This window comes from Rhinatrema bivittatum, chromosome 8 (assembly GCF_901001135.1).
Source record: "Rhinatrema bivittatum chromosome 8, aRhiBiv1.1, whole genome shotgun sequence".
Taxonomy (NCBI): domain Eukaryota; kingdom Metazoa; phylum Chordata; class Amphibia; order Gymnophiona; family Rhinatrematidae; genus Rhinatrema; species Rhinatrema bivittatum.
Window position 1 is genome coordinate 200,669,325 of NC_042622.1, and position 1,090,691 is coordinate 201,760,015.

The 1,090,691-nt window shown below is 44.8% G+C and overlaps 6 protein-coding genes and 1 long non-coding RNA gene across 18 annotated transcripts; 3 read left to right on the top strand and 4 right to left on the bottom strand.

Annotated features, from left to right (window-relative positions):
* Positions 1-22,798: 22,798 nt before the first annotated feature.
* TNFAIP1 (TNF alpha induced protein 1) lies at positions 22,799-51,144 on the bottom strand. Of its 4 annotated transcripts, none has more exons than XM_029612547.1 (7): positions 51,026-51,144; positions 44,926-45,277; positions 43,296-43,465; positions 29,498-29,587; positions 29,335-29,387; positions 28,432-28,627; positions 22,799-27,035 (listed from the first exon to the last, which is right to left on the bottom strand). In XM_029612547.1, exons 2-7 carry the CDS (start codon positions 45,137-45,139, stop codon positions 26,799-26,801), a joined length of 960 nt encoding a protein of 319 aa, XP_029468407.1. In that variant the 5' UTR covers positions 45,140-45,277; positions 51,026-51,144; the 3' UTR covers positions 22,799-26,798. The 4 variants fall into 4 exon arrangements, with proteins under 4 accessions (XP_029468407.1, XP_029468406.1, XP_029468404.1 ...); XM_029612546.1 differs by lacking the exon at positions 51,026-51,144 and adding an exon at positions 50,735-50,937; XM_029612544.1 differs by lacking the exon at positions 51,026-51,144 and adding an exon at positions 50,735-50,937 and having other exon boundaries at positions 44,926-45,350.
* Positions 51,145-51,148: 4 nt separating this feature from the next.
* IFT20 (intraflagellar transport 20) lies at positions 51,149-71,195 on the top strand. Of its 2 annotated transcripts, none has more exons than XM_029612551.1 (5): positions 51,149-51,330; positions 61,316-61,459; positions 62,324-62,409; positions 62,915-63,018; positions 70,734-71,195. In XM_029612551.1, exons 2-5 carry the CDS (start codon positions 61,333-61,335, stop codon positions 70,813-70,815), a joined length of 399 nt encoding a protein of 132 aa, XP_029468411.1. In that variant the 5' UTR covers positions 51,149-51,330; positions 61,316-61,332; the 3' UTR covers positions 70,816-71,195. The 2 variants fall into 2 exon arrangements, with proteins under 2 accessions (XP_029468411.1, XP_029468410.1); XM_029612550.1 differs by having other exon boundaries at positions 51,155-51,317.
* A 20,168-nt stretch (positions 71,196-91,363) lies between these two features.
* Positions 91,364-103,108, bottom strand: TMEM97 (transmembrane protein 97). Of its 2 annotated transcripts, none has more exons than XM_029612549.1 (3): positions 102,972-103,108; positions 92,455-92,599; positions 91,364-91,921 (listed from the first exon to the last, which is right to left on the bottom strand). In XM_029612549.1, the coding sequence occupies exons 1-3, from the start codon at positions 103,089-103,091 to the stop codon at positions 91,668-91,670; spliced, it is 519 nt and encodes a 172-aa protein (XP_029468409.1). In that variant the 5' UTR covers positions 103,092-103,108; the 3' UTR covers positions 91,364-91,667. The 2 variants fall into 2 exon arrangements, with proteins under 2 accessions (XP_029468409.1, XP_029468408.1); XM_029612548.1 differs by lacking the exon at positions 102,972-103,108 and adding an exon at positions 96,737-97,363.
* NLK (nemo like kinase) lies at positions 92,479-735,101 on the bottom strand. 4 transcript variants are annotated; one of them, XR_003858197.1, is made up of 12 exons: positions 733,158-734,755; positions 459,810-459,939; positions 434,070-434,125; positions 350,253-350,359; positions 295,440-295,525; positions 276,382-276,591; positions 217,792-217,893; positions 174,104-174,190; positions 163,660-163,858; positions 153,232-153,325; positions 141,737-141,863; positions 92,479-92,599 (listed from the first exon to the last, which is right to left on the bottom strand). XR_003858197.1 is itself a non-coding variant. In XM_029612542.1 (12 exons), the coding sequence occupies exons 2-12, from the start codon at positions 733,604-733,606 to the stop codon at positions 141,809-141,811; spliced, it is 1,575 nt and encodes a 524-aa protein (XP_029468402.1). In that variant the 5' UTR covers positions 733,607-734,248; positions 734,808-735,101; the 3' UTR covers positions 138,899-141,808. The 4 variants fall into 4 exon arrangements, 2 of the variants coding, with proteins under 2 accessions (XP_029468402.1, XP_029468401.1); XR_003858198.1 differs by lacking the exon at positions 92,479-92,599 and adding an exon at positions 138,899-139,041; XM_029612542.1 differs by lacking the exon at positions 92,479-92,599 and adding an exon at positions 734,808-735,101 and having other exon boundaries at positions 138,899-141,863; positions 733,158-734,248.
* Positions 735,102-766,219: 31,118 nt separating this feature from the next.
* LOC115097081 lies at positions 766,220-797,075 on the top strand. Its single transcript, XR_003858199.1, has 4 exons — positions 766,220-766,516; positions 768,769-768,890; positions 770,210-770,318; positions 795,925-797,075. It is a non-coding gene; the product is annotated as an uncharacterized LOC115097081 (long non-coding RNA).
* A 186,846-nt stretch (positions 797,076-983,921) lies between these two features.
* Positions 983,922-1,031,467, top strand: NOS2 (nitric oxide synthase 2). Its single transcript, XM_029613535.1, has 28 exons — positions 983,922-984,117; positions 984,662-984,730; positions 988,629-988,770; positions 993,235-993,316; positions 994,889-995,008; positions 995,333-995,481; positions 996,250-996,412; positions 999,066-999,157; positions 1,002,239-1,002,380; positions 1,006,278-1,006,417; positions 1,006,984-1,007,158; positions 1,007,665-1,007,766; positions 1,008,250-1,008,444; positions 1,009,912-1,009,994; positions 1,010,937-1,011,081; positions 1,011,651-1,011,755; positions 1,012,989-1,013,038; positions 1,013,718-1,013,892; positions 1,014,504-1,014,636; positions 1,016,470-1,016,548; positions 1,019,873-1,020,054; positions 1,021,790-1,021,953; positions 1,024,006-1,024,216; positions 1,025,224-1,025,311; positions 1,025,577-1,025,698; positions 1,027,395-1,027,543; positions 1,029,416-1,029,610; positions 1,030,616-1,031,467. The coding sequence occupies exons 1-28, from the start codon at positions 983,922-983,924 to the stop codon at positions 1,030,682-1,030,684; spliced, it is 3,717 nt and encodes a 1,238-aa protein (XP_029469395.1). The 3' UTR covers positions 1,030,685-1,031,467.
* Positions 1,031,468-1,052,012: 20,545 nt separating this feature from the next.
* Positions 1,052,013-1,071,082, bottom strand: IFT22 (intraflagellar transport 22). Of its 4 annotated transcripts, XM_029612672.1 has the most exons (6): positions 1,070,952-1,071,082; positions 1,070,250-1,070,332; positions 1,069,069-1,069,167; positions 1,066,259-1,066,461; positions 1,052,976-1,053,160; positions 1,052,013-1,052,943 (listed from the first exon to the last, which is right to left on the bottom strand). In XM_029612672.1, the coding sequence occupies exons 1-5, from the start codon at positions 1,070,988-1,070,990 to the stop codon at positions 1,053,012-1,053,014; spliced, it is 573 nt and encodes a 190-aa protein (XP_029468532.1). In that variant the 5' UTR covers positions 1,070,991-1,071,082; the 3' UTR covers positions 1,052,013-1,052,943; positions 1,052,976-1,053,011. The 4 variants fall into 4 exon arrangements, with proteins under 4 accessions (XP_029468532.1, XP_029468533.1, XP_029468531.1 ...); XM_029612673.1 differs by having other exon boundaries at positions 1,052,013-1,053,160; positions 1,070,255-1,070,332; XM_029612671.1 differs by having other exon boundaries at positions 1,052,013-1,053,160.
* Between the last annotated feature and the right edge of the window lie 19,609 nt (positions 1,071,083-1,090,691).

Genomic DNA, 1,090,691 nt, shown 5'->3' on the forward strand with positions numbered 1-1,090,691 from the left:
AGTAAAACCGCACCAATAAAAAGAATAATTTGAAACTAATGAATAGAATAGCATTCAAAAATTAAAAACTCACATACAAATTTTCCAAACATCAATAAAAATATTTCAAGTAACACATCAAATAACACCCATTAAAACTAATAAGGATTTTAAAAAAATACCCTGTTATCCATACCTAGGAACATTTGATTTCTAAAAGCCCTAAAATTGTCATGGATTAGTAAGCAGAGAGGAAGTGGGGTCAGTCTCCTACACTCACACACACTCACATACACACATGCTCTCTCTCTCTTGCTCCCCTTCCTCCCACTCCCTAGCACTCTTGGTCCCAACCCCCTCTCCCCTTTCAGATCCCTAATGCCCCAGCAGTTTTGCTCCTCCCTCAGACACCCCACTCCCCAGAAGTTTTACTCCACAGCCCCCTCTCCTCTCCCAGTCCTCCACTCCCCACCAGTCTTGCTCAACAGGCCCACCTCTCCAAGACCCCCCCCCCACTTCCCAGCAGTCTTGCTCCCCAGCCTTTTTTCCCCTCCCAGCCCCCTACTGTCCAGAAGTCTTGTTACCCCCTCCCACACCTTCTCACCCACAATCCCCTCACTCACTGCAGGTGGTCAGTGCATGATTTCCTTTAACGCTGCTCACCCCCACGGTGCTACCGCAATCCCCTCAAGACATCATCAGGTGCCAACAGCCGAGGAGGAAGACGCAGCCCGGGCTGCAAGGCCCGATCTTTACATTCTTCAGGAGCAGGGAGGGTGAGTGAGGGGATCACGACCGCGTTCATGAAATCATGCGACATCCCACTGCCACCAATGAGGCTTCTCCTGTTGATGGCGGCCTCCCTCCCCTGTACCAACGCCAATGAGTGGAAAAGCAGCACAGCTTCACCAGAATCATCAGTGTAACCTGCTGGCCACGCTGCTTTTCCACTTCCTGATGCCCCACATGACAGCGGCGCTATGGCACCTTTTGGTAGCGGCGCCTATGGCCGTAGCCATAGGCGCCGCTCTGGAGGGCTGCCACAGATGGCTCTGGAGGGCTCTGGAGGGCTGCCACAGATCTCACCTCACAGTGGCTGAAGAAGGAATCCGGTCTGCGTGTCTATGTGTGTGGGGGAGTCTGCCTGTACCTGTGCCTGGGAGCTTTGCAGACAGAAGATATTTGTGAAAAGTACCCACAGTTGCTCGGGTTGTTTGGTTCACAACTGATGTAAATTTTCAAAACCAAACAAAAGTGGAAAAGATAAATGTTCTTTTAATGTATTAACAAATTAAGAGAAGAGCTGGTATCTGTAAGTGCCTGAGGGACAGGGCTTTACAGACAGAGCATATCGTCTTTGCACAGTGCACCACCTGGTGGACACAGACATACATAGTTAGACTGGCTCATCTCAGCCAGGTGAGAGCTAGGGCTTTATCACTCGCCGGCCCTAACATTTGGAACTCTCGTCCCCCCGACCTACGCTTACAATCCGATCTGAAATTATTACGAAAAAGTTTAAAGGCATGGCCGTTTATGAAGGCTTACCAGGATACAGATTAATTCTCCAGAGAAGTATTTACTCTAAAATGACCCATAGTGCAGAAATTTGTTTTTATTATGTGGCCTTCCATTCTTTTTGTCTTTCTCTCTTTATTTTCCTTTTCTTTCTTTTGATTTTCCATGAAAGAAGTTATACTATTTTGATTTTATTTGTTCTTTTTATTCTAATTATTTATATTTTATGGACCATGTCCAAATATGTAAACTGTTGTGAGGATATTCCCAAATGACGGTATATAAAACCAATAAATAAATACATACATACATAAGACATTATGACCAATGCAAGCCTTTTATCTGCATAGACTAAGCCAGCGGTTCTCAACCGGTTTGTCGCGAAGCACCGGCAGGGGTATCACGCACCCACTGCTCTTCCTCCCCGCCCCCCCCCCCCCCTTTCACCTCAGCGAGACAAACACTGCTGCTGTTCCTGCCCGGGCAGTCAGCACATTCAAGCCCCAAGGGGAACAGCAGCAGTGTTTGTGGAAGCCAGCAACAGGAATGTGACCTTTTCTTCTTCCCGCCCCTGTGGCCCGGAAGAGAAAGTGATGTTTACCAGGCTTGCGGGAAGAAGAAAAGGCCATGCATGCTGCTGCAGCTGCAGAAATCGCATTCGATGCTGGCTGGCCACTTACATAAGAACATAAGAAATTGCCATGCTGGGTCAGTCCAAGGGTCCATTAAGCCCAGCATCCTGTTTCCAACAGAGGCCAAAACCAGGCCACAAGAACCTGGCAATTATCCAAACACTAAGAAGATCCCATGCTACTGATGCAATTAATAGCAGTGGCTATTCCCTAAGTAAACTTGATTAATAGCAGTTAATGGACTTCTCCTCCAAGAACTTGTCCAATCCTTTTTTGAACCCAGCTACACTAACTGCACTAACCACATCCTCTGGCAACAAATTCCAGAGCAGGAGTATGGCGCCACTGCCCCCCCGGCTCCAACCTCCCCTTCTCTCGCCAGCACAACACCAGCAAGAAAATTTAAAATTAATAATAATAATCAAACTGCAAAGAAACCCAAAAAAAGGCTGGGGTGGGGAGAAAAGCATAGTATTATATTCTCAGCTGATTGCTCTGTGCCTCAATTGCAGCACAAGCAAACAGTTGAGTGCTGCCTTCTTAGCGCTGTGGGGCTGGGGAGGTCACTCCTGCTGCAGTTTCCAGCCTGTCAGGACTCTGCTTTTAATAGCAGCATACCGGCTACCTTGTGCTGTAGCTGCTATTTGTGCAGTGGGTAGGGGTGAGTGAGACAGAGAGTGAGCCAGCATGTGTGTAAGTGTATGAGAGAATGTGTGAGAGCAAGAGACTGCTCAGGAAAGTCACTGGTGTGTGTGAGAGAAAGATTGGTCAGGGACGTGACTGGTGTGGGTGTGTGTGAGAGAGAGATTGGTCAGGCAGGTGACTGGTGTGTGTGTGTGTGTGTGTATGTGTATGTGAGAGAGATTGGTCAGGCAGGTGACTGGTGTGTTTGTGTGAGAGAGAGAGAGAGATTGGTCAGGCAGGTGACTGGTGTGTGTGTGTGTATGTGAGACAGATTGGTCAGGCAGGTGACTGGTGTGTGTGCATGTGTATGTGAGAGAGAAAGAGAGATTAGTTAGGCAGGTGACTGGTGTGTGTGTGAGAGAGAGAGAGAGATTGGTCAGGCAGGAGACTGGTGTGTGTGTGAGAGAGAGAGAGAGATTGGTCAGGCAGGAGACTGGTGTGTGTGTGTGTGAGAGAGAAAGAGAGATTGGTCAGGCAGGTGATGACTGGTGTGTGTGTGAGATAGACTAGTCATGGGCCCTAAGGAAGAAGAATGTGAGGACAGAGCTTCAGCAGCCCTTGCTGCTTCTGGTGAGTGCTATTGGCCTACAAGTGAAAGGAGTAGGAGAGTTACTGGAGAGGGTAAGTAAAGGTGGCTTTTAAAGTTTATCTTTCCCGACTGACTGCCATTTTAATTATTAGGTATTGTGTGATGTGTCTGCTGTTAGAAATATTTTATTGGTGTTTGGAGAATTTTTATAATTTTGAAAACTTTTAATGATTGAATGTTATCCATTTTATCAGTTGTTTTGAAACATTATATTCTAGTTTTAGAATTATTTTATATTTCTCGGGGAATGTATAAATAGAAATGTGGAGACAAAAACTGAACTGGAAACAGCAAGAAGCCAAACTCTGTATGCAGTAAAACAACGCAAAAACAAAATCATTAGTTTTATGATCACTTTATTCTGTTTTTGGTGAGGGTCTGTCTATGTTCTGCGTGTGTGACCCAGCTAAGGGTGTTCTGCAAGCTTATAGTTTCTTGGTAGGGATCTATAGCAGCTTGACTTGTTCTGTTTTCCTAATAGGTGGTGTATTGGTGTTTAGGGCCTGATGTAATGTTTGCATTGCTGCCTTTTTATAGGTAGGGTTGTTACTGTTTGAGTTCCGTAATGCAGGTGTAACTTTGTGCATATTAGTTTGTGTACATTATTGCAGATCCTGGAAGTCTGTTAGGTGCTATATTTCTGTTTTGCACAGAATGCAGAGTGGCTATTTTGGGTTTCCATTCCAGTTTCTGTTTCCATATTTGTAATTTGTGGTCTTTCTGTACTTGGTGAAGGTCGATTCTATGTGTGTGACCGAGGTGAAGTATTTTACTAGCATGTAGGCATTTGTATCAATATTATTTGTTGTGTTTTCTCAATAGAACATGCATTGGTGGTAAAATACTGTTTTTTCATAAGGAGGGCTATTGCACCTGGTAGGAGAGAGTGTTTATGTTGCTGTTATTGAGATGACACCAGAAATATCTCTTTGTATGGTAAATTGAACGGGGAATGTCCTAGTTCTGCTCTGCACCCATTGTTGGGGGTTGAGGGGGTTCCTGTGGAATGCAGAGTGTTTGTTTACATTTAGCCTGGTGATGGTCACATGTTCAGTGTGTCACGCATGTGAGAACCATCTGTCAGGTATGTCCCGACAGAAAAAATGTTGAGAACCACTGGACTAAGCTATAATCTATTCAGGAGGGATAGGGTAGGAAGAAGGAGAGAAGTGGCACTACATATAAAATTATATTAAAAGAACAGAACTACAGAGCTTACAAAATAAGGAGGCTGCACTGTGTGTTAATCTGCAAAAAGGGAATGGAACATCCATCTACAGTGATGTGATTTACAGACTTCCTTCACAGACAGAAGAAATGGATAGAGATTTATTTTAAAATGTTCACAAAATTGTTATGAAAGGGGAGGTGCTATTGCTAAGTGATTTTAATCTACCACATGTTGATTGGGATATGATACGGGCGACCGTCGCCCGTAGGACATAGTGAGGGCAAAGGTAGCGCCGGCGCCATTTTGAAGATTGGCAATACGGCCCGCGTGCAGGAGGTCGCTCCCGGACCCCCGCTGGACTTTTGGCAAGTCTTGTGGGGGTCAGGAGGCCTCCCCAAGCTGGCCAAAAGTCCCTGGGGGTCCAGCGGGGGTCCGGGGGCGATCTCCTGGACGTGTGACGTCGGGAACCAGGAACCAAAATGGCGCCGGCGCTACCTTTGCCCTGTCACATGATAAGGGCAAAGGGCCACCGGCGCCATTTCTCTCAATGCAGTCGTGGCCAGAGAGAGGGAGATCGCGTCAGGACCCCCCCACTGGACCCCAGGTAATTTAAAACATTTTGGGGGGGTTCGGGAGGGTGGGGGATTTGTTTTAAAGGTTCGGGGTGGGTTTTAGGGTTTTTTGGTGTGCCGGTTTTCCCCCCCTCCCCCAATTTACGATTTTTAACGGATTTTTTTTTTTAAAACACGACGATAAGATTTCCCTCCCCCCCAGCCAAAATCGATCGTTAAGACGATCGATCACACGATTCACACCCCTAGATGCCAGAGCACCGTTCCCGATTAAACACCATTACGGTAACAGCACCGATAGTACTCCATTGTGTAGAGAAGAGCCACACATATGACCAGTTGAAATGGACGGTGATTGACAGTGCTGAAGAGAAACAGGGGAGCCTGTCACCGCTGAATTATCGCGAGCAAGCATGGATTTTCAAATTACGCTCTGAACAGCCTGCAGGGCTCAGTGATCAATTGGATTGGTTGTCTCTGATATAATGTCCTGTGATAGGTTAAGATTGTATCCTGGGGGTCCTTTAAACAGTAAACAGGAAATGAACTAGGTCTGAACACCGGATTCAGCATTACACGGAGGCTCGTTGAGCACCGAGTTGAGATCGGAGAGCTGCGGCAGAACACGAAAAATATTGCTCTGAATTTTACAAAAAAAGAAAAGAAAAAGAAAGAAAAAAGGGGGAGATAATTCCTGAGGAAGGCATTCGGTGCCGAAACTTGCGCAAGTCGGATTCTTTAAACGGATGCAAGGACGAACATTGGGACATTTTAAAGCTAAGTAAATGCGGTTAGTTTTCTGACGGTTTAAACAAATAAGAAGTGCGGTAACACATCAAGATATATATGGATATAAATTCAAATAAAAGGCAAGAATAAAAAAAGAAACAGGGGTAACCCTGTTGCCTAACTCTCAAAGTTTTTAAATATATATTTGAAATAAAAGAAAGGGAGGACGGAGGGTGAGTTAATGATTAGAAAGTAAGGCACTGAGGGGGTTGCCTATTAACAAACATATGAAACCATCCTCTGCCCTCTTACAAATTTATTGGTGTGCCAATTGGTATATTAAGTTTGAGTATGGCAACAGTGTATACCTAAAAAATTATATGTACCAGGTGGGTTTTAAGAGTGATGTATCACAATACAGCAAAGTCCAACAGATATGCCCATGAATTGACAGATGAAGATATGCTTATTCCCTACCTGGGATGCAGGTCTTAAAGATAAGAAAGAATCCAAGGCACCGAAAATTTAGATAGAATGATCCACTCTTCACAAACAATTATAACACTGGATCAAAGTGGATACCAGCTACAATCATGGATGCAAATGGATCCATTTCCTAGACTTGCAAAGATTCCTTCATCGAGTCTAGTAGATATGCCACTATCTGTTCCAGAGCTGTCTGAAGATGTACAATTATCAGATAGAACACCTGCCAACAGACCTGTTCAGACACATGTACTTGGAGTCATGATGTAATTGCCAGTCGTTATACACTCACCCAAACATGCTGTGAGTCCACAGTTAGTTTAAGTCCCACCCCAACATCTGAACAATTGTCACTTAAGGGGGAGAAAGATGTAACACATTTATCTTAACATGAATATTTGCTCCAGCCACTAGATGGCAGCCAAGTGTATTCTGATCAACTGTACACTCTATCCACTCCTATCTGCGTGCTCCAAGTGCTCTCTCTGTCAGTGGAAGATGTGTTGACCTTAGCTCCAATATAAACCTTCTGCCTCTCCTCACTTGCTCAGAGTGATGACACAAGGTCTTTTTGCTTATTTGCTGTGGATCAGATCTTATTTCTTGGATTTCTTTGAAATGAGCTGCAGGAGTGCTTTAAGTGAAGAAAGGTGATATAGTGATGTGGTGTAATGGGTCCTGTTGCCATGGGAAATAGAAACCCATTAACATTAACACTGCAGAGAATGAGACAAGAAAGCAAATAAGAGCAAGCATACAGAGAGCTCTGGGTTGATGATCTTGACTCACTGGTATAAACAGTGGTATCTGCACAGCCTGCCCAGTTAAAATCCAAACCAGTTGAATACAAGGATTCAAAGCCTCTTTCCCACCTTGACTTTTTCAACGTCATCACATGTAGAATAACAGATAGGCCATGCAAGCTCCCATTGTATCTCAGAATAGAGACCTGCTGCTGTTAGAGGCAAGGCCAAATTACTGAAAGGCTAGGGAAACGCTAAAATCAATGTTAACCACGGCAGTGGAAATAAATAGATAACTGCTACAGTTCAAAACCAAAATACTGCAAAACCCACAAGCCAGCTTCAGCTTGGTTTTTCCTTTCCCTTAATTCTATAGTTATAGCAGCACCACTACATTAGATATACTCTCCCATTCTCCTTAGTGTGGGTCTGCATTATTTACACTTTATGATGTATATGAATTGCTCTGAATATTTTACAAAGTATTTGAGAAAACAAAGCAAGTAGTAACAATAACATTCATACTGGAGATTATTAATGCATATCAGAATACTCCAGAGGGATATTCATTGTCTTGGAAAATGCATAACCTTGAAAGTAATTGGTGATATTTTGTTCCGGTTCATGAATCATCTGAATGCTGTGGCAACGCTTAAGTGGGATGTGCACAGTTTCTGCCCCTGTTGTGCTACATTTGTGCTGGACTCCTTTTGTTGCCTCCCCTCTGGCTGTTTCAAGAGGTTCCAGTCCACCAAAAGTCCGAAGCTGCTTAAGTGTTCAAATATTTGGCATTATTCAAGCCATGGCATTTCTTTCTTCTGCTGCTGCACAAAAAGATCGTGTGGGCCAGCTCAAGGGCTACACTGCTCTGTCTTGTGAAGATTTATGCCTGCCGTATAGCAGGACAGGCTGCCACAGAAAACACCTACAATTCTGCCCTCCAGGAAAAGACCAAAATCGATATTCTATACAAGGTTTGGAAAGCTTTCAATTACGCGGGCAAGACTCAGTGCTGGCTAGATACACATACACACACACATAATGGACAGTCTCTGCTTCTTCAGGCTTCCAATCTAATAAAGACAGCCAGACAAGAAGAAGAGAAAAATAAACGTACTCCCTCACCCCCCCCCCCCCACGTCTTACATTTTATTCTCTGCTTCCCTTTAAATTTCCCCTACATCATTCTACCCCCACCCCCTATCTACTTCATTTCAGTTCTTTACTCCTTCTCCCCCTCCTTAAAGCGCACCTTTGCTTCTCTCTCTCTTCACCCACTTGTCCTTCCCCTGCTTCCTTTAATACTGGTGCCCCATACCCACACTCTCCTCCCAAGTCTCTCCGCCCAGTGACCATACACACGCCTTTCAGCTCCGGCCCCTTGCAACCCGCCCCCCTAGTACTCTGAATTTGTACAGGCAGCTGCACGGCACGGAGGGGAAACTCCAGGCTTTCAGGGCCCCTAACCTGTTGGGTTTTCAGGATATCCCAAATGAATATGCATGAGACAATGACGGGAGTAGCTGGCTTGTTACGGCGGTTACTACCCCAAACCAAATATCCAGATTACTGCCTCCACCTTCCTCTATTCCTGATGCCTTTCAACTAGCTTGATCACTCCATTCTTATACTTCACTTTCAATGCATATCCAGCATAGTTCTCTGCTTCAACAGCAGGGGAAAAGAAAAACTGTTACTTCACACATCCAGCAGAGCGCTCTGCTTAAACGGCAGGGGAGAAGAAAAAAGGGTTCGCACTCACAAAGCGGGGAGTAGCTGGCTTGTTACGGCGGTTACTACCCCAAACCAAATGTACCTGATACTTCACTCTCGACGCATATCCAGCATGGCTCTCTACTTCAACGGCATCGGAGAAAGACTGATACATCACGAATTTCCAGCATAGCTCTCTGCTTCAACGGCAGGGGAAAAGAAAAACTGATACTTCACGCATATCCAGCATAACTTCAACGGCAGGGGAGAAGAAAAAAGGATTCACACTCACAAAGCGGGGAGTAGCTGGCTTGTCACGGCGGTTACTACCCCAAACCAAATGTGCCTGATACTTCACTTTCGATGCATATCCAGCATAGCTCTCTGCTTCAACAGCAGGGGAGAAGATAAACAACCAATAAGGGCTGTATAACATAATCTGGGTATAAACAAATAAGCATGGGTGTAGCTTGCTTATTGCGGCGGTTACTACTCCTACTACCTCTAACTAATCAAGCTAGATATTTCACTTGGATGCAGCTCCTCCACCGCTCTCTACATTAATGGCGGGGGTGGAAGGGAATTAGAACCAAGAGCTAAGAGAAACAGATAAGTATGGGAGAAGAAATGAGGGAAGCTTGCTGGGCAGACTGGATGGGCCATTTGGTCTTCTTCTGCCGTCATTTCTATGTTTCTATGTTTCTATGAGATAGATTTGCATATTATTACGGCAATATGCATGGAAACCTATTCATGCATATTCATTAGGATTAGCCTGAAATCCTGACTGGTTAAGGGGGCTTTTGAGAACTGAAATTTCCCACCTACAGGCTGCAGCCTCTGACCAGGATAAAGGACCTAAAAAATATACCCCCATTTTTAGTCCACCCCCCACCCCCACATCAGATAACATACACTGGCGACATAGATGCCCTCCCTTGTGTGGAGTAGCAGCCTAGTAGCTAGAGCAGCAGACTATGAACTAGGGAAGCCAACGTTCAAATCCCACTGCCACTCCTTGTGACCTTGAGCATGTCACTTCACTCTCCATAGTCTCAGGTACAAATGTAAGACTATAATCCCTCTGGGGCAGAGGTGTACCTCATGTATTTGGCACCTGGAGTGGCTACGTCCTTTGGCTCGCCCTCTCCAGGTTCACGTCTTTGTCTGCCCCTCCCCCTGCAGTGATCTCTGGCTCCCTCTCTCTCTCTTGCACACAGGCTCCCTCCATTTGTCTCTCTCACACACACGCCCTTTCACATAGACTGCCTCACTCTCACACACACTCTCTCTCTCTCTCCCAACACAAACACACTCTCTCTCACTTCCTACCCCACTCCCCACTGGAAGCACAGCAGCAGCTTCCTCCTTCAGCCCCCGCGACAGATGGGGACCCTTCCTTTTTCTTGAGGCCACAGGGGCTGATGTGGCTCTGCTTCCTGCATCTGCCGGGGGGGAGGGGGGGCAGTGTGGTTGCCGCTCCGCGTGCACTCAAACACCAATCCTGTCTCTTCCTGCGATGACCTAGGACAAGCGCTGATCTGCCTTCTGCTTCGGGCCGCGACTGCACGGCCTTTCCTTCTTCCCGCCCGCCTGGACCCACCACTCCCTCTTCCGGGCTGCGCAGGTGAGAAGAAGAAAAAAGCTTTGCCGCTGCCGGCCCCAGACCTGTGGCGCTCTAGGCGGCCGCCTTGCGAGGGATGTGCTCCGCTTGTGGCCCGGCCACGGCCACCCACCTCGTGGCTGTCACCCGGGCCGGACTGCACCCCTGCACCTCCCCCTTAGTACGCCACGGCTCTGGGATAGGGAGATACTTAAGAGTACCTGAATGCAATCCACTTTGAAAGTGCCTGAAAAGCAGAATACAAATAAAGCCTCCAGCACTTGCCCTTAGCACCACATCATTGGCTGGCAGTGGGGGTCATCATCCTCTCCCTCCTTAGCACTGACTGCATTGCCTTTGTAGTTTGTACCTGATCCCCTGCTGACCCTGCCAGAAAGGTCCTGCGCCACAGCACCGGGAGCCTGAGACACGAGACCAGCCAAAAGAATATACATTTTCTGTCAAAAACCTTTTTTTTCTGCAAGGTAGGGATTTGCTTCCCCAGAACAGGTACTGCCCAGCTCTCTAACCCCCTGCATGGCCCCCACTACCGTAGCACAAGGCTTTCCAATGGACTCCAGAGGACATGCTAGCAAGCACCACAGCCCAAGTCACTATGAAAAATAGCATTCAATCCGGAGAAGTTGCCTTTTGCTTTAGACAGTGTTCAGTGCTAAAAGGACTGAACCTGAAGCCTTCATGGTGCTGCTCAAGCTCGATGATTAGTAACATTTCTTTCACTCCATGGAAATTTGGCTTGAGTCATGTGATCCCTAGCTCACTAATTAGGCCAGAGCAATTGGTCAAGGCGATGAGTACACAGAATTCTAACAGCAATTAGATTTAGAAAAAAAATAAAAAGCTTTTCAGCTTTTATTTACAATGGCTGTGGCACAATTATGTTCTAGCAAAAGTAGCATTTAAGAGGCATAGACTTACATCACGGCAAAAACCAGCACGCGGCAGACTTCTAAGGATAATTAGGCTACCAGTTTCGACTGCTGCAAGATTACAGTGTTCCAGAAATTAATAATCAGTAGGAGACATTATGAAATTTAATCTAACCTGCAAGCCATTACAGTTATTAACCCTGGAAAAAGAAATCCCCAGCCAAAATGTTAATACTTCGAGGACCAGCTGCTAATTTACTGTCAGGCTAAGGCATAGAGCTTTTAATCCCCTAAGACACAGTATCGGAGAAAAGCCTTGGCGAATCAGGCCCATCTAGCTAACTTATTCGGTTATTCTTAACCTCAACAAGGCAATAGGATCGAGTGGCTCTATCAGGGCTTGGAGCCTGCTGCATTCTTTGAGAGGTTTGCTCTCTTATAGGCTTAACACAAGATCTATCCAAAGATGAACCCTAACTGCATTTATATTTGCCGTGGACTCCCCAGTACACACTAACACCAAGTCTCATTTGTACAAGTGGTTTGGCCTCTGGTCTTTAAAAATTGGTAGGGTCCAAACAGACCCCCCACGGGAAGTCCAGCCATAGCCTTGCCTGAATGGGTTAACTTGCATAGCACCCAGTATTCTAATAATAGCACGAACGAGATGGGCCAACCCAAGCAAGCAGGAGGAACAATAGTTCAGAAACATTTGCCTTGTTTATGACCGACAACATTTTGTCAATAACCTGAGAGAAACAAAACAGGGAGGAGGCAGTGCCCAAGTGTAGGGAGTGGAATGAAAGTCATCCTGATGACGTAAAACCATAAACCAAATGCAATGCAGCTTGATCCCGAGAGAGAAATTCTCATCTGTCTTTGCTTTAATGGGGAGCTCACCTTAGTTTCAGAAGCCTAAAGTGGTAATGTTGCTCTTAAGAGTGCACTGTGTGTCAGGACAGTAGGTGGAAGGGAAATTTAAAAAAAAAAACATACTTATGGACTATGACGAAACCAAAGGCAAGGTGTACAACCTGGGTCACTTAGTACAGTTCATAGGACTACCTGCAAACTCAAAACAAAGAATGATTTTCAATGCAATTGCCAGCTTTGTTGTTGGGTGGGAAATCTTCCTGCTTGGAACAGCAGATCACCTCATGAAAGATGGCGCCTCTTGCATACGCACCTGAGAGGAGTTGATCGATGGACTGATCAAAGGTGATCAAGTCAATCAGAACTGCATTGATTGCACTAAACTCATCCCCAGTGTCCACCACTTGCTGAGGGAAAAAGGGCACATTGTTCTGTCTGTCCCCGAGCAGCAGCTAGCAGCAAATCATCAAAATCCTTGCGAGGGCTGCAAAAGGTTTGTGTGCAGAGAGCACATAACTACCATAAGGTTACGTTCTGATTGGGTTCTGTGACAGAAACAGTCATCTTGATGTGCATATCTTATTACTTAATACTTTCTGAGTCACTAAAAATGTTTATTCCTGAGGAAAAGGGATTTTTCCTAAATTTATAAAAAATAAAATAAAATTGTATTTTCATGGGAAATAAGATTTTGGGGGGGGGGGGGGGGGGGGCAGGGGTTTGTTTGTTTTTTTTTTACCAAATAAAAACTTGAATTGAATGGTAACATAATAAATCATGTTTTTCTAGAGTTACTTTATACTGTTTTTTTGTATTACTCCCAATCTGCACCAGTGCGTTCTGAATGTCTCCCAAAGAGTATTAATAATGTTGTTTTTTTCATGATCATACCTCCTCTTTCTGGCCCCTCTGAAGTAGGGAATCATGTGGTCCCAGAAGCCTGTGCATGGCAGTGTTGAGCAATCACATCGCACCCAGCACAGAATTCACCTCCATGGTAAAACAAATATTTTAGAGACACCGAGTTACTAAACTAAGTACAGTGGCAGTCAAAAAAAAGCAGACTGACTGCTAGAAATTATTCAGAAAGGAACAGAGCATAACACTGAGAATATCATAATGCCGGCCTATGATCCCACCTCGGGTACTGTGTGCAGTTTTGGTTGCCCCATCTTGAAATACATAGCGCAACTAGAAAAAGTTCACAGAAGGGCAGCAAAAATGATACAGGGGCTGGAATGATGGAAGGCTGAACAGGTTAGGGCTCTTCAGCTTGGAGAAGGGGACACTTCTTTATCCTTCCATGTTGTAATGGGACTAGGGGACACTCCATGAAACTAAACTAGAAGCAGATTTAAAACAAATTTAAGAAAGGTTTGGGTTTTTTTGAGTCAACACATGATTAAGCTGCAGGCTTTGGTGCCAGAAGATTTGGTCACTGTTAATAACTGCGGTTAAAAAAAGGTTTGGACAGGTTTCTGGAGGACAGGTCCCTTACTTCTGGGATTAAGCAGCAGGGAAAGGCTCTTCCCATTAGGATCTGTTGGGTTATTTTTCCTGGATGGGCCATGGTTGGAAACGGGTGGCTGGGCTCAACAGACCATTGGCCTGGCCTAGGACGGCACTTCTTATGCTCTTATCGCAGCCCATTTTTTTCGCCTCCCCTACAGGCCTGCAAAGTCACCCTGCTGAATTAGTGACATCACAATGACATTTTGAGGAGCAGGACTCTGATAGTCATACCTGGGAACTGTCCGGATTTGGCCCGGAGACTCTGGAATTGTAAAAGAATTACCGGGTCTCCAGGCCAATACCGGAAATCTCCGGGTGGTGCAGCAAGATCAATCAGCTTGGACCCTGCACAGCCTGTTCCCTGTATCCAGCCACTTGCCCGCCCCATCCTGTTTGCCTTGGCCAATCGTCATTGTGATTTCCTGCCTATGCATCAGATGAGGAGTAAGAAACAGGCAGCGTCCACTTCCGCAGCACAGGAGGAGAAGGAAGAGGCTGCTGCTCCAGGAGCCCAAGTTAGAGTCTGCTGTTGCTAGTGAGTTTAGAAAGGGGGGGGGGGGAGAGAATGAATGAGCAGGTCTGTGAGAGTGAGTGAGTGTGTATTTATGTAGGAAGGAGAAATCTGAGAGTGTATGTAGGTGAGTGGGAGAGAGCTGAGTGCAAGTGAGCATGGGTGTGAAAGTGAGTGAGCATGTGTGTATGGAGAGGGAGAGACGTGAGTGTGTGTGTGATGGTGAGAGAATGGCAGAAGTAAAGGTGTAAATGGACACGTGAGAATGTGAGAGAATGAGCAGTGAAAGTGTGAACATGTAAGAGTGTTTGAGAGCATCCGGTCCCACTGTGCAGTTGCCCTCCCCCCCTCCGCTAATCCATGGTAATCTCAGGGTGACTGGAAGTCAAAAGTTCCCAGGTCTGCTGATGGTACAGACTCAGGTTTCCAGCTTCCCTGAAAGAGAATGAGGTTGAAGTTGGGAAAAAACCCCCAAACAATTTTGCTATTAAGAAAGGGGAGTGGAGCAACCGCTGCCTTTCAATGTTTGCTTGTTGCTTTGTCCCTGTGTGAAAGAAGCCCTCCACCAATGCTGCGATCAACTACTAACAGAAAGACTAAATGAAACCTGATTTGCAGCCCACTTTTCCTTTAAGCAGGGCCGGGGCATGATCTGTCCCAGTTCTGTCATTGAGCACAGCACTTCCTCCAGTCTCTGGAAGAAAATCAACAGGGTAGTGTTGCTTCTTGCATCAGTCAGCAGCCAATGAAGAAAACAGTCTGACATGCAGAACTTACTTAAGGGCAAAAGAATAATTTAACTGAACTACATAAAATCACAAGTATTACTAAAACACCTTTCGTTCAAAACCAAACCGTGAAAATCAGGACCTCTCTCTTGGCCCTCGAATGGCCTAGAATTTTCTGGTACATGGAGCAGATCAAGAATCACAAGCAAAAACGAAGCGAAGAGAAAATGTTGTTATTAAAGCGTCCCCGTTGGCTAGCTGAGGCTCAGGGGCACATCTTGACCTGTCCAAGGGCACACGAAGTCAGTGGGGGTGCAGGGGGGTCTCTAACCGCCTTTCTGCATCATTAAAGCGTTTCTGGTTTAAGTATTCTCTCGCCATCAGGGCAGTAGATTTTACATTCTAAAAACTGGTTTTTCACTGAGCAGAGAGATTTTATTTTGTCCGATTCCCTGTAAAGATTCAAGTCGTTTCACCCCCCCTTCTTTAGGTTTGAAGGAAACTGGCGCCACCTAACAGCAGAATGGACAAAGAGAAACCCCACAAAAAGAGCATTTCTGATAAGGCCTCGGTATTCAGCAAGCGACTTGCTCTGTACTACATATGGAGAGGGAGCAGGTCGGCAGCAGGCGACAGGAAATGCAACCAGAGGCCAGGAAAGTGTAGCAGGCAGATACACAATTAGCCCCACTTCTCCCGGGCACCACTGGCCTGATTACAAAGAATCCCCAAGTGCGCCTTGATACAGCATTCAGCGCCAGCTCCTGCAGGAAACTCTCTGGCTCAGTGCAAGTATTAAAAGCACAAGCAGTAAATCTGAGACCGAGATCGGACCTAGCATACCTTGGCATACAAAGCAGGTTCATTCCTGTCCGCAGGTTTGTGCTAAACGAACTGATCTGCAGCCCCTGACTCCAATAGTACCGCGTAGCTGCAGTCTGCCCCTGTCCTGCCAAGGACTCTTCCTGCCCTAGTTAGCACAGGTACGTAGCATTACGAAGAAGCGTTGCACAGCGGCAGGAGAACCTTTCCATGACAGACAATGTTTTAAGTTAGCTATGTTGAAGCATTTTATGGGATCCAGCTGGATGCTTTTCCTACTGGCCAGGGAGACATTAAGGAGACAAATCAAGGCAGCAGTAGGATGACAAAACATTATCTGGGTGACCAGGAACTTCGTAATTTGAAGGAAATCTACCTTATAAAATTACTAAACCAGGTTCCTTTGTTCAAGAGCCATTAAGTCAATAAGACTAGCGCAAAATAATAATAGTAATTGAGTCGAACACTAAACATAAGAACATAAACCAATCATTAAGATTTTCTATTTCATTCTCAAGAATATGCTAAAGTGTTTGAGAGCTTTCTCCTGCTAAGTTACTCACAGCGTTCTGGATTTCAGTAAACCTGGGGGCTGCTGGGCTCACTGGAGCCCAATGCAGGCATCTCACCTATCTATAGAAGATCCGAACATGGGCAGGGCAGCTAACATGTGCACTGAAATACTCATTCTAGGAAACCCCCCCGATTCGACAATATCCCGGAATCCATTCTCATAGACAATTCTACCATCAATATCATGAAACAAGTCTGCAATCTTGGTATCATAACTAGACTTAACTGCACACATTAAAACATTACTTAAAACATCCTTCTACAAACGTTGCCTTCTCAAACACTTAAAACCTCTACTCGACTCGAGCCACTTTCACACAATAATGCAATCACTAACTCTTTCCGGCCTAGATTATTGCAACTCGCTATCCCTCCTCTCCAGCTTCTACAAAACTCAGCAGCCCGACTCCTATCCAATAGCAGGCCCTATGATCATATATCACCTATACTCCACCAACTGCATTGCCTTCCTATTAAATGGCGCATCCAATACAAAACCTTAACAGTTATTCATAGCCTGATTTATAACAATAATTCCACATGGTTTTCCACAGCACTACATGTATACACCCCCTGCAAAAATCTCAGATCCAAAAACAAGCTCCTTTTACAGATTCCATCCCCCAAAACAACAAGACTAACCATAACCAGAGAATGAGCATTTTCAACGGCAGGCCCCATTCACTGGAATAGACTACCTACTGAGTTAAGACTCACTGCCAATAAAAAAAGATTTAAAAAAAGCTCTCAAACATTATCTTTTTCTACAAGCTTTCCCGGACTTATGTATGTCATGACTATCCTTTTGTTTTTTTCCCCTTCTGATTTCCGAATTGAAGCATTTTTATCTTACTTTTCATTATTTATTTTTTAGAAATGTTACTATCATTTTTAATATTTATGTTAAAATTATTTATGTTCAACACTTTTGTTGTCAATGTCATTTTTTTAGTCCTATGTCCTAAATTACATTATGATGTTTTTATTTGTAACTCGCCCTGAACTTTGGAGGGTGCGGGAAATAAATACTTTTCAAATAAATAAAATACATTCTACATAAAAAATGGTGGATATGAGCATCAGAAAAGCAGCACATAGATTATTACAAATACATGTAACCATATAAAAAATATATATTCTAGCAAGAATGTTTTCAGTGTTTGGGCCAATGTTGTGGAACTCAGCCCCATTAGACAACAGGTTGGAAACTATTTGTCATTTAGGGAGAAAGTAAAGGCATGGCTCTTCCTAAGAACATAATAGGCTGGTAGCCCTTTCGGGTTGCTTATTTTATTGAATGTTACTGTGCTGGCTTTTTATATTGTTATATTGAATGGTGCTGGCTTTTTTATATTGTTTTATTGACTCTTACTGTGCTGATTTTTATATTTTTATGATTTTATGGTTGTGTTTATGATGTTGTGAATTGCTCTGATCGGTTTTTCTACGTGTGGTATAAAAAAAAAAAGGCTTGGAAATAAATAAATAAAACAAGAGAAAGAGACCTGGGTCCAAAAGTATCTGGGCCCAAGCTAAGGTCAGGGCAGGCAACAGTGCAGGAGAGTAGTCAGTATCTATATAGCATAGGTCACAACCATGAATCGGGCAGAGGTAGACGGACAAGGCAAGACAAGGCTCAGGGGAACAAGACGCAGACAGGGCAAGGCAGGAAAGGTAACAGAGGTGAGGTAGACACAAGACAGGTAAGGTAACAATGAGGCACCCAGGCAGCAACACACACTGCAGACAAGGCAGGAGGACCTGTTGCTGAGGCATTGAATCACAGCGTAGCTGGCGTTGAAATACCCCGCTGCGCGTCATCATCCAGGAGTGCCGAGTGAGGGCTTTCCTGCCGCGCATGTGCCTACGGGGCAAAGCTATGGCACAGCAGGCCAATGGCATTTCTGGCAAATCCAACCGATACTGAAGGGCTACAACTCCTCAGCAAAGCTAAGTAAAATTATTTTAGCACCCACAAACCTAATTCTAGGTGTTTAGTATTTGTTGGTGCTGAAAGGGGGGGGGGGGGGGCGGGGGGACTAAAAATGTTCAATTTCACAGGTTGCCATAGAAAATACATGGTTATCACGCTATTACTGACTGCAGCACGCTGAAGAAAATCTACTTTAGAGGCAGGACTTTACAAGCCCATAACTCATAACTAAAGAGATTTACACTGGCATGGCAAGGGTCTCACCAGAAAAAGTAGCACATACAGTAGCTGAGATGATGATGGCAGACAAGGCTGAACTGGCCCACCCAATCATTCCTGCCTATACTGCTCTAGCTAAGGATATCACCCGGCTGCCGGTTGTACGGACTTGACCACCTACAGCATATTGCTCCTTAACCAAGTCATTTTGGTCATCTTCTGCCTTGGTCCTTCACCATTCTGGGTAACTGAACTTTCTAAAAAGTTCCCCTGTTTAATCAATACCCTAGTCCTTCTCCTCCACCCCAGTATCCCAATGCAGGCCTGCTGCATCCAGTGAAGGTCTGACGTCTACTGCCCGACCCATCTTTAACACATAAGGAAGGACCAGGATGGTCTCTGGAACTACTCCCACTCTTATCTGCCCTCCATCGCTTACAGCTGACGTTAGCAGGCCACAAATCAGCAAGCAGCATCTTCACCACATTGTCTGCACCGCTGTTCTGCTTGAAGGGATAAGGAGAAGGGATGTTTTAAAACTGCATTTCTATTTTTTTCCACAAATAAACCCACGTCAGCAGACAGACTCGTCCCTGGAAATAAATGAGAGGTTGATCGCTGGTAGCGTTGCTTTGCCAGTCATGTCCCTGACATTTACACTCTATTGTCCCTTGTCTAAAACCAAGGTAGGCTTGGAGTCTTTACAATAAGCCTGACCTGCCCCATTCGTGTTCCTTGCTTTAAAAGTTTCCAATAATCCCTGCTCCACTTTTTACACGGTTAATATCATCGCTCTGCTCTTTTGTTCTGTCCTGTGATTCAAAACTCTCCTACTTACCCCCCTATCCCCCTCCTTCAGGGCATGCATCTCTAAGCCAACACATCAGACGCACAACTGAAGAGGCCAACTTTTTATTATTCCAACAGAAAAAAAATTAGTGTTCCATTTCCAAACAATGCATGGATAAATGTAAGGAAATATTTGTGTTTAACTGTTAATAAGTTAAAAAAAAAAAAACAACAACATTACTTGATGTGTAACAAAGTCCATTCTTATGTTTTATATATTTAGATAAAAAGTTCTGGGATTTCTGCATTATGGTGTGTGCAATCTTTAAAAAAGCAAAAACAGGCCAAGGGAAACTTAATTTCCTATTCCCCTCAGCATCTTACCTGCAGTAAAAATGAAATACAGCCATGAGTAGAAGGCCCTACAGCTTAACATGATTTCGCCTAGATCTTGCCAAGCTCCGCAGTGAGCAATCATAGCAACTGAAGTCCAATCTTAGATAAAAGTTCTCTCATAATGCATTCTGGGTTTTGTAGTCTTTTTTATTTTGTTACATGAGGAAAAAAAGATGATTGTAATTTCACAATGATTGTGGGGAAAAAACCAACAGATCTCAGGAGAGCTGGCACACACCGAGCATAGGGTACAAAGGCAATGGTTAAACTGCAGAGGGTGTTCCCTCCTCCACAGTAATACACTCCACTGACATAAAAGTTACAGGGACCTAGATCAACGGTTCTCAACCAGTGTCTCGCCACACGTCCCGGTCCCCCGCTGGCCCAGCCTCTCCTGCTGCAGAACGTGGCAGGAGAGCTGGAGTCAGGACCACCAGCATGGTCTCTTCTTCCCACCCCCGCGGCCCAGAAGAGGAAGTGGAGTGCAGCGGCTGCGAGAAAAGGTCTCTGCAGGATCGACCCAAAGCAAATTGAGGCGCAATGTCAGCCCCCGCGGCCGATGGGACTCCTTTTGAGGCTGCAGGGGCTAGAAGAGGCAGATGTTGCTGCTGCTAGTTCGGTGGGGAGAGTGAGTGAGCGAGCGAGCATGTTTGAGATTGTGTGTGACAGCCTGTATGTAAGTGTGCAACTGAGAACCTGAATGTGTGTATAAGAGAGAGAGAGCACGTGTGCACTTGTGTGATTGAGAGCCTATGTAAGTGAGAAAGAGAGCTTGTGTGTGACAGAGAAAGACATTTGCAAACACCATCCCCTCCTCCTCCTAATTCACAATCATCTCAGGGCACCTGGAAATTGAATGTTTCCAGGTATGGAGAGCAGAGCATTTTTGTATTCTTATTATTTTTAGTTATTGGGTCTTTGAGTCTGCTGTTTAGAAATATTTTATTGGTGTCTAGAAATTTTTATATGAGTTTTTAAATTATTGGATATTCCATTCACAGCCGTTTTGAAATAATCTCTTCTTTTTATAGTATAGTTTTACTGCTATTGATTTTATATTTCTTGATTTGTTTTATAAGGACTGGTGATGTTTCTCTTTTTCCTTTGTTACACTGCATACAGTCTCTCTGCCTTGTTGCGGTCCAGTTCAGTTTTTGTCTGCATGCTTCTAGTTATGTTTTATGGTCTCTTTATTCTTTGTTAGGTGAGGGTCTGCACGTGTGACTGAGGTGAGGTATTCTGCTGGCGTGTAGTTTCTGTGTAGGGTACTATAGTAGCCTGGCTCTTTCCGTTTTCCTAACAGGAGGCATATTGGAGTTTTAAGGCCTGGTGTAATATTTCCAGTGTTGCCTTTTCTTAGGTCAGGTGGATCCTGTTTGAGTGCCGGACGTTGGTGCTGTTCTGGTATGGGAGGTTTACTATTTATATAATTTATGTTCAGAGAGAGTATTCTTATTTTTCCCTTGTGTCATTCTTAACAATAAAAGTAATACGGGGCCTTTATTTAAAATTTCCGCCGTACACTGAAATGAGCAGTGCGTCACGCATGTGAGAACCATCTGTCTGGTGTATCCCGACCGAAAAAAGGTTGGGAATTACTGACCTAGATGACACAGCTTCAAGGAAAACTGATCCAATAATAATTTATTTCACTCTAAGATGCTATAGTGAGAGGTACTTGGTTAAGTATGGTACAGCAGGAGTTGGGAAGACGATACTTTGGGAAGTCAAGGCTCCAGGACAGCACCCACCTTTACCCCAGGAGAGCACCCAAAAAGTGGATTGTCTGTGAACGAAGGGCAGGAATTAAAGGGAAACGGAGCATATGAAAGCAGCAGCAGACCAGTGACTTTTTTTTACATAATTGAGTAGGTACTTAATACACACAAAGCCACAAAGGGCTCCTCTCTGGTATTTCTATTTCTATTTTTTGCAAACACCTTCTCTTTTGCCACGCCCTTTAAGCTGGGATATGCTGTGCTGATCCTTGTCAAAATATCATTATCTTTCTACCATGCAGGCATCAAAGATGAGTTAGGCACAGCCAGAGAACAAAACAGCAGCAGAGGGGAGGAGGATCGAACAGAAGGGTTTATTCCCCAAAAAATATAACATATAAAGGAGAAGTAGGAATAACAAAATGAGAAACAAAACAGCCTGGAAACAGGCAACTCCTTTTTTTTTTAAACCTAGTGCTAGCATTATTCCTTTAAAAGTCCTTGCTCGCCAGGACTGCTTCCGGAGCAGCTATAATAATAATAAAAACAAAAATCCCAAAACATTAATTTGAATAGTAATATCCTATCACTGTTTCACAAATCATCTACAGCCATTCCTCAAACAAGGGCTTTTCTGGGTCCTTCGACATTCTCTGGTCACCCCCAACTCCAATGCGAACAAAATCCCAGACAGACAAGCAGGAAAATAAAATCCTGTGCGCAAAGTTTAACTGGAAGCAAGAAAACAACCATCATGCTCCCTCCGGCTTCCTGCCCTGTCGGCCAACGGCCACTCGGTCATCTTCTGCTCCCCTTCATGGGAACACACGGGACGGACCAGAACAATTTTGGAGTCCAATGCATATTTTTAATAAAACCCTCTAGATCAGGAGTAGGCAACTCCAGCCCTCAGGTGCACAAGCCGCTTGAGTTTTTAAGATTTCCACACTGAACACTGCAGGCACTGCCTCCAGCGCATGCAAATGCACCTCATGAATATTCACTGTGGCCATCCTGAAATCCCGACTGGCTTACGGCATTCAGAGACTGCAGTTGCCTACCTCGGCTTCAGGTGGCCAGGATGGTTAAAACGGGTCACGTGAAAACTGCCCATGACAAAACAGTCCTTAATGCGATGCATACCCTGAGCAGGTGCACTGAGGGGGTTCTTCCTGGGCGGAGGGTTTAGGAGATGGCGCTGCATATTCCAGGCTGCTGCTTGGTGCCAGTGCCACTCTGTACAGGAATCAGTGTCAGGGTGGACTTTACTGATACAAACTGCTGCTTTTCAGGGCAATACCAATCCCTCCTCTCCTGAAATAATACCCTCAGGCATGGATAGTCCCACTGTGACTTCTGAATATACAGATTTTTGTTTTTGCTCTAAGATATGATCTCCCGTTCTTCCATGTCTGATAATCCGAATTATAAAAAGGATTACAACTCAGAAGCTAGTGGAGTTTTTTTTTTTCTGTTTACATATAAATCTTTTGTGACAATAACCACAAGAACTATACTGAAACTTTAAAAAAAAAAACCATACAAGAATTAAAAAAAAAAAAAAAAAAGGAAACCCAGCCTCATGCTACACATATTGTCAAGATTTTGAAAAAAAGAAAAACGGAGGAGACTTTCTGGCCAAGGTCATCTGGACAGTACCAGACACATTTGGAAAACTCCTGCCACTTCAGGAAGTATTAAAGCAAACCCAGCCTGAGTCAGAAACCACAGCTGGCAGGGAGACACAGGATCAGCCAGAAGGGCTCAGTCAATATCAGGACGATACAGGGTAAAATGACTAGAAAGAATGTGAGGTGCGGCTGCACTGCCTTACAAGCACAGATAACAAGCAGCAACACTTGCCCTCCAGCAATTAAAGGATTTTATTACTCAGGTTATGCCGGAAATGTTTTTTTTTTTTACAGCTACTCCCCTGCACTGCTGAGCAACAGAAAGACCTCGCACAGAAAGAGATCCGATTGTTAAAGTAATACTGCAGCCTACACAAAGCAATCTAAAATTTACCAAAGGTCAGGGGGATGTACATGAGCAGTGGCAGATTTGATGCACGCAGCGTCAAAGGACGAAGAGAACAACATTGTCTTCAAAGCTCCTGTTCTAGAATGGCATTTCTCAAGCCAGTCTGGTTTTCAGGATAACCACACTGAATATGGAAGAGATGGAGGCAGTGCACACAGAGCTACCTTGAGAAATGCCTGTCCAGAATAGCTCTGGATTATTCTAATGTTGGCACAAGAATAATTATCCTAATGGACTGAGGGCAAGCATTACTACTAGCTGTGTGCCTTTTAAAATATTGCGCAGCAGCCTGAGAGCGCATCTTCAAAAGAGAACATTTGCCATGGGAGCAGGACACACATGCCTGGTTTCTGAAGCCTCCACAAGCTGCCAGAAGCAGGGAGCTTGCGGCACACCTTACAGTGCCACCTTTCACCCTGCTGCACACATACATCCAGAAAGCAACTGCAAGACACCAAAAGCCATGCACTATGCAACCCCTCCCATTTAGATCACATCATGCATTCGCAGAAATAAGTGGCAGGTTTTCATTTTGCCAATTGCTGAGTGGGTCCACCAAACCTAAGGCGAGGGAGGTTCTCCAGGCCAGATTTTAATCAGAATGAACCAAAAAACCCAAACAAACGGTAATGGCACAAATATATCCATTTCCAGGGCCATGTCTCCTAAGGAGCAGGGCTTTACTTTCATTATAGAGTACTGGCTTTGGAGCTTGAAGCCCTTCCAGGTGGGGGGAATACAAGTTGGGAAAAGGTGCAACTTACACCCTTAAGCTCCAATTTTCAAACGCCAGTGCATGCAAATCCCGGCAGATACGCACGTGGCCAGGCCGAGTGCATTTTCAAAAGGGCCCAGCCATGCACGTATCTGCTGGTACGTGCAGAAGCGCCAGCAGAACAAAAAGGGTCAGGCCAGGGGCGACCAGGACAGCGCTGGCTGGTGTGTAGAACTTACTGCTGCTCAAAGAAGCACGTAAGCTATTAAACCAAAAAAACGTAGAGGAGTTAGGGTGGGTTTAGGGGTCAGGGAAGAATGCTAGGTAGAGGGATAGAAAAGTTCCCTCCCAGTCTGCTCCTTAATTGGGACAGACTGGGAGGGAACTGGGAAAGACCTACTCGCATCACCACACGTATTTTTTTTTTTTTTTTAAATCGCCCCCCCCCTTGCGCGTGTGAAACGCCATCACCCACATGTGCACACGCAGATATTAAAATCGGGCGTGCATGTGCGCGCGGGAATCCTATTTTATAACACGTGCAAGGCGGCACATCCATGTGCACGTGCTTCTTTGAAAATCTACCCCTTAATGAATAGTAAAATTACCACCGAAGCTGATGGCACCTTATAGGCTCACTGATATATATTGAGGCTTCATCAGTCCTCCAAAGCTCATGCCTCAGATCAGTGCATCAAATGCTTGGTAGTTGAGATTCAAAACAAAAAAAAAAAGAAAAAGACATGCATCTAGGGTGTTAGAAATCCAAAGAAGCAACGTGCGATGGTGGGCGAGAAGCTGATGTGTAACGAGCGGGAGAGAGACCTGGGAGAGACAGTGCCTGAGGATGTCAAGGTAGCGAAGCAGTGTGACAAGGCAGTAGCTAAAGCCAGCAAAATGCTGGGCTGCACAGAGAGAGGCAGAACCAGCAGAAAAATGGAAGTGGTCATGCACTATACATGTCCTTGGTGAGGCCTCCCCTAGAGCGGTGTTCAGTTCTGGAGCCCGTATCTCAGAAAGGACAGAGAGGGGCTCAAGGCAATGCAGAGAAAGACAACTAAAACGGTGTGGGGTGTGCAAGAGGATCTAAAAATGTATCCACCCGAGGAGAGGAGAGCCTTAGGGGATATGCTCCAAACTTTTAAATAACTGCAAAGTATTAGCGAGGCACGAGAGGCAAACCGTTTGGAATGGAAAGTAAGGTCTGTTAGCAGGTGGCACGATACGAGACGCCAGTGTCAGAAAACAGTTTTTGCACAGAAGGTACGGTGGATGCCTGGAATTCAGGAAGGCATGGGCCTAATTCAATGGTAAGGAAGCACTGGGTAACTTGCACAGCCTGGATGGGCCATGGGTGTCCTTTTCTATGTTAATATGAGTCTCTAAGGAAGCCCCCAGACTCTTTGTCATGCTTGCTGCTACAGACTAACATGGCTTCCCCCTGGAAGTTATCACCACTACTAAATGAACACAAAGCTGAGGAAGGACTTTCTTCTTTTGGTTCTTTGTAAAGAAATGAGAGCAATTTTAATTACCCCTTTTAAAAGAATTTTTCTAGAGCAAACTGAGCTAAGCATTTTTCCACCAAGGGCCCCATTAGTGGCTCTTTCCCATATGAGGGGCAGGGGGTGTCTGGAGGGGGCCAGGCGGAGCCTCCCCACCGGGCTGAGTCACAGAATCAGTTTTTAAATCCCGAGGGATGAAGGCCAGAAATGACTTTCCAAGTCCCACTGTCTGACTAAAGCAGAACCTGAAAAGCTTAATTTTATCTTCCTGCCCCATGTAATAATTTTGAGAGGCACTGTTAGTGCTCCATGTCTACCTTTAAGCTGCCTGCCTGAAACGGCTGTGACTCTGTTAAGCCAAAGGCACTCAAACCTTACAAGTCCTTAGGAAACCCCTACACAGTGAGGGAGCCCTGGGCTTTAGGACATCCGCTCCAGGATGCATCGCTCAGCCTTTGAGACTTTTCACTTTAAGCAGCGTTTATCCCTCCCTCTTAGAAACGGATTTCTGCAATTCAGGCAGCGATGCACCTCCTCTTCTCCCAGCATCTTACGCAACTGGGAACAGATTTGTTCCACCAGCAGAGCAGCACTTTGCAGGCAGAGCCGGAAACACGGACCCTGGGACAGGGAGTCCATAGCACAGGGCTGGGTTAACTCGGCTCTCAAGCAGAACGGGAATGGATCTCTGAGCAGAAGGCTCAAGGCCAGCAGGGCTGCTTTCACATGGAAGAGACAGCATTAGTTTCACCTCAGAGACAGTCAGTCACTCTCTTCCCACACAAGGCAGCACATTTAGGAAGACGGAGGATGCAGAAGCCTAGTGTTGGCTGATTTCTGAAGAAACAGCTGGAGAAGTTCCGTGCTGTTGACTTCACTAATGAGCGTCTTTTTGTAACTGTTACAGATGGTCCTCCTGGGAGAAAACATGCACAGCACAGGCAACACAGATACCGTTCAATTTGCCTCGTACACGTCACCATCAGTCATGTTCTTGGCACAAGGCTTTGTATGTAGCTTTTGGTTTCACTAGAGAAACTCCATCAACATCAAACAGCATTCCTCTCTGTATGCACTTTTATAAAATGTGGATATTGTACTGTTAAAATACATATATATATATATAGGGGGAAAAAAAAAAGCTTCCACACTCCATCAGTCCCTGAAAGCCGAATGGTGGCCGAGCTGGCGGTCGTCATACGTGCTGTATCTTTTTACGTGGATCCGGCGCACTCGATCGCGCAGCTCAAAGCCCTCGTCGTCCTCGCTGTGGGATGCCTGGCTGCGGCTCCGGCTGGTGGCTTCCAGCAGCGAGTTATCCGGGATCCGGGGGGTTTCGTAAAGCAGAACATTCAGCGTTTCCTCATAGATACGAGCCTCTGGAAACTCAACCTACAGTACCGGAGAGAACAGGAAAGAATTCTGCATGTTTTATTGAATATTTCTAAGCTGTCTTTCTGAATATAGCCCAGGTGGCTTACAAATGTTACAGAGTAACAGCAATTATTTTATTGTGCAGAAAAACTACTTAAAGATCTGCTAGGCAAGGCCCCTTTAGCCTAGGAGTACTATACAAATACTGGAAACAGGAACACCATTTAGGGGCTGGTTCTGTGCTTTGGTAGTAGCCTGAAATGGAGGCAGAAGCAGAAACCTCCTGGGTGCCAGCTCACCCAAGCCCCTATAAACTGGCGCTTGTCGCAGGCTCAGACAGGACAGGCGGGGCCATCCCTGCTGCTGACTTTGACTGCACCCTGTCTCTACAGAAGAGAGGCAAGCATCTCCAGCTAAGTATCCTAGCACTATAACCTGTAGTGTCCAGCAGTGCTCGCTCTAACCAGGGAGACATTCATTCTAAAACCTGCAGCTTTACCTCCACTGGGATGCACTAGTAGCAGCAGCAGTATTCTGGGAATTCATGGTTTGCCACTTGTGTCACATATATGGTCAAAAATGTTTAAAAGCGGGTGGAGGCTGAGCCCATGGCGCAGCACAGGGCTGACTGGGACTGAGCACAGAGGGAGGGAAGGCAGCTGTCCCTACCATGAGGGACTGTCAGCCAGAGCGGTACCGAGGGATGGTCCAAGAGAAGATACTGCTCCAGTGCTCAGGGGCCAGAGAGGGTGCAAAAGGCTGACAATTGGATCAATGTATTTAAAAATCGATTAAAGTTTCTTAAAATGTATTTCAATTAAGGTGGATTTAAATATTTGTAAACCATGAAATATATGAATTTTTTTTTGACCCAAGAATCAATTCCTATTCCTCTGCACTTCCAGTTCAGTACCTTGAATCTTCATTTGCAACTCCACCGGGTTTTCTTTCCCCCCTATCTTCTAGTCGTCCCTGTCCCGCACCGCCCCATGTGCCTAGTCCACCAGCAATGGTTCTGGACTGGAGGCCAAGCACCAAGGCTCTTTCTGGAACTCACCTCTAAGGTGTCACCCTTCAGCAATGACCACAGCTTTCTTGTCCACCAACCCCTTACTCCCAGAGGAGCTGTGAACGCTGCCTTTGCGGCATCCCCAGCCCACCTTGGGAGAGGGACTGAACCAGGGACCACCCGCCAGGCCATTGAGCTGGCGGAAATAGATTTCAAAATATTAAAAAGGCCCCCCCATCGCCTGGGAAAGAATCTCAAGTGCCAGGCTGGCTGGTGGTCAGCCGGCTTCACAGGAAGCTTCAATGCTCAGCAATGAAGCACAGACATAACACCTCTGAGGGATGAAACCCGGCTCTGCAGAGGAGATGTGTGGAAAAGCCTGCTGCAGCCAGGGCCTCCCCATACCTTGGTTTGTTTCTTTTCGGTTGCGTACACGATGGAGGTACAGCAAACCTCGGCCAGTTTGCAGCCCTGGCCGTAAAACGACCAGCAGCAGATTTCATCCCCAATCACGTCCTTGATAAAGAGCACTCGGCCGTTGAAGCGTAGGGACAGCTTATCGAACAGCTCAATGTTCTTCAGCAAATTATCATCCGAGTTGCTAGAAAACAAGAGAAACAGAATGGTGGGTGGTCCGAGACCTACAAACTGCACACCCCATCAGATAGAGAGACAGACAGACAACCCAAAGCATATTCTAGATATAGAAGATGCTAGGCCACAATCTAGAAAGTTCCAAGAAAAACATTCTCCCAAGATAAGAACAGAGAAAAAGACTCAAGAAAATGAATGCAAATAAACCGAACCTATTATTTGGAGGCCACATGAACTATCAAGTGCTCCAGAAAACTATTCAACTGACCCAGCGTATAGAACACACATTAACCACCATCAAGCTTATTTTCACATTTACAAGGAAATCTTAGCAAGAACTTACTTCTATTACATCTCACTCCTCTGGTTCTACTCAATGTACCCAGCGCTGTACAAAACACACATGCATTATGGTTAGATGTGCCCCCAGACCTGGGTTGGAAGTAAGCTGGGTGATCTCATGAGCCTTCTTCCCTTTGCAAAGTAGGCTAAAAACAGCATTTGGAGGCTGCTGAGAATCCTTCCAGTGCTGTGCAAGCCTTCGGCGTCCTAAACGGTTCTAGAATGTAATCTCCTTCAACTCTCTTGGCATGAAACTCCTAGTCACTTCTTTCCAGGCTCTCCCATGATGCCAACATAGTAAGGCCTCAAGCCATAAGGCTGGTCCTATAATGTGCGGCACGGCTCACCCTCCTTGTGCCAGTCCAGACATACCTGGTATAGGAATACTTGTTATTGCTTCGGTTATACAGCAGCTTGACCACGGGCTATTAAGGGGATGAGGGGGGGAAAGAAAAAACAAAATGAGGCACAGGGTCAGCCGTGTTTTTTCTTTGCAGGTTTCAATGGGATCTAGAAGACATGCATCGGCTGGTACCTTGGCAGACGATTCGATCAGTTTCTCCTCTTCTTTCAGAGAGGTTACGATAGGGATGCTGCAGACTGGCTCACAGGACTCCTTTTTGTCCTGAAGAAATGAAGCAATGGCAGAAACACTCATTTGCTGGAATGGAATTAAAGTGCCTGGCATAACAATGTGAAATATTTCTGAGGAGGTGAAATCCCCCCCCCCCCCCCGCCAAAATCCCCCTGAGCCTGACAAGACTCATCCTTCAGGTGGAATAAAGCAAGAGGTCACTATGGCAACCAGGCCATCCTCCCTAGAGCAGAAGCAGAGAAAATATTCTAGAAGTTTGTCTTCAAGGGCTCCATTAATTAGAAAGACCAGATAGAATAGCATACAGAACACCTGCAAAGCATGCTACAACGGCCTTGGTTCTACCCTGGACAGTTCTCTAGTGCTCCTACAAACTAGCAGAAGAAAAATGGGTTTTGGAGGTCCACAGTGCATCAGGAATCCAGAAATTCAACTTCTTCCTTTTTTTTTTTTTTTTAAACTACTCAAAGATGTAGCTCATCATTTCATTGCTCATCAAAAAAATCCAATATTATAAAATGCAATGCGTTTCCTCCCCAGATGGCAGTTTAAAGTGAGAAATGCCTACTTACTTGTTAATTTCTTTTTCCATAATATAGACAGATGGATTCAGGACCAGTGGGTTATGCACCTCTACCAGCCGATGAAGACGGAGCAAACTGACGTCACAGTATACATAGTGCTGCAGTGACATCAACCTGTCTGTATTCTCTTCAAAAGCCAACTGTGGACAGACTAGCAAAAATGTGATTAAAACTAGATAACCATTTCTGTACTCAACCAACAGGAAACACTGAACTCAGGCAAAGAACGTATGAACACTAATCTACGAACTGGTTGAACACTTACCAGTAATCCCCGAAACATGTGGCCTCACAGGAGGACCATAACACAATCTTTTGGCAGCCAAGAGCGGGAAGCTGAATCCATCTGTCTATACTAAGAAAAAGGAAATTATCAGGAAATAGTAATTTCTCGTTTGTGAGCATCTAGACAGATGGATACAGGACCAGTGGGCTGTACCCAAGCTACTCCCAAATAGGATGGGAGGCTGCCCGCGGCCCAGTCACAACTACATGTGCAAAGGCTGCGTCCTCCCGGACCTGCACATCCAGACAATAATACCTGGAATAGGTATGTACGGAGGACCACGTTGCAGCTTGGCAAATGTCAACAGGAGACAACATTCTAATCTCCACCTATGACACTGCTGGAGCCCTAGTGGAATAACCCCTAACCTGAGAAGGCAATGTCAGTTCAGCGGCCACATACGAGGCCATGACTACCTCCTTACTCCAGTCAGCTATTGTAGCCTGCGAAGCCAGTTTGTCCTGTTTACCTCCACCATGAAAGGAAAAACAGGCGATCCGTCTTTTGGAAAGGTTTAGAAACCTCCAGATACCTCAAGACATGTTTCAACATCCAAGAGACACAACAGGCAATATTCCTCCACATCGCTTTCCTTCTCCAGAGATGGCAAGGACATAGACTGATTCAAGAGAAAATCTGAGACCACTTTAGTCGTGAAAGGAACAGTATGCAGCTGTATCACTTCTGGAGTCACCCGGCAAGACAAGGCCTGCAGCTTGGAAATTCGCCGCACAGAACATATCGCTACCAGAAACACCGTTTTCAAGGTTAGTAACCACAATGAAAGACCATGTCACGGTCGAAATGTAGGGCCCACCAAGAAATCCAAACACCAGATTAAGACTCCACAAAGGAACCTGTATCTGCAAGGGAGGAAGATGATGTTTTACTCCACTAAAGAAAGAGGCCACATCAGGATGAGACGATAATGGATTCACCATTCACTTGGCTCCTGAAACAGGCAGGAGTAGCTACCTATACCTTCAGGGAATTAAGGGCCAACCCTTTATTCAACCCATCCTGCAAAAATTCCAAAATGAGCAGGATCCTAACTGAACAAGGAAGCACTCCTCAATCTTCACACCAAACCTCAAACAGTCTCCAAACCCGCACATAGGCTAAGGAAGTGGATAACTTTGCCACCTTGCTACCAGCACGAATTACCGCAGTGGAATGTCCAAGCTTCAACAAGTGAGCCCTCTCAAGGCCATACCGTAAGACGAAATAGAGTTGGATCTTTGTGAAGGACAGGTCTCTGCTACAACAGATTTCTGTGCACCGGAAGAAGGAGGGGGGATTCTACCAGGAGTCTTCGCAAATCTGCTTTCCATGGTCTCCTAGGCTAATCTGGTGCCACCAAGTGCACCAGCCCCCTGTGATTTTCGACCCTCTGAACTATTCTGCCCAACATGGGCCACGGAGAAAGGCATACAGCAGCTTGTCCTCTGGCCAGACCTGCACAAGAGCATCGATACCCAAGTACTTCGCATCTCTTCTGCGACTGAAGGATCGAGGAACCTTTGCATTGTGAGAAGTCACCAGCAGGTCTAGAAACGGAAGGCCCCAGCGATTCGCTATCAGCTGAAATGCCTTGTTATACAATACTTATTCTGCTGGGTGCAGACTCTCCCTGCTGAGAAAGTCTGCTCTTACATTGTCTTTTCCTGCAATGTGAGAGGCCGAAATCTCCTGAAGATGCATTTCCGCCCATTCCATAAGTTGGTCTATCTCCTGCGATACCTGCTAGCTCTTGGTTCCTCCCTGCCGATCGATGTAAGCCACCGTTGTTGCATTGTCTGACATTCTGCGTTGTCCGACTTGTACTGCTTGACCTCACAGCCTGCCGCTGAACTGCAAGCACACCAACCGAACTGCCCGGGCTTTCAGCTGATTGATGTTCCAGAGAGACTCTTCAGTATTCCAGCGCTCTTTAGCCGTTAGTTCCTAATAGTTCCCCAACCCTGGAGGCTCGCATCTGTCATGAGTACCAAAGTCCAGCAATGTCAGGGAAACTCCCTTTCTCAGATGATCCACTTACAACCACCACTAGAGTTGAGAGCAGACTTCTATTGGTAGGTGGAGTCAAATTGAATAGTCCCGATATTGTGGGTTCCAATGAGACAGCAGAGAGCACTGAAGAGGACACATATGTGCCCTCGCCCACAGCACCACTTCCAGGGTTGCGCCATCAAACTGAGTACCTGTAGATAGGACCACACTGTCGGGCGTAGTGTTCACTAAGAGAAGCACCTATGACATCAACTTCTGAATATGAGCTTCTGGCAGGAAAACTTTGCCCTGCTTTGTGTTGAATAGAACACCACCCAGATACTCCAACGACTGAGATGGCTGAAGACTGCTCTAGGCTAGATTCACCACCCAACCGAGCACCTGCAACAGGGAGAACACCTTGAATGTCATCAGGCGGCTCTCTTACAGAGACTTGGCCTGAATCAACCAGTCATCCAATACAGGTATACTAGGATCCCATCCTCTCTCAACTCTACTGCCAGCATCACCATTACCTTGGAAAACATTCTGGGGACAGTAGCCAGACCAAAAGGCCTGAAACTGATAACGGCACACCCAACACTGTGAAACGCAGAAAACACTGGTGCTCCAATCGGATGGGAACATGGAGGTACACCTCGGACAGATTAAAGGAGGTCAGAAATTCCCAACTGAGAACCACCGATTGTCAATTTTAACAGCTGCTAAAAACCACCACATGGCTTCTTTTTATAAAATCTGGAAGCTCAACACTTCTAAGCAGTCTCCTTAACTTTTCCTGGTTTCCTTGAGCAAAGCCTTCTGTGGGAGTTGCCTTGTACCTTGAACCTAGTGTTTGCTGAATAGCAAGACTATATGGTTGCTCAGGTCCATTATATGTTTTTTCTTTTTACTGCACAGTGCTCGACAATTAGCCTACTTGTTCTGTTAATGTGGTATACATTATCATTTAGAGAACTCCATTGGGGGGAGGGAAATTGGGAACAGTGCATGTCATACCATTTATTAATTGGGTTTACTTATATAATGAAGTTGTGGTGACATCTTTGCATTTATAAGTCTTTGTGAAAACTCAATAAAATTCTAATTACAAAAAAAATAAAATAAATTACCGATTGCATGGCCATTATCACTAAGTGCAATGTTTCCCCCTTTGAGATCCAGGATAGGATGAAAGGAGCCCTCCTTCTCGGGCATAATGGAATATCGACCCGCATTTTCTTGATACATGGGCACCAGAACCACAGCCCTCAGACTGAGGAGCCTTGATAGTGTACACTCCACTGCCTGCTTTTTCTGCGAGGAGTGGCAGGGAGACACCATGAACACATCCCGAGAAACACTATGAAACTCAAGCGCATATCCTTCTCATATCACCTCCAGGACCCATTGATCAGATGTGATCTTGACACCCCCCCCCCCCCCCCCCCCCCATCGCCTGTTCCCAGGGGTGGGTCGGCAAACCTTCATTGGGAGGCTCGGGAGGTTCCATTACTCGAGCCTGCGCTTCACTTGGGCTGTCTTGGATGAAAGGACTGAGACCTACCAAAAGGCCAGGTCCTCTGAAATATTGTCCCTCTGTAGGGACAAACCCCCTTGGAACTCCTCATCACAACTCTGTAGGGACAAACTCCCTTGGAACCCCTCATCACAACCCCTCATCACAACTGCTTCTTATCCTCCAGCAACTGAGGAACCGAAGATTTGCCCCATTTACTGGCCAGCTTCTCCCCCAAACAAGAGCGAGCCTTTAAAAAGCAATTTCGTAAGATCAGCTTTGGAAGTTGCATCAGCTGACCAATTTCTCAGCCATAACATCGTCTGGATGCTATTACTGAAGCCACTCCGCTGGCCAAAGTGCAGAGCAAATCGCAGCCCTCATCTGCTAAAAAATGGAAGTGGTGGGTTCCATAACTGCCCTGGAAGACACTCCAGAGTCATCAAACACCTGAGAGAGAAGCAAATAAGAGCAAACCACCAGGGAACAACAGGAAGTTATCTGCAATGTCATCGTCACAGCTTCAAATGCTTGCTTAAGGACGGCCTCAATCCTCCTATCATGCACATCCTTCAAGGCTGCTCCTCCCTCCATGGGGACAGTCGTCAGTTTAGAGATGGCACAGACAAGCACATCCACTTCCAAAAAATTGCAGACACTCTCCTCGCCACCAGATCCAAGGAGTACAGGCCTTCCAAGGTCAGTTCCCCTTTAAAATTTGCCTCCAGGGCGTCCCATTCAAGATCAATCAATTCTTGAATGGCCTCTGAACAGGGGAAACAACAAGAGGACTCCTCAGGGACTCCCAGCATCTTCAACATCTGGGAAAGCAGGGTCAGCAATTCATCTCTACGAAAAAATTGCAACAGTCCTATACGGTATCAGTCCCGGAGGAATTTCCCCATCCTCCAGAGAGTCAGGATCTGCCTCATCATCATCAGTGCCCTCTGGATTCCTATCGGGAACACCTGCAGCTCAAGGTGTACTTCAATGCTTAAAACGTAGTACGAGAAGAGGGAGAGGCCACTGCCTGAGGATCTGACATGACAGGATTGGACGGGGCTGAGGACTGTACCTGAAGCAAAGATTGCAGTCCCTGATAAAATTTTATGCAAGAAAAGGCAGAAGAATCCATGCCATAACCAGGAGGCACCTGTGCAGTGCCCACTGAGCTGCCGTCCCCTGCTGAGGAACAAGTCAAGGGAGTTCCAAGGTCAGGCATCCCTCCCGACATGTCCTTAACCAGGCCATCATCAGGCTGGGAAGAACCAGGCTTAGTAAAATTGGAGGAAGATAATTCCCCCTGAGCCTCTAAGCAGTGGCACAAGTTAGAGGGCGCTCCAGGCTGATATGCCCGAATATGACAGGCAGCACAGGGGGAAAGCCACAGGCGCCATTAGTCCATCAATATGCTTAACAGGTGCCTGAAGGTGTGCGTCCAGCCAAGTTCCTGCAAAAAAAAATTTAGGAACACAAAATTTAAGTGTCTCAAGTCTGTGCACCATAAAACTAAGCGCACTGTCATCACGTCAGACCTGAGTGCACAACAGATATGTGCCAGAACGTGCGTACAGGCAGCGTGCCCAGAAGAAACCGGGCGCACGATTCGGCTGCACAGCCAGACATATTTGCGCAGCTGAATGCACAGAAAAAAAGCACGCAAAAACACCGCCTCGGCCTAGCAAGAAGCCCAACAGCGGGCTGCTCTACCCGCCAAGCTGCCCAGTTCCCCTAACCCCCACGGAAGCGGGAACAAACATCGGAACAGCGCGCCGAACACGGAGATCGGAGGAAGTCCTACAACAATCCCTCCACTCTGTCTCTGACTTAAAAAAAAACAAAAAAAAACACCCTTACCTGAGCTCAACCTTCCCGGCTGAGTTCAGAGATGGTCTCCGGCTGTAGGGGGAAAGAGGGCATACACCGTCACCACTGTGCTCGGTTTCCTGCACCCACTGCCTTTCTGCTGCATAATTCAGCTAAGTTCACGCCGGCCAAATAATCAGCTACTGGACCAAGGCACTCGCCTGAGGGACCATAGAAATCACCTCAGGAATTCTCAACTGGGGGAGGGACCATTAGGTATCACCGCATGAGAGCAGGGCAATTCAAATCGCCAATTAATTCTCCTCTAAATTTTGAAGCAATCCTCAGTAGGGAAATGCATGTCCACCATCTGCTGGAGACGGAGAATACTGGCAGGTTGATGTCACTACAGGGGTATATATACTGTGATGTCAGGCTTGCTCTGTCTCCATCTTCTGGTAGAGGTGCATAACCCATTGGCCCTGAATCCATCTGTCTAGATGCTAGGAAAATTTATCTTTTACCAAAAAAAAAAAAAAGAAAGGTTAATACAGCAGTACTGTCTACCTGTAGCAAAATCGACTACTGTTGCAAGGTGGAAGCCGAGACATAGATGAGAAATCAAGCCATCCCACCCTTTGCATCATTCTGAATGAAAATGACAGGTTAAGTTATAAACACAGTCTAGCTAACAGATTGGTTGGGCCTGAAGGTGAAGGTAGCAGCAGGATTTCTTGTTTCCCCTGCGACTTGTCAGAGGCCGGCAATGCCACAACCGTCACCCACTACATTCCTGGAACCCGGATAAAAGAGGCACTTGGTGAAAAACCCTTTTCAGAGAGGGCTGTGAAACTTTATATAATTACTGAGAAGCTGAGAGCTGCCCAACAGTTTGCGACTGCAATTGAAACAGATTTTTAAGAGAGCCAGCACACGAACTGAAAGCGCTGCATGGCTCAGACATCTGTCAGCCGAAGCTCTAGCCCCAGTTTCCAGCATCCCATGTCGGCTCTGTCTGTCTTTCTTACCAAGGGAGCTCCATTTGTTTAAAAATGGAAACACTATCACAGCTCCTTCCATGGGTTACTGACTTGTACACTGGTTCTACATTTTCCATATCCGAATACTTTATGTAACTACGATATCATAATTATATTGTCATTGCCTTTTGCAATGTGAATTACCAGTTTGTGTAGTGGGCAGGTCTCTAACAAAAGGAGTGGAAATACATACATAAAATAAAATCTCTTAAGGCTGCCTCAGTGGTAAGTGCAGCGCACCACAAGTTCTGCTCCTTCGGACAGCAGTGTCCAGGGATGCTCAGTCCCAGAGGGAGGCGGGAGTGCCAGACATTGCTCAACATTCACCCCTACTGGCTGGACACGGGGGCACACATACCGGGTTCTTGAGGGAGCAGCAGTCTGTGGGCCCCCTCCCCAGGCAAGGACAATCACTGCAAAGGCTAAGCTAAGGAGGGGAGGGGGTGCTTTATGGGTATAAAATAAGGGTAGTCTGTTGCCTATCACTGCACCCAACTGGAGATGCCACAGCCAAGGTTCAAAAACTCTTCTTGGCCCAAAAAGATGTTGCAGGTGTTGGGGGCAGGGTCCAGACCAAGACACTGCAGTCCAAAGCTAACTCGTGTTTTTAGATCCTGTACCAGTGTTTCGGGAGGGAAAGGAAAGAGTGGCTGGATGGAATGGAAAAAAGCAGAAAGAGGTGAAGACAGAGCTTGGAAGGAGGCGGGGGGGGGGGGGGGGGGGGGGGGGAAGGCGGAAAGAGAAAATAAGCAAAAGAAAATTAACTAAAAACTAAAAAGACCCAAAATAGTACACAATTAAAGTTCTTCCCTGCTTTCCTTAAGTCCTGACAAGTGGGTTTTGTCCCTCCTACCGGCCGATGGAGGCAGAGGGTAAGTTCTTTGTCCTGATGCTCTCTCTCTATACAATCGGGTGCAGCAGGAAAGGCTGCTGCTCCAGCTGATGTGCGAGTGCCCCACACATAGCCAGATAAAACTTCACTTATGCATGAAAAGGAAATGAAATTTGAACCAGCGCAAACAACTCGCCATGTGCCTTAGAGAGCCTTTGTTTTCTATACCTTTTCTTATGTATGTGTACACACACATTTTCTAAATACACGCTCTTTTTCTTCTTTTTGGGGTGGGTTCTGGACAGGTCTGTCAGGACTTAAAGAAAAAGACAGTTAGCAGGTAAGAACCTAACTGTATCTTCCTCATCATCCTGCAGACTCGTCCAAATAAGCAGGATGTATTCAAGCAGTAGTATCATGGGGGGTGGGGGAGGGGGGTGTTACCCCAGAGCTGCTTCTGGACCCCTATAGCAAACACTGTATCCTTCATTTCCTGAAGGTTCAGCCTGTAATGCTTCATAAATGAATGCAGTGATGCCCACATGGCTGATCTACAGACATCTGCCGGTGTTAACACCTTGTCCTCTGCTCAGAACACTGCATTGCTCTCTGTTCCTCTGGACGTCACTTCACTTTTCCTTATCCAGTGAGAGGTAGATGTTTTGAAGGCTACTTTACTTTTGGGGGGGGGGGGGGGGGGGGCTCCTGCTGTCTGACTTTCTGCACACACTGGTTACCTCTAAGTACCATAAGAGTATACTCCAAACATCCAGTAATCTGAGCTCTCTCTTACCGCCCGTACACTCTCTTTCTAAACTCTGGTAAAGCAAGACCTTGATTGAGGTGGACATCTGGTACTACTTTGGCAGAAAGGAGGATACTGGTCTAAATGTAACCTTTGCCCTGGGGTCTCTGCATTATAATTCTTGCAGCTCCGAGACTTGTCTCATTGAGCCAACTTCTACCAAGAATGCTGAAGTCCATTTTCAAAAGCATTTAGCCCGATAACTCAGAGGTTATCCAGCTAAATGAAAATGTGGGCACTTATCCGGTTAAATTCTGTTAATAAGTTAGAGAGATAAATTAGGAGTGTTCTGGTGGCATAAATGGGAGGAGATGAGTTAGCTGGCTAACTCCGATATTCAGTCCGGTTGGTTCAAAGAGCTGTCCTAAAGTGCGGCATAGATCTCCATACTGGGTTAGACCAAAGGTCCATCATGCCCAGTATCCTGTTTCCAACAGTGGCTAAGCCAGGTCACAAGTACCTGGTAGGATCCCAAAAGGTAGAGAGATTCCATGCTTCTTATCCCAGGGATACCTCCACAGTTATCCAGATAAATTTATCTGGATAACTTACTATCTAGACAGTGACTGAATATGGACCTCACTGATTTTAAGAGTATAGTTTTTAACTGAAGCTTTCTTGAGAGGTTCAAATAGTGTCTGTACTAAAGCCGATAGGTCCAGATTTAGGTCCCATGGTGGCACCTGCAGTCCTCTAGGCGGTCACCTCTGCTTTGCTCCTCTCAGAAAATGAACCACCAGAAAAGAGCCCTTGATCTGCCCCTTTAGCAGGCTATCTTAGGGAGTTCACTGCTCAGCCTTCTTCTAATTTGCTTTGCCGAAACTGCAAACTTATGATCACGTCTACCTTGTGCAGCCTTATAGTCCGTTGGGTGCCCCATCTTTCAAAGATCTTCCAGATTCTTATGTAGGTGAGCAAAGTTGAGTTTTTCTTGGCTTTTAGCAGCGTTGAAATGACTTGTCTTGAGCCAGGCGTTAAGAGATTTGGCTCCTTCATGACTACTGGACTCTGCCTTAGCAGGCTCGCTGCTTGGCTGAACCTCAGCACATCCCCTACACTGAGCCTGACCAGGTCTGCATACCATGGACATCCCAGCCAATCTGATGCAACCAGCACCGGCTTCCCAGGACGCTCTATGACTCTGCCTATCATGTGGCCAGGGTGGGAATCCATACAAAACTCTCTCGAGGTCATACCTGTAAGTGTGTGTTTATTCTGCAGGACCTTGCATCCTCCCTTCTGCTGAAGAACTGTTTTGTTTTAGCATTTCTGTGCTTTGCCATCAGGTCCCACTGAGGATCCCTCTGGCAAAAATGTGATTGAAGGCCTGCTCTGCTAGCTGCCATCCCCTGGGTCTAGCATCTGCTTGCGGTTTGTGCGAGCCCGCTCCATATGCTGGGGAGAGGGTTCCATTAAATAACTCCATTTCCTTTAGGACTTGCCTGCTCTTCATGCCCCCGTCTGTTCACATACGCCACTGCCGTGGCGATGTCCGATAGGTTCCTTACTAGCTTCCCCTCAACTACTTGTTGGAAGTTTATCAACGCCAGTCTGATTTCTTGGGTCTCCAGGGCATTTATTGAGGCTGACTTTTCCCTTTGGGACCAAAGCCCTTGTGCCATCTGCGCCCATCCTACTTTGCTCACATTTGTGGTCATTTTGACCCAGCTGCTGGGGGGGGCAGCGCTCTAATTTATCTTTTTTTTTTCTACATTGGCTTTGACCAGCCTCCAGTTTGGATTCTTCCTGGCTCACGCTGCAAGTGACTAGGTCTGATACTCTACCACCTTGTGGGGACCATTTGGTTAAGAGATTTTCCTGTAGGGGACACATATGGGCTTTTGCCCAGGGAACCACTTCTGTGATTGCTGCCATCCAGCCAAGGGGTTGTAGATACGTCCAGGCTGCACTCTCAATACCACTCTGACTTACTGTCGAAGCTCGTCTATCCTCTGGTTTGTTATAAACACGTTGCCCTGGGCTGTGTTCGGGCCACTAGATGTGTCAACAGCTGGGCTGACTATAAACAACTCTTGCCTCTGTTCACCACTCAGCTTGATCCTTCCAGTACCTGCAAAAAAAAAAACAAAAACCTTTTGCTAGGACACTTTCCTGAAAGGAATTAGCCCTGATAAGCCAGTCGTCCAGAGATGGATGGACTTGAATCTCCTCCTTACACAGGAAGGCTGCCACTACTCCCAGGAGCTTCGTCAAGGTCCCGAGTGCTGCTGCCAGCCCCAAAGGGCATTGCTTTTAACTGGAAAGGGTTTCCAGTTATGATAAAAGGCATTGATACTCCTGTCTGATAGGGATGCGAAGATATGCTTCTGACAGATCCAGCGAGGATAGGAATCTCCTCGAGCATTTGTTTACTTCTTTGAGACCCAGCACCAGCTGGCCTGTCCCCTCTTTCTTTGAGACTATGAAATAGAGCGAGTACCTGCCTTTTCCTCCTTCCACCCGTAGAACTGATACTATTACTTCTATTTGGAGCAGTCCATCATGTATGGTCACCCTTTTTGTCATTTTGAGAAAGGAGCTGACAAAGGATTCTTTATTGAACTTTTCATCTCCAAGGCATAAAAACTGTCTAATATCCTCTTGTAATATGGGTCAATTCCTTGCAGAATCTCTGCGGGCATCCACCTACTGGTAGGAGCGAGGAGAGGCTCTTGAAATTGTCCTTGGGACCCCTTGCTTGACATTGATCCCTGGGAACCAAATTCTCGCCTTTCCTAGTGTACTGGGTCTCTGGCTGCCCTTCAGCCTACCTGATCTATACTGCCTCATCTCTTTTAAGCTGGCCATGCTTCTACCCCTACCTTCAGGCAGTCTCTGAGGCTTTGGCTCGCCTAGCTCCTTCCCTGGCTTTGCTAATACTTCCTCTGAAGGGAAGGCTGCTTAAATTCTGCTTCAGAGGCTGAACCTGCAGCCCAGTTCCTCAGCCATAAGAAGTTTCTTGGCATCACTGTTGGGGCGAGACTCAGATCAAGTCATCCAAGGTATATGGCTAAGAATGCTGCTCCTGATCCCAGGCGCGCGCCTTATCGTTGTCTGGAACCTGCGGGTCCTCTAGGTCTGTGGCTGCTGGGCCCTGTCATGTTCGGCACAGCAAGGCTCGTGCCACACGCCCGCCACAAAATTACTGCTTGCAGTGCCAGGCTTGCCACATGCAATGATATTTTCATTATAGTGTCCTGCTTGTGATACTGCTGATCCGCCTTCCCCTGGGCTGCTTCTCATTTCTGTTGTACAGGGTCCAAGCTTTAGGACTGCCCCTGGAGAGTCCCACTCAGCGGGCAGCAGAATGAACCAGAAATGCCTTTGCTGGTTTCTTTGCGCCTGTCAGGATCAGATCTCCCCTGGGCACTTCCTTCTCTCTTAATGACTGAGAGACCTTAGAAAGGAGGGCACTTCAATCTTGCTGCCTGAACAATCCGACTGCGTTATCCCTCCGCCTGTGAATGCAGCTCCCCCTCCTCGGTCTCCTTAGCGCGTGAGTCTCCCAAAGGGGCATCATCTTCCTACCCGGGGGGGGGGGGGGGGGGGGGAGGGCACTCCCGGCACTCCGGGGATCTCCCTCTGGGGTTTCTTTTCTGGCGAGGGTTCCTCCCTCCTAGGCTGGCTCTCTGCCCTTTCCCTTCCTCTCCCAGGATTCCGTGGGAGAACCCGGAGCTCGGCGATCCTTCTGGCCCTGGCTAATTATGGGGCTCTCTGGGGCTTGCCAGCAAGGGCTCCGACGCCACAGGGGAGTGCTGCATGTCATCTGTCCCAAGGAGGTGGGAAATGACAGCGTGGTTAGACTGCGCTGCTCTGCGCGATCCGTCTCCTCTGGCAGAGAGGGCACCGATCTTCTTTCCATCACCTGCACTGCAAAACCAGCCGGCAAAGCTCGCCGCTCGTCTGGCCCTGCACCTCCCACACTTCCTCCCTCTCGCCAAACCTGAGCTCCTCGGACTGGGGTAGAGTCCGCTGCCAACCTGTCACCGGCTCCTGGGTCCCACTGCTACTGCAAGCCTTTTTTTTTTTTTTTTTTTAAATCTTACAGAGCTTTGCCAATTCTGGGAAATGTTGGGGGTCTCTTACTCTTAATTGCCCCGGGGAGAGGAAAAGCAATCCAAACTTGGCTGTTGTCCTGCTGGAGCTCCCCTGACTTGGCCCAGGCCTCCCCAAGAGGATGCAGCCAATAGCCTGGGGTTTTTTTTTCCCTGTGGCCTTTCCTTGCTTCTTCCTGCTGGAGGCAGAGGACCACGGACGCCATCCCTGCTGCACCAGGTTATATAGAGAGAGAACATCAGCACAAAAAAAAACAACAACTTGCCTTCTACCTCCCTCTGCTGGTAGAAGGGACAAAACCCATTTATCTGGACTAGTCTGCAGCACAATGAGGACATCTAAGTAAGAAAATTAAAACAAACCAAGCAAACACATTAAAAAAGCCCTAAAAGGTGAAAAAAAAAAGAGAAGAAAAATTCCCTGGCACTTAAATATTTAGCGGGTGCCCAAGTTTTCCCATCCCTGTAGAGTCTCAGCTGCCCACTGAGGAAGGAGACAAGAGCCAAGCAGGCCAGTAAAGTGCATGGACAGCACGGAGCCCTGCCAAACTAATCAGAACCATAGCAAGTAAAGAAATACAACGGACCAGTCAGAAAAGTCTTCCTTTAGCTGGTTAGTCATATAAATGAGCTTTGAATCTACACAGTTACTTGTTTAAGGTGTATCATTTATCCAGTCAATAGCCAACAAAAGAATTAATATGAAAGAAAAAAACCCCAAAACAAAACCAGACAACTTACAACCAGTACTAGAAGCTGAGCGTAGCGCTAGCATATCACAAGATGGCACAGAGGCATTCTGTAAGTGGGTGTCCCTCCTACCTGTAAAGCTGCATGACACATATCGACCAGGCCCTGGATGAGGTAATACTTGGCTTCTGCCATCAGCTCTTTAATCTCCTGCCGGCTTTTTGGGAGAGTAATGGTATCGTCTCGGAGGTAATTCAGAATGCTTCCAAAGTGTTTTCCACAACGATCAATGAGGATCCAGCCTAGAAATGCAAGCCAGGAATGGAAAAGAAGCTAAGAGAGAATACTCAAGAACGCCTAGGGACATCTTTGCCCTCGGAGAGTCCAGGGCCACATGGATTTTCCCTGCTCTTGGGAAGAAGCCTTGACGCTGAGAGGTGGAGAACAGATGGAGACAATCCCTGCAGCCCAGATGTTTACCTACCATCACACCCAACAAACAGGACCCACCCCAAAGCGAAGGTTTTTCTACCGTGTCTCAAAGCTGAAACTATTTTAACTGCACGTGTGCAGCACTACAAAGGCAGTGCAACACTTAGAGAGACATTAACCAGGGCCACGTGCACAGAAAGCTTTAGTAAAAACACGTCTAGATTTTAACGTGTGCGCTAGCAGCGATAAAAATGTGCAGCTTCTTCCGACGTCCTGGCAACACCCAGGAAGATTAGCTGACAAAATATTACCACCACAGCAGGTCTTCATACCTGGTACCTAGAGAATCTGGAATTGCCCTTGCTCTAAACAGGTTGGGCACTATTCTACTTCTACTAGAGCCTAAAGTGAAGGAAGATTAAAGCATGTTTAAATCAATCAAATAAGATATTCGCATAAAGCTGCTTGGCATGGGGAAATCTCAGATGTCATCTGGGGACCTCCCTCATTCTGGCATCTGAGGGCAGAGACCCAGCAAGAGTACGCTTGGCTGGAAAAGGGAAGTCTAAAAGACATTAACATTACATGAGATGAGCACAAGAGAGGGGGCAAAGGCCTCTACACAGCCCCTATTATCACGGTCAAGGGGGCACTTCTATTTCTGGGCTAAGACTTCTGAGAGGCATCTCCTCACCCCCCCTCCCCCCCCCAAAACTGGCCCCCGGGTGTTTGGTATGGAAGGGTGGGCTGGAGAGGGGTCTGTCTGTCCCGAAAACTCTCATTATGGCTTCTGTGGAGAGCTCTCCCAGTGCTAAGCACGCTCAGCCAGACTGCACCCGGCCTTTAATCCCCTCAAAGATACAGGCTTCGCAGCTGCTCAAAGGTACTTCCCTCTTTGCTCGTAAACGAGTGCACGCTGCAATCGTTTTTACAAGTCACCTAGAAGGAATTAGACAAGCTCAGCTTTTTTTTTTTATAACAGTAACTGTCCTCGTACCTCTGCCACCTTCCCTGGGCCAGTCAGGAGGAAACGGCAGCAAAATGGGGCCACGTGTAAGATGGGTAGAGACCAACAAGAGTGGGTGTGGTCTTCAATTAACCCCCCCCCCCCCCCCAAGCAATGCATTCATGCATCCCTGTGCTATAGTATTACAAGCACTCCTTCATCCCTGCAACCACCTGGGTTCTGCCATACAGCATTATGTGGGTCCCATCCACTTTCCTTGCTACCTTGAGCACATCAGAAATATGTCCTGGCTGCGATAAGTTCGGAGAAGACATGCATCCAGGGCCCCATAGCCTGGGAGAGGAGCGACGGACCCAGCCTCACCTTCCTTATCTGTGAGCACCTCCATCCTCCCGCTGAACATGGCTTTCAGCATGGTGTCAAGCCGCGTCAGCACCTGCACGGTGGTGTAATACAAAGAGCCGCCCACGTTCAGGCGCACGTACTTATTGCCCAGGCTGCCCCCTTTGAAGCCGCAGGTCCTGGGCTTGGCTCCCTGAGCGGGACGCCTGGCCGCCAGGCAGGTATCCCCGGACATCTCGCGCTGCAGGTAGATCACCACTCTGCACACTGTGGGCCTGATGTCTGCCGCCGCCGTGGTGGAAAGCGTCAGGAGAGGTCACCAGCCGACCGACCCCCTCCGCAGCCTCATAATCGACCCAGCGTGGAGCGCAGCCTGCAACAGAGCAGACGGCAGAGAGGAAAGGGACTTGCTCAGTCAACAGTGACATAAAAACGGCTTCTGCCTGCTTCCTTGTGGAAAAAAAAAAAAAAAAAAAAAAAAGAGATGATACAGAAATGTTACTTAATGCTTCATGCCTCAAGGTCCCACACGCTCATTGCACAATTATTATTAATAATTGCAAACTGTTTTATTTTGTCTCCCCGGAACAGATGACAGGCTGAGTTATGCACACTATAATTTGAACACAATTAGCAGCACACCTCTCTTTCCATGCTGGCCATGTAGTGCTAAAAAGGTTCTTTATAAAAGTGGGTTCCTGGGCTTTGCCAGAAGAGTGACATCTAGCTCATGGTCAGGCTGTAAAAGCTCCCAGCTGAGTGTCAAACCACAGGGAGGCACTTCCAGACAGGAAGAATGGAATGTAGCTGGCTATCAAAAAGCGCTGACAAGGTGAAAATCTCAAAGGCTCCCTTTTGCCGATCCCAAAGATTAGGCCCTAATGCAGTGCACGAGGCCCACGATAGCGGCCAGCACACCTTAGATCCCTAGTTGCCCTATCTCCTAGATGCTCCTACTGTATGGTCAGTTACAGAATTTCATGAGAGGATATTTAGAGTTGCCAGCCTAATATTACAGAACCCTTTGCCTGAGGCGGATCGGAAGAAGCCACGATTCAATACGTTTAAAAAGCATTTGAAAACCTGTTTGTTTAAAGACGCCTTTACATTGTTATACTTCGGATTATTTATTTATTTGTAGAGTTTTATATACCGTTATTCGGTAGAGCCATCATAACGGTTTACAAAATATGCAATTAACATACAATCAAATGGAGTTAACATGGTAGTTGGGAACAGTAGAGTATTGTGAACAGAAAACATTTTTTCTTAGTAGTTGAATAACAGAATAGTGAGGAGAACATTTTCAATGAATTAGTATAACATCATGAGCACTGCAGTATATGCTTTTGCTTCATTCAGCATGACTTTCCAATTTTATCCAATAACTTTAGTAGGTCTGAAACTGTACTGTGTTTTGCTTTTACTGCAAATTACACATTTTACTGTAAGCCATTTAAAACCTTGGATTAAGTGGCCCAATATGTGAAATAAATAAATAAATGCTGAAGTCTATCGTCTGATGGAGGTGGCGGCACTCGAGTGCATCACAGAAAAAAAAAAAAAAAAAAAAGATACATTCGGGTCCTGGGTGGGAGGAATGGCAGCAGCTGCTCTTCTGGAGAGCTCTGCCAACGCAAGAGGGACACCGATGGGACAGCCTCAGCAGAGACGTCCCGTCCTGCCCTCAGCTGACAGGGCAAGTCAAAGTCACCCAGGCAGAATAGCTCAATGAGGGCAGAACACGGTTTCTGCTCGTCATTCCACAGTCATTCACTTAAAGTACCACCAGTTTCCAGGAGCCGGCCTGGAGGCCGTGCTGTGCATTGCCATGAGGAGAGACCTACGTCAAGTCTACTGCTGCACGGGCACAGTCGTCGTGCAGTGGCGACCCCTGGTGCTGAAATTAGGGCTCGTGATTCAAGGATTTCAGCAGAAGCCTTGGTGCATGGCTCCTAGTCGAAGCCTGGTCACTGCAATGCCTGGACTAAAGGAAGCTGGGAGGGAAGAGGACACTGAGGAAAAAAAAATCTCTCCTGGTAGGTGGGAATGCAAACCTGTGGTTGCCAGAACTGGTTCTGGTTCTGACTGAGCTGGAAGCCCAAAGGAGCAACAGGAAACTGCCAGGTCAAAAAACCCCAAACCGCCAAGGTTGTGTATATTTTTCAGATGAGTTTAGAGAGGCAGAACAGGATGGGACCTGGGTAAATGTTTACCGGTTCTTCTCATGATTTTATAAGATTCCATCATATCCCAGGCTAACAAGCCCTAACCTATTTAGCCTTTCTTCATAAGGGAGTTCCCTCCATTCCCTTTATTATTTTGCACCTTTTCTAGTTCTGTTATCTCATCTCTTGAGATGGAGGAGACCAGAACGGCACCCAACCCTCATGGTGCAGTCATACCACGAATCTATATCAAGGCATTACGATATCCTCAGGTTTACTTTCTATTACTTTCTGAATAATTCTATTTGCTTTCTTGACCACCGCCATGCACTGATCAGAGGATTTCAACATATTGTCCATGACGACTTCAAGATCCTTTTCCTGGGTGCCGACTCCTAATACAGAGCCCAGCTTTGTACTGGAGCTGGGATTAATTTTGCCCTACGTGTGTCACTTTGCACATGGCCACATTAACTTTTCATCTGCCATTTAGACACGCAATTCCCCAGACTGGCAAGGTCCGTCTGCAGTCCTCACAATCTGCTTCCGTTTCAACAATTCTGAATAATTTGGAGTCCTTTGCAAATGTGATCACCTCATTATTTCCACCCTTTTTCAGATCATTTATGAAATCTGTTAAACAGCACAGATCACAACGGCTTATGAAGGAAGGTAAACCTATCAGGCCCGATTCATGTGCCACATATTAAACGTTATACGGATGCACTGCTGTTTTGTTTCAGTTAGCAAACACTACAATCAAAACAAAACAAACATTTTATTTTGGCTGTACGTCCCTATTAAGCAACTGCCTGAAACTTGGCAGAGGGGAATTCTCGGAGTTAAGGTACAAAATAACTTTTTTTTTTTTTTTTTTTTACTGAACGAGATCAGTGTCAAAATACTTAAATCTTTGTTATTTACAATGTCTTTATTTTACTAAGGCCCCACAAGATAACCTGTTCCAAAGACCAACAAGGTAAATCATTTGCTAGAGTTAGTCATTAAGTAGAAAAATGCTGTTCATATATATGCAGGTATGTGGTTCATTTTCTTTGCTCAAAGTGGCTGAAAGGCTCTGTTGGTATTTTCTTGTCCCCAAAGGGCTCACAATCTAAGGGGGTTATTTTCTAAGCTACAATATGGGTATAATGTATGAAAAACAGTGTTTAATCACAAGATAAAACACTATATCTCAGCAATATTGTGCATTATTCTGGGTTGAAACATGCCCCTATTAGAACAAGCTGCTTTAAATGAGATTTTCATGTAAATTTTGCAAATGTGTGCAAAGCAGCTAATGCATATGTAATCTTATGCAAATATATTAACACTGCCAACTGCATTATTTCAATGCTTAAGGAACTGTAGATAATAGACCTTGGGGCATCAGGACACTAACGCACATCCTGATGTCTTGGAATAGCTCTTAAAGTGCCAGCAGCAGCCCAAAATGCACCCCTCCCCATAACAGCATAAAATACCCCCTAAGGCAAAGGCCAGTCGGCAGTATTTTGAAATATGGCATCAACTGGCCCAGGACATAGGATACATCCCAGGCCACCACTGGATCACCAGGGTAGCTTTTAAAGATATGGTGGGTGCTCCACTAGACACCAGGAAGTTACTTTGACCTAAGTGAATGGGAGGGGGGACCACTAGATGCCAGGGAATTCACCTAATGTAAGGGGGAGGGGCTGGGGGAGAATCCAGATGGGGGTTATTTTCTTAAAAGGGGGGCATTTGGTCAGGGAGTGGGGAATTACTATACAATACTTGAAGCTTTTTTTTTTTATAAACACTATCGGGCCGATACAGCAAAATCGCGGGAGAGCGTCCACTCTCCTGTGCGCGCAATACAGTATTTTAATTTATTAAAATTAGGGCCGGCGGTAAAAAGAAGCGCTAGGGACACTAGCGCGTCCCTAGCGCCTCTTTTTGGACAGGAGCGGCCGCTGTCAGCAGGTTTGACAGCCGATGCGCAATTTTGCCGGTGTCGGTTCTCGAGCCCGTTGACAGCCATGGGTTCGGAAACTGGATGCCGGCAAAACTGAGCACCCGGTTTTCGACCCACGGGCCTATCTCAAAATTTTTTTTTCTATATTTTTTACTTTTTTTTTTTTTTTTTTTTTTTTAACTTTCGGGACCTACAACTTAATATCACCATGATATTGATATTAAGTCAGAGGGTGCACAGAAAAGCGGTTTTTACTGCTTTTCTGTGCACTTTCCCAGTGCCGGCAGAAACTAGCGCCTACCTTTGGGTAGGCGCTAATTTCTGAAAGTAAAATGTGCGGCTTGGCTGCACATTTTACTTTCTGTATCGCACGGGAATACCTAAAAGGGCCATCAACATGCATTTACATTTTGCTGGCACTATTAGGTTCGGGGGGTTGGACACTCGTTTTGGACGCACTATTACCCCTTACTGAATAAGGGGTAAAGCTAGCGCGTCCAAAACACGCGTCCAATTGCGGGTTAACCGTGCGCTCCGCCAGAGCGCACTGTACTATATCGGCCCGTATGTGCTATACCTTGACAGGTTGCAGTGGTCTGCGATCCATACTGCCATGACATTTTCTCAGGGTTTGAGTCCCGCTGTCTCTCCTTGTGACCTTGGGCAAGTCACTTTACCCTCCATTGCCTCAGGTACAAACTTAGATTGTGAGCCCCCTGGGGATAGGGAAATATCTACAGTACCTGAATGTAAACCGATGTGATATCTCAGATCGAATGTCTGTATATAAAAATAATAAACAAATAAATAGATAAATGACATTTTCTCATCGGAGGGGCCAATCATCACAGGAATGCCCCCCCCCCATCTTGTGATAAAATATCACAGCTTAATAAATAAACCCCCAAGTTTGCACCTGAGGCAATGAAGCGCAAAGTGTGTTTCATAGTAGCCGGCTCCTAGAATTCAAGAGACAAATTTATATTTTGCTTTGCCTGTCTCCACCCCGCTTAAATTTGAATCTTATTTTTTCAGGCCATGATTAATTACTATTTTTTACCCAAAAATAAAATTAGAAAAGGCCACTTTTTTTTTTTTTTTTAAATCAATGCTCTACCATAGGTGTTTAGAGAAATAAGGACATAGTAAATAACGGCGGAAAGAGACACAAATGGCTCTTTCAGTCTGTCCAGCGAAATATTTCAGGATTACTATCGATCAGATAATACCTGGGTAATGAAGAACCAGGCAAGAATCCGCATTCATCAAAAAGTGCAACAATGTTAACCACACCTTGCTCGGAATATTGTGAAAGCTTACTACACACAGTAACAGTATCAAATTCAGTTACAGTCCCAGATGGACACCACGTCCTTCATCCTAAGAATTCAATCAGACAACGATCTTTCACAGACTTGTACTACATTTAGTCCACACACCAAAACTGAAATCCCACTCTTTGCTCATGTTAAGGAAACCTCCTGGCAGCATGTCATAAACAAGCCATTCCCAAGGAGCCTATTCTTCTATTTGCTGGCAAGGAAAAGAAATTCAGTTTTACCCTCCCCCCCCCCCCTTTTTTTTCGGAATACAATAATCGGGCGAAAAGCTCTTTATTCCTGCTTCTTTGTAGGATGATCTCTAAAATAAAAATGCAGCGTAAAAATAGAAGGCAAAAATATGTATATAAAGGTAAAAACCAAACCTTAGCACTTGCAGGGTACGTCCAACGCGCACCCACGACCTGAGCTTTCACTTAATCCCCTAAACAAAAGTTGTTGGTTTCTTTCTTTTTACCACTGGCATGATCTCATTTCCTTCCGCAGAGCAGAAAACACCCTTAGTTACAGTGGGGAAAACCTGAGTCCCAGCTACTTCCACCAGGGCATGCTGGGACTACTAGTCCGGAGGGACAGTTTCTGCTCGCAAGGCCCCCCACAAGCGTCTGTGGGAGGACTACAACTCCCAAATGCAACAAGGCGCTGAGATTTCTTACCTTGTTCTAAGGAATTAGGCCACGGAAGTGACGTCTATCAACAGCCTTTCGACGCAACCGCTGTGAGAGGAGAGTGGAAGACGGTGCTGACGCGACGTTAGTGAACAGTTTATGGCAACGGAGTCCTTCGAGGGCAATAGAAGAACGTGTGCTGGCGGAGATGACGTACACAACATTTAGTGATTGCGTGAGGCTAGGGAGATGAAACTGGCGGAAGTGATGCCAGTAAACAGCTTGTCGCCGTGGCAGCGGCGGTGCGGTGACAGACAAGCGAGGTGGCGGCGCTGGCACGGTGAGGAGCCGGGGTGGGTATGGATTTATGGACGGTGCGCGCCAGGGGGGTGTATGGAGTATAAGAAGGTTGTGGGGTACCGGGTAGACGGTTCTTAGGAGACCCGGTCCATTCTGCTGGGACCAAAGCCTTTATCTTGGGAGGGAGGGATGTGATCACGATCTGAAATGACTTGAATCAAGTAGATCAGGCTTGGATCAAGTAGAACAGGCAACTGTTTACTTTTTACTCGCTGTAATTTAGTACTGCAGTCTCCGATAGAGGGACTAAGAAACCGAGATCAGTCTGGGGCGATTACACAGAAATTGGCCTAGATCTGGAAACTTGGGCGCAAGTAGAGAAGAAAGCTGAACTCAGAGAACGGGAGCACGTAGTTGCCGGCCTTCTTATGGAAGGATGGGGGGAGTCTGTAAGACCATATTTGAAACTAAGAACATAAGACTTGCCAGTAGTGGCCAATCCAGGTCATAAGTACGTGACAGGATCCCACGCTGCAACTACAAAGGGGGATATTTAATCTGTTTATTTATTTATTTATTAAGGTTATCAGGTTATGAAATGCACATCCCACTGAGTTAGGATGTGCAATATCATTGAACATGTTCAAAAGAAAGTTAGACAACTTAAAGCACACGATCTGGTATAGTGATCCCTGATATTTTGAGTATTTTAAATCTAAGCAGAAATGCAACAAAATCGCAGAATGCACAACATACTGAAATGACTTAAAAGCCCAAGTCATCACGTTGTACTTACCACAACTTGCAATCGGTAGAAAGTTGTGATATTTAAGTTTAATTGATAAACTTGCTGGTCTAATTTGTACGTCTGATTTTTGTGGATGAATAATAAGTAAATGAATCCAGATCCATAGTATATGAACATCTGGACTGCGTTAGCTAAGAAAGCCACGTGAACAGCCTGTGGCTGTTCACGTGGCTTTTCAGTTTTACATTTTGCAAGTTTTATCAGTACACATATGCTGCCATTAGCAGCTAGGAAGGTTTAAAATCTCTGGCTTAGCTAGCCACTGTCTACTTGAACCAGGTCCATTCATGCTTGTAATAGTGTTTAATTAAGTGAACAATCAGAATCTACAAATTAACTGTATTTTGAAAACACAATTTTCTAAATAGTGCAATGGTTTCCCACCTTTTAGACACTTTAAAGTGTATTACATTTGTGTACGGTAGGTATTTTCCTGTTCCTAGAGGAGTTTTTGTACCTAATGCAATGGAGAGTGAAGTGACTTGCTCAAGGTCACAAGGTGTAGCAGCAGGATTTGAATCCTGGCTTCCCTGGTTTGCAGTCCACTGCTCCTCCACTCCTGGATTGCTGAAAACAAAAAAAAAGTCTAACATGAAAAGAATTTCAAGGAAAGAGGGTCATGATATAAAGTTGAATGTAAAGAAACTCAGAGGGAATCTGCAGAAATGCTTCTTTCCAAAGACAGATAATAGATGCCTGGTGTAGCTTACAACAGAGGTGGTGGAAAGCAAAACTGTTACAGAATGTACGCATGCTTGGGATGGATATGGAGGACAACGGGAAGAAGCTGGGTACAAGAAAGTGGATGCCTGGTTGACTGTAACAAAAACTTGGAAAAACTGTAACATAGTAGATAACTGCTGAAAAAAGATCAACTGACCATCCAGTCTGCTCAGTAATTCCTGCTCACGCTGCTAAGGCTTCATCTCAGCTGCCCAGCCGTAGGGCTTCTTGGCTTATAAGATCTCTCTCCATGTTCAGGTTTTTGTTGTCTTCCTGACAACTGGAAGATGGATGATTCAGAACCAATGTCAGAAAATATTTTTTCATGGAGAAGGTGTTGGATGCCTGGAATGCCCTTCTGGAGGAGGTGGTGAAAGCAATCAACAAATTCAAAGGAGTATGAGATAAACCTATGGATCCCTAAAGGCTAGAGGGCAATTGAAGAACAGGGTGCATGGGGGGTAACCTGCACAGAGCAGCAGTTACTACTCTTAACAGAAGGCAGAGGATTACTACTCTCGATCAATAGCCTTGATGCTTTTGACACAAATGCAACATCCCTCTCCGCTTCGACAGTGGGGGTGGAAGGGAACTGGATACAGACAACAACCAACATGAGCCCTGACTTTTACAGTCTGGGGTACTGACACGCTGACATAAGAGAAAAAGCACCAGATGGCTTGTACGGCTAAGTCCTAAGGCAAAGACCATCAAGCAGCATGGTCTGGATTATCAAGAAGACATAAGGGGAAAAGCACAGGATGGCTTCTACAGCCAAGTCCCAAAGCAAAGAACGTCAAGCAGCATTGTCTGAATTATCAAGAAGGCTCCTCACCCAGTAAAAATGTTGCCAGCAGTAATTTATGAGTTTGACAGTTACTTGGTATTGATTGATTGTAAATATCACTACCCTTATCATAAGGCTTGGGGGTAACTCCACAGAGTGGCAGTTACTAACCTTGAGAGAAATATGGCGGTATCCTGCAAGGAAGGGCAGATACTACCATTAGAAGTGTTCTGGGGCAGACTGGATGAGCCATTTGTTCCTTTTCTGCCATCGTTACTATGTTACTCCACACCAGCTCCGGATGTCAACTTGAAACACATGCTGTCTGCCATTCCCCTGTGGCAGACATCGTCATGTGTTCCAGCATGCCGATGTCATCCCCTGTCAGTGTTGAGCCATGTACTCTTGCTACATTGGGAATGGACATATTAGAGGTTGAAGTATCAACTGCAGTCACAGGGTGTCAGTATAGCAAATGAATCAGAAGCTGCAATACCAGCAGCAGCCAAGGGGTGTCAGCATAATGAGCCACTATTGCAATCAGGCCTGGGTGGGAGGAAGAGCTGCTGACCCAACATGTGAAATTTTTCATGGGTTCCACTCAATACCGAATTATAGTAATAAACTAGGACACAGAAATGTGAATGGGCCTGCTCAGGTTAAATTTATTTATTTATGTTAGAACATTTGTTCCCTGTACTTACCCGGATCAGTCCAGACCCTGGGTTATGTCACCAATCCAGCAGAGGGAGGCAGAGAAACATTCTACTGACTCTGACGTATACCCTGGAGCACCACCTGCAGTCCATCAGTATTTCTCTGTCTCCCAGCAGAGGTGGACGTTCCTAACCCATGCAGTCTGTGGTAGTTTGTTATTTTTTAGTCAGGTAGTTTAGGAGTTAATTTTTTGCAGACTTTCTTTTTCTTTTGAAGAGAACCTGTTCTTTTCATTTAAGTTATTTAAAAAAAAAAAAAAAAGGTTTTATTTTTCTTCACAGCCGTTTCACTTCCTCCCGGGAGGTTGCCAAGTCCTGGGAGGACTATCCCTCCTGGTTTTTGAGGCTGCCGGAGTTGGGGAGGTTTTGAACCCAGCAACCCCTCCTGGCAAGGGTGATACCGGGGGGCCCGGCTCACTCACCCTACTTGGAGCAGCTCCTGGAGGCCGCGGCGTTTCGGTCAGGTAAAAAATAAAAATAATTCTTCACAGCTGAATCGTTGTTTACTTACCTTTTGGTGTTCGGTGGGCCCGTGCCTTTGTTTTTCGCTGGGGTTTCTTTTAGTTTTTTAGTTTATTTCATACTTGTTATTTTGCGCCATTTTTTCTTTATAATGCCGCGAGGCGCAGCCTGCTGCGCTTGTGGAGATGAGCGCGTGCGTCTCTCCAGGGAGAGTCTCTGTTAATCATGTCTCCCCGGGGGGGAAGGCTCATCAAGTTTGCCGAAAACAAAAGGGACGCGGCCACTTTGCGCGGCCCCAAAACCTCGGCCCAGCTGCTCTCCTGCCCCGGACTCATTTCGCTGCAGTGCTGGAACTGAGGCACTCCTATCTACTCTGAGGGTGGCGACACAACAAGCTATTCAGGGTGCTTCTGACCCGCCTCCGCTGTCGCCGCAGCCGGCGGTCCCTTGGGGGGGGGGGGGGACAAGCCGCGCAAAACAAGGCCATATTTATCGGCTGAAAGCCTGGAGGAGATTTCAGATTCTTCTTCCTCTTCTCCTGCCTTTTCAGGGGATTTTCTTCGTTTTCTTCGCAAAGCTTACAAATCTAAGAAATTTCATAAGAGACACAAGATTCTCTCATCTGAACAGAGGTTAAAGCCACATTCCTCTAAAAGGGCTAGTTCCACAGATTTGGGAGTGGGGTCAGCTCCGAAGCGTCCCGTTCGTCTGGGTCCGGATCAGACAATGTTTTCTTCTTCAGATGATTCTGAGCATGGCTCTTTACCTATCCCGGACAAGTCCTTGCCGGAGGGGGATTTAAATGAAGACCCTGCTTTGAGTATTAGTTCAGACCCTCATGTTGCGGATGGGGATGACCCCAAAGTAGTCCGCCTGTTTAGAAGAGAGGAACTTAGTCCCTTAATTCAAACAATTTTACTGGAATTGGGTCTCAAGGCTCCAGTGAAGGATTCTCTGATGGGTGGCATTGACCCAGTGTTGCTTGGCCTTAGAGGTCCCACGACATCATTTCCTTTTCATCTTTCTCTCACTGACCTTATATACCGGGAGTGGGATACTCCTGAGTTGGGGCTTAAGGTAGCACGAGCCATGGAAAAATTGTATCCATTACCTGAGGAAGCTTTGGAAATTTTAAAATTTCCTAAGGTGGATGCCGCTGTTTCAGCCGTCACTAAGAAAACTATTCCAGTAATTGGGGCTACGGCTCTTAAAGATCTCCAAGATCCGTAAGCTAGAGGTTCCGCTTAAGCGAATTTTTGAGGTTTCTGCTCTTGGTGTGCGGGCGGCCATGTGTAGTAGCTTGGCTTTGCGAGCTGGACTAAGATGGGTCCAGGCTTTACAAAACAATTCTTCCCTCTCTGAAGAGGAAGTTGCTCAGGCTGGTAGACTGGAAGCTACAGTTGCTTATAGTGCAGATGCTTTATATGATCTCATTAGGACCTCGGCTCGTCTATCGTTGCTTCTGTATCGGCTCGCAGACTTCTCTGGTTGAGGAATTGGTCCGCAGACGCATCCTCCAAAGCTCAATTAGGGGCTTTACCCTTTAAGGGAAAATTATTATTTGGTAAGGAATTGGAAGATTTAATTTTGTCCCTAGGGGAAAATAAGATTCACAAATTTCCAGAGGACTGTCCTAGACCTAGAAGCTCTTTTTCATCTCGCTCTCGTTTTCGGTCTAACAGAAGATTTCGTTCTTCTCGTCCGTCGGCTCCTCCAGCTAAACAATCTTCAGGTAGATAACAGAATTGGTCTCAGTCCTTTCGTGGCCGCCACTTTGGCAGACCTGGAACTTCCCAAGTCTCAGGAGGCACAAAGTCTGTCCAATGAGATAAGGCCGGTCCTTTCTCCGGTTCCCGTCATAGGGGGTAGGCTGTCTCTGTTTTACGGAGAATGGGCCAGATGTACGTCGGATCAATGGGTTCTATCAGTGATAAATCAAGGTTACGCTTTAGATTTTGTTTGGCAGCTTCACCACCTGTTCCTAATTTCACCGTGTTCTTCCCTACAAAAGCGTCTTATAATCTAAGACTCTCTACAGCGTTTAAGCGACCTAGGAGCTATAGTTCCAGTTCCAACATCGGAAAGGTCGTTATTCAATTTTCTTCGTCGTTCCCAAAAAGGAAGGAACCTTTCGTCCCATTCTCGATCTCAAAAGGGTCAAACGTTGTCTAAGGATTCCAAAGTTCCGGATGGAGTCTTTTCGGTCTGTCATAGCTTCGGTTCACAGAGGAGAATTTCTAGCATCTCTCGACCTCACCGAAGCTTATCTTCATATCTGCATTCGATCCGATCATCAGAAGCGTCTCAGGTTTTGCATTCTAGGGCAACATTATCAATTCAGGGCTCTCCCGTTTGGATTAGCCACAGCTCCCAGAACATTTACCAAGATAATGGTTGTGGTGGCCGCTCAACTCAGGAAGGAGGGCCTGTTGGTACATCCGTACCTGGATGACTGGTTGATTCGAGCGAAGTCGGAATCTCTTTGTTATTATACAATCAACAGGGTAATCAGCCTTTTGCAGTCTCTAGGCTGGGTGATCAACGAAGACAAGAGTCACCTATTACCTTCCCAATCTCTGGAGTTTTTGGGTGCACGGTTCGACACTCGTCAAGGGATAGTGTTCCTTCCGGAGCATCACCTTCTCAAGCTTCAATCACAAATTCGAGACTTACAGTCTATTCCTATTCCTTGTGTGCGGGATTACTTGATAGTTTTAGGTTCAATGACCTCTACTCTGGAGTTGGTTCCCTGGGCCTTTGCGCACATGAGACCACTTCAGTCTGCATTGCTTTCACGCTGGAATCCGGTTTCGGAACTATACCACCTTCCCCTTCCTCTTACAGAGACGGCTCGTTCCAGCCTAGATTGGTGGTTACAGACAGCGAATCTGCAACGAGGTGTACCGCTAGAGATTCCGGAATGGACTGTGGTCACTACCGACGCCAATCTTTCAGGCTGGGGAGCGGTATGTCAAAATACATCTGTTCAGGGTCAGTGGTCCGAAGAGGAAGCGCAGTGGTCGATCAGTCTTTTAGAGACCAGAGCGGTTCATTTAGCCTTAATCGCTCTTCAACCTCTCCTTTGCGGGAAGTCGGTACGGGTTCTTTCTGACAATGCGACCACGGTAGCGTACATCAACCGTCAGGGAGGAACCCGAAGCTTCCTGATAGCTTAGGAAGCACAACAGCTGATCGCCTGGGCGGAGCAACATCTGCTCAGCATCGCAGCCTCACACATTGCCGGGGTGGACAACATTCAAGCCGACTTTCTCAGTCGGCATCATCTCGACCCAGGCAAGTGGGAACTGTGCGAGGAAGCCTATCAAATGATATGCAACAGATGGTCCACTCCGGCAATGGATCTCATGGCCACATTTCAGAATGCCAAAGCCCCTCTGTTCTTCAGCCACAGGAGGGAAAGAGGAGTGGAAGGAGTAGATGCTCTGGTACTTCCTTGGCCAAGGGATGTTCTTCTCTACGTGTTCCCTCCCTGGCTTCTGATCGGCAAGGTTCTGCGTCGGATAGAAATTCAACAAGTTGATGTTGTCTTAGTGGCTCCGGAGTGGCCACGCCATCTGTGGTTCGCGGACCTGGTCAGACTAGCACTGGACGGTCCCCTTCGATTTTGAGATCTTCCGTGCCTTCTGTCTCAGGGTCTGGTTTGTTTGGAAGAGGTCGAACACTTCTCTCTAGCGGCATGGCTTTTGAGAGGCGTCGGTTAAAGAATAAAGATTATTCAGATGCTGTAGTGACTACTTTATTGCGTTCTAGAAAACCTTCTACATCTTTGGCTTATGCAAGGGTGTGGAAGGTTTTTGAATCTTGGTGTAATGAGCATCAAGTAGATCCAGTTCACTCTTCTGTAGCCAATATTTTATCTTTTTTACAAGATGGATTAGCCAAGGGTTTGTCCTGTAGTTCCTTACGGGTACAAGTAGCAGCACTTGGATGTTTTCGTGGTAAGGTTCAGGGATTATCCTTGGCTGCGCATCCGGATGTAGCGCATTTTCTCAAAGGTGCGCAACATCTATGTCCTCCATTTCGGAATCCTTGTCCTGCTTGGAGTTTGAATTTGGTTCTTAGGGCTCTGTGTTCGGCTCCCTTTGAACCCCTTAATCATGCGACTTTGAAGGATCTCACATTGAAGGTGGTGTTTCTTGTGGCCATTTCTTCAGCTCATAGAATTTCAGAGTTGCAGGACTTGTCTTGCAGAGAGCCTTTTCTTAGAATTTCTGATACAGGAATTTCATTACGGACTGTACCATCTTTTTTACCTAAGGTAGTATCTTCTTTCCATTTAAATCAGTCCATAGAGCTTCCGGCTTTTCCGTGTTTAGATCGTTTGGATCCTTCCTCTAGGGATCTTAAAAAATTGGATGTATGACGAGCTCTGTTGCGTTATCTTGAAGTTACAAACAGTTTTCAATTGTCTGATCATTTGTTTGTTTTGTGGAGTGGCCCTCGCAAAGGTCATAAGGTTTCGAAGGCTACGATTGCTCGTTGGTTAAAAGAGACAATTCGTTCAGCTTATCTTCTAGCTCGTCGTGATCTTCCTGAAGGGTTGAGAGCTCATTCTACTAGGTCACAGGCTACCTCTTGGGCAGAATGTCAGTTAGTTTCTCCTCAGGAGATTTGTAAAGCAGCGACTTGGAAGTCGTTGCATACTTTTGCTCGTTATTACCGCTTGGATGTTCACGCTCCAAGTTCGGCAGCCTTCGGAGAGAGTGTTCTCCGAGCGGGGCTCTCTGGGTCCCACCCTAATTGAATCAGCTCTGGTACATCCCAGGGTCTGGACTGATCCAGGTACGTACAGGGAAAGGAAAATTGGTTGTTACCTGCTAATTTTCATTCCTGTAGTACCATGGATCAGTCCAGACGCCCACCCTTTATGTCTTTGTATTATATTTATCTTTTCGGAGAGTCCGCTCGTTCACTGTTTGGGTGATTAAACCGCCTTTCATGCTATTTTTCTTAATATTTTCTTGTTTATTCTCAAGATTGTTTTTGGGGGATTCTGCTTCCATTTAGGATTTGTGAGTTGGAAATTCGTTCTCCTGTTTAGATAGATAGTTAATATGTTAGTAGTTACATTTCTGCTTTGATACTGGTCAATACTGATTGGCTGCAGGTGGTGCTCCAGGGTATACGTCAGAGTCAGTAGAATGTTTTCTCTGCCTCCCTCTGCTGGATTGGTGACATAACCCAGGGTCTGGACTGATCCTTGATACTACAGGAACGAAAATTAGCAGGTAAGAACCAATTTTCCTTTACCTGCCTTTTCTACGTTCAGGGCAGGGTACAATAAAGCACTCTGGGGTCGATTTTAAGACCCCCATGTGTGCGTCCACGTGTGCGCAGTTCCCGGCGTGCGCACATGGACGTACCAATTTTATAACATGCACGCGCGGCGACACAATTGGGCTTCCCCCAGTCTGCTCCAATTAAGGAGTGGACTGGGAGGGAAGTTTCCTACCCCTAACTCTATCCTTTCTCCCCCCCCCCCCCCAACCTACCCTAACTATCCTCTAATTTTTTTATTTTCCTACATACCGCTCCCTCTGGAGCAGAAGTAATAATCTCCGTGCGCCGGCTGGCTGCCAGCACGCGCTTCCCCGGGACAGCAGCTAATGGCGCTATCCCGGCCCCACCCCGGGCCCGCCCCTTTTGCAGGACCCGGCACTTCTGCGTGTAACCCCTGTAATTTACGCGCATGGCCTTTTAAAATAAGGCCGAAAATAAGTAACAGTTAAAAAGCGTCCTTACAATAAACGCAAATTAGTATCGCTTTGCTGACAAAGAGTTTCGTAGATTGGATGAAAGAGGCCAGGGAAACTGTATATTGCTAGCCTGATTCAAGAGTGCTTTTTTGAATAAATGTTTTTAGGGGGGGTTTTTTGTTTTTTTTTAAAGAAATCTCTTTCATGGAGGTTCCTGAATTCTTTTGGTAAGGTATTCCAGAGAAGTGGGCCTGCTTGAAAAAACGCATGTTCTCTTATTTTATCAAGAGTTTTGGGGTAGGAACATCGAGGAGGGTTTGACTTGAAGATCTTAATGACCTAGCAGGGGCATGGATTTCTAATCAAGATGAGATCCAGAGACCTACAAAGACATTGATTGTGAAAGCTTTGAAACCCTTCTGATTTGTAGTTTATGGCTGATAGTCCAGTTGCTAAGAAATACACATCACACTGGCATGCTCAGTACTGAGAATGAGGAGCATTAGCCTTCATTGTGCATAGAAACCAGCTATAGACTGGCCTCATACTTATGTGACGTGCATATTCTTTTCCGAATAGTATTTCCCAGCAAGGGAATCCAAGAATGCTTTATTATAACAGATAAAAAGACAGTACAACATTACTGTACAGTTGACAAAGCAGAAATGACGAAGTGCTGAAGTAAATAGCAAATTTTCAGAGCTGATCTTGAAAGGGCGGTGGTGGAGAGAGTTGTTAAGCTGATGCACAGAAGGGATAAGAGTACAATTAGTGCATGTGCTTGCCTTCCGCTTTGTGTGCCTCATAGTCCATTCTCTCCTGCAGGCTGACAGCAGGTAACTATGGCCAAAGATATTCTGGGAGATGCAGGTCTGCACTTTGATGAGCTGAACAAACTGCGCATATTGGATCCAGATGCTGCCCAGCAAACAACGGAACTCAAAGAGGAATGCCGCGAGTTCGTGGATAGTAAGCACTCGTTTATTTTGTCTGTTTGAAGCTGTTAAGCCTCCCAACTTTCAGTAGTGACAGAACAGTCTTTCTGAGGTTTTGGTGGGGGTCTTCCGAAAGCCCATGGAGGGGAGCACTATGGATATGAATTTGCAGCTCTCTGCCAAGCAGGGTAAGGTGAGTCGCGAGTCTGGGTCCAATTTTGGAAGCCTTTTCTTGGCCAGGTCTGCTTTTCTCTCTAGTGTCTGGGTGGTGCCATTGTCTCTCTGCCGATGATCAGTCCTATTTCTTCCCTTTGAAAATCTGGTGGCCCGCCGGTGCCTTGGGTACAGACTTGGCACATTCCCCACCCCCCACTGTGTTGCTTACAGACCCAGCTCTTCCTTCACCCCCGGAGAGGGAGAGCTCAGTTTTGCCCAAGTAACTGCTTAGTTCCCTGGGGAAAAGTGAATGGCCATAGTGAATACATGGCCTTGCTCATGATTAAGGATTGACATGCATTGTGTTCTTAATTTGATATACAATTGAAAATCTGAGTAACATTTGAGTTCAAATTGTATGGACCCCTGACTGAGATATGCAGGACTCTGTGGGCTGAGAATCCTTCCTCCTAACACACGGTAGAGTGCCCGATATTGGGAATTAAGTTTTGATTTGATTCTGAGTCCATCAGAGTTCCAGCCAGAGGCAGTGAAGAATGACAAAACAGCAGCCTAGAAAATGCAAAGCAGAACTGAAGCAAGAGGAAATGCCATTTGGGAAATTTACATGTGATGTGCTAGAGCACTGAGCCTGTGCCTCCGGAGCAGAGCTGGGCTCTGACATGCTGAACACCAACCCAAAGATTTTCTTTTGTTTTTTTTTTTCTTTTTACTTTTCCAGAAATAGGGCAGTTTCAAAAAATAGTCGGTGGTTTAATTGAACTCGTTGATCAACTAGCAAAACAAGCTGAAAATGAGAAAATGAAGGTAACAATCTGTGAGAGGTTTCCAAGTTAAATAAATATTGAGTTCCCGAGCGCGGTTCCAGGTGGTTGTGGTTATTATGTTTGTCAGTCTTCCCAGTTCGGCTGGGGGGGAGACAGAGTGTTTACCCTTTACACACACAGACACACTGTTCTTTTAGGACAGGGCACGTCCTTGTCAGTCCAGTAGCAGATGTTCTAGTAGCTGTAGCAGTCCTGAAGAAATACACTTTTGGAGTGAGTACTTTGAAGCAGTGACACCCAGGGCAGAAGCTCTCATATATCAACAGAATGTTTTCAGATTGCATGGAACAGACAGGAGCTAAAGCGAAATGCAAAGTGTAGCTGCTCTTTACTGCCTTGCGTGCTAAGATCACTGCCAAAGTGGCTCTCTAAGCAAGGTGTCCCAACCAGAAGGAAAGTCATTGGCGAAGGCAATGTAAAATGGAGTGTGCTCAAGAGAAAGTGAGCTCCGTTTTAACTACACACTGGGAATTTTGTCTCCTTAGGCTATCGGTGCCAGAAATCTGCTCAAGTCTATAGCAAAGCAGAGGGAAGCACAACAGCAGCAGCTCCACGCATTAATAGCAGAGAAAAAAATGCAGCTGGAAAGGTAAGGGGAACATTGAATCTCCAGTGAAAGAGAGATTTGGGGCCTAACTGCTGTAGTCAGGTGCCCCTCTTCAAGTTGCAGTTCTCTGTTAAATGGGTACGGCTGTAAAACCTGACAGTACCTTAAGGCAGTGGTGCTCAAAATGGTCCTTGGTTCCTTCCCCCTCCCCAGCAATGTGGAGGTCCAGAAAAAAAATCGATGATTTTTGTCAGTTTTCCCCCCTAAGGCCAGAAGTGAAAACATTGGAAAAAACCTCTTAGGAAATATGTTCTCTTTTTAGAACAGTGTACAAAATGCTTTTCAAGACAGCTCTCAGATTCTAATAACTACATATCATGAAGATGTAAGGCAATGAAGACCATTTGAAACTTGCATTTCCAATTTCGTATAAATCTCAGAGCCCAGATGCACTTCCGCCATTGGCCCTTTAGCTAGTTTGTTTGGTGATCGCTTATCTGAATCACAGGCTGCATTTTTGTCAGACATTCCTTATCCTAAAGGCTCACATAAAATCAGTTGTATTTGTCCGTCTAGGATATCTCCACTTCAAAGCATTATCCTGGTGTATCAAGAAGAGATCCTGTGGCAAGGACCAGCTCTTCAGGTGATGTGTTGTCCTCTCACACTGAGGACGAGTCTCCCAGGGCTACTGCCCAGGGAGGAAGGGTTAGGTCAGCTGTCATAGTTGGTGATTAAGTTATTAGAAATGTAGATAGCAGGGTAGCTAGTGGACATGAGGACTGCCTGGTAATTTGCCTGCCTGGTGTGAAGGTGGCGGACCTCATGTGTCACTTAGATAGGATTTTAGACAGTGCTGGGTTGTCATGGTACATGTGGACACCAGCGACATAGAAAAATGTGGGAGGGTGATTCTGGAAGCCAAATTTAGGCTCTTAGGTTGAAAGCTGAAATCCAGAACCTCCAGGGTAGCATCCTCTGAAATGCTTCCTGCTCCACATGCAGGTTCCCAGAGGCAGGCAGAGCTCCGGGGTCTCAATGCGTGGATGAGACGATGGTGCAAGGAAGAGGGATTCAGTTTTGTTAGGAACTGGGGAACCTTTTGGGGAAGGGGGAGTCTCTTCCGAAGGGATGGGCTCCACCTTAACCAGGGTGGAACCAGACTGCTGGTGCTAACCTTTAAAAAGGAAAGAGACCAGATTTTAAACTAGAACAAAGGGGAAAGCCGACAGTCGCTGAATAGTGCATGGTTCAGAGGGAGGTATCTTCAAAGGATACTAATGAAACAGGAAAGTTAGGGCATCCCAACAGAGAGGTTCCAATAAAAGCAAAAGGAGTCCATGTGCCTATATGTAAAAAATCACCTGAGCTAAAGATTTCCAAATTATCCCTAAGAACTGAAAAGCAGGTTGTTAATACAAACAAAAAACACACTTTGAAATGTCTGCATGCCAATGCCAGAAGTCTAAGAAGTAAGATGGGAGAGTTAGAGTGTATAGCAGTAAATGATGAGATTGACATAATTGGCATCACAGAGATCTGGTGGAAGGAGGATAACCAGTGGGACAGTGCTATTTCAGGGTACAAATTATATCGCAATGATATGGAGGATCAACTTGGTGGGGGTGTGGCACTTTATGTCCAGGAGGGTACAGAGTCCAACAGGATAAAGATCATACAAGAGACTAAATGCTCAGTAGAATCTATATGGGTAGAAATCCCATGTGTGTTGGGTAAGAGTATAGTGATAGGAGTATACTACTGTCCACCTGGACAAAATGGTAGAGAGAGATGATAAAATGCTAAGAGAAATCAGGGAAGCTAACCAATTTGGCAGTGCAGTAATAATGGGAGGTTTCAATTACCCCAATATTGACTGGGTAAATGTAATAAGACATGCTAGTTCCTGGATGGAATAAATGACTGCTTCATGGAGCAGTTGATTCAGGGACTGACGAGAGAGGGAGCTAATTCTTAGTGGAAAGCAGAATTTGGTGAGAGAGGTAATGGTGGTGGGGCAAGCTGTCAATAATGATCATAACATGATCACATTTGAATTGATGACTGGAAGGGGGACTATAAGTAAATCTACAGCTCTAACACTAATCTTTCAAAAGGGAAATTTTTATAATATGAGGAAGATAGAAAAAAACTGAAACATGCAACTGCAAAGGTTAAGAATGTGCAACAGGATTGGACATTGTTTCAAAATACCATCTTAGAAATCCAGTCCAGATGTATTCCACACATTAAGGAAAGCGAAATGATTACCGGCATGGTTAAAAGGCAAGGTGTTCTCCTAATTTTTTCTGCCTCTGCTCCAATATTGTTACTTTTGGAGATGTGATGTTTACTTGTTTAATTTTTTATTTTCTCTTTGTATTGCATAATCATCGTTCATCTTTTTATGTAAGAAGGTGTATTCCTTCCTTCAATTCATAAATTCATTAAAGAAATAGTAAAAGGCAAGGTGAAAGAGGCTGTTTTAGCCAAAAAAATTAAAATCCTTCAAAAATTGGAAGGATCCATTTGAAGAAAATATGACAAAACATAAGCATTGTTAAGTTAAATGTAAAATATCGATAAGATAGGTTAAGAGAGAATTTGAAACTAAGTTGGCCATAGAGGCAAAAACCCATAATAAAATCTTTTAAAAATATATCTAAGCAAGGAAACCTGTGAGGGAGTCGGTGGGACCATTAGATGATCGAGTGGTTAAAGGGGCTCTTAGGGAAGATAAGGCCATTGCAGAAAGACTAAATTAATTCTTTGTTTCCGTGTTTACTAATGAGGATGTTGGGGAGATACCAGTTCCGGAGATGGTTTTCAAGGGTGATGAGTCAGATGAACTGAACCAAATCACTGTGAACCTGGAAAATGTAGTAGGCCAGATTGACATACTAAAGAGTAGCAAATCACCTGGACCGGATGGTATGCATCCTTGGGTACTAAAGGAACTAAAAAATGAAATTTCTGATCTATTAATAAAAATTTGTAACCTATCATTAAATTGTCCTATTGTACCTGAAGACTGGAAGGTGACCAATGAAACCCCGATATTTAAAAAGGGCTCCAGGGGTGATCTGGGAAACTATAGAATGGTGAGCCTGACTTCAGTGCCAGGAAAAGTAGTGGAAACTATTCTAAAGAACAAAATCGCAGAATGTATAGATAGACTTGGTTTAATGGAACAAAAGTCAGCATGGATTTACCCAAGGGAAGTCTTGCCTCACAAATCTGCTTCATTTTTTTGAAGGGGTTAATAAACATGTGGACAAAGGTGAACTGCTAGATGTGGTGTATTTGGATTTTCAGAAGGCGTTTGACAAAGTCCCTCATGAGAGGCTTCTAAGAAAACTAAAAAAGTCATGGGATAGGAGGCCAATTCCTTTTGTGGATTACAAACTGGAAACAGAGAGTAGGATTAAATGGTCAATTATTTCAGTGGAATGAAGTAAACAGTGGAGTGCCTCAGGGATCTGTACTTGGACCGGTGCTTTTTAAAATATATATATAAATGATCGGAAAGGGATACGACAAGTGACCTGATCAATTTTGCAGATGACACAAAATTATTCAGAGTAGTTAAATCACAAGCAGACTGTGATACATTGCAGGAGGACCTTGCAAGAATTGAAGATTGGGCATCCAAATGGCAGATGAAATTTAATGTGGACAAGTGCAAGGTGATGCATATAGGGAAAAATAACCGTTGCTGTAGTTACACGATGTTAGGTTCCATATTAGGAGCTACCACCCAGGAAAAAGATCTAGGCATCATAGTGGATAATACTTTGAAATCATTGGCTCAGTGTGCTGCGATAATCAAGAAAACAAACAGAATTGGGCCGATACAGTAAAAATTGTGGGAGAGCGGCTCTCCTGTGCGCACAATTCAGTAAGTTAATTTATTTAAATTAGGGCCCACGGTAAAAAGAGGCACTAGGAACACTAGTGCGTCCCTAGCGCCTCTTTTCGGACAGGAGCGGCGGCTGTCAGCAGGTTTGACAGCCGACACCCAATTTTGCCAGCATCGGTTCTCAAACCCGCTGACAGCCATGGGTTTGGAAACCGGACGCCGGCAAAATTGAGTGTCCGGTTTTCAAGCCGCGGGCCCATTTTTAATTTTTTTTTTTTAATTTTTAACTTTTTTTAACTTTTGGGACCTCCGACTTAATATCGCCATGATATTAAGTCGGAGGGTGCACAGAAAAGCAGTTTTTATTGCTTTTCTGTGCACTTTCCCGGTGCCGGCAGAAATTAGCGCCTACCTTTGAGTAGGCACTAATTTCTGAAAGTAAAATGTGCGGCTTGGCTGCACATTTTACTTACTGTATCGTGCGGGAATGAATAATAGGGCCATCAACATGCATTTGCATGTTGCGGGCGCTATTATTCTGGGGGGAGGGGGGTTGGACATGCGTTTTTGACGCACTATTACCCCTTACTGAATAAGGGGTAAAGCTAGCGCGTCAAACTCGCAACCAAATCCCGATTAACAGTGCAATAGAGTACAGTGCGATACACCGGCGCGCACTGTACTGTATCGGCCTGAATGTTAGGAATTATTAGGAAGGGAATGGTGAATAAAACGGAGAATGTCATAATGTCTTTGTATCGCTCCATGGTGAGACTGTACCTTGAGTACTGTGTACAGTTTTGGTTGCCACTTATCAAAAAAGATATACTTGCACTGAAGAAAGTACAAAGAAGGGCAACCAAAATGATAAAGGGGTTGGAAGGCTCACCTATAAAGAAAGGCTAAAAGGTTAGGGCTGTTCAGCTTAGAGAAGAGGCTGCTGAGGAGGGATATAATAGAGATCTATAAAATCATGAGAGGACTAGAACAGGTAAAATGTAATTTGGTTATTTATTCTTTCAGATAATAGGACGAGGGGCACTCCATGAAGTTAGCAAGTAGCACATTTAAAACAAAACGGAGAAAATTATTTTTCACTCAACACACAATTAAACCCTGGAATTCATTGCCAGAGGATGTGATTAGGGCAGTTCATGTAGCTGGGTTTGGAAAGGTTCCTGGAGAAGTCCATAAACTACTATTATTCAAGTTGACTTAGGGGATGATTTTAAATCGCTAGCATGCTCCAATCCCGGGAGATACGTGCAGAAGAGCCGGAAGCAGAAAAGGGGCGGGCTGGGGGTGTGTGTGGGCGTGAGCGGGCTACGACAGTGCCAGTGCGGAAGTCGGCTCGGAAGACCAGGTAAGTAAAAAAAAATGTTTTAAATGACAGTAGTTAGGGGGGGTTTTAGGGGTTGGGAAAAAGGCAGGAAGGTTAGGGGGTTAAGGAAGTCCCCTCCCAGTCCGCTCCTTTGGAGCGGACTGGGAGGGGACTTCCTTAACCGTCACCCAGATTAAAGTCCAGAATGTGGCAGTGCAGTCACTCTTGACAGCTCCACTGCACAGCATTGCTTCTGTCCATCCGAACGACAGCAGGCCTTACTGGGTTTTTTTTCAACAGTACCATCTACCACCCCTCCTGGATTCATATTCAAGATGGAACACACACAATTTCAATTTTTCCTAACGTTTCAGTTTTGTTCTCTGAAAAAAGGACAATATTTTTTCCTCATGCTTTCAAAATTTTCAAACATCTTACATTTCCCCTCTCCCCTCCACCAGTTGAGTTTTCAAGGCACGTCTAATTAATATTTCTGAGATATGTATTTGCATGCACTGCCTTTAATGTATGCAGGTATATCTTACCAATTGGGGTGTGGGAGGGGAAGTCCCAATGTCTAGTTTGAGCACCACTACCTTAAGGGAAAAAAATGTGTTTTTTCATGTATGCAGTTTGCTTTAGTTTAATGAAATGGCACCAGAGGTAGGTTGGTGCGGTCCATGTCCGTGAGAGATGTGACGTGAAGCTGGTGGTAAGAGATTCTCTATGCCAGCCATTAATACAGGGCTTGTGCAACACTGGGGAAAGTTTGTGTGCCCACAGTCTCGCTCACTATCTGGACTTGTACTGATGGAGTAACGGGGACCTGCTCTGGCATTGTGTGATTTATACTGCAGCTGGAGTTTTTTGAAAGACAAAGTTCTGCATTATGGAGGTCATTTTATAATAGCCCGCCTGAATGAGATGGCAAAAAACACAGGTGGAACTTGCACTAATTTTCAGAGTGGACCTGCATGCACAAGTCTGCGTTGAAAATGATCCCACCCAATTTACAGCTGCCATTATGTGTGCAGAAGATTTACAGGCACACTTTTGAAAATGCAACAGCATCTGTGTAAGTCCTGATAAATGGATCATCCCCTCCTCTGGTTATATTAAACCACTGTTTTACTGGGTACCAACCGGTTATCTGGGTTGGCATCCAGCAAAACTGAAGAGCAAGAAACCACATCTCATCTTCTCCCCCTTTCCCTGGTTCACACCACCCCTTTTTGAACACATACCATAGACCGACTGGCACTAGTATAATCAATAGTGCTAGCATTTCTCTTTCCAATTCCTCTGTCTACATAAGAACTGAAAGTGTTAAGCAGATTTCTTAAGGAAAATGCCACCTTCTAACCCCTAAGGTGGAAGCCCAAGGTTCACCTACACCAATTAATTCAAAGGATTCAAGGGTTCTATTCCCCCTTTTTCCTTAAGAAATACCACGGGTACCTTCTACCTCCTAAGTCTTTATGTGTGATGTACCAAAATGTTACCAATTCCCCAGTGTTAGGTCTGATTAGTGACACGTCCCCTTGTTCAATTCTTATTCTTTAATCTGTACCATCCCCCTCCCACACTATGAATGTGCCTGGTCCCATAGTCCACATATTCAACAATGATTCACACATTACATTAAACCTGGTCGCTGAGTCCCAAATAGGGATGTCATCAGGGCCGGGATCCCAGCTCAAAGCAACGTTCAAAGTATAACTGTTCATGCAAAACTTGTGCTCGTTTCTCGTAAATTTTATCTTAAGTGGATGGTCTGTGCTTCTCACCACTGTGCACTGAGAAGGATCTGCAGGCAAGTCCACCGGTCCCTTGAGTCGGGAATGGTGAGTCCACCCTTTCTCTGCCGTTTCTGTGGTCAGAAGGATTTGGAACGGTCCTTCCCACTTTGGCTGTATCTTGGACTCCCTTCCACAGTTTTATCTGCACCCAGACTCCAGGCCGGAACCGGTGCACTGCAGAGTCCAGTGGAGATGTCTGGGCCAATAGCCCCTTTTCCCTTAAATGAGATGAAGAAGAAGAAAGTGCCCATATCTAATTCTTTTAAAGATCTGTCCTTTGTTTCGAACACTGGTATTTCTCCAGCCCCTCCCAGATAGGGCAATCCAAACATCATCTCATAGGGGGATAACTCCCCTATCCTTCCTGGGGTGGGTCCTTATCAGTCCTCACCCCAAACCCAGGAACACCTTCACTCAGTTCAGGTAAACAGGCAGCATGGGTTAAAGTTTACGCACATATCATGTAGGCAGACTTTGTAAAAGGCCATGTCTGCAGGTAAAACCCTGTTTTACCACCAGAAATTCCTTTGAAAATGTCCCTCCTTGTGTGTGCATATGTTTGAAAATCTGGTTCCCTGCATAGATTCTCAGACAATAAAGGGACAGAGTGGCAGCTTGCACTGTCCAATGAAAAGCCAAGAAGTGCATGTGCATGTTTCCTTCTGGATGGTCCCGATATCCAGCAGGCACACAAGACCAGCCCTGCCATGCTCAGGACTGAATTCAGTAATTATATGCCTGAGATCTTGGAGGAAACCGGTCTCGCTTTGTCTTTCAGGTACCGAATAGAATACGAAGCTCTGTGCAAGGTGGAAGTAGAGCAGAATGAATTTATCGACCAGTTTATACTTCAGAAGTAATGTGTTAAACAGCAAAAGGGAAAAAGTATCTTTATTTTAAAGACAGATGATGTGGAAAAACTTGCATCATATCTGATGACTAAGTATTTTGCATTGAGTGAACAAAAGAGCAAAAACGTGTAATAAAGGTTCTAGAACATTTCAGCACAATATCGCACCTCTGTAAATTCACATCTGCAGGAGTCCCAGAAGTAAGAAAGAGAATTCCAGACTCTGCTGTCCTTTCCTTTCAGCCTTTTTGTATGGTCAGTTATTTGAATTCAGATAATTTAATAATTTTTGTTATACACAACATTCCTTGTATATTAGAAGCCCCTTTTGTGTTATTTCTTGAAATGTATGAAGCATTTTCCTACTATTGGGCAATAAATTATTATTTTAAAAAACATTTGTCATATTTTGAAATACCAGTTTCACATAACTTATCGTTTACTTAGGCATGGAGATATCTGACTAGATTTTGAACAGACACACACACACACCATGCATGCTAATCTGCTGGCAGACAGCACAGAAAGATCTAAATGTACTTAGTCCACTCAGTACAAGCAGGAATCAAGCCCAAGGCTCCTTCTGCAAGCTGACCACTAGATGGTGCCATTGTGCATTAGCAGAGACGGCCCAGGAATCCAACCAAGGTCAATCCCTGTGAATATTTCTCTCACTATTCTTGTTACTTAAAGAAGTATTTCTGATTTTTAGTGGGAGTGAGTGGAGGGCTTTTTTGGATCATTAATAATGGTGTTTTACAGACCTGCAGGCTCAAAAGATTTATTCAACATGTCTAAAGCAAATCACAAAACAGTCCTCATGCATTTATTTGACATTTTACCATTTACCAGAGCTCAATTATACTTCCATATTAATTGTTAAAATCACTGACAGCCTCCAACAGCTCCTCCCTTCTCTTCCTCCAGTTGGCAGGGGCAGTTTACTCGCGCTGCTGTCTCCCCCTCTGCTCCCTTGCTTCTGCAGTCAGAACCACGCGAGGCAATGGATTTCGTGAAACGGCAGCCCCCTGTAGTTCTGGTTTCAAAGGGAAGAAGAGCTGCTTGCCCAGTTCCTTCTGCCTATTGAGTTTGATTCTGAGGAGAGAAGGGACAGTGATCAAGGAGAGGGGGGTAAGAGGGAAGGGAAAGGAAAGCAGTGGTGCCAGGGTGTGAGAGGAAGGAGAAAGTGGGAGGGAAGGGAAAGTGATGGTGTGTTGCGACAAAGTGCATCTAATTCTGGGTGTGCCATGACACACACAAAAAAAACAGGTGAGAGCCACTGCGTTAAAGCATCTTCCTCATTAATAACCACCTATTATGACCCCCTTGGCCTTGAGTTTCCTTTTCTGGGAACATCGCATATCCTTGGACCTGAAGAAATATTGATCTGTTTCTATCATATCTCCCATCCTTCCTCCAGCAAATACATTTTGAAGGCCTCACCCCTGTTTTGGGTAAGGTAGGTTTTACAGGTGCCGGCCCTGTTCTGTTCTCATCAGTGTCCTGACAAAGCTGTGCCTCGTGCTTATAGAAGATGAGTTTTCAGTTGAGCTCTGCACGTTAGGCCGGATCCTCCCCTTTTTTCCACTCATGGCAGCTCAAAGGGAGCACTGACTAAAGAAAGTCAAAAGATAAGTCATTGCAATCAAAGGAGCAGAGTCCTTTCCTAATAGTGACAGATTGGCTGAAGTCAGCCTCCACAGTGCATTTAGTTTCCCCCATAAACAGCAGATAACGTCACCTTGGCACGGCACAGCACAGACACGGGAATCTGAAGGTCACATTGGTACAACGCACGCTATCACTGCACTGACATTAACGCCTTTCCAAGGCGAAATCAATCTGTCGAAAACCAACTTTAAAGCAGCCAATTAAACAAGTAAGGAAAGAATTGATGAGCAAAGCTTGTACGAGCACTTATTTCTAACAAAATGATTGTACAATACAGTATAAGTTGGGTTAAGTTTGGTCTCACCACCACCCTTGAGCAGGGCCATCCTGGTTGGGGGAAGGGGTATTTTATTGCTTGATTTATAAAACTTATATCCCCATTCTAGGATAAGGGTGTGTGTGCGTTAGGTTGCCACGAAAGCCTTGGTGGAAATCTCTTCTCCCCACTCCTCCTCAGTTATCTAACCAGTTCCTGTTTCTCAGGAGCGGTAGCAGCCCATAGGCAGAGACATCTGTGCCGGGCTAGAACTGTAGTGACATGGATTATGGAACATAAGAAAATGCTATACTGGGTCAGACCAAGGGTCCATCAAGCCCAGCATCCTGTTTCCAATAGTGGCCAATCCAGGCCATAAGAACCTGGCAAGTACCCAAAAACTAAGTCTATTCCATGTAACCATTGCTAATGGCAGTGGCTATTCTCTAAGTGAACTTAATAGCAGGTAATGGACTTCTCCTCCAAGAACTTATCCAATCCTGTTTTAAACACCGCTATACTAACTGCACTAACCACATTCTCTGGCAACAAATTCCAGAGTTTAATTGTGCGTTGAGTAAAAAAGAACTTTCTCCAATTAGTTTTAAATGTGCCCCATGCTAACTTCATGGAGTGCCCCCTAGTCTTTCTACTATCCGAAAGAGTAAATAACCGATTCACATCTACCCGTTCTAGACCTCTCATGATTTTAAACACCTCTCTCATATCCCCCCTCAGTCGTCTCTTCTCCAAGCTGAAAAGTCCTAACCTCTTTAGTCTTTCCTCATAGGGGAGTTGTTCCATTCCCCTTATCATTTTGGTAGCCCTTCTCTGTACCTTCTCCATCGCAATTATATCTTTTTTGAGATGCGGCGACCAGAATTGTACACAGTATTCAAGGTGCGGTCTCACCATGGAAGAGCTTTTGTAAATCAGATGTTTTATTCGTCTCGGCATGCAGACATTCCAGTTTTACAAACAATCTATGTGATGGAAATCTACTGATGTTGGGTGAGTTGGAAACTGATGGCTGCAAAGGCTGACAATTTTCTTTTTTCTTTCATAGTTTTGGTTTTTTTTGTTATTTTATTTGGCGCTAGCTCCATAAGATTTATGGGAAAACGTTCTTTTGGTTTCTGACCTTTATATAAGAAGGTAGACCTGTCCTGAAAATGTGCTTGCTGCTGTAGGTTGAATGGTTCAAGAGATAATGTCTGCAATATGTGAATACAAGCATGATTTTATTTGTGGAAAAATAAGTGCTAAAAATGTATGATTGCAATTCTAAACAATCCACTAGAAACAAGAAAACATGGGATAAGATTTAAAATCCCCAAAAGTTGGTTAATAGGTGAGATTAAATTGGGGGTGGAAGGGACCACATTATTTATGTTCACAAAAACTGCAAGAGCTTTAGTTATGGCACCAAAACTCAATCAATATAAGAAAAACAGGACATGAGGTGGATGGGTGAGACTCCATACGTTTTTCCCTACTATGTTAATGGCCATGGGAGACACCAGGCACAATATTGCAGTAGATTTAAACAAAACCACACATGTAAACCAATGCTTTCAGATTTTGTACATTCTTGCTTTACTGAAAGGCACCTTAAACATCAAGAGCCTTCCCAAAGCAAAGATTACTGCTTTTAAATGGTAGTTATCGAGCCCACAATCCGTCCTCTATGTCCACCTTTGTAGAATACATACAGAGCATAAGGGAAAAAAAGGCAGAGCTTCACAGTACACATATGGAGACTGCTCTATTGCCTCTGAATCTTTAAATGTCACTGCCTGCCATTGCACCAAATCCATCAATTGTAACAGAGAGCACATTAAAAACATTTCATTAGGAGTTTAGAAGGAAGAGAGAGAATCAGCAGCAATTGTAAATTCACAGAGTACATTTTTCCAAGATTGGCCCCCTTCCTGACTAACTGCAATCATAGGCCTGAAGGTTTGCAGCTTATTGAATACAGGACTGGAGCATCTTGTGAAAATGAGACCAGTTTATTGTCTGCGTGCATTGTATGATGTCACATTGCAGGCCGATGGCTAGAGAGGAGATGCGTCGTGTCGTGACCTTCTCCTGGTGGTGTTAGACAGTTACTAGACACAGGGTGGGGTGCAGAAACGTGGGTGAATAAAACATGCAACAGTGGGACCATTGCAAAGGCTTCAAACCATACTGTGGCTTATTCTCACACCTATCAAAAGTATTCAGCCTGTCTGATATCATAGGTAGAAGGAGCATATTTTGAGTAAATGTTAGAATTACTTCACCTATTTTTGTTATAACTTACCATGACAGGTGCATTGGACAGATACAAAGCTTTAACTATCAAATCTTTCCTGGCCAACTGATAGATAAATGTCCAGGAACCATTAAGTATGCTTCTCTCTGCCACCCAGAGTGGTACTGTTTATCCTGGAGACAGGGTACTTCCCTTTAAGCCTGCAGTAACCCACTGCCCCAGCCAGATGTTAGGATGGGGGCCCTGCTGCTGCTGGCCCTACCACATCAACCCTGCCACTGCTGGTCTTTCAGACCAGATGTAAAACAGCTTCTGTTGACTTCATGTCTCTTCAACTGATGAGTTACTATTAAGTGAAACCTGTGTCGGATTTTCAGTAGTTACGGGGGAAATTTTCAAAACTGGGCAATTTGATGCAAAGTCTGCCAGCATTGTTACTTGCGGGCTTTGTATCAGTTCTCAAAGAAAATGCATGCCTGTAATTTCCCTTGGAAAACTGCCTAGGAAAAAAAGAGAACCTGCAGAGGTTTCATCTGCTAACTCTGAAAAACAAAGGGGTATGCAGGGATAAAAAATTTTGTTTTCAGATTTTTTCCCCACAAATTTCGATTCATGGAAAGTTTGATTCGTTTTATTCATGTGACTGAAACGAATCAAACACTAAAAAAACCCCCAAACCTAAAAAGAACCAAAAGAAAAAAAAAAAAGAGGCCTTCTAAGGCCTCCCGTCCCCACCACCCATCCCTTCTAGCCAGAAAAATGCTGGGGGCCAGGATCCCCCCCGGCCTTCATTTACTGGACCGGTGGGGATCCGCCGACGATACCTAAACCCAGGCCGAAGCCTTGCGTTTGCTGAGGGATCTAACCCAGGCCAAGTCCTGATGCCAGGGACTTGACCTGGACCCAGGCCCAATGCCGGGTGCTGATGCCTGGACCTCGGCCTAGGCCAGAAATTGGGCCCAGGCCTGATGCCTCGGCCCAGCCCAGAGAATGTGTCCTGAGGCAGGAGCAACTGGGGATTACTCCTGCCCCTTTCTACACAGAAAGAGTAAATAGGGGCAGGGGAAGCCCAACCCTGGCTTATTTGCAGGGAGGTCCTGGCTCAGCTCAGGTAGGCCCCTCTCCCAGCTCTGGCTTATTTACAGGGGTAAGGAGGTGGGGAGAGGGAAGGAGCCCAGGGAGGCTCTGGTCACTTTAGGCAGTGGCAGGGGTCCTGGGAGGCCCTGTAATTTCAGGAAAATCTTTCGATATTGTTCTACATAGAATTTACCCCCAAACTTATTCAGGAACTTCCTAAGGTGGTGAACTGGATTAGAAATTTGTTGAGTGATTGACAATGGAAGATGGTGGTAAATGGAATTCACCAAGAGGAGAGAGAAGTGATTAGTGAAGTGTCACAGGGATCAGTTTGAGGGCCAGTCCTCTTCAATATCCTACAATTATGCTGTTAGCATTTCTTAGACCAGGGATCCCCAAATACAGCTTGTCATACTTTTCCTTCTTCTGGTCAGATCGGGTTTATGGAGAAAGATTTTTATAATGGGCGGTGGCAGACAAGTTGGTGGGGTTTCCCAGGCCCCACCTATAGAAGCAGAAGATGACACATGGTAGTGGTGACAGCTTATGAGGTAAAGAGGAAGTACTGTGGGTTAATCTGGAAAAGGAAATGGAACATCTATTTATATTGGGGCAACACACAGACCCTTATCACAGACAGAAGAAACAGAGATGTAACGAAGGATATTCACAAAATTGCTATGAACGAGGAGAAGGTATTTCTAGGTGATTTCAATCTGCCAAATGTTGATTGGGACATCCCAGATGTGGTGTCTTCTGGAAGCAGGGAAGTCCTGAATTCTACACGTAGATATTTGTTCTGTCAACTGGCAAAAGAACCCACATGGGAGGGGGCGATAGTGAACCTTACCAATGGGAACAGTGTTTCTGATGTTGACGTGGACACTGGATGGTGTGGTTCAGCATTAGAGTGCTGGTGATGAAGGTTCATTTAAAGGTGAGGGTCCTGGACTTCAGGAAAACTAATTTTGTTAAAGTGAGGGAAGCACCTCAGGGAGTCGTTAGCTGGATGGGAAAATCTAAGAGCAGTAGAAGAGCAGTGGGCAAAACTAAAAGGAGATGTTATAAGAGCACCCGGCTTTTTTGTAAGGAATTTCTGTTGTGATGGCACCCGCTTAACGACGGTATAGAAAAGATTTTTAAATAAATGTAAATAAAGGAAAAAGAGGCCACTATGGCTTTCTGAAGAAGCAACTGAAAAGGTAAGGGAGAAAAGGTTAATGCTCATAAACTACAAAAGATCACAAAAAGAGGAAAGCAGGGGACACTATTTGGAAAAATGAAGAGAAGCTGGGAAAGCAGTCAGAAATGCTAAGATGCAAATAGAAGAGAAAGTACCAAAGACAATAAAATGAGGGGACAAAACTATTTATAGATATGTTAGTGACAGAAGGAAGTGCAAGAGTGGCATCGTGAGACTCAGAGGTGAAGGGGAGGAATATGTAGAGGCTGATGAGGAAAAAGTGAAAGTGCTTAACAAATATTTCTGTTCGGTGTTCACTGGAGCAGGACCACATAAAACAAAGATGGAGAGAGAAGTAAAACCTCAATTTTCAGAACAGTGTGTTTGTGAGGTACTAACTAAACTTAAAGTGGATAAAGTGATGGCGCCGGATGGGCTACATCTGAGGGGACTTAGAGAAGTCCTGGCAGCTCCGCTGACCGACCTTTTCACTGTTTCTTTAGAGTCAGGAGTAGTTATGGAGGACTGGAGATGGGCAGATGCGATTCCTATTCACAAAAGTAGAAGTAAGTAAGAGGCTGAGATCTACAGGCTGGTTGGTCTGATCTCTGTGGTGAGCAATGGAATCGTTACTAAAACAGAGGATGGTGCAGTTTCTGGAATTCAATGGATTGCAAGATCTGAGGCAGCATGGTCTTACCAGAGGTAGGTCTTGTCAGAAGAATCTGATTAATTTCTTTGATTGGGTGACCAGAGAGTTGGATCTGGGGAGAGCCCTAGATGTAGTGTATTTGGATTTTAGTAAGGCCTTTGCCATGGTTCTGCATAGAAGACTTATAAATAAATTGTGCGCCCTTGATAAGGGGCCTAGAGTGACTGAGTTCTTATGAGTGGGAGGGGACAACAGGTAATGGTAAATGGAGTTTGCTCCGAGGAGGGGGTTGTTACTAGCAGTGTGCCTCAGGGATCAGTCCTTGAACTGGTTCTTTGCAATATTTTCATGAGCGACATTGCTGGAGGACTGTTGGGAAAGGTTTGTCTTTTTGCCAATGATACCAAAATCTGCAATAGGGTGGACAGCCAGGAAGGAGTGAAAAATATGAGGAGGGATCTACAATCTTCTTCCCTGCATCACCTTTCATCCACGCCTTGAGACTTTGGAGCTCCGCCTGTCTCTGGTGTGCTGCACGTGGAATGGGGAGCATTTCTGAGAATGCAAGCCTGGAGGTTTTGGATTTCAGTTCCTTACCTATGAACCTAAAGTTAGCCTCCTAAAGCTCCCTCCTGCACCTGTTTCATTGGTACCCACATGTACCATGTCAGTCGGTCCCATTCCAGCACTCTCTAAAATCTTATCCAGATGGCACCTGAGGTCCGCTACCTTAACACAAGGCAGACAAGTTATCAAGAAATCCTCACAGCCACTAGCTACCCACCTATCTACATTCCTAATGATCAAAACACCCATGACAATGGCAGTCCTAGCCCTTCCCTCCTGGGCACACATCCTTGGTGCGAGAGGATAAAGCATCACCTGGAGGGCAGGTCCTAGTTATGGGATCACTTCCTACCACACCAAGATGATGGTCTTCTGCCAGTGACCTTGCTTTTGCCAGACTGGAGTTGGGACTTGGCTACTATGTCCCTGAAGGTCTCATCTATATACCTTTCCGTCTGCCTCAGCTCTTCCAGGTCTGCCACTCTGAACTCCAGAGATCTGAGATCTGATTCATTCTCTGAGAGCCAGGAGCTCTTTGCACTGGGTACACATAAACAGCCTCTCATCACAGGTAAATAATCATACATGTGCCACTCACTGCGAAAGACTAGATAGCCCCTAACTCACTCCTAGACTTCTCTCTGCATCTTAATTTTATTGAGTTGCTAAAGTTTTAAAAGCTGAGGAAGGAATAGGTATGTCTCTGAATTTAATGCCTTTTTTTTAATTTTTTTAAAAATTGGACTAGAGTTTTAAAATTATTTATTTGATGTCTTTTCAATTTATGTTTAAATCTGTTTATTGAAAAAGGTAAAAACTGTGTTACAAACATAAGCCAAGGCAAGTGGACTTTGCAACGCCATGGCTATCGATATTAAGAAATACAACACAGTTATAGTACAATTTGAGATTCCCCCCAATATTCCCTATCCCTCCCCACCGCCCTTGATACAAATTGAATCGGTCATCGGAGGCCGAAGCACAAAATTATCTGACATTATCTACAGACTGTGGTACAGTAAGATCATTCAGAATTAAATGACGTGCTTGAACAGAAATATGTTGCATGTAAAAGTCCCAAATTTGCAGAAAAGGTCAATGTTTCCAGGATATTTCCTGTCTTTTCAATTTAATTTATTATTAGGTGACTTGTGCTGGTTTGTGAATGACCAGCGAGACTAAAATTAGTCAGTCACTAAAATCAGGCTTAATTGTCTGTTATTCTAAATCACTAATTGACTCTTATTTTTAAGATTTTTCTCCTCTGGGGTGGGGGTGAGGGTAATCTATGTACAAAAAAGTGATTGGGGTGGGTGGGAATCAAACTAGTTACCCAGGGACCAGTACGCTCACCTTTTCAGATCAAGTATATGACTTTTGCAAACTCACACTTCTAATACTTACAAACAAATACTAACCTTGACTAACTCTCAAAATTAATCCAAAGTCTAATTATCGCTAAGCACACACAATGTTTACACTTTTAAACAAATACTAACCTATGTTTGCTCACAAAATTAATCCAGTCTCTTATTCCTAAACCCACACAATTCTTAACATTTGCAAATAAATACTAGGCTTAAAAAGCAAACATAACATAAACTAAGCCAGTAGTAATTAATACATTTTTTCCCAAGATTTTAGCATTCTCTCTCAGCAAGTCCAACTTACCAGTAGCAGATGAAAGTCCTGCAGTCAGCACTCCCTCCAGATTGATTTTTGCTCAGTTTTTGCTTTCCTGTACATCTGTGCTTCTACTTTTGAAAATTGCCCTGAAATTGTTCCTCAATGGACCAGTAATTTCCTCCTCAGTTGTACGAGAATGTTACTTCCCTCCCTATCTGCCTTAATGTTCCTTATGTTCTGTCTTTGAAGAACCACACAGACACACACATTTGGGCCGATACAGTACAGTGCGCTCCAATGGAGCGCACTGTACTGTATCGGCCGATGGAGTGCACTGTTAACCTGCCATTGGACGCGCGTTTTCCCTTACCCCTTATTCAGTAAGGGGCGGAAAATGCGTGTCCAACCCGCCGAACCTAATAGCGCCCTCAACATGCAAATGCATGTTTATGGCCCTATTAGGTATTCCCGCGCGATTCAGTAAGTAAAATGTGCAGCCAAGCCGCACATTTTACTTTTAGAAATTAGCGCCTACCCAAAGGTAGGCGCTAATTTCTTCGGGCACCGGGAAAGTGCACAGAAAAGCAGTAAAAACTGCTTTTCTGTGCACCCTCCGACTTAATATCATGGCGATATTAAGTCGGAGGTCCCGAAGGGTAAAAAAAGTAAAAAAAAAATAAAAATTTGAAGTCGGCCAGCGGCTGTCGGGTCGAAAACCGGACACTCAATTTTGCCAGCATCTGGTTTCCGAGCCCTTGGCTGTCAGTGGGCTCGAGAACCGATGCCGGCAAAATTGAGCGTCGGCTGTCAAACCCGCTGACAGCCGCCACTCCGGGCCAAAAGGAGGCGCTAGGGATGCGCTAGTGTCCCTTGCGCCTCCTTTTGCCCGTTTCTACCGCTGGGCCTCATTTAAATACTGTATCGCGCGCGCAGGCGAGTGGCCTGTGCGCGCGCCGGGACAGCAGGCATTCGCCTGCTCTCCCGCGGACTTTACTGAATCGGCCCGATTATTAGGTAAGCTGCACAGGTGAAATCCAGCTCTCTCTCTGTTTGCATTCATGTTTGGCATTCTTCACCACAGGTCATCAGTGTACTTGATGCAGCAGGATCAGATGGGTTCCATTCCTGATGAGAATCTTTACTTAGATGGAACACAACTACTGATAGACTTTTAAAGACGCTGTCTCCTCCACACTGTTAAAGATACAGTTTTATTCATCTCCATTCTTCTATTGCTGATTCTCATCCTCCTTCTCATTGCTTGGATTAAATGCACATTTGCATTGTACATCATGCAGCCTGGCAACACTGAGACAAAATATTCCACTTTCCTCTAACATGATACTCATCAAGTATCAAAGTGGGGAGTGATGCCATGGGGATATCAAGCCTAATAGGTGATTATATTTGGATCATGATTGAAGAACAGATCATTCAATGCTCCTGCAATGAAAGACTTGGTGATACGTTTATCATGTTGTTCTTTAAGAATCAAAGCAGGGAGTGATGCCGACGTGATGATTAAGTCTCATAGATGACTACGCTTAGGCCATATTTGGTCTATGTAAAATGAAGGACAGGGCAGCCATTTTATGAACTTAGAGAAAGGACAGCATGTTGATTTGGGAACAGAGCTCTGGATTGCAAACGATAACTAACTTACAAGGCCGGTGAATTGGCAGTCACCTCAAAGTATAACACAGGACTTAAAACAAATACCTTACACACAGTTCTGCAAAAATGAACTGAATTTATTGTGTCACAAATAAGTTTGTGAACATGTACTAAAATGAAAAATAACACATGCTATTTTGGTTGTGAATGTTTTTGTGCAATATTTGCCATTTTAGCCCATGCTATTTGGCTCTCGTGAACCTCTGCGCAATATCTATGCAAAACTAGGGAATGAGCTGCATAATTATGTAAATCAGTTAATTACCTGTGTTCACAAAATAATACAAATTAAAAAGCACAAATGTCAATCCAGAGCCATCATTACAAGAATATTAACTATTCCCCAGGTTGGTGTAGTTTTTTACAATAATGTAAGAAATCTAATGCATGCTATTTAGCTCTAAATGCATTTGCTGCGATTAATATAGGTCATTATCACATGATAATGGCCCAAATTATTGCAGCCTTCTGGGCAACAATAAACTAACTTTACTATAAGTCAAACTTTTTCTGCTTGTGTCAGACTAGAAAAGAACATTGCCAGGTTTCCCTGTATAATTGCAGGGAATGCTCTAGGCCGGGCATGGCTCAGCCTGCACATTTGGAACATCTGAATATGGGTGTCTGGTAAGACTGTATTAAAGAAGGATAACTCATTTTACGTCATTAGAGTTACCAACAGTACAATAAAGTCCCACTAAAGACCAGCAGTTCCCTCACAATGTTACAAAACCCACGGACGGGCCCAACTGTGATTCAGACTTATGGCTAACAGTAAAGTCTCCATCAACAAACAATGCTTAATTATTTATATGAGCTGCAGCACCTCTTTGAAAACAGCATTGTAAATGTTATTTTCATTATGACTATAAACTTGTGATCGTCACATGATTGAGTAGTAAAATCAGTTAACACAAAGTTAGATTAACACACTACTGTTTCATGGATGGATGCGTTCCAGTATTATTTCGTAGGTTGTCGCAGCTGACTTTGGACAAGAAATAAGTCTCCCAGTCCCCAGAAACCCAATATAAAGAAGTCAGAAACCAAACGGTGGTCGAGGGATGTAGATTTCAATGCGCTCGAATGTTTGTTTCAGGGCAAATGCACTCAGTGCAAAGGGCTCCTGGCTTTCAGGGAACGAGTCCGATCTCTGGAGGCTATAGTAGCAGACTTGGAGGAGCTGAGGCAGACTGATGAGACCTTCAGGGACATGGTAGCCAAGTCCCAAATCCAGTCTGGCAGCCCCTGTTGCGTCAGCCGTCCGCAGAATTCACGATCAGCCTTCCTTACCCGGCCCACACCCTGCCAGGGGTGGGCTTTGGCCTCTTTGCTACGCCTCCGACGGGACGTGGCAGTGATGACGCCACTGTCTGTTCCTCTTGCCACCCTGCCAGGGGCAGGCTCCAGCTGCCTGCTACGCCACCAACAGGTCTGGATCGCGGCAGAGACACCGCTGCCATCTGCTCCCATTCAGGTTCCCCAGGCGCACGCGTGTGCATCTTCCTGTTTGATTTAAAGGGCCCATAGCATGCTAAGGCTGCCGGCCCTTCCTGGACCTATTTAAGGCAAGCTCTGACAGTCAGAGCTTGTCTTTGCAACAGGTCTCCACACTGGTCGTGTACTTCGTTGCCTCCTGGTGATTCCTCCATGTTCCTGATCCCTGTTAGTTCCTGTTTTTGCCTTCTTCGTTCCTGTGTTCCTGTTCCCCAGCTTTCCTTCGGACTGATCTCTTGGACCCAAACTCTGCTTTGCCTGATCATGCCATTGATCTTCTCCTGGACCCGACCTCTGCTTCGCCTGACCACACTATTATCATCTCCTAGTTCTGACTTCTGCCTCGCTTGACCACACTATTGCTTCTCTCCTGAACTCGACCTCAGCCTGCCTTGCCACTAGTCCTTGATAGCTGCCTGCCCTGACTTCCGCTTGTTCCTCGATGCTCCACTGTCTTTGTCCTGGACTTGGCCTTTCAGGCTTCAGCCTATTCTTCCTCGGGTGCCCCCTGTCAGACTTTGGTTCCTTCTGGTGCCCGGGTCTCCGGGATTCAGCCTCGTCCAGTACAGCTTCACAGTTGCTGCCTCTGGGCTGACCTCTCCATCCACCCATCGACGACTACACACGGAGGCCCACCTAACTCCAGCCGGCTCTGGTACCCAAAGGCTCAACCTGCAGGGAACGAGGGCTGGTATTGGTGAAGCTCCAGCCGGCCTCCGTCAGTCAGCCCACTCCGCCTGCCGACGATGGGGACCCGTAGGATCCTTCCTACGGGTAGCATCAATCCCACCTCGGCCCAAGGGTCCACCTCCTGCGCAACAGCCCCAGGGCTGACTTGGATCAGAAAGGTCTCCCAGTAGGAGAACATCACCCTGGTGTAGCAGAAAGTAATCCTTTAGCAAGGACCTGCTCTCCAGGTGATGTATTGTCCTCTTTCACTGAGGACAAGTCTCCCAGGGCTACTGCCCAGGAGGGAAGGGTTAGGCCAGCCATCATAGTTGGTGATTCATTTATTAGAAATGTAGATAGCAGGGTGGCTGGTGGACGTGAGGACCGCCTGGTAACTGGCCTGCCTGGTGCGAAGGTGGCGGACTTCACACGTCACCTAGATAGAATTATAGACAGTGCTGGGGAGGAGCCGGCTGTCGTGGTACATGTGGGCACCAACGACATAGGAAAATGTGGGAGAGAGGTTCTGGAAGTCAAATTTAGGATTTTAGATAGGAAGCTGAAGTCCAGAACCTCCAGGGTGGCATTCTCTGAAATGCTCCCTGTTCCACTAGCAGGTCCCCAGAGGCAGACAGAGCTTCAGAGTCTCAATGCGTGGATGAGATGATGATGCAGGGAAGAGGGATTTAGTTTTGTAAGGAACTGGGGAACCTTTGGGAAGGGGGCGACTTTTCCAAAAGGATGGGCTTCACCTTAACCAGAGTGGAACCAAGCTGCTGGTGCTAACCTTTAAAAAGGAAATAGAGCAGCTTTTAAACTAGAACAAGGGGGAAATCCGACAGTCAGCAGTGCATGGTTCGGAGAAATGTATCCTTGAAGGATACTAATGAAACAGGAGAGTTAGGGCATCCCAACAGAGAGGTTCCAATAAAAGCAAACATAGTCCATGTGATTATATGTAAAAAATCACCAAAGCTAATGATTTCCAAATTATCCCAAACAACCGAAAAGCAGGTTGTTAAAACAAGCAAAACCCACACTTTGAAATGTCTGTATGCCAATGCCAGAAGTCTAAGTAGTAAGATGGGACAGTTAGAGTATATAGCAGCAAATGATGAGATTGACATAATTGGCATCACAGAGACCTGGTGGATGGAGGAGAACCAATGGGACAGTGCTATATCAGGGTACAAATTATATTGCAATGATAGGGAGGATCAACCTGGTGGGGGTGTGGTACTTTATGTCCGGGAGGGTACAGAGTCCAACAGGATAAAGATCAACCAAGAGAGTAAATGCTCAGTAGAATCTATATGGGTAGAAATCCCATGTGTGTAGGGCCACATGTGAATACGATTCTGCAAATCGACACGCCAGAACCTTGATTTCGGTGCCTTTCTGGTCTGTGGAAGTCTTCATTTTTTCAGTGAGTTAGAGGGAGGAAATGGTCACTTTGATTTGTGATTTATTATTGCAATCACTTATATCTTTCCCTGAATGTGCAGGTCAGCAAAGCCCGGTCTCTGTCTTTAAGGTTCAATAAAAACCAAACCCTTAGCCAAGACACACTTCCTATGTATTCATAAACTGCTTGCAGTGACATGGACTCCCTGCATGCACTGATTAAGGTCACATTTGTGCTCATAAAGCAGCGGTTTCACAGAATGAACAGAAGCTGGAAACAATTAGTTACATGAGCATAATGCTACAGCTAGCTGTTTGTTTTTGTTAAAATAAAACAGCTTGCTAAGAAAGGTCACCCTGCCTTGAATTTCCTGGCTATGGGGATTCAGAAGACAAAGGGGTCAGATGATTCCCTAAATTGTCTTGGTTGGGCACTAACTCCAGATCTGCATCCAACCAAGGAGGGGGAGGGAGACAGGTAAAGACCAGGAGCGGACATCATGCAGCTGTCATGATGGTCATAAAAGTCAATGGATGATAATATGGTCACTAGGTGACTTGCATCTCACAGCTACTCACTTTATGGATTCAAAATCATGCACTTACTGCACAAAGGACATAGGATCTGCAGTTCAGGATGTGTTCTTTACTGAGGCATCGTCTTTCAGCAACTGGACAGTCGCTGTCTTACGATGCCAATCCTGTAACATGGGTTCAAGTTCTATTATGGTTATTAATAGCAATTCTGTGCGTGCTTTTTGGCTAAAGTCCAAACACAGGTTCTGAGCTCAGGACAGTCGCTATCTTATGGTCATTAATAGCAATTCTGTGCGTGCTTTTTGGCTAAAGTCCAAACACAGGTTCTGAGCTCAGAACTGTCCCTTTTTTGCTGAGACTGAGAACCTGTACAAGAGAGGGAGTCAGTGGACAATGCCTGCAACCCAGCCCCTTTGGTAATGACCATTACCATAGGAGAAGGATTAGACCTCCTGCCTAAAAAAAGATGCCAGTGGATAGAAAACACATTCAGAGCTTCAGAGTATATTTTCTCTCTCAGCAAGTATAAAACAATAATCAGTACTTGAGCTCATAGATTTAGCAACAATACAGAGGAGCTGATTAAGCCATTTTTGGAGCTTGACTTATTAGAGGGTCACTTTATGTAAGCCGTTAAGAACATAGGATTATGTTGCATATAAAATATTTTAACATAAAGCATCTTCTTCATTAACAGCCACATATCAAGACCCCTTGGCCTTGAATGTCCTTTTCCGTAAACATAGCAGCTCCTTGTACCTTACTGAAGCCTGCAAAATGTTGATATGTCTCTCTCCATCACCCTTCTTTCCTCCAGCAAATACATTTTGAATGCCTTATGACTTTTTGTTTTGTAGGGTTTGTGTTACAGACTCTGCACCACCGTGGTGGCCCCGTTCTGACCTGCTTTCATCTTGTCTATGTCCTTACAAAGTTGTGGCCTCATGTTCAGACAAGATGAGTCGTGCTCTGGACGTTATGCTGGATCCTTACTTCCTACCACGCATGACAGCTCAAAGGGAGCATTTCTTTTAAGAAAGCCAAGGCACGTCTTTCCCTTCACGAGAAGAATAGCATCAGACCGCTTGTCAACCCACATTGCATTTAGCTTCCAGTGGGTTTAAGGAAAAGAGTGGATAATGTCAATTTGTCACAGCACAGTCAGACCTGGGAATCTGAAAGTCACATCTGTGTAAATCAAGCTATCACCACACTGACATTAACTCTTTTTCAAGGTGAAAGCAATCTATTGAAAACTAACTCTAAAGCAGTTTGTATGAGTCCTGCAGCAGGCAAAAACCCCATGCTAACACACTCTTCAGGAAAGCTTCTTCAGCAGAATATAGAAACATGATGGTAAAAAAAGACCATATGGTCTATCTAGACTGCCCATCCACACCGATGACTCAGTTCTACAATCCTTAACACTCCCTTAGAAATCCCTTGTGCTTGTCCCATGCTTTCTTGAATTCAGCTACTAGTAGGGCCAGCAGGAGGTATTAGGTGTGCTAGGTGGCTGCCTAGGGTGCCATAAGTGGGTGGAGCACCGTATGAAGACGCAAAGGCGCCATGTTTAAAAGTGTAGGGGTTGAGCAGTGGGAAGTGGAGATCGCGGATGTGAGATGCGGAGCTGCGGTTAGTGCTATTGTTTGGGGTTGTTGGCTGTGAGAATTGTTCGGAGGAAGTATGAGAGAGTCACGAGGCATGATAACGTCACCACTAGGGTAACTGGCCATCCTTCCACCGGCTCTGGATACTGACCTTGTCTCCACCCCTTCCACTGGGAGGCTGTTCCATGTATCCATCACCCTTTCCGTAAAGAAATATTTCCTAAAATTACTCCTCAATCTACCCCTTTCACCCTCATCAATACTTTTGAGGTATCTAAATGTCTATCATATCTCCCCTATCCAGTCTTTCCTCCAGAGTATACATATTTACAGTGCTTTATTTCTGGAAAGGGGGTCTGTAGTCACATGAAGGATGCAAATTTTCTTTGAGGGACCATAGCGCACATCAAGCAGATGGAGGAAAAAGGTAGTGTAGTCAATGTTGATAAGCACTCCCTAAAAAAATAAAGCCTGCATGTACACAGTATTCCGAATAAGTTCTCAGCAATATCACAACTCCTTTCCTACTGGCTATTCCTCTCCCTGTGCATTTAAGCATCTTTCTGGCTTTGCTGTCACCGTATCCGCCTCTTTGACCACCTTAACATCATTAGATATAATCATACTCAGATCCCATTCTTGTTTCATAATTTGAAGAATTTCACCCCCCAGACCAGTAGTTCTTAACAGGTGTGTCGGGAGGTCCAGGGAGATATGTTGCAGAGCCGGCAGGAGGCTGCTCTCGCCTCATCAGCCTGAGTGGGAGTTGGCCGACTTCTCCTTTATCAGGCCTGACAGGAGGCTACTCTCACTAGGCAGGACTGGAGATTGGATACAGACATAGGCTTGGGTAAGATACTGAGCCTGGATATAGACTGGGGCAAGGCAATAGCAAGGTATGCAATGGATACTAGGAGCTAGACTGGACAGGACAGGACCAAAGAAGGACTAAACAAGACAACAGAACAAAGAACACTGAGGCTCATAGGCAGCAATACAGAAGGCCCATAGGCCGCTAAGCATAAGGTCTGGAGGCCACTAAGCGAGGGGAGACCTGAGTAAGCCACAGAGCAAGGTTTAAGGTAAGACCAGGCCCAGAGGCCACAAGGCAAGGTAAGGAATGAGTAGGCCACAGAGCAAGGTACAAGGAGACAAGGCCAGGAAGTCACAAGGCAAGGTAAGACCTGAGGAGGCCACAGAGTAAGGTACAAGGAGACAGAAGGCCTGAAGGCCACAAGGGAAGGTGGAGCCTAGGTAGGCCACAAGACAAGAAGGCCCAGAAGCTACAAGGTATAGAGCAAGATAAGAGTGGACAGGTCTGAGAGCCAAGAGTGATTCCATGAAGAGGCATCTAGGTTCTATGAAGGCACGGTTAAATGGGGCTGGAGCTTGGGTGTAGTGTGAGCAGTGAGGAGGGGCTTGGCAAGGCTGCAAGTGAAGGTTGCTGAGGACCCCTGGTGGAGGGGAGGCTGCATAACAGGCTAACCAGGTCATGAAGAGCGTGTGGAGCAGGCAAAACCGTGACACTTATTAAACATAGCTAACAATGATCTTGTCTTATTAAACATAGCTAATAAAACAGTGATCTTATTAATGATATCTGATAACTATAATGATCTTGTCTTATTAAACAATGTAGCTGATAAAACAGTGATCTTATTGTCTTATTAAATGTAGCTGATAAAACAAATGATTAAGTCTTATTAAACATAGCTAATAAAACAGTGATCTTATTAATGATATCTGATAACTATAATGATCTTGTCTTATTAAACAATGTAGCTGATAAAACAGTGATCTTATTGTCTTATTAAATGTAGCTGATAAAACAAATGATTAAGTCTTATTAAACATAGCTGATAAAACAGTGATCTTATTAAATGTATCTGATAACTATAGTGATCTTGTCTTATTAAACAAAGTAGCTGATAAAACAGTGATCTTATCTTTTAAAATGTTCTGGTAAGCCTACACTGGCTTCTGATTGCTTTTTTTTGGTCCACAATCTAAAAGCTCATACAGCAACATCTTGGATTTTTCACCGTGATTAAGCTTCTCTCCCTCTAGATCTTTGTGTGCATCATAAAGAGTGCTCCTTGATGTACTTTCTCCTAAGGAGGTTCACCTACATGAAATTCAAAAGACTGCATTTTCAGTTGCAGGTCCAGTCCTCTGAAATAGTTTACCAGAAGGGCAGAGATCGGTGACCTGTCTGAAAGTGTTTAGGAAATTACTAAAAACCTTACTTTTTGAGTAAGCCTACTGTTGATACATTTTATTTTTGCTTTCTGGCTAGCCACGCCAGAGTCTGTGGATATTTTTCTTTCTATTATTGTGCTGCTTGGTTCTAACCTGTTGTCCAGATGTTGTCATGCTTGGATGTTAGTTTTATTGTGAGTTATCACCCTGTGGCTAGTACTGCTTATTTTGTTTTATTATGTTTGTTTACCTGTTTTATTGTGTATGTTTTGTTGAGAGCTGCTGCAGATAGGGGTGACATATACATTTTAACCATAACTTCCTTCTTCTCTTCCTGGCCAAGCAGGAGGCTGTTTTGTCCATCATCCAGATTAGAGTGAGACATTGCCATCTCCTGCTCTTCTGGGCCCAAACGGGACACCAACTTCTGCTAGTCCTGGAAATGATGTTGCTGATGCTCTCTTCACCCTGTAAGGGTTGGGGGAAAGGAGGTGGAGATGCTGGGCAGGAAGAGGCAGAAGACAGAGGGTATGTAGGAGTTGCCGAGCAGGAAGGGATAAGAAACAGGGGGTCAGGGTAGTGGGACAGGAAGGGGAGAGGGGAAGGGAGGAAGGGACAGGAGAGCAGGAGAGAGAGGGATGTACAGGGAAAAGGATGTGGAGGTGGGGGGTTGGGAATTTGGGCAGGGATGCAAGTGTGAAGGAATGATTGAAAGGGAGTAATTAGTAGAAGTGAGGGATGGTGGAGGCATGGAGATGGAATTCAAGAGCCATAATATGTCAGTTTTGGGAAAGTGCATTTCTTCTGTCTTTGTACTTTGCTTAGTATAGATAAATACATTTCTCTAGTTTTGTACTGCTTGCGGGGTGGCTTTTTGAGGTTACCATTCCAGTTCTGTCTCCATGTTTGTAACTTGTGGTCTTTTATTCTGTATTTGGTGAAGGTCGGTTCTGTGTGTGTGTGTGACAGAGGTGTGAGGTGTTTTACTGGCAGGCAGGCATTTGTCTCACTCTTTGTTGTGTTTTCTGAATAGGATGTGCACTGGTGCTGCACTGCTGCCTTTTCATAGGTAGGGCTATTGCTGTTTGAGCCCTCAGAGTTAGTGCTGCTGTGGGATGGCAGGTTTGCTACACATGCTGAGATTTCTTTTTTCATGTTTTGTATGTTACAACACGCCTGGCAGTACATGGAGTTTTTTGTTGCTGTTACGGATATCTGTTTTGTATGATGAGTTGAACGGGGAAACATCGTAGTTCTGCTCTGCACCCATAGTTGGCGGTCAGGGAGTTCCTGAGGATGCAGAGTACAGATTTACATTAGCTCTGTGACAGTCATGTGTTATGCATGCGAGCATCATCTGTCAAATAAATAAGTATGTCCTGACAGAAAAAAGGTTACGAACCACTGTCCTACACTGTACTACTCCCTTGGGTTCTTGCAGCCTCAATGCATGACTCTGCATTAGTTTTAGCATTAAATCTGAGCTGCCACACGCTGCCCCATTCCTCAAGCTTTGCTAGATCCCTCCTCATGTTTTCCTAGGAAGGCAGCTCCTGTTATCTAGAAAGTGAAGAAATGTAATAATGAGTGAAATATGTTTGACTCAGGATGGTCATCATGCAACAGTCCATGTTAACTGGAAAATCTTTTACTGAACACAAACCTTACCAACGGGCACGCACACTTTGAGCACACAAGGGTGTGCATTTTATTGTTGGGCAAAAAAAATCAAAATTATGACATGATAAAAAGGCAGTTGAGTAATAGTACCTTCCCTGCTTCCATCAGAAGTCTCATATGACATTTGGCACAGGCTCAGCTGATTGAAGGAAGAGTCCAGCCAGAGCCTGCACTTCTCAGCTGCTGCAGCCAGCCTGCCGGCTCCCTCCCTCTCCAGGGAAAGCAGAAGGGGGGTTGGGTTTGTAGGCACATTAAGAGAGTAGTGTGTTACGCTGCTGGAACTTGCTCTTCCTCCGCTGAAGCTTATTTGGACTTTTGCTTTTTCTGCTGCCCGCACCTGTAGTGCGGGTTGTATAACATGGTGTTGAGGAGCAGCAGTGGGATCAGTAAGTAAGGTGCGTAAACCGAGACCAGGGTGAGGCGTTCCTGGAGGCGTAGAGGGCCCACTTTGAATGTGGGGAAGTCAGAGAAGAGGAGCTCCACGATGATGGTGAGAACAGAGGTCACAACGTGAGTGGAGTACACGATGGCTGGAATCCGTATCCACTTGCAGCCACCTGTAAGATCCAGATCGAGAGAGGGAGAGAACGAGAGGAGGTCATTAAAGTGTTGTCTACAGAGGAGAGACGAGAACCATGCTTAATTTGACAGGGCAGGGAAGCAGGTTCAGAGGTGCAGCAATGCCTTGACCTCAGAGGCCCATTAGGCTTCCCCTCGCAGTAAGCCCTATCTGGGCAGCTTTTAAAAACAGTCAGAGTTAAGCATGTGAAATAGTGAACTTTCAAGGTTATACATGACTGACAATATCAAACATTGTGAGCTGCCAGACACGTCATGTGACCTCCTCATAAGACTTAACCATCATCTTAGGAAAAGGTAACTAAAGGCAGGATGGCCTTAACAATATCTGACGACATCACAATGTATTCCAGCCACACACGGCTGACCGACGGCTGCTGCTGACCTGTCTCTTACTATGAGGCTGAGACGGCATGCAGGAGTCAGTTGAGCGGCCAGTGGAGTAGTAAGGTTCACCTAAAGGTTTATGTGCAATAGTTACTGAGCTCAAAGGCCGTCCTCCTGAACCCACCTTTGTAGAATGCGTAAGCAGCGACAGGAAAGAAAGGCAGCTGCAGCAGAGCTTCACAGTATACAAATGTCAAAAACCAAGGAGGTGGCTGCATCATCAGTGGATCTTTAAATGTCAGGGTATACCATTTCAGCAAATCTATTAACTGAAACAGAAAGCAATTTAAAAGCCCTTCATCAGGAGGAGTTTCATAAGGAGAGAAAGCAGCAGCAATAATATTAAATACACACGGAGGGTACATTTTGTCAGGACCAGTCTTGCTCCCTGACGTGGCTCCTTGACTAACTGCATCCATAGGCGTGAAGAGTTGTGGCACCCTGTGAAAATAAGGCCAGTTGTGTAGCCTGCATGTGCCTTGTGATATGTACATCATACTGGCTTAGCTTTCTTGCTCTCCAGGTTGACAAGTGGGTTGTCTCTCTTCTTGTGCTATCAGACAATTATTGGAGACATGGTAGTGTGCAGAAAAGCGGATGAATGAAACATGCAAGCAGCGACACTATTACAAAAGACTTCAAACTATGCTATGGGTTTTTCCTCAACTTTCAAAAAATATTCAGTCCTCCAGGCTGCTCGATATCATAGGCAGCATATTTTGAACAAATGTTAGAATTACTTCACCTTTTCTATTGTAACTTATTGTGACAGTTTGTCTAGGTGTCCTTGAGGGGCTTTGTATTTAATTCAATTAACACAGAAAAGTTAGTCTAGCCAAAAGTGCTATTGCTACTTAAATCCATCCCATGCTAACCTACACCCACCTATCCCAGGACCCACTTTTCTTAAATAGTCTTCCAAAGGCATAGGTCAGATGGTCAATTAAATTAATTGTTAATCTAAGGGATTTGTGGGATTCGTTACAATTCGTTCCACACAGAAACAAATTGACTCAATGCCTATTATTCAGTGCACTAACTGCAGGGCTCTAGACCTAAGGCAGACAATCTGGAGACTTAGAGTTTGCACCATCTGCCTGCAGCGTTCTACTCTGAATGTAAACAGAAGACTCAAAGAGAAAATGATAAAATTAGAGAAGCCGCCCTCACTTCTATAAGGATGAAAAAACAAACAGAAAGGAGATAGACTCAGGAACATCAACAGGAAATATTTTTTTTTTAGTAGATGCATAATATGGACTCCCAAAGATAGTGTAGATAAAACAGTACTGGAATTAAAAAAACAAAACAAAAGGGGGGGGGGGGACGGACGACTTCTAGTGCCACATAGGAGGGTAGTGAAGCGCTGGGTTAACCTGCATGCAATGACGGTTAAAAACCATAAACGGTGGTGGCATGATTGCATTGGGCTTTTAAGAAGGTTGGGGGCACCTGGAAGGATGGTTAAAGCCCAAACTTCAGAGAGTATGGGAAAGCCATATTTTATTTTTAATTCATTACATTTTTTTTTATACATAATCTTCACTAATCTTGGTGGCTGGGCTATTTATTACAAAATTTGGAAAGACGACATACTATAGGAGGAGGCTTGCGCATTGGCCTTGCAAGAAGCAAAATTGAAAGATGGCCAGACCTGAAATAGCCTGCCAAAGGAGGCGCTGGAGGCCATTTCTCTCACAGATTTTGGGCTGGCTTGGGACAGCTATGGAGGTCAGAGGTAGGAAAAGGCTTGGGAAGTCAGGAAAAATACGTGGGGGCAGGAAGGAGTTGGCATTGGGTTGCATGTGAGAAATTATTTGTGCATCAACCCAAAGTGGACAAATCTGAACTGGGCCGAATGGATGGGCACGTTTGTTCTGTATTGGTCATCATGCACTCCATTACTATGACAGGTGCACTACACAGATACAATCATTTATTTTTTTTATTTTCATCTCCTTTAAACGTACCTGATGGCAACCACATGCATTAGAAATCCATCAAATATACATATAAAGGAAAGCAAAAAAAGAGCAATATATATATATATTAATATATATAACATATTAATCAACATCAGCTATTGGTGGGGGCAAGAGGCAGATACAGCAATAATTAAGAAAGAAAAATAAATTGCAACAAGCAAAAAGATTTTCTCTAAGCCTGTCTTAAACATAAGAAACAAACAGATATAAACCACACTCCAAAGAGCTAAGAGGGAGTCAGAGAGAAGACACAATACATTTATAGGGAAACTTAAGAAGAAAAGTAGCCCCAATATCCGGAACCCATTGGCGTCCCATTATAAACCTCGTCCCTACATTCTGAGTGCCCCTGGATAAATCAGGACACATCCTAACCGCTCATATTTGAAGAAAGCTTGAAACAACATCCCTATCCCAGGCCACAGTAAAGGAGACCACTCGTGCTGCCCCCTCGTTTTCACCTTTTCCAAGGAGGACTCTAAATATTCAGTCAGGTTAATTGCTGAGGGAGTCAGAGCATCCACAGATTTTCTTCACCTTTTGCTGGTTCTGATTTTGTGATTATATCTGTTTTTTTGTATAGATGCACAATACGTTTGAAAACGTGAAGGACGCTGTACCCATTGTCTATATGGATGTACGTAATACAAATGCAGTATAAAGGTTTATTTTTTTTCCGTTATTTTATTTTATTTTTTTTTACATATAGTATGTTTTGTATAACATTTTTTTGTTATATACAATCCTTGTATAGACTTGGAAGAGATGGCTATATGTATGTGAATGATTATTTCATTCTGTGGAAATGATTCAGCGTCTTTTTGATTGAAAATAGAAGTGCTTCACCTTTTCAAAAATACCGACTCAATCTCTAATTGAAGATTATTGTGGACTCTCCCCTGAAGAAGCTCTGTGTAGCGAAACATGTTGGGAGATAATTCATTTTTTGGATTTGTTTTATGATGTGTGAATGTATGTGTGTATGGTGGTATGTGGTTTTATAGATATCGGGTGGGTATAGCACTTGTATATGATTTCTGAACTTTATATTTTGTTATTTTTATTGGTTTTGTATAAATAAAATATTGGTTTGCATATGAGCTGTTATATCATTTTTTTGTTTGTTTGTGATATGCGTGATATACATTGTTAACTGCCTTTTTTGTTAAAGGGTTCTGATTTAAAGCTAGGAGCATAAAATACTCAAGGTATCATATCGGGAAAATTTCAGTATCTCATAGTGATTGCAATTTAGATAGAGGAAAATTGGTTAACTGAAGGTTTTTATTTCTTGCCAGTCCTCTCCATCCACCCACTTTCCTACTCAAACAAGTAATGTTTTTCACCACATTAATCTTCACATTTTGTATCTCAGTTACTTGTTTCTGCAGATCTTCAATTTTGCCATTATATAGCTCGATCTTGCCTAGCAAATTTGTAAGTTTACGCTTGCTGCTGAGGTCAGAGCTGATTAACACAAATAGATAAAATTGTTCTTGATCCTGGCCATCATGCACCAAAGGTCTTGTAGGGAATGTGCAAAACTGGTACAGGTGGAGTAGATCCCAAAACCAGGCCTTTGGTATCCTGCAATGACAATTGACTCTGGAGTGAGGTCAGGATCTACCTCCTTTAGCCACCTCTTAAGACCTTAGCTCCAATTCACTCCTGGGGAACTCAACAATTTGGAAACCATCCTTCCCATCCCTCCAGCCCATCTTGACTGGTTACAGCTCCACTGCACTTGTGCCCCTGTCCTTTCTCTCTAACATTACATGCTGCGAGACCCTTCACATTTCACAGTAGAGGGGAGAATCCATGCTATGGGGGGCTGAGGCAACCCTTCTGGCAGCAGGGATTACTCTAGCCCGTCCAGACATAACACAATATTGAAGACGCCAACCTTTCCTTCTTTGGCGTCTCCATTCAAGCCTGGGAGGTAGATTGAACCGGTGGTCATGTGCTGAAAAAAACCAAAAAAGTGCCAGTCGACTTGGAGCGAGGAGGCAGGGGCTTGGAGGGATGAGTAACTATCCTGCTTTTCCTTTTCCTAACCATCATGTGTGTTTGCCTTCATTAAAAATTTTGCAAACTAACACATTATCAGAACATGTCCAACATGGCAGCAGGCTAGGGTGCCATCTTGATGAACCTCCTTGATATAACACTCAAAGTATCATGCACAAATCAACTGGTAAATGAATATCCAGGAGCCATTAAGTTCTCTTCTGACTATGTGCCACCTGAAGTGGTACTGGTTATCCTGCACAGAGAATGCTTCCTTTTAAAGCTGCAGCATCCCCCTGCTAGTGCTGGGAGGATTGTCTTTCAGATAAGACAAAGTTTCTGTTGACTCCATCTGTCTTAGCCTGTGTTACTGTTAAGTGAAACCTATTTTTAGTACTTATAATGGATACTTACTTTGGATAAGAGCACTGTAGTACTGTCTAGAAGTCTATATGAAGTGAAGCTTATTAGTTGGATGAATATTACGTCTGTTCTTCCTGGCTGAGGCCTTTCCTCCCCCGACCCCCTCAGAAACTCACTATGCAAGTCGCTCTTACACCCATGGCAGGAGAATAACCTCCCCGTTCTGACCTTACGTCCTGCACTGACTACAAACCTGGAATGCATACACAGAACTTTGAACCCAGCAGCAGATAAAGCAATCCTGTGCTAAAGATGCTGGCAGTGTGCCCCGGTCTTTCACTGGATTAATGCAGGGCGCTGCAGCTATCTCACCGACAATATAAACAAACACATGCAAACGAGAACATAACATTTTCTGCTGCTGGCAGAAAGATGCAGCAAAGCATGCTGTTTCATTTCCTGACTGGTCACAGAAGCAGAGGATATGATAGACAGATGCAGTGACGGAATTAACTAGCAGCTGGGTCTCCTGGTGGAAAAATATTTTGAAAATTTGGGTGCCAGTCAAAATGTTTAGGAGCCAAAGCAAAATATTGGTTTTTCCTAGTAACCTTATTTATTTTTAAATTATATTTTCTCTTTGTCTTTATTTTTCTTTTTTGCTCAAAATTTGTCTATTTTTCTTTTTTTTTTAATTTTGCTTCTGGCATCCTTATCGGTTTGGTCTTTTCCCCTTATCCTGCCTCTATTCCAGGCCTTCTCCTTTGTTCTCGTCTCGTCAGACAGGGATAGCTCAGGCCTCAGTGGCTCGGGCCTGTCACAGCAGCAGCGAGGGCACCACTTCTTCCTGGACCCAGTCCTTCCCCAGGAGCAGCGTGTGACCTTTCCGGCCTGGGCTGGTTGCAGCGATGCACTGCTCCTCCAGAAGATCAGACCTCTGTTCAGGTCCTGACCGGCAAGAGCGCGGGCCTCCTCTCGAGCCTCCTCTAAGACCGGCATGCAGCTTTATTTGGACTCATGTTGGCATCTCCTTTTGAGTTCAGATGGCAGCAGGCCATGCTTTTTATGTGCCTGGGTGAAACTGTGACTACGTATCTTCCATCCCCAAGTACAATAATAACTTGAAGCCGTAGTGCATGGGCCAGCTAGGTGGGTTGCTGGCAGTGTAGCGTGCTGCCCTCAGAGGTTTTCTGGCCCCAGTTCCCAGCTCAGGTGCTCTGCACACTAGGTCTGCCCCTGGTGGGTGGGCGTCATTGACACTGTTAAGGGTGACACATGTGGCCAGATTTAGAGCCCATGATACTGGGCCTTCAGAAGGAGCCCTAGTGCATGGCTCTCAGCTTCAAAATGACCGAGTAGAAGAATCAGATTATTAAAATAGGGGAAAAATCCCCAGGTAGTTATGTTTGAAGGTTCATGGTGCCAGAATCTCAAAACTTACTCCAAATGAGCTAGGAAAGGGGAAAGGAAGAACTATTGAGCCATCATGACCCCCCACCCCCAAGGTTGACACCTTTGAGATCCAGGATGGGACGAAAGGAGACTTCCTTGAAATAAATGGAATAACGACCCATATTTTCTTGAGACTTGGGCACTAGACCCACAGCCCCCAGACTGAGAAGCCTGGCTAATATAGCTTCCACTGCCTGCTTCTTCTGTGGTAAGTGGCAGGGAGACACCATGAACACATCCCGAGGAACACTGCAAAACTCCAGCGCATATCCTTCTCATATCATCTCCAGGACCCATTGATCCGATGTGATCTCAACCCACCTCTGATAAAAGAGAGAGAGAAAGACATCCTCCTATCTCCTGTTCCCGGGGGTGGGTCGGCAAACCTGCATTGGGAGGGTCGGGAGGTTCTACTACTCGAACCAGCACCTCTTCCTAGCTGTCGGGGACGAAAGGATTGAGACCTAACAAAAGGTCGAGTTCTCTGAAGGGTTGCTCCTCTATAAGGACAAAAACGCTTAGATCTATTATGACCTTTGATGGTAAAAGTGTGGCATCTGCAAACGAGGAACCGGGGGATTCATCCCACTTACTGGCCAATTTTTCCAACTCGTTCCCAAATAAATGCGAGCCTTTAAAGGGCAAATGGTAAGGTTAGCCTTGGAGGTCGCATCGGCTGACCACGTTTTCAGCCATAACTGATGCTACTCCTCTGGCTGAAGAGCGGACCAAATCACAGCCAGCATCTGCCAAAAAAGCAGCAGCTGGCTCCATAACTGCCCTGGAGTTCACCACAGAGTCATTGATTCCTGGGAGAGAAGTAAACAAGATCAAGCCACCAGGGAACAACAAGAAACAATTTGCAAGGACAACCCTTCTATCATGGGTGTCCTTTAAGGCCGCTCCTCCTTCCATGGGAATAGTGGTCCACTTGGAGACTGAACACACAAGTGCATCCACTGCTGGAAAATGTAGACGCTCTCTTGGCACTGGATCCAGAGGGTAAAGGCCTTCCAAAACCCGACCCCCTTTGAAATTAGCCTCTGGGGTGCCCCACTCAAGATCAATCACTTCTTGAATAGCTTCCATCATGGGGGGAAAAACAAGAGGCCTTACGCAAGGAAACCAAAATGGGATTTTTATTCGCCTCCGTCACAGCATCTGCTCCAGGAACTCTGAGCATTTTCAAGGTCTGGGAAATCAAAACTGGCAGCTCATCTTTATGAAAGAACCGTAACATAGTTCTGTATGGTTCTAAACCTGGAGGGAATTTCACCATCCTCAAGGCAGTCAGGATCGGTGTCATTATCTGTGCCATCCAGACCTCCATCAGAAAGTCCCGCTGCCACACTAGCAGTACTCCGGCGCTTAACAGTAGGTCCCGGCAAGGTTCCTGCACCTGCTATGTTTCAGCCACTTAAGCAGCTAAGTCCAAGCCAGCTGTAAAACCAGCTACCAGACCAAGGCACTCATCTGAGGGACCACAGGAATCACCTCAGGAATTCTCAACTGGGGGAGGGACCTTTTGGATTCACCACAGGAGAGCAGGATAATGTAATATTTTTAATTTTCGTTTTACAAAATGAAGCAATCCCCAGTAGGGAGATGCACATTCACCATTTGCTGGAGATGGAGAATACTGGCAGGCTGATGTCACTGCAGGAGTATATATATGGTGACGTCAGTTTGCTCAGATTCCATCTGCTGTTAGAGGTGTATAACCCACTTGCTCTGGATTCATCTGACTGGACACTAAGAAATTTGTGATTTCCCCCTCCTCCACGGGCTTTGATCACTTCCCTGCTCTGCACTCTCTAGACCGGGCACTGTTTTTCTTAAACTACTTCAGGCCTCCCTACCCTCCGTAGCACTTCTCACAGATTCCAGACCAGAGCCACTCCCATTCCTGCAGAGTCCACATAAGACACTCCAACACATGCAAGCTCTGAGCTCTATCAGCTCAGCAGTCAGTGTCTCCCCAGCTCCAGGGCCACAGCTACACATGGTGTTTCCTACTCTCAGTTTGTAAACGCCAGAGATAACTGCTGTCTCCTACAGGCTATCACAGGGGAATGTTTTATTTATTTTTTAGAACAATGTTCAGCTCAATTCAAGCCTTTGACGACACCCATTTCCATACTGGAGCTACCAAATGTTGAGAGAGAGATTTGAGCCAGTCATATGGCCCACCTTCACAACCTACTCCTCCTTCTAGTAAAATACCTTATTTACTCTGGTGACTATAGAGCTGGAAGAAAAGGGAAGATAATACTTGTCCAGCTAGCACAGAAAACCACCAAATTTCAGATTATTTTCCAACCTTTTACTCTTGACTTTCTCTTAGTTTCCTCTTTGCCTCCTCAATCCTTTTCTGTTAAAATTTATTTTCTGGTCTTCCTCTCATATCTTTACCATTTGTTATTTTTTCTTTTTACCCACTGTCTCCCCATAGCTCCTTATCTTCTCACTTCCTCCTAATCTCACCCCTTCCTATCACTTTCATCTCGTCCTCTCTCTTCTTGCCTCTTCCCAGGATTCTCTCATCACAGACTTTCTCTTGGTTTTCTTCCTATATCAGCCCCACTCCTGTCCACACAGCTCCTTGCCCAATTCTCTTAACCTCTCTCTTCCTCTTCATCTAACTACTCACCCCTGCTCCTTCTTATTGCAGCCCATGTTTTCTCTCCTAGCTTGTATCCCCCTTTCCCTTCTCTCAGTCCATGTCCCCTCTCGTCAGCCTTCTCTGCTATTCTCCCAGCCCCTCCCATCCTAGGTCTACTCCTCTCCCTCAACATCTCTCGCAGCCCCTCACCCAGACTCTCCCAGCAGTATTCTCTCCCAGCCAGTATCCCCTTTTAGACTATCTCCCAGCAATTTTCAGCCCCCCTCTTACCCTTCATATAGTATAGCTCCTCTGTCCCTCTATCAGCTGCCCTCCCCATCTCCACTGCAGCTCAGGAAGTCTGTCTGCTGCTGCATTCTGCTCTCCCTGCAGCCCATTGTTCAAATATTCTACAGCTAGCCAATAGGCTGCAGGAGGAAGCGGAAGCAGTAGCAGGGAGACAGAAGCACTTCCTTACTGCCCTCCTCCACAGTCTGGCAGCATGAAGCTTTCAAGCTCCCAATCTACAGATATGCAGGAGACAATTTTGGGGGTGCTCCAGCACCCAGCGAACTGCCACTTATGTCTGATAGTGATATCACATCTCTCCTTGCAACATGAAAACCCTGAAGTGAACCAGCTCTGACACCCCACTGACAAGCAAAAGTTCCCAGTGCATATCTTTATGGATCATGTGGGAGGAAGATGCAACAGGAGTTTCTATTTATTTGTTAGTCATGATTCCATGTGTGGTAACCTGTGCTTGGATGCAAAACTCTTTTCTAGAAATAAAATGTAAAAAGCAGAAGGTAATAAAGCCACATGCTTAGCTGATCCTTTCACTATGAGCTATAGAACTTAAACAATAATATATTTTTAAGCCATAGGCATCTAACAATACTTTATGTACCATAAAGTCTTTTTGCTAGTTTACAAAAATGACAGTACAAGAGAAATTCTGATATGATCAAGATTTGGTGCTCCTCTCAAGTATGATAATTAGATGTTTATATTGATTAAATGTAAGCTTGAAGCATTTGCTGTAAATTTTTTAATGGGAGGGATAGGATAGGTTTAAAGCTGATCTGTAAGAAAATATAGCATTTAAAGAAGATATTAAAAGAATCCAACATTGAACATAACAAGAGCAAAAAGAGTGTATGTGACAATATTGACCCATGAGGAATTCCGACTTTAGATACAAACCAATCCGATGTATTCAAATTACATTTCACTTGTCTAGAATCCAGAAAAGATTGAAACCACAAATATACCTTCCACCCAAGACCCAATTCCTCTAACCAAATCAAATAAGTGTGTGCAGGTTCATAACTTGGCAGTACACTATGCTGCCAATATCTAATACTGATGTCCTTGGAGTCTAACTCCTCACTAGATAAACTTTCAGCACACTTGAGACCTGCAATTGTGGACAGAGATATACAATGCAACACCTTTTAGTCTATCTATTGCTCAAGGATGGACCCTGCACAGTACAGGATCTTGCTGTGGCCAACTCATGAGTGCTGGAATGTATGCATTATAGGAAATAAATATAATTTTGGAGAGTGGACACAAAGAAGATGAATAAACTGGCCTCAGCACCAATATGAAGCTTTAGTATTTGCACAACAGGGAAAGCTGTAGATGGCCAAGCAATTTGATTGAAAGATAAAAGACAAACAGGTTATACACTGGCCATTGGTAATAGGACCATCAGGACCCTAAACAGCAGAGCCCCTCCCCGTGACTGGAGGAGATCCATCTCTGACAGCTGGTCGGTCTCCCTTCATTGATGCGGCTGCTTCTATAGCTACCCTGGAGCTCGTTTTTGTTGCTGTGCTGACAGTAGGCTGGTACCTTCTGGTTTAGTGCTCATCTGGCCCACCTCTTCAGATGGTTCCGACTGGATTGGTATTTGAACTGTAGTGGATACCCTCTCCCCTAAGGCACCTGTATAACCCTGGCAATAGGATTCTGCTGACATATGCATGTACAGCACTGTGCACACCAATAGGGCAACAGAAAATGAGGCTTTTTACTGAACATGTATGAACAACAGCTATTAATCCCCCATACACGTTTTCATGACCCGTACAAATAGCAAAAGCAAGGAGAGGGAGGTCATGGGAGGCCACCATTGCCGGGAGCAAGAAGGAGCCTGGACCTGGTTGCACAGCCCCTAACACTCAACGGACCATCCACTCCTTGGTCCGGGCCCCTATAACTCACCCCCTGAGGGTACAGGTTGGCGGGCAGAAGAATCTGCAGATCTATCAGCAGCGTGATGGGGATGTGGGAGAAGAAGTACAGGAAAAAAATCCACTCCAAGAAGCGCGTGAAAGAAGTCATGGCGTGAACAGCTCGCTCCTTACGTGTACTGAACGCCTCCGGATCCCGTTCGCCCCCTCCCCGCCTGCTACAGCCCGCCCCCAGCTCTTCACAGAGCTGGGGAGGTGGACTATGAGGAATCCGCCCTAGACAAAGGTCACGTCCCCTCTCATCCCTCGGCGGAGAGGCGCCAGAAATATTTTTGGATAATTAGACCGATGGTAAGATGAACAATTAATAAATCCAAGAGAGTCAAACACGTTCGATCTTTTGTTTTTCTCACTGATTCACTCCAACATGCTAAAGCACAGACTGCTGGAACAAAAATTTATTAGCGGAACAGAGCTAAGCCTGTCTGCCTTCCACTTCCTGGTTACCTGCGCCCAATCAGCTAATCTTGAGTAACTCTTCCCTCCCACAGCGAAACTGCTGATCCTCAGTGATACCGCCCCTTGCCTCCCGCAGCTAATCCTCAATGATTCCGCCCCTTGCTTCCCGCAGCCAATCCTCAATGATTCCGCCCCTTGCCTCCCGCAGCCAATCAGCTGGTCCTCCTTTGCATCCAATCAGCTGGTCCTCCGTAATTACGACCCTTGCAGCCAATCGCCAGGTCCTTCGTGATTCCGCCTCTATCTCCCGCAGCCAATTAGCTTTCAATGAGATTCCTTGCCCCTGCCTTTCATGATGCTGCTAGGTGGGAGGGGAAGAAGCAGAAGTAGAGCTTGTTCGTCTATTGGTTCCCGCAGGCAATCAGCCACAGGAACTAAGAGCCAGCGGGGCAGAGGAGCAGAGTTGGGTGTTTTGAGCCTTTCACTCTGAATTGTCTTCCATTTTTTATCTACTGCCTGCGATGCTGTCAGTCAGCAGATTTTACTTGCTCCAGTCGCCAATTATCTGTCCCGGGGGGGGGGTGGGTTATGCGGTTGAGTTTGATTTTATTGCTATTTCTTACATATAGAAAAAGGGCGGAGGATTACATGAAGTTACTACTCGTAAAATTAAAGCGCTGTAGCAGTTCTTTACAAAGCATTGGATTTGTATATGTTTTGCTATTTTTAAGCAGGCGTTTTACGGCTACTGCATCACTGGTTTGCTAGGAGGGGGTACTCACAGGCACTAGGCCTTCCCTCCAGTCTGAAGAGGTGGTATGACTGCTTCAGTAGCAATGAGCGCCGGCTAGTTACATCAAAACTACTGTAGGGGGTAACTCCCCCCCCCCCCAGAAGGCTGAAAATTCAGAGGGAGATTCTCCACTAACGGCGTGGGTAATCAGGCCTTTGCCACTGGATGTCGAACGATAGGTATAGTGCTAGCAGATGCAGTAATAAGAGGGGAGTAGGAAGAAGGGTAAGTAAAGGTAATGGTTCTTACTCTTCTACGCCAGCTGCCACAGCGCTCATTACACATCACAATAAAAATAAAAACGCTAAAAGGAAGAGTGTTCCTATTTTTTTTTTTTTTTTTTAGAATGACACAACAGAAAGATAAGTACACTCTCTGAGTAGAAATTATATAAACAGTAAACCTCCCCTACCAGAATAGCATCGACTGCCAGCAACCTACCTAAGAAAAGGCAAGACTGAAAATATTAGACCAACCCTAATACACCAATACTCTTATTAGGAAAACAGAAGGTGACAGACTGCTAAAGAGCCCTACTCAGAAACTACATGGCAGCCGACCCTCCCCTATCAAAGGATGAAGAGATATAAAGCATAAATAGAACCATGCAGACAAAAACTAAACTAGAAACCCTAAGCCAGACACTGTATGCATTGCAACATAGGAAAAAGAGAAACATCACCATTCCTCATAAAACAAATCTAGAAATATAAAATCAATAGCAGTAAAACTATACTAATAAAAAGAACAGATTTCAAACAGCTGATGAATGGAATATCCAATAATGAAAAATTTATATAAACATTTTTCCAGACACCAATATTTCAAAACAGCAGACAGACCAAATAATTAAAAATGATAAAAAAAAAAAAAAGCTCTGCTCTCCATTGGGCTGATGCAATATCGGGCACTTAGGTTAGCACACCCCTAAACATGGGGTTAGTTGTGTGTTTTGAACACACTGGACACGCTCGATACAACACTGGAATTAGCGCATCTAAAATGCACATCCAACGCATAGCTGATAGTGCTCATCCTATGTAAATTCCATGTAGATGAGGCTATTACCCCACTTTATCGTGCCCTTCTGTAAACCGTTGTGATGGTATTTAACTTAACAACGGTATAGAAAATTTTTTAAATAAATAAATAAATTCAACAAAATTCCCACACGGCCAATGCACCCATTGTTAACGCAGCAAATTTAAGGCATGTCATGCTCAAGGGCTCAAAAAAAAAAATCCTGATTTCTCTGTTTCCTCCTATTAGTATAAAAAGGATGAGGAACCACAGAAAGTAGCGGTGTGCAAAAAATAAAAAAGTCTTGTGAAAAAAATTTCTGGGAGCTCAATATACAGGCATAATTACATGGTACAGGCCATATATAATGTGCTAGTAGCAGGAGAAAATGGAATCGTGTATTGATCATCCATTTTCCTAACCCACACTGACAACCACATCTTCTGGGCACCCGATGCAGAGGCGGCGCTAGGGACACACTTTCCTCTAGTGCTTCCTTTTTTAACACGGTAGCTCAGCCTACTGCATCACGCGCCTGGGAGAAGTGGATGGACGCGCCTTAGGAAAGTAGGCGCTCAATCATGAGTGCCCGTCTTTTGCATCGGCCTGCCTGTCTGGGAAAGTTTGATTTGCAGAGTCCCGAGAGTGTTGTTAATTAGTTCTATGCAACTTTATCCTCTGTCACACACATACACATGCTTTCACACTTACATGCTTTAAATCACACACATACATGCTGTCTCATTTACAGTCTCATACACATAGGCTCTCAATCACACACATACATGCTGTCTCACACAGCTGTCAATCTCACACACATGCTATTTCAAACAGGTTCTCACACACATACAGACTTGTCAATCACATGCTTACAAACATGGGGCCAGATTTTGTAACCTACGTGCGGGTGTAGATTTGTGTGCGCAACCCGGCACGCACAAGTTTATGCCCAATTTTATAACATGTGCGCGCATATTATAAAATCTGGTGTCAGCGTGCGCAAGGGGGTGCACACTTGTGCACCTTGAGCGCGCAGAGCCCTAGGGGAGCCCTGATGGCTTTCCCTGTTCCCTCCGCCCCACCTTCCCTGCCCCCATCAAAATCCCCCCCCCCCCCCACCTTTGTTTTATTGTTTACGCCTTCCTCTGGGCAGGCATAGGTTGTGCACGTCGGCCGAGTGCCGGCACGTGATCCCCGGGCCCAGTGGCAACAGGTGGGGGAGAGAGGAGGAATGCTGCCAAATGAGTGGAGGGGGAGAGAGGAGGGGGGGGGGAGGGCAAGTTAGGGCAAGCAGTTGGGGCATAAAGGGAGAAAAAATGAGGGAGATGCAGGGCAAAGAGTGAAGTAAGGAATGGAGGGAAAGAAAGAGGGGATTCAGATAGAGCAAGAGGGGGATCCTGGGCAAGGGTTGCAGGTAGAGGAAAGCGGGGGACAGGAGATTTTGGGCAGGAGAAAGGGGTGTGTTTTGATGGAGCCACTACCACCAGAAGAACTGTCAAAAAAAGAGAGTGCTGTGCCAGAGTAGTTACTAGTATGTCAAGGGCTCTGTGTGGTATTCTGAATAACTGCACCGATACACAAAAAGCTAGGCACAGCACTGGCCTTCAAGCCAGAAGATTTTACAGTTTCAAAGAGGTTCTTGACATAGTGCGAGGCCAACCAGCTGGATCCAGTCTCCTGTAGTCCAAAGAGTTTGCTTTAGTACCTATTTTTTCTCATCCTCCACCAAAGTTCATTTTAGCATCATTGTGATATATGACCAGCCCGTGTAAGGAGCTCTAATCTCCCTCCGCCCTTGCTATCACAAGTTCATGAAAGGGTGGTAGCATTCCAAACCTACAGTAGTATAGGACCTCAAAGTTGTCCTAGCTCAACTCATGCAACCTCCTTTTGAAACTCTCTAGGCCAGGGGTTGCCAATGCCAGTCCTTGAGAGCTACAAACAGGGCAGGTCTTCAGGATAACCATGACTACTGTGCATGAGATAGATTTGCATAGAATGGAGGCACAGCTTGCAAATCTCTCATATGCATATTCATTTTGACTATTCTGAAAACCTGGCCTGTGTGTGGCTCTTGAGGACTCATGTTGGCCACCCCTACGCTAGGTGGTGAACTTGAAGTTTCTTACCTGTAACAGGTATTCTCACAGGACAGCAGGATGTTATGCCTCACATATGGGTAATCATCAGGATGGAGCCCAATCACGGAATACTTTTGTCAAAGTTTCTAGAACTTTGACTGGCACAAGCAGGATGGTAGTCCTCATGTGGGTGAATAACAAGCTGAGGATGCCCATGCATGTACCGAAAACACCCAAAGCCGTGCAACAGGCACAACAACAGGGGTGATTCTTTGGTATACGGGCAGCCTGAATATCCCAGCTGGTGTAGAAGGAAGTTGGATATTACGCTGAGAATAGATTGCGTAGAATAGACTGGCCAAAGATAGAATCTTGTGTATCAGCCTTGTCTATGCAATAGTGCGCTGTAAAGGTATGAAGAGAACTCCAGGTTGCAGCTTTACAGATATCAAAGAGAGGTACAGAACGAAGGTGTGCAACCGACGTTGCCATTGCCCTAATGGAGTGCGCTTTAACTCGTTCCTGAAGCAGAAGGCCTGCTTGCTGATAGCAGAAGGAGATACAGTCCGACAGCCAGGAGGACAGGGTCTGCTTTCCGACCGGGAGTCCCAGCTTAAGCTTATCAAAGGGTACAAAAAGCTGGGTGGATTTCCTATGGCCTGCAGTGCGTTCCAAATAAAAGGCAAGCGCATGTTTACAGTCCAAGGAATGGAGAGCCCGCTCAGCAGGAAGTGAGTGGGGCTTTGGAAAGAAAGTAGGCAGCACTATGGATTTAAGTGAAATTCAGATACCACTTTCGGTAGAAATTTAGGATGAGTGCAAAGGACCACCCGATCATGAAGAAATTTCGTGTAAGGGGGGTATGTAACCAGTGCCTGTAGCTCACTGATCCTGCGAGCAGACGTTAAAGCCAGAAGGAAAAGGACCTTCCGCCGCTTTGAATTACCTGCTGGAGGGTTTGCTCGAGCGAGGCCCGCTTTCATTCTTCATATCTCTGCTGAAGCCCTGATGCTGAAAGACCCGCGGACTGCGGCCATTTCCTGCTTCCGGGTCTTTGACAGTGACGTCAGGAGGAGGAGCTGGGTAGGCTTTTAAAATCTTGCCGCTGCCAGCGCGTGGCTTGTCCCAGCTTAGCCCGGATTTGAACGGAGATTAACGACTATTGCGGCACTAGAGTTCATTCAAGCTAAGTAAAAGTTTTTGTCGTATCTGTTATAATCCTGTTTGGGTGCTTTATTTGCTGTGCCTCACACCAAGAGGAAAGCGAAGTTAAGAGAAATGTAATCTACTTCTACCCCAAATAAATTGGCACAGCCCAGAATTGTGGATTGTTTTCAGACTGTACCCACACATACCCCGGAGAGGGCCGCTAATGGATCAGGCCAGAAGCAGGATCTGAATCATTTGGCCATTGAAACATCTTTAACTCCCGGGGCCCCAGAGAAACCAGTCCCTCCCTCTACAAAAACAGATGAAATTCAGTCTTTACCAAAAGATTCTGTTAACAATTCGGGAGATATTGTGAATGTGACTAAGACTTCTGATATAGAAGCACAAAGTCAAGAAAATCTAAAAGTTTATTCTCCAGAATTAGTAAGAGGAAATGTTGGGACCTTTAAACAGAATAGAGTGATGGAAAAAGTATCGGGTATTGGGGATATTTCTGTTATAGTTCCACAAAATTTTACTATTGAAGAATTAGGATTAATGATGATAAATATGAAAAAATCTATCAACAACCTTATGGTAACAGTTCAAGATGCTTTGAAAAAGGATATAAATACGCAGGAAAAAATTGTTAACCTGGAGAAAAATGTAGATCTATTTGATAAAAAATTGGGGGATATCCATAAAGTTCAGGCAAATTTAATAAAATCAGTTGAGGAATATGAAGGGAAAATTGAAATGTTAGAAAACCAAAATAGGAGATTAAATCTCAGGCTATTGAATTTTCCAAAAATCCATTTAGCAACTCCAGTTGATCTGTTCAACAGTTATTTGAAAAATATTTTAAAATATTCAGAAAATTCTTTACCTGCTATTTTGAAGAGTTATTATTTACAACCACAAGCAGGGAAAAATTTGGAAAATAAAGAGGATTTAAATCTGACGGATTTTCTTGAGAGATCTTTTGAGTCTAAAATTGAAAGCAGGGCTACATTGTTAGTTCAATTTTCATCCCCAGTGGAGAGAGACACAGTACTAAGATTACATTTCAAATATCAAAAGCATGATTTTTATGGATATCCCATAAGGATTTTTCCTGATGTTGTTCGTACAACTCAGTTGCGGAGGAAAAGATTTATAGAAATGCGAAAGGAGGTTTTGGAGAGAGGTGCTCAATTTAGTCTAAAATATCCTTGTAGATGTTTTATTAAACATAGGGAAGTTAGATATGTCTTCAATTATCCAGATCAGCTTAGAACTTACCTAGATACGCATTCCTAATCTCTAAGATATCTGTTAAAAAGGAAAACGTATAGATAGTGTGGAATTGACAACATTTGATTTGTCAGTGTTTTCTTCTGTTAGGCTCCAAATTTATCTTGGCAGTAATTGATCTCTAGTTTTTCTTTTTTTTTATTAAGTTTCCTATAGTATGGATGGTTATTACCATCCTATTTATTCTGTTTGTAAATTAATGAAATGCAATTAAAAATAAAATAAAAAAAAAAAAGAAGGAAAAGGACCTTCCAAGTGATATGTTTCAGCTCGCAGGAATGCAGAGGCTCAAACGGAGGTTTCATGAGCGGCCCCGTCTTGGGACCACATTAAGGTCCCAAGACGGGGCCGGTGGACAGAGAGGAGGCTTCAGGTGAAGCAAGCTCTTCATAAAGTGCACTACCAGGGGCTGTGTCGAGATAGAGACATCCCCTGTACCCCTATGGAAGGTGGCCACCGCACTGACATGCACTCTGATGGAGGAGGTTTGTAAACCCGATTCTGAGAGATGCCAGAGGTAGTCTAAAAACTTATTCGTGGGGCAGGTAAAAGGATCTAACTCTTTTGAAGTACACCACAATGAAAATATTTTCCATTTCGAATGATAAGACCTTCTAGTAGAAGGCTTTCGTGAAGCTACCAGGACTTGAAATATAGATTCTGAAAGATTGAGAGGCTGTAGGATCAACCTTTCAACATCCAAGCCGTCAGTGACAAGGCCTGAAGGTTGGGGTGGTGCAATTGGCCGTTCCTCTGAGATATGAGGGACGGGTCCGAGCCTAGAGGAATCTGTGGACACAGAGAGAGATCCTGAAGGATGGGAAACCAAGGCTGACGTGGCCAGTAGGGGGCTATGAGAATCATTAGACCCTGTCCGTGCATAGCTTCATGAGAGTCTTGCTGATGAGAGGAAATGGTGGGTAGGCATAAAGGAGACCTTCCTTCCAGGAGAGGGCGAACGTGTCTCGAGGTGGAACGTTGGGACTGCGATGGAGAGAGCAGAAGTTGTCCACCTTGCGATTCTGCAGAGATGCGAATAGGTCGATGGTTGGACACCCCCCACTTCCGGGATAAACTGCAATGACAGGGTTGAGGGACACTAGTGAGGCTGAAATTCCTGACTGATATTGTCCACTAGAACATTGTCCACACCTGCCAGGTAGGTCGCTCTGAGAAGCATGGCCTGAGAGAGAGCAAAAGCCCAAATCTGTGCTACCTCCTGACAAAGGTGGTAGGATCCGGTTCCTCCCTGTTTGTTGATGTACCACATTGCTACCTGATTGTCTGTCTGGATCAGGATTGTTTTGTTGGACAAGCAATCCTGAAATGCAGCGAGAGTATATCTGATCGCTCGGAGCTCCAGAAAATTTATTTGGTGTTGTGACTCCTCTACTGACCAGGTTCCCTGAGTCTGTAGGTGGTTATGTGCTCCCCACCCTAGAGTGGAAGCATTGGTCGTCAATACTATTTGAGGTTCTGGAGTTTGAAAGGGTAGACCTTGAAGTAGATGGGACTCTAGGATCCACCATGCCAGTGAGAGATGAAGTCGCCTGGTGATGTGGATAATGTTGGACATTGGATGATGTGACTCTGACCACTGGGATTTTAATGTCCACTGAGTTAATCGCATGGCTAAACGAGCCATAGGGGTAACATGGACCGATGATGCCATATACCCCAGCAAGACTATTAGATGACGAGCCGTCGTGGTTTGACGAGATCTTATGTTTCGCACCAACGACACCAGTGTGTGAGCTCGGTCCTTGGGAAGAAAAGCTCTTGCTTGGATCGTGTTGAGATCCGCTCCGGTAAAGGAGAGGAACTGAGATGGAAGCAGGTGAGATTTCTGATAATTGATTAGAAATCCCAATGTGAGTAGTAGTTGCACTGTAAGGTGGAGGGAGTGAAGGAACTCCTTCCAATGACTGAGCTCTCAGCAACCAGTCGTCCAGGTAAGGATAGACACGAGTGCCCAGTCTTCTTAAGTATGCAGCTACTGCTGCTAGGCACTTCGTGAAAACCAGAGAGGCTGACGCTAGGCTGAATGGAAGGACCTTGTATTGGAAATGTTGGTTCCCGACAAGGAAGCAGAGGTATTTCCTGTGAGACGGGGTATTTGCGATGTGCATGTATGCATCTTTTAGGTCTAGAGAGCAAAGCCAATCCCCCTGTTGAAGAAGGGGAAGCAAAGAGCCCAAGGTTACCATCCGAAATTTCTCTTTCCGAAGATGCTTGTTTAAGGCCCTTAGGTCTAATATCGGGCGAATTCCTCCCATCTTTTTTGGGATTAAAAAGTATCGGGAGTAGAATCCGTGTCCTCTTTGGGCAAGAGGAACCGGTTCTATGGCATTTGCTTGCAAGCAGGGAGGATACCTCTTGCTGCAATTGGTGACAGTTGTTGGAAGTGGGCCACCCCGGCCGAGGTGGAGTATCCGACGAGATGGAGAGGAAATTTAGATGGTAGCCTTGAGCGACAACTGCTTGCACCCAGTGGTCGGTGGTGATGTTTAGCCACTTGGTGGAGAAGTGGCATAGGCGGCCGCCCACAGGTAGCTTGGGTAACGGAGGATGGTCTTCGCTCTGAAGTCAAAATCCTGCTTGGATTTTATCTCCAAACAGGTTATCCCCTGTGCATGGGAGATCAGCCAAACGATCCTGTACTTCAGGACGGAGGTCGGAGGGCTTCAGCCAAGCCCGGTGGCGGGTGCTGATGCCAGCCGCAGATAAACGGAATGCTGTGTTGAAGGCATCGTATGCTGAGTGGACCTCATGTTTTCCCGCGTCGAATCCCTTCTTTAGTATGGAATTCAGCTGGTCTTGAAGCTGTTCTGGAAGGGACTGCCCAAAATCCTGTAGCTGTTTAAACAGGTTATGGTTGTATTGTGTCATATAATTTATATGACGCAATACGCAAGATAGCAAATGTTGCTTACCTGTAACAGGAGTTCTCACAGGACAACAGGATGTTAGTCCTCACATATGGGTGACATCACAGGATGAAGCCCAATCACGGAACACTTGTGTCAAAGTTTCTAGAACTTTGACTGGCGCCTACGGGGCATGCCCAGCATGGCACCAAACCTGCAGCCAGCAGGTGTCCCCCTTTAGTCTTCTTTTTTCCACGCAGCAGTAGCCACACGGGTTAAGGAGCTCCACAAAGATTCCTGACATGAATTTTCCTCACGGAATTACTAAAAACTTTCATACCCCACAGGGGTCCCTCTTTCAAATTTTTGACTCCAGTAAATTTTTACCCATTTTCAGTCGATTCCCATCAAATTTGGCCCTCGCGGCCATGATTGGCTCCATCAGATGATGTCACCCACATGTGAGGACTACCAGCCTGCTTGTCCTGTGAGAATGTGTTGTTTCGTGTGGCCATCACTTAAGCAAACCTCACGCTCCATACCTGTCATTTTTTCACATTAGGGCGGTTTTATGAACATACTCAAGTTTCTTCTGAAAGTTTGTATTTTTAGTCAGTCAATAAGGTAGCAGTAGGTAGTGTGTTTATTTTTAAAAGTCTGCAGAACTGAGTGTTCTCCAGACTTTTAAAGAACTGAGTGTTTGTATTTAATACTAACTGAGTGCTTGTATTGAAACCCCCCCCCCAAAAAAAAAAACAAAAAACAATCCAAAAAGTAGCCAGAAGCTAGAAATAAGCTAGGAGCAGTGTATACCTAAGTAAAAAAGTTGAATAGTTCAGCTCAGTTACTCACCTTGGAAAGGTGTTGAGGTAGTGTGATTGGGTTTGAATAGGGACCAACATTTGTTAATCAAGAGAGCAGTGAGTCACTCAGGCTGACTAACTGAAGTTAGACTGTGGTGCAGCAGGAAAGGATCCTGTAGCAAGGACCTGCTCTCCAGGTGATGCATTGTCCTTTTGCACTGATGATATCTCCCCAAGGCCTACTGCCCAGGAGGGAAGGGTTAGGTCGGCCGTCATAGTTGGTGATTCGATTATTAGGAATGTAGATAGCTGGGTGGCTGGGGGGCGTGAGGATCGCCTGGTAACATGCCTACCTGGTGCGAAGGTGGCGGACCTCACGCGTCACCTAGATAGGATTTTAGACAGTGCTGGGGAGGAGCCGGCTGTCGTGGTACATGTGGGCACCAATGACATAGGAAAATGTGGGAGGGAGGTTCTGGAAGCCAAATTTAGGCTCTTAGGTAGAAAGCTTAAATCCAGAACCTCCAGGGTAGCATTCTCTGAAATGCTCCTTATTCCACGCGCAGGTCACCAGAGGCAGGCAGAGCTCCGGAGTCTCAATGCGTGGATGAGATGATTGTGCAAGGAAGAGGGATTCAGTTTTGTTAGGAACTGGGGAACCTTTTGGGGAAGGGGGAGTCTCTTACGAAGGGATGGGCTCCACCTTTACCAGGGTGGAACCAGACTGTTGGCACTAACCTTTAAAAAGGAGATAGAGCAGCTTTTAAACTAGAACAAAGGGGAAAGCCGACTGTCGCTCAGCAGCACATGGTTCGGAGAGAGGTATCTTTAAAGGATACTAATGATGCATTAGAATTAGGGCATCCCAACAGTGAGGTTCCAATAATTAGAAAAGTAGTCCAAGTGCCTGTAATTAAAAACTCACCTGAGCTAAAAAAATTCTAACTTATCTCTATCAATTAAAAAGCAGAATGAAAATACAAACAAAAACCAAATTTTGAAATGTTTGTATGCTAATGCCAGAAGTCTAAGAAGTAAGATGGGAGAACTAGAATGTATAGCAGTAAATGACGACATAGACTTAATTGGCATATCAGAGACATGGTGGAAAGAGGATAACCAATGGGACAGTGCTATACAGGGGTACAAATTATATCGCAATGACAGAGAGGAGCACTCGGGAGGAGGTGTGGCGCTTTATGTCCGGGATGACATAAACTCCAACAGGATAAACATCCTGTATGAGACTAAATACAAAATTGAATCTTTATGGGTAGAAATCCCTTGTGTGTCGGGGAAGATTATAGTGATAGGGGATATACTACCGTCCACCTGGTCAAGATGGTGAGACGGACAGTGAAATGCTAAGAGAAATTAGGGAAGCTAACCAAATTGGTAGTGCAGTAATAATGGGAGACTTCAATTACCCGAATATTGACTGGGTAAATGTATCAACGGGTCACGCTAGAGAGATAATGCTCCTGGATGGAATAAATGATAGCTTTATGGAGCAATTGGTTCAGGAACCGACGAGAGAGGGAGCAATTTTAGATCTAATTCTCAGTGGAGCACAGGACTTGGTGAGAGAGGTAACAGTGGTGGGGCCGCTTGGCAATAGTGATCATAATATGATCAAATTTGATTTAATGACTGTAAAAGGAATAGTGTGCAAATCCAAGGCTCTCGTGCTAAACTTTCAAAAGGGAATCTTTGATAAAATGAGAAAAATTGTTAGAAAAAAACTGAAAGAAGCAGCTACAAAAGTAAAAAATGTCCAAGAGGCGTGGTCATTGTTAAAAAATACCATTCTAGAAGCACAGTCCAGATGTATTCCACACATTAAGAAAGGTGGAAAGAAGGCAAAACGTTTACCGGCATGGTTAAAAGGGGAGGTGAAAGAAGCTATTTTAGCCAAAAGATCTTCATTCAAAAATTGGAAGAAGGATCCAACAGAAGAAAATAGCATAAAGCATAAACATTGGCAAGTTAAATGTAAGACATTGATAAGACAGGCTAAGAGATAAGTTGAAAAGAAGTTGGCTGTAGAGGCAAAAACTCACAGTAAAAACGTTTTAAAATATATCCGAAGCAGAAAGCCTGTGAGGGAGTCAGTTGGACCGTTAGATGATCGAGGGGTTAAAGGGGCACTTAGAGAAGATAAGGCCATCGCGGAAAGATTAAATGATTTCTTTGCTTCGGTGTTTACTAAAGAGGATGTTGGGGAGGTACCCGACCGTAATAGAGAAGGTTTTCATGGGTAATGATTCAGATGGACTGAATCAAATCACGGTGAACCTAGAAGATGTGGTAGGCCTGACTGACAAACTGAAGAGTAGTAAATCACCCGGACGGTATACACCCCAGAGTTCTGAAGGAACTAAAAAAGCAAATGTTGCTTACCTGATGTAACAGGTGTTCTCACAGGACAGCAGGATGTTAGTCCTCACAAATGGGTGACATCGAGGATGGAGCCCACCACGAAAACTTCTGTCAAAGTTTAACAGAACTTTGACTGGCCCCTACTGGGCATGCCCAGCACGGCACTGACCCTGCAGCCAGCAGGGGTCTCCCTTCAGTCTGATTTCCAAAGCTACAGGCAGTGCCGAAAAAGTAAAAAAGAAAACGAACCCAACACCGCGGGGTGGCGGGCGGGTTTCGTGAGGACTAACATCCTGCTGTCCTGTGAGAACACCTGTTACATCAGGTAAGCAACATTTGCTTTCTCACAGGACAAGCAGGATGGTTGTCCTCACAAATGGGTGAGTACCGAGCTGAGGATGTCCTGACTTGCACCAAAGGCACCCAACGGCGTGCAACAGGCACAACAACTGGGGTGGAATTTGGGAAAGGGCATCCGCACCCTACCGGGAAGGTGGAAGGGTGTTGGTACATCATGTTGGAAAAAGGTTACGCAAGACAGATTGGCCGAAGATGGAGTCCTGTCTTCCAGCTTTGTCCAAACAATAGTGGGCTGCAAAGGTATGGAGAGAACTCCAGGTGGCAGCCTTACAGATGTCAGGAAGCGGCACCGATCGAAGGTGTGCTACTGAAGTCGCCATGGCCCTCACAGAGTGTGCTTTAACACGGTCTTGGAAAGGAATGCCAGCTTGCTGATAGCAAAAAGTAATGCAGTCCGCCAACCAGGAGGAAAGAGCCTGCTTACCCACAGGTTGTCCTAACTTGTTAGGATGGAAAGAGACGAATAATTGAGTGCTCTTTCTGTGAGAAACTGTACGGTCTAGATAAAAAGCTAGAGCTCGTTTACAGTCTAAGGTATGCAGAGTCTGTTCCCCGGAGTTGGAGTGGGGCCTGGGAAAAAAGATAGGTAGTATTATGGATTGATTGATATGAAACTCCGAAACTACCTTAGGTAAAAATTTAGGGTGAGTGCGGAGTACCGCCTGGTCCTGCAGGAGTTTAGTGTAAGGCGGGTAGGTGACTAGGGCCTGTAATTCACTAATCCTGCGTGCTGAAGTGATAGCCAAAAGGAATAACATTTTCCATGTGAGATACTTTAATTCACAGGAGTGCAGAGGTTCGAAAGGTGGTTTCATTAGACGACCAAGAACCAGATTAAGGTCCCAGGATGGGGCCGGAGGACGTAAGGGTGGCTTCAGATGGAGCAAGCCTTTAAGAAAGCGTGTTACCAAGGGTTGTACTGAGATAGGGACACCCCCGATACCTTTATGGAAGGCGGCTACCGCACTGACATGCATCCTTATGGAAGAGGTTTTAAGACCTGATTCTGAGAGATGCCATAAATAGTCCAAGAAGTTAGAGATTGGACAGGAAAGGGGATCAAGGGACTGAGAAGTGCACCATGATGTGTACCTTTTCCATTTATATGAATAGGATCTTCTGGTGGAGGGCTTTCGCGAAGCTATCAGGACACGAGAAACCGTATCCGAAAGGTTAAAAGGCTGAAGGACTAACCTTTCAACATCCATGCCATCAGGGACAAGGCCTGGAGGTTGGGATGGAGGAGGCATCCGTCGTTTTGAGTGAGTAGATGCGGGTCCGTCCCCAAGGGAATGTGCCTGCAGATGGAGAGATCCTGGAGAATGGGAAACCACACTTGGCGTGGCCAGTGCGGTGCTATCAGGATCATGGTTCCTCCGTCCTGGCGTAGCTTCACGAGAGTCCTCGACAGAAGAGGAAGTGGAGGGAATGCATAGAGCAGACCGGTTGCCCACTTGAGGGAAAAGGCATCCCTCGGCCGAGAGTGCTGGCTCCGAATGAGAGAGCAGTAATTGTCCACTTTGTGGTTCTGAGGAGACGCAAAGAGGTCTATGTCGGGATAACCCCACTTGTGAAACAGAGAGGTCGCTACGAGAGGATTGAGTGACCACTCGTGTGGTTGGAAGACACGGCTCAGCTGGTCTGCCAATACATTGTCTACTCCCGGCAGGTAGGTGGCCCTGAGGTACATGGAGTGGGAGAGGGCTTCTGCCCAAATCTGCGCAACTTCCTGACACAGAAGGAAGGAGCCTGTGCCTCCCTGCTTGTTTATGTACCACATGGCCACCTGGTTGTCTGTCTGGATCAAGATTATCTGATTGGATAGGTGAGCTTGGAAAGTTCTGAGCGCATAGCGGATTGCTCGCAGTTCCAAGAAATTTATCTGGTGTTCGGCTTCCTCTCGAGACCAGAGGCCTTGAGTTTGTAAATCGTCCACATGGGCCCCCCAACCAATGTGGGAAGCATCGGTGGTTAGGATTACTTGTGGATCTGGTAGAAGAAAAGGTAAGCCCTGAAGGAGGTTGTCTTGAGTCGTCCACCAGGTTAAAGACAGGCGTAGCGCTTGTGTAATTGTGACAATGGAGGACAGAGGCTGAAGAGCTTGGATCCATTGGTGTCGTAGAGTCCATTGGGTAACTCTCATGGCTAGTCGGGTCATGGGAGTGACTTGAACCGAGGATGCCATGTGTCCTAGGAGAACGAGGAATTGGCGAGCTGTGGCAGTGTTTTGAGACTGGAGCTGGCGAGCTAGGGATATCAGAGTCTGGATCCTTTGATGAGGAAGGTAAGCCTTTGCCTGTAAGGTGTCCAAGTCTGCCCCAATGAAGGATAAGGTTTGAGATGGGATTAAGCAAGATTTCTCGTAATTGACAAGAAACCCTAAGGAAAGGAGTGTTTGAATTGTCAATTTTAGGGAGGATTGAGCAATCTGTTGGGTGGAGGCCCTGATTAACCAATCGTCCAGGTAGGGGTAGACGTGGACACCTTCCTTCCTGAGGAATGCTGCTACCACGACGAGGCATTTGGTAAAGACTCGTGGTGCAGATGCCAGGCCGAAAGGTAGTACTCGATATTGGTAATGGTTTCGGCCCACCAGAAACCGCAGGTACTTGCGATGGGATTGTGTTATCGCAATGTGGGTATAAGCGTCTTTGAGGTCGAGAGAGCATAGCCAATCCCCTCTTTGCAGTAGAGGGAGAAGCGAGCCCAGGGTTACCATCTTGAACCTTTCTTTTTGAAGGTACTTGTTGAGGGCTCGAAGGTCTAAGATGGGACGAAGCCCCCCTGATTTCTTTGGTATCAGGAAGTACCTGGAGTAGAATCCCTTTCCTTGCTGAGAGGGAGGGACGGGTTCTATAGCGTTTGATTGCAGAAGAAGGAATACTTCTTGTTGTAAGTGAGCCAAGTGGCTGGTCAGACTCCATGCTTGTAGAGGCGGGGAGTCTGCAGGAAGAGTAGTGAAGTTGAGGTGGTAACCCTGTGCTATAATTGATAGTACCCACTGATCTGAGGTGATCTGTAGCCAGCGGTCTAAAAAGTGGCTCAGTTGACCTCCCACAGGGATGGCTGGAAGAGGGGTTTGGCAAGTGCTCTCTACAGGGAAGTCAAAGGCCCGCCGCAGGCCCAGGGGGTGGGGCTACTGTGGGTCTTTGCTTCCGAGGCTGGCGTGGCTGAGCTCTGTTGGAAGACCGTGTAGGTCGAGGCTTAGCCGATGGAGGGTAATACCGACGTGGCCTAAAGAACGACTTTTTAGAGTCTTTCTTAGATGGTTGTTTGGAGGTCACATCAGAAGGCGTGGATGAGAGTTGTTTTAACGTCTCATGGTGATCTTTTAATTCGGCTACTATTTGCTGAATTTGTTCTCCAAACAAGTTGTCCCCTAGGCAGGGTAAATCAGATAGCCGATCCTGGACCTCTGGGCGAAGGTCTGATGATTTTAGCCAAGCCCAACGTCTGGCTGAGATGGCTGTGGCTGAAACTTTTGTGGAAGCATCGAAGATGTCATATGCAGTCCTAATTTCATGCTTCCCGGCCTCAAACCCTTTGTTAAGGAGGGCTTGAAGCTGTGGTTGATATTGCTCAGGCAAGGTGTCCGCATATTCTTGCATCTGTTTTAGGATAGCTCTGTTATATTGAGTCATATAAAGCTGATACGAAGCTATGCGTGAAATTAACATAGCTCCGTGATACACCTTCCTTCCTACACTATCTAGGAATTTGTTATCCTTGGTAGGTGGAGTTGAAGAGTGTGGCTTTAGACGCTTAGCTTTCTTTTGAGCTGACTCAACAACGACAGAGCGATGATCCAGTTGAGGCTTCTGAAATCCCGGTGCTGACTGGACAAGATATGTGGAGTCAGCTTTCTTATTGACTGGGGAGACAGATGAAGGAGATTCCCAGTTTTTCTTTAGAAGATCTAGAAACACCTGGTGAATAGGGATGGAAGCGATGATTTTGGGAGCATCCAGAAATTGGAGTAGTTCCATCATCTGGTGCCTGTCATCTTTTCAGATTGTAGCTGAAAAGGGACTAACTGACATCTCCTTCACAAAATTGATGAAAGAGAGATCCTCAGGAGGAGAATGCTTTCTGCTCTCTGTAGGAGACGGTGGTGAAGGTAAATCCGTGTCAGAAGAGGTATCATCACCCCAGGTATCATAGGGATCATGCGGGGCTTGAAGCCCTGAAGGTCCTGGTTGAGGGTCCGGGATATTAAGAGGAACCACCGAGGGTATCGAGTATAATCTCGATGGCATCGGTGCTGAAGGCGGAGCTGGAAACGGCATCGAGGGCTTCGGTGCTGTCGATGGAATCGGTGCCGGCCTTGGAATCGATGGAGCCGAAGGATATATCGGTGGCGAGGGATGAGAAGGCACCGATGGGACCACCCCTGAAGGGGGAATTACGAACGGTGTTTCCCCTCCCGATGATAATCCTGTCAGAGACGGTGGTGTTGTCGGTGCTACTGAAATCACCGATGGAAGGGCCGTTAGAAGCACTTCCATGCGGTGCAGTAGCGGTGCTAGTGCTCCCACCAGTGGCTCGGTGGTCGGTTCCTTCCTCGGTGCCGGAGTCGGTGCCGGTTGAGGTTGGAACTTCTGCATCGCCTTTTCGATGGCCTCCTGGACCAGCCAGTCCAGTTCTGCCCGGAGACCAGGGGTAACGAGACCCGGCTCGAAGGGAGAGGGAGGCTGAGGCTGAGCCGGAGGGACCACCGTAACCGGTGGGATCACGGCTCCCAAACCCCGAGGGGGTGAGGGTTTCCTCGATGCCTGCGAACGAGACGTGGACAGTGCCAGGTCTGATCGAGGCTTTTAGTCGGTGGCTCGGTCTGTACGGAGGTCGATGGTTCTGGATCCTCGACGGGCCGAGACTTGTGCCGTCGATGGCGATGTTTTTCTTTCCGATCCCCTCGCCCATCCGGGGAAGGGACGGGAGTCGACGGCCGGGAAGTCATCGATGGTGGACGGTCACTGGAGGGTTGACGATGATGGTGCAACTTCGACGGTGCCGGTTCCGATGACGTCGATGCTATCGATGGCGTTGGGGTGCGAGCATGGAAGAGGAGCCCCATCTTCTCCATCCTGGCTTTGCGACCTTTGGGTGTCATTAAGGCACATTTGGTGCAAGTCAGGACATCATGCTCGCTGCCTAAACACAAAACGCAGACCCTATGGGGGTCTGTGATTGACATAGTCCGGGTACAATCCGGACATCGACGAAACCCCGTCGCCATGGCCTTGGGCCAAAAATTTAGTCGCGGGATTGGTGACTGTCGACAGGCCTCAAGGGCCAAACTCGACGTAAGTCGACCAAAAACGGAAAAAAACTTACCGGAGTTCCGCGAGATGTAAAAATTGGTCGAAGGGAGACCCCTGAGGGGCAAATTTTCTTCAGAATATAAAATTCCGATTTCCTGTCAGGAACGTGGTAAGAGCTCCTTTTGCCGCGTGGCAACTGCTGCGCGGAAAAAAGAAGACTGAAGGGAGACCCCTGCTGGCTGCAGGGTCAGTGCCGTGCTGGGCATGCCCAGTAGGGGCCAGTCAAAGTTCTGTTAAACTTTGACAGAAGTTTTCCGTGGTGGGCTCCATCCTCGATGTCACCCATTTGTGAGGACAACCATCCTGCTTGTCCTGTGAGAAATGAAATTTCAGACCTATTAGTAAAAATTTGTAACTTATCATTAAAGTCATCCATTGTACCTGAAGACTGGAGGATAGCAAATGTAACCCCAATATTTAAAAAGGGCTCCAGGGGCGATCCTGGAAACTACAGACTGGTTAGCCTGACTTCAGTGCCAGGAAAATAGTGGAAAGTGTTCTAAAGCATCAAAATCACAGAACATATAGAAAGACATGGTTTAATGGAACAAAGTCAGCATGGCTTTACCCAGGGCAAGTCTTGCCTCACAAATCTGCTTCACTTTTTTGAAGGAGTTAATAAACATGTGGATAAAGGTGAACCGGTAGATATAGTATACTTGGATTTTCAGAAGGCGTTTGACAAAGTTCCTCATGAGAGGCTTCTAGGAAAAGTAAAAAGTCATGGGATAGGTGGCGATGTCCTTTCATGGATTGCAAACTGGCTAAAAGACAGGAAACAGAGAGTAGGATTAAATGGACAATTTTCTCAGTGGAAGGGAGTGGACAGTGGAGTGCCTCAGGGATCTGTATTGGGACCCTTACTTTTCAATATATTTATAAATGATCTGGAAAGAAATACGAGTGAGATAATCAAATTTGCAGATGACACAAAATTGTTCAGAGTAGTTAAATCACAAGCAGATTGTGATAAATTGCAGGAAGACCTTGTGGGACTGGAAAATTGGGCATCCAAATGGCAGATTAAATTTAATGTGGATAAGTACAAGGTGATGCATATAGGGAATAATATCCCATGCTATAATTACACAATGTTGGGTTCCATATTAGGTGCTACAACCCAAGAAAGAGATCTAGGCGTCATAGTGGATAACACATTGAAATCGTCGGTTCAGTGTGCTGCGGCAGTGAAAAAAGCAAACAGAATGTTGGGAATTATTAGAAAGGGAATGGTGAATAAAACGGAAAATGTCATAATGCCTCTGTATCGCTCCATGGTGAGACCACACCTTGAATACTGTGTACAATTCTGGTCGCTGCATCTCAAAAAAGATATAATTGTGATGGAGAAGGTACAGAGAAGGGCTACCAAAATGATAAGGGGAATGGAACAACTCCCCTATGAGGAAAGACTAAAGAGGTTAGGGGTGTTCAGCTTGGAGAAGAGACGACTGAGGGGGGATATGATAGAGGTGTTTAAAATAATGAGAGGTCTAGAATGGGTAGATGTGAATCGGTTATTTACTCTTTCAGATAGTAGAAAGACTAGGGGGCACTCCATGAAGTTAGCATGGGGCACATTTAAAAGTAATCGGAGAAAGTTCTTTTTTACTCAACGCACAATTAAACTCTGGAATTTGTTGCCAGAGGATGTGGTTAGTGCAGTTAGTATAGCTGTGTTTAAAAAAGGATTGGATACGTTCTAGGAGAAGTCCATTACCTGCTATTAAGTTCACTTAGAGAATAGCCACTGCCATTAGCAATGGTAACATGGAATAGACTTAGTTTTTGGGTACTTGCCAGGTTCTTATGGCCTGGATTGGCCACTATTGAAAACAGGATGCTGGGCTTGATGGACCCTTGGTCTGACCCAGTATGGCATTTTCTTATGTTCTTATGTATTTGTATTCCACATTAACCAAGCTATTGGGCTGTCAGCATTCTTTCAAAGACTGCATGTGCATAAAGGAGAACAGACTCTTCACACCTTAGAATGAAAGAGGGACTTTGCAAATTAGCGGAGGAGGACCTAACCTTAATGTCAAGCATTTCAACTGCTCACCTCCTTCAATCCCAATAGATTTTGAAGGGCAGTTACCACATAAGCTCTTGTGTAGCTTGCTAGCAGATTGTATAGCACACTATTATGCACTGGCTGGTTTAAAGATTACAAACTCTGTAAAAGCTCATCAAGTACAGCCATGGCAATTTCAGTGGCTCATCCTAGGGCCACTTCCATTGAAGACATATGCAAAGCTGCTACCTGGTCATCTTCAGGTCCCTATAATGTCTGAACAGCATTTCCCCAAGAGAAAGTAACTTTGGACATACAATTATGTGCAGTCTGTTCACAAAGTAGTCCACTTGGTAGAGCCAGATTATTTTAATTAATTGCTTTGCTTGCAACCCTCCACTTGGGGCTCCCCATCCATTAGAGCTAATTTATGTGTTTGTTGACAGATAAAGCAGGTTTGACAGCTCCATAGCCAGGATGAATTAGCCATACCTAATACTAGCCTGCCTCCCTGCAGAATCAACCACTTCACTAAAGCTTAAGCTCTAGAGGAGACTGAGGGGCTCATGAAGCTATGCATGCAAGGGAACTCCCATGCATACTCAGTAAAGTATTTACTGAGCTCTAAGATCATGACAGTGCCATCACCAACACATTATGGCTAATTCATCCTGCTGTCTATAGCGAACACTGCTTATAGGTAAGCAAACTTACTTTCCAACCTTTGCTAGCTCTGGCTTGATTCTCTGGCTCTGCATCTCACTTTTTTCTCATTTTCTTGTCACATCAATTTCGTTTTCATTTTCTCTTTGGTGCCCTCTTCCATTTTTTTTGTATCTTTTCCTATCTGACTCCCTTTCCTTTAACTCTATTTTTTTTCTCCTTTCCCTCTTTCTCCCATTTCCCTTCTCCAATTTTTCCTGTATTCTCTTCCATTCTTCTGTCTTCAACTTTCTCAAATTCTCTCCATCTGCCTCCAGTGATTTCTCCCACATCTCTCTTCTCTCCCCTTATTCTTGTGCCTACATCTATCTAGTCTCATTCCTATTTCTTTGCTCCCTTCCAGTTAAGTTCCTGGTTCTCTCAATTACCCATTTTAATTCAGCTTCTCCCTCTCCCTGTTCCTAGTCCTCTCTCTCATGGTGCCCTTGCTCATGACATGGTGGATCTCTTGGTTCTCTCTCCCCATTGCTTCTGTGGACCTAAAGGTAACTTCTCCTTGACACCTCCCTCCCCCCAAGTGCTCTGAGTCCCTGTGAACCTCACAGGCCCTGCTATGTCCCAATGGACCTCAAGGCTCCCTTCTCTCTGCTGCTGCCTTCCATCCACTCTCCTTTCTCCCATTTCTCTTTTGTAGTCCATGAACCACGTATGGTGCAACAGTAAATAAGGAGCCGGTATTCTATAGGAAGGTGGTGGGTTTTGCAAGTACTAGGCCCAAACATGGAGAGGAGGCTAAGGAGGGTGGGGGTGGGGCAGGGAGAAAGGCATGCCTGGAGCAGGAGCAGCAGCACCCATAGCTCTTGGAGGGGAGATCTGCAACTTGGGGCATGGGTCCTATGTGCTTATAATGCAGCGCTGCTCCCAAAATGTTGGCACTCTAGGCAACCACCTAGTTCACCTAATGGAAGCACCAGCCTTGCTTGTGACCCTGTCTTGATGGACCTTTGATCTGACACAGCATGGCATATTTTATGTTCTTATACTCCTATCAAAGCCCAGTTAAGAGTGCTTGCATATACGGGGTACAATAGGGCACAATGAGATGAATGTTGAGCTTACCTATGTAGGCTCCATTTTTCAAATCACAAGGAAAGTTTGGAAAATCAAGCAAGAGTGGTAGGACATGTGTTTAATACAAGAATTGGAAGGCCATATAAGTATGTCTTTCTTTATGGAAGGCTTAGGTAGGCAGAGAGGTGTCCAACTCATTCACACAGTAAGGTAAGCAAATACTAGGCAGGTATTATCCTAACCAAGTTATTCACCTCCATTTATTTCAGTAGAATCACACTCAACTATATAATTATTGAAACTCACAGACTGTTCAGTAGTGGCTCAGCAGGTAATAAAGAATGCAGCTGTTACTGTAGATCCTCAGATTTTCCAAGTCACACCAGTGTACATTGCTAGTTTTGTTTAATTTTATAAAGAATTCAGAATATTGGGGGTCTCTCTACTACCAACTTACACAGATTTTTTTTTAACTCATATGTTATGCATATCATTACTTTATTATCAAAGGTTAAGTTAAATTTCAATGCAGTAGTTAAAAATCTGGGCTAAGATTTAGCTTGGTCTTATTACAACAGCCCCACACATAGGCATCTTTCTCTAATTCTGTTGATAGGGGCTACGCTGAATGGAAATACCTGTTTTGAATTTATGGGGCTCTCAGGTCCTTACAACACTCTGTACTAGTTAAGCATGTCTCATCTACTTGGTTCAGTCATAACAAATCCATTCCCAGATAGGACAGGGGATCAGTTACGCTAGGGCGAGCACATTGGTGTTTGTTTCATGACAACTGGCTATTTGTCCAGAACTGTTGTTTATTATGGTTAAAGCAGCCATGCCAACTGCATTTTCCTAGATACTTGTTATTTCTTTTCTTGCTTGCCTTACAAACAAGCTCCAGGCAAGATACTAATCTGTCGTTTCAGGATGCTGTTATCATTATGAATTCAATTTATATGACTCCTTACAGTATGGTCCTCGTGTTCCTTCATAAGAACATAAGAACATGCCATACTGGGTCAGCAGTGGCTATTTTCTAAGTCAACTTAATAGCAGGTAATGGACTTCTCCTCCAAGAACTTATCCAATCCTTTTTTAAACACAGCTACACTAACTGCACTAACCACAACCTCTGGCAACAAATTCCAGAGTTTAATTGTGCGTTGAGTGAAAAAGAACTTTCTCAGATTAGATTTAAATGTGCCACATGAAATCTTCATGGAGAGCCCCCTAGTCTTTCTATTATCTGAAAGAGTAAATAACCGATTCACATTTACCCGTTCTAGACCTCTCATGATTTTAAACACCTCTATCATATCCCCCCTCAGCCATCTCTTCTCCAAGCTGAAAAGTCCTAACCTCTTTAGTCTTTCCTCATAGGGGAGCTGTTCCATTCCCCTTATTTTGGTAGTCCTTCTCTGTACCTTCTCCATCGCAATTATATCTTTTTTGAGATACGGCGACCAGAATTGTACAGAGTATTCAAGGTGCAGTCTCACCATGGAGTGATACAGAGGAATTATGACATTTTCCATTTTATTCACCATTCCCTTTCTAATAATTCCCAACATTCTGTTTGCTTTTTTGACTGCCGCAGCACACTGAACCAATGATTTCAATGTGTTATACACTATGGCGCCTAGATCTCTTTTTTGGGTGGTAGCTCCTAATATGGAACCTATCATTTTGTAACTATAGCACGGGTTATTTTTCCCTATGTGCGTCAACTTGCACTTATCCACATTAAATTTCATCTGCCATTTCGATGCCCAATTTTCCAGTCTCACAAGGTCTTCCTGCAATTTATCACAATCCGCTTGTGATTTAACTACTCTGAACAATTTTGTATCATCTGCAAATCTGATTACCTCACTCATCGTATTTCTTTCTAGATCATTTATAAATATATTAAAAAGTAAGGGTCGCAATACAGATCCCTGAGGCACTCCACTGTCCACTCCCTTCCACTGAGAAAATTGTCCATTTAATCCTACTCTCTGTTTCCTGTCTTTTAGCCAGTTTGCAATCCTTGAAAGGACATCGCCACCTATCCCATGACTTTTTACTTTTCCTAGAAGCCTCTCATGAGGAACTTTGTCAAACACAGTCTGAAAATCCAAATACACTATTATCTACGGGTTCACCTTTACCTACGTGTTTATTAACTCCTTCAAAAACATGAAGCAGCTTTGTGAGGCAAGACTTGCCTTGGGTAAAGCCATGCTGACTTTGTTCCATTAAACCATGTCTTCCTATATGTTCTGTGATTTTGATATTTAGAACAATTTCCACTATTTTTCCTGGCACTGAAGTCAGGCTAACTGGTCTACAGTTTCCCGGATCACCCCTGGAGCCCTTTTTAAATATTGGGGTTACATTAGCCACCCTCCAGTCTTCAGGTACAATGGATGATTTTAACGATAGTTAACACATTTTTACTAATAGGTCTGAAATTTCATTTTTGAGTTACTTCAGAACCCTGGTGTGTATACCATCCGGTCCAGGTGATTTACTACTCTTTAGTTTGTCAATCAGGCCTACCACATCTTCTAGGTTTACTGTGATTTGGTTCAGTCGATCTGAATCATTACCCATGAAAACCTTCTCCGGTACGGGTACCTCCCCAACATCCTCTTCAGTAAACACCGAAGCAGAGAAACCATCTAGGGGTAGATTTTCAAAGGGATACACGTGTAACCCTTTAAACCCCCCCCCCCCCTGCGTGCGCCAAGCCTATTTTGCATAGGCTCTGTGGCTTGAGCATGCCCAGGGGCTTGGAAAAAGGGGCGGGGCCGTGGGTGGAGCACTGGTCCGGGGGTGGGACTGAGGCCTCTGGCACAGCGGCTGTGTCGGGAAATAAGGTGGGGGGGGAGGATTTAGGTAGGGTTGGGGGGGGTGGGTTAGATAGGGGAAGGGAAGGTGGGGGGGGAGCGGAAGAAAAGTTCCCTCTGAGGCCGCTCCTATTTTGGAGCGGCCTCGGAGGGAACGGGGAAAGCCATCGGGGTTCCCCTAGGGCTCAGTGTGCGCAAGGTGCACAAGTGTGCACCCCCTCGCGCGCGCAGACCCGAATTTTATAACATGTGCGCGGCAGCACACGCATGTTATAAAATCAGGTGTACATTTGTGCGTGCCGGGTAGCACACTCGTTTAAAAATCTGCCCCTTAATCTTTCCACGATGGCCTTATCTTCTCTAAGTGCCCCTTTAACCCCTCGATCATCTAATGGTGGCTTTCTGCTTTGGATATATTTAAAAAACATTTTACTGTGAGTTTTTGCTTCTACGGAACACTTCTTTTCAAATTTTCTCTTAGCCTGTCTTATCAATGTCTTACATTTAACTTGCCAACGCTTATGCATTATCCTATTTTCTTCTGTTGGATCCTTTTTCCAATTTTTGAATGAAGATCTTTTGGCTAAAATACCTTCTTTTACCTCACCTTTTAACAATGCCGGTAATCGTTTTGCCTACTTTCCACCTTTCTTAATGTGTGGAATACATCTGGACTGTGCATCTAGGATGGTATTTTTTAACAATGACCACGCCTCTTGCACACATTTTATCTTTGTAACTGCTCCTTTCAGTTTTTTTCTATTTTTCTCATTTTATCAAAGTTTCCCTTTTGAAAGTTTAGCACTAGAGCTGTGGATTTGCTTACTGTCCCCCTTCCAGTCATTAATTCAAATTTGATCATATTATGATCACTATTACCAAGCGGCCCCACTACCGTTACCTCTTTCACTTTTTTAGAATAAAAATGGTCCATACTCTTTCTGATGGCTACAGTATTTTTTTTTTATTAAATCTTACTTGAACTAGCTTTTAACTTGTAAATATGACATATGAAGCTGTGGTTTCCCATGGCACCTTCCAGAAGATTAGGGATGTTAATCCTAGTGTCAGGGTTAAATTTCAATTTAGTTTGTAGAACTTGGCTTGCTGAAATTCCCTCTGTAATCTGAACATAATTAGATTCATAAAAACTAAGCCACTCTGTCTATCTGTATTTCATATTAACTACGGTGCTTTGCATAAAATTGTTATGCAAATTAATAGTAATTTACTGGGTAAAAAATAAAAGCATCGAAGAAAATGAGGATAGGGTGGCTGAATATGGAGGCAGAGTTGAAAGTTTGTGATTCAGAGTGATTGCTGTTATCACTAAACATAGGAAAAGTATTTATATGGTTCTGTATACACTTTTTATACAGTTCCATAAAAGCATCTAAGCTTTAGCAAATTAGAGATGATCTCTAAGTGAAAAATGCAAGGATTGGAAAGGCAACTGATTGATCCATCAGATACAGGAAGATGAATAGGTGCAGTGGAATGATCAATCCCAGACTAAAATTAGCTGTAAATTAGCAGTGTCTTTTCATGTGCCAGGAAGTGTCATGGCAACCAAAACAGACAAAAGAGAGTGGATTGGTGGTTTTTAATATCTGGGGTCTGCAAAGGATTCTCAGAGTCAGATAGGAGTAATAAATCACAGAGATATTCTCATAGCAACAGCGGTTTCCGTTAATACAAATTACCACTTCATCAGGCAAAAAAAAGGCTATTTGTAGGTTATCACACACATTGCAACCCTCCCAACAATGCTGAACAGAGAAAAGCTAGAAAAATAACCTGAATTATAAATATCAAAGTATGCCATAAATATACCATTTCTTTTTTGCATGTTTACCCTAGCTTAGAAAACAGTACATTTTTGCTACTCAGTAATGCTGCATAACAAATCAACAGTTTCTAGTACAAAGCTATAATATACAGATGCGAGAAAAGTACAATAGCTTTATTCTCTAACATTACAGTAATGATTTTGCTCATCTGTCATCATATAAGCACAGAGATGGAAATGAATGAGTCTAATCTCATCACAGACAATGTTCACTTGCATGTGTCAGAAGTGATTATACAATTCTTACTTGCCTGTGCCACTCCCACTTTCCCCTAGGATTCTTCTCTTTTGATGAGATAGTAATACTGAGATACATTCCATATCTCTTTGAGATTAGACAGGGCACCACCTATAACTGGCCTGATATCTCAAACTGCCCACTCTTTGTTAAGAAATATCAGCAGCGTCTATCATTATAGGCTGGTATCCAATGTTCTTTATAACTGCTATCTAAAATACAATATAATGTTACTTACTTTAGTCTTTGATCTACTTGTTGCAATAAATGGTAAAATACTGCAAGACAAGATTATTGTTTCTAAAGATGTTTTATTCTAAAGAGGATGCTGAAACATTTAGGACAATTGAGCAAAGCTGATCTGTTTCAAGACTGGCAGGCAGCCCTACAGCAGGCCACATTCTATTAGGTATGAATAATTTATAATCAAAATAACCAAATGCAATAAAAAATAGTGAAAACCACATGTACAAGAACACCATTGCCACCTCTTACTAGTAGCAGCTCACTAACTCTAGGGGGAGAAAGCTGGTACTTCCCTGCTTGATCAGCTTGTAGTCATGCTAAGCCTGTTTAATTTTTTGGCCAGCATAGGGGTTCTCCAGCCTTCTTCTCTCTTTTTGACTTGGGGCAAGGAGGCCTCCACAGCTTGTTTGTCTTGTTTTGTAGACCAGTGGAAGTAGGCTGCTTGTGACCACTTCTCTTGTGGGATAACTTTTCACAAGTTACAGTTTAACATCAGCCACTATGTTTGTATACTTTTTGGTTAGACAGTGCCATACCACATTTTTAGAGTGTGAATTGAGTTTTGGGAGAAAGGGAAGATTAGGTTCTCTTACCTGATAATTTTCTTTCCTTGAGTCCAACCAGACCAATCCAGGATGCATAGGTTTAGCACCCCTGTCAGCAGATAGGATAGAGAGGAATCTGATTCGCTGACACTACCCTTTATAGGGCACTGTGAAGCCTGCAGCACTTCGGTATAACTAACAAAGTAAATGTATTAAACTTCTCCCATGAGCTGGAGAGATTCAACAAGGCTCTTAACATTTGGTACTTAAACTAAGAACTAAACAATTTAGAAACTAATTTATACAGCAGGTTGACAACTAATAACAGTGAGACCTGGACTGGTCTGGTTGGACTCAAGGAAAGACAATTATCAGGTAAGAAAACCTAATTTCCCCTTTCTTACCAGCCACCCAGACCAGTCCAGGACACATGGAATGTACACAAGCCACCCTTAAACAGGGAGGGAGTGAGACAAGCTTGCCCTCAGGACCCTAGACCCGAAGGTGGCAAACTCCCTAGCATACAGATCCAACCCGTAATACTTTGAGAAAGTAAGCAAGGAAGACCAAGTGGCTGCCCTACAAACTTCCTCTGGTGACACTGACTGTTACTCCGTGCATGAAGTTGCTTGACTTTATGTGGTGTGAGCTCTGAGGCCCTCGGGGACTAACAATCCCTTAGATATATAAGCTGAACCAATAGCTCATTTAATCCATAGTCACTTTAGAGGAAGCTTCACCCTTCTTTCAACCACCAAAAAGGACAAATCAATGATACAATCTCCTAAAAGAGTTGGTCACCTTCAGGTATCTGAGCAAAGACCTTTTAATATTAAATGCATGCAAATCTTTAAACTCTCCTGTTGATTCCCTCTTCTTGAAAGGAATGGAGAGACAACCTTCAGTAGAAAAGAAGTGACAGTTTGAATGGATACTCCTGTTTCCGAAAATGTTAGAAATGGGACTCTGCAAAATAAAGCTTGCAATTCAGAAATATATCTTACCGAACAAACAGCTATCAGAAAAACTGTATTATGCATTAACGGGCAAATTTTAATTCGCCTGCACGCGTAAAATCCAGGGGTTGTGCACGTGGCCGGGCCTTGCGTGTGCCGCGCGCATTTTAGAAGGGGCCCAAGCGCCCACATAACCCCTGTTACACGCACAAGAGCCGGGCCTCAGGAGCTGGCGTAAGTTCTGAAACAAACAAACCAAAAACAAAAAGGTAGGAACTCTTAAGAGGTCAGGGAGACTAGGGGAAGAGGGAGGGAGGGTAGGTAGGAGAATAGGAAAGTTCCCTCGCAGTGGGAATGGTGGAGACAGAGTGACTGGCAGAGATGAACTGGTGGGGAAAGAGAGCAACTGACAAGGATGGACTGGTGGAGAGAGAACTAGCAGGGGATGGACTGGTGAAGAAAGTGACTGGCAGGGATGAACTGTAGGGCGAGCAACTGGAGGGATGGGCATGGCGGAGATGGATTGGAGGAGAGAGCAATGACAGGGTTGGATTGGTAGAAAGAGAGAGCAACTGGCAGAGATGAACTGATGGAGAGAGAGAGGGAAACTGGCAGAGATGAAAAGGTGAAGAGTGACTGGCTGGGATGGACGTGGATAGAAAGCGATTGGCAGAGATTTACTGGTGAAGGAAGAGAAAGAGATGGGGCTAGATTGGTGGAGGGAGAGATGGGAACTAGATGGGATAGACTGTGAAGCAGAGACAGAGCGTGAGAGACTGGTGGGGAAGGGTGAAAGAGGGATGTTTGCGACAGGTACACAGCACTAAAAGCGAGAGCTGAAGAGAGATTTGGTGCACATATTTCTCTCCTCTTGCCCACATGGTAGTTTTTAAATATGATGATGATGTTTTTGTTTTTTTTTTTAAGAAAATCACTTGTGACAGGGAAACCACCCTGTTAGTTCGATCTTTGTGGGGGTCTAATGAACATAAGAACATGCCATACTGGGTCAGACCAAGGGTCCATCAAGCCCAGCATCCTGTTTCCGACAGGGGCCAATCCAGGCCACAAGAACCTGGCAAGTACCCAAAAACCAAGTCTATTCCATGCTACTGCTGCTAGTAATAGCAGTGGCTATTTTCTAAGTCAACTTAATTAATAGCAGGTAATGGACTTCTCCTCCAAGAACTTATCCAATCCTTTTTTAAACACAGCTACACTAACTGCACTAACCACATCCTCTGGCAACAAATTCCAGAGTTTAATTGTGCGTTGAGTGAAAAAACTCTCTCAGATTAGTTTTAAATGTGCCACATGCCAACTTCATGGAGTGCTCCCTAGTCTTTCTATTATCTGAAAGAGTAAATAACCTATTCACATCTCCTGTTCTAGACATCTCATGATTTTAAACACCTCTATCATATCCCTCCTCAGCCGTCTCTTCTCCAAACTGAAAGTCCTAACTTCTTTAGTCTTTCCTCATAGGGGAGCTGTTCCATTCCACACCTGCCTGTTACCAAATTTCATACAGGCAGAGACGGGACAACACCGCTCATAAAGCAAGAGAGACACTGCTAAAACAGTTTGCACAATTAGCGCAAGATGCTAGGCATATCAGTGGTAGTTCTAAACAGAATAACCTTCTAAATAACAAAGAAAGCTCTGGCCCGTTTCAACCATCTAGTAAAACTACCAAAGCATCAAGATCATCAATCAGAAACAATTCTGTATTGGAATGGGACAGAATTCAGGAGTAATCTTAGGAAATATTTCTTTACAGAGAGGGTGGTGGAAGCATGGAACAGCCTCCCAGTGGAGGTGGTGGAGACTAAAATAATATGTGAATTAAAAAAAAACATGGGATAAATACAAGGGATCTCTAAGGAAGATCTAAATTAATTGGAAAGATCTAAATTAATTGGAAAGATGGCCAGACTGGGTCTGGCCATCTTTCCAATTAATCTGGGTCATATGGCCTTTACAGAAACTTGCAGAACAAGAATATTTCCCCTTACCACTTACTATAAAAAATATTCAAATTCTGGTGTCACCTCAGTAACAGCAACACAGCTCCCTCCACTACCAGGAACATTATATAATATAAAATCCTGCAAAAAATGTACTCAGCACCTATAGGAAACTGCCATACCTAATTGCCAGACTCAAGCAATAACAACTCTACCTATGAAAAGGCAACACTACAAATATTATATCAGCCCCTAAAACACCAATATGATTCCTATTAAGGTAACAGAACAAAGAAGGCTGCTATAGATCCCTATACAGAAACTATATGCTAGCAGAATACCTCAAAATAAAGTCACACATGCAGAACAAAGACAGACCCTTGCCAAATACAGAATAAGGAGACCATCAAGTATAAATGCAAATGTGCAGACAAAAACTGAACTGGAAACCACAAGAAGCCAAACTCTGTACGTAGTGCAACACAAAAAACCAGAAACCTCACCATTCCTCATAAAACAAACAATACAATCAAGAATTATAAACTATCAACAATAAAACCATACTAATAAAAAAATATTTCAAAACAACTGACATAGAACATCCAATAATTAACAAGTCAAATTATTTTTAAATTTCCCCAAACACCAATAAAATATTTCAAAACACCAGAGACAACAAACAGCCAACAATTATAATTAATAAGGATTAAAAAATTACTCACTCTCCATAACTGGGAGCTCTTGATTTCTAGTTAGAGCATTGGACTACGACCCAGGGAAACCAGGGTTCAAATCCCACTGTCGCTCCTTGTGACCTTGGGCAAGCCACTTTACCCTCTGTTGCCTCAGGTACAAAATTAGAATGTAAGCCCTGTGGGGCTAGGGAAATACCTATAGTACTTGAATGTAATAAGCTTTGATGTACACTTTGAAGTGCCGGACAGCGGTATATAAAAAAAAATAAATCTAAATCTAAAATCTAGTCACCCTGAGATTTCCATGGATTAGTGGGGGCAAGAGGTGCACAAACTTTCCCCTCTCTCTCATTCACATAGTCCCTCTTTCATATACGCAGATGCTCACACACACACTCTCTCTAATGCACATACACTCGCTTCCTCTCTCTTATTCACACACGCAAGCTCCCTCTTTCTCATTCATAAGGGCTCTCACACAAACACACAAGCTCTGTCTCTCATATACACACAGGCTCTCTCTCACACACTAAGTTCCCACTCTCTCACCTGGGCCTCTCCCTGTCTCCTTCCTGGAGTCTGCAGGAGAAGGGGGCTCCCAGGGCATTCTCCTCACTCAGGATGTTAGTGGGTTTGGATACACTGGCAGCCCCACAGCCTCCTTTAGTTTTCAGATGTTGTGGGATAGGATGCGCTGGCAGCCTGTCGGGGCTCCTCTTTTGTGGCCACTGTGGGATGAGGTCCACGATGGCCTGTCATGGTGTAGGCTCCTCGCACATCTCACTTCCCACGGACCCCCTTTTATGGCCTGGCGATCCCCTAGCTGTTTGTGGACTACAAGTTGTGAACCACTATTCTCTTGGGTCTTTTCCTTACACAGCTGGCTCCACTTGTTTTTATTTAATATTCAATTGTGACATGGCCTGAGACAGAATGGAGGGAAGTTCTTCTCTCCTAAACAATGACAATTTGTGGATCAGCCTCCTCTGCCAGGGGAATTTCACCTTCTTCTAGGGCAGGGATGGCCAAATCCGATCCTTAAGAGCCACAAATAGGTCTGGTTTTCAGGATATCCACAATAAATATGAATGAGATAGATTTGCATGCACCACCTCCGTTGTATAAAAATCTCTCTCATGCATATTCATTATATATATATTAACAACCAGGCCTGCCTGTGGCTCTTGAGGACTAGAGTTGGCCACTCCTGCTCTAGCGGTTCACCTTCTAAATTACTGTGCTTTTCAGACGTTCCTCAACTGAACCTGCTCCTGAATCCAACAAAACCAAGCCCAGTTCTCCTTCTGGATCCAATATGCATCTCTGATAAATCATGGCCTAAAGGTCCTTTTCTCCTAAGTCTAGTGAAATGGACCTACCCCCTGATATCCCATCCCTTAGACAAAAGGCATTATGCATCAAAAGAATAAACTATGGCAAAAAGAAGGAGGAGAGTCCAGAGGCACACAGTGTATTCCCTTTTTTCATAAACTTTTCTCCCCCTGAGGCTTATTAACATTCCCCTCCACATGGAAAAGGCTTGAAGGTTCTTCAAAGGATTCCTTTAAAGAGCCGCTGCCTCCTGGGGCAGACAAAATGGTTGCTGCCACCATTTTGGCAGAACCCTGTACTCCCGAGTGATCTGCATCGACATAAATACAGAAAATGACTTCCCTATGGCCTCTTCAGACAATCTCCATGCACACAGCTGTGGTAAACTGCAGCCATGGAAGAGCTCCCACAGCAGCCTACAAACAAGTAGTGCCTTCCGCACTCCACAGAAACTGACATGAAGAGAAGGCAGCTTAAAATTTAAAATCAATTAAAAGTAAATTACCATGGCACAGCTGTTCTTCCTGCTGGGGAGAAGGGTGTAACATGCAACTAGAGGATTTCCCTTCTCTGAGCCGACAAACCTCTCATTTTTATTTTTTAACAACTTTATAGAAAAAAAAATGCTTCCCTGAAGAAGAAAAGTCTGAAGCAACAAACTGGACTGAAGAATTCTTCATATCTGTCAGGGATAGACAACCCACCTGGTGAAGGGAGGGAGAAAACAGACTCAACCAGTAGGGAAGGAAAGAGGGTGCCAACTCCACTGACTTTCAAATCCTTCTTAATCTCATGGACAAAGTCACCAATCCCCTCTGCTCATTCCTACTTCACTAGGAAGAATGTCCCCAGGACAAAACATCCTAGGAGCAATTTGCCTCAATTTCTAAGCTGCAGGATTCAGCAACTCTGCCATCTACTGGAGACAGAGAAATACTGAGGTGCTGCAGGCTTCACAATACCCTATAAGGGGTGGTGTCAGTGAATCAGATTCTTCTCTGTCTCCATCTGCTGGCAGGGATGATAATCCCATATGGCCTGGACTGGTCTGGATGGACAATAAGGAAGTGCTTTTTACTGCATGTTTTCTTAAAAGAGATACCTCAACCATGTATCTAAAATAGGAAGCTTGTTTTTAATATATAGAAAACTAAGAGTTAGTACTAAACTTGTTTCTGCACTCCTTGGCACTACTATTGTCTTCCTGGCCTTACTCTTTCTTCTTAAAACCTCATCTTCCATTTTTGTATTTTCTTAATCTTTATTTCAATGCAAGTTCAGTCCGTGCAGTAATGCTTAAACCAGTCTTCAGGCCTTCTACTGTCCCTGAAATAGTCTGATTTTCAGGACATCCCTAATAAATATACATGGGATATCTGCATACATTGGAGGCAGTGCTTACAAGTTATCTCCTACTGTAACAATTCTGGCAGATTGCCAGCCAACTCACTAGCAGAGGCCCTTACTGAGCCAGGCTGAGCCATGCTCATATAGGCATCAAGGCAGGAACTAGAGCAGTTCCTGCCTTGATGCCTATATGACTCAGCAAGCCCAGCCCTATTTAACCCTGCCTCTCCCACAATTCAGTGCCTCATCATTGAGTCACCTTGGCTCTTTGCTTTGGTCCACTGTGGCCTTCTTGCTCTGCCTTGCCTTGTGGCCTTCAGGCCTTTCAGTCTGTCACGTGCCTATCTAGTCCTGTCCAGTACTCTTTGTGGCCCCTGTTCCCAGTAGGCCTTTTGTTACAAACTGTGTTGCTCTCTTCAGGCCCTTGCCTCCAGTCCCTGCATTGTACCCAGCTCCTGGATGTCTCCAGCTCCAGTCCTGGTCTCCAGTTCCAGCTCTATCTTCAGTTCTTGCCTTGCCTCCAGCCCCCACCCAGTCCAACCGCCACCACTTCAATAAGTCCTGCCGGCCTACAGTACCTGCATGCTCAATCCAAGGGACAGGGGGCTGGCCAAGCAGAATACCTTGTCCTGTCCAGCCTTGAAGCCATGTACCGGCTCCTGCAGGGGGAATTCCCAGACCCAGCTGGTCCCCCAGCATATTCATTAGAGGCATGCCGAAAACCCAACAGTCTCATCAATCTGAGTTAACTAGCTCTATCTCCCCAAATCTCCTCTTTTTCTGGAGCTCTGTATACCTGCCTGTAATATTCTAATACTTCTGTCCTGATCTTTTTAACATGTGACATCTTCTATCTCTAGAAAGTCAGCACTTCACCTCTTTAATCAGATACAAACATTTCTTTTCTTCTCTCCCTTACCAATATGCTGTCCAGCAAATCTCTTTGCTGCCTGCCTATCGTTTCCAGCTGGATGGCCAGCAATTGTGTAAAGTTCAATAGGGATAAAACAGTTTCTCCTACCTTGCTGATTTCTCTAGCTCCATTTTCTCAGTTTCTCTCCCTTCCAGGTAAAAAAAATGTTCAAGTCTCACATTTTTGCTTATTGTAGTCAAATAGCATATTCTCTCAACCAAGATAGTTTAGCCACTTCAGTAAACATTTATAAACTTGGACGAATTCTTTGAGAGTAGTGTTATTTATGAGTGTTCAGGTTCAGTGAGCTGGTATCAGAAATGCCAATTCAGGGATTTGCTCTGATTATCCTCAAGAAAGAATTTCTTAGTTGAGGGAATAAACGTGCCTCAGGTTTTACAGTTTTGTTTGACATCCTCTGTATAATTTAATACAGATATACTATTTCACTTTTGTAAACCATGCCCAATTAACTTCATTTATAGAATTCTTTATAGTACAGATGATCCTGATTAATAGAGGCTGTCGTACAGGGTGAAGTACTTCATAGCCAATTTATGTTTATCAAGTGCTTTGACTTAAAAAAAACAAAACAAAACAACTTTAGTATCCACTTTTGATGTAAGGTGGTGATGTGTAAGGTCAAAACTCATCTACGCAACTAACTTGTGATTCATCATAAACATCATTAAAAAACAAGTATATTACAGTACATTATTTGGGGGGATTTGAGAAATGAAAAGATGAGAAAAAGTATGCCACATTTCTTAAATGTCACATTTAATGTTTTCACCATTGTACTTCAAATCTACATTTTACAAAAGTGACCAGCCAGTGTGCCGATTGAATCTTCCAGCTTCTGAGACTACCTTTTCACACCAACTCTCTCTCTTAGGTGCTTTCTCCCTGAACAAAACAGAACACTTTTTTCTCATTCAGAAGACTTGAAATGCTTCAGTTGGTTTTATTCTCAGTAGCCACATAAACAACAATTAAAAAACCCCCCAAAAAACAAAGACACTAAACCATCTTTGTTTTGGCGATTCAAACATCCATCTCATTCACAGCAAATAATTACTTCATTGAAGTTAAAACTTCCAAAACGCAACTTATTATCTATTCATTTCCACTTTGAACTCAGCGTCCTTGGGATGAAAATATTCTGCTAAACACAGATAAGTTACAGTAACTTCAACAGTTAATTGTCCATTACAAACACCAAAGCTTTATTCCCCCAGAACAATGCTTAAATTTTTTTTTTAAGATGATCCATTAGGATTTCTTTGTACAGGTGAAAAACAATCTTCAATTTTATAAGATCTTCTTTTTTTCTTTCTTTTTTGTTTTAATATAAAAGTTGGAAGGGACATTCAAGTTTCAAGTCTCCACACTGAACTTAAAAAAACAAAAAAGTCATGTGGAGGTAAACAAACCAAGTTGTATACTCCAGGAGGTAGAGGACTTCAGTTTGTGTTCATATATACATATGCACAGAAAAACTCAGTGTTCCAACAGAAAAGGAAAATAAAATAGCCCAAACAAAAATAATGTACTACTGTGACATTTTCAAGACTTCCACAGCTTTGCCTAGAGACAAACACAATTGACATAACCTATGTGCTGTTTTATTCATTGTTGCAAGTGGGTTTCTTTTTCTTTTGCTTGTTTGTTTTAAATTGTCCATTGCAGGAAAAAGAATTCTCATAAAATTGTCACAGGCCTAATATGTGCAAGCTAAGTGATCTCTATATAGCAATCATGGCAGGTGAAAAATGGGACGATGCCTTTTGAAATTTGTCCAGCAACAGAATTATTCACACAAATGGAAAATGCATGCTCTGGGAATCAATGCATGAAAGCTGAAAAAACCCTCTAATAAAAATAGATTATATATATGTATATATATGTATATATTTATACTAGGCAAGGGAACAGATGTTTTGTCTCTTCTACTCACAAACTCTCAATCTTTTTTTCTATTATTTTTTTGTGTTTCTTTAAAATTATTTTTTATTCATTTATTTTTAACAGCACACATCATCAGCATGGCTCTTGTGAAAAATTAAATTTAAAGCAACAGTACTACCTAGATTGCTCATGATATCAATCTGTTTGCTTCCTGTTTAGAATCTGTGTAGGCTGTAATATCTTATAGGATCAACCATAAAGATATTGTCATATCTGAGCTTTGGTGACCAATTGAAGAAGCAACCTATGTATTCTCAAAAACTCATGTATGCAAATATCTTTTTGGTTGCTTCATTAAAAGGAATTACAGTCTATAAATACTTCCGTTTTCTCTAGTACCAATATAGCTATTAGAATCCTGTTTCTTGGTTTTAATGCATTTTCTTTTGGTCTTATCCCAAGTTGCCTTTCTATTTACAAATTGTACACATTTTTGGCCACACACCCCTTTTTAAAATTCTCCTTTCTTCAATCAGTTCTTCAGTTGGTGCTATATTCATGCTTTTAATACATAGTGTAAAGTCTACATGGGATTCTGAAAAGAAGCAAAATCCCAATTTCTGCAGACTTTCTGGGGCTAATTTTGTAACCTTGCACTTAAGTTAGCCGGAAAATATGTGCATAAATTACACCAATTTTCAAAGCGGGCTTAGTGCATAAGTCCACTTAAAGAATTATTTCACCAAATCTTCCCACTTAAATTACACCTGTTAAAACATTCATACAAATTTCCCATGAAAATTTGCATGCATACAGTTAAAATCCAAGAGTGTGCGTATAAGTGCAAGCCTCCCCAGTTTCATCCTGGGAATGCCTCTGCTCAGTCTGACTAAACTTACGTATGAACAGGACAGGTATATGTAAATTTACCTGCATATGGGATAGGCAATTTTTCAAAAGGCCATTTCTGCATGTAAAATACTCTTTTAACCATGGAAATAAATGCCTTTGAAAATTATCATTTCTATGGCTGATGTAGTTATAGAGGAGGAACTTTACCAAATTGCAAACTTAGAAATTAAATAGACATGAATGATTTTGTTTTAATTGCCAACTGAATTACCAAAGCAATACCTTTTCATTGAACTAACTTAATACATTTCTGATTAGCTTTTGAGAATTATGCTCCCTTCATCAGGTCAGTGCTAAATGAGCTAAATTATATCTTGCTAGTACTGTTGCTTTAAAGGGACATTTCATAGACTGCTTGATGCCTGTTAACATGACTTCATGATTGGCCGCTATCAGACTCTCTATATTCCTTAGGAATTTTTTTTTTTAATACAATAAAAATTATTCAGGAATGGCTCAGTATCAAATATTCTGTTTTTTCTTTTGTACAATCTCATTTTTAAATAAAAAAAATAAAAAAACACAAAATAGCCCAGCTCCTCCCTACATCCTCAGAAATTTGGTTCAGTTTGCTATTTCTTCCGAGCTGAGCCATAAAACTGCACTAGAATTCATAAAACGTGTGCAACTCTGGGTAAAATATTCTTTTTCTAAAAGCACAACCACTCTATAAGATTAGACCTCTAGTACATCTCTTTTCCTAAATATTATTCATATTATACAAGTTGTGGTTGTTAATTTAAAACTTCATTAGTAAAATTACAGTACAAGCATGATTAACCTCCAGAATTGCAAATCCCAGACTCCAGTGAAGCGCTACATTTTTATCTTCAGTAGTATTAACCTTCCATTCTCACTCCCAGACCAGGGGAGATGGTGGCATCTCAGATGGCTGAGCAACAGTGGAACTGCAAGAACACAAAAACAAACAAAACTAAACCTTCATTAGGATGACAACAATGAACATAAAATGCACATTCTGTCAAACAAAATCTTCCACTTAGTAAAGATTAGCATGTTAGTGTTTTGTATCTTTTTTTTATATTTTGCTTTTTTGCTTTTTATCTTTTTGTTAATTGTGCCATCAAATCTCCTTATTGCTGCATTGGCTTCTCTGTGCATAGTGTGCTAGCATAAACAGATATGCTTTGTTTTTCCTTCTACTTCTTTCCTTCTTGCTTTATTTTTTATCAAAATGTGTTTGATATTATATTGTAAATGCCTATAAATATTTAAAAATAAAGATTAATTCAAAGAAAATCTAAGAAAACATGACACTATAGTACTTTCTGAAAAAAAGGTCATTTAAAATATTCAATAAACAGAATTCTCATAATTTACAGTGCAGAAGGGCCAAGTCACCCAAAGATAAACTCAGGCCAATAATACACCATTACTGCAAAGACATTTTGGCTCCAATGAGGGGATGATCAATCACGTATCATGAACAGCATTCACAGCAGCGGTTTTGTATATCTGACTTGTGTACATCTCTTTCAGGCCGATGCAATATGAGCGCATAAAAAACGTGCGCCCAAACTGGGCACATATTTTTTGAACGCACTCACATCCACCTGTCCTGGGCGCTCGATGCAATAAGTAAATCAGCTGCCATGCTTAAAAGGTCGCAAATAGGAAATTGTGGGTCTCTAGCGCTCTGGAGAAGTGGCTATGCATCTAGAACAGGTTGGCCAGAGCTCCCTTCCCACCACTTGCAGGGCTGTTTATTTATTTATTTATCTATCGAGTTTTATATACAGTCGTTCGGTTTCTCCATCACAACGGTTTACAAAGTTTCAATGTTTAACAGAGTGTCCAAAAAATTCATATGCTTGTTAAAGTTATCTAAACATCATTTGGATTTTAAATTGTACGGGTTAACTTGTGTGTTTTGGATTGGTTCTGTATGTTTATTTGGGTCGGTGGGGAGGGAAAATGTGGCGTAGAGTCATAGGGTGTTTTGGAAGGCTTTGGTGGACATCCAAGTTTTTAGATCTTTTTTGAAGGTTTTAAAATTTTGTTGTGTTCTCAGTTTGGTTGGGAGGGAGTTCCATAGTTCAGGGCTTCCAAGGGTAATAGCTCTTTTCCGAGTTGAGGTGAGTTTGTGATGCGCAGGTGGAATTTTTAAAAGTCCTTTGTTAGCTGATCAGAGATTTCTTTTTGGTGAGTGGAGTTCTATGGAAGCACTTAGCCAATTTGTTTGTTTTTCATATATTATTTTGTGTATTATGGATAGCATTTTGTAGTCTATCCTGTGTTTTATTGGCTGCCAGTGTAGAGAGATGAGAGTTGGGGTAATGTAATCGTATTTTTTTATTCATGTGAATATTCTGGTGGCTGTGTTTTGAAGGATTTGGAGAGGTCGGATGGTGGTGAGAGGTAAGTTGAATAGTAGGGAGTTGCAATAATCCAGGTTGGAGAAAATGAGTAGTTGGAGGACTGTTCTGAAATTGTTGGGGGAAAGGAAAGGTTTTAGGTGTCGTAGGGTTAGGAGTTTGTGATATCTGTCTTTGATTTTTGCTGAGATGTGGTTCTTGAAGGATAGTTCCTTGTCAATTATGACTCCTAGGTTGCGGGCATGGGTGACAGGGGAGATTGCCATCTTTTGATTCATTATGTTGAGTGGTGGTATGTGTGAGAGGTTGTTTTTCCTATCCAGCATGATAATTTCTGTCTTATCGATGTTTAGGATAAGTCTCATGTTGGTTAGTAGTAGTTTTATTTTGGTGAGGTAGTGGCTGTTTTTTTGTAGGTGTCCACTAGGGATTTGTGTATTGGGATGAGTATTTGGATGTCATCAGCATATATGAAGTGAGTCAATTTAAGGTTTGAGAGGAAGTGGCATATCGGGAGAAGATAAATGTTGAAGAGTGTCGCCGATAGTGCGGAACCTTGGGGAACTCCAGTTTCAAGGTTTATTTTCTTTGAGAGGATGTCGTTGATTGATACCTGGGAGGTCCTTTGTGAGACATCAGGCTATTTCGATGCGATGGCTGGAATCTGTTGAGAACTACCTGAGACAACTTAACCTTAGGGTTTTGAATTTTCCCAAAGTAGTGGGTGAGATACCACTACTAACGTTTAAAAGATACCTGAAAGAAATTCTGCAGATTCCGGACGAACAAATACCAGCTGTTAAAAAGATTTTGTACTTAAAGCAAAGACAGAGCCATTCTCTTCTTTAAATACCTGTCAACTATGAAGGGCATTGCGCTCCCTGTCACTATTTGAATGCTGTTGCCAGGTATGTGTCATTATTGTTCTCTGTATCTTATAAGTTGTGTATTATATGTAGGTCGGCTGTAAGTCCCTCAATTTTCCTGACTTTTGTCAATTTGTTTGTTTTACAGTTTTTGTGTGAATTCCTGTATGGCGGTCCCCCCCGATGCAGCCCGCGGCGAAACACGGGACCGTGTCGGGGGACGCCATTAAGCTGGTGTTCGTTTAAAACTGTGGAGTTGCCTATTGAAATATAAAAACTTCTTAACCATAATACGCTGTTTGGAGTATTTTGTTAGGATCGAATATTCATCTGCATTATTTGTACTTTGCGAGACTTCAATTACCCCAATATTGACTGGGTAAATGTATCATCGGGACACGCTAGAGAGATAAAGTTCCTGGATGGAATAAATGATAGCTTTTACGGAGCAATTGGTTCAGTAACAGACGAGAGAGGGATCAATTTTAGATCTAATTCTCAGTGGAGAACAGGATATGGTGAGAGAGGTAACGGTGGTGGGGCCGCTTGGCAATAGTGATCATAATATGATCAAATTTGATTTAATGACTGGAAGGGGGACAGTAAGCAAATCCATAGCTCTCGTGCTAAACTTTCAAAAGGGAAACTTTGATAAAATGTTGCATGCGGGGGAGTGGGGGATTGTGCAACGTGTATGTTAAAGTCTCCTAAGATGATGATGGGCTTGTTGATGGATAGTTTGGACAAGAAGAATTCTATTAGTGGTGAGCAGTTCCGATCCAGTGAATTGGGGGGGCAGATCTGTAGGAGAGGTGAGTCGAATAGAGCAATTTCTAGTGGTGGGTGGGTGTTGGTTGGGAGTAGTTTCATCTGTAGGTTTTTTTTTTTACTATTAACATTAGGCCTCCTCCTTTCTTTTTAGTTTGTGGGATTGAAAACGTTCTGTAGATGGGGTGGGGTTATTGATTTGGTTGATTAAGACTGGGTCACTGTTTCTTATCCATGTTTCCGTGATGGCTATGAAGTCTGGTTTCTGATCATCAAGTAGATCAGAGATGACGGATATTTTCTTTACTATGGATTGTGCATTGATTAGAAGGAATGATAGTGCTATGTAGCTGCTGTAGATCTTTGTGTTGATATGAGTGATGTTTGATTGTTGGTGATTACTGTGTTTCTTTGGTTTTTTCTTGTTTCTTCCTGTGGGTTATCCATGCTTTGATCTTTTCTGTGGGGTTTGAGGTGGATGTAGTGAGGGGGTTGAGTGTTTGTTATTTCTTGTGGAGTCTGGGTTTGGCCGCGGTCCGAGGGGACACCTGGGGAGCGTGCTTGCTCTTGTGGTCAGTCTGGCGCTGGTGGATGATGTCACCAGGAGGGGCAGGTTTCCCGTCCGGGGAGGCAGGGGCACTCTCTGGTGGTCCTCGGAGTGCTTTCTCTGCCTCTCCTCCGCTTCCTGCCGGCCGCTGCCGACCCCAGAGGATGCCTGGGCGGCACGCCTTCTCTTGTAGTTGGTCCGGCGCTGGTGGATAATGTCACCAGGAGGGTCATGTTTCCCGTCCGGGGAGGCAGGGGCGCTCTGGTGGTCCTTAGGGCACTCTCTCTGCCTCTCCTCCGCTTCCTGCCGGCCACTGCCAGCCCCAGAGGATGCTGCAGTCCGAGGGGACACCTGGGCAGCACGCCTGCTCTTGTGGTCGGTCCGGCGCTAGTGGATGTCGTCACCAGGAGGGGCAGGTTTCCTGTCCGGGGAGTCAGGGGCGCTCTGGTGGTCCTCGGGGCGCTCTCTCTGCCTCTCCTCCACTTCCTGCCAGCCGCTGCCGACCCCGGAGGATGCCGCAGTCCGAGGGGACGTCTGGGCAGCACACCTGCTCTTGTGGTCAGTCCGGTACTGGTGGATGATGTCACCAGGAGGGGCGGGTTTCCCGACCGGGGAGGCAGGGGCACTCTGGTGGTCCTCGGGGTGCTCTCACTGCCTCTTTTCCGCTTCGTGCACTTCCTGCTGGCCGCTGCCGATCCCGGAGGATGCCGTGGTCAGAGGAGACGCCTTGGGAGCGTGCCTGATGGATTGGTCATTTTCACTGACATGCGACAGTGAATGGACCAATTGGCAGGAAGTGAAGGAGTGAATAAATTAATATCAAGTGCCCAACACTTAATATTAATGTATTCACTCCTTCACACACTACCCAGCAGGAGTTCCAACTGGGCCAGACCTTGGGGATGCTGCTTTCTGTGGTTCCCACTATGAGGAACCACAGAAAGCAGGATTTTTTTTTTTTATTGTTGAGCCCTTGAGTGGGATATAATTCTGCTTTCTGTGGTTCCTCTTATTTAGTATCGCTAGGATATTAATAGGAGGAATCACGGAAAGCAGGATTTTATCTTTTTTAATCAGCCCTTAAGCATGCATGCTTTGACGCCTGCTCCCGGGCAGACGTTAAATTTTCAGCATTAAAATGGGTGCTGTGGGGGGCGCGCTGACATCATCGCCGGGAATGGTCGCCTGAAGCGAGAGCTCCCTGCGGCGTTTCTTGTATAAAGCCTTTTTTCGCATGATATTTCTCGTTTAACGAGTTATTAATATCTGGGCACCCAGCCTGATAAGGAGGAGATGGCATCGAAACGCAAAAACCTGGATCTTATGCAATTTTCCTACACAAAATCGCCTGACAATGTCGCGGATATGCTGGCGGAGCAGGCCGCGAGTGAGACCTCGGAGCTCGATTGTGAACATACCGCGCCTGCGTCCCTAGCCGAGCTTACCACCCGTACGGAACTTAGAGAGTGGTTTATAGACCTCAGGCGCGACCTCAAACAGCATAAACAAGACTTGCTGACCTCCATCTCCGAGGTAAGAGAAGAGCTTGCAGCGGTGGGGAACCGAGTGGACGATTTAGATATTCGTTTTGAGCAGCACGAGAAGGATATGCATAAAATGGCGGATGATTCGAAGCAGACCCAGGCCACTCTTAAAATCTTGCACGAAAAGGTCGAGGACCTTAAAAACCGATCCTGCCGTAATAATATCCGTATCAGGGGCGTACCTGAACTCCCTGAGTATATGAACTGCGTAGACGTGGTGACTCGGATCTTTCATGCTATCCTGCAAACAGACGCCGGGGGGGGGGGGGACGGAGAATTAGTGGCGAGATCTGAGGCCTTTCATATCGAACGGGCACATCGAGTACAAGGACCCCGCAACACTGAAAAACCCAGAGACATATTAACGTGCCTCCAGACTTTCCAGGAAAAAACTCTCCTTTATAATGCATCCAGGAAACAAAAAGAGTGGCTCTGGGAAACTCATAAATTGAATATTTTCAATGATCTGGCAGCATCTACCTATGCGCAAACGCTTTGACCTTCGTCCTGCTACTTTGGTACTACAGGAAAACAACATTCGCTACCGCTGGACTTTTCCTTTCAGTTTACTGTTTACGGTAGATGGTGTCACTCACTGGGTTAGAGACATGGCGGAGGCGGCTGAAGCCTTTAGCAAAACTAAATTCTTGTTGCCGCCCTCTGCCATTCCTACACACTCCAGATCTGGGAAGCCGACGGTGGCAGCGGGCTGGCAACTCTAAGCGCTTGGAACGTCAGAGAGGTCCTACTAGCTCTTCACTAACACCGCCGGTGCGTTGACCAGAGGCAGTGCTACTTCTCTTTGTTTACTTTTTAATGCACCGCCTGATCATCGGTAGCTGGGTGCCCATTGGACTCACATGTTATAAAGCGAGGCTTTACCTTTTATTTTTTCAGTTGTTTCTATAAGCCGCAGGGTGGGCGGCTTCACCATAGGTGGCTAAGACCCCTGAGTTGGGAAGTATCCGGACAGAGGATACAAGTGATTTGGGATTGGGTTGGGAGGGGCTACCTTTCCTACATGAGCCACTACAGGAAGAATTACGATTCAGCAGCGATATGTTTTCTCTAGGAACGCTTGTTTTTTCTTTCTTATTATTATGCCTAGGGGACTTTCAGGAGAACCTACCGGATGACTCATGGCTTTAAAACTCTGGTCCCTAAACGTCAAGGGACTTAATTCCCACGCAAAACGTCAACTTTTAGCTCAAGATTTACTACGCCATCATGTTGACATTGCCCTTATCCAAGAAACTCATCTTCGAAAATGACATGAACATCTTTTGCAACTGCATAATTACTCGACTGTATTCCTGGCTGCTAGTGCCAAGAATTCCAAGTATGCTGGAGTGGGTATCCTGATAGCCAACATGATGACTTTTACTATAAAGGATTCTCTGGCTGATCCCTTGGGCCGTTTCCAGTTTCTCAAAATGATCTGTGATCAAAAAACCCTAACCATTGTCAATATTTATGCGCCTAATTCGGGGCAAGACCATTTCCTCAAGGATGTCCAGGAGAAATTGCTGACTTTTGCTGAGGGACAGATCATTTGGGGAGGAGACCATAATTTAGTGTGCAACCCGACACTGGATACTTCTAATAGGCAAATTGCAGGAGGTTGGAAAGCTTCTTCTCAGTTATCTCAACTGATGCCCACCTGGAGTTTAGTTGACATCTGGAGACAACGCCACCCTACTGAACGGACGTACACGTTTTACTCAAATCCCCATAATATGTACTCTCGTCTGGACTATTTCCTCATTGACATACATTTACAAAATTTGGTGGTTGAAGCTGACATAGGCCCGCTCACGTGTTCTGACCACGCACCGGTCTGGACTGTACTGGACCTTACTGACTCCGATCCCAGTATCCGTTATTGGCGTCTCAGAGATGATCTTCTAAAATCTAAGGAACACCTTCCTTCCATACAGGCGGCCTTGCAAGAGTACTTTAACATCAACCGGGGTTCGGTATCCAATGCAGGCTCTGTCTGGGAATGCTCCAAACTGGTTATCAGGGGCAGACTTATTGCACTTGCCGCGGCGTTAAAGAAAAAGCGAGATCAGAGACGTTCTGAATTACTCCAGGTGATCTCCTCGTTATCGCGCCAACACGCTAGTTCTCTCACTCCAGCACTCCTTAAACAAATCCAGGTCGCTTGTTCGGAACTGCATATCATAGATTCTGCACAGATAGCCCATGATCTGGATAGACTTAAGCAGAGACACTTCGAGGGCAACAACAAAGCGGGAAGGCTACTAGCGAGGAAACTCAAGCAACGTCAACTACTCAATAATATCGCAAAAATCAAGGACAGACAAGGTAACCTTCACACTTCCAGCAACGACATCCGACGGTGTTTTACGGATATTTATTCCACGCTATACAGTAAAGCGAGTCACATCACGCAGGGGGACATTCACAATTATTTTTAATTGATTATTTTTAATTATTTTTTAATTATTTTTAATTTTTAATTATTTTTTAATTGATTACAATGCTTTCCACGTACTACCGTCACTATGTGCTCTTGTTAATTTTCCCTCATCTGCTTCCAATTGAGGAACCTTCGTTCCCTGTAAATAGTTACCCAGTTACTGTTTGTTGATGTTTATTTCTTGTATGCAAAGTTTACTGTTCTATGTAATGGCAGTGCCAAAAGTTCTGTATAATGACACTGTCAAAAAGTTTTAGTTATCTGTAAACCGATACGATGTGCAAACGGCTATCGGTATATAAAAACCTATAAATAAATAAATAAATAAAATAAATAAATAAATTATCTTTTACCTATCATGCTACCAGCCCTGACGGATGACCAGCGGGCCTTCTTGGACGCGCCAATCACCACGATTGAAATTCAGACTGCTCTTAAGGATCTGAAAAGCGGGAAATCACCGGGCCTTGATGGTTTCACGGGAACATTTTATAAACAATGTCAAGCACAGATCATGGAACCCTTAGTGGAATTTTATAACAGTCTATCAGATGACGTCCATCTCCCCCTTCATTCTAACGTTGCGGAATTACAGTTATCGCCAAACCAGGCCGAGACCCCACTCAGTGTGGGTCCTACCGGCCTATATCTTTACTGAACATTGATCTTAAATTGTTTGCTAAGGTTTTGGCAAATCGTTTAAATGTTATTCTTGCGCAGTTGGTACATAAAGATCAGGTGGGGTTTATACCTCAAAGAACGGCAGCAGACAATGTCCGTAAAGTGATTGATATTTTGTGGTGGGCTAAACATGAGCAAACGCCTCTAGTTTTACTAGCTGTAGATGCCGAAAAGGCGTTTGATCTCGTCCATTGGGATTTCCTGTTTGCTACTTTAAACAAAATGTGTTTTGGGGAGTGCTTCTTGGGATGGATACAATGTTTGTATTGTAATCCAGGGGCCAGGATAAAGGTGAATGGTCGGTATGGTGATCTCTTCCCTGTGAATAGAGGTACTAGGCAGGGATGTCCCCTATCGCCTCTCCTCTTTGCTCTCTTTCTGGAACCCTTTACCGCCCGGATCCGAGCATCTAACCAGGCTGTTGGACCCAGTATCTTGAAAATGTCATTATTTGCTGACGACATCCTCTTGACACTTACAAATCCTCTAGACTCCTTAAAGGGGGTCACAGACAAGATAGCTTCCTTTAGCGCAGTATCTGGGTTTAAAATTAACCTGGACAAGACTGAGCTGCTGAATGTGTCCGCAGACCCAGCTATTATCCTGGCCATAAAACAAAAATATCCGTTTAAGGTAGTGCATAAATCAATTAAATATCTCGGAGTCCAGATTGGACCTGATCTTCAGCAATTATTTCATTTGAACTATAAACCACTGGTGGACAGAGTGAAAACTGACGTTCAAAAATGGGATAGGGATTTTTTCTCCTGGGTGGGAAGAGTAGCAATAGTTAAGACGAATATCTTACCTAAATTTCTGTACCTATTTAACACATTACCTATATTCGTCAGTAGTGCCATCCTACGGTCCTGGCAAAAGATCTTATTTGATTTCATTTGGCGGAGACGGCCCCCTAGGGTGGCCAGACGGATCTTACAACAAGCATGGATAAGGGGAGGATTAGGGGTTCCAAATATTGAGCACTATTATGTGGCTGCGCAGCTTACTGCTGTTCCTGATACTCATAGACGGAGCTATGTTAAGCAATGGGTTAAATTTAAAGAATTTCTATTAGGAGGATGCCCTCTTAAAATATTTTTTTGGCAACCTCGCGAAACCTGGCCTCCCATCCGGGCAATGCCTATCACTTTAGGTACTACCCTTAAACTTTGGAACAAATGGAAGAGCCACTTTGTAGGCCACAGGTCATATTTCTATTCTACTCGTCTTTATTATAATTCCCTCTTTCCTGCCGGACAGGACAATAGCTCCTTTCAAAATTGGCACCGTCAGGGTATCATTAAGATGGAGGATCTCCTTAGTGGAGGTACACTTATGTCATGGGCAGATATACAAACTAGATACCATATACCCAGGCAGAATTTCTTGGCGGGTAGCCAGATACTTCATTTTCTAAAGACCCCTATTATCACTAAGGATTTGGCGCAAGGTAAAACCCTTTTTGAACATTTTTGTGAGACTGTTGACAAAAAAAGAGGGATGATATCTAAATTGTACAATTTATTATTGAGACCTGTAACTCAAACCTTCCACTACATGGCCCACTGGGAAACGGACCTGGGTTATACTATTAGTCCTGACTCCTGGACACAAATCTTCACCGCAGCTCGCAAGTGTTCAGTATCCGCCACATTACAGGAAAATTGTTATAAGCTTATCACTAGATGGCACCTCACCCCAAGTACTTTACATAAACGATACCCTCAATTAAGTGATCAATGTTGGAGAGGCTGTGGGCAGACAGGCACCTTCTTCCACACTTGGTGGTCCTGCGATAAGATCTCCCCTATGTGGCGACTAGTCGCACAATGGTTGGGGCAAATTTTGGACATTCAAGGTCTCTTTGATCCTGGATTTATGCTGCTTTTATATCCACACATCCCTATGAAAAAATCACACATCACTTTTTGTCATCAAGTTTTTATTGCCACAAGATTAACCATAGCCAGTTATTGGAAACAGGATCTGACTCCGTCTTTAGCAACAATACAGCACAAAATACATTATTACTGTAAAATGGCAGCTATTACAGCGGAATTACATGACTCCTCGCATAAATTCCGGGACACATGGTCTTATTATTTGCAATAGGAAACAAAACAAGCAGAGCAGTAACTTCATCATCCGGCTCAGTCAGATGTTTTGCAGATATAGAGGATATTAGGCTAAAATCTCCTGATGCCCCTTTTTTGTCCTCTACTATACTTGCCTAGGTCATTATCTCTCTCTTTTTTCTTGTCTATTGGTTTCTTTCTCCAGTTGGCTCTAGTTACTGTATTTATGACCGGACTCATGGAAGGGTGGGGGGGGGGGGGGATTTGGGGGGTAATACCCAACTGGTTCATAATGTATACTTGTTAGGTTTACGAACTGTATTTCATGTATATACAGATGTTGATCATATTGTTTGTCATATTGGGTATTCTCTTTGTTTGAAAAACCAATAAACTTTAAATTGAAAAAAAAAATGGGTGCTGTGGCTGCACGGCAATTTTTTGCATTGGGGGTTAATAGCTAATAGCCTCATCAACAAGAAAATACATGTGATGAGCACTATTAGGTATGCGCTGGTTTGGACTCATGTTTTGGATGTGTCCAAAACATGCATCCAAGCATATATAAAGCTATGCGCTCAGCCAAGTACATTATATTCCATCAGTCTGTCTGTGTCTTGGCACTATGGAAATTAAAAAAAAAAACTCTCTAAATGCTTTATTACATGCTTCAACTGGCTTGGTCTATCACTATCATTATGGTTTTACCAAAGACTTTCAACACTCGATAAATGCAGTTTCTCTGTGACTCCTCAGTTGCTACTTTACATTACTAAAGAAGTTTAGCTATACAAAAGTATCATATGTAACAATGCTTTATAAAGAAATATACAGACAAAAGCATGTATAAACCTCTGGACTAAAAGTTACATTGTAAAAATTTAGGAAGCATTTCAATCTAGCCAACTAAAAACCAACCACGTAGGAGAATTTTAACTTGTTCACCATAAGTTGGCTGAAATACTTCCACACACGATAATGTGTAATGTAAGATAGAATAGGATAGAATGACATACCTAATAAAGCTTTTAAAAGCAGCAGACTGAGGGTTAATGCAGAGTGGAACTCTGTTTCCTTTTTGCTGTTCCAAAATGAACCGATGAATTATTTCTGCAGGGAATAAACAGGCACAATAAGATTTACACACTACAAACCACTAAAAAATGTTTTCTACCTGAATTAGTTCAGAGGAAACCTGAAGATTATTAAAAAGAATACCAACTCACTTGACATTAATTTTCTAAGTTAAAGTGAACTATCATTTACACTTTTTCCATTTGTACTTTAACTAAAGTCCTGTGGGACAAAATATCAAGCGGATGCCCATTATATTAGAAGCTGCATAGTGGATCTGTTATGATAGTTTAGAGCAGGACTTCCCAAACTTTTAGCAAATGTGACCCCATTTTAGCAATTGAAAATTCACATGACCCCTTTCAAATTAGCAGGGTGTGAAACCCTGCCAACAATCACTCCATTCTCATCCTCACTTCTGCTGATCTCCTCTCTTAACCTCCACCCTCTCTAATCAATTCTCTCTCTCAACCTCCAACACCTCCTTCAATCACCACTCTCCCTTCCAGCATACCTCCTTTATCAACCTCCTCCCCTCCAGCTGATACCCACTTATATTCCCCAAAAATCCTCACCACTCCAGCCCATTCCCTCTCATTACCTTCAGTGCTTTTCGAATCCCCAGCTGATCCTCTCTCTCCCATGTCTTTCTTATAAACCCCAACTTGATCCTGTTGCCACTTCCCTCTCACTCTATTCCTTCTCTCTCACCTCCCAGCCTCCTCCCTCCCCTCCAGCCCTTCTCTCAACATCCTCTTGATCCCCTCTCGCCCTCCATCCAGCTCCTCTATGACATTGCAATCAATCTTCTTTCATCCCCCTTCCACAGCCAATCCCTTTTCAGTTGATTCTACCCTCAAACCTCTCCTCCATCTGATCCTTCCCTTCAAACAGCCCCTCCTCTAAATATTCCCCTAAGCCCCAGTCCAAAAGTGGATGAAAACTGGTTAGAAGAGAGAGCAGGCTGATAGGTAAACAACTCTGCTTTCCCCTGTGTTCTCCCAGGACAGCTGGATGTAGTCTTCACATATTGGTGATGTCATCAGACGGAGCCCTGTCACGGAATACTTTTGTCAACGTTTCTAGAACTTTGACTGGCACACTGAGCATGCCCAGCATGCCATAAACCCTGTGGCTACAGGGGTCTCCCTTCAGTCTCGTTTGTAGCAAAAGGTGCAAGCGAAAAAATAAAATAAAACGGTTTCGGACCCAACTCCGCGGGGTGGTGGATGGGTTTCGTGAAGGCTACATCCTGCTGTCCTGGGAGAACATCTGTTACGGACAAGCAGGATAGTAGTCCTCACATAAGAGGTGAATTAGCAAGCTACAGGCTGACTCATATTTATTTGGACCAACAGCATACAACTTGTGCAACAGGCACAACAACTGGTGTACTGTTGCTAAAAATGAGGCAGCCTGAAAATCACAGCAGATGGATGTGGAAGGAGTTGGGATTATACTGGAAATACGTTTTTCAAGACGGATTGGCCAAAGACAGAGTCTTGACGTCCTTCCTTGTCCAGGCAGTAATGTGCTGCAAATGAGTGGAGAGACTTCCATATTGTAGCTTTACAGATGTCAGCAATCGGTACTGAACGATAGTGTGCTACTGAGGTTGCCATGGCTCTCCCTTCACTCGTCCCTGAAGGGGAAGGCCTGCTTTCTCATAGCAGAACTTGATACAGTCTGCTAGCCAGCTGGAGAGAGTTAAGTTTGCCCACTGCAACTCCTAGTCTGTTTTTGTCAAAAGAACCAAAAAGAGTTGGGTGGATTTCCTATGGACTGCAGTGCAGTCTAGGTAAAATGCAAGTGCATGTTTACAGTCCAAGGTGTGTAAAACTCTCTTGCCCTGGTGAGAGTGAGGCCTTGGGAAAAAGGTGGGCAAGACTATAAGCTGATTCAGGTGAAAGTCGGTTACCACCGTGGGAAGGAATTTAGGGTGAGTACGGAGGACCACTCTGTCATGAAGGAATCTTGTATAGGGTGAGTTTGTGAAAAGGGCTTGTAACTCACTGACCCTTCGAGCAGTTGTAATGGCTACTAGGAAAAGAACTTTCCATGTAAGAAATTTATCATCACAGAGTGCAAAGGCTCAAACGGGAAACACATGAGTCTTGCAAGTACTACGTTTAGGTCCTATTCGGTAACTGGTGGCTGTAGAGGGGGCTTAAGTTGTAGTAGGCCCCTCATAAACTGACTCACAAGGGGTTACGCTGTTATTGGGGCATCCCCTACTTCCTTGTGGTACGCTGAGATGGCACTGAGGTGTACCGTACCGAGGAAGTCTGGAGACCAGAGTCTAAAAGGTGCCAGAGATAATCTAATAGAGATGGAGTGGGTGTTACGACTGTCGCTACCCGACGTCTCCACTCTGCTCACCTTACCTTTTTTGCGACTCCTCCCACGGTTGATGGACGTCTGGCTGCCGCGGCGTCTGCCTGCCGTCCTCTCTGGCGCTGCATCCTGCCATGTTGTCCAGGTACCATAGGGCGCACGCGCCACGCGGCCCTGCTTCTTATTCTCTCTTTGGCGCAAACCTCAGGGGCGTCCCCCTGTGATGATGTCACGCATCCCGGATACAAAAGCCTACACTTTTTGCTAGCTAATCGAGTTAGCAAGGAAAGGGATCGCCTTACAGATAGGATTCGCTCTCCGTACCTAGCTACTCTGCTACTCCAACTTTTGGACTTTATCCTAACGAGGTACCCGCTCCTCGGGGGCCTCTCTCATTTCTTTCAGGTCGCTATCAGGAACCGGTACTCGTTCCTCGAGGGCCCATGTTCCCTGACTCGCTGCCTGAACTTACTGCCTCTGCTTGGAAGAAACTGCTGCCTACATCAGTGAGTTACCAACTTTATTTCCTCAGAGCTGTTCCCTGGAACCAGGTACTCGCTCCTCGAGGGCCTGCCTCTATTCCAGCTTCTGTATTATCTTCTGGGAGAAACCGCTGTGTGAGTAACTTTACCAACGAGGCTCTATACTAGAACTTTGTGTATGCTCCACTGTACTCACTATCTCAGTTTTCTCCACTACAGCACAGCCATAGAAGGAAGTGCTGTTCCAGTATCCTGAGGAAACCTAAGCCCAGCCGGGCTTCATCTCTACTCAGTACTGCCACCTCTGGTGGCTTCCCAACTCTGTCTAATATAAGATATAACTCTGTGTTGTGTGTCTCAAAGCTGAGCCTGACCTGTGGCCCCTCACGGGACTTCCCCCCGTGGGCGTGGTCAGCTGCCACAGTGTCCAAGAGTCCACCCAAAACCTTACAAACAATAACAGTTGGGCAGGAAAAGGGGTCGATACCTTTTTGCGTGCACCACATGGTAAATCTATTCCACTCATAAAGGTAAGATTTCCATGTGGAAGGCTTTCTTGAAGTTACTAGCACTTGAGAAACCTTAGTCGAAAGATTGAGCGGTTGTAGGATCAGGCTTTCAACATCCAGGCTGTGAGGGATAGGGTCTGAAGGTTCGGGTGGCGTAATATGCCATGGTTTTGAGTTATGAGATTGGGGGCTGTGCCCAGGTGAATGGGTTCTCGGATAGAGAGGTCGAGAAGCATGGGAAACCATACTTGTCGAGGCCAGTACGGGGCTATGAGTATCATTGATCACGTGTCCTGTTGTAGCTTCATGAGAGTTTTGGCTATTAGTGATATCGGAGGATACGCATATAGGAGGCCTGTGTTCCAGGGGCGAGCAAAGGCGTCCATGGCTAACGTGTTTTGTTGCCTGTTCAGGGAGCAGAATCTGTCAACTTTGTGATTCAGTTTGGATGCAAAGAGGTCGATGACTGGTTGACCCCAGTGTTGGAAGATTTTGCTTGCCTCACAGGAATCCAGAGACCACTCGTGGGGATGGAAACGACTGAGGTGATCTGCTACTACGTTCTGTATGCCTGCCAGCTAAGTGGCCCAGAGATTCTTGGAGTGTGCAAAGGCCCAGGCCCAGATCAGCGCAGCTTCTTGGCAGAGCAGATAAGAGCCTGTGCCTCACTGTTTGTTCAAGTGGCACATTGCAACTGTGTTGTCTGTCTGAGAACAGTCTTGTGTGAAAGGCAGTCCTTGAACGCATATAGAGCATAACGTATTGCTTGAAGCTCTAGGAAGTTGATTTGAGACCTTGCTTCGAGTTGTGTCCAAGTACCTTGAGTTTGAAGGTTGTTCACATGAGCTCCCCAACCCAAGTTGGATGCGTCCGTGGTTAAGGTCACTTGAGGAACTGGTTGCTGGAAGTGTAGACCTGTCTGCAAGTTGGCTCTGTTTGTTCACCAGAGAAGTGACAGACGCAGCTGGTCGGTTACATGGATCAGGGATGAAAGAGGTTGAGTGGCTTGGAGCCACTGAGATTTCAAAGTCCATTGAGTTATTCTCATGGCTAGCCTGGCCATAGGAGTGACGTGGACCGTGGAAGCCATGTGGCCCAGCAATGTGAGGAACTGATGGGCTGAGGCTGTTTTATATGTGCGCAGAGATGTAGCCAGTTTGGAGAGTATGTCTGTGTGGTTGTTGGGCAGGAAGGCCTTTGTGACTGTGGTGTCCAAATGTGCTCCGATGAAGGTAAGGAGGTGAGATGGATTCAAGTGGGATTTCTGGTTATTGATCAGGAATCCTAGCGAGAGTTGGATCGACTCTTTATTAACCAGTCGTCCAGGTAAGGAAAGACGTGTACGGTGCTTCTGTGTAGATGTGCGGCAGCCACTGCTAGGCATTTTGTAAATACTCAAGGTGCTGAGGTCAGACTGAATGGCAGAACTCGGTATTGAAAATGTTTGTGACCCACTATGAAGCGCAGGTATTTGCGGTGATGTGGGAATATGGCAATATGTGTGTAGGCGTCCTGAAGGTCCAGAGAACAGAGCCAATCTCTTTGTTGTAGTAGAGGAAGCATGGTGCCGAGAGACACCATCCTGAATTTTTCTTTTTGAAAAGATTTGTTGAGATTGCGGAGGTCTAGGATGGGGCAGAGACCGCCCTATTTTTTTGGAATTAGAAAATGGCATGAGTAGAACCCTCTGCCCCTCTGTGTCCGGGGGACGGCTTCTACAGCCCTGGTTCGCAGAAGGGTGGAAAGTTCTGACTCTAGAAGCAATGTGTGGTCTTTTGGGACCACAGTGGATTGTGTGGAGAGTCCAGGGGTACTGTGAGGAAGTTTAAATGGTATCCCTGGGCTATGATGGATAATACCCATTGATCTGTTGTTATGAGACGCCAGTTATGTTTGAAGTGGCGCAATCGGCCTCCTATGGGTATTTCTGGGTTTGGGTTCATTGACGAGTGGACGCTGTTCTCTGGAAACGCATCAAAATCTGGAGGTTGGACCAGCTTGTGGGGCTGGTTGTGCTCTGGATGCTTTGGGCTGGCGTGTATGTCCCTTCTGAGGGTCTCTGGCTGGTCTTGCTCGAGATGCAGGAGGATAGTATTTGAATGAGCGGTAGAATGGTCTTCTGGGGTCTCTTCTCATGCTTTTGCAGGATGAAGAGGGAGCGTCCGTAGTGACTGTAGACAACTGACATAGGGTCTCGTGGTGGTCCTTCAACTGAGCCACTGTGTCCTGTATTTATCTCCGAAGAGATTGTCTCCACAGTGCACGAGAGATCAGCAAGCTTATCTTGGACCTCAGGTCTTAAATCAGAAGCTTTCAGCCAGGCCCATCTTCTAGCACTGATTCCTGTTGCTGACAACCGGGAAGCAGTCTCGAAGGAATCATATGCCGCTCTTACCTCATGCTTCCAACCCATTCTGGATGATGGCAGTCAGGCTTTCTTGCTGCTGTTGAGGCAAGGAGTCCGCGAAATCTTGGACTTGCTTCCAAAGGTTTCTTTGTTACTTGGTCATATACAGTTGGTAGGCGGCTATACGGGATACCAACATGGAGCCTTGGAAGATTTTTCAACCCAGTCCATCTAGGAACTTCTGGTCTTTACCAGGGGGAGCTGAGGAATGTGGACGTAATCGTTTAGCTTTCTTCTGTGCGGATTCTACCATAACATTGATGAGGCAGTTGTGGTTTCTGAAAGCCTGGGGCATGTTGTACTAGGTATGTTGCATCTGTTTTCCTGTTGACTGGTGGAACAGTGCCAGGATGCTCCCATAGGCGGTGTAGGAGATCCAAAAGCACTTCATGCACTGGAATTTCCATAATTTCCTTGGAGGCATCAAAAACAGCAGAACCTTCAAGGTCTTGTGACGGGTGCCCTCTTCAGTCACTAGGTTGAAGGGGACGGTTTCGGACATTTCCTTGATAAAGTTGGTGAAGGAAAGGTCTTCTTGAGGAGACTGCTGTCTTTCCTCTGGAGGAGGAGAAGGCTCTGAGAGCAAGTCCTCTGATGTAGAGGTATCTGTGTCCTCATCCTCCCATGGGTCATAGGGTGTTTCATGTGTTCATGGTCGAGATCCTAAAGGAGGGAGAATGTCCAACATTCCAGGGTGCATGGGCATCGATGGAGGCCTCGATGGCTTCAATGGAATCTATGGCATCGAGGGGAACGGTGGATGTTTAGGTCCCGAGAGCCCCGATGGACCTGGAAGCGGCTCCGGCATCGATGGACTTGGAGCTAGACTGGAAGTTGTGTCGTCTTCCTCCGAGGAGCCTGGAATAAGTATCGGGAGCTATGGAGGTCTCGATGGCCGACTCAGTGCTGATGGAACGGGCTGAGTTGGGAAAGCACCAATGAGGGTATCGAGTCGGTACAGCAACGGTGCAAACCGATGCTTCTGGGGTCAGTGCCAGTATGGGGGCCAGCATCGATGGCAGTTGCAGGTTTTGGAAGGCATCGAGGACTGCCTGGTGGACAAGGATGTCCAGTTCCTCTCTGAAACCTGGTGTGGATAGCGCAGCTACAGGAGGAGGCAGGCTAGGCATTACTGGCCCTTCACCAGGAATTTGTGGAGCCTTAGTACCCGGCACCGATGTCAGTGGGGAACGCCTCGGTTGCAGAGGAGGATGGGGGCTCCTCTCCCCGGGCCCTCTTCGAAGGCGGCTCGATGGCCATCGATGCCGCTACGATGTCGGTGCCAGTACTGGGCGTGGAATCGCGTCAGTGCCGGTGGCAATGCTTCCCCCTTGGTGCTTGGTCCAGTCTTTCCCCGGCACCGAGGTTGATGCTACCGATGTCCTGGAAGGCGTTGGTGACGGATTGTTACCGTCTCCCTGCTGCTCCCGGCGAGGTTTGTCGATGGAAGGACAGTTACTCGCTGGTGATGACTGAGCATAAGAACATGCCATACTGGGTCAGACCAAGGGTCCATCAAGCCCAGCATCCTGTTTCCAACAGTGGCCAATCCAGGCCATAAGAACCTGGCAAGTACCCAAAAACTAAGTCTATTCCATGTTACCATTGCTAGTAATAGCGGTGGTTATTATCTAAGTCAACTTAATTAATAGCAGGTAATGGACTTCTCGTCCAAGAACTTATCCAATCCTTTTTTTTTTTGATGGAGTTAACTTTAATTTAAAAAGAGTCTCCATCTTATCAAGACGGGCACGTCTGGAGTCATTTGGGCACAATTGGGACACCGGCGGACATCATGCGATGGGCCCAGGCACAGAACACACACATTGTGAGGGTCTGTGATCGACATTGTTCAAGGACACACTGGGCACTTTCTGAACCCAGTCGCCATGTTGAAAAAAAAGGGCGTGAAATGGTCGGTGACCTGCGGGAGCTGAATGGTAAGGCGGCAGGAACCGACCAGAGACTTGGGAAAAAGTACTCACCAAGTGTCGGAGGGAACGGAGCGCGATGGGAGACCCCTATTAAGGAACTTTTAAAGAAGTAAATTTCAAGTTTTTCAGTGAGGAAAAAAGGTGAGAGAAATCTCACAGAGCTCCAAACCTGCGAAGCAAACTGCAGCGGGGAAAGAAAGAGTCTGAAGAGAGACCCCTGTAGCCACAGGGATTATGGCATGCTCAGTGTGCCAGTCAAAGTTCTAGAAACTTTGACAAAAGTATTCATGACAGGGCTCAGTCTGATGACATCACCCATATGTGAGGACTACCATCCTGCTTGTCCTGAGAGAAACATCTTTCTCTTAGGTAGGTTCAGTGGTTGGTGAAGAGCCGTGCAATCTCTACTGGCCCATTAACACTCAGCCCTTTCCTATCCTTGTGGTTGGTCCTAAGCTTGATGGTGATCTACAAGCAGCAAAAGCATTAGTAATGAAAGTGAGCACAGGGCCTGTGAACCAGTTCAAGTGCACAGACCCTGCAGTAACCCCGATCCCTCCTCGTGCAGGGCTTCATGTTACCACAGAAACTCATGCAAGGGCAGGTCCACTACAGGGTCTGTGAGGGCATATTGGCTCACAGGCCCTGTGCTGACTTCCAGTACTAATGATGCTGCTTCTGGTGCCTGATGAGTGGTGCCATATGAGGCATTTGTGACCCCAGGTGAAGGTTTTGTGACCCCATTTGTGGTCCCGACTCACAGTTTGGGAAGCCCTGGTTTAGAGTTACAACAGTAATACGGTTTATTTTAAAACATGGAAAGATATCCTTAACTTTTATAGACCCACTTAGAAATTTGATTTTAAGGCAAAAATTACACCAGCTGATAAGCTACTTCATGATATCTATTATACTAAGGCGGCTTCAGGGAGTAACCAATTAGAAGGGTGTGTGGGCATGGACTCTGTAGTACCATGCTGCCTCTTTCCCCAAATGAATCAATCTAGGGCACATGTTTCCAACTTTTTCAGGTGCAAAGACTCCTTTTCAACACCCAAAAGGTTTAGGGACCCCCATCTTGTCCTGACAAGTCTCTCTCCCTGAGTCCTTCCTCACCATCCCTCCCTATCAGCCTCTCTCCACAAGTCTGTCTCTATCATGAGTCTTGCAGTCTCTATCTCCACCCTCCCCCTCTCCACAAGTCTTTCCCATCTCTTCCTAGGCCCTCCTCATCAGTTTCTCCCTCTTTCTTTTTGTAATTAAAGGTTTTATTGAAAGTCAACAAACATGACAAGTAATAAAATACATAACCAAAAATATAAGACAATGTGTGACTCAGTTTTATATAAGCCGAGAATCCCCCCCACTCCCATCCCTTCACCTGCAAATAATACAACCCAAAAGGTTGTAAGTCAGTTAAGCTTCATATTGCTACAATCTTATAAGTAGCACAGTTATCTTGAAGAGGGTACATACATCAAAACATTAAAAAAAAATCCATTAATAGCGTATGTGAACGTTCATTGAAAGGAATAGTAGAAAAATAAAGTATAGCCTCAAATTAACCACTCAGGTCTAATTAGAATGAATAATATCATTCCCATAACTAAAGTGGAAATTCTAAGGAAAACCATCAAATGTACTTCTCCATTCATACAACAGGGGCTCTAATACACAAAACCCAGAAGATATAATGGAGAAGCTTAGATAAACAATATAACCTAACACGGACAACTTTCCCCCCACTTCAAGAATGGACCCCATATTTTTTGAAATGACAATTTACGTTTATCAAGGCAGCTGAAATAAATGCCAGTCGGCAATAGTCACAAAAACAAAGCAGAAGCTGATCAATAATGCTGATTAGCGAAGAAATGAAATAGATCGGTGTAACAAGGGACTCTTTATTCAAACTTGCCCTACTGGCCGAGTTTCGCTCACACAGGAGCTGCCTCAGGGGCTACTGTTCAGATGGGTACTTGAATATAGCAACGTCAATGTGAAACCATCACAATATGTTAAAGGTGATTCTTAGCGCTGTCAGTGCAGTCAATGCCGCGGATATGGTATTCAAAATTGTATCAGGTATAATTAACAAATTATCAAAAATCTTAGCGCTGTCAATACAATCAAAGCCTCAGATGATACTCACAATGAATGTATGACTATGGGAGAGTTGTCCTTTGCTATTAACCATGACACACGGCGCTACACATTTTTGAAACTATGTCAATCATACTATTCAGAATACCATGTCTGAGACTTTGGTGGCATTAAATATCATTATAACTATTGAAAGTCAAACATCTCAGTAAGTCAGCAGTTTGTTAGGTTATAAATTTGAGTACAGGGAAGTTAAATGACATGACAGACACAAAGTGACTACTGAACAGGTTTGCAGCTGTTGACATCTAAGTCAGGGAGTTTTCAGCAAAAGCCACAAGCAGGTCTGGTTTTCAGGATATTCACAAAGAATATTAATCTAATGTGTTTGCATACATATGGTCTAGAAAGCCAATTTACATAGCTTAGTTAACCTGAAAAGCAAATTTGTTTGTGGCTCTAAAGGACCAGAAAGTTGAGAACCTGTTTCAAGCCCTCGGCTATGCTGCTAGTTCATTATATTCCCAGTACAGTCGTAACTAAATAACTGAAGCTAATTCTGGCATAGACTCTTCAGTTGGGAAAGTTGAGCAATACTTGCCTTTAACTTGCCGAACAGAACTAAGGTTCTTTTCAAAGGTATCATCAAACTTAGGATTCGTGATGGGCTCAAAGTCACTGGTATACACCCTTCCAGTTGAGGTGGAAAAGCAACATTTACACATGCATGTGTGATACCGTAGTCGCCCTTCATCCAGATATGGGTGAGCCAAGGCATCTTTTGCAGATATTCTTTTTGACTGAAATATTAAATGAAGAAAGAACTGAACATTCTAAGTATATTTTTTAATCCAAAAGACATGTATGTGTAACTAAAAAAAAAAAAAAATCATGTCCTGTTTTACTATCAAACAGGTAAGTTTCAACACCAGGGGGAGCTACTTGCTCAAGTTGTGAATTTAACCCTCCAGCAAGGCAGCTACAGCAGATCATTAAACCAGAATCATTCCATACATAAAATGCATTAAAGTTTAAACCACATCATCTCTAATAAATTCACCATTAATCTAGGGAATTGTATCCCAGAATTCTCTTCCTATTGTTTTATGCACCATTACTTTGCTAATAATAACATAGGCATTATGTGTTGTTAATGCCCGATGCACTCTGGGCATACTTCTTGAATATGCTGCTAAAGAAAGGTTTCTGAGAAGTCAGAGTTCAAAAGATGTTAACAGCTGAAAGCAGCTTAATAATACGTCATAGTATCACAGCTGTTATGACTCCCCCTGTAGCTGTGCTATGGGAAGCTTCTCACCTCTTTCCTGGAGGCTGCTCCGAAGCCGGGGTCTCACCTACAAACTATCCAGGATTTGCTCCAGGGCCTGGGAGGCCTTCGATGTCCTTGGGGTCTGCCTGAGGCTTGGGTCTGTATGGACTTCCTGGTTTGGGCCACGCCCTTCTCCCTAGGGGCTGGTCCGCAGCACTTCTCAATTATAGGGCCAGCTAGGTGTGGCCCATCTAAACTCCTCCCAGGGAGTTGCCTGTTTTCAGCCCTATAAAAGGACTTCAACTTCCAGTCAGCTTTGCCTTCGCAATGAGCCAGTCATCTGAGGAGCTTCTCCTTCCTCTTAGACTCCATGTTCCTGCTCTTGCTTGGTGTTCCAGTTTTCCACGGGATCCCTCTTTGTTTCGTCTCTGCTGTTCCTGATGTCCTGATGTTCCTGACGTCCTCCGTCTCTGCCCTCCTGATGTTCCAGAATGCCTGACGTCCTTGATGGCTAGAGGTCCCTATATACCTGATCTTCCTGATGTCTGTTCCTGCTATGTTCCAGCTCTCAGAGTCCTCCAAGTGGCCACCCCGAGGGTAAATCCGTTCCGTCGGTTCCTGCTTCCGGTCACAGGAGTCTCTGCCAGTTGGATTCCTTTCATGAGCCTGACGTCCTCCGTCTCTGCCCTCCTGATGTTCCTGACGTCCTCAGTCTCTGCCCTCCTGATGTTCCAGAAGGCCTGATGTCCTCGATGGCTAGAGGTCCCTATATACCTTATCTTCCTGATGTGTGTTCCTGCTATGGTCCAGCTCCCGAGTCCTCCAGATGGCCACCCCGAGGGTAAATCCGTTCCGCCGGTTCCTGTTTCCTGTCACTGGAGCCTCTGCCAGTTGGATTCCTTTCCTAAGCCTGACCTCCTCCGTCTCTGCCCTCCTGATGTTCCGGAAGGCCTGATGTCCTCGATGGCTAGAGGTTCTTATGTTCCTGATCTTCCCTGATGTCTGTTCCTGCAATGTACCAGCTCCCCGAGTCCTCCAGATGGCCACCCCGAGGGTAAATCCGTTCCGTCCGGTTCCTGTTTCCAGTCATTGGAGCCTCAGTCAGTTGGATTCCTTTCCTGAGCCTGCCCCGCTCCCGCGTGGTCCGTGACCAGCCTTATTTTATATATTTATTTCATAATGTTTATATATCGCCTTTACAATTCAAAGAATTAATCAAAACGGTTTACAATAAACATACATAAAAAATAACATAAAAATAATATAAAATTTTGACCGCCATAACAATCATTAAGACTGACCAAGAACAAAAAAACAGTAAAAAAACAATTAAAAAACACACATAAAAAAACAAAAGAATATCCTAAAGCTATGAGAAATTGTATAGTCCAGAAACATGGTAAAATTGAATTGTAATGATGAAAAACAATCAGAGGTTGTTAATACCAGAAGTTATATAGTGGTTAAAGAGCTATAGGCTTTCTGAAAAAGATAAGTTTTTAACATTTTTTTGAATTGTGGAGCAGAGGATGTGAGACGAAGAGAGTCCGGTAATGCATTCCAAAGTATGGGACCGGCGACTGAAAAGGCCCTCTTCCTGGTTAGTTCCAGTCTAGCAAATTTAACAGTAGGAATATCCAGCCAATGTTTTGATAATGACCGAAGCTGTCTTACAGGTTTATAGATTCATAAATTAGAACAGAGTCATACTGAGTTTGTATTATAAATGAGCGCTTGTATAATATTTAATACTTTATACTGTATTCTATATTTAATTGGAAGCCAATGATAGGAAAAAAGGATCGGAGAAATATGTAACGACGAGTTACTCCGGATAAAATCCGGGCTGCTGAATTTTGTATTAACTGCAGGGGAAAGATAACTGTATCCGGTAAACCTAAAAGGCTGTGTAGGGCGCGTAGAGGACAGGGTGGTCCGTGACCAGCCCACTGGGTCCGCCCTGTGTAGTGGGCTGTGTAGGGCGCCCTGAGGAACAGGGCCCACTTGTCTTCGTCTAAGTCTTCAAGTCCTTTTCGTCTTGTCTGGATTTTCCAAGGTCTGTAAGAGTCATCCTTGCCTCGGACATTTCTGTTGCCTTGAGACTCCACCTACTCTAGTCTTAGATGCCTTCTATGACCGGAGCTTCCATCTGCTCGCCTTTCTGGATGTCTGTGGCTTGTGATCTACTCCTGAGTCCTGAAGCCTTCATCTCAGCCTTCAAGCTTCAGCCCTTGTCCGCCCTAGTCTCTTTTCCAGCCTGCCGCCTGTGCTGCTCCCTACACCAGGTCCGAAAGGGCTGGGAGTAGTCAGAGGACCACTCAGAGACCACCCTTGCGTGGTTGGCCTCATTCAGGCATGCAGGTCGGCAGGGGCCTGGTCACCTCCAACCCTAGACGAGGTCTGTCTTACCGCAAGGGGCACACATCTCACCCCCAGCGCTCCCAGCCACCGGAGCGCAACAACAGCATTCCAACCATCAACTTGACTGTGAGTTCTTACAGTTAATTTTCTCTTAAAGTACATTTAAATCCATCTTTTAATTTTTTTCTTTTTTTTTATTTCTAAATTTTCAAATTACATAATTCAATAATACAATTGAACTTTCAGAAAGGAAATAAGGTATTATAATACATACATCTTATTTGTTCCATTTTATTAATAGACTACCTATCTTCCTTATTTCCAAGGTACTAGACTAGATACTTGGGGAAAAGAAATTAAGCAAGTTATAGACCAAAAGATCTAATTTTTTTTTTAATACAAATTCACAGTTTCCTCCAGGAAAATCCAAACTGTAAAATGCCAATGGCTATTCTTATAGAAATTAGTTTAAAACTGCAGGGGCTTGCAACTCTAGTCTTTGCCACAGACCAGTCAGGTTTTCATGATATGCTAAAATAATAAGTTTAAGAAATACTCTTAAATCTAATAAGTAAAAGGATCAACGACACACAGTTTTATAAAGTAGATAGGTCTAGAGGCATGGTTAGGTTGGGGAAGAGAAATAACATGCAGAGATTACACTTTCAAAATCGACAAGTGTACTTTTATATGGAGAAAGTAACTGCAGAAAAAGCTGGTGAAAATCTCTGTGGGTACTTTTTCTCAGAGCAATTTTCAAAGGGAAAATTTGCTGGTACTTTCTATTTGAAAACTGGTGTAAAATTACCCACAGACTTCGCATCAATGCAGGCAGTTTTGAAAATAGCCCCCTATATTACATATATATTCTCTATTTCAGAGGTTCTCAACCCTATCCTGTAGTCATACCTAACCAGCCTGGTTTTTAGGATATTCATAATGAATATGCATAAGATAATCTGCACATAGTGGGTCTCCAGTGTATGCAAATCTATCTCATAGAAATATAGAACAAGACAGCAGATAAAGATAATATAGCTCATCTAGTCCCTCCGTCCATATCTCCTGCTCAGTTTTATAGTCCATTCTCCTTCAGAGAATCCCTATGCTTAACCCATGCTTTGACTTATGATACTGTACTCATCACTATCACCTCCACTGGGAGGCTGTTTCATGCGTCCACCACCCCTTCTCTACAGAAATATTTCCTTGCGCTATTTTTGAGCCTACCCCTTTTCACCCTCATTCCATGACCCCTTCATTCTAGAGCCTTCCTTCCATTGAAAGAGGTGTATTCATTATGGATGCCTGGAAAATCAGAACAGTTAGATATGCCTCCAGGAAAAGGTTAAGGACCACTGCTTAAAACGCAACGCAAATCATTTCAGTCAACATAAAAAATACTCTTCTTTTACAGTTAGAGACTGGATTCTTCAACAGAAAGCAAATGTTGCTTACCTGTAACAGGTGTTCTCAGAGGACAGCAGGATGTTAGTCCTCACATATGGGTGACATCACAGGATGGAGCCCAATCAAGGAACACTTTTGTCAAAGTTTCTAGAACTTTGACTGGCACCTACTTGGCATGCCCAGCATGGCACCAAACCTGCTGCCAGCAGGGGTCCCCCTTCAGTCTTGTTTAAAGCTACAGGAAGTGCCGAAAAATAAAATAAGAAAACGAACCCAACCCTGCGGTGTGGCGGGCGGGTTTCGTGAGGACTAACATCCTGCTGTCCTGTGAGAACACCTGTTACAGGTAAGCAACATTTGCTTTCTCACAGGACAAGCAGGATGGTAGTCCTCACATATGGGTGAGTACCGAGCTGAGGATGTCCGAGAAATGCACCAAATGTACCCAAGACGTGCAATAGACACAAGGATTGGGGAGGAATTTGGTAGAGAGCATCCTGAACCCTAACGGGCAGGCGGAAGGGTGTTGGTACATCAAGTTGTAAAAAGGTTGCACAAGACAGATTGGCTGAAGATGGAATCTTGTCTAAGCAATAATGGGCTGTAAAGGTATGGAAAGAACTCCAGGTAGCAGCCCTGCAAATGTCAGGAAGCGGTACCGAGCGTAGGTGTGCTACTAAAGTCGCCATGGCCCTCACAGAGTGTGCTTTAACACGGTCTTGAAGTGGAATGCCTGCTTGCTGATAGTAAAAGGATATGCAGTCCGCTAACCAAGAGGAGAGAGTCTGCTTACCCACAGGCTGCCCCCAATTTGGTGGAATGGAAAGAGACAAACAATTGAGTGCTTTTCCTGTGGGCAGCTGTACAGTCTAGACAGAATGCTAGAGCATGTTTACAATCAAGGGTATGCAGAGCCTGTTCTCCTGGATTGGAGTGAGGCCTGGGAAAGAAGGTAAATTGGATTGATTAATATGAAACTCTGATACTACCTTAGGTAAGAACTTAGGGTGAGTGCGGAGTACTGCCCGGTCCTGCAGACGTTTAGTGTAAGGCGGATAGGTAACTAGGGCCTGTAATTCACTAACTTTGCGAGCAGATGTTATTGCCAAAAGAAAAATCACTTTCCATGTGAGATAGCTAAGATCACAGGATTGTAGAGGCTCGAATGGTTTCATGAGCCTTCCCAAAACCAGATTGAGGTCCCAAGAAGGGGCCAGAGGGCGCAGTGGAGGCTTGAGGTGAAGCAAGCCCTTCAGAAAACGTGTTATGAGGGGTTGTACTGAAACAGGAACATCCCCGACACCTCTATGGAAGGCGGCTACCGCACTGATATGCATTCTGATGGAGGTGGTTTTTAGACCTGATTCTGACAAGTGCCAGAGATAGTCTAGAAACTTCGTGGTGGAACAGGTAAAGGGATCAAGGGATTGAGAAGAACACCATGATGAAAACCTGTTCCATTTGTAAAGATAAGATTTTCTCTTGGAAGGCTTCCGTGAAGCAATCAGGACACGGGAAACTGGCTCCGAAAGGTTAAGTGGCTGAAGAATTAACCTTTCAACATCCAGGCCGTCAGAGACTAGGCCTGAAGATTGGGGTGGCGTAGGCACCCATCGTTCTGAGTGATCAGAAGCGGGTCCTTTCTCAAGGGAATGTGCCTGCGAATGGAGAGGTCCTGAAGAGTTGGAACCCACACCTGGCGAGGCCAGTGAGGTGCTATCAGGATCATGCGTCCCTTGTCCTGACGTAACTTCACGAGAGTCTTCGAGAGAAGTGGAAGTGGAGGGAATGCATATAGGAGACCGGTTGCCCATGAGAGGGAGAACGCATCTCTTGGCTGAGAGTGTTGGCTGCGAGTGAAAGAGCAAAGGTTCTCTACTTTGTGGTTCTGAGGTGATGTAAAGAGGTCTATGTGGGGGTAACCCCAACTTTGGAATATTGAGTTCGCTACAGTGGGGTCCAGGGACCACTCGTGTGGTTGAAAGGCGCGACTCAGCTTGTCCGCCAACACATTGTCCACTCCCGGCCAGTAAGTGGCCCTGAGGTACATCGAATGGGAGAGGGCCTCCGCCCATATCTGCGCAGCCTCCTGACACAGTAGGTAGGAGCCCATCCCTCCCTGTTTGTTGATGTACCACATGGCCACCTGGTTGTCCGTCTGAATGAGGATGACCTGGTTGGAAAGGTGATCCTGAAATACCCTGAAAGTATATCTGATTGCTTGAAGCTCCAAGAAATTGATTTGGTGTTTGGCTTCCTCTGGAGACCAAGTGCCTTGTGTCTGCAAATCGGCGACATGGGCTCCCCAGCCGAGGTTGGAAGCATTGGCGGTGAGAATTATTTGAGTGTCTGGAGCTTGGAAGGGCAGGCCTCGGAGGAGATTGATCTAATTTTGCCACCAGGCTAGAAACTGACAAAGTGAGTCGGTGACGTGGACAGTGGTCGATAGAGGTTGGATGGACTGAATCCATTGTGACCTTAGAGTCCACTGTACGACTCTCATGGCCAAGTGGGCCATTGGGGTAACCTGTACTGACGACGCCATGTGTCCTAGCAGGAACAGAAAGTGGCGTGCAGTTGTGCGGTGCTGAGACTGTAGCTGGTATGCGAGAGAGATGAGAGTGAGAGCTCGCTGTCGAGGCAGAAATGCCTTTGCCTGCAAGGTGTCCAGGTCTGCCCCAATGAAGGATAAAGTTTGAGATGTGACTAAGCAGGATTTTGCGTAGTTGATGAGAAATCCTAACGAAGTCAGAGTGTGTAAAGTAAGACGTAGGGACGACAGAGCAGCCTGCTGAATGGGAGCCCTGATAAACCAATCGTCTAGATAGGGGTAGACATGAACACCTTGAGTCCTGAGGAAGGCTGCTACTACTACGAGGCACTTGGTGAAGACTCGTGGTGCAGATGCTAGGCCAAATGGTAGCACTCTGTACTGATAGTGCTTGGGGCCTACCAGAAATCTCAGGAACTTGCGATGAGATGGAGTTATCGCAATGTGTGTATACGTGTCTTGGAGATTGAGAGAGCAAAGCCAGTCTCCTTTTTGCAGAAGAGGAAGGAGGGAACCCAAGGTAACCATCTTGAACTTTTCTCCGTGGAGGTACTTGTTGAGGGCACGTAGGTCCAGAATTGGACGAACACCGCCTGATTTTTTGGGGATTAGAAAGTACCGGGAATAGAATCCTAGGCCTTGTTGGGAGTAGGGCACTGGCTCTATTGCTCTGCACTGGGGGAGGAGGGAGCCCTCCTGCTCCAGGAGAAGTGAGTGGTCGGTTGTTCTCCACATCGGTAGAGGTGGGGAGTCTGGTGGGATGGAGAGAAAGTTCAGGTGAGAGATTATGGCAAGGACCCACTGGTCTGAGGTGATTGTGTGCCACCTGTTGTTGAAATGGCATAATCGACCTCCCACTGGTATCTGAGGCAGTGGAAACTGGCTGCTGCTCTCTATGCAGGAATCTAAAGTCAGAAGCAGGGCCCGGCTGAGGAGCTACCTGCGGCTTTTGTTTCCGCGGTTGACGAGACTGGGCCTTTTGGAAAGGTCTCGTGGAAAGAGTCCTAGACTGTGGTGGATAGGACTTCTTTGGATGGAAGAATGACTTTTTAATATCCTTCCTGAAAGGCTGTTTGGAGGAATACTCAGAGGGCATCAGAGAGAGCTGGCGAAGGGTCTCATGATGGTCCTTGAATTCCGCCACCATCTGCTGAATCTATTCGCCAAACAGATTGTCGCCTGTGCAGGGCAGATCAGATAATCTGTCTTGTACTTCAGGGAGCAAGTCAGACGACTTAAGCCAGGCCCATCTTCTTGCCGAAATAGCAGTTGCAGATACCCTGGAAGCAGTGTCGAAGATATCATAAGAGGATCTGATTTCATGCTTACCTGCCTCGAAGCCCTTGTGTACCAGGGCTTGAAGCTGTTCCTGGAATTGCTGAGGCAGGGATGCTGCAAAGTCCTGTATCAGCTTGAATAAGACCTTGTTGTACTGGGTCATATACAGCTGGTAAGAGGCGATCCGGGAGATATAAGCATTGATCCCTGGAAGACACATCGGCCAATGGCATCCAGGAATTTCTGTTCCTTACCTGGGGGAAAGTAAGAGTGGGATTTTGATCTTTTTGCTCTCTTTTGGGCCGATTCTACAACCACAGATTGGTGATCCAGCTGAGGTTTCTGGAATCCTGGGGCTGATTGGACCAAATAAGTGGTATCAGCTTTCCTGTTGACTGGAGCAACAGAACCAGGGTGTTCCCAGTTCTTTTTGAGGAGCTCCAAAAGAACCTGGTGAATAGGGATGGAGGTTATTTCCTTGGGAGCATCCAGGAATTGTAACCGCTTCATCATTTGATGCCTATCATCTTGCTCAGTCTGTAATTGGAAGGGAACCAATTCAGACATTTCCTTCACAAAATTTATGAAGGACAAGTCCTCTGGAGGAGAACGCTTCCTACTTTCAGTAGGAGAAGGTGGAGATGGTAAATCATTGGTGACTTGAGATGAAAAGTCAGTCCAGGTGTCATAGGGATCAGCACCTCTCCCTGTAGGAACCTGAGAAGGACGGGACAATGGTATTCCTGAAGGTCCTGGTCTAGGATCTGAAGGCATTGAGGGAAGTACTGGAGGCACCAATGAAGGCATCGAGGGCACCGATGGATGGATCGGTGGCGCCGATGGACACATCGGCATCGATGGTTGAGGCATTGGCAGGACTCCCGATGGAGGAATGCGGAACGGTGTTTACCCTCCCGATGACAGGGTAAGCGGGGAAGGCACCGGAGCCATCTGTGACCCAGGATCCATCGGTGGAAAAGTGGCTATGAGCGCTTCCATCTTCGAAAGCAGCGGTGACAATACTGCCGCAATGGGATCTATGGTTGGTTCCGCGACCGGCACCAATTTTGGTGCCGGGGGACCTTGGAGTCTGTGCATCGCCTTATTGATGGCCTCCTGAACCATCCGGTCCAGGTCTTCACGGAGACCTGGAGCAAGCAGCCCTGGCTCTGGAAGGGAAGAAGGAGGCAGAGGCATAGCCGGAGGGACCACCGGTAAAGGCGGAGTCACGGCTCCCGATACCCGTCCGGGTGAGGGTTGCCTCAGTGACCTGGACGCAGAAAGGGTCGGTGCCTTTTCTGGACGGGGTTTTTTCGATGGCGGCTCGGACGATGGAGAGGTCAATGATTTTCCTTCATCGATGGTCCGAGACCTTTGGTGTCGATGCCGATGTTTCTCTCTACGATCCCCTCAGTCCTGAGGGGGCGCAGAGGTAGTCAAAGGCCGAGATGTCGTAGATGCCGGACGGTCACTGGCCAGTGGGCGATACTGGCACCAAGTGGATGGTGCCGGTTCAGACGACGTCAATGCAATAGATGGCGGAGTTTGAGAACTGAAGAGAAGTTCCATTTTCTCCATTCTGGCCTTGCGACCTTTTGGTGTCATTAAGGCACATTTGGTGCAAGTCAGGACATCATGCTCGCACCCGAGACACATTACACAGACTTTATGCGGGTCTATTATGGACATGGTGCGAGTACAGTCCGGGCACAGACGGAACCCAGATGCCATGGCCTTTGAAAAATTTAGCCGCGGTACGTTCGATGGCCAGTAGGCCGCGAGGGCCAAACTCGAGGGGAACCGACCAAAAATGGATAAAAATTTTCCGGAGTACCGCGGAGTCAAAAATTCGAAGCAGGGACCCCTGTGGGGTATGAAAGTTTTTAGTAATTCCGTGAGGAAAATTCCTGTCAGAACCTCTGTGGAGCTCCTTAACCCGCGTGGCTACTGCTGGGGGGAAAAAAGAAGACTGAAGGTAGACCCCTGCTGGCTGCAGGTTTAGTGCCATGCTGGGCATGCCCAGTAGGTGCCAGTCAAAGTTCTAGAAACTTTGACAAAAGTGTTCCGTGACTGGGCTCCATCCTGTGATGTCACCCATATGTGAGGACTACCATCCTGCTTGTCCTGTGAGAATTGCAATTGCAAAACTTCAACAGTCATATTATTGGCACTTACTGGATCAAAGACCAACATCCTGCAAAGCAGATGCACAGCTTCATGTGTAGCTTGGCTGGATAATGTGTAAAGGACAGGAAGAGATGGCTAGAAGAATAAAAACAGCATAAATGGATTAAGATCACTTCCAAACAGCATGCAAAGCAAAATGTGTCTTAACCAAAAGATCTAACAGGGCCAATTTACAGTATTACAGAGGGCTTACTCTCATCAGCTCTGTCTGCACACTATCACTAATCTCGTTAGCACTAAGCTTACACTTTGGGGGGGGGGGGGGGGGGGGTGGGGCGATATTCAGTGCCACTTAGCCAGCTAAGTGGTGGGCAGAAATGAGCATTTCAGGGAGGAGTTACCCTGTTAACTCAACCAGATAAGTACTGATATTTAGACTTATCCAGCTAACTAGTGATTTTTCCAGGGATATTCAGCAGCATAGCTGTGTGGAATATCCTGTATGAGTTAGCCAAATAAGTCTTATCTGGCTAACTTAACTAAAGTTCATCTCTGAATATCTATCTACCTCTATAAGTACTGCAAACTGTTCCTTGGAGAGAGCGTTTTTTAAACAGTTTTATTTTCTACAATATAAACAATTTCTGAATGTTAAATCCACTTATCAATATGGACTCTTAGGTGATCTCTTCAAGTATCATTTCTATTGCTCAAAAGGTAGGGAATCAAGGTTGACATCTTCATGGTAAACAGGAGTCACTAACTAGTGAAGTGCAACTTTTTGGTAGCATTTGAGTATATCAAAAATAAACTACAATCTATATAAATAAAAATGTTAATGTTCGTTTGTTCAAAATCTTAAATCTCCGAAAGTTCTTCACCGATTGCTTTGAAATTTTGATACAACGTTGCATTCGAATACGCACGTGTTTCTATATACCTATATTATATAGATGTCACACCTGTGACAGGAAAAACATGCTTTTTTGGAAAAACAGTGCCATCTGTTGGACGTACAAGCAACAAACGCTATCTACAGTATAAATGGGCTCTGACCCACGGCCCGCAAATGCGCAGTAGAAAGCAGCTCTACCACGCATGTGCGGACCATTGAGCTCTGCGCTACGTGCTGGGTGTCACAGAGGGGAGGAGGAAAGGGCAGACGAGTCGCCGCTCCGAGAAATGGCTCAGCCTGTTCCTCCCCCGCTGGGGAAGGGGGGAGGGAGTAGGGACTGACGGACAGTTACACACAGGAGGAGGAAAGGGTAGAAGAGTCGCCGAGCCAGTCCGTCCACCGCCGGGCAAGGGGGGGAGGGAGTTGTGACGACCGGAGCAGAGCAAATGCAGTAGAAAGCTGCTGTGAAGAGATCACAAGCAGCTGCAGCCTGCAGCAGCCAAAAGTGCAAAGAGCTGAACAGAGAACAGCTCGCCCTCCTCCCCCGCCCCCTGAGTCCCGCAGATAAGGAGAAGCCAAGTAAATATCCGGCAACTGCAGGGGGGGGGGGGGGAGGGGGAAGGCAGTGCTGTCAGCCCGCCTGTGGGTCTCGGCCACCACGGAAAGAGTTTATATGGGCATCGCTCCACCCCCACTCCCAGCAAAGCACCGTGACGAAAGTGAAAGCCAGAGCCCTGCTCCCTCCTCCCTCTCAAGCCCCCGATCGGATTTCTTAAAGGCACAGGTCTGCCAGAAAGAGCAAAGTAAGCTAGGCAACGTGTCCCAAATCTGTTCCAGTGCCTGCTGCCTGCCCTTTGCGAAGGGGGGACAGGACACGAAGTGTTTTCCTCTCCCAGACACAACTGGCGTGGGAACTTTGCAAGCTCTTGCGAGTGCAGAGCAAAGACTTAGGTGGGAAGGGGACAAAAATCTCGCCCATTTTAACTGTGAGAGAGAAGTGTGTAATGTGCACTGAAGGCGAGTGTGAGTGCCAGAGAGAGAGGGAGACTACGTGAGGGATTGTGTATGTGTGTGAGAGGGATTGGGCGTGCATGTGTGAGGGACAGAGGGAGAGAGTGTATGTGCAAGAGAGAGAGAGAGAGAGAGGAAGCTTATGTAGGGGGCTGTATGAGAGAGAGATTCTCCCCCCCCCCCCCCAGCTCTCCACTTATAGGTTACAGTGGAAGGGGTTCAGTGTAGAGGGGAATGGGAGAGCAAAGGAGTTGGGGACCTGTAAGGATAGAGTGAAAGGGGTCTGAGCCTGTCCCTCCGCCACCGGGGAAGGGGGGAGGGAGTTGGGATGGCAGGACCATTACGCCTCGCAAGATCCCCCTCGGCCACCGCTGCAGCTCCTACCACCGCCGCCGCTTCTGGCCCTTCGTGGTGCTGGGGGGGGGGGGGGGAGCGGAGCAGAGCAAAGACGTAGGAGGAGAGGGGACAAAAATCTCACCCGTTTTAACGGGCTTAAAGGCTTGGAATAAATATTTTACGATTCCATTTCAATGTTTCCGATTGCATTGTTAAACTGAATTTTCATAGATTTCGATTTATTTTCAATTTGATTTAATTATTTCGTGTGACATTGCGTTGGAATTGAGCCGTGTCATTTACCATACCGTTCATTTAGTGAGTATAGTTTATGTTTTTTCTTTTTCATTCTTTTTCATTTCTACAATTATGCGGTTTACATCTAGACACGGATTGCTTCTCACATGGACAATTATATGTTGCGTGTTCTAGAGTCGGCAAACCAATCTCTATATCTGCACAGACAATGGAACAACAAAAAATATTGTATACCCACAAGCACTGTGAAATTAACCATATTCGAAACGTGCACTTTCTCTTTTCCATTTAACAAGACTGAGCCACAGCAACTGGGTACAGCTAGTATTACAATATTTTTGCAATTTCCTTTTCCATCTGAGGGTGTAAAACAGCAATATGGACTTTCAGGGAGGATACTTTTTGCTCACTATTAAACACTTTTCATCAAGGTTGTAATATCAGGTTATTGGTACTTGCAAGTGCTCATGAACTGACTGGAAATGCTATATGTTGGCGGTCACTACTGGTTAAATATCATCAATACGGGAATGTCTACTGGTTTATCAAATGTCACCTTTTATGTCCCCTGAAGCCATGAAAACCCAAATTTATGTGCGTGCATGTATGGTAGGAAACGATGTCAGATAGTCTTGTAGTGTAGGATAACAACAAAACCAAAGATGTCAACAAACAGGTACGTTTTCCTAATAACTAAGTATAAACATGAACTCAGTTCTTACTTACCCTGTTTCCCCGAAAATAAGACCTAGTAGAGGTTTTGCTGAATTGCTAAATATAAGACCTCCCCCTAAAGTAAGACCTAGCAAAGTTTTTATTTGGGAGCATGCCCGTCGCACAGAACACCAGAGCATGCAGCTGTGATTTTTTTACCCTGCAGGATTCACAGTTAGTTGTCATCACAAACCAGCATAACCAGACAAATATTCAGAATATAATAAATGTTCATTTTTTTGTTCAACAATATATGTGAATTCTTCTTCATGGAAAAATAAGACATCCCCTGAAAATAAGGCCTAGTGCATCTTTGGTAGCAAAAATTAATATAAGACACTGTCTTATTTTCGGGGAAACAGGGTAGACACTGCATGTAAAATAGTGTTACGAATATTAGTGTGGTAACTCAAAACCAAACCTGTTTGCAGCTCTAAATAAAACTGGCTAACTCCAGATCTCAACAGGTTTAGCTTTCAGGATATAGACAATGAATATGCATGAAATATTTGTATACAATGGAGACAGTACATGCAAATATATCTTAAACATATTTATTATGGACATTTATTTATTTATTTAATATATATTTCTATACCGGACTTCACGAATAGAATTCACATCAGGCCGGTTTACATGGAACTTAGGGGAAAAAAACAAGAGTAACCAAAAAACAAGAAGGCTGAATCAAGCAAAGTTACATAAAACAATTGGTATTGGACATGTTGGAAATCAGAACTGTCTATGAGTCTTGATGACCAGAGTTGGCCATCTCTGTCTGTACTTGAAGCTCAACTAGCCAATTTCATTAATCCTCATACCAGCACTAACAAATTCCATCTCCCACAACTACAAAGAGTTGTAGACAGGGGCAGATTGTGGGAAAAAAGTGGCCCGGGGATTTTTCTCCATACTGGCCCATGGGTACCCAATTACATATACAATATAATTTACATATATAATTTACATATATATGTACACACCCCTATATTTCGGCATGGTCCTCCCGTATTAACAGTACTATTTGCCAAAACTCAAAGAATAACCACCCCACCTATGAAAAAGAATATCACAAATATTACACCAGACTCTAAAATATCAATACACCTATCAGAAAAACAGAACAGGCCAAGCTACTACAGATCCCTACAGAGAAACCATATGCTAAAAGAATGCTTCATCTCAGTCTTTGCATGCAGAACACAAACTCTCACCAAATACAGAATAAAGCCACAAAGTATAAATAGAAATGTGCAGACAAAAACTAAACTGTAAAACGTATCACGCCAGACTCTAGACAGTGCAACAATGGAAAAACAAAAATGTCACCATTCCTCATGAAACAATCAATAAAATCAAGATATATAAATCATGAATCATAATTATAAAGTCATACTAATAAAATAATTTCATAACAGCTGATGAATAGAATATCCAATAATTAAAGACTCAAGCAAATTTTGAAACCTTGACCAAACACCAATAACATATTTCAAACAGCAGACACATCACATATACCCAATAATTAAAATGGTAGTCAATCAAGAAAAATGAACTTAAAAAGCCACCTTTACTTACCCTCTCCAGCAGTTCTCCTACTCCTTTCCCTTGCAGGCCACACCAGAATCAGCAGTAGCTGCTGAAGCTGTCCTCACGGTCCTCTTCCTTAGGGACCACAACCAGTCTCTTCTCTCTCTCTCACACACACACACACACCAGTCATACCCTCAAGACCAGTTTCTGTCTTTCACACACCAATCATCTCCCCAACCAGTCTCTCTCTCTCTCTCACACACACACACCAGTCATCTCCCTGATCAGTCTCACACAGACACACGTCACCTCTCTGGCCAGTCTCTCTCAATCATACACATGCTCTCTTTATTTCACTTACACACATGTTCTATCTCACTTACAAATAGGCTCAATCACACACATGCCCTCTATCTCACAGCCACAAGCCAGCCAAAAACATGCTCCATCTCTCTCTCGCACACACACATTGACTCACACAAGCACCCTTCCCTGCCTCACACACACAAGCACCCTCCCTGCCTCACACACACACACACACAGAAGCGCCATTCCTTTCTCACACACACACACACACAACACACACAGAAGCACCATTCCTTTCTCACACACACACACACAACACACACAGAAGCACCATTCCTTTCTCACATACACACAGAAGCACCCTTCCGATCTAAGGCCCCCAAGCTGAACAGCTGATCTCCGGCGGTGGTTAGCAGCACTGGTGTTCATTTCTTTGGCCCTCGCCGGCCTCGATTTTAATTTCTTCGGCCCCCGCCAGCTTGGTTTCTGGCGGGGGCCGAAGAAATTAAAATTTAGGCCGGCGGGGCAGGAGCCCAAGAAAAGAAGATGGGCGCTGCCCAGCCAGCCCCCGCTTGAGGCTGCTGGGAGGCGCCCATCTTCTTTTCTTGTGCCTCCGCCGCCGACGGCCTCGATTTTAATTTATTCGGCCCCCGCTGGCTTGGTCTCTGGCGGGGGCTGGCTGATCTTCTTTTCTTCGGCCTCCGCCGGCCTCAATTTTTATTTCCTCGGCCTCCGCCGGCTTGGTCTCCAGTGGGGGCTGGCTGGGAGGCGCCGAGGCTGGGCTGAGGAAGAGCCACACGGTCGACCACATGACCAGCTAGACCGGCCCACCGGGGGAAGCCCGATCCTCCGATAGGCCAATCCGCCCCTGGTTGTAGAGTTAGATAATTTCTTCTTTTTATACAGTTATATTTCTTTTAAAAGAGCCTTGGAGACTGAAGGTCTAGATTACAAGTTATCAGTGGGAACAGCTTTTTGTAGCTGGTCCAATTAACTGTAACAAGTTTAACCTATTACAGAAGCTGTGGAAGAAACGGCACATTGCAGCTCTGGAAATGCTGCCTTTTCTGAAGACCAATGATAAGTTTTATTTTTTTGGCAATGCTTTATGTTGAGATAGAGTTTCCTATATTTTTGCAAATCTGTAGTTTCAACCCATGGCAGGCAAATATTTTTCTGCAAAGACAGCTCTTAGTTATGAGCATTTCCAATTGTTTTAGGCTGAAGACTAGTGGTCCATTGAGTCTAACATTATTCTTCTTATTGTATCACTTTACAATAAAAAAAGCCTCAATAGCAAAATGCATATTTGTGACATTTACCAGTCTTAATGATTTTCCATGGATTTTTTAAGACCCTAATTATACTATCTCTCTTTTACATCAGTGGGTCCCAACTCAGTCCTCAAATCTGTTTCTCTGTTTTTCAGGATATTTACAATGACTAGGTATGTGAAAATTTTTTTTACATTGCTGTATATATACAACATTGAGTAAGGCTTGAGGCCTGTGATGAGGACCATTGTCCTTGAAGACTTTTAAAAAATTACACTGTGATAGGAGAATGCCAGGAAACCTTTCTGATTTGTACCTTGGGCACCCAAGATGTAAGTGGTGACATGGATAAGTAGGACCATCACTGCAATGATCAGACTAGATAGTTTTTTTTTGGATGGTGGGGAGAAAAGTGTATTTATAAAATAGAGGAAAATTTCCTAGGGAGTTGCAAATGAAGGCTCATGGTGCCATAATCTCAGCTCTGGTTCTCACTAAGCTGGAGGTCGGAAAATAAATAACTAAATGCCATCAGAGAATGAGGAATTATATTAGGCACATGAGTTAATAAATTAATACATTATAAGGTGAATTTTAAAATCCGGACAGGTGCCAAAATCAGGAGGTGTGCATAGGCATTTTATAAGCCGCCCATATAGTCGCATAAGCTTCGATGCACCAATATCTTGCATCAAGGAAAAAAGGGGTGGAATGTGGGTGTAAGGGCAGCGCTTGGGCGTTCCAGGGCAGGGTCAAGAGATGTGCGCGCAAGTACCTATACACCTGGGCATGCACCCAAGTATTATTAAGTATAAAGTTACTTCTGCTAGGGAGGAGGTCTAAGTCTCAATAAAACTATTTCCAGGCATCTCTGCGGTGTTTGAGGGGTCTGTGTTAACCAGGGGAGTTTGGAGGACCTAACTGCAGACTGGGCAAACTGGTGGACAAACACTTGCGCGGCTCAAAGTAGACATTACATGGCTGTGTGCACATACTTGTAAAATTAGGAGCACACATATGCCCACCAGGGTTATTTTATAGCATGCGCGCAGGATATAAAATTGCCACGTATCTGGCTGCGTACCCATATACACATGTATATGTGCACCCACTTGAAAATTACCATTCCTGTGAGGACAATTTTTGAAAGGGACTTACCCACGTAAATAGGTATTTATCATGTAAGAGTGCTTTGAGGGATTTTCTGTAGAGACAGATTAGTTGGTGGCGGAGAATATAAAGATAATTACAGCACAATGAGATTGCACTGATCAGACTTGCAATGTTTGGTAAGCTACACTGTTCCTTATATATCTTAAAATAAAACTGAAGATTTATTTTTCTCTTATTGGCTGTTGGTATTCAGTGTTTACTAGCACCTCCTACAGTTTTGGTGCCCTGTGTGAGGCGGCTGCGAAACGGGGGATCCATTTAGTTGGTAAATAAAAGATTTTCCCTTTCCTTAATACAGAATATTTTGTTCTCCCCCTTCCCAAGCCTAAGGAAATGAACATGATTTGAGCATTTTCAGCATGTCAACAGAGACACAAATTTGACTTTAGGAATTTTGGGGGTAATTTTCAAAAGGAGTTACATATGTAAATGTAACTACCAGAACATAAGACATAAGATATGCAATACTGGGTCAGACCAAGGGTCCATCAAGCCCAGCTTCCTGTTTCCAACAGAGGCCAAACCAGGCCACAAGAACCTGGCAAGTACCCAAATACTAAGAAGATCCCATGCTACTGATGCCAGTAATAGCAGAGGCCATTCCCTAAGTCAACTTGATTAATAGCAGTTAATGGACTTTTCCTCCAAGAACTTATCCAAACCTTTTCTAAACCTAGCTACACTAACTGCACTAACCATATCCTCTGGCAACAAATTCCAGAGCTTAATTGTGCGTTGAGTGAAAAAGAATTTTCTCTGATTAGTCTTAAATGTGCTACTTGCTAACTTCATGGAATGCCCCCTAGTCCTTCTATTATCCGAAAGTGTAAATAACCGATTCACATCTACTCGTTCAAGACATCTCATGATTTTAAAGACCTCTATCATATCCCCCCTCAGCCGTCTCTTCTCCAAGCTGAATAGTCGTAATCTTTTTCTGTCTTTCCTCATAGGAGAGCTTTTCCATCCCCTTTATCATTTTGGTCACCCTTCTCTGTACCTACTCCATCGCAACTATATCTTTTTTGAGATGCGGAGACCAGAATTGTACATAGTATTCAAGGTGTGGAATCACCATGGAGCGATACAGAGGCATTATGACATTTTCTGTTTTGTTAACCATTCCCTTTTTAACATTCTGTTTGCTTTTTTGACTGCTGCAGCACACTAAGCCGACGATTTCAAAGTATTATCCACTATAATGCCTAGATCTTTTTCCTGGGTAGTAGCTCCTAATATGGAACCTAACATCGTGTAACTACAGCAAGGGTTATTTTTCCCTATATGCAACACCTTGCACTTGTCCACATTAAATTTCATCTGCCATTTGGATACCCATTCTTCCCGTCTCACAAGGTCTTCCTGCAATGTATCACAATCCGCTTGTGATTTAACTACTGTGAATAATTTTGTATCATCTGCAAATATGATAACCTCACTTGCGTATTCCTTTCTAGATCATTTAAAAATAAATTGAAAAGCACTGGGCCAAGTACAGATCCCAGAGGCACTCCACTGTTTACCCTTTTCCACTGAGAAAATTGACCATTTAATCCTACTCTGTTTCCTGTCTTTAACCAGTTTGTAATCCACAAAAGGATATCACCTCCTATCCCTGTCAATCGATGTAAGCCACTGTTGTCGCATTGTTTGACATTATTCGTACCACTCGATCCTGCAAGTGATCGACTAATCGCAAACATGACAACCAAACAGAATGGGCTTCCAGCCGATTGACGCTCCAGAGGTGGTACTTTGTACTCCAGCGTCCTTGGGCTTTCAACTCTTGACAGTAAGCTCCCAACCCTGGAAGCTCGTATCATTCGTGCACAGTAGCCCATCCGGTGCTCATAGGGGAATGCCCCTCATTAGATAATCTGCTTGCAACCACTACTGCAGTCAGATGCAGATCTCCACTGGTAACTGAAATCATATCAAGGAATTCTGAGACTGTGGGTTCCAATGCAAAAGCAGCGTGTGCTGAAGAGGATGCAAATGTGCCCTTGTTCACGGAACCATCTCTTGGATGGCTGCCATCAACCCGTGTACCTGAAGAAAAGACTACACTGCCGGGCATATCGTTTGTTAATAGTCGCACCTGCACCATCGGCTCTGAATGTAGACCCCTGACAGGGACATCTGTCTAGTTTCATGTTTAAAATGAACTAGATACTCCAGTGTCTGGGATGGCTGTAGATTGTTCTTGGCCAAGTTCACCACCCAATCTAGTTCCTGCAGCAAGGAGAGCACCTTGTGTGGGCCCTGAAAATTCTCTTTCATAGCTCTAGGTTTAAATTAGCCAATCATTGAAGTACGCGTGGATCAGATTGCCATCCTTTCTCAACACTGCTGCTACCAGCATCAAGACTTTAGAGAAGGTTCTGGGTGCGGTATCCAAACTGAAAGGTAGCGCTCAAAAAGTGACAATGTCATCCCAAAACAGCAAAACACATAAAACTGTTGATGCTCCAGCTGGATGAGAATATGCAGATACTCCTCTGACAACCCAGAGACTTAATAAACTCCCCCGACTGTACCGCTCTTATCAGTGAGCATAAGGTTTCCATATGGGAATGAGTCACTTGCAAAAGCCAGTTGACTCCCTTGAGATCCAGGATATGGCGAAGGAATATCAGCCCAAATTATCTTGAAACATGGGCCCTGGTATCACAGTCTGCAGGCTGAGGAGTCCTAACAACTTACACTCCACTGTCTGTCGCTTCTGCGGAGAGCTGCAGGGAGACATCACAAAAACATCCCAAGGCATGCTAAGAAATTCCAGAACACGGCCATTTCTTATCACCTCCAGACTCCACTGGTCTGACATGATCTTGATCCACCTCTGATAAAGTGGAGAGATAGGCGACTCTCTACCTCCTGATCCTAGGTCAGCACACCCTCACTGAGGGGTTCAGGGATGCACCGCCACTTGAGCCTGCACCCCATCTGGGCTGCCTGGAATGAAGGACTGAACCTACCCAAAGGTCAATAACTTTGAAAAGTCGCTCCACTGTAAGGTCAAAAATGTTTGAAAACCCCCAGCACAACATAGCATGACGATTCCTTGGCGCCTGTTTTTAATCCTCTGATAACTGAGGAACCTGGGACTCATCCCTCTCATTGGCCATCTCTTTTTTTTTCACTCCCAAACCAGTGATCCTTAAACAGGCCATTTCATAAGAGTACGCTTTAGACTGTCTCGGCACCCATTCGTCAGCCATAGCTGATGTTCAACCTTGCTTAGCTTCCTAGATCGGACGAGATCAGGCTCATCCAGAGTGGAAAGACCTTAGGACAGTGCCCTGAACTCAAATCAGACTCATCGACTTCCTGAGAGAGAGCAAGGAACAGCAATCCACCAGGGTGCAGCAAGAGGCCATCTGCAATTCATTGCCACCACCTCGAGGCCTGCTTAAGGATAGCCTCAATTCTCCTATCCTGCGCCTCTTTCAAGCTGCTCCCTCTTCCACAGGAATAGCCACCTGCTTGGTGACACATATACCAGTGTATCAATTTTCAGAAAGCACAACTGCTCTCTCTCTCTGCCGGATCTAGGGGGTACAGCATTACCAAGGCTTGACTCCTGTAAAAGTAGCATTTGAGGCGCCCAACTCAAGATCAATCAATTTTTGAATACCATCCTTAATTCTTCGTGTAAGGAATCTAAATGGAATTCTGGTTTGGCTTTAGCACCTGACTCCCCCAGCATCTTCAGTGCCTAGGCGATCTGAGCTAGCAACCCATCCCTATGAAAGAAACACAACATTGTTTTATACAGTTCCAACCCTGGAGAAATTTCCCATCCTCCAGGGAGTAAGGGCTGCTTTCACCATCCATGCCACCTGGATCCTTACCAGTGTGACCCGAAGTAGGAAAGAGACACTCAGATTCTTACCTGCGGCAGACTGCGATCCTGAACTCTTAGGCTTACCACATCAGCAACTGAGCAAATACCTGCAAGTGTGGCCTAGCCAAACGGCTACTCAACCCAAGCTATTTTGCGGCAGATTTGCGCGTAGAAAAGCGCGTGAACGCTGCCATGGCCCATATGAAAACCAAGGGACATCAGTCCTACGCCCACTGAGAAGCCTCCCTCCCCCCCAACGATCCAGTTAGGGGAGCCCCAAAAACCAGGTGACATCTGGCAGGTCCCCCTCCAGACCCATTCCCGCATCCAGGGTGTAGAGACCTCTGGGAAGGGGGGAGGCTCGTTAAAAAACAGCTGGAGAAAACTCTCAAGCCTCCAAGTAGCACTAATACGAGTTAGTGGGGGGGATGCCAAGCTGAGATGCCTGAATTTGGCAAACAGCATGAAAGTAAATGCCCGCTAGCAGCACGTTCCCATGGCGTCTGACCATTGTGCGCCCAGCTGCGTGCCTGTACAAGTGAGCGTGGATAGGGCGGCCAAAAACAAGGCCTGTACAATACTGACCAATAAGCATCCAAAAATTATAAGTGCACAACATGCGGTCCAGGTAGGTGTCAACCTAAGCGCCCATCCAAGCGTTCACACTTAGGCGCATACCCAGGTGCACAAGAGCAAGCCAACATTGGACAGTGTTTTGTGGCAGACTTATGTGCAGAAAAGCACACAAACGCTACCGCACCTTACCAGGTGGTGTATAAGCAAAGCCTGAGAGCAGGGCCTAGCAGGGCAAAGCCTGAGAGCAGGGCCTAGCCAAACTGCCATGACTTCCTCAGAGGTGGGAAAGGACGTCTGATTGGCACGCCAAGGCTCAGAGACCAGAAGGGGAATGGAAACAGTCACTTTTCCTTCCTTTTTCTTTTTTTTTTATTCCTTGCCTGAACCCAGCCCGTCCCGGCTAAGTATAGAGTTGGTTTCTGGTTGCGGGAGGAGAAGACAAAGGCCTTCACCGCTGCGCTCGACTTCCTGCACCTGCTAGCCTCTCAGCTGTTTTTCTCTCTATAGCTAAGTCCACGCCAGAAAAACAGCTACGGGACCAAGGCACTTGTTTGAGAGAGGGATCTGCAGGTATCAGCTTAGGAAAATTCAACTAAGGGAGGGACAGTAAGGTATCACCACTGGAGAGTGGGGTGAATCAATTTCCTTCTTTTCTCCTTTTTTTTTTACATATATATATATATATATATATATATATATATATATATATAAATTTTTTTTTTTTTTATTTATTTATTTTTTTTAAAGTAATCCCTAGTAGGGAGATGCAAGTCCACCATCTGTTGGAGACAGAGAATACTAGTGGGCTAGTGCTGATGCAGGGGTATATGTAATGTGACATCAGCTTTGCTCCGTCTCCATCTGCCGGTAGAGGTGCATAACCCAATAGTGTGGATTAACCTGTCTGAATGCTAGGAAATGGATCTACTTTATGGGATCTGTCAGGTATTTGTAACCTGGATTGGCCGCTATCGGAGACAGGGTGCTGGGCTCAATGGACCATAGTATGACCTATCATGGCATTTCTTATGTTCTTATGTGGTAAAGATAAGTACAGTATCAGAATGCAAGAAAACCTGGGAGAAGCAGAGTGGATGAAACTATAAAGCTGAACAGGAAATGTGGATGGCTGACTAGATATATGGTCTGCCGTCATGTACTATGTTTCTATGTTAGTCTCACCAAAAAAGCTTTGCTTATATTAGAACTGTTGTTGTGTTTGACTTTTGCAGAAGATGGGAGATAGTATGATTTTCCACGTTTTGCACTAAAAGATCCAGAAGACAAGCTCAGAGAAACAGGACTATTGTGCTTACAGGAGAGGGTGTGTGTGTGTGACCATTATGAAAAACACAAATATGAAGCTGTATATTCCATTTTAAATGAAAATTTATAATTTTCAGATTTCTTTTAGTCTTTGGTACCATGGAGATGGGAAACACAACCCAAGAAGCCTATACTGTCCTGGTTATGTCACATTTCAGGAAATGGCTTCCTTGTTCAGCATTTTGTTTTGTGGACACTGCTGTGTTCTTGATAAGGTGTCTGTTCATATAGAAGAGATTTTGTTCTTTTGGCAAAATGCCCAGTAAATGCCCTCCTTTATTTCTCGAGTCTTTGTTTTGATGAAACATCTCTATGCTCAGAAAACTGACAACAGGCAGCATATGGGTCAGTTTAATAATATTAAAGAAAGGCCCTCATGTCCATTTCCTTTGAGACAAGCCCATGGGTTCACATATATCTTCACTTTAATAAAAGTTAACAGCCAAATGGATGAAAAAACAGATAGGCAGAACAAAGTACCCAGCAAGGCATGTGGCCCATTTATTTTTTATAGTAGTGATTTCTTTTATTTTTTAATTCACTTTTATTCATCTAGCTCTAAAAGCCATCAGGCATGCTCTCCAATACTCTTCTCTGTTTTCTCCCACATACAAAGTACATCAAATATAGTAACTTTGATCTCTTCTTGGTCTTGCTCAGATCAAGTGTAAGGTTTGAGCTGTGAGAGGAAGTCACTTAAGTTACTAATAAGGGCCAAGAGTGACAGAGTATGAGAAAAAAAAGTGTGAAAGCTGCTGGGCAGACTGGATGGGCTGTTTGGTCTTCTTCTGCCGTCATTTCTATGTTTCTATGTTTCTTGGCCTTTTATCTGAGATTAAAAACCTGTAGAATATGAGGGAGGGGGGAGATTAACAGCCTACCACCTGATCTCTTTGGAGATATAGTTATGCTATGATCACAGCCAAAGCCTTCCTCCTATGCCAGATTATGAAGATACAGCTTTCTTCACAGCTGCTTCAATGCTACTCTGTGTCAAGTAATGTGTTGACTTGAACTACGGTGTGGTTTAAGTTACAAAAAACTATGACATTTCTGAATGTTTGTGTTCACAGGGAAGCCATGAGGAGTGAATATAAGAAGATAAACTGTAGGGGTGTGCATTCGTTTTGACCGCATATGTAAAACACAACTTTTTTTTTTTTTTTTAACTTAAAAAAGTGATGAGGCGAAAACGATCGGCTTTCCAACTTATTCAACATAGCTATGTTGAATACGTTGGAAATCGCGATTGTTGATCCTAAATAAAAATTTAAACCCCTCACCCTCCTTAATCCCCCCCCCTCAAGACTTACCAAAACTCCCTGGTGGTCCAGCGGAGAGTCAGGACGCCATTCCTGTATTCCTTTGCGAGGAGCACGTGACGTCGGCTTCACGTCGGAGTGACGAGGACGTCACGTGATTCCCCGCGCGTTCGCTCCGGGACCCTCGTTGGACCCAACCGGAACTTTTGGCCAGCTTGGCCCCCCAAGCTTGGCCCCCCAAGCTGGCCAAAAGTTCCGGTTGGGTCCAACGAGGGTCCCGGAGCGAACGCGCGGGGAATCACGTGACGTCCGCGTCACTCCGACGTGAAGCCGTCACGTGCTCCTCGCAAAGGAATACAGGAATGGCGTCCTGACTCTCCGCTGGACCACCAGGGAGTTTTGGTAAGTCTTGGGGGGGGGGGGGGGATTAAGGAGGGTGAGGGGTTTAAATTTTTATTTAGGGAATCGGTGCACGTATGGACATAGACTCAACTTATGGAATTCTACATATGTCCATATTGACCGAAATTGACCCCCCCCTTTCGACTTATGGACTTATGAACATAAACTTTTTGTCTGCACATCCCTAATAAACTGATATATCTTTGTGTATGAGCACAGGAAAGAGTCCATAAAAATGTATTTCAATCTTTTAGAATCTAAATCCTAAAACACAGCTGCTGGCTGTTTATTTATTTATTTAACATTTTTAAAGACCGACATTCGTTGGGAACATCACATCGGTTTCCAGAAAACAAATAATGCAGCATAACAATGCTTTACAGCGAACTTGATTCAACTAGGAGGGGGGAGGTGAAGTAAAACAGTAACAGGCAAAATATAACAGGCAAACAGTAAGTCAGGGATCGATGCAATACGAGAGTAATCACAATAAATCAGAGACTAATATGATAGCAAAGACAAAGGTTGGAGGGGAAAGGCCGTGGGAAGGGCAATATAGTAGAGGTTAAGAGGTATAGCAAAGGGGTGGGAGGGGATCCCAAAGGAGGGAAGGAGGGAGCAGGAGATGTAGGAAGGTTACAGGGAAGGGGGAATACAATTGTGTAGGGGCTAAGGAAATTACGGAATTACAAAAGGTCAAGGAGTGGTAAAGGGAGGAGGGGGCAGGAAAGAAGTTAAAGTTGAAAGTTTTACACAGAGAGGGGGGTAGTATTTATAACACTGACGAGAATAAAGTAGAAATGACATGGCGGAGGGGAAGGAGGGGTGATAGATGAGAATAGTGAAAGCAAATAAGTAGGAGCTGGTGCTATTTACAGGATTATCATAGGATAACATTAGTGCAAGTGTCATGTTTTGCAGGGAAAAGGAGCATCATAAGGATAGAGGGGGGAAAGGGGGAAAAAGAAAGCCAGGGGGAAAGGGGAGTAAGCAGATAGATTAGGAAGGGAAGTAGAACCGTCAGGAGTGGCCGAAGGCTAGGCAGAGAGGCAAATAGCAGGCTAGGGTGGCAGGGGTGGGACCAGGAGGAGAGGAAGGGGTAGAGGGGGATTGCAGGCACTTCATCTTAACATTTAAGAGGCAATAACCATAGTTTATTTTTATCATCTGAAAGCTGTTGATAGCTATTTGAGGGTCTAGCTTTTAAACAGCAGACAAATTTTGTTAATGTGCAACTGGTTTACTCATATGTGTTGATAGGTATATAGAGTGCTCAACATTCTAAAATATATTACTCCTGGGGGAATTCTGCGCAAAAAAATTTAAAATTCTGCGCACAAAAACTTAAATTCTGCAAAATTCTGCAAACTATGCAGATCCCTCTTCAGTCTTGTAACATAGCAAAGAAACGAGCAGAAAAAATAAAACAACAAACCGAAGGTGAACCCAACATCGTGGAGAGGCGGGCGGGATTCCTGAGGACTAACATCCTGCTGTCCTAGGAGACCACCTATTATAGGTAAGCAACTGCGCTTTCTCCTGGGACAAGCAGGATGGTAGTCCTCACATGTGGGTGAGTACAAAGCTCCAGACCAGACCGCTCCCCTTTAAACCAGAGAGACCAACAGTGGCCGAACAAGGTGCCAACGGCACAACACAACCGTGGTGCTGCGGGAAAAACAGGAGGTGGTCTGGTGCCACAAGGAGCACAAGAGAAGAGAGCTGGGTTCAAGTCTGGAACAGGTTGTGCAGGATGAACTGAATTAAGGCACTGTCCTGACAGCTATCCCTGTCAAAACAGTAGTGAGCCGAGAACGTGTGGAGAGAATGCCAGGTCGCAGCCCGGCAAATTTCAACATATGGTCCACCGATGCTGCCATATCCCACATGAATTAACCTTCACTCTGCCAGCCAGCTGGAGGCCTGCCTGTGCATAGCAGAAGGCAATGCAATCCGCCGCCCCCAGCTTCTTGGGGTCAAAAGACACAAAGAGCTGGGTGAACTGTCTGTGGCTTGCTGTGCGGTCTAAGTAAAAAGCCAGTGCCCGTTTACAGTCCAGGGTATGGACAGCACATTCCCCTGGGTGGGAATGTGACCTCGAAAAGAAGGCGGGTAGAATAATTGACTGATTGATATGAAAACCAGTCACCACCTTGGGCAAGAATTTTGGATGCGTACACAGGACCAAATGGTCGTGGAAGAACTTCATGTATGGTGTGTATGTAACCAGGGCCTGAAACTCGCTGACCCCGCGAGTGGAAGTGATCGCCACCAGGAATATGACTTTCCAGGTGAGGAACTTCAGACCACAGGACTGCAGGGGCTCAAAGAGAGACCGCATCAGTCTTGCCAAGACCACGTTGAGGTCCCAGGAGGCTGCCAGAGGCCGAAGAGGGGGCTTCAATTGGAGGAGACCCCATATGAAGCGGCCAACCAGGGGCTGGACTGAAACAGGTGTGCCAGTGACACCTCGCTGGTACACACTGACAGTGCTGAGGTGTACTCTGATGGAATTGGTCTGCAGCCCAGACTCAGAGAGGTGCCACGGGTAGTCCAGCAGCCAGGGGAGAGGGCATGAAAAAGGGTCCAATTCATGCCCTCTGCACCAGATGGAAAAGCGTTTCCACTTTGAGGAGTAGGACCCTCCTAGTGGAAGGTTTCCGGGACTCGATTAGGACCCGAGAAACAGTCTGAAAGCTGTAATGGCTGGAGGATCATTTGTTCAACATCCAAGCAGTGAGTGCTAGCGCCCGGAGGTTTGGATGGCGCAGAGTGCCCTGGTGCTGAGATATGAGATCGGGTGCCGTCCCCAAAAGGATGGGCACATGCACAGACAGGTCATGGAGGAGTGGAAACCAAACCTGTTGAGGTCAGGAGGGTGCCACAAGAATCATGGACCCCCGCCATCCTGAAGCTTCTACAGAGTCTTCGAGAGGACATAAGAAATTGCCATACTGGGTCAGACAAAGGCTCCATCAAGCCCAGCATCCTGTTTTCAACAGTTCCCAATCCAGGCTACAAGTACTTGGCAAGTACCCAAAAACTAAGTATATCCCATGCTACTGATGTGTTACCATTCAGCAACTTGCTGCAGCAGTTCCTCCCGTCAGGGCCGGTGGCCGCGTTCCTCGGCGGCATTCCCTAGCTGCAGCGCAGATGGACGCACGCCGCATCATGACTCCTCCCACCGCGGCACGTCATTGCTTCCCCCGGAGGTCCCCCGCATTAGCGCAGGAAATGGGACTATTTTAACACCTCGCTCCAGTACAGCATTTGCCTTGGCTACAGGCTTGCTTGTACTGGTGCTACCCTCGGATTGCTTGCTATCTGCGTCACTGACCTGGATTGTACCTTGGACCTTCTCATGCTTGCTACCTGCCTCGCTGACCCGGTTTGCACCTTGGACCTTCTCTTGCTTGCTGCCCACCTCTCTGACCCGGATGTGCCCTGGACCTTCTTGCTTGCTGCCTGCCTCTCTGAACCGGATTGTGTCTTGGACTCTCCCTTGCTGGCTACCTGCCGCCAGGACCAGATTGTGGTCTGGACCTTCTTCCTCAAATGACCACCCCAGGGGTACTGGATTACACCCTTGACTGGGTATCTGGCTGTGGTTCAAGGGCAACTCAAGGTAAGACTGTTACACTATCTTAGGTCCACTAACCAGACTGTAACATGATGCTAATAATAGCAGTGGCTATTTTCTAAGTCAACTTGATTAATAGCAGGTAATGGACTTCTCCTCCAAGAACTTATCCAAACCTTTTTAAACCCAGCTACACTAACTGCACTAACCACATCCTCTGGCAACAAATTCCAGAGTTTAATTGTGCGTTGAGTGAAAAGGAATGGTCTCCGATTAGTTTTAAATGTGCTACTTGCTAACTTCATGGAGTGGAAGCACCGAGCAGGAGAGGTGGATATGCATATAGGAGACCCTGCCCCCAGTGAAGGGAGAAAGCATCGCAAACCAGATGGCTGTTCCCCGCTACCAGGGAGCAAAACCTCATCTTTTGATTGAGAGGGGAGGCGAACAGGTCCACATCCAGTGTACCCCAGCGACGGAATAATTTGGCCACTACTGCAGGGTTGAGGGACCACTCGTGTGGCTGGAAGGACCGGCTGAGGCAGTCCGCCAGTGTGTTGAGGTGACCCAGCAGGTAGGTCACCCACAGATACATCCCTTGGGAGAGGACCCAGTTCCAAACCTGCACTGCCTTCTGGCAAAGGAGGAATGAGCCCATGCCACCCTGTTTGTCGATGTACATCGCGACTTGGTTGTCCGTCCTGATCAGGACTTCCTTGGACGACAATTGATCCCGAAATGCCCACAGGGCATACTGTATCTTCCGAAACTCCAGAAAGTTTATCTGGCAGCATGCTTTGGTGGTGGTCTAAAGGCCTTGAGTGTGCTGACAGTTTGTGTGGGCTCCCCATCCCTGACGAGAAGCATCAGTGGTGAGGGTCACTTGAGGCAGCGCGGGCTGGAAGGGAAGTCCATGTTCTAGATTGGGGAGGGCTTCCCACCAGGCCAAGGATAGTATGAGAGGGTCTGTGACTGATCAGAGCTTCTAGATCCTGGGATGCTTGCTGCCACTGAGACCGCAAGGCCCACTGAGGAGTCCGCATGTGGAGGCGGGCTAAGGGCGTCACATGGATGGAGGCCGCCATGTGGCCCAGCAGGTGGAGTAGGAGATGGGCTGACACCCTTCTGCTGTTGCGGATGAGGGTGGCTAGTGAGGAGAGGGCAATCGCATGAATCTTAGGCAGGAAAGCTCTCGCTTGTGCCGTGTCCAACCTGGTGCCTATGAAGTCCAGCTGCAGGGATGGACAGAGGTGCGACTTGGGGAAGTTGATAACGAACCTCACAGTCTGCATAGTCTGAACGGTTAGGGCCAGAAGGCTCTGGAGCGGGAGTCATTCCTAACCAGCCAGTCATCCAGGTATGGGAACACATGGACCGAGCGACCCCTGAGGTAGGCAGCCACCACCGCCAAGCATTTGGTGAAGACGCGGGGGGATGATGCCAGCCCAAAGGGCAGCACTCTGTACTAAAAATGTGCATTTCCCACCACAAAGCGGAGGTACTTTCTATGGTTGGAGTCGATCGCAATGTGTGCACATGCCTCCTTCCAGTCGAGGGAGCAAAGCCAGTCTCCTCTTCGGAGGAGCGGGGATCAGCAGGCCCAGGGAGACCATCTTGAGTTTTTCTCTTACGAGAAACTTATTCAATGTTCTGAGGTCGAGGATGGGGCGCAAGCTGCCATTCCGTTTTGGGATGAGAAAATACCTCGAGTAGAACCCGCGGCCTTGCTGTGTGCGAGGGACCGGTTCCACTGCACCCGCTGTAAGAAGGGCGGAGAGTTCTTGTTGAAGAATGACCAAGTGGGCGAATGAACCCCACAATGGAGATGAGGGAGAGGTCTCCGAGAGCCGGCTGAATTGCATGCAGTACGCCTGGCAGACAATGAAAAGGACCCAGTGGTCCGACATGATCGCCTCCCAGCACCAGGCGAAGCTGAGGAGCCTGCCACTGACTGATGGATCAGGAACTGCCAGTTGACTTTTTGCTCCCTGGCCACCATTCAAAAGCCCATGGCTGGGGTTTGCTGGGGCATTGGTTGGGGTCTGGGGGCCCGCTGACGGTGGGGGCGACCCCTAGAACTAGTCTGGGGCATGCAAGTCCGAGTGGCTGGAGGGTAATACTTCTGCTGCTGGTAGACGGGCTTACGAGAGCCTTGCCTGGAGGATTTCCTGGCTGAGGACGGCCCTTCTGAGGGACTAGCAGATAGCTGTTGGAGGGTGTCATGATGGTCCTTCAGCTGTGCCATCACATCCCAGACCTTATCCCCAAATAGGTTCTCACCTGTACAGGGGGAGATCGGCGAGCCTATCCTGGACCTCCGGCCAGAGGCCTTGAGCCAAGCCAGCCAGCCATCTGGCGCCGATGCCTACGGCAGCTAAGCGAGCTGCAATTTTGAAAACATCATAGGTGGAGCGCACCTCCTGTTTCCCTGCTTCCAGCCCCAGCGAGGCAATGGCGGCAAGCATGTCCTGCTGCTGCTGGGGAAGGCCCTCTGCAAAATCCTGGACTCACTTCCAGAGATTGCGGTTATATTGAGTCATGTAGAGTTGTTAAGCCGCAATGCGGGTGATCAGCATGGCGCCTTGGAAGATCTTTCTCCCCTTGGCATCAAGGTCCCTATGCTCACATCCTGGAGGAGTGAAGGCATGTGTGCGAGAGAGCTGGGCCTTTTTTAGGGCAGACTCCACTACCACCGATTGGTGGGGGAGCTGCCTATTTTCAAACCCCAGGGCCTGCTGCACCAAATAGATGGCATCGGCCTGCTTACTGGGGAGACGGAAGTGGGGTGCTCCCACATGCGAAGGAGGAGTTCCTTTAAAAATGTCATGGTTCGGAACCTCCATGATCTCTTTAGGAGCGTCAATGAACTGGAGCACCTCCAGTATCTTGTGGCGCGCATCCTCCTCCATAAGGAGCTGAAAGGGGATGGCCTCCGCCATAGCCCTAACAAACCCCGCAATCGACAGGTCCTCAGGCGGTGATCAACGCCGCTCCTCTGGGGCCGAAGGCTCCGAGAGCGGGTCATCAGAGTACTTGGACTAAGAGTCTGTGGAGTCATCACACCAAGGATCATAAGGGCCCTCCTTCCTCACTTGGGCCCAGACGCCGAGGACAAGGGTCATGAGGAGCATCGACCCTGGGCTCAGAGGGCTTCGGAGGGCGCAGGGGCACCGATGGCACCAATGGTTCCCCCATCGAGGGCAAGTCATCGGCCATGGCAAGCCGGAGGTGTCTGGCAGCAAGGAGGCCAAGTTCCAGCCTCATTGTCCTCCTCGGACCCGGGAATTGGGATTGTTCCGGTGGAGGGCATCAGTGGCTGGTGGGGCATCAAAGACCCCTCGGACACCGGCTGCGTTGGTAGGGCACAGAGAAGGACATCCAGACGCTCCAGCAAGGATGCTAACATCGATGGCGGAGGCTCGGGTACAGGTATGGGGGCTGGTGGTGCCGGCATCTCAATGCCCTGTAGCTCTTTGAGCACTGCCGATTGCACCTAGCAGTCCAACTCCTCCTGGAAGTCCTGAGTGGTCAGGACTGATGGAGGGAGACGAGGAGTCGCTGGCTCATCCTCGGGTTCCCGAAGTGGCATGGCGCCCAGCACCAGTAACGGTGGGGAATGCCTCGGGCTACTGGGGGCATCAGAGGATGGGGCCTCCAGCGGCTCAGCAGCCACTGATGCTCCAGCGGCTCAGCAGCCACTGATGCTGCTCTGGAACTGGAACTGGAACTGTCAGGAGAGCGACCGGTGCCGGTGCTTCCGGGATCACTTCTGATGCTCGGCCTGGCCTTTCCCTGGTGCAGAGGAAGATGATGACCCTGAGGTCTGGGGGAAGGGAGAGACCACAGAGGATCAATCTCCCGCAGCCCGATCCTTGGGGGTGGAAATCAAAGGGACAGCAAGAAACGGGAATGGCTCACCGTGATCCTTGGGCATCAAAGCGACTGATGCAGGAGTGGAGGATTTCGGGGTCCCGAAAAGTTTCTCCATTTTGTCGAGGCGTGCACAACGCCCCTTGGGTGTCATCTGATCGCACAGACACCCACAGATATCGTGTGAGGCCCCCAGGCAGAGGATACACACTTCATGCGGGTCCATAATAGACATAGTCCGCAGGCCTTGGGGGCACCGATGAAACTGGTCGACACCATGCAAAAGGCCCGGCATGCGGTCGATGTCAGATGGGCACCGGGAAGTGGAGAGTTGGGAATCGACCGCAAGAATGAGGAAAAAGGCTGAAAAAATATCTACCGTATTGGGAGGACACTGACCATGAATGGGGACCTCACGAGAAATTGAAGGCAACTCGAAAAAACTGAGGAAAAGGATCAAAATGTTAGAGCTCTATGGACTGTGAGGCAACTGCACCGCAGAAAAGAAGAGACTGAAGGGGGACCTCGCGTGGTCGCAAAGACAGCAGCAGGCTGGGCATGCTCAATCTGCTGGCCAAAGATTTCCCTGCTGGGCTCCATCGGATGATGTCATCCACATGTGAGGACTACCATTCTGCTTGTCCTAGAAGAACATTTGTTACAGATAAGCAACTCTGCTTTCTCTGTGGGCAAACAGGACCGTAATCAACCACACAAATGAGGACTCTCAGGCTGAAGGCTGGATGAAAGTATTTGTGATGCTCTTAATATAGTATTGAATAACACACAACCCAAGTTTGAAGATGTTGGAAGGAGAGTTAAAGGAATTAAACAAGTTTTTGAGAACTTCTTGGCGAAACTGTTGCCTTGATGTGAAGCATTTTCTAGGCAGTAATTAGTAGTCAATATGTGGACAGAAGACCAAATATCTTCTATGGAAACAGAGCAAAGATGCACTAAAGAAATAGCAGTAGCTCTGACTTGATGTTTTTCACCTTGGATTGAAATGTTATCCTGGGCTGAGTATAACATTAGGAGAAGAGCTTTATTATTCTATTTGTAGAAATCAAAAAAGGTCTTCACAATTATTCATTTCCTTCAATCAAGGCAAAAAGGGTTATTAGTTACAAACAAATGTTTCTGCATGGACATAGCAAGGCATGAACAATATGGGCAGGGCCGATAGTAGAGACATTGCCATAGGGTATCAGCAACCACTGGACTAGCATTTCTGCCACCCTCTTGGTGGTGAGCAGCCAGACAGACCATCAACACAGACAGAACCCCTTTAGTAACTCTCGCTACTGACACAGCCTATGGTACCCAAATCGGTAACATTCTGATAAGGCAGCGTGAGATGCCTAGATTAAGTGAAGCATGCGAATAGATTTGCCAAATCGCATAGGGCTGGGTCTGGAGCCTTACAGTAAGAATAAATAGCTATTGTTTAGTGTGAGGTTGCAAGAGTCACCAGATCTCCCAAAGAACTTATAGCCATATCATCGAACACAGGGAGATTGAAATGCACGATGGAAACAGAGATAGTGACCTGCCCATGGCACTACTGGGTTGCCTGCCTGATTCTTCTGAAGTTTGCCTACCTGCATTAGAGACTAGATCAAGAATGGTTACAAATTCCACTTAAATTCAAGTGTTAGAATGAAAACTAATCACAAGATTGCACCAAAGCTGCACAAGCTCAAAGAACTGCCCTGCTTTAATATTAACCGCCATTAGCTAAGATAATGGCTCATGTAAGGGGCAACTGGGACTTGTCCCACAACTTGTCTACAGAGATATATTATATGTACAGCCTTGAACAGGTAGAATGCTATTGGCAGAGACACAGGACAGGCTAGCACTTCACTGTCTTCCATCCATAGGAGTACCTGTACAACAGTGAAGACTAAGAGGCTGCAGCAATCTTTTTGGAAGATGAGATAAGCAATTATGCTTTATGGCACTGCAAAAGAATCATATGGGCACCTGAAAGAACAATGCCCTAGATACAATAAATAACTTACAGACCAAAGTTGACAGTCATTTTAGAACATTGTTGGTGCGTTGGGACCAGACGTTCATGCTGTCTGAGGCCGAAGGTGATGAGGGTCTGAATGCCATAACTGACCCGCTAAAAGAAGGGCAAAGAATGATATATGATAAATGTTGACATACAAGTGGTGAAGATGATAGAGATGATAGAGCTGACCACTGCCTTCTGAGGATTGCCTCCCTGTCTTCTCAAACAGTTGGGGGACAGACCTTCAGATTATGAGACTGACGCAATGCCTGTTGTGCTAAGAATACTCTGGGCCCCCATTACTGAAATGGAACAGTAAATATTTCAATAAGTCTTACCACTGTTGGCTGTCACATGAGAGTAAGAAAATTTTGTTTGCTGTCTCTGCTGCCCCAGTACATGCCTGATTGGGCATGCCTGAACAGCCTTTATGCAGGTGAAAGAGAATTATTCAACTACAGCCTGCAAGTAAAATTGACCACAATAGCCTAAATATCAGGCATGAAGATAGAATGATTCAAAAAACTGCCTGTATCATTTGATAAGTAGGGAGAGAATGCATATGTAATAGAAATACAGCTAATAAACGTACTTAATATGTCTGCACGCCAATGCCAGAAATGTGCAAATTAGGTTATATATGAAATAAGACTACATACAAATGAGGTAGAAGGTGGAAAGCCATAGTGGTGCAGACGGCTGGTTCAGTTATCTTGGCTGCTGCATTTGGTTGCCATAGCTCATACTCATATCTCAGGCTTAATGCACATTATCCTTGATTCTCACAGCCTGGGTATAAGACAGAGGCTGAAAGGACTCAATGAGGATGCCATAAATGACCTGCTAAAGAAAAGAAAAGATGGCGTGCAGAAATGCTGACATACGTGTGCTGGAAGTAGGGTGAGCACTTGCAGACCTGTACTCAATTGCAATAAATAACCTTATCACCACCCTGCACACGAACATTGACATGTGAATGTTGTCTATCAGCCATGTCACTCCTGATCTACTGCCAAAATCAAGTCGCAGCATGCACCCACTGCCAGGATGCCCTAAATGCCGTGCTGACAGAAAAAAAAGTGAACAATAATGCAGAAAAATCTGCTGGCATACGCATGATGGAAGTAGAGCTCCTAATGCACCCCAACATGGAAGCTGAGAACAGTCAGTCATTAACTGAGAGAATGGAGGCGACTCTACCAGAGATTTGCTTTGGGGACTGCAGAATCCACTTGGGAGAGTGACCTGTTTTATCCCTTTTGGCTGGAGAATGAAAATAGGAAGAAATGGCAAGTGTGTTTGCAAGTACATAAGTAGGATCAGGAAAAGGACTTGTAGAGAGGCTCAAGGGGTAACAGAGGATCCAATTTAAGCAACTACCTTACTCACACCAGAACTGTATACGAGCATGACCAGGCAAGAATACGGGTAGCAGTACAAGAAATAATGGAGGATCTCATATGAGCAGATACCCCTCTCACGCATGTGGTACAGGCACACTGGGCCAAGAACAGGTAGCTGGATGTGATGAGCTTGGTGAAAAAAGGCAATAGACAGTTTTAGAAATTTGAGTTTCGACTGGAAGGCAACAAGCATCTAATCTTAGTGGAAGAGCTGTATGCCATTGGAATACAGCTCTTCCACGAGGCAGCTGATTTGATGGTAGGCATCAATTGAAATTCTATGGAGAACAGGAACAGCCTTAAAATACCATAACATTCAGTTGGAGACCCAGAAGATGTGGCTGACAGAAGGGGAAAACTTAAATGGGCTTTGCGGTCCTTATCTTTTTTTTTTGTCCATATGTAATCAGAAGCTACTATCACTGGCAGCCATATTTGAATTCAGTCCTGGATGTATGCAATGGCCTCTCCACAGAGATAATGGAAAAAAAAAAAAAAAAAAAAAAAGAGCGCAGTTGCTTACCTGTAACAGGTGTTCTCCTAGGACAGCAGGATGTTAGTCCTCACATGTGAGTGACAGCATCAGATGAAGCCCAGCATGGAAAACTTTTGTCAAAGTTTCTAGAAACTGGAGGCCTGCCTACTCATAGCAGAAGGTAATGCAATCCGCTAGCCAGTTGGATAGGGTCTGCTTCCCCACTGCTGCTCCCAGCTTATTGTGGTCAAAAGACACAAAGAGCTGGGTAGACTACCTATGGCTCGCTATACGATCCAAGTACAAAGTGAGCGCCAGCTTGCAGTCCAAAGTGTGGACAGCATGCTCTGCCAGGTGAGAATGAGGCTATGGGAAGGACGACTGACTGGTTGATGTGAAAAGCATTCACCACCTTGGGCAGAAATTTTGGATGCGTGCGCAGCACTACACGATCATGGGAGAATTTCGTGTAGGAAGCGTACATAACCAGAGCCTGGATCTCACTAACCCTGCAAGTGGACGTTATTGCCATCAGGAACATAAATTTCCAGGTGAAGAACTTCAGGTCACAGGATTCGAGAGGCTCGAATGGATACTGCATTAGCCTCGCCAGGACGACATTGAGATCCCACGGGGTTGCCGGTGGGTGAAGCGGGGGCTTCAGTTGGACTAGGCCCCGCATGAAGCGCCCGACCAGTGGCTGGACTGAAATGGGTGTCCCAATGACCCCTTGGTGGTAGGCGCTGAGGTGTACTCAGACCAAGCTGGTCTGAAGGCCAGGCTCAGACAGGTGCCACAGGTAATCCAGCAGGTGGGGTAGAGGACAGGAGAAAGGGTCCAATCTGTGGCCCCCGCACCAGGTGGAGAAACGCTTACACTTTAAGCTGTAAGACTTCCATGTGGAAGGTTTCTGGGATTCAATCAAGACCCTGGAGACCCCGTCCAAGAGCTGCAGGGGCAGGAGGTTCATGTACTCAATTCGGGTGGCACAAGGTGCCCTGGTTCTGCGATAGGAGGTTGGGGGCCGTCTCCAGCGGAACTGGTGCGCTCATGGACAGGTCCTGGAGCAGAGAAAACCACACCTGCCTTGGCCAGGAGGGTGCCACCATCCTCTTGCACCTTCATAAGAGTCTTCGAGAGGAGTAGAATTGGGGGGTATGCATACAGGAGGCCTTGTCCCCAGTTAAGGGAGAAAGTGTCACAGGCCGGATGACCCTTCCCTGGGATCAGAACATGCTCAACTTGTGATTGTGGGGAAAGGCGAACAGGTCCATATCTGGCATGCCCCAGCGGGAAATAGGCTGGCTGCTACTGCCGGGTTCAAGGACCACTCGTGTGGCTGGAAGGACCGGCTGAGGCGGTCCGCCAACATGTTTAGGTGGCCTAGCATGTATGTGGCTCACAGATACATCACCTTGGAGAGGGCCCAATTCCAGACCTGCAATGCCTCCTGGCAGAGGGAGAAGGAGCCCTTGCCCAACTGCTTGTTGATGTACCACATTGCCACTTGGTTGTCCGTTCTGATGAGGATGACCTTGGAGGAGAGCCTGTCCTGGAAGGGCCACAGGGCATACCGGATCGCCCGCAATGCAAGAAAATGTATCTGGCAACGGTACTCAGCCGCTTTCCAAAGGCCCTGCATATGTAGGTCGTCCGTGTGGGCCCCCCACCCCTGAGGTGAGGTGTCCGTGGTGAGGGTCACCTGGGGTGGAGGGTGGGCTGTAATGGGAATCCTATTTCCAGATTGGACAGGGCTTCCCACCAGGCTAGGGAGAGACAGAGAGGGTCTGTGACCGTCACTGGCGCTTCCAAATCCTGGGATGCCTGCCGCCATTGACACCGCAAGGCCCACTGCAGGTCCCTCATGCGGAGGCAGGACAAGGGGGTCACGTGGACAGAGGTAGCCATATGGCCCAGAAGGCGGAGCAGCAGATGGGCTGCTACCGTCGCTTTGTTGTGAACAAAGGTAGCTAACGAGGAGAGGGCGACCGCTTGATCCCTGGGCAGAAAAGCCTTCGCTTGTGCCATGTCCAACCTGGCATTGATGAAGTCTAGCCATGGAGATGGATTGAGGTGTGACTTGGGGAAGTTGATAACGAATCCCAGAGTCTTTAAGGTGTTGACCGTCAAGGCTAGAGCATTCATGACCCTGGAATGTGAATCGCTGCTTATCAGCCAGTCGTCTAGGTATGGAAAGATGTGGACTGAGCAACGCCTGAGGAAGGCAGCCACCACCGCCAAGAATTTTGAGAAGACGCATGGGGCTGATGCCAGCCCAAAGGGCAGTACTTTGAAAATGTGCCGTTCCCACCAGAAAGCAGAGGTACTTCCTATGGCTGGGGACAATTGCAATTTAGGTGGAAGCCTCCTTCAAGTGAGGGAGCAGAGCCAGTCTCTTCTTCGGAGGAGCGGAATCAGAGTGCCCAGAAAGACCATCTTGAATTTTTCTCATACGAGAAAACGGTTCAGTGCCCTGAGGTCGAGGATGGGGTGCGGGGCGCCGTTCCTCTTCAGAATGAGGAAATACCTCAAGTAGAAGCCGTGCCCCCACTGTCTGCGGGGAACCGGTTCTATTTCGCCCCCACTGTCTGCGGGGAACCGGTTCTATTGCGCCCGCCGCTGGGAGGGTGGAAAGTTCCGATTGGAGGACGACCTGATGGGCAGACGAATCCCACAACGTAATGGGGGAGTGGTCTCTGGGAGCCTGCTGAAGTTAAGGCAGTGTGCTGCAGCAGTTAAAAAAGCAAATAGAATGTTAGGAATTATTAAGAAGGGAATGGTTAATAGAACAGAAAATGTCATAATGCCTCTATAATCGCTCCATGGTGAGACCACACCTTGAATACTGTGTACAATTCTGGTCGTCGCATCTCAAAAAAGATATAGTTGCTATGGAGAAGGTACAGAGAAGGGCAACCAAAATGATAAAAGGGATGGAACAGCTTCCCTATGAGGAAAGGCTGAAGAGGTTAGGGCTGTTCAGCTTGGAGAAGAGACGGCTGAGGGGGGATATGATAGAGGTTTTTAAGATCATGAGAGGTCTTGAACGAGTAGATGTGACTCGATTATTTTCACTTTCGAATAATAGAAGGACTAGGGGGCATTCCATGAAGTTAGCAAGTAGCACATTTAAGACTAATTGGAGAAAATTCTTTTTCACTCAACGCACAATAAAACTTTGGAATTTGTGGCCAGAGGATGTGGTTAGTGCAGTTAGTGTAGCTGGGTTCAAAACAGGTTTGGATAAGTTCTTGGAGGAGAAGTCCATTAATGGCTATTAATCAATTTTACTTAGGGAATAGCCATTGCTATTAATTGCATCAGTAGCATGGGATCTTCTTAGTGTTTGGGTAATTGCCAGGTTATTGTGGCCTGGTTTTGGCCTCTGTTGGAAACAGGATGCTGGGCTTGATGGACCCTTGGTCTGACCAAGCATGGCAATTTCTTATGTTCTTAAGACCCAACTGTCTGAAATGATCGCTTCCCAGCGGCAGGCGAAGCGGAGTAGCCTGCCACTGACTGGGGATCGGCCACCATGGGAACTGGCGTTTGGCTCGGGCCCCCTCGCTGCCAGTCAAAAACTAGTGGATGGGGTCTGCTGGGGGGGCTGGTTGGGGCCTTGGTACCTACTGCTGTCGGCCTCTGGGACTGGGCCGAGGTGGCCAATTGCAGGCAGCTGGAAGGAAGTATTTCCTCGGCCGTTAAAAGGGCTTGTGAGGGCCCGGCCTAGAAGACCTGGTGGTGGAAGGGCCCTCGGAGGGGCTGGCAGAGAGTTGCTGAAGAGTCTCATGCTGATCCTTCAGTTGCGCCATGACCTCTTTCTCCTTGTCCCCGAACAGGTTCACTCCTCTGCAGGGGAGGTCCGCAGTCTGTCCTGTACCACCGGGCAGAGGTTGGAGGCTCTGAACCAAGCCAGCCGCCTGGCACAGATGCCCCCGGCAGCTAGATGAGCTGCAGTCTCAAAAACATCGTAGGTTGACCTGACCTCGTGTCTACCTGCTTCCAGGCCCAACGTAGCTAGGGCAGTCAGGGACTACTGCTGTTGCTGGGGGAGGTTCTCCCCAAAATCTTGGACCTGCTTCCACAAGTTGTGGTCATGTACGGCTGGTAGGCCGCAATATGGGTCACCAGCATCACCCCCTGAAACATCTTTCTCCCAATGGCATCGAGCTCCCGGTGTTCATGCCCCGGGGGGGGGGGGGGGGGGGGGGGGGCAGAAGCATGTGAGCATGTGTCCTGGAGCATCTGGCCTTTTTGAGTGTGGACTCCACCACCGCAGATTGGTGGGGTACGTGCCGCCCGTTCAAAGCCCACTGTCTGTTGAACCAGGTAAGTCACATCAGTTTTCCTGTTCACCAGGGCCATCGACTCCGGGTGTTCCCACATGCGGAGAGGGGTTGTTGGAGAAATCGGACGATGCATCCGAGGAGTCATCGCCCCATGGATCATAGGGGCCCCTTCTCCTCACTAGGGTCTGGACACCAAGGGCGGGGACCAGGAGGGGGTGCCAGGCCTGGGCCCCAAAGTTAGACATCGATGGGCCCTCGGGCATCGAGGGGGGCTTTAGCCATGGTACACCGGGGAGCCACAGGCATGGGCGCCCGGTCCCTGTGGCCTCATCCTCCTCCGAGGAATTGGGATTGCTCTGGTGGAGGGCATCGGGGGCCTCTCTGGCACCAGTTGTGTCGGTAGGGTGCCAAGGACGTCCAGACACTCCAGCAGGGGCGGGAGCATGGAAAGCAGAGGGCTCAGGCACTGGTATGGGGGTTGGTGGCACTGGCAGCTTGATGCTCTGAAGCGCTTTGAGCACCACCGATTGCACCCTGTGGTTCAACTCCTCCTGGAATTCCTGCGTGGTGAGGACTGATGGAGGGGGATGAAGCGTCGCCGGCACACCATCGGAAGAACCATGAGGGGGGCATGGCACTCGGAACCGTTGCCAGTGGGGAACACCTTGGGCTACTGCTTTGGTGGCCGCCAATGCCGTCCTGGACCGGAACCGTGTCGGGACGGTGACCTGTGTTGATGCTTCCTGGGTTTCCGGCGCTCAGCCTGGTCTTTCCCCGGCGCAGAGGACAATGATGACCGTGCGGTTAGGGGGAGGGGAGAGACCACAGAGGATCGATCTCCCTCTCCGCGATCCTTAGGGGTACTGAAGAGTGGAAACGCCAGGGGGAGAGACGGAGACGGTTCCCAGCAGTCCTTAGGGGTGGAGGATACCGACACCAAAGTGGACAGTTTTAGAGAGCCAAAATTTTTCTCCATTTTGTCCAGGCGAGCACGATGCCCTTTGAAGGTCATCTGGATTTTATTTATTTTATTTATTATATATTTCTATACCGGACTTCACGAATAGAATTCACATCAGGCCGGTTTACATGAAACTTGGGGGATAAACAAGTGTAACCAAGAACAAGAAGGCTGAATCGAGCCTTAATATTAATAATATAATATTATTATATTATATTATAATAATATATTATATTATTAATATATATTAAATATATTATATTAAATATATATATAATATATTATATTTAATAATAATTATTATTATTGGTGATTATTGGTATAATTGGTGATTATTGGTGATTATTGGTGTCGTTTGGATGTACAAACGACACCCTTGGACGTTGTGCGAGGCCCCCAGGCAGAGGATGCATACCTTGTGTGGATCCATGATGGGCATGTTCCACGGGCATTGGGGGCACCGTCGAAAACCAGACGACGCCATTGAAAAAAGGCCGGTGTGCAGTCGATGACAGACGGGGACCCAGAAATGGGACATAAGAACATGCCATACTGGGTCAGACCAAGGGTCCATCAAGCCCAGCATCCTGTTTCCAACAGTGGCCAATCCAGGCCATAAGAACCTGGCAAGTACCCAAAAACTAAGTCTATTTCATGTTACCGTTGCTAGTAATAGCAGTGGCTATTTTCTAAGTCAACTTAATTAATAGCAGGTAATGGACTTCTCCTCCAAGAACTTATCCAATCCTTTTTTTAAACACAGCTATACTAAATGCACTAACCACATCCTCTAGCAACAAATTCCAGAGTTTAATTGTGCGTTGAGTGAAGATGAACTTTCTCCGATTAGTTTTAAATGTGCCACATGGTAAATTCATGGAGTGCCCCCTAGACTTTCTATTATCTGAAAGACTAAATAACTGATTCATATCTATCTGTTCTAGACCTCTCATGATTTTAAACACCTCTATCATATCCCCCCTCAGCCGTCTTCTCCAAGCTGAAAAGTTCTAACCTCTTTAGTCTTTCCTCATAGGGGAGCTGTTCCATTCCCCTTATTTTGGTTGCCCTTCTCTATACCTTCTCCATCGCAATTATATATTTTTTGAGATGCGGCGACCAGAATTGTACACAGTATTCAAGGTGGGGTCGCACCATGGAACGATACAGAGGCATTATGACATTTTCCCTTTTATTCACCATTCCCTTCCTAATAATTCCCAACATTCTGTTTGCTCTTTTGACTGCCGCAGCACACTGAACCGACGATTTCAATGTGTTATCCACTATGTCACCTAGATCTCTTTCTTGGGTGGTAGCACCTAATATGGAACCTAACATTGTGTAACTATAGCATGGGTTATTTTTCTCTATATGCATCACCTTGCACTTATCCACATTAAATTTCATCTGCCATTTTGATGCCCGATTTTCCAGTCTCACAAGGTCTTCCTGCAATTTATCACAATCTGCTTGTGATTTAACTACTCTGAACAAATTTGTATCATCTGCAATTTTGATTATCTCACTCGTATTTCTTTCCAGATCATTTTCTAAATATATTGAAAAGTAAGGGTCCCAATACAGATCCCTGAGGCACTCCACTGCCCACTCCCTTCCACTGAGAAAATTGTCCATTTAATCCTACTCTCTGTTTCCTGTTGTTTAGCCACTTTGTAATCCACCAAAGGACATCGCCATGACATTTTACTTTTCCTAGAAGTCTCTCATGAGGAACTTTATCAAATGCCTTCTGAAAATCCAAGTACAATACATCTACCGGTTCATCTTTATCCACATGTTTATTAACTCCTTCAAAAAAGTGAAGCAGATTTGTGAGGCAAGACTTGCCTTGCGTAAAGCCATGCTGACTTTGTTCCATTAAACCATGTCTTTCTATATGTTCTGTGATTTTGATGTTTAGAAACAACATTTTCCACTATTTTTCCTGGCACTGAAGTCAGGCTAACCGGTCTGTAGTTTCCCGGATCGCCCCTGGAGCCCTTTTTAAATATTGGGTTACATTAGCTATCCTCGACTCTTGAGGTACAATGGATGATTTTAATGATAGGTTACACATTTTTACTAATAGGTCTGAAATTTCATTTTTTAGTTCCTTCAGAACCCTGGGGTGAATACCATCTGGTCCAGGTGATTTACTACCCCTTCAGTTTATCAATCAGGCCAACCACATCTTCTAGGTTCACTGTGATTTGGTTCAGTCCATTTGAATCATTACCCATGAAAACCTTCTCCGGAACAGGTATCTCCCCAACATACTCTTTTATTTATTTTATTTAAAATCTTTTCTATAACGTCGTTAATTTAAATACCATCACAACGGTTTACAGGAAGGCACAAATTAAGGTTGGTTAATGTATTGGAACATACATTCTACATAGGTGCCATAAAGATTCGGTAACAATTTTGTGATCAATATTATTTGGTGAAAGTGATAAATCATGTCCTTTTATACAGGTTTAATTCTAGATTACAGGTTTAGTTTATAAATTGAATATGTCTTCTATGTTAACAGTGTGATAAAATAATAAAAGCGCACATATCGATTTAAGTGTTATGTGCGGGTGTTCTACCGCCTGCTCCCTTCTATTTTCTATTCTCTATTCTTTTTGTGATAGGCTTGTTTAAAAAACTAGGTTTTTAACCTCTTTTTAAATGTTTTGAGATCTCTTTGTAATCTGATCATTAGTAAACACCGAAGCAAAGAAATCATTTAATCTTTCCATGATGGCCTTATCTTCTCTAAGTGCCCCTTTAACCCCCCGATCGTCTAATCGTCCAACTGACTCCCTCACAGGCTTTCTGCTTCAGATATATTTAAAAAAGTTTTTACTGTGAGTTTTTGCCTCTACGGCCAACTTCTTTTCAAATTCTCTCTTAGCCTGTCTTATCAATGTCTTACATTTAACTTGCCTAAGTTTATACTTTATCCTATTTTCTTCTGTTGGATCCTTCTTCCAATTTTTGAATGAAGATCTTTTGGCTAAAATAGCTTCTTTCACCTCCCCTTTTAACCATACCGGTAATCGTTTTGCCTTCTTTCCACCTATTTTAATGTGTGGAATACATCTGGACTGTGCTTCTAGGATGGGTTTTTTTTTTTTTTTTTTAAACAATGACCACGCCTCTTGCACACTTTTTACCTTTGTAGCTGCTCCTTTCAGTTTTTTTCTAACAATTTTTCTCATTTTATCAAAGTTTCCCTTTTGAAAGTTTAGCACGAGAGCCGTGGATTTGCTTACTGTCCCCCTTCCAGTCATTAATTCAAATTTGATCATATTATGATCACTATTGCCAAGCGGCCCCACCACTGTTACCTGTCTCACCAAATCTTGTGCTCCACTGAGAATTAGATCTAAAATTGCTCCCTCTCTTGTCAGTTCCTGAACCAATTGCTCCATAAAAATGTCATTTATTCCATCCAGGAACTTTATATCTCTAGCATGTACCAATGATACATTTACCTAGTCAATATTGGGGTAAATGAAATCTAAAATCAAAAAATAACAAAATGGAACTCAAGCAACTTTTTAGTAGTCCTCCTCCTTGTTCCGGTTGATAAAAGGTTGAGACGCTACGTCCTTTTGAACGGGATAAAGACTCTTGTTTATATGTTCTTTACTTGCCCCTGAAGAAGCTAATCAGTGAAACACTGGCTGTGTTGGGCTATCTTATGTAAAAGGAGAATTCTTCAAGAGTCTGGTTTTTTATGAATGGAGGACTATTTTAAATATAAAGCAAAAAAAGTTTATAAAAATATTTTTGAAAGCATTAAAATTCAAAGAAGGTGAATGATTGAAAGACCGGTTGGTGTCTTTGATAAGAAGTCACACAACGTCAGGCTTGCTGACACCTTCTTAAGCTACTACTAAAAAGTTGCCTGAGTTCCACTTTGTTATTTTTTGATTTTGGTTGCGGTGGTTAACTAAGGGCTCCCTTTTGATAAGAGTTGTGAATCAGGTAATTGAAGTCTCCCATTATTACTGCACTACCAATTTGGTTAGTTTCCCTAATTTCTCTTAGCATTTCACTATCAGTCTCACCATCTTGACGGTAGTATACTCCTATCACTATAGTCTTCCCCGACACACAAGGGATTTCTACCCATAAAGATTCAAATGTGCATTTAGTCTCAAGCAGGATGTTTATCCTGTTGGACTCTATGCCATCCCGGACATAAAGCGCCACACCGCCTCCGGGGTGCTCCTCTCTGTCAATGCGATATAATTTGTACCCTGGTATAGCACTGTCCCATTGGTTGTCCCTCCTTCTACCATGTCTCTGAGATGCCAATTAAGTCTATGTCATCATTCACTGCTATACATTCTAATTCTCCCATCTTACTTCTTAGACTTCTGGCATTAGCATACAGACATTTCAAAGTTTGTTTTTTGTTTGTATTTTCATTCTGCTTTTTAATTGATAGGGATAAGTTAGAATTTCTTAGCTCAGCTGAGTTTTTAGTTACAGGCACTTGGACTACTTTTCTTATAATTGGAACCTCACTGTCGGGATGCCCTAATTCTAATGCATCATTAGTATCCTTTGAAGACACCTCTCTCCGAGCCATGCGCTGCTGAGCGACTGTCGGCTTTCCCCTTTGTTCTAGCTTAAAAACTTCTCTATCTCCTTTTTAAAAGTTAGCGCCAGCAGTCTGGTTCCACCTTGGTTAAGGTGGAGCCCATCTTTTCAGAAGAGACTCCCCCTTCCCCAAATGTTTCCCCAGTTCCTAACAAAACTGAATCCTTCTTATTTGCACCATCGTCTCATCCACACATTGAGACTCCGGAGCTCTGCCTGCCTCTGCGCGTGGAACAGGGAGCATTTCAGAGAATGCTACCCTGGAGGTTCTGGATTTAAGCTTTCTACCTAAGAGCCTAAATTTGGCTTCCAGAACCTCCCTCCCACATTTTCCTATGTCGTTGGTGGCCACATGTACCATGACAGCCGGCTCCTCCCCATCACTGTCTAAAATCCTATCTAGGTGATGCGTGAGGTCCGCCACATTCGCATCAGGTAGGCATGTTACCAGGCGATCCTCACGCCCAACAGCCACCCAGCTGTCTACATTCCTAATAATCGAATCACCAACTATGACGGCCGACCTAACCCTTCCCTCCTGGGCAGTAGGCCTTGGGGAGATATCCTCGGTGCGAAAGGACAATGCATCACCTGGAGAGCAGGTCCTTGCTGCAGGATCCTTTCCTGCTGCATCAGGTTGATGCTCGTCAATCATGAGACCTTCTTCCTCCAAGGCAGCACCAAGGCTGCCAGTCTGAAGTTGGGAGTTGGCTACTATGTCCCTGAAGGTCTCATCTATATTCCTCTCTGTCTGCCTCTCTAGCCGCCAGAGATCGGACTCATTCTCTGAGAGCCAGGAGCTCTTTGCATTGCATGCACATGTACAATATTCTCACTGGCGGGTAAAAAATCATACATGTGAAACTCAATGCAAAAGACTGGGAAGTCCCCTTCTTGCTGCTGGACTGCTGCCTTCATCTCAACTTTGTTCAGTTCCTACTTAAGTTTTAGGTTGTTATGGGAGTAGGAATGCGTCTAATTAATGTCCTTTAAATGTATTAGTGAATTCACTATATGTGGCTTACACGGGAATGATCAAACTCTTAATAAGCTGTTTTTTGTTTTTTTTAAAGTGGCATCTGCCTATAAATTAAAGGATGAGCTAGGGGTGGGAGGGTTGGGAAATACAGACTAACCTCAGTTAGTCAGCCAGAGTGACTCACTGCTCTCTTGATTAACAAATGTTGGTTCCTAATCAAACCAAATCACACTACCTCAACACCTTTCCAACGTGAGTAACTGAACTTTTCAACCTTTTTACTTACGTATACACTGCTCCTAGCTTATTTCTAGCTTCTGGCTACTTTTTTTTTTTTTTATTATACAAACACTAACTACTTCTTCCTAGCTGCCTTATTGACTATTTAAAAATACAGTCTAACTTCTGTTTATTTGCTGCCTTACTATTAAAAGCACAAACACACAAAATAATATTACCAAATAGTTAACTTTGCCCCAATACTTTTAAAAAAGACAATGTCCCAAGCAAAAACTTACTGATTATTTTCAGCCACCAGCAAGGTGATCCTCTCCTCTCAGTGCCTCCACAATTCATGGTCAGGAATCGACCATGAATTGTAGAGGCAAAAGTCAAGGGTACCTACCGGGAACCGAATGCGAAGGGGGACCCGACGCAGAAAGAACCTCCCCCCCCCGAAAAATGCAAAACACCATTTCAAGGGTTTGGAGCTTCACAACCGCGAGGCTACTGCAGTGTGGAAAAGAAGAGACTGAAGGGGGAACTCGCGTGGACGCATGGATAGCAGCAGGCTGGGCATGTTTTCCGTGCCAAGCTCCATCTGATGATGTCACCCATATGTGAGGACTACCATCCTGCTTGTCCTAGGAGAAAAACCACAACAGAAGTCAAGAAGAAATTGTGACAAACAGCTTGGTGCCATCACGCACCAGGCTCCACATTCCTACAGAGCTGCATATATACAGTACCCCATGCTTCTGTGCACCCGCACTGCTTAGGGCCCATCTACAGCCTCCCCCAATTGGGGGCCTCCCTGTCTCTTCAAACAGTTGTGGGATAGAGCCAGAGCTGCCCAAATCTGGCCCCCGATATGGGGCTAGACCATAAATGTACAGCCAAGTGGGGAAAATGAGTAACCTATGTTAGCTCTGGGTATAATTTCTGTATGTGGGTAATTTGCAAAAAATGGAAGTTACTACTCTTAACAGGAGGCATAGGGTAACCTGCACAGAGCAGCATCTACCACCTTTAACAGAAGGCTTGGGGATGACCATCATAATAAATTGCTGGGTAGACTGGGTGAACAATGGTCTTTATCAACATTTACCAAGTAACTATGTTACCGTCCACATCATGAGTGATAGCCATGTGGACAAGGGTAATTGCATAGGGACCTATGCCCACACTGCTTGTCTGCAGAGAGCTGCTGGCCACCTGAAGGGAAGTTTTCTCTGTGGCCTCACTCACCAGGAATTGCACACCACTACTACAGTTGAATGCTCAATACCACTAGATCAGTTCAAACCTTAATGGAGGCCTAAATGCCTCCAAGCCACAAGCAGCAATTTTTATTTTTATATAATACTGCACCCCAGGGACACATAATGGGGGAGAGGGCCATGCCCACAAACTTGGCCCCTTGTGAGCTATTCCACATAGCGTATTGCTATTACCTCAACCTATAAAGGTACACAAAATAAATTCATAATTAATTTCTACTTGTTTGAGCTGAGTGTGGACTCAAATCCATGTCTTCTTGGAACATATTCACAGCACTAGACATCTGCACCACTGAATTACTAATATGAAGTACTTCACTTTAATCATCTTAATCAGTGCAGTGTTCCAGACAATCTAGGAGAAGGTAGCTTGAATTGCCCTCTTTATCCCGGTCCCTCCCCTCCTTGCTTTAAAATTGAAAAGCAGACCTATAATGATTAAGCCACTGGGAGCTGAGGGAAGGGGAGGTAGCAGCAGCCATACCTGGGCAAAGCACATCCCTTGTTCTTTTCTTTTATTGTCCTGTTTATACCTACCTCCTCCCTCCCCTCCCAAGCCATCTTTGTGCAAGAATGGAAAAGATCCCTAAATCTCGCTGCTGTTTTTTAATTTTTTTTTACAAGGCAGCCTGAAGCTGCCTCTTTAAGTACCATCTCTCTCTCTCTTTTTTTTTTTTAAAGAAATCAGAACAAGCAGCAAACAAAAATGCTTCATATGCGGAGCCAGGCCCTCTGGGAACCTCAGTACAGGGATTCAAACCGCTTTCCTCGTGCACCAGAGTTACATAAAACTAACCGGTAGATGGTGAACCGGTAGAAGGTGAACCGGTAGATATAGTATACTTGGATTTTCAGAAGGCGTTTGACAAAGTTCCTCATGAGAGGCTTCTAGGAAAAGTAAAAAGTATTGGGATAGGTGGCGATGTCCTTTCGTGGATTGCAAACTGGCTAAAAGACAGGAAACAGAGAGTAGGATTAAATGGACAATTTTCTCAGTGGAAGGGAGTGGACAGTGGAGTGCCTCAGGGATCTGTATTGGGACCCTTACTTTTCAATATATTTATAAATGATCTGGAAAGAAATACGACGAGTGAGATAATCAAACTTGCAGATGACACAAAATTGTTCAGAGTAGTTAAATCACAATCAGATTATGATAAATTGCAGGAAGACCTTGTGAGACTTGGAAATTGGGCATCCAAATGGCAGATGAAATTTAATGTGGATAAGTGCAAGGTGATGCATATAGGGAAAAATAACCCATGCTATAATTACACAATGTTGGGTTCCATATTAGGTGCTACAACCCAAGAAAGAGATCTAGGTGTCATAGTGGATAACACATTGAAATCGTCGGTTCAGTGTGCTGCGGCAGTCAAAAAAGCAAACAGAATGTTGGGAATTATTAGAAAGGGAATGGTGAATAAACGGAAAATGTCATAATGCCTCTGTATCGCTCCATGGTGAGACCGCACCTTGAATACTGTGTACAATTCTGGTCGCCGCATCTCAAAAAAGATATAATTGCGATGGAGAAGGTACAGAGAAGGGCTACCAAAATGATAAGGGGAATGGAACAACTTCCCTACGAGGAAAGACTAAAGAGGTTAGGACTTTTCAGCTTGGAGAAGAGACGACTGAGGGGGGATATGATAGAGGTGTTTAAAATCATGAGAGGTCTAGAACGGGTAGATGTGAATCGGTTATTTACTCTTTCGGATAGTAGAAAGACTAGGGGGCACTCCATGAAGTTAGCTTGGGGCACATTTAAAACTAATCGGAGAAAGTTCTTTTTTACTCAATGCACAATTAAACTCTGGAATTTGTTACCAGAGAATGTGGTCAGTGCAATTAGTATAGCTGTGTTTAAAAAAGGATTGGATAAGTTCTTGGAGGAGAAGTCCATTACCTGCTATTAAGTTCACTTAGAGAATAGCCACTGACATTAGCAATGATAACATGGAATAGACTTAGTTTTTGGGTACTTGCCAGGTTCTTATGGCCTGGATTGGCCACTGTTGGAAACAGGATGCTGGGCTTGATGGACCCTTGGTCTGACCCAGTATGGTATTTTCTTATGTTCTTATGTTAACCATTATTATTACTATTTTTTTTGTGTCAGCTAGACTGCATGCTGAAAAAGAAATCAATCACTGTTCTGCTCTCAGGCTCCGCACACACACAGACTGCCCCCAGCATTGGAGTGAGCACCTCCATCTAGCATCACCTAACAGCAGGCAGCACCAAAACCCCTTGCCCTGGAACACAGAAAACAGCATAAAGGAGAGGAAGAGCTTGCTGCTAAGAATGTCTGCAGCAGAAGGAGCTAAGCCCGCCCATGCTCCCAAGAACTTCATTAGCCCTTCTCCCATACTAGTTATCTGCTGACAGGATATCCCATGCTGCTAAAAGATCACGGTGCACTAGGAAACCTGATAAAGTCAAGGAGAGCTTAACTGACCTCCTAATACAAAGTTTTTGAATCAACAAATAGCACTGCACTAGTGGCTGCCTGGCCTACTGCTCAGCTAGAAAGCCACCAAAAAGAGAGGCTGGTGGGAGGACTGTTCCTGGCTTAAACTGAACTCACCATCCCTCCCACCAGCCTCTGTGTCTCTCCCCAGAGATGTAGTACCTCCACTGTTGTGGTCTCTCCCCCAACCTAGGATGGGAGTCAGCTCCTCTATGAGTAGAGCTCATTTGTTAAAAGTGGAATAATAAAAAAAGACAAAACAAATATTGCACAGAGTGGGCTTGATTTTCAAAAGTATTTACACCCTTAGAACTGGGTTTTACACATGTAAAGGCACTTTGTCCATGCAAGTGAACTTTTGAAAATTGCTACAGTAGGTACACCACTGAATTATCAATTAAGTGCATTTAATGTGGGTAAATGGTTTTTGAAAATTGCTATAATAGTAGGTTGCATTTACATGCACAACTTCTTTGAAAATTCACATGACTGAATGAATGAAGACCAATGGAAAAAATTACATTCAGTGAATCAGAAACTGTGTTGGACTGACTAGATAAAGTGCAATAAGTATATTTTTTAAAACAAACTTTATAAAATACTACAGTAAAGTAAGCTCAGATTCATTTTCCTTCCCTCATTTTTTTTCTAAATGTATTTACAACTTATACAACACATACAGATATTGCAAACTAGCCAACAATTTACTTGTATACTTTGGTGATATCTTCAACTCACTTTACACTGACCTGATGAAGGGCACATAATACTTGAGAGCTAGACACAAGCATATTAAATTAGTCCAATAAAATACCATACGCAGCTTGTCTCCTGACCTTTATTACTACATAAAATAAATGAATTAGAAATTTCAAGACTGTGCTTTAATTTCTGGATTTGAACAATATTCTATTACCTCTTGTGTTTTATACTTTATTTATAAATACACAGACTGAGAAACTTCAGGAGAACAGTTTCAATAATACACATTTTGAAGCATGATCCCTTTTACAGTGCATTTTAAAACAAATGTTATTTTGAAATATTTTTTGTCTCTCAATAGGGTATATATTTAAATCAGTATTCACATTTTTAAGATTTTTAAAAGTAATTTTAAAATTTGATTTTTTATAGCTTATACCATACCTTACATTTCACCTATATCTGGATGCAAAAAGGACACAGTACAAGTCATTAGAAACACCTGCTGCCATATGGAAGACGGTGTATGTGTCATATAATATTTTAAATTGCTTGGATAGGAAACGTACACTTTGAAGCAATTCTATAACCTGGAGCAGGCAGCACGTGTATTTACCATATACAATACGCATTCATAGTCACACAAGAAATAAATTCTTTTCTTTGTTATTTTTTAAGCTCATTCACCAAGACCATTGCCAGGCTAATCAGCATCCCAATTGACCAGGGGATGTCCCTCCTCTGATACTGTAGCCAGTTGGCCCAGGAGACTGGGGGAGAGAGTCCCCTCCTAATGATGTGGCTATTCAGGAGCTTACTTCTGCTATCACTGTAGTTACAGCAGTGGTGGAAGTGTGGCATCTCCTGGTGAGGCGCACCAGGCAGCCGTTCATCTCATTTGATGGCTCTATATCTTAATGTTTTAATATTTATTTATACAGGTTCAAAATATTTGCTCCTAGTGGAATCTAAAATTACATTCATAATAAGATGTAAACATTTATTTTAAATTACTTTTAGATTGCATACTCTAATGATCGCAGTGGTTTACAAAAAAATGTACACAAACAAAATTATATAGAAAGGCAAAACATTAAAAAATGCAGATGCACCTTGTTACTCCTGTATAACTAAAAACATAAATGAGACAGAATTAGAACGTAAAACCTCAACTTAATACCTGAGACCAGAACTTCATTTCAATACCATTCACATGCATGCTGGGAAAATAAAATGGTTCTGATCTTTTTCTAAAAGGTCAGATGGTCAACTTCCAGATATAGATCTAATGGAAGAGAATTCTAAAGGGTTGGACTAGCACCTGAGAATAGCTGAGCTCTAGTGTTCACCAGGCAGACTTAATGTACCTATGGAACACACAAACTCATTTTATTCTCAAAGCACAAACATCTGGATGAAACATATAACATCTCTTGTATTTCTATACACAGGGCTAGCTGTTTCTATTGTCTGCACAAGACAAGGCTCTGAAATGATCTTTACTCAACAGCTGGTATTGCTTACATTTATGATGTACATCAATAGTATTAAAATACTGTAAATGCAAATTTATGAAAAGACTCTGACAATCTCAACACAGGTTGTCACTACCTATAAAAATTGTATTTCACAACACCAACACATCTATTAGACTTTGGTCTTTAAAATTCATATGATAGGAACTCAGAGTTCTTCAGTAGCTGTTAGTACTACAGACAGTAAATGAGCAGAATACTTTTTATAAAGAGCTGTCTGCTCTGTAAGTGTTATAAAAGCTAAAATAAAATATGGGTCCCAAATTATCAATCATTTTCTCCTTTTCTGTGCTAGTGGGGGAAACTTTGACAAATAAGGCTCAATTTGAAATCCTAGGGACAGAAACAGGTATATAATCTATGAGTAATTAATTTACAAGGAAGGAACAGCAGCATCAGATTACAACTTGAACTTGGGTTAAAATGGGCTACCTGTTTATGAGGACCCCTGAGTATGTGTGCCTTGGCGCCTTCACAAGCTGTTCTCATCGCTTCCAGTGATGGTGTTCCCAACAGGTCTGTGATTAAATCCAGCTGTAGAAAAACAGAAAAAGGGTAATTTTCAAAAAGCCTGCATAAGAATATCAGTAAAAACGTGCATACGTTACATCAATTTTCAAATGTGATTTACATGCACAAGTTTGCTTTGAAAATTATTCCACCAAAAGTACCCTGCACAAGTTATTCCTGCTATTTGATATACACACATTTTTCCTGAAAACCTAGGTGCAAATTTCCAGATTTTATAAAGTATGCGCTTAAGTCTAAACCCTTCCCCAACTCTGCCCCAGAAATGTCTCCACTCTGTCTGGGTAAACTTACGTACAAATATGACATACGCATGCACATTTATTCACATTACTGGATGGGCAATTTTATTAAAGGCTACTTCTGTGCAGAAAATAGCATTTATTGCGCAGATGTCCCTTTAAAAATTATCCCCAATGTGCATGCTAAAAGAATACACTAAAGAAAACAATAAATACAGGGAGCCAGGCATTCCATTTCTAGAAAGATATTGTTTTAAAGCATAGAAAAAGCAATACTCCAAGTCTATAAACAAAACCTCCAAAGTAGATCATAAAACAATGTGCTAAATATATACATGAGAGTGCAAAATGGAGGCCAAGGGGAATGGGGGAGGGGCACAGGAAAGGAGGCAAGTTTCTCATGAAAAATCTGGAAGAAAAAAAATCATGAATTTATTTAAAAGTTCATCTAAATCGAATTCCTAAACTCAAAAGCTTACTCATTAAGGCATACAACTACCGTATTAAAACAATTGCAAATAAAAATCAATAAAAAAAAACTCAAGGACAGCTGCACATTAACACAAATTCTAGATACAGAATGTAATGCAAGTTTGCTTACCATATATGGTATTTTCCATAGATTGCAGGGTGAATTAGTCATGAAGTGGGGCAGCCTCATCTGTCAGCCCTGAAGAGACTCATCTCTCCTAGATAGTAGATCTTCGAGCTCTACTGAACATCTGTGGGAATTCCCACATGGGCATTGCCTCGTGAGTTTCCTCAGTTGATATGTGAGCTAATCCTAGCAAAGGAAGTCGACTCTCCAGGAAGGTGGGTGGATATCGTCGCCATGGCTAAATTCATCCTATCTATAGAAAACACCATTTAAAATAAGCAAACTTGCTTTTCCCCATCGATATGCAGATTGAATTAGCCACGACATGTGGGGAGTCCCAAGCTAAGAGCTGCAGCAGAGAGTTTACTGAGTAAGCAACCTGGATTCCACAGTGCAAGTAGACTATTGCGAGAACAGGTTACACAAAACTTCTTGCCCAAATTTACTGTCCGTCCTTGAGAGATTGTCTAGACCAGTAGTTCTCAACAGGTGTGTTGGGACACACTGGTGTGTCGCGAGGTCCTGGAAGGTGTGTCGCAGGGCCAGCAGGAGGCTGCTGCCTCCTTATCAGCCCGGGTGGGAGTTGGTTGACTTCTCATGTATTAGGGCTCACTACTAAACAAAAAATGCAGCCTCAGGAGCAATCCCCAACACTAGCAACATAAATGACAAAGAAAGACGAAAAGTATTAAAGTTTTAAAGAATGTTGGTCAATGCTATTGTCCTGAAAAGTTAGCCAGCAGTAGTAGCCTTGCTTAACCGCTCCTGAATACGTACTGTACCGTTTTTAATGTATTTAATGTACAGTACGTTTTCAGCAGTGGTTAAGCAAGGCTACAATAACGGACAATAGCATTGACCAACATTCTTTAATACTTTTCCTCTTTTCATTCTCTTATTTTAGGCCGACCGAAGGCTACTCTCACTTCCTTCTCCTCTTTCTGGCCCAGTGGGAGGCTGTTTCCTCCTTCATCCAGATCAGAGCGAGACATTGCCAGCTCCTGCTGTTCTGAACTTGATGGGACACAAACTTTATCTTACCCTGCTGAGTCTGGGAGTGATGCTGCTGCTGGTCTCTTCACCCTGTGGAGGTTGGGGGAAAGGAAATTGGGCATTCTGAGCAGATAGAAGTGGAAAGGAGAGGGAATGTGGGGGCTGCTGGACAGGAAGGGGTGGGAAACAAGGGTCGGGATAGCTGGGCAGGGACGGGGATGGAATAAAGGAGGTAGGGAGAGTCAAGCAGGAGAGGGTGCACAGGGAAGATGATGTGGCGGGTCAGAAATGCTGGGCAGGGATGTGAGTGTGAGCAGATGTTTGAAAGGGAGTAATTGGGAGAAGGGAAGGATGATGGAGGCATGGAGGAGGGTGACAGGGAGCAAGAGACATAATGTGTCAATTTTGGGAATGTTCATTTCTTCTCTCTTTATACTTTGCGTAGTATAGGAGGAAATGTATTTCTGTTTCTAGCTCTCCAGTTTTGCACTGCATGCAGAATGGCTTTTTGAGGTTACCATTCCAGTTTTTGTCTCCACATTTGTAATTTGTGGTCTTTTATTCTGCATTTGGTGAAGTTTGGATCTGTATGTGTGAGTGAGGTGAGGCATTTTACTAGTATGTAGGGATTTGTATCAGTCTTATTTGTTGTGTTTTCTCATTCTCAATAGGACATGCACTGGTGGTGTACTGTTGCCTTTTCAAAGATAGGGATATTGCAGTCTGAGTTTTTGGAGTTAGTATTGCTATGGTCTGGCAGGTTTGCTACACGTGCTGAGTGGGGTTTTTTTTTTCAGATTTTGTATATTTACAGTGCATCTGGTGGTAAGGGAGTTTTTGTTTCTGTTACCGAGAACACCAGAATATCTTTTTTTATATGTGGCGAGTTATATGGGGAAATCTCCTTCTGCATCCATTGTTTGGGGATCAGGGAGGGGGGTAGATGCAGAGTATAGCCCATGATGGTCAAGTGTTCAGTGTGTCATGCATGTAAGCATTATCTATCAGGTGCATCCAGAAGAAAAAAGGTTGAGAAGCACTGGTCTAGACAGTAGTGGGACATAAAAGTGTGTACGGATGACCACATTGCAGCTTTGAAAATGTCTTCGAGAAGCACTTCTCTGAGATAAGCAATGGAGGACGCCTTAGCTCTAACTTGATGAGCTTTGACAGTCTATGATTTGCAAACCTGCGCCTGTGTAGTACTGCTGAATGCAGCCTGCTATCCAGTTAGCCAAAGCATGTTAGGTGACTGGTATGTCAAGTCTATTAAGATTGTAAGATATGATGAGCTGTGAAGCCTAATGATGTGGCTGAGGCTCATTTGCAATCCAAAATATGAAGGGCTTTCTCTCCTTCATGCATATGTGGTCTCAGAAAAAAGACAGGCAATACGATGGATTCACTAATATGGAAAGCCAAGATAACTTTTGGAAGAAATTTTGGGCGAGTGTGGAGAATCACCCTATTGTGAAAGAATTGCAAATATGGTGGATAATGAACTGGTAGTTGGAGTTCACTGACTCTTCTGACTGCTATTACTGTCTTAAGAAACACCACTTTCCATATCAAGAATTTAAGTGAAGCTGATTCTAATGGTTCAAAAGGCAGCTGCGAAAGGATAACATTAAAGTCCTACAGAACTGGAGGTTTAACAGGCCGCAAACTTTTTATGAATTCTGACACCACCGAGTGAGGTGAGATGGGTTTAGTTTCCACTGTTACATGACAATGCTGCTAAGGTGCTGAGCTGCACCCCTTACCAAAGATATAGCGAGGCCTGATTTGGAAAGAATGAGTATGTACTTTAGCAAATGCTTGGGCTTGCAAGAAAATAGCTCCAAAGCATTCCACTTAAAGCCATAGGCTTTTTTTTAGTTTATAGGTTCCTAGTTGAAACTATAACTTCTTCTATCTCTAGGCAGAGAGACCTGCAATTACTGAGTGTTCAACATCCAAGCCGTAAGATTCAGAGATTGAAGGTTTGAATAGAACATGGTTCCTTTGTCTTGAGTGAGCAAGGCAGGGTCTGTTCCCAGATGGATGAGAGAACTGCTGGAAGCTATTTGAGATATGCAAACGAGCTTTGTCTAGGCCACGCTGGAACTATGAGGATCACTGAGCTTGATCTGGTGATCAAAGTTATTGATGGAAAAGTATATGAGTCCTTTGTATCATATGAGGAGGAAAGCATTTCGTGTCAACCTGAGGTTGAGAAGTGGACAGAGCAGTTCTCCAGCTTTCTGTTTTGTTTGGCCATCTTTACGATGACGGCGGCCAGCCAGTGCTCCTACCATGTGACAGGGGCCGGCCAATGGCACAGATACCCTGTCATATGGTAAGGGCAAAGGGCCATCGGCGCCATCTTTATGAATGGCAGCCGACGGCCTGAGAACGGGAGATCGCTCCCGGGACTACCACTAGACAACCAGGTAATTTTAAAATGTTTTGGGGGGGATCGGGAGGGTGGGGGAAGCTAAGGGGTCATTTTTAAAGGGTCGGGAGGGTTTTTTTTTTAATCGGGCCATCGACGCCATTTTTGAGTGGCAGCCAAAATGGCGCCGATGGACCGAGAGCAGGAGATCGGTCCCCGCGCCCCCACTGGACCACCAGGTACTCGTAAAAAGTTTTGGGGGGGTTCGGGAGGGTGGGAGAAGGTAAGGGATTAATTTTATAGGGTCGGGGTGGGTTTAGGGGTTGTTTTGGTGTGCCGGTTTTCCCCGCCCTCCCCCGATTTACGATTTTTCACGATAAATCGGGGGAATTTCTATTGTATCGCGACTCTTAACGATTTTTGACGATTTAAAAAATATCTGACGTTTTAAATCGTCAAAAAACGATTCACATCCCTACTGAAAACTCTCTTCTTCAGAGGTCTGAATACCCGCTTGAAGGACGAACTTGCCGCTCGTGAGACACCTGACTCGCTGGATGAACTAGTGGCTTTGGCCCTATGAGGAAAGGCTAAGGAAGTTAGGGCTGTTCAGGTTGGAGAAGAGAAGACTGGGGGGGGATATGATAGAGGTCTACAAAATCATGAAAGGACTTGAACAAGTTAATGTAAATTGGTTATTTACTCTCTCAGATAACAGAAGGACTAGGGGGAACTCCATGAAGTTAGCAAGTAGCTCATTTAAAACAGATCGAAGACAATTCTTTTTCACTCAGCAATTAGTTAAGCTCTGCAATTCATTGCCAGAGGATGTGGTTACAGCAGTTAGTGTAACCGGGTTTCAAAAAGGTTTGGATAAGTTCCTAGAGAAAAAATCCATAAACTGCTATTAATTAATAAGCAATAGTAGCTTGAGATTTATTTAATGTTTGGGTACTTGCCAGGTACCAGGTGACTTGGATTGGCCACTGTTGGAAACAGGATCCTGGGCTTGATGGACCCTTGGACTGACCCAGTATGGCATATTTTATGTTCTTAAGTATACCTGTCCTACACATTCCCACTGTAATTTAGCATGTTCCAAATCACTTAAGTGCATCTCCTGCAGAAAGGCTATTTTTGCATTTCTCTTTTTCAAGTAGTTTAGTATGCATTTGCATTTTATAGATGTGCCTATTCCCCTCACAATAAAGGAAATTATATTTATCTCAAGACAAGACAAACTATTAGACATAACATCTCATATTCTTCAGTGACATTCAATAACTGAGTATCTTTTACATAGCTCTCCTGAAATCCTCTCGTTCTTTAATGGTGGACTACCAAACACCACAACCTCTAACCAACCTCCCCCTTCTTGAACTAAACTGCAGTTGCTTGTGGATATGAGGAGTCCTTCCAAACCATGTTGTTACTGGAATGGCCAAGTCCTGTGACTGACCTCTTATCAATTTTTAAACATGGATCTCCCTCCTCTGGGTACAGTACAGCATGAAGAAATTGCTCTATAAACTTTTTTACCTGCTGACCCTCCACAGCTTCTCTGGAACTCCACTATCCGCACATTAGCACGGCAGAATCTGTCCTCCAGATCTACTACCTTCTCTTCAAGATTTTTCACCTGTATATTTTAGTGCTGTCAGCACATTTGCTGCAGAGGACTCCCAATCTTCAATTGTTGAGACATGGTTCTCTAATTCATCACATTATCTATGTGCTCCTTGATCTCAACTATCGATGTTTTTACAGAGCCCACTTCTTTAGTTACTTTAGCCTGTAGGCTCTGAATTTCAGCCAGGATTTGTGCCATCATATCTCGAAGAAGAGCAGTAACCAGGCCTTCACTGCCACCTATTTTCTCCTTCCCTCTTGTGCTAGAGCCTTCAGTGTCTCCTGTCTCATGGTAGTAATCTATTATGGGCCTGTCTTGCATGCTTTGAGCACATCTGCAGCTCATCATGCAATGGACAGTTGCTGCTCACAAAGCTTGGTGAGTAATGTCGTACCTAAGTTTAAGGTGCCCTTATCTCAGCTTTAGTGGGAGGAACTAGAAGAGAACTGCCTCAGATCTTTGGAGCCTTACCAAAATGCATCTGCCACCATAAATGTACAATAGCACCCCCCGGGGCTACAGTTTCTCTTGGTTCTTCTATGAATAGGTTGGTGCCTAGACAAAGCACATCTGCCAACTTTCATGGATGTTGTCATGAATACTGCTGGCTTGGAATCGGGCCACACATCGAGCACCAATCGAGGTATGTGATATGGTATCAAATGAGTGTTAGACCAAGTGAAGAAGGTATTGCATGTCTGAGGGTTGCCCTAGAAATGAGTGGTCTAATCCAAGGAAAGTCAAATCCAGGCCACCGACACCAGATGAACTGAAGAGAAGGTGATTGGCCTAGGCCAATCACCTTCTCTTCAGGTTGAGTCCTCCTTTTGCTGGTGGCTGGCAAAGCATGAGAAATGGGGTTGCCCACAACACAGACAAGGAGAGAAGGGCCTAGAACAAGGTACGGAGCCCAGAAATCCAGGAACCCAGAGAGGAGAACACAGAGGCGCACTGAAGGCAGAAGCTGAAGGTAATGTAGTCTTCTGGATACAGGAATGGAGGCAGAGTACAAGGACCAGAAGGTAGGACCAAGCTCTGGCAACTGACTGCTGAGAGTGTCTCAGTATAACTGCAAGTCTATAAAGGAAACAAGTTGGCCACCTGGGGGGGTGGGGTGGACAGAGCCGAGAGGACTAGACAGTTCAAGTGGCTCGTAGAGTCACTTGCAGGCTGGAGGAACATTTAGCAACAGATCCTTACAGTATGTACTCCTCCACATCTAGGAGTGGTTGAGAATAATTTCTCTCTTCATTAGACTGAAGGGTAGGCTTCAGTTTTTGTATACAGTCATGTAGGTATTATATAATTTGAAATTGGTGAACAGAGATATCAGCAGTTAGCATTAACTCTGAAACACTTTCTTTTCAAAACTGTCAAGAAACCTGTGATCAGAATGTATTCCTGTTGAACCTTCCTATGAACCTAAGGATGTAGGAACACTAGTCCAGACCTCAATGATAAAGACGGTAAATCGGGAGACTCTTTTGGTTGCATCTGAGGGGATAATCCCTGGTTTACAACCTCTGATCGAGTGGACCCTGCTGCAGTTGAGCAAGAGGAGGAATCTTTTAGCAAGGGTTCTGACATGTTTACTCTAATACGGGAAACCGGAACAGCTGAAGCAAAGCTGGAAAGGAAAAGATAGAAGGTTTCTTCTATTTCCTTAGTCAAAGTAGGTAAAGAAACTCCATCAATTCTGCTATCTGGTTGAGTGGTGCCATGGGTGGAGCATCTTCTGAGACAAGAATGGGTTCCTGTTCTTATAAAGGTGGTCTACTGGAGGTAAGTGGCACCAGAGAACAGATGGGGTCCAGTGTCTCCAAACAGAAGCCCTGAGCCAGAAGACTGGAAGATGAAAGCACTCTAGTTATGGAAGGAGGCATATATAACATATCCTTCTGCTCCTGTTTGCTGCTGATTAGCATAAGTTTGTGTTGGTAGTTTTGCATGATCTGAGGCTCGATATATGAATGTCAGACTTATGCATCGATAAGACTGGGTGCTTTGAGGTCTCTGAGGAAGCATGCTTTGAGCCGATTTGCATCATGTGCATTGATGAAGATGGCACCAAGCAATAGTGTGTCAATAATGCATGTGTTATCTGCATTGTTTGCACTGAAAGGACCCTAGTGCTGTGCGTTCATGCACAGTGCGTCTATGGACCGTGCATCAGTGGTGCCGATGCGCCATGTGCTGTTAAGATTCGAGTGCCAAGCAGAAGCAATGTATTGAGATGCAAGTGTGCAGATGCAGCATGAGTGGTGCTCCATGAGTTAAGGGTATCAATGCGCTGAGCATCGATAGTACCGATGCACCATATGTCGACTGAGACAATGCACAAAGTGTCGATGGTGCCAATGCACTGTTCTTGGTATAATTCATTCCCGTCAGTGAGGGACAACACCTTATTGCAGATGCAGTTCTTGTACCTTCCCACCATAGATTTCTTATTGCCAGACGTTTTGATGAGGCAAAACTGATGAAGTTTTTTTTTTGTAGTACTGAAAAGTGTTTTGGAAGTTGCAGATGCATCAAGGCAACTAAAGAAGAAGAAACTGAAGAACAAAAGTGAAAAAAGAACAAAAAATGTTATAGATATTGAAAAAATTATCTGGAGAGACTGAGTACACATCCATGCTGTGCTCGGACAAAAAAAATGACTGAATTCGTTTGGTGCCACCAGATGATGTCAGTCACATATCATGGCTAATTCAGTCTGCTTATTGATGGGGGAAAAAAAGTTATTCCATTATAATATTAGCTTCCAGGCAGATGGAATAAGGACTATCAGTCAAATAAGTGGAGATACCCAATTGAAGCTACAGTGAAGGTGGGGTCAAGGTTAAGAACATAGGATGTGCTATGCTGAGTCAGTCTAAAGGTTCATTGAGCCCAGCATCCTGTCTGACAGTGTCCAATCTGGATTACTAGAAGTACCCAGCAGATCCCAAATAGTAGATCAATGTCTTGTCAATTACTAGAGTGTGGCATCACCCCATCTTGGAGTGCCTGACTTTTTGTATTCTACTGTAGCAAGGTGAGCTGCTAGCTCACTAATGTCTGTTGCCAGTTGCACCCAAAATCCTGATATTCATTAAGGTATGTGTGTTAGTATTTTCTCAAAACTGGACTCTATGAAGCTTCACACATAATGCCACAATCAACACCTACATTCTAAAGATTATCATCAAGTCAGAAAAAAGATCGGTCAATATGTGGTGGGTATTTGTGAGTCTGAACACTTATAGCAGCAGTATTGATTCCAGTGCTACTCTGGTAAGGTAATGTGGGAACAATCATTACTGTTGCCTGCACTGTACCTGTTCTGTGGATAAAAAGCACATTTTAAAAAAATGTCAAATTATAAAAAGCATGTTATTTGGATGTCTATTCTATTGATTCTTTGGAGTCAGCTTTGATTAGCCTATAGTCACACATGGTATATTCTGGAGGACAATATTGCAAAATGACTTTTCAACAATACATACACAATTTTAATTTAACATTTTTAACTTAAAAATAGCTATAACTGGAAAGACATTCAAGCAGCAATGCATCTACTCACCAATGAATTTAAATTTACAGCTGATTAGGAGGCTGGGAAAGGGAGGAAAGTCAGGAAATGTAAACATCCTCCTTCCATTCTTTTTTTAAAAAAAGACACACCATTAAACTTAAAACCAGAGCTATAGTTAAGGAAATCAGATATGCTCCCAAGCATCACCCCTTTGCAATTCTTCCCCAGGGACTGGGCATGAGGAAACCACCGAATGTTTTGGAGGCACTGCTGCTTCAATATTCTCACTCACTGTTAACCTCTTCTGCCTCCAAACTGCTACTACATCTCTGGTCTGATCAGAGGGCAGGCCAATTCCTGCTTATAGTCAACAAGCTAGTTACACTAGAAAAGCTGACATGAAGAGCTCTATCAATCTGTCCAATTTTGCAAGCATAGCAGACGTTTTCAAATTTGTTGCTTATATGGAGAAATTACTACTTACCTGATAATTTCCTTTTCTTTAGTACAGACAGGTGGATCCAGAACCAGTGGGTAATGCACCTCTATCAGCAGATGGAGATGGAGCAAAGCTGATATCACGGTATATATACCCCTGCACTGTCATCAGCCTGCCAGTGTTCCTTGCAAAAGCTTACTGTGGACAAACTAACAAAAACGTGATTATTAACAAACACTCCAGTACTCAGCCAAGAGGAAACCACTAAGCTCAGACAAGGAGTGCAATAACTCTATCCAGGGACTGGATCGACACAACAGTACTCCCTGGAACAAGCAACCATACAGGAGGGCCATAGTACAACCTTTTGGCAGCCAAGGGCAGGAAGGCGGATCCACTTGTCTGTACTAAAGAAAAGGAAAATATCAGTAAGTAGCAATTTCTCCATAGCGTTCAGACAGGTGGATTCAGAACCAGTGAGTTGTACAAAAGTTACTCCCAAGCAGAGTGGGAGGCTGCCCGCAGTCCAGTTAAAACTGCATGTGCGAAGGCTGCATCCTCCCAGGCCTGCACATCCAGGTGATAATGCCTGTAAAAGGTGTGTAAAGAGGACCACGTTGCGGCTCGGCAAATGTCGATGGGAGACAACAATCTAACCTTCGCACATGACACTGCCTAAGCCCTAGTGAAATAAGCACTAACCTGACTAGGCAACGGCTGATCAGCATTCACATACGCGGCCGTGACTATCACCTTAATCTAGCAGGCTAATGTAGCCCGTGAAGCTGGCTTGCCCTATTTACTTCCACCATGGAGAACAAACAGGCAATCTGTCTTCCTGAGAGGTTTAGAAAACTCCAATACCTCAAGGGCCGTAACAGGCAATATTCCTCCGCATCTCTTTCCCTGTCCAGAGACAGTAGGGAAATGACTGATTCAAGTGAAAATCCAAGACCGCTTTGGCAAAAAGGAAGGAACAGTACGCAGCTATACCACTCCCGGAGTCACTCGTAGAAACAGCTCCAGGCAAGACAAAGCCTTCAGTTCGGATACTCGATGTGCAGAACAAATTGCCACAAGAAACAATATTTTCAAGGTCAGTAACCTCAAAGAAAGGCTACGCATTGGTTGAAAAGTAGGGCCCACTAAAAAATTAAAAACTAGATTAAGACTCCACAAGGGCACCAGAAACTGCAAGGGAAGACAAAGATGCTTCACTCCTTTCAAGAAATGAGCCACATCTGGATGCGTCGACAAGGGTCCACCATTCACCTGACCTCAGAAACAGGCATGAGCTGCCACATGTACCTTTAATGAATTAAGGGCCAACCATCCTGCAAAAAATCCAAAATGAGCAGCATCTTAAACTGACGAGGAAGAACCTCTCAATCTTCGCACCAAGCTTCAAACACTCGCCAAATCTGCACATAGGCTAAGGACGTGGAGAACTTTCTCGCTCACAGCAAGGTGACAATCACCGCAGTAGAATACCCACGCTTCAAGCAAGTGAGCCTTCTCAAGGGCCATACCATAAGACAAAATTGAGTCGGATCTTCAAGAACAGGCCCCTGCCATAGCAGATCCCTGTGTGCCAGAAACCGGAGGGGAGGGTCCACCAGGAGCCTTCGCAAATCTGCATACCATGGTCTCCTGGGCCAATATGGTGCCACCAGAAGCACCATCCCCGTGACTCTGATCTTCCAAATCATTTTGCCCAACATGGGCCACAGGAGAAAAGTATACAGCAGCTTGCCCTCCAGTCACTCCTGCCCAAGGACTTTGGATCTCTCCTGCGACTGAAGAAGTGAGGAACCTTCGCATTGTGAGAAGTAGCCAGCAGGTCTAGAAATGCCTCGCTTGACAATTCCCATTCTCCTGGATCCAGACTCTGTCTGCTGAGAAAGTCAGCTCTTACATTGTCTTTTCCTGCAATATTATTTATTTATTTATTTATTTTAGATTTTTATATACCGGCATTCAAGACATCAGTCACATCATGCTGGTTCACATAAAACAGGGGTGCAAAGTAAACATAACTATAACAATGGTGCTGAAAAGGCAGTTACATATAACAAGGTGATAAGAACTTGGCTTAGAAGGAAGAGAAAGGACAGGTTATTAATTCACACAAGTAAAACGATAGAAGATAAGGTCAACCATAGTGTAGATGGAGATTAGGGGTGGCTTGGAAGTATTAGATCAATTGGCTTCTGGGAAGGCTTGTATGAATATCCAGGTCTTTAGTCTTTTTTTGAAGGTTGAGATGCATGGTTGTGTTCTGAGATCTGAGGGGATGGAGTTCCATAACGGTGGGATGGCTGTAGAGAAAGCTCGGTCTCTTAGTGTGCTGTGTCTGGTAGATTTGGACGGTGGTACCTGTAGCGAACCCTTGTAAGCATCTCTTGTCGGTCTTGACGAATTGTGTAGTTGGAGAGGGATCTGTAGGTCAATGGGAGCCAGTTGGTGGATGTTTTTGTATGTGGTAAGAATGGCCTTGTATATTATTCTAAAGTGTATAGGTAGCCAATGGAGGCTCTTTAGAATGGGGGTTATGTGGTCCCTTCTCCTGGTATTTGTCAGAATTCGTGCAACTGCGTTTTGCACCATCTGAAGCGGTTTGGTGTATGAAGCGGGAAGGCCAAGTAGGATGGTGTTACAATAGTCTAATTTTGAAAAAATGATTGCTTGCAGAATGGTTCTGAAATCTTGGGCATGGAAAAGAGGTCTAATTCTTTTCAGCACTTGTAGTTGATAGAAACAGTCTTTGGTGGTTTTGTTAATAGTGGCTTTGAAATTCAGGCGATTATCAACTAGGACTCCTAGGTCTCTCACTTGTGTGATTGTTTGCGTGGCTTGCTGTGCAGAGGTAATGGTGTTGTTCTCTGAGGCGATGAGCAGTAGTTCAGTTTTGCCGGAGTTTAATACCAAGTTTAGGCTGGTGAGGAGGAGTTTAATTTTTTGAAGGCATGTATCCCAGTAAGCCAGAGTTTTTGCGAAGGAATCCTTAATGGGTATCAGGACCTGGATATCGTCCGCATAAAGGAAGTGTTTGAGGTTGAGGTCGGTGAGTAGTTGGCATAACGGTATAAGGTAAATGTTAAATAAAGTAGGAGACAGGGAGGACCCTTGTGGGACTCCTACTGACGACGGGTGTAGAGAGGATTCTTTGTTCTGGATCTTGACCTTGTATCCTCTGTTACTGAGAAAGGATATGAACCAAGATAGTGCTGTGCCTGAGATACCTATAGAGGCTAACTGGTTAATGAGTAGGGAATGATTGACGGTGTCAAAGGCTGAAGAAAGGTCCAGTAGGATCAGTAAGAAGGCTTGACCTTTATCGAGGCCCAGGATGAGGTAATCTGTTAAGGAGATGAGGAGGGACTCCGTGCTTAGTGTTTTGCGGAATCCGTATTGTGATGGGGATAGGAGGTTATTTTCTTCAATGTAGTTTGAGAGTCGGGTGTTCACCAATTTCTCCATAATCTTGGCTATGAAGGGGAGGTTGGCGATCGGTCTGTAGTTGTTTGGGTCATTAGGATCTAGATTAGGTTTCTAATGCAAGGTTTCTAATGCAAGGCTGAGATCTCCTGAAGATGCACTTCCACCCATTCCATAAGTTGAGCTATTTCCTGCGACACTTGTTGGCTTCTTTCCTCCCTGCTGATTGAATTAAGCCACTATTGTTGCATTGTCGGTGATTAAGTAGTATCCGGACTGCTCTGTGATTAAGTAGTATCCGGACTGCTCGACCCTGCAAATGGTCACCAAACCACAAGCACGTCAACTGGACCGCACAGGCTTCCAGCTGATTGATGTCCCAGAGGAACTCTTCTGCACTCCAGCATCATTGTGCTGCTAGCTCCTGACAGTGAGCTCCCCAACCCTGGAGGATTACATCTGTCATGAGTACTAGCCAGTCCGGTGATCTTAGGGAAACCCCCTTTCTTAGAAGATCCACTTTTCAAAGAAATGTTATTGAGTTTCACAGTAAATACAATAAACACACAGATTCCATCACAAAAGTGTTATCTGAAACAAGCTTCCCCATGCCCTCCCCAACCCTGGTATGACAGCAGGAACAGATATGAAAGCCAGCACATCATATTATAACAAAACAAAGGACATGAAAATCAGAAGAACATGAATATCAATACATAGGGTAAGCTTACCCCCAGATAGAAAAGACAGCTAATACAATAAAACCTCCAGAAAAGATAGTATTACATGGTCAATAATGGCTGATTTCTCTCTGGGATCATCTTCTCAAACGGGCCGATACAGTAAAAATCGTGGGACAGCAGGCGAGCGCCCGCTCTCCTGTGCGCGTGATACAGTAAATTAATTTATTTAAATTAGGGTCCGTGGCAAAAAGAGGCGCTAGGGACACTAGCGCGTCCCTAGTGCCTCTTTTTGGACAGGAGCAGCGGCTGTCAGCGAGATTGACAGCCGACGCTCAATTTTGCTTGCGTTGGTTCTCAAACCCGCTGACAGCCATGGGTTCGGAAACCGGACGCCGGCAAAATTGAGCGTCCAGTTTTCAACCCGCGAGCCGCGGGCCCATTTAAAATTTTTTTTTTTTTTTAAATTTTTTACTTTTTTTTTTTTTAAACTTTTGGGGCCTCCGACTTAATAGCGCCATGATATTAAGTCGGAGGGTGCACAGAAAAGCAGTTTTTACTGCTTTTCTGTGCACTTCCCCGGCGCCGGCAGAAATTAACGCCTACCTTTGGGTAGGCGCTAATTTCTTAAAGTAAAATGTGCGGCTTGGCTGGAAATTTTACTTACTGTATCGCGCGGGAATACCTAATAGGGCCATCAACATGCATTTGCATGTTGCGGGCGCTATTAGGTTCGGGGGGGGGGGGGGTGTTGGACGCGCGTTTTCGACGCGCTATTACCCCTTACTGAATAAGGGATAAAGTTAGTGCGTCGAAAATGCGCGTCCAATCGCGGGTTAATAGTGCGCTCTGCCGGAGCGCGCTGTACTGTATCGGCCTGATAGTGATCTATATTGTGAGTGACAGTTCTGAGATCATTAGGCAAAGTTAAAATAAAAGGTGACCAAATTGTAAGAAAACGCTGCAAGTATGAAAAAGACTTCAGCCTAATGGACTGGGATTCCAAGCATAATAAGTCAACCAATTTTTTAAACCAAAGGTCCCCAGTGGGAGCAGATTGTTCCAGCCACCACAAGAGAATGCATTGCTTCCCCACTAAACAACATTTATAAAGAAAAAGGTTGCCTGCTATTCCCAATTGCTCATTCTCTGGATGCAAGCCTAGTAAGCAAATTTCAGCCATGCTTTCTATAGAAGTGCTCCACCACTAACCAAGAATATCCCCCCAGAACACCTGAATAAGAGGACACTCCTACAATCCATGGCCTAAAGTTGCAGCCATAAGTCCACATTTAAGATACTTATTATGTTTGGTGATCCCAGCCCTGAAGGCATGGTCTGGAGAATAAATCATGCAGATCCCTAAACATTACCTCTTCAGAAGAATGATATAACAAACTGACAAACATGTCGTCCTCCTCTAAGTTAATCCATAGGTCTGTACACCAGGCCTTTGCTAAAGAAATCAGTAACCCATATGATTGGATAGAATGATTAAAATCCTTACAAGGCATGTTTCTTACTAGCACATAAATAAAACAGTTGAAAAGTCCCAGAAGTATATTGGACAGATTGAAATTGACAGGATATAATTTCGAATTTGCAAGTAAGCGAGATAATGATGCAACTGAAACCCCAAATGAGAGACACAGTAAGGAAATGAATGAACCCTCTTAGTTTGTAAATTAATAAAAGGCAATATCAATGCTCTCTGACTCCCTTCAAGTTCCCTAGAGACAGCTAATGTATTTCCAGGAGGGAAATAAGGATTACCTCTGAGTGGCAATAAAAACGACCTCCCCCATGGTAAGGACAAATGGGCTCGTAAAGGTTTCCAAGCATCCCTTGCAGCTTTAATCTATAATGATTTAAGCAAATAGGAGGGAAGGGAATACACCTTGGGGCATGAAGAACATACACACCAGAGAAAAGGGGGCAACCAAAGTTTTTTCTAAACCCAGATTCTTATATAAACCCACATTACCCAACCAATCCCCCACTTGCCGTAAGTTACAAGCGATATTATAAAAGTGAATATTGGGAAATCCACCTCTTTTGGTACCATGAGATTTTTGCGAGACAACCTTGATTTCTTTCCTTTCCAAACAAATTTCAACCAAATTCGGGAAATCAATACATCCTTGTGGGAAAAGAGAATCGGGAGCATTTGTAGTATAAAAATTTAGGAAGGAGCATCATTTTTATGAGTGCTATACGACCCATGAATGAAACAGAAAAATGCATTCATTGCTCACATGCCTTTTGAAACCCTGATAGAAAGGGGAGCAATATTCAAGGGGTACCACATATTAGGGTCTCTGTGGATTTATAAACCTAGATATTTAAGTTTATCCTTAGCCCATTTTAAGGGAAAATGTTGCCATAACGATTGTAAAGTGTCTGAAAGATTTAAAACCTCCAATTTATCTAGGTTGAATCGTAATCCCAAAATACTACCAAATAAGGTAAACAGCTCCAATCTTCGGGACAAATACTCCTGAGCCCTAGGCAGAAAAGCAAGTTTGCTTACTGTAAACAGTGTTTCCGTAGATAGCAGGATAAATTAGCCATGCTGTCATGGGAACTGTCCATCAGGGCCCAGGAGGTGGAGCTTCACTAGTAGAATACAGAACTTTGCTCTGTACGGCTGCGTGTGCCTTCCCGCACAGAAGAACAGATTCTTCTCAGTCTGTGATTAAGTAGAAAAAATCCTGTATGACTATCCAGGGAGGTGGGGTGGGTCAGCATGGCTAATTCATCCTGCTATCTATGGAAACACCGTTTACGGTAAGCAAACTTGCTTTTTCCCGTTGATAGCAGGGCTGAATTAGCCATGCTGTCATGGGAGTCCCAAGCTCCTGATCATGCTGAAAATCCACATACTGTTTCACGAGTTATGTTTTCATCTCCTGTTTTATTCTTTTCTTTTTTGGCGTGATCTAGTCGGTGGATAGTCATGTAGAGAATTATGAAACAATAGAGTGTAGAATGGCTCTTCCTACTTTTGCATCATCTACAGCTTGTTGATCTAAACAGTAATGAGACGTGAATGTGTGCAAGGATGACCATGTCGCTGCTTTACAAACGTCAATAGGTTGTACTTGGCAGAGATGCGCCGTAGAGGAGGCTATTGCTCGCACCTGATGTGCGTTCGGATGAGATGACAGAATTACTTTTCGGCGGTCGTAAGCGTGTGAGACCTCTGAGAAAAGGATTTGCATTCTAAAAAGGATTTGCATTCACAAAAAAGTGGGGGAGTAGCTTGCTTGTTGCGGCGGTTACTACCCCAAACCAAATAAGACTGATACTTCACTTTCAATGCATATCCATCATAGCTCTCTGCTTCAACGGCAGGGGGGAAAGAGGAAAAGAGAATTTATATTCAGGCAACAATCAACAAGGACTGAATTACATAGTCTTGGTAAACAAATAAGCATGGGTGTAGTTTGCTTGTTACGGCGGTTACTACCCCGAATCAATTAAGCCTGATACTTCACTTGGAATACATATCCAGCGCTGCGCACTGCTTCAACGGCAGGGGGGAATAAAGAAAGAGAGGATTTATATTCAGACAACAACCAACAAGGACTGAATTGCACAGGCTGGGTAAACAAATAAGCGTGGGAGTAGCTTGCTTATTGTGACAGTTTCTACCCCTAACCAATTAAGCTAGATACTTCACTTAGATGCAGCTCCAGCACTGCTCTCTACATCAATGGCGGGTAACTAGAACCAAAAAGTTACTAATAAGGGCCAAGAGTAACAGATAAGTATGAGAAAAAAAAAGTGTGAAAGCTTGCTGGGCAGACTGAATGGACCATTTGGTCTTCTTCTGCCATCATTTCTATGTTTCTATGTTTTTTGGTAACAGAACTGGATGCATTGTGCAATCCAACTCGATATAGTCCTTTTTGCTACCGGAAGTGCTGGTGCGTTTGGATTAAACGAGACTAACAATTGTGATGATCTAGGTGTTGATTGTGTCCTAGACTTGTAGTATGCCAACGCTCTTTTACAGTCTAACGTATGCAACAGCTTCTCTCGCTCATTCTGATGCGGTTTAGGAAAGAATGTGGGTAGCTCTATTGACTGATTTAAATGGAAATGAGACACCACCTTTGGAAGAAAAGATGGGTGAGTCTGGAGTACCACCTTGTTATGGTAAAACTGTAGGTATGGACTGTAATGCACCAATGCTTGAAGTTCACTGACCCTGTGTGCCGACGTCACTGCCATGAGGAAGACTACTTTCCACGTGAGATATTTGATGTGAACGGATTCAATTGGTTCAAATGGAGGTAACATGAGATGTTCCAAAACGAGGTTGAGATCCCATGGTACTGGTGGTTTTGAAATCGGCGGTCATAAGCGTGTGAGACCTCTGAGAAATCTGAAAACCATTGGATGGACCGATATGGGATGACCCCTATATGTCCTGTGATACGCTGCTATAGCACTAAGAAGCACACGAATCAATGATGTAGCTAGACCGGCTGTATTCAGGGTATGGAGATAGGCCAGTAAACTTTCCGGGGCACAATCCATAGGTTGGAAGCCCTTATTGCAACACCAGGTGGCATATCTTTTCCACTTAAAACTGTAACTTCTTGTCGTGGATGGTTTTCTGGAGTGTAGAAGTACCTCTTAACCTCCATGCTGTTAAATGAAGAGACGATTGCATTGGGTGTAGAAGAGACCCCCTTTCTTGTGTTAGGAGGTCTATTTGATTTGGCAGTGTGATCGGTTCTTCTACTGAAAGATGAAGAAGGTAAGAGTACCATGGTTATCTGGGCAAGCTGGTGCTTTTAGAATCAGTTGTGCTGAGTCTTGCATGCACTTTTGTATGGTCTTTGTGATTAGCGGAATTGGGGGGAAAGCATACATGAGTGGTTCCGTCCAAGGAATCAGAAATGCATCCTGTGCTACTCTGCGATTGCTGTTCCAAACAGAGCAGAAACGCGGAACTTTCGTGTTGTGTTCTGTCGCGAAGAGATCTATGGTTGGAAGTCCCCACCTGTTGAATATGGTTAATGCTACTTGTTGATTTAATACCCATTCGTGAGGGTAGAAGATCCGACTTAGCCTGTCTGCCCGAGTGTTGATCACTCCTGGTAGATAGGTTGCTTGGATTTGTATGCAATGACGATGTGCATGCTCCAGAATCTGAATCACTTCCTTGCATAGCATCCACGAACTGGACCCTCCTTGTTTGTTTATATAGAACATGGCTACCTGATTGTTGGTATAGACCATAGCTCTTCGACCTTGCAGGTGAGGTAGAAATGTATGAATCGCGTTTTTGATGGCTTGTAACTCCAGTAGGTTGATCTGAAGATTTTGTTCTTGGGTGGACCATAAGCCTTGAGTCTGAAAATGGTCCAGGTGTGCCCCCCAACCCTTGCGAGAGGCGTCGGTGGTCAGGACTGCATTGTGTTGAGGTGGACTGAACAAAGCTCCCTTTGACAATGTTCTCTGTTTGAGCCACCAGTCTAAGTCCCTTGTCATTTCGGTGGTGAGGGATATTTTGGTTACCAGAGGTTGCGAGTGTTGCCTCCATTGTCTTTTCAATCCACATTGTAACCTGCGCATGTGTAATCTTGTGTTGGGTACTGTATAAATGGCTGCTGCCATGTGTCCCAGGACCGTGAGAATCTGGCGTGCTGTCGGCTGTGGGGTAAAGCGTAGAGAGCGCAGTAAACGTCGCATTTCCACTGCTCTGACCCGCGGTAAGAACGCCCTTGTTTTTAGGGTATCCAATCGCGCTCCAATGAATTGAAGAACGTGTTGTATCGAGAATGGATTTTGGATAATTGACTACTATCCCCAGCTGATCCAAGCATTGAATCGTTTGTTGTAGTTGCCGAAGTGTCTGGGGATGTGATGCTACTAATAGCCAATCGTCCAGATATGGGAAGATATGGATACCTATATGGTGTAAATGTGCCGCCACCACCACTGCCATGTATTTCATAAAGACCCTGGGGGCCGCCGAGAAACCAAATGGCAGGACTCTGTATTGATAATGCTTGTTCTGAAATTGGAAGGATAGGTAGCGCCACAAAGAGGGGTTGATTGGTATGTGGGTGTATGCATCCTTGAGATCTATGAAGCACATCCAGTCCCTGGGATGAAGAAGTGGTAGAATATTTTTTAATGATACCATCTTGAATTTTTCCTTGCGCAAGTGTTTGTTCAGCTCCCGGAGATCAAGAATTGGTCTGTGACCTCCTGTTTTCTTTGGAATTAGGAAGTATGGTGAATAAAAACTCCTGTGTCGGGCATGAGGTGGAATTAAGTGAAATGCTCGTTGTTGTTGAAGGGATAGTATTTCCTTCAGTAATTGGGGTTGATGCTGTTGCTTTAACTTGCGAGGTTGATGAGGAAGCCGAGTTTTCGATGAGAACTGTAGTTGGTATTCTTTTTCTACCACTTCCAGAACCCACTGATCCCGCTAATTGCCTTCCATTCTGCTAGGTGGGCTGAAATCCTGCCCAGTGGGTGTGGAGGTAGTAGTGGTGGCTGTGTCCTTAAAAAGATGACGGAGTATTTGTTGAAGACGTGGTTTGCTGACTTTGTGGACATTGCCCTCTTGGGCGACCTCTCCTTTGTTGATTCTGATGCTGTTGTTGTTGACCACACATTGTGGTTGGCTATAATTTTGAGGTTGATACGATTGGTATTATTGCATCACTCTACATTGGTATGACTGCTTACATAGGGAGTTACAGTATTTCCTTTGTGGAGGGTACATTGAGGGTTGAGTCAGGGACTGGACAGCCACTACTTGTTCTTTTAAACTGGCCACAGTCTCCTGAAACTTATCCCCAAATAGGTTATCAGCTTTGCAGGGTAGATTTGCGAGTTTTGACTGGATGCCCTCGTGAATGGCGCTTGAGCGAAGCCAAGCAAGCCTTCTCGCCGCTATGGCCGATGCCGAGATTCGGGATGAAGATTCAAATGATTCATAATTCGTGCATAGAAGGTGCCTAATGACCTCCTCCATGTCTCGAATCGGGTTGTTGGACTCATTCGAAAGATGTTCTGGATCAGGTAGAATGTCCTTCATTTGCTGTACACACTCAAAGATATTGAACAATATAAAACTGATGTTGCTGGATGCGGGCAGTCAGCATTGCCCCCTGAAATGACTTACTTGCAAATTCGAGTAGTTTTTGTTCTCTACCCGGCGGTACTGATGCGTGTAATTTGGATCTTTTGGCTCTCTGCATCGCTGATTCTACCACCAGCTAGACAGAGTAAAAAGGAGATTGCCTCATTCTGAATTTCAAGTCTGTTTTTCTGGATACAGGTGGAATCGAGAATGGAGTCTCCCAAGACTTTTCGAGGACTGAGTCTAAGACCTTATGCGAAGGTAGAGAAGTGGGCTCAGCTGGCATGTCAAATATTTTGAGTAATCCTAAGGACTCTGCCCTTGGATCAGGCGTCTTTTGAATCTCAAGGTACAACATCGATCCTACCTTCTCAAGGAATTTCGGGTAGGATAAATCCTCCAGTGGCGAGTATGGCTCAGAGGGCTCCTCCGGAGGATCAGATGGAAATCCAGTGGATGACGATGGGGACGTTTGAGGGGGAATTAGGTTCTGTTATGTAGAGAGGCTCACGTTCAGGTGGTCGTTGGACTGACCGTGGATGAGTTGGATCTCTTGGAGGCGTTGTCGTCACTTTTCCTGGGGAGGAGGGTGTGGAACTATGTTGTGGTTCACTTCCACCAGTTGGGGAGGTAGGTAATGCAAACGTCGATTGCACGACCTCGAAGAAGCCAAACAACGCTGACGAAAGTTGAGTGAACGCTTCTTTCGTTTGTGTCAGCATTTGTGGTTTTGAGGTCGTTTTTAACCTTCGAGGTGGTGTTTGGTACGAAGTGGGATAGCCTCTATTCTCTCAGTACGTTGTGAGTGCAACTCATGGGTTACTCTCTCCCTTTTCTTCTTACGCTGAGGTTCCTGTGAAATGTTGTCACTTATGACATGTCTGGAAGTGGATCTGAACCTACTCTTATAGAAGAACATGATGACCTTGAAGAGTGTGACGTGATCTGCAAATACTCCTCTTCTGAGTGTATTCGATCACTGGGGAAGTGGTGTCTCCCTGGTGGTGATTTTTCTTGATGCATCATTGTCGGTTTGCTCAATGTGGTCGACGCAGGAGTTGTTTGTTGTTTCCCCTGGGAAGCAAATAGTGTTTTCCGTGATTGTGGGTTCTTTAATTGCGTGTCTCAGTCTCCTGCTTGTTTATGCGTCAACGTTTTCTTTACATGCGCCGATCTTGACGCTTCATGTGGCGCTCTTGATGTTTCATGCACCGATCCCGACGCATGCGCTGATGTCAAAGCAACGTGCACCGATTCCGACACTTCATGCATCGATCTTAAATCTGTCTGTGCCAACTCCAACTCTTTAGACGCCGATCCTGGCACTGCTTGTATTGAGCTGCATTTCAGCTTTGCTGCGTCATGTGATGTTTTTTGCGACGCTTTTCCCCCCCGTATTCGACTGCTTTTGTCCCAAGAGGTGCGTCTCAGACGCTGACGACGTTGGAGGGTTGTCGTGGATGGGTCCCCTATGCCTTTTTTGAGGCCTTTGCTTGCTGGCCTTTTTCATGCTTGTGGCCGACATAACCTCCAGTCCCGGAGGTGTAGAGATCTATGGACGCTGACTTCCTTACCGTCGGGGTTTTTTTCTTTTGATGGACGTGATCTTTCTACACGAACATTTCTTAAAGCCCGAAAGCCTTGGATTCGATATGTTTCAATTATGCTGAGGAAAAAATGAAGTCCCATGTGGGATCCCGTGCGCGGAAAGAACAGACTGAGGAGAATCTGTTCTTCTGCGTGGGAAAGCACGCGCAGCTGCACAGAGCAAAGCTCTATACTTTACTAGTGAAGCTCTGCCTCCTGGGCCCTGATGGACAGTTCCAGGGGCGGATTGGCCTATTGGGGGATTGGGCATCCCCCAGTCGCGCTAGTCACGTGGTCACATGACAGAGTCGCGCTCGGCAGACCATGTGGTATCTCCTGGGCCGGCTTGGGCGGCAAATCCCTGAGGCAGTCATCGGGAATCCGCAGCTGGACAGTTCCCATGACAGCATGGCTAATTCAGCCCTGCTACCAACGGGAAAAAAGTAGTATATCATCTGCAAATATATCTTAAGAAAGGGAGAATTAGTCATGCCCTCTGCTTCAGTTATCGTATCATTTAGAGTCAACACTAAGGGCTCAAATGTTAAGATAAATAACAAAGGGGACAGAGGGCAGCCCTATCTAGTACCTCTGGTTAAAGAACAGGACAAAGAAAATGAGTTGTTCACCCATACCCTGGCTCCCAGATTTGAGTAAAGAACTTGAATGGCCTCAAATATGAAGTCTTGAAATCCAAAGATGGGTAATAAGCATTTAAAAAATGTCCAGGAGACACTGTCAAACGCTTTTTCTGCATCTAAATTTATTAGGACAGGGTCTGTAACACCTAATCTTTGCCAATTTTCCAGCAACGGAACCACCCTTCTTACATTTAAGACTGCCCTTCTACCATATACAAATCCCACTTGCCCTTTAGAAATAAGATTAGGTAAAATTATCTTGAGTCTATTGGCAAGCGATTTAGCATAAAGCTAGATATCCAAATTTAAGAGGGAAATGGGTAGGAAGTAACCAGCAAGGGATCTTTCCCAGGCTTTGGCAAAACTATAATGTTAGCACTCTTAAGGGAGTCAGGCATCCGCCCCACTTGTACCATGGTATCAAATAACATCTTGAAAGCCATAGCTGCTTTCACATTTTTATAAAATGTGAAAACAGTTTTATAAAATTGAGCCATTAGGCCATCCGGGCCAGTAGATTTCAGCAAAAAAAGTTCTGCAATCACTTGCTGGACTTCCTGAATATTTATGGGCCTGTTCAAAGACTCCAATTTATGGCCCAATTTTAAAAGGGCCACACGCGTAAATTACAGGTGGTTATGCACATGGCCGGGCCTTGCGCGCACCGCATGAATTTTACAACAGGCCTATTACGCACAGATGTGCCGGGCCCAAAGAAAGGGGTGGGCTGGGCCGGGACAGCGCCATTCAACGCTGTTGCCGGCACGCAGAGATTACTTTTGCTCCAGAGGAACAGTAAATACGCAAAAAAAGAATTTGGGGATAGTTAGATTAGGTTTAGAGGGCAGGGAGGAGAGGGGAGGAGGGAGAAAAAGTAGGGTTAGCAAGTTCCATGTGACAGGGACCGACCAATGGCACCGGTAGCCCCTGTGACATAGTAAGAGCAAAGGCTATCGGCACCATTTTGAATACTGGCAGCCGACGGCCCGAGTGCAGGAGATCGCTCCGGACCCCCCCGCTGGACCACCAGGGACTTTTGGCAAGTCCTAGCGGGGAGGGGGGGGGGGGGTGTCAGGAGGGTGGGGGTTGTATTTAATTAAATGTAAAGGGTTGGGATGGGGACAAAAAAAAAAACATTGGTTGTAGTTTTTTTTTTTTTTTAATATTCGCTCCATAAGACGCACAGACATTTCCCCCCCACTTTTGGGGAAAAAAAAGTGCGTCTTATGGAACGAAAAATACGTCATAGAAACTAGCAGGAAATCTATTCTGGTCTTAGTGACATGAGCCCTGGCTATGTAAGTGAACCCTATCTCACCTGGGTGTAAGATTCTCCACGAGCCTAATAGGTTTAACTGGTCACAAAGAAAAGGAATACCTTTATGAGCACCCATAACTGAAAAGGGAGAATTTGATTGTCTATCTAGATCTCCATTCACTATGCAATTAAAGACCCTTCCCAGCAAGTCCAGTACTGTTATAATTTTGGTGAAAAAACTGTGATCATATCTATTAGGGGCATATATGGAGGCCATCCTAACTGGTTTACCAAATAGGGATCCACTAATGTATCTGCCTTGAGGATCAATGTAAGTCTGGGAAAGTTAAAAAGCAACATTACGATTAATTAAAATAGCCACTCCACATCTCTTTGATATCCCCTGCGCTGCAAAAACCTGTGACCCCCAACACTTTCTAAGTTTAGCATGTTCATGTTCTGTCATATGCGCTTCCTGTAAGTACGCAACATGACATTTCAATCCATTTAACTGGGAAAGTACCTTCTCTCGCTTAACAGGCATACTCAGGCCTGCTACATTCCAAGTAATGAATTTATGTGTCCCCCCTTTGGAGAAAAGAAAGTGTAGAGATAGGAGTGAACAAAATTTAAGTGGGTGAAATTGCACGTTACTCTCAATGTAAAATAGTATAGGAGTAAAACCACCTCCCAAAAGAGACCAAAAACTACAAGAGCAAACTCACATACCACATGTCATGTATAACCAGAGTGCATATCCCAAGAGAAAAATAATGTGCTAAATAGCCAACATCCACGAAAAGAACTTCTGAATAAAAGTACCCCCAAACCGCCAATCCCAAAACAACCATACTTGCAATCAGAGGCAAGATATCAGTCAGATGTGCCACCTCCACCTTTAAACCAGGTCAGGTATACATCGGAAAAACCAGCGAGCCTATGCAAACAAAAATCAGGAAATAGTATAGGCTTGTAAGTAACCAAAAACGTCACTCATCAGGAAGTTCTACAGTAGAAAAATAAGATAGAAAAAAAATAAAACTTGCTGGATTGAGCCCCTGAGAGAGCAAACCCTGCAGTAACAGTTCAGTTCGCAGTCTCCTCGTGGAAATTCAAAGGTTCAGGAACAATCCAACTGAGATTATTCCTGTCCGTAATAATGTAATGGAAGGGAAGACATTATTCCTTATGTCACCATGTTCTGTAGTTGTTTCACAAACTGCTGTGCTTTCTCAGCTACACAAAAATCGTGCCATTTAACTTGGTGCCATATTCAGAGTTGAGCAGGGTATTGCAAGGTAAATTGAATATTATGCTGAAACAGACTGGAACAAACTAGAGAGAATTCCCTGTGTTTTAACATCACTCGATTGGAAAAATCCTGGAAGATAAGCACTTTTTGATCTTTATAGTAAATTGCTTTTTTTGCTGGAAGGCTTGGAGGATCATGCCTTTATATGAGTAGTGTGAAAGTTTAGCAATGACAATTCTGGGCCTGGTTCTCCGTAGCATCTTAGGCTGTATACGATGTACCCTCTCAAAAATCATTTTACCTTGGATTTCAGAAAGGCCCCGCTCCCTCAACAGCCAGTCTTTCCAGTAATTTAGCCAAATTGACAGTCGAGTCATCCTCTCCACTATACCAACAAAGCAGAGATTTTTTCATAGTGCCCGGTTTTCAAAATCATCAAGTTTCTCAGTTTTTTCCACCATTTCCTTTTTGAGGTTGTGCACGTGCTTCTTTAACTGTAGCATGTCGTCCTCCATGCTAGAGATTCTCCCTTCAGCGTGATTAAGTCATGGTCCCAGGTCCAAAAGGGATGATTTTAATTCCTCTATTTGTGTAGTGATATGTGAGAAACGATTATCAAAGCATTTACGACAGCCTCCATGAGCTTAGTCACCAGAGTGGTGTCTAGTTCCTCTGCTGACGTGGCTCCCATCCTGTCGGCCATTTTGGGAGACATGAGTTTCACTTTATCTTTTTCTCTCTTCGCAGATCAAAAGGCCATTCCAGCGGCGAAACTCTCCAAAATCACACCAGCGCGCACTACACCACGTCCCACAGCGACAGTCCACAAGAGGATAAAATTTCAAGGCAAATGCATAAAAAAGGCTCAAATGAAGGAGGCAGCACCCGGAGCTCTGTGCCACGCATCTTACTGAGCCCACCACATCACGTGACCCCCAGATGATCTACTTTTAACCACCACTGCAGGTGAGTGCAGACCTCCATCAGTAAGAGAAGTCGAATCAAATAGTCCTGAGAATATGGGCTCCAATGAGACAGCAGAGTGCCCTCACCCATGGCACCACCTCCAGGGTTGCCGCCATCAATCCGAGCAACTGTAGCTAGGCCACACCATCGGGCATATTGTGTTCATCAATAGATGCACCTGCACCATCAGTATGAATACAGTCCTCTTTCACGAACATCCTGCCCTATTTCGTATCTAACCGGTTCACCACCCAATCTAGCTCCTGCAACAAGGAGATCACCTTGATTGAAACCTGGAGGCTCTCTTCTAGATTCTTGGCCCGAATGAGCCAGTCATCCAAGTACAGGTGTACCAGGATCCCATCCTCTCTCAAATCAACCACCACAACCTTGGAAAAAGTTCTGGGCGCGATGGCCACACAAAAGGTATAGGACTCGAAACTGACAAGGACATCCCAAAACCACGAAATGCAGAAATCGTTGATGCTCTAGCCGGATAGAAATATGCAGGTACGCCTCGCACAAATCCAGAGATGTCAGAAACTCCAGACTATACTGCCATTATCACTGAACGCAAGGTTTCCATGTGAAAATAAGTCACACGCAAATGATAGTTGACCCCCTTGAGATCCAGGATGGGGTGAAAAGAGCCCTCCCCTTCTTGGGCAAAACAAAATAAATGGAATATCAGCCTGTATTTTCTTGAGACGTGGGCACTGGAACTACAGCCCACAGACTGAGGAGTCTTGACAACGAATGCTCCATTGCCTGTCTCTTCTGCGGAGAGTTGCAGGGAGATATCATGAACACGTCCCTAGGAACATTGCGAAACTCCAGTGCATAGCCATCTCATATCACCTCCAGAACCCACTGGTCTGATGTGATTTTGACCCACCTCCGACAGAGAAACAACCTCTCTCGTTCCTGGAGGTGGGTCAGAACACCTTCATTGGGAGGATCCACTACCTGAGCCTGTGCCCCATCTGGACTACCTGGGACGAAAGGACTGAGACCTACCCAAAGGTTGAGCCTTCTGAAAGGCCACTCCTCTGTAGGGTCGAAAACGTTTGGATCCCCTAGTACGACATCTCATGCTGAAAGAACACGGCATCTGTTTCTTATCCTCTGGCAGCCAAGGAACCTGGGGCCCATCCCACTCATTCGCCATTTTCTCCAGCTCGCTCCCATAAAGAGTGAGCCTTTAAATGGTAACTTCATAAGGTTAGACTTGGAGGTTGCATTGGCTTACCAATTTCTCAGCCATAACTGACGCCTAGCTGCTATTACCGAAGCCACCCCTCTGGCCGAAGTGTGGACTAAATAGCAGCCTGCATCTGCCAAAAAGGCTGGTTCCATCACTGCCCTGGAATTCACACCAGATTCATCATCTTCCTAAGAAGTAAACAAGAGCGAGCGACCAGGAAACAGGAAGAAACTATCTACAAATTCACTGTCATTGCTTCAAAGGCCTGCTTAAGGACAGCCTTAATTCTCCTATCCTGTGCATCTTTCAAAGCAGCTCCTTTTTCTACGGGAATAGACATCCATTTGGTAACGGCACACACAAGCGTATACACTTTTGGAAAGCGCAACTGCTCTCTTGCAGCTGGATCCAGGGGACCCAGTCCTTCCAAGACTCATCCCCCATTGAAATTAGTTTCCAGGGTACCCCATTCAATATCAATCAATTCTTGAATGGCCTCCATAATAGGGAAGAAATATGAGGCTTTATGCAAAGAAATCAAATGGGATCTCTCCTTGGCTTAGAAATGGATTCAGCCCCAGGTACTCCCACCATCTTCAATGTCTGGGAAATCAGAGCCGTAACTCTTCTCCTATGAAAGAACCACAACATAGTTTTATACAGCTCCAATCCTGGAGGAATTTCCCCAATCTCCAGGGAGTAAGGATAGTCTTTCATCACCTACGCCATATGGGAAGACAGGCAGCAGATCTAGGCAAACTCCGATACTTACCCGCAGCACCAGGCATGCGGGATTTCGCTGATTGCGATCCTGACCTGTTAAGATTGGCCAGTGCCAATGACTGCACCTGAAGAAAAGACTGCAGTCCTTGAAAAAATTCTACCCAAGAAAAGGTTGAGGGATCCATGTTAAAACCAAGGGGCATGTGTCCTGTGCCCAGTGAACTACCTTCCCCTGCTGAAGAACCAGTTAGGGGAGCTCCAAAGTCAGGCAACCCTTCTGGGAGCGCTTTTCCCAGTCTTGATTTTACTAAGCCTGGTTCTTCCTGCATGGGAAGAACCAGGCTTAGTAAAATCAAGCAATACCCCCTGAGCTTCCAAGCAGCGCTGACACAAGTTAGAGGAAACGCCAGGCTGAGATGCCCAAATATGTCAAGTAGCACAAAGGGAAAGGCGCTAAGGTTTCTTTGCTATAGGCGCCATCAGTCTGTCAGTACGCTCTAACAGGCATACTGACAGACGTCTGAGAAGTCTAACAAGCGTACTGGGCGTCTGAGAAGTGTGTGTTCAGCTGTATTCATGCTGCAAAGAACTAGGTGTCCAAAATTTAGGCACTCAACACTGTGCCTTGATGAGCATCCAAAAACTAAGCTCCCACAAGGCCGCTCAGATTGTGCACATAAATAAGCATATGAACGCCCAGATAGATGCCCCTAACTAGGCACACAACTGGATGCACAGCTGGATGCACTAGCACGAACCAATGGAACTGAAGAGGGCAGCCTAATTCACAGGAAAAAAAAATGTGCAAAATACTACTGCAGCTTGCCACACAGCAAACAAGTGGGGCCTAGCCAAAAGGCTGCTCAACCTGCCAGGCTGCCCACATCCCCTAAGCTCCCCCAAAGGCAGGAATAAATGTTAGATTGGTGCGCCGAGCACAGAGAGTGGAGGAATCCCTCCAATACTTCCTTACCTGAGCTCAGCCCACCCTGGCTGAGTAGCGTCTGTCTCCAGCTGCCTTGGGAGAGGGCATATACCTTCACTGCCATGCTTGGCTTTCTGCACCCGCTTACCTTTCAGATTTTTTTTTTTTTTTACACAGCTAAGGCCAAGTCAACTGAAAATCAGCTACCGGACCAAGGCACTCATCTGAGGGAGGGATCCAAAAGTTACACCTCAGGAATTCTTGACTGAGGGAGGGATTATAAGGAATCACCACAGGAGAGCGGGGCAAATAAATTTCCTTCTTTTCTCCTTTTAAAACGTTAAGCAATCCACAGTAGGGAGATGCACGTCCACCATCTGCTGGAGACGGAGAATACTGGCAGGCTGTCAGTGCAGGGGTATATACATCATGACGTCAGCTTTGCTCTGTCTCCATCTGCTGATAGACAGGTTCTGGATCCACCCTGTCTGAACGCTAACAAATCTCTAGATTTTAACTACTGCAAATCTTTGAGAGCTTCACTTAGAAAGCAGAGTTGCTTACCTGTAACAGGTGTTCTCACAGGACAGCAGGATGTTAGTCCTCACATATGGGTGACATCATCAGGATGGAGCCCAATCACGGAACACTTTTGACAAAGTTTCTAGAACTTTGACTGGCACCTACTGGGCATGCCCAGCAAGGCACTGACCCTGCATCCAGCAGGGGTCCCCCTTCAGTCTCGTCTTATAGTAAAAAGTACGTGCAAAAAATAAAATAAGAAAACGTAAATGAATCCAACTCTGCGGGGTGGCGGGCGGGTTTCGTGAGGACTAACATGCTGCTGTCCTGTGAGAACACCTGTTACAGGTAAGCAACTCTGCTTTCTCACAGGACAAGCAGGATGGTAGTCCTCACAAATGGGAGAATAGCGAGCTGAGGATGCCCGAGTAAATGTACGAAAAGCACCCAATGACATGCAACAGGCACAACAACAGGGGTGGGTTTGGTTAAGAGGGCAGCCTGAAATTCCCAGTGGGTCGCTGGAAGGAAGTTTTGTTTATTAAGCTGAGAATAAATTGCACAGAACAGACTGGCCAAAAATGGAATTTTGCCTGCCAGCCTTGTCCAGGCAATAATGAGCTGCAAAAGTATGGAGAGAACTCCATGTAGCAGCCCTACAGATGTCAGTAAGAGGCACCGAACGGAGGTGCGCTACTGATGTTGCCATGGCTCTTATAAAGTGCGCTTTTACATGTTCCTGTAGCGGAAGGCCTGCTTGTTGTTAGCAGAAGGAAATACAGTCCGCTAGCCAGAAGGATAGAGTCTGCTTGCCCACCGGAATTCCCAGTTTGGTTTTATCAAAGGAGACAAACAGCTGGGTGGACTTTCTTTGGGCTGCAGTACGTTCCAAGTAAAAGGCTAAGGCACGTTTGCAGTCCAAAGAATGCAACACTTGCTCACCTGAATGTGAGTGGGGTTTTAGAAAGAAAGTAGGTAGTATAATGGATTGATTCAAGTGAAATTCAGATACTATCTTTGGTAAAAATTTAGGATGAGTGCGAAGCACTATTCGGTCATGGAGAAATTTTGTGTAAGGTGGGTATGTTACAAGCGCCTGTAGCTCACTGACTCTGCGAGTTGACGTTATAGCTAGGAGAAAGAGCACTTTCCAAGTGCGATAACGCAGTTTGCAGGAGTGGAGAGGTTCAAACGGAGGTTTCATGAGCTGTGCTAATACCACATTGAGGTCCCAAGCAGGGGCCGGAGGGCGCAGTGGGGGCTTTAGATGTAGTAAGCCCCTCATAAAGCGCGCCACTAAGGGTTGTGTCGATATCGAGACATCCCCTATACCGTTATGGAAAGCGGCCACCGCACTGACATGAACTCTAATGGAGGAAGTTTGTAGACCAGACTCTGACAGGTGCCAGAGGTAGTCTAGGAACTTTGTTGTGGGGCAGGTAAAGGGATCTATTTCCTTTGATGTGCACCATAAGGAAAACCTTTTCCATTTGGAATGATAAGATTTCCTAGTAGAAGGCTTTCGTGAAGCTACTAGGACTTGGGATACCGAGTCCAAGAGGTTGAGTGGTTGTAGTAATAGCCTTTCATCACCAGGCTGTCAGAGACAGGACCTGGAGGTTCAGATGATGCAGCAGTCCGCTGTTTTGAGTTATCAACAACGGATCTGCTCCCAGATGAATTTGTTGATGGACAGAGGTCGCGAAGGATGGGAAACCACACCTGTCGCGGCCAGTAAGGGGCTATCAGAATCATTAAGCCCTTGTCCTGCCGTAACTTCACGAGAGTCTTGCTGATAAGTGGAAGTGGAGGGTACACATGTAGGAGATCCTTTGACGATGAGAGGGTGAAAGCATCCCTTGGTGGTGTCTTGCAGCTGAGATGTAGTGAGCAGAAGTTTTCTACGTTGCGGTTGTGAATGGACGCAAAAAGATCTATGTGCGGATAGCCCCACCGCTGGAAGATTTTCTCTGCTACAGTGGGGTTTAGGGACCACTCGTGGGGATGATAGGTTCGACCCTCTGCAAGAACATTGTCCACGCCTGCCAGGTAGGTCGCTCTCAGGAACAGAGAGTGGTAAAGAGCCCAGGCCCATATCTGTGCTGCTTCCTGACATAACGGGTACAAGCCCATTCCACCCTGTTTGTTGATGTACCACATCGCTACCTGGTTGTCTGTTTGGACCAGAACTGTCTTGTTGGATAGGCAATCCCGAAAAGTCATCAGGGCATACCTTATTGCTCTGAGCTCCAGAAAATTTATCTGATGCTGCGATTCTGCTGCAGACCAGGTTCCCTGAGTTTGCAGGTTGTTGACATGGGCTCCCCAACTGAGGTTGGAAGCATCCATTGTCAGTGTGATTTGAGATTCTGGAGATTGAAAAGGTAGTCCCTTGAGATTGGACTCTTGAGTCCACCAAGCCAGCAAGAGACGGAGCTGTCTGGTGACGTGGACAATGTTGGACATTGGATGGTGGGTCTGAGCCCACTGGGATTTCAGGATCCATTGCGTTACTCTCATGGCCAGACGGGCCATTGGAGTAACATGAACCGAAGATGCCATGTGACCTAACAAGGTTAGGAAATGACGAGTCGTTGTGGATCGACGAGTCTGCACCAGTTTCGCAAGGGTTGCAATAATATGCACACGATCCCTTGGGAGAAAAGCTTTTGCCTGTATGGTGTTTAAGTCTGCTCCGATGAAGGAGAGAATCTGTGATGGAACTAAACTGGATTTTGGATAGTTTACTAGAAATTCAAGAGATAGTAGTAGCTGTAGGTTAGATGTAAGGAGGTCAGAACCTCCTTCTCGGATGGGGCCCTTAGCAACCAATCGTCGAGGTAAGGGTAGACATGAATGCTCTGTCGTCTGAGGCAGTGGTTCTCAACCTTTTTTCTGTCGGGGCACACCTGGCAGATGGTTCTCACATGCGTGACACACTGACCCATGATTGTCACGGGGCTAGATGTAAAAGTACAGTTTGCATCCACGGGAACCCCCCTGACCCACAATAATGGATGTAAAGCAGAATTATGACATTCCCCATACAACTCACCCTACAAAAAAGATATTCTGGTTCTGGTGTCATCTCAGTAACAGCAACTCAAACTCCTTCTACTTCCAGGCTCAATAGCCCTACTTATGAAAAGACAGCAGTTTACCACCAATGCATGTCCTCTTGAGAAAACACAACAAATAAGACTGATAAAACTCTTACATGCTAGTAAAATATCTCATCTCGGTAACAGACACAGAACCGACCTAACATACTCCCAGGATCACTAGTAATGCACATAAACTAATCCGTACACAGTTACACCTGTATTATGGAATACACTCAAACAGAAGCAACCCTATCTATGAAAAGGCAACACTATAAATATTAAATCAGGTCCTAAAAACCAATACACCTCTTATTAGGAAAACAGAACTAGCAAGCAGCTATAGATCCCCACACAGAAATAATTGTAAAACTATACTAATAAGCAGAATAAATGTTTCTAAACAGCTATGAACAGAATAACATCCAACAATTAAAAACTCATAAAAACTATTAAAAATTCTCCAAACACCAATAAAATATTTCAAAAAAAGCAGACACATCACATAATATTAAATAATTAAAATGGCAGTCAATCAAGAAAAATAAACTTAAAAAGCCACCTTTACTTACCCCCTCCAGCAGCTCTCCTACTCCTCTTCCATGCAGGCCGTAGCACACAGCAGAAGCAGCAGTAGAGGCTAAGCTCTATACTCATGGTCCTCTTCCTTAATGCCCATGTCTCTCTAACACACACACCATACCAGTCATGCCCCCATGACCAGTTTCTGTCTCTCACACACCAATCATCTCCCAAACAGTCTTTGACACACACACCAGTCACCTTCCTGAACAGTTTCTCTCATGCCATACCCACACACAGGCTTCCCACTCCCGTGTTCTACTTACATATACGGGCTTCTCACTCTCATAATCACTTTCTCTGTCTCACACACACTCACCAGTCTCTCACTCCCATGCTTGTTCTCTCCACATGCACAGGCTTCTCATTCCCATAATTACTTTCTTTCTCTCACACACACACACACCAGTCACCTGATCTCTCTCATGCACACACTCACACAGGCTTCCCACTCCCATGTTCTTTCAGATATACAGGCTTCTCACTCCCATGCTGTGTCTCACACACACACCCAGGTTTCTCACTCCCATGCTCACTCTTCACATGCACAGGCTTCTCATTCCCATAATCACTTTCTGTTACACACACATACATACACACACACACCAGTCTCTCTCTCATTTCCATGCTCGCTCTCCACTGCACAGGCTTCTCATTCCCTGAATCACATTCTTTCTCTCATATTCACACACACCAGTCTCTTTCTCTCATACACACCGTCACCTTACCAACCAGTCTCTCGCTCTCATGCATGCACACACACAGAGGCTTCCCACTCCCATGCTTTCTTTCACACACATCCACCCCCCCCCCCCCAACAGCAGGCTTCTTACGCCCATGCTTTCTCACATATCCAGATTTCTCACTTCAGTGCTTTTTCTCTCTCTCACACACACACACACATCAGTCACCTCCCTGACTAATGTCTCACACTCTCACATACACATCAGTCATCTCCTTGAGCAGTCACTTTCATTGTCTCTCACATATACACATACATCAGCTCTCTGACCAGTTTCTCTCACTCACACACATGCTCTCAATCACACGCAGGCTGGCTGCTTCTTTCTCTCACTTCCTCTTCCCCGCCCCTCCCTGAGCACAAATGGTAGCTGCAGCAGCCTCCTCCTCCAGCCCCCGCAAGCCAAGAAAGTAGAATCCCATCGGCCGCGGGAGGCTCATGCTGCTGTCTCCTTTCCCGATTACTGTCTGCTTCAATTGCTCGGGGGCTGATGCTGCAGCCGCCGCTGCTACTTTATCACACGGCACTGCTCTTTCTCCTTCCCGTGCACCGTGTATCGCTTCCTGTTCCGGGTCACGGGGAGGGGGGGGGGGGGGGGGCAGGCGCGGGAAGAAGAAAAGGCCAGCCGCAGGTGCTACAGCTTCTTTTAGCACTGCTGCCGTTCCCACTGGGCTTGAACGTGTTGATAGCCCGGCGGCAACGGCAGCAGGGAAGAAAGAGCAGCGGGAGAGACCGGGAGCACGCGACACACCAGCCGGTGCTTGGCGACACACTAGTGTGTTGCGACACACCGGTTGAGAACCGCTGGTCTGAGGTATGCTGCTACTACCGCCAGGCACTTTGTAAAGACTCAAGGTGCTGATGCTAGGCCAAAGGGGAGCACTCGATACTGGAAGTGTCAGTGTCAGACTAGGAAACGGAGGTATTTTCAATGAGACTGTGTTATCGCTATATGCGTGTATGCGTCTTGAAGGTCTAGAGAGCAAAGCCAATCTCCCTTTTAAAGAAGAGGGAGTAGGGAGCCCAAGATTACCATCCTGAACTTTTCTTTCTGTAGATGTTTGTTTAAGGCACGTAGATCCAAAATTGGATGAATGCCCCCTGATTTTTTTGGTATTAGGAAATATCGAGAATAGAACCCCTGTCCCCGTTGTGGAAGGGGCACTGGTTCTATTGCTCGGGATCGGAGGAGGGTTGTTAGTTCCTCCTCTAGAAGTGGTGAGTGGTTGGGTAAACCCCACCCCGACCGAGGTAGGGAGTCCGATAGTTCTGAAAGGAAGTTGAGATGGTAACCTTGAGCCACTACAGAGGACCCATTGATCTGTAGTGATTTTGTGCCAGGTTTCGGTAAAGTGGCACAAACGGCCGTCCACTGACAGAGATGGTAGTGGAAGTTGACAGATGCTCTCTAGCTGGGAGTCAAAACCCCAAAGCAGGGCCAGGCTGCGGAGCTGGTTGGGTTTTTTGAAGCCTGGATTGGCAGGCTTGAGGCTTTTGGTGTGGCCTGGTTGGGCGACTGCGAGATGGGGGAGGAGAATACCTACGAGCTTTATAAGTTGTCCTCTTGGCCTCTCTTCTGAACAGCAATTAGAAGTAGAGGGAAATTCCGAGGGTACAGCAGAGATCTGGCGCAATGTCTCATGGTGGTCCTTGAGCTGTGCGACAGTCTCCTGGATCTTATCCCCGAATAGATTATCGCCTGCAAAGGGGAGGTCCGCTAACCTCTCCTGGCTTCGGGTCGTAAATCCGAAGACTTCAGCCAGGCCCATCTTCGAGCACTAATCCCCGCTGCAGACACTCTAGAGGCAGTGTCAAAGATGTCATATGCAGCGCGGACCTCGTGCTTGCCAGCATCGAGGCCTTTCTTGATCATGGAGTTTAAATTGTCCTGAAACTGCTCTGGAAGGGAATCTGAGAAGTCCTGCAGCATCTTGAAAAGGTTTCTTGTGTACTGTGTCATATATAGTTGGGTAGGCAGCTGTACATGAAATTAGCATGGAGCCAAGGAACACTCAATGTCCCACGGCATCCAAAAACCTTTGTTCTTTCCCTGGAGTAGAAGAATGAGGCTGAGGTCTCCTTGCCTTCTTCTGAGCAGACTCCACTAGAACAGAATGGTGAGAAAGCTGGGTCTTCTGGAACCCAGGAGCTGTTTGAACCAAGTAGGTAGCGTCAGTTTTCCAGTTCACCAGTGGTACGGTACCTGGATGTTCCCAGTTACGCTGGAGAAGTTCAAGAAGGACTTCGTGAACTGGTATGGACATAACCTCCTTGGGAGCGTCCACAAACTGGAGTACCTCAAGCATCTTGTGCCTGGAGTCTTCCTCTGTTTGAAACTTGAAGGGAATGGCTTCTGACATTTCCTTTATAAAGCTTATGAAGGACAGGTCCTCTGGAGGGGAACGCCTTCTTTCTTCAGGAGGAGATGGCTCCGAGGGAATGTCATCAGAATCCTGGGTATCTGAGGAATCATCAGACCAGGGCTGGTATGGCTGATCACCAGCATCTGTTGGACCTCCTGATGGAAGGAAAAGGCCTATTCCAGCTGGATCAAGTCATGGCACTGATGGAATCGGAAGGGGCATCGAGGGTATCGGAGGAGGCACCAATGAGGGTCAATGCGGCACCGAAGATGCCATCCATCTTCCGCCGAGACATCCATCGGCGACTTTGATGGATGTCTCGGTGGAAGAACCCCTGATGGCTCCAGAATCGGTTCTGGCATAGACGATTCCTCATCCTCCGATGACAGGGGAATCGGTGTCGATGGAGTAGGACATATCGGTGTTTTCGGGGCACTGATGAAAACCCGTCACCATGGTTCTAAAAAAAATGTAACCGCAGTGCGGTTGGTGGCCATTAGGCCTTGAAAAGAAGAACCTTTGGTAACCGACCACGAAACGAGATAAAGCCTTACCTAACGTCAGCGGGTATCGATGATTGATAGGGGGACCCCGGATGGGGTTAAATTTGTCAAAAGTTTTTTAAAAATTCCGTGAGGAAATTCCTGTCAGGAATATAAGAAGAGCTCCTCAAACCACGTGGCTACTGCTGCGCGGAAAAAAAAAAGAGACTGAAGGGGGACCCCTGCTGGATGCAGGGTTGGGGGTGGCTGCTCTGATATCCGGCAAGTTGAGAAACCAGGAGGTATCCAACTGGCGAGGCTGATGTAATCTGGATATCATGTAATCTCCCACGGGAGCGTGAAAGGTAAAGGTTTTACCCGCATTTGTGTTCTGTACAAGAAAACGTCGAGACCTGTTGCCAGGCATCGAGGTGGATTTGCAACTGAGGTAGTGTTTGCTGGATCTTGTGTTTAGCAGATCAGCGACTGCATCTGGGATTTCAGTCCTTAATTAGGAACCAGAAACCAGAGAATTAATCAGTACAGAGTCCCGTTGCTGACAATGGGAGGATGGCCTGATGCAATCCCAAATGATTGGCAGAGAGGTTTCTCTTGGTATTGTGTCTGACATAGCTGGCAATAGCGATGTGACACATACATAAGAACATGCCATACTGGGTCAGACCAAGGGTCCATCAAGCCCAGCATCCTGTTTCCAACAGTGGCCAATCCAGGCCATAAAAACCTGGCAAGTACCCAAAAACTAAGTCTATTCCATGTTACCGTTGCTAGTAATAGCAGTTGCTATTTTCTAAGTCAACTTAATTAATAGCAGGTAATGGACTTCTCCTCCAAGAACTTAACCAATCCTTTTTTAAACACAGCTATACTAACTGCACTAACCACATCCTCTGGCAACAAATTCCAGAGTTTAATTGTGCGTTGAGTAAAAAAGAACTTTCTTAGATTAGTTTTAAATGTGCCACATGCTAACTTCATGGAGTGCCCCCTAGTCTTTCTATTATCCGAAAGAGTAAATAACGGATTCACATCTACCCGTTCTAGACCTCTCATAATTTTAAACACCTCTATCATATCCCCCCCTCAGCCGTCTCTTCTCCAAGCTGAAAAGTCCTAATATCTTTAGTCTTTCCTCATAGGGGAGCTGTTCCATTCCCCTTATTTTGGTAGGCCTTCTCTGTACCTTCTCCATTGCAATTATATCTTTTTTGAGATGCGGCGACCAGAATTGTACACAGTATTCAAGGTGCGGTCTCACCATGGAGCGATACAGAGGCATTATGACATTTTCCGTTTATTCACCATTCCCTTTCTAATAATTCCCAACATTCTGTTTGCTTTTTTGACTGCCGCAGCACACTGAACAGACGATTTCAATGTGTTATCCACTATGACGCCTAGATCTCTTTCTTGGGTTGTAGCACCTAATATGGAACCTAACATTGTGTAACTATAGCATGGGTTTATTTTTCCCTATATGCATCACCTTGCACTTATCCACATTAAATTTCATCTGATATTTGGATGCCCAACTTTCCAGTCTCACAAGATCTTCCTGCAATTTATGACAATCTGCTTGTGATTTAACTACTCTGAACAATTTTGTGTCATCTGCAAATTTGATTATCTCACTCGTCGTATTTCTTTCTAGATCATTTATAAATATATTGAAAAGGAAGGGTCCCAATACAGATCCCTGAGGCACTCCCACTGCCCACTCCCTTCCACTGAGAAAATTGTCCATTTAATCCTACTCTCTGTTTCCTGTCTTTTAGCCAGTTTGCAATCCACAAAAGGACATCGCCACCTATCCCATGACTTTTTACTTTTCCTAGAAGCCTCTCATGAGGAATTTTGTCAAACGCCTTCTGAAAATCCAAGTATACTATATCTACCGGTTCACCTTTATCCACATGTTTATTAACTCCTTCAAAAAAGTGAAGCTGATTTGTGAGGCAAGACGTGCCTTGGGTAAAGCCATGCTGACTTTGTTCCATTAAACAATGTCTTTCAATATGTTCTGTGATTTTGATGTTTAGAACACTTTCCACTATTTTTCCTGGCACTGAAGTCAGGCTAACCGGTCTGTAGTTTCCCGGATCGCCCCTGGAACCCTTTTTAAATATTGGGGTTACATTAACTATCCTCCAGTCTTCAGGTACAATGGATGATTTTAATGATAGGTTACAAATTTTTACTAATAGGTCTGAAATTTCATTTTTTAGTTCCTTCAGAACTCTGGGGTGTATACCATCCGGTCCAGGTGATTTACTACTCTTCAGTTTGTCAATCAGGTCTACCACATCTTCTAAGTTCACCGTGATTTGATTCAGTCCATCTGAATCATTGCCCATGAAAACCTTCTCCATTAAGGGTACCTCCCCAACATCCTCTTCAGTAAACACTGAAGCAAAGAAATCATTTAATCTTTCCGCGATAGCCTTATCATCTCTAAGTGCCCCTTTAACCCCTCGATCATCTAACGGTCCAACTGACTCCCTCACAGGCTTTCTGCTTCAGATATATTTAAAAACATTTTTACTGTGAGTTTTTGCCTCTATGGCCAACTTCTTTTCAAATTCTCTCTTAGCCTGTCTTATCAATGTCTTACACTTGCCAACGCTTATGCATTATCCTATTTTCTTCTGTTGGATCCTTCTTCCAATTTTTGAATGAAGATCTTTTGGCTAAAATAGCTTCTTTCACCTCCCCTTTTAACCATGCCAGTAATCGTTTTGCCTTCTTTCCACCTTTTTTAATGTGTGGAATACATCTGGACTGTGCTTCTAGAATGGTATTTTTTTAACAATGACCACGCCTCTTGCACATTTTTTTTTTTACTTTTGTAGCTGCTCCTTTCAGTTTTTTCTAATAATTTTTCTCATTTTATCAAAGTTTCCCTTTTGAAAGTTTAGCACGAGAGCCGTGGATTTGCATACTGTTCCTCTTCCAGTCATTAATTCAAATTTGATCATATTATGATCACTAATCCCAAGCGGCCCCACCACCGTTACCTCTCTCACCAAGTCCTGTGCTCCGCTGAGAATTAGATCTAAAATTGCTTCCTCTCTCGTTGGTTCCTGAACCAATTGCTCCATAAAGCTATCATTTATTCCATCCAGGAACGTTATCTCTCTAGCGTGTCCCGATGATACATTTACCCAGTCAATATTGGGGTAATTGAAGTCTACAAAGTCAAAAGTGCAAGTAAATAGATCAAAGTCCCATTCACTTAACATGACAATTTATTGATCATGAATAAAGTTCATAGATTATTTAATTCGGCGACTCCATATCAATAGTGGTAAACATGAAGTTTTCTATGTCCCCCGACACGGTCCCGTGTTTCGCGGAAGCTGCATCGGGAGGGACCCAAAGGAATCATTCATATCTAAAAATGTAATATAGCATAGTATAAGAAACGGAACACACACTGCCAACCGAGTAATATCTTTAAAGTACACATACCCATTCCATTCTTCTCAGGAGCGCACTCCCCCTCTGATCTGACAGCCATTTAAAGAAAAGGCGCGAAGACTAAGTCTCGCGAGATTCAACAATCAGCAGGCACCTGTCAATAAAGACTGCCGAAGGAGATTAATAGAATAGGTGCCATTCAATATCTTTATTTAGGCCAGAAGGGGCTACTGTATTTAAAGTGTGGATCCATCGCTGCTCCTTCCGACCCAGCGCACCGGAGAAGTCTCCTCCCCGTGAGGGGGGGCGAGACCACCTCTAATACGGAGTACGAGAGCGAGTCAATGGAGTGTTCAGCTTGGAGCCAGTGGGACACCAGGGGTTCATCGATTCTAGAGGATCTTATATTCGAACAATGTTCAATGACCCGTGTCCTTTATCATTCGGGATGTTTTTCCAACGTATAGCAATGGACAGGGGCAACTTATCACGTAGATCACTCCTTTTGTACAACAGTCTGATTGGGAATATAGTTTGAATACACGTCCTGTCACAGGGTGTGTAAATATGGTGGCCAATTGTGTATGCCTGCACATAGTGCAGTGACCGCACGGAGTGTGTTGTCCGTATGTCTCAACAGGGAATTGAGACACTGGTGCTGTGTGCACTAAACGGTCTCTGAGATTGGTTGCACGTTTGAAAGTAAAACGCGGGGGACCCTGCATTATTGTGTTTAAAGACAGTGCTGACCAATGTCGTTTAATCATCTTGGCTATTGCCCTGCCAACAATAGAGAAAGGGAGAATACAATTGTGGGTCACCTCATCTGATGACGTCGGAGATGTAAATAGCCACTCTCTTTGTGTATATAGGGCACGCTTGAAAGCCCTTTTAATGACTCGCATGGGGTAACCTCTTTCTGTAAACGGTCAACCAACCCATTAGACTGAAAAAGGAATTCCTGACGTGTAGAACATATCCGCCGGAGTCTCAAAAATTGACCCGTGGGAATATTATCCCTCAATGCCCGCGGATGACAGCTATTATAAGCCAATAGAGTGTTGCGGTCAGTGTGTTTACGGAACAACGTGGTTTCAAAATGGTCCACCACCCAGGATACATCAATATCTAAGAAAGATATTCGAGAGGGATGAATGCAGTGATTGACGTGCCTATACATGGCCGAATATGAGACTTTAAACATTTATTCTTCAATGTGGTCCCAGTTCATCCATGTATGGCTGCGCTATATTGATGACGTTTTTATTGTTTGGACAGGTACAGACGTCCAGTTTTATTTATTTTTGGACTGGATCAACACAGTTAATGCTAATATACAGTTCAATCACTGCATTCATCCCTCTCGAATATCTTTCTTAGATATTGATGTATCCTGGGTGGTGGACCATTTTGAAACCACGTTGTTCCGTAAACACACTGACCGCAACACTCTATTGGCTTATAATAGCTGTCATCCGCGGGCATTGAGGGATAATATTCCCACGGGTCAATTTTTGAGACTCCGGCGGATATGTTCTACACGTCAGGAATTCCTTTTTCAGTCTAATGGGTTGGTTGACCGTTTTACAGAAAGAGGTTACCCCATGCGAGTCATTAAAAGGGCTTTCAAGCGTGCCCTATATACACAAAGAGAGTGGCTATTTACATCTCCGACGTCATCAGATGAGGTGACCCACAATTGTATTCTCCCTTTCTCTATTGTTGGCAGGGCAATAGCCAAGATGATTAAATGACATTGGTCAGCACTGTCTTTAAACACAATAATGCAGGGTCCCCCGCGTTTTACTTTCAAACGTGCAACCAATCTCAGAGACCGTTTAGTGCACACAGCACCAGTGTCTCAATTCCCTGTTGAGACATACGGACAACACACTCCGTGCGGTCACTGCACTATGTGCAGGCATACACAATTGGCCACCATATTTACACACCCTGTGACAGGACGTGTATTCAAACTATATTCCCAATCAGACTGTTGTACAAAAGGAGTGATCTACGTGATAAGTTGCCCCTGTCCATTGCTATACGTTGGAAAAACATCCCGAATGATAAAGACACGGGTCATTGAACATTGTTCGAATATAAGATCCTCTAGAATCGATGAACCCCTGGTGTCCCACTGGCTCCAAGCTGAACACTCCATTGACTCGCTCTCGTACTCCGTATTAGAGGTGGTCTCGCCCCCCTCACGGGGAGGAGACTTCTCCGGTGCGCTGGGTCGGAAGGAGCAGCGATGGATCCACACTTTAAATACAGTAGCCCCTTCTGGCCTCAATAAAGATATTGAATGGCACCTATTCTATTAATCTCCTTCGGCAGTCTTTATTGACAGGTGCCTGCTGATTGTTGAATCTCGCGAGACTTAGTCTTCGCGCCTTTTCTTTAAATGGCTGTCAGATCAGAGGGGGAGTGCGCTCCTGAGAAGAATGGAATGGGTATGGTGTACTTTAAAGATATTACTCGGTTGGCATGTGTGTTCCCGTTTCTTATACTATGTTATATTACATTTTTAGATATGAATGATTCCTTTGGGTCCCTCCCGATGCAGCTTCCGCGAAACACGGGACCGTGTCGGGGGACATAGAAAACTTCATGTTTACCACTATTGATATGGAGTCGCCGAATTAAATAATCTATGAACTTTATTCATGATCAATAAATTGTCATATTAAGTGAATGGGACTTTGATCTATTTACTTGCACTTTTGACTTTGTGGATTACCTATGTGCAAGGTGCTTCTGTACTTTGGTAATTGAAGTCTCCCATTATTACTGCACTACCAATTTGGTTAGCTTCCCTAATTTCTCTTAGCATTTCACTGTCCGTCTCACCATCTTGACTAGGTGGATGGTAGTATACTCCTATCACTATAGTCTTCCCCGACACACAAGACGACCTAGAACCTTTCGAACCATATGGCCCGATTTAGAGAACAGGTCTCAATGGGATTGTCACTGAAGCGGGATTAGAATACTTACTATTCGTTGTGGATCGGAGAAGGACGAGCCGGTGAAGATCGATGGCTCTGTGGATTTCAGGAGGCATCGAGGGACAGTCTGAAGGACGTAAACATCTGACTCAACTCTGTAACCTGGTATGGTAGTGCAGTACAGAGGAGACAGGTTGAGCGTGTCTGGCGCTACCACAGTAATTTGTGGTGGGTCAGAACCCCGCACTGGTGTCTGTGGGGCACGCCTCGGGTACAGGGGAGCCATTATGACTCATGAACCCGGCCCTCGTTGCAGCAGCTTGATGTATCGTGACGCCAGTGCAGAATTCCTCGGAACTCGGTCCGGTCATTCTGGTGCATTGAGGACTGCCAGCACTGTGTGGAACAGTGGAAGTGGCAATAGCGATGTTGCTCGGCCATTCTCCAGCACTGAGTAGGATAGCACCGATGTCTTGGATGGCGTCGGTGGTGGACGGTCACCGTGCCAGTGACAATGAGTGTCACGGTGCTTGGCCCGGTCTTTCCCCAGCGCCGAGGTGGATGCCCTCGCTGTCTTGGATGGCGAATGACGACGGATTGTCAGCATGCCTGCACTGCTCCTGGCACTATGTAGTGTCGTAGGCTGATACGGGGCTTTAGTTAAGAACCCAAAGCATGGAGCACTATGTTTAGGCGAGGGCATTGCGTGTAGGTGCTATGACAGTATTGACGGTATCGATGGCGGCATAGAAGCGGCCTCGAGGGTATTGTGAAAAATACAGATGAAAAAACGTCGATGGCCCGGGCAGAGCAACGATAACAGTGACGGAGGCACCGATGGCATCGGCGTAGGTATCAATGGAAACGATGTGGCATCGAAGAATTGAATATACATCGATGGCGTCGGGAAATTGATACCAGCAATCGACGGAATAGACAGAAACGACATGGGCGCCAATGGCTCGGCCACAGGTGTCGACGGCATCGACCCGGGCGTCGACGGCAATCGATGGAACAGACCTGGGCGTCGATGGCATCAATGGAATCAACGAGGGCAATCGATGGCACCGATGACACAAGGTGTGCATCGATGGCATCCACCTGGGCATTGATGACATCGATGGAAAAATCAGTGCCATGGATGAAAACATTGATGGCACTGAAAGAATCAACGCGGGGGATTGATGGCATCGATAGATCGCGGGGGGAGGGGTGTCGATGGCATCGAAAAAGGCAGGATGGCCTGGATGGGGTACCAACATAGCAATGGGGGGCATCGACTGAACGAAGGTACCGAGGTTATAATTCGACAGAGGCCCTGGTGGCAACGGTAACCGTGGAAGTCCCTATCCCACTTGCGCTAATAACTAGGCAGAGGATCACAGGAGGATACTCGCAGGCTATGTTGGGGCTAACTGTGAAAACATAGGGAGAGGGGAAGGCCGCAATTCAGTTGGTAGGCTGGGGAACCGTAGTGAGGTAACAGGAACTGACCGAAAAACAGGGCATAGTAACTCACCAAGCGTCGATTAAATGTACGCGAAGGGAGACCCGTGCAGGGAAAAGCGTTTGTGAAGTAAAAGTTTAAGTGTTTCTGTGAGGAAAAATTGTGAGAATTTTTCACAGAGCTCTAACCGCTATGCTTACTGCAGAGCGGAAAAAAGAAGACTGAAGGGAGACATCTGTGGTCACAGGGATAATTGCAGGCTGAGAATGCTCAGTGCACTCAGTGTGCCAGTGTCAGTCAAAGCTTTATAGAAACTGACAGAAAAGTTTTCCGTAACAGGGCTCCGTCCACTGACGTCACCCATATGTGAGGACTACCATCCTGTTTGTCCTGTGAGAATGCATTAAACTGCAGAAGTTACAAAATAAGAGGAGAGCTCTCTTACTAGTTTATAAGAGATTCTTTAGAAACTTTTTGAATTGTTTTAAAGCCCTCTCCACAAAAACACTGATTAACTAGAATGAAAAGTCTAGTGCATACCAAAAATTAGTTCAGGTTGCAGTGGCAGTCACATTTTTATAATCATGACTAGCTGAAAACTGCAGAAGCTGAGAACTTTCAGGCTCCAAAGGGTTAAGAAAAAGACAAACATGTTTTCAACAGTTCATAACATAAGAGAAATGGCTATACAGATTTAAGGGGAAAAAACCCCAAACCTCATGAGAGAACACAAATACAAAGCTACCATAATATGGGCAGGTCCCATCGTGCCAAGTGTGCATTTCTATCATGCCACAGCTATAACCACAGGAGCAGGTGCAGCAAAAAACAGGATTCTGAGGGGTGTAAAAACAGGCTGAATTCCCATATGCACTTATCCCAAGATACACTCATGCATAAGCCACACACAAAATATATTTTTAATAGTACCTTTACAGGTACTTAAACAGATGATATATGTAACCTGGAAGACCTATTGTATGGAAAGGGGCAATAAGATGATCCAATTATAGTACATAGAAATATGCTGAGCACTCTGGAAGACTGAAAAACAGACTAGGACTTTTGTATAACATTAGAAAGATTTTTTTCTCCCATTGCTCGTCTATTAAAATAAAATCCCACCAACTGAAATTTTCATTGAAATAAATGGATCAGTTTAATATACTTCAAATAAAACTTTATTAGCAATACATATATAAACCAAAATAAAGCTGCAAAGCAGACCAAATGCAGTACAAATAGTTCTCAGACATAAGACGCAATTGGTTCCTGAAAATTGTGTCTTAATTGAAATGTTGTAATTCAAAACTGATTGACTGATAACAATGTTATAAATGTAGGATTAATTCCAGCATCAAAGCCCAATATTTTCTCTAAAATAACCCAGAATTTTGAATATATGGTACCGTAAAAAGCACAGAAATTTTACAGTATTTCATTTTTTTATGTCTGAAAAAGAATGTCCTAAGGCAGTGGCTCCCAACCTGTGGTATGCAGACCCCTAAGGTGTTATATTCACAGTGTTGCCTTTTCATAGGTAGGGGTTGTTACTGTTTGAGTCTGGCAGTTAGGGTGTTATGATAAAGCAGATTTCCTATAGGTTCAGAGTACATTTTTTGCAGGATTTTGAATTATACAATGTTCCTGGGTAGTGGAGGGAGTTTGTGTTGCTGTTACTGAGGTAACACCAGAATTTGATTACTATTTTTTTTTTATGAGTGGTAAGGGGAAATGTTTTTATTCTACTCTGCACCATTTGTTGGAGGAATTTCCATAAATGCAGGGTATTGTAGAACTTGAGGTGCAGATTTTATATTGGTATTCTGTCCCACTCCCATATAGAATTTCTATTGGTTGATGCTCTTTAACAATTTTACTGGCAGTTTTACTAGATGGTTGAAACTGGCTAGGGGTTTTTGTTACTTAGAAGGTTCTTCTATCTAGAGGTGCCACTGGAGGTTGAAAAGAGTTCATACTCCCCAAAAGATTGGGAACCCCTCTGCTAAGGAATGCTTATAGGGTATTGCACTGACATTATAAGAACATGCCATACTGGGTCAGAACAAAAGTCCTTCAAGCCCAGTATCCTGTTTCCAACAGTGGCCAATCCAGGTCACAAGTACCTGGCAGGATCCAAAGGGGGTAGAGAGATTCCAAGCTGCTTATCTCAAGAATAAGCAGTGAATTTCTGCAACTCTAACTTAACAATGGTTAATGGACTTTTCCTCCAGGAACACTACACTAATAGCAGCTATATTAATAGCACTCACCACATCCTCTAGCAAAAAATTTGAGCGCTTAATTATGCATTGAGTAAAAAAAATATTTTCTTATCAGTTTTAAATGTATTACCCAGTAACTTCATTGTATGTCTCCTGGTCTTTGTACTTTTTGAAAGAGTAAACAACTGATTGTTTACTTGTTCCATTCCACTCATTATTTTATAGACCTCTATCATACCTCCCCCTCAGCTGTCTCTTCTCCATGCTGGAGTCCTCTAACCTCTTTAGCCTTTCTTCATAGGGGAATTGTTCCATCCCCTTTATCATTTTGGTTGCCTTTCTTTGTACCTTTTCTAATTCTGCTGTATCTTTTATGACCAGAACTGCTCACAATACTTAAGATGAGGTTGCACCACGGAGCTATACAGAGGCATTATAATATTCTCCATTCGTTTCCTAATAATCTCTAGCATTATATTTGCTTTCTTGGCTTTTGCTGCACACTGAAGATTTCAACGTATTTTCAACAATGATACCTAGATCTTTTTCCTAAGTGGTGACTCCTAATGTGGAACCTTGCATTGTGTACCCATAATTTGGGTTACTCTTCCCTAAGTGTATCACTTTGCACTTGTCCACATTAAATTTCATTTTCCATTTGCATGCAGAGTCTTCTAGTTTTGCAATGTCCTCTTACAATTTCTTACAATGCTCTTGTGATTTAACAATTTTGAATAATTTTGTGCCATTGGCAAATTTGATCACCTCAATTGTTGTTCCCATTTCCAGGTCATTTATAAATATATTAAAAAGCAATGGTCCTAGAACAAATCCTTGGGGCACTCCACTATTCACCTTTCTCCATTGGGAAAATTTACCATTTAGCCCTACTATTTGTTTTCTATCTTTTAACCAGTTGGCCATCCACAATAGGATACAGCCCCCTATCCCATGACTTTTTACTTTAAGTCTCTGATGAGGAACTTTGTCATATGCTTTCTGGAAATCTGGATACCTATATCAACTGGCTCACCTTTATCCACGTTTATTTATGCCCTCAATACAATGTAGCAAATTTGTAAGGCAAGACTTCCCTTGGCTAATTCCATGTTGGCTTTATCCCATTAAACTATGCCTATCTATATGTTCAACAATTTTATTTTTTATGATAGTTTCTACCATTTTGCCTGGCACAGACATCAGACTCACTGGTCTGTAGTTTCCTGGATCACCCCTTGATCCCTTTTTAAAAATTGGCATTACATTGGCAATCCTCTAGTCTTCAGGTACCACAGATGAAGTTATTGATAGTTTACAAATTTCCAATAGCAGGTCTCCAATTTCATTTCAGCACTCTGGGACTATACTATCTGGTCTAGGTGATTTGCTACTCTTTAGTTTGTCAATTTGCCCTAGTACATCTTACAGGTTCATTGAGATTTGTTTCAGGTCCTCTGAAATCATCTCCTTTGAATATCATTTCTGGCATGGGTATCTCTCTTACATCTTCCTCAGTGAATACTGAGGCGAAGAAGTCATTTAGTCTCTCTACTATAGCTTTGTCATCCCTAAGTGCTCCGTTTACCCCTCAAATGTATTTGATAACGTTTTTATTATGCGTTTTTATTTCCATGGCAAGCTTCTTCTCAAATTCTCTTTTTGCCTTCTTTATTAATGCTTTGCATCTGACTTGCTATTTCCTGTTTTCTTCAATCAGATCCCTTTTCCATTTCTTGAAAGATGTTCTTTTATGTATTATAGCCTCTCATACCTCATCTTTTAACCATGCCGGTAGTTATTAAGCTTTCCTACCACCTTTTCTAATACATGGAAAAATCTGGTCTGGATTCCAAGATGGTATTTTTAAACAATGTCCATGCCTGAGCTAAACTCAACCTTTACAATGGATTCTTACAGATATTCCTAACCATTTTTTTGATTGTTTCAAAGACAGATGTCGCCAGCACTCTTATTACATCACTCTCAAAGCAAAATTTCTTAAGGGTTTGGGAATTAAGTTGTCAAACTTTTCATTTTAAGAAAATTACATTTTTGTCTATGGCTTAGCCAAAAAAGAAACAAAAAAATCTTTTTAAGAATGTGAAAACTAAGTTTCTTGCTTAAGCTGGAATCCATCTTGGATAAAATACAATAAGCTCTACTTGTCAAAATATCGACTTCATTTATCTTGGTTTTAGTCTTCTCATTTTAGGCTTCATTCCTAGATCAGTAATATTTATCTCTCTTTGGAATGGCATAGGGATACAAAACTTTTGAACTTTTGTCACTGGCCCAAATCTACCTCTGGCTGGCAGTGAGCAAAAAGCATTACTAGCAGAAAACTGTTTAGCAGCAAGTATAAAAACAAAGGTAGACAGGTGAGAAGTTTGCATTATTGCTGTCTGCATTGCCCTTTTCTGTGGATACATGGTAAAGCTCAGCTTCCAATCCTGATAACCGGACAACTTTTACATGTATAAAATTCACTACAAAACAGACTATAACCTTGATGTTAAAATATTCGTTACTTCAAAAATCATTTTAAATCATGGTAGCTAATATATTATGGCAGCAATACTATATGTACATAGTTTTGCTTAGATAATTGCCTTGGGAAAAAGAACCTGCAGATGAGCAGAGTTGCTTACCTGTAACACGTGTTCTCCCAGGACAGCAGGATGTAGTCCTCACATATGGATGACGTCATCAGGCGGAGCCTTATTACGAACACTTTTGTCAAAGTTTCTTGACAGGTACACTGAGCACGCCCAGCATGCCATGATCCCTGTGTCCACAGGGGTCTCCCTTCAATCTCGTTTGTAGCAAAAAGCGCGAGCGAAAAAATAAAATAATAAACGTAAGCAGACCCAACTTCGCAGGGTGGTGGGTGGGTTTCGTGAGGACTACATCCTGCTGTCCTGGGAGAATACCTTTTACAGGTAAGCAACTCTGCTTTCTCCCAGGACAAGCAGGATGGTAGTCCTCACATATAGGTGATTAGCAAGCTACAGGCTGACTCATATTACAACAGCCAATAGCAGGCACCATAATTGGGGTGCTATTGGCAATGATGAGGCAGCATGAAATCACAGCAGGCGGTTGTGGAAGGAGTAGGGGGATTATACTGGAACAAAGTTTTTCAAGACAGATTGGCCAAAGGCAGAGTCTTGACGGACTTCCTTATCTAAGCAGTAGAGGGCTGCAAATGGGTGAAGCGAGCTCCATGTCGCAGCCTAGCAGATGTCGGCAATTGGTACTGAATGATAGTGTGCTACCGATGTTGCCATGGCCCTTACAAACTGTGCCTGCACTCACCCCTGGAGAGGAAGGCCTGCTTCCTCATAGCAGAATTCGATACAGTCTGCTAGCCAGTTGGAGAGAGTTTGTTTGCCCACTGGAGCTCGCAGCTTGTCTTTGTCAAAGAAGCAAAGAGTTGGGTGGATTTCCTATGGAGTGCGCTGCGGTCTAGATAGAATGCAAGTGCAAGCTTACAGTCCAAGGTGTGCAAAACCCTCTCGCCCTGGTGAGAGAGAGGCCTTGGGAAGAGTGGACAGACTATAGACTGAGTAAGGTGAGAGGCTGTGTCCACCTTAAGAAGAAATTTAGGGTGAGTACGGAGGACCACTCGGTCACGGAGGAACTAGTGTCAGGTGAGTATGCAACAAGTGCTTGTAACTCACTGACCCTTTTAGCAGAGGTGATGGCTACGAGGAAAATAATTTTCCATGTTAGAATTTTACTGCTATAGGAATGCAAAGGCTCGAACGGGGAATGCATGAGCCTTGTAAGCACTACATTTAGGCCCCATTCCGTAACCAGTGATCGTATATGAGGCTTAAGTTGTAGAAACCCCATGATAAGCCAACTCATAAGTGGTTGAGCTGTTAACAGGGCATCCCCTACTCCCTGGTGGTACGCTGAGATGGAACTGAAGTGTACCTGTGCGGAGGATGTCTGGGGACCAGAATCCGAAAGATATCCTAGATAGCCTAATAGAGATGGAGTGAGGCAGGAAAAAGGGGCCAATACCTTTTTGTGCACACCATTTGGTAAATCTTGCCCATTTCGAATGGTAAGATTTACGTGTGGAAAGTTTTCGTGAAGCTACAAGTACCTGAGAATATCAGTGAGTCTGTGTTATGAGATTGACCAGTGGGCAGGCGAATTGGTTCCTGGAGTGATAGGTTGAGAAGCATGGGGAAGCATACTTGTCGAGGCCAGTACGGGGTTATGAGAATCATTGAAAACCTGTCCTGCTGTAGCTTCACGAGAGTTTTTGCTATGAGCGGTATCGGAAGAGACGCTATAGGAAGCCTTTGTTGCAGAGGCGAGCAAGGGCGTCCATGGCTAACGCATTTCGATGCCTTTGTAGGGAGCAGAATCTGTCCACTCCGTGGTTCGATTCGGATGCAAGAGATCGATGGTTGGTTGACCTCAGCGCTAGAAGATTTTGCATGCTACATATGGATTCAGAGACCACTTGTGAGGATGGAGACCAATTGAGATGGTCTGTTAGTATGTTTGGTATGCCTGTTAGATAAGTGGCCCGGAAATGCATGGAGTGTGCAAGGGCCCAGGCCCAGAACTGCGCGGCTTCCTGGCAGAGCAGATAAGAGCCTGTATGTCCCTGTTTGTTCGAGTACCACATTGTCACTATGTTGTCTGTCTGTATCCACAAAGTTTTGTGTGAGAGGCAGTGTTTGAAGGCATAAAGGGCGTAATGCATGGCTCAAACCTACAGGAAGTTGATCTGAGATTTTTCATGGAGCGGAGTCGACGCATTTTGGGTTTGGAGGGTGTTGATTCAAGTTCTCCAACCCAAGTTGGATGCGACTGTGGCCAAGATCATCTAAGGAGTTAGTTACTGGTTCAGTGATATGGATCAGTCGGGACGAAAGCGGTTGAACGGCTTAGAGCCACTGAAATTTTAAAATCCACTGAGTTTTTCTCATGGCTAGTCTGGCCATAGGAGTGACGTGGATCGTGGAAACCATGTGGCCCAGCAATGGAAGAAATGATGGGCAGAGGCTATGTTGCAGGCACGCAGAGATGTGGACAATTTGATAGGATGCCTGTGCGGTTATTGGGCAGGAAGGCGACTGTAGTGCCCAGATCCGCTCCATATGGGATTTATGGTAGTTGATCAGAAATCCCAGCCAAATTTAGTAGATTTATAGTGAATCTTAGAGAATTTAGAGCTCCTTGTTTGGATTGACTCCTTTTTAGGCAGTCGTCCAGGTAAGGAAACGTGTGAATGCTGCTGTTCTTTGTAGATGAGCGGCAGTCACTGCTAGGCATTTGGTGAAATACACAAGTTGTCGAAGCTAGTTCAAATGGCAGAACTTGGTATTGAAAATGTTGACGACTCACTATGAAGCGTATAGAAAGCCCAGAGAATAGAGGCAACCCCCTTGTTGTAGTAAGGGAAGCATGGTGCCGAGACACACCATGCTGAACTTTCCTTTCTGAAGAAATATGTTGAGATTTCTGAGGTCCAGGATGGGCGGAGGTCGCCTGATTTCTTTGAAAGTAGGAAATAGCAGGATTAAAATCCTCTGCCTTGTTGCGTCCGGGGAATGGTATCCCGAGCCCTGGTCCTCAGTGGGATGGCCGTTCTGTTGTCTGGCAAGGTTGAAAAATCCAGGAGCCTGCCTGACTGGTGGAGCTGGTGTGATCTGGATATCAGTTGGTTTCATGCGGGAGCGAAAGTGGTAAAAGGTCCTTCTAGCATCCCTCTTTGCTGTGCAAGAAACGTAAAGAGCTGTCGCAGGGTCTCGTGGTGGTCTTGTAATTGAGCCACTGTCTGCTGGACCTCGTGCACGAAGAGATTATCTGTGGTACATGGCAGATCAGCTAGTTTATCTTGGACTTCGGGCCGTAAATCAGGGGCCGTAAGCCAGGTTACCATCTAGTACAGAGTCCTGTTGCTGGCAACGGGAGGATGTTTCGAAGCAATCACATGTTGCTCGAATTTCATGTGGATGGCAGAGAGGTTCCCTTGGTGCTGTGTCAAACATAGCTGGTAAATAGCAATATGTGACACCAATATGGTTCTTGGAAGATGTTACGACCTAGACCCTTCCGAAAACTTCTGGTCCTTTTTAGTGACCAGGTTGAAAGGGATGGTTTCAGACACGGCCTTTACTTCTCAATGGGATCGGTGCCGAAGTGGGATTAGAGTACCCATTGCCCTTCGAAGATCCTGGGATAGATATAGGGGTCCGTGAAGGCTCAGAAGGACGAGTCGGGGTCGATGACTTAGGCTGTCGTTGGTAGGTGCCACAACGGTGCGAATATTGATGGCTCCGGTGTTAGTAGATTCCGGAGGGCATCGAGGACAGCCTGACGGACGAGGACGTCCAGCTCCTCCCTGAAAACTGGTATAGGTAGCGCAGTTACAGGGGGAAGACAGGCTAGGTGTTACTGGCACTTCCACGTGAATCTGTGGTGGCTCAGTACCCCGGCAGGCATCGAGGACAGCCTGACGGACGAGGACGTCCAGCTCCTCCCTGAAAACTGGTATAGGTAGCGCAGCTACAGGGGAAGACAGGCTAGGTGTTACTGGCACTTCCACGTGAATCTGTGGTGGCTCAGTACCCGGCAGGCATCGAGGACAGCCTGACGGACGAGGACGTCCAGCTCCTCCCTGAAAACTGGTATAGGTAGCACAGCTACAGGGGAAGACAGGCTAGGTGTTACTGGCACTTCCACGTGAATCTGTGGTGGCTCAGTACCCGGCACCGGTGTCGGTGGGGAACGTCTTGGTGCCTCAGGTGCAGAGGAGCATGGAGACTCTTGTACCCGGGCCCGCTTCGCAACTGGCTGAATGGATATTGATGCAGGTGTGGTATCAGTGCTGGCAGCAAACGTGGCTTGGTGGGGCCAACAGACGGATCGGCACCGATGGGTGCAACAGTGGCATCGACGGACATGTCGGCATCGGCAGAACTCCCATTGGAGGGATGCGGAACCGTGTTTCTTCTTCCGATGACAAAGCAAGCGGGGAGGGCACCGGAGCCATCGGTGACCCAGGGGGGTCCATTGGTGGAAAAGCGGCCATGAGCGCTTCCATCCTCGAGAGCAGCGGTGCCAATGCTGCTGGAATCGGGTCGATGACCGGTTCCGGAGAAACCTGGAGTCGATGCATCGCCTTGTCGATGGCCTCCTGAACCATCCGGTCCAGTTCTTCTCGGAGACCTGGAGCAAGCAGCTCCGGCTCAGAAGAAGGAGGCAGAAGCATAGCAGGAGGGACCACCGTTAAAGGCGGAGTCGCGGCTCCCGATACCCTGTCGGGTGAGGGTTGCCTCGGTGACCCGGTCGCCGAAAAGGTCGGTGCCTTTTCTGGATGGGGTTTCTTTGATGGCGGCTTGGACGATGGCGAGGTCGATGATTTTGCTCCGTCAATGGTCTGAGACTTTCGATGCCGGTGGCGATGTTTATCTCTATGATCCCCACGGTCTTGAGAGGGAGTAGAGGGTGTTAAAGGCCAAGACGTCGTCGATGCCGGACGGTCACCGGCTGGAGGTCGATGCTGGCGCAAAGTTGACTGTGCCGGTTCTGATGACGTTGATGGTATAGACGGCGTCGGGGTTTGAGCGTGGAAGAGAAGTTTTATCTTCTCCATTCTAGCCTTGCGACCTTTTGGTGTCATTAGGGCACATTTGGTGCAGGTTAGGACATCGTGCTTACATCCAAGACACATTACACAGACTTTGTGAGGGTTTGTGATGGACATGGTGCGATTACAGTCCAGGCACCGACGGAACCCCTACGCCATGGCCATGAAAAAATTGAGCCGCAGTATGGTGGACGGCCAGTAGGCCACGAGGGCCAAACTCGACTGTAATTGACGGAAAACGGGTAAAAACATACCGGAGTACCGCGGCTTGACAAAAGTTGAAGGAGGGACCCCTGTGGGGTATATTAAATTTTAGTAATTCCGTGAGGAAAATTCCTGTCAGGAATCTCTACAAAGCTCCTTAACCGCATGGCTACTGCTGCACGGAAAAAAGAAGACTGAAGGGGGACCCCCGCTGGCTGCAGGGTTAGTGCCATGCTGGGCATGCCCAGTAGGGGCCAGTCAAAGTTTTGGAAACACTGACAGAAATGTTCCATGATTGGGCTCCATCCTGTGATGTCACCCATATGTGAGGACTACCATCCTGCTTGTCCTGAGAGAATGGCTTTCATCATTGTCCTTTAAGATGGCAAATTTCATATGGTCTTAACCTGAGTAACTAAATGGTTACTTGGGTAAAATCTGGCTTATACTGTGGCTGGCTGAAAATCTCCCTCCCCTTCTGCAGTTCACAGCGCGGGTACTTTTACCTGTACTGCAAAGGGACAGGGCCAGGAGTGTGTGGAGTTAGTTTTGAAATCCTCATGTGATTTCCAGTTCCAACTTTACAACTTCTGTAAAGCAGATACAAGGGTCTGCAAGTACTACAGCCCTCCAAAATCAGCCCTCAACTCCTGGTCAAAAATAACAGAAACGGCAGCAAACAAACTCTGTCCACTGGTAACAAAAAAACTCAAACACAACTCCGCTAAAAGACAACCTTGGTTTAACGAAGTACTTCAAAAACTCAAACACTCCCTTCGACAGAAAGAAAGCAAATGGCGAAAAGCTCCCTCACTGACCTCCCTCTCCGCTTACATACTCGCCCTCCACCAATACAAAAGCTCCACACTAAAAACAAAAAGGGACTTCTACGCACACAAGATCCATCATCTTATTTTTGACTCAAAAGCCCTTTTCACTTATGTATCTAATTTAACGCAAACCATTACACCTGACATTCCATTCAACCAAGCGCAAGAAAAAGCAGAGGATCTGGCCCTTTTCTTCAGCAACAAAATTTCCAACCTACTAACTCAGCTGAAGTCCAACACTTTAGCGCCATTCAACACTTACCTCCATCCTAACAAAGACATTACTCTACGATCCTTTGAACCTACCACGACTTCAGAGATACTATCGATTTTAAAGAAATTAAAACCATCGTCACATCCATTGGACCACATCCCATCCAAACTACTCCTACTAATACCAGATACCATCTCCAAAGCTTTGACAGACATTATCAACTGTTCATTAGCCCAAGGAATCTACCCAGACGACCTACAAACTGCCTCCATCAAACCGCTCTTAAAAAACCCCAACTTAAATCCTAAAGATCTCACCAACTTCCGTCCAATATCCAATCTCCCTTTCTTAGCCAAGGTAACGGAAAAATTAGTTAACGCCAGACTTTCAGACTACCTCGAAGAACACAAAATCCTGTTCCCAACCCAATACGGTTTCCGAAAATCTTTAAGTACTGAATCACTACTCATATCACTAACAGACTACCTTATCATGGGCCTTGATAAAGGTCAAGCCTACCTACTGATCCTCTTGGACCTCTCAGCTGCCTTTGACATGGTTAACCACTCCACTCTACTAATTCAATTAGCGAACATCGGAATAACAGGGACAGCTTTATCCTGGTTCAAATCATTTCTGGGGAACAGAGGCTACAAAGTCAAAATACATAACAAAGAATCTCAGCATTATCCTTCATCTCTGGGAGTTCCGCAGGGCTCCTCACTCTCACCTAAGCTCTTTAACATTTACCTACTCCCCCTCTGCCAACTGTTAACCGAACTAAACCTTAAACACTTTTTGTACGCTGATGACGTCCAGATAGTCATCCCCATCAAAGAATCCTACTCTAAAACTCTTGAATTCTGGGAATCTTGTCTTCTAAAAATCAACGAACTCCTGTCCAGCCTAAACCTAATACTAAATTCTTCAAAAAGCGAACTCCTTCTAATTTCTACTGAAAGCAGTAACATCAACACAAATCCTCCACACAACTTACATATTTCACATGTAAGAAACCTGGGAGCTATTATTGATAACAGGCTAAACCTAAAATCATTTATTAATCAAACTACCAAAGACTGCTTCTACAAACTCCAAGTCTTAAAAAGAATAAAACCACTTTTCCACTTTCACGACTTCAGAACAGTATTGCAATCAATAATCTTCTCTAAATTAGATTATTGCAACTCCATTCTATTAGGTCTCCCGTCATCTCATACCAAACCCCTTCAGATGGTACAAAACACGGCAGCGAGAATTTTAACAAACACTCGGAGAAGAGACCACATATCTCCGATTCTCAAAGACCTTCATTGGCTGCCAATCCAGTATAGAATTTTATTTAAATCCATAACTACTATCTACAAAGCCATCCATCAATACTCTCCGCTTAACCTTCAAATTCCTTTCAGAAAATATACTTCCTACAGACCCATCAGAGAGTCACTCAGAGAATCCCTACAAGTACCACACTCCAAAACCACTCGGCACATAACCGCCAGAGACAGGGCTTTCTCCACTGCAGGACCGACACTATGGAACTCCATCCCACCAGATTTGCGACAGGAACCCTGCCTTACCACTTTTAGGAAAAGACTCAAAACGTGGTTATTCATAAAAGCCTTTCCAGACACCAACTGAACCATCATTTACCACTAACTTATACTCAGACATTTTCTTAACTTGGTAATTAACTACCTCTCCTCAATAGGGAAATTCATTGACGTTGCAAATGCTATAATTTAGGCCTCACCATTAATTAGCAAACTTGTTGCCTATTTTAAACTACTAGCCCCTTTTCTCATTTCCAAGTTGTCATTCCCCTGTTTTATTGTAACTGCAATCTTTTATCTAACACCTGTTAAAGTTTATTATTACTATTTATTATTACTTTGTGTTTCCTCACCACTTGTTAATTGTAAACCGGCATGATGCGATATCCTTCGCGAATGCCGGTATAGAAAAACTTAAAATAAATAAAAATAAATAAAATAACTACAGTACCTGCAGCGCTGGCTGTCCCCAAATTTCCAAAGGGAAACCCTGCAGGGAGTCTCCCTTTGAAAATTCGATTTCAGGCCCACAAGTACTTTATTAGTCCCTGCAAGCCCTAAATAGATTCTAAACATTGCCTCCTATATGTCCTTACTACATCAAGTTTCTTTCACTCATTTAAAAATTGAAATGATATTTATACCTGTTGGATTGGACTTTGCGCCTGAAATAGTATTCTTCGTCCAAGTAATTCTGCAAAGATACATCCTACAGACCAGATGTCAATGGCATTGCAGTAGTGACGGCTGCCCATTAGGATTTCTGGAGCCCGGTAATACTGAGTGACAACTTCCTGAGTCATGTGACGGGATTCATCAGGTTCTTCTACCCTGGCCAATCCAAAATCACAAATCTAAACACAGGAAATTCATTAAAAAAATAAAATTAAAATGTGAAATTCATACAAAGTATACTGCAGAAAGCAGTTTGTTCTATAGCAAAAGAAAAACATACGTATACATTGATACATGTAACACACAAAAGCCTGAAGAGAACTGGCTGAGCTTTAGTTAATATAGATGGGGTTTTATGGCAGGATCAGTAGTTATGATTCTTCTTACACTTTTGTGTTTTTAGCACCTTTTCTTGTTTCATCTTCCTAGCTACTAAAACAATTTGCTTTTCTCACCTGTGCCTCCCCTGCAAACTCCCCTTCCCTAGTGATATTTGGATTTCCTAAGCCAGTCCTTAAAAACTCAGTGCTAGCATTCCCTGGTCTCTTTTACCAGGCCAAGCCTGAGGTGAATGACTTTAAACAGATACATTTTAATTAACTGAATATGAATGTGTAGGAAAAATATATGCACATGGTCAATAGCTCAGGATGAAGCTTTGCTGATTGACGCTACAGCACACAAGTTTGAAATTTGGGCAAATTCAATCTTTCTAAAATAAAGATAACAGTTGCTTCTTTATAAAGATCTATTGATTTGTATTACTGCATAAACACGCCATAATATTTGTGAGGGCTGGATATAAAGATTTTAACATAGCAATTACAGAAATGTATAATGGTCTACATTTCATGTAACAATATTTTTTAGACCTAGTAGCTTCCTCAGTCTACTTTGGCCTTCCAGCTCAACTGTAACTGGGGCTGGGACCTGGTGCCAGGTCCCTGGTGCTGGGGCTGGGACCTGGTGCCAGGGAATTTTTATTTATTTTATATCCCTTCCCATGAATAGCAAAGTTGCTTACCTGTAACAGGTGTTCGCCAAGAACAGCAGGATGTTAGTCCTCACACATGGGTGACATTATCAGATAGAGCCTGGCATGGGAAACTATGACAGACACACTGAGCATGCCCAGCATGCCACTAACCATGTGTCTATGCGGGGTCCCTCTTCAGTCTTATAACATAGATTTCGTGGGAAAAAAATAAAGTGGAAGAAACCCAACTCCGCGGGGTGGCAGGAGGGTTTCGTGAGGACTACCATCCTGCTATCTTTGGAGAACACCTGTTACAGATAAGCAACTCTGCTTTTTCCAAGGACAAGCAGGATGGTAGTCCTCACACATGGGTGATTATGTAGCTACAGGCTGCTCCCAACATGGGCAGCACAGAACAAGTGCCAATGTGCATATCAACAAGAGCTGCTAGAACTAGGGGAGCAAGCATGCAACCAAGGAAAGGGCTCGAGGTAGGAAGAGTTGGGTTTCATGGCTGAAAAAGATTATGGAGGACCGACTGACCAAAATGACTGTCATGATGTCCATCCTTGTCCAGAATAATGAGAGGTGAACATGTGGAGGGAGCTCCAGATCGCCACCCTGCATATCTTGTGATTGGGGGACAGCACACAAGTGAGCCACCGAAACAGACATGGCCTGGACGGAATGGACCTTGACGTGGCCGTCAAGCTGCAGACCTGCTTGAGCGCAGCAAAAGGAAATACTGTCTGCTAGCCAGCGGGATAAGGTCTGCTTAGATAGTGCAACACCCAACCTGTTTTTGTCGAAGGAGACAAAAAGCTGAGTGGACAGACAGTGAGGTGCCGTCTGTTCCATATAAAAGGCCAGAGCCCTTTTACAATCCAGAGTGTGCAGAGCCTGTTCACCCTGGTGAGCATACGGCTTTGGAAAAAAGGAACTGCATGACTACCTTAGGAAGGAACCTTGGGTGTGTACGTAAAACCACCTTATCATGAAAAAAGTTTGTGTAGGGGGGGGGGGGGGTAACGACACCAGAGTCTGCGTGCTGAAGCAGCCGCCACGAAGATGATGACCTTCCAGGATAGTTACATCAGATTGCAAGACTGCAAGGGCTCAAAAGGAGCCTTCATGTGCTGGGACAAGACCATGTTGAGGTCCCAGGAGACCACTGAGGCCCGAGTAGGAGGCTTCAGCTGCAACAAACCTTGCATGAAGTGCCCCATGAGTGGATGGGTGGAAACAGAAGCACCATCTGACCCCTGATGGGATGCTCTGATGGCACTAAGGTGAACTCTCAACGAAGTAGTCTGCAGACCAGAATCGGAGAGGTGGAGTAGGTAGTCCGAAAGCTGCAATCCAAGACCGTGCCCAACATACCACACCGAAAACATCTTCCACTTGAGATTGTAAGACTTCCTCGTGAAAGGTTTCCTGGACTCCAAGAGGACTCAAGACATACCTTCCGAAAGGCCTAGAGCCTGTATGGTCATCTGGACAACATCCAAGCTGTGAGACAGAGCTTGGAGGTTGGGTTGGTGAAGTCTGCCCTGGTCTTGGAGAGATCAGGTCTGGATCAGTCCCCAACCAGATCGGAGGGTGTGAGGCTAACTCCCATAGAAGCGGGAACCAGACTTGGCGAGGCAAAATGTTGTGACCAGGATCATGGTGCCTCGGACCTGTTGTAGCTTTTAGAGTGTTTTCAAGATCAGCGGAAGGGAAGGATAACCGTACAGTAGACCGGTGTCCCAGTGAAGTGAAAAGGCATCCGACACCGATCCCCTGCTCGCCCTTCCCAGTGAGCAGAACTGATCCACTTTCTGGGGAAGCAAACAGATCCACATCTAGGGTGCCACACAAGCGAAAGAGGCAGTTCGCTACCTCTTGATTCAGGGACACTCGTGGGGTCAGAAGGCCTGACTCAAGGAAGCCACCAGGACATTGAATGTACCGGGGAGATACACGGCTTGGAGAAAGATGCCGTTATCGAGGGCCCACAAACAGATCAGGTCAGCTTCCTGATAAAGGGCGTATGACCCTGTTCCTTCCCTGTTTGTTCAGATACCACATCACCACCTGATTGTCGGTCTGAACCAGGACTACCTTTGCTGTACCGTCGCAGCCATATGCCCCAGAAGTCGTTGAAACTGGAGTGCTGAGACATGAGCAACTGGAGTCTCCACCCTGCCTTGAGGCAGAAAGGATTTCTTCTGGATAGTGTCCAGCCTGGCCCCAATAAAGCCCAGTTGCAGCAATGGCTGGAGATAAGATCTTGGATGGTTGATTAGAAATCCCAGATTCTCCAGGATGCGAATGGTGACCTATAGGGAACACAGCTCCCCCTGCCTAGAGTCGCTCTTGATGAGCCAATCGTCGAGGTAAGGGAAGACGTGAGCCCCTCGCCTCCTAAGATAAGCTCCCACTACTGCCAGGCATTTGGTTAAGACCTGGGGTGCAGATGCTAGGCTGAAGGTCAGTACGCGATTACTGGTAGTGGTCATTTTTCACCAGGAATCATAGGTACCTCCAATTCACTGGAGAAATCGGGATATGGGTGTATGCGTCTTTGAGATCAAGGGAGCAGAGCCAGTTCCCAGCCCTGAGGAGAGAAATTAAAGTATCCAACGAGACCATTTTGAACTTTTCTCTGACAAGAAACCGGTTCATGGCCCTCAAAACCAGAATGGGGCGAAGGCCATCAATTCTCTTGGGAATCAGGAAATACCTGGAGTAGAACCCGTCTCCCTGTTGGCCTGGCGGGACTGGCTTGACCACTCGAGCCATTAAGAGGGCAGAGAGCACTAATTGTAGCATCTGCTGGTTCTCTACGCTTCTTCACCGGAGACACGGAGAAGAATTTATTTATTTATTTATTTATTTATTTAACACTTTTTTATACCGACCTTCATAGTAAAACCATATCGGATCGGTTTACAAAGAACAAGGGGATAACTAAGACAAATAACTGAGGATAATAACAATAGAGGAGAATAAGGCAAAGTTACAATTAACAAGGAGTAAAAAACTTGGAAGCTTAACGCTGGAAGAAAGAACAGATAAGAAAAAGAAAACATGTAGGAAGGGATTGCTACATGGTACAATAGTGCAATACAGATTATTGTATACAGTGCAATATCAATGTGGGTTAAAGCTAAAGATGATTAAAACTGGAGGTGCCAAGGTCTGCCGTTTTGAAGGTGCCAAGGTTCATCGTTTTGAGGGAGCCAAGGTCCATCGTTTTGAAGGATAGAGGACCGAATTGGCCAAGAAAGTGTAGGCGATTAGTGATTGTCTGGGGGATCGGGGAAGGCCTGGTGAAAGAGCCACGTCTTGAGTTTTTTTCTGAAAGTTGAGAGGCAGGGTTCCAGTCTGAGGTTTGAAGGGATGTTATTCCAAATGGATGGTCCAGCTGTTGAAAATGCTCGGTCTTTGGTCGAGGAAAGGCGTGTGGCTTTCATGGGGGGGAAATTTAAAGTGCCTTTATGAATATCTCTAATAGGTCTGTTGGAGGAGTATAGAGTTAAGGGAATTTCAAGGTCGAGTTGGAGTTGATGATGGATGGATTTGTGTATAAGAGTGATTGATTTGTAGAGGATTCTAAAGTTCACTGGTAACCAATGAAGTTTTCCGAGGATGGGAGAGATGTGCTCTCCGCGGCTGGTGTTTGTTAGTAGTCTCGCTGCCGCATTTTGTATCATCTGCAGAGGTTTAATAGTGGATTTAGGGAGGCCTAGAAGAAGGGCACTGCAGTAGTCTATCTTGGCAAATAGCAACGCTTGGAGGACTGTCCTGTAGTCTTGGAAAAATAGTAGTGGTTTGAGTCGTTTAAGGATCTGGAGTCTGTAAAAGCAGTCTTTGGCTGTGGTGTTAACTGTTTTCTTTAGGTTTAATCTGTTATCCAGAAATACTCCAAGGTCTCTCACATGCTTGTGGGAGAAGTACGAGTTGTAAGGAGATGATGAGGGAAAGTTTTCTTCATTTGAAGAGATGAGGAGGATCTCTGTCTTTGCAGCGTTCAAGATCAAATTTAATCTATTGAGTAGATTGGTGATGGATACAAAGCAGTTATTCCAGTGGGCGAGCGCTTTTGAAATAGAATCTGTGATAGGAATTAAAATCTGCACGTCGTCTGCATACAGATAGTGAATTAGATTAAGATCAGTTAGCAGAGGGGAAGGAGGTAAATATTGAAGAGGGTTGGGGATAGGGAGGATCCCTGAGGCAAACCAAGATTGGATTTAGTTAAGGGTGATTCTTTATTATTAATTTTGACTTTGAAGGTTCTGTTACGGAGGAAGGACTTGAACCATCTGTGAGCTGCTCCTGAGATACCAATGTCTGCTAGGCGGTCCAGGAGAATGGAGTGGTTGACGGTGTCAAAAGCCGCCGAGATGTCTAGCAGGATTAATAGAAAGGAGTAGCCTCTGTCAAGACCCATCATGATGTGATCTGTAAGTGAGATGAGGAGGGTTTCCGTACTGCGCGATTTGCGGAAGCCATATTGCGAGGGGTATAATATATTGTGATTTTCAAGGTACTCTGAAAGCTGGGTGTTTACCAGTTTCTCTGTCAGTTTGGCTAGGAACGGAAGATTGGAGATGGGTCGGAAGTTGGCTAATTCATCAGGGTCTAAGTTGTGTTTCTTAAGAAGAGGTTTGAGTGCTGCGGTTTTAGGCTGTCAGGGTAACTCCCTTGGGTTAGAATGCAATTAATGATACTTGTCAAAGGACCTGAAATCGTGTTTGGAATGAGGAGAAGAAGTTTCGATGGAATATTATCTGCTGGATGACTAGATGGTTTCTGTCTTTTTAGTAAGGATTCAATCTCTTTGGTGGAAATTGATTCGAAACTATCGAGTTTGGCACTTATGAGGGAGTGAGGGTTCTCTTCTGATGTGAGAGGAGCAGTGTTAGGAGGGAGAAGGGCGAGGGTATTCAGAACCTTCTGTTGGAAAAAAGAGGCAAGTTCATTGGCCTTGGAAAGTGCTTGTTCGTCTGGAATAGAAGGAGGCGTAGATTTCGTGATTTGAGATACGTATGAGAAGAGGGCTTGGGCATCATACTGGAGATGATGTATTTTATTGGCATAGAATTCCCTTTTTGTTAATAATATAGAGGTTAATAATATAGAATGGGGTGGAGATTGTTGGAAATGCAATTTGTATCCCTGTCTTACGATGGACAGTACCCAGTGGTCCAAGGTGACTGCCGTCCATCGATCTGGAACAGTCGCAAGTGGCATCCCCACAGAGGGGTCGGCTTTCTGGGGCAAGGTTGGCTGGCTCAAACTCCTTGGCCTCCAGTCAAAATCCCGCGACGGAGTTCTGCGGTGGGGCGGGAGTCGGTCGAGGTATACGAAATTGACATGCCCTCGCTCTTGCCAGGGCCCATTGAGGTCTCAATTTAGAGACCGGTGGGTAGTACTTCCGTGGACGATAAAAGGGCTGTCTCGGATATTGCCTGGTAGGCTTTTTGCTGGAAGGCTGAGTATCCGAAGTGCTGGCTGATAACTGTTGAAGGGTTTCATGATAGTCCTTCAATTGGGCCACTGCCTCCTTTGATTTTGTCCCTGAAAACTTTCTTGCCCATACAGGGAAGGTCTGCCAGACGGTCCTGGACCTCGGGGCGCAAGTCAGAGGCATGTAGCCAAGCATTACAGCGCGCCCCAATGCCCGCGGCGACAACCCTCATAGCTGTCTTGAACACGCACACCAAAAGGACCTCGTGTTTCACAGTCTAGGCCTTGCTGGACTATCTTCTGAAGTCTTCCTGGAATTGCTGCAAGAGGCGTTCTCCCATCTTCTGGGTTTGTTTCCAGAGGCTCCTGGAGTACTGTCCCATAGAGAGCTGATAACAAGCAATCCTGGCTGTTAACACTGAGCCCTGGCACATTTGGCGATCAAGAGGGTCCAGGGTCCCGTAATCAGGGCCCAGGGGTGCAGAGGCATGAGTCGTAATCCTCTCTGCTTTCCTAAGGGCCAATTCTACCACCACCGACTGATGAGGGTGCTGACTGTGCTCAAACCCCATGGTGGGCTGGACCAGGAATGGAGATGGGGTGTTCAGAGTCGGGTGACCAGTTTCTTAAAGATGTCATATACTGGAACAGCCACCACCTCCTTAGGAGCATCCAGAAATTGCAGGATTTCCAGCATCTTGTGGCGAGCATCCTGTTCTGTCAAAAGCTGGAAGGGCCTGACTCTGCCATGGCTTTAACAAAACCAGTGAAAGAAAGATCCGCTGGAGGAAATGTTCGCCTCTCCTCCGGTGGAGAGGGTTCCGATGGCAAGTCCTCTGATTCCTCCTTGGAAGAAAAGGATGCCTCACCCTCCCAGGGATCATAGGGGGCTTCCCCTTTGATGTGAACACCTGGAAATGCGGAGCATGGACCACCTACCTGGGCCTTAAGCTTCGAGCCAGCGGGCCGTGAAGGCATCGGAGGAGCAGACAGCGGAACTGAAGGTACGGTGGGATCCGGGCTTGTAAGGGCACCGACAGATCCCTTGGCTTCGGGGGTGCCAGTGGCATCAATGCCACTGAGGGCATCAATCCCGGATGCTCCAGAAGAGCCAGAGGTTGTCGGGACATCATGCACAATGGAGGCACCATTGACCCTGAAGGACCCTCCTTGTTTGAGGAATCGCTCACAGGAATGGGAACTGGTGTCAGCAGCAGCAATGCTCCCCTTGGCTGCGAAGGGGATTGGGGCATCGGAGCTGGCTGCATTGGTAAGACACCGAGCAGTAGGTCCAGCTGCTCCAGCAGAGGCACAAGCACCAATGGAGTTGGCTCTGGCGGCGGTCCCGGCGGAACCGGAGGCTAGTTCCCCCTGCAGGGTCCGGCTGATATGCACCTTTCTAATTCCTCCTCAAAAGCTGCAGAGGATAGAACAGCAGGAGGCAGAAGAGGCAATGGAATCGGATCGACCAAGATGTCAGGGGTTGGAAGCAAACCTTCCACTGACATTGGTGGGAACTGTCGAACATCCTCGGAAGGACTGGAGGGAATTCCCTCCTCCAGATGAGACCGCTTAGGAGGCGGCATCGAAGCAGTCGATGCCTTTCCATGGTCAGCTTTCGAGGATGAGCGGTGTCTGTGTTTCCGTCGATGCTCACCCTGGTCCTTACCTGGGACCGCCATTGATGTCTAGTAACCCAACCGAGAGGACAAGGATCTTGCTCGGTCCTCCGCTCCCACCTCAGGATCGAGAAATGGTAACAGAGGGGGACCGAGGGGGTCAATGTCGAAACGCCTTTCCCTTGCAGGGTAGAAGTCCTGGACGCTGACGGATCAGATTTTTTTGACCCGAATTGCTTTTCCATTTTGACTAGTCATGCTCAATGGCCCTTATGGGTCATCTGGGTACAAAAATCACAACCATGGATGTCGTGCGATGCCCCCAGGCAAAGGATACAGATCTCATGGGGGATCTGTGATGGACAGACTCCGGGGGCACTAGCGAAAGCTGGACGACGCCATACCAAAAAGCCCATGTCAATGGCTGGAAGACGACACTATGACACTATCAGGAATCGACCGCAAGTTTGAGAGAAAAGTTACCGAAAGCGAAGAAAAAAATTTGAAACGCAGAGGGACCCTATACCACACTGGAAGCGAGTTATACCAAAAAAACACGCAAGCTCCACAGACGCAAGGCTTCAGTTTCACAGCAAGAGAGAGACTGACGAGGGCCCCACGTGGATGCGTGGTTAGTGGCATGCTGGGCAAGCTCAGTGTGTCTGTCGACAAAAGTTTTCCATGCCGGGCTCCATCTGATGATGTTACTGATGTGTGTGGACTAACATCCTGCTTGTCCTTGGAGAAAGCAAAATTGCTTACCTTGTAATAGGTGTTATCCCAGGACAGCAGTATGTAGTCCTCACATATGGGTGACATCATTGATGGAGCCCTATTGCGGAAAACTTTGTCAAAGTTTCTAGAAACTTTTGACTGGCACTCTGAGCCCACTGAGCATGCCCAGCATGCCAAGATATTCTCAGCCGCAGGGGTCTCCCTTCAATCTCGTATGTAGCAATAAGCTTTCGCAAAAAATAAAATGTATCGGACCCAACTCTGTGGGGTGGCGGGTGGGTTTCGTGAGGACTACATCCTGCTGTCCTGGGATAACACCTATTACAAGGTAAGCAATTTTGTTTATCCCAGGGCAAGCAGGATGCTAGTCCTCACATATGGGTGATTAGCAAGCTGAAGGCTGAGTCATTTTGAAGTGAAGCAACAGTGAAGTATTGTTGGCGAAAATGAGCAGCCGAAGATCACAGCAGGTTGGATGTAGGAGTTGGGATTACACTGGAAACAAGTTCTTTAAGACAGATTGTCCGTAAGCTGAATCTTGTCGTCCTTCTTTGTCCAAACAGTAGTGAGCTGCAAAGGTGTGAAGAGAACTCCATGTTGCTGCTTTACATATGTCAAGAATTGGCACTGAACGATAGTGTGCTACTGAGGTTGACATTGCTCTTACTGAATGCTCCTTTACTCGCCCTTGGAGAGGAAGGCCTGCTTTTTCATAGCAGAACTGTATGCAATCTGCTAGCCAATTGGAGAGAGTATGTTTACCCACTGCCTTTCCCGGTTTGTTTGGATCATAAGATACAAAGAGTTGAGTGGATTTCCTGTGGACTGTAGTGCGGTCTAAGTAAAATGCTAGCGCACGTTTACAGTCCAAGGTATATAAGGCCCGTTCTCCTTGGTGAGAATGAGGCCTTGGAAAGAATGTGGGTAAAACTATGGATTGGTTCAAGTGGAATTCTGTAACTACCTTGGGGAGGAATTTTGGATGTGTACAGAGAACCACTCTGTCATGTAGGAATTTTGTATAGGGTGAGTACGTGACAAGTGCTTGTAACTCACTAACACTTCTAGCCGATGTAATGGCTATGAGGAAGATAGTCTTCCATGTGAGAAATTTAAGATCACAGGAATTCATGGGTTCAAAAGGAGAATGCATGAGTCTTGTTAAGACCAAATTCAGGTCCCATTCTGTGACTGGTGGCCGAATTGGTGGTTTAAGGTGAATTAAACCTCTCATAAATCTTCTGACAAGAGGATGTAGAGATATTGGTGCATCTCCCATCTTGTTATGGTAAGCTGAGATTGCACTTAAATGTACTCTTACAGATGATGTCTGGAGACCAGAATCTGAAAAATGATATAAGTAGTCTAATAGAGAAGTTGTGGGGCAGGAGAAAGGGTCGATGTTCTTTTGCGTGCACCACAAAGTAAATCTTTTCCATTTCGAAGAATAATTCTTTCGTGTTGAAGGTTTACGTGAAGCTATAAGCACTTGAGAGACACTGGTTGAAAGATTGAGTGGTTCTAAAATCAAGCTTTCAACATCCATGCTGTCAGGGATAGGGATTTAAGGTTGGGATGGCGCAACCGACCCTGATCCTGAGTTATGAGAGTGAGAGCTATAACCAGGCAAATTGGTTCTCTGATCGAGAGGTCTAGAAGTGTGGGAAACCATACTTGTCGAGGCCAATATGGGGCTATGAGTATCATTTATTTATTTATTTTATTTAACATTTTTCTATACCGACCTTCAAGGTTGAATACCATATCAGGTCAGTTTACATCGAACAGGGGTAGATCAGTATAACATAACGTAACATAAGGAACAACTTTTTATAATTAGCAGAGACAAAAGCAGAGAAGCAAAAAGTTACATAATAACAAGGACCTTGAACTTGGAAGCTGATTCAGCTGGAAAAAGAGAAGCCTTAGGAGGGTATTAAATTAAATACATTGTGAAATGTCCGAGCCTGGTCTACAGCTAGTTAACTTATTAGGGTAGCAAACTAGTACATGAGGTGAATATTGGAGGGGAGAAGTTCCATATTCATAAGCTGAGTAGTTATCTAGTGAAAGTTTGATGGATCAGAGAAGGCTTGTAAGAAGAGCCAAGTTTTGAGTTTTTTTTTAAATGTTGGTAGGCACGGTTCCATTCTGAGTTCTGCGGGGAGGTTGTTCCAGATGGCTGGACCTGCTGTAGAAAAAGCTCAGTCCCTGGTAGAGATGAGTCGTGTGGCTTTAGATGGCGGGGCTTGTAGTGCTCCTTTGTAGGTTTCTCTCATTGGTCTGTTGGAAGTGTGGAGTTTGAGTGGGAATTCGAGGTCGAGATGGAGGAGGTTATGAATTGATTTGTGAATTAGAGTTAGAGATTTGTGTAGAGCCCTGTGACTGACTGGTAACCAGTGTAGATTACGGAGGATGGGCGTAATATGGTCTCTCTGGTTGGTGCTTGTCAAAATTCTCGCTGCGGCGTTCTGTATCATCTGTAAGGGCTTGGTTGTTGAGCTGGGTAGGCCGGTGAGCAGAGCGCTGCAGTAGTCAATTTTGGCAAATATTAGGGATTGAAGAACAGTCCTAAAGTCATGAAAATATAGGAGAGGTTTGAGTCTTTTTAACACCTGAAGTCTGTAGAAGCACTCTTTAGTTGTGGTTTTGATCATATTCTTTAGGTTAAGACGGTTGTCTATAATTACTCCAAGGTCTCTCACATGAGTGTGGGTGAGAAGGTGTTTGTGATGGATCTGAGACGGGAGGTTTTCTTGGTTGGAGGAAATGAAGAGGAGTTCAGTCTTAGAGGCATTGAGGACCAGATTTAGACTGTTGAGGAGATTAGTGATGGCTTGTAAGCTGTTGTTCCAGAGTGCGAGGGATTTGTTAATAGATTCTGTTATGGGAATCAGAATCTGAACATCGTCTGCATAGATGTAGTGAATGAGGTTAAGACTAGTTAACAGTTGGCAAAGGGGAAGGAGGTAAATATTGAAAAGGGTAGGTGATAGGGATGAACCTTGTGGTACGCCAAGAGAGGAATTTGTAGATGGTGATTCTTTACTGTTGATTTTGACTTTAAAACTTCTATTACTGAGGAACGACTTGAACCAATTGTGGACTGTTCCCGAGATGCCTATGTCTGAAAGGCGATTCAAGAGGATGGGGTGGTTGACTGTGTCGAAGGCCGCCAAGATGTCTAAAAGGATTAGGAGAAAGGAGTGTCCTTTGTCTAGACCCATAATAATATGGTCTGTTAGAGATATGAGTAGGGTTTCTGTGCTGCGAGATTTGCGGAACCCATATTGGGAAGGGAAAAGTAAGTTGTGATCTTCTAAATAATCCGAAAGCTGGATGTTGACCAATTTCTCTGTGAGTTTGGCTAAAAATGGTAGATTCGAGATAGGGCGGAAATTAGCCAGAACACCAGGGTCTAGGTTATGTTTCTTGAGGAGTGGTTTCAGGGAAGCGTTTTTTAGACTATCTGGATAGAATCCTTGAGTTAAGCAGCAGTTTATGATTTTGGTTAAGGGACCAGAGATTATATTTGGGATAAGTAGCAGTAGCTTGGAAGGTATGTTGTCCAATGGGTGGCTGGATGGTTTCTGCCTTTTGAGAATGGATTCGATCTCTTTGGTCGATGTTAATTCGAATTTGTCGAATTTGACTCCCTTAAGAATGTAGGTGTTATCGAATGAGGTGTTGTAGTCAGACTTGGTTGGAAGGCGAGCAAGTGTGTTTGAAATCTTCTGCTGAAAGAATAGGGCTAGCTCATTTGCTTTGGATTGAGCTTGTTCGTCAGGTATCGACGGTGGTAGAGACTTTGTTATTTGAGAGACATATGCAAAGAGGGTTTTTGCATCAAATTGAGATCATGGATTTTTTTACCGAAGTATTCTCTTTTTGCTTTTAGAATTGAAGTCCTGTAGAAATGTAGAGTTCCTTTGTATGACAATAGTGTAGTGGTGGAAGGTGCTTTGCGCCATTTATTTTCTTTGTGGCGTAATTCTTGTTTTATCAGTTTCAGTTCGCTGGAAAACCAAGGTTGATTTTCTTTTTTTGTCGTGTTGCTTAGTTTCGTGATTGATGGGCAGAGTTTATTTGCTACCTCTTCAGTGATCTTGTGCCATGATAGCACTGCTGTGTTAGGGTTGGACAGATCTAAGTTAGAGAGTTCCTTGGAGAGATGTTCACTGAGGGTCTCAGAAGCACAGGGTTTCCTGAATTGAAAGGTATCATGGACCCCTTGTCCTGTTGTAGCTTCACTACAGTTTTGTTTATGAGCGGTATCGGATGATACGCGTATAGAAGGCCTGAGTTCCAAGGGCGAGCAAAGGCGTCCTTGGCTGGCTGGTATTTCTGTCTGTGGAGAGCGCAGAACTTGTCCACTTTGTGATTCAGGTGTGATGAAAAGAGGTCTACTGTTGGTTGTCCCCAACGTTGAAATATCCTGGTCGCTACTAAGGGATCCAGGGACCACTCGTGTGGTTGGAACTGACGACTAAGTCGATCTGCCACTACGTTGTGAATCTCAAACAAAAACTGTATGTAATGGTGTATGTTCCAAATATAGCAATACTAAAACACCGTTATAGAATCGCTGAAAGTAATATTTGTGTGTAACTTGTGGATACCTCAAACTTCACATGGGCTATTATTGGGAAGCCTCACGCTCGGGTTCTGCAGTGTATTAACGTGCTGCTGTGCATGTCAATCACAATAGCTTTTGACTATGCTCCCGCTTTTGTAACCATCGGTAACCACATAATTTAAAAAGAGCAAAAAATGTAAACTTTCACTCTTTTTATAGTTATGCAGGTAAAACTGGACACTTATCTGAGCTTGTCAGGACAGTTTATAACAACACCGACCCAACCCGACACGGTACGTGTTTCGAGGGCTTCATCAGGGGTGGAGAAGTAGTGCAGTGTTTTGAGTCACTGTCTCTCTGCATATACTGCTGCACGGTTTCAGCTTAACTCTGGCAGAGTTAAGCTGAAGCCGTGCAGCAGATGAAGCCCACAAAACACGTACCGTGTCAGGTTGGGTCGGTGTTGTTATAAACTGTCCTGACAAGCTCAGATAAGTGTCCAGTTTTACCTGCATAACTATAAAAAGAGTGAAAATTTAAAAAGAGCAAAAAATGTAAACTATGTGGTTACCAATGATTACAAAAGCGGGAGCATAGTCAAAAGCTATTGTGATTGACATGCACAGCAGCACGTTAATACACTGCAGAACCCGAGCGTGAGGCTTCCCAAAAATAGCCCATGTGAAGTTTATGAGGTATCCACAAGTTACACACAAATATTACTTTCAGCGATTCTATAACGGTGTTTTAGTATTACTACGTTGTGAATGCCTACGTTGTGAATGCCTGACAGAGTGCGTCAGGGCCCAGTTCCAAATCTGTGCGGCTTCTTGACAAAGGAGATACGAGCCCGTACCTCCCTGTTTGTTGATGTACCACATGGCTACTGTATTGTCCGTTTGAATGAGAACAGTCTTGTGTGAAAGGCAGTCCTTGAACGCATGCAGAGCATAACGTATAGCTCGAAGTTCCAGGAAATTGATTTGAAATTTTGCTTCGAGTTTTGTCCAAGTACCCTGGGTTTGGAGATTGTCTATGTGAGCTCTCCAACCCAAGGTGGATGCATCTGTAGTTAAAGTTATCTGGGCGACTGGTTGCTGGAAGGGTAGGCCCTTGCGCAAGTTATCTTTGTTCGCCCACCAAAGTAGAGATGAACATAGCTGGTGGGTTACTTGAATTGGAGAGGACAGTGGTTGAATGGCTTGGATCCATTGTGATCTTAAAGTCCATTGGGTTACCCTGATGGCTAGCCTTGCCATAGGAGTGACATGAACTGTGGAGGCCATGTGGCCTAGTAAGGTTAGAAATTGATGAGCTGTTGCTCGTTTCCTTGAGTATAACGAGTTTGCCAACAGGGAAAGTGTGTCTGCCCGATCCTCGGGTAGAAAAGCTTTTGAAAGTATGGTGTTTAATTCTGCTCCTATGAATTGTAGCAGGTAAGACGGATTGAGATGGGACTTTTGATAGTTGATGAGAAATCCCATGGAGTGAAGTAGAGTTATTGTTCGACTGAGGTAAGCCAGAGCTCCTTGTTGAGATTGACTTCTGATGAGCCAGTCGTCCAGATAAGGGAAGACATGAACACTTTCCTTGTGTGACTATGCTGCTATTTACTGCCAGGCATTTTGTGAATGCTCTGGGAGCTGATGCAAGTCCGAATGGTAGTACTCTGTACTGGAAATGTTGATGACCCACCATGAAGCGCAGGTACTTGCGATGAGGAGGAAATATTGGAATATGAGCGTAAGCGTCTTGAAGATCCAGAGAACAAAGCCAATCTCCTGTTTGAAGAAGTGGAAGCATGGTGCCTAGAGAAACCATCCTGAACTTTTCTTTCTTCAGAAATTTGTTGAGATTTCTGAGGTAATAATGGGAATAGAATCCTCTGCCCTGCTGAGTCCGGGGCACCGGCTCTACAGCCCTGGCTCTCAGAAGGGTGGATAATTCTACTTGTAGATGGATTATGTGATTTTTGCTTAATGGAAAATATTTTGGAGAAGAATCTTGTGGAATTGAGAAAAAATTGAGTTGGTATCCTTGAGATATTATTGCAAGTACCCATTGGTCTGTTATTTGTACCCAATGGTTGTAAAATGAGGATACTCGGCCTCCTACCGGTAGGTTTGGTTGAGGGTTGTAGAGATGGCTTTGGTCTCTGGTGATGGCCTCAAAAGCCTGCAGCTGGTCCCATCTGCGGCAGAGGTTGAGGCCTAGCAGCTCTAGGTTGCCTAGGCTGAGATCTTTGCTGAGGCCTAGAAGATCTGCCTCTTGATGCTGGAGGGTAGTAACGCCTTTGTCTATAGAAAGGTCGTCAGGTGGAGAAAAAAACTTTACAAGTTCAAATGGTCGATGTTAAAATGATAAAAGACTTGGCATACCAGTCCAAAAGACTGGAAGCATTGGAAAATTACAACAGACATTTGAACTTACGATTCTTAAATTTTCCTAGTGCTTTAGGAGAGGATGTTCAAAGCACATTGAAAAAATTTTTCCTAGAAATTCTAAAATTTGAAGAATCTAAATTGCCCATCATAAATAAGGCCTACTTCCTGACTAAGATTGAAAGAAAAACCGAAGGAGACCAACTGGCAATTTTTGAGAATTTAACTCAGTTTATTGAAAGTTCTGCTATAGAGATATTGGGCAGGGGTACATTATTGGTATCTTTTGTCATAGAAAAAGATGTTAGCAATGTGATGAAAGCATTCTTTCAAAATTCTTCTGAAACCTTTTTTGGCCAATTGGTCAAGATTTTTCCCGATTTTGCCAGACCCACCCAATTAAGAAGACAGGAGTTTTTAAAATTGAGACCTCAGGTAGTAGCCCTCGGCTACACTTTCTTATTAAGATATCCGTGTAGATGTCTTATTAAGGGTAAAGGTGAAAGTTTTGCATTTACTGTTATTGAACAGCTGAAATCTTTTTTAAATGCAAGAATGGTGACCATAGCCCCACAATAATGTTTGGTAATCAGTAACCAATTGGTAACCATCAAAAATCGTTAAGCTAGTTACTTAAACTGTTTCTTTGTTATCTCCCCTTTGGATTACAGGTCTCACCCACCCATGTTGCCTAGGAGAACATATATTGGTTAAGATTGAATTTTGTTTGAGATGTTATCCTTTTACTTTTTATTATGTATCTCTTTATTTCTTTATCTTGAGAGTATATTCCATGTATACTTTGTGAAAATTCTAATAAAGTGCAAATTAAAAAAAAAAAAAAAAAAAAGAAAGGTCGTCGAGATTCCTTCCTTGGAGGTCAGCGAGATGATTGTGTGACAGAATCCTGTGGAACTGACGACAGCCGTCGCAGGGTTTCTGTGTGTTCTTTTAATTGTGCTACAGCATCCTGTACCTTAGAGCCAAAAAGGTTGTCGCCCACACATGGTAAATCAACCAATTTTTCCTGGACCTCAGGTCTGAGGTCCGAGGCCTTAAGCCATGCCCAGCGACGTGCACTTATACCAGAGGCCGCTACTCTGGAGGCCATTTCAAAATTATCATAAGCAGTCCAGACTTCATGCTTGCCAGCTTCGAGTTCTTTGTGTATAATTGCTTGGGCTGCTTCTTGATATTGCTGTGGAAATGAATTTGAACAATCTTGCATCTGTTTCCACAGGTTTCTCTGATATTGCGACATGTATAACTGATATGATTCAATTCTCGTGTTTAGCATGGCTCCTTGATAAATTTTCCTGCCCAGGGAATCCAAGAATCGATGATCCTTGCCTGGAGGAGTGGAGGAATGAGGCCTTATCCGTTTTGATTTCTTCTGTGCAGATTCCACAACAACTGATTGGTGTGGAAGTTGTGCTTTCTGGTAGCTGGAAACAGACACTACCAAATAAGTAGTGTCCACTCTTTTATTGATAGCTGGTACTGAGCATGGGTGCTCCCAGAGTCTATGCTGTAAGACTAGGAGGACTTCATGGACAGGTATAGCCAAGGCTTGCTTTGGAGGATCCACGAATTGGAGGACCTCCAGTGTTTGCTGTCTAGCATCCTCTTCAGCTGCCAGAGTAAAATGGTATGGTGTCCGCCTTATCCTGAACAAAATTTGTGAAGGATAAATCCTCCAGTGCAGATTTCTTTTGTTCTTCTGGAGAGGAAGGATCAGACATAAATCCTTCAGAAGAAGTGTCTGTATGCCTGTCGTCCCAGGTATCATATGGATCGACCTGATGTGGAGACGTTGGAGAAGTCCTTGGTGGACGAGGAAGTCCTGACGGACCTGGCTGTGGATCATCCAAAGGTATCCGTCCAGGGACTTCTTCTCGTGGCTTGGATGGAGTTGATGGAATAGCACCGACTATTTCATCAAATTTTTTCATCAGAAGCTCGTACAGTGCGAAATCCGGATGTCCTGGAGCCTCAGGTGACATCGGCATCGATGGTATTGGGTCGGGCATCGGCGATGGAATCGGCATCGGTATCGATGGTCGCCTCGGTATAGACTTTGGCTGTGGTACCGGCATCGGTGCGGGCACCGGCATCGACATCTTTTGATCCTTCAAGGCTTGGAGCACCGCTTGACGGATGAAATCCGACAATTCCTTCGTGATAGCTGGTGCAGGCAGAGCAGCTACACGTAGTGGCGGTGGAGGTGTCGATGGTCCTTCCACAGGGCCCTGTGGAGGTTCGACACTTGGTGCTTCGACATGGGATAAAGGCCTCGGCATCAAAGGGACCGGTGTTTCCTGGATTCTAGGCCGTTTCGCGGTTGATTCCTCCGGAGAGAGAAGCACCTCTGGTATCGATGGGTGTCGGTGCCGATGGCGATGCTTCGGACGGTGTTCGGTCGCTGACTTCGTCGATGCTATCGATGGTGTCTGCGATGAATGATCCCCCGACTCTTCTGGACAATGTTTTTTTCAAAATATAGTTTGGAGACTCTGGCCGGAGATGACTGAGTCGATGTGGAAGGGGAAGGCAGAAGCTGTAGATGGAATAAATGCTCCATCTTTTCTTGACGGGCCTTTCTTCCCTTCGCCGTCATTTCTGCACACTTGGGACAGGTTGTTACGTCGTGTGTTTCTCTTAAACAAAGGTCACACTCGAGGTGTGGATCTGTAATGGACATTGTCCGATTACAGTTGGGACATTTTTTAAATCCCGAGGCCATATTTTTTCGTCGACAGCCTTTGATGAAAATGAAAAAAAAAGAGAGGAAAAAATTTTACTCAAAGAGTAAAAAAGAGACTAAGATTTACTCACCAGCCGGTGGTAACCCGAGAGACCCCAATATGGGAGAGAATAAATGGTTTTTAAATCTGATTTTTAGTCAGCTGTGAGAAAAAAAACTCACACAGGCTCCTGCTCCACGATGCCAACAGCAGCGCGGAAAAACGAAGACTGAAGGGAGACCCCTGTGGCAGAGAATATCATGGCATGCTGGGCGTGCTCTGTGGGCTCAGAGTGCCAGTCAAAAGTTTCTAGAAACTTTGACAGAAAGTTTTCCGCAATAGGGCTCCATCAATGATGTCACTCATATGTGAGGACTAGCATCCTGCTTGTCCTGGGATAAAACACATGATAAGATTATTAAAGATTTTCAAATGGGTAAGCAGTGATACAAAACATGGATTTTGTACCTTACAAATTGATATATTGGAGGACTTGAAGTGTATATATGTATGTGCTTTCAAATACAACAAAGGACAACCTTAAGAACACAGTTGCTGTTCACAAGTAGGTTCCCTGGTTTAATGTCTCGATGTAAAATGCCAGCTGAATGAAGATATTTCAGACCTGAAATATTAATGGAAAAATAAAACAAATATTAACAGCAAATACATTTTGTGATCTAGAGATGCAGTGACCTTAATATTATGGGATAGACATTTTATTGGTAAGTACAACAGGCAGGAAATCATTAAAGAAATCACAAATTGTCTCAGCAGACTTTGTTCTTTCCTAACTTATGTAACAAAGTACTTCGGTGACTGTCCGAGAATACATTTTTGCCTGCTATACAGGTTGTTTAATTATAGTATTAGAGGAGCTCTGCTCCAGTAAAACTGATTTACAAACACAATCTCACTGAGGGGTGTTGAAAAGTATCAGGAAAGAAGAGTTTAGTTTTGATGTTTTTTCACAGGAAGATCAGACGTACCAAAAGGTTGATAAAACTGTACTATACTTATCAGAATGGCTCTGGATTAGTTCTGTAGAAATTCTCGTATGCAACTCCTTAAACAAAACGTTAATGATGCTAAGCTCTGAAAGAGCTGAGGGTTAGCAGTTTCTCAAACAAATATTTAAACTTACAATCTTATATTGTTTTTGTGCCCTGATATGCAAATGCTCCATCTGCAAATTAAGTTTCATTTTTGTTGATGTTATAATCTTAACCTGTATTGTTCTTATTCTAGTGATTACTTGTGCTGCTGCTATATTATTCTTTTGGCTAGAGAATAAAAAATTGCTTGGGGTTTTACTGAATTTGTACCTGTTTAAGGAAGAATTGTGATTTTATATCTGGACATACACAACAAAACATGAAATGCAATACCTGTGGCACAGAACATTCTCAATTGATCAGTATCAAAGTCCTCTGAGCACGGTCCTAGTATATGACCAAGAAATTTCACAGCATATTGTTTTTATTGTGACAGGTATAATGTACTTAGCAGTTATTTTCAATCCATATCACTCAATTTGGTAGTACTCTTCAATAGCGATTTATATAGGAGTGAGCACAACTCAGGCCATTCACATGAAAATGTTGCCTGCTTCAAATCACCTACTTCTTGACAAAAAAGGAGTAATTACTGCTTACCTAATAATTTCCTTTCCTCTAATGAGGGCAGGCCAATCCCCACAAGTGGGATATGCAATTCTGCCAGCAGATGGAGATGGAGTAAGAAGCTGACGTTGAGTGGCGTGCCTCAGGGATCTGTACTTGGACCGGTGCATTTTAATATATTTATAAGTGACCTGGAAAGGGGAACGACGAGTAGAGGTGATCAAATTTGAGGATGACACAAAATTATGCAGAGTAGTTAAATCTCAAGCGGATTGCGATGAATTGCAAGAGGACCTTGCGAGACTGGAAGATTGGGCTTCCAAATGGCAGATTAAATTTAATGTGGACAAGTGCAAAGTGATGCATATAGGGAAAAATAACTCTTGCTGTAGATACACAATGTTAGGTTCTATCTTAGGAGTCACCACCCAGGAAAGAGATCTAGGCATCATAGTGGATAATACATTGAAATCATTTGCTCAGTGTGTGGTGGCAATAAAAAAAAAAGCAAACAGAATGTTAGAAATTAAGAAGGTAATGGCAAATAAAATGATGGCTGTCATAATGCCTCTATATTGCTCCATGGTGAGACCACATCTTGAATACTGTATGTAATTCTGGTCGCCGCATCTCAAAAAAGATATAGTTGCACTGGAGAAAGTGCAGAGAAGAGCGACCAAAATAAGGGGCATAGAACAGCTGTCCTATGAGGAAAGGCTAAAGAAGCTAGGACTGTTCAGTTTAGGACTGAGGGGGGATATGATAGAGGTCTACAAAATCATGAAAGGAATTGAACAAGTTAATGTAAATTGGTATTTACTCTCTTATAGGCCGATACAGTATGGACGTGTAAGAAAAAGTGCGGCAGTGCCGGGTGCCCGCGCATTTGACGCGCACACATTTTGGTTCACAAGCCGCTCGATTCAGTATTTAAATTAGACGCAAATCCAAGAGGTGGCAAATGAGCGCCAAAGCGTGCCCATGAAGCGGTAGGCGTTCACAATTCATTTTACTGTATAGAGCGGTATACAGCGCATATACAGTATCCATGGTGCGCTGGTACCTGTCATTTCAAATGTCATTTCAAATGTCATTCCACCAGGTAAGTGGATGGTTCTTTTCTACAGACCCCGCATGGACACCGGAGCTGCTGCCCTGAGCATCCGGACGTCCTCTTGTTCGGAGGCCACCCCCAACCTTCCACGTCCAGGCGCCTGGCTGAACGTCCAAGGTCGGGGCTTCCGTTCATGGACCTTCCCGCCTCTATCCGGGTGTCCATGATTGGAGGCCCCGCTGCCTTCCAACGTCCATGGCCGCTGCCTTGAGCGCCCGGCCGGACGTCCAAGGTCGCGGCTTCCGTTCATGGACATTCATGTACGTTCCTGCCTCTTTCCGGACATCTATGACTGAAATGCCCCGCTGCCTGTACGGACGTCTATGCTTCTGTCTGGTTGATTTCCCCTTTGTATTCCATGTGCTCCTCTTCTGTCTGGTAGATTTTCCCTTTGTATTCCGTGTGCTCCTCTTCTGTTTGGTTGATTTTCCCTTTGTATTCCATGTCCTCCTCTTCTAACTCCAGGGTCAGAGTAGGCGGTAAATATTGAGGTAAAAGACACAGTAAATAAGCTGGTTAAAAAGGCGATAATTTGGGCGCACGTTACTGTATTGGGGGGAATAGCTAATCCGATCATTAACATATCATATACATGCGGCAGGCGGAAATGGATAAGCATCTTTTTCATCAAGCGCTAAGGACGCGTAAAAGCCGATACTGAATCACGGGTCCGTCTTATGTGCTCAAAATGTGCGTCCAAACCGGGTTAAAAAACGGGCAACCGTGGCCGCGCTTTACTGTATCGGCCTGTCAGATAATAGAAGGACCAGGAGGTGGGCATTCCATGAGGTTAGCAAGTAGCTCATTTAAAAAAAAAAAAAAAAAAAAAAAAAATCAAAGAAAATTCTTTCACTTAGTGCATAGTTAAGCTCTGGAATTCATTGCCAGAGGATGTTAATGTAACTGGCTTTAAAAAGGTTTGGATAAGTTTCTAGAGGAAAAATCCATAAACTGCTATTAATTAATAAGCAATAGTAGCCTGAGATTTATTTAATATTTGGGTACTTGCCAGGTACTTAGATTGGCCACTGTTGGAAACAGGATACTGGGCTTGATGGAATCTTGGGTCTGACCCAGTATGGCACATCTTATGTTCTTTTTGATATATAGTCCTGCCCCAACATCAGCCCACAAATATCCTCTCGAAAAGCCAAACTATGGACAAACTGATTAAACTCGAATATGATTAACAACCACTCATGCTTCCAACTAATAGGAAAACTGAGTTCAGTCAAAAGAATAAACTTATTCACTAAACTGAGGGACTGGATAAGCCACTTACTAGTCTTCAAACGAATAGCAGGAACAACACACTGCAATGTCTGCACTGAAAAGGCAAACCAAAGGTAAAAATGCAGCAACCGAGGGCGGGTCGGGGACTGGCCTGCCCTGCCCTTAGAGGAAAAGAAATTATCAGATAATAGTAATTTCTCCTTCCTCTGCATTCAGGCAGGCCAATCCCAGCCAGTGGGATGTACAAAAGCTACTCCAGAACAGGGTGGGAGGCTGCCTGCAGTCCAGTCAACACCACCTACACGAATGTCGTGTACTCTCGAGCCCGAACATCCAAGCGGTAATGCTTGGAAAAGGGTGCAATGATGACCACATTGTTGCTTGGCAAATCTTGACAGGCGACAACAATTGAAGTTCCACGCATGATACCGCCTGAGCCCTCATGAAATCTGGTCTAATCTGCTTCAGCAAAGGAATTTCTGCAGGCACATAGGTGGCTGGAATGACATCCTTAACCTGATGGGCTATAGTGACCCGGTTTGCAGGAGCACTTGTTTGCCGCCACCATGGAGCACAAACCGGTGATCAGACTTCCGGACAGATTTAGTAACCTCCAAGTACTGCAGCAAACATCGCTTGATATCCAAGGTACACAAAAGATGATACTTTCATCTCTGTCCCTGTCCACTGTAGGTGGGAAAATGGACTGATCAAATGAAACTCCAAAACCAGTTTTGCCAAAAAAGAGAGAGAGCATAGCCCAAAACTGTACCACTCCCAGAGTCATACTCAGAAAGGGCTCACGGCAAGAAAGGGCCTGCAGTTCGGAAAACCAACGTGCAGAACAGATTGCCACCAGAAAAACTGTCTTCAAGGTAAGCAGCTGCAAGCAAAGACCACGCAGTGGACCTGCCAAGAATTCCAGGACCAGATTAAGGTCCTAACAGAGCCTCTGGAAGCCATAAAGGAGGACGAAGATGTTTAACTCCCTTCAAGAACCGGGACACATCGAGATGGGAAGACAAAGGCCTACTATTGACTTGCCCCCTTTAATAAGCGAGGGCTGTCACTTGAATCTTCAAGGTGTTAAGGGCCAAACCTTTATGTAATCCATCCTGTAAGAATTCCAAAATTAAGGGAATAGCCAACTTGAGAGGCTGAGAACCTCACTCGGTACACCAGGCCTCGAAAACTCTCCAAACTAACATAAGTCAGAGATGTAGGAAATTTCCTGGCCCGAAGCAAAGTGGAAATCACAGTAGGCGAATAACCATGTTTTAACAATCTAGCCCTCTCAATGGCCAAACCGAAAGACAAAATCAACCCAGATCATCATGTAGAATAGTTCCCTGCCGCAACTGATCCTTTCGAGGTGGTAGTCTGAGGGGAGTGCCCACCAGCAGTCACTGCAGATCGGCATACTATGGTCTCCAGAGCCAATCCGGAGCCACCAAAAGGTGGTGTCGGCTTGACTTGCAATCTTCTTACCAATCAGAAGTCAAGGTGGGAAGACATTCAAGGAGGCTGCCCTTTGGCCGCACTCGAATGAGAGCATCGATGCCCAGCGCTTTCGAGTCCCGTCTGCGACTGAAAAACTGAACTTTTACGTTGTCAGAGGCCACTAGCACATCTAGTTATGGGCGGCCCCAGCACTCCACATTGAGCTGAAAGGCTTCATCCGTTAGCTCCCACTCTCCCGAGTCCAAATTCCTCCTGCTAAGAAAGTTGGCTCTGACATTGTCCTTCCTGGCAGTGAAAGAGGCGGATATGTCTGGCAGGTATTGCACTGCCCATACCATTAGCAAATCTATCTCTTCCAACACCTGTAGACTCTTGGATTCTCCCTTATGATTGATGTAGGCCACTGTCATATTGTCTGACATTATCCGGACCGCCCAAGCCTCTAGGCGCTTGGCAAACTGCAAGTATGGTAGATGAACCGCTCAAGCTTCCAACCGGTTGATGCTCCACTGCCGCTCCTTGGCATTCCAGCGACCTTGCACCATCAGCGCCTTACAATGAGCCCCCCAACCCAGGAGGCTTGCATCTGTTGTGAGCACTAATCAATTCGATATCTCCAAGGAAACACCCTTCCTGAGATGATCCGCCTGCAACCACCACTGCAACTGGGCGCTCACCTCCAATGGCAGGAGAAGTCTCACCATGTAGTCTTGCGACTGCAGGGTCCAACGGGAAAGCAACGCATGTTGAAGAAGTCGCATATGAGCTCTTGCCCAGGGAACTACTTCCAATGTGGCCACCATCAAATCCATGACCTGTAAATAAGACTGCACTGTCTGGTGACCAGTGCTTATCAGGGTGCAAACTTGAGCAATGAACTTTGAATTCAACTCTCCGGCAGAAACATTCTTGCCTGCTTTGTATTGAAGTGAACACCAATATACTCCAGCGTCTAAGATGTCTAAGTTGCTCTTGGCTAGGTTCACCACTCAGTGTGGCTCCTGTTGTAAGGAGATTATCTTATGAGAAGCTCAGAGTCTTTCTTCCTTACTTTTGGCATGAATCAACCAGTCGTCCAGTTTGGCAGGAGAGGTGTTTAGAGTATCAAAGGCTGTGAGTTTGAATCCAGCTTTGGGAAACAGAGGGAAGTTGAAAGTGGGTACTAGTCAGAATTTTAATAGACTTAGTTTTTGGGTACTTGCCAGGTTCTTATGGCCTGGATTGGCCACTGTTGGAAACAGGATGCTGAGCTTGATGGACCCTTGGGTCTGACCCAGTATGGCATGTTCTTATTTCCTCATTCCGAAGAGAAACGGAGGCTTGCGCCCATTCTTGACCTCAGGGCGTTGAACAAATTTCTCTTAAGAGCAAAGTAAGTTGGTTTCTCTGGGCACTCTGATATCCCTCCTCAAAAGAGAAGACTGGCTCTGCTCCCTTGATCTCAAGGAAGCTTATGCTCATATAGTTATCTTTCCTGGCCACAGAAAATACCTCTGTTTCATGGTGGGGAAGGCTCACTAACAGTACAAGGTACTGCCCTTCGGATTGGCCTCAGCCCCTCATGTTTTCATCAAATGCCTAGCGCTGGTGGCTGCATATCTCAGGTGCCATGCGGTGCACATCTTCCTGTACCTAGGCAACTGATTGATCAAGAGCAACTCCAACATAGGGGCGTTGAATGCTTTAGCCCTGACTGCGCAGACACTGCAATCCTTGAGGTTTGTAATCAACGCCCCAAAGTCTCACCTCTACCCATCTCCCCAACTGGGAGCCAGCTTGGATACGGCACAAACGAAAGCATTTCTGCTCCGCGATTGGGCTCTTGCCCTCGCCTTGTTGGCAACCTTCATGCGCAGCAGCTGGCATGTGAGTGCCAGCCTTCTGCTCCATCTGTTGGGCCACATGGTAGCTTCAGTCCAAGTTACTCCTCTCGCCTGTTTGTGCATGTGAAGGGCACAACTGACTTTGCAGTCGTAGTCTCAACAGGCCTCCCAGGACCTCGAGACCTGTCTCTCAGTCATGGAACCTCTGAGGGCATCTCTGTCCTGGTGGGAAAACCTCTCCAATTTGGAGCTGGGAATTCCCTTCCAGGCTGCCCTGCCTCGAGTGGTCCTCACCACAGATGCCTCTCCTCAGGGCTGGGGAGCCCAGGTGGACAGCCTTCACATGCAGGGTCTCTGGACTGCCCAAGACGACTGCTGTCCAATAAACATTTTAGAGTTTCGGTCAATCTGATACGCCCTCTGGGCCTTCCAAGACCAGTTGCCACACAAGGTAGTCCTGATTTGGATGGACAAACAAGTTGCGATGTGGTATGTCAACAAGAAGGAAGGCATGGGATTGTTCCTCCTCTGTCATGAGGCGGTGCAGGTGTAGTCCTAGGCACTGTCACAGGGGATGTCACTATGAGTGACGTACCTGCCTGGGACTCTGAACATACTGGTGGACTAGATGAGCCTCTCCTTTCAGCCCACAAGTGATCCCTAAATCCGGAGGTAGCAGCCAGAATTTTTCATCAGTGGGGAACACCAGATGTGGATCTCTTTGCCTCCCCATACAATTACAAGGTGAGCAGTTTCTGCTCCCTGTTGCTGGGGGGCAGACATCTGGCCTGCGATGCCTTCTCCCTTCACTGGGGGAAGGATCTGCTGTACACATACCCTCCTCTCCTGCTCCTCTTGAAGACCCTACTGAAGCTTCAACAGGACAGAGGGAACATGATCCTCGTGGCGCCTTATTGGCTCCGACAGATCTGGTTCCCTCTCCTTCGTAATCTGTCGATCAGGGACACCATTAGGCTGGGGATTGTGCCTAATCTGATAACTCAGAACCAGGGCACCCTGCGCCATCCGAACCTTCGGGTATTGGCCCTAATGGCGTGGATGTTGAGTGCCTAGTTCTTCAGCCCCTGGCCCTCTCGGGCAGTGTCTCCCTGGTGCTGGTGCCTTCTAGAAAGCCTTCCACCAGGAAGTCTTATAGTTTGAAATGGAGAAGATTCTCTGCCTGGTGTGTGGGCATGGCTTAGATCCATTCACATGCCCCCTTCCCAAGCTTTTGGACTACTTGTGGCACTTTTCCAAGTCTGGGCTTCAAACCAGCTCAGTCAGGGTTCATCTTAGCGCCGTGTACCATCAAGGTGTCACTGGCACGCCCATATCGGTGCAGTCTTTAGTGAGTCACTTTATGAGGGGTCTGCTTCAATTGAAGCTCCCTCTTCAGCGTCCTGTTGCATCCTGGGTCCTCAACATTGTCCTGGCGCAGCTCATGCATCCTACCCTTCAAACCACTGTGTTCCTGAAACCCGAAGTTTTTCACCTGGAAAATTATATTCCTGGTGGTGATTACTTCGGCTCAGAGTCAGCGAGCTTCAGGCCTTGGTTATATTACCACCATATACGAGGTTTTTTCATGACTGTGAGTTCCCTAAGTTCCTACCTAAATTTGTGACTGATTTCCACATCAATCAGTCCATTGTTTTACCCACCTTCTTTCCCAGGTCTCACTCCCACCCAGGGGAATGGACTCTTCACACTTTGGACTGCAAGAGGGCCTTGGCTTTCTGTTTAGAATGCACAGCTGGTCACAGGCAGTCCACTCAGCTCTTTAGGTTCTTTGATACCAATAGGCTGGGAGTGGCGGTGGGTAAACAAACTCTATCCAACTGGCTGGCGGATTGCATCGTCTTCTGCCAAATCAAAGCTCACTCTGTGCGGGCCATGGCGATAGTGGCTCATCTGCGAGCGGTTCCCATCGTCGAAATTTGCTGCACAACAATGTGGCACTCCCTTCACACATTCGCGGCCCACTTACTACTTGGACAAAGATGGTCGACAGGACAGTGCCTTTGGCCAGTCTGTCCTATGCAATCTCTTCCAGACTTAAACCCAACTCTCTGCCTAGAGCCCCTTGTGTGCCAGGCCGTCCTCTGCTGGCCAACAGTACCACTGTTATTGCTGTGCCCGTTGGCAATTTGTTTTGGTACCTGTTGGCCGCACCTGGCAGGACTACAGAGTTTCTCTCTCAGTTAGCCTTAATAGAGCAGCACAGGATGATGCAATTATATAGTTTTCCTTTTGGTTAGCTGAGACAGAGTATCATTTGGCTTGTTTATTGTAAGTTTTGTACTCGATTGGTTTGAGATGTGAGTTATTTTTTAATGAAGAGGTTGGAAACATTTTGCAGGGTTATTTAACATGGTCAGGAAATACCAAGATTGAATACAATGTTCATTGTGAGGGTGTTCTCATTTTGGTCAGTTTGAACAGAATAGCACAGCATTTCTGGTCAGCCTCGATTGAGTACTGTATGGCCATTCGATTGGTAGTTCTCTATTTGGTCGGTTTGTGGAGCGAGTTACTTTTGCTGATTGATAAAGGTGCTGAAAATGTGCTACAGGTATTTTCAACATAACCAGGTGATACTGAGTGATTTAACCCTTAAAACCTCTAAGTTTGGAAATACTGTGGTTTGTTCAGATTTGGGATAGATGTTATCAGGTTTAATGAGAGATTGCAACTTCCGGTTGGGTCATGCACTGCGTTTTTTGTGACCATGTGGTGGCAAAAACCCGGGTCAGGTGTACCCTTTGAGTATTTCTAAGGTTGGTACTTTGGTTATTAATATATTGTGCAGGTGGTTATATTTTATGTGATTTTCACAGATGGTTATTTTTTTGTAGATGTGATTGATTCCAGGCTGTCCAGGTTTAGAATATGGGCATTTTCCATAAGCAATTGTATATTCTTAAGGGTAAGTCAGTTTTGATATTGGGTGACAGTAGAAATATATACTTCTGTGATTAATTTTTTAAAAATGTTGTAGATTATGGGGAAATCACCTTTATTCCATTGCGCTGCATTCAAGGAAATAGTTTAACAGCATTTATAGCATAAATGTGAAGTTTTGCCATTTGGTGCTGGTTCTTCAATCAAGAGTCTGACTTAGCATTTTAAAAATTGGGATTTATGTTTGATTTACAATTCATGAAAAACTGGTAGTATGCAGGTCAAATGGGGAATCATCTGATTCAAAATCGGTGAAAAATCGATAGTATTCAGGTTGGAGGAAGAAATGTATTACCATAATCCCCCTGAGGAAGCCAATCTGGCAAAACAGCAGTGCCTGTTGGGGTTTTTATAGATATTTGGTTGATACTCAGCAGTGTCACAAGTCTGATATGCTTTTATAAATGAGTATAGATGGCTGTGAGTGATGGTGAGAATGGTTGCTTGGATTTTCCATTCTTAAGAGGAAATTTTTGGTATATTGTATTTTTATAAAGCTATGTATATATTATTGATATATGTGATTTTTATATTTCTTCTAGACATGTAAATCTTAATGAAGTCATTTTATTTAATCTAGTTTATAGTATGAAATCCTATAAGTAGTTACAATTATGTATATTAGGATCTATTTGTAAACTCCGATTCACGATTGTACCTTTACAGCTGATAGTGACATCTCATAAATATAACTGCATCATTCTTGATCTTCAACATCCCATGGTATAAGCCAGTTTCTTTATTAGTAATCAATAGCCCAAGGGCAATATGGCTCTAACATTTTGTCCTCATCTTCATTTACCAGAAGAACAACTGAACAACACAGTATAGGCTGTATTTTCAACATTTTTTAAATTAGTCTGAGAATGCACTACATACCCAAAGATTTTTTCAAATAAAATATCTTCAATGATAAAAATTAGAAATAAAGGAGGCTGATTAAGTATCAAATTAAAAAGAACTCAATTTAAATTTCAAAAGTCATTTTTTTGTGAAGTAACTGATAGGTTAAGAAAGTTATTTTTTATTACTAAAGTAAGTAACAATAATCTGGAATTCAAAGAGCAAACAAATGCAATCAAAAGGTCTCATTTTCACAAAGTGGCTTTTCACAGAGTGGAAGAAAACTCTACCCGCTGTGTGATGTTTCAATAGTATGGATGGCAAGGGGCAATTCCAATCATATTCAGCATTGAAACAAGGACTTATTTTAAAATTCTCCCAGCAACTCATCTGCAATTGCCAAGATTTACTGAAATAAGTTGTGCTGATAAAAGTGTCATGAATCCCATCATAAACAGTGGCAAACATCTGATCCCTCTTGGCAACGATATCACAAATGACATCATATTGTACTGACTAAACAGACTTCTAGATATAGCAAATAATTTATAACTGCTTTTAAAGGAAAATAGGTTCTTACCTGCTAATTTTTGTTCCTGTAATACCACAGATCAGTCCAGACAAGCGGGTTTTTAATCATTCCTACCAGCAGATGGAGGTAGAGAACAAAAAACTTTGGGCTCTGATATACGAGTGTGCCACCTGCAGTCCCTCAGAATTAATCGATATCCAAGCCAAGATAAGCAAAATAAAGAGCGAATGAGGCTCCCAACATGGATACCCCTGACCAACTAGATAATGCAGAAAACATTAAACCAAGAACTCAAAGCCAAAAAATGACAAATCTGCTTTGCAAATAACTACAGCAGTAGACCAATCAGTCTTTCGGCAGAGATCCTCAGGGCTGGCTTCTGGACTGATCTGTGGTATTACAGGAACGAAAATTAGCAGGTAAGAACCAATTTTCCTTTCCTGAACATACCCAGATCAGTCCAGACAAGCGGGATGTACCAAAGCCCTCTTATACTGGGCAGGAACCTGAAAGACCCGCTCGAAGAACACTCTCCCCAAAAAGGGGCCATCTCTGGGGCCCACACATCCAAACGATAATGCTTGGTAAAAGTGTGCAATGAGGACCACACCGCAGCTCTACAGATCTCCTGTGGAGACACCAGCTGACACTCAGCCCAAGACGTCACCTGAGCTCGAGTCGATTGAGCTCTAAGCCCCACTGGAACCGCTCTTCTTTTGGATACAATAAGCTGCAGAGATCATCTCTTTCAACCAACAAGACAAAGATGCCTTAGATGCCTTTTCGCCCTTCTTCACTCCCCCAAACAGGGCGAACAAATGATCCGAACGACGGAAAGCATTAGTGACTTTCAAGTAACACAATACCACTCGTCTCACATCCAAAAGATGAAGCTCCCGACCCATCGAGGGATCCCTATTCCAATCCAAAAACCCGGGCAACTCCACTGATTGGTTCACATGAAAAACTGACACCACCTTAGTAAGAAACGAAGGCACCGTTCGCAAGGACACCTTATAAGAAAATTACTTCTTACCTGCTAATTTTCGTTCCTGTAGTACTAGGATCAGTCCAGACGGTGGGTTATGTCCCCCGTCCAGCAGATGGAGTCAGAGTAAAACTTCGAGGGTGCTGGTATATAAACTGGTGCACCCTCCTAGATCCTCAGTATCGAGAATATCAAAGCCAAGCCAGAAAACTGGACAGACCAAGGATGATGGATCAAGCATAAACTCAACCAAAAGATTGAAACTGTGAACAAATTTATGCAACATGCAATGAGAACTGTCAAACATAACAACACACAAAGACCACTACCCCCGAGAGGGAAGGAGCAGCTAACAAAAGGACAGTAGAGAATAGTCGAGCAGGTTCATACCGGGTGGGCGTCTGGACTGATCCTAGTACTACAGGAACGAAAATTAGCAGGTAAGAAGTAATTTTCTTTTCCCTGTACGTACAGGATCAGTCCAGACGGTGGGATGTACCAAAGCTTCCCTACACCGGGTGGGTCCCTGAGAACCCTGCTTGAAGTACCCTGTCCCCAAATGAACCAGACTCCGTCATCGGTACATGGAGTCGGTAGTGTCTGGCAAAAGTGTGGAGAGACTTCCAAGTCGCCGCCCGGCAGATTTCTTGTATGGAGACGAGCTGCGACTCTGCATGGGAAGTTACCTGGGCTCGCAACGAATGCGCCTTGATACCCACCGGAGGATCCTTCCCGGAACCAATGTAAGCGGCAGCCACCGCCTCCTTGAGCCAGCGTGCGATGGTAGTCTTGGACGCCTGCCGGCCCTTCCTAGCACCCGACCAGAGTACAAAGAGATGGTCGGAGAGTCGAAAGTCATTCGTCACTTCCAAATAGCGAAGAAGCGCTCGTTTGACGTCCAGGCACCGAAGCGCCGCAGGGGCGTCCCCTGGGAAGGCTGGAAGTTCCACCACCTGGTTCATGTGAAACAAGGAGACCACCTTAGGCAAGAACGAAGGAACCGTCCGCAGGGAAACCCCGGAGTCCGTGAACCGCAGGAAGGGCTCCCTGTACGACAGCGCCTGTAGTTTCGAGATACGCCTTGCCGACGCTATTGCAACCAGGAAAATCGTCTTTAAGGTGACGTCTTTGATGGAAGCGTGACGCAAGGGCTCGAAGGGGAGCCCCCCCAGGGCTCTCAGCACCAAGTTGAGATTCCAGAAGGAACAAAGAGGACGCACCGGCGGCCGCAGGTGCTTAACTCCCTTGAGGAACCGGGATACGTCCGGATGAGACGACGGATCCGGTCTACCGGAGGCGCGAGCCAAGGACGCGAGGGCCGACATCTGCACTCGGAGCGAATTGTAGGAAAGACCCTTTTCCAGTCCATCCTGCAAAAACGCCAAGATGTGATGGCGGGAAGCTGCGGTCGCGAGGGCCCCCCGCGCCGAGCACCAGACCTCAAAGACCTTCCAGACCCTCACGTAGGCGACCGACGTTGAAGCCTTACGCGCCTTGAGGAGGGTGTCCACCACGGAAACAGCGTAGCCCCTGTTCAGGAGCGCCCTCCTCTCAAAAGCCACGCTGCAAGACAGAAGGGTTCCGCCTGTTCCAAAAATACTGGGCCCTGATGCAGAAGCCGTGGAAGGTGCGCGAGTCGGAGGGGACCGTCCACCGACACGCCGAGCAGATCCGCAAACCACGGACGCCGCGGCCATTCCGGAGCCACTATGATGACCTGGCCGTGGTGCCGTTCCACCCTCCGAATCACCTTTCCCACCAGTGGCCAGGGGGGAAAGACATACAGTAGAATCTGAGTGGGCCAGGGGAGAGCCAGAGCATCGAAGCCTTCCGCGCCGCGCTCCCGCCTTCGGCTGAAGAACCGAGGAGCTTTTGCGTTGGCGGCGGACGCCATGAGATCCATCGCCGGCGTCCCCCACCTGCGGGAGATCAGCGACATCGCCTCGTCGGAGAGAGACCACTCCCCCGGATCCAACGCCTGACGACTCAGAAAGTCTGCTTGAATGTTGTCCACCCCGGCAATGTGTGATGCCGCCAGCTGGTCCAGAAAACGTTCCGCCCACGCCATCAGGCGCGCTGCCTCCCCCGCGACAAGTCGACTCCTGGTGCCCCCCTGTCGGTTGATGTATGCCACCGTCGTCGCATTGTCTGAGAGGACTCGAACCGCCCGTCCCCTGATCAGGGGCAGGAACTGCACCAGGACTAGACGAACCGCCCTTGTCTCCAGGCGGTTGATTGACCAGGTAGACTGTTCCCTTGTCCACCTGCCCTGAGCCGAGCTCCGGAGACACACTGCTCCCCAACCGGACAAGCTTGCATCGGTAGTGACCACTACCCAGTCCGGCGTTTCCAGGGAACATCCTTGAGCTAGGTTCCTGGGGTCCAGCCACCACCTCAGACTGGACCGGGCGGCCGGGGGAAGTGGGAGAATCGCCTGGTAGTCCTGGGAGACTGGTTTCCATCTCGAGAGCAAGGACATTTGCAGAGGCCGCAGGTGTGCAAAGGCCCAGGGCACCAAGCTGATTGCAAACGCCATGGAACCCAGAACTTGGAGATAGTCCCACGCCGTGTGTGTCTGAAGAGACGCAAACCGGACGATTAGCTCCCGCAGCGCTTGAGCCTTGTCCAGACGCAGGAAGACCTTGCCCAGAGCCGTGTCGAACCGCGCTCCCAGAAAATCCAACTGTTGGGCTGGTTGCAGGCTGCTCTTGCTGAAGTTCACCACCCAGCCAAGGGACTGAAGGAAAGACACCACCCTGTCGACTGCCGCCCGTCCCTGCGACAGAGACTTCGCACGAATGAGCCAGTCGTCCAAGTAAGGGTGAACCAGGACGCCTTCCTTCCGGAGCGCGGCCGCTACCACCACCATAATCTTCGTGAAGGTTCTGGGCGCGGTCGCCAGGCCGAAGGGAAGCGCCTGAAACTGAAAATGTTGACCCAAGATTTTGAAACGAAGGAATCTGTGATGGGCCGGATGAATAGGGATATGTAGATAAGCTTCCGTGAGGTCGAGGGAAGCTAAGAACTCCCCTTGATGAACCACCGCAATGACAGAGCGGAGTGTTTCCATGCGAAACTTGGAGACCCGGAGCACCTTGTTGATTTCCTTGAGGTCCAGAATGGGACGAAAGGCTCCGTCCTTCTTGGGAACCACGAAGTAGATCGAATAATGCCCCGAGCCCACCTCTCCGAAGGGGACGGGCGAGATGGCTCCCAGGGTCAGCAGCCTGTCCAGCATGTGCTGCACCCCCTGTCGCTTGATACTTGACCCGCAGGGGGAGAAGATGAACCGATCCCTGGGGGCCCGCACAAATTCCAACGCGTAACCCTCTCTTACAATATCCAGGACCCATTGGTCCGTGGTGATGTTGGTCCATTCCTCGCGAAACAAAGCGATGCGACCTCCAATCCGGGGCAGCGAGGAGTGGACTGGCCTGACATCATTGGGAAGGCTTGCCTGAGGCTCCCTGAGCCGAGGAGTCCCTGGCCGGTCTGCGACCCCGAAAGGGCCGCGTCCACGTTTGCGACCTGGTGGAAGGTGTCCTAGGGCTCTGTGTTCTGGGGCCTCGGTAACGCCTCTGGGGGCGGTAGCGGTTCCTGGAAGTTCCAGCGTACGAACGAAAACCACGCTGCCGGTCCTCAGGCAACCTGTGGACCGAATTTTCCCCCAGGGTCTTGATGATCTGATCAAGGTCTTCACCAAAGAGAAACCTGCCCTTGAAGGGCAGAGCTCCCAGACTCGCCTTGGAGGAGACGTCCGCAGCCCAATTCCTGAGCCACAGGAGTCTTCTGGCAGAGACGGCTGATGCCATGGTCCTTGCCAGAACCCTCAGCAGGTCGTGCAGGGAATCCGCCCCGTAAGCAATGACCGCCTCCAGCCGGTCAGCCTGGGCTGCCTCCTCGGGCGGTAACTGTTGAGAGGTGAGGAGCTGTTGAACCCATCGAAGCCCGGCTCTCTGAGTCAGTGAACCGCAGATAGCCGCCCGGACCCCCAGCGCCGAGACTTTGAAGATCTTCTTGAGGGCGACCTCCAGCTTTCTATCCGAAATATCTCGCAGCGCGGTGCCCCCTGTGACCGGGATGGTAGTTCTCTTGGTGACGGCGGACACCGCTGAATCAACCTTGGGGACCCTGAGTAGATCCAGAAAGTCCCCCGGAAGAGGGTAGAGCTTGTCCATCGCCCTGCCAACCCGAAGGGACGCCTCCGGGTTATCCCACTCCCGCACCAGAAGATGGAGAAACGAATCATGAATGGGAAATGTCTTCGCTATGGGACGCAGACCTGCTAAGACAGGGTCACCCTTGGAGGTAGCTGAGGCTACGGAGGGAGCCGGGGGTCCCGGGGGCTCCACGGGAGGGTCGAGGTCCAACTCCTTGAGAACGTGGGGAATGAGCTCCGCCAACTCTTCCTTGCGAAAGATGCGAAGGACCCGCGGATCATCGCATTCCAGGTGCGCTGCTAATGCCAAATCGTCATCCACTTGTGACACTGGGTCGCCCCCCAGGTTCGGCGCGGGTGACGGCCCCCCCAGGGAGAGTGGAATACTCAGGGGCAACCTGGTGCCGCCCCCTCCGGTCCCCGGTACCGCAGCCGCAACGCCCGAGGGCCTGGGGACCTTGGCGGGAGGAGGAGAGAAAGCTGCCCCCCCCTGAGGGCTCAGGCTCTGTAAATACGCCTGGTGCATAAGCACCACAAAGTCCGCTGAAAAACTGAGCGGGCCCCGAATCTGAGGTCGGGGGGGCGGACGGCAAAAAATCTTCAGCGGGCTCCTCCGCGTCCGAGTCCGCGCTGCATTCCAGGTCCAAGATGGCCGCCGCTCCCGCCAAAGACGGGGGCGGGGCTAGCCCTCGAGGCCCGCGGCGCTCCTGGCGCGGCGGCGAAACTGTCGGCGAGGCGCCGCTCGTCTCCCCCCCGGGGAGACAACGACCGCATGGACCGTCCCTCGAGGTGCCCTGGCCCGGGCCGCCGCAGGACGGACAGCGCGTGCGTTGCATCGCGCGAGGACGAAGTCGAGTGCAGCACGCCGGGAGAAGCCCCCCCCCCGGGAAAGCCTGAGATCGCGGCGCGGGAAGAGCGGGCTCACCGTGCCTGCAGACGCCCGCCCAAACACCCTCAACCCCGGGGACGGCAGGGGAATGGGACCTCCGTGCCGCCTGCGGCCCTGGGGAATGAAGCGTCGCAGGGCCGCGGGGGAGGTGAGACGCCGCAACGGTAAGGAGGGGAGAGGCTGGCCCCACCAGCATCCACCTCAAAAAGCGTCCAAACCTGCGCTGAAAGAGAGAGAGGAACACAACCCAATAAAAACTACCCCCAAGCTTACCCCTGAAGATACCAAGAAGAGAAAAATAAACGAGGTAAGAGGCAGTCCTGATGGCAGGCTGATCAGGGGAGCCAAGAACCCCGGCTCCCTCCTGACAGAAACAAAAGTCTTTTTTTTTCTTTTTTTTAAATAACTTGATCCATCAACAAAAGAAAGAATAAGGTATATAGAGTAATAAACCCTAAATTTGGGGAAACAACGAGATCCCCTCCTCACATCTGCTGGAGTCAGAGAGATACTGAGGATCTAGGAGGGTGCACCAGTTTATATACCAGCACCCTCGAAGTTTTACTCTGACTCCATCTGCTGGACGGGGGACATAACCCACCGTCTGGACTGATCCTGTACGTACAGGGAACAGACGATATCCGGAGGAACGGATCACGGCACGAAAGCGCCTGCAATTCCAAAATCCTTCTTGCCGAACAGATAGCTACCAAAAAGACCATCTTCAGAGTAATGGTCTTCAAAGATGTCCGGCTCGAAAGGCTCCTCTCAATGGGCCCGCAAGGCGAGATTGAGGTTCCATTCTGGACAAATGCGATGCAGAGGTGGACGGAGATGCTTGACTCCCCATAGAAAACGCACCACATCCGGATGGGAAGCCAAGGCCTTCCCCTGTATTCTCCCTCTGAGACAGCCCAAAGCAGAAACCTGGACTCGAAGGGAACTATGGGCTAATCCTTTGGATAAACCCTCCTGCAAAAAGGACAAAATATGGAACACTGAAACCTGAAGAAGGTCCAATCCCTGTTATCCACACCAGGCTTCAAACACCTTCCATACCCTGGAATAGGCTCACGAGGTAGAAGGGCGTCACGTTTGGAAAAGCGTGGCAATTACAGGTTCCGAATACCCTCTCACATGCAATCGCCTCCTCTCAAAAGCCAGGCCGCTAGACAGAAGCGATCCTCCCGATCGGAAAATATAGAACCCTGACAAAGGAGATCCAGTAGGTGGGTCAGGTGTAGCAGACCGCCCACTGCCAGATGCACCAGATCTGCGAACCATGGGCGGCGAGGCCACTCTGGAGCAACCATTATCACTCTACTCGCCTGAGCACCTTCACTATCAGCGGCCACGGAGGGAAGACATACAGGAGGACCCTGGTCAGCCACAGACATACCAGGGCATCGAGCCCCATCGCCCCGGACTCTCTCTGGCGGCTGAAGAACCTTTGCGTCTTGGCATTGAGACTCGTTGCCATGAGATCGAACTGCGAGGTACCCCACCGCTCGCAGAGGAGCTCCCAGGCCCTCCGAGAGAGTTCCCATTCTCCCGGATCCAACTGTTGTTGGCTGAGGTAATCCGCTTGGACAATGTCGACTCCTGTGATGTGGCGATTCCCTCGAGATGAAGCTCTGCCCACTCAAACAGCAGCTGAGCCTCCTGCGCTACCGCAGGACTCTTGGTTCTGCCCTGGCGGTTGATGTAAGCTACTGTGGTCGAGTTGTCTGAGAAAGCTCGCACTATCCAATCGCGGACCAAGGGTAGAAACTGCTCTAGAGCTCTGTGTACCGCTCTCGTCTCCAGGCGATTGATGGATCACGCCTGCTCCGACGCCAACCAAATGCCCTGAGCAGACTTGCCCAGACAAACCGCTCCCCAACTCCGAAGACTAGCATCCGTGGTGACCACCACCCAAATCTGGGACCTCAAGAGGCATTCCCTTCTCCAGATTGCTCGTCATCCACCAGGCCAGACTGGACCTGGCCAGACTGGACCTGGCCTGCTCCGTCAGAGACAGGGGCAGAAAATATTGTTGCGACAGAGGATTCCAACAGGACAACAGCGCACTCTGCAGCGGCCTCAAGTGGGCAAACGCCCAGGGCACCAGTTCCAAAGTGGATGCTATCGAGCCCAGACCTTCGGCACCTGTAGACGCAGCAGACATGTTATCTGTCCCTGAATCTTGTTCACCCTGTCGTCTGTGAGAAACACTTTGCTCCGCTGGGTGTCAAAACGGGCTCCCAAGTATTCGAGGGAACAGGAGGGGACTAGACGACTCTTCTGCACATTTATTATCCAGCCCAGAGATTCCAGGAGTGACCGAACTCGGTCCACGGACCGCACACACTCCTCTAGGGGCTTCGCCCGGATCAGCCAATCGTCCAAGTACAGGTGTACCAGAAATCCCTCCTGTTGCAGAGCCGCTGCACTACCATTACCTTCGTAAAGGTCCACGGGTCGGTGGCCAGTCCGAAAGGAAGCGCTTGAAACTGATAGTGCTGTCCCAGAACCATGAATCTGAGAAATATATTGGTGCTCCTGATGGATGGTGATATACAGATAAGCCTCGGTGAGATCCAGATATGCCAAAAACTCTCCTCCCCATACCGTTGTAATTACAGTGCGCAACATCTCCATCCGAAAACGTGGTACCTTCAAACTCTGGTTAACCTTCTTCAGGTTTAAGATAGGGCGGAATGTGCCTTCCTTCTTGGGCACCACGAAGTAGATGGAATATCTGCCTTGCCTCTGTTCGGACATTGGTACCGGCACAACCGTCTCCAGACTTAACAGACACTGATGCATTTCCTGGTCTGCTGTCCGCTTGCTTCGGGAAAGACAACGGGACTCCAGAAACAACAACCGCAGAGGGTGAGAAAATTCTAAGGCGAGGCCGTCTCTCACCATGCTCAAGACCCACCAGTCGGAGGTTATCTTGGTCCACTCCCCGTAGAACAGGGCCAGCTTGCCCCCGATTACCAGAGATGAGGAGTGGACCTGCCGGATCTCATTGTGAGGACTTGTCACCTGCTTCCTGGAAGGATCCGCCTCTAGATGACCTTCCAGACCCCCGAAAGGACTGTGGCCTGTGCGAGGACTGTTGTGGGGCTGAGACCCCCAAGGACTTTGGGTTGACGAAAACTCCTTGATTCCCGAAAGTGAGGCCGAGAGGAGAAAGGTTTTCCAGTCAGACTTTCGATCCTCTGGCAGCCTATTGCCCTTCGCCTCCCAGCAACTTCATCAGACGACTGAGATACTCACCAAACAGTAGTTTCCCCTGAAAGGGCAGATTACAGAGCTGTGATTTTGACGACAGGTCCGCTGACCAGTTATGTAGCCACAAGTGTCATCTGGCCGCCACCACCGACACCATAATGTGGGCCGTGGTTCTTACCAGGTCATACAAGGCATCCGCACCATAGGCAATCCCCGCCTCCAGGTGGGCTGCCTGGACTGGGAAAAGAATCCCAGAGGCCAACTGCTCCTGAGGCTTCTGGATCTAACACGAACAGGTCCGCTGCAACAGACTTGCACAGACCACCGCTCGCAGGCCAAGCCCCAGGACCTCAAACGCTCGCTTGAGATGCACTTCCAACTTCTGATCCTGAACATCCTTCAGGGCGGAAGCTCCAGCAACTGGGATAGTGGTCTTCTTCGTGACTGCAGACACTGCTGAGAACATCCAAATGGTCCTGCAGAAGCGGATAAAGCTTGGACATCACCCTGCCCACTCGCCGGCCCGAGTCGGGGGAATCCCACTCCCAGTTGATCAACGTCTGGATTTTCTTCAGAATAGGGAACAAGCTGGGGGGTCTCCATAGGCCATCCAGAACCGGATTAACCCTTTCAGCATCTAAATCCTCCAGGGTGAGCTTAATCCCCAACTCCTCTAACACCAGAGGTATAAGCGGGCGAAGCTCCTCTCTCTTGAAAAGATGGATCACCCGTGGATCATCGCCTTCAGCCTCGGGACCATCCGAGGTCCCCTGTTCCGTTTTAGCGTCCCCTGGGTCCAGAGGGAGACCCCCAATCAGGTCCCCTTCCCAATTGGCCTCTGAGGATATCTCATCCTCCTCCTTAGACTCGTCAGAGTCTTCCGAGTCCGATTCCAATTGCGCTAGCCGTCCCTTGTGAAGTAAAATTTGCAGGCCCACAGAGACTTTAGAGGGGTCCTTCCCCCGCTTTGCCGATCCTGCCGGGCATTCTGCGACCCTGCACTTACCTGCCTGCTTAGCCAGGAAGGCTTCATGCAGCAAAAGTACAAATTTGGGTGAAACACCCCCCTCCCCGGGGTCCCCGAAGGGTGCTTGGGGCTGCTAGGGCCCGAGATATCCGGACCGTTTTTCCTTGGTCGAATCATGGGAGACAGGAGCAGCGGGGACCCCCTGGAACCCCGGGGGGGAAGACCCCCTGTCCGGCTCCACTTCTGCAGCCATAGCCACTCTATCCTGTGACCCAAGCGCCACCACCGCGGTTCTTGGATTCCTCCACAGCTTTGATTTAATTTTATTTAACATGTTTTGATTACCGTCATTCGGTTTTGCCATAACGGTTATGATTGCCTATCAGACCTCCCCTCCCCCCCTCCAGCTCACTCCATGCAGAGGAGGTGGTCATTCAGGCAGACCGATGGGCTGCCACAGGCCCTACAGGTCTCCCTGAGCTGCTTGTCCGTCATAGCAAGCACCAAAAAATAAAGGCAAAAAGAAAAAAACCAATAGGCAAATCTTATGCTTGCCGCGCTTTCACTTGACCTGGATTGCGAGGGGGAGGGATGCACCACGCGGCAGCTGTCAAACCCTGAAGAGGGCACACTGCCCCAAGAATTTCCTGCTGGCGCGCTGAACAGGCCACTGCCGTGACTGAAAACCACGCGGCTCGATCAGGAGTGCAGCCAATCCCCCCACCGGAGTGAAACTGTCCCCACCGGGACCACTCTCCTCCTAATAATCCCCCAATCTGCATCCGATGATCCTGCTAAGGTGTCTGCCTGCTAGGCCGCTCAGACTGCTCACTCGCGTCTGCTGTTGCAAAAGCAGACAGCTGCCGGTGACTTTTTTTTTTTTTTACAACAAAACTTTAAACTTAAAGGCCCAGATACACAGGAAAGCACAAAACAAAAGTAAGGGTACTTCCCTGTTCCTGGGCTGGCAGAGGGGCTTTGGGCCTATCGAGGGAACCAGACCACTGGCTTTCAGTGGTCCCGGAGTCGTGGGCTGAAGTTGGCCAGGGGCATCCAAGCCCCCGTTCGCCCGGCTCAACCCGAGGGATGACCATTCTGCAGGAGCCTGTCACCTCGCTGAGCAATTTTCCTTAATATATCCAAATCAGTCAGGACTGCAGGGTTAGCACCTCTACCATCTGCTGGAGGTAGAGAAATACTGAGGGACTGCAGGTGGCACTCACATATATCAGAGCCCAAAGTTTTGTTCTCTACCTCCATCTGCTGGTAGGGATGAATAAAACCCGCTTGTCTGGACTGATCTGGGTATGTTGCAAAGTTGATTTTGCAGTGATTTTCAAAGGAAATGTTTGTATTTTCTCTTTGAAAACTGCCAATAGTAAAAGTGGCCACAGAGATTTGCATCTTCTTTTTCTGCAGATTTTTCCTTCCTAAACTATGCATGCTGTTGGCTTAAACTCAACACCACCCCAGAATGCCTTTAAGTTTGTTTTGTTACTCCCTATATCCAAATACAGACCGAAGCGTGTTACAGTAAAACATACATAAAGTAAGAATCACAATTACAAATGGCAAACATTTAAATAAATACACGAATGACTTGAGCTCATTAAAAATAAAGAGTTCCATGCTATAGGGCCAGCTATGGAGAAGCTGTGATCTTGTACTTCTACCAAATGAGCAAGCATTGGTAATGGAACTTAATAATAATTTATCAGCTAACCTGAATGGATTATATTTTCTGAGGATTGAATTTAGCCAAATTGGGTTAAACTCCTCGATTAATTTATGAATCAATAAAAGAACTTTATTTTACACGTCAATACCAGTAACCAGTGTAGGACAGCTAGCACAGGAGTAATTTGGTTTTGAATTGATATTCCGGTTAAAAGCAGTGTTATACTGCTTTGCAAAATTTATAAGGCTCTTACGGTACAAGCAGGGAGACCCAGAAATATGGTGTTACAATGTTGAGATTACTTACCTGATAATCTCCTTTTCCTTAGTGTAGACAGATGGACTCAGAACAAGTGGGTATAGTGTGCTCGTGCTAGCAGTTGGAGACGGATCTGATGTCAGCACGGGTACATATACCCCTACAGGAAGTGAAGCAACTCAGTAATCTTCCTTGAAAAAGCTGTTATGGATATATGTGTACTGACGATCAATGAATTAGTGAAACAGGATTCCCCTGACCGATTGATAGTAGCTGGAGACCGCCAGCGCTTCCAACCGGAAGGCGTCGACACCTGGTAGAGTGGACGCTCTTATGTAAGAAAATGACATGGCGTACCTTGAATCGGTGAAACCCATGTACACCGGCAGCCGGGCGGGATGCTGAGTCCATCTGTCTACACTAAGGAAAAGGAGATTATCAGGTAAGTAATCTCAATATTTCCTAGCGTGTAGCCAGATGGACTCAGAACAAGTGGGATGTACAAAAGCTTTACTCCCGGACTGGGCGGGAGGCTGCCTGAGGACCGCGTAGGACTGCCCTCGCAAATGCTGTATTCTCCTTGGCCTGAACATCCAGACGGTAAAATCTGGAAAAGGAATGGAGGGAGGACCATGTCGCCACCTTACATATCTCTGCGGGCGACAGCATCCTAGATTCTGCCCAAGAGGCCGCCTGCGCTCTGGTGGAGTGAGCCTTGACCTGCAGAGGTGGTGACTTCCCGGCCTCTACGTAGGCCGCTCTGACAACTTCCTTGATCCAGCGGGCGATGGTGGGCCGAGAGGCCTCTTCCCCTTGCTTCTTCCCGCTGTGAAGGACGAACAGATGGTCCGTCTTTCGTACTGCTTCTGTCTTTTCCAGGTATCTGGGCAGCAATCTGCCGATGTCGAGATGGCGTAGCAAACGCCCTTCTTCTGATTTCTTCAAACCCGCCGTGGTTGGCAAGGATATGGTTTGGTTGAGGTGAAATTGTGAGACTACTTTAGGTAAGAAAGAAGGAACCGTGCGAAGATGGATAGCCTCTGGAGTGATTCTGAGAAAGGGATCACGGCAGGACAGCGCTTGTAGCTCCGAGATGCGGCGTGCGGAACCCACCGCCAGCAAGAAAACCATCTTCAAAGTTAGCGAACGGAGAGACAGGCCTCGAAGGGGTCTGAAGGTGGATCCCGCGAGGAAATCCAAAACTATGTTGAGGTTCCATAGGGGCACTGGCCACTTCAGTGGCGGACGAATGTGCTTGACTCCTTTCAGGAAGCGGGCAACATCTGGGTGCGTGGCAATGGTCTTGCCATCCCTCCTGGGACCGTAGCAAGACAACGCAGCCACCAGAACCTTGATGGAGCTTAGGGAGAGACCCTTCTGAAGCCCATCCTGCAGGAAATCCAGAACACTAGGAATTGTGGTCGCATGTGGATTGGTGCCATGAGTGTCGCACCAGGCTTCAAATACTCTCCAGATCCTTATGTAGGTGAGGGATGTGGAAAACTTGCGAGCTCGGAAGAGTGTATCTATCACCGGCTCCGAGTAACCTCTTTTCTTCAGTCTAGCCCTCTCAATGGCCAGACCGTAAGAGAGAATTGAGCTGGATCCTCGTGGAGGATGGGACCTTGACGTAGCAGGTCCCTGAGAGGAGGAAGGGGAAGAGGCTCCCCTGTCAGTAGTCTTCTCATGTCCGCGTACCAGGGTCTTCTTGGCCAGTCTGGTGCCACTAGAAGAACTAGGCTTCTGTGCCTCTGAATCTTATGTATAAGGGCGCCCAGCAGGGGCCACGGAGGAAAGGCGAATAGCAGAGTACCTGGAGGCCATGGCTGAACCAGGGCGTTGATCCCGTGAGAGAATGGATCCCACTTGCGGCTGAAGTATCTGGGTACTTGAGCATTGGACCTGTCCGCTAGTAAGTCCATGTCCGGAGTCCCACCGATCCACAATCATCTGGAAGGCTGTGGGGGACAGCTGCCATTCTCCCGGACTTAGGCTTTCCCTGCTGAGGAAGTCTGCCGCGTTGTTGTCCCTTCCGGCAATGTGGACGGCGGAGATGTCCTGGAGATTCGCCTCTGCCCAAGCCATCAGCGGGGTTATCTCTAGGGACACCTGTTGGCTTCTGGTTCCGCCCTGTCGGTTGATGTATGCCACTGTGGTGGAGTTGTCGGACATCACTCTGACTGCTCTGTTCTTCAATCTGTGAGAAAATCGCAGGCAGGCTAATCGGACTGCCCGCGCCTCTAGGCGGTTGATGTTCCACCCAGACTCTTCTCTGTTCTACAGCCCTTGGGCGGTGAGCTCTCCGCAGTGTGCTCTCCATCCGCTCAGGCTGGCATCTGTGGTGAGCAGAGTCCACGTGGGGGAGGACATCTTCGACCCCCTGCTCGTGTGGTTGGACTGCAACCACCACCGTAGCTGGGTCCGCACTCTGGCGGGTAGAGGTAGATGCACGGTGTAGTTCTGTAAATGTGGGCTCCACCGAGAGAGGAGGGAGTGTTGTAACGGTCTCATATGGGCCCTTGCCCATGGTACCACTTCCAGGGTGGATGCCATGAGACCGAGAACCTGCAGGTAATCCCAGGCTATGGGCCGGCTGGCTCCCATCAGGGACCGTAGACGAGTCTGGAGCTTTAACCTTCTCTTGGTGGTTAGTCTGACTTTGTCTGCCTGGGTGTCGAACCGGACTCCCAGGTATTCCAGTGATTGGGAAGGCTGTAGGCAACTCTTGCTTAGGTTGACTACCCATCCCAGGCTTTCCAGAAGGGCGATCACTCTGTTGGTTGCCCGATGGCTCTCCTCTCGTGATTTCGCTCTGATCAGCCAATCGTCTAGGTAGGGATGGACAAGGATTCCTTCCCGTCTGAGCGCCGCTGCTACTGCTACGATCACCTTGGTGAAGATCTGCGGCGCCGTGGCTAACCCGAAGGGCAAAGCCCGGAATTGGAGGTGTTGTCCCAGAACCTTGATGCGTAGGTAGTGCTGATGATCCCGATGGATCGGGATATGCAGGTAGGCTTCTGACAAGTCTAAGGCCGTGAGGAATTCCCCTGGCTGTACTGCGGTCTTGACTGAGCGCAGAGTTTCCATGCGAAACCGCGGGACTCTTAAGTATCGGTTGACTGACTTGAGGTCCAATACGGGCCGGAAAGTGCCCTCTTTCTTGGGTACCATGAAATAAATGGAATAGTGCCCAGAATCCATTTCCCATGCAGGTACTGGGATTATGGCCTTCAAGGATAGGAGCCTCGCCAGGGTAGCTTCCAATGCTGCCTTCTTGTGGCTTGGACACGGAGATTCCACAAACTTGTCCGGAGGGATGTGATGGAAGTCCAGATAATACCCCTCTCGGATGATGGCGAGGACCCACTGGTCCGACGTAATCTCGACCCATCTGGGGTAGAAGAGGGTTAAACCTGCCCACTATGGCTTCGGCCCCCGGATGGATCGGCTGATTCTCATTGTGGGGTGCGGCCGGGACCCGAACCCGAGCCGGCTCCCCTCTTGTGCTGCTTGATCCGAAAGGACTGGTTCCTGGCCTGAGGACGAGGTGCCTGGTAGCAACCCCTATAGGGAGTGAAGCGTTGGGAGCTTCTACCTCTGGAGGGCCTCGGAAAGGTGCGCTGGTTCCTCTTGGACCTGTTTTCCGGCAGTCGAGGTACTGGAGAGGCGCCCCATGTGCTGGCCAGTTTATCTAGGTCGCTGCCGAACAGAAGAGACCCCTTGAACGGCATTCTAGTGAGACGTATCTTAGAAGGGGCGTCGGCTGACCAGTTCGGTATCCAGAACTGCCTCCTGGCTGCCACTGAGGATGAGACCCCCTTGGCTGTCGTACGGACTAGGTCGGAGGCGGCATCCGTAAGGAACGAGAGAGCTGACTCAATGTCAGCTGCCGGAGCATTGTTCCTGACCTGTGACAAACAGGAACGCGTTACCACTGTGCAGCAGGTTGCGATTCGCAGAGACAGAGCTGCCACCTCAAAGGTTTGTTTCAGGATGGCGTCCAGGCGTCGGTCATGAGCCTCCTTGAGGGCCGCCCCCCCCCTCCACTGGAATGGTAGTGCGCTTGACCACAGCGCTAACCAAGGCGTCCACCTGAGAGCACGCCAGCATATCCTTGATTGCCGGGTCCAGGGGGTACATGCCGGACAGGGCCCAACCCCCTTTGAATGAGGCCTCCGGTGCATTCCACTCTAAATCGATCAGCTGTTGCACCGCTTGCAGGAAAGGGAAATGGCGGGCTGTGGGACGAAGACCCTCCAGCAGGGGGTTCTGCGTGGATGCCTCCATAGTACTGGGGCCTGGAATCGCCAACTCAGTCAGGCATTGAGAAACCAGGTCGGAGAGATCTTCCTTGGGAAAGAATCGCCTCATAGTTTGGTATGGCTCTATCCCCGAGGGAAGTTCCCTCTCCTCGGGGGGTTCGGACTTGTCCTCCGAGACATCAGGGTCCGCATGAGCCGGACTGTCCGGAGGCGGGTGCCCGCGATAAAGGCGAGAATGTCCAGGGGCAGGGTCAGCTGAAGCGACAGCAGGGCCTGGACGGGAAGCTGACTGCATCTGAACAAAGGCATGGATCCTCTTAAACAAGTCCACCCAGGAAATGGAAGCGGTTTCTAGCCGTCGGGGTACCAAGTCCCCCGGAATTCCTGGCTGTTCAGGACGCCCCGCTAGATCCGGGGTGACCCCTGGGGAGCTATCGGTAAACATCGGTTGAGACGGGTCCTGGCCCGAGGCTCCCACGGCCTCCTCACATTGGGCACAAAGGGAGTCTGGCTCCTCGCTCTGCGTGGCTCTAAGCTGGCACGCTGAGCAGAGGCCGAGAGCTTTCACGCCGGAATCAGGAGGTGCCGCCTCTGAGGACGCCGGGGCGTTGAAATGTTCGATCGCGGCTTGCGAATGCAGAGCCCCGGTGCTTATGCTGCCAATATCAGCAATATGCGCTCAACAATAATATGCGCTCAATAATATGCGCTCAATAATATACAATATGCGCCCAATAATATGCGGTCAGCAATATGCGCTCAATAATATACAATATGTGCTCAATAATATGCGGTCAGCAATATGCGCTCAATAATATACAATATGCGCTCAATAATATGCGCCCATCAACAGGCGCCTAACATGGGCGCTCAATACCTGAACAAGGCAGACAAAATGGCGACCTCCATGGCGTGCCACATGCAGGCCACGCCGCCGATCCTCGTACCTCGGAGACCAAAAAGTAAGAGATGTACGCCTTACCTGATCCTCGGCGCTTCCTGGCTGTAATCCGGGCGGTCTCCGGCTGCGGGGAGAGAGGGGAAATACCTTCACCGCCGCGCTTGAGGAAATGCACCCGCTGCCTCTAAGCCGCTAAACTCGTCTCGCTCGGGGCTAAGTCCACGCCGGGACCGAGGCGCCTCTCAGCCAGGCCCGAGCCCTTCTCGCTCGGGGGCTAGATCCCTGCCGCGATTCGGCCACCGGACTGAGGCGTAGACCTCCGAGGGATCACGGAAATCACCCCGGGAAACTCAACTGGGGGAGGGACCCGAGGGTATCACCGCAGGAGTGCGGGGCTCGTCTTCTGAGAAATTTGTAAGTAGAAAATAGAAAGTAGATTTGGAAAATACGCTCAGCGAGCGTGCAGGAGCTCCAAACTGCTTTGGAGACGGAAATTACTGAGTTGCTTCACTTCCTGTAGGGGTATATGTACCCGTGCTGACATCAGATCCGTCTCCAACTGCTAGCACGAGCACACTATACCCACTTGTTCTGAGTCCATCTGGCTACACGCTAGGAAATAGTTAAAGTAACAATAAAGCTTGGGTGTGATATGAAAATCAGCAGTGTCTAAGAGATGTGTAAGTCTCCGAAGAAGGCGCAGCTTCATATCAGGGCCAGCGGAAGCATTAGGCGAGCTAGGCTTGGGCCTAGGGCACAGACCATAAGGGGGCGCCACCGCCACTCGAGAACCAATGAGGCAGAGTGAGGTGGCTGCTTTAGGCGGCAGAATTTTGAAGCAGCAAAAAGTGCCTCTTCAAAATTCTGCCCAGCCTCTGCCTCACCCTGCCTTCCCCCCCGTCATGCCACCCTCCTGACCCCCCCCAAGACTCACGAAAACCCCTGGTGGTCCAGCGGGGGGCCCGGGAGCGATCTGCCATTTCTGGGCCATCGGCCCAGAAATGGCAGATCGCACTACCATTCCAGTGGTATGTGTTGAGCGCATAACGAAAATGGCGCCAGTGGCCTTTAGCCCTTACCATGTGACAGGGGCTACCGGTACCATTGGCCGGCCCATGTTACATGGTAGGGGTAATGGATGACTGGCGCCATTTTGGTTAGTGGCAGATCGCTCCAACAATATTGAACCTTGTGGAAGCCCAGAAGGTATATTATTCCATGAAGAGGTGTCAGAACAAACTCTTTCTTGTTGGCGGTCCTTGAGGTATGACAAACCAGGAGAGTATTGTGCCTCCAATACCGATGATAGAAAACAGAGATATCATAATCTTATGATTGACCGTGTCAAACGTTGTGGTGATGTCTAAAAGAACATGATGTAATCAGACCCCTGATCAAAACCATAGTAAATGGTATTGGTATTGGAAAGCAATAATGTCTCAATGCTGTATTGTTTACAAAAACCAAACTGGGGCTGCATCAAGCATGGAATGATTAATGCTAAAAAAAATCACATATCTGTTGCTAGACTGCTGTCTCTACTATTTTGAAAAGAAATGGAAAGGAAGAAACGGGCGGCAATTCGCAAACACTTGTGGATCTAATGTGGGTTTCTTTAACAAAGGGCGTATAGATGTTACCTTCAATACAAAAGGCAATGACCCGTCAGACAGTGACATATTAACAATTGTAATGATAAACGATGCGATGTCCTCTCTAAGCAATTTGAATTTAGCCATACAACAAGTATTAAGGGGACAGCCAGAATTATTCAGGTTATTAATAATATGAATATGCTCCATGGTTGAAATAAGAGAAAAACTGCCCTATTTTGTATGAGTTGGATCTAATTGCAGCTGGGACAGCATTGGTAGATTACTTGGAAATTTATAACGCAACGCATGGATCTGGTTTAAATAAAAAAAAATTCTGCAAAAAAACTGACATTTGCAAGGATCTACCTACAATCTTGCTATTATTGGCTGTTGATTCATCATTGACTAATTTTTTGACTTTAGCAAAAAGCTCTTGAGAGTTATTCAATGCATGAATCTTCCTTGAAAAGAACATGCACTCTGCATATTCTTGCACAGAGCAAGTTCATGGCAATATATACCCAGATTGTGAAGGGAAGGGTTGTGACGCCATCACCATTCAAATCTGCGTAGCTGCTTTTTGGCAGAATGCAAAACATACTGTATGTAAACCATGGCACTGCTGTCTTTCTGTGGGAAATAATGGGTTTTAATGGAGCAATGAATTATGCCATTCATCAATATGTAAGTAAAAGTACAGGTGTTGTTCTATAGGCTGGGCAATTTTCAATCTATTTACCAAGATAAACAGCTTTTGAGGACTGCCTTCAATATAATTGTTCCCAGAGGAAATAAAAATTGTGGGGGAATAACAAATAATGAAAAAAAAAAAAAGAAACAAATAAGAAATGGCTAATTTATGCAGAAGAGTTATCATACATGAACTTTTCAAATGTTGCCTACAGGTCAAATGTTGCATCCTCTAAGAACCAGAAAGTTCAGTATTATTAAAAGGGAAACTGCTTACTTTTTAAAAAATACTACTCCAGCCCATCTAATCTAATCTTGACCTTATATACCACATTCCTCATTATCAAAGGACCAATCCAATGTAGTGTACAGCAATTCAAATAAATATATAATCAAACACTTCATACATAAAGAAATACTTGCTAAAATACATAATACATATTCAAATACATAATCAAAGTAAAAGTTGCTGACCTGTAATAGATGTTCTCTGAGAAGAGCAGGATTTAAGTCTTCACAGTTAAGTGACATCCTCCAATAGAGCCTGGTGATGAAGATTACTACAAAGCTTCTAGAAGTTTTTGGCATGCTCCACTGTGCACATGCATGCTTTCCTGTGACACAGGTGTTGCGCAGGGCCACCTCAGTACTTAAATAGCTAAAATATATACAATGTGCGTTCATATCTATATATAGATCTCTCTCTCTCTCTCTCTATATATATATACATTTGTTGGAGTCAATGCCGCGGGGAGGTTGGTGGGGTCTGTAAGAACTTATATGCTGCTGTTCTCGGAGAACACCTGTTACAGTTAAAGTTTTGCTTTCTCAGATGACAAGCAGAATATTAAGTTCTCACAGGTGGGAAATTCTAGCTACAGGCTGTCAAACAAAAAAAATGGGAAAATCCAGAAGCAACGCCAACTGGCAAACTGTTTTTGTTGGCAACAAGCCATTTTGCTATTTTATCTTTTTTTTTACTTTTTAAAGAAGGCAGCCTGGTAACAATGGATTCTGGAGGGGATAGAATTGGATTCTAAATCTCAAATAGACTCCGTAGGATAGACTGACCAAACCTTCATCAACTCAGGTCTCCAAACAGTAATGTGAGGTGAATGTGTGGAAAAAAATTCCACATTTGAGCTTAGCAAATTTCTTCATCAGAGGCTAATCTCACGTGGACTACTGGTGATACCATAGCTCTAACACTGAGTCATGACATGTCCATCCAGAGTCAGACCTGCCTAGGCTAACAGAAGGAGAAGCAGTCTGCTATCCAATTACAAAGGGTATACTTGGCAATAGCAGTTCCAGGTTTGTTGGGGGTCAAAAGAAACAAAAAGCTAGTTCAGCTTTCTAAGAGCTTCAGCCTGTTCCTGATAAAAAAAAAAAAAATGGCTCTTTTGCAGTCCAGACTGTGCAAGGCTAGTTTACCTTTGTAGACATGTAGCTTGGGAAAAATGTTGGAGTGAAGGTTGTCTGGTGAAGTCTTATCATGCTTTCACTATTCTGTGGACAATGATTTGATCATATTGTTTCCTCGAGGGGTCACGAGCTGATTGAAGACTGTGGGTGTCGACGTGTCACTTCCGGTAGAAGAATAAAAGGTTCTGTTGCCGCCATGTTTTTGAATGAGCGTCTGAAACCAGACCGCGGGAGAGAAAAAATTGAAGAATAGCCTATTGAAAGAATTTTGCTGATGGAACGGAGCAGAAATCTTGCAAATGGAAAAGAATGAAGTTTTGAGAATATATTTCCCCTGAAGCAGGACCTGTTGGTTCGAAATATGATCGTGTCGGGACTCGGGACTTTTAGTCAATATTTTGAGATGAGTATTCTCTCTGATACATATTAAATTTTGGATTGGGATTCGGGACTTGCATTTGTTGCTTGCCTAATGAAGGGTGTTCCCATGATTTATGCAGCTTGAAGTTCATCAGCATATCGGGAGATTCTTGTATATTTTAACAAACATTCAAATTATAAGAAAATTAACAAAACAAAGTGGATTAACAAAGTAAAGTGACTGCACAAATTCTGAGTTTGATTGATTTACAAACTCTGAATGAGGGTCTCACATCAGATGTTATAATTATACTTTATTTGTGTCTAATATGGCTATTTGAAATAGCAAAAAAGAGATACCAGTTAATCCACTGATCATTGTTGGTGTCACTACTTAATAAGTTTTCTGGAATACACATAGTGTACTTTGGACGGTTTTTGTGATTGAAGGTGGAATTCTGACACTATCTTAGGGAGGAACTTAGGATGAGTGCACTGAACCTTAGTATGAAGTGAATATATCACTAGGGCCTGGAAATCACCAACTCTCAGGCTGATACAGTACATGTGCTCAGCCGAACGCACCGTTTAGCATGCGATTGGCCGCACATTTTTGACCCGTGTTTATTACCCCTTATACAGTAAGGGGTTTAGTGCGTCAAAAGCGCACGGTCAACCCCCCCCCGAAAACTAATAGCGCTCATTACATGTAAATGAATGTTGATGAGGCTATTAGTTAGTCCCTGGGATACTGAAAGTAAAAAGTGCGGCCAAGCCACACATTTTACACTCAGAAATTAACGCCTGCCCATGAGCAGGCATTAGCGCAACCCCTCAATTAAATAAAGAATCACACACCGAGGGGAGGTGGCTGGGTGCACATTGGGAGAGCGGGCACTCAACACGGTGTGCCTGCTCTTCCCCAATTGTTACTGTTTCGGCCTGTCTGTGTGCCAAAGCGACCTTCCAAGCAAGGTATGTCAGCTCACAGGAGTCCAATGTCTCAAAAACAGCTTTTATCAACAGAGCATGTTGAGGACCCAAGACACAGTGGGAGACTTCAACTGAAGCAAGCCCTGCAAGAACCTGACAGCTAAAGGCTATACAGAGATAAGTACCTTCTACAAGATGGTGGTAAGCACCAACTGCAAGCAGATGAACCTTAATGGAGTTAGTCTTCACACCAGACTCTGAAAGATGAAGAAGGTATTCAAGCAATTTTTCTGGAACAGGAGAAAATGTTTAGGGTGTTTCCCTCATACCAGAGGGCAAACCACCTCTATTTAAAGTCATATTATGTGGAGATCACATGGTGCAGTGAAGGGGAGAGGATGTGATTCCCTTTCTCGGCTCGCCTCTTGGCTAATCCACCTCCATTGCCTGCAATAAGTGCAGCAAAAATTGATTTTGAAAGGGAAATTGAAATCCCTATTTTATGCTGTTTGCTGCTCAAGTAGGCATGTCCATGCGATTGGCTAGGAAAGAGAGAAAAAGAAAATTCTAGATCACTCGAGTCCAATATGGAGACCGCTATGTCGGAGACCTTACCCCTTCAGAGCAAGATGCTTGCAGATATGAAAATGTGGCAGTTATTGAGGCTTTGGAACACGAGTTTCAGAAGATTTTTGACAAGCTGGAGGTGGTCTCGGCAACTATGAAGGGTTCAAAAGATGATTCAACGATGCAGAACAGAGGGTTAGACACCCAAGATGACCTCTCTGCACAAGCAGATGTCTCCGTATTGAAGTCGGCCCTAAAAAAAGCAAACCAAGTGGCCTGAAGATCTGGAGAATAGATCTTGCAGCAATAATCTCAGATTCATTGGACTGCCTGAATCATTAGAAAAGCGGGATCTGCAGAATTGGAGAGATTACTTACCTGATAATCTCGTTTTCCTTAGTGTCGGCAGATGGACTCATTACAAATGGGTATAGTGTGCTTGTGCTAGCAGTTGGAGACTGATCTGACGTCAGCACGTAGTACATATACCCCTGCAGGAAGTGCAGAAGCTCAGTAATCTTCCTTGCAAAAGCATTATGGATATATGTGTGATTGACCGATTAACTGAACATGATTAACCTGACCGATTGACAGTAGCTGGAGACCGCCAGTGTTCTCAACCGGAAGGTGTCGACACCCGGCAGGGTGGATGCCCTATGTAAGAAAACATGGCTTACCTTGAATCGGTGAAACCCCATGTATATCGGCAGCCGGGCGGGATGTTGCGTCCATCTGCCTACACTAAGGAAAATGAGATTATCAGGTAAGTAATCTCTCCATTTCCTAGCGTGTAGCAGATGGACTCATTACAAATGGGATGTACAAAAGCTACTCCCGGACTGGGTGGGAGGCTGCCCGAGGTCCGTTTAGGATTGCCCTTGCAAATGCTGTGTCCTCCCTGGCCTGGATGTTCAGACGGTAGAATCTGGAGAAGGTATGGATGGAGGACCACGTTGCCGCTCTGCATATCTCCACAAGCGACAGCATCCTAGTTTCTGCCCAGGCAGCCGCTTGTGCTCTGGTAGAGTGAGCCTCGACTCGTAGAGGTGGTGGTTTTCCCGCTTCTGCGTAGGCCGCCTTGATAACTTCTTTGATCCAGCGAGTAATAGTCGCCCGTGAGGCCGCTTCACCTTGCCTCTTCCCACTGTGAAGGACGAACAGACGGTCCGTCTTTCGTACTGCTTCCGACATTTCCAGGTATCTGGACAGCAGCCTGCCGATGTCGAGATGACGCAGTATTCGACCTTCTTTAGACTTCTTCAAACCTTCCATGGTTGGCAAGGATATGGTTTGGTTGAGGTGGAAGTGTGAGACTACCTTGGGTAAGAAGGAAGGAACCGTGCGAAGATGGATAGCCCCTGGGGTGATTCTGAGAAACAGATTGCAGCAGGACAGCGCCTGTAGCTCTGAGATGCGACGTGCTGAGCATACGGCCAGCAAGAACACCATCTTCAAGGTTAACAAACGGATGGACAGGCCTAGGAGGGGTAGGAAGGCGGGTCCCGCTAGGAATTCCAAAACTAGGTTGAGGTTCCACAGGGGCACTGGCCACTTCAGTGGCGGGCGAATGTGTTTGACTCCTTTCAGGAAACGTGAAACGTCTGGGTGTGTGGCAATGCTGTTGCCGTCACTCCTGAAGCCGTAGCAGGATAGCGCTGCCACCTGAACCTTGATTGAATTGAGGGACAGACCCTTCTGAAGTCCATCTTGCAGAAAATCCAGAATGATGGGGATTTTAGCGGCATGTGGATTGGTGCTGCGAATTTCGCACCAGGCTTCAAATATTCTCCAGATCCTTATATAAGTTAGTGATGTGGAGAACTTGCGTGCTGAGAGGAGTGTATCTATTACCGACCCCGAGTATCCCTTTTTCTTCAGTCTAGCCCTCTCAATGGCCAGACCGTAAGAGAGAATTGAGCTGGATCCTCGTGGAGGATGGGACCTTGTCGCAGCAGGTCCCTGTGAGGGGGCAGGGGTAGAGGATCCCCTGCCAGCAGTCTTCTCATGTCTGCGTACCAGGGTCTTCTTGGCCAGTCCGGGGCCACCAGAAGAACTAGGCTTCTGTGCCGCTGAATCTTGTGTATAATGGCGCCCAGCAGGGGCCATGGGGGAAAGGCATATAGCAGAATCTCCTGAGGCCATGGCTGTACCAGGGCGTCGATCCTGTGGGATAGAGGATCCTGCCTGCGACTGAAGTATCTGGGTACTTGAGCGTTGGACCTGTCCACTAGTAGGTTCATGCCCGGAGTCCCCCACTGATCCACAATCATTTGGAAGGCCGTGGACAAAAGCTGCCATTCCCCCAGGTTTAGGCTTTCTCTGCTGAGGAAGTCTGCCGTGGTGTTGTCCTTCCCGGCGATGTGGACGGCGGAGATGTTCTGGAGATTTGCTTCCGCCCAAGCCATCAGGGGGGTTACTTCTAGGGATACCTGTCGGCTTCTGGTTCCGCCCTGTCGGTTGATGTATGCCACCGTGGTGGCATTGTCCGACATCACTTTGACTGCTCTGTTTCGAAGTCTGTGGGCAAATCGCAGGCATGCTAACTTGACTGCCCGTGCCTCTAGTCGGTTGATGTTCCACCCCGACTCTTCCCTGTTCCACCGCCCTTGGGCAGTTAGCTCTTCGCAGTGTGCTCCCCAGCCGCTCAGGCTGGCATCTGTAGTGAGCAGGGTCCAAGTTGGGGAGGACATCTTTGACCCCCGGCTTGTGTGGCCGGGCTGCAGCCACCACCGTAACTGATTCTGTACTCTGGCCGGTAGAGGTAGATGCACGGTGTAGTTCTGTAATCGTGGGCTCCACCGAGATAGGAGGGCACGTTGTAACGGTCTCATATGAGCCCGTGCTCATGGTACCACTTCCAGAGTGGAGGCCATGAGGCCGAGGGCCTGTAAGTAATCCCAAGCTGTGGGCCGGGTGGTGCTCAGGAGATTCTGCAAACGATTCCGGAGTTTTGATCTCCTCTTGGAGGTCAGGCTGACCTTGTCCTCCTGGGTGTCGAATCGGACTCCTAGGTAATTCCAGCGACTGCGAAGGCTGTAGGGAACTCTTGTTTGTGTTGACTACCCATCCTAGGCTTTCCAGAAGAGATATAACTCTGTTGGTTGCCCGGGGGCTCTCCTCCGGTGACTTTGCCCTGATCAGCCAATCGTCTAGGTAGGGATGGACGAGAATTCCTTCCTTCCTGAGTTACGCCGCCACCACTACTATTACCTTGGTAAAGGTCCGCGGCGCGGTGGCTAACCCAAAGGGTAAAGCCCGGAACTGAAAGTGCTGTTTCAGGACTTTGAAGCGTAAGTAGCGCTGGTGATCCCGATGGATTGGGATATGCAAGTAAGCCTCTGACAGATCCAGGGATGTGAGATACTCCCCTGGCTGTATTGCACTTCGGACTGACCGCACAGTTTCCATGCGAAATCCTAGGACCCTTAAGTGCCGGTTGACTGACTTGAGGTCCAGGACGGATCTGAAGGTGCCCCCCTTCTTGGGTACGATGAAATAAATGGAGTAATGCCCAGAATTTATCTCCCATGCAGGCACTGGGATTATGGCTTTTAGGGACAGGAGCCTCCACAAGGTAGCTTCCATTGCCGCCCTCTTGAGGGGTGGACACGGAGATTCCACAAACTTGTCCGGAGGGAGATGAAGGAAGTCCAGGTAATACCCTTCTCGGATGATGGCGAGGACCCACTGGTCCGAAGTAATCCCGACCCATCTGCGGTAGAATAGGGTTAGCCTGCCCCCTATGGCTTCCTCCCCCAGATGGGTCAGCTGATTCTCATAGTGGGGTGCGGCCGGGACCCGAACCCGAGCCGGTTCCCCTCTTGTTGTGCCTGGTCCGAAAGGACTGGTTCCTGGTGTGAGAACGAGGTGCTTGGTAGCTAGTCCTGTAGGGGTTGAAGCGTTGAGAGCTTCTATCTCTGGATGGCCTAGGAAAAGGGCGCTGGTTCCTCCTTGACTTGTCTTCTGGTAGACTGGGTAATGAAGATGTGCCCCATTTGTTAGCCAGTTTTTCGAGGTCGCTGCCGAACAGGAGGGATCCCTTAAAGGGCATTCTTGTAAGGCGCGTCTTGGAGGAGTCGTCGGCAGACCAATTTCGTAGCCAGCGCTGTCTCCTGGCTGCCACTGAGGACGACACTCCCTTGGCTGCCGTACGGACTAGGTCGGAGGCAGCGTCAGTGAGGAACGAGAGGGCTGATTCCATTTCTTCTCCTGGGGTGTTGTTCCTGGCTTGTGATAAACAGGAACGCGTCACCACGGTGCAGCAGGTTGCAATTTGTAGGGACATGGCTGCCACCTCAAAGGCTTGTTTCAGAATGGCGTCCAGGCGCCGGTCATGTGCATCCTTGAGGGCCGCCCCTCCCTCCACTGGAATGGTGGTGCGCTTCACAATTGCGCAAAATATGGCGTCTACCTTGGGGCACACCAGCAGCTCCTTGGTTGCCAGGTCCAGGGGGTACATGCTAGACAAGGCCCGACCCCCTTTGAATGAGGCCTCCGGCACATTCCACTCCAGATCGATTAGTTGCTGTGCTGCTTGTAGGAGGGGAAAATGGTGAGCAGTTTGACCAGGCCCTCTAGCAGGGGGTTCATTCTAGGTTCCCCTGGGGTGCCTTGGCCCGGGATAGCCAGCTCCGACAGGCATTGAGAGACCAGGTCTGGGAGATCCTCCTTAAGAAAGAAGCGTCTCATTGTTCGATATGGCTCTATCCCCGAGGGAAGTTCTCCCTCCTCGGGGAGCTCGCCTTCTTCCTCAGAGTAATCTGAGTCCCCATAAGTGGGGCTTCCGGGTGGCGGGTGGCCGTGCCTAGGTCTTGAGGGTCCAGGGGCAGGGTCATCCGGTACGTATGGGTCCGTTCGGGGATCAGACTGCAGCTTGACAAAGGCGTGAATCCCCTTGAATAATTCCACCCAGGAGAGCGAAGCAGGTTCTAGCCTTAGGGGCACCAGGTCTCTAGGGTTCCCTGGCTGCTCACCGTGGCCTGCTAGGTCCGGGGTGTTCCCTGAGGAACTGGCAATTAATCTGGGCTGGGACCGGCCCTGGCCTGGAACTCCCAGGGCCTCCTCACATTGGGCACATAGGGAGTCTGCTTCCGTGCTCTGCGTGGCTCTGAGGTGGTATGCTGAGCAGAGGCCTAGAGCTCTCATGCCTGATTCTGGAGGTGCAGGCTCTGTGGACGCATGGGCTCTCATACACTCCATCGCGTCTTATAATATGCGCGAAGACGTGCGCCTATCAATGTGCGCCTATGAACGTGCGCCCATCTACTTTCGGGCGCCAAACATACGCGCCCGTTGCCTGTGCGCTTAGTCTGTCTGAACGCTAGCTCGAGGCTGCGAACCAGGGCAGATGGCGACGGCGAGCAGGCAGGCAAAATGGCGACCTCCTTGGTGGGCTACCACGTAAGCAGACCCCGCTAATCCTCGTTCTTCGAAGACCAGCAAAGTAAAGATGTACGCCTTACCTGATCTTCGGCGCTTCCCGGCTGTGACCCGGGTGGTCTCCGGCTGCGGGGGGAGAGGGTGATTACCGTCACCGCCGCGCTCGAGGAAGTGCACCCGCTGCCTCTAGGCCACGCCCGAACTCGTCTTGCTCGGGGGCCAAGTCCTCAGCGTGAACGGATCGGGACGGAGGCTGCCTCTACGCCGCGCCCTTCTCACTCGGGGGCTAGATCCCTGCCTCGATTCGGCCACCGGACCGAGGCACCTACCTCCAAGGGACCACGGAAATCACCTCGGGAAACTCAACTGGGGGAGGGACCCGAGGGTATCACCGCAGGAGTGCGGGGCTCGTCTTCAGGTAGAAGTCTTCTATGAATTTAGAATTTGGAAAAACGCTCAGCGAGCGTGAGGGCGCTCCAAACTGCTTTGGAGACGGAAATTACTGAGCTTCTGCACTTCCTGCAGGGGTATATGTACTACGTGCTGACGTCAGATCCGTCTCCAACTGCTAGCACGAGCACACTATACCCATTTGTAATGAGTCCATCTGCTACACGCTAGGAAATGTTTGGATTTTTGGATTACAAAGGAATTGGGGCTATCAGAAACGAATGGCAAGCTGTGATTCAAAAGAGCACATTGCTTAGGCCTCAGCAGAGAGAAATCTGAGTGCCCATGTGTTGTAATCACGAAAGTGCTTAACTTTTCTTCCAAAGAGGAAATTTTGCAAGCCCTTTGGTCCGGTAAACAACTCTGTCATAACAATAAAAAAATCTTAGTTTTTCAAGATTTTTTGGCAGATCTTGACGCAGTGCTGAGCGATCTCACCTATATATTCCAGACTGTACGAGTTGGGTGTACAGGCTGCGTTAATATAACCAAAGTTGCAGGTGGTAACTCCCAATGGAGTTAAATGGTTTTCTATGGTGACTGATGCCCAAAACTTTATCGATGGGCTGGAAGCTGATAAAAGCTCAGGACTATAGTTCCCCACTGTTGTGACCGTGACCTACAGATCCTGACACGGGCGCGGCCGCTAGCTCATGGGAGAGCGTGAGCCCCTGAACCCCGGCACGACTCAGAGAGGGGCCCTGAGCCACACCATGGGAAGTGAGCGCATGCAAGCACGGGTGGAGCAAGAACAAAGCAGGACTGGAACTAAAGCAAGGAACTCTGAACAGGCACCAAGCAGGATCAGCCCTCCGCTGGACCTTCACGCAGCAAGGAGTGGATTTAGAGATGGAGAATCTGGCGTCAGACTTCTTGTCAAGAACCGGGTCCAGGAGTTAAAGTCTCCACCAAGGATACATGGAGAAGAATCCAGTTGAAGCAATTTAGCAAAAACACCCTGAAAGAAATACGGATTGTCTAAATTGGGTGCATATAAGTTGAGAATTGTAAAGGATTCATTATGAATTGAGAGTTGTATGAGGTTCCATCTACCATCTGGATCCGCCATCTGATGTGAAACAGTTGCTGTTAAATTCTTGTGGATAAGGATAGTCGTACCTCTTTTCTTCTTTACCACAGAACTAAAGAACACCTGGCCCACCCATTGCTGTTGAAGCTTAAGAGACTCAGACGCAGAAAGATGGGTCTCTTGTAGGAGCGCTACGTCCACTTTTAAAGTGTGGAGATAAGTAAGGATCTTTTTCCGCTTAATAGGGTGCGAGAAGCTATTGACGTTTAAGGATACTATTTTGAAAGAAGTAATATTGGACACCATAATAATATGAGAAGAAATACGACAACACTACAGCTCTTATTTTCCTTCTGGTAAACAAGTGGCAAGTGAATTAAAGTAGTAAAAAAATCAAAGTCCACGGGGAAAAAAAGAGCAAAAAAAAACAAACCCAAAAAAAGAAAATGCAAAATGTCCCATTAGTAATAAAGTAGGGAACAGGAGCAGTGCAGTAGAAGACAGTGTTGAAACAATACACACACTACCTATATGAAAAAAACAAAAAGAGCCTCAGGGCAGGCCAAAATGCAGCCCACATCCCTCGCTCCTAAGTCAATGATCAACTAAAGCTGTAGAAAAATTATGCAAAAAGCCATGGCCTTTACCAATAAGTATCTTATACGAAGAAAGAAAAGACAAAAAACCAAGGAAATGTGGCACATTCCACAAAAAAAAAGGCAGTCATTTAGATCATCCTTGAGAGAAAAAAAAACAGAAGAGAATAATAAAAACAGAAATATAGCCCATCCTGGCTAACAAAGTCTCAAGGGAATAAGGACCACCTGATTTAGTGCCAAAACCATATAAATTATAGTATCCACTAAATGTTCAAGTCACCATGGAAGCAGCAGATTCAAAGGAAGAAAGGAACACTTCTAAATCTTGAGGGTCATGGAAGATTTTGGTTTGATTGTTATGAGTAACCCTCATCTGAGCGGGATACAGCAGGCCATAACGCACTCCCAATGCCTGTAAGCGAGGTCTCAGTGCTAACATAGTTTTGCGTTTAGCAGCTGTAGATTTGGCCAAATCCGATATAAATAATATTGAGTACCCTTGATAGGTTACAGACGCTTTGCTGCGAGCTGTGGCAAAAATCTGGAGAGCCTGTGGGTATCTCAATACCTTAAAGTTAATGGGCCTGGGGTATCTTGAGCTTTTAAGAGGTCGCGAAGGAATTCTATGTGCCCACTCCAGTTCAAAAGGTCGGTCAAATGTAAGCTGCAGGCTAGAGGGTATCAATTTCCCCAGAAATTGAATGAGATCATTACCTTCAGCCCCTTCAGGAATTCCCAGGATATGAATATTGTTGTGACGGTTCCTATTTGAGAGATCTTCGACATCCAATTTGAGCTGTTCTACCTCTTTTGTGAGAGCAGGGAGTGACGCAGCAGTAAGAAGGGAAGAAACCTGTGATTCAACGTCATCCAAGCGCAGTTGAAACCCATCCACTAACCCTGCAGCCAGCAGGGGTCCGCCTTTAGTCTCTTTTTTTCTGCGCAGCAGTTGCCTAGCGGTTTAAGAGCTCTGTGAGAAATTTCTCACAACTTTCCTCACTGAACTATTCGAAGTTTATCTTCTCAAAAAATCCCTCAGCGGGGTCCCCCATCACGCTCCATTCCCTCCAACGCTCGGTAAGTGTTTTTTCCGGTACTTGCGGTTGGTTCCCGGTGGCTTATCGCTTCGGTGCCTAACAGTCACTGACTGCGAACCCGCCAAAATTTTAACATAGCGACCGGGTTTAGGAAATGCCCCGAGTGTCCGAGGACCATGCCCATAACGGACCCGCATGAAGTCTGTGTTTTGTGCTTAAGCCCCTCGCACGATGTTCGTCGCTGCCCTAGTTGTGCACAAATGACCCTCAAAGGCCGTCGCACTCGCCTTGACAAAATGGAGCAGTTGTTTTCTTCAAAACATACTGCTCCATCGACGCCAGTTCAAGCACCATCGACCGAGGAGGGTCAGTCGACCTCGGAAATGATTCGCCAGGAGCACTGTGAAACTGGAATAGCGATTAACTCTCTAGCCTAGAAAAAAGCACCTGGACCAGACGAATTCACATCTGAATTTTACCAAGCATTTCAGAAGAATCTCATCCCCCATTTACAAAATTATTTTTCCTCTTTTCTCCTTACTGATACTTCTTCTGCTTCCTTCACACAGGCTTGTGTAGTAGTGCTTCCTAAGCCAGGTAGAGATGAAGCGAACACAGCTAATTATTGGCCCATCTCCTTATTAAACACTGATTATAAAATATTTACAAAACTTCTGGCCACTAGACTATCTCGAGTATTAGGATTTTTAATTGACCTTGTTCAATCCGGCTTCATTAAACAATGCCTTATAACTAATAATACCCGACTTTTTTTGCACATCCAACAGGCTGTTTTTTCAACCTCAGTTCCGGCTGTGGCTGTCTCATTGGATGCAGAAAAGGCGTTCGATCGAGTAGAATGGCCTTTTCTGCTAGCTACGCTACAATGGTATGGGGTGGGTCCTATTTTTTTGGCTTGGGTTAAATATTTATATTCTTCTCCCATGGCATATCTATATATTAATCAACAAATTTCTCCGACCTTCTCCTTGCATAGAGGCACACACCAAGGGTGCCTACTTTCACTACTACTATTCAACCTGGCATTGGAACCTCTGCTCTTGGTTATTAGACAATCTGATGTTATTCAAGGTATACATATTGGCTCTGATGTCTTTAAACATTCTGCGTATGCAGATGATGTGCTTTTATTTTTGCAAGATCCTGTGGTCTCACTTCCACACTTGTTTGATCTTATTTCTACTTATTCCTCTCTGGGTATAAGATAAATTGGCATAAGACTGAACTTCTGCCATTGAACTACTCTGCATCTTTGTTGACTCTTACCCATCTCCCTGTTCAAAAGATGCCCACTAGATTGAAATATTTAGGGGTTAATTTTTTCACAGACTCTTTGGATACCATTGCTTATGGAGAATCTAGCATTTTACAGTCATCAAATGATATCACTTTGCAATGGTCCCCACTACACCTTACGTGGTGGGGTAGATTAGATACTATTAAAATGGTATTAGCCCCGAAAATCACATACACCTTAAACATGATTCCTGTATTTTTTTCACCTGACTTTTATAAACAAGTAGACAGATTGTTAGTCTGATTTTTGTGGAATAATAAAGATCCCCGTATTGCTCTTTCTAAATTAAAGAACGGTAGGAACAAGGGTGGGGTGAATTTCCAGGATTTTTATTCATACCATTTGGCTTTTATTCTACAGCAAGGCTATTACTATTTTGATTTTGATCAGGCTGGTAATGAACACCCTCGTTGGCTACTCATTGAAAAGACAAGTGTGGCCCCTTTTCCTCTATATTGTTTCCCAGGTATGAATCTTCCACCCCATACCTCTGCTAATCATATCTTAAAGTCTTTACATAGAGCTTTTTCTGAATTTGATGCCAGGCGATCAGCCCATTCGTCGGAGTGGCAAATCTCTACTTTAGCTCATTTATGGCATAATTTGCTTGTTAAGATTGGGGACCGCTCACCTCACTGGCCCATATGGCAACAGAGGAATATTTGGTTAGTTTCCTCAGTTTTTGAGGCCGGTAAGCTTCTGCCTTTTTCTCAACTGATGGATCGGTTTGGCTTGCTGGATACTCAACAATATGCCTGGCTGTAATTGCAAGATACTTTACAGAATATTATTCTACACTCGCCTCGCTTAGATAAGACCCCATACTTATGGGAATTTTATCAGAAGCAAGGTTATAAAGGACATCTTACCTCCCGTCTTTATAAACTCCTAAAAAGTTTTTCTTCTCGGCCTGTTATGGCAACATTGCAATCGGTATGGTCCTTAGATCTTGGAATGGAACTTACTCCTATATGGAACTACATCTGGTTGATCTCTTGCCGCATTTCACTCTCATCCAGTTTGTCACAGACTTCCTTTTTTATTTTCCATAGAGCGGTTTGGACTCCTTGGAAACTTTACAAAGCGGGCCTTTTAGAGTCTCATGTGTGTTGGTCCTGCTCTGCTCCTAAGGCTACGTTATCTCACATGCTATTTGAATGTCCTTTTGGCTACACTTTTTGGCAACACCTCTGGGATAAGGTCTCCCATATTTTAGGGTTCAGCCTTCCAATATCGTATTCCATAGTTGTTCTCAAAGGGGCAAACCCGTCAATTCAACTCTCATTATCCTATCATAAGTTACTACATTTTTTTCTAACCATTGCTCAACATAATGTCATGTCAAACTGGAAACATAGTGAGTTACTATCTGAACATTTATGGTGAAATAACAGTATGTTTGTATACCAAATATGAAAAGGCTATGGCGATCAAATTTGGTCGTCCTGGCAAATGGTCTCAGGTGTGGAAACTGTTAGACGCTCACATTAATTCACTATGACAACATTGTTACTATGCTATATGTTTAATTCCTCCGGTATGATATCACATAATGTCCTATTTTCCTCTTCTTCTCTCTTCCCCCTTCCCCTCCATCTCCTCTTTTCTTGTCTTTTTATATCTCTTTTTATTTTTCCCTTCTTATATGTTTAACTGTTGATTGTTGGTATATTACCGTCACAAGCCACTAGGTTTGTGCTACACGCAACTGGTTATGTATATTGGCTTGTTTTTTCCATATGTGTATGTACATTCTAAATTCCAATAAAAATATTAACAAAAAAAAAAGAAAAGGAAATGACAAGTGAAGTGAGCAAATCTGCAGATGACATGAAAATATTCAGGGTAGTTAAAAAAAAAACAAACAAAACAAACAAAAAACCAAAGAACAAAAACAGGTAGATTGTGAGGAATGTTAGAAGAACCTTGTGGGACTGGAGAACTGGGCATCTAAACGGCAGATGAAATTTAATATGGACATGGTGAGAGAGGCAACGGTGGTGGGGCTACTTGGCAATAGTGATCATAACATAATCAAATTTTAACTAATAACTGGAAGGGGGATAATAAGTAAATCTACAGCTTTAACAGTAAATTTTCAAAAAAAACCTGAAAGGTGCAGCTGCAATGGTTAAAAGTTTTCAACAGGCATGGACATTGTATTTTTTATTTTTTTTTTAACAATCTTAGATACGCAGTTCAGATATATTCCATGCATTAAGAAAGGTGGAAGGAAGGCAAAACGATTACCGGCATGGTTAAAAGGTGAGGTGAAAGAAGCTATTTTAGACAAAAAAAATCCTTCAAAATTGGAAGAAGGATCCATCTAAAGAAAATAGGAAAAAGCATAAGCATTGTCAAGTTAAGTGTAAAACACTCATAAGACAGTGGCGAAGAGAGAATTTGAAATTAAGTTGGCCGCAGAGGCAAAAACTCAAAAACTTTTAAAAATATATCTGAAGCAAGAAACCTGTGAGGGAGTCTGTTGGACCGTTAGATGACCAAGGGGTTAAAGGGGCTCTTAGGGAAGAGAAGGCCATTGCAGAAAGACTAAATTAATTCTTTGATTCTGTGTTTACTAATGAGTATGTTGGGGAGATACCAGTTCCAGAGATGGTTTTCAAGGGTGATGAGTCAGATGAACTGAACCAAAATATTGGGAACCTGGAAGATGCAGTAGACCAGATTGTCAAACTAAAGAGTAGCAAATCATCTGGACCAGATGGTATGCATCCTAGGGTTCTGAAGGAACTAAAAAATGAAATTTCAGATTAGTTAAAATTTGTAACCTATCATTAAAATCATCCATTATACCTGAAGACTGGAGGGTGGCAAATGTAACCCCATTATTTAAAAGGGCGATCCAGTAAACTTGCCAGGTTCTTATGGCCTGGATTGGCCACTGTTGGAAACAGGATGCTGGGCTTGATTGACCCTTGGTCTGACCCAATATGGCATTTTCTTATGTTCTTATGGAATTGCCTCTGCTGTTACTGGCATCAGTAGAATGGGATATTCTTAATGTTTGGATACTTGCCAAGTTCTTGTAGCCTGGTTTGGCTCTGTTAGAAATGGGATGCTGGGCTTGATGGATCCTTAGTCTGACCCAGCATGGCAATTTCTTATGTTCTTATGTAAAGTGATGTACATAGGGAAAAATAACCTTAATTTTACATATGCAATTGCTGGGTTGTACATCAGGAGTAACCCCCCAGGAAAAGAATTCTAAAGTCACTGTGGACGGTATGTTGAAATCCTCAGCTCAGTGTGCAGTAGTGGGCAAAAAAAGGAGAAATATATGCTAGGAATCATTCAGAAAGGAATGGAGAACAAAACAGAGATCATTATAATTCCTCTGTCTAGATGTATGTTCTGCAATTCTGGTCACCGCATCTCAAAAAAGATATAGCAGAATTAGAAAATGTACAGAGGAGGACAATAGAAATGGTTAAGGGGATGAAACAACTCTTATGAGCAAAACTAAACTAGTTAGGGCTCTTTATTTAGAATAGACAATTGAGAGGGGGATATGATAGAAGTTTCCGAAATCATGATTAGGGTGGAACAGGTAAATAGGGAATGGTTATTTGCACTTTCAAATAACACTATGACTAGGGGACATTCCTTAAAACTAACAGGTAGCAGATTTCAAATGAATTGGAGAAAGTATTTTTCACTCAATGCATAATCAAGCTGTGGAATTTGTCAGAGGATGTGGTCACGGCAACTATCATAGCTGGGTTTAAAAAAAAGAGTTTAGACAAGTTCCTGAAAGAATAGTCTATAAACAGTTATTAACAGGTGATTCTGGGAAAGCCAACATTTGTTGCTGGCAGTGAGCAACAAGAAATTGGATCTACTTTTTGGGATTGGCCAATATTGGAGACATGATGCTGGGATCGATGGACCTCTGGTCTGACCTAGTCTAGCACTTCTTTTGTTCTTAACATCATAGGTCGAACAGTCCATGTGTTTTCTGCACTCCATTCCCTTGTCCACTAGTGGCTTTAGGGTGTCACAGATCTCCTGAGGCAGATGCTGTGACATGCCCTCCATCTCTTTCAGTTTGTTTCATATATACTGTTCCATGAAGAGCTGATAGGATGATATGCGAGCATAGCAGAGTTGCTTACCTGTAACAGGTGTTCTCCTAGGACAGCAGGATGTTAGTCCTCATACATGGGTGACATCATCCGGCACAGAAAACTTATGTCAAAGTTTCTAGAAACTTTGATTGCCACATTGAGCAAGCCCAGCATGCCACTATCCGCATGTCCATATGGGGTCCCTCTTTAGTTACGTAACATAGAATTATGAAAAAATTAAAACAACAGGAAAAATAGTGGAAAGTATTCTAAACATCAAAATCATAGAACATATAGAAAGACATGGTTTAATGGAACAAAGTCAGCATGGCTTTACCCAGGGCAAGTCTTGCCTCACAAATCTGCTTCACTTTTTTGAAGGAGTTAATAAACATGTGGATAAAGGTGAACCGGTAGATATAGTATACTTGGATTTCAGAAGGCGTTTGACAAAGTTCCTCATGAGAGGCTTCTAGGAAAAGTAAAAAGTCATGGATAGGTGGTGATGTCCTTTCGTGGATTGCAAACTGGCTAAAAGACAGGAAACAGAGAGTAGGATTGAATGGGCAATTTTCTCAGTGGAAGGGAGTGGACAGTGGAGTGCCTCAGGGATCTGTATTGGGACCCTTACTGTTCAATATATTTATAAATGATCTGGAAAGAAATACGACGAGTGAGAATCAAATTTGCAGATGACACAAAATTGTTCAAAGTAGTTAAATCACAAGCAGATTGTGATAAATTGCAGGAAGACCTTGAGAGACTGGAAAATTGGGCATCCAAATGGCAGATGAAATTTAATGTGGATAAGTGCAAGGTGATGCATATAGGGAAAAATAACCCATGCTATAATTACACAATGTTGGGTTCCATATTAGGTGCTACAACCCAAGAAAGAGATCTAGGTGTCATAATGGATAACACATTGAAATCGTCGGTGCAGTGTGCTGCGGCAGTCAAAAAAGCAAACAGAATGTTGGGAATTATTAGAAAAGGAATGATGAATAAAACGAAAAATGTCATAATGCCTCTGTATCGCTCCATGGTGAGACCGCACCTTGAATACTGTGTACAATTCTGGTCGCCGCATCTCAAAAAAGATATAATTGCGATGGAGAAGGTACAGAGAAGGGCTACCAAAATGATAAGGGGAATGGAACAACTCCCCTATGAGGAAAGACTAAAGAGGTTAGGACTTTTCAGCTTGGAGAAGAGACGACTGAGGGGGGATATGATAGAGGTGTTTAAAATCATGAGAGGTCTAGAACGGGTAGATGTGAATCGGTTATTTACTCTTTCGGATAGTAGAAAGACTAGGGGGCACTCCATGAAGTTAGCATGGGGCACATTTAAAACTAATCGGAGAAAGTTCTTTTTTACTCAACGCACAATTAAACTCTGGAATTTGTTGCCAGAGAATGTGGTTCGTGCAGTTAGTATAGCTGTGTTTAAAAAAGGATTGGATAAGTTCTTGGAGGAGAAGTCCATTACCTGCTATTAAGTTCACTTAGAGAATAGCCACTGCCATTAGCAATGGTTACATGGAATAGACTTAGTTTTTGGGTACTTGCCAGGTTTTTATGGCCTGGATTGGCCACTGTTGGAAACAGGATGCTGGGCTTGATGGACCCTTGGTCAGACCCGGTATGGCATTTTCTTATGTTCTTATGTTCTTAAACTACCCATTAGACCTCTGTTAATGGGGGAGGTATCATAAGTAAATTAGGAGCTAATACAGGAAATCTATAGTTGAAAGGCTTAACCCAACACTACTACATTTTACAATATGATAATCAAACTCTAGACATTGCTAGCTTGCAGCAAAACCCTCTTGGATTCCAAAAAACCTTTCAACTGGTTCGGTTGAAAAAATACATAACTATTTCTGTTGAATTTTATCACACATTTACAGGGGAATCTCAGATGGTATGTCATTCCTAAAGCTAAATCTTCCTGGCATTGCTTCAGGAAGCTTTTTCTTCTCTGTTGTGTGGATCTTGTCATATCCGGGAAAATCCTGATTTTTTTGTCCCATGAAAAGAATATTTAATTTCTTAAAATAAGATCGCATTACATCGCTCAGTTCTTTCTTGCTGAAAAAAGAAATCAGCAGCCTTGCTCTCTCTATTTCATAGGTTGAGGTTTCCAAAAGGTCAGTTAAGTTTCCTAAATCCACCATTGCTGCTTGCCCTTGTGGGTTGGCCCAAGTTGGCAAAAAATAAACTTTATCTGGGGGGGCAGGGGGGAGCTGTTTCAGATGAATATTCTAACACCTCAAGGAAATATCTTTTTACTGTAATTCATGGAATCTCTCCCACAGCCCTAGGAAAGTTTAATAAACGAAGATTTAGATGTCTTAGGGCGTTTTCAATAACTTCTACCTTCCTATTAATTAAACCACAATCTTGAATAATGGTGGATTGTACAGACATAACCTGCTGTAATTCACATTCTATATTTTTAAATTTTTCCATCGTTTCCTGATGAGTTATTTCACCATTCTTATTCATTTGTTCCATTTGTAGAGATAGGGAGTTGATTTTTAATGAAATGTCTGAAAAAGTTCTCACCATTGTTGAGGTTAAGTCCCAGAGGGAATCCAAAGTTACCACACCCGGCTTCTTCGATGTTAAGTCTAGTCCAGGGAGGGAAGAAGATTTACCTCCAGGCCTCACATCTACTCCCAACTCCTGGGTTTCCACTCCTTCCAGATCTAAAACTCCTGCAATGCTCCCAGCTGTCCCTAAGGAGCTTGGCACAGGATCAGAAGTCGACACCGCTCCCTCCTCCTCCAAAACACGGAGTCCCACTTTGGGGATCCCGCCAGAGCGCGGAGTTGACGTCTCCTGCGTGGCCGGAGGTAACTGATCATCAAGGGGGCTGAGGGTCACTTCTTCCGAGGTTAGCGTGGTTTCTCCTTCATCTGCCCTAACAGCTGGTACTCCTGCCCCATTCTTTGAAGTAGCTCCGGTGCACTGCTGGATCGTTCTTTGCCCCGTGGGGAAAGTTGAGCTAGAGGGGTATGCCCTTACTTTGCCGTTCCTCTTTGGTGGCATTACACTGTTCCAGTGGTCACAGCTGCTGAAATAAGGCAAAAAATTGTCCAAAATTCGGGAGTGGGCAAATGCTGTGCTCCCATCTAGGTCGCCATCTTGACTCCTCCAGGCTCAAGGTCAGGATTTTAAACTTAACCCTCTGTTCTACAGGCAGCCAATGAAGTTGAAACAAAGGTGTCACATGAATTTGTCTGGGAGCATTCAGAACCAACCTATCGGTTGACTTTTTCAAGAGCTGTAAAACTCACAATTTGTGTTTCGGAATCTCAGAATACAAGGAATTACCATAATCAAGGGTTGTCAGAACAAACGCCTGAAGTAAAGTACAAAAATTGGATCAATTAAGGATCTAATGTGCCTTAGTTGTTTCAGCTTAAAGTATTCTGATGAAAGTACAATGTTAAATTGCTTCTTCCAGGTCAATAAGGGGTCGGAGTAGAATCCCAAGTTCGGGATCTGGTCAACATATTCAATGGTAACATCAACCATAGAAATGCTAGGCAATCCATCATGTCTTGATTTGTGAAAAAAAATAAATAGCCTTGATTTTTGCCAAATTAAGTACCAAAGCATTCTCTAACAGCCAATTGTTAACAGCTGACAAACAGGAAGTATACCCAAGTTCAAAATACTGCTGGAATATCATCAGCAATAACCTTGAAAAAAAAAATCAAAAGTATCTAACGGTTTACCCAAAGATTGAGGTAGAGATTAAAAAGAGTGGGGGACAACACGGAACATTGGGGAATGCCTACATCTAGTGTACCACTCAGAACTAAGAAAACCCACCCTTACCTGTTGATTTCTCTAAGAAAGAAAAGATGAAAACCAGTGAAGGACTACCCCTGTCAGTCCAAAAGAATTAAGACGCTGGAGAAGAATGTCATAATTTACTAAATCAAAAATGAAAGACAATTCGAGGTATAAGGCAACCACTGCCCTCCCGAATCAAGAACGCTGAGAAGATAATCATGAACAGAAACTAAAACTGTTTCAGTGCTGTAATCAGTATGAAACCCACTCTGATTTGGGTGGAAGATATTATGATCATGCAAGTAATCTTTCATTGCCTAAAAACAGCTCTCTCTATTAGTTTCCCCAGAGATGACAAATTGGAACATTTTGGGAGATTTACAACCACAGCCAGATTCTCCCCTCTCCTAGCATGCAGACAGATGCGGAGAATTCCTGTCCTTTGCTAGGTACCAATATCAATGAAGTAGAATCCTTTGCTTTCATCAGATAAACCAGATAATGGTGTCTCCCTGGCTTCTGTGGGTGCTCAATGTTGTGGAAGATTGATGAGTTCTCAATGACACTACATCACTAGCAACTGATGCAACTCCTGGGCTTTTTACTGCTAATGGGCTGTATTTACTTTTCCTGAAGAGCTTTTCCATTAAATCCCAGGGGGTGGGGGAGGAGAACAATACTTTCTGGGAGTTATTTTCCTACTTGTAGAAGAGAGAGGTCGTGGTCATTCTCCAGGTACAGCACATATCTATCAAGGGGACTTGTGAAGCTGCTGGCCCTCTTCTCTTTTTGGGCATCAGCCAAAAAATTAATGAAGCAAAATCAAATGATTATTTTACAAAAAAAAAACAACACATGATACTGCACAGATACCGATGTGGTCTATGAAAAATGAAAACAATTTGATTGGAAAAAATCCTACCTAGTAACCTAAAGAGGTTAAAAAAGCAAACCAATATAATGAATTTAGAAAAATTCTTCTCAGCAAAAAACTCGTGTGACTGTTCAACTTGATGGAAAAACTAGAACTGAGGTGGCCCTGTGTGATGGCACATATATGATCAGCGGAGCCAGCCAAAAGCTTCTAGCTTTGTAGTAATTTTCATTGGTTGGACTCCATCAGATGACATCACCCATCTGCAAGGGCTTAATATCTTGCTTATTTTTTGAGAATACATAAAAAAACAGTAAATGACAGATAAAGACCCAAATGGTCCATCCAGTTTGCCCAGTAAAATGTTTAAGGTTTTAACTGCCGCTTTGTTCAGGTTACTCCTACGCCCAACTGTTTACAGAATTGTAACTGTCTCTCTGTGAATAATCAAATAAATCCTAAAAAGATCAAATACATAAAAAATAATATATACATAATTGAACTGCCAATCACTCAACAATCTGGCTAGGCCCCTCTCATTGAGGGGCTAAGCAACCATTACTTCATCAACCACCCAATCAATTAATTAATTAGCACCCCTTATCCTCTCCCTTTATAAAACTAAAAGCCTCAAAAATCATATAAAAACTGGAGGATTTTATTTTAAAGTATTAAACTTTTTTGTAGTTACTATTATAAGAACTTAGAAAATATCATGCTGGGTCAGACCAAGGCCCATCAAGCCCAGCATCCTCACTCTGACAATGGCCAGTCTGAGTTGCAAATACTTGCAAGAGCCTAGGAAGTAAACCTATTTCCTGTTACTTGCTTCCTGGGATAATAGATTTTTAAACCACTTGGCTTATAATGTTTATGGACTTTTCTCCCCAAGGAATTTGTCCAAACTTCTTTTAAACCTTACTATGCTAGTTGCTTTGATCATGTCATCTGGCTACAGATTCCACAGGTTATCAAAATATATTTCAGATTAGAGGACCTGCTCAACTGATACTATCTTCTTTAAAGTGTGCCTCTGGTGTTAAAAGTCAGTTTGTCAAAATGAGATCTTTGGATTGTTTGCATGAGGTAGTTCAATGACTTATAGACTATATATGCTCTGTTTATGGTCTAAAAATCTCTCTCTTTCATGCTCAGTTACTGCACAATAAAAATGCATTAGGACAATTCTTGCACAAGTAGCAATCATTAAACAATGGCTTTCTAATGTTGTTTGATGTCAGCTCCTGAAATAGGCTTCACTTTACTTTCCAATGAGGTTGCTTTTCTTGTCAAAGGACCACTTATGTTCCCAGCATTTCTGGTATTCACATATCATAATCAAGGATGTGATAATGTGCCGGAAAGCTCCTGAAGTAATAGATCAGTGATCATGAAATTAAAGCCAGTAAGGTAAGAAAGCTTTCAATTCAGGAAGCAAGAATATCTGGAAAACATGCTTGTTTCAGATATCGCTGTTGACTGAGGAGTACCTCTATATCCTATCTCGAGGAGTACCAAGAGCATTCATGATCATGCAGGATTCATGACCATGCTGAGATAAAATGGATTGGGAGGTAATCTTATCTTATAAAAACAAGCATTTTGTAGAAGACAAGTACAAATAAAAGGTAAAAAGGGTAAATTTATAACTGTGAGGGTTGTAGTGAAGTCTCTGTATAACATTTACATGCAGACTTTATCCCACATTTTCAAAGTGAAAGTAAAGGCATAAGTTTTCTTTGAAAATGCTCAGGTAAACGCCCTTCACCACTCAAAATAATCTGCACAACGTTATACCAGATCTTCATAGGGCTTGACTTGTGAGGTTTAATTTACACACAAACTTGATTATTTTCAAGAGCATTCACCTAAGTCCCAAACTCCACCCCCTCCGGCATATCTATCCGTAGTGCACATAAAGTACCCATGAAATCAGGTTACACATGTACTTTTACACACACTGAGTCCTGGGCAATTTTATAACAACCACTTATGTATATCAAACCTTTTTTTGCATGTAAATGGCTTTGAAAGTTCATACCCTAAATATCTAAAAATGCTCCCACTGACAAGTAAATCAGGTGAGTATTCCATTAGCAAGTAAAAATGGAAGATTATACAACCCTACTCTTAAAATGTGTTTTTATGCAGGATACTTTATTATGGTTGAGGAACATATGAGGGGAAAGATAGGAAGCTTAACAGTTTATTATATTAATAAAAGTTTTCAAATACATTTTAATTTTATTCTACAATGATCTAGTTCTAAAAATTGGTTTTCATAACCATACCTCTTAAAATCTGGTAAAGAAAAACTTTGACATGATCCGAACTGAGTGGCTGAGGAGAGACAATAATCTTGTGGAGATCACTTTGCATCAATTCTGTAACCACATATCTTCAGGTTATTAGTTAAGGACAACAGAGAATATGTGAATGCAAAAAATACCTTTGAAATTTAGAGAAACATCAAGAACAATTTAAAAAATAAAAGTTAATAATGTAGTACAGTCGGGGTTGCATTTAATAAGCTGGTACCCATAGGCAAGGCTGGGAGGAGGTTGCCACCCTCAAATATGCCTAGGGTACAGGGGAATGTTTCCCTCTTCCCAGGTCACCAGAAGTGTGCACCTTCTCTGCCCAGATCCTTCCCTTACCTGAGTCCTGACACCAGTCTGCAACAGCAGCTATTAAAAGAAATAGAAAAAGTAAAGTGTGAAGCCTGGGAACCCTCATGAGCTGACAGGCCTAGAGGTGCTCTGCCCCCCTTCCTTCTGCCTAGTTTTCCTATTACCATAGAAATACATGCAAGTGGTGGGGCACTGCTCGGACTGCCAGCGCAAGAAGGTTTCTAAGCCCTGCACTAAATGTTGTTTTTTTTTTTTTAAGTAGCTGCTGTGGCGGACCAGTGCCATGCAGGAACAAGCCCAGTTAGAGGAAAATCAGCAGCGATGTTCCAGTGCCTATGAAAATTTGGTCCCAGAGGCAATTTGCTATGTTGCCTATTCCTAAATCCAGGCCCAAGTACAGCAGACATTAAATATATAGGAAAAGAATACAAAATTGCCTAGCTTGTAAGGCTAACAAGAGGAAATGGAGCTTTAAAGATTATGTAATGTATCTTATACTTTAAAAAGTATTTAAAAAAAACAATATTTGAAATCAAAATATTAAGCAGCCAATAAAATCTATTAGATTGAGAGCAAAAATAAAGAAAAATCTTCAGATATCAGGTGGTGCACATATTACTTGGCCTCCCATCTGAGATCTCCTGAAAGAAAAGCAAAGCCTAGGAAGCAGTTAATGTTTACTTACATTTCCTAGATAAGCTATTCTACATGTTATAAACTTGTCACATAGAGGTACACAGGAAACAATCATCTTTACAGACTTAAGACTAAGTATGCTTAAAGTATTCATTTTATTTAAAAATATTTCTATATAGCTTACTAAAAAAATATTGCAGTACAAGGAATCATACATAATTAAGATGGTCAAGCCATTTACAAAAAAAAAAACCAAAACAAAACTATACAGGGACCTGCCTTTTAGCCACACTTTTGAATTTATATCTTCTGCCTTTATGTAATCTACTAACAATGCTGGGAGTAAATTATAAGCTATATACCAACGACATAGCTTTTCTTTCCTCTTAGGACATCATGGAAGTACACACATGATTTCCTAACCATCTGCCTTTCTGTGATTAAGTGCTGGCTTTCTCATAATAAGTTAGCACTTAATATCGGCAAAACAGAATTGATCATCCTGTCAAAGCACAGACCTATGGACTGTCCTATATCTTTTATTATTAAGTCATACCTTATCATTAAAGAATGCAGGATGCAATTTGGGTATCACTATCGATACATCTCTATCCATGTGCGATCATTTAAAAAATGTAGTAAAATCTGCTTTTTTCAAGCTACGTCTTTTATGTAGACTTAAGCCCTTACGCGTACTTTTGTTTGCGCACCAGCCGCGAACAATAGTATGCAGGATTTCAATAGATACGCACGTAGCTGCACGTATCCATTAAAATCCGGGGTTGGCGTGTGCAAGGCTGCCCAAAATCGGCAGCCTGCGCGCGCCGAGCTGCACAGCCTACCTCCGTTCCTTCCGCCTCCCCCCACCTTCCCCTACCTAACCCATCCCCCCGGCCCTATCTAAACCCCCCCCTACCTCTGTTGCTAAAGTTACGCCTGCTGGAGGCAGGCGTAACTTTGCGCACGCCGGGCCGGCTGCCGAGCACCATGTTCCGGTCCGGAGGCTGCAGCCACGCCCCTATAACGCCCCCGGGCCGAAACCACGCCCATGGCGCCACCCCCGGATGAGGCGCCGGCCGCGACACGCCCCCGCCACGCCCCCCGTGTCCCGGGGCTTTGCGCATGCTGGAAGCCTAAGCAACATAGGCTTGGCACGCGCAGGGGGTGTTTGGGCCAGGTTTTCGGGGGGGGGGGGGGGGTACGCACGTATCCCTTTGAAAATCTGACCCAATGTTTACATCAAGCTACAATCATCAATATTTCCATCTTTTGATTACTGTAATGCGTTGTTTTACGGACTATCACATAACACTGAGATCCTTGCAGATAATTCAGAACTCTGCTGCCTGTATACTAACCGGATTTAGTGTATATACCCACATTACTCCTGTTCTTCAATCTTTGCATTGGCTTCCTGTTCTTTGGTGCCTGAAGTATAAAATTGCCTGCTTGATTCATCTCCTGTTGTACAGTTCAGGAACCTTAACTGAGCTAGCTCTCTTCTCTTCATCTACCAGCCATCGCGGTAGATCTGCAGATAAGGATCTGCTTGAGATCCCATCAATAAGACTGATCTATTTATTCAAGACCACTTTCTCTGTGGCTGGTCCTTCATTTTGGAACACAGTGTCTAAGGAAATTAAGCTAACTACCGATAAAGAGAAATTTAAAAAACTTTTGAAAACCTATTTGTTTAAAGATGCATTTAGCAGTGACTAAGTCCTTTCAATGGAGAATTTTTTGAGATGCTGATTATTTTTAGAGGCAATGCAGTGTCTATGGTCCAATTTTCCCATGACCTTTTCGTTTGTTTTGTCTTGATTTATTTGTAATTATTTTTGACTGTATAGTTAAACACTGTTAGTTAAGCACTGCCATATTAATTAATCTTGCTGGGAAAAAATATAAAGAAAAAGAAAAACTGCCTAACCTTTCAAATACTCTTCAAATTCCTTTTTAATCAATCATCACTAGTGAGCAGTGTACATGCTTTAAAACAATCAATTCCTGAAAATTCAATACTAGATTCTGCAGATTGTGATATCTTATTGAACCAACAAACAAAAACCATAAGCTTTTGAAACCACTTAATCCCTTATTCAGAAAAATATTTAGCTTTTCTCTAATATCTGGTCTCAAAAGCTCATGTAATATGTCCTTGTGGATCTAACACAAGATATCACAATCTACAAAAATGTCCAGTTTTCTTCAGGACAAATGGATCTTCCAAAATCCTGCACTTCAAAAGCACATAAAATTTACAATGGGGTCACCTACTAGCTATGGCCTTTATTCTGAGAACACTGAAAGTGTGCAAAAAAAAAAAAAAAAGTCACCCACTCTTTGTTACAGCCAAGAATCTCAGAAACAGCCAAGATCTCATTTTTGTAACATGAAAATCCAAAATCATGGGTTAACCATATTCAGATGTTCAGCCATTTAGACAGCTTCTTTATTGTTTTTTATTATGTAAATTATGTTCATGCTTTAACCAATATTATACAGTTTCATATATAAATTATATGCACAAGTGTTCACGTCCCAATGGGTTTCTCTTGTATCCTATTTTGTTTTAAACTCTTCTCAACAATTGACCACTGCATGCAATCAGTGACACTTAGCAGCTGACAAGGATACCCCCTAGTACAACAAGATTCCATGAAATGTTCAAATTTTTTCCGGAATAAGTGATTGCCACAGAAGCTTAGAACCAATAAGCTAAAGAGTGGATCACCATGTTTACTTGTGAGTTATTTGAACATCACTTAGCTGTGCAAGAAAAAAAATGTTGAGATTGGGAAATCATCTTTAGCAACATTGGAAAAACATATTTCAGTTCTAATGGAATAATCCTCTGAATCATAGTGATGCCGCTTCAGTCTAAGGTGGCAAGTAGTGTGGTAAGAACAAGGGACTGGAATGCTTGCTTTCAGAGTTATCAACTTTGAAGTGGGGTTGCATAATTGTCATTTTGAGATTAGCCAAGAAACCACAATGGAATGTCATATAGTACTTAAAACCAAAGTGATGTGGAACCTGGGAGCCTAAGAATGCTGGGAAGATAACGATAAGAGCCAAATAAGAAATTTCAGTGTTTCCAATGAATATGCCTTACACAATTAAAATTTTCTGCAAAGTAAACTGCAAAAAATAAAAATAACAGTAAGATAATACAGATTTCCTGTCTCTAAATCCAGAATAAATATATAATCTATAGTTAACAGTAGAAGCGAATACATAGGGAGAGAAAAGCAGCATGGCAGTGGGGATGGTTAGGGATAACAAATGTTGCTTACCTGTAACAGGTGTTCTCACAGAACAGCAGGATGTTAGTCCTCACATATGAGTGATATCACAGGATGGAGCCCAATCACGGACACTTTTGTCAAAGTTTCTAGAACTTTGACTGGCCCCTACTGGGCAGGCCCAGCATGGCACCAACCCTGCAGCCAGCAGGGCTCCCCCTTCAGTCTTGTTTAAAAAGCTACAGGAAGTGCCGAAAAATAAAATAAGAAACGTAACGAACCCAACACCGCGGGACGGCGGGCGGGTTTCGTGAGGACTAACATCCTGCTGTACTGTGAGAACACCTGTTACAGGTAAGCAACATTTGCTTTCTCACAGGACAAGCAGGATGGTAGTCCTCACATATGGGTGAGTACCAAGCTGAGGATGTCCGAGTGTGCACCAAATGTACCCAGGTGTGCAAGGCACAAGAATTGGGGTGAAATTTGGCTGAGGGCATCCTAAACCCTACCGGGCAGGCGGAAGGGTACGTCAAGTTGTGAATAGGTTACGCAGGACAGATTGGCTGAAGATGGAATCTTGTCTTCTGGCCTTGTCCAAGCAATAGTCGGCTGTAAAGGTATGGAGAGAATTCCAGGTGGTAGCCCTGCAAATGTCAGGAAGCGGCACCGATTGTAGGTGTGCTACTGAAGTCGCTATGGCCCTCACAGTGTGTGCTTTAACACGGTCTTGAAGTGGAATGCCTGCTTGCTGATAGCAAAAGGATATGCAGTCCGCTAACCAGGAGGAGAGAGTCTGCTTACACACAGGCTGCCCCAATTTGATGGAATGGAAAGAGACAAACAATTGAGTGCTTTTCCTGTGGGCAGCTGTACGGTCTAGGTAGAACGCTAGAGCCCGTTTAAAGTCAAGGGTATGCAGAGCCTGTTCTCCTGGATTGGAATGGGGCCTGGGAAAAAACGGTAGGTAGTATAATGTATTAATTGAGATGAAACTCTGATACTACCTTAAGCAAAAACTTAGGGTGAGTGCGGAGTACTGCCCGGTCCTGCAGAAGTTTAGTGTAAGGCAGATAGGTAGCTAGGGCCTGTAACTCACTAACTGCGAGCCGAAGTGATTGCCAAAAGGAAAATCACTTTCCATGTGATAGCGAAGGTCACAGGATTGGAGAGGCTCGAATGGTGGTTTCATGAGCCGACCCAAAACCTGAACCCCACCGGGCAGGCGGAAGGGTGTTGGTATGTCAAGTTGTAAACAGGTTACGAAGGACAGACTGGCCGAAGATGGAATCTTGTCTTCCGGCTTTGTCCAAGCAATAGTGGGCTGCAAAGGTGTGGAGAGAACTCCAGGTAGCAGCCCTGCAAATGTCAGGAAGCGGCACCAATCATAGTGTGCTACTGAAGTCGCCATGGCCCTCACAGAATGTGCTTTAACACGGTCTTGGAATGGAATGCCCGCTTGCTGATAGCAGAAGGATATGCAGTCCGCTAACCAGGAGGAGAGAGTCTGCTTACTCACCGGCTTCCCTAACTTGTTAGGGTGGAAAGAGACGAACAATTGAGTGCTTTCCCTGTGGACAGCTGTATGGTCTAGGTAAAACGCTAGAGCCCGTTTACAGTCAAGGGTATGCAGAACCTGTTCTCCTGGGTTGGCATGGGGCCTGGGAAAAAAAGGTAGGTAGTATAATGGATTGATTAATGTGAAACTCCGATACTACCTTAGGCAAGAACTAAGGGTGAGTGCGGAGTACCGCCTGGTCTTGCAGAAGTTTAGTGTAAGGCGGATAGGTAACTAGAGCCTGAAATTCACTAACTCTGCGAGCTGAAGTGATAGCCAAAAGGAAAATCACTTTCCATGTGAGATATCGAAGGTCACAAGAGTGAAGAGGCTTGAACGGTGGTTTTATGAGTCGACCCAAAACCAGATTAAGGTCCCAAGAAGGGGCCGGAGGACGTACTGGAGGCTTGATATGGAGCAAGCCCTTCAAAAAGCGTGTTACAAGGGGTTGTACTGATATAGGGATGTCCCCGACACCTTTATGGAAGGTGGCTACCGCACTGACATGCATTTTGATGGAAGAAGTCTTTAGACCTGACTCAGATAGATGCCAGAGATAGTCCAGAAACTTCGGGATTGAACAGGAAAAGGGGTCAAGAGACTGAGAAGAGCAACATGACGTGAATCTTTTCCATTTGTAAGAGTAAGATTTTCTCGTGGAAGGCTTCCGTGAAGCAATCAAGACACAGGAAACTGATTCAGAAAGGATAAGTGGTTGAAGGATTAACCTTTCAACATCCATGCTGTCAGGGATAAAGCTTGAAGATTGGGATGGCGTAGGCTCCTGTCGTTCTGAGTGATCATAAGTGGGTCCTTTCCCAAGGGATTGTGCCTGCGGATGGAGAGATCCTGAAGTACTGGAAACCACACTTGGCGTGGCCAGTGAGGTTCTATCAGGATCATGGTTCCCTTGTCCTGACGTAACCTCACGAGAGTCTTTGAGAGAAGAGGAAGTGGATCGAATGCATAGAGCAGACCGGTTGCCCACGAGAGGGAGAATGCATCTCTGGGTCGAGAGAGTTTGCTGCGAATGTGTTACGCTTGGGCTCCTGGTCAGGAGTCATGAACACCACCCAGCAGGGTGGCTCCAGGTGGAGAGAGACAGGAAACTAGAAACAGTGTCAGGTTCCAGGCTGGGTCAGGGCAGGCAGCAAGTATCAAAGTCTGGGTTCAGGCTGGGTCAGGGCAGGCAGCAGTCAGCAGTGTCTGGGTCCAGGCTGGGTCAGGGCACAGTAAGCAGGGCAAGGCAGGTCAGAAGGCCCGTAGGCCACACACCAATAGCGGGGCAAGGCAGGTCAGAAGGCCCGTAGGCCACACACACACAGAAGGCCCGTAGGCCACACACCATAAGCGGGGCAAGGCAGGTCAGAAGGCCCGTAGGCCACACACATACACACAGAAGGCCTGTAGGCCACACACCATAAGCGGGGCAAGGCAGGTCAGAAGGCCCGTAGGCCACACACATACACACAGAAGGCCCGTAGGCCACACACCATAAGCGGGGCAAGGCAGGTCAGAAGGTCCGTAGGCCACACATACACAGAAGGCCCGTAGGCCACACACCGTAGTCAGGGCAAGTAGGTCAGAAGGCCCGTAGGCCACACATACACAGAAGGCCCGTAGGCCACACACCGTAAGCAGAGCAGGCAGGTCAGAAGGCCCGTAAGCCAGGTAAGAAAAGAGAGGAAGAAGGCCCGAAGGCCGCGCAGGGCAAGGCAAGGAAAGGCCCGAAGGCCGTGCAGGGCAAGGCAAGGAAAGGCCCGAAGGCCGTGCAGGGCTAGAGCAGGGAGCCCAGGTGAGCTCGATGCCGAAGCACCGAGGCAACTGTCAGGCAGGGTTATAAGGGCACACCCAGAGCATAGAGTGGACAGAGGAGATGGAAAGCCAGCACTAGAGGGACCCCTGGTGGTGAGGCGGTTGCACTGCAGCCAAAACTGTAACAGAATGAGAGAGCAGTAGTTTTCCACTTTGTGGTTTTGTGGGGACGCAAAGAGGTCTATTCGAGGATACCTCCCTTGTTGAAAAATGGAGTTTGCTACTGAGGGGTGGAGAGACCACTCGTGCGGTTGAAAGACGCGACTCAGCTTGTCTGCCTGCACATTGTCCACTCCCAGTAAATAGGTGGCCCTGAGGTACATCGAATGGGAGAGAGCTTCCGCCCAGATCTGTGCAACTTCCTGACACAGAAGAAAGGAGCCCGTACCACCCTTCTTGTTGATGTACCAAATGGCCACCTGGTTGTCTGTCTGAATCAGGATGACCTGATTTGATAGGTGATCCTGAAAAGCCCTGAGAGCATATCCGATTGCTTGAAGTTCCAGGAAATTTATTTGGTGTTTGGCTTCCTCTGGAGACCAAGAGCCTTGTGTCTGCAGATCTGCTATGTGGGCTCCCCACCCGAGGTTGGAAGCGTCGGTGGTGAGAATGATTTGAGGATTTGGAACCTGGAAGGGCAATTCCTGGAGGAGATTGGTCTGATTTTTCCACCAGGCAAGACAGACGGAGTGAGTCGGTGACGTGGACAATGGTCAACAGAGGCTGAATAGCTTGAGTCCATTGAGACCTCAGAGTCCAGTGCATGAGTCTCATGGCCAAGCGGGCCATTGGTGTGACATGGACTGAGGACGCCATGTGTCCCAGGAGGATGAGAAATTGGCGTGCAGTTGCAGAGTGCTGAGACTGCAGCTGGTGAGCAAGAGATACAAGAGTCAGTGCTCGTTGTTGAGGCAGGAAAGCCTTTGCCTGTAAGGTATCCAAGTCTGCCCCAATGAACGACAAGGTTTGAGATAGGACTAAGTAGGATTTGTCGTAATTGATGAGAAATCCTAACGAAATTAGGGTAAGGTTAGATTGAGGGACGACAGCAGCTTGCTGAGTGGGAGCCCTGATTAACCAGTCATCCAGACAGGGGTAGATGTGAACACCTTGTGTCCTGAGGAAGGCTGCGACGACTACGAGGCATTTTGTAAAGATTCGTGGTGCAGACGCTACGCCGAATGAAAGCACTCGGTATTGATAGTGCTTGGGGCCTACTAGGAACCTCAGGTACTTGCGATGAGTTGGACTTATTGCAATGTGGGTGTATGCGTTCTGGAGGTCCAGAGAGCAGAGCCAGTCTCTGCTCTCTGGACCTCCAGAGGTACTTGTTGAGGACCCGTAGGTCCAGAATAGGATGGACGCCTCTAGATTTTTTGGGGATTAGGAAGTATCGGGAATAGAACCCTAGGCCTTGCTGAGAGTATGGAATGGGTTCTTATTGCTCTTGACTGGAGAAGGAGGGAAATCTCTTGATCCAGAAGAATGGAGTGTTCGGATGTTCGCCATGTCTGCAGAGGTGGGGAGTCCAGTGGCAGGGCGAGAAAGTTCAGATGGTAACCCTGAGCAATGATTGCCAATACCCATTGGTCGGATGTGATTGAATGCCACATGTTGTGGAAGTGGCACAATCGACCTCCCACTGGTATGTGCGACAGAGGAATCTGGCTGCTGCTCTCTAAGTGGAAGTCAAAAACCTGAAGCAGGTCCTGGTTGAGGAGCTGCTTGTGGTTTTTGTTTACGGGCTGGACGAGACTGCGGTTTTTGATAAGGTCTCGTGGCACGGGATCTGTTTGGTGGCGGGTAAGACTTCTTCAGGCGGAAGAAAGACTTCTTACGAGTCCTTTCTGAAGGGCTGTTTTGAGGAGAAGTCGGAAGGCATCAAAGAGAGCTGTCTTAGGGTCTCATGATGGTCCTTTAATTCTGCCACAGTCCGTTGAATCTGTTTGCCAAACAGATTATCTCCGACACAAGGCAGGTCGGATAACTGGTCTTGTACTTCTGAGTGAAGGTCAGAAGACTTGAGCCAGGCGTACCGTCTCGCCGAAATAGCAGCTGCAGACACTCTGGTAGAAGTGTGAAAAATGTCATAAGATGTTCTAATCTCATGCTTGCCTGCCTCAAAACCCTTGTTGACTAGGGTTTATAATTGTTCTTGAAATTGCTGAGGCAGGGAGTCTGAAAAATCCTGTATCTGCTTAAAAATGACCCTCTTATATTAGGTCATATAAAGCTGATAGGCGGCAATTCGGGAGATGAGCATGGCCTCTTGGAATACTCGGCGACCAATGTTATCTAGGAACTTCTGTTCCTTTCCAGGAGGAACAGTCGAGTGAGGCTTTGATCTTTTCGCTCTCTTTTGTGCAGACTCTACCACAACCAAGTGGTGATCAATCTGTGATTTTTGAAAACCTGGGGCTGACTGTACCAAATAGATAGTGTCAGCTTTCCTGTGTACTGGAGCAATTTGATCCAGGATGTTCCCAGTTCTTCTTGAGGAGATCGAGAAGGACCTGATGGATAGGAATAGAGGTGATTACCTTGGGGGCATCCAGGAATTGGAGCAACTCCATCATCTGGTGCTATCATCCTGTTCAGTCTGTAATTGGAAGGGAACCAATTCAGATATTTCCTTCACAAAATTTATAAAGGAAAGGTCCTCTGGGGGAGAATGCTTTCTACTCTCAGTGGGTGAAGGTGGTGAAGGTAAATCATCGGTGTCTGTTGAGGTATCATCACCCCAGGTATCATAAGGATCCGCACCCGTATCTAGGAACTAGAGGGGGACAGGGTGGTTGGATACCTAAAGGTCACGGTGAAGGCTCCGAAGGAATCGGAGGAATCATCGAAGGCACCAGTGCAGGCATCGAAGGCATCGATGGATGACTTGGTGGCGCCGGACATATCGGCACCAATGGATGGGTCGGTGGCAAGGGACGTATTGGCATCGATGGCTGAGGCAGAATTCCCGATGGAGGGATGCGGAACGGTGTTTCGCCTCCTGATGATGCTGTCAGTGGAGAGGGCATTGGAGCTAACGGAGACCCGGGATCCATTTGTGGAAAAGCGGCCATAAGCGCTTCCATCCTGGATAGCAGCGGTGCCAGCGCTGCCGGAATCAGGTCGATGATCAGTTCCACAGGCGATGCTGGTATCGGTGCCGGAGGAACATGAAGACATTGCATTGCTTTGTTGATGGCCTCCTGAACCATCCGGTCCAGTTCTTCTCGGAGACCTGGAGCAAGCAGCCCCGGCTCCGGAACAGAAGAAGGAGGCAGAGGCATAGCCGGAGGGACCACCGTTAAAGGTGGAGTCACGGCTCCCGATCCCCGATCGGGTGAGGGTTGCCTCGGTGACCCGGTTGCAGGAATGGTCGGTGCCTTTCCTGGATGGGGTTTCTTTGACAGCGGCTCGGACGATGGCGAGGTCGATGATTTCGCTCCCTCGATGGTCCGAGTCTTACAGTGTCCATGGCGATGTTTCTCCCTGCGATCCCCTTGATCCTGAGGGGGAATAGAGGGTGTCGATGGCCGAGAAGTCGTCGATGCCGGTTGGTCACCGGTCGGCGGTCGATGCAGTGGACGGAGTTGGGGTTTGAGCACAGAAGAGAAGCGCCATCTTCTCCATTCTGGCCTTGTGACCCTTCGGTGTCATTAGTGCACATTTAGTGCAGGTCAAGACATCGTGCTCGCGTCCTAGACACATTACACAGACTTTATGGGGGTCTGTGATAGACATGGTGCGGGTACAGTCCGGGCACCGACGAAACACCGACGCCATGGCAAAAAATCGAGCCACGGTACAGTCGACGGCCAGTAGGCCGCAAGGGCCAAACTTGACGGTAATCGACGGAAAACGGGTAAAAACTTACCGGAGTACCGCGGACTGAGAAAAGTTAGAGGAGGGACCCCTGTGGGGCAATTTAACTTTTAGTAATTCCGTGAGGAAAATTCCTGTCAGGAATCTCTTCAGAGCTCCTTTACTGCAAGGCTACTGCTGCACGGAAAAAAGAAGACTGAAGGTGGACCCCTGCTGGCTGCAGGGTTAGTGCCATGCTGGGCATCCACAGTAGGGGCCAGTCAAAGTTCTGGAAACTTTGACAGAAGTTTTCAGTGATTGGGCTCCATCCTGATGATGTCACCCATATGTGAGGACTACCATCCTGCTTGTCCTGTGAGATAGAGAAGGCAACAAAAACTTGTATCAGCTGAAATATTTATCAGTTAACATGAACTGTTTTCATTGTATCACACAGTGTTATTCTACAGCAGAGTTTCTCAACTACTGTGCCGCAGCAAGATCTGTGCTGTGCCGCGGTAGTCTCCCTCCCCCCTTCTTCCTTCACTGTAGTGTTACACTGCAGCAGGGGCGCATTTAGCACCAGGCACATGGGGCCTGTGCCCTGAGTCTCAAGCTCAGTGCCCCAAGTTTCAGCAGCCCTGCTATTTTTTTTTCCAATCCCAGCTGGGCCCGGGCTGAAGAAAGAAGGCTGCTGCATCGGGCCAGGGCCGTGTGGACAAAGAGAGAAGGTCGATTCAGACGGTGGCTGCTGCAGGGCCAAGGAGAAGAGACTGCTGCCACTGGTAAAATGCACAATAAGGGGGGAGCGATAGGGTTGCCAACTTTTCCACAGACCATGACTGGACACTTGAGGGCAGGGGGTAGTAGTATTTATTCCCTCCCCTCTTTTGCATAAATTTGCATATTTTTATATCATGTCACTTGGAACCCATATATTAGGCCTATAACATCATATGTTGGGTATAGGTTTGGCCCTCAGGAAGTCATGAGTATACTAATATAGTAAACTTCCCATACCGAAGTAGGACTAATTGCCAGCACTCAAATAGTAACAATCTTATCCATGAAAAGGCAACAATGCAAATATTACACCAAGCCCTAACACACCAATACACCTCCTATTAAGAAAAAAGAACAAGCCAAGTGCTCTAGATTCTTACACATAAGCTACATGCTAGCAGAATACCTACCCCTCAGTCACCAGGCAAAAAACAGACAGACCTCGCCAAATATAGAATAAAGAGACCATAAAATTTAAATAGAAATATGCAAACAAAAACTGAACTGGAAACCCCCAACATGCTGGACTCTGTATACAGTGCAATAATGGAAAAATAGAAACATCACCATTTCTCATAAAACATCAAATAAAATCAAGAAATATAAAACATGAATCCTAATAGTAAACCCATACTGATAAAAATAATATTTCAAAACAGCTGATGAATAGAGCATCCAATAATTATAAACTTATTAAACTTACAAAATGTTTATAACATTTTCCAAACACCAATTAAATATTTCAAATCAGCAGATCCATTAAATAACACCTATAAATAAAACTACTAAACATTTGAAATCTTCTGCTCTCCATATCTGGGAACGTTTGATTTCCAGTCACCCCACAACTGACATGGATTATTGGGGGATGGGAGAAGGTGAAGGGGACGCACAAATTTTCTCCTCTCTCTCATATTCACACACATATATTTTCGCATACACAAACTCAGTTCCTCTCTTCTCATGGATGGTCACATTAACAACATATACACACATGCTCCCCTAACATATGCCCTCACACATACATACTCCCTCTCACACATGCTCTCACTGACATACATATGCTATACAAATTACTGTTATAAATGGAGGGGCGGAAAGGGAGGTTAAGGGGAGAAGAGAAAAAAAAAAAAAAAAAAAAAAAAAAAAAGAGTCCCTACACTTGTATACCACACAATTTGTACATGACACCAACTTGCTAAGGTGATTTTGGCTTTCCTTAATTTTTTTTTACACTATAAACTTTTTAAACTGACTTCTGGCTTCTCTGACTGCAGCAGCTTGTAGCAGGAGACGATAGAAAACACATAGTAGCGTGACTGAGTGAGTCTGCGGGAGGGGACCAGATTGAGACCAGACTTGCCTGTCATGGGAAGAGGGAGCAGACAGTAAATAAGTGTAGCAGCAGCAAAGCTACAGTGGGCCTGGGTGAACAATCGCAGGATGTCGGAGTTACCAGCATATAGTTGCCCCTTAGAATCCTTAATGTGAGAGACCCCAGTGGAAGACCGTGCCCCTTTTATCAATTGGGCTAGCATCCATCCCGATTTGTTAGCCTGTTGGTAAACTTTAAATTTGTAATAGAAGATACTCTTTTTCACCCTTTGATGTATAAGGGTGTTCAGAGCTGCTTGCGTAGCTAGCAATTCCATCCGCTTGGCACTGGAACGTGTGGCAACCATGCCACCTTGCATTGCCTCATGAGGGCCTCCAGGGCTATCAATTGCTTGTCCATAGATTTGTGCCTCCATGCCAGATATGAAATTATGTCGCCCCGCAAAAATGCTTTTGCAGTGTACCAAAATACCAACGGTAACATGTTGGCGTGATCCTTGTTGGAGGTGGCATAGTTGGCCCAGCACTTCCTTAAATATTCCTGGAACGCACAATCCATGGCCAGATAATAGGGAAAGCACCATGTAGCATTGGCAGGCCTCTCCCCCCCCGCCCCCCATTCCAGTTTCAACCATATGGGGGCATGATCAGAGATCTTAATGCTGCCAATGCCTGTATCCTCTACCTGAGATAATTGATCCTTAGACTATAAAAAATAGTCTAGACGGGACCAGGTAGCATGTGCCGCGAGAGATGGGTGAAATCCCACTCTCCTGGGTGAAGGTGCCATGTGTCCAGAACTTGAAGTTCGGACATCAATAAGGGTATTCCTTTTTTCCCCCCTAGGCGGGGCATTGAAGAAGTGCCCGACCAATCAAGGGATAGGTCAGCTGTGAGATTGAAGTCGTCCCCCCCCCATCAGTAAGGGGTCTTCCTGTATCTGCACCAACGTATGCGCCAGTTGAAGGAAAAATGGGTGCGAATATGAGTTGGCGCATATAAGTTGCACAGTGTCAATCTGCGGCCTCCCATTTCCACCACCAATATGACATAGCAGCCCAGGGGGTCTGATTTCTGCTGGATGACCTTAAACACCACTGATTTGTGGAATACTATTGCCACCCCCGCTGATCTAGTGGACGCTGAAGAGTAGAAGACATGTCCCACCCAGTCGCACTTGAGCTTCTGATGCTCTATGTCTGTCAGGTGTGTTTCTTGGAGAAACCCCACAAAGTTTCTTAAGTTCAATTAATATTTTATAACGTTTGGTCGGGGTCCCTATCCCACAGACGTTTCAAGATACAAATTTTACCGTTTCAGTAGACATAAATATAGAGAAGCATGGTATGTAACCAGAGAAGATAAATTCCATCTATCGAGGTGGGCTCTCTCCTCTCTGTCCAGTGTGCAAAAAAATTCCCTGCGGACCTGTATCAGTCCCATTAAAGAAATTCCCCTACCCTCCCTCCCTCTGTCAATCCCCCCCTCCCCATCCGGTGTCCTAAGCCTGGCTATGAAGAACACCATCCTCTTATTCACCCATCCCCCTTCGCACACCTATGATAACTTAGAAACATTAACAAAACTTAATGCCTTCCCCAGGGTAGATGAGAAGACCATATTTAGCATATAGGAATTCAATGTAGGAGTCCTGTGAAACTGCTGTATCCTCATCCCTAAGTGGTGCCCTTTCTTTGCCCTTCCAAGCATAATCAGGTTGGCTATTCCAGTAAGGCCCTTCCAAAACCTGCAGTCTTAAAACAAACACTCTTCGCTGCAGCGCTCCTGGTTGATCATCCCAGCTCTGCCTCTCCATGAATCCCTACAGAGGGGCGTCTTATGGTAGAGGTGCTTAAGGAATAATGAGGCTGCAGTTCCGCAGGGTATAAACCTAGTGCGGTGTTACCTCAGTGTATGGCTTCTTTCCCACACATCCCTAAACATTGTTCTTCCCCTGTTCCAACTGGTCCGCCAGTGTGAAGGCCTCCCTGCTATTATAAATGCAGTGTACCCCTTCCGGCAGGTGAACCCGCAACCGTGCAGGGTATAACAATGCTGAGCGCAGGCCCAGTTTGTGGAGGCGCGAGCAGGCCGGAGAAAATTCTTTCCGTGTAAGGGCCAGTTTAGCTGAATAATCTTGAAATATTAGTATATTTTTGTTCTCATAAGTAAGCTTTTTACCAGATCGAATCTTCCGAAGAATATCAGATTTATATGCAAAGTCTGAAATCTGGGCGATAACCACTCACGGCTGATCCTGGGGTTCTTGCCTCGACCCTAATCGATGAGCCCTTTCAATCCTGAAGGCCACCCCCACCCCCTGAAGAGATAGGCCCAGGCTAGTTGGTATCCAGTTCTCCAGGAATGCCACTAATTTGGCCTCTAGCAGCGATTCTGGAAGTCCCATGAAGCGGAGGTTATTCCTCCTAGACCAGTTTTCCAGATCTTCTAAGCGGTCTTCTTGCTTCTTCAGTGCAGCTTGTACCTCGGTGAGCCACGTGATGGTAGTCACCAGCTCATCCTGGTTAGAAGAGACCCGCTGCGTGTCAAAGGCAGCCATCTGATTTGAGATGGAATCAAGTTTATCAAAGATTTTTTGGCACTCCGGCTCAACTGCAGCGACTACTGCCATTTGCAGTTCCCCCATCGTCGTGCCAGCAAGAGCGGGTGGCTCCGATGCGGTCACTGCATCCGCCATTTTGGGTGCTGGAGCACGCAGTTGGATTTTTAGCGATTTCCCCTTTACTTGCTGGGTTAAGCATGTAGGCATACCTCAGGGATCCCCTCGACCTGTGGGGAGGTGGAATCGCTGGCAGGAGGCAGCCAAAACAAAATTTATCTCACGGGGAATGCAGTAGTTGTGCGATGGGGGCACGGAGCTTCAGCCACTACATCCCGCTCCATGCAAGGCGTCATGTGATCCTCATTAGTATGCTTTTAATATTATGAATGTTTTATGAGGAATGATCCATTAGAAGTAAAGCAATATAGTAGACCACATAATAAGCACTACTGGTCTACAACCTTCATTGCTTTCTCAATAATCATCGGTTCAAAGATATGTATTTTTTAAGAGTTTTTTAAGCAAATAAAACAGTAATCAACTTATCTTTGCTCTCCTTTGCTTTGCTTTTTTTGCATAGTAATCCCAACTGTCCCAGACATGTGCAGTGTTTCGAAATAAGATTCTGCTTCAGGGGATTATCTTGATAAGGTGATATACTGAAATGGAAAGAAAACTTATTTAAGAAAACTAGCTTGTAGCACAACACAGTAAAAGGTTTACACACCGTCCATCACCTCTCCAGGTTCGAGACCCTTAAGCTCATAAAGGCTTCTAATTGGACTTCTGACTGAATATGCCACACAGTTTAAATGCTGAAATTTATTGGTGCTAGCTGATTTGATGCCAGTGGATCTATCCAATTTTTCCTTTTGTATTGAAGCACCATATGTATTTGTATTGAAGCACCATAATAATTACTAGTGATGTCATTTATTCAGACAGTAGTCCAACTGGAAGCCTTTACGAGCTTAAGGGTCAATATAAATTTCATAATACTTCCGGGGTCAGTCTCAAACCCAGAGAGACTAGGGAGATATCTCAAGTTTTACCACTGAAGCACCAAAAATGAATCATAATAGCCAAGAAACATACAGGCCAGTCTACCGACAGGCTCCAAAAGCACTCTCACAGCAAGAAAAAGACTTTTGCCCAGATGAACTTTACACTGACGGATACTTTATTAAGATGTGCATGTTTGTAAATGTCTGTCTAAATAAAAAAGCAGAGAGACAATACAAGCAGATCATAAGCAGGTGTCAGGGACCAGCCAAAGCAGAGTCCAGAGGTCACAAAGACCCCGACCCTTGGAAGAGAGGAAGGGAAGTCTGAGAAAGAGAAAAACACTCTGGCACACAGCTTGGCATACAGACATGGCAATTCTCCCCTGAAGAAATGGGGAAGGGGAAGAAGACCTGCAACATGGCAGGACACCACCGAAGAAATGGGGAGGGGGAAAAAAATCTGCAAGGCAGCAAAGACCCTCCACTCACCACATGATTATGCATAAGCTTATGCATATTTATCAGATAGAAAGTATAAGACATGGGGGCAAAGAAGAAGAAGGAAGCAAGACCTGAAAAAGCGAAGGACCCCTGGGGAAGCAAACCCTGAGGGGGAATCCTGAGAAAAACCCTAAAACCAGAGAAGGGACCCTTGAAAGAAAAGAAAGGGAATCTGAAGCAGACCAGCAGCCCTGCTATTGAGGAGGTTGAAGACTAGGTGTGGCCAAAAGACTGGGGCAGGAGACCAGAGAGAGAAGACACCCTGCTCAAGTGCTGAGAGTGACACGGAGTCTGGGATGGTGAGGGGAGAGAGCAAACCCAGATAGCCCTGCAAGTACCAGAGCCAGAAGCAAGTCTCCTTCCGGGACTGCCTGCCCGCTCTGCCAGTACCAAACCCAGGAAACAAGCCTCTTCCCTGCCCACCTTATCGAGACCTCCAGCCAGCGTCTGCTTCAGAGATAAAACAGAGGGATATCTTCTGAAGCTGGGACCAGGGGTAAGTTAGCCACAGCTAAGGTTTATGGCATGTTACCACTCATAATACCGAACTTTCTTTAGGGAAAACTGGTGCTCAGTGGCCAGGATGTTGGAGACAGGAATTGTTTCCTAAATGCTAAACCCTGCCAAATCTGACAAATAAAAGTCTGTTTCTGAGGAGAATACATGTTGCCTTTTCCTGATTTAGGATCGTGAAGTAAGGTGAAAGGGCAATTGGAAGTGTCCTGTAGCAGACAGGTCCCTGCACCCCTAAACTTGCTTACAAGACGACGGACATGTGATGGATGGTGTATATACCTTTTACTGTGTTGTGCTACAAGCTAGTTTTCTTAACTGTTTTCTTTCCATTTCAGTATATCACCTTATCAAGATAATCCCTTGAAGCAGAATCTTATTTTGAAACATGGCACGTGTTGGGGACAGTTGGGATTACTATGCAAAAAAAAAGCAAAGCGAGAAAAGAAAAGATGATTACCATTTTATTTGCATAAAAAACTCTTTAAAAATACATATCTTATTGGACCAATGATTGAGAAAGCAATAAAGGTCGTAGACCGATAGTGCTTATTATGATGGTCCACTATATATTGCTTTACTTCTAAAACTGTTTTACCGTTGTGGACTAGTGCAGACACTTTTTTTGACTCGTGTTTAATTGTGAGGAATGATATTTCTGTTTTTCTATTGTTGCACTGCATAATACAGTCGGGCTTGTGGTTTCCAGTTCAGTTTTTGTTGGCACATCTCTATTTATACCTTATGGACTTTCTATTTTGCTTTGGTGAGGGTCTGTCTTGTGCAATGTTAATTCTTGCTGTGAAAATGGCACTTTTCATTAGTGGCTTTTACAACATTATGGTCATCCTTTCTTCATTTCTATTTTAACAAAGGTTTTCTCTATTAATTTCACTTGCATGCAGAAAGCAGTTTTGAATGTTATTGCTTAAAAAATGACCATACACATTTTATTTTCTCTGCTGTTAGTAGATATTAGGTGATTATTTTAAGCGAAGAATGGACTTAGCCAATGTTCTCTTTAAGAATTGGGTTGCTGTGAGCATAAAGTGATAGGGATAGGCTTTTTGTATCAAAAAGTAGTGTTCACAGGGTAAAGTAACTACAAATCTTTGTACAGAGCAAATCAGTCAGGAACATTTGGCATCAGGGAGGAGACTGGGATTGGCTCTTGAGAGGGGCTAGGTTTTGAGAGAAAAAGAGTGCTGTTAGGGTTAGTGACCAGCAGGTATGAATAGATAGTAACATTGTAAAATTTGTTTCAGTGCACTATGAGAATTAAGCAAACTTGAAAGTTTGCCCTGATATAAAAAAGGTTGAGAAGCTCTGCTCTACAGCTATCAGCTGGGGAGGGATTAATTTTCAAAGCAAGTTTATATGCATAAAATGAGTTTATGCAGGTAAAAGGTTTGTTATAAAATTACAAAGGGTTTGTGAACTTAAAGGTATGTGTGTTTTGTGCATACTTTTAAGTAGCTTAGTGGTTAGAGCAGTGGGTTTCGAACCAGAGTTCAAATCCTACTTCTATTCCTTGTGACTCTAGGCAAGTCACTTCACTCTCCTTTGCCTCAGGTACAGACTTACCCCTAGATTCATCAAATTGCTATGTCTTTGCAGTAGGAGTCCCACTATTGTTGGGAGCGTGTGTGTGTTTTGCCACGATACTAGGGCCCCTCCACCAAAAACACATTGCAGCTCCATGGTGGCCAAACACTGCAATATAAAAGACTGCGGTGAGCGGCCCCTTTAATGTGATGGTAGCCACCGAAAAAGAAAACCACGGCCAAATGGGGAGCTTCAGTGGGGATCATTGCTGACCCATTTCAACCCAGGGCCGCCAATCGAGGTGGCTCTAGACTCCATGAAAAGAAAAATAATGTTGAGAGTAGGTGGCGGTGATGGCCCCCCTCCCCCAGACCCCCTCGATATCCATCTATAAATCCCCCCCTCCCCCAGCCCCAATATCCTCAGCTCCACTCTTCCCTCCAACCTCCCCAGATACCCTGAGCCTCAGCCCCCCTCCAGACACCCTTTTACCTTATGTTCGATTTCATGGAGGGGACAGGTGCACCTTCGTACCCATCCTGGTCAGTGCCATTTTGGAAAATGGTGCCAACCAGGATGGGTGCGAGTGTACATCTGTCCATGATGCAGGATCGAGCATGGGGTAAAGGGGTGTCTGGAAGTGGGCCGGGGGGGATTGGTCTTTGGTTATTGGGGGGGGGGGGGTCAGGGGAGAGGGGTGAGTGGGCTGAGGATATCTGGGGGGCTGGGGAGGGCGATTTGTCTTTGGTCTAAGGGGGTCAGAGGGAGGGGGATTGGTATTTGGATATCGGGGGGCCGAGGGGGGGGGGGGATTTGTAAATGGATATTGGTGGGGCTGGGGAGGGAGAGGCGTTGCTACTGTGTACTTACTATCTATTTTATTTTTCTTTTCAGGTAGTTGGGACCGCCTCAACCAGCAGCCCCGGGTTGAAACAGGTGTCAGCAATGACCCTCACTCAATCTCCCCATTTGGCTGCAGTTTTTAATTTTTTTTCCCCTGCCACGTTAAATGTGCGGCAGGAGCCTCAGAACCCATATTAGGGTCCCAGGCCTCCCGCTGCACATCTAACACATGCCAGGGAGGTGTTATTTTATCACAGCTGACCACTTTCTCGGTGGACTGAGATAAAATATTTGCATAGAATTGCCAAGTAATGACATTCTTTACATGCACTTGCATTATTCATGCATGCAAATTGAATGCAAAGAAGGTCAATGTAATAGGAGAGGGTATCTGGGCAGGGACATGCAAAATATTGTGGCAATATTGCATGATATAACCCGCATTAGAACTTATTAACACAAGTTGAGACCCTAATGCGATTTGAAAAACAACCCTGCTAGATTGTGAGCCTTCTGGAGACAGGGAAATACCTACAGTAACAGAATGTAATCCATTTTTTAAAAAACTTTATTTAAAGACACAGAATACAAAAAACTATGAAGAAAAGAAAATCAACAAAGCAAATTGTTTGTGAGTTCTCTAGCAATTCAAGCAACATTCTGTCCTCACAATAAAGTCATCTCCAAGTCCAATAAGGTTTCCAAATGGGCTCATATTGTTGTGTAGGGTCATGAAGGGTACATGACATACGTTCCATGAAGCAACTATTCATTTCTAATGTTCAAACTGAAGCTTCGACTTCCAAAAATAGACAATGGTTATCCTGGCAGTGTGCAGTAGATGGTCAATAAGTTTTCAAACCCACTTATTCGGAGCAGCATCCTTCCATCATCCCAACAAACATAGGGAAGCTGTAAGCTGAGGTGCAAAATGTGTGATCTCCAGAATAGTAGCCTGGACCTGTAACCAAAACTCCATAACAACCTGACAGTCCCACCACATATGCAAGTACGATGCAGTGAAACCACAACCCCTCCAACACAAGGGACTTGCAGCGCTAAACTTGGCAAAAAACAAAGGATATCTATTTGTTCTATGTAATTGGTGGAACAAACTCCCGATTCTTGTTACACCAAGTCAAATTAAAAGTAGCATTCCAAATAGCCCCCCAATCATCATCTAAGTGCAAAGATAAATCAACATTCCATTTATCAATAAAGGTTGTACTGGACTCCAATGTTTTGATCCCATCTTGCAAGTAAATATATAAATGAGAAATTAATTTTGATTGATAAAAGGGAGTTGCTAATTATCGTTCCAAGTACGTACGGGGTCGGCGTAAAGTCAGAAGCTCCATCCAACAAATCCCTGTGCAATTACTCATAAATATACTGTGTGTGAGGACACACTCCAAATTCAAGAAATAACTCCTCAAACGCTTTGAAACACCGCCCCATCCAAATCTGATCTAAATAAACGTAAATCCTCAGCCATTTAATCTTCAGTATCCACAGACATCGTTATGGACGATAAGGAAGGGTTACAGATCAAGGATGAAATAGGAGAAGGGCTATCCACTGTTAAGTCCAACAATTTATGTACAACCCGCCAATGTGCATAATGTATGAGACAGGACTGGACTGCTGCGAGAAACTATGATATACAAAAGAGGATGGAGCAAGAGTCAATAAAGAACCCAAAGATAAATCTCCAGCCTAATAGTGTTGCAGTGAAACCCAAGAAGAATTACCCAAAAGCCCACACCATTCCCTTATCCCAAGCAATTACACAGAGATATAATACAAATAAAGATACGGAACATCAAGTCCCCCACAGCCCTTTGTCAACTGTAGGGTGGACAGTTTAACACATGGAGTCTTCCCTCTCCAGAGGAAAGAAGAGATGGATCAATTCAAATGTTGAAAAACCCCCTTAGGAACAGGGAAGGTGCTGGAACAAATATAAAAAGCATGGTCATTTTAACCAAGTAGGTCATGCCCAGAAATGACAAGGGAGTTTCTGCCTCTACAGCCAGCTTCTTTTCAAACTCTCTCTTAGCCTGTCTTATCAATGTCTTACATTTAACTTGCCAACGCTTATGCTTTATCCTATTTTCTTCTGTTGGACCCTTCTTCCATTTTTTGAATGAAGATCTATTGGCTACAATAGCTTCTTTCACCTCCCTTCTTTCCACCTTTCTTAATGTGTGGAATACATCTGGACTGTGCTTCTAGAATGGTATTTTTTAACAATGACCATGCCTCTTGGACATTTTTTTTTACTTTTGTAGCTGCTCCTTTCAGTTTTTTTCTAACAATTTTTCTCATTTTATCAAAGTTTCCCTTTTGAAAGTTTAGCACGAGAGCCTTGGATTTGCACACTGTTCCTCTTCCAGTCATTAAATCAAATTTGATCATATTATGATCACTATTGCCAAGCGGCCCCACCACCATTACCTCTCTCACCAAGTCCTGTGCTCCACTGAGAATTAGATCTAAAATTGCTCCCTCTCTCATTAGTTCCTAAACCAATTGCTCCATAAAGCTATCATTTATTCCATCCAGGAACGTCTCTCCAGTGTGTCCCGATGTTACATTTACCCAGTCAATATTGGGGTAATTGAAGTCTCCAAATCCAAATATTCTCTTACTATATGATCCCACGATTAGCACAATCTAAATAAGAAACGTGGTACTGAAAGATTTTTCAATTTATAAAGCTGTATGTAAACAATGCTTATATGTATTTAAACTGTAAATTTAAGGACCATCATACCACCCATAGTGCTCACAAGTTAAAACTTGTATTTCATGCACTTCAATTGGGTCACTTTTAATCATTGGTCCGAATCAGCTAGCATTCAATATATTAGTTTTCAATGTTCAAAAGAATTTTTTTGGTTTTTTAAGCGTATATATTTAAAAACAAATGAACTTCCCTTCTGTGGCTGTCGGGGTTAATCGTCCGACGCGCGCGTTTCGCAACACTGCTGCTTCAGAGACATCCGTTCAAAACTCTCCTGATCCAGCACTCCCCTTCTGATTCTTTAACGGGGGTGTACCTCAGCGATGTGGGTTTGTGCGATGCTGCGGGTCCATCAATTTTTCAGACCCGACGCCATTTCCAGACCCGACGCCATTTTCTCGCAAAATTTCTAAGCGGGGAAATGGCGTCGGGTCTGAAAAATTGATGGACCCGCAGTTTTTAGTTAAAGGCAATTGGACTATTTTTCTAATTATTGGAACCTCACTGTCAGGATGCCTTAATTCTAATGCATCAATAGTATCTTTTGAAGATACCTCTATCTGAACCATGTGCTGCTGAGCGACTGTCGGCTTTCCCCTTTTTTCTAGTTTAAAAGCTGCTCTCTCTCTTTTTTAAAGGTTAGCGCCAGCAGTCTGGTTCCACCCTGGTTAAGGTGGAGCCCATCCCTTTGGAAGAGACTCCCCCTTCCCGAAAAGGTTCCCCAGTTCCTAACAAAACTGAATCCCTCTTCCTTGCACCATCGTCTCAGCCACGCATTGAGACTCCGGAGCTCTGCCTGCCTCTGGTGACCTGCACGTGGAACAGGGAGCATTTCAGAGAATGCTACCCTGGAGGTTCTGGATTTAAGCTTTCTACCTAAGAGCCTAAATTTGGCTTCCAGAACCTCCTTCCCACATTTTCCTATGTCGTTGGTGCCTACATGTACCATGACAGCCGGCTCCTCCCCAGCACTGCCTAAAATCCTATCTAGGTGACACGTGAGGTCCGCAACCTTCGCATCAGGTAGGCATGTTACCAGGCGATCCTCACGCCCCCCAGCCATCCAGCTATCTACATTCCTAATAATTGAATCACCAACTATGACGGCCGACCTAACCCTTCCCTCCTGGGCAGTAGGCCTTGGGGAGATATCCTCAGTGTGAAAGGACAATGCATCACCTGGAGAACAGGTCCTTGCTACAGGATCCTTTCCTGCTGCACCTGGTTGGTGCTCTCCCATCATGAGACCTTCTTCCTCCAAGGCAGCACCAGGGCTGCCAGTATGAAGTTGGGACTTGACTACTATGTCCCTGAAGGTCTCATCTATATACCTCTCTGTCTGCCTCAGCTCCTCCATGTCTGCCACTATAGCCTCCAGAGATCGGACTCATTCTCTGAGAACCAGGAGCTCTTTGCATCACATGCACATGTACAACTTCTCACCGGTGGGTAAAAAATCATACATGTGACACTCTATGCAAAAGACTGGGAAGCCCCCCTCTTGCCGCTGGACTCCTGCCTTCATCTCAATTTTGATCAGTTAATTTAGTGTCAATATTTTTAGCCTTTTTTTTTTTTTTTTTAGAAAAGATATCAAAATATTGCTTAAATATTTTCCCAGATGCTGAAAGTAACTGAGAGGAGTCTTGGAGATCTTCATCGGAAGAGGAAATATCTCCTGTACTGTGAACACCGTTCTCGGGGCCCTCTTTATCCAGTGTCATCAATTTTTGTTTCGCCTTGTCAGCCCACATTTTGGGTATAGAACGTTTCCCCAGAATGCTCAACACTCATGGTAGCAGAAAGAAGTAGAATAAAAACCACTCTGCAGCTGATAATGAAAGAATTATATAAAATTGACCAGTGGGAGCTCCCAAGCAAGCTGCTCACCAGATGACTGATATACGTGACTCCAATATAATTCATTTTGAAATGCCTAAGAAGTGGAGTATAAATCAAACAAGCACAAAAACTAGGCATTCCAGAGGGCGGAGCTGGATATACACACACTTGATTTTAAAAAGTATGTGCATAAATTAATCCATACAAGTTGTGATCTGAAAACAGCAGGTATAACTCTGTGTGGGTGAGTTTTTATATGTTATTTCTGATAATTTTCAAAAGCAAATTTATGCACATAACCTCACTTTGAAAACTGGTGAAGCTTATGTGCATAGCTGTCGATTAGATGATCTGTGATGTTACAAAATTACTCTCTTTAAGACTGACAGTTCATTTTATGCAGTTTCATTTTGGTTGCTGGATATATGAACAATTCAGGACACTGTGATCCCACTGTAAAGTATACTTTTTCCCCCCTGATATATATTTTTAATAAAATATCTGGTCACTGAACATTCAAAATGTGACTGAAGCCAGATACTATAAAGAAAACCCCATTGCTTTTGAAACATCTATGTAAAATCACACTGATACCAGAATATCAAACATTTTTATTCTTACTACTTAGGAAGAACTAAAAAAAGTCAGAAACTGCAGTTTACAAAAAGCTTAAACAAATTGCATCAATCTATTTTCCCTATAATTTCTTTTTAAAATCTGAGTTGATACAATTTTTCGCTATAAATGTCAGTTCATGCAAAAATTCCTTTAAAGCAATAATATTTCAGCAGAGGTTAAAGTTCAACAAAGTAATTCTACATCTTTAAAGATTGACTTGAATATGCAAGATAATATTTTATTAGCATTTGTCTTCCCCATTAGCAGCTATCCTTAAATTCGACATTTGACTATAAGATTAAAAATTTAAAATGCAATGCTCTACAGTTTACTATGAAAGATTTCTAATTTGCCAGCCCACAAATCCTCTTAAATCCCTATCTCTTGCATAATGTCTCCCAGATGTCTCAAGTAGTTGCTATGCCAACAAAAACAGCTTAAATTAAATGAGGGCTTGAAATGGCACCTGTATCACTCCAGGTCTGTAGCACATTTAATGGAATTCTCTTGACAGTAGCTCAGAGGTGCCATTAACCTGAACAACAGCTATTTGATTATCGTCTCTGGGTATTTAATGAGGGTCTCTGAGCAAGCCTGAAAGCTAGGGTTTGTTTGATGGTCCTGTTTCCTCAAAATGTGGCACTCTCTCAAACAGATGGTGCCCATGTAGGTCAAAGCCTTCTCTCAGATCTGTGCAACTGATGCTTGACACCTATAAATTAAAGAACTAAATTTGGTGGTTTCATAAAAGTATTTTAAAATTAAGTTTTATTACATTTTACTACGGTTGCCAGATATTTTTATAACAAATATCTATGATACTTGCTCACATATTTGCTCCCATTGTAAATGCAACGAGCAAGTGGTACATAAGGATTCTAAAGAAGTCTTGCAAGGGAAAAATTATAGCACTGATAAAAGCTTTTGAAGAGTAACTCATGGGTAAAATAAAAATATTAGGGACCAAATTCAAACTATTATAACTGGCACCTATCTCCAATACAGGGTGATGTCATCCTGTCCTGCTGCTTAAAGGGCTGACTGGGACCACTGAGGATTGGGATGGAGAAGGTAAGTGCAAGCAAGGGGTAGGACTGAAAACTCCCACCTGACAGGAAAGCCTCAGAGTATCACCATAATCCCAGGGCCTTGGCCCCTTCTGCAGATGTCATCATCCTGATCCACTGACATCAATGCTTAAAGAACTACCTGGAGTGGGATGTTGCCACTGGTGCATAACTAAAGGTTCAAAGGAGTAACTAGAAGTTTAAGGTTTAGAAGTAATAATATATCAGTTATATATAAGTTTATGAGCAATTTGAAAAGCCTATTTTTGCTGAAAACTAGATTAGCTCTTCTTCTCGTTAGGTATATTGAGGATGTAGGGTAGGTTTGTGGGTATTAAGAGGATTTTTATAATAAATTATTATTGAATGGTTGGGATGGTATCTCTGTCATACCTCAAGTGAGAGAGCGGGAGTTAAGCTGGGCCCCAGCTACTAATGTTTATTATATTTTAATGCTGTTTCTTTTATGCTTTATATTTATAAAGAATTATATAATGTATTATGCATGTTATGATGTATGTTGTATTATTTTCATGTTTTATAAATCATTTTGAGTTGGACTGTTTTCCAAGGAAGGCAGTATAGAAATGTAATGTAACAAATTAGCCAATTCAATTTAGCCTTTTCCTGTGCATAAATTCTTCATATAAAAGACCACATGTTGGTCTTGATACAATGATTTAAGTGCTTGTATATTTGATATTACTTACTATTAACAATCTCTTGCACCATAGTAGAGCCTCTTAATAACAGTACTGGTTCTATAGAAAATTGTAGTCTTTTGTAGGCTGTCATACCTTTTAAAAAACCAACTAAAAAGATATTGTAGTACATGATCTATATTTTTCACAACTGAAGTTCACATTCATTAACAACTGTTTTGTTGGTTCTTTAAAATACCACACAACCTACAAAGACTCCAGTACAAAATAAAATACTTTGCAAATCTTTGTCTTCTGTTATTCACTTTCTGGCTCTGTTTTTTTCTCCATTACAATTCTTTCAACCTTCATTTTGTGTGACTTTCGCTTGGTGTGTGCCTGTATTTTTCTCTCTCGGTTTTCCCCAAATTTCCTCCCACTGTCTCCCCTCATTCCTTTTCTTTCCAGTCTCTCATTCCAATCTGTCTTTTCTCATCCTGTCTCCCCATTTATCTGTCATCCTCCTCAGCTGTCCACACACCCTGTGTTTTTGTCTATCTGTGTTTTTGTCTATCTTTTTGATCGCCATCTAGTCTTCTAATTATGTCACTCTCCTCCCTCAAAAGGAGGGAGGAGAGTGACTTCACTTTCCCCCTACCCCCCTTTTTTTCTGGCCCAATAGTTTCCTCTTGCTTCCTTTGGGCTTCTAGCTCAATCAGAACTTGTCTCTATTGGGATAGAGCACCATGAGCCTTCAGTCACAACTATACAAGGTCAATTCCCTTATTTTAATTCTTTCAAAAACTCACTTAGCCCAGTCACTACAGTGACAATCCTCACAAAGGGACCATTTATCCATTCCTGAACCCTGCAATCAAGTTTTCTTATGTCACATTTATCTACTGTCTTCCCTGAATGAGGTTCAACCCAAAGCAGTTTACAACAAAATATAAAAATCATAATAAAATAAATCATATACTGTAACATCATAATCATGGGTCCTAACTCCAGCAACAAGGTGGTGCTATTGCACAGTAACTGGGACTTATTCCTTCTGCTCTTAGGAGATATGAAAACTGCCTCTGCAGCATCCTTGGCTATTTGAGAGAACAGAATACCTGAGCTGAAAATTAAATCTCAGCACTGCCACTGAGCCAGCAGGCTAGCCCACTTTTCCATAGCTTTATGCCTGCTCCACTGCATAGCACTACAGAGATTTTGAAAGAATGAGAACAAAGCAGCTTGCTCTAGAGTATGAAGGATAAATTATGGGCATAACAAGAGCTGGGTAAGCAGGGCATTTTGAAAGGGGGTGTAAAGCTCATTTAAAGCACAAGAAGCAGATAAAAGCAGGCAGGGCCTGTGGGTGTGTGCTGGATCAGGCCTGGCATTCCCTATTACTGCAGCTACCGGGCTCAGTTTCAGCTTCAGCAGCTTCTCCTACCTTACTAGCTGAAAGCAGGCCAATTCATTAAAAAGTGCGGGAGAGCCGGCGCTCCAAGGCAAGCGCCCGCTCTCCTAACGCGTGCCCAGGCACCTCTCCCGGGCACGCGATTTTGTATTTAAATTAGGGCCCGCACTAAGCTAAGCGCCTTCTTATTAGCGGAAGTGGCGGCTGTCAGTGGGTCCAACAACCGACGCTTAATTTTACTGGCGTCTGTTTCAAACCTACTGACAGCCAAGGGTTTGGAAAACGGACGCCGCCAAAATTGAGCGTCTGTTTTCGAACCCGCTGACCGGTGGGCAGATTTTATTTAATTTTTTAATTTTTGGGGCCTCCGACTTAATATCGCTAGGGCCACACATTTTACTTTCAGTATCCTGGGTGACTAACTAATAGGCTCATCAACATGTATTTGCATGTGATGAGCGCTATTAGTTTTCGCAAGGTTGGCACGCGTTTTCAAGGCGCTATTACCCATTACAGTATAAGGGGTAATAAACGAGCATCAAAAATGCGCAGCCAAACTGTTGCTAATTGGTGTGCTCAGCCGAGCGCACCGTACTGAATCGGCCTGAAGGTGAGGTGAGGTAAGGCAGCAGCAGCAGCATGAAGGGAGAATGTGTGTGCTAGTGTGGGGGAGAAGAGATGTGGGCAAGCAGAGCCTCAGGTGCAACTATACCTACTTAGAAGACTAGGTCAGTAATATAAATGCCAGCTGCAGGCACTATTCCCTCTTCGGTGCACGCATGTGTAGCTGCACAGCATTCTTCCAGTGGCTGCATACACTGCGCCTCAGCCTCTGCAGGACTCTGTCAGAAGGAGCAGCTGGAGTTGACAACTGCTCTGTTAAAGCTGCGTTGGTACTGCAAGCAACTTGAAAAACCACAGTTGGCACTTCCTGCTATTAACTGCCCTCTTCCCTCTAATAAGTAGCAGAAAGTGCTGCTTGAGAGTTTTCGAGTTGCTTGTGATGCCAGTGAGCTTCAATGGTGCAGTCAACAGCCTTGGGACAGGCTCCAGCTGCTTAGCTGACTGCTGATCACTGTGATTCCCTCTGTCCTTCACTGCCCCTGGGCCACTCTTACTGCCATACTCCAAGGCTCCACTAAATAAAAGAAAACAATGGGCCTTGGGCTCCTATCACGGCTGCAGATTCCCAGTCTGTTTAAAGAGCCAGCACTACTAACCACCAACTGACAAATTTGTCTTTATTCTTTTAAATCCTTGGTTCCATTGCTGAAGCAGGAAGCACAAGAGGCAGAGGGGCAAGACTGGGAAGAGTAGATGCTGGAGAAGAGGGGCAGCAAGAGTAAGGGGGCAGGAGCAGATACTGGGGGGTGGGGCCAAGAGGCAGGGGGAAGCGGCAAGAAACAAGGGGAAGTGGATGCTGGGGAAAGAGAAGCAAGATGTAAGGGGGCTGTGGATGCTGGGGAGGGAGGAGTAAGACACAATGCTGGGGGGAAAAAAGTGAGGAGAGGTAGGGTACTCTGCTGCTAAGACTACATACCTGAGAGGAAGCTGGGGAAGATGTGGAGGCAGAGGATGGGGAAAAGGAAGGGAGAGGCAGATACTGGGGGTAAGTAGTAGAGGCAAAGTTACTGGGAAAGGGGTGGTGAGAGAGATGGCAGTTACACCAGGGCCTGTGAAGAAAGAGGACTCCACATATATCCATTACAGTAACACTGTAGTGTCTTTAAAAACAGCATTGGTTAGGTGGTGCAGCGACTGGGGAGAGTGCAGAAAGAGGTCCTTGCCAGCATAGCAGCCTAGTTTAATGATGTCAAATAATGGGGCTTCCTTTTTTGCCTTCCCTGCATTTAAACCAGTGTCAAGGCTACAGAAGAGTGAAACAAGCACACACTGGTCATGCAGCTTCACTCTGTTTCCTACGGCTCTCATTAGTTCTCTTGCAGTGGGAGGACTGAAACTGTAGGCTACAGCATGGTCCAAAGAGGTACTTTGCACTCTGCAGCTTTGATGCTGGTTTTAAATACAGGGAGTTATGCAAAGAAGGAAACACTGATGCCACTGAGCTAAGGTTGCTTTGCTGGCAGAGGCCTCTTTTCCATACTCTCAAGTCCGTACACCACCTGACCAACGCTGTATTTAAAAGTATGGTATGTTTGCAAGACCTGATGCTGGAGGAGAGTAGTGGGAAATCCAAAGAAAGGACTTTCAATCATCTCTTTGTCTCTCCTATAAATCTCTGGGAATCCAAATGCTTAGCCTGTTACTCCAATTTCTTAACAGGATTTTGCAACCCTAAAGCCAGTTTATTCCTCTCACACTTTTTAGTAGAGACCCAAGCAATTAGTTTCCTTGGAATAACTGATTTAAAGCATTCCATAGGACAGAAGGTCTAATACTATCATTAAATAGGGTAACTGAGTGTAGAAAAAGTAGATAGTCCTTACAGATTTATAAGCACCTTGTCTTTATTCCACAAACTCCACAAGCTTAAATAAAATAGTTAACGCAATAAAGGTTGATGTTCCCTGACACGGTTACCGTGTTTTGCCCACAGGCTGCATCGGGCAGGACAGAAGACCACAATTTAATATGCTTTCATAAGTTCATTCTGTGTTTTCTGTCCCTCCCGATGCAGCCTGTGGGGCAAAACACGGTAACCGTGTCAGGGGACATCAACCTTTATTGTGTTATTCTATAGCTGCTTTTATTAAATACCCAAAAGAGAAGATTCTAGCAGAATGTAATAAATTCTGGAAGAAAAAATGCGGTATGGAAAATGAATAAAATCTTTGCGAGTGGGATTTAAAATTTGTCACCCATCAATCAGCCCCAGAGTTTGCATCAAGCTACACAATCTAGCTTGGTCTTTCTATTGCGAGGTACCCGGTCAAACTGAATTATCCAAAACAGGTTTAAATGTAAGATTGAATTCCCCTGAACCCCCATTATTTTACCATATGCAAGATACAAGAACATAAGAACATAAGAAAATGCCATACTGGGTCAGACCAAGGGTCCATCAAGCCCAGCATCCTGTTTCCAACAGTGGCCAATCCAGGCCATAAGAACCTGGCAAGTACCCAAAAACTAAGTCTATTCCATGTAACCATTGCTAATGGCAGTGGCTATTCTCTAATTGAACTTAATAGCAGGTAATGGACTTCTCCTCCAAGAACTTATCCAATCCTTTTTTAAACACCGCTATACTAACTGCACTAACCACATCCTCTGGCAACAAATTCCAGAATTTAATTGTGCGTTGAGTAAAAAAGAACCTTCTCCGATTAGTTTTAAATGTGCCCCATGCTAACTTCATGGAGTGCCCCCTAGTCTTTCTACTATCTGAAAGAGTAAATAACCGATTCACATCTACCCGTTCTAGACCTCTCAATTTTAAACATCTCTATCATATCCCCCCTCAGTCGTCTCTTCTCCAAGCTGAAAAGTCCTAACCTCTTTAGTCTTTTCTCATAGGGGAGTTGTTCCATTCCCCTTATCATTTTGGTAGCCCTTCTCTGTACCTTCTCCATCGCAATTATATCTTTTTTGAGATGCGGCGACCAGAAATGTACACAGTATGCAAGGTGTGGTCTCACCATGGAGCGATACAGAGGTATTATGACATTTTCCGTTTTATTCACATGGGAATTATTAGAAAAGGAATGATGAATAAAACGGAAAATGTCATAATGCCTCTGTATCGCTCCATGGTGAGACCGCACCTTGAATACTGTGTACAATTCTGGTCGCCGCATCTCAAAAAAGATATAATTGCGATGGAGAAGGTACAGAGAAGGGCTACCAAAATGATAAGGGGAATGGAACAACTCCCCTATGAGGAAAGACTAAAGAGGTTAGGACTTTTCAGCTTGGAGAAGAGACGACTGAGGGGGGATATGATAGAGGTGTTTTAAAATCATGAGAGGTCTAGAACGGGTAGATGTGAATCGGTTATTTACTCTTTCGGATAGTAGAAGGACTAGGGGACACTCCATGAAGTTAGCATGGGGCACATTTAAAACTAATCGGAGAAAGTTCTTTTTTACTCAACGCACAATTAAACTCTGGAATTTGTTGCCAGAGAATGTGGTTCGTGCAGTTAGTATAGCTGTGTTTAAAAAAGGATTGGATAAGTTCTTGGAGGAGAAGTCCATTACCTGCTATTAAGTTCACTTAGAGAATAGCCACTGCCATTAGCAATGGTTACATGGAATAGACTTAGTTTTTGGGTACTTGCCAGGTTCTTATGGCCTGGATTGGCCACTGTTGGAAACAGGATGCTGGGCTTGATGGACCCTTGGTCTGACCCAGTATGGCATTTTCTTATGTTCTTATGTTCTTCTTATGTTCTTATGTTCCCTTTCTAATAAATCTCAACATTCTGTTTGCTTTTTTGACTGCTGCAGCACACTGAACCGACGATTTCAATGTGTTATCCACGATGAGGTCTAGATCTCTTTCTTGGGTTGTAGCACCTAATATGGAACCCAACATTGTGTAATTATAGCATGGGTTATTTTTCCCTATATGCATCACCTTGCACTTATCCACATTAAATTTCATCTGCCATTTGGATGCCCAATTTTCCAGTCTCACAAGTTCTTCCTGCAATTTATCACAATCTGCTTGTGATTTAACTACTCTGAACAATTTTGTGTCATCTGCAAATTTGATTATCTCACTCGTCTTATTTCTTTCCAGATCATTTATATATATTGAAAAGTAAGGGTCCCAATACAGATCCCTGAGGCACTCCACTGTTCACTTCCTTCCACTGAGAAAATTGTCCATTTAATCCTACTCTGTTTCCTATCTTTTAGCCAGTTTGCAATCCACGAAAGGATATCACCACCTATCCCATGACTTTTTACTTTTCCTAGAAGCATCTCATGAGGAACTTGGTCAAACGCCTTCTGAAAATCCAAGTATACTACATCTACCGGTTCACCTTTATCCACGTGTTTATTAACTCCTTCAAAAAAGTGAAGCAGATTTGTGAGGCAAGACTTGCCCTGGGTAAAGTCATGCTGACTTTGTTCCATTAAACCATGTCTTTCTATATGTTTTTTGATTTTGATGTTTAGAACACTTTCCACTATTTTTCCTGGCACTGAAGTCAGGCTAACCGGTCTGTAGTTTCCCGGATTGCCCCTGGAGCCCTTTTTAAATATTGGGGTTACATTTGCTATCCTCCAGTCTTCAGGTACAAAAATGGATGATTTTAATGATAGGTTACAAATTTTTACTAATAGGTCTGAAATTTCATTTTTTAGTTCCTTCAGAACTCTGGGGTGTATACCATCCGGTCCAGGTGATTTACTACTCTTCAGTTTGTCAATCAGGCCTACCACATCTAGGTTCACCGTGATTTGATTCAGTCCATCTGAATCACCCATGAAAACCTTCTCCATTACGGGTACCTCCCCAACATCCTCTTCAGTAAACACCGAAGCAAAGAAATCATTTAATCTTTCCGCGATGGCCTTATCGTTTCTAAGTGCCCCTTTAACCCCTCGATCATCTAACGGTCCAACTGACTCCCTCACAGGCTTTCTGCTTCGGATATATTTAAAAAAGTTTTTACTGTGAGTTTTTGCCTCTACAGCCAGCTTCTTTTCAAATTCTCTCTTAGCCTGTCTTATCAATGTCTTACATTTAACTTGCCAACGTTTATGCTTTATCCTATTTTCTTCTGTTGGATCCTTCTTCCAATTTTTGAATGGCTAAAATAGCTTCTTTTACCTCCCCTTTTAACCATGCCAGTAATCATTTTGCCTTCTTTCCACCTTTCTTAATGTGTGGAATACATCTAGACTGTGCTTCTAGAATGGTATTTTTTTTTTTTTTTTAACAATGACCACGCCTCTTGGACATTTTTTTACTTTTGTAGCTGCTCCTTTCAGTTTTTTTTTTTTCAACAGCATGGGAGAAGACTGATACTTCACGCATATCCAGCATAGCTCTCTGCTTCAACGGCAGGGGAGAAAAAAAAGAAAACTGATACTTCACGCATATCCAGCATAGCTCCCTGCTTCAACGGCAGGGGAGAAGAAAAACAACCGATAAGGGCTGTATAACATAGTCTGGGTAAAACAAATAAGCATGGGTGTAGCTTGCTTATTGCGGCGGCTACTACCCCTAACTAATCAAGCTAGATATTTCACTTGGATGCAGCTCCATCACTGCTCTCTACATTAAAGGTGGGGGTGGAAGGGAAATAGAACCAAGAGCTAAGAGAAACAGATAAGTATGAGAGAAAAAATGTGTGAAGCTTGCTGGGCAGACTGGATGGGCCATTTGGTCTTCTTCTGCCGTCATTTCTATGTTTCTATGTTTTTCTAACAATTTTTCTCATTTTATCAAAGTTTCCCTTTTGAAAGTTTAGCACAAGAGCCTTGGATTTGCACACTGTTCCTCTTCCAGTCATTAAATCAAATTTGATCATATTATGATCACTATTGCCAAGCGGCCCCACCACCATTACCTCTCTCACCAAGTCCTGTGCTCCACTGAGAATTAGATCTAAAATTGCTCCCTCTCTCGTCTGTTCCTGAACCAATTGCTCCATAAAGCTATCATTTATTCCATCCAGGAATGTTATCTCTCTAGCGTGTCCCGATGATACATTTACCCAGTCAATATTGGGGTAATTGAAGTCTACACACTATGAACAGTTATATATTTGAACACAACGAGTGCAATTCTCACTAGAAAGACGTCATGTAACTATGATTTTCTTATGATTTATCTTAATGTGCTATTATTTATGGAGCCATCATAACACCTGCGGGCATACCAGCATATTTTAGCTTAAGGTCTTGCCACTTCAGGTCGTATTTAATCATTGGCCCAAGTCCTTTATTCTTTTGCGTGTTTTTTCTAATATTTTTTCAAGTTTTTCATAAAATCCTGTATCAGGGTAATCCCTTCCTTGGTGTGACTCAAGGTATCAAGGAAATTTTTAAAGTCCAGTCCGACGCGCGTTTCGCATCGCTGCTTCAGGGACTGAAACGAGTACACTCCGCTTTTGTATTTAATAGGTGTAGTTGCCCCGTTACTAGTTTACTTGCTTTCAGTTATTTGCTTTTACTTTCTGCAAAGGACAGATATTTTTGTTATTCAATAAACCGTGCAGCACATATATAATTGAAATATTTGGCACATACCTGGGTAAAGCTGAGTGAAAAACAGTGAACTCACCCAACCTTGCCGCCGTTTCCTCTTACCGGCTTCTGAGAAACATAGACAAACTTCTACAGCCATATGTTTCTCAAGCGGATTCATATATCAAGGACACTTCAGAAATGTTACAATTTTTATCCACAGTCAAGTTATCTAGCGACAGTTTACTTGTCACCATGGACATCGAATCCCTTTATACAGTTATTCCTCAGGGAGAACTGTTGACAGTAATTTCCACAGTATTAAAGAATAGAGTGCCCCCTCAACGTATTCCTACATCATTCGTGATTGAACTTCTACATTTAGCATTAAGTAAGAACTATTTCATGTTTCAGAACAAGTTTTACTTACAAACCTGTGGCACGGCATGGGAGCGGCCATGGCTCCAGATGTGGCTAATTTATTTGTCACTGCGTTTGAATCACAGTATATCCACAAAAATCAGTGGTCTGCTCAGATTAAACACTGGAAACGATACATAGATGACGTGTTCATAGTATGGCAAGGATCCGCTGCGTCGTTTCTAGAGTTTCATTCTTGGTTGAACAATCTAAACTCATGTTTAAAATTCACAATAAATTATGACCAACATCAAGTGGCGTATTTAGACATCCTCATAACCAGAAGTGAAGATACTATTATCACTACCCTTCATCGGAAGCAGAATGAGCGTAATAATCTTCTCAGATTTGATAGCTTTCATCCGCATACATTCAAGTCCAACCTCCCCGTGGGGCAATTCATGCGTATCCGACGCTTGTGTACTGAAGAGGAGGAATTCAAATTAGAGGCAGAACACTTGGCGAAACGATTTTTACAACGAGGGTATCCTACATCCTGTGTAAAAAAGGCATACCGACGAGCATTATACTCAAATCGTGATTATTTATTTTTTCAAAAAAAATTGCCAGATTTGAACCCGCAGACCTTGGTCATGAGGCATTCATTGGCATCTCCCTCTATTAGCAGAAGTATTAGAGTGCACTGGTCAATCCTGCAAGACCTTCATCCCATGTTTAAGGAGCCTATACAAATAGCCTACTCCAGAGGAAGAAATATTAAGGATCAAGTTGTGCACTCAAGCTTACGTGAGGCATCAACTCCTCACATCACAATCAACAACTGTGCTAATTGCACGTTCTGCATCTTAAAATCATTACAGACTACAATCAGTACCGGAACAGGACGTACACTGCTACTACCTCAATTTTCGTGCAGAACTTCATATATCATCTATGCCATATTCTGCCCCTGCCCACTAACTTACGTGGACATGACAAAGCGTCCCATTCGCATCCGCTTAACAGAACACAAGTGCTGCTTAAAAACAGGAAGAATTGAGGAGCCATTGGTCACACATTTTATTGAACACAAACATACTTTTGCTGAAATCAAATGGACTGTTTTGGAAGTAATACCTGCACACTGGAGGAGAGGTGACAGAATACAACGTCTGCGTCAAAGTGAACAACGATGGATTTTTACACTAAATACAGTACACCCTAATGGACTCAACAAAGAAATAGAATGGGTCCATTTCATGTAAATGTCACACACACAATTGAAGTGGGCTGATTTCACACAGCTGTGACATACAAAATCACATAAAATCAGCGAGACTCTCGTGGCAACTTTGCTCAGACGCCGGTAAGAGGAAACAGCGGCAAGGTTGGGTGAGTTCACTGTTTTTCACTCAGCTTTACCCAGGTATGTGCCAAATATTTCAATTATATATGTGCTGCACGGTTTATTGAATAACAAAAATATCTGTCCTTTGCAGAAAGTAAAAGCAAATAACTGAAAGCAAGTAAACTAGTAACGGGGCAACTACACCTGTTAAATACAAAAGCGGAGTGTACTCGTTTCAGTCCCTGAAGCAGCGATGCGAAACGCGCGTCGGACTGGACTTCAAAAATTTCCTTGATACCTTGAGTCACACCAAGGAAGGGATTACCCCGATACAGGATTTTATGAAAAACTTGAAAAAATATTAGAAAAAACACGCAAAAGAATAAAGGACTTGGGCCAATGATTAAATACGACCTGAAGTGGCAAGACCTTAGGCTAAAATATGCTGGTATGCCCGCAGGTGTTATGATGGCTCCATAAATAATAGCACATTAAGATAAATCATAAGAAAATCATAGTTACATGACGTCTTTCTAGTGGTAATTGAAGTCTCCTATTATTACTGCACTACCAATTTGGTTAGCTTCCCTAATTTCTCTAAGCATTTTACTGTCCGTTTCACCATCTTGACCAGGTGGATGGTAGTATACCCCTATCACTACCCTGTTTCCCCAAAAATAAGACATCCCCCGAAAATAAGACCTAGTAGAGGTTTTGCTGAATTGCTAAATATAAGACCTCCCCCGAAAGTAAGACCTAGCAAAGTTTTTATTTGGGAGCATGCCCATCGCACAGAACACCAGAGCATGCAGCTGTGATTTTTTTTACCCTGCAGGATTCACAGTTAGTTGTCATCACAAACCAGCATAACCAGACAACTATTCAGAATATGATAAATGTTCATTTTTTTGTTCAACAATATATGTGAATTCTTCTTCAAGGAAAAATAAGACATCCCCTGAAAATAAAGCCTAGTGCATCTTTGGTAGCAAAAATTAATATAAGACACTGTCTTATTTTCGGGGAAACACGGTATAGTCTTCCCCGACACACAAGGGATTTCTACCTATAAAGATTCAATTGTGCATTTAGTCTCATGCCTGATGTTTATCCTGTTGGACTCTATGCCATCCCGGACATAAAGCGCCACATCTCCTACCGGGTGCTCCTCTCTGTCATTGCGATATAATTTGTACCCCGGTATAGCACTGTCCCATTGGTTATCCTCTTTCCACCATGTCTCTGAGATGCCAATTAAGTCTATGTCATCATTCACTACTAGCAAACAAACAACAAGGTGGAATCGGTAAAATGGACTTTATTGATCTTGCCAGACTCTGGCCGGTTCTACTGATGTCATTTTGCTGATAAAAGAGTCTGAGATCACAGTTCGTGCTTATCTGAGCCAATTCAAGTGGCTCTGAAGCCCCTGAGGCAGCTCGATGAGCGAAACTCGGCCAGAGTCGGGCAAGATCAATAAAGTCCATTTTACCGATTCCACCTTGTTGTTTGTTTGCTGTTAGCCATCTTGGATCGGTTACCGGTTTGTTTTCTTGGACCATCATTCAGTACTATACATTCTAATTCTCCCATCTTACTTCTTAGACTTCTGGCATTAGCATACAAACATTTCAAAGTTTGTTTTTTGTTTGTATTTTCACTCTGCTTTTTATTTTTTTTTTGTATTGAAACGTATTAGCAGGCTGCCAAGGCAGGGCTGTTAAAGGCATACACCCCACCATTGCTTGTTCCAATTTCACCCAGGGCTTAGTTACAGGGGTTTTATGCCAGTCCAATAGACCCCGTAATTGAGCAGATGCATTATACCACAATAGATTCGGTACTCCCAATCCTCCCTGCCCTTTGGATCTATACATAATGTTCTTAGAAACTCTGGGGTGGCGTCCCTGCCAGATATATTTCTGCAGTCGGGTTTGCCATTTTGTTATTTGTTTTCGTGAAAGTAATAGAGGTAGAGTTTGAAATAAGTACAAAATGCGTGGTAGCACGTTCATTTTCACCACTGCTATCCTCCCTAACCATGAGATGTGATATCTATCTCACTCCTCCATTTCCTTGTAGATTTTAGTCAACAAGGGCGTGTAATTTAGGTGATAGAGCTCCTCCAGTTTTCCCAGATATATCCCCAAATATTTGATCTTGCTAGTGGGCCATTTAAAAGCATGTGCACTGCATAAATGGTTAGCTTGATCAAGAGGAACTGTGAGATTTAAAATCTCGGATTTATCCCAATTGATGCGAAACCCGGAAACTGGGCTAAATCGTGAAATCACAGTGATAACCTCAGGTAACGATTGGACAGGATTTGTGATGGTGAACAAGATATCATCGGCAAATAACGCCATTTTTGAGGATACTCCAGCTATGTCGATGCCATGTATGTTTTTAATTGATAGGGATAAGTTAAAATTTTTTTAGCTCAGGTGAGTTTTTAGTTACAGGCACTTGGACTATTTTTCTAATTATTGGAACCTCACTGGCAGGATGCCCTAATTCTAATGCATCATTAGTATCCTTTGAAGATACCTCTCTCCGAACCATGCGCTGCTGAGCGACTGTCGGCTTTCCCCTTTGTTCTAGTTTAAAAGCTGCTCTATCTCCTTTTTAAAGCTCCAGTGCAACTATCAAAGAAAAAACCTTGGTCGCAATTAGGGAAATAAACATTTATTAATGTTAATTTTCCCCCCTCAATTTCTATATTAAGGAGTAACAATGTACTTTTTCTGTCCCGCCTGGTATTAACCATAACCTTATTCGTTTATGTATAAGTATTCCCATGCCACAAGTTTTGTTTTTTTTAAACTATTAGATGCAAAAAAGACATTTTTATACTCCTTATACTTCAGTTCTTTTATTCAAATGAGTCTACTGTAGAAAAATATCTGCCTGCAGCCTTTTGGCTTCTTTCAACATCAACTGTTTCATAAGAATATTTAAACCTCTTACAATAAGTGATAAAATACATTTAGTAGCCATCAAAGTTATGCAAAAAGTTTTGACTTTCTTTGCAAAAACAAAACAAACAAAAAGCAAATGTTGCTTAACTGTAACAGGTGTTCTCACAGGCCAGCAGGATGTTAGTCCTCACATATGGGTGACATCAGAGGATGGAGCCCAATCACGGAACACTTTTGTCAAAGCTTCTAGAACTTTGACTGGCCCGTACTGGGCATGCCCAGCATGGCACCAACCCTGCAGCCAGCAGGGGTCCCCCTTCAAACTTGTTTAAAAAGCTACAGGAAGTGCCGAAAAATAAAATAATAAACGTAACGAACCCAACACCGCGGGGTGGCGGGCGGGTTTCCTGAGGACTAACGTCCTGCTGTCCTGTGAGAACCCTGTTACAGGTAAGCAACATTTGCTTTCTCATAGGACAAGCAGGATGGTAGTCCTCACATATGGGTGAGTACCAAGCTGAGGATGTCCGAGTATGCACCAAATTAACCCAAGACGTGCAACAAGCACAACAACTGTGGTAGAATTTGGTAGAGGGCATCCTGAAGCCTAACGGGCAGGCGGAAGTGTGTTGGTACGTCAAGTTGTGAATAGGTTACGCAGGACAGATTGGCCAAAGATGGAATCTTGTCTTCCGGCCTTGTCCAAGCAATAGTGGGCTGTAAAACGTTATGGAGAGAACTCCAGGTGGCAGCCCTGCAAATGTCAGGAAGCGGCACCGATCGTAGGTGTGCTACTGAAGGCGCCATGGCCCTCATAGAGTATGCTTTAACACGGTCTTGAAGTAGAATGCCTGCTTGCTGATAGCAAAAGGATATGCAGTCCGCTAACCAGGAGGAGAGAGTCTGCTTACCCACAGGCTGCCCCAATTTGGTGGAATGGAAAGAGACAAACAATTGAGTGCTTGCCCTGTGAGCAGCTGTACGGTCTAGGTAGAATGCTAGAGCCCGTTTACAGTTAGGGGTATGCAGAGCCTGCTCTCCTGGATTGGAATGGGGCCTGGGAAAAAAGGTAGGTAGTATAATGGATTGATTGAGATGAAACTGACACTACCTTAGGCAAGAATTTAGGGTGAGTGCGGAGTACTGCCCGGTCTTGCAGAAGTTTAGTGTAAGGCGGATAGGTAGCTAGGGCCTGTAACTCACTAACTCTGCGAGCCGAAGTGATTGCCAAAAGGAAAATCACTTTCCATGTGAGATAGTGAAGTTCACAGGATTGGAGAGGCTCGAATGGTGGTTTCATGAGCGTTCCTAAAACCAGATTGAGGTCCCAAGAAGGGGCCGGAGGACGCAGTGGAGGCTTGATGTGAAGCAAGTCCTTCAGAAAACGTGTTACAAGGGGTTGTACCGATATAGGAACATCCCAGTCACCTTTATGGAAGGCGGCCACCGCACTAACATGCATTTTGATGGAGGTGTTTAGACCTGACTCCAACAAGTGCCAGAGATAGTCCAGAAACTTCATGACTGGACAGGTAAAGGGGTCAAGGGATTGAGAAGAGCACCATGACTGAAACCTGTTCCATTTGTAAGAATAAGATTTTCTCATGGAAGGCTTCCGTGAAGCAATCAGGACACGGGAAACTGATTCAGAAACGTTAAGTGGCTGAAGGATTAACCTTTCAACACATCAGGGACAAGGCTTGCAGATTGGGGTGGCGCAGGCACCCGTCGTTTTGCGTAATCAGAAGTGGGTCCTTTCCTTAGGGAATGTGCCTGAGAATGTAGAGATCCTGAAGTATTGGAAACCACACTTGGTGAGGCCAGTGAGGTGCTATCAGGATCATGGTTCCCTTGTCCTGACGTAACTTTACGAGAATCTTTGAGAGAAGTGGAAGTGGAGGGAATGCATATAAGAGACATGTCGCCCACGAGAGGGAGAACGCATCTCTTGGTTGTGAGTGTTGGCTGCGAGTGAGGGAGCAAAGGTTCTCTACTTTGTGTTTTTGACATGTTGCAAAGAGATCTATATGAGGGTAACCCCACTGTTGGAAGATCGAGTCCGCCACTAAGGGGTTGAGAGACCACTCGTGCGGTTGAAATGCGTGACTTAGCTTATCTGCCAACACACTGTCCACTCCCGACAAGTAGGTGGCCCTGAGGTACATCGAATGGGAGATGGCCTCCGCCCATATCTGCACAGCATATCTGCACAGCTCCCTGGCACCGTAGGTAGGAGCCCGTCCCTCCCTGTTTGTTGATGTACCACATGGCCACCTGGTTGTCCATCTGAATCAGGATGACTTGGTTGGAGAGGCGATCCTGAAATACCCTGAGAGCATATCTGATTGCTCACAGCTCCAGGAAATTGATTTGGTGTTTGGCTTGCTCTGGAGACCAATTTCCTTGTGTCTGCTGATTGGCCACATGGGCTCCCCAGCCGAGATTGGAAGCATCGGTGGTGAAAATTATTTGAGGGTCTGGAGGCTGGAAGGGCAAGCCTTGGAGGAGATTGATCTGATTTTTCCACCAGATGAGAGACTGACGGAGTGAGTCGGTGACGTGGACAATGGTCGACAGGGGCTGAATGCATTGAGTCCATTGTGACCTTAAAGTCCACTGCATGATTCTCATGGTTAGGCAGGCCATTGGGGTGACCTGAACTGAGGACGCCATGTGTCCCAGTAGGATGAGAAAGTGGCGTGCAGTCGTGCAGCTCTGAGACTGCAGCTGGTGTGCGAGAGAGACGATAGTGAGAGCTCGTTGTCGAGGTAGAAAAGCTTTTGCCTTCAAGGTGACCAAGTCTGCCCCTATTAATGATAAGGTTTGAGATGGGACTAAGTAGGATTTCTCGTAGTTGATGAGAAATCCTAGCGAAATCAGGGTGTGTAAGGTAAGATGCAGGGACAACAGAGCAGTTTGTTGAGTGGGAGCCCTGATCAACCAATTGTCTAGATAGGGGTAGACATGAACACCTTGAGTCCTGAGGAAGGCTGCAACTACTACGAGATATTTCGTGAAGACTAGTGGTGCAGATGCGAGGCCGAATGGAAGCACTCGGTAATGATAGTGCTTGGGGCCTACCAGAAATCTCAAAAAAGATACAGCAGAATTAGAAAAGATACAGAGAAGGTCAACCAAAATGATAAAAGGGATGGAACAATTCCCCTATGAGGAAAGGCTAAAGAGGTTAGGACTCTTCAGCTTAGAGAAGAGACAGATGAGGGGAGATATGATAGAGGGTCTATAAAATAATGAGCTAGTATTAATCAATTTACTCTTTCAATGAGTACAAATATTAGGGGACTCACAATGAAATTATTAGGTGATACATTTAAAACTAAGACAAAATATTTTTTTACTCACTGCATAATTAAGCATTGGAATTCATTGCCAGAAGCTTTGTGAAAGCTATTAGTGTAGCTGCATTTAAAATGGTTTAGACAAGTTACTGAAGAAAAAGTCCATAAACCATTAAGCTGCAGAAATCATCCCTGGGATAAGCAGCTTAGAATCTATCTACCCCTTGGGATCTTGCCAGAGACTTTTGACTTGGCCACTGGTGGAAACAGGATGCTGGGCTTGATGGACCCTTGGTCAGAACCAGTATGGCAAATCTTTATACTTATAAATTCTTATATTTTTGCACCTGGACCTGTTTTCTAGGTCCTCCAGTTTATCCAAAATATCTCCTTTTACATCCCCCAACTCTTTGGAGACTTTTTAAAATTTCTACAGTTTGCTCCACTGTTCCATTCTCATCTCGGAGTCTTCAATTCTGCTGCCTATTCTATTTCAGTAATGTCCTCTAAGTTCAGTCATCATTTCCATGATCTCTCCCTTTAACATAGCCAGTTTTTAAATTCTTTAAACCAACCTTTCATCTTGCATAATTTATAGCTATTTGTTTTTCACGCCCTATTGTGCTGTTTCCCTCTTTCTTGGAGCATGAGGAAGCCCATTTGTAACTGGCTTAACTTTTCCCACTCCACCTCGGGCCCTTCATCTCCACAGAAAAAAAAAACCAATCTCAGCATTATTTTTTCTGGGTAATTATGTCATTCCTGTATCTAGCATAAAGTTCTTCTGTTGCAGAAAGCTTCTCTCTACAAAAAAGGTTGTGATTTTGGCTGATTTTGCAGACTTTGGGACAGCGCTACTTCCTTACTTAGCCATCTTGGATGGTGATGTCAGTTCTCCTTGCATCAAGATTTTTTAATGGTTAGAATGGGAATATCCCAGGTAATCACAACTTCATTTCCTATAATTCTGTCAGGATTGTGTTACCACTGTTTTTCTGGTACAACGTTACGTTTACACAGTTTGAGGTAGATAAGCTATGCTATCATATTGTGCCTTTCTGTATTCAAGCTTCTGAAACCAGCATGATGCACCCAACAAGCAGCAGTGTAACTGTTTCCAGTTATGTGCTACAAAATCTACATTTATTTGTCGGAGAGGTATAGGTGTTCTAGGGCGTGATCTGATATTTGCAATGCTGCCTTTTCAAAAGTAGAGTTGTTGATGATTTAATCCCTGGCAGTGCTGCTTGATATGGCTGCTTTGCTATAGGCTCTGTCTGCATATTCTGCAGGATTTTGTATTACTTCAGAATGCATCTGGAAATAAAGGGTAGCTGTGTTGCTGTTACAAAGGTGACATCTGAACTAGAATATTCATTTTAAGTTTATTAAAAAGTATAATGTCCAATTATGTGTTTTTACAAAATCATATGTTTTTTGCTTTAGTTATCAAAATCTTGGGTGAGAGCTCCACGGGTTTAAGCCCTGAGTCTTTTGATTTTACATATTCCTCATAGATCCATCTGTAGCCTCTCTTTCACCTTCCTCACACCCTATGGCCCAAGCCCGGATGACAACAGGAGTCCATTACACAGCAGGCCTACTGCTTGTCTAACCTGCTGTTCCTGCTGATGCCTCTCCCACTTACGGAACACCTCATGGTTCAAAAAAACTGATCTGAGCTGTGAACATTAGCCAGTTAGAGAACTACTGGGCTTGCAGCACCACTGGCTGCACAATCTTGCTGTTACCTAGGAATGATCCATTGGGTGAGGGGGCAAAACTTAATAGGGAGGGGCCCAAAACGAAAACTTGCACTGGGACCCAAGTAATCATTTCTCTGTCACTGGACAGGAGGAGGCAGAGGGCAAATGCTGGGAAAAGAGAAATGGAGAGCTGTTGGTGACAAGGGGTAAGAATGGAAAAGCAACCATAGGGATGAGGAATAATATGGAGATGGAAGAACATAGGAGACAAAGGAATGGAAGTGCGGGAGAGAAGAAAAAGTGCTAGCATATGAGAACAGCTAGGGAAGAGTAAGAAGAGATAGCAAATGTTGCTTACCTGATGTAACAGGTGTTCTCACAGGACAGCAGGATGTTAGTCCTCACAAATGGGTGACATCGAGGATGGAGCCCAACCACGGAAAACTTCTATCAAAGTTTCAGGAACTTTGACTGGCCCCTACTGGGCATGCCCAGCACGGCACTAACCCTGCAGCCAGCAGGGGTCTCCCTTCAGTCTTGTTTCAAAGCTACAGGCAGTGCCGAAAAATAACATAATAAAAAAACGAACCCAACACCGCGGGGTGGTGGGCGGGTTTCGTGAGGACTAACATCCTGCTGTCCTGTGAGAACACCTGTTACATCAGGTAAGCAACATTTGCTTTCTCACAGGACAAGCAGGATGGTTGTCCTCACAAATGGGTGAGTACCGAGCTGAGGATGTCCTATCGTGCACCAAATGTACCCAACGGATTGCAACAAGCACAACAACTAGGGTGTAATTTGGTAGAGGGCATCCGCAGCCTACCGGGAAGGTGGAAGGGTGTTGGTACCTTATGCTGGAAAAAGGTTACGCAAGACAGACTGGCCGAAAATGGAATCCTGTCTTCCAGCTTTGTCCAGGCAATAATGGGCTGCAAATGTATGAAGGGAACTCCAGGTGGCAGCCTTGCAGATGTCAGGAAGCGGCACCGATCGAAGGTGTGCTACTGAAGTCGCCATGGCCCTCACAGAGTGTGCTTTGACACGGTCTTGGAAAGGAATGCCAGCTTGCTGATAGCAGGAGATGCAGTCCGCCAACCAGGAGGAAAGAGCCTGCTTACCCACAGGTTGCCCTAACTTGTTAGGATGGAAAGAGACGAATAATTGAGTGCTCTTCCTGTGGGCAACTGTATGGTCTAGATAAAATGCTAGAGCCCGTTTACAGTCAAGGGTATGCAGAGTCTGTTCCCCGGAGTTGGAGTGGGGCCTGGGAAAGAAGATAGGTAGAATGATGGATTGATAAATATGAAACTCCGAAACTACCTTAGGTAAGAATTTAGGGTGAGTGCGGAGTACCGCCCGGTCCTGCAGGAGTTTAGTGTAAGGCGGATAGGTAACTAGGGCCTGTAGTTCACTAACCCTGCAAGCTGAAGTGATAGCCAAAAGGAATAACACTTTCCATGTGAGATTTTAGGTCACAGGAGTGAAGAGGTTCGAAAGGTGGTTTCATAAGGCGACCAAGAACCAGATTAAGGTCCCAAGATGGGGCCGGAGGACGTAAAGGTGGCTTCAAATGGAGCAAGCCTTTAAGAAAGCGTGTTACAAGGGGTTGTACTGAAATAGGGACACCCCCGATACCTTTATGGAAGGCGGCTACCGCACTGACATGCATTCTAATGGAAGAGGTCTTTAGACCTGATTCTGATAAAAGCCAGAGATAGTCCAAGAATTTGGAAATTGGACAGGAAAGGGGATCAAGGGACTGAGAAGAGCACCATGATGTATACCTTTTCCATTTGTATGAATAAGATTTTCTTGTGGAAGGCTTTCGTGAAGCGATCAGGACACGAGAAACTGAATCCGAAAGGTTAAATGGTTGAAGGACTAACCTTTCAACATCCATGCAGTCAGGGACAAGGCTTGGAGGTTGGGATGGAGGAGGCATCCGTCGTTTTGAGTGATCAGATGCGGGTCCCATCCCAGAGGAATGTGCCTGCGGATGGAGAGATCCTGAAGTATGGGAAACCACACTTGGCGTGGCCAGTGCGGTGCTATCAGGATCATGGTTCCTTTGTCTTGACGGAGCTTCACGAGAGTCTTCGACAGAAGAGGAAGTGGAGGGAATGCATAAAGCAGACCGGTTGTCCACGTGAGGGAGAACGCATCCCTGGGCCGAGAGTGCTGGCTCCGAATGAGAGAGCAGTAATTGTCCACTTTGTGGTTCTGAGGGGACGCAAAGAGGTCTATGTGGGGATAACCCCATTGCTGGAACAGAGTGGTTGCTACCAAGGGATTGAGGGACCACTCGTGTGGGTGGAAGACACGGCTCAGTTTGTCTGCCAAGCCATTGTTTACTCCCGGCAAGTAGGTGGCTCTGAGGTACATGGAGCGGGAGAGGGCTTCTGCCCAAATCTGCGCAGCTTCCTGGCACAAAAGAAAGGAACCTGTGCCCCCCTGCTTGTTTATGTACCACATGGCCACCTGGTTGTCCGTCTGAATCAAGATTACGTGGTTCGATAGGCAATCTTGAAAAGTCCTGAGAGCATATCGTATTGCTCGAAGTTCCAGGAAGTTGATATGGTATTTGGCTTCCTCTGGAGACCAGAATCCTTGGGTTTGTAAATTGTTTACATGAGCTCCCCAACCGACGTTGGAAGCGTCGGTTGTGAGAATTATTTGAGGATCTGGTGGGTGAAAAGGCAAGCCCTGTAGGAGGTTGGATTGAGTTTTCCACCAGACAAGAGACAGATGGAGTGCATCGGTGAAGCGAACAATGGAGGACAGAGGCTGAACAGCTTGGATCCATTGTGATCTCAGAGTCCATTGCATGACTCTCATGGCCAGGCGGGCCATGGGAGTCACAAACTGAGGAGGCCATGTGTCCCAGGAGAATGAGGAATTGTCGAGCTGTTGCTGTGGGTTGAGGCTGCAACTGGCAAGCTAGGGACACAAGGATTTGGACTCGTTGATGAGGAAGGAAGGCTTTTGCCTGTAAGGTATCCAAGTCTGCCCTAATGAAGGATAAGGTTTGAGATGGGATTAAGTAGGATTTCTCGTAATTGACAAGAAACCCTAGAGAAAGTAGTGTTTGAATTGTCAGGGAGGACCGAGCGATTTGTGGTTGGGGCCCTGATTAACCAATCGTCCAGATAGGGGTAGACGTGGACACCTTCCTTCCTGAGAAATGCTGCAACTACCACAAGGCATTTGGTGAAAACTCGTGGTGCGGATGCCAGGCCGAAAGGGAGCACTCGGTATTAATAGTGATTTCGGCCTACTAAAAAACGGAGGTATTTGCGATGAGGTTGAGTTATCGCAATGTGAGTATAGGCGTCTTTTAGGTCTAGAGAGCAGAGCCAGTCCCCTCTTTGCAGCAGAGGGAGAAGCGAGCCCAGGGTTACCATCTTGAACTTCTCTCTGTGAAGGTACTTGTTGAGAGCCCGTAGGTCCAGGATTGGCCGAAGTCCTCCTGACTTTTTTGGGATCAGAAAGTACCTGGAGTAGAACCCTAGTCCTTGTTGTGAGGGAGGAACGGGTTCTATAGCGTTGGATTGGAGGAGAAGGGAAACTTCCTGCTCGAGAAGAACAGAGTGATCGGTGAGTCCCCACACCTGCATGGGTGGGGAGTCCGAAGGGAGAGTCAGGAAGTTGAGGTGGTAACCGTGTGCAATTATCGCTATCTGTGGTGATATGATGCCATTTTTCTAGAAAGTGGCTTAACCGACCTCCTACTGGTATGGTTGGAAGAGGGATTTGGCAACTGCTCTCTAAGTGAAAGTCAAAAACCCGATGCAGGGCCAGGTTGTGGAGCTGCTGCGGGCTTTTGTTTTTGAGACTGGCGAGGCTGAGATTTATGGTAAGGCCTCGCAGACCTAGACTTGGTTTGTGGGGGATAATACTTCCGTGGACAGAAGAAGGACTTTTTTGGGTCCTTCTTGAACGGCTGTTTAGAAGGTAAGTCAGAAGGAACGGATGAGAGCTGCTTAAGTGTCTCATGATGATCCTTCAATTCAGCAACAATTTGCTGAATTTGCTCACCAAACAAATTATCCCCTAGACAGGGCAGGTCAGAGAGCCTGTCCTGAACCTCCGGACGAAGGTCAGATGACTTTAGCCAAGCCCAGCGTCTTGCACAGATGGCCGTAGCAGAAAGTCTGGTGGAAGCATCAAAGACGTCGTAAGCTGTTCTTATCTCATGCTTCCCAGCTTCAAAACCTTTATTTAGTAGGGATTGAAGTTGTGGTTGTAACTGCTCTGGTAAGGTATCTGAGTACTCCTGTATCTGTTTAAGAATGACCCTATTGTATTGGGTCATATATAGCTGATAAGAGGCTATTCTGGAAGTTAGCATGGCTCCTTGGTATACTTTCCTACCTATACTATCTAGGAATTTATTTTCCTTAGTAGGAGGTATGGAAGAATGTGGCTTTATTCTTTTAGCTTTCTTTTGAGCTGATTCTACCACAACAGAGTGGTGGTCTAGCTGAGGTTTCTAAAAGCCAGGTGCTGACTGTACAAGATAGGTAGAGTCAGCTTTTTTGTTTACTGGAGCAACAGATCCAGGAGATTCCCAATTCTTTTTTAGAAGGTCCAGAAAAACCTGATGAATTGGAATAGAAGTGATGACTTTAGGGGCATCCAAGAATTGGAGCAACTCCATCATCTGATGCCTGTCATCTTGTTCCGATTGAAGCTGAAAAGGGACCAACTCCGACATTTCCTTCACGAAATTTATGAAAGAGAGGTCCTCAGGAGGAGAACGCTTTCTACTCCCCGCAGGAGAGGGTGGTGAAGGCAAATCATCGGTGTCTGTGGAGGTATCATCACCCCAGGTGTCGTAAGGATCAGGTTGCTGACCTGTAGGACCATGAGGGGGTTGGATACCCGAAGGCCCCGGCTTTCTCCGAGAAACTCGAAGGAATTGTCAGGGGTATCGAGAAGGTCCTTGATGGCATCGGTGCCGGTGCCGGCATCGAAGGAATCTGTGTCGGCATCGAAGGTATGGGTGCCGTCATCGAAATTCTCAATGGAGCTGGTGTGCGTATCGCCCCCGTGGAATGTATCGGTGGCGAGGGACGACATGGTACCGATGGTACTACCCCCGAAGGGGGAATTCAGTACGGTGTTTCTCCACTTGATGAGATAAGTGTCGGAGACCCTGGTATCACCAGAGGAAGGGCAGTCATAAGCGCTTCCATCCGGGCAAGCAGCGGTGCCAGTGCTGCTGGAATCGGGTCGGTGACCGGTTCCACTCTCGGTGCCGGAGGAGTCTGGAACCGTTGCATCGCCTTGTCGATGGCTTCCTGGACCAGCTGGTCCAGTTCTACCCGGAGACCTGGGGTAACAATACCCGGCTCCACGGGAGAGGGAAGCTGAGGCTGAGCCGGAGGGACCACCGTCACTGGTGGAGTCGCGGCTCCCAAACCCCGAAGGGGTGAGGGTTGCCTCGGTGTCTGCGAGACAAGAGTGGATGGTGCCACTTCTGGTCGAGACTTCTTCGGAGGGGGCTCGGACAGTACTGAGGTCGATGACTTCGATTCCTCGGTGGTCTGAGACTTGTGACGTCGATGGCAATGTTTCTCTCTCCGATCCCCGCGATCTTCGGGGGAAGGGACGGGAGTCGATGGCAGGCGGTCACCGGGAGGCTGTCGACGATGGTGAAACTTCGACGGTGCCGGTTCCGATGACATCGATGTAATCGATGGCGTCGGAGTGTGGGCATGGAAAAGGAGTCCCATTTTCTCCATTCTGGCTTTGCGACCTTTTGGTGTCATTAGGGCACATTTGGTGCAAGTCAGGACATCATGCTCACTCCCTAAACACAAAACACAGACTCTATGTGGGTCTGTGATGGACATAGTACGTGTACAGTCCGGGCACCGACGGAACCCCGACGCCATGGCCATAGGCCAAAAATTTAGCTGCGGGACGGTCGACTGCCAACAGGCCTCAAGGGCCAAACTCGACGGTATTCGACAAAAACGACGGCAAAAACTTACCGAAGTACCGCGGAAGAAAAATTTGAAGAGGGGAGCTTGCTGGGCAGACTGGATGGGCCGTTTGGTCTTCTTCTGCCGTCATTTCTATGTTTCTATGTTAAAACAGGTGGACCTCTGCTTTGTTCACTGCCGGCATACCACTATTGGTGTCTGAGTCAGACGTGGAGGAGGAGGAGGTGCTGTCAGAGCTGTGGCTCGACTTTCGCCTGCGCTTCGCTTTATGCTTCTTGTCACCCGCTGCAATGGCTTTCTTGGATGTCTTACGCCCCTTTTCCCCACTCTTGTCCCGCACTCACCCACGTTCTCTCCTTGGCTGGGTCGTACTGTCTCATCCGTGTTCTGCTTGTCCTGATGATCTTCCTTATCTTTCTGGGCCTCCACGCCGGCCGACTGTCTCGCAGGTGCCGCATTCTGTTGGGGAGGACCTGATGCACTTTCATTGTCTCCGTTCAGTGTCACCAGCCTCTTCTCACTGTCTTGAACTGGTGCATTCTGATCTTGTCTGCTGTGTTGAACTGGTGTGTTCTGCGCTTGTCCACCTTGATTTTGGTATGCCCCTTGTGGCATAGCCGGCCATGCCCACCACGGTGGTTGGAAGAACGGGTGGTTACCTATTCCTCCGTAGGGACTGCTCTCCCATGGCCTCCCGGTGTTCCATGTCGGGTATGGGCCTTGCACTCCGGGTGCCCAAGGTGGTCTTGAATACCAGTGGGCGCCGTCTGTCCTCGGCCAAGGTGGACCCATTTGGTTACTATTTCCTGCTGGTGTCTGGATACCATCTGCTTGCGGCTGTTGACCTTCGTTATTGCTGTGATGTGCTGTATCCTTGTCACCGCATTAACGAGGGGTTGCTGCTGCATTGCTGCTGTCATGTTTTCCACAGTTCTTGTACCTTCTTCCGTGCTGGGAGCGGGCACCACTGGTATATCTTGATTGTCGGTGGAACCCTCATTCTCGCCGTGTGGGAGCTCTTCTCTGTCCATGCCTGCTCTGGTCGCCGCTCTTCTTTTTCCACTGGCGAGCTTCTGTCCCGCTTCTTGACTCTTCCCTCTTTTTTGACCTGTTTTCGTTGATCGTCCAAGATCGTGGTCTCAGATTCGTCCGCTCCGCGGTCCTACTGGCAGATTTCGAAGTGCTACTATCGAGACTGGATGACATATTAATCTAACACTGTGTCCTGTGAACGATATGAATATGTTAACATCCTCTTGAACTTCTGGCTTCCACCCCCTTTGCACTTCCCCCTCTCAATTTCCCATTGCTGTATTCAAAATCGCAGTTCCCGACACTCCCCGCTCCTCTCCAGCCCGGCTGTTCCCGCTCCCTGGGGACGTGATAACCTACTGGGGGGGGGAGCTTGCGCGTCCCCCCGCATAATTTTAGCCTCTCGATCCATTGTCCCCATAACGCACCTCAGCCCTATCTTTGTCTCGGTCTGGTTTCCACTACCCCATAGCCCGGAGCACCTTTTTTTTTTTTTGGAAATTTTGTAAGGAAAAGTTATCCCTTTTTTTTTTGTATACGCTTAGGAATGCAAAATAGAATTATTATTAATTTTTTTTGTCATCTTGTGCTTGGGACTGAACCCACATCTCCCGCTTGTGAAGCAACAGGATATACCACTATGCTACATCAACAGGCTTGCTAAGCAAGAGATGAGCTCCCTATTAAGTCTTATGCTGGCAACCCGGCGGCCACGTGGGCCAGGGCGCGCGGCTGGCCCTCCCGGCACCCGGATGAAGTACAAACGACGCATGTAGAGGTTACTGCTTCGCCGCCCCCACCCCACACCGCTTGGATTCCCCTCTTTTTTCCTTTTTCTGAGGGGGGGGGGTGGGGACGGGCGACTGGGCAACGAGGGGGGCTGTGTGTTCCCCAACCGCACGGAGCCTGAAGTGGTAGGCGTGGCCGCAATCAGGTAGGGGCTGCCGGTTCGCCGCTCTGCATTCCCTGCTACGGGCCGAGGATGCCGGCCAGTTTACGGTGGCTCCGTTTCTTTTTTTTTTTTTGTGTTTTTTCTGACGTGGGCAGGGCAGGCAGGTTCAGAGGAGCCCCCGCCGAGGAGGTATCGGAACCGGCGAAACCGAATGGAGGCCGCACGGGGGTCGCGCCGTACAGAGCCGCGGGCAGGGGCGTTAAATGGACGGAAGCCGCGCCATAGTTAGCAACGGGTGGAAAAGTAGGAGGGGATCTCCCTGAGGACCCGGCCATACACTAACACAAAGAGGTCGGACGAGGGTGAATTGCTCTCGGCGGCCGTGTGATTGATTGCTCACGCCTTACCGCTGCTGCGATCAAAGGCCGCCGCTGCTACCGCTTTCAAAATGCCGCTGCTGCTGCGTTCTCCTCGGGAGCGATCTGAAAAGGATCACCCCCTGTGCGTCACGGCTCTTTAAAGGGCCGGCGATGTCATCCTCAGGTTCCCTGTCACTTCTTTCGGGCGTCCTAGCCCTGGGCGGGGCTAAGACGCTGCGCCACTCGTTTTTCCCAGGAGAGGGGCGAGGGAGGCACACGCACCCATAGAGGGAGTGCGCTCCTGCGCCCCTCCCCCTTCTTCTCTCTGTCCATGCCCGGGGACGGCGCTGCGGTTAAGGGTGGCCTCCTTTTAGGTGAGTCCCACCTATTAAAGTGTCGAAGTACAACTGCAAATTTGCAGACAATGTGCATATTATCATGTGAGTCATTTTGAAATTATTTCATGTCTGATGGCCTTAGGAGTGGAAACAAAATGCAAAATGTTTGCATATATGCTTGGATGAGTGTGTGCTCTACAAACCAGGAATGCTCTTATGAGGCACTTTTAGTAAAAGTCATGCACAGCTACTGCAGTACCATGTGCATCCAGATGGAATAAAGATGTTATAAGATGCAGATGGAGTAGCTACTTTACAAATAACCGGCTGGTTGTAGACCTTCAAATGATTACCGACAGCAAGGCCAGTCGACTATTCAAAGAAAAAATAACTGTTTATATTGATAGATGTAGTACACGTAAGATAATAAGCCTCCAGAGGACATTTAGCCAATTCAAGCACTGAACATTGCATAATCTGTAATTCTATGGGCAATGGGGCAAAAGACAAATACTGTACGATTAATCTTTAATTTTAAAACATAAAATGAATCCAGGTGACAAACAGGTGGACTGAGCACTAAATGAAGTTGCTTGCCTGTAATAGATGCCTCCTGAGGTCAGGGAAATCAGTCACACGTATGGGTGTTCATAGCTGCTGAGTGTCAGCAGACAGTTTCCAGAGTTTTTGAAAAAAGCTCTGAGCATGCACAGAAATTCTTGCACAACTTCAGTGTGCCTCAGTTCCATAATTAAGCTAATAAACAATTTTAGAAGCTAAGGAGGGACGGAATCTGTGAAATGGTAAATTCTGTCCTCATGGAACACCTGGACAGGTAAGCAACTTTACTTTCTCTGAAGACATAGCAAATCACCACTCATACTATACTGATGGGATTCCCTACCTAAGGTTTTCTTCTTCTATAATAAATTAAAATGCTGAAGTCTATTTACTCTGTATGTGTATCTTGACTAGATTTAAGTTTCACAGAACAGGGACAGTTTGTTACATGTATCTGTACATATGTACATCTAATAGTTTTATAGAAATTATTAGTAGTAGTCTTCCAACATAAAAAGGGAAGAGCAACTCTGCCAGAGCAATGAACTGATTGGGGCAGATTTTCAAAGGGTTACGCACGTAACCCCTGAAAACCTGTCCCTGCGTGCGCTGAGCCTATTTTGCATAGGCTTGGCGACACGAGCAAGCCCCAGGATGCGCGTATGTCCCGGGGCTTTGAAAAAGGGACACGAAGGGGGTGGGGTTGTGGGCAGGGCATCGGTCCGGGGGCGGGAAGGGGCGTTAGCATGGGCGGGGCCGAGGCCTCTGGCACAATGGCTGTGCTGGAGGGTTCACGCGCTGGCAGCTGGCCGGCGAGCACAAGTTACGCCTGCCCAAAGGCAGGCGTAAATTCGAAAACAAAGGTTGGGGGGGGGGATTTAGGTAGGGCTGGGGGACAGGTTAGATAGGGGAAGGGAGGCGGAGCAGGAGGGAACGGGGAAAGCCATCGGGACTCCCCTAGGGCTCGGCGCACCGACCCCGGATTTTATAACATGCATGTGGCTGCGCACGCATGTTATAAAATCAGGCGTAGATTTGTGCGCGCCGGGTTGTGCGTACAAATCTACACCCGCACGTAGGTTTGAATATCTGGCTCAGTTTGTTGGGTTAGAACTCACTTTTTCTTTTCTTTTATATTTTAGAAGGCAACCCTAGATCATTAAAATGGGCCCTAGGCAGGGCTGGAATTTGGCTATAACCCTCAAAAATGCCCAGAAAAATGGACTCCCTAAATCTGCTGTCGTGTCAGGAGTCCGTATCTAGGCAATAAAGGGATAATAATACATGGACTGAAGATAATGTTGTAGTCCTCCAAATCTCTTCTGTAGAGACTGAACCAAGATGGGCCATCAATGCGGCAAGGGCCCTAACATTATGCCCATTCAAAGTCAAACATGCATTGAGTATAAGTGAAAAAATTAGCAGTCTGCTATACAGTTGGACCAAAAGGGTTTCAACACCATACTGAGTCAGACCAAAAGGTCCATGAAGTTCAGCACCTTGCCTCTGACGGTGGCCTATTCAGGTCACAAGTACCCAGGATTCCAAGAATAGATCCAATCCTTCTTGCTCAATATGCAAGAAAAGCACCTTGGAAATCTTATTGTCTAAGATGACCTATTGTTGTTTGCTGTGTTCGCTTACAGATTATGTTGCTGTTGTAATCCACTCAGATTTGTAGATCATCAGAATATAAATTGTTTAAATAAGGTCCTTTTGGATACCACAATCCCAGTGGGGTAAAAAGAAAAAAATAAGCCAGGTGGCCTTTCTATGGTCTTTTAAATCTGCTTCAGATAAAAACACAAACATGATGGCAGAAAAAGACGATATGGCCTATCTTGTTTGCCCATCCACACCAACTGCTCAGTTCTATGATCCCTACCACTTTTTCAGAGATCCAGTGTGCTTGTCTAATGCTTTCTTGAATTCAGATACTATCCTTGTCTCCACCACCACCATTGGGAGGCTGTTTCATGTATCTACCATCTTTTCTGTAAAGAAATATTTCCTTAGATTACTCCTGAGTCTAACCCCGTTAATCCTCATCCCATGACCCCTCATTACAGAGCCTCCTTTCTGTTGAAAAAAGGCTGCCTCTTGTAAATGGATACCTTGGATATATTTAAATGTCTATTATATTTTCCCTATCCTACCATTTCTCAAGTTTAGATCACTAAGTCATTGTTTAAGTCATGCCATTATATATTTGTTATGTTGTAAACCATTGTGATCCATACCTGCAAGCCCTAATGGTGGAGGTAAACTTGGACATTGTTACTGTCACGGAGACATGGTTCATGGAATCTCATGATTGGGATATGACCATATCGGGCTATAACTTGTTAAGGAAGGACAGAGAGGAAAGAAAAGGGGGAGGAGTAGCTCTAAGTCAAAAACAATATCCAAGCAACTGAGTGCAAGGAAGATGGGGTAAAGAAGCAACATTATGGGCAGTCCTAAAAAAAAGATGATGGTGCATCAATTTTTACTGGAGTGGTTTACAGGCCTCTGAATCAAATGGAAGAAACATAGAAACATAGAAGTGACGGCAGAAGAAGACCAAACAGCCCATCCAGTCTGCCCAGCAAGCTTTCACACCTAATTGTTTTCATACTTATCTGTTACTCTGACCGCTGAAGTCAGGGCCCTTATTGGTAACTTTTTGGTTCCAATTCCCTTCCACCCCCACCATTGATGTAGAGAGCAGTGCTGGAACTGCATCTAAGTGAAGTAGCTAGCTAATTGGTTTGGTTACCCTGCCTGTGCAATTCAGTCCTTGTTGGTTGTCTGAATATAAATCCTGCCATTGAAGCAGTGAACTGCGCTGGATATGTATTCCAAGTGAAGTATCAGGCTTAACTGATTCGGGGTAGTAACCACCGAAATAAGCAAGCTACACCCATGCTTATTTGTTTACCCAGACTATGTAATTCATTCCTTGTTGGTTGTTGTCTGAATATAAATTGTCTTTTCTTCATTCTCCCTGCCGTTGAAGCAGAGAGCTATGCTGGATATGCATTGAAAATGAAGTATCAGGCTTATTTGGTTTGGGGTAGTAACTGCCATATCAAGCAAGCTACTCCCCTGCTTTTTTGAGGATGCAATTCTTTTTTTCCACATTTCCTCTTGCCGTTGAAGCATAGAGCAATGTTGGAGTCGCATTAACTGTGTGTATGTTTATTGAATAAGGATATTAATCTCCAGATAGTAGCTGTCATTCCCGCAAGCAAGCCACCCCTGAGCCTCTTCTCTTCATTCACATACTCTAGACTTTATGGATCCATAGTGTTTATCCCACGCCCCTTTGAAATCCTTCACAGTTTTGGTCTTCATCACTTCCTCCGGAAGGGCGTTCCAGGCATCCACCACCCTCTCCGTGAAGAAATGCTTCCTGACATTGGTTCTGAGTCTTCCTCCCTGGAGTTTTAAATCGTGACCCCTGGTTCTGCTGATTTTTTTGCAATGGAAAAGGTTTGTCGTTGTCTTTGGATCATTAAAACCTTTCAAGTATCTGAAAGTTTGAATCATATCACCCCTGCTCCTCCTTTCCTCCAGGGTGTACATATATAGATTCTTCAATCTCTCCTCATAAGTCATTCGTTGAAGACCCTCCACCTTTTTGGTCGCTCTTCTCTGGACCACCTCCATCCTGTCTCTGTCCCTTCGGAGATACGGTCTCCAGAACTGAACACAGTATTCCAGGTGAGGCCTCACCAAGGACCTATATAAGGGGATTATCACTTCCCTTTTCTTACTCGATATTCCTCTCTCTATGCAGCCCAGCATTCTTCTGGCTTTAGCTATCGCCTTGTCACATTGTTTCGCCGACTTCAGATCATTAGACACCATCACCCCAAGGTCTCTCTCCTGCTCCGTACATATCAGCCCTTCTCTTTCAGATTTCCACACCCCATATGCATGACTCTGCACTTCTTGGCATTGAATCTCAGCTGCCATATCTTCGACCACTCTTCCAGCTTCCTTAAATCCCGTCTCATTCTCTCTACTCCTTCCGGCGTGTCCACTCTGTTGCAGATCTTAGTGTCATCCACAAAAAGACAAACCTTACCTTCTATCCCGTCCGCAATGTCGCTCACAAAGATATTGAACAGGACCGGTCCCAACACTGATCCTTGCGGTACACCGCTTAAAACCGCTCTTTCTTCAGAGAGAGTTCCATTTACCATCACACATTGTCTTCTGTCCGTCAACCAGTTTGCAATCCAGGCCACCACCTCGGCACTCACTCCTAGAGGACGTGAATGAAGAGTGGGTGGCTCGTGGGAATGACGGCTACTACCTGGAGATAATACCCTTATTCAATAAACATACACTCGGCTAATGCAGCTCCCAACATTGCTCTAAGCTTCAACGGCAAGAGGAAATGTGGAAAAAAGGATTTGCATTCACAAAAAGGCGGGGAGTAGCTTGCTTGTTACGGCAGTTACTACCCCAAACCAAATAAGCCTGATACTTCACTTTCAATGCATATTCAGCATAGCTCTCTGCTTCAACGGCAGGAGGAATGAAGAAAAGTGGATCTATATACAGACAACAACCAACAAGGACTGAATTACATAGTCTGGGTAAACAAATAAGCATGGGTGTAGCTAGCTTATTGCGGCGGTTACTATCCCTAACTAATTAAGCTAGATATTTCACTTAGATGCAGTTCTAACACTGCTCTCTACATTAATTGTGGGGGTGGAAGGGAAATAGAACCAAAAGGTTCAAGAGTAACAGATAAGTATGAGAAAAAAAAAAGTACGAAACTTGCTGGGCAGACTGGATGGGCCGTTTGGTCTTCTTCTGCCATCATTTCTATGTTTCTATGTTTTCCATGTGCTCGGCTTACTGCGCATTTGGGCCTTTTGGATTTCCTGTTTTAAATTATCCCCGGTTGAGCCAATTGACCATGCTCATTTATGCTGGCTTGGGAGATGGGTTGTTGGGCCTGGAGACGATTGTGTAGAGCAACCATCTAGTGTTGGAGGTGATGGCGCTCAGCTACCTGTCTCCAATGACACCCGATCTTCTTCTCTTAATTTTTAAATTTTCGCTGCTCATTGTCTTTGAGAGCAAGGGCACGTCAGTCTACAGTCATGGCAAGACGACCTGTCGTGGTCAAACCCTAGAAAGAAAATAGTTATGCCTGTCTGTAATGAATCCCGGCATCTTTCTGGACATAATAACAATGAAAATTGCTGTTTGGGTGTTCGCTTAGTGAAGAGGTGAAAAATTCTAGGGGAAGAATTGGAGAGAACGTTTCCACACAACCATGTGGAGTGTGGAAAAAAAGAACTGAGGAGAATTGCATGGGAACAGCTACACATGTTCAGGAGAGCAAAAGCTCTGCAATCTTGGAGATAGCTCTGCCCCATGCCATTGGTTGACGTTACCCAGAGAGCATGGCTAATTCAGCTTGCTTATCGACGGAAAAGTAAATAACATTTTCTTTTCAGTAGAAGAGTAATCAGCCGAGAACCAGGGAAGATAGGGTTCAAATCTTGCCTCTGCCAGTGATGCTCTCTGTGGCCTCAGGCAAGTCACTCCACCTTCCATTGCTTCACATACAAACTTCATTTATCTGCTGTTGTATTTGCCTTGGATGGGAAATAGCATGGGATTTAATAAGCTGCTATACTTAGTACTGCTATATTATACAAAACCCATGAAGTGACAAGAACTGTATTGTGTGCAAAAATTTCACTCAAATGAGCAATGCAAACCATATATTAATTTATATTCATTGCTTTGCTTGGAATGAACTCACATCGATAGGCATTTAGACTGCACCATTTAAATTAGTGTTTTATGTCTTCAACAGAAAACGTGCCAGCTTATTTATAATCATCGGTCCAGGATAAAACCTGTTACTGGAAGTCCCGAATATATTTTTTGAAATACATTTTTGAATGCAACTAAAAACCTTCTTGCTGTAGACCATAGCAAAGACTATTATAGAGCTGAATACTTATCTTTAGAGCTCCAGATGGAAAAATTCAAATGTAAACTGCTTTAAAAGTCTTTAAATCCACAGGAACCAGTTGTTCTCAAACTGTCTCTGTCACCCAGATCACCCGATGCTGCATTGTTTTGGATTTATTTATCTTCGTCAAGGGTCAATTGAATGTATGGTAGTGGATAAGACAAAAGCCTTCTCAGGGTGGCGAAAATCTCTGTCAAACAGTTTGTTGTACAAATTCGAACATGTCACAAGCAGACTATGTTTGAATATCCATCTGGAGCTCTAAAGATAAGTATTCAGCTCTCTAATAGGCTTTGTTATGGTTTATAACAAAAAAGTTTATTTGCAAACAAAAAAAATTTAAAAAAATGTATTCGAACTTCCAATAACTGATTTTATTCTGGACCAATGATTATAAATAAGCTGGCATGCATTCTGTTGAAAACATAAGACACTAAGTTAAATAGTGCAGTCCAAGTGCCTATCTATAGGAGGTTATTCTAAGCAAAGCAATGAATGCAAGTTAAGTGGTTAGCATTGCTCATTTGAGTGAAATTTTTGCACACAGTACATGGTACAACAGTTTAGTAAACACCATGGTATTTTCCCCAGTGGTAAAATACCACGGCTTAGCAGAGCCCTGGAAAAACTGTGTGATGGTGTGCCTGGGCTATGGAGTCGTTATAATTCAAAGGGGCTGATGGTGGAGGGTGAGTTATTTGGTACTAAGTGTGTAGAGACCTCATTGCTGCATCTTAAGGCTGTAAAAAAAAAAAAAAAATGAAAATGTTAAAAGTTAAAGGTCTATGGCAAGACCCCACCTTCCAAACCTTTCTAATTTGGTATCCCTCTGGGCCCCCACCACCCATTGAGGCGGGCAAAGATAAAAAATAAAAGTAGTCCAAAGAGAAAGTGAAACACAATCCCCACGCCTTCCTCCAAATCTCCCCAATTTTCCCACAAAGCCCGCCATCCCCCCTGGACCAACTATGCCCTACCCTAGCTCATCCTTACGACTCCCATGGCCCCTACCTAAGTAGCCCTAGTAGTACTGTGGAGACCCAGAGCAGCCTATAAGGCTCAGGATATGATGTATCCATTTTCAAAATATTGCAACTCAGTCAATATTATTTCTCTTCCCTGTCAGGGGATGAAGCAAAAGCATAATATTAGTCAGTGCTATTTTGGAAATGGCACACTTGAGGCCAACGCCCTTTTAGAAATGGCACACTTGAGGAGGAGGAAGAGGGGTTTTTTCAGGCCCATCAGCCCCTTTAAATCATGGCTCTGAGAGCATTGGGATGTGCATTAGTGCCTCAAAGCTCCCAGGAAAAGTTAACAATTCAAGAGTTATAACTAATTTTACACCAAATAACATGGATTGTGAATTTTGAGGCAAGTTGAGTTATTTGAATTACATGGTTTTGCATGCTAATTGGCTCTTAAGAACATAAGAATTGCCATACTAGGCCAGACAAAGGGTCCATCTATCAAGCCCAGGATCCTGTTTCCAACAGTGGCCAATCTAGGTCACAAGTACCTAGCAGCAGCCCAAACGGTAGATATAGTAGATCCCATGCTGCTAACACCAGGGTTATACAGTGACTTTTCCCAAGTCTACTTGGTTAATAATCCATTATGCTTGCTGCCTTTACCATATCCTCTGGCAAGGAGTTCCAGAGCTTTATTGTGCATTGGAGAAAATTCTTTTAAACTCAATTTGTTTTAAATGTGCTACTTACTAATTTCATGGAGTGTCCCCTAGTTTTTGTATTTGAAAGAGTAAACAGATTCACATTTACCCATTCTATTCTACTCAAGATTTTATAGATCTCTATTATATTCCCCCTCAGTCACTTCATTACCATACTCATGACGCAGAGGGGGAAACAACGTATGGTATTTAAAATACTGTGTGCTGTTGCTGCATTAAGGCAATTACCATGTGGCTAATGCCCAACACAGCTTAATAAATTGCCCCCTTATATTACAAGCCCTCTGGGTAGGGACCTTCCAACTGTACCTGAATTTATCATTTGTTTTGAACTCAGATTTGGAAAGGCAAGTAATTAAACCCAAATCTTACCCCAGAAACAAAGTATTTGAAGCTTTGAAACCTCATTCTTCTTAACCTCTACTGCTATTACAGAAATGTTTTTGGTGGCCAGGTAGCTTCCTTCTGCCCTTTTGGGCTTCCAGCTCTAAGGGAAACAGGCTCCAAGAGCTTTCATTAACAACTTCAGAGGGATTTTTCTGCTACTCTACACCTCTCTTCCAAACTCACTTAACCCAGTCATTGTGATGACAGTTCTTTGTCAAAGGCCATGTATCAGAGCTCTTTCCAGAATCCTGCAATCATGGACCCTAAATCTGGTCACTAGATGTCACCATCGACAACAGGGTCTCCCTTCTCAAGGGACAGTGAATGTTGCTTCTGTAGCATCCTCAGCCACAGTTGGTCTGGGAGCAGAACATTTGACCTGGAAATTAAACTCAGGTCTTCCACATGGTAGTGCACAGCACTACCACTGAGCCACCAGGCCTGCACTTATTGATTCTTAAATAAGTTTGATGTATTTTCAGTCAGAAGGCCGTAGGATCACCACTGAAATATGTTCAAACATGAACCGAAGAGGAGTAGCTGGAAAATGGCCCAAATTAAGAACTATAAAAATTATCTATTAACTCAAATTTAGTCTTGCAAAAGAAAAGCAAACTAGATAAAAATTAAAATATAAGAAATACAACAGATTATTAGATTAAAAGAGAAACACTGGTTTTAAGAGGAGGATTAATGAAACAGGCAAATTGATATTTTGAAGACATGGTCTGTGCTGCTGATTTAAATAGAATTTATTTACATAAAATCTAACACTTGTTTTGCAAATACACTAAACACATTTCCTGTCTCAGCATGCAAAGCAATATCCAGGTGGAAGGCTCTCAGAACAAATGCTCAGTGTAGGCAATAATCATCCATATCTGGAAGCCCTGATGGCAGAGGAAAATCTAGATATTGTTGCTATCATGGAGACATTGTTCAATGCGCTCTCATAAATGGGATATGGTCATAGGGATGGCAGAAAAGGGATAGTAGTGGAGTTCTTTATGTAGAAAAATAATAGCAAAGTTATTGAAATGCAGGGAGTACGGGAGGAAGAAGGCAGCACTATGAGTTACCTTAGAAAGGGATGATAGAACTTCCATCTATACCAGTGTGGTTTATATACCTCCAATACCAGTGGAAGAACTGTCTGGTTGAGGACATCCAAAAGGTGGGAAAGTAAGGGAAGGTGGTGGTGGAGAGAGATTTTAGCCTGTTGGACACAGATTAGAATATCCCATCTGCAGAATCTGTCAGAAATAGAGACATCCTGGAATCCCTTCAAAGAACTCTCACAAGACAAATAATAATGGAACTCACAAGGGAAGGGAGTATAATGGACTTGATTGTTATAAATAGAGAAAGTTTCTAATGTCTAGGTTGGTGCCTACCTAAGCACCAGTGATCATTAGAAGGTATGGATAGATAAAGTAGTCAAAGTTATAATGAGTTACTTAAAAGTCAAAGTCTGACTTTAGTAAAAATAGGAAAGTACCTAAAGAAGGCACTGGCAGAGTGAGAAGTAGTAAGTGAAGAGGAGGAAGAGTGGGCTAAGCTAAAAGTAACAAAACAGTGGGCTAAGCTAAAAGAAGAAAATCAATATGGTTTTCAAAAGAGGTGGCTGAGAAAGGGCAAAAAATTAGCATTCAAAACATACAAGGATTTTCAAAAAGAGGAAACCAGAGAAGAATATAAAGCCAAAATGATAAAGCAGATAGAACAGCTTTCTTATGGATAAAGAATAAATAGGTTAGGGCTCCATCTTAAAGAGGCAACTAAGAAGGGATATGATAGAGGCTTATAAAATCACAAGTGGGGTGGAAAAGGTAAATCAGAGACAGTTTTTTACCCTGTCAAACAGAATTAAGCAGTTTTAAAACAGAATTAAGAAGATTTAAAACAAATTAGAAAATATTTTTCACTCCTTGCACAATCAAGCTGTGGAATCCATTGTCAGAGGTTATGGTCAAGACATCTGGCATAGCTGGGTTGAAAAGTGGTTTGGTTAAGTTCCTGAAGGAAAAGTCCATAAATTATGTGTCAGGTAGTTTTGTGAAAGGCACCATTTATCCCTGGGAATGAGCAACAAGAAATGGATTTAACCTTTTTGGGATGTAACAGGTATTTGTGACCTGGATTGGCCACAGTTCAAGATTGTTCTTAAGGTGAAAGAGGTAGAGAAAGAAAGGCAAAGTCACAAGTGGAAGAAAAGATAGCTAAAAGGGTTAAATGGGGTGACAAAACATTTTTCAGGTCCATCAAAAAACAAGGAAGAACAGAGCTGGGATTGTAAGATTAAGATGAGATGAGTAGAAATGTGTGAAGAGGGACAAGGAAAAAGCAGAAATGCTAAATACTTCTGCTTGGTATTCACCAAGGAAGGGTTTAGAGACATACAGCCACTTGTTGGATAGAGTACCTATGGGAATGGTGTAGTGGTCATGCTGTTTACGGAAGTCTGTATTTGTGTGGAACTAGTAAAACAAACTAGAAAGAGCCATGGGATAATATGGGATTCAACCTGGATATTAAAGTGTGCTCTGAGAAGTTCAATAGATCTTTGGAACTGGTATGGTTCCATGGGACTAAAGAGGGGCAGATATATCCCTCACATAAAAGTGATAATATGGAGCAAGCTGAAAATTAGAAGCCCATTAGTCTGACCTCAGTGATGGGAAAATTAATGGAGACTCTTCTGAAGGAAAGGATGGTGAAACATCTGGAATCCAGCAAGTTGTGGGATCCGAACCAGCAGGGGTTTACCAGATCAATTTCTTTTGTTCAGGTGACTAGCAAATTAAATCAAGAGCATGTGCTGGATGTGATTTATTTGGGTTTCAGCAAAGCTTTTCATTTTACCCTGTATAGGAAGCTCTAAACAGAGAAACCTACAAGAGGGCCCCAAGATAGTTGACTGGTTAATAAAGTGGTTGAGTGACAGACCACAGAGAGTAGTGGAAAAGGAATTCACTCTGAGGAAAGAAAAGGGGTTTGTGCTATGCTTCAGGGATAGAACCTGTTCAATATCTCTGTGAGTGATACTGTAGACAGATTAGGAGGAAAAATTTGTACTTTTCAGGAGATGCTAAAATCTGCAGTGTTATCACCATATCTGAGGAAGCAGTTAAGTTTCAATACTAAAAAATGGAGAGTTATGTATTTTGGATGCAGGTATCAGTAGGAGTGGTACACAATAAGGGGAGAAACACTGATGTCCATGAAGCAGGAAAGAGATCTTAGTATGATTATACCTGAATTTCAAAGTAGGGAAAGAGTGCAACAAAGTGGGGGCCACAGTTAGAGAGATGCTAGGACATAAGGGATGTATTCCTACCAGGAAAGAGGAGGTAATTTTGCTATAGTATAGGTTGTTAACTGAGACCTCACCTGGAGTACTATATCCAGTTCTAAAGTCTTACATCTGGAAGGAATTGAGGCAGTCCAGAGAAGAGCTGCCAAAATGGTATGGGGTCTGCATCAGAAGCCCTATGAAATGAGATTAAAAAATCTAAACATGTATACCCTATAGAAGAGAAAAGATAGGGGAGATATGATAGAAATATTTAAACACTGGAAAGGGATTAATAATTCACAAAATGCAAACCTGTTTCAAGGAAAATGTTCTAGAAGAAGTGGCTATGATAAGGCTCTGAGGGGATAGACTGAATAGAAGTATCAGAAAATGTTTTCATGGAAAATGTGGTGGAAGCAAGGAATGCCCACCTTGGATGGATGGTAGTGGTGTCAAATAGTAATGTAATTTAACTGGGTATGAGATCAGCAGAGGATCTTTATTTACTAAAAGTGTAGAGGGCAGAAGTCATGACTAACATTTAAATGTTCATAGTGCTGTACTTACTTGATTCAATAATGGGTGTTGGGGCTGTCAATGTACAGTAGAGAGGTTAATGGGAGATGTTAGAAGTTCTAGCAGTACCATATACATCCACAGATTGCAATAGTAAACCTAACAACAGTATAACTAGCATATAGTATAACTTGCGTATAACTATGATAGTGTTACTAGCAGCTAGGTCTGTCTGGCAGGCTGCATGTTCTGTAATGACTAAACGTTCTAGTGGAAATGCCACTAGACTCAGGCTATGCAAAAGACCTCGGAGGCTCACTAGCAATGGTAGCCATTTAGATCATACTGTAATAATAAGAGTCAAACTAGCAGCTGCATCTGTTTGGAAAGCTGCAAGTTCTATGTTTAACTAGCTATTCTGTGATTAGCTATAATGAGAAATTACAATTTAACTGATAATTTCAGAAGAATCCAGAACAAGTGGGGTTATGCATTCCTACCAGCAGATGGAGACGGAGTAACTGATGTCACAGTATATACACCCCTGCAGTTACATCAGCCTGCCAGTATTCTCATCAAAAGCAACTGTGGACAGACTAGCAAAAAACTTGATGAAAAACAGATAACCATTGCAATACTCAGCCAACATTAAGCTCAGACAAGAATGTAATAACACTAGTCTAGGGACTGAAGTAACATTTACCAGGCAAGCTCCGTAACACATAGGCACACAGGAGGATCATTATGCAATCATACAGCAGCCAAAGGAGGGAAGCTGGATTAATCTGATTGTCCTAATGAAAAGGAAACTATCAGGTAAGTAGTAATTTCTCATTTCTTAGTATACAGTCAGATGAATCCAGAACAAGTGGGATGTACCCAGGCTACTCCTGAATAGGGCGGGGGGCTGACTGCGGTCCAGTCAAAACCGCACGTGCAAAGGCTGCGTCCTCCCAGGCTTGTACATCCAGACGATAATACCTGGAAAGGTGTGTAAGGAGGACCACATCGCAGCTCGGCAAATGTCAACAGGAAACAACCAGCTAACTTCTGCCTATGACACTACCTGAGCTCGAATGGAATGCACCCAAACCGACTAGGAAATGGCTTCCCAGCATCCACATATGCGGTCGTGACTAACTCCTAAATTTAGTGAGCTATTGTAGCCCGCGAGAGTGGCTCTCCCTGTCTGCTACCGCCATGGAGGACAAACAGGCAATCCGATCTACGCAAAGGCCCAGTGACCTCCAGATACCTGATAACATGCCGCTTGACATCTAACGGCTGCAACAGATTAAACTTCTACATCTCTCTCCCTGACCAGAGATGGCAGGGAGACGGACTGGTTCAATTGAAACTCCGAGACCACTTTTGGTAAAAAGAGAAATAGCTCCTGGCAAGACAAGGCCTGCAGTTCAGAAATCCTACGCACAGAACAATTTGCCACAAGGTACACTGTTGTCAAGGTCAGAAACCACAAGGACAGGATACATAGCGGTCAAAACTTAGGGCCCACCAAAATATCAAAAACTAAATTGAAACTCCGTAGGGGCACCGGAAATGCAAAGGACGATGAAGATATTCCATTCCTTTCAGAAAACGGACCACATCAGAATGAGATGACAAGGATCCACCATTGACCGGACCCCTGAAATAGGCGAGAGCAATTACTTGTACCCTTAAGGAATAAAGGGCAAAACCTTTATTCAAGCCATCCTGAAAAGATTCCACAATGAACAGTATCTTGACTGAACAAGGGAGAGTACTCTCCCTTGTTCAGTTCACCAGGCCTCAAACACTCTCCAAATCCGCACATAGGCCAAGGAAGTGGATAACTTTCTAGCTCTTAGCAAGGCAGAGATCACTGCCACAGAGTATCCATGTTTCAGCGAGCGAGCCCTGTCAAGGGCCATACCATAAGACAAAATAGAGTAGGATCTTTGGAAGGACAGGCCCCTGCTGCAACTGGTTCCTGTGCACCAGAAGTTGAAGAGGCGAATCCACCAGGAGCCTCCGCAGATCTGCATGCCATGGTCTCCTGGGCTAATCTGGAGCAACCAAGAGCATCATCCCTCTGTGGCGTCCGATCCTTCTAATCAATCTGCCCAACATGGGCCATGGAGGAAAGGCATACAGCAACTTGTCGTCCGGCCAACTCCTGTACTAGGGCATTGATCTCCAATGACATCAGATCTCTTCTGCAGCTGAAGAATCAGAAACTTATGCAGTGCGCAAACTCGCCAATAAGTCCAGGAACGAGAGACCCCAGTGATCCTGAATCAGCTGAAACTCCTCGCCTGACAACGTCCACTTCTCCTGGGTCCAGACTCTCCCTGCTGAGAAAGTCTGCTCTTACATTGTCTTAGCCTGCGATGTGTGAGTCTGAGAACATTTGGAGATTTATTTATTTATGTTTATATAATGACATTCGAACTAGTATATCACATCGGTTTACAAAAAATAATCAGGAATGTTTTCAAGCAATGAACATGATTGGTTACTAGGTAACTTAACAGAGAATCTTAGGGTAGTAAATAAAAATAACATTGGTGATAGTGTATATGGGGGTGGAAAGATTTGGTGTGATAAACGTTTTTGATTTTAGCAAACAAATGAAAAGGGAGGTAACAAATTAAGCAACATTATAAACAGGAGACATTTAACTTAGAACTGTTCAAGTGGTATCTATTTTAGTCAGAATGGAGATGCACCTCAGCCCATTCCATAAGATGATCTATTTCCTGTGACACTTGCTGGCTCTTGGTACCTCCCTGCCAATTGATTTAAGTCACAGTCAATGCATTGTCAGACATTATTCAGACCGAGTGACCCTGCAGCCTGTTGCCGAACTGTAAACATGCCAACCGGACTGCCCTGGCCTCCAGGCGATTGATATTCCAGAAGGACACTCTGCACTCCAGCACCTTTGCGGCGTCAGCTCCTGACAGTGAGCTCCCCAACCAAGGTGACTCGCACCCGTTATCAGGACTAGCTAGTCTGGAGAGGATAGTGAAACTCCCTTCCGTAGATCATCTGCCTACAGCCACCACTGCAGTTGGGAGAAGACCTCCATTGGCAGGTGGAGCCAAATCAAATAGTCCTAAGACTGCAGATTCCACCGAGACAGCAGGCAGCACGGAAGACGATGCACATGCGCCCTCACCCTCAGCACCATTTCCAGGGCGCCGCCATTAAGCCAAGGACCTGCAGGTAAAACCATACAGTCGGGCACAGAGTGTTCAACAACAGATAGAGCTGAGCTAGCAACTTCAGAATTCGAGCTTATGGCAGGAAAAACTTGGCCTGCTTCTTGTCGAACTGAACCTCCAGGAAATTCCAGCGACTGAGTGGGCTGAAGACTGCTAGGTTAGCTAGGTTCACAATCCGGCCGAGCTCCCACAACAGGGAAATCACCTTGCGAATCACCAGACAGCTCTCTTCCAGAGACTTGCCGTGAAACAGTCAGTCATCCAAATACAAATGTACTAGGAGTCCATCCTTTCTCGACTCTGCCACAACTACCACCATTACCTTGGAACAGGTTCTGAGAGTGGTACCAGACCAAGGGCAGCACCCGAAACAAAGTGGCGTCCCACAACTGTGAACCATTGGAAGGGTTGATGTTCCACTCAGATGGGAATGTGGAGATATGCCTCTGACAGATCCAGAGAGGCAAGAAATTCCCCCGACTACATGGCCATTATCACCAAGTGCAATGTCTTTATGCGAAAATGCTTCGCTTGCAGATAACAATTAACGACTTTGAGGTCCAGGATGGGACGAAGAGAGTCCTCCTTCTTTGGCACAATGAAATAATGGAAAATCGACCCATATTTTCTTGAGATGTGGGCACTGGAACCACAGTCCTCATACTAAGGAGCCTTGCCAATGCAGATTCCACTGCCTGTTTTTTTTATGTGATAAGTGGCAGGAAGACATCATGAACATGCCCCAAGGAACACTGAAACCCCAGTGCATATTCTTCTTGGATCACCTCCAGGACCCACTGATCTGATGTTATTTCAACCCATATCTGAAAAAAGAGAGAGTGAGAGGTGTCCCCCTATCTCCTGTTACCAGGGTGGGTTGGCAAAGTTTCATTGGGAGACTCGGGAGGTTCCACTACCTGAGCCTGCACCTCTTTTGGGTTGTTGGGAATGAAAGGACTGAGACCCACCGAAGGGTCAAGTCCTCTGAAGTTCGCTCCTCTACAGGGTTGAAAATGCTTGGATCCTCTAGCATGACCTCTCATGTGAAGGGAGCACTGCGCTTGCGTCTTATCCTCCAGATTGACAAACTAAAGAGTAGCAAATCACTTGGACTGAATGGTATGCATCCTAGGGTACTGAAGGAACTAAAAAATGAAATTTCAGATCTTTTAGTTAAAATTTGTAACCTATCATTAAAAAATCTTCCATTGTGCCTGAAGACTGGAGGGTGGCCAATGTAGCCCCAATATTTAAAAAGTGCTCCAGGGGCGATCTGGGTAACAATAGATCAGTGAGCTTGACTTCAGTGCCGGGAAAAATAGTGAAAACTATTTTAAAGATAAATCGTAGAGCATATAGAAAGACATGGTTTAATGGAACGCAGTCAACATGGATTTCCCAAAGGAAGTCTTGCCTAACAAATTTGCTTCATTTTTTTTAAGGGGTTAATAAATGTGGATAAAGGTGAACCGGTAGATGTAGTGTATTTGGATTTTCAGAAGGCATTTGACAAAGTCCCTCATTAGAGGCTTCTAAGAAAACTAAAAAGTCATGGGATAGGAGATGATGTCCTTTCATGGATTACAAACTGGTTAAAAGACAGGAAACAGAGTAGGATTAAATGGTCAATTTTCTCAGTGGAAAAGGGTAAACAGTGGAGTGCCTCAGGGATCTGTACTTGGACCAGTGCATTTATATATATATATATATATATATATGATCTGGAAAGGAATACGACAAGTGAGGTTATCAAATTTGCGGATGATACAAAATTATTCAGAGTAGTTAAATCACAAGCTGATTGTGATACATTACAGGAGGACCTTGCAAGACTGGAAGATTGGGCATCCAAATGGCAGATGAAATTTAATGTGGATAAGTGCAAGGTGATGCATATACGGAAAAATAACCCTTGCTGTAGTTACACGATGTTAGGTTCCATATTAGGAGCTACCACCCAGGAAAAAGATCTAGGCATCATAGTGGATAATACTTTAAAATCGGCTCAGTGTGCTGCAGCAATCAAAAAAGCAAACAGAATATTAGGAAGGGAATGGTTAATAAAACGAAAAATGTCATAATGCCTCCGTATCGCTCCATGGTGAGACCACACCTTGAATACTGTGTACAATTCTGGTCGCCGCATCTCAAAAAAGATATAGTTGCGATGGAGAAGGTACAGAGAAGGGCAACCAAAATGATAAAGAGGATGGAACAGCTCACCTGTGAGGAAAGGCTGAAGAGATTACGGCTGTTCAGCTTGGAGAAGAGAAGGCTGAGGGGGGGATATGATAGAGGTCTTTAAGATCATGAGAGGTCTTGAACGAGTAGATGTGAATCGGTTATTTACACTTTTGGATAATAGAAAGACTAGGGGGCATTCCATGAAGTTACCAAGTAGCACATTTAAGACTAATCGGAAAAAATTATTTTTCACTCAACGCACAATTAAGCTCTGGAATTTGTTGCTAGAGGATGTGGTTAGTGCAGTTACTGTAGCTAGGTTCAAAAAAGGTTTGGATACGTTCTTGGAGGAGAAGTCCATTAACTGCTATTAATCAAGTTTACTTAGGGAATAGCCACTGCTATTAATTACATCAGTAGCATGGGATCTTCTTGGTGTTTGGGTAATTGCCAGGTTCTTGTGGCCTGGTTTGGCCTCTTTTGGAAACAAGATGCTGGGCTTGGTCTGACCCAGCATGGCAATTTCTTATGTTCTTAAAACAAGGAACCGGATACTCGCCCCACTTACTGGCCAGTTTCTCCAACTCACAACCAAAGGCAAGCCGTTAAAGGGCAATTTGGTGAGGTTAGCCTTGGAGGGTGCATCAGCCGACCAATTTCTCAACCATAACTGACACCTGGCCGCTACTATCTAATTCACCCCTCTGGCTGAAGTGCAAACTAAATCACAGCCTGCCTTCGCCAAGAAGGCAGCTGGCTCCACAACTGCCCTGGAGTTTACCCCAGAGTCATCAACTTCCTGGGAGAGAAGCAAAGAAGAGTGAGCCACCAAAGAACAACAAGAAGCAATCTGCAAGGTGATTGCCACTGTTTTAAATGCTCGCTTAAGGATAGTCTCAATCTTTTTAGCATGAGCATCCTTCAAGGCCGCTTCTCCTTCCACGGGAATAGTGATCCGCTTGGAGACTGCTCACTCAAGTGTATTTCCACTTTGGGAAAAAACTTAAGCGCTCTCTTACCACTTGAACCAGGGTGCACAGACATTCCAAAATCCAAACCCCTTTGAAAATAATCTCTGAGGAGCTCCACTCAAGATCAATTAATTCCTGAATGGCCTCCATCACGGGGAAAAAGACGAGAGACTGTACACAAGGAAACCAAAATGGGATTTCTCTTTGGCTCAGACACTGAATTTGCCCCAGGAACTCCAAGTAATTTTCAAGGTCTAGGAAATCAGAGCTGGCAGTTCATTCCTATGAAAGAACAGCAATATAGTTCCCCCTGCACCACTGCTTTAGAACTTGGGGACAGGGCTGAGGACTGCGTCTGAAGAAAGGATTGCAACACCTGGAAAAATTCTACCCATGAAAAAGTAGAAGCAATCAGACCGGGAGGGACCTGAGGTGTACTCATTGAGCTACCTTCCCCTGCTGAGGAACCAGTTAGGGGAATTTCAAAATCAAGCGCCCCACCTGAATAGTCTTTACCCAGACCCACACCCGGCTGGGAAAAACCAGGCTTAGTGAAATCAAAGGAAAACAATTCACCCTGAGCCTCCAAACAGTGCTAGGACAAATCAGCAGGCACTACTGGCTGAGATGCCCAAATATAACAAGCAGTGCAAAGAGAAAGACGCTTAGGCTTCTTAGGCACAGGTGCCATGATGGCTGACAAAGTGCTAAGCTGCAGCCGAAGGCGTGCATCTAGCTGTTTTGTTTTTTTATTTTTATTTTTTTTTAGATAGACGCTCAGCTAGGCACCAAGAAATTATGCATCCAACACTTATATGCACACACCTAGGCGGCTAAAAATTAAGTACAGAGTATCACTTGTGTGCATAGGAAAGTATGTGGCCACTTCATATCACTTAAAATGGGTGCACAGACTACAAGGCCTCACTGTGTGCCCAAAAACTGGGCGCACAACCTGGACACACAGTGAGACACACACGCCGGCCCAACAATCCTGTAGAGGGCAGCCTTAGGAAGTGCGAAAAAGCCATTGTGGCCTACCTCACAGCATGCAGCGAAAAGCTTCAGAGCGGGGTCTAGCCTAAGGAGGCTGCTCAGCCTGCGAAGCTGCCCACTTCCCTCGACCTCCCATGGAGACCAGGGGAGGAGGAAACCCTGTACAGCAAAAAAACCTCCTGCTAAGTCTTTGTATCTATCGCTTTTTTTTTTTTAAACTTACCAGAGCTCAGCCGTACCTGGCTGAGCATAGAGATGGTCTCCGCCGGCGGGGGGAGAAGGCATGTGCTGTCACTACCGTGCTAGTCTTCCTGCACCCGCTGCCTTTCAGCTGCTTAAGCAGCTAAGTCCACGCCGGCAAAACCAGCACAAGGCACACATCTGAGGGACCACGGAAATCATCTCAGGAATTCTCAACTGGGGGAGGGACCATTTGGAATCATCATAGGAGAGCAGGGCAAATGTTATTCTTAATTCTTTATTTTAAAATGAAGGAATCCCTAGTGGGAAGATGCACATCCACCATCTGCTGGAGACGGAGAATATCGGCAGGCTGATGTAACTGCAGGGGTGAAAGAAGAAGAATACTGGCAGGCTGATGTAACTGCAGGGATGTATATACTGTGACGTCAGTTACTCCATCTGCTGGTAGGAATGCATAATCCCACTTGTTCTGGATTCATCTGACTGGATGCTAAGAAAGTTCTAGTGGAAACGCAGACACTCAAATAGTTGGATCTGTCTGGCATTCTATGCAAGGGATCTAGGTGGCCAATTGTTTGGGCAACAACCAAACTAGTATTGCAGGCTATTTAGATTGTTAGAGCCTTCTGGTTAGATATGGGAAAATTGGATGTTGGAAAGAACTAACGGGCCGATACAGTAAAGCTCGGCTGTGGTTACCCGGTTTTTAACTCGTTTTGGAAGCGTAAGGCGTACCCGCGATTCAGTATCGGCTTTTACGCATCCTTACCGCTTGCCGAAAAGGACGCGTACCCCTTTCTGCCCGCCGCATGTATATGACATGTTAATGATCGGATTAGCTATTCCCTCTGATACAGTAACGTGCGCCCAAATTATCGCCCTGTTAACCAGCTTATTTACCGCATCTTTAACCTGAATATTTACCACCTACCCTGTCCCTGGCGTTAGTGTGGTGTTCAGTCTGCTTCGTACCGGACAGCGCCATGGACAACATGTATATACTGGCTCTGGCGTTATTTTTCATTCGGTTGAGAAGCAGAATGAGAAATGCTCGAAATGCTCGGCAGATTGGAGAGGCAAACAGGGGAGCCCAGTAGCAAGGAGAACCCATCCGACCGGAGAACCCAGCAGCAAGAACAGAGAACCCAGCAGCAAGACCGGCGGAGGTATGTGTTCTGTTTCGGTTCAACTGTACCATCCATCTCTGGGCGTCTCTGAGGCTCCGGACATGGACGTTTCCACGGACACCGGAAAGATGGGCGTCCGCTAGGCATCCTGAGGCTCCGGGGTCCTGCGGAGACATGGACGCCCCATACGGACGCCCCTACGGAGCCTTCCTCCTATGTCTAGAATAAGGCTGTAATAGACGCGACCTCGGACGTCTGGCCGGGCGCTCAAGGCAGCGGGGCCTCCGATCATGGATGCCCGGAAAGAGACCGGAACGTCCATGAACGGAAGCCGCGACCTCGGACATCTGGCCAGGCGCCCAAGGCAGCGGGGCCTCCGATTATGGACGCCCAGATGCGGGGTCTGTTGAAAAGAACCACCCACTTACCTGGTGGAATGACATTTGAAATGACAGGTACCAGCGCACCCTGGATACTGTAAAGGCGCTGTATACCGCTGTATACAGTAAGATGGATTGCGAACGCCTACCGCTTCATTGACGTGCTTTGGACGCCACTTGGATTTGCGTCTAATTTGAATACTGAATCAAGTGGTATGTGAACCAAAATATGCGCGCGGCAAACGAGCGGGCGCCTGGCACTGCCGCACTGTTTCTTATGCGTCCTTACTGTATTGGCCCATAAAGTGAGGATCCTATATGCTCTTTTACCCAATATGAAAGAGTACAAGGAAAGAAGACAAAAAAAAAAAAAGACAGTCTTGGATAAAAGGAAATCTTGCAGGAGGTCATATACTTTGACTGGCAGCTGGGATGCATCCTTGGCTTCACTGATATAATTGGGCAGACTGGATAGGTCAGATGGTCTTTTTCTGCTGTCATTTACTATGTTAATAACCATTCTCACAGCCATCTTTAACAAAAGGAAATATATACTAGATTTATATACAAATAAAACTTAAAATATCACAGTTCAAATTTACTTTAATAAAGCTCTTTATATAGTACTGAAATCTAAATTGTGACAATTCAATTTTATTTGAAGACATAAAAAACACAACTTTGTCAAATTCCTGTGATTTTTATCAGTTTTTTTTCAATCTTTATGTCCATCAGAAAGAATAAACACATGTGAATATAACTTCAAACATATAGGGTCATTCATCAAAGTGCATTATGAACAATATCATATGGCACAAATGCAAATGTTTTGGAGGGGTGGGATGAGGGAGGATTTTGGGCAGGATTTAGTTAAATGAGAGGCAATATCGCACCGTGCAATAGCATAACGCATGCTTTCGCACAATTTTAATGCCGGAAATAACTACACCTTTTTTTCTGGCATTAGGCTGTGCGATATGCCCGAAATGACCATAACCCAATTCGCAATACATTTTTTGAATTGCATTTTGGCCATTTCTGGGCTTGAGAGGGGGAGGAGAGAGGAGAGAGGAAAGAGAGAGAGGAGAGAGAGAGACTCTGGGGAGCACCTATTTATCTCTATATAGGAGGGCCATCTAATAGGTCGAGGTGAGGCGTTGGTGGTGCTTTAGGGTTTCGGGGCCAGTTTTGCATGTACAGTGAGATGTATGATCAGCACAGTACACCTTGGTGAAGATTTGACATCATTTGGAGTGAGGAAAGTCTCACAAAGATGACATTTTGTACTATGTTATTTCACCCTTGGCTTGATGGTACCCTGTTATAGAGTCCATCAAGCTAGGGTGAAAGAACATAGTAGAAATTTCATCTTTGTGAGGCTTTCCTTACTCCAAATGATGTCAAATCTTCACCAAGGTGTATGTGCTGATCGTACATCTCACTCTACATGCGAAACTGGCCCCTAAACCCTAAACTACTACCAACACCTCACCTCGACCTATTAGATGGCCTTCCTATAAAGATATAAATACTTCACTACCATGAGGGCCTTGTAGATAGAGAGAGAGCCTTTCTTCTTAGCGCAAGATGTGAAAAATAGGGTTATCGCAGGGCGCACTAAGTTTACCGCACCAGCGATACTATCGATGCAAAGCGGTAAGCTAACGTGTGGTGTGGTAATTAAAAAATTTCCCTAAACATGCCCCTTTTTCTTAACGCTGGCTTTATCAATGTGTTAATAATGCATTTTGATGAATCTAGGGGTCAGAAAGTAAATCAGTTGTACATTAAATAAAATAAAGAGATCATAGTTTGTTTGTTTTTTTCTTCCAACCTCATTGAATAATTCTTATAAAATAGAAAAGCTGTTCAATTTTTACCCCCTCCCACCCATCCCCTATAAGATTTTACATCTTTTCATCAAAGAGCATAAGAACCTTAAGCTCATCTCCAATATTCTCCAGAATTAGTACTGTATCTCCTTAGCCCATATTCATCCTTACAATGCGTATAGTGTAGTTTGAAAATCTGATGATAAAGTATCAATGAAAGGTTGCCAAAGCTGTGTCACCATGGCTTGTTTAGGTTTGGCCACAAATTTTTTAGAAAAATATTCAAAAACCAGTAATTGACCCATCCATCTTTCCCAATGAACCCCACTCAGATATTCTCATCCTATCCAGACTTGAAGTATAGTTTTCTTAGCAATTAACCCCGCCTTATCTGTAAATAGCTTCTGAGGCTTACTTAACTGGAGAGTATCCCTTGCCCATACGCCAAATAACTAGAATTTTGGGTCATCTGTTAAAGGGAAATTTAGAATTTTAGAACAATGTTGTATTATAACCCTCCAGAAGGCAGCAAATATTGAACATTTCTAAAAACTGTGTAAAAGTCGCTGCTCTGCTCCCCACATTTTTGACGTGGGGGGGGGGGGGGGTGGGGATTCATTGAGGTTCATTCTAAAAACCCTATTGGGTTCCAAGTAAAGTTGCCAAATAATTTTAAATTGAGTGTCCCTCAAAATTACATTTTAGAAATTTCAGGGATATATTTAATATAGTCTTTGATCTCGGCACAAAATCTAATCTCTGGCCACCTGGACCATCTCTCTAACAGTTGTGTGAACCCATCTGGCTCTGGTAAAGCATGGAGTGCCTACTAGAAAGCCACACTCGAGGGTTTCATGACCATTTTTCCCCCATAAAATGTCCTCCTTTTTTCCCAGGGATACTAAGCTCTGGATTGTTATCCAGCAAGCTTAAGACATAGTGTCTCAACTGTAAGTAGGCGCAGAAATCTTTACTCGGGAGCTCATATTTTTGCTGTAGCTCATGAAAGCTATGAAGCTTATTAGTATTTCCCATAAATATTTTTTTAATACTATATATATATATCCTTGGTATGCCATTCCTTAAATACCACATTCTCCATAAAATGAGGATTACCACTAATGGTCAAATATCTCTTCTCTTGAACTTTAACAAAGAACACAAAGAACCCCAGGCTTGTTGGCAGGCTAGCACAATCAGAAACAAATGGATGTTGTTTGGAACGAAACTAGTCTCCAACTGAATAATAGAAGGCACTGAGAGATTACCAAGCCATGTCTGCAAACAATCTATATGACAAAAGAGAGAAGGGCCCATAATCCAATCTCTAATATGCCAGAGCATACAAGCTAAATTATATTGCCTCAAATTAGGATAATTTCGGCCTCCCAAGCCAGTAGGCTTCATCAAACCAGATAAAGAAAGCCTGGCCCTTTTTCCACTCCATAATAAATAGGACAAACGAACTCTCTTAGCTCCCCATTAGTTAACCAAATAGGGAGCATCTGTAAAATATAACCACTTAGGTAATACTACCATTTTTATCAGATGAATCCTCCTAGTAAGAGATAATGGGAGCAAATACCAATTCCATTGCTTTACCTTTGCCTTTAAGGAACAGAGGAGAGGGGAAATGTTCACTCTATACAAGTCCTGAATATAAAATGGAATCCTAATACCTAAATATTTCATTTCGGCCATCACCCATTTAAGTGGAAAAGTGCCTTCCCATTTTTGCCTTAAATTCCCCATGACCTCCAAAGCCTCAGACTTGTCTTTATTAATTTTTAAGCCTGAAAAGACCCCAAAATCAATTTGATGAGTCAATACTTTATCAAGGAATTTCATTAGGTCAGTCAGGAATACAAGAATATTGTTAACAAAAGCTGTCACTTTGAACAAGGTGCATCCAATATCCAATCCTGGAATAGATTTATCACTCAATTGTCCTGAGCAAGGGATCAACGGCCATAAAATACAGCAGAGGAGATAGGGGGCAACCCTGTCTCACCCCTCTGCTAACTGAGAACATACTTATTTTATTTATTTATTTGTTTTCATATACCGGTGTTTGATCTGGAATATCACACATCAGTTTACATTGTAACTTGGTTTTAGGAAGGGAGGCCTTCCTATTTACATTATAACTTCAAGAATGCTTCTTATTTAACATTTTAAATTCAAATTCAGAGAGTGCATACAATAACAATTAATCTAGAATGAGAACAATATGTCTTCAGCATATAGTATATCATCATATGATTAATTCTAACAGTAGCTTTAGCAGCAACGGTAACAAACGGGAACAACGTTAAGTCCAACAGGTTGTGTTGTATCTTGGAATAATAATCTTCCTCCATTGATTAAAATATATGAAAAAGGCTTATGATAACAAAAGCATATTAGACTTAACAATATTTCCTGAGTGCCCAAACCTTCCAAGAACTGCAAACATATAATCTCAAGAAACTCTATCAAAAGCCTTTTCTGAGTCAAATCCTACAGCCAGTGCAGGGATCCTCTTCAACTTATAATATGAGATGCAGAGGTCAATTTAACTATAGGGTAGATTTTAAATGCCTGGTGCGGGTGTGCCAGGCGAATCTTCTAAGAGGTCCGGCCACACGCGTAAAGGCCAGTACGTGCTCAAGTGCTGGGCCTCTCTTGGAAGGGGCAGGCCGGAGGGTGTGTTTTAGGTGGGCTGGGCAGCACCACTGTTTGCTCTGCCAGCGGCGCGACTTATTTCAGCTGGGGAGCTGAAGTAAGTTTGCGGAAAAAGGTAAAAAAAAAAAATTTTAATTGGGGGTTGGGGAGGAGAGGGGAAGGAAGGGTAGAGAAGTTCCCTCCCAGTCCGCTCCTTAAAGGGAACTGGGCAAAGCAGTGATGCGTAGCTGAAAAGTAGCTGAAATGTACCCCCCTTGCACGCGGATTACAAAATCTGGCATGCATGCGCGTGCATGTTATGAAATTGCGCATCCATGTGCGTGCGCCGGTTGGCACATGGAATTACGTGCGGATTTTTTAAAAATCTACCCTTATGTGTACTCTGCTGTTCATTCCTTAACAAACCCAACCTGTTCAGAGGATATAATCTCAGGGAGCACCAAGCTTAATCTATCTGCTAAGAATTTAGCATAGATTTCAGCACAGATTTTTAAATCACAATTAAGTAAAGATATAGGCCCGTAAGTTGCAGGGAAACCTGGAACCTTACCTGGCTTGGCCAATACAGTTATATAAGATGTATTAAACAAACCCCTTTGGAAAGAAACCCCTCCCCAGCACTTCCTTATAGAAGCCACTCAATGGTTCTACAATATGATCTTTTAAAATTTTATAGTAATCGTACAAAAAACCATCTGGACCTGGGGCTTTGTTAGACTTAGGATTAATTACCCTGCATAGTTCTGAATTACTTATAGGACGATTAAGTGTGCCAACTGAGCTGGCGAGACAGTAGGCAATAAAAGATTTTGAAAGAAGGCATTTTTCTCAGGTGAACCCCCAATTCTATCCTCCAAGTATAATGATTCATAAAAGGAGCACATAACCTCACAAATTTCAGAACGTTTTATGGTCCAAGAACCAATTTACTTTTAAAAGACCTCTAAAGCAACACTTCAGCATGATTTAACCCCAAAGCCCAAAATACTAAACTATACTGTTGCAGTGGATTAGGCAAATATTTTAAACAACTATTTTACATTTTCTACAAATATTTAATATTTTCCTTTCCTCGCTCCAGGCAGTATATATTGTTTCTAAGAACCTGGAGTTCAAGAATGAGTCTGGAAAAGGCATACCAAATTTCCTCAGGTTTTAAAAAAGTTTCCACAGATATTCCATATTAAAAGAGAAAAATCAGAGGTTTATATGGAAGTAGGTAAAACTAAAGTAGTGATTATATTGATGCCATTATAGACAAATGTCTACATTATACAAAAGAAAATCTTGAAAAATCTATTTTAAGGCAAATTCTATGCACATTTCCAGAGTTCCTAGATAAACATGGGGAAGACAATTTCAGTTTCATAAATTACTTTCATTGGGAAAATGACAGAAAGACTAATATTCCAAAAGACAGAAGCTAGATAAGTTATTTGGGATATTCAGTGGGATAAACCTGATCCTGGATAACTTTACCTTAACTGGCTATATTCAGATATACTAGGTTAAAGGGTAAGCCAATATTAAATAAATAAAGGACATAGCCAACTTACCAGCCCTATCCTCCACACCCCCCCAGCCCCCACTGAAACAAATGTTTGGCATTTTGCCCAATCCTTCCCTTCTTCTACCAAAGTTCCCTAAAATATACCAAACATGTAGTGGACCTATAAGCCCAAAAAGCCTCTTCTTCCCCCTTCAAATTCTCTAAATACAATTTTAATGCAAGCCCCTCCTGAAGATCTCCCTTCCCCCCCCCCCCCCCCCAGGCCAACCTGAGCCATCCTACATCAGCTGGCACCTCTAAGTACCTCACCGCTGCCAGGAGCAGGGTATAATCTTCCAGCTCCTGGTATCTCCAGCATTGCTTTGACATGTTTGCTTTCATTCATTCCTGGATACCTTTAATGCTGCTCTTAGGAACATCTAGACTTTGATATTCAGAGTTAGTCAGCTAAGTTATTCAGCTAAGAGAACTCCGCCCAGGAATGCCCCTGGAATGCCTCCAATGTATCCAGATAAATTTTATCCATTTAATGACTTAGCTGGATAAAATTTATCTGAATAAATTGCCAATATATTCAAACCTTAACATTTATCCAGTACTCAGAAGTTATCTGGATATAGTCCATTGAATATTGAGTCCAGAATATATAAAGCTGATATTTAATTAAGGAACTAAGCAAATCTGATCCTCACTTAATAGCATATTCACACTATTTCCCTTGGGATGAATATCCCCAGATATGTGGCCATTTACATGATGCAGAAATGTGGCTGGAAAGAAGCCTTTAGAATTTAACAGTCATTCTTTCCTGTGTTATCAGACTTCTGCTAAATTCCTTTAGTGATGTCCCAATGTCTCATATCATACTTATTCTCAGTAGTTAAACATGGGATTGCAACATCAATAAAAGAACCTGGTAGAAGACATAGAATATAATAATTACATACATAAAGGCATTTACTTCTACCCCATATCGATTTCCTGCTCATTAGACCTGGGCTGCATTACACAGTAGCAATCCTTAGGATAACTTTTAAGAAGACTATCTTTTTCTCAAAATACATTCATGCTACATTTGTATTTTATTCCACTAATTTACATATCTGTTTCTAGACAGTCGTTTTTCTTTGTCTAATCATATACAGCTTTGTGAAATCTTAAGAAAATGAAGATGATTCTACTGAATACAATACTGCTACTTAATGTATTAGTGCAGGTAATATTAAAGCTTATATTTAAAAAACTAGATGCCCCTCTTCCCCATCAACAGAAGTAAAATTTACCTGAAATATTGCTGCTGATGTAAGTCTTAAAGAGGAATATTTTCCATATAAACAAAATCATTTGAAGCTCTATATTGTAGAACTATAAAATGATAGCTAATTTCTATAAAGAAAAATAACATTGAATATGGTTGAGATACACAAAGACACCAGGAACCAACATTCTGAAAACAGCCTTATTACTAGACAAAACATTATAGCTTAGTACAATAAAATCATAATTGCTGTATCAACTTTTATATTTAACATAAATTAATCATTAACAGATAATGGCATCAATATTTTCTTATTCTAATTTTGGTGTGTAAGTACAGATTGTGGAAGTGACCACCTCAAGAGTATAGTTAAAATAGATTGAATTAGTCAAACAAAACACTCCATTATGGTTCAACTTATTTATGCAAATGGATCCCAAAAAGACAACAGAGAATCTCCTATACACAAGACAATCCCACTAACACTTTTAAAGACTCTATTTAATAAGGGACATCTGTTTGGTCCTGAGCTATATAATAAATAAAAATCCATAAAAAGAGAAATATGAATAAACTAAAAAATGCAAATTGGTATTTTGTAAAATCAGGTTAGTACTGCTCCTTTAATAATCTTTATATAGTTATATAAAGACATTCATCCACCACATTCAGTCTTCTAAGTGCTTTAGATTCTTGTTAAACTCATTTCAATTTTTTTTACTATTCATTCTCAATCAGTGTAGAGAATATTAATACAGGGATTAAAACAATTTTCTGGTAGACAAGACAAACATTTTAGAGGGATTTTTATCTTGCCTTATGATGATACAGTGATGTCTTCTCTGACATAAGACTGGCAAGTCTGATGATTTCAGCAGCTCACACATACCTTGCTCAACAGTTTTATTTATTTTTGTTTAGGATACATTTCTTCAAAATAATCAATGTGAGGAGGCTGCAGTATATCAAGAGCAGAGAGTACCTAAAGAAAAGAAAAACATGCACCACAAATCAAAATTATACAGAAACAAGAAAGCAGAGTTGCTTACCTATAGCAGGTGTTCTCCAAGGACAGCAAGATGTTAGTCCTCACACATAGGTATCATCATCAGATGGAGCCCCGACATGGAAAACTTGTGTCAAAGTTTCTACAACTTTGACTTGGCACACTGAGCATGCCCAACATGCCCAAGTGAGGTCCCTCTTCAATCTTATAACATAGAATTATCTATATAACTGAAAATTAGAAAAACCCCAACTCCGTGGGGTGGCAGGGGAGTTCTGCAAGGACTAACATCCTGCTGTCCTGTGAGAACACCTGTTACAGGTATGCAACTCTGCTTTCTCTGAGGACAAGCAGGATGGTAGTCCTCACACATGGGTGAATCCCTAACTAAAGGCTGCTCCCCAACAGAAAAAGGAGACTAACAGACACCCAACCAGGAGGCAATGGGCAAAACAACAACAGTGCTGTTATTTTCGAACCTGTTTTCCATGTTTTCCAAGTTCTATAACCTTGTTATATGTACCGCCTCTTGGCGTAATTTTTATGTTTCAATGTAAACCGATGTGATCTGTATTTTAATACAGGAACACCGGTATATAAAAATCTAAAAATAAATAAATAAATAAATTAACCGAGGGGGGGAGACAGCCTGAACCCAAACAACGGGCCTTAGGCAGGGACAGCTGGGTTTTACACCTCAAACATGTTCCAAAGGACAGACTGGCCGAATCTACTGTCACGTCGGCCGTCCCTATCCGGACAATAGTGCGATGTGAATGTGTGAAGAAACTCCACATCGCAGCCTTGCAGATCTCCTCCATGGGAACTGATTGCAAGTGGGCCACTAATGCTGCCATGACTCTCACAGAATAAGCTTTGACATGACCCTCAAGATGCAGTCCCGCCTGGGTACAACAGAAGGAGATGCAATCTGCTAGCCAAGAGGATAGTGTCTGTTTGAGAATGGAATGCACAACCTATTCCTATCAAAAGAAATAAAAAGTGGGTGGACCATCTATGGGTTTCTGTCTACTCAAGGTAGATGGCTAAGGCTCGCTTGCAGTCCAAACTGTGCAGTGCTCATTCACCTTGGTGTGAATGGGGCCTGGGAAAGAATGTTAGCAGGACGATGGGCTGGTTAAGCTGGAAGTCTGTCACCACCTTAGGCAGGAACTTAGGACGCGTACGCAAGACCACTCTGTCATGATAAAACTTAGTGTAATGTGGATAAGTCACTGAGGCTTGGAGCTCACTGACCCTGTGCACTGAGGTGACCTCCACAAAAAATATGACCTTCCAGGTCACAGGTGCGCAGTGACTCAAAAGGAGCTTTCAACAGCTGAACACACACCACGTTGAGGTCCCAAGAACACATCGGGAGGCCTTAAGGGAGGCTTCAATTAAAGCAGGCCTGCATGAAACATACAACAATAAGCTATACAGAGATGTGCATACCATCCACATCTTGGTGGTATGCGCCAATTGCACCGAGATGAACTCTGAGTTGGTTTTCAAGTCAGCTTCCCATAAGTGTAGGAGGCAGTCAAGCAGTTTGTGTGTGGGGCAAGAGAACGGATCTAGGGCCTTCTGTTCACACCATACAGAAAGCTTCCTCTACTTCAATCCATAGGAATCTCTAGTGGCTTTCTAGAAGTCGCCAGGACCCGAGACACATCCTCAGAGAGGGAGCGGTTACAGAATTAATCTCTCAACATCCAGGCTGTGAGCAATAAGGACTGGAGGTTGGGATGCCGCAACCTCCTTCGATCTTGCACGATGAGATCTGGAGAACTCCCCAGACTGAATGATCTCCAGATGGACAACTCCCATAGGAGCGGAAACCAGACCTGTCTCAGCCAATAAGGGGCTATAAGGATCATAGTCCTTGTCCTCACGAAGTTTCAAGAGAGTCTTTACTATTAAGGGAATCGGAGGATACGCATATAGAAGACGTCCGAGGGCGTCCGAGGCTAGTTTGCCGTCTGACCTGTACAGGGAGCATAACTGAGGTACCTTCCTGTTGCAAGGGAATGCAAATAGATCTACGTCCGGGCTTCCCCAGAGGCAAAATATCCGATTTGTTACCACCCTGGTCCCCCCGGGTCTGAAGGCTCAATTCAGCCTGTCCACTACCACGTTCTCCGTCCCAGTCAGGTACATGGCCCTGAGCACCATCCCGTGGGATAGGGCCCATGACCAGTTTTGGAATGCTTCTTGATACAGGAGGTACAATCCCATGCTTCCCTGCTTGTTGACATGCTACATAGCTACCTGGTCGTTGGTTTGGATCTGTTGGACAGCTGATCTCTTAAAGCGCACAGCATGTACCTGATCGCCTGGACCTCCAGGAAACTGATTTGGCAACAGTTTTCCTGGGCAGACTAGAGCCCCTGGGTGCCGAGCCCATCTATATGAGCTCCCCAGCCCAGGATGGATGCATCAGTGGTTAAGACAATTTGGGTAGGATTTTGAAAAGAGATCCCCCATTCCAGATTTGAAAGTACCCACCACCAGGACAAGTAGTCCCGGAGAGATGGGGTGACTCGGATGCCATCCTGGAGGTTCTACATGGTCTGGCACCACTACAACCTCGGGGTCCATTAGACTCTGTGCATGTGTAATCATGCCAAGGGAGTGACATGGACTGTTGCAGCCATGTGGCCCAACACCCTCCACATGTACCAGGCTGACAACTGCAGGCTCTGCTGAATCTTTGCTGTGGTGGTCATCAAAGTGACGGCCCTTTGACGAAGAAGGAAGGCCTTGGCCTGAGACATGTCTAGCAAGGCTCCTATGAAGTCCAATTGAGGTGTCGGGCTGAGGTGGGACTTTGGGTAGTTGATGATTAACCCTAGCGACTCCAATATCCGAATGGTCAAGCGTAAGGACCTGACGACCTCTGCCAGAGATGTGCTCTTGACCAGCCAATCATCCAGATAGGGTAAAAAATGCACCCCTAGCCTGCGAAGGTACGCCGCTTCCATGGCCAGGCATTTTGTAAACACTCACGGGGCTAATACTAGCCCGAATGCCAACACCCAGTAGTGGAAGTGCTGTTTTCCCACTACAAACCAGAGATACTTGCTGTGACTGGGGAAGAACTCAACGTGAGTGTATGCGTTCTTTAGATTGAGGGAGCATAGCCAGTTCCTTTTAACAAGAGGGGAATTAAGATGCCCAGGGAAACCATTTTGAACTTTTTTTTTTTTTTTTTTAAGAAATTTGTTCAAGACCCTTAGGTCTAGGATGGAACAGAGTTGTCCTGTTCTCTGTGGAATCAAGTAGTACCTGGAGTGAAATCCCCACTCTCTTTGCCCTGGTGGGACAGACTTGACCGCTCTGGCCATTAAGAGGGAGGAGAGCTCCGCTAACAGTACCTCCTGATGTACTACCGGCCCCCAAAACAGGCTTGGAGGGCAGTTTGATGGAACATCCAATAGATTCAATTCATACCCTTGAAGGACGATGGACAGAACGATGGAAGAACCGCAGTCTGCCCCCGACCAGAGGGTCCAACATCCCGGGTATGGGCAACTGGCATACGATCGCTACAACCTACTCAAAACCCCATCCCTGGAGTTGACTGAGGTGCCAGCTGGGGCTTGGGGGCTCTGCTATCTGGGATGGCCATGGGAGCCCTGATGGTGTTGACTGGAGCGAGGGGGCGGAGGATAGTACTTCCTCTGGTGAAAGAAAGACTTCCTCTGTCCCATTCTCGCTGGCCTCCTAGAAGAGGAGGACAGATCCAGAGTGCTGGCGGAGTGTTGTAGAGTTTCATGGTAGTCCCGGAACTGGACCACCACATCTCTCACCCTATCTTCGAAGAGATTCTCCCCACTACACGGCACATCAGCGAGTTGTTCCTGTACCTCTGGTCGAAGATCCGAGGCTCACAGCCATGCCATTCTGCGGGTGCCAAGTCCCACTGCAGAGACCATCAATGCCACCTTGAAAACATTGTAAGTCGCTCAGACCTCATATTTTCTACACTCCAAGCTCTTATGCTGTTGAGGCAGCTGCTTGGCCACCTCCTGCACCTGCTTCCAGATTTCCCGCGAGTACTGGCTCATGTAGAGCTGGTAGGAAGCAATGCAGGCAACAAGCATGGCCCCTTGAAAGACTTTCCTCCTAAGAGTGTCCATTACTCTATGGTCCTTCCCTGGGGGCACAGGGGAATGGGTCTGAGACTGCCTGGCTCTCTTGAGTGTATTCAACCACCACCAATTGGCGGGGCAGTTCTCATTTATCGAATCCAGGAGCCTTCTGGACGAGGTAAACCCTATCAGCCTTCTTATTCATGGGAGGCACTGTTAGGGGGTGTTCCCGTCTCCTCACAGCAGCTCCTTAAGGATCTTATGTACCAGGACCGCCACGATCTCCTTAGGAAGATCCACAGCATTTTGTGCCTGTTATCCTCCTCCATTAGCAACTGAAATGGGATGGCTTATGTCATTGCCCTCACAAACCCTGCAAAGGTTAAGTCCTCAGGCAGGGACTTCCTTCACTCTTCTGCAGGAGAAGGGTCTGAGGGGAGACCCTCAGAGTCCTCAGAGGAGGACTCCAAGGTTTCCTCCCTCTAGGGGTCATAGTAGCCCTGATCCTCACTGTAAGCCACAGGGGATGGGGCCCTAGGTACTCCGTCTTCATCTAGACGTGCGGGCACTGGCAAAGCTGGACAGGGTCTATAGACTTCTGTGTCTCTGCTGGCTTAGGTGAAGCTTCCTCGGAGGAGGAAGCAGCAACGACCCTCTGTATCAGTATGGGGAAGCATTGGTGCTCTGCCGGTCACTGATGCTGTCTTGGGAGCCAATGGCAGCTGGGTCAGTAATGCACCAATGAGCATGTTGAGCTTCTCCAGCAGCAGTTCCAGGATGGACAGTACCAGCTCTGGTGCCCATCAGTGCCACAGGACCAATGCTCTGCAGCACCTGTTCCACTGCCAGCTGGACTCGGCACTGCAGCTCCTCCTCGAATGTTGCTGATGCCAACACCGACTGGAAGGAAGGAGGGTCTTCTTCAGACCCTTCGAGGCGGATCGGTGACTGGCATCAGGACCAATGGAGATCAACATGTACCCTGGGCACTGATGGAGGACTGGTGCTCCTCACCACAGGGTCACTTCGGGAGCATTGTGGCATGAGCCAATGCATCCCCATGCATGGCTCCGTGCATCAACAAGGACCGGCGCCGATGCTTCTTCGTCTTCTCTCGATGCTCAGACCAGTTCTTCCCCAGTGCAGAGGCTGATGAGGAATGCGATGTCCTTGACCTGGAGACTATAGACAATAGTCAGTCTCTGGCGCTCCTATCTGCCGGCAGCATCAACAGTGCGCCGATGTCGATGGCGCTGTGTCCATCGGTGCAGCTCCAAGGTCCATTGATGCCGATGCCTCTGTCTTCTTCGGCTCGAAGAGCTGTTCCATCTTGTCGAGCCGAAGTAGACTCCCTTTAGGGTCATCTGTGCGCATAAGCGGCAACCCCGGACATCATACGATGCTCCCAGGCAGAGGACACATTTCTCATGAGGGTCTGTAATGGATAAGGTCCTCAGGCACCGGGTGCATCGTTGAAAACCGGACCTGGCGATAATGGGATGAAACAAAAAACGGCTGCAAAATCAAAATCGATGGCGGCGGGTGTCTATGGACAGTGGGCACCGTAACACCGCTGCTGCAGGGAAATCAACAATGAAAGAAACTTACCAGAAGTGTTGAAAACCCTGACTAGGAGCATTGCATTACGAGGAAGCACCAAGAGGGATCTGGCATCGCAAATTTAGAGGAAAAACTATGAAAAACTTGAGAAAAACGAAGTTTTCCAAAAGGCCAAAAAACAGCCAAGTGAGCTCACTTGCCCACAATGCTTACAGCTCCGTGGAAAGAGAGAGACTGGAGAAGAACCCTGTATGGGCGTGTTGCTTAGGGTATATTGGGCATGCTCAATGTGCCAAGTCAAAGTTCTAGAAACTTTGACATAAATTTTCTGTGACAGGGCTCCATCTGATGATGTCACCCATATGTGAGGACTACCATCCTGCTTGTCTTTGGAGAATTTTTGTAAAACCTTTTTTAAAGCCAACAAAAGAGCAATGAAACACGTAGCCACTGACAGGCACTACTATTCATGAACACATTACTCCTGCTCTCAAAGCATTGAATATGGTATCATATATAAGACAACAACATTGGTGCATAAACTAATACACAACACTACATCTCCTTGGATTAATGCCATACTATGTCTTTATTAGGGCTTAATTTGTAGACAAAAAAGGAAGCAGAACTATTGGGAAGGGGAGGGAAAGATGGGTGAAGCCAGGGGCAGGTGTGACCTTGTGCAAGGGGGCAGGACCAGGGCCAGGTGTGAACCCTCTCACACACAAATCAAAGCCATGTGGCTGCCCTTGTCTCATGGTGCGCAGCTCCAAAACTCTGTTTTTTGCTTTCTCCAAGGGCTAGGGGGCCATAAATAATCCATGCAACTACTGGCTCTGGTTCTATTTCCTCACTGGAGCCAGAACTGATATACACTATTTTTACTCTGCAATCTTGGGTCCCAGAAAAAAGGTGGCAGAATGTCATTCTGACTTGTTCTGCCATAAATGAAGTCTTTGGTAATGAATACAAAAAGGGGTTGAATTAGCACAAGTTTGAAAGTTGTGAACAGTAGTGCCATTCACAAAGGCCAGCATTGAAGGCTTGACAAATGCAGTACTGCTCAGGTTCAACCCTTTTGAGTAGTCTGCTTTTTGTTTTGCATTGTCTGCTTCAGTATCTTGTCCCAGCAATACAGGAGAGGTGGAGGAAAAGGAGAGTAAGAGAAGAGGGGCTGGATTATGGAGAAGAATGGCTCAACCCCTTCCCTGTTGGCTGCCTGGAGGGGAGAGGTTGGAGCAGAACACCCCTGTTGCTTTGCCTTTTAAGCCTGAAAAGTAGTGCTGGAACGCATTCCAGATTGTTGCCCCACAAATTAAGCCCTGGTCTTTATAAGACAAATCATCCTCTATGTTTGGCTAGCTCCTATCTTCTTGAAATTCCATTGTTTTGCACTATTTGTCTTAATGAGGCTCGGGACTAAGTGTTTTGGGTGTCCGGTCCATCATATTGGCACTTGTTCTCCACTAACTTCAGAGTGATGAAATGTTCCAGTACATTAAAGAAAGCTATCAAAACATGACTTTTTGGGGGCTGAGCACCCAGAATGACGCTATGTAGGAATTTTTCTTTTATTGATGGAGAATTATTTTGGAAACATTGGGCTATGCATTGCCTTTGTCCTTGACTTTAAGTTTTGTTGATTGTTATTTTATTGCTGTTTTAATTATGTATTACCATATGTAATCCACCATGAATTATCAGACTGGAGTGGAATATAAACCTTTTAAAGAAATAAATCTGGGTCTCCCACACAATAGCATTATGTGCTGCCTCAGATACCAGATCAGATCTTCAAATAAAATTTAAATCCTCTATTCTTTTTTTTATGTGAAATATTCACATTCTGTCTTGCTGGGGTCTCTTTCTCTGCATTTCAAATTATATTCTGCTGCAATGAGTGTTTATTTTATTTAAAATTATTTCTATTCTGTGCCCTCCCATGTTCGGGGCAGGTTACATGAGAGAACATGCATAATTTTCTTTTTGAAAAATCTTTTTTTTATTGCAGCAGAACTTGAAACAAAATCACCACCAGATTTGTATACTTCATGACAGAGAATAGTCATATTAAAAAGCAATGCCGTCATGCAACAATATTAATTTCAATCTGCCCTTTTTCCTTTCCCGCTTATCATTTTTGGGTCAATCATAACCACTCTCCCTTAGTTATCCACCCTTTACAAGCTTCTCAGCCCTTCACTAATCCCAATCCCCTTACTAGTTCCACTTTTCCTTACATATCCACCCCATTCATCCACACTACATCCATCTACACACACACCACTTTGCTAAACTTACAGATTTAGTTAGTGCTTACTAGAATGGCATCTTTTTCCTTTATAGCTGTCAGCTGATTCTGTTCCCATGTACAAATTACACTGAGTAGTAACCAGGTACTCGCAAAGACAAATATATTACTCCCCCTTAATGGCATGGGAGGCAGTAGGCTGAGACCCATGCCAAGAAACCATGTAGTTCAGAGAGGCTAGTCTCTGCTGCTCATGTAGCAATAAAGTCTCATAGAATTTTGCCCATGCCTGAACATAGCCCATGGAAGCTAAGCGCTGATGATATACAAGATCAATTCTATCACCACTAGATCAGACATTTTTGCTTGCCACAAAGTAAGCGCTAGGGGAATGTCTTCAATTCATTTCTGAAGCACACTTTTACAGGCCCATTGTAAAGCCAGGAGATAAGCAAGTTTGCTTACCATAAACGGTGTTTCCATAGATAGCAGGATGAATTAGCCATGCTGTCTGGGAGCGAGCACATGACCGGGAGTAGGCAGAGTTTTCCTCAGTGAGTCACAGAGCTTTGACTCTGTGCGGCTGCGCGGTCGTCTTCCCGTGAGATTCCCCTCTTCTCAGTCTCTTTGTAGCCAAGCGAGAGGTAATAATTAAGTGTTCCAGTGAAGAATGCATTGAAGCTGTTGAGGCATATGAGCCCGTCCTCAGCCACGCCATTTTCTCAGTACGTTGACGCTGGGCCCTGGGGGACATATGACCACAGTCTCCGCATGAGGCTTGGTCGTGGTCCGGCCCTAAACAAATGTAACAATAGTTATGTCCATCAGTGATGGACATAACTTTGCCACACAGGCTGTATTTAAATCCTGATGGCTTCGGAGCCACCTTGATGAGAGAAAAAAGTCGCAAAAATCTCCAAAATGGAAAAATCGTGAGAGGAAAAACCTCGCGTGTGAAACGGCTCGCGGAAAAAAAGAGACTGAGGAGAAGAGGGGAATCGCGCGGGAAGACGACCGTGCAGCCACAGATTCAAAGCTCTGTGACTCACTGAGGAAAACTCTGCCTTCTCCCGGTCACGTGCACACTCTCAGACAGCATGGCTAATTCAGCCCTGCTATCAACGGGAAAAAATAAGTCTGAACCTTTTTCCAATGGTGATAACTCTGCTACATCTCCTAAGATGAGCACCACCTCATTCTTAGGTATTTTGAATCCAACGCACTGTTCCACTATAGATAAAATACCATCCCCAAAAAGAAATTAACTGGGTGCAGTCTAGTATCTTATGGACCAGAGTACCATTTTCCAGTTTACGAAGACATATTGGTGTGCTGAAGAGTTTCATGTGGTAACGTCTATCATCATCAATGTATGCAGAGTTTAGCTTCTTATATTTCATTTCTTTCAGGCTTGCATCAATATCAGCTGAATGCACCTTCGAATTGTAGCCTCTGTTATTTCAGAAGATAGAACTCTCCTCAAATATTTACTTAGTCCCATAATTGTAGAGGAGGTGAAATGTTTTTTGCAAAAGTTACACCATGACGATATAATGTTCCTTCTTTCACTTAGGTCTTGAATCTCTGTGGAAAAACTGTAATCCTTAGTTAGATCCTCTTGTGACCAGCATAGAGACTGTATATAATGCCTCACTTGTATAAAGCAAAAAAACTGTTGATTGGGTAATCCAAATTGTGAGAAAAGGGATGCAAAGTCATGACATGTCAGTGTCATTATCAAACATGCCAAAGGTAACAGAATCCAGCTGTTCATCAGCTTTGAAAAATAAAACCATATTCTTGACCCAGCTCAAATTGCTTATTTCTGCAAAGCAGAAGAAACCTAGAAATACTAGTTGGTATTCATTACTTCTTCCAGACCCACCTCCATGCCAAAGCTACAGGCCAAATTAGGACTGTCCTGTGCTATCTTATTCATAGATGATTCATTAGTTTGCAGCAAATACAATGGGTACCCATGGTTGAATCACACTGTTCACCATGTCAGTCACACAATATTTATATTTACCTTGACACCATTCTCCCATAGAGGACAACTGGCAGGCTATATTGTAGTGTCTCAAATTTGGCAGTTCCAGACCACCTTCTTCCTTGAGATTCAATAGTTTATCGAAACTTATCTGAGCCTTTCTCCCTCCCCATATGAAGCTAATAAAACAGGATCGCAATGACTTTACATCCAATTGAGTTAGCCAACACGGGAGCATGTGTAGCCTACATAAGTTTGGGTAGTATCTTTAATATGGCACACTGCCCAATAAAGAAATAAGAAGATCTTTCCAAAATATTGTTGTTTTCTTATCACTTGTATATTCTCTCCTATGTTTAACTTATACAGTTCAGTTGGGTTGCGACACACCCATATCCCCAGATATTTTAATTTCCCCAATGCCCACATAAACAGGAAGGGACCCTGCCATAATTTTTGCATTTTTTCACCCAATGCTTCAAAATTTAGTGAAATTAATTTTTAATCCTACAAGTGCTTGAAATTCTTAAAAAAGCTGCTGAATCTATGGTAAGTCCTGAATTGGAACTCCCAGAAATAATAAAATGTCATAAAACGTAGCAATTTCTAGAGTCACTCCCCCAACCTGAATACCCCGAAAAACCAAATCTCTTCACAATTTGATAGCCAAGGGTTCCACCGCCAAAATAAAAAGCAAAGGTGAGAGTGGGCATCCTTGCCTAACCCCTCTCTGTAGGTGAAAGCTATTTGTTACATTACCATTAATAAGTAACCTAGCTGAGGGACTGTTATAGAGTTTTCAACCAGATCATAATATTGCCCTGAATACCATATTGCTCTATCGCCCAAAACATATTTCCATGCAATCAAGTCAAACACTTTTTCAACATTCAGACTAAGAACCATGGCCTTCCTATTCTGTGTTTGATATAATGCAACTAATATGTTTCTTTTTTTTTTCTCTTTATTAATTTTTAACAAACATACAAAGCATAAAGAAAAAAGGCGACTTTCCAATAATCAGATTAAGTTAATTTGGATTACAATTTACCCACTGCTTATTTGCAGCGATATTTTTTTTTTTGCCTCGATAAAGCTCTTGAGCTGGTCTGGTTGGAAAAATATATAATTATTTCCATCAATTTACTACATATTTGCAGGGGAATCTCAAGAAAAATGAAGCAGCCACTGCTAAAGCTCCAGATTTTAAAGCTAAAAAGTTTTTTCTCTTCATCTGTGTCGCTTTGGTTATGTCAGGATAAATCCTCACATTTGCTCCCATAAACATAGCTTGTGGTTTTTTTTTTAAAGTAGGCAGGCATAACTCTTTCCAAATCAGTCTCATTGAAGAAGGATATCAATAAAGTTGTTCTCTCTGTTATTTCGTATCTAGATGTTTCAAGAAAAGCTGTTACGTTTTCTAAAACATTAGGAGCCACTTGTGTTTGTTGGTTAGTACGTATAGGTAAGAAATATACCTTATCCAGGGGTAGAGTTTGTTCAGGGGAAATTTCCAACACTTCCAGGAAATAGCGTTTAAAAGAAAATTGGTTCTTACCTGATAATTTTCGTTCCTGTAGTACCACAGATCAGTCCAGACTCCTGGGTTTTGTCCCCGCACCAGCAGGTGGAGACAGAGAAAGATTGACAGCCTCTGCCCTATATATACCTAGGTGCCACCCACAGCCTGTCAGTATTACATAATGTCAAAGCAGCATAAAAGCCAACCAAACTAACTATAGACAAAAAAAACCGTAAATGGAAAAGTGCATTGACCCCCAACTGTAACCAGACCCCAAAACAGGGAACACCAATTGAGTAAATCACGAGAAAAGTAAAGCCAATGCTGATGAAGCGGACTCTCCATTACCTCCATATAGTAAAAAAGGGCGGACTCTGGACTGATCCGTGGTACTACAGGAACGAAATTTATCAGGTAAGAACCAATTTTCTTTTCCCTGTATGTACCCGGATCAGTCCAGACTTCTGGGATGTACCAGAGCTAGCACTTAATTGGGATGGGAACCGGAGAGGCCTGCTCAAAGCACACCTTCCCCAAAGTTAGCCACCCCTGGCGCCCGAACATCAAGTCTGTAATGCCTTGCAAAAGTATGCAAGGACATCCACGAAGCCACCCGGCAGATCTCTTGTGGTGAAATCTGCTGGCATTCCGCCCAAGAGGTGGCCTGAGACCGAGTCGAGTGTGCCCGAAGACCCTCAGGTAAAGGCCAACCATGGAATAAATAAGCTGAATTAATTGCTTCCTTCAACCATTGACCTATGGTGGTCTTAGAGGCCATGTTACCTTTCTTAGGGCCGCTCCAGAGCACAGAGGTGGTCCGAGACTCGAATCTCATTAGTAACCTCCAGATAGCGTAGAAGAGCTCTACGAACATCCAATTTCCGCAAATCCCGCAAAAGAGGGTCTGACCTATCCAAAGCGGAGAACGACGGAAGCTCTACAGATTGATTCAAATGGAAAGAAGAAACAACCTTAGGAAAAAATGAAGGGACCGTTCGCAAGGAAACACCAGAATCGGAGATCCGTAGGAAAGGATCTCTACAGGACAATGCTTGAACCTCGGAAACCCTTCGCGCCAAAGTGATGGCCACCAGAAAGACAACTTTCAACGTTAAGTCCTTCAAAGTCGCCCTATGTAAGGGTTCAAAGGGTGGAGCACACAAAGCTTTAAGAACTAAATTCAGATTCCAAAATGGACAAGGGAAGCTCACCTAGGGACGCAAATGCCTCGCCCCTTTAAGGAAACAAGCGACATCTGGATGAGTAGCCAACGGTACGCCCTGCACAGGACCGCGTAAAGAACCAAGAGCTGCCACTTGAACGCGTAAAGAACTACAAGACAAGCCCTTGGCTAAACCCGCCTGAAGGAAGCCAAGAATATCGGAAACAGCGACACGAGTGGGCACAATTTCCCTCGCCACGCACCAGGAGTCAAATACCTTCCAGACTCGAACATAAGACAAAGAAGTAGACGTCTAACGCGATTGCAAGAGCATAGTGACCACCACATCAGAATAGCCCTTGCCCCTCAGACGCTGCCTTTCAAAAGCCATGCCACAAGACAGAAGCGATCGACCTGGTCGAAACAGACTGGTCCCTGATGAAGAAGGTTCGGGATCGCAGGGAATCGCAGTGGACCGTCCACTACCAGATGAAGCAAATCTGCGAACCATGGCCTGCGCAGCCACTTGGGAGCTACCATTAGGTAAGAGCTAAACCATTTGAGCACTAAGTCTTTAATGCCTATTTCGTTTAGTCTATCAAGGAGGATATTATGGTTAACTGTATCAAAGGCTGCCGAGATGTCCAGTAAGATCAGGAAGTAAGATTGGCTGTTATCGGTTCCTCTTAGGATGATATCTTGTAGTGAAGTTAAAAGGGCTCTGTACTAAATTAATTTCTAAATCCGTGTTGTGCTGGGTACAGGGTACTATGTTTTTCCAGATAATCTGTTAGTTGATTGTTAATTACTTTCTCGGAAATTTTTGATATACAAGGTAAATTAGAAATGGGTCTTAGGTTTGAGAGATCATATAAGTCTGCTTGTGATTTTTTTTGTGACTGGTTTTACTATTGCAGATTTTAAAGTGAGTGGGACATTAGCTTCGGTTATGGACAAGTTAATTATATCAGCAATAGGTTTAGATACTATATTGCTGAATGTTTTTAATAGTTTAGTTGGGATATGGTCAATTGGGTGGGCAGCTGGGTTCATTTTTTTAATTGTACCTTTGACCTCAAGAGATGAAACTGTGTCAAAGGAGGTTAAATGGTCCTTAGGATTGCTTGGTAGTATAATTTGGTTACAGTTCACGGGAGCTATGTTTTTTTTATTATGTTTAAAGTTTTTTCTTTAAAATATTGAGCAATTGTATCGCAATTAGAAGAGTTGTTTGATGTCGGAGTTTCAAACAACTCCGACATCAGGACTGGTCAGGACTTTTATGTATGAGAATAGAGCACTAGGATTATACTGAAATTTATTTATTTTGTTAGAATACTTTTTTTGCTTTATTGGTGGCTTTGTTGTATTTATGTAACAGAAATTTGTAGTTAGTTAGTGTTTCGGTGGAAAGAGAAGCTCTCCAATGTCTCTCAGCTTTTCTCAGTGTTTTAAATATCCTTAATTCATTGTTGTACCATGGGGTATGGTGTTTTTTGTTAATGGAAATATCTAACAGTTCAACCAACTCCCTCACAGATTTCTTGCTTTGGATATATTTTTGAAAGTTTTTATTATGAGTTTTTGCCTCTATGGCCAACTTAATTTCAAATTCATTCTTCGCCTGTCTTATAAATGTCTCTATCACTCCATGGTGAGACCACACCTTGAATACTGTGTGCAATTCTGGTTGCTGCATCTCAAAATAGATATAGCTGCACTGGAGGAAGTACAGAGAAGGGCGACCAAAATGATAAAGGGCAAGGAACGGCTCCCCTATAAGGAAAATCTAAGGAGGTTAGGGCTGTTCAGTTTGCAGAAGAGACAACTGAGGGGGAATATGATAGAGTTCTACAAAATCAGGAGAGGACTTGAATGGGTAAATGTGAATTGGTTATTTACTCTTTCAGATAATACAAGGACTAAGGGGGCACTGCATGAAGTTAGCAAGTAACCCATTTAAAAGAAATCTGAGAAAATTCTTTACACTCAACTCACAATTGCAAGAGGATATGGTTAAGAAGTTAGTATAGCTGGGTTTAAAAAAGGTTTGGATAATTTCCTGGAGGAAACTATTAATCAATAGGAAATAGCCACTACTTTCTGCTGGCATTAGTAGCATGGGATCTACTTAATGCTTGGGTATTTGCTAGGTACATGTGACTTGGATTGGCCAGTATTGCAAACAGGATACTGGGGTTGACAGATCCTTGGTCTGATCCAGTATAGCATATCTTTTGTTCTTATACTGGATGGAAGCATAGCATTCTAGTAACATTTTCTCCCCAAAGCATCAAGAGTATGAAACTCTCTCCTAGAGTACCATGAAATGTGTCTTGACTTCTTAGCTTTCTTGAGAACAAGTTCAACCACCACAGACTGATACAGAAGCTTTCTGCAACATTCAGGAACTTTTAGGACATGATACATCATGTCTGCCCTCTTGTTAACTGGATTTGCAGACAGGAGATCTCCCACATTCACATCTGTGCTTCCATAAGACTATTGTGAATGGGCACTGCCTTAAGGGGATGGAGAAACCAGAGAATATACAACATTTGAGACTTGGGATCTGCCTTCTTCAAATAAAATAGTTCCCTTACAAAATCTTAGAAGGAAAGGTCCTTTGGTAGAGATCTTCACTTTTCATGTGGAGGAGAGTTGGAGGGGGACATGTTCAGACAAATCTTCAGATCCAAAATTGTATCCTCAGGAAGATTCATACTCCAAATTTGAGAGCTAGATCAGTAATGTAGCCCAAATGTGCATCTGTCTCTCCACTAACACCTACACATATGACCTTAGTTGGTCAAGGGTCCATAGACTCTGATGTATCCCAGTGCATCAGTAAAGCTTCTTTTCCCGATACACTTGAGATGGACAGTGTGGGTACCACTGATACTGATGCCCCTTCAGTTGCCAGTATAGAAGGCACTGCCACTGAGGGCTTCCAGGTTGGGAAGGAAGTCAGTCTGCTTTGATATCAATCCTGATTCAAGGAATTGAGCTAGACTGCCTAAAATCTGCAATCATCAAACCCATTATGAAAAAGAATAATCTTGATCCAGAAAACCTACTGAACTACTGACAGATATCAAACCTACCATTCATTACCAAAATCATTGAGAAAGTCGTCCACACATGGCTCAGTGACCACCTGGAAGAAAACAACATCCTGCTACCCACGCAATTTGGCTTCAGAAAGCAACTGAACACGGAGACTCTACTACTAGCAATAAACGACTTCGTACTCAAAGGTTTCGAAAATGGCCACAGCTACCTTCTAGTCCTACTCGACCTATCAGCAGCCTTTGATACAGTAAACCACTATCATGAGTGACTGTCTATCTGAAATTGGGGCAAAGGAAAACAACCCTACAATGGTTCTCTTCATGCCTATCACAAAGAACCTACCAAGTGCTGCTCAACGATACCCTCTCAAAGAAAATTAATCTAAACACTGGAGTTCCCCAAGGATCCACTCTATCAGCGACGCTCTTCAACATCTGCTTCCAATATGCCAATTCCTATCAAATCTTAATCTGACCCACTTCATCTATGCTGATGACATTCAAATATTAATGCCAATACAAAATTCACTAGAAGAAACTTACAAATTAACAGCCACGTACCTAAGCAGAATAAAGGAAATACTAACCAACTTAAAACTCATCTTTAACTTCAACAAGACTGAAATAATCATATTAGACAGAAAGAACAACTCCTCTCAACTTCCTCCACTCAACCTAATGAACAAAAATACGATTATATCTCCGGTCAATCATGCCCGCAATCTTGGGAGTAATAATTGATAAGGAGCTTTCTTTCAAAAACCACATCTCAACAAAAATCAAAGACAGATATCAACTACTAACATTCCGTCAATTAAAACCTTTCCTTTCCACCAATGACTTCAGATCAGTCCTTCAATTACTCATTTTCTCTAACCTGGACTACTGTAACTCACTCCTTTTCAACTTACCTCTAAACACTATCCTTCCACTCCAAATCCTACAAAACGCAGCCGCAAGAATCCTCACTGGATCTAAAAAACATGACCACATCACTCCAACACTTATCTCACTACACTGGCTACCAATAAAATTCAGGATTGAATACAAAATACTATCCATACTTCATAAAATCATATATGAAAAACAAGAAAACTGGCTAAGTTACTCCATAAAACTACATAAATAAATAAATAAATATCCCAAACAGAAACCTCAGATTAGCAAATAAAGGACTTCTAAAGACACCACCTACTCGTTCCAAACAACTCTCCTCAACCCAAAAAAGAGCAATCTCTCTAGGAAGCCCGAAACTCTGGAACTCCCTCCCAACGGAACTCAAAACTCAAGAAAACCTAAAAACTTTCAAAAAAGATCTAAAAACATGGATGTTCACCAAAGCATACCAACTCACCCAATGAACAAAACAAAGCTAACCCCCTCCAGCCTAACCTTAAGAAAACTGAAACGCAACACAAGTATATATTATAACAAAGAATTGAAACGTAAAAAACTGAACAGCAAATAACTTGTATATGATGTCTCTATGTTAACAATCATTTGAACCTTTTTGAAACCTTGCTAACATCCTTAACCTGGTAAACATTGCATTTTTTGTAAACCGTTATGATGACGAAACTGAATGACGGTATATAAAACTCGATAAATAAAATAAATAAATAATAGTTGACACTCCAATGTTTCCTGGATTCTCATGTTCAGCTCCTCCTTGAAATTGTCAGTACCAATATATGGGTCACCTGAGGTATATCAGAGGATGTAACTTACTTAGTCTGTTGGAGGCTGTCACATTCCCCCAGACTCTCTGTGTGAGGATGCTTGGGAGGACAAATGGCTGCTGCTAATATCTCCCTGCTCTCGTTACCATGCACTGACCAGGACAAGAAGGTATTTCTTTGTCTCCATTTGATGTTCCTCATCACTTTCTATCAATGTCAATACTGATGAAGTGGAACCCCTCATTTTCATTGGTGGGAGGAACTGGATGATAAATCTATCCCCTCATTTCTATCAGTGCTAAATGTTAATGAAGTTTGATGCCTTTTCAATATCAATGCATCATTAGCATCCAGTGCAGCTCCAGTACCACTTACTTAGTGTCGCTAGCTCAGAAATAGATAGCTCAGATTTAACTAACAAAGAGCCTTTCCATGAGCTCTAACTGGGTTTGAAAGCCTCTGGGAAATCTTCCCATATATAAAGCATTCCAAGACATGGTGATCATGTCCAAAAGACAGCACTCATCTGTCATGTGGGTCTGTGACTGATATGATGTGGCTGCACTTGGAGAAGCTGCTGGTGGTCTTTGATTCAGTAGACATCAGATGAAAAATAGCTAATGTAAAATCAAAATGACTATTTTTAAAACATAAAAGTGACCTCACTGACACTGGTGCCAATGCAGCCTCAGAAAAATACAGAAAAAAAGTCTGAAACCTATGAACAGAAATAAGAAGGAGAAGAAAACTTCTGAACAGAGGTCCCATGTAGAAAAAAAGGTGTTTCAGAGGTAAGGAAATTTATACCTTAGAAAAATTGAACCAACTGGATCAACAGAAAAGACGGAAATGATGGGATCCCCTTGAAATGTTGAGAATATGGGACAATTCTGCACATGCTCAGTAGTGCTTCTGAAAGCTCTACAAGTTATGAAGTCAAGGTTTCTGACCAGGGTTCTGACTGATGTCATCAAACACCCTGTTTGTCCTCAGAGAACACTAAGAACAATAAGGAAAGGGTATAGAAAAATGAGGAGGGATCAAGATGTAATGTAAAATAGTCACACATTCTGAATAAAGAAACTTAGGGAGTACAATGATGGATGTGGAAGGGTTTTAGGTTTGAATGACTACCAGTCATATCGAATGACTTCTAAGCTGTCAAACTTTGTGATGAAGCAATCAAGAAGAGGGGTACTAAAATGATTCAAAGTATGTACTAAAAGCCCGTTTAGGTCAGAATTAAGGAACTAACTATACATTCTCTGGAAGAGAAGAAGATAATGTGAGATATAAACACACTAAATATTTAAATACTGCAAGGGTATGAGTATTTCAAAAGAGGCAAGTATTTTTCAGTGAAGAGATGTTTTATAACAAGGAGTTGTGCTTTGAGGAAGGAAAGAATATAGGCAAGAATAACAAAGCAAACATTTCTTCGCTGAAAGGGTGGTTGATAAATGGAACATTCTCTCTGTGAAGGTGATGGAACAAAAACAGTATTCAAATTCAAGAAGATATGAAACAAGCACAGAGAATGATTAGGGATGGAAAAGAAAGTGAAAGGTTGAAAACAAAATAAGTTCTGTACTATTCCAGCATGAAGAGAAAATGGGCCTAGTCTTCATTTCCCATATCTATGTCCATCAGTACCAAAATTAATATTAATGAAGAAAGTATAACTCTCAAAAGCTAGTTCACAATATATTAGGTTAGTTCACTGTGGGGCAGATTTTCAAAGGGGTACGGGCGTAAGATACGCGCGTACCCCCCAAAAACCTGTTCCAAGCTCCCCCACGCACGCCAAGCCTATCTTGAATAGGCTCGGAGGCGCGTGCAAGCCCCGGGACACGCGTAAGTCCCAGGGCTTTCCTGGGGGAGGGAGACAAGTCAGGGGCATGTCGCGGCGCGTCATCAGGGGGGCGGGACCGCGGGCGTGGTTCCGGCCCAGGGGCGTGGCAGAGGCATCCGAAACTGCTCCTAGGCCGGGGAATTGTATGTTGGCAGCCAGCCGGCAGGCGTAACTTTTCAAACAAAGGCAGGGGGGGGTTTAGATAAGGCTGGGGGGGTGGGTTAGGTAGGGGAAGGGGGGGAATGTGAGGGGGGGTGGAAGGAAAGTTCCCTCCGAGGCCACTCTGTGGCGTGCTGACCCCGGATTTTAAAACATATGTGCGGCTATGCGTGTATCTATTAAAATCCGGCATACTCTTGTTTGCGCCGGTCGCGCAAACAAAAGTACGCGCGGGCGTGCTTTTTTAAAATCTACCCCTAAGTATTTTAAGGTCTTTATATGGATTAAGAGTGACCACATTCAGGACCATCACTGGGCTAAATGAAACCTCAGGAGGTTAGACTCCCCAATATTGTGATTGATTGGAGGTGGGGGTGGGGCTCCCTCTTCTGATGTTGTGGCTGGCTTGGTGGGGATATGAGGGGCAGAGAGCTCTGATGATGTAGCCGGTTCCTGGGGCTGATCCCCTTCCAATGATGCAGCCACACAAAAGCTTACTTCTGCCACTGCTGTAGTGACAGCAGCAGTATGGCATCCCTTGGCGGCCACTCATCTTGCTCACCCCTTCCAACAGTCCTCACATTACAATATAGCTATAAATGAAGTAATCACACTTAAGACAAGATATTAATTTGTGTACTCCCTACATATTGCTAGTACAATATTTGACCTTTAAAATTTGACTAATGAAAGAGCTACAGTTGATATTTGTTTTGTGAAGTTTGAAACTTCTTTACTGTACCTAAAAATCTAGTCTCTGAACAGCAGGCAGCATGCCTGCAGAGTGAAACAGAATGTTGGAGTGAAACTGTCCATTAAGCAAATCAACTGAGAGCTACCTGTCTGTTATAATTAGCTGTTATCAAGAGGCAAGTGACAACTATAAATGTTGTACTCAATATATAATTAAAGAACTCTACCATGCTGAATATGAGTACAGGATTTTAGCAATTTCTGTCATCTACTTTCTAATGACTACAACATAAGTTTGTGAACTTGTGAATTACACTTTTCAACTTGCAAAATTATGCCACAATTCATTCTTCCTCACATTCTTTTCTTTGTATTATATCATACTAGCCGTCAAGACCGTAACAACGGGCTACATTAAAAAAAATTTTCGGTCCATTTCCTTCCCCCTCCCCCTCATTCTCCCCTCCCCCTCTGGTCTCCCTCCCTCTCTCCTCCCCCCTCCCCTCAGTCACTCCCTCCTCCCCCTCCCCCCCTCAGTCACTCCCTCCTCCTCCCCTCAGTCACTCCCTCCCCCTCCCCCCCTCTCCCCAGTCACTCCCTCCTCCATCAATCCCCCCCTCCCCCCAGTCACTCCCTCCTCCATCAATCCCCCCCTCTCCCCAGTCACTCCCCCCCTCCCTCTCTCTCAGCTCATTAACAACCCCTTCGGATGGCACAAACGGAAGATCTCCGGGGGAGGTCCCTCCCTCCCTCCCTCACGCGCGCCGCCGCTACCACTCCTCGCCGCCGCCATGTTTTCAAACAGCTGACGCTCTGCTCTGACTGACATGTTCGCCCGCACATGCGCAGTAGAGCTGCTCTCTACTGCGCATTTGCAGCACGTCGGTCAAGCCTCATTTATCTAATAGATATGAAAAACTAAAAGAAAACAAACCATAGCAGAAGTTTCATTGAAATTAATACATTTCTGACAAATGCTGTCAGTCTAACTTTATACTATTTATTTATTTATTTAAGTTTTTTTATATACCAACATTCAGGACGATAGTCCCATCATGCTGGTTCACAAGAAACAGGGGTGCAATAATAATAAAACTTTACAATTTGAACAATAGTGCAGAAAAGCAGTTACATATAACAAGGAAATCAATAACTTGGAGTGAGAAGGAAAATGAAGATCAGATAATTATATATATGTATCAATAGCATTGAATAAATAACATTTATTAACGTTATTACTAGCGAAGCGTGTTGATTGATGGGAGTTAAATAATGTTGGAGTTAGGAAATGCCTGCGTGAACAGCCATGTCTTGAGTTTTTTCTTGAATGTTGAGATGCTGGGTTCCATTCTAAGATCCGGGGGAATGGAGTTCCATAAAGTTGGACCGGCTGTGGAGAATGCCCGATCTCTAAGCGTGATGTGTCTGGTAGTTTTGGCTGGAGGTACTTGAAGTGATCCTTTGTAAGCATCTCTTGTTGGTCTTGTTGAATGGTGTAATCGGAGGGGGATATGGAGATCGATTGGAGCTAATTGATGGATGTTTTTGAAAATGGTGAGAATGGCCTTGTAGATTATTCTGAAGTGTATGGGCAGCCAATGAAGGTCCATCAGGATAGGGGTTATGTGTTCTCTTCTCCTGGTGTTAGTGAGTATACGGGCGGAGGCATTTTGGACCATTTGCAATGGTTTGGTGTGTGATGAGGGGAGACCAAGCATGATGGTGTTACAATAGTCCAGCTTTGCGAAAATGATTGATTGTAGAATCGTTCTAAAGTCATGTGTGTGGAAGAGAGGTCGTATTCTTTTCAGCACTTGGAGCTTATAAAAGCAGTCTCTGGTGGTTTTGTTGATGTTGGCTTTCAGGTTTAGGTGATTGTCAATTAGAACTCCTAGGTCTCTTACTTGTGTAGTATTTGGTACGGTAGGATGGGTGAGTGTGAGGGAGCTGTTTTCTGGTGTGATGAGTAGAAGTTCCGTTTTTGATGAATTTAGTATCAGGTTGAGACTTGTGAGAAGCTGTTTGATATTTTGGAGGCAGGTTTCCCAGTGAGACAGTGTTTTTTGCGAGTGACTCTTCGATGGGGATCAAGACCTGGATATCGTCTGCATAGAGGAAGTGTTTGAGATTGAGGTCGGTGAGAAGTTTACATAAGGGTAACAGATAAATGTTGAACAAGGTAGGAGACAGGGATGAGCCCTGAGGGACTCCTACTGACGCGGGGTGAAGAGAGGATTCTTTATTATGAATCTTAACCTTATATCCTCTGTTGCTGAGGAAGGTTCTGAACCATGATAGGGCAGTGCCTGAGATACCTATGGCTGTTAGTTGGTTGATGAGAAGGGAGTGATTGACCGTATCAAATGCAGACGAGAGGTCGAGTAGTATCAGAAGGAAGGCTTGTCCTTTGTCTAAGCCTAGGATGATGTGGTCAGTCATAGAGATGAGGAGGGCTTCTGTGCTTAAGGTTTTACGGAATCCGTATTGTGATGGGAATAGAAGGTTATTATCTTCAATGTAGTTTGAGAGTCGTGAGTTTACCAATTTTTCCATTATCTTGGCTATGAATGGGAGGTTGGCTATCAGTCTAAAGTTGTTAGAATCGTTTGGGTCGAGATTTGGTTTTTTGAGAAGGGGTTTGAGTGAGGCAAGTTTGAGGTTGTCAGGGTAGAGCAATTTATGATATCTGCCAAGGTTATGGAGATAGATTCTGGAATTGATAGTAGTATTTTGGCTGGGATGTGATCTGAAGGGTGAGAGGAAGGTTTCATTTTCCTAAGAATTCCTTGGATCTCAATGGATGAAGTTGTGTCAAGTTCTTCTAACCGAGTGTAGTTGATTGAGGGTTGAGGAGTGGTTAGTGGAACAGTGGGGTTCGTGGGGAGCTGTGATAGAAGAGTATTGATTTTGTTGCTGAAGAATAGAGCTAATTCTTCCGCTTTCGATTGAGCTTGGTCATGAGCAATCTCTGGTTGGTTTAATTGTGTGAGGTTGGCTACATAGCTGAAGAGGGCTTTGGCATCGAATACAAGGTTGTGTATCTTCGAGGCGTAGTAGTCCCTCTTGGATCTTAAGGTGCTTGATTTGTATTGATGCAGAGATGATTTGTAGATTGAAAGGGTGTTGGTTCCTGGGTTTTTGCGCCATTTAGCCTCATTTTGTCTTAGTTGGAGTTTGAGCTTTCTTAGTTCAGAAGAGAACCATGGCTGTCTTTTGGAGGAATTCTGGTGTGGTTTTTTTGTAATAGGGGGGCATAGCTTGTTAGCTATAGTTTCGGTGATTGTATTCCATGATCGAAGCACTGCGTTCGGATCTGTAAGGTCCAGTTGGTGGAGTAGTGGTGAAAGGTGATTGTTAAGGTCTTCAGGGGAGCAAGTTTTCCTGTAATTGAAGGAGGGCGAAGGAGTGCAAGCTGGGTTGGTATCTTTTATAGAGAATGAAGTTGTTATGAGGTAGTGATCTGACCACGGGACCTTAGTACAATTTGGGATAGATGCGGGCTTGATTGCAGCGTTAACGAAGATCAGGTCTAGCGTGTGGCCGGCTTTGTGGGTAGGTTTGTTAACTAATTGAGTGAAGCCTAGCGCTGTGAAGGCTGTGAGTAGTGTTTCACAGTTAGGTGATAGGGTAGGGTTATCAACGTGCATGTTGAAATCACCTAGAATGATAGCTGGCGAGTCAAAGTTGATGAGGGAGGAGGTTAGTTCGACCAGTGGTGAAGCATCTGATTCCAAGAGTCCTGGGGGAGCATATACGAGAAGGATTTGGAGCTTGTCTGAGGTGAAGAAGCCGAATTCAAGTTTTGAATTGGAATTGGATTGATGTAGAGAGAATCTGAGGTCCTTTTTAGTTGCTAAAAGAATACCTCCTCCCTTTTTTTTATGACGAGGAAGCGAGAAGAAGTCGTAAGCCTCTGTAGGTAGTTGATTAATTATTGCTGTGTCTGATGGTTTTAACCAAGTTTCAGTGATTGCACATATCTCCGGTTTCACGTCGGTGAGGTAGTCATTTAAGATTACAGACTTCTTCGTTAGAGATTGAGCATTGAAAAGGCTTAAATAGAAAAGGGTGAGGCCTAGAAGTTGCGTGGAAGGAGTGATCAAAATTGAAGAGAGGGATTTAAGGTTGTGTTGTTGGGCATGTCGGAAAGAAATTCTTTTAGGTGGTGTATAATGTTGAAGAATTGGAATTGTGAAAAATGGGGCCATTTGTAGGGACTATGTTGCGAGGTTAGAAGGATTAAGAAGGAGGGGCTATGTGAAAGTTGGAGGCTTGTATGTGCAGGTTTGATGAAGGCTAGAGGCTTGCAGAGGATGGTGTATGAGTATTTGAAGCTTGCAGATGGGTCATGAAGAGTGCTAGAAGCTTGTAGGTGAGGCTGGATGACTGCTGTAAATTTGCAGGTAAGGCTGTATGGATGCTGGAAGCTTGCAGATGAGGCTGGATGAGTGTTTGTAGCTTGCATGTGAGAATGGATGAGTGTTTGTAGCTTGCATGTGAGGATGGAGGAGTGTTTGTAGCTTGCAGGTGAGTCTGGATGAATGCTGGAAGCTTGCAGGTGAGGCTGGAAGAATGCTGGAAGCTTGCAGAAGAGGCTGGAAGAATGCTGGAAGCTTGCAGGTGAGGAATGCTGGAAGCTTGCAGGTGAGGCTGGAAGAATGCTGGAAGCTTGCAGGTGAGGCTGGAAGAATGCTGGAAGCTTGCAGGTGAGGCTGGAAGAATGCTGGAAGCTTGCAGGTGAGGCTGGATGAATGCTGGAAGCTTGCAGAAGAGGCTTGCAGAAGAGGCTTGCAGAAGAGGCTGGAAGAATGCTGGAAGCTTGCAGGTGAGGAATGCTGGAAGCTTGCAGGTGAGGCTGGATGAATGCTGGAAGCTTGCAGGTGAGGCTGGATGAATGCTGGAAGCTGGATGAATGCTGGATGAATGCTGGAAGCTTGCTGGATGAATGCTGGAAGCTTGCAGGTGAGGCTGGATGAATGCTGGAAGCTTGCAGAAGAGGCTGGAAGAATGCTGGAAGCTTGCAGGTGAGGAATGCTGGAAGCTTGCAGGTGAGGCTGGAAGAATGCTGGAAGCTTGCAGGTGAGGCTGCAGGTGAGTAGGGTGAATGGATCGAGGTTCGGGTGCGGAGGTAGCGAGGTTGTACGACTGGCGTTCTGACAGGGTGAGAGTCTTATTGTAGTTGTCTGTTACGACGCTGTAGAGACTGGAATGGTGAATTTGTTTGGTGAACTTTATTTCTATGTAGTTAAGGGGACTAAGATTGCAACCACTTTAGAACAAACACTAATTTTTGATTTCTATATAAAACCAAATTATTCATGAAAAGTCAAAAGAATTATTCAACATTGTAGCTGTAATCATCTTTTTCACACTGATTTTTTTTTCTTTTAAAGAGTACTATAAATGTCTGCACATTACAAAGCTTTCTAATATGGATGGATTTGATTTTGCAACTGAAACAAGGGCTTTTATTTGTACTTTTGCCACAACTACACAATGAAGATTATCTCTTACTAAGGAATGCTCAAAGAAAAGAACAGACAAAAATTCTTAACACTCTTCTTTCTTTTTTAGTAAGTGTTTCTTTTTAACCCATGAAACAGTTGTATAAGAAAATCTTTACTTACATTGTCATGCTTGAAAAAACACAACATCTTCAATTCCCGGAAGACCCTTTTGCAAGAGACCAGATTTTGGAAGACGTTGGGCATCTTTTTCAGTGCAACTCTCTTTCCATCTCTTGGATCAGTCACTGACCTAAAGAAAAAAGCATCACAAATATGACAAGCAAATCCAATTTTTATCTGTCTATAGCAGAAATTTAAAATTTGATAAAATAAGAAAATGATTCTTAATGGGACTAAGACTCCTTGATAACAAGCCTGTTCTTGCACATTCTTCTTGTGAGAGAACCTCAAAACTGAACAGAAAAGTGAAAGTATTGTTCAGTGTGTAGTTACATTCAGACACAAGAATTTATTATAAATTGTGGAAGAGGTCAAGTATGTCTAAGCAAGCCTACCAATAACTCCCCCTCACACTCACACTCAACCCTTCAAACTCTTCCCCCCTCAAGCACGTTCCTGAAATTGTTTTCCCCATGTACATCACAGACACAATATTTATAGTTATCTGTTCTTCTCTACTTCTGATCTCTTATGTTCCTACCTACTTTTCGCCCTTCGAACTACAGTTTTCCATATTGTTTTTGTTAAAGCACAGTTACTCAATTTGTTATGATGTAATTTCCTTTCATCCTTCATATGTTCACTGTGATGTGATAAACGAATGTCGGTATATAAAAGCGTTAAATAAATAATAAATAAATAATTTCCCTATTCTGTGCATGTAGGTATCAAAATTAAGGATTTTGATATTTTTGTGTCTAATCTTAGAAAATATGTCTGGGTTTTTTTTTAACTTAGTAATTAAAGGATGACACTTTTCAGAAACTACTTGATATGAAAACTGCATATAACAAAAAAATGTTTAAAAACTCAGGACGATATTTGTAACTATCCAGCACTTCTGCTGAATGACTACTACCTTGGTATAGGGTGGGAAGGAGAAACATTGTAGAGATTACTTACCTGATAATCTCGTTTTCCTTAGTGTATGCAGATGGACTCAAAACAAGTGGGTATAGCGTACTCGTGCTAGCAGTTGGAGACGGATCTGACGTCAGCACGGGGTACATATACCCCCGAGGGACCACGGAAATCACCTCGGGAAACTCAACTGGGGGAGGGACCCGAGGGTATCACCTCAGGAGTGCGGGGCTCGTCTTCAGGTAGGATTTCTGCAAAGAATTTAGTCGTTATAATTTGGAAAAATGCTCAGCGAGCGTAAGGTAGCTCCAAACTGCTTTGGAGACAGAAATTACTGAGTTGCTACACTTCCTGTGGGTGTATATGTACCCCGTGCTGACATCAGATCTGTCTCCAACTGCTAGCATGAGTACGCTATACCCACTTGTTTTGAGTCCATCTGCTACACGCTAGGAAATAAAGAGTTTGTCATAGTGCAGAGGACAGGCAGGCTCCCATTCACTCTATAAAAGGTACTGGAAGGAAAAGGTGGAAGGATGCCATGCAGATAAAAGGAATAGGAAAGAAAAGAGAAATAGAATACTAGCAGTCTAAAAAGGGCAGGAAAAAATGTGAATTTAGGAGGGAAAGTGGATACAGGTCTCTACCAGGTACATTTTGAAAGGAGGGGGAATGGGAACTGGGAAGAGTATAAAAGTAATGAGGAAGGAGACACTGGCAGACTGTAAGAAGGCCAGTGATGGAGTAGCTCCAGCTCATTCACCCTAGTTCTTACATTTGGATGGTGGCAATGGAATTAGAGGTTTATGTCACAGTAGAATAGAATTACCTGGCCATTACCACCTCCATTGGAGGGCCTTGTGCCAGGGGACGGGCATGAGATCTCGGAAGAGCCTAGCCGTTCAGGGCAGCGATTGAGAGGTAATGGAAGAGAATATTATAGAATTAAAGATGCAGGATTCATATTGAGATTCTGTCTCCAGGCCTGGCGTGTCCAGGTGTGCATACCATGCATTTGCACGGGGCAGCACACCCAGGGAAGGGTCGGTGGCAACAAAAGAGGCTGCAGGACTATCAGTGGAGCCAAACCCACTGGCAGCTGAAGAAGAAGAAAGGCTGCTGGCAAAGTTCAACCTGCCAGCAGTTGAAGAGGAAATACTGTGCTGCTGCAGTGTTCCCTGTGATATGCCCCATGTGCGCCCATGCACAACTTTTCCCACTTAAGCGTCCCCTCCCCCTCAGAGCAGGAAGGCAGGTGACAGCTGTTATGTGAAAGCTGTGCGAGAACACCGAGTGCTTGGGAAGGTTGATTTTTTAGCATAATAGATGAAAGCTAACAGCAAAGGTATTTCGACGATGTGGACTCTCTGAAAGATGGGAGTGCTTTAATGGAAGTCAACGGTAAAGGCTTTTTGGAGATGTGGACTCTGAAAAATCGGTGTGTTGGGATGAATGCTTAAACGATTATAACAGAGATAAAGGTGACATTGTGGAGCCAACAAATTTGATTTATCGGTATGTGGTAAGAATAGGATATTGTGAATTTTGAGTGTGGATACATTGGGGTGATTTTGTGGAGGAAACCTTCGAAGATCTGTGTATTATGCTCCCCTGAAGAAGCCGAATGCACGGCAAAACATGTTGGGAGTATGATTTTGTGAATTTGAACAACGGAAGAAATACCATACAATGGTGTAAAGAGGGAGTGGAACAATTGTATTATACAGATTCTCTAAAAAAGAATACTTTTTAATGGTATGCTTGAATGTATGAATGTGTTTTTATGGTGAATATTTACTCTATGTATCCAACTATGAATAGTAATTAAATGTTTTGTGAAGATTTTTGATAAAATGTTTTGTACACAACAATAAAAATGTTTTCTAATGAATTTATATGTCACTATATATGATATGTTGAAATAATGGCAGGCAGCTAGTACTGTTGCTCAATGAAGATTACCCAGTACCTTCATTACAATCACTGGTTTACTTGCAATAGAGATGGATATAAAAGTACAGATGCCTTGAACTAATGGCAGGCAGCTAGTGCAGAGATAGCAAATGTTGCTTACCTGATGTAACAGGTGTTCTCACAGGACAGCAGGATGTTAGTCCTCACAAATGGGTGACATCGAGGATGGAGCCCACCACGGAAAACTTCTGTCAAAGTTTAAACAGAACTTTGACTGGCCCCTACTGGGCATGCCCAGCAAGGCACTGACCCTGCAGCCAGCAGGGGTCTCCCTTCAGTCTGATTTTCTAAGCTACAGGCAGTGCCTAGAAAGTAAAAACAAAACGAACCCAACACCGCGGGGTGGCGGGCGGGTTTCGTGAGGACTAACATCCTGCTGTCCTGTGAGAACACCTGTTACATCAGGTAAGCAACATTTGCTTTCTCACAGGACAAGCAGGATGGTTGTCCTCACAAATGGGTGAGTACCGAGCTGAGGATGTCCGACTTGCACCAAATGTACCCAACGACGTGCAACAGGCAGTACAAGTGGGGTGGAATTTGGGAAAGGGCATCCGCACCCTACCGGGAAGGTGGAAGGGTGTTGGTACATCAGGTTGGAAAAAGGTTACGCAAGACAGATTGGCCGAAGATGGAGTCCTGTCTTCCAGCCTTGTCCAAACAATAGTGGGCTGCAAAGGTATGGAGAGAACTCCAGGTTGCAGCTTTGCAGATGTCAGGAAGCGGCACCGATCGAAGGTGTGCCACTGACGTCGCCATGGCCCTCACAGAGTGTGCTTTAACACGGTCTTGAAAAGGAATGCCAGCTTGCTCATAGCAAAAGAAATGCAGTCCGCCAACCAGGAAGAAAGAGCCTGCTTACCCACAGGTTGTCCTAACTTGTTAGGATGGAAAGAGACGAATAATTGAGTGCTCTTCCTGTGAGAAACTGTACGGTCTAGGTAAAAGCTAGAGCCCGTTTACAGTCTAGGGTATGCAGGGTCTGCTCTCCAGAGTTGGAGTGGGGCCTGGGAAAAAAGATAGGTAGTACGATAGATTGATTGATATGAAACTCCGAAACTACCTTAGGTAAAAATTTAGGGTGAGTGCGGAGTACCGCCCGGTCCTGCAGGAGCTTAGTGTAAGGCGGATAGGTAACTAGGGCCTGTAATTCACTAACCCTGCGAGCTGAAGTAACAGCCAAAAGGAATAACACTTTCCAGTGAGATATTTCAAGTCACAGGAGTGCAGAGGTTCGAAAGGAGGTTTCATTAGACGACCAAGAACCAGGTTAAGGTCCCAGGATGGGGCCGGAGGACGCAAGGGTGGCTTTAGATGGAGTAAGCCCTTAAGAAAGCGTGTTACTAGGGGTTGTACTGAAATAGGATTACCCCCAATACCCTTATGGAAGGCGGCTACCGCACTGACATGCATTCTGATAGAAGAGGTTTTAAGACCTGATTCAGAGAGATGCCATAAATAGTCCAAGAATTTGGAGATTGGACAGGAAAGGGGATCAAGGGACTGAGAAGTGCACCATGATGTGTACCTTTTCCATTTGTATGAGTAAGACTTTCTTGTGGAAGGCTTTCGTGAAGCTATCAGGACCCGAGAAACGGAATCTGAAAGGTTAAATGGTTGAAGGACTAACCTTTCAACATCCATGCCATCAGGGACAAGGCTTGGAGGTTGGGATGGAGGAGGCATCCGTCGTTTTGAGTGAGCAGATGCGGGTCCTTTCCCAGAGGAATGTGCCTGCGGATGGAGAGATCCTGGAGTATTGGAAACCATACTTGGCGTGGCCAGTAAGGTGCTATCAGGATCATGGTTCCTCCGTCCTGGCGTAGCTTCACGAGAGTCTTTGACACAAGAGGGAGTGGAGGGAATGCATAGAGCAGACCGGTTGTCCACTTGAGGGAGAATGCATCTCTCGGCCGAGAGTGCTGGCTCCGAATGAGAGAGCAGTAATCGTCCACTTTGTGGTTCTGAGGGGACGCAAAGAGGTCTATGCGGGGAGAACCCCACTTGTGAAACAGAGAGGTCGCTACCAGAGGATCGAGTGACCACTCGTGTGGTTGGAAGACACGGCTCAGCTGGTCTGCCAATACATTGTCTACTCCCGGCAGGTAAGTGGCCCTGAGGTACATGGAGTGGGAGAGGGCTTCCGCCCAGATCTGCGCAGCTTCCTGACACAGAAGGAAGGAGCCTGTGCCTCCCTGCTTGTTTATGTACCACATGGCCACTTGGTTGTCCATCTGGATTAAGATTATCTGATGAAATAGATGATCTTTGAAAGTTCGGAGCGCATAGCGGATTGCTCGAAGTTCCAGGAAATTGATCTGGTGTTCGGCTTCCCCTTTGGACCATAACCCTTGGGTTTGAAAGTCGTCCACATGGGCTCCCCAACCGATGTGAGAAGCGTCGGTGGTTAGGATTACTTGCGGATCCGGTGGAAGAAAAGGTAAGCCCTGAAGGAGGTTGACCTGAGTCGTCCACCAGGTTAAGGATAGGCGCAGCGCTTGTGTGACTGTGACTATGGAGGACAGAGGCTGAAAAGCTTGAATCCATTGGTGTCGTAGAGTCCATTGTGTTACTCTCATGGCTAGTCGGGTCATGGGAGTGACTTGAACCGAGGATGCCATGTGTCCTAGGAGAATGAGGAACTGGCGAGCCGTGGCAGTGTTCTGAGACTGGAGCTGGCGAGCCAGGGATATTAGGGTGTGGACCCTCTGAAGAGGAAGGTAAGCCTTTGCCTGTAAGGTGTCCAAGTCTGCCCCAACGAAGGATAAGGTTTGAGATGGGACTAAGCAAGATTTCTCGTAATTGACAAGAAACCCTAAGGAAAGGAGTGTTTGAATTGTCAATTTTAGGGAGGATTGAGCTATCTGTTGGGTGGAGGCCCTGATTAGCCAATCGTCCAGGTAGGGGTAGACGTGGACACCTTCCTTCCTTAGGAATGCTGCTACCACTACGAGACATTTGGTAAAGACTCGTGGGGCAGAAGCCAGACCGAAAGGTAGGACACGGTATTGATAATGGTCGTGGCCTACTAGAAACCGCAGATATTTGCGATGGGATTGTGTGATCGCAATGTGGGTATAAGCGTCCTTGAGGTCGAGAGAGCACAGCCAATCCCCTCTTTGTAGCAGAGGGAGCAGCGCGCCTAGGGTTACCATTTTGAACTTCTCTTTTTGAAGGTATTTGTTGAGGGCTCGAAGGTCCAAAATGGGACGTAGTCCCCCTGATTTCTTTGGTATTAGGAAGTATCTGGAATAGAATCCCTTGCCTCGTTGAGAGGGAGGAACGGGTTCTATAGCATTTGATTGCAGAAGAAGAGATACTTCCTGTTGTAATTGAGCCAAATGGGTGGATAGACTCCATGCTTGAAGAGGCGGGGAGTCTGCCGGAAGAGTTATGAAGTTGAGGTGGTAACCCTGTGCGATAATTGTTAGCACCCACTGATCTGAGGTGATCTGCAACCAAGGTTGTAGAAAATGGTACAGTCGACCTCCTACAGGAATGTCTGGAAGAGGGGTTTGGCATGTGTTCCCTACAAGGGAGTCAAAGGCCAGCCGCAGGCCCAGGAGGAGGGGCTACAGTAGGCCTTTGTTTCCTAGGCTGACGCGGCTGAGGCCTAGTAGAGGATCGAGCTGGACGAGGCCTGGCCAATGGAGGGTAGTAACGGCGTGGCCGAAAGAACGACTTCTTAGAGTCCTTCTTAAGTGGTTGTTTGGAGGAAACCTCAGACGGAACAGAAGAAAGTTGTTTTAACGTCTCGTGGTGATCTTTTAATTCAGCTACAATTTGCTGAATTTGTTCTCCAAACAAATTGTCCCCTAAGCAGGGTAAATCCGCTAAACGATCCTGGACCTCTGGGCGAAGGTTGGATGATTTTAACCAAGCCCAACGTCTGGCCGAAATGGCAGTAGCTGAAACCTTTGTGGAGGCATCAAAGATGTCATAAGCCGTTCTGATCTCGTGCTTCCCTGCTTCAAACCCTTTGTTAAGAAGGGCCTGAAGCTGTGGCTGGTATTGGTCAGGTAATGTGTCAGCAAAATCTTGCATCTGTTTAAGGATGGCTCTGTTATATTGCGTCATGTAGAGTTGATATGAGGCTATGCGAGAAATCAGCATAGCTCCATGGTACACTTTCCGTCCCACACTGTCTAGGAATTTATTGTCCTTGACCGGCGGAGTGGAGGAGTGTGGCTTTAGACGCTTGGCCTTTCTTTGTGCGGACTCAACCACAACAGAGCGATGATCCAGTTGAGGCTTTTGAAAGCCCGGTGCTGACTGGACGAGGTATGTGGAGTCAGCCTTCTTGTTAACTGGTGATACAGATGAAGGAGATTCCCAGTTTTTCTTTAAGAGATCGAGAAACACCTGGTGAATGGGGATGGAAGCGATGATTTTTGGAGCATCCAAAAATTGAAGCAGTTCCATCATCTGGTGTCTGTCATCGGTCTCAGATTGCAGCTGAAAAGGTACAATTTCGGACATCTCCTTTACAAAATTAATAAAGGAGAGATCCTCTGGAGGAGATCTTTTTCTATTCTCTGTAGGAGAAGGCGGTGATGGTAAATCTGTGTCAGAAGATGTATCATCACCCCAGGTATCATAGGGATCACTTGGGGGTTGAAGCCCCGATGGACCTGGTTGAGGATCCGAAGGCATCGAAGGAAACCTTGGAGGAACCGGTGGTACAATCGGTACTGGGAACGGCATCGAGGGTTTCGGTGCTGCCGATGGAGTCGGTGCCGGTCTTGGAACCGATGGAGCCAAAGGATAAATCGGTGGAGATATACGAGAAGGCACCGATGGGACCACCCCGGAAGGGGGAATCAGGAACGGTGTTTCTCCCGCCGATGAAAATCCAGTCGGAGACGATGGCGCTGTCGGTGCTACTGGAATCATCGATGGAAGGGCATGTACAAGTGCCTCCATAAGTTGTAGTAGCGGTGCCAGCGCTTCCACCAAAGGTTCGGTGGTCGGTTCCTTCCTCGGTGGCGGAGTCGGTGCCGGAATCGGTGCCGGAGACGGTGCCAATGGAGGTTGGAATCTTTGCATCGCTTTCTCGATGGCCTCCTGGACCAGCCGGTCCAGTTCAGCCCGGAGACCAGGGGTAACAATACCCGGCTCGACGGGAGAGGGAGGCTGAGGCAGAGCCGGAGGGACCACCGTAACCGGTGGGATCACGGCTCCCACACCCCGAGAGGGTGAGGGTTTCCTCGATGCCTGCAAACGAGACGTGGACGGTGCCAAGTCTGATCGAGGCCTCTTAGTCGGTGGTTCGGCCTGTTCAGAGGTCGATGACTGTGGATCCTCGACAGGCCGAGACTTGTGCCGTCGATGGTGATGCTTGTCCTTCCGGTCTCCTCGCCCATCCGGGGAGGGGACAGGAGTCGACGGCCGAGAAGTCATCGATGGTGGACGGTCACCGGAGGGTTGACGATGGTGGTGCAATTGACGGTGCCGGTTCCGATGACGTCGATGCTATCGATGGCGTTGGGGTGGGTGCATGGAAGAGGAGCCCCATCTTCTCCATCCTGGCCTTGCGACCCTTAGGTGTCATTAGGGCACATTTGGTGCAAGTCAGGACATCATGCTCACTACCCAAACACAAAACACAAACCCTATGGGGGTCTGTGATTGACATAGTCCGGGTACAATCCGGACATCGAAGGAACCCCGTTGCCATGGCTTAAGGCCAAATTTAGTCGCGGGCTCGGTAAGTGCCAACAGGCCTCGAGGGCCAAATTAGACGGTAGCCGAGGAAAAAGGCAAAAAACTTACCGGTTTCCGCGAAGGTGACAAAAATTTGTCGAAGGGAGACCCCTGAGGGGCAAATTTTCTTCGGAAAGAAAAGTACCGAATTCCTGTCAGGAACGTGGTAAGGGAGCTCCTTTCACCGCGTGGCAACTGCTGCGCGGAAAAAAGAAGACTGAAGGGAGACCCCTGCTGGCTGCAGGGTCAGTGCCTTGCTGGGCATGCCCAGTAGGGGCCAGTCAAAGTTTTGTTTAAACTTTGACAGAAGTTTTCCGTGGTGGGCTCCATCCTCGATGTCACCCATTTGTGAGGACAACCATCCTGCTTGTCCTGTGAGAAAAAATAAGTTTTAATTTATAACAAAATCCTAACTCAAAATTAGTCATTTAACTCCCTTTATTATTTATCAGTGTATAAAAATTAGAGAAGGGAAAGTCAAAATAATACTGCAGAAAAGTCACTACCATGTAACTGTACGAGTTACATTCAGCTCATCAGGTATCACTGGATTTGGTTCTAAGAAAGACAGCAATATTCATTTCATACACAGAATATCTGGGTCACTTTCATATGCAAAGTCTCTCTCATACACACACGTTTCAGAAACACATACCCAAAGTTCTAATACACAAAAGCCCCAGGATGTGCGTACGTCCCGGGGCGTTCCTGGGCGGGGCGTGTCGGGGCGTGCCAGAGGGCGTGTCGGGGCGGCGCGTCATCGGGGGCATTCCGGGGGCGTGGCCATGGCCTCCAGACCAGCCCCCGGACTGGAACATGGCGCGCTGGCAGCCGGCCCGCGCAAGTTACGCCTGCCTTGGGCAGGCGTTACTTTTAAAATAAAGGTTGGGGGGGGGGGGGAATTAGTTAGGGCCGGGAGGCGCCGGAAAGAAAGTTCCCTCCGAGGCCGCTCCGATTTCGGAGCGGCCTCAGAGGGAACAGAGGCGAGCTGCGCGGGTTGGCGCGCACAGGCTGCCAATTTTGTGCAGCCTTGCATGCGTCGACCCCGGATTTTAAAAGATACGCGCGTATCTATTAAAATCCGGCGTACTCTTGTTTGCGCTGGATGCGCGAACAAACGTATGCACTAGCATACTTTTTAAAAATCTGCCCCTATGTGTCCTTAGTCAATATTTCATGTAGAAAAACACATCCACTCCCATTTGGGCAGATATACAACAAGTGACGTTTGGTGAAAGCCCAATGAACTGCACTAGGCTAAACAGCATAACATGAAACTAGAAGTTCTATATCTCTACCAATAATAGGATAAGCATCCTAGTCACAGGAAATAAGTGCATACCTATATGAGATCTAAAGAAGATAGACCAATATTTCCCAACCCTCCCCTGGAGGCACACCTATCCAGTCAGGTTTTCAAGACTGCCACAATAAATATGCATGAAATAGATTTGTGTACTTTGGGTCTTTAATGTGTTAACATTTATCTCATGCATATTCATTTTGGATATCCTTAAAATACCCTATTGGTTAGGTGTGCCTCCAGGAAAGGATTGGGGAAACACTGAGATAGACAATCTCCCTGATCTAGAAAGGGATAGTATGCTGCCTTGGGTAATCATCTTGATCGTCCCTTTAGAGATGTGTTTCAAGTTTCATAGGTCTAGAAAGCTTGGATTCTCTAATTTTCTTGAGAACCAGGAAGTACCTAGAGTAGGACAGATTCAACTGCTCGAGTCTGGAAAAGATGAAATTATATCTTACCTGAATTTTTTCCTCAACTCCTGCTAAACTAGTCAATACTTTAGGGATATCCCTCCTCCACAGCTGACAGACAAAAACACACTTTTTTCCTCGCTTTTTAAGTCATGTCCACTATAAGGGATTTATGGCTCTCTTTCTCCCTCTACCAGTCAGCCCCACCAGTCTCTCTCTCCCCCTCCACATCCAGCCCTATGCCAGTCTCTCTCTCTTCCTCAACCATTCCAGCCTTGCCAGTCTCTCGTTTTCTCTTCCATCAGTCCATCACTGCCAGTCTCTCTCTTCACCAGTCCACCCCTACCAATCTCTCTCTCCATCAGTCCATCCCCAGTTTGTCTGTCTCTCCTGCCATCTGTCCATCCCTACCAGTTTCTGTCCGTCTCCAGCAGTCTATTTCAAACAGTTTCTATCTCTACTAGTTCACTTCTACCTGTCTTTTTCTCTCTTCACAGTCCATCTACACCAGTCACTCCTTTTTTCCTCTACCAGTCCCTTTCTTGCCAGTCTGTCTTTCTGTCCAGCAGTCTACCTTGGTCAGTCAATCTTTCTCCCTCCACCAGTCTCTGCCAGTCTATCTCTCTCTCCCACCCCAATAGTCTCTCCCTTCGCTAGATATTTCTGCACATTTACTGCAGTGCTTTGCAATTATATGTATTCAGTTTAAATCAGTAAACATTAATAAGTTGAATATATTATGAATGTCTGGTGTGCATATAATTATTTATTACATTAATAACTTTTCTCTATAGGGCATATAACTACAGGTAAAAATGAAAGAAGCATGTGGGGGTCCACAAAAATTTTGGAAGTTGAAAAATGGTCCACACTCCCAAAAAGGTTGGGAACCCCTGGACTAGACAGTTTCAAGGATGACCCTGGAAGTGGGGGGAGTAACAGAGGAACAGGTGAAGGGAGAGTAGTGGGAAGAGTAACAGGTGAAGGGAGAGTAGAAAAAGGAAGTAAGCTGGAGGAAATAGAGAGCAAAGAATGAAAAGTAGGAAAAAACAAAATAAGCAATAAAAACAAAAACAAGTATAGATTGTAGACTCCCCATGAGAGTATTTATGTTTTTTATAACGTCAATCTGTGAACAATCTAGACTGTGTACAATAAATAAATACAAAATTTATAATACAATATAATTCAAAAACAAGTGATCACTCCATTTTAAAATATAAATAAAATTAAATTAAGGGTACTTATATAAAATATAGTAAATAGACATTAAAATTAATAAAATTAATACAAATTAGATTTAAACTAACATTCTGTTGAAAAATAAGTACAATAAAAAGATTTTCAAAAGTAAAATAATAAGATTTTCAAAAGTAAAATAATAAGATTTTCAAAATAAGTAAAATAAAAAGATTTTCAAAAATAAGTTAAATAAAAAGATTTTCAAAAATAAGTTAAATAAAAAGATTTTCAACACAATAAATTAAAAGACAAGGGAGAAGGGAAGAGAAAATGTTTAGGAAACAAGGGGGTCTGTCTGCAAGGTTGCTGCTTAGTCCTTTGCTTTCAGTTATTTATTTAAAAACTTTTTTATACCGGCATTCGTAGGACACATCATGTCGGTTTACAAATAACTGAGAGAGGAAAGGAAATTACAATGAACAGGGGAGGGGTTAACTGGGTGATATACAAAGAAGAGGAGAGGAGAATCAAACAGGCAGCGTTACAAAAAGAACCAATATACAAGGTTAGTTGGCATGTGCATTTGAGATATTTGGTATATGAAACTTATTTACAGTAGGACAGGGGCAGGTGCACATAAGAATGATTAAGGGGGGGGGGAGGGAGGGGAGGCGGGGGGGGGGGGGGGTGGTGGGAACCGGGTACAAACGGTGATAGTTTCCAGGGCGAGGTTGATGGTGGTGAGGGGGAGAGGAGAGTCAAACAGGCAGCGTTACAAAAAGAACCAATATACAAGGTTATTTGGCATGTGCACTTGAGATATTTGGTATATGAAACTTATTTACAGTAGGACAGGGGCAGGTGCACGTGAGAATGATTAAAGGGGGGGGGTAGTGGGGGAGGGGAGGTGGGGGTGGTGGGAACCGGGTACAAACGGTGATAGTTTTAAGGGAGAAGTTGATAGTGGTGTGGGGGTATAGGCAATAGGATAAAGGAGAGGTGGAGTGAGGTAGGAGAAAGGGGAGTGGGAGAAAGGTAGTGGGTTAGGTTGGGATCGGGTGGTTCAGGATGACATTGGTTAGGATTGGGTGGTATTGGGGTATGCTTGTTTAAAGAGCCATGTCTTGATTCTGCTGTATGGCCTTTGACAGTGTTTAATTTCAGTAAGCCTGTTTGAATAACCAGGTTTTAAGATTTTTTTTGAATATTTTGATATCTTTTTGAAGTCTAAGTTTGTCTGCTAGTGAATTCCACAATTTAGGCCCTGCCACTGAGATTGCTCTATCTCTGACCTCTGATAGATGTGTTGTTCTTATGGAAGGCACTGCAAGACGACCTTTATTTGTGGACCTAAGATTTCTTTGAGGTGTATGCAAATGTAGGGAGGCATTTAGCCATTCACAGTTTGGTCACAGTTTAAGGATTTGTGAATGATACATAAGATTTTATATTAAATTCTCTGCTTTACTGGTAACCAGTGTAAGTCTCTCAAGGTTGGGGTGATATGGTCGTATCTTTTTCCTCTGCATAGGACTCTGGTGGTGGTGTTTTGGAGAAGCTATAAAGGTCTTAAGGAATTTGCAAGTAGAGCAAATAAAGAATTACAGTAATCTATCGTAAAGAAGAGCAGGGACTGAAGAATATTTCTAAAATCGTTAAATTCTAATAATGATTTAAGACGTTTTAAAATGTGCAGTTTAAAATAACCATCCCTAACTTTCCTTTTAATGTCAGATTTCATTCTGAGTTCATTATCAATGAAAATTCCTAAGTCACGGACCTGGTCTGTGGAAACAATCTTCATATAGTCTGAATTAAAATGAAAAGTTCTGTCAAGGTTTGATTTTCTTGTTAATAAAATCATTTCAGTTTTTTAATTTAAAACAAGTTTCATGGGTATTAAAAGTTATCTTATAGCGGTTAGGTAGATATCGATAGTATTTAAGCTATCTTCGATGGATTTCTAAATAGGAATTAAAAGCTGATCATTGGCATATATAAAATGGGTAATAACTAGTCCGGACAACAGTTTGCATAGAGGTTATAAATAAATATTAAAAAGGGTAGCAGACAACGAAGATCCTTGGGGCATTCCAGAGTCAATATCAATCTTTTTAGATAGACACGAATTTAGATTTACTTGGTAGGATCGCTCTGATAAAAAGGACTTGAACCAGGATAGAACTTTTCCACTTAGACCAATCTCAATCATCTCCGAGTTAAGATTTCATAGTCAACTGTATCAAAAGCTGCTGAAAAGTCTAAAAACTAAAATAAAAATTCTCCATTATCAAAACCTCTGAGAATATCAGATAAGGCTAAAAGAAGGGATTCTGTACTAAAAAATTTTCTGAAACCAAATTGGGAGGGGTTCAAGTTTTCATGTGAGTCTAAGTATTCAGACAGTTGTTTCTGAACAGATTTTTCAATTACCTTAGCAAGAAAAGGGAGGTTGGAGATTGGACGAAAATTACTGAAATCTGTGACATCTTTATTGTTTTTTAAATATTGGTTTGACTACGGCATATTTTAACGGTGATGGGACATAACCTTCAAAAAGAGACGACAAGTTTACTATATCAGTAATGGTGGAAGTAATGCAAATAAGGCAGGTTTTAAAGTGTTTAAGCGAGATTGGATCCCATGGATGATTTGCATGTTTTAAAAAGGATAGCAAATGTTGCTTACCTGTAACAGGTGTTCTCACAGGACAGCAGGATGTTAGTCTTCACATATGGGTGACATCACAGGATGGAGCCCAATCACGGAACACTCTTGTCAAAGTTTCTAGAACTTTGACTGGCACCTACTGGGCATGCCCAGCATGGCACTAAACCTGCAGCCAGCAGGGGTCCCCCCTTCAGTCTTGTTTAAAGCTATAGGAAGTGCCAAAAATTAAAATAAGAAAACTTAATGAACCCAACACTGCGGGGTGGCAGGCGGGTTTCGTGAGGACTAACATCCTGTTGTCCTGTGAGAACACTGTTACAGGTAAGCAACATTTGCTTTCTCACAGGACAAGCAGGATGGTAGTCCTCACATATGGGTGAGTACCGAGCTGAGGATGTCTGAGTATGCACCAAATGTATCCAAGAGGTGCAACAGGCATAACAATTGGCGTGGAAATTTGGTAGAGGTCATCCTTAACCCTAACGGGCAGGCATAAGGGTGTTGGTACGTCAAGTTGCAAAAAGGTTGCGTAAGACAGACTGGCCGAAGATGGAATCTTGTCTTCCAGCCTTGTCTAAGCAATAATGGGCTGTAAAGGTATGGAGAGAACTCCAGGTAGCAGCCCTACAAATATCAGGGAGTGGCAACGAGCGTAGGTGCGCTACTGAAGTTGCCATGGCCCTGACAGAGTGCGCTTTAACAGGGTCTTGAATTGGAATGCCTGCTTGCTGATAGCAAAAGGATATGCAGTCTGCTAACCAGGAGGAGAGAGAGTCTGCTTACCCACAGGCTGTCCCAATTTGGTGGAATGGAAAGAAACAAACAACTGAGTACTTTTCCTGTGGGCAGCTGTTCGGTCTAGATAGAATGCTAAAGCCCGTTTGCAGTCAAGGGTATGCAGAGCCTGTTCTCCTGGATTAGAATAGGGCCTGGGAAAGAAGGTTGGTAGTACAATGGATTGATTAATGTGAAACTCCGATACAACCTTAGGCAAAAACGTAGGGTGAGTGCAGAGTACTACCCAGTCGTGCAGAAGTTTAGTGTAAGGCGGATAGGTAACTAGGGCCTGTAACTCATTAACTCTGCGAGTGGATGTGATTGCCAAAAGAAAAATCATGAGCCAACCCAAAATCAGGTTGAGGTCCCAAGAAGGGGCCGGAGGGCGCAGTGGAGGCTTGAGGTGGAGCAAGCCCTTCAAAAAGCGTGTCACAAGGGGTTGTACAGAAATGGGTACATCCCCAACACCTTTATGGAAGGCGGCTACCGCACTGACATGCATCCTGATAGAAGATTTTAGACCTGACTCTGATAAGTGCCAGAGATAGTCTAAAAACTTCGTGGTGGAACAGGTAAAAGGATTAAGTGACAGTGAGGAACACCATGACTTAAACCTGTTCCATTTGTAAAAATAAGATTTTCTCGTGGAAGGCTTCCGTGAAGCACTCAGGACACGGGAAACTGGCTCTGAAAAGATGAGTGGCTGAAGAATTAGCCTTTCAACATCCAGGCAGTCAGGGACAAGGCCTGAAAACTGGGGTGGCGTAGACACCTGTCGTTCTGGGTGATCAGAAGCGGGTCCTTCCCCAGGGGAATGTGCCTGCGAATGGCGAGGTCCTGAAGAATTGGAAACCACACTTGGCGTGGCCAGTGAGGCGTTATGAGGATCATGGTTCCCTTGTCCTGATGTAACTTCACGAGAGTCTTCGAGAGAAGTGGAAGTGGAGGGAATACATATAGGAAGCCGGTGGCCCATGAGAGGGAGAATGCGTCTCTTGGCTGTGAGTGTTAGCTGCGCGTGAGAGAGCAAAAGTTCTCTACTTTGCGGTTTTGAGGTGACGCAAAGAAGTCTACTTGAGGATAACCCCAACGTTGGAATATTGAGTTCGCTACTGCGGGGTTGAGAGACCACTCGTGCGGCTGAAAGGTGCGACTCAGCTTGTCTGCCAACACATTGTCCACTCCCGGCAAGTAGGTGGCCCTGAGGTACATCGAGTGGAAAAGGGCCTACGCCCATATCTGTGCTGCTTCCTGACACAGTAGGTAGGAGCCCGTCCCTCCCTGCTTGTTGATGTACCACATGGCCACCTGGTTGTCCGTTTGGATCAGGACAACTTGGTTGGACAGGCGATCCCGAAACACCCTGAGAGCATATCTGATTGCTCATAGCTCCAGGAAATTGATTTGGTGTTTTGCTTCCTCTGGAGACCAAGCTCCTTGGGTTTGCAAATTGGCGACATATGCTCCCCAGCCGAGGATGGAAGCATCGTTGGTAAGAGTTATTTGAGGATTTCGGGCCTGGAAGAGCAGGCCTTGGAGAAGATTGATCTGATTTTTCCACCAAGCTAGAGACTGATGAAGTGGGTCGGTGATGTGGACAACGGTTGATAGTGGTTGAACAGATTGAGTCCATTGTGACAGTAGAGTCCACTGCATGACTCATGGCCAAGCGGGCCATTGGGGTAACCTGCACCGAGGACGCCATGTGTCCCAGCAGGATGAGGAAGTTTCATGCAGTCAAATGATGTTGAGACTGTAGCTGGTATGCGAGAGAAATGAGAGAGTGAGAGCTCGCTGTCGAGGCAGAAAAGCCTTTGCTTGAAAGGTGTCCAAGTCTGCCCCTATGAAGGACAAAGTTTGAGATGGGACTAAGCAGGATTTCGCATAGTTGATGAGAAATCCTAGCGAATTCAGAGTGTGGAAGGTAAGATGTAGGGATGACAGAGCAGCTTGCTGAGTGGGAGCCCTGATCAGCCAATCATCGAGATAGGGGTAGACATGGACACCTTGAGTCCTGAGGAAGGCTGCTACTACTACGAGACACTTGGTGAAAACTCGTGGAGCAGATGCTAGGCCGAACGGGAGCACTCGGTACTGATAGTGCTTGGGGCCTATCAGAAATCGCAGAAATCTGTGATGAGATGGAGTTATCACAGTGTGTGTACACACATCCTGGAGGTCTAGAGAGCAGAGCCAGTCTCCTCCTCTTTGCAGAAGAGGAAGGAGGGAACCCAAGGTTACCATCTTGAACTTTTCTCATTGGAGGTACTTGAGGGCACGCAGGTCCAGAATTGGACGAATGCCGCCTGACTTTTTGGGGATTAGAAAGTACCGGGAATAGAACCAGAGGCCCTGTTGGGAGTAAGGTACTGGTTCCATTGCTCTAGATTGAAGGAGGAGGGAGACTTCCTGATCCAGGAGTAGTGAATGGTCTGATGTTCCCCCACGTCAGCCAAGGTGGGGAGTCTGGTGGGATGGAGAGAAAGTTCAGGTGATAACCCTGAGAGATTATGGCAAGGACCCACTGGTCTGAGGTGATTATGTGCCATGTGTTGTTGAAATGGCACAATCGACCTCCTTCTGGTACCTGTGGCAGCGGAAGCTGGCTGCTGCTCTCTATGCAGGAGTCAGAAACCGGAAGCAGGGCCCGGCTGAGGAGCTGCTTGCAGCTTTTGTTTATGGGGTTGACGAGACTGGGCCTTTTGGAAAGGCCTCGTAGAATGACCTCCAGATGGTGGTGGATAGGACTTCTTTGGCCGGAAGAATGACTTTTTAGTGTCCTTCCTAAATGGTTTAGTCAAATATTCAGAAGGCATCAGAGAGAGTTGGCGAAGGGTCTCATGATGCTCCTTGAGTTCCGCCACCGTCCGTTGGATCTGTTCAAACAGACTGTCTCCAATGCAAGGCAGATCGGACAATCTGTCTTGTACTTCAGGGCGCAAGTCCGAAGACTTAAGCCAGACCCATCTTCTTGCAGAAATGGCAGTTGCCGAAACCCTGGAAGCGATGTCGAAGATGTCATAAGAGGATCTTATTTCATGTTTCCCCGCTTCAAAACCTTTGTGAACCAGGGTTTGTAGCTGTTCCTGGAATTGCTGAGGCAGGGACTCTGCAAAATCCTGTATCTGCTTGAATAAGACCCTATTATACTGGGTCATATAAAGCTGGTAAGAGGCGATCCGAGAGATGAGCATGGATCCCTGGAAGACACGTCAGTCAATGGGCATCCAGGAATTTCTGCTCCTTGCCTGGAGGGAAGGAAGAGAGGGGCTTTGAGCGTCGTGCCCTCTTTTGGGCAGATTCTACTACCACGGATTAGTGATCCAGTTGAGGTTTTTGGAACCCTGGAGCTGACTGGACCAAGTAAGTGGTGTCAGCTTTTCAGTTGACTGGAGCTACCGAACTAGGGTGTTCCCAATTCTTTTTGAGAAGATCCAAAAGAACCTGATGGGTAGGGATGGAGGTGATTTCCTTGGGAGCATCCAGGAATTGTAATAGCTCCATCATCTGATGTCTATCATATTACTCAGTCTGTAATTGGAAGGGAACCATCTCAGACATTTCCTTCACAAAATTTATGAAGGACAAGTCCTCCAGAGAACGCTTCCTGCTTTCAGTAGGAGAGGGTGGTGATGGTAAATCATCAGTGTCTGGGGAGGAATCGTCAGTCCAGGTGTCATAGGGATCAGCACCTGTCCTTCTAGGAACCTGAGAGGGACAGGACAAAAGTATTCCTGAAGGTCCCGGTCTAGGCTCTGAAGGCATCGAGGGAAGTACTGGAGGCACCGATGCAGGCATCGAGGGCACCGATGCAAGCATCGAGGGCATCGATGGATGGATCGGTGGAGTCGATGGCCACATCGGCATCGATGGTTGAGGCATCGGCAGGACACCCGATGGGAGAAGACGGAATGGTGTTTCTCCTCCCGATGACAAAGCAAGCGGAGAAAGCACCGGAGCCATCGGTGACCCTGGATCCATCGGTGGAAAAGCGGCTAGAAGCGCTTCTATATTCGAGAGCAGCAGTGCCAATGCTGCCAGAATGGGATCAGTGATCGGTTCCACAATCGGCACCGATATTGGCGGAGGATCCTGGAATCTGTGCATCGCCTTATCGATGGCCTCCTGAGCCATACGGTCCAGCTCTTCACGGAGACCTGGAGCAATCAGCCCCGGCTCCGGAATGGAAGACAGAGGCATAGCTGGAGGGACCACCGTTAAAGGCAGAGTCGCGGCTCCCAACACCCGTCCAGGTGAGGGTTGCCTCGGTGACCTGGTCTCAGAAAGGGTCGATGCCTTTTCTGGACGGAGTTTCTTCGATGGCGGCTCGGACGACTTTCCTTCATCGATGGTCCAAGGCTTTCGGTGTCGATGCCAATGTTTCTCTCTACGATCCCCTCAGTCCTGAGGGGGAGTAGAGGTAGTCTATGGCCGGGAGATTGTTGATGCCAGACGGTCACCGGTCGGTGCCCGATGCTGGAGCCGGTTCGGACAACGTCGAAGCAATAGACGGCGTCTGAGTTTGAGAACAGAAGAGAAGTTGCATTTTCTCCATTCTGGCTTTGCGTCCTTTTGGTGTCATTAAGGCACATTTGGTGCAAGTCAGGACATCATGCTCACACCCGAGGCACATTACACAGACTTTATGGGGGTCTGTTATGGACATGGTGCGAGCGCAGTCAGGGCACCAATTGAACCCCGACACCATGGCCTTTGAAAAATTGGGCCACAGTGCGGTCGACGGCCAGTAGGCCGCAAGGGCCAAACTAGACGGGAATCGACCAGAACCAGGTAAAAAACTTACCGGAGTACCGCAGAAGCAAAAATTTGAGAGGGGGACCCCTGTGGGGTATGGAAGTTTGTAGTAATTCCGTGAGGAAAATTCCTGTCAGGAATCTCTGTGGAGCTCCTTACCCACGTGGCTACTGCTGCGTGGAAAAAAAGAAGATTGAAGGGGGACCCCTGCTGGCTGCAGGTTTAGTGCCATGCTGGGCATGCCCAGTAGGTGCCAAAGTTCTAGAAACTTTGACAAAAGTGTTCCGTGATTGGGCTCCATCCTGTGATGTCACCCATATGTGAAGACTACCATCCTGCTTGTCCTTTGAAAAAAAATGGATTTAATTTCAAGGAAGCTGAAAGGTTCGAAGCATGACCAGGAATTTGCTGGGTCGCTGGGTAATGTGATCTTTTGTAATTGAATTGGGGGAAAACTTAACGAGATTAATGTTTTCCTTGAAGAAATTGGCAAGATCTTCGTATTTCAATTGTGGGCTTTCAACGTTAAGAACAAGATTCTGGCCAGGTAGGGATATAAGAGCTTGTACAAGAGAAAAGAGAGCTTTGGTGTTGAATTTTAAATCATGGATTTTTATTTAAGTGTTTTTAAATACTAATAACCGTATTCACATCGTATCGGTTTATATAGAATGTATAAATGATAGAAAATATACATTGAACATTTTGGTTACATGGCAAACAGAGAAAGGTGAATAACTTTATATGCAGAGCGAACAAAACTGTTGATATAAGTTTATATATATTGGGTAATATATACAATGTTTGGATAAAATTTGGTGACAAGGCATGTTTAGAGTGCGGTATATATCATTGAAACTAGAGAAAGGTGCATAACGTTATATGTAGAGTGAACATAATTGTGGATATAGGCATATATATATATTGTACTCTATATACAATGTTTGGTTAAGTATTTTGATAACAGGCATGCTTAAAGTGCAGTATAAATCATTAAAACTAGCGAGTAGACGGCTGTTGAATTAAAATATGTGTAAAGGAATAAGGCTTGGTGACAAGGCATGTTCAGAGAGCAGTTAATAACTTTAAAGTAGAGTGTAGGTGGCTGGGGTTAATGGTAGGTATTATGGGTAGACTAGCTTGAAAAGCCAAGTTTTCAATTTTTTTTTAAATTTGTGTGTGCAGGGTTCAATGCGTAGGTCGGGAGGCATAGGATTTTGTTTCCATAGTAAGTACGTTTGGCATTATTGATTGCAGAACAGTATTTTGACAGTAGGATACTATAGGAGGCAAGAGTATTTTTATTACAATGTTTTTGCCAAGATCTTTCTTTTCTTCGAAGAAGACTTAAGTTCTTTAAGATCGTTTGTATACCAGGGGGGTTTTTTTGTTTTAATTTTGGAGGTAGTAGTTTTTGTTAGTAGGGGACAAATGATTTGCTAACTGGTTTACAGCATCACTCCAGGAGGAGACAGCATTAAGAGAGTTGTCTAAGGAAATTGAATTAAGGGCAGCAGATAGCATTTCAGCATTTCAGGTAGCATCTGCCAGAATTGTAACACACACCCGCAAAAAAGACCACATCACCCCCATCCTTTAAGACCTCCACTGGCTCCCGATATCTTTTAGAATTCTCTACAAGAATCTCTCAATCAGTCACAAAACCCTACACAACTGTAATATACACTGGCTAAACGATTCCCTCCGACACCATACCTCTAACCGACCCACTAGATCAGCCTACAAAGGAATTCTACTCACACCCTCTCCTAAGACCACACACCTCAACTCTATGAAAAAACAAGCACTATCGATTGCAGGACCCACCATCTGGAACTCCATGCCCCCTGACCTACAACAAGAGCAATGCACCCAGAAATTTAAAAAAAAAAAAAAAAACTGGGAGGAAGTGACATCCTAGCTGATGGCAGCTTAGCTCTCAAGCTCTCCCTCCAACCGCACTTTAAACAGCATAAATCAGCTTATTAGACTACTCTCTTTTCTCTTAAACCGGGCATAAGCCACCGCTGTCCTACAACGATGGCTGGGAAGGGGGGAAAAAAAAAACCCGCTGGATTTTCAGCATTTTGTTTACCATAAACTGTCGGATGCTGGCACACACGGGATTGGTGAGCACAAGGAGCCTGGCCATGATGGCGAAACGAGAGAAGACGATAAATTTCATATAAATGCGGAGGAAGCACCAACACGCGCAGATTTTCGCAATTGGTTTTGTGCCCTATGCCAAGATCTAAAAAGTTATAAAAAAGAAATCCACGGAATGCTGGATGACTTTCGTGAGGAACTTTCCACCATGGGCAATAGAGTGGATGATCTGGATAATCGAGTGGAAAATCAAGCGGAACTGACTAAAGGATTGCAAGATACTCTACAGGAAATGCAGGAAGAGAAAGGAGCCATGCATTCCAAACTCGCAGACCTCGAAAATCGAGCACGAAGGGGAAATCTTCGCTTCCGAGGCCTTCATGAAAAAGCAGAAAATGAGGACTGTGAAAATACTGTGAGACGCTTTTGTCAATTCCTCCTGACCTCTGAAGGGAGCGACGTGAACCCCACTATCCCGCATATAAAAATAGATCGAGCGCATCGGATTCTGAGACCAGCAAGGGCAAATGTTACAAGAGACATAATTGTCTGTTTTCACAACTATGCCCAAAAAGAGCTCATTGCTAACGCAGCCAGAAAGAAACAGTGGTGGATGTGGGAGAACCAGGAGGTTTCTGTGTATGCTGATTTATCGCAGGCGACCCTTCAAAATCGTATGGAACTCAGAGAAGTTACCCAATTCTTACGCACTGAAAATGTGAAATATCGGTGGCTGCACCCATTCGGGCTTCTTTTTACCTGGGATGGCGTTTCAACTCAAATTCACTCTGTGCACGAGGCGGCGGCCATTTTACAGGACAGGGGCTTCAAATCCTCCACTGATCTGAACCATTGAAGCAAGAAGATTAGCGCTAAGGATCAGCATCCCCGATGGCAGAGGGTGGGAGCCCGCAACAGCAGGCTCAAGCAAAGCTCGGATTCATCTTCAAGAGCTGCGGCAGGCACATGACTTTTGTTTTTACTTGGTAAAGTCATCAAGCTGTAGGTATGCACTAAGGAGTGCATTGTGAGGTGTGGGACACTTTCCTCTATCTAGCTTCAAGTTAAGCATTTATCTCGTTAAGCTGTTTTATGTTATGCTTATGCTTCATTACGATAATAGAACTCTAAGTTGGGTGTAGTGTAATGTCTCTTGGGATGGGTGGGGGGGTGAGGTGGCAGCTACTTTCTTCCTCCAGAGAAGTAGGAGAATGGATCTGCAAGGAGGTGCAGGCAGATCAACATGGGGAGGGGGGACAGGGGATACTTGGGGACACCAACTAAGGATGGGAATTCTTTGTGAGAGGCTTAATTATGGGGCTGATAAGTATTTCTGTTTGAGATCTCCAATACCATTCTGGATATCTACATTATTTGAGGAGAGGCGCTTCCGGGTGTTCCTTTGCTGCGCCATAGTATTGGAGGAGCTCAGACATAACTGATTATGGCTCCTATACGTATTGGCTCTGTTAATGTTAAAGGGCTAAACACCCCATTCAAGCGATGGCTACTTTTTAAAGAATTGGCACTTCAGAAACTAGACATTGCCTTCATACAAGAGACTCATTTAAAGGCGAGACATGAAAGTCTTAAGAGATCCCGACATTACCCTAATCAGTATTATACTCCATGTGTTAAGGGGGCTAAATACACTGGGGTGGGGATCGTGTTTGCCTCGCAGTTTATTTTTGAATGTACAAAGTGTATTAAAGACCCAGCAGGTAGATACTTGTTGTTGGGAATACTAGTTGATGGAAAGGCATACACTCTCAAGCATTTATGCCCCTAATTCTGGCCAAGGTGCCTTTTATGACCAGATATCTAGCTTAATAATGGTACATAGTGCTGGTCTGTTGTTAATGGGAGGGGATTTCAACTTGGTTAGATCTCCGAAGCTGGATGCTTCTAAGGGGCACGTCTCGGCGCCCCTTGCCAGTAGATGTAAATTACAGGGACTAATAGATACTTGGCAATTACTGGATGTGTGGTGGACACGATTCCCCCACAGCAGATCCTATACATATTACTCGCCGGTCCACAAATCTTATTCAAGGATAGATTTATTTTTGACGGATAAGGGACTTTTTAATCAGGTCTCCCAGGCTGACATTATACCCCTTGCATGGTCAGATCATGCTCTAATCAGCTTGGAGGTCCAGCTGGTTAACTATGATGCTGGTATCAGATTTTGGAGACTTAACGAGTCCCTGCTACTGGACAGAGAATTCAATGAAACTTTAATTTCTGATATCCAAGATTTTTTTTTAGCAGAAATGATACGGGCAAAGTCTCCCCTCCAATGGTATGGGAGGCCTTCAAGGCCTATCTCCGTGGGATTTTAATATCTAGGCGCACCTATGTTAAGTCACAGCATAATAGGGAAGCTCAGGCACTGCAGGATTCTATTACTGCCCTGACACGGCAGCATCAAGCCACAGGCAATATTAAGACACTAACTCAATTATTGCGAGCAAGAGAAGACCTCTTAAGGTTGGAAACATCTAAAATGGTATATTGGATGCAGATGTCCAAACAATCTTACTTTGAGGGAGGTAACAAGGCGGGGAAGGTCTTAGCTAATAAACTAAAGAAAATACAATATCAAAATACTATTGCCAAAATGAAGGGGTCTGGAGACAAAATACTTACTACCAACACGGACATTCGAAACAGATTTCTAGACTTTTATGCTACACTATATAGTTCTAATGACTCCATCTCCTGGGACAATGTTGCAGCATATCTGGATAACCTTCCTGTCCAGACCTTGGGCAATGAGGCCAGACTGAGCTAGAGGCGGAGATTACAACTCCGGAGATTCTACACACAATCAAATCCCTTAAGGTGGGGAAATCACCGGGGCCCGATGGCCTTACAGCTAAATTTTATAAACAATTTGGTCCCTATATTGTTGCAGGAATCACGATTTTGCTGAAACCGGGCCGAGATCCAACTAACTGCGGGTCATATCGACCAATATCTTTGATAAACTTAGACTTGAAAATCTTGGCAAAAATATTAGCTGGGCGCATTAATAAATACATTACTCAGCTTATACATCAGGATCAGGCGGGATTCATACCAGGGAGGCTGGCAGGAGACAACATTCGCAAATTATTGAACCTGATGTGGATGGCACACTCTAGTAAATCCGAAGCTCTCTTTCTCTCCATCGATGCCGAAAAGGCATTAGACATGGTCCACTGGCTGTTCTTGTTTGCTGTTTTAAAAAAGATGGGCTTTGGATCGGGATTCTGTAATTGGCTTCTTAAACTTTATGACAATCCCAGAGCCTGCTTAAAAATAAATCGGGGCTACTCTAGCTCATTTAATGTTAAGAGAGGGACTCGCCAAGGGTGCCCACTATCCCCGGCACTTTTTGCTCTATTTCTGGAACCCCTGGCAATTAATATCCACAGGAATATCTTGATCCATGGCTTTGAAGTGGGCACAGATACTTATAAATTATGTCTCTTCGCTGATTTCATTATGTTCACGATTAAATCCCCCCACACTTCCTTGCTAGCAATCAAGAAGGAAATCCAGCAATTTAGTGATGCTTCTGGATTCAAAGTAAACTGGGAGAAATCAGAAATGCTTAATATTACTTGTTTTCCAGTTACAGTGGAGACCGTGCGGCATGCCCATCCCTTCAAACGGGCTTCTCAGAAGCTTAAATACCAGGGGTTCAATTTTCGAGCCACCCTAGTGATTTATACAAATTAAATTACCTACCATTAGTACACAGGATCTACAGGGACTTGGATATATGGCATAGCTTACCTTTGTCGTGGCTAGGACACATAGCCACGGTAAAGATGAATGTGCTTCTGAAATTTCTATACTTGTTTCAATCTATACCTGTTGCGATACCTAATAACATCCTCCAATGATGGCAACACAAAATCTTCAGCTTCATTTGGAAGCGCAGGCCCCCTCGGGTAAGAAGACAAGTACTATACCTACCTAAATTAGCGGGAGGTCTAGGAATTCCGAATCTCCTTTGGTATTATGTAGCCTCCCAATTGCGACCCCTTGTAGTTTGGCATAACACCCAAGTGCCTAAACATTGGGCTCGAATGGAACACCACCTGGCGGATATGCCCTTGGCTGCATTACCTTGGCAGCCGCGGAAAACGTGGAGGGATTGTCCAGATATGCTGCCAACCACTAGAGTAACTCTGCAAATATGGGATAGATGGAAGGCACGAATTGTGGGACTCAGGGACTATTTTCATCTTACTAACCTTTTCCATAATAAGACATTTCTCCCTGGCATTCCCAAATGCTCCTTTTTGTATGGAAGGACAACAGCCTGACTCGCCTAGAACATATATGGAGTGCTGATGCATTGACTCCTTTTCCAACACTGTGCAGGGAATGTGGCCTCATCTATCGGGAAATTTTGCCTTACCAAGTGACCCACTTTTATAGATGCTTGAATGTGGCCCATATGTTGCTACCGGGGAAAACACAGTTTGAGGGGTTCTGTTCTATACCTAATGATACAACAAGGCTTATATCCAGGATATATCAGATTCTTAATGTGCCACCCACTACTCAGGCCTCTTTTCTTAAACAATGGGAGAACGATCTACCTTATGTATTGGAGGCCGAGGCTTGGTCAATGATCTATCTCCAGATCGGCAAATCCTGGATCTCCTCAGCTATAGTGGAGAATGGTTACAAGATGCTTTATAGGTGGTATTATACTCCAGAAAGGCTTTGCAAGATGTCCCTTCTTAATTCTGCTAAGTGTTGGAGGGGATATGAAGAGGTTGGGACCTTTATATACACATGTGGTGGTCTGGGGCATGTATTACTCCACTATGGACACGCCTGCAGACTTGGCTTTCCAATGTACTGGGGGAACGGTTTGAACTCTCTATGGACTTTGCATTACTCCACTATTTGGATAGTAATGATCGGACGGATTCAAAACTGTTCAGCCTCCAAGCCTGCATAGCCATGCGCATGGAGATCGCTAGTGCATGGAGATCGTCACAAGGGCCCCAATTCTCGGCCTTTCTGCACAGATTGGATAATGTCTGTACTATGAATAAGCTTACAGCGGCTAAAAGACATAATTATCAATCTTTCCATCGCACGTGGGATATATATCTTAAATGGGCACAGTTGATCCCGACTGAAGATGCTTTGACGCTCTGAAGTGGAAGCCTCAGCCTATTATGCTGCACAGACAAACAGACTCATGCCAGATTCCATCAGTTGGTGGATATGGGGGGGGGGGGGGGGATCCTAATGGGGGCCAATGCTGAAACGTATGGTGAAGTTTGTTCATAGTTTGTTGGTTTTGCATTGTTACATTATTCACCAATAAACATATAATTATAAAAAAAAAAACCAAAAACCTAAAGACCTGACTCTTTAAACAGGCATTCCCAGAATAGCTAGCTACTCACTACTTCACATCTTAACACCCCTCAAGCAATTAGTTACCTCCTTTCGGTCCCCCCTTTAACTACAAATGACTTATCCCACATCCCCCCCCAGTGTAAATCTTCCTCTGTTACTAAACCATGCAGACTCCCCTCAATAAGATTCTATAGCCCCACTCTTCACCCAATTATTATTTATTTATTTTATTTAAAGTTTTTTATATACCGCCGCTCATCAAAGATATCACGTCGGTGTACAATGAACAGGAACTTACGCCGGAGCGTTATACATTTAACAGGGTTAAATAAACATTATACATATAACAAAAGTAAGAATATATATATTTAAACATAAAACAAGTAGAATCTTTTAAAACCGAACTATCATTTAGGTTTAACTGAGCTGAGTTGAACAGGACTGGAAAGTAAAGGGATATTAGGAAATTAGGTATGAGAGTAGGGACAGGTTAGGAGGGGTTGGATTTATAAATTAGGGGTGATAAGAGAGGGAAGAAAGCGCTTCAGGTGCATTTAAGAGCAAATGTATGGAATGGTATTTACAGTAAGGGCATAAAAAGGGGAACTTAGATATAGTGTAGAGAAAGGGGGTGTTGGGTAAATAAGGCAGGGCATATAAAGGGAAGAACGACATATATATTTCAGGTATAGGCATGTGTAAATAACCATGTCTTGAGTTTTTGCTTGAAGGTTTTGGGAGATGGCTCAAGGCGCAGTTCAGTGGGCAAGGTATTCCATAACAATGGGCCAGAAAAGGAAAGCGCTCGTGCTTTGGTGGAGGCATGGTTATATAGTTTGGGTGAGGGGGTCTGTAATTGGGTGAGGGGGTCTGTAATTAATTATATAAGTATATAATTATATAAGTATATATAATTATATAAGTATATATAATTATATATAGTTTGGGTGAGGGGGTCTGTAATTAATTATATAATGCTACCAGTGGCTCCATGAAAGCTACATTAGCTTACTTTGTAATTGTATTTTCCATTACATTTTGCTTTGGTATCTTGTTAAGTTCCTCAATAATTCCATATTGCATCTTCTCTCATTATCTTGTCCCTACGATATCTCTTCCTTTCATGTTACCCTCACTATGTTCCATGTATTGCGTTAAGTTCCATGAAACCGATATGATGTACCTACGAATACTGGTATATAAAAGCTTTTAAATAAAATAAAAATAAATTCTTCCGGTTTAAAAGATTTGTGATAGCAAACAGGCGGGGTGATAAAGACTGAAGTTTAAAGAGCAGGAAATAAGACTGATCAGACCACGGAACTGGTTTTATTTCAAAAATAGGATTGTGGGATGCTGATGGGAATAAGATGGGAGAATTAGAATGTATAGCAGTGAATGATGACATAGACTTAATTGGCATCTCAGAGACATGGTGGAAAGAGGATAACCAATGGGACAGTGCTATACCGGGGTACAAATTATATCACAATGACAGAGAGGAGCACTCGGGAGGTGTGGCGCTTTATGTCCGGGATGGCATAGAGTCCAACAGGATAAACATCCTGCATGAGACTAAATACAAAATTGAATCTTTATGGGTAGAAATCCCTTGAGTGTCAGGGAAGACTATAGTGATAGGGGTATACTACCGTCCACCTGGTCAAGATGGTGAGACGGACAGTGAAATGCTAAGAGAAATTAGGGAAGCTAACCAAATTGGTAGTGCGGTAATAATGGGAGACTTCACTTACCCCAATATTGACTGGGTAAATGTATCATCGGGTCACACTAGAGAGATAACGTTCCTGGATGGAATAAATGATAGCTTTATGGAGCAATTGGTTCAGGAACAGACGAGAGAGGAGCACAGGACTTGGTGAGAGAGGTAACGGTGGTGGGGCCGCTTGGCAATAGTATGATCAAATTTGATTTAATGACTGGAAGAGGAACAGTGTGCAAATCCACAGGTCTCGCGCTAAACTTTCAAAAGGGAAACTTTGAGAAAATGAGAAAAATTGTTAGAAAAAAACTGAAAGGAGCAGCTACAAAAGTAAAAAATGTCCAAAAGGCGTGGTCATTGTTAAAAAATACCATTCTAGAAGCACAGTCCAGATGTATTCCACACATTAAGAAAGGTGGAAAGAAGGCAAAACGATTACCGGCATGGTTAAAAGGGGAGGTGAAAGAAGCTATTTTAGCCAAAAGATCTTCATTCAAAAATTGGAAGAAGGATCCAACAGAAGAAAATAGGATACAGCATAAACATTGGCAAGTTAAATGTAAAACATTGATAAGACAGGCTAAGAGAGAATTTGAAAAGAAGTTGGCTGTAGAGGCAAAAACTCACAGTAAAAACGTTTTTAAATATATCTGAAGCAGAAAGCCTGTGAGGGAGTCAGTTGGACCGTTAGATGATCGAGGGGGTTAAAGGGGCACTTAGAGAAGATAAGGCCATCGCGGAAAGATTAAATGATTTCTTTGCTTCGGTGTTTACTGAAGAGGATTGTTGGGGAGGTACCCGTAATGGAGAAGGTTTTCATGGGTAATGATTCAGATGGACTGAATCAAATCATGGTGAACCTAGAAGATGTGGTAGGCCTGATTGACAAACTGAAGAGTAGTAAATCACCCGGACCGGATGGTATACACCCCAGAGTTCTGAAGGAACTAAAAAATGATATTTCAGGCGTATTAGTAAAAATTTGTAACTTATCATTAAAATCATACATTGTACCTGAAGACTGGAGGATAGCAAATGTAACCCCAATATTTAAAAAGGGCTCCAGGGGTGATCCGGGAAACTACAGACCGGTTAGCCTGACTTGAGTGCCAGGAAAAATAGTGGAAAGTGTTCTAAACATCAAAATCACAGAACATATAGAAAGACATGGTTTAATGGAACAAAGTCAGCATGGCTTTACCCAGGGCAAGTCTTGCCTCACAAATCTGCTTCACTTTTTTGAAGGAGTTAATAAACATGTGGATAAAGGTGAACCGGTAGATATAGTATACTTTGATTTTCAGAAGGCGTTTGACAAAGTTCCTCATGAGAGGCTTCTAGGAAAAGTAAAAAGTCATGGGATATGTGGCGATGTCCTTTCATGGATTGCAAACTGGCTAAAAGACAGGAAACAGAGAGTAGGATTAAATGGACAATTTTCTCAGTGGAAGGGAGTGGACAGTGGAGTGCCTCAGGGATCTGTATTGGGACCCTTACTTTTCAATATATTTATAAATGATCTGGAAAGAAATACGACGAGTGAGATAATCAAATTTGCAGATGACACAAAATTGTTCAGAGTAGTTAAATCACAAGCAGATTGTGATAAATTGCAGGAAGATCTTGTGAGACTGGAAAATTGGGCATCCAAATGGCAGATGAAATTTAATGTGGATAAGTGCAAGGTGATGCATATAGGGAAAAATAACCCATGCTATAATTACACAATGTTGGGTTCCATATTAGGTGCTGCAACCCAAGAAAGAGATCTAGGTGTCATAGTGGATAACACATTGAAATCGTCCATTCAGTGTGCTGCGGCAGTCAAAAAAGCAAACAGAATGTTGGGAATTATTAGAAAGGGAATGGTGAATAAAACAGAAAATGTCATAATGCCTCTGTATCGCTCCATGGTGAGACCGCACTTTGAATACTGTGTACAATTCTGGTCACCGCATCTCAAAAAAGATATAATTGCGATGGAGAAGGTACAGAGAAGGGCTACCAAAATGATAAGGGGAATGGAACAACTTCCCTACGAGGAAAGACTAAAGAGGTTAGGACTTTTCAGCTTGGAGAAGAGACGACTGAGGGGGGATATGATAGAGGTGTTTAAAATCATGAGAGGTCTAGAATGGGTAGATGTGAATCGGTTATTTACTCTTTCGGATAGTAGAAAGACTAGGGGGCACTCCATGAAGTTAGCATGGGGCACATTTAAAACTAATCAGAGAAAATTCTTTTTTACTCCAACGCACAATTAAACTCTGGAATTTGTTACCAGAGGATGTGGTCAGTGCAGTTAGTATAGCTGTGTTTAAAAAAGGATTGGATAAGTTCTTGGAGGAGAAGTCCATTACCTGCTATTAAGTTCATTTAGAGAATAGCCACTGCCATTAGTAATGGTAACATGGAATAGACTTAGTTTTTGGGTACTTGCCAGGTTCTTATGGCCTGGATTGGCCACTGTTGGAAACAGGATGCTGGGCTTGATGGACCCTTGGTCTGACCCAGTATGGCATTTTCTTATGTTCTTATGATTCATTGGTGAAGATTAAAACAAGGGTGTGGCCTGCTTTATGTGTAGGGCCTTTAACAATTTGTTCATAACCCATAGCGTTTAGATCACATAAAAAGGCTTCACATGAGGAGCTGTTAGAACAGACATCTATATGTAAATTAAAGTCTCCCATAATAATGGTTGGGATTTCTGGAATTAAGATTGTTTAGTAGTAATTCTAGTAACGAGGAGTATATATATGGGAGCTGCTTTCTTCTACTCCTATCAGAGTTTGTCTTAACCCCAGAATCCCCCGCACTGCCATGCTTATTTTCTTACTTTGTTTGTACCCATGGTAGTCTTTTGATTGCCCTTTGTCCAAAGTATATATTTTTCTGTATGATGTCCCAGCAACACTTTCTCTGCAGCACGGAATGTCATAAGAACAGCCATACTGGATAAGACCAGGAGTCCATCAAGCTCAGTATCTTGTTTCCAATAATGACCAGTCCAAGTCATAAGTACCTGATAGAATCCCAAATAGATTCCATGCTGCTTATACCCAGGGATAAGCAATGGCTTTCCTCAAGTCTACTTAGTTAATAATAGTTTACAACTTTCCCTTCAGAAACTTCTCCATACCTTTTTAAAACCCAGCTGTTACCTGCCTTAACAACATTCTCTAACAATTAATTCCAGAGCTTAATTGTGCCCTTAGTGAACAAGTTATTTCCTCCAATTTGTTTTAAATGTATTACTTAGTAACTTCATGGAGTATTCCCTAGTCTTATTTTCTGAATGAGTAAACAACTGATACATATTTATCTGCGCCATTCCACTCATGATTTTATAGACATCTATCTTATCCCCTCAGCCATCTCTTCTTCAAGCTGAAGGGCCTTAACTTCTTTAGCTTTTCCTCACAGGGAAACTATTCCATTCCCTTTATCATTTTGGTTGCCCTTCTCTGAACCTTTTCTAGTTCCACTATATCTTTTCTGAGATGTGGCACCCAGAACTGCACACAGTACTCTAGATATAGTTGCACCCCTTCCTATAGTATTCCTGCCACTGTAATGTTGACGTCGTCTGTTTTTAGCCCCCACAGGGTCCCAGCACCGATCTGCCAGTTCCAATGCATCTTCCCAACGGTCATAACTTTTCAGTGTTCCATTATACATAAAATAGAGATCTACATATTCAGGAAGTGCAAGTCCAACACTACAGCTCTTGAATGTGGCAAACCAGAGAACTAAGTGCCATGGGTTTGGAGGCAATACAGAGTCACAGACAGAGGAATATATGTATATGGTGTACCCATAAGGTGTCCTTTATTACTTTGTAAAAATAAAATTGCCTAAAAATGAGCAAAATAAGTGAAAGAATTAGACAAAAAAGAGCAATAAAGGAAAAAATTAAAAACATTTTCCCTGGGTCCTAAACATTCTTGGCTTACAGTGTTCCCTCTAAGGCAGTAGTTCTCAACCCTGTCCTGGGGACCCCCCCAGCCAGTCGGGTTTTCAGGATATCCACAATAAATATGCATGAGAGAAAATTTGCATACACTGCCTCCTTAACATGTACATTTTCTCTCATGCATATTCATTGTGGATATCCTGAAAACCCGAATGGCTGGGGGGGATCCCCAGGACAGGGTTGAGAACCACTGCTCTAAGGCGTGCTCTTTTAGTAATTCTATATTAATGCAATGTTTTAAGGTTTTATTTTTTATATTATTTTATTATTAATTTGAATTTTTTAGTATTACTTAATAATTTGAATTATGTCATTTTATACTTTTTTTGTCCGATTTGTAAACCGTTGTGATGGTACTTCCAAACGAAGGTATAGAAAAACTGTCAAATAAATAGTACATAAGTCAATAGTAATGGCAGAAAAGGACCAAATGGTCCATCTAGGCTGCCCAGCAAGCTTAAGGTAGTAACTGCCACTCTGTGCAAGTTACTCCCATATCTCTCTTAAAGTTAGTAACTGTCACTCTGTGCAGTTATTCCCAATCCTTATGATACTCAAACATTTCAGCTAGTAACATTTTTTGATACTAGGTGATGAGTTTTCTTGAAAATTCAGATAGTGTTGCTTGACATGCTTTGCTTATGGTCTTGGCTATAGAAGCAGTCCTGGGCTTTTTCTCTTATGTCTTTGTATCAGTATCCTGAAACGTATCAGTCTGGGCCCCTCGGTTGTTGTCTGAATCCAAGCCCTCTTTCCCCCCTGCCATCTAAGCGGGGAGCATCTGTTAAGGGTAGTAACTATTGCACAAGCAAGTTCCCCCCCTACACGCTATTCATCATTTCTGTCCTCTAGCCGTTTAAGCAGGGAGAAATATTGCAGTTGCATTAAAAGCATCAAGGCTTATTGGTTAAGAATAGTAATCTCCATACTTTCTGCTAAGGGTAGTAATCACCGCACCAGTAAGTTACTCCATGCACCCTTTTCTCATTTCTGCCCTCTAGTCTAGCGCTTCTCAACCAGTGTGTCTCAACACACTAGTGTGCTGCCAAACACCGGCAGGTGTGTCGCGTCTCTCGGTGTCCCACTACCCTGTTCTACTTTCCTTTTGCCTTTTTCCAGCCCCCGCGGGCCAATTGGAAGCCTTTCTTCCTACCCCCATTGCCCAATGGGAAGCCTCCTTCATTCTGCCTGCCCCCACACAGGCCAAATCTGAAGCCTCCTCCCTACCAGTGGGAGTAGGAAGAAGGGAGGAAGCCTTTGATTGGCCGGTGAGGCAGGCATCAGAATGCCCGGGGGTGGGGTGGGAGGAATAGAAGTTTTTGAACTCCGATGAAACAAGGCCGTGGGTGAAGAGTAAACCCGACCCCCGACCAAGCAAAGCCGCCATGGGAGCCCATTCCCATGGCAGCGAAGAGGAAACCCGACCCCGACCAAGCAAGGCCGCCACAGCCCGTGGTGGCAAAGAGAATACCCGACCCCGACCGAAGCCTCCATGGGAGCCCATTCCCGTGGTGGCGAAAAAAGAAGGCTCGCCGGAGTAAAGCCGCGGCGGAACTGGAGTCCATCCCTGCAGTGAAGGAAGAGGTTTTTGGTGAGAGTTGGTGCGTCTGTGTGTGAATGAGTGCCTGGCTGAGTGCTGGTGCGCCTGTGTGTGAATGGGTGTCAGGGTGAGAGCTGGTGTGCCTGTGTGTGAATGGGTGCGAGCTGGTGTGGGTGTGTGTGAATGGGTGCCTGGGTGCGAGCTGGTGTGGGTGGGTGTGAATGGATGCCTGGGTGAGAGCTGGTGTGGGTGGGTGTGAATGGGTGCCTGGGTGAGAGCTGGTGTGGGTGGGTATGAATGGGTGCCTGGGTGAGAGCTTGCGGGTGTGAGTGGGTGCTTGGGTGAGAGCTGGTGTGTGTGGGTGTGAATGGGTGCTTGGGTGTGAATGGGTGCTTGGGTGAGAGCTTGGTCTGTGGGTGTGAATGGATGCATGGGTGAGAGCTGGTGTGAATGGGTGCTTGGGTGAGAGCTGGTGTGAATGGGTGCTTGGGTGAGAGCTTGTGTGTGCGAATGGAAGCCTGGGTGACAGCTTGTGTCTGTGGGTGTAAATAGGTGCCATGGTGAGAGCTGGTGTGAATGGGTGCTTGGGTGAGAGCTTGTGTGTGTGTGTGTGTGTGTGTGTGAATGGAAGCCTGGGTGAGAGCGTGTGTCTGTGGGTGTGAATGGAAGCCTGGGTGAGAGCTTGTGAGTGTGAATGGATGCATGGGTGAGAGCTTGTGTCTGTGGGTGTGAATGGAAGCCTGGGTAAAAGCTGGTGTGAATGGGTGCGAGAGCATCTGTGTGTGATTGAGAGCTTGTATATAAGAGACCCTAAGTGTGATTGAGAGACTGGTCAGGAAGATGATTAGTGTGCGTATGTGAGAGAGAGAGAGAGACCGGTATGAGAGACAGAGACTGGTCGTGGGGTCTAATTGGTGGTGGTGATGGGGGGGGGGGGGGGGGTGTGACTGGTTTTGGGCGCTAAGGAAGAGGACTGTGAGGACAGAGCTTCAGCAGCCCTTGCTGCTTCTGGTGAGTGCTATTGGCCTGGAAGTGAAATGAGTAGGAGAGTTGCTGGAGAGGGTAAGTAAAGGTGGCTTTTTAAGGTTATTTTTCTTGATTGACTGCCATTTTAATTATTGGGAATTATTGGGTATTATGCGATGTCTGCTCTTTTGAAATATTTATTGATATTTGGACATGTTTTAATAATTTTTATGAGTTTTTAATTGTTGGATATTATTCTGTTCAGCAGCTGTTTTGTAACATTTTTAGTATAGCTTTACAATTATTTCTGTGTGGGGCTCTATAGCAGCTTGGCTTATTCTGTTTTCCCAATAGAAAATGTATTATTGTTTAGGGCCTGGTTTAATAGTTGGATTTCTTAGAAAGGTTTGTTACTTTATTTATTTAAAGGTTTTTTTTTGGGTGGGGGGGGGGGGGGGGTTACCTACATTTGTAGGTACATCTGTTTTAGTGAGTTCCATAATATAGGTGTAACTTTGTGTGGGTTAGTTTGTGTGCATTATTGCAGATCCTGGGACTGTGTTAGGTGCTATATTTCCCTTTCCATTTCTGCAGGTTCGCACTGCATGCAGAGTGGCTTTTTTAGTTTTCCATTCCAGTTTCTGTCTCCATATTTATAATTTGTGGTTTTTCTGTACTTGAAGGGTGTGTGACCGAGGTGAGGTATTTAACTAGCATGTAGGCATTTGTATCAATCTTATTTGTTGTATTTTCTCAATAGGATATGCATTAGTGGTAAATTACTGTCTTTTCATAAGGAAGGCTATTTTGCCTGGTAGTAAAAGGAGTTTGTTTTGCTTTTACTGGGATGTCATCAGAACCAGAATATCTTTTTTGTATGGCGAGTTGTACAGGGTAATGCCCTAGATCTGCTCTGTACTCATTGCTGGGGGTTGAAGGGATTCCTGTGGATGCAGAGTGCATGTTTACATTTAGCCCCGTGATGGTCACATGTTCAGTGTGTCAAGCATGTGAGAGCCATCTGTCAGGTGTGTCCCGGCCAAAAAAAGGTTGAGAACCACTGCTCTAGTCTGTAGAGATCCACAGTAATTATCCCATGCCCCTTTAAATTCTTTGATCGCTTTCATCTTTACCACATCCTCTGGAAGATCATTCCAGGCATCCACCACTCTTTCTTTTTTTTTTATTTATTGAATTTTAAACATTATTACAGGAAAATACTTTACAATATGCATTAGTCCAGAACTGAAAATTATCAAAAAGAAACACTTACATATTAAAAAGTAAACAAATATCAAATTCTGATCTATATCCATATTGAACATTTACTTAAGGCAATCATGGGAGACCAAGAAGTAAATAGGGCAGTTCATCCAAGGTAATAAAGAGTCAAATATAAACTAAGCCGTGCTATTAGGTTTTGCCTAACATTATCTTAACCAACTTCCATAAAGGGGGTAATTAGGAATGAGAATGTAAATCTAAATAGGAACGCAATTGTTCAGGGTCATTAAATACACATTTTGAATCTTTGTAGAATATCATACATCTGCAAGGAAAATGCAGTATAAATTTTGCCTCTTTAGCAGTTACCTCACCCCCTCATTGCTATGAACGTTTTTCTTCTTAACTGTGTGATTCTTGCAATATCCGGAAATATTTGTATAGAATGCCCGTAGAAATTTAAATTTTGAAATCTAAAATAAGATCTCAAAACGGCTTCTCTTTCCGTAATGAATGCAAACTGGACAAGCAGAGTTGATCTTGTATTTATATCTATATCAAAGTATTTCTACAGAAAATCAGTCAGGTTTAGATTTGAATCCACCTTATTAGCCTGCTGTGAAGTAATTTCTTCTGAGGATGCTTGTTGAGGCAAATAATACATTTTTTATATGGCTGGCATAGCTTTCTCTGGATATTTTAGAATATTTAAAAGATAACTTTTGAATAAGTCTATTGCTGGTAACATTTTTGTTTTGGGAAATTTTATTCTCATTCATTTTTTCAGATTTGATTACATTTACTTGAACCTTCTCAATAATTTATTTTCCCTTCCATTGTATTCAAATGCTTTTCCATGTTTTCCGTCTTCACCTCTGTGATTTGTGTCTTGTAATCACCTCTTGTACTGTAGTAGTCAATGTATTTATAGATTGTTGCATAGAAATCAAAACACTTATTTCGTCCAAAGATGGTGCAAGAGTAGGGGTGGAAGAGACTACAGATATATTATTCTCTATTCTTACCTCCATAAGAACTTTTCCACGGTGCTCCGGGCGTTGTTGTGCCTTTTCCCCTTGGCTCCTGGAACCCAGTACTTCCGGGTTCTCCGAAGAGTCGGATAATCCCTCCACTCTTCTCTGGACGCCAGGGCTTAATGGGTAAGTATCCACAGTAAATGTTTCAAAGACAATACTGTCTTCTCTCAACTCCGTCGGGGGATCTGGAATCGGAGTGCCCGGGCTTAGAGATGTTTCAAAAGTCAAGGGGCTCGGTAACTGCTCTTTACCAACCCCAGCCACTTTGTCTCCAGGCTAAATAGTCTGCATTTTTGCAAAAGCAGCTTCTAGCCTCGGTTGTAGAGAGTCCATAACGGGCGTTGAGGGAATTTCTCTTAAGCAAGCTTTTCTCTTAGTATGGGGCATGTTTAAAGCAATTTGCCAAGAAAATATCAAAGAAAAAGCTTGAAGAAACAGCGAAAAACCGTGAGTTGCTGCTTTCACCACCTCACAGCACAGCGGCCATCTTGGTCTCCCCATCCACCACTCTTTCTGTGAAGAAATATTTCCTGATGTTGGTTCTGAGTCATCCCCTCTGGAGTTTCATTTCATGATTCCTATTTCTATTGTTTCCTTTACAAAAGAAAAGATTTGAAGTTCGTGCATCATTAAAACCTTTTAGGTATCTGAAGGTCTGTATCATATCTCCCCTGCACCTCCTCTCTTTCAGGATATACATATTCAGATCCTTCAGCCTCTTCTCATAGAGCTTCTGATACAGACCCCACACCATTTTGGTCACCCTTCTCTGGACTGCCTCCATCCTGACTCTATCCTGTTTGAGATACAGTCTTCAGAACTGAACACAGTACTCTAGGTGAGACCTCACCAAGAACCTGTACAAGGGCATTATCACCTTTTTCTTACTGATTATTCCTCTCTCCTTGCAGCCCACTATTCTTCCTGCTTTAGCTATCACCTTGACACATTGTTTTGCCATGTTCAGATCACCAGACACTATCACCCCAAGAACCCTCTCTTGGTCCGTGTACTTCGGTCTTTCACCCCCCATCACATACAGGTTCTTTTGGCTTACCACACCCCAGACGCATGACTCTGCACTTCTTGGCATTGAATACTAGCTGACAAATCTTTGACCACTCTTCAAACTTTCTTAAATCGCTTTTCATTCTCTCTACTCCTTCAGGCATGTTCACTCTGTTGCAGATCTTAGTATCTTCCACAAAAAGACAAACTTTACCTTCTACCCCCTTCCATCACGTCACTCACAAAGATACTGAATAGAACCGGTCCCAACACAGATCCCTGTGACAATATCGACCTCTCTTCAGAGTAGACTTCATTAACCATTATGCTCTGACTCCTATCAACCAACCAGTTTGTAATCCATGCTACCACCTTGGCGCTCACTCCCAAGCTTCTCATTTTATTCACAAGCTTCCTATGCAGGACCATATCAAAAGCTTTCCTTAAATTCAGAAGTAGATCACATAGAGCGCTCTTCTTCAAACCAATTCTCGTCACCCAATCAAAAAAATCAATCCGATTTGTCTGACAGGTGTATGCAATTTTTTTTGTGTGAGCAACAATTTTTTAAAACCAATTTTTTGGTGCCAGAATTGGTATTGTATTCCTGTATATAGCACAAGAAAAATGTGTGTGAGCAACAATGTAAAACCTGTGAGCGATGCTCCAAAACGTATGAGCAATAGCTGATGTACTCAGCCTAGAGAGAACTATGGCTAGCACTCAATTTTTCTTTTCCTTCTTAATACTTTATTTTCAAAGCCATGAGCCATACAATAGAAGCAAAACAGATATATGTAATCATAACAATAGCAATACACAATGCGACAAATCACAGCATAGCACAAATTACAATTACTGGATCAGAAAACATGTCTCATAGCTTAATTTTTATTTTTTTTTTTAATTCTTTATCATTTTCACCTTTTACAAAAAATCTAAATTTTGCAAAATTAGAGAAATACAGATAAAGATGGAATGTTTACAGATAACATATCTAGAAATGATAAACGTTTACAAGCATTATAGTTGCAATTCCACCAATCTTCGGATTGGTGGAATTGCAACTATATTCCACAATATTCGGACAACTATTGTTGTTGTCCGAATAACTGCATTATTTTATAACTTGCTTAATTCATACACACTATGTAAATTTGTACATAATTCTTATACTGTAAGCACCCTCTCCTGCTTTTGCCCTTCTTTCCAGTTAGAATTTGTTTAAACTATCTTTTCTCTAACAGCCTAGTTCCACATTCCCTGTTATAATGTAACTTTTGTTTTTGTTTGCTCTGTTAATTGGCTCCCCCTAGTTTTATGTAAACCGGTACGATAGGACCTGGTCTTGAGCATCGGTATATTAAAAGAATTTAAATAAATAAATAAATGAAATAAATAAATCTTAATATTATAAATCAATATACAATGTGACCAGAAATCTAGGATCCGAAATCTTAGAGAGACAATGAGGAAAAACTAATTAAAAAGGAAAAATAAGCGGCATCTAACAACCACTATCATTAATTACTGGGTGTAGATGTAAGGGGGACTTTTGAGATAAGAAAATCACTTAATTGTTGAGGAGTGAAAAATATGTTAACCTCAGCTCCTTTCTTTAATACACATTTGCATGGAAACTTTAAATTAAAAGTGTATCCCAAAGTAGTTTCCAGCTGGCGAAGGGTTAAAAACTCCCTTCGCCTGCCCTGAGTAATTGGGGATATATCTGGAAACCAACTTTACTTTTTCGCCATAAAAAGTGGTAGGGAATTTTCTGAAATAATTTTTCATTATTAATTGAATATCCAGAAGCGAAATTACAGAAACCAATAATGTAGCCCTATCTACTATTTCAGCTGCTGAATTTTCTAGAAATTCAGTTAAATTCTCTTGTACATATAATCTTTTTGCTGCAGAACTTGGTTTAGGTAAAAAGAAACACTTATTTATAGCTGGTAAATGATCTTCATCGAAACACAAAACCTTCTTCAGAAACCTCTTCAAGGAAACATATGGGTTTTCACCCAAGACTCGAGGGAAATTTAAAATCCTTATATTTAGATGTCTGGAGGCATTTTCTAGTGTTTCTATTCTTCTTGCCATAAATTGGTTATCTTTCACAACCGCAGCTTTAAACTTAAGATTTTCATGATCTTTTTCTTCCAGTTTCTCTACCTTCTTAGACACAAAATCAAGTTTCTGCCGAAATTCAAGCGTGTTTTGGGTACTTTGAGAAGCCAACAGTTCCACTTTTTCACTGACTCGATTCACCACCGTAGCTACCCCCACCATCAAGTCCCATAACGCAGCATTAGTCACATTTTCGGGTCATTCCGGGATTTTTAGGGGAACAACAGCTTGGGGAGTTACCTGTGGCAAGGGCAGGAAGATGTCCACAGGACTTACCCCAGCACCCCTTTCTCCCTGTCCGATTAAAGATGATTCCGCCGTAGGGATTGCTTCGCCCTGGTCGACTAAGCTGGTAGTCAGCGCAGAAAGCGCTGCATTCAGCGTGGGTAACTCTGCCTGCGGCCCGGAAGGAGTTCCTCTCTCTGATGCGCCGGGTTGAAACAATAGACCAGTTCCCTGTGACGGAGCTGACCTCAGATCGGGACTCAGGCTAGTCTCTTCCAGAGCAGCTTCCTCCCTCTGCCGAAACTGCTCCAAGGACTCCTCGACTCCTGGAGGAATTGTAGTTGAGGAGGTAAGATAGCGAGTTATCTCCAGTAGAACTGCCGAAGATGGTGGGGGCGTCGAGGGATATACCCTGACTTTCCCTTTCCTCTTTGGCATATTAAGAGAATAAAGCAATTTTTCAGTGAAAAACGTAGGGAGGAACTTAGCACTCAGCTCCTATCGTGCCGCCATCTTGGATCTCATGCTTCATTCAATGGACACTCGCCAGGATCGAAGCCTCGACAATTTGCACTTCTGCTTCCAAAGTTTCAAGCTTGTATGGCTTCCGCCCCTTCTCATAGCTTAATTTTAACAAACTCACAGAGAATGCAAGCATTCATAATATTAAGACAGGACAACCATTCATTCCTCACACATCCACACAAAATAAACCATAAAATTGAAAAATTTAACACCATTGAGTGGTGAAACCCAACCATTTCAAATTATCTTTTAAAGGGATGGACAAAAGATCATAAAAGGTCACTCATGCTCATTTGTAATCGGGAGAGAGGTCGTTGCATAAATGTAACATCCAATGTTTCAATATGCATCTAATCTGACATAAGTTGAAACCAGAATGTAATAGAAGATAGTTTAGATCGGATCCAGAATTTCAAAATAGAAGAAAAAAGGTCATCAACAGTGCACATAAACAAGTTGCATAAAACTCCTTGAGAGTGGTAATTAAAATATTGAAGAACCCAATAGCAGAAGGCAACTATCAAAAGAAAGCTGTCCATAAGTAACTCTGAGAAATGCAGATAAAACATCTCTCCAAAAGGGAAAACAATCTTATGACCTTTCACTGACCACAAAGTTCTGATACAGCATGGCCAAATTTGCAAGTTTTGAGATTATCGATATAACTAAACATTTCTTGAAATTTGTCATCTAAAGAGATCTTATTACAGTGATCAAAACAATGTATAACATCCTGTGAAGTAACTTCAATACCTAAAGAATGAGACCAATATTGCACAATATCAGATACTATTCCCAGCTTAATTTTAAACATTTTAAACCACCAAGATAATTTATTCATCTTTTTCCTCAAAGAACATATTTTCTACTAGGGAGTCCAGATAGAACAGAAAACCAAAATTCCTCTGCAGTTGTACATAATGTTTTGCCAATAAATTTTAGTCCTGGGGGAATTCTACACTACTGTGGAGTGCAGATTTTGCGCAGAATTCCCCCCCTGCACAGAAAATAGCAGAGGAGACCCTGGCATGCTGTGAACGGCAAAGATGAAGGCCCCGGCTAGCCGTTCGCGGCGAAAATGGAAGGCCCTGGTGAGAGAAAATATATGTGTGTGTGTGAGAGAGATGAGAGGGTGAGGGTGAGAGAGCAGGAGGGTTTGAGAGAGCGCATGGGAGGTAAGAGAGGGGGAGGGATGCTTGAGCGTGGGTTTCAGAGAGAGAGAGAGCCTATATGTGGGGAGGGGGTGTGGGGGAGGGTGAGAGAGCAGAAGGGTGAGAGAGAGCATGGTAGGTAAGAGAGGGGGGATGCTTGTGTGGATTTCAGAGAGAAGGAGCCTATATGAGGAGAGGGAGTGTGGGGGAGGGGAGAGAGAGCAGTAGGGTGTGAGAGAGAGTATGGATGCTTGAGTGTGCGTTTCAAAGAGAGGGAGCCTATATGAGTGGAGGGGGTGTGGGGTAGGGGAGGGTGAAAGAGAGCAGAAGGATATGAGAGAGAGCATGGGAGGTAAGAGAGAGGAGGGATGCCTGAGTATGGGTTTCAGAGAGAGGGAGCCTATATGAGGAGATTGAGAAGGAGTGTGTATGTGTGTTAGAGATTGGGAGCTCATGTGTATGAAAAAGGGATCGTGGTATGTGAGGATGCTAGCTTGTGTGAAAGGATTGTGTATGTGTGAGAGAGCCTGTGTGAAGGGGTGCGTGAGAGAGACACATAGGTAGCCTGTGAGAGAGAAAGGGAGCTTGTTTTGGGTGTGTATGCAAGAGGGCCCTGTATGAGGGGATGTGTGTGTGTGCGAAAGAGTGAGGGAGCCTGTATGAGGATGTGTGTATGTGTATTAGAGAGAGAGAGCATGTATGTGAGAGAGGGAGGGACAAAGGGAGCCTGTGTGAGGGGCAGTACTGAGAACGGGGTCAAACGCTGGGGCTGGCCATAGAGTGGAAGGGGTTGAGCCTAGAGGTGGAGGGGAGAGATACTGGCAGGTGGAGGAGTTGGGGCCTGAGAAGACAAAGTGGCCAGGGAAGTAGGGAGAGCGAGTGGAAGGGACACACTTACAGTGAATTTCTAGGGAAATTCTGCATCTTTAAATAATAACTTTTTTCTGTATTAATTTAAAATGTAATTACTTAAAGACTGTCATGTAAATTGTGTTATTTTGACCAATATAAACTTTGCAGAATTTTAAGTTTTTGTGCGCAGAATTTTAAATTCTTTTGCGCAGAATTCCCCCAGGAGTAAAATATGCATAAAACTGAGAACAAGGTAAATTATATTGTTCACGTAATTGATCAAAGAAAAAAAAAGTCAGTGTCATAACAATAAAAATGTTATAGCCACTATACCTTTTGTCTGCCAATCTTCAAACACTCCACCTTGAAAGCTGGGAGGAAAATGCAGATTCCCTACCAGAGGCAAAAATCCTGAAATTTCAGATGAAACCCCCACCATTTGCACATATAATGCCAAGCTAACAGAACTAGTCAAAATAAACAAGAGTTTGTTAAAATTTACAGCAAAATACCATCTGATCCATGGAGCCAACCAAGAAGGGAGGAAGGGGCCATCTTCGAAGCCACTAAATTAGGGGTACAGAAAGCATACAAAGAAGATATAGCAGAGTTGCATACTTGTAGCAGGTGTTCTCCCAGGACAGCAGGATGTAGTCCTCACATATGGGTGATGTCACAAGACGGAGCCCTGTACAGAAAACCTCTCACAAAGTTTCTAGAAAGTTTTGACTGGCACATTGAACACACTGAGCATGCCCAGCATGCCATTATCCCTGTGTCCAAAGGGGTCTCCCTTCAGCCTTGTTTGTAGCAAAAAGCGCAAGCGAAAAATAAAATAAGAAATGTTAGTGGACCCAACTCCGCGGGGTGGCTCCGTGAGGACTACATCCTGCTGTCCTGGAAGAACACCTGTTACAGGTAAGCAACTGCTTTCTCCCAGGACAAGCAGGATGGTAGTCCTCACATATGGGTGGATTAGCAAGCTAAGAACATAAGAACATGCCATACTGGGTGAGACCAAGGGTTCATCAAGCCCAGCATCCTGTTTCCAACAGTGGCCAATCCAGGCCATAAGAACCTGGCAAGTACCCAAAAACTAAGTCTATTCCATGTTACTGTTGCTAGTAATAGCAGTGGCTATTTTCTAAGTAAACTTGATTATTATCCTCCAAGAACATATCCTTTTTTAAACACAGCTATATTATCTGCACTAACCACATCATCTGGCAACAAATTCCAGACTTTAATTGTGCGTTGAGTGAAAAAGAACTTTCTCCGATTAATTTTAAATGTGCCACATGATAACTTCATGGAGTGCCCACTAGCCTTTCTATTATCTGAAAGAGTAAATAACCGATTCATATCTACCCGTTCTAGACCTCTCATGATTTTAAACACCTCTATCATATTCCCCCTCAGCTGTCTCTTCTCCAAGCTGAAAAGTCCTAACCTCTTTAGTCTTTCCTCACAGGAGAGCTGTTCCATTCCCCTTATCATTTTGGTCGTCCTTCTCTGTACCTTCTCCATCGCAATTATATCTTTTTTGAGATGAGGCGACCAGAACTGTACACAGTATTCAAGGTGCAGCCTCACCATGGAGCGATACAGAGGCATTATGACATTTTCTGTTTTATTCACCATTCCCTTCCTGATAATTCCTAACATTCTGTTTGCTTTTTTGACTGCCGCAGCACACTGAACCAATGATTTCAATGTGTTATCCACTGTGACACCTAGATCTCTTTCTTGGGTGGTAGCACCTAATATGGAACCTAACATTGTGTAACTATAGCATGGGTTATTTTTCCCTAAATCCATCACCTTGCACTTATCCACGGTAAATTTCATCTGCCATTTTGAAGCCCAATTTTCCAGTCTCACAAGGTCTTCCTGCAATTTATCACAATCTGCTTGTGATTTAACTACTCTGAACAATTTTGTATCATCTGCAAATTTGATTACCTCACTCGTCGTATTTTTTTCCAGATCATTTATAAATATATTGAAAAGTAAGGGTCCCAATACAGATCCCTGAGTCACTCCACTTTCCACTCCCTTCCATTGAGACAATTGTCCATTTAATCCTACTCTCTGTTTCCTGTCTTTTAGCCACTTTGTAATCCACGAAAGGACATCGCCACCTATCCCATGACTTTCTACTTTTCCTAGAAGCCTCTCATGAGGAACTTTGTCAAACGCCTTCTGAAAATCCAAGTACACTACATCTACAGGTTCAACTTTATCCACATGTTTATTAACTCCTTCAAAAAAGTGAAGATTTGTGAGGCAAGATTTGCCATGGGTAAAGCCATGCTGACTTTGGTCCATTAAACCATGTCTTTCTATATGTTCTGTGATTTTGATGTTTAGAACACTTTCCACTATTTTTCCTGGCACTGAAGTCAGGCTAACTGGTCTGTAGTTTCCCGGATCGCCCCGGAGCCCTTTTTAAATATTGGGGTTACATTAGCTATCCTTCAGTCTTCAGGAACAATGGATGATTTTAATGATAGGTTACAAATTTTTACTAATAGGTCTGAAATTTCATTTTTTAGTTCCTTCAGAACCCTGGGGTGTATACCATCCGGTCCAGGTGATTTATTCCTCTTCAGTTTGTCAATCAGGCCTACCACATCTTCTAGGTTCACCGTGATTTGGTTCAGTCCATCTGAATCATTACCCATGAAAACCTTCTCCAGTACAGGTACCTCCCCAACATCCTCTTCAGTAAACATTGATGCACAGAAATCATTTAATCTTTCCGTGATGGCCTTATCTTCTCTAAGTGCCCCTTTAACCCCTCGATCATCTAACGGTCCAACTGACTCCCTCACAGGCTTTCTGCTTCGGATATATTTTAAAACGTTTTTACTGTGAGTTTTTGCCTTTACAGCCAACTTCTTTTCAAATTTTCTCTTAGCCTGTCTTATCAATGTCTTACATTTAACTTGCCAACGCTTATGCATTATCCTATTTTCTTCTGTTGGATCCTTCTTCCAATTTTTGAATGAAGATCTTTTGGCTAAAATAGCTTCTTTCACCTCCCCTTTTAACCATGCCGGTAATCATTTTGCCTTCTTTTTACCTTTTTTAATGTGTGGAATACACCTGGACTGTGCTTCTAGGATAGTATTTTTTTTTTTTTTTTTTTAACAATGACCACGCCTCTTGCACACTTTTTACCTTTGTAGCTGCTCCTTTCAGTTTTTTTCTAACAATTTTTCTCATTTTATCAAAGTTTCCCTTTTGAAAGTTTACCACGAGAGCCGTGGATTTGCTTACTGTCCCCCTTCCAGTCTAATTCAAATTTGATCATATTATGATCACTATTGCCAAGCAGCCGCACCACCATTACCTCTCTCACCAAATCCTGTGCTCCACTGAGAATTAGATCTAAAATTGCTCCCTGTCTTGTCGGTTCCTGAAACCAATTGCTCCATAAAAATGTCATTTATTCCATCCAGGAACTTTATATCTCTAGCATGTACCGATGATACATTTACCCTGTCAATATTGGGGTAATTGAAGTCTCCCATTATTACCACACTACCAATTTGATTGGCTTCCCTAATTTCTCTTAGCATTTCACTGTCAGTCTCACCATCTTGACCAGGTAGACGGTAGTATACTCCTATCATTATAGTCTTCCACGACACACAAGGGATTTCTACCCATAAAGCTCCAATTGTGCATTTAGTCTCATGCAGGATGTTTATCCTGTTGGACTCTATGCCTTCCCAGACGCTCCTCTCTGTCATTGCGATATAATTTGTACCCCTGTATAGCACTGTCCCATTGGTTGTCCTCCTTCTACTATGTCTCTGAGATGCCAATTAAGTCTATGTCATCATTCACTGCTATACATTCTAATTCTCTCATCTTACTTCTTAGACTCTTGGCATTAGCATACAAACATTTCAAAGTTTGGGGTTTTTTTGTATTTTCATTCTGCTTTTTAATTGATAGGGATAAGTTCGAATTTTTTAGCTCAGGTGAGTTTTTAGTTACAGGCTCTTGGACTACTTTTCTTATTATTGGAACCTCACTGTCGGGATGTCCTAATTCTAATGCATCATTAGTTATCCTTTAAAGATACCTCTCTCCGAACCATGCGCTGCTGAGCAACTGTCGGCTTTCCCCTTTGTTCTAGTTTAAAAGCTGCTCTATCTCCTTTTTAAAGGTTAGCGCCAGCAGTCTGGTTCCAACCTGGTTAAGGTGGAGACCATCCCTTCGGAAGAGACTCCCCCCTTCCCCAAAAGGTTCCCCAGTTCCTAATAAAACAATCCCTCTTCCTTGCACCATCGTCTCATCCACGCATTGAGACTCCGGAGTTCTGCCTGCCTCTGGTGACCTGCGCATGGAACAGGGAGCATGTCAGAGAATGCTACCCTGGAGGTTCTGGATTTAAGCTTTCTACCTAAGGGCCTAAATTTGGCTTAGAACCTCCCTCCCACATTTTCCTATGTCGTTGGTGCCCACATGTACCACAACAGGCTGATTCATATTATAAGAAGCCAATAGCAGACAGCTCGTGCTGAGGCACAATAATTGGTGTGCTATTGGCAATGATGAGGCAGTCTGACATCAAAGCAGGTGGTTGTGGAAGGAGTTGGGCATAGTCCTGACAGACTTTCATTACTAAGTAGTAGGGAGCTGCGAATGTGTGAAGAGAGCTACAAGTTACAGCCTAGGAAATAGTGGCAACTGGTACTGAACGATAGTGTGGTACCGATGTTGTCATGGCCGTTATAGAACGTGCCTGTACTCACAGCTAGAGAGAAAGGCTTGGTGCGTCATAGCATAATTCGATACTGTCTGAAAGTCAGTTGGAGAGTGTATGTTTGCCCACTTGTCTTTTGTCAAAGAAGGAAAGAGTTAGGAGTAATTCCTATGGAGTGTAGTGCGGTCTAGATAGAATGCAAGTGCACACTTACAGTCCAAGGAACGGAAAACCCTCTCGCCCTGATAAGAGAAAGGCATTGGGAAAAAGTGGGCAGAGTATATTCTGAGTAAGGTGAGAGTCTGTGTCTACCTTAAGAAGAATATGAGGGAGAGTACGGAGGACCATTCGGTCATGGAGGAACGCAGTGTCTGTTGAGTATGCAACAGGGGCTTGTAACTCAATGACCGTGTTAGCAGACGTGATGGGTACGAGGGAAAGAATTTCCCATATTAGACTGTTAAAGTTATAGGAATGAAAAGGCTCAAACGGGGAACGTATGAGTCTGGTAAGCACAAAATGTAGGCCCCATGCCGTAATCAGTTAACATAGAGGCGGATTAATCAGTGGGTAACCCATGGTAAGCCGACTCATAAGGGGTTGAACCGTTAATCGGGCATCCCCACTCCCAAGTGGTACGCTGAATTGGAACTGAGGTGTACCCATGCGGAAGGATGTCTGGGAACCAGAATCAGAGGGTATGTTGGATACCGTAAGAGAAAAGGAGTGGTGTAGAAAAAAGGGGCTTATACCCTTTTGTATGCGCCATGTGGTAAATCATGCCATTTCAAATGATAAGATTTATGGGTGGAAGGCTGTTGTGACGCTACCGGTACCTGAGAACATCAGTGAGTCTGTGTTATGAGACTGACCTGTGAGCAAGTGAATTGGGTACTGGAGTGATAGGTTGAGAAGTATGGGAAAGCATACTTGTCGTGGTCAGGACGTGGGTCTGAGAAACAGTGAACCCTGTCCTGTTGTATCATAATGAGAGTTTTGGCTATGAGAGGCATCGAAAGAGACACATATAAGAGGCCTTTGTTGCAGAGTGAGCAAAGGCGTCCATGGGAATGCATTCCGATACATTTGTAAGGAGTAGAATCTGTCCACCATATGGTTCGATTTGGACGCAGAGGGCAAGGTCGGTTGACCTCAGCGCTAGAAGAGTCTGCTGGCTACACATGAAGTCAGAGACCATTCGAGAGGATGGAAACATCTATGGAGAAGGTCTGCTAGTGCGTTTGGTAAGTCTGATAGATAAGTGGCCCTGTAATGCATGGAGTGTGCAAGGGCCGAAGGCTAGAGCTGCACAGCTCCCTGGCAGAGCAGCTACGAGTTTGTGCGCACTTGTGTGTTGGAATACCACATTGTCACTATGCTGTTTGTCTGTATACACAAAGTTTGTGTCAGAGGAAGTATTTTAAGGCATAAAAGGCATAACTCATGGCTCGAAGCTCCAGGAAGTTGAAGTGAAACTCTGTATGGAGCGGAATAGACAATTGGGTTGGGAAGATGTGGTTTCGAACTCTTCAACCCTAAAGTGAATGCGACTGTGACCAGGATCATCTGAGAATCTGGTTCTGGATCGGTAATATGGATCAGGGACGAAAGCGGTTGAACAGCTTAGAGCCACTGATATTTGAAAATCCACTGAATCTTACTAATAGCCAGTCTGGGCATATGAGTGAAGTGGATAGTGAAAAACCCCGTGGCCATCAAGGAAAGAATTAAGGAGCTGAGGCTATGTTGCATGCACGCAGAGAATTGTAGGAATTTGACAGGATGTCTGTGCGGTTGCTGGGCAGGAAGTTCGTTGCAACTGTAGTGCCCAGAACTGCTCCATAAGGGATTTAAACAGGAATCCCAAGCAAATGTAGTAGATTTATAGTGAGTCTTGGAGAATTTAGAGCTCCTTGCTTGGATGGACTCCTATTAGGTAGTTGTCCATGCAAGGAAAAGCGTGAATGATGTTTTGGTTCCTAGAGAAACAGCAGTCACTGCTAGGCATTTGGTGAAACACACAAGCTGTCGAAGCTAGTGCATACGGCAGAACTTGATACTGGAATGTTGACGACTCACTATGACGCACATAGAAAGACTAGAGGAGAGAGGTAACCCACTTACTGCAGTAAGGGGGAAGCACGGTGATGAGAGACACCATTTTACCTGTCCCTTCTGAAGAAAGTTGTTGACATTTCTGAGGTCCAGGCTGGGCGGAGAACACCTGCTTTCTGTTGAAAGAAGGAATAGTGGGATTAACCCCCCCCCTGCCTTGTAGCGTCCGGGGAACTGTACCCCATGCTCTGGTACTAAGTGGGATGGCTGCTCTGATATCCGGCAAAGTTGAGAGACCAGGAGGCTGTCCAACTGGCGGAACTGATGTAATCTGGATATCAGTTGGTCTCACCCGCATCTCTGTCTGCTGTGCAAGAAAACGTCAAGAGCTGTTGCCAGGTCTCGAGGTGGGCTTGCAACTGAGGTAGTGACTGCCGGATCTTGTGTCTAGCAGATTAGCTAATGTATCTGGGACTTCGGGCAGTAATTAGGAACCAGAAGCCAGAGTATTATCAAGTACGGAGTCCCGTTTCTGGCAACAGGAGGACGTCTCGATGCAATCCCAAATTATTGGTAGAGAGGTTCTCTTGGTGTTGTGTCAAATATAGCTGGCAATAACAATATGTGACACCAATACAGTTCTTGGAGGAGAATACGACTTAGAACCTTCCGAAACCATGTGGCCCGATTTAGTCACCAGGTCTCGAAGGGATTGTTGCTGAAGCGGTATTAGAGTATGTACCGTCCTTTGTGGTGGGGCACAGAAGGACAAGTTAGTGAATATCGATGGCTCCGGTGTTAGTGGATTTCGGGAGGCATCGAGGACAGCCTGAGGGACATAAACGTCCGGCTCATCTCTGTAAGCTGGTATGGTAGCACAGCGACAGAGGAGACAGGCTAGGCGTTAATAGCAGTTCCACATTATTTTGTGGTGGCTCTGTTCCCGGCACAGTTATCGGTGGGGAACGCCTCGGCATCTTGGGTGCAGAGGAGCACAGGACTCGTGCAGCCGGGCCTGCTTCGCAACTGGCACAATGGATATTGATGCCGGTGCGGAATAAGTATCCCTCGGCGCTCGGCCCAGTCATTTTCCAGCACAGAGTAAGATGCCACCGATGTTCTGGATTGCGTCTGTGGCGGACAGTCATCATGCCGGTGACGAAGATTGCCACGGTGCTCTGCCCGGTCTTTCCCCAGCGCCGAGGTGGATGCCCTCGCTGTCTCGGATGGCAAATGGTGACAGATTGTCACCATGCCAGCACTGCTCCTGGCACAGTCTAGTGCCCTAGGATTATATGGGGCTTTGGTTAAGAACCCGAAGTATAGAGCGTTTTGTTTAGTCGAGGGCATTGGGTTTAGGTGCTCCGGTAGTATTGACGGTATCGATGGCGGTGTTGAAGGCAGCATCAAGGGCATCGACAGAGTCATCGACCTGGGCATTCATGGAGGGATCAATGGCATCGATGAAAACACCAATGGCACCGACAGAATCTATGTGGACATCGATGGCATCGATGGAGGCAGGACGGCATGGATGGAGGCAGGATGGCATGGATGGGGTTACAAACAACATTGATGGGGGCAATCGACCGCAACGAGGGCACCGAGGGAATCGATAGAGGCATGGATGGAATTCAATGAGAGCATCGATGGCCTCGACGGTGGCCCTGGCGGCAACGGTAACCGTGGACGTCCCTATCCCTCTAGCCCCAATAACCCGGTGGAAGATCGCAGGGGGACACTCGCAGGCTTTGTGGGGCTGAGGATGAAAAACATAGGAGAAGGGAGGCCGCAATTCGGTTGGTAAGCTGGGGAAACAGTTAGTGAGGTGACAGGAACCAACCGAAAAACAGGGCATAGTACTCACCGAGCGTCGATTAAATGTACATGAAGGGAGACCCAGGTAGGGAAAATTTATTTGTGAAGTAAAACCAAGTATTTCTGTGAGGAAAAGTTGTGAGAAATCTCTCACAGAGCTCCTGAACACGAGGCAAACTGCAGCGTGGGAAAAAAAAGAGACTGAAGGGAGACCCTTATGGACACAGGGATAATGGCCTGCTGGGCATGCTCAGTGTGTTCAGTGTGCCAGTCAAAGCTTTCTAGAAACTTTGTCAGAAAATTTGTTCCATGATAGGGCTCCGTCCAGTGACGTCATCCATATGTGAGGACTACCATCCTGCTTGTCCTGGGAGAATCATTCCCAAAGAAATTGTAATTGACAGGCTACATTATAAAATCTAAGATCTGGAAAATTAAATCCTCCAAATCGTTTAGCGCATAACAATTTTTCATATCTCACCCGAGCCACTTTCCCATGTCACAGCACTCAAAATTTCTGAATTTATTTCCACTCCTGATGATGAGCAGATCCAGCAATGCATAGGAAACTTCTGTGTATCTGCACAAAAACGTTCCAGGAAAGCCCTCAAAAAATCCACCAAGCAGATATGTGGAGTCATGGGACCCATGTGAGGCTCACTGCAGCTGCTTATCCTCAGAGCATTATGTTTTTATAATGCACTACTCCATGCACATTCACAAAACCCAGTATAGTTGTATATTAAAACAAATTATTTCCATAGGAAATGAGAACAAATTTATAATGAAAATCAAAATTATTGCAAAGCCTGCTTTACCAGAAAGATTTTAAGAGACTATAACAAAGAAAACTGTTGTATTACTAATACAAATTCATGTAATTCTGTAAGGAACCATGACATTAAGTGCCTAGCACTTTAAGGTTTGCAGTCAGATGTTTAGAATAAATCATAAGTTTTGTAAGAGAGTAAGTTCTCTCTCTAATTTTGTTGTCAAAATTCCTGCATGTGGAGAATTGTTAAATATATATAAATTTCTGTATGAATAAATATTCCCCTGGGGAATGTCCTATAAGGGAATGGGACTTGCAATATTTACAATGAATAGTGTGGAATTTGCTAAAACTGTATATTTTCAACTCTTGGATAAGATGAAATTTAGGTAATTTTATCAAAAAATAAAAAATATAGTTTGTATATCCAGTAAGAAGATGATTACCTACACATATGACAAGTCACTGAACAAGCTCTGCTTATTAGGAAAGTCAACTATAAAAAATCTCAAGATTTTATAAGCAATTATAAATTAAAGGAGCATATTAAAACTATAATAAACTTAAGGATGATTTATTCCATAAATCATTAAGAAGTTCTCAGGTAAGTAACATATTAAACACTTGTATAGAATTGGGAAAAAGGGAGACATCTGGAAAACTATGCACACCAATTTTCGTAATATGGGTAATAAAGTCCCAAATCTAGAGGAAGTCATGGAAGAACCTGACTTGGATGTAATGCTTGTCACGAAGATGTGGTACACAAAAAACCATGACTGGGATATATAGTTATACCAGACTACAATCTACTCAGGAAGGGCTGGGTAAGAAGAAAGGGAGGAGTGGCGGCACAATCTATTAAAAAAAAAATATTAAAGCAACAGAATTGCAGGGATTATGAAGTAAGGAGGCGGCAGTGTGGGTTATTCTGGTAAGAGGGAATGGAACATTATTTATATTGGGTAATATACAGACCTCCATCACAGACAGGAGAAATTAATAGAGATTTAATGAAGGATATTCACAAAATTTCTATGAAAGGAGATGTGCTATTACTAAAGAATTTCAATCTTCCAGAAGCTGATTGGGACATCCCAACTGCAGTGTCTTCTAGAAGCAGAGAGATTGGGACTCCCTGCAAGCAGAACTGTTCCATTAAGTGGTAATGGAACTCACATGGGAGGGGACGATATTGGACCTGTTGCTTACTAATGGGGACATTGTTTCTGATGTCATGGAGAATCATCTGGGATCCAGTGATCACCAGATGGTGTGGTTCAGTATTAGAGAGCAGATGGTGAAGGTTCATTCAAAGGCAAAAGTTCTAGAGTTCAGGAAAACTAACTTTGTTAAAATGGGGAGTACATCAAGGAGTTGTTAGTTGGATGGGAAAATCTAGGGAAGAAGAGCAATGGGCAAAACTAAAAGGAGATAAGGGCAACAAACTTTTCTGTTAGAAAAGAAAAATAAATAGGCCATTATAGTTTCCTAAAGAAGTAGCTGAAAAGGTTAAGGGATAAACTATTAGCATACATAAACAAGAGATTGCAGAAAGAGGTAGACAGGTGACAATATGTGGAAAAGCTAAAAGAAGTTGGAAAAGTGATCAAGAATGCAAAAATGTTAATGGGAAAAAATATAGCAAATATGGTAAAACATGAGGAGAAGTTTTGTTTTGTTCTTTTTTTTTTTTTTTTTTTTTAAAGATATGTTAATGATAGGAGAAAATGCAAAAGTGGCATTGTCAGACTCAAGAAGTAGAGGGGATGAATGTGTAGATGCTGACGAGAAAGTGAAATTGTTTAACAAATATTTCTGTTCTGTGTTCACTTGGAAAGGCCAGGAGTAGGACCACACAAAATGAACACAAATAGGCTTGGAAGTGAAGAAAATATAAATCAATTTTCAGAAAATGTTCTTGGGGATTTAACTAAACTTAAATTAGATACAGCGAGTGGCCCAAATGGGGTACGTATGAGGTTTTTAAGGAAACAGAGAAGTATTGGAAAGAAGCTGGGAATTACAGGTCAGTCAGTTTTCCCCTCTGTGGTGAGAAAATTATTGGAATTGCTCGTAAAAACAAAGGATAGTGCAGTTTCTGGAATCCAATGGATTACAAGATCTGAGGCAGCATAGCTTTATCAGAGATAGGTCTTGTTAGACAAATCTGATTAATGTATTTGATTAGGTGCCAGAGTGCTGGATCAGGGAAAAGCATTAGAAATAGTGTACTTAGATTTCAGTAAGGCCTTAGACACAATTCCACATAGATGACACAAATAAATTGAGCGTCCTTGGTATGGGCCCTTGGTATGCCACTCAACCAAGTTTAGGAACTGGTTGAGTGGCAGGCGACAAAATGTAGTGATAAATGGAATTCACTCCAAGGAGAGGGACCTTACTAGTGGTGTGCCACTATGAGCAACATTGCTTAAGGGAAGACAGGAAGTGAAGGAGTAGCTTAGCAGTTAAAGCAGTGGATTGTGAACCAGGGAAACCAGGCTTCAAATCCCACTGCCTCTCCTCATGACCTAATGCAAGTTACTTCACCCTCCAATGCCTCAAGTACAAATTTAGGTGGTCATTCCCTACGCTGCAATATTTTTCCCAGTAGGAAAAATTCCATGGAAGTCACAAAGCCACAGCAAATGATCCTGCCGCTTTATGATATCCATGGGAAAATATTGTGGTCCGTGTATTTTCGCACGGGGAAAAATACCATGGCAACAAAAGCTCTCCAAATGGATGATGGCTGCCTTGGGACTGTGGGGCTACCAATGCTTAAAGGGGTGCAAGTAGTAAAACCCCCTAGGGACCTGCATAAACCCCTTGTCCCACTTCAATTCGCCACCCTTGTGGGTGGCCCATTGTAAAAAGAAAAAAAAACTAAGAAAAATGCAAGTCTCACTCAAAAAATCTGGCTCCCAGAGACAGGGGCCTCCAAACTCCTCCCCCCCCCCCGATTCCCACTTTAAAAAATAAAAATAAATTAAGTTGCCTTTGTGGACCAGTGGACCGCCCCATCTCCAGGCCAGTTCTTTACACATAAAAATATCCCTGGCAGCCCCCATCCTTACCTAAAAAGAAGTCAGCATGGTGATCCAATGGGAGCCCGGAACAGCACACCAGGTCCCCACTAGACTACCAGGGTGACTTTCTTTTAGGTAAGGGGGTTCCAAGGGGTAGGCATTAGGGGTCCACTAGACCACAAGGGATCTTTGTGTATAAGGAGAGGTTCAGGGGCTGGGTGCGGGGAGTTTCAGTGGACATAAGAACATAAAAAATTGTCATATTGGATCAGACCAAGGATCCACAAAGTCCAGCATCTCGTTTCCAACAGTGGCCAAACCAGGCTACAAGAACCTGGCAAGTACTGAAACACTAAGTAGATCCCATGCCAGTAATAACAGTGGCTACTCCCTAAGTCAACTTGATTAATAGTAGTTAAAGGACTTCTCCTCCAACAACTTATACAAACATTTTTTAAACCCAGCTACACTAACTGAACTAACCACATCCTCTGGCAGAAAATTCCAGACTTTAATTTCACATTGAGAGAAATATTTTTTTCCGATTAGTTTTAAATGTGCTACTTGCTAACTACATGGAGTGCCCCCTAGTCCTTCTATTATCCAAAAGATTTTATAGACTTCTATCATATCCCCTCAGCTGTCTCTTCTCCAAGCTGAACATCCCTAACTTCCTTAGCCTTTCCTCATAGGGGAGCTGTTCCATCCCCTTTATCATTTTGGTTGCCCTTCTCTGTACCTTTCCACTGCAACTATATTTTTTTTGAGATGCGGCGACCAGAATCGTACATAGTACTCGGTGAGGTCTCTCCATGGAGCGATACAGAGACATTATGACATTTTCTGTTTTATTGAGCATTCCCTTCCTAATGCTTTTTTGACTGCTGCAGCACACTGAGCCGATGATTTCAATTTATTATCCACTATGACGCCTAGATCGTTTTCTTGGGTGGTACTTGCACTTGTCCACATTAAATTTCATCTGCCATTTGGATGCCCAATTTTCCAGTCTTGCAAGGGTACTCCTGCAATTTATCACAATCTGATTCAGGCCGATTCAGTACGGTGCGCTCAGGCCGAGCACACCGTTAGCTCCCGTTTGGATGTGCGTTTTCCACGCGCTATTATTACTCCTTATACAGTAAGGGGTAATAGCGCGTGGAAAACGCACGTCCAACCCCCCCCCCCCCCAAAACTAATAGCGCCCTCAACATGCAAATGCATGTTTCTCTATGCAAATGAGGGCCCATGGTAAAAAGGAGGTGCTAGGGAGATTAGCGTGTCCCTAGCACCTCCTTGTTGGCAGAAGCGGCGGCTGTCAGCGAGTTTGACAGCCGACGCTTAATTTTACCGGCGACAGTTGTCAAACCCACTGACAGCCACGGGTTCAGAAAACGGACACCGGCAAAATTGAGCGTCCTTCTTCTAACCCGCGGGCAGATTTTTTTTTTAAGATTTTTATTTTTTTATTTTTGGGGCCTCCGACTTAACATGCAAATGCATGTTGATGAGCTTATTAGTTAGTCCCACGTGATACAGAAAGTAAAATGTGCAGCCAAGCCGCACATTTTACTCTCAGAAATTAATGCCTGCCCAAAGGCAGGCGTTAATTTCGGCCGGCACCGGTTAAGTGTACAGAAAAGCAGAAAAAACTGCTTTTCTGTACACCCGATTTAATTTCATAGCAATATTAAGTCGGAGGCCCCAAAAATAAAAAAAAATCTGCCCGCGGGTTAGAAGACGGACGCTCAATTTTGCCGGCGTTCGTTTTCTGAACCCGTGGCTGTCAGCGGGTTCGACAACCGTCACGGGTAAAATTAAGCGTCGGCTGTCAAACTCGCTGACAGCCGCCGCTTCTGCCAACAAGGAGGTGCTAGGGACGCGCTAATGTCCCTAGCACCTCCTTTTTACCATTGGCCCTCATTTGCATAGAGAAACGCGCGCCCAGGAGAGTGGCCTGAGTGCGCGTAGGGAGAGCGGGCGCTCGCCTTGGAGCGCCGGCTCTCCCATGCATTTTACTAAATCAGCCCGCTTGGATTTAACTATTCTGAATAATTTTTGTATCATCTGCAAATTTGATTACCTCACTCATCGTATTCCTTTCTAGATCATTTAAAAATATATCGAAAAGCACTGGTCCAAGAACAGATCCCTGGGGCACTCCACTGTTTACCCTTTTCCACTGCAAAAACTGATCATTTAATTTTACTTTGTTTCCTGTCTTTTAACCAGTTTGTAATCTACAGAAGGACATTGCCTCCTATCCCATACGTTTTTAGTTTTCTTAGAAGTCTCTCATGAAGGATTTTGTCAAATACCTCTGAAAATCCAAATACACTTAAGAATGTAAGGACAGACCAAGGGTCCATCAAGCCCAGCATCCTGTCTCCACCAGTGGCCAATCCAGTCCATAAGAATCTACTGGTTCACCTTTATTAACCCCTTCAAAAAAACGAAGCAGATTTGCGAGGCAAGATTTCCCTTGGGTAAATCCATACTGACTGTGTTCCATTAAACCATGTCTTTCTATATATTCTGTGATTTTGATCTTTAGAATAGTTTCCACTATTGTTTCCCGGCACTGAAGTCAGGCTCACTGGTCTATAGTTTCCTGGATTGCCCCTGGAGCCCTTTTTAAATATTGGGATTACATTGGCCACCCTTCAGTCTTCAGGTACAATGGATAGTTTTAATGGTAGGTTACAAATTTAGCAAATGTTGCTTACCTGTAACAGGTGTTCTCACAGGACAGCAGGATGTTAGTCCTCACATGGGTGACATCACAGGATGGAGCCCAATCACCCAACACTTTTGTCAAAGTTCCTAAAACTTTGACTGGCACCTACTGGGCATGCCCAGCATGGCACTAAACCTGCAGCCAGCAGGGGTCCCCCTTCAGTCTTGTTTAAAGCAACAGGAAGTGCCGAAAAATAAAATAAGAAAACGAACCCAACACCGCGGGGTGGCGGGCGGGTTTCGTGAGGACCAACATCTTGCTGTCCTGTGAGAACACCTGTTACAGGTAGGCAACATTTGCTTTCTCACAGGACAAGCAGGATGGTAGTCCTCACATATGGGTGAGTACCGAGCTGAGGATGTCCGAGAAATGCACCAAATGTACCCAAGATGTGCAACAGGCACAAGGATTGGGGAGGAATTTCGTAGAGGGCATCCTGAACCCTAACGGGCAGGCGGAAGGGTGTTGGTACATCAAGTTATAAAAAGGTTGAGCAAGACAGATTGGCCGAAGATGGAATCTTGTCTTCCAGCCTTGTCTAAGCAATAATGGGCTGTAAAGGTATGGAGAGAACTCCAGGTAGCAGCCCTGCAAATGTCAGGAAGCGGCACCGAGGGCAGGTGTGCTACTGAAGTCGCCATGGCCCTCACAGAGTGTGCTTTAACACGGTCTTGAAGTGGAATGCCTGCTTGCTGATAGCACAAGGATATGCAGTCCGCTAACCAGGAGGAGTGAGTCTGCTTACCCACAGGCTGCCCCAATTTGGTGGAATGGAAAGAGAAAACAATTGAGTGCTTTTCCTGTGGGCAGCTCTTCGGTCTAGATAGAATGCTAGAGCACATTTACAATCAAGGGTATGCAGGGCCTGTTCTCCCGGATTGGAGTGAGGCCTGGGAAAGAAGGTAGGTAGAATAATGGATTGATTAACGTGAAACTCAGATACTACCTTGGGTAAGAACTTAGGTTGAGTACAGAGTACTGCAGAAGTTTAGTGTAAGGCAGATAGGTAACTAGGGCCTGTAACTCGCTAACTTTGCGAGCAGATGTTATTGCCAAAAGAAAAATCATTTTCCATGTGAGATAGCGAAGATCACAGGATTGGAGAGGCTTGAATGGTGGTTTCATGAGCCTTCCCAAAACCAGATTGAGGTCCCAAGAAGGGGCAGGAGGGCGCAGTGGAGGCTTAAGGTGAAGCAAGCCCTTCAGAAAACGTGTTACGAGGGGTTGTACTGAAAGAGGAACATCCCTGACACCTCTACGGAAGTCGGCTACCGCACTGACATACATTCTGATGGAGGAGGTTTTTAGACCTGATTCTGACAAGTGCCAGAGATAGTCTAGAAACTTCGTGGTGGAACAGGTAAAGGGATCAAGGGATTGAGAAGAACACCATGATGTAAACCTGTTCCATTGTAAAGATAAGATTTTCTCGTGGAAGGCTTCCGTGAAGCAATCAGGACATGGGAAACTGGCTCCGAAAGGTTAAGTGGCTGAAGAATTAACCGTTCAACATCCAGGCCTTCAGAGACAAGGCCTGAAGATTGGGGTGGCGTAGGCACCCGTCATTCTGAGTGATCAGAAGTAGGTCCTTTCCCAAGGGAATGTGCATGCGAATGGAGAGGTCCTGAAGAATTGGAAACCACACCTGGCGAGGCCAGTGAGGTGCTATCGGGATCATGCATCCCTTGTCCTGACATAACTTCACGAGCATCTTCAAGAGAAGTGGCAGTGGAGGGAATGCATATAGGAGACCGGTTGCCCATGAGAGGGAGAACGCATCTCTTGGCTGAGAGTATTGGCTGCGAGTGAGAGAGCAAAAGTTCTCTACTTTGCGGTTCTGAGGTGAAGCAAAGAGGTCTATGTGGGGGTAACCCCAACGTTGGAATATTGAGTCCGCTACAGTGGGGTCAAGGGACCACACGTGTGGTTGAAAGGTGCGACTCAGCTTGTCCGCCAACAATCAGTCAAGAGGGTGGATACTAAATGATCTTCATTCTAAAGCATATGGGGATAGACTTAAAGATCTAAATATGTCTACCCTGGAAAGGCGGAATAAGGGAGCTACCACAGAGACATTTAAATACCAAGGTTTTCATGTAGTGGAGGCTCTAGAACCAGGGATCATGGGATGAGGGTGAGAAAGGGTAGACTCAGGATTAAATTTAAGGAAATATTTCTTTACAGAGAGTGCAGTGAATACAACAGCCTTCTTGCAGAGGTGGCAGACACTTCTGAATTCAACGAGGCATGGGATAAACAATGAGGATCTCTGTGGAAATGGTAGGGATCGTAAAGTTGAGTAGTTGGTGTGGATGGGCAGACTGGATTAGTTGCAGTGGGTTTTTTTCCTGCTGTCATGTTTCTATCTTAAGAGGAACGTGATCGAGGGAAAATCGGTTAGTCCTCTGAATACTGTACCAGATACGCGAACCAATGTTGTCGTGGCCAGGCCGGTGCTATGAGAATCATTCGAGCCTTGTCCAGGATGAACTTCTAAATTGTTCTGGAGATTAGAGGAATAGGAGGAAAAGCATACAGAAAACCTGTTGACCAAGAGAAAAGGAAGGCATCCTGCGTCTTTCTGAAACAGCTGGGGTGAATCGAGCGAGTCTTTTACTTTGCGGTCGTTCTCCGCTGCAAATACCTGTTTAAGGCATGTAGATCTAGAATGGGACGAAGTCCTCCTGACTGTTTGGTATCAGAAAATATGGGGAGTAATAACCTATATTGATTTGGTGTTTGGGGATCGGTCAGATGGCCGCCTGCTCGAGCAAAACTTGAATCTCCTGCTGAAAGAGGGGCAACTGGGAAGGGTCTTCTAACCTTCTGGAAAGACGCGGAAGGGTCGGTGGTGTGATGAAATCCATTCGATAACCCTCCCGCACTATGTTGTAAACCCAGTAAGCCATAATGATACAATTCTATTCCACGGCAAAATAGAAAATTTGGGTCCCAAAGGGAAGAGAGGCTATGGCTGTGCAAGCTTCAAAAAGGCAGAGGGGGTTTTTGAGTCGATGACTGAGACGGTTTCTGTTGTTTCTGTTCCCTTTGGTGCGGTCTCTGCTGAGATTGCTGAGACTGCAAGCGAGGTTGTGCAAACTGTTGGTAGTACTGTGGTTGAAAAGACTGGAACTGCTTGAAAGGTCTCCTTTGATAATACAGCGGTTTCCTATACTGGTAGTAGAATCTTCTAGATGCAGATTGGGAGTCTGAAAAGGATGATAAAGACTCTCTCTCTCTCAACTGGTCTCCAAGAGATTGTTTCCAGAACAAGGAAGATTCGCCAGTTTGTCGTGAACATTCTCTCTGATGGAACTTGACCGGAGCCATGCCAGGCAACATGTTGCAATTGCCGTGGCAGATGCATGGGAGGAGGTCTCGAAGGACTCATACACAGCTCTTAACAGGTATCTCAAACTTTCTTCTATGGCATAGAAGCATTGCGGGATGATCGGTTGGCTAGTCTCCAAGCATAGGAATGGCTTCAATGATTCTAAGCACTCAGGTACTGCACCATATAAAATTGGTGTTCCTGGATGTCAGCATTGCACTCTGGAAGTCTTTTTCCCTATCTCATCCAAACACCTGTGTTCTCTGTAAGGCGGCACAGATACATGTAACTTGGATTTTTTTTTTTTTGCACGCTTCATAGCATACTCAACTATTACTGAAGCTGTACAGACTGTGAACTTCTGCAATCTAAACTTGAGATCCAATTTCCTGGAGACCGGAAGAATGGAGTATGGGGAGTCCCACATTTTTGTAAGCACTGTGTCCAAAGCCTTGTGGGATGGGAGAGCTGTGAGCTCTGCTAACATGTCCAGAATGCCGAAGATTTCTTCTCTGGGTCTGGCATCTTCTTTACATCAATTCCTAGCACCCCTCCTAGTTTCTCTACGAACTTAGCATAGGTGAGATCTTCTGGAGGAGAAGAGTGACCAGGGGGCTCTTCCAGGAGTGGGGGGTCAGAGGAAATGCCTGATGAGCTGAAGGGAGACATATCCAGTGGAGAATCTTGAGCAACTGAAGGGGAAAACTGGAGTTCAGTTTGCTTGCGTGGAGAGGGGAGAAGTTCAAGACTCCGGTGACAATGGAGCGTGATTTGAAAGCCCATCACTGCATGGTCCTGGAAGAATTAGAGGGGACATTGTTGGGTACCAAAATGAAAGAAGACTCAGTACAATTGAGATTTGATGAATGGCCTGTTGAGAATCAGCCTACTGTGTGACAGGCGCCTGATTACCCTCCACCACCGGTAGGCGACAGGTACCTCGTGGACTAACTGCTGCAGCCAAAATATCTGAAGGCCTGTTTACAATCCAGGTGCCTTTGTCTGGCAGGCTTAAGTTATGTCTCGGTTCCAGCTCCTCCTGCAGAAAAAAACGCTGCAGGTGGGATCGGTTAGTCAAGCCAGAGTAAACGGTACAGCTCTCCTGGGAAGATAACGATCAGGAACTAAGTGTGATAAAATCTTGGGGTGACACCCAAGGTGGTTGGGATAAGATGTCAAGAATGGGGTCTACTCCCCCTCCTCTGGGAGACTGCGGTGTTGACTGTCTTTTCTTTTTGGTGTGAGGGCTCATGTGATTCCTGGATTCTTGAACCCTTTTATGAGCCAAAGGAGACCTGTGCTCTCTTATCTTTGGATAACGCATGAGTCAAAGAAGGCAGCTGATGAGTCGTATGCCAATTAGGATGCTGTATATGCATCGGTGACTTGTGCACCGTAGAAAGGTCAATGACAGGTGACGCAGAACATGACGTTGGCGCCATTTGAATTGATTGCATTGGTGTGCCGTGCACAGCGCAATGCTTCTCCGCAAATGAGTCGTTCGATGCCTGCGTGGATGCGTCTTGTTGCCGAGCGGGCATGCAGATTGTTCAGGCCAACGCTTGGAAGGGTCAGACAGTGCTTTTGACAACTTTTGAGGGGAGGCAATGTTCCGGCCCCGACTTAAGTTCTGAAGGTGCCGAAACGACCTTTATACCTATCTTTTGCTTGGGTTTTGGTTTGGCCTGCAGCTCCAGTGAGGCAGAACGTCAAGGGACATCATGGGATTTGCCATCCACCTCTAGTGAAGATCGCATTGAGCGTCATGGTGAAGGCGCATAGGAGCTCAAACCATTAGTTTCTTTTTCATGGAGCCAGGCAATTTTTCCAGCCCATTGCCTTCTGCCCTTGGGGACATTCAACCACAATCTTTGCATGCCACCTGGCTGTGGTCCGGGCCCAGGCAAAGGTAACAGTAGTTGCGGTGGTCAGTAATGGACATAATGTGTCCACACTGACAGTAATTGAAACCCTTTTTTTTTTCTTTTTTTTTTTTAAGACATGACTGAGCACTGAAAAGTGCTTTTGGGGGATCACTGACAAATTAAGAAAATGCGAAAACAAGAAGACAGACTGCCTGCGCGAGGAGACGAAAAAAAAAACCAAAACACGTCCTTATCAGAGTGTGGAAAAAATAGCACAGAGAAGACTGATGACACGCTATGCGCGGGAAGAGCCGCACAGGTGCAACACCATTTGAAGCTTTGCTTCCTGTAACGACGTCTGCAAAAGCGCCAATGACACACCCCTCCCCCCAAACAGCATGGCTAGTTCAGCCTGCTTATCAACAGAAAATATGGTAATTCTACAAAATACAGTTCAAAGTTAAAACAGTAATCATATACCAGAAAAAATCTACTTTACACAAACAGTTAAAGAGTGATTATGATAAGGGAACAAACACCAGCTTTTTCAATCTGATGTACTGACTTTTGTGCTAGTGGGGGAGAGGGAGGAACCCCTATCAAATAAGATATCAACATTCAAGATATCCTTGGGACACCATAATAAATCAACCATATGCATACAAACAAAAATATCTATATGCTGGCATAGCTGATTGAAATCAAATTATTTTATATACACACACACACACATATATATATATATATATATATATATACATACATATACACACACACACACATGAATATACACACACTTATTTAAAAATCTTATTTATATTCTGCAACTTCCAAGCAAATGCATTTAGTGCGGAATACAATTTTGAATACAAATAAAAATAAAATATTGAACACAATTTCAATATAAAACCAAAAACACAAACTTAATACAGGCAAAAGTCATTGTTATCCAAATGCCTCCTTAAACAATATTGCCTTAACCCGTTTTCTAAACACTTTTACATCAGTCTCTTCCTGAAGCCAAGCTGGCAATACTTTCCACATTATTGGTGAGACATAGGAGAAAGCCCTGGCTCATTTGCTGATGCCTCTCGAATAGCAGCTACTTAATATTTGGCCTGAAAATCATAATGATCAAGCTAGAATATACCAAGAAATCTTTTTTACTAAACAGCAATTATTCCCATATAATAGCATGAGTGTAGTTAACATTTTAAACTGTGATCTGTATTTAAGTGGCAACCAATGCAAATCATGTAACATAGGCCACATATGATCAAATTTTCCTATTCCCAGAAGCACGAGTGGAGCAGCATGCTGAACTAGTTGTAAGACATGCAATAACTTTTCCAGAAGAGCCACACATAGGATACATGGATTACTGCAGTAGCCCAACATAAAAAAACTGTAATATAGTTCTAAACAATTCCACAGGTAGTATAAATTTCAGTGGTTTTAGCGTTTTTAATTTATAAATTTATAAAAAGCCATCTTAGAGAGATGTCATACATGAGAATGCAGTGTTAACTGGGAGTCTAACACGACATCCAGATTTCACACTTCAAAGTTAAAGAAATACCCTCACAGCTGTGGCCAAATCTTGACTGGACTCTTCTCCACCTACAGTAGCCTAATTTTCATTATATTTAAGCATAGGCCTGATATGCCCTCACCTCTAGTCTGCAGCGCCTCAGACATCATGCAGCAATCCCAGGAATTTGGCTGAACTTCCTGCAGTTCCTGGGCCCTTTTTAAAGGCCTTGCTGTTTGGAACACACCCCAACACTTCCTCCCTAGTACAAAGTAAGCTCAAAACTACCACTTACTCAGGCCAATGCCATATCGTTCTCTGAGCCTAGCGCATAGGCTAATGAGCTCTTGGATGCGCATTTAGGACATGCTAGGCTAACACCCGATGCAATAAGGGGATTAGCACATCCAAAACGTGCATCGCTAATAGTGCTCATCGCATATAAATGCATGTAGATGAGGCTATTAGCTATTACCCTCCCCCCCCCAATGTGCACGTTTTAATATGTTAAGTCTTATGCACTCTGAGCAGTCTAAAAAAAAAAATCACAAAGCCTCAAAAAAGCCCTAACCGGCACACAGCCACTTCTCCTGGGCGCCTGATGCCATAGACGCACTGGGGAAGCACAATTTATCGCTAGTGCGTCCTTTTTATTGTGACCCCACATTTAAATGATTTAGTGTGCACCCAGGAGAGGTGGCTGGGTGCACGTTAGGAGAGCAGGTGCTCAATCATGAGCGCCCATTTTATGTGAGCTGATATTGCTTCGACCTAAATGCCTTTGCAACAGGTTTCCCACTCTCTCAGCAGTGCTAGTTGCTATACTGTGTTTATGACTTTCGCTCCTGTATGTTCTTACCTTGATCCTGGTTTTTGTTTTATGTCCTTATCCTACCTCATTTCTGCCTTGCCTATCCTGCTGTTTTTCTTCTCCTGGCCTGATTTCTGGTTGCAATGACCTCTGCCTGACCTTGACCATGCCCTGTCCTTAGCTTGCCTCAACCTTGGAACGGAATTGACCATGTCTTATCCTCAGCCAGCATCAACCTCTGAATAGAAACCAGACCATGCTTGCTCTCAGCCTGCCTCAACCTCCGCCTAGATCTTGGTCAAGCTTCACCATCAGCCAGCCTCAACTTCAGGACTGGACCTCAAACTATTTTATAAGTCCTGCAGGCTGCCAGAACCTGAGGGCTCAACCCAAAGGGGGAGGTGGTTGGCTAGGCAGAAGATCTTTGGCTGGGGTGATTCAGCTGCCACCTGCCCAGGCCCATTCTGTACTTTCACACAAAATAGGCAGCTCCATCAGCTCTGTCATCTGAAGATGAAGACTTCTGCCACTTGTGCATTCTGGAGGGGAAGAAGAGTTTCCACTTTACTGAGATATGCACTCACCTGAGCCCAACAGACCTCGATACTGGTATCTTATGTTGTAAACTTAGACAGTTTCCTTGAATAAACTATAGAATATATACACAAGATAAATTTATACAGTTGGAAACATCCTTTGGGGGATGAATAGTTGACCCTCCAGGTCCTGCAGATAATCCTCACAAAGGGAGGTCTCCACCACTGAGGCATCCCTACAGCTGGTTCTTGAGTCATCACTGATGCCAACCCACTTTCAAGTAGTGCAGGGACCTCACTGTGTTCTCCTCCTGGTTTCCACTGTACTTCTGTGGCACTGGCTGCCACTCTGTGCAGTTCAAGCCTCATTCTGGTACTCACATCCTACTAGGGGCACTCTTCTCCAATGGCCCCTTCTAGCATTCCCTTTCATGTTTACTGTTTTCAGTTTAGATAATTTCATAACAATACATTTTCTTTGTCGCTGCTATACATCCTTAAGGGAACATAATTATAGTTGTTTTTCAGAAAAATCATATTTATATTCATTGAATTTATACTTTTATATAGCACTTTAAACCAAAAATTTTTATGAAGATTCAGATGATATATTGAAAATGTTTCAATATTTTGTGCAGTGGTAGTACTGTAGCCAATGAGGTTTATCCAAAGCGCAATTATTGCTAATTGAAACTAGAATATTTTCATTTAGAAAAAATTGGGGAACTTCTCCCATCTGCCCTATAATTTAACTACTCTGACACTATCAATCAGTGCATAATTCTTATGATTGCTCTGTCTTAATTTTCAAAAAGTCAATTTTAACATGTAGTAAGAAGAAAAATTATTTTAGTGTTCAGACAGCAATAGTCAATCAAGTATCTTCAACATACAACATGTGAGCCTGATTTCTCAGACATTATATAACATATTGAGGACTCTGGCAAGATTAGCGGCCTCACATACATATTCTGAATGTTAGACATGACATCAGAATTAAGGTGTGTGTGAAAACCATTTATGCAGAAATTGTCTATGATTTGGTAGCCAACATGTGTGTGCCCCAGCAGCTTGTTCTTCAAAGTGATTCATCACAAGAGAAACTTGTTTTCCTTTCTTTCTGCCTCCTTTCTTCTACCTTTATATCATGTTCCATCATCTTGCATTTACTCCCCTTTACAATTCTGAAAGCAATAGCTGTTTAAAGCAAGGCTTCCCAAACTTGCCATGGGGACTCTGACACTATCAATCAGTGCAATGAATATTGTGGATATCCTGAAAACCTGACTGGCTAAGGAGTCCCCAGGGCAAGTTTAGGAAGCCTTGCTTTAAACAGCTATTGCTTTCAGAATTGTGAAGGGGAATAAATGCAAGATGATGGAAGATGATATAAAGGTAGAAGAAAGGAGGCAAAAAGAAAGGAAAACAAGTTCCTCTTGTGATGAATCACTTTGAAGAACAAGCTGCTAGGGTACACACATGATGGCTACCAAATCATAGACAATTTCTGCATAAATGGTTTTCACACAGACCTTAATTCTGATGTCATGTCTAACATTCAGAATATGTACGTGAGGCCGCTAATCTTGCCAGAGTCCTCAATATGTTATATAATGTCTAAGAAATCAGTGTCACGATTTGTATTTTGAAGATTTATTTATTTAAGGGTTTCTTATATACCGAGGCACGTTTGCAAAACATCACCTCGGTTCACAGTGTAACATAACCTAGCAACAAGCTTTACAATAATAATAATAATAATAAAATAAATAACTAGCAACAAGCTTTACAATAGAACATTAACAGGTAGCGGTTAAGAGGGTAGGGGATGATAGTACGAGAAATATATACAAATGTGCATGTAAGTTTTTTAACAATAATGTTATATTAGGTAATCAGGAAGATTAGAAAGGGTGAAGTAAAAGATGGAGGGTGAGGAAGAGGAGAGGACCTGTGGGGTAGGGGGGGGTGAGAGGAGAGTGAAGGGGCGAGGGTAAATAGGGTAGGAAGAAAAAAGAGAAAGGGTGATGGGGAGGGGGTCAGGAGGGCGGTCGGATGCGGGGTAATGTCATATCTTATGGAGGGTCAGTTCTTATGGAGGGTCAGATACCTGATTGACTATTGTTGTCTTAAGTCCTTTTCAGCTATGCTCCCAGTTTACCACAGGAGTTGAGGAAATAAAAGGATCGGAAGCAACTGAAAATGTGGCTGTCATTGTGTGTCTAAAATCAGTTTGATGGTAACATAGAAACATAGAAATGATGGCAGAAGACGACCAAATGGCCCATTCAGTCTGCCCAGCAAGCTACGCACTTTATCCTTTTTTTTTTTTTTCCTTTTTCTCTCTCCCACCTGTTACTATTGGCTTCCAGTACCCTCCAGCTCTAATTCCCCTCCACCCCACCACCAATGTAGAGAGCAGCGCCAGATCTGCATCCAAGTGAACATCCAGCTCAATTAGGGGTAGCAACCGCTGCAACAAGCAGGCCACACCCCTGCCCCATACTCTTACCCACCCCTGCTTTTTGGGGTTTTTTTTGGAGATGGCAGCCCTCCATCCTTCTGCTCCGTGAAGGTGGAACACCAACCACTGGCATCCCACTCCGTGAATGCCTCTGTGGCTATTGCCACTCCGTGCAGTGTTTTGCTGCCTCCTCTTTATTCACGTCCTCTAGACTTGATGGATCCACAGTGTTTATCCCATGCCCCTTTGAAGTCCTTCACAGTTTTAGACTTCACCACTTCCTCTGGAAGGGCATTCCAGGCATCCACCACCCTCTCCGTGAAGAAATACTTCCTGACATTGGTTCTGAGTCTTCCTCCCTGGAGCCTCAGCTCGTGACCTCTGGTTCTGCTGATTTTTTTTCTGACGGAAAAGGTTTGTCGTTGTCTTTGGATCGTTAAAGTTTTTCAAGTATCTGAAAGTCTGAATCATATCACCCCTGCTCCTCCTTTCCTCCAGGGTGTACATATTTAGATTCTTCAATCTCTCCTCGTATGTCATCTGATGAAGACCCTCCACCTTCCTGGTCACCCTTCTCTGTACCGCTTCCATCTTGTCTTTGTCTCTTTGTAGATACGGTCTCCAGAACTGAACACAGTAGTCCAGGTGAGGCCTCACTAAGGACCTGTACAAGGGGATAATCACTTCCCTTTTCTTACTCTATATTCCTCTCTCTATGCAGCCCAGCATTCTTCTGGCTTTTGTATTGCCTTGTCGCATTGTTTCACAGACTTCATATCATTAGACACTATCACCCCAAGGTCTCTTCTCCTGCTCCGTGCACATCAGCCTTCCCCCCCCCCCCGCCATCGAATACAGTTCATTCGGATTTCCACTCCCCATATGCATGACTTTGCACTTCTTGGCATTGAATCTCAGCTGCCATATCTTCGACCACTCTTCCAGTTTCCTTAAATCCCATCTCATTCTCTCCACTCCTTCCTGCGTGTCCACTCTGTTGCAGATCTTAGTGTCATCCGCAAAAAGACAAACCTTACCTTCTATCCCTTCCTCAATGTCGCTCACAAAGATATTTAACAGGACCGGTCCCAACACCGATCCTTGCGGTACACCACTTAAAACCGCTCTCTCTTCAGAGAAAGTTCCATTTACCATCACACATTGTCTTCTGTCCGTCAACCAGTTTGCAATCCAGGTCACCACCTCGGCACTCACTCCTAAGCTTCTCGTTTTATTCACCAGTCTCCTGTGCGGAACCGTATCAAAAGCTTTGCTGAAATCCAAGTAGATGACAGAGTGCTCTTCCTTGATCCAATTCCTTGGTTACCCAGTCAAAAAAGTCAATATAGAAAGACTAGCCTGAACAATTAACAGGGCAGCAGAATTAATATTAATAGGAACCTTTAAGTGAAATGTTTATAAGTGAATGCAGAATTTGATTTACAGTTTGATATAAATGCATGGTAGATGGAGTAGTTGGAATGAATGAGTATAATAAGTGTTCGGTATTTTATTTTGTGCTTCTTTGTATTCTTAAATGCTGTACATCATTTGAGGAGATTTTATCAATGAAGAAATACATAAATTTTAAATAAATATCACATATCCTGGATTCAGTTTTGTTCACATAGGCACAAATATCAGAAATATTATCACATATACTGACAGTCCAATCAGACAACGTGTTTTAGGTCTCCTGTGAATCTTAACTAATACAGGCCAAAGCTCTCACATATGGGATAACTGAGTTTAAAAAATGTTTGGACAAGCTCCTGAAGGAAAAGTCCATAAACCGTTATTAGCCTTAGGAAAGCCACCTCTTATCCCTGGTTATAAGCAAGGAGGATTGGATTCTGCCAGGCATTAGTGACCCAGATTGGCCATTGTCAGAGACAAGATGCTGGGCTTGATGGACCTTTGGTCTGACTCAGTATGGCCCTTATGTTTACGGCTTATTACAGAATCTAGACGTAAGGAAATTACCATTTTTTTAAAAATGAATTTATTACGTGACTATATAGGTCAAAATACTTCTTGGAAAAGGTAGAAGAGACTGATTCAATACTACTCTGCAGGGACCTGACTTGCCAAACAGAAGCAGTGTCCCTCATTTCGGAGATCTCCTTAGGCTTTCTAGTGCTATTATGTTTTTGCAGAAAGAGAGAAGAGCTTTTATAACACTAAAACATCTTGGAAAAAATGTAGCTTAAACATTCTTCAATTTTAGAGGTCAGCATCCTGTGCTGTTTACATCTAACAGGAACACATTTTCTATGTTATAAAAATGTTCCTATGTTTTAGAAACTAATAAGATTTATGAAAACTAACACAAATTCTTTAAAATTATAGATGAAAACATGCTCATTTATTCAATAGTGGGCGAAGATAAGTGCCAAAATAAATCTGTTATTTTCACAAGCAGTTACATTTTTTTATAGTAAATGTCTACATCAGTTAAAAAAGGTTCAATATACTATATCTATTATACCAAGAAAAAAAAATAAAGTTTCTTATCCCTAATTTGTGTTTGAGAAATAAGAGAATCATATCCAAAACATGCTGAGAATAAAATACAGACATACATGCATTTATATCAAACTGTAAATCAAATTCTGCATTCAATTATAAACATTTCACTTAAAGGTTCCTATTAATATTAATTCTGCTGCCCTGTTAATTGTTCAGGCTAGTCTTTCTATATTGAAGAAAACAGTAAATACAATCAATTTAATGCTATACTATTAGCCAGAGCAGTCCCTAATAATTTGTCTTCTGTGCATTTGAATATATTTAGACCAAGTATATCAAGTATGCTACATTTTACTTATTTGTATTTAAATCTGGACTCTCATCATGTCCTTGTCACAAGTCAGTAATGAGACATGCAGCAGAATTCACAGATTCATGGTAATCTGACAGGAACTATGATAAGAGTGCTTTTCCTATGGCCCCTGGAACTGGACTGAAACCAACATCTCATTTCACATACGCCACCTTATCTGGGATATGAACTGGTGGCCTAGATGTTAAAGGCTTTCTAATGCTATGACCATTTTCCTGAGCCAACCAAGCCTCCACATTTTTGACATAAAATAGCTGGTGACTGACACGTCTTGGATGAATTGCAGGTAAGGTGAAAAGTACAGTTAAGGGCCTTTTGAAGAGAGTTAGCAATAACCTTGCAGAAATGCTAAATGTTCCTTTTGAAGAACCAACTACCAGTGTAACAAATTGCATAACAGAAAACTGAATGTTCCAGAAAAAAAAAACTTATTTAATGAAATACATCTTGTGTGCATGGCAAAATGTATTTCATGGAACGGAACATTTTTTAGACCACTGTTGCAACAAACCAATCACAATGGAAGTACATATTAATAGAATGTTTTTCATACCTTACGTAGCTTATATGGCATTTTGAAACTGGAGAAAACCTAATGAACACATCCATTTATCAGCTTATTAAACACTAAGCAACATTCTCACACATGCTTTTAATACATGTGAATCTTATGTACTAACAGGAGCTTGTGCTCACACTGGAGACTGCAGAGTGAGTGCTGTATCAATCCTGAACTAAACTTATAAAGGGATATAGTTACTCTTGAAAAGGGAACAAGTAAAGCAATCAAATTTGCAGACACAAAATTACTTCAAGTTTGTCATGAACACCTTTGCGGATCGCACTTGCCCTCAACCATGCTATGCGTCATGCTGCAATAGCAGCTGCAAATGTTCGGGCAGATATATCAAAGGCTTCATAGACAGAGCGTAAAAGGTGATGTAGGCCTTCTTCTAAATCAGTCACCAAATGTGATGGTTGGTCTTCCTCAGATTTTAGACGTTGGGAGGCATTAATAGAGATACTGAGTAATATAAAACTGGTGCTGCTTTACCTTGAAATTTAGCATTGATCCCTGGAATACCTTTTGCCTGAAGTCATATAGGCGGAGTATTTGAGTACAACCGTGTCTCTCTGGCTTTTTTCATAGCAGACTCCACAATGATGGAAAGTGCGGAAGCTGTACTGTGGCAAAGTATGTTTTGGGTCTTTTTCCTTGCCTTGTCATGTTTTTCAATGGGGTGAGTCAGGTGCGTCAATGGATCGCCTAATGCACCGCGTGGTGCCGGGTGCGTCGGTGGATGCGTCGGGGCCTCTACATCCTGAGTCGAGCAAAGCGGATGGGGCCGTGCTTTGGCAGAAGTCTGATGCACTGGATCTTTGTTTCAGCTTGGCGCATCTCACTGCTCCAACATAGGCCGTCCTGACGCAGACTATGCATCTCGGTTCCGGGAAGAGCTGGGTCTTTATGAGGCCTCTTGGAAGGGGGCTGCCCGACCTTACCTTCATCCTCCTGGTCTCTATGTGTGGAGGAGGGTTGAAGAGAGGAGACTCTTTTGGTGTCCTTCGGTCTGTGTTTCCCTGGCCGGGGAAGACTGAGTTAAATGTTGCGGGGCATAGGACCCCGATGTATCCCAGACACTCTCCCTTAGGTGGGTTACTTTCATAGCCTGTTGTCTCTGGGCCCTGAGAGACATTTTCTCACAATTGTGGCAGGCTGCTATATCATGTTTGGGTCCAAGGTTGAGATAAAGTTTATGTCTGGTCACAGACATAATTTTGTCACAATGTCAAAATTTAAACCCAGGGGCCTTTGGGGCCATAGTGAGTGCTGAAAAGTGCTCTATGGGGCTCTCAAATGAGAGAAAACAGTGAAGAAGACAGGAGAAGAAGAAGTCACGTCTGAATTGCTTGCGGGAATAGAAAGAACTGACAGGAGACCTTTAGCCGCGCAGGAACAACGCTGTGCAGCAGCAAAAATTTGCTGCTAGAAGTTCCTGCCGAAATTCACCAAGGGGCTCTACCAGAAAGCATGGCTAATTCAGCCCTGTTTATCTGCGGAAAATAGATTTGCTGTATCTCACTCAGCCCTCCTTCTTGCTTCAGCCCACAGCATCCCAAGACAGCCTGAAGAAAACAGGAGAGGAAGATGGAACATACAGAGCAAAAAGAGTCACACTGCTATCTAAACCAGCCCCTCCCCTCATTTCATTTCTCCTCGCCTCCTGTTCTATGTAGGGAACAGGAGGAGAGGCTGGAGCACATAGACCAGACGTGCAGTGTGGTTTTTTTGCCTGCGTGGTTGGTGTACATTGTAAGGACAGGAGAATCTCAGTTATACTCATTCTGTATTTTTATGACATTCTTTTCAGAGGAGGGACTTATAATGGTTTTAAATTTAACTATCAAAATCTCAGGGTGGTCCCTTATGGGCCAAGCTGCCAGTCTTTTAAGCACTTAACAATACCTCTGGCTGATACAAGCCCCCATCCAATGTGATTCACAGGGGGCCAAAGTCTGTGCCATTCCCCATCCCTCTCTATATGGCCCATGGGGGCTGAACATCTTTTCCCCCACTGGCCACCCTCTTTGATTCCTGTTCCTCAAGTGATACCTGTCACTGGACTGGCAGGAGAACCATAGTGGTGCCTCAAGCTGTTTCTTTTTCCTCTGCAGCCCAGGGGTCAGATACTACTTTGAACCCTGTGAGATACCATAGTGATGTATGATTCAAAGCAGGTCAGACTCCAGATGACAAGAGCAGAAAGATGCAATCCAAGGCACCATCATGGCTCTCCTCCTCTTCTCTCTCTCGAACGTCTACCCTTCCTATCCCTGGTCCTCTCTCCTTTCTTCTCACTATCCTCTCCCATTCCCTAGTCAGACCTCTCCTTTCCCCATTCTTGGTCTCACCATTTCAGTGATCTCCTTCCTGATCTGAGACTTGAGATCTTTTTCCTCACCCAATAAAAACAAAATAAGTTATATAGGCATAAGATTTTTATAATGTAATATAAAGATGGAAATATTTTCTAATGTACTTCAGAATTTTCAAATTTGTGATGCAGAATCTACCCCTGAGCTGCCACAGAAAACTGTAGGGCTGCAACTTTGACGTTCTTCTTCCTGTTGTCTCTTTGGGAAGTGAGGGAGTGACAGCATGAATGTGCCTAGAGGCAAGAAAAATCTAAATCTGTCATTGACTGAGCTCAGAATTGAGTCAGTGTGTGTGGGAGTGAGGAGGAATGGTTTTCAGTGGAGAAGTTGTAGGTAAGGCGGCTTGCAAAGGGTATATGAAGAGTGGGGGTATAGGTGGTGGTAGGGTTTATAGTGATGAGTGGAGTGTATATATGTGGATGCCTGGAATGCCCTTGTGGAGGAGAGGGTGAAGACTCAATCAGTCAAAGATTTCAAAGGGGCATGGGATAAACACCGTGGATCACTAAAGGTTAAAAGAAACGAAAAGACTTCATAGGGGTAACTTAGTTAAGAGTAGTAACCGCCACACCAGCAAGCCTTCATACTGTTGATGCAACTCCATCATTCTCTCTGCTTCAACAGCAAAAGGTGACAGGAAATTAGACTGAAACAGCAACCAACAAGACACCTGGCTTGATGATCTGGGAGGCTGTTAGGAATGGGGGGAGAATGTATGATGCAGGAGATGCTACCAAGAGCTTGTTGGGCAGACTGGATGGACCATTTGGTCCTTTTCTGCCATATCTATGTTTCTGTGTTTCTATGGTGTATGTAGTATGTGTTGGGTTACTTTGGGAGAGGAATGAGTGCGCTTTTTTTTCCCTTGCACTCTCCACATTCTCCCCATAACCATCTCCTTCCTACCTGTATGGGAATGATGTGTATGTGATGCGAATGTGTGAGGTAGGTGAAGAGTGTATGTTTGTGTATGTATTGGGGGGAGGGGGGGATCCACTCCCATTTTCTGCCCTCCCCTCCCCTGGGCAAGTGTGAAGGTACAGGTGTGTGCACTCTTCTCCCCCACTGTACTCAGTTCCCCCCTCCCCATATATATATGAGGAAGGGGGGAGTTATGTGTGTTGTGGGGAGGTGAGATTGAGGGGGTGTGTGTTGGGAATGGACTCTCTCCCCTTGCAATCTCCACAGACTCCCCCTTCCCCTGGGTGTGTGTTTGTCATGGGGTGGTATGAATGGTATTAGGGGTGAGTTGTGGGGTGTGCATGTTGAGGGGAGTGGGAGGTGTGTGCACTCTCCCCTTCACACACTCTCCCTCCACACCTCTCCTCCCCCATATATGAGTGCGTGTGTGGGTGGGACATGGTGGGGGGGAAGGTGCAGGTTGTGTTTATGAGTTACGGGTTGGTGTGAGTGGCTGTTGTATATTTGTGTTGGGGAGTGACTGAAGGTGGCTGGGAATGTGGAGTTGGATGGTTAGGGAGTGACTGGTGGGAAGTCGGTAGGTGACTGGGGGAGTTATTGCAGGGTATTGAATTGGTGTGTGAGTGGGAGCTGTGCATTTTCTCCTTGAACACTCCACTTTCTCCCTTCTCTTCCTTCTGTGTAGGCAGGAATATGTATGTGTTGTGAGGTTGAAGTCGGGGGTGTATCTGGAAAGAAATACACATTGAAATAGTCGGTTCAGTGTGTTGCGGCAGTCAAAAAAGCAAACAATGTTGGGAATTATTAGGAAGGGAATGGTGAATAAAACGGAAAATGTCATAATGCCTCTGTATCGCTCTATGGTGAGATCGCACCTTGAATACTGTGTACAATTCTGGTCGCCACATCTCAAAAAAGATAATTGCGATAGAGAAGGGTGACCAAAATGATAAGGGGAATGGAACAGCTCCCCTATGAGGAAAGACTAAAGAGGTTAGGACTTTTCAGCTTGGAGAAGAGATGGCTGAGGGGGGATATGATAGAGGCATTTAAAATCATGAGAGGTCTAGAACGGGTAGATGTGAATCGGTTATTTACTGGCACACTTAAAACTAATCGGAGAAAGTTCTTCTTCACTCAACGAACAATTAAACGCTGAAATTTGTTGCCAGAGGGCGTGGTTAGTTCATTTAGTATAGCTGTGTTTAAAAAAGGATTGGATAAGTTCTTGGAGGAGAAGTCCATTACCTGCTATTAATTAAGTTGAATTAGAAAATAGCCACTGCTATTACTTGCAACGGTAACATGAAATAGACTTAGTTTTTGGGTACTTGCCAGGTTCTTATGGCCTGGATTGGCCACGGTTGGAAACAGAATGCTGGGCTTCATGGACCCTTGGTCTGACCCAGTATGGCATGTTCTTATGTATGTCAGGGAGAGAGTGATGAGGGATGAGTTGGATGGGGAAGAACATGCCCTCCCCCTCACGGATTTTGTGTGTGTGTGTGCGTGCATGCGCGCAGTTGAGGGTGTAAGAATGAGTATGTAGGGGGAAGATAGAGGTTGATGTGTGGAGGGTTGGGGAGGGAGAGGTTGTGTGTAGGGGAAGAGGATAGGGAGAAGTTGAGAGATGCATGGGGGGAGTTTGTGTTTTGGGGAGAAGGTATGGGGTGCATGTGGGGAGGAAGAGGTGGTGGTTGTGGTGTGTAAGGGGAGGTGTGTGTGTTGTGGGTGCGAGATTTGCATTTCCCCCTTCCCTTGAAGACCCATTCTTTCCCACTGCCTCTCTCCTCCAGCCCCTTTCCTCACCAGTTGGAATCAATCCAGAGGGTGGCTAGTAAAATGATCAGTGGACTTCATTCTAAAGCATATGGGGATAGAAAAAAAATCTATGCTGGTACACCCTGAAAGGCAGGACAGGGAGATACCAGGGAGACATTTAAATAACCTCCAAGGTTTTCATGTAGAGGAGGCGAGCCTCTTTCAAAGGAAAAGAAGATCTAGAACCAGGTGTCATGGGTTAAGGGTGAAAGGGGACAGATTCAGGAATAATCTAAGGAAATATTTCTTTTCTTTTCTTTCCCCCCCAGAGGACAGAAACCTCTATCAATCTCCTCTCCTCCAGCCTACTGTTCCTCTCCTCCAGATCTCTTTTCCTCTCCCACTGATCCCCTCCCTTGGCTTCCTCCTCCTCACTCACCCATTCCCCACCTCCACTTCCTTCCCCCTTCAAGTCCTTTCCCATCTCGAGCTCCAAGGTTATCTTTCTGCAGCTGGTGGGACCCAGGAAACCTCACCTGCTCCTCTGCTGCTGTACCTCCAATTTGTTTGTTTCCTCTGCTGCATGTGATGCTGCTTTTTTTTTTTTTTTTTTTTTAATGCTGTGCTAGCAGGACCTAGGAAACCCCACTAGCCTTTCCGGTGCCAGTGCTGCTGCTGCTGCACTCACTGGCCCACGATACAGATTTCTGTGCTTCTCCCTCACTGCCTTTAGCCCCTCCCCTACCCAGCTTTGGGTAAGGTCATTATGTTGTGCATGCGCAGATGCAACATAAGAAAAACACTATCCGAACAAAAACGAACGTCCAAAGCATCCTTGGAAAAATAAGTGGAAAAAATTACTTCATTTTTCCCAAGTAAATGTCAGTTTTGTTGTTCTTGTAATAAACACCGATAAATTCCCAAGAAAAATAAGAACTGAAAACGAAGATCCCTAGTTATAACCACTGATTATTTCATTCGGCTCGACACAGTAAGGCCGCGGTAAAAACAGTGCGGCAGTGTCAGGCGCACCCTTCCTCCCCGCACGCACAGTTCTCCTGACCTAACGCCTGATTCTCTCTTCTAATCGCATGCAAATGCATGTCGCGGCTGTGAAGCGTTAGGGAAGGGTTATGCCCGCGCAACCCATTTTACTGTATAGGCGCTGTAACAGCGCCTATACAGTAACCTGGGTGCGCTGGTACCTGTCATTTCAAATGACATTTGAAATGACAAGCACCAGGAAGTGTAAAAAGTGTAAAAAACAAAAAACCTGTGTGTTATATAAAAAAATAAAAAAATTTTAAATACCTGTCGGAGGGCCGTGGGTCCAGGCGGCCGGTGGGCAGCCATCAGCGGCATCCGGTAGTCCCTTCTCCCAAAATCGCACGGGCGGGTCGGCAGCGGGGGGGGGGGGGGGGGGGCGGCAGCAGGATCCGGGAGCGGCGGGTAGGCAGCAGCGGGGTCTGGGGGGGGCAGCGGCAGCAGGATCCAGGGGCGACAGCGAGATCCGGGGAGCGAGTAGCGGCAGCGTGTTCGATCGGGCAGGCAGGTAGGTGGCAAAAAAAAGATGGCCGCCTGCACGGGAAAAGCGTGCAATTGGCCGCTGAAGACGTGACGTCACGACGTTTGGCGTCACGGGGTGTGACGTCACGTCTTCAGCGGCCAATTGCAGCTTTCCCCCGTGCAGGCGGCCATCTTTTTTTCCCACCTACCTGCCCGATCGAACATGCTGCCGCTACTCGCCCCCCGGATCTCGCTGCCACTGCCGCCCCTGGATCCTGCTGCCGCTGCCCCCCGGACCCCGCTGCTGCCTACCCGCCGCTCCCGGATCCTGCTGCCGCCCCCCCCCTGCCGACCCGCCCGTGCGATTTTGGCGCTCATCCAGGCAGGGGGAGCCGGAGGTCGTTCGCCGTCGGCTCCCTCTGCCTGGATGAATGCCCGTGCGAAATCAGGAGGAAGGGAGAAGGGACTACCGGATGCTGCTGATGGCTGCCCGCCGCCCACCGGCCGCCTGGACCCACGGCACTCCGACAGGTATTTAAAATTGTTTTATTTTTTTATATAACACACAGGTTTTTTGTTTTTTACACTTACCGTAGCAGGCCCGAGCCTTGCTACTTTTTCGTTTGTTTTTTTTTTTTGCTTCGGGAGGAGGGGACCGGACGGGGCTGCAGGAGACCGGACGGGACCAGGGCGGGTAAGCAATGTTTTTACACTACACTACACTAACTCCTACTAGGGGGAGGCAGTAAACTAGCAGGTTAAGGCCGCGGCAGGACAGCGGGTTACGGAGGAGATAATATCAGTGCCCGTTACAGTATCGCAGGGGAATAGCTAATTCCTTCATTATACAGCTTTTTCGTTCATTTACATGCTGGGTGCGGAAAGGGTTTAGGAAAGGGTTTAGGAAGCGCTAAGGACGCGTGAAACTGGAGACTGTATCGCTGGATGGCCTTACTCGTCTGTATTGTGCGCTCCCAGCACGTTACAGACGGGGAATCTTTAACTCAACATTACTGTATCGACCTGATTGGAATTTGGTGGCGAGAAATTGCTACTGAATTCATCCTGTCCATATTTATATGTTGTAGTGAAATTTCCTTGAGAGAGAAAAATGTGAGACACATGGTTAGAAACTGAAGCAAACACGTTTGTTTGGATTACATGTTTTCTCCCACAGGTTGGCAAGGCTCAGCTTTACCTAAAAAAAAAAAATGTTCCCCTGCAGGAATTGCATGTAGAGATCAGGATGAACTGGATTAAGTAAAGGAGTGAAAACCAGATTTCCTTCTTGCTTTACACCACAAAACTTGATGTAGCATGTTGGCTGTGACTCAGAATCACAGCCGGGATCCATCTGAATATAACATGCATACTTATTAAAACATGCAAGGGTGCTTGTGCAATTTTGTTTACTAGTGGTCCCCTTTTCACAGGTTAATATAACTTTTCCTTAGAGCCTGAAAAGTGATCTAAAGCAGTGTTATTATATCTATTGTGCTTGAAAAATATTGTAAACTGTAGATTTAAAATTAGAAAAGCTGTCTAGAAATACAACATTATCTATTTTACCTAATATTTGATCAGTCTGCTCACTTTTTTTTTTGTCTCTTTTGGATGCTTCCAATCAATCCAATGTCTCAAAAAATAATTTTCTTTTTACAACTGTTTAACTCCATTTGCACAATTCATATTTTATTTGGAAGTTAAATTGCTTAATACTACTATTGCCATACAAACTATAGTCAGGTAATTTTCTCATTATGTATTCTGTACATCTCAACTTCACAATTATCACTAAAAAGGACCCTTTTCCTTTGATGTTCTCCTTTATGTTCTTTATAATAAAATGATAAATTCCCAGGAAAAATAAAATAAAAACTGAAAATAAAGGTACCTATTTATAAGCAATTCAGACTTTTGGCTTATTTTAGTTTTTCACATTGCAAGTGCCTGTAATAATGACAAAAACTATTTGACTAACAAAACGAGTACAGACAACATTTTACCAGGGTTGGTGATATCCGTTTTAATTTATTAATAAATAGTGAGAGTAATATGGCACAATCAGCTTCAAGAAGAAATTCGCAGTTTGACAAAATATTGGTGATTTTTATTACTTTGATTATTAAGTTAAAATAGCACTACTATATAGATTGCTCAGAACAACTTGTATCTTTATTGAATCTATTGCGTCATTTAGTATTTTCCCCAGGTGTTCCATTTTTGGCCTAAGGCATTTTACTTTTTATATGAAGAAAATACTACTTACCTGATAATTTCCTTTTATTTAATGAAGACAGGTTAATTCACACCAGTGGGTTATGCATCTATACCAGTAGATGGAGAGGGAGCAAAGCTGACGTCACAATATATATATCCCTGTACTGACATCCCGCCAGTATTCTCTATAAAAGCCAACTGTGAGCAACTAAATAATACATGAACATAACTATTAACAGACAACCATTCAAATACTCAGTTAACAGGAAAACATTGAGTTCAGGTAAGGATTGTATTACCACCAATCTAGGGACTGGATCTGACACTAACCAGTAATCCCTGGAGACACAGCCACTCAGGAGGACAACAATCAACATCCAGCAGCCAAGGGCAGGAAGGTGGATTAACCGGTCTTCATTAAAGAAAAGGAAATAATCAAGTAAGTAGTAATTTCTCCTTTCTTAGCATTCAGACAGGTTAATCCACACCAGTGGGATGTACCAAAGCTACTCCCAAACAAGGGGGGGGAGGCTGCCTACGGTCCGATCAACACTGCACGCACAAAGGCTGCGTCCTCCTGGACCTGCACATCCAGGTGGTAATGCCTTGAAAAGATGTATAAATAGGACCACGTTGCAGATCAGCAAATTAACAGGAGACCACAATCTAATTTCCGCCCATGACACAGACTAAGCCCTAGCAGATTGAGCCCTAACCTGACTAGGCAATGGCTGCTCAGCATTCGCTTATGCGGCTGTGATAACTTCCTTAATCCAGCATGCTATCATAGCCTATGACACCAGCTCACACTGTTTACTCACACCATGGAGTATAAACAGCCAGTCTAACTTCCTGACAGATTTAGAAATCTCCAAATGCCTCATGGTATGCTGCTTGACATTCAAGGTCTGAAACAGGTGGTATTCATCCACATCTCTCTCCCTGTCCAGCGTCAGCAGGGAAATTGATTGATTCAAATGAAAATCCGAGATCACCTTCGGCAAAAAAAAACAAAACAAATGGAACAGTTCGCTGCTGTACCGCCTCGAAGTCACTCACAGAAAAGTTTCCCGGCAAGACGAGGCCTGCATTTTGGAAACTCTATGCGCAGAACAAATCGCCACAAGAAACATCATCTTCAAAGTAAGTAACCTCAAGGAAAGGCTATACAGTGGTCGAAAGGTGGGACCCGCCAGAACATCCAGAATGAGATTAAGAGTCCGCAAGTACAGTGGCAACCGCAAGGTAGGACTAAGATGCTTCACCCCTTTTAAGAACCAGACCACATCCGATTGGGCTGCAAGGGTTCACCATTCACCTGACCTCAGAAACAGGCAAGAGCTGCCACTGTACCTTCAAGGAATTAAGGGCCAAACCATTAACCCATCCTGCAAAAAATCCAAAATGAGCAGGATCTTAAACGACTGAGGATACCCCTCATTCCTCACACCAAGCCTCAAACACTCGCCAAACCCAAACATAGTATAAGGAAGTGGAGAAATTCTAAGCTCGAAACAGGGTGGAAATCACAGCAGTGGAGTATCCACGCTGCAGCAACCGAGCCCTCTCAAGGGCCATAGCGTAAGACAAAATCGATCTTCATGGAGAACACGCCCCTGCCGCACCAGATCCCTGTGGACCAATAACTGAAGAGGAGAGTCCACCAGGAGCCTCTGCAGATCTGCATATCATGGCCTCCTGGGCCAATCTGGCGCCACCAAAAGCACCATCCCCATGTGTGTCTCGATCCTCTGAATCCTTCTGCCCAACATGGGACATGGGGAAAAGGCATGTAGAAGCTCGCCTTCTGGTCAGCTCCTGCACAAGAGCATCGATGCCCAAACACTTCAGATCTCTCCTGCAACTGAAGAGGTGAGGAACCTTCGCACTGTGTAATATTGGCAGCAAGTCTAGAAACGGGAGGCCCCAGAGGCCCACTATGAGCTGGAACACTTCCATTTAACAATTCCTATTCTCTTGGATCCAGACTCTGTCTGCTGAGAAAGTTGGCTCTTACATTGTCTTTTCCTACAATGTGTGAGGCTGAGATCTCTTGAAGATGTACTGACGCCGATTCCATGAGTTGGGCTATTTCCTGCGACACTTGCTGGCTCTTGGTTCCTCTCTGGCAATTGATGTAAGCTACCTTTGTCACATTATCCAACATCATTCAGACTGCTCGACCCTGCAAACAGTCGACGAATCGCAAGCATGCCAGCCGAATGGCACAGGCTTTCAAGCTGACTGATGCTCCAAAAATGTTCCTCTTTACTCCAGCGCCCCTGCGCTCTCAACTCCTGACTTTGAGCCCCCCCCCCCCCCCAACCCTGGAGACTTGCATCCATTGTTTGTAGGGGAACGCCCTTCATTAGATGATCCGCTTGCAACCACCACTGCAGTTGGATGCTGATCTCCACTGGAAACTGAGCCGAACTGAGTAGTCCTGAGACTGAGGACTCCAACATCCAAGCAGCATGCGCTGAAGAGGATGCATATGTGCCCTTGTTCACGGAAGCACCTCTAGGGTGGCTGCCATCTACCCGAGCACCTGTAGATAAGAACATAGAGTCAGACATATTGTTTCTGTCCATAGTCGCACCTGCACAATCAGTTTCTGAGTGCGGATCTCCAGCAAGAACACCCTTCCTTGCTTTGTGTTGAAAACTAACACAGAGATACTCCAGTGTCTGGGATGGCTTCAGATTGATCTTGGCCAAGTTCACCACCCAGCCTAGTTCCTGCAGCCAGGAGATCACCTTGCGTGAGGCCTGAATACTCGCTTTCATGCTCTTGACTCAAATTAGGCAATCATCTAAGAATGGGTAGACCAGAATACCATTCTCTCTCAATACTACCACTACCACCACCATGACCTTGGAGGTGGTTCTGGGCACGGTGGCCAAACCAAAGGGTAGCGCTCGAAACTGATCTCTTCCCAAAACAGCGAAACGCAGAAAACCGTTGATGCGCCAGCCAGATGAGAATTTGCAAGTACACCTCTGACAATCTCAAAACGTAAAAAACTCCAACTGTACTGCTGTTATCAGTGAGCATAAGGTTTACATTTGGGAACGAGTCACTCGTAAAAGCCGGTTGATTCCCTTGAGATCCAGGAGGGGGTGAAAGGAACCCTCCTTCTCAGGTACAATGAAATAAATGGAATATCGGCCAGTATTTTCTTGAGACATGGGCAGTGGGATCATGGCCCACAAGCAGAGGATCTTGACAACATATACTCCACTGCTTGTCTTCTGTGGAGAGATGCAGGGAGACACCGTGAAAATGTTTTGAGGAATACTGAGAAACTCCAGAGCATAGCTATCTAGTATCACCTCCAGAACCCACTGGTCAGACCGAATTTCAACCCACCTCTGACAAAAAGGAGAGGTAGGTGACCCCCTATCTCCTGTTCCCAGGGGTGCGTTGGCACACCCTCACTAAGGGAGTCAGGGGGCATCACCACTTGAGCCCACACCGCATCTGGACTGCCTGGGAAGGACTGAGACCTACACAAAAGGTCGAGCCCTCTGAGAAGCTGCTCCTCTGTGGGGTTAAAAACATTTGAAACTCCTAACATGATCTCTCATGCTAAACAAGCACAGTGCCTGCTTTTAATCCTCTAATAACTGAGGAACCTGGGACTCACCATTTAGTGGCCATTTCTTTTTAAGTCACTCCCAAAAAAGAGTGACCCTTTAAAAGCAATTTTGTAAAATTTCACTTCGAAACTGTATCAGCTGACCAATTCCTCAGCAATAGCTTATGCCTGGCTGCTATCACCGAAGCCACCCTTCTGGCAGAAGTGTGGACCAGTCGCAGCCCGAACCACCAAAAGAGCGGCTGCCGGTTCCATCACTGCTCAAATTCAAATGAGACTCATCGACTTCCTGAGAGAGAAGCAATGAAGAACGAGCCACCAGGGAGCAGCAAGATGCTATCTGCAAATTCTTTGTCACCACCTCAAAGCTTGCTTAAGGGTAGCCTCAATTGTCCTATCTTGTGCATTCTTCAATGCTGCTTCCCCTTCTACAGGGATAGTCACCCGCTTGGTGAACGCATACACCAGCACATCCACTTTCAGAAAGCGCAACTGCTCTCTCTTGCTGCTGGATCCAAAGGGTACAGCACTTCCAAAGCTGCTCATCCTCTAAAATTAGCTTCCAGGGTACCCCGTTCAAAATCAATCAATTCTTGAATAACATCCATAATGCTTTACGCAAAGAAACTAAAATGGAATCAGCACCTGACATCCCTAGCATCTTCAGTGTCTGGGAGATCAGAGCTGGCAACATCGTTCTATATGGTTCCAACCCCAGAGGAATTTCTCCATCTTCCAGGGAGTAAGGATTGCCTTCATCATCTGTGCCATCTAGGACCCTATCAACGTGACCCACAGGTCTAGACGTACTCTGACGTTTATCTACGGCACCAGGCTTACGGGGATCCACAGTCTGCGATCCTGAACTCTTAGTTTTGGCCAGCTCCGTTGACTGTGCCTGAAGAAAGGACTGCAGTCCTTGAAAAAAGTCCACCCAAGAAAGGGTAGAAGGATCCATACCAAAACCAGGGAGAGTCTGTCCTGCGCCCACCAAGTTGCCTTCCCCTGCTGACAAACCAGTTAGGGGAGCCCCAAAACCAGGTGAAACCTCTAAACAGGTCCCCCTCTGGTTACATTCCCACATCATGCTGGGAATAGCTGGGCTCAGCAAAATCAGCTGGAGATAACTCACCCTGAGCCTCCAAGAAGTGCTGCCACAAGTTAGAGTGGATGCCAGGCTAAGATGCCCGACTATGGCAAGCAGCATAAAGGGTAAGGCATTTAGGCTCCTTTGCTATTGGTGCCATGAATAAACAAACACCCACTAGCAGCACTCTCCCCAAAGACGTCTGACAATTGTGCGCCCAAAAAATGTGCGCCCAATTGTGCGTCCGAACAAGCAAGCCTGGATAGCGCGCCCAAAAACAAGCTCTGTCTGATAAGCATGCACAACAGACACCCAAAATTTAGGTGCCCAATATGCAGTCCAGGTAGGTGCCCATCTGAGCACCCACCCATGTGCGCAAGCAGGAACCATCACTTTCATAGCAGACTTGCTCATAGAAAAGTGTGAAAACACCACTACGGCCTACCACACGGTGTCTAAGTAAAGCCTGAGAGCTGGGCCTAGTCAAAAGGCTGCTCAACCCACCAAGCTGCCACGACTCCCCAAGTTCCCTCAGAGGTGGGAATGGACGTATCAGTGCGCCGAGGTTATTTATTTTATTTTTTTACTCTTTACCTGAGCTCAGCCCATCCTGGCCAAGTATAGAGTTGGTCTCCAGCTGTGGAAGGAGAGGACAAAGGCCTTCACCGCTGCATTCACCTTACTGCACCCGCTAGCCTCTCAGCTGTTTCTCTCTCTCTATCTCTACAACTAATTCCACACCGGCAAACCAGCTACTGGACTAAGGCACTCTACTGGGGGAGGGATCCCCAGATATCACCTCAGGAGATGCACGTCCACCATCTGCTAAAGATGAAGAATACTGGTGGGCTGATGTCAGTGTAGGGGTATATATACCGTGACGTCAGTTTTGATTAATCTCCATCTGCTGGTAGAGGTGCATAACTAACTGGTGTGGATTAATCTGTCTGAATGCTAAGAAATTTTAAATTTCTTAGAAATAAATATGAGAGGTCCCAGTTTGGAGGCTCACTGAGCTGTTCCCTGGCATGGTTGGGTATGCTGTGGAGGAAGGAAGGGAACATCATAGTCACTATTCAACAGTGACATCTAGTGGCTGGACTGAGGGCCCACAACACAGGGATCTGAAAGAAGTCCTGGAACATGGACTCCAGCTCAGTATTGTCGCTGCAATGGCTGGTCTCATGAAATGAGGGCTATAATATTGGGGGGGGGGGGCCCTCAGGAAGCTGCGCCTAAACACGGTAACTTTTAAACACACACGTGGGTGACCCTGTAAATACATATGGTGGCTCACACATATGTACATGGCCATTTTATAACATACACATGTATATGAGCGTATGATTATAAAATCGGCTGTATGTGCATACATATGCGCACTATTTTGGATGGACGCATGCTTGTGCGCACACATGCAGGCTCTACCACAGTTTCCCCAGTCCGTTCCCGGTTCGCCCAGGTAAAAGGCTTCCGACTTCCTAATTCCCCTAATTAACTTTCCTCCCTTTTACCCCCGACCCATCAAACCCCACTGCTAGCCCTAATTGTTTTTATTTTTAAAGTTACACGCCATCCATAGCAGAAGTAAAGTTAAGCAGTACTGTGCAAGTAAATATTTACGTGCACATTTCAAGTGACCTTCTTCGAATGCCCATATCCTGTACATGCTCCACCCAGACCATGCCCACACCCTGGCCCCCTCCCCCCCTTTTTTTTTTTTTTTTAACTTTTTCATTTGTGCGCGTACTGGCAGATACACACTTTCTCAGGCATGCCTTAAAATCCGCACAGCGCGCCAGCCCAAGGCACATGCATAACTCCCGGTTTGGTATGCACAGGGCTTTTAAAATTCACCTGGAAGGTTCATGATGCTATAGCTTAATAAAGGTCAGTGACTGAGCTGGACACACAGAGGAGCAGGGGGGAAACTGCCAGGAAAAAATAAATAAATAAAAAGGAATTAAAGGTGTTTATCTTATTATGGTTATATTCCATCCTTTTTAAATAATTTCCTTCCCTTAGCATGCTTTTCATCTGTTTCTGCTACATTTATGCTTTAAAAGTGATACTTGCAAGCAATTCTGATAAGGATCAGCTCAGCAGTGCGCTGCATTACATAGATTCTTAATGCTGTTGCTAGGTAGGAGGAGCATACAAAAACTTTAAATACTAATATGCCTTCAAGAATGAAAGCAATGAAATACAAATGAGAAAATAGGATCACAAGGATTTTGTTTCAATAGCAACTGAATTTTAATAAATTGTGCTAGCAGTGCTTTAAAAATCACTGGGTAGTAAAGGACAAAATTATCTGCAATCAGCACTATAAGCTTGGACGGTGCTGCTGTGACACAGGCTTCAAGCTACATCCCTGATCCTTTCCTGCAAGGCCCCATCACAAAACTATCACTTTCAGTTCTAAAAAAATCCACCATATCAAACTTATTTTATAGATTTCTATTCTGTTCAGCAATGATCACCCTTTAATTTAGTACTAAACTATTGCTCGTGACAATCTGACTCTTTCTACAACAAAAACATTTTAAGGGAAAAAAAATACAAGAAAGGAATTTACTTACAAAAATCTCATTAATGAAACAAAAAAAGGAATATTTTAAACAAATTTCAGAGTTTTAATCATAATCTTAGAACTCTATTTACTCTTGTTAAGAACTTAACTAAAACCCCTAATATAGACTCAAATTCTTTAAGTGAATCAAAATGTAATGAAATAGCAATTTACTTTAAAGATAAAGTTGACAACCTTGTCAATTTGATTTTGAATATCCATACACAACAAATTATTATGACAAAAAAGGATATACCAGAATGGTCCTCCTTTGAGGAGGTATCTTCCTTAGAAGTTGAAGTAATAATTAAAAAATTAAATCCTGCCAATCACCCTTCAGATGCTATTACTACAGCTGTGCTAAAACCTACGGCTCAATTAATTGCCCCGACTATAGCACAGATTGTTAACCTTTCATTAAGCGAAGGCTATGACCCGGGCTATACTAAAAACTGTTATCAAGCCGATTCTAAAGAAACCTAACTTATAATATGGACATCCAGGACCTCACTCGCTCGCCATTTCCATTCACATACCAAGAATCACTTTACACCTTCTTTGGGTAAAATAAGGCCGCAGCTTTATTAACCTGGAGACCCAAGCCCAGCATAACATTTTAACAATATTAACAATATATTAACAATAACGGTTTCAGCTTCCCCCCTCCTCTGACCATCCGCCGCTCCCCCGGCAGGAATAGTCACCACCAGCCTTCGGCTCGACAAACCGGCTCTCCCCCCCCCCCCCCCCCCCCACCGGGTTCGGACTCCCGCCACCTGCCTGCAAGGAGCCCACCCGGGTGGACTCCCGCCGCCATCCTGCAAGGAGTCCAGCCGGCCATCTCCTGCCACTTCTAGCAAGGAGCTCCCCCTTGACAACAGCCCCCCCTCAGTTGTCACCACCGTCTTCCGCTGAAACCCCGATTTAACAATCAACCAAATATACTATTCAGGCTCGGGCCCTCCGCACGCCCCCCCACACAGCTGCGACAACAAGCATAACCCCGACAGCCTAAACATAAGGGAGGGTGGGAGGGGATTCGCTCGCGCTGCTGCCTTCTCGCTGCCGCCCCGAGCTCTCCCTTGCACGCCCCCGTGCCCTCGCACCACCCTCCTCCTCCCTCGACCCCGACGGCCAGCCGGCCAATCAGAGCCACTGCGACCATGGCAACACGCCATGTCCTCCTATCCCTGCCTTCTCTCACACGCTTCCCCTTAACTCCTCCCCCCTCCCTCGCTGGCCTCCCTGCGACCTGACTGCCTGCCCTTTTGCCCTTCCTCCCCCCCTTCCCGCGCACCGTCTTCCCTCTTCCCTCCCCCCGACCGCGAGGCTCTCGAGTGGGCCTGGGCCCACATTATCTGGCCCGAGCGGTCACAGGGCCCGCTCGGGCATCCAAATCCTGTGATACTAAACAACTACAGACCTATCTCAAATCTTTCATTTCTATCACCGGTTTGATTTGTATCTCATGCAAGAAGATCGGTATATAAAAGTTAAAAAATAAATAAATAAATATTTAAAAAAACTGAAAAAGTAGTTCACAAACAACTGGTTGATCATCTTGATTCAAATAATATACTGTACCCAAATCAGTTTGGCTTCCGACAATATCTAAACACTGAAACTTTGTTAATTTCACTTACTGATACCATCCTGAAAGGCTCTGACTCCGGGCAAAAATCAGCATGTCCACGTGCATGCACCAGGAACCGTGCGCACATGGACGCACACGCGCATGTTATAAAACCTACCCCTTTGGGTACTTGCCAGGTTCTTATGGCCTGGATTGGCCACTGTTGGAGACAGGATGCTGGGCTTGATGGACCCTTGGTCTGACCTAGTATGGCATGTTCTTATGTTCATCATTACATTAGGAACGTTGCAAAGTCTGTTTTCAAGAGTTCTTGTATGGCTTGAAGCCTTTACTCTTCTACGCTGATTTTCAATCTGTGGTGCAAGCTCTAATATTTCCACTGCTAAACTATTGCAACTTGGTTTACTTAGAACTTCCAGTTACCTCACTTAAGACCACTACAACTTCTCAAGAATTCCACAGCAAGACTAAACAGAGAGCACACAACATCTATCCTGTGTGAATTGCACTGGCTTTCTGGTCTTTTTGCAGGTTCAATATAAGACAGCACTGATGGTACACAACTTGCTAAGATTAGATTCTTTCCCCTGGGCCAATGCACTTAAATAAAAAAAAAAAAAAAAAATCTATCCCCCTTCCCATGCACTCTGCTCTGCACAAAATAAACTGCTTGATGTTCCATCCTTAAGCATGGCACGGCTTACTGATAAAAGAGAGAAGCCTTTTCGGTGGGAACCCCAGAGCCCTGGAATTCCAGCATATGCATGTCAGGCAATAGCATTCTAACTCCTTAGTTTTTTGTTTTATTTTTTTATCTTTGTCAGAGATGACCATATCTGCTTTGTATACTGTAAGTGTGACTACCCTATATTTTATATTGATACTGGATTAATTTATTTATAATTCTTTATATACCAAATTTTTCATGCAAATATATCAAACCGGTTTACAGTACGTAACAAATATACATTTAATAATATTTGCATTTCCAAAAAGAAAAGGAAGTAAATACATGGTTTCATAATATAATTAAATAGACTAAAATACTAATTAGTATATTAAACTAATTGTTAATAAAGTTTGTTATTAGAGAGGCAGGATAGTGAGTGCAGAGTTAATAAATTTAAAAGTATACATTACCTTGATATATGTCCAGTATTCTTAAAACATTAATTTAATAGTTGTTGGAAGGCTTGTTTGAAAAGCCAGGTTTTGATTCCCTTTTTAAATAATTTGATGTCAGGTTCTAATCGTAGTTCCTTTGGTATAGAGTTCCATAGTTGGGGCCCAGCAATAGAAATGGCTCTATCTCTGACACCATTTAGATGAGCAATTTTGGGGGACGGAATGGATAACATTCCTGTACCTGTTGATCTAGTATTTCTGGAGGGAATATGGAAATGAAGGGAGGATGTTAGCCATTCAATTTTATCATTGTATAGTGTTTTATGAATTAGGGTAAGAGTTTTATGTTGGGCCCTGTATTTAATAGGCAACCGGTGAAGGTCCTTTAATATTGGGGTTATATGATCTGATTGTCTGGATCCTGTCAGAAGTCTAGCTGCTGAGTTCTGCAGGATTTGCAATGGTCTTGTTGTATTTGTTCGGAGACCTAAGAATAAAGAACTGCAGTAGTCCAGTTTAGACAAAACCAGTGCCTGTAAAACTGTTCTGAAATCTTTAGGGAATAGAAGGGGTTTTAATCTTTTAAGGATCTGTAATTTAAAATAATCGTCGTTAATGACTTTTTTAACCCAGTTTTTCAGCGTGAATTCGCAATCTAAAAGGACCCCTAGATCTCGTACTTCCAGGGAGATGGGGCAATTTTTGGCGGCTTCTTGGATATCAAGTTCTTTTGCTTTGCTTATTTTAGGTGAAATATATAATATTTCTGTTTTGGTTTTTTTTTTTGTATTAAGGGAGAGATTCATTTGGCTAGTACTTTATCAATGGCAGATTGATAAATATCCCAGAGTTTAAGAGTTAGGTCTATGAATTTTTCGATTGGAATTAGAATTTGAACATCGTCAGCGTAGATAAAATGAGTTAGACCGAAACCGGATAGAATTCTGCATAACGGAAGCATATAGATGTTAAAAAGAGTTGAGGAGAGGGAGGATCCTTGCGGTACTCTATATTGAAGTTTAATAGGTTCAGATTCTTTATAAAGAAATTTTACTTTGAAGGATCTATTATTTAAGTATGTGTTCTGCTGTAAATTGCCTGTTCTTGATCATAGGCAATCTATAAATTTCAATAAAGATAAAAACAATATCACAGTCTCAAAAATTCAAGCACTTTAAACATTTCAAAGGGTACTATAAGCATACAGAGTATACATGCTTGCACAAATATCTGTCAGCAAACCCCAGGCATTTTCTTTTCAGTACAGTGATCTGTGCAACTGTTATAAACAGAACTATACTTCAAATCCTAAATTAAAGAAGTTTGGCTATTGAAACTAAGTTCTCATAGCTGTTTATCTAAAAACTAGCACAGAATTTATCACAGATGACTGTTTGAGATATCCAGTGCTAGATTAGCCAAACAGTGCATATTATAGACTAAAGTGCATTTGCAGACCTTTCCCCCATTCTGCTGAGAATGTTTTCCTATACAAATATCTCTGATAAGGGCTGATTTATTATTTGCAATTGAATTTCTTGATCTGCAATGTATTTCCTGATAGAAATTTTGGCCTAGTTTTGGCTAAAACCAAGTTTAAGGTCTAAGCCATGAGCTGAAAATGGTCCTTTCTTGGCCTCTTGGCTAAGAATGAAATCCTGTATAATATGATGTGTTGCTACCCTGCTAATTGACCTTACTGTCAACACAAAACCATTTGGATCCTGACCCAAACCAGGAGGATTAAATCTCCAATTAAAAAAACAAACAAAATCCCACCCATAAAGTACATGACATAGCACAATCAAACCATGAAATATGCGATTGTTCTAACCATCTTCAAAAATATGAATAAATAATTAAGAAGCTACTTTACAAATATTATGAAGATATGGTACAGCAGATTAATCTGCAAGAATTTTTAATGAAACTATAGCATTTCACCAAAGTATAGAAAATGAACTTTGGAGTGTGGCAGTTGATAAATCTTAATTAAATTACATTAATGTTCAGAATGAGATGGAAAACTGCACTCGGACTTAAATTCCTGATTTTTTTCTTAAATCTATTTATACAGATTTAGAATGTGACTAAAAAAAATAACCTTGAACAGAAATTAAAAAAAGCATCCCCAAATAACACTGCAACTTCCACCAACTCTAAATAAGGAAATAAAACAAAAAGAACAAAATTAAAAAATGCTTTGATATTACAAAATACATAATTATTAGAAAAATATCTAAACATACACCTGCTCGGGAAATGGAGAAAGAGTTGCTTAGCTGTAACAGGCGTCCTCTGAAGATAGCAGGATGTCAGTCCTCACAGGTGGGTGACATCAAATGGAGTGGGGTACAGAATTTTTATCTCAAAGTTTCTAAAACTTTGAGCATGCCATACTGTCACCACCACACTGGGGCCCCTTTGTTTCATCTTTTCCACAGAGCTCATCGGCAGCAGATCTTTGCTCTTTTGCTCTCCCTAGATCTTCAAGGCTCCTTCTGGACAGGAATTGCTTCATCGTGGAAGCCCGCAGTCTTATTCTTCCATTTTACTCATGCTTAGGTAGATTTTGTGGTTGGTTTTTTAGGTTTTCTTTCTTTTTCAGCATTTGCTTGGTGTACCAGCTTCAGTGCACCAAGAGCTATCAATCGCTTGTTTCATCAAGCTACATCGAATCCTTTGATTTTTCGGCTTTAGTTTTTCACCCGGTTCCCCTTTAGGAGAAGTCTGCCAGTGGCTTCAAGTGATGCCCCCCTGTACAACATGGTCATATCTATGATAAAAGTGTCTTGTGCTTGAGGGCTAGTCACAATATCCAAGAACACCAGTTGGAGTATCTAGTTCATTTGAATGAGTAGTTCCACCTGGTTGACAGCTTTCTGGAGGAAAGCAGGACATCCTCAATGGGTTTAAGAAAGAAGAGATTAGCCATTACAGAGTGCTCAACATCCAAGCTGTGAGGTTTAGATTGGGATGAAGGTTCTGTCTTCTTGCATCAATAGGGACAGAGGCGAACCAAGTTGTACTGGAAGAGACACAGTCATATGAGACAAGCATACCAGACCTGTCTGGGCCACACAGGTGCTATGAGAATCATGTGACTGTTGCCCTGCATGAACTTCTGAACCATACTTGAGAGTAACAGAATCAGTGGAAAAATGTACACGAGGTTTTTCTCCCAATCCAGGAGGAGCAAGTCTTTAGCCAGCCTGAGATCGCTGGGAGACACTGAACAAAATCGATTGAGCTTTCGATTGCTTTCTGTTGCAAACAGGTCAATAAAGGAGCAACTCCATAAATTGAAACACTTTCTCTGCAGGGGACTGCATGAGAGACCACTCATGAGGACAAAATACTCTGCTGAGGCGGACTGCTAAGAAATTGGATATCCCCGGTAGGTACATGACCTGAAGGAATGAGCAATAGTCTATCTCCAGGGCCTCCTGCAAGAGCATCCAGGAACCTGTGCCTCCCTGTCTGTTGATATAAAACATGGCATGTTGGTTATCTGTCTGAATCAATATGTTCCTCCCTTTGAGCAGATGAGTAAAAGCCAGAAGAACATTCTTGATAGCTTGTAGCTCAAGGAGGTTGATTTGAAGTCGATGTTCTGAGAACGACCACATGCCCTGGGTATGCATGCCTCAGCCCCTCAGAGGCATCCGTTGATAGGGTCACTTGATGGGGAGGGGGCTGAATGTGAGCTCCAGTGGAGCTCCTGTTTCATTTCCTAGTGGTTAAGTGAGCTGATTCCACTGGCTGTGCAGACCCCATTGTAGACATCTGATGTGCAGGCAAGTCAAGGGGACAACGTACAAGGCAACCACCATATGCCCCAGGATGACAAGTTGTTGCCAGTCTTCTTGTAAGGAGACACAGGAATACCCTCTGTTGTATAGAATCTATCCACACTCCAATGAACTGGAGATGCTGGGTCAGAATCATATTGGATTTCTTTGGAGTGGAGGAGTAGCCTAGTGGTTAGAGCAGCAGATTATGAACCAGGAGACCAGTGTTCAAGCCCCACTGTTGCTCCTTGTGACCTTGGGCAAGTCACTTTGCCCTCCATTGCCTCAGGTACAAACGTAGCCCTCTGTGGATAGGGAAATACCTACAGTACCTGAAGGTAATCCGCTTTGAAGTGCTAAAAAAAAGTGTAAAAAGCAGAATATAAAAAAAAAGTGTGAAAAGCAGAATATAAAAAAAAATAAAATTAATTAATTGAAGTTGATGAGAAATCCTGAGGCCGTGTGGTACTTGAATGGTTTTTTGTAGGCTTCATAATACATTATCTCTTGAGGGGGTTGCGCTGAGCCATTCGTCCAGATAAGGGAAGACGAATTCCCTGACATCGTAGGTAGACAAACCACTGCAAAGCACTTGGTAAAGATTCTTGAGACAGCAGAGAGGCCAAATTGTAGTAACTTGTATTGATAATTTATTTATTTATTTATAGTTTTTATATACCGATCTTCTTACATTATATGTAAATCAAATCGGTTTACAGAGAACAGTTGAATAAGCTTGCTTGTGGGCAATTACATATAACAAAGAACTTTTTTGAGTAACATATTGTATAACTTTTTTGAATAACTTTTTTTGAATAACATTTAAAACATAACATTTAAAAGGCACAGAATCTCCTTTGAAGTGGAGGTAGAGCCAACAGAGAGGGTGGATGGGAATGTTAGTACATGCATCCTGTACATATTACTCCTCTTGTACCTGTTTTCACCCTCCCCCCGCCCCCTCCCCTGTCTCGACCACCCCTACCCCTCTTTCCACAAGTTTGCTAGTTCTTGCTCTGTTTCTGAGCTTTTGTTAAACACTGTTCCTTGTAAAGGCTTTGCCTATATATCCATTGTTGTAAGTTATCTGTAAACCGGCACGATGTGCAAACGGTTGCCGGTATATAAAATTAAATAAATAAAATAAATAAAATAATGCATCCTTGAGGTCCAGTGAGCACATCCACTTTCCCTGTAGCATACAGGTAAGGATCATCTGTAGAGAGCTCATTTTTAATTTCTCCTGGTGCAGGAACTTATTCAAGCACTGCCAAACGAGGATAGGCTGCAATCATCCCAACTTCTTGGAGATGAGGAAATAGCAGGAATAAAAGCCTTGACCCAAATGAGAAGTGGTGACCAGCTCTATTGATCTCAGCTATAACAATGCCTGCACCTAGTTCTGGAGCTGGGTTAACTGGGACTAGTCTGGGAGAAGTTGTCCCATTTGTGGGGAAGGAAGTCGGAAGAAATGCAAACTGTAGCCATACTGTACTATCCTGAGGTGTTGGTTGTAATTTGACACCACAATATTAGAAAGGGTTGATCTCCTCCCCCCCCCCACCACCACACAGAGTCAAGAGGCCAAGGACTGATACAGCAATAACTGGACTAAAGTAAATTATGAAAGATTTATAATTGGGGGAATATAAATTTGGAGGGAGGAAATATAAAATAGGGTCCTTTCATTAGTTGCGTTTTATTTTTATTTATTAGATTTATCTTTTTCAATTTTTCCTCATAGTGGTTACACTGAGAAAAACAGAGTTGCTTACCTGTAACACATGTTTTCCAAGGACAGCAAAATGTCAGTCCTCACACATTGATGACATCTGATGGAGCCCAGCATGGAAATCTTATGCCAAAGTTTCTAGAACTTTCACTATGCCTCACTGAGCATGCCCACACATGCTATTATACCACATGTCCATGCAGGGTCCCTTTCAGTTTTATATTTTAGCATTAAAAACCGAGATACGAACTCCAAGGGGAGGTGGGCAGGTTTTGTGAGGAGTGACATCCTGCCGTCCTTGGAAAACACCTGTTACAGGTAAGCAACTCTGCTTTCTCCAAAAGAGTCCTCACACATGGAGAACCCCTAGCTACAGAAAGCCCCCACTGTAAAAAGGGGAAACAACAAGAGGTACCAAGTGACAACAGTATTTTTGTTGACGAGTCTTTTTTTCCATTTTATACTTAACCAATGCATGGCAGCCAGGAACAAAAAAACAATGGGCTCTAGGAAGGTAAGGAGTTGGGTTCTACACCTCAAACAAACTCCGCAGGACAGACTGGCCAAACCTACTGTCGTGACTGCCAACCCTGTCCTAAATAGTAGTGAGATGTGAATGAGTAGAGAGAACTTCACATTACAGTCTTGCAGATCTCCTCCATGGGGACTAATTGCAGGTGAGCCACTGATGCTACCATGACTTGGACAGAGTAAGCCTTGACATGGCCCATCAGATTCAGCCCTGCTTGGGCTTAACAGGAGGAGATGCAATCTGCCAGTCAATAAAGATGGGTGGAATTTCTATGGGCTTCAGTCCGATCCAGGTAGAAGGCCAAGGCTCTTTTGCAGTCCAAACTATGCAATGCTTGCTCATGTGGCCTGGGAAAAAATGCTGTAAAGACAACTGACTGGTTAAGATGGAATTTCAACACCCTATTAGGCAGAAACAGGATGGGTGTGTAAGATCACCCTATCATGATAAAATCTGGTATAAGATGGATAAGTTACTAGAGTCTGCAACTCACTGACCCTGAACACCAAAGTGATCACCACCAAAGAACCGCATTCGAAGTCCCAAGACACAACGGGAGGCCCAATGGGAGGCTTCAAATAAAGCAGGTCCACATAAACCAGACAATTAAAGGCTAACAAAGATGAGTTTATTTTCTACATGGGGATAGCAGACGCTAATTTCACTAAGAGTTGTTCTTGAGACAAGACTCAGTCAAATGTAGAAGGTAATGAAGCAGTTTTTGTGTGAAGCAGCAGAAAGAATCCAGGATCTTTTGCTCATACATTATAGCAATCCTCCTCCAGTTAAATCCATAGGATTTTCTAAGGGAATCCTTTCTTGAAGCTAAAAGAACTCAAGATATATCAGATAATTCAAGGGCTTACAAAGTCAACTTTTCAACATCCAAGCGGCAAGTGGCAAGGACTTGACATTGGGATGGTACAACCTGCCCAGATCCTGAGTGATGAAATCTGGGGAAGTCCCCGGTTCTGATCAGTTCTCTGATGGACATTACCCAGAGGAGTTAGAATCAGATCTGTCTCAGCCAAAAGACTGCAATGAGAATAACTGACTTCTTTGAGCTTCAGAGTTTTTGCCCTAGTGGTGGGCCCTAGTGGTGGAAAATCTGATTCTATACCCCTCTGTTTGGGAACCACTCATGGGGTTCCAAGGACCAACAGCCTATCCGTGAGGACATTCTGCATGCCTGGTAGGTATGTGGCCCTGCGTATCATTTTTTCATTTCAAGCAGCTCACAAATTAAAACACTCATAAAAGCAATAAAGAAAAAACAATCACTAAAACAAAACTTAAAACTATCTGCAAATAACATATGATCATTGAAACAAACTTAAAACTATTTGAAAGCAGTCTAAAAGTCAGAAAGACATGGTGCTGCAAACATTATAAAAGATGGAATTCATAAAGGCTACTGATATTACAAGTTATCAGAGGGGGAGATTAAAGTCTTCAAAATAGATTTCCTTATGGAATACCAATGGCAGCTGGTTCCATCAAGTTGGACCCATTACATACTGAAGACTCTCTCTGAATTCATCGAGCCTGACTACATGGTGATTAGGTAAGGAAAGGTGGTACTGATTAGCTGACCTTAAATCGCTGGAGGGACAGTGAAACAAATATAGCACTGATGCATGCAGATGTGTCTTTGCACATGGCTTTTGAAACTATTATAAGGACTTTAAATTGTATTCTCCATGCGACTGGCAGCCAGTGTAGAGAATATAAAACTGGAGACCACTAGTCTAAAGGGGGGGGAGGGGTCTGATATGCTTAGTTCCTCTAAGGAAACATTGTTTGGATGTGTGGCTACTTGCAGCTCTTTGACAGCAAGATATAGCTGCCACCTGCACCTTCAAGGAGTTTAGGGTTAGGCCCTTGTCTAGTCTTTTCTGAAGAAAGTCTAAAAAACATGAGATATCTACCTTACAGGGTGAGACTATACGATCGTGACAGAAACTCTCAAACAGGTGCCAAACCCATATGTAACCAAAGGATGTGGATGCCTTTCATGCTTTCAGCAACATTGCAATTACTAGCAGTCAACAGCCCTTCCTTCACAAGCACACCCTTTCAAGGACCAAGCCAGAAGACAAAATGGAGATGGGTCTTTCACTGATATTTGGCCCTAGAGAAAAGCAATGGGGTCCTCACCACTAGACTTACTAGGTTTGCATATCAATTGAAGGCAGGACAGCCTTAAAAGATCCTAAAGATAGAAAGATTGAAGCTATGTTGAAGCAAGCTTTTTCTACCACCTGTGGAGGCTCTGTAGCTAAGCAGTAGTACACTGGGCTCAATAACTCCTTGAGAGAGAAGACAGGATAGCTTTTTGGCTGAGGCTATATATGATCTCATCCAATGGCCTCCCAGGCAGGTGCCTCAGGGGTGGTAGCAGTTCCTGCAGGACTGAATCTGACAGAAGCCAAAGGTATTCCACCTCCCTACCGACAAAGTCTGAAGGCAGTGATGTAAAAAGAGTATATGGGAGATAAAAGCTTTCGGATTCATGCAAGCCTGAATCCGCCACTAGATTTACTCCTGCCAGCTCACCCAGCTCCTGTGAATGACTTATAATGCTGGTAAACTCCTGTTCTGCCAGTTCAGTGTCCCTGTCACAGGCAGGGCAGAGGAAGCCTGCAAAGGTTAGAAGCAGTCTCGAGCTGCAGGTTGCACACTTGCAGCCTCTATTCATTAAGGCATTCATTGCCCCAAAATGTTTTTCATGCACCACGCAGGGGAACATGTCAGCAATGTGGGAAGGATGGGTTTGGTTTAGCTACCATGGCAGTTCGCTTTCCCATCGGTGCCAGACTGCTCCCCCTCCCCCTAACGTGGCACAGGCCATCAGGCCCCTGTGAGCTACTCTACTCACCAACTCTGGAGGACAAATTACACTCTGTGCCTCCTGCACAGCATGCGTGTGTGTGTGTGTGGGGGGGGGGGGGGGTGTTTAAGGCTGGACTCCAAGCCCTATTTCTTCCCATTTTTTGTTTTGGTTTTTTTGGGGGGTTTTTTTTTTTTTACATTCAGTCATACTCTTCTCCAAGGTTAATCAACCAGACCCCTAGAGATTCTGGGATCCAAACCTTACATGGCAATCATTCCCTGCCTATTTAAAGCTCTTTTAAAGCTCTTTCACATTCCAACTAATTGTCTCAGCAATAGGTCCTCCTGCCTTGCAGTGCAAGTTGCAACTTCTTTGCTTTATTTCGTCGTTCCTGTGCCTCATCTAGTTCCTGCCTGTGTTCCTGCTGTTTGTGTCTTCCTCTGCCCCTCCATTCCTCGCTTTGTCCCTGCCTTGCCCTGGTTCTTGTAATCTTGTCATCTGTCGTGCCCTGTCTTATTTCTCAGGGTCTCGTCCCTGCCTGACCTATCTTGTATTGATGTCCCAGGTTCTGACCCCTGCTTGGGTTCTGACATCTCTCTGCTCACTGTCTGCCCTGACCCTTGGCCTAGACTAGGATACCAAATTCTCGCTGCCTGCCTCGACCCTTGGCCTGAACCTGAATATCCTCTGTCACTGCCAGCCCTAACCAGTATCTATATCCAGATTCTGTGACCATTCCTTGAGGAGCATTTTTCTAAGCCCTGCCAGTCTCTGGAACTCAAAGGCTCAACCCTCAAGGAACGGTGCTGGTAGAGTGGATCTCCTGCCCAGCAAGGGTAGGTCCACCAACTGTTGGCGTGAGTCTAATGGGTTCACCTACTAGGCTGCATCAACCGTGCCATAGCATAAGGGCTCACATCTATGACAATCGTCCTGAGCTCAAGGAAATTTATCTGATAGAATGTTTTAGAGAAGATCAAAGGCTCTGGGTGCAGAGCTCCCAGGCCAGGTTGAAAGCGTCTTTCGTGAGGACAATTTGGATCAAAGAAATTTGGAAGGTAATTCCTCTGACCAGATTGGAATTGTCTTGTCACCAGAACAGGGAGTCATGTGACATGAAAGCTCTCTCATAGGTCTTGAGTGTTTTGCAGCCACTGAGACCTTAGGTTCCATCGGGGTCACCTCATGTGGAGACATGCCATTGGAGTGATAAGTATTGATGCCATGAGACCCAACAGTCAACATTTCCATGCTGTCTGCTGACTTATTTGTATCTCTTCTGCTGCGGACATCACGGTGGTAGCCCTTTATTATGGAAGGAAGGCTTTTGCCTCAGCTGTGTCTAGCAGATCTCCAATAAATGCCAATTGAAATGAGGGGCTCAGGTGAGATTTGGAATAGTGGACAACGAACCCTAGGAACTCCAACATCTGGATGGTCATGCACATTGATTCCTTGGCTCCTGCACAAGATGTGCTCTTGACCAACCAATTGTCCAGAAAGATACGCGTGTACCCCAGTTTGCGCAAGTGCACCACTAATATGGCTAGGCATTTTGTGAAGACTCATGGGGCAGACACTAGCCCAAAAGGCAGAACGTGGTACTGGAGATGAATGTCTTCCACCATGAATCGGACATATTTCCTGTGACCAGGAAAAATCTTTATGCGAGTGTAAGTATCCTTTAGATCGAAAGTACAAAGATAGTCCTCGTCTTGAAAAAAATAATGGATTAAATTGCTCAGGGAAATATTAAACTTTTCTCTTTTGATGAATTTGTTCAAGGCCCTTAGGTCTAGGATGGGACAGAGTCTCCCTGCTTTCTTTAGAATCAGGAAATACTTGGGAGTAAAAGCCAACCTTTTGCCTTGGTGAAACACCCTGACCTGCTCAGAAGATGAACTCTCCTTGCCATGGGACTGCTTACAGCAGAGCTTTCCAAACTTTTCATGTTGGTGACACACTTTTTAGACAAACAATTTCGGGACACAGTAATTCAGTCTACTAGCAAACCAGAGGTTAAAGGTTAAACGAACGAAATGTATTTCGACAATTTATGTATGTTTCCTTAAATATATACATAATAAAATGTTTCACGACACAACCTATCTTGTGAAAACCTTTCATTTATATTAAAACTATATAATATTCCAAGATTAATGTTGTTGTTATAATTTATGAGTAACAATAATAAAACAGTTATTGTGTTCTTCAATTTACCTCTTTAATGAGATATATGAGCTTGATGGGATGAACACAGCTTTTGAATATTTGGTGTTAATAAGAAAGTCCAAAGGGTCTTCTGCATAATTTTAAAAAGCTGGCCAGTTTCACACTATATAATTATTTGATAGCCTCATTCAACTAATTCTATGTGACTATGAGAGTGAAGTCTGGAATTTATAGGAATGTCAATATAAATCCTGCGCCTCCAGTTCTGTAACTCTGTGCATCCACTGAAATTCCCCCCAAACAAAGGAGCTTGGATGTTTCCCTTACAGCTCATCATAGTAAAAGATATTTTCAAATGCTGGTGTTACCTCACAGTAACAGCAGCACAAACACCTTCCTCTGCCAGGCACATTGTGAACTAAAATAAAACCTCGCAAAAAAGACACTCAAAATCTATACTGCAATCCCATTGGAACATAACAGTAATAACACCAAGGACTCAAACAACAATACCCCTACCTGTGAAAACGCAAAGGTAAATATTACACTGGGTCCTAGAATACCAATACACCACCTACTGAGGAAACAAAACAAACCTGATTGCTATAGATCCCTATGCTAGCAGAATCTCTCATCATGGTCACACACACACAGAGCAGAGACAGACCCTCACCAAATACAGAATACAAAATAAAGGAGCACAAATTAAAGAAAAACTGAAATGGAAACCCCAAGAAGCCAGACTCTGTGTATTAACAATGGAAAAACAGAACCACCATTCCTCATAAAACAAATAAAATAAAAAAACATAAAGCATCAGTTATAATAGTAAAACCATACTAATAAAAGAATATTTTAAAAGTACTGATAAATAGAATTTCTATTAATTAAAATCATATACATTTTTTACAATTTCCCAAACACCAATAAAATATTTCAAAACAGCACATATATCAAATAACACCCAATAATTAAAACTAATAAGGGGGGATCACGTGATGTGGTGAGCGAGACCGGACGCTCCTGCTCTCGCTCCGGGTGGCACATCTCCTACCCGTCACCATCCGCTGGCTTAAGACCCGCTAAGACGCTTACACCTGTTAAATTTTGAACCGCCTATGTCGATAACCTCGTTTATGTCCAAATCGCCTTCTGTGATGCCTCCGAAACTTGCCAAAAAGGACAAAGAAAAATCCCGGGCCCTGGAACCCAAAATGGCGGGCGCATCCCCTGAAGTGGTTACTAGAGGGAAGGAGACGCCAGGGCCTTCTTTGCACCCGATGACCGCGGAGATCAAAGACGCAATGAGTGCGGTACTCGACACCAAATTGGAAGGGATTTCGGCGCAACTTTCTTCCCTGCAAGAGACCCTACGGGACTTTGCCCCGCGTATTGCACTAGTTGAAGAGAGGACGTCTACCTTAGAAGACGGCGTCACCGCATTACAAGGGAAGGTGTCCACCCTGGAAAAGACAGTGAAGGCGCAAGAAGACAAACTGGAGGACCTGGAAAATAGGGCCAGGAGGTCCAATATCCGTTTCATCGGGATCCCTGAGACTCTGGAAGATCACCTCCTTCGGCCTGCGATTTTAAAATGGCTGCCGGATGCGCTGGGGCTTTCCGAACTACAGGATACCCTGGAGATTGAGCGAATTCATCGAATCGGGGCTCGGAGAGAAGGCATGAATCGCCCGCGCACGGTGATAGCAAAAATTTTAAACTTTCACCACAAGCATTTGATTCTGCAGGCAGCAAGAAAGCATTCAGCGCTCAGCTTTCAGGGGACTGAAATTCGTTTGGCGCCGGATTACTCTGTGAAGGTGGCGGCTATGAGGCGCGCTTATGGCCCGATTTGCAGTAAGCTCATTGAACAGAACATGGGTTTCTCGGTACAATTCCCAGCTAAACTGAGGATCAACCATAGTGGCACATGGACTGCATATGAGACGGCTGAAGAGGCGAAAGGGTTTCTGGACTCACTAAATAAGTAGCTTTTATTACTGGGTTGACATGTTTTTTCTTTCTCTCTGTGTCTAGCGGTATACCTGCTCCTTCAAGGTGGCGGGTGGGGGCGCTGTGCTTCCTGATCACACACAACTAAGATCTCCTCAAGGGACTTTATGAGTCCTGTTACTCTGTTGGGGTTTCTATGGGGTAAGGGGGAAAGGGAGGGGGTGGGAGGGGGAATGCTGGTACTGCGTTTATGTTTTGTATTGGGTTGCTTGGTTAATCTGCGCTACTGCCTGGGATCGAAACCGGACATAGGGCCACATATGCTGACATGGGTGCCTTTTTGGCGTGGGGGCGGGCTAGGCTGGGGGCCTGCCCTCTACAGAATTCCTTTCCATTGTACTTGTCCATCACCAGTCAAATTATTTAATGGTTAGATGGGGAATAAATACCGTTTAATTTCTTGGAATGTGAACGGGCTGGGCTCCCCAATAAAGAGGAAAAAGGTGTTCCAACATTTACAGCGTTTGAAAGTAAATATTGCATGCCTCCAAGAAACACATCAAAGCCCCATGGAGAGTGCGAAGCTTTGTAGGTGGTGGGCCGCAGCCTGCCATTTTTCAGCAGCTAAGGGGAAGAAGGGAGGTGTGGCGATCCTAATCCATAAAAACACCCCATTTTCTCTTCTACAGGAACTTAAGGATGACGCTGGTAGATATATTATCATTATAGGTACATTGGCGGGGCAACCTATTACCATATGCAACTTATATGCCCCTAACCAACCAGATTCGGCTTTGGTTACTCAGCTCACAAATGTCCTTTTGACTCACATGAAAGGGGACCTCTTTTTAGCGGGAGATTTCAACAGTGTGTTGGACCCCACCTTGGACAAATCGCAAGTACCACGCAGCCCTAGGTTGGCGTCCGTGCAGGGGGTCTCTACCTATTGTAAGTCCTTGGGGTTATTAGATGTATGGCGGGTGTTGCACCCTGACATGCGGGAGTATACTCATGTGTCTAAAGCGCACGGTACCCTTTCAAGAATTGATTACATTCTCATCCCGGATACACTTTTTGCCCGAGTGGAGGGGGCGGAGATAGGAGACATAGTGGTGGCAGATCACGCTCCCATCTGGGTGGATTTTTGGCTCTCTGGGTCCAGGCAGAGTCAGAAAATATGGAGATTCCCGGGACACTTAACAGACGATAAGGCCTTCCACCAGTTTCTGAGGCAGAAATGGGCGGACTTTGCTACCAATAATGGACAACACAAGGGAGACCCTATTTTGTTTTGGGAAACGAGTAAGGTGGTCCTGAGGGGGGACATAATTGCTTATTCCATTGCGAAACGGAAAAAGCTTAATGCAGACATTCTGGCATTGGAAGCTAAGCTTTCCCAAGCTAAGAAAGATTTAGCAGAATCCCCGACTTCCGTCCGTAAAGCGGCTTACAGGGAGTGCTTGACGGCACTGAATGCTCACTTACACTTGAGAGCCCAAAGATCATTAAAAACATTGGAACATAATTTTTTTAGGCATGGGGACAAATCTGGAAAGTTATTGGCGCGTTTGGTGGCCGTCAAGCGGAAGAAATCGTTTATAGGGAGTTTGAAATCGCCACAGGGTTCTCTGGCCACGACCAGTCCAGCCATATGTGAAATTCTCCGACAGTTCTACGAGGGCCTTTATAAAGAGGACCGGCCTGGGGGGAGGCAGGAAGAAGCCGATTTCTTTACGGGATTAACATTACCTCAGGTGACCTTAGAGCAGAAGGCCATTCTCAGTAGGCCCATGACAGAAGGGGAACTCCGGGGGGTCATACATACCAATAAGTCACACAAATCCCCGGGGCCGGATGGCCTTACGGCCGAATACTATAAGATCTTATCTACCTGCTTATTAGGCCCTCTGACGGATTTCTTTAATACTGCTCGTGAAAGACGCAGCTTTCCTGCACATTTCACGGATGCTCATATTGTGGTGTTACCTAAACCGGGGAAAGACCCAAGTCTGGCGGCATCGTATCACCCTATCTCCCTTTTAAATTGCGATCTCAAGCTCTATGCCAGGATTCTTGCGGGTCGCATGACTTCTATATTACAGGAAATTATACCCCCTTATCAAGCAGGGTTCGTGAATGGCAGGAACGCGGGAGCTCATGTCATACGGCTCCTCTCGGCGATAGAAATGGCTCATATCTCCAACATCGAAGCCCTAGTGGTGGGGTTCGATTCAGAAAAGGCGTTCGATCGTGTGTCTTGGGACTATATGTTCTCTGTGTTGCATCGGTTTGGGTTCCCATCACCTTTTATTGAGGCCATCTCCATTTTATACCAGTCTCCCGTCTCGTTTATTCGAGCAAATGATATAATCTCCAAAGCGATCCCGCTTCAGAGGGGAGTGCGTCAGGGCTGTCCCTTGTCACCTATTCTATATATTCTTATTTTGGACCCCTTATTGAGGAAAATTGCTGAATCTCCGGGTATTAGGGGGCTCCATTATAAGCAGGGCCAATTTAAAGTGGCTGCCTTTGCCGATGACATGCTGGTTTTCTTAACTGATCCAGTTACGTCGTTACCAAAGGTACTACAGATTCAATCCGCGTTTGGACAGTTTGCAGGGCTCAAGATTAATATTGACAAGTCCGAGGCACTGGATGTGTTGGGGACGTTGCAGTCTTCCTGGCCGGGCGTCTTCCCTCTGAGGTGGGTCCAAACGGCTCTTAAGTACTTAGGGGTTTTTATTCCAGCCAAGCTACAACATCTTTATGACTTAAATGTAGGCCCCTTAAAACAGAAATTGCTTAGCCGATTGGATAGCTGGCGCGGGCTTCCTCTCTCGCTCTCTGGGAAAATATTTTTAGTGAAAATGATGGAAATTTCCAAATGGTTATATCTTTTTCGTATGCTACCTGTGTGGCTTAAAAAGAAGGACATCATGGAAGTGAATCAGAGCCTCAGACGTTACTTGTGGAATGGTAAAAGAGCCCGTATCCCTCTAACTACACTCATGAGATCCAGGAGAGAGGGGGGTCTACATTGCCCGGATTTGGAAAGTTATAACCAGGCGAGTTTACTTCAACATGTGAGGGATTGGATTCTTGATACAGACTTTCATTCTCCCATGGACCTATATAAAACCTGGATGGCCCCTTATGCCCCAGGGGCCGTATTACATTTGGGCAGCAGGGATTTGCCGGTTTATATTGCACAGAGTGTGGTTATCAAGCCCTTACGTTTACAGTGGCGTTCTCTATGCAAACAGCTCAAGATTGATGTCAGTTACACGGCTTATCTGCCGATTCGTGGATATCCCAAGTTCGTGCCGGGCATGTCTCAGCCTCTTTTTAAAACATGGGAGACCTTGGGTCTTCGATGTATGTGGCAAGTCATAAAACAGGATTCTGCTACGGTTCAACTTCTCAGCTTCCAGGAGTTGCGGGATCAATATCAGCTTCCCAAGGAGGGTTTTTATGGCTACCTACAATTGCGGCATTTTATGCTAGATGTATTGAAGCTCCAACCCACTTTCTCCCGGTATGCACAATTGGGCAACTTGCTTGCTGGCGAAGATGGCAAGCGCAATACCTGCTCCCAATATTATGCCGCTATGAAAGATCTTGTTGACCTCCCGGTCCTGTCGTCTCTTACCACTAAGTGGAACTCAAGTGGGAAATGTTTCTACCATGTTACTCTCTGCAGTTATTCACATTGTTAATTGTAAACCGGGTTGATGTGATTCATATCATGAAACTCGGTATAATAAAAATAATAAATAAATAAATAAATAAATACTCCCGAAGGAAGTATCGGAAACAGACCTCAGAGCGTGCTTTCTCCGAATTCCGACTACAGTTGAAAACGTGCCTTTGAGGGAGAAATTGTATCGGTTTTTGCATCAAGCCTACTATTCTCAAACTCAAGCCTTCCATATGGGGATAGTCTCAGGCAGCCAGTGCCTACGTTGTGACTACCCCTCTCCAAACTTTTATCATGGTTTTTGGACCTGCCCTGCAGTACAGACACTTTGGGTTTTTCTGCAACAGCTCATTGCACGGTTGTGGGGCTGGACACCGCCTTTGGATCCAGGGGGTGGCTCCTTGGGGTGCCCGAGAGCCCAGGTGGAGAGTTGCCACAGTATCAAGCGACATTATTGGGTAAATTCATTCTCATTGCAAAGACTGCGATTTTGGCACAATGGACTGAACAAAGCCCGCAGTATGTACCAGTCTGGAAGAAGAAGATGTCCTGGCTTCTGCATATGGAACTACTGACTGCAAAGCAAATATCCGCACAAAAATTCACTGCGGTTAAGCATCTTTGGGCTGATTACATTTCTTGGCTCCCAGAGGGCGAGAAGGCCTTTTTGCCATGCTAAAATTGTGTATAGAGTCATCCCAAGGGCTTGGCTGGACGGGGGTGGGACTGCCTCCAGTTGTCTGAAGTATGCCAAAGCAGTATGCTAAACAGCTTCCTAAAAAAGTTTCCTTTGAAAGTTTCCTCTGACAGCTTACTTTGGAAAATAATCAGTTAACCATTATACTTTATGCAAGGTTTTTATCTGTTAGCCCTATGCAGCTTATAGGACCTAATTCCTTTCAGTACCAGCAGGGGAGGGTGGGGAGGAGGGTGGAGGGGTTCTGAGCTAGATGGGGATGGAAGAAAACGAGAGGGGGGTTTCCTTCAGTACTACGACCCGGTGATGCATTGGTTTATGGTGTATATGAGTACTCCCTATATCTGGAGAACAAACTGCGTGGTAATGTACTTTATATACTCTCTGTACTTTAGATGCTTTCATTACGCCGCTTGTTGCTTGTATTTTGTTGTTTGCTCTTTCTTGTTCGGATAAGTTATATGTGGGTTTGTAATGATGTGAGACTGTTATATACCCCTGCTCATAATCCTAATAAAAATGAGTTACACAAAACTAATAAGGATTTTAAAAAGCCCCTGCGGTCCATACGTGGGAGCTCTTGATTTCCAGTCACCCTGATATTGTCCAGGATTAGGAGGTTATCCTCTCTCACACAGACTCACATGTCCATTCCCTCTCACACATACACTGTCACATACATACACATTCATGCTCTTATACCCACCATAACCTCTCGCTCTCAAGCTCTAAGACACTCTCCCCCCCCTCCACACACAAACTCTTACTCCCCTGGATTTTCTCATACACACTCGCTCTGGCTCCCTCACATACACACACACCCAGGCAAGTTCCCAATCATTCTCACACACTGAAACTGACCCCCAGGCAGGCTCCCATTCATTTTCACACCACTCCCTCACCATCCCGCAGGCATGCATACATTCATTCTCACACACATACACCACACACAGGCCAGCATCTATTCTCACACATACAAACCCCAGGAAGACACCCATACATTCTCATGCACTGACACACCCTCAGGCAGGCACCCATGCATACCCTCAGGCAGACTCCCATTCATACACATGCACACACGAAAGGCAGACCCCCTCTCTTTCTTTTGCCAGCAACCTCGGAGCCTCTCTCATTCCTCTGCTGCCACTGTCACTGCTGCCACATGGCTATTTGGGAGGCGCTGATTGCTGCTATTGGCACTGAAGCCCATTCTGCTGCCTCCTCTGTGCAGGCCCCGTGGGCTTCCACTTCCTCCATGTTGATCTCGTACATTGTGAGATCCGCATGGAGAAAGTGCTACTCTTGCACATTACCAAAGATTACATGTGCCAATCAGTAAAAAGTAATTTATTTCTTTTTTTTTACCTTTGCTGTCTGATCTTAGTTTTCTAATCGGCTGGTCACAGGCTTTTTTTGTTCCACCTCCCCTTTCTTATTTTTTTGCCAATTCCTTTCATATTGTCTTTTTTTTCTATTTCTTTTCTCTCCATCTATCTTCTTCCCTCATACATTCAGTCAGGTTCTCATTCTCACATGCTTTCTCTCTCTCACACACACACAGGCTCTCACATGCTCTCTCTCATACAATCATTCATACAGTCACTCTCTTGCACATGCTGTCTGACTCTCACACACCCAGGCTCTCTCTCACTCCCACATGCTGTCTTGCTCAAGCACAGGCTCTCACTGTCACACACTCTCTCTCATACAATCATTCATACACACAGGCTCTCACTGTCACATGCTGTCTGACTCTCACACACACAGGCTCTCTCTCACTCCCACATGCTGTCTTGCTCAAGCACAGGCTCTCACTGTCACACACTCTCTCTCATACAATCATTCATACACACAGGCTCTCACTCCCACATGCTGTCTTGCTCAAGCACAGGCTCTCACTGTCACATGCTATCTTGCTCAAGCACAGGCTCTCACTGTCACATGCTGTCTTGCTCAAGCACAGGCTCTCACTGTCACATGCTGTCTTTCTCACACACACACACACACAGGCTCTCACATGCTGTCTCTGCAAACATTCAGGTCCTCACTCCCATACCCAATCTCTCAACTCACCTCATACAGGCACCCAATCTCTCAACTCACCTCATACATGCACACAACTCATCGGGCCCTCAGCCTCTCTCTTACCTCTGGGCCTCCTCTTCACGGGTCGCTGCAGGATGGGCTCTGCAGCGGCCCTGATCTTCTCGGGCTGATCGCGGCGACTCTGATCTTCTCGGGCCGATCCGCGGTGGAGACCCTGCTACCGGGCCTCCTCCTCTTCTCGCCCGCTGCAACAACGCTGCTCCTCTTCTGCACGTGGCTGATGCTCCACCTCCTTCCTGCCCGTACGGCTCCGGCAACATTTTTCTTCCGGGGCCGCGCGGGCAGGAAGGAGGCGGAGCACCTGCTCTTCCTCTTTTCTGCCCGCGCGGCTCTGGCAACATTTTTCTTCGGGGGCCGCGCGGGCAGAAAGGAGGCGGAGCACCTGCTCTTCCTCTTTTCTGCCCACGCGGCTCCGGCAACATTTTTTCTTCCGGGGCCGCGTGGGCAGGAAGGAGGAGGAGCACCTGCGTGACATTTTTCTTCGGGCCGTGGTGACGTAAGCTCCACCACGGCCATGCCGATCTTCCTGTGTGTGCCGCGGCACACAGCACAGCGATACTTTACTACTCAGCCGCCAGTGGGATGAGGTCCACCGGCGGCCGCATTGGCTCCCACTTGCCGGTGTGTCACGTGCACCGGGCTTGCGCGACACACCGGCACACTGCAGGCGACACACTAAAGTGTCGCGACACACACTTTGGAAAGCTCTGCACTAGAGAGTATATTCTTGTTGATAAATCAGATTAAGTCATCTCTTTATAATTTAATAATTGTCCTTGAACGAGCAGTATTTGTTCTGCTTTGGATATTTTATAAATGCGTAAAATATAATTATTTTAAGAATTAAAGTTGGCAGGTAACAGATTTCCTGCAATTTAATACCCAGATTGCATGGCAGTTTAATGCGGTATTCATCAAGTACTGATATCCAAAACATGGCAGCTGCAATTTATGTTCTCCTCTGCTGCATGGGTTAACTGGCTTGATGCAGCTCCAAGTTAGTGTTAAACTGTAAGTAATTAAGTGGGAGGGCTGGAGGGGCAGAGGTGGAAGTGATCTTGGCACACCCTTCCCCCCCATGGCCAGACATATTCCCCACACACATTAAAGATGACACCCAGTGGCCAGTGTTATAGCCCATATTACAGAGTTCCAGAAGAAGCCCTGAAGCATGGCTTTTGGTCTCAGAACCTTTGCTGCAATGACCAGATTATGAAAAATAGGTAGGTGGATCTATAAAAATGGGGGGAGGGGGGTGACCACATTTGCGAATGAAAACTCAGCAACACTGGTTGTGATCCAGTTGGAAGAAAGGAGAAACTACTGGGCAAAAATAGATACATACATAAAAATAAGCAGGATACTGAACACGCAGTTCACTAGGTTTCCGAACATTTTTAATTCAAATTTTTTTTTTTTGGCCTAGCAACTTTTCTTCTTCAACTGAAAATGGGGGAGGGGAAGAGGAGAGGGATTAAAAGTAATTCTCTGGGCTCTGAATTAGTCTATGTTTCCACTCTGCCTTTTGTATTAGTAAGAACACATACTACCAACAATCATTGCAGAAAATTTCTATGCTAAGTTGCACATAATATAGCAGAGCATGAAATCTGAGATCCAAATGTACCCACCAAAAATATGTTTTACTCACTGTGCTTAGCAATGTGAATGGAGGGAGGAGGTGACAAAAACAAATTATGACAAGTATACCCATATTCTCCTCCCCCTCCATCCTTTCAGTTGCTCTCCAATGTTCTTTTACTATCCCTTTGATTTCTCCCCATTCTTCCATCCCTTGCTTTCTTCTCTGGGATCGCTGTATTACTTTATGCATTTATAATCCACATCATCCAAAACAATTTTGATCAGTTCAGAGAATAATTCACACATATTTATAAAAACAAACCAATAGTTAAAATATATACAATATTTCTTATGTTTTCCTTAAAAAATAAAAAAGGTAATCTGCATTCCTGCTATTGAAAGTGCCTTATTCCATGTCTCCAGTATTAAGCCTTTTCCCCATAGACACAAAATGGGGAAATAAAAAACCCCCAAAAAACCCCAGGACTTAATATGTATGTAAAAACAAGAACTGAAACTGCAATCACTGTGGAATGAAGGGGGAAGGGGAGGATAAGATTCAATTTATACATGCACACACATACACTCACCTACAAAGAGACAATCCAGCCCTCTTCTGCTTCCTTTCTACCTGTCCCCAGTACTCTCCCCTCCTTCCCCCCACCTAAAAGGCTGCTGTCCAGGCAAATTCAGCCACTACCACTGCTTCTTCTGGCATGCATGGAAGTTTTGCTATCACAGCTTTCGCTGACCCATGCAGCTCATACTCCATCATCTTTGGGCCGTGCAGGCCGATGTCTCTGCCTCTGAGTGTCTGGGGATGCTAGAATCCAGCTGTGTGGCCTGCTCTCATATGCCTACAAGAGGGAGTGTGTAATCCAGGATCTAACCACTCCACCACTCTTGCAGGCCGATATAGTAAGGCAGGCGTTAATTTCTGAGCAACCCGGTAAAGTGTACAGAAAAGCAGAAAATACTGCATCCTAGCGATATTAAGTCAGAAGAACCAAAACTTAAGTAAAAAAAAAAAAAAAAATCTGTCCTCCGGTCAGTGGTTAGGCAAAATGGATGCTCAATTTTACCGGCATCCATTTTCCTAACCCGTGGCTGTCAGTAGGTTTGAAAACAGACGCCGGTAAAATAAAGCGTCAGTTGTCGGACCCGATGACAGCCACCTCTACTGGTAATGAGGCTGTGCTAGGGATGCGCTATTGTCCCTAGCTCCTCCTTATTAGTGTACCACTTTATTTAAATACAGAATCGCGCACCCAAGAGAGGTGCCTGGGCACGCGTCAGGAGAGCAGGCGCTCAACATGGAGTGCCCACTCTCCCGCATTTTTTACTGTATCGGCCTGTTGGTTCATTTCCTTGGGGGTGCAGAGACTGGAATCAAGATGCAAAGTACACATTATTCTGCTTCCTTGGGTGTGGACAAGAATCAACCAACAAAATCACTTCCACTCTGGCTCTAGCTCCCACCAAGACCCTAAAACAAGTACCCGAATGCCATTCTGGACTATTCCACTTCAATAGATATTAAGCCTTTTGCTCACACTCTTCTGCTCTCTAATACTGTAATAGCTTTTTATTATTATACTCATAAAAAAAAAATAGGTTTGCAAACAGATGCTACATCATTAACTCCTGTTTACATTAAACAGTGATAACACTGTAAGCTCACTTTGAGCCAAACATTTAAATATAATTTTAACAGAAAATAGGATGGAGTATTCTTTGATTACCACCTGCTTATGACATGTCACATTCATTGTAAACAATGAATAGAAAAACATTTACATTTCAAAGCTTCTGAATCCTGAAAGCAGCTCTAATCCCTCTATAGAAAGGAAAAGTTTTCTTTCAGGAATGACAAAGTTGAGAACTGTGCCAAGCAGGTTCTTCAAGGTCACCTTTAAAACTTTCTGTTCTGAAATCACAGTCCATAATTTACAAGAGGAAAATAAAGAATATGTTATGTCTGTGCTCTCACGAGTTAAAGCACAGGATGAAGAGGATTCCTGTATTCTATGAGATCTGTGTGAATGTGTACAGCTCTACTTTTTTTGTGCCAAAGTTTATCCAATAGAAAGTGGATAATACTGAGTGGATAACAGTACTGTAATAATATTGTTCTTTTTGCTTCCCTCCTACCTCACTTTAACACCTTCATAAACTATCATATAGCAAACAAGCCAGTCTTATAGTAATTCCCCCCCCCCCCCCCCCCCCCCCCGACAGAGGTAATTATATGGTTTCTAAAATACTTACATGTAAAGCAAATTGAGGTACTCTATGCTTTATTTGCAAATCACCATCTAACTCATATTTTAAGCGTGCTGGCAATAAGCAGAAAACTGATTAAAGCTGGATGAAAGTGTATGCTTTTGCCAGCAAATAATTTTAGAAATGTAATTAAAATTTGGATCCAGGGTTCCATTTTTAAAGATAAGTACAAACAAAATTAAAGAATCAATTTTACTTGTATTATTTTTCTAAAAAATAAAATGTAATAACCAATGTAGATATGTTAAACAGAAGGGGGTGACTGAGTTTTGGAAAGCATGTCTGTCTAGGCAAAATCACATATATAAACATATGGGGGTGGACATTTAAAGTTAATTCAGATGCTTAAATTACAGCTGTTCCACACATCAACTAGCATCAACAAGAACAGTTTAGATACAGATCAGTTCCAGTGTGATGTTAACACTTAAAGCCAAGGCAACCGAGTGACAATAGGCTGCAATAAAAAATTTCCAATTAGATCAAATTAAAAAAATAAGAAAAATAGAGTACAAGCAAGACTTGACCTAGAAGCCATTGTGAAATATGACCTTGTTGTGGTTCACATCATTAAATTATGGTTCAGTAATAATTAGCCAACAAGCACCACAGAGGAGCAAATGCTGCACTCCAACTATAATATCCAGGTCACCAGGGAGATGCAGAAACATAAAGTCAGTCCCAAACTTCAAAATTTATACGAACAAATATTTAATTCATTATCTCGGCAACTCCATTGCTTAAAAGACGCAAAAGTTTATCAACACGGCGTCCCCCGACACGGACCAGTGTTTCGCCAAACGTGGCTGCGTCGGGGGGGGGGGGGGGAGAACAGTAATTTCTTTGCGGTATTCAGAGCTATAAATGAAACAAAAACAAAATTGATTTAGATAAATTCATAAGGGATCTGATACATGACAGAGGATCCTGTAATTCTTAACGATTTAAATATATACTGTAATTATAATATAAAACAGAATATTCTATATTACTTAATCCACGGAGAGAAGTAATAATTAGGACAGGAAGGTGACCATACCAGAATATACTTTTCAGAAGAGAAAGAAAAGGTTAAAAAAAAGAAAAGCAACAGAGGAATAGTTCTGTATGCTAAGGACACAATAGAAGTCAGTGTGATACAAAGTGATGGAGCACCTGAGATGCTGTAGGTTGTCTTGAAATAACCTAAAAGGACTAATATCTAAGTAGGTGTAATCTATAGGTACAATTATAAGAAGAAGGGTTATTACATGATGGATCCCATCCATGGGACAGTACAGAAAGGAGAAAACACCATTAATAATAGATTTAAATCTACAAAATAGAGTCTGGAGAGTGCCAACTGTAGGATCATCTAATATTACAGGGTCTTAGGAATCACTGAAAGACGCTCTTTTTAAGCAACTAATTGAGGAGCCCAAGCATGGATAAGAACAATGGAACTAGTACTTACAAATGAAGATAGTGTCACTGAGGCTGTGGTAAGGGTCCAATAATTAAAATACAGTGTGATTCAATGTAAACAGTGAAACAGAACCAAACAATATTAGAAGGAATGTCTCAGGCTGCATGAAGTCTTACTTTAAATTGTGCAAATGCCTTTTATAAGAACATAATCATTCATGTATTTGAAGTAGAGAAGACAATGTGACCTGATGGGGCATATATCTCAGTATCCTGAAGGCACGCAAGGAGGTAGTAACTGCACCCCTCACAATTCTGTTCAATTTATCATTGGAAACAAGGGAGGTTCTAAAACTGAGTAGATGAGGTACTGCTCAACAAGCATGTGAACAAAAAGTGAAAAAATACAGATTTGCTAGTCTAACATCACTTTTGGGCAGAGAAATGGAAACACTATTAAAAGAATAGTTCACTACACTGAAACCTGTGAATTACAAGACCTTAGGCAATATGGGTTTCAAGAAGTGAAAATCTTGACAAATGACAATTCTTTGTTGAGGTGATTAGGGTTATAAATTGGGAAATGTAATCTAAGTATTATATGCAGAGTTCAATAAGGCTTTTGACAATGCACCACAAAGAACCTGATGCAACACAGCGTGCTCAACTGAGCGCACTGTTTAACTGTGGTTGGACGGACTTCCACAATCCCTTATGCTATAAGGGGATTATAGCACTTCCAAGCCCCTGCGAAACTAATAGCACTCATCACATGCAAATGCATGTTGATGAGGCTATTAGCTATTCACCCCAGATAAAAAAAAATAAATTTGCGCCTGACCCACACATTTTTACGCTCAGAAAAGTGTACAGAAAAGCAGAAAATACTGCTTTTCAGTACATAGAATCATAGAAACATAGAAATGACGGCAGAAGACGACCAATCGGCCCATCCAGTCTGCCCAGCAAGCTTCACACTTCTTTCCTTTCATACTTATCTGTTTCTCTTGGCTCTTAGCAACCCTTGGTTCTATTTCCCTTTCACCCCCACCATTAATGCAGAGAGCAGTGATGGAGCTGCATCCAAGTGAAATATCAAGCTTGATTAGTTAGTGGTAGTAACCGCCGCAACAAGCAAGCTACACCCATACTTATTTGTTTAACCAGACTATGTTATTCAGCCCTTATTGGTTGTTTTTCTTCTCCCCTGCCGTTGAAGCAGAGAGCTATGTTGGATATGCGTGAAGTATCAGTTTTTCTTCTCCCCTGCCGTTGAAGCAGAGAGCTATGCTGGATATGCGTGAAGTATCAGTTTTTCTTCTCCCCTGCCGTTGAAGCAGAGAGCTATGCTGGATATGCGTGAAGTATCAGTTTTTCTTCTCCCCTGCCGTTGAAGCAGAGAGCTATGCTGGATATGCGTGACGTATTAGTTTTTCTTCTCCCTTGCCGTTGAAGCAGAGAGCTATGCTGGATATACATTGAAAGTGAAGTATGCATTGAAAGCCACATTAACTATCAACAAATATTGAATAAGCCTAATAATTGGTAATACCTATAAGCCTATGAACTCTGTTAATTTTACATACTCTTACCCACCCATGTTTTTTTTTTTTTTTAATTTAATTTGGAGATGGTAGCCCTCCATCCTTCCGCTCCGTGAAGGTGGATCACCAACCACTGGCCACTGGCATCCCGCTCCGTGAATGCTTCTGTGGCTACTGCCACTCCGTGCAGTGTTTTGCTGCCTCCTCTTTATACACGTCCTCTAGACCTGATGGATCCACAATGTTTATCCCACGCCCCTTTGAAGTCCTTCACAGTTTTGGACTTCACCACTTTCTCCGGAAGGGCATTCCAGGCATCCACCACTCTCTCCGTGAAGAAATACTTCCTGACATTGATTCTTAGTCTTCCTCCCTGGAGCCTCAGCTCGTGACCCCTGGTTCTGCTGATTTTTTTCTGGTGGAAAAGGTTTGTCGTCTTTGGATCGTTAAAGTTTTTCAAGTATCTGAAGGTCTGAATCATATCACCCCTGCTCCTCCTTTCCTCCAGGGTGTACATATTCAGATTCTTCAATCTCTCCTCGTATGACATCCGATGAAGACCCTCCACCTTCCTGGTCGCCCTTCTCTGTACCGCTTCAATCTTGTCTCTGTCTCTTTGTAGATACGGTCTCCAGAACTGAACACAGTACTCCAGGTGAGGCCTCACCAAGGACCTGTACAAGGGGATAATCACTTCCCTTTTCTTACTCGATATTCCTCTCTCTATGCAGCCCAGCATTCTTCTGGCTTTTGCTATCGCCTTGTCGCATTGTTTCGCAGACTTCATATCATTAGACACTATAACCCCTAGGTCTCTCTCCTGCTCCGTGCACATCAGCCTTTCCCCCCCCATCGAATACAGTTCATTCGGATTTCCATTCCCCATATGCATTACTTTGCACTTCTTGGCATTGAATCTCAGCTGCCATATCTTCGACCACTCTTCCAGTTTCCTTAAATCCCGTCTCATTCTCTCCACTCCTTCCGGCGTATCCACTCTGTTGCAGATCTTAGTGTCGTCCGCAAAAAGACAAATCTTACCTTCTATCCCTTCCACAATGTCGCTCACAAAGATATTGAACAGGACCGGTCCCAACACCGATCCTTGCGGTACACCACTTAACACCGCTCTCTCTTCAGAGAAAGTTCCATTTACCATCACACATTGTCTTCTGTCCATCAACCAGTTTGCAATCCAGGTCACCAAATCAGCACTCACTCCTAAGCTTCTCGTTTTATTCACCAGTCTCCTGTGCGGAACCGTATCAAAAGCTTTGCTGAAATCTAAGTAGATGACATCGAGCGTCCATTTTGCTAGGAAGATGTTCTCTCACTGTTCTCATCTTCTGACTTAATACCTTGGCGATATTAAGTCGGAGGAACGAAAAGGTTTAAAAAAAAAAAGTGTGCTGGCGGTCAGATTAGGAAAAGACGCTCAATTAACGAACATCTGTTTTCCTAACCCAAGGCTGTGCACAGGTTAGGAAAATGGACGCTCATAAAATTGAGCATCCGCTTTCCTAATCCACTGAGCCACCTCTCCTGGATGCCCACTGCCAAGCAGGCCCTAGGAGCACACATTTATCCCTAGCCCTCCTTGGCAGTGTGACCCCCTCATTTAAATATTCAATTGTAGGCCCAGGAGAGGTGCTGAGCGAGCATTAGGAAAGCAGGCACTCAACACTGAGTGCCTGTTTTCCATGCTGATTTATTGCATCGGCCCCAAAGTGACTGGTAAATTAATAACAGTGAGAGAACATACAGTAAGTGCCATGCTGGAATAAACCAAAGTCCATGAAGCCCAGCATCTTCTCTCTGATAGTGGCCCATTCCAAAGAGTAAATCTAATTTCTTGCGGCTCAATCCCAGCAAACTGCGCATTTCCCAGGGTTACCTGGTTAATTATTTACAAACTTTTCCAAACCCTTTTTAAAACCAGTTATACTATATGCTAAGACCACATCCTCTGACAAAAAATTCCAAATCTTGACTGTATGTTGAATGAAACAATACTCTCTCCAATTTGTTTTAAACCTACTACCTGTCAGTTTCAAGGAGTGTCCCCTGCTCCTAGTGTTATTTGAAAGGGTAAATAACCACTTTCTATTTACTTGCTCCACTCCACTCTTGATTGAAAAGTGATATGGTAGAGGTTTATACAATCATCTCTTCTCCAAGCTAAAGAGCCCTAACCTATTCAGCATTTTTTCATAAGGCAGCCATTTCATCACTTTTATCATTTTTGTTGCCCTTCTCTATACCTTTTCTACCTCTGCTATATCTTTTTTAGATGGGGCAACCAGAACCGCACACATTACTCAAGGTGCAATTGCATCATAGACCCTTACAGCAGCAATAAGTTGCTGTTTTATTCTCCATTCCTTTCCATTCCTTTCCATATAATTCCTAGCATTCTGTTTGCCTTTCTAACTCCGCACACAGATCTGAGAATTTCAAAGTATTTTCCACTATGATGCCAAGATCCTTTTCCTGGTTGGTTACTCCAACTGCAAAACCCAGCACTGTATATTTAAAATTAGGGTTATTTTTTCCCTATGTGTATCATTTTATACTTGTCTACATTAAACTTCACCTGCCATTTAGATGTCTCATTCTCCACTCTTGCAAGGTCTTTCTGCAGTTCCTCATTCTGTCATTGTTTTAACTCCCTTGAAGATTTTTGTATCATATGTAAACCTGAGACGTTGATAAAGCAATAGGACTCAGAGTGGTGGTCAATGGTATCACGATAGAGAATGAAAGGTAACTTGCAGGATGCCACCAATATCAGTGCTAAGCCCAATTCCTCTTCATGGTCTTAATAAGCAGCATGATCATATACTGTAACTCCATGCAGTCCCGCTTTTCTTAGGGAACTCAATAGGGAAATCAGAACTACATTCCCCATATACACAATACAGCAAAACCAGGACTAATTCAGTTTGTCTGCTATATGATCACCTTATTAATAATTGACATTATGGAAGGACTAGGAGGGAAAGCATGCCTGTTTGTGGATGATATGAAAATATGTAATAAAATACAAAATCCTAGCAGAGGAGGGGAGGAAGATAACATGAAAGATGTTAAAATTTTGGATTTGGCTATTGTGCTTTAATCTTAAAAAAAAAAAAAAAAAAAATCATGGATTAGGTGTGCAGAAATCCAAGGGCCTAACACTATTTGGGAGAAAAAGAACTTGCAGTTGCCAAACAGAAAAAGGATCCTAGGGAATTCTCTGATTTTATTTATTTATTTACGTAGTTTTGTATACCGACATTCATTTAGAAAAACATCACATCGGTTTCCATTTAACATATCTTAGCAACAGAGCTTTATAATTGTCAAAAATTAAAGAACAAAGAGATTGATAAACACAGCTAGGAGAAAACTAGGTTGTTAAATATAACACTTGTATAACAATTTGGGAAATAACTTAGAGTTGGTAGAAAAATTGTATAAATTCAGGGAATTGAGATTAGGGAGCTATAGTGAAGTAGGTACAAAGCGTTCGCTAAATAAAGCTAAGAGATAACTAGGTGGAAAAGGCATAATTGAAGTAGTATTTAGGTAACATACAATTGGAGAGTAAGGAGGAGAGGAGAAAATTGGTGAACAAAACTAGTTGACAATTAGGTTGCTAAAATGTAATAATAGTATAACATTTGAAGAGGATAGCATCTGGTAAAAAATTGGAAAATATGGGGTAATGCAATCAGGTAACCATAAAAGAGTGTAGGGGGTGGTGGAACAGGTTTACAGTATGGTGTACTGCTATGTCCATCCATACCTTCACTTGTTCCACACCGAAGTTTCTGGACTATCTCTGGCACCTGTCAGAGTCAGGCCTCAAAACTTCTATCTTCTTCTATCTGTCAGTGTGGTAGCCACCTTCCATAAAGGTGTCAGGGATGTACCCATTTCAGTACAACCCCTTGTCACATGCTTTTTGAAGGGCTTGCTTCACCTTAAACCTCCACTGTGCCCTCCGGCCCCTTCTTGGGACCTCAACATGGTATTGGGAAGGCTCATGAAACCGCCGTTTGAGCCTCTCCAATCCTATGATCTCCGCTATCTCACATGGAAAGTGATTTTTCTTTTGGCAAATCACATCCGCCCACATCCAAACCAAATGTGCCTGATACTTCACTTTAGATGCATATCCAGCATAGCTCTCTGCTTCAACGGCAGGGGAGAAGAAAAACAACCAATAAGGGCTGTATAACATAGTCTGGGTTAAAACAAATAAGCATGGGTGTAGCTTGCTTATTGCGGCGGTTACTACCCCTACTACCCCCTAACTAATCAAGCTAGATATTTCACTTGGATGCAGCTCCATCACTGCGGTTACTACCCCTACTACCCCCTAACTAATCAAGCTAGATATTTCACTTGGATGCAGCTCCATCACTGCTCTCTACATTAATGGTGGGGGAGGAAGGGAAATAGAACCAAGAGCTAAAAGAAACAGATAAGTATGAGAGAAAAAATGTGTGAAGCTTGCTGGGCAGACTGGATGGGCCGTTTGGTCTTCTTCTGCCGTCATTTCTATGTTTCTATGTTTCTATGAGTTACAGGCCTTAGTTACCTATCCGCCTTATACTAAACTTCTGCATGATAGGGTCATACTCCACACTCACCCTTTTTGCCTAAGGTAGTATCGGAGTTTCATATTAATCAATCCATTATACTACCCACCTTCTTTCCCAGGCCCCACTCAAACCCAGGAGAACGGGTTCTGCATACCCTTGACTGTAAACGTGCTCTAGCATTTTATCTAGACCATACAGCTGCTGATGACCTTAAGGTAGCATGTCAATGTGACAAAGCAACTGAGAAAGCTAACAGTATACTTGAGTACATAAAGAGAGACGCCATTAGCAAGAAAAGAGATGTAATATTAACTCTGTACATATCTCTAGCAAGACTCTAACCCCAGAGAACTGTGTCCATTTTTGGAGACCACATCTACAAAATGACATTGGTAAGGGTGAAAATTGAAAGGAGAGCCACCAAAATGATACATGGTCTGCACCAAAAGCCCTGCAGACATATAGAGCTAAAGATACACTCTTTAGAAGAAAGAAGGAAAACAGAGGATACAAAAAGCATTCAAATATCTAGCAGGCTTCTGTAAGTTATCAAAATGCAACATTTTCCATAGAACAAGAAGCTAAAAGGATAAGGATTATATGAAGCAGAAGAGATGCAAGCTCAAAAAGAAAAAAAAAAAATATGAAAAAATACATGGTAATGGTGGCAGAAAACATGAGGTGGTGGAAAGAAGCAAAACAGGGGCAGAATTCAAGCATGCTTGGGATAAACAAAGAAATGTTAATGAAATGGAAAGAATGGGAAGGGCTCAAATGGCAACATTGTAGAAACATAGAAATGGGCTCACTGGGTGGATGTGGACTAAGTCGTTCTTTTTTGAAAGTATCTTCCATGTAAAGCAGATTTGCTTACCTGTAACAGGTGTTCTCTGAGGACAGCAAGATGTCAGTCTTCACACTGGGTGACATCATCCGGCACAGAACTCTAATTTCAAAGTTTCTAGTGTTTTCAGCATGCTCTGAGCATGTGCAGTTGTAGTCACCTCTCTGTCTCTCAGGCAGAGTCCATCAGTCCATGATATAGCAGATACATGGAAAAAATAACTCTTAGGGGAGGTGGGAGAGTATTCTGAGTACTGACATTCTGCTTTCCTCAGAAAACTGTTACATGTAAGCAACTCTTTCTCACAGGACAAGCAGGATAGCAGTCCTCACATGGGTGAATCCCAAGCTTGAGGATGCCAAAAACAGGAAAAGTCCTTTAGTGTGGAAGTCCCACCATTCTGCCCCCTTCTTTTTTTCAGTGAGGCAGTCAACCTATAAGGAAGAGTTGGGTTTTTCACCTCAAAGAGACAGGTACAACACAAACCCTGATATGCAGCAAGGCATCGAAGGCAGGAGCATAATGCAAGCACAGAGCGAGAAGCCCTCTGAGCTGCACAAAAACTAATACAGTCAGAGCTTCCAAACAGTGAATTCTGTTTTAGCACCAGTAGGCCTAGGACCCCTTGTGTACAGGCAAAGGTACAAATTATCAAGAAAAAGAGAAACGACCTCTTGGATCAAGATCACAAAGTTTTGGGGCTTTTTTGTCTTTGGGGTCACAAGACAACCAAAAACCAGCTGGGGCTAGAGAGACCAGCAGAAAGAAAACTGTGATTCACTATCAACTGAGTAACAAGACAGATTGGGCACACAGAGCAAAGCCCAAAATATGTCCAAAAGGAAGAGCGGACATGGAATCCAAATGACTGCTCGGAGAAGAAGCGGAAGAAGCATCACTGTCTGCAGCAGACCCCACCTGTCAAATTACAAGTACAAGACCTGACCTCCAAGGATAGATTGGATAAAAACCAGAGTGCCAAGGCATGAAAGGCTACTCCTCCACTGGGATCCCCATGTCAAGACGCTGAGCAGGGCAGTGAGCTGCAACTGAAGCTCAGCTAAACAATGTACTTCACCATAAGATGAAGCCAAGCAAAAGGGAAACACCTCGGTCAAGGATCTGGCCAAAGTAGGGAAAGGATTGCATACCCTTCTGTGAAGGTATATGCTACAACCACTCCCAATGCGCCCCCTGATTTCCTCCTGGACTGTTTGACTGAAAATCAGAAGAAATGAAACATATAGGGGGGCAACCCTGTGGGTTGCAGGACAAAGGAAATTTGTACGGAAAGATTTTCAATGTCTGTATAGAAAGATTTGTAGTGTCTGGGGAAGGAGATTAGACCCATGGTAAATAATATAGCAAAATTGCTTACCTTGTAATAGGTGTTATCCCAGGACAGCAGGATGTAGTCCTCACATATGGGTGACGTCACTGACGGAGCCCTATTGCGGGAAAACTTTCTGTCAAAGTTTCTAGAAACTTTTGACTGGCCCTGAGAGGCCACTGAGCATGCCCAGCATGCCATGATATTCTCTGCCACAGTGGTCTCTCTCTAGTCTCGTATGTAGCAATAAGCGTTAGCAAAAATAAAATAATAAACGTATCAGACCCAACTCAGCGGGGTGGCAGGTGGGTTTCGTGAGGACTACATCCTGCTGTCCTGGGATAACACCTATTAAAAGGTAAGCAATTTTGCTTTATCCCAGGATGCTAGCTCTCACATATGGGTGATTAGCAAGCTAGAGGTTGAGTCATTTTGTAGTGAAGCAACAGTGAACTATTGTTGGTGAAAATGAGGCAGCTGAAGATCACAGCAGGTTGGATGTAGAAGGAGTTGGGTTTAAACTGGAAACAAGTTCTTTAAGACAGATTGTCCATAGGCTGAATCTTGTCGTCCTTGTTTTTCCAAACAGTAATGAGCTGCAAAGGTGTGAAGAGAACTCCATGTTGCAGCTTTACATATGTCAAGGATTGGCACTGAACGATAGTGTGCTACAGAGGTTGACATCGCTCTTACTGAATGTGCCTTTACTCACCGTTGGAGAGGGAAGGCCTGCTTTTTCATAGCAAAACTGTATACAATCTGGAGGAAGTGACGTCATCCCCTCATGCGAGCAGCGTGAATTCTCTGCTCCATGAGCCCCGCGGGTTTCAAAGCGAAAAAAAAGCACCAAAAACCGCGTGGTTTTTCTTTAAACTAAGATCCCAAGCTTTCTCAAAGTGCCCCGAGGCTCGGGTCATGGCAGCGAAAAGAAAAATAAATTTGAAGAAGTTCTCTTATTCGCGGGATAGCGGAGATACCGGCGGTGAAAAATCCAAAATGGCGCCGGAAGACCCGATAACAGAGAGCTTGGAGAGTGAGGAAGGAGCGCCTGACTTGTCAGCCCCCATGTCAGAATTTCCATCACGTACAGAGCTCAGAAGTTGGTTCATGGAATTAAGACAGGACATTAAGGATTATAAAGCTGAGATAACTAACCTACTGGAAGAAATGAAAGAGGAGACTGCTGAATTAGGCAGATGGGTGGACGAGGCTGAGATCAGGTTGGACACTCAGGGGGAGGGATGGATTCAGATGCAAACAAGTCACCAGGAACTGAAAACCACTTACCAAGCCTTAGCAGACAAGGTAGAAGACATGGAAAACCGCAGCCGGAGAAGTAATCTATGGATACAAGGAGTGCCAGAAACGGAGGAGTATAGGGACTGTGTTTCTGTGGTGGAAAAAATAGCCACCTTCATTTTGGAAGCTGATGAAAATCAGTCTGCGGCTGTTGCGCCTAACATTCTTATCGACAGGTCGCATAGAACACAGGGTCCTAGAATTGCTAACAGACTCAGGGACATCGTGGTGTGTTTCCACTCTTTTGCCTTTAAAGAAAAGCTCTACAACATTGCCAGACGTCAGCGCACATGGCACTGGGAAGGCCATGATATCGCCATTTTCGCAGATTTATCCTCCGCCACTTTAAAAAAGCGCCAGGACTTCCGCTGTGTCACAGCTAAGCTTATTGAAGCTAACATCCGGTATAGGTGGCTTTTCCCGGGTGGTCTGTCCTTCCTGTTTCAGGGTACCACATACAAAGCTAAGACGGTTTTGGAAGCCTGCAGGATCCTGAAGGAAGTGGGCATAAATGTTGATGTTCCTCTGGCGACGAAAGGAGCAGGCTCCGCTCTGGCTCACATAGCGACTACAATCAATTCTCAACCTCACTGGCAGCGGGCTCCAAAAGGACGCAAGAGCCTACAGAGGAACCCTGAGAATGCTCCTTCGAATGACCCCCCTCGGACTGACTGAGTACTTATCTTGACAGGACTTTCAGTTTGTTCCTTATTGAAGGCATCTGAGCAAACACGGGCGGTGATTTTTGCTTAACTTTACCTGTTAGGGGACATGAGGAGTGACGAGAACTTCCTCCATGCTTAATAGAAGCACAGGGTTTGTGCTTCAGGGTTTACGGGGAGAGGGGGGGATGGGTTTGGGGGTTTTCTCTGTTCACATGAAGGTGATAATTATGGATTGGTGCAGAGTTTGGTCCCTGGGGGGCTTTCTAACTGCAAACCACAGCAAAGTGGAGGGGAACTTTCATTACCATGGTTGCGCTTAAAATTTATTCCCTTAATGTTAAGGGGCTTAATAGTCCGGGCAAGTGTCGTTTATTGTTTAAGGAATTGGATTGTATAAAGGCTGATGTGTTCTTTCTTCAAGAAACCCACTTGCGGAAACGTTTTTTGGGTTTAATGAAGCACTCTAAATTTCCTTATCAATATTGGGCTGCCGCTACTCCCACTGCAAAGTACTCGGGTACTGGTATTCTACTGCATAAGGATTTACATTCCGAATTTAAAGGCCATGCTGTAGACCCCTCAGGTAGAATGGTTATGTTGAAATTGCTAATGGGGGGGGAAATCCTCTCTCTGATCTCGGTTTATGGGCCTACTGATCACAAGGCTGATTTTTTCACTGCATTGAATCGTACTCTGACACCTAAAATAGAAGGCACTATTATTATTGGTGGGGATTTTAATTTAACTTTGGACCCTAGTAAGGATACTTCCTCTGGGACTAGTTCAAATCCTAAGGTGGCCCGCCAGGCATTTAAGCGCTTGATGGCAGATATGGGGCTAGTGGATATATGGCGCACACGTTTTCCTAAATCTAGGAACTATACATTCTATTCTACTCCACATAATAGTTATTCTAGGATTGATATGCTTCTGAGTAGTAGGAGCTTACTCCCTCGAGTAAAGGAGGTCGAGATTAAGGCCATGGTATGGTCTGATCACGCTCCTATTTGGTTTACAGTTCAACTACAGGACTATGACAGAGGGGTGAGATATTGGAAATTAAATGATTCCCTTCTCAATGATCAAAGGTTTCTTTCCCAATTGGAAAATGATATCCATGAATACTTCTTACTTAATGATACTGGGGAAGCAACTGCTGGGACGGTTTGGGAATGTCTAAAAGCAGTGCTCAGAGGTAAAATAATAGCCCGAGCCTCTTATGTTAAATGCCAAAGAGCATTGAACGACAGTAACTGGTTCGGCAATTAAAAACTTTAGAGAAATCTCATAAACAGAACCCCACTCGGAGGGGTTCTCTTCAGGCTGTCGAGGCAGTACGTACAAAAATAGCTTCTATTGATGCCGCCGTAATAGCATATCAGCTGGAACGGACCCCGCAAAAATACTTTAAAGGCGGTAATAAAGCGGGGAAGCTGTTGGCTCATAAATAAAAGCGAAAACAGGATCAGGCTGCCATCGTGAAAATTAAGAGCCAGGAGGGTACTATGATCTCAGATGGCACAGAGATCCGAAAACGTTTTCAGCAATACTTTGCTGAATTATACTCCGCCAATGAGACGATAACTCAGGAGGCCATAGACATCTATTTGGATAATTCAGATTTGAAAGCTTTAGAGCCCTCCCAGCAGTTTATTCTTGATAAGGATATCTCTGAAGTAGGAAAGTAATTCAAGACATAAAACCAGGTAAATCCCCAGGTATAGATGGCTATACGGGAAGATTTTACAAACAATTTGCCCCTCTGGTGGCCCCTATTTTGGCTAAGTTCTTTAAGTCCTTGAAGGAAGGCCAATCGCTTTCTCCCCTAGCTAACACGGCTGGCATTACGATTTTGGCAAAACCTGGTAGGGACCCCACAGTGTGTGGTTCCTATAGGCCAATCTCCCTTATCAACATCGATTTGAAGATCCTGGCAAAAGTCCTGGCAAACCGGTTGAATGGGTTTTTGGCCCAACTCATCCATCCGGATCAGGCTGGTTTTATTCCGGGCAGGCAGGCTAGCGATAATGTGCATAAAATAATGGATATGCTTTGGTGGGTCAAACAACGTAGGATACCAGCGGTGGCTCTCTCGGTTGATGCTGAAAAAGCGTTTGATGTAGTTCATTGGCCTTATTTATTTGCACTTTTACAACGCTTGAATTTTGGGACCAATTTCCTTCAATGGCTTCATCAGCTTTATCAACACCCTTTGGCGTGCATAAAGGTTAATGGGGGATATTCGTCCACTTTTTCAGTGCAGAGCGGAACCAGACAGGGATGCCCCCCCTGTCGCCTCTGCTATTTGCTATTTTTTTCGAACCTCTAGCAAATAAAATTTGGAGTACCCCAGAGATCAATGGAATAAAGGTGGGGGCCTTTGAAACGAAGTTCTCTCTCTTCGCGGACGATATTCTTCTTTTGGTGACTGAACCAGAGCGATCCCTCCCGCTGGTATCCCAAACTCTGGATGCCTTTGTTAAAGTTTCAGGCTTTCGCATAAACTGGGAAAAATCGGAGATTCTTAATGTAAATATTTCGCCTGCCATGGAAAAATCCCTGAGGGAGAAATAGAGATTTCGTTGGGCGCATTCTCATCTTAAATATTTAGGGGTTTATTTAAGCGCTACGCAAGAGATGGTTCACCTTAATTATGATAGATTATGGGCTCAGATTACCAGAGATTTAGAGGAGTGGAATTGGTATAGGATATCCTGGTTTGGGTGAATAGCTGCAGTAAAGATGTCAATTTTACCCAATTTTCTCTACCTCTTTCAAACACTTCCATTAGCTATTCCTGAATAAAGATTTGTAACATGGCAGAACTGTCTGTTATCTTACATATGGGAGGGCAGGAGACCTAGAATTGCACGTAAGGTTCTTTATCGCTCCAAATCACAGGGGGGGACTGGGCATACCTAATTTAGAGCGCTATTACCTGGCAGCCAGATTTAAGACCTTGGTAGAGTGGCATAGGAGTGCATTGCAGAAGCCATGGGTAGTGTTTAGCCAACAATTATTGGCACATGTACCGCTCCATAGCCTTCTATGGCAGCCTAAAAAGACTTGGATAATACAGCCTCAAAATGTCTTGCCACTGTCTATGCTGCTCTCTTTGCAGCTCTGGGAAACTCAGAAATCACGGTTGGTGGGCACACAAGAATATTATCACAGCACTTATCTATATGCTAACTCCTTATTCACCCCGGGTCATGGGAGTTCAGCTTTTAGGGGCTGGGAAGAGAGGGGTATTTGTACTTGGGGGCAGATTTGGGGAGCGCAAAATATGATGGGCTTTCTGGAGCTGTCCCAGAAATTTGGGCTTGTGCAGTCAGATTTATATAGGTATTTATAGCTTCGTCATTTTGCTCAGTCCCACCATCTACATATCCACTTTGCACGAGGAAAATCTGATTTTGAACTCTTATGTTTAAATACACACCAAATATCTAAATTACTCTCCAATGTTTATGCATTTTTGGGTAAAGAACAATGCCAAACACCCACCTATATCCAGGCATGGAAAGTAGATCTCCATAGAACCTTCTCTCAGGGTGCCTGGGAGGGACTTTTTTCTACTATAGGTAGGGGTCTTATAGCTTCACATATCATTGAAAATTGTTGGAAGATGGTTCTGTGATGGTATTATTCTCCAGAGAGGTTGCATCGTATGTCTCCTTCCCTCTCTAGCAGTTGTTGGAGGGGCTGTTTGACACTTGGTAGCTTCTTCCACATGTGGTGGGATTGTACAAAAATTCGCCCCCTTTGGTCACAGTTGGAAGCTTGGCTGACTCAGTTATATCGCTCTCCTATTTCTATTCGCCCTCAACATGCTTTATTGGGTTTTCCTCTAACCCAGGGACAAGAACACACCAATACCAAGGTTAACTTTATTTTTGCAGCTACCAGAATTGAAATCGCACGACGATGGAAATCCTCACGACTTCCCTCATTGTTGGACATTCAACTAAATGTGGAGCAAATTTACAGACTGGCCGAAATTACAGCCCATCTCAGGCATACTGTGGGAAGCTTTAGGAGTTCATGGCATCTGTTTTCTGTTTGGCAGAGGCGACAGGGATCCTCTGTTGGTACTCATAAGTATTGTTGGCATGTAGACACCCCCCCCCCCCCCTTTTTCTTTTTTTATCTGATAATTTGTTCTTTGGATTTCCTAAGTCGCATATCACCCATGTTCAACAGAAGGGGAGGAGGGGAACCAAATTCTATCTTAGTACTGAAGTTTCTTTGGCTGTTATACCATTACATTAATCAAAGACACAGTGCTTATGTGAGTTTACTGACATTTGATTATGCGCTGGTTGCGCTATTTTAGAATATTTATTGTAATGTTAATTAAGATTTTACACGTATATATTCGCATGTAAAATTGCTGTGCAGAATTGAAATCTGTAATGTTGCAATATTAAGCAATAAAACATTTCAAATTCAAAAAACCCAAAAAAAACTGTATACAATCTGCTAGCCAATTGGATAGAGTATGTTTACCCACTGCTTTACCCGGTTTATTTGGATCATAAGATACAAAGAGGTGAGTACATTTCCTGTGGACTGCCGTGCGGTCTAAGTAAAAGCCTAGCACATGCTTACAGTCCAAGGTATGTAAGGTCCATTCTCCTTGGTGAGAATGAGGTCTTGGAAAGAATGTGGGTAAAACTATGGATTGGTTCAAGTGGAATTCCGTACCTACTTTGGGAAGGAATTTTGGATGTGTATGCAGAACCACTCTGTCATGTAAGAACTTTGTATAGGGTGAGTACGTGACAAGTGCTTGTAACTCACTAACCCTTCTAGCTGATGTAATGGCTATGAGGAAGACAGTCTTCCATGTGAGAAATTTAACATCACAGGAATTCATGGGTTCGAAAGGAGGACGCATGAGTCTTGCTAAGCCCATATTCAGGTCCCATTCTGTGACAGGTGGCCGAATTGGTGGTTTAAGTTGAGTTAAACCTCTCATAAATCTGTTGACAAGCGGTTGTATGGATATTGGTGCATCTCCCATCTTGTTATGGTAAGCTGAGATTGCACTTAAATGTACTCTTACAGATGAAGTCTGGAGACCAGAGTCTGAAAAATGGTATAAGTAGTCTAAGAGAAGATGTGGGGCAGGAGAAGGGATCAATACTCTTTTGCCTGCACCACAAAGTAAACCTTTTCCATTTCAAAGAATAGTTCTTTCGTGTTGAAGGTTTACGTGAAGCTATAAGCACTTGAGATACATTGGTTGAAAGATTGAGTGGTTGTAAGATCAAGCTTTCAACATCCATGCTGTCAGGGATAGGGATTGAAGGTTGGGATGGCGCAACCGACCCTGATCTTGAGTTATGAGAGTGGGCGCTACACCCAGGCGAATGGGATCCCTGATCGAGAGGTCTAGAAGTGTGGCAAACCATACTTGTCGAGGCCAATATGGGGCTATGAGTATCATGGACCCTTAGTCCTGTTGTAGCTTCACTAAAGTTTTGGTTATGAGCGGTATCGGAGGATACGTGTATAGAAGGCCTGAGTTCCAAGGGTGAGCAAAGGCTTCCTTGGCTGGCTGGTTTTTCTGTTTGTGTAGAAAACAGAATTTGTCTACTTTGTGATTCAGATGTGACACAAAGAGGTCTATTGTTGGTTGTCCCCAACGTTGAAATATCCTGGTCGCTAATAAGGGATCCAGGGACCATTCGTGTGGTTGGAACTGAGGACTGAGTCGATCTGCCACTACGTTGTGAATGCCTGCCAGATAAGCGGCCCGGAGAAACATGGAGTGTGTTAGGGCCCAGTCCCAAATCTGTGCAACTTCTTGACAGAGGAGATACGAGCCCGTACCTTCCTGTTTGTTGATGTACCACATGGCTACTGTGTTGTCTGTTTGAATCAGAACAGTTTTGTATGAAAGGCAGTCCTTGAACACATGCAATGCATAATGTATAGCTCGAAGTTCCAGAAAATTGATTTGAAATGTTGCTTCGAGATTTGTCCAAGTACCTTGGGTTTGGAGATTGTTTATGTGAGCTCCCCAACCCAAGATGGATGCATCTGTAGTTAAAGTTATCTGTGGGACTGGTGGTTGGAAGGGTAGGCCCTTGCGCAAATTGTCCTTGTTCACCCACCAAAGTAGTGATAAACGTAGTTGGTGGTTTACTTGAATTGGAGAGGACAGTGGTTGAATGGCTTGGATCCATTGTGATCGTAATATCCATTGGGTTACTCTCATGTCGAGCCTTGCCATAGGAGTGACATGAACTGTGGAGGCCATGTGGCCTAGTAAGGTTAGAAACTGATGAGCTGTTGCTTGTTTCTTTGAGTGAATCGAGTTTGCCAGCAGGGAAAGTGTTTCTGCTCGATCCTCGGGTAGAAAGGCCTTTGAGAGGATGGTGTTCAATTCTGCTCCGATGAATTGAAGCAGGTGATATGGAGTAAGATCGTACTTTCGATAATTGATGAGAAAGCCCATGGAGTGAAGTAGAGTAATTGTTCGACTGAGAGAAGTTAGAGCTCCTTGTTGAGATTGACTTCTGATGAGCCAGTCGTCTAAGTAGGGAAAGACACGGACACTTTCCTTGTGCAAGTGTGCTGCTATTACTGCCAGACATTTGGTAAATACTCTGGGAGCAGAAGCAAGTCCGAATGGCAGTACTCTGTACTGGAAATGTCGATGACCTACCATGAAGCGCAGATACTTGCGATGAGGAGGGAATATTGGAATGTAAGCGTAAGCGTCTTGAAGATCCAGAGAACAAAGCCAATCTCCTGTTTGAAGAAGTGGAAGCATGGTGCCTAAAGACACCATCCTGAACTTTTCTTTCTTCAGAAATCTGTTGAGATTTCTGAGGTCTAGGATGGGACGTAGGCCTCCGGTTTTCTTTGGAATGAGGCAATAACGGGAATAGAATCCTCTGCCCTGCTGAGTCCGGGGTACTGGCTCTACAGCCCTGGCTTTCAGAAGGGTGGATAATTCTACTTGCAATTGGATTATGTGATTTTCGCTGAGAGAAAGAGGTCTCAGAGGAGAATCTGTTGGAATTGAGAGGAAATTGAGTTGGTAACCTCGAGATATGATTGCAAGTACCCATTGGTCTGTTGTTATTTGAATACAGTGGGTGTAAAAGGAGGATACTCGACCTCCTACCAGAAGCTCTGGATGAGGATTGGAGAGATGGCTGTGTTCCCTGGAAATGGCCTCAAAAACCAGCAGCAGGACCAGTCTATGGTGGAGGTTGAGGTGTGGATGGTCTAGGCTGTCTGGGCTGAGCCCTTTGTTGCGGCCTAGCAGACCTGCTTCTAGATGTAGGGGAGTAATACCACCTCTGTCTATGGAAAGGTCTTCTAGAATCCTTCCTTTGAGGCCTATGAATTGGCTGCGTAGGTGGATCCTGCGGGTCTCTCTGTATGCTCTTTTAATTGAGCAACTGCATCTTGTACTTTGGACCCGAAGAGGTTATCTCCAAGACATGGGAGATCTACTAACTTGTCCTGGACCTCAGGCCTGAGATCCGAGGCTTTAAGCCATGCCCAACGCCTGGCACTTATACCCGATGCCGCCACTCTTGAAGCTGTCTTGAAACCATCATAGGCCGCACGGACCTAGTCTTTGCCTGCTTCTAGCCCTTTATGAATGATCATTTGGGCTGCTTCCTGATGTTGTGATGGAAGTGATGGAATAAAGACTTTGCGCCCCAGGGAATCTAAAAATCTGTGATCCTTTCCTGGGGGATTTGAGGAATGTGGTCTAATCCTCTTGGACTTCTTCTGCGCAGACTCTACTACTACTGACTGGTGAGGAAGCTGTGATTTTTTGTAGCCAGGAACAGATTGGACCAAATATGTAGTGTCCATTCTTTTGTTAATAGCTGGTACTGAGCATGGATGTTCCCAAATCCGATGTTGTAATTGCAGAAGTACATCATGGATTGGAATAGCTACAACTTGTTTTGGAGGGTCTACAAATTGAAGAACCTCCAATGTTAGTTGCCTTACGTCTTGCTCTATGACCAAGGCGAACGGGATGGTGTCAGCCATTTCCTGAATAAAGGTTGTGAATGAGAAATCTTCCGGTGGAGATTTCTTCCTTGAATCCAGTGGGGAAGGATCAGACATGAAAGCTTCAGATGAAGTATCTGAGTATCACTCCAGGTATCAAATGGATCCTGTCCAGGTGGAGAGATTGTGGAAGTTCTAGGCGGTCTAGGAATTCCTGAAGGTCCTGGTTGTGGATCTTCCAATGGTGAGTCTTCCAGGTGTTCTTTTCCCTGTTTGGGAGGAAGTGCACCGACCACCTCATCGAATCTCTTCATCAGAAGTTAGTAGAGTGCCATTTCTGGACGTCCCGGGTCAGATTGGCATCGATGGTGACGGCGGTGGAACTGACGATGGTGTCGATATCGTCGGTGATCGTGCCGGCATCACCTTAACTGGAATCGTTGTAGGTGACGGCATCGATGGAATCGTCAGTATCGGAGTGGGTACCGGCATCGACGGGGTCGTTACTGGCTTCGGTGGAATCACCGACATCAGCAAAGGTACCGGCATCGGTGACGGCACTGGCATCGAAGTCGCCGGAGTAGGTGTGTGTTCCTTCAGGGCCTGGAGTACCACTTGACTGATAAAATCTGACAATTCCTGCGATACAGCCGGTGTAGTCAGAGCAGCTGTACGCGGTGGCTGTGTAGGCTTCGATATCACATCCGCAGAGCCCTGTGGAGGTTCGATCGATGCAGGTATAGGCCCCGGCGCCGAAGGTAGCGGAGTTTCCTGAGATTTTCGCCATTTAGCGGTCGGTTCCTCCGGAGAGGGGGTGTCGCTGGAGTCTGTGTCGATGTCGGTGACTATGTTTTGATCAATGCTCAACTACCGACCTTATCGATGCTGTCAACGTCGATGGATGATCTCCCGATCCCTCCAGACAATGTTTTTTCAATAAAATCCGCTTTGTAACTCCCACCGGGGACAACTTCGTTGATGTTGAAGGAGAAGGAAGGAGCTGAAGGTGAAAGATATTCCATTTTCTCCTGTCGAAGTTTTCTTCCTTCAGGAGTCATCTCTGCACATTGAGGGCAGGATGAAACATCATGTTTATCTCCTAAACAGATTACACACTCTAGGTGTGGATCTGTTATGGACATTGTTCTATTACAAACCGGACATTTTTTAAATCCGGAAGCCATTTTGTGTCGACAACCGTCGATGAAAAAATGGGAAAAGAAACTGAGAGAAAGTTTTTACTAAAAGTAAAAACAAGACTAAGTTTACTCACCAGCCGGTGGAAAACTGAGAGAGATCCCCTATGGGAGAAAGTTTTTGAGAAATTGTTCACTTTTCAGTCAGGTATATTGTGAGAAAAAACTCACGAGGCTCCTTGATCCGCGATGCTTACAGCAGCGCAGAAAAACAAAGACTAGAGAGAGACCCCTGTGGCAGAGAATATCATGGCATGCTGGGCATGCTCAGTGGCCTCACAGGGCCAGTCAAAAGTTTCTAGAAACTTTGACAAAGTTTTCCCGCAATAGGGCTCCGTCAGCGACGTCACCCATATGTGAGGACTAGCATCCTGCTTGTCCTGGGATAATGCTTTTTCTGAAATATTTTCTATTTTAGTAAACATGCCAACCATTTCCACTCCTCACCTTACGTTCCCAATTATAATTTGAACATCTTTTTATGTTTACTGTATTAATATCAAGTCATGTTATTTTATTGTAAATGTAACTTTGATATGTTAATTTTATTTTGAGTCAATTTTATTGTAATTTTTTACTGTTGTAAACAGTTATGATAGCTACACCAAATGACGGTATATAAAATCAGTAAATAAATAAATAAGTAAGTAAATAAATAAAATAAAGAATAAATAAAGAATTAACCAGAATAAAGCTCTGGAATTTGTTGCCAGAGGATGTGGTTAGTGCAGTTAGTGTAGCTGGGTTCAAAAAAGGTTTGGATAAGTTCTTGGAGAAGTCCATTAACTGCTATTAATCAAGTTTACTTAGGGGTAGATTTTCAAATAGCGCGAATTGGCCTACTTTTGCTGGCGCATCAGGCGCAAGCAAAAGTAAGCTGGATTTTAGTAGATACGCGCGGAGCCGCGCGTATCTGCTAAAAACCTGGATCGGCGCGCACAAGGCTATTGATTTTGTATAGCCGGCGCGCGCCGAGCCGCGCAGCCTACCCCCGTTCCCTCCGAGGCCGCTCCGAAATCGGAGCGACCTCGGAGGGAACTTCCTTTTGCCCTCCCCTCACCTTCCCCTCCCTTCCCCTACCTAACCCACCCACCCGGCCCTGTCTAAGCCCCCCCCTTACCTTTGTCGGGGGATTTACGCCTCCCAGAGGGAGGCGTAAATCCCCACGCGCCAGCGGGCCTCTTGCGCGCCGGGACGCAACCTGGGGGCGGGTACGGAGGATGCGGCCACGCCCCCGGACCGCCCCGGGCCATAGCCACGCCCCCGTACCCACCCCCAAAACGCTGCCGACACGCCCCCTAAACGCCGCGACGACCGGGCCCCGCCCCCCCCCGACACGCTCCCTCGGAGAACCCCGGGACTTACGCGAGTCCTGGGGCTCTGCGCGCGCCGGTAGGCCTATGTAAAATAGGCTCACCGGCGCGCAGGGCCCTGCTCGCCTAAATCCGCCCGGATTTGGGCGGATTTAGGCGCGCAGGGCTCTGAAAATCCGCCCCTTAAGGAATAGCCTCTGCTATTAATTGCAACAATAGCATGGGATCTTCTTACTGTTTGGGTAATTGCCAGGTTCTTGTGGCCTGGTTTGGCCTCTGTTGGGAACAGGATGCTGGGCTTGATGGACCCTTGATCTGACCCAGCATGGCAATTTTTTATGTTCTTAGAAAGAAAATTTCAATACATAACTCAAAACATGGTGTAATGAAAGTGGATTTGGATACATTGGAGGATGGGGTCATATATGGAGTAGTAAATGATTATACAATAAGGTGAAAGTGGCAGGAAAGAATATCTAAAGTGAGAAATTCCAATCAAATATCAGGCATTTAACATGCAGGATGGAGATGGCAGAAGGTGGTCAATGAAATTGGAATGCCACCCCAAGCAATACAGGAAGCAAGAGTAGGTAATCAAAATCAATCAGCTCTACATTCCATGCTTAAGCAAAGGAGCAGAAAAGATGACTATGAAGATAAGCAAACCAAGGAAGGAAAGCTGGAAAGTTATGACCACAAATGCTCATTACATGGGCAACAAAATCCCAGATCTGAAAGCCATAATGGTGAAGGCAGATTTGGACACTGTTGCCATTATGGAGACATGGTTCATGGAGTCTCATGATTGGGATATGGGCATTCCGGGATATAACTTGTTAAGGAAGGGCAGAGAGGACAGAAAAGGATGAGTAGCACTTTATGTCAAAAACAATTTCAATGCAACCAAAATGCAAGGGAAGTGGGGCAGGGAGGAAGCATTATGGGCTATCGTAAAACAAGACGATGGTTCTTCCATTTACACTGGATCGAGATCTGATGAAAGACATCTAAAAGATAAGAAAGAAGGGAGAAATGTTGATCGTTGGAGATTTTAATCTGCTGGATGTGGATTGGAGTATCCCTTCCTTAGAATCTGCAAGAAGTAGAGAGGATAGTGGATGCCCTTTAAGGGGCTCTGCTCAAACAAACGGTAATGGAACCCACGAAGGAAGGTGTGATACTCAACCTAGAGCTTACTAATGGGGATAAAGTCCCTACTGTCTGGTCAGGTGCCCATCATCTGATGGTATGGTTTAATATCGCAAATAAGATAGATAAGTCACATGAAGACCTGAGTTCTGAATTTCAAAAAATAGGGACTTTGACAAATGGGGATGTACCTGGAGGAAGAACTAGAATACTAGGCGAAAATGGGCTAGGTGGAACAACAGTGGATCAAATTAAATGGAGCTATTACAAAGGCAACAAATCTATATCTGAGAAAACAAAAATGTACAAGGAAAAAGTAACTGAAAAAATAAAGGTAAAAAGAACAGCATTCAGGAAGTATCAAGGATCCTGATACTGACCCCATACCATTTTGGTCGCCCTTCTCTGGACCATCTCCATTTTGTTTCTATCCTTTTTGAGATATGGCTCCAGAACTGAAGACAGTACTCCAGGTGGGGTCTCACTAAGAACTTGTACAAGGACCTTATCACATCCTTTTCCTTACTGGTTATTCCTCTTGTTCTATCAATGCTCCCTCAAAGGAGTGACTAGGCGTGTGCAAATCTTTTTCTCCGTGTGAGCACACTTTTTTTAAACAGTTTTTAAGTGCCATGATTAACACTGCACTTCAGTATATAGCACAAAGTAAAATTTATGTGAGCAACCATGCTACACTTGTGAATGACTCTCTCAAATGTATGAGCAATCGCTCACGCGCTCAGCTTAGAGGGAACTGCACTATGTAGCCCAAAATTCTGACTTTAGTTGTCGCCTTCCCACATTGCTTTGTCATATTCACACCAAGACCGTGCACATCAGTCTTTCACTCCCTTTCACATACAGTTCTTTTGGATTGCTGCATCCCAGAATCATGCCTCTGTACTTCTTGGCATTGAATCCTAGCTGCCAAATCTTTGATCACTCTTTAAGCTTTCTTAAATCACTTTTCATTCTCTCTACTCTATCAGGTACATCCAATCTGTTGTAGATCTTAGTATCGCTCGCAAACAAAGTTTACTTTCTATCCCTTCCACAATGTCGCTCATAAAGATATTGAACAGAGCTGGTCCCAATACAGATTCTTGTGGCACTCCACTTAACACCATTTTGTCTTCAGTGTAGGTTCCATTTACCATTACCCACTGTCTCCTGTCAGTCAACCAGTTTGTAATCCACTCCACCTTGGCGCTGACTCTCAAGATTCTCATTTTATTCATTCCTGTGGTGAATCCTTGCTGCCTTGGATCCAGCAGCTTACTGGGTTATATAGATAGTTCACTATTCTTTCAGCAGTCTCTCCATTAATTTTCCCACCACCAAGGTGAGGCTAACTGGCCTGTAGTTTCCAGCCTCCTCTCTGCTACCACTATTGTGAAATGGGACCACAACTGCTCTTCTCCGATGTCATGGCACCACTCCCGTTTCCAGGAATCTATTGTATAGGTCCTTTCAGCAGACCCACCAGGGCATCTGAGCTCCCACGGGATCCTGAAACGTACCTCATCAGGCCTCATGACCTTGTTCATTTTCAGTTTTCCTAGCTCTTCCCATACATTCTCTTCTGTAAACTGAGTTGTTTCTATCCCATTCCCATCTACAGTCTTGTCAAACAGCAAAGGTCCTTCTCCAGGGTTTTCTTTAGTAAACTCAGAACTGAAGTATTTGTTTAATATTTCTGCCATTTCTCCATCTGTCTCTACACCTTGCTCCTTGTCACCTTTCAATTTCACTATACTACTTCAGGCCATCCTTCTTTCTCCAATATATTTGAAAAATGTTGTCACCTTTCTTTACTTCTTTGGCAATCCTTTCTTCTGCTTGACCTTTTGCACACTGCCAGTCCAAACAGGCACCTGACAAAGGCAAAAAACAGACATTAAGGCGAGGACAACAGGAATAAGCTGCAGATGCAGCATTATTTAAGGGAAAACCCTCTGTCAGCTGCACAGTGCATAAGGCTTGATATGCAGATGACAGAAAGGTGGTGGAAAGAGAAAAACAAATTAAATCTGATCTACCACAAGGGACGTGAAGGAAAATAAAACACACACCAAAGCTCTGCCTGAAAAAACAGTTGCTTGCAGCTCCAGAATTGTTACAGCATTAGCTGTGAGGAGAGCACAACTGAGCCTGCAACCACAAGACTTCGCGGAAAAAGACAGACTGAGGGTTTCTGACAGAGACAGGGAGGTAGCTACACCTGCACATGCTTAGTACAGCATGCTGAAAGCTCTGGAATCTTTGAGGCCAAAGTTTTGTGCCAGGCTCCATGGATGATGTCACCCATGTGTGAGGACTGCCACCACAAAATACTACACCCTGCACAACACGGATTCAGGAAGAACCACAGCACGGAAACTCTGCTGCTAAACCTGTCTAACAATATACTAAGAGGCTTAGATAACAAAATTGCCCACCTACTAATCCTACTTGACCTTTCCGCTGCTTTTGATACCGTTGACCACAAAACGCTAATATCAAGTCTTGTAAACATAGGTCTTGCAGGAAAAACTCTAGACTGGTTCACATATTTCCTAAAAGACAGATATTTCAAAGTGTCAATAAACAACATCACTTCAGAAAACATCGCTCTTGAAACTGGAGTACCACAAGGCTCTGCCCTATCGGCTACACTTTTTAACATCTATCTACTGCCTCTATGCCAACTACTATCAAGCCTTGGAGTAACATTCTACATGTATGCTGAAGACATAAAACTCCTCATTCCAATCACATCGACCACCGAAGATGCACTGATTCTAGCTGCATCACACCTTGAAGAGATCAAAAACTTGCTAAACCACCTCAAATTATGTCTAAACATGAGCAAACTGAATGTATCCTTTAGAAAGAAAAAACACAGAATTCAAAGCTACCCCATCCTTCAAAATAGACTACACATACACATACAACTCAAAGACAACATAAAGGACCTCGGCTTTTGGATTGACAAGGAACTAAACTACAAAAAGAACATATCAACAAAAACAAAAGAAGGTTTTTACAAACTCCAAATACTCAAACATCTAAAACCCTTGCTCCACCATCAAGATTTCAGAACCGTTTTACAATCTCTAATCCTCACCAGCATTGATTACTGTAACTCTCTTCTGATTGGCTTACCAAAAGCACATTAAAACCTCTACAATTACTACAGAATGCTGCAGCAAGGATCCTAACCGGAAAAAAGAAATCAGACCACATCACACCCGTACTAAAGAGTCTTCATTGGCTACCAGTAGAAAAAAGGATTGAGTTCAAAATGCTAACAATCATCCACAATGCAATATACAAAACAGACAGCACTGCACTTCACAATGTCATACATCTTCACAAACCACAACGTATGACTAGATCTACAAGTAAAATACAACTAGAAATCCCACCACTCCCGATTGCCAAACAATCCAACACACGGAACAGAGCGATATCCATCGCAGGACCAAAATTATGGAACGCACTACCAGATCACTTGAGCTCACAAAGTAACATTAAACAATTTAAAAAAGAGCTCAAAACATGGATATTCAGTCACACATTCACAGACAGTTCCGATTAAGTCTCCTCATCACAGATAATACATATCCCCCTCAGTTAAGCTACAACACTACCTAGACTATGACACAGTCCACTTGATGCCTGAATTTACATCATTTATTTTCCTGATTTCTTTTGCTATTCACAGATATAAAATATTATTTATGTTAATTCCATCTGTAATGTGTAATTGACTATGTTTGAAGTTATACTGTTAATTGTAATAGGTTATTTAAGTTTTACTGTTAAATGTAATAGGTTATTACAATTGTAAACCGGAGTGAAGGCATCTAGCCATACATCGGTATATAAAAAAGATTAAATAAAATAAAAATCCTGCTTGTCCTCTAAGAACGTGTGTTAGATATCACATTCAAATCAAAATAAATGGTGAAAAATATCAACAAAAAAGCATATAAAATGTAAACAGCAAAAATATGGACCTACTAATTATATTTGGATTTATATAATGCATGTCATTAAAAGGATCATAATAAGCTTTACAATTAACTTTATAAACGTATTATATAACCCACGCCAGAGGCAGATGCCAATAGGATATTTTTAACACATGAAGGCTTCCAAATGGGTGTGGAAAGAAGATAAATTAAATTTACACAATGACTGGCAAACAGAAGAAATATAAAGTGATTTGCTCAAGAACATAGAGAGCATCAATAATAGAGGGGATTTTATCATATGACCCCAAAGCTCCTGATTCATAGTTAGATAGTCTAAGTAAAAGCAACTCAGAGAACTGAAAATCTAGCAAGGTGATTCTAGCAAGGTGAACTGAAAATCTAGCAAGGTGATTTTCGGTGAACTGAAAATCTAGCAAGGTGATTTTCGGTGAACTGAAAATCTAGCAAGGTGATTTTCAGAGAACTGAAAATCTAGCAAGGTGATTTTCAGAGAACTGAAAATCTAGCAAGGTGAATCTTCAAAAAACACCTTAAAACCTGGCTCTTCCTGAAAGCTTTCCCGCCAGAAACTTAGCCCCCGCCCAGTCCCCACCCCTGTATAGAAATGAACTATACTTCCCCCCATTGCACCCCTCTAATTGCATCCTCCAACAAACCTGAAGACAACCCGTAATCCACCTCCCCCTCCTTTGGCACAAGCATATCTACCCTCCCCTCTTTCCTTCCCTGCCCTACCCCCCCCTAATCCCTTTCCATATTGTAAATGCACCCCACCCTTTCGTCATACTCTTACCTCCATTTCAAGACACCCCGGTTTTCCCTGTCACCCCCCTACCCAGCCCCTCCTGCTACCCTATATGCTCCCCCTGTAAAAGTCTCTGTAAATAGTTAATCTGTTTCTTTTTATTTCTTTTTATATCTATCTTCAAATCACCTGTTAATTATCAACTCGAAGTTATTATGTAAGTTAGCCTTCCTAACTTCTTATATGAGTTACAATGTAAAACAAGCAACCAATGTCTTATGTTCAGTTACATGTGAACCAATGTGATATCTCGATCAAATGTCGGTATACAAAAACAAATAAATAAATAAAATAAATAAATCAAGTATGCACCTATTTTTTCCATGAAGACTTAAAATGTTAGATTTTTAGACTGTTCACTAATTTGTTGACTTTAGTGATACTTATCAAATTTGGATTGATCAGGTAACTTTTTTTGGATTATCTATTTATTTATTTATTTTTAATTTTTATATACCGAAGTTCTTGTAGGGACTACAAATCACTCCGGTTTACATACAACGAAGAACTGCTCAACAAAGAGCGGAGCTTTACATGGAACCGTATAACATATGGAACAGTATAACTGGTTGACAATTTAACATAGTGCTAAATAAAGTAATAATATTTTAACTGGTAATAAATAAAGAAATAATATTTTATATAAGAAGTATAACTATTTAACGTAGCAATAAATATAAATATAAGCAGTGCCTAATATATATATGAAATAAAGTGAATTATTGAGCTCAAAGATAATTGTCCAATTGCAGATTCTTAAATATAGTACTTGATACAGTGTCCATAGTTAAGGGATACATGGTAATTAGGAAGTCTACATTTTTATTTTACAAAAAAGACTAAATTTTGTTTTTAACAAAATTTTCAACTTGTTAAAGGGTAATCTCATGCTTTATAGACTGGCTTTCTAACAGGATGCTTAAAACAAATGCTAGAATGGTGACTGAGGTGGCTTGCTGAGGTAATGCTCCTGCTTAAGAGCATAATGAACATGGCCATTAGCTCCATCATCATTTGGTCAGTTAACTAGTCTTCATAAAGCAGAGTTGCTTACCTGTAACAGGTGTTCTCCCAGGACAGCAGGATATAGTCCTCACATGTGGGTGACATCACTGAACGGAGCCCTATCACGGAAAACTTTTCTGTCAAAGTTTCTAGAACTTTTGACTGGCACACTGAGCATGCCCAGCATGCCATGATCCCTGCAGCAACAGGGGTCTCCCTTCAGTCTCGTTTGTAGCAAAATGTGCAAGCGAAAAAATAAAATAATAAAACGCTTCGGACCCAACTCCACGGGGTGGCGGGTGGGTTTCGTGAGGACTACATCCTGCTGTCCTTGGAGAACACCTGTTACAGGTAAGCAACTCTGCTTTCTCCCAGGACAAGCAGGATAGTAGTCCTCACATAAGAGGTGAATTAGCAAGCTACAGGCTGACTCATATTTGTTTGGACCAACAGCATACAACTTGTGCAACAGGCACAACAACTGGTGTACTGTTGGGAAAAATGAGGCAGCCTGAAAATCACAGCAGATTGGATATGGAAGGAGTTGGGATTATACTGGAAATAAGTTCTTCAAGACGGATTGACCAAATGCAGAGTCTTGACGTCCTTCCTTGTTCAGGCAGTAATGTGCTGTAAGTGTGTGAAGAGAGCTCCATGTTGCAGCTTTACAGATGTCAGCAATCGGTACCAAACGATAGTGTGTTACTGAGGTTGCCACAACTCTTACTGAGTGCGCCTTCACTCATCCCTGGAGAGGAAGGCAGAATTCGATACAGTCTGCTAGCCACTTGGAGAGAGTTTGTTTGCCTTCTGCAACTCCTAGTCTGTTTTTGTCAAAAGAAACAGAGTTGGGTGAATTTCCTATGGACTGCAGTGCAGTCTAGGTAAAATGCAAGTGCACATTTACAGTCCAAGGTGTGTAAAACTCTCACCCTGGTGAGAGTGAAGCTTTGGGAAAAGGTGGGCAAGACTATAGACTGATTCAAGTGGAAGCCAGTAACCACCATGGGAAGGAATTTAGGGTGAGTACATAGGACCACTCAGTCATGTAGGAACCTTGTATAGGGTGAGTATGTGACAAGTGCTTGTAAGTCACTAACCCTTCGAGCAGATGTAATGGCTAATAGGAAGAGAACTCTCCATGTAATAAATTTAACATCGCAGGAGTGCAAAGGCTCAAACGGGGAGCACATGAGCCTTTGCCGTAGAGGGGACTTAAATTGTAGTAGGCCCCTCAAACCTATTCACAAGCGGTTGCGCTGTTACCGAGGCATCCCCAACTCCTTTGTGGTATGCTGAGGTAGCAGTAAGGTGTACCCTCACTGAAGATGTCTGGAGACCAGAGTCTGAAAGGTGCCAGAGATAGTCTAATAGAGATGGGGTGGGGCAGGAAAAGGGGTCGATACCTTTTTGCGTGCACCACGTGGTGAATCTTTTCCACTTAGAAAGAGAGGATTTTCATGTGGAAGGCTTTTGTGAGGCTACAAGCACTTGAGAGACATGAATTGAAAGGTTGAGCGGTTGGAGGATCAAGCATTCAACACCCAGGCTGTGAGGGATAGGGTTTGAAGGTTCAGATGGCGTAACATGCCTTGGTTCTGAGTTATGAGAGTGGGCACTGTGCCCAGGTGAATAGGTTCTCTGATCGAGAGGTCGAGAAGCATGGGAAACCATACTTGTCGAGGCCAATACGGGGCTATGAGTATCATTGACCCTTCGTCCTGTTGTAGCTTCACAAGAGTTTTGGCTATCAGCGGTATCAGGGGATACACATATTTGAGGCCTGTGTTCCAGGGGCGAGCAAAGTCGTCCATGGCTAACTTGTTTTGTTGCCTGTGCAAGAAGCAGAATCTGTTCACTTTGTGATTCAGTTCGCATGCAAAGAGGTCTATTGTTGGCTGACCCCAGCATTGGAAGATTCTGGTCGTTACCACAGGATCCAGAGACCACTCGTGGGGATGGAAATGTCAGCTGAGGCGATCTGCTACCACATTCTGCATGCCTTCCAGATAAGTGGTCCGTAGGTACATGAAGTGTGCAAGGGCCCAGGCCCAGATTTGCGTAGCTTCTTGGCAGAGGAGATAAAAGCCTGTGCCATCCTGCTTGTTCAAGTACCACATTGCAACTGTGTTGTCTGTTTGTATGAGTTCAGTGTTGTGTGAAAGGCAGTCCTTGAACGCATAAGGAGCATAAAGTATAGCTCGAGATCCTGAAGGAGGGAAGAAGATTGGTACGGTAGGATGGGTTGGCATAGATGGATCCTTCGATGGCCTCGATGGTAGATGCGGTGGCACCGATGCTGGTTTCGGCGGCACCAGAGGCATCGATGGAAAATGAGGGCCTCTCGGCCCCGAGAGCCCTGATGAACCAGACATCGGTTCCGGCATCGGTGACAGAGGTCTGGAATCCGTGCATTTGTTGTCTGAGGACCCCGGAATGGGAATCGGGGCTTTCAGAGGCTTTGCAGGTTGCTTTGGCATCGGTGGCCCGGGTTGTGTTGGAAGGGCACCGATGAGTGTATCCAGCCTGGTTAGCAATGGTGCAAATATCGATGGCTCCTGTGTCTGTGCCGGTATGGGGGCCGGCATCGATGGCTGTAGGTCTTGGAGAGCATCGAGCACTGCCTGGCGTATGAAACCGTCCAGTTCCTCCCTGAAAGCTGGTGTAGGGACTTGTGGGGGCTCAGTATCCGGCACCGTTATCTGTGGGGATCGCCTTGGTTTTTTGGGTGGAGAGGGTGTTAAGGGCTCCTCTACCCGTGTCTTCTTCGCAAGCGGCTCGATAACCAGAGGCCGATGCGGTGTGAGTACCGGCACCGGGAGACGACTCGTGTCGGTGCCAGTGTTTCCCTCGGTGCTCAGTCCTGTCTTTTTCCAGCACAGAGGTAGATGATGTAGATGCCTTAGACGGAGTCGGTGACAGACGGTGCTGCCCTGGTGGCTCCTGGCGAGGTTTGATGACTAAAATTCTTTGATGCCCCTGCCGGTGACAATTGGGTGGACATCAATGGAGTCAACTTGATTTTAAACAGTCTCCCATCTTGTCGAGGTGAGCCTGTCTACCCTTCGGAGTCATTTGGGCACAACTTGGGCAGTAAGACACTTCATGTGATGAGCCAAGGCACAGCACACAGACATCATGTGGGTCGGTAATAGACATGGTTCGGGGGCACTCCGGACATTTTCTGAAACCTGTTGCCATAATGGCAGAGGTTGAGGTCCAAAAACGGTCGATGGCCTGTGGACACAGAAAAAGTTGAGAGCGGGAACCAACCGAGGATAGTGAACTTTACTCACCGAGTGATGGAAAACACTATCACGATGGGAGACCCCTATGAGGGAATTTTTTTTGAAGTAAAATTTAAATTTATTCTGAGGAAAATTGTGTGAGAAATTCTCACAGAGCTCCTGGCCGTGAGGCAAACTGCAGCACAGAAAAAAAGAGACTGAAGGGAGACCCCTGTGACTGCAGGGATCATGGCATGCTGGGCATACTTAGTGTACCAGTTAAAAGTTCTAGAAACTTTGACAGAAAAGTATTCCATGATAGGGCTCCGTGACAGTGATGTCACCCACATGTGAGGAGTACCATCCTGCTTGTCCTGGGAGAAATAGTAAATACAGTCCAGTTAGGAAAACACACTCCTGGCTGGACACTAGGGCCAGTCTGCATGGCTTTTGATTTTATTGCACTTTGAGATGAGGATTAGGACTTTGGGACATTAAACTACTCAACCTTATAACCTGGTTCCTAATGAGGCACCGCTCTTGTCATCAAAAGGTTTGCTTCCTACTGATCATTTTTAAATCACAGAGCAAATTTAAATGTAATATGTCATTAATTTTTAGCTCATATGTAATTTAAAATAGTTTAACATCCCCTTTCCCATTTGTATTAGATCACATTGGTTTGAATCTACAGATTTTCTCAGAAGAAAAGAATCAATATCCATAGGAAGGAGTTAAGCATACCAATCTTTAGTTTGTACTTCAAAAATAAGCTTTATTCACTTATTGTTCATATGCCAGATACAGACCTCTTGAGAACTCAGTGGGTGACCTAAAAAGCCTTTTAATGTTGTGTTCTAATTAACCCCTCAAGTATGTGTGCCATGATCACTGACTTTAAAAAACATGAAAGAAAAGCAGAGCCGACTGTAGCTAGAAATTGCTTTTCCTAAACCAAATTAAAATATTCAGAAAATCCAGAGAAAAGAGGACTACCTTTTTTTGAAATAAAATATATACCAAACAAAGTTTAACAAAAGCTTTGTAGAATAATTATTCCATTGATCCCTAAATTTATATAAAAAAGGAAAAAAAACAGTAAATAAAAGCAGTAAAGCAAAGTTACTTATCCATAACAGGTATTCTCCTTAAGTCACCAATTCACTAGTCATACAAGTGGTTCATGTGACTGTGCTTGATATTAAACAATCTTCCAGTTTTTTGGAAAGCAAAGGTTTAACTGATTATGCATTAATTGCCACAGCCCTCCTCATTTCTATTATATAGCTTTGACTGGGGAAGTAAACAACTCATAAGGGGAGGTGGGTGGGTTTGTATGACTGGTTAATTGCTGTCAACAGAGAACACAAAATAGAGGTAAGCAACTTCATTTTCTATGAAGACAAGCAGAACATCTTAGCCACATAAGTGGGAGTAGAGATGTAAAGGCCCAGAAATAATTGGAAAAAAAAAAAACCCCAAACATTTTGGGGAAAATTTCTGGCCAGAAATGGAAAGACTGGAAATGTTGGAAAAACTGAAAACTTCTTTTGAAATATTTTTTTTTAGAATGCATAAAATACTTTAACACGTGATTTTAAAATATCATTACCTGTCCATTACTCTTAAAATGCTAATAACTATGTATATAAAACAATGACAAATATTAGAAAATTAAATTCCAATCCCAGTAAAGCATTGGTGATACCTTTTCACTGGACTAAATACATCTATGACTAGCTTTCAAAAGCTAAGCTTCTTACATTAGGTCAGTGAAGAAACACTGTAGATAAACCTGGGTTTAAACAGAACAGACAGCTAGATCTGTTTGACTGCATATGCCATTGTAACTCAGTTCAGGGAAAAGGATTTTGACAGAAGTGACGGACAGTAAACCTTCACAGTTCAAAAGGCTTATATCAGATAGTGAGTGAGAAAACCAATGTCTCTGTTAAGTGTTTGACCATCTTAATTTGAAATGTTATGCATTCTTGCGTAGCTCTGAAATTCCCTTTAAGTATTCCAAGTGCAAGGTTAAATGAGTGATCTTCCTTTAAGAAAAGTTCACCTACCGATGTGTCATACTATTCTTCTCTGTAATGTTATTAATTCATTTTGAACTTCTCCCAGTAGAAGTAGCTGTTTAGGAGTCTTAAGTCCAGAATAGGGTGCTATCCACCAGATTTCTTGGAAATGAGAAAGCATCAGGAATAGAATTCCTAGTCTATTTGGGAAGTTGGGATTTGCTCTATGGCTTGCAAGGCACGGCGTACACAGGCGTGCATTCATTCACTGGCGGCGGGGGTTGCTGGAGGCCGCTTTCACCGCCGGCTCCCTCCGCCTGAACGCACACCCGCCCGCCGGCTCCCGCCACCACAGCCTGAATGAACGCGCGCCCGCCCACCGGCTCCCGCCGCCTGGACAAACGCGCGCCCGCCGGCTCCCACCGCTGCCGCCTGGTTAAATGCGCGCCCGCGGCTCCCGCCTCAATGACCGCACGCCCGCCCGCCGGCTCCCGCCACCGCAGCCTGGATGAACGCGCACCCGCCCGCCAGCTCCCACCGCCTGGACAAACGCGCGCCGCCTGCTCCCACCGCCGCCGCCTGGATAAACACGCTCCCGCCTCAATGACCGCATGCCCGCCCGCCGGCTCCCGCCGCCACAGCCTGGATGAACGTGCGCCCGCCAGCTCCCGCCGCCTGGACAAACGCGCGCCCGCCGGCTCCCACCGCCGCCGCCTGGATAAACGCGCGCCCGCCGGCTTCCACCTGGATGAACGCACGTTCACCCGCTCGCCGGCTCCCGCCTCGATGACAGCACGCCCGCCCGCCGGCTCCCGCCTCGATGACAGCCCGCCGGATGAACGCGCTCCCGCCGCCGCCGCCTGGATAAACGCGCCCGCCGGCTCCCACCTTGATGACCGCACGCCCGCCCGCGTGGAGATGGGGGATTTGGAAAGTGACATCCAAGGTATTTATACCCATTTTTAGGTTTTCTTTTGTGGGAAAGTTTGCCATCTACCCTTAACCCTTGCCTCTAACGCAGGGGTAGGGGTAGGCGGTAATTTAGCAGGTTAAACATGGGGCAAAATGGCAGGGTAAAATAGCGATAGTCGGGGCACGCGTTACTGTATGGGAGGGAATAGCTAATTCGCTCGTTTACATCTGATATACATGCCGCGAGCGGAAGGGGTTACCCGGGGATTTAAAGAGGCGGTAAGAATCGGTTAAAGGGGATTGTGTATCGCAGGAAGGGCTAATGCGGCCGGAAAGTGAGTAGAAAGCAGGTTAGGAGCAGGGTAACTGCGGCCGCACTTTACAGTATTGAGCAAATGTTAATTTAAAACTAAATCTTCATGAAAAACTACGTAAAGTCTCCGAAGCAATGAGCATCAATAGTCACTCTCAAAACAAAGTGAGCTACTTCAAATTAAAAAGTACTTATCTTGCCACGACGTAAAGGTCACACACCCCTTTGGCTTGTAAAGCACAAGCTTCTTTTGTAGAGAGAAAACCTTTCGCTAGGCCTTGATGTACCACCATCTGTATCTCTGATTTCAAAGCTGGAGAGGGATCATCAGACAAAAGCTGATAAGAACTATCATTCAATTGACGTTGAATCTCCCAAACATAATCTTTCTTATTCTGTAAAACGCTAGCTTCCCCTTTGTTTGCTGGTTTCACTATTACATCAGGATTTCGAGCCAAGATGTCCAAAGCATGAAATTGAGAATCAGACCATTTTTTAGAATAACCTCTGTGTATCACGCTCAACATTCTCCAACATAGACAAATCTTGCAATACCAATTGTATATATGTACAATAATGGGATCCATAGGACCTGGAGGAAGCCAAAATGATTTAGGTTTAATGATGGAACTTTCAGATCTTGTAACTCCTTGTTGTTGAAAATATAAATGTAGCTGTAGATATCTAAAAAAAAACCCAATGTAAATCAATCCGAGTCTGAAAGGAGTCATAGTGGCTATATGGAACAAAAGATAAAACCTTTGGTTTTCGAAACATGGATCCATGTCAATCTGCTTCAGGGGGTCGAATCTCCAAAGTCCCATCCCAAACAAACTCTTTAACATTTCAGTCTGCTCATTTCATCTGGAAAGAGTGGGTGCTACACCTCTCACAACGTCTTCATAACACAAAAGTGTTATGCTTCAGTGTTATGAAGACGTTGTGAGAGGTGCAAAGTGGATTTAAAACTAACAGCTTTTGTTGTGGTTATAAGCTGTTGGAGTGTCTGTCCTACAGATATTCGCACCTAGTATAAAAAGAAAAAAAGAAATAGAAGAATATTGTCTTGAAATAAATGACCAGTTGATCACCTTCTTTAATTGGATGTATTTAAACATTTTATATACAGTCGTTCCATGTATAGATCACAACAGTTTATAAAGTGACATTCATAGTTATTAATTCAGCAAAAAATCAGAAACAAAACGATTGGTTACAGTGTTAGTAGGTATTAAATTTCCATCTATCTACAAGCGGTTTCTTGGACCTATGGAATTAGGCTAGTACAACAGGCATAGGAGTATGTGTAATTTCAGATAAGAGTGGTAGTTTTCACATTCAAAATCCCATTCGACTTAAAAATGACAAATCAGTAAACTTAACTGATAAAGCTAGAAACCTAGGAGTAATTATAGACACGGAACTGAGCCTTAAGCAACACATATCAATAAAAACAAGAGAAGGCTACGCCAAACTAATGATCCTTAGAAGACTAAAACCCTTATTAAATCAGGAACACTTTCATACAGTACTACAAGCTTTAATATTTGCCAGCACGGACTACTGCAACACACTTTTCCTAGGATTACCATACACCACTATTAGGCCACTGCAAATACTACAGAACTCGGCTGCCAGAATACTTACTGGTAAAGGCAGAAGAGATCATATCACCCAAACACTTGCAGATTTACACTGGCTCCCAATAAAACAGAGAATTCAATTTAAAGCACTATGCACAGTTCATAAGCTAATAAACAACGAAAACTCGGACTGGCTAAACACTGCATTACGACTACATGTCCCCCAAAGAAATCTCAGATCAGCCAATAAAGCTCTACTAACCATATCCTCAGTCAAAACAGCAAAATTGACCCAAGTTAGAGAGAGAGCACTATCTTTGGCAGGACCATTATTATGGAACACATTACCACTAGAATTAAGACTAATGAAAGAAATAAAACTCTTCAAAAAAGGCTTAAAAACATGGCTCTTCAAAAAAGCATTTCACAGTGATGTAACAGAATAACACATACACAAAGCAGGAATTCACCAAGAAAAAGCAGTATTGCTTACTTTTGTTATTTTCTCACAATGTAAGTATTAAATTATAAAGACAGTTAATAGTAAATGGTAATCACACCCTTTCCCATTTAGAGTATATTATCAAACTATGTAACCGTATAATAATGGCACCCTTTGGATAAATTAGAAACCACATATTTGTGCCTAACTGTATACCGTTGTGATGGTGCTCTACTATACGACGGTATAGAAAAGTTTTAAATAAATAAGTAAATAAATAAAATAAGTTTGTGGGTTGATTGAGAATCTTGTGCTCTCTCAGTTGGTTTATTCTTTGTGATACAATTGTCTTTTGTCCTTCATGTCTTTGTGGCTCCATATATTGTGTTATTAAGTTAAATTATATGCGTTTATGAATATTGGTGATTCCTGGGGGGGGGGGGGGGGTGTTGAGAGGGTGGGTTAGGGTTTGCAGCTAGTAGGGGGAGGCTCAATATTCTACTAAAAGGGAAGGATTGGGGCAGGTTCAGGGTTTCTTGGGGGTTTTGATGTTTTGTTTTAAAACAATGAGGGGAAAAGAAAAACCTGATCCAAGCATTGACCCAAAATGGCCCACCCCGGAAACAAATTTAAAAATAACACCTAATGTGCCCGTGTTTTCTTTGATGCATCATGGGGTCCATTTTCAGCTGCTCTGCTATTTTATTTTTTATATTCCACTTTTCAGCACTTCACAGTGTACATCAAAGCAGATTACATTCAGGTACTTTAGGTATTTCCCCATACCCACAGGGCTTACAATCTAATTTTGTACCTGAGGCAATGGAGGGTAAAGTGACTTGCTCAAGGTCACAAGGATGTGAACCCTAGTTTCCCTGGGTCTTAGCCCACTGCTCTAACCACTAGGCTACTCCTCCACTCCATAAATGGCTAATTAGCAGGGTATATTCAGTGGCGCAGTTGTGCCACTGAATATACCCAGCTATCTTAAAGCTAGCCAGTTATGTCTAACTGGCTAACTTTAGGACAGTGCTATGGCCCAACCAGAGTTACCCAGCTAGAATGTAGCTGGATAAAGGCTAAATATAACCAGGTAAGCCATTTAGATGGACAACTATTACATTACCCATCTAAATGGCTTTTAAATATGGACCTCCATGTGTCTTATGCGCTCTCGATGCTGACATTGTCTGCATCAATTGAGCCAATACACCTCGATGCACTTGCTTTTTCGATGCAGGCGGGAAGTTTCTTGGCGTGGCGTCGCTTGGTCTTTGACACTTGTCAGTCTTCGGCGTTCGATCCAGCAGCTTGAGATGATGGGGGACTTTGAGGAGCTACATTGACTCCCAAGCACATGAGGCATCAGATTTACTCTGGCTTCTCTGTGTCCAATGCAGAGCCTATATTTTTGCTGCCCTGGAACGTTGGGACCATGGGGACATCTGGCCACAGTTTGCAGGCAGTTAGCCTTATTGTGATCTGGGCCTAAACAGCAAGGCTCATGTCTATCTGGTAATGGACATTTACCTAGCTACAGGCAAGATTTTTAAACCACTGACTGTAAATTTTTTCTTTCCTGATATGGCTGAGGAAGAATTTTTCAAAGCTGCTGTCTCCACAACAACATTCTTATCTTTTTTTTTAAAGTAGCATGGAGAGTTGAGAGTTGAGTCCAATATCACTGGATGACATCACCCACATATCATGGCTAATTCAGCCTGCTTATTCACAGAAAGACTAGGGACCATAGTATTTTTCAAAAATGTTGTGTAAATGACGTTTCTTTTCTAATCAAGAATGTTGACTGCAGTCCCCAGAGGTAGGCAGAGCTCCAGAGACCCAATGCGTGGATGAGACAATAGGGCAAGGAAGAGGGATTCATTTTTGTAAGGAACTGGGTAACCTTTTGGGGAAGGGGGGAGACTTTTCTGAAGGGATGGGCTCCACCTTAACCAGGGTGGAACCAGACTACTGGCGCTAGCTTAAAAAGGAGATAGAGCAGCTTTTAAACTAGAACCAAGGGGAAAGCCAATAGTCGCTCAGCAACTCAAAAATGAAATTTCAGATCTATTAGTAAAAATTTGTAACCTATCATTAAAATCATCCATTATACCTGAAGACTGGAGGGTGACTAATGCAACCCCAATATTTAAAAAGGGCTCCAGGAGCGATCTGGGAAACTACAGACCAGTTAGTCTGACTTCAGTGCCAAGAAAAAGAGTGGAAAGTGTTCTAAATATCAAAATACAGAACATATAGAAAGACATGGTTTAATGGAACAAAGTCAGCAAGGCTTTACCCAAGGCAACAAGTGTGAAGAAAACAAAAGCAAACTAGACCGATGTCTAGAAGATGTAATTGGAATCAATATTACATCTTCCAAGACATCGGTCTAGTTTGTTTTCTTCACACTTGTGGCTACGCTTGACTGATTTCCACTTTGTTTCTTTTTACCCAAGGCAAGTCTTGCCTCACAAATCTGCTTCAGTTTTTTGAAGGGATTAATAAACATGTAGATAAAGGTGAACTGGTAAATGATGTATATTTGGATTTTCAGAAGACATTTGACAAAGTTCCACAGGAGAGGCTTCTAGGAAAAGTAAAAAGTTATGGGATAGATGGCGATGTCCTTTCCTGGATTACAAACTGGCTAAAAGACAGGAAACAGAGAGTAGGATTAAATGGACAATTTTCTCAGTGGAGGGGAGTGGGCAGTGGTGTGCCTCAGGGATCTGTACTGGGACCCGTGCTTTTCAATCTATATAAATAAAAATGTAAATGTTTGTTTGTTCAAAATCTTAAATCTCCAAAAGTTCTTCACCAATTGCTTTGAAATTTTGACACCACATTGCATTCGAATACGCGCGTGTTTTTACATACCTATATTATATAGATGTCACACCTGTGACAGGTAAAAACATGCTTTTTGGGAAAAACAGCGCCATCTGTTGGACGTAAAAGCAACACACGCTATCTACAATATAAATGGGCTCTGACCGACGGACTGCAAATGCGCAGTAGAGAGCAGCTCTACCGCGCATGTGCGGACCATAGAGCTCTGCGCTACATGCTGGGTGTCACAGAGGGGAGGAGAAAAGGGCAGACGAGTCGCCGCTCCGAGAAACGGCTCAGCCCTTTTCTCTGCCGCTGGGGAAGGGGGGAGGGAGTAGGGACTGCCGGACAGTTACACACAGGAGGAGGAAAGGGTAAAGGTCGCCGAGGCAGTCCATCCACCGCCGGGGAAGGGGGGGGGGAGTTGGGAAGGCCGGAGCAGAGCTAATGTGCATTGTGAAATTAAACCAGACTGAGCCACAGCAACGAGTGGCCAGGTACAGCTAGTATATTTATAAATGATCTGGAAAAGATTACGATGAGTGAGGTATTCAAATTTGCAGATGATACAAAATTATTCAGAGTAGTTAAATCACAAGCAGATTGTGATACATTGCAGGAAGACGTTGTGAGACTGGAAAATTGGGCATCCAAATGGCAGATGAAATTTAATGTGGATAAGTGCAGGGTGATGCAAATAGGGAAAAATAACCAGTGCTATAGTTACACAATGTTAGGTTCCATATTAGGAGCTACCACCCAAGAAAGAGATCTAGGCGTCATAGTGATAACACATTGAAATAGTCTGTTCAATGTGCTGTGGAGTCAAAAAACAAATAAAATATTGGGAATGATTAGAAAGGGAATAGTGAATAAAACAGAAAATATCATAATGCCTCTATATCGCTCCATGGTGAGACCGCAACTTGAATACTGTGTACAATTCTGGTCGCTGCATCTCAAAAAAGATATAGTTGCGATGGAGAAGGTACAGAGAAGGGCGACCAAAATGATAAAGGGGATGGAACAGCTCCCCTATGAGGAAAGACAAGCAAGTTTGCATACCGTAAACTGTGTTTCCGTAGATAGCAGGATGAATTAGCCATGCTGTCTGGAAGCGTCGCGACCGGGTCAGTAGGCAAAGTTTTGTCAGAGAGTACAGAGTTTTGAACTCTGTACGGCTGCGCAGTGAGGTTCCTGCGCGATTGCCGTTTTACCTCAGTCTCTTGTAACCAAGAGAGATGTACGTGGAAATAGGTTTTGCTTATTTGTAGACTGTCTAGGGAGGTGGGTCGGGAACACATGGCTAATTCATCCTGCTATCTATGGAAACACCATTTACGGTAAGCACACTTGCTTTTTCCCAGCGATAGCAGGCTGAATTAGCCATGTTGTCTGGGAGTCCCAAGCTCCCGGGTAGTGTCCAGGTATTATGCTCTTTATGGTCAGGACACTACCCTTTAACAAAAAGGTAGGCAGTCTTATTTAGGTGCAAGGGTTGACAGGATTGCTGAACCCATGGCTGCATCAGAAGAGGTTTGCTGTTCTAGACAGCAGTGTGATGTGAAAGTGTGGAGAGAAGACCAAGTTGCCGCTTTGCAAATGTCTATCAGTGGAACGTTTCTGAAATGTGCAACAGACGCCGCTGTTGCTCTAATTTGGTGTGCTTTTGGTCTTGTGTCCAATGGCATATTATGCTTATTGTAGCAGAACGTTATACATTGGGACAACCAACTAGACAGAGTTCTCTTGGAGACAGGTTGGTTCGGAGAATTTGGACTGAAGGAGAGAAACAACTGAGATGGTCTGGATTCAGAATGTGTCCTTTTGCTCTTACAGTCTAGGGAATGGAGAAGTCTATCCCTGTCATTCGCATGAGGCTTAGGCTTGAAGATTGGAAGTGTAATGGACTGGTTGATGTGAAAAGCAGATACCACTTTAGGAAGGAAGGCAGGATGAGGCCGAAGTGTGACTTTATTATGATAGAATTCTAAGAAAGGGGAGTAATGAACCAAGGCCTGAAGTTCACTTACTCTCTTTGCTGATTTCACAGCAACTAGGAATATTGTTTTCCAAGTAAGTTATATGACATGGCAGGAATCTAGAGGTTCAAAAGGGGGTAACATTAATTGATCCAGGACAATATTGAGATTCCATGGTATAGGTGGTTTGTGACTGGTGGTTGAAGACGTAGCATGCCACGCATGAATCTGGAGATTAAAGGGTCGTTGGAAATGGGAAGTCCATTTTGAGCGTATTGGAAAGCTGCAATGGCACTGATATGCACACGAACTGAAGTAGATGCCAAACCAGCTACGTAAAGTGTGTGGAGGTACTCCAGGAGATATGTTACTGTTGTAGAGTAAGGGTTCAGTCTTTTTGGTTTGCACCATTCTGAGTAATGACGCCACTTCCTGGCATACTTACGCCTGGTGGAAGGTTTTCTGGATGCAATGAGAATGTCCTCAAGTTGAGATAGAAGTCCTAGATGGTTTAATACGTGCCGTTCAACTTCCATGCAGTCAGGCGGCGGGATCGATGCGTCGGATGAAGGAGGGATCCCCCCCCTCCAGAGTTAACAGTTGGGGATGGTTTTCCAGTAGAATCGGTGGGCGAATGGATAGTCGCATGAGATACGCATACCATGGCTGCCTTGGCCAGGACAGGGCTATGAGTATCATGTCCGCTGCATCTCTGATACATTTTTGTATTGTTTTGGATATTAGTGGAATGGGAGGGTAAGCGTAGAGTAGACCCTCTGTCCATGGAATGAGGTAAGCATCTGGAGCGTAACAAACTTTGTTTGGGTAGTTGAAGCAAAATGTCTGTGTTTGCCGGTTGCTCTCTGTGGCAAAGAGGTCTATGGTTGGAAAGCCCCACTGTTGGAATAGGCTTGATGCCAGGTCCCGATTCAAGGTCCATTCGTGTGGATGGAAAATTCTGCTGAGGCGGTCCGCTGTTACATTGTCTAATCCAGGAAGGTAAGTGGCTTGTATCGAGACTTGGTTCGATATTGCCCAAGTCAGTATGAGAAGTGCCTCCCGACAGAGTATCCAGGAACCTGACCCTCCTTCCTTGTTTACATAGAACACAGCTACCTGGTTGTCTGTGTATACCATGAGATGTTTTCCTCGAAGTTGGGAAGAGAAGGTTTGAAGTGCTTTCCAAATGGCTCGAAGCTCCATGTGATTGATTTGATAGTTGATCTCCTGAAGAGACCAGCGACCTTGAGTTTTTAAGTTGTTTAAATGGGCTCCCCAGACCTTTCTGGATGCATCCTTCATGAGAGTGATTTGGTGAGGAGGCAACTGAAATAGTGCTCCCTAGGAGAGATGGCTGGTGTTTATCCACCATTGAATGTCGGTGCGCATTTGTTCTGTAAGATGTACTCTGGTCAAGAGTGGTTGCCAGGTCTATGACTATTGATTCTTGAGGCAACATTGTAGGTGACGTATGTGCAGTCTTTGTGTATGGGATGACATGGATGGCTGCTGCCATATGACCCAGCAGCTAAAGAATTTGGCGTGCCAATACATGCGATTGATTGAATAGACGCTGAGCAAGAGAGGACAGAGTATGAATCCTGTCTTGTGGTAGGTAAGCTATCTGTTGCGCTGTATTGATGAGCACCCCAATGAACTGCAGAACCTGTGTTGGTTGCAGGTTGGACTTTTCGTAATTGATTATAAATCCCAATGTCTGAAGACAATTGATTGGAAGCGTGAGTCTTCAAGGTAGTCAGATCCGAGGCTACCAACAGCCAATCATCGAAATAGGGAAACATCTGTATCGAGAGCTGTCGGAGATGAGCCACCACCACCGCTAAACATTTCGGGAATACCCTCTGGCTGAGGAGAACCCAAAAGGTAGAACTTTGAATTGATAGTGGTTGTTCTGAACTTGGAAACAAAGGTAGTGCCAGGAGGAAGGATGCATGGGTATATGGGAATACGCATCCTTCAGGTCTATGGAGCATAGCCAGTCATTGGGCTGAAGAGGAGGAAGAATACTCTTGAGAGAGGTCATCTTGAATTTTTCTTTCTGGATGCGTTTGTTGAGGTTCCGCAAATCTAAGATTGGTCGAAGACCTCCGGACTTTTTTGGAATGAGAAAATAGGGGGGGAGTAAAACCCTTGATTTTTTTTTTATGAGATTGGGATCGTTTGCATTGAGTTCTGCAACTGTAGACTAACTGTTTCTGAAGGGCCCGGGAGTGGTTTGATGTATTCCTTAGAGGGGGAACTTGAGGGAGGGATGGAAGAGTTAGAAAATTTAATTGGTAACCCTCTCTTATGATATTCAGTACCCAGCGATCTGAAGTAATCGCTTCCCAGCTGGCATAAAAATGTTGAAGGTGGCCCCCTATGTATAGCAGTGGAGGTGGCTCAAGGTAGCTCAAAAAGATAGTCTCCTTTGGAGGAGCTGCTGGAGTTTGTTTTTGAGCACATGGTTGGCGTGGACGTCCATGGGAGGGATGAGCCTGTGGTTGGTTACGCTAATGGGGGTAATACTGAGTTCTATAAGTGTTCTATGGTTTGAAAGGTGCCCTTGCATAAAGCAAAATTGCTTACCTTGTAATAGGTGTTATCCCAGGACAGCAGGATGTGGTCCTCACATATGGGTAACGTCACTGACGGAGCCCTATTGCGGGAAAAACTTATGTCAAAGTTTCTAGAAACTTTTGACTGGCACTGTGAGGCCACTGAGCATGCCCAGCATGCCATGATATTTTCTGCCACAGGGGTCTCACTCTAGTCTCGTATGTAGCAATAAGCTTTAGAAAAAATAAAATAATAAAAAGAAATGTGACCCAACTCCGCGGGGTGGCGGGTGGGTTCTGTGAGGACTACATCCTGCTGTCCTGGGATAACACCAAGGTAAGCAATTTTGCTTTATCCCAGGACAAGCAGGATGCTAGTCCTCACATATGGGTGATTAGCAAGCTAGAGGCTGAGTCATTTTATATTGAGGCAACAGTGAAGTATTGTTGTTGAAAATGAGTCAGCCGAGGATCACAGCAGGTTGGTTGTAGAAGGGTTTAAACTGGAAACAAGTTCTTTAAGACAGATTGTCCATAGGCTGAATCTTGTCATCCTTCTTTGTCCAAACAGTAATGAGCTGCAAAGGTATGAAGAGAACTCCATGTTGCTGCTTTACATATGTCAAGGATTGGCACAGAACGATAGTGTGCTACTGAGGTTGACATTCCTCTTACTGAATGTGCCTTTACTCGCCCTTGAAGAGGAAGGCCTGCTTTTTCATGGCAAAACTGTATGCAATCTGCAAGCCAATTGGATAGAGTATGTTTACCCACTGCTTTACCTGGTTTGTTTGGATCATAGGAAACAAAAAGTTGATTGGACTGTCTGTGGGCTGCAGTGCAGTTTAAGTAAAACGACAGTGCACGCTTACAGTCCAAGGTATGTAAAGCCCGTTCTCCTTGGTGAGAATGAGGCCTTGGGAAGAATGTGGGTAAAACTATCGATTGGTTCAAGTGGAATTCCGTAACTACCTTGGGAAGGAATTTTGGATGTGTACGAAGAACCACTCTGTCATGGACGAATTTTGTATAAGGTGAGTACGTGACAAGTGCTTGTAACTCACTAACCCTTCTAGCTCATGTAATGGCTATGAGGAAGATAGTCTTCCATGTGAGCAATTTAAGATCATAGGAATCTAGATGTTCGATAGGAGAACGCATGAGTCTTGTTAAAACCAGATTCAGGTCCCATTCTGTGACTGGCAGCCGAATTGGTGGTTTAAGTTGAGTTAAACCTCTCATAAACCTGCTGACAAGAGGTTGTGTGGAGACTGGTGCATCCCCCATCTTGTTATGGTAAGCTGAGATTGCACTTAAATGTACCCTTACAGATGAAGTCTGTAGGCCAGATTCTGAAAGATGGTATAAGTAGTCTAGTAGAGAAGTAGTGGGGCAAGTGAAAGGATCAATATTCTTTTACCTGCACCACAAAGTAGATCTCTTCCATTTGGAAGAATAATTCTTTCGTGTGGAAGGTTTACATGAAGCTATAAGCACTTGTGATACATTAGTGGAAAGATTGAGTGGCTGTAAAATCAAGCTTTCAACATCCATGCTGTCAGGAATAGGGACTGAAGGTTGGGATGGCGCAACCGACCCTGATCCTGAGTTATGAGAGTGGGAGCTACTCCCAGGCGAATGGGATCCCTGATTGAGAGGTCTAGAAGTGTGGGAAACCATACTTGTCTAGGCCAATATGGGGCTATGAGTATCATGGACCCTTTTGTCCTGTTGTAGCTTCAAGAGAGTTTTGGTTATGAGCGGTATCGGAGGAAACGCATATAGTAGGCCTGAATTCCAAGGGCGAGCAAAGGCGTCCTTGGCTGGTTGATTCTTCTGTGCGTGTAGAGAACAGAATTTGTCCACTTTGTGATTCAGATGTGACGCAAAGAGGTCTATTGTTGGCTGTCCCCAATGTTGAAAGATCCTGGTCACTACTGAGGGATCCAGGGACCACTCGTGTGGTTGGAACTGACGACTGAGTCGATTTGCCACTACTTTGTGAATGCCTGCCAGATAAGTGGCCCGAAGGAACATTGAGTGGTTCAGGGCCCAGCCCCAAATCTGTGCAGCTTCTTGACAAAGGAGATACGAGCCCGTACCTCCTTGTTTGTTGATATACCACATGGCTACTGTGTTGTCCGTTTGGATCAGAACAGTCTTGTGTGAAAGGCAGTCCTTGAACGCATACAGCACATAATGTATAGCTCGAAGTTCCAAGAAATTGATTTGAAATGTTGCTTCAAGTTTTGTCCAAGTACCCTGGGTTTGGAGATTGTCTGTGAGCTCCCCAACCCAAGGTGGATGCATCTGTAGTTAATGTTCTCTGTGGGACTGGTTGTTGGTAGGGTAAGCCCTTGCGCAAATTGTCCTTGTTTGCCCACCAAAGTAGAGATGAACGTAGCTGGTGGGTTACTTGGATTGGAGAGGACAGTGGTTGAATGGCTTGGATCCATTGTGATCTTAAAGTCCATTGAGTTACCCTCATGGCTAGTCTTGCCATAGGAGTGACATGAACTGTGGAGGCCATATGGCCTATTAAAGTTAGAAACTGATGAGCTGTTGCTTGATTCCTTGAGTGAATCGAGTTTGCCAATAAGGACAGTGTTTCTGCTCGATCCTAGGGTAGAAAGGCCTTTGCAAGGATGGTGTTCAGCTCTGCTCCTATGAATTGCAGCATGTGAGACGGTGTGAGATGGGACTTCTGATAATTGATGAGAAAGCCCATGGAATGGAGTATCATAATTGTGTGAGTGAGAGAAGACAGAGCTCCTCCTTGAGATGGACTTCTGATGAGCCAGTCGTCTAGATATGGGAAGACATGAACACCTTGCTTGTGCAAGTGTGCTGCTATTACTGCCATACATTTTGTGAACACTCTGGGAGCAGAAGCAAGTCCGAATGGCAGGACTCTGTATTGGAAATGTTGATGACCCACCATGAAACGCAGATACTTGCGATGAGGAGGGAATATTGGAATGTGAGCTTAAGCGTCTTGAAGATCCAGAGAACAAAGCCAATCCCCTTTTTGAAGAAGTGGAAGCATGGTGCCTAGAGATACCATCCTGAACTTTTCCTTCTTGAGAAATTTGTTGAGATTTCTGAGATCGAGGATGGGATATAGGCCTCCAGTTTTCTTTGGGATGAGGAAATATCGGGAATAGAATCCTCTGCCCTGCTGAGACCGGGGCACCGGTTCTACAGCCCTGGATTTCAGAAGGGTGGACAATTCTACCTGTAACTGAAACGTGATTTTTGTGGAGATGAACTTGAGTTGGTGGAAATTCTGTCAGAATTGAGAGAAAATTGAATTGGTATCCTCGCGATATTATGGACAGAACCCATTGATCCGTTGTTATTGTAATCCAATTGTAAAATTTGGATAACCTGCCCCATACTGGGAGTTCTGATCGAGGATTTATGGAAAGGCTGAGTTACCTGGATGCATTTTCAAAAGCCTGCCGTAGGCCCTGTCTGTTTAGCAGATTGGGGCCTAGTTGCTCTTTGCTGACGTGACTGTGGTCTTTGCTGGGTTCTGGACTGCCTGGGCCTAGATGCAGGAGGATTATATCTTTTTTGATGGTAGAAGGGACGTCTCATGTCTTTTCTTGGAGATCTACGGGTGGCATGTGAAGTGGGGTCCTGGGGAAGGGAGGAAAGTTGTCTTAATGTTTCATTATGTTCCTTCAACTGAGACACCGCCTCTTGTACCTTGGCTCTGAATAAATTGTCCCCTGTACAGGGGAGGTCCACTAATTTATCCTGGACCTCTGGCCTAAGGTCTGAGGCCTTGAGCCAGGCCCACCTTCTGGCACTAATGCCTGAGGCAGCCACCCGTGAAGCTGTCTCGAAGCCATTGTATGCAGCTCTCACTTCATGTTTACCAGCTTCGAAGGCTTTATTGATGATGTTTTGTGCAGCCTCCCTATATTCTTGTGGAAGAGATGGAACAAATTCTTCCATTTGCTTCCAGAGGTTTCTCTGGTATTGGGTGATGTACAATTAATAGGATGAAATCCTAGAATTGAGCATTGCACCTTGAAAAACCTTTCGGTCCAGAGAATCTAAAAATCTGTTGTCCTTTCCAGGAGGATTGGATGAGTGAACTCTTGTTCTTTTAGCCCTTTTCTGTGCAGATTCCACAACTACTGAATTGTGGGGTAGTTGAGATTTTTTATATCCAGGCGTGGCTTGAACCAGGTACATGGTATCCATCCTATTTACTGAGGGAACAGAACAGGGATGTTCCCAAAGTCGATGCTGTAGCTGTAGGATAACATCATGTATGGGTATTGCCATTACTTGTTTAGGAGGGTCAATGAATTGTAAGACCTCTAGGGTTTGTTGGCGGAGGACCTGCTCCGATTCCAACTTAAAGGGGATAGAGTCAGCCATCTCTTGCACAAAGGTAGAAAAAGTAAGATCCTCTGGAGGAGATTGTTTTCTAGGGTATGGTGGTGAAGGATCAGACATAAAGGTTTCAGAAGAAGTGTCTAATATAGTGTCACTCCATGTGTCATATTCTGGAGTTTGCTGTGGTTTTATCACAGGTTTTGGTGGAGGAATCAAACCAGAGGGCCCTGGTAAAGGGTCTTGAGAAGAAGAGTCCTCTTCTTGTGGATTTGACGGCAAAGAGTCTAATAAATCCTGGTATTTCTTTTGTAAAATGGAATACAATGCTGCTTCTGATGATCCTGGGGCCCCAGGAGGAAGCGGCACAGTCAATGAAGAGTGCGGCATCGAGGGTATCAAAGACTTCGATGTGTGTTTCGAGGGCATCATTGATGTTCCAGTTTTCTTGTGTGGCGGTGCAGAAGTGACAATAGGCACCGATATTTGAACGGAAGAGGTAGTTCGCATCGATGTGATCTCCGAAAATAGAGGAGGCATCGACATCGGCGGAGTAGGTGTACTCAATGTCCGCGGCATCGGGGATTCCCCCGGCGTCGGGAAGGTACCTGGCATCGGCGCTGTCGCCGGAACTACAGCTGTCATCTGTACCGGCATCGGTGACGTCAGAGGCAAAGAAGACGTCACCGGCGGTATCGCCGGCATCGCTATAGTCACCGGTATATGTTCCTTTATGGCCTGCAGTACCGCTTCTTTAATGAACGATGTCAAATCTTGTGGTACTGGGGGAACGCTCGACACCGGCGGAGGCGGAGAGAGTATTATCTGTGGTGGAGCCGGTTCTACCGAGGGAGGCCTAGGTGACGGCGAGGTATCTTTGTGTTTAGGCCATTTTTCGCTCGGTTCCTCATGGGAGGAAACTGACGGTGATGTCGAGGCATGTTGATGACTATGTTTATGTCTAGGCCTTACCTCTGTGTCCGAGCGTATCGATACCGTCGACGGTGTTGGCAAGGGTCTGTCTCCGGAACCGTCCGGTCAGCGCTTTTTCAGCAAAATTTTCTTGGGAGCTCTTGCCGGTGATGATTTTGATGAAGTCGATGGTGAAGGAATCAATTGCAGGTGAAAAAGTTGCTCTATTTTTTCCTGCCGCAATTTTCGTCCTTTTGGTGTCATTTCCTGACATTGCTGACAGGAGGAAATGTCGTGTTTTTCACCTAAACAGATGACGCATTCCAGATGCGGGTCTGTGATCGACATGGTGCGATTACAGGTCGGGCATTTTTTGAAACCCGACGCCATGGTGACATCGACGGCCGATGACTGAGAGAAAATTGGAATTAGCGTTATTAAAATATAAACGCTGAAATACCTCACCAGCCGGTGAAGAAGAGAAAAGAGTGAGATCCCGTGAGAGAGAGATTTTCAAATAATGACTTTTCCAGTCAGAAACTGAGAGTAAGTCTCGGAGGGCTCCGATAACCGTGGTGCTTGTAGCAGCGCGGAAAAACGAAGACTAGAGTGAGACCCCTGTGGCAGAGAATATCATGGCATGCTGGGCATGATCAGTGGCCTCACAGTGCCAGTCAAAAGTTTCTAGAAACTTTGACAGAAGTTTTTCCCGCATAGGGCTCCATCAGTGACGTCACCCATATGTGAGGACTAGCATCCTGCTTGTCCTGAGATAAGGCCGTCGTCTGAATGAAGGGTAGAATCTTCTAGAAGAGGCAGGAGGGTCTGTCGGTGATGTCAAAGACTGAACCGCAATATTCTGTTCTTTCAAAAGGGTAACAGTTTCCCCAAACTTATTACCAAAAAGATTGTCTCCGAGACAAGGTATATCAACCAACCTGTCATGGACATTGTCACATATTGAACTGGCTCTCAACCATGCCATGTGCCATGCTGCTATTGCCGAAGCTGAGGATCTAGCAGAAGATTCAAATGATTCATAAACAGATCGAAGTAAATGTCAAAGACCTTCCTCCATGTCTGTAAATGGCTGTGGTAAGGAGTTATCCGAAGCTAGACATATGGGATGAAATCTCTGCAGACATTCAAATAGATATTGGACTACGTAAAATTGATGATGCTGGATTTTTGTGGCTAGCATGGACACGTGGTACACCTTACAGCCAAAGTCATCCATTGATTTATGGTCTTTGCCCGGTGGTGAATTTGCATGAAGTTTTGATCTTTTGGCTCGTAGTAATGCAGATTCCACCACTACGGAGTTGTGGGGTAATTGCGTGGACTCATAGATCGTGGAGTTTCGCATACAGTATTTTAAGTCCATTTTCCTTGACACAGCTGTGGTGGTAAGGGGTTTCTCCCACATCTTATGCAGAACAGCATCTAGTACAGCATTTGGTGGCAGAGCTGTGGGTTCTGGTGGCATTTCAAAAATTTTTAGAATCCCTAGAACCACTGCACGAGGGTCGGGAACCTTTCCCATTTCAATATTTAATAAAGATCCTATTTTCTCAATGAACTTTGCGTAGGATAAATCTTCGGGAGGGGAATAAGTTTCCGGAAGACCCTCGGGAGAATCTGACGGGAATCCAGTAGATGAGGACGGTGACTACGTAGACCATTATGAATGTGAAGAATCTGGTCGATCTGGGATTGGAGCCGGTTCTTCCGGCTGAGTTGGACATAGAGGAGAAGGTGAAGATGGAATTGGAAGCGGAGGATGCGCAGCCTCCAGATCCTGGAAAAAAGTATTTAACACCAATGAAATTTGTGACCACTTCTAATTGATGTGAGGCTATGCTGTGAAGGTGCTGGAAATGGGTTTGGAGGTGAAGACAGTGCTCCTAGAAGCAAGTCCTCAGAAGGTTGGCGCGGTTCTGGGAGATGGAGTGAATGAGGTCGACTAAGAGAAGAACCTTCTACACTTGAAGAGTCGTGGTTAGAATCAGAGACCACTTCTATGTCAGAATCTGTTCGTGAAGATTCAGACGGCTGGAGATGTTTTGTTTTTTATGTCTTTTTGGCATGGTGTTGGCCTTGTATTGAAGACTGTGCAGAGGCAGGTGTTGGAGCTTTAGGTTGAGCGAAGTATTTTGCGTCACCATGTTTGGAGCTGTGATGTTTGGAATGCTTTCTTTTTAAAACGTGATATGATGCCCCATCTAGTGATACAGCTCTTCCTGATGCACTGTCTGGTGCATCGTGCTCCAATGCGCCGTGCGCCATTGCATCGTGCTTCAATGTGCCGTGCCTTGCACCCTGTGCCAATGCACCATGCGTTGATCTCTGCACCGATGCACCGTGCGTTGATGTACCAGGTGCCGTATGCTTCAGCCGTTTTGACTTCCCATGCTCCGAATGCTTCGGCGTCAAGGAGCGGGAACGAGCGGGTACAAAGCCCTGTGACCTGAGCAGCGCATGAAGGGACTTCTTTAGAGGAGTCAAAGCCTCGACATCCTTCAGTGGCCCTGGTGGTGGTACTGATCTGGCCGAAGCACCTTCCAGCGCGCCGACCATCTGGCTTGAGTTTTCTTCACTTTCTTCGCCGGGCCCCGCGAAGAGTGAGGCGATCTTAAGCGCGCGATTTTCTCAGCGTGTTGTCTTCGGGCCCGGGGCGACATCCGACCACAGTCTCGCCATGAGGCTGGGTCGTCCTCCGGGCCCAAACAGATATAATAATAATTATGTCCATCCATTATGGACATAATTTTCCCGCACTGGCAGTATTTGAAGCCTGATGGCTTAGGAGACTTCACTGCCAAGAAAACGGGAAAAAATCTGAAAAAACGAGAAAAACTTCTTAGAGACGAGAGAGAAAAAACCCTGCGTGCAGTCCTACTCGTGAAAAAGGAGAGACTGAGGTAAAACGGCAATTGTGCAGGAACCTCACCGCGCAGCCGTACAGAGTTCAAAACTCTGTACTCTGAGAAAACTCCGCCTACTGACCCGGTTGCGACGCTCCCAGATAGCATGGCTAATTCAGCCTGCTATCGCTGGGAAATGAAGAGGCTAGGACTGTTCAGCTTGGAGAAGAAACGGCTATGGGGGGATAGGATAGAGGTGTTTAAAATCATGAGAAATCTAGAATGGGTAAATGTGAATCGGTTATTTACTCTTTCGGATAATAGAAGGACTAGGGGGCACTCCATGAAGTTAGCATGTGGCACATTTAAAACGAATCTGAGAAAGTTCTTTTTCACTCAACACAATTAAACTCTGGAATTTGTTGCCAGATGATGTGGTTAGTGCAGTTAGTGTAGCTGGATTTAAAAAAGGATTGGATTAGTTCTTTGAGGATAAGTCCATTACCTGCTATTAAGTTGACTTAGAGAATAGCTACTGCTATTATTAGCAACAGTAGCATGGGATTGACTTAGTTTTTGGGTACTTGCCAGGTTCTTATGGCCTGGATTGGCCACTGATGGAAACAGGATGCTGGGCTTAAAGGACACTTAGTCTGACCCAGTATTGCATTTTCTTATGTTCTTAAGATGGTTTCTAATGTCAGATAATAAAAGTTTCATTTTATTTACCACAGTGTTGATGGTTCTTATTTTCATGTGATAAAATCCAGGCCTGTTCAGATACCCTGGTTGCAGCAGACTGTAAGTCCATCTCTAGAACTGGATTTATTTGTAGTAGCTGTTAGTTATACTTAGGAAATTGAAAAGTATAAACGCCTTAATTTTATATTTAAAAAAAGAAGTCTTTGTTGTGAATCTGGTGTGGATTGTGGACCTTTGGCCCGAGGCGGAGTTGCCGCTACCTGAGGGGGTAAACCCCCGCAGGTCCCCCACTGTCAGGAGGCGAGGCCGGAGAGACGCAGGGGCAACTGGAGCTTCACCACTACCAGCCCACATTCCCCGCAGGTTCAGCCTTTGGGTACTGGGGTGACAAAGTGAGGCGGAGTCGGGTCCACAGCCAGAGGAAGGAGGCTAGAGAATATCACAGTCCAATCCAGAGGTCGAGGCAGGCGGAAAGAAGCAAGGTGAAATCCGGTCCAAAGGTCAGGGGCTGGTGGCGAAAAGAAAAAGTCCAGTCCAAGGTCAAGAGGCTGGGAGATCCATCCGAAGAGGAGAAGGAGAGAGGCCGGATCAGGTGGGCTGGAAGCTGGAACAGGCAGGCTGGAGGCTGGAACAGGCAGTAACAGGAAGGCAGAGCAAGGAGACCTGTTGTCAAGTCGTCCGGTAGATGTCTGCCACAGGGTTATATAGGGCAAGAGCCCTGACGTCATCAGAGGGGCCAGCGGCGTCTTCCTACTGCGGGCCCTTTAAATCCCTGCAGGCAGCATGCGCAAGCCCCTAAAGGGAAGGGCCAGGAGAGGAAGAAGTCGGTGGCATCCCACGTGCTGGCCGATCTGGGGCGGCCCCGATGGCGTGGGAGACACACCGGCTGCATCGGGAGGAGCTGGGTGCTGCGACCCGAGAGCAGAGGGTTGGAATGGAGTATCAGAGAGCCAGGGAGGCTGGCTGGGACGGCCCACGGCCGGTGAGTATAACAGTCTTATGAACTGAGCTGCACTTGGATGATTTTATAAAGTATCTTGAAAACAGTAAAGTTTAAATATTATAGAAAAATAAGTATTTTGTACATTTCCATTTTTTATAAAAATTTCCATTACCACCTCTCATTCCAAACAAAAACAAAAAAAAAGACAAAAATAAAAACTGCACTTCAAAATTTCAAGATATTTTACATATTTAAGTGGGATGCAGGGGATAACGAGATATTGTGAGACTGGTAGGATGTGATTTTCCTCCCTCTCGAGCCCAATCTTCTCCCATCCACTCCCTCTGGGCAGATTTTGCTGATACTTGCATCTTCGGTGGCTCAAATACAGGGGAAGAAATCTGCCAGGAGTGTCTCACTGGTCATGTCAACTCGGACAGTGGAAAAAGACAAAGATAAAGAGTGGCCTAAGATACTCGAGGCCAAGATGGCGGACACCAATTTAGAAGCTGAACAGGAACCCCGCAGACTTACCTTGCTTGCTGATTTAAAACAAGCAGTAGTGGAGGCACTTGAATTAGAGCTAAGGAAAATTGATAAGTTGGATGAAGTGTTAACATTGGTATCGGGTTGTGAACACCAATTCGTGGAAGTGGAACAGCGAATATTTGATGTGCAGGACGGCCTGGTATCAATGCAGGCAGAGGTAATCATGCTGACGGCCATGATTTGGAAGCATGAGGATTGGCTGGAGGACCTTGAAAACATGTCCCACTGTAACAACCTATGATTCATCAGGTTGCCCAAATTGTTAGAGGAGAGAGAACTATCGGGGTTCCCAGAGACTTGGAATCCGCAGGAGCTGAGCCTTTCATTTCAACATGGGGTGCTGCATATTGAGGGGGGCCATAGGCTGGGCCCAAATGTGGACAGGACTTGGGTTACTATAGCGAGGCTCCTTGACTTCTCCCAAAAAGTTGCCATAATGCAGGCACTAAGATCGGGTAAGCAGCTGACCTATAAGGGTAACAAAAATACTGATCTTCCAAGACTATTCAGCGAAGCTTTCAATACAGTGCCACAAATTTGCCCCAATTTGTGCATTTGATGGGAATGAGGTCGGACCTTCTTTACCCAACAAAGTTGCATATTCAACATTCGGGAAGTGTGAGATGCTGCCATATTGCATCCAAAGCTAAAACGTTTATGGAAGATTTGGAAAGGGATGGTTCTTAGTCTCAGTGAAGATGGTCATCAATTTTTGCTTCTCTGCAGTGCAACTTATCACTATGAAACTATCTGCTACAAGCTATGGCGGGAATCACTGCTGGCTATTTTGGTTCTGTGGAGGGTTTTTGTTTTTTTTTAATCTCTGCAATTTATTACTAAGACTGGTGTATTACTTTTATTTACTTTAACTACAGAGGAGTGCAACCTTTTACTTACAATTTGAACTTTAGTGTGTGAAGAAACTCAGCGAGGATAGCTGCGGTATTCCCTGTTTTATGGTTGGTTTTTTTTATGCTCAGTTGCATAGTATTTTCCTTCTGTGCAGCACTGAGTTTTATTGAACGATATTGCAGGAGAATGAAAACTTATGGTTATTTTGCTGTTTGGTATCGTTTTGTTGCAATTTTTAATAAAATTGAGGATGTGACTTGTAGCTTGGGACAGACCCGGGGGGGGGGGGGGGTTGAAATGATTATGGACTTAAGTAAAGAGCGTGATCCTCAGTGGGAAGATGATGGTGGTATGTGTAACAGAGGTAACTTAGCGGGGTGGGGGGGATACTGGGATTTTTTATTAATTTTTTTTTTTGGTTCTTTGGATAACACATGGGGACAAATTCTCTGGATTTGGGTAGTCTGTGGGCCTCTGCTGGTTAGGGGTATTTCCACTGAAGTGGGCAGCTAGACCAATTCACTATTTGGGACTAAAATTTTGTCTGATTTGGATCGGTTATATGAGCTTAAATTCTCCCATCTTTTGGCTTTTACTAAACAAAAGCTCTAAATTTGGAAACATTTGCATCTATCTTTGGTTGGGAAGATTAGTCTTTATAAAATGATCTTCCCAAAGTGGATCTATGTTCTAGTCTTCCAGTTCGTGTACTTACCAGAGACATGAAAAACCTTAGATTGTTGTCATTTCTATGAGGGGAGAGGGTGAGAAAGCTCGTATTACCTTATGTATGTAAAGGGATTGGAATTCCAGACCTGGAATCCTACAATTTGGCATGCTTTCACTGCCTCTTAAGTGATTGGCTATATGACAAATCCATTTATGTTAATTTGATGGTGGAACAAGCCTTGGTTAGATTTAAGATTTGTTCTACATGTCCCGTATAGTACACTTCCAAGAAAATAGTCAAAATCTTTATTGATTTCTCCTGTGAAATGGGTCTGGAGCTCTTTAACAAAGATATTCTAGAGGCCCCCTTATTCTTCCCAGCTCTTACCTATTCAGGGAAACTTAGATTTTTCTCCAGGTGGTATTACAATGGATTTTCACAGTTGGAGAATGAGAGGTGTGAGGCAGACACAGCATGTGCGGGATGAGGAAGCGATGAAATTCTCAGATCTGAAATTACAATATGCGCTGACTGATTCTAGGGGTTTTTTTTTTCATTTGTCCAATTGAAAGACTATATTTGTTCTCTTCCAAGGAGAGATTTGGACTTTGCCTTTTTGGATTTCCTAGAGGAAGCTACAAGTCACACCTATTTTGAAAGAAGAAAATTGTAAAGGAATCTTTGATTCACATACAGCCAGGAATTGGAGGGAAACCTCAGCAGTAGTGCTTTGCTTTTCCTGCAGATGCCAGAGATGGCAACTACCTTAAACACATCTACCCCTGTGAGGATAATCCAGCTCTTGGTGCAAAACTTTGAACTCCTTCTACTGCGTGCGATGTCACTGAATCCTTTGGTAGAAGTGGAGTCTGCTTGGTGCGGCTGTTGAGGGACTGCCAAGGGATATGCATGCTGCTTGTAGTAATTATATCCTAGAAAATACCCAAACACACACGCCGCTGCTGTCTTCTTCGCCTTCTCTTGTGTGTGGGGTTTTTTTTCTTTTTTTTGAAGAAGAATAAAGAGGAACTTCCTCCCACCTCACCCGGCCCATCAGCAGTTTTGTGATAGGTCAGGGGATGAAGGAAACCTTTTTCATGGCCATGCCCCTGCCAGACACAATACCACTTGACTATGCCTACGTGACACACTCTTCTGCATAGCATAATAAATACCATTATTTAAAAATATTAAAAAAAAAAATAATAATATGCCCGTTATTGTCACATAATGCCTCAGCACTACCGGCTCTCGCACAGTGAGAGTGATGAGAAATTGGAAAGGGGGGGGGGGGACGACGGACTCCCTCCGTGTTCTCTGAGGACAGCACGATGTAAATGCTCATGATGCCATCCCGTCTCCCCTTGGAGTTGGTGTGTCCAAGTCTTAGCTTTATTATAGACCGAGGCAGGAAGGTGGCCACAGCTGCACATGCTCAACAGAGCATGCTGAAAGCTCTAGAATCTGTGCTGGATGACATCACCCGTATGCGAGGACCGACATCCTGCTGTCCTCGGAGAACTCCTGCTTACAGGTAAGCAACTCTGCTTTCTCAGAGGTCAGCAGGATGTCAGTCTCTCAAAAGCCACCCACCTCCCTGTGGAGTTGTTTTGTTTTTTTCTTTTCTTTTTTGCTAAATGCGAGACTGAAAGGACCCTGCGTGGCTGCATGGCATAATAACCTGCCGGCAGCATGCCCAGTGAGGCTCAGTCAAAATTCTAGAAACTTTGATATAGTTTTTCTGTGCTGGGCTCCACTGGATGATGTCACCCTCATGTGAAAGGACCTGTTGCAGCTAAGCAACTCTACTATTGTTTTGTTTTTAATTGTTAAGCTTTATTTCAGGTGTACTAATGGCAGACAAACTACTTTATCCCAGTTCATTAATAAGCAAGCAGTGATTTAAAAAAAATGTAATATTTATTTGTAACTTAATTTCCAAAAGTTGTGGGTTTATTTTCCTTTTAAAAATAATTGTACAGTATCTCCCATATTTGTATTTGGGGCAAAACTGGAAAATAATTCATGATCTGGACAGTAATTAATTTTCTTTCAAAGAAAACTGATATTTTGATCAATGTTGTTGTGAAATAATATGCAGGTATTTCAATGTGGGTAACTCAGATATTTGCTTTGATTTAGACACTGATCTTGAACAAATCTGCTAAATATTATACGTCACGCATATCCAGCATAGCTCCCTGCTTCAACGGCAGGGGAGAAGAAAAACAACCAATAAGGGCTAATAACATAGTCTGGGTAAAACAAATGAGCATGGGTGCAGCTTGCTTGTTGCGGCGGCTACTGCCCCTGACGGATCGGGCTAGATGTTTCACTTGGATGCAGCTCCATCACTGCTCTCTACATTAAGGGTGGGGGTGGAAGGGAAATAGAACCAAGAGCTAGGAGAAACAGATAAGTATGAGAGAAAATGTGTGTGAAGCTTGCTGGGCAGACTAGATGGGCCATTTGGTCTTCTTCTGCCGTCATTTCTATATGTTTCTATATATGTTTCTATTACTTTAGGCTAAGGAGGGCCACCTCTAGCCAAAACAGGCCTATTTTTCAGGATAGCCATAGTGAATATGCATATGAGTTGCATGCACTGCTTCCATTGTATTTATTTAATTTATTTATTTATAATTTTTTATATACCGCCGCTCATCAAAGATATCACGTCGGTGTACAATGAACAGGAACTTACGCCGGAGCGTTATACATTTAACAGATTAACAGATTATACATTTAACAGGTTATATATTAAACAAAGGTATGTATATAAATATTTGAACATAATAAAAGTAGAATCTATTAAAGCATAGAACTATACTTTAGGTGTAACTTAGTTGAGGTAGATTAAACAGAACTAGGGAGTAAAGGGATTCTAGTAAAATGGATAAGAGGTAAGGGAAAGGGTTAGGAGGAGATGGAGTTCCACATTAGATGTATTAAGAGGGGGGAGAAAGCATTTCAATTGTAGTTAATAGCAATTGTAAGGAGGAGTATTTACAGAAGGAGCAGAAATGGGAGAAATAGAGATGGTGTCTAGACAGGTGGAGAAGGATAGATAAGGCAGTGCGTATATGGGAGAGGAACAACATATATGCTTCAAGTATAGGCATGTGTGAATAACCATGTCTTGAGTTTTTGCTTGAATGTTTTGGGAGATGGCTCAAGCATTTTCATTGTGGCCGTCCTGAAAATCAGACCCATTGGCTTTTTGCGGAGTAGAGTTGGTCACGCTTGCTTTGACATAAAGATTGTAATGTATTTTTGAACATGAGAAAATGATTAGAATATTTGTTTTTATGGCAAGATCTCCATTCTACACATTGTCATATGGATATCAGAGATCCCCCTTTTTTTTTTTTTTTTTTTATAGTACCTCCTACAGCCTTCACCATTGCTTTTTTTTTTTTACATCTTTATTTATGGGGTTCACAGTGTACTGAAAATAGCCATCACACATTTGGCCAATCTTAATAACAAATTTGATCATACATATAAACATGCAAAAAAACATTTTCCTCTTTTTCCTTTATCCCTGTTCCCCCCTCACCCTCTCCCAATTCCTACAATGCCGATCAGGCAGTGTGGATCTGTAACATTACCAGCATCCCCAAGAAATCTCAATTGCATGATAAGTTCACCTTTTCAGATTGTTTCAGAGGTTTCTCTAAACATATATCCCATTTAGAGAGCAGCCAATAAAAGTAAGAGTATACATAAAATATATGGGATATATAAAACGTAAGACAAGTATGAAATACATAGAATATATAAAAGATATAAATGAAATAACAGAAATAAAGCATAGGCATAAGAAATGGAAAAGGTTCTTTGTAGTTATAACCTGGAATTAGAAGCTATAGACATCATTTCTCATTTCTGGTGTCATTGCAGAAATAAGCTTGCAGATTTCCAACATTAACCATAGTTTTGGTTTTTTTTCTGTTTGAGTTCTTGCTGTCAAATATTCAAAAGTTAATAGTTAAAATTAAGGAAATCCAAAACATTTAATGGGAAGGCTGTTGTCCATCAACCAATGGCTCAATATGGTTTGTTTACCTAGTAAACTAACGTTTGTCCATAAATATACATTGTACTCATTTCATCCTGGGATATATTTGGGTATAATTACCAAAGAGCCATACTTTAGGACTAGGGGGCATTCCATGAAGTTAGCAAGTAGCACATTTAAGACTAATCGGAGAAAATTCTTTTTCACTCAACACACAATGAAGCTCTGGAATTTGTTGCCAGACGATGTGGTTAGTGCAGTTAGGGGTAGATTTTTAAAAACTGCGTGATCGCGTACTTTTGTATGCGCAGCAGGCGCAAACAAAAGTACACTGGATTTTATAAGATACGCGCATAGCCGCGCGTATCCTCTAAAATCCTGGATCGGTGCACGCAAGGCTGCCGATTTTGGGCAGCCGGCGCGCGCCGAGCCGCACAGCCAGCCTCCATTCCCTCCGAGGCTGCTCCGAAATCTGAGCGGCCTCGGAGGGAATGGCCCTATCTAAACCCCCCCCCTACCTTTATCCATGGATTTACGCCTCCCGTAGGGAGACTTAAATCCACGCGCGCAGAAACCCGACCTGGGGGCGGTTCCGGAGGGCGCAGCCACGCCCCTGGAACGCCCCGGCCCAAAACCACGCCCCGGGCCCGCCCCCAAAACGCCGCATCCCGCGCCCAAAATGCTGCGTCGTTCGGCCCCGCCCCCGACACGGCCCCGTCCAAAAACCCCGGGACCTACGCGCGTCCCGGGGTTCTGCGCGCGCCAGCAGCCTATGGAAAATAGGCGCGCCGGCGCACAAGGCCCTGCTCGCGTAAATCCAGGCGGATTTATGCGAGCAGGGCTTTTAAAATCCGCCCGTTAGTGTAGCTGGGTTCAAAAAAGGTTTGGATACGTTCTTGGAGGAGAAGTCCATTAACGGCTATTAATCAAATTTACTTAGGGAATAGCCACTGCTATTAATTGCATCAGTGTCATGGGATCTTCTTAGTGTTTGGGTAATTGCCAGGTTCTTATGGCCTGGTTTGGCTTCTGTTGGAAACAGGATGCTGGGCTTGATGGACCCTTGGTCTGACCCAGCATGGCAATTTCTTATGTTCTTACATAGGAGTTGTTCCAGCCTGAATTGAGGAAGAAATTGCCTTTATCCAAAATTCATAAAGGTTTGAGGAAGCTAATGCCTAAGGTGGACTGTGGACCCTTGTTGCTCAGATGGCAGAAAGAGGGTAGCTTTTTTATTTTAGAAACCACCATATGCTGTTTTAGGAATATTAAATATCTCTAATCGAACATTAAAAATTCAGAGAATTACAAAAATCGAGGAGAACGTTTATTTCTTAATCACTTGCTTTTAAAGCAGGAATTGTTATTACAGAGTTATGTGGGCATTGTGATGTTACTGAGGATACACTTCCTCATCTGTTTTGGTTTTGCTCAAAAATCTAACCCTTGTGGTTAAGCATTTCCAGCTGTGTCTCAGTTTTGAGATATTCTATTCCACAAACCCCTGAAGCTCTGAGCGGTTTCTTTCTTTTCTTTTGCATTCAGAGGGAGACAGGTTATTTGCCCAGAAAGCGTGTGTTTGGGTAAATGAACCATTCTATTAAATTGGAGTGGAGAAAATATGCTGTCGTTCTGGCAATGGTGCAACCTTTTGCATGGAATGCCTGGCTTCTCACACCACTGTTAAATGCAGATGACTTTTTCTAAATATTTGGGAGAAATATATTCAAACCCTACCCCACAAGGTTCGGAATTTAATTTTAAATCCTGGTTTTTGAACTATATAGCTGTCTAAGACAGTTGTGTTGCTGTGTTTCATAATCTAAAGCTTTTGCTGTTCCTTTGTACACTACTTGGGGGGGGGGGGGGGGGGAGGGGATGAATGGGAGGGAAATACTGCTAATTGTAATTTGAGTCTTTGCATTAGCCTCCCATGTACATAAGAACCACTGTAAATGGGGACTTTGTAATGGTTTCTTTATTGTTAATCTGTTGAACCATAAGTGGGATGCAACAAAACATGTGAAAAACAGAACTGCCAAGAGGCTGGCAATAATTTTCCTGGGAAAACCACATTATTTATTTATTTAATAGAGAAGACAACCTGAAAACATAAAAAAAACATAGGAGGGATAAAGTCTGGGCTCTGTCCCTGAAAGATGGTAGAGAATCAGTCTAAATATACTATTCTGCTAGCAGGCCATGTCCAGACAGCAACAGAAACATAGAAGCATGACAGCAGAAAGATCAAACAGCCCATCTTGTCTACCCATCTACACAACTGCTCAGCTCTATAATCCTTACCACTCCTCTCAGAGATCCCCTGTGCTTGTCCCATGCTTTCTTCAATTCAGATACTGTCCTCATGTTCACCATCTCAACTAAGAGGATGTACCATGCATCTGCTATCCTCTCCAGAAAGAAATATTTCCTTAGGTTACTCCTAAGTCTACCCACATTCACTTTTAACCCATGACCCCCTCGTTCCTAGAGGCTCTTTTCCATTGAAAGAGGCCCACCTCCTGTATATTGATTCCTTGGAGATATTTAAATATCTTTTGCACTAAGCCTGGCCAGTTCTTGCTCAACTTTGTACCAGCTTCTGCTGCACCTTGATTGTTTAAATACAAGTTCTCCTTATATTGAGGGATAGTTTCTGAATCTTGGTGGAATGTCACAGACCAAATAACCCCAAGTGACATTTCATATGTTATCACCTCACCAGTGCACATTTAAAAGGAACTTCATTCACATACATGAGATGCAGTGATTTTATCTACCTGCTTCTTACGATTTAACATCCTTCTTCACACACATTAGAACAGTGCTCTTCCAACTGTAATTGGTTCAACCCCCAAATTATTCTCTGGAAATTCCCCTTGTATCTAATAGGATACATTTATCAAAAATGTAATGCCGCTTTATTTTACCACATGTAATTGGTCCTTCCCGATGCAGCCTTTGCGAAATACGGTGCATTTTGGAATTATTGAACTCTTCCTGTTTAAATTTTTTCTGGTTTGTTTTACATGGACCTTTGCAATTGATTTTGCAACACACCTGTTGGATTGTGTTATTTAAATATCGCCATTAAAATCTCCCCTATCCTGCTTTCCTCTAGGATCTCCTTCGATACTAAAGAAAGTGGCGCTAGATGAGAATAGTGACCTAGCTCCATGTTCTTTCTTTAGTATTGGAGGGGATAGCAAAATGTTGCTTACCTGTAATAGATGTTTTCACAGGACAGGCAGGATGTTAGTCCTCACATATGGGTGACATCACAGGATGGAGCCCAATCACAGAACACTTTTGTCAAGGTTTCTAGAACTTTGACTGGCACCTACTGGGCATGCCCAGGATGGCACTAACCCTGCAACCAGCAGGGGTCCCCCTTCAGTCTTGTTTGAAAGCTAAAGTGCCAAAAATAAAAATAAGAAAACGTAATGAACCCAACACGCGGGGTGGCGGGCAGGTTTCGTGAGGACTAACAATGAGAACACCTGTTACAGGTAAGCAACATTTTGCTTTCTCATAGGTCAAGCAGGATGGTAGTCCTCACATATGGGTGATTACTGAGCTGAGGATGTCCGAACATGCACCAAATGTACCCAAAGACGTGCAACAGGCACAACAACTGGGGTGGAATTTGGTAGAGGGCATCCTGAACCCTAACGGGCAGGCGGAAGGGTGTTGGTACATCAAGTTGCAAAAATGTTGCGCAAGACAGATTGGCCAAAGATGGAATTTTGTCTTCCAGCCTTGTCTAGACAATAATGGGCTGTAAAGGTATGGAGAGAACTCCAGGTAGCAGCCCAACAAATATCAGGAAGCGGCACTGAGCGAAGGTGCGCTACAGAAGTTGCCAAGGCCCTGACCGAGTGTGCTTTAACACGGTCCTGAAGTGGAATGCCTGCTTGCTGATAGCAAAAGGAAATGCAGTCCGCTAGCCAGGAGGAGAGCGTCTGCTTACCCACAGGCTGACCCAATCTGATGGAAGCAAAGGAAACAAACAATTGAGTACTTTGCCTGTGGGCAGCTGTACAGTCTAGGTAGAATGCTAGAGCCAGTTTGCAGTCGAGGGTATGCAGAACCTGCTCCCCTAGATTGATTAATGGATTGATTAATGTGAAACTCCGATACTACTTTAGGCAAGAACTTAGGGTGAGTGTGGAGTACTGACCGGTCCTGCAGAAATTTAGTGTAAGGTGGATAAGTAACTAGGGCCTGTAACTCACTAACTCTGCGAGCAGATGTTATTGCCAAAAGGAATATCACTTTCCATGTGAGAAAGCAAAGATGACAGGATTGGAGAGACTCAAAAGGTGGTTTCATGAGCCGACCCAAAACCAGATTGAGGTCCCAAGAAGGGGCTGGAGGACGCAGTGGAGGCTTGAGGTGATGCAAGCCTTTCAGAAAACGTGTTACGAGGGGTTGTTCCGAAATAGGGACATCCCCGACACCTTTATGGAAGGCGGCCACCACACTGACATGCATTCTGATGGAGGAAGTTTTTAGACCTGATTCTGACAAATGCCAGAGATAGTCTAGAAACTTCATGGTGGAACAGGTAAAGGGATCAAGGGACTGACGAACACCATGATTTAAACCTGTTCCATTTGTAAAGATAAGATTTTCTCATGAAAGGCTTCCATGAAGCAATCAGGACACAGGAAACTGGCTCTGAAAGGTTGAGAGGCTGCAGGATTAACCTTTCAACATCCAGGCCGTCAGGGACAAGGCCTGAAGATTGGAGTGGCATAGCCACCCGTTGTTCTGCGAGATCAGAAGCGGTTCCTTCCCCAGGGGAATGTGCCTGCGAATGGAGAGGTCCTGAAGAATCGGAAACCACACTTGACGTGGCCAGTGAGGTGCTATCAGGACCATGCTTCCCTTGTCACGACGTAGCTTCACGAGAGTCTTCGAGAGAAGTGGAAGTGGAGGGAATGCATATAGGAGACTGGCATCCCATGAGAGGGAGAACGCATCTCTTGGCTGTGAGTGAGAGAGCAATAGTTTTCTACTTTGCAGTTCTGAGGTGACACAAAGAGGGTAACCCCAATGTTGGAATATCGAGTCCGCTACTGTGGGGTTGAGAGACCACTCGTGTGGTCGAAAGGTGTGACTCAGCGTGTCTGCCAACACATTGTCCACTCCCGGCAATAGGTGGCCCTGAGGTACATCAAGTGGGAGAGGGTCTCTACCCATATCTGCACAGCCTCCTGACACAGGAGGCAGGAGTCTGTTCCTCCTTGTTTGTTGATGTACCACATGGCCACCTAGTTGTCCTTTTGAATCAGGATGACCTGGTTGGAGAGGCAATCCTGAAATACTCAGAGCCTATCTGATTGCTCGTAGCTCCAAGAAATTGATCTGGTGTTTGGCTTCCTCTGGAGACCAACACTCTTGAGTTTGTAAATTGGCAAGGTGTGCTCCCCAACCGATGTTGGAGGCATCTGTTGTAAGGGTTATTTGAGGGTCTGGAGCTTGAAAAGGCAGGCCTTGAAGGAGATTGGCCTGATTCTTCCACCAAGCTAGAGATAGACTAAGTGGGTTGGTTATGTGGACAACAGCTGATAGTGGTTGAGATGACTGAATCCACTGAAGGATCCTCATGGCGAGACGAGCCATGGGAGTGACGTGTACTGAGGACGCCATGTGTCCTAGCAAGACTAGAAAGTGACGTGCAGTGGAGCGCTGTCGAGACTGCAGCTGATGGGCGAGAGAGGAGATGATGAGAACTTTTCTCGAGGAAGAAATGCCTTTGCCTTGAGGGTGTCCAAGTCTGCCCCTATGAATGACAGGGTTTGCGATGGGACCAAGCTGGACTTTGGATAAATGATGAGAAACGCCAGAGAGATCAGGGTGTGCAATGTGAGACATAGGGAAGTCAAAACAGCTTGCTGTGTGGGAGCCCTGATCAACCAATCGTTGAGATAGGGGTAGACATGGACACCTTGACTTCTGAGGAACGCTGCTACTACTACAAGACACTTGGTGAAGACTCGTGGAGCAGAGGTTAGGCAGAATGGAAGCACTCGATATTGGTAGTGCTTTGGGCCTACAAGGAATCACAGAAATCTGTGATGAGACGGAGTTATTGCGATATGTGTGTAAGTGTCCTGGAGGTCTAGAGAGCAGAGCCAGTCTCCCCTTTGTAGAAGGGGGAGAAGGGAAGCCAAGGTCACCATCTTGAACTTTTCTCTTTGGAGGAACTTGTTTAAGGCCTGAAGATCTAGTATCCGGCGAATGCCACCTGACTTTTTTGGGATTAGAAAATACAGAGAGTAGAATCCAAGGTCCTGTTGGGAGTAGGTGCCCAAAGGTCTTTTTCCAAATCTTTAATTGGAGGAGACGTATGTGATTAGTTAAAAATTCCCAACTCGCGCCGAGTTTCGCCACATTCCAGTGGCTGCCTCAGGGGCTTACTGAATAACTATTAGTTAATTCCAACAACATCCGCATTACAGACATATCTTAAATAACGTAGCGCTTAAGCCTCTCCCGGTTCCATTCTCTGATGGCGCCGCATACGTGTTTCTGCGCGTCAGCGTGTGCTGTCTCCACTTGATACTGAACAAGCCCCTGAGGCAGCCACTGGAATGTGGCGAAACTCAGCGCGAGTCGGGCATTTTTAACTAATCACATACGTCTCCACCAATTAAAGATTTGGAAAAAGACCCTTGGGCATCTATTATTTGTTGTTATCCTCACGGCGTTCTTTGATTGCCTACCTTGCTGTTTTCTGGGCCTGTTGGGAGTAGGGCACTGGTTCTATTGCTCTGGACTGGAGGAGGAGGGAAATCTCCTGTTCCAGGAGCGGTGAATGGTCTTGGTCTGATGTTCCCCACGTCGGCCGAGGTGGGAAGTCCGGTGGAATGGCAAGAAAGTTAAGATGATAGCCTTGAGTTATTATGGTGAGCACCCACTGGTCTGTGGTGACTGAGTGCCAGATGTGGCTGAAGTGGCACAATCGGCCTCTCACTGGTACATGCGCTTTAGTGGAGTCTGAATGCTGCTCTCTAGAAAAAAAGTCAAAAACCAGATGCTGGACCTGGTTGAGGAGTTGTTGCGGCTTTTGCCTGCAAGGTTGCCTGGACTGGTCTTTCTGATAAGGCTTAGTATAGCGACCTTTGGATGGAGGAGGATAAGATTTCCTTTGGCGGTAAAAGGATTTGGAGTCCTTTCTGAATGTTTGCTTAGCAGGATATTCAGAAGGTAGCAAGGAGAGTTGGCGAAGAGTCTCATGGTGATCCTTGAGTTGCGCCACTGTCTTTTGTATTTGCTCACCAAAAAGATTATCTCCAGTGCAAGGCAAATCAGATAGTCTATCCTGGACCTCAGGCCATAGGTCGGACGACTTTAGTCAGGCCCATCGCCTTGCAGAAATGGCTGTTGCTGAAACCCTGGAAGCGGTGTCAAAAACATCATAGGCAGATCTTCTCTCATGCTTGCCCACTTCTAAACCCTTTTGAGCTAGGGTGTGTAATTGGTCTTGAGACTGTTGAGGTAGGGACTCAAAGTCCTGCATTTGTTTAAAGATGACCCTGTTGTACTGGGTCATATAAAGTTGATAAGAGGCAATGCGGGATATAAGTATAGCCCCTTGAAAGATATGACCATCTATAGCATCCAGGAATTTTTGTTCCTTTCCTGGAGGATAGGAAGAATGAGGCTTGGATCTTTGAGCTTTCTTTTGGGTTGACTCAACCACCACTGAATGGTGGTTGGGACTTCTGGAAACCAGGAGTTGACTGGACTAGGTATGTAGTGTCAGCTTTCCGATTGACTGGTGCCACAGAACCAGGATGTTCCCAATTTCTTTTGAGAAGATCCAGGAGGACATCATGAATGGGAATAGATGTTAGTTCTTTAGGAGCATCTAAAAAATTGAAGAAGCTCCATCATCTGATGTCTATCATCTTGTTCTGTCTGAAGTTGAAAAGGAACCACTTCAGCCATTTCCTTCACAAAATTAATGAAAGACAAGTCCTCTGACGGAGAATGCTTCCTGCTTTCAGCAGGAGAAGGTGGCGATGGCAAGTCATTGGTATCCTGGGATGAATAGTCAGTCCAGGTATCGTAGGGATCATCTCCAGCATCCCCAGTATCCTTGGAGGGATGAAAAATTGGTATACCTGAAGGCCCCGGGCGAGGCACCGAAGGCATCGATGGACAGGATGGTGGCACCGATGGAAACAAAGATGCAATCGGTGAAACCGATTATCTAGGCATCGGGAGGACTCCCGATGACAGAAGGAATGGTGTTTCTCCTTCATCTGCCAATGAAAGAGGAATCTGAGAGGAAGGCACCGGGTCCATTGGAGTCATCGGATCCCGCAGAGGAAAGGCAGCAATCAGCGCTTCCATTCTCGTGAGTAACTGTGCTAGCACTGCTGGAATGGAATCGGCTACCGGTTCAGGCATCGGTACCAGTATCGGCGTCGATGGAACCTTGAAGCCTTTCATTGCTCTGCCGATGGCCTTCTGAATCATCTGATCCAGTTCCTCCCGAAAACCTGGAGCAAGGAGTCCCGATGCCAGAGGAGGAGGAGGCAGAGGCGTAGCCGGAGGGACCACTGTTGGAGGTGAAGGTTGCTTCGGGGACCCTGAACCAGATAGAGACGGTGCCTTTCTGGACGGGCTTTCTTCAATGGCGGTTCAGATGATGGCAATGTTGAGGCCTTGCCTGCATCAACGGTCTGAGACCTGCGATGTCGATGCTTTTCTCGACGGTCACCTCTGTCCTTTTCATGAGGGGGGAACAGAGGGTGTCGATGGCCGTAGAGTCATCGATGCTGGTCGGACACCGGCCGGTGCCCGATGATGGTGAAACGTAGACGGTGTCGGTTCTATGGACGGCGTCGGGGTTTTTGACCGAAAGAGAAGTTCCATGTTCTCCATTCTAGCCTTGCGACCTTTAGGTGTCATAAGGGCACATTTGGTGCAAGTAAGGACAACATGCTCACTACCCAGACACATTACACATACCTGGTGAGGGTCAGTAATGGACATTGTGCGGGTGCAGTCCGGGCATCGACGGAACCCCGACGCCATGGCCTGTGAAAAAATTTAGCCGCGGTGCGGTCAACGACCAGTAGGCCGTGAAGGCCAAAACTCGACGGGAATCAACCGGAATCGGATAAAAAAAAAAAACAAAAAAAAAAAAAACACTTACCGGACAACCGCGGACGTAAAAATGAAAGCAGGGGACCCCTGTGGGGTAGAAAGTTGTATAGTAATTCCATGAGGAAAATTCCTGTCAGGAATCTCTGTGGAGCTCCTTAAGCCGCGTGGCTACTGCTGCACAGAAACAAGAAGACTGAAGGGGGACCCCTGCTGGTTGCAGGGTTAGTGCCATCCTGGGCATGCCCAGTAGCTGCCAGTCAAAATTCTAGAAACTTTGACAAGAGTGTTCCGTGATTGGGCTCCATCCTGTGATGTCACCCATATGTAAGGACTACCATCCTGCTTGACCTGTGAGAACACTTTTTTACTGAATATTTTCCTTGATTAGGGTTTTATTTTTTGTAGTTTTTTCTCTAGGGTGTACATATTTTTATGTTTAAGTCTGTCCCATATGCATTACAAAGAACACTGAACATTTCAGTAGCCAACCTCTAGACAGACTCCATATAATTTAAATCCTTTTGAAGGTATGGTTTCCAGAATTGTACACAGTATTCCAAATAAGTTCTCACCAGGGATTTATATAAGGCAATATCACCTGCTTGCACCCAAACTTCTTTCTGCTGTTGCCTTCTCCATCTAGCTGGACATCTTGAGATCAAATATTATCCCCAAAACCTGTGCCATAAAAACATTTTCTCCATCAAACTGAGGACCTCTAAGCACTTGAGTGCAGCACAGAACAAACTGCTGACAGCAAGTTTCACAACAAAACATTTATCACAGATGATTTATAATTACTGGCAAAATAAACAAAGTATACATTTTAAAACTAAGAATAAGGAATCAAAGGATTAACACATTAACAAGAAACTTTCACCACCACATGAAAACATGCTTTCTAGAAAGCATTCAAATGTAAACTATCCCACAGTTTTCCATTGGCTTTAACCCAATTACTGATCTGGCACCTCTATATTCTTATTTATGACAGCATAACAAGGACAATCAGAAGACATTATTGCAATATATAAGACAAAGATTTGATGATGAAGCACCTAGACTACAATCTCTTTATTATGGAAAGCAAATCTGAATGTTAAGGTACTTTGCTTTCAAACAAAACCACAACATCTGAGGAAAAGAAAGGAGCTTTGAAACACTAAAATTTTTTTGTGAAATCTCTGAACAGTATTAAAATGTTGTGACATATGGAAAAAAGTTAATCAATGTTCACTAAAAAAAAAAAAAAAAATCATTAATGTACCCAATTACAGAAAATGGAAAGAAATGAATGATTGGTTTTGAGACCATTTATGCAGGGTCAGTTTTAGGTAGCACAAGAGGCTATTGGCTATAATAAAGACCTGGGTAAAAGGTGACATGTTGATAAACCATTATTAACCTTTAGCACTATTTAGAAGTGAGTGGAATTTACGGCAGCAATAAACTCCCTCAAAGAAGTTATTTCCTGGCAGTAAATGGCAACACAGAAAATACTTTCCCCTCCAAGGTCATTACTGTCATAAGACAATATTAATCTTAAATTTTTTTTTCTAGAACTAGCCATGTCCTAGAAATATCTCCAAAAAACAAGAAGGAAGTCGGTCCAGCAAAGCCATGAGGAATATGAAAACAGAGAAGCCGAAGTCTTCAAAAATATTTATTGGTAAAACAATATTTTGGGCATTTGCTGAAATATTGTTTTACCAATAAATATTTTTGAGGACTTCGGCTTCTCTGTCTAGAAATATCTCCTCCTCTAAACCAACAAATTATATGATTTCCATGCCAACATTCCAAAGGTCATCCTCTGGGTTTATATTAAAGACAGCATATAACTGGGGAAGATAAAATTCAGAAAACTTGCAAAATAAGAAATGCCATGTTGAAGTAGACTGTGGTCCATCAGGCCCAGCATACTATCTCTGACAGTGGCCAGTAGATGCTAATAGTAAAGCAGAGTTGCTTACCTGTAACAGATGTTCTCACAGGACAGCAGGATGTTAGTCCTCACATATGGGTGACATCATCAGGATGGAGCCCAATCACGGAACACTTTTGTCAAAGTTTCTAGAACTTTGACTGGCACCTACTGGGCATGCCCAGCATAGCACCAACCCTGCATCCAGCAGGGGTCCCCCTTCAGTCTCGTATTATAGCAAACAGTACGTGCGAAAAATAAAATAAGACAACGTAAACGAACCCAACACCGCGGGGTGGCAGGCGGGTTTCGTGAGGACTACCATCCTGCTGTCCTGTGAGAACACCTGTTACAGGTAAGCAACTCTGCTTTCTCACAGGACAAGCAGGATGGTAGTCCTCACATATGGGTGAGAACCGAGCTGAGGATGCCCAAGCAAAGCACCAAATGCACCCAAAGACATGCAACAGGCACAACAATAGGGGTGGCATCTTGGTTAGGAGGGCATCCTGAACCCTGAATGGGTCGGTGGAAAGCTGTTGGGTAATTAAACGGAAAAGAAGTTGCGTAGAACAGACTGGCCAAAGATGGAATCCTGCCTGCCAACAAATGTATGGAGAGAACTCCAGATCGCAGCCTTACAGATGTCAGCAAGTGGCACCGAACGGAGGTGCGCTACTGATGTCGCCATGGCCCTGATAGAGTGTGCTTTCACACGGTCATGTAACGGAATGCCTGCTTGCTCGTAGCAAAAAGAAATGCAGTCCGCTAACCAGGAGGAGAGGGGTTGCTTTCCCACAGGATTTCCAAGTTTAATGGCATCAAAAGACATGAACAACTGAGTGGACTTCCTGTGAGCTGATGTGCGCTCTAGATAGAAAGCTAGGGCACGCTTACAATCAAAGGAATGCAAAGCCTGTTCTCCTGGGTTTGTATGGGGACTGGGAAAAAAGGTAGGTAGGCTAATAGATTGGTTCATATGAAATTCAGACACTACCTTCGGTAAGAATTTAGGGTGCATGCGAAGCACTACCCTGTCATGCAGAATTTTAGTGTAAGGCGGGTAGGTAACTAACGCATGCAACTCACTAACTCTGCGAGCGGACGTGATCGCAAGGAGAAATACTACCTTCCAGGTAAGATAGCGTAGATCACAGGAGTGGAGAGGCTCAAACGGAGGTTTCATGAGCCGTCCCAAAACCACATTAAGGTCATAAGCAGGGGCAGGAGGGCGCAGTGGAGGCTTTAAATGGAACAAGCCTCTCAGGAAACATGATACAAAGGGTTGTGTTGAGATGGAGACATCTCCTATACCCTTATGGTAAGCAGACACTGCACTTACATGCACCCTGATAGGGGAGGGTTTTAGGCTTAACTGACAGGTGCCAGAGATAGTCCAGAAACCTTGCCGTGGAACAAGTGAAGGGGTCTATGGCCATGGAAGTGCACCAGACCGTAAACCTCTTCCATTTAGAGCGATAAGACCTTTTCATTGAAGGCTTTCGTGAAGCCACCAGGACTCTGTATACCGACTCTGAAAGGTTAAGAGGTTGGAGTATTAACCTTTCAACATCCAGGCCGTCAGAGAGAGAGCCTGGAGGTTGGGGTGACGCAGGTACCCTTCGTTCTGAGTTATTAGAAAGGGATCCTTCCCCAGAGGAATGTGCCGGCGTACTGATAGGTCCTGGGGGATTGGAAACCACACCTGGCGTGGCCAGTTGGGAGCTATCAGGATCATTAATCCCTTGTCCTGCCAGAGCTTCACCGGAGACTTTGAAATGAGAGGAAGTGGAGAGTATGCATAAACGAGACCGCTGGACCAGGAGAGGGCGAAAGCATCTCTTGGTTGCGAGTGGTGATTGCGAACGAGGGAGCAGAAGTTGTCCACTTTGTGGTTGTGGACCGATGCAAAGAGGTCTATGCAAGGGTAACCCCAACGTTGGAATATCGCATCTGCTACCGTGGGGTTGAGAGATCAATCGTGCGGATGGAAAGTGCGACTCAGCTTGTCCGCCAACACATTGTCCACTCCCGGCAAGTAGGTTGCTTTGAGGCACATCGAGCGGGAAAGGGCCCATTCCCATATCTGTGCAGCTTCCTGACACAGAAGGTAGGAGCCAGTTCCCCCTTGTTTGTTGATGTACCACATCGTAACCTGATGTCTGTTTGAATCAGGATGGCTTTGTTTGATAGGCAATCCTGAAAGGCCTTGAGGGCATATCTGATCGACCGTAGAGCCAGGAAATGTATTTGGTGCTTGGCTTCCTCTGGAGACCAGGTTCCCCGAGTGTGCAGGTTGCCTACATGTGCACCCCACCCAAGGTTGGATGCGTCTGTTAAGGTGATTTGAGGATTGGAGTGGTGCATCCACCAGGCTAGTGACAGACTGAGCTGTTTGGTAACCTGGCATTTTAGGGTCCACTGCATTACACTCATGGCTAGGTGAGCCATTGGAGTGACTTGCACCGAGGACACCATGTGACCCAACAGTATGAAGAAGTGCCAAGCAGTTGAAGATACTCGAGATTGTAGTTGATGCGCCAGAGATGTAATGATGAAAGCATGATCCTGGGGAAAGGAAGGGTTTCGCCTGTATAGTGTTTAGGTCAGCCCCTATAAAGGATAGGGTTTGGGACAGAACTATCTTGGATTTGGGATAGTTGATTAGAAACCTTAAGGAGATCAGGGTGTTGATAATGAGACGCAGGGAGGTTAGCGCGCCCTGCTGAGTCGGAGCCCTTATCAACCAATCGTTGAGATAAGGGTAGACATGGACACCCTGATTCCTGAGGGAGGCTGCGACCACCACTAGGCACTTGGCGAATACTCGTGGAGCAGACGCCAGGCCGAATGGTAGTACACGGTAATGAAAATGAAGAGGGCCAACCAGGAATCGCAGGAATTTGCGATGAAATGGTGTTATTGAGATGTGTGTGTATGCGTCCTGAAGATCTAGAGAGCATAGCCAATCTCCTCTTTGCAGAAGAGGAAGTAGAGAGCCCAAGGTTACCATCTTGAATTTTTCTCTGTGCAGAAATTTGTTTAGTGCACAGATGTCCAGTATCGGGCGTACACCACCTGACTTTTTTGATATTAGAAAATACCGGGACTAAAATCCCTGTCCCTGCTGGGATACGGGTACCGGTTCTATTGCTCAGGATAGGAGGGATGAGACCTCCTGCTCGAGCAAGGGAGAATGACTGGACTTTTCCCACATTGGCCGAGGTGGAGAGTCCGCTGGAACAGTCAGGAAATTTAGGTGGTAACCTTGGGTGACTACTGCAAATACCCACTGGTCTGTGGTGACTGTGTGCCAAGCGCTGCTGAAGTGGCAGAGTCGACCGCCGACTGGTATGGATGGAAGAGGAGGTTGGCTTACACTCTCTCTAGGAAGGAGTCAAAACCCTGACGCTGGTCCAGGCTGAGAAGCTGGCTGAGACATTTGAGGCCAAGTCTGCCTGAATTGACCTTTTGGTAAGGTCTGGAAGGGTGTCCTCTAGAAGCCGGAGGATAAAATTTCCTTGGCTTGTAGGTTGGCCGTTTAGAGTCTCAACTGAAAGTTCTCTTAGGTGCAGAAGGGAACTCAGACTGCACAGAAGAAAGCTGGCACAGCGTTTCATGGTTGTCCTACAACTGCGCCACGGTCTCTCGGATTTTTTCTCCCAAGAGATTATCTCCCATACAGGGTAGATCTGCTAACCTGTCTTGGACTTCTGGTCTTAAGTCCAAGGATTTGAGCCAGGCCCACCTTCGTGCACTAATCCCCGCTGCAGACACTCTAGAAGCAGTGTCGAAGATATAAGCAGCGCGGACCTCGTGTTTTCCAGCATCCAGACCTTTCTGAGCTAGAGTATGAAGTTGAGTCTGGAATTGCTCTGGTAATGAATCAGAGAAGTCCTGGATCCTTTTAAAGAGGTCTCTGTTATACTGGGTCATGTATAACTGGTAAGAGGCTATACGAGATATGAGCATAGAGCCATGGAAGACACGCCTGCCAAAAGCATCCAGGGATTTTTGTTCCTTCCCTGGAGGTATGGAGGAATGAGGTTTTGAACATTGTGCCTTCTCCTGGGCTGACTTAACAGCCACAGAATGATGATCCAATCGAGACTTCTGGAACCCAGGAGCTGACTACACTAGATAGGTGGCATCTGTCTTGCAGTTGACAGGTGGGACGGAACATGGATGTTCCCAGTTCCTTTTCAGGAGATCAAGAAGGATTTCATGAATAGGTATGGACATGATTTCCTTAGGAGAATCAAGAAATTGGGAGTACTTCCAGCATCTTGTGCCTAGAGTCCTCTTCTGTCTGAAGTTGGAAAGGAATGGTTTCAGACATTTTCTTGATGAAATCGATATAAGACAGATCTTCTTGTGGAGAACGTCGTCTTTCATCTGGGGGAAGAGGGCTCTGATGGTAGATCATCTGTATCCTGGGACGAATCATCGGTCCAAGGATTGTAGGGTTGATCTCCTGCACCTAGTGGGTCTCCAGCAGGGAGAAATGGCGCTAATCCTGAAGGACCAGGCCTAGGCATCGACAGAGGCACCGAAGGGACCGATGACATTGATGGACAAGTCAGTGGTAAAATCCCAGACGGTGGAATGGGAATCGGTGTTTCCTCATCATCCGATGATAATGGAATCGGTGTAGAAGGCACTGGACCCACTGGTGCCCTCGGTTCCCATCAGAGGCAGGGCACCGATCAACGCATCCAGTCTACCAGTAGCGGTGAGTGAGAGCGCTATGGGAATCTGATCGGTGATGGCTCGGGGACCAGTACCAGCGTCGATGGAGGAAGGAAGCCCTGAAGTGCTTTACCGATGGCCTCTTGGATCATCCGATCCAATTCCTCGCGGAAGCCTGGGGCATGAAACCCCGGCACCGGAGTAGGAGGCAGCACTGGTGTAGCCGGAAGGTCCACCGGTGAAGGTAGAATACCAGATCCCAACACCACTGAAGGTGGGGAACGCCTCGGTGACCCGGTCACAGAAGAGGATGGGGCCTTTTCTGGACGGGGCTTCTTTGTCGGTGGCTCTATCGACGTCGATGCCAAGGACTTGCCTGGATTGACGGACTGAGCCTTCCGATGCCGGTGTCGACACTTTTCAAGATGTTCTCCTCAATCCTTTTCCTGAGGAGGCAAGGAGGCTATCAACACTTGGAATTGTCGACGCTGGAACAGCAGCGGTATCCCGGTGATGGCGAGAGGTTGATGGTACCAGCTCAGACGACGTCGAAGCTATTGATGGAAAGAGAAAGTCCATTTTCTCTAAACGAGCTTTACGGCCCTTCGGTGTCGTTTGGGCACATTTGGTGCAAGTTAGTACATCGTGGTCAGACCCAAAACACATGACACAGACCCCACAGACCTTGTCCGAGTATAGTCTGGGCACAGACCAAAATTTAGCCGCAGTGCGGTCGATGGCCAGTAGGCCCCGAAGGGATAACTAAATGGGAATCGACAGCAACAAGGGTAAAAGCTTACCTTTCGCCCACGGAGTATAGATATCAATAGGGGACCCCTATGGGGTAGAATTTTTTGAAAAAATTTGAAAGAAGTTCCGTGAGGAAAATTCCTGTCAGGAATCTCAGAGCTCCTTAACCTGCGAGCCTACTGCTGCGTGGAAAAAAGAAGACTGAAGGGGGACCCCTGCTGGATGCAGGGTTGGTGCTATGCTGGGCATGCCCAGTAGATGCCAGTCAAAGTTCAAGAAACTTTGACAAAAGTGTTCCGTGATTGGGCTCCATCCTGATGATGTCATCCATATGTGAGGACTAACATTCCTGCTTGTCCTGTGAGAAAGTTCATTACCTACTGTTCCCTCCCAGAAGTATGAAGTGGAGACACCTAAGCCAACTTGCTAATACTTTATGGACCTGTCCTCCAGAAATTTGATCAGACCTTGCTTAAACTACCACTAGCCTTGACCACATTTACCAGTAACAAATTATAAGCCCAACTTGTAATTATAATAATAAATGTTCACCTGTTAGTTCCATGGAGTGTCCCTTAGTCCTAGTACTACTCGAAAGACTTAACTGTTTCTTATCAACTTGTTCAGCACTCAATTTTGTAAATCTCTACCATAAGAACATAAGATAGGCCATACTGGATCAGACCAAGGGTCCATGAAGCCCAGCATCCTGTCTCTAACAATGGCTAATCCAAGTCACAAGTGCTCTAACATTAAACAGATGCCATGGATTAATAGCAGTTTATGTACTTCTCCAGGAACTTATCCAAATCTTTTTTAAATCCAGCTACAATAGCTGCCTTAACCACATCCTCTGGTAACAAATTCCAGAGCTTAACTGTGCTTTGAGTGAAAAAAGATTTTCCAATTTATTTTAAATGTGGTACTTAACTTCATGGAGTGTCCCTTAGTCCTTGTATATCCAAAACAGTAAATAACAGTTTCACATTTACCCATTCAATTCCTTTCATGATTTTGTAGACCTCTATCATTTCCTCCCTCAGCTATCTCTTCTCCAAGCTGAACAGTCCTAACCTCTTCAGCCCTAATCTTTTTATCACATCTCCTTTCCAAGATAAAGAGTGTAACCTGCTACGCCTTTCCTTGTAAGGGAGCTGTTCCATTTGTAACTGTTCTCTGCACTTGTCTAATAATGCCATATTTTTAAGTGTTACAGTGGAAAAACAAGAACGGCATCCAGAAAAGTCTAGGGTGTTTGTTAATCAGTAGCTCAGAAGTAGGCTCACAATGCTCAGCACCCAGGTAGCATCTGCAAACTGCATACAATATTCAAGGTGTAGTGTCACATGGATCGAAGATATTCTGTTTTCTCTTCCTTTCTAAATACCGTAATTCTTAACATTGCTTGTTTTTTGGCTAATGCTGCACACTGAGCTGAGAATTTCAGTGTGTTCTCCACGACTCCAAGAGAGTTTTGCTAAGTAATAACTCTTAATATGGAACCAAGCAGTGTACATCCATAGTTAGGAATTTTCTTCATTATTATTATAGCAATTAACATCTGTTTTAGGCAGATTACTTTGCACTTGTCCACATTAAATTTCATCTGTCATTTAGATGCCCAGTCTGACATTCTTTCAAGGTCCTCCTAAGATTCCTCACAATCTGCTCGTGTTTTAATATTGACTACTTTTCTGTTACCTGCAAATCTGATCACTTCATTTATTGTTCCTTTTCCCAGATCATTTATATAATGTTAAACAGTAGCAGTCCCAGTACAGATCCCTGAAGCACTCCACTATTCACTTATCTCCTTCAAGAAAATATAGGAAATAGTCAACATTTTTTTTTAATTTGCTTTTTAACAAAAGGGAGGGTTTCTCAATTTTTTATTTTTTTTATTTTTGCTGTTTTTCTGTACATAACTGTTACAACTTTCTGTTAGAACTATAACTATAATTATTCCTATAAGTATTTATATGCATTATTAAGTAGATGATGTTTTTGACTGGTTTATCGTGTCATTTCCTTGCTAAGCTTACTGTTCCTATGTATCCTATATAGCCCCCCCTACCTGTTCAATGTAATTTCCACCTGCTGTTATACTGTAAACTGATATGATATCGCTACGAATATCGGTATAGAAAAGTTTATAAATAAATACATTTTAAATTGTTCTGTTATTTCACTTTGAAATCTGTTTTGCCTTATTCTTACTTTTGACATTTTTGCTTTTTTTTCTTGAGATTGTTTTGCTCGATTTTTTTAATTTCTCTCTTCCCTGCTCTCTCTCTCCAGCCTCTTTTCTAGGACAAAGTGATTCTCTTTAAGTTCAGGTCCACTGCAGCAATAGTGGCTCTTGCAGTGGCACTGGCTCCTCCTTTGGCATAGGGCAATAGCAGGCAACAATTTCTAGGTGGCCAGGTCACATGGTACAGGCGAATTGTCCAGCCCTGCTATACTTTGGTAAAAGTTACATGAAATTTCCCTCCAGAAATAGATTTCCTCTTCCAAAATGCAAGAGACATCAAGTCCAATTTAAACGTTTCCTGTTTAGCAGTCAATATCCACAAATCAGGGATGTAACAGTAAATGTTTAAACTGACATTTAGTCCTTTAACTGTTTAATATTTGCTGCTGCTTCTGCTAGGTTGACTGCCAGGTTTCTCTTTCCCACACAATGGGGCAGGATGAGCTGTTACTGGCCAGCTCAGGGAGTATGCAGGCACATTAGGGTAGAGGGGTGAGGAAGTAGAAAACCTGAAGCTGCAGGCAGCTCTAGTAAAATTAAATTTAAACTGTTTAAATAGTACCAGTATAAAAAATATTTACATTCTTACTATAAGCTATTATTTGGTAAAGCAAAATTGCTTACCTTGTAATAGGTGTTATCCCAGGACAGCAGGATGTAGTCCTCACATATGAGTGACGTCACTGACGGAGCCCTATTGCGGGAAAACTTTCTGTCAGTTTCTAGAAACTTTTGACTGGCCTTGTGAGGCCACTCAGCATGCCCAGCATACCATCATATTCTCTGCCACAGGGGGGTCTCTTCAGTCTCGTATGTAGCAATAAGCTTTAGCAAAAAATCTACCATATAAATGGGCTTGGACCGACGTGCCGCAAATGCGCAGTAGAGAGCAGCTCTACTGCGCATGCACAAGAGCACATCGGTCAGAGGGCAGCAACATGGTGCTGGGAAGAAATGGAGCAGCGGAGAGCTGCTTGGAAGCGGCAACGAGGAGCAGCGGCGACGGCAGCACAGGTGGTCTCCGGGGGGTCTCTCACACGGGGAGAAGCGGCAGCACAGACACAGAAATGGGAGGTCTACGGGAGTGTCTCTCTCGCGCGCGCCTCATCACCGAGCGTCGGGCGGGCCAGCAACGAGCCCGCTGGAGAGGCGCGCGCGAGAGAGAGACCCCCAGAGACCTTCCATGGAGCAGCGGCAGCGGTATCTAAGAGTCAAGTGGGCCAGCAACTAGCCCGGTGGTGAGGCGCACGTTCTGGATAAGAGAAGAAGAGGGAGTGGAGGAGGGCTAAGGGAGAGGGACGGGGTTGTGGAGGAGGTGGGAGGGGAAGAAAGAGGATGTGAGTGGGGAGGGTAAAGTTGTGGAGTACAGAAAAAGAGAGTGGAGGAAGGCTGAGGGAGAGGGAAGGGGTTGAGGAGGTGGGAGGGGAAGGAAAGGGAAGATGAGAAGGGATGGAAGGAAGAGGATGTGAGTAAGTGGGAAGGGTGGTGTGGAGGAGGGCTGAGGGAGAGGGGAGAAGGGGAAGGAAAGGGAAGGCGAGAGGGGAAGGAAAAGGGAAGAGGATATGATTGAACAAGTGGAAAGGGTAAGAAGTTTTGGAGAAGAGAAAAAAAGAGTGGAGGAGGGCTGGGAGAGGGAAGGGGTTGTAGATGAGGTGAGAGGAGAAGGAAAGGAAAGATGAGAGGATGGAAGGAAAAGGGAAGTTGTGGAGAACAGAGCAGCTCTAACCGTGCCGGTCTGACAGATGGAATCTCGCCCATTTTAACAGGCTTAACGGCTAGTAAAATAATAAAACGTATCGGACCCAACTCCGCAGGGAGGCAGGTGGGTTTCGTGAGGACTACATCCTGCTGTCCTGGGATAACACCTATTACAAGGTAAGCAATTTTGCTTTATCCCAGGACAAGCAGGATGCTAGTCCTCACATATGGGTGATTAGCAAGCTAGAGGCTGAGTCAATTCATCATACCTTTCACTGATTCCTGGTCAAAACTTTTTCTTTATTACATTTATATCTATCCACAATAAAAACATGGCTTTCCCACAATAGACTCAAATTAAACACAAGTAAAACAGAATTAATCTACTTATCTACTGTACCCGATTCAGCTCACCGACCCCCACCAACTTTCACTTTCCAGAACCAACTCATCAATATAAAACCTCATGCAAAAAATCTAGGTGTAATGATAGATTCAAAACTGACAATGACCGATCATATATCCGAACTCGTAAAAAAAATTTTCTACAAAATATATATGATAAAGAAACTCAAACCACTCCTTCTTCCGAACGACTTTCGACTGATTACCCAGGCATTAATTCTATCTTCACTAGACTACTGTAACGCTCTCTATCTTGGTTTACCACAAGCAACTATACGACCTTTACAATTGATACAAAATACAGCGGCTCGCATGTTATACAATACACCCCGGACAGATCACATTACCCCAGTTCTACAACATCTGCACTGGCTACCAATTTCATACCGTATCACTTACAAAATTCTGTCTACTATACACAATCTACTCTACAATACTAATTCCATCTGGCTATGCTCACTACTACGAATTTACAGACCTTCTAGACAGCTCCGTTCTCTTGATAAATGCATTCTTGAAGTACCTACAGTAAATCCGTAAGTTTAGCACTAACCCGTAAACGAGCATTCTCTGTTGCCGGTCCACTACTGTGGAACTCATTGCCTGAACATATCCGTCTGACAGCTAGCCGTATAGAATTTAAGAAACTGTTAAAAACTCATCTCTTCACTCATGCATACAATATATATTAAGTTTATTACATTACATGACCTTGGTAATTTATTTGATTATTTTATGAATTTTAATGTGTTTGTATATGATTTTATGATCTGTTTGTTAATGTGTAACATTGCTTGTGTATGTAATAATATGTAAACCGCCTAGACGGATAGTCCCCTACTCATTGTGCGGTATATAAGAATCGTAAATAAATTCTGTAGTGAAGCAACACTGAAGTATTGTTGGTGAAAATGAGGCAGCCAAAGATCACAGCAGGTTGGATGTAGAAGGAGTTGGGATTAAACTGGAAACAAGTTGTTTAAGACAGATTGTCCGTAGGCTGAATCTTGTCGTCCCTGCTTGTCCAAACAGTAATGAGCTGCAAAGGTGTGAAGCAAACTTCATGTTGCTGCTTGACATATGTAAAGAATTGGTACTGAACAATAGTGTGCTACTGAGGTTGACATTGCTCTTACTGAATGTGCCTTTACTCGCCCTTGGAGAGGAAGGCCTGCTTTTTCATAGCAAAACTGTATGCAATCTGCTAACCAGTTGGATAGAGTATGTTTACCCACTGCTTTACCCGGTTTGTTTGGATCATAAGATACAAAGAGTTGAGGGGATTTCCTGTGGACTGCAGTGCAGTCTAAGTAAAAAGCTAGCGCACGTTTACAGTCCAAGGAATGTAAGACTCGTTCTCCTTGGTGTGAATGAGGTCTTTGAAAGAATATGGGTAAAACTATGGATTGGTTCAAGTGGAATTCCGTAACTACTTTGGGAAGGAATTTTGGATGTGTATGGACAACCACTTTGTCATGTAGGAATTTTGTTTAGGGTGAGTACGCGACAAGTGCTTGTAACTCACTAACTCTTCTAGCCGATGTAATGGCTATGAGGAAGATAGTCTTCCATGTGAGAAATTTAACATCACAAGAATTCATGGTTTCGAAAGGAGAACGCATGAGCCTTGTTAAGACCAGATTTAGGTCCCATTCTGTGACTGGTGGCCGAATTGGTGGTTTACGTTGAGTTAAACCTCTCATAAACCTGCTGACAAGAGGTTGTATGGATATTGGTGCATCTCCCCCATCTTGTTATGGTAAGCTGAGATAGCACTTAAGTGTACTCTTACAGATGAAGTCTGGAGACCAGAATCTGAAAGATGACATAAGTAGTCTAGTAGAGACGTTGTGGGGCAGGAGAAAGGGTCAATACTCTTTTACATGCACCACAAAGTAAATCTTTTCCATTTCAAAGAATAGTTCTTTCATGTGGAAGGTTTGCGTGAAGCTATAAGCACTTGAGATCCATTGGTTGAAAGATTGAGTGGTTGTAAAATCAAGCTTTCAACATCCATGCTGTCAGGGACAGGGACTGAAAGTTGGGATGGCGCAACCGACCCTGATCCTGAGTTATGAGAGTGGGAACTACACCCAGGTGAATGGGATGCCTGATCGAGAAGTCTAGAAGTGTGGGAAACCATACTTGATGAGGCCAATATGGGGCTATGAGTATCATGGACCCTTTGTCCTGTTGTAGCTTCACTAGAGTTTTGGTTATGAATGGTATCGGAGGATACGCGTATAGAAGGCCTGAATTCCAAGGACAAGCAAAGGCATCCTTGGCTAGTTGGTGATTCTGCCTGTGCAGAGTGCAGAATTTATGCACTTTGTGATTTAGGTGTGTCGCAAAGAGGTCTACTGTTGGTTGTCCCCAACGTTGAAATATCCTGGTCACTACTAAGGGATCCAGGGACCACTCGTGTGGTTGGAACTGACAACTGAGTTGATCTGCAAGTACATTGTGAATGCTTGCCAGATAAGTGGCCCGGAGAAACATTGAGTGTGTCAGGGCCCAGTCCCAAATCTGTGCAGCTTCTTGGCAAAGGAGCCTGTACCTCCCTGTTTGTTGTTGTACCACATGGCTACTGTGTTGTCCGTTTGAATCAAAACAGTCTTGTGTGAAAGGCAGTCCTTGAATGCATGAAGCGCATAACGTATAGCTCGAAGTTCCAGGAAATGGATTTGAAATGTTGCTTCGAGTTTTGTCCAAGTACCCTGGGTTTGGAGATTGTTTATGTGAGCTCCACAACCCAAGGTGGATGCATCTGTAGTTAAAGTTATCTGTGGGAGTGGTTGTTGGATGGGTAGGTCCTTGCGCAAATTGTCCTTGCTCGCCCACCAAAGCAGAGATGAACTTAGGTGGTGGGTTACTTGAATTGGAGAATACAGTGGTTGAATGGCTTGGATCCATTGAGATCTTAATGTCCATTGGGTTACCTTCATGGCAAGCCTTGCCATAGGAGTGACATGAACTGTGGAGGCCATGTGGCCTAGTAAAGTTAGAAACTGATGAGCTGTTGCTTGTTTCTTCAAGTGAATTGAGTTTGCCAGTAGGGAAAGTGTTTCTGCTCAATCCTCGGGTAGAAAAGCCTTTGAGAGGATGGTGTTCAATTCTGTGGCGATGAATTGAAGCAGGTGAGACAGAGTGAGATGGGATATTTGATAATTGATGAGAAAACCCATGGAGTGAAGTAGAGTAATTGTTCGACTGAGAGAATTCAGAGCTCCTTGTTGAGATTGACTTCTGATGAGCCAGTCGTCTAGATATGGGAAGACATGAACACTTTCCTTGTGTAAGTGTGCTGCAATTACTGCCAGACATTTGGTGAATACTCTGGGAGCAGAGGCAAGTCCGAATGGCAGTACTCTGTACTGGAAATGCTGATGACCTACCATGAAACGCAGATACTTGCGATGAGGAGGGAATATTGGAATGTGAGCGTAAGCGTCTTGAAGATCCAGAGAACAAAGCCAATCTCCTGTTTGAAGAAGTAGAAGCATGGTGCCTAGAGGAACCATCCTGAACTTTTCTTTCAGAAATTTGTTGAGATTTCTGAGGTCTTGGATAGGACGTAGGCCTCCTGTTTTCTTTGGAATGAGGAAATAATGGGAGTAGAATCCTCTGCCCTGCTGAGTCTGGGGCACCTGTTGTATAGCTCTGGCTCTCAGAAGGGTGGATAATTCTGCTTGTAGATGAATTGTGAGATTCGTCCAGTGGATAATGTCTCGGTGGAGAATCTGTTGGGATTGAGAGGAAATTGAGTTTGTAACCTCGAGAGACTGTGGAAAGTACCCATTGGTCTGTTATTGGAATCCAATGGTTGTAAAAGTAGGATACTCTGCCTCCTACTGGTAAATCTGCTCGAGGGTTGGAGAGATGGTTTTGTTCCCTGGTGTTGACCTCAAAAGCCTGCAGCCGGTCCTGTCTGCGGCGGTGGTTGAGTCCGAGCAGTCCTTGGTTGCCTGGGCAGAGGTCGGTGTTGCGGCCTAGTGGATCTACCTCTCGATGCTGGAGGGTAGTATCGTCTTTGCCGGTAGAATGGATGTCTGGATTCACGTCGTGGATGACAGCGAGATGGTTGTGCAGCAGAGTCCTGTGGAACTAGTGATAGCTGACGCAGGGTTTCTGTATGTTCTTTGAGTTGTGCGACAGCATCTTGGACTTTTGAACCGAATAGGTTGTCACCAACACATGGCAAATCCATTAATTTGTCTTGAACCTCAGGCCTAAGGCCTTAAGCCATGCCCAACGCCTAGCACTAATCCCAGAGGCCGCTATCCTAGAAGCTGTTTCGAAGCCATCGTAAGCAGCCCTGACTTCATGCTTGCCAGCTTCAAGTCCTTTATGAATGATCACCTGGGCTGCTTCCTGATATTGCAGTGGTAAAGATGTAGAGAATTCCTGCATCTGCTTCCACAGATTCCTCTGATACTGAGTCAAATATAGTTGGTAAGAGGAAATTCTAGTATTCAGCATGGCTCCTTGATATACCTTCCTGCCCAGGGAATCTAAAAATCTATGATCTTTTCCGGGGGGAGTAGAAGAATGTGGTCGTATTTTTTTTTTTATTTCTTTTGCGCAGATTCTACCACCACTGATTGATGAGGAAGCTGTGACTTTTGGTAGCCAGGAACAGACTGTACTAAATAAGTAGTGTCCATTCGTTTATTAACAGCAGGTACTGAGCATGGGTGCTCCTAGAGTCGATGTTGTAGATCTAGGATAACCCCATGAATAGGTATGGCCAATACCTGCTTTGGAGGGTCCACAAATTTGAGGACCTCCAATGTCTGTTGTCTAGTATCTTCCTCCGTTACCAATGTGAAGGGTGTGGTGTCCACCATGTCCTGAATAAAATCTGTAAAGGATAAATCCTCTGGTGGAGATTTTTTCCTTTGATCTGGAGGGGAAGGTTCTGACATAAATTCTTCAGATGAAGTATCTGTGTGTTTATCATCCCAAGTGTCATCTGGATCAATCTGATATGGAGATAGCGGGGAGGATCTCTGTGGATGATGGAGCTCCGAAGGACCTGGTTGTGGATCATCGAAGGGAATTCTTGTAGGAATGTCGTCTGATGGTTTAGGTGGAAGTGCACCAACTACCTCATCAAATTTCTTCATAAGAAGTTGGAAGAGTGCCAGTTCCAGATATCCTGGGTCCCCAGGTGACATCGATGGCATGGGGGTTGTCATCGGTGACGGAATCTGTGTTTGCATCGTCGACATCGGTGCGGGCACCGCCATCGGTAGAGTTACCGGCATCGGTTCAAGAACCGGCATCGGTGCTGAAGGCACCGGCATCTGTGCAGGTGCTGGAGTTGACCCTTGTTCTTTAAGGGCCTGAAGTACCGCTTGTCTGATAAAATCAGACAATTCCTGCGTTACAACTGGTGTATACAGAGCAGCTGTACGCGGTGGCGGAGGCTATGCTGATGTTCCTTCCACAAAGCCCTGCGGAGGTTCAACGATCGGTGTGTGTTCTTGGGGTGAAGGCCCCAGCGTCGAAGGAACCGGCGTTTCCTGGGTCCTTGGCCGTTTTGCGCTTGATTCCCCTGGGGAGAGAGGAGATTCTGATGCTTTGATTGATATTCGACTGCTGACTGTACCGATGCTATCGACGACGTCTGTGATGGATGGTCTCCCGATCCTTCCGGATGACGTTTTTTTTGAAAAGTACACGTTTGGAGACAACGACCGGAGACGATTTCGTCGATGAAGAGGGAGATGGCAGAAGTTGCAGATGGAATAAATGTTCCATCTTCTCTTGGCGGGCCTTTCTTATTTATTTATTTATTTAAGTTTTTTTACATACCAACATTCAAGACAATAGTCCCATCATGCTGGTTCACATGAAACAGGAGTGCAAAATAAACTTAAACTTGAACAAATAGTGCGGAAAAAGCAGTTACATTTAACAAGGAAAAATAGAACTTGGAGTAAGAAGGAAAAGGAAGACCAGATAATTACATATAATTACATTGTAAGAGGTAACTAATAATGATGTTGCTGGTGATGTGTATTGATTGTTAGGAGTTAGATAGTATTGGAGTTAGGAAAGGCCTGCAAGAACAGCCAGGTCTTGAGTCTTTTCTTGAAGGTTGAGAGGCTGGGTTCCATTCTAAGGTCTGGGGGGATGGAGTTCCATAGGGTTGGACCGGCTGTGGAGAAGGCCCGATTTCTTAGTGTAATGTGTCTAGTAGTTTTGGCTGGGGGTACTTGAAGTGATCCTTTGTAAGCATCTCTTGTCGGTCTTGTTGAGGTGTGTAGTCGGAGGGGGAAAAGAAGGTCAATTGGGGCAAGTTGATGGATGTTTTTGTATATGGTGAGGATGGCCTTGTAGATTATTCTGAAGTGGATGGGTAGCCAGTGGAGGCCCATTAAGATGGGGGTTATATGGTCTCTTCTCCTACTGTTAGTGAGTATACGGGCAGAGGCATTTTGAACCATTTGCAGTGGTTTGGTGTATGATGAGGGGAGACCAAGCAAGATGGTGTTACAATAGTCCAGCTTTGCGAAGATGATTGATTGTAGAATCGTTCTAAAGTCATGGGTGTGGAACAGAGGTCTTATTCTTTTCAGCACTTGGAGTTTATAAAAGCAGTCTCTGGTGGTTTTGTTGATGGTAGCTTTCAGGTTCAGGCGATTGTCAATTAGAACTCCTAGGTCTCTCACTTGTGTAGTTTTTGGTATGGCTGTATGAGTGGGGGTGAAGGAGCTGTTCTCTGGTGTGATGAGTAGTAGTTCCGTTTTGGATGAATTAAGTACCAGGTTGAGGCTTGTGAGAAGTTGTTTGATATTTTGGAGGCATGTTTCCCAGTGAGACAGTGTTTTTGCGAGTGACTTCTTGATGGGGATCAGGACCTGGATATCATCAGCGTAGAGGAAGTGTTTGAGATTGAGGTCAGTGAGAAGTTGGCATAAGGGTAACAGGTATATGTTAAATAAGGTAGGAGATAGGGATGAGCCCTGAGGGACTCCTACTGATGCGGGGTAAAGTGAGGATTCTTTGTTATGAATCTTAACCTTGTATCCTCTGTTGCTGAGGAAGGTTCTGAACCACGAGAGGGCAGTGCCTGAGATACCTATGGCTATTAGTTGGTTGATGAGAAGGGAGTGATTGACGGTGTCAAATGCTGACGAAAGGTCCAGTAGAATCAAAAGGAAGGCTTGTCCTTTGTCGAGGCCTAGGATGATGTGGTCTGTCATGGAGATGAGGAGGGCTTCCGTACTTAGTGTTTTGCGGAATCCGTATTGTAATGGGAATAGGAGGTTGTTGTCTTCAATGTAGTTTGAGAGTCGTGTGTTTACCAATTTTTCCATAATCTTGGCTATGAAGGGGAGGTTAGCGATCGGTCTAAAGTTGTTGGGATCGTTGGGGGTCGAGATTTGGTTTTTTGAGGAGGGGTTTGAGTGAGGCTAGTTTGAGGTTGTCAGGGTAGAATCCTTGTGTGATGGAGCAATTTATGATGTCTGCCAGGATTTTGGAGATAGAATCTGGAATTGATAATAGTAGTTTAGCTGGAATGTGATCCGAAGGGTGAGAGGACGGTTTCATTTTCCTTAGAATTCCTTGGATCTCAATGGATGAAGTTGAATCAAGTTCTTCTAATCGAGTTTTGTTGATTGCAGATTGAGGAGTGGTTATTGGTACAGTGGCGTTAGTAGGGAGCTGAGATAGAAGACTGCTGATTTTGTTGCTGAAGAATAGTGCTAATTCTTCAGCTTTTGATTGAGCTTGGTCATGTGCAATCTCTGTCTGGTTTAATTGTGTGAGGTTGGCTACATAGCTGAAGAGGGCTTTGGCATCGAAGACAAGGTCGTGTATCTTAGAAGCGTAATAGTCCCTCTTGGATCTTAAGGTGCTTGCTTTGTATTGATGAAGAGTTGATTTGTAGATTGAAAGGGTATTGGTTCCTGGGTTTTTGCGCCATTTAGCCTCATTTTGTCTTAGTTGGAGTTTGAGCTTTCTTAGTTCTGAGGAGAATCAGGGCTGTCTTTTGGAGGAATTAGGGTGTGGTTTTTTTGTTATTGGAGGGCAAAGCTTGTTAGCTATAGTTTCAGTAATTGTATTCCATGATCGAAGCGCTGAATTCGGGTCAGTAAGGTCCAGGTGGTGGAGTTGTGGTGATAAGTGATTATTGAGATCTTCTGGGGAGCACGTTTTCCTGTATGTGAAGGAGGGCGAAGGAATGCAAGCCGGACTAGTATCTTTTATTGAGAATGAAGTTGTTATGAGGTAGTGATCTGACCAGGGGACCTTAGTGCAGTTGGGGAGAGACGCGGGCTTGATAGCAGAGTTAAAGAAGATAAGGTCTAATGTGTGGCCGGCTTTGTGGGTGGGTTTGTTTACTAATTGAGTGAAGCCCAGCGCGGAGAAAGCTGTGAGTAATGCTTCACAGTTGGGTGATAGTGTGGGGTTATCAACATGCAGGTTAAAATCACCTAGAATGATAGCTGGGGAGTCTAAGTTGATAAGGGAAGTGGTTAATTCGACCAGAGGTGAGGCATCTGATTCCAGGAAACCTGGGGGAGCATAAACGAGGAGGATTTGGAGAGTGTCTGAAGTGAAGAAGCCGAATTCAAGTTTTGAATTAGAGCTGGTCTGGTGCAGAGAGAATCTGAGGTTCTTTTTGGTTGCTAAAAGAATTCCTCCTCCTTTTTTTTTATGACGAGGAAATGAGAAGAGGTCGTAAGCCTCTGTAGGTAACTGGTTGATTATTGCGGTGTCTGATGGTTTTAACCACGTTTCAGTAATTGCACATATATCAGGCTTAACATCAATGAGGTAGTCATTTAGAATTACGGACTTTTTTGTTAGAGATTGAGCATTAAATAGGCTTAGAGAGAATAGGGTGAGGCCTAGAAGTTGAGTGGTAGGAGTGATCATGATTGAAGAGAGGGATTTGAGGTTGTGTTGTTGAGCATGTCGGAATGATTCTCTTTTGTGTGATAGTTTATGTTGGAGAATTGGAATTGGGAAAGATGGGGCCATTTGTCGGAACAATGTTGTGAGATTAGAGATACTGTGGTAGATGTTGGAGAGGCTGGATGAGTGCTGGAAGCTTGCCGGTGCGGCTGGATGAGTGCTGGAAGCTTGCCGGTGCGGCTGGATGAGTGCTGGAAGCTTGCCGGTGCGGCTGGATGAGTGCTGGAAGCTTGCCGGTGTGGCTGGATGAATGCTGGAAGCTTGTAGGTGCGGCTGGATGAATGCTGGACGCTTGCCGGTGCGGCTGGATGAATGCTGGAAGCTTGCCGGTGCGGCTGGATGAGTGCTGGAAGCTTGCCGGTGCGGCTGGATGAGTGCTGGAAGCTTGCCGGTGCGGCTGGATGAGTGCTGGACGCTTGTAGGTGCGGCTGGATGAATGCTGGTGGGGCTGGCGGAATGTTGTAGAAGCAGATGTGTGTGTGAAACTTTGAAAATGGAGTCCCTGGCTGAAAGCTTGTGTACATAATTTTGTGGACATCACTTGGGTGTAGCTGACGTTGAGTGCTTCTTTAGTAGAGGATACTGTGGTAGAGGCGTTTGGGGTGGGTGGTTTCTGGTTATGTTCAGGTTCACAAGAAGGGACGCACAAAGTAGGGGATGATCTTGTCGGCGAACTTGCTAAGTCAGTCGAGCAGAACGAAGGGGGGCTTCCTCGGGGCTTCACGAAAGAGCGCGACAAAGGGCCCCTTTGTCGTGCTCCTTCGGCGCGCGGCACCTAGCAGGGCGAAAGATTTAAAGCCCAGCCGGGCTGTCGCTGATAGGCTGGAGGCTTTAGGTGGGCGGGCCTTGGCGCGGTTCCCTCGGTTGGTTTTTTTCAGTGTCTTTTCTTTGGGCGGCGATTTCGGGCCTCGGCGCGTGGCTGGCGTTGGGGCCTCCCGGGTGGGGGGGGCGAGCACTGACCTGACCCTCCCCCGGCGGGGCTCCGGCACCGGTCGCCGAGAAGGAGAAAGGGAGATGGCTCCTGCCGCGCGAAGGTTTAAAGCCCAGCCGGGCTGTCGCTGATAGGCTGGAGGCTTTAGGTGGGCGGGCCTTGGCGCGGTTCCCTCGGTTGGTTTTTTTCAGTGTCTTTTCTTTGGGCGGCGATTTCGGGCCTCGGCGCGTGGCTGGCGTTGGGGCCTTCCCTTCACAGTCATCTCTGCACATTTTTGGCAGGTATTGACGTCGTGTTTCTCCCCCAAACACATCACACACTTGAGGTGTGGGTCTGTAATGGACATTGTTCTATTGCAAACGGGACACTTTTTAAAACCCGTAGTCATTTTGTATCGACAGCCATCAATGACAAAAGAGAAATCTTGAGAGAAAAATTTTGTTTTACTCAGAGTAAATGAGACACAGATTTATTCACCAGCCGGTGGAAAACCGAGAGAGATCCCGTGTGGGAGAAATATACTGAGAAAAATATGACTTTTAGTTAAACAAATTTGTGAGTAAACTCACAAAGGCTCTTAATCTGAGATACCTACAGCAGTGCAGAAAAACGAAGACTGAAGAGAGACCCCCTGTGGCAGAGAATATCATGGCATGCTGGGCATGCTCAGTGGCCTCAAAGGGCCAGTCAAAAGTTTCTAGAAACTTTGACAGAAAGTTTTCCCGCAATAGGGCTCAGTCAGTGACGTCATCCATATGTGAGGACTAGCATCTTGCTTGTCCTGGGATAATACTTCTTTATAATGCAGAGTTCATCTTAAAAGATCTATCTAGAACTGAGAAGTTCATCTATTTACAAAGAATGCACTTTATTCTATTTACACTACACAAAGAGCACAGGTCAAAATTTGTACAATATTCCAATGTTCAAATGATTTAAGCAGATTTAACAAGTTATTAATGCAAAGCACCAAGCTCTACAGTAATACCTTACAAAAATGATTCCAACTGCTGAACTGGATAAAGAGTTGCTTTTAAGTATTTCATTGTGAGTAGCTAAAGTGAGGACTATGACTACACACAATAAAAAAAATGCCATAGACATGCTTATGTACATATGGACAATTTTTAAGAAAATAATTTTTCACTAATGAACCATGAAATTTTTCAAAAACTTAAAAAAATATGAAAATTACAAGGAGGAAGGTGGTTGGTGGTTTATGGTTATATAAACAGCATGGTACTGATTACCTGGGTGGTAACAGTTTCAACCTTATATGAAACCACCAATTTCTTCATATATAATTTTGTAGTATAGAGTTTTGATAGTAATTTAAAAAAAAAAAAACCGAACTGAATAACTACACATATATTATTTGTTCATTTCTGAAATGTTGAGGAACGGTGTGAATTGTTTGATTGTTTAGATCAACGGATATTATAACATGCAAATAATTATTAAAGCCCATATTCATCCAAAATGGCAGTTATCTAGTATGCACTGGCAGATACAGTTCAAAGCAGTTTTTCCAGCTTTTTCATGGCTATAGATAAGTATAAAGGAGAAGTTCGTTCTTAACTTAGACTCTTGGCTCTTCCTAAAAACTTGCCCCATGGACTCGTTCGTGGACTCAGATGACTCCACTGATGGTTGTAAAAGGTTCAAATCAGTCTTACCTAACTGTCTTTGCTTAAGTCCTGACAGACCAGTCCAGACAAGTTGGACTTGTCCCTTCTACCAGCAGATAGAGAGAGAGGGCAAACTTTTGTCCTAATGTCCTTTCCTTTAAAGCCTGGTGCAGCAGGGAAGGAGACAACAGTCTTTTGCTGAAACGATGTCCATATAGCACTTGGACATCATTTCAACTGACAGTTTGATTGATATATATATATATATATATATATATATATATATGGTTTAAAACTGAGTCAACCAGCAGTTTCTGTTTTCACACTGTGTGTGAAACAACAGACTCTGTTCAAAGCTAAGCAATAATTCACTCTACGCATCGCTTGGATTTAAGCCTAGTTTTTATCTATACAAAAATATTACAAAAAAAAGTGAATTTTGAGTAAAAGGTGGTTGGAGGTTTTTTTGGACCTATGATTGAAACAGTGTGAGGCATATAAAACATTTTTCTCAAATTTTGGAAGTGAGAGTATTATGGGGTTTTGTTACCTTTTTGTGTCAGGAACTGGGCTTATTGGATGTTAGGTGGGTTTTACACCCAGGTGAACAGAATTTTACTTTGTATTCTAACCCCCACAAGTCATATTCTAGATTGGATTACCGTTTAGTGTCTGAAAAATGTTTTCCTTGCACCTAGGAGGCCACTATTGGTACTATCTCCATTACCGATCAAGCACCGGTGTCTGTGGGGGTGGACTTGGGGCGTTGCCAACGCTCCCCTTTCTCCTGGCACATGAGCCCTGAGCTCTATTCTGACAAGGAGTTTCATGTGTACTTGAAGGCATGCTGGGAGGAATACCTGAAGTTTAACACTATGCCAGTTATTTCCCCTTCCACGCTTTGGGAGGCTGGAAAGGTAGTAATGAGGGGTTACATCATTACGCATGTGGCAAAAATAAAACATCAGCGTAATGCAAATATTCTGTGGCCATGCATTCTGTGACTGATTCCACTAAATTTCAAGTGGACCAAACTCGCGCCTTGAATACTTTGCTGTTCCAACAGGCTTCCAAATCTCTTCAATTTTTCCAGTACCAATTGTATCATTTTGAGAACTGGCCGAGTAGGCTACTTGCTAACTTGGTTCAGGTGCGTGCCCCAGATCCTGCACAGAGGGTATCAGGACTCGTGTTGGTTATCACAAGCATGCCCAAGCTGATCTCAGCACACTTTCTGGAGTATTACAATGATCTCTATAGTTGCAAAACTGTAAATTTGGAGGCGCAGGATTTTTTTTTCCAAGATCTTCCTTGACTCAGTTTGCTGCAGGATATGGTGGAAGCTATCAATGCCCCAAATCAGAGATGGTGAAATTTTTTCAGTAATCCAGGGCTTAAAGTTGGGGAAAGCTGCAGGGACTGAATTTTTTTAAATTTTGAGATTTCCGGTGCTTCCCATGCTAGCCCGGTTTTATAACATGGTTTTGGCAGGGTGTTTGGCCCCAGACATGAACCAGTCTGTTATAGTTGTGCTGCCTAAGAAGGGTAAAGACCCCCTACAGGTGGGCTCTTACCACCCTATTTCACTGATTAATGTGGATATGAAAATTTTGGCTGCAGTTCTGGCTAATAGGCTGAATAGCGCTCTCCCTCAATCAGTAATGATCAGACTGGTTTTGTCAAAGGGAGGCAAGGAGTGAAGAACATTCGTAGGCTTATTGCTGTACTGAGTCAGACTTCTGTTGCAGAGCTGGTTATCCTTAGTCTAGATGCTGAAAAGGCATTTGACTCACTATCTTGGGACTATATGTTCTGGGCGTTACAACAATATGGTTTCTCTAGTAGGATCCTAGGCTGGCTTCGAGTCATGTACAGTAACCCTAGTGCTCGTATACCAATCAATGGCGTTTTCAGACTCTTTTGCTTTGCAATGCGGAGTCCATCAAGGCTGCCTTCTCTCTCCGCTATTATTTGTATTGGCTATTGAATCCTTGGCAATCCGGATGCAGTGGGAGGGGGACTTTAAGGGTCTATTGGTGACCATACTCTTAAACTTGCTATGTTCGTGGATGATATCCTTTTGTTTGTAGATCACCCGCGGCAAAACATTCCTACCATTATATCCATATTCTCGCAATTCCACCAGATTGTGGGCTTGAAAATCAATTACTCTAAGTCTGAGGCTATGGCACTGGACCCTAAAGTTGGAGGACTGGGAGGATCCTTTTCCTCTTACTTGGGCTCATTCCAAAATTAAGTATCTAAACTGAATATTAAAGAGGCTATTGCTCACATACGGTCGCAATTGGCAACGTGGCAATCCTTGCCTTTGGTAGGTGTGCGCTTTTAAAGATGGTGACCGTCCCTAAGATTCTGTACAAATTTCAAATGCTACCTTGCTGGCTTACAGCATAGGACTTGAATCTGTTACGTTCCTCCTTTTTAACTTTTCTCTGGCAAAGTAAGAAAGCGCAAGTAAGTTATACTAAACTGGAATGCCCCAAAGAGCTGGATGGGCTGGATATTCCAGATACGCGATTGTATAATGTAGCCTGTCAATTGTAATTTGTAGGTAAATGGCTTATTGGTAAATACACTTTCGGATAATAGAAGAACTAGGGGGCATTCCATGAAGTTAGCAAGTAGCACATTTAAGACTAATCGGAGAAAATTCTTTTTCTCTCAAGCACAATTAAGCTCTGGAATTTGTTGCCAGAGGATGTGGTTAGTACAGTTAGTGTAGCTGGGTTCAAAAAAGGTTTGGATAAGTTCTTGGAGGAGAAGTCCATTAACTGCTATTAATCAAGTTGACTTAGGGAATAGCCACTGCTATTAATTGCATCAGTAGTATGGGATCTTCTTGGTGTTTGGGTACTTGCCAGGTTCTTGTGGCCTGGCAATATATGTAATATATAGGTAATATAGGTAATAATTAAAAATTTAAAAATTTGTTTTATAAAAATTGAACAGAAAATTTAATAAAAATTATATCGAGTGGATGGTAATACAGGTAAAGCTATATTGATGCTCCCTTTTTGGTACATTTTTGTTGCATTTGGGAATTTATAAGCTCTTTTTTTTTTTTTTTTTTTTTTTATTGGCCTCTGTTGGAAACAGGATGTTGGGCTTGATGGACCCTTGGTCTGACCCAGCATGGCACTTTCTTATGTTCTTATGAAATCAACAGTGAAAAACTGACTCATGAAAACAATTTTATTTGCATATAAAATCTTTAAAAAAATTTTTGAAACATAACAATTCGGTACAATGCGGCTTGTGCCTCAGCGTGTCGGACAACAAAGTTTACCATTAAGCTCTAACATTCCCCCTTAAGCAAACAATAACAATCTCAGGATAAAAACACAGATAAATAGCTGAATGGCATTTGGTTATAGTATTTTTCTGCATAGTGCAACATTCTCCAAAATGTTGACGGGGGAAAAAAAGCAATTTAAAAAGATATCAGGTATTTTTAAATCTGAAAATCATACAAAGAGGTTTTCAAAACAGCATTGTTGGCAAATGTTTTCTGAGAATATCTTACCCCATGCATAAAAATGCACATAACTTTAGAGTACTCATTATGAAATTATAATATGATTCATTATTTGTTTTCCCAAATATAGCAGTTCTAGTGCTTTCTCATGTTTTGTAACACAAAGCAGTTACCAGAGAGAGAGACAGCACATGAATAAGAGAATATGTTTGCATTTATATTAATATTTCTCAATGTTTCCATTGAAAAGCCTGCTTAATGTAACCAAAATATGTACAACCTTTTCTTGGGGAGGTTAAAATCTATAGCATTTTATTTTTATTCATCCATCAGCCCCTTTATTTAAATGTACTGCAATATACTTTTTTTCTGGTAGGAATTAAGGGATTTGAAGAATGCAAATGAAGTTTAACAATAGCATGTAACAAAAATTCTGGCAGTCACTGAAATACCATTGATCTTTGGCACTGCTTACAAAAAGAAAAAAAGAGCTTAACTTGTTACAGTATGACAGCTCAGATCCTCTGCTTTCAAATGACATCATGCATGAGTATAATCGCTTAGCTGTCAGATAATTACATTAAAAGATCATCAGTTTTTCAGCAGCAATTTGGTAAATTCACTCAAAGTGTGATCCTGTTATTGGCAATTTAAAAAAGCAAGAAAAAAAAAACTAGATTAACATTTTCATGCTACCACGAAGTTCTTGGGAAGTATATATAGTAATACCAACAGGCCATGATCCCAATATTAAAGGCAGCCTGACAAGCAAGGCAGTGCTGGTCCTACCACCCTCCAAATAACTGCTCCTTCAATTTGGCAACAGCTAAAAGGAAATAAGGTACTGGCATCTTTAAACACTGAGGGGTAGATTTTAAAAGAAGCGCGATCAGCCTACTTTTGCTTGCGCATCAGACTCAAGCAAAAGTACGCTGGATTTTAGTAGATACGCGCGGAGCCGCGCGTATCCACTAAAATCCTGGATCGGCGCGCGCAAGGCTATCGATTTTGTATAGCCTGCGCGCGCCGAGCCGCGCTGCCTCCCCCCGTTCCCTCCAAGGCCGCTCCGAAATCGGAGCGGCCTCGGAGGGAACTTTCCTTTGCCCTCCCCTCACCTTACCCTCCCTTCCCCTACCTAACCCACCCACCCGGCCCTGTCTACACCCCCCCCTTACCTTTGTCGGGGGATTTACGCCTCCCGGAGGGAGACGTAAATCCCCGCGCGCCAGCGGGCCTGCTGCGCGCCGGGCCGCGACCTGGGGGCGGGTACGGAGGGTGCGGCCACGCCCCCGGGCCGTAGCCACGCCCCCGTACCCGCCCCCAAAACGCTGCCGACACGCCCCCGGAACGCCGCGACGACCGGGCCCGCGCCCCCGACACGCCCCCCTCCGAGAACCCCGGGACTTACGCGAGTCCCGGGGCTCTGCGCGCGCCGGGAGGCCTATGTAAAATAGGCTTCCCGGCGCGCAGGGCCCTGCTCGCGTAAATCCGCCCGGTTTTGGGCGGATTTACGCGAGCAGGGCTCTGAAAATCCGCCCCTGAATTTGTGTTGGTTTTGATTAAATCAGAACCATTTTGAGGGCTAAAGTTAATCCAGTTTTACATCTTGAAAAAAAAAAAAACAAAAACAAAAAAAAAACTAGAAAGCTTCCAAAAGTACAGCAGGCTTCCTTCTACATTAATCTCCCTCACTGCTACATTATATTTCTCCATTACTTTTAGAAGTATGGTAGAGCACATCTTGCATATCTATGAATGTTTAATAGGTTCATATTTAACAATTTGTTCCCAAATTTCAAAACGGTAATTTTCATCCTTAGTAAATAAGCTTCAATAGAAGTACTGAACGGCAACGTGCTTACTGTAAAGATACATGTACAGAAGTAGTTAAAGCTGACTACATACTTGAATAAAGTGCAAGAGCTTATGCAAATAAACTGAGCAAAAGGCAAGGGTGTTAATATTGGTAGTGAGAAATATAAAATACATTTGTTAAAAATTGGAATGGTGCACTTGTATGTCCAAGAGTGCAATCATCAGGTTGAAGGATGCAGATTAATAGTAACTAGAAAATGTTAGTGAAATGGGTATCCGGTACCCATTCCCCCCTCCCAAACATGACTATACACTGGCCCACAAATTGACAGCAGTCACTATATCACTTTGGAATTAAAATGGCCCCAGCTTTAACAAACAATACAGGTAGCAGGTGCTGAGCCTCACCCTTCTAATATCTCCTTTTCCTCGTTTCCCAGAGCGGTCGAAGCAATGCACACTGCCGAGGCTGCCCTATGTTCCCCGTTTCCAATGGATACAAACTTTACGCTGATGATATCCAGTTCTTTATTCGTGTCTAGCCATCTTGGTCAAAAAGAGTTGAGCTTGTACACACTGTCAACCATCCAGAAATGGCTCTTTTACAATAAACTGGTGCTAAATATTTCCAAAACTCAATTTTTTTTACTAATTCAGAGACCTCACTCTAAAGTTCAACATACAACCATTATATTAGAGAACATGAGCTTTCTTTTGAGCCCCAATATAAAAAAAAAAAAATCTAGGTATACTTGACGCCTCTAACTTTTCATTCTCAGGACAAAGCAGTTACTAAATCGGGTTTCTACAAGCTACAAGTACTATCTGACCTAAAACATCTGCTGGGCAAGTCTGATTTCCAGACGATTGTGCAGGCTTGTATTCTGCCCCATGTTGATTACTGCAATTCCTTCTACTTAGATCTCCCTGCAAAGACACTAAAACCATTGCAGTTACTCTTAAATGCAGCGGCTTGCTTAATATCTGGTAACAAGCGCAAGGAAAATATTAAACCAATTTTAAATTGACCTTCACCGATTACCAATTATCCAATGGATACAGTATAAGACTGGCACTACAGTTTTCAGATTGAAACCTCCTTAGCCTCTCCTTGGTGCAATGTACTGCTACATGTGTATTGCCCTTCTTGTCAGCTGAAGCCTCTTGGATATTCCATCACTACAACATATTCAGCTCAATACAAGGGACTATTCCTTTTCGGCTGCAGCCCCTACTTTCTGGAACTCTTTGCCTGACAGTTTAAAAACATTTAAGGCTTTGTTAAAGATACTTTTGTTTAAGCAGACCTATTTTTCATCCTGCCTGTCAATTCAATGTTTGAGAGTAGAGTAATCCATAAGATCTGATATGTGAGTCTCTACATTTATGCTTGTTCTTTTGTACATCACTTAGATTTACATTAAATGATTCACAAAATTTAACAAAGATCAAAGGTTAATTATATATGAAATGTAAGTCACAGAGTGCCATATTCTCTACCCTTGAATAGCTCGCACCAGAAATCCTGAGTCCACCACACTACTGGCCACTCCTATTCGAAACGAATGCATGCCATATTGGCAAGCCTGCAGGCCAACCACCATAAATGTCTACTTAAATATAGCAGAAAATTGGAACCGGTTCAACAGAGGAGATTCTTGTGCAAAATCATGCCCTCCCATAGGCTGGACTGCTAAATAGGCAACTACATCCTCGAGAGGTCGGGCACCACCGCCAGAAAGAGGTACTGGCCTCTTCCGCTTTGATCACTCTTTCAACGCTGTATAGTCAGCTTCAACTGATTACTAGAGACTGAGACCGATGAGAGGGCCAAGCCACCTGGGTCGGTGACTTTTGTGGTGCCAGCCACCAGTTTGCCCAAATGCAGCACAGCAAAGAATGCTAGTGAGAAAGCCCTGCAAGAATCCTGACTCATATGACAATGATACTACCTTGGGTAAGGCCCACTACAGAAGGAGCTGCTTATACATTACTGGTTAATGCCCATCTACCTGCGGACCCTTATGATCCCATCCCGCCATCACCTGCTTCATCTTAAAGGAGGTCATTGGGTTCAGCCAATTCCTTGCTTTCACGAAAAAGGCCAGACCAGCAAGGTGAGACCTGACATTCCCAGCACTTCTTGCTTCCAGGATATAATCAACTACCAAAGAATCAGGAACCATCCCACCACCCCCATCCCCTACAGGTTAAGAAGGATATCACCAATTTGAATCCTCATATACACTCTCCAGGTAGCAAGGGTGTTGTAACGTCACAACATGTCTCATGTGCCTTCACTACAAAAGCATTTCAGCGTAGATTGCCTCAGGTCCACCTCCGGTGCCAGCTATCTGAATTGGGACCACTTGTTGATTCTCTCTCTCTCGTTACTATCTTTTGTGGGTCCCTGGCACATACTTGCAGAAATATTCAGTTTCAGACAAACCAATACAAATTCACTAAGTAGTTCGGCCACCAAAGGGCACATCACTAACTGGCCGTTAATACCTTCAACAACAGCTGAATTGTCACACCAGAACACTACCCTCCTTATTGCTCATATTACTGCCCCAAATGTGCAGAGCTACCACAATGGGGAATAACTCCAGGAAAAATATGCTCCATGTGACCCTCTGCTCAGCCTGGGTGGCCATGCCCCTTGAAAGTAAACTCCAAAACCAAAGGCTCCCAGAGAATCCAAAAAGAGCTTTAGGTCATTGCTGGAAACCGGAGGATGTAACCAGTCACTCCACTGAAACCTATCAAGAACCAGGACCATATGGCTAAATCCTTCTTAATAGCTCTACTGACACTGTTATGGAAATGGTCACATAGGATGCCTTTAGTGAACAGAATAAGGCATCTGAGAAAAATACAGCCCATGGGTATGACCCTGATGGCAAATGCCAAGCTGCCAATCAGGGACCACATGCGCTTGAGGTTGACTTTGTAAAGTCAGGTCATCTCAGACATCAGGTTGGCCATCAACTCCAGCCTGTTGCTTGGGAGCCTGGACACCATGCACTCAGAATCCAGCTCTATACCCAGGTAGGTAGTAACAGTGGAAGGAGGCTGGGACTTGTCTACAGCTAGAGGGAAAGCCAAATTCTCGTGCTACTGCTTGGAAAAGCCAAGGGCACACTGAAGTACCGCCTGGGCTCACAAACAGAAAGTCATCAAGGTAGCGGACTATATTTTTGACCCGACACCCCCCACCCCACCCACTGCATGACCACCCAATGAAGTAATGTACTAACCATGAAATGGAACACCCCATCAGCATGCACCTATCAAAATAATATGATCCCTCAAAATGGAACCCTAAGAGAGCAAAACAATCAGTGTGGATGAGCAGGAGATGTAAAACTAACTCAATATTTGCCTCGGCCAAGAGGGCACTGTGGCCGCAGTCCCTCAGCAATCTCAATGAATTGTTAAAGGAGGCATAATGTACAGTGCATTCATCTGGAAGAATGAACATATTCATAGAAGAACCTTCAGGATAAGATAGGTTATGTATCAACCTGTATTTCCATGGTTCCTTTTTTGAAACCACTACCAGAAGGGAAAATAATCATATGTGAGAAAGGATATGAGCCGAACATGCCACCTATTCAACCCAGCCAAATCTCCTTATCTAACTTGGATCTAATAGTTGGGACACAGCTGGCAGACCTGGAGTTTGGGGGATCCAACTGATTCTGTGGTCCGCTATTCAAAATCCTAAATCCATTTTTAAAACTATCCCATAGTGACCTCACCACATGCGAATCTGAATAACTTGAAAGCCATGCTTCCATGGCCTTCCAGTTAACTGGAGTTGGGGCTCTAGAAACCCACATATCCCTTTTTGGGACACTTGGCAAACGGTTGAGGGGGAGGGAGGGCACCACACCTTGTGCACAATTGCTAAAAGCAGCAATCAGGGAGTGAGCAGTTGCTTCTGTTGTAATGCCAACAGGTTTCAAAGGGGCAGAGTTCCCTCTAACCTAAAAGCTGTTACTCTAAAATGGGCGCGATTCTGGTCACACATTATGGCTTTTGGCATCAAGCATGTGGCCCAACAAGTGGTTAAGCCACAAATTAGTATCTTGGGTCCTCCAGGTCACCTCTGAATTGCCAGCCATCTTTTCTCCAGATTGCTTAAAGGATCTAAAATTGCATCCATGTAGGACCATAATGCAAATGTTTGCGAGATGTCCACCCGGCAGATCATCGTGGCCAAGCTAGCAAAGGATCTGTCACAATTGACAATCTTGCATTGGGCAGGTTTAAGGGACAGCTCCTCCTTTCTTCTCTCATGACACGTCTGTCCCTGTTTCCTGCACCCCTGAAGCAAACAATGTCAATGTAATGCTGCCTCTTGATCCTGTGGTGCAAAGATCTGGGGACGGTGGCCCATAGCCTGTGGTAATCAGATGGAGTCTACCATGCAAGAGGCTGATCCCCTAGGATGGAAGTCTCTCTTGAGGCACTTGAATCGGAAGAGCTGTGGATCGATCTATGCCTAACATGGGTTGAATTCCTGCTCTTACCTTACACTGAAGCCAACTGGTCACTGGAGACCTGGACACCAGGTTTGCTGAATCTTGGCTTATCTGATTGAGGCCCTGACGCCTCTGCTGGAGGACTGACTGTATCTGTGGAGGATTCACCCGATTGCAAGGATGAAGAAGTGGCCACTGCCAAACTCTCTCACCTCATCACTTCTTCACTGGACTGTCAACCAAGAACGCTGGGGGCATGATATTACCTAAAGAAGAAGGTAAGGAGGGGGACTGGAGGGTAGCCCCCTGCAGAAATTGCAGCGCACTACTGCTCTCACTACTTGGCATTGGATGGCCTCTCATTGAAATAACATTGCAGCATGTGGCTTGATCACCATGCCTACAAGAATAATCATGGCAGCTGTACCAATTGTAGTGCCTGTGCTGATATCGTCAATGGTTGCACTTAGGACAGGCCATTGGGAGGAATGTCACCCACGAGAAAGTAATAGTGTCAGTAGTCGCAGTCATGGTGCCCTCTATCGTAATCACATATCAGAGACCTACATTCCCAGCAGCAGCCAGAATAGTCCAGGCAAGAATTGTGTCTATAATCATCTGATGAGCTTCATCAGCATGACCTGGCAGAATGCTACCCATTACCAGGTCTGCCTCCCTGGCCTTCAGAGCCATGATATGGTCCTCCGGGTCTACTCAGGCACCTCTCCCCTGAGCAGTGGACAGAACCTCTACTCCATGCCCTGCTGATAATGGCTCCTGAAGGGCCAGGAGATCCCTTATCAAGCCTGCAAGTAGTGGAGTCAGCGGCCAGATGAGTTGAGTCCCAAACACCCTCTCCATGATCGCTGTCTCCCAGCGCCACGGCCATCTGACTAAGTGGGGTGTTGGTGAAATTTTGAGGACATTACCTACGTCAGCCACCCTGCAACCCCGAGAACTGAGGAACAGGAGCAGACTTTCTAGGGGCAATGCTCCTGCCCTACCTCACCAAAGCAAGCATTGGGCTCCCTGCAGGTCTATAGCACCCACCACTTCTAACGGAGGGGGTCAAGCCAGGTTTAGGGGGCATGACGAGCCCAGGCTGCAGTGGACAACCAATGAGGCTTTCGCACAGGGGTTGTGCAGGTGGGGATTGAGAGGTACTCATATACTGGGTCAGAGAGGTTCATCTGCTGAGATCTGATCCTTACCTTTAGGGCGGCCGACATATGCTGCTAAAAGAAAATGTTTTATTTTTTTAAGCCAAATAATATATGTTGCATAAAATTTTTTTTTTTTTTTGTAATTATAAAGCCAAATGGATGCCCTGCCCACAGGCCAACAGACTTCTCACAATCTTCAGTTTTGCTTTTTTTTTTTTTTTACCGAGTTACAAGCTATTTGAAAGCCTTTGCAGCTAACCCCAAGTGCCAGGGTAAGGTCGTCTCCTAAGTTCCTAAGGGGCTTGATGTTTCCCCTCTGATTCCTGCCTTCTAATCTCCCCCCCCCCCCCCCCCCCAAAATCAGGTGGCCGGCCAATCACGTTCTCTCACCGAAGCTGGCTGCCAGATGACACGTGGCAAGCTAGGATGGGACCTGGAAGGAGCAGCGCAACCACCTCTATCGCAGCACCTCCCACCCCCCCACCATACGCAAAGAAAGCCTGGACCCGGCCAGTGAGTTGCCACTCTGCCCCCAACCAAATGCCACAAGGGGGGCAGAAGCCTGGGCACCTTTCATGATTGGCGACCAACAGCCATCAATTATGTTTAGATTTTAAAACTTTTTATGTTTTTTTTCTGTACTAGGATAACATAACTAACTTGTTGTAGGGTGATTCACAAAACTTGCAGGTTATATCAAGATGAAAAAATGTTTAGAATAAGACATGAAATTGTTTTAAACTAGCAATTTTTTACTTTTTCCTAAATACTTTTGTTGGTACTAGTTCAAGTGTCTGTACCCAGATAAAAATTCCTTCTTGAGCTGTAAAATCCAGATAGCTAGTCAAAGTCCTTGGACAAGCATTTGCCAATTTTAACACATCAATGCTCAATTACTTTTCAGAACTATACAGTATTTTCTTGTACTAGGGTAATCATATGGCTCCATGTCAGACACAGGCTGAGCCAGTCCTGGTACTGCATTATTGCAGGGCATACCATTTACAAGTCATCTGTACTAATGGAAACTTTCAGTATTTTACTTGGAAAAATGTTAGGTGGATGACCTAGAAAGAAACCCATTTTGTTGGTAGCATCTGTTTGTAAGCCCACAAATGCCATGTTTAATATGCTTTTCACAGATCATGTATGTTATAAATATTATTTTACTATATTTGGATGACGTTTGTATTCTAAACCTCAAAGACATCTTTCAAGAAAGACCAACCAAACCTATTAGTACATCAGGCATCCTTATCAAAACAGTAAAGAGAACTCCATGTTGTAGCCATGCAAATCTCTTCCATGAAAGCTAATCCAACGCTGTCCTCAGCTCCAACACCATGAGCCTTGACATATCCTTTCAGAGTCAAGCCTGCATGAGCATAATGGAAAAAGATGTAATCTGCTATCCAATTAGACAGTGTCTCTTTAGCTATGGTAATCCCAGATCTATTTGGGTCAAAAGAAAGAAAAAGCTGGCTGGACTATCTAAGTGCTTCAGGTAGAAAGTTAAGGCTCTTTTGCAATCCATACTGTGTAAGATTTGTTCACCTTTGTGGACATGTGGACTAAGAAATAAATGTTGGAAGGACAACTGACTGGTTATGATGAAAATCCAACATTACCTTAAAGCAGCGCTTCTCAACCGGTGTGTCGCGACACCCTAGTGTGTCGCCAAACACCGCCAGGTGTGTCGCGTCTCCCGGTGTCCCACTACCCCGTTCTACTTTCCCTTTGCCTTTTTCCAGCTCAAGCGGGCCAATTGAAAGCCTCCTTTCTTCCTACCCCCATTACACAATGGGAAGCCTCCTTCATTCTGCCTGCCCCGGCGCAGGCCAATCGGAAGCCTCCTCCCTACCAGTGGGAGTAGGAAGAAGGGAGGAAGCCTTTGATTGGCCGGTGAGGCAGGCATCAGAATTCCCGGGGGTGGGGTGGGAGGCATAGATGTTTTTGAACTCTGACGAAGCAAGATCGCGCAGTGAAGAGGAAACCCGACCCCCGACGAAGCAAAGCCACCATGGGAGCCCATTCCCATGGCGGCGAAGAGGAGACCTGACCCCGACAAAGCAAGGCCACCACAGCCTGTGGCGGCGAAGAGAAAACCCGACCGAGGCCACCGCGGGAGCCCATTCCCGCGGTGGCGAAAAAAGAAGGCCCGCCGGAGTAAAGCCGCGGCGGAACTGGAGCCCATCCCTGCAGCGAAGGAAGAAGATTTTGGTGAGAGCCGGTGCGTCTGTGTGTGTGAATGAGTGCCTGGGTGAGAGCCGGTGCGTCTGTGTGTGAATGAGTGCCTGGCTGAGAGCCGGTGCGTCTGTGTGTGAATGAGTGCCTGGCTGAAAACTGGTGTGAATGGGTGCTTGGGTGAGAGCTTGTGCATTTGGGTCTGAATGGATGCCTGGCTGAGAGCTTGTGCATTTGGGTGTGAATGGATGTATGGGTGAGAGCTTGTGTGGGTGGGTGTGAATGGGTGCTTGGGTGAGAGCTGGTGTGGGTGGGTGTGAATGGATGCCTGGGTGAGAGCTTGTGTGGGTGGGTGTGAATGGGTGCCTGGGTGAGAGCTTGTGTGGGTGGGTGTGAATGGGTGCCTGGGTGAGAGCTTGTGGGTGTAAATGGGTGCTTGGGTGAGAGCTTGTGCATTTGGGTGTGAATGGATGCATGGGTGAGAGCTGGTGTGAATGGAAGCCTGGGTGAGAGCTGGTGTGAATGGGTGCTTGGTGAGAGCTTGTGGGTGTGGGTGTGAATGAATGCATGGGTGAGAGCTTGTGTCTGTGGGTGTGAATGGATGCCTGGGAGAGAGCTTATGTGTGTGGGTGTGAATGGATGCATGGGTGAGAGCTTGTGTGTCTGAGGGTATGAATTGGTGCCTGGGTGAGGGCCGGTGTGAATGGGTGTGAGAGCAGTTGTGTGTGATTGAGAGCTTGTATATAAGAGACCATGAGTGTGATTGAGAGAGAAACTGGTCAGGAAGATGACTGGTGTGAGAGAGAGACTGAGACTGGTCGTGGAGTCTAATTGGGAGGGGGGGGGGGTGACTGGTTGTGGGCGCTAAGGAAGAGGACTGTGAGGACAGAGCTTCAGCAGCCCTTGCTGCTTCTGGTGAGTGCTATTGGCCTGGAAGGGAAAGGAGTAGGAGAGTTGCTGGAGAGGGAAAGTAAAGGTGGCTTTTTTAATTTATTTTTCTTGATTGACTGCCATTTTAATTATTGGATATTATGCGATGACTGCTTTTTGGAAATATTTTATTGATATTTGGACATGTGTTAATAATTTTTATGAGTGTTTAATTGAATATTATTCTGTTCAGCAGCTGTTTTGTAACATTTTTAGTATAGCTTTACAGTTATTTCTGTGTGGGGCTCTATAGCAGCTTGGCTTATTCTGTTTTCCCAATAGGAAATGTATTAGTGTTTAGGGCCTGGTTTAATAGTTGTTACTGTTTTAGTGTGTTCCATAATACAGGTGTAACTTTGTACGGGTTAGTTTGTGTGCATTATTGCAAATCCTGAGAGTCTGTTAGGTGCTATATTTCTCTTTCCATTTCTCCAGGTTTGCACTGCATGCAGAGTGGCTTTTTTTGTTTTCCATTCCAGTTTCTGTCTCCATATTTATAATTTGTGGTCTTTCTGTACTTGGTGAAGGTCAGTTCTGGGTGTGTGACCGAGGTGAGGTATTTTACTAGCATGTAGGCATTTGTATCAATCTTATTTGTTGTGTTTTCTCAATAGGATATACATTAGTGGTAAATTACTGTCTTTTCATAAGGAAGGCTATTTTGGCTGGTAGTAAAAGGAGTTTGTTTTGCTTTTACTGAGATGTCATCAGAACCAGAATATCTTTTTCATATGGCGAGTTGTACAGGGTAATGCCCTAGATCTGCTCTGTACTCATTGCTGGGGGTTGAGGGGATTCCTGTGGATGCAGAGTGCATGTTTACATTTAGCCCCGTGATGGTCACATGTTCAGTGTGTCACGCATGTGAGAACCATCTGTCAGGTGTGTCCTGGCCAAAAAAAGGTTGAGAACCACTGCCTTAAAGTACCTAACCTAGCATCACAGGTTGGACAGGTACACAAACAGATCTTAAAAGAATTTTCAAGCTTAATGGTGCCAAATTACAGACTTAACATCCCTAGCAACTCACACACTCACATATATATGTATGTTTGTGTTTGTATATGTATACACACAGATATATATTACAAGTGCCCCTATAACAAAATCACTGCAAAAACCCTAAGGAATAAAGCACTAATATATCATCTTTAAAACTACTACACAAATACAAAAAATGTTTATTAGATCAATATTAATACAGATTTTAACATGTACGAAGATTTTTTGTTAAATCAATACTTTATACAAAAGTTTTAATACATACTACACACACTTAAACACGCTATACCACACTCTGTGCACAAAAACATACAGTTACCAATTCAAATCCAAAACAGACACCACACATATACTGAAGTTACACCTATCTTCATTTTCAAACAAGATATAAATCACCAATTAATCACAATGTTATTTATTTATTTAGCATTTTTATATACCGACATTCTTGTATCAGATACAAATCATACCGGTTTACATTAAAAACAGAGTATGCAGGAAAATAGTTTTCCTAAGTCAAATACATTGAACATATTTAATAAACAAAGGATTACTAAACACTATGAAAAAGGTTAATTAACAAAGGAAAACTTAAGGGAATTAAAATAAGCGTAGCATAAAGGATTGCATGAAGGGGTGCACACGACGCCTGGTGGAATGTGGCCGTTTACCGGCTCGCCGCTGAGCGTGATGAAGTCGGGGGGGGCGGGTCTCTTCATCCCTGAGTTCACAGCATTCTCAGTTTCAGCGCGAAGTGTTTTTTTTTTCAATTTTTTTGAATTATTATTATTGTTGTCCAATAACAATGCATATGTTGTAACAGCACAATGCTATCACTTTGCTAAATAGTCTCAATACAAACTATCCTGCAGCTAAGGAGTAGGGTACAGAAGTAGAGTCCCAGATCTGACACAAGGACTACAAAGGCAGGATAGAGCTCAAGCCTCCTGGTAGCTCAAAAAATCCAAGCAAGGGAAAATTCTCCAACTTCCTCCAAACCTCACAACTATACTGCCCCCAGAACTCTTACTAGAGAGCTGCCTATAAATCCTTCTAAAGGGAACAGTCATTCCAGGCCCCTCAAAAGGGAGGGGCTGTACAGAATGTTGCCCTCCCCCACTCACTAACCTACTCTTCACTAACTGAAAACAGGAGTAACCAGGACATAACTGTAATGTGCCTGGAGGGACCATTACATATATAGGTGTGTGTGTACACAGATTTATCAGAAAATGGATTGAACTGCTGGCAAGGAAAGCCACTGTTGGACCAGGTCTCTCACTGCCCTGATAACATTAGCAGCCAAATTCATATTAGACACAATGTATGACTCTGTAGAAATATCATCTAAAGAGATAGTATGTGGTCTCTTTTCCATGAGGGGACATCAACTAAAGCAGTAGTCTGTTGTCTTTTCCTCTAACGGTACACTAAACATGTATTTGGCTCACATCTGGATGAGAATTTAAAAGATCTAGCAGAAAGCAAGACAACTCTCCTATTGCAAGTAAGCGCCTCAGAGGTCTTTTCTTTACAATGGGACTACAGAAAGCAGTTTTACTTTCAGACGCTACAGGAATTCATAGTTTCATAATGCCTGTCCAGAGACAAATGAGTGTTAAGTGTGATACAAATAAAAAAATATTACAGACTAGAGTTTCAATCTCTGCCTAAACCATGGTTTATTTGCTCTAAAGTTCTGAGACACAAGGAGAAAGGAGAAGCCCTAAGAATAAAATCAATAATTTCAGTACCAAGATAGGTTTTCAGGTGTATATTCAAATTATTTTACGGTGCTGAAATTAGTGGAGGGGGGAGGGGGTTCACCTAGTGGTGGACCACAGGAGATTAAATTAATTTTTGGTACATAAGGGTTTGGGGGCGGGTGGGGGGGGGTTAACTGGAATCTTTGTCTTTCATTACTCTTCATGAGAGGCACTTCGGCTTTTTGATTACAGTACAGAGCCCTCTCAGTTCAGTCTGACATGGGTTCTAAAGAATTAACAAAGTTATTAATTACTCTAGTAGTAAATGTTTATCAATAATCATCTCATTCTTTGTGGGGGTACTAAAGGTGAGAAACTGGATTGTAAAATCTCTGAATTGGATCTTCAATTGGAAGACATCATGTCCCCAGCCTTCTCAGGATTTATGCGATCTAGTAATGAAATTTGTCACTTAGAATAATTAACACAGCCTGAGAACAAGATGACACATCTACTTAACATAGTAAATGAAGGCAGAAAAAAACCAAAATGGTACATCTAGTCTGCCCAGCAAGGTACTTATGTTTGTAATTGTTGCTCCATGCAGTTTACTGAAAGCAAGATTATACTGAATATGGGACAATGTAAAAAAAAAAAAAAAATTCCACTAGCAACCAACACCTCGGGGGTTTTTGTAGTTTATTTTTTTACATTCTTCTTCAAAGAATCAGTCCCCTGGATAAATGATCACAGGAATAAGCCCATATCACACCACACCAGCTACTAGAGCCCCTTAAGACAGGTTATAAAAAAAAAAAAAAAAAAAGAGAGAGATATAGATATATAGTTTTTCTTCAAAAGTCTTCCCAGAACAGGAAACTGAAATCAATACCAGAGGGCCTGAATCTAATGCAACCATCACCAATTAAAAATAAACTTTTAAGGCACAAGATTGCCACACAGTTGCATACAAGTTTTTCTTTTTTTTTTTTTGTTTTTACTTCATAAGACATTTTACTAGTGTCACCATCTCTTCTTCCCTCGCCACTCCCACCCCACAAAAAAAAATTTGCTTTCACAAACATATTTCAGTACATAATACTGTTCTTCACTCCGTGAAGTTAGCAAGTAGCTCATTTAAAAAAAAAATTCTGAGAAAATTCTCTCACTCAATGCATAATTAAGCTCTGGAATTCACTGCCAGAGGATGTGCTTACAGCAGTTAGAGTAACTGGGTTTTATAAAAGGTTTGGATAAGTTCCCAGAGCAGAAGTCCATAAACTGCTATTAAATCAATAAGGATTAGTAGCTTGGGATCTATTCATTTAATGTTTGGGTATTTGCCAGGTGACTTGGTAGGCCACTGAGGGATACAGAATACTGGGCTTGACTGACCCTTAGTCTGACCCAGTACGGCATATCTTATCTCCATATCTGCTTATGTTCATTGACCTAATGAGAAATTACTACTTACCTGATAATTTCCTTTTCTTTAGGACAGACAGATGAATCCAGCACCAGTGGGTTATGCACCTCTATCAGATGGAGACAGAGCAAACTGACGACACAGTATATATACTCCTGCAGTGACACCAGCCTGCCAGTATTCTCTTCAAAAGCAACTGTGGAAGCAAAAACTTGATTAAAAACAGACAACCAATACTGTATTCAAACAAGAAACACTGCGCTCAGACACATTGTATTAATCCAGTCCCTAGACTAGTGTTAACACACACCAGTAATCTATGGAAACTCTTAGTCCTGCAGGAGGATCATAGCGCTAACCTTCAGCAGCCAAGGGCGGAAAGCTGGATTCATCTTTCTATCCCAGAGCTTTCCAAACTGTGTGTCGCCCGGTACACGTAGCAGCAGGGCCGGCGGAAGCAGGGAACTACAGCAGGAAGATCGGCGGGGCCATGGTGGAGCTTACCTCACCACGGCCCGAAGAAAAGGGTCACGTTCACTCCTCCTCCTTCCTGCCTGTGCAGCCCCGGAAGAAAAACGTTGCCGGAGCCGCGTGGGCAGGAAGGAGGAGGAGCATCGGCCGTGTACAGAAGAAAAGCAGCATTAATGGGCCGCCGCATATCCCATGTCGCGGTGACCCGAGAAAAGGAGGAAACCCGGTAGTAGGGCCGCTGTGAGAATGAGAACCTGATTGTGTGTTTGAGGGAAGACGACAGATGGAGAGAAAAGAAATAGAAAAAAAAAAGACCCTGTAAAAGGAATTGGCAACAAAAACAAGAAAGGGAAGGTGGGGAAAAAAAGCCTGTGACCAACCAATTAGAAAACTAAGATCAGACAGCAAAGGTAAAAAAAAAATACTTTTTAGTGATTGGTATATGTTATCTTTGGGAATGAGCAAGAGTAGCACTTTCTCTATGCCGATCTCGCAATGTACGAGATTGGCATAGAAGTGGAAGCCCGCAAATACCGCGGGGCCTCCACAGAGGAAGCAGCAGAACGGGCTTCAGTGCCAGTAGCAGCAATCAGTACCTCCCCAAATATCCACATGGCAGCTGTGTCAGCAGTAGCAGAGGAATGAGAGAGGCTCTGAGGTTGTGGCAAAAGAAAAAGGGGGGAAAAAGGGGGAGGGGGTCTGCCTTCAGTGTGTGCATGTGTATGAATAGGAGTCTGCCTGGGGGTGTGTGTGTGTGAAAGTATGGGTGCCTGCCTGAGGGTGTGTCTGAGAATGAATGGGTGTCTTCCTGGGGTCTGCCTGTATGAGAATAAATTGGTGCCTGCCTGTGTGTGAGAATAAATTGGTGCCTGCCTGCCTGGGGGTCTGTGTGTGTGTGTGAATGAATGGTGCGAGAATGAATGTGTGCAAGCCTGGGGGGTGGGGAGGGAGCGGTGCGAGAATGAATGGGAGCTGCCTGGGGGTCAATGTGGGTGTAACATCATATAATCCACAAAAATGTATGTATATATTTAAGGAAACATACATAAAATTGTCGAAATACGTTTTGTTCATTTAACCTGAATTACTGTGTTTTGAAATTTTGTTTGTCTAAAAAGTATATCACCAACATGAAAAGTTTGGAAAACTCTGGTCTATCCTAAAGAAAAGGAAATTATCAGGTAAGTAGTAATTTCTCATTTCTTAGCGTCCAGACAGATGAATCCAGAATAAGTGGGATGTACCAAAGATATTCCCAAAGAGGGCGGGAGGTTGCCCACAGTCCAGTCAAAACCACATGTGCAAAGGTTGCGTCCTCCCGTGCCTGCACATCCTGACAATAATACCTGGAAAAGGTGTCAAATTTCGACAGGAGATTACCTCCGCCCATGACACTGCCTGAGCCCTAGTGGAATGAGCCCTTACCTGAGTGGGCAATGGCTTTTTAGCTGCCACATATGTGGCCGTGACCACCTCCTTAATCCATTGAGCTATTGTAGCCCATGAAGCCGGCTCACCCTGCTTACCTCCACTGTGGAAGTTTAGAAACCTCCAGATACCTCACAATATGTTTCTTAACATCCAAGGGTCACAACAGGCGATATTCCTCTGCATCTCTCTCTCTATCCAGAGACAGCAGAGAAATGGACTGATTCAAGTGAAAATCTGAGACCATTTTTGGCAAAAAGGAAGGAACAGTATGCAGCTGTATCGCACCCGGAGTCAGTCGAAGGAACTGCTCCTGATAAGACAAGGTCTGTAGCACGGATATTCTATGTGCAGAACAAATCGCCACAAGAAACAAACATTTTTATGGTCAGTAACCACAAAGAAAGGTTACGCGTCTGTTAAAAATAGGGCCCGCTAAAAAATCCAAAACTAGATTAAGACTCCACAATGGCACCGGTAACCGCAAGGGAGGACAAAGATATTTCACTCCTTTCAAGAAATGGGCCACATCTGGATGAGCCAACAAGGATCGTTCATTCACATGACCCCTGAAACAGGCAAGAGCCGTTACCTGTACCTTTAATGAATTAAGGGTCAATCCTTTATTCAAACCATTCCACAAACATTCCAAAATGCGTGGGATCTGAACCAGACAAGGAGAAACCCCTCAATCTTCACACCAAGCCTCAAACACTCGCCAAACACATATATAACTTGTAGTTATACTACATTTAACTTTTAGTTCTTTTACTGGTCCTGTTGCCTCCTATAGTTGTTATCGTTCCATGTAAGGGCTCTGCCTAAATATAATTGGCTCTGCTTAAATGTTCCATGTTGTATGTAAACCGATACGATGTGCAAACGGCTATTGGTATAAAGAAACTCCAAATAAAAATAAATAAATAAATAAATATAGCCTAAAGAAGTGGAAAACTTTCTGGTTCGTAGCAAGGTGGCAATCACTGCAGTAGAATATTCACACTTCAGAGCAAGCAAGCCCACTCAAGGGCCATACTGTAAGACAAAAACTAGTCGGATGTTTGTGAAGCACTGGCCCCTGCCACAACAGATCCCTGTGAACTGGGAACTGGAGGGAGGAGACTACCAGGAGCCTTTGCAGATCCACATGCCATGGTCTCCTGGGCCAGTCTGGTGCCACAAGAAACACCATCCTTCTGTGACTCGTGACCCTCCAAACCATTCTGCTCAATATGGGCCACGGGGGAAAGGCATACAGCAGCATGTCCTCCAGCCATTCCTGAACAAGAGCATCAATGCCCAAAGCTTTGGATCTCTCCCGCAACTGAAGAATCAAGGAACCTTTGCATTGCAAAAAGTCGCCAGCAGGTTTGCAGAGATGGAAGACCCCAGCGGTCCACTATTAGCTGAAACACCTCATCTGACAATTCCCATTCTACTGGGTCCAGACTGCCAACTGAGAAAGTCTACTCTTATGTTGTCTTTTCCTACAATGTACGAAGCTGAGATCTCCTGAAGATGCACTTCCGCCCATTCCATAAGTTGGTCTATTTCCTGTGACACTTGCTGGCTCTTGGTTCCTCCCTGCGACTTGATGTAAGCCACTGTCCAACATTATCTGGACTGCTTGATCCTGCAATCAGTTGTAGAACTGTAAGCATGCCAACCAGACTGCCATGGCTTCCAGCTGATGCTCCACAGAGACTCTTCTGCACTCCAGTTCTGTCCGCTCCTGCTAGTGAGCTCCCCAGCCTTGGAGGCTCACATCTGTCGTGGATACTAGCCAGGCAAGTGAACTTAGGGAAACCCTCTTACTTAGGTGATCTGCTTTTAACCAGCATTGCAGCCAAACGCAAATTTCCATCGGCGGTGGAGCCGAATTGAATAGTCTTGAAACTGTGGGCTCCAATGAGAGTGCGCTGAAGAGGACGCATATGCGCCCACGCTAACTGCACCACCTCCAGGGTCACAGCCATCAATCCAAGCACCTACAGATAGGACCACACCCTCGGGCATATTGTGTTTGTCAATAGATGCACCTGCACCATCAGCTTCTGAATACGGCTCTCCGGCAGGAACACCCTGCCCTGTACTGTGTTGAACCAAACACAGAAATACTCTAGCAACTGAGACAGCCAGAGATTACTCTTGGCCAGGTTCATGACCCAACCTAACGCCTGCAACAAAGAGATCACCTTGCGCTAGACCCAAAGGCTCTCTTCCAGATTCTTGGCACGAATCAGCCAGTTGTCCAAGTATGGAAGTACCAGGATCCCATTCTTTCTCAACTCCGCTGACGCCGCCACCACCACCACCATGACCTTGGAAAAAGTTCCGGGCGAGGTGGCCAAACCAAAAGGAAGCACTTGAAACTGATAAAGATGCCCACAACCGTGAAACGCAGAAATTGGTGATATTCTAGTTAGATGGGAACTCACAGATATGCCTTGGACAAATCCAGAGACTCCAGAAACTCCCCTGACTGTACTGCCATTATCACAGAGCACAAGGTTTCCATGCGAAAATGAATTCATGCAAGTGACGACTCCGAGATCCAGGATGGGATGAAACAAGCCCTCCTTGGGCACAATGAAATAAATGGAATATCAGTCCATATTTTCTTGAGACATGGGAACTGGAACCACAGCCCACAGGCTGAGTCATCTAGAAAATGTACACTCCACTGCCTGCCTATTCTGCAGAGAGTTGCAAGGAGAAACCATGAACACGCACAAAGGAACACTGCAAAACTCCAGTGCATATCCCTCTCGTACCTCCTCCGGAACCCACTGGTCGGTAGTAATCTCCACCCAGATCTGATAAAAAAAAAGAGAAAGACAACCTATCTCCTGTTCCTGAAAGTGGGTCGGCACACCATCATTGGAAGGCTCAGGGTGCTCCACTACCCGAGCTTGCTCCCCGTCTGGGCTGCCTGGGATGAAAGGATTAAGATCTATCCAAAGGTTGAGTCCTCTGAAAGGCTGCTCCTTTGTAGGGCAGAAATTGTCAGAACCCCCTAGTACAACCTCTGGAGCTGAAGGAATACGGAGCTTTTTTCCTATCCTCTGGTAATCAAGGAACCGGGAACTCTGTCCACTCCTAAACAAGAGCAAACCTTTAAAAAGCAACTTCCCAAGGTTAGACTTCGAGGTTGAATCGGCAGATCAATTTCTCAGCCATAGCTGACACCTAGCCGCAACTACTGAAGTCACTCCTCTAGCCGAAGTGCAAACCAAATCATAGCCCGCATCTTCCAAAAAGGCAGCTGCTGGTTCCATGACTACACTGGAATTTACACCAGATTCATCGATCTCCTGAGAGAGCAGTAAACAAGAGCGAGCCACCAGGGAACAACAAGAAGCTATCTGCAATGTCACTGCCATTGCCTCAAAGGCTTGCTTAAGGATAGCCTCAATTCTTTTATCCTGAGCATCCTTCAAAGCCGCTGCCCCTTCAATGGGAATAGTAATTTGCTTGGTAACAGCACACACAAGTTCATCCACCTTCGGAAAATGCACTTGCTCTCTTGCAACCAGAACCAGGGGGTACAGTCCATCCAAGACTCAACCCTCTTTAAAATTTGCTTCCGGGGCACCCCATTCAAGATGAATTCTTGAATAGCATCTATAATAGAAAAGAATCACAAAGCTTCTTTAGCCCCAGGTACTCCCCAGGTACTCCCAGCATCTTCAATGTCTGGGAAATGAGATCCGGTAACTCATCTTTATGAAAGAATCGCAACATACTTCTATAAGGTTCCAATTCTGGAGGAATCTCTTCATCCCCCAGGGAATAAGGATCAGCCTCATCATTCATACCATCTGGATCCTTTTCAGGAAAAACAGGCTCCAGGTGTACTCCAACACTTACCTTCAGCACCAGGCACATGGGACTTCACTGTCTGTGACTGGATAAAGTTGGCCAGGGCAACTGCAGTCCTTGAAAAAATTCCAGCCAAGAAAAGGCTGAAGGATCCATGCTGAGGCCCAGGGGCAGGTGTTCTGAGCCCACTGAACTACCTTTCCCTGCTGACGAACTAATTAGGGATGCCCCAAGATCAGGCTTTCTGGCAGCTCTTCTCCATTCCAGCACCAAGCTAGGAAGAACCAGGCTTAGTAAAATCAGAAGGGTGTAATTCCCCCTGAGCCTCCAAACAGCGCTGACACAACTTAGAAGGAATGCCAGGCTGAGATGCCTGAATATGACACGCCACACACAGGGCAAGGCATTTAGGTTTCTTTGCTATAAGCGCCAGTCAAGGCTCACAACGCTGTGCTGAAATAAGCGTCCAACTCGAGCTCAGACAGGACGCTCAGGGAATGCTCGTAAAAACAAGCACGTTCGTGCGTATGAGCATAAAAGGTGCATATGTATGCGTACAATTTGGGCGCCTATGCTTTAACTAGGCGCACAACCAAAACGCACAACAGGCCGCACAAGCCACGATCCAATGGAACTGAAAGCTGCAGAATACGGTGCACAAAAAAAAAAAAAAAGAGCACGAAGGCACCACCGCGGCCTACCATGCAGCAAACCAATCGAGCCTCGGAGCGGGACCTAGCAGCAAGGACTGCTCAACACAACAGGCTACCCCCCCCCATCCCCAAACACCATTGGAGGTGGGAACAGCCGTTGGATCGCTCAACAGAAAGGGGAGGAATCCCTAATCAACTCCCCTTTTCTTCTCAATTTTAAAAACTTTACCTGAGCTCAGCCCGTCCCGGCTGAGTACAAGCATGGTCTCCAGCTGCGGGGTGAGAGAGTAAATACTTTCACTGCCGTGCTTGGCTTCCTGCACCCGCTGCCTTTCGGCTTTTTTTTTTTTTTTTAAAGCTAAGTCCATGCCATCTCAAAGCCAGCTACTGGACCAAGGCACTCATATGAGGGACCATGGAAATCTCAGGAATTCTCAACTGAGGGAGGGACCTTAAGGTACCACCACAGGAGAGCGTGGTGAATTAATCTCCTCCTTTTCTCCTAAACTTTAAAGCAATCCCATGTAAAGAGATGCACGTCCATCTGCTGGAGATGGAGAATACTAGCGGGCTCATGTCACTGCAGGAGTATATATACTGTGATGTCAGCTTTGCTCCATCTCCATCTGCTGGTAGAGGTGTATAACCCACTGGTTCTGGATTCATCTGTCTAGACACTAAGAAATAAATATAATTGGAGGACATAAGAACATAAGTTGCCATTCTGGGTCAGACCAAGGATCCATCAAGCCCAGCATCATGTTTCCAATAGTGGCCAATCCAAGTTACAAGTACCTGGCAAATACCCAAATACTAAGTGGATCCCGTGCTACTAATGCTAGTAATAGCAGTGGCTATTCCCTAAGTCAACTTGATTAATAGCAGTTAATGGGCTTCTCCTTCAAGAACTTATGCAAACCTTTTTTAAACCCAGCTACACTAACTGCATGATAGCAGACAAGCTCTCAAAGAAAAGTGACAGCAGAACAACTCCTGTGTCTTACTAAACTCCGTAACAGCAATGAAAAAGATTGGCCAGGTTCCTTATGACGGCATTATACCACTTATTGCTAAAGCAATAGAAGTCGGAGAGAGAATAAGGATATATCAGTTTTTTTCAGCTGTCCTAAGAACTGGTCCAGTCTCTGACCTAGTAGATCTAGAGAAAACATTTAAAGGAAAGAAGATCCTTATTGAGAAAAAGATGAAACCAGCACTAAGAATGAATTAGATGGGCCTAATGGTGCTTTATCTGCTGTTATGTTCTACCTTTCTATCGGTCCGATACAGTAAAAAATCGCTGGAGCGCGCACAGGCCACTCTCCTGTGCACGCGATTCAGTAAGTTAATTTATTTAAATTAGGGCCCGCGGTAAAAAGAGTCGCTAGGGACACTAGCGCGCCCCTAGCGCCTTATTTTGGACAGGAGTGGCAGCTGTCAGCGAGTTTGACAGCAGACGCTCAATTTTGCCGGCATCTGTTCTCAAACCCGCTGACAGCCACGGGTTCGGAAACCAGATGCCAGCAAAATTGAGTGTCCGGTTTTCAACCCGCGGGCTCATTTAAAAAAAATTTTTTTATTATTATTTTTAACTTTTTTTTAACTTTTGGGATGCACAGAAAAGCAGTTTTTACTCGGGGGGGGGGGGGGGGGGGGGTTTGCACAAGTGTTTTCGATGCGCTATTACCCCTTACTGAATAAGGGGTAAAGCTAGCGCGTCAAAAACGCGCGTCCAAACGCTGGTTAACAGTACTGTATCGGCCTGTATTTATTTATTTATATTCTTTTATATACCGAAGTATAGCTGAGTGCCTTCACCCCGGTTTACAGTGAAACAACTTCATACAGAGAACGAGTTATACAACTTCATACAGAGAACGAATATATGTTAAGGATAATTACAGATAATAAATAACATCTCGGCAAAAATGCAGAGTAGAACAAGTTATCAGTAGGTAATATATAACTTAAGTAAATAGAAAAAGGCTTGTTACAGAAATCAAGAAGTGGGATAAACCAGGAATTGTCATATCAGTCTGTGAATGATTGTCTAAACAACCATGTTTTTAGTTCTTTTTTGAAGGTTTTGGGATCTCTGATAGAGCTTAGGTATTCTGGGATAGAGTTCCATATTATCGGTCCTGCTATCGAGAAGGCTCTATCTCTAGTGGCTGATAGTTTCGCAGATGACAGGGGTGGAATGATTAGGAGTAGTTTGTCAGAAGATCTTGAAGTACGTGGTGATATGTGTATTGAGATCATGTTGTTCAGAGAGGAATTGTTATCTTTGTAGATTTCGTTGTGGAGAATGGTTAAGGATTTGTATTTGATTCTTTGTGTAATAGGTAGCCAATGAAGATTTTTTAGGGTTGGAGAAATGTGATCAAACTTCCTTTTGCCAGTGAGTACTCATGCAGCGGCATTTTGCAGTAATTGTAGTGGTTTTAGAGTAGCTTTGGGTAGACCTAAGAAAATTGCGTTGCAATAATCCAGGCTTGAGAAGATGAGGGTTTGAAGAACTGTTCTGAAGAGGTACAAAAGAGGTTTGAGGTGTTTGAGAATCTGGAGTTTATGAAATCCTTCTCTTGTTTTTATAGCGATACAATTCTTAAAGCTCAGATCATTATTTATTTATTTTATTTATTTTATTTAAAATTTTTATATACCGACGTTCATCAGGGATATCACATCGGTTTACAGTGTAACTGAAATTGGCGCCTGGGAAGGCGTTTTACATCGAACAGATATAACGAAGTAACATATAAATAAATGAGGATGCGATTTACATCAAACAGATATAACGAGTTAACATAAGAACAAATGAGGGGGGGAGATAAGGGCGGGAGATAATCAAACAAAACGTTATGAGCAAAATTTACAAAAATTTACAAATATATATAGAGTATCAATATATACAATGTATTCATAAAAATAGCAATGTCCTAAAAGGACAATTGTGTAGAGTTGGAAGAGGGAGGGGAGGGGATGGGGAGGGGGTGGAAGCGGATAAGAGGGAGGGAGGGGTGGAGGGGGGTTAAAGGAGTAAGCGAGCTAAGAGATAAGGGGCATGTAGGACGGCTGAGCAGAAAAGGGGCGAGGAAGTACCTAAAGGTGGGGGAGAAGAAAGGGGAGGAGGGTAGGTGGGGATGAGAGGGGAAAGAGAGGAAATTAGGTGTATGCCTTGGTAAAGAGCCAGGTCTTCAGCTTCCGTTTGAATGTTTTTGTGCATTCTTCTTGTCGTGGTTCGACAGGCATAGTGTTCCAAAGGGTAGGCCCGGCGATAGAGAGCGCTCGGGCTCTCGTGGAGGTAAGTTTGTAATGTTTGGGGGTGGGTGTAGGCATGGAGGCGAGATGTTGGTGTCTGATGGGCCTGTTGGATTGGTGGAGGCGGAAGGATTCGTTGAACCAGTTCATTTCAGGATTGTATAAAGCCTTGTGGACAAGGGAGAGAGCTTTATATTGGATACGTGATGCAATTGGGAGCCAGTGTAAGTCTTTTAATACCGGTGTGATATGGTCATTTCTACGTGAGTTGGTTAAAATCCGGGCTGTTGTGTTTTGTAATATTTGAATGGGTTGGATGGCGTTGTTCGGTAGACCAAGGAGGAGGGAATTACAATAGTCGGTTTTGGCAAAGATGGTGGTTTGTAGAACTGTACGGAAGTCGGGGGGATGTAGTAGGGATTTTAGTTTTTTTAGGGAGTGTAGTTTAAAAAATCCATCTTTTAGTATATTACTGATGAATTTCTTAAGCGAGAGATGGTCGTCAAGGATGACACCCAGATCACGGACTTGCTGGGCAAGTGGTGTATGGATAGTGGGGGGGTTAGGATGATTTTGGGGTGAGATGAACATGATTTCAGTTTTAGTAGTGTTAAGAGCTAAATGGATGGAAGCTAAGAGGTTGTTTATGGATTGGAGCGTATCCTTCCAAATGTCCATAGCTTTTGGTAGGGATTCAGTGATGGGTATGAGCAACTGGACATCATCAGCGTAGACAAAGTGAGGCAGTTTGAGACTAGAAAGGAGGTCACAGAGGGGTAGCATGTAAATATTGAAGAGGGTTGAGGACAGAGATGAGCCTTGTGGGACACCCTGATTGAGGGGGATGATTTTGGATTCGTGATTTCCTAGTTGAATTTTGAAGTTTCTGTTACTGAGGTAGGAATTGAACCAGTTATGGGCAATACCTGTGACGCCAATTTCAGTTAAGCGTTGTAGGAGAATGGAATGGCTGATGGTATCAAAAGCGGAGGAGATGTCGAGAAAGGCGAGAATAAATGATTGCCCTTTGTCAAATCCTTTAAGAATATGGTCTGACAGGGAAAGTAGAAGTGTCTCAGTGCTGTGGGATTTCCGGAAACCGTATTGAGCAGGTGCTAGGATACGGTTATCTTCGAGGTATTCTGAGAGTTGTTTGTTAACAGTTTTTTCGAGGAGTTTAGAGATGAAGGGGAGATTAGAGATGGGGCGGTAATTGGCGAGGTCAGAGGGGTCAAGTTTAGGTTTTTTTAAGATAGGTTTGACGATTGCCTGTTTGAGGGGAACAGGTACTTGGCCAGAGTTGATGGACAGATTAATGATGTTTGTTAGAGGTTTAGCGATGAGGTTAGGGATGGAAAGTAGATGTTTGGTGGGGATTGTGTCCGAGGGGTGGGAGGAGGGCTTGGCTTTCTTGATGAATGATTCTATTTCAAGTACTGAGGTGCAGTCTAGAGAGGAGAGAAGTTTGGTGTTGTCATTAGTGATAGTGTGGTTGAAGTTATGTTTGGGGAGGCTGAAGGGGGTGGTAGAAGTTGTATTGAAGTTGGACAGCAATTTGTTTATTTTGGTTTGGAAGAACATAGCAAGTTCTTCACATTTGGGTTTAGCTATTTCATCTGGAATGTCGGGAGCTGCTGACTTAGTGAGTGAGGCTACGTAATCAAAAAGTACTCTAGGGTTAAATTGGAATTGATGTATTTTGGTAGCGAAAAAGTCGCGTTTTGTCTTGTTGAGTTTTTCGCTGTATAGGTGTAAGGAGGATTTGAATTGGGCAAGGTGTGTAGGAGAGGGATCGTTGCGCCAAATCTTTTCAGATTTACGAAGGCATTGTTTTAGGTTCTTTAGTTCTTGGGAATACCAAGGTTTCCTTTTTTCATTGTGTAGAGGAGAGATGAGTTTTGATTGCAAGGGGCAGATAGTGTTGGCTATATTATTGGTAATATCTTGCCAGGAAGCGAGTGCTGTGTCTGCATTAGTGAGATCTAGTTGATCGAGATTGTTAGAGATTGCTGAGATGAGGTCATCTCTAGTACAGTTTTTTCTGTAATGAATGGTTTTGTTAGTGTTAATATGGTGGGGAGGTGTCTTGTAGGAGAGAGAGGCTTCAATAAGGTAGTGGTCTGACCAGGGAATGGGTGTGTGGGAGGGGGGGTCAACCTGGAAGAGAGCATTGGTGAAGAGGAGGTCAAGGGTGTGACCCGCCTTGTGAGTGGGAAAGTAGATAGACTGCCTGTATCCTAATGCGTTCAGTGAGTCTAGGAATGCATCACAAGTGGGGGAGCGTGGAGAAATGTCGACATGGAGGTTAAAATCTCCTAGAATGATTGCTGGGGTGTCAATGGATAAGTTCTTTGCAATGTATTCTATGAGGGTTGAAGGGTTACTGTGGAGGGTTTCTGGGGGGGCATAGACAAGACATATTTGCAGATTGGGAGATTTGAAAAGGCCTATTTCAATTTTTTGGGGGGAGGGGAAAGAGTAGAGAATCATGTTAAATTTTTTTTTTATGGCTAAGAGTAAGCCGCCTCCTTTCTTTTTAGGTCTAGGGATAGAGAAGATATCATAAGTTTTGGAGGGTAACTGGTTTATGAGCACGGAATCGGAGTCCTTAAGCCAGGTCTCTGTTATAGCACAGATGTCTGGGTTTTGGTCTGTAAGTAGGTCAGAGAGAAGAGGGATTTTTTTGTTTAATGATTGTGCATTAAGGAGGATGAGAGAGAGGGCAGTGAGACCTATGACTTGGGTAAGAGGGGGGGAGATCATGGAGGGGAGGAGAGTTTTAAGGTGTGAGTGGAGACGTGGATAGGGAGGAACGTTGGGCCTTTGGTTATTATATTTAAGAATGGTGATATGGTGTTGATACATGTTGAGAGTGTAGGGTGTTGGAAGTTGAAGTTTTTGAAGTGTCTGGCTTGGAGGGGGGGAGCACAAGGGGGGGGGAGCAAAATGCGGAATGAATATTGTAGTTTAGTACAACTTAGAGCAGGATAATACAGATTGAACAGGATAATACAGAATTGAGCAGGATAATACAGATTGAACGGTTCAGATTAACAAGCAAATGCAGTTACAACCGTGCAAATTGATACAGAGATAGAGGTTTAGATTAAATGGAGTACGTAGGTTATGCAGTGCTAGGATTATATTGGTTGTATTGTAGGGATAGAGAGGAGGTTGTATAATACTGCTTACGTATCGCAATTCGGGGCGATAGGTTGGCTAGTAGGGCCGGGGGGATAGGTCCAGATCTGGAGTGGCTAACGAAGTCCAGTGTGGTGAAGAAGAGTGTTCTATGTAAAGGTGCCTATTCACTCTGGAGTTCCTGGGTCCGGGTGGGTCTTGGCTGAGGGTTAGAGAGTAGACAGTGAAACTTCGGAGCCTTCGAATCTTCGGAGCCTAGGAACAAGTGATGGCTGATGCGGATGTCCGGGTGGTGCCTCAGTGGCCGTCCGAAGGGGCTGCCCGAAGGGGCGCACAAAGGGGCGGGCCCCTTTGTTGCGCTCCTTCGACGCGCGACGCCGGAGCGGGAGGTACCTTTAAAGGGCCTCAGGCCAGCAGGTAATTGGCTGGCTGCTCGGTCGGGGGCGGGCCTTCTCGCCGGAGGGGCGGTCGGAGAACGGCGCTGGGAGCCGCGTGGTCGAGCCCAGGCCCAGCGGAGGTGATGGCGATTTGGAGGCCTTACCCCGGTGGGTCTGGGCGCCGAATGCGCAGGCCTTCACGCTGGACGGACGCCGCCGAAGAGATCGCCGCGGGAACAACAGAAAGATCGCCGGAGCCGGAGGTACCTTTAAAGGGCCTCAGGCCAGCAGGTAATTGGCTGGCTGCTCGGTCGGGGGCGGGCCTTCTCGCCGGAGGGGCGGTCGGAGAACGGCGCTGGGAGCCGCGTGGTCGAGCCCAGGCCCAGCGGAGGTGATGGCGATTTGGAGGCCTTACCCCGGTGGGTCTGGGCGCCGAATGCGCAGGCCTTCACGCTGGACGGACGCCGCCGTGGAAGAGATCGCCGCGGGAACAACAGAAAGATCGCCGGAGCCGGAGGTACCTTTAAAGGGCCTCAGGCCAGCAGGTAATTGGCTGGCTGCTCGGTCGGGGGCGGGCCTTCTCGCCGGAGGGGCGGTCGGAGAACGGCGCTGGGAGCCGCGTGGTCGAGCCCAGGCCCAGCGGAGGTGATGGCGATTTGGAGGCCTTACCCCGGTGGGTCTGGGTGCCGAGTGCGCAGGCCTTCACGCTGGACGGACGCCGCCGTGGAAGAGATCGCCGCGGGAACAACAGAAAGATCGCCGGAGCCGGAGGTACCTTTAAAGGGCCTCAGGCCAGCAGGTAATTGGCTGGCTGCTCGGTCCATATGCCAAGATCCTTTATTGGATTCTTCATTTGAATATTGGAGTTATCAATTTGAATATAAGGTATTTGTGAGGGTTGGACTGAGGAATTTCTTTTTATTAGGATCCATTCGGTTTTGTTCATATTTAAACATCGTTTTAGTTGGTTTAGAAAAGTTTGGATTGATTTGAGGTATTTTACTGTTAAGCAAATGGTTTCTTCAATAGTAGATGTTATAGGGATTAGTAGCTGGATGTCGTCGGCATAGAGGAAGAATGGGATGCCTAGATTGGCAATGAAGTGGCAGAGTGGTAGAAGATAAATATGTATGTAATTCTCTCAAATATATTTAGGGTCACAAACTTGTCTGGTGTGTGCTTCCTTTTTCACAAACATTTGCAAACAGATGCTAAAGCATTCTCACCGCTCTTATGCTGAATGTTCATATGTAATATTCTATCTTCCTGAAAGTTAAGTCCATGAGCTGAATGTCCTAACAGTGGTACCCCATCAAATATCTGCTGGCATAGTTACATTTTGCATAATCACAGAAACACCAATAAGACAACACATCAATATACAAAATCAAAATCTTTATACATATCTAGGCTCCTACAACCTGGCCCTATCTAAATGATACTTATGTTTATCTATCTTACCTTCCAGGTTTAATCCATATATTCCTCCTCATTCATTACATTTCCATATTAAAAGCAGTTTTCATTCAACTATTAGAAAAGAATATCTATCTGATTAAATATGTTATCACCTTAATACAACACGGATGTAAATCTCTGACATCATAGGTGCAAAACTAATCTGACTGACAATCATGACCCAAACAAAAATCATCACCAACTAGACTGTCAATGGCTTAGCAAGACTCATTTGATCCTGGGCCTGGATAAAGGCCATTCATTCCTACTAATCCTGTTGGACCTTTCAGCTGCCTTCAACACAGTCAACCACTCCAGCCTCATAAATCAACTCTCATCCATTGGAATTGCAGGTACCGCCCTAGCCTGGTTCAAAACTTTCCTTAACAGAGGATACAAAGTGAAAATACACAATAAGGAATCCTCCTGTTTCAATGCCCCCATAGGAGTACCACAGGGATCCTCCCTATCACCTACCTTGTTCAACATATACTTACGCCCACTGTGCCACCTTCTAACGGATCTGAACCTCAAACACCTTATATATGCAGACAATGTTCAGATAGTGATTCCCCTTAAAGAATCACTAGTCAAAACACTTGAATACTGGGAATCTTGCCAATCAAAAATCAATGACCTCCTCTCCAGCCTAAATCTCATCCTAAACACCTCCAAAACCGAACTAATTCTCATTACTCCTGAAAACAACAATCTCCACACTCACACTTCAAACATCCCCCTATCTTCTCAAGTCAGAGACCTAGGAGCCATTATTGACAACAATCTGAACCTGAAAGCTTTTAAAAACCGCACCACCAAGGACTGCTTTTATAAACTACAAGTATTAAAAAGAATTAAGCCTCTATTCCACTTTCAAGATTTCAGAACCATACTTCAAGCAATAATCTTCGCAAAATTAGATTATTGCAACGCCATACTTCTGGGCCTTCCATCTTCATACACCAAACCACTACAGATGGTACAAAACACAGTGGCTAGAATCCTTACAAATTCCAATAGAAGAGACCACATCTCACCCATCTTAAAAAATCTTCACTGGCTCCCCATCCAAGCCAGAATCCTCTACAAATCCATCACCATCATCTACAAGTCAATCCATCACCACACCTCCCTGGACCTTCAATATCCGCTTAGCCTTCATATCTCTCAAAGACCAATCAGAGAAGTCCACCGAGGATCCCTCCAGGTACTGAACACAAAATCCACCCGACACACAACGGCAAGAGATCGGACATTCTCGACAGCCGGACCCACACTCGAACTCCATCCCCACAAATCTGCGCCTAGAACCCTGCCTACCAACTTTCCGAAAAAGATTGAAAACCTGGCTGTTCAAACAAGCCTTCCCGGACAACTCATAACCACCTCCAACTCCTGTAACAATGTTACCATTTGGTACTGAAAATAGTCATTAAGTTATTTATCTTATCCCCATACAATTCTTTTTACTCCCCACTGTTCCTCTTTTTTCTCTCTCCCAGTTATGCTACCCCTGGTTTTTTGTAACTGCTTCCCCTTTGCACCAGATTAGTTCTACTGTTCTATGCACCCCTCGTTTCTATGTAAACCAGCATGATGTGACCTGTTCATGAATGCCGGTATATAAAAAAACCTAAATAAATAAATAAAAATAAATAAATTTGCTTCATTGGCCAAAACTTGTTGAAACTTAGCAACTTAAATTGACAAAATATCTGAATAAAGTTCTAGAGGTACTCTATTCAGTGACAGCCCACTGTCAATCAAGGAAAAATCTTCTGAGCCAACCATTTAATCTGTACCCACTTAGAATTTTAGAAAGCCCAAGTTTAATATCAAAAGTTAAGGAAGTTTAAGACTAAACTGAATCGAACTATTCAATTCCACAGTGGAAATCAAAAACTAACGATATAAAATTTATAAACAATAAAAATGAAAGTTATTTATTTTTATTTAACGGTTTTTATATACCAATGGTCGCTGGGAACATCTCATCAGTTAACAAGAAACAAAATGCAGCAACAGGCTTTACAATGAATACAGAACTGGTGAATAAGAGGTGGAGGAATGGGTTGGGAAAAGGGAAGCAAGGGGGAAGGGGGAGCTCTAACTTGGACGAGAGGGAATAGTAGGAGAGATCAAGTAACTGACATTTACAAGAGCATAACTTTAAGCATCAATATATTACAAGAGCGTACAATTAAGCATCAACTTTTTACATGTTACATTACCATAAAATATAAGGAGTTATATTGACATATAATACTTCTATTTAGTTTCACAGGAAGCTGATACAAAAGAAAATGTTACGGAATAGGTTGTGTTACAAACTAGATGGAGTTGCAGAGATTATCAAAAAGAGGGTCATAGGGCAAAGGAGAGGGGGACGATAGGGATAAATGAGGCGACTGTGTGCCGTTAGGTGTATGCCTGCTTGAAGAGCCAAGTTTCCAGGCTCTGTTTGAATTTTTTCGGACATGATTCTTGGCAGAGGGAGGTTAAAAGTTCAACATTTGAGTTTTAACTTCATTTGATGCAACTTGTACTACAGTTAACTACATCATATGCTTCATTCTGAACCATGAAGAATGAAGAGGTTATTTACTCCTAATACATCAATTCATGCTCAGTTAAAGTGCAATCTATAATGTGAAAGCCAGCTCTGCAATTATTGAACACAGGCAATTTGAACATGAATGTAGATGGAAATTAAGTAAATTCTAGTCTTTGAACATACTATTATAGTTCCTACTGACAATATTACTGTATTAGGGCAGGCTATAACCCTCTCAAGTCCATTCTCTTAATAAAATATACTCAGGGCTGTAACACGGGTTCAGATGTAACTCTCCATAGTCTCACACATATGTAAGATATATATCACATGTTTAAAATGGTAATGTTGCTGTCCTTAATAAACATGAGCTTTTAATGTTTTCCAGTATACTGTCAGATTCTGAATAGATGTTGATCTATCATGTTATAAAAAAAGATATACAGCTGCCTTGCATCTCTCAGTGTATATAGGTGTGAAGATATATTACAACCCATACTGCAAGCTGGTATACAATTGTTAAAGTGCAACTGGCACTCTACTTGCTTCTTATACATTTCCCACTTTCTAGATTAGATCATACTAGGGTTGCCAACTCTTCCACAGATCATGACTGGGCACTTAAGAGCCGAAGGTGGTGTTTATTCCCTCCCACTCTTTTGCATAAATTTGTATATATTTCATATCATACAATTTGGAGCACATATGCTATTAGGCCTATTGTAATATGCAGTGAGTATGGACTTGGCCCTCAGAAATTCATGAGTAAACTGAATTACCATTACAATATTGTAAATTCCCATACCAAAACAGGACTAACTGCTAGCATTCAAACAGTAAGAACCCTGCTCATGAAAAAGCAACACTGCAACCAGGCCCTAAGACAGCAATATACCTTTGTTGTAGTCATTTTTTGCTACTTTGTGTGTGGAGGCTGGGGCATGTGGATTCAGAATTCTCACCTAGACACAGACCAGTTTGAAGGCTACAGGCCAACCTCTGAGTGAACTCATTAACTATTTTGCACTGTGAAATGCTTACAAACAGTCAAGAGTCTGTTTATTTTAGTTATCCTAGTAGGTCTATGATGAGAAAGCAAGCAATTAAACTAAAGCTTGAGAGACTGATGGCCACACAACTGTGCCTGAAACTGATAAGAACTCAGAAGGAGGGCACATTGTTCCTTTCCCAAGGATTTAGTGTATAAGGAGAAATAACAGCTAGAGAGAGCAGGAAAGCACACTTCCAGATGTGATAGCACAGGCTGATCTTTTGGAAACATGTAAGCTTTTTATACATGTAGCAATTGTATTATCTACCATTACTTCTGTATGATCTGATTTTATTTGTTCTATCCTCCTATTGCTCAAATAAACTTACTTACCTGGAATTATGATGTACTGAATCAAAGTTTGTGTGTGGCTATTTGTGTAGGGAATAAGCTCCTGGGTGCAAGCCCCCAGGTATGATCCCAGTAATTGTGTGTAGACCTCAGTGAGATTAGCCCACCAGGTCAGAATATCAGTGTGCACGTTCTGAACCCAGAATAACCACATATATGAAAAACAGACCAAGCCAGGCAACTTTTAGATCCCTGAACCAGAAAAGCAATTTAAAAAGTAAATTATCTAAACTAGAAAAATACTTCATCTTGATCACACATGCAGGACACAGACAGACCCTCACCAAATACAAAGAGACCATGAAGTATAAACAGAAATTGTAGTGACAAAAACTGAACTGGAAATCACAATAAGCCGGACTCTGTATGCGGAGCAACAATGGAAAAATAGAAACATCACTCAGGCTGAGGAGGGGGAATGACTTTCTCCAGATGGGGAGGTTATTCCTAGATGGATTGTTTCTAGTATACACATGTATGAGTTGCATGGGAGAGAGTGGGATGGGAGACAGTTGCTCAAAGGTGTGTGCGTGTTGTGTCTTTTCATTCAGATGGTGGGGATGTTTCTGGAATAACTGTGGTGGTATAATGTTTCTCTTTAGCCGGAGGAAGGGGTAAAGTAAATGCTGGGGAGGGGACCAGAGAGGGGTGAACAGAGGGGAGCCAGAGCTGTTGGAAGGGGCAGACAACTTTCCAGGGTGCACTGTGTCAGGCTCGAAGGAGGGTACTAATGTGCCTGTCAGGGAGCTTGGCACCAGGACTCCTGAACTCTCATGTGGCCCACTTATGTCATCTAAGGCCATGCCCCAGCCCCACCCTCCAATGCCAGCCAAACCCTCCAGACTTCAGGGCACTAACCCAAAAACTGAAATGGGGAGATTCTGGAAAGGCGAGAGAAACAAGGGATGCAGCAGATCTAGGGCTGCCAACTGACTCCAGGTTGACCAAACAGGCTGATCTAGTACTCGTTCTGTCCCACTGCATGCAAGAATTTCTAATTATGACTGTGATATCGATTTCTCTAAAAAGTACAAATCTATGCATGCAATGGGGCAAAATCAAGACTAAATCAGCCTGTTGGCGACACTAAGTCTGCAGACTCTGTAGAAATATTACATCTCCTCCCTCAAAAAAAATAAAACAACAGCATCAACCACAGCCCGGAGGGCAACGTTTTACCCACTAGGAAGAGGATGGAGCTGGAAAAGAAGACAGCCGCAGGCTGTCGCAAGGGAAGGCGGTACAGAACAGTGCTGCAGGCGTTAGCGGAGCAGCAGACAGTGCAGCAACAACCACTGCCAAAGGATGGGGATGGTCTCTTATTATGAGTGGGCCCAGAGGACTCTGGCGGCACCGCATGTACCTTCAAATCAGAGAAGGCACTGAAGAAGTTCTGCAGGGCCTGAAGCATCCATCCATCAGCAGCAGCAGTGGAAAGAAACAACTGCGGCAACTCTGCCTGAACCGCAGCAAGGGAAGAGCCAGAAGTGGAGGACTGGACTGAGAGAGCGAGGGACACTACAGGAGCCTGAGCTCAGAGCAGAAATAGCAGCAGTGGAGTTGGCAGGAGAAGCACGTGGTGATAGCAGGCAAAGCATGCTTCTTTATTTTGAGTTCTGCCATGTCGACAAGCCCTATTTAAGCCAGCTGATTGGTGGTACACCTAGGGCACAGCTGATTGGTTCTTGAAATACCCAGCCCACCCCCCTCAATAATACAGGGCTAGCTTGACTGTGCTTTACAGTGTCCTGTTACCGTTGTAACTGGATACTGTACAGCAAGATTTAAAACCAGGAGGTCCAGTTCAAAACCGGTCAATTGGCCACCCTAGATCATACCCATCAATAAAAATGGTACAGCATGAAATTACAATTGGTATTACATTGTTAGTCCTTATAAACATGCAGTTTTCTTCAGTTTAAAAGGGATATATTTTTCTAGTCTGTAAATGTTTGATATTTTAAAAATAAAAAAAGATTTGGAAAAAAAAAAAACAACCTAGCAAAAACTTTAGGTAAACTAAAAATCTGAGCTCTTGCAGATTTGTGAATTACCATACATTAAATACCATAGACAAAAGGAGATTAAGAAAAGTGGAAGGTTTTAGCATTTTATAAGGCTCCTCCTGGCTTGATGCTCCTGGTAGCAAGCATTTTTAAGAAGAAAATAGTTCTGGAACAATATGATGCTCCAAGGAAATATTTCTTTACAAAAAGAGTACTGAGGAAATTAAGATAGAACTGGAGGTAGGGTGGGCTCTGAAGAAGTGCAGCAAGGGAGGAAAATGGGCAGGCTATATGGACCTTATAGTCTTAACTGACATGCTCTGTCTTTCAAGCATACCCAAGCTAACATGCCTTTTGTTACTAGTAAAGACCAATAAAGAAATCTACATCAGATCAAATGTGCTAGAAACTAAAACATAATTGTTATATTAAAATAGTGGGGAAAGGCCACAGCTTCAAAGAAAAAAATTGCTTAGTAAGGATCAACCCTATTGCATACCTCTATGGGAAACAAAAGTCCACCCTGAACAATAGGAAAGGCACACTGAAGGATAAAAGTTGCAGGAAGTACTTAATGGCATTGTGTAGTTAAAATTCACTGTTTTCCCACAGGGGCACAAAGTGAGGTTGATCTTTATTATGGGATTTCAGTTCTTTTAGTACTGTGGTCTTTATCTTAGCGTTGTTTATACTAATTGTTCTTTCCTTTGTGATTGAACTAAATCTGCATGCTATTAATAAATGGGTTTATATGATACATAATATATATGCATTTTAATTGATTTTCCTGACATAACTTTCCTCCACATTTATCTCCTCCCAGTGGCAGAATTATTTTGTCTCTCTCTATTTTCTTGTAAAAACATTTAGCCATCTGCCAACTTGGGCCAAAAACAGAATACTAAATCTCAGCAAATAGAGCAGAACCTTAACATATTGATTTTCTTTTTTGACCCAAGAGTTTTCCCATGTTACTTTGGGTTTCTAGCTCAATTGAAAACAGAGCTAGAATTTGGCACCTGAAGCAAACATGTTCACTCCGCCCTTTTTACCTCTGTGGCAACTCCCTCTGGGTCTGATGGATGGTTAGCTGCCGCGGCGTCTTCTTGCTTTTTCCCTCCGGCGTCCCCGGACTGGCACGACCCTGCGGATCCGCCATGTTCGTGATGACGTAAGGTGCATGCTCCGATTGATGTGCCAGCAAAGGCGCGAACCCCGGGGGCGACCCCCTGGATGACGTCATCCGCTTCCAATATAAAAGGTCTCAGTATTTGCTAAAGAATCAAGTTAGCAAATACTACTACTACATGCTACTCTGCCTCCTCAAACTTATCAGGGGAGGCTCCTTGGGGGCCTCGCTCTCTTTTCTTTATTTCAGATTGCAGATAGGAACCGGTACTCGCTCCTTGAAGGCTCATGTTCCTGAACACTCTGAAGATTCTCTACTGCCTGGAAGCTATCACAGATACAGACAATTATGAGTTACCATCGCTCTCTCGGAGCTTTCCCTGGAACCAGGTACTCACTCCTCGAGGGCCTAAACCTTTCCAGCTACTGAGCCTTCCTTAAATACCTTATGTGAGTTTTGTCATCCAGTTCTGGCTACGAACACAGCATACCCTGTCTACTCACTATCTATAGCAGAGCTTTCCAAACTGTGTGTCGGGACACGTTAGTGTGTCACCTGCAGTGTGCAGGTGTGTCGCGCAAGCCCGGTCAACTCCAATGCGAGTTTGGGCTTTTTTTTTTCTAGAGATTCACTTTTTTTTTTCAGATTATGGGTTGCTTATTATTGGGTGATTTTTGCTGTCAATCGCGTTTTTTTGGGGGGCTTGGTGGGTGGAACGAGCCCAGCCATCCTTGCATTGGCTGCTGCTGCCGATGAGGCCTGGCCATGAGGAGTACTGACTGCAAGCAGCAGTGTCTGGTGATCATGGAAGGGAGTGAAGCACTTAACTGGCAACAATCAAAAAGACGAGGTACATGAGTGTGGGGGCCAGACATGTGCTTGAGGGGGAGAAATGAGTGTGTGGGGGCCAGACAATTTGTTTTATTATTGTTTCTCATAAATTATAATAACAACATGAATCTTGGAATATATATTTTTAATATAAATTTAAGGTTTTCATGAGATAGGTTGTGTCGTGAAACATTTTATTTATGTATATATTTAAGGAAACATACATAAATTGTCGAAATATGTTTCGTTCGTTTAACCTTTAACCTCTGATTTACTAGTAGACTGAATTACCGTGTCGTGAAATTATGTTTGTCTAAAAAGTGTGTCACCAACATGAAAAGTTTGGAAAGCTCTGATCTATAGTTTCTCTACAGCTCAGCAACCCTGGGATCGCTGTTCCAGTTCCTGAGGGACTCCAGCCCTGCCGGGCATATCAGCTCACTACTGCCACCTCTGGTGGTTCTACTAACCTGTCTAATAAAAGAACTATCTGTGTCTGTCTCCATACCCAAGCCTAGCCGGTGGTCCCTCTCAGGATATCCTCCTGGGGGCGCAGTCATCTGCCATCGGCCCAAGGATCCACCTATCTACATTCCTTTACAGCCGAGTGCCCTCTCCAAACACTTCGCTGGTAAGATTGCTTCTCCTTCCCCATCAGTAGTCTTCAGCAACAGATTCATAACGGATTGCAACTCCGAAGTCTATAACTTTACAGTTTGCTAAATCCTCCCTCCTTAGGGATCGAGGCATATCAGATTGCTAACTCCTCCCTCTACAGGAGCAGTTCATAACAAGATTGCTAACTCCTCCCTCTACAGGAGCAGTTCATAACAAGATTGCTAACTCCTCCCTCTACAGAAGTCAATGCATAACTCCCAGCTCTAACATAGAGCTTTCCTAACAGATTGCTAACTCCTATCTGATTGCTCTTCCCATCAACATAGCGGATTATAACAGATTGCTAACTCCGCCTCCTACAGGAGCCGAACTATAACACTTACACAGACAAATGAATCGTGTCCAAAAAAACTGACAGACTGTCTGAAATGCAATGCCTCTCTAAGAACAGATAGGATGTGAACCCACGGCGCTGGGAGCTGTAGACTGGGAAGCTGCAACAGAGCCTTACAGGCTGCAGACTCATCAGGGAGCTTGAGACTAGTTATTCTCCATACCCTAAGGAGGTGGACACACCTCCAAATGTTCTCCACTAAACCAGCAATGGGCTTACCCTACATGGAGGCCTGGATAAAAGGAACTCCCATAATTCACATCTTTGCTAGTCCGTGGAAACTCTGTTCATCTGGCCTTTGATCCTGCCCCTGCACAACTCGTCCAAATGACTCTAGATCCTGGCACTATCAGGCCTATATCACCAGCAACTAGCTCCTGTCCTAACATCTAGTCTCTACCTTGATCCCAGGGACTAGCCTCTCCAGGTACAAGACCTATATGCTGGTATGGCTCCTAACACTTACTCACAGAATCATGGATATAACATATTCCTACTCACTAAATTGACTGACAATAGCTAACATCAGTCATGACCATCTGTGACCAACATTATCTTGCCGCAATTACAGGGTTTAAACTCCGATTTTGACTTTTTTCTTTTTTTTGCTGAGGGGAAGAACAGCTCCGCGTGCAATCCCGTGCACGGAAAGAACAGACTGAGGTGATTCCGTTACTTTCCTGCGTGGGAACACATGCGCAACCGCAGAGAGCAAAACTCTAATCTCTGCTTTGACAAGCTCCGCCTCCCGGACCTGATTGACAGATCCCATGACAGCATGGCTAATTCAGCCCTACTATCGACGGGAAAACACTAACAGGCCGATACAGTAAGGGGCGGTAGAAAGAGGTGAGTTAGTGCCCGGCACACCCGCGTTTGCCGCACACACAGTTCGGATCACCTACCGCTCGATACTGTATTTAAATGGCATGCAAATGCAACCCGTGTCCAACGCGCGTCCATGAAGCGCAATCCATTTTACTGTATAGGCGCTATACAGCGCCTATACAGTATCCTGGGTGCGCTGGTACCTGTCATTTCAAATGTCATTTCAAATGACGTTTGAAATGACAGGTACCAGGAAGTGGATGGCTCTCCTACAGACCCCGCTGCCTTGAGCGCCCGGCACCAGCAAGCCCCAGCAGCCGGCGATCGGAGGCAGGGAGCGCAACCCAAACCAACCCAATCCACAGAAAAAAAAATGCTTCTCGCACTTAGCCGCCCAGTCCCAAACCAAACCAACCCAATCCAAGCCCCAGCAGAGAGAGACGAAATTTCAGTCCCAAACTTTCCCCCAGCCCCCGCTCACCTGCCCTGGCCGCGGCCACGCAAGCCCCCAGCAGCAGCAGTAGAAGGGCGTCTAGAGAGAGCGGCTTCAGCAGCCCCGCTGGCTAAAGTGAATACGTGCACGCCTGTATGTCCAATATGGACGCTCAAGGCAGCGAAGGCGCATGCGCACACGCCGTGACCGGCTGGACGTCTGAGGTCACAGCGTGTGCGCATGCGCCTTTGCTGCCTTGAGCGTCCATATTGGACATACAGGCGTGCATGTATTCATCTTCGCCGGCGGGGCTGCTGAAGCCGCTCTCTCTCGCCGCCCTTCTACTTCTACTGCTGCTTCTGGGGGCTTGCGTGGCTGCGGCCAGGGCAGGTGAGCGGGGGCTGGGGGAAAGTTTGGGACTGTGAAATTTTGTCTCTCTCTGCTTGGGCTTGGATTGGATTGGGTTGGTTTGGTTTGGGACTGGGCAGCTAAGTGCGAGAAGCATTTTTTTTTCTGTGGATTGGGTTGGTTTGGGACTGGGCGGCTAAGTGCGAGAAGCATTTTTTTTTCTGTGGATTGGGTTGGTTTGGGACTGGGCGGCTTTTGGTGGTAGAATCAGATAATTACATTCTTGTGAATACAGACAGTGCAATGGAATGTATGGGATCATGCTGAGCCTTAAATACCAAGGTTAAAGCTTTAAATTGAATATGCTGAGCAACCAGTGAACCACACTAACGCAAGGGTCAGGGTAGGCGGTAAATTAGTAGGTTAAAGACGCAGCAAGAAAGCAGGCTAAAAAGACGAGTCGGGGCGCACTTTACTGTATGGGAGGGAATAGCTAATCGGATCGTTTACATACATATACATGCCGCGGGCGGAAAGGGATACGCGTCGAGTTAAAGAAGCGGTAAGGATCGGTAAAAACAGATAGTGAATCGTTAGACTTACGCGGCGAAATTGTGAGTACACAGCGGGTTAGAAACGGGGTAACTGCGGCCGCGCTTTACTGTATCGGCCTGTATATCAGGAAGGATGAAGCAGTAAGGTGGGCACAGTGAAGACACAATGGCAATTTGCATTGCAAGGTGGTGGAAAGACCAGGCCCTGCCACTAGACAGAGGAACAGCTTGCCAGAAAGCTTGCAACTGTCCCAAAAGAAGCACCACGGACAGAGATCACTGGGACAGGCACAGAGCACAAGATCAATCAACCTAGAACAGCCTGAATCTAAAGTGGGGACTGGAGACCAAGAAAGAGGCAGCAGTGAGGGAAAGAACAGAGAGAAGACAGGGAGAACTGGGGTAGAAGGGACTGAACAGTGCAAGGGGACTGAGTGCCATACACACACACACACACACACACTATGTGCCAATATAACCTCACTACCCATGTAACTCCAAGTGAGGATGTAATACTGGTTGGGGACCCCCACAGCATATCCTCTGTGGTGATGGGATGGGGGGGGGGGAACTAATTTATACCCCACTATTTAAGGTTTCCCCAACATTCAATAACAAGCTTTTCCACTAATGATCATAATACTTATATTCACCAGAAGCCCTGCTGCAGTATGTTGGATAAGCTGAAATGTACTAATTTCTTTGGTAATCCTAAAGACAATTACAAGTCTAGTCTGTAAACAATAAATGTATGGATTAAAATCATCATGTTACGCTCAAGTAAACACGTCAGTTGACAAAACACGTCAGTTGACAAATCATCTAGAGAAGTATGAACGTTAAATTAGCACAGCCTAAACACATTCATCCATACTTATCCTGATAAAGTTAAAAGGGAATATTTAGTTATCTTTTCCAGATAAGACCAGAGATGGAGAAAGTGTTTCCAAGAAAAGTTACCCTACAAATCATATTTGGTCTTATCTAGCTTCTCCATTAGTTTATCTACCTTCCAAGATGTAACTATTTCAAAGCAGTTACTAATTTTATTTACTTTGCTCTCATATCCTCTCCGAATGTCATGTCCAGCAGTACAATACCTTCAAAAATATGAAAATTCAACCCACAGTATCTAATCACATTTGTTAGAGGTCGAATAAAGATTAAAATATATTTGTGAAAGTATGGATTTTGTTACCATTTTTCTTTGGTCTTGTCTTGTCAAACTTTATTTTCTGGGATCATACTTTACACTTGGCTTATATGTGCACCTTCATTGAAAAGGCACTTTTTAGACGCTAATGCAAGGGTGGCCAACTCCGGTCCTCGAGAGCCAAACAGGCCAGGTCTTCAGGATACCCACAATGAATATGCATGAGAAAGATTTACATACAATGGAGGCAGTGCATGCAAATCTAATTCATGCATATTAATTGTGGTTATCCTGAAAACCAGGCCTGTTTTGTGGCTCTCAAGGACCAAAGTTGGCCACCCTTGCCCATAATGACATGAAAAAAAACTTTGCCTCGTTTCAAATATTTCTTTTTTGTCCAGCTTATTGAGCAGGCAGTTTTTGGTCAACTAAAGGATTTTGTGAATAAAAATAATCTCTTGAATGGCAGACAGTCTGGCATTAGAGAAGGTTAAAATACTGAAACACTTGATTTCATTATTTAATAATCTGCTTTGTTTCCTTGACCAGAGAGCGACTTTCTATTTTTTAAACCTAATACCAGTATTTGACACTATCAATCATTTGATCCTTTTGGATCAACTGGCAACACAAAATATAGGAAAGAGTGTTAGCTTGGTTTATTTTATTTTTAGAAAGTCATACTCAACAAGTGGGTTTACATCTACGTGTTTCTACTCCATGTATAATTTCTTGAATGCCACAAGGATCTAAATTTTTATCATTCACAAATAATCTTAGCAGTACTTAAAAATTATAGCATCTGTAAAGGGAAGAATTACACAAAGTACCTACAGTACTACCGTAGAATGTAATCCACTTTGAAGTGCCTGAAAGGCACACTATAAATCAAATAAGAAAATATAAGAAATTAGTTTAAAAAAATGTTGTAAAGGTTAAAAGTTGCATGAGATACAGACACTGTTTAAAAATACCATCTTGGAAGCCCATATGAAATGTATTCCATGCATTAAAAAGAATGAATGAAAGCCAGCCAACTGCCAGCATAGTTTAATGAATAAGTAAAGAAGGCAGATAAAACTAAAAGGACTTTGTTGCAAAAATGGAAAGCAAATCTAAATGATGAAAAATAGGCAAGAGCATATGCACTGGCAAGTTAGACATAAAACAGTAATAAGACAGGCCAAGAGAGAATTTAAGAAGCAGCTTACTAGTGAGGCAAAAACAAAAAATTTTTTTCAAGTACATTTAAAGGAAAAAGCCTCCAAGGAAGTTAGTTGGGCTACTAGATGACAAAGGGGCAAGACATTTCTAGTTCTCCCTGAGCACCTAACAGAAAAACTAAATGAATTCTTTGCCTTGGTCTTTACTGCGGAGGATATTGGAAACATACCCACATTTGAACCATACTTTGATGGTGGAGATTCTGAGCAACTAAAACAAATATCTGTGACAATGGAGGATGTAATAGATCAGTTTAACAAATTAAAGAGAACAAGTCACTGGGCGGGATGGCATCCACCCAGAGTTCTAAAAGAACTAAAAACATGAAATTGCTAACCTTTTACTAATAACCCATAACCATAATCCATAACTCATAACTTCATTTAAAACAGCCATGATACCTGAAGACTGGAAGATGGCCAATGTGATGCCCATTTTAAAAAGGGCTCCAGGGTAAAACCGGGAAACTACAGAACAGTGAGCCTGACATCAGTGCTGGACAAAACGGTAGAAGTCATTCTTAAAAACAAAGTAGTTGTGTTAATATTACTTGGTTAATGTGTTATGTTGTATTATTAATAAACTTTAAATTATTAAAAAAAACAAAACACTAAGTCGCTGGCCTTGTGGACAGACATGGCTTAATGGGAAAGAATCAACAGGGTTTTTAACAAAAGGGAAGTCTTGCCTTATCAATCTTTTTAGATATTTTTGGAAGGTACAAACAAACATGTAGAAAGTTGAGCCATTTGTTACAGTATTTTGATTTTCAAAAAGCATTTGACAATGTTCCCCATGAAAGACTCCTCAGGAAATTAAAAAGTCGTGGGATAGAAGACAATACACTATTGTGGATTAGTAACTGGTTAAAAAGACAGAAAACAGAGTGTAGTACTAAATGGTCAGTTTTTCAAAAGGATAAAAGGTCATTAGTGGAGTACTACAGGGATCAGTACTAGGACCTGTGCTGTGTAACAACCATAAATGATCTGTAAAAGGAAATGATGAGCAAGGTGATCGAATCTGCAGATGACACAAAATTAATTAAAGTTGTTAAAACAGCAGCAGATTACAAGGTACTGCAGAGGGATCTTGTGAAACTAGGAGACTAGGCAAGTGAATAGCAGATGAAATTTCATGTGGAAATATAGCGAAAGCAATCCCAAATATAGATAAACAATGCTGGGTTCAGTATTTGGAGTCACCACATAGGAAAGGGATCTTGGAGTCCTTTTGAACAATATGTTGAAATTCGGCTTAGTATATGGCAAGGGTCAAAAAACCAAATGGAGTATCAGGAATGATCCAAAAAAAAAAGAATGGAGAATATATTTTCAATTTTATTGCCTATGTATTGAGCCATGTTGGGACCGCACCTTGAATATTTTGTGCAATTCTGGTATCCCCAATTCAAAAAAAAAAGGGACAATGTAGAACCAGAAAATGTGTAGAGGACAGCAACAAAAATGCTAAAGGTGATGGAACAGCTCTCCTGCAATGGGAGACTACCCAAGCTAGTGCACTTCAAGCTTGGAAAATAGACAGCTTAGGTGTGGAATTATCAAAATGCACTAAATATTGATTGCAATAGGAAAAGGGGTGTGTTTTACAGTAATAGGCAGTTTCCCTCAATTTGCACTAATACCTATGCGAAGCACTATCTTAGCGCAAATTGCGATAACTTTTCCACACTTTGCGATAAGTGCCAGAATTGATGTATTTCCCACATACAACCACTGGGGAGGACCATGTTTAGTAGGTTTAAGCTCCTGGAAAGCCAGGAGAGAGAGCGAGCCGAGAGAGGAGAGAGAGAAGACTAGCCATAATGCCCTCATGCTAGATAGGCATTTACATCTCTATGGGAGGCCCACCTAGTAACTCGAGGTGAGGTTTAGGTATTATTGTAGGGCTTAGGGGTCACTTTGACATTCAAAGTGAGACGTACGAACAGAACAGTGCTCTCTTGTGAAGATTTGATGACCTTCGGAGTGAGGAAACTCTCAAACTAGCTTGATGTTACCCAGGTAGAGAGTCCATCAAGCTAGGTTGAGCGAACATTGCACAAATCTCATCTTTGGGAGAGTTTCCTCACTCAGAAAGTCATCAAATCTTCACAAGAGAGCACTGTTCTGTTCGTACGTCTCACATTGAATGTCAAAGTGGCCCCTAACTCCTACACTAATACCTAAACCTCACCTCAAGTTACTAGGTGGGCCTTCCATAGAGATGTAAATGCCTATCTAGCGTGAGGGCATTATGGCTAGGCTTGCTCTCTCTCCCCCGAGGGCCCTGATAGCTTGGCTGGCTCTCCAGGAGCTTAAAACCACTCAAAACGGCATGTGCGAAAAACATCACTACCGCGATAAAGCCCTATCGCATGGCTTTACGCAAATGAAAACGGTGTAGTTAAATTTGCGTTAAAGCCGTGCGATACAACTTCACAAAACTGTAAGCCCAGCCCACTTGGGCAAAATTCCCACCCCAATATCCTCCCCTTTTTCTTATTTACATTGCACCAAACATTATGGTGCTTTCGCATGCGAAAACGCCATATAGCACTTTGATAAATGACCCCCTTAGAGAGGCTATGATAGAAGTTTAAAAATTTGGAGGAAGTGATGTCACCGAAGCAGATGGCTAGCTAAAACAGAACTCTCACTTCCAACAACTTCAATCTCCACGAATCTCAGGCATCCACACATTACAATAGCTGCTCCGGGTTACAATAACCAACTAGACAAAAATCGATGTCAGTGCGACGAAAATCAGTAGATTTTCGCAAGTATTCTTACCAAAAACAGGATCCGAACAGAGAAAGTGGCCCAACAAACATGGCACTCCAGGAAGAAGGCCCTGCACAGGTAGATGCAGCTGGCGACCAAATGTTATCAGAGGAAGAGCTTCCGACCAGAGCGGAGATGCGAAAATGATTCCCAGAGTTACAGCAGGACTTACAAAATAACAAACAAGAAATAATGGACTCAATTGAAGAAATTAAAGAGGAGCTGGCAGAGAACGGATGGTGCATTTTCGATATCGAAACGAAGGCTGACACACTAACGGAAGAACTCAGGATGCCCACACAATGCTGCAAAAAGATTATGAGACCTTATTTGATAAAGTGGAGGACCTCGAAAACCACTTACGCCATCTCAACTTGCAGTTTAGGGGAATCCAGGAAACACCGAACTTCCAGAATTGCATGGAAGTGGTAGTGCAAATCAGCAAGACCCTTCTGGAATCACAGAACCAACAGGAACCCACACCTATCTCACCAGTGAAAATAGAATGTGCGCACCACGCACTGGGGCCAAGACTACAAAACAGGCCAAGAGATCTAGTAGCCTGCTACCATTATTACGCGATAAAGGACACAAAGGCAGCTATAGCCAAAAAGCAAGCAACCTGGAACTGGCAAGGTATCGATATAATGATTTATTCAGACTTGTCACCAACTACTATCTGCAAACGCCAGGAAATGTGGCGCATAACTGAAATCCTCCGCAAAGACAGTATAAGGTACCACTGGCTATTCCCCTTTGGTTTGGGGTTCTCACTAAAAGGAGAATCTCACAGAGTGAAAACAGTAGCGGAAGCGGCCGTGATACTATGAGAAGCAGGCTATGCAGGGTTTGAGGCAAACCAGTTTGCACCAAAGGCCTCTACCAGGAGGGAAGAAGCTTCCCGCTGGCAACGGGTAAGCAAAGGAGGTCGCCGGCTCAGATGAAATTCAGAGACTAAAACATCACTTTAGGAAGCAACTTGAGTATCACAAGGAACAGTAAAACTATGTTCTCTTTTATGGTTCGGACAAAAAAAAAAAAAAAAGAGAGATGTAAAGATGCCCGATTATGAAACTATACATGTTATCTATATAAAAGGAGATCAGAAAAAAGATAAAAAAAGAATTACTATTCTTATCTTTATATTAGTAGAGAAACAGCTGAGAATTGTTGGGGAGGGCTCTAAGGAATTCGGATGACTATTTCCTCCAAAGATACGGCAGGAAAGGCACAATGTGAGGGCTATTCTGCTAGGGGGAGGGGAACCTGTATGGTTTACAGAAAATTTAAAAAAGTGGTAAAATGTCCATGGGGATATATGCAAAGGGATATAAATGAGGGGAAAATGTAGGAAGAAATATTCTTAACTTTAAGCACAGACGTGGGAGATATTTAAAGCAACTGTGGAAAATATATGTAGGAGGGATGAGATGGGTAGAAGCTTCATATTCTTATATTAATCATAAGAATGGCTTCCCTTAATGTTAAGGGATTTAATACATATCGAAAGAGACTCCTATTTTTCTCAGATCTAAAATTCCACCAGATTTCCATCGCAATGGTGCAAGAAACACACCTAAAACGCAGGCATGAATTGCATGGAAATCTGAACTGGGCTGCCTGCACCAAGGAAACTAAATACACAGGGATAGGGATATTGTTTAGAAAAGACCTTATATTTGAAATGATGACCTGAATGCAAGATCCAGGCAAAAGATATTATTGGTAATATCAATAGGGGGAGAGAAATTATTTTTTTTTTTATTTTAGATTTATATTCCGCTTTTTGCACTTTTTTCAGCACTTCAAAGTGGATTAAATGCCACTGTGTATTTCCCTATCCCCATCTAAGTTTGTACCTGAGGCAATGGAGGGTAAAGTGACTTGCCCAAGGTCACAAGGAGCGACAGTGGGGCTCAAACCCTGGTGTCCTGGTTCATAGCTCACTGCTCTAACCACTAGGATACTCCTCCACTAGTTATACACTAGTTAACTTACATGCCCCAAATACTAACCAAAGGACACTTATTAGAAAGCTAGGGAATATTATTGAGGAGAAGGCAGAGGGATATTTAATTGTGGGGAGAGATTTCAATATAACAGCTAACCCTAAAGTAGATAACTCCACAGGACAGGCCCCCTCAACAGGGAAAGACCAAAAGATATTGAAATCCTTTATTTCCAGGCTTGGGCTAGCTGACTTATGGAAAGCCCATTACCTAAAGTCAAGAAGCTACACTTTTTTCTCCCGTGCCCATCACACACAATCCAGAACTGACTTTTTCCTGGTGGACAAGGGTTGTATAAATAACATTACAAAAGCGACCATAGACCCCATTACATGGTCGGATCATGCTCCAATTGGTATGACCCTAAATATATCACACTATGATAAAGGCCAACAATACCGGAGACGAAACGATAGCTTAATTGAAGATGAGGATTTTAGCAAAATGCTTAGACAAGATATAAGGGATTATAAAGCTATAAATGATACAGGAGAAGTAACTCCTATGGTACTATGGGATTGTATGAAGGCTGTTATCCACAACACGCTAACAGCAAGAGCGTCATATGTAAAAACACTGAGGGAGGAGTATAAAAAAGAATTAATATTGGAAATCACCCACTTAGAAGGTATTCACCAGAGATCACCATCTAAAAAAGTTTTAACCAAAATTGATAAATACAAGCAGAAGCTGGCAGATCCGGACGCTGCCTCCACTGCACATTGGAACTCCTAAAACAAGCTCATTATGAAGGGGGCAACAAGGCTGGAAAACTACTGGCACATAAATGGAGAAATTACTTACCTGATCATTTCATTTTCCTTAGTGTAGACAGATGGACTCAGGACCAGTGGGTTATATGCTCTTCTGCTAGCAGACAGGAGACTGAGTCAGATTTCAAAGCTGACGTCACTCTAGATACACCCCTGCAGTAACCTCAGCTCTTCAGTATTCTCTTCAAAAAGCCAATGTGGATCTATCTTTGCTTAATTAACTTGATTAAACTTGAACTGATTCAACTGATTTCAAAACTGGAGACCGCCAGTGCACTCAACCAATTAACGCCGACACCGGACAAACTGTGAGTGTCTTGAACTAAGGGTAGGCAGCAGCTTACCCGTATTTGCTTATTCTCGAGGTTCTCCTTCTCTGGGGGCAGCCGTAGGCAGGATGCTGAGTCCATCTGTATACACTAAGGAAAATGAAATTATCAGGTAAGTAATTTCTCCATTTCCTAACGTGTAGCCAGATGGATTCAGGACCAGTGGGATGTACAAAAGCTACTCCCAGACAGTGCGGGAGTCTGCCCGTGGTCCACTTGCGAAGGCTGCGTCTTCTCGGGCCTGAACATCGAGGCAGTAGAACCTGGAGAAGGTGTGTATGGAGGACCACGTCGCTGCCCGCCAGATCTCGGTGGGCGACAGCAGCTTGGTTTCTGCCTAAGAGACTGCCTGGGCCCTCGTAGAATGAGCCTTAACCTGTAGTGGGAAGGGCTTTCCTGCCTCTATGTAGGCTGCCTTGATTACTTCTTTGATCCAGCAGGCTATGGGCGCCCTAGAGGCCACTTCTCCTTGCTTCTTCCCACTGTGAAGAACGAACAAGCGATCCGTTTTGCATACCGGTTCCAATCTTTCCAGGTATCACACCAGGAGACTGCAGACATTTAGGTGGCGAAGAAGGCGTGAGTCTTCCAAGTCCTTATGTTCATCCGGAGATGATAGTGAGATGGTTTGGTTCAAGTGAAACTCGGAAACCACTTTCGGTAGGAAGGAGGAGATAGTGCGAACCTAAGGAACGGTTCCCAACAGGATAGTGCCTGTAGTTCGGAGATGCGACAAGCTGAACATAATGCCACCAGGAATACAGTCTTCAGTGTTAAGAGGCGTAGTGACAGACCGCATATTGGTCTGAAGGAAGCCCCAGCTAGGAAGTCTAATACTATATTGAGATTCCATAGAGGCACCGGCCACTTTAGGGGTGGTCGGAGTTGTTTAATCCCTTTCAGAAAGTGGGACAAATCCAGATGGGTTGATAGTCGGATACCGTTCACTTCGGCTCTGAAGCAGGACAGTGTGACTACTTGGCCCTCGAGGGAGTTAAGTGATAACCCCTTCTTCATACCGTCCTGTAGGAACTCCAGAATCATGGGAATCTTGGCTGTACGCGGGAGTATCCCGCAGTCCTCACACCAGGCTTCGAATACTCTCCAGATCCATATGTATGACAGGGATGTGGAGAACTTGCGTGCTCAGAGCAGGGTGTCAATCACGGCCTTTGAGTAACCGCGCTTCTTCAGATGAATCCTCTCAAGGGCCAGACCGTAAGAGAGAAGAGAGACTGATCTTCATGGAAAAATCGGGCCCTGCCGGAGTAGGTCCCTGTGTGGAGGTAGACACAGAGGATTCCCCACAAGGAGTCTTTGCATGTTTGCGTACCATGTTTGTCTTGGCCAATCCGGGGCCACTAGTAGAATCAATCCACTGTGATGTTCTATCTTGCGGATGACCTTGCCCAGTAGCAGCCATAGGGTAAAGCGTACGGTAAGTCTTCCTCTGGACAAGTCTGGACAAGAGCGTCAATCCCTTGGGAGTGTGGCTCTCGTCTGCAGCTGAAGAACCTGGGGACTTGGGCGCAGACGGGTGACCAGTAGATCCATGGCTGGGAGGCCCCAGCGATTTACTATCAGTTGGAAGGCTGTGGTCAACAGCGGCCATTCTCCCGGGGCCAGGCTCTCTCTGCTGAGGAACTATGCTGAGACATTGTCTTTTCCCGCGATGTGGAAGGCCAAGATCCCTTGTAGGTTTACCTCTGCCCATGCCATGAGAGGGTCTATCTCCAGAGACACCTGCTGGCTCCTGGTTCCTCCCTGGTGGATGATTTAAGCAACCGTTGTAGCGTTGTCTGACATTATTCGAATCACTTTGCCTCTGAGTCTGTGGCTGAATCGCAGGCACGCTAGTCTGACTGCTCGAGCTTCCAGGTGGTTTATGTTTCATTCCGCCTCTTCCTTGTTCCATTGTCCCTGGGCTGTCAGTTCCTGAGAGTGAGCTCCTCACCCTCGCAGGCTCGCATCCGTGGTGAGCACGGTCCAGTTCGGTAGGGGTAGGCTTACTCCTCTGCTTAGGTAGTCTTCCTGTAGCCCCACTGGAGCTGAAAAAGTACCTCTGCTGGTAGTTTGAGGCAAATTGAGTAGTCCTGGGACAATGGGTTCCATCGTGAAAGTAAGGAGCGCTGGAGCGGTCACATATGGGCCCTTGCCCACGGGACGACCTCCAGAGTTGATGCCATGAGGGCGAGGACTTGAAGATAGTCCCATACCTTGAGGCGTACATTGATCATCAATAGACGTAATTGTTCCATCAGTTTCCTTCTACTTGGGGGAGGGAGGAAGACTGTTCTGTTTGGTGTCGAAATTGGCCCCCTTGTACTCTAGATATTGAGAGGGCTGCAGGCTGCTCTTGCCCGTGTTCACGACCCAACCAAGTTCCTGCAGTTGGCTCTCGACTCTGGTCACCTGCCGGCTCTCTTCCGAAGACTTTGCCCTGATCAGCCAGTCATCCTGGTAAGGGTGTACCTTCCTTCCTCAGTGTTGCCGCCACAACCACCATAATTTTGGAGAATGTTCTGGGGGCGGTTGCCAGGCCAAAAAGTAGTACTCTGAACTGGTAACGGTGACCCAGTATCGCAAAGTGTAGACAACGCTGGTGGTCCTGATGGACTGGAATGTGAAGGTAGGCTTCGGAGAGGTCCAGGGAGGTTAGAAACTCTCCTGGTTGTACTGCCATTATGACGAATCGAAGAGTTTCCATACGGAAGTGTAGTATCCGCAGATGCCAGTTGACATTCTTGAGATCCAAGATGGGCCGGAACGATCCTTCCTTCTTGGGAACGATAAAATAGATGGAATAGCACCCCGTATTTTGTTGGGGAGTGAGAACCAGAGTTATTGCCTTCAGACTGAGTAGTCTTGTTAAAGTGGTTTCCACTGCCATCTCTTGGTATGGGAGTGGCAGGGTGACATCATAAATTTGTCTCGAAGGATGCTGTGGAACTCCAGAGAGTAACCTTCTCGAATGATGCTTAGTACCCATTTGTCCAACGTTATCTCAATCCATCTTTGGTAGAAGAGGGCAAGTTGACCCCCTATCTCCTCTTCCTGTGGATGGGTCGGCCCATTCTCATTGTGGAGCACGGCTGGAGCCTGCCCCCGGGCCTGCTCCTCTCTTGGTCTGTCAGTTCCGAAAGGGCTGGGACCTTCCGGAGGGACGAGGTGCCTGGAACTGCGAGTTCCTATAGGGGCTAAAGCGCTGTGAGCCTCTGCCCTTGGTTCTTCTGAGGAAGGGACGCTGAGATCATTTACTCCTATCTTCTGGTAGCAGAGGCACTGGGGATCCACCCCATTTGCTGGCTAAATTCTCCAATTCGCTTCTGAACAAGAAAGATTCGCTTTAGATGTTACGTCCGCAGACCAATTCCGTAGCAATAGTTGTTTTCTGACTGCCACTACTGAAGATACGCCTCTGGCTGAGGTACGCACCAGGTCTGAGCTTGCATCCGTCAGGAAGGCTGCTGCAGGTTCCATCGTCTCACCGGTATATTTGCCTCTCTCGAGAGGAGCAAGCAGGAATGTGCCACCAGTGAGCAGCAGGAAGCAATCTGCAGTGCCATTGCTGTTGCATCGAAGGCCAGGGTAAGGATGGATTCCAATCATCTATCCTGAGTATCCTTCAATGCAGCCTCTCCCTCAACAGGCATGGTTGTTTGCTTTGAGACGGCACAGACCATGGCGTCCACTTTCGGGAAACGCAGGCATTCCTTTGTCGCTGGTTCTAGGGGGTATAGGGCTTCCAAGGCGCAACCCCCTTTGAAGCTGGCCTCCGGGGCATCCCACTCCAGGTCAATCAGTTCCTGGATGGTTTCCATCATTGGAAATTAGCATGAGGCTTTACGAAGGGACACCAGGATAGGGTTCTTCTTTGGTTCCGCCATCATGTCCGTGCCTGGAATACCCAGAGTCTTCAGGTCTGGGCAACAAGGGCTGGTAGCTCATCCTTGTGGAAGCGAAGAGAAGCATGGTTTGGTATGGTTCCAGGCCTGGCGGAATTTCTCCTTCTTCCAGGGAGTCACCATCATCATCTGAGGTGTCTGCGTCCCTGTCTGGGAAATTCTTGGTTAGGCGAGGCATGTCTCACGACATCCAAGTAGGGCCGGGAGGATCTTGTGTATCTGGCAAGGGTTGAGCCCAAGGCACAGCCAGGGCTGATTGCACATGAACGAAGGCTTGCAGCCCTTGGAAAAATTCTAACCAAGAGAAGGTCCCTGGATCCATGTTAATCCCAGGGGGGAGTCAGTGTAGGAGCCCCTGAGGTGCCCTCTTGAGGAGAGGCCATCTCAGAGATGCATAGATTCAAGGAACTATCGTCTGTAGTAGTTCCGGACCCATCCCCTGACAGTGAGAGACCAGGCTTTGGTTCCCCTTGGGTTTCCTCACAATGCTGGCACTGGCAGGACCCCAGTTCAGGCTGTGCGGCTCTTTTATGTGGCAGGCTGTGCCTCTAGCTTCAATGTGCATGTGTAACTGTAAACGCGGCTGTGCATGTAGTTGTGTGCACGCATCTGTATTGGACGCGTGCTAGTTAGGCGCATCGGCTGCCCGGCTGCCTCGTGCATACCAATGGTTGAGAAGGGAAGGTGGCGCCGAGGGTCTCCACATGGACCCCTGTACTGGATTGGGGCCTAGCCCAACCAGGGCTGCTCAACCCGATCGGTGCTCCTTTTTACCTCGCCGGGAAGTAATTCAAATCGATACAGAAATCCAAGCCTCGGAGACCTGACAAAGTTTTCCGCTTACCTGGTCTTGGCGCTTATTGATCAAGTGCCGGGACGATCTCCAACTGCGGGGGGACAGGGCTTTACTTTCACCGCAACGCTCAGTTTTGCACCCGCTGCCTTTCAGCCACTCTGGGGGCTAAATCCACGCCGGGAACTGGCTACCGGATCAAGGCACACCTCTGAGCGATATCGGAAATCACCTCAGGAATTCTCAACTGGGGGAGGGACCCTTAGGTTTCACCACAGGAGAGCAGGGCTCGATCTTCTTTAAGGTAACTTTTCTTTTTCTTTCTTCTTTCCTATATTTGTTTACACTATTCTAGTGTGTGGGATAGTGTCCGCATCTGCTAGGAGACTGAGAGATACTGAAGAGCTGAGGTTACTGCAGGGGTATATCTAGAGTGACGTCAGCTTTGAAATCTGACTCCATCTCCCGTCTGCTAGCAGAAGAGCACATAACCCACTGGTCCTGAGTCCATCTGGCTACACACTAGGAAACTGAAGGTTAAAAAGGTCCAGAATAACATTGTAAAAATTAAAGATGAAAAAGGAAACATGTTGACGGCAAATAAAGAAATCATACAGCGTTTTCTCCGCTTCTATACCGATCTATATAATTCTGACCCTAATATAGATCAAGGGAATATAGAGAAGTATTTAAAAGATGTTTCACTACCCCAGTTATCTACTACCCAGCGAGAATTATTAGAAAAAGAAATAACTAATGCAGAAGTACTATGGGCAATAAAATTCTTGAAAATAGGGAAGTCACCAGGTTTAGATGGTTTACTGCCAGATTTTATAAAAGATATGCAAATCAACTTATACCTCTCCTGGTTAGATTGTTTAATTCTCTGCGGGGTAGTGATACTCTTTCTCAGGCTTCTAATATGGCAGGAATCACTATACTAGCAAAACCTGGCAGGGACCCGACATTGTGCGGATCATACCGTCCAATCTCTCTTATAAATTTAGATATGAAATTAATGGCTAAAATATTAGCTAATAGATTGAATAGTATGCTGCCGGAAATTATCCATCCGGATCAGTCAGGATTTATCCCAGGACACATGGCGTCAATGTACGCAAAACAGCAGACTCTATATGGTGGGCCCATACAAAAAATATTCCTTTTCTGCTTCTCTCTGTAGATGCTGAAAAGGCCTTTGACTATGTTCATTGGCCTTTCATTTTTCAAACTTTGAGAGAAATGCAATTTGATTTTCTTCTTCGCTGGTTGCAAAAATTATACCAGAGCCCTGTGGCTTGCCTGAAGGTTAATGGTGAATATTCTCAGACCTTCCCAGTGTGCCGAGGCACCAAACAGGGGTGCCCATTATCACCACTACTCTTTGCTTTATTTTTAGAACCATTTACTAATAGAGTTTGCGGCAACTCTAAGATTTCTGGAGTAGAGATAGGAGACTTTTCTTCCAAGTTCTCCCTTTTTGTGGATGATATTGTATTTACAATTACAGACCCCATTGTTTCCCTCCCAGAAATAAGCGCAGAAATCTCAGCCTTCAGCAAGGTCTCAGTTTTAAAATAAATTGGGAAAAGTCAGAACTATTAAATTTATCAGCACCAAAAGAAACTGTCAAACAATTACGAACAGCACATCCCTTTAAATGGGCTGATCGTAAGATTAAATACCTAGGGGTAAATATAGGTAACAAAAGCAATGGGGTAGATTTTACAAATTTGCGCACATGCGTACTTTTGTTCACGCACCGGGGGCAAACAAGAGTACACGGGATTTTAATAGATACGCACGTAGCCGCGCATATCTGTTAAAATCTGGGATCGGCACGCACAAGGCTGTGCAAAATCAGCAGCTTGCGCGCACCGAGTGCGCAGCTTGCCTCCGTTCTCTCCGAGGCCACTCCGAAATCAAAGCGGCCTCAGAGGGAACTTTCCTTCCACCCCGCCCCCCGCACCTTCCCCTTCCTTCCCCTACCTAACCCACCCCCCCAGCCCTACCTAAACCCCCCCTACCTTTGTTGCACAAGTTACGCCTGCCCAAGGCAGGCGTAACTTGCATGCACTGGGCAGTCCGCCAGCGCGAGATTCCCAGGCCCGGGAGCGATTTCGGAGTCCTCAGCCACGCCCCCGAAACACCCCCGGGCCGGAACCACACATGCGGCCCCGCCCCCAAATGGCGTGCCGCCGCGACACGCCCCCCCCCCCCAGGAAAGCCCTGGGACTTACGCAAGTCCCGGGGCTTGCGCGTGCTGCCGAGCCTACTCATAGGCTTGGTGCGCGCAGGAGGAACTTCGGGCAGGTTTTTTTTGGGGGGGGGGACACACGCATGTACCCCTTTGAAAATCTGGCCCGATATGTTCCAGCTAAACTACCCCCCTTCTAGCGCGAATCTATACAGACATGGAGGAATGGGATCGCTACCATTTGTTTACTTATTTATATTCCGCTTTTCGCACTTTTTTCAATGCTTCAAAGTGGATAACATTCAGGTACTGTAGGTATATCTCTTGGGTAGGTCGTATAGCAATAATAAAAATGAATATCTTACCAAGGCTTCTATATCTCTTTCAAACTATACCATTTGCAATCCCATCAAGAACTCTATAAAAATGACAGAAACACTTAATACAATCTATTTGGAAAGGGAAGCACCCTCGAGTAGCAAAAAAGATTTTATTCTTATCAAAAAAACAAGGAGGCCTAGGAGTTCCAAATTTGTACTGATATCACGCAGCAGTTCTTTTGAAAGCTATCACTGAATGGCATTGCTTACGAAAAAAGAAACCTCGGGTGGTATTTGAGCAGGCCATTATAGGCCAAATGCTTATAAATGCATTAATATGGCAACCAAAGCACACTTGGCGAACCATAACACATTCCCGAACCTGTTCAACATTCATTAAACATATGGCACTGCTGGAAGAAGTATATAGTGGGACAGAGGGCCTATTATATTAGCACATCCCTATTTCATAATATACATTTCAGACCAGGCATAAGCAGGCTAGCATTCCAGAGATGGAGGGAAAACAGGATTGTGAGATTAGAGTATATTTGGGAACCAATGGGAATGATCGCCTTCTCCTCCTTAAGTGAAAGATATCACTTATCGGGGCAAGAAGTATTTATTTGCAAATGCGCCATTTCTTTTTGAGACATTGCATACATGCTGAGTTAATAAAAGGGATCTCTCCCTTTGAGATCCTTTGAAGACAGGCTGATAAATCCGCTAAACTCACCTCAAAAATGTATTTGCGTTTAAATAAATATCTTAAGCAAAAACACCCACACATTAGCGCCTGGGAATATGATTTACAGGAGGAACTATCTTAAGAAAATTGGAGAAACATCTTTAATACCTTGGGAAAGGGGTTAATCTCAGCAGGCCTCATTGAGAATGGGTACAAAGTATTGTACCGCTGGTACTTTACCCCAAAGAAATTGCATCAAATGTTCCCCGCAGTCTCGGACAAATGCTGGAAGGAACGTGGCAAGATTGGTACCTTCTTCCATTTATGGTGGGAGTGTCCAAAAATACATTTATATGGATGCAGGTATCAGAATGGCTTAGAGTCTTAATTCATGATAGGGCGGTCCTCACCCCTGCACAAGCTCTATTGAACATAGAGGCTCCCTTGGAAGATAAACCATTACAAAAATTTATTAAACACGTGGGATTGGCCACACGATGCACAATAGCTAGTGAATGGAGCGATACATCAGTTCCTGAATTGCTTTCGATACAGTCTCGAGTTCACATCATGTACAATCTGGAGATGATAACAGCTATTAAGTATAAAACCAGGACATATTTTACTAAGGTATGGTCCCACTATGTTCAATTGAAATCCATAGCATAGTAGATACAAACATTTCCCTTCTTATAAAATTAGATCCCTTTGGGATACGAACAACCGTAATATAAGAGCATAAAAGTGATGGTTTATTATAAAATCCCTGTGAACTCAATTAAGCTAGGGGAGGGATCATGTAACAACAAGGATTTCAGTCACAGACATACATGGATAATGTGTTGTTATTTATTGCCATAGCAAAAGATACTTTATTTCTTTTGTCTACATATCTATGGGTAAGAAATCTAATCTCAAATTATATTCTTAATGAAAAATATATATGTATTATAATAGTTTATCCCAGATGTCGATACCTGTACATACTTGCTTGTTACACATTGTTGTTATTATTAAGGATCTATAATAAATACTTTAATGAAAAAAAAAGGAAATTTAAAAATTCAGAGTGGGCTGGAATGGATAAATGAAGGACAAATATTTACCGTTTCAAAAATCACTAAAACAAGGGACACGCCCTGAAACTAGCAACAGTTAAAACAAATAGTAAAAAAATACTTTTTTACTCAATGCACAATTAAGCTATGGAATCTGTTGCCAGAGTATGTGGTCACAGCGACAAGCATAATAGGGTTTAACTGAGGTTTGGCCAAATTCCTAAATGAAAAGTCCATTTATTTTATTTTTTATATTCTGCTTTTCGGCACTTCAAAGCTGATTTAGGTAATGTAGATATTTCCCAATCCCCAGAAAGCTTACAATCTAAGTTTTGCACCTGAGGCAATGGAGGATAAAAGTGACTTGCCTATGATCACAAAGAGGCAATGGAATTTCAACTCTGGATTCCCTGGTTCATAGGCCAATGCTATAACCACTAGGCTATTCCTCCACTTCACATTGTCAGCCAGGTAGAGTAAGGAAAGTTATTGTTATCCCTGGGACTAAGTAACAGGTAATAGATCTACTTTATGGGATTTGCTAGGTACTTGCAACCTGGAGATAGGATGCTGATGTCGATGGATTCTGGGCTGACCAAATGGCGTTTATGTTCTAAGAGGCATTAGATTTTTCTAAATGCCTTTAATTAAAGTCTGCAGAAAACAATATTCTGGTAGAATACTGTTAGAAAATGACCTGAGTCAAGCAGGTTTGTCCCTGTACATTCTTTGTTTAGCAAACCTATTAGGAACATGGGGGCTTGGGTACAATAAGGAGTGTTTCACCATGGTGTTAGATAATACTCCTATGGCGCTTTTTTTTTTTTTGTACACAAGTATTAAGTATGTTCATCTTGGTTTCTTGGCTAGTGTACAGTCTGTTGAAAAGTCTGACCAGCCACTTAAGATCTACTGTAAAATATTAGATCATATACAGTGAGAATGTAAATATATAAATTTTGATGATCATATTGCTTTTTTAAAACTAGGAAATCTGATAAACAAAAAGCAGTTAGTTCTGGTTCAAAAACTGAATCATAAAATAAAGACCACCATCAAGCCTAAACTTATCATGCAAGGCCTAATTAGTATGTTCCTTAAATTTACTTATTTAAAAGATTTATATGCTGCCTAAATCCATAGTTCTAGGTAGCAAACAAACCTTATATATAAAATACACATGACATAGTCTAATTTAGCAATAGAAAAAAAAATGATAGCTTATCACATTTCTTCTCAAAATATGGGCAGGCCAACGAAGGCCAGGAACGGAGGAGCTGCTCAGCTATATATTCAATGCAAACATTTAGCCAATATGCAATAAACCTACACAAATATCAGTTTTACATTTTTTTTAAATACAATACCACCTTTAACAAAAGGCATGGGGGTAACCTACAAGGAATAGCAATTACTACCCTTAACAGACAGCATGGGGGCAACTTGTACATAGCGGCATTTACTATCTTTAACAGAAGGCATGAGGTAACCTGCACAGAGCAGCAGTTACTACCAAAAGCACCTTGCTGGGCAGACTGGATGGACCATTTGGTCTTTATGTGCCATCATTTATTATGTTACTATAAACCGTCATTTTAGTAGGTAGTGATGCCTTTTATTGGACCAACATACAAAGATGTTGGGCAATTCCTGCAAAGAGATCAGTTGTAAAATATTTTTGATGCACCCGATACAAAAAAAATAATTATGATCTTCAAGGATTGTTTATGTACATGAAGAAGCCTACAGATTTGCAGCATCAGAAGGTTTTTGTTTGTACACAACACAGATACAAAACAACCAATGGTAATATAAACTTCTCCCACAATGACTTTGCTACCATTGTGCCTCAACCCTATTCTAGAAAGAATCTGTAAGGGTAAAAGAATTGACCAGTTTTTTAAAATATATATATTTATATAGGTAATTGTGATATGGCAGTGCTCACATTGCAAAGTACCGCAAGAGAGGAATTTGTAAATGTAAGAGTCAAACAAGGTCAAGAAGAGAATAAATATATACACAAACATGCACACAGGACTCAAATCATCATGTAAAATGTAAATATTTCTACAAAAAAATAAAAAAACACACAAATCACACTGCTGGAAATATATTGAGAGGACATTTTACAATGTATGCTGCAAGCCTTTAAAGAAAGAGTGAAATTTGAGTTCACTTTGATAGTTGCTCCTTTAAAGAGAAATTCTCTCTAGAACTGTACATTATTTCTCAATCCACTTTCTCACTAATCTTTCTGATAACCCTTACATGGTCCAGTGATCTCTACAGTTAATCAGCAATAGCTCTGTATGTGTCTATGGCAATTGATAAAGCCAAGAAGTGGGTGAACAGCAACAGAAATTTATAATTTTTGTGGCTAATATTTCTTTATGGAAACAAGAAAAGATATTTTCAGCTGTGATGTTGCTTCAGATTTATCACTCAGTAATTTAGGACACTAGACTTTACTTTTACCCCTAAGCTAGTGAATTTAACTAGTGAATTAACTTATTAATGCTGGTGTGATTTGCAGAGATATTAAACTGCCTGCAGTTTGCTGTCAAAAAATTGACAGTTCAATTAATGTTTTAATCCAATATCAAACTATTTACTGTGAAAACTTTTAGTTGACTAGTTTGATTTCTGGTTAAAACTGCCTTCTCAGCTTGGCTAGTACTGTTTCTCAACTATTTAGAGCTACTGAAGCATTACATTTCAGCCTTTTTATTTGATACTTACTGCACCAAACATGTAATCCACAACAGAGTTAAGTGAATTTTCTGTAATAAATTTAGTTAAAAATCTGATCACTACTTAAAGAGAACATTGTGCTTATGCTAAAGCAAGTGAAGCGCCCTTTCATTTACAAAGGATCCTTTCTAAACAAAGAAGACCATATTTCAGACCAATAACATGCATACATGCAGATATTTTAGTCTTTTAAAGCAGGAGTCTTGCCTGTCCAGAACCTAAGGGCCATAAGTACACTGATCTGTCTCAAAAGAAATCACAAATGTTCCTCCAAATAATCAAAGACCAGGAGAATATATAATATGATTTTTCAGTTCAACTCTCAGGTCATACAGAATATATTCTAAAATGAATTTCATGATATTTAGATCTGTTTAACATATTTTAAATATTTCAATTTACCTTGTATCACTGAAACATTTCCTTTTATTCTGACTAGGGAAGGAAACAGAGCTAGCATCCTCCACATGAGGTTTCCTATCTTTTGTCTTTTAATACTGTTTCTGCTGTCTTTTCCAATTATATTCCATCTTTTGACATTTTTAGTTACACCATTTTAAAATATTACAAACATTAACAGCAAAAAAATAGATATCTTCTTCTAGTCACATAACATTTATATTTTGCTGACCTATGAGGTGAGGTGAAGTGAGGTGAGGCAAGACAGAAGATATGAAACGCATACATTCATATAAACCCACATTAGCCAACAGATGCATCAGTAGATATAGTCTGCAGACACTAGGAACAGCTTAAACTTTCCAAACAGATATACGCTAACCGAAAAAAAAGTTGCTGATCAGAGGAAGAAAAATGTGCTTTTGCTATACATAATCTTGCTGATTAAAACAATCTTTGGCTCCAATACAATCTTCTAGCTCATAAGACTTTACAAAAGTATAATGGCATCTTACTTTCTCAAACTATTTCAGAAAAATGAGTCGAATTTACAACTAATTTGGTTTGTCTAATATAGAAATAAACCTATGTGACTAGCTTGCAAGCTATACACCACTAAATCAAAATTAATCTGACCCTGTAAATTTATCCTATTTCATTCATACCTTTTCTTTAAAATATAGTATTAGCAAATTAGTCAATATCTCATCTGAAAAATACTTTCATACAAAGCAAACACTACTTTTCGATACCTCTATCATTCTAGTGAAGTCTAGCTACCACCCAGAGAAATCCGCTTCTTTAACAAACATGTTTTCATACAGTCTTAAAATACAATATTTGTTAACATATACATGTTATTGTGGTGTCAAAACAGTGATGTCACCTGAAATACAATCTGGTTCACAGTCTCTCACATACTGCAGAAAAAAAAAATGTTGACAAAAATCAAACAGGTAAGGTCCTTAAAAGCAAGTGGCTACAGCTCTCATGCCACATGGCTAATGTCACATGTAAGAACTGAAAACCAATAGGTAGTTATTTTAGCTCACCAAAAAGTAATTCCAAAGCAAGTTGTCATCTCACAATACTCACCAGACTACCCCAAAGGCTCCGTATCCAATAGGTCTGTCAGGTTCAATATCCAGTTGCTGTGGATGATGTGAGTGCTGATGATGGTGCGCTTTAACTGCAGCAGCTGCTGCAGCCTGTACCTGAGCTGGAGCTGCTGCCGCTGGCCCAGGGGCTTGACCAGGAGCTGGCGATGGAAAATATGGCTGCTGCTGTCCTGGGTTCAACATTGCGGCAGCTGCGGCAGCAGCCGCCGCAGCTGCTGAAGATGCATGCTGCTGCACCGGATGAACCGCAGCAGCTGACCCAGGATGCAAATGATGCTGAGGGTGATGATGATGATGGAGGTGAGGAGGAGGGAGATGAGGAAGGTGATGGTGGTGGTGATGATGGTGACCCGCTGCTGCTGCGGACGTACCCCCATTGTAAGCCGCCATCATTTTTGCATTTGTGGTTGTGCCACAAAGAGACATTCAAAGAAATGCCCTCTAAATTGATAACTACTGGGATCAAGCTGTCATTTGGCCATGAAATAATTATCTTACTACATTTAAAACTGTAAGTTACATTTCACTGTACATTGCCCACCTTAAAATATTATACTCTGATCAATAAATCTAAACTTAATGTGGTTCTTAAGGTTGTTTTTACTTATTTGGTACTAAACATCCCCTTCCCCCCTCCCCCAAAATCTCTACTGCAATAAATTACTAACACTCCATTTTTATTCTGCGGGATACCTGTATTATTCAGGAACCATTGTACCTCACCTCCCATTGACTAGAAAGCACAAAGTACAATATCTTAAAAGTATTGACCAACCTACCCCTTCCATCCCCGCATCTTATTTTATCCTATCTTATAGTTGCTGGGGATTTTATCTTTAAAATATTTAATTTTAACTAAAAAGCAGCAGCAGGCCCTCCACTTTTCTCATCAACTCGAACTAAAATTAAAAAACAAACGCGCATACTCAACTACAACAGAAACAAACCAAACAACCTTTTCCTCTGAAGATATTAAAAACAAAAACAAAATATTTAAAGGAAGGGAAGCCCGAGAAGCTTTGACAGCAGCAGCAGCTCTGGTCCAGTGGCTGAATGTTGAATTGGGAACTGGATACAAAAAAAGGTAAATAAAAATTAAAAAGGGGTATTTTTGTTCTGAAGGTGAAACGGATTACAATAAAGAAAAGGAAAATATAAATAAACTCCCTCAAAATACATATATTCTTGTAAATAATAAGACCAAAAACCGGCAGAAGGCTGAATTCCTTCCGCGGCTGAGAGGCTTGTGTACAGCTTCTTACCCCCAGCGGACTTGGGAGTGAGAGTATAATATTATTCTCGCTATAAATATATATTTGGCTGTTGGCGGCCTTGCAACGAAATTAAGAGGTGAAATTTTAAAAAATAAATAAATGTTTAAATTAAAATGAAAGAAAAACCGGGTCAACGTCTGACAGGCGCCCCCCCTCACCCCACGCGCAGAACAGAGGCAGCCGGAGTTCCGTGCGCCTCAGACGCTCCCGCGCGACACTGCACCTAGCGCGCAGCCCGCGAGAGAGAGGGAGAGGACCCGCACAGCGGGCTGGCGCGCGCAGCTAACCACCAGCCTGCCGCACGCCCCCACCCTTGGACCTCTACCCGCCCACATTGCGACTGAACTACCAACCGCGTCCCGCCGCGGTCGGCCAGTCGCTCCAATAAGCCAATCGGTTGGGGCTGGAGGCCGGTCCACTAGAGGGTTAGAGAGGGAGGGCAGTGAGTTTAGGGATGAGGACGGAGAAGGGAGGCAAGAAGGTTCAGCCAATTAAAATTTTTGTTCGGGGTTGGAGGGCGAGCCGTTTCTGACTGGCGTAATCGGAAGACCTATAGTTTGGGCAAGGAGCTCATGACAGACGGAGAACGTAACCAATCCGAATGAGAGATTTCACCGCGCCCCTTAAGCGACGTTCCTCCATTCGGAGAAGAGCAGGAAGCTGCGTGTGGCTCGGAACCTTTACGACTCAGGTGAAAAATAGATTGTCTTCTACCAATAGGAAAGCAATCGGGAAATAAAGAGCAGAGAGCCGGCCAATTATAGGGAAGATTCCAGGGGGTGGAATGATACCAATGATGAACGTGTGACTGGATCAATGAGAGTAGATGTGGTGGGCGGGAGAATTGAGAGCTAGCGGAAGAATATCCCTGTATGATGAGTAAGAGTAGGTTGTAGGATTCTCGTGACGTAGTTTTTCGTTGTTTAACTAAGTACATTGAGCTCAGCTCAGGTACTCTGCTGGTAGGGAAGGGCAAACCAGAACGGAAAGGCAAGTCTTGCTACCTTTACTGACTGGGATTCCATTGGCTGAATTATTTTGGTTCTGGAGAAAACTGAATTATTTGCATTTCGATGTGACATATTTTATTTTTGTCAACCCAAAAATTATCCAAAGATGAAGTTGTATCAGTGGTGTTGGTAACTTTCTAAATAATTAAATAAATACTGTGAGCATGCCTAACACTTAAAGGTGGTGCAATGTAAAATTTTACAATGTCCTGCAGCCACCTAGGGCTGTTATTGCCACCCCACCATTAGTAACATAATAAACCAATTATTCAATAGTCTTCTTACATTTATTTAATAAAATTTATGAATTGCTTTCCAGATTTAAAACAAATTACTCACAGTGAGGTACATATACATATAATAATACAATATCAACATGATAAAACAAACAAAATTCAAAAACCATAAAATAGATAAAACTAACTCTATTCCATCCAGAATATTGCTCTTAAACTCAGCCATTCCTATCCATCTCTCCACATTCTAGGACCTCCAATCATTATATGAGAGAGACCTATCATTAACTCCAAGCTATATAGAATACAACAGAAACCTTATACAAAGCCTGCCTCTTTGGTTTTGCAAAAATTATTCTGCATCCATAGAAACATCCCTAATAAGATGCATAGCAGGAAGAGTCTGTTTTTCCTTTTTATTCCATTAAAAGATCCAAAGTTACATTGCAAACCCCAAAAAGATGCAAACAATTACAATACAGAAGAAATCCTGGTGAATATAGTTGTAAATATCACATTTTATGAAATTTTGTAGGTCTTCTATGGAAACAACTTAAGAACATAAGAACTTATTCAAGTATGTTAGGTTGAATATCATAGGTCCAAAATTTCTGATTTTTTTAAATTTCTTATCCTTTGGGGAGCTTGGAATTAATTATCTGAGCCTAAATTAAGTACTTTATTGATATACATTTTTTGCCTGCTCATTATTTTTATTTTAATTATTTTATTTTTCAAATTTCCAATATAATAAAGATAAAGATTTACACAGAAACATCATGAGTGATAATATTATAGAAATATGTATAGATCAGTATATAAACAATCTGACACTCATTATAACGTTCAACAAAAAGATGAGGGGAGGAGAAGGAAATACGAGGAGAAAAAAACCAATAAGAATACAGGAAAAGGCATTTACACAGAGCATGGACCCAGTCTAAATTAAATTATAACAGACATATCTACTCAAAGCTCTAAGGATGTTATGGCTCACTTCTAATCCTTCCATCAATAAACGACTTAAGCTGCTCATGAAGAAAAAATGCATAAGAATCTATGTTTAATTTTACAAATCACCTGCAGGGATATCTAAGAAGGATGGAAACGCCGAAAGATAAAACTTCTTGGTGCATACCTAAAAAAATCCTTCCTTTTTTCCTGCGTTGCTTTAGCCAAATCTGGATAAATTTGTACTATCCTTCCCAGAAAATTCTCATTCATATGAAGGAAATATTTTTTCATAATGAAACTTAAATATTGAACATATATAAAATAAATTAATAAAGTGGTTCTTATGATAATTTCACAAGCTGAAGATTCCAAAAAAGCAATAAGATTCACAGGTGCCAAGGAAATCGAGTTATCCACCACATGAGCAGCATTAAATTTAAAAGGAAGAAAATAAACCCAAAGGGAGGAGCACAAAGAAGAATATCTGGTAGAACTGAGGGAGATGAAGAAATTAATCAAGACATCAAAAAGTCAAGCAGAAGAAAGGATTGCCAAGGAGGTAAAGAGAGGTGACAAAACATTTTTCAGATACATCAGTGAAAAGAGAAAAGTTCAAAGTGGTATAGTGAAATTGAAAGGTGGAAAGGATCAATGTGTGGAGAGTGACGAAGAAATGGCAGAAATATTAAACGAATACTTCAGTTCTGTGTTCACTAAAGAGGACCCTGGAGAAGGACCGTCGCTAGTTAACAAGAAACTGGAGGGGAGTGAAGTAGATGTAACTCCATTTACAGTAGAGAATGTATGGGAAGAGCTGGGGAAACTGAAAGTGGACAAAGCCATGGGGCCTGATGAAGTTCAACCCAGGATACTGAGGGAGCTCAGAGATGTGCTGGCGGGTCCGCCGTGTGACCTATTCAATAGATCCTAGAAACGGGATTGGTGCCGAGTGATTGCAGAAGAGCGGCGATGGTCCTGCTTCACAAGACTGGGAACAGAGAAGAGTCTGGTAACTACAGACCAGTAAGCCTCACTTCGGTGGTGGGAAAAGTAATGAAGTCACTGTTGAAAGAGAGATAGTGAACTATCTACAGTCAGGAGAATTGCTGGACCAGAGGCAGCATGGATTCACCAGGGGAAGATCCTGTCAGACAAATCTGATTGACTTTTTTGACTGGTAACCAAAGAATTGGATAAAGGAAGAGCACTCAATGTCATCTACTTGGATTTCAGCAAAGCTTTTGATACAGTCCCGCACAGGATACTGGTGAATAAAATGAGAAGCTTAGGAGTGAGTGCTGAGGTGGTGGCCTGGATTGCAAACTGGTTGACGGACAGAAGACAATGTGTGATGGTAAATGGAACTCTCTCTGAAGAGAGAGCGGTTTTAAGCGGTGTACCGCAAGGATCATTGTTGGGACCGGTCCTGTTCAATATCTATGTGAGCGACATTGCGGACAGGATAGAAGATAAGGTTTCTCTTTTTGTGGATGACACTAAGATCTGCAACAGAGTGGACACGCCAGAAGGAGTGGAGAGAATGAGATGGGATTTAAGGAAGCTGGAAGAGTGGTTGAAGATATGGCAGCTGAGATTCAATGCCAAGAAGTGCAGAGTCATACATATGGGGAGTGGAAATCCGAATGAACTGTATTCGATGGGGGGAGAAAGGCTGATGTGCACGGAGCAGGAGAGAGACCTTGGGGTGATAGTGTCTAATGATCTGAAGTCGGCGAAACAATGTGACAAGGCGATAGCTAAAGCCAGAAGAATTCTGGGCTGCATAGAGAGAGGAATTTCGAGTAAGAAAAAGGAAGTGATTATCCCCTTGTACAGGTCCTTGGTGAGGCCTCACCTGGAGTACTGTGTTCAGTTCTGGAGACTGTATCGCCAAAGAGACAGAGACAAGATGGAGGCATTCCAGAGAAGGGCGACCAAAAAGGTGGAGGGTCTTCATCGAATGACTTATGAGGAGAGATTGAAGAATCTAAATATATACACCCTGGAGGAAAGGAGGAGCAGAGGTGCTATGATACAGACTTTCAGATACTTGAAAGGTTTTAATGATCCAAAGACAACGACAAACCTTTTCCGTCGGAAAAAAATCAACAAAACCAGGGGTCACGATTTGAAGCTCCAGGGAGGAAGACTCAGAACCAATGTCAGGAAGTATTTCTTCACGGAGAGGGTGGTGGATGCCTGGAATGCCCTTCCGGAGGAAGTGATGAAGACCAGAACTGTGAAGGACTTCAAAGAGGCATGGGATAAACACTGTGGATCCATAAAGTCTAGAGGACATGAATGAAGAGTGGGTGGCTTGCGGGAATGACGGCTACTACCTGGAGATAATACCCTTATTCAATAAACATACACATGGTTAATGTGACTCCAACATTGCTCTAAGCTTCAACGGCAAGAGGAAATGTGGAAAAAAGGATTTGCAGTCACAAAAAAGCAGGGAGTAGCTTGTTACGGCGGTTACTACCCTAAACCAAATAAGCCTAATACTTCACTTTCAATGCATATCCAGCATAGCTCTCTGCTTCAACGGCAGGGAAGAGAGTCTGATACTTCACTTTCAATGCATATCCAGCATAACTCTCTGCTTCATCGGCAGGGGGCATGAAGAAAAGTGGATCTATATACAGACAACAACCAACAAGGACTGAATTACATAGTCTGGGTAAACAAATAAGCATGGGTGTAGCTTGCTTATTGCGGCGGATACTATCCCTAACTAATTAAGCTAGATATTTCACTTAGAGGCAGTTCCAACATTGCTCTCTACATTAATGGTGGGGGTGGAAGGGAAATAGAACCAAAAGGTTACTAAGAGCCAAGAATAACAGATAAGTATGAGAAAAAAAAAAGTGCGAAACTTGCTGGGCAGGCTGGATGGGCTGTTTGGTCTTCTTCTGCTGTCATTTCTATGTTTCTATGAAAGAGGGAATTTGCTCAGTGGGAATCTGCAAAATCTCAGTCAAGTATTTACATAGTGTAGATCTTGGGAATTCACCCATAACTCTAGGAAAGTTTGTTAATCTCAAATTTAAATGACGAGGTTGATTTTCCATATTCTCAACTCTCCTAGAGGGGAAACCCGTTCATGAATAATAGAACATTAACATCTCTAACATCTTGAATGTTTCTTTCCACAACATGAATCTTCTGTAAATGTTCCTGGGAGATATGCTGTTGATCCGAAGCCAACAAATCCATCCTCTAACAAACAACCTGGATGTTAGAAGAAAAAGCCAAAAGGAACTGGGCTAAACTAGCCAACCTGCACAGCCTCAATGAGGCCAACCACGCAAGGTTGGTCTTTGAGCAGTCCTCTGACCACTCCAAGCCCTTTCGGACCTGCCGCTGGGTAATGGCAGAGGTGGTAGGCTGGAGAAGAGACGAGGGTGGACGAAGATTCTGGAGCATGAAGACTCAGATGAGGAACTTGGAACATGGAGACTCAGACGAGGACTTGGAACTTGGAAGGACTCAGACGAGGATTCAGGAACAAGGTACTGAAGACGAGGATTCAGGAACATGTACTAGGTTGAGGCTGCGACGCAGCATGCCCTACACAGCCCACCCACGGGGCTACTCTCCGTGAGCAGGCCTCTCGACCTACTCACCACCGCTCTGCCGGGACCCACTTCATGCGGCATGCACCGCCGATTGTCTTCGCAACCTAGTGCTGCTGGCCGGACTGCAGCCACCACTACCGACTCCTAGCGGCAGGAGCCGCCGTCGGGATCCCCTGCTTCAGCGGCAGAGAAGCCACGGCCCTCACTTCCCATCGCGGCCTTATGCCGCCACCAACCTGTCTCCGCAGCATGGAATCGCTGACGCCATTGCCGGGGTCCTCACCGGACAGCAGGAAGCCGTTCCAGCTGTTGCTGCACCTCCGTTGCCCTCTGCTTCGTGGCAGTTTGCCGCTGCGAGGCCCTGCTCCTTCGTGCGGCTGGGCGCCGCTGTCCAGGGTCCTGCGTTCTCTCTGGGCCTTCCTAGGTGCCGGCGCACCAGAATCCAGCTGGTCTTCATTTCCTGCTTCAGCCGTTTATAAGGGCCCTGCCAGCCTTCATCCAGTGCTTTCGGATCAGGCTCCACAGTTGTCTGTGCTCTGTGACTGGTCCAGGTTCTCCATAGTCTTCTTCTGTTTAGATGGCTTCATGTTCAGTGTTTTCATGTCCCTGGTCTCGTCCTCCATTGGAACTCCTTTGCTGCTTCCTGAAGTTCCATGTTCTGAGGTTCTGTTCATCCATTGTTTGCTCCAAGTCCTGATGTTGCACGCCTGATGTTCCAGTTCCTGATGTTTCAAGGTCCCGCTCCTTTATCGCCTGTTCCAAGTCCTCATCTGAGTCTTCCTAGCGCTCAGAGTACCTCCAAGCCCTCGTCTGAGTCTTCCTAGCGCTCAGAGTTCCTCCAAGTCTCTTCACCTTCCAGCTCCTCGAGTCCTCCAGATGGCCATCCCAAGGGTAGTTCTGTTCCGTCTGGTTCCTGTTTCCAGTCATTGGAACCTCCTCTGGCTGGGTTCCCTTCCTGCGCTTGTCCCACTCTCCACGTGGTCCGCGACCAGCCTTCATGGTTGTGTAGGGCACTCAGTGGGACAGGGTGGTCTGTGACCATCCCATTGGGTCCGCCCATGACGGTGGGCTGTGTAGGGTGCCCTGAGAGACAGTGCCAATGTCTGAACCTTCCAAGCTCCTCATCTCGTCCAGTCTTCCAAGCTCCTCGTCTTGTCTAGTTTTCTATGTCTAGACCTTCGTCTGCCCTCGTCCTCTGTCCGGCCTGACGCCTATTGCTGTTCCCAGCGGCAGATCCAAAAGGGCTAGGAACGGTCGGAGGACTGTTCATTGATCAACATTGCATTGTTGGTCATCCTGGGGCGTGCATGTCCGGTAGAGGTTCAGCCTTGCTTAGCTCTACCCTTGCTCGTACCAGCTCACCTCCCGCGGTGTGTCTTGGGGCTCCTTCCTGAGTCGTGCCGTGGTCCAAGGGCTCACATCACCCGCGCTCAAAACCACGCTCAAAACAATCTGAAAACCATGGTCGTAATAGTTTCCGAAGGCCATGGTTGTAACAGTATCCGAAGGCCATGGTCGCAACAAATGCGAGGAACATGTCCCAGATACTGTAGAGACCTGCACCGGGGCATGCCCTACACAGCTGCCTGTGGCTGGTCACGGACCACGCTGAAGCAGCGCAGGATCCAGCAGCATCTAACACATGTACAGAGCAGACACAAGGGAATCCGAGGGCTGGGACGAGATTCAGGACAGGACCAAGACGGGACTTGGTTTCAGGCAAGGATGACCCTCCGGAGGCTTGTGCTGCAGACGAGAAGGCAGGCCTTGTATCACGAGGTGCCCTACACAGCCCACCCATGGGGCTGGTCACGGGCCATGACATGGCACACCAGGAAAGGTGACGACAAGGAACCAAGGGTTCAGGACATCAAGGCTGGAACACGGAACATCAGGGACATCAGGACTGGATCACGGAACATCAGGACTGGCAACAAAGGAACAGGAACCAAGACAGGACATGGAGCTCCAATGAAGAACGAAGACCTGGTGGAGCACTGGAAGACATGAGCTTCCAGGAGTGAAGAACTCTGATGCAAGGCAAAGCAGGACTGGAAGTGAAGCCCTTTTATAGGGCTAGCCAGAGGACTCCCAAGAGACATCATCAGGAGGGGCCCGAGGCACTTTCCTGCCGCAAGCCCTTTAAATATAGCTGAGAGGCGCAGCCTTGCGCCTAGAAAGGCAGACAGAAGCAGGAAAAGCTTGGTGGCGGCGTCCATGCCGTGAGAAACAGGCAGGGGCGGCCCTAGGCCACAAAACAGGGCCTTAGTGATGGCGGCTTACTGCCGCTGAAGAGGATCAGGTCCGCAGCGGTCCAGGCTGCAGCGGCAGTGGCGATGACGACAGCCTCCCTGCCACTGAAGAGAGGAGCAAATTCTCGGCGGCTCCCTGCCATGGGAAATCAGGGTGGCGGGGGCTTCAGTGGCTTCAGCGGCTTCCCAGTCACATCGGGAAACAGAAGCATGGAAGGAGCGAGGTTGTACCGTTGGCGGTCTCCTGGCCGCATCGGGAACACAGCAGCTTGACAGGAGAAGGTAAGAGGTGAGAGGCTGCTTGTGGCTCGGCCCACAAGCAACATCACAACAGTTCCAAGGTCTGGTCTTGGGACAGTTAACACAAAGGCAATCCAGAAGCATTGACTGGTTGGAGGCAAATTCCTGACAGCCTAATAGTCCAGAAGCATCTCATAACAGTCCAGAGAGAGCATAATGAGAGAACGTTTAGACAGGTCCAAGTCCATTGTTTATGGTCCCTTTTTAAGGCTTTCATGGACATTATTAGCTCTTCCATGTAAATGCATAGGATCCAAAAGCAGACAATGTGATTGGATATATCATGGTACACTTGCACAGGATTTTTGGATTAGTAGTAGATTCTTCTTAACACAGTGATTCACAGCACAGCTGATGTGGCAAGTAACAGATGCTGGCAGACACCTTGTTGGCCAGATTGTGCTTCTTGTTTGGATACAATATCTGTCAAGGCCATAGAGCTACAACAATTTGGTGACTAGCTGCATCAGCTAATTTCAGCTGTGAAAACAATGTTTTGTTTATTGAGCAATAGCAGTTTTAATCTCAATACAATTTGGCAGTATCCATCTTGCTTGCTCTAACTCCATATTTTGTGATTCAGGTAGAACACAGTTCCTTTAATGATGACCTGGGCTAACTACTACAAAACTGCTCTCCGAAACACCACAGACAGGATCAGCAAAGAGAGAATTGATACTAATTCCACCAAGGATCACTTTAAAGCTGGTTTACAACACTTGATGCAGATAGAACTTAAACTCATGCTACTTAACCTCCTTTTGTTGATCTTTTCATGTGCAACTACAGTTCTCCACTATTCTCTCTTGTACTCTCACTCATTTAGCACTCTTTGTGGAGTCCTCCACAGAGAAGAGATCAGCCAGGATGGACTGCATGGACTTCCCTAGGAGCCTAATATTACTGTTCTGGCAAGTAGGCTTTTTTTTTTTTTAGACAAGCTTAATGTTGGCAGACATCATAAACTAAGACTTCACCCAAGATTCTCAACTCCCACAAGGTAGAGAAAGGTTCTGATACTCTCCAGCTATGCTAACTGTTTTCACCTCATCCTCACAAATTCCATAATTTAATTGTGTGCTGAGTGAAAAAATACTTTCTCCAATTTGTTGTAAAAGTGCTACCTACTAGGTTCATGGAGTGTCCCTTAGTCCTAATACTATTGGAAAGGATAGCAAATGTTGCTTACCTGTAACAGGTGTTCTCACAGGACAGCAGATGTTAGTCCTCACATATGGGTGACATCATCAGGATGGAGCCCAATCATGGAAAACTTCTGTCAAAGTTTCCAGAACTTTGTCTGGCCCCTACTGGGCATGCCCAGCATGGCACTAACCCTGCAGCCAGCAGGGGTCCCCCTTCAGTCTTATTTGAAAGCTACAAGCAGTGCCAAAAATAGAATAACAAAACGTTACGAACCCAACACCGCGGGACTGCAGGCGGGTTTCGTGAGGACTAACATCCTGCTGTCCTGTGAGAACACCTGTTACAGGTAAGCAACATTTGCTTTCTCACAGGACAAGCAGGATAGTAGTCCTCACATATGGGTGAGTACCGAGCTGAGGATGTGTGAACATGCACCAAATGTACCCAACAGCATGCAACAGGCACAACAACTGGGGTAGAATTTTGTAGAGGGCATCCTGAACCCCACAGGGCAGGCGGAAGGGTGTAGGTACGTCACGTTGGAAATAAGTTACGCAGGACAGACTGGCCGAAGATGGAATCTTGTCTTCCGGCTTTGTCCATGCAATAGTGGGCTGTGAAAGTGTGGAGAGAACTCCAGGTGGCAGCCCTGCAAATGTCAGGAAGTGGCACCGATCGTAGGTGTGCTACTGAAGTCGCCATGGCCCTCACAGAGTGTGCTTTAACACAGTCTTGAAAAGGAATGCCTGCTTGCTGGTAGCAAAAAGATATACAGTCCGCCAACCAGGAGGAGAGAGTCTGCTTACCCACAGGTTGCCTTAATTTGTTGGGATGGAAAGAGACGAATAACTGAGTGCCCTTCCTGTGGGCAACTGTACGGTCTAAGTAGAACGCTAGAGCCCGTTTACAGTCAAGGGTATGCAGAGCCTGTTCCCCTGGATTGGAATAGGGCCTGGGAAAGAAGGTAGGTAGTATGATGGATTGATTAATGTGAAACTCCGAAACTACCTTGGGTAAAAACTTAGGGTGAGTGTGGAGTACTGCTCGGTCCTGCAGGAGTTTAGTGTAAGGCGGATAGGTAACTAGGGCCTGTAACTCACTAACTCTGCGAGCTGAAGTGATAGCTAAAAGGAAAATCACTTTCCATGTGAGATATTTTAGGTCACAGGAATGAAGAGGCTCGAATGCTGGTTTCATGAGCCGACCAAGAACCAGATTAAGGTCCCGAGAAGGGGCCGGAGGACATAAAGGTGGCTTGATATGGAGCAAGCCCTTTAAAAAGCATGTTACAAGGGGTTGTACTGATATAGGAACATCCCCGACACCTTTATGGAAGGCGGCTACCGCACTGACATGCATTCTGATTGAAGAGGTCTTTAAACCTGACTCCGACAAATGCCAGAGATAGTCCAAAAATCTTGGGATTGGACAGGAAAAGGGATCAAGGGACTGCGAGGTGCACCATGATGTGTATCTTTTCCATTTATAGGAATAAGATTTTCTTGTGGAAGGCTTCCGTGAAGCAATCAGGACACGAGAAACCGAATCTGAAAGGTTAAGTGGTTGAAGGATTAACCTTTCAACATCCATGCCGTTAGAGACAAAGCCTGAAGATTGGGATGGCGTAGGCATCCGTTGTTTTGAGTGATCATATGCGGGTCCATTCCCAAGGGAATGTGCCTGCGGATGGAGAGATCCTGAAGTATTGGAAACCACACTTGGTGTGGCCAGTGAGGTGCCATTAGGATCATGGTTCCCTTGTCCTGACGTAACTTCACGAGAGTCTTCGAAAGAAGAGGAAGTGGAGAGAATGCATAGAGCAGACCGGTTGCCCACGAGAGGGAGAATGCATCTCTGGGCTGAGAGCGCTCGCTCCGAATGAGGGAGCAGAAATTGTCGACTTTGTGGTTCTGAGGGGACGCAAAGAGGTCTGTCTGGGGATAACCCCATTGTTGGAAGATGAAGTCCGCTACCGAGGGGCTGAGAGACCACTCGTGCGGTTGGAAGACACGACTCAGTTTGTCTGCCAAGACATTGTCCACTTCTGGCAAGTGAGGTCCACTTCCGGCAAGTGAGATGTACCCTGAGGTACATCGAGTGGGAGAGCGCTTCCGCCCAAATCTGCACAGCTTCCTGACACAGAAGGAAGGAGCCTGTGCCTCCCTGCTTGTTGATGTACCACATGGCCACCTGGTTGTCCGTCTGAATCAGGATGACATGATTTGACAGGCGTTCCTGAAAAGCCCTGAGAGCATATCGCATTGCTCGAAGTTCTAGGAAGTTTATTTGATGTTTGGCTTCCCCTGGAGACCAAGACCCTTGTGTCTGTAGATTGTCCACGTGGGCTCCCCACCCGAGGTTGGAAGCGTCGGTGGTGAGGATGAGTTGAGGATCTGGCACTTGAAAGGGCAGTCCCTGGAGGAGATTGTTGTGATTTTTCCACCAGGCGAGAGACAGACGGAGCGAGTTGGTGATGTGGACAATGGTTGACAGAGGCTGAACAGCTTGAATTCATTGTGACCTCAGAGTCTAATGCATGAGCCTCATGGCCAGGCGGGCCATTGGTGTGACATGGAGTGAGGACGCAATGTGTCCTAAAAGGACGAGGAATTGGCAAGCTGTTGCTGTATGCTGAGACTGCAACTGGTGAGCAAGAGACATGAGAGTTAGCGCTCGTTGTTGAGGTAGAAAGGCTTTTGCCTGCAAGGTGTCCAAGTCTGCCCCAGTGAACGACAAGGTTTGAGATGGGACTAAATAGGATTTTTCGTAATTGACGAGAAATCTTAGAGAAATTAGAGTGTGTAGGGTCAAACTGAGGGACGACCGAGCGGCTTGCTGGGTTGGAGCCCTGATTAACCAGTCGTCGAGATAGGGGTAGACATGAACACCTTCTTTCCTGAGAAAAGCTGCGACAACCACAAGACATTTGGTAAAGACTCGTGGTGCCGATGCTAGGCCAAACGGAAGCACGCGGTATTGATAGTGCTTTGGGCCTACTAAAAACCTGAGGTACTTGCGATGAGCTGGAGTTATCGCAATGTGTGTGTATGCGTCCTGAAGGTCCAGAGAGCAGAGCCAGTCTCCTCTTTGCAGAAGAGGTAGAAGCGAGCCCAAGGTTACCATCTTGAACTTTTCTCGCTGTAGTTACTTGTTGAAAGCACGTAGGTCCAGAATTGGACAAACTCCCCCGGATTTTTGGAGGATCAAAAAGTATCGGGAATAGAACCCTAGGCCTTGCTGCGAGAGAGGGATGGGTTCTATTGCTCTTAACTGGAGAAGAAGGGAAACCTCCTGCTCCAGAAGGACAGAATGGTCAGATACTCTCCATGCTTGCAGAGGTGGTGAGTCCGGTGGAAGAGCAAGAAAGTTTAGGTGGTAACCCTGAGCAATGATTGCTAGCACCCATTGGTCGGTTGTGATTGATTGCCACATGCCGTGAAAGTGGCACAATCGACCTCCCACTGGTATGCTTGGCAGAGGAATCAGGCTGCTGCTCTCCAATTGAAAGTCAAAAACCTGAAGCAGGCCCCGGCTGGGGAGCTGCTTGCGGCTTTTGCTTTCGGGCCTGGCGAGGCTGAGGTTTTTGAGAAGGCCTCGTAGTTCGGGATCTTGCTGGTGGAGGATAGTACTTCCTTGGACAGAAGAATGACTTCTTAGAGTCCTTCCTAAAGGTCTGTCTTGAGGGGAAGTCAGAAGGTATCGATGAGAGCTGTTTAAGGGTCTCATGATGGTCCTATAATTCAGCCACTATTTGCTGGATCTGTTCACCGAACAGATTGTCTCCTACACATGGCAGGTCAGACAGCCTATCTTGTACTTCTGGGCGAAAGTCAGAAGATTTGAGCCAGGCCCATCGTCTTGCCGAAATGGAAGCTGCAGATACTCTAGTAGAGGTGTCGAAGATATCGTAAGCTGTTCTTATGTCATGCTTTCCTGCCTCAAACCCCTTGTTGACAAGGATTTGAAGCTGTTGTTGGAATTGGTCAGGCAGGGTTTCAGAGAAGTCCTGTATCTGCTTGAAAATGACCCTATTGTATTGGGTCATATACAACTGGTAAGCAGCAATTCTGGAGATGAGCATGGCCCCTTGGAACACTCGTCGACCAATATTGTCTAGGAACTTGTGTTCTTTAACAGGAGGGGTAGATGAGTGAGGCTTCGTCCTTTTTGCTTTCTTTTGAGCTGATTCCACCACCACTGAGTGGTGGTCGAGCTGAGATTTTTGAAAGCCGAGGGCTGATTGTACTAAATAAGTAGTGTCAGCTTTTCTATGGCCTGGGGCAACGGATCCAGGGTTTTCCCAGTTCTTTTTGAGGAGGTCAAGAAGAACTTGATGAATGGGAATAGAAGTGATCACTTTAGGGGCATCCAGGAATTGGAGGAGCTCCATCATCTGGTGCCTATCTTCCTGCTCCGTCTGAAGCTGAAAAGGAACCAACTCTGACATTTCCTTCACAAAATTAATGAAAGAAAGGTCCTCAGGAAGAGAACACTTTCTACTTTCAGTAGGAGAGGGAGGTGAAGGTAAGTCATCGGTGTCTATGGAAGTATCATCACCCTAGGTGTCATAAGGATCAGCAGACTGACCGGTAGGACGAGAAGGGGGATGGATACCTGAAGGCCCCAGCTGAGGCTCCAAGAAAATCAAAGGAACCGCCGGGGGCACCGTGGACGGCCTGCAAGGCATCGGTGCCGGTATCGAAGGCATTGATGGCGCCGATGTGCGTATCACCCCCGATGAATGAATCGGTGGCGAGGGATGAATTGGCATCGATGGCTGAGGCAGTACTCCCAAAGGAGGAATGCGGAATGGTGTTTCTCCTCCCGATGAAACTGTCAACGGGGAGCGCACCGGAGCCATCGGAGACCCAGGAATCACTGGTGGACGGGCAGTCATGAGCGCCTCCATCCGGGATAGCAGCAGTGCCAGCGCTGCTGTCAACGGGTTGGTGACCAGTTCCACTCTCGGTGCCGGTGTTGGTGCCGGAGGAACCTTGAGCCGTTGCATCGCCTTGTCGATGGCCTCCTGGACCAGCCGGTCCAGTTCTTCTCGGAGACCTGGAGCAAGCAGCCCCGGCTCCGTGATGGAAGAGGGAGGCAGAGGCACAGTCGGAGGGACCACCTTTACAGGCGGAATCGCGACTCCCAAACCCCGATCGGGTGAGGGTGGCCTTGATGTCCCGGTCACAGGAATGGTCGGTGCCATTCCTGGATGGGGCTTCTTCGATGGTGGCTCGGATGGTGGCGAGGTTGATGATTTCGCTCCCTCGACGGTCCGAGACTTACGATGCCGATGCCGATGTTTCTCCCTACGATCCCCTCGATCTTGGGGGGGAGAAACGGGAGTCGATGGCCGTGAAGACGTCGATGGCAGACGGTCACTGGACGGTGGTCGATGCTGGTGCGACTTCGATGGTACCAGTTCCGATGACATCGATGCGATGGACAGCGTCAGGGTGTGAGCACGGAAGAGGAGTCCCATCTTCTCCATTCTGGCTTTGCGACCTTTTGGTGTCATGAGGGCACATTTGGTGCAAGTCAGAACATAATGCTCACGGGCCTAAACACATTACACAGACCCCATGAGGGTCTGTGATAGACATGGTACGAGTACAGCGTGGGCACCGACGAAACCCCAACACCATGGCCATCGAAAAAAATTGAGCCGCGGTACGGTCGACGGCCAGTAGGCCACGAGGGCCAAACTCGACAGTAATCGACGAAAGACGGTCAAAAAACTTACTGGAGTACCGCGGTCAGAGAAAAGTTAGAGGAGGGACCCCTGTGGGGCAATTTAAGTTTAATTAACTCCGTGAGGAAAATTCCTGTCAGGAATCTCTTCAGAGCTCCTAAACCGTGAGGCTACTGCTGCGCGGAAAAAAGAAGACTGGGCATGCCCAGCATGGCACTAACCCTGCTGGCTGCAGGGTTAGTGCCATGCTGGGCATGCCCAGTAGGGACCAGTCAAAGTTCTGGAAACTTTGACAGAAGTTTTCCGTGATTGGGCTCCATCCTGATGATGTCACCTATTTGTGAGGACTACCATCCTGCTTGTCCTGTGAGAAAAATATTAATAACTGTTCCCTATTTACCTGTTCCATACCTCTCATGATGTTATAGATCTTTTCATCTCCTCTCAGTCAACTCTTCTCCGGGCTGATGAGCTTTTCCTTATAGGTGAGTTGCTTTATCCCCGTTATCATTTTGGTCACCCTTCTCTGCACCTTTTCTACTTCTGCTATATGTTTTTTGCTCAATACACACCTAGCTAGACTATTATGGCCTTCTGCACAGAGTGACTGAAATGTACCAGTTTAACAGGAAAGGAGTTACTATATAGTCTTGCATTAATCTCAGAACTACATTTCCATGAATACAATGGGACGAACCAGGGCAGGTTCACCCTGTTCTGATAACCCTAGCCCAGCTTATCAGAACAGGGTGAGTCATTCTTGTTTTTGCTCCCAAGGCATGCAGGGAGCTGGAATTCCAATTGATCAAGTTCACAGAAGCAATGTGTCCAAACCAGGGTTGACTCAGTCTGTCCCTGATTACCTTGAGCCATCTGGTGACCCTATATGAGAAAGTATTTAAATAAATTAACCTTCCTGTACACAGCATTCTTGACATGGCTTCACAATATGCAGCTCTTACAGTCTGTCTGTTGCTAGAATCTCTGGCATTTTCAGTACCTGAGACAGGACCTGGGAGTTGAGTTCACCTCTTCTAAAGGGTCTGTAACACCTTCATAATGTTTCAGAATTCTTAATGTGACAAGTATTGGTCCAAGGCAGAGCTGCCAACTGGGCTTCAGGAATGAACACTCATTTCAATTTTTAAAAAATCATCATTTTTCCCATCAATGTAAGGAGGTATGTTTGCTACTGTGCAACATGCCACTGAGACCATTCAAGAGGGAGCTTCAGTTTAAGTTGAGCCACAGAAAATGTTAATAAAGAGGTATGTTCTTTTAAAGTTAGATGTTAGATCTTATTTGGTAACTTTGGCCAAATTGGTAACAGTTGTAGTCATAAATTTATCACATGTTAGATTTAATTCCAGATATTCCAACTGAAGCTTTTTATTTTGAAATTGATAGCACATTCTGACACCTCTAGGCTTTACCAGTCATTCATTTTAATAGACACACATTTTTTTTTTTTTACTAGAACAAACATAGAAGGTTATTTAGTAAAGTGTAGTATGTGACAGTATGCTCTAACATACATTAGCTCATGATGCTAGTAAATAGGCCCCACTGGAAATAATGGTGGCTAGCAAAAAATAACACAACTAACAGGAACTGCACTTCAGTAAATAATACTGTCAGTTTGTGGCATATGCTGCTGCAAATTCAATAAAAAAAATATAAGAAACGCTATATTGTGACAGACCAAAAGTCATAAAAACATAAGAAGTTGCCATGTTGAGTCAGACTAAGGGTCCGTCAAGCCCAGCATCCTGCTTCCAACAGAGGCCAAACCAGGCCACAAGAACCTGGCAAGTACCCAAGTCCAACAGCTCCAGCATCCTGTCTCCAACAGTGGCCAATCCAGGTCACAAGTAGCCAGTAATATCCCAAAGAACAGGCCCAATTCATCTTGCTCATAACAAGGATAAGCAGTGGCTTTTTCAAGTCTACATGGCTAATAGTGATTTATTGACTTTTCCTCCACTTGTCTACAATCTTTTTAAACCCAGCTATGCTAACTGCTTTCACCTCATCCTCTGACAAATTCCATAATTTAATTGTGTGCTGAGTGAAAAAATACTTTCTCCAATTTGTTGTAAAAGTGCTACCTACTAGGTTCATGGAGTGTCCCTTAGTCCTAATAGTATTGGAAAGGATAAATATTAATAACTGTTCCCTATTTACCTGTTCCATACCACTCATGATGTTATAGATCTTTTCATCTCCTCTCAGTCAACTCTTCTCCAGGCTGATAAGCTTTTCCTCATAGGTGAGTTGCTTTATCCTCGTTATCATTTTGGTCACCCTTCTCTGCACCTTTTCTACTTCTTCTATATCTTTTTTGAGATAGGGGCAACCAAAGCTGCATGATTTGTATCGATCCATGGTGCAGTTACACCATAGATTGATACAGAGGCATTATGATATTTTCTATTTTATTTTCAATTCCTTTCCATATAATACCTATAATTCTATTTTACTTTTTTGATGGATACTGCACACTGAGCCAAGAATTTCAAAGTATTGTACACAGTGACTCCAGGATCGTTTCCCTGGGTGGTGATGCCTAATATGGAAACCAACATCGTGTAACTATAATTTGGATAGTTCTTCCCTACATGCATTACTTTGCACTTGTCCACATTAAATTTCATCTGCCATTTAGATGCTTAATTCCCCAGTCTTGCAAAGTCCTCTTGCAATTTATCAAAATCAGTTTGTGATTTAACTATTTTGAATCATTTTGTGTCATCTGCAAATTTGATCACCTCATTCATGCTCCCTTTACTCATTTTCAGATCATGTATAAATATATTAAAAAAGCACCAGGTCCAGTACTGATCTCTGGGACACTCCATTATTTTACCTTTCGCTATTGAGAGAAATGACCATTCTATCATATTCTGTTTTCTCTTTTACCCAGTTACCAATCCATTATAGGACATTGCTTTCTATCTCATGACTCTTTAATTTCCTGAGCTACCTCTCATAAGGAACTTTGTCAAATGCCTTTTGAAAATCCAGATACACTAGAACAAACAACTCACCCTTGTCCAGATTTGTAAAACAAAACTTCCCTTTGCTAAATCCATGTTGACTCTGCCCCAGTAATATATGTTTATCCAGATGGCCAGTAATTTCATTCTTCAAAATAGTTTCTACTATTTTGCCAGTACTGGTCAAGCTCACCAATCTGTAGTTTTCGGCTCACTCTGGAATCCTTTTCAAAAATGGACATTAGATTGGCTCAGGTATAGTAGCTGATTTAAATAAGAAGTTAGAAATTACTAGAAATAAGTCTGCAATTTAATTTTTTAGTTATTTCAGAATTCGGGGGTTCACTTTATACCATCCATTCCCAGTGATTTGTTATTCTTTAGTTTGACAATTTGTTCTATTAAATCATGGTGAATTGGGAAAATGTATTTCAGTTCCTCTGATCATCACCCTCAAAGAATGTATTCAGCATAGGTAATTCCTTGATACCCTCCTAAGTAAAAACTGAAGCAAAGAATTAATTTAGTTTTTCCTTTATGTTCTTTTTTTTTGTAATTAAAATTTTAGTGAACTTATAAACTTATACAATCATCTAGTGATAACGCAGTACCACACAAGAACCAAAATATAGTTCAACCTTTTTCCAGTGTTATTATTCCCTCCATCCCCTCCTCCAAATCTTCCTCAGGGACAATACCATAACACATACATTGTAACATTGTAAACACATACATAGTAACACATACATTGTTTCATTGTAAACCATTTTGATATGTATATTTTACAGGAACATCGGTATAGAAAAGCTAAAAAATAAATAAATTAAATAAATAAATAAACATAAGGATACAATGTACACATTGATAAGTTCTGCAAACACAATAGAATAGGTTCAGGGAAATAGAGTATCTATAAAAGATTATTAACAGACATACCCAGACCAAAACCTGTGTAGTGTGAGTTAATGTCATTAAAGTAGAAACTAGCAAACTTAAAACACCTGTGGAATTCATGTCTTGAGCGCTCCATCGAATAAATGGGTCCCACATTCTAAGAAACCCCTCCACTCAGAGGGGCTGATTCATACTTAGCTGCAAACACTGTTTGGACCACTAGGCTCAATGTGCACACTGGAAGATCCTCTGGAAACACAGACAAAAGAAATACTTTTGGATCATTAGCAATGGTCACTGACAAAATTTCTGATAAAAAGTATTGTATCTGTGGACCCCTGGACTGAAGTGAGATTGGCTCTATCTGCAGGGAGGAACGCAGCAGCTTCTCACCATCAGCAGGTAGACTCATGCGAAGCAGAGACCGATCAGGAGCTTCACCTTTACCAGCCAACGTTTTCCTTGTGTTGAGCCTTTGGGTGCCAGGACCAGCAGGAGTTAGGTTACAGTCTCTGCAGATGACTGGAGATGTGGTCCAAGGCCTGACTAGGGTCATAGGCAAGCAGAAATCAGGCATATCCAGAGTCCAGGTAAAGGTAAAGGTAAAGGCAGGCAGCAATCAGGCTTATCCAGAGTTCAGGCAAGGGTCAAAACCAGGTATCCATCCAAGGAAGAAGAAAAGAGATGGATAGGGCTGAGGCAGGCTGGGCAGGCAAGGCAGAAACAGACTGGACAGGTGAAGGCTGGAACAGGCTGGGAAGATGAAGGCTGGAACAGGCTGGGAAGATGAAGAACAGGCTGTACAGGCTGGGAAGCAGCACCCACTACTCAAGGTAGCTGGGCCTGTTGATGAGGCAGGGAGCATCAGGGGAACTGCCTTTATTTAGGGCAGTACCAGTGACATCATTTCCCAGGGGCCGCAGGGACTTTCCCGCCACGGTCCCTTTAAATAGGATGACGTCAAGCATCGTGTGCCTAAGGAAAGGTGTGAAGCATCGAGGCTGGTGGCGTCCTGTCGCAAAGTGTTCAGCGGTATGTCGGCAGCATTTTGCTGCATTGAAAGGTAGAGTGGTCAGCCTGACCACAAAGGTAAGGGTGATGATTTGCGGGGGCAGCCCGTAGACCACCAAACACAACAAGTCACTGATTTGTGTCCAAAAATTCTGAACTTTAGAACCTATCTACCATAAACGATAGAATGTGCCTGTTTTACCACAATTCCTCCAGAAAGCATCAGATTGATTTTGGTATATTTTATGTAACATTTCAGGTGTCCAGTACTATCTCATTAATACTCTATAGCTGTTTTCCATAATCATTGTAGAGACAGAGCTCTTTTCTGTCCACCAAAAGACAGTAATTTAAATCTAACTTTACCCTCAACAGGAGATGCCAGCCAAAAATATAATTTAGATATCAAGCACTGTGGATCTCTAAAGGCTAGAGGACAGAAATGAGATAAACATGCAGGTGGGGCAGTTACTACCCTTAGCAGAAGGCATGGAAATTACTACCCTTAAGAATAATGCTTTGATGCTTTTTAATGCAACTACAGCATTGCTCCCCACTTAGACAGCAGGAGGAAAAGAGGAAACTGGATTCAGAAGACAACCGTGGGCCCGACTTCCAGTTTCGCATGTATCTTAGAAATTGGGAAACCGGTAAGCTATTTTTTAAGGGTAAGGGATGTGCACTACTGTAATGCAGCAAGGTGTTTCTATCAGTTTTCTTTTTGTAAACACTAGTCACCACACATTTGTCACTGAATTTTTCAATTAATATGTCCAAAAAAGAAATCTTATTGAAATCATAACTCATTGTAAATTGTATATTGTCGTCACAGCTATTAATCAATTTACTGAAAGATTTAGGTTCTACCTCATTGCCATTCCATAGAATGAAGACGTTGTCTTCATTCTATGGAATGGCATATCTTTTATAAAATTCGATCTTTTCTATGAAAGGGGATTTCCTAATCCACTGTTGCTCAAATTGCATCATGAATAAATTGGCAAACGAAGGGGCCATAGTGGCCCCCATCGTTGTTCCTGATACCTGTTGATAATATTCCCCTTGGAAACAAAAATAATTATTTTTCAATGCGCAGCTTGCTAATTGCATTATAAAATTTGTTGGAACACGATGCGGTCGATCTCTTCTGTCCAAAAAATTCTTCTATTACTTTCAATGCTTCATCCTGTGGGATGGACTTATATAATGATTTTATATCAAGTGTGACAAATCATTGATCTTATACAATATCTTTCAGGTGTTCAAACATTTGTAAAAAATGTGTAGTGTCTCTAATGCATGTCTCACCACTTTGCACAAACCCTTTCAAAAAACAGTCGACAAACTGCGATAATAGTTCCAATAAAGAATCATTTGATGAGATGATTGGCCGTCCTGGTGGATTATCTAGAGTTTTATGTACTTTGGGTAATACGTAAATTACCGGGATCTGGGGATATTCAGAATACAAAAATGTGTACTCCTTTGTACTAAGAAAACCTTGCTCTTTGCCAATGTTTGTAATCTTTTAAATTATTTTTTGTAATTTGTTAGTGGGATTTTCTTTCAACTTCTTATATGTGGTCTCTTCACCAACCTGACCTTGGATTTCATTGATGTAATCTTCCCTGTTCATCAACACAATTGAGCCACCCTTATCAGCTGGTTTAATTACTACGTTATGATTTTTAACCATAGATGAGAGTGCCTGTCGTGATGTTTTATCTAAATTGTTACGAAACTTCTCATTTTTACATTCTAAGATTTTTACATCCCTAAGAATTAATTGCTGGAATGTCTCAATTAATGGAGGTACCCATAATGGAGAAGGTTGGGGAGGTACCCATAATGGAGAAGGTTTTCATGGGTAATGATTCTGTTACGATCCCCCCTGTTGCTGCGCTACAGGTGGTCTCTCACCTTCCTCCGGAGGCCACTCCGAAGCCAGGGCCTCGCCTGTGTTCCATCCGGGACTTGCTCCAGGGCCTGAGAGGCCTTCGGATTGAGTGCTACAGTTGCCTGTACCTCTTCCTCGATCCAGGTCTTCCGTGGTCTGCCTTGTATTGATGGCTCCTTGTCTTGTCTCTGTCCGGATGTTTGCTTCCTGATGTTACTGACGTCTGCCTTGATGTGTTCCTGATGTCCTGATCCAGTTCCGCTTGTTCTGCCCTACGTCCTGTCTGGCTCCTGAGCCTTCTGGCCTGTTGGGCCCTGGAGTGGCCAACAGGTGGGATTCTTCCCTGCACTCTGGAGCTTCCCTGCCTGCCAGCCGAAGGGGCTTCGGATGTCAGTATCCCAGCATCGGAGTTCCTGCTCGCCTGGATCTTCCCTGCGCTCTCCTGTTCTCAACGTGGTCCGCGACCAGCCTTCCTGGGCTGTGTAGGGCGCGTATGGGACGGGGTGGTCCGCGACTCAGTCCCGTGGGTGGGCTGAGTAGGGCACCCTCAGGGACAGTGCCCGTGTCTCCTTCCAGCCCTCCTCTTCGATGTCTGCACTAGCCTTTGTCTACGATGTCTGCACCTGCCTTGTCTACGATGTCTTCAGTGTAAAGGACTCTGTCTGCCCTCGCCTCTGTCCGGCCTGCTGCCCATTGCCGTACCCTGCGGCAGGTCCGAAAGGGCCGGGAACAGTCGGAGGACCGTTCATCAGCCAACTTCCCAGTGTTGGCTACCATGGGCGTGCAGGTCCGGCTGAGGGTCGGACTCAGTGCCTGCTTCTGTACCCGCCTGGCTCACCATGCCTGCTCAGCTCACCTCCCACGGTGTGGCTTTGGGCTCCTCCTTGAGTCCTGCCGTGGCCCAAGGGCTCACCACCCGCTGGAGACGACCGCGCCCGTGCGCGCTCGTAACAGAATCCGAAGGCCATGAGCTCGGTGGGCTGTGCTTGTGATGGACTTGTTTGGTTCCAGGATTTTTTCTTCGTCTGTTTTTGTTTCTCGACCTGCTGGAGGCGCCAGCTTCTGCTATTGCTTATGACCTGCTGGAGGCGCCAGCTGTTTGGGTTCCCACGACCTGCAGGAGGCGCCTGCGCCCAAACCATCGGTTCCCTTGTTCCCAGGATGGAGTTCCACGACCTGCAGGAGGCGCCTGCGCTCCTCCTGATGTTGCTGTAGTTTCTGCCCGCCCTCCCCCCCTCTTGCTCCTGCTTCTGCTTGCTTCTGCTGTGGGTGTGCCTGGGTATGCTTGTTTGTGCTGTGTGCCTGGGTATGCTTGTCCGTGCTGTGTGCCGCGGGGTTGCTTGTCTGTGCTGTGTGCTGCGTGGGTGCTCGTTTGTGCTGTGTGCTGCGTGGGTGCTCGTTTGTGCTGTTGGCCCTGTGTTGCTTGTTTGTGCTGTTGGCCCTGTGTTGCTTGTTTGTGCTGTTTTCCCTGTGTTGCTCGTCTGTGCTGTTTTCTGTCCTTCGTTTGTTCTGTTCTGTTCCCGCTTGTTGTTTCCCGCTTGTGGGCTCTCGTCCTCCTCGTTCCCGCGTTTGTTTCCCCCGCTTCCTGTCTCTCGCCCTTCGCTCTTTCACCCTTCGCTCCCTCGCTTTCCGCTCTCTCACTCTTTGCTCTTTCGCTCTTGGGCTCCTTCGCTCTCTGTTCCCTTGCTCTCTGCTCCTTTGTTCTCCGTTCCCTTGCTCTCTGCTCCTTCGCTCTCCGCTCCCTTGCTCTCTGCTCTCTCGCTCTCTGTTCCCTTGCTCACTGCTCTCTCGCTCTCTGTTCCCTTGCTCACTGCTCCCTCGCTCTCTGCTCCCTTGCTCTCCGCTCCCTCGCTCTCCGTTCCCTTGCTCCCTCTTTTGTATTTGTGTGTGTCGGTCGCACGGTCTCCGTTCGCTCGGTCGCTGCTCGCGCGGTCTCTGTTCGTTCGGTCGCTGCTCCCGCGGTCTCCATTCGTTCGGTCGCTGCTCCCTCGGTCCCGTGCTCCCTCGGTCTCGTGTTCACGTCATCCCTTGTTCCCTCGGTCTCGTGTTCGCGTGGTCCCGTGTTTCCTTGGCTTTTGTTGCTCCCGGTCTCGTGCTCTTGGTCTCTCGTCGTGTTGCTTGTTGTTGTGGTGCGTGTTTGCTTGTTTGTTGGTGGTGAGTGTTTGCTTGTTTGTTGGTGGTGAGTGTTTACTTGCTTGTTTGTGGTGAGTGTTTGTTTGCTTGCTTGTTTGTGGTGGGTGTTTGTTTGCTTGCTTGCCTGTGGTGCGTGTTTGTTCGCTTGCCTGTGGTTGGTTGGTTGTTTTTCTCGCTTGTTTTATGTTTTTGGTCCCTCTGAGGGGGGGGGATTCTTTGAGGGGGGGGTACTGTTACGATCCCCCCTGTTGCTGTGCTTTGATGGTTTGTCTAGGAGTCGAGTCCAAATATATTAATAAATCTCGTAAGTTTTTGCCTCTGGGATAAGTAAACCTCAAATTTCCCTGAAACAAATGCTGCAAAGATAGCGCATGCCAATGTCTACGTATGATTTGAGTAACTGAATTACTTAATGGTGAAAAGGGCAAAATACAATTATAAATTTTTTCCGTGTTCTTTTGTGGAGGAAGAAATAATAAATCCCTGTTGATATTCAAAGCGCGTTTAAAAGCTGTTTTTAAAACCTTGGAAGGGTACCCCCTCAGTCTAAACCGAGAGGTCATCTCCTTAGCTTTCATGACAAAATCTGCTTTTGTTGAACACAGTCTACTTAAACACAGGAACTGTCCTGTAGGAATGTTTTTCTTTAATACCTTCAGATGACAGCTGTCAAATCTGAGAATAGTGTTACGGTCAGTGTCCTTTCGGACACAGTGACCTCCCGACACAGCCTCGGCGAAATATGGGTCCGTGTAGGGGGACCCGCTCTGAAATCCATATTGTTAACAGTGGAGTTGCCGCATGTAAAAATAAAAGAAGAATTGATTAAGATTTTGGATTCATGGACTATGTGAACCTTTATCCAGCACCCTTCTTGGCTTCTTATGTAACAACATACATGCAGCTCCTTGGATACTCCCATTCTGTGTTTCATAAATTTGATGTTATTGGAACCTCCAGTCCAAAGAGTGGACTGAATCCTTTCTCACAGGGTCTGCGTTCGCCTGAAGTGGAAGAAGCTTGTGATTTGTGGTGGGTCTGAAATGGCAGCCATATCCAATAAAAGGAAGTCTGTTTCAAGCCTCAGTTGGGGAAAGGGTTTTCCCTGTCCAGTTAAGAGGAATCACTGAAAGAAACCTCTGAGCCTGGTCTGCTCCACCACTGTTTTTGAACCCACAGACCGGTATAAGGATGCAAACTACTTAGCACCTGGTTTTTATTTCGTTATATACCTCAAGCAGAGGTTATGTCTAGTCTCCAAATGAGAAGAAGCCTTATGAGACTGCCCTGTGTGTGTGTGTGTGTGATCCCTAATAACTTGTGTTTTGGTGTCCTATCCACACCAAATTTTCACCCGACGGGGGTGGGTTTATGTTTTACATCCGCACATGTGTATACATTCACGGCTTACACATGCGCGTCCTGGAAAGCAGGCTTCTTTAGTTCTGGGTGAAACTTCTGTCATTATTTCTTTTTAGACTCCTAACTTTTTATTTATGGCTTATTTAGCTCATGCCTTTTCATTGGTCCCTCAAAGTGAGCTACATTCAGGTACAGTAAGTATTGTCGTTGTCTCCAGAGGGCTCGCTTGTCCTTCTTTGGCTAATTTCTTTTATCATCTCTTCCTCTTTCTCCTCTCCCCCAAACCAACCCTCCTTCCTGTTTTCTTGTCCTCCCTTTCCTCAACAATTCTTTATCTCTCCTCTTTCAGTCCCCAGCCTTTCAACACTTGCTTCTTTCATCACTCCTACCAACATACTCCTTCTGTTACGAGCGCGACCTCCGGCAGATTTAGGGACCAAGGGCTTGGGATCTTCGGATCCCCTTACTGTTGCGATCCCCCCTGCTGCTGCGCTGCAGGAGGTCTCTTACCTTCCTCCAGAGGCCGCTCTGAAGCCAGGGCCTCGCCTGCGCATCATCCAGGACTTGCTCCAGGGCCTGAGAGGCCTAGCTGCTCCTGAGGCATGCCGGTGGCTTGCAGCCTCAGTGTTTGGACTTCCTGTTGGGCGACGCCCTTCTCCAGGGGCTGGCCCGCAGCTCTCTACCCTAGTTATAGGACCAGCGATGGGCGGTCCTGGCAAGCTCCTCCCAGGGAGTTGCCTTCTACCTCCAGTATTTAAGGACTTTCTGTTCACTGTGTCTTTGCCTTCGGATCGGGCTCTACAGTAGTCTGTAACCCTGCCGATCCAGGTCATCCGTGGCTCCGACTCCTGCTTGTTGTCAGCCTGCCTTGACTCCGGTCCGTGACTCTGACTCCTGCTTGTCTTCAGCCTGCCTTGACTCCGGTCCGTGACTCCGACTCCTGCTTGTCTTCAGCCTGCCTTGACTCCGGTCCGTGACTCCGACTCCTCCTTGTCTTCAGCCTGCCTTGACTCCGGTCCGTGACTCCGACTCCTGCTTGTCTTCAGCCTGCCTTGACTCCGGTCCGTGACTCCGACTCCTGCTTGTCTTCGGCCTTCGATCAGGCCTTGGATCTGAGCATTACAGTCGCCTGTAACCTAGCCGATCCAGGTCCTCCATGTTTGATGGCGCCTTGTCCTGTCTCTGCTTGCTGTTCCTGATGTCCAGTGTCTCTGCCTTGATGTCTGTCTCTGACCCTGCCTAGATGTTTGTTCCTGTGCCTGCCAGCCGTAAGGGCTTCGGATGTGAGTTTCCCAGCATCGGAGTCCTGTTCGCCTGGGTCTTCCCCGCGCCCTCCTTCTCAGCGTGGTCCGCGACCAGCCTTCCTAGGCTGTGTAGGGCGCGTCTGGGACAGGGTGGTCCGTGACTCAGTCCCACGGCTGGGCTGAGTAGGGCGCCCTGATGGACAGTGCAATGTTCCCGTCCAGCCTTGTCTACAGTGTCTGCTTCAGCCCGTACCCTGGTGTCTTCCTCTACCAGCCGAGGGGGCTTCGGATGTGAGTATCCCAGCATCGGAGTTCCTACTCACCTGGATCCTTCTAGTGTCTCGCTTCAGCCCTTGTCCTGATGTCTCCGTCTTGCTTCAGCCTGCTTCTGCCCCGTCTGATGTCTTCAGTTTAAGGACTCTGTCTGCCCTCGCTTCTGTCCGGCCTGCTGCCCATTGCCGTTCCCTGCGGCGGGTCCGAAAGGGCCGGGAACAGTCGGAGGACCGTTCATTAGTCAACTTCCCCGTGTTGGCTACCATGGGCATGCAGGTCCGGCTGAGGGCCGGACTCCCTGTTTCTGTTCCTGCCTGCCTGGCTCACCATGCCTGCTCAGCTCACCTCCCACGGTGTGGCCTTGGGCTCCTCCTGGGGTCCTGCCGTGGCCCAAGGGCTCACCACCTGCCCGAGACGACCGCGCCTGCGCGCGCTCGTAACACTTACGACCCGAGGGCTCAGTGGCCTTCTGGTCCTGTTACGAGTACGACCTCCGGCAGCTGTTACACTCCGAGGCACGGAGGCGCGGTCGTCTCTGAAGCTGGTGATGTGAGCCCTTGGACCTCGGCATGGCCCAGGGAGGAGCCCCAAGCCACACCACGGGAGGTGAGCTGGTGCGAGCATGGGTAACGAAAGCAGGACTAGGGTACAAGGTCTGACCCTCAACTGGACCTGCACGCCCCAGGATAACCAACAACGCAATGTTGATTGATGAACTGTCCTCCGACCGTTCCAAGCCCTTTCGAACCTGCCACTGGGTACGGCAATGGGCAGGTCAGACAGAGGACGAGGGCAGATGGAGTCCTTGGAACACAGAAGACTTTGGACTAGGACTGAAGCGAAGACAGGACTGAGGTGAAGACACTGTAGACGAAGGCTGAAGGAAAGACATCATAGACGAGGACTGAAGCAAGACACCATTGATGAGGACTGGAGAGAAGACATCATGGACGAGGACTAAAGCGAGACATTGTAGATGAGGGCTGAAGCGAGACACTGTAGGTGAGGGCTGAAACAAGACACTGTAGATGAGGGCTGAAGCAGGATCAAGAGCTGGTGCGAGTCTGCAACGCAGCATGCCCTACACTGTCCACCCGCGGGACTGGTCGCGGACCATGCTGGGCTCGAGGCAGTACTCCAGGAGGAATAATGGAAGCTGATACCGGAACATGACAAAGCAATTGCAGAGACCTGCACTGGGGAGCGCCCTACACAGCCCCCCGCGGGATTGGTCGCGGACCACACCGGACTCAGGGCAAGTTCAAACAGAGACTCGACATGGACTTAATGCAGGTTGCAATAGGCTCTGAAGACCAGGACAACTCTGAAGCAGGATTCAATACTCAAGGATTAAAAACAACGGACTGAAGCAGGAGGTCTTCCAAAGGGTTGCGCTGCGGAGATGAGGATGGCCTTGTACCATGAGGTGCCCTACACAGCCCACTTGTGGGGCTGGTCACTGACCACGACAGCAGTACGCCAGGAAGGTGGACATCTGGGAACCAAGGCATGGAGGCAAATACAAAGGCAAGGACATCAGGAACATCGAGACAACAGAAGACCTGGACGAAGAACATCTGGAACACGGAGAGGACTGAAGACCGGAACGAAGAACATCTGAAAAATGGAGAGGACAGTACGAAGGACAACTGGAACATGGAGACAACTGAAGACCTGGACGACGGACAACTGGAACAAGGAGACAACTGAAGACCTGGACGAAGGACATCTGGAACATGGAGACGAAGCCGTCAAAGCAGAAGGAGCCCACGGAGGACATGGACCAGTCAAAAGACACAGACGACTGTGGAACCCGATCCGAAGGCAATGAGAGACTGAAGAGGAATCCCTTTTATAGGGCTGAAACAGGAAGTCATCATCAGAAGGAGCCAGTAGCACTTCCTGTGCCTGGCCCTTTAAATAGAATGAAGAGGCGCACGCTGGCGCCTAAGAAAAGGCTGAAGAGAGAGGCAGCACCATGGACAGCAGTGCTCTCCTGCACCTCAGCGCGGAGACAGGCAGGCAGGCTTTGGGGCGACCTCCAGGCCGCACGATGACATCGGAGCGGACTATCCCCTGCTGCTCGAAGGGGATCCAGGGCGGCGGCTCCCTGCCGCAAGAGTGCTGGTAGGTGCGGCCTCCAGGCCGCAGATCTCGGCAGCGGCACTAGGCCGCGAAGAAGGCAGGGAGAGACAGGCATTAGCAGAGGCAGCCTCCCTGCCCAGCAAGGACACCAGGAACAGCTCCCTGCCACGAAGGAGGAGCAGCAGCGTCGGTGGCAGCACTGCCGCGCAGGGATGGAGATGGCCACAGCCTCCGGGCTGCAGTGAGCGGAGTCGGCGGCATCCTGCCACGTCGGGGAAACCAGGTGGGTGGAGAGGCCTGCTCGCGGAGAGTAGCTCCACGGGCAGGAATTGTAACATCTTCCCTCCACACCCTTATCTTCCTCTCAACCTTCTCACTTCCTCCTTACATCCCTCTCTCTCTCTCTCTCTCTAACCCTCCACTGCATTCTCCATGGGCTTTTCTCTCCCCTTTCCCCAACTACCCCCATCCATCATCAACTTCTTCCCCTCCCACTCACCCTTGTGTACCATTTTGCCCTCAAGTTACCAAAGTGATGGGTGGGAGCCTAACCCTCGGTTCTCAACCATTTCATGCACTCTAAGCCAGCACTGTGAGCATTTTCCAAACAGCCGACCAACGCCAGCACTTCCTGGATTCATTGCAACATCCCATGTGACAGGATTACACAAGCTGGACCGGTTTCCAAGAGTTCTCTCCTGCAGACTTGCACTGATTTCCTTGAAATTCTTCTCTGTATCCATAGGCGAAGTTTGCTTAGCATGGGAGTGAAAGGGGTATGCAGGCCATATTGGTTGGGAGACACAGGGGCCTGATTCAGCACTAGCTCTTGGAGCATTTGACGGGGAGGTAGTGAGCACTGCCACCTATGCCCTGAGCCCCCCCCCCCCCCCCCAACTATGCCTATGTCTCTAGCCATTGAGTTTACAGCACATTGACATGTGGGTAAGCAATAACTGAAAACAGTATCTAGAACCAGAGCTAGTTACTTTGGTTTTGAGGAACTTATTATTGTGACCTTATAGGCACTTTTACACCACCGATTGATATCTTCATCAAACAGTTCCTGGATTTCCATTGTCTCTTTTTTTTTCCACTGTACTTTCTGAAAGCATGTGTCATGCTTCTTATACCTTTATGCTGTCTGTATCTCTTTGTAGAGAGGCCTGAAGAATGGATCGGCAGGGTTTGAGTTCTCTGACTGTCGGAACCCATAAGATGCTGGTGTTTCACAGAGGGGATGCCCTTGGGGATAGAGAGAGGACAAGTACCCCATACAGGAGCAACCACTGCCGGCAATAAGAGGACAGCGAAGGAGGCAGGACAAGGACCTGGACCTTCAAGGAGACCTGAATCACCAAGAGAGATTATCCCATGCTGGGTAGCAGAGAGAGAAAACAGTTTCAAGAAATTAAAAGCAGTAGGGTGGGAAGTGGACGCAGCCTTGGATTTTCCTGTATCATAGCATCCTGGGGCTGCCTCAATGTGAAAATAAAACCTCCCCGCACCTGCTCTTCATTCCCTCTTTCCATGCATCTTTGTGATGCCTGCATGGAATGCAGCAGAGACATCTCCATCTCCCCCAGCTTCACCACCACAACACCCCCTTCGCCCCCACCACTTAGAATCATGATGGGAGGAGCTTAAAAGGAGCTTTCAAAAACTAAAGTTGGCCCGATAAACTTATGAGTTTGTCTGGCTAACTTTAGGATTGCTCTTCACATTCCTAAAATTATCTGGCTACATTAGCCGGATAATGCTGAAAATTGACATTTATCCAGCTAATTTAGCCAGATAGCTGGCTCCAACATGAAATACTCCTTGTCCTGCCCCTGAGCTAGCTGGAAACTTGTTAGCCAGATAAAATTTTCTAGCTACCATGGGCCCAGTCAGCAAGGCTAGATTTTAAAATCCTGCCATTTGTCTGAATTAGCTGGACAAATAGTGCTAAAGATGGTCTTCTAGTCATTTTTTTTTTATTTTTAAGTTGATCTCTATATTACATTAAATTCATTCCTGCTCCTCTAAGCGGCTAACATTCTCAATACCTAACAAACTTATAATACATCATAAAGCATGATATGCAATTTAAATATGATAAGAATCAATTACATCTCATGAGGAATAAAATAAAGAATTGAATGAAAAGGGTGCATCTTAATGATTTAGTACTCCCAGCTGAATTATTTAAAAACCTCATTAATGCTGTTGTTTTAAGTCTGGTAGACAACAGGAGTAGGTGGCTCCTACTATCAAGATATGCAAATGAGTCTGTTTTCTTCGGAATGTCCACAATGAATATTCATGAGTCTTATTTGAATGTATCTGATCTAAGAACCGAGTACATTTTATGTATCCAGACCTGTTTGTGGCCCTCAAAGGATTGAGTAGCCTGCCCCTGGTATATATTCAGAACAATGCCAGGTATGTGGCCTGTATCATAGCAGCTTGTTGACATCGACTCTGGAGCATTTAAGCACCTTCAATCCATTTTTCCAGGTCACAATTAATTCTTGGGTGTTACTTAAAAAAACACTGCAGTGTAGGACACAATCTTACAGCATGCATGGCAGCATTTTAGCTTTATGTACTGGATACTTCATGGCAAGTAATTGTTTCTGGAAAGATTAAGTTATGCAGTATAGCTATTACCATTGCTGATGGGCCCCCACGCTGATATTTTGTCTATACAAATTGTGACAGATAACATCTAAGAGAATCACTTAACCTTTCCTCCATGGAGACAGTCTGTTTAATTACAGCATCTAATTTTCCTAACAGCTAGGCCAGTCCTCAGCCCAGACTCATGTTTTTCCCCTGAAACCTGCATATTGCTGCTTAGATCTGACTCTTGATATGTGAGATACTCCCTAATAATTAAAGGTTCCTCCTTTAAGGTGCCCAGGTCCCAGCTCTTGTTGAATACCATAGCATGAATGAAATTTCTGAAGAGAAGCATGGTGGACTTTTCCATTGACTAGTATTTTTGCAAAAAGGTATGAATAAGGCGTATGATCACTCTGAATACAGATGAATGTATTTAGTTAAGAACTGGTATTACTGCTGTTGCTGGATTTACTAACTATGCAAGAATTAGTTATTATGAATTTTAATTAGGCCAATATTCAGCAGCATGGTGAGCAGACCTGTCATGTCTGGCAGGCTGGAGTCAGGGAGCACCCTCACAGAGGCGGTACAGGGCTGCAGGTCAGGACTAGAGATGGTCTAATGACTAACAAACCCCCTCCTCCGCAGGTTGAGCCCTTGGGTTCTGGGGGCCTGTAGAACTTGTCTTCTATCTTTAGACAAACATTGCGAGGATAGACTGAAAACTGAATTTCCTTCGGGTAAACTCATTTGATTTGATGATTGCCTCTGTTTTGAAATGTGTTTGGTTGATATGAGTTCCCTGACTTGTTGGGATCTCTCATTTGTGAACATAAAAAATGATTTGTATCATTTATGATGTTATTGGATTGTATTGATGATATTGGATCAAAAGAAACATTCTTCTTTGTAGGTGCAACTTTATCTGAGGCTTCTTCCTCTGACAACTCATCAGAGGAGGATGAAAAATTAATTGTCTTCTTCTTTCTGTCTTACCTTGTGTCCTATCTGGGCCTTCTGCTTTGTCTTGTGGTCTATCTTGGCCTCTTATCTGGCTCTTCAGCCTCTCTTGGCCTCTTGCCTTGCTTTTGGGCCCTTCCAGGCCTTCTGGACTTGCTATGCAGTCTCTCTGGCTTCCCTGCCATGCTTTGTGTCCTACTGGTCTTTTCTGTCTTAGGTTATGGCCTCCAGGCCTACTAGGATTACATTGCCCAGTCTTGTACCCTATTGGGTTTTCTTGTTCCCTGTCTAGTCCAGTCCTGCCCTTGTCCTATCAAGTCCAGTTCAGCTCCTTGTCTATTCCCCAGATCCAGTCCCAACTTGAGTTCTGTATCCAACCCCAGTCATTATCTATATCCAGTCCTTAGTGAGTACCTGTATCCAGCTCTCAACCTGTGCCTGCCCTCAGCTTCCTGCCTACTTTGCCTTGTCCAACCTGCTTTGCCTAGTCCAGCCAGTCTTGCCTCATCCAGCCTACACCTGACCTCAAATATATGCACACATTAAATCCTACCCGTGCCAAAAGCAAATGCAAGTGACCCACATGTACTTTGTACTTGCAGCAAGTTTCAAAATGAAAATCTATGCATACTTTCTCTTTGGAAATTGATGCAATGACCACAGGTAAAAGTACCCATGGACTTTGCGCCAAATGTGGACAGTTTTGAAAATTGTCCATTTGCATAGCACTGAGTTCTCATAGTTGTCCTAGTCCTAAGGAAAGCTGGACTTTTTTTTTTTTTTACAGATGGTGACATCTATTTTTGGGTCAGTATAAAAACCACCCAAAGAAGATGCAGTACATAAGTTTTCAAGGGTCCCTTTTTCATTGCACCCATTGGTTGGCCAACTAGAGGTACTGGAAGTAGCTCCTACAATGATCTGCTTCCTGATTTTGACTTCTGCCTCCAAAAGCAGTATGCAGATGAGCCTTCCAGTCCTCTTCTACTGCAAAGGGTGCAGGGCCTCTAGAATTCAATCACTGGATCACTTGCGGTGACCTCTGGACTCCTCTCCCAGGGGATGCTGGGAGCAGTATGAAAATGAGCCATCCGGTCCTCTTTTACTGCAAAGGGTGCAGGGCTTCTGGAATTCAATCCCTGGATCGCTTGCGGTGATCTCTAGACTCCTCTCTCGGGGGATGCTAGCAGCAGCATGCAGATGTGCCTTCCGGTCCTCTTGTACTGCAAAGGGTGCAGGGCCTCTGGAATTCAATCCCTGGATCACTTGCGGTGACCTCTGGACTCCTCTCCTGGGGGATGCTGGGAGTATGCAAATGAACCATCCGGTCCTCTTCTACTGCAAAGGGTGTAGGGCTTCTGGAATTCAATCCCTGGATCATTCGCAGTGACCTCTAGACTCCTCTCCCAGGGGATGCTGGAGCAGTATGCAGATGAGGTCATCTTCAACTGTAAAGGGTGCAGGGTCTCTGGAAGATGGGGCTGTGGAATTCAATCCCTGGCTCACTTGCGGTGACCTCTGGATGCCTCTCCTGGGGGATGCTGGCAGTAGTATGCAGATGAGCCTTCCGGTCCTTTTCTACTGCCTAGTCAGGTAGTCCATATGCCTTTTGAAAAAGAAATGTCTTCAGTGCCTTCCTGAATAATTTTGGGTCTCCCAATGTCCTTATCTCTGCTGGTAGGGAATTCTAGAGGACTGGGTCTGCTGAAGTAAAAGCGCGCTCTCTGGCCTCAACCAGATGGACAAATCTTGGTGATGGAACATCTGATAGTCCTTGGTTTGATGATCTCAGGGTTCAAGAAGGTGCGTAGACAATGTGGCTATTATCCAGGGTGAAGAACAATTATTCAACAGATTATGAACAGTGATGGCCAATTTATATTGTGTTAAAGATGCTATGGGAAACTAGTGCAGAGATTGTAAAACTGGAATAATATGTTCACAAATAGAGATTCCAGTTAGAAGCAGAGCTGCAGAATTCTGTACAATTTGTAATGGATGGGTAGCATAAGCAGGCAAACCAGTGAAAAGAGAATTACAATAATCTAAATTTGAAAAAGGAAGAGATTGAAAAACAGTCCTGTAGTCTCTTGATTCCAATAGGGGTTTGAGATGATGCAACAGACGAAGTTTGTAAAATGAAGATTGAGCTAAAGTATTTATGTGATCATGAATTGACAGCAAAGAATTAACCAAGAGCCTAAGATTATGAACTGTTCTAGAGATAGGAAAGGACTGCCTTTAAAATGCATTTTGTCAGGAAACTTTATGGAATTACAATAGGAAAGGATCATGATTACAGTTTTATTGACATTCAAGGTGAGTTTATTATGTTGTAACCAGTCCTGAATAGTGGAAAGAGAAAGAGAAATTAATTGCTTGGTAAATATCCATGATGATTTTACAGAAAGAAAAACTGTGTGTCATCAGTATACAGTTTATAGTGTACCCCAAGGCTCACCAGCAAGCGACAAAGAAGGGTGAGGTAGATGTTGAAGGAGTGGAGAAATGGAGGAGTAGCCTAGTGGTTAGAGCAGTGGACCACAACCCAGGGTTCAAATCCCACTGTTGCTTCTTGTGACCTTGGGCAAGTCACTTTACCCTCAGGTACAAAATTAGATTGCAAGCCCTGTGGGGATAGGGAAATACCTACAGTACCTGAATGTAATCTAGTTTGATGTACACTTTGAAGTGCCAAAAAGCAGAATATAAAAAACCTAAATAAATGTTGAAAAGGGCTATGGATAGATAATGCCAAGCCTTGAATACACCCAAGGGGAGAGAGAACCAAGAAGAGACACTAGTGCCAAATGTGACCTTTTGGAAGTGATTTGTGAGAACCAAGAGAGAATGACACCAGATAGACTCAGAGAAACAAGCTGTGAGAGAAGAATAGAATGATCAATAGTTTTGAAGGCAGAGGAGAGGAGGACAAGCAAAATAAGAATAAAAACTGTACCAGTATGAAATCCGTGGTGAATAGTGTCAAAACTTGAAAATTACAGCATTTCTGTGTTATGGAACTTGCAAAATCTGAATTGATATTGATCAAGCGTAGAATATGAATCAATGAAAGCAGAGAGTTGTTGTAATATGGCATTTTCCACTTTTTTCATCCGGAGATCCCATTGGTGTGTCTGCGGTGGAGGAAAACAGAAGATTGGGAGACCTAAAATATTGGAGGAGGCCCCCAGCGCATCTTGGGATACTTACCGTTCCATGGCAAGGAGGGTAAGAAACTCAGGAACAAGCTGCTGAGGGACCCATGCACAGATAAAAAGAAGTTTGGGGAATATGTTGGAACATGGATGTAATAAAGAACAAATGTGCATCCTGCCAGTTAATTACAGTTGAAGATCTGCAGCAGTAAAACTTATATTTGAAACACCCATCCAGAGTGTTCCATCTAGTTATTTGGTGCCTAGAATCGCTCAGCTTGTACATAACTGAGATAGAACCCACGGAAGAGGTTTAGGCACATCCTCTCCCCACTAAGTGGAGAATCCATGCCCTGGGGCTGTTGGGACTGTGCCAGAACATAGCTCCATAGCTGATCGTGACCTTTGCCTTCTCAGCTCAATACCAGACGAGGGGCTACATTTATATGATACAGAGCCCACAATGTCTTATAGTAAAAAATATCATAGATCATAATAAACTGCACAGTTTAGTGCCATGACATGTCAGATTATCTAAGTCACAATTTTCAGGTCTGACATCTCTCTAAGATTTGTCCTTGTTTTGAGCTGTCTCCTGCATGGGAGCAACCGAAGAAAAAGCAAATGCAAATTAGGTTCCTATTTTAGTCCAATCAATCTCGGTGGTGTATGTTCTTTGGTGTACACATCAGCCTAATCTCGGGGATGATAATTACTGTAATTGATTAATGTAAAAGTTTATTTTTAAACGAGCAGCATGCAGCTTTTAGGGCGAGTAACCAGCATGCACTCTTGAGTGAGAGCTTCAATGGAAATGACGTGAGGTTTGTTTTTTTTGTTTTTTGTTGCTTTTTTGCATAATTTAAAATGGTAAAATGTGTTCTCCATACAGAATGGAATAGCTGCCTCCGTGTTCCTCTTCAATGCATTGTTAAATATTAAATTGCATTTACCTTGAAGTGCCTTAATAAACTAACCTTGAAAAACCCTTTGACTCATGCAGGGAACAGCACGAGGTGTAAACTTCGCTATCGCAAATTAGGAGCTCCTCCTCTGATTGTGGCAGCTGTGCTGCCTAGAGTCATGTCAGTTTCAGTCACTTTTGGTCTTCTTCCTAGGTCTTCTTTTTTTTCTGATTAAAATAAACCAATACAGTATGAGCTGGATGTCAGAGAGAAGGAACTCATGGGCAGCTCATGGCTCTCAGTTTTTACTTAATGAACAAAGGGACACTTTAAAAAACCTGCAACAAAGAAAACTTCTGCTCGTTGATATAAATCAGGTGTTACGCGTGCTGTCCGCAGCACACCCATGGCACGGCCCCCTCATCTTTCTACAGTGACTCCAGCCTCTGGTTCCTCCTTGCTGGCAGCGGTGGGTCGTCAGCTCCATCTTTGGGCCTCCCCTGGTGCCTCCGGCTCTGCCACAGTCCCCAGCGTTCCCGGTCCTGCTTCCACTTCTCGTCGGGCCTCTCTGCGTGGCCCGCGGAGAGATGCTGCTACTCGCGCCACGCCCCTCCCTAGGCACGGGCACGCGCACCATTGATTCTTAAGTAGGGACCGCGGCGGAAATCTAGCCGCGGTCCCGGATGATGACGTTAACCTGACTACAGCATTTAAGCTCAGGCTCTGCTCCCTAACGTTAACATTTCCAACAGGTCTCCTCGCTGGTCGAGTACTCATTGCCTCCTAGAGATTTGTCTCATCTCTGCCTCCCTGTTCCTCGTTGTTCCTGGTTCCTGTCTCTTCGTTCCTATCCTGCTTCATGCTTCGGATTGACTAGAACATAAGAACATAAGAAATTGCCATGCTGGGTCAGACCAAGGGTCCATCAAGCCCAGCATCCTGTTTCCAACAAAGTCCAAACCAGGCCACAAGAATCTGGCAATTACCCAAACACTAAGAAGATCCCATGCTACTGATGCAATTAATAGCAGTGGCTATTCCCTAAGTAAACTTGATTAATAGCCGTTAATGGACTTCTTCTCCAAGAACATATCCAAACCTTTTTTGAACCCAGCTATACTAACTGCACTAACCACATCCTCTGGCAACAAATTCCAGAGCTTTATTGTACGTTGAGTGAAAAAGAATTTTCTCCGATTAGTATTAAATGTGCTACTTGCTAACATCATGGAATGCCCCCTAGTCCTTCTATTATTCGAAACTGTAAATAACTGATTCACATTTCCTCGTTCAAGACCTCTCATAATTTTATTATTATTTATTATTATTTTTTGATTTTTATATACCGAGGTTCTTGTATGAAATACAAATCACTCCGGTTTACATAAAACAGTGAAACGCCCAAAAAAGGGGGCTTTACATAGAACAATAAACAAAGAACAAAGAACAAAATAAAGAACAAAATTAAACATAGTACAGATTACAAGAAATATTTGAACCCAGTATCATAGTATAGTTACAAAAAACAATTGAGCACAGTATCTTTAATAGGGGAACAAAGGAACAGATCAAAGTGAATGAGTACGGAAAATATGGTGGGGCGGATTTTAAACCCCCTGCTCGCGTAAATCCGGCCGGATTTACGCGAGCAGGGCCCTCCCGCGCCGGCGCGCCTATTTTGCATAGGCCACCGGCGCGCACAGAGCCCCGGGACTCGCGTAAGTCCCGGGGTTTCTGAAAAGGGGCGTGTTGGGGGCGTCGCCGAGTGACACCGCGTTTGGGAGGCGTGGCGCGGCGTTTGGGGGGCAGGCCCGGGGGCGTGGCGCCGGCCTGGGGGCGTTCCGGGGGCATGGCCGCACCCTCCGGAACAGCCCCTTGGTCGGGTCTCGGCGCGCCAGCAGCCTGCTGGCGCGTGCAGATTTACACCTGCCTCTGGCAGGCGTAAATCCATGGATAAAGGTAGAGGGGGGGTTTAGATAGGGCCGGGGGGGTGGGTTAGGTAGGGGAAGGGAACGGAGGCAGGCCTGTGCGGCTCGGCGTGCGCAGGCTGCCCAAAATCGGCAGCCTTGCGCGCGCCAATCCTGGATTTTCCATCAATTTGGCAATGAGAGGTAAGTTTGCGATTGGTCGGAAGTTAGCTGGATCCGATGGGGAGGCGTTTGGTTTTTTTTAGCAGAGGTTTGAGGATTGCCAGTTTTAGCTGGTTAGGTACTAAGCCTTGAGATAGAGAGGTATTAATAATTTCAGAAATTGGTTTTGAAATGGTGTTCGGGATGGCGATGAGTAGGTTTGTCGGTAATGGGTCTGATGGGTGGGAGGATGGTTTGAGTTTCTTGAGGGTATTTTCTATCTCAAGAGAAGAGGTGGGTTCAAATGACTCTAGACTAGAATTTTGTAGAGGTAGGGTTATGAGATGGTGTATTGGGGGGAGGCTGTTGGTTGTGAGAGAATAGGTAAGGTTGGAGATTTTTGTCTTGAAATAATTGGCGAGGTCATTGGCTTTGTTGAGTGCTTGGTGGTCTGGGATGGTGGGAGGAGATGGTTTGGTAAGTGAAGAGACGTAGAAAAAAAGTGCCTTTGAGTCAAAAATGAAGTTGTGGATTTTTGCGTAGAAATCTTTCTTGGTTCTAAGGATGGCGTTCCTGTATGTGTTGAGAAGGGATTTATAGATAGCATGTGACGAAGTGGTGGGGTTTTTTCTCCAGCTTTGTTCCTTATTTCTTAGTATTTGTTTGAGGAATTTAAGTTCAGGGGTAAACCAAGGTTATCTGTTGTCCAGTGCGGGTTGTATGGTTTTGGTTGATGTTGGGCAGATTTGATCTGCAATTTTATTGGTGAGATTGATCCATGAGGTGGTTGCTGTGGTTGCGTCTGTGAGGTCTAGTTGGTTTAGTGCTTTGGATATCTTTTCACTGAGTAGGTCCAGTGAACATGGTTTCCTGAAATGGATGGTGGATTTAGTGGAGGCTTGAGGTGGTGGATTTTGGATCTTAAGGGTCGTGTAGATGACCCGGTGGTCTGACCAGGGAACTAGCGAGCAGGTGGGATTGGAGTAGATGGCAAAGCTGTCGTTAATGAAGATGAGGTCCAATGTGTGGCCTGCCTTGTGGGTGGGGCTGTTGACAATTTGAGTGAAACCCAAGTGACTGAGTGAGGAGAGAACTGTTACACAGTTGATGGATTGTGGAGAAGCGTCCATATGCAGGTTAAAGTCTCCTAGGATAATTGTGGGTTTGTCAGCGTTAATGTGTTTGGCTATAACCTCTATAACCTTAAAGACCTCTATCATATCCCCCCTCAGCCATCTCTTCTCCAAGCTGAACAGCCCTAACCTCTTCAGCCTTTCCTCATAGGGGAACTGTTCCATCCCCTTCCATCCCCCTTTGTCGAAGATATGGCAGTTGAGATTCAATGCCAAGAAGTGCAGAGTCATGCATATGGGGAGTGGAAATCCGAATGAACTGTATTCGATGGGGGGAGAAAGGCTGATGTGCACGGAGCAGGAGAGAGACCTTGGGGTGATAATGTCTAACGATCTGAAGTCGGCAAAACAATGTGACAAGGCGATTGCTAAAGCCAGAAGAATGCTGAGCTGCATAGAGAGAGGAATATCGAGTAGGAAAAGGGAAGTGATTATCCCCTTGTACAGGTCCTTGGTGAGGCCTCACCTGGAGTACTATGTTCAGTTCTGGAGACCGTATCTCCGAAAATACAGAGACAAGATGGAGGCAGTCTAGAGAAGGCTGACCAAAAAGGTAGAAGGTCTTCATCAAATGACTTATGAGGAGAGATTGAAGAATCTAAATATGTACACCCTGGAAGAAAGGAGGAGCAGAGGTGATATGATACAGACTTTCAGATACTTGAAAGGTTTTAATGATCCAAAGACAACGACAAACCTTTTCCGTCGGAAATAAATCAGCTGAACCAGGGGTCACGATTTGAAGCTCCAGGAAGGAAGACTCAGAACCAATGTCAGGAAGTATTTTTTCACAGAGAGGGTGGTGGATGCTTGGAATGCCCTTCCGGAGAAAGTGGTGAAGACCAGAACTGTGAAGGACTTCAAAGGGGTGTGGGATAAACACTGTGGATCCATAAAGTCTAGAGGACATGAATGAATGTGGAAAAAAGGATTTGCATTCACAAAAAAGCAGGGAGCAGCTTGCTTGTTACGGCGGTTACTACCCCAAACCAAATAAGCCTGATACTCCACTTTCAATGCATATCCAGCATAGCTCTCTGCTTCAACGGCAAGGGAGAATGACTGATACTTCACACACATCCAGCATAGCGCTCTGCTTCAACGGCAGGGGTGAAAGTCTGATACTTTATGCATATCCAGCATAGCTCTCTGCTTTAACGGCAGGGGAGAAAGACTGATACTTTACACATATCCAGCATAGCGCTCTGCTTTAACGGCAGGGGAGAAAGACTGATGCTTCACACATAACCAGCATGGCTCTCTGCTTCAACTTCAGGGGAGAAAGTCTGATGCTTCACTTTCAATGCATGTCCAGCATAACTCTCTGCTTCAATGGCAGGGGGAATGAAGCAAAGAGGATCTATATACAGACAACAACCAAAAAGGTCTGAATTACATAGTCTGGGAAAACAAATAAGCATGGGTGTAGCTTGCTTATTGCGGCGGTAACTACCCCTAACTAATTAAGCTAAATATTTCACATATATGCAGTTCCAGCACTGCTCTCTGCATTAATGGTGGGGGTGGAAGGGAAATAGAACCAAAAGGTTACTAAGAGCCAAGAGTAACAGATAAGTATGAGAAAAAAATGTGCAAAGCTTGCTGGGCAGACTGGATGGGTGTTTGGTCTTCTGCCATCATTTCTATGTTTCTATCATTTTGGTTGCCCTTCTCTGTACCTTCTCCATCGCAACTATATCTTTTTTTTAGATGCGGTGAACAGAATTATAAACAGTATTCATGGTGCGGTCTCTCCATTGAGCGATATAGAGGCATTATGACATTTTCCATTTTATTAACCATTCCCTTTCTAATAATTCCTAACATTCTGTTTGCTTTTTTGACTGATGCAGCACACTGAGCCGACAATTTTAAAGTATTATCCACTATGATGCCTAGATCTTTTTCCTGGGTGGTAGTTCCTAATATGGAACCTAACATTGTGTAACTACAGCAAGGGTTATTTTTCCTTATATGCAACACCTTGCACTTGTCCACATTAAATTTCTTCTGGCATTTGGATGCCCAATTTTCCAGTCTTGCAAGGTCCTCCTGTAATGTATCAGAATCCACTTGTGATTTAACTACTCTGAATAATTTTGTATCATCCGCAAATTTGATAACCTCACTCATTGTATTCCTTTCCAGATCATTTATATATATATTGAAAAGCACCAGTCCAAGTACAGATCCCTGAGGCACTCCACTGTTTACCCGTTTCCACTGAGAAAATTGACCATTAAATCCTACTCTGTTTCCTGTCTTTTAACCAGTTTGTAATCCATGAAAGGACATTGCCTCCTATCCCATGACTTTTTAGTTTTCTTAGAAGCCTCTCATGAGGGACTTTGTCAAATGCCTTCTGAAAATCCAAATACACTACATCTACCGGTTCACCTATATCCACATGTTTATTAACCCCTTCAAAAAAAGTGAAGCAGATTTGTTAGGCAAGACTTCCCTTGGGTAAATCCATGTTGACTGTGTTCCATTAAACCATGTCTTTCTATATGCTCTACTATTTTGATCTTGAGAATAGTTTCCACTATTTTTCCTGGCACTGAAGTCAGGTTCACTGGTCTATAGTTACCCAGATCGCCCCTGGAGCCTTTTTTAAATATTGGGGTTACATTGGCCACCCTCCAGTCTTCAGGTACAATGGATGATTTTAATGATAGTTTACAATTTTAACTAATAGATCAGAAATTTTATTTTTTAGTTCCTTCAGTACCCTAGGATGCATACCATCCGGTCCAGGTGATTTGCTACTCTTTAGTTTGTCAATCTGGCCTACTATATCTTCCAGGTTCACAGTGATTTGGTTCAGTTCGTCTGACTCATCACCCCTGAAAACCATCTCCGGAACTGGTATCTCCCCAACATCCTTATTAGTAAACACTGAAGCAAATAATTAATTTAGTCTTTCTGCAATGACCTTATCTTCCCTAAGAGCCCCTTTAACCCATTGGTCAACTAATGGTCCAACTGACTCCCTCACAGGTCTCTTGCTTCGGATATATTTAAAAAGGTTTTTATTATGAGTTTTTGCCTCTATGGCCAACTTCATTTCAAATTCTCTCTTCGCCTATCTTATCAATGTTTTACAATTAACTTGACAATGCTTATGTTTTATCATATTTTCTTCAGATGGATCCTTTTTTCAGTTTTTGAAGGATTTTTTTTTTGGCTAAAATAGCTTCTTTCACCTCACCTTTTAACCATGACAGTAATCGTTTTGCCTTCCTACCACCTTTCTTAATGTGTGGAATACATATGGACTATGCCTCTAGGATTGTATTTTTAAAAATGTCCCTTCCTGTTGAAAACTTTTAACCTTTGCAGCTGCACCTTTCAGTTTTTTCTAACTATTTTCCTCATTTTATCAAAGTTTCCCTTTTGAAAGTTTAGTGTTAGAGTTGCAGATTTACTTATTGTCCTCCTTCCAGTTATTAGTTTAAATTTGATCATGTTATGATTACTGTTGCCAAGTGGCCCCACCACTGTTACCTCTCTCACCAAATCCTGCATTCCACTAAGAATTAAATCTAAAATAGCTCCCTCTCTTGTTGGTTCCTGAACCAATTGCTCCATGAAGCAGTCATTTATTATATCCAGGAACTTTATGTCTCTAGCAAGTGCTGATGTTACATTCACCCACTCAATATTGGGGTAGTTGAAATCTCTCATTATTATTGCACTGCTAAATTGGTTAGCTTCTCTGATTTCTCTTAGCATTTATCATCTGTCTGACCATTTTGTCCAGGTGGACAGTAGTAGGGATGTGAATCATTTTTTGACCTTTTAAAATATCATCCGATATTTTTAAAATCGACATTAATCGTTAAAGAGTGCGATACAATAGAAATTCTACCGATTTATCGTGAAAAAGTCGTTAATCGGGTTAGTGCACACTAACGGGAGTTAGGACACAACCTAAAAATCCACCCCGACCCTTTAAAACCGCTCCCTTAGCCTCCACCACCCTCCCGACCCCCCCCCCCCCAAAAAATGTTTTAAAATTACCTGGTGGTCCAGCGGGGGTCCCGGGAGCGTTCTCTTGCGCTCGGGCTGTCGGCCGATAAACAAAAAACCCACCCCGACCCTTTAAAACCGCTCCCTTAGCCTCCACCACCCTCCCAACCCCCCCCCAAAAAACGTTTTAAAGTTACCTGGTGGTCCAGTGGGCCCCGGGAGCGATCTCCCGCTCTCGGGCCGTCGGCTGCCACTAATAAAAATGGCGTGGATGGCCCTTTGCCCTTACCATGTGACAGAGTAACCGTGCCATTGGCCGGCCCCTGTCACATGGTAGGAGCACTGGACGGCCGGCGCCATTTTTAAAGACAGGATTCAAGACAGAGTGTTGAGGGCAGGGAGTTCCAATGTGAAGGGCCAGCGATTGTGATGGCATGTTCTCTTGTGGTGGATAGGTGTGCTATTTTTAGGGAGGGCACATTAAGTGTTCCTTTGTTAATTGTTCTGGTGGGACGATCTGGGAGAGCGGCGGTGAAAGGATGGTCGAGCCAGTTGGAGTGGTGGGAGTAAATAGCTTTATGGGTGATTGTGAGGGTTTTGTAAAGAATACGGGAGGGGATGGGGAGCCAGTGCAGGTCTTTGAGAACGGGAGTTATGTGGTCTGTTCTGCGGATATTTGTTATGATTCTTGCCATGGCATTTTGGAGCATTTGTAGGGGTCTTATGGTGGAGTACGGGAGTCCTAAGAAGAGTGCGTTGCAGTAATCCAGTTTCGATGATAGAGTGGTTTGGATCACTGTCCGGAAATCATGGGAATGTAGTAATGGCTTAAGTTTTTTAAGCACATTAAGTTTGAAGAATCCTTCTTTAAGGATGGAGTTGATGTGTTTTTTTAGGTTTATCTGTTGGTCAAGGAGAACTCCAAGGTCTCTTACAAACGGTTGTGTGGTGATGAGCTTGAAGGCTGGTCGATAGCCAAGGATGGATTAGGGGTGGAGTGGTGAGAGATAAATAGCAGTTTGGTTTTATTAGTGTTAAGGGTGAGGTGGAGATTAGTAAGGAGGGAGTTGATGGATTTGAGGCAGGTCTCCCAGTGAGCTAAAGCATCAGATATGGAGGTGTGGATTGGTATGACGATTTGAACATCGTCGGCATATAGAAAGAATTTTAGCTTGAGATCTGAGAGGAGTTGGCAGAGTGGAGTTAGATAAATATTGAAGAGGGTGGAGGAGAGGGAGGAACCCTGAGGGACTCCATGAAGGAGGGGATAGGGGGCGGAGATGGCATTACCTATTTTCACAAAATATTTTCTGTTGGAGAGGTAGGAAGAGAACCAAAGGAGGGCTAAGCCAGAGATACCTATGTCTTTTAGACGGGTGAGGAGATGGTTGTGGCATATGGTGTCAAATGCCGCTGAAATATCTAGAAGGGCAAGGATGTAGCTGTTCCCTTGGTCCATGCCTCTGAGTAGGTAATCAGAGAGGGTGAGAAGGAGGGATTCCGTATTAAAGTGTTTACGGAAGCCAAATTGTGCAGGATGAAGGATTTTGTGGTCTTCTAGGTAGTCAGTTGTGAGTTGACTACTCTTTCCATTATTTTGGTTATAAAAGGGAGGTTTGAGATGGGGCGGAAGTTGGCCGGGTCCAGAGAGGAAACCACAACAAACCAAATTATATATGCACTGCAATAATGGAAAAACAGAAGCATTACCATTCCTCATAAAACAATAAAATTAGTAAAATCATACCAATAAAAAGAATAATTTAAAACTAATTAATAGAATAACATTCAACAATTAAAAACTCATATAAAAATTTTCCAAACACCAATAACATATTTCAAAACAGACATATCAAATAGCACCCAATAATTAAAACTAATAAGAATTTTTAAAAATCCCCCATTATCCATACCTTGGAACTTTTGATTTCCAGATGCCCTGAAACTGGCATTTGTTAGCTGGCAGAGAGGAAGGGAGTTGTTGTGTACATATATGCTCCCCCTCATACATATGCTCACTATCTCTGTCTCACATACACATGCAAACTCTCACAACATACACACATGCTCTCGCTCACTCTCACATACACACGTTCTTTCTCACTTTCACACATATTCTGATTCTCCCACACACATAAACTTATGCTCGCTCGCTCTATCTCTCTCCCACAAACATATACTTTCTCTCACTCTCACATAAACACTTGTTCTCTCTCTCCCTCTCACATGCTTTCTCACTCTCACATATGCACATACACACATGCTATCTCTTTCACATATCGCATGCCCTTCCTCTCTCCCACATACATGCTCTGTCACTGTCCCACACACATGTACACATGATCTCTCTCACTCTCACATTCACACATGCTCTCGCTCTTTCATTCTCCCACACACATACATACATGCTCTCTCTCACTCTCCCACAACATACACATATGCTTTCTCTCTCTTCCATACACATATTTAATGTATATTTATTAATTGCATTTTTAGTATGCTGTATTTAAATTTTTCTATAACTATTTATTTATTTATTTATTTATTTATTTATTTATTTAGAATTTTTGTATACCGACATTCTTGATACAAATATCAAATCAGATTGGTTTCCATTATAACAGAACAGGCGCAGCTAAGGCGTTACATTATAACAAGGTGTCCGAACAATAGAACGTAACTGTTAAGAAGTTGTAACTGAATGAATCGAACAACGTTAATAAACATAAACAGGATAGCTAGACGTAACCAAAGAATTAAAAGGAACAAATCTGAATGTTACATGTAACAGCGAACAATGTTAATGGGCATGTCATGACTTGATGCATCTACCCGGGGTTCTTTGATGACATAAGAATTGTCCAAATCAGTCGTAATTGGTCCCTAAGGGAAGTGCGAGTGATCGTGGGTCTTGTAGTTAGCTGTTATGCCCTTTGACCGGTGTCCGAGTGTTCTTGAGATTCCGGGAAGGCTTGTCGGAAAAACCATGTTTTTAGGTGTTTCTTAACTATGGGGGTCATTCTCTAACGCTATCACACGCAAAAAGGGACTTTTCGCGTGTGATAGCTAGCTTGGGGCGGAGTCAGGGCAGAGTCGGCCCCAGAAGAGGAGGAGTTGGGGCGGCACCGGGGGTCGACATTGCGGACACATCGCTGGCAGCGAAAGGTAAGAATCCTTATTGCCGCCAGTTTCGCGCCGAATAACTACACCTTTTATGGTGTAGTTATTCAGCGCGAAAGCTGGCAGCAATCGCACCACGGAGGTGTGATCACTGCCGGCTATCACAGGACCGCCCCACCCCGCCGTTACCGCCGGATTCTCTAAGGTCTGCGACCTTAGAGAATCCAGGCCTATGTATTATTTTCTAATATGTTATCAACCACTTTGGAGTGGAGGAGTAGCCTAGTGGTTAAAACAGTAGGCTATGAAACAGGGAAGCAAGGGTTCAAATTCCACTAGTGTTCCTTGTGAACTTGGGCAAGTCAATTCACTCTCTATTGCTTCAGATACAAATTTAGGACCCTATTTGCTAAGCATTGATCCTACAGACACAAAATGAGAGAAAACCTTTAGCGATAGATATTTTAAAAATCCATTTATTAAAAAGATCCGTTTATCTAAGTAAGCCAGATAGACTGGGCCATTTATCAATTTGCGTTAGGACTTTTAACATGCGCGCACGTTTGGGGCGGAATCTTGTGTTACGGGGAAAATACTGAGAGAGAGAGAGAGCCTCTATATAGAATCATTCTGACACTCTCTATATATGTACCACTGTACCAATGTGGTCAGTTAGAAAATGACCCCCTATGCACAAACACATGATGCTGGGTTCCATATGCAACATCATTTATTCCAAACCCTGACTGAACAAAGGGTCACATCTGGGAGCTGCCGGGCCATCGTGCAGCCCATGTGGCTCTCTGGGGTTCCTCTGGCTTTAGGGCCTTAGGGCTATGGAGACGCTCCTGAAATAAGGATAACACATCAGATTGTAGTGAGGAATTTTTGTGGTAGAGTGATGTTTATTCATTTACCATTTTTAAATAGTGCTAGAACTAGGGGACACTCCATGAAAATAATTAGTAGCAGATTTAAAACAAATTCAAGGAAGTATTATTTTTTAGTCAATGCATACTAAAGCTGTGAAATTTGTTGCTTGAGGATACAATCACAGCATCTAGCATAGCGGATTTGAAAAAGATTTTGGACAAGTTTCTGAAGGACAGGTCTATTAAGTATTATTTGCCAGGCAGACATTAGGATTGCTACCCCTTACTGCTGGGAATAGAGACTTCCAGGCAACTTGGACTGGATACTGTTGGAGACCGGTTGCTGGGCTCCATGGACCATTAGTCTGAACCAGCTTGGCAAGTCTTATGTACTTAATGTTTTGTTCCTTGATTTTCTGTGTAATTATTAAACATTAGAGAGCTTTTCCATATAGGAATCTAGGCAAGAAATGGAGTCAGTTAGTGACCACAAGTAATAACCAATGGCAGGGCAGCTTTAAAAATGCTTGATGACATCACAGTGTGCTCTGATCTCCCTGAGATTTTAACAGAACTGAATTGGCCTGTTTCCCTACACAGGAAATAAAGAAAAAGGGTAAGGGTCAGGGTGTTGAGGGTACATAAAAAGTGTGAGCCAAGGGTGGGGTAGGTACTCTATGTGTGGCAGAAATTAATTTGTAATTGGATTAAGAGTTAATACGTCACTGGGGAGACAGACACACACAAAGATTTTAAAAGGTCAATATCCCTATTTGAAACATGTTGGAGATATTTCTTTGTCATTGGACTCCAATAAGAGTGATCTCATCACACCATCGGACATGTGCAAATAACAAGTTACCTAATGATTTAGAAGCCTTATATCTTTTTAGGCTCACCGCCACGATAGCCATTACACGTATGGTATCGTATGAAGGTAAACTTGTCCCAACAATGAGTTTTCCCATATAGCAGGTCTTAGCATATCAGGAGATATTTATTTTGCAGGATTTAATTTTTACACTGACCGTAAACTGTGCAATTGTCAAATAAAATATGAGATATAAGATGACGTGTAATAAGACTCCTGCTAACCCTAAACAGCACCCCGGAAGGTCTAAGGAAGAGGTCCCTTTCCAGTGCTTCAGCTGGCCCAGAGGGCGGTGGGGACAGGCCCTCCAATGATCCTGCCAGCAGACCAGGTACTGTCATTGAAACAACCGATGAAAGCATCCGTATGCTTATTCCCTTTGCAGGAGCTTACAGCATGGCACCCTGATACTCCAGCCTCAGGCCCGGCGTTTCCATTGGGCAAGCTAGGCAGTCACCTAGAGCACTAAAACTTGGAGGGCAGCAAAATCCCACTAGCATGAGGCCCCAGAGGGGTAGACCCCAATACTGCCCAAGAATGAAATTAGCGGAAGAGTGCACCTGAACCTTGCCACACCTGTTTCAGCCCAGAGATGGAGATTTTTTTTTTTTTAATTTGCTGCACAGTTTGAGCCTCAACTAGAATATAAATCTCTGACAGACAATGTAAACCGTTATCAAAACTGCATATGCTTGCAGGCTATTTCAGTGCAGCAGACGCTCTGTTGTGCTGAAGGAGTCTCACATTACAGAGAATAATCATGGGCCAGTAGGGGTTATTTTTCAAGGAGATGCCATTTTTACCAGACGCTATCCATCTGTTTCACAGTTATATTATAATTAAAGAGTATTCTTCTTAATCAGAGGTCAGGAAACCAAGACAGCAGCAGCACTATAGAGACTTGCGTCGGTTTTTCATTCAGTGTCATTTGCGTCTGTTATGTTTTTCATGTTTGTGACAGGCTGGTAAATTAAATAAAATACTCTCATCTGATACAGGGCTCAGTCCACCCAACATCTTTGCCAACTGGCTCTGTGTCACGAGGAACAGATTCAGCCAGGCTTGTTTTTATGATATTGCACGCATGAATCAGTAGTGCTGCTCTTCTTAGGGAAGCTGGGACTACGAAGGCACGCAGGCGAGGATTACCTTGCTCATGATGCCTTGGAGCTAATTTAGGGTCTGATTCATCAAGGTATTTTTCCCATAGACACAGAACGGCAGAAAAGCCTTTAGTGAATCAGGCAGTTTAGAGTCCTACTCCGGAGCACGACTAGAACCAAAAACCCAAACAGCAACTATTTCAAAATCTGAAATTCAAGGGATACTCAGCAAAAAAGACAAATCATCATGGCCTAAAGAAAGAGTGAGAGCATGAAGGCGTAGTCAGTGCAGATACTGCAGTGCATTCACACCTTCCATGCGCTGCCCCACAGACAGACCTACAAGGAATGAATCATTCAAATAAGCACCTTGTATTCACTTCTAGAAGTTCTAAAACCTGAATGTATTCATACCTGCTTGAGTGTAAATCCAGATCAGATTGCTGCCAAAGTCATACATCTCCCATTATTTCCTATGGGAATGACTTTAACCCTTTAAAAAATTGCTTTTTTCATACTTGGGAGAAATAGGAAAAGAAACAGGCAAAGTCCCTTGTTGTTTACTGTTGGACAACACTACTAGAAACATTTTAACAGTGTGCTCCTGGTTTGAAACGATGGCTAGAGTTTTCCATGCAAAGCCATTTTTAAAGGGTCGATTCTGCTTTGTGGATGGCAGACTCATATGGCATCATCATAGCTAGACTCATTTACAGCATGTTAACCTGATTAAGGGCTGGATTTACTAATACCGCCGGGCTCTTTGAATCCCGCGGTAACGGGGGGGGGGGCGAAACAGGGGGGGGGGGCGGTCCTGCGATAGAGCTGGCAGCGATCGCGCCTCCGCGGTGCGATGGCTGCCGGCATCGCGCCAAATAACTACACCATAAAAGGTATAGTTATTCTGCGCGAAACTGGCAGCGAAAAAGATGCGTACTTTTCGCTGTCGGCGAAGTCTTTGCGGCGTCAGCCTCGGTGCCGCCCTGGCTCCTCCTCTTCCGGGGCTGACGCCGCCCTGACTCCGCCCCGATCTTGGTATCGCACGCGATAAGGGACTTTTCGCGTGCGAAACGTCCCTTATCACTGCAATCCGCTTGGAAAATGACCCCCTTATTTAGTTATTTTTACCTTCTCGTTCTCTCCTAGTCATTGTGTCAAATCTCACATATTCACCATTACAAATCCGCGCATTTTCTACCTGAATGCAAACAGTTTTCCACCTAGTTGCTTCTAATTTCAAAGATACAGTGCATAACTATGTATTCACAGCGCCAAAGGAATATCAGCCCCTTGCAGTACTGGAAGCATAAGTTATCAGCATTGACTGCTCATAACACTAGGCATGTCCTTTAGACAGGCCTTTGTAATTAGCCCTTTTAACTCTGAGAACCATTTAAGATAGAATCATTTTGCTTATTTAGATGATTGATGGCAAAAGCACATTTTTCCTTTTTAGTGTCTGATGTATCTCTTTATTCTCTCTTTATGAAGATATGTTGTTTTTATTTCTGGCTGCATAATGATTTCTAGCAAGGCATGTCTTCCACTATTTTATTTATAGTAATTATCATTTGTCTCAGTTTTTAGGTGTATTTGCAGCTTTTTTTTTTTCTTTTAGAGAAACTCCAACCTAGTTTGCATTAATTTTAGTCCTTTCATTAAAAAGCTGCACATTTAATAAGAGACAGACAGAAGTGTGTAGATAAGTTATACAATTTCGTTTTTAATTGCAAAAAAAAAAAAATCCTTAAGATATGTTTATAAAAATATGACCAATGATTATGCATAAGGCTGATTAATTTAAACAACATAAGCTCATCAAGCCTAGAATGATGTTCATAATTACCTGGTGCCATTCACGCCTCTTTCCTTGTTCAGGGGACTAGGTTGTGCCCTGGACAAGGAAAGAGCCCTGGTCTATCCAGCACTGGCCTGAAAAACAAAAACAAAAAAAAAATAAATCATGTCAGCAATTTATTGTAATTTTAATTTTAATTTCTAACATATGTTCATCTTAAAGCACTTTCACCTGTAAGCACATACTATCTACAGAAATTGGATCTACCTATTATACATAACATTCATGATTTCTCTTCCCCATACACACGCATATATAATCTTACAATCTAAGGTTGAATATAAAAAGTGATAGGAAAATACTTAAAGAGGTAAACAGGAGAATCCTTCAGGTTATTTCCTCTGGGTTCCAGTACTCAGATCATCATTTAGAAGAACAGAGGCAGGACTGGGCCCCAGTCAGTTAAATTGATAGATCCTTTTGATATCATGATATCAGTCAGTCAGGCAGTGGTGAAAATCACTTGGTAGGTGCAGTATGAGAGATTCATTCATGACCAAGCGAGCCGAGCTGCAGAAGAACTTAAAGGACCTGTGACCAGTTCACATAGCAGATACAGGAAAGGACTTCTATAAATAACTGACAATCAGTGCATACCTAAAGTATTTGGCACCCCCTTGGATTCACTTCTTCATCCCGCCCCCCCCCTCCCCGTTCACTTCTCCGTCCCCGTCCACCCCAGTTATCTCTGGTTCCCCTCTCCCTCCCACATGTTCCCTCTCTCTCTTGCACACACTTTCACACACCCCTGCACACAGGCTCCCTCTATTTCTCTTTCTGTCATATACACACCCCTTCACACAGCGCCCTCTCTCACACACAAACATGCACTCTCCCATACACATACACACACACACACACAGATATACTCTAACACACACATAGACACAAACACATTCTCTCTCACTTCCTACCTCGCTCCCCATCAGAAGCACAGCAGTAGCTTCCTCCTTCAGCCCCCGCAACAGACAGGGACTCTTCATTTTTCTTGAGGCGGCACAGGAGCTGCTGCGGCTCTACTTCCTGCATCTGCGGTGGGCAACGCTGTTGCTCTTCCTCCTGCTTCGGCCCACAACTGCATGACCTTTCCTTCTTCCCGCCCGCGCGGACCCACCACTTCCTCTTCCGGGCCACAGGGGGGCGGGAAGAAGAATAGGCTATGCAGTTTCCGGCTTCAGACCTGTGGCGCTCTGCTCGCGGCCGCTGACCTCCCGGCTGTCACCCAGGTGGACTGCACCCCTGCTTAGTATGCCACTGCTGACAACAGAAGAAGACCAGAAGCTGTGATCTGACTTTCTAGGAGTAGTGGTGCAGACAAAAAGCTTTCTACTTATGCAAAAAATCTGATGCATTGTTTCTGAAGGGAATTTTGTTTCTTGATGTGCAGAACTGATCATAAGGGAATGAAGGCAAGGAAAAATATGCCATTGAAATGGGATTATTTCTTGGTTTGTTTTTTATTTATGTGTTTATGCAAACTACTGAACATTCTCTGAAAATTCAGTATAAATATTAAAGTGCTTTTCTACCACTAAATAAATGTTAATGGGGTAGATATTCAAACTTATTATTATAAGTAAGTTAGCCGGATAACCGTTTTGATGTGATTGCGGAAAATCTGTTTATCAAAAATAAATTACCATTACCATATCCAGGAAACTTACAAGGAATATTCAGCAACACAGCCATGCTGCTAAATATCTACATAAAAGTTACCAGCTAGCCAGATAAGTCTTATCCAGCTAACTTTAGACCTGCTAAGTTAACTGGATAAGTAGCTCCCCTCTGATCCACCCACCACTTATCCCTTGTAAGTTGCCGGATAAGAATTTATCCAGCTAAGTGGTAACTGCTGATTGCAGCTGGATATTCAGCCAATACCACTTATCCAGGTAAGTAGTGCTGAATATCGGCCTCAGTATTTTAATTTATTTGTACTTTCTCCCCAGTTTTTCCAATGAGATAGGCCCACATGAGTATTTTTTAGTATATTTACTGTAAATGAAGCAGTGTTACGACTGAAATGTGGGCACATAGTTTTAGCTGAGTTTGAGCTTTCAGTGTGGCTCACTGTCTGTGCCATTCTAGATGTTAATGATATTAGGAGAACAACTCCACATATAAGGCAAGCAAGAATGAGGGTGATGAATATATATATAAACGATCTGGAAAGGAATACGACGAGTGAGGTTATCAAATTTGCAGATGATACAAAATTATTCAGAGTAGTTAAATCACAAGCGAATTGTGATACATTACAGAAGGACCTTGCAAGACTGCAAGACTGGGCATCCAAATGGCAGATGAAATTTAATGTGGACAAGTGCAAGGTGTTGCATATATTGAAAAATAACCCTTGCTGTAGTTACACAATGTTAGGTTCCATATTAGGTGCTACAACCCAAGAAAGAGATCTAGGCATCATAGTGGAAAATACTTTAAAATTGTCGGCTCAGTGTGCTGCAGCAGTCAAAAAAGCAAACAGAATGATAGAAATTATTAGGAAGGGAATGGTTAATAAAACAGAAAATGTCATAATGCCTCTGTATCACTCCATGGTGAGACCGCACCTGGAATACTGTGTACAATTCTTTTCGCCGCATCTCAAAAAAGATATAGTTGCGATGGAGAAAGTACAGAGAAGGGCAACCAAAATGATAAAGGGGATGGAACAGCTCCCCTATGAGGAAAGGATGAAGAGGTTAGGGCTGTTCAGCTTGGAGAAGAGACAGCTGAGGGGGGATATGATAGAGGTCTTTAAGATCATGAGAGGTCTTGAACGAGTAGATATGAATCGGTTATTTACACTTTCGAATAATAGAAGGACTAGGGGGCATTCCATGAAGTTAGCAAGTAGCATATATAAAACCCTCTCCATCATCCACAAATCCCTATACTCGCATGACTCCAACTGGCTCGATTTTCCTTTCAGCTTCACAAATCCTACTCTACCCATCAGAACAACCAATAAAGCAACCCTCCATGTGCCTTCCCTTAAAAAAGCTCACCTGTCATCTACAAGGCATCGGGCTTTCTCCATTGGTGATCCCACACAATGGAACTCCCTGCCTACAAACCTCCGCCTTGAACCCTGACTTTTCAAATTTAAAAAGAAACTAAAAACATGCGGGTCGATACAGTAAGGCCGCGTTAGAAAGAGTGCGGCAGTGCCGGGCGCACCCTCGTTTGCCCCACGCACAGTTCTGATTACATACCGCTCGATACTCTATTTAAATTGCTTGCAAATGCAAGCCGCGTCTGCGAAGTGTTAGGCGAAGCGTTAGGCCCGCGCAATCCATTTTACTGTATAGGCGCTTAATACAGCGCCTATACAGTATCCTGGGTGCACTGGTACCTGTCATTTCAAATGTCATTTCAAATGACATTTGAAATGACAGGCACCAGGAAGTGGATCCCAACTTTAACCCATGAAAACCTAAAAACTGAAAATCCCCTCCTCCCGAAGCGGCTCGACATGTGCCAACTTACCTTTTGTTGCTTTTCAGCCCCATCCCTTCTCTGCCGCCCTCCGGAGGGGGCAGCCGGCGGTGAAAGTGGCTCACAGTGGTCCCCCCCGCGCAGGTCCTGGTTCGCCTGGCTCGGCAATAGCAACAGCAGTACAATGGCCACCAATTAAAGCAACTTGTCCAGTCTGGCACAAGTTTCCATATCCATTCCCCCTTGTATTCACATTCTCCACCTGCAGCCACAGCTAGGGCTCCATCCACCCCAATCCTTCCTTCTTTCCTGGCTCGGCTAAATTGTGAAGAGAATGTGAATACAAGGGGGAATGGATATGGAAACTTGTGCCAGTCTGGACAAGTTGCTTTAATTGGTGGCCATTGTACTGCTGTTGCCGGGCCAGGAGAACCGGGACCTGCCCGGGGGGGGACCGCTGCAAGCCGCTTTCGCCACCGGCTGCCCCCTCCAGAGGGCGGCAGAGAAGGGAAGGGGCTGAAAAGCAACAAAAGGTAAGAAAACAACAAAAAGTAATGTCGAGTCGCTTCGGGAGGAGGGGATTTTAGGTTTTTAGAGGTTTCCTTTTGGGGGAAAGTTTGCCGCCTACCCTTACCCCTGCCTCTAACGCAGGGGTAAGGGTAGGCGGTAAGTTAGCAGGTTAAACGCGGGGCAAAATGGCAGGGTAAAATAGCGATAGTCGGGGCATGCGTTACTGTATGGGAGGGAATAGCTAATTCGATTGTTTACATCTGATATACATGCCGCGTGCGGAAGGGGTTAAACGGTGATTTAAAGAGGCGGTAAGGATGGGTTAAAGGGGATAGTGTATCGCGGGTTGGACTAACGTGGCCGAAAAGTGAGTAGAAAGCGTGTTAGGAGCAGGGTAACCGCGGCCCCACTTTACTGTATCGAGCTGATGGTTATTTAAACTGGCCTACCCCGACTTACCCGCTTGCGCCGCCCATTCTGAAATCAGCCATATATATCGCTCTTTACCCTGCAGATTGTACCAAACCCTGTTTAGAGTTCTGCTCTTGATTCTCGATTTTCGATTTTCGTTATTACTTGTCCCACATATGGTTAATTTGTTACTGACTTTTCTTGTTACTGACAGATGTAAATGACCTGTCATTCCATATTGCCTTCTTGGCCGCTTCTTTCTTTTTATCCCCACCCCATACCCTGTTTTATGTACTTTCCATCTTTTTGTTGAATGTGAACCGGCATGATGTACCCACTAATGCCGGTATAGAAAAGTTCCTAAATAAATAAAAATAAATAAATTTAAGACTAATCGGAGAAAATTCTTTTTCACTCGACGCACAATAAAGCTCTAGAATTTGTTGCCAGAGGATGTGGTTAGTGCAGTTAGTGTAGCTGGGTTCAAAAAAGGTTTGGATAAGTTCTTGGAGGAGAAGTCCATTAACGGCTATTAATCAAGTTTACTTAGGGAATAGCCACTGCTATTAATTGCATCAGTAGCATGGGATCTTCTTAGTGTTTGGGTAATTGCCAGGTTCTTGTGGCCTGGTTTGGCCTCTGTTGGAAACAGGATGCTGGGCTTGATGGACCCTTGGTCTGACCCAGCATGGCAATTTCTTATGTTCTTATGTTCTTATTGTAATAAAGCCAATAACATATTTACATGATTCCATCCTAAAAAGGGGGTATACTCTACTCTTGTCAGATACGCAGGGCCTCTTTCAACATGTGAACATTTTTAGTCACTAAAAAGTCCAGTCTCTTTTCGGAGAACTCTCAGAGTTTGCTTGGGCTTCAGAGTGGAAATTTGTTCTACTTCCAGCCTTGCCATTGCCAAGCTCCAGCTCCGTGCCTTAACTCCAGCACTGTCTTCCTCATCACACCACCTCAGTTCCACCTGGCTTCAACCCATACCAGCCCCAGGACTTATTCCGATACTGCCCTGCCCGGTCCCTGTGCCAGTCTTCTGAAAGTGAGAATAGTCTGTGACAGGGAACCTAACAATAAAATAAGCAACTCTGTTCCCAGATTGAGCCCTTGGATTCTGGCAAGTCTTAGGCGGGTACCTAGGGCGGAGGCTAGAGCAAGATTCCAATGGCTCGCTGATATCAGGGCAGGCAGCAGACTAACGAGGTCAGGGCAGACGGTTAACAAGAATGGTCCAGGCGGCAGGCAATTGCGGTCAGGTCCAAGCAAGAGATCAAGATCCAGAGAGTCAGGCCAAGAGAAGACACACAGAAGTCACTGGATGAGACGGGCAAGGCAAGGCTAGACAAGGAAAGCTGAATGAGACAAGACTGGACAAGGCAAGGCTGTTCAACAGGAACCAGGAACTCTAAGCAACACACATTGCAAAGGCAAGAGACCCATTGCTGAGGGGGTCTGATGCTCCTCAGGAGGAGCTTTAAAAAGCCAGGGCCTAGTGATGTCATCAGAGGGCACCACAGCTAAGTTCCCGCCACAGGACCTTTAAGAGTGGGACTGTTGGGTGTGTGTGCATGTCTAGAGGAAGTCAGCAGGAGCAGCGGCCGGTGCCATTCGAAGACCAAGGCGGTATCCTGAGCAGGTGAGGCCTGGCACAGAGCTCTGATGCCAGAATTATGGGTGAGTGAGGCGGCTCGTGGGGCTGTCCCGTGAGCCACTATATGTTACACCCCAGCTATTTTATAGCCTCTCCCAGTCATTGCAGTAACAATCCTCCACCAGGGGATATGTGTCAGGGCACTGTCCATTAGAGAGCAATCATAGCTCCTATACCTGGCCACTAAGTATCAGCATTGCACAATGACAATTACTCTCTGTCCCAGGGACTCTGAACACTGTGTCTGCAGCACTTCTGCCCCAGCCGACTCATGTAGTGCAAGACCCTGAGCAGGGAATCAAACCCAGATCCCTCCTCGTGGCAGTGCAGAACACTGCAACTGACCCAATAGGCTGGCTCTACAGCAGCCCTATGTGCGCACCCCTGAATGAGTTTTGGGAGTGTAGGAGGTCTCCTCTGGAATCCTGAGTGAAGAGTTATAACAGAATAATTCCTAGGGTTTTCCTGAAGAGCCTTGACTTCATGCAGGATCCCAAGCCTTCTCACAAAGACATGGGTGCAGCCTCCTCTGCTGTGAAAGGCCTTGTAGCCCATATTCTATACAATGATATGAATGGGATTTGGAAGACCCTCTTTAAGCTATCAGGAGTGTTTTCGGAAACATTTTTTTAAATTATGTGATTGTTTCAAAGGAAGGTTGAGTGATTCTGAAGACAAAGGTCAAATGAGACGCTTCTGCTATTCTTTGCACATTGTAAAGCATCAGGGGGCATTCAGCCAATCAAATTACTGGATTGACTGACATTACTGCTTATCTTTTACCAGTCCGGTATCAGTGTATACAGCGGAATAGCAATTAGACTGTTTAATTGCAGCCTTGGGGGGGAGGAAGTGAAGGAGAGAGCATGAAGGGGTGGGGGGTGGTACTTCACTTCATGGCCTAGTTTTTAAACTGAATAAAGTTATTAAATAAATAAATGTATTATAAAGCAGCTACATATGTAAAACTTCACAGGCTCTTCTGAAACAGTTAACTTAGCTGTTGCTGCCAGTGCACCTTGCTGTTTAAGACGGTCAGTGTACACCAGTTTTGCTCTCTCCACCAAACCCATGCATACTAGTGCCAGTCAAAGAGCAAAGGAAACCTATTCCCATCTGCCAAAAGCCTTTCTCTTGTTTTCACGCAAGCCTGAACCCAGGCTGTGTAAAGAAGCGCCAGCCAAATAAAAGGTCTGAAAACTCTGCTTCCTAGCCTGTCGGGGATGCAACAAACCCTCGGCGATTCGCCATCAGCCTCCCATATTTCTGGAGGGCGCTATTACTCCTGCTGGCCCCAGGTGCCCACTACCCTAAAAGAAAAGGAAAACCCAAGGGGGCGAATTTCAAAAACTCATTTATCTGGGGGAATGTGCCGGTCTGAAAAGTGCCCAAGCCCAGGCTTTCCTTCAGTAAAAGTGCATGCAGGTGTCAGCAAGGCGTGCACATTTCCCCTGGGGTAAAGCAGGCGGGCTCAGAGGCAGGGGTTAGGGGGGGACAACGCAGCGCGGAGCCGGGGATTTCCAAAACTGCACATCGCCGTGCGCAGGTACAAATCGCTTTTTCCCTGGCCAGTTCTCATAGAGAGAAAGGGCAAGCAAAATTGCCCTCTGATAACTGGCGCAAAGCCCGCGGGTTAAAGCGCTTGCAGACTCTGCGGATTGTGGCATAGTTTAGAAAAACGTGACCTCAAAAAGATCCTTGCCACTAGTGTGGGACTTTGCAGCATGCTAGCGGCATCGCTAATAGCTTTGGGGTGTGAGGTCGAGAGGGAAACAGGAACTCATTGTACTTGTATGGAATTTGTTGCATAGTAGCCTGGCTCAGGTTGCTACCTAAATGCTGAAGGAAAAAAAAAATAAAATATATATATATATATCTCATACCTATTTTCTTGTAGTATAATTGTGCTGCTACTGGGAATGTCCTGTATTAGGTAGACAGATGTGGACCCGAGTTAATGATTGATAGGATGCTCATAATGCTAGGAGGTACTGCCAGCTTAGCCATAATAAAATTAATCTGCTTTGATTTATTTCAAGGAAAACTGCTGCCAACTCCAATTGTAATAATGTGAGTTGTGGAAGGCAAAAGTCCCAGAATTCTGCAACCAAATCTGAATATTTTCTGTCCTTATGAATTTATGTTAATGTACAATCCCCCTTGGAGAAAGGCATTTGGTTTACTGCTGATGTCACTGGTGATATATACTGTGCCTGGCTTTTGCTGTACATTCATTTAAATAGGAACACTTTGCTTTACACTAGTGAATATTGGCACACATGGACATTTATTTATTTCATTTATATTCCGCTTTTCGGCACTTCAGAGCGGATTACATTCAGATACTGTAGGTATTTTCCTAACCCCAGAGGGTTTACAATCTAACTGGGAGATGCGTCAAACTGCAGTAGTGCTGTAATGTGCGTTAAACAGTGTATATTATTCGATATACACCGTATATCGTGCAATAGAGCACTATCATGGCTATATTGCACAATATACGCGATATTTTGTATGGCCCTGCCCAGTTCTCTCCTCTATTACAATGATCTGTTTTGCATGCGATTTGCAGGCATGAATAATGCAAATCGTGCAAAGCAGGTAATTGCTAGGCAATTTCATGTAAATATTTTATTGCAAACGACCAAGAAAGTGGTCAGCTGCGATAAAATAACAAGACCTCCTGGGGAGTTGTTAAAAGTTAACGCGGCAGCCCTGTGACTCCTACCCGGGTCCTGAGGCTCCCGCATTACATTTAAAGGGCTATGCAAAAAAAAAAAAGCAAAAAAAACAACCTGCTGTGGCAAAAAATAAAAGTTGAGCGGGGTCAGAGCTAACCCCGGACTTAACCTGGGGCCACCTGGAGTGGAGGTCCCCAACACCCCAAGGTTAAAAAAAAAAACTTACACTTCCCGGGCGGCAATGGACACCTCCGCACTCCCCAGTCCTATCCTCACGAAGTAAATTGTGCTCCCCACCTCCCCTTTCCACATACATGCATACTGCCACTGGTCCCCCCCCCTACTCCAACATTGTTCTAAAATCGTTGGGGGTATAGAGACCCCTCCTCCTTCCCCCCAAATGTCCAATGAGTTTAGAACAATAATGGGGCGGGGGGCCAGTGGTAGTATGTATGTATGTGGAAAGGGGGGTGGGGGAAGATTTATTTTGTGAGGACACTGTTGGGGGTGGGGAGTCCATCGCCACGCATGAAGTGTACTTTTATTAACTTTGGGGGTTTCAGGGCTGTCACTTGAGGCGGCCCTGGCTTGAGCCAGGGGTTAGACCTGACCCGCACTCAACACTTATTTTTTGCCAGGCTATTTTTAAGCATCCGGCCCTTTAAGGCAATAGTGGTCCCTTGAGGTTGGGGGCCGCCATCACACCTAAAGGGCCTTGCTAGTTGCATTGTTTTGTCTCGCTGTGTTTGGCCATGAGAAAAAATAAAGCACCATAGAGCCAAGATGGTTTTTTTGTGGAGGAGTCTCACTATTGTGGCAACATCCCCCTCCCTGTGCGACAGTAGGACCCCCCATGAAAAAACTTTGCAGCTTAGTGGCTCCATACCTGAGGCAATGGAGGGAAAAGCGACATGTCAATCGACTTATATTAAAGTGAGACACAATGCAGGTTCTCAATGGCATCACTAGAGAACAAAATGGCTTCTACCTTGTCAGCTGAATTGTATATGTATTAAAAATTCTAAAGAATTTTTTGTGAAGGAAAAATTGAACTTTCTTCCTGTTCCTTTCAGCATCCAGTTCAATTGAGGGCAACACAGACTGCCCAGAAGGGGGCAGCACCAAGAGGCCTGCAAAAGGCAGTATCAAGAAGCCACATGGAAGCGCTACCGTGGAAAGCCCAGAAGAAAGGGGGCCACAGACAGTCATGCGATAAAGAACATGGAGTCCCTAGCGAGAGGGAGTACAGAGGAGCCAATGCGTGGCAGCGACAAGGAGTCAGCGAGAGCCACGATGGAGTTGCCAGAGGGCACTAGTCATGACAGTGCAGAGGAGCCACAAATCACCACAGAGATGACTGAAGAGAACTCACTGCAAGTCCCACAGCCAGTCTAAGGAGTGCTGCTAGGGTGGAAGTGGAACCCAGAGCTACTGATGGACTCAGATAAAGGACTGTGGTCATACACTGGGCGAGGGCTGCAGTGAGTGGTACTAACAATGTTGTCTGGGGTAACCCTAATGTGTGGGAGTGAGTCTAGAGCCAGAGCCCAGACCCCAAGCCTAGCTGGTGGAAGGCCAGATGAAGGGGAGTAGAGTGTGTTGTACATTCCTGGATGGGATCCAGGGGGAAGCAGTGATACTCAGACGAACGGGTCCAAGATGAGGTGGGTGGTAATGACAGGAGAGAGATTGGATTATGGAGCAGAGTAACTTTTCTATGTTCTGCTCTGGGTTCAATTCATGACAGCTTCCCTGCCTTTTCACCTGTGCCCTGCAGGCAGCTGCCTGTGAGGGGGAGGGGAGGGGTGGGAATGGCTCTTCTCTGTTTATTCTACTCCTGCCCTCCTGTTCTCTGCATGACAGGAAGGGAGGGGGAAACAGGAGGAGAGAGATTGGATTAGGGAGGAGAGATGTTCTTCTCTGTCTGCTCCAGCCTCACCCCCTTCCCCTTCCTGTTGATAACAAATCTGGAATTGGGTGGACCTGAGCGCGTAAGTAGAGTGGCCCTGGCAGGTCCACCTGTCACTGTGCTGAGGACCCAGGCATGCAGACAAATTCTGCAACAGGGTAGGGAGTGGGGGTAAATTCTGTGTTACTTCTGCATTGCACAATGGTGTGGAATGACTTTTTAGGCAACCTGACTGATCCATATGGATTAATTCATACATGACTTTATGCTAAGATATTGTCCCAAAGAGTAAATATATTTTAAGGTCCCCATTAATGTGATAAGCCTGTAATTTTGTCTAAGCAGCAAGTCTCTACCTGGCTTGTCAAATACCATAATCACAGCCTCAGCAAATGTGCCCTCTGCAGCAGCATGGATTTCTGATGATGATCAGTACAGCAGCATCCTGAGCTACTTCAGGATCATAATGACTGGAGTAACCAAGCAGAAGACGCTATCAGCGTCTTTAAGCTTCATATATATTCCTCAAGAATCTAAAATCAGACCCAGAAAATTTAGGTCAGTTCAAACACATTTTATGGGTATGACAGCCTGTACGCGAGTTGACAGATTAAGTAACGGAAGGGGGAAAAAACCTGCAAGAAAGGAGACAGTGCCAGGGCTCTGGTGATGTTCAATATTCTCTGTGGTTCTATTACATTTCTGGCCTGGTGGCAGGAAGAGGTGACAGATTTTTGCTGCCATAGCTGTTGCCGCTTCCCTTTCACATGGGATTATACACAGCTTTTCCTGCTCGCTCCTGTGTGGCAACACTTATCTTCCGGCAGCATTGGGAAATGTGCAGCTCTTTGGTCTGTACGAAGTACAAAGCCAGGAATTTTTTTTTTTGTCTCTTCCAATTTGTTCACAGTTGTTTTCCAATACCTGCCGTTGTTTGTTTTTTGTTTTTTTTAAGCACTGCTGCCGTCACAGGGTTTCATTGCAGCTCTTTACTCAGTTACCCCTTTGAACAGATTTCCTCTGTTCATAGCCTGTTTGCGCATCGGTGACAGTTCTTCATTGCAAATAATCTGAAAATACTGCATTTGCCCTGGCTAGGAAAAAGGGGGTCCTCTCCCCTTCATCTCTGGCATATCATCTGTTCGGTACTGACGCTGCCCTTTTTATAGGTTGCTTTGGAATCTCTCTGCTTGGAGTAAAATCATTTGCAAAATGTGGAAATTATGCTAGGGAATGTGCTGAAGTGCATTAGGTTACACAAAAGGGAGTACAGTAAAGGCATAATCCTCCAGGCAGCTCCAGGGCGCAGAGCAGATGGTGACAAAGGAAATCCTTGAGAGCTAGGATTAAAAAGCAATTTTCAGCATCTCTAAAATGGGTCTCCACATTTGGGTCACGGAGGTTAACTCTTTCCTTGCAACTGGGGGAAAGGAACAGCCTAACTTCAGGCCCGGATTGTGTCTATCGAGGCAGGGAAATTTCCTGAAGGTTGGACTGCACGGTCCTTGGCTATGAGGTGATCCTGGGTGGGGTATGCAAGGGATGTGTGTGTGTGTGTGTGCCACACAGGGCCTATTCTGAGTTATGTTATGTTTCATAAATGGAAAATTGTAATGCTTATTTTACAGCTTGGAATGTTGATTGACCTGAAGTTATAGGACTGGGTGCGGTAAGCACTGTCATCGTACACGTGCCACTTCTCTGGCAGTGGGATGCCTTCCAACCAGTGGTTGCTGCCACTTTGCACATTGTCCTATTCCACTGAAACTGCAAACAGCTTGACCATTTTTATAATTCCACCTTCAAACAAAAACCATTTCTGAGCTTTTCTGTAAAGTACTGATGACTTGTCATGGGCATTCAGCCAAGATGACACATCTCTGCTTCTTATTTTGTTGAGAGTGCTGTCTCGTAAAGTACAACAGCACGTGGAAGTATTATACCAAGGAAGTCTCCGGATTTCATCCAGAAACTCCAGGAATTTTCATCAATAACCTAGTCTTGGGAGGGGGGGGGGGGGGAATAAAAAACTCTAGGGCCATTACTGCTCAGCCCCTTCCCTTTAGGAAACGTGTAAGGAACAGGAGGGGAGGGGCTGAAGAAGGGAGCAGAACATCTGTTATCTGAGGTGCCTGCTCCAGCCCACTCTCGCCCTTTCCTCACAGGCCGATACAGTACAGTGCGCTCCGATGGCGCACTGTTAACCTGCCCTTGGACGCGCGTTTTTCCTTACCCCTTATTCAGTAAGGGGAGGAAAATGCGCATGCAACCCGCGGCACCTAATAGCGCCCTCAATATGCAAATGCATGTTGATGGCCCTATTAGATATGCCCGCACGATAGAGTAAGTAAAATGTACAGCCAAGCCTCACATTTTACTTTCAGAAATTAGCGCCTACCCAAAGCAGTAAAAGCTGCTTTTCTGTGCACCCTCCGACTTAATATCATGGCGATATTAAGTCAGAGGTCCCAAAGTATAAAAAAAGTAAAAAAAAAAAAAGAAAATTTTTTTAAAATGAGCCGGCGGCTGTCGGGCCGAAAACCGGACGCTCAATTTTGCCGGCGTCCGGTTTCCAAGCCCATGGCTGTCAGCAGGTTTGAGAACCGATGCCGGCAAAATTGAGCGTCGGCTGTCAAACCCGCTGACAGCTGCCACTCCGGGCTAAAAGGAGGTGCTAGGGACATCCCTGGAATGGGGAAAAGTAATGGTGATGGTGGTGATGATGATGGGGGAGGGAAGGGAGAAAGCTGATATGCAATTATTCCTCTATATTCTCTTCCCTCCCCCCCATACTAATCAACAGCAATCCCAAAGCGACTACAGCTCAGAAGTTCCCAGATATGGAAATTATTCAACTGTGTAAGTTGGGAGTGTCATCTGGCAGAACTTTTTTTTTTTTTTTGTTAAAAAAAATATAATAATGGCCCCAAAGTCTCAGTGATAGCTGTGATCTGTAGGAAACCCTGGCTGAGTATCTGGGCCCAGCTTCTATTCTTTGGGCTTTCAGGAGCTGGGTGAACGCAGGACTCATGGCACTGGTGCCAGTGAGGGTGAGGAGAAGGGAAGAAAAGAAAGCACCAGCCACCATTCCAGAGCTACCCAGGGGTCAGGAGCAGGGTGCAGAGAGATCCACGGGATGTGGCCCCTGATCGAGGGCTGTCACAGCAACGGGTTAGAAGAGAGGAGGGTAAAATGGGGAGGGTAGGAAGGAGAGGGCTTATCCGCTTATTTGTTTCATACATTTTTATCCTGCTGGTCCTAACGTACTTGCTCCCAGTGGATTAAACCCCCCCCCCCCAGTAACTGTGAATGAAGGCTTAGGGCAGCGTAGCAGGATCCACTTCTGACTGAACTGTAATTCCAAAGCTGAAAACTGCTGGTCAGCAGAAGAAAGTTAAACACCCGTGCAGCGAACCTGAAAAGCGTCGTACACACTATAGGCACATAATTTTCAGTAGCGTGGACAGTGCTAGCGTGGAAGTGCGCCAGGTGCTTGGGCATGTTCTAAAGTCAGGGCATCGTGACCCTGGACACCGATCGTTGAGGGAGGCGTTTCCTGACACAGAGCATTTCTGCGGAGCTCACCAGAAGAGGGCGTCACCGTCCGCGGAGCAGAGATGCTCCGCCTGGAGCTCAGGAGCCTGAGAGTTCCTCAGGCTGCTCCAGAATTTTCCAGAAAGCGCAGAATTCAAATGGAGCAGAAGAGTTTTACATTTGCACAACAAAAAGGCAAGGCAAACTTGACAGGTGGCTCTTTGAGACGTGGCTCATTCCTAAAGTGACAGTTTCCAGTATCTGTATATATTTAGTATAATAATTGCTTTTTCTTCCCCTTTTATGCTCACTAATTATATATATCTAGATATATATTTTTGGCCTGGCAATTTGTTTCTGCTTTCTTGGACTTCCAGCTCCGTTGGAACCCGTCTCCTTTGAGCTACGGCGCCAGGACGCTTCATTTGCAACCACACAGGGATTTTCCCTCCATTCCTCTCCTCTACTCACTTCGCCCACTCATGTGGGAGAGAATACTTGGGTGCGGGTACCACCGCGCATCACGGTTCTGTCTGAGAGAACCTGCAAAGGTAGGCCCTCGGTCAGACCACTAGATGTCGCCATTGTACATTGACTAAAAATTCCTGCCCCTCCCCCCTCACTCCCCCCTCCAACAGCACCTCCAGCTGCAGGTGGCCCAGAGAGCAGAAGGATCCGACCTTGGAATACAACCCTAGCCCTCTGCATGGCAGTGCACAGCCCAGCTACTGAACCACTGGATTGGCCGTATTTGTATATTTTCAATCATCTGATTTGGCAGTATACGATCTAGTTACCACTATGCCTAAAATCGTCCCAGGCCACTGTTACCCTAAAGTGCCACAGGTTGAGTGCTACAGTAGTGACCCGATACGCAGGGGAAGATAGATTTCATTGCTTATCGGTAACTTGGTTTGTGAAGAACTAAAGCCAAGAGAGTAATAAGCAACTGCTTTCCTGGATTGTGCCTGCTCACATCCTAATGGTAAAATTATACAGCGTTTGATGTGACTGCCAAAGATATGCGATTATTATTCCTGCTGAGTTCCGTGACAAAGCTCCTGGCGTCTGTATTTAGACAGCAGGATTAGTGTGGTATATTGTAATAAAACTGAGCTGGTATATGAGAAACAGCCACTGCACACACATTCATATCAGCCTACCGTATTTTGGCTCAAAGGCAGAGTTCCCTGTTAACTCTCTGAGCCCTGGACCTTTCACAGGAAAAATGTTGCCCTTTCAGTGGTAAAGCAGGCTGTGTGCCAGGGATGGGCCGGGCACGCTGGCTTACTGGATGACTGTATGCTACCCCGGGGAGAGGCTGAGCCAGTAATTCCGCATTTCTTCAGCAACCCTTTTTGTGCTGCTGGACACATCCCCTAGTCGAGGATGGATTAATTCTGAGCTAGACTTCGCCTGTATTTATGGCAGGTCGCTTTTTTGACAAAAAGATACAACAAACTGACATTGGTGCAAGCAAATCCTCTTTGGAAAGCAGCATCTGACTTTAGAAATGTGTGTATTTCAGTTTTCATGCTTTGTTCTGATATTTCAGAGTGTTTTTACAAAGGTTGTAGTCTAAGGTTTGTAGCTGACAGGGTAGCCTTGGATCTACCAATGAAAAGATGTGAGCTAAATCTAAATAATGAAATAGAATAGTATCAACACTGGCATGGCATGTTTTGGCTGTGTGTCACATTATTGTTCGGTAGAAAGCCTAATAACATCTAGAAAATAACTTTTTTTTTTTTTTTTTGCAAGGTGATGCGGGATTATAGGGCCATGTGTGTTCTAAACTTGAACGTGGGAGCTGGCCCTGTGCATTAAGGGGGGGCATGGCATGGCGCTAGAAGCTCAGTCTTTGGATCTTCTGTCTGGATTCAGGCACATCAGAGAATTACCATTCTTGAGGCATCAGGGGAGTAGGGAAGATGCTTGCTCACTGCAACAGTGACTCCTACTGGTGCATATTAGGGTAGACGAGCTCGGCCATGATTTCCTCCTCTCCCCTCCCTGGCCCCAAATGTTAGCTAGCAAAGGGACTTTAGCCCCTAAGGTCAACTATCCTAAGGGAGGTAAGAGCAGGAGGGGAGAAGAAATGATTTTGACCTTGCCAAGTCTGAATCCTGTGGATGTGAGTGGCCATCAATGCTTTCCGAGCTTAAAGCAGTCCACAGCAAAAACAATGCAGCCTCAATCCCTAACCCCTCCCCTCGCATGACCTTTAGCAAGTCCCTTAACCTTGCTATGCATCAGAAAGTGTGAAGAATTTCTGAACAGGAACACTGCAATCATAGGAATCGTTGGGTACAGGGCTGTGTGTATCCTGGCACAATATATACATACACACGCCTGCCCCTACAGAAACAGACATGTATTATAGGAATGGAACAAAACTGAATGCAGGTAAACAGGCACGGGTCTGCTAATTCTGTGTATGGCAGTGAGATTTACCCTTACCCATTTACAGCACAGCTTGCTCAGTAAATGGAAGGAAGGTGGCTTTATGCTCGCAGTTATTTACAAAAGTTTAGATGTTTAGACCCATGTTAAAAAAAAAATCCTCAAGCAATGAACCAGGTTCTCTTGCTTTTAATTTCTGTATGTTCCTCATTTTGTGAATTTCTTCATTTTTGAAGAACCCAAGTAGACTGGAAGGGCAGATTAGAAATGATTAAATTACATTTCAATGTGGTTATAAAACAGGGCACAAAGTAAATATGTGTGAAGGTATACACTCAATATGAAGTGCCTGGGAGCTGATAGGATACTGGGTTAAATATCTGTCATGCTGGTATTTCAAACACCGCAGTTACCTGCATCAAAGGTGTTCTGATGAAGACCCGTACCTAGAAAGTACAGGAAGACCGAGTTGTGGTGTTTGCCAAACACACTACCCTAGTGCATCCTGTTAATGACTCAACCAAATCGGGCTCAGCAAAGCTTCTGCCTCTTAATATAAATATACAGCTCTCAGATCAGAGGCACCTGACACTTTGGGTAAGTAAATTATAAACAAAGCAGATGGTTTAAATTTCAGCCTGGGGAAGAATTAATTGGATTGCACTTTTGCTGCAGGATTAGTGAAATGTTAATAGTGGAATAATGCGAACTGCGGCAAGGGTACCATAAATCTTCCCAAGAGCACAACTAGCTACGGGCAGTTTAAGGGAAAAAGAAGGTTAATTTCCAGTAAGTTATGAGGCATTTCTCTTTTGCAAGATTCATTTAGGCTGTACAAAGCAGTGATCAAAACAGATGTGCTTTCATGACCTGGAAATATCTCTGCTGCAGGATAATGGTGGCAGAGTATGTTGAGTGTTGTCAGACATGTGGCAAGTCCTTTCTAGGACTGTGTGTCTTCCTCCCTGGAGAACAGTATCACGCTTTCGCTTTCTGCATCCATGCTGTCATGTCCTTTGGTGGAAGCTCATTCATTTGCCATAAGGTTTGCCAAGCTCTTTCAAAGGCCCTGCATTTTGGGCCAGTCCAGTGGCTCATATGGCAAGTGCTGTGCAGAAGGTCCCCAGTTTGATCCCTGAGTTGGATCATCTGCTTCTCAGGTTGACTGGGGCTGAGGATGTTGCAGGACCTGGTGGCTAGGCTCACTGCTTATGAATGCATGGCCCCTGTCCCAAGACCATGACTATAATGACCAGGTTAGGTATGTTGGAGTGGGGGAAATATTGCATAAAATGGGAAAAAAATCCCCCAGTAGTTTTGAATGAAGGCTCAAGATGCCAGATCCCACCCATGATTCCAACTGAGCCGGAAGAACAGAAGGAGCAGGTAGAGACTACTGGGTGAAAAAAAGCATGCATGTCCTTCAGAACATACACACACTAACATGACAGCTTCCTTTGTGAGCTCTGTTAAGAGGCCTGGGGTGAGAATTATCAGCTTCAAATTCACCCATTTCAGAGGGGGGTTTTAAGGCAGAGGGTTCCCAAAATTGTCCTGGGAACCTTACAGTCAGCTGGGTTTTCAGAATATCCACAATAACTATACATGAGATAAATTTACAAATGCCAGCTTTCCAATGAATACAGACTGGAATGCATCGTCATTGCAACTAACCTGAAAACTCGATTGGCTTTGGACACGGGGGCTTCCCCAGGACAGCTTTGAGAAGCTTTGCTCTAGAGAGATATCAACTCCACGCCTTATAGCATTTAAGTGTTCTTTCAAGATCTCCCATTCAGGTGCTAAGCAGGACTTGCAACTCAGAATATCTGCAGACACCTATCCTGCAGCTGCTGCTCCTTTAACTCTTGGCCTTTTTACAGTTTCTTCTGCAGCTACTGTAAATTTCGATAAACATTTGTGCTATGATAGAACAGTATGTGTGTAAATTTCTTGGCAGCAGATGTGCTTTTTGCCTTTCAGAAAACAAATAAGATTTATGCATGTGGTGAGCATTAAATTATTGTGCTATGTTTTAACTGAGCTCACTTGACTCGCGCACAGCAGACCACATCAGACCAGGGAGCAACAAGTGAAAAAGGTAACCATTTTATCCCCACAGAGAATTCCTGGTTGTAAAGATATGAAGGGTAAGCCAGACAGCAAATGAGGTGTATGCTGGGAAATAATAAGTTCAAACAAAGGGCCCCCAGGCAACAATATTGGAAGGGCCACCCCCCAAAGCAGCAGGGTATACATCTGAAGAGGCAGGGGTCCTCTTTCTCCATGAGCTCCCCCTATGGTTGATGGCATTGCACCATGACTGGATGGGCTCTTATGGTCCTCATTCGCTGCTGTGTTCTTTGTTTCTTCATTTCTCTTGAAGATATGGCCTTAGAACCTCGTTCCTTCCCCAGCACTGCTCCATCACCGACCGTGCCTCTCTGAGAAGCTGCATGTTCCTGCTGTGGTTCCCAGATAAGCTCCATAGAAGGCAGAGGGGAAGGGGCAGTGAGATAAACAGAACTCTCGCACAGAGCTCTGAGTTTGCAGAGAAACTGGATTTATGCCAAAGGGTTTTTTTTTTTTTTAAGAGAGTATACACGGCCCCCGGAAGCCTAGCAGCACTGCCCTTCCTTTATCTTGTGTGCCAGCTCTACTTTGTTTCCGCCATGGGGGCCATTCAATTTTATATTCACTACAATCAATGAGGCTGCCTCCAGATCTGAGGTTTGGATTGGATTCTGAAAGTGAAATGGGTGAAGATAATTGTAAACAGCATACAACATGACATGCTTCATCTCACCCCTATACCAAAGGCTTTTAAGAGGGAAAAGAATAAAATGATCTAATGGCACTGGGAAAAAAAAAACAAGGAAATAATAAAAACATGTTTTTAGCAAGGGGAAGCATTGTGTTAAAAACCTTTTAGAATTTTTTGGAAGGTGTAAATAAAGATGTAGAGAAAGGTGAGTCAGCTGATTTAGTGTATATGGATTTTCAGAAGACATTTGACAAAGTTCCCCATGAGAGACTCTTCAGGAAATTACAAAGTCATTGGATAGGAGACAGTGTCCTGTGGTGGACTGGTTAAAAGGCCAGAAACAGAGGCTAGGACTAAGCCAGTTTTCCAAATGGAGAAAAGACATCACTATAAGGAGTTGTACTGGGACCTCTGCTGTTTAACAACTCATAAATGATTTGGGAAAGGGAATGATGATCAAATTTGCAGATGGCATGGAATTATTCAAATTTATTAAAACAGCAGCAGATTGCGAGGAACTGCAGAAGGACCTTGGAGCCTGGGGCAGATGAATGGCAGATGAAAATTAATGTACAAAAGTGCAAAGTAATGCACATAGGGAAAAATAATCCCAACTACAGGGATGCTGGAAGTCACTACCCAGGTAAAGGACCTTGGAGTCCTTATGGACAATTCATTGAAATCCTTGGCTCAGTGTGCAGCAGTGGTCAAAAATGTAAATAGAATGTTAGGAAAGATCTGAAAAGGAATGGAGAATAAAGCGGAAACTATTGTATTGCCTCTGTATAGAGCCATGGTGTGATTGCACCTTGAGTATTGTGTGCAATTCTGGTTGCCCATCTCAAGAAAGGCATAGTGGAACTAGAAAAGGGAAGGAGGAGGTGAAAATTATAAAGGGATAAACCATCTCTCCTATGACGAGAGCTATGAGGCTAGGGCTCTTCAACTCAGAAAAGAGACGAACGAGAGGGGACATGATAGTAGTTTATAAAGAAAGAAATGAAGGCAAAAGAAACTATTCAAGCAAAAAGACACCCAGGGCCTTTTCTAAGCTTTTAAGTGAGGGTGATGGAGGAATGTAGATTTGGCTGTTTGGCCCCTTAACATTCATCGCGGGGGCATCGGGAGGCACACTAGTGTCCTGATGTCTCCGTGATGGTTTATCTATACCTTCCTGAAACATGAAAAAAATTATGGAGCTGACTTTTTTCTAAGTCAGCCACGTTACTTTATTTACATTGAATTGCCTATACGTAAGCTACTTTGCATGCATTAGGAAATTTTATGCATACAGGTGCATTCAAAGCAGCTTAGTTCCATAGGGAGAGGAATACACTGAAGATATCGCACAATATGTCTACATAGTGCAATAAATGCTGTTTAACATGCAATATTACCATATTGCAGCTTAGTAAATCTACCTATAAGTTTGTAGTTGGGGCAATGAAAAATGAAGGAACTTGCCCAAGGTCACAAGGAGTGACAGAGGGATTTGAACCCTGGCTTCTCTGGTAATGCTCAGTATTGTATTTTCCTGGCTAGTCCTGCCCCCAGAATGCCTCCATACCAGGTAAGTTTTAACCAGGTATTAACTTACCCAGCTATACCGTATCTGCTGTGAGGGGAAGTGTGAAGTAGGACCCCTAGTGTTCTCCTATTTACCTGTGCAAGACCAGGTTAGACACCTGGTCCAACTTAAAATCCTTAAGGAGAGTATGCTCTATGGACAGGATCCTGGGGGACAGGTGGAGCTCAGAGGGCATAACTAGAGATTGGGGAATAAGAGCTAGGATCCAGGTGGGGATAACCAAACCAGGCCCAGGTTTCCAGGAGGAAGGTAGCTCCTGTAGAATATTGCTGTCCAAACACTGAGCTGTAACGAACATGTGTGAGTACTGAGGAAAGCGGTTCTAAACTTTGAGTAATTGGAGTACACTGTTCTGAAAGTAAAGGCAGTCTACTAATGTGAATATGTTAAAGCTGCAAATAAAGATAAAGTGTGGTAAGAAAGACTGGATTCAGACTGATTATGTCTCCAGGCCTGAGGGATCACCACTCTTTCCCACATTTGACGACATGCATGAGATTTTTTTCGAAAGCTTTGCACAGAAAAAAAAACAGCTTCCAAGAAAGTGTCTGTTTGGAGTATAGAAAGAGTTATGAAGAGGGCCTGTGGTTCTAAATGTAGTATAGAATACAGGGGGCCTGTGGCTCTAAAACAGAATACAGAGTGCAGGGGTGCACTGAGCAAGGTAGCTTGTGAAATGGTGTAGTTCAGAAGCTGCACTGAAGAAAAAACCCCTGAAGTTTAAAAGTTTCAGGTAGAGAGGAAACTGTGAATGGGCCTGGTTGCAGGGACAGCCAGGAAGTGGTAGGTTTGTACTGGCTAATGGGAGAAGCCCAGCTGGAGGTAGATAGGGATTAAAAGTAATTTAGTTATTGATGGTTATGCAGGCTTTATTTTATTTTATTTATTTTTTTTGCCTTGAAAAAAGAAAAGAGGAAGGAACACTGGTGCAGCCGGGCTGTGCTGAACAGGGTATGGCCTGGGAAAAGCTGCCAGAGTGGGCTGTGAGTGTGGTGAATGGAAACTGGGTGGGATCCTCTTCCAGCAAGCAAGCCAGTCTGCAGGGAAGGTGTGCAGCCACGAGAAAACCTGGAGTGGAGAAGCCAGGGTACTACAGCACCAGAATGCAGCAGTCTGAGAGCATGACTGAAGGAAGTTGGCTAGAACTCACCCAGAATCTCCAGGAGGGAGATAGGAAATTAAAAAGAGAGCCTTGCAAGGAGTTAGCAGGTCTGGGTTGAGCAAAAACAGAACCAGGAAGCACACTGGGTCGTGGTCAACTTCTATTTGGAATAGAGCTTCATGGTCTTATCAAGAAGTGGTAACACAGAGTGCCCAGGAGGGGCCAGTACAGAGTGGCCAGCGGGCTGCAACGCTGATTTGCCAGAGAATGGCACTACAGTTGGTCCTGAGGAAGACCCTTTAGGGTGCCCAAACACCTCTAGGAGTCCAGAGACTGCTCCCATGAGAAGGCTTGAGAAGGGGCCGGTGAAGAACCCTGAAAGAGGGGCAGAAAGAGCTCTGGAGAGGGCAACACAGATTGCCCATGAGGAGGCAATAGTAAGAAGGTGAACGCCAGTGCTATAGGAGGTCCTGAGGGAGACCCTGTAGGGTACCCAAACACTACCGGGAGTCTAGAGACAACTGCCATGAGAAGCCCAGAGAAAGAGAGGGCACAGAAAGGCAAGTGAGAGATGCCATGGAGAGCCCAGAAGGTGGTGCTGTGGAGACCCCAGCGAGTGAGGTTGTTGAGTAGCCAGCGACCAGCATAGGCAAATGACCAGTGTTCAGAGGTGGAAACTGCAGAGAGCCCAGAGGGAGCCACTGCAGCCTGTACAGAGGAAGAAACTGCAGAGAGTCCAGGGGGATGCATTGCAGAGTGTATAGAGGAGGAAAATGTGGAGAGCCCAGAGGGAGACGCTGTGGAGAACCTGGAAGAAGAGTTCAGGGAGAGCCCAGAGAATGGTGCTGTAGAGACTCCAGCACCTAAGGATGCATAGGAGCCAAGAAGGGGCTTTACATCAGAGATACAAGATGCCAAGAAGCAGGCACAGCACTGGTGATTCCCCAGTCTGTCCATAAAGATCCATCTGGGGTGGAATTCGAACCTGAACTTGCAAAGGGCTTAGCTAAAGGACTGGGTATGAACACTGTACAAATGGCACACTGGGTGGTGGTTATGATATTGCTGAAGGTAACCCTAAGAGATGGGGTGAGCATAGCTGGTGAGAAGCCAGAGGAAGGGGAATGGGATGTCTTGGACTCTCCTGGATAAGATCCTGAGGGGGTAGGGATGCTTGGCCTGATGGGTCCAAGCTGAGGGGAGGGGTATATGAGGTAGTGCCCCTAGTATTCCCCTATTTACCTGTGCAGGACCAGACTAGATGCCTGGTCTACCTTAAAATCCTTAAGGAGAGTATGCTCTATGGGCAGGATCCTGTGGAGCAGGTGGAGCTCAGACGGCATAACCAGAGACTGGGGATTAAGAGCTGGGATCCAGGTGGGGATAACCAGACCAGGCCCAGGTCTCCAGGAGGAAGGCAGCTCCTGTAGAATATTGCAATCCAAACACTGAGCTGTAAGAAAGCTGTGTGAGTACTGAGGGAAGCAGTACTAAACTGTGAATAATCGGAGTTCTGAAGGTAAAAGCAGTCTATTAATGTGTATATGTTAAAGCTGCAAATAAAGATAAGGTGTTTTAAGTAAGGCTGGAATCAGATTAAGTTTGTTTCCAGGCCTCAGGGACCACCGCTTGGTCCCACAGGAAGAAAATTCAAAACCTTGAGTGTCTCTGGCTAAATTCCAAACTTTGCTGAACAAACCCACTCAATGTTGACTTCTTAGATCCTCATATTTTCAGCTCAGTCTGTATTCTCTTCACCAGGAATCTCTGAACACCCTTTTCTCCTTTGGTACATTTGGAATCTTAGCTCACCCAGTGTTAAGTTGCCATTAATTACAGAGCATGGTGTCGCTTTTAGTTTCTGTTTAACTTCACTGGTTAATGCAGCACATAGGCAGGAAGCTATAATTCTAAAGGCAGAGCATTATTATCTGCCATCTGGTCTGCTCTCATGCTCTCGCTGTCTCTGTGGGCCTGATTAATGAAAGATTTTTCTACCAGTCTGTGACTATGTGGAAGTCTTCCAGAAAACAGACCCTCCCTTACACCGTCTACTTTTCTATTAGAACATGCATGCAGCAGTGGTCCTCAGTCCCAGTCCTAGAGGAGTCCCTATCCACCGGTTTTCAAGATAGTCACAACAAATACGCACGAGATAGATTGCCTGTGCAAATCTCTCTCACAAACATTAATTGTGGATATCCTGAAAACCAGACTGGCTAAGGCCTGCTCTAGAACCTGGTTTGGGACCACTGGGGAATGCCAGGGCTAGCTCAGCCTATTGGGATAATTTGAGCTAGCTGGCAACCTTAGTTGATGTGCTAGAGTGAATGCCCAAGTGGAGGTTGTCACCTGTGAACCCTGACAGGCTCATCCAGTCCTGGTTTCATGCCACACTGCATTTGAACTATGAGTCCATAGATGCATTGGGGATAAAACCATGACTGGCCCAGCCACTCAAGGCTGACCCAGGTCAGGTGGCAGCCATAACACCAACAGGATGTCTGAATGCCACAGATGTCACCAACAATGCTCCTCAGGTATATGTGTGTGAGATCAGCACTTAAGTGAGAAAGAACTTTATCTCCCTTCTTTATTCTGACAGCAGTCACCCAAGCTACCCTTACCCCGCCCCATTAGTGGAAATGCATTATAGCCTCAGACTACACTGCAATAAGCAGGGCATCTTAACTCAAGAATGTTCTCACTTCCAGCAGAGCCTCAGGCTGGAAGACTGATCTAGCCCCAGTTTTATCCCATCACATGTGTGGTCTTGTAGTTCCTTTTTTTATTCCTTAGGGAGAAAATCAGAAAGACAAATTCATGCATACAGTGGGGGATACCACCAGGACTAGATCATCCTGACCAGCTGAAATTGAGCTGATTGGCAGCCAAAGTAATGAGGTAGCCAAGTGCTTCTCTTGATATCATTGGTAAACAGTGTCTTTTTCATTGGACTTTCAGTGGTAAAGAGTCTTTCTTTCTGGTTTTTATCAGTTTACTTTATGTCATGTCTCTCCCCTCCCCTTTTCTCCGCCACCTTCTTTTCTTTCTCTCTGCCCCCCCTCTTTCCTCGCTCTCCTCCCTTCTCTTCCCCATCTTATCTCCTAGCCTGATTAAAATTAACCTCATAGTTTTCTTTCTTTTGTACATATGTATATAATTGCAAACTTTGTTTATAATTTTATTGCAAAACTTCCCATGTTATTGTTCCCCCTCTCGTTAATGCCTTGTTATCATGTTTTTACTGTTCAATGTAAAGCGCCATGCCGTGCGTTTGTTTTTGCGTTACAATGTGAACCGATATGATATCCTGGATGAATGTCGGTATATAAAAATTTTAAATAAATAAATAAATAAATAAATAAATAAATATCTAGTAGGATATGGGGTAGATTTTATAACATGCGCGTGCAGCCTACATGTGCGCGCGCTACCCGGCGCGCACACATGCACGCTCGATTTTATAACATGTGCGCGCATGTTATAAAATTCGGGGTCAGCGCGCGCAAGGGGGTGCACAATTGTGCACCTTGTGCGCACCGAGCTGCGCTGCCTTCCTCCGTTCCCTCCCAGGCCGCTCCAAAATCAGAGCGGCCTGGGAGGGAACTTCCTTTCCCCCTAGCCTGACCTTCCCACCCCTTCCCCTAACCGTTCCCCCCCAGCCCTACTTTAACCCCCCCCAAAAGTTTTATCCTACCTTTTGTGCCTGATTCTGGGCAGGCGCAAGTTGCGCACGCCGGCAGGCTGCCGGCACGCAATCCCTCGGCACAGCGGCAATGGCCGCTGTGTTGCAGGCCTCTGGCCCCACCCCACCCTGTCCCCGGACTTCCCCGCCCCTTTTGTAAAGCCCCGGGACTTACAAGCTTCCCGGGGCTTTACGCGCGCCGCCGGGCCTTTTTAAAATAGGCCCGGCGGCGCATAACCTTTTGAAAATATGGCCCTATGTGTAGAGGCCCATTGGGATCTCTGTGAAAAATTGGGCCTAATAGTTAGGACTAAGCAGTGTAGATTAGAGGAATATGGCCATAGCATCCCACTGGAGGCTGCTGCAATGGTTGATTCCTGCCTGTATAGTAGTCAGTGTGAATTTTTTGGTTTGGAAGTTGAAGAAGATGCTGGTTTCTGACAGTCCCTTTTCTTTATTTAGTATTGGCTCATCATCTCTGCTGTTGAGTTTAGTAAGCAAAGAAATAAAATTGCTAACTGTGATGCAGTGCGACCTGGCCCGGGGCAGAAACAGCCGAGGCACAGCCAAGCAGAAGCTAGTGGTACCAAACTCAGCCACCGGAGGGCGCTGAGGAAGGTAGCAAAGACTACACATCCCAGGTTCCCTGAACCAACACCTGACCCCTGGCTGGAGCCTGAGCAGGAACAGGTGGAGGAAATTGGGTCTGATCCCTATGACTCAGCAGAGTCCATGGACGTTGAGGAAGAGAGCGTGCCACCGTGGTGGAGCTGGCCACAAAAGCCCGGCTCCTCAGAGTCTCAGGAGGAGGAGATGGAGGTAAGCTGGGGAGAGGAAAGCTCCAGCTGTTCCTCTATGGAGGTGGAATAACCAGGAGGTTGGGGGATGGTAAATCCTGTATTGCTGTATGGATGTATGAGACAGGCGGGAAGGGAATTGTGTTTTAAATGCTGTGTACCCTGGGGCTTGTAAGGACAACCCCGCATTAATATAAGGCTGCAGCCGCTGAGCTACAGCACCACATTAAACTCCTTATTGATTAAGATCCTTTTTCTGTGTACTGCTTGGGAGTGCCAGGACTGGGCCTGGCACTCTGACTAGAGGCTGTGAGGAGTCCATAGCAGCGCTATGCCTGAGCTGTGCAAGGGGACAAGACGTGTCATAGGAGCGAAGCCAGAGGCCTGAAGCCCAGCAAAGCCCCACAGCATGCTGAGCGGAGGGACCTGATCGTGACACTAACCCATACCCAGGGGTTAGTGAATGGGCATCAATGATTTTTTAGTGTTTTGTCTATGTGCCATTTTGGTTGGTAGGAGTATTGTCCATATTTCCTGCCCGAGAGAGAGGAGTGGGGAGAAGAAGGATTTTCCCTGGATTTGCCGTTTGTACTGCCTTCGGTTCTTGATGTAGATAGCATGAGCTCCTAGACAGTCAGCTAAACCCCTTTCCCCATCTGCAAGTATAAAATAAACTCAGTTCTTGGTTACCAAAATCATTTATTTGAATGAAGAACAATTCAGCATTCACAGCAGATGAGAAAGTCCCAAGAGTAGCCAGACAGATTGAAGAGACTGATACAGCTGCAGCTTATGGGATCTACTTAGTGTTTGGGTAATTGCCAGGTTCTTGTGGCCTGGATTGGCCTCTGTTGGAAACAGGATGCTGGGCTTGATGGACCCTTGGTCTGACCCAGTATGGCAATTTCTTATGTTCTTAAGTTTTACCTGAAAGCTGACAGTAGCTGTGGTTTAATAGTAAATAAGAGGTGAAAAGATGATGTTTCTCAGAGTTCGGATGAGGATGAGAAAAGCTGCTAACCTGCCACGAGCGTTCTTCCAACTGAAAGTGTTTTTAGGAAGTAAACTGTCCCAGGCATTCCTAGGGTCAAAGGACCAATAAGAACAGGAGGAAGGCATAGAGAAAAGGAGAGAGAGAGAGAGAGCGAGAGCAGATGTCATGATTCTGCCTGCTACACAACCCTCTGCCAGCAGAGGCCATTAGTGAGCCTTCCTCACAGCCGCTCTAGCCATCTTCTCACTGATCCCATGAGGAGGCATCTCCAGCCCTACTTAACCTAGCTTGTCCATTCCTTCCTTGCTTCTTCATCGAGTCATCTTAGCCTCTTGACCTCTTGCAGGTCTTGTCTTGTTTCCCTGCCTTGCCTCACTCTTTGTTCTCTTGGGCCTCCCTGTCCTGCCTTGTGGCCTTCGGTCCTTCCAGGTTCACCTATCAGCCTCGTGTCCTGTTTGGGCTTCCCTATTTATTTTTGCTTGTCCAGTCTAGTCCTACTCCTGTCTTTGTCTAGCCTTGTCCTTGACCAGTCCTGCCCAGTCCAGCCCTTGTCTTGTCCAGTTCCTGTTTCCAGTCCAGGCCTTGCCCTCACTTCAAACCCTTGTTTGCTTGCCTTCTGTACCTGTCTTGCCTCCAGCTCTGCCTGTATCAAGCTGCTGCCTGCCTTCAGTACCAGCCTTGCCTCCAGCCCTGCCTGAAACCCTCTCCTGCCTGCCCTCAGTACCAGCCAGTGCCTTGTTCCAGCTCCCAGCCTGTACCATGTTCTAGCTAAGTCCTACCGGCCATCAGAACCCAAGGGCTCAACCTGTGAGGGAGGTGGCTGGTATAGGCAGAAGACCCAGGCCTGCCTTGCCCCAGAGTCTGGCTCTACTCCTGCTGGGGGAAATCCCAGCCCAGCCTGCCTGACCTGTGACAGCAAACAGGAATAGACCCCAATAGGAAGTTCAGAAACATTCAAACAGTAACGAGCAATAGCAATAACCAATCAGGGCAGGGAACTTAAAAACCTTGCAGAAAATCTAAGCTGCGCAATATCACAAGATGATAGCAGATGGCAATATAATAAAGAAACATACATACACTGCGCAGACAGAGCACAGTTGTTTTGGATCCATCAGACAGAAAGGTTCCTGTGCCCTCTGAGACAGCTAGGAAGAGGGGTCGATGCCAACTGGAATCCAGAGTTGGGAAGAAAGAAGAAAACCTGTGACTTGTGACAAGAGTGCTTTAACAACATGAAATAAAATACAAGCTATTAATCCACTGCGATTCCTGCATTCTCCTATAATTCTGGAATAGTAGAATGGCCCAATAAAGATCTTATGTTCATAACAATGAGTGCAGGAAAGATATCACTTAGTCCATAAGTATCTTCCAAAAGTTTTATTATAATATCTTCATAAGCATTTACAATGAGCTTATGAGCTTAAAGATCTTAAACATGAAAACTTCTTCATGCACATCAAGTAATCTAGAAGAAGCAGTGTATGCCAAATAGTATTTTCCAAGAGCTGAAGGTGATATGGGCCTTTTAGAAATCGATTATATGTATAGATCTACTATTATGTGCTTTCAAGCATAGCTAACACTCAAAAAGTATATGAAAGTAAATGACCAAAAAAATGGTTTTCATCCTTAAGCTCAGATGATCATTTCATTTCAGTGAATGCAAGGAACGAGTGAGAATCTACCAGCACATGATGGAAAAGAGGCAACATAATATGCAAAACAAGAATCCAATCAGCAGACAAGGAAAAATCAACTGGCAAAAGCAGAAATATAGCGGGGAATACAGAAAGTTGCTTCAGAAACCCCAGGTGGATCAAAATCTGACTCAGGAATGGTTAAGAAGAGGTGAGTTTAGACCTGAAGATGAGAGATTGACAAATACAGCACCTGTTAGTGGATTATGCACAAGATGGGTCACAGCCAGCATAGAAAGCATAGTAAAACAGATACTGAATATCAGAACTAGAAACGGTTACATGCTTCGTTGATGAATGCCAAATACCAATGTCAGAAGGCCTGTAAACAGAGAGGCATAATGAATCGGCAGGGCTCATCCATGTGTCCACCACCTTCTCCATGATAAAGTAGGTTTTTCATGTTCCTTTTGATCTTACCTCCCTTCAGCTTCATGCAATGATCCTTTGTCCCTGAACTTTTTATTCTGTGGAAAATGCTTCCTTCTGGTACTTTGTTGACGCTTACTGGACATCTGTATCGTATCTTCCCTTTTCCTTCTTTCTTACAGAGAACACATTTCTAGCGTTCTCTTCTGCTATATTCATTAGGGATGTGAATCGTGTGATCGATCGTCTTAATGATCGATTTTGGCTGAGGGGGTGGGGGGAATCTGATCGTCTTAGTTTTTTAGGTTAAAAAATCGTTTTATCGGGGGAGGGGGGGAAAACCGGCACACCAAAACAACCCTAAAACCCACCCTGACCCTTTAAAATAAATCCTCCACTCTCCTGAACCCCCCCAAAATGTTTTAAATTACCTGGGGTCCAGTGGGGGGGGGGGCCCGGCGCGATCTCCTGCTCTCTGGCCACGATTGCGTTAAGAGAAATGGCGCCGGTGGCCCTTTGCCCTTATCATATGACAGGGCAAAGGTAGTGCCGGCGCCATTTTGGTTCCTGTGACCCGACGTCACGAGTGCAGGAGATTGCTCCCGGACCCCCGCTGGACCCCCAGGGACTTTTGGCCAGCTTGGGGGGGCCTCCTGACCCCCACAAGACATGCCAAAAGTCCAGCGGGGGTCCGGGAGCAACCTTCTGCACTCGGGCCGATTTGCCAATATTCAAAATGGCGCCGGCACTACCTTTGCCCTCACTATGTCGACATAGTGAGGGCAAAGGTGGCGCCATTTTGCCCTCACTATGTCGACGGCGCTACCTTTGCCCTGTCATATGGTAAGGGCAAAGGGCCACGGTGCCATTTCTCTTAACGCAGCCGTGGCCTGAGAGTGGGAGATCGCGCCGGGACCCCCCCCACTGGACCCCAGGTAATTTAAAACATTTTGGGGGGGGGGGTTCGGGAGGGTGGGGGATTTCTTTTAAAGGGTCGGGGTGTGTTTTAGGGTTGTTTTGGTGTGCCGGTTTTCCCGCCCTCCCCCCTCCCCCGATTTACGATTTTTGACGATAAATCGGGGGAATTGTTATTGTATCGCGGCTCTAACGATTTTTGACGATTTAAAATATATCTGACGATTGTTTTAAATCGTCAAAAAACGATTCACATCCCTAATATTCATTTGTAAGTTCACCCCTGCTAGAACTTCTTGGCGGTAGGGGCTTGCAGGGGAGATCATGGACCATTTAGCTCCCATGCTCCTTGGGTCTTTCCAGAGAGGGGCAAAGGATGGGTCTTTCAAGGTCCTTAGGGCTGCAGAGGTCCAGGGAAATAAATGCAAACCGCCACCGGATGCATTGTTCAAAAATACATTTTAATAGTAAACTTGATTGCAGTTGAATAATCAAGTGGGTACATTTTGCTTTAGTGCATATGTAACACCCTAATACTACTGCAATAGTTTAAAAACTCTTCTTTCAGTTAACCTTGAAGGCTATCAGGGTTTGGAAGGACATCTTCTCTTCTAAAAAAAAACACCGGAGGCTATTTTGCTCAGTGCATTGGTGGTGCAGCTCTTGATAAAGGCAATGTCCCCATCAGCTGAATTATTTCCAACTTGCTGACCTTATTTGCCAATATGGCAAGGTTTTACAATGCTGATCAACCTAATTACAGGTATTAACAGTTGTGCCCTTGCTGTTTGACCAGGGTGCTGATAAGGTTTTCACTCTCCCAGTTCTGTTCCTGTCAGCTTGCACAGCTTTCCAGGTACAACAGACTATCCAAGAGCGAATTCACATTAACTCCCTTCAGGCTCTCTTCTTAGCACACACAGAAATGTACCCCTCAGCAGAAATCCCTCCATCTGAAAGTTCACACAATGTGCATGATCCTCTCTGACAGCAGCTGCAAGCTCTGTCAGAGAGCTGGGCGGGTAAACAACACAACAGGCAGGGCACTGATAACCTCAGCTGCAGCTCCTTTTTTTTTTCTCTCCAGCTCTGCAGGAGCATATCCAGTTCCCTCACACTGGACCAAATTTGCCTTCCGCCTGGGGGTGACTAGATTATGCCATAGGCGTGTACTAAACAATGGGTCACTCACGGCCAATGCAGAAAAATGAAGTCCCAAGAAATCACAGTCAACAGCAAGTCTACCCGAATACTTCCAGAAGGAACCCTCAGAGGCGCTCCCTTTAATGAAGCCTGTAGACTGGATGGGTTTGGTGGGAATAAAGAGGGGGGTGACCTGGGCTCCGGGCCCCTGAATGAGAGAGAGGGATACTTTCAGTCCTTTATTATACACATACATCTCAGAATGGGATTTTAAAAAGAGCAAAGACTGGATCTGCCTGTCAAAAAAGGGATCCCAGCCACAGAAAGTAATAACTCCACCGCAGAGTTTCTACAGGACCCAGGGATGGATTATGGCAGAGATTTGCCACGGTGACAAGGGCATGGGGGTTAAATAGGAAGGCCCAGAAACCCAGTGCTGGGCTGTAAGCTGGATCCTGCCACCGTCTTTTTATCTCCGTTTCTCACGGGAGGATACGTTCACAACGCACCCCATACAAATGAGTCCTAAAATTGACTCACAGCAGTAACAAAAAAGAGAAATAATGAGAAATCTACACATTTTATAACCACCCCAAGCTAATCCCCAGCCAAGGAGCAAAGCCAAATTTATTAAAAATCTAAAAAAATAAAGGCAGAGAAGAAGAAAACTTTAAATTAAAGAGCTACAAGTGCCATTTCACAAAGGGACAGAAGAGGACAAGGAGTAAGGTACTGTATATTTATTTATCTTTTGTGATCTATATCCCACCTTTCTATACTCAGTCAAGGTGGAGCAAAATGAAAATTCCGAAAGAGATGAACGCATGCCAGGGATGAGTGGAAGAGTGGGTTAGTGGCAATGGAGCCAGGCAATCAAGTAGCCAGAGTTCAAATCTCATTTCTCCTACAGATGCTCCTTATGACCTTTGGCAAGTACCTTCACTTTTCATTGCCTCAAGTACCAACTTAGATTGTAAGCCCTCTGGGGCAGGGACCTTCTTACTGAACCTGAGTCTGTAAAGGTGGAAAGGTGAATAAATTAAATCTGAATCCATATGTTATAAGAAACAGAATATGTGTTGTACGCAAATCAAATTTCCCAGAATTTTTTTTTTTTTTATCCCACTCTGACCAGGATGGGCAAAAGGAGACATTTCCAGAAACAGGCATCAGAGGATCCAAAGAGTCATGAAATCCCAGCAGAGTGAAAACCATTTGTAACCTTAAAGATCTGCTGCTTTGCCGTCTTCTGCAACCCCCCCATGTAATATCCGCTCTGCTGTGGAACCATCTGAAAGCCAGAGGTGTTTTAATCTGATGACAGACTTGAAATAAAACTCTGTGAAAAAAAAAACAAAAAATAGCCTTTAAACTGGTATCTGGAATAGTCTGATTCTGTTTTGTCACAGCTCTTCAGTGAGTCTTGAAGAAGGTTGAGAGCCATGTTATGGCCGTGTGAGAGCTTACGCAACAGTAACTGCTGAACAGAATGGAGTGTAAACGGCTCCCACATCCTTCCCGGAGGACACCTACGCCTGCCTAGAGCAGCTGCCATGACAAAATGGCTTGGCATGGGTGAGCTTCATACCAAACAAAGTAATAAGGAATCCCATTATTTCTGGGTGACCTTCCAGTCAAGGCCAAGGGAAGGAAGCCAAGGATGTGGGTTGAAGCAAGACCTAGACTAATAAGGGTTGCTCTTTCAAACGGAAATACCCTTCAGTTGCTGGAGGACTCATTACCATATTTGAGCGCTATGAAGTAAATAATAGCATGAGAATCAATATTCATTTCTGGAATCAGTTGTTTTTTTAAATGAACAGTATACAAAAAGAATGGACTGCGGTTTAGCAGTATAAAGTTGTGAACCTTGCAAGAAAGTGCTTTCCCCATGAGGTTCATCTGCAGCTATTAGAAATCCCAAAGGCTATGTAATGAGTGTGATCAAGAACGAGTGGAATGAAGAGAACACTCGGGGCTTTTCACCGCATAGAACAGGAGGAGAGACCCAAAGAGTGTGGTGAAGGTCTCGGAGCTGGTTTCAGCCGAGCCTCTTCTGGCAAGTCGCTGAGAAGGGCTATGCAAGTAGCTCCTAAGTGGTTTTCCGGGCTGGCTGAGTGACAGTGCTGTGGCACTGCTGTGCCAAAGATCTGGGTTTGATTCCCTCACCATGGCCAGAGAGAGGGAGATCCAGTTATTGTGCAACGGTGACACCTAGTGGCAGTGCTCAAGGATGAGTATTATCACTGCAATGATTGGGTGGCGTGAGCTGGGAGGGGAATGTACAAGAGCAAGTCACTAATGAAGGCAAATTTAAGTACAGCCTCAAGGCAGTTTACTTCAGAAGTTAAATTCACCTTCGTTAGTGTCTCCCCTCGTAAAATAGATGCCAAAAACCATGGGTAGTTTCAAATGAAGAGTCACAGTGCCATAGCACAGTAGATGCTGGTTCTGATTGAGTTGAAAATCCCAAAAAGCAGAAGGAAACTGATGGGCCTGAATAACAAGTTGTTTTTGACACATGGTGTGATGGAAATGGTTGGCTTAGTGGATTGGTCGAGGGTAAGGCAGCCTTTTGCCTCTATGTTGTTCCACCATGTTTGGCTCAAGCTGATACGAATTCTAGTGGGAAATCTGCTGCCATTTGTGTACGGCTCTAACATGTGACAAAAAAGTAGCTGCATTTCCCTCATGAATTCTCCATGGATGTACATCCATTCAGCGGTCTTCATGGTAGTGACTGAAAGTCGTTCCCATCTTGGACCTGTTTGGAGGCCTATGTGAAATGAGTCTGCCACCACTTTCAGGTTCCCACGTGGACAAGTGTCCACATCACCTCGAAACAAGCCACTGCCACTAGTGGGTGCCCTTGTTGAGGGCAAGGATTGAATGGGCGTGGTGACTGAATTTCCACTTCATCTTTAGAAACTGGGCCCTTCCAGTACAGTCATGGAAGTGAGAGGGTAGCTCTGAGATTCACCTCCTGTGCTGTACCTGTTTCTTGGACAAATGGCAGATTTTGGTTTCCAGAGCTGTCAGTCCTTCAAGACTAATACATTTGCTACAAGCCATTTAAATAAAGATAAATTGAAACATCGCAGATCTCCGTCTAGCTAGAATGTCCAACTGGCTTTCTTTTGCAAAGGACTGAACCTAACTTTTAAGGCAGCCTGTGCTGAGTATGATTTCAATCTCTCAAAAGCATTGCTAGCGCTCTGCTTAATACTTGCATTGTTCCAAAGAGAGCTTTCTTCTGGAGCTCAGGAAGCTTCACAGATACAGGTAACATTTCAAGATGCACTGTACTTGGAAGCTCTTTTTAATCAGGCTGATGGCATCCAAGACAATTGTTTTTATTTTTCTGCCAAATTTTCCTGGTCTCGGATTGCATCTCTTGGTACTTGACAATGTTTTTATCTCACAGGGCAGGACAGAAACACGGTACTGTCATCAGTGTTGCCACCAATCTGCACAGGGGGGGGGGGGGGGATCTACAACTCCACTCTACCCACCGGGTGCTGCACCAGCTGTTTCGCAGTTTGAATTGTGCAGAACCCTGTAAGTCTTGTGGGATCTGCCAGCCCCATAGGTTCAAACAGCAACAGGCCGATACAGTACAGTGCGCTCTGGCGGAGTGCACTGTTAACCCGCAATTGGAAGCGCGTTTTCAACGCGCTAGCTTTACCCCTTATTCAGTAAGGGGCAATAGCGCGTCGAAAACGTGCGTCCAACCCCCCCCTCCCCGAAACCTAATAGCGCCCGCAACATGCAAATGCATGTTGATGGCCCTATTAGTTATTCCCGCGCGATACAGTAAGCAAAATGTGCAGCCAAGCCGCACATTTTACTTTCAGAAACGCCTACCCAAAGGTAGGCGTTAATTTCTCTCGGCACCGGGAAAGTGCACAGAAAAGCAGTAAAAACTGCTTTTCTGTACACCCTCCGACTTAATATCATGGCGATATTAAGTCGGAGGCCCCAAAAGTTAAAAAAAGTAAAAAAGTAAAAAAAAAAAAAAAGTAAAATGGGCCCGTGGCTCGTGGGTTGAAAACCGGACGCTCAATTTTGCCGGTATCTGGTTTCCGAACCCGTGGCTGTCAGCAGGTTTGAGAACCGACGCCGGCAAAATTGAGCGGCGGCTGTCAAACCCGCTGACAGCCGCCGCTCCTGTCCAAAAAGAGGCGCCAGGAACGCGCTACTGTCCCTAGCGCCTCTTTTTGCCGCGGACCCTAATTTAAATAAATTAATTTACTGTATGGCGCGCACAGGAGAGTGGCCTGTGCGCTCGCCCGCTCTCCTGCGATTTTTACTGTATCGGCCCGCAAGATAGCTGGAGCAGCACCAAGGTGGGTGGGGGTAGAAGGTCGTCAGAGGTGTCCCACGCCTCCCCTTCCCCCGCGCAGGTTAGCAGGAGCATTACCCTTCGCTTCCATTGGCGATAGCGTTCTTGTGGGGGTTTTTTTCTCCTTCACCGCGGTGTCATGGCAGAACGGGAATGTCCCGGGCGATCACAGCTTCTTCATTCCCTGCCTGGGTTGCGGCCCCAGCGAGTGGTGCTCTCTGTCCCGAGGGGGATCAAATAGGATCAGGGGCAGCAGGCAGCTTTGTTAAAACCACAGTGCGGGGATTCATTGGCTGCGGCAGCTCCTGCTTTCACCGACTTAACTGTCATTAGTGGAAATGCAAATTGCTGGGATGAGCAACAAGCTGGGAGCAACCCTGATACTTTCTAACGTCAGCCTTTGTGCTGGGCTCTTTCTAAACAAGCCTTTATCTAAATGCAAATGCGATTTTTTTGCTTTCTGATTAGGACATTATACAGTCAGCTGTTCCAGAAAAGCACAATTACTGTATTATTATATTTTTGACTCAACATGTCTTTCCTTAGAAAGTCCTTTTGTTCTCCGACTTGCTATTTCAGTAATGGAAAGAGCTTTTTTTTTTAATGAGAGGATTCCAGTTGAACTGTCCTTAAAACACGTTTTGTTTTGTTTTTTAATTAATTTTTACCTCCATGTAGACTGGGCAGTGGCTGGACAAAGCAGCACCCTAGGCAAGTGTTGCTATCAGACCCCCCGCCCTTCCCTTTTGGGTTTGGGCACTCGCAGTGTTATAGACTTGACTCCCCACCCCCCTGTGACAACCCTGTATGCCGATTCCAGCACTACCGCAATGAAATGGACCTTGCTAGATGGGGCGAGGAGCTTAGAGGTGGAGGTGGGCCATTTTGTGAGAGCAGCTGGAAGCAGATTGCGGGTGGTTTAGCAGATTCCAGCTGGGCTGATCCTCTGTTTACCACTCACTGTAAACTTGAGGGGCTGATGTAATGAGCCGCACTAAACCATCGGTGGGGTCTTTGCGCGGGTTTTCCGATGCTAATCTTGCTCCTGGATGCAGAAAAGCATTGAGCCACAAAAAGATCCCGCGCAAGAACCTGCACAAAAACCCGTGAGTGGTCTAGCGCGCCACAGGCCCATGCAAATTCGCTATTTACAGCCAATGCAGAGAGCCATCCTAGCAGGGAAACCAGTTCGTGCCTGTTTTTGTTTTTTTTTGAGTGGGTTTTTTTTTTAGGGCCTGGAGTAAAAGTCAATGCACATGTCTGGTGGCCATTTTACTCCATTGATGGCATTTGTGTGGTTGTGTGACTGCGCAGCTCTGGTGTAATCATGGATTACTTGCACTTTTTTCTGATGCTCTGGTGCCTTTTGTGGGTCAGCCGAATAATAACAGTGAAGGAAGCCCTACAGCATGACAGAGAGAGGGAAGACAGTTTCTTATGAAGAAGAGAGGAGGGCCCAATGTACTAAAGTGGAGTAGCCTTAACATGCACTAAATGCACATTCAGGCCGATTCAGAAAAATGCGCAGGCCACTCTCCTGGGTGCACGATTCAGAAGGGTGGCCTATGCAAATGAGGGCCCGCAGTAAAAGGAGGCGCTAGGAACACTAGCGCGTCCCTAGCGCCTCCTTTTTGACAGGAGCGGCGGCTGTCAGCGGCTTTGACAGCCGACGCTCAATTTTGCTGGCGTCGGTTCTCAAACCCGCTGACAGCCACGGTTTCAGAAAACGGACGCCGGCAAAATTGAGCGCCGGTCTTCCGACCTGCGGGCCGATTTTTAATTTTTAATTTTTTAAATTTTTACTTTTTTTTTTATTTTGGGACCTCCGACTTAATATCGCTATGATATTGTCGGAGGGTGTACAGAAAAGCTGTTTTTTTCTGCTTTTCTATACACTTCCCCGGTGCCGGCTGAAATTAACACCAGCCTTTGGCAGGTGTTACTTTCTGTATCGCGCGGGAATAACTAATAGGGCCATCAACGTGCATTTGCATGTTGCGGGCGCTATTAGTTTCGGGGGGGGGGGGGGGGGTTGGATGTGCGTTTTCGACGTGCTATCACCCCTTACTGAATAAGGGGTAAAGCTAGCGCAACGAAAACGCGCATCCAAACTTGAGCTAACAGCTCCTTTCGGCCTGATTAACCCTTATCACATTTAACACACATCAGTGCACTAATCCACATTACTGTTAACACAGACATAGCGTGGGCCCTCTGGAAAAAATTAACATATGCAGATTAGTTGCAGAAACATGCTAATTGGCTCATTTGAAATTACTACCTGTTAGTGCAATTTGCTTCTAACCAGGGCATTTTTTTCCCCCCCACCTGCTTGATTTGCTTTGAAGTCCCTCAAAAAAATAACTTGGATCCTGTACGTGAGTACTGGCATCTTTTTGATAGGGAAAAACAGCACAGATTTTAACACACCTGTGCTAATGCCGCTGTTAGTGCAAAAAAAAGAACTACACTTCTTGGAGGTATAGTTACGTTTTTACATGAATAACAGTGTTAATGCAGACATGTTAGTTAATGCAAATGCCATGATTAGCACACAATGTACTAAAGATTTTACTACTTTTGGTTCCTCGTGTTTTAAGTGCACTGCTATTATCTGTTTTAAAATCAGCATGTTACCCTGTGCTAGTAGACGATTTTAATGCCCTTTGATACATAAACTCCTTGACCTCCCTATGGGCTTAACTTTGGATGAAAGAGGGGTGGGGACCGTGAATAAGTGTGGAACGTCAGGTCAAGAGAGATCCTGAGATACCAAGTCAAATCCTCTCTGCTACAGGCTCTCTGTGTGACCTTGAACAAGTCACTTTATCCTTTTGTGCCTGAGTTTACCCAGCTGCAATTGACACGGACTGGCAGGCTGGAGTCAGGGAGCACCCTCACAGAGGCGGTACAGGGCAGCCGGACAGGACTGGAGCTGATCTTCTGCCTAAGCAGCCCCCCTCCCCCGCAGGTTGAGCCATTGGGTTCTGGCTTGTTTTCTACAGAACATCATGGTGGCGGAACAGGCTGGGAGCTGTGTACAGGCTGGGAGCTGAGGGCAAGCCCAGGCTGGGGGCTGGATACAGAGCACAGAGTGGGGCTGGAGGACAAGAGCAAGACCTGGGAAACAGAAGTGGGACTGGACTGGGCAATGCAAGACAGAATACAAGGACAGGCAGGACTTAGACAATGACTGGACTAGACAGAACAGGCAACAATAAATAAGAGAGCCCAACAAGGCACAAGGCTGGCTGAGAAAACCTAATAGGCCTGGAGGTCATAAGGCCCAAGAGGACACTGAGCATGGCATATAAACCTGGGAGGCTGAAGAGCAAGGCCAGAAGACTTGGAAGGGCCCAAAGCAAAGCAAGACGCCAAGAGAGGCCACAAAGCAAGGTAAGAGACCAAGAGAGGCCACAAGGGAAGGCAAGAGGCCTGGGCAGGCCGCAAAGCAAGGCAGAATAACCAGACAAGGCAGAAGGCCTGGGTAAGCCACAGGACAAGGCAGAGTAACAAGGTAAGGCTGGCCAGGTCAGAGAGCCGAGATGACTCAATGAAGAGGCACTGAGGTGCTGGACAGGCTGGGTTAAGCAGGGCTGGGGCTGAGGCATCAGCTGATCAGGAAAGTGGTGACTTATGCAGCTGGGAGCAGTGCTCGCTGAGGATCCCTGGTGGAGGAGAGGCTGCACAGCAGGCGAAACTGTAACAGTAATGATATTTAATAAAAGCTGAGCCCCTAAATTTAGGCTGCTAAGATAGATCCCTAAGTTAGTTGCCTATTGTCCAACTTAGGAGCCTACATTTTTCAGCTGAAAATTCATATAAATGTAGGATCCTAAATTTAGGCCTGCTATTCATTTTCCTAGATTTAGGAACCTAAGTTATGTGCCTAATGCTGAAAATCAATGCTAAGCTCCTTTGTTTCTCTGCCCTAGCTCTGCCCCTGTAAATTTAGGGGGCCTAAGACACTAAGAGCCTAACTTTAGACACTCAGCCCTGGTAAATTTTCAAAAGGGCCAATTTATGAGCCTAATTGTAAAGGAGCCTAATCCCTTTAAAAACTGGGCCCATTGTTTGCAAGACTCATACTGGCTGTACGTTGGTGACCACTCTGCCATGAAAGCAATGATTAATACAGTTTTGAATTTATGTAGTCTCTTTCGTACAAGCTACGTCCCCCAAAATGAAAAGTCCCTAACCGAGGTCATTCAGCACCTATGTTTCTGTCTCGCATGTGCCAGATTTGCAACAAAGGCAGGTTTCTTTTTCCTGTGGTAAATCTTAATGTATTTAGGAAGCTTGCAGTGATAGTTCAAGACCGAGGGGGGGGCCTATCCATCAAGGAATATTTTCGTAGGCAGGGTGGCGAGGAAAGAAACCGGCAATAAATCTGGCCCGGTAGGTCTTTCGTTGCTTTAATTGATTCGATTATTGATGGACTGATTAAAAAGCAGGTCTCCCTGGCCGGTCGCGTGCCCGGCAGCTCAGTCAGTAAAGCGTGCACGGAAGTATCCAGTCAGCGCTCCTGAGGCGCTGTTTTGCTGCTGCGACGGGAAGCTGACAGTGCTGTTAACGTACTCTGACATTGCAGGCACACTTTGCAGAATTCCCTCTGCCCACGCTCATTTTTTTTCACTCCCCCCCCCCCCCCCCCCACCAACCCTGCATTTCCGAGGCAGCATTTCATTTCCAGCGGGTTTACATAAAACACTTTTGCCTCCATAACTTCAGGTTGTAGCCCCCTGGCTTTGCTGTTCACCTCTCCACCCCTCTCCCCCCCCCCACCCCCCAATTCTCATGGGGGAGCATAACAGGAAATCCATGGCTACACTTAGGTCTAATGGGAGCACAGTGACAGGTGATTATTTTATAGCTCAGAAGCATTAAACCAAACAGACAAATTGGTTGCAGTTCGGCAGCTTACACTTCTATTAAATCCGTACGTCTATTAACGCTTTCACTCAACAGAGCATGCACAGAAAAGAGACCAACAAGTGGGTAGTAGAAGTTTTATTGGATTAACGTGATACATTTTAACAAGCTTTCAAGAGCGCTTCTCCCTTCATCAGGTCATTGCAAGATTGATGAAGGCAACATAGTTCTCAAAAGCTACTTTATAAAAAAAATGCATTAAGTTAGGCACGGCCCGTGATTCGGGGGCAGTGCCGTATACATTGCAGTGTGGAGGACCTGGATTTGATTGCCAGGTCAGCTCTTCTGTTGCCCGGGCCAGCGGGGCATATTGCAGACGCAGCATTCATGGCTCTTAGGGGCTAGGAGTCCCAGCCATCGTGCGGTGGCAACATCCAGTGTGGGATTCAGAGCCCCATGTGGGCCCCGTCAAGGACTGTCACTGCAGTGACTGAGCTAAGTGAAGAAGGAGGGAATATAAAAATAAGGGAAAGATCCCCGGGTGGATGTGATTGATGCATTGCCGGGGTATTCAGAATTACGCCCTCCTCCCCTCCCCTTGACTTACCAGTGGCTGCTCCAGCACAGCGCGCTCTCCTTTGGTGGTGAAAGTGCAGCTATTCCAACAGTACCAGCAAAGCACCCTCCTCTGTCCCCTCCCGCTCAGCATCCCGCTACTACTTCCCCCCCCCCCACCCCCCCATCCATTGCCCAGCATTCCCCTTTCTCTTCCCCCTCTACTCCTTCCACTCCCTCCCTCTCTGTTTTCCCCACTTCACTCCACATCTCGATTCCCCCTTTTTTTTCTCTCCTCTACTCCTTGACCCGCATCTCCCCACACTGCTTGCCCTGGATCTTCCTCTTCCTCTTTCTCCCCCTCCCACTGCTTGCCCTGCTTTCCTCTTTCACTTCCTCTCCGCTCTTTCTCGGAAGCCCCCCACCTACTCCCTAGCCCTGTGTCCCCCCTTTTTTCTTCCCACCCAACCTTTAACGTGCCCTCTCTTCCTTCTCTCCTGCCACTCCTTGTCCAGCAGCATCCCCTCCTGCCTCTCGCACCCACCCCTCGCCCTGCATTATCCCCTCCCTACCACCCACCCCTCGCCCTGCAGCGTCCCCTCCCCCTTTCTCCCCTCCCTCTGCCCAGCAGCGGTAACTTCCTTTCTCTCTGTCCCCAGCCTCCTGGCTGCCCCCCCTTCATCTCTACCCAGTGGCAGCCCCTTCCCTCTCCCTCTTTCTCTCTCTCTCCTCCCCAGGCTCCTCGGGCCACAATGCCTACAGATCTTGGTGCAGCAGCAGTGGCAAAATATCTACAGAAATGTTAAATAAAATCAGCAGAGGGCCTGTGAGCCAGCACGCACTCACAGGCCCCCGAGGCAGCTCCGATCCTTCTGCCACAAAGCTTTATTCACTGCAGATATCCTGAAAACATGAATGGGTGGGGGGGAGGGGTGACCCCAGGATAGGTTTGAGAACCATTACCCTAGGTCCTTCAGTCTTGCACCCTCTCCTCAAATTGACTTTCGGGTCCATACGCGCCCCCCCCCCCCCCCCCCCCCGAGCTTTTGGTAATTGAACTGTACTCTCACTGTGTCCCCCACCACAATCCTTCCCAGAAGCATCCTGTAAAATGGCATAACTGGACATCAAAATATTAAACTTTGCATTTGTTTATACAAATGTGTTTCAGAAATCACGTCACAGTATCTGATGAATATGATTTTGGGGATAGACTGCAACCCCCCCCCCGAAATTCTTTGGAGGCTGATATTCAGAAAAGCTGAGCTCCTAAGTTAAGTCCTTATTTTCAGTCAAACTTAACCTAGAGTTTTGGCTGAAAATTCATATCCAATTAGGGTCCTAAAGTTTAGTGCTGCTATTCATTATCCTAAGTTTAGGCCCCTAAGTAAGATGCCTAATTCTGAAAATCAGTGCTAAACACCTGACGTTTCCCCCCACTGCCAACTCCACCCACCCATTTTTGGGTTCTAAATTTAGGAGCCAAGTGAATTCTTAATTTAGGCACTCAGCCCTAGTAAGTTTTCAAAAGGGCCAGTTTAGGAGCCTAAACTCCCAAGGTCAAAACCTTTCAAAATGTTCCTCTAAATTTATCAATTAAAAGAAATTTGTACCAGTTGGGCTGAACTGCGATATTTCCCCTTATTACCTTAGAAGAGGGCAGTAATATTAAAGTGCCATTCGTAATACTTCTCTTGAAGCAATGATCCAATCCGAATATTTAAGCCAACAAGCTTAGCCTCTCCACTGGTATTTCTCCAAGCTCCTGAGTATCTGCACAGGGAATTCCAGAGATTTTATTATGCAGAGTTCTTCTCAAAGAACTTCTCTTACGGAGAAAAATCTCTTGTCTTGGCACAAGACAAATCCTCCAAAGGCTGCAGCAAGCCAAAAAACAACATAGGAAAGAGATCTAGGTATCATAGTGGATAACACATTGAAATTGTCGGCCTAGTGTGCTGTGGCGATCAAAAAAGCAAACAGAATGTTAGGAATTATTAGGAAGGGAATGGAAAATAAAACGGAGGATGTCCTACTGCCTCTGTATCGCTCCATGGTGAGACCGCACCTTGAGTACTGTGTGCAATTCTGGTCACCGCATCTATAAAAGGATATAGCTGCACTGGAAAATGTGCAGAGAAGGGCGATCAAAATGATAAGGGGCATGGAACAGCTCCCCTATGAGGAAAGGCTAAAGAGGTTAGGGCTGTTCAGTTTGGAGAAGAGAAGACCGAGGCGGGATATGATAGAAGTCTACAAAATCATGAAAGGTCTTGAACAGGTTAATGTAAATCGGTTATTTACTCTCTCAGATAATAGAAGAACCAGGGGGCACTCCATGAAGTTAGCAAGTAGCTCATTTAAAACAAATTGAAGAAAATTCTTTTTCACTCAGCGCATAGTTAAGCTCTGGAATTCATTGCCAGAGGATGTGGTTACAGCAGTTAGTGTAACTGGGTTTAAAAAAGGTTTAGATAAGTTCCTAGAGAATAAATCCATAAACTGTTATTACAGTAATTAATAAGCAGTAGTAGCTTGTGATCTATCTAGTATTTGGGAACTTGCCAGGTACTTGTGACTTGGATTGGCCACTGTTGGAAACAGGATGCTGGGCTTGATGGACCCTTGGTCTGACCCAGTATGGCATTTCTTATGTTCTTATGGGCACCTGAAGCTGGACCAACTTATAAATCAAGCATGGGGCGTTACTATTTCTTATTTTTAGTTGATTGTCCAGATCTAGTTTGGCTTGTGAGATTGTCATCGTAAAAATGTGTATGTTTTTTTCATACACAAGAAGTAACTGATATCATAATTGGAGGAGGGGATCCAATATAGCATTGGCATGAGAAGACATGTTAGGAGCTCTCTCCTACCCTTGCTAGGTTTTTTTTTTCCCTCTCCTGTGAGATTTTGTCATATTTTAATTCTGTTTAAGTTGTTGAAGAGGAAAGGGAAGCCTGGATGAAGACCTCCTGCCTCTTTGAACGTAAAACCTACCCCACAGGTGATGATGGAAGAATTCCTGACTTCTGTGGTGAAGGGGTTATTGTCTGGTGTGGTGTTGCTGGCCGCTTCTCGCCAAGCTGAGTTGTAGCCTGACCTGGCTGCTTCGGTGGCTCCTGCACAGCTGACCGGCGGGGGGAGAGGCAGGGGTCTTGCATTGCTCCCGATGATGTGGGGGGAAGCTCACCTAGAAGCAGCAGATGGAGGAAGCTCTCCATCTCCTGTATTGGCACCTTGCAGGGTTGAATCTTTGGCGGCTGGAAGAAGGACAGAAGTTTTGAAGCTTGGAAGTCCAGTGATTCAGGAAGACCGAGATAGTGCAAGTGTTCCCTTTGCAGCTGAGGCTGCTTTGAAAGTGTTGGCTGGATGGATGGCAAGATCCTTTCTCCTCTCTGGATAAGCCAGATGTTATTAATATGGACTCCCTGTGGGAGATTCTAGCACCACTTGTTGCGCCGGAGGTGGAGTTGACGCAACCCGTAGGAGGGATCCTACGGGTCCCCACCATTGGCAGATGAAGAGGGCTGATGGATGGAGGCCGGCTGGCCCTTCACCAATACCAGCCCTCGTTCCCCGTGGGTTGAGCCTTTGGGTGCCGGGGCCGGCTGGACTTAGGTGGGCCTCCGTCAGTTGTCATCGATGGAAGGATCGAGGTCAGCCCAGAGGCAGCAACAGGAGAGAATGACAGTATGTACTGGACGAGGCGAAGTCCCGGAGACCCAGGCACCAATAGAACCAAAATCAGACAGGGGGCGCCCGAGCAAGAACAGGCCGAAGCCTGAATAGGCCAGGTCCAGGACATAGACTGAAGAAGCATCATAGGGCAAGCTGGAGTTAGGGCTGGCAGCAATCTGGAAACAGTGGCAAGTGAGGCTGAGGTATAGATAAGGAGAGAGTCAAGAGCGAAGTCAGGCAATGCAGAGGTCTGGGTCTGGAGAAAGACAACGGAGTAGTCAGGCAAAGCAGAGGTCTGGGCTTGGAGAGAGTCATCGGCGTGGTCAGGCAAAGCAGAGATTCGGGCTTGGAGAGAGTCATTGGCGTGGTCAGGTAAGGCAGAGGTCCAGGCTTGGAGAGAGTCAACAGTGTGGTCAGGCAAAGCAGAGGTCCGGGCTTGGAGAGAGTCAACGGCGTGGTCAGGCAAAGCAGAGTCAAAATCCGTGAAGGCAATCCGAGGAAGGGTTGAAGATCAGGAATGAGGAAATCAGGAACAGGAGTCAATGAGGATCGAGGATCAGGAACCAGGAACGAGGAGAATCACAAGGAGGCAATGAGTACTCAACCAGCGAGGAGACCTGTTGCAAAGGCAATCTTAGGAAGCGGAGTCGGGGCTTAAATACCGGAGCTCCACTGACATCATCATCCAGGGCCGTGGCTCGGTTCCTGCCTTGGGCCCTATGTAAGCCTTAGGGAGGGGTGCGGCGCTGAGAGATGGCGTCTCTCTGCGGGCCACGTGGAGAGGCCCGACGCAGAGCACTGGGATCCGTAGCTGAGCTGGAGACACCAGGGGCGGCCCGAGGATGGAGCCGGCGGCCTACCGTCGCCAGAGACGAGGGACCAGGCACTGGATTCACTTGAGAGAGGTAAGGGGACTGAGCTGCGAGTCTGCTGCAGCCGGCACGCGTAACACCACTAGAACAGTCTGTGGCAACACTGCAGACTTTTACAGTGGATATACACAAGAGAATGAGATTTGATGACAGTATTCTGAATACCCAGAGAGAAGAAATTGTTTCCCTATAACAGGTGGAATGGGTGGATCCAGTACAGAGTGAAATTATTAAATCTATTATGGTTCTTCCCTGCAAAATGGAGAATTTTGAAAACAATCCCAGGTGACTGACTGTTTGAGTTATTAACTTTTCCAAGATTTTGACTACTAATTCCTTTCTGGAGACTTTTAAAGAATACTTCTGGGAGATATTGCAAGTCCAGGTGGAGGCCCTTCCTCCTATAAGCAAGGCCTTTTTCCTACCATCTGAGAAGAAGGCTGAAGGCTTAGAACAAACATCTCAGGAAGAAGGCTGCCCCTCTGAGGACAGTTTAAATAATTACTGCAATAACTGAGGGTTCTAATGAAGCAGACATTTCTTACAGAGGGGCACTTTTGGTTAGTTTAGTGTTTTATCAGGGTAAAGATTCCATTATGAAATTGTTTTTAGACCTAGTTCAGCTTTGTTTAATGGACAGAAAGTCTGGATATTTCCAGATGTTTCTAAGGTAATACGGAAGCATTGGTTATTGGGGCAGGTTTTGATGTAAATGTATTTTAACTCTGAACAGCGTTAAATATCTTTTTTTTTTAACCTCTGCAATTACGTTTCTTTTTGGATTCCAAGAAAGCACTGAGGTCCTAGTTTGGGTATATATTGGTCTGCTTTAGCTATCCAATTAATCAATTTTAAAGCTCTCTGTGGGTTTTCTCACGCTTTTCCTCTTTTTGTAAATGCTCATATGTAGCGCTCTGATTATAATTGGATCCACCCTTTCTTGTGGTCCCTCAAAAGCAAGATTTAATAATATTTCCTTTTCCTTTTATCTTTCATTTGTCCTGTGCTTGTCTTTCTCTAACAAGTTTATCCTTTTTTTTTTTAAATTGATAAATAAAATGATTTTGTTTTGGGGTTTTTTTTTTTTTAATAAAAGATATAGCTGTTAACAAAATGAAAATGACCCAGAAATGCCATGGGCCTGATTCACTATGGCAGGGGTGGCCAACTCCGGTTAAGAGCCACAAGCAGGCCTGGTTTTTAGGAGATCCACCATGAATATGCATGAGAGGGATTTGCACAAGCTGCCTCCATTGCATGCAAATCTATCTCATGCATATTCATGGTGGATCTCCTGAAAACCTTCCCTGTTTGTCACTCTTGAAGACCGGAGTTGTCCACCCCTGTTCTATGGCTTTTCTGCCATTCTGTTTCTATGGGGAAAAAAAATAAAGCTTTAATGAACCAGGTCCAGCCCAGACCGGGATGGGGGAAGCCAGGTTTTTTGGAGTCTGGACATGGAGATTACCTGGAATGATTTAATTGTTGAAACTGTAGAAAAAAAAATTTTTTTTAACACTTTGTCTTCCTGCTCTTGGTGGATGCCACAGTATTTTTTTTTCCCCCCCTTTACACTGCCATGTCAAGAAGATAACCTCGCTGTGTGTCAGAGTAACTCAGCACATGTATTTCATTTTTTTGTAATCTGTTTATGATAATCCTCGTCTTCTTCTTTTCAGCTTTATTATATGCTTAAAAAAAATTCAGCTGCTGAAAAAAAAAAAAGAAGAAGAAGTGTCATCAAAGCATCCTGGCATCACTTTGGATTAATATAACATTCATCTATTTCTGTTTTCACTGCCGTGGATCCCCAGCTACATCCAGGCAGGTGTCTCTGAATGAAGAGGAGGAGGAAAATGGTAAAAAATGAGAGACATGAATAGCAGATTATTGAACACGCTACCTACACTAAAAGCGTCTTCACCGCCGCATAAAAGGGGAAGCACTTCAAAGACGCACCGCCACGAATATAAATGCTATTCTCGCATAATTTTGCATGATATTAACATCTTTTGATTTAAAGACTACGAGACGCATTTTAATGCTATTTTGCCTGTCATTCTGCAGGCGCTAGCTGCTTGTCATCCGGACATTAGCTGCAAAGACGGCTGGAATTTGATTGAACATGCATAGGACCTAAACCTGGGGAGGGGGTGTGTGGGACGTGGGAGTGGGAGCATGGAAACTCCATGGGACTGCTTGGGATGTTGTAGTGCCCACTGAGAATTCTAAGAGGAGAGGTTTAGGAGATTTCAGTTCAGTTCCCCTGTTCGCCGCTCACTGTGTGACCTGCAGAAAGCCACCTATCTACCCCCCCCCCCCCCCCCACCATTCAAGAACTTAGATTGGAAATTCACGGAGGAAAGGTCATTGCTGCCATATGAGTTCCTCCCTTGCTCTGAGTGGCCCAGCTGGAACCGGCTGGAAACTTGCATGCTGCCATCGATGACAGAGGAACATAAGAGGTTTCTGGCTGAAGCTCGTGAGATTCACGGTAGCCAGGTGTGTTCACCCTGATTCTAAGTCTCCTTTAATGCTCACTGGTCCCTTATCTGCCCTGACTTACCTGCAAAAAAAAAAGAAACCTGGATATGAATGGGAGCTTTTGAGTTATGGTTACTGTTACGAATCTCGGCCGCGGGACTCCACGGCCGGGCTCTCACCTTTCTCTCTGCCTGCTCCGGGCTGATCGCGGTGTTCCCCGCTCCTCGCTGGGCCACGGCTGGGCCTCTCCACGGCGGCGTCTCCACGAGGCAGATGCCGCCAAGCTCCACCAGCAGATCCTGCCCCTTAGGCGTATTCGCGCGCAAGGGGCCGCGATTTAAAGGGGATACCTCGGCCCGTCCCTTTGGATGACGTCAGATGCTGGCAAGTATTTAAACCCAGCATCTGCCCTCATTTCTTTGCCTTGCAACAGGGTTCACTCTTCGGAGCTACTAGTTGCTGTTCCTGAGTTCCTGCTCCAGTTCCAGCTCGTTCCTGCCTTCGTGTTCCTGCTCCAGTTCCTGCTCACTCCTGCCTCCGTGTTCCTGTTCCAGTTCCTGCTTCCTACTCGGCTTGTCTTCTTGGTTCCTGACTTTGGCTTGGCTCCTGGTAATCCGTGTCTGCTGCCCGTCTTGATCCTTAGCTTGTCTATGGTCCTTGCTGATCTGCTGCCTGCCCCGACATTTGGTCTGCTTCCTCGTTATGCTTCGCTGCTGCCTGCCACGACCTCTTGACTTTCTCTGGTTCCGCTTCTCCTCCGCCTGCCTCGACCCAGACTCCTCAACAGACTCGTCTTCTCCTGCTGGTCTCCTGGCTTGTTCCACCTCCTGGCTACAGACTCCGCTACGGGCCATCCCTCAGCGGTCTCGCTTCATCTCCTGGCCGGCTCAAGGGTCCACTACCATAACAGTTACTCTAAGATTGGTACGGAATAGCGGAGTAGAGGTGGAGAAGAGTGGAGGAGGGGACGAGAAAGGGCTGTGCGTCTCTTTTAACACATACACACATGCTCACGTACCTTCACTCCCTCACACACATGCGCTTCTCACTCTCAATGTATCCTCCTCCATTTCTGACCCCCAACCCTTGCCCATTTTACCTCTCTTCCTTCTCTCCAGGATAGGACCCCAGACTCTCCTCAGTCCTCACACTACATTTCCTACCCTTCCCCAGGCCCAACCTCAGTGCTCTCTCTCTTACCCCCAGGTCTGACCCCAGTGCTCTCCACCCATAGATCTGACCCAGCACTCTCTCCCTTCTCCCCAGACCAACTTTCTCTTCCTCCCCAGGCTGAACCCCGACTCTGTCCTTCTTCCCTCTCCCTCCCCAACTCACCAGACCTGACCCCAGTAATCTCTTCTTCCCTCCTTTTCAGGCCTAACTCTGCAGTGCTCTCTCGTCCTCTCCCCCCGACCAAGGCTCAACTCCAGTGCTCTCCCCTTTCCCTCCCTTCCTCTCCATGCTGGACCACAACAGTAATGAAGTGAACTACTGTCCTCAAAAGTTATGCCTCGATAAACTTATTATGGTGCCACCACTCTGCATCATTTTTGTTACTACAAAGTAATATCTACTCCTCTGGCAATTCCTTCTTCTAGTAGACATCATACAATGCTACAGCACCCAGTTCAGCTTTCAAGGGACTTTAAAAAAGAATGCAAGTGTTGAGTGTAGTTTGTCCATATGCACTGGCTAAGCATTCAATATCATTTTAAATATAAAATTGCAATGATAGTCCATAACTGCTCAGACTAGATACACTGCCAAGGACAAATGTGCTTTTCCCTATTTGCAATCCAATGTTTGCATTGGTTTGGATTGGTTAAACTACCCATCACAACCAACACTCCATAACCCTACAGACACTTCATACTTATTTACTTATCACTAAACCATTCCATTATGGTTATTTAATCCATATAATGATACTCCCAATATATCGCTAGAAAACCTGATAACGCACATCCCTTCCCATCCACCTTCACAACCAGATTCACAACTTGCCCCCTGCTGTTAATTATCCTAAATCGTGAATTACCAACTACCTTGTTATAGTATTATATCTCGTTATACTGTTTTATCTCGCTCTATCATTTTATCCTAAATGTTGTATTACCATTCTTATCGTTAGATGTATTTTTCGGTTCTACCAGTTTATTGTAATGACTTTCATATGGTTTCTACACATGTATTTCGTTGTTTCAATTGTAAACCGGAGTGAAGGCCTCTAGCTAAACTTCGGTATATAAAAACGAATAAATAAATAAATAAAATAAAATGTGTTCTCTCAGGACATCACATGGGGGCCTGCTTGACATTCCCTCACCTAAATGACTCGTCTAGTGGAAACTAGAGAATGTGCTTTTCCAGTGGCAGCTCTCTACCTGTGGCATTACAGCTGATAACCCTTCAAAACCATTCACATCAATGTCGAAAACATTCTTGTTTGAGCAGGCTTTGGCTGAGTGAGTATCATGTACTTTTCAACTCCTTGGTGGCATCACGGCTTTCTTTTTGTCCAGGTTTATTGCATTCTGCTGTTTGTTTTACCTTTTTATATTTTAATTAGGTATGTATTGTTTTGTTCATCGCTTAGAGCTACGGTGTAAGTGAGTAACAAATAAATAAGTACATTTAAAAAAATAAAAATCAGTTTGGCCATGGTCAGAGCTGAAAGGCCCACTGGAAAACATAAAAAATACATACCACACAAAATGGGTGAAGCAGCCTATGGCACCAGCAGGAAGTGCGACTAATAATCCACAATGGTTATAATAAACAGAGCCAGTGCACCAACATAAGGTGAAAAGGAGCTGTATGCAATATTGCAATGTTTCAACCCCTCTCCAGGAGTCTTCATCAGTAATAACAAGATTAACATTGTCTACGTACCTTAATTCTAGACCTAGTCCATTGTGCTGTGAAAAAAAAGAACAGCTGGCTGAAGGACCTTCGCCTTCCATTCTGGTATTACTTGACGCTCAACACCATCAATTACAAGGTATTAATCGAGTGGCTGCAGTTGCTTTGGCTTGGGGGATGGAAGGATACTTATGAGATTTTTTGACAGAAGAGAAGCAATCAGTAATATTAGTCTTTGTCTTATGGTCTACATTTTGGAGTTCCACAGGGGTTGGTGCTGTCACCCTTGCTGACACCCTTACATCTGTATGTAAGCCCTTCAGCTGATTTGGTTGAAAACCAAATGTTTTGATGTTCGTTGTATGCCAACCATGTTCAACATATTATATCAGGAGTTACTAAGGAGAATATTACTACCATTAACCAAGGTTTGCAGGTAATTGCAGAGTGGCTAGCAAAGAATAACTTTTGCTTGCATTCCATTACAGTGGAAACATTATGGGTAGAAAAGTGGTGTGGAACCCTACAATACAAACTTTGCTGATGCCGCAGAGGAAAGATTATCAAATAGAGTCTCAATTCATAGCCTTGACAAACATATTTCTAATCTCACAAAGAGTATTTTTTATTTCTGAGAACAATATACCAGATTCGCCAGTATTTGAATAATGCTGATCTAACTTCTATAGTACAGGCAGTAATATTGTCATGCTTAGGCTATTGTAATAGTCTTTATATGGGATTGTCAGCAAACGCAATTCAAAAATTGCAATTGATTGAAAGTGCTGCAGCCAGGGTTGTATTGGGAACTAACAGAAGAGAGCACATAGCACCCTCATTATTGAATCTTCACTGGCTGCCACTATTATTTATTTTTTAGCACGATTTGTTACTTTCTCTCCTACTGGAGTCCTCAGAGTGAGGCACAGGATTATCAAGTAATTACACACATAGTACCTAATAGATAATCATAATACATAGTACCTAAACATAGTATACATTCATACATAAATAATACAAAATAAACACACTGTCAGAAAATATCTTAATATTTTGTGCTTTATTGATAATTACTTATATTTAGTGAAGTCAGTAATCAATTAGCCATAAAGAAACATGTTAGCATTTAATACCCATAAGCCTTTACTTTTAAAAGCCATGACATCAGTCATGGCTGTGCTGAAAAAGCTCCAGCACATAGCTTTCACCTTTACCCTACTTAAAACCTCAAGATTTCACCTTTGTCCCACTTTCAGACTTTGAGAGTACAGTTGTTTACCACTTTCTCTTATCTCAAGTAAGAAAGCACCTGCATTTTATGACATTGAGCATCCTAACGCAGGTGTCATGATTGACCACCCTAAAAACAGATGGCCAGCCAATTAAGCGTGAATCTTGTGACAGAAGGGAGTGAAAAAGATTTTCTCTTAGAACTACAAAAGAAATCCAATTAAAAATCAAAAATGGGCGAAGCTATAAACAGAATAAGAATAAATCCTATATTTTACTGTTCTGATATGAAAAATTGATTGAACCATAGTCAAGGTCTTCTTCAAAGGCTAAAATATAGATGTGTTGATGGAAGTGTAACAGCGACCCTGGATCAAAGAGTCTTAAGTGTATAAAACTGAGAGCAGTTAGAAGGGAAGGAGAGGTGCTACTTAGACTTTCTTCGCACGTGATTGAGAGAGACACAAGCGGGGTGCTTCAGATAATTGGTAAATATAATTTTTTATTCAAGTATATGAGAACCTTTAAATTGCTATTGTTTCTACATTGGCAGATGTATTAGAAATGTATTAATTTCTAAAAAGATGACATTAATAGACATTTATCTGATATTAATAATTTCAATTACTTTTTTAATGGCTCTTGCATTGATTGTAGGATATACTCTGGTAAAGTTAAGATTTGAACATAAAAGTGTTTCTTAGTCATTTAGAGATATTTATTCATGCCTTTCTTTATCTGAAATAAAATATTTTTACAATAAACTGACTGGTTTATTTATGCATGATGTGCTGCAAGAATTAAAGGTTAATAAATTTCTGTGGTAGATTCGAACACACCTCTGAAAGTAAACTTTTTGTCTCAAGGCAGAAAGGGTAGGGAAATAGAAGTGGAAGTGGGATATTTTATCCAGGCAGGATTCCCTGGTTTTAAATTCTGCTAAGGGTAGAAGCCTCAATACTTCCATTCAAAATTTACCACAACACTACCTACTACTAATCATAAAGACAAGGTAGAAAACAGTGAGATCGGGGGCCGAAGTGAGTGGGATGAGGAAAGAGAAGGGTATGAGTTACAAATGTGCTATATTAGGATGGCCATTGGGGATATTCTAATAAGTGGGCATAAAGCTGAGAAGGAGGCCAGAGAAGTGGTCTTGTAGGAGTACGATAATCCCTTCCTTCCAGGTGAAAGTCAGGGAGAAATCTAGTACACAGACTTGTGGCAATCCCTTCCATTTTCCTCCAAAACAGGGCTTTCCAAACCTGTCTTAATAACTTCCCGCTGGTTGGGTTTTCAGGATATCCATAATGAATACACATGAGCTACATTTCATATGTTGGAAGACATAGTTTACGCAAATTTATCTCATGCATATTCATTATTGATATACTAAAATCTGACTAGCTGTGGAGTTATCAGGACAGGTTTGGGAATCCCTGCTCTAGACTACTTTGGGAGATTCTAGATATGGGTTGCCAACAGGACCCATTTTTTCGGTACAGTCCTGGTTTTATCCCATGGCATGCATGTAAACTTGCTTTAGTTTTAGGAAAATCAGAAATGCAAGTCTATGTGGTTGGTGAGATAAAACCACAATTGGATCCACCAGGCTTGAAAAAATGGTGCTAACTAGCAATCCTACTTCAGAGTTCAGACGGACCCCCACTGGAGGATATCGTGGGAGATTCTAGCACAGTAGTTCTCAACTTGGTCCTTGGACCCAGCCTGCCCATCTGGTTTCCAGAATATCCACAATAAATATGCATGATGCATATTTGCATGCACTGCCTACCTTGCATGCAAATCTATCTCATGCATATTTCATTGTGGAAATCCTGAAAAACTTAATTGGCAAAGCAGATCCTAGGGATGGGTTGAGAATCCCTATTCTAGGGCTCTCGCCTTGCTAAGTTACCTCACTAGGCTGAAGCTTTTCAGTTTCGACCCAGCACCGTTCTTTAAGCACCTTATGTAGAAAACATCCATTTCAGTTTTATTCAGCCTGCAGCAAAAGAAAAGGAAAAGAAAGAAATCAGTCACTGTGGGACTCTGGAGACCTTGTCACATCTAATTACCATCGTTTTCATGACACGAGTGCTTTTGCTTATACAAAGATTCTGTTTGCTCAGCTTAATAAAAAATAAAAAGCAATGCTAGCAGGTGTCAGAGGACACAACATTGGTAGCCAGCTCTCCCATTTGGGAAAACCCTTCTCATTCCTCCCCCCCCCCCCCCTCCCCAACGCCCCAACTACATCTCACTGTAATAGAAATAAAATACTAGCAGCAAAGCAATAATGTATTTGGAACATGGGATAAAGCCAGGGCTGTCAGAAGGGGGCAGACTAGACAGGCAACCACCCTGAGCACCAACACGCCTTCTGAAGGGGAGGGATGCTAGTTCACCGTGCTGCCACTACCGTATGACAGCAGCATTGGTGGTAGTCGCAAGTTTACAGGTCTTACAGGGCCACTAGTGTGTGGCTTTGTCATCTGAGGGGGATGCTGGCCAGTTGTGTCCTCCATAGGAGATTGCGCCTCAGCGCCAGCTCCACTCTCCATAGCTGGCCCTACCCTCCAAACAGCCCGGTGCACCAGTTAGCAGGGAGATGGGCCTGGATAAGGCTTCAGCAGAATCCTAGTGAATAATCACCAATTTTCCTCAGTTGCTAGGAGGACAGGCAAAGGCCATCAAAGGTTGGCTACAGTAGCTCAGCTTTGGCATGACTGACTGCTGCTAGCTTACTCAAACCTACTGAGTATTGTCATTGCCTTGCTGCATCCCCAGTCACCTAAAACTCAAGGTGAAGACACCGAAAGGTCAACATAGATAGGTCCTGTTTCCTTAGTCATCTTGTTCAAATATAGAGGAACCTACTCACTCTTGCTCCTGAAGCACATCTGCCCATGGCTCCCAGAAGCTCGAAGAAGAGAAGCATCTTCCCAGCCCCTGCCCAACCTATTACAGAGCTGCCAAGTGACCCAGTTCAAGAAGGGAGACTTTTGACCAGTCTTGATTTTTGGACTTAGATCTCAGTGCATTGAGGTGTTGGCAGCAGGGGGGTTAGAGAGGGAGCAGAGATTGGTACAGCATATGTAGTTGTGTACAATCAAAACTATGCTCATTGTTTCCAATGGAAGAACTGTTCGCAGAGGAAGATGGTGCAGTCACTGCGGGCAGTTTTTCAAGGGGGGGAGGGCTTTTGCTTTGGTTACTGGTGCAAATGCTACAGGTAAAAGTAACCTGCGGTGTTTGCACCAAAGTGGGCAGTTTTAATCATTGTCCACCTAAAGTTCACCAGCCATACCTCCAGCCTCCACTGACCAGCATGGGTACCACTACCCAGAAATATTTGCAATGCAATTCATCCTCAGAAACTTCCCATTATACTTATTATAGGAAAATGCAAGCTCATCTGTTTAAGGTAGGCATAGAGCCTGCTCAGCCGTTGTTCTTCCACGCATCTGCTGGGCGAACGCAGGCTCTGACTGGGATTTTATAAAGAGCCTAGGCTGTAAATATGTTACTGAGAAGCCAAAAGGAGCATTTTGTACTATCTCCATCCTATAGACTACAAATGCAAAGGCACAGGTAAAAATGGTGTTCAGTGCCAAATCGCTTTACCTCATCAGGGCAGACACCTCTCGCATAGAAATTGCTTTTCATCAAGAAATCTGTTATCCTGCCTTGTGACTTGCTCATGGGAAACTTAATCCTTTGCCCTCCAAGATGTGGGGGAGAGGTCAGATTAAGAGACTGAATGGATGGGAAGTCTTAGGCAGGAGAAACTGGAACAATAGCCAAACATATTGCAATATCTTGAGTCAGTTCAGTGTGCTGCGGCAGTCAAAAAAGCAAACAGAATGTTGGGAATTATTAGGAAGGGAATGGTGAATAAAATGGAAAATGTCATAATGCCTCTATATCGCTCCATGGTGAGTCAGCACCTTGAATACTGTGTACAATTCTGGTCGCCGCATCTCAAAAAGATATAATTGCGATGGAGAAGGTACACAGAAGGGCGATAAGGGGAATGGAACAGCTCCCCTATGAGGAAAGACTAAAGAGGTTAGGACTTTTCAGCTTGGAGAAGAGACGGCTGAGGGGGGATATGATAGAGGTGTTTAAAATCATGAGAGGTCTAGAATGGGTAGATGTGAATCGGTTATTTACTCTTTCAGATAATAGAAAGACTAGGGGGCATTCCATGAAGTTAGCATGGGGCACATTTAAAACTAATCGGAAAAAGTTCTTTTTCACTCAACGCACAATCAAACTCTGGAATTTGTTGCCAGAGGATTTGGTTAGTGCAGTTAATGTAGCTGGGTTTAAAAAAGGATTGGATAAGTTCTTGGAGGAGAAGTCCATTACCTGCTATTAATCAAGTTGACTTAGAAAATAGCCACTGCTATTACTGGCATCAATAGCATGGGATAGACTTAGTTTTTGGGTACTTGCCAGGTTCTTATGGCCTGGATTGGCCACTGTTGGAAACAGGATGCTGGGCTTAATGGACCCTTGTCTGACCCAGTATGGCCTCTCCCCCACATCTTATTCTTCCTTCCCAAGAAAGAACATTGACTGTTCTGAAACTGAAAGCATCACCTTGGCCAAACTCCCAGTCAGATCTAATGTGTGAGATTCCAGAGTCTCCCATTGTGCCCCCAGACTGGAATATAGAGAAGTGTTTGATTGAGCAGGGCCTGCCAGAATAGTTATACCTATATTTCATGTAAAGGCATTGTTGCTAGCAGTTCCCCACACTTGTGCTGGTTGGAAGCAGGAGACAAGAAAGGGGGCAATTGACCTGGCTAGTAGTGGAAGAGAGTGAGGCTGTTGGGGCCTTGTCTGGCAGGTAGTAGGAGACAAAAAAGGTTGATCAGGGAGAAATTGGAGGTGCAGAATGGGAGATATTTTTGGAGGGCAGGAGTGGATATGATCAGAGGAGCAGGCAACTGGAAGGCTGGAATGGGAGAGACCAGAGTGAGTGAGAGGGCAGTGGAGAAGAGACTGGAAGGGTAGACAAAGGAGAGGTTGAAAGGGGGTGGAGTCACACTCACAGGGTCAAGGTGGAGTGACTGGAGTGGCAGAGGTTCATATGCATGGACGGTGGAGGGGAGGCATATTAGCATACATCACAGTATGTTGTGGTAGAAATCTAGTTTCTGCCTTTGCATTACGAAATGGGTTTTCACGTCACAAATCACATCATCTTACATTGTAATTGCTCTCCCCTCCCCCCACTGCCTCTGCCAAAACAAAGAGAGGTTGGCAACTAGGACTTTGGGCCAGTGACAAGTTTTACAGAAATAGGTAAAGTCCCTCAGCTTGATTTGACAAAAATCTGATCTATGGAGAAAATGCACTCAACAGCGTCACTTCCATCTGCTCAGGTGCGAAAAGAAGATTTTAGGGTGAAAGAGAATCTGAGACATGGTCTGTAATGATGGCAATAAAGACAGATTATCCACAATCCCTTTACATAGGTAAATAAGGAAGACAGAATTACAGTAAATCTTTCCCTGTGTGAGATTATCAGATAACATTTTACTCCATGGGGAACTACTGTTCAGTTTGCTTGTAGCAAAATTGCAGTTAAAGCATTCATTCATCAGTTGCTCAGTACTGCCTGCTGTAAATCTTAAATTAATGTATCTGCAGGCGACATTATGGGGTAGATTTTAAAAGAAGCCCGCGCGGCCTACATGTGCACGCAGTACCCGGCGAGCGCACATGTACGCCCGATTTTATATAACATGCGCTCGCATGCGCATGCATGTATAAAATCCGGGGTCGGCGCGTGCAAGGGGGTGCACAATCGTGCGCCTTGCGCACGCCGAGCCTGCTCCGAGCCGCACTGCCTTCCCCTGTTCCCTCCCAGGCTGCTCCGAAAATCGCTTTTGAAAATCCGGCCCTATCTGTGTAGCCCCTGCATAATATAGCCAATTTGTTCCATAATATTCCAGAGGACCTTTGGTGGTGTGTGGTAGTGAATCAGCACTTGGATGTCTGTGCCGTAAGTCCTTGCACTATAGCCTACAGAACCACTTGTGTGCAGAAGTCCTGGCGAACCACTTTAGGAGATGTAGCAAGAGATTAGACAGTTCTAGGGAGAAAGACAGAGAGTGAACATCTCACCGAGTTAGCTCCACAACCAGCATAGAAAATGCCAGCAACTCACCCTGCTCCTAGGCTGCACTCACTTAATATCCCGAGGAGGCAAACTCAGTACTACCGGCAGAACTTCCTTCCAGGAGCCACATCAGTACCCCGAAGACTGTGAGAAGATTTCTAAATAGGATTTTAAGAACAGGGATAGGAAGCAATGTCCCATTATGAAAAGGTAACCAGCTAAAAGACAGGAAACAGAGGGCAGCACTAAATGGTCCGTTATCCCAAACAGAGAAAGGTACTAGGACTTGTGCTGTTTAACATATTCCTAAATGATCTGGAAAGTTAAGCTACAGTTTATCTCTGGGAGTGAGCAGGAAGGAATCGGATCTACTCTTTGCGACTGCCGGTTACTCATAACCCAGATTGGCCTATGTGGGAGATAGAATGCTGGGCTTGATGGGCCTTTGGTCTGACTCTCCATGACATTTCTCAGCTTCTTACACTGCAGGGGTAGGCAACCTTTATGAAGTGGTGGGCCAAGATTAAATGAAGAATAAGTAACTCCAATCCTAGAATGCCACAAGTCGGTTGGCATCCTTATCTGCCAGATTCCCTTCACATGACTCTTGAATATTCATTTTAATTGACATTAATTTTCAGTTAAAATATTCAAGAGTTATGTAAAAATATGATTGAAGCTGATATGTTTTTCTTCACATAAAAACAAAAATATAGAAAAGAGAAGAGAAAAATGCCTCTCGCTCTCTCTCCCCTCCTCGCCAATACAGCCCTGTTAGGAAAACAGAATAGGCCACATTGCTCGAGATGCCTACACAGAAAACTGCATGATAGCTAGCAGAATACCTCACCTCAGTCACATGTGCATAACCTCACCAAATACTGAAGAAAGAGACATAAAAAAGTATAAATAGAAACATGCAGTCAAAAATGGAAGTGGAACCCACAACAAGCTAGACTCTATGCAGTGCAACAATGGAAAAACAGAAACATCGCCATGCTTCATAAATATCAAACAATAAAATCAAGAAAGGTAAAACATCAGTCATAATAGCAAAACCATAGCAATACAAAGAATAAATATTTCAAAACAGCTGATAAATAGATAAACATCCAATAATTAAAAACTCATACACAATTTTTTAAAAATGTTCTAAACACCAATAAAATATTTCAAAACAGCAGACTCATCAAATAACACCCAACAGTTAAATTTATTAAAAAAACCCAAAACCCTGCTCTCTATATTTAGGGAGTTTTGATTTCCACTCACCCTGAGATTGTCATAAATTACTTGGAGTGGTGAAAGGTACAAATATTCTCCTCTCTCACATACATACACACACACATATACTCTCTCTATCTCTCTCTCACATGCATTCACACGTACACGCTCTCTCTCTCTCTCCCACATGCAATCATACTGTAATGCACGCCCATCGTGTACCCCAGCAGTGACACCCCTTCCCTTTGCTCCAAAATGGCTCCTGGCACCGTGCTCCATTTTGTGGACCTGACTTAAGACAAGTCAGCTGCTACTGAGCCTTATAGGACATGCAGCCAGGACTTCCTGTGGTGCCCGCTGATGACATCATCACCTCCCAGACATACAAGAAAGCTCAGTGCAACAGACTAATGCCTCCACAATAAGTCCCCTTGTAGTTCCCTCTGCCTAGATGCTTTCAGCATCATTGTCTCCTGTTTCTACCTGCCTGCCTCTTCGTGTTCCTGCCCCCCTCCTGTCTCCTGCTCCTGCCTCCTCATCTGCCCTGCTCCCTGCCTCTCCAGTTTCGTTTTATCCTTGGATTGACTTCTTGGAGCTGACCTGGCCTGACCTTTGTCTCTGCTCTGCTTGCTGCCTGCCCTGATATTTGCTCGTTCTTCATTTCTGCTCGTAATCAGCCCAACCTGTCATTGGCTTGCTCCTCATCCTTATCTGCACATCACTAATCCTGACCTTACTCTCTGCTGGCCTCTTGCCTGACCTCTATTGCCCCAGACCACAGCTTGAGCAATGTCAGCCACCACCTGCTGATGCCTAGTCCAGAGACTTCAACGTGCTGGACTGCAGCTTGCCATAGAGGTCAGTGGGCTCACTGTCCTGGAACTTGACACACACACACACACACACACACACACACACACACACACACACTCTCCCTCTCCCACATGCAATCACACACACATGCTCTCTCTCTCTCTCTCTCTTTTTCTCCCTTCCACTTGCAAACACATGCTCTTGTAAGAACAGTGGACCCTTGTTCTGTGGCGTGGTTGATGCAGCCTGGTAGGCAAACTTACTAGGCCCATGCCGAGAGCTGGTGAACACGCCATGGACTGGGACAAGACTGGAGCTTCACCTATACTAGCCCCATTCCCTGTGGATTGAGCCTTTGGGTTCCAAGGGCCAGCAGAACTTAGGTGAGAGTCCCACAAAACAAACAGGATAAGAGAGCCTGGAGCTGGGCCAAGATCAAGAAAGGCAGCGGTTATAGACAATTACCAGATACAAGTCAAGGGTCAGGGCAGGCAGCAAAAGAGGCATAGACAAGATCCATAGCTCAGATCTGTGGCAGGTGGCAGGTGAGAGAGTAGTCCAACTCCCTTGAAGAGGTCAATGGCAGATGGCAGTAAAGAGAGTAGTCTGGGTCTGTAGTCAATAACAAGTAGACAAGTGAGGGACCAGGATGATGCAAGGCTGGAGACTGGACAGGATGAACTGGATGGAGCATGGCAGGTAGGTCGGACAGGCAGGGCGGGCAAAGCAAGGCAAGGCAGGCTGGATGAGGCAAGGCAGGATCAGGAATGATGGAGCAAAACACACAGAACCATGAGGACCTGTTGTTGAGGTAAGGAAGAGCAGTGCAGGTGGGCCCTAAGTAGTGGTGCCGGTGATGTCATCCATAGGCACCGTGAGATTGCTTTCCCGCTGTGGGGCCTTTATAGTGTGCGTGTGCAGGCCTATGGGGAAGCATGGCAGCTCAGGAAGGCCGCGTCAGGGGTATCTTTGTCATATTTGTGGCTCAGCAGGGCTCAGGTGAGTGAGGACGGTCGCGGGTCCTTCCTGCGACTGGCCAACGTTACAGCTCTCTTCTCAATCACACTCCTCCCCTCTCCTGGCCAATCCACGTGGCAAGGACGTCTCAAGCCGCTTGGACATGTGCAATTCTTGGGCCTGCAGCTTCCTTCCAACACAAACCCCTCCCCATCAACAGCAATTGGGAAAATTAACATTTGGCGTCCCACTACCTGCCTCCACCTTTGCCTCTTCCTTGTTGGTCCTCCAGGGCTGGTACCACAGCAGGTTAGGTCCGAGGCCAGGGCCAGGACTCAGACAGTGGTGGGTATGGGGAAGGGCTGCGGCAGCTGCACGGTGCCTACTGCTTGTTTGCCACCCCCTGTTAAACTGGGTACTGAGAGGGATACGGGACCTTGGAGCTGGAATGCTTTAACACTTCCGGGATGCCCAAGATAGTTTGAGTCAAACAAGCAGCTCATGAAAGCAGGGACTCAGCTGACAGCTGTAGATACTCCCGAGGTGCCTCTGAAGCTGAGCTTTAAGCTGGCAGAGCTTCACCCGGAAAGTCTGCTGTCATGAAGTATTGTTTCTTTTTACTGTTGCTACACGGGGGTAGACTTGCCAATTTGCAGCCACCTTATTATTTATTTATTTAGTTGTGTATTCTTATTTATGTATTTATATTCCACTCTTCGGCACTTCGAAGTGGATTACACTCAGGTACTATAGGCATTTCCCTTCTATTGGGTCCTGCTTGTGCAACTTTGGGCACTGCAGTACTGGAATAACTCGCTGTAACCCTGGGGAAAAGTTTCTTCCAGTGGGGAGATGTGTGTTGGAGGGGAGAGTGAGCATTTATTTATTGATTTATTTAAAAGGCTTTATATTCTGTTAAGCCTTGCTTCTTGGCCTCCAGAGGATTAAAAACTCAGTCCCTCAAATAAAGTCTTCACAAAAGGATTGTCATTTCCAAACAGGAAAAAGTTTACTGACACAGAAAAATGAGCAAAAACAAGGGCGTGACACCAAAACAATATTGCGGAAAATGCAGTAGACATAACAAAGTCACAAGATACAGTTCTCTCAAGATACTTTGAGCAAGCTGCCAGGAATTACACCTCCCACAAGACCTTATCAGCACCAGCAAGGATCCTTTGTTCCCACTCAGGTTTGCACATACTCAACACCTGACTGGGACAGCAGTTTCCAGGAGAAAGTACCCTTCCTCCCGGACTACCTTTGTAGGTTCTTTCCTTGAACCCACACCGATCGGGAGAACCTTGACCTGATTTCCCAAATGAAAAGAAAGGTAAACTGCCCTCCTCCAGCAAGGAGGGAGAGCCAACGGCGTGCTGCCTCCCTTCCCCACTAGTGAAGTTTTCAGCACTTACATCTTTTCGATAAAAGGGATCTTCCCTGTGGGGGATGGAGCAAGCACACAAATGCACCCTTCTAATCCACTCCTGATACACCTCTTGCTAGAAATATCAACCTTGGTAACAGCCTAAGGGGCGTTACCATTAGGCAGAGTAGGCAAGTGCCTATGGTCAGCCGCCTCACAGGCCGATACGGTACAGTGCGCTCCGGCGCGCTATTACACCTTACTGAATAAGGGGTAAAGCTAGCGCATCGAAAACGCGCGTCCAACTCCCTCCCCCCGAAACTAATAGCGCCCGCAACATGCAAATGCATGTTGATGGCCCTATTAGTTATGCCCTCGTGATTCAGAAAGTAAAATGTGCAGCCAAGCCACACATTTTACTTTCAGAAATTAGCGCCTACCCAATGGTAGGCGTTAATTTCTCTTGGCACCGGGAAAGTGTACAGAAAAGCAGTAAAAACTGATTTTCTGTACACCCTCCGACTTAATATCATGGCGCTATTAAGTCGAAGGTCTCAAAAATTACAAATAGTTAAAAATTAAAAAAAAAAAAAATTTAAAATTGGCTCGCGGGTTGAAAACCGGACGCTCAATTTTGCCGGCGTCTGGTTTCTGAACCCGTGGCTGTCGGCAGGTTTGAGAACTGACACCGGCAAAATTGAGCTTTGGCTGTCAAACTCGCTGACAGCTGCCGCTCCTGTCCAAAAAGGGGCGCTAGGGACACTAGCGTGTCCCTAGCGCCTCTTTTTACCGCGGGCCCTAATTTAAATAAAATAACTTACTGAATCGCGATTTTTACTGTGTCGGCCTGTCAGTGAGGAAGCCACCTGAGCTAGATGAGTCACTCTTTTTACATCATCAGTTGTGCGCCACACTGTCGAGCCTTGGGAGGTGGAGGGAGAGAGGCAATAGCCAATTGCTCATGTGCCTAGGGTCAGCCGGAAGTATCAATCTGCTGCTACAGCTTTAGCTGTCTCAAAGCACTGTTTGCATTTCCTATGAAGCTTTCTGTGGATTGGACTTTCTTAAATACTGTTCTTTCCATTCATAAAACTAGACCAACTGTAGCCAATGGAAGGTTATTGCCTGAAATTATTTCTGGTCTGCCAGAAAGTAGGAGATTTATCCATGGGCTGATAGGTTTGGTCAGTCTTCCCCAGTGAATGTTTCACCCCCTGGTCCACTGCATCATCTGATCAACCACCAACTACTTAGAACCTGTGTAGCTGGATTTAAAAAAACATTTGGACAAGTTCCTGGGGGAGAAGTTAATCAACTGCTATTAATCATGTTGACTTAGGGAAATAGCCACTGCTTATTACCGGAATCAATAGCATGAGATCTATTTAAGGTTTGGGTTCTTGCCAGGTTCTTGTGGCCTGGTTTTGGCCTCTGTTGGAAACAGGATGCTGGGCTTGATGGACCCTTGGTCTGACCCAGTATGGTAGCTTCTTATGTTCTAACCTGTGAAAGTCTATGATCATCGATTGTACGGAACTGTACTATTTCGTGTCGCTGAATACTTTAAAAGTTTGAAAAATATGCTAACTAATCTGGTTCTTGGACCAGTGTATGCAAGTAGATCTCATGCATATTCCTTGAGGTTATCGTGAAAACCAGATTCTCCAGAAAGCAGGAGGACCAGAACTAATAAACCCTTGATTGCCCTGGTGACATCTGACTGATGTCGAAACTTTAGTATTATTTTTTTTTATTATTAACAATTTCCTCAGTTTCACGGTGGTGATGGAGTAGGAGGAGCCCTCAAATACATGAAGAACAAATATTGCCTCAGAAACTAAAACAAGTGAGATTGCAATGGTTTCCTATGGCCCCTTCTTTCACTGATTACCTTCACTGTATCCGAGCAGGCACAGAAACAAAAGCCCAAGCAAAACTGCTGGGAACACTTTGGCATGCGGCAGCTATTTTTTTTTTCCAATTCTAATTCTCTTTTCTCTTAGTACTTTGACTAATTAATGTATCTATCCTTCCCAGGAAGGGGGAACTCGCAGTTCTGACAACCTCAGGCATGGATAGTGGCCAATGTCCTTCTGGGATCCCTGAACAGGAACAAGGGAAGGAGGAAAAATGCAGTTCGCAACACGCTTAAAGAAAAAAAGAGAAGAGCGTTTATCAGACGCGCCAGAACTGTGAGCCTGAAATTCTGGCAGGAGTGACCCAAAATGTAAAAGCTGGCACCCAAGGCAGGCCTCTGGAAGTAATACGAGGTTTATGAGAAATAAAGGACTGGAATATCCGAGTGACAATGATGTGCTACTGATTAATGACTGGAGCCAGAATCATGCAGGGTCATAAAGAAAATATTCAATTGTGCTGGATGGAGCTGCAATAGCAGGAGAAATGGGAGGGGGAGGGAGAAAGGACACTGGTGAAGATGAGTTGGGGAGGGAGAGCAATGATAGGTGGATAGAGTTGCAGGGCAAGCCCAGCTTGCACAGGAGGGAGAGGGAACTTGGGGAAGGGAACCCGAAGCCTATGGGATAAAGAGCAGGAGCAAGACCCGCAGTAAAGAAACCCAGGATGTGAGCCTACCTCAGAATTGGAGGAGGTGTGGCCTAGTAGTTAGAGCAGTGGACTGAGAAACAGAGAACACATATTAAGCAAATTGCTTCATCTCCTGTTGCTTCAGCTGTCACTTAGATTATAAGCTCTTTGTGACAGGGAATGATTGCGCCTGAATACTTATCACTATTGCGCTATGTATGTTCAGTAGCACTATAAAAATGCTAAGCATTACTTATTATCACCATTGACTCTGGGCTGCTTTGGGTTCTGACCCAGTGTACTTTGATCTTCTGTAAGGCAGATACCCATGCCAAAAGTGATATTGAAAGGTGATAATTCAGAGGAACTGAAACAAATCTCAGTGAGCCTGGAAGACGTAATAGGGCAAATTGACAAACTAAAGATTAGCAAATGACCTGGATTTGATGATATACATCCCAGGGTGCTGAAAGAACTGAAAAAATGAACTGCAGACCTACTGTAATATATCAATTATCATTAAAATCAGGTATAGTACCTGAAGATTGGAGGATGGCCAACATAATGTGAATTTTTAAAAAAGGTTCCAGGAGTGATCCATGAAACCATAGACAGGTGAGTTTGACGTTGATGCTGAAAAAAATAGTTTAAACTATTATAAGGGACAAAATTACTGGACATATAGATAGTCATAGTTTAATGGGACAGAGCCAACATGGATTTAGCCAAGGGAAGTCTTGGCTCATCAATTTGTTACAATTTTTGAAGGTGTGAATAAACATGTAGATAGAGGTGAGCTAGTTCATATACTGCATCTGGATCTTCAGAAACTGTATGACAAAACACTTTATAAGAGGCTGTTGAAATTAAAAAGTCATGGGATAGGAAGCAATTTCCATTGTGGATTGAGAATTCGTTAAAAGATTGAAAACAGAGTAGTTAAATGATCAATTTTCTCAATGGAGAAAGGTGAATACTAATAGTGGAGTTCCCCAGGGATCTCTAATGGGACTCCTACATAAAAACATTAGAACATAAGAAATTGCTAAACTGGGAAGACCAATGTTCCATCAAGCCCAGCATCCTGTTTCTAACAGTGGCCAATCTAGGCTACAAGTACCTGGCAAGTATCCAAACACTAAGTAGATCCCCTGCTACTGATGCCAGTAATAGCAGTGGCTATTTCCTAAGTCAACTTGATTAATAGCCGATAACAGACTTCTCCAAGAACTTATCCAAACTGGTTTTAAACCCAACAATAATAACAGTACTAACCACATCCTCTGGCAACAAATTCCAGAGCTTAATTGTGCATTGAGTGAAAAATAATTTTCTGATTAGTTTTAAATGTGCTACTTGCTAACTTCATGGAGTGCCCCCTAGTCCTTCTATTATCCGAAAGAGTAAATAACCGATTCACATTTATGCATTCTAGACCTCTTGAGATTTTAAAGACCTCTATTGTATCCCTCCTCAGCCATCTCTTCTCCAAGCTGAACAGTCCTTCTTTGGCCTTTCCTCATAGGGGAGCTGTTCCAACCCCTTTAAAAAAACCCCTCCCTCGTCCCAACTGACCTTGCCAACTATCGCCCAATCTCCAATCTCCCATTTATTTAAAAAATCTTAGAAAAAACAATCAATCGCCAACTCACTGACTTTCTAAATGAGAATCAAATCCTATTCCCTTACAATACGGATTCCACAGGCACCACAGCACCGAAACCATCCTGATTTCCTTGTCCGGCCATATTCTGAAATCTCTTGACAAAGGCCAAGCATACATCCTAGCCCTCATTGACATTTCCGCTGCATTCGATATGGTCAACCATGATATCTTATTAAAATGCCTCAAGGAAATCGGCATATCTGGCTCCTCCTTCCGGTGGCTTCAATTATATCTAACCAACAGGCAATTCAGAGTAAAAATTGGACAATGTGAATCCAACCCAATCATCCTGACACAAGGTGTACCTCAAGGTTCCTCACTATCCTCCACTCTCTTCAATATATACCTCCTCCCCCTCCGCCACCTTCTATCCAAACTCAGTCTTCCACACTTCATCTATGCGGACGACGTCCAGATCCTCATACCCATAACAGACACCCTACCCAGTGCCATGAAAACCTGGGAATCAGCCCTCGCCTCCATCAATACCCTGCTATCAAACAACTACCTTGCGCTCAACACCTCAAAAACTGAACTCCTTCTCATCTCGCCTCTCCACAACAACATCAACATAGTCCCACCCAATACCCTACCCCCCCTCCAACCTTTTCCCAAAACGTCCGTAGTCTAGGAGTCACGCTAGACAATCACTTCAACCTAAAAAAGTTCATAAACACCACACTAAAAGACGTTTTCTTCAAGCTCCACACACTAAAAAAACTGAAACCTCTCCTACATCTTAATGACTTTCGCACCGTTCTCCAAGCCATCATCCTATCTAAACTCGACTACTGTAATGCCATCCTCCTTGGCCTTCCAAAGAACGCCATCCAACCCCTGCAAATGCTCCAGAATGCCGCCGCCCGCATCCTCACCAATACCCACCGACATGATCACATCACCCCCGTCCTCAAACATCTTCATTCGCTGCCTATCCCATCTCGTATAATATTCAAATCACTCACCATCATTCACAAATCCCTCCACAAGCAAGACATGTGTTGGTTCAATGAGCACCTCCGTTTCCGCACCACTGACAGACCGACCAGAAAGCAATACCTTGCAACACTGCACACTCCCTCACCCAAGCTCACTAAACTAGTGTCCACCAGAGAACGTACCCTCTCCCTCGCAGGACCCACTCTCTGGAACAACATGCCCTTCAGCCTCCGCCAGGAACCATGTCCAAGAAAATTCAAACAGAATCTCAAGACATGGCTTTTTAAACAAGCATTCACCTGAACGTTGCAACCAATCCTACTGCCCCCAGTGCTCGCATCTCCTCCCTCCACCAAAGATTTACCTTTGCCAATCCCTCCCTCCTAATTTCTATTAGAACATTTACCTCCTGTTACTCCTCTCCCCCTAAACTCCTTCCCCCCTAATTCCCCCCACACCATGTTTATTTCCACCCTAGCTGTTGCCCACTGAATCCTTCCTGCATCTCCATCTGCCACCTTTCCCTGCTTTCCTTGTTAAGCCCCTATTATTTTCCCACCGAACGATTAATAACCATTACTTCTTCCCCCCAGAAAATCCCCTTTGACTCTATTAATTTCCCCCCATTACTCTGTAAACTGATCCCATTGCACCCCTTATGACACTCCCAACATTACCACCCTGTCTTTACCTGATAAAATATTGCTATCGCCACTATCTCTGTTTTGTACATATTTCCATTGGTTAATCAGTTTCTGTTGCTATATGTATTTGCCGTGTAAAGCCTGTTGCTATATTATTTCCCTTATGTGTTTCTTGTAAAGCCTGTTGCTGCATTACTGTTACATGTAAACTGAGGTGATGTTCCGAACGTGCCGCAGTATATAAAAATAAATAAATAAATAAATAAATAAATAAATAAATAGATCATTTTGGTCGCCTTTCTCTATACCTTCTTCAGTGCAATTATATCTTTTGTGAGATGCGGCGACCAGAATTGTACACAGTACTCAAGGTGTGGTCTCACCATTAAGCGATACAGAGGCATTATGACATTTTTGTTTTATTCACCATTCCCTTTCTAATAATTCCCAACATTCTGTTTGCTTTTTTGACTGCCTCAGCACACTGAGCCTTCGATATCAATGTATTATCCACCATGACACCTAGATCTCTTTCTTGGGTTGTAGCACCCAATATGGAACCTAACATTCGGGCTGATACAGTAAAGTCTGCGGGAGAGCAGGCGAACACCTGTTCTCCCGATGCGCACACCGGCCACTCGCCGCCGCATGCGATTCAGTATTTAAATTAGGTCTGGTGGTAGATCTGGGTAAAAGGAGGCACTAGGGACACTAGCGCGTCCCTAGCGCCTCCTTTTTGACAGGAGCGGCGGCTGTCAGTGGGTTTGACAGCCGACGCCCAATTTTGCCGATGTCGGTTCTCGAGCCCGCTGACAGCCACGGGCTCGGAAACCGGACGCCGGCAAAATTGAGCGTCCAGTTTTCGGCCCGACAGTTTATACTGCTTTTCTGTGCACTTTCCCGGTGCCGGAAGAAATTAGCGCCGACCTTTGGGTCGGCGCTAATTTCTGAAAGTAAAATGTGTGGCTTGGCTGCACATTTTACTTTCTGTATCCCGCGCACACACCTAATAGGGCCATCAACATGCATTTGCATGTTGAGGGCGCTATTAGGTGCCGCGGGTTGGGCGCGCATTTTCCTCCCCTTACTGAATAAAGGGTAAGGGAAAATGCACGTCCAATAGCAGGCCTGATTGTGTAACTACATCAAGGGTTATTTTTCCCTATATGCATCACCTTGCACTTATCCACATTAAATTTCATCTGCCATTTGGACGCTCAATCTTCCAGTCTCACAAGGTCCTCCTGCAAATTATCACAATCCATTTGTGATTTAACTACTTTGAATAATTTTTTATCATCTGCAAATTTGATTACCTCACTTGTCGTATTCCTTTCCAGATCATTTATAAATATATTGAAAAGCACCGATCTAAGAACAGATCCCTGAGGCACTCCACTGTTTACCTTTTTCCACTGAGAAAATTGACCATTTAATCCTACTCTCTGTTTCCTGTCTTTTAACCAATTTGTAATCCACGAAAGGACATTGCCTCTTATCCCATGACTTTTTAATTTTCTTAGAAGCATCTCATAAGGGACTTTGTCAAACACCTTCTGAAAATCCAGATACACTACATCTACCGGTTCACCTTTATCCACATGTTTATTAACCCCTTCCAAAAAATGAAGCAGATTTGTGAGGCAAGACTTCCCTTGCTGTCTGTGTTCCATCAAACTATGTCTCTCTATGTGCTCTGTGATTTTGATCTTTTGAATAGTTTATACTATTTTTCCCAGCACTGACCTGGGGTGTGGGGCTAATCTCACTGAGATTTACACTGGGGCTACCTGAGGGGCTTATCCCATGTAAACACACAATTACTGGAATTATACCTGGGGGCTTGAACCCAGGAGCTAATTCCAATCACAAAGAGCCACACACAAACTTTGATTCAGTACATCACAGTTCCAGGTATTTAGGAAACTGAGTTTATTTGAGCAATAGGAGGATAGAACAAATAAAATCAGATTACACAGAAGAAGTAATGGTAGATAATAACAATTGCTACAAAGTTATAAAAATCTTACATTTACAAAGGATCAGCTGTACTATCACATCCAGGGCTTTCTCTCTCCTCTCTCTCTGTCTCTCCTTATACATTACAAACTGTTGCGGCCCATCCGCGCCCGGCCAGCGCACAGGCCTGCTCACCTCGCTAGCTCCTCTGCAGGTCATGGGTTGGCCTCCCCACGGGCAGCTGCGAGCACCTCCAGGCCTTGGTGTCCCGTGGCTGCGGTCACCGGGCCTTCCACTGCGCACCAGGCCTCACGCCAGAGTTCGGCGTCCTCAGTGGCGTTGGCCACGCCCCTAATTGCATGCGGACCGCCTGGCCTTCCTGCAATTCCTTGCCTTGCAATCGAGTTGGCACTGTAAGTGTACTAGTTTGCCTCCACATTCACAGTCTTGTTCCAGTCTTGTTCCAGCATCCGTCTGTCCTGTCTCCCCAGGTAGTACCCTCAGACTGTCTCTCTGGTACTGACCTCTGCCTGTTCCTTGACCATTCTGCTCGCTGCCTGGATCCTGATCTCTGCCTGCCTTGTGACCTCGCCTGACCTCTGGAACCTGACCCTTGCTTCGTTGACTACTCCTCGGACTGACCCTCGGATTCTAACCCCAGCTGCCATTGACCACATCTCCTGATTCTGGCTTTGCTCCTTGCCTTGTTATCGCCTACGCTGTATTGGCCTTCCTTGGTTCTCCAGACCTACAGCCTAGTAACCGACCGCACTCCCTTGCTGCTCATGGGCACTCCTCTCTACTACCTCTCCAGGAGACCCTGCAAGGCCCACCTAAGTCCAAGCGGCCCGGGTCGCTATGGGCTCCACCCGGGGGGACCGCGGGCTTCCAGTAGTGAAGCTCATCCTAGCCTCTGTCTCCTCCAGTGCTCCGCCCCCTGGGGGCAGGTGCTTCCTGGTCCCTATCAGGGAGCCATTCTACACTGCTCCAGGACAAGGGTCCACCTTCAAGCACAACACAAACACTTGTGGAAAAAGCGATGTTCCCGCCCCCTGAGTTCTTATCAAATTTCAGACACAGCTGTGTGGCCTTCACTTTCTCTCTCAGGCTTTAGTATAAGTTAATTGATAGTTTTGTCATCATAGACTAAGTGGAATAACTAAATAAATAGAATCTTGCCTGTTCATAAACATTTCACAGTGCAAGACAGTAAACAGGAGTTCACTCAGAGGTTAGCCTGAGGCCTTCAAACTAGTTTGTGTCTGGGTGAAAACTCTGAATCCATACAGCCTATCTTCTATATACATCCTCAGCAAAAGTAATAAAAAATGACTCCAACAGACTCACTGGTCTATAGTTTCCCGGATTGCCCCTAGAGCCCTTTTTAAATGTTGGGGTTACATTGGCCGCCCTCTAGTCTTCAGGTACAATGGATGATTTTAATGATAGGTTACCAATTTTAACTAATAGATCTAAAATTTCATTTTTAGTTCCTTCAGAACTCTGGAATGCATACCATCCAGTCCAGGTGATTTGATACTCTTTAGATTTTCCATCTGGCTTACTACATCTTCCAGGTTCACAGTGATTTCATTCAGTTCATCTGACTCATCACCCCTGAAAACCATCTCCAGAACCGGTATCTCCCCAACATCCTCATTAGTAAACACAGAAGCAAAGATTTAATTTAGTCTTTCTGCAATTGCCTTATCTTCTCTAAGAACACTTTAACCCCTCGGTCATTGTTGCGTCCGTCGGTCCTAGACGGCTTTGCCCCGTTTACCTCACCTTGTTCAAGGCTCCTCCCGCTTACCATGGGAAAATGGCTCCCGCCGCAACTGCAAGCCGCCCTCTCCGGCATCCCCTGAATGGCTATGGTGCTGCCTCCCGCCATGCTCCTCCTAAGGGCCTACTAGGGTGCGCGCGCGCTACCCTCATCTTTATTCTACCGTTGGCGCAAACCTCGGGGGCGTCCCCCTCAAGTGTCATCATGCCATCCGGATATTTAGTCTGCCCTTAAGTGCTAGCTAATCGAGTTAGCAAGGACTTGGATTCATCCGGTCTAAGCTACTCTGCTGCTTCCGTGCTGCTGCTGGAAGCTCTCTCTCTGCCCTTCGGGGTATTGACTAACCTGGGTACCTGCTCCTCAGGGACCCTCTATTTTACTTCAGGTGCCTTACAGGGATCAGGTACTCACTCCTCAAGGGCCTGCTCTCCCTGCCTCGGTGCCAGTACCATCTACTTCAGCCTGGTGGAATTGCATACCTACAGCTATCATCTAGTGAGTAATCTAACTCTCAATCTGTCTCATCTACAGCATTGTCTTGCTGGGAAACCTACACCGGAATTCCCCTTTACCAATGAGTCTCTCTGCTCCCAGGGATCTGGTACTCACTCCTCGAGGGCCAGCTCTCCCTATCTCGGGGCTTCTCCATATTTGGGACTCTGTGAATGTTCTATTGTACTCATTCTCTCAGTTCTCTCCACTACAGCACTGCTACTGGAGGAACCGCTGTTCCAGTGCCCTGGGGAATACTAACCCAGCTGGGCTACATCTTCTACTCACTACTGCCACCTCTGGTGGCTTCTCAAAACTGTTTAAATAAAGAAATATCTGTGTGTGTCCAGAGCTGAGCCTGACCTGTGGCCCCTCATGGGACTTCTCCCTGTGGGCGTGGTCAGCTGCCACAGTGTCCAAGGGTCCACCCAAACCTCACTAATTATAACACCGTGTTGCCGCTGGAAGCTCCATCTCTGCCCTTTGGGGTATTGACTAACCTGGGTACCCGCTCCTCGGGGGCCCTCTGCTTTATTTCAGGTGTCTTATAGGGATCAGGTACTCGCTCCTCGAGGGCCTGCTCTCCCTGCCTCGGTGCCAGTACCATCTACTTCAACCTGGTGGGATCGCATACCTACAGCTACCATCTAGTGAGTAATCTAACTCTGTCTGTCTCATCTACAGCATTGCCTTCCTGGGAAACCTACACCAGAATTCCCCTATATCAACGGGGTGAGAAGGGTTCCCTCTGCTGAGGGTCCCGAGACTGCTACATCCAGACTACCTCACTACTGCCACCTCTGGTGGTATACATCAAGCTGTACAATAAAAGATCTAATTCTGTGTTGTGCATCCTGAGTCTAGCCCAGTACTGTGGCTTCCCATGGGGCTCCTCCCCATGGGCGTGGTCATTTCCCACAGTACCCAAGAATCCACCCAAACACCGCTTAACCATAACAGTCATCTACTGGTCCAACAGACTCCCTCACAGGTTTCTTGCTTTCGATATATTTTAAAATGTTTTTATTATGAATTTTCGTCTCTTGGCCAACTTCATTTCAAATTCTCTCTTAGTTTGCCTTCTCAATGTTTTACACTTAACTTGACAATGCTTATGCTTTTCCATACTTTCTTTAGATGGATCCTTCTTCCAATTTTTGAAGGATTTTTTTGGCTAAAATAGCCTCTTTCACCTCACCTTTTAACCATGCTGGTAATCGTTTTGCTTTCCTTCCACCTTTCCTAATGCATGGAATATATTTGGATTGCACTTCTAAGATTGTATTTTTAAACAATGTCCACACCTGTTGTACACTTTTAACCTTTGCAGCTAACCCTTTCAGTTTTTTTCTATTTTTCTCATTTTATCAAAGTTTCCCTTTTAAAAAATTTAGTGTTAGAGCTGTAGATTTACATATTGTTGCCCTTCCAGTCATTAGTTCAAATTTGATCATGTTATGATCACTATTGCCAAGCGGCCCCACCACTGTTACCTAGTGGTGTGCAGTCGTTTGCAACGAAATAGGAAATAAAGAAGAAATTTCCTATTTTGTTGCATTTCGGGAAGTAAGAAAAAACAAAAGGAAAACCCACAAAATTTCATGTGGTTTTCCTATATTTTTTTGGGGTGGGGGAAGGGCACATCTAGTAAAACAAGAACAAAAACCAAAACCCAGCCCAACCTTTCAAGTTTAATTAAATACACCCCCCCCCCCCAACCCTCCCAAGACTCACCGAAAGTCCTTGGTCTCCGGTTACCAGCTCAGGTGAAAGCAGGCTGGAGGTCAGCCCTGTCGCCACAGCATTCTCCCGGCATGATCGGCGTGACAGAGGCCTGTGCCTCCCTGTACTTATTTCTCAATGCCTCCGGGAGTGATTTCGCTGCTCCGGGCAGCCCCCCCCCCTTCCGGTGCTGCAGGGATCACTGCCGCTGTTCTTGGTGGAGCGGGCAAGGGTGGGAGGGGGTTAGGCGTATGTGGCGCCAGGAGCTGTACTGCGAAAAGCAAAGCTCAGGTACTGAGCAGGGGAGGGTGGGCAAGAGGGGTACAAGAGCGGTACAAGAGGATTTGGGTGTGGTTTTGGGTGGGAGACAAGTGGCTACATCTTTTCATGGTGCAGATTGTTCACGGGAGCTGGGTCTCCAGTGGGAGATAAGAGGAGATGGGGGGGAGGCAAGAGGGCTTCGAGGGTGGTAGGAGTAGGAGCGAGGCGACACAGCATGCAGCTCCTAGGGGAGCATGGGTGAGGCCTTGCGGTAGATCTTGCCCGCAGACGACGAGCGCGGTGCCTGTGGGTGAAGGTAGGCATCATGCACAGCCACATGGGGATAGGGCGTTGACAGCAGAGGTTTTGGAGGGTGGCCCTCGTGGCAGCGGGAGTGGGGGAGGATTGGGTCAGAACGAGGGAATCTGGGATAGTCAGCAGACCACTGCAACTGGGATTGGGGGTTGGGGTGGGGAAGAAGCAGGAAGCGCGTAAGAGGGGGCGTGGGGAACAAGGAAAATGGGAGCTTGGGGATTTGGCTGGTCCTGCGGCCTATTCTTTTCTTTCCTCAGGCGTAGTGGAGATGGAGTACCCCAGCAGTTCCAGAGCGGAGGCATGGAGATAGCGGAGTTTCACTCAGAGCAGGCCATCTTTTGGGCAAGGAGACTCGGTGATGAACGAAGGAGCGGATTATGGTGGAAGGCACGACGTTGGTGCGGAAGCAGGTGAGATGCTGCTTACGGGGGAGAAGCGCGGGCGAGGAATAGCTAAAAAGAGGAAGAGATCCAGTTAGTGTCGTTCTGGGTTGGATACGAATTCCTCGTCATCCACATCCACCTCAAATGAGTCAGATTGTGTTGGGCAGACAGGAGGGGATGGTCCATGACAAGATATGGGGACATCCCGCGTTGGCATCACTGACGGAGTTATGGGAAGAGGTCCCGAGTAAGTTGAGGAGGAGGATCCGTAGATGGAAACACGTTAATATTTTTAAGTTATTGGAGGGTAGGTGAGGGGGCAGGAAGGACAAGAAGAAGAGCAAGAAGAAGAGGAAGGGCGAGGCAGTGGGGCCTAAGGTCTCTAAGAACATCGTTAATTGGGTTAGAGGTTTTCTGTGCTTAGCTCGTGTGGTGGGACATTTCCAGCCTACCCAATATGGGGCGTTATTAGCTTAAGGGGATAGTATTTTAGGAGCATTTAAGGATTATGAAGGTTGGGCTTGGCTTAATTATGATGAGAAGTTTAGGGATAAGATGGCTGGCAATAGGCACATGTCTTGGGGCACGCAGGACATCTATTTATGGTGACGCAAATGACCAACAAAAGTGCAGGAAATATTAAGAAGGGTGGAAGCATCCTGGGGGGCGGCAGTAGTGTGGGAGGGGTGAGTAGCTTCTTTCGAGGTGCGGGGTCAGTTGGGAAAGGTGGGGCAGGCAGCAAAGGAGGTGTGGGAGGGCAGGACATTTGCTGGAGATTTAATAAGGTCATGTGTTTCTTTCCAGATTGCAAGTTTAGACACGCATGTGCCATGTGTAATGGTGCAACCCGGCTTCCAAGTGCTCACAAACGCAGGTTCCAGCTCCTGGAAAAGGGGGGAAGTAGCGCGGTGCGATTAACTAAAGCAGACTCGCCGGTAGTGTTGGCAGCCATGCAGGGGTGGTTACATCTCTATCCGGATCGAAGAGCAGCACAGTTACTTTTCTGGGGTTTTAAGGAGAGTTTTAAGATTCCGTATGAAGGGTCGGGGAGCGGGGGGAGGGACAGCAGACGGACAGCCGCCAGTCTGCTGTCCGTCTGGCGGCTGTAGTTCGGAAGAAATCGAAGGCGGAGTTGCAGTTGGGAAGAATAGCGGGGCCGTTTGCGGAGCCCCCGCTTCAGCGCATGCATTTGTCGCCTTTGGCGGTCATTCCAAAAAAGGTACCAGGAAAATACAGATTGATTCTGAATTTGTCTTTTCCAAAAGGAGAGTCGGTGAATGATTGTATCCCAAGGAAGCACTGTACAGTGCGCTATGCTTCCTTTGACGAGGCTTTGCACTTGGTGAGGGCAGCTGGACACGGTGCTTGGATGGCTAAAGCTGACATTGAATCTGCTTTTCGGTTGCTTCCCATTCACCCTTCAAGCGTTCCGTTGTTGGGGTTTTCATTCGAAGGGGGTTATTTTGTGGATCATTGCCTGCCTATGGGTTGTGCTGTATCTTGCGCATACTTTGAAGCTTTTAGTTCCTTTTTACAGTGGGTGAAGGTGCAGCATACTGGTTTTGATCAGTTGTTGCATTATTTGGACAATTTTTTGTTCGTGGGAGAATTCGGGTCCGAGCTGTGTCAAATGCAGTTGGACGGGTTCCTGGAGGTGGCTGGCAGTCTGGGAGTTCCAATTGTGTCTGATAAGACGGAGGGGCCTACGCAGTGATTAACCTTCTTAGGCAGCGAGTTGGACTCGGTGAGCATGGTGTCCAGGTTGCCCGAGATAAGGTGATTAAGCTGCGGGGGCTAGTGTGGGACGACAAGATTGCCCATAATGTGACATTGCTCCATATGCAATCTTTGATCGGGTCGCTGAATTTTGCTTGTAGAGTTATTCCGATGGGTAGGGCTTTTCTCCGCCACGATTGGGATCAAAGCACAGCATCATTACATTAGAGACATGCAATGGATTAAAGAGGTGATAGAGACTTGGGACTTATTTTTACAATCTTTTAATGGGGTTTTGCTGATTCCAGAGGACGAAGTTTACAACAGGGACATTGAGCTTTTTTCAGATGCGGCGGGTTTTACGGGTTTTGGTATATTTCCAAGGACAATAGTGCGCGCGCCCATGGCCGGAAGATTGGGTGGAGAGTGGGTTTATGAGGAACATCACTTTTTTGGAACTATTCCCAATGGTAGTTGCCATGGCAATTTGGGGAGAGCAGCTCGCTAGTCGGAGGGTAGTATTCAAATGTGACAATTTAGGTGTGGTGCAAGTGATTAATAGGTTATCGGCTCCTTGTTTAAAGGTTTCGGCGTTGTTGCAGGAATTGCTAGCCAGTTGTTTGCATTGGAATGTTAGCATTAGAGCCAAGCATGTACTGGGAGTTCAAAACATTATTGCTGATGCCCTTTCTAGTTTTCAATGGATGGTTTTCCGGGAGTTGGCACCGCAGGTGAAGGAGATGGCAGAGCAGATTCCAGAGGAACTATGGAAACTTGGAAGGAGGAAGAATGGAAAATGATTCGGCAGTTAGTTGCCCCAGCTACTTGGGTGGGTTATGTAGCTGGTTGGAATGCCGTGACTCGTTTTTTGCAAGTAGCAGGTTGGAGATTGGGGCCGGTTCCGGATGGTCTGCTAGAGCAGTTTGTCGTCTGGGCAAAACATTGGGGGTTATTCGGTTATGATGGTTAGGGTGCAGTTTGCTGGGTTTGCCTTTTTTAGAGATGTGAATCGTGTGATCGATCGTCTTAACGATCGATTTTGGCTGGGGGGGGAGGGAATCGGATCATCGCGGTTTGTTTGTTTAAATATCGTGTAAATCGTAAATCGGGGGAGGGCGGGAAAACCGGCACACTAAAACAACCCTAAAACCCACCCCGACCCTTTAAAATAAATCCCCCACCCTCCTGAACCCTCCCAAAATGTCTTAAATTACCTGGGGTCCAGTGGGGGGGGGTCCCGGTGTGATCTTCCACTCTCGGGCCATGGGTGCGTTGATAGAAATGGCGCCGGCGCTACCTTTGCCCTGTCATATGACAGGGCAAAGGTAGCGCCGGCGCCATTTTGGTTCCTGTCCCCCCGACGTCACGAGCGTAGGAGATCGCTCCCGGACCCCCGCTGGACCCCCAGGGACTTTTGGCCAGCTTGGGGGGGCCTCCTGACCCCCACAAGACTTACCAAAAGTACAGCGGGGGTCCGGGAACGACCTCCTGCACTCGAATCGTGTTGCCGTATTGCAAAATGGCGCCGGCCGTATGGCCATATTGCCGTATTGCAAAACGGCGCCGGCCGTATGGCCGTATGGCCAGCACCATTTTGCAATACGGCAACACGATTTGAGTGCAGGAGGTTGTTCCCGGACCCCCGCTGGACTTTTGGCTAGTCTTGTGGGGGTCAGGAGGCCCCCCAAGCTGGCCAAAAGTCCCTGGGGGTCCAGCGGGGGTCCGGGAGCGATCTCCTACGCTACCTTTGCCCTGTCATATGACAGGGCAAAGGTAGCGCCGGCGCCATTTCTATCAATGCACCCGTGGCCCGAGAGTGGAAGATCACACCGGGACCCCCCCACTGGACCCCAGGTAATTTAAGACATTTTGGGGGGGGTTCGGGAGGGTGGGGGATTTATTTTAAAGGGTCGGGGTGGGTTTTAGGGTTGTTTTAGTGTGCCGGTTTTCCCGCCCTCCCCCTTCCCCTCCCCCTTCCCCCAATTTACGATTTTTGACGATAAATCGGGGGAATTCCTATTATATATCGCCTCTAATGATTTTTGACGATTTAAAATATATCGGACGATATTTTAAATCGTCAAAAAACGATTCACATCCCTAGCCTTTTTTCAGAAATTACGGGGTTGAGGGAACCCGATGTACAGTTTCCGAATTAAGCGATTATTGGGGGGATGGCAGAGAGATACGGAGAGGGAGAATGATTCGAGAAAACCCATCAGATATAGGGATTTGAATGCTTTGATTAGTTTGCTGCCTTCAGTATGTTGGTCGGAGTTTGAGGTTTTGCTCTTCAGGATGGCATTTTCGTTGACTTTTTTCGGGCCATGAGGATAAGCGAGTTGGTGGCGAAGTCTACGACGGCCTTTTCGGTGCAAGGGCTGTTGGTGCAGCATGTGCAGGTGCACGAGGAGTCGGCTGTTTTGTTTTTACCTAAATCCAAAACAGATCAAAAAGGAAAAGGGCAGGTCATCACGCTTCTTCTAGCCTCCCCTGCATCTGTTTGCCCAGTTGTACTTTGCAGTTGTATTGGGCGGAGCGACCGTTGGTCCCAGGGTCCTTCTTAGTGCATTTGAATGGGAGGCCACTAACCAGGTTTCAGTTCACTAGAGTGCTCCATATGGTAGTGAGCATGATGGGGAAGGATGTGAAAGAGTATAGTTCGCATTCTTTCCGAATTGGTGCAGCTACAACAGTGGTGGAAGGTGGCATTTCAGGGGCGGGCATGCAAGAAATAGGGCGGTGGAAGTTGAAGGCATTCCTGTCTTATGTGAGGGTTTAAAAAAAAAAGGGGGGGGGAGGGGGGATGGTAGGCAGCAATCTGAAATAGCTGAGGGTGTTGAGTTATCTGTGATTAATAGTATTTTCTTCTTTGCAGAGTGAGTCAGGGTGGCTGGGAAGCAAGAGTACGTCTGGATCGTGGGCGCCTCTTATGTTCACTGGGCACAACGACGGGCACTGAGACGACCGTATGGAAAGCACCTTGATCTTGAGAGCTGGAATGTGAACGTTGCCTGGTTCGGCAAGTGAGGAATGGAGTGGGACGAGCTGTTACCTTTCCTGTGGGAAAGAGAGGACATGTGGGGGGTGCCCGATATATTGTTGCTTCATTTGGGGGGTAATGATGTGGGGATGAAGACCTGTAGGGCATGGGTGACTTGCGTGAAGAAGGATCTGTCGCAAATCCTCATACATTTTCCGAAGGTCAAGATAGATTGGTCGGACATCATTGTGCGACTTTGGTGCAAGGATGAGGTCTTATGGAAGTCGGGAGTGCTCAAGATGAACAAACAAATTATGAAATGGGTGATTAGGGAAGGGGGGTTTTGGGTGCATCACAGTTGGCTGTGGGGGGTGGAAGAGGGTTTGTTCAGAGGGGACACGATACATTTATCCGACATCGGGATGGACTTGTTGAATAATGATTGGCGGGGGGGGGGGGGGGGGGGGGGGTGGAGAAGGTATTGAGGATATGTTAGGGGTCGCAGTGGGGGACAAGGGTGGCATAAGCCATCCTTGTTTGTGGCGGAAACCTGAGCCCAAGGGATTTTTGGAGGAATGCGGGGTTAAAAGGGGGAAAGGGGGGGCAGCTCGTTTAGCGGGGGTACTGCTACACGGATGGCCAGTGAGCTGAGGGGCTAAAGCTCAAGGCCTGGTTTGCCCTTGCTGGTAGCGAGCCGGGGCAAACAGAGGGGGGGAACAGGGGGTTGGCTTTACCACTGGGGTGAGGTGGTAAAGGTTCGGAGGGAGGTGGGGGAAGCAGGGGGGTGGGTGGGTTTGTTGTTATTGTTAAGGTTTTTATGTTAGTTGACTGTTTGGGCTCAGGTTAGGTTAATAAACTGTGGCCTGTTATAATGCCAAAAAGAAAAAACTGTGTCATGTGTTATTTGGGGGTAAGGGGGGGAGTGAGCTGAGCGCATGTCTTGACTCCTTGTGTTAGAGTCTATTAAATTTTTGGTGCCTCAAATGTTTGAAGCTGCTTCCCATACCCATATCGGTAGTTAGAGTGAAATTGTGCTGTAAGATAGCAGCGCTATTTCTGAAGGTTTTAATATGTTCATTTAACCTATTGTTCAATGTTCAATTTTCAATTTATTTCAATAACTGACATGGTTTGCATTGGAGACAATGATTAGGTTTATTATTATGGCTCTCTGTTTTTCTCAGCATGATTAAAGAGGGTTTCTTAAGAAAAGACTAAAAATCATTTCCTGATGTGTCACGGCTTATTCAAATGATAATTTTCAAGTTTCATTCATTACCTCTTTGTAATTAATTTACTCGGTTTTAAATATGCTTTGCTAAAAGCTTAAGAAAATGAGAGACTAATAGGACTGGAAATGATCAGGATTTGGGCAGACAGATTTTATGTAGTGCTCTTTATACAATTCTGCCCTGCAGCAGCCTCTGCTGTACTATTACTGAAATTCCACACATATAGCTGTGCCAGTGCACCTCAGTCCTGTCCTGCAGCACTGCCTGCGAACCATTACTGAGATTCCATACATACAGCTGTGCCAGTGCACCTCAGTCCTGTCCTGAAGCAGCCTCTGCTGTACCATTACTGAAATCCCACACATACAGCTGTGCCAATGCACCTCAGGCCTGACTTGTAACACCGCCTGCTGAACCATTACTGAGATCGCACACAAACAGCTGTGCCGGTGCACCTCAGTCCTGTCCTGAAGCAGCCTCTGCTGTACCATTACTGAAATCTCATACATACAGCTGTGCCAATGCACCTCAGTCCTGACCTGCAGCACCCTCTGCTGTACCATTACATATATCCCACACATACAGCTGTGCCAGTGTAGCCCAGTCCTGTCTTGCAGCACCATCTGCTGTGCCATTACTGAGCTCCCATACATACAGCTGTGTCAGTGCACCTCAGTTCTGATTTGCAGCACCCTCTGATATACCATTACTGAGATCCCACACATACAGCTGTGCCAGTGCACCTCAGTTCTGCCCTGCAGCACCCTCTGCTGTGCCATTACTGAGATCCCACACATACAGCTGTGCCAGTGCACCTCAGTTCTGCCCTGCAGCACCCTCTGATATATCATTACTGAGATCCCACACATACAGCTGTGCCAGTGCACCTCAGTCCTGATTTGCAGCACCCTCTGATATACCATTACTGAGATCCCACACATACAGCTGTGCCAGTGCACCTCAGTTCTGCCCTGCAGCACCCTCTGCTGTGCCATTACTGAGATCCCACACATACAGCTGTGTCAGTGCACCTCAGTTCTGATTTGCAGCATCCTCTGATATACCATTACTGAGATCCCACACATACAGCTGTGCCAGTGCACCTCAGTTCTGCCCTGCAGCACCCTCTGCTGTGCCATTACTGAGATCCCACACATACAGCTGTGCCAGTGCACCTCAGTTCTGCCCTGCAGCACCCTCTGATATATCATTACTGAGATCCCACACATACAGCTGTGCCAGTGCACCTCAGTCCTGATTTGCAGCACCCTCTGATATACCATTACTGAGATCCCACACATACAGCTGTGCCAGTGCACCTCAGTTCTGATTTGCAGCACCCTCTGATATACCATTACTGAGATCCCACACATACAGCTGTGCCAGTGCACCTCAGTTCTGCCCTGCAGCACCCTCTGATATACCATTACTGAGATCCCACACATACAGCTGTGCCAGTGCACCTCAGTTCTGCCCTGCAGCACCCTCTGATATATCATTACTGAGATCCCACACATACAGCTGTGCCAGTGCACCTCAGTCCTGATTTGCAGCACCCTCTGATATACCATTACTGAGATCCCACACATACAGCTGTGTCAGTGCACCTCAGTCCTGATTTGCAGCACCCTCTGATATACCATTACTGAGCTCCCACACATACAGCTGTGCCAGTGCACCTCAGTCCTGATTTGCAGCACCCTCTGATATACCATTACTGAGATCCCACACATACAGCTGTGCCAGTGCACCTCAGTCCTGATTTGCAGCACCCTCTGATATACCATTACTGAGCTCCCACACATACAGCTGTGCCAGTGCACCTCAGTTCTGCCCTGCAGCACCCTCTGCTGTGCCATTACTGAGTTCCCATACATACAGCTGTGCCAGTGCACCTCAGTCCTGATTTGCAGCACCCTCTGATATACCATTACTGAGCTCCCACACATACAGCTGTGCCAGTGCACCTCAGTTCTGCCCTGCAGCACCCTCTGCTGTGCCATTACTGAGATCCCACACATACAGCTGTGCCAGTGCACCTCAGTTCTGCCCTGCAGCACCCTCTGCTGTGCCATTACTGAGTTCCCATACATACAGCTGTGCCAGTGCACCTCAGTCCTGATTTGCAGCACCCTCTGATATACCATTACTGAGATCCCACACATACAGCTGTGCCAGTGCACCTCAGTTCTGCCCTGCAGCACCCTCTGCTGTGCCATTACTGAGATCCCACACATACAGCTGTGCCAGTGCACCTCAGTTCTGCCCTGCAGCACCCTCTGCTGTGCCATTACTGAGTTCCCATACATACAGCTGTGCCAGTGCACCTCAGTCCTGATTTGCAGCACCCTCTGATATACCATTACTGAGATCCCACACATACAGCTGTGCCAGTGCACCACAGTTCTGCCCTGCAGCACCCTGTGCTGTGCCATTACTGAGATCCCACACATACAGCTGTGCCAGTGCACCTCAGTCCTGATTTGCAGCACCCTCTGATATACCATTACTGAGATCCCACACATACAGCTGTGCACCTTAGTCCTGTCCTGCATCACCACCCATGTGTTGTTACTGAGATCCTGCATGTACAGTTGTGCCAGTGCACCTCAGTCCTATCCTACAGCACTCCCTGCTGTAGCAGCACTGAAGATCTCCCTGATACGGTTCTGTCAATGTGCACCTTACGCCTTACCTGTAACATCCCCTGCTGTAACATTCTTGAGATCCCACTTATACGTCTGCCCTGAACTGCAGCACCTCCTGCCTTACCAGTTCTGCCAATGCACCTCAGTCCTATCCTGCTGCACTCCTGCTGTTCTGGTACTGATACACCCACCTCCCCTTTCTGCCCCCCCTGCACACATAGGGGCCGATGCAATAAAGTGCACCTAACCAAGTGCGCAGGTCTATACACGGTTGGACGCGCGTTTTGGATAGGCTAGACTAGCACCCAATGCAATAAGGAGATTAGCGCGTCCAAAACGTGTGCCCAAACAGCTGCATAGCTGATACCGCTCATCACTTGTAAATTCCATGTAGATGAGGCTATTAGCTATTACCCCCCGATGCAGAAAATCACCAGGCACCCAATGCACACTTTTTAATGCGACAAATTTAACTCCAGCCCCGGAGCTGACATCAAGTCAATCTGTGAGTCAAGGGCTCAGGAGAAATAAAAAAATGACTGTCCTCTGTCATTCCTCTTACTTAGTATCATTGCAACATTATGATCGGTGTTTAAAAATATAGGTATAACATAATGGCTTGATGTAAAAAAGAAAATTCTGGACGCACACTTTACATGTACAATATACACGCACAGCATGCACGCACAGCGTGTACAATACACACGCACAGCGTGTACAATATACACGCACAGCACGCACGCACAGCGTGTACAATACACCCGCACAGCGTGTACAATATACACGCACAGCACGCACGCACAGCGTGTACAATACACCCGCACAGCGTGTACAATATACACGCACAGCACGCACGCACAGCGTGTACAATACACACGCACAACACGCATGCACAATAGCAAGCGACGAAACCAGATGAAAGGGATGCACGCCCGTTGCAATTCTGTGTGCCTGATGCTTTTGAGCGCTGGGGACGCACAATTTTTCCCTGGCACGTCTTTTTTTAATGCAGCATTTTAACATTGCATCGGGCGCCCAGGGGATACGGCTGTGTGCGAGTCGGGAAAATGGGCGCTCAATACGAGTGGCCGTTTTTACGCGCATCTTATTGCATCGGCCCCATGTGGCTCTAAACAATACATCGTTATTCCAAGAATTGGTTGTCCCGATGGCAGATAATTTTCGGAATCCATTTATCTGAGTAAATCCCGGTTTACCTGGGTAAGGCTGACCGAGAGTCACCCACCCTTAACCCTGTTAAATGTATGTGTGGCATCCCACAATTTTACCCTCAGTAGGAGAAGGCATTCATCGAGGTGAGTCTGGGTCGGGAGGGGACGGACAATGTATATAGATTCCATTCTTCCAAGCTTTGCACCTTATTTTCTATTGGAAAAAAGCACAGAAAAAACAGGCGCAGGTGTCTATGTGGATTTTGTACCCTCGACCACTTTCCAAGAAGAAGCAGACACACATAAGGAACTTTATTTAATTTACCTATGAAGTACTGGACTGTTTGATTATTCTGCTCTCTGTCTTGTGTGTGGCTAAAATCTTTCCTTCAGGCTGGTGACTCATGGGAAGACTGTTTTTTGGCTATTTCATTTCATTTAATACAATTTATTAATCGCCTATCACTAATAGGCCTAGGCGATATAAAAAGTATACATACATAATAAAAACAAAAAAAACAAAACCAAAACGCACTCTTATATATTTATATTAAGGTTTCATAGAAACCATACCAAATCATCAAATAAGGTAATATTAAATGGCTACCCAAAAAAAGGAAGTCATAAAATAATAATCCTTGTAGTCACTTGACCTGATATATTAAAGCACATTCACATCAAATAGTGATTCCAAACAAAAGAATCAAAAATGACAGTTCTTATATTCACTCATTCACATTGCATTAAACGGTGTTAAATACACGATTAAGCAAGTAAGCCTTAAATGACATCTTACATTTTTTAACATCATCCAAAGCACGGAGATCAAAAGGAATGAGGTTCCATTGAGCTGGTGCCGCTATAGAGAAGGAGGTTTCCCTGGTATTAAAAAGTCGAGCCTGACGAACTGAGGGGGATCTCTAATAAATTCAATTGCGAAGATCTTAAGGATCTAACAGGATCCCTATCCCCGTCCTGTGGTGGATATTACTTTGGCTGCCTTTGGACCTCACTCAGGGACTGATACCCTGTAGGATGCATGCCAGAGATGAAGGCTGAACTAGATTTCTTCCAGGATTTAAAACAAAACAAAAAAAAAATTATAAACACTCGCAGGCCAACACAAGACAAGCACAAAAACAGGGGGCTTACGCTGAGCGCCCGTTTTCCAACGCACGTGCATCCACATCCCCTGTGCACCCGACGCAGTATTCTAATGAGAATGAAATCAAAGAGCAGTACAAAAACGGGTTCACTAAGGAGAAATGTGCATTTCTGTTACTCAAAAGTATATTGCATCGGGCACACAGACATCTAAATTGTGCGCTCCCAGCAAAAGTGCATCGCTCTCATGAAGCTGCAGAAATCTGCAATGCGTGTTTACCAAAAGCAAAGGAATCACCCACGGTTTTTTTTTTTAAGGTCTCCTTTAGCTAATCATCGTGCTCCAAATAACTAAATCTTATACTAATCTCTCTACACAACCCTGCCCTACAAAGGGCACATTTGTCACAACATTTTTTTTAATGGTTTTTCGTGAGCCCTTGAATGTGAGTAAACGTGACTCCACCTCCAGAACTGGAGTTAATTTCCCGGCATTAAAAAAATGTGCCCTGGGCAGCCCAGCCTTTGGGCGTGCTTTCCTGCATCGGGTGGTAACAGCTCATGTCTTCGTTTGCATGCAATTTAAATGTGATGGGCGCTACTCTATACACTTTGGTCAGGATGCGCTTTTTGGACCTGTTAATCTCCTTACTGCATCGGACGCTACGACTGTGCGCCAAAATCGCGCGCCCAACCGTGGGTAAACCTGCGCGCTAGGCTGGGCACACTTTATTGCATCGGCCTGTCTGAGAAGCATTGCAGCAGGGAAAGGCTTCCCCTCCCTGCATTTAAAAAATATAATTTTTTTCATTTCAAGAACTTGATGATAAGAAGCAAGCAGCATCATGTATATGATTAAATTTTGTATTCTTTTTCCTAAATTAGAATTACAGATTGCTCTGAAAAGAAGCAATCTGCACTAGTGTCTTCTTTTCTCGCCTTTGACAGGCGCTACCTGGATCTCGGAGCAGCTGGATCCAGGAAATGATGATACCCTGAAGATGTCCTGAGAGCCTCTTCCCTGTCTAGGGGGCCCATGTAATAAAGCCAGCGGCAAAACAGGCGCTAGTTACGAGCACGGGTTTGGATCACTGCGCACTGCTAAAGATGGCGCTTCCGAGGGATGTAAAAAAAAAAAAAAATGCAAATGATTTGCACTCACAAATCTGCGGACACATGAAGAAATGCGCGTACATAAGCGCGGTAAGGCCCTATGTAATAAGTGGCCGCATCCACGCCGAAAACCCGTGCCCATAATCTGCACATAAAAGCGAGCGATCGAATGGGTCTGGAATGTATACTTAATATTTCAGATAACTATGTGCTGCAGAAAATATGGCAAATAATGTCATGGGTGATTGATTAGGATGCACCAAACTAGAAATTGTTATTTGTAACCTACAAATGCACATTAAGGTTAAATTCATTCCGCCTAATATGCTCCCTACAGACAAGCTTAATGTACACACATAGTTTATTGAAGTGAATTGTTACCGCACTATGATGGCACATGATTAATTGTAATCTATACCACTTACTTTATTCATTATCGTGTCTTGCTGTAAACTGTTGTGACGGTTATCTAACTTAACGACGGTATAGAAGAGCTTTTAAATAAATAAAATGAATAAATAAATAATTTGCACTGCATGGCAGCGAGATAGGTGCTGAGCTGGGCACAAATCTGGACGCTCGAGCACCCAGAAAGGCACCGAGCTAATCACAAATCTAGCCGTAACAGCCTGCTCCTCATGATCCCGCCTCTCCACCTGCTCCCTCCTGATCCTCTCTCTCCTGCCACAACCTTTTGTCACCTGCCAAACCCTCTTCTGTTGTCATCCTTTGGCGAACCCGCAGCATCAGGAATAACTTTACACAATCAGAAATCTCTGTCATCGAAAACACACCAGAGCTGCACGGACACAGACACAAGCAATGGAATAAAATGGCTCCCGAGTTGGCGCTGTCACTTAACTCGTGCCCTGACGGTGGCACCCGTATTAAAAATCCACACCAGCATTAGTGCGGCTCCCTGCATTGCCCATGATTAGGTAATTGCCCCCTTTTGCATGCTAATTAGCATGCACTTGAACAGAAAAAACGTGAGTCTGTAAGCGCGCTTGTACGTGCTTTTTTCCCCGCGTACAAAGCCCTTATTACATATCCATATAGGGCTTTGCAGGGGAAAATGCACGTAGAAATGCACGTATATATGTACGTACCAACCTGCGGCAGCTTCAGCCTCTTTCTGTTTGGAGGCCATGCGGAGTCCTGCATTTCAGGAAGCAGTACCTCCCGACCGCAGTTTGTTTTCCACAGACACCAGGAAATATTAAGACTCCAAATGCAAAGCAGTCAAAGCCATTCCAGGTTTTGCAAGACACTCAATGGAGTGGTCAGCAAATCAAGTCCTCAAGACTCCCAACACAGGGTCTCTTTTTCCCCAGCCGTCGGTAGATAAATATTCTTTTTTTTTTTGTTTTATTTATTCATTTTTAACATTACATAGATAGCAAATTGCTATCTATGTAATTGCTATATATTGCTATATAACCACTATATATTGCTATATATTGCTATATATTGCTATATAACCACTAAATATATAACCACAACAACCAACCTAATATAATACCTTATACTTCTATCCCATTATTATTTTCTTCTTCTTAAGTATGCTTTCCATCTTAAATAATGCAAAAAACTTGAAGAAACTTTACTCAGCAAAAACAAAAAAAAAAGTCTTTTCAAAATTATTTTTAAGGCTCTACAGACTATACAACCACGTTATAAAGAAATAGAGATCCCAGATTCTAATTTAGGAGCATAAAGGAAAATACAATTACAAATGATTGATCAGAAGGTTACATAACTTTACTCTTGCTCCCGTAAACAGTTCCAAGTAGCATTATTTTGAGAGGTATATGCATCAAGAAATCTACGCAGATCTTGTGGATCAAAATAAACATATCTCGGGCTATTAATTTTAAGTAATCATTTACTCGGGTACCGAACCACCATATAAGCTCCCAGGTTTTTTACTTCCTGGGATATTTGTAAAAATCTTTTTCTGCGTAATTGTGTGTCTCGCATAATGTCCGGGTAAATCCACACTTTTTGTCCAAGATAGAGTTTGTCTCTATTTCGCAAAAAAGACCTCAAAATAGTGTAAATATTCTTAAGACAGATTTACATGCATTGAGGTGGGGGAGAGCAATATCCAAACTGTGCACTTGGGGCAAAGACCACTGGTTATTTTTTACCCGCAGGCTTGGCACCAGTTCTGAAAGTGAAAGTACATGTATATTTTTGCTTTGAAGCCTATAGCGAGTACACCTGCTTTTTTTTTTTGGTTTTGTTTTTCTGCGAGTAGAATTTTGCTGGAAAGTCACATACGTGGAACCGAAAATGCCCATCTGCGTGTGTACTCTTCCTTCCCGATTTAAATGTGCCCCCTCCCCCCCTCCCAGGAATGCCTCCTCTCTAGGCCACTACAAGCACGCAGGTCATGGAAGAAGGCTTAGGCCCTTTAGCCATGTTGAGGGAGGGCACAGTTTCCGGTCAGTCCCATTAACATGGCCAAAACGCTTTCTGCCCACCTAAATCGCTCCGAATATTGTCCTCCTGATCTCCATCCAAAGTCGGGTCAGTTTGCATATTTTGGTTACAATGAAAAACAGACCAGTTTTCAGAACTGCTCAAACAGACCCGATCACAGAGGAAGCCTTAGTGCCTCCGAGGTCAAGGCAGCTGGAGATGGTTCTGTTATCTGAAGTATCTTGCCTGTAACCTGTGTTGCGTATCAGCTGGTGGTTCACAGGCTCCTGCCCTGGTAGGATTGACTCAGCCCATCCGCTTCCAAATGAGCAAGGCCGGATTTGGGGCAAATGGCGCCCCATCCATCCCTGGGCCTCTCTTTGGACTTGGCGATACTGGATTTGTGATACTGGCAGTGCTCACGGTGCCCTGGGCGACCACCCAGCTCTGGGCCAGTGCAAGCATATTTAGGGGCAGATTTTCAAAGGGGTATGCATGTAAGATACGTGCGTAACCCCCGAAAAGCTGCCCCTTCCACCGCCTGCGTGCACCGAGCCTATGTTGCATAGGCTCGGCGGCGCGCGCAAGCCCCGGGACATGGGTAAGTCCCAGGGCTTTCCTGGGGGGGCGTGTCGGGGGGTGTCAGGGGGGTGTGTCGCGGCGGCGCGTCATTGGGGGCGTTCTGGGAGCAGGGCCATGGGCGTGGTTCCGGCCCGGGGGCGTTTCGGGAGCGTGGCTGAGGCTTCCGAAATTGCTCCCGGGCTGGGGAATCGTGCGCCGGCAGCCGGCCGGCACGCGCGAGTTATGCCTGCCTCGGGCAGGTGTAACTTTTATAATAAAGGTAGGAGGGGTTTAGATAGGGCTGGGGGATTGGGTTAGGTAGGGGAAGGGAGGGGAAGGTGGGGGGTGCCGGAAAGAAAGGGAACGGAGGCAGGCTGCATGGCTCGGCGCGCACAGGCTGCCGATTTTGCACAGCCTTGCGCGCGCTGACCCCGGATTTTAAAAGATATGCGCGGCTTTGCGCGTATCTATTGAAATCCGGCGTACTCTTGTTTGCGCCGGGTGTGCGAACAAAAGTACGCACGCGCATACTTTTTAAAAATCTGCCCCTTAGGCAAATCTTTGGTCATTCACTCCTCCGCTCCCCCAACGTAACTATTGGCAACAATGGCTCCAGCACAGCGCTCCCTTCTTTGACAGTATTGGCTCTGGTACAGCGCCTCTCTAGATCTCACACTGGGAGGATTCTGCCGCCCTCAAAATCTTGACGGTTTAGATAACTGCCTGGTTTGTCTAATGGAAGAACTGGTCGTGGCCCAGCTCACTCTCCCCAAAATCCAGCCCTGCAAATGAGTGGTAGCTGTGTCTGGGTAATACTAATCCTGCAATTCATTCACAAAGCGCGCTGGATAAAAGTCCATTTCTGAACAGGTAGCAGCTGCAGTGTGCTGGAGAATGTTAGGAAGATTCGGAGATGTTTCTGGAGAGTCTAGCACATGCCATGAACTCCCAGGTGCTGAAACTGCATGGTGGCTCAGTATCATGTGGAAGACTCACATACAAAGCAGGAGACTGGGAAGATTCACCAGACCCAGGAGTGCCTAATTTGGTTCATGGCGAGATCTGCTATATTTCAGACTGTATCTCCTCTGACCCTCACAGCCCCACAGCAATTATTTTCCTCTGTTATTTTGAAAACCAACATTCTATCAATTCCTAAGAAATATGATTAAATATTAGAACTGATTATTAGTGTTTGCTTATGATCTTTGTTTCACTTTTTTGTTTTTAATAAAATCATAAATACAGTTCTATTGAAGTAATTAACTGGCCTGCAGGCCACGCCTCTCGAATCTTCTTTTGTGGTTTGTCAGAGTTAAAGCCACCAATCAGGTGCTGCTTCCTTTCCTGTAGTACTGCGCGCACCTACATTTTCCTTTCCGCTGCGGTGACGCAGGTTTCTCACTAGATGGCAGTATAGCATCAGTGGCTGGAAGGGAGACTGTGCTTAACTGCTGAACTGGTGGAGGAAGTAACTGTGGCTGCTGTGGGAGTCCCCTTTAACCTTTCGAGGCTTATAAACCCTTCATCAGTTCCAGAGGTAGTACCAGCCCAAGCGGGGGAATGGAATTTAGTCCAATAAAAAGGTGCCACTTGAAATTTGTTGAATGATTTTTGTTTTTCTTCTGAAGGACACTGATTCATGAATTTAGAAGTTACAGAAAATGCAGCACCACACGGCATGAACAGGAATGTATATAAAGCAATCTTGTCTTAATCTGGATGGCAGAACTGTCAAGCGATCCAGTTCCTGGGAGGAGATTTTGCCCCACTTTGCCACTGCATTGTGGTCTTTGTGGTGCTGTTTCTTCTGTTTGAAACTAGACACAATGCACCAGAGCACAACAGGAGTGGATGGCAAAAAGTCAGGACTAGCCCAAAATCTCCCTTCAGAGACATTTGCAGCTGTGCTGCAAGGCACGGTTACCTGCAGCTAGCTCTGTTTTGTTTTGTTTTTTCACATGCAAGCTGATTCAGTTGATATTTTCTGCATTGCATGTATAAATTTGTGGTTTTGATTTTCCTAAGTAAAGCAGGACTACAAATCCATGCATGCAACGGGGCAAAATGAAACCTGGATTGGTCTGTTTGATTAAATATGAATTTGGTTGCTAATCCTATTTCAGGGGTAAGCAAGTCTGGCCCTTGAGTGCTGCAAGCTGGTCGGGTTTTCAGGATATCTACAATGAACATGCAATAGATGCATTTGCATGCAGCGGAGGCAGTGCATGCAACTACATGTCATGCTTATTCAGTGTGGATATCTTGAACACGCAACTGGCATACAGCACTCGAGGACCGGAGTTGCCTATCTCTGGCCTATTGGTAGGATAGATTGGATATACAATATATAAGTGAAGGCTTCCCAATCCTGTTCTATGACTCCTCAGCCAGTTGGGCTTTTAGGATATCTGTCAAGAAACATACAGAGACGGATTTCGGATTTTGGCACTCCTAGGCACTGTTGGTGCTTTTGCTCCCATCACCCCCTCGCCCTGGAAAATGGAGCAGGTCTAAAGCACAGTCCCCTCATTTCCTGTGGCAGCTCAGGTGTAGATTCTGTGGGGAAAAAAATGTAAATTTCTGAAGCAAATTGGCAAATGTTTCCATCTTTTATATTATATTATAAAAATGAATTAGTCTTACAGTATATTTATTAGTAGAACTAGTATAATTTATTTTAATTGTGAAGAAAAATGATCTCAAGTATCAGTACAGGGAGGAGATCTCAGGGATGGGGAGAGGAAGGGAAGAAAAATCAGGAATGGGGCGAGGAGAAAGGGGAAGGAAAGAGGACTAGGGATGGGGGAAGATGGGAGATGGGACAAGGCCTGGGACCAAAGACAGGAACTGGAACAGAAGGCCCACAGGGAGCAGGGGCCACAGGGAGGACAGGCAGGACAAAACAAGGACTGGACAGGACCATGAGAACAAGACAAGGGAAATACACCGCAGACTAACAGGAACTACTGCAAAGCAAGGTACGTATAGGACAAGGGAAGGGAGAAACAGACAAGGAGGTTTAAGCAGGCCACAAGGTCCGAAGTCCAATAGGCCGGGCAGGGGGACTGAGGAGGCCACAGGCCAAGGCAAAAGGCCTAGGCCGCAAGGCAAGACAGGAAGGCTATGGAGGCCACAGAGCAAGGATGGAAGGCTGAGGAGGCCACAGGGCAAGGAGAACCAAGAAGTTCACAGATGCCACGCAGTAGAAAAGCAATGCGGGGCAATGCAAGGAGCCAAGGTGACAAGATGTTGTGGGAGAGGCAGAACTAAAAAGGTATTCCTGGGAACTCTCAGGATTTCACCCTGAGACTCAGGGAATTTGCATCAATTGCAGGGTCTCAGAGGAAACACTAGAAATCTCAGGGCCTCTCTGTATACAGCTCAGCCACTCCCCTTCCTCAGTAAGCCTGCAGAGAACAGGAGAAGTGGGGTGAGCCTGGAGTAGACACTGCAAGCAGCATCTGGAGAGAAACAGGAGAGGGGCTGCAATAAACACAGAACTCAGTCTACAGCTGTGATTCCAGGACATGGGAATCACTCAACTAAGGTAGAGTGAGGATGCATAAGTCATGGAGCTGAGACTTATAAGGGGAGGGAGCTAAGAGAGTGCAGGGGTCAGGGAGAGAGGAAGGGGAAGTATGCTGGGTCATCTCTGGAGGGGGAACAGGTGATGGGTGGGAGAAAAAAAAGTGTGGATTATTTGGGTAGGGGGCAGTGGAAGAGTGAAAGCTGACACATATTATTCCATTCCTTCCCCTCCCCCCACCCTCTGCTAATCAATAGCAATCGCAAGGCGACCACAACTCAGCTATGTAAATAGGGCTGGCCTTGCTGAGTCAAGGGGTCTTCAAGGAGTGGCTAGAGTATGCGAGAGCGTGGCTCCGTGAGGACCCCTGCTGGCAGGGAGGCTGTCTAACAACCAGAATCATAACACTCAGATTTGTAGGTTTGATTTACTTAAGGGAACTCTGGGCTCTCAACTGGGAAGTGCATTTCTTGATCTTGGGCAGTTGAGGAAAATGGTATTCCATATACAGTGAGACTGATTGCCAACTTACAAACCAGTTCTCCTTGAAACGTTTCCAGACCTCAGTCGTGGTATCTTGATATTCAAATTGGATTGCAAATTGGTTGACGGACAGAAGACAATGTGTGATGGTAAATGGAACCTTCTCTGAAGAGAGAGCGGTTTTAAGTGGTGTACCGCAAGGATCGGTGTTGGGACCGGTCCTGTTCAATATCTTTGTGAGCGACATTGCGGACGGGATAGAAGGTAAGGTTTGTCTTTTTGCGGATGACACTAAGATCTGCAACAGAGTGGACACGCCAGAAGGAGTGGAGAGAATGAGATGGGATCTAAGGAAACTGGAAGAGTGGTCGAAGATATGGCAGCTGAGATTCAATGCCAAGAAGTGCAAAGTCATGCATATGGGGAGCGGAAATCCGAATGAACTGTATTCGATGGGGGGGGGGGAAAGGCTGACGTGCACGGAGCAGGAGAGGGACCTTGGGGTGATAGTGTCTAATGATATGAAGTCTGCGAAACAATGCGACAAGGCGATAGCAAAAGCCAGAAGAATGCTGGGCTGCATAGAGAGAGGAATATCGAGTAAGAAAAGGGAAGTGATTATTCCCTTGTACAGGTCCTTGGTGAGGCCTCACCTGGAGTACTGTGTTCAGTTCTGGAGACCGTATCTACAAAAAGACAAAGACAAGATGGAAGCGGTACAGAGAAGGGCAACCAGGAAGGTGGAGGATCTTCATCGCATGACGTACGAGGAGAGATTGAAGAATCTAAATATGTACACCCTGGAGGAAAGGAGGAGCAGAGGTGATATGATACAGACTTTCAGATACTTGAAAGGTTTTAATGATCCAAAGGCAACGACAAACCTTTACCATAAGAAAAAAATCAGCAGAACCAGGGGTCACGATTTGAAGCTCCAGGGAGGAAGATTCAGAACCAATGTCAGGAAGTATTTCTTCACGGAGAGGGTGGTGGATGCCTGGAATGCCCTTCCGGAGGAAGTGGTGAAGACCAGAACTGTGAAGGACTTCAAAGGGGCGTGGGATAAACACTGTGGATCCATAAAGTCAAGAGGCCGCCAATGAAGAGTAGGTGACTCGCCAGAATGATGGCTACTGCCTGGAGACAATACCCTTATTCAATAAACATACACATGGTTACTGTGACTCCAACATCACTCTAAGCTTCAACAGCAAGAGGAAATGTGGAAAAAGGATTTGCACTCTCAAGACGGGAGTAGCTGGCTTGTTACGGCGGTTACTACCCCAAACCAAATATCCAAATTACTACCTCCACCTTCCTCTATTCCTGATGCCTTTCAACTAGCTTGATCACTCCATTCTTATACTTCACTTTCAATGCATATCCAGCATAGTTCTCTGCTTCAACAGCAGGGGAGAAGAAAAACTGTTACTTCACACATCCAGCAAAGCTCTCTGCTTAAACGGCAGGGGAGAAGAAAAAAGGATTCACACTCACAAAGCGGGGAGTAGCTGGCTTGTTACGGCGGTTACTACCCCAAACCAAATGTGCCTGATACTTCACTTTCGATGCATATCCAGCATAGCTCTCTGCTTCAACGGCAGGGGAAAAGAAAAAACTGATACTTCACGCATATCCAGCATAACTTCAACGGCAGGGGAGAAGAAAAAAGTATTCACACTCACAAAGCGGGGAGTAGCTGGCTTGTTACGGCGGTTACTACCCCAAACCAAATGTGCCTGATACTTCACTTTCGATGCATATCCAGCATAGCTCTCTGCTTCAACGGCAGGGGAGAAGAAAAAACTGATACCTCACGCATATCCAGCATAGCTCCCTGCTTCAACGGCAGGGGAGAAGATAAACAACCAATAAGGGCTGTATAACATAATCTGGGTAAAAACAAATAAGCATGGGTGTAGCTTGCTTATTGCGGCGGTTACTACCCCTACTACCTCTAACTAATCAAGCTAGATATTTCACTTGGATGCAGCTCCATCACCGCTCTCTACATTAATGGCGGGGGTGGAAGGGAATTAGAACCAAGAGCTAAGAGAAACAGATAAGTATGAGAGAAAAAATGAGGGAAGCTTGCTGGGCAGACTGGATGGGCCATTTGGTCTTCTTCTGCCGTCATTTCTATGTTTCTATATGTTTCTATAAGTAAATCTTCTCCCTCCACCTATCTTAAATCCTGTCATAGTGCTCTCTATAGTCGGTGTTCCTATTCCTGTAATTTAAACTCCTGTAATTTAAACTCCTTTTTAGGAAAAGAGGGTGATTGGAGATTATGATCTGAAGAATTATATTGTTTTGTGTTTATTTGTTTGTTGGCTTGTTATATTTCTAGGATTTTTTTTTTTTAATAATGTTGTAAACCTCTTGGTTTTGTTTGTTTTCAAGTGGTATATGAAGTACAATAAATAATGATAATCTTAGTCCTGGCCTTGCTGTCTTAACTCAAAGCTTTCTGTTTGTTTTCTTTGTGCATCTTGTCTGTCTGCCTCAACTAGATTGTGCACTCCAAGGAGTAGGAACTGACATGGTGAGGACTGTATTGAGTAAGCCAGAGAGGGGGAAAGTTACCCGGGGCACTTTACCAGGATAGACAGTGGAACTTAGCCGGATAAGGGTTCAGCTAACATTACTCCGGGTAACTCTGGGGCACTGACCACGCTTACCCAGCTAAGTTTATCTGGCTAGTGGTGAATGCCGGCATTAGCCAGATAAATTGTAGCCGCGCCCTCAGAAAGTGTCTACCCATCCCCGCCTCTTTTTACCCGGGACAAAATCTTCTGAATAATGACCTCTGAGTGTCCCTGTACAGTGCTGTGTACATATGATGTGTGCTATACAAATAATGATGATGATCATTTCAGAACTGCAAATTTACTCAGGCTATGGGGCAAAACCAGGACTGGAACAATCTGTTCGGTTGACCTGGGGTATGCTGGCCTCCCCCTACTCCTCAGTGTTACAGTTTTGGCTGCAGTGCAACCGCCTCACCACCAGGGGTCCCTCTAGTGCTGGCTCTCCTGACAGGCCCAGGCCATCTCCCCTGTCCACTCTATGTTCTGGGTTGGCCCTTATAACCCTGCCTGACAGTTCCCTCGGTGCTTCGGCATCGAGCTCACCTGGGCTCCCTGCTCTAGCCTTGCGCGGCCTTCGGGCCTTTCCTTGCCTTGCCCTGCGCGGCCTTCGGGCCTTTCCTTGCCTTGCCTTGCGCGGCCTTCGGGCCTTCTTCCTTGCTTTTCTTACCTGGCCTACGGGCCTTCTGACCTGCCTTGCCCCGCTTACGGTGTGTGGCCTACGGGCCTTCTGTGTATGTGTGGCCTACGGGCCTTCTGACCTGCCTTGCTCTGCTTACGGTGTGTGGCCTACGGGCCTTCTGTGTATGTGTTGCCTACGGGCCTTCTGACCTGCCTTGCTCTGCTTACGGTGTGTGGCCTACGGGCCTTCTGTGTGTGTGTGGCCTACGGGCCTTCTGACCTGCCTTGCCCTGCTTACGGTGTGTGGCCTACAGGCCTTCTGTGTATGTGTGGCCTACGGGCCTTCTGACCTGCCTTGCCCCGACTACGGTGTGTGGCCTACGGGCCTTCTGTGTGTGTGTGTGGCCTACGGGCCTTCTGACCTGCCTTGCCCTGCTTACTGTGCCCTGACCCAGCCTGAACCTAGACACTGCTATCTGCCGCCTGCCCTGACCCAGCCTGAACCTAGACACTGCTTTCTGCCACCTGCCCTGACCCAGCCTGGACCCAGACCCTGCTATCTGCCGCCTGCCCTGACCCAGCCTGGACCCAGACTCTGTTTTTGCCATTCCTGTCTCTCTCAACCTGGAGCCACCCTTCTGGGTGGTGTTCACGACTCCTGACCGGAGCCCAGCCGTAACACTCAGCCTGCTCTTGATTATACGGCAGTGCCTCTGGGCTGTCCGAGGAAAATGTCAGCCCCTGAAAGCATGCTAAGAGCCAGTCCTGTGGCCTGTCTGCTCTGCTGTGTGCTGTGGAGTAGGAGGAATACACTGCCACTTCTACCCATTGGGGGCAGGCATGCTAGGGACTTGGGGGGGGACGGGACGGGGGGAGGGCAGAGAAATCAACGTGGCTTCCCATGCAACACCTACAGTTTGCCCTAGATAAGGCTTCTTCTTTCTGCTCAACCCACCAACAGGCTGTGCCATGGCTAAAATTTGTCTAGATCAGATTAAGACAGAATAAAAAGAAATACATTGAATCGGTAGCTCTCTGGCCTTGTAAAGCTGGGCCGTGACCTAGCGCTAAGGCTTAAATAGAGTGAGGGAAGTAGGGAAGCCTTCTGGACTGTGCCGCATCAGTAACACACAGTGAAGCAGGCAGAAGAATGGCCAGCTTGGAGTGAAACATCTGGGGGCCTACAACGTTGTGTGTGTAAAGCTGCCGGAGTGCCTCACACTCAGCTTCTGCGCAGGCCTGATTCTTGATGCTGCAGTTGCTTATTTTGGGTGAAAATCTCCCATAGAAACTGGACATCTCGTCTTGAACATTAGCCAGTTGGCTTGCCTTTCTTCTTTTTTTTTTTTTTTTTTTAAATATTATTTGATTTAAATTATCTCGCCCTTCCATCTAGGCAGGTTTATGAAATAGTGCTAAGTGAAATATGCACGAATCATCGAGTAAACCTTTCAGCTTCATTTTAATCACAGCTGACATAACCAGGTCTCTCCTGCTCTCCGTCTCTCCTTGTCCTTTTGAAAGAGGAACCCGCTTTTTTTTTTTTTTCTCCTTTGCTGGTCGTCCCCGTGCTCTAAGTGCCTTTATTTCTTTCCACCTTTTGAACAGAGCTCATCACCAGTGTGGAGAATCTGTCATTTCCAGGATTTAATAATAGCTTTGAGCTCTGAAGAGCTGTGCAATTTAGGCATTTATCATCCCATCCAAAGTACCAATTTCTAGAGTGACAAAAAGGCAGGCTGCAAAGATGTGCCTTTTCACCAAAGAGCCTAATTAAAGGAGATTTCCACATGCTATATTATGTTTCATTAGAATTCAAATGTGCAACAAGCGACTCAATAAGGAATGCCAAAAGGTGGGGTGACTGAACGCAAACTAGATAGAAGCACTTTCTGCATACAAATGGCATGAGGACCTAAGGAACAACGTTAAGGGGCCCAATATTCGGAGTTGTGCAGGGGTCGTGCATGCAGAATTGGGATACACATGTGTATGTAGCCCTTGTGCATGATAAGCACATTTTTAGGAGGTAAGAACCACGCCCATGCCTACCATGTCACATGTACTCCTTTGCAAGTGAAAAAATAGGGTGCTCCTGGTGGGTATCAGAGGTACGCGCACAGGTAAGTTGCAAGCGGCGTACACACAACTTATACACACGTTTTTACACCAGCCATTTGAGTCTCAAACATGAAACTGCACTTGTCTTTTATCTGCAGCTTTTGGATGGGGGTCAGGATGACGTGGTGGAGTTGTTAATGAACTGGCGATTAAAAGTACATGCATAAGTATGTATTTTCATAAGTGGAGCATGCATACCCATTATAAAACACCTTCCTCCATGTATAAACTGAGGATTATTACTTGCCAGGATGCAGTTATTTCCTATGTAAAATATGGGGCAGATTTTCAAAGGGGTACGCGCGTACCCCCCCCACCCCCGAAAACTTGCCCCAACCTCCCCCTGCGTGCACTGAGCCTATGTTGAATAGGCTCAGCGGCGCGCACAAGCCCCGGGACGCGCATAAGTCCCGGGGCTTTGCTAGGGGGGTGTGTTGGGGGTGTATCGGGGGGGCATGTCGTGGCGGCGCATCATCCGGGGGCGGGGCCGCGGGCGTGGTTCCAGCCCGGGGGCGTTCCAGGGGATTGGTCGAGGCCTCCGAAACAGCTCCTGGGCCAGGGAATCGTGCAGCCGGCGCGCAAGAGTTACGCCTGCCATGGGCATCGGTGGCTGCCCTGGGCAGGCGTAACTCTTCCAACAAAGGTAGGGGGGGTTTAGATAGGGCTGGGGGGGGTGGGTTAGGTAGGGGGCAGGGAAGGGAAGGTGGGGGGAGGCGGAAGGAAAGTTCCCTCGAAGGGAAAGGAGGCCGGCTGCCAATTTTGCTCAGCCTTGCACGCGCCAATCCCGGATTTTAACAGATAAACGCGGCTACGCGCATATCTATTAAAATCCCACGTATTCTTGTTTGCGCCTGGTGCGCGAACAAAAGTACGCGTGTGCATAAGTTTGTAAAATCTACCCCAATGTGCACATACTTTTATAAAATAGGTGCATAAACTCTGCGGATCTTTACACTACAAAATGTATGTGTACTTTCAGGGCAGAGATATGCAATATATTATAAACTGTATGACTGCTGCCACACAGTTTATAAAGTACAGTTTTAACTTTAGATGCTCCACCTTATGCGCAAATGTGCTGACTGATGCAGATTATTGAAAATGACCTTCTTAGAGTCCCCTAACACACGTATAGTGTTGAGAACGGGGGTGTTTAGTGTGCCCTTGGGCCTCAGCCCGGCCCAGACCTTCAGGGCCGAGCCAAGGGTTGATGGTGGCTCCGCATGGCTGACGGTCATACCCTCTGCCAGGCCTGCAAGCTCCCAAAGCCAACATCCGAGGATGTTGGAAGTTGAATGGTCCTCCGACCATTCCGAGCCCTTCCTGACCTGCTGCGAGCAGCATGGAGCAGCAGGCCTGGCCTGAGGTTGAGGGCAGACGGACTTGACATGAAGACAAGGCTATGGTCGATGCAACGGCATCGCAGACAAGACACTGGGTTGATGCAGACGGCATCCGTGACAAGACTGGGTTGATGCAGATGGCATCCGTGACGAGACTGGGTTGATGCAGACGGCATCCATGATGAAGACACATGGCTGATGCAACGGCATCCATGACAAGACACTTGACATCCACATAGGCAAACACAAGGCATGGACATTGGCACTGTCTCTTAGGGCGCCCTACTCAGGCCACCCGCGGGACTGAGTGGCGGACCACCCTGTCCCACTGCGCGCCCTACACAGCCCTTGCAGGCTGGTCACGGACCACGAGGAGAACGGGACAGCGCAGGAAAGGTCCAGGCAAGGAGGAACTCCAATGACGGAGCCGGTGTCATCTGAAGCTTCCCCCAAGGCTGGCAGGAACGGAGGCTCAGGAGCACAGGACACACAGTCCACCTGTGGGCTGGTCCACTCGGGCACAACCTCATCCGAGGGACCCCCGGCCTCGCAGGTACCGGAAGGCTCAAGAGCACTGCAGACGAAGATGAAGGGAAGAACATCCTGGCAGGAAGACACATCAGGACGTGGAGGAACAAAGCGAGATATCAAAACATGGACCGGGACCTCAGGCGGAACACCAAGACATGAAGACATGAAGAAGGCAGACGAGATGAGGACCTCCACGAAGACAGAGGACCTTACAACTCTGGCAGGCAGGAGCCTCCGGAAGGAAGTCACCACAATGCAAGGCCAAGAACGGATTCACGGAGCAGCCCTTTATAGGGCTGGTACAGGAAACAGTCACAGAGGTGGGGCCAGGACACTTCCTGTGTCTGGCCCTTTAAATGTTGAAGAGAGGCGCGCGCCGGCGCCTAAGAAGAGAGCAGGAAGCTGTGCAGGACCGCGGACAGTGGCCTGCACCGATGCACAACATCAGAAGAGGCAGGGCTGGCCTGGAATGCAGGCCCGACGTTGGCAGCAGCTCCAGCCGCTGCAGGAGGCCCCGGGGGCAGCTCCAGCCACTACTCCAGCCCGGGGCTGCGGCCTTAGTGCTGTGAAGATGAAAGGCAACATCGGGGGCAGTCCCAGCCCCGAAGAAGGCCGTGGCTCCGCCCGCGGAGAACAGGACGATGCAGGGCAGCCTCCGGGCCGCATGGGCAGGCCGACGGCAGCGTCCTGCCGCGTCGGCTGAAGAAACAGCATGGTGAGTGACCCTGGTCGCGGGGAAACCCACGGGCAGTGTTCATAACATATAGCAACGAGAAACACTGAGCTTTGGGAATGTTGGCAGTAAGAAAGAAGTGAGAAAGACACAGAAGCAATGGATAGATGAAGAGAAAGGTAAGACCAAGACTACTGGAACGATAAGGAAGATGTTTCATGGAACAGTAGGAAATGAAGAAAGACAGAAGTAGCTGGAAGGATAAAGAAGACAAATGAAGGAGAAATAGGGATGTGCAGGGTCTAAAATTTTGTTTTGGTTCTTTAATCCGTTTTGTAGGTATCAGTCATTCCTTAGGTTCATTTCAAAAAAAGTGTTTTTTTGTTTCATTTGGTTTTTTTGTTTTACATTGAAATCAATGTGGGAAGGCTCCATTGACTTCAACATAAAAGAAAAAAGGGCCCAGGCCCAATTCCAATGCTGGGGCCTAGCCTGAGGCTGATTCTTATTGATGAGACCTGACCCTGGGCTTAGGCCTAGGTCTGATAAAGGGCTTGGACTTTGGCCTAGGCATACACAAGAATGCCGGGGCTTAACCTGAGGCTGGCCTCTGGTCACTGAGGCCCAGGCCTAGGTCTAGGAATGATGTTGTGGCCCAGCCGAAGCCAAGTCCCAGTTGCTGAGGCCCAGGACTGGGCCTGGGCCTGGGATGATACCAGGAATTGGCCTGAGACCAGGTTCTGTTGTCAAGGACCTGGCCTAGGTGCAAGGCCTAGGACTGGGTCTGACACTGGGGTTCAACCAAGGCCGAGTCCCATTATCAAGGTCTGGATCTGGGCCAGGCCTGACACTGGGGCCTGGCCCAAGGTTGGGGCCTAGGCCCGATCTGACACTAGAATCTGGCTGAAGCCGGGTCCTGTCATTGAAGCCAGGCTTTAGGCTTAGATGTAAGCCCAATGATGGGGACTGGCTGAAAGTTGGGTTCTGTTGCAGAGATTCAGCTAGGTCCAATCACTGATCCTCAGGCTTGGACCTAGGCTTAGGTTCAACACCAGGGCCTGGCCCGAGGTTTGGTCTTGGTCACCAAGCCCTGGATCTGATACCGGGATCTGGCCAAGGACAGGTCCTGCTGCTGAGGCCTGGGCCTGAACCTAGGCATAGGTTGCCAAAGCCCAGGTCTAGGCCTGAGCCGTAGGACCAAGCCTGATGCTGGGCACAGCTGCTCCCATTGCCGAGGCCTGGACTTGGGCTTAGGCCAAGGTCTGTGTCTGGGTCCTGGCTCAAGGCCATCGTGTAGGGACATACAACAAACTGGCACCTTCTGTTCTGGAGAAAGGCCCCACAGTGGTGCATCCTCCGGGCAGAGGACATCATTTTCATTCAATGGAAGACCATAGAATGCCTGTCCCTGGGCCTCGGCCTCAGGTCTAGCCTAGGTCCAAGTCTCAACAATGGGACCCAGCCTCAGCTGAAGTCCTGCTTCAATCTCCAGCATTGATCCTAGGCCTAGGCCTTAGTTATTGTAATCCAGCCTCGGGTCTAGGCCTAGGCCCTGGCCCAGGCATTAGTGACAAGACCTGGCATTGGTGAAAAGATTCAGCCTCAGCCAGGCCCTGGCATTAAATCCAGGCCTAGGCCTAGGACCTAGCCCTTGCCCTTGGCGACTGAACCCCAGTGTTGGGCCTAGGCCTAGACTCAGGTCCAGATCTCAGCGCTGGGACTCTGCCTTGGATCAGGGTCTAGGCGTTGGGCCTAAGCCTAGGTCTAGGTTCCATCCTCAGTGACAGGAACTGCTTCAGCTAGGCCCCGGTGTTGAACCTGGACTTAGGTCTTGGGCCTAGGCCTGGGCCTCAGCAACTGGACCCAACCTTGGGCTTATGCCTAGGCCCATGCTTGTTCCTTGGTGACAGGAACCAGACTCGTTCGGGCCCTGGTGTCGGACCTGTGCTTAAGCCTCAGGCCTAGACCTTGGTGACCAGGACCTGGGCCCCAGTGTCAGGCCTAGGCCTAGGTCCAGGCTAGGCCTTGGTGATGAGACCACTTTGACCAGACCTCAGTATCAGACTGGGTCTGAGCCCTTAGTGATGGGACCCAGCTTTGGACTGGGACCTACTAACAGGACTAGGCTAAGACCTGGTGCCGCTGGTTGCCTGTTTTTTGGGGGGAGTTTTAATGCATGAAGATGAAAAACCCCCAAAATTTTCAGATATTTCCGTCTGAGGCAAATTTTCAGTTTGTATCATTCATATGAACTGAAAGTGGCCTCATTTGTTTAGGCAATTAGTTTAAAACAAATGTGCATCTCAAAGGAGTAAGATGAGTGAAGGAAGATGAATAAAACATGAATCAAGGCATCCAAGATCAATAATTTGCTTTCCTCATCTCTCATTTTTTAAAATTTCCATTCAATAAACCTCATCAATTGCCGCTTTCTTCATCTTAAATTACATTATCACATCACTCCTGCTTTGGAAAAATTTCAATGGCTCCCTATACTTGAGTGCTTCTTCAAACCATTCATGGCATGGGCCCACAATATCTCTCAGACCACCTTCACCATTACACTCCTGTTAGATGTTTGTACTCCTCTCAGGCGATTTGGTTAACGGTGCCTCAAAGACACAGATTAGGCTAAGTGGAAACAAGGAACAGGGCTTTTTCCAATACAGGACACTTCTTTTGGAATTCCATGTTGAAGGAAACTGGAGCAATGGGGAATTATTTTTTTTTTTCAGAAACATTGTCAAGCATGGTTGTTCTACATCACATATGCTGAAGTTGTCCTCTATACTTTTTTTTTATTTTAAAATCTGGCTCACACTTTTTCATTGGTAGCTCAAGGTGAGTTACATTCAGGTACCTAAGGTATTTCCCCATCCCCAGAGGGCTCACAATCATAGTTTATACCTGAGGCAATGGAGGGTGAAGTGGCTTGCTCAAGGGCCCGAGGAGTGTTGTTTTATATCTGTTTTGAATGTTTTTGATGTATTAATTTTTTTTAAATGTATGCAACTCTAAGCTGTTTTAGAATATGACTAAATAAATTAGAATCTTGATTAAGGGTTAAGTCCCATGTTATCACTGGGGTGGACATTTTGCAATGTTTTAGCCTAGCTCTACTTTTTTTTTCAGCCTTTGCATGTTGCTCAGTATGGAGTGTAGACAGATACCTCCGTGTGCACCAGCCCCCTGCCTTCCTGAGGAACCACCCCAGATTTTTGTAGGAGCAGAGATTTTGTTCCCAGTTAGGGGTTCTGTTCTCTACTGGAGCTGCTCGATAGCTTCTGAATAGGAGCACATTGCCCCCCCCCCCCGAAGAATGAGGACCAAAAGAATGCCCTGCCCCCGGGTCATGTGCTCCATGAGTGTTCTTGAAGGTGTGAGGGTAAAATCCCTCTGAATTATTCCCGAGTGTAAGGGGGATATGGAAGAGGATGTATTAGGTTAAACAATTTCACTGGGTAATCTCTGAGTAAGTCTGGAAAACTCTTATTTGATAAAGGAAGTTGACCCTTTTACAGCTTCTCAAGCCTGCGCATCTTCTGACTGCAAAGCATTCCAAGAAACGTCTCCCTTCCTTCTCCCTCCCAAATAGAGGAGGACGTCTATTGTGCTCTCCCCTTTTCTTCTAAGGATAAAAGGCAAAAGAGGATTCTTGGAGCATTCACAAAGAACTATTTATGGGAAAACATTGATTTTTTTTTTTTTGCAATTTTGAAAGCATTTTGCACTATTCCTGCTCCTTGGCTGCTCTGAGACCATCTCTGGTCCCTGTGCCAGTGAGCTACTAGCAGGAAGCAATTTAGTATAGCAAAGGGTTGTATGACACCATTTTAGATAACACTTTACATAATTTCCCCCAAAATAGCCATTTCTGAATGTAGCATGGGTCTCCCAGTGCCTACTGATGTAAAAGCAAAAAGAGACTTTTGTAATAGAAGTGATGGGCGCTTTTAGCAGAGGGATGAAAATCTCGAATTATATCTCTCCACCATTTACTCATTGATGATTTTGAGGAAGGTGCATGCTTTTCCCCGTGCTCATTTTCTTTCGACTTCCCTAAATGTTCTTTTTTGATAGCCATCTTTCTATCTTCAAGGCCGATGATTAACTGGCGAAGTTCTTTGCCAAAATGAGCCAGTATTGTGAGAAGCGTTTCTTGTGATATTGGCTCATTAAAATATATCAGACAAATGTCTGTGCAGGGATTTTGTTTGCACTAAAGTCCAGGCAAAATTGCAGACTGTATCACAAAAAAATGCAACTATACCTCTTTGACGAGTCCAGGAACGTCTAATGATTTTAGTTATTCCACAGACTCTTTACAACAAAATGCTGCAAACACTCTGAGGTCTATATTCAAAGGTCTATATTCAAAACCCATTTAGATGGATAACTTTTTTATTCATCTAAATGGCTTACCTGGCTTTATTTAGCCTTTATCCAGCTCATTCTAGCAGGCTAATAAGTTAGACGGCTAGAATTTAGTCTGGTCGAGTCAAAGAGCTGTTCTAAAGTTATCCGGCAATAGTTATCTGGCTAACTAATTAAGGGGTCGTTCGTCAAATCGCGTTAGGGGCTTATCACGGACATTAGGGCTCTAATGCCCATGATAATGCCATAACACATGCGATAAATGAAAATTTTCAAAATTTAATCAAAAGGGAAGAGTTTGGGCAGAGTTTATGAAAATGAGGGGTGTTTAATGTTGCATGTGATAGTGTAATACATGCTCTTGCATGATTTAATGCTGGAAATATCTACACCTTTTTTCCTGGTGTTATGTTGTGCATTATGCCTGAAATGGGATTTATGATAAACATTGCAAATCCCATTTTGGGCAGGAGGGAGGAGGGGGGAGAGGGAGATAGAGAGCCTCTGGGGAGGCATACATATTAGTTAACTTTTTATACCACTATAAGAAGGGCCATTCTGAATTTAGGGTGAGGTTTTGGTGGTGGCCAAGGTTTTGTGGGGCAGTTTTAGTCAGAGGTACGAATAGCACAATAGAGATCAGTAAAGAAGCTGCTGCTATCTACCTAGCTGCTATCAAGCTAGGTTGAGAGTACAATCTACAAATCTCATCTTTGTGTACCATTCATCATTCCAAATCACATCAAATCTTCACTGATGTCTACTGTGCTGTTCGTACCTCTGACTATGCATGTAAAACTGCCCCCTAAAACCTTGGCCACCACCAAAACCTCACCCCAAGTTACTTGTTGCCTCTCTTACAGTGGTATAAATAGTTTACTTATAAGGGTGCCTTATAAAGAGTCAGTCTCTTTCTCTCTCCCTCTCTGAAGGACTGCAGCTGAAAAAGGGCTCATCTTGAGCCCTTTATCCTTTCCTGGAATGGTGACCACTGACGTCATCAGTGGGTGACTGTGGGATCTTTAAATCCTGTGGTGGAGTGGCACATTAGAACATAAGAAATTGCCATGCTGGGTCAGACCAAGGATCCATCAAGCCCGGCATCCTATTTCCAACAGAAGCCAAACCTGGCAATTACCCACAAGAACCTGGCACTGGTGGGGACTCTCTGGAGGAGAGAGGAAGGAGCTGCTGTGAACCCTCCATTTTCCATCTGCGCCAGGGGCCTCTTCGCTGCTGAAGCGACCGCAGCTTTATTTCATCTTGAGCCCTTTATCGTTTCCTGGAAAGGTGGCCAATGGCGGCATCAGTGGGCGACTGCAGGACCTTTAAATCCTACAGCTTTGTCTGGCATCGGCTGCTTGGCTGGGGAGACTGATTTCCTTCCTATTAACCTCTGGAACAACAGCTTTATGGGTAAAAAAAGGAAGGCTTGAGATCATTACTTCCTCCCCTGCTCCTCTTGGTTGTATTGGCCCAATGGATGCTCACATCAGCAGATTAGCTACACTGCCACAGGAGGACTACATTGGGGGAACCTTGAGTGTCTCTTTAAGTCCTGGCAATGGCCCTATCCCTCCTCAACCCCCAGGTATTACAGATGAGGATAGCAAATGTAACCCCAATATTTAAAAAGGGCTCCAGGGGCGATCTGGGAAACTACAGACCGGTTAGCCTGACTTCAGTGCCAGGAAAAATAGTGGAAAGTGTTCTAAACATCAAAATCACAGAACATATAGAACATGTTTAATGGAACAAAGTCAGCATGGCTTTACCCAGGGCAAGTCTTGCCTCTCAAATCTGCTTCACTCTTTTGAAGGAGTTAATAAACATGCGGATAAAGGTAAACAGAAGGTGTTTGACAAAGTTCCTCATGAGAGGCTTCTAGGAAAAGTAAAAAGTCATGGGATAAGTGGCAATGTCCTTTCGTGGATTGCAAACTGGCTAAAAGACAGGAACCAGAGAGTAGGATTAAATGGACAATTTTCTCAGTGGAAGGGAGTGGACAGTGGAGTGCCTCAGGGATCTGTATTGGGACCATTACTTTTCAATATATTTATAAATGATCTGGAAAGAAATATGACGAGTGAGATAATCAAATTTGCAGATGACACAAAATTGTTCAGAGTAGTTTTCCAGTCTCACAAGGTCTTGCAGGAAGACCTTGTGAGACTGGAAAATTGGGCATCCAAATGGCAGATGAAATTTAATGTGGATAAGTGCAAGGTGATGCATATAGGGAAAAATAACCCATGCTATAATTACATAATGTTGGGTTCCATATTAGGTGCTACAACCCAAGAAAGAGATCTAGGCGTCATAGTGGATAACACATTGAAATCGTCGGTACAGTGTGCTGCGGCAGTCAAAAAAGCAAACAGAATGTTGGGAATTATTAGGAAGGAAATGGTGGATAAAACGGAAAATGTCATAATGCCATATGTCATAATGTGAGACCGCACCTTGAATACTGTGTACAATTCTGGTCGCCGCATCTCAAAAAAGATATAATTGCGATGGAGAAGGCACAGAGAAGGGCTACCAAAATGATAAGGGGAATGGAACAGCTCCCCTATGAGGAAAGACTATAGAGGTTAGGACTTTTCAGCTTGGAGAAGAGATGGCTGAGGGGGGATATAATAGAGGTGTTTAAAATCATGAGAGGTCTAGAATGGGTAGATGTGAATCGATTATTTACTCTTTCAGATAATAGAAAGACTAGGGGGCACTCCATGAAGTTAGCATGGGGCACATTTAAAACTAATCGGAGAAAGTTCTTTTTTACTCAATGCACAATTAAACTCTGGAATTTGTTGCCACAGGATGTGGTTAGTGCAGTTAGTATAGCTGGGTTCAAAAAAGGTTTGGATAAGTTATTGGAGGAGAAGTCCATTACCTGCTATTAAGTTGACTTAGAAAATAGCCACTGCCATTAGCAATGGTAACATGGAATAGACTTAGTTTTTGGGTACTTGCCAGGTTCTTATGGCCTGGATTGGCCACTGTTGGAAACAGGATGCTGGGCTTGATGGACCCTTGGTCTGACCCAGTATGGCATTTTCTTATGTTCTTATGTTCTCCTGGATTTGACCCTTCAAATTTGAGTGGGAGTTTGTCTGAGTCTTCTCTGGCGAATTCTCCTGCAATTATTATCCAGTTATACATCCAGGAAGGGTACCCAGTGGGAATTCCCCTGTGGAAACTGGAAGTCTTCAAATAAATATTGAAGAACCTCCCAATGTCACACTGGGTGATTTGTGGAGGATGTTAGTGAAATTGGACTCTAATGTATCTCAGGTTAACACTCATCTCTATTCTTTGGTTAAAATAAATAGATTATCAATTGAGAAACAAAGTAAAAAGATATATGAGTTAGAATCCTCTGTTAATGCCTTGTCTTCTAACATGCAGGAATTGCAAAACGTTGAAAATATGCATATTAGCGATAGTTTAGCATTGCATGCTGAAATTGAAAATACTGAAAATTTAATGAGATCAAAAAATGTGCAATTTGTTAATTTTCCATTAACGAGATTACTATCACCTTATGAAATGTTTAAAAAATTCCTCAAAGAAATACTTTTATACGAAGAGGATAAGATTCCTTATGTCTCAAAAACCTTTTACTTTTCTAATCAGTCTAGTAAAATGTCTGATATACAAGGTGAGGTTAATGAGAATAGTCCAGGAATCTCTACTTTTGTAGAAGAGTCATTAGATGTTATTAATAAGAGGGCTACATTGTTTGTTTCTTTTTCTTTGGAAAGAGATAAAGAAATGGTCTTTGAGAAATTTTTTAAAAACAAAGATATATTATTTTGTGGACAGAAAATTAATATTTTTCCTGATGTCTCCGGACCTACTCAGGTTCAAAGGAGACATTTCCTGACCTTGAAGATTAGAGTTGTGGGTACTGGGGCGACTTTTCAAGGTATGAAATTCATATTTTACGATCCATCACATCTTAAGACTTTTCTGATAGATAAATCTGAGGTAAATGAGAGTCCATCTGCAGCAACTTAATTTAGGATCTAACATGGAAATTTACTTCCTCTCTCTTAAGTTTCTTTGTTATCTTTTTTTTTTTTTTTTATATTTCCCTAAATTGTCCCTCGTTTTTATTGGGCCCTTGTGATGCAGTAAATATATTGGTTGGTTGTTTTCTGTAAATGTGAGTACTGAACACGTTTTCTTTTGAATTTCTTTATGCTTGCTAATAAAAAGCTTAATAAAGAAAAAATTATAAACAAGTTCACGGGTGCACATGTGTGCGTGTTTGCCAGCTCAGGTCCAGGGATGTGGCCACTTTATAACCTAGGCGCATATAAGTGCGCTTATTATAAAATAGGCTGACCGTGCAAACATGTGCCTGCAATTTTAAGTGGGCGACCTATGCGAGCAAATACTGCTTCTACTGCATAAGTGAGGGGATTTTAATGCACACGCACGCTGACGCAATTGCCCATTTTCCCAGTTCGTGCCCAGTTCGCCCAGGCAATGGATAGAACTTCCAAACCACCCTACTTTAATAGCCCTTCTCTCCCCGTTAGCATCAACCCTTAAAACCCTGCTAATCTGTGTAATTTTATTTTTTGTTTTATGACTTGACGTCATCCATAGCAGAAGTAAAGTTACGTGGCAGGGGATCGAGGCGTGCACTTGGGCGTGTATTTATACACTGCCTACAACGTGAAATCCGGGAATGCCCATGCCCTGCCCAGATCAGGCTCACGCCCTGCCATGTTTTTTGCAAAAATGTTTTTGTGCACGCAGCAGGAGATATGTGTGTACGAAGGTGCCTTTTAAAATCCACTTGGCGCACACCGGCCCGACATATTCGCATATCTCCCAGTTTTGGAGTATGCTAGGCTTTTAAAAGTCACCTTACAGCGTGTAGAGGGAATCAGAAAGGTTTTTATGCAGGAAAGCAAATAATTGTAATCTGTGCTCTGCTGGCTGCCTGCCATTGCTTTATCATTAGTATCATATATACATTCTATTTAACCATTCTGATGCAGCCACTATCTCTTATTCTTTGATTAGTATCATTTCCTCACAGAGGGGAACAGTTTGAGAAAGTACTGTCTAAAGCTAAGGGAAAACTATAAGATAAAAAAAATTGAAATGGCTGCTGTTCCAGAGAATGGCAATCTATTTCAAAGATACATTCCCGCATAACTGACTGAAACAGATGGGTAGGTTGAAGTGCCCATTTTGTAATATTTGGATCTATATTGTGGCTTTCTGCATATTTTCAGGGTTTTCTTCCAAGTACCTCTGCCAAGCGAATGCAGTAGGGTTGGGAGCCTTTGGCAAAGCACTATGCAAATTCTGGAACATGCCAACTCTTAAACTACAGCAAAAATATTTTGGGATCCATATTCAGTGACATTTAGCCTATTAACTTGTAAGTTATTAAGATAAATGCCAGCTTTTGAATATTTCAGCCTCTTTACCGGCTAAAATTTAGTTGTATAATGTAGGGCATTCTGGGACGGAGTTAAGTTAGCCGGATAATAAATCCAGATAACTTATCCATTGTTACGCTTGCCGTCTGCAGCAGACCCACGGCACAGCCCCCTCACCTTTCCAAAGGGACTCCAGCCTCTGGTTCCTCCTCACTGGCGGTGGTGGGCCGCTAGCTCCGTCCTTAGGCCTCCCCCAGTGCCTCCGGCTCTGCCACAGTCCTGCTGCCACTTCTCGTTGGGCCTCTCCACGAGGCCCGCGGAGAGACGCTGCTACTCGCGCCGCACCCCTCCCTAGGCGCGCGCGTGCATCGCTGATCCTTAAGTAGGGACCGCGGCGGGAACATAGCCGCGGCCCTGGATGATGACGTCAACCTATTCACAGTATTTAAGTGCAGGCTCCGCTCCATAGCGTTACCTTTGCAACAGCTCTCCTTGCTGGTCGAGTACTCGTTGCTACTTAGAGATTCGTCTCATCCCTACATTCATGTTCCTCATTGTTCCTGTCTCTTCATTCCTGCCATGCTTATGTTTCGGATTGACTACACGGACTTTGACTTTGCTTTGCCTGACGTTGAAATTGCCTATCTCCAGACCCAGACCTCTGCTTCACCTGACTACATTACAGCCTATCTCCAGACCCAGACCTCTGCTTTGCCTGACCACGCTACAGCCTATCTTCAGAGCCAGACCTTTGCTTCGTCCAACTACGTTACAGTCTATCTCCAGATCCAGACCTCAGCTTTGCTTGACTACGCTCTTGACTATCTCCGTGATCAGACCTCAGCTTTACTTGACTGTGCTCTTGACCATTTCCGTGATCAGACCTCAGCCTTGCTTGCCACTGCCTCTGGATAGCCGCCAGCCCTGACTCAAGCCTACCATTGGACACCTCTTTGCCTACTCCCTGGATGTGGATTCATCAGGCTTCAGCCTACCTTTGCTCGAGCGCCCCTGTCTGCCTTTGTTCCATTGGCGTCCGAGTTTCCAGGACATTATCCAATCCGAAGAAAGACTGTACTATATCTCGCCTGTTGTCTCTGGGTTGAACCAACTTCTGCTGTAACTATACAAAGAGGCCCACCTAAGTCCTGCAGGCCCTGGCACCCAAAGGCTCAACCCACGGGGAACGAGGGCTTGTATAGGTGAAGCTCCAGCGGTCTCTGCCTATCAGCCCACTCCACCTGCCGACGGTGGGGACCCGTAGGTACTTGCCTACGGGTTGTGTCAACCCCACCTCGGCCCAAGGGTCCACCTCCGATGCAACATCCATCTAACTCTGGTTGTACTGTAGAGTAGTCTGAAAGTTAAGCTGAATAAAATCATCCAACTTTAAGATAGTCAGGTATCTTCAATGGTGCAGCTGTGCCACTGAACATCCTGCCAGAGTTAGTCAGATAAGTTTAACCAGCTAAAGGAAGTCATTTATCAAACCATGATATTTTACTGTGGGGGCAAAATATCACAGGGGAGGGAGTGTTCTGCAATAATTGCCCCCCCCCAGTAAAATATTATGGCTGTTTCCCCTCAATATTTTTTATTGCAAAAAAATATATTGTTATGCGCGCTGGCCAAGGCAGACCTGCGGCTCGGCCCCCTCATCTCTTTCAAAGTAATCCAGCATCTGATCCCTCATCTCTGGCGGCTGTGGGCCGCCTGCTCCATCCTCGGGCCGCCCCTGGTGCCTCCGGCTCTGCTGTAGCTCCTGATGCTCCACGTCGAGTCTTTCTGCGTGGCCCGTGGAGAGATGCCGTTCCAACCAGTGCCGCGCCCCCTTCCTAAGTGCGTGCCCACAGCTAATCTTTAAATAGGGCATGCGGCAGGAACCTGGCCGCGGTTCCGGATGATGACGTTCGCAGAGCTCCGATATATAAGCCCGGGCTCCACTCTCAAATTGCCTTTGCATCAGGTCCCCTCGCTAGTCACGTACTCGTGGCCTCTTCAGTTCCTGGTTGCCTTCGTTCCTGTTTCCTTGTTCCTGTGTTCCTGTTCCTTCATCTCTCCTTCAGATTGCTGACGTGGTTTGACCTCTGCATTGCCTGACTACTCCGTTGCCTCTCTCCAGCCCCAGACCTCTGCATTGCCTGACCACTCCGTTGCCTCTCTCCAGCCCTAGACCTCTGCTTTGCCTGACTACTCTGTTGCTTCTCTCCAGCCCTGGACGTCTGTTTCGTCTGACCATCCTTTTGACTCTCTCCTTGCCTAGATCTCAGCCTTGCTTGCCACTGCTTCCAGACTGCCACCAGCCCTGATCCTAGCTTGCTTTAAGACGCCTCTTCAGCTTTTGTCCTGGACGTGGTTCATTCAGGCTTCGGCCTGCTCTTGCTCAGGCGCCCTCTGTCAAACTGTGTTCCTATTGGCACCTGGGTCTCTGGGACTCTGCCTCGACCAGTACAGACTGTTACCTACACTAGTTGCTGCCTCTGGGCTGACCTCGAGGCCACCTAAGTCGCCCCGGCACCCAAAGGCTCAAACTGCAGGGAACGAGGGCTGGTGTTGGTGAAGCACCAGCCGGCCTCCGTCCATCAGCCCTCTCTGCCTGCCGACGGTGGGGACCCGTAGGATCCCTCCTAGGGTAGCGTCAACCCCACCTCGGCCCAAGGGTCCACCTCTTGTGCAACAAATATCACATGAAAGAGCAAAAACACGAAATGGCAGCCCCCTTCATATGGGGCCACCATCATCTAAAAGGGCCAGAATTGGCCCTAACACAGCCCCCACTCATATGCAACCAAACCCTGGTGGCTTTGAAAGACCCCTCTTACTTGTAGAGGTGACACAGCTGTAAAAAAGTGTAAAAATTAGAAAAAATAATTGTATGGTAACGCCCGTCCCACTTATCCAAATCCCTCCTTTTTCCAAAAAAATCCCCACAGGTTCTAACCCCCCCCCAAAGGTATCCTATCCCCCAACCTGACCACCCCCCGACTACCCCCCAGACCCTCTCCCAACAGTAGAAGTCATTGGTAGTCTAGTGCCCCCCCCCATCCCCTTCTATGAAAGAAGACCCTGGTAGTGTAATGCTCCCCCTGACTCCCCCATCCCTTCAGAAGAAATCCCTGGTGTCTAATGGGACCCAGAGTTCCTCCTAGGCTGCGGGTCGGTTGACGCCATTTTCCAAAATGACACCAGCCGGCCTTTGCCCTATCACATGAGGTGGCAAAGGCCGGTCAACATAATTTTGAAAGATGGCATTGACCGGCCCGAAGTCTAGGGGGTGGGGGATAGGCAGTGGTCCTCCAAGATCTCTTGGGGGAGGGCGGTTTCAAGCTGTGCGATCCTTAAAGAAGCATTCTGGGGACATTGGGGTGCACATTAGCATCCTGATGCCCTCAGGTTCCTGTGACTGCGTAGAATAGCATGGTTTGCTTTTGTGAGGCAAGCCACATTATTTTATTTGCTTAGGATTACCTATGCACAGGGAGGCCAATATTTAGCGATACTTGGCTGTATAAAGAGGAACTTATCTGGCTAAGTGGCAGCTGCTCAATATCTGGCTAAGTTCAGTGGCCACCACTTAGTTGGCTAAATATTTATCTGGCTAAGTAGATAGCTGGATATCTTGGGGGCAGGCAATGGGAAGATTGAGGCAGGGTAATTTATCTGGTTATCTTAAGTGCCTATATTCAGCCTTATCCAGTTAAGTTAACCGAATAAGTTAGACCTGCTCAATAACAGGTCTAAAATTATTTAGATATAACTTATCTGGTTAACTGGAACTTATTCGTCTATATTCTGCAGCATAGCTGTGCTGCTGAATATTCCTTCTAAGTTATCTGGATAAGTTATATCCGGGTAACTTAGATAACCAGATATCTTTGAATATTGGGCCCTAGCTGTTTTGCATGCATTTGTAAATTTTATGCATGCAAAGCAGCTGATTTCAATAGCAGCAGATTTTTAATGGAAATATTGCTTGATACTGCAAATATTGTGTGATATTGCTTATTGCTCGATAAACAGCATTTTATGCATGATAAATGTTTTTCATAAGTTAATCACTTAGCTTACTAAATGTACCCCTAACTATGCTCTCTTCTTGAGAGCGTATAACTCTAGATTTTAGGGCTACATATCCTCACCAAACTCCTCACCATATCCTCACCAAACTGAACTTTTGAATCAGCCAGACTATGGAACTGCTGTACTCCTAAGAAATCCCCACAGCTTGCATGCACACTAGGGAAATGTAATGCTGGGTTTTTTGGTTTTTTTTTTGGGGGGGGGGGGAGGTTTGCACACAGACAAAAGTAAATAAAATAAAATAAATCACAGTGAAGGATATTAAACAGCTGATTTTTGTTTTATCAAGTCCAAAAACTTTCCTATCCACCCAACTGTTGACAGTTTGAAGCAAGGGGGTTCCTCTCTAAGAACGGAGCAATAACTTTCCAGGGTGGTTCCAGTGTTAGAGTATCGCTGTATTTTCTTCCTGTGTATCACTTTGAAAGGGAAATGGTAAACCAGATGGCCATCTCATGCTCATCAGAATCGGGACTAAAAATGTGCTGAAAAACACTAGGGAAGTCACCTGGATATCAGCTGTTGAGTTTCAGATGATTCGTGTTGCCCTTGGTGGGAAATATATGGTGCCTATTAGAAGTTTTGTGACATTCAGATGGTAGAAAAACTGTTTAAAGATGAAAGCTGATGCCCAGAATTCAAGGTGGCTTCTTGTCCATCCAGAGGAAAACACCCTCTGGACAAATACTTTCAGAAAGAAGTGCATCATGAGCCGAATCACCTTGAAAAGGTTTCCCTGCTGCAAGGACATCATAGATGTTCCTGTTGCTACTGGCACAAATGAATTCTTCCAGCTGCTCTTCAAAGCGACAAGCGAGCTTTATGTCTTTTTGAGTCTAAAACATTTTATTTATTTATTTAAAATTGTTTATATACTGCCTTTACAGCTAGAGTTGGTCAGAACGGTTTACAAAATAAAATATACATAATAAGAGCATAAAAATCATCACACATCACATCATGTGGACTAAAAGAACATAATTAAAAGCATGAAACATTAATCATATCAAAAGGGCTGACTCAGGAATACAAAGACAGAGGCAGCCAGATGGTAGAAGCTAATGCGTGCCTGGGACCGTATGGATAGAAATTCAGGAGGTGGAAGGTGAACCAAATGCTAGGCTGGCCTAACTTCCCGCACAGACAATAAACCCATCATGAATTCTGAATATGAGAATTCCTAGTTAAATCTGATGCTTTTTGATAAACTATGTTAAATGTATGTCTATAACTACTCACAGGGAAGATAACCGGCGCACATGTACACGTGTATGCCAGCTCGCGCCAAAGGATGTGACCATTTTATAACATACGCGCGAATTTCCACACGTTATAAAATAGGCTGTATGTGCATACATATGCGCACAATTTTATATGGATGTGCGCATGTGCGCACAAATGCCGCCTCTACCACTTAAGTGGGGGGACTTTTTTTACATGCATGCCAATGCAATTACCAGTTTCCCCAGTTTGCCCAGATAAGGGATAGGACTTCCTAAGCGCCCTAGTTAATTAGCTTCCCTTTTACCCTGTTAGCCCCTACCCTTAAAACCCCACTGACTAGCCTTGTATTTTTTGTTTTAGGACTTACACGCCATCCAGAAGCAACGTTACGTGGTAGAGGACCCTGGTGCGTACTTGTGCGCATAAGTATTTTCATTCATAAATCCTAGAACGCCCATACCCTGCTCAGACCATGGCCCACCCCTTTTTCGTGAAAACGTTTTTGTGTGCTTACCTTGAGATAAACGCGTACATGGGTGCCTTTTAAAATCCGCACTGTGCACACTGGCCCAACTTCTGCATGTATCTCCCGACTTTGGTGAGTGCCGTGCTTTTAAAATTCACCTATATGTATTTATATACAGCACCATATAAATGAATTATAGTAGGAGAAACAGAGTGTACATGGTCAAAACACCTCTTCTACAAAGGCCTCAAGTTAGCTGGGTTGAAACCAACAGACAGAAACCAAGCAGGTTGGAGGGGGCCAACAAGCAACGCTACAGGGCTCTAGGTAGCAATATGTTTTGGCAATAGCTTCGCCAATTTTCATAAGTGTTTAGCGTACCATCAAATTACCTAAGCATGAAGAAAAGAGACAAGAAGCTGTGCACAATTCAACAATACAAACTGAGTTGCTCTGCCCCGACACGGACCATGTGTCACAATTGCTGCGTTGGGAGGGACAATGCTCTGAAAATCGAAAGTCATAAATCAAAGAAACCCTCAAACAACTAGCGACCAACAGCGCAAACAACAAGACTTCAAAATACCAATTTACATGGCAAAACCTCTGCAGGCATATCTCAAAAAACTACTGTTCATACCATTGAACACAAACCTTTTTAAACAATACATCAAAAATGGCACCAAAAGGTCACATGATTTCAAGCAACCAATAAATAGTGCAAGCAAGTCAACCAACAGGTATACAGTAAAACAATCCATAGAAAGGAGAAATTTATACAAATGAAGATAGTCAAAGATATACAATCCATTCAATCTCATGGTTAAGATCAGCTGGATGCAATGTATTTAATAAAAAGATCCAGCGCTGTTTGCGATGGATGAAATGGAGTGGAAAATTACTACTGTGAGCTCTAGGTTGTACAAGCTCAATCACAAAAACTCTAAGGGCTGAGATGGAATATTTAGCTTCCAGCCAGTGCTTAAATTATTACAAAGCATGGTCATAAGAAGAATCAGGTATTAAGAATAAGAAATTGCATGTTCATTTACCCAGGATGAACGAGAACCACTGACTTGGATAAGCGGCAATATTCTACAAGCAGTCAAGCTTCTACAGCTGGAATATAATCTTGGCAGTGTACACAGACTGGTTAGGCCAATTAGATTTTTGCTACTGTCATCTACTATTATGTTATTTAAGATACAAAATCATTCAATTCTTTTAGGACTGATTGGAATTTGTTGATGAATTTTGTGTTCTGAGCTTTTAATTCACTGGTAAAGTTCTTTGTTTTCACTGTTTTTTAATTATGATGAATAGATTATGTGGTATAAAATTTCTGCTCCTTACATCCTCAACCTGGACATTGGGGATCCACCCTAACCAGTCTGGTTTTCGGGATATCCACAAGGAATATGCATGACATATATCTGTGCGCACTGCTTTAGTTGTATGCAAATATATCTCATAAGAACATTGTTGCGCTCGGGGGTGGAACCCTTGTCCTGGAACAGCGCAGAGACTGCCCCAGGGGGCGGAGCACTGAGGGAGACAGAGGCAGAGCCGAGCTTCACCACTGGTAATGATCAATGTGTGGAGAGAGATGAAGAAATGGCAGAAATATTAAACAAATACTTCAGCTCTGTGTTCACTAAAGAAGACCCTGGAGAAGGACCATCTCTACACAACAAGAAACTGGAGGGAAGTGGAATAGATGAAAATCCTTTTACAGTAGAAAATGTATGGGAAGAGCTAAAGAATCTGAAAGTGGACAAAGCTATGGGGCCTGATGGGATTCATCCAAGGATACTGAGGGAGCTCAGAGATGTTCTGGCGGGTCCGCTGTGTGACCTGTTCAATAGATCCCTAGAAACAGGAGTGGTACCAAGAGATTGGAGAAGAGCGGTGGTGGTCCCGCTTCACAAGAGTGGGAACAGGGAGGAGGCTGGCAACTACAGACCGGTTAGCCTCACTTCGGTGGTGGGAAAAGTAATGGAGTCACTGCTGAAAGAGAGAATAGTGAACTATCTACAGTCAGGAGAATTAATGGACCAGAGGCAACATGGATTCACCAGGGGAAGATCCTGTCAGACAAATCTGATTGACTTTTTTGACTGGGTAACCAAAGAATTGGATCAAGGAAGAGCGCTCGATGTCATCTACTTGGATTTCAGCAAAGCTTTTGATACGGTTCCGCACAGGAGACTGGTGAATAAAACGAGAAGCTTAGGAGTGAGGGCCGAGGTGGTGACCTGGATTGCAAATTGGTTGACGGACAGAAGACAATGTGTGATGGTAAACGGAACTTTCTCTGAAGAGAGAGCGGTTTTAAGTGGTGTACCACAAGGATCGGTTTTGGGACCGGTCCTGTTCAATATCTTTGTGAGCGACATTGCAGACGGGATAGAAGGTAAGGTTTGTCTTTTTGTGGATGACACTAAGATCTGCAACAGAGTGGACACGCCGGAAGGAGTGGAGAGAATGAGACGGGATTTAAGGAAACTGGAAGATTGGTCGAAGATATGGCAGCTGAGATTCAATGCCAAGAAGTGCAAAGTCATGCATATGGGGAGTGGAAATCCAAATGAACTGTATTCGATGGGGGGGGAAAGGCTGATGTGCACGGAGCAGGAGAGGGACCTTGGGGTGATAGTGTCTACTATTTTTCTCCAGGGGAGCTTCAAACGTCGAAGACAGCTAGAGACTGCATCGTACAAATCAACTCCTCTTGTTGTACCTTTCATCGACTCAAATGACAGAAATTCTTCAGTGATTTCAAATTTGCTGTGTTTGTAACCCAACCCCGCCAAACCCACCCTGAGCTGAATGTGCCCATCTACAGTGCTGAATATATAGAGAGTCCTATACTCTCTATTACAGTTCATTCTCTCTCTCTCATGGCTGTGCAATAAAAACACTTTCCCCTCTACCACAAAAAAAAGGTGTTGTTATTTCTGACATTAAATTCCATATTTATCACATGCGTTAGACCCATTTAACGCATTTTGATGAATGAAGGTAAAGTTAGCCAGATAAACATATTCAGGTAACTTTGCAGGGATATTCAGCAGTAGGAGCACATTTCTGAATATCCTTGGCTATGTTAAAGTCAGGCTAATTTTCAGACAGCTGTTTGGATGCTCTAATGTTATCTATGGGCCCGATTTACCAAGCATTTTTCCCATAGACACAAAATGGGAGAAAAGCCTTAGTAAATTAGGCCCTACGGGGCCGATGCAATACAGTGCGCTCAGCCGAGGGCACTGTTTAACCTGCTGTCGGATGCAGGTTAAATAGGCGCTAATCCACCCCCTAATGCAATAGGGGGATTAGCACCTATTTAACATGCGTCGGACGCGGAGTGAATGAGTTAGCGCTGATCACATGCAAATGCGTGTGAATGAGGCAATTACTCATTCACTCTAAATGCAAAAAGATAAGTGTGTGTCTCAGACGCACATTTATCGCTCAGATATTAACGCCTGCCTGGAGCTGAGCGCATTGAAAAAGAAGTACAGAAAAGCAGAAAAAACTAAGTGTAAGATTAAAAAGCCCCAATAGGCATGAAAAGGATACTGAGAAATGCCACCTGTAGGAAGCACTTACTCTTGACCTTACAGTTCAGACATCCTGTCACTTCCCCAGGAGGGGGCTGGAGGAACCAACTCACTGGACTGAGAGTGGATCAGAAAAATCCAGTCAGTGCAGAGCCCTATATTGGGGCTCCAATGTAAAGAGATTCCCAACTCCAGCTTCCTTCCCCAAGTAATTCACTGGAGCAAAAATGCTGTGACAGCAAAGCAAAGTGCAACACTAGTGAGCATAATGCAAACAGAAGCTTCTTGCCTATTTCATAGTTTATTTCTAGACTGTTCTCCTTTTGAAAGTGACAAGGCTTCCATAGGCAACTGTTTCCAGTGATCGGCTTTCTCTGTAGGTCTGGCTTGCCCTTCTGCAGATCTGAACCTTCAGCCCAGTTGGAATTTGCCCCATCCCCACTCACAGCCATTTATGATGGGGGAGGAGAAGGAGGGAGGGTGGAGATGAAAGAGAGAGGTCCTGAAGTTGAGATAATATGGAGGCCTTCATTGGTAACCCCCAGGAGATTTTCCATGAATAAAACCCCAATCTAGTCATTCCAGTGACTTTCCTCAATAAGGGAGCCACGGACACCAGCTCTCTTCAGAACCTGACACGTGCGTGCATTCTAAATCCCACTTATGTCACGGTGTGCAGTGCCTGGAACTGCCTTCCTCCTGTGCTTCGCAGGGGACCTGGATTTGATTCCCAGATCCTACTTCCACCCATCAGGCTGACCTGAGCTGGGGTTATTTATTTATTTATTTATTTATTTATTTCTTTTGTATACCGACATTCGATCGAGATATCACATCGGTTTCCAGAAAACAGGTTGAATAGAGCCGGAACTGCCCTATTTTACATTGTAACAAGCGAACAGTTGATTACTATACTATAAAAGTGATTACTATAAAAGTGATAGCACTCTCAGCCACAGGGAAGGAGGGAGTGCCAGCCAGTGTTCAAAAGTGACATCTAATGCTTTCTGCTGTGTAGGACTCAGCAGGAACAATGATCCTTGCCCCTCAACTCATTGGGTTTTCTTTTAACAATCACAATCCAGGATGTTGTAACATATTACAAAAGTATACAAATTACTATCAGCCTAGCTTCCAAAGAACGGTGAAAGAATTGTACACTTTCTTGGTCTAGCTCGGTGGTTCTGGAGGAATCTAGGTTTGATGCCTAATTCAGATCAGCCTGGATTAGAGATGTTGCAGAGGCAGCATTCACAGCCTCTGGGGAAGAAAGTCATAGTTATTGCACTATGGTGACATCCAGTGCCCAGAGTTAGGGCCCATGATTGTATGATAATGTTAAACAGGACACAACTCAAACAAATAAATGAATTTAAGTATCTTGGAGGGCCATAACAAAACATGGAAAGTTACATAGAGAAATCAATACAAAATGTGTTAAAGCAAGTCAAGTATTAGGAAAGATGGCATCCTCACTCCAAAACAAATATAGACATTAAAGTACCAAAGTCAATTTTTTCCAGACTATTTTTATACCAACATTTTGTTGTTATTGCCAAACATTAATCCTAACATCAATCCATGAATGAAAACAGAAATGAGATGTCTGAGAAGGGCAGTAGAAGTGATATGAAGAGACAGAATAAAAAATGAAGAGATTTGCCATAGGAAGACTTCAGTTCTACAGAATATCAGACAACAACAATTTACACCTGGTTTTGGCCTGGAATAAGCTATCCCAAAAGCTTACATATGACAGCAAAATAGATAGAAAGCCAGAGGAAGACCATATGATGGGTAGATAATATCAAGGACTTATTGAACCAACATTAAATAGATATTGTAGAAGGAAAGCCAAAGGAAGACCATTAGAAGATAGGTAGATAACAACAAGGACTTATTCAACCAACATTAAATAGATATTGTAGAAGCAACTTATTACCATTCCTTGCACTTGCCCTCAATACCCAGCAGGTAGAACAGGATGAGAGAAGAAAGCAGGGTTCCAGAATGAGCCCTACTGTGTGGCCCCCAGCTGAGGGCTGTCGCAGTGATGCCTATCTAGATGAGTTGGGAGGGGATATAAAATAGGGTAAATCCCCAGGTAGTTGCCAATGAAGGCTCATGGTGCTAATCCAAGCCCTGGTTCTGACTGAGCTGGAAGCCGAAAAGAGCAGGAGGAAAACTGCCAGGTCAAAGAAAAAGGAAAGAAAGGTGCATATTCCAGCTTCAGTGGTGATATGGATTATGCTACACAAATAAAAAAAAACGGTGCATTTTTAATGCACTGACACACAAAAATGCATGACCTTGGCTTTAATACTGTACAATAGTCAATAAGGATTACTTGCTATGGGGCAAAATGATTTAACTGAATTGGACTTGAAAGTTGCAGTGAGACATGCTGTCTTCTGCCTCTGTCTGAAAGGCAATCTACAAGTCAGCTAATGCTTACCTCTCGAGTGGTTTCCATACCGTACTGACAGCAAGCATCCAGCATTAAAGAACCGCTGCAAGGTTCGCTTCATGGAAACGGTTCCAGTCAGGGTAGCGGGAAGACAGCATGAAGACCTGAGCATGGAACAACCAATCTGAACAAATTCACTTCATTCCAGTGGTCTGGTTCCTTGTTTTTATGGTTTCCACTTACTAAAGCAGATTCTGAGTGGGAAATTATTTTATCTTAGTGGCACAATATTCTACTATATGTTTCCTGTATGGTATCATAATCATCGAGGGCTTGTTTCAAACTTGTGTTAGAGTTTTGGGGTATGGACAAGCGAGCTCCATCGCTCAAAGGCCACAACTGGAGACTTGCCTCTAGGGACACATAATAAATATTCCTGATGTTTTTTGCACCAAATGCTGTGGGAGGTCTTTCAGCGGTAAAGAAGAGAAACTGAGCTATAGGGCCCTTGGTTTGGGCCCTCGTTGTGATCGCGACCTTCGGATCCTGCTATAACCGCGAGTCCTACGGATCCTGTTGTGGGCGTGGTCTACGGCTGGTGTTGAGAGTGTGGAGGCGCAGTCGCTAGTTTATGGGCGATCATGAGCCCCAGAACCACGGCACGACTCAGGGAGTAGTCCCAAGGCACACCGTGGGAAGTGAGAGCATGCAAGCACGGGCGGAACAGGAACAAGACAGGACTGGAACTAAGGCAAGGAACTCGGAACAAGAACAAGGCAAGGTCAGCCCTCCGCTGGACCTACACGCACCAATGAGACCCAGCAACGCAAAGCTGGTCTCAGGAGTAGCCCTCCAGCCACTCGGAAGTCCTTCCGGACCCACCACTTGGGAATGACAAGTGCATGAGGCCAGATGGAGGTTGACCTTGCAGAAACAAGATGAGGACTTGGAACTTGGAAGACTCAGACAAGGACTTGGAACTTGGAAGGACTCAGATGAGGACTTGGAACTTTTTATTTATTTATTTATTTATTTGTTTAGAGTCTTTTTTATACCGAGGTATAGCAGGGAGCCTTCACCCCGGTTTACAGAAAAGAACATCATACATGCAACATGTTATAACGCAGGAGAGAAAATAGTGACAGTTAACATTACAGCAAAGGCAGAGTATAACATATTTGCAGATAACAGTTTACAAATCAATTAGATGATTCTTAGAAAGAAAAAGGACTAAGGAAGGTAAAGGTGGGCTCTGTCCCTCAGGGTGCCCTACACAGCCCCCCATGGGTTGGTCATGGACCACCCTGTCTGCTTGTGCGCCCTACACAACCTGGGAAGGCTGATTGCGGACCACGCGGGGGCGAGACAAGCTCCAGAAGGGGATCCAACCAAACGAGGCTCCAAAAACTGGAAACAGGAACCAGATCTATATGGATTTACCCTCGGGGTAGCCAACTGGAGGACTCAAAGAGCTGGAAGTCTCGGAACTTGGAAGACTCGGAACTAGGACTTCAGGAACATCAAGGCGTCAGGAACATCTGGAACATCAGGACATCTGGAACTAGGACAAGGCAACGAAGGAGCTCTGACGAGGAACGAGACCAGGATCATCAAAGACATGGAACAAAGAACCATCTTAGACACATGAAGACCACGGAGGACCTGGATCTGACGAGGAGCAGAGACAACTGTGAAATCCAGATCCAAAGGCCCTGAGGAACAGGAACTGAGCCCTTTTTATAGGACTGAACTAGGAAGTGCAGCTGATGAGGACTTCCGGTGGGGCCACGGGCTTTTCCTGCCGCTGGCCCTTTAAATCAGATGAAGAGGTGCGGCCACATGCCTAGAGGAGGACCAGGGAGTGGAGCAGGACCAAGGACAGCGGCAGCCTCCAGGCCACCGTGTAGAATGAAGAAACAGGCAGAGGCGTCGGGAGCAGCCCTATGGTGCACAGGCTGTGAAAAGGATCCCTGGCAGCTCTCCTTGCTGCGAGAGCAGCGGCGGGTGACAGCAACGGTGGCTTCAGGCCACAGCGGAGGGAGCAGGACCCGGTGGCACCAGGCCACGAGGAGTGGTGGAGACCTCCGGGCCGTGAAGAAGGCGTCAGCGGCATCCGGCCGCACAAGCAAGGCCCCGGGGAGCAGCGAGTGGTGACAGAAGCAACGCGGCAGTCCAGGCCACGCTAAGCAGGGTCTGGTTACGTTGGCAGCAATGGTGGTGAGTAAGGGCCTGCTCGCGGGATGGGCTCCACGAGCAAGATCGTAAAAGCACCCCCTCCTCAAAGGCCCCCCTTCAGCCTCTTCTCAACGGCTGAAGGCAAGAACGCATATCTTTTATACCAGCTGGGGAACTTGGGGGTCCAAACACAAGAACTTCAAAGCTTGGAAGGAGCTGAAGCGATGAGGTGAAGCAACATACTGTAGACAACGTAGACACACGATGAAACTCAAAAAGACATGACCCAGGTTGAATTGGAGGCACAGAAGTAGAAACAGCATCTTAAGAGATGGTCCAGTTCAGGATTTTATTAAATCAAGATGAGAATGAGGAACACCTCCACAGCATCTTCTTCTTGAGAGCAATAGCCAGATAGTAGGTTTAAGGCATCACTGTTGGAATCTTGGAAACAAGATGGTGTAGCAGGAGAATGCAAATTTGCAGATACCCCTTGTTAGATGAACATTGGTACAAGGAACGCCAGGTGGAACTAGACGGTCTAACAAACATTGCTCAAAAAATGGGAAGCTGGTCTTGGAGCAATTTATACTCCTTGAAGACAGATGGTACATGGATTAGTGGTTGACAGATGAAAAGAAGAGATGTATAGGGTTACTGAACCCAAACTCTTATAAAGCCAGAATGGATGAGAGAAGTTCCTTTAATAAGGTTGAGAAGAAGGTTGTATCTCAGATATAATCCACATATTAATGTGGGCTCCCATACCACGTGGGGTTGCTCCATAAGGCATTAGATGGTCAACAGAATTTAGTGCCCAGCTTATACAAGGAACCATTTCTTGAAGAGGATCTCCAGAGTAGTGATAGAAGCAATCTCTTGGACTCGGATCAGATGAGCTGCTTAAGACAAGTGATAAGGCTCCAAAAGGCAAGGCTTGGAGACAATGAAGGATTCCAGCCAAGTTTAAAGAAACGCTCTTCAACCTACGGGATGGTTGGTAAGTGCAATCGATGGCAGCAATCCTTGCAGCGGCAACTTTTACTGGTGGAAAACAATTTGAAAAGCTGGCCAGTCTGGTCATCCTAGAAGAGTCTTTAGATGGAGCAAGAGGTCGCTCCTGATGGAAACAGAGCAGAAGAGCAATGCAGGCTTCCCAGACAAGCCTGAAGGTGGCAATTACGGACCTTTGTCTGGCAGCGGAGACAACCTCAGATGGACGAATAAATATCAAGTCGGGTTTCCCAATCCGGACTCTAGCAGCTAAGAAGCTGTGCAAAGGATACCAGAAGGATGATGGTTTAGAAACTGAATTCGAGACAACTTGCCATGGTGAAATTAAGGTGAAGAGACCCAACAAGGTGATATGTCAGGAACTTTGAGATGGAATTGAAGCTGGACTTCCCACTTGTGCAGAGCAGCATCAGGATGGTAACTGTAATTAGTCCCATGACAAGCACCAAGCTGAGTAAAGCATGGACTGAATTGTAATTGGCGGAGCAAAGCCAGATCTAGGGTGCAGGCGCCTCCTGCCAGTTGGCCAAACCCAAGGACCTAGAGTTGCTGTAAATTTAATTCAAGTGAGCATACACTCCGTCAAGCTTGATGATGCTTGGTGAAGAAGCAGAGCTTGAAAATGATGACGTAGAAACCTGGGCGCAGGTGCTTCCTGCTGGTTGTGTGGATCCCAGGGTGGAATCCTACATCTCTGTGGAACCAAACAGAGATGGTCTCTGGAACTAGTGCAGGTGCCTCCTGCTGATCGAGAAGACCTCTGGTACTGGACTGGCTTGAAAAAAAATATAGATGCAGGTGCCTCCTGCATACTCAGAAAACAACAACAAAAAATGTTTTAACCATGCAAAAAGTCCAGGAAACTAGGAGCAAAAGTTTTTCTAGACATGGAACAAGATTAAAAAATATCCAGGAACTGAAGCCCATCGCAGACACAGCTCACTGAGCTCATGGCCTTTGGATCCTGTTGCAATCGCGAGGTCTACGAATCCTGTTGCGGGCACGGCCTATGGCTGGTGTTGAGAGCGCGGAGACATGGTCACTAGCTCATGGGATAGCGTGAGCCCCTGAACCACGGCACCACTCAGGGAGGAGCACGGGCAGAACAGGAACAAGACAGGACTGGAACTAAGGTAAGGAACTCGGAACAAGAACAAGGCATGCCCTATACAACCTGGGAAGGCTGGTCACGGACCACGGGGGAGCGAGACAAGTGCCGGAAGGGGATCCAACCAAATGAGGCTCCAATGACCGGAAACAGGAACCGGATATATACAGATTTACCCTTGGGGTGGCCATCTGGAGGACTCGAAGAGCTGGAAGGCTCAGAACTTGGAAGGCTCGAAATTAGGACTTCAGAAACATCAGGACTTCAGGAACATCTGGAACATCAGGACATCTGGAGCAAGGACAAGGCAACGAAGGAGCTGCGATGAGGTTCAAGACCAAGAACATCAAAGACATGGAACGAAGAACCATCTTAGACACATGAAGACCACAGAGGACCTGGATCCGATGAGGAGCACAGACAACTGTGAAATCCAGATCCAAAGGCCCCGAGGAACAGGAACTGAGCCCTTTTATAGGGCTGAACTAGGAAGTGAAGCTGATGAGGACTTCTGGTGGGGCCGCAAGCTTTTTCCGCCGCTGGCCCTTTAAATCAGATGAAGAGGCACGGCCACATGCCTAGAGGAGGGCCCACAGAGTGCAGCAGGACCAAGGACAGCAGCGGCCTCCAGGCCGCGAAGAATGAAGAAACTGGCAGAGGCGTCAGGAGCGGCCCGATGGAGGTACAGGCCGCGAAAAGGATCCCTGGTGGCTCTCCTTGCTGCGAGAGTGGCGGCGGGCGACGGCAACGGCGGTTTCAGGCCGCAGCGGAGGAAGCAGGGCCGGCGGCACCAGGCCACGAGGAATGGCGGCAACCTCCGGGCCACGAAGAAGGCGTGAGCGGTATCCAGCCGCACAAGCGAGGCTCCAGGGAGCAGCGAGTGGTGACAGGAGCAACGCAGCAGTCCAGGCCGCGCTAAGCAGAGCCTGGCGGCGTTGGCGGCAATGGCAGTGAGTAAGGGCCTGCTCGCGGGATGGGCTCCATGAGCAAGATCGTAGCAGCCCTAGAGTGACTGACTGAGTTAGAAACTGGTTGAGTGGGAGGCAACAAAGGGTAGTGATAAGTAGATAGGAAGAAGAGAAGTGCATGATTACACATGTTCTCAGAAAGATCCACTGCTGGTGACTCTTGTTGTTGTGAGGTGCTGAGAGCAGAATACAGATGCTGGTTTGGATCTGAGCATCAGGAAGTGGTGACTTTTCCATGTCACCCTGGATGGAAAACTTTGGTATATAGCAGTGATTCATGCTCATGCCAGGTTCAGCAGCCTTTGCTCTCTGACTTCTTATGTGTGGAAAGGAGTCAGTGTACTGAATGTGTGTGTGTGTGTGTGTGTGTGAGACTCTTCCACAAACTATGTCTATTAGAAGCTCATATTCAAAGGTCTTTTCCGGCTAAGTGCGGTACTTAGTTGGACAAACCCTATTTTTTAAATTTCCTGCTGTTCTCAGTGCTTCCAACCTATCCAGGTATATTCATCTAAACACTTAACTGGATAAAACATATCCAATTAAGTCAAAAGTATTGCAGGGACATTTTGGGAAAGAGTTAAGGTAACAAGATAAGTTAGCAGGATAACTCTGATATAGTTATCTGCAACTTATCCAGATAACCAGACATGTGGAGAGCATGCCCAAAGATAGAAACATAGAAACATAGAAATGACGGCAGAAGAAGACCAAATGGCCCATCCAGTCTGCCCAGCAAGCTTCACACATTTTTTCTCTCATACTTATCTGTTTCTCTTAGCTCTTGGTTCTATTTCCCTTCCACCCCCAGTTTTAATGTAGAGAGCAGTGATGGAGCTGCATCCAAGTGAAATATCTAGCTTAATTAGTTCGGGGTAGTAGCCGCCGCAATAAGCAAGCTACACCCATGCTTATTTGTTTTACCCAGCCTATGTTATACAGCCCTTATTGGTTGTTTTTCTTCTCCCCTGCCGTTGAAGCAGGGAGCTATGCTGGATACGCGTGAAGTATCAGTCTTCTCCCATGCTGTTGAAGCAGAGAGCCATGCTGGATGTGCATCGAAAGTGAAGTATCAGGCACATTTGGTTTGGGGTAGTAACCGCCGTAACAAGCCAGCTACTCCCCGTTTTGTGAGTGCGAACCCTCATTTTTCTCCCCTGCCGTTGAAGCAGAGAGCTCTGCTGGATGTGTGAAGTATCGGTTTTTCTTCTCCCCTGCCATTGAATCAGAGAACTATGCTGTATATGCATTGAAAGTGAAGTATCAGACTTATTTGATTTGGGGTAGTAACCGCCGTAACAAGCCAGCTACTCCCCTCTTTGTGAGTGTGAATCCTTTTTTCCACATTTCCTCTTGCTGTTGAAGCTTAGAGTGATGATGGAGTAACAGTAAGCATGTGTATGTTTATTTAATAAGGGTATTGACTCCAGGCAGTAGCCCTCATTCTGGCGAGTCACCCACTCTTCATTGGCGGCCTCTTGACTTTATGGATCCACAGTGTTTATCCTACACCCCTTTGAAGTCCTTCACAGTTCTGGTCTTCACCACATCCTCAGGAAGGGCATTCCAGGCATCCACCACCCTCTCCGTGAAGAAATACTTCCTGACATTGGTTCTGAATCTTCCTCCCTGGAGCTTCAAATCGTGACCCCTGGTTCTGGTGATTTTTTTCCTACGGAAAAGGTTTGTCGTTGTCTTTTGATCATTAACACCTTTCAAGTATCTGAAAGTCTGTATCATGTCACCTCTGCTCCTCCTTTCCTCCAGGGTGTACATATTTAGATTCTTCAATCTCTCCTCGTACGTCATCTGATGAAGATCCTCCACCTTCCTGGTCGCCCTTCTCTGTACCGCCTCCATCTTGTCTTTGTCTTTTTGAAGATACGGTCTCCAGAACTGAACACAGTACTCCAGGTGAGGCCTCACCAAGGACCTGTACAAGGGAATAATCACTTCCCTTTTCTTACTCGATATTCCTCTCTCTATGCAGCCCAGCATTCTTCTGGCTTTAGCTATCGCCTTGTCGCATTGTTTCGCCGATTTCAGATCATTAGACACCATCACCCCAAGGTCCCTCTCCTGCTCTGTGCACATCAGCCTTTCCCCGCCCATCGAATACAGTTCATTCGGATTTCCACTCCCCATATGCATGACTTTGCACTTCTTGGCATTGAATCTCAGCTGCCATATCTTCGACCAATCTTCCAGTTTCCTTAGATCTCGTCTCATTCTCTCCACTCCTTCCGGCGTGTCCACTCTGTTGCAGATCTTTGTGTCATCCGCAAAAAGACAAACCTTACCTTCTATCCCGTCCGCAATGTCGCTCACAAAGATATTGAACAGGACCGGTCCCAACACCGATCCTTGCGGTACACCACTTAAAACCGCTCTCTCTTCAGAGAAGGTTCCATTTACCATCACACATTGTCTTCTGTCCGTCAACCAATTTGCAATCCAGGTCACCACCTCGGCACTCACTCCCAAGCTTCTCATTTTATTCACCAGTCTCCTGTGCGGAACCGTATCAAAAGCTTTGCTGAAATCCAAGTATATGATATCGAGCGCTCTTCCTCGATCCAATTCCTTGGTTACCCAGTCAAAAAAGTCAATCAGGTTTGTCTGACAGGATCTTCCTCTGGTGAATCCATGCTGCCTCTGGTCCATCAATTCTCCCGACTGTAGATAGTTCACTATTCTCTCTTTCAACAGTGACTCCATTACTTTTCCCACCACCGAAGTGAGGCTAACCGGTCTGTAGTTACCAGCCTCCTCTCTGTTCCCACTCTTGTGAAGCGGGACCACCACCGCTCTTCTCCAATCAATCACTCGGCACCACTCCCGTTTCTAGGGATCTATTGAACAGGTCGCACAGCGGTCCCGCCAGCACATCTCTGAGCTCCCTCAGTATCCTTGGATGAATCCCATCAGGCCCCATGGCTTTGTCCACTTTCAGATTCTTTAGCTCTTCCCATACATTATCTACTGTAAATGGATTTTCCTCTGTTCCGCTTCCCTCCTGTTTCTTGTTGTGTAGAGATGGTCCTTCTCCAGGGTCTTCTTTAGTGAACACAGAGCTGAAGTATTCGTTTAATATTTCTGCCATTTCTTCGTCTCTCTCCACACATTGATCATTTCCACCTTTCAATTTCACTATACCACTTTGGACTTTTCTCTTTTCGCTGATGTATCTGAAAAATGTTTTGTCACCATATTTTATCTCCTTGGCAATCCTCTCTTCCGCTTGACTTTTTGCCAACTTGATTAATTTCTTAGTCTCCCTCAGTTGAATCAGATATTCTTCTTTGTGCTCCTCCCTTTGGGATCTTTTGTATTTCTTGTATGCAGTTCTTTTAGCTTTAATTTTGTCAGCCACAGCCAGGTGACTTTATCCAGCTAAGTAGGACTTTATCCAAGTATATTTAGTGGAACACTTAATTGGCAGCACTCAGATGAATATCCTGGACAAGTTATTTGGTGAACTTTAGCCAGATAACTTTCCTACTTACTGTTTTACTGCATATGGACTTCTTAGTTACTAGCATAAGTCTACACATAGTCAACAAGCAGACAGCAGTGGGTGGCATGCTTTGTTTCTAACTAAAGTAACTGTGTCTGGTGTGCTGTCTCTTTGTGCCTGTTGCGGCTCCGGTTCAGGTGGAGTGTAGGGGGTACCACCTCCATAGTGGCGCAGGACGGCATGACAAGACTGGAGCGAAACTAGGGCAGTCCGATAAGGCTGGAGCAAGACTTGGATTGTCAAGTATAAAGTGCAGGCAATACTTGTTACAGAGTGCGCCCTCAGGCCCTATTAGGAGCGTGGAGGCGTGGTCCATCTTTAGGGAGGATGTGAACCCTTGGATCGCGGCACAGCTTAGGGAGGAGCCCCAAGACACACCGCAAGAGGTGAGCAGGTACGAGCATGGGTGGAGCAGGAGCAAGGCTGGACTGAAGACAAGGCGAGGAATATCCATAACAGGAACAAGGCAGGCTCAGCCCTCCACTGGACCTATACGCACCAATGAGACCCAGCAACTCAATGCTGGTCTCGAGAGTAGCCCTCTGGCCACTCGATAGCCCTTCCGGACCTGCCGCTTGGGAACGACAAGTGAGTGAAGCCAGACGGAGGCTGAGGGCATGAACAAGACGAGATGGGAACTAGAAGATTCAGACGTAAACTCAGGATATTCAGAAGACTCAGGATACTCGGAGGACTCAGACGAATGCTCATGATACTCTGAGGATTCAGACGTAGACTTGGATATTCAGGACACTAGACAAAGACTAGGATACTCAGGGGACTCAGACAAGGATTCAGGAGTCAGGCGAAAGTACTGGGTGAGAACTGCATTGCAGCGCGCCCTACACAGCCACCCATGGCTGGTCACGGACCACGCTGAACGCGAAGCAGACTCCAGGTGAAGAGACTGGAACATGATGAAGATTCAGAAGAGGCCTGCACTGGGGCGGTTCCCTACACAGCCGCTTGTGGTTGGTCGCAGAGCAGGTTCTGGCAGAGTCTTAGGCATGGACGGAAGCAAGCACAAGGGACTCTGAAGACCGGGACAGGATTCAAGACTCAGCATTCTCAGAAGCAAGGCATTAAAAACAGGAGTCTTCCGGAGGCTTGTGCTGCAGACGAGAAGACCTTGTTCCACGAGGCGCCCTACACAGCCCCCCATGGGCTGGTCACGGACCATGACGGTGGCACGCCAGGAAAGGTAGACAGATGAGGGACCTGGAAACTCGACGAAGAGCTGAACATGAGACGGACGGAGTCAGGACAGGAACATCGGACATCAGTAACATGGAACATGGCACCTCAGGACACAGGACATCAGGACATCTGGACATCGGGACATAAGGAGAACTGGACATCTGGAACATCAGGAACAGAAGACAGGTGACGAGGGAGCTTCGATGAGGGACGAGACCAGGAACATCAAGGAGACTAAGTTCAGGAACACGAAGAACAAGGAACGAAGATCGATCAAAGCACAGGAAGACCACGGAGGACCTGGATCTGAAGAAGACCACAGATGCTATGAAGACTGGATCCAAAGGCCCTGAGGAACAGAAGCAAGGCCCTTTTATAGGGCTGAAGCAGGAACAGGTTGATGATGTCATCCGTTGGGGCTGTGGGCTTTTCCCACCGCTGGCCCTTTAAATATTGAAGAGAGGCGGGCACCCGTGCCTATGGTGAAGCAGGAAGGAGCGGACATCAGCGGCGTCCCTGCCGCATGGAAGGCCAGGAGTTCGGCGGCGGCAGCCCTACTGCAAAGAGGAAAAGCAGGGTGCAGTAGCGGCTCCATGCCATGACGAAAAGACTCCCGCCGGGGGCACTAGGACCGCAGGGGAGCACCAACTGAAGAGCATAGCCTCTGGCGTCGGCAGCAGGTGGTAGCGGCAGTCTGCCGCAGGGTCGGCGTCTGCCACGCTCGAGGAAGGTAGGGGACTGCCCACGTCTGTTGCGGGCAGGATCATAACAATACTGGAACCACGGCTTGGACTGGAACAGCGTGGAGATAAGACTAGAACTCAGGAATGGAGTGCAGGCAAGGCTGGAACTCAGGGACAGAGTGCAGGTAAGACTGGAACACTGGAACTGAGTGCTGTTAATACTGGACACCAGGAACTGAGTGCATATAAGACTGGAACCCAGGAAAAGCGTGCAGGTAAGACTGGAACACTGGAACTGAGTACAGGTAAGATTAGAACACTGGAACTGAGTGCTGGTAAGACTGGAACCCAGGAACAGAGTGCAGGTAAGACTGGAACTCAGGAACAGTGTGCAGGCAAGACTGGGACTAAGACTAGAACGGGAACAGACAGAGACAGGACAAAGAGCAAGATTAGGACAACACTGAACATGGAAAAGCTGCAATACAGGACGACCTCAAGGGGCAAGACAGAGAGAGGCCTAGAAAGGCCACCGAGGTAGGCACGCCCTGGATAGGCCAGAGGTCAGGAGTAGGCCAAAGCAGGTCACAAAGCAAGGTAAGAGTCAGAAGTGGAGACGTAGCCTGGTGGTTAGTGCAGTGAGCTATGAATCAGGGAAGCCAAGGTTCAAATCCCACTGCTGTTCCTTGTGACACTCTCCACTGCCTTATCTACAAATTTAGATTGTGATTCCTCTAGGGACAGAGAAATATCTACAGTACCTAAATGTAATCTGCTTTGAAAGTGCTGAAAAGTGGAATATAAAAAAAAGATAGATTCCATGCTACTTATTCCAGGGATAAGCAATGGATTTCTGCAACTCCACCTTAATAATGGTTTATGGACTTTGGCAGTAGAAGAGAACCAGAAGGCTCATCTGCATACTGTTCCAAGCAACCCCCTGGGGAAGACTTGAGGTCACAGTGAGCAATCCAGGTTTCAAACTCCATGTCCCAGCTTCCAGAGGCCCCTCATTCCTTGTGACCAGAAGCACATGCCAGAAACTCAACCCTCTCAATCCAGTGGGAGCACTGAAAGAAGATCATCTTGCTGGTGGCTGAAGAGGATCAGTTAGTATTGCTTTGGAAAATCTTAGGACTTAAAATGTTTGGTAAGAGGTGAAATAATGGGGTATATTCTTTAATGTTTGTGTGTGTATGTGATAATAAGCAAGCCAGAGGGAATTCATTCTAGTGACTGTTTTTCACTCCCGCCCATTCACCCCTACCTCACCCTTTGATTTATAGGCTAAGGCTAGACACTTTCTCATTAAAAATCAATCAGGCTCTTATCTAAATCACACTATTGCACCATCCCTTACTGAGAGTTTAATCATCCCCTTGTAGGTAACTACCAGATTAAAAGTGAATAATATATCTATAAATTTAAAGGACTCTAATTGTACACATTCCTAATCCAGTAGCAACCTAAACTTAACTAGGAACTCAACAAAATTAAGATGAAGGCAGAAATCTAGCAGCAAGAGGGGGGCCTTTGAGACTTTTGCATTGAGTTTCTGCTAATACCAGAAACTATCTCCAAACCACTAGCGGACATTGTAAATTGTTCATTAACACAGGGAATCTTCCCTGACGCCCTAAAAACTGCCACTCTGAAACCACTACTAAAGAAGCCAGACTTGGATCCCAAGAATCCAAACAACTTCCGCCCAATCTCCAACCTGCCTTTTGTAGCAAAGATTTTGGAAAAACTGGTCAACTCACAACTCTCTAACTACCTCGAAGATCACGAAATACTTCACCCCACACAATAAGGGTTTCGCAAGGCTTTAAGCACTGAAACCCTACTCCTATTGCTTACAGACCACCTCATCATGGGATTGGACAAAGGACAATCTTTCCTTCTAATTCTACTGGACCTGTCGGCAGCTTTTGACACTGTCAACCATGCCACCCTCCTCAACCGTCTCTCGGACATCGGAATAACAGGCTCAGCTCACACATGGTTCAAAACTTTCCTTAGTAACAGAGGTTACAAAGTTAAAATCAATAATAATGAATCCCCCCGCTACAGTTCCTCACAAGGAGTCCCTCAAGGCTCCTCACTATCCCCAACACTATTCAACATATACCTTCTTCCCCTATGCCAACTGTTATCTAACCTACAACTAAAACATTTCTTATACGCTGACGATGTTCAAATTCTGATACCCATCAAAGAATCTATTACAAAAACTCTTAAACACTGGGAATACTGCCTCCAAGAGATCAACAGACTCCTCGCAAACCTAAATCTGATTCTAAATTCGGCCAAAACGGAACTCCTCCTCATCACACCCGAAAACAGCAACTCCCCACAAACTGTTCCAATGAACACCATTGCTACACAAGCAAGAGACCTAGGGGTAGTAATGGACAAACACTTGAATCTAAAAACATTTATCAACAATACAACCAAAACTGCTTCTACAAGCTGCAGGTAATCAAAAGAATGAAACCACTCCTACACTTTCAGGACTTCAGAACAGTCCTACAATCCGTTATATTCTCCAAGATAGATTATTGCAACTCTATCTTACTGGGCCTCCCGTCCTCTTCCATTAAACCACTTCAGATGCTCCAGAATGCGGCAGCCAGAATCCTTACAAATTCCAGAAGAAGAGACCACATCTCTCCCATTCTAATAAATCTACACTGGCTGCCAATACACTACAGAATCCTACACAAGTCCTTCACCATCATCCATAAATCCATCCACGCCCTAGCCCCCCTCAACCTCCAAATACCCCTCAGACTACACACATCATCCAGACCTATCAGAGAAGCATACAAAGGATCACTGACTGTTCCCCCAATTAAATCTACTCACCATATAACACTCAGAGACCGGGCCTTCTCTACAGCGGGACCCGCTCTTTGGAATACCTTACCACCTGATCTCAGACTTGAACCTTGCCTATTAACATTCAGAAAAAGGCTTAAGACTTGGCTATTTAAACAAGCCTTTCCCGAAACTTATATCCAAGGAGAGATCCTACAGCAATCAAGCACTCCAGAGTCTATTATCCATTGAGAGACATTACTGCACAATGTAAATAATCTACCTCTGTAAAGATTTATATTTATTCTTGTCTATTCCTATCCTCTTCCTCCCCCAGTTTCAACAACCTTGTTATATTGTAACTTTTTACTTCCTCTGCACTGGTTAAAAAAATAACAAAGTTATTGCACCCCCCTGTTATTTGTAAACCGGCATGATATGATTGCATCATGAATGCCGGTATAGAAAAGCTTTAAATAAATAAAAATAAGTGTATGATTTTTTACCCACTGGTGAGAGATTTTATGCGTGCACCTGGTAGTAAGAGTGTTGCGACTGTCGCTGCCCGACAGCTTTCCTTTCTTGCGACTCCTCCTGCTCCTCATGGACACTTGGCTGCCGAGGCATCTGTCTGCCATCCTCTCCAGCGTCCCCGGACCGGCTTGGGCGCTGCCTCTCGCCATGCTCTTCAGGTACCTTAGGGCGCATGCGCCATGCGGCCCTCATTCTTATTTCCTCATTGGCGTGTTCCTCAGGGGCGTCCCCCTGTGATGACGTCACACTGCCCGGATATTTAAGCCTACAGTTTATTGCTAGCCGTTGAGTTAGTAAGGGTGATCTTATGGATGGGATTTGCTCACCGTACCCAGCTACTCTGCCTTCCAACTCCTATTGCATTCTTTCTGCTAACGGGATACCCGCTCCTCGGGGGCCTCATTGTTTCTTTCAGGTCGCTATCAGGTAACCAGTACTCGCTCCTCGAGGGTCCATGTTCCCTGACTCGCTGCCTGCATCTATCTCCTCTTCTACTTGGAAGAATTCACTACAGACACCATCAGTGAGTACTTTTATCATCTACTCCTCAGAGCTGTCTCCCTGGAACCAGGTACTTGCTCCTCGAGGGCCTGCCTCCGTTCCAGCACCAGTGCCATCCCTTATGTGGAACCGTTGTGTGAGTACTTTGCCAACAAGTCTCTCTACCTCCAGGGATCTGGTACTCGCTCCTCGAGGGCCAGCTCTCCCTATCTCGGGGTTTCTCCATATTTGGGACTTTGTGAATGTTCTATTGTACTCACTTTCTCAGTTCTCTCCACTACAGCACTTCTACCGAAGAAACTGCTGTTCCAGCGCCCTGGGGAATACTAGCCCAGCCGGACTACAATATCTACTCACTACTGCCACCTCTGGTGGTTTCTCAGACTGTCTAAATAAAGAAATATCTGCGTTTGTGTGTCCAGAGCTGAGCCTGACCTGTGGCCCCTCACGGGACTTCCCCCCGTGGGCGTGGTCAGCTGCCACAGTGTCCAAGGGTCCACCCAAACCTCACAAACTATAACAAAGAGCTCCTGGATCTCAGAGAATGAGTCTGATCTCTGGAGGTTAGAGTGGCAGACCTGGAGGAGCTGAGGCAGACAGAGAGGTATATAGATGAGATCTTCAGGGACATAGTAGCTGTCCCAACACCAGTCTGGCAGCTCTGTTGCTGCCTTGGATCAAGAAGGTCTCCTGGTCGAGAGCATCATCCTGGTGTAGCAGAAAGGGATCCTGTAGCAAGGATCTAGGTGATGCATTGCCCTCTCGCACCAAGGATGAGTCTCCCAGGACTACTGGTCATGAGGGAAGGGTTATGTTGGCCGTCATAGTTGGTGATTCATTTATTAGCAATATAGATAGCTGGGAGGCTGGTGGACATGAGGACCATCTGGTAACTTGCCTGCCTGGTCAAAGGTGGTGGACCTCATGCGTTACCTAGACAGGATTTTAGACAGTGCTGGGGAGGAGCTGGCTGTCATGGTACATGTGAGCACCAACATAGGAAAAAGTGGAAGGGAGGTTCTAGAAGCCAAATTTAGGCTCTTAGGTAGAAAGTTGAAATCCAGAACCTCCAGGGTAGCATTCTCTGAAATGCTCCCTGTTCCACATGCAGGCACAGCTCTGAAGTCTCAATGTGTGGATGAGACGATGGTGCAGGAAAGAGGGATTCAGTTTTGTAAGGAACTGAGGAACCTTTTGGGGAAGGGGGAGTTTTTCTGAAAGGATGGGCTCCACCTTAACCAGGGTAGAACCAGGTTGCTGGCGCTAGCTTTTAAAAAGGAGATAGAGCATATATAAACAAATATGTTTGTTTTTTTCAATTTGGAATGCTAAACAAAGAATAGTCCCAATAGAGAGCGTGAACAAACTATAACAAAAATTTCCAGCTTACATCACACTGAAAGAAAGCTGGTGTTTTTTGTTATAGCATTTTATGTGGATGCATGCTGGCCTTGCAGATTGGAAAGTCATTCTTAATTTGTTTTCTAACTGTAATAAGCTGGGCAGAGAGGGGAGAAATTCTTTGTGTGTAAGTGCTGGGATTTTCCCCATTAATTACTATGGAAGTGTCTATTTCCAGATGTAGCTAAGGCAACCCAAACAAAGAGGAAAAGATTTATACTGTTGCGACTTGGAGTTATCCATTTAGGTACTTTATTCTGGCTTAATTTCCCCTGTAATTGGGATAAAATATGTATTTTTTGTCCTCTTCCAGTTTTATTATGAGAGACAATCCCAGATGAATGCACCTCTGTCCTTGGAGCTACTTCATCCCCAGTTTAGGAAATCACTAGGTAAGTAATGAAGGTCTCTTTCTGGTGAATTTTCAAAATATTATGTCCATAAAAATTAGCATGTATGCATGTAAGTAGCCTCTACTCACGTTTTCCATATTTTATAAAAGTCCAAAATACATGCGCATATTCACTTTGACAGGCATGTAAAAAAAGCAGTGGCCTAGGGGTGTTCCTGGATGGAGCCAACACTTAGGCACATACGTTGCTATTTTTAAAGACACTTTTGCGTGTACATTTGCCAACTTACTTATGGATTTTTACACCTGCTATTTATCTGGCATAAGTGATATTAAACATGTGTTACGAGCGCGCGCGGGCGCGGTCGTCTCGGGCGGGTGGTGAGCCCTTGGGCCACGGCAGGACCCCAGGAGGAGCCCAAGGCCACACCGTGGGAGGTGAGCTGAGCAGGCATGGTGAGCCAGGCAGGCAGGAACAGAAGCAGGGAGTCCGACCCTCAGCCGGACCTGCATGCCCATGGTAGCCAACACGGGGAAGTTGACTAATGAACGGTCCTCCGACTGTTCCCGGCCCTTTCGGACCTGCCGCAGGGAACGGCAATGGGCAGCAGGCCGGACAGAGGCGAGGGCAGACAGAGTCCTTAAACAGAAGACATCAAACGGGGCAGAAGCAGGCTGAAGCAAGACAGAGACATCAGGTCAAGGGCTGAAGCGAGACACAGGAAAGGCCCAGGCGAGCAGGAACTCCGATGCTGGGATACTCACATCCAAAGCCCCCTCGGCTGGCAGAAGCTCAAGAGCCCGTGGGACGAATCCCTCCTGTTGGCCACTCCAGGGCCCAACAGGACAGAAGGCTCAGGAACCAGGTCAAGGCAGAGACAGGTAGACATCCGGACAAGGGCTGAAGCAGACACTGAAGACAAGGCTGGACGGGAACATTGCACTGTCCATCAGGGCGCCCTACTCAGCCCGCCCGTGGGACTGAGTCGCGGACCACCCTGTCCCAGACGCGCCCTACTCAGCCCAGGAAGGCTGGTCGCGGACCACGCTGAGAAGGAGGGTGCGGGGAAGACCCAGGCGAACAGGAACTCCGATGCTGGGATACTCACATCCGAAGCCCCCTTCGGCTGGCAGAAACAGGAGCAGACATCAGGAAACACGTCAAGGCAGACATCAGGAAACATGGAGGACCTGGATCGGCAAGGTTACAGACAACTGTAATGCACAATCCAAAGGCCGAAGACAAGCAGGAGTCAGAGTCACGGACCGGAGTCAAGGCAGGCTGAAGACAAGCAGGAGTCGGAGTCATGGAGCGGAGTCAAGGCAGGCTGACGACAAGCAGGAGTCGGAGTCACAGACCGGAGTCAAGGCAGGCTGACGACAAGCAGGAGTCGGAGTCACGGACCGGAGTCAAGGCAGGCTGACGACAAGCAGGAGTCGGAGTCACGGACCGGAGTCAAGGCAGGCTGACGACAAGCAGGAGTCGGAGTCACGGAGGACCTGGATCGGGAGAGGCCACAGGCAACTGTGTAACCCAATCCGAAGGCTGAAGACAAGCAGGAGTCGGAGTCACGGACCGGAGTCAAGGCAGGCTGACGACAAGCAGGAGTCGGAGTCACGGAGGACCTGGATCGGGAGAGGCCACAGGCAACTGTGTAACCCAATCCGAAGGCCGAAGACAAGCAGGAGTCAGAGTCACGGACCGGAGTCAAGGCAGGCTGAACACAAGCAGGAGTCGGAGTCACGGACCGGAGTCAAGGCAGGCTGAAGACAAGCAGGAGTCGGAGTCACGGACCGGAGTCAAGGCAGGCTGACGACAAGCAGGAGTCGTAGTCACGGAGGACCTGGATCGGGAGAGGCCACAGGCAACTGTGTAACCCAATCCAAAGGCACGGTGCAAGTGAACAGACAGTCCTTAAGTACTGGAGGTAGAAGGCAACTCCCTGGGAGGAGCTTGCCAGGACCGCCCACCGCTGGTCCTATAACTAGGGTAGAGAGCTGCGGGCCAGCCCCTAGAGAAACGGGCGTGGCTGGAAGCAGGAAGTCCAAACGCTGAGGCTTGCAAGCCACAGGCATGCCTCAGGAGCAGCTAGGCCTCTCAGGCCCTGGAGCAAGTCCTGGATGATGCGCAGGCGAGGCCCTGGCTTCAGAGCGGCCTCTGGAGGAAGGTAAGAGACCTCCTGCAGCGCAGCAGCAGGGGGGATCGCAACAACATGTTTATTGTGCACCACTGTCTGGGTGGAAGGTCTGAGAGAACTGGAGGAAGTTCAGGCTGGAGAACCAGAAGGGTCCCGATGATCTGAAGAAGGACTGGGCAAGCTGGTATACTAAGTGGTTAAACTGGTAATTTCACTCACACGAGTAAGTTTTAAAATATACAGATTTACACAAGTAAGTCCTACTTTATTTTCATATATATGTGTGTGTATTTTAAAAATATGTGGGTAAAGTACGAGCATTCAATGCATTGATATACATGGGTCAATACATTGCATATATTTGTGCATAGGCTTACATATGTGCATATATCATAAGCATGGGTTACAAAATAGTATGGTAAAACTGTGCAGAGCTATATACATGCATATAGACCGCTGTGACCATTTGTTTGAAAGTTATCCTCCCGTTTTACATTTTTCTTCTAACATACCCCTAGATTCATCATTCTACTATATTTAAGATCAGAGAGCATCAACCTGGTGCAGCAGGAAAGGATCCTGTAGCAAGGACCTGCTATCCAGGTGGTGCATCGTCCTCTTGCACCGAGGATGTGTCTCCCAGGGCTTCTACCAAGGAGGGAAGGGTTAGGTCGGCCGTCATAGTTGGTGATTCGATTATTAGGAATGTAGACAGCTGGGTGGCTGGTGGGCATGAGGATCGCCTGGTAACATGCCTACCTGGTGCAAAGGTGGCAGATCTCACACGTTGCCTAGATAGGATTTTAGACAGTGCTGGGGAGGAGCCGGCTATCGAGGTACATGTGGGCACCAACGACACAGGAAAATGTGGGAGGGAGGTTCTGGAAGCCAAATTTAGGCCCTTAGGTAGAGAGCTGAAATCCAGAAACTCCAGGGTAGCATTCTCTGAAATGCTCCTTGTTCCAAGTGCAGGTCCCCAGAGGCAGGAAGAGCTCCAGAGTCCCAATGTGTGGATGAGACTATGGTGCAAGGAAGAGGGATTCAGTTTTGTAAAGAACTGGGGAACCTTTTGGGGAAGGGGGAGTCTTTTCCGAAGGGATGGGCTCCACCTTAACCAGGGTGGAACCAGGCTGCTGACGCTAACCTTTAAAAATGAGATAGAGCAGCTTTTAAACTAGAACAAAGAGGAAAGCCAACTGTCACTCAGCAGTGCATGGTTCGGAGGGAGGTATCTTCAAAGGATACAAATGAAGCATTAGAGTTAGGGCATCCCAACAGAGAGGTTCCAATAAAAGTAGACAAAATGCCTATAATTAGAAACTCACCTGAGCTAAAAGATTCCAATTTATCCCTGTCAACTGAAAAGCAGAATGTAAATACAAACAAAAAACTCACTTTTAAATGTCTGTATGCTAATGACAGAATTCTAAGAAGTAAGATGGGAGAATTAGAGTGCATAGCAATGAATGATGACATAGACTTAACTGGCATCTCAGAGACATGGTGGAAAGAGGATAACCAATGGGACAGTGCTATTCCGTTGTACAAATTATATCGCAGTGACAGAGAGGAGCTTCTTGGTGGTGGAATGGTGCTTTATGTCCGGGATGGCATAGAGTCCAACAGGATAAAGATCTTGCATGAGACTAAATGTACAATCAAATCTTTATGGGTAGAAATCCCTTGTGTGTTGGGGAAGAGAATGGTGATAGAAGTATACTACCGTCCACCTGGCCAAGATAGTGAGACGGACAGTGAAATGCTAAGAGAAATTAGGGAAGCTAACAAACTTGGTAGTGCAGTAATAATGGGAGATTTCAATTACCTAGCACATAGGAACACTGGTGCAAGTAGAAAGATACAGTTCCATTCAATCAGTAAACTGTATTTTTATTATGAACATTCATAATACATTCACTGTGGCAACTCCGTTAGTGTGACAGCAAGAAGCTTGTGACCATCTTGTATAAGATTTTGAATATCATTTGGTCCCTCCCGATGCAGCCACCGCGAAACACGGGACCGTGTCGGGGGACTTTAAGCTTCTTGCTGTCACACTAACGGAGTTGCCACAGTGAATGTATTATGAATGTTCATAATAAAAATACAGTTTACTGATTGAATGGAACTGTATCTTTCTACTTGCACCAGTGTTCCTATGTACTTGCGTATGTGCAAGGTTTGCTTCTGCTCAATATTAGATTTCAATTACCCCAATATTTACTGGGTAAGTGAAACATCAGGGCATGCTAGAGAGATGAAGTTCCTGGATGGAATAAAAGACAGTTTTATGGAGCAATTGGTTCAGGAGCCTATGAGAGAGGGAGCAATTTTAGATCTAATTCTCAGTGGAGCAAAGGATTTGGTGAGAGAAGAAACGGTGGTGGGGCTGCTTGGCAATAGTTATCATAATATGATCAAATTTGAATTAACGACTGGAAAGGGGACAGTATGTAAAACCACGGCTCTAACGCTAAACTTTCAAAAGGGAAACTTTGACAAAATGAGAAAATTAGTTAGAAAAAACCTGAAAGGTACAGCTACAAAGATAAAAAGTGTGCAACAGGCGTGGACATTGTTAAAAAATACCATCCTAGAAGCACAGACCAGATGTATTTCATGCATTAAGAAAGGTGGAAGGAAGACAAAACGATTTCCAGCATGATTAGAAGATGAGGTGAAAGAGGCTATTTTACCCAAAAGATCTTCATTCAAAAGCTGGAAGAAGGATCCATCAGAAGTAAATAAAATAAAGCATAAGCATTGGCAAGTTAAATATAAGACATTGATAAGACAGGCTAAGAGAAAATTAGAAAAGAAGTTAGCCATAGAGGCAAAAACTCACAATAAAAACTTTTTAAAATATGTCCGAAGCAGAAAGCTTGCAAGGGAGTCAGTTGGACCACTGGATGATCAAGGAGTTAAAGGGGCATTTAGAGAAGATAAGGCCATCACAGAAAGATTAAACAATTTATTTGCTTCAGTATTTACTGAAGAGGATATTGGAGAGATATCTGTTCCAGAGAAGGTTTTCACAGGTGATGATTCAGATCAACTGAACCAAATCATGGTGAACCTGGAAGATGTAGTAGTCCTGATTGATAAACTGAAGAGTAGTAAATCACCTGGACCAAATGGTTTCTACCCCAGGATTCTGAAAGAACTAAAAAATGAAATTTCAGACCTATTAGTAAAAATGTATAACATATCATTAAAATTATCTGATATACCTGAAGACTGAAAGATGGTCAATGTAACCCCAATATTTAAAAAGGGATCCAGGGGTGATCCGGAAAACTATAGACCGGTCAGCCTGACTTGAGTGCTGGGAAAAATCATGGAAACTGTTATAAAGAATAAAATCACAAACATTTAGATAGACATGGTTTGATGGGACAAAGCCAGCATGGATTTGCCAAGGGAAGTCTTGCCTCATAAATCTCCTACATTTTTTTGAAGGGGTGAATAAACATGTGGACAAAGGTGAACAAGTAGATGTGGTGTATTTGGTTTTTCAGAAGGCGTTCGACAAAGTTCTGCATGAGAGGCTTCTAAGAAAACTAAAAAGTCATGGGATAGGAGGTGAGGTCCTTTGGTGGATTACAAATTGTTAAAAGACAGGAAACAGAGAGTCGGATTAAATGGTCAGTTTTCACAGTGGAAAAAGGTAAACAGTGGAGTGCCTTAGGGATCTGTACTTGGACCGGTGCTTTTTAATATATTTATAAATGATCTGGAAAGGAGTACAATGAGTGAAGTGATCAAATTTGCAGATGACACAAAATTATGCAGAGTAGTTAAATCTCAAGTGGATTGTGATGAATTGCAGGACGATCTTTCGAGACTGGAAGACTGGGCTTCCAAATGGCAGATGAAATTTAACATGAACAAGTGCAAAGTGATGCATATAGGGAAAAATAACCCTTACTGTAGTTATACAATGTTAGATTCTATTTTAGGAGTTACCACGCAGAAAAGAGATCCAGGCATCATAGTGGATAATACGTTGAAATCATCAGCCCAGTGTGCTGTGGCGATCAAAAAAGCAAACAGAATGTTAGGAATTATTAAGAAAGGAATGGAAAATATAACGACGGAGGATGTCATAATGCCTCTGATTCGCTCCATGGTGAGACTACACCTTGAATGCTGTGTGCAGTTCTGGTCACCGCATCTCAAAAAGGATATAGCTGCACTGGAGAAAGTGCAGAGAAGGGCTACCAAAATGATAAGGGGCATGAAACGGCTGCCCTATGATAAAAAGCTAAAAAAGTTAGGGCTGTTCAGTTTGGAGAAGAGATGAATGAGGGGGGATATGATAGAAGTCTACAAAATAATGAAAGGCCTTGAACAAGTTAATGTAAATCAGTTATTTACGCTCTCAGAAAATAGAATGACCTCCATGAACTTAGCAAGTAGCTCATTTAAAACAAATCGAAGAAAATTCTTTTTCACTCAGTGCATAGTTAAGCTCTGGTATTCATTGCCAGAGGATGTGGTTACAGCAGTTAGTGTGACCGGGTTTAAAAAAGGTTTGGATAAGTTCCTAGAGGATAAATCCATAAACTCTTATGACGGTAATTAATAAGCAATAGTAGCCTGTGATCTATCTAATGTTTGGGATCTTGCCAGGTACTTGTGACTTGGATTAGCCACTGTTGGAAACAGGATGCTAGGCTTGATGGACCCCTGGTCTGACCCAGTATGGATATCTTATGTAATTATGATCTTATGTAAAAAAGGGGCGGGGCAATAGTGGGCAGCTGGCCGCATCATGGTGCTGTTTCCCACAGTGCTGCCAGCAATAATGTGAAAAACATTATCGCCACAACGCTGCCGGGAGATAACTCTGCCCAAACCCTGCCCACACTCCTCCCCTTCCCCTAATTAGAATAATATCGCCTCGATACCGGCACATCATAGAATAAAGAAATACTCTGATAGTGTTTGGTTTCTCCCCTTAGTTGTGGACTGATAGGAGATGAGCAATTAAAATATTTTCTTCTTACAATGTTTGTATGTTTTTTCTTTTTAATTTCTCTACATGTTGCTTCTAGCAAGTGTTTATGCTTGGATGCAAATTAAAAGTATTATAAACAAAGAGTAAAAACAATTACCGTGGAAGTGGCATGAATAAGTGTTTCAAAGTGTTGCAAACATACCGGGTCATTCTTTATTCTGTGATCTGCTGGTATCGGCGCGTGGTACAGCCTTATCGCACGTGAGAAGGTCCTACCACACGCGATACCGGCCGCATTGCAGCGGTATTATTCTACACCTTTTCCCGTGGCGCTACGGGGGCGATAGTGCACGGCACGGTCGCACTGCGGTGGGCGAAACCGCACTGCCGCAATGCAGCCGGCTGTCCACTCTCGCCCCTTTTTTTTTCGCGCCTCATCATTCTGCTATAAATATAAATATAGCTGAATGATGAATGTAGGGGCCAGTGTGGATATGGATATGCAGGCAGGCATTTTTGGTTTCTTGTCCTTAGATATAGTTACTATGTTACAATGAGATCACCCAAAATTACCCTATAATTTTAACACCATGGCTTTTGAACAGAGCGTGTTTTGCAATGACTTTGATAGGATCTCAAAATTATTGTTACGCTCAGACTTTCTAAGTCATCCACATCTTGAACATGACGCCCTTCTCTTTCAGCACGGTTTACTCTTGAAACCCAATTAATCTACCGTAATGATAAAATTTTTCCATTATGATTACAAGAAACCCACAAAGTTCCCCTCATCCATGAATCAACACATTGGAAGGTTTGCAAACCATATGCTGAATATTAAGTTCTTCAGTTGTCACCAGCATTCCTTGCTGATTTGATGCTCATTAATCTTTTCCCAAGAGCCTTTTACTTGCAGAGAAAACCCTGTCTCTTCTGGATGTCTTCCCAGAAGGGCTGGCATCACAGCTAGGTTTATCTAAATGATCATTCTCAGCCTTAGGCTGCTGTTCATGTACATTTATTGTGAGTGCTTTTTAGGGACTGTAAGTTCACTCTTGGTGAATGCCACCACAGATATGTATTTTGGCTTACTGTATATATATATTTTATAGTATGCATACATACTGTACCCTCCACAATCTCTGAGTTGTTCTTTTTTCACTTTTTTCTATTTCGACAAGTATATCAATATATTTTTTATCTTCTGTAGGTGACTTGTCATCTGTTGCTCATGTTATCTCACTGCTGTTTTGGATTATCTTATGAATGGATTAGATGTGTACTTTTTACCTGTATTTTTCACTTGTGATACATATTTTACCCTGATGCAGACATAGATGCCAAAAAATGGCCATGTCGGGTTTTAACTAATATTGATTGTGTAATATTGATCTGTTATGTTACTGCTGTCGGCACTATTATGATATAGGGTGAATTTTAAAAGAGATGCACGTGCATATAGACGCTTATGCATGTCCACCCTATTTTGTAGAGCTCGCGTAAATGCGTTCATATGCCAATGCACAAACAAATCGGTGCACTTAAAAAAATGGGGGAGTCTGGAGTGTGGCCTACAATTGTGTGCATAAACTGCTATTTTATAACCTGAGCAAATGGCGCACATCCAGCTGTTACCTGTGCTCATTTTATATTTTGCTATTTTTCAGGTATAAGTCAGAATGACTCTCTTTATAGCCAGCTACTAACTGGGTGAAGGGTCTGGATAAATTGGGGGACTGCATGCCGAATAATCATGGGGCTTTTGATGACCTAGAGATAAAGTGGGCAAACTGGTGGACAAAACTGGTTAAACTGGTCATTTCCTTCATGTGTACGTTTCCTAAAGAAAATATGTGATTAGCAGATGCTTGTGTAAATTTTGGAAGCACACACGCAAGCTGGGGCATATTTTGTAAAATGCACACACACTTGCGCAGACAATATAAAATCAAGCACATGTGCGCTTGCACCCATACTGGCGCTCATATAGGTGCGCGCATGCCTTTTTGAAAGTTACCATTCCAATGTTTTTACTTTACCCTTGGTTATCTATTTATTGATTGATTGATTGATTTGATTTGCCGATCTGTTGATTCATTGTTTATACCAGGGATAGGCAGCTCTGGTCCTGGAGTGCCACAAAAGTCCAGTTTTCAGGATATCCGCAATGAATATGCATGAGATATATTTGCATACAAAGGAGGCAGTGCATGCAAATATCCCTCACTCATATTCACTAGAGATGTGAATCGTGTGATTGATCGTCTTAACGATCGATTTCGGCTGGGGGGGGGAGGGAATCGGATCGTCACAGTTTTGTTTTTTTAAATATCGTGTAAATTGTAAATCGGGGGAGGGCGGGAAAACCGGCACACTAAAACAACCCTTAAACCCACCCCGACCCTTTAAAATAAATCCCCCACCCTCCCGAACCCCCCCAAAATGTCTTAAATTACCTGGGGTCCAGTGGGGGGGTCCCGGTGTGATGTTCCACTCTCGGGCCACGGGTGCGTTGATAGAAATGGCGCCGGCCTGTCATATGACAGGGCAAAGGTAGCGCCGGCGCCATTTCTATCAACGCACCGTGGCCCGAGAGTGGAACATCACACCGGGACCCCCCCCCCCACTGGACCCCAGGTAATTTAAGACATTTTGGGGGGGTTCGGGAGGGTGGGGGATTTATTTTAAAGGGTCGGGGTGGGTTTTAGGGTTGTTTTAGTGTGCTGGTTTTCCCGCCCTCCCCCTTCCCCTCCCCCTTCCCCCGATTTACGATTTTTTACGATAAATCGGGGGAATTCCTATTATATATTGCCTCTAACAATTTTTGACGATTTAAAATATATCGGACGATATTTTAAATCGTCAAAAAACGATTCACATCCCTAATATTCACTGTGGAGAGCTCTTGCACTCTAGGACCAACGCTGCCTACCCCTGGTTTATACCTTTACTCCCGCTCTCTTTGTTGCATTCATTATTGGGGTGGGTTTGCCTCTGTTTTGTTGCTGAAATTTAAGAGTTTGCACCATTACTAGATGAGGTCTTGTAACAGTTTTGCCTGTGCTCGTCAAATCCATGAACACACTCAGAAGGAATTCTGCTGACGGGATCCAGGATTTCTGAAATGTCTACCAGCCTGTCCTCACACCAGAACAACAGACTGTCATCACCAATCAAGTTAGAGAATCTCCATTCTGCCTAGCAGGATTTTCATGCTCCTCCAGATGCTCCTCACAAGTAGAGACTACATTTTCATGTTTAACCTTTTCTTGTCCTTTTTGCAGATCATCTTCACAGCTTGGGATTCTCTGTTCTGTGATGACAAAGCCCACTGAAAACATTCTCAGATTTTTAATCCCAAATAAGAGCAATAGTCTTAGACACATTCCCTGATTGTCTCCTCCACAGCCATCTCACAAGTGCGCCATCTTCGTTCTGAGTGATTTGCTCATGTCCTAATCTTTTCTTGAATCCCATTTCACCAGCAGCTGTGATAACAATCCTGTCCTTAGAGGACAGTTTGTATTGGGACAAAGTCATGGAGAACCAGATTCCATGGCATTGTGCCAAGAAATACATTGAATGGATTGAATGGCCCTTATGACTCTTTGCTGCTGTCATATTCTATAGGCTGGACTTTAAAAGGCCTGCGCGCGTAAAACCCAGGGTTTCTGCGTGTGGCCCAGCCTTGCGTGCACCGCGCGAATTTTCAAAGGAGCCCGGCCACTTATGTAAACCCCGGAACATGCACAAGTGCCGGGCCTCTTCAAAGGGGCGGGGTCTGGGCAAGGAGGGGGCGGGCCGGGACAGAGCCATTGTACGCTGTTCCGATGTCTTGGCGCGCGCAACTTACGTCAACTCCGGCCATGAAGTAGGTGACGAAACAAAAAAAAAAAAAAAGATCGGTAGGGTTTAGGGGCTGGGGAGGAGAGGAGAGGGGAAGAGGGAGGTAGGGTGGTAGGGATATTCCCTCCAGGCCGCTCCTTAGTTGGAGCGGACTGGGAGGGAACTGGGGAAGGCCGGATTGCGTCGCCGCACAGAAGTTGCAAATGTTCACCCCCCCTTGTGCGCACCGGCCGCACATGCGCGCAGATTGTAAAATCTGGCGCACATGTGCGCGGGGCCATCTGATTATATAACATGCGCACGCCGGCGCACGCATGTTATAAAATCGGCTCGTCCATGTGCGTGCGCCAGGAACCGCGCGCGCATCTTTTAAAATCTACCCCTATGTTTCTATGTTGATAGATACACAAAGATTTTTCCACTGAAAGTGAAAAATGCAAAAATTGAACTGTTTGCTGCTTGCAAATTATTCTTCCCCTCTTGATCTCCAGCTTCCCTTTCATTTCCTCACAACAATGGATCGTCTATGCTTATCCCAGATATTTTTGAATTCTATACCTCCTACTGTCTCCTCTGAGAGGCAGCTCCATGCATCCAGCATCATTTCTGTGAAGAAATATAGGTATATTTTCAACGGCATTATGTGCGTCAATGTAACTTACTATTGTAGCATTTTCAAAAGCCATTTACACATTAAAGTGCACTTAGATAAATCCAAAGGACAATTCAATGACATATATTATTGTAATTTTCAAAAGCCCTCTTACATGGGTAGTGTGCATTTACAAACGTAAAATCCAGTTCTAAGCCTGTAAATGCTTTTGAAAATCAGGCCCTTAATTTCTAAAGTTACTCCTGAGTCTACCCCATATTCCCCCGAAAGGGGTAACCAAATTCCCAGAGACACAAGGATGTTTTTTCTTGGGAAAGGCAACTTTAAGAAATTAAAAATTTGCTTATTTGAAAAAAACTTTCTGGTGAATTTTCAAAGGAGTTAAATGTATACATGTAACATACTATCATAGCAACTTTCAAAATCCACTTACACACTTACAGGTGAATTTTAAAAGAAGTTACACGTGTAAATGTAACACACTATCGTAGCCATTTTAAAAAGCCATTTATGCATGTAAAGTGCGCTTACACATGAATATCCAATGGACAATTCAATGGCATATGCTGTAGCAATTTTCAAAAGCCCACTTACACGGGTAAAGTGCATTTGCACATGTAAATCCTTTTGAAATTTGCCCTCGTAATTGGTACATTGTTGGTATTTCTTCTGGCTGTAGAGCTTTTAAAGCACGACAAAGTGCACAGTCATCTCTTAACTCTGCTGTATCTAAGCCATGCACATTGTGACACTTACAGTGAAGAAAAAAAGGACCAAGAATAAGCTTTCAGATGGCTCCATACGTGCAGTTTTACAGGTTGACTACCTCAATCAGTTTATCCATCAGAACATTCCCATCATCACAGGGTAGCAGGTGGCTAGAAGGCTTGGTATTCTGTCTCTGTTACCAGTGGTATTATAACCCAGAGAGATAAGAAGGCAAAGTTTACAGAAATGAGGGAGCCTGTTTCTGATAGAAAAAAATGAAGAGTAAAACAACTAGACTCTTTGGAATTTAATGTTGAAGCAACAGGAACCCAGCAGTTTTATGGCTCTGAATTCTTTTGTGGGGAGAAGGAAGAAAAAAATATTGAAATCAAAATATTGCTCTGGTTTCGCTAATGGAAGACGTTTGCTTTTTAATGAATGCACGATGAATATAAAATGAGCATCATCATCATCATTAATTTATTTCATACTTTTCTATCAAGAGAGCTCATAGCATGTTATAATGAATCAAAAATATTCTATATATAAAGTATAGAATAATAGCATACATGGAGTCTGAATAAGACTGATAATGGCCACGTATATTGTCTGTACAGTACTAATGGCAATTCTGTTACGATCAGGACTGGCAGTGTTCCCTACTGTTAAATGTTCTGAGCTCTGAGAAACTGAAATCCAATCACACCTTCACTACTCACCATGTTACCTTGTCACATAACCTCTCTATACTCAAAACTTAAACTGCAAACTCTAGAGCAGTGATTCTCAATCCAGCCCATGGAAATCCCCAAGCAGTTGGGTTTTCAGGATATCCACAATGAATATAGATGAGAAAAATTGTGGAAACTATTCTAAAGATCAAAATCGTAGAACATATAGAAAGACATGGTTCAATGGAACACTGTCAGCATGGATTTACCCAAGGGAAGTCTTGCCTAACAAATCTGCTTCATTTTTTTGAAGGGGTTAATAAATATATGGATAAAGGTGAACTGGTAGATGTAGTGTATTTGGATTTTCAGAAGGCGTTTGATAAAGTCCCTCATGAGAGGCTTTTATGAAAACTAAAAACTCATGGGATAGGAGGCGATATCCTTTTGTGGATTACAAACTGGTTAAAAGACAGGAAACAGAGAGTAGGATTAAATGGTCAATTTTCTCAGTGGAAAAGGGTAAACAGTGGAGTGCCTCAGGGATCTGTACTTGGACCGGTGCTTTTCAATATATATGTAAATGATCTGGAAAGGAATACGACGAATGAAGTTATCAAATTTGCAGATGATACAAAATTATTCAGAGTAGTTACATCACAATTGGATTGTGATACATTACAGGAGGACCTTGCAAGATTGGAAGATTGGACATCCAAATGGCAGATGAAATTTAATGTGGACAAATGCAAGGTGTTACATATAGGGAAAAATAACCCTTGCTGTAGTTACACGATGTTAGGTTCCATATTAGGAGCTACCACCCAGGAAAAAGATCTAGGCATCATAGTGGATAATACTTTAAAATCATCAGCTCAGTGTGCTGCAGCAGTCAAAAAAGCAAACAGAATGTTAGGAATTATTAGGAAGGGAATGTTTAATAAAATGGAAAATGTCATAATGCCTCTGTATCGCTCCATGGTGAGACTGCACCTTGAATACTGTGTACAATTCTTGTCGCCGCATATCAAAAAAGATATAGTTGCAATGGAGAAGGTACAGAGAAGGATAACCAAAATGATAAAGGGGATGGAACAGCTCCCCTATGAGGAAAGGCTGAAGAGATTAGGGCTGTTCAGCTTGGTGAAGAGACAGCTGAGGGGGGATATGATAGAGGTCTTTAAGATCATGAGAGGTCTTGAACGAGTAGATGTGAATCAGTTATTTACACTTTCAAATAATAGAAGGACTAGGGGGCATTCCATGAAGATAAAAAGTAGCACATTTAAGACTAATCGGAAAAAATTCTTTTTCACTCAACACACAATTAAGCTCTGGAATTTGTTGCCAGAGGATGTGATTAGTGAAGTTAGTGTAGCTGGGTTCAAAAAAGGTTCGGATAAGTTCTTGGAGGAGAAGTCCATTAACTGCTATTGGCACTTTGTAAGGTAGTATCACCCAAGCCGAACATTAAATATATGTGCCTCTCTGTAAACTGTTGTGATGGTGCATGACCAAACGACAGTATAGAAAAGATTCTAAATAAATAAATAAATAAATAAATAAATAATCAAGTTTACTTAGGGATTAGCCACTGCTATTAATTGCATCAGTAGCATGGGATCTTCTTGGTGTTTGGGTAATTGCCAGGTTCTTGTGGCCTGGTTTGGCCTTTGTTGGGAACAGGATGCTGGGCTTGATGGACACTTGGTCTGACCCAGCATGGCAATTTCTTATGTTTGTTACACGCCCCACCTGCGGACGTCCTGTGCACGGGACTGCTCACCTCCGGGCCCCCGGGCCAAGTTCCAGCGCTGCCTCCCTCGCGGTCCTAGTTAGCCCAGCAAGGCTGCGTCGTCCCACAGTGACGACCACTGGGCCTCCTGCGACATGCCAGGCCGAGCTCCGAGCGCCGGCACCATCAGCCTGTCTAACCACACCCCCAGGCACGCGTGCGCGGACCAGCCACGCTGAAGTAGGAACCAGGGCGGGGCCTAGCTCCACAGCGTGCCCTGATTGAACCCCCAATATAAGGAAGTGATCACCTTCACTTCCTTGCCTTGGCAATCGTTTTGTTTTGTTCCTGAGCTTGTCACTGCGTGTTCCTGCTTGCTTGTTCCTAGTCTGTTCCAGGATCCTTTGTTCCAGTTCTCTTCCTGATTCCTAGTCCTGCTTGTTCCTGCTTGTTCGTCTGTTCATCTCCCTGGTCTTACCTTGCACTGCCTTCTGGTAAAGACCTCAGCTTGTTCCTGACCTGCCTGCCTGCCTGCCAAAGACCTCAGCTTGTTCCTGACCTGCCTGCCTGCCTGCCAAAGACCTCAGCCTGTTCCTGACCTGCCTGCCTGCCTGCCGCCTGCCAAAGACCTCAGTTTGTTCCTGACCTGCCTGCCTGCCTGCCAAAGACCTCAGCCTGTTCCTGACCTGCCTGCCTGCCGCCTGCCAAAGACCTCAGTTTGTTCCTCACCTGCCTGCCTGCCGCTTGCCCAAGACCTCAGCTTGTTCTAGAACCCGTTGGACCTCTGGCTCTTGACCCTTGCTTAGCTGACTACTCCTCGGACTGATACCTGGACTTGACCTTGCTTGCCTGACCACGTCTTAGTTCCTGGCTCTGTTCCTCGCCTTGTTTTCACCATCCCTGTTCTGGTTCTCTCTGCTGCCTCCTGTCTTCAGTCTCGAACCCTACAGCGTTCCCCTAGTTCTTGTGGGCACATTGGACTTCCATTTCTCTTGGAGACCCTGCAAGGCCCACCTAAGTCCAAGTGGCCCAGGTCCCTACGGGCTCCTCCCGGGGGGACCTCAGGCTTCATAGAAACATAGAAACATAGAAACATAGAAATGACGGCAGAAGAAGACCAAACGGCCCATCCAGTCTGCCCAGCAAGCTACGCAGTTTATCCATTTTTATTTTTTTTTTAAACTTCCCCCCCACCCCTTTTTTTCTCCCCCTCCCCCGTCACTATTGGCTTCCAGCACCCTCCGGCCCCAATTCCCTTCCACCCCTCCACCAATGCAGAGAGCAGTGCCGTATCCGCATCCCAATGAACATCCAGTTCAATCAGGGGTAGCAACTGCCACAATAAACGGCCACACCCCTGCCCCATACTCTTACCCACCTCTGTTTTGCTTGTTTGTTTTTTGTTTTTTTGTTTTGGTTTTTTTGTTTTTTGTTTTTTTGGAGATGGCAGCCCTCCAACCTTCCGCTCCGTGAAGGTGGAACACAAACCACTGGCATCCCGCTCCGTGAATGCCTCTGTGGCTACTGCCGCTCCGTGCAGTGTTTTACCACCTCCTCTATATTTATGCCCACTAGACTTGATGGATCCACAGTGTTTATCCCACGCCCCTTTGAAGTCTTTCACAGTTTTAGACTTCACCACTTCCTCCGGAAGGGCATTCCAGGCATCCACCACCCTTTCCGTGAAGAAATACTTCCTGACATTGGTTCTTAGTCTTCCTCCCCGGAGCCTCAGCTCGTGACCTCTGGTTCTGCTGATTTTTTTCCGTCTGAAAAGGTTTGTCGTTGTCTTTGGATCATTAAAGTTTTTCAAGTATCTGAAAGTCTGAATCATATCACCCCTGCTCCTCCTTTCCTCCAGGGTGTACATATTTAGATTCTTCAATCTCTCCTCGTACGTCATCCGATGAAGATCCTCCACCTTCTTGGTTGCCCTTCTCTGTACCGCTTCCATCTTGTCTTTGTCTCTTTGTAGATACGGTCTCCAGAACTGAACACAGTACTCCAGGTGAGGCCTCACCAAGGACCTGTACAAGGGAATAATCACTTCCCTTTTCTTACTCGATATTCCTCTCTCTATGCAGCCCAGCATTCTTCTGGCTTTTGCTATCGCCTTGTCACATTGTTTCGCAGACTTCATATCATTAGACAGTTAGGGATGTGAATCGTTTTTCGACGATTAAAATTATCGTCCGATAATTTTAATATCGTCTTAAACCGTTATGGAACACAATACAATAGAGATTCTAACGATTTATCGTTATAAATCGTTAGAATCGTGAGCCGGCACACTAAAACCCCCTAAAACCCACCCCGACCCTTTAAATTAAATCCCCCACCCCCCCGAACCCCCCCCCCAAATGACTTAAATAACCTGGGTGTCCAGCGGCGGTCCGGAACGGCAGCGGTCCGGAACGGGCTCCTGCTATTGAATCTTGTTGTCTTCAGCCGGCGCCATTTTCCAAAATGGCGCCGAAAAATGGCGGCGGCCATAGACCAACACGATTCCACGGCAGGAGGTCCTTCCGGACCCCCGCTGGACTTTTGGCAAGTCTTGTGGGGGTCAGGAGGCCCCCCCCAAGCTGGCCAAAAGTTCCTGGAGGTCCAGCGGGGGTCAGGGAGCGATTTCCTGCCGCGAATCGTTTTCCGTACGGAAAATGGCGCCGGCAGGAGATCGACTGCAGGAGGTCGTTCAGCGAGGCGCCGGAACCCTCGCTGAACGACCTCCAGCAGTCGATCTCCTGCCGGCGCCATTTTCCGTACGGAAAACGATTCGCGGCGGGAAATCGCTCCCTGACCCCCGCTGGACCTCCAGGAACTTTTGGCCAGCTTGGGGGGGGGCCTCCTGACCCCCACAAGACTTGCCAAAAGTCCAGCGGGGGTCCGGAAGGACCTCCTGCCGTGGAATCGTGTTGGTCTATGGCCGCCGCCATTTTTCGGCGCCATTTTGGAAAATGGCGCCGGCGGAAGACAACAAGATTCAATAGCAGGAGCCCGTTCCGGACCGCTGCCGTTCCGGACCGCCGCTGGACACCCAGGTTATTTAAGTCATTTGGGGGGGGGTTCGGGAGGGTGGGAGATTTAATTTAAAGGGTCGGGGGTGGGTTTTAGGGGGTTTTAATGTGCCGGCTCACGATTTTACGATTTTTCACGATATTTTACCCCCCCAAACGGCAACAATACGATTCCCTCCCCCTCCCAGCCGAAATCGATCGTTAAGACGATCGAGGACACGATTCACATCTCTAGTAAATATCACCACATGAACTGGAGCTGGTAAGTTCATCTCACCTGTAAATGGCAAGGATGCTATAGTGAGCATCTTATGCCAAATGATGTGAACGACTGTAGCAGCCTTGCCACTTACAGGTGAGATGAATTTACCAGCTCCGGTTCGTGTGCTGATATTTACTATTTTTCTCCAGGGGAGCTTCAAATGTTGAAGACAGCTAAAGACCGCATCGTATAAATCAACTCCTCTTGTTGTACCTTTCATCAATTCAAAAGATTAAAATTCTTCAGTGATTTCAAATTTACAGCTAATTTGCCCCCCCCCCCCTCAACCCACCCTAAGTTGAATTTGCCCATCTACAATGCTGGATATATAGAGAATCCTATTCTCCTTATTACAGTTTGTTCTTCCTCACTTTCTCACTTTCTCTATCTCTCTTCCAACACCCCCCCCCCCCCAAAGAGGCAGCTGGTATATATAAACCCAAAAAATGCCATAATCACACTTTATGGAAATTGCCTACACAATGTGGAAGATAGGAAATTAGCCTAACCACACCCATTTTTTTTATCACGGGCACTATTTCTGCTATATTTATAGCAATTTGATGAATCTAGGCCTTTGCTAGCTGGCCAGCGGCTGCATATGGACCTCCTAAAGGCTTGCCTAAGGTTGCCAATAGAGGAGGTGGGATTTGAACCCAGCTCATTGCTCCAACCACTAGGCCACGCCTTCTCTGGTATTTAGCAAAGACAAAAAGGCTTTGTTTTATTTAAGCTGACATCTCATCCTAGATAGGTAGAAATAAGGGACCCGGGTCTTTTAGACTTTATCTGCACAGTACAGTAGACAGGTTAAGTTTATTTTCTTTTTAGGAGTTCCTCCTTAGAATCTGCTTGACTATCAGGTAAGTGACCAGAGTTGCGGGCCGATACAGTAAAGCGCGGCTGTGGTTACCCGGTTTTTAACCTGCTTTGGACGCACGTTTTGGACGCGTAAGGCGTACCCGCGATTCAGTATCGGCTTTTATGCGTCCTTACCGCTTGACGAAAAGGATGCGTATCTGTTTCCGCCCGCTGCATGTATATGATATGTTAATGATCGGATTAGCTATTCCCTCCGATACAGTAACGTGTGCCCAAATTATCTCCCTTTTAACCAGCTTATTTACTGCGTCTTTAACCTGAATATTTACCGCCTCCCCTGACCCTGGCGTTAGATGGGAGCCGCGCCAGGCTAGAGTTAAACTGTACATCTCTGAGGCTCCGGACATGGACGCCTCTACGGACGCCTCTACGGACACCTATATGGACACCTATATGGACGTTTCTACAGACGCCTATACGGAGCCTTCCTCCTGCATCTAGAATAAGGCTGTAGTAGACTCTGAAATAAGAACGCATAGCTGAGTTGAGAATGCAAACTTGAGAATACACAATGTTGCAGATCCATGTATGTACTGTTAAATAATTTTTATGTGCTGCCAGTCAAACTGTACCCCAGAGAATCCACAGTGTGGCATATCCATATACAAGCCGTAAAGCCCGTTAAAACGGGCTACATCCCTCTGTCTCTCACCTCCCCCTCATTCTCTCTCCCCTCACTCTTCACCACCCCCCTCCCCCACCCACTCCTCTCCACCCTCCCTCTCCTCTCACTCAGTCCCCCTCTCCCTCACTCCCTCCTCTCCCTCCCACTCAGTCCCCCCTCCCTCCCACTCACTCAGTCCCCCCTCTCCCTCCCACTCACTCAGTCAGTCCCCCTCTCCCTCCCTCCCATTCAGTCCCTCCCTTCACCCACCTCCATTTCCTCCCGGCGCCGTAAGCGCGACTTCCCGCAACCCTCACCCGGCTCCATTAAACTCCTCCCGCTCCTGCCGGCAGATCTCGGGGGGGGGGGGTCACTCCCCGCGCGCGCGGCAGTGACCCCCCCGAGATCTGCCGGCAGATCTGGGGAGGAGAAGTAGCGGCACCGCGCGCGCGCGGCGCCGCTGCTTCTCCTCCCGCTCCTGCCGGCAGATCTCGGGGGGGGGGGGGGCGCGGGAGTGACACCCCCCCCCGAGATCTGCCGGCAGATCTGGGGAGGAGAAGCAGCGGCACCGCGCGTGCGCGGTGCCGCTGCTTCTCCTCCCGCTCCTGCGGCCCCACCGCCATTTTTTTTCTGACCGACGTCCTTGCCCGCACATGCGCAGTAGAGCTGCGCTCTACTGCGCATTTGCGGGCCGTCGGTCACAGGCCATTTATAAGGTAGATGTACTGGGAAACTTGGACGTCCGGCCGGCGCTCAAGGCAGCGGGGCCTACAGGCGGGAAGGTCCATGAATGGAAGCCGTGCCCTCGGACGTCCAAGGTCGCGGTGTCCGTTCATGGACCTTCCCGCCTGTATCCGGGCGTCCATGATCGGAGGCACCGCTGCCTTGAGCGCCCGGCCGGACATCCAAGGTCGCAGCTTGGATGTCCGGCCAGGCGCTCAAGGCAGCGGGGTCTGTAGAAAAGAACCATCCGCTTACCTGGTGGAATGACATTTTGAAATGACAGGTACCAGGCACCCTGGATAATGTATAGGCGCTGCATACTGCTCTATACAGTAAAATGGATTGCGAACGCTTACCGCTTCATTGACGCGCTTTGGACGCCGCTTGGATTTGCATCTAATTTGAATACTGAATCGAGCGGTATGTGAACCAAAATATGCGCGCGGCAAACGAGCGAATGCCCGTCACTGCCGCACTGTTTCTTACGCTTCCTTACTGTATCGGCCCGTTGGTAACTTGCTCAAGACTTTCCATTGTCACAATTCTCCCTAACCACGCAGTGCTGCAGTGCTGCTATCCTGCTAAGTGGTAACGATGCCTGCTCTTGCGTTGTGTAGGGGCTGCTGAAATCATGTGCACTGAACTCAGTAAGCAGCAAATGCCCAAGCTCCCTCTCTCTTCCCCTTAACCTCATTCTCTACATTAACTCATGTGGATTGCTTAGTGGTTTGACACAATTGCTTTTTACAGTGTCAGGGTGGAAGTTTTGAGCAGAAATAATTAACCTTAGGCTACATAGGAACTAGTAAGTGTTTAGTCTGTGTTTTGGGGAAAACCCCAGAAAATTCCTTTCCTGCTAGGAGAAAGTTTATTAAGGTAACACAGAAGATGTTGCCAGAAAACGAGCACTTGTTCCTCCCAGCTTGCCCATGTCTTCTATGCAGTCACGGGTCTTCCTCCATCTGTGGGTCTTCTCTGTCCCTCTGCCTCTGAAGTCCCTTTGTATCTGCCCCATGCTTGCCTGAATTCTACCACTGTTTGGCTCCTATCACCTCCGCTGGAAGCCCGTTCCAGGTGTCCAGCACCTTCTCAGCAGAGCCAGCAGAAATGTGCCACACATTAACCTAGGTGCGCAAAACATCAAGGCTCTTATCAGTTTTTGTCCTTCTCTGTTATTTGTTTGACTGCTCTGATTGATGCAGAGAAAGGGTTGATGAATTCTTTGTGTCAATATTCACTAAGGAAGATGTAACGCCAATTTTTAAATAGGGATCAAGGGGAGATCTAGGAAATTATAGACCAGTGAGTCTGACATCTGTGCCAGGAAAAATGGTAGAAACTATCATAAAGAACAAAATTGCTGAACATATAGATAAAGATAGTTTAATGGGACAAAGCCAAGGGAAGTCGTGGCCTCACAAATTTGCTACATTCTTTTGAGGGCGTAATTAAAAATGTGGATAAAAGTGAGCCAGTTGATATAGTGAATCTGGATTTCCAGAAAGCATTTGACAAAGTCCCTCATGAGAGACTTCATAGGAAATTAGAAAGGCAAGGGATAGGTAGCAGTGTCCTATTGTGATTGCCAACTGGTTAAAAGATATAAAACAGAGAGTTGGGCTAAATGGTGAATTTTCCCAATGGTGAATACTGGAGTGCCCCAGGGATTTGCTCTGGGATCAGTGCTTTTTAATATATTTATAAATGACCTGGAAATGGGAACAACGAGTGAGGTGATCAAATTTGCGGCTCACTCGTTGTTCCCATTTCCAGGAGAGATAGGTAATTGGGGTATATATTAATAAATGAATTCAATTGTTGGATATGTCCTCTTCTTGTGTACATTGTGTATTTCAGTAAGGAAGAGGTAATTTGTTTTCTGACCCTTGTGTGACTATACCAGTGTACAACAGCAGCAAGAAAGCAAATAGAATGCTAGGGATTATCAGGAAAGGAATGGAGAATAAAACAGAGAATATCATAATGTCTCTGTATCACTGCATGGTGAGACCTCATCTTCAGTATTGGGTGTACTTCTGGTCACCACATCTCAAAAAACATATAGCAGAATAAGAAAAGGTACAGAGAAGGGTGACCAAGATGATAAAGGGGATGAAACAATTCCCCTATGAAGAAAGGCTAAAGAGGTTAAGACTCTTCATCTTGGAGAAGAGATGGCTGAGGGGAGATATGAGTAAACATTAAACAGTTGTTTGCTATTTCGAAAAGCACACAGATCAGAGGACACACAAGGAAGTTACTTGGTAATACATTTAAAACTAATAAGATAAATCTTTTTTTATTCAACTCATAATTAAGCTCTGGAATTTGTTGCCAGAGGATGAAATAAAAGCTATTAGTGTAGCTGCATTTAAAAAATGTTTTGGACAAGTTCCTGAAAGAAAAGTACATTAAAAATTAAGGCAGTGTTGCAGAAATCCACTGTTTGTTCTTGGAATATGAAACTTGGAATCTTTCTACCCATTGGGATCCTGCCAGGTACTTGTGACTTGGACTGGCCACTGTTGGAAACAGGATACTGGGCTTGATGGACCCTTGGTCTGACCGAGTAGGGCATGTTCTTATGTTATTTGGGAACACAGAAAGTTGCATTCATTCATTACAAATATTCCATTTAGAGGATCGCTCCATAACTGGCAGGCCTAGGGTCAATCTTTTTCTGATTGCGATTGTAAAAGTTAGAAAGATGTGGATTGCAGCTGCATTCAGGGGCAGCTTACAAAGTTTATGGTTTTTCTTTGAAAAACAATACAGGTAAACATGAGAACCACTGCTATTGCAGTCTTGCTGCACAGTTCTTAGTGTTAGAGGGTTCTTTTTTTTTAATTTTACCATACAAAAGAGATTTAGCCTGGTGTAGTGATTCCCAGAACTGGTCTTTGAAACCTTAAACCAATTTTGCTGCCTGGAATAAACAACATATGTAAATCAGTTCAGGTGTTAGACTATGCATATGCAAATATGCACAATGAATATTCAGTGAAAACCAGGCCTTATACTGACAACAAGTATCCTGAATTAAAGGACCAATGCAAGGCTGATTTCATAGAAACGGTTCCAGGTAGGTGATAGCAGGAAGACCTGAGAATGGACCTGCAAAATCAGAACCAATTTCCATCATTCCAGTGTTGTGTCCATCGGTCTCAGACAGCTTCGACTCTTGTGCCTCACCTTTTTCTCTGCTCTCCCCGCTAGCCTTGGGAAGATGGTTACCACTGCGTCTGCAAGCCGTGTTCTCCGACATCCCCGGAACGGCTATGGCAAAGCCTCACGCCATGTTTCTCCTAAGGTCCTCCTAGGGTGCGCACGCGCACGCCACCCACGTCTTTATCCATGTCATGGCGGGAACCTCGGAGTCATCCCCCTTGAGTGACGTCACACCATCCGGATATTTAGCTCACGCTTGTTTGCTAGCTCATTGAGTTAGCAAGGATTGGACTCGTCCGGTCTAAGCTACTCTGCTGCTTCCGTGCTGCTGCTGGAAGCTCTCTCTGCCTTCAGGATATTCTCTAACCTGGGTACCCGCTGCTCGGGGGCCCTTTGCTTCTTTTCAGGTGCCTTACTTTTCAGGTACTCACTCCTCGAGGGCCTGCTCTCCCTGCCTCGGTGCCTGTTACCATCTACTTCTGCCTGGTGGAATCATCAACCTTACAGCTACCATCTAGTGAATAATTAATTCTCAGTCTGTCTCATCTACAGATCTACCGTGCTGTGAACCTATACCTGGATCTCCCTATACCATCTCGGTGAGACGGGTTCCCTCTGCCGAGGGTCTCTGGACTGTTACCTCTGGATCATCTCACTACTGCCACCTTTGGTAGTATCCATCAGCTGTGCAATAAAAAACAAAACTCTGTGTTTGTGCGTCCTAAGTCTAGCCCAGTACTGTGGTCCTTCACGGGGCTCCTCCCCGTGAGCGTGGTCATCTCCCACAGTACCCGAGAATCCACTCAAACACCTCAAAACCATAACATCCAGTTGTCTTGTTGCTCGTTTTTATGGTTTCCACTTATTGTAATTGTGTTAAAGCAGATTCTGAGTGGGAAATTATTTTATCTTAGTAACACAATATTCTACTATATGTTTCATGTATGGCAACATAATCATCGAAGGCTTGTTTCAAACTTGTGTAAGGGTTTTGGGATATGGACAAGCCAACTCATCCCTCAAATGCCACAATTGAAGATTTGTCTCTAAGGACATGTGTAAAGCAAAGATGCTTACCTGTAACAGCAGTTCTCCGAGGACAGCAGAATGTTAGTCCTCACACATGGGTGACATCATCAGATGGAGCCCCAATGCGGAAAACTTAAGTCAAAGTTTCTAGAATTTTGACTAGGCACACTGAGCATGCCCAGCATTCCTATACCACGCATCCACACGGGGTCCCCCTTCAGTCTCCTAATATAGAATTTTAATCAAAATAAAAAGTAGGAGAAACCCAACTCTGCGGGGTGGTGGGTGGGTTTCGTGAGGACTAACATCCTGCTGTCCTCAGAGAAACCTGTTACAGGTAAGCAACACTGCTTTCTCCAATGTCAACCAGGATGGTAGTTCTCACACATGGGTGAATCCCTACCTACAGGCTGCTCCCCAACACCAAAAGGGACTCAACAGATGCCTAACCAGGTGCCAATAGGCACAACAACACTGTTGTTGCTGGTAACAGAGGGGGAGACAGTCTGAACCCAAACAACGGGCCCTAGGTTGGTAGAGTGGGTTCTATACCTCAAACAGATTCCAAAGGACAAACTGGCTGAACCTACTGTTGCGTCAGCCATCCCTATCCAGGCAGTAATGGGATGTGAATGTGTGGAGAGAACTCCATATCGCAGCCTTGCGGATCTCCTCCACGGGAACTGCTTGCAAGTGGGCCATTGACGCTGCCATAGCTCTCATAGAATAAGTCTTTATTTATTGATTTATTTATTTAAATGTTTTATATACCGTCTTTCCTTGTGAGAATCACTACTACATAACAGTTTACAGAAAAATCATTCATAAATAAAATGAGTGTTACAGTGTGGATAGATATTCATAGAAATGTAAGTAATACAATGGTAGACTTCTAACATAGGAACAGGGCTAGATTAAAGGGGTTAACGAGAGGGGGGTATTGTTTAAGAAATTAATTAGGTTATCTGAGTCATGGGGAACTGGGTGTTTCAGTCAAGTAGAAGGCATTTTTGAATAGTTTAGTTTTTAAGTCATTTTTTAATTCCTTTTTATCTGTTAATGTTTGAAGTTCTTCAGGCATGTAATTCCATAGTTTTGGGTCAGCAATTGAGATCACTTTATCTCTAGTTAGTGTTAGATGAAAGTCTTTTAAGTTTGGGATTTCTAGGATTCCTTTGTTCTGTGATCTGAGAGTTTGCGGGGGGGATGTGAGGTTTAAATGTTATTTCTAGTAGATTGTTGTAGTCTTGAATGGCCCCCAAGATGTAGTCCTGCCTGGGCGTAATAGAAGGAGATACAATCTGCTAGCCAATTGGATATTGTCTGTTTGGCAACAGCAACACCCAAACTATTCTTATCAAAAGAAACAAAAAGTTGGGTGGACTATCATTGAGCTTCTGTCTGCTCCAGATAGAAGGCTAAGGCTTGCTTGCAGTCCAAACTGTGCAATGCTCATTTGCCTTGATGCGAATGGGACCTGGGAAAGAATTGATTGGTTAAGATGGAAATCTGTCACCTCCTTAGGCAGGAACGTAGGGTGCATATGCAAGACAACTCTGTTGTGATACAATTTAGTATAAGGTGGATAAGATATTAAGGTCTGGAACTCGCTGACCATGTGTGCAGAAGTGACCCTCACCAAAAATATGACTTTCCAGGTCAGGTACTTCAAGTCACAGGTGTGCAGCAGCTCAAAAGGAGCTATCATCAGCTGAGCTAACACCACCTTGAGATCCCAAAAAACAGTGGGAGGCCATAGGGGAGGCTTCAATTGAAGCAGGCCCCGCATGAAATGTACAACTATAGGCTGTACAGAGATGAATGTACCAACTACACCATGGTGGTATATGCCAATTGCACTAAGATGAACTCTAACGGAATTGGTTTTCAAGCCAGCCTCTGATAGGTGTAGAAAGAAATCAAGCAGTTTTTATATGGGGCAAGAGAATGGATCAAGGGCCTTCTGCTTACATCACACGGAAAATCTCCTCCACTTCAGTCCATAGGACTTTCTAGTGGAAGGCTTTCTAGAAGCCTCCAGGACCTGAGATACATCCTCTGGAAGATCAAGTGGCTGCAGAATTAACCTCTCAACATCCAGGCTTTGAATGATAGGGCCTGGAGGTTGGGATGCCGCAGCCTGCCCTGATCTTGCGTGATGAGATCTGGGGAAGTCCCCAGACTGATCGGTTTTCAGATGGACAACTCCCTCAAGAATGGAAACCAGACCTGTCTCGACAAATGAATGACTATGAGGATCATAGTCCCTCTGCTCTCGCGAAGCTTCAAGAGAGTCTTTGCCATTAAAGAAATTGGAGGATATGCGTACAGAAGACCCTTGCCCCAATGATGGGAAGGGCATCCAAGGCTGGTTTGCTGTCTGACCTGTACAGGGAGCAGAACCGAGACATGTTCCTGTTGCAGGGGGACATGAACAGATCTATGCCCAGGCTCCCCTAGAAGCGGAATATCCAATTTGCTACCACCTGGTCCAGGGACCACTCATGGGGTCTGAAGGCTCGATTCAGCCTATCCGCTACCACATTTTCTGTCCCAGCCAGTTACATGGCCCTGAACACCATCCCATGGGACAGGGCCCACAACCAAATCTGGACCACTTCCTGACACAGGAGATATGATCCCATGCCTCCCTGCTTGTTGACATTCCACATGGTTACCTGGTTGTCAGCCTGAATAAGGACAACTTTGTTGGCCAGCCGATCTCTGAAAGCTCACATTGCATACCTGATCACCCTGAGCTCCAAGAAGTTGATTTGACAAGAATGTTCCTGAGGACTACAGGCCCTGGGTGCCAAGTCCATCTACATGAGCTCCCCACCTCAGGGAAGATGCATCCATGGTTAGCACAATTTGGGTGGAGAGAAATCCCTGGTTCCAGATTGGAAAGTACCCGCCACCATGACAAAGAGTTCCTGAGAGATGGGGTAACTCGGATGCAATCCCGGAGGCTCTGAGTGGCTTGGTGCCACTGTGACCTCAGGGTCCATCAAGCTCTGCGCATGTGTAAACATGCCAAGGGAGTAAAATAGACAGTTGAAGCCATATGGCCCAACAGCGTCAACATATGCCAGGGTGACACCTGCTGGCTCTGTTGAACCTCTGCCACAATGGTTGCCAAGGTGACGGGTCTCTGGCAAGGCAGAAAGATCTTGGCCTGAGCCATGTCTAGCAGGGCTCCTATGAAGTCCAATTGAGGTGAAGGGCTAAGATGGGACTTTGGGTAGTTGAAAACAAACCCTAGTGACTCCAACACCTGAATGTTCAAGCGCATGGACCTGACAGTTCCTTCCTGAGACATGCTCTTGACCAGCTAATCATCTAGGGATGGGAAAACATGTACTCCCAATCTGCAGAGATGCACCTCCACCACGGCCAGGCATTTTGTGAAGACCCATGGGGCAGACATGAGCCCGAATGCCAACACCCAATACTGAAAGTGCTGATTTCCCATCACGAATTGGAGTTACTTCTTGTGACTGGTGAAGATCTCAATATGGGTGTATACATCTTATAGGTCGAGGGAGCATAGCCAATCTCCTTTTTGCAAAAGGGAGATCAAGGTCCCTGGGGAAACCATCTCAAACATTTTCTTTTTTAGAAACGTGTTCAAAGCCCTTAGGTCTAGGATAGGACAGAGTCCTCCTGTTTTCTTTGGAATCAGGAAGTACCTGGAGTAGAATCCTCACCCTCTTTGCCATGGTGGTACGGGCTTGATCACTCTGGTCATAAAGAGGGAGGAGAGCTCCATTAGAAGTACCTCCTGATATACTACCAGTCCCCAATATGGGCTCAGAGGGTAATTTGAAGGGACACCAATAGATTCAGTTGGTACCCCTGATGGATGATGAACAGAACACACTGGTCAGAGGTTACACTGGGCCACTGGTTCACAAAGAACTGCAGCCTGGCCCCTACCAGAGGGTCCATCGCCCTGGGTAAGGGTGACTGACTTACGCTCCCAGCAGCCCAGTCAAAACACCGTCCCTGAGTTGACTGAGGAGCCAGCTGGGACATGGGAGTTCTCTGCTGCCTGGGACAGCCACGGGAGCCCTGATGGTGTTGACGGGAGTAAGGAGGCGGAGGATAGTACTTCCTTTGGTGAAAGAAATATTTCTTTGGCTCTGGTCTTGATGGCCTCCTGGATGAAGAGGAAGGATCCGGAGTACTGGTAGAGAATAGTTGAAGGGTTTCATAGTGGTCCTGGAACTGGGACACAGCATCCTTCACTCTATCTCCAAAGAGATTCTCTCCAGTACACAGTAAGTCAGCGAGACGTTCCTGTACCTCTGGTTGGAGATCCAAGGCCTACATCCATTCCATTCTATGGCCACTGATTCCTGCTGCAGAGACTCTCAATGCTGTCTGGAAAACATCATAGGTCACATGAATCTCGTGTTTTTTGCACTCCACATCCTTATTCACCAGTGACATGAGGGTATCTTGCTGCTGTTGAGGCAGCAGCTCAGCCATTTCCTGCACCTGCTTCCAGATGTCCTGCGAGTACTGGCTCATGTAAAGCTGGTAGGCAGTGATGTGGACAATAAGCATAGCACCCTGGAACATCTTCCTCTCAGAGCATCCATTGCTCTGTGGTCCTTCCCTGGGGGCACCCAGGAATGTGTCTGAGACTGCTTGGCCCTGTTAAGGGCAGATTTGACCACCACCGACTGGTGAGACACTGTCACTTATCAAATCTAGCAGCCTTCTTATTAATCCGTCTTATCAAATCCGTCTGCCTTCTTATTAATGAGAGGCATTGTGAGGGAGTGTTCCCCTAATCTCAGCAGCAATTCGTTAAGGATCTCGTGTTCCGGGATCACCACATTCTCCTTAGGAAGCTCCATGAACTCCATGATCTCAAGCATTTTGTGCCTGGAATCCTCCTCTGTCAAACGTTGAAATGGCATGGCTTATGCCATCACCCTCACAAACCCTGCGAAGGTCAAGTCCTCAGGCGGAGACTTCCTTCACTCATCTGAAGAAGGGTCTGACAGGAGACATCAGAGTCCTCGGAAAAGGACTCCATCAGATCATCCCCCCAGGGCCCTAATCCTCACTGTATGCTACAAGGAATGGGGCCATAGGTGCTCGGCCTTCGTCCAGAGGTGCAGGCACTGGTAGAAGTGGACTGGGCTTTTTGGATAGACTATATATATGTAGCAACTTCTTTTATTTCTGTTTTCAGGTTTGGTGCTTAGATTATTTTGTAAACCTTTATATAAAAACCATTAAAAAATAACTGCTATATTTGTGGATTGTGGTGATATTGTTATAGGTGCCTTATCTGTTTTCCACAGACTTTTGGTGGTCATGTTCTACCACCTGACAGTTTCATGGCAGGATGTTGCAATGATTTGCCATTGATTTAGGTGGCTTCTGGTCTTCTTGGTATGATCTCCCTTTCAGGTATTAACCAGGCCTGAGCCTGTTTACCTTCCAAGAAACTCTCTGGGTGGTGTAGCTGGGGTCTCTGGGTTAATAAACTGCTAAAAGAAAGCTATAGCTGCCCTGCACAATGCTTTAAAAGCATACATGGTAACTGGCAGTGTCTAACCTTTATCAATTAATGCTATCATTATTATTTTTTTTAGTTCTTTAAGCTTCTTTTCCACAGTTCCCCTTCATTTCATCAATATCTGTCATGTTTCTCACCCTTTACTCATTGTGAGGTGACATCTTTTACAGGAAGGCAGAACCAGAGAGACCCTCTAAAGCCGCCTTTCTCAAGCCAGTCCTGGAGTACAACTCCCCCCCCTACAAACACACACACACACACACACACACACACACAAAGCCAATCTGGCTTTCAAAGTATCTACAATGAGAATGCATGAGATTGAGGTAGATTAACACGTGTTGTCTCCATTGCATGCAAATCTATCTCATGCATATTCATTGTGGATATCCTGAATACCAAACTGGCTATGTGTTACGATTCCTCCTGTAGCTGTGCCACAGGAGGCCTCTCACCTTTCTCTAGAGGCTGCTCCGAAGCCGGGAACTCGCCTGAGCGGTTGTCCGGATCCTGCTCCACGGCCTGAGAGGCCTTCGGCGTCTTTCGGGGCCTACCCGAGGCCTGCTCCACTGCAGTCTAGATGTTCTAGCTTGGGCCACGCCCTTCTTTCTAAGGGGCGAGCCCGCGGCTCCTCTCCATTCTTATAGGGCCAGCGAGGTGCGGCCCATCTGGACTCCTCCCAGGCAGTTGCCTACTCCTGGGGTATAAAAGCTCTTCTCCAGCACTCATGCATTGCCTTGCATTGGAGTTACTCGTCACTGGATGTTGCCTCTTGCAGCGCTCTGTCAGGCCTTCGTTCCAGCTTGGTGTCCAGTGTCTTGCACATTCCTGATGTTTCCTAATGTTCCTCGATGTTGGTTCCTGTTGTTCCTGTCCCAGTCCTTGCTCCTGACTGCCGGAGTGCTATACCTCGCTTTTGACTGCCAGAGTGCAGCATTTTGTTCCTGACCTCATTCCCTTCCTGCGCTGGTCTTGCTCCCATGGTTGTAGGACAGGGTGGTCCGTGACCAGATCAGTGGTACTGGCTGTGTAAGAAGCCCTGAGGGACCTTGCCAACGTCTGAACCTTCCAAGTTCCTGAGTCTACGTCTACAGTCTACAGTTCCCAAGTCTTTGTCTTCAGTTCCTGAACCTTTGTTTGTTCTCGTCCTGCGCTGGTTCCGCTCCCGTGGATGTAGGACAGGGTGGTCTGTGACCAGACCAGTGGTACTGGCTGTGTAGGGCGCCCTGAGGGACCGTGCTAATGTCTGAACCTTCCAAGTTCATGGTTCCCGAGTCTTCGTCTCCTGTTCCTTAACCTCCGTCTGCCCACACCCTAACTCTGGCCTGCTGCCTTTTGCCATCCCAGTGGCAGGTCTGAAAGGACTGGGAATAGTCGGAGGACTGTTCATTACCAACATTCCATAGTTGGTTCCAGAGGCGTGCAGGTCCGGCTGGGGGTCGGGCCATCTCTCGCCACACACGCTACACCTACCCTTGGCGCGGTCCTGAACCCCCTGGGATTGTGCCAGGGGCCCAAGGGCACTCTCCCTTTAAGGGGGACCACTCTCCCAGCGCTCCCCATAACACTATGGGGATACTCCAGCACCAGTTTAAGAAACACTGCTCTAAACTAGGGATTCTCAACCCAGTCCTTGGGACACAGCTAGCCAGTTAAGTTTTCAAGATATCCACAATGAATATGCATGAGATAAATCTGCATGCCCTACCTTCACTGTATGCAAATCTGTCTCATGCATATTCATTGTGGATATCCTGAATACCTCTAAAAGATGTCACCATTGTTAGGAAGAGAGCCACTGGTTCCCATTTGGTCTCTAGTTATTTGATTTATATTTTGCCATTTTATGAAGTCAATTAGGGGCGATTCTATAATGAGGCAAGGTGAAGCAGTAGCATGAGCCTTCATTCACAAATACTCCAGTGGGAGGAGAGGGGTGGAGGGTTCCACTATTCTATATTACCCCCCACCCACCACCACCACCACCACCTTAACCCAGATATTGCAGTGATGATCCTTGGCTAAGGGCCATAGAATGTGGCTTGCTCTGGAACCTGCTACATGTGCACCTTAAGTCCATTTTGCAATAGCTGAGGCTCCCTCCCTCCAGGAGCTGTGGGCACAGATAGGTCGGAAAGCAGAAAGCTGGACCAGGAACTGAAAGCAGGATCTTCCACACAGCAGCATGATGCACTATCGCTTGGCCTCTGAGCTGGGCCTGGATTGTATTTGTTTTAAAAGGTTAAGAACATAAGAACATAAGAAATTGCCATGCTGGGTCAGACCAAGGGTCCATCAAGCCTAGCATCCTGTTTCCAACAGAGGCCAAAACCAGGCCACAAGAACCTGGCAATTACCCAAACACTAAGAAGATCCCATGCTACTGATGCAAGATCACATGCCACTAATGCAAGAAACTCACAAACTTCTTACAAGTTCATCAGACTAGTTCACAAACTTCCAAAGCCAAGGTTTATATATATATCTAGACCAAAAGACTGCACCATTTTGTCTCATATTTGAAAATCTTATCCTTTATGGTACATATGAGTTCAATTAAGGGGAAGGTGAAATATGCCTGCAGGATCCTGCAGTTTGGAAGGCAAATGATCTCACACTGAATGGTGCCCGGCAGAACACCAAAATCCATCTAAGATCATGACTGCCTGCCCTATCCTTTTTTTTTTTTTTCTTGGCAAAGGTAACTGGCATGTAGCTTTCTAATTCTGGTCTATAAACTGGAAACCTATTTTCAGCCTGAATCATCTGAAGTCACTATGGCTGTAGACTGTGCTGGGGGGATCCTAGGGAACTCCCCAAGTTTCACCCCCTTTAGTAAGAGCGGAAAAGGAAACTTTATCCACAGCACTGCTTCATTTCAGTTCAATATTCCACAGTTTTGCAAGGCCCTTTGCTGATTTCTATTTTTACCTCTAGGTTGTCCTCTGTTGGGAAATGTTTTGGTGTTTTGCTTTTATTTTCAGGGCTAGAAATCTGAAAATTCCCAAGCCTGTGCCAAAATAATCAGTAGGGAGGTGCAATGCCCTGGTTAGAGCACAGAGCAAGGGATGAGTCAGTTAAGCTCCTGAGCATTACAAGACGACGTTCTGACCAACCCATGTTTCAGTCATTCTGACTGTGCTGGGTAACGAGAAAAGTGGCAGACCAGGGGATAGGAATATTAGGAATAGGAGTCTAGGGACATCCAGCCCCAAAGTTTTGGTTTTGATTCATTTGGTTGTTTCATGGGGGTTTTTTTGGTTTGTTTGTTTTTCAAGTCATTTAATGTTTTTTTTTTTTTTAATTCTGTTCATTTGCCAAACTGAAAGAAACATAAAACAGAACCCCCCCAAAAAAAAAGAAATAGAAAATGGGCCTCCCATGACCCTGGAATTCCACTCTTGCCATTAAAAACTTGAACCTGGGGCCCGGGCAGGCCTGGCTGCACCTCCCCGGGGCCACTGTGGTCCCCACTCCTGTCCTACAAAACTATTCGGGCCCTGGCTTAGCCCAGCCAGAGTCTGCCCAGGCCCCTCCCCCCCTCTGAGCTTCCACTCCAGCCCCCACGTACTCCCTTCCCGGGTCCTGAGTATGAAAGGGCGGGAGCAAAACCCACTCACTCCCACCTGGGTCCTGGAACTTTGAAAATGGGGCTCTCAATTTATCTGTAATTTGCGCTTTACAATGTTTTAAATAAATAAGAGCTTTACAAAGTCCCCCCCCCCCCCCATAGACACAGAATGGGAAAATAAACATTAGTAAATCTAGGTGTAGGCAGTGCGAGTGGTAAATTGAACCTACTCTGAGGAGTGTACATGATGGGAGGGGGAGGGGGCGGGGAGGCAGGGGGCAGAAATCTGATCTGCATGGGCTGGGAGAGAGAACTAGGGGTGATAGTGTCTGACAATCTGAGGGCAGCGAAGCTATGTGACTAAGGCTAGATAGAGGCATAACCAGCAAGAAAAAGCAGGTGATAATGCCCCTGTACAGGTCACGGGTGAGGCCTCGTCTGTTCTGGAAACCGTATGTCAAAAAGGATAGAGACAGGATGGAAAGGTGGCCAAAATAGTGTGGGGCCTGCACCAAAAGAGTTATGAGTTGAGACTGAAGAGCCTAAATATGTATACCCTGGCGAAAAGGAGGGGCAGAGGTGATGTGTTACCGAAAGGGTGGCGGATGCATGGATTGCCCTCCTGGAAGAGGTAGTGAGGGCAAAGATGGTAATGGAGTTCAAAAGGGTATGGGATAAACACAGATGATTCTTAGTGGCTAAATAATGGAGATAAAGAAAGGATAACCCATGTTGAAAGGGATAACCTGCACAGAGCAACAATTACCCTAAGAATAAATTAAAAAAAAAGATTACAAGATGGACCACGTGGGTCATTTTCTGCCATTAATTACTATGCTACTATGTGTCCAGAGAAATAGAAACAGAAACAAATATGCATTTCCTCTTTTACTGTGTAATATAAAAAGATATCAAGAAATACAGATTCTCATAGTTGACATATTCCTTTCACTAAACTGAAAATAAGATGCTTTTTTCTACCTTAGTTTCCTGGGTATTTTATTTTTTCTGATCACTTTGTTCCTTAACTTTTTTTTTATGCTTTTCTCTTGTTGGTCTCTTAACTCCCTTTTCAGGGTCTTCTATCCAGTTTTCATTTTTCTCTCTCCTTCAGTTCTTTCCTCTGTCTCTCTCCATCTCATTTTCTCCATTTCTCTTTCTCTCTCTGCTTCACTATATGCTCAAAGCAAGATTTAATCTCTCCATCTCCTCCTCCAGTTCTCCATGTCCCAGCCCTGCATGTCACCAATTCTTCAGTCTATTACCCCTCTAAACTTCTGTATCTGAATATAATTAGTCTTGAGCTACCAAGGAAAGGCATGAGCTAAAATCACAATAAACTCTCCATCTTCCATTTGTTGGCTAGTTCCCTTTATTATCTTCAGCTATCTGACTCCGTTGACCTTTCTCTCTACTGCTGCCTTCGTTCTGGATCTCCAAAATCTTGCTATTCTCCAAAATTCTCCTCCTCCTCTCTTTCACCTTCCGCCCTCCCTTCCAATTCCCCACATCTTCCATCCTCCCTTTCACTCTCTCAACTTCCACCCCTCACCTTATCTTCACCTTCCATTCTCCCCTCTGCTTCCTCACCCTTCCTACTTCCCTCTATCACCTTCCATCTTGCCCCACCATCCACTCTCTCCGTTTTATTTCCCTTCTCTCCATCCTTCCCCTTTTTCCCCCCCTCATCTTTCACTCCCTTCCCCTTCTATCCTTATCCCTATCTCCCTCACCTTCCAAGGCCCCCTCACTTTCAGTCTTTATCTTCCATCCTTCTGCTCCCTCCTTTCCCCTCTTTCCCTTCCCCCTCCATGTTTCTCCTTCCTCTCCCTCTCCTTCCAACACTCTCATCTACCATCCTTCCTCATCCCATCTTTCACCTTCCATCCTGTTCCCATCTTCAACTTTCCTTCCCTCCTATCCCTCATCGTTCAATCCCCAAACCTTCCATCATTTTTCCCTCACTTTCAATCCCTCTCATTCTCCATCTTTCTCCCTCCTCTCCTTGTTCTTTCAGCTCCCCACTTCCCTTTTTCCTTCTCTCCATCTGCTTTCAACCCCCTTCACTTTCCATCTGCCCCTCTTCTCTCTCACCTTTCAGTCCCCTTTATTTTCCATCCTCCCTCTTCTTCCTCTTCTCCTTCCCCGTCTGTTTTTTATCTTATTCCAAATTTATTACTCACCTACTGCCATAGCACTAAGTGATGTACAGTAAAACATGCATAACACCAAAAAAATCGCACTAGGTGATTTACAAAAAATAATATAAAATCATAAAACAATATAAAAAATGTAAAACAATGAAAATCAGGAGTTGGTCATCAATTACAGGAGAACACTCTTTCTTTCCTCTTCTCCTCTCACTTTTTATCCTTCTGTGCAGTAGAGGACAGGAGAGCAGAGCCAACAACCCAGTGCATCTAATCTCCTCTTGCCATGGGCTCCTCTCTCTCCTATGTGGATCAACTTTTGAACTGTGTGGGAAGGAGAGTTGTTGGTGACAAGAGGAGGAAATTAGAAGTACTGGTCACTAGCAACTCCCTCCTGTCAGTTGAACCATGGGCTAAAAATGGGAGCACATGCAACAGGTGATCATAAGTTCCATGGGCTATCTCAGGAAGGGAAGGTGGAGCAGCAGCAGCAGCAGCAATAGTTCTTTACTCCACAAACCCTGAGAAAATAGAGCAATAGCAGCACTTCGGCCCTATAGGTGATCTGGGGGGGGGGGGGGGGAGGAGGGGGCATAGGAGCAACCTCTTCTTCGTTAGAGAGGAGTATGAGGAAGAGAGAGGCAACTAATTGCAACAACATTGGGAGGAAGCAGTGATGACTCTTAGTGGATGGCACCTATGGTAGATTGGCTATAGGGTAACTATGACTCTGTCAAATGATATTTGTTTTAGATCCATGTTTCTTTACGGGCTGATACAGTAAAGCGCGGCTGCGTTTGCTCGTTTTTGAACCCGCTTTGGACGCACGTTTTGAGCACGTAAAACGGACCCGCGATTCAGTATCGGCTTTTAGGCGTCCTTATTGCTTGCATAAAAAGATGCGAATCCCTTTCCGCCCGCCGCATGTATATGATATGTTAATGATCAGATTAGCTATTTCCTTCGATACAGTAAAGTGCGCCCAAATTATCGCCTTTTTAACCTGTTTACTTACCGCGTCTTTAACCTGCATATTTACTGCCTACCCTGACCCTGGCATTAGTGTGGTGTTCAGTCAGCTTCGTACCGGACAGGCCATGGACAACATGCATATATTGGCTCTGACGCTATTTTTCATTCGGTTGAGAAGCAGAATGAGAAATGCTCGAATGAGAAATGCTCGAAATGCTTGGCAGATTGTAGAACCCAGCCAACCGGAGAACCCAGCAGCAAGACTGGAGAACCCAGCAGCAAGACCGGAGGAGGTATGTATTCTGTTTGGGTTCAAGTGTACCATCCATCTCTGGGTGTCTCTTAGGCTCTGGACATGGACGCCTCTATGGACGCCAGAGAGATGGGAGGCTTGCCAGGCCTTCGTCCGTCTGCTAGGCATCCGTCAGCTAGGCGTCCATTATCGGAGGCCTATGACCTTGGACGTCCATGAACGGAAGCCCGACTTTGGACGTCCGGCTTCCGTTCATGGACGTCCAAGGTTGGGGCTTCCGTTCATGGATGTCCGTTCATGGATGTCCAAGGTCAGGGCTTTCGTTCATGGACGTCTGTTCGTGGACGTCCAAAGTCGGGGCTTCCGTTCTTGGACGTCCGTTCCTGGATGTCCATTTGTAGACGTCCAAAGTCGGGGCTTCCGTTCATGGACGTCCGTTCATGGACATCCAAAGTCGGGGCTTCCGTTCATGGACATCCATTTGTGGATGTCCGTTCATGGACGTCCAAAGTCGGGGCTTCCATTCATGGGTGTCCAAAGTCAGGGCTTCCGTTCATGGACGTCAATGAATAGAAGCCCCGACCTTGGATATCTATGAACGGTGCTCAAGGCAGCAGGGCCTCCAGTCATGTAGAAAAGAACCATCCACCTACCTGGTGGAATGACATTTCAAATGACATTTCAAATGACAGGTACCAGTGCACCCTGGATACTGTATAGGTGCTGTGTACCGCTCTATACAGTAAAATGGACTGCAAACGCCTGCCACTTCATTGATGCACTTTGGATGCTCGTTTACCGCCGCTTGGATTTGCGTCTAATTTGAATACTGAATCGAGCGGCTTGTGAACCAAAATGTGCGCGCGTCAAACAAGCGGGCGTCCGGCACTGCTGCACTTTTTCTTACGCGTCCTTACTGTATCGGCTCCATTTATTTAGTTAATTCTTAACCAGTCTACCACTCTTCTCAAACAATCATTAAACATTAATACCGTGAAAACCTGGTTATCACATAAAAAATTAAAACTGAACATGGAAAAAACTGAACTTTTGTTATTCTCCCCAATAAATAACTCTGTAAATTCCCCACCTTCTTCATTAGCCATTGATGGAACCAGTATTCCTATCTCAATGAAATCTCGTAATTTAAGTGTAATTCTTCACACTAACCTATCCATGCAATCTTATATATCTGAAATAGTTAAGACTTCATTTTACAAACTGCAGTTACTCAAACAATTAAAAACCATTACTGAATATTTGTGATTTCAGAATGGTTTTACAGGCTCTGATACTCACTAATCTTGATTACTGCAATGACCTTTTCTTGGATCTGCCTGCATATATAACTCATCCTCTGCAACTTGCTCAGTACTCAGCTGCCCATATTTTAACCAAATTAAATACTGGAATCATATATCTCCCACCTTAGCTTCATTGCAAGGGACATTGTTAAAAAAAAATAGTAAGAGAACCCAAGAAGGATAAGAGAGGTCACACGAAGACCCGAGGTTTGAATTTCAAAAATACAGACTTTGTCAAAATGGGGATGTTCCTGGAGGTAGAACTAGAAGATTGGGACAAAATGAGAGAGGTGGAACAACAGTGGGCCAAACTAAAAGGAGCAATTAGAAAGGCAACACATTTATATGTATAAAAACTAAACAAAAGTAAGAAGAATAAGAAACCGATCTGGTTCTCCAAGGAGGTGACTGAAAAAATAAAGGCAAAAAGAATAGCATTCAAGAAGTATAAAGGATCCCAAAAAGAGGAACATAGGGAAGAATATCCAGTGAAACTGAAGGAGACAAAGAAAGAAATAAAAAAAGCAAAATGTCAGGCAGAAGAAAGGATTGCCAAAGAGTAAAGGGAGGTGGCAAAACATTTTCAGATACATCAGAGAAAGGTCTGAAGGGGTTATAATGAAATTGAAAGATGACAAAGATCAATGTGTGGAGGCTAATGAAGAAATGGCAGAAATATTAAACAAATACTTTAGTTGTTTTTTTGCTAAAGAAGACTCTGAAGAAGGACTGTCGCTAGTTGGCAAGACCGTAGATGAGAGTGGAGTAGACGAAACTCTGTTTACAGAAGAGAATGTATGGGAAGAGCTAAGAAAACGGAATGTGGACGAGGCCATGGGGCCAGAAGAGGTACAACCCAGGATACTGAGGGAGCTCAGAGATGTGCTGGCGGGCCTGCTGAAAGACCCGTTTAATAGATCTTTGCAAATGGGAGAGGTGCTGCGAGATTGGAGAAAAGTGGTGATGGTGGTCACGCTTCACAAGAATGGGAGCAGAGAGGAAGCTGGAAACTAAAGGCCAATTACTTAGCCTCAAGTTGATGGTGGGAAAATTAATGGAGACACTGATGAAGGAAAGGATAGTGAACTATCTGCAATCTGGTGGGTTGTGTTATGACTTGTAGGTGTGTGGGCCCTGGGCCGAGGTGAGAGATGATACCGCCCACAGGGAGGAGTCCTGTGAGCCTCACCGTCGGGAGGTGCGGTCTCAGTGGACGTCAGACACAGCTGTGGAATAGAGTCTTTATTATAAAAGTAGAAAAGACACAGCCCGCGGAGCGGGGGTTGCAGGAGGAGGAGATAAGATCTGAGAAGGGGTACACCCAAAGAGAATGCCTCAGATGTGAATATCCGGTAATGGTCCGCAGAGCGGAGTACACCGAAGAAGTCTCTCCGAAGTGATGATGAGGTAGTGACCTGCAGCGCAGGGTACACCGAGGAATTCCTCACTCAGAGATGATGTTAAGGTGGCCCGGGTACGGGTACACCGGCGAGGGACCTGTAGCGATGACGTGGCAATGACCTGCAGCGCAGGGTACACAGAGGCAGTTCCTCACTAGAGCTGGCACGGTATTGGCTCGAGACCCAGGGTACACTGGAGAGGTTGCTGTAGCGATGCAGTGGCAATGGTCTGCAGCGCAGGGTACACCAAGGTGGTTCCTCACTAGTGCTGGCATGGTAGTGGCCCGAGGTACGAGGTACACCGGTGAGGATCTCACAATAAACCTGGTTCAGTAGTAGTCTGTGACGACAAGGGACTCACAGAGTGATAGTTCCAGGAGAGGTCCCGGGGAACGGGAACAGACCACAGTCCAAGGCAGAAGGCCCTCCAAAGAGCGGATAGCCAGAGACGAGGAAGGGCCCCTGAGGAGCGGGTACCCAGAGCGTCTCACGCCGAAGAAGTCCGTACGAGAGAAGCGGATTCAGCAATGAGGGAACTTCTTGCTAACTAGTTGACAGGCAGGGCCAGGCAGCTTAAGTACAGCAGAGTGTAGACCTCATCCAGAGGGAACGCTCCCGAGGTTCCCGCCATGATGTGCTTAATACTGGCGCGCACATGCACCTAAGTGATCCCATGAGCAAGATGGCGGTCGGCAGTGCCCATGCTGTCCCAGGAACACCAGGGAGGTCGGCGGTAGCTGGCGGAGGCTGCCACTTTCCCCAATGATGTCAGGACTGCATAAAAAGTGGTGAGCATTAGTGGTCGCAGCCTTCTGCAACCAACGGGCGTAACAGGTTGCTTGACCCAAGGCAGCATGGATTCAGCAGGTGAAGGTCTGTCAGACAAATCTGATTGATTTTTTTGATTGGGTGACCAGAGAATTGGATCAGAGAAGAGCGTTCGATGTGATTTACTTGGATTTTAGTAAAGCTTTTGATACGGTCCCACATAGGAGACTCGTGAACAAAATGAGAAGCTTGGGAGTGGGTGCCAAGGTAATGGCATGGATTGCAAACTGGTTGACTGACAGGAGACAACGTGTAATGGTAAATGGAACCTAGTCTGAAGAAAGAACGGTGTTAAGTGGAATGCCACAGGGATCGGTTTTGGGACCAGTTCTAACACTGCGGAAGGGATAGAAGGTAAAATTTGTCTATTTATGGATTATACTAAGATCTGCAACAGAGTTGACACACCTAAAGGAAAAGAGAAAATGAAAAGTGATTTAAGAAAGCTTGAGGACTGGTCGAGGATTTGGCAGCTGGGATTCAATGCAAGAAGTGCAGATTAATGCACCTGGGGTGCGGTAATCCAAAAGAGCTGTATGTGATGGACAGTGAAAGACTAATGTGCACAGACTGGGAGAAGGACCTTGAAGGTGATAGTGTCTGGTGATATGAAGGTGGCAAAACAATGTGATAAGGTGAAAGCTAAAGCTAGGCTGTAGAGAGAGAGGAATAACCAGTAAGAAAAAGGAGATGTAGATGCCCTTGGTGAGACCTCACCTGGAGTATTGTGTTCAGTTCTGGAGCCCTTATCTCAAAAGGGATAGAGACAGGATGGAGGAGGTCCAGAGAAGAGTGACCAAAATGGTGTGGGGTCAGCATCGGAAGATTTATGAGGAGAGGCTGAAGGATCTGAATATGTACACCCTGGAAGAGAGGAGGTGCAGGGGATATATGATACAGACCTTCAGATACACGAAAGGTTTTATGATGCACAATTATTAAACTTTTTCCATGGGAAGGAAATCAGTAGAACTATGGGTCATAAAATGAAACTCCAGGGAGGACGACTGAAAACCAATGTCAGGAAATGTTTCTTCATGGAGAGGGTGGTGGATGCCTGGAATGCCCAACCAGAGGAGATGGTGAAGACGAAAACAGTAAAAGAATTCAAAGGGGCATGGGATAAACACTGTGGATCCCTAAAGGCCAAAGGATGGAAATAAAGAAAAGAGTGCATGGGAGTAACTTGCTCGCATGGAAGTTACTACCTTCAACCAACAAGCCTCATAGAAACATAGAAATGACGGCAGAAGAAGACCACACGGCCCATCTAGTCTGCCCAGCAAGCTACGCACTTTATCCATTTTTTCCCCTTTTTTTCTCTCCCACCTGTTACTATTGGCTTCCAGTACCCTCCAGCCCTAATTCCCCTCCACCCCACCACCAATTTAGAGAGCAGCGCCGTACCTGCATCCAAGTGAACGTCCAGCTCAATTAGGGGTAGAAACCGCTGTAACAAGCAGGCCACACCCTTACCCCATACTCTTACCCACCCTTGTTTTTATTTTTTTATTTTTTTGATATGGCAGCCCTCCATCCTTCCGCTCCGTGAAGGTGGAACACCAACTACTGGCCACTGGCATCCCACTCCGTGAATGCCTCTGTGGCTACTGCCGCTCCGTGCAGTGTTTGAATGCCTCCTCTTTATTCACGCCCTCTAGACTTGATGGATCCACAGTGTTTATCCCATGCCCTTTTGAAGTCGTTCACAGTTTTAGACTTCACCACTTCCTCCGGAAGGGCATTCCAGGCCCATCTAGTCTGCCCAGCAAGCTATGCACTTTATCATTTTTTCCCCCTTTTTTTCTCTCCCACCTGTTACTATTGGCTTCCAGAACCCTCCAGCCCTAATTCCCCTCCACCCCACCACCAATTTAGAGAGCAGCGCCGTATCTGCATCCAAGTGAACGTCCAGCTCAATTAGGGGTAGCAACTGCTGTAACAAGCAGGCCACACCCTTACCCCATACTCTTACCCACCCCTGTTTTTATTTTTTTATTTTTTGAGATAGCAGCCCTCCATCCTTCCGCTCCGTGAAGGTGGAACACCAACTACTGGCCACTGGCATCCCTCTCCGTGAATGCCTCTGTTGCTACTGCCGCTCCGTGCAGTGTTTGAATGCCTCTGTGGCTACTGCCGCTCCGTGCAGTGTTTGAATGCCTCCTCTTTATTCACGCCCTCTAGACTTGATGGATCCACAGTTTTTATCCCACGCCCCTTTGAAGTCCTTCACAGTTTTAGACTTCACCACTTCCTCCGATACTGTTGATGCAACTCCAACATTGCTCTCTGCTTCAACGGCAGGGGGACAAGGGGAATTGGATTTAGACAGAAACCAACATGGGTCCAGACTTTTACGGTCTGGAAACTGATAAGCATGGGGGTAACTTGCTGATGTGGCTGTTACTACCCTTAATCAATAAGCCAGATACTTTTGATGCAACTTCAACTTTGCTCTCTGCTTCAAAGGCAAGAAGTAACGGGGAATTGGATTCAAACAGCAACCAACAAGGGCCCTGACTTTAATGGTCTGGGAAACTGATAAGCATGGGAGTAACCTGTATGGCATGGCAGATTCAACCATAAACTTGCTGGGAGTCTGAATGGACCATGTTGGTCCTTTTCTGCCATCATTTCTATGTTTCTATGTTACCTGTACCTTTTCACATTCAATATAAAATAATAACGACTATTCATGATAATTTTTACATTTGGACTTGAACTTCACTACAACTCTATAAACTTTCAAGACAACTATGTTCACTTGAAAAAAACTATTGGACGTCCCTACAATGAAAATTGCTAGGCTTGGTACAACAAAAAATAGGGTGTTTTCTGTTGCCGATCCTTTGCTTTGGAATACCTTACCCAATATGCTAAGTGTTGTGGAGATTTAAAAACATTTAAGAGCAGCTTAAATCAAGCTTAAGAAAACTAAAAAGTCATGGAGTAGGAGGCGATATACTTTTGTGGATTGCAAGCTGGTTAAAAGACAGGAAACAGAGAGTAGGATTAAATGGTCAGTTTTCACAGTGGAAAAAGGTAAACAGTGGAGTGCCTCAGGGATCTGTACTTGGACTGTTGCTTTTTAATATATTATAAATGATCTGGAAAAGGGTACGATGAGTGAGATGATCAAATTTGTGGATGACACAAAATTATGCAGAGTAGTTAAATCTCAAGTTGATTGTGATAAATTGCCGGAGGACCTTGCGAGACTGAATGATTGGACTTCCAAATGGCAGATGAAATTTAACATGGCAAGTGCAAAGTGATGCATAGAGGGAAAAATAACCCTTGCTGTAGTTATGCAATGTTAGGTTCTATCTTAGGAGTTACCACCAGGAAAGAGATCTAGGCGTCATAGTAGATAATACATTGAAATCGTTGGCTCAGTGTGCTGTGGCAATCAAAAAAGTAAACAGAATGTTAGGAGTTATTAAGAATGGAATGGCAAATAAAACAATGGATGTCATAATGCCTCTGTATCACTCCATGGTGAGACTGCATCTTGAATACTATGTGCAATTCTGGTCACAGCATCTTAAAAAAGATATAGTTGCACTGAAGAAAGTTCAGAGAAGGGCGACCAAAATGTAAGTGGCTTGGAACAGCTGCCCTATGAGGTAAGGCTAAAAAAGTTAGGGCTTTTCAGTTTGGAGAAGAGATGACTGAGAGGGGATATGATAGAGATCTACAAAATCATGAAAGGACTTGAACAAGTAATGTAAATTGGTTATTTACTCTCATATAATAGAAGGACTAGGGAGCACTCCATGAAGTACTATGAATCAGCGCTGCCCGCAGGTCCCCCCGCGAGCAGGCCACTTACCCTCGCAGCTTTCTTCACCGACGTGGCAGGACGTCGCTGTCGGCCTGCCCACGCAGCCAGGAGGCCGCCCTGCTTCATCCTCCGCTCCGCGGTCGGAGCCGCGGCCTTCTTCGGGGCTGGGAGTGCCCCCGACGTCATCACCATCTTCACAGCGTACAGGCCGTAGCCCCGGGCTGGACTAGCGGCAGGAGCCGCCCCCGGGGCCTCCAGCAGCGGCTGGAGCCGCTGCTCACGTTGGAGCCTGCTCCCATGCTCAGCCCTGCCTCTTCTGGCGTTTGACGCACAGACGCTGTGCAGGCCGCTGGCCATGGTCCTGCACAGCCTCTGCTTCCTGCTGCTAGGCGCGCGGCCGCGTCTCTTTGCAATATTTAAAGGGCCAGACACAGGAAGTGTCTGTGCCCCACCTACCGGTACCAGAAGGCTCGAGAGCGTAGACGACGAGGCGAAGGAAGGAACATCACGGAAGGCAGGAACACCAGGACGTAGAGGATCACGAAGACACCTGGACATGGACCTCAGGCACGAAGACATGGAACACTGGACGAGACAAGGAGCTCCTTGAAGACGAGAAGACCTTACACAGGCTCTGGCAGGCAGGAGCCTCCAGAGCGAAGACTCTCAACGACGACGATGCAAGGCCAGGAACAATGGACGGAGCAGCCCTTTATAGGGCTGAGCAGGAAACAGTCATCAAGGTGGGGCACAGACACTTCCTGAGTAGGGCGCCCTGAGAGACAGTGCCAATGTCCATGCCTCGTGTTGCCTTTGTGGATGTCAAGAGTCTCATCTGGATGCCGTCCGCATCGATCCCAAGTGTCTATGTCATGGATGCCGTTGCATCAGCCTTGTGTCCTCGCCATGGATACCGTTGCATCAACCCTGAGTCTTCGTGCCTTGTGATGCCGTCGCATCAGTCATGTGTCTTCCTTCCTGGATGCTGTTGCATCAGCCATGTGTCTTCGTCTGGATGCCGTCGCATCAATCCACAGTCATGTCTTCATGTCAAGGCCCGTCTGCCCTCAACCTCAGGCCAGGCCTGCTGCTCCATGCTGCTCGCAGCAGGTCCAAAAGGGCCCGGAATGGTCGGAGGACCATTCACCTTCCATCATCTTCGGATGTTGGCCATGGGAGCTTGCTGGCCTGGCAGAGGGTAGACTGTCAGCCATGCGGGGCCACCGTCAACCCTTGGCTCGGTCCTGAAGGTCAGGGTCGGGCTGAGGCCCATGGGCACACGAAACAACCCGTTCTCAACATGAAGTTAGCAAGTAGCTCATTTAAAACAAATCGAAAAAAACTCTTTTTCACTTAACGTATAGTTAAACTCTAGAATTCATTGCCAGAGGATATGGTTACAGCAGTTAGTGTAGCTGGGTTTAAAAAAGGTTTGGATAAGTTCCTAGAGGAAAAAGTCATAAACTGTTATTAATTATTAAGCAATAGTAGCTACAGATTTATTTAATGTTTGGGTTCTTGCCAGGTACTTGTGACTTGGATTGGCCACTGTTGGAAACAGGATACTGGGCTTGATGGACCCTTGGTCTGACCCAGTATGGCAATTCTTACATTCTTATGTTCTTATTTCTATTAAAAAGGCTTTTGAAGTTGCATAGAACAAGATTGTATAATCTATGCTATTTGTATTATCTGAGAGTGTTATTCCCCTCCTTCGTTTTGACTCTGTTGAAGGCAGTTATAACTTCATTGTGACCCCTTAGAAAGATGTATTAATTTAATTATTAATTTAATTGTATTATTTGATTGTACCACTTTTATTTTTGTAATGTCTGTTTGAATCTGATTGTATATTGTGTATGTAATGATGCAAACCACTACAATCAATCCATTAGATAAGGCATTATATAAAAACTTTCAAATAAATAAACAGATAAATCATAAGAACATTAGAAATTGCCATACTGGGTCAGACCCAGTATCCTGTTTCCAACATTGGTCAATCCAGGATACAAGTACCTGATAAATATCCGAACAGTAAATAAATCCCATGCTAATAATGTTAGTAATAAGCAGTAGCTATTCCCTAAGGCAATTTGATTAATAGCAGTTTATGGACTTCTCCTGTAGGAACTTGTCCAAACCTTTTTTAAACCCAGCTACGCTAACTGCATTAACCTCATCCTCTGGCAATGAATTCCAGAACTTATTTGTGCATTGAATGAAAAAGAATTTTCTATGATTTGTTTTAAATGTGCTACTTATTAATTTCAGGGAGTGCCCCCTAGTTCTTGTATTATCTGAAAGAGCAAATAACTGATTCACATTTACCCATTCTAGTCCTCTCACAATTTATTTATTTATGTATTTATTTAGAATTTTTTTATATACCACAGTCTACAATAGTGCACAAAGCGGTTTACAAAATGCATACATAATAGTTAAAACATTTAAATCACCAAGTACACTTATTCTCAGAAATACAAGACAACAATTTTTTTAATAATCCTGTTAAATAAGTCAATCCATCATTATGTATAGTATACCTATGTTAGTTAAATTTCCCGCTAAATGTTTACAGTTCTTAATACCTCTCTAAATATTCTATAGTTCACTACTACTTCTTCCAAACTTTGTAATCCCACAATGCCTCTAATTTGTATGCCACTGTTTTTGATCACAAAGTGTATCTTATTTACGTTCGTTCTCAAATTGCATCTTGTTTACGTTCGTTCAGTGCACCTGTTAGCTGTTCTATGTACTGTTGTTGCTCTTGTAAACCGTTGTGAAGGCCAGTTCCAAACAACGGTATATAAAAACACTTAAATAAATAAAATAAATAAATAAACAATTGCCTTTTGATAATAAATTCCTATCTGTAACTTCCTGATATATGCAGCATGACTTTATAGACCTCTATCATATCCCCCCCTCAGTCGTCTCTTCTCCAAGCTGAACAGCCCTCTTTAGCCTTTCCTCATAGGGGAGCTGTTCCATCCCCTTTATCATTTTGGTGACTCTTCTCTGAACCTTCTCCAGTGCAACTATATCTTCTTTGAGATGCAGCGACCAGAATTGCACACAGTTCTCATTCAGCCTCAACAGTGTTTCATCTCTTTGGGAGCCAAGTATTAAATACATGTACATATCATCCACATATGTTTGGAACTTGACCCCTCCAATTCGAATTATTACAGTCTTAGACAAAGTTAAAGAATACAGAAGAGAGGATGGATTCTTGTGGCACACCACATTTAAGGTTGCCAAAGAAGACCCTTTGGCAGTGACCTGTTAAAAACGAGAGGAACCATTTAAGGGCCTGGCCCACTGAGATTCTAACCGTGCCAACAGCATGTCATGACCCACAGTGTCAAGGCCCCTGAGAGAGTCTTCAAATAATGCTAATAGTATGATCTTCAGACTGAAATAGATATGATAACGCTCTGTCAATAAGCTTCCCCAAGAAGGGCAAATCAGATATTAGTCTGCAATTACGAACTACGAACTTCTTATCCAGAGTTGTTTTTTTTAATAGTGGAAAAACAATTGTCTCTCTCAAATGTTGGAGGAAATGGCCTTCTCTTAAAGCTGAATTTGTTAGCAGGGCAATTGACTCCAACAAAGCAGTCCTAGCATTTTTATTAGTCTAGAAGTGCAGGGATCTAGGATGCATGTACTGTAATTGGTCTTTCTTCCAAGATCTTTGTCAACTTTTTTAGAATCAGTCTCCGGACATGTGTTCAACACTTCCCATGCTCAGGGCCCAGATAAGTCTAATTTATCAATGTAATCCCTACCATTCAGTTCTTGTTGTGACTAGATGATCTTTTCACTAACATAATGTGATAATGGATTATTTCTTTCTGTTTTTTTCAAGCATTTCTATGTCACCTGATGTAAAAGCACTAGGTGGCGTACATAATAATGCATAATAAAATACATAGAAATAATTAAGGTAACATCTAACTATACATTAAAATAACAAGAATCCAATAAATCCAATCTGTAGTTTAGGATTTTAACATCTCATTTATAGATAGGGGAGGGGGAAAACGTCCCTTTGACCTCCCAAGGAAGTTCTTGAGGTCAGCTAGGAGCCGTCTATCATCACGTCATCAGATATGTGTGATGAGGGAGGCACCCGATGGTGACTTTATTATTATTATTTTGGACCTGGCAGCTTCCTCCTTCCTCTTTATACTTCCAGCTCAATCAAAACCAGGGCTGGGATCTGGAACCTTGAGCCTTCATTTGCATCTACCCAGAGATGTTTTTCCCTTTTATCAACTCATTTTCTGGTCCAGTCAGCTGGAGGCCGTGCACCAGAAGTCTTTCCAGATCCCAGCAATCAAGGCCCAAAGGAGCAGAAGGAAAATCTGCCAGGTCAAAAAAAAACCCCCCAAACAATAGCCCTGATTGCCCAGATCACAGCTCAGAGTCTGGAGATAAGAGACTTGGGAGGATGGGGACTTCCTAGTTATGGAATGGTACGGTCTTTATGAAAAAAATGGGGCTCCTTGATGTGCAAAGTTCAAGTATACAAAAAGGACTGAGAGAGGAATGATTTTTTTTCTATTTTGCATAATTTTTAACTTCCTTCTGTTTATAAAGCTTAATTTTTAGCCAGGAAATAACTATTTTAAATGATTGTTTCCTTTTCCTGCATTGATTACCCATGAAGCAGCACCTTGGTGTTTCAGAGGCTTATGCAAACGAGGCAGTGTGCTGACTGCTAAGCGTTCAAGCATTTTTTTTAAGCTTCTGGGCCTTTCCTGTCATGTGACATGGTGGTGTGATTGAGTGCAGTTCCACATGCCGGTAATAGCTACAACAATGCCTGTATGATCAGACAAGCGATCGTGGAATGCATGATCGTAAGGAAACTGAAGGGGGGAATTTTCAAACTGCAAAGCCTGTGGGTAACATTTTACCCGTGGATTACACACCAAAATTTGAAAGGGGAAACCTGCATTGACCTCCATGTTTGCTCCGGGTGCAACGCGCTCATGGGCCTTTGTGCGGCCCGATTTTGGTGCCGGGTGGGTTTCTCGTGGGAGATAAACGTGCGTAGATTTGAGAATTCTGACTGCGTGTGTTATTTTCTGTCCCCCCCCCCCCCCCACACACACACACGCAGGAGCACCTCCTCTAAATGCAACTGAAAGTGCCCACACTATGGCAGCCAGGCACGCACTTTTGTAAGACTGAGGGAAAGCCATCTTCAGAGTGCTGATGGATGCATGTAAATTGCGATTTACCCAAGTAAATGGATTAAAAAAATTATCTTGCCTGGCTAGTCATCGGTTGGTAGTGGAGGGATGGGGGCATTACCAGAAAGCCATTGTAGATGGAGTTTATTCAGCTTTTCAGTATCATTTTTTTTTAACAGGACACGAATATTTTTTATTCATTGAAGCTGGCGAATGTGGGTAACGTGAGCTTAAGGAAAACAATTTTCACCTATTCTCTCCCGCTTAGGTATCTTCTCTATAAATTGCTTGCTGGCTATGGGGGATGGGGAGGAAGGATGTTTATGAGTCCATCGGGTTGAAATCAGGGGTTACGGATTGGGCCACAGGCTCATACTGTACGCTTTCTTTTTTTTACACACTGTGATGCTTAACCAGCTATATTCTTTTAAATACAGCTGGCTAAGTCTAAAGTTATCCAACATATCCAGATGGATAACTTTAGGGCTGCACTGAGACAAGCCTAAGGTTATCCAGCTAAGGGCCAGATTCATTAAGACTTTTCTCCCATTTTGTGTCTATGGGAAAACCCCTTGGTGAATCAGGTACTAAGAGAGTCATTTATCAAATTGCGTTAGGGCCTTATCGCAGGCGATAGGTCCCTAACGCAAGTAATAATGCCATAACACATGCAATAAATTCCGCATCGCCAAATGCATATGCATAAGAGCATAAGAACATGCCATACTGGGTCAGATCAAGGGTCCATCAAGCCCAGCATCCTGTTTCCAACAGTGGCCAATCCAAGCCACAAGAACCTGGCAAGTACCCAAAAACTAAATCTATACCATGCTACTGTTGCGAGTAATAGCAGTGGCAATTTTCTAAGTCAACTTAATTAATAGCAGGTAATGGACTTCTCCTCCAAGAACTTATCCAATCCTTTTTTAAACCCAGCTACACTAACTGCACTAACCACATCCTCTGGCAACAAATTCCAGAGTTTAATTGTGCGTTGAGTGCAAAAGAACTTTCTCCGATTAGTTTTAAATGTGCCCCCTATTCCTTCTATTATCCAAAAGAGTAAATAACTGATTCACATTTACCCGTTCTAGACCTCTCATGATTTTAAACACCTCTATCATATCCCCCTCAGCCGTCTCTTCTCTAAGCTGTCCTAACCTCTTTAATCTTTCCTCGTAGGGGAGCTGTTCCATCCCCTTTATCATTTTGATCATCCTTTTCTGTAACTTCTCCATCGCAACTATATCTTTTTTGAGATGCGGCGACCAGAATTGTGCACAGTATTCAAGGTGCGGTCTCACCATGGAACGATACAGAGGCATTATGATATTTTCCATTTTATTCACCATTCCCTTTCTAATAATTCCCAAATTGAATACAAATTTAAAATTTGTATTCAAACGGGAGAAGTTTGGGCAGAGTAAATGGAAATGCAGCCAAAAACATTTTTATTGCAAATTCTGGTTGTTTATTTATTTTTTATTTATTAAACTCTTATATACCGTCATTCAGACTGGCCATCACAACGGTTTCCATGTGTAAATAAGTAAAACATAAATAACAATAAATTAGATAAAGAGCAGTTGTTCCTAAAATATGGTAAATAAGACAAAATACAATACAATAGACAAATAAAATACAATAAGATACAATCATAATAAAGCAATTTAAAAATACACTAAAATACTTAATATGTAAATGCTATATATTTCTCACTCTCAGTTGCTAGAAATTAAGTGCCTCATACTACATAAATAAATACTGAAAATAGTATTAAAATAGCTCTTAGTCACTCCCTCCAAATGCAGTTCCAAAAAGGCAGGTTTTCAGATTCTTTTTAAACGATTTTCTCTCTGCTTGGGTCCTTATTTCAGTAGGCATCTCATTCCACTGTTTTGGGCCAGCCAGGGAGATGCTTCTCTCTCTTACCTGACAGAAGGGGTCATTTTCTATCGGTATCGCACGCAAAAAGGGACTTTATACACGTGAAAAGTCCCTTTTCGCGTGCGATAGCTTGATAGGGGCGGAGTCTGGGTGGAGTCGGGACCGGAAGAGGAGGAGTCGGGGTAGCATCAGGGTGGATGCGGCAGTAACTTCACTGGTGGCGATAAGACCCGTTATTGCCGCCAGTAGTGCACCCAATAGCACCACCCCCCGCTTCGCCCCCACCCCTCGTTACTGCGGAATTCAGTAATCTGTGCGCCGATAGAAAATCCAGGCCTAAGATGGGCTGAATTTACTGATGGTATTGTTAGAAGACCTTTATTAGCTGATCTCAGGTTTCTCTGGGGTTTATGTAGTCTAATTGCTGTATTTAACCAATCCGTTTGTTCTCCATAGATGATTTTGTGTAAGATGCAGAGTACTTTATACTGTATACGATATCTTATAGGTAACCAGTGAAGTGTTTTTGACCCAGTTAAAATCCTAGCCACAATGTTTTGTAAAATTTGTAGCGGGCGTATTGTTGAATCTGGTAGCCCTAGTAACAGGGAATTACAGTAATCAATACTCGAAAAAATTAAAAGTTGCAGTACTGTTCTAAAATCCTCATCCGTTAATAGTGGCTTTAGCCGCCTCAGTGTCATTAGTTTACCATAGCCTTCTTTAATTTTTGCTGTGATATGCTTTTTTAGGTTGAGTTCTGCATCTATTATTATGCCGAGATCTCTGGCCTGATCTGTTGGTTTAATCGTTATATTGTTTTCATATGAGATGTCCGGAGGGGGGTCCTGTCTCATTTTTCTATCTAGTACAATTATCTCAGTCTTATTAACGTTTAGGACTAGTCTCAGATGTGTGAGCAGTTGCTTAATAATGTTTAAATACATAGTGGCCAGTTTGTATGCCTTTTCAAGAGTTTAATTTATTGGTTGGGAGAGGGAGAGGGGAAGAGAGAGATAACGAGAGCTATAAGAGGGGGCATTATGAACTCAGGGTGAGGTATTGCTGGTGGTGTAGGTTTTAGGGGGCCGTTTTACATGCACAGTCAGAGGTACGAACAGCACAGTAGACATCAGTGAAGATTTTCTGTTATTTGGAGTGAATAAAGGTACAAAAAGAGTAGATTTGTACAATGTACTCTCTATCTAGCTTGATAGCAGTTTGGTAGGGAGTGCATCAAGTTAGGTAGAGAGTACATTGTACAAATCAGCTCTTCTTTTAACTTTCATCCCTCCAAATCACATAAAATTTTCACTGATGGCAACCGTGCTGTTCGTACCTCTGACTGTGCATGTAAAACTACCCCTCAAAACCTAACCCACCCCCCCAAACCTCACCATGAGTTACTAGTGGCCCCTCTTACGGTGGTATAAATAGTTAACTTATATGTGAGCCTCTCTCTTCTTCCCTCCCTCCCTCTCTCTTTCTCTCTCCCCAGCAGTAGCAATTGTGATAAATGTCTGTGGAAAATTAGCCTTTTGATAAATCTAGATCTAAGTTTGCTGGATAACTTAGCTCTGCCCTGGATTGCGCTGAAGTGCCCCCCATTATGCAGCTAAAGTTTAGTCAGATAGTGAGTTATCTGTCTGAAATTTAGCCAGCTAAGTGCCCCCATTATTCAGAAGTTGGCATTTAGCTGGATAACTCACAAGTTATTTGGCTAAATGCCTTTGAATATTGACCCTGGTGTATAATGGAGCTTGTACTGCACAGGCAACAGACTTTTCCCCATTTTTTTTAAAGCCTAAATTGTCACTAGACTAAAATTGTGAATTGAGATGCAGGGAGGAAGGATCAAACTCTAATTTTAACCACCAACCCACTACTATTGGAGTGAATTACACATAGAATTTAAGCTATTGTAAACACTCATCTACTTTTTACCTCAAATCAAAAGGATATTCTTTTGAGAACAATAACGTCAGTGTGTAGAGTTTTAGTTGCAAGAAACTGCGACTTTAAGTGTATTGTTCCCTCACTGGAGGGTCTTAGAGATTCTTCGCCCTTCTCTACCCCCCACCCTGCAATAGGCAGGAACCTGTCTTATGTGGAATAGTGAGCCTGTTTCATATGGAATAGTGAGCCTGTCTCATGTGGAATACTGAGCCTGTTTTATATGGAATAGTGAGCCTGTCTCATGTGGAATAATGAGCCTGTTTCATATGGAATAGTGAGCCTGTCTCATGTGGAATAGTGAGCCTGTCTCATGTGGAATAGTGAGCCTGTCTCATATGGAATAGTGAACCATAAGTAAAACATCTGTTCTCCTTAAGTGTAAAGTAGAACTTTTCCATTCTAAATTGTCAGGCAGACCAGCCACCTCTGTACAGATGTGTTAGACCATTTATGAGGGTTTACGAAACCCAAACATATTATCACTGGACTGAATTCAAGTATCAAATTGATGGAGCTACAGGGACAGTCAAGGTAGAGTCCCAGAGCAGGGTTTGCCTGATACTTTTAATCATCTACTGTAACAAATTTCCAGCTGTCAGCCACACCCATTGTAAGGCTGACATCCTGGAAAGAAAATGTTTTAGGTGCTGCATGGCAGCATCATTCTGCTTTGCATATAGGGTGGCTCCTGCAATCAAACAAAGTATAAAATGGGCTGACTTCTCAGCTTAGAAAGACAGGCCTCAGAGCTATAATTAAAAGGAAAGCAACTTTACAATAGCAGAATCTCTACCGCAGATCAGAAGAGTGAGGTAAGATAACTACTCTCATACAACAGAGAGATAGATAAGTGGAGCCCTCTTATGAGGAAAAAATCACACAACAGCAGGAGTCAATGGGGGCCATAGCAAAGCAATTTGTATCAGAAAAAAATTGAGAAAATACACTTACTTTATAATGTATGAGTTAAGGAACATGTACAGGCAATTGTTATTATGAGGATGTGAATTATGTATTTTTGTATTGATGATTTGGTTCTGGTTAAATACTGGTTAGACTACAAAGAATGGGTTTGAGGCTTTCTGATAAATCCTGAAGGTTAGGTTCTTGTTATTGTGAGGTGGGCTTGTCTCTTGATAACAATATATTGGAAATAAGTAATATCTTGGATATGTAAATTTACAGGTTTCCTTTTACCCTATGATCCAGTAATAATTCTATTAGGTTCACCTGTCTCCGGTGTTCTTCCAGGAAGGAAAGGGTCTACTCATTGGATGACAGATCTACTGGTGGCCGCTAGCCCAGATTTATTTATTTATTTAGTACTTTTTTATACCAACATTCATGATACAGAATAGATCATATCATATCGGTTTACAAGGAACAGGGGGTTATAATATTAACATTAACATAGAGGAAAGGCAAAAGTTACAATAAAACAAGGGTAATGGAACTGGGGAGATGAAGAAGCCAATAGCAGAAGGTAACTCGGTAACTATAACAAATCATTTATATAACAAATATGGCTTTGCACTGGAAACTGAGGGTAAATCACCTTTTGAGAGTTGGCTACAATTAGCTTAGAAGGTGTTTTTCATGGAACATTACTTTCCATGTTAAAATACATGTTAGGATGTAATGAGAGTATGAAAACCATTCCTTAAATGTGTGGAGAAAGAGGGTAAGGTCCAGTCTTGAAATCATTTATTCTTCTAGCATCTGGGTAGAGTAACTGTTGCTATTTGAGATGCAGTGACAGTTCTGGTACGGGTTTTGTGAATATATTGATAAGTATGACTTTAATGTAACGCTGGAAGATTTTGTGTGAGCTCGTATTTTATATCGTTGTATTTCATTGGGGGTTTGACCTTGTTTTTGTAATTGTAATCTGCAAAATTTTCTTTGATAAGGAAGATTTAAAACATTTGGTTGTGATAAGGATGACAACCCTATTCACATAACCTGTGCTACCCCAAGGACTAACCAGTACCTTAAGTTGCCCCTAAGTATTTGTCCGAGTTGTTTCATCATTAGACTCCTTCTCGAGCTTTGTGGTCTTCTAGTTCTTACCTTCTGGAGGTTCCTGATTTTAGAGTAGCACATTACAAGCTACACGTAAACAAGCCCTATCAATTATTGGCCCTTCTCTTTGGAATATGCTTCTGAGCATTTGCGACTTGTGCAGGATTTTAAAGTATTTAGAAAGCAGTTGAAGAGCATTCTATTCTGTGAGACATTTCCTAATGAATAAGTGACTATGATTATTTTATTTATTTACTTGTTGGTTTTTATATACCGTTGTTTGGAGCAAGCCTTCACAATGGTTTACAGAAATAACAACTGGTTACATAAAACATAGCAAAACTGATTACATTATGACAAAAAACTTAGGAGGGACAGAGATTGGAGAACAGGCCTTCACAACGGATTATAGAAATAACATCTGTTTACATCAAAAATAGAACAAAAACTGAATACATTATAACAACAATTTAGGAGGGATATGGATTGGAGAACATTATAGGTAGAGCAAAGGGAAACAGTTATTTGTAGGTATATTGAACTATTACAGGGGTAATTAGTAGAGGAGAGAGAATTATTATCTAATGTAATAGTCCATGTTAATTGATGGAGGGGTTTGGGAGGATGTGGATCTGTGCTAGTAGAAATTAATTTTATCCTATGCAGTTTATATATGTTTGCTCGAAGAGCCAGGTTTTTAGGAGTTTTCTAAATAGTTTTAAGTTGCTCTGTTTTCGTAAGTTTTCTGGGAAAGTGTTCCATAGGCTTGGTCCCTCTAGAGAGATCGCTCTGTCCCATATTGATGTAAGTCTGGCAGAAGTGATTGTGGGTATTGATAGTAGTGCTTTATTAGTTGATCTTATGTTGAGCTGTGGGGTGTATATTTGGATTACAGTGTTTAGCCAGTCAATTTCTTTTCCATAAATTGACTTGTGTAATATGGATAGAACTTTGAACTCGATCATTTTTTTTGATGGATAGCCAGTGAAGGGCTTTTAAGACAGGTATGATGTGCTCTGATTTTCTATGGCCGGTAAGAATTCTTGCAGCTGCGTTCTGCAGTATTTGGAGTGGTCATGTGGTTGATTTGGGAAGGCCCAATAGAAATGAGTTACAGTAATCAAGGCTCGTGAAGATCAATGATTGTAGAATGGTTCTAAAGTTTTGTGGATTTAGGAGGGGTTTTAGGTGTTTAGAGTTAGTAGTTTGTTGAAACCTTCTTTTATCTTCATGGAAATGTGTTTTTTGAAATTTAGTTCTGGATCAATCCAGATCCTGCGATCTTTCACTTTTTCACCTAGTTTGATGATTGATTTGTCGTTGTGGTTGGTATTCGTCGGGTTGTTTAGTGTGGATTTTCGTTCAAGTAGGATGTATTCAGTCTTATCCATGTTTAGACAGAGTTTCATACTAATTAGGAGTTATTTAATGGTGTTTAGGTAAGTTGTTGACAGTTTGAGGGTTTTTTCTAGTGTGTCCATGACTGGAATTAGTAGTTGTATGTCATCAGCATACATAAAGTAGGTGATGCTGAGACTGGAAAGTAATTGACATAGTGGTAGGAGATAGATGTTAAACAGTGTCGCTGACAATGCCGATCTCTGGGGGACTCCTGTTTCTAGTGTGGTTGATTCAGATTTGGTGTTATTGATGTTTACCTGAAAAGATCTATTGCTTAGGAAAGATGTGAGTCCTATTTCAGATAGTCTACTGATTAAACTTTTATGGTCGATTGTATCAAAGGCTGTGAACAAGTCAAGAAGGATAAGGATAAAGCATTGACATTTGTCGAAGCCCCTTATAATCGTATCAGATAGAGCAAGGAGTAGGGTCTCTGTACTGAAGTGTTTTCGGAATCCGTGTTGTGTTGGGTATAGAATGTCATTTTTTTCTAAATGCTTGTTCAGTTGCTTGAAAACTGTTTTTGCGGTTAATTATGTTTTTATAATATTTTTATTTCATTTTATTTTAATGTATATTGTAATTATTATTGTTTTTATTTATGATTGTAATTCACCTAGCTTGACAAATTCATTGCAGGTGAAACAGAAATATTTTTATATATAAATAAATAAATACGTGATTTCCCTGCCTCCATTTAATGCAAATCTATCTCATGCCTATTCATTATGGACATCTTGAAAAACCAGGCCTGTTTGTGGCTCTCAGGGATCACAGTTGGCCACCTCTTAGGGGATGAAGAGAGGTGCTGGGCGAGGCAAAAAGGGGGCAAAGAAATCAGAGTGGTGCTGCTGTACTGAGCAGGGAGTGAAGGGGGAGAAAGAGGAGGATGCTGGCGGAGGAGAGATGCTGGACAGAGGGTTAGAGAGAAGGGATGCAGGGCACTATGGACAGGGAGGAAAGGAAGGGGGAATGCAGGCCTTGGCAGATGGTGAGAGGTGGATGCTGATTGGGGCGAGAGAGGGGGCTGCTGTGCCAGAGTTGCTGCCAATAGGCAGGTGAAGAAGGGGGAGGGGGACGAGATTGAAGGTTCGCCTAGGGTGCCTAATACCTTTCAGCCAGCCCTGGGCAAGCGCATTTAAAATTCTGAAGGGCCTCTGAGGAAAACGGTTGCTTCCTCCGGATAAGAAAGGTCCAGACCTGGTCTCACCTTTGCCAGATAACTCAGCAGAGAGACAGGAAAGTCATCTAAACCATGGCAGCTCCTCCCTCCCTCCTCAGCACAATCTGCAGTCTGTCCCCTAGCAGATGTTTGACTGAATGCTTGTGAGAGTAAGATAAAGGTTTTCTCAGAGACAGGTAGTCGCTAGAGCATTGAGATGACACTTTTTGCAGCCTGGGGCTATAGCGGAAGCAGGGTTTTTCCTTTTTAATTAAAGGACCCATTTTTTGTTGCACATTAAAGGCTGCCACTTTCATTCCATATCGAGAGAAAGATTTCTGCATTTTGTTTTGCTTCCTGCTTCCTTCTGCAGAACTGAACTCGGGACAAAGCTTTGCAGAGGGGTCCCTGTTGCTTTGCCAGTGTGACAGAGAACGTGGAGGTGAGTCGCCTGCTGTATCCATCAGCTCTATGGTTATCTCTGCATGTCTCAAGGGTACTTTTGCAAACAAACAGTAAAATCTTGATTTAATGGCTTCCACGTATTGTAGTGCGGTGGGGTGAAGGGCCAGGAGTATGAAAGCTGAGAAGATTCATGAGTTGAAATCCTGTTCTCCGTGGGACCTTAGATAAGAGACTCTTTTCTCACTGGGTTTCAGTTTGCCTGGCTGTTGATGAAGCTGTTGCAATAAGTAACTGGGTCCTCCTTTTGTGGACAAAAGTACCAAAGTGTTATTCAGACTTTCCAGCCCAGAGATGGCTGATCCTGTTTGGATGAAAGATGCCTAACCAATCCCATTTATTATTAGGCTAGCTCTAATAATGATATTCAAAGTCCCCCAATAATTTTGTGAGTAATATCTGCACATAAGAACTTGTGCAGAGTGTTCCTCTATCTAGGTGGATTCCTTTCCTGATCCTCGGGATTCCTCTTGTACAAGTGATGCTCGGATCAGCTTAAGATTATTTATTTATTTATTTATTTCCTGAAATGTATAATTTGCTTACAACGATAAAATCATTCGACAGGGAGCACGATCATAAAATAACAAACAAAAGCTGTTCTGAGTGCAGAAAAAAAAGAACACATGAGAACTTAGGGAAGATGTTTTTGTAACAGGCAGAGGAGCATAGGACTTGGCAATGATATTTTTTTGAAGGTGAACGATAATATTCTGTAATGGCAATTTCTTCCAGGACCTGGGAAATTTCCGACTTTAGAAAGACATCCTTCCCATAGGGAGAAGCTCTTCAGCCATTTCGAAAATGTTTTGTAACAAAGAAATTCTTAGAAACTAAATTGACTCCCAATATTTTTTTTCTTGTTTTTTTTTTAATCATGCTGTACAGTTTACTGGGCGAGAATAAATAAAGGCGAAAGAGACCCAGTGTGGAACAGGGTAAAACAGGTCTGTGACAGAGTAGTACTTGTGGCCCATGGAATATCTTAACTGGAAATCATGAGCCGCCAGCAGAGCATTGCAGGTTTCTCGTATTGAGCCAAGGAATCGGCAATTTGCTGAATATCTAGAAAGGCGGGAACTGATGGTGGAATATAGGTTGAGAGTGGAAGACATATTGATTTAATGGCATCCCCCTCATGATCTTTTGTGCAAATGCCAGAATGATTAATATTCTTATTTTCTATAATTGAAAGTCTGTGTTGTTCTTTTGATGTATTTTAGGTACATAGTAACATAGTAATGATGGCAGAAAAAGACCAAAATGGTCCATTCAGTCTGCCCAGCAAGCTTCGCCAGGTAGTAACCGCCACTCCGTGCAGGTTACCCCCATGCTTCTCTTAAGGATAGCAACTGCCGCTCCGTGCAGGTTACCCCCATGCTTCTCTTAAGGATAGCAACTGCCGCTCCGTGCAGGTTACCCCTTTGCTTCTCTTAAGGATAGCAACTGCCGCTCCGTGCAGGTTACCCCCATGTTTCTCTTAAGGGTAGTAACTGCCGCTCCATGCAGATTACACCCATGTTTCTCTTAAGGATAGCAACTGCCACTCCGTGCAGGTTACCCCCATGCTTCTCTTAAGGATAGCAACTGCCGCTCCGTGCAGGTTACTCCCATGTTTCTCTTAAGGGTAGTAACTGCCGCTCCATGCAGGTTACACCCATGTTTCTCTTAAGGGTAGTAACCGCCACTCCGTGCAGGTCACCCCCATGCTTCTCTTAAGGATAGCAACTGCCGCTCCGTGCAGGTTACCCCCATGCTTCTCTTAAGGATAGCAACTGCCGCTCCGTGCAGGTTACCCCTTTGCTTCTCTTAAGGATAGCAACTGCCGCTCCGTGCAGGTTACCCCCATGCTTCTCTTAAGGATAGCAACTGCCGCTCCGTGCAGGTTACCCCCATGCTTCTCTTAAGGATAGCAACTGCCGCTCCGTGCAGGTTACCCCCATGTTTCTCTTAAGGGTAGTAACTGCCGCTCCATGCAGGTTACACCCATGTTTCTCTTAAGGGTAGTAACCACCACTCCGTGCAGGTCACCTCCATGCTTCTCTTAAGGATAGCAACTGCCGCTCCGTGCAGGTTACCCCTTTGCTTCTCTTAAGGATAGCAACTGCCGCTCCGTGCAGGTTACCCCCATGCTTCTCTTAAGGATAGCAACTGCCGCTCCGTGCAGGTTACCCCCATGTTTCTCTTAAGGGTAGTAACTGCCGCTCCATGCAGGTTACACCCATGTTTCTCTTAAGGGTGGTAACTGCCGCTCCGTGCCGGTTTAGCTTTTTTATTTATTCTCATCCTCTAGCCTTTTAGGGATCCACAGTGTTTATCCCATGCCCCTTTGAAATCCTTCACAGTTTTAGTCTTCACCACTTCGATGTGCTGATTGTTTATTGTTCATTGTTATACCCCATGTATCGCTAATACAAATTAAAAATCTGTTCTAAGCAGTGCAGGAGCACAAGTGTAAATCAAGTGTCTTGTCAACCAGTCAACATCAAGATAACATTATAGCAGCAGACTGCCCTAACCTTTGCTATCCAAGATGCCACTTTAAGACTGATCTGTCTCCCAAGAAGGCACATTCAAATATTTACTGTTGTGATCCTGTAAGATAGAACTCTAGAACAGGGCTTCCCAAACCTGCCTTAGTGGCCCCTCAACCAGTCGGATTTTTAGGATATCCACCATGAATGCGCATGGTGCATATACTGAAAATTTGTAAGCAAATGTATCTTGTGCTTATTTAGGGAATGTATCCTGAAAACCTGACTGGCTGAGGGGATACCGGGACGGGTTTTGGAAGACCAGCTCTAGAGGTTGTGTTGGATTCTTTGCAAGTCATGAGTCCTTTTTTTTGGACCAGAATTCTTCAGAGACTATGTGGCACATGAGCTTTCAAGACCACACTGATCCCCCTTCTTTGGAAGTTCTTGATAGTGTCAACCTGCAAAAAGAATCCTGTTTTAACCTCAAATTTGTGGCGTTCTATTCTGCACTATTTTGAACATGCTGTGCTGTCAGGAGTCATCCTCTGTAAAGCTCCCCAGGAGTAATGGAGCCTCATGTTGGGTAATTCTGATCGAGAAAGGCTTTAAGGCAAAGGGGGTGCAGCCAGTGCTGCTGGAACGTAGAGAGCCGCTAGATTCTAAAAACTTGCAATAGCAAAGAGCTGAAAATGGCAAAAGTAAGAAAGACTTTTTTTTTTTTAACGCTCCTGTGTCATTCCTCAGCTAGGCAAAGAACCTACTCTAGAGCCCTTTGTCCAACAAAGTTTTTTTTTTCTAAATCAAAATGCGATGACTCACATTTTTCAGTCATACGCCAGGTTCCTTTGGCACCCCGGTTCATGCAGTTAGCTTTATTGAAATTTGCTAATCTATAAATCCTGCTGTGATGGAGTTTATTTCACCATTTTCTTTGTTGCTTGACCCAAATGTTCTTTTGTAGGAAGCTCTGCCGCCACGTTCCTATAGTAAATATGATCAACAGGGAGAATGTTAGGATCCCATTGCCTAGCAGTTTGACCCATTCCAGTTTTTACTAGGATCAGCTTTCCTTAACTTTACTTTACCTAGGCAAATAAGGAACTAGCCTGGAACAATTCTAACTTGCATGCGCTGGGTACCTTGAAATATTCTCTACTGCTTAGCACAAGAAAGTGGTTTCTACTTTGAGCAAGGAATAACTTCGGTGCATACAGGGTGTTTGCTCGATTTGATAACCTCATTTCCTTGTAATCAGAGTGTGTGCTGGCCTTTTCCGAACTCGGCTGAAATGCACAGGCTGTGCAATTCCCATTCTTCCCCTGGTGGAAGATCATTCACGACCAACGTCTCGTTTTCTCCTGCAGTCCTGCCTTCTCCCCATACCGTGATTTCTTACCCCAGTAATCGCTGCTGCCAAGGCTTCGGAAATGATCTGCCCATGGAAGTTCCTGCTCCACTCAGGAACTTGGAAGGAAACCTTTAAGACTCAACAGTCAAAGGATTTTAACAATAATCTTCAGCAGAACCCCCTTAAAGCACACAGGTAAGCAGCTTTCCTTCTCGTCCTTTATGCCCTCCTGTCACTAAAGATTTTCCTGCAGGAAGTTCAGTTATTATTACATTCATTGTGAATTGGAACTGGACAATGCTAACAAGGGTAATTGTATATCCACATTTAGAATATTCTCATATTAGAAAGACTGTTTTTATAAAAAAAAAATAACATTTTTATATTACATTACAATAGCCGCAGGGGTTAATTGCAAACCTATCATGACATTTTGTGACCGTTGCAGTAAAATAACCCAGTATGACTTTCAGCTCAGGCAGCATATTGGTTTCATGTCAGAGGAGCATATCGCGGTACATTGTCAATTAGCCTGTACTGGTACTGTTATTCTGCCACCATGTTTTTGGAAATTCGATGGCCTTAAGAGTACTGCAGTTATATTTGAAGTCCTGGTCCCTGGTCAACCTTTGCTGCCCCTAGACATTGTAAATGCTGCGTGCGCACTTCCTTCCAAACAGGGGCATCCGATCCAATTCCCCCTCTCCTCCCAGCAGATCTCTGATCCAATTCTCCCCTTCCCTTCCCTTCCCTGAACCTTTTATCTGATTCCTAACCCATCCCATGTGGATCTCTGATTCTATTCCCCTCCTTCCGCTCCAAGAGTGGACCATCTGATCTGAGTCCCCCCCCCCCCCTGGCTAATCTCCAATTCCTTCCCTTCCCCTTCCTTCCCCATGAACCTCAGGACCTTGCCTCCGCTGTCATGAGAAGATAGTGAATATGAGGACCGAGTCAGCCCATGACCCCACCTCCTGGGGAGAAGTCTGGAGTGGGTGTGGCCACTGAGATGCCTTAAGCGTGGAGGACATTTTCTGACAGTCCCCCAGCTCGCTGCCCTCTGAGGACTGCACTGTCGCTGCTGGAGATGGAGTCCTGTGAGGGGTGGCAGAAGGGAAGGGATCCGAGATCCAGGACACGAATGGAAATGAGGTGGCAGCAGCAGGAGAGAAAAGGCTCAGAGGCCTGGAATAGGGGCAGGCAGAAAAAGGTTGCTGCTCCCAAAATGTTGTGACCCCTCAGGCACAGGTTTAATAGTCCTGTGTGTAAGTCCCTGAGGTCCTTTTCACCTGTTCTAAGAACAGAACCTGGGTTTCAAAAAAAGCAGCAGCTGACTTGGACGAGAGAGTCATACAGCAGTGAGAGAGGCCTAGAAAATGTACTTTAGCTTGTAGGAGTGGCGACAATAAGGGGAAGAAAAGGAGAAACCATAAAATAGGGTTAGATGGGAGTACAACTCCTTCCAGGTGAGACTAAAGTTGGAGAACGAGAGGAGGGATCCAATGTACTGGAGGGGGAGAGAGTTCCGGAAGCTGATAGTACTTTAGTGAGGGATGTGGTTATTTTGCCTAATGCAGACTACAAAAACAGTAGCTTATTTTAGAATTTCTGAAAACCTGGACCTTAAAAGACTCCCTTGGTGGGACCAAAAGCCTATAAACCAAATGGGCTCTTATGCGCCTCTGAAAAAAAAACCTTTGTCAATCAGGGCCAATGTTCACATCACATAAATATTTTCTGAATGGCGTACCTTTTATGACCTTATTCCAGTCTGCTGCTGCACTTGCCAAGCAAGACTATTATGTCTATCTGACAATCTCTCTTGCCTCCAAACCTCACTGTCTTTTTGTCACAATCAATTCCCTCCTCAGAATGTCTTGCATTCTCAACCAGGTCATCTCTGCCTCCTCTTCTCCCACTTCATGCCTCTGGCTCCTTTTCTGAAATTGCAGCAGAGGAAACTGCCAATGTTTTCGCCTCCTCCAAACGCACTCCATTCCCACCCAGCTCTATTTCCCCTGCAGTTATCCCTTCCATCTGTCACATCCTCAATCTATCACTTTCCACTGCATCTCTTCCTGCTGCCTTCAAACATGCTGTGAGAAAGAAACCCTCATTGGACCCTACCTGCCCTGCTAACTGTCATCGCATCTCCCCTCTCCCTTTCTCATTCAAATGAGATATCATGTTCACAGCCACTGTCTTGACTTTCTTTCATCCCAAGCCATTCTCAGTCTACTTCAGACTGGTTTTCGCTTTGTACGTTCCACAGAATCAGCCCCTGTCAAAGTCTCCAGTGACCTCTTTATAGATGAAGCCCAAAGAGGTCAATGTTCAATGCCATTTGTCGGGCTAAGTTCAGACTTAGCTTCGCAAATAGTGAGATTTAAAAACCCTGTTGTGCTCCCTGCTCATGAGATAGCAGGATAACTTTCTATCCAGCTAAAATGGGATTCGGGGGAGGAGGCATTCCAAAGTGGTGCTGCTTATCTGGCTAAGCACCGATTTTCAGTGTTATCCAGCTAAGGTCGCCAGATAACTTCAGAATTACTGAACAGAAGTCCTAAAGTTAGCTGGATAAACTTAGCCAGCTAACTTAAAGGTAGGTGAGTACATTCAGCGGCATGGTTCTTTCATCAGGCTTTTGACCATGTTTTGAGTGTAATTAGTGATTTTTTGTTGCACATTTGATGTGTCCTCTGATGGATTCTCTTCTACCTCCATCCTTTGTCCTGGTCCTTTTCTCTTCTCTCTCTGTAATAATTCCCTTGGTGCTCTGATCTCCATCCATGGTGTTCATTAAATGCCACCTTTTTCTGCTACTCCCAGATCTACCTATCTACACCAGAAATTTCATCAACCTGCTTGTCTGACATTGCTGCCTAGATATTCCACTGCCTTCTTAAACTCAACATGGCCAAACAGAACTCCTTATCTTTCCCCTTTCTGCCTTTATCCATTTATGTGTGATAACAATGTCATCTTCCATGTCCCCTCAGCCTGTAACCTTGGGGGTCATCTTTGACTCCTCTCTTTTCTTCTCTACATATAACCTAAACACTGCTAAAATGTGTTGTTTCTTTCTCTATTGCATCAAAATCTGTCCCTTCCTTTCTGAAAACATTCCAGAATCCTTATCCAGTCTCTCATCACCTCCTGATTAGACTACTGCAACCTGCTCCTCACAGGTCTCCCAGTGAACCATCTCTCTCCACTACAATCTATCCAAAATTCATCTGCAGGCATCTTTCACCAAAGTCACGACACCCGTACAACCCTTCTTCCCAAGTCATTACATTGGCTCCCTATCTGTTTCCACATACAGATCAAGTTCCTGTTACTGACCTACACGAGCCTTCACTCTGCAGCAACTCACTACCTCTCCTCTGTTATCTCCTTCTACACTCCTCTTCATGAACTCTACTTATCAAGCAAGTCATTTTTATCTCTGCCCTTCTCCTTCCCCGCCAACTCCTGACTCTGTGCTTTCCTCCTTGCTGGAATTGTCTTCTTGAGTTGGTGCATCATGCTTTATTCAAATCCAGTCTAAAACCCCATCTTTCTGAGGCTGGTAAATCTTAACCCCTGATTATCTCACTCACAGCCTTATTCATGTTAACAATCTTCTTTATAAGTGGAATTCCCAAAGTCTCCTTTGCTCTGTAGGTTTGTTTTGTTTGGATTGTAAGCCCCACTGAGAAGGGGCTCTCTCTTATGTGTTTTGTATAGCGCTGCATATGTCAAGCAGCGCTATAGGAGTGATAAGTTGTAGTAAAACAGGAGCAGGAGCGACTTGCAGACTTCTGGTTTTACTAACTGTGAAAGAAAGAAAAGACAACTGGTAGAGGTCTTCTATTAGTTATCAGCTGCGAAAGGGCTCCCGGGCACGTGGGGAGAACTTGTTCTTCTTGTTGAATACGTTATCCTGTTCAGAGACGAGTTAAAATGAGTTAGGAGGGGAAGAACTGGTTTTGCTAAATTTAAAAGACAATAAAGTTTCATAGTTTCCAATTTATGTACAGCAGAAAATGCTTTGAGTTTCTTTTATCGCTGTCCTTGCAGCACGGTTACACAGGATTTACAATACCTGCCATCATCCACTCATGCTCAATTAACCTCAATTTACAGGGCACTAAGGTTAACAATGGAAATGATTCTCCAAAGTTCCCCCAAATTCCCACTTTCCAGTTGGATGCAGTTTCTCAGAGCCGACTCCTTTTCCTGGCCTCTCCAAGGGCTTCCGAGTAAAATTTGCCTTCTTGTAGGAAAGGGAAAGGGAAAGGAAAAAGTTCAAATTCACATTTCTGCTGCAGGAAAGAACTGTGACAATAACAATAAAACCCCACCAAATGACCTATTTTAAATCTTCTCACAGATATTTCCTGCACAAGGCAGGCCTTGTTACGCTCTTTCTACATCCTGATTGGTTTTTTATCACTGTGTTTACCACCTTATAGTAGCCCCTATGACGCGCTTGCCACTGTTGTTATTATTATTTTTTTTTTTTTTGTCGTTGCACTTTTTGGGATCGACCGTGTTCACAGCTGCTAGGGTGTGTGTCTTTTCTTCTTCCTGCTTCTTGTGGACAGGGCCCAGAGTTAGAACTCCTCTAACCGGACCATTTCTTTCTTGCCTCCCCATTGCTTTTTTTTTTTAAAGCTCCCTAGCTCAGGAAGATGCCAAGCCGCATATTGGGAATGAAAAGAAGGCCACAATGGCACATCTGGTGGCCCCAGCGCAGGTCAGTAAAGCTTAAGCGTCACAGCTGGATTCTAATACCACCGTTCTCTTTCAGGAACGCGTGGTCATGTAACTAGACGTATGATCAATTCCTTGTCGCACCGATGAAAATAAGATTCTGCTATTCCGTTAAGACGATGTTATCATTTCAAACTTCACCCTCTAGACCAGAGGTGAAACACTCTGGTCCTCAAGGCCCCTAAATGGTTGGGTTTTCAGGACAATTCTCATGAATATGGATGAAATAGATTTGCATACAATTGAGGCAGTAGGCATGCAGAGCTATGTCATGCATATTCATTAGGCATATCCTGACTGGTTGGGGGGCCGTTAAGGACTGGAGTTGTTTGTTCGCCCTTGCTCTTGACAACTGTTTGCAATTGAAAATAGTAGGTCACACAATTATTTAATTTCGGTTTTTGTACAGGGCCCTTTTCCAGGGCAACCAACAATGAAAAAGCACAATATACAAATGCAGTAAGATGGTGCAGGGTTAAATTATTAAAGAATCAAAAGACAAAGGAAAAAACACTGGGTGTTAGGATATACAGATATTTATGAATATTCTGTAAGATTTGCAGGGTTATGAATTTATGGTGAAATTTTCACATTCCTCAGCGTTTCACTAGTTAAATAAACACTGTAGCAAAAGGGGTCACTTTCCACTTTTTTGCTTGCTTCTTCTGAGAATTTCCCAGTAAATTATGTGCTGGAGAATGCTGTTGAAGTTGTTTTTCTCTTCACGTCTTCCACAAAAGCCAGAAGTCTAGTTTTCAGTTTCTGCTTCCTTAAAGTGACCCCCCCAAATACGTCTCTAATCATAAGGGACTGGCTGACATAGTCCTGGCTCAGTTCTGCCGCAACTTTACAATCTGCCCTCCTGTGGTTTCTTTTAAAGAAAGTGGAGCTACAAATCAATGAGAGTACAACCAGACTGGGTCAACCTGTCCCTTATGACCTGGAGGCATCTAGGAAACCAAAAGAGTGATGATAAGTTTGTGGAAATTAGCGGGTACCATTGCTTAAAAAAAAAAAAAAAATCTGAGTTAAAGTAGCAAAAGAACTTAACGCATTTTTGCTAATTGTATTGAGCTCTTTGAAGCGCTGGAGATCCACAATCGAATTAGGTAGATTTTCAGCTGCTTTCAAATTTGTTGGCTTCTTCTCAGGATTGATGGAGAAATTCTCATTGGACTTGATGTATTTTCAAAAGGAAATTGCTGATTCATGGGAACCTGCATGGAACCTGACAGCTTGTGGATCCTGTGAATTAGGCGGATCCGCTGGAAATCTGATACAGATTCGCCAGTTTCAAGGCATTCGCATTTGAATTTATTTTTTTTTTAATAATAATGATTTAAAATAATTTCTACGAACTCATTTGACAAACCTTCAAACTTCTTGTACGAGTTCACTAAATTAATTCACAAACATTTTTCTTATAAAGGTTCTCACAACTCTGGTATTAAATAACAATAAACAAATTGTGACAAGAACACCCGAAAAATCAGTTTCGCCTGAATTTCTTTATCCTAGTGATAATAAGGTTTGTTCGCTTTCATCTTTTCCTTAGGATTCTCCAGATTATGTCAGACCAGTGAGCAAAGTCCCAGCATGTCCAAGATACTTGAAAATAAGAAATTATGAGAATGGAACGATCCTTCAAGATACATTGCATCATAAGGCGAAAGAGGTAAGAGAAACTGATGTGATGGGATCACCCAATTGTGTTCCTGTCCAGAAGCTGGCGTGTCAAGGAACTTTGGATGGGGGAGACCTGGGGAAGTCCACACCTGGCTAACTTTGCCTATAGATTTACTGGCGCAGCCATAACGCTGAATATTTTCCAGCTGTCTTAAAGTTGTTCAGCCTGGCTGTACGTTTTGTTGGAAAGTACTACAACATATCAGAAATGCTACATGGATCCCTTATGTCCTCAGTCCAAAGAAACTGCCATTGAATGCATTGCTTACAAAGTCTGTTGCATATTCATTTATTACATGTACCTGTTTTTCAGGCTCTTGGTTGTAAGTCTAAAGTTTGCCACGGATCTATAATGAACCCCAAAGGTTTGCTGAAAGAACCCAGAGATGGACCAGCTCTTCCTGATGAAGTCTTACCTCAAGCAATTGATTTCATCAATCAATACTACAACTCCTTTAAAGAGTGAGGATATTTATTGCTAACCTAAAACTATATAGTGTAGCCCCGAAGGAAGCTGGATTCTTTGCATGTTGTAATACCTTATAAAGGTCAGGACTGGATAGACCCTATGCATAGAATAGGCAGGACAAGGTTAAAATCCAGCCTTTTCTGGAGCTGGTGGCTGTAAGGCAATGCAGTATTCATTGGTTAATTGACAGGCCCGAGAGAGGTCAGTTCATGTACTGTTCCAGGAGCTTCAGAGAAGGACCTCCCAACAAGCCTGGATGAGGACAAGCTAGGGATTACCACACTGTCTACACTGTCCATAAGGAAGGGACTCTTTGTGAATGAAAGAAAGTTTCTAGGTTAAACTGTGTGGGATGAGAGCCGGGACTAGGTAGGTAATGCTGTGCCTCTGAGTCTGCAGCAGGACACTGCATGGTATAGTCCAGGGGTTCCAATTCTGGTCCTCGAGAGCCTCAGAGACTTGGATTTCAGGGTATGTACAATGAATATATATATACGAGATAGATTTGCATGCACTGCTTCCACTATATGCAAATCTATCTCATGCATATTCATTGTGGTATCCTGAAAAATTGGTGTGACTTTTGAGGACTGGAGTTGGGAACTCTTGATTTAGTCAGAAGACCTGGTGCAATGTGCTGGATGCAGTTAAATGAACATTGGCAGCAGAAAAAGATCAGATATGAGCTCAACTTGACATCCTGTTTCAGCCTATAGTGTTAGTGTTAATATTCTTGAATTTGAACTTTCTCTCTTCTACAGACAAAAGATAGAAGAACATCTGTCCAGAATTGAAGCAGTCACAAAAGAGATAGAAATAACTGGGACTTACCAACTGAATGAAGGGGAACTAATCTATGCAACTAAGCAAGCATGGAGAAATGCCCCAAGATGCATTGGAAGAATACAGTGGTCCAATTTACAGGTAAAGCCTGTGGTACCGGACAACTCTTAGATACCACCTGATCAAGAAGGGAACAGGCAAAGTCAGCTAATGTACGCTAAAATCACCAGCTGTGGGTTGACAGGATGGTGTTGTATACATTTTTGGTAAAGTCTGGCAATGATGATCTGGGATATCCACAATTGAAAACAAAAATTATTTGATAACCATAGATTCCCAGTAGGTTAAAAAAAATAGAAAAAAAAAAGTTCCTGGTACAAACAACTAAAATTAATATGAAAAAAATAACTTTTTACTAAGAGATTCCTCTGTGTACTGCAGGGTATAATCAATCATGGTGCTTTATAATGCTGTGCATGGATGCACCACTCCCTCTCCCAACTTCATAGGATGTTACCACTAACTTGCTGTACAGGAAATGATGTTGTTATTCTCAGCAGCAATTCGGTTTAGTTTGATGTACTCCCAGACAGATTACATTTTTCCAGCAGGTAGCACAAAGGGTGCCAGAGAAGGTTTGCAGAAAATGACCTCATTTGCTTGCTTCCTGCTCAAGTTTTAATTACCGAGCCGCCAATCAGAAAGCAGCTGCAGCCTCATCCCTCCATTCAGAAAGCTCCGTGCACAGCACTTGTTATCTGGAGGGTCTGCACTTCTGTTCAGCAAACAGCTGTAGAAGGAATAGGAAATATGGGATTCCTATTCTCTTATATTACTTATTTCCAAGGATTCATTTTTTTTAATCAAAAAGGTAAATGTGGAAGTATTATGTAAAACTTTTTTTTTTATATAAATTTTTATTCTAAAGGTAAACATACACAAAATGTAACTGGACAATATGCATCTGTATAAGTGTTACATAACGTGGAATAAAACAAAAGGAATATCGATATCAGGAGCAGCAAACAACTATACATTAAAAATAATTAAGGCTCAAGTACTAGGAAACCACTTATCCAGTACAGCACTCAAAACATTTAAGATCAAAAATACAAAAGGGCATATTAAGACCGAATAGACCAATATGACCAAAACCTCTCATCCATATAACTTGAGAGAGCCTTTCAGAGAGTGCGACAACTTTTCAATCCGGGCTATCTCAAATACTTGAGATTTACAGCTGTCCAAGGTAGGTCTCCCCTTCCAAGATTGGGCAACGGTGAATCTAGCGGATTCTAAAAGTTGAACAAAGTTTTCAATTGCCTTGAAACTGAATACGAATCCCAGCATCCCAATAAAGCCAAATCAGGAGAAATGTGAAGCGCTGACTGCGAAACCTGGGGAACCTCAGCTCCTGCACGTGTGAAGAAGTGAGCCCCCGATTCTGCATTTCCTCCAACAGAAAGCAGACTATGAGGGGTTACATTTATGAAAAAGCACAGGATATTGATAAGTAGGACGTAAGAGTCTAAATTTAAGATCTGCCCTGTGTCTACATACAGAGCTACGATGGCGGTATGTACAACTTGATAGAATTTGTACTCAATCCGGAGAATTGGCCAACTAAAGAACATTGCTGGATTTTTTTTTTTGTTTGTTTATTTTTAATGTATTTTTCTAGTGAATTTAGTGCTCATGCGCTGAAGACTGCAGTCCTCCATTTACCCATCAAAGAGACACAATATAGGAGGTGGCTGTGCAAGCTTCTCCAGCTGACTGTCCTGCTAATAGGTCCTTAACCCCGCTCTGGAGGGACCGGAGGATCGTTCAGACTCCATGTGTGTGCTGAGGTGGCCAGTCGGCCCCATTTTTTTCAGGACAGTCTGATTTACCCTGCTAGAGCTATAATTTCATACGTGCGATGGGGTAAAATGAGGATAGGATAAACCCGCCCTGAAAAATGCAGCTAATCGGCAGCCCTAGCCTGTACAATCTTTGACTTCTCCACCAAGACAGGCAGCAAAGGTGACAAATTATGATGGTGGATTGTATTACTTGTCCTTTGGGAAATGACCAGCCTATGTCACATAGATCACCAATGAGCTTTTTACACCTCTGCCGTACCCGAGCCAGATTTAACCCCGGTGGACCGCTGGCTTCCAAGCGATTGCAGTTCTGAAATGGTTTAGCCATGACAGATTTGCCAAATGCATTCTTTTGTTTACCTTTCAAAAGACTTGGATCAAATCACAGAGTGGCGTTAACTCAGGCTTTTTCTTAAATAAAACCCTACTTCTAAACCATTTTCAAAGCCCTTTCCATTTGGTAAAGCTGTACTTTACCTGTGGAAAAGGGCTTTTTTTTTTTTTTTTTAATTGCTCTCCCTGTATGAGGGTAAAGTTATGCTCGGAACCGAGAAAAGCCATCGCCCGGGGGGGCAGGGCTGGGGAGGAGCTTGCACGTACGCACATACATTTCCATGTTTATCAAAGTGTGCGCCTGTTTCTCCTTGGGAGACCTGCCGGCACAAGTTAGCAGGGCATGAACGTCGGTGGCGGGTTTTCCTGGGATTAATTCTCATATTCTCACTTGGACAACTTGGTGCAAACTCTGTGGCTAGAAACTGCCCACCGATTCTGCACCAACACGGGCAACTTGGAAAATTACCCTCCAAGCAGCTTCTCTGGCAGGGGCAAACATTTCTTTAGGGTGGTGGTGGGACAACAAGCTTAAGACGCCGCCCCTAGCCCTCCTGCTGGCACGTTACTGGTTTCTATTTTTTTTGAATCGGCAGGTGTTTGACGCCCGTAAATCTACCACCGCTAAAGAGATGTTTGAACATATCTGCCGCCATCTCAGATACGCCACGAACAACGGCAACATAAGGTACGTCAGGCGCGCCTTTTGATTCCCCTGTCGTCGTCCCCCTGCCGGCGTTTCCAGGGTTGCAGCATGCTCCCTTGGTTGGCTCTCTTTAGCCAGAGCCCTGGCACCCTTCGGAGACACAGGGCAGCACAGCGGTTTACGCCCAACGTCGTGCACTGTTCCCATCTCCTTTCTCCATCCCCCTTTGCTCTTTCTCTGTTGAAGGGATATGTAAATAAATATTATAGGATGTAAAAAAAAAACGAGAGGTTATTTTCGTTCTTATTTAGTATCCCCTCAATAAAATGTGGAATAGGGAGGCTTGCGGGTTAGAAGAGGAAGCTGCCGGAATCATTGAAGGCCACACCTCAGTCCACTATTTTGGTGCTTCGAGCTTTGGAAATACTACAGGGACACATGTCGTCGTCTTCTGTAACACTGCGCCAGCATCGTACCCTGCCCAGGGGCATAAATTTGTGGACGGTGCCCGACATTGTGTTAAAAAACCCAACACATGACCAAGGCTGAGAGCATTCTGCAGACAAAAGCAGAGGAAGGCTGGCTTTGGTTTACCGGCCCTTGTTGGTAAGTTTAGTGGAAAGGTGAAAGGCTGTAGGTGCAGATCTCCTGTAGATTAGATGGCTCCGAGCCCTGAGAAAAGCCATCGCCCGGGGGGAGGGGGGCAGGGCTGGGGAGGAGCTCTTTTACCTCATAGCATTGACTTGACAAAAGATAATAACAAACCCAAACTTTCATTGGCGGAGAAGCATTCTGACTGCTCGCAGTCTATGAGGTGCTGTATTTACGAGGAAATCCATTTTACCAGACACAAAAGCTTGAGCCATAGGACTGCCCGGACAAACCGCCCCTGAGGAAGAACTATAAAACAAAAGACGAAGCGTGTTGGGCTTAGCATCTGTATGGCTTCTTTCCATGGACTTCTGCCATAAATTTCAAAAGATACGTGTCATTATATGGGATCTTTCTCTATCCTTTTGCACAAAATAATTATAAACAATTTTTAACAAAACAAATTCTGAAAAATAGTATTGCACGTCAGTAAAAGATCTATGATTATAAGTCTGAGCTACAAATAATTGAAGCACCGATTCACTGCTCATAAGTGAGTTTGGGTAAGCTCTTTTGTTTTATGACGGTCTCAAATATATAAAATGTATTTGGTGTCACTACATCTTGGTGGTTCTTTCGATAATATTCTGCCTCTTAGTTCTGATTTACTAGAATAGCAGAACTACAAAGCTAGGCATGCAATGGAGCAAACCCTGGACTGAATAGCTTATCCCTCAAACCGGTCCTTGGGCCTCTCCCCTCCCCAGCTCATCGGTTTTTCGGGATAGCCCTAATGCAGAGGTTCTCAACCCAGCCTTTAGGAGGCATTCAGTCAGTCTGGTTTTCAGGATAGCTGCAATGAAGATGTATGAGATAGATTTGCATGCAGTTCTCATGCATATGTATTGGGAATATCCTGAAAACCACCAGCCTAATGAATATGCATGAGATGCTGTATATTTGTATATACTGGAGGCAGTGCATGCAGATCTACCGCATGCATATTTATTAGGGATATTCTGAAATCCTGACTGGTTGGAGTAGGAGGTGGGGGTCAGAAAACAGATTTGAGCACTAGAGGCCTCTGGTAAGCCTGCTGCATATTCCTCTTCGGATCCTCCCAGTGTATTAGGAAATAACCCATTCTGAGAAACTATAGGATAACCCAGAGAGGCTGGTAGTCACTGGAACTGGCTACAGCTCTTGCCCAAGAAGCCAGTCAGAAGCAGGGTGAAGATGAGCTTAATTCCCTTTAGCTTCATTACAGGGTTTTTCTCTCTTTGTTAAGATCAGGCACCATTCTTGCTTTGCTTTTTAGGTCTTATTCTCCATTCTCCTGCCTATACTTAGTCCCAGTTTCATTCCTCTGGTGGCAATCTTGCCACAAATGCCAAATTAACAGTGATGCTTTCAGCCCTTACTGGTATTTATTAGCTTCTTATTTTTAAGCATTTGGGAACATACAGCCTTGCATTAAGGAGGTGCAGGACAATAAACCCAGAATGCTTGCAGGATAGATTTACCAGTAGAGATTGAACTCAAACTGTGTTTGATTGTGTGGAGTTAGTTGACAGTTCTGAGACTGGGGAGACTTCTTGCCTAGGATCATACCCTATCCTTCATTAAGGAACTGCTCAACGCTCATGTCATATCCTTCCTTTTCTGTCGGCTCCACAACATGAGCTCAGTTATGTATTTGCCTGCAGTGTGTGTCAGAGCCGGGTTTGATTCCTGGGGCCAGCCTCAGCTCCTTTGGCCAGCCAGGGCTGGTGTTCTGTGGGGGCAGGCATTCACAGCCCTGGGGGGGGGGGGGGAATAAGGGAGATCCAGTCATCATGCAGCAGCAACATCTGGTGGCCGGCCTTACAGCACACCCACGACCGCACGATTCTGCAGGGAGAGCTGAGGACTCTTGGTGCAATAACTGGGCTATTTGAGTTGGGAGGGGACATAAAATAAGGTAACTCCCCCCCGGATAATTGTGAATTTAAGGTACCATGCCAAGAGAGCATCTACAAAGGGCAGCAAAGATGCAAAGTTAAGGAAACGTTTTCACCAATTTTAGGTTACATTTTCCTAAAACTGGCCATCAGCTTCATGAGAATCTACCATTTTGTTTGTCCTTTCCTTTTGAAAGAACTGGCAAGATTGTTACAAAAAGGTGACAGATAGCAACTTCCAGAGAAATGATTCATGAAACGAATGACGGACTTGTTGCAGATTCCTATCTCTTATTTATAAGCCTCTGGTCCGTCAGCAGCCTATTTCATATTATTTAATGATACCTGGTTTATCTTATTTAGCAGTTCGGCAGGAGTAATCGTTTTGTGATTGTAGTAGTACAGAAAGAGGATCAAAATCTGTATCACAGCCAATATGTCTTCTCTTCATACCTCAACTGGACGTAAAAGCCTGAATCAAATAATTCAATTTGTCCAAGTGAATCTAATATTCCCTTTTCACCAGTAACTCACAGAAGAGGCATTATATTAAATCTCTTTCAATCACATTTGCTTCCTGTTCTGTCTTTAGGTCTGCCATCACAGTTTTCCCACAAAGGACTGACGGCAAACATGATTTCCGAGTGTGGAACAGCCAGTTGATCCGGTATGCCGGCTACCAAATGCCAGATGGGTCCATTTTGGGAGATCCAGCTAGTGTGGAGTTTACTCAGGTGTGTGGAAAACCTGGTGCCCAAACTGAGAAAAAAAAAATAGACTGTGATGGAGAGCGAAACACAATGGTTCCAAAACTTGTCCTATTGACCTCTCAGCCGGTTGGGTTGTCAGACTATCCACAAAGAATATGCATAAGATTAATTAGCATATCCTGGGTCTCCATATGTATGCTAATTTATCTCATGCATATTCATTGTGGGAATGCTGGGAAACCAACTGGCTACGGGGTCAAAAGGACAAGACTGGGAACCACTGTCATAATGAAAATCCATTCAGGAGCTAATTTGACAAGCTTGCCCAGAATCTGACAACAATCTAATTAGTTTTCAAACTTTTAAAAAAAAGAAATGTACAGTTTGTGCAAATCCTGAAGGTAATTGTGGATTTCTCTGGGCCTGCCGTGCGTTTTGCAGAGGTTCTCAGCGAATGCCCTTGAGTGCAGCCAAATCTATAGGGTTCTGAAGAAGCAAACTAGGCTGAAATCCACCTGGCCTGATTCTAGTTTGAACAGAACTTCTGCATATCCCTAGTAATGAGACTAGATTTTGAAGAAAAAGGGGATTGATAGGTACGATGAGCTAAAGGAAGTAGCACTAGGTTAGCCTGCCAAATTTATATCTCTGTATTATCTGTATTTAGTTCTTTAATATTTGGGTACAGTACAGATTCTGCATTTAGCAAGCTAATAGACCTGCTTCTTAAAACAACTGAGGGAAAGACCTTAGTTGCCCAGAACGCTTGTATCTTTAACAGATGTTAGCCTAGTATACATAAAAGTATGAGAGCAGAAAAAGGCCATATGGCCATTCTTGTCTACCCATGCACAACCCTGCTCAGCTCTACAACCCCTGCCGCACCCTCGGAGATCCCCTGTGCTTGGTCCCAGGCTTTGCTGAATCCAGTTGCTGTCCTTGCCTCCCCCTCCCCCACGGGGGAGGCTGTTCCATGCATCCACCACCCTCTCGGTAAAGGAATATTCCCTTACTCCTCAGTCTAGTCTACGGCCTTTAGCCCTCGTCCAATGATGCCCTAATTCAAGAGCCTCCTTTCCATTAAAAAAGACCCCCGCCTCCTGTACATACGTCTACCTAACTCATTATGCATCAGTGCCAGTCTCTATCTAATTAAGTCTAATTACCATATTTGGCACTGGAAAGGATTTTTTGTTCCCTGCAGCAAAATTGGTTGCAGCCTACAATGCTCCCTCTAATTTGTTTCTGAGATGTGTGCAGCAGATATGCACCACTACAGCACACGTAACGTTTGCAAGTGAGTGGAGAGGGGAGGCAGTCCGCCATCTTGTGTGGCTTGTAAACTCCCCCTCCCCCCCACCCAACCGTTTCCATCGTAGCGCCGCCACTTAACCGCTGCTGCCGCCAGGTTCCCAGGCTCCATCTTTCTCCCTCTTTGACTCCATCTCTCTTCCATTCATTGCCATCTCGGTTTTTTTTTTTTTTCTCACTCCACGTAAGAACCATAAGATGTGCCATGCTGGGTCAGACCACCGAGCCCGGAATCCCTTCTCCAACAGTGGCCAAGGAAGTACCGGCTGATCCCACGGATAGTAGAAAGACTAGGGGACACTCCATGAAGTTAGCATGGGGCACATTTAAAGCTAATCGGAGAAAGTTCTTTTTTACTCAACGCACAATTAAACTCTGGAATTTGTTGCCAGAGAATGTGGTTCGTGCAGTTAGTATAGCTGTGTTTAAAAAAGGATTGGATAAGTTCTTGGAGGAGAAGTCCATTACCTGCTATTAAGTTCACTTAGAGAATTGCCACTGCCATTAGCAATGGTTACATGGAATAGACTTAGTGTTTGGGTACTTGCCAGGTTCTTGTGGCCTGGATTGGCCACTGTTGGAAACAGGATGCTGGGCTTGATGGACCCTTGGTCTGACCCAGTATGGCATGTTCTTATGTTCTTATGCTCTTATGTTCTTAAATGCAATTCCTTCTTGCTCATTCCCAGGGATAAGCCGAGACTTCCCCCTCAATCGACCTGGCTAATAATTGATCATGGACTTTTCCTCCAGCAGCTTATCCGAATCCATTTTAAACCCTGCCCCCACCACATCCTCTGATAACAAATTCCATAGCTTGATTGCAAGTTGAAGGAAAAAATATTTTCCCTGGGGTTTTTTTTTTTTTTTTTTTTTTTTTAAATCTGCTGTTCGTACCAGTGGGAAGATTATGTTATAAAATTGCTTGACCGTGTGCACCCGTGCATGCAAATGCCGCTTCTTCCGCGTAAGTGGGGGGGATTTTAAAAGGCGCGCGTGCCGACGCCATTGCCGGTTTTCCCAGTTCGCTCCTAGTTCACCCAGGTAAGGGATAGGACTTCCAGGCCCTCCCTAGTTTAATACCCTTTCTTCCTCCCTGTTAGCCCTGCCTAGAAGTTTTCGCTTGACAATTTACACGTGGGAGGGGCCCCAGGTGCGTGCCTGTGCATGAAAGTATTTACGCGCAGATTTCCAGTTAAAATCCAGGGACGCCCTGCCCTGCTCAGACCACGCCCACTCCCACCCCTCTTTCTGAACTTTTCGTTCAAGTGCGCGCATATCCAGGAGGCGTTTTAAATCCGCTCGGCTTGCGCTGGTCCGACTTGGCACTTTTAAAACTCACCTGAAAGTGGGTTTGCACTCTGGACCCATTGCCAGGTAATACAATGGTCTCCATTCCATTCTCCACACCTTTCCAAATGTTCCCTGACATTTTATTTGATTTTTTTTGAACACCCCCACACATGTAGCTGAGGATTTCAGCACGTTGTCCACATTGACGCTAAGATCCTTTTCCTGGGTGGCGATTGCTAATATTTATCTATTTATTTAGTTATTTAAAAATATTTATATACCATTTTACCAATACAAAACTTGATCAAAGCGGTTTACAATCATAAACAGATTAAAGTAATATTAACTTATGGTAGTAAAATATGAAATGCCTCCTTTCCCATTCTTGCCCTGTCCCTCCATCAACCCTTGATTTCTCTCTTCCCCAGCATCCACTCTCCTCTGCCAGTCATCTGCCCTCCTCTGCCTTTTCCCTATGTCCCCCAGCATCTGTCCCCTGCCATGCTTCCCCTTTCTTCTCCTGCATTCACAGCCCCTTCCTCTTGCACATAACCCCACCTCCACCATCTTTTCCCTCTGGCTTTTGCCCACCTCCGCATCCATACCTCCTGCCTCTGGCACCCCTCCTCCCCCCCCAGCATCCAATCACCCCTGCCATCTTATCCCTCGCCCCCCCCCCCCCCCGCTCTGCACCAACTAATTCAGTGGTAGATCTGCCAGCTGTTGGGGGCTCGTCTGCTGGCACCGCAAGCAACCTCTAAACTCGCAGCCCGGCACTTCTTGCCGCTGATCTCTTGCATCACAGGATCAGCAGTCGGAAGAGCCAGCCTGTGAATTCCAAACTCGTTTGCAGTGCCAGCAGATGAGCCCCAGCAGTTGGCAGCCGGAGGATGGGCTCTGCTGCCCCCTCATACTGGCGGGATTGTGGGCAGGATGATGGAGGAACACTGCTTACCAATGCAAAGGATTTAAAATAATAAAATTGTGTTCTGAATTAGTATAGAAACAGTGACTATGACAACAGATAAGGTCCATAGGGCCCATCCAATCTGCTCATTGTATATTCCTGTTGCAGTATTGTAAACCCTATTTGATCTCCGGCCTTACCCTTCACTGCTCAGTAACTGTGTCGGGGAAAAGCTGGAGGCCAAGTAGAGTCTGTGATATTGCAATGAGATTATTACGTTAACTGAGTAGCGAGGAGAAGGTCGAACTCAATGAACCTCTGGTTTTCTTGCAGCTTCTATAACTCTATATAGAGATCTTTTCCATAGTGAAGCAACTCTTTCTTGCTAAAGAAATTCTGCTTTCTTTCAGCTGTGCATTGAGCTGGGATGGCGACCCAAGAACGGACGCTTTGATATACTCCCCTTGCTTCTCCAAGCAGATGGAAAAGACCCAGAATTATTTGAAATCCCCCCAGACCTTGTTCTTGAGGTGTCAATGGAGCATCCCAAGTAAGACTTGACTTTATGATGAATCTACTCATGAAATATTACTTCTTTTAATAAGAATGATGATATAGTAACCCCTGACTGTCAAATTATGAGTTTTATGTTAGAATATTATTAAATTAACTCAACCGATACATATCCACAGTAGTGATTTTTTTCAAATGGCAGATAAATCCTATGTTATTTCTTATCCTGGGCTTTATATATCTCTAAAAACACTTACGGAACATATCGTCAACAAGTAATCAAAATTATTGATCGTGAGGAAATATACTGTATGGAAATGAAACATTCATGGTGAGCATAATGCTCTGTATAGATTATTGATCTTAAAATGTCCAGTAAGTTGCACTATATCTTATTGGAAAGACTAGGGTGAGAAGAAACATAATAGATATTTTTTATACATTGTATAGCAAATAGATTGTAATAATGAAAAAAAAAATGACTGTTAAACATATAATTTACTTATTTGCTCTTTAAAATTTTTAAAGCTAATATTTACTTTATCCCACGTGGGAGTACAAACAAGGCATATAGGTAACATGTACAACTTCTCATTGCAAAAGGTACGAGTGGTTTAAAGAGCTGGATCTGAAGTGGTTTGCGCTGCCTGCGGTGTCCAACATGCTTCTGGAAGTAGGCGGCCTAGAGTTCCCAGCTTGTCCTTTCAACGGCTGGTACATGGGGACAGAAATCGGTGTTCGAGACTTCTGCGACGTGCAACGCTACAACATACTTGAAGTAATAAATCTTCTAAGCAGATCTTTCTACTGCACGGAAGAGCTGCGTATCTATATGCAGAATGCTGACATGGCAGGGCAGTGCTGGGGAAGGTGCTGCCTCTTCTGCGCTGACGTTACAAGTTAGAACGCTGGGAGGTCTGCAGCACGAGAGGGCCTGTTATTCCTATGTTGGCATGCTAGGGATTACTGTGGGAGCTGCTCCAGCGCTGGTAACGATGTCCTTCCAGTGCTGACTGTACAAGTTGGTGCCGGGGGAAGTACTGCAGTGCGGGGAGGTCCTGTGTTTTACGTGCTGACAATGCTGGGCACTACTAGGGGAAGTACTGCACTGCTGGCAGAGCTGTCTTTCTGATGCTAAAACACCACGACAGTTTGCATTGCCTTAAACTTTGTTCCAAATGAAGGTCATGTTCAGCTAATAATAGGCCTGTATCTCACAGAAGACAGAGCATTTGGAACACGTGAAGGTCTTTACTAAATGCTTTCTCTTCTTTCTGCATGCAGGAAATAGGCAGACGAATGGGCCTGGAAACGCACAGGCTGGCTTCTCTATGGAAAGACAGAGCCGTCGTAGAGATTAATATCGCCGTCCTTCATAGTTTCCAGGTGACTCAACATTTAAATTTCATTTTTTTGTAGGCATTATAATAATTATTTTTTTAATAGTAAAAATACAGTATGTCTCTGCTGCCCGGTGTAAGTGTTAAGGCAGTGCAATTAATTGTATAGCGCCAACCATTCACGACAACTTGCAAACATCAGCCCTGGCAGTATGCATTCACCATCACCACCACTGATGTTAATGGAGATGCAGAGGGTTATCATGGCAAGCTGCAAACATGACCACAGACTGATATTGTCTTCTAACTGCCAAAAATGTAGAAAGGTTTTGTGATAGATGTCAAATTTAATTTCTTTCTTAATGACTGTTGCCTGGAAAAAATGCAGCAGCTGCAGAACCCCAAATTAATTATTAGCTGAGCTCCCTCTTGCAGAATATTATTCTTTCTGTTTTTGGTAAATGTCAATGGGTTGGTCATCAGACTGTATTTTAAATTTTGGCCTCCATTTAATCTTGGGCATGTTTAGAAACACAACGTCACCATCATGGACCACCACTCGGCCGTGGAGTCTTTCATGAAACACATGCAGAATGAGTACCGCCTTCGAGGAGGCTGCCCCGCCGACTGGGTTTGGCTCGTGCCTCCGATGTCGGGAAGCATTACCCCTGTCTTTCACCAGGAGATGCTCAACTATGTTCTCACGCCCTTCTACTATTACCAGGTGAGGCCATTCTCACTTTCTTGCAAGTCCTTGCTCGCGTCAGCTGGCAAAGTGAGAACATTCAGATGTTGCCTCCAAAGCTTCAGACATGGCGTAGTGGAAGTTGGCATTCACTCTGTGCCCGGTTGCCAGTCCAGCTCCATCCATACCATTGTGAGACTGCAGCTCTGCCCTGGTTTTTTTAATACCCATCCCTCATGCACTTTGCTTCTCATCCTCCTCCTTTCTGCATTGACATGGGAGATAAAGAAAACCAGGCCTGACCTACACCGCACAATGACATGAGGTTAGGAAGCCACAAAGCAGGGGGTTATATTGAGAGGTGAGTCAGAAAACCAGGCCTGAGCTGATATCCCACGATGACATGGAATTTTGTTAAAGCTCATTTGCCTCACACACAGAGGCTTATTTGTGCTCTACTGGATTATCCTGAGTTTGGACAGTCAGCATAGCATTGGCACTACTGTGTGATACTGTACTGATTTCTACGAAAAATGATCCTATATGGCAAACTCCATCTCAACTGCCATACTCCTGTTAATTCTCTGGCAGGAGATAAAGGAATTTAAAAATCAGTAAAAATGGCCGCCCTGGCAGCTCAGTTGCAGGCAGCCCTCCCAATGCCTTGGTAATGAGTACTGAAGTGCATTGCGTGACATCTGCTGATTGCCTCTGCGTAGAGTCGAGCCCTTCAGAGTTGCTCTTAATGGGTAGAAGGGGTGGGGGGAGTGGCTGGAGCTGTGTCGTCCTTGGAGGCCCCCACTCATGCCCCATGGACAGGAAGCTTGGATCAAGGACGAGGAAGCAAAAGACATTACAGAGGAAAAACCCACAATCGATGGTTCAATAGTCCAAGGCTCAGTCTTCCCATTGGGACAGGTCTTGACTAGATCCAAATGGAAGGAGAAAGCAAGAGGCTCTGGATGGAAAGAAAACTACATTTAAAAAAAATGAACTTAAAGAAGATTTTAAAGATTTAAAAATCAGTGCCTTTGCCTTCCTTTTCTATTTCTTTAAAATGGAAAAATGGTCCCTTTTATAGCAATAGCAACACTGCAGGCCAAAACACCTGATTTATGAAAGGATTTTCATGAGAAGATTACAGGAGAAACCCTTTCATAAAACTGGGTCAAAATCACTAAATTGCTCCGACCTTCTAAGAGTGACTTTGTAGTACCTGAACTTTTAAACTAAGTTATTCTTTTACTTCTGCTCTCCTGAGTCAGCTGGGGATGTGAATGCTGCAGAAGTAGCATTCACAGCCCCCCAAGGATGGCAGGAGTTGCATAGTTAAGGAGGCCCATTAGTTGTGTAGGCCGTGACTTCCTCTACCCCTCACTCCAGATCTGTGGAGAAAAGGCCGCAGCCCCTCGGCTGATTCTGATTGAGCTGGAAGTCCAAGAAGGAGCAAACAAGTCACAAAATAATTTCATGCACTTGCTTTAATTTGTACTTCATGTCTTCCAGATTGACCCCTGGAGAACCCATGTGTGGCAAGATAAGCACTGTAGAGCAAAGAAAAAGGAAATCAAGTTTAATGTTTTGGCAAAGTAAGTTTCTAAGCTGATGAATGTTTCTTCAATCTCCAGGAGATGCCCCACAGCTAATGTAGCACCACCACCATCCAAAACAACAATAAGAGTGTTCTTCCAAATACTAAATCATCTCTTTCTTTTCTCTGGTGATTCTTTCTTGGGTCTTATTCTGGAGTCTTCTTTCTTTTTCTTGTCCAAATTGATGACTTTTGGAATGCAATATGTGCACACTTCGATACAGAACCACTACTCCCTTTCCTGGGCTTATTCTTCAACTCTTTGCACTACTGTTGACTTTTATGAGGGCACTTTTTGAAGCGATATTACATGGGTCAAGATTGGTTTAACCTGCATACATTGGCCTTTTCTGAAAATTACCATCCCTCAGTGCGTTCACAAGTACACACGTGTTGCGCCATAATGCAGACAGTTCCAGCCATATTTTAAGGAGGCATTCACTGCGCTGTGTTTAGGTCACTGGGGGAGGGAGGGGGAGAAAATAGCAACTGTAGACTGCATGTTCAACTCTACACACATCGTTTTCCACGGATAAACACCCCACCTGAAAAAGGAGGTGAGACCAAGGGCAAAAGCCCACAAGTTAAGAAGTATCACCAGATTTTGTCCCATCTGAAGCTTGCCCCCTTCTTGGCGTGTTGTTAGCGTGAGGCTCCGGTCAGGATCAGCACAGCAGGGCCCCCATGGATCTCCATTTAAAATGGTGGGAGTGGTTGGGTGGGCGAAACCTTTCCAAAAACTGTGAGCAACTTATTTCTCTTTGGGAATTAAAAACAAATTCAGAATAGTAAGGGGCAGCTTCATGATTCTTCTCTCTCTCTTTTTTTTTTTTTATTGTCATTTGAAATGCCTTAAACAATGAGGCTGGTATTGCTGCTTTAAATGACGTGAGACTATTTACTGGATTTGAGAGTCCGAATTATGTTTGAATTTTCTCAGGGCAGTGCTCTTTGCCTCGGTGCTATTGCGAAAGTCCATGGCAGCTAGACCAAAGGCAACTGTACTGTATGCAACAGAGACTGGGAAATCAGAAACCCTGGCAAAGAAGCTCTGCGCCTTGTTCAACTGTGCCTTCAGTACTAAGGTAAGAGGGAGATTCTTATCTGCAGGTACGATCTGAGCTGTGCTACCGTCCTCGTGCCCTTGGTCAAGCTCCACAAGCGCAAAAGGTCTTCAGATATTACGGGGTACATTTTAAAAAACTCAGGCTCTATGCAGATAAAACCAAGGGGGTCACGTGGGTAAGAAGAACATAAGAAATGCCACACTGGTACAAGGCCAGTGGTTCATCGGGCCCAATATCCCATCTCCTACAGAGGTCAGTCTGGGTCTCTTGGAAGAACCCAACAGAAGCTAATAGGGAAATAGTGAGGGGGGCATGGAAAGCGCAAACTCACACTCAACATCCCCTGGCTTATGAGTGAGGTTCATTCCTGTCACATATCGTGCATTATCAAAGCTTTATTATATGTCCCATAATCCAAAGATTGTTTAGTATATAACTGAGTAAAACTGTTTGACCTGGTTATCTAGAAGCACTGAAGACTGCCACTTCTGATTATAGCTTCCATACAGACCGGAAGAATTAATCCTCAGCTAACAGACTGTTCACCTCCACTAGCAAGTTTTCCTCACTCTGTTTGTCTCTTGCAGATCCTCTGTATGGATGAATATAAGTTCAGTGACCTAGAGAAAGAAACCCTTCTTCTGGTGGTTACCAGTACCTTTGGAAATGGGGATTGCCCTGGTAATGGAGAGGTAGGTCAAATGATTTTATATATTTGTTAACCTGACAGCCTTTCCTCCTACTCTGTGGACCTCCAGCCCATTTGGAAAGCGCCCAAGCTCCATTCACTGCCGTGTACGACAGGGAGTGGAGGGATCTGAAGCTGAGCCACTTTCGTTTGCAACTGCGAACAACCAATGGCATGGCTTGGATGTCTATGGGTCTCCCCAACAATTATCACGTCGGTATCTCTGCTCCTCCTGGCTTATTAACACTTTTCCTGATTAGGGTTTTCCATGTGTTCTTCGTTCCATGTGTTCTTCGTTCTGTAGCCTCTCAAGAGTAAGCGCATCTGCTCGGGCTTCCAGGAAGCTTTTTACAAGCAGGCCTTGCTCTTGACTTTAAAGAACATTTTTAAGAAGTCCAGGAACATTCAAAAGAATCCCCCTCCTGTCAGCTCTCAGGACGTAATGAGAGCCAGCTTATGGAGCGAGAGTGGGTTTTTACAAATAAACAATCCTTTTCTCAGTCACGTGGGAAAGGCAGAGAGCTTCAAACAAGTAATTCAGATTTCAAGCCACAGAAAAAATTAGTCCTTTAAGCCAACAGTTAAGTGAGCCTGAAGGAAGGTAGGAGGCAGCAGCAGCTTATCCACAGAAAAACTCTGATCAGGGCCTGTCAGTCCGAACTCCTCTGTCTCTGGTCGATGTGGCTCTCTCACCTCTCTGCCATGGACGTATTCGTCTTACTTTCACCCCCCACCCCACCCCCTCCTCGCCATCTTCCCAAAACTTTGCTCTGTCTGAAATCCTTCCTATCCATCACACCTGGAAGGAGGCCTGTGGAGTTCAGAGCTCTGACCCCCCCGGCAGCCTCCCATGGCAGTGCTTGCGAAACTGTTCCAGCTTAACCCTCTGTTACCCTCCTGGGCTTGTAGCACGAGGGACACAAACCCTGTCACAGCCACTAACATGGTGCGTCACCTGTTTTTAATCCCACCCGGGTGGAAATCATGGATTAAAAGCCTTCCTAAGCAGATGTGCTGTTCGATTGAAAGCTGGGACTCCCTGCCCCCGCTTACGGGGGCCTGCATAGTATCCCCAGCCCCATATCAGCCTGAGCAGCAGAGGTTAGTCCCAAAGCCTAAACCCTAAACCCAAATCTATAAACTTTATAAAAACAGGGGCATTGTACGTTGTGGTAGTTTTGTAGTATATTGGTTTTATAATATTGGGCATTTTGTTCTCTCTTTTTTTCGTTAACAGAAATTCAAGAAATCCCTGGTCACCTTGAAAGAATTAAAAAACACGTTCAGGTATACAAATGCTTTATGGCTGCATTTAACATGGCTTCTTGCGTCTGGCCCAAGTAGCTGCCTTTTGTTATAAAAAAAAATAATAATGAAGATGTCAGTCAGCCTGAGCTCTCATTAGAGTCGTCAGTGATTTGATTTCCACAAAAACTGTCTCAAAGTCAAGGTACCATCACTACCATTTTCATAGATGTGTACATATGTAACCTTTTAGCAATGCAAAATGAAAGCAATTATTCATTTTTTTCTGTATAATTTTTGAGACATTAATGGTTGTAAAGAGAAAATTAAAATTCCAGTGCTCTAGATTGGAATTCAAGGGAAGGTTTTGATTGTTCCTTAACATACACCGGGCTGAAGGAACATTTTGGAAAGGAAGAGTAAAAAGTGAGGGATTGCCCCCAGCTAATGAGCAGTTGCTGGCAGTTTTGCATGGCTGGAGCACGGTCGAACCTGTGTCTTCTGTGTGCACTTGTAAAACTGATTTAAGAACATGTTCATGTAATAGTAAAGAGGAAACCTGAAATAGTAAATGACAGTGAACTCTGTCCTGGTGGATTTTGGGATCTAATGAACATTTCCTTCTGGTGGAGGGAAACACCACTTGCTCAATGCAGCAAATGTTGCATTTTTCTTATTTCTTGACTGCCCTTTCGGCTCTCCTCCTTCTCTCTCGATATAGGTACGCTGTCTTTGGCCTGGGGTCTAGCATGTACCCGCAGTTCTGTGCATTTGCTCACACGGTTGACCAGAAGCTAGGGCAGCTGGGTGCTGTGCCAATCACTGTGACCGGTGAAGGCGATGAGCTCGGTGGGCAGGAAGAAGCCTTTCTCACCTGGGCAGTGCACACCTTTAAGGTAATTCTCTTCCCATATGCCCAATAGTTATACCGCTTGGGTATTATTGTATATATATGTTTATGTCTTTTGGGGGGGTAATTTTGTAACCGCCCGCACTGGGGTAATGTCTGCGGGTAAATTTATGCGCGGAGGTTCCCTTTGAAAATGATCTCACCAAGGCGAAGCCACGCAATTTACACCTGCCCATGGGTGAGTGGAGATTTTTCGGAGGAAAGAGCGTACACATACTGTGGAAAATGCAAACGTTTGGGTGTTCATGCCAAACCCACATATAGGACCAGCGATTTTTTTTTAAAGTCCATTTCCATGGGTAAAACACTATTTTTGTTCTGTCTTACCCACAGAAGTGGCTTTGAAGATCACCCTTCTACTATTATAAATTATTGTGTACCTGTTAAAAGAGAGAAAACATAACTTCAGAAAGTTAGTGTATGCAGTTAAAAAAAACATGCAATATTTCTCTTTCATTACTTTCATCTGACTCATATTTTTTCAGAAAATGTTTTCCAGTGTTTTACTTTTAATAAAAAAAAAAACCAAAACTGAACATTGCAAAACTAAGAACACAATCAAGGCAATGATCTGATGAATCTATATTTTCTTCTAAGATTGCCTGCAAGGTTTTTGACGTCCGAGGTAAAGACAGCATTCATTTACCAACATCTTATACTTTGCATGAAACCTGGAATCCAAAGGCTTACCGGATTGTGAATGAAACCCGCTGCCTGGATTTGTGCAAAGGTACTTCTAACCTGTCCTTCAACGTTTCCAAACCAGGCCTGGGCATTTCCCTGTGTCCAGTCAACATCCTGCTTTGAAAGAAATAGTTTGCCTGGGGGGGGGATAGATCTTGGGGGGGGGGGGGAAAGAGCTTTAAAAAGCCAAATAAATCAAAGAATTATGCCAACAACACCCCCCCAACTATTTTTTATTTTTAGATATTTAAAAATATTTATCATCAGTTTCAGGAGTTGCAAGGTGGCCATACTTAATAAAAGCAGTGCTTTACGGTTCTAATTATTGAATTATTGTCTCAATTTAAAATAAAAAAACAGCAACTAAAATTACACTGCATTGTTTGCTGAGAAGAGTTATTGTTATGTTTTTAAAGCTGACCTGAAGCTTGCCAGTAAAAGACCATTTTTCGTTCTGTTGGAAGAGAACACCGTAGTTGAGGTTTTCTAGCGGGATAGGCCTTAATTATTATTATTTATTATTTAGCATTTTTCTATACCAACTTTCCAATAACAGAATTATTGATCAATTCGGTTTACATTCTCAACAATAACAATGACAAGTAAATGTCTTACAATGAACAGGTCGAATTAACTTGGATTAAGATATATGGGGTTAATAACATAATTAAAAGGTACGGTGCCTAATGTAGTCTAGCTAAACAGGTGGTATTATAATGTTATTAGATAATTAGACTGCCAAAGAATATGTGATTTCTAGAGAAGGTCTATATAGTTCTCTAGCGTGTTCCCACGGAGGGGATCATTGGCAGGGATATTCCGCAAGTTGATGTTAAGGGAAAGCTTGGTTGAATAACCAAGTCTTGAGTCGTTTTTTAAATGTAGTGGAGCATTGCACTGATCTGAGATCTGACGGGAGAGTGTTCCAGATTTTAGGACCTGCTGTGGAGAAAGCTCTTTTGCTTAATGCTGAATGCTTACTTCCTTACTTCCTATGACAGCCTTAATGGCTGTCATAGGAAGGTTGGCATTGGAGGAATGGTGGGAGTTCATGGGGGATAAAGATTATAGGCTTAACTGTTTCAGGACTAGAAAAAAAAATCAATGGGACCCCTACATATAGTTTCCCTTTAGGGGATTACAATTGTTTCTATTCCTCTCTAGAAGGTGACCTGTTAATCAAGGTACATGGCAAGTTAGGGCCTATTTTTGCAGATATATTACTGTCAGTCTTTGAGGGCCAGAAATGTGTCAGATTCTCAGGATATCCCTAATGAATATGCATGAAATAGATTTGCATACAGTTGAGATATCATGCATGAAAATCTATCTCATGCATATCCTTTAGGGCAGTGGTGCTCTAAATCCAGTCCTCAAGGGCCACAATCCAGTCGGTTTTCAGGTTTACTACAATGAATATGCGTGAGTTATATTTGCATACTAAGGAGCATGCAGATAGATCTCGTGTATATTCATTGTGGCAATCCTGAAAATCTACTGGTTTGCAACCCTGGAGGTCTAAGCTTGGGGTTATGGTTGCTTGGCCTTGAGATCAGCATAATAGGAAAAGAGACAGGGCCTTCCTGTAGTTGCTTACGCTCTATAGATACCTTCTGCTAGGGCAAGTTTCAAAAACTGCAAATGTCACAAAAAAATCCAATGCAATAGTGTTTCATTTGGCATTGCACTCAGAGAACAATGGTAGAGCCCTGATCCAGGTCAAAATATCTTCTTGGATCCCCCAGATACCAACACTAAGTGGTTGTAGAGGATGATTACTGCCATCACCTTGCAGGCACAGCAGCTAAAGTGGTGGAGTTTCTCTGATAACAACCCTAAATTAACATGTTAACATTTTAACTAAACTTTATTTTTACAGCACTTGCCAATATACATTCAAAGAATGTTGTTCCAATGAAAGTCATGTTTAGACAAAACCTACACAGTCTAAAATCCAGGTATGTATCTAATTTACAGTATTAAAAATGCCTTTTTCTTATGCAAAATTATGATTTGAGAGGTGCCTTTTACTTGGGCATTAGAAAAAACCATAGAATGTGTCATTCACTGAATTATGCAGAGCATAAAGTATACTCAGGCATTTATGTATTTATTTATTTATTTATTTATGAACTTTTAATATACCGATATTCGTAGGTCACATCATACCGGTTTACAATCAACTCATGGAGAAAAGAAAAAGAATTACAAATAACATGTCTTTAATCCCATTGTAATGCAGTTACTTGCATTGATTTTCTTAATTATTTTTTATGTTAAAGGTGTGTGATGTCATACAATGTAAATATATTTAACATATAACTTAAAAGAACATAAGATGTGCCATGCTAGGTCAGACCAATCCATCAAGTCCAGCAATCTGTCTCCAACAATGGCCAATGAGGGTCTTTAGGGATTATCAGGCAGATCCCAAATAGTAGATCCATTTCTTGTTGTTGCCCACTCCCAGAGATACCCAGAGGTTTCCCCAAATTTAACGGACTCTCAAGCCGATACAGTAAAATTTGCGGGAGAGCGGGTGAGAGCCCGCTCTCCCAGTGCGTGCACAGGCCACTCTCCTGTGCGCACGATTCAGTAAAAAAAAATATTCAAATTAGGGCCCACAGTAAAAAGAGGCGCTAGGGACACTAGTGCGTTCCTAGTGCCTCTTTTTTGACAGGAGCGGCGGCTGTCAGCGAGTTTGACAGCCGACGCTCAATTTTGCCGGCGTCGGTTCTCAAACCCGCTGACAGCCACGGGTTCGGAAACCGGACTCCGGCAAAATTGAGTGTCCGGTTTTCAACCCGAGAGCCACAGGCTGATTTAAAATTATTATTTTTTTTTTTATTATTTCTAACTTTTGGGACCTCCGACTTAATATCACCATGATATTAAGTCAGAGGGTGTACAGAAAAGCAGTTTACTGCTTTTCTGTACACTTTCCTGGTGCCAAGAGAAATTAACGCCTACCTTTGGGTTGGAGCTAATTTCTGAAAGTAAAATGTGCAGCTTGGCTGCACATTTTACTTACTGAATCGCGCGGGAATAACTAATAGGCTCATCAACATGCATGTTGCGGGCGCTATTAGTTCGGGGGGTTGGACGCGCGTTTTTGACGCGCTATTACCCCTTACTGAATAAGGGGTAAAGCTAGCGCGTCAAAAACGCGCGTCCAAACTCGGGTTAACAGTGCGCTCTGCCGGAGCGCACTGTACTGTATTGGCCTGTAATAACTGTGTATAGACTTTTCTTCCATTAACTTGTCCAAACTCTTTTTAGCCATGCTAGGTGCCTTGACCACATCCTTCCACCATTTAGCTCACAGTTTAATTATGCACTCAGTGAAAAATACTTTCTCCAGTTTTGTCTTGTTAATACACTATCTTGGGGTACAATACAATAATAATTTTATATGACAGTGATAGAATGCAAAATCTGAAAATATTTTCCCAGATTCATTTTTTAAGTCGAGTCACTATTGCAAGAGTACTGTAGCATGGATATGACCTCACAAAAGTAATCCTGTTATCCAGTAAGGTTATCCTCATTGTGAAAAACCTTGCCTACAAGAAGAGGCTTTATATCAGTCAAGTTCTGCTGTAACAGAACAAACATCAGTTGTCTCATATCTCATTTCATATAGAATGAAGTCACTGTTCTGTGATAATTATTTGCATCTTTATATGGTACAATGAATCTATAGATTGCTAGTCTCTAACTAAAAAGATTACACCTGCATGCACACATACATATCATTTTTAAATAATACCCTGCCCGAGGTGCTTTATATATCAGGTTGACATTCAGTGTTCCCTCTTATCCAGATGGGAAACTGCCGCCTGTGTTCTAATTGCAGGGTGTGCTACAGCCCATCTTGCAGTCTGAACCACACGGGGCAGGCGGGTCTCATGGGAGTCTTATAGGAGCTGCCTTCCCTGTGTTCAAATCATGCGATTGCGGCAGCATGCCATACAGTTAGAATGTAAGCAGTGGACTGTTGCACATCTTAGAGGGAATGTTGGTGACCTGCATGGAGCTACCAAGGTTATAACCCTAACATCAAAGGTATAACTGCATCAGGTTTTCAAAAAGGCTAGAGCAATGTGCATGGAGTGGCCGTGGTTATAACCGTTGACATCAATCAGCGTGAAGTGACTGGATGCGTCACTAACAGCCTCCCTACTATTGCTGGCTGAGTAGATTATTACAAAACTCAGTGGTAAGAGTAGAGAGGGGCCAGGGTGTTGGACCAAGTATGGGTCTTTTATGAACCAAAAAGGAAGATAGCAAGACCTGGAATAGCCTACTACCAGAGGAGGTGGCAATGGAATTTAAATATGCTTAGAGCCGATATAGAAAGCAGTGGTAGGAACAGGGTTGTGAGATTGGGTAAAAGACATGTTTGGTGGGGGGGGTGGGGAAGCTGGTATTGGTTTAAATATGAGAATTTATATGTTCACCTACTCAAAGTTGTAGAGAACCAGAGGGGCATCAACTGGGCAGACTGGATGGGCCAGTTGGTCTTTGGGTGCCATCATTAGAAACAGAGAGTATTTATTTATTATTTAACCACATTTATAGCTCACGATTCTAGTGATTATAGATAAACACCACAAGGACCATCTATGTCCTATTTAAAAGAGATTATCAAAAGATACATTACATTAATGAGGACACTAAGGGGTTGCTACACAAGTCTATGGGAGAATCCAACATGGCGATTTGGTGAAAGGGAGAAGCCTGAGATCCCTTTATATGGCATCTAATATCACATTACACTGGACAGGTTTAGTGGCCCCCTTCCACAACACACAGAATAGGAATTAATCAATTTGTTGATTATGAGAATAATTTGCTATACCAATATTGGTCTGATAAGAAATATATGTATATATATAATATAAAAAAATACAGTGAAAATTACTTTGAGAAGCTCGACTAGAGGTTGCCAGATGGAGGCAAATAATCTGGGATAGGCTGAGCCAGTTCTAAATGTGCCCGTATTGCATGAATTGAGTTGTAGTCTAAAGAAATCAAAACAAGAGCCTATGTGCAACGGAGCCTGGCCCAGCCTCCTCTTGATGACCCGAAGCTGTCTGGTAACCCTAGGCGCTGCTTCGGTTTGCTATACCTCAGATTTGTTAGGATGGGGTTTCTAACGTTCAGGCAGGGCTGGAACTCCTCCAGTTTTAGGGCTCAGGCCGTTACTCAGCCTGCAGCCAAAGGGAAATCCTGATCGTGTAATTCAGCCTTTCCTGTGACCTGATTTTGTTTGTTTTCAGCCGTGCTACCATCCTAGTCAAACTCTTCTGTGACAATAAGCAAGATGCGCAGTATCTGCCAGGCGAACATGTGGGAGTTTTCCCTGGAAATCAGCCAGACTTGGTCAATGACATCATTACACATCTTAAGGATGCCCCTCCTAATCATCAGAACATCCGACTGGAGACATTCAGCGAGCAGGGTAAAAACGGGATCTGGGCTCTTTCTGAAACACTATCATCTCAACATGACTCTGTTGTTCTGCATTACAATCATAGCCTTTGCAGCGTCCTTTCAGGGGGAAATGCTAAACTCCGTGCAGACAAAAGTACATACTATTATGGCATGGCTGGATTTGTTGAACAAAAAGTTGCTTCTATTACGGTAACCCAAGAGAGTTCATGATATTCCCTGACACACACCCCCCTGGACCTGGAAAGCGTCAGAGTGTTGCCTTGGAGGGCACAATGATTTTCTGACTAATGCTAACCTTCAAATTATGGGTGAAAATTGCTTTCAGCTATAAATTCTCTATTGTCCTCTTATTAAACCGCCCCCCTCCCTTGCTCTAGGCACTCTGCCAGGGCAATTCAGGGGATCTGGCTGGCCCTGAGAATTGACGGGAATTCTTCTCCGAGGCTTATTCTCGATGCTGCTCTGTAGCTGGCAGTGGCTGCTGCGCTGGCGGTGTCAAACGTCCCCGGGTTCTAGCGTGTCACCCAATAGCACTTTCTAGTAGGAATTCATTTTCTCCACCACAGAATTTTTCCTAGCTATGTTTTAACACCATGCACAGTTGTGGGGAAAGCATTTTACCTGGTTGGCCTAGCTAGACTGAAATACTGCCTCGAGCCACTTGATAGGACACGATGAAGCTGGGAATAGACTCCAGATCAGCCAATTTCATGGTTCTGCACCCTTTCACTAGACTTTACTGCTAGCCAGTTTCAGGGGCGAAGCCAGAACTGAGTTTTGGGGTGGGGCCCAAAGTTATCAGGGGGGGGGTCAATTGTGCTAGCCCCTCACCCCTTACCCCAATCTATGTGGGTCTTCATGGCACTGACTACAAAACCTTTAATTTTTGTCAGTACTCTGTATCTTCTGTCTTTGCACTCTCTGCTTGCCCTGCGTGACTGTTGGATCTTGCTTTTCCTCTGTGGTCAAGGCAGATACTTTATACAAGTGTTAATGTCTCAGGCTGCTATAGAGCAATTATATATATCTACTTCTAACAGATCATGCTTTCCTGCATTTTTTTTTTTTTTTGCTGAGAAGGGGATAATTACCTGCCAAAAATAAGCAAACACTTTGATGGTCTCAAATCTTTTCAGGCCTAGCACAAGGGCAGTGTTGTTTTCACGTTCAAGTTAGCCTTTTTTTTAAAAGCCCCCAGGATCATGGATTGGCAGGGATTTCAGTGCCTGCAAGCCCTCTAACTGCTGCACCTTTAAGGACTGACTCAGATGTGACACGATCCTGCTGCTAGGGGAGGGGGGCCTGGGCCAAATGTCAGGGGCAGAGGCTTCCCAAAGGCCCTCTGTAGCTATGCCCCTGCTCAGTTTAATGAGCTGCTGTTCTGTTAACCCCCATTCCCATGTGCAGTACATACAGTAACCACATGGGTATACTGATGCTTCACAATCAGTCACGGTAGGGTTGCCACCTCACCCCCGGTCAACTGAACACTTTGATCCAGCTCTGGTTTTGCCCTAAAGCATGCATGGATCTGTAGCTCTAAATTTTTCCCATTGATTTTCCTAAGAAAATCCAAACGTGTGTACACTGGGGCAAAACCGGTATCGGATTAGCCTGCATGGTTGACCTGGAATTAAGATGGCAACCCTGAGTCCAGGTAAAATGTTTTGGGGATTTTTTATTTATTTATTTTTTTGGGAGAATGTGTTCTTAAAGGATTCCTACTCTTCCTTAATATCTAGGTAACTACTGGGCAGCTGAGAAGAAACTTCCACCCTGCTCACTATTTCAGGCTCTGACGTACTTCCTGGATCTCACCACGCCGCCCACTCAGCTGCTACTAAAAAAACTCTCCCTTCTGGCAACGGAGGAAAGTGACAGAAATAGACTGCAGACTTTATGCCATGTAAGTATTGTTCAAGGACATCCCTGAGCTCAGAGGTGGCCTACAAAGATACCAATCAGTTACTGGGGAAAAAAAAAAAAAAAGGTCCCTGCTATACCCTCGGTAGCACTTGGGAGATAATCTGCACAGTTCTGGAAAAGAGCTCGGAGAATGAGTACGTGAATAATGGGTCCCCATTTAATTGTCATACTAGAAATAGCTGAAAAAAAACCAAAACAACAGAGAAAGAGTTTTCACACCGTGCATTTATAGGGGCTGGGAACTTAGCTCTGAAACTGTGGTCGCTAGCAAGAAAAGTACAGGGAGCTTCGGCAAAACTGATCAAAACAGGGCAGTTATGTTTCATTTCCCTGCTCCCTCCACAAAACTGCAGTCCTGTGGAATGTCGCGGTACGGGAAACCCTCACGCCATGGTGAAATGTCGCGGTACGGGAAACCCTCACGCCATGGTGAAATGTCGCGGTACGGGAAACCCTCACGCCATGGTGAAAGAGAATTCGACGGTGGGAGTGGGAAGTAAGACTTCCCGATAGAATAAGCAGGCAAAATCAATACTCAACAGAACGCCTCGGAGCCACTGGATGCCAAGTAGCTCAGACCTACAGGTGAAGACCCGGGATTAGCTCTCACCACATGGATGTTGGTTCAGTAGAGCACCCAAGCCCTCACTAACTAGTCTTGTTTGATATGAAATTTAGTTTCCACAGTGACTCTGGTATTGACTCTAGACCTAAAAATGGATCTCAAAAGACTTAGTGAGTCACAGATAATGCTCCATTAAGAGAAAACCACCCCCTCTTCCCCCCAAGGCAGCCAGCCTATAGTGTGATGAATTTTCCCACACTGTAAGTCACCTCCCCCCCCCCAAGATGTCCTGCCTGGGTGACTCGATATATCTCATTGGGCAAGGGTGCTCACTTTTCGAGTGAATGACTCCGTGCTGCTCTTGCACCAGCCGGGGTTACCATCCCACCCTGGGGCTCGAGAACATGGACTGTTGCAGCAATGCTGGAACCTCACCTGCTCTCTCCGATAGGAAACCCAACTCCAAATCTTCTGCACCACATGCTTATATATTTGTACATATATATATATATATATATATATATATAATATCCAATTGTTGAGTCTACAGCTGTGCTATAAAAAAAAAATGAGGTTTCATTTTCCATTAATCACACCAGGAAACTTTGGAAAAGAGAGGAATGTGGAGCAGTTTTGATTCTGTGGTTAGAAATGAATGAAGGTATTTGCACCAGAAAGAAAAAAATGAAATGTTCGCCTCGTGCAAATCATGTGTGAAAAGCATCCCTGTTCCCTGCCAACCCGTTCACATCGGAGAGCATCTGCCTCGTATTACTTTGATGTAGGCCTCTCCCTATAGGCAGGGCTGGGTTTCCTCTCGTGCACCCTGAGGCACCGGAGCAGGGGCATCCCCCTGTGAAGATGAAAGTGTGTGGGGGGCGTGGGCCATTGGAACCTGACGTGTGGAAGGCCTCTAACTCTCTCTCCTCTTCAGCTGCTGCTGTGTCTTTCTCCCTCCCCAATAGGAGCATGCCCTCCTCCTTCTGGCTCATGCCGGCCAATGTTAACCCTTTCTGCTTCTGGCCCATGCAGTTTGATTCAGCTTGCACCCAGAGATTTCAGTGTTTTCCTGGGAGCCTGGCAAAGTATGAAGATGTGCTGCAATGAATGTGCATCTCCTCCTTCTTCCTCTGAGCAACGCTCTCTCACCTTGTTAAAGGCGCATGACGCTCCAAGGCATGATGGGAAATCCAGCCCTGCCTATAGACATTGTTTAACTCCTTATAAGAGCCCTATGATGGCATTGAACCCCACCACCAGATTTTTCCACTCCCAACCTGCCTTGATTTCTTTGTTTAAAGATCCCATTGGTTTTCAAGTTTTTGTGAAAAGCTTTGTCATATTATTAGTGAAAGTGTGTTGGATCAAAGAAGGGATTCACTGTTATAGTGCATTATACAAGCCTTGAACATTCTGATACTCTTTGCTTGTTAGCAGCATTAATTGTCAGAGGGGGTTTGATTTCAGAGCTCAAAGGAGTACAGCAAGTGGAAGTCTTTCAACAGTCCAACCATACTGGAAGTTCTGCAGCAGTTCCCATCCATTGAGGTCTCAGCCACTTTCTTACTGACACAGCTGCCCGCCTTAAAACCCAGATATTACTCTATCAGCTCCTCACCAGATGTGAATCCCGGCGAGATCCACCTGACTGTGGCAGTGGTTAACTATAAGACAAAGGGTAAAATGCACTTCCATTTTCTCTTTAAAATAAATGACGTATACGGTATTAACCACGCTGAAACAACACAGTGTGGCACTCAGAAGTGTCAGATTTCCCTTGGGGAATTTCCCGTGACATGTACATATAGTTGGAAGCCAATAACAGCTGGTGCTGCATTTGCCAGCATGCCACTTCATTAAGCTAGTCCTATATTTATCCTATTGTGCAATCTAATATCTGCCAGATGTTGACGCAAGGCATCTTTAGTGTTACTACAGCAATGTGCACTATTATTAGATGACTAAGATAGAGCCAGGATTTTCACCTGCTGCTCCACTTGTGATCTCATCAACTCATCTGTTTACTGAAAAAGACAGGATCATAACTTCTGATATCCTGTTATGTACAGAGGGTTTTTATTAGTCCACTTTTTCTTTTAGCCTACTTTCTGAAGCAAAAGAAGGCTTATGAGATCATTTTGTGTGTGTGATTTTCAGGACATGACAGGAGGACCATGAGACTCTGACAGGGGTGTTTTTTTGTTTTTTTTTAAGATTCCCACATATCCACAAATCATGCATGCATGCATCCCAGAAATTAGGCCCCTTTCATTCTGAGTGGAACTTCTTGTTTCTCTAGATTTTTTTCCTCTTTCCTGGAATTATAGGAAAAAAAAAATCCTTGAGCAGAAAGTGCACTATTTCAGTGCTCTGCAGGAAAATTGACTTGCAGCCTTTTTTTTTTTTTGTACCCTTCAGCTCTGCTATTGCCCGACATGTAAATCTGGCCCTAGGTATCACACAGATTCTGAGAGGAGCCTAGGGCATTCATTTACAAGTCCTGGCTCACGTGTAACCGCCCAAGTCACTAGATCAGATATCTCAGCCTGTGTTAAACAGAGTCAAGTGTCAAATTCACCTTCTGCATTAACCGCTCCTCAGTCGAAGTCTTAGGAAAATGCATAAAAGGAGAAGCTCAAAATAAATAAACATGCCATACATTACCGGATGTCTTTGTCTTGCCAGGCGGCCAAGGTCCGTTGCATCATGGGGTTTGTAGTACATGGCTGAACACAATAAAGCTTAACGAGATGGTCCCTTGTTTTGTGCGCAGGTGAGCACATAAGATCCTACAAGTACGAATGATTAACGATGGGTAGTAATGATAAGAAGGCTGCGGGGGTGTGTGTGTGTGTGTGAGAGTGTGTGTTTGTGTGTCTGTGTGCACAATTTTCTCCATTTATCCGAAGGGCCTATATCTAACTTGAGCACTTTGACAGGTGTCACTGCAAGCGTGTAATGCATTTATTTAGCTAGCTAGTTACCTTTGATGGTAAAGAAGTTTATGCTTAATTTGGTGAATTTTCTATTCTTTTTAGTGCAAATAATTTCCGCTTGCCTGAGAACCCATCCAAGCCTTGCATTTTGATTGGGCCAGGGACTGGGATATCCCCATTCAGAAGCTTCTGGCAGCAGCGCCTCCATGACGCTGAGAAGAAAGGTAAACTTATCAATCAGTCCTGGGTTCAAATTCAGTTCTTAGCTGTGACGTGGAGGCTACTGGCCATTTTGCCATCCGCTCTCTCACCATTCCTCACAAAGCCTTAAGGGCAAATATTCAGAAGGAATTAGCCGGCTGAATGATAGCTGCCTATTTTTGCTAGATGGCTATATTTAGCTGCTTTAAAAGCGGGCATTCCAAGGGGCGTGTTTAGGTCAGGGGAAGAAATTTAGCTGGCAGTGCCAGCCTGCTTAAGTTTTAGCCAGCTCTGCCTGAGCACATAGCCGGCTACATAATAGCTGGCTACATAATAGCCGGCTTAGAGGAATTATCAACCGCAGCCTAGCCGACTAGGCTATAGCTGAGAATCTGCTTAAATTTTGCTTCTGTAATGTAACCAGCATGTTATCTTGCTGAGCAGCTTAGTGAAAGTTCACCACTGTATGTGTCGGTGTGATGCTTACATGAATTCCCTAACAAAAGGATCAGCGCAGCAGCCCCTTGATTCACAAAGTAACTCAGAAGGAGGAGCTTTCAGAAGCTTAAAACATCCTCAGGAATGAACCTAAAAATCAGAACAAAAATGAGGAATCTCGGAAATTTTTGGTTTGCTTTTTACCTGCCACATTGCATTGCATAATAAACAAAAGCTCGCGGGTCTTTAACGTGTTATTTGGCTATTTTTTTGTTTTTGCTCAGACTCCGCACAAATATTATACACAGCTGTGTTGTCGCATGTTGATTATTGCAGAAAGTTTACGGTAAATTCGAAATGCTGCAGCTGGGCACCTTGTGCAGGCCCAGTCCAAAGAACCTGCTTCACCCATTCTGACCTCTCTCCGCTGGTTCCTGGTTTCCCAGCATATTCAGCTTAAAGCTTTCACCTTGGCATTTGAGGCTCAGAATGATATGGGCCCTGCTGATTCGGCTGAAGGGTTGATCCATTCACTCGCGGTCACCAGAGGCTAATTATCTGATGATTCCACCGCCTAAAATCCTTTAACCCTGCTATGACCCGAAATCGCTGCTTTTCTTATGTGGTTCCAATTTGGTGGAATAAGTTACCACAACCGCTCATCATCTGACCTTAAATCTTTTAGACATTCTTTAAAAACCTTTTTATTTACTGTTGTTAGATGTTCATTGATAAATTGTTTGTTTTTATGTCTTGTGTATGGCCTTGGTGACTGTTTTTATGTTTTACTGTAACTCATCCTGAGTGATCTTGGAAGGACGGGATAAATATGGAAATAAAAGAAATAAATAAATGTCATATATGTAGAATTGATCCTAAATTCAATTACATTTTCTAATCCATATTAAAAAATGAATGACAATTCTTTGAATTTTCATCCTGCCTTTCCAAAGAATGTTTAAGGCAGCTTAAAGCATTTTTAGAATTCAGGTACAATAAGCCCCTTCCTCAAAGAGCTTACAATTAAATGTTGTTATTTATTATCTTCGTTTTTTTATTGTTATTGGGAATGTTGTGTTCTAGCCAAATGCACATTGGGCACTTTTTTTTTTCTTCTCTCTGTTGAAGTGGTTTGTTGCTGTAAAACAAGCGACAGTCAGATGCCGTCAGCGGTTAAGTGCAGTGCTCCGTATCTGCAAGTCTCTTTCAGGATTGTGCTGCGAAAGCAAATATTGAAAAGTTAGCTTACAAAAAATGAATATTCTAACCCATCTCGTTTAGGAATTAAATCCCCCGGCATGATTCTACTGTTCGGATGCCGCCGATCGGACGTGGACCACATCTATAAGGAAGAGACCAAGGAGATGAAGATGAGAGGCGTTCTCAAAGAGGTGTACACAGCCTATTCAAGAGAGCCAGGGAAGCCCAAGGTAGAACCGCATTCTAACCTCTGCGCAGTGATAAAGAGAACGCAGCAGTGAATTTGTATTACAGGTTGCACTGACTTGGGGGGTCGGGGTGAAGAAGAGTGAAGACAGCATTATACCATGATTGCCCTAATAATTGTTTTATTAACCGTTCAGTTTTTATGGATATTTACTTTGTATCCCACCCTGAGCTTTGGAAGAGTGGGTAATAAATATTTTAAATAAATAAATAAATGAATGAATAATGCTGGATATTTCAGCTGGTGTAATGTTAAAGGCTAGGATATGTAAAAAAAAGAAAAAATATATATACCTACCTATAGATTATATATAAAATTATATATGGTTTTTTTTTTCATATGCCAAAGTTAACTTCATAAGAATCATCTGTTTAAAAACAGAAGAAACATAGTCCAGGGAAAGGTTGACCTGTTGCTTGCTTGCTGCACTGCTAACCTTTGTAAGGAAGATGAGACAAGAAGATCTGGGCAACGGTGCAAGTTTGCAGAATTCACGAGTTCTGCAGGTCTAAGAAAACTGATTCATGAGAACGTGCATTGTGCAGTGAGATATTTGGGGGGCATTGTTTCTCCCCACTAAATTTCTTCCAGCTAGAAAAAAATATGTAAGATTCACAGATTCCCACAAATTGGAGGGGATACCAAGAAGCAGCTTTGTTGATTCTTATGTAGGATACAACTGGAAAACTTGGGCTTTTAGTTTCACTTCCAGCAAGCCTGGAAAGTCCGAGGAGCAGCTTTGTGCTAGGGAGGGTTCCAGGAGGCCCCCGAGCATCTCTTGTCACAGTATTTTACAAAGCCACAGCGTGTCTGGGGAACTGAAGCAGAACCGGTCAGAGCTTTTGTCTCTGGATGAGAAATAGGTGGGCAGCACATCCCTGCGGAGGGGAGGAGCGCTTTGCTCCCCGCGACTGGGATCTTATTATTATTTGGTCTTGCAAGCACATGGGAATGTATCCAAATGCTCGTGCATTCTTTATTTTCTAACTATCCAATATTAAGATTTGACTGAAATCTTGCTGGCGGGCGATAATCTTTTTTGGCAGGGAGTTTGTTATGATTGATGCGGCCCAAGCTCTGTCTCTGAAGCCTGTTCTGCCATGATTTTTGTGCTAGAATGCTTTGATTTTTTTGACTTGAGATGGCTCCAGTTGATGCATGTTCCTTGTAATTGAAATCTTCGTACCCAGCTGGGATGTTTCTGCCGGTCCTTTTTTATGAAAGTGTCTTTGTTTGGACTGGAACCCTTTTCTTTTCCCTGCTGGATTGTTTTATTTTGCCCACCCATTTGAAGTTAATGAACTGGTTACAACTAAAGTAGTTAGAACGTGATTTTCGCACATTTACCTGATGGTTTATGATGAGCGTTTCTTAATCACAGTTTAATGCTTCTTTCTGTAACACTGACTTTAACTCACTAGCTGAAACCCCAGTTTTGGGCATCTTTCAGCTTTTCTGTTGGACTCGTATGTATTCATTAAACACAAAACCCTTGGCCTGCTATGAGCTGACTCTGAAACCCTTTGCAGAGTGCTGTTTTGCAGGGATTGGGGGTTAGTTTGATGGCACAACTGCTGGTTTAACTTGCTAGCTGCAGACCTCAGAAATTGTAAACCACTTATCTAGTAAGCTGTTACCCTTACACATGCTATGCATAACGCAGTATCTGGAACCTGGAAGATTCTTCTTCAAATATGAGGGAGCAGCATGTTCTCAATAGTTCATGAATATCAGAGCATTAGATAATTCCTACATTGAATCTATCAAATGTATCTCAACCTCCAATGTCTTCCAGGTGCAATATGGCTCCTAGTCCTGTACAGTATCTGTGATGATCAGACTCTCCTTTTTGCAGACCTATGTTCAAGACCTCCTTCGGAATGAACTGGAGGCAGATGTGCATCAAATACTGCACAAGGACGAAGGGCACCTTTACGTCTGCGGGGATGTGCGGATGGCCAGAGATGTTGCAAAGACCCTCAAGGAGATGGCGGTCAAAAAGCTGAAGCTAACCGAGGATCAAGTGGAAGATTATTTCTTGCAGCTGAAGGTATGGAAGATGCACATTTACTATGGGAAAATCTGTTGGACTGCATCTGAAACAGGATGAATTGTAAAGATATATTTTAGTTTGGGGGAAGAGGGATAAATGTGGCAGTTTGTTCCAGTTATTTTGGGCTTCCAGCATTTATCTATAACTACCCAGGGTTTTCCCTTCCTATTTTAGATCCCCTCACAACTTATCTAGCCTAGTCATCACAGTGATAGTTCTTGGTCAGGGACCATGCTCCAGAGCTCCTTCTGGAACCCTGCAATCATGGGTCTAGAATCTGGCCACTAGGTGTCACTGTTGCATGATGATTGTGACTGTTCCTGACCAGGGTTCATGAATGCCGCCACCGCAGCATCCTCTCTGCTCCAACTGGCCTGGGGAGTAGAAGACTGGACCTAGTAATCGATCCAGGTCCCCCTGCTTGCAGGGCTGGTGCATCCTATTAGGCGAACTAGGCGGTCGCCTATGGCGCCAACCATTGGCGGACACTGAAGAGCAGCTGTGTGGGGCCGTGAGTGGAACCTATCCCGCTCACAGCACAGAGGAGAAGAGATTCGGCGGGCCACAAGCAGCGCCCAACCTGCTTGCGGCCCAGAGAAGTACACACTCAGCGGGCGCACTGTGCTGATCTGGATCAGAATTCTAAAGCCGGACTCTAGTATGAACAGCTGAAAAGTGCACTCTGAGAAGGAGATTTTTTTTTAAAGCCAGGAGGGTTTGACTACAATATAAGGGCTGCACCTCTTAAGCCAAAAATGTGTTTCAAATAGTGCAGAAAAAAAAAGAAAGGAGACCTAGGAATAAAACCAAACGAGGATCTAGAGCCAAGAAACTGCCAAGCTGAGATTTTCACCAATCCAGCCAGTGCTGTTACTTTAAATTACGATTGTACAACCACATGGGTCTCTGTATAAACAGAAATATACAAAGAGATCCAAGAATGAGATTCTCCCTTACAGAAATAAATGGAAAGATATACTTAAAACTTCTCTTGTTTTCCAGAGCCAGATGAGGTATCATGAAGACATATTTGGAGCGGCTTACAAACTGGATGAAAGAAGTATGCAATAAGAAGGTGCTCCTAGCACAAATCTGGGTTCAGATTCTGAAGCCGCGGAAGTGCGAATCGGTGATAATTCGGTTAATTTCCACATGCAATTTCTACATTCAGAATTTTGCAATATTTTTTTGGCAAAGAAGAGCCGTAGCCTATATGTACTGTATGGCATTTCAGAAAATGTGTGCACAGCAAGCAGTAATAATTGTTGTACATCGACTGAACGATTAACTGCCAGGCCATTTTTTGCCAACTCTGTTTGATTTCCCATGAGCCATTGAAGGCAGTCACCACTGGAATGGGATCCGATTGGTTTGTGCTGTGCGTGTGATGCCATCTGTGACATCATAGCCAGTGTGTTCCAATCAAATATGGTGGACGTTCTCGCTAATACAATTGAATCCCAGGGTTGCAGAAAAATTTCAGGGCAAGGGCTTAAAGAATGTGAAAAGGAAATGATTTAAGGATATACAGCCTTATTCAAAAAAGGCTCGTTATTGGTTAATGCTTGAAAACTTGCGTTATTTACCGCAGCTCCCATAATTTCTAATGGGGCCTATTCACTAATCACATGCGTTTTCCATGTTAATGAAGTAACACGCCTTTGCGGATAGGGTTGCTAATAATTTAATTGATACAGGTTAAGTATATTGTCTTATACACTTTTGAAATATTATGTAATACACAGAGGGTACTGCTTTCTTTTTTTCCTAAGTGTCATTCATATTTCCTCATACTTATCTTAGGCCTGGATTCACTATTCTACCGCAGAATGGTGAATCCAGCGAAAACAGGGGGCGGGCCTGCAAAAGCCGGCAGCCATCGCACCACCGCTGTCTTATCGCTGCCGGCTTTTGCACCCAATAGGGCCATCGTGATAGGTGGTGCTATTGGGCGCGCTACTGACAACGATAACGTGTCTTACCTTATCGCCGCCAGCGAAGACATCGCGGAGTCCACCCCGATTCCTCCCCTCGCTGCCCTGACTCCGCCCTGACTCTGCCCCTAGCAAGCTATCGCAGGCAAAAAGGGACTTTTTTGCCTGTGATAGCGGCTTATCGCACGCGATAAGCCTTAGAAAATGACCTCCTTATTTTGTTTAGAGGAGTCAATTTTCAAAGCCTATGGGGGAGCTTGCAGGTCCAGTGGTACAGGCTAATTTTGAAAAGGAAACTCCCTGAAGAGTTTCTCTTTGAAAATTTGGGGCTGATGGGGTCCCTAGGTAAAAAAAAATATCTGCTATAAAGCAGGGGCAGTGTATGTGAAGTAAAGTACGCAAAGGGGTTTTAAAATGAAAGCTACCACATATACTTTACTTCGCCTTCCCTGACCTCTTTTCCTGTCTCTCTTGCCTGTGGAGGGGAGGGCAAATGTTTTTAGCCCAGGGAATTCACTCGGGTAATCCCTTTGAATATATTCTCTTTGGAGGTGACTTTATAACAGCCCTCCTAAATTAAGTGTCAAATACACCTAGAAGTTACACCAATTTTCAAAGAAAACTGACTCAAATAAATCTGCTTTGAAAATTATTCCATTAAACTTACCCTGCACACAATTACACCTGATAATTTGAATGCTGGAGATTTTCAGGGAAATGTACAAGCATGCTTTTTGAACATGCAATAGTAATACATGCAGACGTCCAAACCCCTCCCCGACTCCGGCCCTGGAAGCACCTCTGTTCTGGGTAAACTTGTGTGCATGCAGAACATGCCTGCATTAAGTTTACTCACACATTGGGGTGAGGGAGCAGTTTTACATCAGGCCGTTCCCACAGGTAAAGCACCATTTCACCAATGGAGAGGCCTTGGAAAATTGCACTCTTTAGGGATAGTTCTTGGGACAGGCAAATATTTGCTTGCTTTGCAAACAGGATATCCATATCCTGTGGCTGAAGCACCTAACCTCATGGCAGAGGCTGGTATCTGCATCAGAGCCTATTCACAGGACGACTATTGCTAGTAGAAAACAAAAGTAAAATCATTTTCTTAAACGCCCCATTCTGTAGAATATTTCTTTTAAAGCACCCCATGAGCTGCCTGATTCAACAGGTTTCTACAACCTGCCGGATTTTGCTGTTGAGTGGCTGCATTTATTTGTTATTTATAACATGTATCGTACTTTAAGCATTACGATGCAGGAAGCCTGATATTTATCTAGGATTTCAAAAAATCGTCGCGTGTACCACAGTTATTTGTACAGTATTACATCTTTTATTTATTCATATCTGATACATGTCAGCTGAAATCTGAGACATTACGGAAAGTCTGCAAGAGGAATATTTTGACTACTTTATATGCTTTTTGCCCAAGCATAAATTGCACTATTTTTTTTAATTAAAAATATATTTTTTGGTAGAGCGACTGGAAAGCACGCATGCAAAACTGTAGGACTGTGCTGAAGAATACAATACATGAACTGCAGTCAGTTCATAAAAGATCAGCACCAGTCAATCAGTGGGCATGCGGTGTCCATAACATGACAGCAAAAGCCCACCACTAGTAAAACAATTGAAAAGAAATGAATTAAATCCGATTTTCAATGGGGTTTTTTTCTTGATCTCATGATATAAGATCGAGACTATTTTTGACAGCAGGTGTGATCTGTTAGTTGCCCTTATTTTATCCCTGGATAACTTTTCTTCAGCTTGAAACATCTATCATATGATGACACCTGCTGCTGCGGGCACAATTGCTTTAAAAATTACTTTTTTTGGGGGGGGGGGGGAGGGGGTAGGAACTGTTGGATTGCATTTGCCAATTATTTTTTAATGCTAAAAATTAAATTCCAAAACCAAGCTCTCACCTTAATTTCCACATTCTTTTTGTTAAGTTTGTATTTTGTAGACAACAGTGTTTTAGAGATAATGTCCTAGCAGATAGGGTGTTTGAAGTAATTACTGCATAACAAGTTATCATTGTTACAGCTGTCATTAAATAACCAAATCAACATTTTATAAAATGTTTTTTTCTGGGTTTGAAAGGATTTTAAGGAGATTTTAATGTAAAAAATCTGACAAGCAAGCCAAAGACATTTTCCAGCACAAATGGATAGAAAAAATTCGGGATCAAGCAGGAATAAAGGGGATGAAAATATTACCACAATCACAAAATGCACATCAAGTGGTAGCAACAATAACTTGAAGAATTCTCATACAGTTTCAAGGACATCACTCATAGACTCTTGTCCAAGAATTTGTAGTCATTGGTGTCAGACTTTAAGCATCCAGTAAAGTGCAAACACGTTAAAAGTGAAAAAGATGCACAAAGATGACAAGTCCCAAAAAACCTTTCATGAAAATTGTTTTTAAAAATTCACAAAATAAGGTCTTCTTCCTGAGTCATCACATCCACATCCCTTCCATAGCCACCATGGAATAGATGCAAGCAGCCATGGAAGCGGAATGGGCATGAATTTCTTCGTGTACATTACCCTGATGCAGCCTTATCGTGTCAACACACGGGCCACGTTGGTTGTACTGTGTGGTTGAACTCTGGATCATCACCTGGGAAACATCTCTTTCTTGAGAAAGTTTTGTAAATTCTTGTGTGGTTACTTTGTTATTGCCACTGTATTGCGCAGAGTTAGGACCCTTCACTTTCAGTTTAACCTGATTTTTTAATTGAAAAAAAAATAAATAAATCCCAGGTTTTGTAACATGCAACACACAGAATTTTGTTTCAGTCCCACAGAATTTATTACCGGCCCGGGCTTTCTTGCTCTCCCTCCACCTCACCCCTGAAACCGAGCTATTCACATGCACGCCCCAGTATCATCCCCAGCCCTTGCTTCCTGCTGCCCTCGCCAGCACAAAAGGAGAGGCTGGGCAACGCTTCCTACATCTGTCCATCAAAATGCACCCTGATATTTACCCAGAATAATGAGTTTGGGGTTTTGCACTGATTTTCTCATTTTGTTGAAATAAAAACTGATAGATTCCCAAGAAAAATAAAATAAAAACTGAAAATGAAGAGTCTTGTACATAGCAAAATGATTTTGTATTTGATATGTTATTATGTTAATTTATGTGATGTTCCCTTATTTAAGGACTCTGTGTATTGTTGTGATTCACTGCTAACACAGACCCATTAGGTCAAGTGTTTCTAGTTCAAAAACACTAGCAGATATGTAAATAATATTTGTAAGTACAACAATTTTAATGTATACATTTTAATATTTGGATAATTTAAAAATATGTATTTTATGATCTAACTGTATGATGCCTTATTTTAATACTTTGTGATACCTTAAATGTTATTTTCTATTTAATTGTTAAAGTTCTGTTTTCACAAGATGTCCTCCCAATCTGTGTCTGCAGGCAACACCTCTAGAAAATGGGAATCTTAATCATTGAAAAAAAAGTGCTTATGTATTTAGACTGTAGGGAACCTGGCTGGTCCAGATGTCCTTTTTCCAGTCTCCATACTATACAGTACCTGCACTGTGGGCATATGACAAATTTGTGTTAGACTGAAAAATATTTGCAAAGCTCAGCTACAAATGTTTGCACTTGCCCATTCTGCAGTAATGCTTATATCACCCCTATGTATGTACCTAGTGCACAGACTTCCTGCTTCTAACTTACAGACAGATAGAGTAGTCTCACTCTCTCATGCCCAAACAATCCCTATCAGCTTTCCTCACCTATGGCACATTTGATTTGTCATGGCCATTATCAGGGATATATTTAGTCTTCCACAAAATCAGGCCTTCTTTAAGATCTACTGACATAGGAAATCTGGATACAGCCAGCCACACAGCTTGGCATGGCCTCCGGAGATCACTATGATTAGCTAAAAGACAAGAAAAGGCTTCTTCCATAAAGTGAAGTCACCAAAAGTAAATGCAGAAGACATAGCTTCAAAGTATTAGCAGCTTGGAGAATTATCCTTTAGACACAGTGAATGAATTTTAGGATGAACACAGGACAGGTATATTGTAATGTTAGGGCATTGGCAATTAAGATTTTTATTTTCATCAGTCTGACCTCATTATTTAAAAGCAAAATTATGGAAGCAATTTGATTGCAAAATTGTTCAGTAATTCCCTGGTTCTATGTGCTTTGGAGGAAAAATGAAGGGGACAGATTAAGAGAAGTGTTGCTTGAAGATATAATTTTCACATATACCTCATTTATGGCTGATATCAGAACTGGGCAGACTGGGTGGGCCACATTGTTCTCATCTGTCAGCACCTACTGTGTCACATGGTAGACAAATCCATTTATTTTACATTCCTTCATTTCACTTTCTGCTTTTTTTTTTTTTTTTTTTAACAATGAAAGCTATTGCTTCTTGAAAATATGGTTTCAGTATTCACATTTTCAAGAGGATGAACGTCCTTCCAGTTTGTTGCTTGTCAATCAAGTGGAAACACACAAAGCAAGGGCTCATTTTCAGTTTGTTTATGATAGAACTTGAAAAATGATGCAAAATCATTCTAACTTGTGCTATTCCTTGTTATATGCAATATTTTTCCAGAAATAAATGCTTCGGTATTTTTAAGCTCTTTTAAACTGTACTTTCATGTGATTGCTTTAATTGTATAATAAAATTGTTTTAATACATTTTTGCTCAAAAATAAAACCATCAAAAGATATTATTGTTGTCTTATTCTCTATTCTGCTAGCCTATAAAATTGAAAATAATGTTTGTCTAATGCAGCAGTTCTGGCGAAAAAAAAAGTTTAGATAGTTCAGTCGGTAATCAAACAAAACAAAATCCTCAAATCACAGGATGGTATGGATCTTCCAAATTTTCGATATTATTGCTGGGCCTGAAATTTTGGTTTAAGCAGGAAGCAGGCTCTGCTTGGGTATCTTGTGAATGGGCACTGATGGGATGCACAGATCTTCATTCCTTTCTTATCATGCCCTCCTCTATTATAGTTTGGACAGTTTGCTGCTGAAATCCCATTTTGACACAGACACTTGGAGTTTGGTGTGAGATTCATTGTTGACACCTCAGTCTCGCTGATGAAAAATTGCCGCCTCTCTCCCCTATTTTTCAAAATCCCGAACTATCAAGTTTAACCTTCCTCTGGGGCTATTAGGATTGGGTGAGACACAGTTTGATATTTATACTGCAGCTATGGACGACTCTGGGTTTAGAAACTTTGATGATTACAAGAGGAGTTTGAGCTGGAGGATGAATGAAGGGCCCTATTTTTCTAGCTGCACAAGTGTGTGGCATGTCTGGTGGAGGTCTCACATCTCCTTCATGCACTCAATCTGATGCAAAACTGAGGGGTATATCAATGGTTTATCGGGGAATTATGCAGACTAAATATGGAACCAGTATGAATCCCCATTTAATTAATAAATGGAATGAGGTCTTAAATCTCATGCTTAATGCAAAAGATTGGAAAAATCTTTGAGTATTGGTAGATAAAAGTTCAACATGTGTTAAAAGAGTAGATCTGATGATAAGGCTATTTTACACAGGACATACCGCCCACCTTGCTATTTTGTAGATAAATTTGTTGGAACGATCCCTGGTTGATGGAGGGGTTGTGGCATGATGGATACTTACATATGTGGTAGGAATGTCCTGGGATTAGTCGGTTCTGAGCAGAAGTGATACAAGAGATTTCTGATATTCTTGAAAGTCCCTTTCCCTTATTTAGGGTCCTAGGATTGCTTGGTAAATGGGCGTGGTCCAGAGTTCCAGTTACATTCGGGCCGATACAGTAAAAGTCGCGGGAGAGCGGGCGAACACCTGCTCTCCCGACGTGCGCAGGCCAGTGTCCTGGGCGCGCGATTCAGTATCGGCCCATATGCAAATTAGGGCCTGCGGTAAAAGGAGGCGCTAGGGACACTAGCGCGTCCCTAGAGCCTCTTTTTTGACAGAAGTGGCGGCTGTCAGCGGGTTTGACAGCCGACGTTCAATTTTACTGGCATTGGTTCTCAAACCCGCTGACAGCCACAGGTTCGGAAAACGGACACCGGCAAAATTGAGCATCCATCTTCCAACCCACGGGCCTTTGGCAGGCATTAATTTCTGAAAGTAAAATGTGTGGCTTTGTTGCACATTTTACTTTCTGTATCGCGCGGGAATGACTAATAGGCTCATCAACATGCATTTGCATGTTGCGGGCGCTATTAGTTTTGGGGGAGGGGGGTTGGACGCGCATTTTCCACATGCTATTACCCCTTACTGTATAAGGGGTAAAAATAGCGCGTGGAAAATGCGCAGCCAAAAGGGGGCTAACAGTGCCCTCAGCCTGAGCGCACTTTACTGCATCGGCCCTATTGAGAACCTTAGTATTCGCATGTTTAAATATGATGCTATTTGGGAACGCTATTGGAAATATTTTTAAAGCTGGAAACATAGAAACATAGAAACATAGAAATGACGGCAGAAGAAGACCAATCGGTCCGTCCAGTCTGCCCAGCAAGCTTCACACTTCTTTTTTCTCATACTTATCTGTTTCTCTTAGCTCTTTGGTTCTATTTCCCTTTCACCCCCACCATTAATGTAGAGAGCAGTGATGGAGCTGCTTCCAAGTGAAATATCAAGCTTGATTAGTTGGGTAAGCGGCAGCAAAGCTCTCTGCCGTTGAAGCAGAGAGCTATGCTGGATATGCATGAAGATTTAGTTTTTCTTCTCCCCTGCCGTTGAAGCAGAGAGCAATGCTGGATCACAAACACAGGAGAATGGCTTCGGGAAAGGTGAGACTTTAAGTAAAAGGTACACATCAGTTATTCCCTCCTAACCCCCCGAAAAAAATTAAATTAGAAATAAAGGTGCAGATTTTCGAATCGGCGCGCATGTGGTACATTTGTGCGCGCTGCCCAGCGCGCACAAATGTACACCCGATTTTATAACATGTGCATGCTGCCGCGCGCATGTTATAAAATCCGGGGTCGGTGCGTGCAAGGGGGTGCACACTTGTGCACCTTGTGCATGTCGAGCCCTAGGGGAGCCCCGATGGCTTTCCCCATTCCCTCCGCTCCCCCCCATCTTCCCCTCCCTTCCCCTATCTAACCCAACCCCCAGTCCTACCTAAATCCTCCCCACCTTGTTTCAGGAGTTACGCCTGCCTCTGGCTGCCGGCGCGCCATCCCCCTGGCATGGCCTCTGTGCTGGAGGCCTCGGTCCCGCCCCCCGGACCGCTGCTACACCCTCGGCTCCGCCCCTTCCCGCCCCTTTTTCAAAACCCCGGGACATATGCGGGTCCCGGGGCTTGCGCACGCCGCCGAGCCTATGCAAAATAGGCTCGACGCGCGCCAGAGGTTTTTTTTTTTAAAGGGTTACGCGCGTATATTACGCGCGTAACCCTTTGAAAATCTACCCCAAAATATATTAGGGCAAAAAAGGAAGGAAACCTAAGCATAAGATCCAAAAAGGAAAGAAAGAGAGCCAAGAAATAGGCAAGATGTTCCAACTTGTGCCCTAATGGGCAGTGTTTCAAAAATCCACAGCAACAACCCCATTGCTAGGCTTCCTGGAGCACAACAGTTCATCACTTTTCTACTGTCCGAACGAATCTCATCATTTTTTTTTACACAGACTGATCATTATCCTACTGTAATAAAGAGGAAAGATGCTGGTATGCAAATGAGCCCCTCTGCTCTTCGCCCCTCGAAAGGTTCCCCGACCCTGCGTTATAGTGATCGACAGCTGGACTGCAGGCCTAGGTAGGGAGAAAAAGAAAAAGGGAAGGGGAGATAGCCCAGATTGCCCCGTGCTTGGACAGTTAGTAATAAGTTGGGTTTATGTAGCATCTTAAAAATGACACACGGATGAAAAGCATAACAAATGCATCAGAGTTTATTCCGGAACCATACAGTCGGGCCATTGTTACCCAGCCATGTGATTTTTTAGTTTAGGTCTTAATTTCAATTGATCTGACCTGGAGGACAGAACATGCCCATGGCAGCAGCACACATTAATAATTCCTAGAGTGGAGAAGTGGGCATGGTTAGATGCAGACGATATGCACTGTGTCTAATGAAGGCTGCACAGAGACAGATCCATCGGCACCTCCTCCCGGCTGCATTCTTGCACCATGCACCTGTGGCTGGTTGGCAGCAGCCCTGCCAGATTCCTCAGGTCTCAAAGCTAGCTTTGTATCTTTGTCCCCCCCCCCCCCCCCCGCATGAGAGCTTTCAGGATTCTCCCCCGCCCCCCACTTAAAGAAGCAGTACTACACAGTCCCCTCTTAACATCGAAACGTTTGTTTCTTGCCTCTATTCTTCCCCTCTTCCCCTTATTGTTTTCCTGCCACGTTGTGGTCCCAAATTATTTATTTATTGGTCGGAGTTGGTTTTACTTTTTCACGCTTGATCCGGACTGAAGGCTCTGCCCTGCTGGTTGTGATATGCTTCAGTTCAGCCCACAAGTCTTCTTGCTTGATTTCTCAGTGCAATGTGACACTCCTCCGTGTCTCGACGGCAGCGGCAGCTGCGAGGGCAGGGTGATATTCCATTGTGGCCTTAGCAAAGGAAAGTAAACAAGCTGGCAACTTTGACTTTAAACTGGAAACCTCAGGATTTTGCCCCTTACCAGTGACATTTTGCCTTACTTTTGTAAACCATAAAACATTTTGTACGCCCCCCCCTGTTTAAGACTGTAGACAGGCCAGGCTGGCAAATCAGGGAGGATGGAGTGCCCTGCCATGCAGAAGGTGCCCAGTTCAGATCTCCGGCTTCGCAGGTTGGCTGGCCGTGGCTGTAGAGGCAGTGTTCACGGTGCTGGAAGGGCAGGGAAGTCATGGTTATTGTTAGAAGCGACACCTATTAGCCTAGGATGCAGGGTTCATGGTTCCCTGCCCAGGCCTGTTGCTGCAATGACCAGACCAGGTACACTGGTGAGAATAGGGGGAAAATCCTCTGGTAATTGCAATTCAAGACTCCTGGTGCCAGGGTCACGGCACTGGTTCCAGCTAAGCTGGATGCCCAAAAGAGCAGGAAGAAACTGCTGGGTCATAAAACATATTCCAGAGAAGCAGAATTTTGCTGGAGAAGAGCTGCCAAGCGACCTAGTTTCTGCGGCAGATTTTCAAAGCAGACGCACGTGAATCCAGGTGGATTTACAGCACTTAGGGGGGGGTTAGGCACGCCGAGCCTATTTTGCATAGGTCCAGCGACGCGTGCAAGCCCCGGGACGCGTTTAGGTCGCGGGGCTTGAAAAAATGGGCGGGGCGGTCCGGGGGTAGGGCGTGGGCAGAGGCCTCTCCACTGCCGCTGGGCCCGGGGAATTCGCGCAGGCACTCGGCCGGCAGGTGTAAATAACAAAACAAAGGTGTGTGTGTGGGGGGGGGGATTTAGGTAGGGCTGGGGGGCAGGTTAGGTAGGGGAAGGGAGGGGAGGGGAGGGGAAGGGGGGGTGGCCAGAGGGAACGGAGGAAGGCTGCGCGGCTCGGCACTCGCAGGTTGCACAAGTGTGCACCCCCTTGCGCGCGCCGAGCCTGGATTTTATGACATGCGCACGGCGGCGCACGCATGTTATAAAATCGGGCGTAGATTTGTGCATAATGAACAATATAATAATGGCTGAATTTTTATTCGGCCACGTGCATAAATTCCGGTCTTTATGCGCAGCGAGCCAGTTTTCAACAAGGCCCGACCACACACATAAAGGCCTGTACGCGCAGAAGTGCCGGGCCGAAGGAAAGAGGCGGGCTGGGAGGGCGGGGCTGGAGGCGGCCGGTACAGCGGCAAATGCTGTACCGGGGAAGGGATCGCCGGCACACGCAATTTGCTACTGCTCCGTTGGATCAATAAGCAACAAAACAAAAAAACATAAAGGTAGGAGAAAGGGTTTAGGGGGTGGGAAGGACAAGGGGAAGCGGAAGGGAGTAAGGGCAGGGGGGGGGGGGGTAGGGAAATTCCCTCTCAGTCTGCTCCTTAATTTAGCTACTTGCGTGTGCCGGCTTTACCGGCCGCCTCCAGCCCCGCCTTAATTGGAGCGGACTGGGAGGGAACTGGGAGAGGCCCCTTCTCGTCGCTGCACGTAATTTTGTAAAGTTAGGGCCCCCTGTGCACGCGGCCCCTGGATTTTATAATCTGTGAGCGCCGTCATGCGCGTGTTATAAAATCGGCACATCCATGTGTGCATGGCGGGAAGCGCGCACGCACTTTTAAATATCTATCCCTAAATGTGTATAACACAACTTACTGAAACCTGCTTTTTTCATTTCCACCTGCTCCCTTCCACCTGCACAAGAGTAAACCCCAATTAAGTCCCTAAAGTCTTCCTCCCCCAACTCCCCTACCCCCACAAATGTAATACAATGATTACAATACCAAAGAGTGCAATACATTTTATATATATATATATATATATATATATATATATATATCATAGTCCCCCATTATATAAGAGACCCCCATTATATAAGTAGCCCCCTAAATCACAACTCTTATAATGAGTTGTGATTTAGGGACTACTTTTCCTAAGCATCAGAACAAACCCCATTGCTCATGAATATGGTGTACTGACACCTATCATACCTCTATATGGTACAATCAAAGTTCTTCATTTCACCCCTTCCACTAAAGCAAGGGTACCAAATGCCATTAATGTATGTTGTGCTTCCCCCCATTACTTCTCCATTAGCAAGCGAATGCACCCAATAATAAATCAATGAGATAAACACAACATAAATCAGCATTACTACATCCTGTCTGCCAGAGCCCTCCCCCTTAAAAACAAAGATAAGCAAAAATACAAAAACAATCACAGCGTGAAAGATTGACATACACAGTAAACATCCCTGACACCTGAATTTTAATGTAAACTTTCATCTAGACCCCCTAAGTCACCCATCTATTCAAACTCACTCCCTAATCCTGCCCCAACAGCTGTCTTTGCTCCCCACCCCGCCACCTCTTAATTATTCATCCACCTGGTGTATGGTCGCCACATTTTCTCACAATAAATCATTTTATCATTTCTCATAGCTGTTAATTTCCCCATGTAATATATTCTACTTAATTTCGAGGACAGATCTGCCGGTAAGTGGTTAAGAGTGTGTTTAGGTCATAGGGGAACCTGTAGAGTGTGCCGGGGGGAAAGAAAATCCCTTTTTGTTCTTTTTTCCTTTAGGGAGGTGGCGCAGCCTTTGGCTGCCCCGCCCCTTTCCTGGGTCTTGAAAATAAGTCCCTCCTCTATCTCCATGACCCTCAAATGGTCTCTCCCACCAGCCAGGGAGGTCATAACGACAGCAGGAGGCTTATAAAAGGCAGAGTTGCCTGGGCTCAGTGGCATTTCACAGGAGAGCAGCAAACAGTGAGCATCTCTCCTGGCTTTGGCTCTCAGAAGACTGAGGGACCTGAAGATTCTAGAATGGAAGTCAAGCAACAGAACCAAGGTGGACTACCTGCAGGTAAGTGGTGTAGTGGTGAAGAGTGGGTATAGGTCACAGGGGAACCTGTTGCCTCTTTCTTTTAGTGCCCCCGCTAGAGTGTGCCGGGGTGAAAGAAAATCCTATTTTGTTCTCTTTTCCTTTGGGGTGGTGATGCCCAGCCCCCTTTCTGGGTCTTGAAAATAAGTCCCTCCTTTGCCTCCATCAGTCTCCTCCTCTGCCTCCATCAGCCTCAAATGGTCTCTCCCACCAGCCAGTGAGGTCATAATGAGAGCAGGAGGCTTATAAAAGGCAGAGCTGCCTGGGTTCAGTGGCATTTCACAGGAGGGCAGCAAGCAGTGAGCATCTCTGCTGGCTCTCGCTCTCAGAAGACTGAAGGACCTGTAGAATGGAAATCAAGCAAAAGAACCAAGGTGGACTACCAAGAGGTAAGTGGTTTAGTGGTGAAGAGTGGGTATAGGTCACAGGGGAACCTGTGGCCTCTTTCTTTTAGTGCCCCCGCTAGAATGTGCCAGGGGGAAAGAAAATCCCTTTTTCTTCCCTATACCTTTAGGGAGGTGGGGCATCCTTTGCCTGCCCCTCCTCCTTCCTGGGTCTTGAAAATAAGTCCCTCCTCTTCATCACTCTCCTCCTCTGCCTCCATCAGCCTCAAATGGTCTCTCCTACCAGCCAGTGAGGTCATAATGAGAGCAGGAGGCTTATAAAAGGCAGAGCTGCCTGGGCTCAGTGGCATTTCACAGGGCAGAAAGTAGTGAGCATCTCCCCTGCCTTTGGCTCTCAGAAGACTGAAGGACCTGAAGATTCTAGATTGGAAGTCAAGCAACAGAACCAAGGTGGACTACCTGCAGGTAAGTGCTGTAGTGGTGAAGAGTGGGTATAGATCACAGGGGAACCTGTGGCCTCTTTTTTTTATTGCCCTCGCTAGAGTGTGCCAGGGGGAAAGAAAATCCCTTTTTGTTCTCTTTTCCTTTGGGGCGGTGAAGCCCCGCCCCCTTGCTGGGTCTTGAAAATAAGTCCCTCCTCTGCCTCCATCAGCCTCAAATGGTCTCTCCCACCAGCCAGTGAGGTCATAATGAGAGCAGGAGGCTTAAAAGGCAGAGCTGCCTGGGCTCAGTTACATTTCACAGGAGGGCAGCAAGCAGTGAGCATCTCTGCTGGCTTTGGTTCTCAGAAGACTGAAGGACTTGAAGATTCTAGAATGGAAGTCAAGTAACAGAACCAAGGTGGACTACCTGCAGGTAAGTGGTGTAGTGGTGAAGAGTGGGTATAGGTCACAGGGGAACCTGTGGCCTCTTTCATTTATTGCCCTCGCTAGAGTGTGCCGGGGGGAAAGAAAATCCCTTTTTTTTCTCTTTTCCTTTAGGGACCAGGGGCACCCTTTGGCTGCCCCGCCCGCTTCCTGGGTCTTGAAAATAAGTCCCTCCTCTGCCTCCATCAGTCTCCTCCTCTGCCTCCATCAGGCTTAAATGGTCTCTCCCACCAGCCAGTGAGGTCATAATGGCATTTCACAGGGCAGCGAGCAGTGAGCATCTCTCCTGGCTTTCGCTATCAGAAGACTGAAGGACCTGAAGATTCTAGAATGGAAGTCAAGCAACAGAACCAAGGTCGACTACCAAAAGGTAAGTGGTGTAGTGGTGAAGAGTGGGTATAGGTCACAGGGGAACCTGTGGCCTTTTTCTTTTAGTGCCCCCACTAGAGTGTGCTGGGGTGAAAGAAAATCCTTTTTTGTTCTCTTTTCCTTTGGGGCGGTGATGCCCCGCCACCTTCCTGGGTCTTGAAAATAAGTCCCTCCTCTGCCTCCATCAGTCTCCTCTTCTGCCTCCATCAGCCTCAAATGGTCTCTCCCACCAGCCAGTGAGGTCATAATGACAGAAGGAGGCTTATAAAAGGCAGAGCTGCCTGGGCTCAGTGGCATTTCACAGGAGGGCAGCAAGCAGTGAGCATCTCTGCTGGCTTTGGCTCTCAGAAGAGTGAAGGACCTGAAGATTCTAGAATGGAAGTCAAGTAACAGAACCAAGGTGGACTACCTGCAGGTAAGTGGTGTAGTGGTGAAGAGTGGGTATAGGTCACAGGGGAACATGTGGCCTCTTCTTTTAGTGCCCCTGCTAGAGTGTGCCGGGGGGAAAGGAAATCCCTTTTTGTTCTCTTTTCCTTTAGGGAGGTGGGGCATCCTTTGGCTGCCACGCCCCCTTCCTGAGTCTTAAATAAGTCCCTTCTCTGCCTCCATCAGCCTCAAATGTTCTCTCCCACCAGCCAGTGAGGTCATAATGAGAGCAGGAGGCTTATAAAAGGCAGAGCTGCCTGGACTCAGTGGCATTTCACAGGAGGGCAGCAAGCAGTGAGCATCTCTCCTGGCTTTGGCTCTCAGAAGACTAAAGGACCTGTAGAATGGAAGTCAAGCAACAGAACCAAGGTGGACTACCAAGAGGTAAGTGGTGTAGTGGTGAAGAGTGGGTGTAGGTCACAGGGGAACCTGTGGCCTCTTTCTTTTAGTGCCCTCGCTAGAGTGTGCCGGGGGGAAGGAAAATCCCTTTTTGTTCTCTTTTCCTTTGGGGAGGAGGGGCATACTTTAGCTGCTCCGCCTCCTTCTTGTGTCTTAAATTAAGTCCCTCCTCCATCAGTCTCCTCCTCTGCCTCCATCAGCCTCAAATGGTCAAATGGGTACTGGGACATAAAGTATGCACTGTGAGAGCCTTAGGACCCCATCGCACAGCTTGCCATCCTTCTGCCAAGCCCACCACAGATGGAAAAAGGTCCCCTCTGCACCATGGCCCTTCCAACAATGATCATCCTTATCAGGAAACTTGTTTTTAAGCTTCACCAGAGTGAACTACCATATACATAACAATTTATATCCATTTTCTTTTAATAAAGCCAAAACTGATGCTGTACCCGTGGTCCTAAAACAGCACTCCCTTTCTTGTTCCTCCAAATCTTCTTCCAACTCTACTTCCCATTCTCTGAAAACCCATCTTAGATTTAGACTCTCCATTTAGCAAAGCATTTATCCTTTCTTCCATTAGTAGTGAGCTGATTGTAATAAAAACAATCATTTGGGACAAGCTGAAAATCTCACTGTATCTGTGTAAATGGTCTTACCCCATCCATTCCATATCTGCTGCACCGTAGCGAGTCCCTTCCCTGTCTAATGTGCTATTTCCTTTGCCTCTAAGCCTGGGCAAAAATCCTTATTAAATAAAAATGAAGTGCGGTGGTATAGTCGCCTATCCTCACCGAGCCTATATCAGCATTTCCTCCAAACATCCAGAAGTGACTCTGAGAAGAGCGATAGCCCCTTACAAGACATATTCCCCCCACCCCCAACCTAACCTCCAGTGGGGGATTTCCTGCCAGTTTGGGCAATATGTTCCCAAGATTTCAAACCCAATCATACTTGCCACTGCAGTAGAGCACTCAATTGGGCTGTTGCATAATACCAAGACAAATTAGGGACGCCAAGCCCTCCCCTTTCCATCCTTCCATAAAGAACTGGACTTGATACTCTGGGTGGTCTCCAACCTTCCATAAAGAACTGGACTTGATACTCTGGGTGGTCTACGGTTCCAAATAAAGCGGAACTTTCATTGCCATAGCTTTTAAAGAGCATCTGGAACTTTCACTGGACGTGTCTGGAAGAAAAAGCAGTATCGTGGCAAGATATTCATCTTACAAATAGCCACCCTTCCCAGCCAAGAGAGACCCATCCTCTCCCATCCATCCAAGTCCTGCTGACTGTTAGTCATCAAGGGCACAAAGTTAATCCCAAACAACTCTTCACTCCTTAGACCAATTTTAACCCCCAAATATTTCACCCATTTTTTTTTTTTTGTCAGAATAATTTTTATTGGCAAAACACAACCAACCAGCCAAGGAAAACCATAAGGTAATAACAATCAACCCCTCACAAGGAGGGAAATACAGCAAAGAAGCAAGACAAACCGTAAGAACAGTAGCCGTCCAGGCCAGTAGATGCGCTCTGGCCTTTTCTTAGGTCTAAATATACCACCTCGCCCCCTCCCCCTTCCACCCACCCACATACCCCCCACCCAACCCATTCACACTACATTCATACCGGGCCACCCTTCCCCCTTCCCAACCCCGTCCCCCCAGAGACCATATTAGCAATCCAATCATTAGTATACCCACTCTCCCGCAGGCCGACCTGGACTGAGGTCGGCAACAATGAAACACACTGAGTCCAACACGCCCCATACAGTTTATCAGTCGTACGGTGGCCTTTCAAAAAATCCAATCGTTCCATCTGCAAAACCAAGGCCATGCGCTGAAACCACTCTGCTGAAGTAGGGGCCGTCACAGGTGTCGCCCATCCAGACAATATGGTGCGGCATGCCAGCATAGCCGCAATACGTCCAAAGCGGTCCTTGGATCGGCTGACAACAGCAGTACAGGCTTGAGGACTGGAAAGAAGAAACTTCCCCGTTATGGGCGGCGGTGCTCCAGTGCACTGGGAAATCACGCCCATCACCGTGGCCCAGAAAGAGTGAAGAGTGGGACAAGAATACAGTCTATGTACCAAAGTGCCCTCCTCTTGGCCACATTTAATACAGAGAGGAGAGTCAGTACTCCCCATCCTAAAGCGTCGCACATCATCACAGTAAATCCGCTGAAGGATGCGAAACTGCACCTCCCGCAGTCCAATGTCAGGTAGCTGGCGATGCACCGCTTCGAAACATTTCGCCAAGTATTGCTCAGTAATGGGTTCTCCAAAAGTAACAGTCCATTTGTCCGCCAACACAGCAAGACGCGGGTTTGAGCGCCACGATCTGCCAAGCGTAGCCCACTTCGCGATGGTATTAGTTAGGTAGGCCGTGTCAAAAACCTTGTTAGCATAGGAGCACTCGAGTCCCACCCTGTCTGGCGTCTAGCGGAAAGAGGTTAAGTAGTGCCTGGTTTGCAGATACGCGAAAAACTGATGAGTCTGTAATCGATAAGTGCGAGCCAAGGTAGCAAAGTCCAGCAATGTATGAGTGTCGGTGTCATAAAAGTGAAAGGCAAACATCGCCCCTTTAGACGCCCACGTATGAAACAGAGCCCCACAGTCCCGTCCCGGCAAAAAGCCCACATTGCCAGTCAGGGGCACTAGGAGGGAAATCACCCCGTCCAATCCCCGCTGCCCCCGTAACCATCGCCATGCCGCAATGCACGGAGACAGCAGAACCCTAGGGTATGTAAGCCCACGCCGCTCCCCAGCACTAGATTGAATAAGACTCAGGGGCGACCAAGGGGCAGCCATGCCGGAAATCAGCCCCCTCACGCAGAATTTATAGTCCCCCGTAAGCCACTCCCCTATGAAGCGCAGCTGGCATGCCGCGTTGTACAAGCGGAAGTCAGGCAGGCCACATCCCCCTTGATCCGGAGAGTAAGTCATAGCCTGATAACTAAGACGGGCTTTCCGTCCCCGCCATATAAAGTGCTGAAGGGCCGCGTACAGCCGTTTTAAGTCCCTATCCCGTATCCAACAAGGAACCATAGACAAGACATACAAGATCTTGGGAGCAATGATCATTTTAATAAGAGCGCAGCGACCAAAATGAGATAAGGGAAGCGAGGCCCAAGCCTCCAGCTGTGAGCGGATCCGCTCCAATAGGCTAGTAACATTCAATTCATATAAGTGCTGTAGGTCCCTCGGAATCCAAATACCTAAGTATTTCAGCTTAGCTGGCGCCCACCTAAGTGGAAAAGTGCCCACCCATGAAGATTGCAGCTGAGGATTCAAGGCCAGCGCCTCCGACTTCCCAAAATTAATACATAGTCCCGCCACCTCCCGAAATTGGTCAAAAAGATTAATAATAACGGGAACGCTGGCTTGCGGTTTGCCAACAAACAGCAAAATATCATCCGCAAAAAGAGCAGTACGAAGGGACTGTTGGCCCACCCGCAATCCCCGTATCAGTGGCTCCTCCCGCAACCGAATAGCCAGTGGTTCCAGCGCTAAAACAAAAAGTAAGGGAGAAAGGGGGCAACCCTGACGGACTCCACAATGTAAGTCAAACGGCGGGGTCACTGTCCCATTCAATAAAATACTAGCACTAGGGTTGCTATATAGAACCTCCGCCCACTTCACAAAAGCCCCCTCAAAGCCATACTGCCGCAACACTCAAAAAAGAAAATCCCAAGACAATGAGTCGAAGGCCTTCTCTGCGTCAAGACTCAGAACAGCCGCGTCCGCACCAGCAGAATAACTAAGAGAGGCCATCAGGCGGCGCACATTCCGGACCCCATGTCTGCCCCGTACAAAACCAGTTTGATCGTCGTGAACGAGTGTGGGAAGAAGACCACTAAGTCTGGCAGCCAAAATAGCCACGAATAACTTAACATCCACATTTATCAGGGAGATAGGTCTGTAAGCCCCCACCTCCTCCGGGTCCTTTCCCGGCTTAGGGAGAACCACAATAACCGAGTGATTAAGCGCAGGAGAGAGGCCCCCCTCCTCCAACAATGTATTATAGAAAGCCCCAAGTGGGGAAAGCAAATGAAATTTTAAAATTTTTATAGAACTCGGAGCCGAGTCCGTCCGACACCGCAGCCTTGCCCAACTGGAGAGCATGAATGGCCCGATGCACCTCCTGATCAGTAATGGGAGTGTTAAGAGCTGCCAACTGAGCTGGAGTCACCCTCGGCCATTCAGTCGATTGGAATAACTCCTCCCGAACCAGCGGATCGCTACGACATTCCGCATACAGTTGGCGATAATATTCAAGAAACCTAGCCTCAATATCTCCAGGGGACGTTCGACGTTCGCCCCGACTATCTTTAATACTAACTAAAACCTGCCTCTGACCCCGAGGGCGAACCAAGTGGGCCAGGAGTCGGCCGGCCCTATTACCATATTTATAAAGTTGATATTGAAAATATTTGAGTGATTTGGACGCCCGTTGATGGAGCAAAGAATTCAGCGTAGCTCGCGCCTGGTCAACCTGTCCCTTACCTTCCGGGGTCATATCAACCACGTGTCTCTGTTGGGCACTTTTAAGGACCTGGGTAAGGCGGATTATTTCAGCATTCCGTTGACGATTCGTCTTAGCCACATACGCAATGATTTCCCCGCGCATCACCGCTTTCCCGGCCTCCCACAAGGTCGCCGCGGAGATATCTGGGGTAGAATTATGCTTGACATACTCCTTCCAGCACCCTTGTAAATACTCACGAAACTGCTCATCGTGGTACAAGTCCGGGCGCATACGCCACGAAACGGGGACCGCTCTACCGTACCACTCCGCAACAAGACGGACACCGGGGCATGATCGGAGACCGATCGAACGCCTATAGACGCCTCCTCCACCCTGGCAAACCACTTCCTATTTCACCCATTCTTTGGCAATTCAAAATGATTCTCGGTAACATTTTCCTTCAACCTCCTCACTCCAATTCCCCCCTGCCTTATTACCAAATTCAAAGTGCCTCTGCTTAATTAAAACTGATGTGCAATTTTGTCCAGATCGAGGTCACACAGCTCCTTCCAAACCTCCGACCGGCACAGCCTGTGGGCCTCCGGTGACCTTTTATGGCTTAACTCCAATTTAGCTACCACTTGTAACAATCTTATTCATTTCTTTTCTCACTCTTTCTTAAGAAAAGAGGCATGTAAGATCAGTTTTCCCCGAATGTCTGCCTTCAGATTCTCCCAAACCGAGCCACATCAGACCTTGTCCGTACTGTTAGTGATCAGGTACTCACGTATGGCGTCCAGAAGGGATTCCTGAAATTTCTTATCAGCTAAAAGTCTATCATTCATCCTCCAAAACTGATGACCCCCCATCTCCACTGGATATCTGTCAGGTCACCTACACTGGGGCATGATCTGATAAAGTAGTATTACCCACTTCTGCATGTTCGATCTGATGCACCGGTGCTTTAACAAGTAAGAAATAACCTAACCAAGAACATGAGTTATGTGTAGAATAATAAGGGAAGTTCCTACCATAGAGTTCTGCAGTCCCTTTGAGGTGACCCCCTTGATAGTGACACTCAGGCTAAAAGAAAATTGCCAGTGATATCTGATATTTTGATTATGGAACTAATTTATAATGTCCCAAAATTCCTTAAGTATAGTGAGAATAGCCAGGTCCTAGTATATCTCAAGCTTATGGCTTCTCCAGGTTATAGACCCCGACTGCCTCACAGCGCAAGCCACCTTCTCCTACTGAAAACTATGAAAGCATTAGGATGCACCTGACCCAAGGAACGGTGAGCCCTCTCCAATTTTATTACAGGCCCCTCCTCATTCACACCCAGTACTGCCATACAGATATTAGTGACAACCTGAAAACAGTCTGTGAAGTCAGGACCTTCAGGCACTCCACCGAATCTTAAATTTGCCTTCCTGGACTGGTTCTCCGTGTCCTCCAAACATCATCAGAACAGGTTGTTTGTGTGGTGTTGAACTTGCCTTTTCAGCAATGTCAACCAAAAGAGGCTGATCTGATCCAGATTTGCCCTACTGCATGCATGTAATTGTCGTTCTGATTTTCACAAGCACAACTCTATCTACATGCATGCAACGAGGCAAAGCCAGAATTGAATCAGTGTGTTTAGGATAACCTGGATAAAGTGGTAACCCTGTGTTTATAGGAGACAGGTAAACAGATTGATTCATACACCACCCTGTCCAAGTCTACTTACAATTAACATAGGTATTCATACATTTATACAAAGCTATATCCTTCAATAACATAACATTTACAACAAAGTGAAAAACTAAAACTGTTACGTTCCTTTTTGTATTCCCAGAGTGCAATTTTATGGCTAGATTGACAGCCCCAAGCCCACTGGCTCCCAAACGTGTCCTGAGAGACCCCCCCCCCCCAACGGTTGGGTTTTCAGGATATGCACATTGAAACTGCATGAGATAAATTTTCATAGCATGGAAACAATGCACGCAGATCTCTCTCTTACATAATCATTTTAGAGAGCCTGAAAACCCAACTGGCTGGGGTCCCCCAGAGCAGGTTTAGGAACCCCTGCCCTAGGTCCTGCATAATACACAGAATAAACAGAAGGGTATCAGGGCTGATCAAGCTGTTTAATTCAATTATATTTTATTTGGATCCCAAGCCTTTTCTGAGGAAACACCTTCCTTTACAATGAAAACAGAAAGAATATGCACCTTATGAACCAGCAAGTTCACTGGTTTAGAATGGGAGAGTCAGATTTATTTAACTGAACGTATAATTGTCTGCAATGTATGTGCTTCTTTTTATCACTGTCACAGAATTCACATTTGTTACCTGCAACAAAGCATTGTAAAGCATAAGCAGTGTTCTCCCTGCCTACGCATTGATCACTTTCAGATATCAGGGCCAATGCACGAAGGTGCGTTATCCTCATCAGTAACATGCATAAACACAGCATTTAATGCACTTTTTAATGGTGTTGATGTTAATGAGATGGAAATGAGGCTTGTGTTACTGCAGACATGAAAGCACATACAATAAAGTGTATAGAAATGTAAAAGCTTTACATCTCTGGGGGGGAAGTTACTTTTTTTGCATTTAGTTTAAGGACTCAATTGACCGCAATTCCTTCAAAATAAAGCAGTTTACAAAAAATAAATAGGATATTACAACCATTAATACATCTGTGTTATATTTTGTGTGGTTTTTAACACTAATAGATAACAAGCTGCATACCTTTGCTCATTAGCAAAGATTTTGTGTTAAAATGCAAGCTTGCTAACGTGAGTTAACCACTTGCAATAGATAAATGCAACATTTAATGCACAGTAAGGCCTGCACTGCTGTTAATGTCCTGTCCTATACTGGCCCCAAAATTAGAGGCAAGCTGCCGTAACTCTTTGCAGACAGGATTTTAAACTAATAATCCAAGCCGATAAAAGTCTGAAAGTCGCAGCCCAATAAATACAGCTTTAGTATGTAAAACACAGGATCATTTTTTCATCATCATCAGAAATATTTTTAACGTTAAACTGTAATGCAGAGAACAATGTTTTCTGCATTACAGAAATGCAGAGAACAATGTTTTCTGGCAGCCTTTAGTTGTCTTGCTCATGGTTTCAGGTGATAATAGACATCTCTTCTCTTTCTCTGACCTCAGACAGTGAGGTGATCACCCCTCCCAGGAACTTAAGGAACTCTGTCCTGACATCCTCAGGATCTTCCTCCAGGCTGGAGTGTAAGAGCTTCAGTTTGGTCATTGATGTCGCTTTTACATGAAACAGGAAGATGCAATCAGAGAAGAAAAAAAAAAATATAAACATCATTTTGTACAAAGGAACCCTTTCCCCTTCTTCCACCCTCTTTCCTCTTCCTGGACTGCTTGGCTGTTTTAAGCTATTGTGCAGGGAGGAGCAGGTACATGACAAGAGAAGGAAATGTTGTACTGTTCCAAACGTATTTTAAAACAATGTTAATTATATTTTTATTCTGCTCTTTTGTGTATCAAAGCTATGCCTAGCAAATTAAGCATCTCTGCAAATGACTTTAAGTGTGTGTGTGTTTCAGGGGGTGGGAGCCCTGGGTGTTCATTTAGGTATGGAAACATATATGAACATCTAACTGGAATGGCAGGGAGACAACAGATCTGATTTGCAGGAAGAGGCTATTAACCCCTTTCCGGTCCACCCCGAATATATTAGTCAGTGAGCCTTTTGTATTGTGTTCTCTCGTCCGGAAAGGGGTTAAGACTGCATCAGACTCCCAGGGATAAGTGGCATGGCTGACCAGCACAGAGCAGTGGCAGAACCTTAGTATAGTTACAGATTAAAGTGGGGAGACTGGTGGCAGGACAGTTTGGTTATGTAACTCCAGCTAGTGGGAATAAGGATAAAAAGTGTCCTCGTGCAGACGGTCAAGCTTGCATGGTTGATAGCTGGGAGATATTTTGGGGTGAATTTTTTAAAAGTTGCTCACTTTAAAGGCCCACATGCATGCATATCTGGGCTGAGCACGGGTGATTCATATTTTTAAATTGCCCAATTGTGTGCATATATGCCTGTATGTAAACAATCCAATGCAAGGGGAAAAGGGGCAGAGTTAGGGTGTGTCAGGGACGATCCAGGGCAGGCCAACATGTTTGTGTGCAAATTCATATTTTTAAATCCAGTGGCCACAGTGAGGGGCGGGCTGTAAGCCCTGCGTATTTACTGCAGCTCTTGATGAGATGCAAGTCTGAAGAAAACTCATTTGAGGCCAAAAAGCACTGGGTGAGGAGTCTGGGTAAACAGGGGGAAGTGGAGGCTCAAGAACAAAAAGGGGACCGATGACCTTGAGAGAGACTGGGCAAACTGGTGGAAGTGAGACTGTCTTTCACGCAAGCATGTCTTAAAATCCTCTTTGTTAAAGCCGACAAATTTGTAAGGAAGAGATGTGAATTACATTTGCTTAATATTAGGAGCACATATTCGCATGGCAGGAGTATTTTAATTACGCGCACAATTTAAAATTCCTGTGTATGGGCACCCGTGCACTCATTTTATAGTTATCGTCCTTGTGTATTGAATGAGCATAAAGAACCAGGGACAATGATGGTCTTGAGCACAGTATCCATGGACAGTAGGTGGGCCAAATGGTCCTTATCTGCAAGCGCACATACTATTACTGTTACACGATGGCAGAAAAAGACTGTATGGCCCATCCAGTCTGCCCATCCATCCAATTAAATGTAACAAATGCAAAGTTTACTTGCTAGTGACTGCAATCAATATAGACAATTTAAAGTTTTCCAATTTTCCTCCACTGAACAGTTACAGCACAGAGAGTTTATGCAACCTCTCCTACCAAACTACATATGACGTATAGGCAGCAGTGGAGCAAACTTCTCCCCCCACAAACCAGGTATTGGTAGCAGCGCTGCAAGCTTCTCTACATAGTCCTGGGAACGTGTCTCAGCCCTCTTAAGATGAAAGAATTCAGCCTTCATAATCATCAAAATCCTTGGTCTCTCTATGTGACTGCTTACAGGGCCAACATCCACATTGTATGTCTGTATAAGTCACCCAATAAACACCAGAGTGTAATAACTTCTGGTCAGTTAATCTGGCAAAGTCTGAACCACTGATCTAAATACTATTTTATTTTCTGTAAGACTTTTTATACAGATCTGTCTATAATGCTCAACTCGTCCTCTTTGCATCGGGCAAGACAACTATACTCCAGAATGGCAAAACAGGCCCTGGTGATGTCCATCTTGGATTACTGTAATGATTTGTTTACAGGCCTTCCCTTAAAAAAAAAAGCTGTACACCAACTGCAGAGGGTGCAAAATGCAGCAACAAACATGATTATGAGCAAAGGAAGAAAGGAAAGAGTATCAGTACTGATTAAAGAACTACACTGGTTACAGATGGTTTGTAGGATTTAGATTAAAGTACTATCCTTGGTAAAACAGCTCTAGGAGGAATAGCTCCTCAATATTTACTGACTTGCTATGAACCAAATTATTTTGCTGCAGTCCTCCCAGGAAGCTGTTTTAAGCACCCAATCTGTGAAAGAGCTACGGTTAAGAAAACCTAGGATGAGATGTTTTGCAATTAGAGGTCATTCACTGTTTAATTCAGTGCTGAGAAGTTTGAGGTAGGAGTCTTTATTACTTGACCCTCATGAATGTTGCAAAAACCTGAGCAAGTCATAAGAAGAATGGATGAAGATCAGTCATGAAGTAATGAATAGGTAGCTTTGGGCTGAGGACGTGCTTCCCAAGATGTTAATTAGTTATGGGGAAGCGGGGGCATAATGGTATCGGGATATGATGGGTTATCTCTAGGGCGGGTTTGTGTTAGACATACCCGTCAAACAATCCAACTGCTATCTGTGCTAGGTGTTTATTATGATAGAGTCTTTTGGTTGATATTTTTATGTGGTTTTTGATGGCTTTATGTGTTTTATTGTATTTGTTTTTTCTTATGTGCTCCGTCATTGTATTTATTTCGTTTATTGGTTTTTGTTTTTAATTTTGCATGTACTCCACCTAAAGAGATTTAAATTATTTTCTAATGTATGCTGTCCTGGCGAGTCCGAGTAGACTGGAAAGGCAGACTAGAAATGGTTAAATTAAATTACAAGATAGCTTCCCTTCAAGTCATTCAACTCTGTACACATCACTGATAAAACCCTCTTAAAGCAAGTCTACAAGCTAATGTGTCCAGCTCTGAACTTGTAACATAGTAAATAACAGCAGAAAAAGACCCAAATGGTCCATCCAGTTTGCCCAGCAAGTTTTTTTTTTTTTTTTAAGGGTAGTAACTGCCATTCTGTGCAGGTCCCCTCCTATGCCTTCTATTAGGGGTAGAAACTGCCACTCCTTCTAGCTCTCCTTTCCTTTTTGCTGACCATAAGTTATTTCCTATATTTTCATGGTTTTTATTTAAATAAAAAGTGTGCATTATTGACAAGTCCACTGATTTTAAACTCATCTTCACCTTGAATGTGCTCTATTCATCCCTTACTGTATCCATGCGATGCCTCTATCATTCTCTGATGGGGATCAAAACAGTAAAACCCTGATTTACTTGTATTAACAACAGTCAGGGTAGCTAAGGAAGAGGATCTTTCAGAAACTTTGTGCAATACTATCTATCCATTTCCTTAGGAATGAAATTAAAACAAATGAATCACAAAATAAAGTGTGGGAAGAGTGCTTAACTGCCAGATAATTTAGATAGATATATGTATCTATGGTTTTACTAATGCTGCTGCTTCAAACTCAGGAATCAAAGTGTTGCACTAGCACCACCTAGTGCAGAGTTATAAGATATTTGCATAACAGCAATAACTCAACACTGGAATTAACATTTTCTAACTTTTAGTATATGCCCTCTGAATTTCTCCAGATTGCCCACTTCTGGGTGACTTAGTTTGAAGAGATTCTGGCAGAAGTGTAAAAGATCCTCTGCTAATGCATATAATAAGTGGAGGTACCAGTTGGCAAAGACTTGTTCCTGCACTGCATATATTATATATATATATATTACCAGTAATCCCTTGGGACCCAAAGCCCCACAGGAGGACTATTGACATACTCATGTGGCAGCCGAGGGTGGAAAGCTGAGTTCATTTGTCTACACTAAGGAAAATGACATTATCAGGTAAGTAATTTCTCCATTTCCTAGCATGTAGACAGATAAACTCTGGACCAGTGGAATGTAACAGTGGAAGGCTGCCCTCGGTCGAGTCAACACCGCACGTGCAAAGGCTGCATCCTCCCAGGCCTGCACGTCCAGACGATAAAACCTGGAAAAAGTGTGTAAGGAAGACCACACCGCAGCTTGGCAGCTGTAATGCCCCCAGAGTCACCCGAAGGAACAGCTCCCGGTAAGACAAGGTCTGCAGCTCAGACATCTGACATGCAGAACATATAAGCCACCAGGAACACCGTCTTCAAGGTCAACAACTGTAAGGAAAGGCCACAAAGTGTTCAGAACATAGGGGCTGCCAAAACGTCTAGCACAAAATTAAGACTCCACAATGGAATTGGTAATCTCAAGGGAGGCCTAAGCTGCTTCATTGCCTTCAAAAAACAGGCCACATCAGGACAAGACGACAAGGAAACACCATTCACCAGGCCTCTGAAACAGGCAACAGCTGCTTCAAGGAATTAAGAGCCAAGCCTTTATTCAATCCATCCTGCAAAAAAAGAGGGATCTTAACTGAATGAGGAAGAACACTCCGCTCCTCACACTAGGCCTCAAAAACTTTCCAAACCAGCACATAAGCCAAGGAAGTAGAAAATTTCTGAACATGAGTTAAGTGGCAATCACCGCAGAGGAATAACCACGCTTTAACAGGCAAGCCCTCTCAAGGTCCCAATCATAAGACAGAATTGAATCGGATCCTTGTGAGAACCGGTCCCTGCTGAAGCAGATCCATGTGCGGAGGAAGACGAAGGGAGACCTCCACCAGGAGTTGGCGCAAATCACATACAACGGATGCCTGAGCCAATCCAGCGCCACCAGGAGTCCTAGCCCCCTGTGGCATTTGATCTTGCGAATTATCCATCCAGCAAAGGCCACAGAGGAAAGGCATAAAGCAATCTGTCTTCCAGCCAGACCTGTATGAGAGCGTCTATTCCCAGGGACCATGGATCTCTCCTGCGACTGTAGAAGCGAGGAACCTTCGCATTTCGAGAAGTCACCATTAAGTCTAGGAATGGAAGGCCCCAGCAATCCACAATCAGCTGAAATGCTTCGGCTGAGAAAACCTACTCTCCTGGGCCCAGACTCTCCTTGCTGAGAATGTCTGCTGTTACGTTGTCTTTCCCTGCAATGTGAGAGGCTGAGATCATCTGCAGATGACCTTCTGCCCATTCCATCAGCTGGTTTACTTCCTGCAACACTTGCTGGCTCTTGGTTCCTTCCTGGCAATTGATATAGGCCACAGTCATCGCATTGTCCAACATCACATGAACTGCCTGATTCCACAGCCTGTAGCTGAACTGCAAGCATGCCAGCCATACTGCCCGGGCCTCCAGGCGATTGATGTTCCAGCGGGACTCTATGGCATTCCAGCGCCCCTGGGCTGTTAACTCCAGACAGTGAGGCTCCCCAACTGTGGAGACTGGCATCTGTCCTGAGTATCAACCAGGCCGGAGAGGACAAAGGAACCCCCTTTCTCAGATGATCCTCCTGCAACCACCAGTGGAGGTGGGAGCAGATTTCCATCGGCAAGTGGAGCCAAACCGCATAATCTTGAGGCTGTGGGTTCCAAAGAGATAACAGAGCATGCTGAAGAGGACGGATATGTGCCCTTGCCCATGGCATTACTTCCTGGGTAGCTGCCATCAAGCTGAGTACTTGTAGGTAGGTCCACACCATCGGGCAAATGGTGTTCATCAACTGAAGCACTTGAGACATCAATCTCTGGATCCGAACTTCCAGTAGGAATTCTCTGTCCTGTCCCATGTCGAAACGGACCCCCAGATATTCCAACGACTGCGATGGTTGAAGATTGCGCTCTTGGTCAGGTTTACCACCAAACTAAGATCCTGCAATAAGGCGATCACCTTGTATGTCAACAGGCGGCTCTCTTCCTGAGACTTGGCTCGAATCAGTAAGTCATCCAAATACAGGTGCACCAGGATTCCTTCTTTTCACAAGGCCATTGCTACCACCACCACCATAACCTTGGAAAATGTTCTGGGTGCGATGGCTAGACCAAAAAAGGCAGTGCCTGAAACAGATAATGGCACCCCAACACAGCAAAGCATAGAAAGTGTTGGTGTGCCAACACTTCCAAGGGAATATGAAGGTAAGCCTCTGACAGATCCAAGGAAGCCAGAAATTCCCCCAACTGCACCGCCATTATTTCAGAGCATAAGGTTTCCATTCGAAAATGAGTCACTGTCAAGTGACAGTTGACCCTCTTGAGATCCAAGAAGGGACAAAAGGAGCCCTCCTTCTTGGGCACAACAAAATAAATGGAATAGCGCCCCATACTTTGAGACGTGGGCACCAGAAGCACAGCCCTCAGTCGGAGGAGCCTTTGAAGCATGAACCCCATTGCCTGCTTCTTCTGCGGGGAGTGGCAAGGGGACACTATGAACACGTCCAGAGGAATACTGCGAAATTCCAGTTCATGCCCTTTGCATTTCACTTCCAGGACCCACTGGTCCGAGGCGATCTTGACTCACCTCCGATAAAAGAGAGGGGGAGACGTCTCCCTATTTCCTGTTCCGGAAGGTGGGTCGACAAACTTTCCGTGCCCGGCTCCATCCGATGATTTCACCCATGTTTGAGGACTAACATCCTGCTATCCTAGGAGAAAACCTGTTACAGGTAAGCAACTCTGCTTTATTATCAAATGTAACTAATTTAGATACCGAACAGAAACAAGAACCCATTTCTATATGAGCATTAAGAGCCATTTTGCTATTAGCCAAGATTCCTAGTCTTCTGATCTACAACTAGTGTTTTTTCTCATAACTAACTGAACTGTCTTTATCAGACTGACCATTTCCATTTCCTGCTTTTTGTGTTTTTGCAATACTTAGAATATACAGTTGTGCTCATAAGTTTACATACTTGTGGAAGAATTTGTAAGATGTGTAACATTTTAAGAAAAACATGAGTGATCAGACAAAACATTTCTGTTATTTTAATGTGTTTCAAATTAAACTATTTTATGCACCACAGAATAGCAAATCATTAAACAAACTTTAGCAATAAAGGAAATAATAAAATAATCCTGTTCAAAAGTTTACATACCCTTAGCTTTTAATACCGTGTATTGCCCCCTTTTGCATCAATGACAACTTGAGGTCTTTTGTGATAATTGTGAATGTGAGATCCTTTTTTCATGTGATAAAGCTGTCAATTCCTCTTGGCAAAAAGCCTCCAGCTCCTGTAAATTCTTTGGTTGTCTAGCATGAACTCCATGTTTGAGTTCTCCCCAAAGTGGCTCAATGATGCTGAGGTCAGGAGACTGTGATGGGCACTCCAGAATCTTACTTTCTTCTGCTGCAGCTGCTGAAGGGTTGACTTGGCGTTATGTTTCAGATCATTGACATGTTGGAAAGTCCAAGCATGCCCCATGCGCAGCTTCCTGTCTGATGAATGCAAATTCATCTTGCCAATCAATTTTGACTAAATTCCCTGTGCTGCTGTAGCTCACACACCCCCATAACAGCAGAGATCCACCTCCATGCTTCATGGTAGGGATGGTGTGCTTCTCTTCATAGGCATTGTTGACTCCTCTCCAAATACAGTGTTTATGGTTGTGACCATAAAGTTCAATTTTGGTCTCATCACTCCAAATTATTTTGCTCCAGAAGTTTTGAACCTTCTCTAGGCGCTGTTTGGCATATTATAAGTGGGACAGCATATTATAAAGCAATGGCTTTTTTCTGGCAACTCTACCATGCAGCCCAATTTTGTTCATGTATTTAATTGTGCATCACTTTGTTTCAGAGAAGCCTGTATTTCAGCAGAAGTTGTTTGTGGGTTTTTCTTTGCATCCCGACAAATTTTCCTGGCAATTGTATCTGAAATCTTTCTTGGTATTAACAGAACCTATAAATTTTCCACTTCTTGATCAGAGTTTGAGCAGTATTGATTGGCATTTTCAAATCTTTGGATATCTTTTTATATCCTTTTATGTTGTTGTAATGTAATATAGTTTCGGTCTCTTAATTTTTAATTTTAATCTTCCCTAAACTCTGTATCTATCTTCCTCTCTCTAGGTCCCTCTGACCACTCCGCTCTCTATCCCGTTCCTTTTGAATCCCCTGTTAGATATAACTATTATTTTCCTTTCCAACTGTTTTAATTGTTACCCCTGTTATTATGTAAACCGATGTGATATCCATTTGAATGTCGGTATATAAAAATTCTAAATAAATAAAATAAATAAATTGTACAGATTTATAAAGTTGAACTACTTTTGCTCGCAGATGCTTTGACAGTTCTGTTGCTTGCCCCATGCTTCACTAACCCAAGACAGTGCAGCCCTAGATGAAATGAACAAAGGTTTCTCAAGAGCTAAGAAACTCATTGACTTTTTATAGATAGACTAAATTACAATCAAACAAGGCACAGGTGTGGATACCTGCCCTTCATTGCCATCTCAACATTTGTGTGTCAACTTGAGTGTATATCATCAGCCCACACACTCAAGGGTATGCAAACTTTTGAACAGGACCATTTTATTATTTCCTTTATTGTTATGGTTTGTTTCATAATTGTGCTATTCTGTGATGCATAATGGTTTAATTTGAAACACATTAAAAATAAAAGACGTGTTTTGTCTGGTCATTCATGTTTTCTTATAAAGCTATACATCTTACAAATTCTGCTAGGGGTATGTAAACTTATGATCACAACTGTAATATCTCATTTCAAAACAGCCTTTCCTGCTTCCCAGAAGGTGACCTTGTCAATATCAGGCTTAAGATTGCAATTAGCATACAGATAAATTTTAAAAGACGTGCATGTGCGCCCAGAGCTGGTGTTCACTGTTTTTGCTGCCCTATTCGAACAATTATTGTGCTGCCCCTCCCCCCCGCTTCAGTCTCTGTCTCGGGCCTGCCAAAAAAAGCCCAGCTCCTTCCAGCGACCTAAACTTTAAAACTGTCTCTCCTCTACCCGCCTGGTCTTCACCCCCTCCCTTGGAACCCGTTTCTGGTGCAAGAGTATTAGGTGCCCTAGCCAAATCTTATACCTTTGCACCCTGCCTCATACTCTCTCCATGTACACAGTTAAAAATTATGCATTCGTTATTCAGGTTTTACATGAAAAAGAATATTCAAAGTACAATCTTCTGAGGTAAAAAAATATCACAAGTATTTGCATGCATTTCTTTGATGCCAACCAGAAAACACTAAAAAAAAAAAAAAAAAAAAAGACACTTGGAAACCATATGGCATTAGGGCTACTGTAGTGCATTTTAGGTGTGGGCTTGACCTTCAAAAAGCGATGAATAAATTACAATTAAAATATAATAAACCCACCGCACCAAAACAGCACTAACTGTCAGCACTTAAAAAAACAACAACTACCCTACCTATGGAAAAGGCAACAATGCAAATACTACACCACACCCTAAAACACCAATACACCTCCTATTAAGAAAACAGAAGAAACCAAGCTGTCATAGATTCCTACACGCTAGCAGAATACCCCTCCTTGGACAAACATGCAGACCCTCACCAAATACAGAATAAAGAGACCATAAATTATAAATAGAAACATGCAGGCAAAACCTGAATAGGAAAACCGCAACAAGTCATACTCTATGCAGTGTAACAATGGAAAAACAGAAACCACCACCAATCCTCAGACATTAAACAATAATAAACTCTCAACAAACTAACTCTAAACCCAAAATAAACTGAAATTGTGAGGTTAAGGAGAGATACAACGATAATCAAACCGCCAACACTAGACCTAGGAATTATTATTATTACTCCTTCAGATCAAGTACGAGACCTAAGAATACAAATTGATGAGAACTTCACCATGAAAAAGCATATAAACAAATTAATAAAAACAGGATACACCAAGCTGAGAATATTACACAGACTGAAACCTCTACTAGCAATACAGGATTTCCGCACTGTCTTACAAACACTAATATTTTCAAAATTAGACTACTGCCTACCTTCAAGCTTACTAAAACCAGTACAGCTACTGCAAAATGCCTCTGCTAGACTATTACTAGGGACAAGGAAATGTGACCACATCACTCCCTTGCTGATGACATTGAACTGGATCCTGTACAATCCAGAATTCATTATAAAGAATTAACCCTAATTTTCAATATCGGCAAAAATCCTGACCCATGCTTATTAGGAGTGACACTTCAACCCTATACATCACTGAGAACCCTAAGATCACAAAACAAGGGACTTCTATTGGTGCCTTCTACTCAGAACACACATCTAACATAAGTAAGGGACCAAATGTTTTCCATAGCAGACCCAAGTTGTGGAACTCCCTTCTAGAGTCATTAGGCCAGAGAACAGATAGAAAGAATTTCAAATGTGAACTGAAAGCATGGCTCTTTAGAAAAGCTTATGATTTAACATAAGATACCAACATACTGAAAACCTCAATGGTAGTGAAGTGAGCAATAAGTAATGATTGATGTAAAATGTATAGGTAGTTGAATCAGAATCTGCATTTGCTGCAATACCAACTTTGAAAATGTACGAATATGATGTCTATAAATCCACTGTCATGCTGAGCAAGAATATGTAGGAACAGGAATAAGAACATATATCTGCTGTGGTTTTGACCTAGATTATGAATGCTGGCACAGAATTTGATTGTTAAACAAGAATATGAACGATGATTTTGTAAACCGTTGTGATCTTATTCTGGAAGGACGGTATATAAAAAGCTCAAATAAATAAATAAGTATCATCAAGAAATATAATAAATACATTAATCATAATAGTATAAACATACCAATAAAAAGAATATTTCAAAACAGCTGATGAAAGAAAGATCCAATAATTAAAAACTCAAACACTTTGTTTTAAATTTCTCAAACACCAATACAATATTTTCAAACAGCAGACTCATCAAACATGCAAAAATTAAAACTAATAAGGTTAAAATAATTCACACTCTCCATACCTGGAATCTTTTGATTTCCAGTCACTCTGAAAGTGTACTGGATTAGTGAGAGAGGGATGCATAAACTTTCTCCATTCTCTTTCATAGATATATATATCTATACATACACATACATACATACATACATACACTTTCTCCCTCATACACGCACATGCTCCCTCTTTCTAACACATTCTCAGACACATACATGCTCACATATGCTTCCTCCTACATATACGTGTTCACACACAGAAGATCGCTCTCAGATGTACATGCTCAGACGCACACCCGCTCAAAAGCACATGCACAAAGAGAACCCCTATGCATCAATATCTCAACTTTTCCTAATATAAAATGAAGAATTTACTTTAAAAAAAAAAAAAAACACCCCAAAAACCCCCAAACTATTTGGGACCTCTTATTCCATCATCCCCTAGAGCTTGCATCTGTCTCAGTGTTTTCTCACACACACAAGCTCCCTTTCACACACATACCCACACACACACACACACACACACACATGCTCAGACACCGACACACAGACACATGCTTACACCAAGGCTTCTCCCAGCAGCCCTGGCCCTCCACTTCTGCTGCGAGGTGGATTGGAAACTGCCTCGTGGCTTTTTTTCCTTATGGTCGCCTGGGAACCACGTGGTCCTGCAGGTCCTCATCTAGCCGTGCGGCCCTGTGGCTCTTCCTCCCCTTCGCCGCGCGGCATGCTGGGAACTGCCACATGGCTGGCCCCCTGCAATTCTTTTATCCTTGCCACGTGGCTCTACAGGGCGGCTCCTCTTCTTCTTTGGCATGCGGCAGCTGGGAAATTGCTGCACGGCCCTGCAACTCTCTCATCTTGGCCACGTGGCGGGCTGCAAACATCACGCGGCCTTATGGCTCCTCCTCTTCTTCGCCGCGATCGTGCAGCTCTTCTTCATCAAATGGACTGCCATGCGACCCTGCAACTTCCTCCTTTTCTTTGCGGGGCCTTGCGGATTCTCCTCAGGCCGCTGCGCTGTGCAAGTGCACGGCTAGCACAGTGGGTTGCACTGTCCCTGCGTGCGCCCATAAATGCATATATTGGCACGCGAGCAGAGGATACACTTCATTTTATATCATGCATGCAAGTACACCCCGTATCATTTAAAATATCCCTGCCACGCCTATGTGTGCAGCCTTTACGCGCATATTTTAATAACATGTGCACACAAGTGATTATATGGTTGGGGGAGAGGGAGAGGGGGGGAGAGGGAGAGAGACACACAATCTGACACTCTATATATCTCCCACTGTAAGAGGGGCACTTTTACAAGGATCTACAGACCCTTGCGCCCTAGGCAAACCAATGTAACTCCCCCCCCCAAAACCCACCCTCAGTGAAAATGCCCCTCTTACAGTGAGATATATAGAGTGTCAGGTTGCCTCTCATTCTCTCTCACACACATTCGCATGTATGGGGCTGTTTTTGGGCAAGCAATGCTTTTAAAATCTACCTATTTGAGAGACCAGCAGAATCTGTCTGGACTTGAAGGAGTATTACCTCTCAAAAGCTAGTCAGGAAGTGTCTTACATTAGTCCAATAAGAAGGTATTACTTTATATTATTCTTTGGCGTGTTTCCAAACCAAAATCTTGTATCTTGCACATGAGGTGGTGTTTTAAGGTGAAGGCACCCGAGTCATGATTTTAATTTTATGCCCCACACCCAAAGCTCATTCACTCTAACCCATCCCCTGAGATCATGTCATCACTTCCACAGATAGTTCCGTCAATACCAATGAAGGGAATCAAAGAGAAGATGATATGAACACCCTGAACAGTGAAATCAGTCAAAAAGTGTCTGGAATACAGGACATGAATTCCTTACAACCATATTTGCATTGAATTGAAATGAACATTCTACTTAGGTTAAGAGAACAACAAATACCTAAAGCATTGTGTCTTCTGTTTGAAAACTGCCACTGTAGTCCAGGAGGCAAAATATGCTGCTGTGCCACTCACTTCAGAGGCCGGCACATGAATGTGGCCAAAGTACTTTAACTTTAAAGCGTACAGAAAAAAAGTGACTACTATCATCAGTGCAATGCACAACCTTAGCTAGCCACATACCTATACTCTGCATATACATTCACTATCTTGTATGCTGTGACTCTTAACAGAGTTGAAAGGAAGAATCCCACAAAAATCTAAAGGGCAAGGAATAGAAAGCAGGAAGAAAATGATGATTACATTACAAACTGGAGATTTCTGTCTGCTTACCTAAAGGAGGCCGCCCTTTGTCTGTTCCAGAGCCTGGTTTGTGGTGAGCGATGAGAAGGCACTGGTTATCCTGGAACTGCTGCTGCTGTACAAAGGAGCTGTGCCACATCTCGGTTTCCTTCAAGTGGCTTGGCAAGTCTGGGTTGAAAACTATTACAACCCCATGAGAGTCCTTCATCATAGCTGGCCAGCAAGTTTCAAATCTTTAAAATAAAGTGAGAGCGTGAAACATCTTGGGGCCTGCACTTTGGGACCAGTTGAGTGTGCTTTTGCACAAGTGTTACCAGTTAACGCTTGGCCGCTGAGAGTCAAAACGTACATCACTGAGAAATGTGAACAAATCTTTCTTGACTTCGGTGAATAAGAGCAGAATAATGGAAACTGCCCTGTATGTGGGCAAAGGGTATATAAGGCAGAGACTTACAACGGAGCTGGCAGGGGACACTCTCAGAAGCCCTCTCTCCAACTGGGTGTTGCAAGTGTGTGGAGTGGACCCCACCCAATATAGTCTCCCGCAGGTAGGGAGGGAGAGAAGGGGGAAAAGAGGGAAAAGAGGGAAGGGTAGGGAATGACTAGATTTCTTCTGCTGTATAGTAAACAAGATATATTAGCAAGGACAGCGATAAAATGCAAAGAACCATAAACAATGTTGACAACAATGCCAAAAATTTATTTTATATACAAGATGTTTTTATATACATAAAGATGCAACTATTCCTGAGATGGCAGTATGATCACTGCCCTTCAATCAAGAAAGACTGTTCAGAATAAAACTGTTGGATAAGTATTCTGTAAGTACTTTAACATGTTAAGTATTAACCCAAAATATGGACAGTAGGTTGAAGAATGTAATGCTTTGTATTCACACTGTCCTATGCAGGTGCCCCTGTTCCTGCTTTCAGGCAGTTGCAAAAAGGTAACCATCTTTTACTTTCAAGGCTGTAGCTGTGTCTTGTTATTCGTGTTTTCCTTTATCAAACTTTTTCTACTCAAGAGTTGTCTTGCAGCTGTCTCCTTCTTTGTCTGAGTAGGTGTACACTCTTTCAGCATGTCTTTCCTGCGAGTTGGTCTACCTGGACTGTAGGCTGTGGTGCAAGTATACTTAGCTCAAAGTCTGTAGCTTTGTTTCTCTCAGCTGGTTCCCATATCTTAGTTCTCTCTAGGTCCTGCAGTCAATGTGGATGCTGGGTCGATGATTTGTTAACTTCTTTCTTCAATGTGTTACCTATGCTTTAATTAAATAAAATGGGAAGGGACTCACTACACTCTCCATGACAATCTTCCGAAGGTATACTTAAAAGCAATGTTAACTCAATGTGCTCCCAAAGACTTCTTGGCACTGTATTACTAGCTAAAGGGAAAAATAAAAGGATAAACAATTTTTCCCTATTTTCTGTGCACAGAGAATAAAAAGATGGTGTCTTTTACAGCAGTTGCACTGAATACTCAGTTTGTGTCTGCAGCAGTTTCCTTCCCCTGCACAATAATTGTGAAACAAAGGTAGCTTTGCTGATTGTCCAGTTAACTTGGATTTCCTCTGCTAAGGATTATCAAATTCTGCTGTTGTCCTGGGTAAAGTATAACAGGTCTCTGAGGTTGCTGCAGCCTTTACCGCTGACTGGCTGTGTTAAAACTCAATCTCACACAGTCTCAAAGATACATTTTTTTAAATTATTCTGGAATAACAATAGTAAATTCTTTCTGTAAAGGATTCCCACAGATAAACTTGGACCTCTCAACAGAACAGATGGTATCAAATGTTCACTTTCAAATTCTTCAACCATAAAAATTATACAATCCTGTCTTAATGAGCTGAATTTGAATAAACACGTGTTTTCAGCTGGACGATCATCATTAACTAACTCTTGATTTTTATCCTCCATATTCAGCAAAAGCAATAAACCAAATATATTTGTTGTTTTGTAGTATCTTCATTTTGTTACTGGAGCAGGTCCTGTGGAATGGCAGGAACAATGCTCCAGGTCTGGTTTTCAGCTGTTTTTCCTTCTTTGCTTTCTTTCTCTCTTTTACTTTCTTATTCAAGAAAGCCAGTTGGACTCTCTACCTGGGTAACATCAAGCTAGGTTGAGAGAACCTTGCCCAAATCTCATCTTGGAGTGAGTTTCCTCACTCCGAAGGCCAGCAAATCTTCACAAGAGACCACTGTTCTGTTCGTAGGTGTCACGTAGAATGTCAAAGTGGTCCCTAACCCCCTACACTCTTACCTAATCCCCACCTCGAGTTACTAGGTGGGCCTACCATAGGGATACAAATACTTAGCTATGGGCCATGATATTATGGCCAGGCTCTCTCTCTCTCCGCCCCTAACTCCTCCTATTTTCTGAATTTGCATCGCACCATATGATATGGTGCGATCGCATGCAGTAAACACGTTTTCACATGCGGTAAGGGCCTATTGCATGCGTTAATGGAGCTTTTCACATGCGATAAGCCCTTAACGCATGCGAAAACGCCTTATCGCATTTTGAAAAATGACCCCCTAAAATTGATGAATCAAGAAAATTCTTGCGGGTTCATCAAATTAGTACTCAAACTACGTTTTTAAAGTTTGTACACCTCTAATATAACATCTCAGGTTTCCTTTTAGAAGTATACAAGGAGTCGTCGTACCTTGGTATACAAGAAGTTTAAATGAAAAAGGAAAAAGATTAAAACAGCTGAGCTACTGCTATGATAATCTGCAGTTATACCAGTGCAATACTATTTTCTGACAGTACAGTCTAACTTCCTATGCACAGTATGGTACAGGTGGTAACAAACATATTGACTACAGATATGATAAGACTCACCTTGGATCTCCTCCACAGTCCCACAGTTCAACTTCACACCCTGAACTTTTGTTGCTACCATTTACATTTGGTACATTTGAACTTTCAAATTCTAGGATCCTATAAAAATAATCATATGTAAGTGAGTTTCAATTCTCTCCCAGCACAAATTAAAAAAAAAAAAACCAACAACCCTTGGAAATTGTTAATGATGAATTACTAGTTCCAGCAATTGCACAATGGGCAATGAACAAGGAATTTGCAATGAAGATGAGGAAGCTGTTATTTATTAAGTTAGTTGACTTTATTTCTGAATAAGAGTGAAATACACACTTCAGTACATGAAGCACATTAGCACTGCACTAAATATAAAAGAAAAATAGGGACCAGAAATAAGTTACAGAGTTCTGGTCAGTGTGTTCCCCACAAATCTAATGTCCAACAAACCTTTTAAATATTAAAAGAGCAGAGTTTTTACTGGGGATTTTTTTTAATGTATTAATATTTCTTTCCCTGGATCTAACATAAGATTAGGGCTTTGATCTTATTTTCTGTAATTGTTTACCAGCAGAGAGAGAGAGGCATTAAAAATTGTGATGGAATTTTAAAATGCATGGGATGGGACAGGCCTAGACCACGGGGGCAAGGGGATGGTGTAGGAGTAACAGGTAGAAGTGATGAAAGAAAGATATACTTGGGGAACAGTTATGGAGAGCATTGGTGGGAACAGGGTTGAGAGGTTGAGTGAGGGATATGGGTAGAAGGAGCTGGTTAAGTAATCTCGATCTGGGCAGACCATTTACTATGATCTCTTACTACTGTATAATACAAATATTGAGGATCCCTGCTGGCTAGAGAAAAGAAATGAACAAATGGAGCAACTTTTCTATTACACTTGAAGTTTACATTTCTGCTTGGGGGTAGTTGCTATTACCCCAGAAATCTTGCTGGGCAGACTAGAAGGAAGGACCATTTTGATATTTATCTGCCATTTTTCACTATACACCAAACCATTCTAGCTGTGGTTCCTACATGGCTTTAACAGTTTATGTTGTGATGCCATGCTAATACTTTTGTTGCTGCTTTTCATTAATTTGTAAGACTTTTATTCCTGATTAGCAGTCAGTAAATTAAATGTCAGTCCCTCTCTTCTGCACAGAATAAAATGCCATTTTTTGAGTATTTTCTTTTTCTAATCTTACCTTACCCCTTGAGTTGGGTTGTATTCCCCACCCACAGTTTCTGTTGCATCTGAGAGAAAGTTAGCCAAAACTGTTTTCCCACTCTACAAAAAGCATGAACAAAAAATAAAAATGTTAGCCAAGATACAGCTCAAAATATTTAAAAATATACAGCTTAAAAGCACATAAAATACTTCACATTATATTATTTGTCTGCTGAACCCATTCCCAGATTTTGTTTGGACAGTAAGTATATCAACGTCATCATCCAAGCAGAAATCTGCCTCCACAGGCTGCTTTATATACAGGTGATCAATAAAAAGGCATAAAGCATCCTGCACAGTTCAATATATCTGTCTGAACTGGGTTCAAAGAAATCGAACTCCATTTTTCAACTATCGCATGAACTACTTTAAAGAATGAAATCCTGTTATTTTGGACGGGCCTTTCATTTGTCTACTCATCAGATCCAGGTGTGGACGGAGGATTGTGGAGTGGATCTGAGCTGCTTTTAAGTCCTGTGCCGCTGCACGGGGGACGTCATTCTTGCATTTTAGAGACAGAGCGTGCACTCTGGAGAAAAAAAGATTAGCCATAGGTCTAGCCCATAACAGATCTTCCTTTGCGTTCTGTAGCCAGCCCCTGGCGTTGCCCTCAGCGTGTAGCGTAGCTGGTATAAGAGGCGGCGGAGGGACGTGCATGCTGCAGCAACCGGGCTCTTACCTCACTGGGGCCCACCAGCAGCACTTTTGCTTTGAACATTTCAGGGGAGCGCTGGCTCGGGTGTTTTCTCGTTCCCTCCCACCCGGGACCAGCTCACCACTGTCTGCGTCCTACCCGTTGCCAAGGAGAAGAGTAAATCTGTTTTCTTATTGGCTGAGACTGTTTCCTGGGGGGGGGGGGGGGGGGCACGCCAAACCGGAAGCCAATCCGGAGTTTTGCGTTGAAAGTGGCAGATTCATGGCAGAGCCGCGAGTCTGCCTTCATGGAAATAAAGAGAGAATTGAGAGAAATGGCTCCCCTGCCAGTGGTAACGGGTGGTACTTCTGCTTTATTGTTACATTGCTGCTTAAGAATAAAATTGTATAGGTGCTACCAACGTAATAAGGAAGTCACAATAAAAGCGACGTTTGGATTGGTCCCCGGCGTGGGGCTGTCAAGCTTCTTGTCATTGGCCAGTCTGTATATTATGCTGTGACGTCAGAGAGCAGATGGAGCTCGGTCTAGAATGGAAGCTGAATGTGGGAGATGAGCTCGGGAGCGCCTCTCTTTGGGGGTGGCCGTGTAAATTTTTGAGGTTTAGTTTTGCCCTGGTTCCTAGTGTAGTATCCTGCAAAAATGGGCTGTTAGCACCCCCCCCTCCCTCAGTGCAGCGTAAAGCACACTTTAGTTCCCAGGGCTTCCTAAAGTTGGTGTGGTGACCACGCAGCCGGTCAGGTTTTCAAGACTGAAGTTTAGAAACCCTTCAGGAACTTGCTATAAATCATTTTTAAACCACATCCTCTGACAACAAATCCCGCAGTTTAATTGTGCGCTGGATTGAAAAAATATATACTTTCTCCCATTTATTTTAAATGTACTGTTTGAAAGGGTAAAAGCTGTTTAACCATTTACGAGGCCCTGGGAAAACTTTGCTTATGGACCCTCTTGAATTTTTTTTCAGATTGATTCTTCCACCCTGCAACAGAAAAATGCTATACATAACATAACTATTACAAAATTAAATGGCGGATCTAGAAATAGAACAGCAGTCTTTCTCATGCCTATTCACTTTTCTTTACAGTAGGTCCTAAAATACCAATACACCTCCTATTAGGAAACAGAACAAGCCAGGCTGCTATAGATCTCTAGGATGAAGCCATGCTTGGTAGAGCAACTCACTTCAGTCACATGCAGAACAGACAGACCTTCACAAAATGCATGTAACCCCAGGGTTGGACTGATCCTTTACTTAGCACCCAGGGTCACATAGGAGGAAAATGTAGAGATGGAACCTTTCTGCACAACTCTTTTCCATCTTTATTCTCTCTTCTTCCCTATCGGATAGCTTTTAGCTGAGACCACGAGTTCCAATTTGTGGGGGTGAACAATAGCTCTTATACACAATTCGTTTTTGCTAATGTACTGTTTCTGTCCTTAGTGTACAGCATCAATAATTATACAGTCTCAGCATCCAATTAACACAGCAGAGGGATTTGTGCTTTCCAACTTCTTTACTGATAGTTTGGTTAGCTAATGGAATAATATTTACACATCTCGCATTCGATTGATTAGCAGCAATAAGTGAGACAGTAGAGAGAATAAACTTGTGACTCCTTGATAAAGTCTCTACTTCAATGTGGAAGCTCCATATTTACACAGAATTCCTCCTTATATCAAATTTCTTATATTCCTCAGATTATGCTGATTAAAGTTAGTTTAATCTTCCTTCACTTTCCCAATTTATTTTGTCTCTTACCATGAGAGATGTTAGATTATACTCACAGTCCCAATATTTAATCAGGACTCAGTCCTAGATTTAATGCTCTTCCAGAAATCCTCTTCAAACACTTTAACTCCTTATGCAAAACCTGAAGGGTACATTACTCTCCCTACTGATTCTTTTACTCCTTTGGCAGTGCCTGATGGGCACTTCTCACCCCTTTATTATTTATTATTTATTTTATTTAAAGATTTTTCTATACCGGGGTACGTAAATAACATCACCTCGGTTTACATTCAAACAGTAATTCAGCATTGCGCTTTACAATATAACAAGGTAACTAAACGAAAAACAATACAGTATATAACTTTATATTAATAGAATATCAGCAATATATGAGAGATTGTGGCAGTTAGGAAGAGTAGTTGAGGATTCAGATCATTGATAGTAGGCTTTTTTAAATAGCCAGGTTTTAAGGTTTTGTGACAGAGTTCCTGGCGTAATTCAGAGGGCATGGTGTTCCATATTGTTGATCCAGCAATGATGAAAGATCGATCTTTTGTACTTTATCATGCTTTTATACTTTATCATGCTTTTCTCCACTACTTAGGCAGCACTGGGTGGGCACTTCTCATACCCTTAAGTGACTTTCCCTAATAACAGCAAAGTTCTTGTTACCTTTGCTTTGTCTCGTCTTTGTTTCCTCAAGCAGTGCACTTTACTGGGATCCCCTTCTTTAGATGGTCTTGGTTTTCCTCTGATGGTCTTGGTTTTCCTCTGATTCTCTCTGAAGGAAAGACTCTCTTTAATAGGTTTCAGATGCTGACTGCAGGTACCTTGGGTTATCAGATCCAAGTGGAAAAAACAATTTCTTGAAACCCCCCAAAAGGGAGAAAATTAAGCAAGAACCAGGAAGAATGGAGAAACTTCCATGCCTCACATCAGAGGCGATAGTTTGAAACAGTTAATGCAAAAATATTCTTCCTCTGAAGCAAGTCACTGTCACTGTGCATGCTCGTTAGGAGACATCTCACAAGCAGTCTTCTTTACCCCACATCCAGGGATACCCCTATCCACTGCAACAAGAGGATGGTCTCTCACAGGGAAATCTCAGAAATTTGCTTAAAAGAGTCCAAAAAATCTTTAAAGGAGGTTGGTGAATCAGTAGGAGGCTGACCCCTTAATGGGAACTTCCTTACTCCTTTCCCATAAATTAGAAGGAAAAGTTAGAAGACAGGAGACAGAGCTCCTACTCCAACAAAATTCAAACTAAAACCTAGGAGGATAGCATATGCTTTGGGATGATAAACAGCTAGCATATCCCATTTGCATGTTCCCATATGGGAAAGCAAAACCCAAACTTCTCTGTTATGCACAGAACCTCCCCAGCTTAGTAGTACACTCTTTTAGGTTAGGGAAACCAAGGGTTCCCTTCATACAGAATAAAGAGACTATAAAGTAAATAGAAACATGCAGACAAAAACTGAACTGGAAAGGGCAACAAGCCAGACTCTGTATGCAATGCAACAATGGAAAAACAGAAACATCACCATTCATCATAAAACGATACAATCAAGAAATATAAAATAATCATAATAGTAAAACCATACTAATAATAAGAATAAACATTCCAAACAGCTGATAAATAACATCCAATAACTAAAAACATGTACAAATTAAAAATTTCCCAAACATCAATAAAATATTTCAAAACAGGACACACATTAAATAACACCTAATGTTACGCTTGGGCTCCTGTCAGGAGGCGTGAACACCACCCAGCAGGGTGGCTCCAGGTGGAGAGAGACAGGAAGCTTAGAAACAGTGTCTGGTTCCAGGCTGGGTCAGGGCAGGCAGCAATAAGCAGTGTCTAGTTCAGGCTGGGTCAGGGCAGGCGGCAAGGAGCAGAGTCTAAGTTCAGGCTGGGTCAGGGCAGGCGGCAATAAGCAGTATCTGGGTCCAGGCTGGGTCAGGGCACAGTAAGCAGGGCAAGGCAGGTCAGAAGGCCCGTAGGCCACACACACACACAGAAGGCCCGTAGGCCACACACCATGAGCGGGGCAAGGCAGGTCAGAAGGCCCGTAGGCCACACACACACAGAAGGCCCGTAGGCCACACACCATAAGCGGGGCAAGGCAGGTCAGAAGGCCCGTAGGCCACACACACACAGAAGGCCCGTAAGCCACACACCATAAGCGGGGCAAGGCAGGTCAGAAGGCCCGTAGGTCACACACATACGGAAGGCCCATAGGCCACACACCATAAGCGGGGCAAGGCAGGTCAGAAGGCCCGTAGGCCACACACACACAGACAGAAGGCCCGTAGGCCACACACCATAAGCAGAGCAGGGCAGGTCAGAAGGCCCGTAGGCCACACACACACAGAAGGCCCGTAGGCCACACACCATAAGCGGGGCAAGGCAGGTCAGAAGGCCCGTAGGCCACACACATACAGAAGGCCCGTAGGCCACACACCATAAGCAGAGCAGGGCAGGTCAGAAGGCCCGTAGGCCACACACACACAGAAGGCCCGTAGGCCACACACCATAAGCGGGGCAAGGCAGGTCAGAAGGCCCGTAGGCCACACACCATAAGCGGAGCAAGGCAGGTCAGAAGGCCCGTAGGCCACACACATACAGAAGGCCCGTAGGCCACACACCATAAGCAGAGCAGGGCAGGTCAGAAGGCCCGTAGGCCAGGTGAGAACAGCGAGGAAGGAGGCCCGAAGGCCGCGCAAGGCTAAAGCAGGGAGCCCAGGTGAGCTCGATGCCGAAGCACCGAGGCAACTGTCAGGCAGGGTTATAAGGGCACACCCAGAGCATAGAGTGGACATAGGAGATGGACTGGGCCTGTCAGGAGAGCCAGCACTAGAGGGACCCCTGGTGGTGAGGCGGTTGCACTGCAGCCAAAACTGTAACACCTAATAATTAAAATTAGTAAGGATTAAAAAAATATCCCATGCTCTCCATACCTTTCACCTAACAGACCCTTACCAAAGACAGAATAAGGGACCAACAAACAATAAAATGAAGAAATAAAGCATCAATCATAATAGTAAAGCCATACTAAAAAAAAGAATAAATATTTCAAAACAACTGATAATTAAAACCTCATAAAAATGTTTATACATTTCATAAAACACCCATATAATATTTCAAAATAGCAGAAGCATCAAACAACATCCAATAATGAAATTAATAAGGATTAAAAAATCTCTCACTCTCCATAACTGAGATTTTTTTTTATTTCCAGCCACCCTAAAATTGTTATGAATTGGGGAGGGGCCAAACAAACTTTACATTCTCTCTTCCATACACAGGCTCTCACATAAAACCCCATCTCTCTCACACACGCAAACGCACATACACGCTCGCAGGCTCTCACCCATAGACACGCACATAAAGGGGATAATTTTCAAAATGATTTACATGTGTAAATGTAATTACTATTGAAGCAATTTTCAAAAGACATTTATGCGTGTTAAGTGAACTTACATGGGTAAATCCTATAAACAATTCAGTGGCATATATTGTAGCAAAATCCCGCTTAGGTGGGTAAAGTGCATTTACACATGTAAAACCCAGTTTTACATATGTAAATTATTTTTAAAATCAGGCCCAAAGGCTCTCACCCTCACATACACACACACACAGACTCACCCACACATGTTCTTACCCACATACACCCACACAGGCTGCCACCCACACATAAACACATGCTGTCACCCAGACATGCACATACCATGCCTCCCCTCTCTTCTAGACCTTTTCTTCTAGTTCTTGCCTATCCTCCTTAGCTCTCTGTGGCAGCCTGCTGAGACTCAGCATTCTTACGCTGTGGCAGGATGGATTCTATAGCAGCCTGCAGGGGCTCCTTAGCTCTTTTTGGCCACTGTGGAATGGGCTCAGTTTCAGTCTGCCAAGCCTTCAGAACCTCCCTCCAGCACCTTCCTATGTCATTGATACCCACATGTACCACTTCTTATTTATTTAATTTATTTAGGCATTTTATTGTTCCAAAAGAAGATCGCAGCGGTTTACAATATCCGCATTCATATTCATGGTCAATGGTCCATACTGTGTGTTAACATTCACTTTCTAGTTCAACACCACAGCGTATACATATTCCAGTTCAGAACCATAAATATTCTAGGATATCACACTAGCTACTATATAATCTGGTTCATATTCATTCAGGGGTCAATTTTAAGACCTGTGCATGTGCATCCATGTGCCCACAGTTCCTGGCACGCGCACATGGAAGCAGCTATTATATAATGCATGCGTGATATAAAATATATCTGCGTGCACATGCACGGGCAGATGGCCTCCTCCGCGCACGGGGGAGATTTTAAAAGGCCACGCCTGGTGATAGGAGTAGAGCTTCCCCAGTTCCCTCCCAGTCTGCTCCAATTAAGGAGCGGACTGGGAGAGAACTTCCCTATACCCCTACCTAACCTTCCTACCCTTTCCCCTCTCCTCCCCAACCCCTAACCCCTTTCTAGCTACTCATGGTTTTTTTGTTCAGTTCCTTACTGCTCCTCGGGAGTAGAAGTAATCTCCGTGCACTGGCCGGCTGCCGGTGTGCGCTTCCCTGGGTCAGCGTCGAATGGCGCTGTCCCGGCCTGCCCCCTCCCAGACCACGCCCCCGGCCCGGCCCTTTTCAAACAACCGGCACTTCGACGCATAACAGGGGTTACACGTGTGGCCGGGTCCTTCCGAAAATGTATGTGGCGCGTGCAGGGCCCAGCCACACACATAACCCCTGTAATTCACACGCGCAGGGCTTTTAAAATGTTCTTGACGCTTTCTTGGTCGACCTAACAGTAAATACAAGTTCCAATTCTGCTAACAATACACTTCACATCATTCATTACTTGCTCCACTAACATTATGTCTGGTACTGATGTAGCAGTCATCAGCATATTGGAAGACCTTTGTTTTGTTATCTTATGTCTCTCTGTGGTGTGCAGTGTTGAATTGTCACCCCTTATAAACATGGGTTAATATTGTTGATGATATTGAAAATTAGAGAGAATACTTTGTAATGAATTCTGGATTGTTCGAATTTCCTTGTCCCTAGTAAGAGTCTTGCCAAAGCATTTTGAAGTAACTGTAGTGGTTTTGGTAGACTTGAGGGTAGGCCTAGTAAAAGGGAGTTGCAGTAGTCTAAGTTTGAAAATATTAGTGTTTGTAAGACAGTGTGGAAGTCCTGTATAGTTAACAAAGGTTTCAGTCGATGTAATATTCTCAGCTTGAAGTACCCTGTTTTGATTAATTTGCTTACATGCTTTTTCATAGTGAAGTTCTGGTCGATCTGAATTCCATGGTCTCGTACTTGATCTGATGGAGTAATATTAGTGATTCCTAAGCCTAGGGTTGGTGGTTTGATTATCGTGTTATCTCTCCTTAACCACACAATTTCTCTTTTTTGGGGGTTTAGAGTTAGTTTTTGTTATATGGCCTTCATGTATGTTGACAGAGATGACATAATTTTTTCGAATGTTTTGTAGAATGGGATATAGAATTGTATCGCGTCTACATATAGGAAGAAGTTGATTCTAGATTTGCTAGTAATGTGCATATAGGGGTGGATTTTAAAAGGTGCACGTGCGTGTCCATGTGCGCATGGTTCCCAGCGCGCGCACATGGAGGCACTGATTTTATAACATGCGTGCGGCGACACGCGCATTTATAAATACGATATCTGTGCGCACATGTGCGCCCGATTTTATAATCGTTGCATGTGTGTGCGGACGGATGTCTGTCACTCGCGCAATAAGTGCGATTTTTAGAAAATACGCGCGGCGACACAGGTAGGTCTTTCCCAGTTCCCTAACCCTAACCCTATCTTTCCTCCCTCTTCCCCTATCCTCCCCAACCCATAAACTATCCCTAACTAGCGTTTTTTTTCATACTTACTGCTCCTCCGGAACAGAAGTAATCTCTGCACACCGGCCGGCTGCTGGCAGCGGCTAATGGCCTAGACCATGCCCCCTGGGCCGCCCCTTTCAGTGTGCCTGGCACTTTGGCACGTAACAGGAGTTACGTGCGTGGCTGGGTCCTTTAGAAAATGTGAGCGGCACACTCAAGGCCCAGCCACGTGTAATCCCCGATATTTATGTGCACGGCCCTTTTAAAATCGGGCCTGTAGGTGGTAGATAGATGTTGAATAGTGTGGCCGAGACTGCTGAACCTCAGGGGATGCCTGTATCAATTGGGAAGGTGTCTGAAATTTGATTGCCCATTTTGATTTGGAATGTTCTAACTTTTAGGAAGGAGGAGAACCATTTGTTAACATTTCCGTCTATTTCACTTTCTCTCAGCTGGTGGCATAACAGGGTATGGTCAACTGTGCCAAATGCCATTGTTAAATCAATTAGTACTAGGATATATGATTCATTGTTGTCAAAGTCTTGTAGTATAGGGTTGGCTAAGGAAATGAGTAGGGTTTCTGTTGAGCAATGTTTTTCTGAATCCAAATTGGTTTGGGTATAGTATATTGTTGTCTTCTAGATGGTTCTCTAATTATGATAAAACTGCTTTTTCTAGGACTTTCACAATGAATGGCAGGTTGGATATTGATCGGTAATTGTCCCAATCATCAATTCTGCCGGTTTTATTTTTTAGGATTGGTTTAATCACAACTTGTTTTGCCCTATTCAGGGACCATTCCTTCTGCTAGCGAGTGGTCTATTATGGTTGTGAATATTGGGGTTATTATGCTGTTTTCAATTTTCAGGGCACTTGAAGGGATAGGGTCTAGTGGGTGGGTAGCAGGCTTAATTTTAGTGATGATTTCGTTTACTTCAAGTTTAGATACTGGGTCGAATGAGTTCCATTTCACTTGACCATATTTTTCTTCAGGCTCTTTTGTTGGTAAGTGGTGGGAGAATTGTGATTTAAGTTTGTTGATTTTGTTTAACAATGAATTAGCATATTCATTGCATGAGTTTTTTGTAAAGTTGTAGTTATTTGAGATGGAGAAGAATGGGTCTTTGATGAGGTTTTTCACTGTTTCAAAGAGTAGTTTTGAATTAAATATTACACCATTAATCTGTTTTGCATGACATTCTTTTTTTGCTTTATTGATTTGTTCATGGGATTTTGTTAATAGGGATTTGTATTTTTCTAGGGATTTCGTAGACTGGTATTTCCTCCATTGCTTGTCAGATTTTCTCAGGGTCTGTTTGGTGTGTTTTAGTTCTTCACTGTACAAGGTTTCTTTTGTTTAGTTGTGCTGCCTTCATTTTGGAATGTTTTTGTTTGGATTGGGCACAGGGTATCCGTTATGTCATTGATGATTTTATCCCAGGAGTCAAAAGATGAGGAGGCATTATCGTGATCAAACTCAGTTATTTTATTTTTAATAGTTTCTTTTCAGTGTTTCAGGTTCTATCTTTTTTCTGTAAGTGAAGGATTGATTGTTATATGAGTTTGTTTGTTGTGTGGTGAGGAGAGTTATTTCTGCCTTTATTAGCTGGTGATCAGACCAGGGCAATATTTTATGAGAAGAATTGATTATGCAGTTATTGCGATTGGCAAAAATTAGGTCAAGGATGTGTCCTGCTTTTTGGGTGGGGTTGGATACAAATTGTGACTAACCCATGGCTTCCATCGTATCTAGAAAGATTTCACATGCTGTAGATTTAGGCATGCTGTCTGTTATGATTCCTGCCCACGGAGTTTGCCCCACGAGCAGGCCTTCACCTTCCTTCTTGCGCTGCCTTCCCGACGCGGCTGGAAGCCACTTCTGAATGCTCCTCGGTTCACCCACCTTCCACCATGCGGCCAGGAGGCAGCCATTACTGCCGCTTCCGCGTGGCCCGAAGCCGCGCTGTCGACCACCCATGCGGCCCAGAGCTCGCCGACATCAAAGCTGCGTCCACGGCAGTCGAAGCCTGCCTCTTGTTCCTCGCAGCAGGGAGCTGCGAGTCTTCAGCTGCTCTAAGCGGCAGGGAGCCACCAGCACCTGCCTGAGGCCTGTCCTGCGGCCTGGGGCCGCCCCCGAATGATCCTTCGTGGCATGGAAGCCGCCAACAGGCTCTTCCTGCTTCAGCCTGCTTCTAGGTGCGTGGCCGCACCTCCTTACTAGATTTAAAGGGCCCGTGGCCGGATATGCCCCGGGCTCCACCTGATGACGTCATCCTGGGCGTCTTCCTGCCAGCCCTATTAAAGGGCTTCTTCAGCACTCCTGCTTTGCCTTGCATCGGAGTTCTTCGCTCCTGGAAGCCTCATCTTCCAGCGCTCCGTTAGGTCTTCGTTCCTTGTTCTTCGTTGGAGCTCCATGTCCTGAGTCTTCGTTACTTCCTGAGTCTTCTTTGCTTCCTGTGGCTTTCTGATGTTCCATGTCTTCATGTTCCCAGGTTCCTAATCCAGACTTCCTGATGTTACACTTCCTGATGTTCCAGGCTTCCTGATGTTCCAAGGTTCCATTCCTCCTTCACTTGTTCCGATCCCTCTTGACCCTCCAGCTCCTTTGGTTCTCCAGATGATATCTTGTTGGGGTAAATCCGTCTCATCGGTTCCTGTTTTCGTCATTGGAGTTTCGTCTCGGCTGGATTCCCTTCCTGCGCTTGTCTCGCTCTTCGCGTGGTCCAGGTTGTGTAGGGCACACAGTGGGACAGGGTGGTCCATGATCAGCCCATTGGGTCCGCCCGTGTTGGTGGGCTGTGTAGGGTGCCCTGAGAGACAGTGCTAATGTCTGAACCTTCCAAGCTCCTCGTCTCGTCCAGAGTCTTCCAAGCTCCTCATCTCATCCAGAGTCTTCCAAGTTCCTCATCTCGTCTAGAGTCTTCTATGTCACAAGGCCTTCGTCTGCCCTCGTCCTCAGTCCGGCCTGCTGCTTCTTGCGAATACCCAGTGGAAGGTCCAAAAGGGCTGGGAACGGTCAGAGGACTGTTCGGTAACCAACATTGCACTGTTGGTCTTCCAGAAGCATGCAGGTCCGGCAGAGGGTCAGACTTTGTCTCCACCCATGCTGGGACACGCCTCGCCTACCTTGGTGCTGCTTTGGAGTCTTCTGGGGTCGTGCCGAGGCCCAAGGGCACACAGTACCCTCAAGATGGGAGCGCTCTCCTAGCGTCCCCAGAACAAACAGAACAGAATGCAAGGCCTCTCAAGGCCTCCCTAACAGGACAGAATGCAAGGCCTTAAGGTCTCACTAACAGAACACTGTCTACTTGTTGGTTAAAGTCTCCTATGATTACAGTTGATTCTGGAGCTGGAAACGTTTTAATGATTTTAATTAGAGGTAAGCAGTCTTTTTGGAGTGTTTCGGGTGGGCTATAGATCAAACTAATCAATAGAAGTGGAGATTTTAGTATTGCAACCTCGTTGGGCAGGTTTATCTCAACTTTGTAGGGTTTAATTTTGTTCTTTTTGCAGATTTTTAAGAGACCCCCGCCTTTTCGATTGTGTCTGGGGAAGTGAAAGATATCATAGGTTGGGTTATCAATTTGGTTTAGGAGGTCATTATCTTTGTCTTTTAGTCAAGTTTTGGTAATGCAGAATGTAGTGGGATTTAGTTCCTCTAGTAGGTCATTTATCAGTGGGATTTTTTTTTTTATAGCGATTGAACATTTAGTAATAGGAGAGTGAACATTAGGCTGGAAGAAATCACAGGAGGAGAATTGTTACTTTTCTTGGAATAGATCAGATTTTTGCCTTCTGTTTGCTTGTGTTTTGAGGTTCTCTGGTGATTTCTATGGTTTTCTCGTCCATTTTATGATATGCTTGGTTATGGCTGAAATTAGGATTCGCTTACTTCTGGCATCACTTCAGGCGTGCATGAAGGGTCACACAAAGGAGCAAGATCCTTTGTTGCACTCCTTCATGGGCGCACACCTGCTGGCGCAAGCATCTCCGGCGTTGTTACCAGTCTTTTCTGCCCTCTGCGAGGGTGGTGAGCAGGCAAAGGGGGTGGTCTGTGGGTGGGAACCGGCCGGTCGGCTCCGGCATCTTCCTGCCCTTACCTGTGGGGGGAAGGGGTGCTCCTTTGCGCGGTCTCCTGCTGATTTCTCCTCTTGCCCCACTTCGGGGCTCTGCTGTGGTTGGAGACTGCTGCGCTCTCGTCCAGTGTTGCTACTGGTCATTTCTGCCCTTGACAGTGGTGGTGGGCAGGCAAAGGGGCGGTCTGTAGATGGGAACCAGCCCATCCCTGGCATTCCAAGTTATAGCTCTTTCGACCTGCCACTCTGTGAGACCCTCTACAGATTGTGAAGCTCCAGGTCATTTCGTCCAGAAGCCAACACATTTTAAATTATTTTGCATGTCATCCATTCATTTGTTTAGTTCAGTTTCCAATTATTTTGGTATTACACTGATTATTCCAATGTTTCTACATTACATTCACCATGAGGCACAACCATTTCTGGCTCTGGCTGAATGTTAACCTCTGATGTTCCATTTAAGGACAGGTCCTTATGTACCACTGTAATGTCGGGATAACTGTCTGCATCAGTCCTTTTCTCTATTAAAGCCAAACCTCTTTAAGCAGATTCTCAGAAATATCAATCTTTACAGGAAATCGTCACAAGGCAATGGCCACACCGAGGCACTTGCCCCCCAGCCCCTAGGTCAGGGATGGCAAACTCTTGTCCTCGGAGAGCCACAAATGAGTCGGGTTTCAGGATATCCGCAATGAATATGGATGAGATAGATTCGCATACAATGGAGGGAGTGCAGGCAAATCTGTCTCATGCATATTCATTGTGGATGTCCTGAAAGCCTGGCCTGTTTGTGGCTCTCGAGGACTGGAGTAGGCCATCCCTGCCCTAGGTACTCTTCAATCATCAGCAAGTCTCCCCAATTCCTCATAACTTCTCCAAGGGCAGTACTTTAGCAACATGAGGCCTGATTTTCAGGTCAGTCATACTAATAATACTTAGCTTTTTATTTGCTTTTTTTGACTTGCTGCACACCGAGCTGAGGATTTCAAAACATTATCCATAATGACTCTAAGATCCTTTTCCAGATGATTTATAAATATATTAAAAAGCACCAGTCCCAGTACTGATCCCCGGGGCAATCCACTATTTACTTTTCTCCATTGAGAAATAGACTGTTAAATCCTACTCTCTGTTTCCTATCCTTTAGCCAGTTACCAATGAACATTGCCTGCTAATCCATGATTTTTTAAATTTCTGATGAGGCTTTCGTGAAGGGCTTTGTCAAGCAGCTTCTGAAAATCCAGGTACGCAATATGAAGTGATTTACCCTTGTACACAAGTTTATCTACTTCCAAAAATCTAACCGATTTGTAAGGCAAGACTTTCCTTTGCTAAATCCATATTAATCCTGCCCCATTAGTCTGTGCCTTTCCAGATGGCCAGAAAGTTTGTTCTTCAGAATAGTTTCTATCATTTTGTCAGAACCAACATCAGGCTCACTGGTCTATAATTTCCCAAATCACTCCTGGAGCACCAGGATCACTGAATCCATTTTCAGGATCTCACCTGGATTTTCCCCAGATTCACTGGGGACATTTTGACAAATTTCTCTAGTGAATCATGGGGGGAAAAAAGCAAAAATTTTCATTGAACTCAAACCGGGCTGACATTTTCCCAGTTCAAGCTTGACACATCCCTAGCATAAATCTCCTATATCCCATATATCAGGATCATGTCTACAGGGGGCCTTGGGGGCCTGCACCCTCTCTCTTAGAAGCAGGATTATGTCACATCTAAGTCGGCCTTTAAAGGTGCAGCAGTTATAGGGCTTGAAGAACATAAGAATATGCCATACTGGGTCTGACCAAGGGACCATCAAGTCCAGCATCCTGTCTCCAACAGTGGCCAAACCAGGCTACAAGTATCTGCAAGTACCCAAAAGCTAAGTATATCCCAGCTACACTAACTGCACTAACCACATTCCTGGCAACAAATTCCACAGTTTAATTGTGCATTGAGTAAAAAAGAATTTTCTCCGATTAGTTTTAAAGGTGCTACATGCTAACTTCATGGAGTGCCCCCTAATCCTTCCATTATCCTAAAGAGAAAATAACCGATTCACATTTACCCATTCTAGACCTCTCTTGATTTTAAAGAAGTACTGGAATCACTGCCAGTCCATGATCCCCTGCCCTATAAGGAAGCTAACTTGAACAGGGAAATAACATTGCCCTTGGGCTAGTTCTGTAAAGATTTAAGGCTGTCAAACTCTTTCTGTTTACTGTTGGAAGGCAATTATCCCCTTCATCTCAGCCCTTTCAGGAATGCCTGGCATGGTTGGAAGCTTGTTTACATAATTGCTCTATAGCAGAGAGAATAACACTTGCATAAAGTAGCCAGGGCAAGGAGAGTGTGAAAAGACACAATACAGAGTATTGCCAGAAATTATAGAGTTTTGCAGCTATTGCTGTGAAGACCTAAACAGGATGAGGTAAGGGATGGGGGTAAAGGGAGGAGTTAGCATAGTGCCTCTCCCCACCATGTTATCTTTGGACCCCCACAAAAATTCAGTTCCAGCTACACCCCTACCATGTGTAGCTGAACACATGGAGGAAGAGACAATTTGATAAAAGAACAGTTATGCTGTGCAGAATGTCCCTTGAATTTAGAAGAACCTGAAAACTAAGTAAAGGCATCAAAATTTCCAGTTCCCCCTTCTTTAGAAGAAGTCTCCCTCTTGCTTGACTCCAAAATGATCTTTTTAATACTGTAATGCCCCCTTGACCGCTTAGCTCGCAGGGTTGTTCCTGGGTCCGGGACTGTCGTGGCGGAAGTCCCCCCCCAGGGTAGACATGGTCCTCATGTTCTTGGCGCCTGGTGCCTCCACCTGGGGAAGAAGGTGTTAGTGGGTGGGATTTCCCTCCCTTCAGCCCAGGAAAACAAATGGGACTGTGAACAAAGCTGGCAGTATGTACAAATATATAGAGGTTTATTAGACTATATAATAGGATGTCAAACAGCACATGTATCTACATGTGGTTAATAGTCTCAGGCCACACAACTATATATATTTCAAAAGGTAGCAAGAACATTTAATATTTGGCAATTCAGTGGTGTTGGCCCCTACTGCTATATAGAATAGAAGGGACCTCTTGAGTTCCCGCTTAATCAAGTGTTATTATTAGCCTCCCCCTTTTTTACCCCAAGTCTCACACATGTGAAAAGATGCAACTGGGTTAGTGGACAGTGTTGGCCCTGGGGGGGGGGGGGGGATCTTTTGTATCTAAACTGCTGCCATCTCCTCACTGCCGCTTCTCTACTGAAAGGTCTGTGCCAATGCTGGGGTCCACACCTTCCTCAGGACTTGACTCCACCTCCTGGAATGTTGCTGGGGTCCATGCCCTCCTGGGGTACCCAACTGTACTTGTGGACCTGTTGCTGGGGTCCACACCCTCATGGAGGACCACTCGATATGCCGCTGGGGTCCACATCCTCCTGGGGGACTGCTCAATCTGCTGCTGGGGTCCCCTAGCTCAAGGGGGACCCAGGGTCACCTTCTGATCTGTTGCTGGGGTCCTCTTCCTCCTGGAGGACCACTTGATCTGCTGCTGGGTTACACACCCTCCTGGGAGACTGCTCAATCTGCTGCTGAGATCCAAAACCTCCTGGAGGACTGCTCGATCTGTCCACTGGTGTCTCCTTCCTCCTGGGGGACCACTCCACCTCCAGATCTGTCACTGCCTTCAGTTAGCAAGTAGCACATTTAAGACTAATCGGAGAAAATTCTTTTTCACTCAACGCACAATAAAGCTCTGGAATTTGTTGCCAGAGAATGTGGTTAGTACAGTTAGTGTAGCTGGGTTCAAAAAAGGTTTGGATAAGTTCTTGGAAGAGAAGTTCATTAACGGCTATTAATCAAGTTTACTTAGGGAATAGTCACTGCTATTAATTGTATCAGTAACATGGGATCTTCATAGTGTTTGGGTAATTGCCAGGTTCTTGTGGCCTGATTTGGCCTCTGTTGGAAACAGGATGCTGGGCTTGATGGACCCTTAGTCTGACCCAAAATGGCAATTTATTATGTTCTTAGTTCTTCTTCCTTGATAGGAGGGTTTTCCTTGGCTTGTGTTTACAGCTCCACTAGTTTCATGGCTTGTTTAGCATTCAGTGATTCAGGCCCTCCACAGTCAAAGCTTTCAGTGATTTTAGCTCCGCTAAGCTCATGGCTAGTCAGTCGCTGTTACCCAGCCTGGATGGGTCACCTTCTCCCAGCCAAAAGGCCAAGACCCAGGCAGGACTATGGAAAGAGAATGTGTGCACAGCCTTCCATCCTGCTCTGTTGTCTGAGAACTGGGTACTCAGGGATCTGACTCCCCTTGTTCGGGTGAGAATCTGTTTGCTTCATAGGACTATTTTTTTCAGTAGATTTCTCTCATAAATCCCTCATTCAGAATTCTCCAATGTAGGACTTTTCCAGTCATTCAGGCCGATACAGTAAAAGTCGCGGGAGAGTGGGCGAGCGCCCGCTCTCCTGGCGCACACAAGCCACTCTCCTGTGTGCGCGAATCAGTAAAAAAAATATTCAAATTAGGGCCCGCGGTTAAAAGATTCGCTAGGGACACTAGCGTGTCCCTAGCGCCTCTTTTTTGACAGGAGCGGCAGCTGTCAGCGAGTTTGACAGCCGATGCTCAATTATGCCGGTGTCGGTTCTCAAACCCGCTGACAGCTACGGGTTCGGAAACCGGACGCCGGCAAAATTGAGCGTCCGTTTTCAACCCACGAGCTGCAGGCCGATTTTAAATTTTTTTTTTTTAAATTTTTAATTATTTTTAACTTTTGGGACCTCCTACTTAATATCGCCATGATATTAAGTTGGAGGGTGTACAGAAAAGCAGTTTTTACTGCTTTTCTGTGCACTTTCCCAGTGCTGGCAGAAATTAACGCCTACCTTTGGGTAGGCACTAATTTCTGAAAGTAAAATGTGCGGCTTGGCTGCACATTTTACTTACTGAATCGCGCGGGAATAACTAATAGGGCCATCAACATGCATTTGCATGTTGCGGGCGCTATTAGTTTCGGGGGGGGCTGGGCGCGCGTTTTTGACGTGCTATTACCCCTTCTGAATAAGGGGTAAAGCTAGCGCGTCGAATAAGGGGTAAAGCTAGCGTTGAATAAGGGGTAAAGCTAGCGTCGAAAATGCACGTACAAATGCAGGTTAACGGTGTGCTCCGCCTGAGCGCATTGTACTGTATTGGCCTGATAGTTCTGTAATTTAGGATTTTGCTATTCTTTGATTGAAAGTGATATTTTACTGTAAGTTACCAACTGTAGTTCAGGGGGCTGTGACATGCAAATCCCCTATCTGAATTTGAGACTCATCTATTCCATGGTCATTTAAGCATCTTCACAGTAAGGGGTCTAGCAACCTTTTCAATGTCATTATGGGTTTTCCTGGGTTGGCGGCTCATGTTACATATTTGCATTTCCTCTTTTTTTCTCTGCTGCAGTTCACGTAAATGGTAGCATGCTCTTTAACCTCCATCTTCCTTGGGAAGTGGGTTTCAATATATTCTCCCACAATTCAATGTATGTCAACGAGATGGTAAGACAGCTGTGTGATAATGTTATTTAGAAGCCCCCCCCCCCCCCAACCTCTATGTGAGAGGTTGATTGAGGTGGATTTTGTTTTTAGTAAATGTGTATTGAGGAACTATTATTGTGTTTTAAAATGAGTTTAACTTGTATTATGCTGTGTTTATTAAATTTTGTAAATGTATTGATATTATTTAAGATGTTTGTGTTGCACTTTAATTAGGATATTCTAGAACTAGGGGACATGATAGGAAAGCTGCAAGAGAGGCAGACTCAGGACAAGCATCAGAAAATATTTTTTCATGAAAAGGGTGGTGAATCCTTGGAATGTCCTCCCAGTGGAGGTGATGAAGGGAAAAAAAAAAAAACCAGTACCAGAATTCAAGAAGGCATGGGATTAATACAGAAGGGTCCTAGGATGGTAATGAAGCACTGGGGTAACCTGCACAGAGAGGCGGATGCAAACCTAAACAAAAGGCGGTGGGGGGCAACCTGCATGGAGTGGCAGATTGCAACCCTTAAAATCCTTGCTGGGTGGACCGGATGGGCTATTTCAAATAGCCCATCCGGTCCACCCAGCAAGGTCCATCCGGTCCACCCAGCAAGGACCTGGTTCCGATTCACATCTAAGATGTGAATCGGAACCAGAATCGGATCCGATTTCAGTTCCGATTCACATCTATAGAGATGTGAATCGGAACTGAAATCGGATCTGATTCTGGTTCCGATTCACATCTCTACAAATAGCCCATCCGGTCCACCCAGCAAGGATTTTAAGGGTTGCAATCTGCCTATTTGTGTATTTTTATGCTGTTATTTACTGTATTACTATGTTACTGGATGGTGCTGTTGTTATGATTGCAAACTCCTCTGAGTCTTTGTGGGGAGAGCATGGTATAAATCTGAAACAGAACAGCAAATACAATATTTTCCTTTCTCTCATAATGTAAGGAGTTGGCTTTGCAGCGAAGAACAAGCAGAAAAATATAAGAAAAAACTATTCAAAATAAGAGTTGATTTGTAGAGTGTCCACAGACGTTTTTCTATTAGCTAAGAAAAGTTTGATTTATGACCTCTCTAGACAAATACATGAGAACAAGAAACGTTTAAATACAGCGCCAATGTTTTTGTCAATGAACTAACTATTTACACATAAATGAAGTAGGTTTTTCTCCTTCTAATATAAATTTCCCATAAAGCCTATGAATCAGTGATTAAAAATAACAATCCTGTACGACTAATGTGGCAAGAGTTTTGTGCTGAATGGTTGGTTGCTCTTTGTATCATGGGGGAAAATTAAGTAACTCTATTATGGCTGAAAAGCTGACTACTTTGGGGGCAATAGGATGGGTTTCACTTCAGTGGATTGTTGAGTGTCATGTTGCCATGTGCAAACTTTAAAAAAAAGAAAACATTTTTTAACTAATTTGAGGAGCCTACAAGAAATCTTTGGGCTCATCAAACAAATGTATACTTTCTTCAAAGCAATCCAAAGCGGATATCTGCGACATCGTACATTCTGCATTTGATTTTGACAGATACAGTCCCACATAGGAGACTCATGAACAAAATGAGAAGCTTGGGAGTGGGTGCCAAGGTAGTAGTGTGGATTTGCTAATAGGTTGACTGACAGGAGACAGCGTGTAATCGTAAATGGAACCTACTCTGAAGAAAGAATGGTGTTGTGGAGTGCCACAGGGACTGGTTTTGGGACTGGTTCTATTCAATATCTTTGTGAGCAACCTGGCAGAAGGGATAGTAGGTAAAGTTTGTCTATTTGCAGATGATACTAAGATCTGCAACAGAGTGGACACGCCTGAAGGAGTAGAGAGAATGAAAGGTGATTTAAGAAAGCTTGAAGAGTGGTCGAAGATTTGGCAGCTGGGATTCAGTGCCAAGAAGTGCAGAGTCACGCGACTGGGTGTGGCAGTCCAAAAGAGCTGTATGTGATGGGCAGTGAAAGACTAATGCACATAGACTGGGAGAGGGACCTTGGTGTAATAGTGTCTGAAGATCTGAAGGTGGCAAAGCAATGTGACAAGGCAATAGCTAAAGCCAGAAGAATGCTGGGCTGCATAGAGAGAGGAATAACCAGTAAGAAAAAGGAGGTGATAATGCCCTTGTACAGGTCCTTGGTGAGGCCTCACCTGGAGTACTGCGTTCAGTATTGGTGCCCATATCTCAAAAAGGATAAAGACAGGATGGTGGCTGTCCAGAGAAGGGCGACCAAAATGGTGTGGGGTCAGTATTGGAAGACTTATGTGGAGATGCTGAAGGATCTGAATATGTATGTATACCCTGTAAGAGAGGAGGTGCAGGGGAGATATGATACAGACCTTCAGATACCTGAAAGGTTTTAATGATGTGCAAATGACAAACCTTTTATTTGGAAAGAAATCACTAGAACTAGGGATCAAAAAATTTAAGTCTAGGGAGGACAACTCAGAAAGAAAGATAGGAAATATTTCTTCATGGAGAGGATGGTGGATGCTTGGTATTTCCTGCTGGAAGAGGTGGTGAAGAAAACAGTAAACTAATTCAAAAAGGCATTGGATAAACCC

Coding starts and splice junctions, on each gene's coding strand:
- TNFAIP1 (XM_029612547.1), bottom strand. CDS start 45,139: ATGTCCGGGGATACCTGCCTGGCGGCCAGGCGTCCCGCTCAGGGAGCC. Junction 29,588..43,295: donor TGTGTCATGCAGCTTTACAG/GTAGGAGGGACA, acceptor TCATTTCTTCAG/GACAAAAAGGAGTCCTGTGA. Junction 29,388..29,497: donor TGATCGAATCGTCTGCCAAG/GTACCAGCCGAT, acceptor TCCCCTTAATAG/CCCGTGGTCAAGCTGCTGTA.
- IFT20 (XM_029612551.1), top strand. CDS start 61,333: ATGGCCAAAGATATTCTGGGAGATGCAGGTCTGCACTTTGATGAGCTG. Junction 62,410..62,914: donor CTGAAAATGAGAAAATGAAG/GTAACAATCTGT, acceptor TTGTCTCCTTAG/GCTATCGGTGCCAGAAATCT. Junction 63,019..70,733: donor AAAAAAATGCAGCTGGAAAG/GTAAGGGGAACA, acceptor TTTGTCTTTCAG/GTACCGAATAGAATACGAAG.
- TMEM97 (XM_029612548.1), bottom strand. CDS start 96,949: ATGCATTCCAGGTTTGTAGTCAGTGCAGGACGTAAGGTCAGAACGGGG. Junction 92,600..96,736: donor CTACAGTGCTCTTATCCAAA/GTAAGTATCCAT, acceptor TTTCTGTTTCAG/TTAATAGATTTGCTGAAATG. Junction 91,922..92,454: donor TGCTTACGCATTCTACAAAG/GTGGGTTCAGGA, acceptor TGGATCTTACAG/GTGGCTGCAAGTGGATACGG.
- NLK (XM_029612542.1), bottom strand. CDS start 733,606: ATGTCTCTTTGTGGCACAACCACAAATGCAAAAATGATGGCGGCTTAC. Junction 295,526..350,252: donor TCTTTACCAGATTTTAAGAG/GTATGGTTATGA, acceptor TTAATATTTCAG/GTCTGAAATATCTTCATTCA. Junction 141,864..153,231: donor GCTTTTAAAAGCTTTATTAG/GTATGTCATTCT, acceptor GTGTTCTTGCAG/TTCCACTGTTGCTCAGCCAT.
- NOS2 (XM_029613535.1), top strand. CDS start 983,922: ATGAAGAGAGGTGCTGGGCGAGGCAAAAAGGGGGCAAAGAAATCAGAG. Junction 1,007,159..1,007,664: donor AACGCTACAACATACTTGAA/GTAATAAATCTT, acceptor TTCTGCATGCAG/GAAATAGGCAGACGAATGGG. Junction 1,024,217..1,025,223: donor GGTTAACTATAAGACAAAGG/GTAAAATGCACT, acceptor TTGTCTTGCCAG/GCGGCCAAGGTCCGTTGCAT.
- IFT22 (XM_029612672.1), bottom strand. CDS start 1,070,990: ATGTTCAAAGCAAAAGTGCTGCTGGTGGGCCCCAGTGAG. Junction 1,069,168..1,070,249: donor AACCCAACTCAAGGGGTAAG/GTAAGATTAGAA, acceptor TTATTTTTATAG/GATCCTAGAATTTGAAAGTT. Junction 1,066,462..1,069,068: donor GACTGTGGAGGAGATCCAAG/GTGAGTCTTATC, acceptor TTTATTTTAAAG/ATTTGAAACTTGCTGGCCAG.